The 1,153,433-nt window shown below is 35.1% G+C and overlaps 12 protein-coding genes and 5 long non-coding RNA genes across 32 annotated transcripts; 8 read left to right on the forward strand and 9 right to left on the reverse strand.

The window, feature by feature from the left end:
- Window positions 1–378: 378 nt before the first annotated feature.
- Window positions 379–139,728, forward strand: LOC123535667 (protein cycle-like). Its single transcript, XM_045318415.2, has 18 exons — window positions 379–445; window positions 14,191–14,254; window positions 53,787–54,015; window positions 57,497–57,565; window positions 66,036–66,193; window positions 66,798–66,877; window positions 68,574–68,666; window positions 102,792–102,909; window positions 105,409–105,579; window positions 111,494–111,770; window positions 115,422–115,528; window positions 119,790–119,940; window positions 126,614–126,720; window positions 127,670–127,778; window positions 133,202–133,259; window positions 134,524–134,578; window positions 135,003–135,098; window positions 135,725–139,728. The coding sequence occupies exons 3-18, from the start codon at window positions 53,888–53,890 to the stop codon at window positions 135,913–135,915; spliced, it is 1,968 nt and encodes a 655-aa protein (XP_045174350.1). The 5' UTR covers window positions 379–445; window positions 14,191–14,254; window positions 53,787–53,887; the 3' UTR covers window positions 135,916–139,728.
- Window positions 113,181–113,802, forward strand: LOC128550124 (uncharacterized). The gene is made up of 2 exons (XR_008368102.1): window positions 113,181–113,360; window positions 113,400–113,802. It is a non-coding gene; the product is annotated as an uncharacterized LOC128550124 (long non-coding RNA).
- A 44,628-nt stretch (window positions 139,729–184,356) lies between the features above and the next one.
- On the forward strand, window positions 184,357–188,158 carry LOC123537620 (uncharacterized). Its single transcript, XR_008368204.1, has 3 exons — window positions 184,357–184,590; window positions 185,231–185,310; window positions 187,363–188,158. It is a non-coding gene; the product is annotated as an uncharacterized LOC123537620 (long non-coding RNA).
- Window positions 188,159–194,243: 6,085 nt separating this feature from the next.
- On the forward strand, window positions 194,244–196,988 carry LOC123537124 (uncharacterized). Its single transcript, XM_045320692.2, has 2 exons — window positions 194,244–196,532; window positions 196,838–196,988. Exons 1-2 carry the CDS (start codon window positions 194,527–194,529, stop codon window positions 196,887–196,889), a joined length of 2,058 nt encoding a protein of 685 aa, XP_045176627.2. The 5' UTR covers window positions 194,244–194,526; the 3' UTR covers window positions 196,890–196,988.
- Window positions 196,989–198,601: 1,613 nt separating this feature from the next.
- Window positions 198,602–247,427, reverse strand: LOC123537123 (aldo-keto reductase family 1 member B7-like). Of its 5 annotated transcripts, none has more exons than XM_053528436.1 (21): window positions 247,257–247,427; window positions 238,857–238,960; window positions 237,107–237,121; window positions 235,928–236,080; window positions 228,961–229,077; window positions 226,546–226,635; window positions 221,854–221,970; window positions 217,408–217,514; window positions 214,298–214,379; window positions 213,077–213,160; window positions 212,438–212,520; window positions 206,203–206,302; window positions 204,612–204,779; window positions 202,589–202,705; window positions 202,038–202,127; window positions 201,574–201,690; window positions 200,950–201,056; window positions 200,515–200,596; window positions 200,020–200,103; window positions 199,563–199,645; window positions 198,602–198,768 (listed from the first exon to the last, which is right to left on the reverse strand). In XM_053528436.1, exons 2-21 carry the CDS (start codon window positions 238,935–238,937, stop codon window positions 198,726–198,728), a joined length of 1,920 nt encoding a protein of 639 aa, XP_053384411.1. In that variant the 5' UTR covers window positions 238,938–238,960; window positions 247,257–247,427; the 3' UTR covers window positions 198,602–198,725. The 5 variants fall into 5 exon arrangements, with proteins under 5 accessions (XP_053384411.1, XP_053384412.1, XP_053384413.1 ...); XM_053528437.1 differs by lacking the exon at window positions 247,257–247,427 and adding an exon at window positions 245,879–246,421; XM_053528438.1 differs by lacking the exon at window positions 247,257–247,427 and adding an exon at window positions 246,304–246,322.
- Window positions 247,428–253,766: 6,339 nt separating this feature from the next.
- On the reverse strand, window positions 253,767–691,717 carry LOC123537234 (uncharacterized). Of its 3 annotated transcripts, XM_045320884.2 has the most exons (9): window positions 691,591–691,702; window positions 620,124–620,831; window positions 611,075–611,220; window positions 312,645–312,738; window positions 302,424–302,531; window positions 287,360–287,456; window positions 279,698–279,799; window positions 270,792–271,004; window positions 257,122–257,261 (listed from the first exon to the last, which is right to left on the reverse strand). In XM_045320884.2, the coding sequence occupies exons 2-8, from the start codon at window positions 620,811–620,813 to the stop codon at window positions 270,835–270,837; spliced, it is 1,407 nt and encodes a 468-aa protein (XP_045176819.2). In that variant the 5' UTR covers window positions 620,814–620,831; window positions 691,591–691,702; the 3' UTR covers window positions 257,122–257,261; window positions 270,792–270,834. The 3 variants fall into 3 exon arrangements, with proteins under 3 accessions (XP_053384421.1, XP_045176819.2, XP_045176820.2); XM_053528446.1 differs by lacking the exon at window positions 270,792–271,004 and having other exon boundaries at window positions 253,767–257,261; window positions 691,591–691,697; XM_045320885.2 differs by lacking the exons at window positions 257,122–257,261; window positions 270,792–271,004; window positions 279,698–279,799 and adding an exon at window positions 279,806–280,829 and having other exon boundaries at window positions 691,591–691,717.
- Window positions 338,729–342,096, reverse strand: LOC123537235 (uncharacterized). Of its 2 annotated transcripts, none has more exons than XR_006683493.2 (3): window positions 341,750–342,096; window positions 340,069–340,153; window positions 338,729–338,961 (listed from the first exon to the last, which is right to left on the reverse strand). It is a non-coding gene; the product is annotated as an uncharacterized LOC123537235 (long non-coding RNA). The 2 variants fall into 2 exon arrangements; XR_006683492.2 differs by having other exon boundaries at window positions 340,069–340,148; window positions 341,750–342,095.
- On the forward strand, window positions 538,535–541,418 carry LOC128550127 (uncharacterized). The gene is made up of 3 exons (XR_008368104.1): window positions 538,535–538,895; window positions 539,485–539,672; window positions 539,937–541,418. It is a non-coding gene; the product is annotated as an uncharacterized LOC128550127 (long non-coding RNA).
- LOC128550126 (uncharacterized) lies at window positions 560,185–562,640 on the reverse strand. Its single transcript, XR_008368103.1, has 3 exons — window positions 562,340–562,640; window positions 561,956–562,066; window positions 560,185–560,287 (listed from the first exon to the last, which is right to left on the reverse strand). It is a non-coding gene; the product is annotated as an uncharacterized LOC128550126 (long non-coding RNA).
- On the reverse strand, window positions 625,314–625,958 carry LOC128550032 (uncharacterized). Its single transcript, XM_053527879.1, has one exon. It carries the CDS (start codon window positions 625,956–625,958, stop codon window positions 625,314–625,316), a length of 645 nt encoding a protein of 214 aa, XP_053383854.1.
- Window positions 657,738–696,596, forward strand: LOC123537120 (four-jointed box protein 1-like). Of its 4 annotated transcripts, none has more exons than XM_053528441.1 (6): window positions 657,738–657,943; window positions 681,054–682,486; window positions 690,173–690,349; window positions 691,594–691,777; window positions 692,145–692,318; window positions 692,800–696,596. In XM_053528441.1, exons 2-6 carry the CDS (start codon window positions 681,619–681,621, stop codon window positions 693,221–693,223), a joined length of 1,827 nt encoding a protein of 608 aa, XP_053384416.1. In that variant the 5' UTR covers window positions 657,738–657,943; window positions 681,054–681,618; the 3' UTR covers window positions 693,224–696,596. The 4 variants fall into 4 exon arrangements, with proteins under 4 accessions (XP_053384416.1, XP_053384419.1, XP_053384420.1 ...); XM_053528444.1 differs by lacking the exon at window positions 657,738–657,943 and adding an exon at window positions 664,891–665,051; XM_053528445.1 differs by lacking the exon at window positions 657,738–657,943 and adding an exon at window positions 679,720–679,822.
- Window positions 696,597–710,580: 13,984 nt separating this feature from the next.
- LOC123537119 (nuclear receptor ROR-beta-like) lies at window positions 710,581–759,938 on the forward strand. Its single transcript, XM_053527880.1, has 9 exons — window positions 710,581–710,697; window positions 712,217–712,292; window positions 720,459–720,616; window positions 744,562–744,700; window positions 748,111–748,616; window positions 752,366–752,442; window positions 753,562–753,686; window positions 754,262–754,480; window positions 759,694–759,938. The coding sequence occupies exons 1-9, from the start codon at window positions 710,581–710,583 to the stop codon at window positions 759,936–759,938; spliced, it is 1,662 nt and encodes a 553-aa protein (XP_053383855.1).
- A 12,243-nt stretch (window positions 759,939–772,181) lies between these two features.
- LOC123537451 (alpha-1,3-mannosyl-glycoprotein 4-beta-N-acetylglucosaminyltransferase A-like) lies at window positions 772,182–800,215 on the reverse strand. Its single transcript, XM_045321168.2, has 6 exons — window positions 800,062–800,215; window positions 796,377–796,503; window positions 790,592–790,626; window positions 789,473–789,620; window positions 777,089–777,341; window positions 772,182–775,691 (listed from the first exon to the last, which is right to left on the reverse strand). The coding sequence occupies exons 2-6, from the start codon at window positions 796,459–796,461 to the stop codon at window positions 775,214–775,216; spliced, it is 999 nt and encodes a 332-aa protein (XP_045177103.2). The 5' UTR covers window positions 796,462–796,503; window positions 800,062–800,215; the 3' UTR covers window positions 772,182–775,213.
- Window positions 800,216–832,306: 32,091 nt separating this feature from the next.
- Window positions 832,307–862,688, reverse strand: LOC123536079 (alpha-1,3-mannosyl-glycoprotein 4-beta-N-acetylglucosaminyltransferase C-like). Of its 5 annotated transcripts, none has more exons than XM_045318890.2 (7): window positions 862,178–862,668; window positions 861,640–861,712; window positions 860,455–860,615; window positions 854,224–854,258; window positions 853,088–853,265; window positions 835,411–835,663; window positions 832,307–834,014 (listed from the first exon to the last, which is right to left on the reverse strand). In XM_045318890.2, exons 3-7 carry the CDS (start codon window positions 860,540–860,542, stop codon window positions 833,096–833,098), a joined length of 1,473 nt encoding a protein of 490 aa, XP_045174825.2. In that variant the 5' UTR covers window positions 860,543–860,615; window positions 861,640–861,712; window positions 862,178–862,668; the 3' UTR covers window positions 832,307–833,095. The 5 variants fall into 5 exon arrangements, with proteins under 5 accessions (XP_045174825.2, XP_053384425.1, XP_045174827.2 ...); XM_053528450.1 differs by having other exon boundaries at window positions 861,640–861,763; XM_053528451.1 differs by lacking the exon at window positions 832,307–834,014 and adding an exon at window positions 834,064–834,449 and having other exon boundaries at window positions 862,178–862,688.
- Window positions 862,689–885,884: 23,196 nt separating this feature from the next.
- LOC123537118 (alpha-1,6-mannosyl-glycoprotein 4-beta-N-acetylglucosaminyltransferase-like) lies at window positions 885,885–919,643 on the reverse strand. The gene is made up of 5 exons (XM_053528448.1): window positions 919,488–919,643; window positions 892,892–892,941; window positions 891,610–891,787; window positions 889,959–890,211; window positions 885,885–889,337 (listed from the first exon to the last, which is right to left on the reverse strand). Exons 1-5 carry the CDS (start codon window positions 919,612–919,614, stop codon window positions 888,266–888,268), a joined length of 1,680 nt encoding a protein of 559 aa, XP_053384423.1. The 5' UTR covers window positions 919,615–919,643; the 3' UTR covers window positions 885,885–888,265.
- A 78,377-nt stretch (window positions 919,644–998,020) lies between these two features.
- On the forward strand, window positions 998,021–1,000,203 carry LOC123536943 (E3 ubiquitin-protein ligase TRIM33-like). Its single transcript, XM_045320458.2, has 2 exons — window positions 998,021–998,419; window positions 999,060–1,000,203. The coding sequence occupies exons 1-2, from the start codon at window positions 998,091–998,093 to the stop codon at window positions 999,637–999,639; spliced, it is 909 nt and encodes a 302-aa protein (XP_045176393.1). The 5' UTR covers window positions 998,021–998,090; the 3' UTR covers window positions 999,640–1,000,203.
- A 4,262-nt stretch (window positions 1,000,204–1,004,465) lies between these two features.
- On the reverse strand, window positions 1,004,466–1,028,330 carry LOC123536192 (small heat shock protein p36-like). 2 transcript variants are annotated; one of them, XM_045319153.2, is made up of 2 exons: window positions 1,028,049–1,028,330; window positions 1,004,466–1,006,918 (listed from the first exon to the last, which is right to left on the reverse strand). In XM_045319153.2, exon 2 carries the CDS (start codon window positions 1,006,887–1,006,889, stop codon window positions 1,005,918–1,005,920), a length of 972 nt encoding a protein of 323 aa, XP_045175088.1. In that variant the 5' UTR covers window positions 1,006,890–1,006,918; window positions 1,028,049–1,028,330; the 3' UTR covers window positions 1,004,466–1,005,917. The 2 variants fall into 2 exon arrangements, with proteins under 2 accessions (XP_045175088.1, XP_045175089.1); XM_045319154.2 differs by lacking the exon at window positions 1,028,049–1,028,330 and adding an exon at window positions 1,007,594–1,007,721.
- Between the last annotated feature and the right edge of the window lie 125,103 nt (window positions 1,028,331–1,153,433).

A 1,153,433-nucleotide genomic window follows, 5' to 3' on the forward strand; every position in this document is an offset into this window, starting at 1 on the left:
AGAATTAGTTGTTTTTACTATTTTTTACACTGAAAAATCGAAAAGCGTTTGTTACGCTAAAAATACTCGAGGTAAACTGCCTAATTACAAAGAGTTATAAAAATAAATACTTCTTTGCTAATTATAAATACCTATTTTTTCTTGAATCGGCATTTTTAAGATCAAAGAACTATATAATAATAATTTTATTTTATACTTCTTTGGATAGATCTAGTTTAGAAACAAAAACTCATATAATTTCTAATGTTCCTAACCAACATGATTGACCAAACTTCGATTTAAAAGAAAGATCATCTTTGTGACCATTGTATTTCGTCTAAGGGAAGAAACTCTTCCGTCGGGTTACTAACCAATCAGATTGTTTGTTTTATCTGGTCAAGGCCACCTGTTAAAATCTGGGAAGACACGGAAAGTAAAAATTTAACCGAGTGTAGGAATTCTACAGGTAATATTTGCAAACTAATTTAGATAAAAAATTACTTATTTATCTTTAAAATTCCAGTCCTGGTTCTTATTCATGCTGAAAATCGATTTAATTATATTATATTGCGGTTCACTTCATCTGTCAAAAAAGAGAAAACTGGGCCAAACACGTGAAGCAGTGAGGCAAAATATAAACATTGGAGTTGGTTGTTGTTACCAGCTCCATTCGCACTCTTCATACTGAGTTGTATTGACTAAAATTAAATAATGCCTTCATGGTATATTTTATTATTTACATGTAAATGTGTTGTTAAACGTATGTTGTTATGTAATACAAATAAGAAAGGGAGGTCATCTGTCAAATTGATCAATTGTCTAGCTCACAGCATGTTATTGGTGTAGGACTCGTCAATGGTCATAGCTTCCTGTTCAATGAAACAGCTGATCACATGTATAGGCATGCTGCTGTTTGACTTGAGCCTACTGTATCTTTACATCATTGACCCTTCAGAGTCCATCTAAAACACTTCTAAAGAGCTCATAGAATATGAAATGCCTCCCCCCCTTTATGCATTCAGTAACTGCACAAGGAACAGAAATTATTTGGTTACTGTGCACTGGATGTTTTTGTACTGAATTCATTGAGTCAAATCAATAATTATGGGTGATTTACCAGTCATAAGTGACCTCCGCATCAAATGTGATCCTAGACTGAAGCATTTTTATTTTAAATTTTAGCTCACCTGAGCTGTGTCCGTCGTCCGTCGTCGTCAACAATTTGACTGTTAACACTCTAGAGGTCACAATTTTGGCACAATCTTAATGAAACTTGGTCAGAATGTTGCTCTCAATAAAATCTTGGACGAGTTCGATATTGGGTCATCTGCATGGGGTCAAAAACTAGGTCACCAGGTCAAATCAAAGGAAAAGCTTGTTAACACTCTATAGGCCACATTAATGACTGCATCTTCATGAAACTTTGTCAGAATGTTAATCTTGATGATCTTTAGGTCAAGTTCGAATCTGGGTCAGGTTGGTTCAAAAACTAGGTCACCAGGTCAAATCAAAGGAAAAGCATGTTAACACTCTAGAGGCCACATTTATGACTGTATCTTCATGAACTTGGTCAGAATGTTAATCTTGATGATCTTTAAGTAAAGTTAAAATCTAGGTCAAGTGGAGTCAGAAACTAGGTCGCCAGGTCAAATCAAAGGTAAGGCTTGTTAACACTAGAGGCCACATTTATGACTATATCTTAATGAAACTTAGTCAGAATGTTAACCTTGATTATCTTTAGGTCAAGGTCAGATCTTGTTATGGTTGGGTCAAAAATTAGGCCACCAGGTCAAATCAAAGGAAAAGCTAGTTAACGCTCTAGAGGCCACATTCATGACTATTTCTTCATGAAACTTAATCAGAATTGTAACCTTGATGATCTTTAGGTCAAGTTAAAATCTGGATCATGCAGGGTCAAAAACTAGACCACCAGGTCAAATCAAAGGAAAAGCTTGTTAACACTCTAGAGGCCACATTTATGACCATACCTTAATGAAACTTATTCAGAATGTTAATCTTGATGATCTTTAGGTCAGGTTCAAATCTTGGTCAGGTGGGGTCAAAAACTAGCTCACCATGTCAAATCAAAGGAAAAGCTTGTTAACACTCTAGAGGCCACATTTATGACTGTATCTTCATGAAACTTGGTCAGAATTTTAACCTTGATGATATTGAGGTCATCTTCGAATCTGAGTCATGTAGAATATGACCTACTGATGTACTTTTTTGTTTTTTAAGATACAGCCTTGAAATATGGATGACATGTACAGTTTTGCACACCAATCTTAAAACTGACTTCAGTGACCATGAATTTGACCTACTGACTTACTTTCTTCAGGTGAGCGATACAGGGCCTTCAGGGCCCTCATGTCTAGCTTCAATTTGGAAAAAAAAGTTATACTGTTCTGGGTCATTGTGACCTTGACCTTTGACCTACTGATCTCAGTATCAATAGGGGTCATCTGCTGGTCACGATCAACCTCCCGATTAAGTTTCGTGATCCTAGGCCCAAGCGTTATCAAGTTATCATCCAGAAACAGTTTAACTGTTCCGGGTCACTGTGACCTTGACATTTGACCTACTGATCTCAAAATCAAAAGGGGTCATCTGCTGTTCATGATCAACCTCCCTAATTAGTTTTGTGATCCTAAAGCCCAAGCGTTTTCAAGTTATCGTCTGGGGTTACTGTGACCTTGACATTTGACCTACTGAACTGAAAATCAATAGGGATCATCTGCTGGTCATAATCAATCTCCCTATTAAGTTTTGTGATCCTAGGCCCAAGCATTCTCAAGTTATCGTCCGGAAACCGTTTAACTATTCCGGGTCACTGTGACCTTGACCTTTGACCTACTGATCTGGCAACTGTAACCTTCTAATCTATATCATGTTTTTAATCTTAGTACTTGTGGTTCTTTTTATCTTGCACCTAATGAGCTTGCTCATCTTTTAACAGTCTGTGTCCCAGACAAGAGCCTCCCAGTCATAATCAGAATTGATTTTTGGGCAGTGCACTGTATGTGTGTGTGTGTAGGTTTAACATCTTTTTCAACAATTTTTCAGTCATATAAACAACGGTGTCTACTTGTAGCAGTGAGCACAATGCCCAACTTTATAGTGCTGCCTCACTGAAATATCATGCCGTAGACGTGGCATGATACCCCACCCAGTCACATTATACTGACACCGGGCTGACCAGTCCTAGTACTATTCTCTTAATGCTGAGCTAAGCGAGGAAGCTACTAGTACCATTTTTTTACGTCTTTGGTATGACGCGGCCGGGGATCGAACCCACAACCTCCAGCACTCGAAGCGGATGCTCTACCACTAGCTATCGAGGTGTAGATGTAGAATTTATTGCATATACTTAGCACTTCATCATGTCACATTTTCAGGCTGCCAGTTCTATTGTTTTTCTTAGAAAAAAAAGCAAGTAAAATTTCGGTTTCAGGATACTAAAGTTTGAGACAAAAATGGCCTAAATAGGCTAAATTGCATACCTAGCCAGACAAAAAAAAATTGCCGTGTATTATCTGGAAATTACTGACCTAAAACATATAATTATATACTTTTCAAAGCATGTGACAAAAATTAAGGTGGTAATAAACTCTCCTAACTGTTTACTTTTTTCGCCAGTATGAGCTGAATCTAAATAGATAGATCATAGATGACTGTTTCCATTTCATCTGTGTTTCAGTTTTCTAAGATTTCAGAGAATCATACCTTAAACTTGTATAAGTTATCGAGATCAAAACCCTGCAGTGCATTTTGTGTATTACAAATGTCATATTGTTACACATGTGCAAATGTCATCCATTACTTCTATTTTGTTGAAATTTTGATGCATCTGTTGATTAATGATAAACGGCAGTTCCTTCAGTTGAATAAAGTATAAAGTCCCAATAAAATATATCATTGTAATATATCAGTATGCTTCATTTGAGTATATGGTTAATGAGAAGAGTACTCTGTCATGTATTGATTTATAACAAAATTATGTCACCCCTGCATAACTTTTTAACAGGAGTTCAAATACAAAATTGAAACAGTTTTTTTTTAACTACATCTTTAACCTAAGTGTTATTGAACTTCTTTTTAAAGAGTGATCTACTTTTTCCTCCCGCATGAACTTTGTGAAAATCATTCTGATGATACTGGTTCTACAAGATGACAGGTCTCCCTGAATTAATGTGTTTTCACAAATTAATCTGCAAACTTATTCAGTCAATCTCTTTTGAATATAGTTAGCACTGTAGAAACAAAGTGTGGTATAAACTCACCTTAATACTTCAAGTACTGTGCATACTACTACATTAATTTAATGAATTATTAGACATTAAACACATTGTCTTGGCCTAATATATGTCACTGTCAATTTGTAACTAGATACTTCACACTGGATAACCGGCTATCCTGATGAGTGATGATCATTATATTTATAGAAATTTCCTAACATTTTCTTCGGTCTGAAAAATGTTACAAAATTCCAAAGTTTTAAGCAAATGTCTTTCTTATTGAACAATCTGTAAAAAATTTCGATCATTTGGTTTAACAGAATCTGATGTATCTTTTCGGAGCATCTTACGTGAAATTTTCGGGTTCTACAATCTTTCTGAGAAAAGATACTAGCCTTTAAACATGTATGGTTGAAAAACTATGACTGTCAGAAACGGCTGGTTATACTGTCACTGAACTCAGCTGTTGGCATTTATGGACTATCCGTTAACTCCGATGGCAATATGCATATCTTTGTATGTTAAACTTATTATTGGTAGTGATTTTACCAAAACTAAATCAGTTATGAAAGTGAATCTGTCTCATTTCAAGCGGCTTTGTCAAATATTACTGTATTCCTTCGCACCCTGATTAAATTTTACCAAGCACTTGCATTATTGCCATTTCTTCACCATACAAAAGATATTATAAAAAGTTTTGTTTAGTTAGTTGGATTCACAGTCACACCGACATATTTTAGATTGTATAGTGACATTTCCAGCTTTTGACAGTGGAAGAAGATCCAAGGTGTCCTTTCAGGCTACTATAGAAGTACTTTTACTGTGGTTTTTGCAAGTGTTAATGATTGCTTCTGGTAGTCAATCTTTTGAATATCTTTGAATATTAATTATGTCTAATTTATAATGTCATACATTTAATATTAAAATTAAATGCATACATATGCTAAGATGAGAGGATAACATCTTTATACATTTCTACCTTACATATTGTTATTTCCTCTAACCATGGGTGGTAAACGCGCAATCCAGTTCCTGCTGGGAATACGCTTAAAATGGGTTGCACGACGTCCGGTGCTGGTGTTGCGCGTAAAAGAAGACGAAATTGAGGTATATGAAGTTATGATTTTGCTTATTATGAGACAAGAATAATTTTTCTCGAAAAAAAGAAAATGCTATTCGACAAAAATATGATGATACATCATATATGTAAAATATCTAGTTTGTAATTTATGATTCGGCTCTATTATCACAAAAACTCTGGCGACACGAAGCGTGAAAAGGGTATGAAATCAACAAAAATGGCAGTTTCTGACCTCATATGCCTAATATGAGGACATCTGATGCTTTTTATGATAACTCAACTGTTATGAAATAAGGGGTATCAAAATCATTTCCTTCAAATCCTGCTTAGGGGGACATAACTGACAAAAAATCATCGGGAATGGGGTTGCGCACCGGGAATGGAGTTGCTCGTATACATCATAATGTATATAATGTATACGCGCAACTCCATTCCCGGGGCGCAACCCCATTCCCGATTGTTTTTTGCCAATCTTTCCCCCAAAAGCAGCATTTCATTCAAGTGTATGTAATATTCATGACTATTTTACACGTGTTTGATCATTAGAAGCGTCATATTTCCAGAAAAAAGGCACAAGAGTTAGAAAATTTGCATTTTTCATGATTCCATACATTTTTGACAGATCGAACGAGTTTTCGTGATATCAGGGCTGATTCTTAAATAAATAATTTGGTATTTCATACATATGATCTTTATTCATTTTTGTGTTGAATAGCATTTTGCTTTTTTCGAAAACATTCGTAAATTGTCATTATTTACAAAAACAAAAACCCACCTACCTCGATTTTGCAAATATTGATGCGCAACACCAGCACCGGAAGTCGCGCAACCTATTTTAAGCGTATTCCCAGTGGGAATGGGATTGCGCGTTTACCACCCGTGCTAATGACTATTTCGTAAGAGAACCTGTTTTTCTGTACTTAAACTCTTCATTTGAGTAAATATGCAGCAAATGATACATATAATCTTGTCATGTGTTTTAAATCCACATATGCAGTAAAAACAATTACACAGTAATTAATTGAATGTGGTTAATTTACCAGAGACCGATCCTCGTTCACCCCTGTAGGTGTTAGACTTCTTTTTTGTTGTAACATGTCATCATTTGAAATAGATAGAATACTTGTAACACTTATATAACACTGTTGTGGAATAACAAACTCAAACATTTTTAGTTCTTTATCCAAATTTTCCCATTTCAAAGTTCAATTCTTTCTCCTTATATACCTTGTCTGTTGTCATTATGTTTTAACTAGATGATGCACAATCTCTTAAAATCCTTCAAACACTTCTGACTGTCTGTATACAATATCCTGGCTACTTAAGGAGGTAGGTTACCTTAATATTTGTATGTGTGCATGCCCAATCGGAAGCTAACATGACGATTTAGGATGACGTTTACAACAAACTAAATGTAAAGTATAAGGATGGGAGGGGAGAACAACGTATATCCATTCTTCAGAAAAAAAATCATGAACCTGTCTCCGATCTGATGCTTAATGGTTTATTGATACAGAAATAATGAATAAATTGCCGCAGAAGGGCTTCAAAACATTGTTGCTTTAAAATGACGTCATGGACGTCATGACGTTACGTGTCAGTTACCGCGCAAAATTAATAGCTTTTATTTTGAAAGTAGGTAATTCTGTGCATTTCCTTTATTTGAACTATTTCAAACAGCCATTATTTGCTGCAATATTTTTATAAGCTTTCACTTTGAATAGTAATCAATATTTTGCTTCTTTTATGTAGTTATATTGAAATGTTATGCGGAATGCAAGACAATAGATGATGGTAACCAATGTTATTTGGAATATAGTTGGGTGAAAGGTTATGGCTATTTTCAAATAAAAATTGGACAGTTTGATTTGTAATACCATTTTTCAGTTTCGTTGTAATGTGTTACTTATATACTAAAAACTAGCTCTAAAATTGTTGAAATTTCAGTAGAAAATTGTTGGCTTTCTTGAATTAAATTGATGTTACCAATGGGAAATCGAACGCTGGGTGACTATATATCAAATGTAAAATTCAAAAGCGTTGACATGGTCTATTTAAGGATCACCAACTTCGGTTCTTTATTTGCCAATTTTCAACCAAATATCCATGATTTCATAAAGATGCATGTAAGTATTTTTTCAGTGTTAAAAATAGATGCGTTACAGAAAGCAAGGGTACATGTTTAAGTATTCTTAAGTGTACAGAACATTTTGTTATCAGGTATCTAATGCAAATATCATGAAAATATTACATTATGCTGTAAATAAGTATTTTAAAGCACTGTACTTTCAATACAAATAATACTTACTCATTTTTCAAAGATAATTACGATAGAACAAGCAGAATCGAACTATTTTAAGACATCTCTTTTTGCATGGCATAGCTTTAACGGAATGCTATTCCATGGAACTGTTCTGAACCTTTGGTATTCCTCAAAATATTACAATATTTCGCATGTTTTTAAAAATGCACTGAGCGTGAAAAACATTTCGTAATATTTGTTTAAATACAGAAATGCCGTGTTACCATGGTAGCCGGACATATCATTTGTAAGTGATATTGAAAGTTACACGTGTCTAGTGGAATTAACTCAATTATGTCTTTACTTTTACATCGAAACAATTGTAAACCCTAAATACATTGCGAAAATGTTAAATATAGAATTTTAATTTCTTCAAATTACTACAATATACCTTGAAGGGTCATGTTCTTCAAATCTTGTTGATGATCAAGTAACTTGTATTGATGAGGGACAGAGATAAACGAAATTAAGGATTATAGCAGTTAAAACATTAATTACACGAAATACAAAAAAACATTGCGGTTCAACTAATTTGAATTTACCCTGGTAACAAGGTAACCTACCTCCTTAATAGCAATACAATACAGCATTGAACAGATTTTGAAACTTGAATTCATTTATTACGTGAACCAAATGACCAAAGCTTTAATATCAATGCAAAATAGCAATACTTGTAAATCAGCTACTTAATACTTAATATTTTTATTTAAAAAACAAGTACAAGAGTCCCACAGGAAAGTCCACATTAAAAGAAGTTAGTCATGTAATACTAAATCATGCTCCGGACAAGAAATATTGCTTTTTCAACCTATCGAATGATGTGAAGTGATCCGTGCATATAGAAATTACGAGTCCGGACATAGCTATACATAGATATATACATAGAGCTCTGAATTCGGCTACCCCTAATGGGCATCAGTCAAACGGCAGTATGTCAATACATGTGATCATCTGTTTAGAGAGGTTATAACTAAGCTATACACAAATAAAGACGAAGTAAATTGCAAAAAAACTCAAATATGTTAAAAAGATATGAAACATCATAAGAAGGGACACAGTAGGGCATAAAATGACAACAGAACTGGTTTAAATACGCCTGTATTCTCGATAGCCACATCCGAGTTCAACGACTACCTACTGCAAATCATGTAACCACCGGCCGTTTTCAACAGTCATGTTATTTCACTCATACATGTTTAACGGCTTATATCTTTTTTCAGAAAGAATGTAGAACCTGGAAATTTCACACAGATGCTCCGAAAGGATACATCTTTAAAACCAAATGATCAAAATTTTCTCAGAATGTTCATTAGTTATTAGAGAATTTCTATAAATATAACGATCGTTTTCATACCAAAAATTTGAAATGTAAGTCACGTCATTTCTTAACAAAACTGTCAAGTTGAATTGCAATGATTGGCTTCGAAAAAAAAAGAAATAAATGAAATTTCTGCCTACCCATTTACAGCAGAGTTATTTTTCCAATTATTTCTCAATTTTTTGTCGAGCCGCTTGCGGTGAGCTCGATTGTCGCCACTTTTGGCGGTTCGGTATATGTGCGTGACGTCGTCGTCCCATTTTGTCTGGAGCATAACTTTGACATGCAGGACACTTGATTTAAATATTTTCTTTACAGTACGGTCAATGAGAAGTCCTGACATTACAAACCCATTATTACTATCTCAAAGAATATTGCTCAACCTATGGAGGTATGGTCAAAGAAGTTTGTCCGGAGCTATTCATAGCTTATGCATGGTGGATTTGGGATTTAATTGGGCATGAATGTTCAGCATCTGTTTGAGATGGTATATGTAAAATGCAAGTAAGAAAAACCAAAGGTCCACATCTAAGGTCACAGGGTCAACTTGACACTGAAGGTTTAAACATTCTCGATAGCCCATTCGAGTTCAACGACTACCTACTGCAAATCATGTAACCACCGGCCGTTTTCACAGTCATGTTATTTCACTCATACATGTTTAACGGCTTATATCTTTTTTCAGAAAGAATGTAGAACCCGGAAATTTCACACAGATGCTCCGAAAGGATACATCTTTAAAACCAAATGATCAAAATTTTCTCAGAATGTTCATTAATTATTAGAGAATTTCTATAAATATAATGATCGTTTTCATACCAAAAATTTGAAATGTAAGTCACGTCCATTTCTTAACAAAACTGTCAAGTTGAATTGCAAGAATTGGCTTCGAAAAAAAAAATAGAAATAAATGAAAATTTCTGCCTACCCATTTACAGCCGGGTTATTTTTCCAATTATTTCTCAATTTTTTGTCGAGCCCGCTTGCGGTGAGCTCGACTTAGTCGCCACTTTTGGCGGTTCGGTATATGTGCGTGCGTCCGTCCGTCCCATTTTGTCTGGAGCATAACTTTGACATGCATGGACCAATCTTGTTTATATTTTGCTTGAATGTTTACCTCAATGAGAAGGCCTGTCATGCACAAACCCCATATTCCTATCTCAAAGGTCATGGTCACAGTTGGAGGTCAAAGGTCAAATTGAAGTTTGTCCGGAGCATTCCTTCTTCATGCATGGTGGGATTTTGATTTAACTTGGCATGAATGTTCACCATTTTGAGATGGAGTGTCGTGCACAAGAACCAGGTCCCTAGGTCTAAGGTCAAGGTCACACTTGACAGCTGGCAGGCTCAACATTCTGCCGATGGGCGTACTTTTTTCATGTAAACCATGTACAGTTACCATCGTGGGAATACAAAAGAATACAGCACGCTTGGTCTCACAATGGCCAACTTCTAATGATAATTGCCCTTTTGTTTTGGGGATCAGTAGATGAAAAGTCAAGGTCACAGTGACCTTGGCACTGAAAGTGGTTTTTGCTCAATATATTTAAACTTATGAAAACTGGCCTACAATCATCAAATGACATAAGATGATTGCCTATGTTGTGTTCAGTAGGTAACCTTGATTGCTTTGGGGTAAGTAGGTCAAAGTACAAACTCACAGTGACCCTGAGACTCAGTGTTTAGAAAAATCATCTATTTTCAGAGCAATTCAGTGATAGGAAAACCATATATTATATATATAGCCAGTTAGTAATATTACCAAATATTTACATTTGCCCTATTCATAGCAATCTCAGTACCCACTAATGGGAATAGATTGGAACTTCACACACCTGTTCACTGTCATGATCTGACATGCAGTGCACAGGTTCCATAACCCTGCTTTTTATTTTTACAAAAGTATGCCCCTTTTTTGTCTTAGCAGTTTTTTGGTTAAGTTTTTGTATGTAAGCTGGTATCTCAGTACCCACTTATGGGAATGGATTGAAACTTCACACAATTGTCCATTGTCATGAGCTGATGTGTGTTGTTTAGGTTCCATAACCCTGTTTTGCAATTTTACAAAATTATGTCCCTTTTTTGACTTTAATATTAATTCAATTGACAATTAAGGCTGTTGAATAGTCGAGCGTTGTTGTCCTCCGACAGTCCTTGTTATGTGTATGTTTTCACTATTTCAACTTTTTTTAGTGACAAAGTTTTTTAATAGTCAAGTGATTCTGCCCGCAGTTAGCTCTTGTTTTTGTTGTACACAATGTAAGAATATTTTTAAGCTGTATTAAATCTTGATGTACTCCTAGTACCCATTATTAGAGATAATTATGTTCACCCAGGAGATATTGTTTTGAACCTGTCAGTTCGTGTCTGAGACTTCATTTCTGAGAATATGGAGATCAATTTGACCAGATAGTCAAAATTTAAGGAATATAGCTAAACTGTTGCTAGTAAACCGAAAGTATGTTTTATGCGTACGACCCTGTCAAGTCTCGGTTTTTCAAGGAGTCCTCGAACATTGAAAATTTCGATAAATAGATGAAAATATATGTTGCCCAGATTGATTTTCAATGATGAATTTGGTTGAACGATTTTGTATGACCTATGATTTGTATATTAAAGGATAAAAGTCACAGGTTCTGGATGGAAACAGCCTTCCCAAATAAAGTGAAACTTCTTGACCAAATTTTTTAGTAATCTCTACGATGTTTTGGTCATGAAATGTAATGACCCCCAAATTGATTGAAATTGTCACTTCACTAATGGGCAAGTATGGGCTACACATTTAAAAATTTCGACATAAACAATGTCTCCTAACCACTGTAATTTGAAACTTCATTCATATTGTCGTGAAGAGTAATACCACTAATGATTTTTGGGTTTAGGTATCGTCAAAAAGTCAGGTCAAGGGCCGAATCATGGAAAAACCATTTCGATCAATGAACTAGGAACAATGACCCAGTCAGTGATGAAACGTTCATGGTTTTTGTTTTGTATGAAATTAGGATTGACGCTATCGATTTTAAAAGGGTCTTTCTTTAATTATGTCAATTGTCTATTTGCCTTAAATTCAAAACCATTTTTCCGCGTCAATAATGAGAAAGACAGAAATTGTTGATATAAAACTTATTAGGATTTGGAGCAATTAGATACCCCTTGCGATTTATGGGGTCTCTCATGTGAAAGAGTCTAGGGCACAGGGATGAACATTGAAACTCATTCCGGTCAGTAACTTGGAACCACTGCCCAGAATGAAGAAACTTCATAGGATGATTGTTGCAGAGTAGATGACCCTTACGTTTTGGGGTCACTCTGTTAAAGGTCAGGGCCCCAGGGGCCTGAACATGGAAAAACCATTTCCAATCAATAACTTGAGAACCTCTCGACCCCGAATGTTGAAATTCATAGGATGATTGTTCATGCAGAGTAAATGACCCCTATTGTTTTTGGGGTCACTCCATTAAAGGTCAAGGTCACAGGGGCCTGAACATTGATAACCAGTTCCGATCAATAACTTGAGAACCACTTGACCCAGAATGTTGAAACTTCATAGGTTGATTGAACATGCAGAGTAGATGACCCCTTTTGATTTTGGGGTCAGTCAATTAAAGGTCAAGGTCACAGTGGCCTGTTCATGTAAAATCATTTTTTGGAAATAACTTGAGAACCACTTGACCTACAACGTTGAAATTTAATAGGATGATTGGACATGCAGAGTAGATGACCCCTATTTATTTTGAGGTCACTTGATCAAAGGTCAAGGTCACAGGAGCATGAACAGTGACTTGAGAACCACTAGGCCAAGAGTGTTGAAATTTAGTGGGATGACTGGACATGCCAAGTAGATGATCCCTATTGCAGCCAACCATCAGTGTCTTTGACTTTCGCTCCTGACCCCTATTGACTTCTTGCCTACAGGACTTTGCATTGGGGGAGACATGCGCTTTTTTACAAAAGCATTTTCTAGTTCATTATAGTTAAAGGTCCATTACTAAAACCCGAACGAGTATTATATGAAAACCAGAGTTTGTAGCTGAGACTTCCTATTTACTGAAAATATGGCTCACTGCATCAGATCTGACCAGATAGTCATGAATATGTTCAAGAATAACTAACAAATAAACAAAAAATGTTGCCTATGTCAAACCGAAAGTATGTTTTCGACTGCTTACGAACCGTCGAGCATCTTAGGATTTTTTCGGAAGAATCCTCCGAAACGAGGCTATAATTTATAAATAGATGCAAAATATATTATATGCCTAAACGATAACGTGATTTTTACAAATTGAGCACATGGAATTCAACAGTTTTGTAACTCACAAAACCTTCATGAAAATCATTCTTATAATACAGGTGATAAACAGCTATACTACAAGTTTGTTGGAGGACAATTCAGGCCCTTCCCGAATAAAAGTGTTTTTACAACTTCGTCTGCAAACTTTTTCAGTTAATCTCTTATCAGTATAGTTTTAAGAATATAAATGAATAACTGTCTTACACTGCCGAAACAAAATGTGATTGAAATTTACCTTAATACACTGATTTATGTACATATGGCTACATTAATTTAATAAGATTTTAGACATTAAACACATTGTCTTGGCCTAATATATGTCACTGTCAATTTTATACATAAATTTTGTATATTTCATATTTTTCGTGCAAGTCATGTATAATTACCATCATGGAAATACAGTTATTTTGTCGCGTGTCTTTAAACGGATATTCGTTTGAAACAATTTTAAAATCACGTGATCCCAGAGAATTTCCGACCAATTATGGAAAAACGATAAACATGAAAGTAGGACAAAATGACCACCCATGTCAGTCTAAGAAAATACAGAAACAATCATTTGTTTCTTTGTTCTTGTGTTGATTTCAAGGGAATATTGCATGGCTATCATAATGTTTAGTACTATAACAAAATGTTTAGTCTTTTTTTAAGATTTATGTCTATTCATTTGTCTTTATTTTGCACCTTTAAATTTCATAATAATGTGGCTCTTATTTTTGTCCCGCTTCCTTATTTATAAGGGGATTTTAAAGACAGAAATTTGTTGATTATAAATGAACTTTTTTATTTTGGAGACTTTGACGCAATTAATACCAGACCTCTGCTTGTTACTGGCTGATGTCCTCGCCAAATGGTGACATAAAATTTTCTGTACAAAAATAAGATCACTATACTGTAAATGTAGAATGTATGGAAACACGCAGTACAGCAAAAACAGCTTACTGGATGGAGGATTGTATGTTTCACAGCTTGTTTGTGTTGTAGGTGATGTTTTGCTGGATTGCAGCCTCTACTGGGAAATGTACAACAAAGTAACATTCAGTCTGTGGTAAGTAGTGAAACTATGGAATTTTTAGCTCACCTGAACCAAAGGTTTGGGTTGAGCTACTACTTTTCATAGGCGAATGGTCCAGTGGTCTGGTGTTCATCGGCCTTATTCCATCATCCACTGTCAACTGTTTATACAAACATATTGTGTAACAGTAAACCCTTGGTCAGTAGCATCCTGTAGTCCTCTCCCAACTTTATTCAGATGAGGGAACTTGGTCCCTTGTAGTGACTGCTAGAGCTAAGGAGTCTTCTGAGAAATGACGTCGCTTTCATGCACATTCAAGGGGCCCAATAAGGGGTACATAAATCGTCACATTTTAAACACTGTCATCAGTAATGGCCGTCCACTTGTTTTTCTCATGTATATAAATCGAGACCTAGACGTATAGACAGAAAATACCAGTACTCATTACGTAATGATAATGTTGTTTGCGAGTCTGACTAATGCAAAATCCTGCTATTACAAATGCCTCTGGCCCTGGACAGGCATCTTTTATGCATGCTCAGTGATAATATAAAAACTAGGGATGGCAACGAATAGCAATTTTGGTATTCGAATATTCGGTCAACCTTCCGAACGAATATTCGAATATTCGGTCATCAAATGATCAACAAATCAACTCAAAATCTTATGAATTGCTAAACAGCGACCTGCATTAATTCTACTTTCGTTTACACCGGAAATAATTCAGCCATTGACGAATTAAGATTGACTAATCGTTCTCATCGCTTGTTCATCTGTTGAACATAAAATATTTGTTATTTGCCTTCATTTACATAATATAATTTATATAGGTTTTACTTATTTTTACATGGATGTAGCCCTCCCGTAAGTAAGGTTCTCTCCACACATATTACACGTAGTCGACTTCCTATCGGATGATCACGTGAAATACTTTAAAAAGACAGGCGACATTGCTTGCATTTTGACAGTAGATGAACGTAATAGCATGAACAATATTTTCAATTAAACGAGGTGTAAAATTAAGACTCTTGGGGTGGGGGAGTCTAATAAAAGATATATTTTGCTTAACTTTACCCTTTGTCTGAATATTGAGTAGATTTTACTCTTTTTCATACGAAATGCATTTATTATCAAGAGGATGATCATAAAGATAATATTCATCACATTTGACATGTTTTCAACACTTTTCGGCAATTTTCTTTACTCAAATACATCTTAAATCGACTTTGATTGAAATCCGAGTCATAAGTTCAAGTGCTTTCTGATGATTTTTAATTACATGCGGTTCGCACCTACCGAAAACAAGGCGATTTGCAGCGGGTTTACGGATTTACATCAATTGGGGACCAATAAAATTTCTAAAGGTAAGCAATTAGTACTTGCTACAGGGTACGATGTCATCACCATAGCGATGTACAATCTCGGCACGCTAATATACAAAGTGACACGTCTGACAGCGACAGAAACCATTTTTGTGCGTATATGAAAGCATTTTTGGTAAATTAGATAGACGAACATACTGGTTCTTTTATTTGTTTTTTTTATTTATTTCTTATGATCTTTTATTTTTTCCGAATATTCGAATAGTGAAACAGTATTCGAATATTCGTGTCATGAACGAATATTCGAATATTCGTTGCCATCCCTAATAAAAACCTACTTATGTTGTGAGTCTTAGAATTTTTTAAGTTATACATATACCTATACAAAGAACAAACTGAACAGTTGTCAAGAAAACATGCATCTGTTTGATGATAAACAATCACCAGTAAACAAAATGTGAAAATAAAACATTTAGGGAGAGTGGACGGTGATTACTACTGTCCGGGGACTGTTCTCTTGCCAGTATTCTCCCTTTCGTAAAGAAGCTTATTATGTCCTTGAAAAGTCCTTGCTTTTTGCTAGAGCTTGCCTGTATGTATGCTGATAGAGTTAGAACTGTATTAGAAATGTATGTTTTATCACTTTTTAGCTCAACTATTCGAAGAATAAGTAGAGCTATCCTACTCACCACGGCGTCGGCGTCACACCTTGGTTAAGTTTTTCGTACCAGTCCACATTTTGACAAAGTCTTTTGAGATAAAGCTTTGAAACTTGCAACACTTGTTTACCATCATCATGGCCAGTTAAAGGCAAGAGCACGTAACTCCATCAAGGATTTTGGCTGAATTATGGCCCCTTTTGACTTAGAAATCATGGTTAAGTTTTTCGTACCAGTTCATATTTTGACAAAGTCTTTTAAGATAAAGCTTTGAAACTTTCAACACTTGTTTACCATCACCATTTCCAGTTATAGGCAAGAGTACATAACTCCATCAGGGATTTTGGCTGAATTATGGCCCCTTTCGACTTAGAAATCTTGGTTAAGTTTTTCGTACCAGTTCATATTTAGACTAAGTCTTTTGAGATAAAGCTTTGAAACTTTCAACACTTGATTACCATCACCATGTCCAGTTATAGGCAAGAGCACATAACTCCATCAAAAATTTTGGCTGAATCATAGCCCCTTTTGACTTAGAAATCTTGGTTAAGTTTTTCGTACCAGTTCATATTTTTAGCTCACCTGTCACAAAGTGACAAGGTGAGCTTTTGTGATCGCGCGGCGTCCGTCGTCCGTCCGTCCGTGCGTGCGTCCGTCCGTCCGTAAACTTTTGCTTGTGACCACTCTAGAGGTCACATTTTTCATGGGATCTTTATGAAAATTGGTCAGAATGTTCACCTTGATGATATCTAGGTCAAGTTCGAAACTGGGTCATGTGCCGTCAAAAACTAGGTCAGTAGGTCTAAAAATAGAAAAACCTTGTGACCTCTCTAGAGGCCATATATTTCACAAGATCTTCATGAAAATTGGTCAGAATATTCACCTTGATGATATCTAGGTCAAGTTCGAAACTGGGTCACGTGCCGTCAAAAACTAGGTCAGTAGGTCTAAAAATAGAAAAACCTTGTGACCTCTCTAGAGGCCATATTTTTCATGAGATCTTCATGAATATTGGTCAGAATGTTCACCTTGATGATATCTAGGTCAAGTTTGAAACTGGGTCACATGGGGTCAAAAACTAGGTCAGTAGGTCTAAAAATAGAAAAACCTTGTGACCTCTCTAGAGGCCATATTTTTCATGAGATCTTCATGAATATTGGTCAGAATGTTCACCTTGATGATATCTAGGTCAAGTTTGAAACTGGGTCATGTGGGGTCAAAAACTAGGTCATTAGGTCTAAAAATAGAAAAACCTTGTGACCTCTCTAGAGGCCATATTTCTCAATGGATCTTCATGAAAATTGGTCAGAATGTTCAGCTTGATGATATCTAGGTCAGGTTCGAAACTGGGTCACGTGGGGATAAAAACTAGGTCAGTAGATCTAAAAATAGAAAAACCTTGTGACCTCTCTAGAGGCCATATTTTTCATGAGATCTTCATGAATATTGGTCAGAATGTTCACCTTGATGATATCTAGGTCAAGTTCGATACTGGGTCATGTGGGATCAAAAACTAGGTCAGTAGGTCTAAAAATAGAAAAACCTTGTGACCTCTCTAGAGGCCATATTTCTCAATGGATCTTCATGAAAATTGGTCAGAATGTTCACCTTGATGATATCTAGGTCAAGCTCGAAACTGGGTCACGTGCGGTCAAAAACTAGGTCAGTAGGTCTAAAAATAGAAAAACCTTGTGACCTCTCTAGAGGCCATATTTTTCAATGGATCTTCATGAAAATTGGTCAGAATGTTAACCTTGATGATACTAGATCAAGTTCGAAACTGGGTCACGTGGGGTTTAAAAACTAGGTCAGTAGATCTAAAAATAGAAAAACCTTGTGACCTCTCTAGAGGCCATATTTTTCATGAGATCTTCATGAATATTGGTCAGAGGGTTCATCTTGATGATATCTAGGTCAGGTTTGAAACTGGGTCACGTGGGATCAAAAACTAGGTCAGTAAGTCTAAAAATAGAAAAACCTTGTGACCTCTCTAGAGGCCATATTTCTCTATGGATCTTCATGAAAATTGGTGAGACTGTTCAGCTTGATGATATCTAGGTCAGGTTCGTAACTGGGTCATGTGCCGTCAAAAACTAGGTCAGTAGGTCGAAAAAATAGAAAAACCTTGTGACCTCTCTAGAGGCCATATTTTTCACGAGATCTTCATGAAAATTGGTGAGAATGTTCACCTTGATGATATCTAGGTCAAGTTTAAAAGTGGGTCACGTGCCTTCAAAAACTAGGTCATTAGGTCAAATAATAGAAAAACCTTGTGACCTCTCTAGAGGCCATATTTTTCAATGGATCTTCATGAAAATTGGTCAGAATTTTTTATCTTGATGATATCTAGGTCACATGTGCTGAAAAACTAGGTCACTTTGTCAAATAATAGAAATAACGACGTCATACTCAGTTCAACACTGGGTCATGTGGGGATAGGTGAGCGATTCAGGACCATCATGGTCCTCTTGTTTGTAAAGTGTTTGACATATGGCTTTGAAACTTTTATCACTTGTTTAGTATAATAGTCTCTATCTGTAGGAAAGAGAACATATTTAACTCTGTCATCTATTTTGGCCGAATTATGGCCCTTTTTGGACTTTGAAATTGGTTCTGTTTTCATACAAGTCCATGTTTTGTCAAAACTATTTGACATATGGCTTTTAAACTTTGAACACTTACTTATCATTATGATTTACATCTGTAGGCAAGAGTACATAACTATTTTGACTGAATTATGGCCCTTTTTGGACTTTGAAATTGGCTTATGTATTGCCATTTAGTGCAAGACTTATCGAAATCAAAGTAATACAGGATCATTGTTTGTCTAATCTATTTATTTCTTTTGTCTGAATATCCGTGGAAATATTTTGACCCCATTCTTCAATCAATTCTTCGAATAGTCGAGCGCGCTGTCATCAGACAGCTCTTGTTATGAAAGTTTGTAAATACCCCCATTTAGTATGAAAGTCTTTAAAATTTGGATTTCTTTTGATGTAGCAGTTCATAGATATTTCAATCCTTCAGCAATCTGAACCTAATATAAAAGACAACTTTTTAAACAGCCTGTAGCATTCAGAATCTATCTTGGTTGCAAAGGGAGGTAATAATAATAATTTTACAAACTTGCTTTTCTTATAAATTTTGACTAAATATGTAATTGTCAAAATGCAAATCTTTTATGAATATATTGCAATAGTTCTTGACTTCATAGAGTATGTTTATTAAATTTATACAGCTGACTGTAAATTATTTTTAGCTTAGATAAATGAATGACTATAGGCAACAGTATATGGACATTGGTGATGTTTTGACTTCAAAATCAAACAAAACTGCGGCGCTATATATTATACTACCCAAAACGTCTTGGTAATGACTTCATGCATTAGTGTATTTGCTTCTTCTTTTCATTTCCTGATATGTGTGGCTTCTTCGCAAAGGCGTCAGTTATACAGTGATTGATGGTTTATGACTGTCTAAGCTTATTGCAAGCTTATGAAATATTATGTACCGACTGGTTGGAAACATGGAGGTTGCTGTACGTGACTTTTTACACAAGTAATGTTTTCTAAACTATACTTGGTGATACACCTAGAACTTGATACCAAGCAGGATGCAACTAAGGCTGTATTTTGATCACATATCAGACTAAATACGTGAATATGAGGATTTTTAAGGTCTAAAACCGTTTAAATGAATAATGAAAAATAATTTTTGGTAGATGGCATTGGACATTAGACTTCTAGTATGGAAATGGATAGAGAAATGGTTCTGGTTCTCTAGATCACAGTCTGTTCCAGAAAAGAGGGTGATTCAGTATGACTGAATGTCTTTTTCTTTGCTTAAAACTTCAATTTTAGCATCATGTTACTTTTTACACACAATACCAATTATGTTTACCTGACCAAGTAATTATAATAATTGCCAGTTTGTGTGCATGTTTTTCTGTTTGACAAGTGTCATTTTATTCTGTTTGATAAGTTTTAGTTCTGCAACTTGACAATGTCAACTTATACATTTCAATACAGGATCTACATTTAGAAAGAAGGACAAGTTTAGAACCTGCAAGACAAAATTTGAGTACACTTACAACAGCTGTAATGGAAAACGAAAGAACTAATATAACCACAAACAGAAATGTGGTGTATATTCAGTTGTAATATATTAAAGAATTAAACTGTTGAACACTTAATACTTTATTTTCTAGATCTCTAATAATGAAAAAAAGCTACTTTTTTGGCCATATGCCACCAGAAACACAACTATTTTTTTGGCTTTGAGTGACCACAATTTGGGCTAAAGTTTTAAACAAATACATTACTTTACCAAAGTCTGAACAACCACCTTTAATTGGTAAATTGCTTCCTTTGGAAGGTCATTTAGAGTCCAACAGCTTACTATAACTGTAGAATATTTGTTTAATATCTAGTCATGAACTTGACCTATATATATATATGATAAGTAGTAAGTATGCATGCACTAAGATGTTATATAAATACATAACTAGTTTCCTTGTATTTATCAATTTTGCAAGTATGTTCTGTATTCTTGCTGTACCATTGTGTTAATACATTTTTGGGGATATAATTTTCACTTTTCAAATGAATATTTAAAATAAAAGTGACATTTAACATGAACGAACATGGCACCTATCAGAAAGGTAAATAAACCCATTGGTTTTAAACATGATGTAGAACCCAGTGCATATATTTCACTACAATAGTTTTATTTTTCGATACAAACATTAGATGTAGAATTCTCATCAAAGGAATTTAACTTGAATAAATATATAAACTAACAGTTTTGTGTAGCTGCATTCACAATTCAAAAGTTATTTGTTTAACATGTTTAAAATGTATAAATTTTTTAATGTAAGGGCACATTTATATACTTGCTGTAGTTTCAGATATTAAGCACTAGGGGTTGGACAATTTCAAATCTACCACTTCAACTGAGGGTTACTAAGCCCACCTTTTTATTGGGGAAAAAGTGTCCTTGGGGGTTTTGGAGCAAACGAACGGATAATGTGCCATAGTATTCCATACTACTTGAACTTAAAATATACCTGGTTACCAATATTCCATAAAGTTGTCCCCCCTTAAAAAGAATGCCATTTGTAAAAAAATGGTAATAAACAATTTTACGAACCTTGACAATGATGTTGAACCTAGTGTTATGAAATTTCAGACTTGGGAAGTTATTGCGAATGCATCAGAACAAAGATATTAAGTTAATAGCATAAATTATTTTGAAAATGGCAGGTTTTTAAAGGCATTAAATAGTTCAGATTTGTGGCCCCATAGGTAGTTACGTAGTATTGGTATTATCCCCATAGGACTTTACATAGTATCAGTAGTTATAATCCCCATAGGTCATTACGTAGTATCAGTGATATTACGTAAGGTCATGATGCAATATCAGTTGTTTTCAAATATAGTACTCAAGAATCACGTCAAATTAGATCATGTTGTGAAAAGCCTTGGCTTGTTGTTATACCCAGACTCTCACTGGTGTCTGAAATAATAACGAGAGTGTCAGCACCCTAAACTGTGTCAGTAGGACACTGAACAAAACCCTTGTCAGTTATCTTAAACACAAATAAAATTTATTCAAACCATTCCACTTGGTCACAAATAGGGGCAAAAAAAATCTTCAAACAACATCTTCTCCTAAACCACCAGTCCATTTGAGTTTGGAAATAATTTCATACAAATGGTCCTTGTGTGATCCTCTACCAAGATTTTTCAAATGATTTTAATTTTTCAGAAAACATGACTGCCATAAGGCTGTGTCATTTTCCCCTATATGTATATAGTTGAAACTTTAGAGATCTCCTCATCAGAAACTGACCTGGCCTAATTCTAAAATGTTTTCATACAAATGGTCCTTGTGTGACCCTTTACCAAGATTTTGAAAATTATTTTGATTTGTCAAAAATCATAGCTGCCGCAAGGTTTTGTTACATTTCCCTATTTGTATATATAGTGGAATCCTTAAAAATCTTCTTGTATGAAACTGCTGGCCCGATTTTAAAATAATTTTACTTAATTTATATGGTACTTGTATGACCCTTTACCAAGAACATTTAAATTATTTCAGTTTGTCAACAAAACATGTATATATTTCAAACTTAAAAAAATCTTGTCAGAAACAGCAAGCCCAGTCTTAAAATAATTTTACACAAATGAGCCATGCCATGAGAAAACCAACATAGTGGCTTTGCGACCAGCATGGATCCAGACCAGCCTGCGCATCCGCGCAGTCTGGTCAGGATCCATGCTGTTCGCTAACAGTTTCTCCAATTCCAATAGGCTTTAAAAGCGAACAGCATGGAGCCTGACCAGACTGCGCGGATGCGCAGGCTGGTCTGGATCCATGCTGGTCGCAAACCCACTATGTTGGTTTTCTCATGGCACGGCTCAAATGTAGTCAGTGGAACTAAAAAAACAAACTTCAAGTAGGCACTACCTATTTTAGATATATTTGTAGTTAACTGCATCAAAGTATATAGTCTGAAAAAATAATTAAAATATCATATTCTGAAAAAGAGTTATTTGATCTGAAAAAAGTGGTCCTGGGTAAAAACATTTTGAAAAAAATGGAGACAACTCCGCTATGACTTCATTGTATACTAAGGCTTAGGTTACTATTGACTTAACACCTCATGCAGATCTTGCACTTTTTACCTCTAGGCCACAAAAAAACATGCATAATTACTACAGTCTGAAAAGGAAACTATGTAAAAATCAAGTCAATTACTGCCCTGGGGAAATTGTGACATTTTTTGTGGTGAAATTTGTCAACAAACAGACGATTTTTGTCAAGCCTGCTTGCGAAAGTGAAGACATAGTTGTCCAAATGGCTGTTCGGTGTATGTGTGTGTGTGCGTCCGTCCGGATTTGTTTGTCTGGACCATAACTTTGACATGCATGGAGCAATCTCGTTTATATTTGGCATGAATGTTAACCTCAATGAGACGGAATGTCATGCGCAAACCGCAGGTTCCTTTCTCAAAGGTCAAGGTCACACTTTGAGGTCAAAGGTTAAATTCAATAATGACTGTCCGGAGCATTTCTTTTTCATGCATGGAGGGATTTTGATGTTACTTGGCACAGTTGTTCACCATCATGAGACGGAGTGTCATGTGCAAGAACCTAGAATTACTTCCCTTTGTTGTTACTATAAATAGCTTATATTGTAACTTTTTTATTACTGGTCGTAGGGAAAAATCAAGACCACTTTTCTGTAGTACAATATGCATGTTACATCCAATTTTGAGGTGTATTTTGACCTGTCTCTACTGGTAAGGATTTTTATGTGGACTTAGATTTTTTTAAAGATTTACTTCCCTTTGTTGTTACTATAAATAACTTATATTGTAACTTTTTGCAATCATTTTTTATTTGGCATAAATGTTTGCCTCAATGAGACAGGGTGTCATGTGCAACTGCTAGTCCTTTTGACAGCTCGCGGGCTCGACATGTTGCTCGTGGGCATCTAGTTTTGAAAAAGTCAAAACTCACAGAATTTCACAAGGTACAATATGTTGAAAAAGCTACTGCTGGAAAGAGAACAATCTCTGCTACCCATACCATCAGAGTATAGGAAAAATATATAGAAATATGAGAAAATCAAAGAAAACAATTTCAGGACTGTTAGTTGCATGACTGTGCTATCCTGCATAGCATTTAATATAGATAGCTTACTTTTCCATTGCATTGATTTAATATAGATAGAACGGTATTCACTCAACTATTTCACTTTAGTAACAGATTGTTTCCCTTGTATAAAGAGGGCTTAAGGTAAGTCTCTAACAATTGTTCCTTTGGTGACCTTTTTATGTATTCTTATTCGTCAGTATGAAACCAGGCCACTAGAGGGTCACTTATAGTGGTAACTTTAAAAGATCTCCTGGTCAGAAAGAGCTAGCCCGATTTTAAAATAATTTCACACAAATGGTCCTTTATGTGACCTTCTACCAAGATTATAAGTATTATTTTGATTTTTCAAAAAACAGTGCGAGGTCACTTTTCTTGTATGTTTGAAAGTGGAAACTTTAAAAAAATTCTTGTATGGAACTGCTGGCCTGATTTTAAAATAATTCACACAAATGGTCACAGTGTGACCCCCTACCATGACTGTTAAAATTATTTCAATTTTTCCAAAACATGCTAGCCAGAAGGGTTGTCAGTTTTCCCTATATGTAATATTATAATTGGAAACTTTAAAAATCTTCTTGTCAGAAACAGTTGGCCAAATTTTAAAATATTATTTCACACAAATGTTCCTATAGCGACCCTTTATGAAGACTGTTCAAATTATTCTTATTCGTCAATGGATATGGTGCTGAGGGCAAGGTCACTTTTCCCTATATGTATATAGTGGAAACATTGAAGGTCTCCTGGTCAGTTTTAACCCCATCCCCGATTTTTAAATCATTTCATACAAATGGTCTTTGACCTTCTACCAAGATAGTAAAAATTATTTCGATTTATCAAAAAAATGGCATACAGTGCCACAGGATGTCACTTTTCCCAATATGTATATAGTGGGAAACCATCTGCTTGTTAGAAATCCCTGGCCCAAAATAATTTCACAGATACTTACCATGCATGACCCATCACCTTAATTGTTAAAGGAATCTGTAAAACTCAGAAGACCGAACCGAGGCAGTCATGACTCTTGTGTTAAGTAAATAAATTTTTCAGTCAACTTGAAGGCTTTCATTGATGGGGACAGAAATTTGTAGATGATGAAACTAAATGAGATTTGATACATTTTATGGAATTCAGATCATGCCTAGATTTTAAAATTTGCCACACATATTGATTTTATAGTAAATCCATTTAGATTTTCTTTTGTCAGTTATTTCTAAGAAATTATATATGTATACCATATTCTTGAGGATGTGAACTAATACTGAAGTACAGCTGTAATATACTGAGTTAAAGTGATACCAAAAGGGCCAAAATGGCCCTTAATGTTGCTCACTTGACCTTGTCTATTTGACCTTGAATATACAATTAAATGACACAGTGAATCGTGACTGGTAATATTTTAAATAAAACTTTCAGAAACATAAAACAGGTCAGTGACCCACTTTAAACAAATTTGAGGGAGGACTTTAAAATGATTCTATGTACCAAGTTTGACAGAAATCCATCAATCAGTTCATTAGAAGAAGTTGTTGAAGATTTTTCTAATTTTAGCTCAAACTTAGGGGTCAAGTGCCCATAATTATATGAACAAACCTGAGAGAGGACCTTCCAATGATCTTACAGACCATGTTTGAGGAAGATCTATCGAATGGTTCATGAGAAGATTTTTAAAGTTGTTTTTTTCTATTATTCGCACTATTGGCCCCTAACAGGGGCCATGTGCTCCTCTTTTAATAAATTTTAGAGGAGACCTTGCAAGGATTCTACAGACCAAGTTTGGTGTAATTCTAACCACTGGAAAAATTGTTTTGATAAATTGTTGACAACAGACGCAGGACCATCAGCCTATACTTATACTGTAAAAGCAGAAATTTTCATGATGGTTTAATTTTCGCTATATTCACGAGGCCTTTCATTTGGCGAAAATTAATCCTCACATAAATATTTACCATTAATGTAATTCAAATTCATGTAGGATACTATTTTTACAATTTCGCGAAGATTAAACCTCGCGAACATTCGCAAAATTTCAAATTAACGAAATTTTGACCCAGCAGAAATATGTGCTTTAACAGTAGCTTATCCTGAATCCAAGATTTTAGGTAAGCTAAAAGTAACTGTTGCTTTGTAGGAAGAGCAAATGACAAAGTTTCCAGGCATGGCATAGGTTCTCCATGACCATTTGAGAGAAGAAAGTGAGTCTGAAATGTGTAGTCTTATAGGGGAGATGCCGCAGTTACTTCTATAGAGCAAATCAGTTCTGTTGCAGAATGTTTTAATGTTAAGTGATGAAGAACAGTTGAAAAATGAGAACCATCTTTTATCTAAAAATGGTGCTGTTAAAGTCAATATATAAAACAAACATTTTTTGTTTTCCTGTTAAAGTTTAGGGCCTTCTACAGAGCATTGACACTCATATCAAAGGACAGTGATAATGCTTGAATTTCAAGTAACATGCAGCGTTAATGAATCTCAAATGACAGGGTTAACTTTGCCTTACATTTTTATGCCCCCGAAGGTGGCCATATAGTTTTTGAACCGTCTGTCTGTCTGTCGGTCTGTCAGTCTGTCGGTCCGTCCGCAATTTTCGTGTCCGGTCCATATCTTTGTCATCGATGGATGGATTTTCAAATAACTTGGCATGAATGTGTACCACAGTAAGACTACGTGCAGTGCGCAAGACCCAGGTCTGTAGCTCAAAGGTCAAGGTCACACTTAGACGTTAAAGGGTAGTGCATTGATGGGCGTGTCCGGTCCATATCTTTGTCATCGATGGATGGATTTTCAAATAACTTGGCATGAATGTGTACCACAGTAAGACGACGTGCAGTGCACAAGACCCAGGTCCGTAGCTCAAAGGTCAAGGTCACACTTAGACGTTAAAGGATAGTGCATTGATGGGCGTGTCCGGTCCATATCTTTGTCATAGATGGATGGATTTTCAAATAACTTGGCATGAATTTGTACCACAGTAAGACGACGTGCAGTGCGCAAGACCCAGGTCCGTAGCTCAAAGGTCAAGGTCACACTTAGACGTTAAAGGATAGTGCATTGATGGGCGTGTCCGGTCCATATCTTTGTCATCGATGGATTTTCAAATAACTTGGCATGAATGTGTACCACAGTAAGACGACGTGCAGTGCGCAAGACCCAGGTCCGTAACTCAAAGGTCAAGGTCACACTTAGACGTTAAAGATCATTTTTCATGATAGTGCATTGATGGGCATGTCCGGTCCATATCTTTGTCATTCATGCATGGATTTTAAAATAACTATGCATGAATGTGTGACACAGTAAGACGATGTGTCGCGCGCAAGACCCAGCTCCATAGGTCAAAGGTCCTAAACTCTTAACATCAGCCATAACTATTCATTCAAAGTGCCATCGGGGGCATGTGTCATCCTACGGAGACAGCTCTTGTTTGAGAAAAAAATTCAAACATTTTGACATGAAAATTTAACAGCATGCAAAACAATTGTATATTTCTCTACAAAACAAAATTTAATGCAAGCCTAGGCCACACTTCTAGAAAGTTAAATGCATTTTAAAACACCTGTTTCAAAAATCTGTTGCATAACTGTTAGTTTTAATTCATTTGCAATATTAAATGCAACACATAACTATAAATATGCGTTGTGCATTTGGGCGTAAATGTACTGTTAATATTGAACTAATCCAAGTAAAGGGTTGCTATAGTTTACTGAATACATATTTTATACATAAAAGACACCAACCAATCGGACGTACTAAACTTGTCACGTTGGCACAGTAGGTTAGGGTGAACGTAGCATACAATGTATTAGGTGTAGGTGTGGGTTCGAATCCCGGAAAGATAAGACTTTTTTTTCTTTTTTGATAACTACTTTGTATAATGTCCAGCTTTTTTTCACAAAAGTCGTTATTAACGTTGATGATTCAAGGGACGATTCAGAAACTGACACTGCCAGCGAATCTGAGGATTAACCTTGTTTGTGAATTGAAATAATATTTATTTCTGATATGATATAAATTTTGAGAGAAAAAATGGGAAAAAATGAAGAAAAATAATTCAGAACAGTAAATATTAAAGTCCAGGCAATAAAATATGATACATACTTTTTAAATTATAATTCATAATACAATAAAAAGAAATTCTGTTGGGGTTCGAACCCACAGGTTGCGTGCATGCCATGTATCAGGGGCAATCACACTTACCAATACACTATGCAGTCTTTGATCGTAACTCGGTTAATTTCTTACATTATGTGCCTATTTCTTACGTAAATCATCAGCCGAGATAATCCGAATACCTGATCCACCTTAGTTAATGAACAGTATATCTATAGGTGGAATGTAGTTTTCAGCAATTGTTTATTTTTATTTCTTTACAATTGGCATTTATTTTTAAATGGGGACAATTTTCTCAGAATATTTTAAGTCTCCATCCTACGGGACAGTATGGCAGAACATGTAATGGTTAGGTAGATTATTGGTCAAGATGTTGTTCGTTTATCAAATATTTCTGTTTTGATGATAATACACCTAAACCTTAACAAATAAAGTGCAAGTTTGATGACCAGTTAGTATGGGCAGTTCTCATTATACATGCAGGACAAAGTGGCGTCAGATGTGACTATTTTGAATGTATTACCCTACATTTTATTGCATGTTACAGTTGTCTTACATCCCAAACCAAAATGGCAAGCTTAATTAAGCTTGCATTAAGGTCGCAGCAAGATTACAGTACCAATCTTAACAAGTGTGCAGCAAACTTGTTTTAGCGTGCAGCAAGATTGCGATTGGAACCATCGTAACCATTATTTAAGCTTGCGCAAACTAATTCGCATGCTTCCTGCAACCTACTTAGAATCTTGCATGCTTGTTAGGTTGCACATGCTTGCGATTGGAACCCTAGTAATCTTAATTGCGACCTTGAAAGTTTGCACAATCATAATAAGATTGCAAGCTTACACAGTCATAACAAGATTGCAAGCTTGCGTAATCTTACAAGCTTGCTCATAATTATTGACAAAAACATTAGCGAGTCTCTCGCAACACCATCTTCCTCAACCTTATTTAGGTTTGTGAGACAGTTTAAATAACAGTCTAAAAATTTAATTATAAAATGTACTTCCTTTAATTTGACAAACTGCACAGTTCATAAAACTTTTGCACTTTCATGATACAATATTTGTAGTGATCAGTAGATAAAGACTTAAAAATCAAGGACAATATATTTTAAAACAACATATTTTGACATAAGAAATTTAATATTTGGCTAAATATATTACCTCCCTTTTACACGTATCAGTGAACTAAAAGAGTTTTAAAAAGGTTACAGGATCGCAGCTAGTCGCAATCTTAAATAGTATTAAGATCGCAGGATGCATATTGCAGGCTTGCAAAGCAAGACTTCTCCGCAAACTTAATTTCTATGTGAGCAACTGCAAGCATTATATTTCATGACTGCAATCTTTAAAAGGTTGCAGTAAGCTTGCGCAAGCTTATGGCAAACTTCTCACAAGCTTGCTGCATGCTTGTATTTTGGTTTGGGATTTTATAGTTGTGACCCCACAATGAGTGGTGGGCGCATATAGATATGGCCTTGTCTGTGCGTCGGAGCCCACTTTTGCATACTATGGCTATAGGAACAATAGGTAACTGTGCTTTTTCTTTGATTGTAACCCTAGCTGTGCATGGTGCATGTTATGCTCTTTCAGAAAAAAATCTGCAGAGTTAGGGGATTTCATTTTTTGTTACTAAACTATATACATACTGAAAACTGTCTATCCCGGCTATATTGTTAAAAGAGCGTTCCATAAATGCAATAAGCCGATTGCATATCAGTAAACAAGAGGGCCATGAAGGCCCTGTATCGCTCACCTGACCTATTGACCTAAAGATCATCAAGATTAACATTCTGACCAAGTAAGATATGGTCATAAATGTGGCCTCTAAAGTGTTGACTAGCTTTTCCTTTGATTTGACCTGGTGACCTAGTTTTTGACCCCACATGACCCAGATTCGAACTTGACCTAAAGATCATCAAGATTAACATTCTGACTAAGTTTCATGACAATACAGTCATAAATGTGGCCTCTAGAGTGTTAACAAGCTTTTCATTTGAATTGACCTAGTGACCAAGTTTTTGACCCCACCGGACCCAGATTCAAACTTGACTTATACATCATCAAGATTAACATTCTGACCAAGTTTCATTAAGATATGGTCATAAATGTGGCCTCTAGAGTGTTAACTAGCTTTTCCTTTGATTTGACCTGGTGACCTAGTTTTTGAATATACTTGACCCAGATTCAAACTGGACCTTGAGATCATTAAGATTAACATTCTGACCAAGTTTCATGAAGATACAATCATAAATGTGTCCTCTACAGTGTTAACAAGCTTTTCCTTTGATTTGACCTGGTGACCTAGTTTTTGACCCCAGATGAACCAATATCTAAAACGTCTAAGATTTTATCAAGGGTAACATTCTGACCAAGTTTCATTAAGATTGGGTCAAAATTGTGACCTCTAGAGTATTAACAAGCTTTTCCTTTGATTTGACCTGGTGGCCTAGTTTTTGATCCCAGATGACCCAATATTGAACTCTTTCAAAATTTTATTGAGGGTAACATTCCTTTGATTTGACCTAGTGACCTAGTTTTTGATCCCAGATGACCCAATATCGAAGATGACGACGGACGGACAACTGACGATTGACGACAACAGACACAGAGCGATCACAAAAGCTCACCTTTGAGCACTTCGTGCTCAGGTGAGCTAAAAATCATGTGAAAACACCCATGTGCTACACTATTGTTGCTCTCCATGGAGGCCACAGGTAATAAAATCAGTATCTATAATAACCTTTGTCTAAATACCAAGACACATATGTAGAAGGTTATATAGCTCATAAATAGCATGGCATGTAAAATATGAGATCATATTAACAAATTGCTGTCAAATTGAGATCAGAAATCAATTGTATGGTGCATCTGGTTAAATTTCATTTCAATAATTTTTTCATGGACCAAAGTTCATAACAATTAAAAATACTGTGAATTTCTCATCCTTCTTGTTAACAGACCGCGTACTACATTCTAATCCTACCAAAGTTTCAAAACCTGTTTCACCCCTAAAGCCAGGTGTCGTTCTGAAGCTTATGAAAGAGAAAAAATGACCTTCTTTCTTGAAACAGTTTAAAGACTTTAAGGGACTAACCTACTCATTTTAGGTAGAAAATAATTTCTCTCAAAAATCCACAAAAAAAAGGGAGCACTCTGAAAGTGACTAGTGGTACAAACCTAATGAGGTTTAGGAGAAATATTTGATAAATGAACAACATCTTTACCATCTACCTGACCATACTGTCCTGTGGTGGGATGGGTTGTCAGAGATTTACTGACCTAACCTGGCGGAGCCGTCTGTGGATTTTTAAACTGAGCTAACCAGGCAGGTTGTCAGTTTATTTTAATGAGTTAATTAGGCAGGCCATCAGTGTATTTTACTGAGCTAATTGGGCAGGCCATCGTGTATTTTACCGAGTTAATTGGGCAGGCCATCAATGTATTTTACCAAGTTAATTGGGCAGGCCATCAGTGTATTGTACTGTGCTAATTGGGCAGGCCATCAGTGTATTTCAATGAGTTAATTGGGCAGGCCATCAGTGTATTTTACTGAGTTAATTGGGCAGGCCATCAGTGTATTTTACCAAGTTAATTGGGCAGGCCATCAGTGTATTTTACCAAGTTAATTGGGCAGGCCATCAGTGTATTTTACTGAGTTAATTGGGCAGGCCATCAGTGTATTTTACCAAGTTAATTGGGCAGGCCATCAGTGTATTTTACCAAGTTAATTGGGAAGGCCATCAGTGTATTTTACCAAGTTAATTGGGCAGGCCATCAATGTATTTTACTGTGTTAACCAAGCAGGTGGTAAGTGGATTTGCTGAGCTGACTGGAGTGGCCATCGGTGGATTTTATTGAGCTTACCTAGTGGGTAATATTTGCATTTTACTTAGGTTACCAGGCAGGCCATCTGTGGATTTTGCTGTGCTAATCTCGTGTGCCATCAGTGGACTTACTGAGCTAAAAGGAGAAATATCAGTGGTTTTTACTGAATTAACCAGGCAGGCTGTAAGGCAATTTTACTGAGTTAACCAGATGGGCCATCAGTGGATTTTACTGAGCTAACTTGGTTGGTTGTCAGTGGATTTTACTGAGTTAACTCATTCTGTCCGCGCGACGCATTAATGCGTCGGCCAATTTTTATCTGAATACCGCGTGCTGCTTCTAGGCTTCTACATCTGGAAACCGCACGCCGCGTACATGCGTCTTTACAGTAATAGCTCTGAATTCCACATGACGCATTCAGTCGTCACATTTCATTGGTCTTAAATAAAATCTTTTAGTTCTTTCTAACAAGTTGGAACAATCAATTTTTTTGTTGCGTAACATTTTTAAAACATAGATAAAACTGGATGTTGTGAAAAAATAAACGCTTTGGTTGAAGAAAGCTGTAAAAGCGAGCGTCGTTCGAGTTATAATTTGTGATTTCTCGAAGCCTGAAAATTACGTATGATTCTTTATATGATCAAAACATAAAAAATATGAATAAATAAATAAATAGATATCAGCAAATATTCATTGAGAAATGACAGTTGAAATAATGCAACCCAAAAGTATATAATTTTTCGCTCGTCGCTACGCAGCAAATAGCTATCTGCGGGATCAAACAATTTTACGGCTAAATGAGTTTATTCTCTTTATTATAATTATTACGTTTTATTACTATAACATTGTGCAAGAATTTCATTTAAATCTGTCAAAACTTAACAGAGATAAATATAAAAACATAGCTATGGAGCTAGAAAAGGCGTTTCGGTTCTAAACATTTGAGTGCAGAAAAAAGTTGAAATTATAAATGATCGGGTATTGTCATAAAAAATGCACTTCAGTAAAGACAAACGTACATAATTACCGCACAAAAATAACGTGTAAGTATCATACCGAAATGCAAAACAGAAAGCACACAACACTGCCTGAACAAAACTGGTAGAATTGTGGATTATATCATTGAAAAGAAAAGAACTAAAATATTTTCTTTTACATGTAAGATTAAACTATCTTCAACTCATTCACACCAGATCTTTAATTTTTACCTATGCGATATAACAATGCTCATGTGTGTATGAAAAATTAAAAACATCTGGGTTGGTATCTATCTACTAGTATCTATTTATTTACTTATTTATTCATCTATTTATTTTGTTGTTAAACTTCGAGACTGTCTCTTGATCTATAGAATAAAGTGTTAATATTAACTCAATTGTTTCGACAGCTTGTTTGTGATACTTTAGAAACTCCACAAAATTGTTTCAAAATTCAAATTTTCATAAAGTACATGTACATGTTTTCTGAAAATTAGCCCAAAATAATCTCATTTTCAGCACAATAGTGTCTGTCTAAATAGCTAAAATATTCATTTTATTACATCTTCATATTAAACACTTATGCTATTTTTTATGAGAAATAACTTTATTTTGATGCGTTTTGATTGCCTGGATGTGTATAAATGAGTAAAATCAGTGTTAGAAAATGACAATAATATGTATTTAAAATCATTTTTAAGAATTGTTCATATTTGTTGTTTAAATATGTGCATGATAAAATTTAGCATTTTATAAATGTTGTTTAGCCAAAACAAAAACTTTGTTGCATAGCTACTTCAATTTTCTTACAAAGAGTGCAAATTCCATACCTATTAGCACTATCAGCACATATTTGGTGTGACCCGCCCGCTTAGCTCAGTAGGTAGAGCGTCGGTCTATGGATCGCGGGGTCGTGAGTTCGATCCTCGGGCGGGGCGTATGTTCTCCGTGACTATTTGATAAACGACATTGTGTCTGAAATCATTAGTCCTCCACCTCTGATTCATGTGGGGAAGTTGGCAGTTACTTGCGGAGAACAGGTTTGTACTGGTACAGAATCCAGGAACACTGGTTAGGTTAACTGCCCGCCGTTACATGACTGAAATACTGTTGAAAAACGGCGTTAAACCCAAAACAAACAAACAAACAAACATATTTGATGTCATAATTATGTCACTAATTAACAACAATATCCCAAGCAAAAAACTACAAAATCAATGTTATCTCTCGGTATTCAGGGAAGATTGGCTTATCAGCCACCTAGGCGGCTGAAAGATAAATATCAGCAGTTTAGAAGTGGAGATAATGCTTTAGGGCAGAATGAGTTGACCAGATGGGCCATCAGTGGATTTTACGGAGCTAACTTGGTTGGTTGTCAGTGGATTTTGCTGAGTTAACTTGGTTGGTTGTCAGTTGATTTTACTGAGTTAACCGGATGGGCCATCAGTGGATTTTACTGAGCTAACTTGGTTGGTTGTCAGTGGATTTTACTGAGCTAACTTGGTTGGTTGTCAGTGGACTTTACTGAGTTAACCAGATAGGTTATCAGTGGATTTTACTGAGCAAACTTGGTTGGTTGTCAGTGGATTTTACTGAGCCAACTTGGTTGGTTGTCAGTGGATTTTACTGAACCACCTTGGTTGGTTGTCAGTGGATTTTAGTGAGCAAACTTGGTTGGTTGTCAGTGGATTTTACTGAGCCAACTTGGTTGGTTGTCAGTGGATTTTACTGAACCACCTTGGTTGGTTGTCAGTGGATTTTAGTGAGCTAACTTGGTCGGTTGTCAGTGGATTTTACTGAGCTAAGTAAATGGGGGGATGTCATTAGATTTTACTGATTTAACCAGACAGGCTGTCAGTGGATTTTACTGAGCTAAGTAAATGGGGGGATGTCATTAGATTTTACTGACTTAACCAGACAGTCTGTCAGTTGATTTTACTGACTTAACCAGACAGGCTGTCAGTTGATTTACTCACAGAGCTAGCCAGCTCAGGGCAAGTAGTCAGGATTTTGTGATTAGCTGGTATGAAAGCTAACCCACTTACGGGCAGAGACCCTGTGATCATTGCAGCCGTTTACAGGACTTTGTTTTTATTTGATGAAATCTGCAGTTATGAAAGCTAACCCATTAACGTCACTTAGTCCTGTTAGCAGGGCCCGCAGTCATTGAAGTCATTTGTAATGATTTTACTCTTACTCTAAGGTGATGATATTTGGTTTGTTGAAGCAGAGCATTTATTGGAAAATTTTCTTTATGTAACACTGCTTACAGTATGTTCCATACTAAGTAATGTTTCTACAATTATTACATATCCGCACTTGTTGGATATTGGAGAATTATGATTGGCTGGAAAGTCAGTGAATTCCTAGAACTACGTAACCTTGATTATTTTCTTGAAGTTGATTTTAACAAAAGTAAATCAGTGTTGGATAGGGAGTTCTTGATCTAGCTTTAACAAAAATTTCATGAAATAAAGTTACAAATTGGAGTGTTTCCTATATGCATCATAGTGTAATATTGTATGGGCTTGCTTAATGTAGAAACTGTTCTTATGTTTTTGATTTCTTGTAATAGTGCATTTGTAAGTTTGTAGTCAACTAATCATTTTTCAAAACTATAAGTATATAAATTTAAGAAATTGAGTCACTGCAAAAGACAGTTTTCATATGAATAAAGTATCCTAGTCAGAAATTTGTATCATTACCATTCAGTATTTATCTGGAAGTAATTTGAGAATTTTCTTCTGAATTGTTTTTCATTTTTTGGAACTGCCTTGATCTTGAGGTTTCATTGTCAAGGGAATAGGTCACCTTTCATTGGTGATGGTGTTTCTAGTATTGCAGTCAGTAACAATTTAAAATTCTTTACTTTTCAAATATCTGGTTTGACTGTAAAAATAGCTTTCAGTTTCTTTGACTTCTGTCATGGCATATAAAAGAAATGCATTGGATTAATTCAGGGGAGGATGGGGACAGTCAGGGGAGGATAGGTACAGGGGAATTTGTTTTTCATTATGAAAGGTTGAACTATGTTAATTAATCATATTTAGGTGTAAGATCAGTGACTGATTGATGTTAAAGAATGAGTGAAGTGTTAAGGGTGACATGTACTTACCATTACATTCTATATATACTGATATTTTTATTGCATGCAGTTCACATTTAGAGGGAGAGCTGTGCCTGTTAACACAATGTTTCATCTTTCTAATGAAGGTGAAAAACAGCATACAATATTTTTATATTTTTGTGAACATTTATTTTAAATTATTTATAGAAGTTAACTGTTTGAAGATGTGAAAGAAATTTTGCTAATATAAAAATCATAAAAATCTGCTTCCTTGATAAAAGTTTTGACAGTGTAAAAGCAAGTAATAGTTTGAGACCTGGAACAGTATTTTAATAATAATTAGCAATTTTACAGGAAATTAATAATGGCCTTTATTGGAAAACAGAAAAAATCATGTTTATATTATAGCTTTTTTCATTCAAACATTATTGATGATGGCTGCTTGCAGTTACATGCTTTTATAAAGTTAAAATATAGTGCTTCAATTGCATCATTTCTTTGCGGAGATATATTTCTGTAATACATTATAAACTGCATAACAATTATGATATTAATAACAGAAGAAAGTTCTAAATTCTTAAACATGTGAAACAAATATGGTTTGGAATATGTAAAGAAATAGTTCTTGATCATATAGAGTCAAAAGTTTTTATATTTTATATAAATATTCGATCATTCAGCAGAATCTGTTGGATATAAACTTTTTTTCTGGTTAAATTCATGATTAAATGGAAATGAAATTTCTTGACAAAATTGCAAAAAAGATGATTTTCATTGTTTATTTTTTTGTTTCCTGAAGTTTATGTAATTTTACTGTTTAAAGGAAAAGTGGCAAGAGGAAGAAAGTTCAAATAAACAGAATGTATGCCAGTGCAAAAATGATAATTACTTTGAAGTGGCAAATAAAGCACATTATACTTCATTGCATATAAGTTGATATGAATTAATGTAAGTTTTTATATATGGAAAATAACAACTGTTTGGAGGAATACAGAATGGCAGATGATTATTTTCAGCCAGGTAAATGTTTTATTTTAGTTTTATGTCTAACTTTAGAATGTTGTGGCAAAGATTTTGACCTCGGCTAAGTATTTATAAACATTCATATTTTGTTTCCATACAGATCTTGAGTATTTTTCACAGAAAATATATTGAATCATATACAGATTTTGTCACAGAGGTTATTGATACACATTTAAAAAACGGCTTCCCAAATCATTGATAGCGCAAGCCCCAAGGTTTATTCCAGTGGTGTGGGGCCATTTTTAGCTCACCTGAGCACGAAGTGCTACGGTGAGCTTTTGTTATCGCCCTGTGTCCGCCGTCGTCAGTCGTCCGTCCGGCATCAACAATTTGACTGTTAACACTATAGAGGTCACAGTTTTGACCCAATCTTAATGAAACTTAGTCAGAATGTTACCATTATTAAAATCCTGGACAAATTTAATATTTGGTCATCTGGGGTCAGAAACCAGGTCACCTGAGGTCAAATCAAAGGGAAATCTTGTTAACACTCTAGATGCCACATTTATGACTGTATCTTCATGAAACTTAGTCAGAATGTTAATTTTGATGATCTTTAGGTCCAGTTCAAATCTGGGTCATGTGGGGTCAAAAACTAGGTCACCGGATCAAATCAAAGAAAAAGTTAGTTAGTACTTAAGAGGCCACATTTATGACCATATCTTAATGAAACTTGGTCAGAATGTTAATCTTGATGATCTATAGGTCAAGTTAAAAGCTGGGTCAGGTGGAATCAAAAACTAGGTCACCAGGTCAAATCAAAGGAAAAGCTTGTTAACACTCTAGAGGCCACATTTATGACTGTATCTTCATGAAACTTAGTCAGAATGTTAATCTTGATGATCTTTAGGTCAAGTTCGAATCTGGGTCATGTGGGGTCAAAAACTAGGTCACTGGGTCAAATCAAAGAAAAAGTTAGTTAACACTTTACAGTCCACATTTATGACCATATCTTAATGAAACTATCTTGATGATCTTTAGGTCAATAGGTCAGGTGAGCGATACAGGGCCTTCATGGCCCTCTTGTTTAAATATGTTTTCATGTTAGGAGTGCTTGATACCTCAACATGAAAATTTTGCTAATGTTGTGCGAGCTGAAGTGTTTTACCATAAGAATTTACTAGTTGCTGTCAGAATAACTAAATGCATGCTGCTTGAACCTTTAAGAAATTAAAGGCTACATTATTATTGTAGATAATTATTATGTAAATATACAGAAAAGGAGAAATTGATACTTGTATATTTGCATTTCTCTACAAATAACTGGCTGCATGCTTGACAACTTTAATACAGATTTGAACAACATATTATGCATCTTTACAGGTGCAGTAAAGTTTATGTCTGTATACATAATTTTGAACCTCCATTCATTGCCCTATTATACCCCCAGATAAGTATCTGGGGGCTATACTGGATTACGTTGCAAACATCCGTTGGTCCATCCGTCTTTAGATGGAATTTGTCTGTGCTATTTCTTAGCAGTTATTTGCCAGATTTCCATCAAACCTTGTAATTATTATCAGTACCAAGCCTAGTTGTGCATGTGTGAAGTGGGTTCCATTTGGATGATTTTTCTTTTAGTTATGGCCCTTTATGAATTTTTTCTTTATATGTATATAAAAAAAAATTGTCTGCACTATTTCTCTGTCAATGTATGCCAGACATTTATCAAACTTCATTTTATATTATTATCATCGGTATCGGGTGTAGTTGTACATGTGCAAAGCATTTTCCATTTGAATGATTTTTCACGAAGTTATGGCCGTTTATTTGTTTCAAATATGAATACAGTTACTTTGGAAAAAACTTCAATAATTTTCTAACATATTTCATAATTATGCTGTTAAGTACAACTAGTTGATGACCCTTAGTGATTACATGGTCCCCTGATCATGACCTTGACCTACTTTCCTCTTTTTTAAGATATTGTCATAAAATTTGGACCAGTACAGTTTTTGTATTTGTACAGTTTTGAACACATCTCAAAACTGAACATTTTTTGTGCATCTAAATTGTATGTTTTCTCCTTGTTCAATATACAAATGCAATGTATCATATTTTCAGTACCCCTGTTCCTTTGACAAGTAAGCTGCTGTCTGGGGGTATTCATCACCATTAGTGATAGGTCTTGTTTAGATTGGCAGCTTTGCTGTAAATTAATTTTGAAAAATACTGCTTCAGTTTTATAAATCGAAGGGCATCTATGTATGAAAAAATGGCAGGATTATAAAATCATAATGAATAAGTTTTTTCAACGATACTGAAAATAATTGAAAAGAAGCTTAAGGTTTCGATGGAGGCCTTGAGAAACAAAAATCAAACAACACCAAATCATAGAAAGAAAGAGTTGTTTGACATGAAAATTGAACAGCATGTAAAATATGTATATTACTTTACGAAACAAGTGTCAGTATACTGATATAAACATTGAATTCCGGAAAAGGGCTGCCTAAAGGGGCTCCACTTCCGGACAGTTAAACGCCTTTAAAAACTCACCATTTTCAAAGAACAGTTACACATGTTCGTTTTGATGCATTTGCAATAGCATTGCGAGTGGTGAAATTTCGCATAACAAGATGGAACACAGTTTTCAGCAATTGTTTATCTTTATTTCTTTACAAATTGCATTCATTTTCAAAGGGAGAAAACTGTTCCAGATTATTTTAAGTACAAATGGCATTCATTTTTAAAGGGAAACAACTTTTTCCGATTATTTTAAGTAATCTTTGAGAAAAAGTTGTCTCCTTTTGAAAATGAATGCCATTTGTAAAGAAAAAAAGATAAACAATTGCTGAAAACTATGTTCCACCTTGTTACGTGAAATTTCACCACTCGCACGCTATTGCAAATGCATCAAAACAAACATGTGTAACAGTTCTTTGAAAATGCTGAGTTTTTAAAGGCGTTTAACTGTCCGGAAGTGGAGCCCCTTTAGGCAGCCCTTTTCCGGAATTCAATGTTTATATCAGTATACTGGCACTTGTTTCGTAAAGTAATATACATGTTTTACATGCTGTTCAATTTTCATGTCAAACAACTCTTTCTTTCTATGATTTAGTGTTGTTTGATGTTTGTTTCTCAAGGCCTCCATCGAAACCTTAATTAAAAAATTAATACAGTGAAAAAATAATTTTAGTTGTATTTCATGTAGCCACCTGTATTGATTGATTACTGTAATCTGAATCTGATTTTCTAAGACAAAGTCTCTGTAAAATGATAATTACATTGAAAGGTGTAGCTTTTAAAGATCGCACATGTGCCACAGTGGTAGGGAAAGATTTCGTATACCATTGTGATAGATGTAAAGTGAGAAATCAAGAACTTATAGCAAATATTACAGACAATTTACTGTGGATTTGAACTATAAAAGGTAATGTTTATGTTCAGTTTTTAAAGAACTTTGAAATTGGTTGTTTTTGTTTCTCTCAAATTGTTATTGGAATGATGGGCACTTAGATTTTACCCTTCTTCTTATGTCTGTCCATCCTTCTGTCCATCCATCCCAATATTTCAAAAATCATATTTGACCTAGGAAAGTTGTAAACCTGGGGTTTTGTTTGGGATTTCACTATGATAGACCAAGAGTTATAATCGCATTAAGCTTTTAGAAGCATTTGTCACATAATTATTTATCAAAAAGTTTTTGACCTAGAATCATGAAACCTTAATTAATTAATTAATTGCATACAGGAATATTATTCAGTATGTGAAGTTGTGCATCTGGGGTTTTGATTTGGACCTCTCTCCCCAAGACCAGTTGTAGCCCTCAGTAATGCATGACTAGTCAAAATGTACATAAAGGGCCTAAAAGTTTGTGTCACACCTGGTATCTCATCAAGTATTAATAATTGACCTGGAATCATGAAACTTTAAAAGAATGTTTCCCAACATGTGAAGTGATGCAGCAGGTGTTTTATCTAGGATGTACCCCTCCTTCCCTTCTGCCCAGAAATTAATAAATAGATATATAAATAAATAATTTATAATATTTTTTTTTTTTTACTCTCTCATTTCTTTTATCTTGTGTTTCTAATATGATGTTTTAAAGTGGTCCATTCAGCATTTCCAGCATGCAGTGAATTGTTAGCTCTAGAAAGTTTGCAGTCTTCGTTTTAAATACTGTGATTTTTCAAGTCTGTATGCACATAGTACTGTACTGTATAAATTTATTATAAACATGAGATCAGTAGACGTAATTAATAAATATGTGTCCGTTCATATTTTATTGAAACTCAAATTTGTTGAAATAGCTGTGTTGAAAAACTAGAAAATAACTAATGTGTGTTTATTTGACATTGCAAGTTCCCGGAATTTAAATGTCACTGTATTATTTGTTTTTAGTATGATATAAAGCCTGTTTTAGTTAAAAAATAAACAGAATATTCCCTTCACAATTTGAGACTTAATAATACACTGGAGTTTCTGAAATTTTCTTGGCATGAATCTAAAAAGGAACTATATGGGCCAAAGAACAGGTTGGAGCAGCAATGCCCTAAGTTGTACTGGATGAATTTGGCAGAGACTGAAGGCTGAAAAAGAAATTGAAATTTCGCAGTTCCAGCCATGATTTGAACCTACATAATTATTTGTCATGCATACCAATATAACATTAAAAAAAACAACAAACTGATGGATGTACCAACTGCGCCAAATTTCGGCTGAGAATAAGTTACCATATTACATTAATCAAATATTAAAGTAAATTGTGATGGTAACACACAGCAGCTATTTATTCAGTCATATCTAATGTCTTGCAGTGCATAGCAACCTTTCTGTGTTAAACTAGTACTCCCATCATGAATATTGACTTTTCTCCACAAATTTTGGCAGTTTTTGTGTGAAATAGAGAAGAATGTTAGAAAATTATGATGTCAAAAACACCTTTAATGTGTGAAAGTGTCTTTTGTGTCTTCCATAGATTTTTTTTCATACCTGACAGGTGTTATACATGCAGGATTGGCATCTATCATGCAGACTATATGTCATAATAGTGTATTTTTTTTACAGTTTTAAGATTATTTCACATGTATGTCAAAATGTTGTCAAAAAATGGTGACAGACTCAAAATAGACTAATATACTTTGGTAAATGTGGGATTGTCAATTGGTGGGTAGGTGGTTGATGGGCGTCAGTCTTTGTTTTCCGATCAGTAACTTGTTTGAAGATTGCAATGAAATTTGGTATAAATGTACCTTGCATAATGGTAGAATCTGGGATTGCATTTATTGTCACTAGGATCAAGGTTAAGGTCACAGTTATTTAAAAATAGGAAAAAAAAGGTTTGCGCTCAATAATTTTAGTTTGTATTGCTATTGAAATAATTGTTATGTCCATGTTTTTGAAGAAAAACTTTCAAACACCTTAATTATCATAGGAAGAGTTGTTTTACATGAAAATTGAAGAACACATAATACATGTATGTTACTCTATAAATGGATAGTATATGCATTGCATTCTGGACAAGGACTGGATAAAGGGGCCTTAAGACAGTTCAGCACCTTTAAAAAAAGACCTGTTTGATACATTTGCAATATCCCAGTGCTTAAATTTTCACATAATGAAGTGTATTTATTTATTTTATTTAATTGTTTACAAAATTAATGTCATTCTTCTTTAAAGGGGGCAACATTTTGAGAATAGTTTAAATATCCAGTTGCACTGGACAGTATTGTACAACATGTATTGGACAGGTAGATTGTTAGTAAAGATGTTGTTCATTTATCAAATATTCCTTTGGTTAGGCCAGAGTTTTTTAATAACTTGGGTTACGGGAGCGCCTGTCCTAATTCTCCAAAAATCCAAATAAAAATAAAATTCAAAATTGAGATTTTATTTTTATTTTCCCCGACGCTTGCATCTATGTTCCGTGGTGGAAAATAAAACAGTGTCTATATTAACCTACAATAAATATCACAGCGCGTACAAAGGACTTCCGATATTCCCAAAGGACCACAAAATCAATACACCGTGACGTAACTTTACTAGAATGACGTGACTAGCTCCACCCCATAACTAATCAAAGCGGTTGAACACTTGATGATTGACAGCCTCGTAAAAATTGCCGGCAGTGTTTGAAGTGTGTGAAAGTATCGTGTCTGATAGAGAACGTCTGTAAATATAACCGTTATCCAGATCAGCTGACATGTTTAGAAGGCGTTAATTGCAGACAACAAAAGGCTTGGATTAAATTGGTGAAACAAGCTCCTAAGTTGGAAGACAAAGTAACTTAATTGTGGAAAATATATCGATAATTTCAGCACAAAAACCTCAGCAAGTAACTATATTTTAGCAAATGACATTTCACATCCAGTTTAAATTAATACACTTTTTCCGACCGGTAATAAATTTGCTACTTACTTTGGATTTTCATCAATGATAAATCCTTTTACAGTATTTTTAGAAGGAAAAAAAAACATTCAATTTGTCTCCTGACCTCTTAAAAACTGATATCTTTGACACATTTCGACCAGCACATGGCGGCTGACATCAAAAGGAGTGTCGGCAAAATTTTCCTTTATTGATTTTCTTTGATGTGGGATAAAAGTTAACTGGTTGGGTATTGCAAGGTGAATGACGTAATTTGACATAATTCTACTCCAAGTAAAATGTACTTCAGATTTTTTAAAGTGGATTTTCGTTTTGTAGCTGAACAACAGTAAGTCTGGTGATTTTAATAAAATGCTGACTGTTGCTATAAATTTAAAAAACAATAAAATATTTTTTGTTAAATAAGATGTTTTCTAATCAATCTAGTGGTCCTTTTCTCTAAATTCTATTACTTTATGCACTGTTCTGAACCAATTAGTATGATGATGAAAGTAATGATTCACGCTGTCGATCGCCACTTGAGCCATTTCCGACAAAATATTAAATGTGGCTCTGAAATTTTCTAAATGGCGAAAATGGCCCGAAGCTATGTCTGTCTGCAAAACTATGAATATTGCCAGTTTTACGAACCAAAAAATCGATAATCTGTGTAGACACAACATCCGTTATTGAAAGGGAGGGAGCCAATTTGCATTTTTTTTATTTGATCAGGCAGTTAATTGGCGATAATTAGATTATTGAATAACAAACTGGATAATTATAATCAACATTTTGTGCACTTGATACGATTTTATGAGCAGTCGGCCGTTAGACAAATTTTCTATGATTGCCGAGGGTTAGTTTGGGCAAAAACAAATATAAATGCTTTACACAAGCAGAAATTGTAAGTATTGAATAGCTATGATGATAGAAAAGCAATAAAACATAGGTATTTTATCAAATATTTAATTCTAACTTACGTTTTCTGAATTTGTCACCCGTTTTCGCGACCATGATTTTCGGATATTTCTGTCATTTCTGACGAGATTTTTTAGTGCAATCTTAATAAAAAGCCAATAAAAAGTCTACATTTAAGAAAAATATGACAACTGTTGCAAAAGGAGCTCTTATTTTGAAGTATTTTTCGAGAATACAACATGCGAAGGCATCGAACCCCAACCACTTATAGGCAATGTGCAAAATAAAACACTGTTGTTTTTTTTTAATTTTCTATTTTGAAATCTTTATTTTCAATGTGATTTTCAGATTTTTTTTATTAAATGGCAGAATGATGTTTATAAAAATGATAATTTTAGAAATTAACACAAATTTATTTTCTAAATAGCTTTTTAAAGGGTTACTAAGAAATATGTAATAACTACATTAATTTCTTGAGTAGTATGAGTACTTTGGTACATATAATGTAGTCCTACAAGAACGTCAATGCTATGCTTTCACCGTTGTTGGCCTCATAATTTTATCTTCGGAAAAAGCAGTGGCTCAGAGAAAAAAATTCCCAGTGTGACATCATAATTTATGATGATGATGGTGATGATGATGGTATTGAAAGTAACTGTACAAAGTGAAAATATGTAGGACTCCAAGAAAATTTAAGAGGGACTCCAAAATCTGAATGTTAGGCAGTCCTGACTCCATGAAATTGAATCATAATGGAAGCCCTGCAAGGGTACTGAACTCCATGTATGGACCAATTTTTTTTAATATTTTAAAACATTTGAAACTGAGTAATATTACAAAATCTTGAACTATTAAAGAAAACTTATGTGTAAGTTTGAATGTAGTACCTTTGCTGATTGTTTTTAAAATTCGCAATTTAAATTTTAAAGTCTACCTCAAATTACTTTCAAAGTTGTAGCCAGATATGGAGTTCAGTAACTTTTAAGAGACCCCTCACACTTAACAGGCTTGGGACTGTCTGGCATGTAGTGTGTAAAACGGCCCATGTCGGAGCATAAATACATCCGTGCAGACTGATGATTGTCTGCACTGTTCGCTATTCAGTCAGTACATTTTGAGTGAACACCCCTTCGAATGATAAATGGTACTGCCCAAATTGAATGATGAACCTGTCCATTTTAGAAACTTAGAGTGCTAAGGGTTAAAAGGTCAGAAACACAATATGCATAGGATGTGACAACAATACTACACTACACTATATATAATCACACAAACACCAGAAACAGAATACAATGCCAGGCATGTTTAGTCTCTATTTATTAGCAAGCTATATATATGTTTAAAGCAGGCAAGCAACATGCAAAAAAATTCAAGTATTTAATAGTTTCTACAACATAATATTATAACATACAACATGGAGGCTTTAATAAAGAAAGTGGGAATAAAATGCTTGAAATTGGGAAAATAACTTGTCTGATTTATCTAGACTGTGTTGTGAATCTACATTTGCCTGAAACAACAGTTTTTTTTAACCCAGTGGCACTTTTTACAAAATAAAATTTTTTGTGTTTTTTTTCATTTTATTTTTATTTTTTTTTCCGATGCTAACATTTTCCTACTTTATTTTTATTTTTATTCCCTCCTCCTCATTTTTGGAAAATCTCCCGTAACCCAAGTTATTAAAAAACTCTGGCCTTACCGGTAATTGTTTATATAATATATTATATTGCTTAAGAAATAATAAATCTGTTCCTATATTTTATCAGTTAATAAAATATGGGCAGGAGTTTGGATGCATAATAATTAAATCACGAGTGCGTATGTTTTAAGGATTGATAAAATTATTGGAACATATTTATTATTTCGATTCTAACAACAAAAATAATTCGCATTTTACAGTACTACATTTTCAGCGTAATTCGTCATTCGGGTCATAATGCTGTTACAATTTTGAAATGCTGTTTTGAACCGCTTGGCCCTGAAATAATTTGTATGTAATGGAACTGAAGTAGAATCTCTTATGTTACAATCATAGGGGGGTGAAATGTAACAGCCAACCATATTTTATCGTAGATTCATGTATAGGCGATTTCCCTATATGTTTATATAGCAATTGCTGCGGATCGTGTTAGAATAAACCATAAATCAGATTTTTGTCAGCAAACGGATTTGTTTAAAACTTTAACAACTAATCATTTATATAATACACTTTTGTGTTCACTGAGTTTTAATACATGTTAGATTTTCACTGGTAGAATTTCTAAATTTTCATTTTCTTATCCAATGGAAAAATGCCCAACCAAGATAGCATTATTGTACCCCCCAACAACAAAGTTGTAAGGGGGGGTATACTGGTTTCAGGTTGTCTGTCTGTCTGTCCGTCCTTCTGTCCGTAGACACAATCTTGTGTGCTCCATCTCTCCTCATCCCCTTGACACAATTTAATGAAACTTCAAACAAGTGATCAGTAACAACAGTAATTGTGCATGGGGCATGTTAGGTTCTTTCAGAAAAAAAAATTGCAGAGTTACGGGACTTTGTTTTTTGTTACTATACTATATACATAGACACAATCTTGTACGCTCCATCTCTCCTCATCCCCTTGACACAATTTAATGAAACTTCACACAAGTGATCAGTAACAACAGTAGTTGTGCATGGGGCATGTTAAGTTCTTTCAGAAAAAAAATTTGCAGAGTTACGGGACTTTGTTTTTTGTTACTATACTATATACATAGACACAATCTTGCACGCTCCATCCCTCCTCATCCCCTTGACACAATTTAATGAAACTTCATACAAGTGATCAGTAACAACAGTAGTTGTGCATGGGGAATGTTAGGTTCTTTCAACAACAAAAATTGCAGAGTTATGGGACTTTGTTTCTTGTTAACATACTATGTACATACAGTCTGCATATACAATCTTGTGCACGCCTAATCTTCCGAACCCTTGCACATAATTTAATGAAATGTTAACTTCACACAAGTGATCAGTACCAATCCTAGTTGTGCATGGTGCATGTTACGTTCTTTTAGATAAATATTCTGCATAGTTATGGGACTTTGTTTTTTGTTACTATACTGTATACATACAATACAGTCCACATAATTATGCAGTCTTGTGTGTGTCAAATTGCAATGTACTGTGTCAGTGCATGAGGGGGGTACATTCATCACCTTTAGTGATAGCTCTAGTTTTATTATAAGTATAAATTTAACAAAGGAATGATATAAATATAAGCACTATTGTATTAAATTTGCATTGAAAAGCATATATTTTGACAAAATTCATTAAAACTGAAAGTTAATAAAATTATTAGGGACTAGGGACATCTTGGCTCTCTTGTTAGAACCTGATGGTGTTTTGTAAAGTATGAAAACCTGGTTTTTCGCAGAATATCTGCATTTCTTGTTTTGAAGACTGCCTCAGTGGAAATTGATGGTTTATTACCATGGTATTTCATGGACATGGGACAATTTTACCATGGTTGACCATGGCTGTGGTAATTGCCCTGTTGAAAATTTCATGAGCCTTTCATGAAATGTTCATTAATGAAGTCATGAACTTTTCATGAACTGAAAATGAAACTCTTTTCTGTTCATGAACAGATCATAAACACATTTTGCGATTTTGTTCATGAACTGTGGAATGGAAGGGTGTCGGTTCAAATCTCACTGAGGTCCAAAAAATTTTGTTTTTCTTTTTTAGCTCACCAGAGCACAAAGTGCTCAAGGTGAGCTATTGTGACCGATCATTGTTCGGCGTTTGTCGGCGTGTGCCGTCCGTCATGCGTCAACATTTGCCTTGTGAATACTCTAGAGGCCACATTTGTGGCCCAATCTTTATGAAACTTTGTCAGAATGTTAGTCTTGATGATCTCTAGGTCAAGTTCGAAACTGGGTCATGTGGGGTCAAAAATTAGGTCAGTAGGCCAGATCAAAGGAAAAGCTTGTGAACACTGTAGAGGCCACATTTGTGACCCAATCTTTATGAAACTTGGTCAGAATGTTTGTCTTGATGATCTCTAGGTCAAATTTGAAACTGGGTCATGTTGGGTCAAAAACTAAGTCAGTAGGCCAAATCAAAGGAAAATCTTGTCAACACTCCTAGAGACCAAAATTCAAGTTTTGAATCTCATTAGAATTATATTGTAACTTTTTTATTACTGGCCGTAGGGAAAAATCAAGACCACTTTTCTGTAGTACAACATGCATGTTACATCCAGTTTTTAGGTGTTTTTTGACCTATCGCTACCTGGTTAGGATTTTTGTGTGTACTTAGATTTTTTTTTTAAGATTAGCTTCCCTTTGTTGTAACTATAAATAACTTATATTGTAACTTTTTTATAATTGACCGTAGGAAAAAATCAAGACCACTTTTCAGTGGTACAACATAGATGTTACTTTCAAATTTTAGGTCTATTTTAAAGTATCTCTACCAGGTAAGGAGTTTTTTTGTGGTCTTAGAAAAACAAAACTTACTTCCCTTTTTTGCTACTATAAATAGCTTATTCTTGAAACTTTTTAACCTGGTAATAGAATTGGATATGTCATTGTTTTGGCTTATTGTCTACCAAACTTATACAGAATATGTTTTGCTGTAACATCTACATGACGGGCATACATTGTGACATTCTGGCACTCTTGTTATTTTTTGTTCATGCCAAGATGCTGTATTGGCATGCAGTATGTTTTGTGAAAAATGTCTATAGGCGGGGGACGTTGGTAACTCTGTTACAAATTCTTGTTTGTACTTGTGTCAAACTTAGTTTGGGATAAAAACTCGTTCCTAAACTTGCACTTTCTTCATTGTATGGAAAAAGCAACCAATAACTTACTGTCTTCCATTTCCATTGTCAGATTATATTATTTTGGTGAAAAGTGACTGCAGGTAGTTACCATGGTTGAGTGATGTTGACAATGAATTTTGATTTGAGTGTTTTATGGATACTGTACTCCTTACATAGGTATCATTGAAATTCAATCTGTTGAGGTTCCTGTTGGTGATAGAATAATAATCACTTATTACTCTACCTGCACTGATAATTTTGTCCTGAAAGGTGATAACTATTAAATGGAAGGGACATAGTGCTCGACATAATAAAATTTATAGAAATAATAGAAAAATAATCATAGAAAATAGGGAAAAGGTTCTGAAAAGCCCTTAAAATGTCCTTAAATTATTCTTTGGTTAGTCTGTATGAGCCATTCTGAATTATGGTTTATATTAACAATTCCTAAGATGCCGCTTTCTTTGTAATATTTTAAACATTGATTAGCAGCCACCATCAGCGCTTTGAGCGCTTTGATTCCAATTAAGTACTTGTGTATTGGATACTTATATATCGGCCTCTTTTAAGGTAGGAGTAAAAAATGTTTAATACTATTTCTTTAATTACATTTTGATAAAACATAACATTTAAAATAGTTTGCAGCATAAGCATAATGTTGATAAGACAAATTTAAGCTCATGATCTAGCAAGAGAATAAAGGCGAGCAGTAATTGGGATTTTAAAATATAAATGTTCCATTAGATGAACTATTTACACACTGAGGTAAATGTTTATTGTTTCTTTGTGTATTAATGGTCCTGTGATATATATTAGTTTATTGACTGCATCTTTAAACCATGTTTACTTCGTCGTTTCCTGTTACATACGGCCTTCTTTTTGTTCCACCAGGAACTTTGTTAATGTACATATGCCCAGACTCCGAATTCTTCAGCGACTTTATACTCTGGTTTTGCCCCAATCGAGCAATTCTAGTGCTTTAACGCGCTGTTCAAATGTCAAAACAGTTACTTTTTTACATTTTTCATCGGCCATTTTTTGTAAACAAATTAGTTCTCGCCTCAAACAGCTTCACGCGAGATAACGAACGGTAACTCTGTCATGTAAAATCTTGCGAGGGAGCGTCTCAAAGTCGCTGAAAACGGTCTAATAATCGATTCTGGAGCCTAATTTCACAGTCGCTTGTCTCGTAAGGCAGGGGGTTGCTTAATTCAGACTATTTTAATAGTAAATTGGGTCCGGAGCATAAAATAGGGTCCCATATGACAGGGAGTCGCTAAATTCAGGGGGTCGTTAAGGCAGTCTCAACTGTATTATAATAAGTCAGAGTTTAACTCAGCCCCACCAGGTCAAATACAATGCACAATATCTATCTATCTATCCATCTATCCACTGGTATTTCATTTTATTATTGGCTCATTAAAAGTGTTTTTTTTACCATAAGTAAGCTGACAAAATCATATGAAGCTGGTTTCAAAGCCGGTAAATCAAACACATATGAATACATCCTAAATGTTTTTGTTGTACAAAAAGGTATGATATTGTGTCTTAAACTGTCAGTTATGTAATTGCAAGGAAGTAAACTTATAGATACCACTGCTTATAAGTACTGGCCTTGAAGGCAAGAGTTGCTGTTCTTTGCAGATCACAACTAAAACTTCTGTTATTGATATTAACGATACTATCATAAATTTCACATTAATTTTGTAAAATCATTTTTATGCCTCCCTTTTATAGTTTTTGAACCGTCTGTCGGTCTGTCCGCAATTTTCGTGTCCGGTTCATATCTTTGTCATCCATGGATGGATTTTCAAATAACTTGGCGTGAATGTGTACCACAGTAAGACGACGTGTCGCGCGCAAGACCCAGGTCCGTAGCTCAAAGGTCAAGGTCACACTTAGACGTTAAAGGTCATTTTTCATGATAGTGCATTGATGGGCGTGTCTGGTCCATATCTTTGTCATCCATGGATTGATTTTCAAATAACTTGGCATGGATGTGTACCACAGTAAGATGAGATGTCGCGCGCAAGACCCAGATCCGTAGCTCAAAGGTCAAGGTCACACTTAGATGTTAAAGGTCATATACTTTGAATAAACTCTATGATTCCAAAGGGTCAGAAAATATTCCAGCACTGATTACAGATATGGGGAAACTATAAATCCTGGTCACAAGGCACTTAAGTATGCAGTTGTGATAGTTAATGAAATTTATTTAGTAGAGAAGGCAGCCAACCAAATCGTAGAAGACTGCATTTGATAGATTCTGTTCATGAGACAAAATGACCCCACTAACCATCCACAATTTTATTAAGATAAGGTAACAGTATATAGAGTTTACTTGAATAATTTATTGAGAAACAGAGTCTACTGTGCATCCTGATTGCAATTATTGCATTGCACTTTTGTGTTCATTACAACAGTTTGATTTCAAATGAACTTTTTGTTGTACAAAAAGGTATGATATTGTGTCTTAAACTGTCAGTTGTGTAATTGCAAGGGAAGTAAACTTATAGATACCACTGCTTATAAGTACTGGCCTTGAAGGCAAGAGTTGCTGTTCTTTGCAGATCACAACTAAAACTTCTGTTATTGATACAACGATACTATCATAAATTTCACATTAATTTTGTAAAACCATTTTAATGCCCCCAAAGGGAGGCATATAGTTTTTGAACCGTCTGTCGGTCTGTCCGCAATTTTCGTGTCCGGTTCATATCTTTGTCATCCATGGATGGATTTTCAAATAACTTGACGTGAATGTGTACCACAGTAAGACGACATGTCGCGCGCAAGACCCAGGTCCGTAGCTCAAAGGTCAAGGTCACACTTAGACGTTAAAGGTCATTTTTCATGATAGTGCATTGATGGGCGTGTCCGGTCCATATCTTTGTCATCCATGGATGGATTTTCAAATAACTTGGCATGGATGTGTACCACAGTAAGACGACATGTCGCGCGTAAGACCCAGGTCCGTAGCTCAAAGGTCAAGGTCACACTTAGACGTTAAAGGTCATATTTCTTGATAGTGCATTGATGGGCGTGTCCGGTCCATATCTTTGTCATTCATGCATGGATTTTAAAATTATTGGGCGTGAATGTGTACCACAGTAAGACGACGTGTCGCGCGCAAGACCCAGGTCTGTAGCTTAAAGATCAAGGTCACACTTAAACGTTAAAGGTCATATTTCATGATAGTGCATTGATGGGCGTGTCCGGTCCATATTTTTGTCATTCATGCATGGATTTTAAAATTATTGGGCATGAATGTGTACCACAGTAAGACGACATGTCGCGTGTAAGACCCAGGTCTGTAGTTCAAAGGTCAAGGTCACATTTAGACGTTAAAGGTCATATTTCATGATAGTGCATTGATGGGTGTGTCCGGTCCATATCTTTGTCATTCATGCATGGATTTTAAAATAACTATGCATGAATGTGTAGCACAGTAAGACGACGTGTCGCGCACAAGACCCAGGTCTGTAGGTCAAAGGTCCTAAACTCTAACATCGGCCATAACTATTCATTCAAAGTGCCATCGGGGGCATGTGTCATCCTATGGAGACAGCTCTTGTTGGTTATATCAAGGACTCAAAAATCAATTCTAGACTTTATTTAATATGTTTCTATCATTGAAAATTTTAAGGTCTATCAGATTCTCTAGATAATAGCTGCATGTGATGGTATGTAAATGTTGTTAATCCCCTGCCATGAGTGGTGGGGGGTTATAGGAATGGTCTCTGTCCGTCCTTCCGTCTTCCGTCCTTACGTCTGTACATAACAGTTTGTCTCCTAAACCCCTAGAAGGATTTTCATGAAACTTTGGTCAAATGATCACCTCATCAAGACGATGTGCAGTACTTATGAGTCAGCCATGTCTGCTCAAGGTCAAGGTCACAACTTAAGGTCAGTGGTTTGAGCCTTCCATTTTGTGTCTGCTCTGTATCTCCTAAACCCCTTGAAGGATTTTCATGATATTTGGTCAAATGATCGCCTCATCGAAACAATGTGCAGAACTCATGATTCAGCCTTGTCTGCTCAAGGTCATGCTAGATCACAACTTCAGGTCAAAGGTTTGAGCCTTCCATTTTGTGTCCGCTTTGTATCTCCTACACCTCTTGAAGGATTTTCATGATACTTGGGTCAAATGGTTTACCATGTTTGACCATGGCTGTGGTAATTGGCATCACAGTCATAAAACATGGTATCAGGCCATGGTCGACCATGGTTGTGGACCACAGTCAACCATGGCCGACCAAGGTCCATGACCATGGCGACAGTGGTGATTTCTAACTATCAAAAACTGTATAAATATGAATTTGAAAGTGTCTATATCTGTTTTTGCAAGTCAGTCATTTATTTGTCATAAAATTGCTAAGATGACAACAAATTATAGTCAGGCTATGAAAGTTTACCTTTGAATCTGTCTATAAATGCAGGAAAATTATTCTATATTAAACTAGGAAAACTTTTGGAGCCAAAATGCAGTCAGGCATCTTTGGTGCATTGTAAAACTTGATAAGTGTGAAAATTACTAACATGATCATGGTAGTCCATGGTCAAACTGTTGATAGTCTTTTCTAACCATGGTCGTCCATGGCCAATCTTATCTCACCATGGTCAACCGTGCTCCTGACCATGTTTTTACCATGGTATTTGATGGTTGACCACATTAAAACATGGTCAACCAACCATGGTCATCATTTCGCCTGGATTAACAAAATAACAACTTGGCACTCTCTGTCTTTGCGGACCTTTCAGCACTTGTAGTGAAAGTTGAAATGCTGTTGAAATCTCATGCATATTGGTAGAAGTTTAATGCTTCAGTGACCAAGGCTAAATCATTTATGCCTTGCAAAAAATTTAAAAAAACAACAGTATTTGAATTGTGTTTGCTGTTTCTTTTCAGACTTCTTCAGCCAGCAGAACGACTGGGGACTTACTGGTGTTATTGAGGCTCCGGACTTCAGCCGACTTGCATATGGCAACTTTTCGCCGTTCCAGGGTGCCATGGAGATGAAGTCAAACATGAACTCATATATGGGTCAAACATCAACACAGTCTTTAAGTCCGTCGAGCATGTTAGCAAGCTGCTCAGAAACGGGAACTATTCGCAAAAGGAAGTGCCCGTCAATTGAGTGAGTCCATGCACTTTGTAGATTTGTCAACCAAAATACATTGCAAAAGATCTCTGAATAAGTAAATATTAGCTTCTGTATGAAAGCTGATGTTTAAATTGAAGCTTGTTTAGAGAACAAGACTGTGAATATTATTCACAAGCACAGTCACTGGGCACAGCAAATGCTTCTTGTACTGATCTGACAAAAGCTCGTTGGCCTGGAACTAGTAACACACACTTGACTGTCAGTTCAGAGGTCCGAAGTTCAAATCTCAATCAAGGCTCTGGAAATTTCTGAGATGCTCTTAAATGTTTCCCACATAATTTAAAAGTAAACATTGTGAAGAAGGAAAATTAGGATGGTCAACTTAAACTTATTTCACAAACATTTTTTGTACAACTGTCTTTAAAATCTTGATTTTATTCAAGTATAATGGTACAGATCATGTGTATTCAATAATATTTCCAAATAACATTCTTTTTTGTACGTTCTGTAGGGCAAAAAGATCTTTTGGAAGCATAGAAAGCAATTATGCAAAATAACAGCAGGACTGAGTCTGTTCATGAGTAGTGAAACATGCAATGCCTCTCACACCCACTAGCAGTGGCGAAAGTGGAATTCTGTTATAAAGATACATATACTTTGAATAAACTCTATGATCCCAAAGGGTCAGAAAATATTCCAGCACTGTTTCCAGATATGGGGAAACTATAAATCCTGGTCACAAGACACTTAAGTATGCTGTTGTGATAGTTAATTAAATCTATTTAGAGATACTTTGGAACAGGGCTTCGGAAATTTGCCGGTTTGTCGGTTTTGGACCGATTTTTTACTTTTCAGACCGATTCATAAAGTGAAAAAACAAAAAAAATCGGTCCCGTAAAAATGGAGAAAAGTATAAATTTCTGTCTGATATCTCAATACACCATCTACAGCCAAGCAGGAAATTGTTGGTCGCACCCTCAGATAATAAACCTGTCAAACAGTCTGACTGTCACTTTGATAATCGGTCCGTAATTAGCACGTGACGCAATCAGTACTAGCGCGGCACATCCTTTAATGTTTGCAGACAGCCGACTGCAATGTATTAAACATTTTTGACTGGTTTCCAAATATGTCTGACTGGATCCAAATCATTTCGACTGGGATCCACTTCTTTTATTTAAAATCCGATGGATGGTTTATTTCAAAAGGCTATGTTTCATCATGGTAAAAAACAAATGGTCACTGCATTTAATCAAAGAGCTATAATTGTACATTATAGGTCTTTGATTTAATGAGACATCACACGGAAAACCAATCAAAATATTTTTTATAATTACTTGATTTGAAATAATTACAAGATTCATTTGTTGGGGCTCCAGTTGAAGTGCAGAAAATCGTCTTTGCAACCCGACGGTGCAAAAAAGAAAAAGAAAAAAAAATGGACTGGCAACACGAATGATAAAGAAAATCGGAGTGGTGCTGTTTATCAAATCGGTCTTTTAAAAAACGTTTCAAAATGAAATTTTGTTTACATCAGAAGATAACTTTTAAAATGTAGCTGCTTATTGAAGTACAACATAAGTGAAATGAAATATCCGTGGCCAACACGCGTGACCTTTTGGTACTATACATGCGGGAAATTAGATCTTAGCGTTCATATAACGTACACATTCGGTCCGCGGCAGAGTATTCTTAAAATACCGAGACTGTTTAGCAGAGAATATGTGTCATGTAATTGTATTTTATAGAATTCCGCCAAAGAATGAGGAAACATCACAAAGTATCTGCCGTGTATACGGTACCGGTCACGTGCGTTGGCTTTTAGACTAGTTACGCACACGGTGTCAATGCCTCGGTAATTTTATCCTTACAAGTATTTTCTCGGAAAAAAATTGAAATTTAAACAAAGTAACAATCACACATAACACTGAATAACTGTCTTCATTGTATGGAAACACGCGGTGACCGGTAACTCAGTTTTAATGCATGACATGATTATATCTTTACTCTATCACGTTTTACAAAATATGTAATATTGGGAATGCAGTGGGTGGGGTAGCGCCGATGTCAGGATTTTCGTTTCGGACCGATTGAGTTATCAAAATTTCCGGAGCCCTGCTTTGGAAGTATAGAAGGCAGCCCAGCAAATCATGCATTTGACTGATTCTGTTCATGAGACAAAATAACCACATGAAGCATTCGCAATTTTATTAAGATAAGATAACAGTACATTGAGTTTACATGAATAATTTATTGAGAAACAGAGTCTACTGTGCATCATGATTGAAATTATTGCATTGCACTTTTGTGTTCATTACAACAGTTTGATTTCAAATGAACTGCAATATTTATATCTTTTTGATTTAAAAAATTTGAAAGCAGATTTACACAAATAAAAAATTTGACAAAATTAACCATGCTTCTGAATTAAAACATGACAGCACACATAGATATAACAAGATGATTTTGTCATCTATTCATTAGACATTTATGAGCCTTTGTACATCTTTCAAGTATGTCTGTAGAAGCCCTGAAATAAGCCTGGTAGTGCTTTATTTTTCTACATAGCGGTCATGTGCTTTCTTATTCATCTTGAAGTAGCGTGTGTTGTAACCCCCCCCCCCACCCCCCTCCCCACCCCACTTCAGGCAATTATGCATGCATAATTATTTTGCTATTTTGGAGTCTTGAAAAAAAAAGAACAACAATATTGTCATGATTTTCAGTTTGTAATATATTTTTGTGATGTCATAGGAGCCTGTATAATTATGTGTACGTTAGAAAACCTTATGCTACACGTACATGTTTGCATTTGGACAGATTTTCTTTTCTTGCACACCGGACTGGCGTTTCCGGTGATTTTACCCATGCCGGCAAAACCCATCTGGCACCCCCCATGCCAAATGACTCTCGTGCTGTTAATGACAACTCGTGGTTCATGTACTGATAATATATTGTTTATGTAAAATACGAAAAAAGCAAGTACCTTCATAGTTTCTCTCCGTTCCTTATAGTATATTTCTCGATTCAAAATACGTTAGTTTATCGTAAAAACATAACGTTACGTTACAAACGATAAAACTAATGTGGAATTTTGTTATTGTGCGTAACTCAAAACATCATGACATCACTTCTGCTTACGGACGTTAATTTCCCACGCTTTGTATTCATTCTCTACTATAAGAAAGTGTGCTAAAAAGAAAGTATTTCTACCTTTTGTAAAATACGGTATGCAAGAAAAATAATCTGCCAGAATGAAATGCTAACACGTATATGCTATGCAAGAAAAAATATCAGTCATGTGTTTACGAATCGGATGGAAATATCCATCCCTCAGCCACCTGCGCATGGGTGGTAATTCGGCATTAGCCTCATTACCGCCCAATGCGCAGGTGCCCTAGGGACGGATATTTCTATCTGATTCGTAAACACATGACAGATATCATTATACCATATGATTTGCATTCTTCCGCTCAGACATTATATTGAAATGATTTCCATTTTGATATTGCAGTTTGTCGACAGAGGGTATTGATGATGATGATGATGGCAATGACCCAGATGATGTGAAAAAATTTGCTAGGTATGTTTGTAAAACATGGTATTGTGACTGAAAATATGAATATTAAATAAAAGACATTTTTATGCTCTCTGAAAATCTTTGAGGGAAAATATAGTGGCCACTTCGTGTGTTAAGTTGATCATTGAAAAAAAAATGCCAGGTGAATAATTTTTATTTAAAAAAACTAAGTATATCAGTGGAATTAAGTAAGGTTTACGTAGATAAAATGAAATCTTGTGTTGACAAAAACCCAGAAATGTGAATTTTACTTCCTTGAGTAAAATTTTAGTTGAAAGAAAAGAATACATGAGTTACATTGTATTACATTCTCTAAATGACTGCAAATGCTGTGTATCACAGAAATTCTCAACAGAAGTGTAAATACTGTAAATTTTGATAATTGGAAAACATTCACAGGAAAACAATAGTGATCTGACTGAACTGCCTTGTTGTTGGTAAACGGTTTCTACATCTTACTGTGTTTTTAGCTGACTTGAACTTTGTCCAGGATGAGCTATTAGTACATGTGGGTGTCCCAGGTACCCCACTTCATCAGTGGATTTTAAGAAATATTTACAAGACAATTTAAGATTGCTTAGTGGCAGAAATTCTTTACTTTTCTCTGCTATTAAACAGTAGCTTCCTTCCTTCATAGAAACAACCAGTTAGTTCTTTGGCAGTTCTAAACCACTGTTGACCAAACTAGGTCATAATGTTAACTGGCATAATATCCCAGTTGAGCTCAGAAACAACTGGATCCTCCAATTCTCAGGAGTTATGGCCCTTGAGTTGATCAAAATTGCAAAAGTTGGCAGTGTCCATTTTATGCTTAATAATTAGAGTATTTTGAAGAAAAGTGGGTATGTTATTTTGCTCATTATCAATCTGTCTGTCTGTTAGTTACTAAGGTCAGTCTGTCGTTAGACCATTTGCTTTTCAATCAGTAACTAGAGAATGGTTGGTCTCACATTGGTCAAACGTCATAGGATAATTGCCTGTGGTTAGTAGATGACTATGGTTTTGATGGTTTAGGTCAAAGGTCAAGGTCACTGTGACCTCAAGACTGAAAATGGTTTCTGCTTTATAACTAAAGAACCGCTTACAGTTGTACAACATTATAGGATGATTGTTGTTAGTAGATGACTCCTTTTGATTTTATGGTAGGAAGGTCAGAGATCAAGGTCACAGTAACCTCTAGACTGAAAACATTTGCCGCTCAATAATCAAAGAAAGCTTTGGCTGTCAATCTTCATATGATGGTTGCCTGTAGTCAGATGATGAAGCCTGTTATTAGTCTGTCTGTCCGTCCGTCTGTCTTTCATTCTGTCTGTCCGAGGGAACTAGAGAACATAATATTGGGTACTGAGGACAATAGGTTACGGTAAATTCTATTTATTCTGTACTGCTTATTGGGTACTTATTGTCTCTTGTTGGGTACTTTATAACAAAAGAAATACCAAATGAATGTCCGTTTCGTAATAAAGTCCATCTGCAAATCTGGATCCTGCAATTACTAAAAAAGTATTTAAGATAAGTTCATGAAACTTGGTTTGTGAATAGAGAGCAATATGTAGAATATTGGCATACATGACGTACGTATCCTTGTAGGTCAAAGATCAAGGTTTATATTGAAGGTCAAGTAAAACACTTCTTCTCGTGAACCACTTGATGGACCTTAACTAAAGATGTTCTGATGTATCCATATATTGACCCCTGTCAAGGTTGTTTAAAATGGTTCCTCTTGATCCCTTTAAGGGCTGCCCATCAGAGCTAAAAAAAGAAAGAAAAACCTTTAAATGACTTCTTATGAACCACTTGATAGATCTTAAAATGTAGCACCTTGAGTTAACTATTTGCAAGTGGTTCTGCTTGATGGCACTAAAGGGACAGCTGGAGCTTCAAAGGAAAACCTTTAATTAGCTTGTTCTCTCAAATTGCTTGATGGATGTGTGCTGAACTTTGTCAAAGGCATCCTAGCAAGTTTGTGCAAATGGTTCCACTCGACTTCCTCTTTCTTGCCAGGGTCTTGTCTATCATATTTCGGGACACCATTTAAAATTGCAGCATTAATGATACAGTATGTCATGACATTAATTAAGGTCAAAAGGTCAAGGTCAGGTAAGTATCTGGGTTACTATAGCCCAATTGTTTAAGTAGTGGTGACCTTGACCCCACTGGTTGGATATGCAATCCTTATATTGGTCTTGCTTTAAGTTAGTGATAACCCTTTTAATATATCAATCCAAACTAAAGTTATTGCCAAGATACTATTTACCATTCCATCATGATCTGCTGCAGCTGCTATATAAACATACAGCAAACGGCTATCAGGATGTGTATTTTACAAGTTCTACAGTGCATTTAATGAAGGCACCTTAAGTGTCAAATACTATTGAAGTAAAGAACTTGTAATCCATTTTCCAATCATCCAGAATCCACTGTTTATGTAGTTTATATGCCACAATGTCATGGTGTGTATTTCACTAGTTGTGTATTCATTTGTCATCATAAGTCACAAGTTCTATTTTTAGAAACTGCATAGACTTCATAAACTTTGAATAAAGTATTTACTTATGATTTCTTCCATACCAGACCTAAGATGTTATTCAAAATTTTCACTTTCAAAACAGCAAACAGCCTGCTGAATGACATACCGAAATAAAATGTAGTGCTGTAAAATGTAAAGTTTTTGCATGGTTTGACTCGAAATAATAAATATGTTCCAATAGTTGTATCAGTTAATAAAATATTATATGGGTAGTCGTTCGTAAACAATTTAATCACTTGTACGGCACACTCGATGTATCATAACCCCTGCCCATATTTTATTGACTGATAAAATATAGGTAAATATTTCTTAAATAAGTGGCATTCTACCATGACGGTCAAGGGGATAGGGTAGGGGAAGGATTGTGGATGGGTTGCACTTGCATGTTTTACATCTCTATTTACTTTACAAAGGAGTATGATGATATTTTCATAGTTTCTATGGAGATAAATTATATATGAAGGTAGTTAAAATCAATACATAATTAGGTTTTATTGCATGGCAGTAGAGCTTTTCTTGAGACTTCATTACTTTAACCTATCACCATATAGGATACTGGAATATAGTACTTAAATTTGCTGCCCTTTAAATCAAAATAAACTTTCTATTGTGATATTGCTGTATGTTATTTTGAAATTCATGGTTTATGCTACAAGATAACATCATCTCATTGATAACATTGGCATTTCATGATTAAATCTCTCTTTAAAAATGTTCATCTTTGTTCAGAAACATTCAAACTTTACAGCTACTGTTAATTTAGTTTCTCCACAATAAGTAAAGACCACTTTGACCTACAGTCATCAAACTTCATAGAATAATAATGTCTGTAGTTAGAGTATGACCCTTATCTGTAGGCCAAAGGTCAAGGTTCCAATGACCATGAGACTAGAAGTGGTTTCCACTCAATAAGTTAAGATTGATTGGCTTATACTTGTGAAACTTTATTGAATGATTACTTATGGTCAGTAGATGACCCCTGTTGTTTTTGAGAGTGATGTATTGGTCAAAGGTCAAGGTCACAATGACCTTGAGACTGAAAATGGTTTCAGCTTAATAAGTTAAAAACTGATTTGGCCTAGAGTTGTAAAACTTTACAGAATGATTACTTGTGGTCAGTAGATGACCACTATTGTTTTGAGAGGTGATGTGTAGGTCAAAGGTCAAGTTCATAATGATCTTGAGTTTCAACTTAAGTCAAGGCAGTTTTAACAAGACAAACTTTATAGAGTGATTACTTGTGGTCAATACATGACCCATGTTGTTTTTGGATCAGTAGGTCAGTGGTCAGGGTCACAGTAACCTAAAGACTGGAAATGGTATCTGCTCAATTGGTGAAGATTTTTTTTGGCTTATGGTGGTCATATTTCTTGGGTTGATTGTCTGTTATTACCCTAATTGATTTGGGAGACAGTAGGTCAGAGGTCACAGACACATTGACCTTGTTTATGCTCAGTAACTTTAGTATGTTTTAGCCTACCGCCTTCAAACCTCATAGGATGATTGCTTGTATGTAATGTTTTGAGGGACAGTAGGTCAAAGGTCAGGGTTGCAGTGACTTGAGGCTGAAAATATTCAGCTCAGTAACTAAAAAATACTTAGACCTATAGTCCACAAACTTCATAGACTTATTGCCTTTGTTCAAAGGGTGATTCCTATTTTTTTGGGGTTCAAAGTCGAGAGTCGTAGTAATCTTAGGACTGAAAATGGGACATGCCATCTTGGGGAGTATAATATTATGCGTTTTACAAACAGCTCTTGATAACTTGTACAGAAAAGTGGATAAATTTGGAGAAAAACATAGAAAAGATGTGAAATAAAAAGAAACCTTGTTTGTATAATTAAAAATGAAGAGGTTATGCTGTAACAAGCAAAAGATTTGTCCTGTGATGAGAAAGATACTTGGCCATATTCATGTTATACAAAGGAAGGTTGTTCATCTGTCTTTAGCTGAAAAGTCGGTCATAAGTCTCTTCACAAAAGAGAAAGGTGCAATATAGTTTGTAGCTCTGTAATGAGGCTTTATTTCTTGCATCCAACCCAGTAATTAATTCTTGATTTACTGGAAGTGACATGAAATTGATTTTGATCTCACTTTGATTCCTTTATGTAAGTCTGGTATGAGAAAACATGGTCATGACATTGTCAGTACTCTTGCACTCATTGTTAGTACTCATCCATTCTTTTTAGCTCATCTGATTTTTTGAAAAAAAAAATGATGAGTTATTGTCATCACTTGAGCGGTTGTCGGCGTCGGCGTCGGCGTTGCCTGGTTAAGTTTTATGTTTAGGTCAGCTTTTCTCCTAAACTATCAAAGCTATTGAAATACTTGTTCACCATCATAAGCTGACCCTGTATAGCAAGAAACGTAACTCCATCTTGCTTTTTGCAAGATTTATGGCCCCTTTTGTACTTAGAAAATATCAGATTTCTTGGTTAAGTTTTATGTTTAGGTCAACTTTTCTCCTAAACTATCAAAGCTATTGCTTTGAAACTTGGAATACTTGTTTACCATCATAAGCAGACCCTTTACATCAAGAAACATAACTCCATCTTGCTTTTTGCAATAATTATTGCCCCTTTTGGACTTAGAAAATCAGTTTTCTTGGTTAAGTTTTATGTTTAGGTCAGCTTTTATCCTAAACTATCAAAGCTATTGCTTTAAAACTTGCAACACTTGTTCACCATCATAAGCTGACCCTGTACAGCAAGAAACATAACTCCAACCTGCTTTTTGCAAGATTTATGGCCCCTTTTGGACTTAGAAAATATCAGATTTCTTGGTTAAGTTTTATGTTTAGGTCAACTTTTTCTCTTAAACTATCAAAGCTATTGCTTTGAAACTTGCATCACTTGTTCACCATCATAAGCTGACCCTGTACAGCAAGCAACATAACTCCATACTGCTTTTTGCAATAATTATTGCCCCTTTTGGACTTAGAAAATCATTTTCTTGGTTGAGTATTATGTTTAAGTATACTTTTCTCATAAACTATCAAAGCTATTGCTTTAAAACTTGCAACAGTTTTTCACCATCATAAGTGGACACTGCACATCAAGAAACATAACTCTATCCTGCTTTTTGCAAGAATGATGGCCCTTTTTAGACTTAGAAAATCATGGGTAGGACAATATTTCTATTATACAAAAAAAATCAGATGAGCGTCAGCACCCGCAAGGCGGTGCTCTTGTTGTACAGTGTGTTTCCCTGATATTTTGTCTACCATTTTTCAAGCACCTTGCCATGTGAGTGTTTTCAAAAATGTGGTGACATTTTTAGCCCACCATCATGATGATGGTGGGCTATTAAAATCACTCTGCGTCCGTGGTCCGTCCGTCCGTCATTCCGTCCGTCCGTCCGTCCGTCCGTTAACAATTTCTCGTTATCGCATCTCCTCAGAAACTACTGGGGGGATTTTGACCAAACTTTGTCAGAATGATGTATTGGTACCCTAGTTGTGTCCCCCTGAAAATCAGACTGGTTCAACAATTTATGAATGAGTTATGGCCCTTTGTTTATTTCTATAATTTATATAGATTTATATAGGGAAAAACTTTGAAAACCTTCTTGTCCAAAACCACAGAGCCTAGGGCTTTGATATTTGGTATGAAGCATCATCTAGTGGTCCTCTACCAAGATGATTCAAATTATTTCTCTGGGGTCAAATATGGCCCCGCCCTGGGGGTCACATGGTTTATATAGACTTATATAGGGAAAAACTTTGAATAATCTCTTGTCCAAAACCACAGGGCCTAGGGCTTTGATATTTTGTATGTGACATAATCTAGTGGTCTTCAACTAAGATTGTTCAAATTATACCCCTAGGGTCAAATATGGCCCCGCCCTGGGGGTCATATGGTTTACATAGACTTATATAGGGAAAAACTTTGAAAATCTTCTTGTCCAAACCACAAAGCCTAGGGCTTTGATACTTGTAATGTAGCATCATCTAGTGGTTCTCTACCAAGTTTGTTCAAATTATCCTCCTAGGGTTAAATATGGCCCCGCCCCGGGGGTCACATGGTTCATATAGACTTATATAGGGAAAAGCTTTTAAAATGTTCTTGTCAGTAACTACAACATTCAAACTTGGACCACATGTATATTTTTGAGTGGCAAGATGAACCTTGACATGAGTTGACCTTGATTTTGACCTTGTGACCTACTTTCACATTTCTGTAGCTACAGCCTTCAAATTTGGACCACATGCATAATTTTGTGCACTGGAAAAAACTTTGACCTTTATTTTGACCTAGTGACCTACTTTCACATTTTTGAAGGTACAGGCATCAAATTTGGACCATATGCATAGTTTCGTGTTTCAAAATGAAATTTGACATTGATTTTGACCTAGTGACCTACTTTCACATTTCTCAAGCTACAGCCTTCAAATTTGGACTACATGCATAGTTTTGTGTACCGAAAAAAACTTTGACCTTGACATTGACCTAGTGACCTACTTTCACATTTTTGAAGGTACAGGCTTCAAATTTGGACCACATGCATAGTTTTGTATTCTGAAATAAAATTTGACCTTGATTTTGACCTAGTGACCTACTTTTACATTTCTCAAGCTACAGCCTTCAAATTTGGACCACTTGCATAGTTTTGTGTACTGAAATGACCTTTGACCTTTACATTGACCTAGTGACCTACTTTCACATTTTTAGGTACAGGCTTCAAATTTGGACCACATGCATAGTTTTGTATTCCGAAATAAAATTTGACCTTGATTTTGACCTAGTGACCTACTTTTACATTTCTCAAGCTACAGCCTTCAGATTTGGACCACATGCATAGTTTTGTGTACCGAAACAAACTTTGACCTTTACATTGACCTAGTGACCTACTTTCACATTTTTGAAGGTACAGGCTTCATATTTGGACCACATGCATAGTTTTGTATTCCGAAGTAAAATTTGACCTGGATTTTGACCTAGTGACCTACTTTTACATTTCTCAAGCTACAGCCTTCAAATTTGGACCACTTGCATAGATTTGTGTTGTGTACGGAAATGAAATTTGACCTTGAGCTAGTCAGTAAGTCTTGAAATTTGGAACACTCAAAAATGGCACATTGGTGGGCGCCAAGATCACTCTGTGATCTCTTGTTCTCCTCTTATTTGTTTTCTGGGTGAGATATTGTGTATTCTGTGTCTGTGCTCAATTATCTGGTTGTCTTCCTAAACTTTTATTTGTGCACGATGTAGCCATTTCATTTTTAGACGGATTTCAATAAAACTTATATATAATAGTTATGTTTCCAAATGAAAATGGTTCCTTTCTTAAATCCTGATTTTAGTGTTCTTTTATTGTCAGAGTTAACTTTTTCTTTTGGACACCAAAGCACTTGTATCTTTCATTAAGGTTTTATCCAAAGTTTTGGCAGTGATTCTGTTATATAAGGTATATAGCAGCATAACTTTGGTTACCTCCCTTATGTTCTGGCAGGCACAAATTACCACTTTTACACCTGATTAGCTACGTATTTAATAATTAAAGGAGCATTTGTGCAGATCTTTGTCCATTTTTTTTTTTGAAATTTTGAAATAATTTCAATGGCTAGGTTTGAAGATAATGTAAAACAAGATGATTCAGTGCATTCTAGGTTGTACTTGTTACAAAACACAGGTGAAGTTTATAACATATGTATGTAAGCTCCCAGAAGTGTGAGTCTTATGAAGGAATTCAGCTGCACAGAAAACCAGTAAACGCTGAAAGTTATAAGGAGACGAGGGAAATGCTCTAGCAATTCATGGTTTCAAACCATTCTAATGTAGAATATAATTGGCCATGGACTACATGATTTGCTGGAGTGACAGCCCTTATGTGTCATACTAATAAAATATCAGCTTAAATGATGTAGATTTATGATTCAGAATACTTTCTTTAATATTTCTGTATAAAAGCAATTGATAATTAAAAATTTTATATATTTACAGGCAGAATCACAGTGAAATAGAGAAACGGCGCCGAGATAAAATGAACACATACATCATGCAGTTATCTACCATGTTGCCCATGTGTAATGCCATGAATAGAAAGTGTGACAAACTTACAGTTCTGAGAATGGCCGTTCAGCACATGAAGTCATTGAGAGGTAAGTGAACAAGATATTTATGGGTTATGAAATCACTGAGATGTTAGTGAACAAGATATTATTGGTTATGAAATCACTGAGATGTTAGTGAACAAGATATTTATGGGTTATGAAATCACTGAGAGGTTAGTACAGAATATTTATGGGTTATGAAATCACTGAGAGGTTAGTGAACAAGATATTTATGGTTTCCACTCTCTGACTTGAGTAATTTCTAATCCAGTGTTCACCAGTCCGAATACTTAGGGACATAATTTGTTGGCAAAGTTTGATAACTAGGTGTTTAGTTCGAGTCACTCTTGAGGGATAGTCTTTGAAATACTTAAAGTTGGGAAAACTGACAATGTCGGATTTATAATTTAGGAAATTCCTTTTTAATTTTCATCAAACTTAGAATGTTTTTGTGCATATTATCTTGGCCAGGTTTGATAACCAGCTGGAGAGTATTTGTTTCTCTGTAATATAGGCTGTTAGATTAGTCAAGATTGAGAAAATTGACAACTAGCCTGCTCAGTAAGTAAAGTAATTTAAAAGTAAAAAAATAACCTGTTGTGGAGGGCATTTATTTCGACAGCTTTGCATTCCTGTTTACATTCTATTTCAGGTTCATCAACTTCTTACACCGAAGCATTGCATAAACCATCATTCCTGTCAGAAGATGAACTCAAACATATCATACTGGAGGTAAACGTTTTAGCTTTACTATTAAAGGAATAAGGAGGGCTGTTGTACTTGACCTGGCATTACCATTCCCATTGCCTTTTTATTCAGGGTAAAGCTTTATGGCAAGATCCTCAATTTCACTATGTCTTCTTTATTTCTGCCTCAGTTGTCAAACTTGTCATCAAGACTTCATGTAAGGAAGCCCGCCTGCTTAGCTTAAAAGATCTACGGATCGCGGGGTCGCGAGTTCGAACTCTGGGCGAGAGGTATGTTCTCCATGACGATTTGATAAAAGACATTGTGTCTCAAATCATTCGTCCTCCACCACTGATTCATGTAGAGAAGTTGGCAGTTACTTGCGGAGAACAGGTTTGTACTGGTACAGAATCCTGGAACACTGGTTAGGTTAACTGCCCGCTGTTACATAACTGAAATACTGTTGAAAAACGGCGTTAAACCCAAACAAACAAACATCATGTAAGAGTTGGTCTTGGTAAGATGAAGACATCTTTCGGTTTAGGGTCGGGTACCTCAAAGTTCAAGGTCATTGGGGCGAAATATTGTACAAGATGATGGTTAAAGTTTTAAGGCAACCATCTCAATTTCACCATATATTCTTAACTACTGCCTTTATAATCAACAAACCTCGTATATGGATTGATCTTAGTAAGTGGTGGACTGTTTGGTTTAGGGCCAGCTACCTTAAAGGTCAAGGTCCCTTGGGTCAGAGTTTGTGATAGTTTTTGGTAAAAAAATAAATCACCTCCTACTTCCCTATCCCGCAAGAAGAAATAAAAAAAAAAATTTCTCACACAAACTAATAACTAACCCCTCCCACCAACACAATAATTTTTTTACAGCTCACCTGAGCATGAAGTTTTAGACTGGATGGAAGTCCATTGTCTATCCATTTGCCTGGAAGCAGGGCTTATTTTCTCTGTATGACAATAATTGAAAACTATGAAAATTTTCTCCTCTTAAACTGCTGGCTAGATTTGAAATGTTTTTACTGCAATGTTTTTTGGGTTTTCTTCTTCTAAAGTCCTTCAAATTATTTTGTTTCTTTAAAAAAAACATAGCCACCAGGGGGCGGGCTGGTGTTCCCTATATGGCAATTTGGAAAACTTTGACAATCTTCCTCTGAAACAACTGGCCAGATTCTAAAATAATTTCACAGCATTGTTCCCTTTTCCAGAATTAGTCAATCCAACAATGAATGTCAGGTGAGCGATCTAGGTCCATCATGGCCCTCTTCTTGACATTTCTCATGCTTGTATAGTATAATAATAATATCTAGGTATTTTTAAATAGTTGAGGATGCTGTCATTTGGACAGCTCTTGTTATTTACCATAGATTGTTGAGAAAAACATATACATTTACATATATATATACAAAACTTTGATAAGTTTATTACCACCTTTACTGTAACTTCTGGAATGGAATGTTTGCTATATATCCCTTAATCATGTAACAAATGCTTAATAGGTAACCATTTTGACTGATGATTTTATAATTAGTTGATCTGTTATCTCTAAATTGACATGTGACCTGTTCATACAGATAAATTGACATCTGACCTACTCACACAGACAAAATTAATTTATGCAAGTATTACAGTTTATGGTATTATACTTGTCAGTCAGAGCTCATAATAATGTTTTTGTATATTATGCTTACTAGAGACAAAATTTAATGTGGGAAAGAAATTTCTTTCAGGCAGCAGATGGGTTTTTGTTTGTTGTTGGTTGTGATCGTGCCAGAATATTGTTTGTGTCAGAATCTGTCGGCAATATACTGCAATATACAAGGGTAGGTAACTGGGCATGCCAGAATATTGTTCTTGTCAGAATCTATCACAAATGCACAGCAATATACAAGGGTAGGTAACTAGGCATTCCAGAATAGTGTGCCCCAGTCTGTCAGCAGTATACTTCAATAGACAAAGGTTGTTATCTGAGCATGCCAGAATATTATTTTTGTCAGAATCTATCAACAATATACTGCATTTATGAGGGTAGGTAACTTGGCATACAAGAATTTTGTTTTGTAAACTTCTGTCAGCAGTATACAACAGTAGGTAAGTGGGCATGCCAGAAGATTGTTGTGTCAAACTTTGTCAGCAATGAACTGCAGTATACAAGGGTAGGTAACTAGGCTTGCCTGTATATTGTTTGAGTCGGAATCCTTCATCAATATACTGCAATATTCTAGGATGGTGTTGTGGGCATGCCAGGTTATTGTTCTTGTATGAATCTGCCTGCATTGTACTGCAGTATTCAAAGGTAGGTGAATGGGCATGTCAGAATATTGTTCCTGTCAGAATCTGTTGGCAATTGGCTGCAATAACCATGAATTTCATGGTTCATGGTACAAAGGTGTTTATGTCAGAGTTTGCTATGTACTGCAATATACCAGATTATAGCAGAATATTGTTTTCTGTCTGAATTTACCCATTAACTGTAATTGAACAATAGTCCTTATAGGTAAAATAAGAGTATGCATGCATTAATTGCAACAACAATTGAAGAGTGCAATTTTAAGTTTAGATTAAGGTAGTTCTGTATGTTTGGATCAAAATGTTTTCTACTATGTAGAATTAGATGAAACCCTTGTTTTTCAAGACTTTAGAATATATTAAGAAATTTTGGCATATAAAAAAGATAGGGTAGTGTTCTTGATTTTCAGCTTGACAATACGAAATATATGGAGAGCTATCCTACTCGACCCGGCATTGGCGTCCTTCCACGTCCACACCTTGGTTAAAGTTTTGATGCACTTTCTCTTTATCTTTATCTCTGTACTTACTGGATGGATTTGCTTCAGGCTTAAAATAATAATTCCTTATCATCACCTGCATCACCTGGCACAAAGGCCATAACTCTTGCACCAGTATTTCATGAATTATCCCCCTTTTATACTTAGAATTTTAGGTTAAAGTTTTGGTGCACTTTCACTCTATCTCAGTTATTACTAAATAAATATGATTCCAGACTTAAAATGGTTGTTCCACATTATCACCCACATCCTGTGACAAAAGAGCCATAACTCTGGCATCAATTTTTTCATGAATAATAGCCCCTTTTTACTTAGAACTTTAAGTTAATGTTAATGCATTTCACTATATCTCTGTTATTATAGAAGGGATTTGATGCAATTTTAAATGTTTGTTCCATATCATCAACCACATCATTTGCCACAAGTTCATTAACTCTGGCACCAACATTTTTTGAATTATCTCTCTTTTTACTTAAAATTCCTGATTAAATTTTTGATGCACTTTCACTGTATCACTATTATTACTAAACAGATTTGTTTCAAACTTAAATTAGTTGTACCACAACATAACGCACATCATTTGACACAATGGGGCACTTGGACATTTTTAGGGACCACTATAGCTAAAAGTAGAAATACCTTTTCATGATGTCTTCACATGAAACACTGGATAGATCTTCATCAGTCTTGGTGTGTGGCATCTAGGGCTGTCATCGATAGAAATGATATCGATGTATCAACGATATTTTTTGGTCGATCGATTATCGATTCCCATTTTTAAAAATCGATATTTTACACAGAGAAAAAAAACTATCCAGATAAACACTCAGACCCTCTAAAACAACTTTTCTGTCTGCAAAAATGCGCCCTTAGTAACGGAAGTTGTCAATAAAGGTCATGTCTAAACTTGTACCGTAGCATTCTTTTCCAACTAGTCGGCACTACCTGTATGGGGAAATACATAAATACAAATAAAACTCATGAAAAGCAGGCAATTAAACTAAAAATAACATTAACAAGAAGGTATATAGCATGTACATGAACAAATAGGTTGTTACTATAACTTAATAATCGATATATCGATGTATCGTCGATATCTGTCTTCCGATATATCGGTATCGTCGATATGACAAAGACCCAATCAATGACAGCCCTAGTGGCATCTTCTCAAGGTCTCCTGCCTATTTTTTTTTTCAAATGAGAATGTTTTACCTCATGTTGGGACTCACTAGAGCTGAAAATAGAAATACCTTTTACTGACTTCTCATGAACTGCATGATGGATCTTCATCAAACTTGGTTTGTAGCATAACTGTAAAGTCTTCTCCCAAATTTGTTCAAATGGGAGCACTTGACCCCTTTTAGGGGCCACTAGAAGTAAAAATAGAAAAACCTCTTAAGAACCGCTTGATTGATCTTCATCCAACTTGGTTTGTAACTTTTTTGTAAGATCCTTTCCCAAGTTTGTTCAAATGGTTCTGCTTGGTTCCCTTTAGGGGACACAAGAGCTGAAAAAAGTAAATAGTTTCTTATCTTGAAGTTATTTCTAATGGTAAACATTTTTGAGCAAAATATAGAAAAACTTTTAGGTAATTTTAATTTTAATGAACTTCTTAAAGGATGCTCACCATACTTTGCTGGAAGCAAGGTCAGATGGCCAATGTCCTCTTCAGATGAGCCACTTTAACCCATTTGGAGCTCTTGTTATGAATTGTTTTCTGTCCTGAGCTAGTATTTATTATTATACTAAGAGCATAAATTAGGTCAAAGTTAGCTTGTGAAATGGATATTTATTAAACTTGGCACGTATGAATATATATCAGAGATATCTGTATTTAATGTCTTTTTATATCTAAATTTAGTTTGAACTCATTCTTTCAAAGTCATTAAATACAGTTGTATTCTTAAAATATCATCACCTGACATAGATTTAGGACAGATTTATAAATCAACTTCTTTTTTATGTAAGCTTATGTCAAGATTTTATTTCAAATGTCTGACTTTTTAAACCCATTTACATTAAAAATATGTTGTTGTGGATGCCTTGATCTATTGGAAATGCAAGTAATGTTTGACTTTAGTTTGTTTTGTCTCTCATTTTCGATGAGTAATTGACAGTTCAAAATATAATCTGCATATATTTAAACTGAGTGTGAAAAAGGTACTCTTACTTTTGTAATTTGTCATGTGCTTTTTTGACAAGAGACAATCATCTGAATACAAATTCCAGATTTTATTTTATGCTAACTAATGAAATACTGTATTCCATCAGTTAAATATTTTTATATTTCATCACTCACACTGTGAAAATATGAAATCTATATTTTCACACTGTGATACATTGTGTATGAATTTTAAATTATTTGCTTAAAACAGGAAGAAAATTGTAGTCGCACTTTGTTCTTTACAGTATATGTCTCGATTCAAATTATTTTACTTAATGAGAATTTCATGACGTTATGCAGCAAAAAATAAAATAGAATGGAACTTTATGTTGTGTGCGTCTTTCTAACGTCACAACACGTCTGACGTCATGACTGTTTATGCACGTCTTTTTCCCGCGCTGAGATTAAAATTTATTGAAAAATGCACATCTCAACATAATTAAGCATAAAATAAAAAGAAAATTTGTTTGTTTTTCGTGAACATGGAATATATCTCACCTCGAAGTGAGAAAATTTTCACATTTTCATGAGCGCGTAGCGCGAGTGAAAATATTTGAATTTTTCTCACTTCTCAGTGAGATATATTCCATATTCACTCAAAACAAACAAATATCCTCTATGAATTAACCGATCAAGTTATAAGTTCTATATTTTTTGTTATTGGCAATACTGCAAAACTGAATTGGAATACAAAATAAGAATTGAATCAATGAGAAATCAGTACAAAATCATTATTATTGAATGAAAACACTTGTGAACACTCTAGAGGCCACAGTTGTGACTCAGGCTTTATGAAACTTGGTCAGAATGTTTGTCTTGATGATCTCTAGATCAGGTTTGAAACTGGGTCATGTGGGGTCAAAAACTAGGTCACCAGGTCAAATCAAAGGAAAAGCTTGTGAACACTCTAGAGGCCACAGTTCTAATTCAAGCTTTATGAAACTGGGTCAGAATGTTTGGCTTGATGATCACTAGATCAAGTTTGAAACTAGGTCATGTGGGGTCAAAAACTAGGTCACCAGGTCAAATCAATGGAAAAGCTTGTAAAGAATCTAGAGGCCACAGTTGTGACCCAATCGTTATGAAACTTGATCAGAATGTTTATCTTCATGATTTCTAGTTCATGTTATAATCTGGGTCATGTAGGATCAAAAACTAGGTCACCGGGTTAAATCAAAGGAGAAGTTTGTGAACACTCTTAGAGGCCACAGTTGTGACTCAATCTTTATGAAACTTGGTCAGAATATTTGGGTCATATGGGGTCAAAAACTAGGTCAGTAGGCCAGATCAAAGGAAACTCTTGTTAACATTCTAGAGACCACAGTTTAAGTTTCAAACTCAGGAGAATTGGTCAGAATGTTTGTTTTGATGACCTCTAGGTCAAGTTCAAATCTGGGTCATGTAGGATCAAAAACTATAGGTCACCCGGTCAAATCAAAGGGAAAGCTTGTGAACATTCTAGAGGCCACATTTGTGACTCAATTTTTTTGAAACTAGGTCAGAATGTTTGTCTTAATGATCTCTAGGCCAGAGTGGAAATAGGGTCATGTGGGGTCAAAAACTAGGTCAGTAGGTGAGATCAAAGGAAAATCTTGTTAACACTAGAGTCCACAATTTAAGTTTGTAACTCATGAGAATTGGTCAGAATGTTTGTCTTGATAACCTCTAGGTCAGTTTCGAATCTGGGTCATGTGGGTTCAAAAACTAGGTCACCTGTTAAAATCAAAGAAAAACCTTGTGCATGCAATAGGGGCTGCATTTTTCATTCAGTGTGCATGAAACTTGGGCAGAATGTTTGTCTGCATGAAATCTCGGATGATTTTTAATCTGGATCATGTGGGGTCTAAAACTAGGTCACTAGGTCAAATCAAAGAATAAGCTTGTTTAAACCCAGGGGCACACATTTTTGATTCTATCTTCATAAAATTTGGTCAGAATGTTTATCATGAAGTCTTGGATGATTTCAAATTTGGGTTATGTGGGGTCAAAAACTAGGTCACTAGGTCAAATCAAGGGAAAAGCTTGTTTACACTCTAGAGGCCACTGTCTTGCTCCGATCTTCCTGAAACTTTGATAGAATGTTTGTTTTCATGAAATGGACAAGTCCAAATCTGGGTCATGTGAGGTAAAAAAACTAGGTTACTAGGTCAAATCAAAGAAAATGCTTGTTTACACTCAAGAGGCCACATTTTTTTGGTCCAATCTTAATGTAAATTGGTCAGAATATTTGTGAAGTCACTAGGTAAAACATGTTTACACTGTCATGTTATGTTACTCAGGTGAGCAAACTAGGGCCATCTTGGCCCTCTTGTTTGAAAACCTTGTCTGGGCATAACTCAAATACTATGTAAGGTATCGAATTCATACTTTACATATTGATAGAGGTCAGTGAGAGGGAGTGCAGTGACAAGGAACCAGTAACACTAGGTGGTCCTTATTATTGAATTATCTTGTTTCAGGGAATTTCGTCGCTATCCAAATTGCAGAAATTTGCTTATTTTCCTAATTCTGAGGCTTAAATTTTCCAAAAATCTGCCAAAAAATACAAATTTTTCGGTAGTCTCAATTTTCAGGTTTTCAATACTAGCTCAGTTTTCATTTTGATTCTTGTTCAGTGTGTGAAATAAATCTGAATTCCAACTTGCCCATAGGGCAACCTAGAACTGATTTCAACTTGCCCCCTTAGATTCCAACTTGCCCTGGATCTCTTCTTTAAAAACACGTTAAATTCCAGAACGGTTGGGCTAGTGCCTTTGAAAAAGTACTAGCCAAAATTCAAGTTAACTTTGCTAGTTTGAAAAATATTTCATATTTCAGTACTGTATAAAATGAAACAGCATTGCTTTCTAGAAATACATTCCTGTAAATGAACAGTCATTACATTTTCTTTATTATTTATTCTCTGAAAGTCAGAATAAACAAAAACAGCTGCCTGTGGTAACTCTGGCTCATCATTATCTTAAGCATCAAAGTTATATTTCTCATTTGCAAAAGGGCTTCCATAAGGATTCAATTTCATGGAGTCAGTACTGCCTAACATTCAGATTTTGCAGTCTCTTTTAAATTTTCTTGGAGTTCTAGTATTACTTTGTACAATGACTCTTATCATCATCATCATCATCATGAGTATCATCTATTCTTCGTATTTTGGTTAAAAACGTGGTGTAAAGTAATAAAAATTTAAAGAAAAGGACCACTAGAATGACCAGACCAAACAACTTACAAACTTAATCCGGGTCAGATGCATGTACTTTTTATTACCGGCAATCAGCGCCTTCTCAACATGTCAGCTGATTTGAATGACATTTTACATACATTCTCTTTATAAAACACGATTCACTGACGGACTCTTTAACAAACATGATGCTTTAGGAGGCAGTGAGACATCAAGAGTGAAACACCGCCTTGATTAGTTGCGGGGCGGAGCTAATCACATCATTAACTGACGTTACGTCACAGTGTATTGATTTTTCGAAAACAAAAATGTACACAACTAACATTTGTAGGATATTTAGGGTCGAGCAGGAAGGTTGGATTTTATACTCTACTGATCTGCAAATTACTTGACTCGGGCTTCGAGCTGGCGGTTAAGTCAAAGACTAATTTTGCAGCTTGCCCATCGAGCAATTCCACAGTCAGTTTTACTTGCCCGTCATGTTTTTTTACTTGCCAGGGCAATCGGGCAGGCGCTTATTTCGAACACTGTAGTTCCTTATATTTAATCAAGTTAACGCTTCAAGTAAACTTCATTGGACAATTGGACATGCAGGGTAGATGACCCCTATTGATTTTGGGGTCACTCCATCAAAGGTCAAGGTCACATTGGCCTGAACATGGAAAACTGATCAGTAACTTGAGAACCACTTGACCCAGAATGTTGAAACTGCACAGGATGACTGGACATGCAGAATAGATGAACCCTGTTCATTTTTTGGGCCACTCAATCAAAAGTCAAGGTCACAGGGGCCTGTTTCCGATCATTAACTTGAGAACCACTTGACCCAGAGTGTTGAAACTTCATAGGATGACTGGACATGCAGAATAGATGACCCCTGTTAATTTTTGGAGCCACTCAATCAAAGGTCAAGGTCATAGGGGCCTGAACATGGAAAGTGTTTCCGATCAATAACCCTAGGAGAACCTTATTGCATTCCGGTCACTAAGTCAACCATCAGTTTCTCTTTGATTTTCACTTATGTCCTCTACTGACTTCTTGTCTATTACTACATAAAGCATCTTCTTGTTGATGTTTGAGGTTCCACTGTAACTTTCAAAGAGTTCTAAAAAAAGTTTGTAAAAATAAAATAGGTCATTATTTCTGAATATTTCGGAGAAATTACCCACATTTTTATCATGACAACATTTGACAAAGGGTAACCATCTGTATAGTGCTAAATGCTAGAGGTATCACTAAACTGTTTAAACATTGTTTTATTACATTCAGAAATAATATAGTCTTTTAGAATCATCTCTTACATGTAACACATTTTCTTTAATGTAAGAGAAATGTTTATGTGCAAGAAAATCTTCAAAAAAAAAGTCAGATGCGAGGTCTGGCAACAAATCTTAAAAAAAAAAAAAAAAGCAACAATAACAAAACATTTGCCATTTAAAATAAACCTCAAGATCGCCTGACACTTGGTTTCGTTTTAGTGTTAAATAACAGTTTCACTGTTAACTTTGTAACTGTGTGAATTCCAGTTAGTTCTGTTGATGACGTCTAAGCTTCGCATGTATTTCTAAACTTGAGAACAAGAAAGAGTTGAAATGTTTTTTGCTACATTAGTGATGACGTCAAACCCCAAACAGACAATGTTAAAGGCTGATCTAGGTGTGTTCAAAACTTATGAATTGATGGCGACAAACCCTTGTCAGTGTTGGTCTAACATTTTTGATGAATCGTTGCTTTAATTTAATTGATATGATTACACTTGTTATGTAAGTGCAACATGATTTAGACATTGTTTCAATAGAGGTTGTTTCTATATTCTGTCCATATCATTGTTGATCTACCACTGTATTTGTACTATGATTGATCAGAATATGATTGTTATAGAGTAACTTCAGGTATATTCGACACCTTAAGCATGAAAACAGTGAAGCAATTTTGTTTCAGAATGACCGATATGAACATTTAATGAAAACAAAAGTAGACCTTTTCTGCATCTTCAGTATAAAACGCTGGCCAGTGTTTGCATCTACATTGTCAGTATGATGAATTTTATTATGTTTGTCGTAAAGTAAAACAAAAAATAATCTTTAACAGATTATACAGACACTGGCTAATTGTTTCGGGAAACAATTTACTATATATCCTAATAATGATGTTTATTTATTTATTCGCTGCTGCCTTCTTTTTGTACGCCCATCTCAGAAAGAGCATGGCGTATTATGTGAACACTCGTGGCGGGCGGTGTCCAAAAGCATGTCTGCTTTCTAAGTCGACAGTTTTCATCCGATCTTCACCAAACTTGCTGACAATGTATATGGGCATAATATCTTGGCAAGTTCGATGACCACCCGAATCGCCCCAGGCACTCTTGGATTATGGCCCTTGAATTACTTGAAAAACTGCCAATATAGCCTTGTCAACTCTCTAAGACGAACAGTTTTCATCAGATCTTCACCAAACTTGCTGACAATGTTTTTGGGCATAATACCTCGGCCCTGTTCGATAACCACCCAAATCGCCCCAGGCACTCTTGGAGTATGGCCCTTGAATTATTTGCAGAAAGTGCAAATTTAGTCTTGTCCGCCCTCTAAGTCGAACAGTTTTCATCCAATCTTCACCAAACTTGGTGACAATGTTTTTGGGCATAATATCTCGGCCAAGTTCGATAACAACCCAGATTGCCCTAGGTACTCTTGGATTATGGCCCTTGAATTTACATAACTGAATATTTAGACAGGTGTATTTTGTGACAGTGTGGCACTCTTGTTTGACTTGGTACCATTTTTTCCATCTGAACAGCGGATGCAAGTTTTTATGGACAGTAGCTACGCTACTTCACACCAATTTGTCTCGCCATTTTAACCTGAAGAAATGAAAGACGTTTTTGTTATGGAAATGTGGAGTACACGGCTGTGATTGCTTTAAATAATGATGATATGTTCTTATTGTATGCTATTAATATATTTTACTTGGCATGAATTTTTGTTGTGTAAAAAAATTAATCATCATAAATTCATATTGGTTTCAGGTGTATACATGTGCACGCTGATTAATTGCACAGGTGCTTTTCAATGCGCAAGTCAGTGACGTAATTAAGGCATCAGCTCAGGTTAACATACTTTAAGAATCTACCTTGACAAAATTTGGAAAGCATGATTTAAGCACTTCATATTGTAAAAAACCTGTAAGTGCGGTTTTTGTTCAAAATGATTTTGAAGGTAGTAGTTGCCCGATGAGCATATCGGAAAAGGGAAGAGTGCCTGGGTGATCAAGATGTCCTAATGATGTCGTATATATGACATCATAGAAATGACTTAACAAAAAAATTATTTAAGGACATTATGTGTTTCTCCACGTGGATATTAATTCAAGATGTCGAATATACACTACGGTCGAATTTACGCGAAGTTACTTTTACAGACTTCTGACTTTTGTTCTATGGCAGAGGAAACTGTTTTCTATGTAAGATACACAGATGTCACAATGTTGTATGGCAGAGGAAACTGTTTTCTATGTAAGAGACTCAGATGTCACAATGTTGTATGGCAGAGGAAACTGTTTTCTATGTAAGATACTCAGATGTCACAATGTTGTATGGCAGAGGAAACTGTTGTCTATGTAAGAGACTCAGATGTCACAATGTTGTATGGCAGAGAAAACTGTTTTCTATGTAAGAGACTCAGATGTCACAATGTTGTATGGGTGAGGAAACTGTTTTCTATGTAAGAGACTCAGATGTCACAATGTTGTATGGCAGAGGAAACTGTTTTCTATGTAAGATACACAGATGTCACAAAGTTGTATGGCAGAGGAAACTGTTTTCTATGTAGGAGACTCAGATGTCACAATGTAGTATGGCAGAGGAAACTGTTTTCTATGTAGGAGACTCAGATGTCACAATGTAGTATGGCAGAGGAAACTGTTTTCTATGTAGGAGACTCAGATGTCACAATGTTGTATGGCAGAGGAAACTGTTTTCTATGTAGGAGACTCAGATGTCACAATGTTGTATGGCAGAGGAAACTGTTTTCTATGTAAGATACTCAGATGTCACATGTTGATGTAAGAGACTCAGATGTCACATGTTGTATGGCAGAGGAAACTGTTTTCTATGTAAGAGACTCAGATGTCACATGTTGTATGGCAGAGGAAACTGTTTTCTATGTAAGATACACAGATGTCACAATGTTGTATGGCAAAGGAAACTGTTTTCTATGTAAGAGATGCGAATGTCAATAGTTTGTTCTATGGCAGAGGAAACTGTTTTTAGCTCACCTGTCACAAAGTGACAAGGTGAGCTTTTGTGATCGCGCGGTGTCCGTCGTCCGTCCGTGCGTGCGTCCGTAAACTTTTGCTTGTGACCACTCTAGAGGTCACATTTTTCATGGGATCTTTATGAAAGTTGGTCAGAATGTTCATCTTGATGATATCTAGGTCAAGTTCGTAACTGGGTCACGTGCCTTCAAAAACTAGGTCAGTAGTTCTAAAAATAGAAAAACCTTGTGACCTCTCTAGAGGCCATATATTTCACAAGATCTTCATGAAAATTGGTCAGAATGTTCACCTTGATGCAGGGTTTGCACAGGCTTGAAAAGTACTTGAAATTGAAGGGCAGTCTTGAAAAGTCCTTGAAAATGACAAAAACCCTAAAAAACTTGGAAAAGTACTTGAATTTTGAAAAAAACTCCTTGAATTTGACCTTTCACTCCTTGAAAATATTCTTTCCGTAACTTTGCTTAGCTAAAAGAATTTATAAGGCTTAAAATAAATCGGAGAAATGAAAATAAATTTGTGAAATTGCAGGATCGGGTCACTCGTATGCTATTATAGTGGTCTATGGCCACACTTTATCGATATTTACAGAGTGCTATTTCTACTATATCACTGTTTGCATGTTTCCGTTTCCGTTTAAAAAATACGGGAATAATAACTCGCAATTTTTTGCTATTTTCGAGTGTTTCCAGTGAATTAAAATGAGTAGGAAAAATAAACATGTTTACTCAAGTAAGTGGGAGACAAAGGACGAATATAAACAGTGGCTGAAGCCATATAGAGCAGACGAAACGAAGTGTATTTGAACGTCGTGTGACAAAATTTTGACATATCACTAGTGGGAGTGTGCTAAAAAATCACAAGAAAAGCGTTAAACTTCAGCAAAATAGTGAATCACATCAACCTAATAATCGAATAATGTCATTTTCAAAGGTGTGACAATTGATGGCTGTTTTATTTTTGCATTTACATATTTAAAGTTGTTTAGATTAGGTCATGGTTTTGAAAAAAATAGTGCTTGAAAAATTGTAAAAAGTCCTTGAAAAGGCCTTGAAAAGTACTTGAATTTTGTCTCTGATATTCTGTATGAACCATGTTGATGATATCTAGGTCAAGTTCGAAACTGGGTCACGTGCCGTCAAAAACTAGGTCAGTAGGTCTAAAAATAGAAAAACCTTGTGACCTCTCTAGAGGCCATATATTTCACAAGATCTTCATGAAAATTGGTCAGAACGTTCATCTTGATGATATCTAGGTCAAGTTCGAAACTGGGTCACGTGCCCTCAAAAACTAGGTCAGTTGGTCAAATAATAGAAAAACCTTGTGACCTCTCTAAAGGCCACACTTTTCATGGGATCTGTATGAAAGTTGGTCTGAATGTTCATCTTGATGATATCTAGGTCAAGTTCGAAACTGGGTCATGTGCGGTCAAAAACTAGGTCAGTAGGTCAAATAATAGAAAAACCTTGTGACCTCTCTAGAAGCCATATTTTTCATGGAATCTGTATGAAAATTGGTCTGAATGTTCATCTTGATGATATCTAGGTCAAGTTCTAAAGTGGGTCACGTGCCGTCAAAAACTAGGACAGTAGGTCAAATAATAGAAAAACCTTGTGACCTCTCTAGAGGCCATATTTTTCATGGGATCTGTATGAAAGTTGGTCTGAATGTTCATCTTGATGATATCTAGTTCAATTTCGAAAGTGGGTCACCTGCCATCAAAAACTAGGTCAGTAGGTCAAATAATAGAAAAACCTTGTGACTTCTCTAAAGGCCATATTTTTCATGGGATCTGTATGAAAGTTGGTCTGAATGTTCATCTTGATGATATCTAGGTCAAGTTCGAAACAGGGTCAAGTGCGGTCAAAAACTAGGTCAGTAGGTCTAAAAATGGAAAAACCTTGTGACCTCTCTAGAGCCCATACTTGTGAATGGATCTCCATAAAAATTGGTCAGAATGTTCACCTTGATAATATCTAGGTCAAGTTTGAAACTGGGTCACGTACCTTAAACAACTAGGTCAGTAGGTCAAATAATAAAAAAAACCTTTTGACCTCTCTAGAGGCCATACTTTTCATGGGGTCTGTATGAAAGTTGGTCTGAATGTTCATCTTGATGATATCTAGGTCAAGTTTGAAACTGGGACAACTGCGGTCAAAAACTATGTCAGTACGTCTAAAATTATTAAAATCTTTTGACCTCTCTAGAGGCCATATTTTTCAATGGATCTTCATGAAAATTGATCTGAATGTTCACCTTGATGATATCCAGGTCAGTTTCTAAACTGGGTCACATGCGGTCAAAAACTAGGCCAGTAGGTATAAAAATAGAAAAAACTTGTGACCTCTCTAGAGGCCATATTTTTCATGAGATCTTCATGAAAATTAGTGAGAATATTCACCTTGATGATGTCTAGGTAAAATTCAAAAGAGGGTCACGTACCTTCGAAAACTAGGTCAATAGGTCAAATAATAGAAAAACCTTGTGACCTCTCTAGAGACCATATTTTTCAATGGATATTCTTGAAAATGGGTCAGAGTTTTTATCTTGATAATATCTAGGTCAGGTTCAAAACTGGGTCACATGAGCTCAAAAACTAGGTCACTATGTCAAATAATAGAAAAAACGATGTCATACTCAAAACTTGGTCATGTGGGAAGAGGTGAGCGATTTAGGACCATCATGGTCCTCTTGTCTATGTAAGAGACTCAGATGTCACAATGTTGTATGGCAGAGGAAACTGTTTTCTGTGTAAGAGACTCGAATGTAATAAGGTTGTATGGCAGAGGAAACTGTTTTCTGTGTAAGAGACTCGAATGTAGTAAGGTTGTATTGCAGAGGAAACTGTTTTCTGTGTAAGAGACTCGAATGTAATAAGGTTGTATGGCAGAGGAAACTGTTTTCTGTGTAAGATACTCGAATGTCATAAGGTTGTATGGCAGAGGAAAGTGTTGTATGTGTATGTTATTGAGATGTCATAAGGTTGTTCTAATGTCTAATGGCAGAGGGATCTGTTGTCTGTGTAAATATACCATTAAAAGCATTATATATATGCATGGTATTTTATATTAAAATGATTTTTTTGTATATGACAATAAAAATGAATAAATATAATTAAAATTATGTTAATAAAAGAATGAAATCAATTTATTTACACCTCAAAACATTTCACTGAAAAAAAAATGAATCATCAGAGTATTGAACCCTAACGGCCTATGTCACAGACAATCTGCCTCATAACTACTACACCATTCTAATTAGTTGAATGACTAGAAGTGAGTCTATCTTATCAAGACAAAGAAAATCAGGCTGAAAATCAAACTATACAAAATATACATAGCCATTTCTATGGAGTGACAAAATTTACTGAATTACCCTAGTATATAGGGCACAAAGGTAAATGTCAGACAGATCGTATGTTCTGTAATAGAGGAGGTAATATCTTAGGTACTCATTAACAGGCATTTCAATGTCATATACATTCTGTTGTATAAGTGTACCAAAAGAAAGACTGTGCTAGTCACATGTACTTCATCGGTTTTTTCAACTGCAGTTGTGGTTTAGTATGGAAACATTTAACATGACACATATAAGTCTAGGAACATTTATGTTAATTGATGAAACTAGCAATTTTGCTTTTCTTGTGCCTGCCCACCCCCATTTTTCTCTTGGGAAGTGGGGGTACTTATATTTATCCTTGTCCATCCATCTGTCCATCCATCTGTCCATCCATCCGTCTGTCCAGCTTTGTGTCGTTCATATCTCAAAAAGTATTTGACCCAGAGCCTCTAACCTCAAGGATTGTTATTCAGCATGCACCAGGGATTTTAATTTGGATCTCACACCAGAGTTATGGCCCTCTACTTGGTCAAAAATATGCATAAAAAAGGCACAAAAATTTTGTGTCGCATGTATCTCAAAAAGTATTTAACCCAGTTTTATGAAACATTACAGGAATATTATTCAGCATGTGAAGTCAGGGCTTTTCATCCTTATATAACAGAGGCCGATATTCGGCCACTTCCCAACTGAAAATAAGGTCATTTTTTCACAACTGTGGCAGAGGAACTTCCCAAAATGTATAAAAAAAATAAATAGCATTTGTTTCTGAAACTGCATGTACAATTTCTAAATATTACAGAAATTGTCTCTTGTCAAACATTTTCTTCAAGTGACAACACTAGGATAGTTGTTCAAACAGTCTGGATCAGCAAAATATAGTTAGAGATAAAAATAGGAAAAGCTTTAAACATTATTCATGTCCCTAATGACTTGTCTGATTTTGAAATAATTTCCAAGAAATGATCTTTATGTGAACCTCTATATACCAAGATTGTTCAGGTTGAAAAGATTTCTATGAAAACATGGCCACTAAGGGAGATTAAACATTTTCTCTTTATGTATATAGTTGGATCTTCTTATGAGAAATTACTCAAAATTATATCATAGAAATGCATCTTGGATTGCCCTCCATTAAGAGGGTTCATGCCATCTTGATAAATAAAACACATGATTACCAGGGGGCAGAGCTTTTTTTGCTGTACTTGGCTTTTATGGAAAATGTGTCCCTCATATCTGGTGGTCTGCTTTCAAAGTAGGTAAGCAGAAATGCATACATGCCATAATTTTTCAGGACCTTTCCGGGATTCTGAGTTAAAATTTCCGGGATTTTTACCCTTTGTCCGGGACATACACCGTGACATTAGTATTCGTCTGTTTCATGCATAAATATCATCAAATTACATGCAGTTTCCGGAGATAAACATTGTTCCCTCGCTTAGGAATAATTTGCTGCAAATGTCGTCTAGCTTTCTAAGGGAGGTAATAGGGTAATTCACGACTATATAGACTATAGTTCGGCACGTGAATTGGTTGCGTTCCCGAGGTGAACTGAATTAGGAGACTTGCTACATACGAAGAATTAACCTGGTCATCGTGATTTAGAATCCATCTTATTTGGTATCATTTTAAAGCTTAAACGTTTATGTAATCATTAATAAAATGGAATCCTCAAAGGAATAAAATAAATCTTGTAGATAAAATCGATATAAAATATTTCGGGTTGGGTCAATTTTCATGGATTGGTCGGCAAAGGCATTCAATAGTCAAAAGTTTAATTTAGAATATTTGTGACAATCAATCTACATTTTGAAAGATTACAACCTTTTAAAATAATTATCGTTTAATTGACCGTTATCAGCCATTTCTTCCAATCAAGGCTACATGTAGCTTCACCGCCTACGTGCTAAAACAACGAGATTTTCGGCTATTGTTCCTAATATCAGATTATCATAAAACAGTAATTGATTGCTTATTTTGTCAATTCATAATCAGGGTCATCAAAATAGCTGACTGTAAATAAATCTGGGTCAACAAAAGATCGCAGGGCACGTTCAATATGAGTGTTGATCGGAGCTTGTGTCCCGCTCGAGGGCATGAAACTGATTATCGGATAATTAGGAATAAACAATGTGACACAAGGGACTGTTTATTGTGTTTTATTAATGTAAAATTCAACAATTTATAGACCAAAAAAAACTAGTTTTTTGGGGGGTTATTTTTGTTTTCAGTATTTTCAATTTTCCGGGACATTTCAACACTGTCCGGGACACCGGGACGAGTATGTGATTTCTGGGACAATCCCGGACAATCCGGGACGTATGACATGTATGAGAAATGTTTCTTAGATGACCCTCTACAAAATTGTTCAAACCATTTCTGTTAATGTCAAAAGCTCAGCTAGCACTCTTTCAGATTTCAGTCTATTTTGCAAGAATGTTCTTTGGATGAACCTTTACCAAAGTCGTTCAAGCTGTCCAGATTCTTAAAAAAAGACTAGGCTGCTATATGCAGTGCTACATAATTATTTGCATATAGAAGACACTTTGAAGAAATGTTTTGTCTGAAACTGCTTGTTCAACTTCTGTCGGTATAGTTTCAGTCGTATCAAGGATGAACCCGTACCAAAATTGATTACATGTTCTTTAGAATATGTGAGTAGGCCCACAGTGTGTGTGTATGTGTAAAGGAGTCTTGCCCCTGTGAAAAAGACTCGTGAACTTCATGAATTTATTCATGAAATAGTACATGAATAAATATTCATTAGAATCAAAATTTATGTTTCATGAATTTCTATATTCATGAAGAAGTTCATGAATATCTAAATTCATGAAACATAAATTTTGATTCTCATGTATATTGAAATTCATGAAACATAAATTTTGATTCTCATGAATATTTATTCATGAGCTATTTTTGTAAAAAAAAAAAATCATGAACAAGTTCATGAACTAGTCAAGGAAACCTGGTAGGAGTGTAACGCTATGAAACCTGAGAGATCTGCATGTAATGGAATTCTTTTAACAATTTCAGTAGAGCTTGATACAAGAAAAAATCCTGTAGGTCAAAGTATTGTTCAGTTAGCCTGGTCAGAGACTGTTTTTAGCTCATCTGATTTATTGAAAAAAAATGATGAGTTATTGTCATCACTTGAGCGGTTGTCGGCGTCGGCGTTACCTGGTTAAGTTTTATGTTTAGGTCAGCTTTTCTCCTAAACTATCAAAGCTATTGCTTTGAAACTTGGAATACTTGTTCACCATCATAAGCTGACCCTGTACATCAAGAAACATAACTCCATCTTGCTTTTTGCAGGATTTATGGTCCCTTTTGTACTTAGAAATATATCAGATTTCTTGGTTAAGTTTTATGTTTAGGTCAACTTTTCTCCTAAACTATCAAAGCTATTGCTTTGAAACTTGGAATACTTGTTCACCATCATAAGCAGACCCTGTACATCAAGAAACATAACTCCATCTTGCTTTTTGCAAGAATTATTGCCCCTTTTGGACTAAGAAAATCAGTTTTCTTGGTTAAATTTTATGTTTAGGTCAGCTTTTATCCTAAACTATCAAAGCTATTGCTTTAAAACTTGCAACACTTGTTCACCATCATAAGCTGACCCTGTACAGCAAGAAACATAACTCCATCCTGCTTTTTGCAAGATTTATGGCCCCTTTTGGACTTAGAAAATATCAGATTTCTTGGTTAAGTTTTATGTTTAGGTCAACTTTTTCTCTTAAACCATCAAAGCTGTTGCTTTAAAACTTGCAACTCTTGTTCACCATCATAAGCTGACCCGGTACAGCAAGCAACATAACTCCATCCTGCTTTTTGCAATAATTATTGCCCCTTTTGGACTTAGAAAAATCATTTTCTTGGTCGAATATTATGTTTAAGTCAACTTTTCTCATAAACTATCAAAGCTATTGCTTTAAAACTTGCAACAGTTTTTCACCATCATAAGTGGACACTGTACATCAAGAAACATAACTCTATCCTGCTTTTTGCAAGAATTATGGCCCTGTTTAGACTTAGAAAATCATGGGTAGGACAATATTTCTATTACACAAAAAAAATCAGATGAGCGTCAGCACCCGCAAGGCTATGCTCTTGTTTTTAGTCTCTGCCGAGTCACTGTGACAATGACATTTTCCACCCTCGACAAATGACATGTTGAGTAAAACAGTAAACTAGAGTGGGATTGGGAGCATAATAAGAAGTAAACAATTGCTGTATAAAATACAAAACATTAAGTTAAACAATGTATAATTTACTTTAATCTCAAGATTGAAACTCAGATACTAGCTTTGTTTCAGGGTCATGAAAACTTGTGACATTTTAAAAGGATTTTATTTTTTAAAATGATTGATTTATGACAACACACTAATTACTTACACTTGAAACCCATTATAGCGCTACTCAATATACCGCGGTATTCATTATAACGCGGTAGGCTCTTGGCTCAGGAATTTTCGGGGGTAAAAAAAAAAAAAAAAAAAAAAAAAAACCAGTCCGCGGATGTTATTTGATTTGATCATAACCAGCGTTAAAACTACATGTACCTGTATACTTTGTACTTTAACACCTTTGCCAAAAATCAATAATTGTCTGCTAGCTTACTTGTTTGCATATCGCCTTTGTTAAAGTTTGAATACATCTAGATATGTGACAATCAGGCAATCAGTACCGTGTCAAAATTAGGTTGTTTGCATAACAAGCGTGTAACATTGGTCGTCAACTATCAAACCGTTTAAGTTTGCACCAATTAAGCGGATGACATGAACACTTGAGTGAATAAAAAATCGAACAACAGGCCCAGTTTTGTAATGCAGCCGTTTTTCGTAATTATCACATTCAGTTCATCGGAATTAACGAAGATTCGATGAACTGAAAGCCATATTGAGATTGTTCTCCCTTTTTAATATCGTATGTTAATGACGGTGATTTAACAATATTCTATCTTATTTATCGATTTTCTTCATGTATTCAAAATTAAATTTTTTAAGACTGTCCGCGTTTTTTCTCTTTTAGTTACATAAACCCCCAGTGTAATTGCATTGCATATATGTAATTCTCACGACCGCACACTCCTCACACAGCGTTATATATGTTTACTTCCGGGATACACAATTCCAACTTTCTTTTAGAATCACGACAAAATGAGAAGATGACACAGCGTTATAATTCTTCTTTGTATTTTTCAGTAGCATTTAAGGTAAATAAATGTCCCGTTTATACGATTCCTATTTCTTATTAACATAAAACAGCGTCCAAAATACGTCTAATACATTACCGGTGGTTGGGGTATTGCATATACCGCTGAAACGATCAACCCGCGTTATAAATTTAACCCCGCTAGATCCGCGGGTCTCGATCCTTGGACAGCGTTATATCGGGGTCCCAGTGTATTTGTTAGCCCACCATCATCAGATGGTGGGCTATTCAAATCACTCTGCGTCCGTGGTCCGTCGTCCTTCCGTCCGTCCGTCAGTCCGTCCGTCCTTCCGTCCGTTAACAATTTCTCGTTATCGCATCTCTTCAGAAACTACCTGGGGGATTTTGACCAAACTTTGTCAGAATGATGTATTGGTACCCTAGTTGTGTCCCCCTGAAAATCAGACTGGTTCAACAATTTTTTAGTAAGTTATGGCCCTTTGTTTATTTCTATAATTTACATAGATTTATATAGGGAAAAACTTTGAAAATCTTCTTGTCCAAAACCACAGAGCCTAGGGCTTTGATATTTGGTATGAAGCATCATCTAGTGGTCCTCTACCAAGATGATTCAAAATATTTCCTTGGGGTCTAATATGGCCCAGCCCCGGGGGTCACATATAGGGAAAAACTTTGAAAAACCTCTTGTTCAAAACCACAGGGCCTAGGGCTTTGATATTTTGTATATGACATCATCTAGTGGTCTTCTACTAAGATTGTTCAAATTATCCCCCTAGGGTCAAATATGGCTCCGCCCCGGGGGTCACATGGTTTACATAGACTTATATAGGGAAAAACGTTGAGAATCTTCTTGTCCAAACCACAAAGCCTAGGGCTTTGGCATTTGTAATGTAGCTTCATCTAGTGGTTCTCTACCAAGTTTTTCAAATTATCCCCCTAGGGTCAAATATGGCCCCGCCCTGGGGGGTCACATGGTTCATATAGACTTATATAGGGAAAAGATTTTAAAATCTTCTTGTCAATAACCTACAACATTCAAATTTGGACCACATGTATGGTTTTGAGTGGCAAGATGAACCTTGACATGAGTTGACCTTGATTTTGACCTAGTGACCTACTTTCACATTTCTGTAGCTACAGCCTTCAAATTTGGACCACTTGCATAGTTTTGTGCACTGAAAAAAACTTTGACCTTGACTTTGACCTAGTGACCTACTTTCACATTTTTGAAGGTACAGGCTTCAAATTTGGACCACATGCATAGTTTTGTGTTCTGAATTGGAATTTGACCTTGATTTTGACCTACTGACCTACTTCCACATTTCTCAAGCTACAGCCTTCAAATTTGGACCACATGCATAGTTTTGTGTACCGAAACAAACTTTGACCTTTACATTGACCTAGTGACCTACTTTCACATTTTTGAAGGTACAGGCTTCAAATTTGGAACACATGCATAGTTCTGTGTTCCGAAATAAAATTTGACCTTGATTTTGACCTAGTGACCTACTTTCACATTTCTCGAGCTACAGCCTTTAAATTTGGACCACATGCATAGTTTTGTGTACCGAAATGAACTTTGACCTTAAGATTGACCTAGTGACCTACTTTCACATTTCTGTAGCTACAGGCTTCAAATTTAGACCACATGCATAGGATTGTGTACCGAAACAAACTTTGACCTTGACATTGACCTAGTGACCTACTTCCACATTTTTGAAGGTACAGGCTTTAAATTTGGACCACATGCATAAATTTGTGTTCTGAAGTGTAATTTGACCTTGATTTTGACCTAGTGACCTACTTTCACATTTCGTCCTTGAAATTGATCTAGTGACCTACTTTCACATTTCTCAAGCTACAGCTTTCGAATTTGGACCACATGCAAAGTGTTGTGTACGGAAATGAAATTTGACCTTGAGCTAGTCAGTAAGTCTTGAAATTTGGAACACTCAAAAATGGCACATTGGTGGGCGCCAAGATCACTCTGTGATCTCTTGTTTTTTAGTATACTCATGTTCCTTTTAAACCATTCCTAACTGTAGTATGATAATTATTACCTTCTTATTTGCTGCACAAACTTCTCAGAAATTTCTGAATCACATGTGCAAAAAATTTCCCAGCATGCAACAAAATAATGGAAACTGATCATGTGACATTGTGAATTTAATGTTCATGAACATTCATGAAAAGTTCATGAACTTATTCATTTATTGTAAAAGGTAATAAACCTAAGTTTTATGTTTAATGAATGAACAGTTCAGAAACTCACAATTGGGTTCAAGAACTGGTTACACTGAACTAGAAAAAGGTTTTGAATTTTAGTACTTTTAATGAACCTGTGTTCATGAACAATTCTGGTTCTTCGTCTTGGTTTAGACCAACAGTAACTGTTCGGGAACTGGTAAAGTTCTATAATTTCTTGAACTTTTGCAGTTTTTGAACCAATGTTCAAGAACTATCATTGTTCTAGAATCACAGTCTAAGAACTGTTGTGCTGGTTCAAGAACAGTTCTTAAAGTTCTTCAGAAGTTCTTGAATGTTCAAGAACTTAATACTAGTTCTAGAACATTTTTTACAGGGTCATAACCCTGTAGTTCCTGAATCACAATTTCAATCATTATCTGAATTTCATTTTCAAGTTCATGAATTTCTTAAGTTATTTAATGGATTTTCTGAAATGTTCATGAACTATATTTACAAGTTCATGAAATGAAAGTACTATTCTTGAACTTGAGACTTCATGAATTTAAGTAAGTGAACTTTTCCTTGTAGTTCATGAACTTTTTTGATAATTTATGAAATAATTCACAAATTCTTACAAATTCATGAATAAATTCATGAAGTTCATGAACCTTTTTCACAGGGGTGTGGACATGTTTTCTTGGGACTTTTTTGGTCTAGAGTGCTTGTAAAAGCATTTTATGCTATATGTAGGACAAAAAAATAAGTTCAAGAAAATTATTATTACAGTTATAAATTGAGCCGTGCCATGAGAAAACCAACATAGTGCGTTTGCGACCAGCATGGATCCAGACCAGCCTGCAAGGATCCTCGCAGTCTGGTTAGGATCCATGCTGTTCGCTAACAGTTTCTCTAATTGCAATAGGCTTTGAAAGCGACCAGCATGGATCCTGACCAGACTGCGCAAAGGCACTATGTTGGTTTTCTCATGGTGCGGCTTAATTATTAAAGGCTCAGGCCTGTATTGCCAATGTGGAGCTATACGCAAGAAGGGAGAACCTAACTTCCTCTTTAATGTCACATGTCTAGCAGACAGGCTTTTGAGATACAGCATCTAATATTTCATCTTTGTATAACAACTGTTCCATTTTAGAAATATGAAGGCAAAAGCCATATTATTTTATCAAGAAGATTGGTGTCAGGTGGTTAAATGACAAACTTTGTGACAGAGTAATGTGAATACAGTCTAACCTGTCTTAAGCAGCCAGCCAGGGGAAGCAGACAATTTGGCCGCTTAAGCCAGGTGACCGCTGATCGGAGGTGCAGCCAGTATAATATGTATTTTTCTGATTTCTGACCAGTTTAGCCTTTAGGCCCATTTCTTTTTCTGTTTTCTATTATTATTTTACCTGGATACAATGATGTGCATTTGCCTTTGCAATACGAATGGTCTTCTTAGCAATCTAAAACTCCGGCATGGTTTTATTACAACAAAAATTGTTACAGACATTACAACTTAAAAACAAGTTTGTTTACAATTTTCGCCATTTTGGTAAGGGAAGCTACTCTCCGCGCTTATTGTCAACGCTAAAACTATGATTGCCGTTATGTTCTGTAAAAAATAGAGTGGTTTATATTTTTTTCAAACACAATTTCGCATCAGTTAAATAGTATTTTGATGACAGAAGTATAAAAAAATCACAAATATTTTGCTACTAATTAGTTATTGAGTATTTTCTTTAACCGAGATCAAACTGTGAACAACAAAATTGACACGAGGTGACACGCTAATGGCCAATAACTACTGGCCGTTTGATCATAACAAAAAGGGGATTACACCTTTGGTTATCAGTTTTAATTGAGGAGCTCATGTCATTTTGTGGTTCTTGTGGTGAAGTCACGCGAAACTTAGCAAACACGTGCTTCTCAAAAATCGGGTATCTTCGGCGATTATCGCCTAAAAGTAATTGGTTTTGGAAGAAAAATGGCCGCTGAAAGGGGTCAGATACGGTGGTCGGGAAGCAATTTCTGTGGCCGCTGGCCGCGGACGGCAGGTGGCCACTGAATGAAGTGATAAAATAGAGGAAAATCTGTCGGGGGCGTCATAAAATGACAGCTGAATGGAGGTGACCGCTGATCAGAGGTGACCGTTAGTACAGGTTAGACTGTAATGAGGTGTCAACACTGATGTACTTGAAGCTATCAGGATTCCAGTACTGATGATATATGCTCAAATATACTTAACATATTGGTTTGTTGTAGGGTAATTAAAGAAGTTATAATATGTTTTTATTTAAGACATGATTAAAGTAAAAGTTTTTGGTCTTACAATCATACCACCTGAAGGTCAAGGTTGAATGTCAGACAAAACACTTGTTTGTGCTGTTTTTGGTATTATGCCTGAATTTGTTGCAAAATGATGAAAGTTTGCAGTACAGTCAAACTTTGTTCACACAAATTCGGATAATTTGAACACCACTCTTTGCTGAAACTCAACGTGGAGTCCCGCAAAATCCCGATATAATGTATTTTGCTCAGTGGCTTGAACTACAAATAACTCGAACAAATTTTTCTGGTCCCATCGAGTTCGAGCGAACCAAGTTTGACTGTATTTATATAGCCTCATTTAATTCATTCTATTCTAATGCTGATGTTATAAAATGGAAAATGCTGACATATTCCAATGCAAATGTAGAAAGATATTCCTCTCCTGACTTCATGAACACATGACATGTGATCTTGACTTTTGTAGCCAGTTTTCAATACCAGCAAGTGAAATCTTATTCTCACTGAAGCAGGTGCCAGTAATTGTATGAAAGCTAATTTTCACAGGAGTCAAAAAACCTCTACAAACCTGGTTATTTCCTGAACTAGCAGAGACAGAATTTAGCCAGATTTTCTACTTGATACTGGCATGTAGATTTCTTTTCTGTTCACTAAATAAAAAAAAGAGAATGCTGTTTTGATCTGATATGCATAACCCACAAAGGCTATGGAATCCTGATTTCAGTATTAAAAATGCCCACTCATACCGGCCAGATTATGAATACTTTGTCTCATATTAAAGATTTCCTAAAAAAAAACACACAAAAATGCTCAGCACAAATGCCGAAAACATCATCACAGTAGCTGAGTATACTTGTCACATGCACAGGAGGCATACAGTGAATTGACTGTGATTTGTGAAAGAAAGAACAGCAATAGAGATGGTAATAATGCTTATCATTTGGCCCAAGTTTTCGCAAAAAAAAATGCAACTTAATGAAATTTTGACTCACAATTTGAAATTTTCACTTACATTTCACGAGTTCTGAAAAAGCACATATTTTCTCTGGGTCAAAATTACGCGAATTTGAAATTTTGAGTATGTTCCCGAGGTTTGAATATTCGCGAAATTGTAAATATGGTGTCATGCTTGAATTTGAATTATACTTATGCTGAACATTTACACGAAAATTAATTTTCGTGAGATGTAGGGCCTTGTGAATATAGCAAGAATTAAACCCTTGCAAAAATTTCTGTTTTTACAGTAAGCAGAACTCAGTAACTATAAATTCAAACCAATTATTTGAAGGGACACTGGAACATTTTTGTCTTGCTAGAGTGTGAGATGCTGTATATGTCAAACAGTTTCTCCAATTAACATCTCCTCTTAAACTATTGCTAGAGGTCATTTGATCAAAGGCCAAGGTCACAGTGACATTGAGAGTGAAAAATGTTTTAGATCATTAACATAAGAACCCAATGGCTTAAAGCTTTTAAGTGTTCAAGGTCACATTGACATTTAGACTTCAAATAGTTTCCAATCAGTAATTTGAGAATTCTGCATATAAAATTATTATTATTATTCAGTAAATTGTAGCCAAGGTTTCATTTGTGATACCAGAAATGTGACCAATTTGTGACCTGTGCATGCAGTGAAGCGAGTGTTGTAATTCATGTCTTACCAAATCCACAGCATCAGCTTGCAAAAATAAAATGTTATAAAAAGCTGAAGTCAAATACAGACTCGTGAACAATGACTCCTTCAAAATCCCTGACTTTTCTAAAATTCAACTTAATGCATGTCTATTAAAAATCTGATGGATTTTTACACTTGTCAAAAGTGGGTGTTGTTTCAAAAATCTTAGGTTGAAGCATTATTATAGCAAGACCATCAGTCACTATTTTGGTTCTGGAGTCACTCAAAGTATACCAGATGGACTGCAATGTAGGAAAGCACTTGTGACATTAACTCTTCAACATTTTTAACCACTTCAGTGTCACCGACAAAAGTATTTCATGACGTTAAAATCAACTCAGTCCTTTCTAACTAGAAATCCTGGTAAATTTGCTGATCATTCAATGATGTCTAGTGACAATTCTAACTGTGATTTATCAGTCATGGGTCTTTTTTCAACTAGGAATATCTTACTGGTTCCCAACACTAAAAATCAGACCTCATTTGCATGTATTCTTCTTTATTCAATGATTGATACGGTCCAATGCCGTCATGTGTGGCAGGAAGCATGATTTATATAAACCAGTGTAACAGACTGAAAATACTTCAGCACTGACTGGGAATTGAACCCGGGACCTCTCACACCAAAGGCAGACACTCTACCACGTTGCTATAAAGCTAGCTCAATAGCAAGGAAATATAAGTGCACCCTTATACTCTACCCTACGACACCAGCACCATCATTTTCCTGATAATTCATTTTAGAATGTGACTGTAAGTAAATTTCAGTTATAAATTCAAATGCTTTTTTTCTTTTGTACTTGTCTCACTGCATCTTCAGTAAAGATACATTTTCTATATAGTTCCTGGAAAATCACATTTCCTCTCAATGCACAGAAAATGCTTTTCCAGCAATATTACAAGAGACAGAGTAGGTCAAGTTTACTTTGTGGCTGCTTACATAAAGTTGGAAATTTGAGCAGTGACCTTTACCTTCGAAGACATCAGCTGTCTGTAGTTTACTATGTTTTGCTATCTTCTATTTGTAATGGGAGATTTTGTGAGATATTAATTTCACAGTAGAGATAGATTTTTTTTCCTGTTACAGGTATAATTAACAGCATGTAATGGGGAAAATGTAAACCTTTTTTTTGCTCATCTGATCTCAAACTGCTCATAATGTGCTTTTAGGATTGCTGGATATCCAACAGCCATCCGTCCGTCTGGCCAACATCCACAATTTCTTTGAAGACACAACATCTTCTTCTAAACCACAATGAAAATTTCATACAAACTTCACAGGAATGTGTCTTGGATGGGTTCAAAACCAGTTCATCCATGCATCCATGGAAAACTTCGAAAATCTTCTTCTTTGAAACTCGGGGATCAATTTAAAACAGTTTCATCTATAACATTCCTTTAGAAATTCTTTTTTAAAAAACATGATCCTAAGGGGGCAGGGCTAGTTACAAGACTGTTTATGGAAAATGTTGAAATCCCTCTGGTCTGAAACAGCTGACTCAATTTCAAAACCATTTCAAAGCAATTGGTCCGAGAGCTCACGGACCTTTATTGCAACAACTGAGGCCAAAAGAAGTTTATACTTTTTTGAAAACAGTATTTCACATCCTCCATGAAAACCCGTTTCTTAAGTGTCAAAGCCGTGCCTATCTATATTTTGTTCACTTATGTTTGTGATAGGGGAGGTAAAACTCACTTGTAAAAATATTAGGGGGTAGGGTAAAGTTTACGTCTACAAGTTGCTTCACTGTTTAATTACAGTAACTATCTTATTGTCAGTAAATGTATAATTGTCAAACAATGACAGCAATAAGAAATTCATCAAAAAGGACTGAAGGGCAAACTGGATATTCAAGGTCAAAGGTCAGATTTATGTTAAAATCACAAAAATTGGCACATTTGAAATTTATTTTTATTCTTAAAAAATAGTTTGTTATCATAAGTCACTCATCTTTATTGATGTAATGCGTATATATCAGCCAAAATCAGAAATGCAAATTTTATTGCAAAAAGTCAAGGTCAACCCTGATAATTGAAGGTCAAAGTTCATTTTCATGCAAAAATGTGAAAATTATTGCCTTAACTTTTTTAATCTGTTTAATATGTTTTCACATTATTAGTCAATGAAGTTAATTCGTTTTAATGTTTGTATGTCAGGCAAAGTCACCAGTGCAGATGTAACCCCCAAAATGCCAAGAGTAAAGCTTATATCAAGGGTCAAAGGTCATGAATAGCTTCCTGTTTGAGATATAACAGATATGTTTTAATCATTATAAGTAACTGCTCGTGATTTATTTTAATGTATATATGTCTCACAATGCCAGTAATAAAGATATCATCTAAAATCAGACAAGTTCAAATGTAATATTAAGGGTCAAAGGTAAAGAAAACCGGAGTGACACTGTTTGTCAAATGGCAGTGGCTAGGATTATGGTACCGTAATCCTAGCCACTGCCACTGCGGTCTTTTAAAAAACGTTTCAAAATGAAATTTTGTTTACATCAGAAGAGAACATATAACTTTATAAAATGTAGTTGCTTATTGAAGTACAACGTAAGTGAAATGAAATATCCGTGGCCAACCCGCGTGACGTTTTGGTACTATACATGCGGGAAATTCGATCTCAGCGTTCAAATAACGTACACATTCGGTCCGCGGCAGAGTATTCTTTAAATACTGAGGCTGTTTAGCATGTGTCGTGTAACTCACTTTGACGCATTGTATTTTATAGAATTCCGTCAAAGAATGAGGAAACATCACAAGGTATCTGCCGTGTATACGGTATCGAAGTCACGTGCGTTGGCTTTTAGACTAGTTACGCACACGGTGTCAATGCCTCATATTATCTAGGAAAAACATCGAAATTTAAACAAAGTAACGATCACACATAACACTGAATAACTGTCTTCATTGTATGGTAACGCGCGGTGATTGGTAACTCAGTTTTAATGCATGGCATGCTTATTTCTTTACCCTATCACGTTTTACAAAATATGTAATATTGGGAATGCGGTGGGTGGGGTAGCGCCGATGTCAGGATTTTCGTTTCGGACCGATTGAGTAATCAAAATTTCCGGAGCCCTGCCCTTCAGTCCTTTTTGATGAATTTCTTATTGCTGTCATTGTTGGACATATATACATTTACTGACAATCAGATAATTACTGTAATTAATCAGTGAAGCAACTTGTAGACGTAAACTTTACCCTACCCCCTAATATTTTTACAAGTGAGTTTTACCTCCCCTATCACAAACATAAGTGAACAAAATATAGATAGGCACGGCTTTGACACTTAAGAAACAGGTTTTCATAGAGGAAATGAAATATTGTTTCCAAAAATGTATAAACTTCTTTTGGCCTCAATTGTTGCAATAAAAGTCCGTGAGCTCTCGGACTAAATGCTCCATGGTTAACCATCATCTAAAGTTCCTTCGAATCATTCTGTTTTGTTCAAAAACATGGTCACCAGGGGTCGGAGCTAGGTTTTCCTCAAGAACTTTGAAAATCTTCTTATCTCAAACATAAATTTGTAAATATATGTCAAACTTTGTCAAACTGTATGTCTCTATGAAATCTAGGTCAAGAACGAAATAGGGTAGCAATAAGATCAAAGGTCAGATCATGAAAAGAACTTGTTAATATTTAGAGACCACATTTTTCATTAGGTCATCATATATTTTTGTCAGAATGTCCATCTCTATGAAATCTAGGATATTTTCAGAACTAGGTAACCTGAAGTTAAAATTTTGGTCACAAGGTTAAACCATATAGCAACCTTATTTTCTTTCTGGAGGTCCCATTTTGTACTTAACCATTATAAGAGCTGCGCCATGAGAAAACCAACATAGTGGCTCTGCATCCGCGCAGTCTGGTCAGGATCCATTCTGTTCACTTTTAAAGCCTACTGCAATTAGAGAAACCGTTAGCGAACAGCATGGATCCTGATCCACGCAGGCTGGTCTGGATCCATGCTGGTTGCAAAACCACTATGTTGGTTTTCCCATTTTGTAATTAACCATTATAAATCTTTGTTAGAATGTTTGTCTGATGAAATCTTGGTCAAGTTAAAAGTGGGGTACCTCGCGAGATCAAAAATAGGTAAATATGTTAAATCATACAAAAACCTTAACTCTCCAGAGGCCACATTTTCTACTTGATCTTCATGAAACTTTGTCAGAATGTTTGTCTGATTGAAACTAGGTAATTAAAGTCAGAGCTTCTTGAGTTTTCCCCGGACCAAGTTTTCCCAATATAATGGCTATATGGAAAACTTTGAAAATTGTCTGCTCTGAAATTGCTTGTCTGACTTTGCAATAACTTCACAACTATGTTCCTTTGATGACCCTGTATCAAATTCTTTCAAGTTGTCTAAAAAGGTGACTGCCAAAGGCCAGACTAGTTTCCTCTGTATGTCTACATTTATGGAATATGTCAAAAATCTTCCTCTCAGAAACCACTGACTGGATTTCAAATTAATTTCACAGAAATGTTCCTTGGGTGACCCTCTACCAAAATTGTGCAGTAAAGCTTTGATACTCATGTGAGCAATAAAGGGCCATCATGATTACTTGTTTCAAATAATTTCATCAGTCTTCGAAATTAGCAGTGGTCCGATGGCCCATGACCAGTGAAATTTCTGTTGGACCAGTGAAAAATTTGACAGGATCTGCTTTGATAAAGTCCTAATCTTGTCTGTATCAAAGTGTGTCCCTCATTTAACGTACATTTATCGCTTACTTCTCGGTAACATGCATCACAGGGAATTCCATTATGACGTCAGTCCCATTAAATATAACCATCCAATCAAACGCATTGTGTTATTGCGGACAGGTCTAAATCGCGGTACCGAAACTTTTCACATACATGTGATAAGTTCAGAATCCCAAAACTGGAGATTTGCCATTTTCAGCTGGAGTTGGGGTCTCAAAACTGGAGGTTTTTCGACATAAGTTAAGTGCACGGACACATAACTTTGAGGAAAATCCAATATTTTCAGCCACAAAATAATATATATAAGTCTACACCAGAAGAAACAATCCTCATAACTCTTGATTTGAATTTTGACAGAGTTATGCCACTTTTTAACTTCATTTTTTTTTGGTTAAAGTTTTATATAATGTCTAGTATCTCTGTTACATTCAAAGCTATTGACTATTATGCCCCTTTTACAGGCAAAGCTTTAATTGCCCCTATTACTGGCAAAGCTTTAATTCAGAGTCAATCACTGAGAAAAGTCGAGCATGCTTTCTTACAGAAGCTCCCTCTTGTTATAACTTTAAACTTTCTTAACAGATTAAATTTGTAGAAACAAATTCTCAATTTAGGTCTGAAATTATTCTACTCGAGGACTTTAAAAAAAAAAAAACGAAGCTCTAAATTGGTGTGAACACAACTCATAAATTGTGTAAATTCCTTACCCCACCCACTTTTGTATAAAAATACTGATGATTTTGACATGAAAAATAGAAAACAAAAATGCATCAACATGTATTTACCCTTACCAAAATAATGTAGATTGATGTTATCAAATAAATGAGTGTGTGTTTTCATCCAATTTTCAATGAAATATGTACGATTTAGTAGCAAATTAATTTGGTAAACATTCAGGGGCGTCGGAAGTGGGGCCGCAGGGGCGGCGACCGCGGCCCCAATAATTTGCCCAAAAACGATTTTTTGTAAATTCATAAGTTGGAGTCGCAGGTCCGCGGACCCAATATTTTGTATAGTATATTAAATTTTGCTTCGCGTTAAACATTACACGCTGTCCAGATTAGTGTGTTACCATGGTGACGGTGACACGATCGGGGGTGTTAATTGGAGTCATACACACGTGTCCGTGATTGAACTTAATTAATTACGCATGAACAAATCAGCATGTTTTTAATTGGCATGTCTTTAGTCAATGAACGTTTAAGCTATACCCAGCCGCAAAGATCTAAGGTATTAACTTATAAAATTCAGAAAAATAATTATCATGTTTTTATTCAAAGAGCTATAAAAATAAACTTCTTTGTTTTATTTAATGAAAGAGGTAAGTGTTAAGATTTATCACACCGCTAAGATGTAAGGAATTTATTACATAAATTGTTTTTACTCAAAAAATGATATTTCAAACAAAAATAAGAAATGAATGTAATATGAATGATTATTGTTCAATACATTAAATACAAAAAAAAAAACATACATGCATTCTTTGTATTGCGTTTTACATTATTAATTCTGATAAAGAGTTTATTAAACTTTATTTTGCTTATAGCCATGTAAATAGTAAGAAAATACTGGAGACTTGAGATGCGATTCAGTACCCTTAAATGCACCAGAACTCACCATTTATGATCCTGTTTTAAAAAAATTTCAGGGGGAGGTCCCCCTTACCCACCTTGCGGGAGGGGAATGCCCCCTCCCGTCCCTACCCCCCGCGGCCCCAATATCAAACACCTTCCGACGCCCCTGACATTGGAAGAAAATGGCGTAACTCCAGAAGGGGAAATAACACTCCTGTTCTAAAAATAGTAATGGGTTGGTTTTTCCAACAATTATTTATGTGATTTTATTACCGAGCAAAATTTTTCTTTGAATAATCAAAATTCATTTCAGTTGGGAATTATTTCTTATGACTGGGAGATTTTTGCTTCAAACTGGTAAAAAATGGAGCTTAATTGGCATTGAGAATGGGCAGATATTCGGCCCTGTGAGACAGGTAGAAAATGCCTTGCTTGTCTAATCCCTTATCAAAACAAACAATTAATAATTCACCTGTGAAAAACAACTCTTTCCTCCAGCTACATGTGTGTCAAACATGTATAATACACAACAGTCGGTGACACTTTGATTTACTGTGCAAACATGTTTGGCACTCCTCGGAAATTATCAACCCAGTCATAATACTGATTTTTTTTTTGAAAAGCGGGAGAAATATGGTTTTGGTCGGGAGACAGGAGGCAAGGTGAAAAAATAGGGATTTTGACCTTCCTGGGCGGGAGATCACATGTATGAAACAACTAAACATGTTTGGCACTCTGTAATTATCAACCCAGTCATAATACTGATTTTTTTTGGGTTTTTTTTGAAAAGCGGGAGAATTATGGTTTTGGTCGGGAGACGGGAGGCAAGGTGAAAAAATCGGGATTTTGACCCTCCTGCACGGGAGATCACATGTATGCTTTTCAGTCGGCGTGAAAAAAGCCGATAAACTTCATGGATGTAGACTTAAACCTCCTTCAGCATGATCTTATGCATCAATCATGTTATTTCTTGATTTTATTATAAATTTACTTCGAAATTTATTTCAAATACGGCTGATTTCAATATAGGAATTGCCCTGAAACTGATTCCGCGGACAGTCTGCACTCTCATACAAAATATTGTTTTTAGCTCTGTATGAGAGTGATATTTAATAACTTTTTCTTTCAAACTTTATAGCAATGTATGCATGCATACAAAAATAGTGTTGTTTTTTTCGCAGATGTGTGAATTTTTATTTTGTTTTATCTAAACCTACTGATACTGAAGAAATTCACAAGAAAGATTACATAAATGAAAAGAGCAGGAAAAATTACATTAGAGCACCAAATTTGAAAAGAAAATATCAAAAACTAAAAGATGTACATAAAAATAGTGAAAATATTATCAAAATTTGTTCTGTCTTGTCGCAACAGCTTATATAGGATTTATAGGAGGAAAAAAGAAAAAAAGAAAAAAAATGTTGAATGCAAAGTAGATGTAATTAAATGTGCACAGTACCATTACAGTGACTACATAATCAAAGATTCGGGCCAGTAGAAAGTGATCCGGGCCAGTAGATTTTGCAAGCTTGCTGGCCTGAATGGCCTGTGGGTTTCAGATCTTAATTTCTTTGACTGTTTCATGGCTGCCAAACTAAACTTTTGATAATTTTACAGTTGTATTACAATTACACAATACAATAGATAAGACAGCTTATCTGACTCAGTTTCTGTTCTAATATTGAAGACAAAACAAGATTTGCAAGTTTATGGGCACCAAACATAATTATAATTATGCATTTCAGTGTATTTTAGAAAATTGATATAACTTGGTGTGTAAATGACAGTAATTTCAGTATTGTAATTGTATAATTTCCCATCATTAATTCTGTTATAAGGAGTACTTAAAACTCAACAAAAGTCTCAGCTTACAAGATTACTATAAAGTGAAATTTTAAAAATCTTCTTTTGTGAAACTGTAGGCCCAATTTTAAAATAATTTTACACAAATGGTCCTTATGTGACCTTCTACCAAGATTTTTTAAAAATATTCCAATTCATTTAAAAATATGGCTGCCATAGGACGTGGTCACTTTCCTTATTATGTATAAAAATCTTCTCACAAGTGTGAAGAGGTTAGTAAGTACATCATTAGGTCAAATTATAAGAAATAGATTTATTCACACTGAAGAGGTCACATTTTTTGTCTGCTCATAATGAAAGCATGTCCAAATGTTGTCTTATGAAAGTCTTTTTTTAAAACTGGGTCATCTGGTGTAAAAGCTGGGTCAGGTAAGCTATCTTGTTACAGGTCTGGTGGTTATTCTTAGATAAACCCAATTGTGCTAGAAATCTGAACCACTATTTACCAGGTAAATTAAGAGGCCAATATTTCTGTTACCAATGGAAACCAGGTTCTTTTAATTTGCTTTACATGTCTGCTATAGATCATTGTATTGAAATACAACTGAAATACAATACTCAGTGAATAGAGACATTGTCATTGTCATTGAAGTTCTTGAATTTATCAGAGCAGATAACAGGGACAAAAGGATGTTATTAAACAATACAGCCTTCTGTGTGCACCCTTCGCATCACATGACATTAGAAGCAGATTTGAAAATGTCATCATTTATGATGAATTGAAATTATGTGATATTTCTTTCAGAATGAATTGATAGGGCAGAGTTTGTTTGATTATATCCATCCACGTGACATCAGTAAAGTGAAAGAACAGTTCTCATCTTCAGATCTCGCACCAAGAGAAAGGCTTATCGATGCTAAAAGTAAGGCTTCTTACACATTTGAATAGCATTCACAATGGCCCTTGTGTGCCCTAAATATGTGCCCTAGTTATTGTATCTAGCCCTTTAGGTATTGGGCAGGGCTTCGGAAATTTGCCAGTTTGTCGGTTTTGGAACGATTTTTGACTTTTCAGACCGATTCATGAAGTGAAAAAACGAAAAAAAGCGGTCCCGTATAAATGGAGAAAAGTATAAATTTCGGTCTGATATCTCAATACACCATCTACTGCCAAGCAGGAAATTGTTGGTCGCACCCTCAGATAATCATTAAACGTGTCAAACGGTCTGATTGTCACTTTGATAATCAGTCCGTAATTAGCATGTGACGCAATCAGTGCTCGCGCGGCACATCCTTTAATGTTTGCAGGCAGCCAACTGCAATGTATTAAACATTTTTGACTGGTTTCCAAATATGTCTGACTGGATCCAGATCATTTTGACAGGGATCCACTTATTTTATTTAGAATCCGACGGATGGTTTATTTCAAAAGGCTATGTTTGATCACGGGTAAAAAACAAATGGTCACTGCATTTAATCAAAGAGCTATAATTGTACATTATAGGTCTTTGATTTAATGAGACATCACACGGAAAACCGATCAAAATATTTTTTATAATTACTTGATTTGAAAAAATTACAAAATTCATTTGTTGGGGCTCCAGTTGAAACAAGTGCAGAAAATCGTCTTTGCAACCTGACTGTGCAAAAAAGAAAAAGAAAAAAAAATGGATTGGCAAACACGAATGATAAAGAAAACCGGAGTGGCGCCGTTTATCAAATCGGTCTTTTAAAAAACGTTTCAAAATGAAATTTTGTTTACATCAGAAGAGAACATATAACTTATAAAATGTAGTTGCTTATTGAAGTACAACATAAGTGAAATGAAATATCCGTGGCCAACACGCGTGACCTTTTGGTACTATACATGCGGGAAATTCGATCTCAGCATTCATATAACGTACACATTCGGTCTGCGGCAGAGTATTCCTATAATACTGATGCTGTTTAGCAGAGAATATGTGTCGTGTTATTCACTTTGACGCATTGTATTTTATAGAATTCTGTCAAAGAATGAGGAAACATCACAAAGTATCTGCCGTGTATACGGTACCGGTCACGTGCGTTGGCTTTTAGACTAGTTACGCACACGGTGTCAATGCGCCTCGGTAATTTTATCCTTACAAGTATTTTCTCGGAAAAACGTCGAAATTTAAACAAAGTAACGATCACACATAACACTGAATAACTGTCTTCATTGTATGGAAACACGCGGTGATTGGTTACTCAGTTTTGATGCATGATATGCTTATTTCTTTACTCTATCACGTTTTACAAAATATGTAATATTGGGAATGCGGTGGGTGGGGTAGCGCCGATGTCAGGATTTTCGTTTCGGACCAATTGAGTTATCAAAATTTCCGGAGCCCTGGTATTGGGTATGGTCCGTTGCATATTATATTCAGCCCTTTGTCCTTTGGGTATGGTCCTTTGCATATTGTATTCAGTCCTTTGTCCTTTGGGTATGGTCCTTTGCATATTGTATTCAGTCCTTTGTCCTTTGGGTATGGTTCTTTGCATATTGTATTTTGTCCTTTGGGTATGGTCCTTTGCATATTGTATTCAGTCCTTTGTCCTTTGGGTATGGTCCTTTGCATATTGTATTCAGTCCTTTGTCCTTTGGGTATGGTCCTTTGCATATTGTATTCAGTCCTTTGTCCTTTGAGTATGGTCCTTTGCATATTGTATTCAGTCCTTTGTCCTTTGGGTATGGTCCTTTGCATATTATATTCAGTCCTTTGTCCTTTGGGTATGGTCCTTTGCATATTGTATTTTCACTCCTTTAGGTATTATATCTGTATTATATCTGTTCCTTAAGGATCATTATAAGGTGTCATTTTATGTTAATTTATAATAGAATTCTGCTGAAGACATCACTAGGTGGCATGAGAGGCACTTTTAATTACCTCTTATGAACAGACTCAAACTCATTGACTGCTATAACTGGAAAATATTGAGAGACTCACTGATTTTGCATTTACTTTTATTGGAATAACTTGTTTAATATTATACTGAACATTACTAGATTATTTGGAAATTAAGCAAAATTTTGTCCACACCAGAATGTGTGATATTTAAGTATTTACTGGGATTGTGGTCTACTTCCTATAGATTTAATTTTCCACAGAGTGAACAGAATGGCTTATTAATACCTAGTAATATTCACTGCATAATTTGTTCACTGAAAGGTACTGCAGTTCTTTAATGAAGAAAATTTCTTTCCAGAATAAGGGTAAACACTTACATTTGATGTTAAAGTGTGAAAATTTGAAGCTTTCACTGAACAAGCAAGTGCAAGTTAACCTTCAAGGTTTAAATGTTGAAACATTAAACTAGGAGCTATTCAGGTCCCTGGTAGCACAGCTTAGATTGTTCACTGATTTCAAATTGTCAGAAATTTGTTACAAAATAAATCATTTCAGCATTGATGCCAGTAAAAACCGAGCTGCCTCAGCGACCTACACATCTGTGTTCAGGTGCAAGACGATCTTTCTACTGTCGGATGAAGTACCGCAGTGAGAACTGTGATAGTACAAAGGGCATTAAGTTTGAGAAAGACGATATGGAGTTTGTACATCGAAAGAGAAAATCAGGTAAACAAAAATTAATAAAAGGTAACTACATTTGTAACGGAGAAATATGCTCCAGTTCTTCAGTTGAGATATTGCTCAAGTGCTTCAGAAGCATGATATAACTGAAGATTAAGAAGGAGCATATGTTTATAGGTTATCAGATTTGTATCCAGAAATGTGCTCGAGTTCTGCAGTGGAAATAGTGGTTGGCTTAAGGCGCGCAACATTAATCCACGATTGAACTAGTGTAATTTTCTGATACTCTTTTTTAGCTCACCTGAACCAAAGGTTCAGGGTTAGCTATTAGTATGGGTCAGGGCTTCGGAAATTTGCCGGTTTGTCGGTTTTGGACAGATTTTTGACTTTTCAGACTGATTCGTGAAGTGAAAAAACGAAAAAAAACGGTCCCATAAAAATGGAGAAAAGTATAAATTTCGGTCTGATATCTCAATACACGACCACCTGCCAAGCAGGAAATTGTTGGTCGCACCCTCAGATAATCAATAAACGTGTCAATCGGTCTGATTGTCACTTTGATAATCGGTCCGTAATTAGCACGTGACGCAATCAACGCCCACGCGGCACATCCTTTAATGTTTGCAGACAGCCGACTGCAATGTATTAAACATTTTTGACTGGTTTCCAAATGTTTCTGACTGGATCCAAATCATTTCGACGGGGATCCACTTCTTTTATTTAGAATCCGACGGATGGTTTATTTCAAAAGGTTATGTCTGATCACGGGTAAAAACCAAATGGTCACTGCATTTAATCATGTACATTATAGGTCTTTGATTTAATGAGACATCACACGGAAAATCGATAAAAATATTTTTTATAATTACTTTATTTGAAAAAATTACATGATTCATTTGTTGGGGCTCCAGTTGAAACAAGTGCAGAAAATCGTCTTTGAAACCCGACTGTATTAAAGAAAAAGAAAAAAAAATGGACTGGCAAACACGAATGATAAAGAAAACCGGAGTGGCGCTGTTTATCAAAAAAAACGTTTCAAAATGAAATTTTGTTTACATCAGAAGAGAACATATAACTTTATAAAATGTAGTTGCTTACTGAAGTACAACGTAAGTGAAATGAAATATCCGTGGCCAACCCGCGTGACCTTTTGGTACTATACATGCGGGAAATTCGATCTCAGTGTTCACATAACACACACATTCGGTCCAAGGCAGAGTATTCCTAAAATACTGATGCTGTTTAGCAGAGAATATGTGTCGTGTAATTCACTTTGACGCATTGTATTTTATAGAATTCCGTCAAAGAATGAGGAAACATCACAAAGTATCTGCCGTGTATACGGTACCGAAGTCACGAGTGTTGGCTTTTAGACTAGTTACGTACACGGTGTCAATGCGGGCAATTTTATCCTTGCAGGAAAAACATCGAAATTTAAACAAAGTAACGATCACACATAACACAGAATAACTGTCTTCATTGTATGGTAACTCGCGGTGACCGGTAACTCAGTTTTAATGCATGACATGCTTATTTATTTACTGTATCACGTTTTACAAAATATGTAATATTGGGAATGCAGTGGGTGGGGTAGTGCCGATGTCAGGATTTTCGTTTGAACTTTCGGACTGATTGAGTTATCAAAATTTCCGGAGCCCTGGTATGGGTGGATGGTCCGTCATCCATCGTCCGTCGTCCTTATTTTTACTTAAACATCTTCTCCTCTGAAACTACTGGTCGTCCTTATTTTTACTTAAACATCTCCTCTGAAACTACTGGTCAGAATAACACCAAATTTGGTCTGAAATATCCTGGTGAGGTCCTCTATCAAATTTGTTCAAATGGGGACACTTGGCCTGTTTTAGGGGCTGCTAGAGCTAAAAATAGAAAAACCTTTAAACAACTTCTTTTCATGAACTGCTTGATGGATCTTCATCAAACTTAGTCTTTAGCATCGTTATAAGGTCCTCTTTCAAATTTGTTCAAATGGGGGCACTTGGTCCCTTTTAGGGGCTGCTAGATCTAAAAATAGAAAAATCTTGAAACAACTTCTTCTCATGAACCACTTGATGGATCTTCATCAAACTTGGTCTGTAGCATAATTATATGGTCCTCTCCCAAATTTGTTCAAATGGGGCCACTTGGCCCCTTTTAGTGGCCGCTAGGGCTAAAATAGAAATACATTTAAACAACTTCTTAACATGAACTGCTGCATTGATCTTCATCAAATTTAGTCTTTAGTATCATCATATGGTCCTCTATCAAGTTTGTTCAAATGGGGACACATGGTCCCTTTAAGGGTCGCTAGAGCTAAAAATTGAAATACCTTTAAACGACTTCTTCTCATGAACCGCTTGATAGATCTTCATCAAACTTGGTCTGTGGCATTGTTATATGGTCGTCTCCCAAGTTTGTTCAAATGGGGGCAGTTGGCCCCTTTTAGGGGCAGCTAGAGCTAATAATAGAAAAACCTTTAAATGACTTCTAACCATGCACCGCTTGATGGATCTTCATTAAATTTGGTTTCTAGCATAACTATATTGTCCTCTCCCAAATTTGTTCAGATGGGGGCACTTGGCCCCTTTTAGGGGCTGCTAGAGCTAAAAATAGAAATACTTTTAAAAGTCTTTAATTTAAATTTAAAAAAAGAAATTTAAATTATTTTTTAAATTTAATCTTTGTCACAAGCAAGATCTAATTAGGTCAGAGTCAGTCTCAGGTGAGCGACCTAGGCCCATTTGGGCCTCTTGTATTTCTTAAGCATCAACACATAGTTGTTATATAAATGATGTTAATTCTTTAGCCTGCTTGAAATGAACATGTTAATGCGATGACTTCAAAATGATTTCACATATGATGCCATACACCGGATATGGAATGTGAATATCAGTTGGGAGAAATATTGGTAGCTCAGTAAGTAAACAGTTGGAAATAAAGATGTAACAATTCATAATACAAAGCTAATTATCTTCATATTACACAATCATTACACTTAGGAATAAACCTGGAGAAGAAATTGTTGTTAATGAACTTATAATATCACAGCACACTTGTAAATGACATTACAAACCCAGCATGAAATTTACACCTATTGACTCAAGTTTCTGTTGTACCTCAAATTTAAGAATTATTGTGTAATACCTTGTTTCCTGAGCTGGTATTTATAAATGGTCTGAAAATAAACTGTTAGAAATTACTATCAAATTTAATGAATTTTTGCAAGAGTCAAGTATTTACAGCTACAAATGATCTGAGTCTGCCGTCTTAGCTCAATAGGGAGAGCACAGATCTACTGATCGCGGGGTCATGATCCCTGGGCTAGGTGTATGTTCTCCGTGACGATTGATAAAAGACATTGGAACACTGGTTAGGTTAACTGTCTGCCGTTACATAACTGAAATACTGTTGAAAAACAGCGTTAAACCCAAAACAAACAAACAAATGATCTGTGTGAAAAATAGTTTAATGGATAAATAATATTTTGAAAGTAAATTCTTTGAATTGTCTAAAACTCTGAGTGGTGAATACAGGATCAGCAATCATAGTACAGTGAAACCTGTATTAAAGACTGCCTCTGAACAGAGACCACCTGGCTCTGAAGACCACAATGTTTTCTTTCCCATTTTAACATTTATTGTGTGTTTTAACCTGTGAATAAAGACCACCTCCCAATAAAGACCACATTTTGGCTCTCCTTAGTGTGGTCTTTATAGACAGGTTTGACTGTATTTGTTTGTGTGATTGTGATTTAATGCTATGCTTCGACAGTATTTATTAGGGTCCACCAGAGCTGAAAGTAGAAAAACCTGTAAAAAACTTCTTCTCATGAATGCATGAAAGATCTTAAGATCTTTACTAAACTTGGTTTGTAGTACCTTTCTCAATTTTATTTAATATTTCCTCTTGATTGAAGGAAGGGATGTCTAGAGCTGAAATAGAAGAAAAAACAACTTCTCATGAATTTGATGAATTAACCCTTAGATAGAGTCATATCTGCTGTAATGGGGTTACCTATTTTGCAGCCATCACAGTGAAAAAAAATGTAGAAAAAGCTTTACATAGCTTTTAATTGACTGCTTGATGGATGTTTACCAAACTTGGTCAGAAGCAAGGTAAAAAGCTCAAAGTTCTTATGTGTGTGATTTAGGTCCATTTGGGTGTCTTGTGTACCAACACTGAATTTGTTTGCTGTACCAATATTATAACAGGAATTTTTCGCTAAAGTCTTCTCGACAGTGATGAATAGACATTTTCACCTAGACATTTCATTTCAAGAGGTGTCACTTTGCAAGGTCACACGACTGTTAAAATCTAGACAACATTGAAGTATTGAAATAAAGAAGCTAATAAAGAAAGTTGGCTAGACAGTTTTACCTTGCCTGTTATACTGACAACTTAATGTGCAAGTTGACAATAGGCTATGAAAAAAAAAAAATTATGGGGAAAAGGCAGATGCAGTGTAACCTTGTATAGGTATTTCAACATCTTCATAATGTGCAGATGTTATTTTTATCTTGTCTGACTTTTGAAAAAAAATCTACGAGGTATTGTTGTCACTTGATTATGGGCATCGGAGTCGGCATTGGTTAAATTTTTTGTTTAGGTCACCTTTTCTCAAAAACTATGAAAGCTACAGCTTTTAAACTTTGCACACTTGTTTATTACATTAGGTGACTATGTAGGCCATGAACCATACATCTAACCTGCATTTTGTTGTGCTCTGGTTTATTGTAATAACTCAGCTAATGTCTCATTGTCAGACAGGAAAGTGATAAATGAATAGCTACATCTTAGAGACAAATAAGTAAAGATTTCCCAGAGTGATTGTATCTGTTTGTTATATCCAAATTTGCAAAAACGAGAATTGTGAAACCAGATTGCTAACAACGCTTTATGTAAAAGTAGGTTAATTGTTCCTTTTGTATTAGTTCTTTCACAATTGTTGCCTATCACATTGATAGCTGAGTGGTAGAGTGTCAGCATTGAGGGCTAGAGGTCATTGGTTTGATCTCCAGCCATGTCATACCTTAGACATGAAAATATTACATGTATCTTTCGTGCTTGGTGCAACATTAAAAAGAACAAATGCTTCTCTTCTCTCTGTGGGTGATGGATTACATCAGGAATGTGGTGTCGAAAAGGATTAATATAAGTTGTAGATATTGTTTCATAATTAACAATTCACCTAAAATAAAGTAGTATAAAAATGAAAATTGTTGCTGAATTCGCATAGGGAAATTGAGATTCTGTCTCCTTCTGTGTGTGTTACCAAAGAGATATTTCCACGTAAAGTCATTTAATGAAATTAATTTCATGAGATCTCTAAGTTTCCTTTATTAAACACAAAAACTTAGTTGAAATTAATATTGCAACAAACCTATTCTTTCAGTATGGATGTCTCCATTTGTGTTTTAACAAGATCTCTAAAATGGTTGGATTATGTTTGTTTTGCCAGTTATGTACTGGTAACAGTATGAGTAATGACATATTTTAGGAGGGCAATGTCTCTATAAAGGACATCTTTTCTTTTCTGTTTTTGGTTTTTGACCTGTAATGATTCTTCATTATCAATGTAGGCCTAATTACATATTTTCATAAGGCAGTTTTGTATTCATCCGACCTAAAGTAGCTCAGGGTGTACATATCTTTCCATAAAAACCTTGGAAAATGCCAAAATTGCATACAGAGAATATGAAATTTGATGCGTGTGATCACATGTGTACTGCCTTATATGTGACCTATGTAAAGCAGACATTAACAAAAAAGCTGAAATGTATTTGTCATAAATTGGTTGTTACTGTAATCTTAATAATTAACCTTTGCAGAGCAACAACCTATGTGTGACAAACATGTTTTAGCTTTTCTCTTCTTGTTTGCTCCACAAAAGTTGCATTGTATGTGCATGTCAGACAGAATGAATCCTAGATAAATTAACATGACTGTTTCTTTTCTTTTTCAGACCAAAAATCTTATACTGTGATACATTTTACTGGATATTTAAAATCCTGGCCAACTTCGAAAATAAACATTAGTAGTGAAGACGATATTGAAGATAATTGTAACTTTCTTAGTTGTCTAGTGGCCATTGGGCAAACTCGAACTCCTGTGAATCAAAACAATCAGACATGTGCAGGGGCAACTCCTGTATCTAATATAGCATGTGGACTAGATCTTAGACCTATGGAGTACATGTTCCGAATATCTTTGGATGGAAAATTAACATTCATTGATCAAGCGTAAGTATATTTAATTATACTATTGTATGTAATATTTAATATTAATAGATATAGATTTTTATGACCCCTTTTACCCTTTCAGATTTATTTAGATGTGGGACCCAGAGATATACTCTGGGTACAGGTACATGTGTCAGTTATTTATGAAATAATTGTGTTGAACTTGCTACATTTCAGGTAATGTAGGTTAAAACTTTTCACCAGATTACCTACCCTTTCATACAGATATGCATTTAGAAAGACATTTGTAAAAAGACTGTAGTTCCTGGAGATATTATCTTTTCTATTTTTTGTTTGTTGCCAAAAGCATTCATGTGGAGATATTTTTAGAGGTGAACCTGTGTGCAACAACTCATTTCACTCCAAAGAGCTGTATATGAAATAGAAACAGGTTTTCTTAAAACCGATGTGAAACATTTTATGAACATTGTGTATGGTACTCAACTCCTACAGTTTGCTGCATCCATTGGAATGAAACTTGGTACACATCATCAATATAGAGTGGACGTGTGCATATAATTGGTTACTTAAATTTAATCAAGCTGATCACCAGACTTTACCTAGATATTATATATATTGATTCATATTTTATATATGTTAGATTTAGATCCTAGAAAAAAGTCAAGACATTGAGTTAAGACGTAATTTTCTGCTGGCTATCAAAGAATTTAAACAAGTCAAAATACATCAGAAATTTAATTTGAAAACAAAATTTGAGCCGCGCCATGGGAAAACCAACATAGTGGCTTTGCGACCAGCATGGATCCGCGCAGTCTGGTCAGGATCCATGCTGTTCACTTTCAAATCCTTTTGAAATTAGAGAAACCGTTAGCGAACAGCATGGATCCTGACCAGACTGCACGGATGCGGTCACAAAGCCACTATGTTGGTTTTCTCATGGCGCGGCTCATTTGATTTGATAAAGTGTCTGTTTCTGTTGTTTTATAATAGTGTAAAATAAAGCGTGATTTGCTTTGTCTGAAACATGAATGTCAAGAACTATCGTAAAACATACACAACAGAGTTCATTGAAACGATTTGTTGGAGAATAAAAGTTTAATCATACACATCTTTGAAGTCAAGGTCAGAGTAGGTCTCAGTTGTTATTGATGGAATATCACCTTCAATATTTTAAGAAGGGCATTAAAAAAATTTTCAAGTATTTAAATGTGAAAAATGCATCCATTGCTTCTTGTATTACATCTTTTTATTCGCCATTTTCATGTTATAGTGCTTTTAAGAAGTTTCTGGTGGTTTTATTTTGGATTTAAATTTTCACGTCTGCAGACTTACACTTTAGTAACTTGAAGAATAATGTACTCTAACAGTAAAAATCCATTTTTGCTCTTTCCCTACATTACACTTAGATGTATTCCATAACTTTGGTGTTTCAAGGTCATTACATTTTTAGCTCACCTGTCACAAAGTGACAGGGTGAGCTTTTGTGATCGCGTGGCGTCCGTCGTCCGTCGTCCGTGCGTCAGTGCGTGCGTGCGTGCGTAAACTTTTGCTTGTGACCACTCTAGAGGTCACATTTTTCACGGGATCTTTATGAAAGTTGGTCAGAATGTTCATCTTGATGATATCTAGGTCAAGTTCGAAACTGGGTCACGTGCGATCAAAAACAAGGTCAGTAGATCTAAAAATAGAAAAACCTTGTGACCTCTCTAGAGGCCATATTTTTCATGAGATCTTCATGAAAATTTGTCAGAATGTTCTCCTTGATGATATCTAGGTCAAGTTCGAAACTGGATCACGTGGGGTCAAAAACTAGGTCAGTAGGTCTAAAAATAGAAAAACCTTGTGACCTCTCTAGAGGCCATATTTCTCAATGGATCTTCATGAAAATTGGTCAGAACGTTCACCTTGATGATATCTAGGTCAAGTTCGAAACTGGGTCACGTGGGGTCAAAAACTAGGTCAGTAGATCTAAAAATAGAAAAACCTTGTGACCTCTCTAGGGGCCATATTTTTTATAAGATCTTCATGAAAATTGGTCAGAATGTTCAATTTGATGATATCTAGGTCAAATTCGAAACTTAGTCACGTGGGGTCAAAAACTAGGTCAGTAGGTCTAAAAATAGAAAACCTTGTGACCTCTCTAGAGGCCATATTTCTCAATGGATCTTCATGAAAATTGGTCAGAATGTTCACCTTGATGATATCTAGGTCAAATTCGAAACTGGGTCACGTGGGGTCAAAAACTAGGTCAGTAGATCTAAAAATAGAAAAACCTTGTGACCTCTCTAGAGGCCATATTTTTCATGAGATCTTCATGAAAATTGGTCAGAGTGTTAACCTTGATGATATCTAGGTCAAGTTCGAAACTGCATCACGTGGGGTCAAAAACTAGGTCAGTAGGTCTAAAAATAGAAAAACCTTGTGACCTCTCTAGAGGCCATATTTCTCAATGGATCTTCATGAAAATTGGTCAGAATGTTCACCTTGATGATATCTAGGTCAAGTTTGAAACTGGGTCACGTGCGGTCAAAAACTAGGTCAGTAGGTCTGAAAATAGAAAAACTTTGTGACCTCTCTAGAGGCCATATTTTTCATAGGATCTTTATGAAGATTGGTCAGAATGTTCATCTTGATGATATCTAGATCAAATTCAAAACTGGGTCATGTGCGGTCAAAAACTAGGTCAGTAGGTCTAAAAATAGAAAATTCTTGTGATGTCTCTAGAGGCCATATTTCTCACTGGATCTTCATGAAAGTTGGTGCGAATGTTCAGCTTGATGATATCTAGGTCAAGTTCATAACTGGGACATGTGCGGTCAAAAACTAGGTCAGTAGGTCGAAAAATAGAAAAACTTTGTGACCTCTCTAGAGGCCATATTTTTCACGAGATCTTCATGAAAATTAGTGAGAATGTTCACCTTGATGATATCTAGGTCAAGTTTAAAAGTGGGTCACGTGCCTTCAAAAACTAGGTCATTAGGTCAAATAATAGAAAAACCTTGTGACCTCTCTAGAGGTCATATTTTTCAATGGATCTTCATGAAAATTGGTCAGAATTTTTTATCTTGATGATATCTAGGTCACATATGCTCAAAAACTAGGTCACTTTGTCAAATAATAGAAATAACGACGTCATACTCAGTTCAACACTGGGTCATGTGGGGATAGGTGAGCGATTCAGGACCATCATGGTCCTCTTGTTAAATTTTTTTGAGAATTAGACGTATACTCAAAATATGAAATATGCAACTCAATATTGAATGAAGTAGGCCTATTGTTAGATATTTGCTCAAAATATGAAATATGCAGCTCAATATTGAAAAAAGCAGGCCTGTTGTTAGATATTTGCTCAAAATATGAAATATGCAGCTCAATATTGAAAAAAGTAGGTCTATTGACTGGATGTGTTGATCTGTGACACTCGGCCATTCAGTTTTTTAGTCTGTTCAGTTTTTTTTTTGGCAAAATCTGGATTCTGCAGTCTCTAGGCTTTTTAATGAAACTTAAAGATAGCTCTATTGTTGTAAAGAAACACAAGAAAATTGTGCAAACCCTTTATTCTAGTAGGGGACTTTGTTTGTTTATTGATTTTGTTTTGTGATAGTAATAAAGATGGTGAGTGTCTTGCGTTTATACAGAGGAAGTGCGTAATTGCTGAGTATATATTCAAGATGTATTTATTAATTGCAGGACCACTGTAGTATTGGGTTATTTGCCTCAGGAATTACTTGGAACCTCTGTGTATGAATATTACCACCAAGATGACCTTACACGAATGGCTGAAATCCATAGAAAAGGTAGGTCGCTTTGTCATAATATTTTCAGTAACTGGATTCGTGAATGAAATTACCAAGAGATACTGAACTCTACATTTAAAATCTTAAAATCAGCTTAAATTTATGGCCAAAAATACTGGATTTAAATTCTCTCTGTGTTTTAGAAGAGTTAATGGATGTGAGTATGAAATTATATTATACTCGTATGTCTTACATTTGAGCCTTTTTAGCTTTTAGGATTGTTTGATGTCGGTCGTCTGTCTGTCTGTTGTTATTAACAATTTCTTTAAAGAACATCTCCTAAGTCACCATGCCAGTTTCAACCAAAGAAATGTTCGTTAGATGATCCCCTTGCAGATTCCTTCAAAAGTGGATCCACCATGCAGAATTGTGGTTGCCGTGGCAACCAAAATTAATAACTTTAAAGTCTTCTCCTCAGAAACTTCTAGCCAGATTTTGATATAGTTGACAGAAATGTTCCTTGGGTGACCCTCTACCATATTGCTTCAGATCATTTTGTTTCATTTAGAAATATGGCACCAGGAGATGGGGCTAGGTTTCCCTATATGGCTATATTGGAAACTTTGAAAGTTTTTTAGTCTGAAACTGCTAGCCCAATTTCAAAATAATTTCTTAGCAATATTCCTTGTGTAACCCTTTACTGAATTCCTTCAAACCATGTGGATTTGATAAAAACATAACTGGCTGGGATAGATTTCTCTATTTGATTTTATAGAAAACTTAAAAAATCTTCTCTGGCAATATTTGAAATAATTTCACAGCCATGTTCCTTTGGTGACCCTCTACTTGATTCCTTCAAGGTTTTCTGTTCCATTAAAACCATGGCCACTAGGGGATAGAGCTTGTTTTCCAAGTATTTCCTTGTTGTATGTAAAAGTTGGAATTTTGCTGAAACAGCTGGCCCAAAAAAAACTTCAAAACCATTCTCCTCAAAAACCAGTAGTCACAGAAATGATCATTGAATGACCCTTAAGTTAGGTACACGATTTGTCAAAAGAATACAGCTGTTTTTAGGACAGTGGAATTTCTTTTGTATGGCTTTATTGAGATCAGCTTTTCATCATCAGGTTTACTTCACTTTATTTTGACTATTTCAATCATTTTTAGCTCAACTTTGCAAAGAATAAGGAGGGTATTGTACTTGTCCTGGTATTGGTGTCACCGTTGCTTTCAGGTTAAGCTATGGTTAGCTTAAAGTTTCACTATGTATTCCTAACTACTGCCCCAATTATCACAAACCTAAGGGTTGGTATTGGAAAGGGGCAGTAAAGGGCAAATATCCTGCTGTCAAGGGTCAGGACCCAAAAGTGAAGGTAACTGAATCCTGTATTGTAATAGTGTTTAATCCGGTTAAAATGTTATGGAAAGCTTCTTAATTTCTTTATTTCTTTTTATCTACTGCCCCCTTTATTATCAAACTCCACAGTAGGGTTAGTGTTGGTAAAGGGTAGACATGATATGGTTAAGGGTCAGATACCACAGAGGTCAAGGTCACTGGAATCAAATATTTTCTTCACACTCCCTCCATCACATGCACCAAGGTAAAATACAACATTTCTAATGTATTCACAGTTTCTCTGTTGGCAGTTCTGGACAGTTATGCATGCTGTCCTGATAGATTTTGTTGTAAACTTAAATTTTTTGAAATATATTACAGTCTAATCTGTACTAACGGTCACCTCTGATCAGCGGTCACCTCTGTTCAGCGGTCATTTTCTGATGCCCCCAACGGATTTTCCTCTATTTCATCACTTTATTCAGTGGCCACCTCATTTCCGCGGTCAGCAGCCACCGGAATTGCCTCCCAACCACCGTATTTGACCCCTTTCAGCGGCCATGTTTCTTCCAAAATCAATTTTTAGGTGATAATCGCCGAAGATATCCAATTTTTGAGAAACACGTGATTGCTAAGTTTCGCGTGACTTAACCACAAAAACAACAAAATGAGCATGAGCTTCTCAATTAAAACTGATAACCAAAGGTGTGATCCTCTTTTTGTTACGATCAAATGGCCAGTAATTATTGGCAATTAGCGTGTCATCTCGTGTCAGTTTTGTTGTTCACAGTTTGACCTCGGTGAAAGATAATACTCAATATCTAATTAGTATCATAATATTTGTGATTTTTTAGCTCGACTATTCATAGAATGGTGAGCTATTGCACTCGCCCATGCGTCGGCGTCGGCGTCCACGTCCCGATTTTGGTTAAGGTTTTGTATGTAAGCTGGTATCTCAGTAACCACTTGTGGGAATGAATTGAAACTTCACACACTTATTCACTGTGACAAACTGACTTACATTGCACAGGTTCCATAACTCTATTTAGCTTTTTTACAAAATTATGCCCCTTTTTCGACTTAGAAATTTTTGGTTAATGTTTTATATGTAAGCTGGTAACTCAGTAACCACTTGTGGGAATGGATTGAAACTTCACACACTTATTCACTGTGATGAACTGATCTACATTGCACAGGTTTCATAACTCTATTTTGCTTTTTTACAAAATTATGCCCCTTTTTCGACTTAGAAATTTTTGGTTAAGGTTTTGTATGTAAGCTGGTATCTCAGTACTTACTAATGGGAATGGATTGAAACTTCACATACTTGTTCACTATCATGATCTGACATGCTTTAAGCAAGTCCCATAACTCTACTCTCTTTTTTTTCAAAATTATGCCCCTTTTTCGACTTAGCAGTTTTTGGTTAAATTTTTGTATGTAATCTGATATCTCAGTATCCACTAATTGGAATGGATTGAAACTTCACACACTTGTTCACTGTCATGATCTAACATGCACTGTGAAGGTCCCATAACTCTACTTGGCATTTTTACAAAATTATGCCCCTTTGACTTAGCAGTTTTTTGTTAAGTTTTTGTATGTAAGCTGGTATCTCAGTATCCACAAATTGGAAAGGATTGAAACTTCACACACTTGTTCACTGTCATGATATGACATGCAGTACAGAGGTTCAATACCTCTACTTTGCATTTTACAAAATTATGCCCCTTTTTCAACTTTTGTATTCATTCAATTGACAAGGCTGTTGAATAGTCGAGCGTTGCTGTCCTCCGACAGCTCTTGTTCTATATTCTTTCATCAAAATACTATTAAATTTATATGAAATTAATTGTGTTTGAAAGAAATATAAACCACTCGACCTTTTACGGAACGTAACGGTAATCTTAAATTTTAGCGTAGACAGTAAACGCGGAGAGTAGCTTCCCTTACCAAAATAGCAAAAAACGTAAACAAACTTTTTTTGAAGTTGGAAAATTGTGTGTGATAATTTTTGTTATAAAAAAAGACACGCCGGAGTTGTAGATTGCTGAGAAGACCATTCTTATTGCAAAGGCAAATGCACGTCAATGTATCCTGGTTAAATAATAATAGAAAAACGAAAAAGGAATGGGCCTAAAGGCTAAAGTCATGATTGAACACTGGTCAGAAGTCTGAAAAATACATATATTGGCTGCCCCTCCGATCAGCGGTCACCTGGCTTAAGCGGCAAAGTTGTCTGCTTCCCCTGGCTGGCTGCTTAAGACAGGTTAGACTGTATAAAAACATTTAGAGTCAACCATTTGGTTTAGATTCTACTGTTGCATAATTATACAGTCAGACTTGTAAGCAGTCAGTCAAGTCTGTGACACAGTCTGACTTCTTAATGGCAAGTAGCTGCTTCAGACAAGTTGAAAATGGAACAAAAATGGAAGTTAAATGACTTGCTGCTTGAAGCAAGCTGATGCTTAATACAGGTGGTTTCTAAGGCAGGTTCATCTCTATAGAAGTATGTTTTACATGTAACTGTTAGATATTTAGTTTTAGCTTAGTAGTTAGGTGTTAGCCTTTACCCTGCTAAATTTCTGTAATGAACTTGTCCATCTTTCAATTTGGACAGTACCATTAACAGTTAAAATGGATGCTTACCAAAATGATACTGCTGAATGGCAAACAGTGTAGATTTTGGTCAGACTGCATGGATGTGCAGGCTGATTATTATCTACACTGGTTGCAAAGGCATAATTAATGGTGTCCAGCATGATAAGGGTAAAGAATGATGGTAAATACATTATGGTATATGCTTTTTTTTTGCAGCACTGCCCTTTAACAAGTCAGAAATTTCAGCACTGCTCTATAGCAGTGACTTTCTTTACTTGTTTTCTTTAGCTTGAAAATTGCTAAGTCTGGTAGTTTTTTTTATGAAAATGTGTGGACCAGTTGTTAACAGTTCTACTTTCTACAGCTGTGCTTTTCCATTTTCAGTTCTCGAATCAAAAGAAAAGGTGCAGACTGGAGTGTATCGTTTTAAGTCCAAGAAAGGTTCCTTTCTTCCTATTCGTTCAACATGTTTTACGTTCAGAAATCCATGGACTAAAGAAGTTGAATACATTGTCTCAACAAACTCAGTTGTTCCGTAAGTTGTCTTTTCTCCAAACTTTGTATTGTTTTTTTCAGTTCAAGTTGTCTTGAAAGTATATTTGAGTTTTTAAAGAAACTGTTATTTTAATTTCTGTTTTATTTAAGAATGGATTGTTATATGGCCGAAGGGACGTATTATGTTATGTTGGTGTCCATCCGTCCATCCGTTAGCAATTTCATGTCCGCTCTGTAACTCTTGAACCCCTTGAAGGATTTAAAATAAAATAGAAACAAATGTTCACCACATTGAGACGACGTGCAGAGCGCATGTTTTGAATGTCTTGCTTCAAGGTCAAGGTCACACTTAGGAGTCAAAGGTCATATCAGTTAGTTTGGTGTCCGCTCTGTAACTCTTGAACTGCTTGAAGGATTTCAAAGAAACTTGACACAAATGATCACCACACTGAGACGACATGCAGAGCGTGTGTTCCGGATGACTCACTTCAAGGTCAAGATCACACTTAGGGGTCAAAGGTCATATGACTTTGCTTTGTGTTTATTGCTTTGCATTGCAGTGCTCTTGTTTTTATTTGGCAGATCCCTCTTTTGATCACTTACAATAAAAAAAATTTGAATTACTTCCCTTTTATGTTACTATAAATAGCTTATTTTGAAATTTTTTTATTATTTGCCGTAGCGAAAAACCACTTTTCTGTAGTACAAGATGGATGGTACCTCCAATTTTTAGATGTATTTTGACATACCTTTACCTGGTAAGGATTTTTTGGTGGTCTTATAATTTTTTTGGAATTTCTTCCCATTGTTGTTCCTGTCCTTTGGGCTTTAAATTTTGCTCCGATCCTCTGATGTAACCCTTCGGGCATATAATGCGCCGCTTGGCGGAGCTCTTGTTATAAAACTTTCAGGGTATCTTAGTTAGCATTAAAGCAATAATTATAAAAATTCTAAAAAAGATTTTCGGCCATAAAGATGGCATTTTGTAAGATACTTTAAGAATTAAAGAAGATACTACTCCCAGTCTCGGAAACCATTAGAATGATGCATAATTTATGCTGGGATCTTGTAGAATAAAGCTGCAATTCATCAAAAACCCTGTTTTTTAACCTTTACCCTGCTAAATTTCAAAAAATGGACTGGTCAGTCATTCAATTTGGGCAGTACCATTTATTATTCCAAGGTGTGTTCACTGAAAATTTACTGACTGAATAGCGAACAGTGCAGACCATGATCAGCCTGCACTTGGTCTGCACTGTTCATAAAGGCAGAATTACTTGCCGCCAGCAGGCTAAAGGTTTATGTGCAGATCAAACAATTTAGTCTAGTTTCACCTTGAAACACGAGAAATCACAAAAGTACTTCTGTTGATATTAACCAAAAACAAGGAGCCATGACCTTCAGTATATTCAAAAGTACTTTGTAACCTTCACAGTAGTCTGTTACTTTCTTCTTGGGAAAAAATGAAACATTGTGTTAAGAATAATATTTTCAACACCAATATATTATTTCTGCACTGTCTTTTCATGTTGTATTGTATTCTGATACATTGGCTTCATTTGAAAGCCAGATCCAGTATCATATTTTTCCTCACAATATATAGTTATCCTACCTGGCCCAGCATTCATGTCAGCACCTTGGTTAAAGTTTAGATGCAGTTTTACGTTATCTGTGTTATTACACGATACTTCTCCAAAAGCACTGAATGGATTTTGATGACACTTGGCCTGGATGTTCCTTTGGTGGTCCTTTACCAAAGTTGTTCAAATGGTTCCGCTTTATTGCACATAGGGGCCACCAGAACTTAAAATAGAAAAATCTTCGAACAACATCTCCTAAACCACTGGTTCGATTTTGAAATAATTTCACACAAATAGTCCTTATGTAACCTTCTACCAATATTGTTCAGATTATTCTGATTCGTCAAAAAACATGGCCGCCAGGGGCATCTTCACTTTTCCCGTTATGTATTTGGTGGAAACTTTAAAAATCTTGTGTGAAACTGATTTAAAATAATTTTTCACAAATGGTTCTTGTGTGACCCTCTACCAAGAGTATTAAAATGATTCAGATTCATTTAAAAACATGGCCGTCTGAAGGCGTGGCCACTTTCCGTATATGTATATAGTGGAAACTTTAAAAATCTTCTTATGTGAAACTGCTGGCCCAATTTTAAAATAATTTCACACAAATGGTCCTTGTGTGACCTTCTACCAAGATTGTTCAAATTATTGTGATTCGCCAAAAACATGGCCACCAGAGGGCGTGGTCACTTATCCCTATAATGTATATAGTACAAACTTAAAAAATCCTTGTGTATGAAACTGCTAGCCCGATTTTAAAATAATTTCACACAAATTGTCATTGTTTGACAATCTACCAATATTGTAAGAATTATTTTGAATTGTTATAAAACTTGGCTGCCAGGGGGATTTGTCACTTTTTCCCTATATGTATATTTTGGAAACTTGAAAAATGTTCTTGTCAGAAACAGCAGGCCATATTTTAAAACAATTTAACACAAAATGTTTCTTGGATGTTTGGCATGTGATATCAGGGTTTGACTGTCTGCTATAATTGTTTAAGTTATTGCCCTAGGTTCAAAAAATGTTCATGTATATAATATAGGGTAATATAAAAGAAATTTTCAATATCTTCTCTGAATCCATTATAGCTAGAGCCTTGATATTTATAAAAACATATCTCTGTACTTGTACCATTATGTTATACAAACACACTTGAAGCCTTTTACACATGTCAGCACTTCTTTTTTTATGACTTGAAAATTCAGAGAATTATGACAGAAAACTGGACTTAACTTGCTATACAGCTTATCTCTGATTAATCATGTAACTATTTTCTGACATTTTCAAGAAAATTGAAAAAAAAAAATTCTTAGATAATTTAAATGGGAATTCTAGCTCTAAAGGTGAAATGCTGTTGGTATTTATCAGTTAGAAATTTAATATACTTCACATTATAGTTTTTGTATCTCTGACATTGCTGTCTTTCGAATGAAATATGTGTCAGTGGTTCAAGCTTAAAGCTACAGCTATTGTTGTTTGAATAGCACATTGGGTAGAGTTTCAGGCCATATGTTCACAAAACATTTATGGTCACAGCTGAGTTTAAGTGATAAATAAAGTCTCTGAAAACTCATGAACAGACTTAATCAAACCGAGTCTGCTAATCATTCTGATTGGTTGTATTTTTATGCTTCCAAAGGATCATTGTACAGATTTTATTGCAAACATGAACTTTTAGCTTGACTATTAGAATCCTCACCATGGCGTCTGCATCGGCGTCACACCTTGGTTAAGTTTTTCATACCAGTCCACATTTTGACAAAAAACACTTGTATACCATCACCATGTCCAGTTTTTTAAGCAAGAGTACATAACTATTTTGGCTGAATTATGGCCATTTTTTGACTTGGAAATTAGTACAACTTTCGTACTAGTCCACATTTTGTCAAAACTATTTGACCTGTGGCTTTGAAACTTTGAACATTTGTTTATTATCATGATTTCCATCTTTCGGCAAGAGTACATAACTATATCAACCATTTTGGCTGAATTATGGCCCTTTTTGGACTTAGAAATCGGTTCAGTTTATGTACAAGTCCACGTTTTGTCAAAACTATTCGACATGTGGCTTTGAAACTTTGAACACTTGCTTATCATCATACTGTTACAAACTTTCAATGACTGATCCAGTTATGAAGATTCTGTACACATTTTTAACTTGACTATTCAAAGAATATGGAGAGCTATACAGACTACTCACCCCAGCATCAGCATTCTTTAAAGTTTTTTATAATGTCAGATACCTTGAACTCGATCAAAGATATTCAATTGACACTTGCATATAGTGACAGTGTGCACATGTATGACAAGGGACATTACTGTCAGCAACATTTTCAAACTTATGTCCCTTTTTAACTTAAAATTTTGGTTAAAGTTTTTGATAAAGTCAAGTATCTTGAACACTATCAGATACTCAACTGAGACTTGGAATACTTACATATAGTGACAGTGTTGCATGTATGACAAGGGACATTACTCTGTAATATGTAAATTACAGCAGGTTTTATAATTTTGACCCTTACTGTGACACAGTTGTAACAGTACTATTATAAAATCCATTTTTATTGACAAGCCTTTGAATAGTCGAGCAGGCTGTCATCAGACAGCTCTTGTTGATGCACCACTAAATCAAAATCAAATGTCTTGGCTCTCTTGGCCATTGGGGATCCATTTATAAAAAATACCACATTTTACACTCTAGCATATTCATTGATAATATGTTGACAAAATGTTAATAAGCAAAAGTATCTCCATCAAGTTTGGTTATTAGCCAAAGCAGACAAAACTGTCTTAGATTTATATGCCCTTGTTCTCTGTATGTATTTGTGGAAACTTTGAGAAAAACTAAAAGAATCAGTGGACCTCTTTTATTATTTGACCTAAAAAATACAAGATGGCTGAAATTGGATGGGGTTGCTTTTCCATATATTTCTGATGCATTTAATTGATCTGCGAAACTTGAGTTAGTAATTTAAGGCCATCATGTCCCTCTTGTTTTAGTTTATGTTTTCTCTTTTTAGCTCACCTGTCACATAGTGACATGGTGAGCTTTTGTGATCACGCAGCGTCCGTCGTACGTCCGTCCGTCCGTCCGTAAACTTTTACTTGTGACCACTCTAGAGGTCACATTTTTTGTGGGAACTTTATGAAAGTTGGTCAGAATGTTCATCTTGATGATATCTAGGTCAAGTTCGAAACTGGGTCACGTGCGCTCAAAAACTAGGTCAGTAGGTCTTAAAATATAAAAAACTTGTGACCTCTCTAGAGGCCATATATTTCACAAGATCTTCATGAAAATTGGTCAGAATGTTCACCTTTATGATATCTAGGTCAAGTTCGAAACTGGGTCATGTGCCATCAAAAACTAGGTCAGTAGGTCTAAAAATAGAAAAACCTTGTGACCTCTCTAGAGGCCATATATTTCATAAGATCTTCATGAAAATTGGTCAGAATGTTCACCTTGATGATATCTAGGTCAAGTTCGAAACTGGGTCACGTGCCTTCAAAAACTAGGTCAGTAGGTCAAATAATAGAAAAACCTTGTGACCTCTCTAGAGGCCGTATTTTTCATGGGATCTGTATGAAAGTTGGTCTGAATGTTCATCTTGATGATATCTAGGTCAAGTTCAAAAGTGGGTCACGTGCCATCAAAAACTAGGTCAGTAGGTCAAATAATAGAAAAACCTTTTGACCTCTCTAAAGGCCATATTTTTCATGGGATCTGTATGAAAGTTGGTCTGAATGTTCATCTTGATGATATCTAGGTCAAGTTTGAAACAGGGTCATGTGCGGTCAAAAACTAGGTCAGAAGGTCTAAAAATAGAAAAACCTTGTGACCTCTCTAGAGGCCATACTTGTGAATGGATCTCCATAAAAATTGGTCAGAGTGTTCATCTTGATGATATCTAGGTCAGGTTCGAAAGTAGGTCACGTGCCCTCAAAAAGTAGGTCAGTAGGTCAAATAATGAAAAAACGTTGTGACCTCTCTAGAGGCCATATTTTTCATGGGATCTGTATGAAAGTTGGTCTGAATGTTTATCTTGATGATATATAGGTCAAGTTTGAAACTGGGTCAACTGCGATCAAAAACTAGGTCAGTAGGTCTTGAAATAGAAAAACCTTGTGACCTCTCTAGAGGCCATACCCTTGAATGGATCTTCATGAAAATTGGTCAGAATGTTCACCTTGATGATATCTAGGTCAAGTTTGAAACTGGGTCACGTGCCTTAAAAAACTAGGTCAGTAGGTCAAATAATAAAAAAACCTTGTGACCTCTCTAGAGGCCTTACTTTTCATGGGATCTGTATGAAAGTTGGTCTGAATGTTCATCTTGATGATGTCTAGGTCAGGTTTGAAACTGGGCCAACTGCGGTCAAAAACTAGGTCAGTAGGTCTAAAATTATTAAAATCTTTTGACCTCTCTAGAGGCCATACTTTTCAATGGATCTTCATGAAAATTGATCTGAATGTTTACCTTGATGATATCTAGGTCAGTTTCAAAACTGGGTCACGTGCGCTCAAAAACTAGGCCAGTAGGTATAAAAATAGAAAAACCTTTTGACCTCTCTAGAGGCCATATTTTTCATGAGATCTTCATGAAAATTAGTGAGAATGTTCACCTTGATGATATCTAGGTAAAGTTCAAAACGGTCACGTACCTTCGAAAACTAGGTCAATAGGTCAAATAATACAAAAACCTTGTGACCTCTCTAGAGACCATATTTTTCAATGGATCTTCATGAAAATTGGTCAGAATTTTTATCTTGATAATATCTAGGTCAAGTTCAAAACTGGGTCACATGAGCTCGAAAACTAGGTCACTTTGTCAAATAATAGAAAAAACGACGTCATACTCAAAACTGGGTCATGTGGGAAGAGGTGAGCGATTCAGGACCATCATGGTCCTCTTGTTTATGTTTGACGTATGATCTTCAGCTTCCAGGTTCCAAATTCCTTGTTCCCCCACCAAAGGGTCCTAAAACTAAAGAAACTTGCTTTCCTTTTTCTCAACAAGTAGCTAAAATCTAAATGAATTTAACAGGTTTTTTTGGGAGATGCATGGATATCCATTACAAGAAAGAAAACCTGTGTATGAAAATTGAGGTAGTGATTTTTCTGACATTTCAGGACAGAGGAAGTGACAAGTTCTGGTCAGGGTTATGAGAGTGCTGGCGTTCTTTCACTTGACACAGATTGCTCCACTGCCGATTGCTCAACTACAGAAGAATTAAGTGGTAAATACTTCTACATGTAATACTCTAGTGTAGATCAGTGGTATGTTGGTTTTCTGCATGGTCTTATTCATCTTGATCAGAATTTTAGCATTGTAGCTAAAAATGTCATTTTTGTATACTTTGTAACTTTGGTTATAAACTGTTTTAAATTTACTGTTCACACTGCTGGTGAATTTGCTGTTTGTGAACTTGCTGTTCACACTATTTGCAAATTTGATGTTTTCACTCTATTAAATTTGCTGTTATATCAGTGTTAATTTTCTGTCCACACTGTGTGAATTTGGTTTTCATACTGCTTGTGAATTTTCTGTTCACACTGTTTGTAAATTTGCTGTTCAGACTTTGAATTTGCTGTTCACACTATTTGCTGTCAGTGTCAATGAATCTGTTGTTCAGAGTGCTTGTAAATTTGCTGTTCACACTATTTGCTGTCTATGTCAATGAATTTGTTGTTCAGAGTGTTTGTAAATTTGCTGTTACACATTTTTGAATATGAGCAAAAATGAAACCATCAGAAATGTTAACCAATCTAGGTTAGTTTGCTAAGCCTAAATATAAAATCCAAAATATTTTAAATGACATAATGTTCAATATAGTTTAACTGAATGAAATGTCTAAATGTTGTCAGGGTTCATATTCATCAAAGAAGAATTAAAGGCAAATTGTTTTGTATATTTGAACAAACGAAATTTTGCCAAAGTGTCTGAAGTTTGTCAATTATATGTTCTTGCACAGTTTCATTACTCTCTGCAAAAGTAGTACAGAGCAAAAACAGTTTAAATTTGAAATATAACGTGTTGCTCTCTCTCCGTATATCACAAAGAGTGCAGGTTAGGCCAACAGTAGGATATTCATGGTACAAATTAAATTAAATTTGAAAACCGGTACAAGTGATAATGAGATCCTATGAATTATGAATTAATGTAATCATGTACTTTTCTTATGACAGGGAGTGCACGTCATGAGAAGTTGATGGTTCCTGGCCTACCAGGAGGTACAAAGCCAGGTGCAGGACGCATTGGCCGACAAATAGCTGACGAGATGCTAGAAAGCTCAAGGTTTGTTGTTTTGTCATGCCATATAGGAGAAATATGCACAGCATTAACCAAAACATGATTGCAGGAGATTTTTCAAACATGTTAGAAACTCTAGTAAATGATTTTCCATTTTGGCTTTTAGAATAAAAAGCTAAGAAGATTATGCATATTTGGTGAAACAGAAGTCATGGCTTAATGTCGTTTATGTGGATAACCTAGAATAGAATCTGGATCCTGGAGTTTATGAGTATGTAAAACATGTTTCAGACATGCAGCCTACATGTTGACTGATAAAACCAGCAGTCATGTAATGTTTTCCTGTAGAGTGAATATATGTCTTTAAAAGTTTTTCATAGATTTCCATTATGACAATTTTCTCAAGGTCCGTTTTTCAATTCATCCCAGCAGAAAAATAAGTAGCATGAGTCAGCCTTATTTTGATTATTTCAATTTTTTTGATTGCTGAATTTTTGTAGCATATCCTGATATGTTGAATCAGCTTCTACATTGTAGGTCAGTGAATCCAGAGCTTTGGTATTAATTACACAGAAACGCATTTTTCACAGTATCCAGTGTAAACAAATTATTTTGCAGTAAGATTGAATGATAGTCATGTTAGTGTTTAGTACTAATTAAATTGTGTTTTTGACTGAAAAATAGAGTTTATCAAACAGACATGTGCAGTATGTCATAAAATAGTGTGATGTTAAAATATTACAAGAGGATGGCATACATGCCATATTTTCAGACGGACAATAAGGGAGATTTGCCTCAACAGGGCTTTTTTTAAGGGAGATTTGGGTGAAAATAAGGGAGACTTTTATTCGCTCATTTTTACGCGCTAAATAGCCGTTTTCATGAAAAAATCATGAAGTTTTCTATACTGAATTGATGAGTGGAGCCAACAGTTGTGTAAAGAATGCATGATTATTACTTACAGCACTTTAATTAATCCAAGGAAATTCAGAATTCCATGAAAGATTGAACCAGTAACTTTGTTTTTGCTTTATGTGTTGATGCTTCTGCATCTGGAGAGAGTGATCTTTTTGACATATTTAAGCATACAATACTCAAAAGATTGCGGACATATCATGTCCAAACAGTCTTTTAGGGGCAGTCATTTCTTTTCAGGAAAGAAGTTGTTGAAACAAAAATGAAAGTTGTTCTATTGCTGGATTGTCCATATTTAGATTAAAAGTACATGTATTTAAATTGGGAATTCTTTTCTCGTTAATTTTTGCAACATGACAATATCACAAAGGAATGGCAGTCAATTCTTTGGGCAGTATTAATTGCAATTTTATTTCATAAAATTCACTTATCCGAATTCATGTTTGTCCGAAATTCTGTGTAGTCTGACACTAACTTGCCAATTTTTGTTAAATCATGGTTGATTTTTTGCATGTTGTGCAAATTGAGAAGCATGAACTCGGTGTTAGCACTAACCTGTCTCATATTCTGATGGCTCGATAAATATTGAAGTCAGCGAAAACGAAAGTACACTCTGGCAGGTGGCGGTAAAATGACGTAATTTTAAGACTGGTTTACATATTGTTTTGAAAACTAGGGATCAGCGATTTTGATGTTATTGAATCAGTCTAAAATCTCGAATGCTTATGTTTACAATTGCCTACGGGTAAGATTAAATGGTTAATTGTTTGCAGATGATGACAGTAGGTGGAAAGATAATTAATGCCTCAGGCGTGTATCTCTCGATAAACAAGCTAGGGATTATAGACAACTATCAAAATTATGTTTGAAGAGTATTTCCGGACTACTCGATATTGAATTTCAAGTATTTTCTAAAGGTCTACATTGGGTCCGAGATACGATTTTTCGACAGAGAACATTTTTTCTGAATTTATTTTTTTACGGGAGGTTTTCATGTCCCCCGGCGGGAGACCGGGAGATATACTGAAAATACGGGAGAAAAAGGCTCCCGGCGGGAGATATGGCATGTATTGGATGGGTCTAAATTAATCTTACATAAGTTTTACAATTTACCTGGCTTCAGCTTCTCTCTTATATGAAAACAGGTTCCATTTGCCAGTCCAAATTTAATATATTTCCAGACTACAGGAAAAGTTTGTATAATGGTAGTTCAGATTTATCTCTTGTGTAAACTTTGAACGTTTACTCCCAGACATATTTAAAATTACAAGCTTGATCAAGATAAATGGAATCCTTCATATGTTTTGTGAAGTCTAAATACGCCTCCACTGTCTCCTTTAAAATGATTAGGATCACTGCAAAGTCTCTCCAAGTCCAGACAGTTTTTTTCTTTGAAAAGTATCAAAATCTGTAATCTCACAAATATAAATGCAAAAATACTGGTACTGATGATTCAGTCAGATTTAATTAAGGGTGTGTCTGGTGTCCAGTGTTAGTTTTTTACTTTAGGTGACTGCTTCTGATGGACCACTTGGATGGATCGATCATCCCTGCATAGATTCATCTGAAGGTTGATTTTGTGGTTCCGGCTGACTGGGGTTTTTTTTTTGACAACAGAGCTAAGATTAGATAGAAGCTTTATAACCTCCTCAAGAACCACTTGGATCTTCACAAATTTTCTTTTTCTGTAGAATCCTGTCATGGACCTCTATTAAGTCTGATCAAATGCTTGTTCCCAATCAAAGCTAGCAGAGCTAAAATGGAAACTTTTTGAATACTTTTTCATGAACAGCTTGATTTATCTCACCACACTTGTCCTAAAAAGTACTTGTATGGACATTGTTCAAATATATTCAAATTGTTCCAACTTACTGCTTTTAAAGCTAAAACTGCAAACACCTTTTAACAACTTTAAATTATCAACTGCAATGAATCTAAATGGTCAGCTGGAATGCAGTCAGTGATATAACCATGGACTAGACTGCCTTATCATTCAGAGAGCTTACATAATCTAAATGGTCAACTGGAATGCAGTCAGTGATGTAACCATGGGCTAGACTGCCTTATCATTGATAGGGCTTACATAATCTAAATGGTCAACTGGAATGCAGTAAGTGATGTAACCATGGACTAGACTGCCTTATCATTGATAGAGCTTACATAGTCTAAATGGTCAACTGGAATGCAGTCAGTGATGTAACCATGGACTAGACTGCCTTATCATTCATAGAGCTTACATAATCTAAATGGTCAACTGGAATGCAGTCAGTGATGTAACCATGGGCTAGACTGCCTTATCATTAATAGGGCTTACATAGTCTAAATGGTCAACTGGAATGCAGTCAGTGATGTAACCATGGACTAGACTGCCTTATCATTGATCGAGCTTACATAATCTAAATGGTCAACTGGAATGCAGTCAGTGATGTAACCATGGACTAGACTGCCTTATCATTGACAGAGTATTTAATCTAAATGGTCAACTTGAATAATAAGGACTGCTTTGTCATTGTCAAGTCATACATGTTTTTCATGAACGGAATTATTTTCTGTAGCATATAACACAATTTTTATGCATTTAGGAATGAAATAAGGATTCTAAGATTTTCAGAGGTAATTTAACAACTCCATTAGTGGGTTAACCCACTGCTATTGGATGATTGCAAGTAAAGACAAGGTTAACCCTTTTTTAGCTCACCTGAGCAAAAGGCTCAGGGTGAGCTATTGTGGTCACTCACCATCCAGCGTCTGTCGGTCCGTTGTCCATCTGTAAACTTTTACTTTAAACGACATCTCCTCATAAACTGCTAGGCCAATTTCATCCAAACTTTACAGGAATGTTCCTTGGGTGAAGCTCTACAAAATTTTTTCAAAGAATTGAATTCCATGCAGAACTCTGGTTGCCATGGCAACCGAAAGGAAAATCTTAAAAAATCTTCTTCTCAAAAACCAGAAGCCTAGAGCTTAGATATTTGACATGTAGCATTGCCTAGTGGACCTCTACTAAAATTGTTCAAATCATGACCCTGGGGTCAAAATTAACCCGCCCCAGGGGTCACTTGATTTTACATAGATTTCTATAGGAAAATCTTCAAAAAAATTTTAAAAAATAAACCAGAAGGCCTAGAGCTTAGATATTTGACATGTAGCATTGCCTAGTAGACCTCTACAAAATTTGTTCAAATCATGACCCCGCCTCAGGGGTCACTTGATTTTACAAAGGAAAATCTTCAAAAAATTTCTAAAAATAAACCAGAAGACCTAGAGCATAGATATTTAATATGTAGCATTGCCTAGTGGACCTCTACAAAATTTGTTCAAAATTGACCCTGCCCCAGGGGTCACTCGAATTTACATAGGAAAATCTTCAAAAAATTTCTAAAACTAAACCAGAAGGCCTAGATCTTAGATATTTGACATGTAGCATTACCTAGTAGACTTCTACAAATTTGTTCAAATCATGACCCCCCAGAGTCAAAATTGACCCCGCCCCAGGGGTCACTTGATGTTACATAGGAAAATCTTCAAAAAATTTCTAGAAATAAACCAGAAGGCCTAGAGCTTATTTATTTAAAATGTAGCATTGCCTAGTGGACCTCTACAAAATTTGTTCAAAATTGACCCTGCCCCAGGGGTCACTTGAATTTACATAGGAAAATCTTCAAAAAATTTCTAAAAATAAACCAGAAGGCCTAGATCTCAGATATTTGACATGTAGCATTACCTAGTAGACTTCTACAAAATTTGTTCAAATCATGACCCGCGGAATTGACCCCGCCCTATGGGTTTAATTGATTGTACATAGAAAAATCTTCAGAATTTTCTAAAAAATAAACCAGAAAGCCTAGAACTTAGATATTTGACATGTAGCATTGCCTAGAGGACCTCTACAAAATTTGTTCAAATCATGACCCCGGGGTCAAGCTTAAATGCAAATCTTCATAGCAACCATTTAACCAGGTGAGCGATATAGGGCCATCACGGCCTTCTTGTTCATAGTATGTTATCATAAAGACAATAATTGAATTCTTGTCCTTCACTGCTTTAAATTTTCAAACCTTGAAGTACTTAAGGGTTCTTCCATTTAGTGAAGCTATCTTTCTGGTATGTGAAAGATGGCACCAAGGTATCCATCCACTTCGTCTGAAATAAAGGCCATTATCACCAGAAGTTATGTCAGTATGACTGAAAACAAATAGTTCACACTTGCATTGGATGTGATTTACAATAACTGACTGGCTGGCTCAATAAATTACTATCAGAAATGATAATTGAGCCACACCATGAGAAAACCAACATAGTGCGTTTGCGACCAGCATGGATCCAGACCACTGCGCATCTGCGCAGTCTGGTCAGCATCCATGCTGTTTGCTTTCAAAGCCTATTGCAATTAGAGAAACTGTTAGCGAACAGCATGGATGCTGACCAGACTGCGCGGATGTGCAGGCAGGTCTGGATCCATGCTGGTCGCAAACGCACTCTGTTGGTTTTCTCATGGGGCAGCTCATATGGTAATAGCATCATTTCTCAGTTATCCTCATTTCTGTTTTCAGATGTTCAAGATCCCCTCAGGTGGTAGACAGTACAAATACAGATGTCTATGAATCCCAGGTGAGTCATCAGACATTATATTCATTCTATAATTTCATTTTGCTGGTATTAGTCTAGGAGATATTGAGCAGATCCTTGTAGTAAATACTTTTATTGCAGAATATTTTACATAAGGAAGAACTTGAGAGAAAATATTGTATAATTATATACTTTGGTTTTGCGACCTAGCTTGTACAACATTTACAGCATAGCAAATGGATTTCCCGTGATCATTCTTATTTTAATATATCCACTTCACATCTTTTCTCCTGAAAAACATAAATGTCCCTAAAGATATTATTAACAATTACTATTTATTAGCTCTGTTTTCATTTATCTAAACTTTTGGTTTCGTGTAAGTTCAGCTTTAAAAGACATGTATAAGTAATAACCTTCACAAGGTTACGTGCACTTGTCTTTAATTCCCAGCTATAATTAATTTTCTTTCTAGTAATAGAACTGGTATTTATAAGGTATTTATAGACATGTAATCAAAGGTATTATAGCTATATTTGGGCATGCATCTGTTGATAGATTGCAAAGATTTATTGGGTGTTGCCTAGAATCATGTTGAACTTGAAAATAAGTTGATAAGATAAATGTTCATGCAAGAGGGATTGCATGTAAACTAAGTACTTTTGTTTTAAAGCAATACATTTTCTTGCGAAACCTGTAATGAAAATGAAGTAAACAGTAGACCGCATAGCGTTGGCAATAATTTATTTTTGCTTATATTCATGAAAAACTTGTGAATTCAGGAAAATTAGTGTTGTTGGCTTCTAAAATAAAACCATCTTTACATTATATATATGGTAAATGCCCATCACGTCAGGAAATAAAATTGACGTGGGAGAAACACTCGGTGTACAGTTGTAAGTTTAGAGAAACTTGCAAAATACATAGTGAGCTTATAATAAATTTTTCTAGAATGTTTTTTTTTATATAAAAAGAGTACCGGTAAAGATTCATAATACTTTTTTCTTTCTTCTTTGGCTGCACTGTATTTTAAAATCATTTCACATATTATTTTTTTATAATGAGTTTTTGTATAAAAACGGGGGAGTTGATTCTGTACAAACAAAAAAAAAATCACATGAGTATAGTTTATTACAGTGTTTAACACTGCCATGTGACAATAATTATTGCCTTTGTGATGGTAAGCAGCATCGTCCTTGCAGTAACCTTTTCAGATTTTGCTACAAACTCTTTCCTGCGGTTTTATCTCTCTGATAAATTGTCTTTGTAGGTCATTAGTAGTAACAGAATATCTTTAAACAATTTTCAGATGTCGTCAAAACGTTTAGACTGTCTGCAAGGTAGAGTTTCACAGTCATCAGCAGGTGAGAAATTGCTTCATTTTAATGTTAACGATAAGTAACACGAAATGCCAGCAATGTCAAGTGATAAATATTTACATTCCTTCAAAAATAGTTATAGGTCATATATGTGACATTTGTCAAGTGAAAATGCGAAGAACTTAAATATATTTCGATTTTACAAAAAAGTATGTCTCAATTTCTATGGTGCAGTGTATTTGTTATTTTTGATCTAAACCTTTTTTGAACTGTTTATGCCGCATTTACACTAAAGCTGTAGACATCAGTGAATAATTAGAATACCTATGAACCTATAGAACAACTATTGCTGAACAACTTAAGAGTGTCAATGATACATATTTAAACAAAGTGTGTTAATGACTTTGAAGAGAAATAGTTTCTCTTATTATATGCAGTGATCCTTAATGAAAATTTTCATGTATTTTAGGACACAACTCTGGTTTGAATGCATCTTTACCTTCAACAAGCTTGTTAACTACAAAAGGTCCAAATGGTATTTCTGTGCCTTCATCTGGACTGGACGGTATGGAACATGTTGCAGTTCTGTAATGTTTAAACTGTTCAGAAATTCTTACTTAACCCATACCATGCTGGTCACGATTGGTTCTGCCTTTGTGACCAGTGCAGATCATGATCAGCCTGCTCATCCGTGCAGTCTGATCAAGATCTACACAGTTCGCTATTCAGCCAGTATCTTTTTGGTAAGCACTCCTTTTAACAGTCAGTGGTACTGTCCAAATAGGAAGATGGACAAGTTCATTATAGAAATTTAGTAAGGTAAGGGTTAAGATGATTTGATGTACTGAGTAACTATTTGTTCCCATACTACACCTAGATAGCCCTACTTGTGTTATTTTATGAGGAAGCCTTTTCATTGACGTGTGGAAGGTTGGTGATTCTACCAAAGTGCCTTTCTATGCCGGTATGAATGTCTAGAAGATATATGCTCCTTATAAATATTGGTAACAAGAATGTTTTTCAAAAGAATGGCTACAACTCTTTCTAAACGTGATTTCTATGTAGATTAACAGATAATTGGTAAATCCACTTTATATTGTTATTTCAATTCCTGTTACGATGATATCATATTGACATGCCAAAATGCCATTTTGTCTATATAGACAGGTAATTGTTAATTGATTTATATAGGTCACACACGAGAATCAACGACATCTTTGTTAGATACTGTGATAGAGGAACAGGCCATGGAGTCCATGACAAATACATCAGGGACGGATGAGGGAGACGAGGCCGCCATGTCAATCATTATGAGTCTGCTTGAAGCAGATGCAGGCCTTGGTGGACCGATTGACTTCAATGACCTTCCTTGGCCATTGTGATGTTGGCTTTTTTGTATAGTTACATTTCATCGTTACATTTCATCGAGTTAAGAAAATAATAAACTTGTGTTCATAGATAAGTGCCACTCTGTGAGTTTTACACAATTGTTAATCAATTGATGTTGACTGAAGATAAAAGTATGCTCGAAAAGATAATCAAAATGTTCCAGTGGTTTGTGTCTGGTTCGTTATTCTTAACTTTCGTGTATACAGTGAGTGGTTGTATTTTATACTTGTGACATACAAACTAGTGTTGTTGAAAGTTTTGAAACTCTTGTAGTATTCTGTTGGCAAAGATTATATTTTGATGTATAAAAATCTCTCCTTGGCGGAGAGTTTTGTTACTTTTACATCCAATTCACACCATAAAATAAGTTTAAAAAATCTTCTAAGATTCTTAAATTTCTAAGAAACAGTAACTCATAATTGTTAACAATTATGGCTAAAATGAAATTATTTCATAAAAACAGCAAGAGCAGGTTCATTTCTTTTTACTACATGGGATGAAAATATGAAATTAAGTAGAAAGAAACTGCATAAAAACAGAAAGTCTATGAAAATGAAAATAGTTGCTCATCAAATTTTGTTGCTAGATATGTAAATATTAATCAAGATGATACAGTAGTTGTTGATTTGTGTGGTCTACCTCATGTTTGGTTTGTTAGTTGTTTGATTGTTTTAAACTTAACCAAACTTTTAAGGAAAACGGCATGATAATAATGCCAGTCTTGGATTATCAGTATATTTTTGATAGTAAAGACTTTATCTGTGTGTAAGTTTATTTCGGAGCAGCTGCTTCAATTACAGAAAATTTCCCTGGTTTTCATGAAAGTCACACCTGTAATTTCAGCTTGAAGGGTTGGAGATAAAACTGCACACCCCAGTTATTACCCCGGCTTGTTAACAGTAGACCATTGTGTCCACTCCTAAAGACTTTATATATAAAATATTCTGCTTAACTAGTAAAGTCATTCTCGATCCGATAACCTTTTAGATTCATTGTATTATTGAAACCAGTTTACAACTACTGGTGTAGTGTTTCAGCTTCTTGAGGTAATCATTGTTGTAATATGTTATTTCAGTTATTCAGGTCTTAAATGGACAAGGTCAATTGAATGTTCATTTATAACTCTCTCTAATATTTTGGTTCTACAGTCCAACTTTGTTCTCTGGAACTCGGAGGGGCTGTTTAAATTTGTTCAAGCCATTGGTTGTTCAAAATCAACCGTGTTTACTTTATTGCCATATGTTGTTAGGTTGGACTTAGCAGAAAAACATGTTGACATATGACCTTTAACATGTTTTCAGTATATTTTGAGAAAAGAATATCAATTAAGATCATATAAAAATGTTGTGACAATTTCTGATTTAATCATATGCTAATTCAAAACAATCGCATAACAGAATGTTATATTTTCACAAGATGTGTAATAGTCATATATAGGCACCAGGGATTTTGCCATATCCTTACTTGAACTTGAGTAAAGGAAGGTAATTGAGCCCTCTGAGTTCAAGGAAAAGGAGTTGGACCTTACTTACATATATATAAAATGGTCAAACCTTTTAAGACCCACCTGCTTAGCTCAGTAGGGTAAGTGCAGATTAACAGATCAGGCTGTCGTGAGTTTGATCCTAGGGCAAGGCGTATGTTCTCCGTGACGATTTGATAAAACACATTGTGTCTGAAAATATTTGTCCACCACCTCTGATTCATGTGGAGAAGTTGGCAGTTACTTGTGGAGAACAGGTTTGTTCTGGCACAAACCATTACCATTTAAGGAACTTAATGATGAAAGCTTTGCCCCTCATCGATGTGGGTTCGAGCCTCACTCGGGGCGTTGAATTCTTCATGTGAGGAAGCTATCCAACTGGCTTACGGAAGGTCGGTGGTTCTACTCGGATACCTGCTCGTGATGAAATAATGCACAGAGGGGCACCTGGGGTCTTCCTCCACCATCAAAGCTGGAAAGTCGCCATATGACCTAAAATTGTGTCGGTGCGACGTTAAACCCAACCAAAAAAAAAAAAAAAAAAAATGATGAAAGCTAATTAAATGAAAAGTTTTAAGGTCAAGTTTTTTATGAAACTATTCAATGTCAAATTTAAAAGTACTTTAATGGAACTATTACAATAATTTTTGATGTAGGAATTTATCACATTTGTTTTAACAGTAACATTTGTAGCCTGAAAATCTATTTATTTTGTCTGTTACGTTGGAATTTTATAGTTTTGCCAAGGACTCAATAGCGATAGAACACCCAAGGTCAATTTCAAACTCTGACTGGATAAAACGTTTACCTTTTTTAATGAAATTTTATCTTTGTCTGCGTTAACTGCTTTACCTTGATATTGAACACTTAATGGTCTGAAAATATGCATCAACAAGAAAACAAAGAGCAATTTCCAGACAAAGTTATTACTTTAAATTTGTAGAAGAACATGCTTTATTGATCTGTCTTTTAAGTAGGACAAAACTATTTTTCTGTGTTTAAAACATAGTGCCTTTATGTAATTTTAAAAAAAAAGCCTATTTTAAAGACAAGTTTTAAAACATTTAATTGCAACCATTTTTGTCTGACTTTTGTACAGAATTTTGTTAATTGCTCCTAGTTTCCATTATTCACTTTGTACAAGAGTTTCCTTTAACTAGACAACCAGCTGTTTATAAATCTGTTTGTCAGTTATGTTTTGAAAATATCATACTATAATTTATATCTGTTATGTTTTTAGCTCACCTGTCACAAAGTGACAAGGTGAGCTTTTGTGATCGCGCAGTGTCCGTCGTCCGTCCGTGCGTGCGTCCGTAAACTTTTTGCTTGTGACCACTCTAGAGGTCACATTTTTCATGGGATCTTTATGAAAATTGGTCAGAATGTTCATCTTGATGATATCTAGGTCAAGTTCGAAACTGGGTCACGTGCGGTCAAAAACTAGGTCAGTAGGTCTAAAAATAGAAAAACCTTGTGACCACTCTAGAGGTCACATTTTTCATGTGATCTTCATGAAAGTTGGTCAGAATGTTCATCTTGATGATATCTAGGTCAAGTTCGAAACTGGGTCACATGCAGTCAAAAACTAGGTCAGTAGGTCTAAAAATAGAAAAACCTTGTGACCACTCTAGAGGTCACATTTTTCATGGGATGTTCATGAAAGTTGGTCAGAATGTTCATCTTGATCATATCTAGGTCAAGTTCAAAACTGGGTCACGTGCCATCAAAAACTAGGTCAGTAGGTCTAAAAATAGAAAAACCTTGTGACCACTCTAGAGGTCACATTTTTCATGGGATCTTCATGAAAGTTGGTCAGATTGTTCATCTTGATGATATCTAGGTCAAGTTCGAAACTGGGTCAAGTGCCTTCAAAAACTAGGTCAGTAGATCTAAAAATAGAAAAACCTTGTGACCACTCTAGAGGTCACATTTTTCATGGATCTTCATGAAAGTTGGTCAGAATGTTCATCTTGATGATATCTAGGTCAAGTTCGAAACTGGGTCACGTGCGGTCAAAAACTAGGTCAGTAGGTCTAAAAATAGAAAAACCTTGTGACCACTCTAGAGGTCACAATTTTTCATGGGATCTTCATGAAAGTTGGTCAGAATGTTCATCTTGATGATATCTAGGTCAAGTTCGAAACTGGGTCACGTGCGGTCAAAAACTAGGTCAGTAGGTCTAAAAATAGAAAAACCTTGTGACCACTCTAGAGGTCACATTTTTCATGGGATCTTTATGAAAGTTGGTCAGAATGTTCATCTTGATGATATCTAGGTCAGGTTCGAAACTTGGTCACGTGCCTTCAAAAACTAGGTCAGTAGGTCTAAAATAGAAAACCCTTGTGACCACTCTAGAGGTCACATTTTTCATGGGATCTTCATGAATGTTGGTCAAAATGTTCATCTTGATGTATCTAGGTCAAGTTCGAAACTTGGTCACGTGCGGTCAAAAACTAGGTCAGTAAATCTAAAAATAGAAAAAACCTTGTGACCACTCTAGAGGTCACATTTTTCATGGGATCTTTATGAAAGTTGGTCAGAATGTTCATCTTGATGATATCTAGGTCAAGTTCGAAACTGGGTCACGTGCCTTCAAAAACTAGGTCAGTAGGTCTAAAAATAGAAAAACATTGTGACCACTCTAGAGATCACATTTTTCATGGGATCTTCATGACAGTTGGTCAAAAACGATGTCATACTCAAAACTGGGTCATGTGGGAAGAGGTGAGCGATTCAGGACCATCATGGTCCTCTTGTTATATAGTCCTGTCTGGACTGAGGATCTCAAATTTTATCCAGTGGATAAGTTATACTTCACCTACAACTTCAGTTTGTTTCACGAAGTATAATTTTTCTTTGCATATATTTTGTTTCCAGTAGATTGCTTCACATACTATAACTTTTTTTTTATTATATTCTATTAGCTACAGTTTACATGATGTATTGTCCGGTATAAGCCTTTGGATTGCTAATCAGTAGGATAAAGTGTTAAGTTACCTGGCCGTAATGTCTGTTTGTATGAACTATTTTAGTAGAAAACTGGTATCACATAAGCAAGCAGGTCTGTAATGTTTTGGTAGCAGGTGTTCAAATTATGTATAATTAAAAAATGCTAGAAAGGGAGATAATTCAATATGTGTGCTCTTGGAAACAGAAAAAATAGGTTCATTCATTAATAAAGTTATTAAGTGTCTTACTATAGGTTCTTTTTAGACTGTCAAAATTAGCATTAAAAGTTGTTTAAAACATGTAAAACTACATTCAGTTGAAATGTTCTGACCTATCATTAGTCCCTTTGCTTTGTAAAACTTAAAAAAAAAGCAAACAAAAAAACTCACCATATCGGATCTGTGTGTCAGTATGTACAGATTATGTATGTCTACTTTCTGAGCAATACTTGTTGATTATTTGAGAATAACATTTAAATACAGTTTGATTTGATTTTCAGTATTTAACTAACATAAAATCTCATAACTTGTATCACTTACATTATGATAATTGATTCCTGGAAGTTTTTCAAGTGCAAAGAATTTTACTGGTCATATCCTTAATTCACAGTGTGTAGTTTACCTTATATGGAAATCACACTGGTAGTGAATTCAATGTTGGCAGAGAATGAAACTCCAGTTATTAAATAGAATTTACCTGCAGTGTTTATTCCATTTTAGGTAAGCCTCCCACTGTGTAACAAATTCATTTTGCTGACCGCATTTCATATTAATAAATAAGTTGCCATATGACCTTTAATTGTGTCGGTGTGACATTAAACGCAGCGACAACAACAACAACAAAAAGCAATAACAAAAATACTAAATAAATAGTTTTCAGTGTTTTAATGTCATTTCTTACAGTAGCACATCTAAACAAAGTGTGAGAAATTAATGTTAGTGAATAGAAAAGATGTGTTCTGCTGTATAATGTAATATAGTTTTTGACATTTGTCACATACTGTTACAAGGGAAGTTACTCTTGTGTAAAGGCCATATGCCATGTATAGAAAATATACGGTTTTCTCATGATGTCTGTTAACCAGTTGAATTTTTAGAAATAAGATGGAGGAAAGAAACGATCTCTTTCTATGAACAATGCTCATCAATGTTAATGGTTTATTTATTTTAAGGTGTAAATGGTGTTGTCATTTCAACAAATTGTCCCATTCTGACACCTTTAGTAGGGAAGCAGAAACTTACATGCAGGTTTATACATTTTAAGATTAAGAACCTTTTACTAATTAGTTTGGTAAATGACATTGTATGAATGTAAAGTTTTTCTTATTAAATGGTCAAAAACGGGTATTAAACTTTTTAATATGGTTGTTCCAAACTTGTTATTTTCTTATTTTGGAAAAGCTAACATAGAAAAACATATAATAATGATGTGTGTATGGTGTAGTCTATGTGAAACCATTAACATGTCATTAATTTAGCACACCTGAACCAAAGTTCAAGGTTAGTTATTAGTGTAGATGGATAGTCCGTCATTTACATAAACTGTGATGATCTTCACTGAAACTATTGGTCAGTCCCTCAAATTTCTTCGAATGGGCCTATTGGCCCCATTTAGGGACCACTACTGCTAAAAGTAGAAAAGCCTTATAAAAACTTCTTCCCATGAACCACTTAATGGATCTTCATCATACTTGGTCTGTAGCATCATTGTAAGGTCCTCTTTCAAATTTATTCAAATAAGGTTGCTTGGTTCCGTTTACAACTTCTGATGAACCACTCAGTGGATCTTATATATCATTTGGTCAGGATTATAAAATATTAATTTTTGTTGAAATTGGGGAGCTTCACCCCTTTTAGAGACCACTAGATCTAAAATTAGATAAACCATGAAAATATCCTTTCCCAAGCTTGTTCAAATGGAGGGGGTGGGGGAGAGGGCTAGGCCCCTTGTATGGTCAGCTTGTGCGAAAAATAGAAAAATATTTATACAACTTCTTTTCATGAACTGTATGATTAATCCTCATCAAACTTGGTCGGTCTGATAGTTATAAAGTCCTCTCTAAAATTTTGTTGAAATGAGGGCGCTTGTTTCCCTTTAGGGGCCACTAGAGCTAAAAAAAAGAAAAACTTCAAAACAACTCCATCTCATGAATGGCTTGATGGATCTCAACCAAACTTGGCCTGTCACATTTTTATAAGGTTCTCTCTCATTTTTTTTTCCAAATAGAGATCTTTAGCCTCTTTTTAATTGCTACTCAGCTAAAAATAGATAAAAAAACTAAATTACTTCTCATGAAGCGCATGATAGATCTTCATCAAACTTGATCTTTAGCATTGTTAAAAGGTCCTCTCCTTATTTTGTTCAAATGGGAGTACCTGGCCTCTCTTTAAGGCTACTAGTGCTAAAATAGAAGAAGGTTTTAATGACTTCTTCCTATGAATAGCTTGATGGATCTTCATTAAACTTGGTCCATGTCATCATTAAATGGTCTTCGCCTGAATTTGTTGAAGGGGTTGCTTGGTCCCTTTAAGAGGCCAATAGAGCTTAAAATATAAAACCTTAAAACAACTCTTGAACCACTTGATGGACCTCCATCAAACTTGTTCTTTTCGAAGTGTCTCATTTTTTGAGTCATTTACTTCAGATCATTATATATAGCTATTTTAGATACTCTTAAGACAAATCTGGGACACTAACGAAGTTTTCTGGATATATGGGACACTTGCGAGGCTTTCCAGGGATCTGAAACACAAGTTTGTCAGGATATCATAGACGCTGACAGTTTTTTGTGGTATCTTTGACACTTTTAAGGTTATCCTGATACTTTTGGCACTTCAAGACAAGCCTTTATAATTATTTTATCAATACATCGAAATAGTACTGTCTAGTTAATACTTCATATAAATGTGTCTGTCATTTTCATCTGTGATTTATTTGTGGTAATGAAATAATGAAAGATGTTGTTAATAATCATTTTTATATGTATCTGCTATAATTTATTTTTAAGTTTTGTAGTTATATTTTCTGAGTTTAGGTTGAATGTCAATTGTTAAACCATAGAGCTGGTGAAATCAGTATATATATATCATATATAATTTTCAGTCATATTTTGCGCCATATAACCTGTACCATGTTGTTACACGGGAAAACTGAAATCAAATGTATTAGTATAGTTTGCGGTATGACAAATCTTTATTCTGTGGTGTTACTGACAGAACATCTGCATTCACAAATTGTTGTGTATGACATTTATCCTGGACTTTTGAGTCAGTCAACAAAAAGTAATAATAAATGAGCCGCGCCATGAGAAAACCAACATAGTGGGTATGCGACCAGCATGGATCCAGACCAGCCTGCGCATCCGCGCAGTCTGGTCAGGATCCATGCTGTTCGCTAACAGTTTCTCCAATTCCAATAGGCTTTAAAAGCGAACAGCATGGAGCCTGACCAGACTGCGCGGATGCGCAGGCTGGTCTGGATCCATGCTGGTCGCACACCCACTATGTTGGTTTTCCCATGGCACGGCTCAAATGTTTGTTTTATAATTCTATTTAAGAATTCATCATGATAAGAAATGTTATTGTTATACACTGTATTTCAGGGAAGGTTGTTTTTAAAACAAATGTTACTATGTTCTTACTTTGATTCCGTTTTATTTCGATGTAAATGAGATGTGAAACCAAAATTTGCAGTCCTGTTTGGCGACATATAACCTATACTGTGTTGGTGCACCGTAAAACCCAAATAAATAAATTGATTCCGTGTATTTGGTATTTGTATGCCTGTTTTTTTCAGAAAGATGACCCCCATTGTTCAGGAGGGTTGTGGGTCAAAGTTCAAGGCCACAGTGGCCTTGAGATACTGAAAATGGTTTTTGCTTTATAACTAAAGATCACTTGGCATATATTTGTGAAATGTCATGGGATAATTGCTTTTGACCTCTATTTTTTCTAGAGATCTGTAAGTCAAACATCAAGGCCACAGTAACTGAATTGTAATGTTTTGCACTCAGTAATTAATGTATGCTTTGGCTGTTAATCTTCATAGGATTATAGCTTGTATTCTGTAAATGACCTTTTGTTTTTGAGGTCATTTGCTCAGACTGACAGAGGTCAAGGTCACAGCATAAATACCCAGTTGCCTGTGATAGGTCTTCATAGGGAGCATTTTTGTTTTACAAACAGCTCTTGTTTAGGAAAAGTTTTTTTTTTTTGTTTTTGTTTTTTTTAGCTCACCTGTCACGAAGTGACAAGGTGAGCTTTTGTGATCGCGTGGCGTCCGTCGTCCGTCCATGCGTCCGTCCGTAAACTTTTGCTTGTGACCACTCTAGAGGTCACATTTTTCATGGGATCTTTATGAAAGTTGGTCAGAATGTTCATCTTGATGATATCTAGGTCAAGTTCGAAACTGGGTCAGGTGCGGTCAAAAACTAGGTCAGTAGATCTAAAAATAGAAAAACCTTGTGACCTCTCTAGAGGCCATATATTTCATGAGATCTTCATGAAAATTGGTCAGAATGTTCACCTTGATGATATCTAGGTCAAGTTCGAAACTGGGTCACGTGGGGTCAAAAACTAGGTCAGTAGGTCTAAAAATAGAAAAACCTTGTGACCTCTCTAGAGGTCATATTTTTCATGAGATCTTCATGAATATTGGTCAGAATGTTCACCTTGATGATACCTAGGTCAAGTTCGAAACTGGCTCACGTGGGATCAAAAACTAGGTCAGTAGGTCTAAAAATAGAAAAACCTTGTGACCTCTCTGGAGGCCATATTTCTCAATGGATCTTCATGAAAAATGGTCAGAATGTTCACCTTGATGATATCTAGTTCAAATTTGAAACTGGGTCACGTACGGTCAAAAACTAGGTCAGTAGGTCTGAAAATAGAAAAACTTTGTGACCTCTCTAGAGGCCATATTTTTCATGGGATCTTTATGAAAATTGGTCAGAATGTTCATCTTGATGATATCTAGGTCAAGTTCTAAACTGGGTCACGTGCGGTCAATAACTAGGTCAGTAGATCTAAAAATAGAAAAACCTTGTGACCTCTTTAGAGGCCATATTTTTCAAGAGATCTTCATGAAAATTAGTCAGAATGTAGACCTTGATGATATCTAGGTCAAGTTCGAAACTGGGTTACGTGCGGTCAAAAACTAGGTCAGTAGGTCTAAAAATAGAAAAACCTTTTGATGTCTCTAGAGGCCATATTTCTCAATGGATCTTCATGAAAATTGGTGAGAATGTTCAGCTTGATGATATCTAGGTCAAATTCGTAACTGGGTCATGTGCCGTCAAAAACTAGGTCAGTAGGTCGAAAAATAGAAAAACCTTGTGACCTCTCTAGAGGCCATATTTTTCACGAGATCTTCATGAAAATTGGTGAGAATGTTCACCTTGATGATATCTAGGTCAAGTTTAAAGGTGGGTCACGTGCCTTCAAAAACTAGGTCATTAGGTCAAATAATAGAAAAACCTTGTGACCTCTCTAGAGGTCATATTTTTCAATGGATCTTCATGAAAATTGGTCAGAATTTTTTATCTTGATGATATCTAGGTCACATGTGCTCAAAAACTAGGTCACTATGTCAAATAGTAGAAATAACTAGGTCATACTCAGTTCAACACTGGATCATGTGGGGATAGGTGAGCAATTCAGGACCATCATGGTCCTCTTGTTTTTAATTTTAGGGAAATGGCAACAGATTTGAACACACCTGAATTTAGTTAAACCTTACCATTTATAAACACACCGTCACTGGCAGATCACAAGGAAAACAAAAGTTCGTCAAAATTTTCAGATATTTCACAAAGGTGTTTCTCAAGATTGGAGAGGAGATAAATGTATTTGGATATACTATGTTTGTTTTTCACAGATTTACACAATTTATTGCCAGGAGCCTGTTTTGCAAAAGTTAAATGTTTGGTTATTAGGTTCTATCCAAAATATGAGTATTTGCAAGTAATTTTTTCTCCAGATTTTAAAATAACATGTTCCGAAAATGTTTCCTACACCCAAATGTTGAAAATGTGATGGAAATTTGTGAAAAAACTAATGTTTATCACTTGTAAATCATCTATCACTAAAAACTGTAGAACAAAGTGATATGTTGATGGTTGTTGCAGCTATGGTATGAACTGTGAATACTCTCACAAAGGTCTGATTAACAATTCTAAAAAGTGTTATCCTTATAATTATGTCTGCAAACAATGTCAGTTAAGAACAAATCTAAGTGCCTAGACTTTCATGAAAAAATGCTGCAGTCTGATAAATGTGTGTCATATGGATAAAATTACTCTTTTTTTTCAGCTCAGAAAATTGAGATAACATGTGTGATTTTAGTTAACCCTTACCATGCTGGACACGATTGGTTTTGCCTCTGCCACCAGTGTAGATCATGATCAGCCTGCACATCCATGCAGTCTGATCATAATCTGCACTGTTTGCTATTCAGCCAGTATCTTTTTGGTAAGCACCCCTTTTAACAGTTAATGGTACCGTCCAAATTGGAAGAAGGACAAGTTCATTATAGAAATTTAGCATGGTAAAGGTTAAAATTGATAATCTGACAAAGTAATTCCAAACTTTTCTGGGAATTTAGGGCTTTCTTTTTGTAGATGAATAAACACAGTAAATAAGCATTGTTAATTCTTTATAGTTATGTAAATAAAGATGAATGTTTTGCTGAATGAATTCAATGCCACATTTTCAGTCCACCTAGTGTATTGATGTAGGCAATTATGAGTTCTAAGAGCTATTGTTGCATTAAATTTAAATATGCTTTGTGCATCTATTGTAATTGATGTGCACCTGTTGTAACTTATCAGAAATTGGTTGTTGATGCACTTGTTGTTGATATTAATTTTGTAAATCCATAGTTTATGTCAAAATAAAGCGATGAGGAGAACTTTTCATTGCTTCATTTTGTGTTTCTTTTCATTTTTAGCTCGACTATTCGAAGAATAAGTAGAGCTATCCTACTCACCACGGCGTCGGCGTCACACCCTGGTTAAGTTTTTCATACCAGTCCACATTTTGACAAAGTCTTTTGAGATAAAGCTTTGAAACTTTCAACACTTGTTTACCATCACCATGTCCAGTTATAGGCAAGAGTACATAACTCTGTCAAGCATTTTGACTGAATTATGGCCCCTTTTGAAGAAATCTTGGTTAAGTTTTTTGTACCAGTTCATATTTTGACAAAGTCTTTTGAGGTAAAGCGTTGAAACTTTCAACACTTGTTTACCATCACCATGTCCAGTTGTAGGCAAGAGTACATAACTCCATCAAGCATTTTGGTTGAATTATTGCCCCTTTTTGACTTAGAAATCTTGGTTAAGTTTTTCGTACCAGTCTACATTTTGACAAAGTCTTTTGAGATAAAGCTTTGAAACTTTCAACACGTGTTTACCATCACCATGTCCAGTTGTAGGCAAGAGTACATAACTCCATCAAGCATTTTGGCTGAATTATGGCCCCTTCTGACATAGAAATCTTGGTTAAGTTTTTCGTACCAGTTTATATTTTGTGTGAAGTGTTTGACATATGGCTTTGAAACTTTTATATCTTGTTTAGTATTATAATCTCTATCAATAGGCAAGAGTACATAACTCTGTCATCTTTTTTGGCTGAATTATGGCCCTTTTTGAACTTGGAAATTGGTTCTGTTTTCGTATATGTCCGTGTTTTGTCAAGACTATTTGACATATGGCTTTTAAACTTTAAACACTTGTTTATAATTATGATTTCCATCTGTAGGCAAGAGTACATAACCCTGACAACTATTTAGGCTGAATTATGGCCCTTTTTGAACTTTTAAATTTTTGTCAAAACTATTTGAACTGTGGCTTTGAAACTTTTAACACTAGTATATCAACATGATTTCCATCTGTAGGCAAGTGTACAGAACTCTTTCAACTATTTTGACTGAATTATGACCCTTTTTGGACTTGGAAATTAGTTAAAAAAATTTATACAAGTTCATTTTTTGCCTAACATATAACTTAACATATTTGTCATCATGGTTACACATTGCCATTTAGTGCAAGACTAATCGAAATCCACAAATACAGGAACATTTTTTGTTTAATCCATTTTTTTCTTTTGTCTGAAAATCTATGGAAATATTTTGACCCCATTCTTCAATCAATTCTTCGAATAGTCGAGCGCGCTGTCATCTGACAGCTCTTGTTAGCTTTTTAGTGAAGGTGATGTATTGTGATCACTCTCCGTCGGATGTCTGTATTGTGATCACTCTCCGTCGGATATCTGTGTTCCTATCTAAAGTTCATTCACATTTTCTTTGTCTGACTGCAACAAGGGCATGCCTGAGAGCTAAAAATTGTAAAGTCTTCAAAGCATGTCCAAAATTGAATCACTTTCACAAAAATGTTATTTGGGTGTCTCTCTACAAAGATTTTTATCCCCCGCCGATGAAATCGGGAGGGGGGGATTGAAATGGCGTTGTCCTTCTGTCGGTCCATCCGTGTGTCTGTCCGTCAGCAGCCATTTCTCAGTAACTAGCAGGTAGAATTTCATGAAACTTGAAATAAACATGAACCAACTTACTGTGATGATGCCCGTCAAGTTATTTTTTGGATAGGTCAATTTCCCTTAGAATTATTGCCCTTGATTTAATGAAAAATGTCCGTCCGCAGCCATTTCTCTTTAACTAGCGGGTAAAATTTCATAAAACTTGAAATAAACATGAACCAACATACTGCGATGATGCCCTTCAAGTTTTTTTTTTTGATTGGTCAATTTCTCTTAGAGTTATTGCCCTTGATTTAATGAAAAATCCACGTCTGCAGCCATTTCTCAGTAACAAGATGGTAGAATTTCATGAAACTTGAAATAGATATGAGCCAACATACTACGATGATGCCTGTCATTTTTTAGCTCATGGTGACCGCTCAATGTCCGTTGTGTGTCGTGCGTCGTCCATCCGTCAACATTTTCTAAAAAAAATCTTCTTGAAAACGACTAGACAGAATTACATCAAACTTCACAGGAATTATCCTTGGGTGGTCCCCATTCAAAATTTTTCAAAGAATTGAATTCCATGCAGAACTGGTTGCCATGGCAACCAAAAGGAAAAACTTTTAAAATCTTCTTGTCAAAAACTACAAGGCATAGAGCCTTGATATTTGGCATGTGACATCATCTAATGGTCCTCTATGAAGATTGTTCAAATTGTGCCCCTGGGATGAAAAAAGGCCCCGCCCCGGGGGTCCCAGTGTTTACATAGACTTACATAGGAAAAAACTTTAAAAATCTTCTTGTCTAAAACCACAAGACCTAGACCTTTGATATTTGGTATGGAACATTGCCTTGAGGTCTTCTACCAAAATTGTTCAGATTATAACCCTGGGATGAAAAGAGGCCCTGCCCTGGGGGTCTCAAGTTTTACATAGACTTATATAGGAAAAAAACTTTAAAAATCTTCTTACCTGAAACTGCAAGGCCTAGGCTTTTCATATTTGGTATGTAGCATTGCTTTATGGTCCTCTCCCAAAATTGTTCAAATTATGCCCCTGGGGTGAAAAGAGGCCCTGCCCTGGGGGTCCCAAATTTAACTTGGACTTATATAGGGAAAAAAAAATCTTCTTATCTGAAAGTTCCAGGCCTAGGCCTTTGATATTTGGTATGTAGCATTGCCTAGTGGATGTCTAACAAGATCGTTCAAATTATTCTCCTGGGGTGAAAAGAGGCCCTGCCCTGGGGAACACTTGCTATATGAGTTATATAGGAATAAATACTTCAGAAAAATTATAGATCATATTTCCTAGACTATTTAATTATAATTACCTGATGACCCCAAGTGATTAGGGGTCACCTGACTGTGACCTAGACCTACTGAGCTACTTTCTTGTTTTTAAGATACAACCTTGAAATTTGGATGACATGTACAGCTTTGCACACCTATCATAAAACTGACTTTCAGTGACCATAAATATGACCTACTGACCTACTTTGTAATATTTTAGCATCAGTTTGCCATTTTAAACATGTGGCTCATATTACTCAGGTGAGCGATTCAGGGTCATCATGACCCTCTTGTTTTTACAATTGGTCAATATTCCTTAGAGTTATTGCCCTTTAATTGTTTAAAAATCTACAGATTTGTACATAACAAACCAACCAATTGGTAGAATTTCATTAAACTTCTTTCATTCTTATCCATGAACATTTATTATAAATATGTGAAGTTTTGTACCCTCACCTGGTCACCACCTTGCCTTGATCCCCCCTACCCCCCACCACCCAAAAAAAAAAAATCATTCCTTTTATTTTTAGCTCACCTGTCACAAAGTGACAAGGTGAGCTTTTGTGATCGCGCGTCGTCCGTGCGTGTGTGCGTCCGTCCATAAACTTTTGCTTTTGACCACTCTAGAGGTCACATTTTTCATGGGATCTTTATGAAAGTTGGTCAGAATGTTCATCTGGATGATATCTAGGTCAAGTTTGAAACTGGTTCATGTGCCGTCAAAAACTAGGTCAGTAGATCTAAAAATAGAAAAACCTTGTGACCTCTCTAGAGGCCATATATTTCATGAGATCTTCATGAAAATTGGTCAGAATGTTCACCTTGATGATATCTAGGTCAGTTTCGAAACTGGGTCACGCACCTTCAAAAACTAGGTCAGTAGGTCAAATAATAGAAAAACTTTGTGACCTCTCTAAAGGCCATATTCTTCATGAGATCTGTATGAAAGTTGGTATGAATGTTCATCTTGATGATATCTAGGTCAAGTTCGAAACTGGGTCACGTGTGGTCAAAAACTAGGTCAGTAGGTCTAAAAATAGAAAAACCTTGTGACCTCTCTAGAGGCCATATATTTCACAAGATCTTCATGAAAATTGGTCAGAACGTTCACCTTGATGATATCTAGGTCAAGTTTGAAAGTGGGTCACGTGCCGTCAAAAACTAGGTCAGTAGGTCAAATAAGAGAAAAACCTTGTGACCTCTCTAAAGGCCATATTTTTCATGGGATCTGTATGAAAGTTGGTCTGAATGTTCATCTTGATGATATCTAGGTCAAGTTTGAAACTGGGCCACGTGCCATCAAAAACTAGGTCAGTAGGTCTAAAAATAGAAAAACCTTGTGACCTCTCTAGAGGCCATATATTTCATGAGATCTTCATGAAAATTGGTCAGAATGTTCACCTTGATGATATCTAGGTCAAGTTCGAAACTGGGTCACGTGCCATCAAAAACTAGGTCAGTAGGTCTAAAAATAGAAAAACCTTGTGCCCTTTCTAGAGGCCATATATTTCACAAGATCTTCATGATAATTGGTCAGAACGTTCGCCTTGATAATATCTAGGTCAAGTTTGAAAGTGGATCACGTGCCATCAAAAACTAGGTCAGTAGGTCAAATAATAGAAAAACCTTGTGACCTCTCTAGAGGCCATATTTTTCATGGGATCTGTATGAAAGTTGGTCTGAATGTTCATCTTGATGATATCTAGGTCAAATTCGAAACTGGGTCATGTGTGGTCAAAAACTAGGTCAGTAGGTCTAAAAATAGAAAAACCTTGTGACCTCTCTAGAGGCCATATATTTCATGAGATCTTCATGAAAATTGGTCAGAATGTTCACCTTGATGATATCTAGGTCAAGTTCGAAACTGGGTCACATGCGGTCAAAAACTAGGTCAGTAGGTCAAATAATAGAAAAACCTTATGACCTCTCTAGAGGCCATATATTTCATGAGATCTTCATGAAAATTGGTCAGAATGTTCATCTTGATGATAACTAGGTCAAGTTTGAAAGTGGATCACGTGCCATCAAAAACTAGGTCAGTAGGTCAAATAATAGAAAAACCTTGTGACCTCTCTAAAGGCCATATTTTTCATGGGATCTGTATGAAAATTGGTCTGAATGTTCATCTTGATGATATCTAGATCAAGTTCGAAAGTGGGTCACGTGCCATCAAAAACCAGGTCAGTAGGTCAAATAATAGAAAAACCTTATGACCTCTCTATAGGCCATATTTTTCATGGGATCTGTATGAAAATTGGTCTGAATGTTCATCTTGATGATACCTAGGTCAAGTTCGAAACAGGGTCATGTGCGGTCAAAAACTAGGTCAAGTAATAGAAAAACCTTGTGACCTCTCTAGAGGCCATACTTGTGAATGGATCTCCATAAATATTGGTCAGAGTGTGAACCTTGATGATATCTAGGTCAAGTTTGAAACTGTGTCACGTGCCTTAAAAAACTAGGTCAGTAGGTCAGATAATAAAAAAACCTTGTGACCTCTCTAGAGGCCATACTTTTCATGGGATCTGTATGAAGGTTGGTCTGAATGTTCATCTTGATGATATCTAGGTCAATTTTGAAACTGGGTCAACTGCGGTCAAAACCTAGGTCAGTAGGTTTAAAATTATTAAAATCTTTTGACCTCTCTAGAGGCCATATTTTTCAATGGATCTTCATGAAAATTGATCTGAATGTTCACCTTGATGATGTCTAGGTCAGTTTTGAAACTGGGTCACGTGCGGTCAAAAACTAGGCCAGTAGGTATAAAAATAGAAAAACCTTTTGACCTCTAGAGGCCATATTTTTCATGAGATCTTCATGAAAATTAATAAGAATGTTCACCTTGATGATATCTAGTTAAAATTCAAAACAGGGTCACGTACCTTCGAAAACTAGGTCAATAGGTCAAATAATAGAAAAACCTTGTCACTTCTCTAGAGACCATATTTTTCAATGGATCTTTATGAAAATTGGTCAGAATTTTTATCTTGATAATATCTAGGTCAAGTTCAAAACTTGGTCACATGAGCTCAAAAACTAGGTCACTTTGTCAAATAATAGAAAAAACAACGTCATACTCAAAACTGGGTCATGTGGGAAGAGGTGAGCGATTCAGGACCATCATGGTCCTCTTGTTTTCAAACCTTCCATGAATATTTATTTGCATGCAAAGTTGTACCGTTCCCCGACCTCACTCTCCACTCAGTCTTGCCCACCACCCTGATCATGCATCCCAATCCCCCACCCACTTTTTTTTTTTTTTTTTCATTTTTAATTTTCCATCAATATTTATAATCAACATGTGAAATTTTGTACCCTCACTCGAACACCCCTGCTGTCTGTAAAATGATTTGCTTCTTAGTAACATCCTTAACTTTTTGCCAGATATATTTTTTTGCGATTCCTCACCTCAAGCCGTTTCGGCGGGGGATACCAATTCATCGAATTTGCTTGTTTCAAATAACTTAGATTTGTAAAAAAAAAACATTGCATCTAGGGTATGTGGTTATTTTGCCTTTCACATATCTGTACATCCTATTATTTTATTGGATCAGTACATAAAAGGTTGAGGTCACAGCCTCAATGCTAAAAGCAGTTTCCAATCAATTACAGAAAATTACATACCCATTTTTTTTAGGCAAGCCTTTAAATGGGTTTGTGTGTTTTACTAACAGCTCTTAATATCAGATCCCAGTTGAAATATCGCTCCATGACCATCTGGCACCTCAAGCAGAAAACACAATGCCAGTAAAATAAAAATGGTCAAGGATTATTATGTCTCTCCCCACCCACTCCCCTCCTGTGGGGACATATTGTTTTTGTCCTGTCCGTCACGCTTCCTTTCTGATCAATAACTGGAGAACCATTTGACCTAGAACCTCATAGGATGGCAGGGCTTATGGAGTAGAAGATCCGTATTGTTTTTGGGGTCACTCCATCAAAGGTCAAGGTCAAAGGGGCCTGAACATGGAAAAACATTTCTGATCAATAACTTGAGAACCACTTGACCCAGAATGTTGAAACTTCATAGGATGATCGGACATGCAGAGTAGATGACCCCTATTGAATTTGGGGTCACTCTATTAAAGGTCAAGGTTGCAGTGGACAGAACATGGAAATCCATTTCCGGTAAATAACTTGAGAACCATTTGACCTAGAACCTTCAAACTTCATTGGGTGATAGGACTTACAGATTAGATGACCCCTATTGTTTTTGGGGTCACTCCGTCAATGGTCAAGGTCACAGGGGACTGAACATAGAAAATGCTTTCCAATCAGTAACTTGAGAACAACTTGACCCAGAATGTTGAAACTTACAGGATGATTGGACATGCAGAGTAGATGACCCCTATTAATTTTGGGGTCACTTGATCAAAGGTCAAGGTCACAGGGGCCTGAACAAGGAAAATTGTTCCAATTCATAACTTGAGAACCACTAGGCCCAGAATGTTGAAACTTAATGGGATGATTGGACATGCCAAGTAGATGACCCCTATTGCAGCCAACCTTCAGCGTCTCTGACTTTCGCTCCTGTCCCCTATTGACTTCTTGCCTATAAGACTATGCATTGAGGGAGACATGCACTTTTCTACAAAGGCATCTTCTAGTTATATATCTCCATGACAATTTCCATTAAATATTCGCCCATGTTCTGTTGGTTTCTTTTCCAGTGTGCCGCTATGCCGTTTAACGCTATGACATAATAATTACGACGTCAGAAAAATGAAATGTTTCATAATAACACACAGTTTTCAGCCTTCTTTGTTTAATAGGAAATCAAATTGGGTCGTGTTAGAATAATAAATACCCACCTGTGCCAGAAATACTGCTGGAAGTTCTTGTAGAAAGAGGCCATATGGCCTTAAATGTGTTGGTGTGATGTTAAACCTAAACAAAACAAACAAATTTGTACTTTCCCAGAACCATCTGTTAATTATTGTGATGCTTTTTAGTACCCCAGCCTGAATGTCTTCCCTGACCTGCTAGTGGCACTACCCCAGCCCAAATGTCTTACCTGACCTGCTAGTGGCACTACCCCAGCCTGAATGTCTTCCCTGACCTGCTAGTGGCACTACCCCAGCCTGAATGTCTTCCCTGACCTGCCAGTGGCACTTGTTTTTGAGGTTGGTCTCCACATATTATTTTTCTTTTGGCACACTAACTTTTTCATTTCTTCAAACTGTTAGTATTGTAACTTTATTATGTCTTTATGATTTTGGGGTCACTCTAGTAAAGGTCAAGATCACAGGGGTCTGAACATGGAAACCCATTTCTGATCAATAACTTGAGAACCACTAGACTCAGAATGTTTAAACTTCATAGGATGATTGAATTTATTTATTTATTTATTTGAGTTTTAGGGCACACCAACACATTATAGGTTATATGGCGCCAAACAGGACTACAGATTTTGGTTTCACATCTCATTTACATCGAAATAAAAACATGAGGTATGGAATCAAAATTTGCATACCTGCTGGAATCACAGTGCAACCAACATGCAGAGTAGATGAACCCTATTGATTTTGGGGGTCATTCTATTAAAGGTCAAGGTCGCAGCGGACAGAACATGGATTTCCAGTCAATAATTTGAGAACCTTAAAATTTTATAGGGTGATAGGACTTACAGTAGAGTAGATGACCCCTATTGTTTTTGGGGTCACTCCATCAAAGGTCAAGGTCACAGGGGGCTGAACATAGAAAACTCTTTTTTAATCCCCCGCCATGGCGGAGGGACTATAGGAATGGTCTGCGTCCGTCCTTCCGTCCGTCTGTCCGTCCTTCCGTCCGTCTTTCCGTCCGTCCTTCCTTCCGTAACAAAATCGTGTCCGGTCCATATCTCCTAAACCCCTCGAAGGATTTTCATGAAACTTGGGTCAAATGATCACCTCATCAAGACGATGTGAGAACTCGTGAGTTAGCCTTGTCGGTTCAAGGTCAAGGTCACAACTCGAGGTCAAAGGTTTGAGCCTGCCATTTTGTGTCCGCTCTATATCTCCTAAACCCCTTGAAGGAATTTTTGGGTCAAATGATAACCTCATCAAGACGATGTGCAGAACCCATGAGTCAGTCATGCCGGCTCAAGGTCAAGGTCACAACTTAGGGTCAAAGGTTTGAACCTTCCATTTTGTGTCCGCTCTATATCTCCTAAACCCCTTGAAGGATTTTCATCAAACTTGGGTCAAACTATCACCTCATCAAGGCGATGTGCAGACCTTATGAGTCAGCCATGTCGGCTCAAGGTCAAGGTCACAACTGAAGGTCAAAGGTTTGAGCCTTCCATTTCGTGTCCGCTCTATATCTCCTAAACCCCTTGAAGGAATTTTATAAAACTTGGGTCAAATGATTACCTCATCAGAACGATGTGCAGAAATTATGAGTCAGCCATGCCAGCTCAAGGTCAAGGTCACAACTAAGGGTTGAAGATTTGAGCCTTCCATTTGGTGTCCACTCTGTATGTCCTTAACCCCTTGAAGGATTTTCATCAAACTTGGGTCAAATGATCACCTCATCAACAACTCATGAGTCAGCCATGTCAACTCAAGGTCAAGGTCACAACTGAAGGTCAAAGGTTTCAGCGCTGTATCTCCTAAACCCCTTGAAGGATTTTCATGAAACTTTGGTCAAATGATCACCTTATCAAGACGTTGTGCAGAATTCATGAGTCAGCCATGTCAGTAACGTTTTTACAAAACAACATCACGACAATGGTGTTATAAATGACCCCGAGTGGGCAGTATACAATCTTTTCTTAACTGATCATATTATAAAACCATACGGAAAAAATCCAATTGATGGATTTGTTTATGTTAAAACCGACCCAGAAATATGTTTTAAAAGACTTCAAAAAAGAAACAGAACGGAAGAAAACAAAGTTGGTTTAGATTATTTAGAAAAACTACACAAATTACACGAAGAATGGTTAAACAGAATGTTTCAAGAAGGTATTAAAATTTTAACAGTTGATAACAATTTAGAAAAAATGACTTTAAAATCTTATTCAAAAGATATAGATAATATAAACAAATTTCTCAAATCAATATAATTTCATTAGGTGTGTTTTTAAAGATTTTTTTCTATAAGTATATTATATATAGATGGTTAATAGAAAGGTAGATAGAATGATTATACCAAAATTATCTAGCACTTTAGGAGAAATAATGAATCCAGACAAAAATTCATATAAGAAAGTTCTTAAAAGAAGAAATGTTATTAAATCAAAACTTGATCAAATAGTTAGCGATGAATATAAAAATCACGTTATTGATAAATTACAAAATGTTATAGATCCTTATCTTCGTAAAAGAACTTTATTTGAATGGGACTGTGGTTGTCTATTAACTGAAGAAGAAAATGCTGAAAGATTATGTGATTGTCCCAGACCAAATAATTATCGAAACAATCCTAAAAATGTTATTGTAACCGATTGTGATACTAATGAAGAAAAAATATATAGAAGCACTTACAAAGCATCCAAAGAATTTGGTATTAATGCTGGGTTAATAAAAATGTGTTGTGAAGGGACAAACCGAGTAAAATGTGGAATATCAAAAGTTAATGGAAAAAGATATAAATTTAAATATTTTATTTCTTCTTAAAGATAATTTTAAACTTTATTTATTTTATTATTTTTTTTAATTATTTTTTTTAATTATTTTTTTAATTCTTTTTTGCCTGAAGATTTTTTTTCTAAATATAATATATAGATGGAAATCGAGAGATCTACAAAACAATTTTATAAGAAATTTGAAATTAAAATTACATATAGACAAGATCCAAAGAATCAATTATATTTAACTATAAACGACTCTTATGAAATACTTAAATTGTAACTTAAAACTTTAAAAGGTATAAAAATAAACGTTGTTTTAAAAATAACTTTTGCAAAATGGATAAAACTGATACAATTATAAATCAGCTTATTTTCAATCAAAGGCTTTAGAAATAATTAATACAAACGAAATAAAAAAACTTTACATCAACTTTTGATGAAATAATAAATAGAATTGGTAATTGATTTTCTGAGGAAGCGGCTGGAGAATAGAGTCAGTTGATGCTCATTATATAAATAGATATAAGTATAGTCCATTGGCTGCTTCAAGTTATTTAGAATTACCAAAACCATTACAACATCCAATGAAAGGATTAATAAATATAAAGAATGATGATAATGAATGTTTTAGATGGTGTCATTTAGCTTACAAATTTCCTGTTGAAAAAGACCCTCAAAAAATTTTCAAAATATAAAAAACATATAAACGATCTTGATTATACTGGAATTAAATTTCCTTTACAAAATTAAATCCAAATACCTAAAATAGAGTTTTAAATGATATTTCATTAATATATTTGGATATGAAGAAAATAGTATTTATCCATTGTACATATCAAAATATCAATACGAAAACACTGTGACATGTTGCTAATTACTAATGATAAAATAAATGATAAAATAAATGATAAAATAAATAATAAAATAACTGATGATGACTGTAAGCCCTCAAGAACTGTAGTCCAACATTATGTTTGGATAAAAGACTTTAATAGATTAATGTTTCAAAAAACAAAATATCAACATAAAAAACATTTTTGTAAATCATGTCTACAGAATTTTTCACAAGAAAGAATATTAAATGAACATATTCCAAATTGTTTAGCTATTAATGGTATCCAAGGTGTAAAAATGCCAAAAGAGGGAAGTAAAGTACAATTTAAAATTATCATAAAGGTTTAGCAGTACCTTTTGTAATTTATGCTGATTTTGAATCAATAACTAAAAAAGTTTTAAACTGCTTTAACCATCAACTGAATCTTCATTTACTGAACCATATCAAAAATCATATAGATTGTGTTACGGCTATAAAGTTGTTTGTTGTTATGACGATAAATATACTAAACCAACCCAGATTTATAGAGGTCCTAATGCAGTTTAATAAGTTTATTGAAAAAATGCTTGAGGAAGAGGAATATTGTAAAGAAAATTTAAAGAACATTTTAACAAAGATTTGAGAATGTCTAAAAAAGATGAAAGTGAATTTAAAAAACAAAAGTTTTGTCATATCTGTGAAAAAGAATATAAGGAAAATGAAAATCCTGTCCGGGATCACTGTCATATAACAGGAAAATTCAGAGGAAGTGCTCACTCAGAATGTAATATTAAATTTTAAACTTACACATAAAATTCCTGTTATTTTTCATAAATTTAAGAGGTTATGACGGTCATTTTATTATGCAACAAATAGGGAAATTTAAAAAAGAAATTAATGTTATTCCTAACAATATGGAAAGATATATCGCATTTATGATTTCTGACTTGGTCTTTATTGATTCATTCCAATTTATGTCTCAATCATTAGATAACTTAGTAAAAAATATTCCAGAATTTAAATATTTATCTCAAGAATTTGATTGTGAAAATGTTGAATTATTAAAGACAAAAGGTGTTTATCCATATGATTACATGGATTCATTTAAAAAATTCAAAGAAACAGAATTACCTTCTAAAGAAGAGTTTTATTCAATTTTAAATGAAGCACATATATCTGACAACGAATATGAGCATGCTAAAAATATCTGGAAAAAAATTAAAATAAAAACAATGGGAGAATATCACGATCTATATTTAAAAACTGACGTATTACTTTTAGCTGATGTATTCGAAAATTTTAGAAAACTATGTTTGGAGTACTACAAATTAGATCCTTGTCATTATTTTAGTAGTCCTGGTTTAGCTTGGGATGCAATGTTAAAAATGACTGGAATTAAATTAGATTTAATAACTGATATTGATATGTATCTTTTTATTGAAAAGGGACTGAGAGGAGGAATAAGTTATATTTCAAACAGATACAGTAAAGCAAACAATAAATATAAAGGATTATATTCAAAAGAAGAAAGCAAATACATTATGTACCTCGACGCCAATAACCTTTACGGTTGGGCTATGTGTCAACCTTTACCCTCTGGAAACTTTAAATTTATATCCGAAAAACAATTTAAGAAATTAATTGCAAAAGGTAAAACTAACTTTATAGTTGAAGGTGATTTTGAATATCCAAAAGAATTACATAAAACCCACAATGATTATCCTTTAGCTCCTGAAAAAATTAAAATACCAGATCAATGGCTTTCTGATTATAGTAAAAATATTAAAACAGAATTTGAAATAGGAAAAAGTAATGTAAAAAAATTAGTTCCAACTTTAATGAAAAAACAAAATTATGTAGTTCATTTTAAAAATCTTGAACTATATACACAATTAGGATTAAAAGTAACAAAAATACATAAAATATTAACTTTTGACGAAAGTCCTTGGTTAAAAAAATATATTGATTTTAATACTCAAAAAAGATCTAAAGCAAAAAATTCATTGAAAAAGACTTTTTTAAGTTAATGAACAATCTGTATTCGGTAAGACGATGGAGAATTTACGCAAGAGGGTTAATATTAAATTAACTCATGATGAAAATATTTTATTAAAATACATAGCCAAACCTTCATTTGTTAGTTCAACGATGTTTAACTCTAACCTTTTTGGTATTCATAGAATAAAAGAAAGTTTGTTATTAAACAGACCTTGTTATGTTGGAATGTGCATTCTAGATTTATCAAAATATTTAATGTATGATTTTCATTATAATTACATTAAAGAAAAGTACGAGGGTAATTGTAAATTACTATTCACTGACACTGATTCATTATGTTATGAAATAAAAACCAAAGATGCATATGAGGATTTTTATAAGGACAAAGATTTATTTGATAATAGTGATTACGATAGTAATTCAAAATTTTATTTTGATAATAATAAAAAAGTAATTGGAAAATTTAAAGATGAAGCGGCCGGCATTCCCATGTTGAATTTGTTTGGATTAAGAAGTAAAATGTATTCATATTTATTAGAAAACGAAGTTAATGTTAAAAAATGTAAAGGAATTAAAAAACTTGTTGTTAAGAAAACAATAGTTCATAAAAATTACAAAGATACCTTGTTTAATTCAACCCAAAGTAATCACACCTTTAAAGTTATTCGTTCTGATAAACACAATCTTTCCAGTTATGTTATAAATAAAACATCTTTATCATGTTATGACGATAAAAGATATATTCTTGATAATGGTATTGATACATTAGCTTACTCTTAAATTATAGAACCATAAATTGTTAACTGAATATTCGTAACGTTTAAAGAATTAATATAAAAAACATCATCCATTTTAAATTCATAATTGCATAATTAATAGAAATAGATTCATTTTTTCTATTATTTTTTACATGATAACTTTGAAGAATTACACTTTCTTTATTTTTTATTTGTAATTTAGCTTCTCCTTTATCTAATTTAATTGCATCAACAAGAATAATTAAGATGCAATTTTGTTTAATTGCCACAATATTACCACCCTGAACCAAACCAGGACTAGCATTTACAGTTTGCCATTGAAATAATCCACCATCGGTATCTTGGGTATAACTTGTTAAAAACAATGGAGGTTTTCTTATTAATTGCCTTTCTATTTTTTTTTCTATTTTATTTACTTTTTCATTTATATTATTGAATATTCCTATTATATTAATTATTCCAGTTAAATAAATGTCCTTTTTTTATTAAAATAATTTATAATAGTTTGTTCATTTACTCTTTGATTATGAATTTTTTAGTATTTTACACAATAAATCATACAACGGTACTTTATCTTGTAACATTTAATGAAAATAAACAATAAATCCGCAAAGCATACTTGTTTTGTCTTGATATTGAACATTGTTGTATTTTACATTTGGTATATACTGAATTACTTCTTTTGGTGGAGGAAGTCCAAACGGATCGAAATACAAAGTATTAAAGTAACAAACCCAATGTGTTCCAGGACCAACAGAGTCGTCCAAATTTATAATTCCACATTCAACCTTTTCTTTTAATTTTAATAAATTATTTCTACTAAATACACCCCTAAAGTTTTTAATTTTTAATTGGTTTACCCATTGTTCAATTTCAAAGTTAGATATTGGTTTGTTTATAAATTTTATTTTTTTTTACTATAGGAATTCGTCTGTAAGGTCTCCGTTGTGAATCAATCTGTAATCCTTTCCCACTTAACAAAGATGTAATCAAAGGTATCCCTAGACTAGCAGCCAACATACCTAAAAACCCACCCGTCTTGTTTTTGTTTTTGTGTTAATTTAATCACTCCAGATCCTACTAGTTGCTTTTTTTGATTAGGTGTAAGATATAGTGATATCATATTTCTCTTATCATTAGCTACTGAAATCATACCATTCCCAAGTAACTTACTAACACCAGTACTGGCCAGCCCAGACAAAGCGCCAATGCCTAGAGGGGCTAATATTTTTGGAGCTATTTTTGCTACCATTGGAAGAATTGTTTTTTCCTAACAAACCAGCCAAAGCTCCTAAAAATCCACCATTTTGACCTTGACTGGACATTTGTTTTTTTGAAATTTTAATTTCTAATCCCTTCTTATTTGCAACAGCTTTTTTAATTTGATTAATTTGTGTTTTTGTTAAAAGTAAAGGGAAGTTTCCATGTAATTGTTCATGTTTTAATCTAAAAGTATGTGGAATTTTATTATTATAAGCTTGTGCTAAATTTTTCTTTTGTCCATCTGTAAGGTTAATTTTATATTCAATATAATTTGATGTGTGGTTGTTTACAACCCCAGTGTTTTTAATACTCATTATATATAATTTATATTTATTTTATTTAAACAATAACAAGTTCATTTCCAATAGTATTTATTTCAACTGTTTCTTCAACAATACAATTGCGTAAACACGAATATTGGTTGCTGGTGGAATATTTAATTTAGCTGTTAATGTTATATGTTTAGGATCTTCTGTAGTTACTTCCTTTTTTATATTCCAAGTTAAAATGAATAAATCCAAACAAACTTTTAAAATTTGATCGATTTAAGAGACTTCCAGTAGTCTTATTATTTTGTTTATAATAATAATTAATTACATCATCATATATTCTTGATATACTTGTGTATTCTGTTTCTGGATAAAAAACACCATTACCAACTTCAAGACGACAAGAGCTCAAAATGCAATTATCATTATCTGCATTAATTTGAAATGTATCTAATAAATGTGGGTTATGTTCTTGTGAATTACTTTTGTCAGGTCGTTGTAAATAAACAAATACATGTTGTGGTTTTGTTACACCAGCCGTTATTCTAAAAGTTATATTATTTTGTTGTGTATCACTTGATTGCATCATCATTTCCCGAAGGTATGACCATCTTGCTTTTTTAAATCTTTCAGTAGTAATTAGATCAAACCCAAATTCATTGAAAATTAAACGCGGAACCCATAGAATTAATTTTGTTACAATTACCCTACCTGGATCAGCAGTATTAGCTCTAAAAATTAATTCATCATCATCTGTCAGCTGTAGTGTTATTTGAATTTGACTTGGAGGTAAAATATTAGTTTCTAAACCCTGAAAAAATGAATAATTATTTAATGGAATTTTAGCATTTACCTCTTTATTACCCTGGATTAATAACTTCCTAGAAGCAAAACCCAAATTATTATCACGGCAGCAGTAGTAGTAGTATCTAAATAAATATATTCATTTGTTTCCAGTTGATTTGCATAATCTTCAGATAGTTCAACCAAACTCTTTACATTTACTACCTTATATAAATTATTACAATCATAAACAATTTTTCCATTCTGTTTAACCACTAACTGATCAATTAATGAAGCTGCATTATTAATTAAAGCAATTTGATCTCCACCACCATAATTATTACCATTAGCAAGCTTATTTACTTTAAAACTTACTTCAAAATAAGCATTAAACCAATCAAAAGATGAACTTCTATCATTAATTGTAAAGTGATAACCGTTTTTTTGTTGTTTAACATTATTTCCCAGGACAGATATTAAAGCTGTATCTAATTGAATAGGAGTTAATTCATATCTTTCACAATATTGTTTTGTTCTAAACATGTATATATTATATATTATTTTATTTTTTATAAATTAATCTGTTAATACGTTTTTGTTGGGCTGAAGTTCCAGATCCTGACAAATTCTATTTATTTCATATGAATATCCTCCCCTCCTTATATTTTTACTATTATTCTTTTTTGAAATTTCCTTGAAAATTAAAACTCCCAACTGCGGAGCGGTTTTTTTTTAAGTTTTTCAACAATTTTAGCTGCGTAAATTTCCAATTTCGTTCCAACCTTTTTTTTCGTTCCCACTTTCAAGTGTGCTTTTTCCTGCTGTTTCCAAAGCTTTTTTTTCCAGCTGTGCTAATTGAAGATGCAACCCCGCTTAAAAAATTTCGTTAAAGTGTCAAAGTCCTGTTCCGTGTATGATTTTTTTTCCCGGTGAGCATCAACAAAATGAATTTTCCTTTATTTTTGTCATAAACTTTCTTGTACATTATTAAAACAAAAATTTTAAAAAATTTTTAAAAAAAGTTTTAAAACTTTATTTTTTAATTAATTTTTTTTTAAATTAGTGTAAAATTGTTTAAAACCTCTTTAAAAATTTAAATTATTCTACCGAATACATCTGTAATATATTTCTAATTAAATTTAAAATTATTTTTTATTAATTTAGAAATCCAACTTTTTGGGGTTTCTTTTGTAAATGGATAAGCTCTTGTTTAAATCTGCAGTATAAAAGCATAGAAAATATCACGAAAATTTACCATCAAAAAGTGAATTTAAATAAATCACAATGAAGTAAATTGTATCCCGGGTTTAGTTATATTTGGTGTTTTAAATTCCCCATTAGTTTTTTAAATTTTTTTTTTTCTCAAACCCCAGAATGTATGAAATTTGATTTTTCCCAAATCCAACTTAAAATTACCTGTAATTGAAATAAAATTTTTAAAACCTTAAATCAAATTCCAAATTTATTGGGCAATTTTGATTTATCAAATTCATAATCGCCATTATTATTAATGTTTCCTATTAATTATTAATATTGTGTAACTGTAAAAACCTTTGTAAATAAATATCTTTCCAACCCTTACCTTATGTAACGAATTCTTTTTTGTCTATTCATACTAAAAATTTATGCCAAGAATGGTCATAGTTAATTATAAAAGGGAAAATTTCCCAAATTTGATACAAAAAATGATAAACCCAATAACTTTAAAAAAATTTTTTACCCTTTTATGCCAGATTATGTTTTAGAATGTTAATTGTGGATCGTCTGGTATGGAAAAAAAATACATTAATGCTATACTTCGAAAACCTCTTATATTTTATGAAAAATTATTTTATTGGAAAACCTAGAAAATCTAAATATCAGGTTTTAAATTAAACAATTTAAACCAAATTCAAAAAAAAAATTTTAAAAAAGACAAAGAAAAAAACTTGAATATTTAGCTGATCCAAAACCAAATTTAACCCGTGGAATCTTGAATCAGAAAAAAAAAAAAGTAGTAATTTGATGATTTTGTTTTGGAAGTAAAAAAATTTAAAAAAGAAATAAAAAAAATACTTTATTTAAGGACGACACAAAAACTGTGTGTTATTTTTTTAAGTCGTCTTACTTAAAACACCAAAAAATATTCGAATTAAAATGTTCACATTTATTTTTTTGAAAGTCCAGGTAAAATAGAAAATGATAGGATTTGTAATGAACAAAAAAAAGATCGTGATTTTTTTGCTAATGCAACAAAACGAAGTATGATTTTTTTTAAAATTGACAAACCAAGGAAGTTTTTAAGAAAAAAATTTTCTGGTTAAAAAATTTAAAAATTTATAATGGGAGTTTTTTTAATATAGAAACAAAAATGAACCTACGTATAAGTAAAATTAAATTTGATATTTATTTAAGTGATTTGCTACTAAAAAACAATACAAAACTTAGAAAGGCATGGGAAACATATCTTCACAGAAATAAGGAACTTGATAAAACCCAAAGAACAGAGCATTAGATATGGGAGGTAAAAAATAATCAACCCAGGGGAAAACCAGATAAAAACCACCGAGTGTTTTAAGACGATTAGTTTAAAAAAAATTCAAAGGTAATAGATGACTAAACTTGAAGATATCAAAAACTATAAACAGACATTAGAAAAGAAGTAAAAAAATTTTTGAAGAAATTAAAACAAAAGATTTAAAAAGAAATTTATTATTTAAAGTTGAATTACAAAAGGGAAAAATTTAAGAATTAACAAAAGATTTTAAAAAAAAATTCATTTTTAATGTTGAATTAAAATTTTAAAAATTTAAAAAAATAAAGCTAGGTTGATTCTATTAAAGAAATTGAAAAGAAATCTGATTTGACAGATGACAAAATAAAAAAAGTTTTTCGAGTTAAAATTAAACATTTTATTCACCCAAAATTTAAAATTTAAAAAATAGTTGATAAACATGAAGAACTAAAAGACAAGATTATTGAAAACTGAGAAAAAGTTACAAAATATGTATCAGTTAGAAACAGAACAGAAATAAATAAACTAAAAACTGAAACTGAAAATAAGCATAAAGATTTATTAGAATTATTTTCAAAAAAACTTAAGAATATAAATCTAATTGGAAAAGGCAGCTTCACAAAGAGGTGATATCTCCACAGCTTAGATAACCTTAAAAAAGAGCTCAATTCTAAAATAGTGACTTTAAAAAAACAAATCGAAATTGGATTGTATTGTGACAACCGTCAAATTTAAAAGTTGCAGTTTTTAAAGTAATATTACAAAAAAATTACAATGTATTAATGAATTTAATGTAAAGTTGAAAAACATAAAATGAACTGGATTTGTATTTAAAAAATCATTTTAAACAAGGAGAGTTAATTATGTAAACTGAAGCAATTAACAAATTTAATAATCAGCTAGAAAATTTGGGGGAAAACAATTGTAAACATGTTTAAAAATAAGTCGATGCCATCAAAATTTTAAAAGTACGAAGATTAAGTAAACAAAAAGGTTTATTAAAAAAAGTTTTAAATAAATTTAAAGATACATTTAATGAAAAATTTTAAATAAAAAAATTTAAAAAAATAATAAAGATTTGGACTCTGTATTTTTGAATTATCAGCTAAACAAGGAGAATCAATCATGCTAAATTAAGCAAAACCCCACAAATGTGGGAGAAATTACTACTAATCCCCAAAAAATTTACAAAAGAAAAAAAAATGTTTTCTTAAAAAAAGAAAAAAATTAGCTAGAACAAAAGGTGTTGTTGACAATCTATTGCTTCTGAATTGCCACAACAAAACGACTTTTATGTTTTGCTGAAAAAATTTTTCAACTTAAAAAGAAAGGGGGAAAAAAAAAAAAATTGGAAAAAGAAAAAGAAAAAGTAAAAAAATGAAGTGTTTCTTTTGAATACTTTAAAAAACCCTTTATGATTACGTAAAAATGAAAAAATATTTTAACCCCTGATGGTGCCTGATATATTCAACATATAAAAAATGACCGTCCCGAACTATTTAAATTCATTTAAATTAAAACCTGGAATTTTTGTAGATTATAAAGATTTTATAAACACAAACCAAGAATATAAATTATTTGCACAAGATGTGGTTTTGAGTGGTGTTTAAAGTTAAAAAATCCGGAATGTATATAATAGATATTAAGATTTTATTAACGGGGACCAGGCCCCTAGGTGAACCAAATAAACCGATTAAAAGCCCAATATCACATTTTATATTTAGGTGGTGGAATGCTGAATATCATACAATTCTTGGTATATATGATGTATTTGATAATGTAAATATAACAGCTGAGGACTTTGACACTGATCAGTTAATATCTATGTATAAGAAAAAAATTAAAATTTATCTAAAACAAGGGACGGTGATTGACATTCATCCTTATGACGATTCAAAATCTACAGAAGTAACATTTTCGCTTTTGGCGGATAGTTACATCAAATTCTACATATCGGATGAACCTGTATCTTATGATGGAAACAAACTTTTGAATTAAAAGCTTAATTAAAGTTTTAATTAAAGTTTTAATTACTATGTGTACCCTGATAATGTACTTACTAATTGAAGATAAGATCAAATACCTTACATTTTATTAATAAATATAATCTGCCAAAGTTTTGCCAAAGTTCTGCCAAGTGGCAGGAATGTGGCAGTGTCTGCCAACTTGGCAGAAAAATGGCAGGCTTTTGATTGGTTGAATTTGTGGTTTCCCGCATAATCATTTTTAAAAAATGTACTTAATTTACCTTTGACACTTATATTAAATCAGCTGTAAAACGTAAATCGATCACAAGGAAGTTTAAACGAATTGTACTACAAATGTAAACATATCGGTTTTATGAATGAAAGTAAATACCAATAGAACGACACCGGTGTCGCTTTACAAACGATATTGATTGATAAACTTGTTAAAGAAAACGACACCGGTGTCGTTAGATTTTGAGGGTACAAGTGTACCGAGTGCAACCAAAGACTGTAGGTCTGACTGGGTTAAAGACCCCGAAGGTTTCAGCTTCGCGAGTTAGTATTATAAGTTTAGGGTTGGGTTAAGTGTTGGGTTTAAAACCCATAGGTTTTAAATTGTCCGACATTGGATTTTTTAGAATAGGGGCAAGGGGTCGGGGGGGGGGGGTCATACGAGGTCAAAACGCCAAAAACGCTATATATATAACTACTCACATAAAAGTGGTCTCGATTTTTCCCTACCGCCAATGATAAAGAAAGTTACAAAGTAAAATATATTTAAAGTAACAAAGAGAAGTAATTCTACAAAAATAGTAAGCATATAAAAGGGATCTGCCAAATAAGAAAAAGATTGATCAATGCATGTCAAAGGTATGGCCTAAGATCTTATATGACATTTGACCCATAAGTGTTATCTATAGGGGTAGGATAGGGACCTGGGGTTTGCGCACGACACTCTGTTTCATTGAGGCAAACATTTATGCCGAACAAAAATAAGATGGTTCAATGCATGTCAAAGTTATGCCACGGACAAGCTCTAAAATGACTTTTGACCCACAAAAAGGGATCTGCCAAATAAAAAAGATTGATTAATGCATGTCAGAAATATGGTCTAAGACCTTATGTGACCTTTGACCCCTAAGTGCTCTTGAACCTTGAGATAGGGGCCTTGGGTTTGCGCGTGACGCTCCGTCTCATTGAGGCAAACATTTATGCCGAATAAAAATAAGATTGTTTAATGCATGTCAAAGTCATGGCACGGACAAACTCTAAAATGACTTTTGAACCCTAAATGTGACCTTGACCTTTGAGGTAGGGGTCTAAAATTTGCGCGCGACACTCCATCTCATTGGGGCAAACACTTATACAGTTTAAAAAAAAAGACTGCTCTGTGCATTGCAAAGTTACAGTCCGGACAAGCTCTAACATGACCTTTGACCCCTAAGTGTAACCTTGACACTTTAGATAGGGACCTGGGGTTGACACGCGACACCCCGTCTCAGAGAGGCGAACATTATGCCAAATGAAAAAAAGATTCCTCATACTTATCAAAGTTATGGTCTGGAAAAGCTCTAAAATCACCTTTAACCCCTAATTGTGATATTGACCTTTGAGATAGGAACTTGAGGTATGCGTGCGACACTCTTGTCATGGAGGTAAATATATATATAGGGGATATTACACGAGTGTCTTTTCATATTGAATTTATTAAACGAGTTGAATAAAACAAAGAAGTATAATATATATTTATTTTTATAGCTCTTTGAATAAAATGATAAAATGCGAGGCTCTGCTGAGCATTTTATCAATTTTATTCAACGAGTTTAATAAATTCAATGTGGAAAGTCACAAATGTAATATTCTTTTTATCATATGTTAGCCTTTCCTGTCGAAACATCATAAATTCTACTTCCTTTTACTATATAAAGATGGCCCTAGGTCGCTCATCTGAGAAACACACCATAACAGTGTAAACATGTTTGACCTAGGGATTTCATGGAAACAAATATTCTGGCCAATTTTCATTAGAATTGGACCAACAATGTGGTCTCCTGAGTTTAAACAAGTATTTTATTTGATATGACCTAGTGACCTAGTTTTTGATGCCAGATGACCCATATTCAAATTTGACTTAGGTTTCATCAAGGCAATCATTCTGACCAAATTTTATGAAGATCAATTGAAAAATGCAGCTTCTATCGCATACACAGGGTTTTTCTTCGAGTTGACCTAGTGACCTACCTTTTGAACACAGATGATCCATATTCAAACTTGACCTAGATTTAATCAAGGCAATCATACTGACCAAATTTCATGAAGATCAATTGAACAATACAGCCTATTTCGCATACAAAAGGTTTTTCTTTGTTTTGACCTAGTGACCTAGTTTTTGAACCCAGATGCCCAATATTCCAACTTGCCCTAGATTTTATCAAGGCAATCATTCTGACCAAAAAAATCATGAAGATCAATTGAAAAATACAGCCTCTTTCGCATACAAAATGTTTTTCTTTGATTTGACCTAGTGACCTAGGTTTTGATTCCAGATGACTCATTTTCGAGCTTGGTCTAGATTTTATCAAGGTAATCATTCTGACTTAATTTCATGAAGATCAGTTGAAAAATACAGCCTCTATCGCATACACAATGTGTTTCTTTGATTTGACCTAGTGACCTAGTTTTTGAACCCAGATAACCCATTTTCAAATTCGACCTAGATTTCATTAAGATAATCATTCTGACCAAAATTCATGAAGATCAATTGAAAAATACAGCCTCTATCGCATACACAAGGTTTTTCCTTGATTTGACCTAGTGACCTAGTTTTTGACCCAAGATGACCCATTTTCGAACTCGGCCTAGATTTAATCAAGGTAATCATTCTGACTAAATTTCATGAAGATCAGTTGAAAAATACAGCCTCTATCGCATACACAAGCTAAATGTTGACGGACGACGGACGCTGGACATCGAGCGATCAGAAAAACTCAGGTGAGCTAAAAATAGACACGAAATAACTAAAAAATAGACACGAAATAAAAAAAATAACATCAGGATACATTGAATATTTTTCAGAACATCTTTGATGAATACGGCATGTTTGCAAAGTCTACTCAAGCATAGTGCCGCATACATTTTTTTTTTCAGCTTATCAGAATTCAATTTTTTTTATTATTCACCGAAAGAAACATTGTTAAAATGTATACCTTTAAAACTATATAAGAAAGTAAAAATTATACATGTAACATAGGATTGACTATGTTTTAAGTTTCAGATTAAGTTTCAAAAGTCAGTTTTACCAGATTCAACATTTATACTTGCTTTAATGAAAATATAGATTCTATGAGCTAACACAATTTATTGCATAGGAACATTACTGTTCACTGGCACAGGGTACTACGGAAAAAAAAATGTTTCATCTGCGTTGACGAAAATATTGCGCGACTTTTATTGTTAAGGTCTTTCACTAGCATCCACCCATTATAAATCCATGATATTTTCAGACAATTCGTCTTCACCATCTGTCTGGCCTCCTCCATGATTTTGCTCGTCTCTTGGTTAAGTCTTCGTTAAGATTGATATTTTTACATAGGTAAGGCCAACATTTTTTTATTTTCTGGTTTACGGGAGAATTTTCAAAAAATTAGGGTCGGGGGGGGGGGGGGGGGGGGACAAATAAAAATAAAAATAAAAGTCCCAATTTTGAGCAGTCGACCAAATAAATAAAAATAAAACATCAAAAAGGATACATTTTTTTATTTTTTGTAAACCACAGAAAACGAAAGCTTGCAAGCTTAAATTGCATACACACTCACAAATGACCTATTCTGAACTGGTTTATATCTCATCATCTCAGTATACTGTTGTTTTCTTCATGTGTAGCTTGTATGAATAATTTCATTTTCAAAGTCACCAAGGATATGCACTATTTGTGTTTTTGTATGTATCATTTTGAAGTAAAAATAGACTTTAGGAAACATTTTTCATTATTAAATATACATATACCACAGTTGACATTATCATATCATAAGACCACTGCATAATGTTAATTATTTAAACATGAATAAAAACTGCTTTAAAATGGGTATATGATATGCAATGACTACATTAGGTCTGCATCCTGCATATATGCATATTGATTGACTGGAGATGGAGTCTTAAAAGACAGGCATTGTCATACTAGAAATGAAAAATTATGAATTGATAAATATTATGCACACTCAGTGACACTGGCTTTAAAATTAAATTGCTTTGGTTAAGTTTCAGTGGCTTGAATATTGTTTTATATTTTGCTGACTGTCGGTGCCACCTATATTGTACGACAGGTCAAAACAATCTGAATTTTGGTTCAGCTAAAATGTGTACAAAATAACAACCTTATCAGCCGATGTTCAGACAACATTATCGGAGATTTATAAGACTCTTCACTGAGATGGGACTTGGAATTAATAAGTTATGAGTCCGTAAAAAACATTTATTACTGGATATGTCATTATGTGTTCCTCAGTGTCAAAGGCACATGTGGCATATAGTGTCCCAATGACGGGAGAGGGATAACGACAACAGGCCGCGCATGGTTGCAAAATGCGCATGCGTCAATTAGTTACTTTTTATAGATGTCGGAAATTCCAACATTTACATATCATTTAAGTTCCATATTGTGACGTATCCTACCGTACAGTATGACTTAGCAGGGTTGTCAACGTTTTGTAACATACAACAGAATGATTATTAGCCTGATATGTCGCATTTATTTCCGTTTATGTGGCCTTGAAAACTATCAAGTGGATACGTCTGCGGATGAAATAACAATGTAGTAGTTTCATTTAACTGGGACTGGTTAGTGCAATTTGAATTCGTATATTTTTTCTTATATGCATAGGTAACACTTACCCCATGAAACTGCAACGTTTAATGCAATTTTGTTCAAAATAATTAATTACCTTGAAATAGAAAGTTTTGAGGTATGGTTCAAAATATTTAATTCATGTAAAGCAAGTAGACAGACATACAAATAAACAAAAATCGCCAGCAGAACATTTAAAATAATGTTTCAATATAAAACATATGCAACAAAACTCCCTGTAACTTAGTGTTTCCTTTTGTAGACATCATTGCTTTCAAGTTAAAATTGTTAGTTAGACATCCACTTCAGAGGAAGCAAAACAGCATGTATTTCCTGAACCTAATTGTGATGTTTATTTGATTAAAATTCTTATCTTACATATCCCTTTTAGAGTTATTGCAGCCTTTCACAGTCACTGCCCTTGTGATAACTAACGAGAAAAATGAATGCCGTTCTCTAAAATTCAAACTATGTTTGGAGCGGATAAAATGTGTAAGGGACCGGATAGCTCTGTCAAAAGAGTTCGTCCTGTAACCGAAAGGCCCCGGGTTCGAGTCCTGGTCACGCTGTACATTTTTTTCACCCAGTGACATATCCCTCACGGAGCAGCCTATAAGTCATATACGAGGCAAAAAACGCGGTATCATAAGTTTTCTTTTTGTGGCAACATACATAGAAATGGCTGCTTCAATATTTGACATATATATGAAGATAAGTGTAAGGTCTCACAATTCTTTCTACGGCACGCACCATTTGAAATATTAATGCTATATCGAATGGTATACACAAAAGTTAACTGTGCAAAATTTGATCATATTTGCATCATTTTTTTCTACAAACGTTATTTGTACTGTTTTGAAATAACTTTAGTCATGCACCCACGTTGTCATGGTCAGAGCAAGATCTGTATAATAAATACAGGTAAATAGGTTCCAACTGATATCATAGTCCGGTAACAACATCTAAAGTAGGTCTGTACAAGTACTATAGATAACCAGGCCCCAACTGTTGTCATGGTTGTGTAACAACACTAAGAGCATGGTGTGTATAAGTACTATAGATAACAAGACCACAACTGTTGGCATGGTTGTGTAACAAAGGCTAGAGCATGATCTGTTTTAGAACTATAGATACCAACGACCAAACTTTTCTTATGGCTGTGTTATAACAGCTAGAGCATGGTCTGTATCAGTACAATAGATAAACCTGCTTCGGCTGTTGTCATTGACCGGTAACAACAGCTAGAGCATGGTCTATATCAGTACTATAGATAACCAAACCCCAACTGTTTTCATGGTTGTGTTACAACAGCTGGAGTATGGTATAAATCAGTACAATAGATAAACATTCTCCGGCACTTGTCATGGTCCGGTAGCAACAGCTGGAACATGGTCTATATCATTACAATAGATAAACATGCTTCGGCTGTTGTCATTGACCGGTAACAACAGCTAGGGCATGGTCTGTATCAGTACAATAGAAAACCAAACCCCAACTGTTTTCATGGTCGTGTTACAACAGCTGGAGTATGGTATAAATCAGTACAATAGATAAACATGCTCCGGCTCTTGTCATGGTCCGGTAGCGACAGCTAGAACATGGTCTATATCATTACAATAGATAAACATGTATGCTGCGGCTGCTGTCATTGACCGGTAACAACAGCTAGAGCATGGTCTGTATCAGTACTATAGATAACCAAACCCCAACTGTTTTCATGGTTGTGTTACAACAGCTGGAGTATGGTATAAATCAGTACAATAGATAAACATGCTCCGGCTCTTGTCATGGTCCGGTAGCAACAGCTAGAACATGGTCTATATCATTACAATAGATAAACATGCTTGGGCTGTTGCCATTGACCGGTTACAACAGCTAGAGCATGGTCTGTATCAGTACTATAGATAACCAAACCTCAACTGTTTTCATGGTTGTGTTACAACAGCTGGAGTATGGTATAAATTAGTACAATAGATAAACATGCTCCGGCTCTTGTCATGGTCCGGTAGCAACAGCTAGAACATGGTCTATATCATTACAATAGATAAACATGCTGCGGCTGTTGTCATTGACCGGTTACAATAGCTAGAGCATAATCTATATCTGTACTAAATATAACCAGGTCCCAATTGCTTTAGTACTTTAGATAACCATGCCCAAAACTTGGTCATGGTTCTGTTACAGAAGCTACATCATGGTCTGTATCAGTACTTTAGATACACAGACCCCAGTTATTGTCATGGCTGTGTTACAACAGGAACAGCATGGTTTGCATCATTACTTTAGATAACCAGACCCCAACTGTTGTCATGGTTGTGTTACAAAAGCTACAGCATGGTCTGTATTAGTACTATAGTTAACCAGACCCCAACTGTTTTCATGGTTGTGTTACAACAGCTGGAGTATGGTATAAATCAGTACAATAGATAAACATGCTCCAGCTGTTGTCATGGTCCGGTAACAACAGCTAAAGCATAGTCTGTATCAGTATAATAGATAAACCTGCTCAGGCTGTTGTCATGTTCCGGTAGCAACAGCTACAGCATAGTCTATATCATTACAATAGATAAACATACTGCGGCTGTTGTCATTGACTGGTAACAACAGCTAGAGCATGGTCTGTACCAGTACTATAGATAACCAGACCCCAACTGTTTTCATGGTTGTGTTACAACAGTTGGAGTATGGTATAAATCAGTACAATAGATAAACATGCTCCGGCTGTTGTCATGGTTCGGTTACAACAGCTAGAGCATGATCTGTATCTGTACTAAATATAACCAGGTCCCAACTGCTTTCATGGTTGTGTTACAAAAGCTACAGCATGGTCTGTATCAGTACTATAGATAATCAGATCCCAACTGTTGTCATGATTGTGTAACAACAGTAAGGGCATAGTCTGTAGCAGTAATATATGTAAACAGGCTCTGACTGTGGTCATGGTACGGTAACAATAGCCGGAGAATAATCCGTATTAGTACTAACGATAACCTGGCTCCAGCTGTTGTCATGGTTGTGTTACAAAGGCTAGAGCATGGTCTGTATCATTGCAATAGATAAGCCAGCTCCAGCTGTTGCCATTGTCCGGTAGGAACAGCTAAAGCATAGTCTATATCATTACAACAGATAAACATGCTGCGGCTGTTGTCACTGACCGGTAACAACAGCTAGAGCATGGTCTGTATCAGTATAGAGATAACCAGATCCCAACTATTGTCATTGTTGTGTTACAACAGCTGGAGTATGGTATAAATCAGTACAATAGATAAACATGCTCCGGCTGTTGTCATGGACCGGTACCAACAGCTAGAACAAGGTCTATATCAGTGCAAAAGTTAAAATGCTCCGGCTGTTGTCATTGACTGGTAACAACAGATGGCGCATGGTCTGTATTAGTACTATAAATACATAGGCCCCAACCGTTGTCATGGTTGTGTAACAACTACTAGAGCATTGTCTGTATTAGTACTATAGTTGAACATGCTCCGGCAGTTGTCATGGTCCAGTTACAACAGCTACAGCATTGTCTGCATCAGTACTATAGATAACCAGCTGTTGTCATGGTTGGGTAACAACAACTATTCTCAATATACTAAATATAATCAGGCTACAGGATGGTCTGCATCATTACTTTAGATAACCAGACCCCAAATGTTGCCATGGTTGTGTTACAACAGCTGCAGCATTGTCTGCATCAGTACTATAGATAACCAGACCCCAACTGTTGTCATGGATGGGTAGCAATAGTTAGAGCATGGGCTGTATTAGTACTATAGATGAACATGCTCCGGCTGTTGTCATGGCCCGGTTACAACAGCTACAGCATGGTCTGTATTAGTAATGTCACAAGGCCCCAACTATTCTCATGGATGTGTTACAACAGCTAGAGCATGGTCTGTATTAGTCCTATAGATACCAACGACCCAACTTTTCTCATGGCTGTGTTATAACAGCTAGAGCATGGTCTGTATCAGTACCATAGATAAACCTGCTAAGGCTGTTGTCATTGCCCGGTAGCAATAGCTAGAGCATAGTCTATATCATTCCAATAGATAAACATGCTGCGGCCATTGACCGGTAACAGCAGCTAGAGCATGGTCTGTATCAGTACTAAATATAATCAGGCTACAGCATGGTCTGCATCATTACTTTAGATAACCAGACCCCAAATGTTGTCATGGTTGTGTTACCACAGCTGCAGCATTGTCTGCATCAGTACTATAGATAACCAGACCCCAACTGTTGTTATGGTTGGGTAACAACAGTTAGAGCATGTTCTGTATAAGTACTATAGGTAAACATGCTCTTACTGTGGCCATGGTCTGGTACCAACAGCTGGAGCATAATCTGTTTCAGTACTAATGATAACCTGACCCTAACTGATGTCATGGTTGTGTAACAACAGCTAGAGCGTGGTCTGTATGTGTACTTTAGATAAACAGGCCCTAACAATTGTCAAGGTTGCGTTACACTAGCTGGAGCATGGTATGTATCAGTACTATAGATAAACATGCTCCGGTTGTTTTAATGATCCGGAAACAACAGCTGGAGCATGGTCTGTATCAGTACTATATATAAATATTCTCCGGCTGTTGTCATGGTCCAGTAACAACAGCTACAGCATGATCTGTATCAGTATTGTAGATTACCAGGTACCAACTATTGTCGTGGTTGTGTAACAACAGCTAGAGCATGGTTTGTATCAATAAAATAAACCTACTTCGGCTGTTGTCATGATCCAGTAGCAAAAGCTAGAGTATGTTCTGTATCAGTACAATAGATAAACATGCTCCGCCTGTTGTCATTGACCAGTAACAGCAGAAAGAGCATGGTTTCCTTCTGTACTAAAAGTAACCAGACGTCAAGTGTTGTCGTGGTTGTGTAACAACAGCTAGAACATGGTTTGTACCAGGACTATAGACAACCAGGCCAAAAATGTTATCATGGTTGTGTTACAACATCTAGAGAATCGTCTATATTAGTACTATAGATAAACAGGCCGCAACTGTTGTCATGTTTGTGTTTTAACAGCTAGAGTACGGTCTGTATCAGTACCATAGATACTCAGGACCCAACTATTCTCATGGTTGTGTAACAACAATTAGATCATTGTTTGTATCAGTACTATAGATAAATATGCTCTTACTGTTGTCATGGTCCGGTACCAACAGCCGGAGCATCTGTTTCAGTACTAAAGATAATTAGGCACCAACTGTTGTCATGGTTGTGTTACAACAGCTGGAGCATTGTCTGTATCAGAATCATACCATGCTGTAGATGTTATTACCGAACCATTATAGAAGTCGGAGCATGGTTATCTATAGTACTCATATATACCATGCTCCAGCTGTTGTTACCGAACCACAACAACAGCCAGAACATGTTTATCTGTAATACTGATATCGAGGGGTTAAACCCAGAACAGTATAAGTCCATTTTTCATATAGTGGAGAGAAACGCAAAAGAAGGTTTTAGACACATAAAACTTTTTATTGAATGGGAATATTTAGGTATGATTTAGTTATTTTATAGTCAATAATGTTGTTATAATATAGGAAGATTATAAAAGGACTTCTCACAAATTAAATTGGTTTTATAGTTCTAATTGTACTTAACTCAATCTGGCATACAACAAAATGCAAAATAATTCGAAGGTTCAGATGTGTTAAGTGCACTTAGTACTCTACAAAATTGCAATAGTGTTGATTTTATTGGATGCCATACTGTCACAAGTGCACTTATAACAAACCTATCAAACCCTATGACATGATTTACAAAGACAAAGGAAATATGTGCACTTAGTACAAATAAAAATGTTGAGTAAAAGGTGTATAAAATTACAGATTATGTTTAAAATTGCATAACAATTACAACACACAAGTTTTAACAGTCCATTCTAGATATTAGTAAAAGAACGTTTTCCCATCTGTTTCTAGTATATAGTACCTCTTAAAAAAACCAACTCTTTTGTACTTATAACAACTATTCAATATCAGAGTTATCACTTACTTTCAACATGTCTGGTTCTGATAGGCAGTCTCCGGCTGCTTTTTCAGGATGAATATTCTTGAAATACTGATGGCATTCTGAAGATATTGTTCCATCAGAACAAAGCTAGAGAAGGTCCTTCCTTTTTATATAATGGGAAGTTTTGCATTGTAGATCGGCAGTATATCAGATTTTATAGAAGCTCCTTTCCTTGATGATTTCAGTTTTATACAGTGGAAATGTAGGTCATAGAAATATATTCATTTCCAGGTTTACCTTCTGTAAATTTTAACCTTTTAGTTTTTCCACAAATTGTTGATGACGGACGGACGACGGACGGACGACGGACACAGGACGATCACAAAAGCTCACCTTTGAACACTTCGTGCTCAGGTGAGCTGAAAACAGCGAATGACAAAAACGGACAAGCAAGTCAAAATCGTGTGAAAATTTAAAATCCAGTTACTCATAGAGTGGACTTTAAGATTCTAGTTCACACATACAAAGCATTGCATGACCAATCACCGATCTATGTTAAAGACTTGCTGGAACTCTATCAGCCAGCAAGAAATTTGAGATCCAAGAACAACTCAAAACAACTAGTTGTTCCAAAAAGCAAAACTGTGAGGTTCGGTGGTCGTAGTTTTTCATCAGCTGCACCGAAGTTATGGAATGCTCTTCCGGCTACCATCAAAGACGCTAAAAGCTTAGATGCTTTCAAATGATCATTGAAAACACACTTTTTCTTCAAGGTCTATTGAAACTCACTTTTCACTGAAAAACAATCTTTGCAGAGGAACTTATTTCCTATTGTTTATTGTTCTTTAAAATATCTAGTACAATTAAAATGCAGAGTAAAACCTGATTCAGGCTAAATACCTTTTATTGTTGATATATTTTTTGTGTTGTATTGTATGTCCATATCATGCAGTTTGTACAGCGCTTTTGAACGTTTATTCTAAAGATGAAAAGAGCGCTATAAAAATCTGGTAAATAATAATAATAATAATAATAATAATAAAATTCTGTCCCTTTTTATCTTAGCATTTTTAGAATTCATACGTTGCAATGCTCTTTATTGAAAGAAAAACTCTCACTGGTAAATGTGCTACAACAACAGTCAGAACAAGGTTATTTGTAATACCGATATATACGTGCTCTTCTTGTTCATTTAAACCATGACAACAGTTAGGGCATGGTTATTTATATTACTAATATTTACCTTGATCCAGCAGTTGTTACCGAACCACAACAACAGCCAGAACATAGCCATCTGTAATACTGATATAAACCATGCTCTTCCTGTTGTTACCAAACCATGACAACAGGTAGAGCATGGTTATCTATACAACTCATATATACCGTACTCAATCTTTTGCTACCGAACCACCACTACAGTTGGGTCATGTTTAACTATAGTACTGATAAATACTACTTTCTTCCTATAGTACTCATATATCATGTTACAGTTGCTGCTACCGAACCAAAACTACAGCACGGCTGTTGTTATCAAACTACGAAAAGAGTCGGTGCATGGTTATTTATATAACTCTTGTATACCATGTTCCAGCTGTTGATACTGGTTGTCATGGTAAACTATAGTACTGATATATACAATGCTCCAGCTGTTGTCATCAAACTATGATAATAGTTAGAGCATTGTTTTCAATAGAACTCATATATATCGAACCACAACAACAGCCAGAACATATTCATCGGTAATACCGATATAAACCATGCTCTTCCTATTGTTATCAAACCATGACAACAGTTAGGGCATGGTTATCTATAGTACACATATTTACTACGCTCCCACTGTTGCTACTGAACCACAACAACAGCCAGAACATGGCCATCTGTAATACTGATATATACCATGCTCGTCCTGTTGTTACCAAACCATAACAACAGTTAGGGCACGGTTATCTATGGTACTCATATTTACCGTGATCCAGCAGTTGTTATCGAACCACAACAGCAGCCAGAACATGGTCATCTGTAATACGGATATATACCATGCTCTTCCTGTTGTTACTGAACCATTATAACTGTTGGGGCATGGTTATCTAAAGTACTCATATTTACAATGCTCCCACTGTTGTTACTTAACCACAAAAACAGCCAGAACATGGTCATCTGTAATACTGATATATACCATGCTCTTCCTGTTGTTACTAAACCATGATAACTGTTGGGGCATTGTTATCTAAAGTACTCATATTTACCATGCTCCCACTGTTGTTACTGAACCAGAACAACAGCCAGAACATGGTCATCTGTAATACTGATATATGCCATCCTCTTCCTGTTGTTACCAAACCATGACAACAGTTAGGGCATAATTATCTAAAGTACTCATATTTACAATGCTCCCACTGTTGTTACTTAACCACAAAAAAAGTCAGAACATGGTCATCTGTAATACTGATATATACCATGCTCTTCCTGTTGTTACTTAACCATGACAACAGTTGGGGCATGGTTATCTATAGTATTCATATTTACCATGCTCCCACTGTTGTTACTGAACCAGAACAACAGCCAGAACATGGCCATCTGTAATACTAATATATACCGTGCTCTGCCTGTTGTTACCAAACCATGACAACAGTTGGGGCATGGTTATCTATAGTACTCATATTTACCATGCTCCCACTGTTGATACTGAACCACAACAACAGCCAGAACATGGTCATCTGTAATACTGATATTTACCATGCTCTTCCTGTTGTTACCAAACCATGACAACAGTTGGGGCATGGTTATCTATAGTATTCATATTTACCAAGCTTCCACTATTGTTCCTGAACCACAACAACAGCCAGAACATGGTCATCTGTAATACTGATATATACCATGCTCTTCCTGTTCTTACCAAACCATGGCAACAGTTGGGGCATGGTTATCTATATTATTCATATTTACCAAGCTTCCACTATTGCTCCTGAACCACAACAACAGCCAGAACATGGTTATCTGTAATACTGATATATACCATGCTCTTCTTGTTGTTACCAAACCATGATAACAGTTGGAGCATGGTTATCTACAGTACTCATATTTACCATGATCCCTCTATTAAGTACTCATATTTACCATGCTCCCACTGCTGTTACTGAACTACAAAATCAACTAGAACATGGTTATCTGTAATACTGATATATACCATGCTCTTCCTGTTGATACCAAACAATGACAACAGTTATGACATGGTTATCTATAGTATTCATATATACAGTGCTCAATCTGTTGCTTCCGAACCATCACTAGTTTGGTCATGGTTAACTATAATACTGATAAATACTATGCTCTGCCTGTTGTTATCGAACCATGATAACAGGTTGGGCATGGTTATCTATAGTATTTATATATATACCGTCCTCAAGCTGTTGTTACTGAACCATCAGTACAGTTGGAGTATGGATAACTATAGTAATGGTATTTACCATGCTCCGCTGAGGTAACAGAAACACAACAATGGTTGAAGCATGGTGAACATAGTAATGATATATACTATGCCCCAGCTGTTGTTATCTAACCAGGACAACAGTCGGAGCATAGCTATCTAAAATACTCATATATACCAGGTTCCAGCTACATGATGCTTTTGAAGTACAAAAATATGCGGAGCTTGTTATCCATAGTACTCACAGATACCATGGGTCAGCCGTAGCTATCGAAACATGACAACAGTTAGGGCAGGGTTACCTATAATACTGATACAAACAAGGAAGAATATCCAACAGGGAAAGCCATTTTCCAAAAAACGCAGCCTCAAACCATATATACTTGTCTGCACTTAAGTTACTGTTTCTTTCTAGTTTTGATAACAGTCGTGAATGTTTACATAGAGTAAGACTACTAATACAGAGCATGCTATATAGCTGTTTTATTTCAATGCACTATTGCCGTAAAAACGACTTATTAACATACTTCATGACTTGTGCGGCTTCTGGTCTGAAATTAGTGTTGAACTCTAACAATAATTTCTTTCCCTTCTATACAAAACTGTCCGAAGTGTCTTGTCGAATGAGGAAGAAGTTATATATTTAAAGTCGTCAATGGCATTTTTTGCTGCCTCAATAGACACAAATGAACCGTAATAAGAGTCATTCTTCATAGTGAATTCCTCATCCCATTCCATGATGTTAAATGAAAACAGAAAACAGGCTATAGTTATCTAAAAATAGACTTTTATTTGGGATGTCTATTTTTAGATGGCTATTTTTACATGATATTTGCACATGCGCATAATAATACCATGCGCGGCCTGTTGTCGTTATCCCTCTCAATGTTTGTCCCAAACATACTTTCAAAGGGTTTTCTTACAGATTTTGTTGGTATACTTTATTAAGTGAACATGACAATATATTGCCTGGAGTTTCATTTTCATAATTATGTTTTGAGTTATAGTACCTGGCTAGAACTTGATCCTAGGAAATATTGAGATAATCTTTTATTTTATATGGCCAATATCTCCACTGGATTAGATTGCCCGTCACAAATATCAAAGAAGTATAAAATATAATTTATTTTTATAGCTCTTTGCAAATATTAAACAACCATGAATCCATACCTAATACACTACGCGATTGGAATTCTCTACCACGCGAACTCATTCAGAGCTACAGAACCTCAGAAAAACCAGTGGATTTATTTATTAGTTGTATCAAAAAGTTGGACTAATTATAAGTTCCCAACACTTGACGCAGGCGCGGTGAGAAAATGTCGATGAGATGTATCACCGTAAAATATCAAGATCAAGACGGTCCAATTATTTTGACCAGTTTGAATCTTTTATCACATGTATCATTGTCAAGCATTTGCAAGGACATGTCATTTTACATTGAAATTGCACTTTGTTTTGAACAGAACTACTGAAAATTGTGGAATTAGTTAGTTTTTCTTCTCTAACCCTCAAGACTTCAAAGTAAAAAAAAAAAATATGTTTAGCAAGCTGATACTCACTTTTGCTCTTCCATTTTGCCATTTCTTTGGTTTCTTTCCTTTTTATCAATTGTGGTATTTTTCTGACAGTCCCACATGAATTCGATCGTTGTCCAATTATAATATACAGACAACAAATCTTGTACATGTGATACGCCAGATTTTTCAACATCTGGACAGCTTTGATACCGATAGTGAAGGCCATTTTTCGTAGGTGATTACTCCTAATGTTGAGCTTTAGGTGCCGTAATTTCTACTCAGATCCAGTTTCTTTACAACACTTATTATCTCTGCCAACTCATTCCAAAGATTATTGTCTGTAAACTTGTATATTTTTCCAATTTAATTTCACACAATTTACATTTATGCAGGCCGCCATTTTTCATGCGTCTACTGATCTAGATTAAAAACCTCTACCATACAGTTAAACTTTTATTTTTGGCAGCAGGAATTACGGACGGTCGGCGGGTAAAATGAAAATAAAAGTACTGAAAATGACTTTTATTTTTATTTTGTTTTGTCAAAAAATAGGGCCGGCGCTCCCGTAAACCAGAAAATTAAAAAATGCTGGCCTAACAATCTTTCAACTATTTCCCACTCTGAAGAAATTGTCAGCGAAAGAAGTAATAAATTTTGCCAAAACTTCAGTGTCCCTTTTTCCGTTCCCTTTATTACAGACGCGGTGCAAGCTGTCAATATCAACGATATCGTCGGTGTATGCGCCTAATACGACCGGAAATTCCGACATTGTTTGATCTGGTACACTATTCGGACTCGTCCTGTTACTACTAAGTAAGTAAGTTAAGTTATTTATTATAGTGACATGTGTAAACATTTTTACAAAACTAGGTGATACAAATACATACAAAATACAACCGGCCCAATGGGCCTATAAGTCACTTTTAAACATGCAAGTAATCATACAATGAATGTATAAGAAGTCAAAAACGAATACAACTATATATGATGTAGTAATAGCTCTGTCTTCAAAAATAAATATATAATAATAGTGATGTACTATGTTTGTTGAAACTTGGAATTGATCTATACGTAATAATATGATGCAAGTAATATTATCTCTACTGTTTTATCAACTTATATAGACTATGACGTCTGTACAAGTACACTTTGACAATGTACTTAGCAAGTGTGCGAGGTTTGTTCTTAATCAAATATATCTATTTTCCAGAATCAGTCTTTGAGTCGAAGTCAATTATTATAGCCTACTATTACTGGACTTCTAACTGTTCAACTCGTTACATTACCTCGTCGAATTCGGGTCCTTTCCTCATACGCTTTGGAAACGGGAGAAACAATAACCTTTGTAGCTTCCTTAATGGAGTCTTTTATAAAATTCTTTAGTTCATTTTTAGCGTATCTTTTACAATGTCGGTAATTGCCATCATTTCATGTTTTTTAATTTCAATTCCAGTTCACTTGGATAGATCTACAATAATTGACGTATTTGCACCTTCTCCGACTGATATTGAAAATAACGAAGCAGTGAATACAGTTAAGTAAAAGCATATGGATTTTTTTCTTAAAAGTATATAAATTGGTTACATTTGTGAATACCTAACATTTCAGTATACGTTTTGTTGTCACATGTTTTACAGGTAATGAAAATTACAAATCATTCAAATCTATGTAGATATTTTACGTAAAAAGATTCATTTTACGCAAAAAAAAGATAATCTGTTTTGAGCGAAATACTATGACTCGCTCCAGTCCCTATGGCCACCCACCCAATCGACCTTTTTTACACAACTATCGGTATAAAATGAATATACGACAATATCAATTAAAATTTACATAATATCGTTCTGTCGCGTTTCAGTAAGTTTGCGCACTGTTAATAAAAGGACTGAAAGAAAGACCTGTACATATGAATTTAATATAGAATCACATGCAGCACATAAGGAAACGTAGAAAAAAATCCATTAATTCTCACTATAAAATCAAAACACCCAAGCACATAATTTAAAGGTTAAATGTTATATCATAACGTCTGCGCTTTGTTGTTTAAAATATACCTGTAATTAAAGACGTTTTGGATGTAACCTGTGACTTATCTTTTTTTCTTAAGAGAAAATGCGATGAAATGTGGTGAAATTTTAAACTGATAGGAATTCGCTTTTAAGTACCATATAACCAAAGGCATAACATTAGCCAGTCTATTTAAAGTTTATTCCAAGAAAAGTCAGAAAGACTCTTACAACTTTTTATCAAAGAAATTACCCGAATGCCTCCATTTTTATACAAGATCCTAATAATAATAGAGTACCTGTCCTGCTTAGATAATGCGCAACATGCATAAGCTTATATAAGGAAGGAAAGTAAATGATATCCAATCAGATCATATGAGGGTAAACAGCCGGTCCCGTTTCACAAAACCGTTTACAACAGTCTTATTCTAAACGATTTAAAGCGTGATTTCTCTGCAATACTATCTTTGGAATTGTGTTATAAATACTTAAGGTAGCAGAAAAACAAACCGGCAACAGCCGTTGAAAGTTTGTTTTGAAAAGTAACAAAATATTAACTATTCTAAAATGCAAGAATAGTCCAAATTTTGTCCCGGTTAAATTCCAAATGATTAACACAGACTCCAAACTAAATTTAGCAGAGCCTCTTATTTTATTATTTTATTCAACTCGTTTAATAAATTCAATATGAAAAGGCACTCAACGAATATATACATACGCCACAGGCACAAGTCTGGGGGTTACATGAGACCCATCATGGAACATAGAAAGATTCGATCATGTAGTAAATACTAATTTTGTCTCAAATTTTCATATTGTATATTTATATGAAACTTGGACAAATAAAAATTCTAAAATTGATCTAAATGGATATAGATACACTCCTTTAGAAAGGTTCAGCATCGTCGCACAAAACAAGCGGCGACATAATTATCTATATAAAACAAGCGGTTAAACTAGTGAAAAAAGCCATTATGGTGTTGCATGCCGATGAAATTAACAAAAGACTTCTTTAAAATTGATAGTGACTGGTATATTGCAGTAACATACATACCACCAGATTGATCGCCAATGCATTTTTGTATTATATTGCAATAAAAAATAAGAAAGGCTTTCCAGCAATTCTTTTTCATGAATGGAGAAACAACATGAATACGAAAGAGGGGCAAAATGCCAAAAGAACATGGTTCTATCATTACCTTATCAGAAAAAAAAATATTTTTTTCTATATCAGTTAATTCAAGGAGATCCTGGCCCTGGGACTTTTACACTCCTAAGAATGATACTTGGTTGGTTCCTTTAACTTGTGAGCAAACTACTGGTATATAGATCTGTTAATTATTGATTTATTTTACAGTAACTATGACCTTATTGTTAAGCTATGTTTATTGTTATATGTATATATGTATGACGAGAAACTGTGTACAGTTTAAGTCAATAAAATATTCTTCTTCTTCTTCTTCTTCTTCTTTTCAAAGTTGTTCAAATTATTCCGGTCATCATCTGTCGCATAAGTAGGTCACAGGTAATTCTATCATACATAATTAATTACATGTTGTTTTACTATATATATTTGCAGAACAAGCATAGAAAACAACGCATCAGTGAAGTCATGGAGACCCAGAGAAATAGAAAACCCAAGACGAAAAAACAGCGAATTCATGGAGGTCGCGAAAATAGCGAAAATATTCATTTCGCGAAAACACCCGTTATACAGTATTTTGAAACATTCTGTATGAAGAACATGATAATGCATTGCACGATAGTACATGCTTATGTTGGAAGCACTATTTAATTCTCATACTTAGTTACTTGTTTATTGTTTATCTGAAGCTGCTACATGAGCTTAAAATAATCACAATTACCCTGAACAGGGAAAAATCCAGTCTGAATCGAATTTAACGATTTTGTTTGTAATTTAGAAGTTAATCTTATTATTGGCAAAAAGTCATCAGCGGATGTACCACTCATTACATAAAACTACTCAGAAAACTTTAATATTGGTGTCAAATAGTCCTGTAAAAAATAACATCTCAAATCTCATTGATAGGCAAAGTACTGAGATAATGATTATGATTTACTCGTTTTTTGTTATTGTTTTTTGTTTTACCCTGTAGAAGGACAACCATCCTATACATAAAGACATGCACATGATAAAGCTTTCTGACTGACTTTTCTGCTCTTTATAGAGAAAATCTATTTTGCTACCTCATTCATCATTTGTTAATTTTCCGTTGGCACTATCAGGACTGCGGGTGCTAACTCACATTTAAAAAACGCCAAAGATTGGGAATGAAAGTTTTAAAAAGTGTACCTTTTTGTTAGTGCTTATATAGCAAAAGAAAGTGCAAAGCTATAAAATATGTGGCATGGAAGTCCGTAGTTGTGTGGACCCTCTTAATTATATAGTTTTAGTTCCTGCAATATATCATAAAATCAAAGGAAGGACAACGACGTATCGAGAGAAATGCTCATTCTAGAGGTCTGTCAAGACCTCTCCATAGTGTTGGCTTTCAAACTAGGAGGAATTAGACTAATCTACTAATTTTACGGCGTTTGATTTCACTTTCTAGTGTTAATTACGGTGAGCCAGTCTAAAATGGCCCAATGCGCTTGCGCACAAGTAGGTTTTGAAATCCTCTAAGACGAAAATAATTGTTCGTTTAAAATAAAGAAATATAATGTAATACTATTGTTACAAATGTTGGAAACGGTTCAGTTATTAATTGCAATATATATATATATATATATATATATATATACACACACACACACACTATTTTTTGTCCGCAGTACTGATTCAAAGATATGCATATGCATTGAGTCACGTTAAGATATACGTCATTCAGTTAAATAAATTTATTGTGTAACTGGCGGTTCGTTAACTGCCCCGTTCGTTTTGGGCCAGGGAAGATCTGCCGGAATAAGAAGAGCTCTTCCGAGATGTTCGATTGTGCGTCTTCTGTTTTTAGAAGATCTTCTGTGTTTTCCATCCGATAGTAGGCAGAGGTAGTAGCAGAGATATTAATCACGTGATCAAAGCAAGGAAGAAATTCGACATATAAAACTTACAAACTGAGTAATCAACTAGAACAAATAAAATGTTTAGAATTTCTTTTTTAAATAGCACATTAACAATAAAAAGAAAAGAATGATATTTTTTTTTCACTTCCGGCAGACATCCGTTCGATTGGGATTTTCTTCCGAGCTTTTCTAAAGCTTATTCTCTTGGTCCCAAACGAACGGGGCAGTTGACAAACAAGCTTGTCAGGTGAGGTTCTTGCAAAAATGGTAAGATGCTAATTTGGCAGCTTTCATCAGGGCCAAGTTCGGACTTGGAGCCAAAGACTTCAGTGTACAATTATTGCAGTGGTAGCTTTTGAACATTTTTAAATGAAATACAGTAACTAGGAAATACTTGGGTCTACAGTCCTTGGATTGGCGGAGGTTGATCATATCCAGAAGATGACTTACTGATTTTGAGATCATTAGGTCGTGGTTACAGTGACCTGGACCAAGAAAACAGTTTCCAGACTATAACCCAAGAAAGCTTGGGCCGAGGATCTTTAAACTAGATACGAAGGTTGGCCATCACCAACAGAATGATGACCCCTAATAGGTCACAGTGATCTGAATCAGGGAAACTGTTTTTCGTACATAGCACACCCTATCATATAACCAGACATAGATTTTTTTTTATAGAAGCCTACTTGTAACTTGTATATTTCATGTTAGGAATGTACAGTACTGGAGAATGATGTTAATAACGTGGGATATTTCGATATTATTTATCGAATTTATTGAAAAAATTAACAAATATATTTGCTAGGGAAATATAATTTCAGTGCTCTTTGTAGACAATTTAAATCGCTTAAAAGAAAAATTACTCAAATGAACATCCAGAACGTAACAGAAAAGCGTCTGACATTAAAGGTAGACTGAGTCATTTTAAGTATAAGCTCTCAGTACAGATACTGGTTAGTATCTGTGCTTTATGATATATAATGAAGTATGCAGATATAATCGAACATCGTTTTACCTACATTTAAAAATCAAGTGATTCTTTACGAGAATACAGGAAGAATTAAGAATGAATTAAAAAGCTCTTGTGCGAGAAACTAGACGTGTTTTGCCTCGTTACATCCCTTTTTAAATGCACAGTGCAAAAAAGAGTGCTAACAGCCTTTGGTATGACATAGCAGAGGATCAAACCCACAACCTTCCGATGGTCTGGTGGTTTCGTGCTTGACTGTCAATCCAGAGGTCCGGGGTTCGAATCCCGAGATGCTCTCGTGTGTCTCTCACCTAAGAGGCCTGTGCGGGTTCTTCCAAGGAAAGACGGCTTCAAGTGTATCGGTGCTATACACCGGGCACGTTAAATAACCAGGCTGTCTATTCGCAAAGAGCTAGGCTAAGTTAACCGGACAAGCCTGTATCTAAAAGATCTCTCCCCCCTCCCCTCTCTCTCTCTCTCCCTCTAAGAGATGTTAAAATTTAGCTCGCTCGCTCGCTCGCTCGCTCTCTCTCTCTCTCTCTCTCTCTCTCTCTCTCTCTCTCTCTCTATCTGTTCTGTTGGCTTTGTCTCACTCTGTCCCTCTGGTCAGCTCGTTCTGTGTCTGTTTTTAGTAGAGGATGAATTTGGTGCCCTGAGTGGCTGCCTTTACGCTATGTTAAGAGCCTTTGAACGAGTTTATCATGAAAAAGGGCGCTATTTAAAGATGGTATAATAATAAAAATAATGATAATCAATTGAATAACTATACTCCTGTAGTTATATCTACTGATGTACGAGATTATGGACGTAACATAGATATAGGCTCTGATAACTCTAGCATGGATAATTATACCTCCCGACCCGACAGTCATGGAGGCTAAATGTATTACCTGTATAAAACCGAATTAAGTCAGCGTTTGAAGTTTTAATTAAACGTGTATACGTACATGTTTTGATTGAGTCTGCATTCTGTTATCCAAGACAAAATTATATACTCTTGACTTGTTGGACATTACAACCTTTACGAGTGCCTTTTGAAAGCGTGTGGCTGTGAGAACGTGCAGTATTCTTTGTGCTGATTCCGTGTACTAGTATTTGAGACTTTTAGTTAAAAAAGGCCATATTATAAATATAGGGCTAGTATATATATATACATATATATATAGTAGAGAGAATTAATTAATACGAACTAAATCACCACCACAATATACCAGACCAATTACGGCAAAGCGCCTAGCAGTACAAACGAACACGCACATGCCACAGCAAGTCCACTAACCCAATAAGATTAGTTTCGACACTGCTTTATATACGAGCCCGAATTGTACTACACATTCGTACTGGTTCAACATTTGCATATATATACTCAAATCTCTGTTTTCATGTCTCACAAATCAGTAGTGACTTTTTAGTCTTTATAACTGATTGGGACCAGAGAAGCTATATTTTCTCTCTCTGAAAGTTAACTGGATCTCGAGGATACATTGAATATATATAGATAATTTGTGTTAAGGGATATAATTATATTCAGAACAGTTGACTTTCCCATACGTGAGATCCGCTAGGATACAAGTTCGCATTATAAATTATTATATAGTAGAGAGAATTAATTAATACGAACTAAATCACTACCACAATATACCAGACCAATTACGGCAAAGCGCCTAGCAGTACAAACGAACATGCACATGCCACAGCAAGTCCACTAACCCAATAAGATTAGTTTCGATACTGCTTTATATACGAGCCCGAATTGTACTACACATTCGTACTGGTTCAACATTAGCATATATATACTCAAATCTCAAAAATATATATATATATATATATATATATATATATATATATATATATATATATATATATATATATATATATATATACTGTAGGGTGTTACATTGTTCACACAGTTTTAACGATATTTTTGGTCTACTACTGTGACTAATTTTTAACAGGGTTTTCATGAATTGCGGCTCTTTTCCGCAAGAAATCAGCTACATATATCACTCTAAAGGTCTCCGAGCATGATAGCAGATTTTTTAAAATTTTAAGGTATCTTTAATGATTCGAATCTTATGACCACAGTGCATTTTCGGACAAATTCACAAATTTAAAAGTGAAAAAGAATAAAGTTTACTACTTTTTTTACAGAGATAGAATATTCATACTACTTTAGATATCTTGAAAGTTTTATGAAAAATATTTCTTTTTTGGACGATAAAATGAAAACAAATCAAGATCGTTGATGATTTAAAAACTCCTGAATTCTGTAGAATGATCAACGAGATAGCGCTTATTTCGTCTTATCAAAAGTAGTGCTTATATAAAGAAAAGTTAAAAATAAAATATTATTAACACTGTGAAAAAAATGTTTAAGTATTGATCTTTACTTCACGGACTAAAAAATCAACAAAATTCTGCGAAATGATGTAAAATACTAAGATTTTTAAGGATTTTTCCAGGGTTAATATTACTTCAACACTCACTTTCCTTACAACACGTTTGTAAGGAGTAACATCGCCATCTTGACTAATCTGCATGTTTTGATCACTCCTTGCAAACATTTAAACGCAATCAAGACAACAAAACAAATTGCTAATCTTTTCAAAAAGGTAGGAGTCTCGAAAACAAACAAAATAACTGCTTAACATTCTAGCCAGTACAATGCACGTGTGGACCATAAACTTTTAAGTATCGTATTTAATTTGACCATTAACTGGTACAAAGTGACCATTCCCGTCAAAAATGACGGATAACGTCAGAATAACTGACCACTACGTTTGTGTACAAATTAACGTCACGTTCGCTCAATTAGTCAATTCACACAAACTACTATATAAGATGAAACTGTTGACACGCTGAGCAAAGGAAAAAGGGAAATATTACAATACATCAGTGAAAAAATAGCAATGGAACTTACATATTCGATAGGAAGTTGTTTTCTATATTTAACGATAATATCTGCTGGTAAGTACAATTATCTATTTAGTATTTGAAAAGTAGTGAATAAATCAAACCTTTTACACTTCTTCGGTAAATATAATGCTCAAAATATTTGTGAAATAGTGTTTGTGGTGAACTCTGTATTTGACACAAATTCATGTTAATATACATGTTAGCAATGTATCCTTGTAATTATTGTGTGAAAATAATGTGATTAAAAGAGCTCACATTATTTTAATACACTAATTTCTGAGACGTTTTGCAATGATGAACAAAATGTACATTCTACACGGATTTTAAGCAATTTTATATATAAAAAAACGTAGTGAACTAAGCAATAGGGTATTTCACACAGGTATGTCATCTTTATAAAATCACTCGAATAGAAAGTTAAAACATAGTTTCCCAATTAAATTTGTATTTATTATATTCTAAGAACCGAGAACGATAACGACGTATAGTTCTGCCACTCGGGACATTTTTGTTCAATGATACTGTTTTACTGTCATGTACTCTAGATTCCTACTATTTACAGAGCACATTTCTGTTACAGATCGTGAACAACTCGCTTTAGATTCCTATATATTTACATTCAGTACTAGCATTTTTATGAATAGCATTTTGTACAACATATATGATAACTATTTATTTACAATCACTAACTACCTTTGAGTGAATATGGAGGCCTCTCCATTTACTAGAACAATGTATATAGTAATCCAAAAGGGGCATTCATGGACGGGTGGTTAAGATAATGTCATCTTACCACCGTTGGTTCGAGATCTCGCTTGTGGTGTAGAAATCTAGAGAGTTAATTGGCTTACGGAAGGTCGGTGGTTCTATTCAGGTGCCCGCACGTGCATTAAAACAATGCCTGGAAAAGAACACGTGATCTTTTTCCACCGTCAAAAGCACGAAGGAGACCATATGGCCTTTAACTCTGTCAGTGTCACGTTTAACCCAGCAAAAAGTGTTCTAGAATACAAAGAAAGTCAAACTTGTAGGCAACATTTAGAGAGCCTAAAGGTGAACCTTCAATTTTACATTATTCACAGGTTAATAGAGACTGAAAACATTTCAGATGGAAAATGAAATTTAGTCATGGTTGCTTCTAGCACAACTTTTATTGGAACAGCTTCTCCTTTATGCACTGATGATAAAACAGTAGTCATGAATCGTACGTTCTCTCTCTATATGTACTTGGTAATTGTAATGGTAGATGAAATACGAAATAAATAATTAGTCGCTATGCCATCATTCAGATGCTGATGTGGCAAACACGTGCGGTACTCTGGCATAGATCTACATTCTTGTACCTAACATTTATTTTGCCATGCAGACCTTAATTCTTTCATTTATATTAAGAAAAAAATCCAGGACATTGCTCCCACTCCGTTTTATGCTTAAATTTGATTGTGTAATTCCATAATGAAGTGCAGGCCTATTCTATGGAAGACTATAAAGGTCATTTGAACTTCGAACTTTATCATTTAGAACCTGTGACTCAGAACTCCTGACTTAGGCCATAGAAGTAATGGATGTATCAAACACCAGTTGTACTAAAACTGTTCCGGTCAACAAACGCTACATAAATCACTTCAATGTAAAAAGAAAATGCAGATGTTTTCTTTGTTACAACTGTAATTATATTCATGTATTTCAGTTGTGTCACAGCCCCCACCTCCTGATATCCCAACAGCAGAGCAACCTGTACTTCTCGACTCTTCTATACCAAAGACAACACCTTCAAACGTTCCACTGGGAAGTTCCGGAAATGACGTCACAAAGTTACCACTGTGTTCAGATATGATATGCACACTTGAATTTATACCAGACCACTGCAGAGTTGCTCAAGTTCTTGAGCGAAATGGAAAGAAATGTACCAGTTGTTGGAAGTGGAAAGATTCTTGTAGAGATCAGTCAAACAAAATCAAGGATGTTTTACCTCCGGAGAGTAACTGCCCAAATCTAACATGTACTGGAAACATTCCACAGACATGTGCTCAAATAGAAACATACGAATATATGGGAAAGATTTGTGAAAAGTGTCCAGTACATAGGACCGGGTGTGTGCCTGATTTGATGCCTTCTCAAGGAGATACCCAATGTCCTGTAAAACCTTGTACTCTTCAGTTAATTCCCGATGAATGTCGGGAAATTCCAACATTCCAGCATGAAGGACTCACCTGTAAAGGTTGTCCCCGTTGGCGACAAGGCTGCAAAATAACTCCGTCTGATAAGGGTTCTCTAAAAGATTCTCTTGTACCTATAGTTTCTTGTCCATTGTTGGTCTGCGACTCTTACGTTCCAAAAGATTGCCAGGTAAAGAGGGAGTTTCAACATCGGGGTCGAACGTGCACACATTGTCCAAGCTGGAAAGAGGGCTGCCGGGAACAGGAAAGACTAAATGTCTTGAATTTTGCGGGAGGTAACCGTTTTGGAGGAACAGAGGTACCTTGTCCAAAATTTCCGTGCATAGATTACAATATTCCAGCTGAATGTAAAATTGATCAGCCATTTGAATTCAGAGGAAGAACTTGTTACAAATGTCCGGTGCGAAGTCCCGCATGTGCTACTAGTTTTCCGGGTAGAAATACTCCAAAACTGCCAACGTGTCCACTTATGAAATGTGAAAGGCGTGCTGATATTCCATCGAGTTGTTACCAGCGGGAATTTTTCAATTTTAGGGGAAATGTATGCGAGAAGTGTCCTTCTGTAATACCAGAATGTTTGTTGGTTCCACCGAGACCCAATATTCAGATTACTCCCGAAATCATAGGCAGAGTAGAAACCCCAGAAAAATCATGCCCTCTGTTAAAATGTGAAATGATGACCATTCCACAAGAATGCATAGAAACTCCAGTGTATCCACACGAGGGTAAAATGTGTCAAGGCTGCCCAAGACCACGAGAAGGATGTATGCCATCGCCTTCCGGTCAATTTGTGTCAAATTCTAATAGAGAGTTTCCCATAATTCCAGCAAGGAAGCCAGATACAAATTGTCCTATAAAAGCTTGTCCAATGATATACATTCCTCCAGAGTGCAAGGAAGACCAACCTTATCAGTACCAAGGAAAGACCTGTTATGATTGTCCAAAGCAAAAGAAGAGCTGTATAACTATCAATTCGCAGTCATCACAACAGCCAGGAAACCTGCAACAAATGTCATGTCCAATGTTTGGTTGTCCCTATATATTAATTCCTCCAGAATGTCGGGTAGAGCGACCTTTCCAGTACCAAGGTAAGACATGTTACATGTGCCCACAGTGGCGTGAAGGCTGTGTTCCCCTTCCACCAAAGCCAAATATAAACTATCCAACTGCTGGACCGCTTACAACAACAGAAAAGACTGTGCTAGAACCATCAGGACAGAACAAACCCGAAACATCATGCCCACTTGTGCCATGTACAAAAATATTAATACCTCCTGAATGTAGAGAAGAACAGCCATATGACTACAATGGCAAAGTTTGCTATAAATGTCCAAAATGGAAAGACGGGTGTCTCGGAAGAGGTAACCAGGCTGAATCTACAACAATTCCAAACACTTCAATAGACACTACAAAACTTTTGAAACCAAACAATTCGCCTTCAATTAGAGACTTAAAAGAGATCATTCCTGTGAGTGATATTATCAACACAGTGAATGCAGCTAACTGTCCTCCATTACGGTGTCCAGCCATGTTCATACCAATAACTTGCAGACAGGAGTCGATGTATCAGTATCAGGGTCGCACGTGCCAAGGGTGTCCAACATGGCGGCTGGGCTGCAATCCTATGTCTGGCACACCGATGAACATGAACGCAAATGGGTGAGTACTGCTCTTAACAGTTTTATTTCTTTGTTTCTTTATATATTTTAAAGGAAGAAATGTTAAGATTTACTTCTCCATAGATTAGTTTTAGAATGCTACTCACTGTTTGGTGCGTTTGTTGTTGTTTTTTAAATATATCAGTTGAAATATTTGAGAATTACAAGCTATGATTGTTTGCGATTGATAACCAGCGTGGATTGGATAACATACAGCTCGTGAACATTGCTAATGTTACCAAATCTTTAGATTATTTCGTTCTTAGGACCTCATTTTTAATTGAAAATTCATCCTCTGTCTTCCAGAATATTGTCGTTTAACCTGTTCAACGAGTTGTTCGCTTTCAACAGAAGATAGCCGTGGTCAGCATGCTGTGTTTTATAAAGTACTGGACAAGAAATCCACGTTTATGAGATTATTTTGATATTATAATAATTTGTACAAAATAAATATTTAATGAGAAATTAAAAGTGTGTCAATTTTTTCTTTTATTCTTTAGTATCTTATAAGCATTTTTCCCAGACGTTATATAAGCTTCATCTGTTAGTCGAATGAACCTTTTAAAATTTATTAATTGAGCCGTGCCATGAGAAAACCAACATAGTGGCTTTGCGACCAGCATGAATCCAGACCAGCCTGTGCATCCGCGCAGTCTGGTCAGGATCCATGCTGTTCGCTTTCAAAGCCTATTGCAATTAGAGAAACCGTTAGCGAACAGCATGGATCCTGACCAGACTGCGCGGATGCGCAGGCTGGTCTGGATCCATGCTGGTCGCAAAGCCACTATGTTGGTTTTCCCATGGCACGGCTCAATTATGCTTAATAAGTGTATTTACTTTCGCTCAACTTAAAAATTCGTACTTATCAATTAGACATATAATGTAAGATTATATTGTATCAATATAGTATCAACATATTTTCAACGATTGCAATTTGCCCTCTAGTAATAATTAAACTGTCCGATTACACGGAAATTAGTTAAATATTGACAAGATGACATGTATTCATAATAACGTTTATATTAAAACTGAAGCAGATGATTGGCTTAGGAAATCGAGTCGGGAATTTACTATGCCATAAGCTAACTGTAAATTTATTAGGTCGCAAATACAAAAAAAAAATGTTTTTCTTCATGCGTAATAATGTATGTTATGTTCAAAATGTCTAAGAATTCTATAGTAAAATCACTTCAAACATAAAAGCATTGTAAGTAACGTAAAATTTCTATCTTTTATATTTATTTACTCTAGCCTGTTAAAAGTTTCAGCGGGCTAAATTATCTCAAGTGGAAAATAGGAGGGTGTCTGTTGTCCGACAGTAGTATAACTTACATTATACAAAAGGTAGAATTTAATGTAATGAAGGGCAAAAACAATAACAACAACAACTGTGAACAACAACAATAATAATATTTCAGTTCTCTGAGGGTAGGCAAATGATATTGGATGAATATCAAATATAACTAGGAGGAGCATAATCTGGTAATGCTTTGGACATAGCTCGGTAGCAACATATATTCCCAGATATAGCCCGGTTACAACATAGCCCGGTAACAACATATATCCCTACACATAGCCCGGTAACAACATATATCCCTACACATAGCCCGGTAATAACATATATTTCCATATATAGCCCGGTTACAACATAATTATATTCCCACACATAGCCCGGTAACAACATATATTCCCAGACATAGACCGGTAACAACAAATATTCCCACACATAGCCCGGTAGCAACATATATTCCCAGAAATAGACCGATAACAACAAACATTCCCACACAAAGCCCGGTAGCAACATATATTGCCAGAAATAGCCCGATAACAACATATATTCCAACACATAGCCCGGTAACAACATATATTCCCAGATATAGCCCGATAACAACATATATTCCCACACATAGCCCGGTAACAACATATATCCCCAGACATAGCCCGGAAGCAACATATATTCCCAGACATAGCCCGATAACAACATATATTCCCACATACAGCCCGGTAATAATATATACTCCCAGACATAGCCCGATAACAACATATATTCCTAAAAAAAAAAAACAACCATGTGATAAAATATTTTATTCTGCTTTGTGAGTACATTCCAGCATGAAAGTCGATTCTCTATGTTATGTCGCACATCTATGGTGAAATTAAAATCCACAGATCCGCAGCCAGCATTTGCCACATATCAAAACGGTTCGTCAAATGGATATTCTGGATGCCCAATAGCTCTGAAAAGTATATTTGTATTTGTAAAACGTATATGAAGTGCTATCAGGATATCCATATAAGATGTTTTCTATCCAGTGTAAATGTGGGAGTATAGCTTTTTTATCATTAACATTTACATTGCTTTTGAGTACAAAAAGAAAAGATTCGAAATAGCACTAGTCAGTAGATGGGATATATCATACGTTATCATTATACGAGTTTTTTTTTACATACGATATATAAATCTTGATTATAACTGATATTTTCCCGTGAGATATACCCCGACTGTGGGTATTTATCCTGATTACGATTAATATTACCCGGGGCGATATTCCCATACTGTGAGTATATTCGTATTATTATTAAAAATATCTAGGGCGATTTACCCCATTATTTCTTGATTATGATTAATATTACCTAAGGCGATATACTCTATATTGCGTATATATTCCGGTTATGATTAATGTTGCCCAAGGCGATATACCACTACTGTGGGTATATATATACAGACTATGATCAACACATCATTTGATAGCAAGTTGCACACAAAACTTTAACCAAATTTTCTAAATCGAAAAAGGGCCACACTGAATGAAATAAGACACACAATTATGATGATAATATCTTCAAAGTTTGTACAATTTAACTTCTCGGTGATAAAGGGAATGTCCTTCCAAAATCAGCTGTATTCTTTCCCATTATTCTTCGTGAAAAATCTTCGATACATCGACTTCTAAGTGTGCTCTGTAGATGATGCAATGTACTTCTATTCGAATCAACAAGAAAAAACAAAAGAAGTAGAAAAGAGACTTACATAGGTTCTTTATAAACCCTGAGATTCCTGTCTAAGTCTTTTATTTTCTTCATATCTTCTTCAGACAGTTCGAAATCAAAAACCTGAAATAGTTTGAATTTTCTCGTTTTTCTACAAAACCTGGAAAACTGCAGTTATACATGTACTAGAGTACGAGTTGTAATAATGAAATGGGCCGACTGCTTTGTTGATAAACAAAGTTTACCAAAATATTTGAATCACCGGCGGAGTAGTTGTCGATTACCTGCCAAGAACAAATTATCAATGGGAAAACAAGGTTACGTTTAAGCACGTTTTTATAATCCAAATTTTCTTTAAAATAGCTTCTAACCAGAGGAGATAAAACCAATGGGGTCATTAAACACGACATAATCTGCATCCATTTATAGTATACTTGTGGGTTACAATTTTTAATGTACAGTGATTAAGTGGTTGATTTAGGAAAAAATATACCTACATCAATATTTTCTTTAATTCTAGATGGTGTTATACTCTTCGGAACCACGGAAATTCCATTCTGAAGATGGAATCTTATTATTACCTGCAATAAGAATTTTATCAGTAAGTCAACAAATATATTGTAACCACCGTAAAACTTGCCTGGCTCAGTTTTTATACAAATATAGGTTTGTCTCTAACCACCTTCTGCATACATATCTGTCTAAAATCTTTCAAGTCACATATTTTACTGTGAGACATTTTAAATTGTTTTCTTTGTGTTTGCTTTTTGTGGAAATAATGTTAACAAGTTGTTGGCAGAAGATTCTAGGCGTCCCCAAGACCGACGCCAGTCTCAAAATACAGCGCAGCCATTAATAAATTTCAAATGTGTACTCTGAACCAACCAGTCAGATGCTTGAATTTTTAGACTAGTATAACCTTAGTCCCATTGAAATTTCATCAAATCTCACGAAAATCCTAACTTTGTACAAGTGATCAAATGTAGCTATACCTGGGCGACGGATTTCCCCTTGCGTGTTGCAATTTCTGTGAGAACAGGATCTTCAAATGGACTTGGTTCTCCCGACTCTCTCCTATAATAGAATACCTCTGTTTCACTTTTCACATTTAACAGAAAAAAATTCACGACTATCAATTATTTAAAAAGACATGTTGATTCATTATATTGATTCATAATATTGATTTATGACGCATAACCCACGTATTTGATAGACAATGTCAAGTGTTTCAAAGCATCCTTGCTTGTATCTCTGATAGTTCAGTTGTCACAGCAAAATAGAAGAAAAAAGGCTTACAGTTCGATGGATGTGAACGCGTAAATTTGATTCCTGTTTGGTTCGAACCTGGTACAACCGCATTTGTATCTTTTAGAAGTAGTAAATGTGTCAACATTTATTTAAAATTCCAATCTAGGTGTGCCCCTTACCATGGTCGTGAGGGAGCTCCTAGAGGCGCGTACGCCGTGACAACCATCCCCTTCTCCTGGCAAAACTTTGTCAAACGTTCATTTGCAAAATACGGTGATATTTCAATCTGTAAAAGCAAGGATTGGTGCAAAATATGAGATGCTAAATCTTGAACGTTCAGATAAACATTTAAAAAAACCAACTGCATTACTCCATTACTAAACAGTTCAGTTCGTTCATGAGTAAGTCGAGGCAGTGGAAACCTACCAATGCTAACATATTTGAAGACCCAAACTCAGATCGTAAGTCGGAACTTGGTGTAAAAATAAACAACCAAACAGCTGTTTCAACAAAGCTTGTGTATAGTTCCTACAGGAAACATGAAAATATTAAGTTGTTGTATCATACAAAATGAAATCGATATGCTAGTTTAGGAAACGCCAATACACACTATGCAAATGCATGACCATAGTAATTTATACGCTTGAACTCGGTTACTATTTCCGGCACAGCTAGGATAGACTGACACAAAAACAATTGCACAGATGAAATTTACATTTCGTATAAAATGTTCCAGTTTTCCTATGATTACGAACTTTAAAGGCATTCGTTACACATATAAGTATACGAGCTATTTCCCTGACCTGCATGTTTGTTGGTTTGATGGTACAACATTTAAAGATTCTGTCCGTCTGTTTGCTGTTGAAGTTAGATATACCAATATTTCTTGCCATTCCAGCATGCTGACACTTCTCCATCTCCTACAATGAATTATTCAGACACTGATCTTTACAGTAAATATGAAACAAAACTACCTGACATAATTATACTTCCTACTCCTGGGCGGAAATGAGACAGTACAGTTTACAAAATTAAACATACATAGTAAAAACTATACCAGAAAATCTGTTCAATTACTAGTTTATTGTTTCAGTCAGGCTGAACTTCTGGGCCAAATAGTGCTTTCACTACAGTTGCCGGATATGATATACATCTTGGCACGAATCGCCACTCGAATTTTACAATTGAGATCGTTGTTTCGAGCAGGTGCGGGCGTTCAAGTAGAACCTTTTAGATGACTTAAAAAAAATAAGCAAAATAGCCATACTTTCCAAATATCTTCTAGCGGATAACACGCCCACAGTACTTTCCCATTCTCGTCTGCTGGTGCGATTTTATCTCCGCTAAAATCCTGATCCTGAAATCAGAGTCTTCGGCGTACGACAAACTGTTTTGTATCAGTAAAATATCGTATTTGCTTTATAAGGGAAATTTAATGAAGTCGGTGCAAGAAATAATTATGTTGGCATCGTTGCGAAAAAACGAAGCCATTCGGCGTTTCGGCATTTTACGTATGTGTATTTTCAAAGCGTAAAATAGTATATGCTTTCAACTGTTATTTGTGAGTAACTACAAAAATGGTGAGAAACCCAGTATGGATGTTACATTGATATAAATATCGTTGAACACAAACAAGCAGGCAGGCAGATACACGTATTTGCCGGCTTATTTAGAGTTGTAGAATAGAAATTAATGAGTAGATGCAAAATATGTGTTTATCAAAAGACTGTCATTTCAATTAAGATAATCCATTCCATTAGCAAACAATTTGGCTGATGAGAGGTATATCGTACTGTTATGAAAACATTTGTATTATACTTGCAGCGCTGTAGGCCAGTGAATAAGGAACATGTCGACATAATCTGTTCGCAGTTTCTTCAGGGAGTCTTTAAGTTCCTCCATGACAAGTTTCGGGTTATGGTGTGTGTCCCATAACTGAAATAGAAACGATTCACTAAGCGACGCAGTCGAAACTGAATGTAAAGGCCATACTAGAAAAAGCCAAAACAGTTTTTACTCACGGTTGAAATACAATGACAAGATGGCCAACTGGGCCAAATTCGCTTACTCTAGGAATACCTTGACCCTTTGACCGAGTTTGGTGAACACCCGTTAAGCAGAACAACAAAAGCTACATAAAGCTTTTTTTCTGTTTTGCTATGATAACCTCAAAACACGCAAGCATTATAGTAAACTTGAGGGCGTCTCATTCATAAAGTTTATGAAAAGTTGTTTCAATTTGTTTCAGCTCTGGCAACCCCTACCTACTGTCAAACGGATACTATTAGTATTACTAATAGTATATTTAAAATAAAATTCAGAGAGATCCATGACTCCACCCAGTATCAAATTTAGCACAGATCTTTCAAGCATTACATGACATCACGAGAATGGTTTGATATATAAAATTTATAAAGATTGTTCTGTGTTTTTTGTTTTTTTTTTGTTCTAATAAACAGAACCGTCCGAACAAAGCAAACATGCTATAGAACAAATCTGGTGAAGATCCATTAATTGGTACGTGAGAACACGTTGGTTTCAGTATTTTTCTTCTTCTATTTTTAGCTCTTATGACCCCTAAAAAGAGTAAACTAAACCACTTGAAAAAAATCAGACAATCGTACAAGGATGCTACAGACCAAGTTTGGAGAAGATCCGTCATCTGGTTCTTGAGAAGAAGTTGTTTGAAGTTTTTTTCTTCTATTTGTAGCTCTGGTGGCCTTTAAAGGGGACAAATAGAACCATCTGAAAGGTATCTGAGAGAGGATCTTGACCAAGATCCATAGGGTGGTCCATAAAAAGAAGTTTAAAGGGGTTAAGCGGAACCATTTTAACAAATGTAAGAATGAGCTATACGAGAATGCTACAGACAACTTTAGAGAAGATCTATCACTTTGGTCGTGTTAGAAGTAGTCGTTGAAAGATTTTTGCGATTGTAATCTCTATCGGTTTCCAAAGGAGGCAAAACATTACAGTTGGACTAAGGACTACACAAGAATGATACAGACAAAGTTTGGTGACGATCCGTCTTCTCCTTCAGGAGAAAAAGTCGTTTAAAAGCTTCCCGGTGGCTCCTAAAAGGGGCAAACTGGGACAACTTAAATAAATCTGACAGAAGATCGAAAAAGCTGCTACAGAAGATCCATCAAGTGGTTCATGAAAAGTCATATGAAGGGTTTTCTCTTTTTTTAACTCTGGCGACCCCTAAAAGAGATCAAGCTATATCATTTAAACAAATCTGAACGAGCCCTTTGCCAGGGTGCTACTGAACAAGTTTATTGTAATTCCGAGACGACAGACGACGGACATCTGATCATCCACATACTACCAGCTAACCATGATCATAGTTCAGGTTAATTAAAAATGTATGTTAAAATTAGAAATGGTCTTTAAAGGTAGATCTACTGATGATTGCTGTTCACAGGTTAATTAAAAATGTATGTTAAAATTAGAAATGGTCTTTAAAGGTAAATCTAGCTGATGATTATTGTTCACAGATGGTCATAGGTAAAAATTTGACTGTACATACATGTGGAATTTCAATCATAAAAGGCAGTACTGATTTATGATTAAAGTGCTCATTTAGAAAAGCATCCTATCTTGTCTTCACGAGGGGGTGGGGGGGGGGGGGGGGGCACAGCTTTGCAACGGTACAGCGTTGCACTTAGATCTGGATGTCGTATGTTCAAATTTTGGCCACAGGCTCTACTGTCCCTTACGAAGGCGCGAGCACTTGTCAAAACTCTATGACACAAGACACCGAGTATAGTTAACATTGGTTGTGAGACATCCACTACAGCCGACACAGAAAAAAACTTTAAAAAATGCACAATATACAAACCTTTGTAGTGATAAATATATCTTTTCGTTCAATGACACCATCCTTTATTTTCTTTTCCAGTGCTCTTCCAATACCTTCTTGTGTCCCATAATTCCATGCGCAATCGAAATGGCGGTATCCGGCGTCAACAGCTGCACTTGTTGCTGCCTCGACCTCCTCGGGTTTGCCCTTAAATAAACAAAGAACTAAGTCGGCACTTTCAATTAAATATTAGTTATCACAAAATAACAGAATTCAAATGAGTCTAAAAAAATTGCAAGACATTTTCCCCTTCCAGACAGTTTATACATTTATGCATAGATACATTTATACATGCAAACTTCAATTCGGAAGGCGATAGGCTAAATTCGGGCAATGCACATGTTATTATTCCGGGAAAGGTGCATGTTCTTCCTGATACCGATCAATTGTGTGTGTGTGTGTTATCAAATAACAATAAGCAGTGAGTACAATGCCCAACTTTATGGTGCAGCCTCACTGGAATATCACACCGTGAGAATATAACTACCCTCTTAATGTGAGAGCCGATCGAGAAAGCTATAAGTATCATGTTCACGTCTTTGGTATGACGCGACCGGGAAGTAAACCCACTACCTCCCGCATTCGAAGCGGACTCTAACATGAGACTACCGAGCAAAGAGCATGTTCACCGTGATTCCGGGTCAGACGCATGTTCTCCGTGAGTCCAAGCAAGGTGAATGTTCTTTATTCCGATCAACGTGCATGTTCTTTGTGATTCCGGGCAAGGTGCTCCAGGCAAGATGCCTTGTCTACGATTTCAGACAAGGCGCATGTTCTCCGAGATAGTACGTTTTGTGTTAGAATGTTGCCAGTTACTTTCAGAGAACCACTTGCACCACACAAGAAAAGACGACTCGGTCGCGTGCAAATGTAGGCGAAGAAAACACTGTGCAGTGTTATTTTACTTTAAAATCACATTGCACATTCAAGTTGTACATGTACCTTTTAGCATACATGTGTAGTTGGAACGACGCTTGACTGGACCGGAAGTTGACTAGGGGAGTTACTTCAAGTTGTTCCATAACGTTGGTGGAAGCCTAGAATACGCAGTTTCTCCGTGATAAGAAACATTAAAAAATACGACTGGTGGACGGTGGAAGATACCTTTATCATGTGTTTAATATGCATAGTACAGTCGTTTTATTGCGACTGAAATATCCCGTTTGTGATCATGGTTACCATATATAGAATTAAGCTACATGTACAAGTACATTTATTTTCTTTGTGGTCTGGCTCCAGTGCGGACAACAGGTTGACCCAAATTAGACAAAGAAACAAACAACCAGCTTCTTCAACTGGCGTTAGATGACCTTACTCTAGATAGCTTAAAAGGTGTTCAAAACGATGCAATTCAACAGTAATCCAGATTTTTCCAGTCGATAAAGATGGCCGCAAGTCATTATATTACATTGTTATAAAGAATAAACACAAAGTCGCGATAATAAACTTTATACAGTACTTCATCATAAAATTCAAGTTCAGGGCCTACTCGTATACATGTACATTCATTATAATATTTATTCCATTTGACACAGAGAAACAGACCATCTCAGAAAAGTTAGGTACGTACCCGTTGTCCAAAGACTGTAAATGTCCCGAGTCCTATGGTAGGAATAGACCCAGTTCCGTTAGTCAGCGGTAAAGTCTGAAGATCCATATTGAAATGGTCCCTATCCCACAATGAGAAGAAAATCTAATTCATTTGTTTGATACCATGAATTCAGCGCAAAACTAGTACATCTTTGTCTTCCCTTTTGCATAGTTAATGTAGTTTCGCGACATATGTTTAAAGATAACTCGTTGTTTTACAGGTCAAACCCGATAAAGGGAACGGAAACACCTTTATCTGTATGGCTTGATAATCCAGGATAAGCGTGGTATTTAACCCCACCATAGACACCGTACTGCAAACAAAATTAAATAAATCGGCCTTTAAGTAGCATGGACAAAATTCGCACTCATTTGTTTTTTATGTAGGTTATATGTTGCTTTATTTCTTTTGATACGTAGAAATACAAAACTTTTGGCCGCAAACTGATGATTCATCTTTCTGCCACAAATATTGTATTGGCCGCAAAAAGGATGTCGCAATATTAAGGCATGCCCATACTTCACATGTTGTGTTACTTTTCTATTCATTATATGGCTAATATGTATATAACAGCAGTCTACTGTCGTCAAAGAAACTACAAGAAGTGCAGGAAAACAGAAAATTCTTTTTAAAGAAATAGGAAACCAAAAAAGGAAATTTTAAACACGAGATAATCGGGAGTCTAGATGTCAGCAATTTTCGACTATGTAGCATTTCTGCGAAAGCCCAACTTTGACATACAGCCCAACGCAATATCCGTCCTGAAACGGCTCTTTTTAGTCTGTATGGGTTTGGGTGTAAGGGGGCTAGACTTTGGAACTATATTTCTGCTGGGGTATGATAAACCATCGAGTCATGGGACGTTGAGCTGACCTTCATGTTTTTGCGAAGGAAGCATACAGTCCGCTTGATTGACCAATTAGCGTAAACGTTCTGAAATATCTTCGCCAAGTTATTTTGTGAGCTAACAAATTTTATTATACATCACGAAGGAAGTATTGTTAGGAACGTGGACAGCGAGTCAACTCCAAATTTTCTAATATTTTAAAGCGACACTTTCACATATTTCAGGTGAAAAAAAACTCTCAAACTAGATATAACTTCTTGACAAACAGTTTTTGCTGGTATCCAAATAAATATTCAAATTTTTTTCTGTGAGATGTATCATGGATGTTCTCCTGCACCCAATTGTATACATGATACATCTCACAGAAAAAATACTGTTAATATTATTATGGCCAGCCAAGTATCTGCATTATTCTACCAGGTATTAATTAGTGAGATTAGTTCCAAGTGTTGTACGAAATAATGCGTCTTTAAACTTGGCTAGGTGTTGCAGTCTCTTGTGCCAGATGGGAGGGCATTCCATAACCTCGCAGCTGCTGTCTGAAAGCTCCTGTCACCAAATCGCACTGTCCGACATTTGGGCACCACTAGTGTTAATGAATTATTTTGGGATCTCAGATTTATGGATGGGTATATATTTCTAACAGGTGGTGATTGATCATCGAGTTCCTTATATGCATGTGTTATAATCTACCCTGCACTGCACAGGAAACAAGCCAATGGAGTACACGCAGCACTGGTGTTAAATGGTCGTACCTGGATGTTCTGGTTACGATTCTAGCTGCCGTATTTTGGACATATTGTAGTTTGTTCATTGACTGTTTTGGAATCCCATATAGAAGAGTTACAATAATCCAAACGTGATGAAACAAGAGTCAAGTAGATTTGGTTGCGTTTGTAGTTATATATTGTCTGATGTGACTAATTTGCCGCAACTGTGCATGGAAATACCAACACACACTATTCACATGTTGCTCCAGCTTCATGTTCGAGTCCAGGAAAGCACCGATGTTCCCGACACTACCCGATTGTTTTATTTCAGAGCCGTCCACTGTCACAGATATGTTTGAAACAGATTGTGCTTTGTGTTCAGATGAAAATATGATTAATTCTGTATTATGCAGAAGGCAGTAAACAATTGCAACACTTTTGAAATAATAGGGAAATTAACAATATATTTGTCATTTACCTGTACCTTACACTATATGAGCGTTCAGTGACATATATAGTATCATACATTCTATGCAAACTTGGCAGAAATGAACATACTAAAAAATCACACCAAACGTAGACATGTAGCTTTAATATCAAAAATGTGAGCTCTGAACTGATATCGTTTGGAATTACGGACTGAAATCGGCCGTCAAGGAAGCTCTGAATCCAGTGAATGGTTTGGATGTGGATGCTGTTGTTTTTGTGTTCTGCACAAAGTTGCTAAAGTCGAACACGGTCGGGTCAACCTGTTGTTTGTTGTACATTTATTTTGACCCGGTCATTTACAAGCAAAATAAGTTGTCACACAGGATCTATTTTCTAGGTAACCATGTTGGAGAAGATGGTACAGAATGCCATGTTTGTAAACTGTTTGGTAACTGGTTCAGACACTATGCTTCAGGAATTTTCTAAGTATAAATGTAATAGTTATGTACCTATAATGGCCGAGTCTGACCTGTAGCCCGGATTCTTAGACTGGAGTTACATTTACAGTCTCCCATCGGGAAGGTGTAGACTCCTTGTAAATGTACTTCTGAAATTAGTTTGATGAACTGGTGACAGTTCCTATGAGTTGTTTTTAATATGATTGGCTTCATATTCGGCCACACAGGCATAAGAACTACGTACGGAATCAAGTAAATTATTCACAAATATCATGTTTTGTTGAAAACTGCATCACAACTTATAAAATTATAAGAAAGTCATTTGGAAGCATTGTACACAACCAGGTAACATGATACCGTGTCAAATCCTGGGACTGGGCGGTAATAAAACACGGTAAAAGTTTACAACACGGTAAAAGTTTACAGTTGTTTAACTACGTTTGGTGCTACGGTTGTATCAAATACAAACAGTGTACCAAATAAACTTATAAAGTGGTGAATTATAAATGAGGGACAATTTTGAGCTTAGGTCAAACCGAGACGTAAAATAACGATGCAAAATTGTAACCTAGACGTTGTGCTATTGATAGCTTATTTTAAAAAAAATGCATTTCATAATTGTGCTGATTTCGTTTCGAAAATATAAAATCTATTAATAAGTCAAGTCATTTATTATATACCATGTCGATAATGGAACAGGATTATTTTAAACATATTTTATTGCCAATATATACATATATGAACTGATAACTACATAGTTTGTGCATATTTTAGGCAAAAGGATTGACCCACAAGTTCTCACAACATTAGAAATGGGTCTTCCCTATAGAAATAAATGGAACAAGATGTCCCTGAAGGCCCTGTATCGCTCACCTGAACTAGTTCTTACCCCATATGACCTAGCATCTAATTTTGGCCTAGATTTCATAGAGACAAGTTTTATGTCAATCAAGTAGATCACTAACCAAGTTTTTGACCTAGTGACACAGTTTTTGATCTCTGGTACCCCACATTGGATCTTGACATAGATTTTATACAGACAAACATTCCGACAAAGATCTGAAAAATATTAACCACGTTTTCCTATAACTTGACCTAATGAACTATATGACTCTATTCCCAAGTATTCAAATATATTTTTGATTTTAAACAGACAATTATTCTGATCAAGTCTCATGAAGTTCAGGTGTAAAATATGGCCTTCTTGAGAGTTACAATATCTTTCTATGATTTGACCTAACAACCTATATAGTTTTTGACCTAGATAATCCAGTTTCAGAGTTGACCTAGATTTCAAAGAGACAAACAATTTGACAAAGTTTTATGAAAGTTGAGTAAAAATGTGTTTTAATCCAGTTTTAAACTCGGCTTAGATTTCGAAGAGACAAACACTGTGACAGACTTTTACGAAGATCAAATATTAAATGTGGCCTCTAGAATGTGAACAAAGTTTTTCTATGTTTTGACCTTATGACCTATATCAAGATTTCGTGTAACCAAGTTTTGTACTATTTCTAGATTTTATAGAGACAAACATTCTGACAAAAAATTATGACGATCAAGCAGAAAATGTGGCCTTTAGAGTGTTAGCAACGCTTGTCTATGATCTGACCTAGTGCCTAGTTTTTTCCCTTTAGGTAATCCAGTTTTAAATTTGACCTTACCTATCTCTTAAAAAGACAAACACTCTAACAAAGTTTCAAGAAGATCACCTCTAGAATGTTAACAAGGTTCTCCTATAATTTGACTTGGTGTTCTAGTTTTTGACATCTGGTAAACAAGTTTTACACTTGACCACTAATATTCTGAGAAAGTTTCAGGAAGATCAAATAGAAAATGTGGCCTGTACAGTTAACAAGTATTTTCTATGATTTGACCTTGTGACCTAATTTTTGAATGCAGGTAATCCAGTTTTGAAACTGTCCTAGATTTCACAGAAAAACATTATGACAAAGATTCATAAAGGTGATCGAGGTAGCAAAAGAGAGCTAACAAGGTTTTCCTTTTAATTGACCGAGTGACCTAGTTTTTGACCCCAGATGACCTAGTAACTAACTAGTCCAAAATTTTATTAAGGGTAATATTCTGACAAAGTTTCATTAAGATTGGGCTAAAACTGTGTCCTCTAGAGTGTTAACAGTCAAATTGTTGATGGCGTATGACTGCTGACTGATGACGAAGGACACAGGGTGATCGCAATAGCTCAACTTGAACACTTTCTGCTCAGGTGAGCTAAAAATACCTTGGTATTACGAATTGGACATATATATCTAGATAACATGCAAATTAGTTTCGGTTTATATATCAAGCAAAGAAGACTTCAGCAAGTGTTTGTACCAGTTTATGACGGATTTCTACTTTTTAATGATTTATTTTAATTATAACAGGCTGCTTAATGGAATTAAAAAAAAACAAGAAAAACATTAAAAATCAGCCTGTTCTTTATATAGAATATGCATCTAACTACTGCCAATTTAGCAATTGCTCTTCATAACGTCAAAAAGGTTCGGCGAAAGGATATTCTGGATGCTCAATAGATCTGAAAAACAACAGGAAAGAAAACTGAAATGATACAAAATATTCATACAAACGCAACTTTCAATGTTCTAAATAGATTCATGGGCATGGGTAAAACTTTCATGCAACTTAATATCTTATATGTAAGATACCAATGTATTTCATGGTTATTTAGAAGTGTATACGAGGGGACTGCTCTCAATTATATCAATCTGTAATAATACATATAAATTGCTTCAATGACTTCTTGCATACATGCAAATAGTTGCAAGGTTTTGTTGATCCAAGCTAGAAGGTTCTGGGTCAAGTGGTTCTTCAATTACTTTTGCAGAAACTGTTTTCAAGGCTGAGGCCCTAGGAGATCTTGATCTTTGACTTACCTCAAAAACTACAGGGGTCATCTACTCCATAAGCCCAATCATGCTATCAAGTTCAAAGGTTCTCCAGTTATTTGGTGGAAATAGTTCACTCTTCCGACAGACAGATGGAATGACCGACGCGACCGACAGGTGCAAAGCAATATATCCCCACTTCTTAAATGTGGGGCATAACATTCTGACAGAGATTTTAATGATCAAGTAGAATTGTAGCCCATAGAATGTTAACAAGTTTTCCTATAATTTGACCTAATGACCTAGTTAATACCTTATGTAACCCAGATCTGAACCTGACCTATACACGGTACATGTATTTCATGCAGACAAAGATTCTTAGAAAGTAATATGAAGACAAATCTCTATTTGACCAAGTTACCTAGTTTTTGATCATAAATAATCCAGTTTCAATTTTGGTCTAGACTTTATAGAGACAAACATTACGTTTAATGAGGATGACCTAGAAAATGTGGCCTATAGTGTGTTAACAAAGTATCCCTATTATTTACCTAGTGACTTAGTTTTTTACCAAAGATGACCCAGTAACAAACTCATCAGTGATTTTATTCAGGATAATATTCTGACCATGCTTCTTTAAGATTGGGCTGTAACCTCTAGAGTGTTATAAGTAAAATAGTTTATGAATGACAATGACAGGCACAGGAAGATCACAATAGCTCACCTTGACCACTTTGTGCTCCAGTGAGCCAAACAGAGCTGTATATCAATAAACTTAAGCTGCAGCATGGAAAACATTGAACTTTTGAAAACTGAAATTAAAACAACTTTCCAGTGTACTCAGTGTAACATGCACATTATAACAGTGTTTATATCCAAATCAAATAAACATAAAATGTACGAAGTGGTAAAGAGACTTACGTCAGTTCCTTAAATACTCTGAGATTTCTATCTAAAGCTTTTATTTTCTCCATATCTTCTTCAGACAACTCGAAATCAAAGACCTGAAATTGTTGCAATATTCTTATTGTGCATAATCTCATCATAACTATACAAGTCTAAACTGCAACATGAAATGTCCACCACCTTAACTAAATAGGGAGAGCACAGATCTACAGATCGCAAGGCCGGGAGTTCAATCCTTCAGGGATATGTTGTCCGTGATGATTTCATAAAAGACACGGTGTCTGAAATCATTCCTCTTCCACAGCTGATTTATGTGGGTAAGTTGGCACTTACTTGCAGAGAACAGATCTCTTACTGGTACAGAATTCTGGAACACTGGTTAGTTTACCTGCCCGCCATTAAATAATACTTCTGAAAAAAGCGCTAAACCCGAAACAAACAAGAGCAACACAAACATTAGTGGCTGAATACCTTTTTATATAAAGGATATGTTTCAGCTGGGAAAAAAATAGCTTTAGACATGACCGATGCAGTGATACAAAATAGGCAAATGCCGAGTTCATTCACGAAAGTAAAATGTAAAAATGAATATCAATTTGCTTGAAGTAAATATTTCTTTAATCATGCATGAATGAATAAGAAAACAGTACTTGCATTGATATTTTCTTTAATTCTAGATGGTGTAACGCTTTTTGGAACCATGGAAATTCCATTCTGTAGATGAAATCTAATTATCACCTGTAATTACAAATTTCCTCATTTATAGATTAACACACCTGCTGAGGTGTAAAAATGTTTCACCTATTACTTTAACTACATCATAGTCACTATCCTGAGCCCTTGCTTTTGAAGATTATAAGAAGTATCCACTTCATATTGGATTTTCTTTCAAATTCTATTCATTGCCACAACAACAGTCAGTAAGTGCTGTGTGGCAGCCATATAAAGTCTTCCCTTGGTCCTTATCGAATTATGGAGCCCATTCAATTGTATAACATAGTTTAGCTTAACACAATGTAAAGGAGCATGAGGTATGTTGCATATTTCATTACCTAACATGGTCAGTCAGAGTCTGCTTTTGTTTGGTTGCCTTCAATGCTTCCAAAGCATCTAATTAAAGATGACATTTATACTAAGTTAAACTTCAAATGGGCTTCAGTATTATTTTAAATTTTAAATAATGGTGTATTCTGTACAATGTCACATCTGCCTAGAATTGACAAAAGGCGTTACAGTAATTTCGGCATATTTCTGTCACAAGTCTTTGTATTTAAACACAGAAAACCAAGTTTTCACAAGTAAACACCACCAAAAACAAAACCATAACTGATATTCTAATATGAAAAATCCATGGAAATTTTCCTTAAAACACAGCAATATTGACGTCATGTCTACATATTTTAAAATTGGTGCCATACTGACACAGAGAAAGAGTGCTACCATTTTTGATCTACTTTTCTTAGGAAAGATTCGAAATGATAGAACAGAATGTTGTTACACTTAATTCACACACTCTGTACCGTGGTAGACATTACTCATTCAAGTTATTCCATGGGACGTGTTACTTCCATTCTTATAAACACTGTTAAATCACGATGTTCATGTCAGCTAATTAAATATGGCGCCATACATGTGACATGGAATAGTGCTTCCCTATTTCATACACTTGTTTATAAAAAAGACAAACTAGGATAGAAATAACATATAGCAGAACCATGTTTTAATATATCTCAACAATACAAATCAGTTATATACAACATGTGTAATTTACTCTTGCTACGACCTTGTGAAATTATTCCACAGGCATATAACCTCTTCCTATACTGATGTAGTAAAACACGGCTCTGCTATGTATTATTTCTCAATTAATCATGCCTGAGCTACTGATTTCCCTTTGCGTTCTGCAATTTCTAGGAGAACAGGATCTTCAAATGGACATGGTTCTTCTGCCTCTTTCCTGAAAAACACACATTACAACTAATGCATGTTTGTAAGAAAATCATTAAAATTATATAGAGACTGTCATGCATATTGAATTTCATTTTGTTGTTCATTATATGTTATATGGTATATTCATAGCTGTCCGAAATGTGAAATAATGCCTGAACGAATAACTAAACATCTTCTGAACAGATCAGCTGTAGTGCATGGTTAACCTCAAAGCTGGTTTGAAACTAGAGCTATCACTAAAGGTGATGAATGTACCCGCCGCATGCACTGACACAGTACATTGCAATTTGACACACACAAGATTGCATAATTATGTGGACTGTATGTATATAGACTGTATGTATACAGTATAGTAACAAAAAACAAAGTCCCATAACTATGCAGGATATTTATCTAAAAGAATGTAACATGCACCATGCACAACTAGGGTTGGTACTGATCACTTGTGTGAAGTTTCATTAAATTGTGTGTAAGGGTTTGGTAGATTAGGCATGCACAAGATTGCATATGCAGACTGTATGTACATAGTATGTTAACAAGAAACAAAGTCCCATAACTCTGCAATTTTTGTCGCTGAAAGAACCTAACATGACCCATGCACAACTACTGTTGTTACTGATCACTTGTGTGAAGTTTCATTAAATTGTGTCAAGGGGATGAGGAGAGATGGTGTGCACAAGATTGTGTCTATGTATGTAGTATAGTTACAAAAAAAAAGTCCCATAACTCTGCAAATTTTTTTTCTGAAAGAACCTAACATGCCCCATGCACAACTACTGTTGTTACTGATCACTTGTGTGAAGTTTCATTAAACTGTGTCAAGGGGATGAGGAGAGATGGTGCGCACAAGATTGTGTCTATGTATATAGTATAGTAACAAAAAAAACAAAGTCCCATAACTCTGCAAAATTTTTTTCTAAAAGAACCTAACATGCCCCATGCACAACTACTGTTGGTACTGATCACTTGTGTGAAGTTTCATTAAACTGTGTCAAGGGGATGAGGAGAGATGGCGCACAAGATTGTGTCTATGTATATAGTATAGTAACAACAAGAAACGCGGCAATGCCACGAAACCAGGTTTTCAACACTTTTCATAAGAATAAACAAGAGTGCCAGAATGTCACAATATACGCCCGTCACAGCAAATTTCTTTACTCTAGCACCTGTATTTGCAATGTAATTTTAATTTTGTGGTTGTTTAGTAATCATTGTAATTCTTTTGTTTTTCTAAGTCCACAAAAAAACTCCTTACCAGGTAGAGATACCTTAAAATACACCTAAAATTAGAAAGTAACAACTATGTTGTACCACAGAAAAGTGGTCTTGGTTCATACCTACGGTCAATTATAAAAAAAGTTACAATATAAGTTATTTATAGTAACAACTAAGGGAAGTTAATCTTAAAAAAAAAATACAAAATAAAAAATAATACAAAAAAAAATTTTAAGTCCACACAGAAATCCTTACCAGGTAGAGATTGGTCAAAATACACCTCAAAATTGGATGTAACATGCATGTTGTACTACAGAAAAGTGGTCTCGATTTTTCCCTACGTCTAGTAATGAAAAAGTTACAATATAAGCCATTTATAGTTACAACAAAGGGAAGTAATTCTAAAGAAGGGAACTGCGCAAGACACTTCGTCTCATGATGGTGTATAATTGTGCCAAGTTACATCAAAATCCCTCTATGCATGAAGAAGATATGCTCCAGACAAAGTTTTCATTCTTGTATCCTTTGACCTCTAAGTGTGACCTTGACCTTAGACCTAGGGACCTGGTTCTTGTGCATGACACTCCGTCTCATGATGGTGAACAATTGTGCCAAATTTCATCAAAATCCTTCCATGCATGTAGAAGATATGCTAACCATAACCCTAACCCTATTTTTAGTAACAATGACCTTGACCTTGATCCCAGAAACCCCAAAATCAATCCCAAGCTACAACTTTATATAAGTTTTCTATACACCAAGTTTCATCATGATAGCTCATTCCTAAGTTAAGTTATTGACCGGAAACCCTTTTTCTATTTTAAGTAACAGTGACCTTGACCTTGACCCCAGAAACCCCAAAATCAATCCCAGCCTTTGTCTTGATATAAGCTACATACATACCAAGTTTTATTCAAATATCTTTACCGAAACAAAAGTTATTGACCGGAAACACCAGTTTGACGCCGCCGCCACCGCCCGCCCGCCCGACCGACATCTACCCCAATCTAATAACTCAGGTTTTCGTTAAAAAAACAAAGCCCCATAACTCTGCAATTTTTTTTTCTAAAAGAACCTAACATGCCCCATGCACAACTACTGTTGGTACTGATCACTTGTGTGAAGTTTCATTAAATTCTGTCAAGGGGATAAGGAGAGATGGTGCACAAGATTGCGTCTACGGACAGATGGACAGACAGACAGACGGACAGACAACCTGAAACCAGTATACCTCTCCTTACAACTTTGTTGTCGGGGGGGGTACAATAAGACAGCCTCCTTTCCAATCCTTACATACACTTTTCAAGCCATTAAAATGTAAAAGTATGTACATGAATGGTAGGCCCTGGCTATTAGGTGTATGTGACCGCTAGTGATCTAATGTCAGCTGTGGAGCCCTTATGAACATATCAAATAGTTTGTCTTTCTTATTTCATATGACATTAACAAACTTCCAAGTCTGCAGTTCACAGTATATAGTGCCCTTTTTAAATATCTTTAACCTCCATTTTTTCAAAGCACAGTGAAAAAGGTATTTAAAATCAACAGTAAAGTTGGGTCAAAAAGGAACATAGCATAATCAATTCAAGGGTAAAAGACGAATGGTCGGCTGTGCATTGATTGCAAATCTTCCTGCGTATCATATAGTTTTATTTACATATTCACTGTGTGTTTTCTTATTTTTTTATTATGATTGCATACAGTTTACAAACATGTTTTATTTCCTTTCTGAGCAATTCTGGCAGAAGTATTACATTAAAACATTACTTACGAAAACTCTTTAAAAGCTTGTTTGTGTACCAGACTTAATGTTATCTTACCAAGGTCGTGACGGACATCCAAATGGTGCATAGGCAGTTACAACCATCCCCTTGTCTTTGCAAAACTTTGTCAAACGTTTGTTTGAAAAATATGGCCATATTTCAATCTAAAAAAGACAATGCAATAATAGCATAACTTGCACAACAAAGTTATTAAACAGTAAATTTAACAAATATAACCTTTACACTACAACCATTTACATTATATTTATACCATATTTGTGGCTATGAACCCATCAAGCACCTGTCAACTAGACATTAAGCATCCCTTCCATGGGACTACAGTTTTGTTTTTTATTTTAGATAATTGTGTTTACAATGTCACATCTGCATGAACTGATAAAATCACTGTATTTTTCTTCCTAAGACGAATCAGCTGTAAAGTGTTAACAGGACAGAGTAAGAAGAACCAAACATATTTGAAGATTCTGTTCTCATGGAAATTGCAGAATGCAAAGGGAATTTACTGGGTCAAGCGGGATAATACTACATGTGAGCAAAGGTCATGAGCTAATAAATAATTATGTGAGGTTTTAAGATTCTAGCTAAATATACTTTTGGAATTATAAACATTTTCAAATTTAGATGGACGGACGAACGGGTGGATGGATGGACAACACCAAATCTATCATCCTCTATCTTTGGCAGGGGATAGAGTAGAAAGTTATCCTTAAACTTTAGAAAAATGAGAGGACAGGTCACTGGTACCATTTGATTTTAGAGTGTCCTAAATGCCTGAATAAACAGAAGACGTATGTTATTATTGAAATGAACCTTTTTGTTTTATGAATACAAATGTATAATTGTGGATATGTATAAATATGGATGAAAGTTAATGACAAGTTCTTCACAATCCCTGTGAAGCATAGACATAACAACAAAGAAATAGTAACAGTTGTCTTCAACTGGTGAAAACTGTCCTAGAGTTTTATATCTGAGGAGAAAGTAAACCTTAAAGAAAACATTTTGGGTGGGAGTTGGGTAGTTTTGTGTGGCTGCTGTGATAGAATACTAAGGAACAAGAAACTAAAAGTAAATTTTTTTTGGTTGTTGGGAGGGGATGGTAGGGAGAGAGGGGATTAATGTGTGTTGAGTGTGTGTGTAGTGGTGGTGGTGGTGGGGGGGGGGGGGGGGGAAGGTGGGGAGTTATGTGGATTGTTGCACTCCTCAAATTGTCTCATCACAACCCACCTATATTTCAAGTTTAAAGTCAATACCTTGAAAAGTTTTGAACTATTGTGCTTCAGTCATAAAATACAAAGGACAGATTTTACATCTGAACTTAATTTGGGACTGTGAACTTTGACCTACCAACTAAGTTCATGCACTTGAATACTAATGCACACAAATATAAGTGTTTTTTTGGGGGGAGGGGGGGGGAGGGGTAGAGAAGTGGGGTTGGGCAGTAATGTGGATTGTTGCACTCTTCAAATCACCTCACAACCACTAACCTACATTTAAAGTTTTAAATCAATACATTCAATCGTTTTGAAATTGTGCTCCAGACACAAAATACAAAGGGCAGATTTGAACTCAATTTGTGACCTTGACCTTTGATCTACCAACCAAGTTCATGTGCTCTGCACATCATCTTATTGCCATTTACCTATAAGCCAAGTTAGAAGTCAGTACTTAGAAAGGTTATCAATTTCTGCTCTGGACACGAAACATTGCTGTGACTTTGACCTTTGACCTATAGTCCTGGTTCATGCACCTTGCACATTGTGTCAACCACCTACCTATATGCCAAGACTGAAGTCAATACCTTGAAATGTAATCAAATCATGCTCAGAACACAAAATAAGACAACTTTGACCTTGGAGCTCCATTTGTGACTATGACCTTTGACCTACCGATCTGGTTCCTGCATCCTGCACATGGTCATGACAAGTTTAAAGTCAATGCCTCAAATAGTAATAGAGGTATGCTCAAGACACAAAATATGAGGGACAATTTTGACCTTTGAGCTTCACTTTGATCTACCAACTTGGTTCATGCATTCTGCACATCAGCTCATAGCTGCCTACCTACATGCCAAGTTTAGAGTCAATATCCTGAATGGTTTTTCAGAAATGCTCTGTAAACTAAATAGGACGACAGACAGACAGGCAGACAGAGGCACATGCCATTTCATTATATGTCTATTTTTCCAAAGCGGGTGTAAAATTATCCAACATGAAAGTCTCAAAAACATGAGAATGTCCACATGCTGATGATTAAATATATCTGATTTCATTTGAATTGGTGTGAAACTGTAAGAGGAGTTCAGAACACAAAATACAGAATGCTTGTAATATTTCCATGTCCAAAAATGTCATAAATTAAAGAAAGAAGTCAGCCATGAAAGTAGAGATCATATGCAAATATCCACTTCATGTTGATGATGTACTTAATGTCTCTGTGGCACCAGCTGAGTACATTAAAAGGTGTAACTGATTGATGGACAATTCAAACACTGTTACGCCATTAATGTCTCCTCTTCATAATTTGTATTTACATCAAAATCTTTTTTACATGCATGAACAGCCCTATCACTGAGTTGCTAAGGCCATACCAAATTGATATGTCGTTCGTCGGAACTACCGCATCAATAATTTCATTCCCGAAGAAAAAAAATAAAAATCACCCGCCCGCACGTACATAAAAATCTCCGAAAAAAATTTTTTTTTCCCGATTACGCGGTCCGGAATAATAACGGCAAAGCAGGTTTTATCGCTGTTTTAATGCGTCAAAGTGATATTGATCGGATTTCATGCATCCGTAATACATGTTACTGATGGCCAAAACTCAAAAAGTCAGGAATTATGGTGTTGTTCATCATTTGTTTTAAATCTGGAGTGTCTGTGCTAGTGCCACACATGGCCTTCGATGTGTCGGTAGGTTATGAAGTAGGCACGTTCTACTTTTGTTCAATACAGCGAAAGGAACGAAGCACGACTTGTAAGACGTGCACGGGGATGCAGTTAAAAATATTTGGAAATATTGTTCAGATATAGTTTTCAAACCATTTGTTATCAGTTGTTTAGTTCAGTATGTTATATCTAGAGCCCAAACCTGAGGCCGACTACTATCTTAAAAAAATGTTTGTTCACAGATCCTGACCGACCTATCACATTGTCTAGGCCAAATCTTTTTGAACATACTTTCTTTAGTACAGCTGTCAGATATTCTATCAAAACACATTTAGTCAATTTAAAAATTGTTTAGCTTTTCAAATAAGTAGTGTAGATATAAAATCTGTCCTTTGTAACCCCAATTTTGCCTGTTTGTCTATTACTTGGCTGTGAATTGATAGAACGAAAAAAAAAACTGGAAAAAAACAGACCTCCCCAACTCTAAATGTCTAGTTTAGTCAAAGCAAAACAAACAACACTTTAAGGGTGGCCATATAACACTTTAAGGGTGGCCATATTGGGATCATTCTTTGTCAGTCTTGTTATCATTTTTGCCTGAAATGAATCTCCACCACAAAAACATAAGCTAGAGTGATCTGTTAAGAAATTATTCCAAAGGGATTCAAGCAATGTCGAAGCATCTGTATGACCAACTCTGTTTGGTCTCACTGGTCAAGTGGTTTGTTCCCTTCACCTCTATGGGTTGGAGTTCCACTAGGGGCACAAAGTTGTTCATGTGCCGAAGCCATTTAACTGTGCTTCAGAAGAAATGTTATTCCACACATGTGCCTGTTTTGTCTTAAATATTCCTCATGCTGTGCCGTTAAATAGGCAGGCCTTGAGAATGATGTAGAAAAATCAAAATTAAAAATAAGACACTCATCCCTTAGAAATTATAACTAAAAAAAAACAAAGTGATTCAGTGAGGTTTGGCAAGAATTTATTTGCAAAATCATTCATGTAGTCTTTAAAACATAACAGAAAAGCTATATACTGTGTTACCCACACTGTAAATGTTTGATTTCTGTGTTATTTCTAAAGAAATGTTAACTTCATGTATAATCATAACCGCCTCCTCAAGGGTCAAAGCTGGGAAAAAAAATTTAAAAAAGCCCGCTCGCTCCATGTAAAATCTACCCGCCTCTGAAAAAATCAAAATTGAGAAAAAAAAAATAAAATAAAAATTTCGCTCGCCCGCTCCAATTTTTTTTTGAAAATTTTCCGAAGAACTATTTATCAATTTGGTATGGCCTAAATACAAAATCAGCCAAACACATCTCTCCAGCTGTGCATTATGGACACATTTTCTAATATTTTGGAAAAAGAAAAACAAAGTGATTTTCATATTCGCCAATATTCGTTCAAAGTTGTATTTGGCATACATTGTATATGCATAAATGTCAGAAAATCTACTATCCTTTTAGACAATGGACATACAGAAACAGTGAGGATTCAAGAAAAAATACAGTATTCATAATAAATAAAATCTCTTTAAATGCCATGGAATTTTACGTTCATGTGAATATCACTGGAAATGAAATAATTCACAGACCTGCATGTTTGTAGGTTTGATAGTACAACACTCAAACATTCTTTCAGTCTGTTTGCTATTGAAGTTAGATAAACCAATATTTCTGGTCATTCCAGCATGTTGGCACCTTTCCATCTCCTTGAATGAAATAATTAGAAATACATTGGAGTTCAAATTTCTCCTAAAATACAAACAAGAGGGTCATGATGACCCTATATAAGGCTCACCTGTCAAACTTGGCATTGAAATCATCAAGATAAACATTCTGACCAAGTTTCATGAAGATAGGGTCATAAATGTGGCCTCTACAATGTTAACAAGCTTTTCCTTTAATTTGAGCGGGTCACCTAGCTTTGACCCCAAATGACCCAGTTTTTGAACTTGGCATAGGAATCATCAAAATAAACATTCAGTCCAAGTTTCATGAAGATAGGGTCATAAATACTGCTTCTAGGTTGTTAACAAGCTTTTCCTTTGATTTGACCTTGTGACCTAGTTTTTGACCCCACATGACCCATTTTTGAACTTGACCTAAAGATCATCAAGATAAACATTCTGTGCAAGTTTGTATCAAATCAAAGCATAACTGAAACCTCTATTAAAGGCTGAAAGGACCAAACTAGAAAATTTTGCCCCTTTCAGGGGCAGTAACTCTAGAACCAATGAGGGAATCTAGCCTGTTTTCCAAACGAACCCAGATCTTATTGTAACTTATGTTGTGTGTAAGTGTGGTTAAAACTTAATGTAAAATGTCACTTCTATCTTGTTCACAAGGTAAAAATTAACAAATTTTGGCTCTTTCAGGGGTCAATCAGGGGCCGTAGCTAAGGAACCTATGATTGGATCTGATGGATTCATCATGGAATCCAAGATTAATTGTTGTTAAAGATATTTTGCAAGTCTGTATCAAATCAAACCATAAATGAAGTCTCTATATGGCTGCAAAGGGCCATAACTCTGGATCCCATGATGGGATCTGGCCAGTTTTCGAAAGGAACCGAGATATTACGCCAATTCAAGTTGTGTGCAAGTTTGATTAAAATCATTTGCAAAATGTGGTCTCTATTGTGTTCATAAGAAATTGTGAATGGATGGACGACAGACAAAAATATAAACAAGATGCCCCCCTTGATGCATTCAGTAAATTATTTGATCACTGTGCACTGGACGTTTGACATACTGACCTCAAATCAATAATTAGTGGTCATTTACCAGTCATAAGTAAACTCCGTATCAAATGTGATTTTAGACCAAAGCATTCTCAAGTTATTTGGCAAAAAAAGTTCTACAGTTCTGGGTCAATGTGACCTTGACCTTTGACCTACTGACCTCAAAATCAATAGGTCATGATCAGCCTCCCTATTAAGTTTCGTGATCTTAGGCCAAATCGTTCTCAAGTTATCATCCGGAAACGGTTTAACTGTTCGAGGTCACTGTGACCTTGACCTTTGACCTCAAAATCAATAGGGGTTATCTGTTGGCCATGATCAACATCCCTATAAAGTTTCGTGATCCTAGGCCCAAGTGTTCTCAAGTTAACGTCCGGAAACGGTTTAATTGTTCCTGGTCACTGTGACCTTGATCTTTGACCTACTGACCTCAAAGTCAATAGGGGTCATCTGCTGGTCATGACCAACCTCCCTATCAACCTTCATGATCCTTAGGCACAAGTATTCCCAAGTTATCGTCCAGAAACGGTTCAGCTGTTCCAGGTCACTGTAACCTTGACCTTTGACCTACTAACCTCAAAGTCAATAGGGGTCATCTGCTGGCCATGACCAACCTCCCTTTAAAGTTTCATGATCCTAGGCCTAAGCGTTGTCAAGTTATCATCCAGAAATGGTATAACTGTTCCGGGTCACTGTGACCTTGACCTTTGACCTACTGACCTCAAACTCAATAGAGGTCATTTGCTGGTCATGACCAACCTCCCTTTCAACTTTTATGATCCTTAGACCCAAGCATTCTTGAGTTATCATCCGGAAAATGTTTAACTATTCCGGGTCACTGTGACCTTGACCTTTGACATACTGACCTCAAAATCAATAGGGGTCATCTGCTTGTCATGACCAACCTCCTCATCACTTTTCATGATCCTAGGCCCAAGTGTCTTGAGTTATCATCCAGAAACGGATTGGTCTACGAACAGACAGACCGACCAATATACCCCACCTTCTTTGAAGGGGGCATAAAAAGTCTTTATTGAAATTATTATATTATCATACTTAAGCTGAACTAGTCTGATACTTATTGAAGTCAAACCAGAGCAAATCACCAACTGTAAACTGATAGAACTTGGTTCAAAACACCTGGGGTTTCATTTGCAATTTAAATATTAGCAAAGTATTAAAGTCCTTTCACAAAGATTGCAGCAAAGAAAAATGTTTCCTACTTGAATGGATCAGGCAGCATGGAGGAAATAAGTGTAAGAAACTAATCTATGAGCTCTGGAGCATGGTGGGTGTTAAGAGTGAGGTTTAGTGCACACCTTTAACTAATTTAATTTAAGGCAGTGCCCCCACTGTGTTCCTTTATTGCCTATTTGTCCCTGTTGGCTCATTTTTTATTTTGACTATTTCTGTGCAAATTTCACCCAGTTACACTTTTGTGCATACAGTGCAGCAGGGTTTCATTTCTGCGAGGCTAAGCTTTTGGAATGTCACTATTATAACTTATTGTCACATTGTCCTTGTTTGTATTTTGTTCTTTCTTCTTAGACTAATTATCTGATGCTAATAGATATACTCCGAGCCAATACTATATGAATTTATCTGATGCTAATAGATATACTCCGAGCCAATACTACATGAATTTATCTGATGCTAATAGATATACTCCGAGCCAATACTATATGAATTTATCTGATGCTAATAGATATACTCCGAGCCAATACTATATGAATTTATCTGATGCTAATAGATATACTCCGAGCCTGTACTACATGGTAAATGTATGATAATAGAAAAAGGGTGACAGTCTAATCATAGGAAAAAGTGAGAATATTTTCCCTTGAAAGATGAACATAACTAAACTTGTTTCTCATAACTGGTATTTCAAACAGTTCATTCAAACAAGAGGGCAATTATGGCACTAAGTTTCTCGCCTGACCTTGATCGTTTGATCAGGCAGACACAAACTTGGTAAAAGGATCACTAGCTAAGGCTTCATGAGAAATATTTTACCATCAAACTTTTGAGACAGACATTTTTTCAGTTTTCCTGTTATAGTTTTTGCAAACAACTGACTTTTCAGTAGTCCCAAATTTAATCCTAGAGACCCTTCTTTCAACAAATTGGTAATTGGCCACTTACAAATCAAGTAATTTTTCTTACCTCTATGCCTTGTACTTATGGAGGTGTTTAAATTTTTATTATATACTTCTTAATGTAAAAAAATGACCCTGCGGTGGCCTTAACTGAATCACAGCAAAATTATTGGAACATAGTTGAAGAAAGTACAGCCAATGACACTACAGTCAAAGTTTGGGAAAGATCCATCAAGTGGTTCATTAGAAGAACTTGTTTAAAACTTTTTCTGTTTCCATCTCTGGACAGGCAGTCCCTAAAACAGGTCAAGGGGAACCATTTGAATAAATCTTAGAGAAGTCCATACAAGGCAGCTACAGACCAAGTTTGGTGAAGATCTATCAAGCTGTTCATGATAAGAAGTTGTTTAAAGGCTTTCGTATTTTTGACTCTAGTTGCCCGCATAACTATTTGAACAAACTTGAAAGAAGTCCAGGCTAAGAATCTACAGACAATAAAAAGTAACAATAGATTTCTGGGCAGCACAGAGCACCACAAACACAGCCATACAGCCATGCATCACAAATACAGCCATACAGCCATGCATCATAAACACAGCCATACAGCCATGCACCACAAACACAGCCATACAGCCATGCACCACAAACACAGCTATACAGCCATGCACCACAAACACAGCCATACAGCCAAGCATCATAAACACAGCCATACAGCCATGCACCACAAACACAGCCATACAGCCATGCATCATAAACACAGCCATACAGCCATGCACCACAAACACAGCCATGCATCATAAACACAGCCATACAGCCATGCACCACAAACACAGCCATACAGCCATGCATCATAAACACAGCCATACAGCCATGCACCACAAACACAGCCATACAGCCATGCACCACAAACACAGCCATACAGCCATGCATCATAAACACAGCCATACAGCCATGCACCACAAACACAGCCATACAGCCATGCATCATAAACACAGCCATACAGCCATGCACCACAAACACAGCCATACAGCCATGCATCATAAACACAGCCATACAGCCATGCACCACAAACACAGCCATACAGCCATGCACCACAAACACAGCCATACAGCCATGCATCATAAACACAGCCATACAGCCATGCACCACAAACACAGCCATACAGCCATGCATCACAAAGTAGGCCCACAACATAAAAAAGCTGTAATGGAAAAACATTGTAGACCACATTTGTTGTAATTGTGACAAGTTGGTTCAGATGGAAAAATTTTTATGTAAGATATTGATGACGGACCATAGACAAGTTGGTTCAGATGGAAAGATTTTTATGTAAGATATTGATGACGGACTATAGACAATGAAAACAACGAAACATCCACCTATACTAATATCTCACAATGAACCTGCAGAATTAACTAAAAATCAACTTCAGTCATAACTTTCATTACCTTCCAAATGTCTTCCAGTGGATAGCATGCACACAGTTGCTTCCCATTCTTGTCTTTTGGTGAAATAACATTCCTGCTAAAATCCTGATCCTGAAACATGTGAATGACATTAACATTAACGTATAATGTATTTCATTTTCAACACTGACTGAAAAGTGACTCTTCTGAATCATGTTTACAAAAGACTAGAATGTTGAAGCCCAAAGGGCAACAATGTCAAGCCCATTGTTTGTTGACGCAATGCCTGAATGACTCAAACATTTAGGTAAAAAAATCTGATGTATCATCCATGTTGTATCACAGAAAATTGGTGTTGGTTTTTCAGTATGGCCAATAATAAAAAATTTACAAAATAAGCTATTTATAGGAAAAACAAAGGGAAAGAAAATTAAAAGTCCACCAAAAAAAATATTTCTCAGTCCAAAAAAGTCCTTACCAGGTACAGATTTTTAAAATACACCTAAAAATTTGAGGTACCATCCATGTTGTACAAAAAAAGAGGTGGTCTTGGCTTTTCCCTATGGCCAATAACAAAAAAGTTACAAAATAAGCTAGTAAAAAAAATGGAAGTAATTCTATTTAAAAAAATACAAGATTGATTGATACATGTCAAAGTTATGGCCTAAGATCTAATATGACCTTTGACTTTCTCCTTTGAAAATAGGAACCTGAGGTTTGCGCTTCACACTCCCGTCTCATTGAGGCAAATAATTATGCCTAATGAAAATAAGACTATTCAATGCATGTCAAAGTTATGACACGGACAAGCTCTAAAATGACTTTTGACCCCTAAGTGTTACCTTGACCTTTAAGGTAGGGGTCTGGGAGTTGCGTGCAACACTCTGTTTCATTTTGGCAAACATTTATACCGAAGAAAAAAAAGTCTGTTCTATGCATTGCAAAGTTACAGCCCTCTGGCTGATAAGCTCTAAAATGACTTTTAACCCCTAAGCATGATCTTGACCTTTGAGATAGAACCTAGGGTTTGTGTGCGACACTCCGTCTCATGGAAGTTAACATTCAAGCCAAATATAAACAAGATTGCTCATTGAATGTCAAAGTTATTGTCCGGATAAAAAAATCTGGACAGATGCACTAACACACATACACTGAACAGCTATTTGGATGACTATGTCTTCGCTCTCAGCAAGTGGGCTCGACAAAAGTAAAGTTCCACTAAATAAACGGTACTTATTTTGCTTTGGACCATCAGACTGGTGGGCTTCATACAACCAATCTGTAACAAGGAGTGACTGGGTGAGTTGGATCCCATCTGCAGCGTTAATTCAAACTAGCCTTGCGGCCATGTTTTTTTTATTTATCCATTTGAATAACTGGTAGAGGATTAAACAAGAAACGTGAAATTTTCTGTGAAATTATAAAGAAATCGGGCTAACAGTTTCTGACAAGAAGTTTCTTCAAACTTACCACACTAAACGTATAAGGAAAACTGACTGTGCCACCTGGCGGCCATGTTTTTTAATGAACAGGACTAATTTGAAAAATCTTGGTAGAGGGTAAAACAAACAATATTTCTGTGAAATTATTATGAAATCAGACTAGCAGTTTTTGACAAGAAGATTTTCAAATTTCCCACAATAAACATATAGGGAAAAGTGACCATGCCCTCTAACAGCCATGTTTTCTGACAAATCAGAATAATTTGAATGATTTTAGTAAAAGGTCACCAAAGAAACATTTCCATCAAATTATCTAGAAATCCAGCAAGTGGTTTCTGTGAAAAACATTTTCAAAGTATTTCTCCATTGCCTTGGAAACCAGAGTTCTGCATGAAATACAATTCTTCAAAACAATTTGTTGGAAGACCGTCAAAGAAACATCCTGGCCAAGTTTCATCAACTTGAAGCGAATGGTTTCAGAGGAGATATTGTTTGAATAAATGTGTATACAGACTGATGTTGGATAAATGGACAGAGGGTGAGTAATCCCAATAGCTCACTCCAAGCACTTCAAGCTCAGATGGGTAAAAACATTGGTCCATGCATGTCAAAGGACAAACACTGAAATGCCCTTTAACTCCTAAGTATGACCTTAGAGATAGGAGCTGTGGACAAGGCAAACATTTCTGCCAAATGATAGAGACTGCTCAATGCATATCAAATTTATGATGCTGACAAGATCTGACATGACCTTTAACCTAAAGTGTTACCTTAACCTTTGAGATAGCAACCTAGGTATTTGTGCTTTATGAGGTAAACATTCCAGCCAAATTGAAAAATTGCTCCTTACATGCATGAGTTATACTCCTTACAAAATCACACATTTACCTACATACACAGAACAGCTATTTTGATGACTATGTTAAGTCCATGGCAAGTAGGCTAAAAAAAAATCTGATCCAAGTAGACTGCTTTCATTTCATAGTTTAGCAACATAAAAATATCAATACAACACCTGTAGTCCCATTGGCCAGTGGATAAGAAACATGTCAACATAATCTGTTTGCAGCTTTTTCAAGGAATCTTTCAGTTCTTCCATCACAAGTTTTGGGTTATGATGTGTATTCCATAACTAAAATGAAGAACACAAGTCTGATGTTATGATTTGTATTCAATAACTAACACAGAGAACACAAATTTATGATTATGATGTGTATTCCATAAATAAAACAGAGCACACATGTTCGATATTATGATGTGTATTCCATGACTAAAACAGAGCACCCAAGTTTGATATTATGATGTGTATTCCATGACTAAAACAGAGCACCCAAGTTTGATATTATGATGTGTATTCCATAACTAAAACAGAGCACACAAGTTTGATATTAGGATTAAAACAGAGCACATAAGTTTATGATTATGATGTGTATTCCATAACTAGAACAGAGCACACAAGTTCGATATTATGATGTGTATTCCAAAACTAAAACAGAGCACACTAGTTTGATATTATGATGTGTATTCCATGACTAAAACATAGCACCCAAGTTTGATATTATGATGTGTATTCCATGACTAAAACAGAGCACACAAGTTCGATATTATGACTAAAACAGAGCACCCAAGTTTGATATTATGATGTGTATTCCATAACTAAAACAGGGCACACAAGTTTGATATTATGATGTGTATTCCATGACTAAAACAGAGCACACAAGTTTGATATTATGATTAAAACAGAGCACATAAGTTTATGATTATGATGTGTATTCCATAACTAGAACAGAGCAACAAGTTCGATATTATGATGTGTATTCCATAATTAAAACAGAGCACACAAGTTTGATATTATGATGTGTATTCCATGACTAAAACAGAGCACCCAAGTTCGATATTATACTGTGTATTCCATAACTAAAACAGAGCACCCAAGTTTAATATTATGATGTGTATTCCATGACTAAAACAGAGCACACACGTTTGATATTATGATGTGTTTTCCATGACTAAAACAGAGCACATAAGTTTATGATTTTGATGTGTATTCCATGACTAGAACAGAGCACACAAGTTCGATATTATGAGGTGTATTCCATGACTAAAACAGAGCACCCAAGTTCGATATTATGCTGTGTATTCTATGACTAAAACAGAGCACACAAGATTGATATTATGATGTGTATTCCATAACTAAAACAGAGCACCCGAGTTTAATATTATGATGTGTATTCAATGACTAAAAGAGAGTGCACAAGTTTGATATTATGATGTGTATTCCATAACTAAAACAGAGCACACAAGTTTGATATATTATGACGTGTATTCCATGACTAAAACAGAGCACACAAGTTTGATATTATGATGTGTATTCCATGACTAAAACAGAGCACACAAGTTTGATATTATGATGTGTATTCCATGACTAAAACAGAGCACACAAGTTTGATATTATGACTAAAACAGAGTACACAAGTTCGATATTATGATGTGTATTCCATGACTGAAACAGAGCACATAAGTTTATGATTATGCTGTGTATTCCATGACCAAAACAGAGCACACAAGTATGATATTATGCTGTGTATTCCATGACTAAAACAGAGCACATAAGTTTGATATATTATGATGTGTATTTCATGACTAAAACAGAGCACACAAGTTCGATATCATGCTGCGATTCCATGACTAAAACAGAGCACACAAGTTTAATATTATGACCAAAACAGAGCACACAAGTTTGATATTATGACCAAAACAGAGCACACAAGTTTGATATTATGACCAAAACAGAGCACACAAGTTTGATATTATGACTAAAACAGAGCACCCAAGTTTGATATTATGATGTGTATTCCATGACTAAAACAGAACACCCAAGTTTGATATTATGATGTGTATTCCATAACTAAAACAGAGCACACAAGTTTGATATTATGATGTGTATTCCATAACTAAAACAGAACACCCTAGTTTGATATTATGATGTGTATACCATAACAAGCTCATAGAACACAAGTTTTGGGTTATGTCGTGTATTCCATAACTAAACTAAATGTGTGTCCAAAAGACACAGGTGCGCCCCCTCCCCTCCTGTAACTGTTTTATGACTCAAGGTTAAACATTTTTTAAGATGTTGGCAATACAAACTTTTAAGTACTTTATGTGTATTTTTTACTTAGTGAAGGACCATAACTCTGGCCAAGCGGAGTAAAGTCCCAAAGAGAACACCTGGTGCAAAATTTCTTGGGCTATAAAACAATCCATCAATCTGCTAATGTTTTATGACTCTAGGTCAAGTACATATTGACATACATGCAGCACAATTTTTTATTTTTTGACTAAGTCAAGGGACACAACTCTGGTCTTGCAAAGTGAAAGAAAAACACTAAAAAAATCCTCAAATGCACAAATTCACATGCTGGATAATATTTCTACATGATTTCATGACCCTAGGTGATTTGTTTAAAGATATATGCAACACAAGCACTTTATGTATATTTTTCACTATGTCAAGGACCATAACTCCTTTCTGGCTGAGTGAAATCCCAAACAGAACACCAGGTGTGCAACTTCACATGCTATATAACAATCCCCTTATGATTTATGACTTAAAGTCAAATACTTTTTGAGTTACATGTGACACAAACTTGTATCCCGTTTATGCATTTTTTTGACAAGCAAAGGCCATAACTCTGGTCTGACTGATAAAAAATCCAGAACAAAATTCCATGTGCACAACTTCACATGCTGAATAATATTCCTATGGTGTTTCTTGACCCTATGTCATACACTTTTTGAGATATGTGGGACACAACTTTTATGCCTTTTCATACATATTTTTTTACTAAGTTAAGGGCCATAACTCTGGTCTGACTGAATGGATCTCTAAGACAACAGGATCGCTCACCTGAGTAATATGAGCTACATAGACAAATGTAACAGATCAGGTAAGAAATAAATAAGCATTGAAATCTTTTCCCAGTTGTGTGAACTAATTCAAATGTCAAACTGATTCTAAAATATTAAGAAAGTAGGTCAGTAGGTCACATTCATGGTCACTAAAAGTCAGTTTTAAGATCGGTGTGCAAAACTTTGTATGACATCCAAATTTCAACGCTGTATCTTGAAAAAACAAGAAAGTAGGTCAGTAGATCAAGGTCACAGTCAAGTGACCCCTAATTACTTGGGGTCATCAGGTAATTATAATTAAACAGTCTAGGAAATATCATCAGATAATTTTTTAAGTATTTTTTCCTATATAACTTATACAACAAGTGACCCCCGGAGCGGAGCCTCTTTTCACCCCAGGGGCCTAATTTGAAAAATCTTGTTGGGCAATGCTACGCACCAAATATCAAAGGCCTAGGCCTTGAACTTTCAGACGAGAAGATTTTTAAAGTTTTTTCCTATATAAGTCTATGTAAAACTTGGGACCCCAAGGGCAGGGCCTCTTTTCACCCCAGGGGCATAATTTGAACAATTTTGGTAGAGGACCACTAGTCAATGCAACATACCAAATATTAAAGGCCTAGGCCTTGCAGTTTCTGACAAGAAGATTTTTAAAGTTTTTTCCTATGTAAGTCTATGTAAAACTTGGGACCCCCGGGGCGGGGCCTCTTTTCATCCCAGGATAATAATTTGAACAATCTTGGTAGAGGACCACAAGGCAATGCTACATACCAAAGAGGACCACAAGGCAATGCTACATACCAAATATCAAAGGCCTAGGTCTTGTGGTTTCAGACAAGAAGATTTTAAAGTTTTTTCGGAATTTTTCCTATATAAGTCTATGTAAAACTTAGGACCCCTGGGGTGGGGTCTCTTTTCGCCCCAGGGGCATAATTTGAACAAATTTGGTAGAGGTCCATTAGATGATGTCATATGCAAAATATCAACGCTCTACGCCTTGCGGTTTTGGACAAGAAGATTTTTTAAGTTTTTCCTTTCAGTTGCCATCACAACCAGAGTTCTGTGTGGAATTCATTTCTTTGAACAATGTTGAAAGGGGGCCACCCAAGGATCATTCCTGCAAAGTTTGATGTAAATCTGCACAGTGGTTTTCAAATTTTTTTTAGAAATTGTTGACAGACGGACGATGGACATCAAGCGGTCACAAAAGCTCACCATGATCCTTTGGCTCAGGTGAGCTAAAAACCCCAGATGCACAACTTCACATGCTGAATAATATTCCTGTAATGTTTCATAATACTGGTTCAAATACTTTTTGAGATACATGTGACACAAACTTAGGCCCTTTTTATGCTTATCTATGACTAAGTCAAGGGCCATAACTCTGGTCTGACTGTGTGAGATCCAAATTAAAACCCCTGATGCACTGCTTCCCGTGCTGAATAACAATCCTGTGAGGTTTGATGACTCTGGGTCGAATACTTTTTGAGCTATGAACAACACAAATTGGGACGGACAGACAGACAGACGGACAAGGGCAACTCTAAGTGTATCCCCTCAAAAAAATGGGGGGGGGGGGGGCACTAAAAGGGAAAATTCAATATTATGTACATGTACAATATACATAATGTCCAGAGAATATAGACATGGTGAAAAATTATTGTACATGTACATAAAATTTACATAATATTAAATATGTCATACTCAACTACGTATGAACAAAATAATGTACAATTATTTTTCAGTACAATATTACCATATAAGTTTTGGATATATAGTTTTCTATATATTTAACGTGAAACCAACTGCTTGTAATTTAAAAGTGTTAGAATGAACTTTGTTTATTCCAATTTATAGAAAAATAAAAAAAAACTCTACATATTGTTGAACAGATTTACTCTGGAACTCGGTTTACATATGGTTTTTCCAAAATTCATGCACGCGCTGTGGGTACAAACAAACCATTCTATAAATAGATTGCGCTACGTAGCATTGAAATATGTCAAAATATTAAACCCACACACAAACACAAATTCAACCTTATTTTATAAATCCAATACATAATGACATTAACATATCTGTCTTTAGTAAATACAGTCGACATCGTACTTGCGACCACCTCTATTAAGCGATTTTTGCATTAAACGACCAGTCAAAATCCCTCCCGAACATTTTCAGTATATAAATTCATTCCATTAAACAACTTTTTTATTAAACGACTAGTGACCACAGAAATGTAGTCCTGGCAGGTGATATATTTGACAAAAGTATCTTTTAAGTGGCCGGGTACCAAAATCCACCGGGCATTTTCTTCATCTGTGTAATTAGCCAGTACGTTTTGCACGTGACTGAATGCAATTTACCTTTGTATCAGTCAAACTGACAAACAATCTAGCCATAATTTTCATGGTTTGTGGACTTGGAAAAGTGTTCATGACGTTAAAACAGATTTTGAAACCATATAATTAAGTATGTTCATAATAAGTACAATTACATTAACAGTTAAAAATAACTCCTTTTCATCTGACTGAAATTCATTAAGAGACCATTTCATAAAGAGACCACTTCTTAGCAGTCCCTTGGGTGGTCTCTTAATACAATGTCGACTGTAGTATCAGTTTGGCTTGTCAATTCAAAGAAATATTTGATTTATTAAAGGTTAAACTTTAATAGTTTATATAACAAATCGGCGATATCTGTACCTACACTGATTTGGGAAAACCCAATTCCGGATTACAACTATTAGTAGGGATATATTTTAAAAATCTACTCATTTCTTTATCACTCAAGAATATATATATTGCTGTGTCTTTGCTAAGTTCAGCATAGAACCATTACCAATCATTTATATATAACATTATCCATATAATATTAACCATTATTATTCAACTTACAATATTACACACTGTATTAGACCAATTGCGCACACGTACCATATAAAACAAGTAGAGCTAATACAAAGCATAACTGACCCAATATGAGAAAAGCAGGGCCAATACGAGAAATCAGGGCCAATACGGAATTCAAGCATTCTGATTGGTTCAAAAGAGAGGGCCAATACGGAGAAGTCACTTCCGTTAGATTTTTAAATTTTGTTTTATATAAAAATTATACATACAATAGTTTTCACATTTTTGACAAAAATATTATCTAACATGTTCGTGTAATAACTAAGACAGAGCAGACGTACGATGTTGATACAAGTATACGTTTTTGTAGATTATAACGATACTTTAGGCTTATTCGTTATTGTGTACAAACAAGTTCCTGTCAGAAGTTTGAGTGACAATTTTCAAGGAGATATATGTTGAGAAAATATGTGAAACTCAGATTAATTAACTGCAAACAATTTCGGATAAGAATAAAATGAGGCATGTGGGGTGTATAATATATGATTGGTTGGTTGTATTATCTTTATCAACACATATGTGTACAATTTTGTGTCTTGTTGCCTGCAGCCTACAAAGAAATGACATTTAAAGCAGTTTCTATCACAGCTCAAATGGTAATCTCAAGATACTCACTAGAGAAAATAAATACGGTAAGTTCCAGTTATTGTTGATTATGTCTAGGTATATATCTCTCAAAATTATTCACACATACCTACTTACAACCTGTTCTGTTTTACTGGCTAAAATGATAATGCTTAAAACACAATTTTTGATCTTCAACTGACATGTATAACTGCCGTAAGGTAACCTAAAATTTCTTCTGATGTTACCGCCAACGTTCAAAAGTTGAATAATAAAATCATCATTAATCAAGCGATTTCATATTGGCCGAGTTATTTGTCCTCGGGCAGTCATATTGGCCCTCAGCCTATGGCCTTGGGCCAATACAACAACCCTTGGACAAATAACAAGGCCAATATGAAATTGCTTGATTAATAGCATTATAGTATATTTTCTTAAGGATTTTATCAATCTGTCTTGCCATTACTCAGTTAAATATCCGTAACATGTAAAACACAGGCACCTATGTAGAACCACCAACATTTTGCAACTGTATTACATAAAACTGAAATAATTCAATTTAAGTGCTGGTGTGAAAATTTAATAGATCATACTAATCTTTGTTGTGATAAAGATATCTTTTCGTTCAATGATACCATCCTTTATTTTCTTTTCCAGTGCTCTTCCTACACATTCCTGTGTCCCATAATTCCATGCGCAGTCGAAATGGCGGTATCTGGCGTCCACAGCTGCGCTTGTAGCAGCCTCACCCTTACAGAAGCAAGCCTCTGTGGCGTACATGCTGCGTATTTGCTGTGTATATGCCGCGAATACAGTAGTACGCCAGAGGAGTACATTTTACATACACCGCATGCCGCGTACATGCCGCGTACTATTTCGACGAGTACACAGCATGTACGCAGGAGGTCACTAGTACACTTCAAGTACGCAGCACAGACTCTGAAAATTTAAGGAGTACACTGCATGTACGAGAGGACTTGTACAAGAAAATAGTACACTGCATGTACACCGCAGATACTTCGAAATTTATAACACTTATATTTAGTTGCATTAAAGTTGTTTCCCCTTGATGCAGTTACGCCATTTTCTTCAGATGTTTACCAAATTACATGCTACAAAAACTGATTTATTTCATTGAAAAGTGGATGAAGAAGAGCATACTATTTTATTTGATAACATCAATCTACATTATTTTGGTAAGGGTAAACACTTATTGATGCATGTCACTTATCTTTTTTCTGTTTTTTTCTGTCCAAATGATCAGCATTTGCATAAGAAAGTTGGTGGGGTAAGGGATTTACATTATCACAGCAGTTTCGCCACAAGAGTACACAGCATGTATGCAGCAGGAGTACACAGCATGTACGCTGCAGGACTCGGGCCAGGAGTACACAGAATGTACGCCGCAGGAGTACACAGCATGTACGCCGCAGGAGTACACAGCATGTACGCCGCAGGGTATACACCGCAGGCTCATTTTGCATGTGAAAAGTGTATGTGCCGCGTACATGCTGCGTACTATTTCTCGCATACTAAATTCCTCCAGCGTACATCCTGTGTACTATGTAGTCCACAGCATGTACGCAGCAAGTAGTACGCGGCAGAGCTCATTTGCATGTCAAAAGTGTACTACAAACGTACTATCGGTGTATGTGCGGTGTATATCCTGCGTACTGTTTAAAGCCCTTGATTTCAGTACACATCATGTACGCATCATATACGCTGTATGTACACAGCAAGAGTACGCAGCACGCCTTTTTCTTCTGTAAGGGCAACCTTCTCCGGTTTGCCCTTAAATAAACAAAGCAACTAATTCTGCACTTTCAATTGAATATTAAGTTATAAAACAATAACAGAATTTGAATGAGTCTAAAAATACTTGATAGACATTTCCCCCATTTCAAACACAGTCCGTCCGGTAAACTCAGTAGATATATTTATGCATCAAAAGGCAATAGGTTCAAATTTCGGGCAAAGCGCATGTTCTCCATGATTTCTGGAAAGTATGCACTATCAAAATGGCGGTAGCAAGCATCAACTGCTGCACTTACAGCAGCCTCAACTTCCTTGGAATTTTCCTGTAACAACCATAGACACTGACTGAAATAAACAATATATATCATATAAGGGTTTGAAGGCAGGATGAATTCTCCTCTTCCTGATCAGCTCCAATAAATAAAATATTATGATAACTTAACGCTCATAATACAATATAATGGTTCTTTTTAATTATGTTCTTTCCGTCTGCAATTTGGGATTTTCCATTTTTTTTATAAACGTTAGTGCTCGTTGAGCTACTTTATATCCAAAGAATGCTGCAATAGTTAACGAGATTCTGTAATTACAAGGACATTTCAGAGTATCATTACAGGTCCACTACCTTAAACTGAACAATTCAAATGGAAAATAACTGCGGGGAGATTGTAAGCCTTGGCCAAATTAAGAAGGTATTCCAAAGTCTTTTCATACTGGAAATATTGTCCTGTTGCAAGTCTGTTATATTTTCTTTTGTTGATCTTCATTAACTGATTGCACAATGGTTACATTTAAATTGATAATAGATTATAGTGCATCTTCTGTAATAGTTCGAAGTTCCTTATTGCATATTATGATAACAGAAACTTCATACCAAATTTGATTCACTATACTATTAAGTTTCAATGTTTATTTCAGTGTGATAAAAAAAGGCAAAACAAATACAGTGAAACACTGCTCGCTCGAGCATCGATGACTCGAGCACCCGGGCTCGCTCGAGCAATTCATGTGGTCCCGGCCGATTTCCTTCTATTTTCTATGTGATGTTACCATGGCTGGGTCGAGCATCGATAACTCGATCGCTCGAGCATGACACCTGGTCCCTGTGTTTTAATTTACTCTCTGTTGCTTCTGGCTAACTCGAGCAGAGGTGTCAAAATTTTTCACACCTTCGGCGGCCAGAATGTATCGTTAAATAAACATTTTCACACACCGTGAGAATTGCGTAGTCTATTCCCAGACTATTTAAAATTTTCTTTGTCGTATATTTGATCTTTGATGAATTAATTTATTGATAAAAGCTTAAAGAAAAGTTTTATTGATCAATATCGATCATTTACTGATTACTTAAAGCATCTTTTCTGCGGATCGAGAAGATAGTTAGAATCTTAGTATTTTAATCAGCAGTTGTTTGATGCAAATGAAGGAAATAATATAGCGTTTCATAAAATTGAGACGATAATTATGATATGCACTTGTTGATGAATAAAATATATAAAAATCTTAGTTGTTTCTTCACATGTGTCATTTACAAATTACATATTGAAACGTCTATCAATAGATAACGTTTGTAATACGTTTGTTTTTGAAAATGTCACAAGTATATTATCATTACGCATCACCGTTTACTCTACAAACGGTCCCGATGACAAACTTTAGTTTTCTTCGTATGTTGGTCAATGTTTGGGTCGCTCGAAACCATGGATAACTCGAGCATTTTGGTTATCCCCTTGCGACCTCGAGCGAGCGGTGTTTTACTGTACATCAGTACCTGTTCAAACACAAATGTTCCAAGCCCTATGGTAGGAATAGATCCTGTTCCATTAATAAGTGGTAATATCTGGAGATCCATGATGTTAAAATGGTCACTTTCATCTGAAAAGATCAATCTACACAATTTCATTTACAACGAAAAAGATTAATAAAAGTAAAGGAAAAGGGAACCTGCAAAAACCTTTAACATGGTTGCAGTCTACATTTATTTCCCTTTTCAAGCCAAGCAAGAGTAAAAAGACAAGATGTTACAAATCTGTAATTGCATTACATACTGGTTTTGATGCACAGATCAATTTCTCACTCTCTATACACAGTTGGTAAAAATGTCTGCCACTACATTATGTTTTGTTCTACTTGTTTTGAAAAGATCAATTTAGTTCAAGCAGTTGTCAAAATACAGAATATGCATAACAACACTGTTTTCAACATATATGGTCAGAGCCACAAAGGGAGGTAACTATAATACTTCCTACCAAGTTATTTAAATATTCAAACACATGTCAAATATCTGAGATAAAAATACAATGATGCTTCAGACTAAGTTTGATGAAGATCCATTCAGCAGTTCAGGACAGAGACATTTAGAGGTATTTCTTTTTTTAGCCCAGGCAGCCTATAAACAGGGCCAGGCTGTAATACTTAAATAAACTTGATAGAGGACCATGCCAGGATGCTACTGACCAAGTTTGGTGTAATTCTGACCAGTAGTTTCAGAGGAGATGTCATCTAAAGAAAAGTGAGGCCAAACAGACTGATGATGGATGGTGAGGGATCACAATAGTTCACCCTAAGCACTTTGTGCTCAGGTGAGCTAAAAAAGGTATATATGAAATGGATAATCCAGAATTACATGGATTTTTACAATAACTTAAAAATGAGTAAAAATATTTAAAGATATTCTGTAAAAAACTGTCACTAAAATATCTTATTGTTAAATATGAAGCTTTACATCAGTTGTATTTAATCTGACTTAACATAACTAAATGTGGGCAACTTTGTTCTTTATCATTTCAGAACTTTAACAGAATCATTATGGCAGCAATTAAGAACTAACTGGTTGACTCAGCAAGGCAAGATTGACTTCCTTACATTGTCTGACAGCAACATCAGACTCTAAGTAAATAAGGGTTCATACCCGGTTTGGGAGGTGCAACTCAATTGGGATATAAGGTGTAAGGTGTCAACGTGTGTCACCATTTCCGAGTACCAAAACTGGTTAGTAACCCAGGTAGATGTACTTTGAAACCCACAAGTTAGCAATATTACCCTAATGGTTAGAAACCCAGTAATAACACTTTGACATCCAGAAGTAAAATGTCTGTAGGCTCAGTGTGTGTGTAATTGATTAGTGAATACCAAACCAAGATCCACGTCAGAGGGCAATCCTTCATAGGAAGGAGAGGAGTGTAGTGGCTTTGGTTCACTGACCAGTGACTGATGTTTATTGACCTACAACACCCGAGAAAATAGCCGATGAACACGTGCATAGCTGAGAGAAGGACATTCTGGTATACTACACTCTGCAGTGAGGACGCCATCTCAACAAAGTGTATCTACAATCCAAAGTGAACTATGTAGTTCAACCTTAATATGGAACAATTCAAATCAGAAGGTCTTTTCACCTCAAGACACCACAAAACACCCCAAGACACCGAAAATATTAATTTAATTTCTATTATTTATTAAAAAATGTACTGAAGACATGTTATTACAGTTAAATATACCTTTAGAATAGATTCGTTCAAGGAAATACATCTAAGAACATCAGCTGAAATGAACTTGTTATTAATGTTAAAGGGAGGTAAAGCCAATGTTACTATATAAATTACGTATGGATTTGTTTCCCTTGAATATGGTCAATACCGCCTGACAATTAAAAACAAATAGTCAGGCGCGTAGCTGGAGCGATTTTGTTATTACACAGATTGCTGCACTACTGCATCGACCCTTGGCTTATGCCGAGTTGGGGGGTAGGTGTGGGAGGGGGCATCCCCCTGCCACAGGTGGGGGTCCAGGGGGCCTCCCCCCGAGAAAAATTTAGATTTTACTCGTTAAAATAGAGCCCACTGAACGCATTTCGAGACAAAAAATGATCCGTGATGACAACTTTAAACATGTTCATTTTTCTCAATCTTCTAATTTTAATGTGATTAGATGCGTGTACTAGATATGCATTAAATTTCTTACCACTAGGTTACTTTCAATAAAAGATATCAATAACAACTGACCATTGAGATGTGTACATCCGTTCAAACTCCACATACTACCAGTATAGTTCGACCACGTGTTTTGAGCTGTGACGGAATGATACACTTTTTCAATTGGGTTATATCGATATTCGGTCCATACCTGGCTGAAAAATCTCTATAGAGTAAGTTGATATGTATGTTTTGTTTACCATGAACTTGATTATATCGCTGGCGCAATTGTTAGAGTGTAACGATTACAAACCGTGAGGTGCGAGTTCAAGCCCAGATTACGGCCGTATTTTTTCTCTAGTATACATTATTTTTATTTCATTTTACACTTTTTAAAAACCATTTTATATATTTTAATAATAATATTTGACTTTATTTCATTGTTTCTATATTTTTAATATATTTTGCTACTTTTATTTCAATTTAGTTCATGTCACATAATGTCAACTTCTTCAGCTGTGTCAGTCTCTGAGTCAGAAGATGTATCGGAATCCGAGTTAAGGTCGATGATCATCAGTGGTGGAAGATCGTCTATAGCAATATCTAAACAAAAATTAAAAAAAAAATAAAATGTGAATTTACCAAGGCTCGAACTGTTAAGCCAACGCTATATCCTTTGGGCCATGTGTTCGTTTACATTCATCGATAACATAATACTGCTTTACTATGTAGTACATATATGTTCCTACCTTTTTTTGGTGAATCAACTGTCATGCATAAATTAGTCATGGCTCAAAAAACGTGGTCGACCTATAGTACTACTTGCTAATAAGAATTAGACAGTTCTTATGTTCTCTGACGATTTTTATGTAATATATTGGAACACAATTTTGTCAACATTTCTGTGGAGTTACACATTTTTTCAAAGTTTATTCCGGTTTATTTGTTTTATAGCAATCAGCGTATGTTATGAACTACACAGCATGTTGTCAAGCAATTAAACTCGAATAAACCTTGATAAAGGTAAGTAAACTCGATTGGAACATCGAAAACTGTGTTCCAAAGTGCGTATTACATATAATACAACTACGGTCAAAGTATACAATGAATTCCACAGACACTTGTTTACATAGACACACCCCTCCCAACTGTCAGTAGATCAACATGGCCTTAGTGTACTTCTTGCCCAAGATATCATCAAACCAGGCATTAATATATGTGACAAATGCCATTGGAGGTTGGGATACACAATTACAGAGTCAAGATTCAGCATTTTTAAAATACCCCATTTTCTATCAAACACATATACTGTAGAGGTTTGATAGAAAATTGGGTATTTTAAAATCTGAATGTTAAAATCTGAGTCTATCTGATATTAATAGTGAAAAGTTAAACAACAGCAAAATCATTTTCTAATAGACAGATGACTATGATTTGTGAATTCTGTATTACATGCATCGGCCTAAATAAAACTTAATTAAGCCTACGAGGCATATTGTTATTTTGTCAACAAAAATATATCGGATTATTTAAATGTAAACATTGCTATTTTACCTCATTAGAAAGGTGTAGAGGTGAGCTTGGTCCCATTCAGATGTGAGGAATGACATCTTTTCTGTATCAGTTAACGTGCGGTCTTCATTTCCTAACACATCAGGATATGGTTCTTTAAAGCTTGAACCAGAACCTTGTTCGAATTTTGCCGACATGTTTACTTTTCAATCAATATTAAAATATGTCACACAGTGCGGTACACTGTATACTTACCATGATAAAAAATGTTACACAAACATACAGTAAAGTAGCATTTGAATGGAGACAACTACGATTATTGGACAGTAAATCAGACAACAAAAGTCTGCGTTTCTGCTACTGTTTGCGAACAGCCGATTAACCCCTTCACCCCATACCCCCTCTGCTTTTTATTTCAAATTTGGGTGATTTGGGATGGACAAAAAATTAAACTGTCAAAATTCTATTACGCAACTGCGTATTTGCATACAGGCAGCTATGCGCCCGATAGCTGTCATCATTGAACATTGATTCTATGATTTTACAATATTATATTACTGTACCCTTTGATTCTATCAATTGAAAATCATTTTAACTTTAGAAACTTCAATGTTGAATATAAACTCATGCGCGGATCCAGCCAATTTTCTCAGAGGGGGTCCGACCGGCCCCCTCACTAAGACCAGGAAGGTCTAATATGTATCAATCATTCCAGCTATGACAAACATGTGTCCTTATACATTAAATAATTTGATGGTGTGCTTTGTTGTGTGTGTGGATGTTAGCCGTATAATAGAACAGGGTTGTCAATAAGTCTTCGTTGAACAAGCTGAAAAAGAAAATTCAAGGCCCAGCTAGATCTGGGTGGGGGTCTGGCGGCATGTCCTGGAAAATTTTGAAATTCAGCGCTTCATTTCATGCATTCTGGGGCATTTTAGGAGCATTTAAGGACACCTTTTCTGCTGCAATTTTATATACAATACTTATTTTCACAGTTTTAAGGACTAACCTGTTAAATATGTGAAAAATTATAAAATTAAGTTTTCTTAAAGGTAAAATTCTTAGTTTCTTTGAGATAATTAACATAAATATGAATTATGTTGGGGTCGTATGCAGCAGCCACATACACTTTGAATGCAGTCCTAATGTTGCCTTTTCGAAAAACCATTTTCTTTCCTTCTTCTGTTCTTCCCTATTTTAGGACTTTCCAGTGGGGGTCCGGACCCTCTGGATCCGCACATGTCACTTTGCTAAGACTGTATTTGTTAAATGAATTTTATATATTCTATATATAATATTAAATAATTAAAATGTCGTTCTTGTTTATACTTTGTTGTGGCTGAATGAGCCATGGGCAGAAAGCCTCGAGCTCTTCATGGTGTTAGTATCTAAAGAAAAGTGAGGCCAAACAGACTTGAAGATGGATGGTGAGGGATCACAATAGCTCACCCCAAGCACTTTGTGCTCAGGTTAGCTAAAAAGGTATATGGTTATCACATTCTAATTTCTGAATGCAAGGGAAATAACTGGAACTCCTTTATAACATTTAAGTGTTTCTGGATTGTTCCCCTTGAGTTATTATGTTTTATAGTTTAATTTTTCTAGGATTAAAAAAAGAAAGAAAATTGCCACCAATAACTTCAAAATATGTTATTTTGACATATTATTACTAAACAATAGGATAATTATTGTTTTTAGGTGTCTTGGTGTGAAAAGACCCTCCCTAGTCTAAATAATCAGACATCATGTAGACCGATTTTACATTATGATATTTCACGTTGTCTATGTAGAGGGGATGTCAAAAAATATAACAATATTCAACTCTTTGAGTACAATTATTTGGACTAGACCACAGGCACCAGTATCGGACCTGGGACAAAAATATGTTTGTTTTCATCCTAAATGAGTTAAAAATGAAAAATATGTAGTGAAATATGAGCCCCCATCAAAATATACATATGTCTACTGAAGGCCAGAATCTCGAGAATCGAGTCTGCGAGCAATGGGTTCACTTCCCGGGCCGTTGTGAAATAAATTCTCTAGACAATTAAACAAACTACCTATCAATATTTCACGTGTACATTTAGCTACAAAATGAGACCGACTCTGTTTGGCCTCACTTTTCTTTAGACACTAACACCACGAAAAGGCTTTCTGCCCATGGCTCATTCAGCCACAACAGTAGACATACGTATATTTTGAAGGGGGCTCATATTTCACTACATATTTTTCATTTTTAACTCATTTAGGATGAAAACAAACATATTTTTGTCCCAGGTCCGATACTGGTGCCTGTGGTCGAAAGAAGCCCCTAATAAAGGTCACAATAAGCTAAATAGTTTTCCCTATATATTCTATATAAAACTGACCTTTTTTAAAGAGCTACCAAACATAGCTAGACCCATTTCAGAGAACAAATCCTTACCTCATTTTAAAGAGTTATGATAAAACTGATATAAAATGAAGAGAAAAGTAGGGGTCATGTATCTTCTCATTCTCATCCATCAGAGGTTCGTCAAAATCCCGAGACGAACCTCTGATTTATTTCCATCGTTTACTTGGTGAGCATGCGCACTCGTAATTACTATCGCGAGTGGTTTCAGCCAATCATTGTTCGCCATTATTTGGAACTCCGAATTGAAACTTCAAAAAATATGTAAACAAGATACTTGCTTACGATGGATAAAGGCTGTATTCCATGATTGCGATAAATAAAGATTTATTCCAGTAATTCGACGTTAAGAGATTTACATCAAGAAATAATAATATTCGTCGTAAATGGACATCGTATTACCTCGATAATATGGAAAGGACGCGGTCACGCTTTTCACGGACGATTTTGATTGGTTCGCTACGATTTGTCGCGAAACGACGCTGATTGGCTGAAACGTTTTACCTGTAATGTAACCAAACCATAAATATCGGCGAAATGTGCCAGAGGTTCATCCGGGGAACCACGGTAGACCTCTGGTATGCGAGAATGGTATCTTCTAAGAGAGATTTCTCTGGTCACATTTGCTTACTGTAAACTGACATCAAAATCACACTGCTGTGACCTGGAAATACTACTCATACTAAAATTGAGCTTGACTTCACCAAATACAACCTGCTCTCCCATTTTTCCTACCAAAATGTCAAAAATACATCCACAATGAAATTTAAACAGAAACTAGCTTCAATTTAGACCTCTGTTGCCATGCCAAGTGAAAAATTAGTGTTCAAATATCTGGCAGCCATTACGCGACTAGACCAGATGGCTGCCATACTGGTTCCTTTAGTTTAGTTAGGCCTATAAGAAAAACTGTTTTTCTGTAATAGTCCCAATTTCATTTGTATAGTACAAGTAACATATCTGCATGAAACATACCAAGTTTCAGCTTGATTAAATCAGTTTTCCAGGTTTTATGGCAATTTCAGTAATGCGGGTCCCTGCGTCAATTTTCCTTCAAAATTGATGTCGCGACATAATTTTTAACCAGTTCTTCTAGCCAGAGCTGGTTTTTGCCCTATTTCATAAATTTTCACCATACTTTGCAAGCAAATTACACACTAACACTTCGAAATATACCAAATGTCCTCTCTGAAAAGTATAGATGGGCAAAATATAGAGTGTAAATGTGCATTTTTTTTTAAAAATACACCCAACACAGTGAAAATGTGATTTTTTTGGGTTTTTATCAATTTTTGCAGCAAAATTTCAATGAAATGCTCTTTTTTAACCAAAATCTGACCAAACTAGTTCATTTATATCAATATCTGGACAAATCTCAATTTTTGCCCACATTTTCTTACATAGATCTTAATTTTTCCATTTTTCGAGCATTTGAGAGTAAATCGGGGGCCAAATGGGCATTATTTCACTCGTGGAATGAATTTTACATAAAATAGGACACTTTTCATGCTAATACTCCCATGTTTTCAAGTTGTTTACTTGAAAACGAAAGTAGGGTGTTTATTCTGCGGTCTGCTTTCTGAAATGCGGGTACCTGACTTCAGTTGACTTGCATTTCACTGCATACTATTCAACACCCCTTTTTTTTTTCGTTTTCTTGAAGCAAATGTATGGATATCTTGTGGAAAATAAGTCTACGACGGAGTGAAAATCTAGAAACTGTAAAAAAATGGTTCTGAAGTAGCTGGATTTTATATGAAACAAAGAACAATTTCTTTTATTGGTATATAGCCTAGACATGGTAGATATTCTGTACAGTGACACTCAATATGTGCGAACATCCAATAGGGGCGATTTAATGCTGGCGTCTGTACAGTACGCAGCTAATGTTGAATAAATATATAACACTGACTTTAAATTGTGAAACCACTTGTTAACAAAGACCATTTTTTTTCATTTACAGGTCATATTTAACCCTTACCATGGCACGATTGATTCTGCCTTTGGGGCCATTGTAGATCATGATCAGCCTGCACATCCGTCGGTCTGATCATGATCTACACTGTTCGCCATTCAGTCAGTATCTTTTTGATAAGCACCCCTTTTAACAGTTAATGGTATTGTCCACATTGAATGATGGACCAGTTCATTATAGAAATTTAGCAGGGTAAGAGTCATCCATGCAGTCTGATCATGATCTACACTGTTCGCCATTCAGTCAGTACCTTTTTGATAAGCACCCCTTTTAACAGTTAATGGTATTGTTCACATTGAATGATGGACCAGTTCATTATAGAAATTTAGCAGGGTAAGGGTTAAAGACAGGTCTGATTGTATATCATGTTTTTCCTACCTGCAGGTATACAGGTCACAAGCGTGTTCGGATCTGGGCTGTATGATAAAGTTCTTTCAAGCCGACTTGTGAAAGGGAATATGTCTACTGTGACTCCGCACTTTTGGCATGTTACCAGTGATGTACCTCTCGTGATTGACTTGCACTCATCAGCATGTCTAAATAAGAAAGAAAACAATACCAAATAAAAGAGCTAAATAGTAAATATATTATATTGAAAGTAAACAAAAGGGGGCGTGGTAAACAAAAACATAACACACAGCATTAAGTCAAGAACCAATTGTAACCTGAAAATATGAACACTAGCTCCACAACTTCACACACTCAGGATCAACAATGAATGGACCTATGAGATTTGATGAGTCTCTAGGTCATATATTTTTTGAGATATGCACAACTCAAATTCAGACATGTGGACGGATGTACAGACAAGGGCAAATCTAAGTCCCCCCAACCCCAATTTTATTTTAGCGGGATGGGAAAGGGGCACAAAAATGTAAATAAATTAGGTGAAAAATAATATCTCGATACCAGAAAGCCCTTGAGACAACACTCCAGACTACATGTTTAAAAATCAGAACAAACTTGAGCTATTTATGGTATTTCACCATAATTCTATAATCCTTTAAACTTTTGTAAGAAATAATATCACATTTTCTCAGCAGTGTTTATGTCTCAAGACAAGTAAAATTAATTCAATAACATTGAGAAAGGTTTTGCATGGTTCTTGCACATGACTGCTGCAAAATATTGTGACTCTAGAGTAGATATGGGTCAGTGGCACCTTCACTTTAAAGGCACTTGACAACATTAAGTAGCTAGAAGTAAGATTTTTGCTATAGAATACATCTTAAACAAATAAGTGCAAGAGGGCGATGGTGGCCCTATGTTGCTCACTTGATTCAGATAACAGACAAGAAGAGTTTTAAAGGTTCTAAGTCTATTTAAAACTAGAACCGTCACAGGAGTGACTAAGAATACCGCCACAATACAACTTTGTCACAGAAGTATGACAACCGTAAGAAAGAAATGACCACAGGAAAGAGCAATTCAAGTTGTTTAACTTGAAGTCAATAAATATTTAAACCTGTCAACCTTTTCATGAGTCCAGAAACCACAAGTTTGGCAAATTTTAAGTTGGAAAGGGGCCATAACTAGGTCAAAAAAATTTAATGGTGATTTGTATGCAAAGTCGAACTTAATTTGTATTTTATGATATTACATCTGTTTACCAAAATTAATCTAATTCTGCTTCTGTCTCATTTCATGAATTATTGTCTGGAAACCATGAGTCTGGCAAATTTTAAGTTGGAAAGGGGCCATAACTACCTAAAAAAATTGGTGTTTTGTAGCCAATGTCGAACCTGACTTGTGTTTTATGATGTTACACCTGTGTACCAAAATTTATTTATATCTGTCATGCCTTTCATGAGTTATTGTCTGGAAACCATGAAAACCAACAGGCTGACAGACGAGCTCACACCTGTATAACAAGTGGCACCAACTGGTGGTAGGGTTTGACCCCAGGGGCATGTTTCGGACAAACTTGGTACAGCACTACCTTACAAAGCTACATGTGACCACTTATATTATGAGACATTTCTATTAAACAACCGCTTAAAATCCCGCCCAAACATTACTACTATGTATACTGTGAAATCATCTAAATTCGTTGGCATGAAATTTCGCGCAAATGGCAAAGAAGACAGTTTTGCGCTGGCTTTAATTCACACATTTTCAATTTAGGATAGAAATTATTTTAAGATACTTTTTTTTAGAAATCGCCAGCATTGCAATAATGTGTCACTATCATGTAAATCCTGTCAATAAAAGCGGCCCTTTTATGACCTTGTTAAAAACAATATGATGGTCCAACTGATAATTGTTGCCAATTGACACTATGGTTAGGTAAAGTGTGAAAGAGTATCCAATGATCGATTAAAATAAGAGGAGTTTGAATTCTTATTATGAATGGCTCTTGTATATTATTCTAAAACAATGTCAGGTGCCAATAATTACAAAGCTGCACTGTTACATTTAGTAACACAGTCTGAGAAACTTAAAATTTGTGGACGACAAACAAATTAAGACACACTTGAATTCAAATATTTACATAGTTTCCTGTCAAGGATGATAAATACCGGTAAGAGAAATATTTCGCAGCATTTGTAAGACAATGACAAGGAGCGTAAGTAATTGAAGCGTTCGTAAAGAATATCCAATTAACCCTTTAATATAAATAAATGAATCAGTATATCAAAATCCATTTTGGTAAAAACAAATAAGTACTTTAATTAAATGCCGATATACTGTGAAATACACGGATCTTATAAGATACTTTCAGACAGCAAATAAGTTCGGATAACTACATATTAAATGGTTAAATAATAGCGCGGTCTTAAATTCGCACATTGTCCTTAGCGCGAAATACGCGAAAATTCGTCCTGCGCGAACAAAAATATTTCACAGTAAGTACATTCCACTGAATGATTTTTTGCATTATGCAACCAGCAACCACTTGAAACTTGTCCCAGCAATCTTAGTAAAGGGAATTCTTGTTTTATTGTTTTCATTATTATGTGACGAGGTTTTGATTCTGGTAGTATTGTTTCTGTTGTTCTTGGAAATGGTCGGCATATTTTAAATATCCATAACCGTGGCGCACAAATTAACAACACTACCAGAAGCATATATTCAAGGTATTTAAACAATTATTTTAACTCTTGCAGTCCCTACGTACAATCAAGCAGAACAACTTTGGTAGAGGACCATCCACGCCAAGTTTCATCAAAATCCGTTCAGTGGTTTTGGAGATGTCGTTTAAACACAATTATTGGCACTTGTGTACAAGTGCGTTTGTGTAACGTAATGGTACAAGTACAAAGTACACCAGTGTTATTTACACAAAAATAAATGCTTTTTTCTTTCTATAAGAAATGCATAGTGAATTAAGTATGTAATATTACATGGAGATGGAAAGCAGTTGCTTTGTTGTAGCCTAAACTACATTCTTGCATACCAAGGCCAGGCTATCATTGTTTGTCTCTGGACGACATGAACCTTCGACCAATGAGAATGTAGTGACAGTCTAGTTAAAACATGCTGTTGAAAGATTCTGCATCAGGATTTTGTGTTAGTGTACTTCACTTCCACATCTTGTACCTACATGTTCTTGATCCACAAGTAAATAAGACCTCCAACAGGACACGGATAAGAAAGGTGATATTTGTGGTGAAACATCTTTCAAAGGGGGCCTCTATGGTCAAGTGGTTAAGGTCCCTGACTTAAAAACACTTGCCCCTCATCAATGTTGGTTTGAGCCTTATTTGGGGCGTTGAATTCTTCATGTGAGGAAGCTATCCAGCTGGTCAGTGGTTCTACTCAGGTGCCTGCCTGTGATGAAATAATGCACGTAGGGGCACCTGAGACCTTCTTCCACCATCAAAGCTGTAAACTCGCCATATGAGCTATAATTGTGTCAGTGTGACTTTTAACATAACAAAAAAACCATCTTTTAACATTTGGCTAACCCTCCAGAAAATTTAAGAGCAGCAGTGTTAACAAGTATCAACACATTTAAGAATTCACCGTTACCAAAATATGGCTGTGGAAGGACAGGTGAACAAACAGATTCTGACCATACTAGAAGTATATCCTCATTTATATGGCTTCAGGGTAACTTCGATTAAAATAAAGTCAAGTCATTTCATTTTACATAGGGAAACATTTATTAATGTTACAAATTTCATTCATATATGGAATTTCATAACAAATTGTCAAATACAATATACATAATTATACATTAAGTCATCAATGTTTGCAATGAGCAATACAGTGAAAAGATGCAGAATCAAAGTTTGGTTTTAGGCCAGTATAAATTCCTGGTTGTGTTCACCTATATATTCTTCAGACTGTGTACCTGTGTGTTCGGGCTCAGAGTCTTTTCCAGAACATTTTCAGGCATAAATGATGATATTTACATGTAGCAGTGAGCACAATGCCCAACATAGTGAGCTTGATATTTTGCTATGTTGCAACATTTTTACTACATCAGGTATAGATGTGTTGCAAAAACTCGAAATGTATGACGAATCAGAAACCAAAACTGAATAAGCATGACAAGACACAACAAGCAGTCTATCTAATAATGAAAAAAGCAAAACTTTGTATTCAATAATAACTTGTTAAATCAAATGATCAAGATTCTGCTTCAAGTCTGAAAAGAGATTTTTTCTGCAAAATCTAAATATAGCAGTTACAAAAAAACTTGCATTGATTCTGATTTCATACCACAGTTGTTGTCCCAGAACCACAGGGGACAAAGACTGAAATACACTACAACAAAACAGAAACAGCCAGTTGTACAACTGTTCAACAAGTTGGAGAGATTTTGTAAGTATTCACTATAATTTGTCAAGCTACTGGAATAATGATGGCTTTGTAACAATTTCCTACAAACGTTTTTTCTTTCTAAAATTCAAAACAAGTAGAACACTTTGTTCCTTTTTTAACAATGTATATATCTTGTGCATGCTATACCAACTGTGTGTGCACACCATTAAACATTGCACCTAAATATATTCTATAAACAAAGAAATTTATAAAAGAAATATTCTACACATATAATTTCCATTTAGAAAAGAAAGTTAACATGAACAAGAGATCACAGAGTGATCTTGGCGCCCACCAATGTGCCATTTTTGAGTGTTTCAAATTTCAAGACTTACTGACTAGCTCAAGGTCAAATTTCATTTCCGTACACAACACTTTGCATGTGGTCCAAATTCGAAAGCTGTAGCTTGAGAAATGTGAAAGTAGGTCACTAGATCAATTTCAAGGACGAAATGTGAAAGTAGGTCACTAGGTCAAAATCAAGGTCAAATTACACTTCAGAACACAAATTTATGCATGTCGTCCAAATTTAGAGCCTGTACCTTCAAAAATGTGAAAGTAGGTCACTAGGTCAATGTCAAGGTCAAAGTTTGTTTCGGTAAACAATCCTATGCATGTGGTCTAAATTTGAAGCCTGTAGCTACAGAAATGTGAAAGTAGGTCACTAGGTCAATCTTAAGGTCAAAGTTCATTTCGGTACACAAAACTATGCAAGTGGTCCAAATTTGAAGGCTGTAGCTCGAGAAATGTGAAAGTAGGTCACTAGGTCAAAATCAAGGTCAAATTTTATTTCGGAACACAGAACTATGCATGTGTTCCAAATTTGAAGCCTGTACCATCAAAAATGTGAAAGTAGGTCACTAGGTCAATGTAAAGGTCAAAGTTTGTTTCCGTACACAAAACTATGCATGTGGTCCAAATTTGAAGGCTGTAGCTTGAGAAATGTGAAAGTAGGTCAGTAGGTCAAAATCAAGGTCAAATTCCAATTCGGAACACAAACTATGCATGTGGTCCAAATTGAAGCCTGTAACCTTCAAAAATGTGAAAGTGGGCACTAGGTCAAAGTCAAGGTCAAGTTTTTTTCAGTGCACAAAATATGCACGTGGTCCAAATTTGAAGGCTGTAGCTACAGAAATGTGAAAGTAGGTCACTAGGTCAAAATAAAGGTCAACTCATGTCAAGGTTCATCTTGCCACTCAAAAACCATACTGTGGTCCAAATTTGAAAGTTGTAGGTTATTGACAAGAAGATTTTAAAATCTTTTCCTATATAAGTCTATATGAACCATGTGACCCCCCAGGGCGGGGCCATATTTGACCCTAGGTAGGATAATTTGAACAAACTTGGTAGAGAACCACTAGATGATGCTACATTACAAATGCCAAAGCCCTAGGCTTTGTGGTTTGGACAAGAAGATTTTCAACGTTTTTCCCTATGTAAGTCTATGTAAACCATGTGACCCCGGGGCGGGGCCATATTTGACCCTAGGGGGATAATTTGAACAATCTTGGTAGAAGACCTCTAGATGATGTCATATACAAAATATCAAAGCCCTAGGCCCTGTGTTTTGAACAAGAGGTTTTCAAAGTTTTTCCCTATATAGTGTATATAAACCATGTGACCCCGGGCGGGGCCATATTAGACCCCAAGGAATATTTTGAATCATCTGGAGAGGACCACTAGATGATGCTTCATACCAAATCAAGCCCTAGGCTCTGTGGTTTGGACAAGAAGATTTTCAAAGTTTTTTCCTATATAAATCTATGTAATTATAGAAATAAACAAAGGGCATAACTTACTAAAAAATTGTTGAACCAGTCTGATTTTCAGGGGGACACAACTAGGGTACCAATACATCATTCTGACAAAGTTTGGTCAAAATCCCCCAGGTAGTTTATGAGGAGATGCGATAACGAGAAATTGTTAACGGACGGAAGGACGGACGGACTGACGGACGGACGGACGGAAGGACGACGGACCACGGACGCAGAGTGATTTGAATAGCCCACCATCTGATGATGGTGGGCTAAAAATTGCACATTTAAATAACTGTAATAATAATGATAATAATTATTATATACATGCATGTGTATACAAACAATAAATAATACACAAAAAGTGTATACAAGTTGATACTGAAGTAAATAAAATGGATTTCTCATTAAAACACAATCACTTTGCAAAGTGACATAATTGATCCAGCACCTACATGTATATACAGATATATATATAAAATATAGCGATTTTCATTCATACTGCAAGGATAAAAGTATTAGTAATTAGGCTAAGTTTAGAAGATTGGTATAAATAGAGGATATTACAAGAGTGTCTTTTCATAATGAATCTATCCAACAAGTTTAATAAAAAATTAAATGTGGAAAGTCAAAAATGTAATATTCTTTTTATCACGTTAGCTTTTCCTGTCGAAACATCAAAATTCTACTTTCTTTTAACTATTATAAACAAGTCAATTTGAGCAACATCTCCTATATTATAAACGACGTTGACGTCAAAGCTTTATTACACTAGTGTATTATTTTTATGTAATGGCTTTATTACACTCCTGCGACGTCAAACATATGATAAAGGGTATTTATTATTAGATATTTGATGTGGGTGAACACTCCTTGTTACAATGATCTGTAAGTAAACAGAATTATTTTCTTGACAATTATTGGTTCCTTGTAAAAAAAAAAAAATGTTATATGCTCGGCTGTCACAATATCCTAAATGCATAGTACCTGCTTAAAGTTTATTATTGTGAGAATTGCCTTTGACAGAGTATAATATCTGAGAAGGAATACAATATTTGAGAAGATTTTATATCAACATTCTATTTTTAGTTTTTTTATCAATATTTAATTAATGCTGATTTTCATTATTTATTTTCAAAAGTTACACATTCATCTTTTATCTAATACTGTGTCAATCTGTTTACCATAACTGCAAGACAGTAGACTTATTTTTTTTCAATGTTTAATACACAATTAGGCCTGTTCAACAAACAACAAGTTAAAAATGAAAAATAATTACAAATCTAATATACATATTGTGCTTTTTATATTCTAAATGCAATAAATATGACTATAATAATTTTTAACATAGTTTCTATCTGTAACAAACATAATAAGAACAATAAAAGCATTAGTTTCACAATATGTTCCTAATTTGGTACATTTTTCAGTCACATAATCAATTCAGGTTATATGGGTACTTTGTAGCTTTTAATGGTGTCAAAATTTTGGGCACTATGGTAGGGATGGGCTGCTTCAAGGGAACAATGGTTCAAACCCACTGTGATGAGGGAGAGGCTCAAACAGTACTGAAGTAGCTTGATGCAAAAGTATGTTAGTAAAATATTTAAATTTACCAGCACTCAACACCATCTGGAAGTATGGACCACAACTACATAACCTGCAAACCTACAAACACTACATTTTGAAGGATTATGAGGGACTACTGACAAAGACAAATTTTCCTTTCCTAAGGGTGGTCTGTATAGACTGGTTTTACTGTGTCAACATGGATAAATAATATATAATATATCTAGAGGCTGCTAATCATTATAAACAAACCAGAAACATATTGCAGTGATAATGTCAATCAAAGATTTAGAGAGGCTATAGCATTGGAAACCAGTCTGAGAAAGTAACCGTGCCATTGGTCAGTTCCAGAACTGTGTTCACACACAACCAATCAGATGCCAGATTTCTGAGACTGGTACCGTGCATTGGTCAGTTCCAGAACTGTGTTCACACACAACCAATCAGATGCCAGATTTCTGAGACTGGTCTTCAAGCATCGATGAATAAATTTTGGCCCAGGTCTCTTATATTTTTTAGAAATATAAAAGCAGTAGTAAAGATGAAACATTTAACAAACACATTTAGACACACCTGAACAAAATATCAAATCAATATTACCAAGTATTGTATAATTATGACTACAATGAAACTGTGAATTGTCACTACAGAGATCATTAACTGGTTTTAAAGGGACCAGCCTTCAGAATTATGTCAAAATATCCCTATTTTAAAACATATGAAAAAGCCTGTGCAGAAACCTAAATCAAAATAAGTACAGCTACGCTCACATTTTCCATTGGGTGACTAATGCCTTTGTAAGCCTTTTTTGTTTTCTTCTTTCATTTAGAAGGCAAAAAAGAGGGGTCTTCAGGTTAGTCCCTTTTAAGGGAAAATTACCTATGACACATAACAGCAAGAAAGATATCTAACTATCTATGAAACTTGCTTTAAATATACTGTAAAACCTGTATGTAAAGTGGGATTTTTTTCTTCATTTACCAGTAGTCTTTATTCAAACGTCGACACAAACATCAATAGGTTAGGGCTTGCTCTATGTCAGCCATGTTTTTTCATTAATTAAAATGATTTGAACAGGGTAGAGGGTTCCCATGAGGGAAAATTTATGAAATCATTTTGAAAACAGGCAGGTAGTTCTTGGAAGGACGACTCTCAAAGTTAACCCTTTATATAAAGAAACCCTGCCCTATCCCCTGGCAGCAATGGCTTATTATGAAATAAAGTGATCTCAAGGAATTTTGTAGAAGGTCAGCTAAGTAACACTTGAGTAAAATTATTTTGAAATTAAGCCCTCAGTATCTGACAATAGCCATAGAAAAATATGCTCCACCTTCTGCTGGCTATCATTTCTAATATAGCGGAATGAACTGACAGAACTTGGTAGAAGGTCCATCAAGGAAACATGTTTGAAATTATTACACAATTAATCTAGCAAATTCAGAGAAAGTTTTTAAAGTTTTCAATATAGAAATATAAAGAAAGGAAGCCCTTTCCCCAAGAAGCCATATCTTAAACAAATTAAAATGATTTAACTGAAGGAATAGGATGAAGTCTCCCAATGAGTATTGCTTTAAAATGATTTCGAATTAAGCCTAGTGATTTCTGCGGCAACCAGAATTTTGCGTGAACATCCTGGATTTGAAGGAATCTAAAAAGGGATCAGGCAAGGAAAATTTCCATGAAGTTTGGATGAAATTGGCTTGGTGGTTTAGCAGATCTTTAAAGAAATTATGGATGGATGAAGGAATATCATACAAATGAACAATGGACATCCAATAATCCTTAAAGCTCAACACAAGCACTTAATGCTCAGGCGAGCTAAAAATTAGACAGAATGGCACCACACATATTGCCCTCTGTGATATCATCCTTGGTTAACATTCCTCTTACCCAGGAAACAAACTCATCACTTTTCAAACTCTACCTTGTAAGATACCTTGGCAAGTTTTCTATCTACATTTACTTATTTATAACAAGATACAAGTTGTTCACATAACACAAAAAGGTTAATGACAATAGGATAGATAATAAATATATAATTATTTGCACCGTTCAGTCTAAAGGCCAATCAGGAAAACATATAATTATTGATGATCTGTCCAATCAAATCATTGGTCCTTGTCACAAAGATCCTTATTGGATGTTGTCCTTTTTAGAGCACCTGTGCGGGATACCACCATACCACAGTGAAAGAAGTAGCCAATGAAAACACAGACACACTGCAGTGCCAGTAAGGTCATCGTCCACTGAGTAACGGACAAAACCAATGTCATCATTCCAAACACCATCGCTGTAATATAGATATACAAATACACAAGACATAGAAAATGATAGCATAGGTCACACTTTTACCCTCTAATCAATGGTACATGTTCTTAACACCATGCAAGATCTGCAGTAAATAGTACAGCTGCTGGTCTCAATGCTGGTTTAAAAAAGGAACATTAGATTCGTAAAATAATTGGTCTTGTGTAAAAGTGGCATAAAGGCTTTAGACACAACAATTTTAACATTAATATAAACAGATAAACATGCTAAATTTGTAAAGTTTTCTACTTTTTATGATAAATGGTTGTAAAAAGGGTTTCGGAGGGTGGGGAGGGGTTCATAATGGAATAAACTGATTAATATCCCTATATGTTGCTATGATACAGGGAAAGTAAAATATGATCATCATATTTGACCTTCAAGTCTCACCTTGACCTTGAAACTAGTGACCTGCGATGTGCATTGTGCATGTTGTCTTGAGAAGGTTAATAATTGATGTAGTTTTATGAGTATCTTTCTAGTGTTTAAGAAGATGCAGACATAAATTTCAGTTATTTGATCTCGACCTCTAAGTACTTGTACCTAATGACCTGGGTTGTGTGCTGTTCATGTAGTCTTGATGGGGTTAATAACTGATGCAAGTTTAATCATGCTTCCATGCAGTAAATTAAAGACATGGAGTGAACACAAATTATGGCCTGACAGACAGATGACAATATAACCCCCATATACTTTGTATTTGGGTTTATAATGAATAATTCTTATATTTAATCATAAAATAATGTTGATAATTAGGGATGCTATTCTGTTAAGTTCAACACAAATATCTACTGAAAACAGAAACTGCTGACTATAATGATCTGGGCTCTTTAGTGTTCAAATGGGCAAAGTTGAAGTGTATGTTGAGAGGATGTGACATTCTAAACTTTATTTTTTCTTAGAAGATTGCAATTACAAAGCTAATTAAACACTAATGCAATACTTAAACTTAGCTGTCATGCAATACTTACACTTAGCTGTCATGCAATACTTACACTTAGCTCTCATGCAATACTTACACTTAGCTCTCATGTAATATATTAACAACTAGCTAACATGCAATATATTAACACCTAGCTCTCATGCATATTAACACCTAGCTAACATGCAATATCTAAGTAAGTCTATTACAACACACCAGAGCAAGTATTTGGAGCGGATTTTTATTACTGTATTAACTCACCTATAGGATGAGGTGAAAATAATCTGTGGCCTCATTTAAAAAGTGACTTAATGTCATTGACCTAAGTATTCATAACAGAGTCTGCAAAATGCCAATTTTGAAGTAATTGAAGGAACCCTCTTATAGAAGGTTCATGTAATTGAGGGGTAAATACAGTATATTTTCAAACCTGTCTATGAAATTAAAACTGGGTACACTGAAATTTTTACACAAGTTAGCATGCACCTTTAAGATGTTTTTGTAGTCATAATATACTTACATGTCTGTAATAAGACACCTTAAATGTTTTTTTCAATATACACCACATAAACCAGATGTGGAGGACTCCATATAAACTAGTAATAAACCAGTAATGGAGGATTTCATATATAAGTAGTAATGGAAGACTCCACTTAAACTGTTGTTTGAGGACTCCACATAAACTAGTAATGGAAAACTCCACATAAACCAATAATGGAGGATTCAACATTAAACAGTTATGGATCACTCCATTTAAGCTAGTAATGGAGGACTCCCCATAAACCACTAATGGAGGAGTCCACATAAACCTGTTGTGGCGGATTCCATATAAACCAGTTGTGGAGGACTCCATATAAACCAGTAATAAGCTAGTAATGGAGGACTCCCCATAAACCACTAATGGAGGAGTCCACATAAACCTGTTGTGGAGGATTCCATATAAACCAGTAATGGAGGACTCCACACAAACTAGCAAAAGAGGACTTTACATAAACCAGAAATGGAGGACTCCAATTAAACTAGAAATGGAGGACTCCATATAAATCAGTAATGGAGGACACCACATAAACCAGTGGTAGAGGACTAACAACCTTAGACTGTCAATCATCAGAGAAAACATGTCCTGTCTCGTGTTCTGAACCACCTACCTCATGACCCTATTAAGTTAAGCAGCCATTTAATGCAATAAAATAACAAGCTCAATCCTTATATGATCATTTAAATGTCTGAAATTAGCTAGCAATATCATATTGTGTATCATATCTTGTAAGTTTATTTCAAAGCACTAAGCAACAAGACTATTTAATGGCAAGCTGATGAAAGGAGGCGTAAGAATCATAATATTCAAGTATACATTTAAGCTATTAATGTTACAGGAAGGGCTCCTTGATTAATATTGTTTATGTATCATGCAATAATGAAAGAACATTTTCATGGTTTAGTCTGCAGTCACGCAAAATAAGTTGTCATGGGTCATCATTGTGACACAGTGTAACCAACTTTTGAACACAAAAGGTTTCATATTTTTGCAGCAAGGCAGCAGAGGGAGCAAATCAAGCAAGAAAAACAAGAGAACCATAAAGGCCCTGTATTGCTCACCTTCACCTGACCTTGTTCTTATTCTAGATGACCCAATATCAAATTTGACTTTAATTTATTATAATGAACATTCTGTCTATGTTTCATGAATTCAGGTAGAAGATGCTGAGTGGTAAAAATATTTTTATGAGATTTAATCTAGTAACCTAGCTACAGACCTAAACTAGAAATTGCTTTTGTAAAAAAGCGCATGTCTCCCCCAATGCAAAGTCCTATAGGCAAGAAGTCAATAGGGGTCAGGAGCGAAAGTCAAAGAGACATGCCAAGTAGATGATCCCTATTGCAGCCAACCATCAGTCATCCCGCTAAGTTTTAACACTCTTGGCCTAGTGGTTCTCAAGTCACTGTTCAGGCTCCTGTGACCTTGACCTTTGATCAAGTGACCCCAAAATTAATAGAGGTCATCTACTCTGCATGTCCAATCATCCTATTAAGTTTCAACATTCTAGGTCAAGTGGTTCTCAAGTTATTTTCCGGAAATTATTTTACATGACCAGGCCCTGTGACCTTGACCTTAATAGACTGACCCAAAAATCAATAGGGGTCATCTACTCTGCATGTTCAATCATCCTATGAAGTTTCAACATTCTGGGTCAAGTGGTTCTAAAGTTTTTGATTGGAAACTGTTTTCCATGTTCAGGCTCCTGTGACCTTGACCTTTAACAGAGTGATCCCAAAATCGATAGGGGTCATCTACTCTGCATGTTCAATCATCCTATGAAGTTTCAACATTCAAGGTCAAGAGGTTCTCAAGTTATTGATCGGAAATGGTTATCATTGTTCAGGCCCCTGTGACCTTGACCTTTAAAGGAGTGACCCCAAAAACAAATAGGGGTCATGTACTCTGCAGGAACAATCATCGTATGAAGTTTCAACATTCTGGGTCAAGTGGTTCTCAAGTTACTGACCGGAAATGGTTTTCAATGTTCAGGCCCCTGCGACCTTGACCTTCAACAGAGTGATCCCAAAATCAATAGGGGTTATCTACTGTGCATGACCAATCATCCTATGAAGTTTCAACATTCCGGGTCAAGTCGTTCTCGAGTTATTGATCGGAAATGGTTTTCCACGTTCAGGCCCCTGTGACCTTGACCTTTGACGGAGTGACCCCAAAAACAATTGGGGTTGTCTCCTCCATAAGCCCTACCAACCTATGAAGTTTGAAGGTTCTAGGTCAAATGGTTCTCCAGTTATTGCTCGGAAATGAAGTGTGACGTACAGACGGACGGATGGATGGACAGGGCAAAAACAATATGTCTCCCCCAGAGGTGGGGGGGGGGGGGGTGGTGGTGACATAAATATCTCAATCTCAGTTAAAAATTTGACCTACACTTTATACAAACATTCTGACCAGGTGTGGTGATCAGGTAAAAAATATGCCCTTCAGAGCGTAAAACAAAGGTTTCCTATTACATTGACCTAGTTTTTAACCTCAGATCACTCTGTTTCAGTATTGACCTATGTTTCGTGAAGATAAACATTCTGACAAAGCTCCATCAAGATCAGATGGAAAATCATTTGACCTAGTGACCAGTCTTAGACTCTAGACGAACAAAAACCAAACTCATGTGTGAATTCATTTAGACACTCCTTTTATTAAGTTTGAGATAAAATTGTTTCTTCCAGTATGCTCACAGTATATTGTTAAAGATGGACAACAGACACAAACTAATCACAACAGCTTGCCTTGAGCAATTTGTGCAACTGTGAGCTAAAATCCTGCACATGAAAAGATGATAATCCCTTTTTGATTATAGACAGTGAAAAGATGAAATGATACCAAAGTGAAATAAATGCATGAGAATGAACATCACAGGCCTGAAAACATGGTTGCAAGACCAAATGCAATTTGCATGACTTGATAGATTTGTAATACAGAAGTATAAGCCTAATCACTGGAATGGCAAAGACTTCATTGGCCAGACAAACAATTAAAGGAGAGGTTTGTATACTGCAGTGATAGTTTAAGTAAGGAGAGGGCTGCATACTGCAATGATAGTTTAAGTTAGAAGCAATGAAAGGTTAAGTAAGGAGAGGGCTGCATTCTGCAATGATAGTTTCAGTATGAAGCAATGAAAGGTTAAGTAAGAAGAGGGCTGCATACTGCAGTGATAGGTTAAGTAAGGAGAGGGCTGCATACTGCAGTGATAGTTTAAGTAAGGAGAGGGCTGATATACTGCAGTGATAGGTTAAGTAAGGAGAGGGCTGCATACTGCAGTGATAGGTTAAGTAAGGAGAGGGCTGCATACTGCAGTGATAGGTTAAGTAAGAAGAGGGCTGCATACTGCAGTGATAGGTTAAGTAAGGAGAGGGCTGAATACTGCAGTGAAAGGTGAAGTAAGGAGAGGGTTGCATACTGCAGTGATAGCTTAAGTAAGGAGAGGGCTGCATACTGCAGTGATAGGTTAAGTAAGGAGAGGGCTGCATACTGCAGTGATAGGTTAAGTAAGGAGAGGGCTGCATACTGCAATGATAGTTTAAGTTAGAAGCAATGAAAGGTTAAGTAAGGAGAGGGCTGCATACTGCAATGATAGTTTCAGTATGAAGCAATGAAAGGTTAAGTAAGAAGAGGGCTGCATACTGCAGTGATAGGTTAAGTAAGGAGAGGGCTGCATACTGCAGTGATAGGTTAAGTAAGGAGAGGGCTGCATACTGCAGTGATAGGTTAAGTAAGGAGAGGGCTGCATACTGCAGTGATAGGTTAAGTAAGGAGAGGGCTGCATACTGCAGTGATAGGTTAAGTAAGGAGAGGGCTGCATACTGCAGTGATAGGTTAAGTAAGGAGAGGGCTGCATACTTTAGTGATTGGTTAAGTAAGAAGAGGGTTGCATACTGCAGTGATAGGTTAAGTAAGGAGAGGGCTGCATACTGCAGTGATAGGTTAAGTAAGGAGAGGGCTGCATACTGCAGTGATAGATTAAGTAAGGAGAGGGCTGCATACTGCAGTGATAGGTTAAGTAAGGAGAGGTCTGCATACTGCAATGATAGGTTAAGTAAGGAGAGGGCTGCATACTGCAGTGATAGGTTAAGTAAGAAGAGGGCTGCATACTGCAGTGATAGGTTAAGTAAGGAGAGGGCTGCATACTGCAATGATAGTTTCAGTATGAAGCAATGAAAGGTTAAGTAAAAGAGGGCTGCATACTGCAGTGATAGGTTAAGTTAGGAGAGGGCTGCATACTGCAGTGATAGGTTAAGTAAGGAGAGGGCTGCATACTGCAGTGATAGGTTAAGTAAGAAGAGGGCTGCATACTGCAGTGATAGTTTCAGTATGAAGCAATGAAAGGTTAAGTAAGAAGAGGGCTGCATACTGCAGTGATAGGTTAAGTAAGGAGAGGGCTGCATACTGCAGCGATATGTTAAGTAAGGAGAGGGCTGCATACTGCAGTGATAGGTTAAGTAAGAAGAGGGCTGCATACTGCAGTGATAGGTTAAGTAAGAAGAGGGCTGCATACTGCAGTGATAGGTTAAGTAAGGAGAGGGCTGCATACTGCAATGATAGTTTCAGTATGAAGCAATGAAAGGTTAAGTAAGAAGAGGGCTGCATACTGCAGTGATAGGTTAAGTAAGGAGAGGGCTGCATATTGCAGTGATAGGTTAAGTAAGGAGAGGGCTGCATACTGCAGTGATAGGTTAAGTAAGGAGAGGGCTGCATACTGCAGTGATAGGTTAAGTAAGGAGAGGGCTGCATACTGCAGTGATAGGTTAAGTAAGGAGAGGGCTGCATACTGCAGTGATAGGTTAAGTCAGGAGAGGGCTGCATACTGCAGTGATAGGTTAAGTAAGGAGAGGGCTGCATACTGCAGTGATAGGTTAAGTAAGGAGAGGGCTGCATACTGCAGTGATAGGTTAAGTAAGGAGAGGGCTGCATACTGCAGTGATATGTTAAGTAAGGAGCGGGCTGCATACTGCAGTAATAGGTTAAGTAAGGAGCGGGCTGCATACTGCAGTGATATGTTAAGTAAGGAGCGGGCTGTATACTGCAGTGATAGGTTAAGTAAGGAGAGGGCTGCATACTGCAATGATAGTTTCAGTATGAAGCAATGAAAGGTTAAGTAAAAGAGGGCTGCATACTGCAGTGATAGGTTAAGTAAGGAGAGGGCTGCATACTGCAGTGATAGGTTAAGTAAGGAGAGGGCTGCATACTGCAGTGATAGGTTAAGTAAGGAGAGGGCTGCATACTGCAGTGATAGGTTAAGTAAGGAGAGGGATGCATACTGCAGTGATATGTTAAGTAAGGAGAGGGCTGCATACTGCAGTGATAGGTTAAGTAAGGAGAGGGCTGCATACTGAAGTGATAGTTTAAGTAACCCAGGAAGCAAGCACTGCACCCTCAACAATTCAAAAAAATATGTTAACAGAGATGCAGAAATGACAGAAAACAGTAGATGCAATCAAAAGTTATTGACTACAGATACTTATATTTTTTCAGGAGTGGGAGGCATGGGGAGGGGGGAGGGGAAGGGGATTAATGGAAATACTAAGAACAAGAGGGCCATGAAGGCCCTGTATAGCTCACCTGACCTATTGAACTAAAGATCATCAAGATCAACATTCTGACCAAGTTTCATTAAGATATGGTCATAAATGTAGCCTCTAAAGTGTAAACTAGCTTTTCCTTTGATTTGACCCGGTGACCTAGTTTTTGACCCCGGATGACCCAGATTCAAACCTGACCTAAAGATTATCAAGATTAATATTCTGATTAAGTTTCATGAAGATAAAGTCTTAAATGTGGCCTCTAGAATGTTAACAAGCTTTTCCTTTGATTTTACCTAATGATCTAGTTTTTGACCCCGGATGATCCAGATTTAAACCTGACCTATAAATCATCAAGATTAACATTCTGACCAAGTTTCATTAAGATATGGTCATAAATGTGGCCTCTACAGTGTTAACTAGCTTTTCCTTTGATCTGACCTAGTGACCTAGTTTTTGACCCTACATGACCCAGATTCAAAATGGACGTTGAGATCATCAAGATTAACATTCTGACCAAGTTTCATTAAGATATAGTCTTAAATATGACCTCTACAGTGTTAACAAGCTTTCCGTTTGAATTGACCTGGTGACCTAGTTTTTGACCCCAGATAACCCAATATCGAACTCGTCAAAGATTTTATTGAGGGTAACATTCTGACCAAGTTTCATTAAGATTGGGCCAAAACTGTGACCTCTAGAGTGTTAACAAACTTTCCCTTTGATTTGACATGGTGACCTAGTTTTTGACCCCAGATGACCCAATATCGAACTCGTCCAAGATTTTATTGAGGGTAACATTCTAACCAAGTTTCATTAAGATTAGGTCAAAATTGTGACCTATAGAGTGTTAACAAGCTTTTCCTTTGATTTAACCGGGTAACCTAGTTTTTGACCCCAAATGACCCAATATCGAAATCGTCCAAGATTTTATTGAGGGTAACATTCTGACCAAGATTCATTAAGATTAGGTCAAAATTGTGACCTCTAGAGTGTTAACAAGCTTTTTCCTTGATTTGACCTGGTGACCTAGTTTTTGACCCCAGATGACCCAATATCGAACTCGTCCAAGATTTTATTTAGGGTAACATTCTGACCAAGTTTCATTAAGATTAGGTCAAAATTGTGACCTCTAGAGTGTTAACAGTCAAATTGTTGACGGCGGACGGACACAGGGGATCACAAAAGCTCACCTTGAGCACTTCTCAAGTGAGCTAAAAAAATAAGGAGAAACACATGGAAGACGGGGCATGAATGAGGTCATAAGGCCCTAAAATGCTCACCTAACACTGACCTTTGACCTGGCTCCTGCCATTTTATATTTTTGAATCCAGTGGCAGCTGTAAGTGTTCAAGCAGCAGAACAATTTGATGAAACTGAAGAAAGCTCCAATAAAAGGATGCTTCTGGCAAGATCTTGTTTAAAGAAAAGTCTTAGCATTTGAAAAAAAAGAAGAAAAAATTCATCCAAGGATGCTACAAACCAAGTTTGGTTCATGAAAGATTTTTTACTTTTTAAGCTCCAATGGCCATTAAAAGCAGAATTAGCTGCAAAACAAGAGGGCCAAGATGGCCCTAAGTCACTCACCTGAGGAACAAATAATAACTGTGTAAACATGTTTTACTTAATGATTTCATGGAGACAAATATTCTGACCAATTTTCATTAAGATTGGACCAAAAAACGTGGCTGTTTGAGTGTAAACAAGCTTATTCTTTGATTTGACCTGGTGACCTAGTTTTAGATCCCACATGACCCAGATAAAAATTCATACGATATTTCATGCACACAAACATTCTGACCAAGTTTCATGCACATCAAATGAACAAGAGTGTTAACACGCTTTTCCTTTGATTTGACTGGGTGACCTAGTTTTTGACCCCATATGACCCAGTTTCGAACTTAGCCTTGGAGTCATCAAAATAAACATTTTGATCAAGTTTCATGAAGATAGGGTCATAAATGTGGCCTCTAGGTTGTTAACAAGCTTTTCCTTTGATTTGACCTGATGACCTAGTTTCTGACCAAACATGACCCAGTTTCGATCAAGGCCTAGAAATCATCAAGATAATCATTCTATGCAAGTATGTATCAAATCAAAGCATAAATGAAACCTCTATATGGCTGAAAGGGCCAAACTAGAAAATTTTTCCCCTTTCAGGGGCAGTAACTCCAGAACCCATGATGGAATCTAGCTGGTTTTCGAAAGGAACTGAGATCATATTGTGACTTAAGTTGTGTGTAAGTGTGGTTAAAATCAAATACAAAATGACTCTTCTATAGTTTTCACAAGGTAAAAATGAACAAATTTTGGCTCTTTCAGGGGTCAATCAGGAGCCGTAACTCCGGAACCTATGATTGGATCTGACAGATTCATCAGAGAATCCAAGATTTATTGTTGTTGAAGATATTTTGCAAGTTTGTATCAAATCAAACCATAAATGAAGTCTCTATATGGCTGCAAAAGTCAAAATAGCAAATTTTGGCCCTTTAAAAGGCCATAACTCTGGAACCCATGATGGGATCTGGCCAGTTTTTGAAAGGAACTGAGATATTATGCCAGTACAAGTTGTGTGCAAGTTTGATTAAAGTTGATTGGAAAATGTGGTCTCTATCGTGTTCACAAGCCAAAAATAGCAAATTTTGGCCCTTTAAGGGGCCATAACTCTGGAACCCATGATGGGATCTGGCCAGTTTTCGAAAGAAACTGAGATATTATGCCAGTATAAGTTGTGTGTAAGTTTGATTAAAGCTGATTGCAAAATGTGGCCTCTATCGTGTTCACAAGCCAAAAAATAGCAAATTTTGGCACTTTAAGGAGCTACAACTCTGGAACCCATGATGGGATCTGGCCAGTTTTCGAAAGGAACCAAGATATTATGCCAATACAAGTTGTGTGCAAGTTTGATTAAAATTGATTGCAAAATGTGGTCTCTATCGTGTTCACAAGAAATGTGAATAGACAATGGACAGATGGACGACGGACAGAATGCGATCACAAAAGCTCACCCTGTCACTATGTGACAGGTGAGCTAAAAAATAGGAACAGTTAATCCAAGAATGCTTCTGACTAAGTTTGGTAAAGAAATTATCAAACAGTTCAAGAGAAGAAGTCATTTATAGGTTTTTATTTATAGCCCAGGTGGACCCTAGAACATTTAAATAAATTTCATAAAGGTGTTCAAGACTGCTACAAAGAAAGTCTGGTAAATATGTCTCAAATGTTTTTTAGTTTTAGCTCCAACAGCACCAAAATGAATTCAAATGAATCCATTTAAATACACTTGCAATAGGCATTTCCTATAAGAATCTTACAGACCAAGTTCGGTGAATATCACTAAGGCAGTACAAGAGAACAAGTTCTTTAAAGGTTTTTGCTATTTAAAATCTATGGTAGCCCAAAAATGCAGTCAAATAAAAATCATCTGAACAAACCTGACAAAGGTCCATCCAGGGATTTCATTGATCATGTCTGGTGACAATCCATCAAGTAATTAATGAGAAGATTCCAATTAAAGATTTTTACACTTTTAGTTCTGATGGCCTCTACATAGATTAAAGTCAACATGGCCAATCTGAACAAGCTTGAGAATGGTCCATGACAAGATGCTACAGAACAAGTTTTGTGTAGATCAATCAAGTGGTTCATGCCAAAAAGTTGTTTAAAAGGTTTTTCTTTTTTAGCTCTGGCTGCCCCATGGTGCAGTCAAGTTAAACCACTTGAATAAAACTGAAAGAGGTTCATGCAAGGATGCTGAAGGAAAATGTCATGTAATTCTGACCAGTGCAGAGGATTGTTTACATAAAGATGTTGACACATGATAGGGCACAACTGATGATGTATGCTGTACCATCCATCTTTACTGATTATTAAATCTAGTTCAGGTAAGCTTTCCACGTACAACAATATTTGACTATTCAAAAAGCGTTGTTTCTAATAAAAGCTAAATGACAATACAAAATTGAACAAGAGCTCTAAACTATTCAACAGCCTTGTCAATTGAATGGATATAAGTCGAAAAAGGGGCATAATTTTGTAAAAATGCAAAAAAGAGTTACGAACCCTGTGCTATACATGTCAAATCATCACAGTGAACAAGTGTGTGACATTTCAATCCTTTCCCATTAGTGGGCACTAAGATACCAAAAGGGTCATAATTTTGTTAAAAAGAAAACAGAGTTATAGAACCTGTGCAGTGTAAGTCAAATTATCACAGTGAATAAGTGTGTGACTTTTCAATCCATTCCCACAAGTTGTTACTGAGATAAATAAAGCAAGGCACCGATATAACCAAGCAGGAAGAAATTATAATCGTCACAAAAATGACCTAAATAAAGATGTATTAAATAGGGCTAGTAAACATTATAAGCGGGTTATGAATTCATTCATCTGTAAGCATAAAACTAGAAATGAGCATAAACTGAAGGATTTGCACACAAATTGACCGAAGGACTTCTGGCAATTATCAAACTCTTTAAACAAAACCTCAGATAATAAAATGCCCGATATTCAAAAATTTTATAGCATTTTCGAAAAGTTAATTATAACGAAAGTCACGATGTAGACGAAGTATTTGATACGGATCCAGATATTGAATATAATAGTGAATCTTTAAATTGTGCAATTACAACACAAGAAAAAGACAAAGTAATAAATAAATGTAGTAACTCAAAAGCTGCATCTCCTCATGATAACATTTGTAACGAATACTTTAAGCGTACTAAACATTTGATGCTCCCAATTTACTGTTCAATTTTTAATAAGATATTTGATTCAGGAATTTTACCCGACACTTGGTTGATTAGTATTGTGCAACATACAGCATTTTGTAAAGTTTCAAAGGGATATCCCTCCTGAACATGCCATAATACAGTAATGTCCTGACAATTTGGACAAGTTTACTTCACTGTTAATACATTTACATAAGTTCCATCCGAATCCAAGGAGTGAAAAAAGTATTGAACTGCATTAACATAATAATGTTGAGGTGAAAGTAACTAAAGAAGAGCAACAGAATTCAGAGTTACTGTACCGAGAGAGAGAGAGAGAAGAGAGAGTAACACAACCTCATGCAATTATTACTGTCTAGTGTTTGAATAAGAGAAAGCCAGAATTCTACAAGTGTATTACATGCTGTTTATAATCTAGAAAGGTGAAGGTCAACTCTAAATGGTGCTAGTCAATGTAGACAGGTGCTAGATTAGCAGAACATAGGAGGTTGTGCAACAGTGTTGTATCTCTATTTCTACATATCTTTTACAGCCACTTTGCAAAAGCTGAACATACATGTGCAATAGAGTGAAGAAACAAGAGGGCCATGGTGGCCCTATATCGTTCACCTGAGTTTAGTTGCTTGCTTAAACAAATTTCTTTGCTAAAGCTTCAAAAACAAAAACAAAACTAGATGAGTGGGTGATGGTAAAGATTATTATTACCTATTTGACATTTAGCATACTGCTAAAATATACAGGTGGTCCAAATCTTTTTACTGTAGCTTCAAACACAAGAAAGTAGGTCAGTAGGTCATTATTAAGACTATTCAAGATGAGTATTGAAATCTGTATCAAAAATTATACATGTGGTCCAAATTTCTACCTGTAACTTCAAAAATGAAAAAGTAGGTCAGTAGGTCATGATTAAGACTATTCAAGATGAGTATTGAAATCTGTATCAAACATTATACTTGTGGTCCAAATTTCTTTGCCATTGCTTCAGAAACAAATAAGTCTATGTAAAACAAGGGACCACCTAGGTGCCACATATTGACCCCAAGGTCATGATTCGAACAATCTTGGTAGAGAACCACTAGAGCATGCCACATACCAATTATCTAACCTCTGGGCCGCATTAAAGAATTTTCCTATATAAGTCAATGTAAAACAAGGGACTCCCCCACCCCGAGAGTGGCATATATTGATCCCAGGGTCATGATTTGAACAATCTTGGTAGAGGACTACTAGATGATGCTACATACAAAATATCAAAGCCCTACACCCTGTGGTTTTGTACAAGAAGATTTTCAAAGTTTTTCCCTATATAAGTCTATATGAACCATGTGACCCCAGGGCGGGGCCATATTTTACCGTAGGGGGATAATTTGAATAACCTTGCTAGAGAACCTCTAGATGATGCTACATACCAAATATCAAAGCCCTAGGACCTGTGGTTTTGGACAAGAAGATTTTAAAGAGTTTCCTTTCGGTTGCCATGGCAAACAGAGTTCTGTATGGAATTCAATTCTTTGAACAATTTTTAAAGAAGACCATCCAAGGAACATCCCTGTGAAGTTTCATCAAAATTGGCCAGGTGGTTTAGGAGTAGATGTTGTTTGAAGGAAAGTGTGGATGGACGGAGGGACAGCGGACGGTGAGGGATCACAATAGCTTACCCTGAGCACTTTGTGCTCAGCTGAGCTAAAAAGCATGACTCGAAATTGTGTTTTAGTGTGCAAGTGACATGAGAGAACTGTGCTAGTGCATTCTAGGGGGACATCTCAAAAAGCGTGCATATTCATACCATAAGCCCTGTGGAATTTAAGAAGCGCCCATATTACTAAGTACTATCGGTAGTACTTGACATCCTTTGATTTCCCATCTTTGTATGTAATCCAATAGAAGTATGATGATATTGCTATAACAAGAAGCCGTGCCACGAATGCCATGAAAACGGAACACAGGAATGAGGTCGGGGATGTGGAAGGTAACCATGGCAACCATGAACTCATCAACACTGCAGACACAAGAAAATAAACAACAATGGTACAATATACATGTGTAAAAGACATAAAGCACATTATAACAGTGAATAATTGCAGTATAATATAAAACATGTCAAGGGACAGTAGCATTTAATATTTTAGAAAAGAAAAAGTAAACATTAATTCATTAAAATAGATTGCAGAGTATTTCATTCATATCATATCACTTTAAAGGAAAATATGTCTTGTTTTTATGGAAATGTTTTCATTACCCAGATAGAATATTGTCTTCAAACATTTAAACAGGCATGCCTTGAGATGTTATGTCAAATTATTAAAATATTTCAAACAAACACAAAGTAATTCAGTGAGTTTATGTATAAACAAGAGCTGTCCGTAAGACAGCATACTCAACTTTTCTCAGTGCTTGACTCTGAATTAGAGCTTTGCCTGTAAAAACTTTATATAAAACTTTAACCAAAAAATTCTAAGTTAAAAAGGGGCATAACTCTGTCAAAATTCAAATCAGTTTCTCTTGGTGCAGACTTTGATAGTAAATAACTATTTTAAGCTTTGATAGTAACAGAGATATTTGATTTTATCAAAAACTTTAACCGACGGCAACGGCAACGCTGGGGCGAGTGCAATAGCTCTACTTTTTCTTCGAAAAGTCAAGCTAAAAATTCAAAAAGTGAGAAAAAAAGAGCTGAATATACCAGTGGATAAATGCATCCTTAACACAGTGATTGGCCTTTGAAACATAACTTTGTCCCTGTAAAAAAGTTTCAGTCCCATGTCCCCATAACTGTAGAACAAGAGCATCGCAATGCAGAGCAATATACACCCAAAGGTATGACCTTTGACCCCTAAGTGTGACCCTGAACTTGAAGCAAGCCATCCAGAACATGCGCTCTGCATGTTGTCTTGATGTGGTGAACATTTCTTTCAAATCCTTCAAGCAATTAAAAAGTTACAGAGCAGTCACGAACATAGTCATATGAATTTGACCCCTAAATGTGACCTTGACCTTAAAGTCAGCCATCCAGAACATGCGCTCTGCACATCGTCTTGATGTGGTGAACATTTGTGCCAAGTTTCTTTAAAATCCTTCAAGAGTTACAGAGCGGACACAAAACAAAGTCATATGACCTCTGACCCCTAAGTGTGACCCTGACCTTGAAGTGACCCATCCAGAACATGCGCTCTGCAGGTCCTCTCGATGTGGTGAACATTTGTGTCAAGTTTCTTCGAAATCCTTCAAGGGATTCAAGAGTTACAGAGCAGACATGAAATTGCTAGAGGACGGACGGTCACCGGCGTCATAACATAATACGTCCCTTCGGGCATATAAAAAGTTACTGCTTCAAATCAAGACAGGTACAACATTATATTTTCTAACCCTTATCATGCTGGACATGACTGATTCTGCCTTTGCGACCAGTGTAGATCATGATCAGACTGCACAGATCTGCACGGTTTGCCATTCAGACAAGATCCTTTTGGTAAACAACCTTTTTAACAGTTAATTGTACTATCGAAATTGAAAGCTGTAGAAATTTAGCAGGGAAAGGGTTAAAGTAATAAGTTATATTTTGTTTGAGAGATATGGATCATTAACTCATAAATTTAAAGAACTTTACAATTAGCATTTAGCATTTGGCAATAAGCATGCCATTACCTACTTGACATTCAATTTTAGCATATGACCTGTATCATTTGGTATATAGCAATTAGCATTAAGCATTTGTCAATTAGCATTAAGTAACTGGCAATTTGCATTCATTTAGTATGGTGCACTGGCCTTCCGTACCCATTATAACCACTTTAACAACAACTGCAGTCTTCCCGGCAGAGTGCACTCAAAATCTGACCAAGCCTTCATACTTCAATATAACATCTATTGGATTGCATGGGCTAGGCAATAATGAAGTCTCATATTTTTTTCTTTCATTTATTGTTATCAATGTCTGCTTTATCTAGTTATTACTCTTGAAACACTGCGTGTCGAGACATTTTCTCATGCAATACTGCAGAATACACAGACTTTCAAGATTAAATAACAATTTATAAATCTATATTCAATGCAGTTAATATCGAGTAGCCTACAATTATTTGGTAGCTTAGCATCTGTTTTTTCTGTCTGATATGTGTCTTTAGCGTTTTAGTTATGTGATCTGATCAATACTTTTGTTTTAACTGACTTGAAGGTAGAGGACACTATCTTCAAGAGGACAATATCTTCAAAATATCAACAAGTGGCCCCAAGTTGCTCACCTGACCTAACTGTTTGACCTTATATATATATGACACACTGAATCATGAATGCTAACAACTGTGTTAGTATAAACTAATGGCTCTTAAAAGGGGCCGAGTGCCACCATTTGAACAAATCTGGGAGAAGACCTTATAATGATGTTAATTAGTTTCATGATGATCTATCAACCAGGTCATGAGAAGAATTTTTTAAAAGGTATTTCTATTTTTAGCTTTAGCAGCCCCTTAAAGGGACCCCCCATATAAACAGATTCTGGTGAAGACCTTACAGTGATACTACAGTCCAAGTCTGATGAAGAGCCATCAAGATTTTCATGAGAAGAAGTGCTTTAAAGGCTTTTTTCGCTGCCCCTAGAATGGACCAAGCGTCCCCATTTGAACAAATTTGGGCAAAGACCTTACAGTAATGCTACAGACCTTACAGTGATGCTACAGACCAAGTTTAATGAAGATCCATTATGTGGTTCATAAGAAGAAGTTGTTTAAAGTGTTTTTTTTAAAAATATTTTTAGCTCTAGAAGCCCCTACAAGGGACTAAGCAGAACAATTTGAACATGCTTGAGAGAAGACCATGCCAGGATGTTACAGACAAAATATGGTGTGATTCTGACATGTTGTTTCGGAGAAGAAGATACATGTGAATGTAAAAATGTTGAAGCAGGACATGAGATGATAGACATGAGATGATAGAAACCAGACAATCCACCTATGCTAATAACTCACCCTGAACAAAGGTGAGCTAAAAAGTTGTATGAAACAATGTTAAAAGATGAGAAACAATAATCAAAAAGTACAGTTCTGTGCCAAGCAATGTACTTAATAAATCTGAGAATCATACATCAAAATTTTCTGAAGTAATTTAGTGGAAACTAAATTGCAAGATCAGCACCATCATTATAATATGTCCAAATTACCACATAGCATGACAGTGACCATGACCTTTAACTAAGAAAGGGGGTCTGTCATAAATATGCTTGCAGTGACCTTGACCTCTGAGCCACTGATCAATTGGTCAAAGTATTTTTAAGCATTTGACGGGAAATTAAATCTTTTAAATTTTTCTTCATGTATTTTCAAAAGAATTTCTGTACATAAAAAATTAAAATCATAAGTCTTCAAAATTTCTAACTAATAAGCTAAAACTAGCAATGTGTCAATAGGACTTGAATGCTCCTGCGGGTCTTACTAGAAACAAAACATTCAGAGTGAAATGACAGATGGACAGTTGGACAAGCCATCTCATAATACAACCTGTTTTTCCAAAATGGGCATATCAAAGTGACCTGAAATCTTGGAGATCCCACTGTGACTGTAAACTAGGTGTCTAGGTCTGCATGCCAGACATCATCTTGTTTTTTTTTTGCCAAGTTGTTTTCAAATTTTTCACAATGCATTCAAAACAAACTGACCAGACACAGAAAAGTTATAGACCATAAAAGAGAAATTACTTTTAATATTTGACCTCTAAGCTTGACTTTGACCTTTTTACCAGGGGTCTTTGTCCTACATATCACATATTTTTTGTTACAGTGGTCAATTTTGCCAAGTTGAATAAAGAATACAATTTCCAAACATTCAAATACACAGACAGATACAAACAGATGGACAGGGGTAAAACTTCATGCCCTTCCACACCTCCCCCACCCAATATACGGTAGTAACTGACAGAGACTTATAATGAATGGTATCATATGAACACATTGCAAGAAAGCATTTGAGAACAAGAAACTATTTTTGAACAAGAGGGTCATGATGACCCTGGATCGCTCACCTGAGTAATATGAGCTACATGTTTCAAATGTCAAACTGATGCTAAAATATTAAGAAAGTCAGTAGGTCACATTCGTGGTCAATGAAATTCAGTTTTACGATCGGTGTGCAAAACTGTACATGTCATCCATTTTTCAAGGCTGCATCTTAAAAAACAACAAAGTAGATCAGCAGGTCAAGGTCACAGTCAAGTGACATCATATTACTTAAGGCCATCAGGTAATTATTATTAAACAGTCTTGGAAATAGAATCAGATAATTTTTTAGTATTTTTTTCCTAATTAGTCATATAATAATTAAGTGACCCCGGGGCGGGGCCTCTTTTAACCCCAGGGGCATAATTTGAACAATTTTGGTAGAGGACTACTAGACAATGCATCACACCAAATTTCAAAAGCCTAGGTCGTGTGGTTTCAAACAAAAAGATTTTTAAAGTTTTTTCCTATATAAGTCTATATAAAACATGGGACACCCAGGGCAGGGCCTCTTTTCACCCCAGGGGTACAAATTTTGGTTGAGGACCATAAGAAAATGCTACAAACAAAATATAAAAGGCCTAAGTCTTGTGGCTTTTTAAACTTTTTTTCCTATATAAGTCAATGTAAAACTTGGGACACCCGGGGCAGCGGGATAATTTGAACAATCTTGGTAGAGGACCACTAGATGATGCTACACACCAGATATCAAAGCCCTAGGCCCTATGGTTTTGGACAAGAAGATTTTTAAAGTTTTTCCTTTCGGTTGCCATGGCAACCAGAGTTCTGCATGGAATTCAATTCTTTGAAAAATTTTGAAAGTGGGGCACCCTAGGATCATTCCTGTGAAGTTTGGTGTAATTCTGCCCAGTGGTTTTCAAGAAGAAGATATTTTTAGAAAATGTTGACGGACACGACACACGACGTACAACGCACGACGGACATTGACCGGTCACAAAAGCTCACCATGAGTCTTTGGCTCAGGTGAGCTAAAAAGTTCATTCCCCTCACCCCGTCTTGCTTCATTTGAATGGAAGTGGTAACTAATATGTAATGCATGGGTTAATGTTTAGTAAAAAATTATACTATATTGTATGTTATGGACTGGACAGGGAAATAACCCTACTGACCTTTGACCTCCAGGTGTGACCTTGAATTTTGATCTAATGGTCTGGTTTATGTGCATGACAAGTTGTCTCATTATGGGAAACATTTATGAAAAAATATACTGAACAGCAAAAGAAACTATCCAGATGTATAACTGGTATATTTTGAAATAAAAAAATATCTTTTCAAATTTGAATTGTTTCTTCATACCAAAATTAAACTTGAAGATCTTCACGTGATAAATTTTTAAAAATCAATCAATTGTGAAGTCAGTAGTCCCGCAATAGCTGTTTGAAAGGCTATATCTTCTGTGCGTTAGTTGCATTGCAATATCCCAATAGGGCGCTCGCGCTGAATTTGATAGTCGTGCAGAGCAAACAACAATATTTTTTTAAACTTTATGCTGTTTTTCCAGTTAGTCAATTATCAGTATTTCCAATGACAATAAAATTTCACAAAGAAAACTGTTAATTACAGGCGCACGTGAATTTCGTGCAGAACGGCTATTGTGGGACTACTGACTTCGCAGTTGATTTTTAAAAATTTTACACGTGAAGTTCTTCAAGCGCAAATGTGATATGAAAAACACAAGTTATTTATAAATTAAAGTTTTTAAATAAAAATTATCCCAGTTATAAAACTGGATAGTTTCTTTTGCTGTTCAGTATATAAAATCCCTTGATGGATGGCAGAATTTAATGGACCACAAGAAAAAAAAAACCTATTGAACTTTGACCTCTAAAATTGACCTTGAACTTTGCAATTAGTGATCTTTGTGTTGCACATGATACATCATCTCAATATGGTGAGCAATTTTGTCAAGTAATATTAAAATCCCTTGCTGGATGACAACACTACAGACTGGGCACTAAATGGGACGAATGAAAGAACAAATAAATGAACAGATGGATGGACACTGCAATTATATGCCCCCCCTAAGTGTGTGTGTGGCTGGGAGGGGTGGAGATAAAAACAAAGTCATGTCCTCCAAAACAGCAAACCTGACGCTGGAGTATTTACGACTTGGTTGTGAAATTAAATACTGTCTAAGTTTGATATATGGCTTTTGCAATAATTGTTTCTGCATGTTTAAAACAGAAGAATTAAAACAACTCTAACCATTACCTAACTGCCTTAGTCCGTAATCTTGGCCTTTGAGGTACAGATCTGACTTTGTGCACAATACACCTCTAGACTAATTCAAGATGTTAAAGCTTGGACACTAACTCTAAGCCTAATCTAAGTGTCTATGCCTGGGACCTTGACCTTGAAGATACAGACCTACCTCTTGTGCACAACACTCCCTCTAATCTTGCTTCACATTTTTGACAGGCTTACCTAGTGCAAGCAAGCTCTAGGGCTGTCATTGATTGGGTCTTAGGCATATCGACGATACCGATATATCAGAAATACATCGATATATTGATTATTAAGTTAGATTAACAACTTATTTGTTCATATGCATACTATATACCTTCCTGTAAATGCTATTTTTAGTTTTACTGCCTACTTTTCATATTCCTGTTTGATTGTGTTGTATTTGTATTTATGAAATAAAAGAAATAAATAAAAATTAATAAATCTTTCATTTTTATTTTGCCTTCACTTCTCTGTTGCATTTATCCAAATTTACAACTTTGTGAACTTAAGTTGTTTTTGAGGGTCTGAGTGTTTATCTGGATAGTTTTTCTCTCTGTAAAATATCGATTTTTGAAAATGGGAATCGATAATCGATGGAAAAAAAAATATCGTTGATACATCGATATCGTTTCTATCATTGACAGCCCTAGCAAGCTCTCTTGCCCGAGATCTTGACTTTGTATGCACCAACTTTTTGCACACAGCACATCTCTAGAGACCTTGACCTTGGATGTACACATACCTTTAGTACACAACACACCTCTAGAGACCTTGACCTGGGATGTACCTGACCTTTTGTGACCTTTTGTGCACAACACACTTCTAGAGACCTTGACCATGAATGTACCGACTTTTTGCATACAACACAACTGTAGAGTCCTTGGCCTTGGATTGACAATCTGCATAAAACACACCTCTAAAGACCTTGAATGTAGCCCCTGAGACCTTGACCTTAGATATACAGACCTTCTACCCTCAACACACTTTCTCATATATTTAACATTTGTGTAAAAATTCTTTGGAAGCAAAGAATGCTCCCTAGTTGGGGCATCAACTTCAAAATGTATCAAAAAATATCAAGCAGTTCTCATATTGATCCCATTGATGCATGCGAGTTCAATACTGGTACAGAAACAAGTGGTTGTATCTCGGTCATGAAGGCACAAAAAGAAGACACAGCAGCGACTGAGAAATCAATCAAACTTTCAACAATTATTAAATGCTAATTTGTATGGCTTTTGGAAGATGAAGAATAACCAATTTAGCAGATGAAAAATCATTAACCATGTGCGTTATCAGCATGGGTCTTGGACTGTGAATATGGTAAAATTTGTTATCTGTACTGTCTTGATTGAGACTGAGGACATTTTCAGAAACTAAATAAGAAGTAATGGCAGAAGTCAAGCTAATCAATCAAGCTTTCACTATGATTATTAAAGGAGAACTTGTGTGGCTTTCTGTATGACAACGCATTAAGCAAATTGAAATTCATTGACCTGTACTTGTAGCAGTTTTGGCCTGACAGCAAAGGTTGTCTTTGATCATTAATTATATCCAATTATTAAGTTTGATGTCATTGTAATCACTAGATGCCCACGGGCAACAAGTCGAGTCTGCCCTTTGACCCCTAACTGTGACCTTGACCTTTGAGATAGGAACCTGGGGTTTGCACATGACATTCTGACTCATTGAGTTAAACATTCATGCCAAATATAAACAAGATTCCTCAATGCATGTCAAAGTTAAGGGCCGGACAAGATCTGAAATGACCTTTGACCTCTGACTGTGACCTTGACCTTTTGAGATAGAAACCTGGGGTATGCTCAGGACACTCCACATTCATGCCAAATATAAACAAGATTAATTGCTCCATGCATGTCAAAATTATGGTCTGAACAAATAACTCTGGATTGCACATACACCGAATAGCCATTAGGATGACTATGTCTTTGCTTCCACAAGTGGGCTCGACAAAAAGCAATGCAAATTTAACAGTGCCAGCAATGATTCAACTTTAGTGCTTCTGATGAATTTCCAAGAAAGACAAGTTTTAAAAAATGGATATAACATTACAAAGGAATCAATTCAAATACAGAGAGGTTGTGAGACTGGCCACACATCCAAGGTAAAAATGATAAACTTGGAGACTCAATATTAAAGTGTCTAGTAAGTTGCTACTGAGCATACTTCTGAAACTGACTGATGACAAGGCTGTATTATATACCTATATATTTTTTACCAAAACCAAGAATGCAAGAAAAGTAGGACTAAAGTTCAGTTGTTCTTCTTATTCAAAGTAAAAAGTTTACACAATTTTGTTTGCTTGAAAGCAAAATATGAAAAAGCCGAAAAACTAGGGTATTTGTAGCAGTTATGTGTCAAAATGTAAATAAATTCTTAGCAACACATACAAGTAAAATAAAAAGAAGAATTCTCACATGTTTTCTGTTTATACTCACCACCTGACTGTAAAGTAAAGAAGACCACACTTGATAACAGAATCATTCTGATGACATCACGATCTGCAGCATGTACAGTGCTCCAATACATCACTGAGATACCTGGAAGAGTAAAGTTGTTCTTTTACATCACTGAGATACCTGGAGGAGTAAAGTTGTTCTTATACATCACTGAGATACCTGGAAGAGTAAAGTTGTTCTTATACATCACTGAGATACCTGGAAGAGTAAAGTTGTTGCACCACATCACTGAGATACATCACTATGATATCTGAAACAATTCAAAGTTTAAAATCACTGAGGCATGAAATCAATGCATCACAGTGATCCATGAAGCAGTAAAGTTATTTCAATATATCACTGAGGTAATTTGTTTTAATAAATCACTGTGATACCTGAAAACTTTCAAGTTACTCCAATTTCTAACATGGCTCAGTTTGACTGTCAGTCTAACAAAAAAGAACGTCAAGCTCTGTATATTCTGCAACAAACAACGGTTGATTCATGGACCAGTAAGAGAACATTTTGATGTCAAACTGTCGCTTCACCTTCAGTTCACCACAACTCATATAAATGAAATCCAGCATAATTTTTATAAAATATTTCAAAGCATTTGTAAGAATGAAAACAATCAGGGCCTTCTTGTGATTTTTTTTATTTATTTATGGCAGTTCATCGTTCAGATGCTTCGATATTTAACCACTCCAGGTAACACCCTGTGGTTCAATTACTGCACATCTGAACTCTGATAAATCAAGTGTAAACCACTTAAAAGCCTTGATTAATTGTTAAATATCACTGCGATACTTCAATGAGTAAAGTTACTCAAATACATTTCTACCACACCTAAAATAGTTAAACTGATTTTGTTAAGCTGCTCTAACACATTACTGAGATACCTGAAAAATTTAAATTGCTCCATTACATCTCTGAAATACATGAGCGAGTACAGCTGCTCCAGTACATCATCTCAAATACCTGAAAGAGTCCAATTGCTGTAACGTATGGATGAAATACCTGAAAGAGTTAAACTGCTCAAATACACCCGAGATACCTGAAAGTGTAAAGTTGTGCAGTTACATCACTGACATACCTGGAAGAGTAAAGTTGTGCAGTTACATCACTGAGATACCTGGAAGAGTAAAGCTGCTCCTTACATCATCTGAAACACTTGAAAGAGTTTAGTTGCTCCATAACATCACCTGAAATACCTGAAAGAGTTATGTTGCTCCACTATATCACTGAGATACTTCGAAAAGAGTAAATTTGCTCCAATGTGTCAGCGAGATACCAGAAAGAGTCAAGCTGCTCCATAACATCACCTGTGATACCTGAAAGAGTGAAGTTGCTCAATAACATCACCTGAAATACCCAAAAGAGTAAAGTTGCTCCTTACATCACCTGAAATACCTGGAAAGAACTAGAAAATGCTTTTGTAAAAAAGCGCATGTCTCCCCCAATGCAAAGTCCTATAGGCAAGAAGTCAATAGGGGTCAGGAGCGAAAGTCAAAGAGACACTGATGGTTGGCTGCAATAGGGATCATCTACTTGGCATGTCCAGTCATCCCGCTAAATTTCAACACTCTTGGCCTAGTGGTTCTCAAGTCACTGTTCAGGCTCCTGTGACCTTGAACTTTGATCAAGTGACCTCAAAATAAATAGGGGTCATCTACTCTGCATGTCCAATCATCCTATTAAGTTTCAACATTGTAGGTCAAGTGGTTCTCAAGTTATTTCTAAAAAATGATTTTACATGAACAGGCCACTGTGACCTTGACCTTTAACTGACTAACCCCAAAATCAATAGGGGTCATCTACTCTGCATGTTCAATCATCCTATGAAGTTTCAACATTCTGGGTCAAGTGGTTCTCAAGTTATTGATCAGAACTGGTTATCAATGTTCAGGCCCCTGTGACCTTGACCTTTAACGGAGTGACCCCAAAAACAATAGGGGTCATTCACTCTGCATGAAAAATCATCCTATGAAGTTTCAACATTCTGGGTCGAGAGGTTCTCAAGTTATTGACTGGAAATGGTTTTGCATGTTCAGGCCCCTGTGGCCTTGACCTTTAACAGAGTGACCCCAAAATCGTTAGGGGTCATCTACTCTGCATGATCAATCATCCTATGAAGTTTCATCATTCTGGGTCAAGTGGTTCTCAAGTTACTGACCGGAAATGGTTTTCAATGTTCAGGCCCCTGTGACCTTGACCTTTCACAGTGTGACCCCAAAATCGTTAGGGGTCATATACTCTGCATGACCAATCATCCTATTAAGTTTCAACATTCTGGGTCAAGTGGTTCTCAAGTTACTGACCGGAAATGATTTTCAATGTTCAGGCCCCTGTGACCTTGACCTTTAATGGAGTGACCCCAAAATCGATAGGGGTCATCTACTTTGCATTTATAATCATCCTGTGAAGTTTCAACATTCTGGGTCAAGTGGTTCTCTAATTATTGATCGGAAATGGTTATCCATGTTCAGGCCCCTGTGACCTTGACCTCTGACGGAGTGACCCCAAAATCAATAGGGGTCATCTACTCTTCTTGGCCAATCATCCTATGAAGTTTCAACATTCTGGGTCAAGTTGTTCTCTAGTTATTGATCGGAAATGGTTTTCAATGTTCAGGCCCCTGTGACCTTGACCTTTGACTGAGTGACCCCAAAATCAATAGGGGTCATCTACTCTTCATGACCAATCATCGTATGAAGTTTCAACATTCTGGGTCAAGTGGTTCTCTAGTTATTGATCGGAAATGGTTTTCAATGTTCAGGCCCCTGTGACCTTGACCTTTGAAAGAGTGACCCCAAAAACAATAGGGGTCGTCTACTCCAGCAGCCCTACAACCCTATAAAGTTTGAAGGTTCTAGGTCAAATGGTTCTCCAGTTATTGCTCGGAAATGAAGTGTGACGTACGTACGGACGGACGGACGGACAGGGCAAAAACAATATGTCTCCTGGGGGAGACATAATTAAGTTGCTCCACTATATCACTGAGATACTTTGAAACCAGTAAATTTGCTCAAATGTGTCAGCGAGATACCAGAAAGAATCAAGCTGCTCAATTACATCATGTTATTACAAAACATCAAGGAGGTTTTTTTGCAAATTGAGAACCTGAAATATTAAAGCACAATCATTATTCATCATTTATAGAATCAAACAAAGACTAAAACTATGTATCTGTGACCTTCCAGAAGATGGGGAAAATTATACTGTTTTACTGGACAAGTGATATGTCCACCTAGTATAAATGGCCTTTCGGCTCAGTGGAGCTAAAACATTAAAATGAACATCAAAATTTCTGACAATACTTATGCAGTGCTTCAGGAACGAAACTTCCAGCTGGAGACATGATTCTGTCTCAGACTGATAGATTCATGCAGGCATGAAGACAATTCAATTATTTACAGCCAGCTTCTTCCTGAAGGCTGCTGTTATAAAATACAACCATAAAACATCCTCAAGAGTTTTGATTTTCTAGATGCATTTCAGCTGTACAGTACTTGAACAAATGACATGCTGTACAAGTACTGTATAAGACTTGTACTGTACTGCATTAAATGGTGTATGACTGCAACAAATGGCACACTGTACAAGTACTGTGCAAGACTTTTACTGTACTGCAACAAATGGTGTATGACTGCAACAAATGGCACACTGTACAAGTACTGTGCAAGACTTGTACTGTACTGCATTAAATGTGTATGACTGCAACAAATGGCACACTGTACAAGTACTGTGCAAGACTTTTACTGTACTGCAACAAATGGTGTATGACTGCAACAAATGGCACGCTGTACAAGTACTGTGCAAGACTTGTACTGTACTGCATTAAATGGTGTATGACTGCAACAAATGGCACCCTGTACAAGTACTGTGCAAGACTTTTACTGTACTGCAACAAATGGTGTATGACTGCAACAAATGGCACGCTGTACAAGTACTGTGCAAGACTTGTACTGTACTGCAACAAATGGTGTATGACTGCAACAAATGGCACGCTGTACAAGTACTGTGCAAGACTTGTACTGTACTGCAACAAATGGTGTATGACTGCAACAAATGGCACGCTGTACAAGTACTGTGCAAGACTTGTACTGTACTGCAACAAATGGTGTATGACTGCAACAAATGGCACGCTGTACATTTGTTCTGTATAAGACTTGTACTATACTGCAACAAATGGCACGCTGTACATACTGTACAAGACTTGTACTGTAATGCAACAAAAGGCACGCTATACAATAGTCCCAAACCGTGACTCTAGTTACCTCCCCTGACAGTCCGTCCACAGAGTCGAAAGCAACGACTATTTAAAATCGGTGTAATCGAGGTACTTCAGTCTTTCAGACATAATGATGATTTTATGGCGAAAAGAAAAATCTTTCTGACTAGCAAATTTATTCTTGTGCTTGTCTTATGAAATACACGATATGTCATGACATTGTTATGAGCATTTCGCAGTACCTGAAGAAAGTCACCCACTGACCTACATTATCGATTTGTTTTTCGCCATTGGTAATGTCACAGCCTTATTACGTCACTACTGGCGCATTTCATTCATAGTAAGGTTCCGGTACCGGTTGAGCACAACGTCTCAAGCTAATTCTAAGTGTATTAGCGCAGTATTATTTGTATATTTACTACACACTAAAGTTAAATTATAAAATTTGAAAACAAAGCGGATATTGGGAGAGATCTATTCATATATATTCTCATGTGCTTGTTCCTCCACGAACACCTGGAATAAAGTTTGGTGAACAAATCAAGTACGACTTCACACTGTGCTAAATACTGTACTTTCAAACATATATTTGATAGCTGTTTTTTTATAATTTTTTTTATGCAGAACATGTCAAATAACATTTCTGTTCACAAGATAAATGTATTACCTACAGCAAATTAAAATGTTTCTTTTGTTTTTCATATTTTGAAACTTATAATTTATGTTCATATATTAATCATTAATGATTACGCCTGTTTTTAGACGTGGCTGAGTTGGACGTAAGATCAGACTGAAATAAAAGGAAAGTGATAATTACGTCACGAGTTGGACTAGCTGTACAAGTACTGCACAGGACTTGTACTGTATTGTAACAAATGGTGTATGACTGCAACAAATGGCACGCTGTACAAGTACTGTGCAAGACTTTTACTGTACTGCAACAAATGGTGTATGACTGCAACAAATGGCACGCTGTACAAGTACTGTGCAAGACTTGTACTGTACTGCAACAAATGGTGTATGACTGCAACAAATGGCACGCTGTACAAGTACTGTGCAAGACTTGTACTGTACTGCAACAAATGGTGTATGACTGCAACAAATGGCACGCTGTACAAGTACTGTGCAAGACTTGTACTGTACTGCAACAAATGGTGTATGACTGCAACAAATGGCACGCTGTACAAGTACTGTGCAAGACTTGTACTGTACTGCAACAAATGGTGTATGACTGCAACAAATGGCACGCTGTACAAGTACTGTGCAAGACTTGTACTGTACTGCAACAAATGGTGTATGACTGCAACAAATGGCACGCTGTACAAGTACTGTGCAAGACTTGTACTGTACTGCAACAAATGGTGTATGACTGCAACAAATGGCACGCTGTACAAGTACTGTGCAAGACTTGTACTGTACTGCAACAAATGGTGTATGACTGCAACAAATGGCACGCTGTACAAGTACTGTGCAAGACTTTTACTGTACTGCAACAAATGGTGTATGACTGCAACAAATGGCACCCTGTACAAGTACTGTACAAGACTTTTACTGTACTGCATTAAATGGTGTATGACTGCAACAAATGGCACGCTGTACAAGTACTGTACAAGACTTGTACTGTACTGCAACAAATGGTGTATGACTGCAACAAATGGCACGCTGTACAAGTACTGTATAAGACAGCATATCAGTAAAGTGAAACACTGCTCACTTGCACATTGCTGGATTCATCAGCCAGGCAGGCTATGCATATCATATGGATTCCAACTGTTATTCCATATATTTACTAGGTCTGAATTGTACAAAAACCCTGAACAACACAAGGTTGTTACTCAACATGAGCCCTAGGGCTAATGGAGTTCATATTCATCATCATTTATAATCTATAAAACTAACTAAGACTTTAAAGAACTAAATTTTCCATTCTCTCTCATTGTTAAACTAGTACAGAGTTTCTATTTTCCATTTGCTCTGATACATTACCACATGTAGTGCTGTAAATTTCCATTTGCTGTCTCATTGATACATTACCACATATAGTGCTGTAAATTTCCATTTGCTGTCTCATTGATACATTACCACATGCAGTACTGTAAATTTCCATTTGCTGTCTCATTGATACATTACCACATACAGTACTGTAAATTTCCATTTGCTGTCTCACTGATACATTACCACATACAGTACTGTAAATTTCCATTTGCTGTCTCACTGATACATTACCACATACAGTACTGTAAATTTCCATTTGCTGTCTCACTGATACATTACCACATACAGTGCTGCAATTTTCCATTTGCTGTCTCACTGATACATTACCACATACAGTACTGTAAATTTCCATTTGCTGTCTCACTGATACATTACCACATACAGTGCTGCAATTTTCCATTTGCTGTCTCACTGATACATTACGACATACAGTACTGTAAATTTCCATTTGCTGTCTCATTGATACATTTCCACATACAGTGCTGCAATTCTCCATTTGTTGTCTCACTGATACCTTACCACATGCAGTACTGTAAAGTTCCATTTGCTGTCTCATTGTTGCATAACCACTTATAGTACTGCAATTTTCCATTTGCTGTCTCACTGATACATTACAACATAAACTTCTGCAATGCCACATGTAGTGCTGCAATTTTCCATTTGCTGTCTGATCACTGATACATTACCACATGTAGTGCTGCAATTTTCCATTTGCTGTCTGATCACTGATACATTACCAAATGTAGTGCTGCAATTTTCCATTTGCTGTCTCACTGATACATTACCACATGTAGTGCTGCAATTTCCCATTTGCTGTTTCACTGATACGTTAGTAACATTACCACATAATTATAGTACTGCAATTTTCCATTTGCTGTCTAACTGATACATTACCATAATATATAGTACTGCAATTTTCCATTTGCTCTCTCATTGATACATTACCACATATAGTGTTGCAATTCTCCATTTGTTGTCTCACTGATACCTTACCACATGCAGTACTGTAAAGTTCCATTTGCTGTCTCATTGTTACATAACCACATATAGTACTGCAATTTTCCGTTTGCTGTCTCACTGATACATTACCATATATAGTACTGCAATTTTCCATTTGCTGTCTCATTGATACATTAACATAATTATATAGTACTGCAATCTTCCGTTTGCTGTCTCATTGATACATTGACACATAGTGCTGCAATTTTTCATTTGCTGTCTTACTCATATAGTAACACACTCTGAGTGAAAGGCATTATACATACATCAACAGCTCTGCTTCTGAATTTTAACAAACTTAAGAAAAATATGCCCCAAAGTCTTAAGTCTAAATTTAAAAGAACATTGGCTCAGGCAACTGAATGTATTTTCCAGATCTTGTGTTGTTTTGTAAAGAAAATCCCTGCATCCTGGTGTGTACAAGATGTTATACTTACAAATAAGTGCACAAGCATACAAGCGGATAGGAAAGGTGAAACTGGAACCATCCATATCATACATGGCATGGAAATAATGACCTGGGAACAACAGAGCCTGAAAGTATACAAACAAACTAACTCATGCAAATTGTTTAATTATAGACATTCATTTCATATTGATTTTATCAACTGATTAAATCGAATCTCAAGTTTGTCCAGATACTCTGTTTGAATCCTTATTCAAGTTCAAGCATAGTCAGACTTTTCAGAAGTGAAATATATTGGTATATTTATAACATATCAGTCAAAGTCTGCCAAAATTGAACTGGAAACAAGAGGGCCATGAAGGCCCTGTATCAGTCACCTGACCTACTGACCTAAAGATCATCAAGATTAACATTCTGACAAAGTTTCATTAAGATATGGTCATAAATGTGGCCTCTAGAGTGTTAACTAGCTTTTCCTTTGATTTGACCTGGTGACCTAGTTTTTGACCCCACGTGACCCAGATTCGAACTTGACCTTAAGATTATCAAGATTAACATTCTGACAAAGTTTCATTAAGATATGGTCATAAATGTGGCCTCTAGAGTGTTAACTAGCTTTTCCTTTGATTTGACCTGGTGACCTAGTTTTTGATCCCATGTGACCCAGATTCGAACTTGACCTTAAGATTATCAAGGTTAACATTCTGACAAAGTTTCATGAAGATACAGTCTTTAATGTAGCTTCTAGAGTTTTAACAAGCTTTTTCTTTGATTTGACATGTTGACCTAGTTTTTGACCCCACCTGACCCAGATTTAAACTTGAACTAAAGATCATCAACATTAAATATTCTGACCAAGTTTCATTAAGATAGGGCCATAAATGTCGCTTATATAGTGTTAACTAGCTTTTCCTATAATTTGACCTGGTGACCTAGTTTTTGGCCCCCATCTGACCCAGATTTTAAGATGACCTTAAGATCATCAAGATTAACATTCTGACTAAGTTTTATCAAAATAAAGTCATAAATGTGGCCTCTAGAGTGTTAACAAGCTTTTCCTTTGATTTGACCAAGTGACCTTGTTTTTGACCCCACCTGACCAAGATTTAAACTTGACTTAAAAATCATCAAGATTAACATTCTGACCAAGTTTCATTAAGATATGGTCATAAATGTGACCTCTAGAGTGTTAACTTGCTATTCCTTTGATTTGACCTAGTGACCTAGTTTTTGACCCTACATGACCCAGATTCAACCTGGACCTTCAGATCATCAAGATTAACATTTTGACCAAGTTTCATGAAGATAAAGTCATAAATATGGCCTCTACAGTGTTAACAAGCTTTTCGTTTGATTTGACCTGGTGACCTACTTTTTGACCCCAGATGACATAATATCAAACTTGTCCAAGATTTTATTGAGGGTAACATTCTGACCAAGTTTCATTAAGATTGGGCCAAAATTGTGACCTCTTGAGTGTTAACAAGCTTTTCCTTTGATTTGACCTGTGACCTAGTTTTTAACCCCAGATGATCCAATATCGAACTCGTCCAAGATTTTATTGAGGGTAACATTCTGACCAAGTTTCATAAAATTGGGCCAAAACTGTGACCTCTAGAGTGTTAACAAGCTTTTCCCATTGATTTGACCTGGTGACCTACTTTTTGACCCCAGATGACCCAATATCGAACTCGTCCAAGATTTTATTGAGGGTAACATTCTAACCAAGTTTCATTAAGATTGGACCAAAATTGTGACCTCTAGAGTGTTAACAGTCAAATTGTAGACGACGGATGGACGGACGACGACGGACACAGGGCGATCACAAAAGCTCACCTTGAGCACTTTGTGCTCAGGTGAGCTAAAAAATCACCTGAACATTACTGTTATCACATACAGATGGAAGGAAGCTAAACAAGAGCTGTCGAAGGACAGCAACGCTTGACTTCTCAACAGCCTTGTCAATTGAATTAATATTAAAGTCCAAATAGGGGCATAATTTTGTTAAATTGCAAAACAGGGTTATGAAACCTATACAATGCATATCAGTTTATGACAATGAACAATTGTGTGAAGTTTCAATCTATATCCATTTTTTAAGTGGGTACTGAGATACCAGCTTACATACAAAAACTTAACCAAAAACTGCTAAGTCGAAAAAGGGGCATAACTTTATAAAAATGCAAAGTAGAGTTATGGAACCTGTGCAGTGCATGTCAGATTATCACAGTGAACAAGTGTGTGAAGTTTCAATCCATTCCCATTAGTGGGTACTGAGATACCAGCTTACATATAAAACCTTAACCAAAAATTTCTAAGTCCAAAAAGGGCCTTAATTTTGTAAAAAAGCAAAATAGAGTTATGGAACCTGTGCAATGTAAGTCAGCTTATCACAGTGAATAAGTGTGTGAAGTTTCAATCCATTCCCACAAGTGGTTACTGAGATACCAGCTTACATTAAATAAGAGGGCCATGATGGCGCTATATCGCTCACCTGTTATCATTGCACTTGAGGACAAGAAGGTCCTCAGAAAAAATATCTAAGTCCAAAGATCAGGAACAACAAAGCGAAGAAATTAAACCAAAAAGAAAAAAAAAATCTTACAAGGTATAGATATGTCAAAAAACACCTAAAAATTGGAGGTACCATCCATGTTGTACCACAGAAAAGTGGTCTCGGTTTTTCCCTACAGCCAATAATAAACAAGAGGACCATGATGGTCCTGAATCGCTCACCTCTTCCCACACGATCCAGTTTTGAGAATGACGTCGTTTTTTCTATTATTTGACATAGTGACCTAGTTTTTGAGCTCATGTGACCCAGTTTTGAACTTGACCTAGATATTATCAAGATAAAAATTCTGACCAATTTTCATGAAGATCCATTGAAAAATATGGTCTCTAGAGAGGTCACAAGGTTTTTCTATTATTTGACCTATGGACCTAGTTTTCGAAGATACGTGACCCTGTTTTGAACTTTACCTAGATATCATCAAGGTGAACATTCTCACAAATTTTCATGAAGATCTCGTGAAAAATATGGCCTTTAGAGAGGTCACAAGGTTTTTCTATTTTTATATCTACTGGCCTAGTTTTTGATCGCACGTGACCCAGTTTTGAAACTGACCTAGATATCATCAAGGTGAACATTCAGATCAATTTTCATGAAGATCCATTGAAAAATATGGCCTCTAGAGAGGTCAAAAGATTTTAATAATTTTAGACCTACTGACCTAGTTTTTGACCGCAGTTGACCCAGTTTCAAACTTGACCAAGATATCATCAAGATGAACATTCAGATCAACTTTCATACAGATCCCATGAAAGGTATGGCCTCTAAAGAGGTCACAAGGTTTTTTTATTATCTGACCTACTGACCTAGTTTTTTAAGGCACGTGACCCAGTTTCAAACTTGACCTAGATATCATCAAGGTGAACACTCTGACCAATTTTCATGAAGATCCATTCAAGGGTATGGCCTCTAGAGAGGTCACAAGGTTTTTCTATTTCAAGACCTACTGACCTAGTTTTTGATCGCAGTTGACCCAGTTTCAAACTTGACCTATACATCATCAAGATTAACATTCAGACCAACTTTCATACAGATCCCATGAAAAATATGGCCTCTAGAGAGGTCACGTTTTTTCATTATTTGACCTACTGACCTACTTTTTGAAGGCACGTGACCCACTTTCGAACTTGACCTACATATCATCAAGATGAACATTCTGACCAATTTTTTATAGAGATCCATTCATAAGTATGGCCTCTAGAGAGGTCACAAGGTATTTCTATTTTTAGACCTACTGACCTAGTTTTTGACCGCACATGACCCTGTTTCAAACTTGACCTAGATATCATCAAGATGAACATTCAGACCAACTTTCATACAGATCCCATGAAAAATATGGCCTTTAGAGAGGTCACAAGGTTTTTCTATTATTTGACCTACTGACCTAGTTTTTGATGGCACGTGACCCACTTTCGAACTTGACCTAGATATCATCAAGATGAACATTCTGACCAATTTTCATACGATCCCATGAAAAATATGGCCTCTAGAGAGGTCACAAGGTTTTTCTATTATTTGACCTACTGACCTAGTTTTTGATGGCACGTGACCCAGTTTCGAACTTGACCTAGATATCATCAAGATGAACATTCTGACCAATTTTCATGAAGATTTTGTGAAATATATGGCCTCTAGAGAGGTCACAAGGTTTTTCTATTTTTAGACCTACTGACCTAGTTTTTGATGGCACGTGACCCACTTTCGAACTTGACCTAGATATCATCAAGATGAACATTCTGACCAACTTTCATAAAGATCCCACAAAAAATGTGACCTCTAGAGTGGTCACAAGCAAAAGTTTACGGACGGACGGACTAACGCACGGACGGACGGACGACGGACGACGGACGCTGCGTGATCACAAAAGCTCACCTTGTCACTATGTGACAGGTGAGCTAAAAAGTTACTAAAAATAAGCTATTTATGGTAACGTAAAAGGGAAATAATTAAAAAAAATAAATATTGTAAGTGAACAAAAGAAGGATCTGCCAAATAAATCTGTTGACATAAATGAAATTTCAGATCAGTATCCTCATTAATTACAGAGATATACCCATTTTAATTTGAAATAAAGGGAGGTAATTTGACATAAAATCAGTCCATAGTTCTCTACCCTGATTGGCTCAGTCCAACTAATGACAATAATGAAATTTCAAATAAGTCCTATAAGTACTAACTGATATAAATCCATTTTGATTACAATGAGGGGAGGTAATCAGATATAAAATAACTCTGGAACCTAAGATTCGATCTGATTTGTCATGGAAAAAACAAAAGAGACAATTTTGGACCTTTAAGGGGCCATAACTCTTGGAACCCATGATGGAATCTGGCCAGTTCAAGAAAGGAACCAAGATCTTGTGGTGATACAAGCTGTGTGCAAGTTTGGTAAAAATCAAATCATAAATGAAGCGGCTACTGTGCAGACAAGGTCAAAATAGCTAATTTTGGCCCTTTCTGGGGCCATAACTCTGGAACCCATTATGGGATCTGGCCGGTTCGACAAAAGAACCAAGACCTTCTGGTAACACAAGTTTTGTGCAAGTTTGATTAAATTCAAATCATAAATGAAGCTGCTATTGCGCAGACAAGGTCAAAATAGCTAATTCTGGCCCTTTCAGGGGCCATCACTCTGGAACCCATAATGGAATCTCGCCAGTTCAAGAAAGGAACCAAGATCTTATGGTGATACAAGTTGTTTGCAAGTTTGGTTAAAATAAAATCATAAATGAAGCTGCTATTGTGCAGACAAGGTCAAAATAGCTAATTTTGGCCATTTCAGGAGCCATAACTCTGGAACCCATAATGGAATCTGGCCAGTTCAAGAAAGGAACCAAGATCTTATGATGATACTAGTTGTGCGCCAGTTTGGTAAAAATCAAATCATAAATAAAGCTGCTATTGTGCAGACAAGGTCAAAATAGCTAATTTTGGCCCTTTCAGGGCCCATAAGTCTGGAACCTATAATGGCATCTGGCCAATTTAAGAAAGGAACCGAGATCTTATGCTGATACAAGTTGTGTGCAAGTTTGGTTAAAATAAAATCATAAATGAAACCACTATCGTGCAGACAAGAAATTGTTGACGCACGGACGGACGGACGCACAGACGGACTGACGACGGAGGAAGGGTGATCACAAAAGCTCACCTTGTCACTATGTGACAGGTGAGCTAATAAAATCATAAACGAAACCACTATCGTGCAGACACGAAATTGTTGACGCACGCACGACACGCACGGACAACAGACGAAGGGTGATCACAAAAGCTCACCCTGTCACTATGTGACAGGTGAGCTAAAAACTTAACCAAATCGGGACGCCGACGCGGACACCGACGCATGGGTGAGTCCAACAGCTCTACCTATTCTTTGAATAGTCGAGCTAAAAATCACCCAGAGCATGATCTACTGTTATCACATACAAACAACACATCAATCATTATTACAGGCGGTTATTTACTGTCTTCTATTCGAAAGTGTTACAGTCAGCCATTGAAGGTGGATAATCAGATTTTGGCCATGGTAATGGATTTGTTCGAAACTTTAGCATCTGATCATTTACACTCATTTATGTTCACTTAACACTTAATACAAATTAGATTTTCACTGGAGGTATTTTTAAAATTTCATTTTCCTATCCTGGTTGCCCAACCAAGATAGAGTTATTTTATCATAAGTATAAATTTGATAAACATACTTTGCCTAAGGAAAAGTATAAATATTAGACATATTGTAATATATTTGTAAAATATTTGCATTTAAAATTATGTATTTAGATGGAATTCATTAGAAACGCAAGTTTGAAAAATTAATATTACCTCCCTTTGCCTATCTTGGTTGCGCAACCAAGATAGATTGGAAATAAATGAATTCAGAAGCTACACACAGCTTTTAAACTTGCATTTTGGTTCAGATTGTTCAATAGTTGATATGTCTATCAAATGCAAATGTAAAACTAGACATTGTATCGAAATAAAAAGAAATACCCAGCTTTTTATATACTTTCATATTAAAGGGGAGTAATTACAAAATTTTATAAAAATAATAAAATATACATTTCAAATAGGAATCTAACTCTATGTAATCGATCAATTTGTTCCTTAAATAATTCTCTACCAGAATATACAAAAAGTAAAAAATGTCATTAAATGTTGTTTAAATGTGATTGACCACCTTTAAATTGAAATAAGGAAAACTGATGACTCACATTTCAACAATATATATATTGCTATTTAGGGAATAAACACTGTAATTACATATTGAGGAACCTGTCTCACTTTCAGACAAAAGTAGCTGGATAAGGGTGATTTATGTTTTCAAATCCAAATGAGGCCTAATGCTTTTTACTTCTTACAAAGGTTTTCATGATCTCCGCTAAGCCAGGACACAATGAGATTGTCTGTCACAATGGTTTACCAATGATTTATGACTGGAACTTACTTGTAACCACATGCTGTCAGTTACATAGTAGGCTGGTGCTGACAATGATCACTTGTTTTTGTCACCTAAAGTGGTTAAGTATTTTCTTGCTCATGTTACGGAGGACATTTTTTGACACAGACATAATCTGCAAAAACTTTATTAAATTTATAGTCTTTCAATTCAACATTCCACTAAAATTAAGGCCATTTTCAAGCTTTCTAAAAGTTTTATCTTTCAGTCCAACATTCCATCAACATCTCTGCCAATTATCAGGCTATTTAAAGATTTGTTTGGTAAAGTGCTCATGGTAACACCACAGGCACTCGGCACGTGGCCTGGACCCCACCCCTGCCCCACCCCCAAGGCCCCTTCTCTACTTCCCTTGTACAAAAACATTTTTCAGTACTCAGGTATATCACTGTGGGGAATCAAATGATCAAAATAATCTGTAAACCAAAATAAATTTATGAATGAAATGTGATAATACTGAAGCAACTTTTGCTGTAAACCTAAAATATAGTCTACCATATATGGCAAAATAGATGTATCCTAAAGCTATATAGATTTCAATCATAATCACCTTCTGATTATCAAGAACACTTCAAGAAACTGAGGATTCTTATTTTCCTTAGTATTTGTAAATACAGGATATCTATCAATATTGTCAACTACATAATAATTTAACAATTTCCATTACTCATATGTTAGGCTATGTTTAAATTTCTGATCTTATCATGGTTAAGGACATTAATTCATGTCCTTCAAAATATAACTTTGGTTTAGAGATTATTTTGATCATGTGATTCCCCACAGTGAATATAGAATATGACATTTTTCTTGCAGAACTTTGTTATTTTGTGTAAACAACAGATTTTACAAGATTGTGCAGTTTTTGTACCAGGATAGTAGAGGAGGGGCCTTGCGGGGAGGGGCAGTTGTGGGGTTCAGGCAACATGTCAAGTGTATGTGGATAAGACAGTTTAAAATTGTAGCAAATGTAATTTTGAAGCAGCAACAATGTTTTAAATGAAATTCCTTGATTTACCCACAAAAAGAAAAAGAACTTCTTTTTGACATTTTTTTTCACTGTAATCTGATAACCATCACTGGATATCTTAGCTTAATCATTAGTCTCTAGACATTTTACAGCACTTATATAGCATCACATTTAGCTTTATTAAACGAAGATTCCAGTTAAGTGTTCCATCATTTATAACAAAATGAACTTTATTTGATATAAAATGATTCTGACTAACGTTGTGTCTGTATTGTATTATAGTTTCCACTGTTCAATTTCTCTAACAAATGTATGACTAACTTTCAAACAATTAGTGTGCACTTTTGCTAAAAGATTTCCATCTTGAAAAACAAGATTTCCATCTTGAAAAATTGTTTTAATAGTTTTACTGGTGCAATGTTTCCATTAATATACACTGAATGTCAATAATAAGGCTCAAATGACAGTAGGTAAAAACGATTTGATAACAATTTGTATACCAAACTGGTATATAAACATATTCCTATCTGAAGTCACCTATGATTAATTTCATGGTCATTTAAATGGCTTCATTGCTTGGAAAAATAAAGTTTACATTAATTTTCCACTTCTATTTGCAGTCATTTCTGACTCTTTATGCTATCTGAATGGCGAAATTTCTTGGAAAAACAAAGTTTCCTACAAATTTAAACTTGCTTCTTCTACATTTATGGTAAGAATAATTTATACTATTGTCTTAGGTTAAACCAGCAGTTTCTTACATGCAGACTTTTCTCAAAAACAAACCTGACAATCATTGCCAAACATCATTGCCAAAATTTCCTACCCAGTGCATTTTATCAAGCCCTATAGCTACCCAACAAATTAAGCTTTAAAATTAAAAGCCTAGAAACTGGCAGTGATGTTGATGGAATGCTGAACTGCAATACTGCAAATTGCGTCTTTTACAGTAAGTCCTTCAAAATGTGATTTGAGCCCATAGGTCAGTTTAGATTGGTTTACTAATTTTTCATTAAGGCCACCAACCTATACACATACATATATAATTTATCATAATGTCATCACAGCCTGTTACAATCTTCAGTATATAATGCATTCAATGGCACATACTTGGTAAAAATAGAACATTTAAATTCTATCATAGTAAAATTATCATTTCAGAATGAAGCTTAAAGACATAATATACATATATATATAATAGAAAATATTAAAAGTTACTCCTGGACAAGCATATAATAAACAAGAGGACCATGATGGTCCTGAATCGCTCACCTCTTCCCACATGATCCAGTTTTGAGTATGACGTCGTTTTTTCTATTATTTGACATAGTGACCTAGTTTTTGAGCTCATGTGACCCAGTTTTGAACTTGACCTAGATATTATAAAGATAAAAATTCTGACCAATTTTCATGAAGATCCATTGAAAAATATGGTCTCTAAAGAGGTCACAAGGTTTTTCTATTATTTGACCTACTGACCTAGTTTTTTAAGGCACGTGACCCAGTTTCAAACTTGACCTAGATATCATCAAGGTGAACATTCTAACCAATTTCCATGAAGATCCATTCAAGGGTATGGCCTCTAGAGAGGTCACAAGGTTTTTCTATTTCAAGACCTACTGACCTAGTTTTTGATCGCAGTTGACCCAGTTTCAAACTTGACCTAGATATCATCAAGATAAACATTCAGACCAACTTTCATACAGATCCCATGAAAAATATGGCCTCTAGAGAGGTCACAACGTTTTTTCATTATTTGACCTACTGACCTACTTTTTGAAGGCACGTGACCCACTTTCGAACTTGACTTAGATATCATCAAGGTGAACATTCTGACCAATTTTTATGAATATCCATTCACAAGTATCGCCTCTAGAGAGGTCACAAGGTTTTTCTATTTTTAGACCTACTGACCTAGTTTTTGACCGCACATGACCCTGTTTCAAATTTGACCTAGATATCATCAAGATGAACATTCAGACCAACTTTCATGAAGATCCGTTGAAAAATATGGCCTTTAGAGAGGTCACAAGGTTTTTCTATTATTTGACCTACTGACCTAGTTTTTGACGGCATGTGACCCACTTTCAAATTTGACCTAGATATCATTAAGATGAACATTCAGACCAACTTTCATACAAATCCCATGGAAAATATGGCCTCTAATTAGGTCACAAGGTTTCTCTATTATTTGACCTACTGACCTAGTTTTTGATGGCACGTGACCCACTTTCGAACTTGACTTAGATATCATCAAGGTGAACATAATGACAAATTTTCATGAAGATTTCATGAAATATATGGCCTCTAGAGAGGTCACAAGGTTTTTCTATTTTTAGACCTACTGACCTAGTTTTTGACCGCACGTGACCCAGTTTCGAACTTGGCCTAGATATACCAACTTTCACACAGATCCCATGAAAAATATGGCCTTTAGAGAGGTCACAAGGTTTTTCTATTTTTAGACCTACTGACCTAGTTTTTGACCGCACGTGACCCAGTTTCGAACTTGACCTAGATATCATCAAGATGAACATTCTGACCAATTTTCATGAAGATCCATTGAAAATTATGGCCTCTAGAGAGGTCACAAGGTTTTTCTATTTTTAGACCTACTGACTAGTTTTTTGACGGCACGTGACCCAGTTTCGAACTTGACCTAGATATCATCAAGATGAACATTCTGACCAACTTTCATAAAGATCCCATGAAAAATGTGACCTCTAGAGTGGTCACAAGCAAAAGTTTACGGACGGACGGACGCACGCACGCACGGAGGGACGGACGGACGACGGACAACGGACACCGCGCGATCACAAAAGCTCACCTTGTCACTTTGTGACAGGTGAGCTAATAAAAAAGAAAAACATCCAATGGGTTTCCTCTATCTGTATTTCTGTCCACAGATAGAGGAAACCCATTGGATGTTTTTCTTTTTTATTTATATATATATATATATGGCTAAATTACATAGCATATTTAATATAATCTTAGGCAACTTCAAATCAACAGAACTATAAAACAATTCAGTCATTTTTCTTAGTTTTTTTTAATCTGGAAAGGCAAAAATATGGCCAATTTACTGATTAAAGTTTTAAATTTGACTGCAAAAATACAAGGAAATTATCTTTACAAAAACATGACAGCACCAGCATGTCGACTTCACTGAAAGAGTGCAGATACCAGCTAGGGTAGTAGTACTGTAATCCCAAAATTTTGATTAATTGAAAGGTTTTTTCCCATAGATCTGATTTTACATTGTTTGATCATACAACAAGAGTTGTTAGTGGACAGCCTGCTCAACTATTCTCAGTGCTTGATAGTATAATATAAGCTATGAGTAAAACTATAACATTACAATAAGCATATTCTAAGTCAAAAAGGGGCCATAATTCAGTCAAAATGCTTGATAGAGTTGCCTCCACCTTTTTACAGACTGGGGTCATGATGGTAAACAAGTATGCAAAATATCAAAGCAATATCTCACTGGACTTTGAAAATATTTGGGGTGGTACGCAAACTTTAACATTTATTCTAAGTCGAAAAGGGGCCATAATTCAATCAAAATGTTTAAAAGAGTTGCCTCCTCCTTTTTACAGACTGGGGTCATGATGGTTAACAAGTATGCAAAATATCAAAGCAATATCTCAATGGACTTTGAAAATATTTTGGGTGGTACGCAAACCTTAACATTTATTCTAAGTCAAAAAGGGGCCATAATTCAGTCAAAACGCTTGATAGAGTTGCCTCCTTCTTTTTACAGACTGGGGTCATGATGGTAAACAAGTATGCAAAATATCAAAGCAATATCTCAATGGACTTTGAAAATATTTTCAATGGACTTTGAAAATATTTTGGGTGGTACGCAAACTTTAACATTTGTGTGACGCTCACGCTAACGCCCACGCCGGGGCGAGTAGGATAGCTCTCCTATCCTTCGAATAGTCGAGCTAAAAAGTAAATTGAAAGAGTCTGTGACTTTTACATCTTCTTTAGCTTAACAAGAGGGCCATGAGGGCCCTATATCGCTCACCTGAGATTAATTGCTTGGTTAAACAGATTTCTTTGCTAATGCTTCAAAAACAAACAAGAAAATAGATGAGAAGGTAATGGTAAAGATTCTTCAAGATAAATACTGAAATCTGTTAAAAAATTATACAGGTGGTCCAAATCTCTTTGCTGTAGCTTCAAAAACAAGAAAGTAGGTCAGTAGGTCAGGGTTAATAATATTTAGGATCAGTATTGAAATCTGTATCAAAAGTTCTACATGTGGTCCAAATTTCCATGCTGTATCTTCAAAAACAAGAAAGTAGGTCAGAAGGTCACGATTAAGACTATTCAAGATGAGTATTGAAATCTGTATAAAAAAAATATAATTATCCAAATTTCTACACAGTAACTTCGAAAACGAAAAAGCAGGTCAGCAGGTCACAATTTCAGTAGGTCAAGGTCACAGTGAAGTGACCCCTAATTACTTGGGGTCATCAGGTAATTATAATTAAACAGTCTAGGAAATATGATCAGATAATTTTTAAAGTATTTTTTCCTATATAACACATACAAGTGACCCCCGGGGCGGGTCCTCTTTTCACCCCAGGGGCATAATTTGAACAATCTTGTTAGAGAACCACTAGGCAATGCTACATACCAAATATCAAAGGCTTAAGCCTTGAACTTTAAGACAAGAAGATTTTTAAAATTTTTTCCTATATAAGTCTTTGTAAAACTTAGGACCCCCTGGTGGGACCTCTTTTCACCCTAGGGTCTTAATTTGAACTAGAACTGTCACAGGAGTGACTCATACCCCCACCATACGGTCTTGTCACAGAAGAATGGCAACCATAAGGAATCTTAAAAATACTTTGGAGTACTTCATCCTGGGCTTCCACATATAAGTAATACTAGTATAATACTAGTATAGTAATACTAGTAAATATATTAAATCTCTAATATTAGAGATACACTAAAAGTGAATACAAAAAAGTGTCTTACCGACCCATGTTACCACGGAAAAATGTTTTTACTTTTTACATAGGACTTATAATAAAAAAGTTAGAAAAATACCTAAAATATTGAAAATCTAAAAATAGGATTTCTAAAAATAGACTAATTCCTCTGGAATTTAAGGGGAAGAAACTCAGTACAAAGGTTAAAAAAAGGTTACTTCCCTTTGGCTTACATCAAAATTAACCTTAAATTCTAGGTAAAAGGGGACACAATTCAAGAAAAATAGTGTCAGAGTTATGCACCTTGTGTCACATGATGTGGGTGATGAGGTGGAACATCTATTTTAAGTTTGAATCAAATCCATTTTGTAATAATTGAGATATAGTGAAAATACATCAAAATCAACCTTAAATTTAAAGTAAAAGCGGACATAATTCATAAAAACTTTATGTCAGAGTTAAGCACCTTATGTCACATCATCTGGGTGATGAGGTGGAACAACTATTTTAAGTTTGAATCAAATCCATTTAGTAATAACTGAGATATAGTGAAAATACAACAAAATTAACCTTAAATTCTAAGTAAAAGGGGACATAATTCATGAAAACTTGGTGTCAGAGTTATGCATCTTGTGTCACATGATGAGGGCACATGATGTGGGTGATGAGGTGGAACATCTATTTTAAGTTTGAATCAAATTCATTCAGTAGTAACTGAGATAAAGTGAAAATACATCAAAATCAACCTTAAATTCTAAGTAAAAAGGGGCATAATTCATAAAAAAAAATGGTGTCAGAGTTATGCACCTTATGTCACATGATGTGGGTGATGAGGTGGAACATCTATTTTAAGTTTGAATCAAATCCATTCAGTAATAACTGAAATATAGTGAAAATACAACAAAATTAACCTTAAATTCTAAGTAAAAGGGGACATAATTCATGAAAACTTGGTGTCAAGAGTTATGCACCTTGTGTCACATGATGTGGGTGATAAGGTGGAACATGTATTTTAAGTTTGAATCAAATCCATTTGGTAATAACTGAGATAATAAATTTCGGGACGCAACGCGACGGGACGCGACAAAACTGACTCCTATTTACCCCCCTCAAACATGTTTGGTGGGGGTATAATAATCTTGGTAGAGGATTACTAGGCAATGCAACATACCAAATATCAAAAGCCTAGGCCATGAAGATTTTTAAAGTTTTTCCTATTCAAGTCTATGTAAAACTTGGGACCCCCGGGGGGGCCTCTTTTCAAGCCAGGGTAATAATTTGAACAATCTTGGTAGAGGACTACAAGGCCATGCTACAGGCCAAATATCAAAGGTCTAGATCTTGTGGTTTCAGACGAGAAGATTTTTAAAGTTTTTTTCCTATATAACTCTATGTAAGATTTGGGACTCCTGGGGTGGGGCCTCTTTTCACTCCAGGGGCATAATTTGAACAAACATACTTTACAGAGGACCATCAGATGATGTTACATGCCAAAAATTGAGGCTCTATGCTTTGTGGTTTTGGACAAGAAGATTTTTAAAGTTTTTCCTATATAAGTCAATGTAAACCATGTGACCCCCAGGGCGGGGCCATATTTAACCCTAGGAGGATAATTTGAACAATCTTGGTAGAGGACCACTAGATAATGCTAGATGCCAAATATTAAAGCCCTATGATCTGTGGTTTTGGACAAGAAGATTTTTAAAGATTTTCCTTTCGGTTGCCATGGCAACCAGAGTTCTGCATGGAATTCTTTGAACAATTTTTAAAGAGGACCATCCAAGGAACATCCCTGTGAAGTTGGACGGCCGGACGCCGGACGGTGAGTGATCACAATAGCTCACCCCGAGCCTTTGGCTCGGGTGAGCTAAAAAGGTGTATTACTTAAAAGAAAGCACTTTGCAAAAAACTTAATTGGACTAAGTATTCATCATTCCTATGGAAAAGTCAAAACTAAACAGACCACATATTTCTGGACAATAAGTTAAAAGGCGATTACTATACCATCACAGATTTTATATGTTATATTCGCAAACATTTGATTCAAGTTTCTTGAAATATGGAAAAACTGAAAAATGCCATGAGTTTCATAAAAGTATAAGATCGGTTTTTTTTTTCAAAATTTAGATTTTATAATGTGATAAACACTTTACTTACCCATAATGATAAGACTGAAAAGACGACAGCTAGGACAATTTGCCAGAGCCGGAGACCACTAGGTAATCGGATATACAACTGGTCACTGTGACCCAATATCTGACTGAGCTGAAAATAAAAACAAACATGTGATAGACCCTTATAAGATTTTGATTACTTCCTGAAGGTGATGTTGTTAAATGGACTCTCTCAGAACCCATCTTCCTTGTACCATACAGATAGTTGTTTCAACTCAAAACAGCTGATATTGGACTGCATGTGATCAGTTGGAAGACTAGAAAAAACAATGCATATTTTCAAAATATTTTGGGCAATGGGCAAGCCTGATAAAAAGATACAATATGATACAATATTGTATTACTTTTCACATGCAGACATAATTCAAATTATCATGGTGGCTGATATCTGTCATGTTGTGTTGGCCTGTTGGCGAGGCGAAAACATGACAACATCGAAACAAGAAAACTCGACAAACACATTAATTTTATTGAGATTTTGTGTCTTTGCCCCGCCAACATGAAAACACAACGCATTCTATGAGAAAACTTGAACTTTATAGGGCACCGACACAAACATATTTATCTGTTGAGTTTTCATGTTGGCGGGTATGAATATGTATTATTGGCACCTTTTATTTGTCATGCTGTCGTGACTTCGCTATGCCGACACAAAAACACGGAAAAAACTTTATTTCGTAGTGTTTTCGTGATTTTACCCCAACGACACAAAACATGACAAATACTTACTATATGCTGAGTTTTCGTGTTTTTGTTTTGGTGTCTGTATAACTATCATAATTAAGTTTTATATCACGCTTGAAAGATGAAACAAAATTGTCTTTCAAATGCTAAAAATGTATTTCCTGAATTCAACGTTTAGTGAGAAATAAATCTATATATATATTTCATTCTTTAGAAATAATCAAACAACATTTGTAACAGGTCATAAACCATTTCAAAGGAAAGTGACACTGCGAATCGAGATTTATAGTCCACCTCAGTGCTAACAGAATGTAATAGCAAGCTTCAAAAATCAGACACTGCCTAACATTTTTAATTTAAGTACAACAAAGTAGTTCTATCTCCTTCATCAAACAATCTTTTTGCATTATCACATAGTCATACTAACCTAGCAGATGTATTTAAGGCTGTATTACTAAAGCATTAAGAAAAGAAGTTCCAACCATGTGGATAGATATGTAAAATGTTAAGAATTTGAAAATTATGATTTCAAATCTAAACGGCAGTCAATACATTCTGAACAGCCCACAGAGCTAGAGGATCCCAGCTTTTTTACTTGAAGAAGAAGAGCTCTACTGGGAGATATTTTTAGCATTATCACTGTATACTCAAGTCATTTGCCATTAACTACCCAAATAAGCAAACAGAGAGCACTAGGTGAGCCATTTTCTTACTGTGCACTTTATTGCCTATATATATATAATCAGTCCAGATCTCTTAATTGCACGTCTTTCATATGTGTAATTGTTGTGCGCATGTCTAATGGAAGATGCCAAAATGAAAACATGAAAACTCGATATAATATAAAATATTTGTCATGTTTTCAAGTTGGCGGGGTGAAAACACAAAAACTCGACCAATAAGGATTTGTTGTGTTTTCATATCGGCAGGCAATAGTCTCTACAACTGAACAGCACTGTAAATAAAGGGTGCCAATACAACATATTCATACCCGCCAACACGAAAACGAACAATTAATATGTTGCTGTCCTCTGAACATCGTATTCTCGTGTAAAATGTGTATAATGTACACTCAAAGTGGGGTTTCTAAGCCAGCTAGACCATCTTAACTCATTCACAAGAAAATAACAAGAGGGCCAAGATGGCCCTAGGTTGCTCACCTAAGTAACACTACATATCAGTGTGTACATGTTTTACCTAGTGATTTCACAAAGTCAAATATTCTGACCAATTTTCATTAAGATTGGACCAAACCAAAACATGTGGCCTGTGCGAGCTTAAACAAGCATTTTCTTTTGATTTGACCTAGTAACCTAGTTTTTTAACCCGCATGACCCAGAATCGAAATTGTTTAAAATTTCATGAAAACAAACATTCTGACAAAGTTTCAGGAAGATTGGAGCAAAATAGTGGCCTCTAGAGCTATTCCTTTGATTTGACTGGGTGACCTAGTTTTTGACCCCACTTGACCCAGATTTGAAATCATCCAAGACTTCATGATAACAAACGCTCTGACCAAGTTTTATGAAGATAGAATCAAACATGTGCCCCCTAGGGTGTAAACAAGCTTATTCTTTGATTTAACCTGGTTACCTAGTTTTTGACCCAACATGCCCCAGATAAAAGTTCATGTGATATTTCATGAAAACAAACATTCTGACCAAGTTTCATGCACATCAAATGAACAACAGTGTTAACAAGCTTTTCCTTTGATTTGTCCGGGTGACCTAGTTTTTGACCCCACATGACCCAAATTCGAACTTGCCTAGGAATCATCAAGATAAACATTCTGACCAAGTGTCATGAAGATAGGGTCATAAATGTGGCCTCTAGGTTGTTAACAAGCTTTTCCTCTGATTTGACCTGATGACCTAGTTTCTGACTCAACATGACCCAGTTTAAATCCAGGCCTACAGATCATCAAGATAAACATTCTGTGCAAGTTTGTATCAAATCAAAGCATAAATGAAACCTATATAGGGCTGAAAGGGCCAAAATAGTAAATTTTGCCCCTTTCAGGGTCAGTAACTCTAGAACCCATGATGGAATCTAGCAGTTTTTCGAAAGGTATCAAGATCTTATTGTGACTTAAATTTTGTGCAAGTGTGGTTAAAGTCAAATATAAAATGTCACTTCTATCGTGTTCACAAGGTAAAAGTTAACAAATTTTGGCTCTTTCAGGTGTCAATCTGGGGCTGTAACTCCGGAACCTATGACTGGATGTGACAGATTCATCATGGAATCCAAGATTTATTGTTACATAAATGAAGTCTCTATATGGCTGCAAAAGCCAAAATATCAAAATTTGGCCCTTTAAGGGGCCATAACTCTGGAGCCAATGATGGGATCTGGCTAGTTTTCGAAAGCGACCGAGATATTATGCCAGTACAAGTTTTATGCAAGTTTGATTAAAACTGATTGCAAAATCATCGTAACAGTGGTCTTTATCATGTTCACAAGAAATTATGGATGGACGGATGACGTATGACAGACGACGGACAAAGGGCGATATGATACAAAAGCTCACCCTGTCACTAACACACTTCTAAAAGGTTTTTTAAGTATGATGGATTATTTTAGCTTACCCACATAAAATAATATATATACGGAGGGAGTTTTTCTAAGCTAAATGGATTATCTGACATAATGTACACTGCAAGAGTGGTGTCAAACCCATAGCAGTGAGCGACAAGTGACCATCTGTCAATGGATACCCTGTATCAATACTGTATAATCCCCTATCTGCTGAAACAATATTTACTGTTCTATCTTATATACTAATACAAAGTTCTTATTAGGTACAATTGAGATGTTGTTTACAAAGTATGCACCTGTTCTACCTAAGATACTGTAATAAACTCCTGCAAAAATACACTCTCACCCTCCTTAAAGCAGTACTTATGCAGAAATTGTTTCCTTTTTTGCCTGAAAATATATGTGTTTAGACCTAATTGTCCATCCCTGGCAAGTAAGATGTCTTTTATGTTGTTTACAGACAGATTCTTTAATGTAAGGACTATATTTTAAATACAATATTAACAAGAGGACCATGATGGTCCTGAATCGCTCACCTATCCCCACATGACCCAGTGTTGAACTGAGTATGACCTAGTTATTTCTATTATTTGACATAGTGACCTAGTTTTTGAGCACATGTGACCCAGATATCATCAAGATAAAAAATTCTGACCAATTTTCATGAAGATCCATTGAAAAATATGACCTCTAGAGAGGTCACAAGGTTTTTCTATTATTTGACATAATGACCTAGTTTTTGAAGGCATGTGACCCACCTTTAAACTTGACCTAGATATCATCAAGGTGAACATTCTCACCAATTTTCATGAAGATCTCGTGAAAAATATGGCCTCTAGAGAGGTCACAAGGTTTTTCTATTTTTCGACCTACTGACCTAGTTTTTGACCGCACATGACCCAGTTACGAACTTGACCTAGATATCATCAAGCTGAACATTCTCACCAATTTTCATGAAGATCCATTGAGAAATATGGCCTCTAGAGACATCACAAGATTTTTCTATTTTTAGACCTACTGACCTAGTTTTTGACCGCACGTAACCCAGTTTCGAACTTGACCTACATATCATCAAGGTCAACATTCTGACCAATTTTCATGAAGATCTCTTGAAAAATATGGCCTCTAAAGAGGTCACAAGGTTTTTCTATTTTTAGATCTACTGACATAGTTATTGACCGCACGTGACCCAGTTTCGGACTTGACCTAGATATCATCAAGATGAACATTCTGACCAATTTTCATAAAGATCCCATGAAAAATATGGCCTCTAGAGAGGTCACAAAGTTTTTCTATTTTCAGACCTACTGACCTAGTTTTTTACCGTATGTGACCCAGTTTCAAACTTGACCTAGATATCATCAAGGTGAACATTCTGACCATTTTTTCATGAAGATCCATTGAGAAATATGGCCTCTAGAGAGGTCACAAGGTTTTTCTATTTTTAGACCTGCTGACCTAGTTTTTGACCCCACGTGAGCCAGTTTCGAACTTGACCTAGGTATCATCAAGGTGAACATTCTGACCAATATTCATCAAGATCTCATGAAAAATATGGTCTCTAGAGAGGTCACAAGGTTTATCTATTTTTAGACCTAGTGACCTAGTTTTTGACCCCACGTGACCCAGTTACGAACTTGACCTAGGTATCATCAAGGTGAACATTCTGACCAACATTCATGAAGATCTCATGAAAAATATGGCCTCTAGAGAGGTCACAATGTTTTTCTATTTTTAGACCTACTGACCTAGTTTTTGACCCCACGTGACCCAGTTTCGAACCTGACCTAGATATCATCAAGGTGAACATTCTGACTAATTTTCATGAAGATCTCATGAAAAATATGGCCTCTAGAGAGGTCACAAGGTTTTTCTATTTTTAGATCTACTGACCTAGTTTTTGACCGTACCTGACCCAGTTTCGAACTTGACCTAGATATCATCAAGATGAACATTCTGACCAACTTTCATAAAGATCCCATGAAAAATGTGACCTCTAGAGTGGTCACAAGCAAAAGTTTACGGACGGACGGACGACGGACGACGGACGCCACGCGATCACAAAAGCTCACCTTGTCACTTCGTGACAGGTGAGCTAATAAAAGCTGTGCCTTAGACCTGCTGCATTCAGAGGATGTAAATGGACAACAAGCAAATTCAGTGAACTGGTATCCCCAACCAAACAGGATTAAGTTTTCACCATTGAAGCAGCATTTTCTGCCTACAACTAGATGCCAAGGGCAACATGTCGAGCCAACCAGCTGTCAAAAGGACTGGGCATTGTACATGACACTCTCTCTCACTGAGGCAAACATTTATGCCAAATAAAAGAAAGATTGCAAAAAGTTACAATATAAGTTATTTATAGTAACAACAAAGGGAAGTAAAACTTAAAACAAGAGCACCGCCTTGCGGGTGCTGACGCTCATCTGATTTTTTTTGTATAATAGAAATATTGTCCTTCCCATGATTTTCTAAGTCTAAAAAGGGCCATCATTCTTGCAAAAAGCAGGATAGAGTTATGTTTCTTGATGTACAGTGTCCACTTATGATGGTGAAAAACTGTTGCAAGTTTTAAAGCAACAGCTTTGATAGATTATGAGAAAAGTTGACTTAAACATAATACTCAACCAAGAAAATGATTTTCTAAGTCCAAAAGGGGCAATAATTATTGCAAAAAGCAGGATGGAGTTATGTTACTTGCTGTACAGGGTCAGCTTATGATGGTGAACAAGTGTTGCAAGTTTCAAAGCAATAGCTTTGATAGTTTAAGAGAAAAAGTTGACCTAAACATAAAACTTGACCAAGAAATCTTATATTTTCTAAGTACAAAAGGGGCCATAAATCTGGAAGATCTGCAAGATGGAGTTATGTTTCTTGCTATATAGGGTCAGCTTATGATGGTAAATAAGTATTCCAAGTTTCAAAGCAATAGCTTTGATAGTTTAGGAGAAAAGCTGACCTAAACATAAAACTTAACCAGGCAACGCCGACGCAGACGCCGACAACCGACAACCGACAACCGACCAAGTGATGACAATAACTCATCATTTTTTTTCAAAAAAATCGGATGAGCTAAAAAACAACTTCTAAGTCCACATAAAAATCCTTACCAGTAGAGATCAAAATACACCTCAAAATTGGATGTAACTTGCATGTTGTACTACAGAAAAGTGGTCTTGATTTTTCCCTACGACCAGTTATAAACAAGAGCTGTCTGTAAGACTGTGCGCTCCACTATGGCCAGCATTTTTTTATTTTCTGGTTTATGGGAGATTTTTTAAAAAAACTGGGTCGGGGGGACAAATAAAAATAAAAATAAAAATCCCAATTTTGAGCAGTCGACCAAATAAATAAAAATAAAACGTCCAAAAGGATACAATTTTTTTATTTTTTGTACACACTCACAAATGAACTATTCTGAACTGGTTTATACCTCATCATCTCAGTATACTGTTGTTTTCTTAATGTGTAGCTTGTATGAATATTGCCATTTTCAAAGTCACCAAGGATATGTATTATTTGTGTTTTTGTATATATCTATTTTGTAATAAAAATAGACTTGTGGAAACATTTTTCATAATAAAATATACAGATACCACAGCTGACATATCATAAGAACATTGCAAAAAAGTTACAATATAAACTATTTATAGTAACAACAAAGGGAAGTAATTCTAGGTTCTTGCACATAATACTCTGTCTCATGATGGTGAACAACTGTGCCAAGTTACATCAAAATCCCACTATGCATGAAAAAGAAATGCTCCGGACAAAGTCATTCTTGTATCTGACCTTTGACCTCTAAGTGTGACCTTGACCTAGACCTAGGGACCTGGTTCTTGTGCAGGACACTCTGTCTCATGGTGGTGAACATTTGTGCCAAGTTATATCAAAATCCCTCCATGCACGAAGCAATGCTCCGGACAAAGTTGTCATTCTTGTATCCTTTGACCTCCAAGTGTGACTTTGACCTTAGACCTAAGGGACCTGGTTCTTGCGCATGACACTTTCATGATGGTTAACAATTGTGCCAAGTTACATCAAAATACCTCCATGCATGAAGAAGAAATGCTCCAGACAAAGTCATTATTAAATCTGACCGCAAGTGGGCTCGACAAAAATCACTTAAATGCAATTGTAAGGTTTGTATACATGGTTTATATAGAACATCTGATACAAAATTTAAGTTCCTTTCAAGGACTGCACTTTTCCAATAACTACATTTTTCAAAACCATATCTTGAAATCTTACTTCTAAATATGTTTTGTGGATTTTATTCATTGATTTCTTCAAAATGTAAAAATAATACAAAAAGTTACCAAGTATGGCTGCAAATTTATTTTTCTGTAAAGCAAGTGGTTAATGGAACATTTTTTCAAGGAGATATTCATGAAATTGAAGCAGTTATTTAAAAATTCAAGTACCATTTTAGGTTTTTTAAGGTTTTAGACATATTCAAGAAATTTACAAGGATTAGCAACAAATTCAAGGACTGTTAAATTGAGGTATGACTCTCTCGACCAATTTATTCCCGTCTCTAGTGCATCAATGTCACTTCTCTTTTCAAGACCTACCATAAATTTGTACTAAAATATCCTAAAACATGTAGAGATGTTTTGGTAGAATTTTCTCTGACAGTTATTAGAAGTTAGTTGCCTCCATTAACAGCAATTGCTCGTGTAGCTTATGAAGTTATACCCAAAAGGCTGAAGAAAACATTTTACACTGAATCATTTTAAAGCTCTGATGGGAAGCAGAAATGCCATATATGGGTATAAAGCATGTCTTGTACATAAACTGTCTAGTTAAGTGTAAAACAGGCAATCATTCCCTTAAATTAAGGCACCTTTCTTGTTCCCAAAGGAACAGCCAATAAAACAATCATTTCAGTTTTTTAAAGTTCCAGGAAAAAGTTTGAATCATTGCGAGAATTGACTCTTGAGGAACATTCAATTATATTGGTTCTGTGGTGCAATTCCTAAGAAACAGCAGTTGTTTCCTTAAAAACACCTTAATATTGGTCCTAATTAAGGTGCCATGTGACACAGTTGGTTCCTTAGAAACACCTTAATATTGGTCCTAAAGTGCCATGTGACATAGTTGATTCCTGAGACACACTAATTCGGGTTTTGTCATGCCATGTGAGAAGATATTTTTGTGTGGCCAAAGAAAAGATTGTCTTTCATGGCTTCTAATACTAGATGTTGCGATTTCATTCTTCACAGAAATTTTTATGTTAAGAGGTTTTGTGCTCAGGTGAGCTAAAAAGACTCCTTGCATCGCAACATTACAGCTGGTTTAAGCCTAAAATGCCTGTGACCCTTTACTTTAACAGGCAAATCTTTTTGCTGTACCAATATACAAAAAGCTATATAAAAGGTAACGACGACAAGAGAAGGAACAATAAAAGTGATTTTGTCTGTTCTCTGTTTTTGTCTTTTTGTGGTAGGGGGGAGGAGGTTGGGAAGGGTAAATGAAGGGATAGGGGGTACGTTGTGGAGTAATGTGGATTCTTGCACCCTTCAAATCACGTAATCCCCACCCACCTGTATTCCAATTTAGAGCCAATACCTTAAATAGTTTTGTAGTTGTGCTCTGGACACAAAATACAGAGGACAGATTTGAATCAATTTGTGATCTTGACATTTGACCTTAATTTACCAAGTTTATACACTGTGCACAAGATCTCATCTCAACTACCTAAATGCCAAGTTTGAAGTCAGTACCTTGAATAGTTAGTAAGTTATGTCCCAAAAGGGGCATAATGAAAGGATCAAGTTCTTGTCCAGACTAAACTGGATAGAAGCACTAATGCACATAAAACGAACAGCCATTTTGATGACTATGTTGAGCTCACTGCATACATGCTAGACAAAACTCTTTCATTCGCAGAATCCACCATTAACTTTGTGATGTCAAATGGACAGACAAAAATAGAAATAAAATTTGCATGCTCTCCACATTTTCAATCTATGTAACAGGTTTCATGAAAAAATCTTGTGTATACCTGATCCCACTTTGCCACTATATAGACTCTTTGTTGTCATAGCAAACACATTTGAGCCGTGCCATGAGAAAACCAACATAGTGGGTTTGCGACCAGCATGGATCCAGACCAGCCTGCGCATCCGCGCAGTCTGGTCAGGATCCATGCTGTTCGCTAACAGTTTCTCCAATTCCAATAGGCTTTAAAAGTGAACAGCATGGATCCTGACCAGACTGCGCGGATGCGCAGGCTGGTCTGGATCCATGCTGGTTGCAAACCCACAATGTTGGTTTTCCCATGGCACGGCTCATTTGTCATTTCAGCAACAAAATGAATGGAGGTGCATATTCTCCTCATTACCATCTATGCATGTACCTAGTTTCATAACAATGTATCTTAGTTTAAAAGTTATTGCAGGATTAGACTTCGTGCGTGTGACAGACAGACAGACTGACTTACAAGTGCTCTAAGCTGAAACATCAGGGGTATGATAAATATCTGTGAACACATTACTAAAACTGTTCTAACATGCATAAATCACAACCCCACTGCTAATACACAAATGAGTAAAATCAAAGTATCCATAGCTGTCAAGGCTCTACAAAGGCCATGAGTGTAATCGGGGTTTGAAGGGGCTGTTGCACCTCATGGAATGTCTGGAGGCGAAACTTCCAAGAAGCCGGAGACACCCACACATGGAAAATTTAGTTTTTTTTCAACACAAAATTGACCTGGTTTTGAATCCTCTCCCTCCAGGTTTACTTTTTGTGACATTTATACATGGGCAGAAATTACACATTGCACAGGTGAATGTAAAGCTGTATTATACCTATGATACTCATACTTGTCAAGACACACACACATGCGCAATGTGTGTGTCTTTACAGGTATGAGTATCATACCCTTTTTAGCATACACATTACTTTTTCAGGCATTTCAAACATATATTCACAATGTGCTTAGGTGTATGTGTACTGAAAAAAGTTTTTCCTTTACCTTTGATCTATGAACATCCCCATCATCTGTTTCACCAACACCTAGAAGTTTTCTTGTCTTCAGTCTACTGTGTAAATCTCCACTACTGTGCTTTCTGGAAATATACAAACAAACTACATTAAAAATTTTATATGTGCAAAATCTAGATCATGTTCAATCTCTTAGGCAGAATGACACAAGTCATGTTAGTGTCAGACTGGTAACCGTAGTTGGAATTCCTGCCAGGGTTGTTTGTGACTGTGGTATCTGAGGCAGCACAACTGGTCTGACCTGCAAGGAGCTATCTGAGTGTAGTAAAATATTTGTATATAAGTGTAGTAACATATTTTCTGTAAGAAGAGTCATTGTTATTTGAGATCCAGTCTAAAGCACACTGACACAACAGCAACATGAAGCATACTGGAGTTCAACATCTCTGACTTTCATGTAAGCAAAACAAGATAATTATGGGGAGGTCTAATTCAAAGAAAACATTGAATGGTATCAAATTTCTTGATTTTTTTTCTGGAATTTTAAAGATGCTATAGAAACTTGGCACATATCTTACTACATTCTAAGAGCTTTTTGCTTATAGGTAGAATTTGGTTTAATGGCAGAATAGAAACAATTCAAAGAAAAGAAGCTTTATGAACATTTTTTGATAAGCCAAACACCTGCAGTTAATGTGTTTAACCAGGTATACAGGTACAAAACAGGTACAAAACAGTTGTCTGCTAGCTTGATTGGAATATTTCTCTAAGAAATGTTACATTTCAAAAAGGTACTACCTTTTGTCTTAATTTATTTTAGTACTGATTAATATACTGGAATTCTTAAGAAGCATTCACACTGATACAAAACACCCAATATTGTGTGTGTGTGTGTGTGTGTGTGTGTGTGTGTGCGGGTTTAAGGTTTAACGTCTTTTTCAACAATTTTTCAGTCATATAAACAACGGTGTCTACTTGTAGCAGTGAGCACAATGCCCAACTTTATAGTGCTGTCTCACTGGAATATCACACCGTACACACGTGGCATGATACCCCACCCAGTCACATTATACTGACACCGGGCAGACCAGTCCTATCCTCTTAATGCTGAGTGCCAAGCGAGGGAGCTACCAGTACCATTTTTTACGTCTTTGGTATGACGCGGCCAGGGATCGAACCCACGACCTCCCGCACTCGAAGCGGAGGCTCTACCACTAGGCTACAGAGGCGGTTTAAATTCTGTGAATATAGACAGACTACTATTTTCCGTTTATCAAGGCTAAGGCACAGGGTTACACATGAAATAGAACAGAATCCAAATCATATTTAAAGAATGAAATTGAGCTGCAGATAAAACATGTTTGTTATGCTATTAAAGAATTGTCTTTTTATTGAAATAATGCCTTAGAAACTGGCAAAGAATTCCAGGAAAGAGTTACACTTCTCGATAGTTCTAGAACTGTAAAAAATGTATGTTTTGATGTTTATTTGCAATAATGTCCAACCCTTAAATAAATAAATAAATAAATAAGATTTTCATTGACTTAATGATTTCTTTTATTGGTATCCAGTATGCAGTTTGTATTAAATTGTCATTTGCAATGAATCTAAAAACAATTATTGTAAAGAAGTAGAAAATGTGGCCTGAAGATTTTTCTATGATTTGACCTAGTCACCTAGTTGCAGACCTTGCATAACTCAGTTTTGAACCTGACTTAGACTTCAAAGAGACAAATATTCTGACCAAGTTTTATGATGATCAAATACTTTTGACAATCAAACATGACAATCAAACAATCAATTGTGGCCTCTACAGTGTTAACAAGGTTTTCTATAATTTGACCTACTGAACTAGTTTTTGATTCAGGGTAATCAGTTTTAAACTCTAAATAGATTTTATGAAGACAATTAAACATTCTGACAAAGTTTAAAGAAGATCAAACAGAGAATGTGACCTGTAACGGAGTGTTATCTAGGTTTTTCTATAATTCGACCTAGTAGTGACAAAGTATTTGACCCCAGGAAATCCAGTTTCACAATTATCCTAGATTTCAATATTAGAGAAAAACATTCTGACAAGTTTCATAAAGATGAGGTTGAAAATGTGTTTCAACAACATTTTCCTCTTCACTGACCTATTGACCTAGTTTCTAACCCCAGATGATTTGTCACTATGTCTGAGATTTTATTGAGGGTAATTAACTCTGACCAAGTTTTCTTACAATTGGACTAAAATTGTGATGTCTTGGACTAAAATAGTGACCCTAGGGTGTAAACAGTTACATTGTTCATGAAGAAGACATTGTAATTACAATAGCTCAAGGTGCTCAGGCAAGCTAAAAAATCAATGAGTCTAACTAGCTGACTTTGACACAAAACTTTCCAGTAACTGTTTCTTTACCATTTTTCATTTGCTGTGGTTTTAAGCAAGCATAACAGATATTAACACCCATGCTACTAGCTATTACTGTCGAAACTTTGAAATTCTTTCTCAATCTAACACTGATTTCTAATGTTGTACTTGATGTCATTAAGTTAGACTTATTCCACAGACAAGTATTTTGTAATTAAGAACATAAACATTGTTGTACAGTATTAAATGATTTATGCATGTATAAAGTAGACTTTTGGATTAGCAGCATTCATTAACAAATTTACAATCATCACATCATGAGACATTTAATCATGATTTGTTGATGATGTCATTAATCTGTAACCACTATTATTATACTGGATATAATGTATAAATGCATAATTATAATAGAATTTTTATATATGATTGTATACATAATGTCTATGCACCATTTTTATAATTACATTTGTATATACTGTATTTTTTGTGATAATTTTTTTCAAAAACTTTCATGTCCTTTAACAGGTAAAACTATTGTCTTCTTTTTTCAAAAGTTTATGTTGTAGAAGTTTAGCCTGATGGCTTCCCTATGATTTTATATCAATACCATTATAGCACAAGGTGTTGTTTATCAATTAAGCAACTAATAACTTCACCTCAAGAAAGGTGTATGGTGAATTTCTCTATCCTCAGCCAGGGACTGAGTTTTTAATCTCTATATATGTTAGTGTTATACTGAGATAGTCAAACACGAAATGAAATAATTTCAACTACCTTCTTAAATGTAGGAAATCCTGTGTATCCATGACTTACAAATATTGAAACAATTTATTATCCTACAACAACTTTAGAAGTAATTTCCAACTGATATATTATATTTTATTATATCACAGTCATGTAATGTATTTTATATTTTCAGTATGAACCAAGCTTCCAAAATCTATGGCTATGATACTTTTATCTTCAATGTACTTTAATATATATAACAATATAATATGATATAATCAAAGGCCATATGAACAATGGGCAGATTTATTATTCCTTAGTAACTTTCAACCATTTTCTTCTTTCTTGAAAAACCAATTGTATTTTGCCATTAATTTTGTTTTTTATCTTTACTGATTCTGTTTCTTAGAAATAATGTCACAATGCTGGACTGAAACTTTTAACTAGATAAAACCAATTTTGCCTGCATTTAGATATCAAAAATAGATAAAAAAGCTTTCTCTTCCTGGTAGACACATCAAAGTGAAGAATAATGGCTAGACAATGTAAGTGTTGCATGCCATACAGCATTATTGTAGGCCTTATCCTCCTGTAAACAATAAATCAAAGTACTGAGAGGACTGATGGGGGCAATGCTTTGCAGTTTCAAGACTTGATGTAACCCATTCATGTCAGGGAAGTACATGCAGGCATTATGTAATGCACTTATGTGTGGCAAGAAATGGAGTGGTCACAACTTTAACAGTGCACAACAATAAAATTTATTAACTTTGTGTCCAATACACTTCTATATTTTGTTCAAAAGGTAAAGATAAAAAATCTAGTCTTGTTCAATAGCAGTTGTTCATCGACAAACAAAAACTTTTCATTGCCAGGTTTGATAAAATGAAAAAGATAAAGCTATACAATGTATTTCAATTTCTTCAATACTTCTGTTTGCACTCTATGTCCTGACATCATGTGTTCTTGACAGTCTAACAGAAACAGGCAAACTTTGTAACACTTTATGAAAGTTTGGAAAGAAAGTCAAAATATTCCAATATGTGAATATTTACAGGAACAGGATTTCCTTGAACTGACATTGAAAAAATCTAGGCTATGTTTTCTACTGTGTACAATACTTATCAATTAAAAAAGTCAGGAATGTTTTTTGTTACAAATCAGCATCATTTTAATAAGGAGTCATCATTAGTTAACACACAAACACCTGTAAAAAAAAGTTTTATAGATCTACCTTTTTTCCATTCCAACTATTGCTAAAATTCAGTAACTGTTTTCTTAAAAACATACATGATATATGATGATATTATTATTCATATTGTTTGTTATGTTTGTTGATCAAAATAACATTGTCTGTTTCAATTTTAGGTTATTTAATATACACCTGTATTTCAAACTATCAATATCATAATATAAGAAATACATAAAACACTATGAAAACCGTGATTCGTCATATGAATGAACCTACCGAACTGGCGTAAACACTTAGGTTCGAGTAAATTAGGATACGAAACGCCCATGGAAAAAGAACAAGATTTCTGGTGGTTCTGCCTTCGAATATCACCATCAGAAACCATTTGCACCCTCAGATAGATGAAATACATTAAACTGGTAACATAAATGTACATCTGCAGGGATAATTACCAAGAAAATGAGGCCAAAATATAACGGGCACCTGCGGCAAGTTATCATCGCGGAATGGTGGATTACCTCCCATAGCAAAAAATTACTCGGTCTGAAAAATGATGAAATACGTGTATGTACCCGCAATTATAACAGTATTTAGTGCACCTTTTACGTTAAACGATAATTTTCCTGCAGATAAATACCAGTTTGATCAGCGTATATGGCGTTTTTTCTTTAATATAAAAATCTGGGAATGAATTTTTTCTTCGGTCCTTTTTCAAGGATTTCCCGAACATTATATGTTAAACACGTCATATACATAATGTTCTGATCTTTAGACTAAAGAATCGGGCACATGTTCAGTTTGGGATATGCTGTACTTTTCCAGAATAAGCGCGTTTCTATTGGCCCTATAGTGAGGTCGGATTTCAGGAAAAAGTAAAAAAAATATCTCCCCTGATTTGCGGTGGCGTGATGGTTGCTATTGAAATTACTGCATGCCCACAAAATTCTGATGCCATAACTTTTGACAACATCTCCATGGATTCAAACCTTCCCTAGATGACATGTATATTCAGGATGCTCTCTCCAATTAACAGTACATATCCATATCGACGCACTCTTCTCTTTGCCAAATCTGCTATATCGGCGGTTTCTTTGCGTCGGCACCGGCTATTTTTTGCTATAAACAGTGTCCAGGTTGGTATGGGAGGCGAAAAATCGAGCTGCCATCCATGATCATAGGTATGCTGCTCAAAAATAAGTGGCGCACGTAACATAAGATTGTCTTTTCTATGTTTTATAGTGTTTACTTTTTAATTATCAGCAATTTTGCTCGCAACTCGATGAAATTTGTTGATGGTGTACTGACATGGAACACTAGCCCGACTTTTTCCACAGTCTTTAACCAGTTTTTGCTTTGATATCATACATATCAAGCGCACTATTTGTATTCATTTATCAATATTCTTCCAAATAATAAAGATAAATAGGCCGAAATGTAAATGGATTTTTTTCAAAACCACTTACTTTCGGTTTTGTTGTGGCACCGGCGGTCTCTCTGCATACCAGTTTTTTTTGTTGTTGTTTTTTTTTTATGCACAGGCAGGCTCTCTGCATTATGAACCTGTTTATAGCAAAGAATCGCCGGTGCCGACGCAAGAAACCGCCGATAAAGCATATTTCGCAAAGAGTCCGCCGATATGGATATGCACTGTGCAATTGTGTATTAAATTTTAGTAGCTATTTGAAATTCAATTCATTTTTTATGCAACTTCTGTGGACAAGACATTTTGATTAACGATTTACAGCTGATTTCGAGATCAAAATATATGATTATACATAATATACAGTCACGAATAACGAGTAAAACACTGTTTTTTTATTTATTTTTTATTATTATTATTATTTTATATAGTATTAATTTTTATAAATAACATATTTCTTGAAATTATTTTCTTAGACATGCGAAAAGTATTTCATTTAAGCACTGTATGTTCTGAAATAATATTTTAGAAATAACACCTGCACAGAAAAGATATTTTAACAGATGGCGAATCGGGATCTATAGTATGTTGCCGCATATTTATAGATTCGCCTACTGATAAACGGTACTGATCGCCGCAAACTGATAAAGTTTCTCCATAATACACATCCACAACAGTGTCGAGGCACGGCGATGAAAAAATCAATAATCTATCGGCTTATCAGTGGCGTTGCAATTCCTTTGTAGTTGCTATTTTCACGCAGAATCATGAACACATTTTTTGAGCGTATACGAAACTAGTTATTGGATTTCAGAATAGGTCACATGATCAAAACAAGTGTCGGTTTCAGAATCGATCACGTGATCAAATCAAGCGTCTTTATTATTCTTACGCTTAAAAAGATCTATTATAATTTATATTTATAATGCAGTTTAGTTTTCTTCACATACTGTTGTTAATATAAAATGTGTAGATCTATTTAACCATATCTGGATCAAAAATATAATTGCAAAATGCAATATGAAAGTTATGTTTGGTACTTGTTTTCTGTGTGTTGTCAGGTTGGTCATAAGCTCGACAAGAAAATTGAAAGACGGTTTGTTAAATCTGGGGGCAATGCCCCCAAAAACCTGATGTAAGCAAGAAAGAGCAATCTGACCAGAGATAATGAAATCTAGCTGTTCACTTTTAAAATGCATTTACTGTCATCATGTTGGTATACTTCAGATGACAAAGCAATGAGAAGCTGGTAGGAAAGTCACAGGTTTAAGCCCAGCTCAGGTCACTACCCTATACTCATCAGGCACCAGTACAGTTATTTGTACATCTCAGTCTAATAATGCAACATTTTTGCAAGCCACATATTTACCCCCAGTTACAGGTACTGCATAACCTTGCATAATAAAGCAATGAGTCAACAATTTTAAAATCCATTCTTAAAATGTTATATTTCATTGACCTTAAACCTTGCACTGCTTACTCAGATAAATCAAAATCTTAAATTATAGGTAGTTAAAATAATCACAATATATAATGTCTGCAACATTTTACTACATTATAGTCTGAGAACTTACTGTAACAAGAGGACCATGATGGTCCTGAATCGCTCACCTATCTCCACATGACCCAGTGTTCAACTGAGTATGACATCGTTATTTCTATTATTTGACATAATGACCTAGTTTTTGAGCACATGTGACCTAGATATCATCAAGATAAAAAATTCTGACCAATATTCATGAAGATCTCATGAAAAATATGGCCTCTAGAGAGGTCACAAGGTTTTTCTATTTTTAGATCTACTGACCTAGTTTTTAACCCCACGTGACCCAGTTTCGAACTTGACCTAGATATCATCAAGATGAACATTCTGACCAATTTTCATGAAGATCTCATGAAAAATATGGCCTCTAGAGAGGTCACAAGGTTTTTCTATTTTTAGATCTACTGACCTAGTTTTTAACCCCACGTGACCCAGTTTCGAACTTGACCTAGATATCATCAAGATGAACATTCTGACCAATTTTCATGAAGATGCATTGACAAATATGGCCTCTAGAGAGGTCACAAGGTTTTTCTATTTTTAGACCTAATGACCTAGTTTTTGATCCTACGTGACCCAGTTTCGAACTTGACCTAGATATCATCAAGATAAACATTCTGACCACTATTCATGAAGATCTCATGAAAAATATGGCCTCTAGAGAGGTCACAAGGTTTTTCTATTTTTAGACCTACTGACCTAGTTTTTGACCCCACATGACCCAGTTTCGAACTTGACCTAGATATCATCAAGGTGAACATTCTGACCAATTTTCATGAAGATCTTGTGAAATATATGGCCTCTAGAGAGGTCACAAGGTTTTTCTATTTTTAGACCTTCTGACCTAGTTTTTGATGGCACGTGACCCAGTTTTGACTTGACCTAGATATCATCAAGATGAACATTCTGACCAACTTTCATAAAGATCCCATGAAAAATGTGACCTCTAGAGTGGTCACAAGCAAAAGTTTACGGACGCACGGACGCACGACGGACGATGGACACCGCGCAATCACAAAAGCTCACCTTGTCACTTTGTGACAGGTGAGCTAAAAATACCTCAATTACACACCCCTTTTAAAAATATAATGCTTTATCAAGTTTTATAAAAGTTTTTAGTTATCCCTCCCTGTGTTCCCTTAATATGAAATTACTTAAAAAGTTAAGTATTTCTTTTTATTTCAATATATTTTCTAGTTTTACATTTGCATTTGATAGATATCATAATATATTAACAATAAAATGTACCAAAATGCAGGTTTCAAAACTCTGTGTAGCTTCCAATTCATTTGTTTCAAATCTATCTTTGCTGTACAAACAAGGCAGACAAAGGGAGGTTATAATAATGTTTCAAACTTGCATTTCTAATGAATTTTGCTAAATATACAATAATACATTAGTGTTAATGAAAAAACTTTAACAAATATAATACAACAGGTCTTATATTAAATAACATACTTTTGACAATGTACAGTCTAACCTGTCCCAAGCAGCCAGCCAGGGGAAGCAGACAATTTGGCCGCTTAAGCAAGGTGACCATTGATCGGAGGTGCAGCCAGTATATGTTTTTTTCAAGAAGCTCATGTCATTTTGTCGTTCTTGTGGTGAAGTCACGTGAAACTTAGCAATCACGTGTGTCTCAAAAATCGGGTATTCTCGGCGATTATTGCCTAAAAATAATTGGTTTTGGGAGAAACATGGCCGCTGAAAGGGGTCAAATACAGCTGTCGGGAGGCAATTTTGGTGGCCGCTGGCCGCGGACAGGAAGTGACCACTGAATAAAGTGATGAAATAGAGGAAAATCCGTCGGGGGCGTCATAAAATGACCGCTCAACGGAGGTGACACTTAGTACAGGTTAGACTGTATATATATATATTAATCAATTTTACACTTTTGCTAAAATGATTAAACTCATTGTGACTTTGACCTTTGACCTAATGAGCTTGAAGTCAAACTTGACCTGTATTTTATGATGTTACACATGTGTACCAACAATTATATAATTCTGTCAAGTCTTTCATGAGTTATTGTCCGGAAACCATGAAAACCAACGTACCGAACGACCGACAAGCTCACTCCTATTTACCCCCCAAACTTCATTTGTCCGGGTATAACAATTATTGTAGAAGCAAAATGTGAACCTGGTCTACAATCATTAAACCATGGAAACCCTATAAATATCAATCCATGGTATGACCATGGTCAACCACTGTTTAGTTATTCAATCTCAACCTAACCATGGTCAGACTTGTCACCTAACCCCCATGTCAACCATAATATCACTGACTACAGACACTGACCATGGTTTAGTTAATCATCTCCATATCATCATGGTTAGTCATTATGACTATAACTGATGATGGTTCAGATTGTAGACATTGGTTTGGCAATGATGTCAATTGTTGTAAATGATAAAACTCATAATGGTTGCTCTTTTTTGCAAAGGAGTTAAAAAGTTATACTGTAGGTCAGAGACCACCAATTCAACAAGAGCTGTCGGATGACAGCGCGCTCGACTATTCGAAGAATTGATTGAAGAATGGGGTCAAAATATTTCCATAGATTTTTAGACTAAACAAAAAAATGGATTAAACAAAAAATGTTCCTGTATTTGTGGATTTTGATTAGTCTTGCACTAAATGGCAATGTGTGACCATGATGGCAAATATGTTAAGTTATATGATAGGCAAAACATGGACTTATATGAAAAATTTAACTAATTACCAAGTCCAAAAAGGGCCATAATTCAGTCAAAATAGTTGACAGAGTTATGTACTCTTGCCTACAGATGGAAATCATGTTGATAAACTAGTGTTAAAAGTTTCAAAGCCACAGTTCAAATAGTTTTGACAAAACGCTGACTTGTAAGAAAAACTGAACAAATTTTAAAGTCCAAAAAGGGCCATAATTCAGTCAAAATAGTTGTCAGAGTTATGTACTCTTGCCTAAAGATGGAAATTATAATGATAAACAAGTGTTTAAAGTTTAAAAGCCCTATGTCAAATAGTCTTGACAAAACATGGACATATACAAAACAGAACCAATTTCCAAGTTCAGAAAGGGCCATAATTCAGCCAAAAAAGATGAGAGAGTTATGTACTCTTGCCTATTGATAGAGACTATTATACTGAACAAGATATAAAAGTTTCAAAGCCATATGTCAAACACTTTACATAAAATATAAACTGGTACGAAAAACTTAACCAAGATTTCTAAGTCAAAAGGGGCCATAATTCAGTCAAAATGCTTGATGGAGTTATGTACTCTTGCCTACAACTGGACATTGTGATGGTAAACAAGTGTTGAAAGTTTCAAAGCTTTATCTCAAAAGACTTTGTCAAAATGTGGACTGGTACGAAAAACTTAACCAAGATTTCTAAGTCAAAAAGGGGCCATAATTCAACCAAAATGCTTGATGGAGTTCTGTACTCTTGCCTACAACTGGACATGGTGATGGTAAACAAGTGTTGAAAGTTTCAAGGCTTTATCTCAAAAGACTTTGTCAAAATATGAACTGGTACGAAAAACTTAACCAAGATTTCTAAGTCAAAAGGGGCCATAATTCAGTCAAAATGCTTGACAGAGTTATGTACTCTTGCCTACAACTGGACATGGTGATGGTAAACAAGTGTTGAAAGTTTCAAAGCTTTATCTCAAAAGACATTGTCAAAATGTGGACTGGTACGAAAATCTTAACCAGGGTGTGACGCCGACGCCGACACCGACGCCGACGCCGTGGTGAGTAGGATAGCTCTACTTATTCTTCGAATAGTCGAGCTAAAAAGGTACAGGGAACTTACTGGGAATGAGGTAAGTGTATACCTGGGAATAAGGTAACGTCTGTGCGTTCTGATTGGTCAGTCATGTAAACAAACCCAGGAAGTGATTATTTTTTCAAAATTGATATTTTTTCACTGCATTTACAGTATTTTATTATACATTTTGACAAAATTTGCTACATTTTATGTGTATTGAAAAAAAGTTTTATCAAACGAATTTCTCCCGCCATGTCAATGATGTAAACAGGGGGTCATCTCATTCACACGAAAATTACTTAAATAAAGTATCACTATTCATATGTTTTTCGTCCGACATTTTGGTAGAACTAGGATAGTTCTTGAAAAACTTGTAATTAGATATACATGTTTCGATGTATGGAAGGCAGTACACGCCATAATGTTACAATGTAAGTCTATGGGAAAACAATTGGTGGTCTCTAACCTGTACACTACTTGCATAATTTTCTTCTTTTTTTTCAAATTGTCAAACAAAACCGAACCAAACTGAAGTTATCAGTCTTTATTATTGAAAGAAACCCTATCAATCTATACAAGAAACATAATAATTTCCACTACCTTCTTGCATATATGAATTCCTGTGTATCCATGAGAACAATATCATTCCACGAGAACTTGAAAAAGTAATTTCCAATGAGTCTATATATATCATGTAATGTACTGTTATATTTTCAGTTTGATTTTTTAACTATAACTTACAACATTCTCCACATTTCTACAATCTATGGCTAATAATTTTATCTTAAGTGTACATTAATAGCTAATTTGTGCTGTGTACGAGGTCATCAATAAGTGCTTTAATACATATAACTATTTGATTTATTCTACAATCAAAGGCCACATGAATAAATATCAATGGGCTGTGAGTCTTCGTTATTCCTATTTTTTCCTAAACGAAAAATCAAACTAGGTATTTTAAAACACCAGTATTTTCACATAGAACTTTTTCTTTAGAAAATTAACAATACATGTAAAGAAACCGTTTCTTTTTCTTTAAAAAAAAATCTTTTGCCAATGTTCTTCTATCTTTACCGATACTATATTGCCATACAGTGTCTGCCTGAGATACAGTTTATCTACAAAAAAACAAACTTTGCCTGCATAAACATATCAAAAATAGATCAAAAAGCTCACACTAAATCAGTTTCCTGGTACACACATCAAAGTTGCCAAGAGTGGCCAGACAATGTAGCCATTGCATGTCATACAGCATTATGGTAAGATTTATCGGCATGTAAACATTATTCTTGCTTGGCAAAAAGCCTTAGGTAAGCAGGGATGATCAATCTGACTGGCTAATAATGAAGTCCATACACTTAAGAGTACAATTTTCTTCTTCTGTTTTCATATTCTCTGTACTTTCTCCATTATGAAATATTACGGAATCAAATATGAAAACAACAATGAAGTGAGAGAGTAACGGATGAAGAGGGCAAAGGTTTGAGTCCAGCTTGGGTCACTACCCTGTACTTATTACACACAAAATTCAAGGTACTGTGAAAACCCAGTTTGGACTGACCAGTTTCGGAATACAGGCTATGCTAAGAAATAAGCAAACAGACTGAAGTTTAAAACGTGACTCAAACAGAATATCTTAACAAAACAATTACATGACAAAACACATTTGAACCATTATTTTAAATGGAAAGCACTAACGATGCAATTGAATAATTAAATATTTCTGGGGAAAATTGATACATGTTTCCTAAAATGCTGTATGTCACGGAACTTTAAAACTTTCAAATTGCAATCAGAAATTTCTTGCAACACTTGATCAATAGTTTTCATAGCATTTATATCACTACATGATAAAATCTTAACATCATTTTAAAAATTGATTTTCAATCTTTTTTGTTTTCCCAGCAACATTTAGCTGTCAGACTTTTTCTAACAACAACCATTGTATAGTATTACATGGAATTAATGGACTAAATAAAAATAGTTTCTATCATTTTTCTCCTCATTATTTTGTTTTCTTTACACAATTACTTTTTTTATATTGATAACATAAAATTGCAGAATTAAATATCTCTTAGACATTACAAAGGAATATAGAACTTATTCTTATATTAACATAAAAAAAGACACTAAGTTATATCCACAAATTAATAATTAACGAATCCTACACAAGGTAATAATAACACAGGAATACACAGTACTGCTGCTTATTAAATGATATAAAAAATGTTATTTCCAACTGTTAACTATTATACAACAAGTGAACACTTTGTGATAAATCTGCCAGAAAAAATGGCAAGAGATCAGAAAAAGACAAAGTACCTCCACTTATAATCTGTACAGAAACTGCGTTTTTTTTCCACTTGCGAATTTGGCAAAGGAGGCAGTTCTGGTATTACATGAATATGCAAGGGACAGATCTATAGTTTTATATTTCAATGCAGTGCAGTGCAGTGAAAAAAATTTCATGAAAATAAAACTGGTTAGACTATTTGTTGTCTGTTTATCTTTTTTGAAGAATACACTATTATGTGGAGCAACTCCGCATAAAATCAATGAAAAACAGAAAATTAAACATAACTCGTTTGATCAGAGAACCAATAAGTGGTATAGCAGTTGGTCTTTTTCCACAGTACTATGTAAATAAGGAGAGAAATGTATCTAGAGCCTGGTAATTTCATTCAACAAACAGATTTCACAGCATAGTTCAAATGTGACTTTTCAAACCAAGTTCACACTAAGTACCAATGGAATTATGCTTCATAAATAAATATATATATTTTTTAATTGTGAAATCAATGTCATTAAAATAAAAAAAAAGAAAATTTCAGGTAATATTTGCAAGTTTTAGTTCTGCTACTAAATGGCATTCCAAATTTAAAATATTTGTGAACCAGTATAATATGTAACAAAAAACTGAATTGCTCAGGAGAGCTAAAACCCGTACTTCATATGTTTCAAGTAAAAAAGTAGGAAATGTTGGAAAATGTAAACAAATTATCATTCATTTCTCTCAAACCTAGACAAGAACTAAAGGCATAAGAATAACAGCTTTCTTTCAGGCAGACTACTGGCAAAACCTGTAAGTAAATCAATGTGACTTCATGCAGTATCTCATGATTATAAATCTGTAGAAAAAGTTACATGGGGCACTTCAATTTGTGTCTGTCTCCAAGCATATTACATTTCATTATATTTCTTTACATCTTTGGTGAATGTGGCAATGTGTGTGTGTCTTTGAGTTTATAATTCTTTTTTCAACTATATCAGTCATATACGCAATGCTTTCTACTTGCAGCAGCAGGCACAATGCCTTGAACTTCATGTAATGTCACCACACTGGAATACCACATCACATTATACTGACACCAGGCTGACCAGTCAATGTACTATCCTCTTAATGCTGAAGCTACTAGTACCATTTTTCATGTCCTTGATATGAAATGGCCAGGGAGCTGGCCCATGACCTCCGGCTCCTGAGGAAGGCAACTCTACAATAGGCTTCCCAGGCAGTGTAAATGTGGCAATACATCTATTTTGAAATTTTACTTCCTGCAGTGTTGATTGTTCTGTTTATCTTTTTAAGATCACATAGCAATTTAGTGTTGGCAGATGACCCTTTCTAGCTTCCAGGTACAGTCTGAGGCCCAAAGGTAGAACCATCAGCTCACTTTACAGGTTTTCATCCCAAGTAAGATTTGAGCCAACAGCAGTTTGGAGCAAGAGACTCAACATCATGTGAATAACCTGAACCACTCTGTCACAGAGGGTTCTTACATGACTTTTAAACAAGAGGGCCAAGATGGCCCTAAGTCGCTCACCCGAGTAACATACAATAAAAGTGTAAACATGTTTTACCTAGTGATTTCATGGAGACAAATATTCTGACCAATTTTCATTAAGACTGGACCAAAAAAGTGGCCTCTTGAGTGTTAACAAGCTTATTCATTGATTTGACCTGGTGACCTAGTTTTTGACCCTACATGGCCCAGATAAAAATTCATCCAATATTTATTGCACACAAACATTCTGACTAAGTTTCATGCACATCAAATGAACAAGAGTTAACAAGCTTTTCCTTTGATTTGACCTGGTGACCTAGTTTTTGACCCCATATGACCCAGTTTCAAAATTAGCCTAGGAATCATCAAGATAAACATTCTCACCAAGTTTCATGAAGATAGGGTCATAAATGTGGCTTCAAGAGTGTAAACAAGCTTTTCCTTTGATTTGACCAGGTGACCTAGTTTTTGACCCAATATGGGCCAGTTTCGAATTTGGCCTGGAAATCATCAAGATAAACATTCTGACCAAGTTACATGAAAGTATAGTCATAAATGTGCCCTCTATGTTGTTAACAAGCTTTTCCTTTGATTTGACCTGATGACCTGTTTTTGACCCGACATGACCCAGTTTCGATGTAGGCCTAGAAATCATCAAGATAATCATTCTATGCAAGTTTGTATCAAATCAAAGCATAAATGAAACCTCTATATGGCTGAAAGGGCCAAACTAGAAAATTTTGCTTCTTTCAGGGGCAGCAACTCCAGAACCCATGACGGAATCTAGCCGGTTTTCGAAAGAAACTGAGATCTTATTGTGACTTGTTGAAGTTGTGTGTAGGTGTGGTTAAAATCAAATATAAAATGTATCTTCTATCGTGTTCACAAGGTAAAAATTAACAAATTCAATCAGGGTCCGTAGCTCCGGAACCTATGATTGGATCTGACAGTTTCATCATGGAATCCAAGATTTATTGTTGTTGAAGATATTTTGCAAGTTTGTATCAAATCAAACCATAAATGAAGTATCTACATGGCTGCAAAAGCCAAAATAGCAAATTTTGGCCTTTAAGGGGCCATAACTCTGGAACCAATGATGGGATCTGGCCAGTTTTCAAAAGAAACTTAGATATTATGCCAATACAAGTTGTGTGCAAGTTTGATTAAAGTTGATTGCAAAATGTGGTCTCTTTCGTGTTCACAAGCCAAAAATAGCAAATTTTGGCCCTTTAAGGGGCCATAACTCTGGAACCCATGATGGGATCTGGGCACCGAGATATAATGCCAATACAAGTTTTGTGTTAGTTTGATTAAAATTGATTGCAAAATGTGGTCTCTATCGTGTTCACAAGAAATTGTGAACGGACGATGGACGGACAACTGACAAAATGCCATCACAAAAGCTCATCCTGTCACTACTGACAGGTGAGCTTAAAATACATTTAAAATATCTAAACTAGTGTTACTGACTTATCTTTAAATAATAGGTTAAACTGCTCAGTCCAATTAATAGCTTTTAAAATCCATCATCTGTATTGATTGAATACAGATTAGATAAAATTAAGATGTAAAAGTTAATTGAATTATCTGTTTTAACTTGGCAAAAACAAATGAATTAATGATGCATATAAAATCCTCCCAGTGGAAATCTTGCAGCAACTTTCCAGCTTTTTAGTAACACTGATGTACCTACTATACCTGCATGTACAGAGCAAAGCACTGACACACCTATTATATGTTTATGTACAGAGCAAAATACTGATGCACCTATTCTACCTGCATGTACAGTGCAAAATACTGATGCACCTATTATACCTGCATGTACAGAGCAAAACACTGATGCACCTATTATACCTGCATGTAGAGAGCAAAACGCTGAAGTACCTACTATACCTGCATGTACAGAGCAAAACACTAAAGTACCTATTATACCTGCATGTACAGAGCAAAACACTGATGTACCTACTATACCTGCATGTACAGAGCAAAACACTGAAGAACAAAATACTGATGCACCTATTATACCTGCATGTACAGGGCAAAACACTGATGTACCTATTATACCTGCATGTAAAGAGCAAAACATTGATCACCTATTATACCTGCATGTACAGAGCAAAATACTGATGCACCTATTATACCTGAACTATTATACCTGCATGTAAAAAGCAAAATACCGTTGTACCACACTGACACCTATTATACCTGCATGCACTGAGCAAAACACTGTTGCACCTATTATACCTTCATGTACAGAGCAAACACTGATGCACTTGTTATACCTGCATGTGCAGTGCAAAACACTGATGTACGTATTATACCTGCATGTACAGAGCAAAACACTGATGCACCTATTATACCTGCATGTAAAGAGCAAAGCACTGATGTATCTATTATACCTAGTGAATGTATGGAGCAAAACACGGATGTATTCTACCTGCACGTACAGAGCAAAACACTGCTGTAACTATTAAACCTTTATGTACTGAGCAACACATTGCTGTAACTATTCAACGTTTATGTACAGAGCAAATCACTGCTGTAACTATTAAACCTTTATGTACAGAGCAAAATACTGCTGTAACTATTAAACCTTTATGTACAGAGCAAACACTGCTGTTACTATTAAACCTGTATGTACACAGCAAAATACTGCTGTAACTATTAAATCTGTATGTACAGAGCAAATACTGTTGTAACTATTAAACCTTTATGTACAGAGCAAAATACTGCTGTAACTATTAAACCTGTATGTACAGAGCAAAATACTGATGCAACTATTAAACCTGTATGTACAGAGCAAAATACTGATGTAACTATTAAACCTGTTTGTACACAGCAAAATACTGATGTAACTATTAAACCTGTATGTACACAGCAAAATACGGCTGTAACTATTAAACCTGTATGTACAGAGCAAAATACTGATGTAACTATTAAACCTTTATGTACAGAGCAAAATACTGATGTAACTATTAAACCTGTATGTACACAGCAAAATACTGATGTAACTATTAAACCTGTATGTACAGAGCAAAACACTGCTGTAACTATTAAACCTGTATGTACACAGCAAAATACTGCTGTAACTATTAAACCTGTATGTACACAGCAAAATACTGCTGTAACTATTAAACCTGTATGTACACAGCAAAATACTGTATATACACAGCAAAATACTGCTGTAACTATTAAACCTGTATGTACACAGCAAAATACTGCTTAACTATTAAACCTGTATGTACACAGCAAAATACGGCTGTAACTATTAAACCTGTATGTACACAACAAACTACGGCAGTAACAATTAAACCTTTATGTACACAGCAAAATACTGATGTAACTATTAAACCTGTATGTACACAGCAAAATACGGCTGTAACTATTAAACCTGTATGTACACAGCAAAATACTGCTGTAACTATTAAACCTGTGTGTACACAGCAAAATACGGCTGTAATTATTAAACCTGTGTGTACAGAGCAAAAAACGGCTGTAACTATTAAACCTGTACACAGCAAAATACGGCTGTAACAATTAAACCTTTATGTACACAGCAAAATACTGATGTAACTATTAAACCTGTATGTACACAGCAAAATACTGATGTAACTATTAAACCTTTATGTGCACAGCAAAACACGGCTGTAACTATTAAACCTGTATGTGCACAGCAAAACACGGCTGTAACTATTAAACCTGTATGTGCACAGCAAAACACTGATGTAACTTTTAAACCTGTATGTACACAGCAAAACACTGATGTAACTATTAAACCTGTATGTACACAGCAAAACACGGCTGTAACTATTAAACCTGTATGTACACAGCAAAACACTGCCGTAACTATTAAACCTGTATGTACACAGCAAAACACTGCCATAACTATTAAACCTGTATGTACACAGCAAAACACGGCCGTAACTATTAAACCTGTATGTACACAGCATAACACGGCCGTAACTATTAAACCTGTATGTACACAGCAAAACACTGCCGTAACTATTAAACCTGTATGTACACAGCAAAACACTGCCGTAACTATTAAACCTTTATGTACACAGCAAAACACTGCCGTAACTAATCAACCTTTATGTACAGAGCAAAACACTGCCGTAACTTTTAAACCTGTATGTACACAGCAAAATACTGATGTAACTATTAAATCTGTATGTACACAGCAAAATACTGATGTAACTATTAAATCTGTATGTACACAGCAAAATACTGATGTAACTATTAAACCTTTATGTACAGAGCAAAACACTGCTGTAACTTTTAAACCTGTATGTACACAGCAAAATACTGCTGTAACTATTAAATCTGTATATACACAGCAAAATACGGCTGTAACTATTAAACCTTTATGTACTGAGCAAATACTGTTGTAACTTTTAAACCTGTATGTACACAGCAAAATACTGCTGTAACTATTAAACCTTTATGTACTGAGCAAATACTGTTGTAACTTTTAAACCTTTATGTACACAGCAAAATACTGATGTAACTATTAAACCTTTATGTACAGAGCAAATACTGTTGTAACTTTTAAACCTGTATGTACACAGCAAAAAACTGATGTAACTATTAAACCTTTATGTAAACAGCAAAATACTGCTGTAACTATTAAACCTTTATGTACAGAGCAAAACACTGCTGTAACTTTTAAACCTGTATGTACACAGCAAAATACTGCTGTAACTATTAAACTTGTGTGTATAGAGCAAAACACTGCTGTAACTATTAAACCTTTATGTACAGAGCAAAGCACTGCTGTAACTATTAAACCTTTATGTACACAGCAAAACACTGCTGTAACTATTAAACCTTTATGTTTTATGTACACAGCAAAACACTGCTGTAACTATTAAACCTTTATGTACACAGCAAAACACTGCTGTAACTATTAAACCTTTATGTACAGAGCAAAATACTGCTGTAACTATTAAACCTGTGTGTACATAGCAAAATACTGCTGTAACTATTAAACCTGTGTGTACAGAGCAAAATACTGCTGTAACTATTAAACCTTTATGTACAGAGCAAAATACAAAATACTGCTGTAACTATTAAACCTGTGTGTACATAGCAAAATACTGCTGTAACTATTAAACCTTTATGTACAGAGCAAAATACTGCTGTAACTATTAAACCTTTATGTACAGAGCAAAATACTGCTGTAACTATTAAACCTGTATGTACACAGCAAAATACTGCTGTAACTATAAAACCTTTATGTACAGAGCAAAATACTGCTGTAACTATTAAACCTTTAAGTACAGAGCAAAACACTGCTGTAACTGTTACACCTTTATGTACTGAGCAAACACTGCTGTAACTATTACACCTTTATGTACAGATCTAGATAAAGTTAACTTAAATTTGCTTTTTAAAAAACAATATAATTGTTTCTACTAATGGCTACATGTGAGATGCCAGTTAAATAACTTTATTCCTCTAATCTCCCAAGTTAATTATTTTTTTTGTTGGGTTTAACTTCTCTCCGACACAATTATAGGTAATATGGCAACTTTCCAGCTTTTGTGCATGCATTATTTCATCACAAGCAGGCACCTGGGTACCGATTTTCCGTAAGCCAGCGGGATGGCTTCCTCACATGAAGAATTCAATGCCCTGAGTGAGGCTCGAACTCACATCAGTGAGGGGCAAGTGATCTGAAGTCAGCAACCTTAACCACTCGGCCACAGAGGCCACTCTCCTGAGTTAAATGCCAACTGCCTGATAAAATCAGGAGTAAATATTTTCAAGAGAAATTCCCATCTTTTCAACCTTGCATTTTTAAGCATTATTAAAGCAAAATTTCTTAACATGTGCATGTATTATAGTTTCACATGAAAAAGAGAATTATCAACTGACAAAATATTATGAATTCATTAATAGGAAGATCTGATCCTTAAAAACCCCTGAAAAAGCAGGATGTCACTAATAAACATCTTAAAATCTTTTAAGCCTTCTGAAGCTTTGTCACTGTTGATTGTGTGAGACAAGTCATTATACATATTAATGCCTACTGATGAGGCAAACTGGTTAAAGTCTGAATTCTGGCACTCTCTCTACAGGAGTTAAAATTACACCAAAATATTACAAGATCAATTACTTTTCTAATAATGTGGATTTTTAACCAATTAAAGGGCCATAACTCTAAAGTTACTCAAGACATCCAGACGAAACTGTGAGTGCACTACCACATAATAATAATAATTGAGGGCTGAGTGCAATACTGCCTTAACTCCCTGTATTCAATACGAGTTACAGCAGTATTGCACTCAACACTATTATGTTGGGAGCCTCCAATGATTTTGCAAAATTAATGCTGTTATATTGAAACTTGAAAATTTCCTGTATCTGGTGATGATATTCTAAACATTTATGACAAAATATTTCCTTCCAAAAAAGAACAGATTTATACTGATGTATGCACTATATTTCTATAGCTTCACTTCTGGTGAAATGATTTCCTCTGTAAATATGGCGATAAATTTCTTAGAAATTGCAGCATTATCTGGGGAATATTCCAATCATTTCACAAGCTGATTGCCATTTATCATAGGAAAAAATTATTCAAATTTTCTCGCACAGATTTTCTATAAACTCAAAAGTCAACTGAAAGACACTGGCCACTTTCTTAATTATCACCATGTTTTGTGTACAGGGATAATCTACTGTCAAATTCCTTTATACTCTTAAGGAACCTGTGCAATGCATATCAGATCATGAAGGTTAATAATGTGTAAAGTTTCCATCTATTCTTATTAGTGGGTACTGAGATACAAACTTACATACTCAGACTTTATCATGACGCCAATGCAGACACCAACACAGACATGGGCGAATGGGCGAACAGAATAGCAATACCAATTCTGTAAATAGTCAAGCTAAATTGAAATGTGCAATCTAATTGTCAGTAATGATCGACAGTTCCAATTTTTGTCGACAAATTTCATCTAAATCCTCCCTCTATTGTTGTTCTATTCATAACAAGGTCAAGTGCTCACAAGCCATATCACAAATAAAATGCCGTGGTCTATTGTGTAAACTAGGTCAATTGTATTTGACAGTCCCGATTGGACAGTCTGTTTCATGTAAACATTAATGACTGACAGTTTTGGATCCGTCCATTGAGATTCAACTTACACATTTCGTTGTTTGATGGGAAAAGGTGTTATCTATATAATAATAATCGTCGGGGACTCAGGTTCCAGTCATCTGTGTTCAAGAGACCCGAGGTAGAACAGTATGTATTATACAAGATTTTGCCGGAACCATATGAAGAAAGTGAGGTGTTTTAGGGGTCTGAGTTTGACCAAATGAAGCTGGATTGTAGTGGATCACATGATGAAAATAAGCAATTTTCTTGTCGTTCAATACTCTATAGTTGCCTTTTCATCACTGATTTGCTTGTGCTGGTTGCAATTTCCGTATCAGCAGAACAATATTAAAATCATATCTCAATAATACCGGTGCATAATTGTATGGAAACCTCTGATGGCAGTAAACTATCATTTCCTTCTCTTCCCTCTTATAATGTCTTATTCTAATATGAACATTTATTAAAAGTCAAATACAGCTGCAGTATATCATTTAAGTATAGGTAAGAGGTTCTGATAACCGGGCGAAGCCCGGTTATCAGAACGGCTTACCTACTTACTGGCAAATATGTGGGGGTGAAGAAATCTGACCTTCCTCATTAACCATGAAATTGCTGTTGTCAAACAAATTTGTGTCTTCAGAGGTAAGCTGAGTGTGAATTCCATCATTTATTTTGTCTGTAATTTGGAGCCAAAACAGATGTGAATGTCTAGCAAAATGACGGACTGTTTTCAGTTTGTTTCAAAGGATTATGTTGAGCAAAGAATTAAAAGAGTCATTTGTTCCCTAGCTAGCTCTTTTAGTGAAATGTTAAATTAATTATTGGCAAACTGCCTCTTAATGGTGCGTTCTTCATGATTCCCCAAAAATTCAGTAAGAACCCGGTTCTTATTTCATAACTTTTAACTGACAGGTTTAATTGGGAAGGTCATGATAAGACCACAATCAGGTGATAAAGGCAATTTATTTATCAGACTAATTTATTGGGGTGTACTTTACAGGAATGAAGTGACATACTGATATTATGAAGTGTGAAAATATTTAATTAAACATTTAATTCTTCGCTCAACATAATCCTTTGAAACAAACTGAAAACGGTCCATCATTTTGCTAGACATTCACATCTGTTTTGGCTCCAAAAATTGCAGACAAAATAAATGATGTAATTCGCACTGAGCATACCTCTGAAGACACAAATTTGTTTGACAACAGCAATTTCATGGTTAATTAGGAAGGTCAGATTTCTTCACCCCCACATATTTGCCAATAAGTAGGTAAGAAGTTCTGATAACCGGGCTTTGCCCGGTTATCAGAACCTCTTACCTATACATATTTTCACACTTCATAATATGTGGTATGTCACTGCATTCCTGTAAAGTACACCACAAATAAATGAGTCTGATAAATAAATTGCCTTTATCACTTGATTGTGGTCTTATCATGACCTTCCCAATTAAACCTGTCAGTTAAAAATTATGAAATAAGAACTGGGTTCTTACTGAATTTTTGGGGAAACATGAAGAACGCACCATTAAGTATAGGTAAGAGGTTCTGATAACCGGACGAAGCCCGGTTATCAGAACGTCTTACCTACTTATTGGCAAATATGCGGGGGTGAAGAAATCTGACCTTCCTAATTAACCATGAAATTGCTGTTGTCAAACAAATTTGTGTCTGCAGAGGTAAGCTGAGTGTGAATTCCATCATTTATTTTGTCTGTAATTTGGAGCCAAAACAGATGTGAATGTCTAGCAAAATTATGGGACTGTTTTCAGTTTGTTTCAAAGGATTATGTTGAGCAAAGAATTAAAAGAGTCATTTGTTCCCTAGCTAGCTTAAATATTTTCACACTTCATAATATGTGGTATGTCACTGCATTCCTGTAAAGTACACCACAAATAAATGAGTCTGATAAATAAATTGCCTTTATCACTTGATTGTGGTCTTATCATGACCTTCCCAATTAAACCTGTCAGTTAAAAATTATGAAATAAGAACCGGGTTCTTACTGAATTTTTGGGGAAACATGAAGAACGCACCATTAAGAAGCAGTCTGCCAATAACATACTAAACTTAAAACACAGACTGATTCAATTTTCCCTGTGAAAAAAATATCCAAGTTTAGCAAGTTAAAACCTTGTTTACAAATTTCATTTTGATTCAGATTAATCAAAAAGATTCAAAATCTGACACTGAAATCATTTTTCTCTTGTGATTACAGCAGAAGTAAAACCCTTTTAAATTACAAATAATTTGTCAGGTCTCTGCATAACTGTCTTTGATAATAAAGCATCCAAAAGCAAGAACACAAGGCAATATTTGAAGCAAATATGTTGAACAACAAGAGCTGTCTCCATAGGATGACACATGCCCCCAATGGCACTTTGAATGAATAGTTATGGCCGATGTTAGAGTTTAGGACCTTTGACCTATGGAGCTGGGTCTTGCGCACGACACGTCGTCTTACTGTGTCACACATTCATGGGTAGTTATTTTAAAATCCATGCATGAATGACAAAGATATGGACCGGACACGCCCATCAATGCACTATCATGAAAAATGACCTTTAATGGCTAAGTGTGACCTTGACCTTTGAGCTACGGACCTGGGTCTCGTGCGGGACACGTCGTCTTACTGTGGTACACATTCATGCCAAGTTATTTGAAAATCCATCCATGGATGACAAAGATATGGACCAGACACGCCCATCAATGCACTATCCTTTAACGTCTAAGTGTGACCTTGACCTTTGAGCTACGGACCTGGGTCTTGCTCGCGACACGTCGTCTTACTGTGGTACACATTCATGCCAAGTTATTTGAAAATATATCCATCGATGACAAAGATATGGACCGGACACGCCCATCAATGCACTATCCTTTAACGTCTAAGTGTGACCTTGACCTTTGAGCTACGGACCTGGGTCTTGCACGCGACACGTCGTCTTACTGTGGTACACATTCATGCCAAGCTATTTGAAAATCCATCCATCAATGACAAAGATATGGACCGGACACGAAAATTGCGGACAGACCGACAGACTGACGGACTGACAGACAGTTCAAAAACTATATGCCTCCCTTCGGGGGCATAAAAATTGAGAGTGAGCCTGTTTCCTCCTATTAAAGTAGATGAGTCTTCACCTTTTTGTCCTAATGTCTTCTTTTTTTTCTCACTTTTCTATCTTTTATATTTGATAAAGAAAGGGACAAAATTATATAAAATTTAAATATCTGCAAAAGTTGTCTATGAACAAAAAACAGACATTGTAGGAAAGAAATTCTTCCAGCATCACTAAGTCTTGTTATCCTAACGATTTAATCTTGATAGTCAGGAGCATTGAAATTTGCAACTCAAGTCTGTTATACTGAATTATTGATATCTAATACAAATTTGGGCAGAAATGTGCAATTTTCAAGTAAATCCTGTAAAATAAAACATTATTAATACTAAGTGCCTTAACACTTGTTTTCCTGAGGGAATATGACTGAAAGCCTGGTGTCTTCGAAACACTCTGGTCTAGCTAGACAAGCTAGCAAATATTACAATAAAATTGAAAACAGAACTCAAAAAAAGTGATAAAATGATAAAATAAAATCTTACGTTTTATAAGCGGAAGACTCCTCCTTGTCGAAATCGCTGTCACCAAAACTGACCTCGACTTTTCTCCCAGCTGTAGCCATTTCACACATATAAAACAACTATCAATCTAAAAAATCAGTTAATATTCCACGACTTTTTTTTTACACTCGCAGTAACCTCAAAGCTAATAATACATCAAATGTCTTCCTATAAGTGAATGAAATAAGAAAATATCATCTGTTTTAGCCCCTCTTTTAACATTCACAATTAGTCTTTCGATGACAGATAATCAATCGCAAGCAATCATACAGGCCAAACTAATATAATCTCTCAAAACATCGCACAATTCTTTATATTTTCAATGCATCAAGAGTTCACTCTCCTTATATGAATCACAACAAATCATCTCTCTCAATAACACAGCCAATGCTATGAATATGGTATCGCCAGTCTCAGACAGAAATCTAAAAATTTGTCACAAATATTCCTTCATGATATTTTCGAAATACGAAAAATAGTTCACAAGAATTGTGTGAAGACTGTACGAAGTATTGCAAGTTTCCAACCTGTTCCACTTTTTGTTATAAGGACATCATCTAAAATAATGTGTCAAGATTGATTGGCCATCAACTTCTGAAATTCTCCTTTACATCATTTAAAGCAGTTTTGAAGAAAATTGTAAAAGACAGTATGGTCAGAAATTTCTAAAATGTTCAATTTGTGCCATAAATATAAAAGAAGTTCAAGAAATGGTAAATTCAGAATGAAGTATTCTCAACCACAGCGATTTGTCTTTAAATGATAGATAATCAATTGGCATTTCCAGTCTTGTCTGGCTAATCATTTACTCGCTATTAATTTCTTCTTTTAGGCAAACGTACTTCTATCAAAATGAAAAATAAAATTGTATAAAGTTCAAAATTGCAATTTTGCTGTTGTATTATAAACATATTTAATGAAATATCGAGAAATATTGATTACCGGTAAATAAAATGCATATTTGTATTGGAGTGAAATGTATTTTCTATAATTTCACTATTTTCTATATTTTCACTGCTTTTCGAGAACTATTTCATTACCCTTGGGAGGTGACTTCAGGGATCATGAAGAAAACTGCAATAAACTTTTTCTCTGTCTAAAAATTGCCAAAGTCAAGATATAAAATTTAAAATGATAGCTATTCTCCTGTTGTACATTTCACCCTGAATGTATACGATCTCCATGGCATTTAAACCTCCTCAAAGGGACACTGCTTGGTAAATTGGTTCATCACTTTAAGAAAGTAAATACACCAAAATGTCAAAAAAAACCCACTAAAAAACGATTACCCGCAAGAAATGCAAATTGTGAGCAACTCAGGTACAGCTACACTTTCACGTTTTATATTGATGTGAGATTTGATGATTATAGCTAGGGGCAGTAGTTAAATAGATACTGTGAAGCTTGATAAAAAATACTTTAAGCAGCACTATTACAACATCTGGCCCAAGTGACCTTGACCTTCACAATAATCAGATGTCTGCCCTTTACCAAGACCAACCTAGTGTAGTTTGATGATAATATGGGCAGCAGTTAAGAAGAAATAATTTCCTATCTAATGACAAAAAGTTTAACAAGAGCTGTCTGTTGACGGCATACTCGAATATTCGAAGAACTGATGTACGTATGGGGTCAAAATATTACCCGAGATTTTCAGACAAAAAAAAAATGGAATGGTATGCGAAACTTAACTAATTTCTATGTCAAAAGGGGCCATAACTGAGCCAAAATACTTGTCATAGTTAAGTAGTCTTGCCTACATATGGAGACTATGATGGTAAACAAGTGGTCGAAGTTTCAAATTAAGCCATATGTCAAACAGTTTAGACAAAATATGGATTATTGATTATTAAATAGTTTTAAAATATGGACAGGTATGAAAAACTGAACTAATTTCCAAGTCCAAAAAGGGACAAAATTCTGCCAAATTATCTTTAACATAGTTACATACCTTCGACTGCAGATGGAGATCATAACGATGAACAAGAGTTCAAAGTTTGAAAGCCACACATCAAATAGTTTTGACAAAACCTGGACTTGTACAAAGTGTTCAAAGTTTCAAAGTCTCATGTCAACAAATTTTGAAAAAAAAAGTAGACTTGTACAAAAACTAAGCCGATTTCAAAGTCCAAAAAGGGCCATAATTCAGCCAATATATGTGAAAGAGTTATGTACTCTAGCCTACAGATAGAGACTGTTTTAATAAACAAGTGATAAATGTTTCAAACCATATGTCAAACAGTTTACACAAAATATAAAATGGTACAGATCTGTAAATTAATGTGTCATAATTCAGACAAAATCCTTGATGGAGTTATGTACTCTTGCCTAAAACTGGAATGGTTATGGTACACAAGTGTTGGAACTTTCAAAGCTATAATATGTCAACCAAAACAAAACTTTTTACCACAAAATTATGGTTTTCTAAGCCCAAGAAAGAAATTCTGACAAAATGCAAGCATGAATTATTATAGCTCCTGCTCTACTTATTCAGCTAATGATGATAATAACAAGTGTATGCAACCCTTATTTTTTTTAAGAAAAAGTGAACCATAAAAAAACATCTTAACCAGAAATACCGACATGATTTCCTTGCTATTAAAACACTCATTAGAAATTTTATACAACAGACCTGGTGTAAAATATATCTTGATATTCAAAATGTTTCCAAAACGTTTTGGCACAGTGTCAAAACTGTGCATCAGTGTATAAGCAAACTGTGCATCAGTGTATAAGCAAACAAGTGCGAACTCTAAGGCCATAACTCAAAGAGTGACTGGAACTATCTGGTTTGGCATCTAACTTTTCTGAGATATTATGCCCATAAACATTTTGACAAAGTTCAGTGAATATTGGATCAGAACTACTTAAATTAAATATTGGACACTGTCAAATTTCACAATTTTTAGTTATTCAAGGGTAATGCTAGAGCCACTGGGACAATCTGGATGGTTATCAAACTTGACCAAATTTAGGTAAATGATAGACAGGAACTGCTCAAACTAGAAACTGGAAACTGTTAATATTTGCAGTTTTGAGTAAGGGGCTTTAACTCAAGAGAGAATTCAAATTTCCAGCTGAAGAAAGTCTCAGTTACAGAAAGGACTTTTGTGTTGAAACATTCAACCATGGTTTTACAATCTGTTTGATAACACATAAGCTGATTTAAATCAGGCAGAAAGTTCTTTAATGTTCTAAAAAATGCACCAGTCTCACCATGCAGTCATCTATGATAACGACTTAAATATAGAAAATTCTTCAAATAACCTGGAACCCCCCAAAAATGGTGATTTAAAAACAATTGCAGCAAGTCTGACCTTAAAATTTGCAATGATGACTCATTGACAGAAAATTCTTTAATAAGCTTGGAATCTTTATTGAGGGAACCACAATCATAATTATTTAACAGACAACTAATACAAGACATAACTAAGACAGGTGATTAGCTAAAAGCCATCCTCTTAGCTGACATGCTCTCTCCTGACTTAATTATCTTGTCTGTTTCTTTCAGAAGACATTTAATTTAGCATTAAGAAAATGTTAACAGGATTTTAAGAAATATGTTTCTTTCAGAAGACATTTAATTTAGCATTAAGAAAATGTTAACAGGATTTTAAGAAATATTTTTGTACCTAATTAGGCCTATACAGATTTAATGCATTAAACTTTTGTAAATATGAACATTTTTAGGAATCTGTCAAAACATCCATGCTATTGAAATATCCAGGAAGTAAAATTATTATAACTTATTAGTCCTGATTCCTGACAATTTTGCCACAAGTAAATTATTTAACACAATGGCAGCATCCCTGCCGTATGTAATCCTTGTATATTGAACAATTCTTCCTGCAAAATCCATGTACATACAACACTAAGTATGGATACAAATCAAACTCATTGTTTCAAATCACAAAACAAACTACTAAATGATTCACTTCTAACTTTTGCACATATTCTTTTGACAGCAAAAGTATATTGTGAGCACTTGACTTGAGAAGATAGAGAATCAGTTTCCTTACATACAAGTATATCCTTCCTCTTAACAGTGAAGTGTTGTTACATTGTTACTAGATCATTAACAACAACACGTTTGTAGTAATATGGAAACAATTGAACCCTTACCCTGCCAAATTTCTATAATGAACTTGTCCATCTTTCAATTTGCACAGTACCATTAACTGTAAAAAGGGATGCTTACCAAAAAAGATACTGACTGAATGGCGAACAGTGCAGATCTTGATCAGACTGCACATATGTGTATAGGCTGATCATGTACTATATGCTCCTATCTGCAAAGAATAGTATAGTGGAAACTTCATAATTAGGTCAGTGACTTCCAATATCATAATAAAGGCATTTGAACTAACAGCCTTGCAGACTGCCTTTATTTCTGTGGAGGTTTAGTAGATTTTCATGTTTGGTAATATAGTACCAAAAGTAACTGATCCTTAATGAATGTCTCCCTATACCACCTAGACGAAATGATGACCATCACAATTCCATAGTGAAAACATGGTCAGGACCATGGTTGGTCATGGTCGACTATGGTGAGATGAGATTGGCCATGGTCAACCAGGGTCAGAAAAGCTGATCTACAGTTTGACCATGGTCTACCGTAGTCAACTTTTTTTTTCAATCACAGTTGACCATGGACTATCATGGTCATGTTAGTAATTTTCACACTTATAAAGTTTTACCATGCATCAAAGACACCTGACTGCATTTTGGATCCAAAGGTTTTCCTAGTTATAGAATAGTTTTCCTGCATTTATAGACAGATTCAAATGTAAACTATCATAGTCTGACTATATATAATTTGTTGTCATCTTTGCCACTTTATTACAAATAAATTACTGACTTGCAAAAATAGATATAGACTGCAATTGTCATGTCTTTTCACGACCATTTCAAATTCATTTATACAGTTAATAGATAGTCAATAATCACCACCGTCGTGGACCTTGGTCGACCATAGTAAACCATTGTCCCATGACCATGAATTACCATGGTAATAAACTTTGACTGGGCAATTAACCATACTGACCACACATATTTCCATATAGGGTCACTAACAAAACCAGTAATGGATGGTATGATCCCCCACAAGGAAGTATGAACTGTAAGTCAGATTGTTTACAAAGATTTTACTTGGAATCAATCCAGTATTGATCAACATCATTTAATTATGTCTTCAATAGAAAATGACATCTCTTTAAGTCCATTTTATAGACAAGATAAAGACAGATTTCCTGTTACATGCTCTCTATTGATCTCACTGTAGTCTGTTACTCTCATTGACAGTTTACAATCACATGTATCCAAGAAAAAAGAAAACTTGAAACAGGTAAAAAAAAAAAACTTATAAAACCTGCTACATTAAAAAACTGATAATCAACTAGCTTCAGAAAATAATGCTCTGGGAACCTTTTAACTATTCAAATTACCAAGCAACTGAGGCACATTACAAGGTAATTCAAATCTAAGAAAGAAATCATTCCCAGACAATAGAGGCATTCCAATTGCTGACATTCACTAAAGCCAACATGTATTTGATTGTCAATTAGTTAAATAGAATGCATCAAATGAAGCTGATGGGAAAGTCCATGGTATTGAAGAGACCAAATAAGTACTGGCAAACAAGAGGGCAAAACTGGCCTGAGAAAGTAAACCATGAAAAACAAAACTATAAGAATAAATGCAAGAATGCTTTGGAAAATCCAGTATGAAGATTATGACATTTTCTTACTTTCAATTACACAGACATCTGACAGAATACATTTCACCAAAATATTGAGCAGTCAATCTAAGAATTCTACAGGCCAGAGTCATGCTGATCAATAGTTCTGAGTTCACAAGAAAAAGTTTCTTGAATGTGTTCTCTTTTAAGATTTGCTGACCCCCATCCCCTCCATGTCACCATGGAGGTGTTGTTTAAAGAAAATGCAGAGAAAAGTAACATTGAAACAGGTATGACCTGTAAATGCTACAGACCAAAATCCATCAGTGAATTTTTATTTTGAGCTTTGGAAGACCCTTTGTGCATAATGGAGCAAAATAAATTGTACAATTTAGAGAGAGGTTCAAGAAAGTATGCTACAGACTAAGTCTGGTGTAGATCCAGCTATCAAAAAAGAGTAGAATGACATACAGACTCTGCATACAGACATAGTATCAGGAAAATGGAATTTTCAAAACTCTCCACTTTGATGAAGGTCACAAAAAGATGATACATTATTTACACCCGCAGGAATTTGCATCATCAAGTCAGAGATAAATGACAGTTAAGTTTTAAATCCTCAAATAACTAATTTAAGTCATTCATTTGCATTTAAATTACTTTAGTTCATCTTCAGCTTTTTGAACATTATCTGAAATGGCTAGAGAAAATCCCACAAAAATTTAGAACTAAATTAGTCAAAGGTTAAATTGATAGCTGAATAAAGAAGAAAAACTTTTAAAAAGTTTGTGTTGTAATGTTATTAAGTCAAGCTGACAAAATATTATAATGTTAGGTCAAATGGCGACTCTTCAGAATTTTTGTACCCTACGGAGAATAATTTTAGGCATCATGGCATGCACCCGGTTAGGACCACAAACCTTGCCCCTTTGAAATAGGTTCATGAACTTCATGAATTTGTAAGAATTCATGAATTATTTCATGAATTATCAAAAAAGTTCATGAACTACAAGGATAAGTTCACTTACTTAAATTCATGAACTCTCAAGTTCAAGAATATTACTTTCATTTCATGCACTTGTAAATGTAGTTCATGAACATTTCAGACAATCCATTAAATGATTTTAAGAAATTCATGAACTTGAAAATGAAATTCAGATAATGATTGAAATTGTGATTCAGGAACTACAGGATTATGGATTTCTCCTATAAAAGATTTTCTAGAACTAGTATTAAGTTCTTGAACATTCAAGAACTTCTGAAGAACTTAAAGAAGTGTTCCTGAACCAGCATTACAGTTCGCAGACTGTGGTTCTAGAACAATGATGGTTCTTGACCATTGATTAAACAAGAGATCACAGAGTGATCTTGGCGCCCACCAATGTGCCATTTTTGAGTGTTCCAAATTTCAAGACTTACTGACTAGCTCAAGGTCAAATTCATTTCCGTACACAACACTGTGCATGTGGTCCAAATTCGAAAGCTGTAGCTTGAGAAATGTGAAAGTAGGTCACTAGATCAATCTTAAGGTCAAAGTTTAATTCGGTACACAAAACTATGCAAGTGGTCCAAATTTGAAGGCTGTAGCTTGAGAAATGTGAAAGTAGGTCACTAAGTCAAAATCAAGGTCAAATTTCACTTCAGAAACAAATCTATGCATGTAGTCCAAAACTGAAGCCTGTACCTTCAAAAATGTGAAAGTAGGTCACTAGGTCAATGTAAAGGTCAAAGTTTGTTTTGGTACACAATCCTATTCATGTGGTCTAAATTTGAAGCCTGTAGCTACAGAAATGTGAAAGTAGGTCACTAGGTCAATCTTAAGGTCAAAGTTCATTTCGGTACACAAAACTACGCAAGTGGTCCAAATTTGAAGGCTGTAGCTTGAGAAATGTGAAAGTAGGTCACTAGGTCAATGTAAAGGTCAAAGTTTGTTTCGGTACACAAAACCATGCATGTGGTCTAAATTTGAAGCCTGTAGCTACAGAAATGTGAAAGTAGGTCACTAGGTCAATCTTAAGGTCAAAGTTCATTTCGGTACACAAAACTATGCAAGTGGTCCAAATTTGAAGGCTGTAGCTTGAGAAATGTGAAAGTAGGTCACTAGGTCAAAATCAAGGTCAAATTTTATTTTGGAATACAGAACTATGCATGTGGTCCAAATTTGAAGCCTGTACCTTCAAAAATGTGAAAGTAGGTCACTAGGTCAATGTAAAGGTTAAAGTTTCTTTCGGTACATAAAACCATGCATGTGGTCCAAATTTGAAGGCTGTAGCTTGAGAAATGTGAAAGTAGGTCACTGGGTCAAAATCAATGTCAAATTTCATTTCGGAACACGAAATTATGCATGTGGTCCAAATTTGAAGCCTGTACCTTCAAAAATGTGAAAGTAGGTCACTAGGTCAATCTTAAGGTCAAAGTTTATATCACTGCACAAAACTATGCATGTGGTTGTAGCTACAGAAGGTTGTAGCTACAGAAATGTGAAAGTAGGTCACAAGGTCAAAATCAAGGTCAACTCATGTCAAGGTTCATCTTGCCACTCAAAACCATACATGTGGTCCAAATCTGAATGTTGTAGGTTATTGACAAGAAGTTTTTAAAAGCTTTTCCCTATATAAGTCTATATGAACCATGTGACCCCAGGGCGGGGCCATATTTGACCCTAGGGGGATAATTTTAACAAACTTGGTAGAGAACCACCAGGCAATGCTACATTACAATATCAAAGCCCTAGGCTTTGTGGTTTGGACAAGAAGATTTTCAAAGTTTTTCCCTATATAAGTCTATGTAAACCATGTGACCCCCGGGGCGGGGCCATATTTGACCCTAGGGGGATAATTTGAACAATCTTAGTAGAAGACCACTAGATGATGTCAAATACAAAATATCAAAGCCCTAGGTCCTGTGGTTTTGGACAAGAGGTTTTTCAAAGTTTTTCCCTATATAAGTCTATATAAACCATGTGACCCCCGGGCGGGGCCATATTAGACCCCAGGGAAATAATTTCAATCATCTTGGTAGAGGACCACTAGATGATGCTTCATACCAAATATCAAAGCCCTAGGCTCTGTGGTTTTGGCCAAGAAGGTTTTCAAAGTTTTTCCCTATATAAATCTATGTAAATTATAGAAATAAACAAAGGGCCATAACTTACTAAAAATTTGTTGAACCATTCTGATTTTCAGGGGGACACAACTAGGGTACCAATACATCATTCTGACAAAGTTTGGTCAAAATCCCCCTGGTAGTTTCTGAGGAGATGCGATAACGAGAAATTGTTAACGGAAGGACGGACGGACGGACGGACGGAAGGACGCCGGACCACGGACGCAGAGTGATTTGAATAGCCCACCATCTGATGATGGTGGGCTAAAAACTGCAAAAGTTCAAGAACTTACAGAACTTTACCAGTTCCTGAACAGTTACTGTTGGTAGGACTACTGAGAACCAAAATTGTTCATGAACACAGGTTCATTAAAAATACTAAAATTCAAAACCTTTTTCTAGTTCAGTATCAGATCTTGAACCCCAATAATTGTGAGTTTCTGAACTGTTCATTCCTTAAACATAAAACTTAGGTTTATTACCTTTTACAATAATGAATAAGTTCATGAACTGTTCATAAATGATCATGAACATTAAATTTATAATTTCACATGATCAGTTTCCATTATTTTGTTGTGTGCCGGGAAATTTTTTGCACATGTGGTTCAGCAATTTTTGAGAAGTTTGTGCAGAAATAAGAAGGAAATATTTATCATACTACAGTTAGGAATGGTTTAAAAGGAACATGAGTATAATATAATATAATAGCCGGACAAGCCTGTATCTGATTTCTGATCTCTCTGTCATGGGGGCTTTGTCTCGCTCTGTCCCTCTGGTCAGATCGCTCTGTGTCTGTACTAGTAGAGGATGAATTATGCGCCCTGTGTGGCTGCATTTGAACTATGTAAAGCGCCTTTGAACGTGAAATTGATCATGAAAAGGGCGCTATATAAATCTGGTATAATAATGATAATAATATAATGAATATCAAGTAAGTAATTATGGTGTTGTCATAAATCATTCATTTTAACAACTATAAAATCCTTTTAAAATGTCACAAGTTTTCATGACCCTGAAGCAAAGCTAGTACCTGAATTTCAATCTAAATATAAAAGTAAATTATACATTGTTTAACTTAATGTTTTGTATTTTATACAGCAATTGTTTACTTCTAATTATGCTCCCATCCGACTCTAAACTTAGTTTACTGTTTTTACTCAACATGTCATTTGTGGAGGGTGGAATGACACCAATGAAGGGAAAATAAATCTTTGTTGTGAACCACAGCATTCTTCAGTTTTGCAAATTATACTCTTTAAGACTCTGGGCTTAGAATGTGGCAAATGGTCAGTCGCCAGCTCAGAAATTTACTTTAAGCTTACCTTGCACAAGGTGCCAGGTTGAGCTAGTAATGATCGCTGTCTATTCGTCCTACCATTTCTTTTAAACAACATCTCTGAAACTACTAGGCGAATGTTAATGAACCTTATATACAGGAATTTTTCTTGTATCAAGCTCTACCTAAATTGTTCAAAGAATTCCATCACATGCAGATCTCTCAGGTTTCATAGTGTTACACTTCTACCAGGTGACCTTGACTAGTTCATGAATTTGTTCATGAATAAGTTCATGAAAACTGTTTTTCTCTCTCTCATTTTTACAAAAATAGTTCATGAATTTCAATATTCATGAAAATCAAAATTTATGTTTCATGAATTTCAATATTCATGAACTTGTTCATGTATTATTTTTAATACATGAACAAGTTCATGAATATCGAAATTCATGAAACACAAATTTTGATTCTCATGAATATTTATTCATGAACTATTTCATGAATTTGTTCATGAATAAATTCATGAAGTTCATGAACGTTTTTCACAGAAAAAGAACATACTGCAGTATGAGTTGCGGAGCAAATAATTTGAAGTAAGTAATCTTAACTGCTCAGTACGAAAGACCCATGGTGACATTTCAACTTCATTACTTCACGATTTCTGCTTACTGATTTCACGATTTCCACTTCATGAATTCACGATTTCATGATTTCTGCTTCCTGAATTCACAATTTCCACTTCATAAATTCACGATTTCCGCTTCATGAATTCAAGATTTCACAAAAAAACTTCACAATTTCTTGATTTCATGATTTCAAGTTCATGAATTCATGATTTCACGATTTCTGCTTCCTGAATTCACGATTTCCACTTAATGAATTCACGATTTCAACTTCATGATTTCACGAAAAAACTTCACGATTTCTTGATTTCATGATTTCCACTTCATGAATTCACGATTCCACGATTTCTGCTTCCTGAATTCACGATTTCAACTTCATGAATTCACGAATTCCACTTCACGAATTCTCGATTTCCACATCATGAATTCACGATTTCCACTTCATGAATTCACGATTTCACGAAGTTTTTTCGTGAAATCGTGAATTCATGAAGTGGAAATTGTGAATTCAAGAAGTGGAAATCGTGAATTCAGGATGCAGAAATCGTGAAATTGTGAATTCATGAAGTGGAAATCATGAAATCATGAAGTTTTTTTTCTTCGTGAAATCGTGAATTCATGAAGTGGAAATCGTGAAATTGTGAATTCATGAAGTGGAAATCGTGAAAGCAGGAAGCAGAAATCGTGAATTCATGAAATGGAAATCGTGAAATCAGGAAGCAGAAATCGTGAAATAATGAAGTTGAAGTGTCACAATGGGTCTTTCGTAGCTCAGCCACTTAGAATTGAAACAACATAAAGACATTCAGTCTGTACAAGTACTGAGTGACTAGAGTAAAATAGTTAGTTTGTCTTAAAGGGAGACAGTCGGGTTCATAAATAGATCCATAATTTTAATCTAACCAGTGTTCTTGGATTCTGTATCAGTACAAACCTGTTTCCTGCAAGTAACACATGAATCAGAGGTGGAGGACGAATGATTTCAGACACAATGTTTTTTATTAAAACATACAGCCCATTCGAGGATCAAACTCATGACCCTGCGATCCACAGATCGGCGCTCTACCTACTGAGCTAAGTGGGTGGGTAGACCTATTTTAACCTACGTAAGTAACAGACCTCTGCATATAACAAGCATATGTTTGACATATGGCTGAACCTATAGAATCTGTAAATTACAGATGAACGTGTGCCTAGCTTTTTGCAATCAATGCCGCATACCGAAGCTTTATTTGATTTAAAAATGACCAGTGAAGATGTCTTTTACCTAATGAGGCAATCATCACCTATTAGTTACACAATTACATGTGACCTTTACAAAATGTCACAGAAAAATCCATTAGATAAGCTCCAGACACAACCTGTAGGTGTTTGTGGTTACAATTTCATTAAATTACCTAATAAATGTCTGTGATGCCATTTCCATATCTATTACCAGGAAGGCTATCAGCTCTCATACTTCAAGCTTTATACATAGATAGGATTTCTTAATAATATAGTTTTTATAAAACATTGGGAATTAATACTCTTTCATTGATTATTCAGCTATACAAAGGGAATGAACTCTGGAAGTACTGCATAACAACTTGCTGTTTTACTGCTCCTTCCTATACCAAGCCTTTGTACAACACATGGATTTCAGCCCTCCCAAGTGATGAGCATGTTGTGATCATAAATGTTTTTGTTCTCAAGAGATTCTCCTGACTTAAAGTTGGTTAATCAGATTTTGATTAATGTATTTTTTTCAAAAACTAAACAAATGGTCATTTACACTTATCTATGTTTACTGAATGCTTAATACATGGAGGACTTCTTAAAACTTGATTTGCCCAACCAAGATAGAGTTATGTTAGCATATGTATAAATTTAATAAACATACTTTGCCTAAGGGATGATATGAAAATAAGAACTATTGTATCATATTTGTCAAAGATTTACATTCACAAAAATATATTTAGGCAGAATTCCTTAGAAATTAATGCAAGTTTGTAAAATTAATACTATCTCCCTTTACCTATCTTGTTTTCGCAACCAAGATAGATTAGAAATAAATGAATTCAGTAGCTACACACAGTTCTAAAACTTGCCTTTTTGTTCAGATTGTTGAAATATCCCAATATATTTCAAATGCAAATGTAAAACTAGAAATTTTATTGAAATCAAAAGAAATAGGCCAACAGAATGTACTAACAAGAGCTGTCACAGGAGACAGCATGCTCGACTATTTCAATGCTGGATAGTTAAATTGGGCATATCTGAGGAAACTGGAGCTGTCACTGGAGTGTTTAATGACTCCAATGGTGAATGAAGATATTGCACAATAGCTCGAGTCGAGGTAAGACAAAGTGTATCAAAACACTATATAAGTATAATTCTAAGCAAAAAGGGGCATAATTCAAAAATTATTGGTGCAAGAGTTCTGCACCTTGTGTCATATGATGTGGGTGATGATGTGGAACAACTTGTTCAATTTTGAATCAATTCCATTTCGTACTAACTGAGATATAATGGAAATGCATCAAAATTAACCTTAAATTCTAAGTAAAAGGGGGCATAATTCATGAAAAATTGGTGCCAGAGTTATGCACCTTGCGTCATATGATGTGAGTGATAAGGTGGAACAACTATTTTAAGTTATGGTCCTTGTGTCATATGATGTGAGTGATGATGTTGAAAAATTATTTTAAGTCTGAATCAAATTTATTTAGTAATAACTAAGATATAGTGAAAGTGCATCAAAACTTTAACCTGAAATTCTAATTCATTAAATATTTGTACCTGAGTTACGGGCCTTGTGGGAGATGACGGGGAACAACTACTTTTAGTTTGAATCAAATCTATTTAGGAATTACTGAGACAGAGTGAAAGTGCATCAAAACTTTAACCTGAAATTCTAAGTAAAAAGGGGAGATAATTCATAGTATATTGGTGTGAGAGTTACGGTCCTTGTGCCATATGATGTGATGTGGGTGATGATGAGGAATAACTATTTTATGTTTAAAGCAAATCCATCAAGTAATCACAGAGATAAGGAAAACAAGAGCTCGTAGAACACAAAATGCCCCCCTTGATGCATTCAGTAATTGCACAAGGAACAGAAATTATTTGGTCACTGTGCACAAAGATTCTACTGTTCTTGGTCAAAGTGACCTTGACCTTTGACCTATTGACCTAAAAAGCAATAGGGGTCATCTGCTGGTCATGATAAACCTCCCTATTAAGTTTCGTGATCATAGGCCCAATCGTCTGGACACATTTTAACTGTTCCGGGTCATTGTGACCTTGACCTTTGACCTTCTGACATCTACTGGTCATAATCAACCTGCCTATTAAGTTGTGTGATCCTAGGCCCAAGCATTCTCAAGTTTCCGTCCTGAAATGACTTTATTGTTCCAGGTCCCTGTGTCCTTGACCTTTGGCCTACTGACCTCAAAATCTATAGGGGTCTTCTGCTGGTCATGACCAACCTCCCTATCAACTTTCATGATCCTAGGCCCAAGCGTTCTTGAGTTATCATCCGGAAACTGTTAAACTGTTCCTGGTCACTGTGACCTTGACCTTTAACCTACTGATCTCAAAATCAATAGGGGTCATCATTCTGCTGGTTATGACCAACCAACCTATCAACTTCCATGAACCTAAGCCCAAGCTTTCTTGAGTTATCATCCAGAAACGGATTGGTCTACATACCGACCAACCAACCACCAGACCGACCGACCGACATCTGCAAAACAATATACCCCTCCTTCTTTGAAGGGGGGCATAAAAAAGAGAAAGTGTAAAACAACTTTAACCAAGGTGGGGACACGGAAAGACACCGACGCCAAGAAGAGTAGGATAGCTCTTCATAAACTTCGTATAGTCGAGCTAAAAATGAAAAATGTCATAAAATGTTGATTAAATTTGACTGACTGCCTTTAATATTGAAACATAAAGATAAATAAAAACAACAGTTTAAGATAATGCAATAATGTCTTCCGGCAATAATTTTCCAAAACAACTGCTATTAATTTGTAAGGCAAATAAAAATAAAAATTCCATAACTTAATGAATGTTTATTGCCTCTAAACTTAAATTACAGATACTGGTTTTGTTTTTATTTGCAGTTTTCCCACAGAAATAAATTTCAACTTTGTTTTACAATATGAATTTTAAGGAAGAAATAAGGTAAAAACAACATATCAATTAAGAAAATAATATTTCATAAAATCATGTTGTAATCAGTCTAAATTTATCAAAGGTTATATTTTGTACCATATAACAATTTCAGGAGGAAATAGCCAGAGTGAATTATTCCAGCTAGGCAATGTTTAACAGATTTGTATTGTTTAAAATAATTAAAACATATTTCTGCTATATATCATTTTGATTCTAATCTATATTCTAATACGATCAAGAGGCCCAAGTGGGCCTAAGTCGCTCATCTGAGGCCGACTTTGACCTAATTAGATCTTGCTTGTGACAAAATATCATATTTAAAACAAATTTGTTTAAAACTTTTATATTAAAAAAGACTTTTAAAAGTATTTCTATTTTTAGCTCTAGCAGCCCCTAAAAGGGGCCAAGTGCCCCCATTTGAACAAACTTGGGAGAGGACCATATAATGATGCCACAGACCAAGTTTAATGAAGATCCATCAAGTGGTGCATGGTAAGAAGTTGTTGAAAGGTATTTCTTTTTCTAGCTCTAGCGGCCCCTTAAAGGAGCCAAGTGCCCTCATTTGAACAAAATTGGGAGAAGACCATATAATGAGGCTTCAGACCAAGTTTGATGAAGGTCCATCAAGCGGTTCATGAGAAGTCATTTCAAGGTATTTCTATTTTCAGCCATAACAGCCCCTAAAAAGGGCCAAGTGGCCCCATTTGAACAAATTCGAGAAAGGACCTTATAATGATGCTACAGACCAAGTTTGATGAAAATCCATCAAACGGTTCATGAGAAGATGTCTTTTATAGGTATTTCTATTTTTAGCTCTAGCGGCCCCTTAAAGGGGCCAACTGCCTCCATCTGAACAAAATTTGGAGAGGACCACATAATGATGCTACAGACAAAGTTTGCTGAAGATCAATCATGCGGTTCATGATCAGAAGTCATTTAAATGTATTTTTATTTTTAGCTCTAGCGGCCCCTAAAAGGGGCCAAGTGCCCCCATTTGAACAAATTTGTGGGAGGACCTTATAATGATGCTACAGACAAAGTTTGATGAAAATCCATTAAGCGGTTCATGAGGAGAAGTTGTTTAAAGGTATTTCTATTTTTAGCTCTAGCGGCCCCTATAAGGGGCAAAGTGCCCCCATTTGAACAAACTTGGGAGAGGACCATAACACAATGCTACAGAAGACCAAGTTTGATGAAAGATCCATCAAGCGGTTCATGAGAAGAAGTCATTTAAAGGTATTTCTATTTTTAGCTCTAGCGACCATAAAAAGGGGCCAAGTGAACCCATTTGAACCAATTTGATAGAGGACCATATAATGATGCTAAAGACTAAGTTTGATGAAGATCAATCCTGCAATTCATGTTAAGAGGTCAGTTTAAATGGTAATTCTTTTTTAGCTCTAGTGGCCCCTAAAAAGGGGCCAAGTGCCCCATTTGAACCAATTTGATAGAGACTTTATATAATGATTAAGACCAAGTTGTGAAGATCAATCCTGAATTCATGTAAAGTAGTTTAAATGTAATTTTTTTTTAGCTCTAGTGGCCCCTAAAAGGGGCCAAGTGCCCCCATCTGAACAAATTTGAGAGAAGACTTTATAATAATATTACAGACCAAGTGTGTGAAGATCCATCTAACGGTTCATGAGAAAAGTCGTTTAAAGGTTTTTCTATTTTCAGCTCTAGCGGCCCCTAAAAGGAGCCAACTGCCCCCATTTGAACAAGATTGGGAGAGGACCTTATAATGATGCTACAGACCAAGTTCGATGAAGATCCATCAGTTGGTTGATGAGAAGAAGTTGTTTAAAGGTTTTTCTATTTTTAGCTCTAGCGGCCTTTAAAAGGGGCCAAGTGCCCCCAATTTGAATAAAACTGAAAGATGACCTTATAATGATGCTACAAACTAAGTTTGATGAAGATCCATCAAGCAGTTGATGAGAAGAAGTTGTTTAAAGGTTTTTCTATTTTTAGCTCTACCAGCCCCTAAAAGGGGTCAAATGCTCCCATTTGAACAAAATTGATTGAGGACCATCCACCCTATACTAATAGCTCACCCTGAACCTTTGGTTCAGGTCAGCTAAAAAGCATAATGCTTATGAAATCACGGCAATAATGACATTATATCACATACTGTTTGGCGCCCTACAGGTGCTGAGAAAACGTGTTACCACATTAATCTTATATGACATATTATAATAAAACATTTCAGATTCAAAGTAATTATAACAGATATCTGGCATATTCTATATATCAATTACATGTAATCAGGGTGTAAAATTAATCATTAGACATCTACACATAATTCACAGTATCTCTACTGGATGTGTAACCTCTTGCAGAGCTTTAATATTAAAAATGACAAGTTGATGTCATGTTCACCTCCAATAAATGGTGCTTCTCCATTTTATTTTATTTTTTACATAAAAGACGTAAGAAAAATATATACAGAACCAGGTTTTAATATAAGTAATTCTGCAGGCATATACAAACTCTTTGTTATGTTTACATGGTTTCCCTATGTATTATTTCTAGCAGATCAAAATTAATATAATGCTAGCAATATTTCTTTGGAACTGTTTGTCACAAACATGATTTGTAAAATAAGAATAATGATTATTACAAACTATATGTAATTTTACAAGTTAAAGCATAGCAAAAGTTCCTTCTAGGGCACATCTATATAAATATATAATGATTATAATGATCATCGTCTGTTTTAAATATTGGTCATCAGTGTGTTGAACCCCAGGATTGGAAGCAATGTCAAGACCATTTTACCTTATTGACATATATTCACTTTTTTTTCTGTTTAACATCCTAATGTAGTGATTTGATTCCCTAACAGTCTATACGTCCTGGCACACAACAAACTTAGTGGTCACTGATCAAGTAATTTATTGCTATATAATTTAGTAGTATCTGTTCTAAATCTCGTGACATCCGGGAATTCGATGCATGAGTTTGTTGCGCATGGGGGAAGGAATGAATTTATGATTGGAAGTCTGAGAAATCAACAACTGTCGTTTGAAAATTGGACCCGATTCGGTTTATTACATGCCGTCCGTATTGCCAGTGTAATACTTTAATAAGTGTCTGTTGATTTGACCATGACTGATCAAGTCGGCAAATGCTTCAAAAAGATAACGCGCTGACACGAGCTTACATGAGATTATCTCCCGTTGTGATTCTGTGTACTTTATACTTCTATGCTTGGGTTTAGTAATATGTAATCCACAGAGCGCGTTCAGCCAGAGAGTCGCCTCAATTAGGAAAAAATAATTTTAACGTCAGAGATTATTTCTGAGGTCACGGAGTTTGATTGGCCAGCTTGTAATAACAACAGTTTTTCGAGGTCAGTTGCTCAGTCAAATGTGACTTACCAATTCTAAGTGTTCTTTCTCAGGAGGAAGAACAGTAAGTATGATCTTGATTGTGAAAACAAGTATGATAGGCTAATTTGAGTAGATGACCAATTTTGCACTTGCTGGACATCTCCAAATGTAGGAACATCCATCCATACAGCTGATGCAGTGATCTGGCCATTGAAATTCATAGATCACAGATATACAATATATACCGTTCATCTGTATTGTCGCGGCACAAATGACATTCGGCGTAATGACATTAAACAAGAAACAACACAACAATGTATTTCTTGTCTTTACCACAATATTTCATGTCATGTGCATCAATAACTGTGTGAAAATGAATAAGATATCATTCAAGAAACATCCATGACTGTCATTATGTGACATCACATCACTAATGTCGTGGTATAGGTCAACAATCAAACTATCATAGGTTAAACAAGAGGGCCATGAAGGCCCTGTATCGCTCACCTGACCTATTGACCTAAAGATCATCAAGATTAACATTCTGACCAAGTTTCGTTAAGATATGGTCATAAATGTGGCCTCTAAAGTGTTAACTAGCTTTTCCTTTGATTTGACCTGGTGACCTAGATTTTGACCCTACATAACCCAGATTCGAACTTGACCTAAAGATCATCAAGATCAACATTCTGACCAAGTTTCATGAAGATACAGTCATAAATGTGGCCTGTAGAGTGTTAACAAGCTTTTCCTTTGATTTGACCTAGTGACCTAGTTTTTGACTCCACCTGACCCAGATTTGGTTCTGACCTATAGATCATCAAGATTAACATTCTGACCAAGTTTCATTAAGATATGGTCATAAATGTGGCCACTACAGTGTAAACTAGCTTTTCCTTTGATTTGACCTGGTGACCTAGTTTTTGATCCTACATGACCTAGATTCAAAATGGATCTTGAGATCATCAAGATTAACATTCTGACCAAGTTTCATGAAGATACAGTCATAAATGTGGCCTCTACAGTGTTAACAAGCTTTTCCTTTGATTTGACCTGGTGACCTAATTTTTGACCCCAGATGACCCAATATCAAATTCGTCCAAGATTTTATTGAAGGTAACATTCTGACTGAGTTTCATTAAGATTGGGCCAAAACTGTGACCTCTCGAGTGTTAACAAGCTTTTCCTTTGATTTGACCTGGTGACCTAGTTTTTGATCCCAGATGACCCAATATCGAACTCCTCCAAGATTTTATTGAGGGTAACATTCTGACCAAGTTTCATTAAGATTGGGCCCAAATTGTGACCTCTAGAGTGTTAACGGTCAAACTGTTGACGACGGACGATGGACGGACGACGGACATAGGGCGGACACAAAAGCTCACCTTACAGTAAACATTATTCAAACATTGAAAAGCTATCTAAGTCAAACTAACAGGATTACTCAAAAGTCATTAAACGCCAATTTAAACGTTTTACATTATCTGTTTACATTGGCACTATAGAAAATATTCTCCTCTGGGCAGTGGACACACCAGATATTTTGCAAGTAAATCACAAGGTAGCAGGCGTGGTCATAATGTAGTGGAGCGTAAGAACTGTACTATTACTGAATATTTTTCTATCTGATAGTTATCTAACATGTTCAAATTCACTGCTCAGTATCATGGGCGTATTTTGAGGAGATGGTCGCGGGGCCCCCCCCCCCCCCCCCCCCATTAAAATCGATTGAGTTGAGACTGTTTGATGTTTCGCCTAATACTCAGATATTTCATTCATTTTTGTGTAGCTGGGGGATGTTACTTAAAATTTAGTTTCCTCTAACCTATAGGCGGGACTTAATTTGCATAATTAATGAGGACAAATGCCGATCAGCTGGTAGACGAACTTGTAAACCTTGCAAATATTTGCTTAATTCCTGGATTTTTTGGGATTTTTGCAATACATATGTGAAATATACGATTTTAATAAATATTGACAGGTATTTAGCAATGTAACTGCAGGTAAGAACATTTTTCGCTAGCATGTGTAAAATAGATCATGAACTTGACATGTAAACATCATGTAGGTGGCGCAACTCAAATACTGCGAAATTAGTGACGACATGAGATTAGTGATGTCGAGTATATATGAGCAAAAACTGAAAACCTTGCTGATCAATATACTGAAGTAAGATAACTACAATAAAACAAACCTCACTTTAGCGTTACCTTTGACAAGCAAACACAATAAACAGGCATATTTTACTTCTCACTGGACAAAATATAAAATTTACCTCCTCACCTCCTGTGATAGACAACCTCTGAACAACAAAGTGTTCACTGTGGACATGTTGTGCTCATGTATATTATTTTTGGAATGACTACAGACATGAACTTCTTACAAGTACTTTATTATTTTCATCATGTAGAGATAGTACCTAAGTTTTTCAAGTCATAGGTATGAAGTGAAAAGGCTTTGAGATGAAGACAAATGTACATATATTTCTCAAAAATAGATATATTAACAATATTTTAACCAGAAGCGTACAGTTATGAGCATTTAATATTTTCATGTAAAAGAAAATTTTGTGATCACGGAAATGTAACTCTTCTTGGACCTGGAGAGCAGAAACATCAAAGGGACATAATATAGGGAATATTTTCTACTTTGGTGCATTTGATTTAACATTCAACTGTGATCTGGATTTCTAAATAATGATCCATGATACTGTGTGCTAAAAATATAGAACAACTGGAATAGTCCTTTAACAGCAAAAGATACTGTAGCAGAATGAAAATTGTTAAGCTCTAACTGGGACTCGAACCCAGGACCTCTCACACCTAAGGCAGACACTCTACCACTTCTCTATAACAGCAGTAGCTTAATAGCTAGGCAGTTTAAGTGCACCGATTACATTACGTGAACTGGAACAGTTTTGTAACAATAACACATAATCGGCCGACTCCGGATTATCGGCGTATTCGTTTGGTTACCTAACGGCAATTTTCATGTAAAGAAAAATATAATCTAATGCTGCAAACGTTTTAATCGGTCAAAACTGCCGAAATTTCTCTGACCTGTTTTTTAGAGTATGAAGTTACTAACTGGCAGTACCAGTGAAATATAACTTACACTGAATCATAAATATATTTGCCTTTTTAGCAGATGGCGAACGGCAAAGACAGTGGGCTTTGTCCTAATATAAGCAATTATTTTACCAGTTTCGACAGCGTATCAATTGATAGGAAATTACAGTTACAAACTATATACCTTTCTGCAACACATGGAGTCATTAGCATTCACTGTCAATCAGTATTATGACTAAGATCGACGATCATTCATTCATTCAAATAATTTATAGAGTCAGTTGTTTACATTTTCAATCGTAACCAGTGCTCTTGTAAAAACCACTTTTTTTTAAAATTGAAGAATGCGAAGTTATAGTACGGTCTCTACATCATTAGCAACAACTGACACAACTCCCACTCAAGGAGATTGAGGCAGAGAACAAAAAATAATGATCTTACCACAAATCAAACATTTTAAAAGATGTAGCTACTACAGACACTCTATAAGCACATACTCTATAAGCACATAATTATGTAATCAAATACAGAGGGAAGACCTTCAAGAACATTAATCTTCAAAACAAATTCCACACTTGTCTTAAAACATTGTAAACTGTCTCACCTAAATAAATAATCTGTTTTTTAAACTATTATTTGAGAAAATTACTTCTAAAATGACTGCTATTAACCCTGAAGTATTTGCATTTTTCCCTAAAAACATGTAAATACCATGTTTTAATGAACATTTATTGCACTCTTAACTTAAATTATAGTTATTATTGCTTTTCCTTGCACTTTTCCAACATAAATAAATTTTAACAGTTTTACAAATATATATTTACTAGAAGAAGCAGAAATTTTAACACAGATTTCTGCAAGAGAGAATCAATAATCCCAGAAAGTCACGAAATAAAAAACAAGCGGGCCAAGATGGCCCTAGGTCGCTCACCTGAGAAACACACCACAACAGTGTAAACATGTTTGGCCTAGTGATTTCATGGAAACAAATATTCTGACCAATTTTCATTAAGATTGGACCAAAAATGTGTAGACAAGTATTTTCTTTCATTTGACCTAGTGACCTAGTTTTTGAGCCAAGATGACCTACATTCGAACTTGACCTAAACTTGAACAAGGCAATCATTCTGACCAAATTTAATGAACCTCAATTGAAAAATAATGCCTCTATCACATACAAAACATTTTTCTTTGATTTGTCCTAGCGACCTAGTTTTTGACCCCCGATGATCCAAATTCAAACTTGACCATAATTCCATCAAGGCTATCATTCTGACCAAATTTCATGAAAATCAATTGAAAAATACGGTCTCTATCGCATACACAAGGTTTTTCTTTGATTTGACCTAGTGCCCTAGTTTTTGATCACAGATGAGACATATTCTAACTTGACCTAGATTTCATCAAGGCAATTATTCTGACTAAATTTTATGAATATCCAGTGTAAAATGCAGCCCCTTTTGTGTACAAAAGGTTGTTCTTTAATCTGACCGGGTGACCTAGATTTTCACCCTAGATGACCCATATTCAAACTCGACCTAGACTCCATCAAGACAAATATTCTGATCAAATTTCATGAAGATCCGGTATAAAATGCAGCCCCTATTGCATACACAAGGTTTTTCTTTGATCTGACCTAGTGACCTAGTTTTTGACCCCAGATAACCCATATTCGAATGTGACCTAGATTTTATCAAAGCAATCATTCTGACCAAAATTCATAAAAATGAATTGAAAAAGTACAGCCTCTATCGCATACACAAGGTTTTTCTTTGATCTGACCTAGTGACCTAGTTTTTGATCCCAGATGACCCATTTTCAAACTTGGACTAGACTTCATCAAGGTAATCATTCTGACCAAATTTCATGAAGATCAGTTGAAAAGTACAGCCTCTATCGCATACACAAGGTTTTTCTTTGATTTGAAATAGTGACCTAATTTTTGACCCCAGATGACCCATTTTCGAATTTGGCCTAGATTTCATTAAGGGAAACATTCTGACCAAATTTCATGAAGATCAGTTGAAAAATACAGCCTCTATCGCATACACAAGGTTTTTCTTTGATTTAAAATAGTGACCTAATTTTTGATCCCAGATAACCCATTTTCAAATTTAGCCTAGATTTCATTAAGGTAATCATTCTGACCAAATTTCATGAAAATCAGTTGAAAAATACAGCCTCTATCACATACACAAGCTTTTTCTTTGATTTGAAATAGTGACCAAATTTCTGACTCCAGATGACCCATTTTCGAATCTGGCCTAGATTTCATTAAGGTAATCATTCTGACCAAAATTCATGAAGATCAATTGAAAAATACAGCCTCTATCGCATACACAAGGTTTTTCTTTGATTTGACCTAGTAACCTAGTTTTTCACTCCAGATGACCCATTTTCAAACCTGGCCTAGATTTCATCAAGGTAATCATTCCGACCAAATTTCACGAAAATCAGTTGAAAAATACAGCCTCTATCGCATACACAAGCTAAATGTTGACATAAAACAGACGACGGACATTGAGGGATCACAAAAACTCACCTGAGCCAAGAATATGGTAAACAGATTATATACCCACAGTATTTATAATTCTACTTTAAAGGAAAATTTTTATATCATGGTTTTTTAAACATCACTATTATAGTAAAATTATCTTAATCCACGAAAAGAAATACATCAAGCAATAAAACAAGGACAAAATAAGAATTCAATATCTATAAATTCAATTGTCCTGCTATTGCACAGTAATGAAAATTGATGTTTTATGGCTAATAATCATTAACTGAAGGGATAATGCAGTTTTTTCATGATGCTTGGCAACAGGAAAGATGTGATCAAATTTAAAATATAACTTAATATACTGAAAGGCCCTTCCCTGTAACACTGTTACTGTTCTATACCAGTTAGTGAATCACATTTGTACCACATGATAGTTCAACGAAATTTTTTCAGTACTTGATAGACCAACATGTTCCTTATTGGACTATGTTACAATTTTGACCAACAATAAAACACTTTCCCTGAATACCAGCATCAATAAAACACTTGACACAATGTTGTGTAATGTAACATTTAAAAGTTTTCCTTGTTTACTTCAAAACATAATTAAGGATAGAATAAAAAAAATATCTAATATTGTTTCAGCAATGGACTCACACTCACTCAGAATAGATACTGGACTCACAAGTATTGTCAAAACATTATTGCTGGATTGTGCAGAACAATGTTACTATAATATTACATTTTTATTTGTCTTGAGTTTGATGTTACACTGACACAATTCATGTCATATGGCGACTTTTCAGCTTTAGTGGTAGAAGAAGAACGTGGTGCCCCTCCTTGCATTATTTCATCATGGGCTGGCACCTTAAAATTTCGGTAAGCCAGCTGGAGGGCTTCCTCACATGAATTGTGCAGTGAACACCATTTGAAGCCAGAGACTTTAACCACTCGGCCACAGAGGCTCCTATGCTAGGTTTAATATGTTGACCAATATACATTAGAAGAAAATGATAATGTATTGCAGTAAAACATAATTATGAACTCAAGTTGCAACATTTTCAAAATATTTCAACATTTCCATATACAGATCTCCAGTTTTTGATAAAGATATCAAGAGAGATATTTTTTTCCTCTAAATTTTCTGTTACAAATTAATCCATAGTTTTATTATAACATAATGACTTCGAGGGAAAAATAAGTGTGCCTCAATATTCCAAGTAGCCAAATATGTTATCCACTAAAAATAAAGTCGTTATTATTATTATTATTATTATTCCACTTTAGATGCATTACAGATTTCTGCTAGGAAAACATGTAAAATCAGCTAGTACTCAATTGTTGCTATTGGTTCCACTCTGAAAAAAAAAGTCTGTGGAATAATCTATTTCACAGAGTTTGTACATATTGAAAAAGATTTCCTTACATCACCAATTATATGTTAAAATTAACAAAATAAACTGACAAATACCTTGTAATTCCATACTGTCTGTCCATTATAGAAAACTATTTCCTACTAAAACATTTTTTAAGAACAAATTCAAGTGTATGTTCAATCAAAATATGTCATTGTGTTCTGTAACTGGAATGAACTTGCAGGAGGAATGATAGACATTATAGGAATACAGAAATCTGTGTTTGTGTCAGTTTCAGTTATCACAAACAGATGAATATGACAGATACTGCTACACAAAAAGAAAATTCATGTCCACTGAATGTACAACCTACAAACATCAGTGTACATACAACTTTGATTACATCACTGGCACATGTGCTGCAATTCAACAAAAAGCTCAAAATAGCCTGATCCCTCCTGGCTAAATAATCATGCAGCTGTGCCATTTTTTCAATTAAACTCTCATTAATTTCTCCTTACAGCAAACACAGGCATTTTAGATATGTGTAACATACTGGTCATCATTAGCAAACTACAGTAAAATACTGGATATAGGTATTAAACTAGAGGTGCTTATGTCTCCCTCAATGCATAGTAGTAATAGGCAAGAAGTCAATAGGGGACAGGAGACACTGATGGTTGGCTGCAATAGGGTCATCTACTCGGCATGTCCAATTATCCCACTAAGTTTCAACATTCTGGGCCTAGTGGTTCTCAAGTTATGAATTGGAAACAGTTTTCCATGTTCTCACCAGGCCCCTGTGACCTTGACCTCTAATCAAGTGACACCAAAATCAATAAGGGTCATCTATTCTGCATGTCCAATCATCATAATGCAGTTTCGACATTCTGGGTCAAGAAGTTCTCAAGTTAATGATAGGAAAGAGTATTCCATGTTCAGGTCCCTGCGACCTTGACCTTTGCTCAAGTGACCCCAAAAACAATAACAGTCATCTACTTTGTAAGTCCTGTCATTCTATGAAGTTTGAAGGTTCTGGGTCAAATGGATATCAATTTATTTACTTGAAACCGTTTTCCATGTTCTGGTCCCTGTGACCTTGACTTTTGATCAAATGACCCAAATATCGCTAGTGGTCATCTGCTCTACATGTTCAATCATCCTATAAAGTTTCAACATTCTGGGTTGAATGGTTCTCAAGTTATTGATTAGAAATGGTTTTCCATGTTCAGGCCCTTATGACCTTGACCTTTGATCTAGTAACCTCAAAAATAAAAGGGGTCATCTACTCTGTAAGCCCTATCAACCTTTAAAGTTAGAAGGGTCTAGTTCAAATGGTTCTCCAGTTTAATATTGATCTAAAATGAAGTGTGACAGACAGAAGGCCCCTGTGACCTTGACCTTTGAAGCAGTGACCCCAAAAACATTACAGGTCATCTACTCTATAAGTCCTATCAGTCCTTATGAAGTTTGAAGGTTCTAGGTCAAATGGTTCTCAAGTTACTGACTGGAAATGGATTTCCATGTTCTGGCCCTCACAGTGACCTTGACCTTTAATGGATAACCCCAAAATCAATAGGGGTCATCTACTCTGGTTGTCCAATCATCCTATGAAGTTTCAACATTCTGGGTTAAGCGGTTCTCAAGTTATTGATTAGAAATGGTTTTCCTTGTTCAGGTCCTGTGACCTTGACCTTTAGAAGAGTGACCCCAAAATCAAAAGGGGTCATTCACTCTGCATATTCAATCATCCTATGAAGTTTCAACATTCTGGGTCAAGTGGTTCTCAAGTTACTGATCAGAAATGGTTTTCCACGTTCAGGCCTCTGTGACATTGAGCTTTGATGGAGTGAGCCTGAAAACAATTGGAGTCGTCTCCTCCATAAGCCCTGCCACCCTATGAAGTTTGAAGGTTCTAGGTCAAATGGTTCTCCAGATATTGATCGGAAATGAAGTGTGACAGATAAACTTGACGGACAGGGCAAAAACAATATGTCTCCCCCAGAGTGTGTGGAGGGGGAAGAGACATAACAAGAAGTGTGTTCGACTATTTGAAGCCCTTCCACCTGATACAAACATGTAATACTAGCTTACCTACAAAACAAGTTTTAGTAAAACTTTCTAAGTTGAAAATTAAGCCACATAAGTTTGCTAAAATGAAATGGAACTTGCAAACCCTGTGATGCAAAAAACATGTGAAAATCTGAAAACATTTAGTTGAGTAATTCGATGGAAACATACTTACATGCAGACCTCTCCCAAATTTTCTATTTAAAATGGGGCATAATTTTAGCAAAATAAAAGCCAGAGTTATGCAACTTGTCAAATGAGGTCAATATATGATGCTGAAGAAATGAGTAAAGTTTACATGGTGAAGTAGCTTTTGCAAAACCTGCTTATATGCAAAATTCCAACTAGAAATTCTAAGCTAAAAAGGGACATAATTTTGACAAAATAAAAGCTAAAGTTAATAAAATTGAAAAGTTTGAAAGCATTAGGCCTAATAGTTTTAGAGGAAAACATTTGTGATGCAGATGCTGAGGCTGACAAAATGGTGATTACATAGTAGTTCTACTAGCAGCAAAATTTGAAACAGTCCAGCTAAAAATATCTGAATCATGAAGTGATTACAAGCAGCAGGAGTCAAAACAATCATGTTGAAGCTCTAGTTTTAGTTTATACTGGAAGTTTTAAATAATCTCATGGCTATTTTCTGTCGTGATGTAGTTGCCACTCTAGCCGAATGTGTGTGTGTATAGGGGTGGGGAGTGGAGCCCTTTGACCTATGTCTTATACCGATGATACATTATAAACTTAATGACTAACACGATTAAGTATGATTTTTACTTGTTTTTACACAACCATGCATACATTTTTGTTAAATAACGGAACTACTTACACACAGTACTGTGGTATATTGCTGCAGTTTGATGACTCTGTATCCATCTTAATTAATGTCCACTTAAATCAGAAAAAAATCCAAAAAGTCACTTCACACATTGATCAATTTTCTATCAAAGTGAAGTACATCCAAATTATTTTCACCTGTGATGTACCTAATTTCTACAGTTAATTAAGGTCATAAGTGAAGGTAATCAATTTTCCATCCACTGTTTACTATTGCCTATCAATCAATCAGCAACATCTATGACTTCAACACAATAATATTCCACTCTTCTTCGATACTGTACTTTCTAAAGGAAGACTCCTGTGCTGTATAAAGCTTTAAAATCACCAAGCATATTCCTCTCTCTTTTACATGATATTCTACTTAAAAACGTTTTTTAAAACGTAAAATTCAACTGTCTTCTTTAACTGCCAATATCATCACAGAATACATATGCTATGTGTTAAGATATTATGTTTTTTCTTATCTATTCAAACGCTGATACATTACATTAAACTTCCTGTTCTCACTGAACTTAAAAAATCTCCAGGGGCCTTTCCAAATTTCAGTACCAGAAAGTGCCAGAACTCACTCAAACCTTTATACTAATGTTTTTAAACTTTAAGTCTAATAACTTAATGAAAAATATATACTCTTGTTTTACTTAACATGTTGAGAAATGTTTTATCACAGTGTGAAAACAAACTTCTAATAATTTTGTTATTGTATATCTACTGACATTATTTACAAAACATAACTTCCCATTTTTACTGACCCGAAACATTAACGAGAGCTTTAACAAATTTGTGAAATAGTTCTCATAAACATATCAGGTAGTGATTTTTATCTATATCAGTTACCTATACTTCCTTGGTCACCTGAACAATAATTTCCTCATGCCATATGATTTTAAATCTGTCAAACTGCCCTTAAATCAAACTCTCTCAATAGCCCAAATTTCTTTAAGCTATTTTAATTAGGGTTAAGCTGAATATTTCATTGATATAGATGAAACACAATCATCTGATTTTATCCTTTAACTGCATGTGTATGATAAATTGAGCCGTGCCATGGGAAAACCAACATAGTGGGTTTGCGACCAGCATGGATCCAGACCAGCCTGCGCATCTGCGCAGTCTGGTCAGGATCCTTGCTGTTCGCTAACAGTTTCTCTAACTGCAATAGGCTTTGAAAGCGAACAGCATGGATCCTGACCAGACTGCGCGGATGCGCAGGCTGGTCTGGATCCATGCTGGTCGCAAACCCACTATGTTGGTTTTCTCATGGCACGGCTCAATTCATTTTAACATTTTTCTTTAAGTATTTTAAATAAATATACAGGCCAACTGTCAAAAAAAAAGTTATTGAGAATTGTGTTTATAATGCATGATGAATCAGTATATAGACTGGTTCCCATCACTGTTTAAAGTTCTGTCAGATTGTCTTTTTAATTAACAGTGGAAGTAATTCCAGCAGGTTGTTTCTGTATTGACATTTTTTATTGCCTCTGCATGCAGGCTCTGAACATTCAGATGTGCTATTTTAGAGGTTTAAAATTTTCATATAAAATGTTTGCAGTACTGAAAAAAATAACCATGCAGCCAGGAAGCCAGGCTATAATGGATACATTTTTTAATAAGTTTTGTCAACATCCTCAGTGCAGCAAAAAAGTTTCAACTTGTACCATTAATTTTTCCTCATGTTACAGTACACTAATATTTACACATATATAATTACCTACAATATTTACCTATAATATCCTAGGTTTTACATGGTATTATTTTCACACTCTAGTGTCATTTGGTATAATGTGGTTTACTGAGTACAAATCAATACAATTAGTTCTTTAGCATCATACCACTACTTGTATTAATTATAAGTACAGCATCCATACATTATGATTAGCTCATAATTATAATACAATGTAAGATCATTCTATCATTCTAAGACCAGTTTCTGGCAGAAATCATGATTTCTTGGTTGGGAGCTCGAGAAGTCCTTGAAAGAAATCTACGGAAAGTCAGTGCACCCTAATAATTGCAAAATATCTTAATGTTAAAAAACAGAATGCCAAATACTTAATGTTAATACTAAAATTTTAATGTCAAAATCAGAATGCTAAACCTAACTAATGGTATGCCCAGTTAGGAATTAACAAATAAAATTGCTATATTTTCATAATTTACTTATTTTTATCACAGACCTTAGTAAGATAAATAAAAGTTTTGTCAGATGATTTGTCACATATATTTGCAACTTCACATACAGTCATTATTAGCCATGATTACAAAAAACAAAGAAGGAATTCCATGCTATTATGTCAAGTAGAATTGTCAGATCAATGAATGGAATAGAGCTGGAGATAGGACTTGAAATCGCGAATCCAACGGTATATCATACTCAATTTTCATAAAAATGGAGTTAGAGCATCGTAATAATGACATGACAATATATCTGTTTAAATTTCCTTTAAATGACTAATTCAAACTAAAATATCACTAATAAATCATTCATCAATTCAGTGGATAACTTGAATATCATCAATTTTAGAGGTATATCTTTCATTTAGGTTTTGTTGCTTTTTTCTCTTCCTTATTGTTATCAAGCATTAAAATTTACATACTAAAACTGAGTTCCACATGAATCAGACATATTTTTTTGTTTTGTTTTGGGTTAAGCAATATTTCAGTTATGTAATGGCTTGCTGTTTACCTAAACAGTCTTCCTGGATATAATTATTTACCAGTACAAACCTGTTCTCCGCAACTAAATGCAAACTTACACACATGAATCAGAGGTGGACGAAATATCATTTATCATGTCACAGAGAACATAATTATGCCTCGCCCTGGGATCAAACTTGCCACCCCGCAATCCGTAGATCTACACCCTCCCTACTGAACTAAGCAGGAGAGCTGAACCAGACATTTGTCTAACTGGTGATACTTGGGTATTTTTTTAAAATCTAACATTAGGTTTTTTTTTTTTTAAATCTAACAATTTCCCAAAAAAATTTTTATTAATTATTGCAGAAGATAATATTTAAGTTTAGAATATTTGGTATTTTTCATTATGAAATATCAGCACAGCTACAAAACAGTCACATTATAACTCTTAATGGTCATTGGCCTTCAATATATATATATTTATATATATATATATATATATATATATTAGTATGTATATAATTAATATGTTTGTTTGTATAACCAGAAGAACTGCTGTCACTTCATTTTTGATACATCTTCAAATATTGAAGTGAGCCAGACCATAAAATCTAATAGGTGAATTCATAATTGTTGAATTCTTTAATTTCAGTCAAGTGATAGGTGCTGAGAGCTAATTCAATAGGCATTAAGAATTTGACATAGTATTTGGACATGTTTTGATTCATGTTTTTAACCCATGCTCTGCTAAATTTCTGTAATGAACTTGTCCATCAGTCAATTTGGATAATACCATTAACTGTTATAAGGGGTGCTTACCGAAAGGTACTGACTGAATAGCGAACAGTGCAGATAATGATCAGACTGCACAAATGTGCAGGCTGATCATGATCTACTCATCCACAAAGGCATAATCAGTCCTGCATGATAAAGGTTAACATCTGGCAATTACAATTTATATATAGCTTATTTTCATGAATAAGTTTTTTAAAGCTTTTAATCTAAGTTTCAAAAGAACATAGCTATGAATTTCTAAAAAACTAAAAACAGATCTGTCTAAATTTCTCCTTGACTTGAAAGCTAAAAAACTATTTATTGTATAATTCATAAAGTAATATTATTTTCATATACTAATGAAATAACTATAAAATGATAAGTATTTCTTTGATGATTTTTATTTCATCTTGCCTTTAAAATAATATTAATAAATTTTTTTAAAGGTTAAATGCAACAAATTTCATCACTGAGAAAAGATACAAAAAAAAATTATGAACTAAACCTGCATTGGTTTTTAAGCTGAACTATTCAAGCTATCAGAATTTTAGCATCATCTTTCCCACCATAATACCTTGTCATGCATGCATTCCAGTTTCTATCAACCCCCAGCACCAACTTTTGTTCTTCATCTGCTTTACATAAGCATTACATTCCTTTTTTACTTTACTTTCTTTTCTTTTATTATTTTTCTCTTCCCCTCCACATAATGTCTCTCCCTTCCATGCTTTTTCAATTTTTTTAATCTCCTGTCTATGACAACATCTTTTTGTTCTAATCCATTCCCTGTCTTCTATCATTTTTTTCTCATTTCTCCTTTATAACTTCTTTCCAATCCCTGTCTTTGCTCATCATTCTTGCATAACCTTCTCTGTTCAATAATCTCTTTCTATTCCACACCTCTTTCCCTTACCTACTTCACCATCTATTCCCTTCCCTATCTCTAAAACCACTATCAGCTTCCTTTGCTACCTCCTGGAAGGCCTCCATGCTTTTAAAGCTCCCTCAATTCCCGGCTCCCCTCCCCTCCATGCCTATAAGCTCTCTCCCTTCCCTATCTTCTGGAAGCTCTTCCCACTCCTTGTTTTTTCAGCTCTCTCCCTTCCAAATATCTTCTGGCAGCTCTCCCCCTCCATTCTTTTAAGCTCTCTCCCTTCCCTATCTTCTGGAAGCTGTCCCCTCCATGTTTTATCATCTCTCCCCCTCCCGTATCTTCTGAAAGCTCTTCCCTCTTCATGTTTTATCATCTCTCCCCCTCCCGTATCTTCTGAAAGCTCTTCCCTCTTCATGTTTTATCATCTCTCCCCCTCCCGTATCTTCTGGAAGCTGTCCCCTCCATGTTTTATCATCTCTCCCCCTCCCGTACCTTCTGAAAGCTCTTCCCTCTTCATGTTTTATCATCTCTCCCCCTCCCGTATCTTCTGGAAGCTGTCCCCTCCGTGTTTTAGCATCTCTCCCCCTCCCGTATCTTCTGAAAGCTCTTCCCTCTTCATGTTTTATCATCTCTCCCCCTCCCGTATCTTCTGGAAGCTGTCCCCTCCATGTTTTATCATCTCTCCCCCTCCCATACCTTCTGAAAGCTCTTCCCTCTTCATGTTTTATCATCTCTCCCCCTCCCGTACCTTCTGGAAGCTGTCCCCTCCATGTTTTATCATCTCTCCCCCTCCCGTATCTTCTGAAAGCTCTTCCCTCTTCATGTTTTATCATCTCTCCCCCTCCCGTATCTTCTGAAAGCTGTCCCCTCCATGTTTTATCATCTCTCCCCCTCCCGTATCTTCTGGAAGCTGTCCCCTCCATGTTTTATCATCTCTCCCCCTCCCGTATGTTCTGAAAGCTCTTCCCTCTTCATGTTTTATCATCTCTCCCCCTCCCGTATCTTCTGGAAGCTGTCCCCTCCATGTTTTATCATCTCTCCCCCTCCCGTATCTTCTGAAAGCTCTTCCCTCTTCATGTTTTATCATCTCTCCCCCTCCCGTATCTTCTGAAAGCTCTTCCCTCTTCATGTTTTATCATCTCTCCCCCTCCCGTATCTTCTGAAAGCTCTTCCCTCTTCATGTTTTATTATCTCTCCCCCTCCCGTATCTTCTGAAAGCTCTTCCCTCTTCATGTTTTATTATCTCTCTCCCTTCCCTATCTTCTGGAAGCTCTTCGTACTCTATGCTTTATCAGCTCCCTCACTTCGCTATTTTTTGGAAACTCATTTCCTCAATGCTGTATGAGCTCTCTCCCTTCCCTTTGTTCTGGAAGCTGTCGCCCTCCATGCTTTTCAGCTCTCTACCTTCCCTACCTTCTGGAAGTTCTTCCCCTCCATGCTTCATCAAGTCTCTCCTTTCCCTATGTTATGGAAGCACTTCCACCTCTATGCTTTACTACTTCTCTCCTTTACCTTTCCTGTTTTATCACCTCCTCCTCTAACTTTCTTCCCACACCTAGTTGCCTCAATCTATTACTTTAAATATTTCATTTTCTTCCCTAACATATCGGCATATTTTGTCAATCATGAGACCTCTTCAAATCATTTAAACCTAAAAACAGAAAAAATCCCCCTCCCTCCTCTCTTCTATGCTATACCTAACACATAATCAATTTAATCACAAAATCAATCAAAGTTTCTTAATATTCCATCCACAGAATGATATTTTCACACAATAACTAGTTACTTTGATAATAGTATCAAGACTCCTCACACATGTACAACTTTCAACAGTGCTATATTTTTTGTCTATTCCAAATAAAATAATTTTAATCTAATTACTTTCATCTTCCACAGTATCATGATATATTAGAAACTTACACACAACAGTGCAAAAGCATATTGTAAATATTAATTAACAACCAGAGGATCTTACAAATATAAAAACTGACAATTTTCTGTTTTCTTCGGCTGTTAAATTCATTTAATGTTTTGCCAGTGGCATAAAGTACTGAAGGAACCACTTCACAAGGAACATCAATCTGTTAACAAATATTATCAGCAACATAATATTTACAGGTATGTTTTCAACTTTTGCCAAAATTCATAAGATTATGTTTACAAATAAAATAGACAATGATTTTGATAAATCAATAATTTTCAATAATTATACAGATGTTAGTAGGAAACTGGAAATATTTTGCTGTATTAACCATATTGAACAAGAGGGTCATGATGACCCTGAATCGCTCACCTCAGTAATTCCCACCACATGTTTAAAATGGCAAAATGATGCTAAAATATTAGAAAGTAGGTCAGTAGGTCATGTTCATGGTCACTGAAAGTCAGTTTTAAGATCGGTGTGCAAAACTGAACATGTCTTCCAAATTTCAAGGCTGTACCTTAAAAAACAAGAAAGTAGGTCAGTAGGTCAAGGTCACAGTCAAGTGACCCCCTAATCGCTTGGGGTCATCAGGTAATTATAATTAAACAGTCTAGGAAATATGATCTGATAATTTTTGAAGTATTTATTCCTATATAACTCATATGACAAGTGACCCCAGGGTGGGGCCTCTTTTCACCCCAGGGGCATAATTTGAAAAACCTTGTTAGAGATCTACTAAGCAATGCTACATACCAAATATCAAAAGCCTAGGCCTTGCAGTTTCAGACAAGAAGATTTTTAAAGTTTTTCCTTTCAGTTGAATAAGTTTGAAAGGGGGCCACCCAAGGATCATACCTGTGAAGTTGGTGCAATTCTTTCCTGTGGTTTTCTAGGAGAAGACTTTTTTAGAAAATGTTTCTGGACGCACAACGGACAACTGACATTGAGCAGTCACAAAAGCTCACCATGAGCCTTTGGCTCAGGTGAGCTAAAAACTGATCAAATGGGCAGTTGAATTTGTTTGTTTCTCATTGAAAATGATGCAGCAGTATAAATTACAAGTATTCAATTGATGATGCAGTATAAAACACCAGTATTTAATCACCAGTAATTAATCTAGATGCATCAGTATAAATCACCAGTATTTAATTGAGTGAGTGTGTGTGTGTGTGTTCGGGTTTAACGTCTTTTTCAACAATTTTTCCGTCATATAAATGACGGTGTCTACTTGTAGCAGTGAGCACCATGCCCAACTTTATAGTGCTGCCTCACTGGAATATCAAGTCGTAGACACGCCACAATGATACCCCACCCAGTCACATTATACTGACACCGGGCTGACCAGTCCTAACACTATCCCCTTAATGCTGAGCGCCAAGCGAGGAAGCTGCTAGTACCATTTTTTACGTCTTTGGTATGACGCCGCTGGGGATCGAACCCACGACCTCCCGCACTCAAAGCGGACGCTCTACCACTAGGCTACCGAGGCGGTTAGTATTTAATTGATGCATCAGTATAGATCACCAGTATTTTAACTGATGCAGTATGTAAATCAACAGTATTTAAATGATGCAGCAGTATAAATGAACAGTATTTAAATGATGCGACCAGCATTTAATTAATGCAGCGCAGTATAAATCTTAAGTATTGAATTGATACAATAATATATATCGGATTCTGTACAAACAGTAACAAACTTCTCTTTGGATCTAACTTAAAGTCTAAACTTCAGATGTGTGATTTATTAAACTGTTTATGTGAATACTATCTTAATGTTCCTTGTAAATTATCATTTGCATGCCACCTAAAGCTGAGATTTTGATAAAGTTCTCCATGTAATTTAGCAACAGTTACTGTTTATAGTGTATATTTGTAATCCAATTTAAAGGAAAGGTATAAACTGGTGTGAATCCCAGTTAAGGTTTAGGAGTATATCACCAAAACACAGAAATATTTTATAAACGAACAACATCGTTACCAATATTTTACCTGACCATTACATGTTTTGCCATACTGTCCCGTACTGGAAATATTCTTAAAAAGCTGTCCCCCTTTGAAAATGAATGCCATTTGTAAAGAAATAAAAATAAACAATCGTTGAAAACTGTGTTCCACCTAGTTATGTGAAATTTCAACACTCGCACGCTATTACAAATGCATCCAAACAAACATGTGTAACAGTTCCTTGAAAATGGTGAGTTTTTAAAAGCGCTTGACTGCCTGAAAGTGGGGCCTGTTTAAACAGTTCTTTTTTCGGAATTCAATGCTTATATCAGTATACTGACACTTGTTTTGTAGAGTAATATAAGTAATATACACGTTATCATTACAAAAACAACAAAACAAGTGTCAGTATACTAATATAAACATTGAATTCCAAAAAAAGGACTGCCTAAATGGGACCTACTCCTGGGCAGTCAAACGCCTTCAAAAACTCACCATTTTCAAAGAACTGTTACACATGATAGTTTTGATTCATTTGCAATCGCATGCGAGTGTTGAAATTTCACATAATTAAGTGGAACACAGTTTTCAGCAATTGTTTATTTTTATTTCTTTACAAATGGCATTCATTTTCAAAGGGGGACAACTTTTTCAGAATATTTTCAGTACGGGACAGTACGGGGGCAGAACATGTAATGGTTAAGTAAAATATTGGTAACGATGTTATTCGTTTATATTTCTGTGTTTTGGTGATATACTCCTAAACCTTAAGGTGTATATTCTTTGCAATGATTGGCTGAAGACAATACAGTCAACTTGCCAATAGAGAATCACTGCCAATAGCAGGTCACTTGAGAATAAAATGTGAATCTCTCTTAAACATATTAGAGTATACAATGTTTAAGTATCCAGTTATATAAACTTATCATTTAACAATTATTAGACAAAAGAAGATGGATCTAATCTAAAGAGTTTGAGTTCCATGAGTAGATAACTCTGGCAACCATGTTTCTTGACTTGGATTTTAGCACTCTTGAATTCTTCAAAGTAGAATATTTTTGAGCATACCTCACAATATCTTAGATAAAACCACACAAATTTGGTACCATTTTGAAGAGTGAAACACACACTTTCATAGGAATAATATGATTATGAATTTTAGATTGACTTCGATGAAAAAAAGTGCCATTAAACAGAGGCGGTCATTCAGCCAATAGAGAATCACTCATTTCAGGGATAATCAAAAGGTTGTTCATTTTGCTTAAAAATACAAATCAAAGGTTGATTTGATGTTGTACTGGTTTGAACTGGCAAATCTAGATAAATGAATAAGGTTCTGTGAATCAATATTTTGACTTTAGTTTTAGATATAGGTGGTGCTAATTATGCATAGAAATACAACTGTGAAAACTAGTGCTATATTCTTTGACTTAATATCTCCTGTTTGAAATGTAAACATACTGTCTCTCATTATATTCTGTCTTGAAATGTTTATTTCTAATACCACAGTCATGTTTTGTCAGAAAAAGACAAATTTTAAATGGATAAAAAAAATGATAAACTAGGTGACCCCCTATTGGCAAAAGTGACCCCCTATTGGTAAATCAGACAGGTATAAATATTTCATCATAACTTCAGACATAAAAGAATGATTAAAATAAATCAAATATTGATATGAATGCGAGCAACAGTTTTAAGTGTTAGTAAGTTTAGATATCATGAAAGTCTAAACATTCTTCACTATATGCTAAAAGTTTAGATAGTGACCCGCTGTTGGCGAGTTATCTGTATATGTAAGGTTATTCATCCTCCATCACATATGCTTGTGAGGAGGGTTCACTGACTGCATGAAATTATTTGCAAAGGGAAACTACCACAGCTACAATTATTATTTTAGTCTCACAAGAATTATCTCCATTATGATCATGGTATGACTGATAGACAGACTGACTGACTGGTATTTAATGATTCTGTTGGGCTCAATATGGCTTATTGGTTTATCACCACCACACTATTGGTCAACAGAATTAACTTCAGGAGAAATAATCTTTATTTGACAGTCTTTTGAAATTCATAATAAAAAAAAACAAGTTTTCTCTGTAACGATTTGATAAAAGACACTGTGCCTGAAATCATTCATCCTCCACCTCTGATTCAAGTGGGGAAGTTGGCAGTTACTTGCGGAGAACATGTTTGTAGTAGTACAGAATCCAGGACATACTGGTTAGGTTCCGCTGTTACATTAACTGAAATACTGTTGAAAACTTCATTAACCCCCTCCCCTCCCCCACCCCCCACAAAAAAATAGATATATTTATTAAAATCAGGTGAGCTGGTATTAACAGTATATAAATCACAGCTACCTATATGCAAAATACACAGATACATAATTATGGAATTGTCAAACAGAAAAGATTTAACAGGGAGGGGATGGGGGTGTTGGGTATCATCCTATGTCTTTACATTAGCTCTTTCTTCTGTTTTGGTACTGTCTAGGGGTGTCTGTCCATTACAACAGCATGTATTAGATATGGTCTTGAATTAGTCTACATAATAAATGAATCTCTTAGCATTCATCTCTTCAATTTTGTTTGTTCTCATCAAAAAAGTGTATCCTACAGTAAAAAACTCATTTACATTTTTGTTTAAACCTAGCATACATACAATAGAAGAGAAGACAAACTCTCTAAACAAAACTGACCTTACTAATACCCTGGTCACAAGAACCCTACAAGCTCCATAGGATTAGGTTTTCAGTCGAATTTTAGCAAACTTGTACGGCGTCCGTACGAACATAGTTGGCTAGTACGAGCGTCATATGGATTTTTTAACTTGAAGAGGACTCGGGAACTCTTCACCGAGCTCCCAAGTTCTTTAAGAGCTGGTAGAAATTTTTGAAGTCAGAAGCAGCTCACAAGAGTCCCGTACAGGAACCACACGGGCCCCGGAAGAGCTCATATGGGCTTCACACGGATTTTGAAAAGTACGAGGCTTGCTGATGCTCACACGACTTTCGCAGGGGACTTGCACGGTCAATGTATAATGTCCGTTTGATATTAAGGACACTGTGTGGAGAACGTGCGATGTCCGCACAGGGCTTGTGGGGCATTACGATCAGCTGAGTTGTTACAAATGGACATTTTTTCCAACATCGCCAAACTGGTTTATTCTTGTCGCAGGGACACCTTGCGGACACCGTACGAGTGCCGTTCCAGCCAATGGGCATCATACGAGGTACAACCGGGCTCCTTGTGAGCTCCGTACAACTTGTCTGCAATGTCCGTACAAATATCCTATGATTAAAATGGATTTTTTTTTAGATGTCGCTGAACTGATTTATTCTTGTCACAGGGACACCGTACGAGTGCCATACAAACCCAAGAGCACCGTACCAGGTACAGACATGCTCCTTGTGAGCTCCGCCTGACTTGTCTGCGATTTCTGTATGGATATCCTACGACTGCATCCTCTAAAGATCGTATGGGGCCGATAGGTACTGTGACCAGGGACTAAGATTGTACACACCGTAAGGATTCTAAAATTGGTGGACTCGTTCAATTTTTTTAAACTGTACGGTCATCATATGTAATGTCTGCTTCAGTAGCACTGCATCCTGTCCCTGCAGTCTACTTCTTCGAATAACTAATATGGTAAAAGTTTCAAAACAGTGACAGCTTGTACCAGACTGACTAACAGAACTAATCATCTTTATTATGTTAGTAGCAATAGGGTGAAAAACTATTCTGCTTTGTTTTGACAATAAAGCCAGTGGGTTATTTTTTTCTTATCTGTTTTGGTGGTACTAATAAGCTTTGATAATTAGCAGTTGAGTCCAATAAGTCCAGGGGTGTTCAAAGATAATCCGTCACAGATCTATTGTGAAGCAAATATTGGATTTACCTGTATTGGAAAATAAACAGTGTGGATTGTATTGAGGTCAACTGCCACATTATCAAAGTTTATTAGTAGGTGTTCATTGTGGGTGCAAAGGTGGAAAGCACCAGTGTATTGACAATTAATTCTTGAATGTTTCAATGTAATGAACAGCCAGTCACATTATACTGTACCAGGCTGACCAGTCCTAGAACTATCGTCTTGATGCTGAGCAGCTATTAGTCCAATTTTGCAAGTCTTTGGTTAGAGGCAGCTAGTCTCAGAGTGAACGCATGACCTCCCGCACTTGAAACTGGTGATCTACTTTAAAACTACTTTGGCAGTCTTGCCTCATCTTGAAAAAAACAAGAGCTGTCTCCATAGGATGACATATGCCCCCGATGGCACTTTGAATGAGTAGTTATGGCCGATGTTAGAGTTTAGGACCTTTGACCTACGGAGCTGGGTCTTGCGCGCAACACGTCGTCTTACTAAGTCACACATTCATGCATAGTCATTTTAAAATCCATGCATGAATGACAAAGATATGGACCGGACACGCCCATCAATGCACTATCATGAAAAATGACCTTTAACGTCTAAGTGTGACCTTGACCTTTGAGCTACGGACCTGGGTCTTGCGCGCGACACGTCGTCTTACTGTGGTACACATTCATGCCAAGTTATTTGAAAATCCATCCATCGATGACAAAGATATGGACCGGACACGCCCATCAATGCACTATCCTTTAATGTCTAAGTGTGACCTTGACCTTTGAGCTACGGACCTGGGTCTTGCGCACGACATGTTAAATTTCTAATATTAGAGATACACTAAAAGTGAATACAAAAAAGTGTCTTACCGACCCATGTTACCACGGAAAATGTTTTTACTTTTTACATAGGACTTATAATAAACAAGAGGGCCATGAAGGCCCTGTATCGCTCACCTGACCTATTGACCTATAGATCATCAAGATCAACATTCTGACCAAGTTTCATTAAGATATGGTCATAAATGTAGCCTCTAAAGTGTTAACTAGCTTTTCCTTTGATTTGACCCGGTGACCTAGTTTTTGCCCCCACATGACCCAGATTTGAACTTGACCTAAAGATCATCAAGATTAACATTCTGATTAAGTTTCATGAAGATACAGTCATACATCTGGCCTCTAGAGTCTTAACAAGCTTTTCCTTTGATTTGGCCTAGTGACCTAGTTTTTTAACACACCTGACCCAGATTTAAACTTGACCTATAGATCATCAAGATTAACATTCTGAACAAGTTTCATTAAGATATGGTCATAAATGTGGCCTCTAAAGTGTTAACTAACTATTCCTTTTATTTGACCCCCGTGACCTAGTTTTTGACCCGACATGACCAAGATTCGAACTTGACCTAAAGACCATCAAGTTTAACATTCTGACTAAGTTTCATGAAGATATAGTTATAAATGTGGCCTCTAGAGTGTTAACAAGCTTTTCCTTTGATATGACCTAGTGACCTAGTTTTTGACTCCATCTGACCCAGATTTAAACTTGACCTAAAGATCATCAAGATTAACATTCTGACCAAGTTTCATTAAGATATGGTCATAAACGTGGCCTCTACAGTGTTAATTAGCTTTTCCTTTGATTTGACCCGGTGACCTAGTTTTTGACCCGACATGACCCAGATTCAAAATTGCCCTAAAGATCATCAAGTTTAACATTCTGATTAAGTTTCATGAAGATATAGTCATAAATGTGGCCTCGAGAGTGTTAACAAGCTTTTCCTTTGACATGACCTAGTGACCTAGTTTTTGACCCCACCTAACCCAGATTTGAACTTGAGCTATAGATCATCAAGATTTGACCAAGTTTCATTAAGGTATGGTCATAAATGTGGCCTCTAGTGTAAACTAGCTTTTCATTTGATTTGGCTTGGTGACCTAGTTTTTTATCCTACATGACCCAGATTCAAACTGGACCTTAAGATCATCAATATTAACAATCTGACCAAGTTTCATGAAGATACAGTCATAAATGCGGCTTCTACAGTGTTAACAAGCTTTTCCTTTGATTTGACCTGGTGACCTAGTTTATGAACCCAGATAACCAAATATCGAACTCGTCCAAGATTTTATTGAGGGTAACATTCTGACCAAGTTTCATTAAGATTGGGCCAAAAATGTGACCTCTAGAGTGTTAACAAGCTTTTTCTTTGATTTGACCTGGTGACCTAGTTTTTGAACCAAGATGACCCAATATCGAACTCGTCCAAGATTTTATTTAGGGTAACATCCTGACCAAGTTTCATTAAGATTGGGCCAAAATTGTGACCTCTAGAGTGTTAACAAGCTTTTCCTTTGATTTGACCTGATGAGCTAGTTTTTGACCCCAGATGACCCAATATCGAACTCGTCCAAGATTTTATTGAGGGTAACATTCTGACCAAGTTTCATTAAGACTGGGCCAAAAATGTGACCTCTAGAGTGTTAACAAGCTTTTCCTTTGATTTGACCTGATGACCTAGTTTTTGATCCCAGATGACCCAATATCGAACTCGTCCAAGATTTTATTGAGGGTAACATTCTGACCAAGTTTCATTAAGATTGGGTCAAAAATGTGACCTCTAGAGTGTTAACAGTCAAATTGTTGACGACGGACGGACGGACGGACGACGGACGACGACGGACGCCGGACACAGGGTGATCACTAAAGCTCACCTTTGAGCACTTCGTGCTCAGGTGAGCTAAAAAGTTAGAAAAATACCTAAAATATTGAAAATCTAAAAATAGGATTTCTAAAAACAGACTAATTCCTGGAATTTAAGGGGAAGAAACTCAGTACAAAGGTTAAAAAAAGGTTACTTCCCTTTGGCTCTAAGCCAATCAGAATGAGATATAGTGAAAATACATAAAAATTAACCTAAATTCTAGGTAAAAGGGGACACAATTCAAGAAAAAATAGTGTCAGAGTTATGCACCTTGTGTCACATGATGTGGGTGATGAGGTGGAACATCTATTTTAAGTCTGAATCAAATCCATTCAGTAGTAATTGAGATATAGTGAAAATACATCAAAATTAACCTTAAATTCTAAGTAAAAAGGGGCATGATTCATGAAAAATTGGTGTCAGAGTTATGCACCTTGTGTCACATGATGTGGGTGATGAGGTGGAACATCTATTTTAAGTTTGAATCAAATCCATTTTGTAATAATTGAGATATAGTGAAAATACATCAAAATCAACCTTAAATTCTAAGTAAAAAGGGGCATAATTCATAAAAAAAGAATGGTGTCAGAGTTATGCACCTTATGTCACATGATGTGGGTGATGAGGTGGAACATCTATTTTAAGTTTGAATCAAAGCCATTTAGTAATAACTGAGATATAGTGAAAATACAACAAAATTAATCTTAAATTCTAAGTAAAAGGGGACATAATTCATGAAAAGTTGGTGTCAAGAGTTATGCACCTTGTGTTACATGATGTGGGTGATAAGGTGGAACATGTATTTTAAGTTTGAATCAAATCCATTTGGTAATAACTGAGATAATAGATATCGGGTCGCGACGGGACGGGACGCGACGGGACGCGACAAAACTGACTCCTATATACCCCCCTCAAACATGTTTAGTGGGGGTATAATTAACCTTGCATATCAGCTTTAACTAGTAAAAACTAATCAAACAATTGTTGCAATGGGTAATTTTGTTTCAGCTCAAATATTACACATTTTTCAAACTTAACTTAACTTAAGTAAAAAGGGGCATAATTCATGAAAAATTGGTGTCAGAGTTATGCACCTTGTGTCACATGATGTGGGTGATGAGGTGGAACATCTATTTTAAGTTTGAATCAAATCCATTTTGTAATAATTGAGATATAGTGAAAATACATCAAAATCAACCTTAAATTTAAAGTAAAAGGGGACATAATTCATAAAAAATTTATGTCAGAGTTAAGCACCTTATGTCACATCATCTGGGTGATGAGGTGGAACAACTATTTTAAGTTTGAATCAAATCCATTTAGAAATAACTGAGATATAGTGAAAATACAACAAAATTAACCTTAAATTCTAAGTAAAAGGGGACATAATTCATGAAACTTGGTGTCAGAGTTATGCACCTTGTGTCGCATGATGTGGGTGATGAGGTGGAACATCTATTTTAAGTTTGAATCAAATCCATTCAGTAGTAACTGAGATAAAGTGAAAATACATCAAAATCAACCTTAAATTCTAAGTAAAAAGGGGCATAATTCATAACAAAAATATGGTGTCAGAGTTATGCACCTCATGTCACATGATGTGGGTGATGAGGTGGAACATCTATTTTAAGTTTGAATCAAAGCCATTTAGTAATAACTGAGATATAGTGAAAATACAACAAAATTAACCTTAAATTCTAAGTAAAAGGGGACATAATTCATGAAAACTTGGTGTCAAGAGTTATGCACCTTGTGTCACATGATGTGGGTGATAAGGTGGAACATGTATTTTAAGTTTGAATCAAATCCATTTGGTAATAACTGAGATAATAGATATCGGGTCGCGACGGGACGGGATGCGACAAAACTGACTCCTATATACCCCCCTCAAACATGTTTGGTGGGGGTATAATTAACCTTGCATATCAGCTTTAACTAGTACAAACTAATCAAACAATTGTTGCAATGGGTAATTTTGTTTCAGCTCAAATATTACACATTTTTCAAACTTAATATCATATAATGTATGTTTATGGTATTAATAATGAACAAGAGCTGTCTCTATAGGATGACACATGCCCCCGATGGCACTTTGAATGAATAGTTATGGCCAATGTTAGAGTTTAGGACCTCTGACCTACGGAGCTGGGTCTTGCGCACGACACGTCGTCTTACTGTGTCACACATTCATGCATAGTTATTTTAAAATCCATGCATGAATGACAAAGATATGGACCGGACATGCCCATCAATGCACTATCTTGAAAAATGACCTTTAATGTCTAAGTGTGACCTTGACCTTTGAGCTTTGGCCCAGGGTCTTGCGTGTGACACGTCATCTTACTGTGGTACACATTCATGCCAAGTTATTTGAAAACCCATCCATCGATGACAAAGATATGGGCCGGACACGCCAATCAATTCACTATCCTTTAACGTCTAAGTGTGACCTTGACCTTTTAGCTATGGACCTGGGTCTTGCGCACGACATGTCGTCTTACTGTGGTACATATTTATGCCAAGTTATTTGAAAATCCATCCATCGATGACAAAGATATGGACTGGACACGCCCATCAATGCACTATCCTTTAACATCTATGTGTGACCTTGACCTTTGAGCTACGGACCTGGGTCTTGCGCGCGACACATCGTCTTACTGTGGTACACATTCATGCCAAGTTATTTGAAAATATATTCATTGATGACAAAGATATGGACCAGACACGCCCATAAAAAGCAATTTTCCCAATATGATAGTCTGCAAATGGAAATAGAGCCACTGACTGTTAACAACCCACCTGATTTGCCCAATATTTCTGCTATTTGAAATTATAAGCTTGTCTGATTTTTTAAAAAAATCTACAAGGTATTGTCATCACTTGTTAGACGGCATTGGTTAAAATTTTTGCTACAGCCTTGAAACTTTGCATACTTGTTTATCATCATTAGGGGACTATGTATGCCAAGAACCATAACTCTGATATGCATTTTGTCAGAATTTTCTTCTACTTTTTCTTGGAAATACTTGTTCTGCTAAGCAATACATATCATATTCATCGAGTAACTCGATAATGACAAGTTAGTAAGTAAATGCTTTGGCATAGTCAAAACCCAAGGGACATTATCTTTAACACAAATTCCCATATTTCTGAAAGCAGCAATAATATTGAAATGCATCTTGACATTTTCTTTGGTGACAATTTTTTCACATCTCACACTTTATTAAATACTGAAAACATCCTGAACAACAAAAGCATCTTTACAGCTGTAGCTGCTGTATGGAGTATATTGCAAATAGAGAACAATCAAACTAGAATGTGTCTGTAGGACACAGGGTGTGCCCCCACTGGTATAATGACAATTCAAATGTTTGCAATCATAAGTGGGTATAGCCTCAACAAACATTTTGTATAAAGGATTCATTATTCTAGGCCATATACTTTTTGAGCTATGAGCATCACAAACAAAAAAATCCACTATTTTGGCTATTTCAAGGGCCATAACTCTGTAATAAGCACTAAGATTATCAAGAAGAATGCCAATTAAGTGTGCAAGGTCACATCATGATAAAGACTCGTGCAAGGTTTCATGAATTTACATTAAATACTTTTTGAGCTAGGCACATCATTAGGTTAAAATGTGCATTTTTTATTATTTCAGGGGCCGTAACTTTTAAAATAGGTGGGTGGAGCCAGACGAAAAATAAGAGGTGTGCAAGTTTATATCATGATAAATACTCATGCAAGGTTCAATCAATTTATATGAAATACTTTTTGAGCTGGGGCCTCACAAGATGAAAATGTGCATTTTTGACTATTTCAAGGGCCATAACTCTAGAAATACGGGATGGAGCCAGACAAAAAATAGGAGGTGCGCAAGCTCATATAACGATAAAGACTCATGCAAGGTTTCATCAATTTATGTGAAATACTTTCTGAGTTACGTGAAAAGGTGCATTTTTGACTATTTCAGTGGCCATAACTCTGGAAATATGGGGCGGAGCCAGATGAAAAATAGTAGGTGTGCAAGTTCATATCATGATTAAGACTCAAGCAAGGTTTCATCAGTTTATATCAAGTACTTTTTGAGCTAGGCATGTCACAAACTTTGGACGGATGCACAGACAGATGCATAGACAAGACCAAATCTATATGCCCCAGGACGGGAGGAAGATGTATTCCAGGAGTGGGGGTGGGGGTGGGGGCACAAAAATAGAGAACAATAAATCAATCAATCAAGGAAAATTTAAACTCCACCTGCACAAACTGACACTAAGCTAGATATGTACTGGTCCTTCCTGCAAACTGCAATATTTTATGACATTATTTATTTTTTGTATATTCTTTTAGAGATCTTTTTTGTTTTTAAATCTGCTAGATAGAGTTGTATTTACAAAATATTGTAAGTATGAACCAAAACTGTATGTACCTTTGGAGTTAATTTTATTTTTCAATCTGTCTTGGTTGCACGACCAATACAGACAGAGCATTTATTTTAAAAAATGTTATTTGACCTAGTGGCCTAGTGACCTAGTTTCAGTGTGAAATCATTGCAAGAATATGCTACATTTTAGTTTTCTTAAATTTCTGATCACTCCAGTATTCCTAAGAATATGTTTTCTATCAATGTTCTAAAGCATTGCAGGTGTCACTGTTATTAAAATCCATCAGATATAAAATAAATATAAGCAATATTATAACCTGAATTGAGTTATTTTTCCCCATGTGTACCTGATACCAAAAAGTCAGATGGGTTGGCCACCCTGACTATGTATCTTCAAACTAAGATAAGAGTTTTGGATGGCACTTGTACCCCAGATAGAGACATCATATTCAACAACTGATCATACTGTCCTTTCATATAGCTTTGTACAGATGTTGTTTGGTAAAACATCAAGATTTTTTGACTCAGCTATTAATTTAGGAGCCCAAGTACTCGATCAACTTGGAACTTTAACAGACTGTGCATTTGTGTCAAAATTTAAATGCTCATCAAGAATACCCAAATAGATGTACTGGTTAACAGCTTTTTTATTTAGTATATTCACCACATCTGAAACTGTGATATGTAACTGCAAGAAAGATGTAAACTTATATTAATTGCTCTTGATTCCACTTTCTGTAAGAATTCATGAATTATTTTATGAATTATAAAAAAAAGTTCATGAACTACAAGGAAAAGTTCACTTACTTAAATTCATGAACTCTCAAGTTCAAGAATATTACTTTCACTTCATGAACTTGTAAATGTAGTTCATGAAAATTTCAGAAAATCCATTAAATAATTTAAGAAATTCATATAATGATTGAAACTGTGATTCAGGAACTACAGGGTTATGGTTTTCCCCTGTAAAAGATTTTCTAGAACTAGTATTAAGTTCTTGAACATTCAAGAACTTCTGATGAACTTAAAGAACTGTTCCTGAACCTGCATAACAGTTCTTAGACTGTGGTTCTAAAACAATGACGGTTCTTGACCATTGGTTCAGAAACTGCAAAAGTTCAAGAACTTACAGAACTTTACCAGTTCCTGAACAGTTACTGTTGGTAAGAGTAAGAACCAAAATTGTTCATGAACACGGGTTCATTAAAAGTACTAAAATTCAAAAACTTTTTCTAGTTCAATACCAGATCTTGAACCTAATTGTGAGTTTCTAAACTGTTCATTCATTAAACATAAAACTTAGGTTTATTACCTTTTACAATAATGAATAAGTTCATGAACTCTTCATGAATGTTCATAAACATTAAATTCATTATGTCACATGATCAGTTTCCTTTATTTTGTTGCATGCTAGAAATTGTTTGCACATGTGATTCAGCAATTTTTGAGAAGTTTGTGCAGCAAATAAGAAGGAAATACTTATTATACTACAGTAAGAAATGATTTAAAAGGAACATTAGTATACTGAATATCAAGTAAGTAATTAATATGGTGTTGTCATAAATCGTTCATTTTAAAAACTATAAAATCCTTTTAAAATGTCACAAGTTTTCACGACCCTGAAGCAAAGCTAGTGTCTGAATTTTGATCTTGATATTAAAGTAAATTATACATTGTTTAACTTAATGTTTTGTATTTTATACAGCAATTGTTTACTTCTTATTATGCTCCCAATCCCACTCTAAATTTAGTTTACTGTTTTTACTCAACATGTCATTTGTTGAGGGTGGAATGACACCAATGAAGGGAAAATAAATCTTTGTTGTGAACCATAGCATTCTTCAGTTTTGTAAATTGTACTCTTTAAGACTTAGTTAGAATGTTGCAAATGGTCAGTCGCCAGTTCAGAAATTTACTTTTAGCTTACCTTGCACAAGGTGCGAGGTTGATCTAGTAAGGATCGCTGTCTGTTCGTCCTTCCATTTTTTTTCAACAAAATCTCTGAAACTACTAGGCCAATGTTAATGAACCTTTTATACAGGAATTTTTCTTGTATCAAGCTCTACCGAAATTGTAATTCCATCACATGCAGATCTCTCGTTTCTTAGTGTTACCAGGTGACCTTGACTAGTTCATGAATAAGTTCATAAAACCTGTTTTTTCCCCTTCTTTTTTACAAAATAGTTCATGACTAAAAATTCATGAAAATCAAAATTTATGTTTCATGAATTTCAATATTCATGAACTTGTTCATGAAGCAAAATTCATGAAAAATCAAAATTTATGTTTCATGAATTTCAATATTCATGAACTTCTTCATGAATTAAAATTCATGAATAAATATTCATGAGAATCAAAATTTATGTTTCATGAATTTCAATATTCATGAACTTGTTCATGTATCATTTTTAATTCATGAACAAGTTCATGAATATCGAAATTAATGAAACATAAATTTTGATTCTCATGAATATTTATTCATGAACTATTTCATGAAGAAATTCATGAAGTTCATGAACCTTTTTCACAGGGGATTGTTAGCTCCAAGTTGCCAGACAACACTTAAACCAGTAGACCAATGTTCCCCTTCGTTTCCAGCATTGCTGAATTCGAAATGACCTACATTTTATTATGGTGAATAAATTAAATAAAAATTCTCTAACATCTGAAACTTGTATTCTTAAAAATTAATAACTGAAATCTACCTTACAGAGAAAAAGTCCCCAGAGGTTTTTACATGCAAAAAGAAAATATTCTTAGGACTGGACTGCCAAGACAGACAGAGAGATAAACTATCCTGGTTTTGCAAATGTTTTTGGAAGTCAAGAGACAGAAAAGCTGACATTCCCCAGATTGAACAGATGATGGTATAATCAGTAAATTATAGGTCTAGTGTCATTATTTAGACCTGAACTAAGGAAGGTCCCTCAAGATATAATTCCAGACTGTAGGAAACACAGACTCCATATTACTCCAAATTAATGTCAACAAAGCAGCTGCAACTGAGTAATTTTCAGTTATTACTTGTTACAAGACAGGAAAGGCAAGTTAAAAAATAAAGCAGAAATGACATTTACAGCTATATATGCATTTTCATTACTCAAACACTTATTATTTAGCTAAGTTCTGAACAATTCAATTAGTAATTAAAATGTAAAGTGTTTTCAGTCTTCTTTTAAAAGTGAGAAAAAAACAATTTAAGGTTAATTGACATGTTTGATAATATTACTATGAGCCACACACTTGGAAAACAGTAACTACTACAAGAACCTTCTAAAGCAGAGAGTCAAACAAGCAAGACCCTTGGAGACTGTTTCCTTCCCCCCACCCCTCCACACCCTATCCCCACAAAGATGAAGTTTGTAATTGCCGTAAGAACAACACTGCTTTAATTGTCAGACAAAATAAAGGCCATTGGCACCAACCCAGAAAAATGAACAAGAAGATTTTCATGCCACAAATACATTAGCAGCATTTCATACATCAGACATTTTCTCAATTACTGTCAGAAAAATGTGACAAAATTAGGATTTAAGACTTGAATTAAACAAGAGGACCATGATGGTCCTGAATCGCTCACCTCTTCCCACATGACCACGTTTTGAGTATGACGTCGTTTTTTCTATTATTTGACATAGTGACCTAGTTTTTGAGCTCATGTGACCCAGTTTTGAACTTGACCTAGATATTATCAAGATAAAAATTCTGACCAATTTTCAAGGTCTCTTAGAGAGGTCACAAGATTTTTCTATTATTTGACCTATTGACCTAGTTTTCAAAGGTACGTGACCCTGTTTTGAACTTTACCTAGATATCATCAAGTTGAACATTCTCACTAATTTTCATGAAGATCTCATGAAAAATATGGCTTCTAGAGAGGTCACAAGGTTTTTCTATTTTTATACCTTCTGGCCTATTTTTTGGCTGCACGTGACCCAGTTTCGAAACTGACCTAGATATCAGCAAGGTGAACATTCAGATCAATTTTCATGAAGATCCATTGAAAAATATGGCCTCTAGAGAGGTCAAAAGATTTGAATAATTTTAGACCTACTGACCTAGTTTTTGACCGCAGTTGACCAAGTTTCAAACCTGACCTAGATATCATCAAGATGAAAATTCAGACCAACTTTCATACAGATCCCATGAAAAGTATGGCCTCTAGAGTGGTCACAAGGTTTTTTTATTATTTGACCTACTGACCTAGTTTTTTAAGGCACGTAACCCAGTTTCAAACTTGACCTAGATATTATCAAGGTGAACATTCTGACCAATTTTTATGGAGATCCATTCACAAGTATGGCCTCTAGAGAGGTAACAAAGTTTTTCTATTTTTACACCTACTGACCTAGTTTTTTAAGGCACGTGACCCTGTTTCGAACTTGACCTAGATATAATCACGATGAACATTCAGACCAATTTTCATACAGATCCCATGAAAAACATGGCCTTTAGAGAGGTCACAAGGTTTTTCTATTATTTCACCTACTGACCTAGTTTTTGAATGCACGTGACCCACTTTCAAACTTGACCTAGATATCATCAAGATGAACATTCAGACCAACTTTCATAGAGATCCCATGAAAAATATGGCCGCTAAAGAGGTCACAAGGTTTTTCTATTATCTGACCTATTGACCTAATTTTTGAAGGCTTGTGACCCAGTTTCGAACTTGACCTAGATATCATCAAGGTGAACATTCTGACTAATTTTCATGAAGATCTCATGAAATATATGGCCTCTAGAGAGGTCACAAGGTTTTTCTATTTTTAGACCTACTGACCTAGTTTTTGACTGCACGTGACCCAGTTTCGAACTTGACCTAGATATCATCAAGATAAACATTCAGACCAACTTCCATACAGATCCCATGAAAAATATGGCCTTTAGAGAGGTCACAAGGTTTTTCTATTATTTGACCTACTGACCTAGTTTTTGATGGCATGTGACCCAGTTTCGAACTTGACCTAGATATCATTAAGGTGAACGTTCTGACCAATTTTCATGAAGATCTTTTGAAAAATAATGCCTCTAGAGAGGTCACAAGATTTTTCTATTTTTAGACCTACTGACCTAGTTTTTGACGGCACGTGACCCAGTTTTGAACTTGACCTAGACATCATCAAGATGAACATTCAGATCAATTTTCATGAAGATCTTGTGAAATATACGGCCTCTAGAGAGGTCACAAGGTTTTTCTATTTTTAGACCTACTGACCTAGTTTTTGATGGCACGTGACCCAGTTTCAAACTTGACCTAGATATCATCAAGATGAACATTCTGACCAACTTTCATAAAGATCCCATGAAAAATGTGACCTCTAGAGTGGTCACAAGCAAAAGTTTACAGACGCACGCACGCACGGACGGACGATGGACGCCACGCTATCACAAAAGCTCACCTTGTCACTTTGTGACAGGTGAGCTAAAAAAAATACAGAAATTGTTTACATAGATTTGACAAAAAATTTCTATGAAAAAGTAGGGGAATATGGTGAAAGAAAAGAAATCATTTTATCTAAAATTATCACCCATAAATCTAAATTATGAACATATAGCATTAAAAAAATAAGAAAGATGTAATACTATGTCCTTTTCTCGTTATTTTGATCCCTTTAAATGGTATTTCAGCTCTTGTCAAGATGCTTAGATTTAAAAGATTTTTATCTACATTCTGATGCTTCAACATTTTAACTAAAAAAAATCCTCATCAAAAAATATCTAAAAGTTGTTGTGAATGAACAATCCAAGCTTTCACAGGATGCCCTGAAACTACCAGATGCTTTCTTGTTGAATACTAGGTCTCAAAAACTGTGACTTTTTTTATAAAATTAAGAGCACATATTTAATTGCATTTGCAAACAGCAAATGGTTACTACTTACATAAAGAACTAGTGATTTTAAATAGGCAAATAATGTGCCTAAATTTATAGTCATGCATATTTCTATTATTTTTCGTAAAGCCTTTCGGCTTTTCGCATGTATATATAGCATTCCATTCTGGACGTTTAAACCTTATCGCAAATTAAAAGATTTCAAATTTACCGCCTGATGACGTCGTAACCTGCGCATGCGCTGCACATCACCCACAATACACCAAATCCCATGAGATTCACTTTCCATTTTGCGGCGTGTTTGAATAGACGTGTCGTATAGAGTTTAAAAAATTTCTATTTTTATGACCGTACCTTTCGGTCTTTAAGTAATTTTCTGGTAACATACGTATATGTAAGTATGTCTGATGATGACCGTACGAGTCTACACCCCTCCGAAGAAGAATTTGAGGGGTTTTCAGCCGATGACCTACCCCCACCCACTGACGTAAACAACAACGAGACTAAGAAAACCCAGGCTTCTACTAAATTGAAGTCGGTAGTAATTGATCCAAAGAAAAAAGGTAAGGCTCCTGTAAAGGGAAAGGCTGCTGTTAAAACAAGTGTTAAACCTTCGGGCTCTAAAAAATCAAAACCCTCGGGTTCAAATACAAGGTCGGGTACTTCGGACCCACCTGGTCAGTCTCGGAGTCAAAATAGTAATTTGTTTGACATTTCCAAGTTGTCTCCAGAAGATATAACGGGACTTCGGTCAGCGCTAGGAATTGTTGATCAAAATGACGATCTTTATTATGAGATGGATGATTATGATGACTCGTATTTTGATTCTTATGATCAGAATTTTCCAGGTAGTAACCTTAGGGTGACAGTAGATTCTAACGATATTTCTTCGGATGAAAATGAAAATTTATCTGATAAAAGGTTTAAGATTCCAAAGTTAGCATCCAGATTTGATACAACAAAATATTCGTTCGTCATATTATATAGACGATTCAATTAATCTAAATCAAGAAAAGGCTGTTTGTCAAAATAATTGCGTCACTATTGTAGAAACTTTAGAAAGCTTAGGATTCACTTTAAATCGCAAAAAATCTGTTTTGATACCATGTCAAAGATTAGTATTCTTTGGTTACATTCTTGATACTGTGCAATTTAAAGTATTCCTGCCAGATGATAAAGTTCAAAAGATTTTGTCTAAAGCTCATGTTTTGTTGAAGGCAGATTTAGTTGTAGTAAGAGACCTTGCTTCATTTATTGGGCTTATTATTAACGCTTTTAACGCTATATTGGAAGCTCCTTTGCATTATAGGGCTCTTGAAAGGGACAAACTTCTTGGCCTTGGTGACAGTATGGATTTTGATAATGAGATAAGATTGTCTTTATTTAGTAGACAGGAAATTACATGGTGGATAACAAAGATTAATGATACAAATGGGAAAAGAATAAGACCTGTCAATGTATCTAAACGATGTAGAACTGATGCATCATTTCTAGGTTTCGGAGGAATAGACTTGGAAACAGACATTCATACCAATGGTAGATGGAATAATGAAGAAGTTCTTAATGCTAGCATAAACTACCTTGAACTCCTTGCAATTTTCTATTGTTTACAGGCTCTTTATGAAGATTGTAGAGACATACATATAGAGGTGCAGTCTGATAACACTTCTGCCATATCTTATATCAATAAGTTTGGTGGTATGGAGTCTATAGAAATGGATAAGTTGGCTAAACAAATATGGGAATGGTGCTTGCTTAGGCAGATTTATATTTCAGCTGTGCATGTTCCTGGCAGGTTGAATACAGCAGATTTTTATTCCAGGAATTTCTCTGATTCAACCGAGTGGATGTTAAAGCAAGATATATTTAATAGGCTTTGTAGGCATACTTTTTTACCTGATGTAGATGTGTTTGCATCAAGGTTGAACAAACGTTTGCCAAAATTTGTTTCATGGTTCCCTGAACCTGGTGCTATGGCTGTAAATGCATTTTCCTTGTCTTGGAACCAGTTTGTTCCATATTTATTTCCTCCCTTTAATTTAATTGGGAAGGTAATAAATAAAGTAGTATCAGATAAGGTAGACAAAGCTCTCATGGTTGTTCCATACTGGTTTACACAGAGTTGGTTTCCTGTTCTCTTAGAAAATATGTCTGATTTTCCTATCAGATTACCAAGACATCAAGATTTGCTGGCATTACCCCACAACAAAAAGTTTCATCCCTTGGGAAAAAAGCTGAAGATGATTGGCGTGGTTCTATCCGGAAGAGCTTGCAGAGTAGAGGAATTCCAAAAGAAGTTGCTAACTTTATCACAGAGTCATGGTCTGGAGGAACAACCAAGCAGTACGGCAGTGCTTGGAAAAGTGGTGTATGTGGAATAGTATTAGGTTTTCCAGTCCATTTTATTCGTCTGAAACGGTAGTATTAAGTTATTTGTACTATCTGTTTAGAAGTGGTAAGTCATACTCTATTATAAATATACACAAAGCAATGCTGCTTCAGACTTTACAAATTTTTGGAAATTCTTGGTGTAAAGAAACTGCTTTGATTTCTCGTTTTATGAAGAGTGTGTTTATACATAAACCCTCAAAGCCTAGATATGTTATGACATGGAATGTGTCTACTGTGTTAAGGTATTTGCAAAGCTTGATGCCTTTATCCAAGTTGTCGTTAAAACTGTTGACATTGAAAACATTAGCTTTGGTTGCATTAGCAACAGCGCCTAGAGCTCAGACATTATGTGCATTAGATTTAAATAATATGATTGTTCAACAACAAGCAGTTGTTTTTACCTTTTCTGAAATTCTGAAAACGTCCAAAGCAGGACAGTGCTATTCTCTGAAGGTAGAACACTATACAGATGAGAGAATTTGTGCAATGCATACTTTGTTGTATTATGTTCAAAAGACGGCTTCTATGAGGAAAAGTGACAGAGTTTTTGTTTCTTTTGTAACACTTGATGCGGTAACAACTAGTACGTTATCAAGATGGCTCAAAATTGTGCTTGAACTTTCTGGTATAGATACTTCTATTTACAAGGGACATTCATATAGGGGGGCATCAGCCTCAGCAGCTTATAGTAAAGGCTGTAGTATTAGTAATATTATTTCGCAGGGTAACTGGAAGTCGGATAAGAATTTTAAAAAATTTTATTGTAGACATTCTGAGAGTGATGTGTCTTACAACGATGCTGTATTTGGTCATGAATGATTATTTGATGAATAATAAATTAAGGCATTGTAAACTGTATTTTGTTGCCTTTAAAGATGCTATATATACATGCGAAAAGCCGAAAGGCTTTACGAAAAATAATGTGCCCCCATCCCAGCTTTAGTGCAGGATGGAGGGCATTATTTGAGTAAAGCCGGAGGCTGAGCATGTATATACCCTGCCCTTTGTGTAGTGAGTTTGAGTCACATTGTGTTGGAAGCTTTTTAGAATTGGTGTTGTTATATGCCCTCCCTTATTGTATTATGTTTTTAAGCAACAAAAATTTTCTTTAAATTGTGAATCTCATGGGATTTGGTGTATTGTGGGTGATGTGCAGCGCATGCGCAGGTTACGACGTCATCAGGCGGTAAATTTGAAATCTTTTAATTTGCGATAAGGTTTAAACGTCCAGAATGGAATGCTATATATACATGCTCAGCCTCCGGCTTTACTCAAATAATGCCCTCCATCCTGCACTAAAGCTGGGATGGGGGCACATTTTAATGTGAATAAATGCTACTTTCTTTTTACTGCTTTTCAGTTGTCATATGGTTTGCCACAACATGCATAAAATTAAGAACTGCGAAATAGATATATACAAATGCAAATTTTCCAAAGGCTCCGATCAATAAGAAAGCATATATAAAGTAATTACACCACAAAAAGTTAAATTACCAGCTTGAGCAGCCTATCAGTAGTTTTGCATGACAGCTGTAATTCAGTTACAAGAAAATTGACAACAGCATTTAGCCAGGTTTTCAGCATTTTCTATTTAAGTAAAAGTAACCTTGACCGAAATACAGTCTTGTTAATTACTTTTATCTCAATAAGATATAAACAACAACAACAAAATTTATGACAAAGCTAAAATCCTATTTGTTACGAGTTTTTTATAGTGAACCATTTTTGTCAAAAGTTTACTTTGCATGTGTGCAAATTTTAAAACATACATATGCACTCAAAGATATGAGTGCATCAATGAATATATTATAATATTACGCATGAATACATTTTATACGCGAATAAAAAATTATGTACATGTTTATTACATTGCACATTTTCCCAAAGTAAAGCCAAGAAATAAATCAGAGGTTCATCTCCAGACTTTGTAGAAACTCTGATGGATGAGAATGAAATTCAACAGACAGTATTATCACGGGTATGAAACGTTGCCTGCGGCACAAAATGTGCCGCACTGAAATGAAGGCAGGCATTGTGCAGGATGTTTACAAGAATAACGAGCACGATGAGTAAAATTGAAAGTTTTTGGTTATTGTCTTTTTACAGTAAAACCTTTTTAGAAATCGGGGAATGCAGCGGGATGTAGTTGTGTCTTGTCGACAAATCCATGCCCAGTTTGGGAAGAAATATGTAATATTGTTATTTTGCGCGTGTTTTTCATCGGATACAGTAACGTGAAAATTACAAAAGCAGTGAATATTCCGAGTCATTTCACCTCCTGCTGAAAAAGAAATGATGTATTTCTGTTGTATATATATAAAGACATGATATCTGATCGATTGAGAAAAGAAACATGTCAAGGAAAAGGCATATCCACTCGTTTTGCTGACTTTTCAGTCCAGTGCCGCAGGCATCTTGATGGTGCCGCAGGCATCGTGTGGGGGCGCAGTCATCTTGAAAACTATTGAAAAAAAAAGGGACAAAAAACGTAATTTAAACATGAAACTTCCCTTAAAACTGTTCCCAAGTTTTGTGTGGAAAAGAAGAAATGAAGTTATCTATAGTTAAATATCTTGTTTATATTATATTTTTAGATGGATGTTCATGCATTCAGTGTATATTAAAAGGATAAAGAAAATCATTTCTCCTTATGGTTAGACGTAAACTTAATATGTACAGTCAGTGCACAGACCTAAATCATATTAGAACGACAAAGAGTGAGTAAAATACGTTAATATTTTTGTAGAATTTCGAAAATAATTAGAACAAGTTAAGCCCCATTGTGGACAATTTTTCGAAATATCTCCACTTTATTATTTCTTTTCCACACAAAACTTGGGAACAGTATCGTTTAAATATTCTTCGTTTGTATCTAAATATCTTGACTTAACAGTGAATTTGGTGCAGATAATACTGTTAAAGAAATCCATGGCGCGAGATGAGCAAGAGAAGAACTCTTGCTGAAACAAAAACATTAAAATTGGTTGAAATATGACAAAAGTTATGACAGTTTTTGTGCTCCAATGCTGGTTTTCATATCTTGCTTTGAACTAAGCATCAGTAATTGTTACAAATGGGAATATTTGGTAATTGAATATTGTTATTTTAGGGGAAAATAATCCCAATTCGATACAAAATACGTGATTTTCCCAACTGGAAGGGACCTGGCCCAATTCCCTAAAACAGCGAGAAAAAATACTGCAAACTTCTTAAAATAGCTATTAATATTACAAAGTTCGGGTCGAGAAGATTTGTCTTACACAATAACTGGAGGAACAACATTGTTATTGATATTTTTGTACTTTAATACATGTAAGATGGTTGAAATTACACGTACAACTGACTATAATAGTATTCAAGATGACTGCGCCCCTCACGATGCCTGTGGCACCATCGAGATGCCTGTGGCACTGGACTGAAAAGTCGGCAGAACGAGGAGATATGCCTTTTCCTGGACATGTTTCTTTTCTCAGTTGATCAGATATCATGTCTTTATATAATATACTACAGAAATACATCATTTCTTTCTCAGCAGGAGGTGAAATGACTCGGAATATTCACTGCTTTTGTAATTTTCACGTTACTGTATCCGATGAAAAACACGCGCAAAATAACAATATTACATATTTTTTTACAAACTGGGCATGGATTTGTCGGCAAGACACAACTACATCCCGCTGCATTCCCCGATTTCTAAAAAGTTTCACGGTAAAAAGATAATAACCAAAAAACGTTCAATTTTACTCACCGTGCTCGTTATTTTTGTAAACATCCTGCGCAATGCCTGCGCTGTCGGAAGCCCGATGCCTTCATTTCAGTGCGGCACATTTTGTGCCGCAGGCAACGTTTCATACCCGTGATTATGTTATTCCTTAGACTGTGTTTAGCACTACCTTAGACTGTGTTAATTCTGTAATCATTTTCTGGTTAGAAAATTCTAGGTATCAAGTTTGACTTTAACACAGTTATAAAGTGAAATAATCTTCAAAGAATGACAAATAATTTCCAAAAGAGAGTATTCTGCAAAGATTTCCAGACAAAGATTTCACCCAATGTCCCTGGAGTAATTTCCGTTTAATCATTGTTACCTAATACAGTAATTTAGACCTTAAGTAAGTTCACCCTTACCCAATTAGACTAGCCACTAGACTGATAATAACTATATTTCCATATTTTTCCTTTTTTGACAAATTCAATTTCATAGAGACAAAAGCCAGTCTATTTTAAAGATTTTCACACAGGACTGATGTTAAAATTATCATGATATTGGACATAGGATATAGACTGGCTCAGTTCACTACATTCAATCATAAAAATGTAAACAAGAGCTGTCTCCATAGGATGACATATGCCCCCGATGGCACTTTGAATGAGTAGTTATGGCCGATGTTAGAGTTTAGGACCTTTGACCTATGGAGCTGGGTCTTACGCGCGACATGTCGTCTTACTGTGTCACACATTCATGTGTAGTTATTTTAAAATCCATGCATGAATGACAAAGATATGGACCGGACACGCTCATCAATGCACTATCATGAAAAATGACCTTTAACGTCTAAGTGTGACCTTGACCTTTGAGCTACGGACCTGGGTCCTGCGCGCAACACGTCGTCTTACTGTGATACACATTCATGCCAAGTTATTTGAAAATCCATCCATGGTTCACAAAGATATGGACCGGACACGCCCATCAATGCACTATCCTTTAAAGTCTAAGTGTGACCTTGACCTTTGAGCTACGGACCTGGGTCTTGCGCGCGACACGTCATCTTACTGTGGTACACATTCATGCCAAGTTATTTGAAAATCTATCCATCGATGACAAAGATATGGACTGGACACGTCCATCAATGCACTATCCTTTAATGTCTAAGTGTGACCTTGACCTTTGAGCTACGGACCTGGGTCTTGCGCGCGACACGTCGTCTTACTGTGGTACACATTCATGCCAAGTTATTTGAAAATCCATCCATCGATGACAAAGATATGGACCGGACACGCCCATCAATGCACTATCCTTTAATGTCTAAGTGTGACCTTGACCTTTGAGCTACGGACCTGGGTCTTGCGCGCGACACATCGTCTTACTGTGGTACACATTCATGCCAAGTTATTTGAAAATCCATCCATCGATGACAAAGATATGGACCGGACACGAAAATTGCTGACAGACTGACAGACCGACAGACGGTTCAAAAACTATATGCTTCCCTTCGGGGTCATAAAAAGATATATCATAGTCTAGGAACTAGTCTATTACCCAATGAACTTGGATACAGTAGCAAATTTGGACAGTAGCTAGTATTTGAGAACTTATTAACCCATACCTTGCCCATCTTTTAATCTGGACAGTACCATTAACTGTTAAAAGGGGTGCTTACCAAAAAGATACTGACTGAATGGCAAACAGTGCAGACCATGATCAGACTGCAGAGATGTGCAGGCTGATCTTGATCTGCACTGGTCACAAAAGCCGAATCACTTGCTGCTAGCAGTTAGTGTAAGGATTAAATATACCAATATGCTTTTATCATTTTCCTTATTGAACAATTTCGATACCAACTGCATTTTGCACAATAATGCATGTTTCTCAATGAAATATTGATGTTTACCAAGTCTCTTGTGACAGCCTCTTTCTATATCAGGTGATTTCTTTTACAAGATATTATTTCTGAAAAGCGGAAAGCACTAAGAAAACTTCATTGACTGAAGTTGTCATCATGACATGGTACAGCAGAACTTGACGGGACCAGCAAAATTTGTTCAAGTGATTGGTTGTTCGAGGTATCGAACAAAATTCATTTATACCGGGATTTTTCCGGGACCTGATGACGACTTCGAGAAAAGGGTGGTGTACGAATTATCCGAGTTCAAGTTAACGAAGTCTATAATGCCTTTTTCTTTTGCTTAAGTGTAGAAACTAGGCGTCATTAATATTCAAATATCTCAACTGTAAATAATAAACACTGAGGGATATTACACCAGGGACAGTACTGTTATGGCCCAAAATTTGTGCAAATTCCTTATAATTATTTTTATTCGTAAAAGTAAGAATTTGCATCTTAAAAAAATATTTTTGTCTCATATGACTCTTTATTTGTTAAGATACTTAACATATTTTGTAAATATTTGTTTTCTTAGTAATTTTGCATTCTTTTGTAAAACAGTTTTTTCCCCCCCAAACTTTACCATGTTTACTTATTAAGATCACATACTTAGGAGAAAGTTATAGGTGCTAAAACATATTTGCCACTTTAAAAGAAAAACCTTTTTTTTTCATATTATGTCACAAATTACTTTATTATACCAACATGTCTGAAAACTTTGCTGTTGGCTTCGACAGTGTTTGTTAAAGTTATAATACCGGTAAAAATCACCGTTAAAATAAAGCAAATAACTTTGTAGATTTGTAGAAGACAGTCCAATGAACAAATTCGCCCGTTAGTTAGACTTGGATGGCCAAATATTGTTGAGATACGAATGGATATAAAACCATGAAATATTTAATGACCAGCTTTACACTAATTCACTCGCTAGGCTTCGCCGAATTCCGTAAACCAACGAAGACAGTGTCACGTGACAAAAATTTAAATACGTCGAAAACAACAATGGCTGGTCGGCCGTGATAGGATTTTGTGTAAAACGGCGGACGCAGAAATTTACAAATGTTTTGCTTTTCGATGCCATTTCTACAAAAAATGCATTAATGTTATAAAATATAGCCTGTTGTTAAATAAAAGGAAAGGCAGTTTACCAGAAAATGCGATACGAATGTGCTGGACATGTTGTTGTTTTGTTTCTTAAAATAGATTAGCGTGACTCTTTGTACGGTCCCGTACGAACAATCATTTAGCGTGGCTCGTATTAAGGTCCCGTACGTTTCACAATCAATTTGTCTACATCTGCACAGTAGTCCCTAGCTAAAAGTTCAGCTCAAAGATGTTTATATAATATGCTGTAACGGATCTCTGAGCTAAAATGAATCCCGTACTGACACCTAACACCTTCGTTCCAGAAGTCTGTCGTGCTATAATTTTATCAAATGCAATGGACTTACCTTTTACTCTACAATATTTCTAATCAATTTTCCTTTTGATCTGGCATAAATAATCCATGCAACATAATTTGAACACAAGTTTCAAATTGGTACCCCTGTCTGCAATATTTTGTCCGTCATTCAGTTGTCGCCTGTTCAGGGTAATCTTCATTTTGAAAAACCAATAGGCTGTAGGGAATCGTTATTTATTGACATTTTCTGAGAAATTGTATGTTGTTTTATAGATTTTATGTGATTATATAAATTCGTAAATAGGTAAAATTTTGATACTGATTTTCAAGAATAACCACATGCTCTGAACTGTTGCATGACATCATGAGTTTCTCACAAGAGACTGTGCGAGATGTTGCGGTTTGATACTGGTTAGTTAAAAAATGGGGTTTCGCCATAACTAAATGAATGCGACCATCAGAAAATAAAAACAGTGTCAGTTAAGTTATGTTAGCCAGAACTAGATAGTCCCCATTGTCAATGACTGACTGTGACTGGGAGGTGACTGTCTGGTCGACACCGATGATTAATATAATCTGAAAAGTAGATCCCTCGGAAGCACCGAGAACAATACAAACAGTGAAAAATTGCAGACTCGGTTTGATTGAGTCTGTTCATGAGCAGTAATGGAAAATGCAACACTGCCCACGCCTCCTAGCACCTAGATCCAGCCTTCATTGAAAACACAAATTAGTGTGCAATATTAAAATCAGCACTATTAATTATATTACAAGTTACAGGTTAAAAGATGATAAAACAGATATTTCAGGTTTGAACAATCTAGGCCACTCCTTGTTGTATTTGGTGTTTATTATGTTATAGATCTAATATAGCCACAGAAAAAGCAATGTTTTTTATTTCTTTTTATATACCCTAATCACTTCGCATTATCGGAATTCAACTCCTTTGACCGGGTCTTTTTCCACAGCTCTAATTTAAGGAGGTACTTCTAGAGAGTCTCACAATCATGCATGATATTTATAGTGCGATAAACTACTGTATCATCAACAACGAGTCTTATGGTGCTTTTAAGTGAGCCTTGCAGGTGACGGACATGTTAAGAAAAGGCAAGGCCTAAAGACATACCCTTGCGGTACCCTTGATACCAGATGTGGCATATCTGATTGAAGACCTTTTGTGTTCATATTGTATTTAAAGGTATCTGATTTCTGATCTCTCTGTCAGGGGGGCTTTGTCTCTCTCTGTCCCTCTGGTCAGATCGCTCTGTGTCTGTACTAATAGAGGATGAATTATGCGCCCTGTGTGGCTGCATTTGAACTATGTAAAGCGCCTTTGAACGTGAAATTGATCATGAAAAGGGCGCTATATAAATCTGGTATAATAATAATAATAATAGACCAGACGATTGTGATCGACTTTGACAAACGATTTGATAAAGTCCATTAATGTTAGGTCTGTCTATTTACTAGCTTGAAGGTAATAAAAAATTCTTGACTAAAATTTAATAAAAACTGAGATTCACAACTGTGTTCTGAGCGGAAGCTATGTTGGAAGGAATTTTATTATCTAGATGATTAATAATATTTGATACTAAAACATGCCCCATCAGTTGGAATTAAGCAATTGCAAGTAAGAGAATAGGTTTGTGATTGCTGGCTTTGCTTCGTGGGCCCTTTATGTATACAGGGACAACGATAGCTGTCCTCCAATCTTGTGGAACACTGCTGATACCAAGTGAAGAGATGTAAATGTTAGTCTCATTTTTATAGAGGAGCAGTGTTTAAGGTGTGGGCAGACATTGTGTTTTAAGCTGTTTTTTAATTTTGTTTTTCGTTTATTCCCTTCTGATGAATCTAAGTGAATTCTTTGCTTTTGATGTGATGTTATCAACATATTCTGACCAAATGAGATACATTGTGTACATTTATTTACTTAGTTTTACGCTCAGATATTTAGCAGCGTCTTTCAGTGAGTGTGAGAGAGAGAGAGAGAGAGAGAGAAGACTTATTATTGTCAATAATTAGTTCTAGTCTTATCAACCGAAATATGAAAGAAAAAGTAAGCATATTACATGATACTCAAACGATGATGTGAACTTCTATAGATGTCATTTTTATTTTTCACACTTACTGCATATATGTCTTACGATGACAACAACATTGCATGCAGACATAAAATTAGCCTTTTTCTATATTCGAAATCATTTCCTGTTTATGTGCGACTGAAAATTAAAGAAAAGTAAAGAAATCGGTTGAAAACATATCAGTTGAATGACTTCAGTACAATGTAATACAAAACTGCCGTACGAATAACCACCTGCTGTTTATTTCACTATTCATACGGGACCGTACGATTAGCCCACTTCCTTTAGCGTAGTCACAGACGTATCCGAATGATGGCGGTTGTGTCACTGAAACCGAAAGTATCATTTTTTATATCCGCCCCCATCAGTGGAATCCGTCAATTTACAGGTAAATTTATCCAGTCAATGTCTTCCTGAACGGATGTTTTATGCACTGCTGTAGAAAAATGACCTTCCAAAATAATTCGCTACGTAATCTTCGCTGGCCGGTATTATAACTTTAAACAATCACTTTTGATGTAAACCTAAGCTAAGCACTTAGCTTTAGGTGATAAATTATCAAATTTTAATTACTTTTAGCCAGTTTCGAAAGAAAAACGTGATTGTTTCATTTCCTGGAGTATGTTCTCTGTTTACTCAATTTTGTCACCTGGGAATCAAGTTGCTTATAAAAACCAAGAGCCAGTTGTAGAAGTCACAGATGACTTCTGCCTAATAAAGTGATTACGTCAATTTTTAAAACTGTGTTCTTGGATATTTTCCAGGTATGTGACATTTTCTTATTTTATATTAAACTTTCTCATGTTTTTTCTGTAACTGTAACAAGTATAGAATTGTTGTCTTCACTTCTATTACTTTAGTCATTTATTCATTGTTTCAGCTTTAATAAAGGTTTCCAAAATATTTCTGTATTATCATCAAACTTGGTACATTAATTTAAAACAATTATTGCTGAATGAATATGATATAAAATTTTGATGTATCCTTATTAATGTTAAAGTAAATCAACATTTGGTAAATTTCTAAGTAGCTGAAATCTTTATAGCTGGTTGTTGTTAAATTTGGCACCATGTTGCATTTTCATGCTCTAGCAAAGTTTCATTGATATAAGTAGAAAAAGTAATATTGTCAAGTTTTCATTATATATATATATTATTTATATATATATAAAGAGTATGGGAAAAAATATATGTTCAAACAGTGTCAAAAGTTTAATTATAAACCTGAGCGCTTTCGGCTTTTTGAAAAAGCCTTTTTCAAGGGTAGCATAAATCAAAACAACACAGCAACGGCGTAAATACCGTCTGTATAGTTCGATATATAAATGCTCAATGTATATATATATTGTGTAAATATGTTCCATTCATGAAAATATACAAAAAAAAAGAGAAAAAAAGGACTTTTGAAAAGAAATATCACTAACTGATATGTATAAATTAATATCTTAATAATATGTACCATGCATAAAATGTATTTTAATATTTTGGCGCTGACTCTCATAGAAGCGAATTGTTGAAATAATCATATCTCTACTTAATTCTTTGAGCATTTCCCCAAATGATTATGTATGTTAATTTCTGTTAAATTCCCTGAACAAATTTAATTGTATGAATTCTTTAATATCGATTTTATGTAATGTATGTTTTACACAGATGACTTCTACCTAATAAAGTAATTACGTCAATTTTTAAAAGTGTGTTCTTGGATATTTTCCAGCACCATCTCTCCTCTCAAAGACGACTTATTATTGGTCGTCTTAGCGAGGTGTTTACCAACACCAACGTTCACGCCCACGCCCACAAACCGCATATCAATACCATTGAACAATTGCCTGCTTAATTAATAGGTGCTTAATAGCTAGCTTAGGTAACAGAATATAATATCCCTTCGAAATGTGTGGGCCTACCAATACTTGCAATTAATATATTGAAGATTAGGGTTACTGTCCTGCACTGTTTAAGCATTTGGCAATCTGGAATATGTATGATGCTTAGCAAACGATACATTAAACTGCAACTGTCTGGTATATTATCTATATATCTAGTGTATATCTTGAAATATATCTGGTATATTCAGCATACAACTAAGCTGGGGAAATTTGGAGACTCAATATTTCCATGTTTCACTGTAGTTACATGAAATTTGACAAGCTTTTCTCATGCAAAGTACTCTTTCCATTTTTCTGAGGCATTCTTAAAGTAAATGTTTGATTCTCCTTGCATCCTGTAACAACAGTGGCTCTAAGGAACCACCATTATTAAGAGCAATATACTCAGAACTTGTTAAAACAAGAGTTGGCCATAAGATAGTAAGCTTGACTACTCAACAACTTCTGAGTCAAACAAGGGTTAAAACTTGGCAAGATTTAGATAAATAAGTTAGGTTATTACAATTTGTTACTATCTAAAATTTTATTACAGCAATGAAGACATTCTAAGCCAAGAGTTATTTATCTTCGTCATTACAGTTGGTCTGATGACCAAGACGGACTCTCTGTGAAGTTTCAATCCAATATTAAGACATATTTTCATGCAAAACTTTAAACAAGGTGAGATGCAAATGCTGATGCGAGAGTGAGCAGAATAGCCCTCACTATTCAAACAGGCAAGCTGGAAAACACCAATAAATTGGAATTAACAATAAGACTGCTTGTGAAACAAATCAACAATAGACTATTGAAATACATTATACACTGCATAGATTGTCCCTTACAAAGTCCTCTTTCAGAATGCCTGACCACAGAACTTAGCCAATGTCATTTATTTCCCCTGAGAATGTCAATCAAAAAAGGACAAATTCCACAATAATTCCCCTGACTGCTTTGATAGATTGGCAACAGATAGCCTATCATTTCTATTGGACATTGATTAACTAATCTAGTAGCCTGTTTTTATCACAAGATAATCTGCTGCTTTGTGATAGCACTCCCCAAAAAAAGTTTTCATATGGCACTAACAATAATGGTGCTATATATATCACAATGCCTTCAGCCGCTTCTGCGAACACTTCTTCGAAAGTGGTAAATATGTAATTACACAGACAGAATTTTGTAAAGCTTACAGAAATGTGTTAATTAAACATAGCAGCAGCAAATAAACTAAAATGAACATTAGTTTGGTAAAGATGAAAATCAAATGAGCCCAACATTTAAGCATTGCTTCTGAGCATTGTGAACATCCATTATAGCAGTTCATTAAAAGTTATTTAAGTTTTTTTTGTTCATTTCTTGCTGTGGAAGCTGCTTCTAAATGGGACCATGTGTCCCTATTTTAAAACAATTTCGGAGAGAACTTATAGTGATGCTACAGACCAAGTCTGATGAAGATCCATCAAAGGATTCATGTGATGAAATTGCTTAAAGATTTTTTCTATTTTTAGTTCTAGTGCCCCCTATAAAGGAACCAAGTACCCTCATTTGAACCAAGTTGGAAGAGAACATTAAAATGATGCAACAGACAAAATTTGCTATAGTCATCCATCAAGCAGTTGTTTAAAGATTTTTTTCTTCTATTTTTAACTCTGACAGCCCCTTAAAAGGGCCAAGCAACCCCATTTGCACAAGCTCTGGAGAAGACCTTATAATGATGAAACAGAAAGTTTGATGAAGATCTATCAGGCGGTTCATGAGAAGAAATTAATTGGAAGAAGGCCTTATAATGATGCTACAGACCAAGTTTGATGAAGACACATCTAGTAATTGTTGATGAGAAACAGTGGTTTAATGACTATTACTTCTGAGAATCATAGGCAGAAACTGAATGAAAACATTTCTATATTAACAGTCATTGTGAACTTAATCCTCAACCCTTTGACTGTAAAGGGGTTATGCACTGCCTATCTGCAATGTGCTTGCCAAGTTTAAAGGTCTTAGGTCAAAGGATTCTTAAGATATTGATGAAAACATTTTTTTTGTTTTTGTACTTATACAGTCGCTGAAACCTAAGTCTTTGACCAACTAACCTCAAAATAAATAGAGCTCTCTATGCAATATGCATATCAAGTTATACCATCATAGATGAAAGCACTTTTGATATTGAGTGGAAAAAAGTTTTGTTCTAACAGTTGATCACTGTAACCTTTGACCAACGGACCTCAAAATCAATTGGGATCATTCACTACTTATAGGTAGTGTGTGCCTATTAAGTTTCAATGACTGTAGGTTACAGCATTCTCAAGATTCTCATGAGTTGAGGATCATAGGCTGATACTAAGCAGAACATTTTTGTATTAATTGAGTCACTGTGACCTTGATCTTTGACCCTTTGCTTTTAAAGTCAACAGGGAGTCACACACTTCCAATGGGCTAGGTCCCTGCCAATTTCAAGGGTGTTAGGTTAAGGGATTTTCAAGACTGTGTGCAAAAAGAAGTTTTATTTTAACAGTCACTGTGGGCTTTGATCCTCTGTCATCAAAATCATTAAAGGTAATGCACTGCCTACCAGTAATATGTGCATTTAAAGTCCAACGATGACTAGTCAAATCATACTGGTTATTGAAGAGAATCAATACTGTTTATAGGCAGACAACCTGCAATATCACATTATACATCCCTTTGGACAACAACGGTGCTAAGCGATGACAATAATGATGTTGATAAACTCCAAAATTTCTTCCATTCCATGCAAGCTTCTTTATCTGCCTTGTTCTCAGAATTTAAAAGTTCAATCCCCCAAAAAATTATCCAAATGTGAAAAACTACCTTAAAAGGAATAATTTTACATGAATTGTTCACCCAGCAATCAGAAAGAAATCATCAGCAATCAGAATGAAATCCAATGAAAAGGTTTCTGAAAATTTCCATTGCTATCATACAAACTGATTAAGTCTTAGAATGTCTTTATATGGCAACACATCCAAAAAATGTACCTTTTTATTATGAAGATTTATTTAATGAAAGACATAAAATATCTCTCAGTTAAGCTACAAATCATAAAACTGTCATTTTTTTAAAGGGCAATATATTTTCAACCCACATATAAATCATGACTTAACTGTAACAAGTTTTTTCTCTGCTGCAACTTAAAAGAAGACTGTGAACCTATCACTGGTGTAGGCCAGCAATGGGAATCAAATAAAATTCAAGCCTGCATTACTGTCTGTTAAACATACCTTTGCACACCAGAAAATTACAAGGCAATTCATTGACGCAAGCATCAAAGACGCCGCCAAGTGTTGTGTCTGAAGTACATTTATTGCAATATGAGAAATCACCTAATCATTACTTTATTAGTCTGACTGGCTACAAGTTATCAACATTAGCACATAAAACAATATATGAGCCATGCCATGAGAAAACCAACATAGTGGGTTTGCGACCAGCATGGATCCAGACCAGCCTGCGCATCCGCGCAGTCTGGTCAGGATCCATACTGTTCGCTAATGGTTTCTGTAATTGCAGTAGGCTATAAAAGCGAACAGCATGGACCCTGACCAGACTGCGCTGATGCGCAGGCTGGTCTGGATCCATGCTGGTCGCAAACCCACTATGTTGGTTTTCTCATGGCACGGCTCATATGTTATACACTGTTTAAAACATGAAGAATAAACATGATAGAAAAGTTTTACCATGCAATACAAATCCTCTACCTGCAATGACATTAACATTGCGAGTAGGTGGTCCCTTTACATACAAAATTAAAGTAATTATTTCACTAACTAAGGTCATCTCCTGTGAAAAGTTCTTATATGCAGGAGCGTGTGTATGAAGTTTCACAGAAATGCAGTGTTTTGGGAAATGAGGAAATGTTGAAATTATTTCAAAGTTGTGGTTCACAGAAACCATTATTTTTATTATCATGTAATGTAATGAGTGTTTTCTATTTACTGATGAAGTTTTATGGACCTTAGTCACCTACATTATAGATTTCAGAATGCAGATTATACACAGCAATTTACTGTTTCCCTTGACAAAAACAATCAAAAATTTTGTCCAAGAAAAGAATGATATAACATAAATAATCTCTATATTGCCCCTATTCACAAAGCATGAATCTTTCTTATCTACTTTTGAATATCATAGAATTCATTTTTTTTTCAGACGAACGATAAACTTGAAGTCCTCGTTGAACTGTAAGGTTACTAGGAGTATGTCAGTGTCTAGTTCAAATCTAATATTACAAGAAATTTAGAAAGCATAATAACCCACTGCAGTGTAGAAAATATTTCAATGAAAATGTTGTTTTTTTTTTTTTTTATTTTATTTTTTTTTTGTCAGGAATGGACAAATACAAAAACTATCTATTAAATTAAAAACAAAAAAGAAAAAAAAGAAGCATGTAACAAGATATAATAAAACCAGAGCAACTGACTAGTCATATAAGATCAATGAACATATAAATTCAACAAGGAATTCTATTTTAAAGTCACTGATGCTTTGATAAGTTATGGTCCCATGGCTTTTGATATTTCGATCTAACCACATTTAAAGAAGTATTAACTTGTCACTGACAAATTCAGCCAAGTGCTCTTTAGCCTATTGCACACCTTAGTTGACAGTGTATATCTGTAAACAATGAGTAGATCTATATGACACATAAGCAAAAAAAAAATGAAAGAAAAAAAAAAAGAAACAAATAGAAATAGGAATTTGCAAAAGTGTGCGCATTCTGAAATTACATCACTGTACCTATCAACAAAGAAAATAAGACAAAAAGGTTAAAAATAAGTTAACAGCGGCACTTCCTTCGTTCATTTCAACATATCTATGCTTATTGATTCCTTTATTTACTTTGTAAATACGTTTTTTTTTTTCAAGGAATTTTTATGCAGGCATTTGTAATTTTCCATAATTTTTTTTTTTAATATTCTCTTCGAAGTTGTAAAATACACGAACGCTCCCTTGTCGAGGCGATTCACGCTTTACAGTATGGTATATCAGTGGTGTGTTCTATTTATAGAACATGAGATAGGTAAGTAGGTCATGCTAAGAATAGAAATAGAAAACTTGACTTACAGAGTAACCTCCCTTATCAATAAATCGGATCAACATTTTTGACGAAATTGTAAATAAATAAATATGTTCTGCTCTACAAATAAGGAGAGGAAAGACAGATAGCATTGTTTTAAATCACATAATAAGTTGCATTACATACATTTTTTATGTTTTCTTTTTGCCATTTTTTGTTTATTCACTAAAATGTATTGTGCAATATCGTTGATTCTTTTACAAACTATTCACTGTGTTCAGTTTATCACCCCGAAACTATTCATTACCATCTTTACAGGGTCCGAAATAAAAGTGTATCCCATATACTCGACACCGCCTTCAGGGCGGCGTCGAATTATAGTTATTCAATTATACTTTCTTCTCTCTGAAGGAATACTTAAATAAGAAATTTACATTTCATTTTGAGATTCTGGCAACCTACTGCTAAACTTTTGAAAATTCATCTATATAGAAACTGTTGGTAATGGCTATATACTTCTTTGACTAAAGTATAATAGTCTGTGTCCCTTGGCAACATTCTCAAACTGCAATATGAAGGGTGGTTTTTGAAAACCAATCCAATAACTGAATTTATCTTGGTAAGTCATGGTTTTTCTGAGAGTGATACAGTTTTGTTGATTATATAAATCATTAAATGTTCCAGTTATATTTAACATTACAAATTCTATCATGGTTTAAAGTGTTATCAAAATGAATGAGCACTGACAATGTTTTACAATAAAAAGTATTAAAGGGCTTTAACTTCATTAAATTATCGTACCAGAACATGACAATAATGTTACCACAATTAATATATCTATCATTGCTGTAAAGTTTGGACAAGGCAGAACTTGGTGTGAAGGAAGTATTGCAAATGTTTAAGAGAAAGCAGACTATCATATTAAAGAATTGTGTCGAAGTTTCAATTTATTTCCACAAGTGGTTACTAAGATGCCAGCTCACCTACGAAAATTTAACCACATTCAGATGCAGACACTGACAAATGGACCAGTGCAATAACTCTTCATATTCTATAAAGCTAGAAAGATAATGGTCTTGTTGAGCAATTAAAATCTCTAAATGAATGGCAAAGTATTGGACTGGACAAGAATGGGACAGACTGAGTGAATGACTGACAAACGAGATGCACACTTACAGTCCCTTAGTAAATCATTTTCAATCGAAAATGGAAGATCACAGTCATTCAACCATAAAACACACAATTGCTGCTAAACAAGATTATGATCATTCCAATGTAATTTCAATCAACAATTAAGAAGCAGACTGGACAAATTTATTCAAAATATAAAAAAAAAATCAAAGCAGAAAACACTCAAGATACGCAAAACATGACTTACTGCTGTGAAGTTCACTTGTTTTCTGATGGGGAATACCCTTAATATAAACCATTGAATTCAGCCACTTTCATATTATATAGTACTTTCTATTAGGCTGTCTATCAAGGATTTTCAAATTCATGATAATCTGCCTATGACATTTCTACGCGACTTCATCACAATATTATTATTTAAGAAATAATATATCCCAATCAGTGATTTAAAATAATTGTCATTGAATAAAATCATTGTTTGGAGTTTACATGAAAAGGAATTATATCGAGTGAAATAATTATATGCATCTAAACGATCGAAAAACAATGATTTCATTCAAGAGCAAATTAGGTACTATTTGAGATATATTATTTTGTTTCTAACATGTTATCAAGGATTTTTATGTATGTCCTTGATGATATCCATCAAATATTTACCTGTTTTCTGTTGATTTCTTTTCCAGCATGCCGCTATGCCATTTGACGCTATGACATAATAATTATGACGTCAGAAAAATGAATTGTTGGAACAATAACACCCAATCAAATCAAGTTATGTTGGAACATAATTTAACAGTCTTATAGGAACAACAGCTTTTTTTATAACTGCACTTCGTAATTTTAGATAATTATCCCTGTCAGCCATTTTCACTGATTACCGTCTAATAAGTTACTATATAAAGATATGGAAAAAAGTTCATAAAATTGTATTACATAATATCACACAAAATGCAAAGGGGTCTGACACTTGTGGGTCACCTTAGTATGGCATAATAAACAGTCCCAAGCCACTGGGGACAAAAACATGGGTCACTACATATATATATATATATATAACTGTGACCAGGGAAATTGCTCCATATGGGCCCTTTAACTACCACACTCTATAAAATGCCCAAAATTTTAAATACACTTCACTGCATCCATTGTTTCTTTCTATGAATTGCAGGGCTATGCATTGCCATCCATGAAAACACACAACTTTAATCCGTGCCTTAACCGACGTTCATTTTGTCAAGCTTTGTATGTCACAATAACGAATAAATTTCGATCCATTTACATGCGTTCGTACACACGGAATGCATCAGTAAAATGATGCTTTAACCCAAATTATCGGCAAGTAATTGCTACAGTTTGATAAACAAACATATTTACTAAGACTCACCACAAATGTTATATTTCTGTTTCACTTAACACAGACAAAAATCAGTTCCAAGTAAATTTCAAAAAACATTTTCGCCAACATCCCCCATCTTTCCTTGTGCTATTGACAGAACGGGTAATGTAACAAGTGATTTGATTAGCTAAGCACTTTAAAATCACCCGTTCTGTCAGATAGCACGACACAGTAAAGATGACAAAATGTTGGAGAATAAAAGTGTGATCAAAAGAAACAACATTATTATGACTGAAACATGAAACAACTAGAAGATTCTTTTGTAGAAAAGCGCATGTCTCCCCCATAGCATAGTAGTAATAGGCAAGAAGTCAATAGGGGACAGAGGCAAAAGTCCTGGAGACATCGATGGTTGGCTGCAATAGGGATCATCTACTCAGCATGTCTAATCATCCAAAGAAGTTTCAACATTCTGGGCCTAGTGCTTCTCAAGTATTGGATTGGAAATGGTCTTCCATGTTCTAGCCCCTGTGACTTTGACCTTTGATCGAGTGACCAAAATCAATAGGGGTCATCTACTCTGCATGTCCAATCATCCTATAAAGCTTCAACATTCTAGGCCAAGTGGTTCTCAAATTATTGATCAGAGAGTGTTACATGTTCAGGCCCTTGTGACCTTGACCTTTGCTCAAGTCAGCCCAGAATCAATAGGGGTCATCCACCACCCTATGAAGTCCAAAGGTTCTGGGTCAAATGGGTCTCAAGTTATTGAACAGAAAAAGTTTTCCAATTTCTGGCTTCTGTGACCTTGAACTTTGATCAAGTGACCCCCAAAATCAATAGGGGCCAACTACTCTATTTCCAATCCAACATTCTGGGTCATGTGGTTCTCAAGTTATTGATCAGAAAATATTTTCCATGTTCAGGCCCCTGTGACCTTGACTTCGATCAGGTAACCCCGACAATGATTGGGGTCCTCTAATTCCTAAGCCCTATCACCCAGTGAAGTTTTAAGGTTCTAGGACAAATGGTTCTCCAGTTATTGATCGAAAATGAAGTGTGACAGGCAGATGTCCCCAGTGACCTTGACCTTTGATGAAGTGACCAAAAAAAAAATACAGGTCATCTACTCTGTAAGTCCTATTATCCTATTAAATTTGAAGGTGCTGGGTCAAATGGTTCTCAAGTTATTGATCAGAAATGTTCTGGTCCCTGTGATATTGACTTTCCCCAAAATCAATAGGGGTCATGTAGTCTGCAAGTCCAATCATCCTATGAAGTTTCAACATTCTGGGTCAAGTGGTTTTCAATTTATTGATCAGAAATGGTTTTCCATGTTCTGGCCTCTGTGACCTTGACCTTTAACAGAGTAACCTGAAAATCAATATCCATTTACTCTGCATGTTCATTTACTCTGCATGTCAAGTTGTTCTCAAGTTATCGATCAGGAATGGTTTTCCATGTTCAGGCCCCTGTGACAATGACCTTTGATGGAGTGACCCCAAAAACAATAGGGGTCCTCTACTTTATAAGCCCTACCACCTTATGAAGTTTGAAGGTTCTAGGTAAAATGATTCTCCAGTAATTGATAGGAAATGAAGTGTGACGGACGGACAGGGCAAAAACAGTATGACATAACAAGATAGCAGCATGAAAGAATCAACTTCATGAAATACAAAACGTGCTTACATAAGATAAAACTGCAAATGGAAATTTATGCCAAATACAAACCAGGGAATGTTCTCAATAAATCATGGCTTCTTTTACAATGATATAATTAAATAAGTCTTATTAGGCAATAAACAACAAAACCTAACAAGTAATATTGCTTTTACTGAAGATTGTTTTTATTTTCTATTACCTTGTTTAAGCACCAAATGTTCAATTTGAACTTCATCAAATAGAGAATATTGTCCTCTACCTATCAGACAGAACATGTCGCTAAATATATTTAAAAACGACATTTTCTGCCTTGGTAATACTTATTCTGCATGGAAATAAGTACTCAATATTCTTCAAGTAACAAAAAGTTGGAAAGAAAATGCATAATTCAAAACCCGGGAGACAATCTTTAACTAAAATTCACATAATTCTGATTACTGCAATCATAATCAAAACACATCAGACATTTTCTTAGAAACTGAATGTTGAAATGTGCCAGAACGTAACAACAAATACTCAATGATTAACTTAATACCTAACTTTGTTCGCATAAACTCCAGGTACAGTTATTGGTAGTTTGAGCCATTGCATAACATACATTTCATAACAATTTTGCCAGGACCTGAAGACAGCAAAAAAAGTAGTTGTAGAAAACACAAGAAAAATGACCTTTTATCTTTGACCTCTAAGATTGACCTTGACCTTACAGTTAGGGCTCTGAATGTTGCATGTTTCATTCTTTTGCAGACTGTACAGTATAACATTATATGATTCCAGGCATAAAAACAACATTTCCTACACCAATGACATATTAAATCAGCAAATCCTCTGTTCATTTATTTATTTATTTGTTTGGGTTTTACGGCGCACCAACACAGTATAGGTTATATGGTGCCAAACTGGACTACAAGTTTTGGTTTCACATCTCATTTACATCGAAGTAAAAACATGAGGTATGGAATCAAAATTTGCATACCTGCTGGAATCACAGAGTTACAGCAAAACCAAGTGTTAAGACACTATTAGTCGCCTCTTACTATCATGCAAGGGTAAGGCAGTGGTTCCAATTCTTTTCATACACAGATGTCCCAGAACCACATGGGGCAAATCTTCTGTTCAAAGTTCTATCTAATTGACTGCAGCAAAATAAACCTGTACTTCAAGACTAAAATAGAAAATTGTTAACACCCACATGTGTCACTAGAGGCACAATAATTCTCACATTAATAGTGATTTATTACCAGTACTGTTTTTTATAAGCATGAACATTAAGCTCATTTCCAATTATAACAGAAGATTTAAGTAACTTAAATATATTCAATACAAAAATTTAAGAGTTATCAGGGGATTCATTAACAGTTTCTGTTACAAACTTCCTAAATTCTAGGTTGAAGATTTTTGTAAGCCTGAACCTCATCCATAGAACCCAAAGCATTATACTTTCAAGATATCAACAGACATTTACATCAGAAGATTTAAGACTTAGTAGTAAACACAGCTCTATTCAGTGAGAGTTTTCAATAAGAAGGAGGCGATAATTAGAATAAAAAGAAACAAGAGGACCATGATGGTCCTGAATCGCTCACCTGTTCCCACATGACCCAGTTATGAGTATGACGTCGTTTTTTCTATTATTTGACATAGTGACCTAGTTTTTGAGCTCATGTGACCCAGTTTTGAACTTGACCTAGATATCATCAAGATAAAAATTCTGACCAATTTTCATGAAGATCCATTGTAAAATATGGCCTCTAGAGAGGTCACAAGGTTTTTCTATTATTTGACCTATTGACCTAGTTTTTGAAGGTACGTGACCCTGTTTTGAACTTGACCTAGATATCATCAAGGAGAACATTCTCACTAATTTTCATGAAGATCTCATGAAAAATATGGTATCTAGAGAGGTCACAAGGTTTTTCTTTCTTTATACCTACTGGCCTAGTTTTTGACCGCACATGACCCAGTTTCGAAATTGACCTAGATATCATCAAGATGAACATTCAGACCAATTTTCATGAAGATCCATTGAAAAATATGGCCTCTAGAGAGGTCACAAGGTTTTTCTAATTTTAGACCTACTGATCTAGTTTTTGACCGCAGTTGACCCAGTTTCAAACTTGACCTAGATATCATCAAGATGAACATTCAGACCAACTTTCATACAGATCCCATGAAAAGTATGGCCTCTAGAGAGGTCACAAGGTTTTTCTATTTTAAGACCTACTGACCTAGTTTTTGATCGCAGTTGACCCAGTTTCAAACTTGACCTATATATCATCAAGATAAACATTCAGACCAACCATGAAAAATTAGGCCTCTAGAGAGGTCACAAGGTTTTTTCATTATTTGACCTATGACCTACGTGTTTAAGGCACGTGACCCACTTTCAAACTTGACCTAGATATCATCAAGATGAACATTTTGACCAATTTTTATGAAGATCCATTCACAAGTATGGCCTCTAGAGAGGTCACAAGGATTCTCTATTTTTAGACCTACTGACCTAGTTTTTGACCACACGTGACCCAGTTTTGAACTTGACCTAGATATCATCAAGATGAACATTCAGACCAATTTTCATACAGATCCCATGAAAAATATGGCCTTTAGAGAGGTCACAAGGTTTTTCTATTATTTGACCTACTGACCTAGTTTTTGACGGCACATGACCCACTTTCAAACTTGACCTAGATATCATCAAGATGAACATTCTGACCAATTTTCATGAAGATCTTATTAAATATATGGCCTCTAGAGAGGTCACAAGGTTTTTCTATTTTTAGACCTACTGACCTAGTTTTTGACCGCACGTGACCCATTTTCAAACTTGACCTAGATATCATCAAGCTGAACATTCTGACCAATTTTATAAAGACCCCATGAAAAATGTGACCTCTAGAGTGGTCACAAGCAAAAGTTTGCGCACGGACGCACGCACGGAAGACGGACGAGGGATGCTGCGCGATCACGAAAGCTCACCTTGTCACTTTGTGACAGGTGAGCTAAAAAATGTGCAAGTGTGTATCTAAGAGTGGAAGATTTATTTATTTGGGTTTTACGGTGCACCAACACAGTATAGGTTATATGGCGCCAAATAGGAGTACAAATTTCGAAATAAAAACATGTGGTATGGAATCAAAATTTGCATACCTGCTGAAATCACAGAGTTACTGCAAAACCAAGTGTTAAGACCCTATTAATCGCCTCTTACTATCATGCAAGGGTAAAGCAGTGGTTCCAATTCTTTTCATACACAGATCATTCCAGAACCACATGGGGCCGGGGTGGAAGAGGATTTGGGTAATGTGGTTGTGGGTGGGAGTAAGAGGGGTTTGTGCGGGGGAGGTGATACTAAGGCTCAAGAAACTAAAAGCAACATTATCCCTACATCCCAAGTTTAAATTCAATACCAAAGGCCAGATTTTACATTGAAATTCAACTTGAGACTATATTAGTCAGTGTAGCAAAAAAGTTTTCAAATCTTTTTTAAACAAGAGCTGTCTCCATAGGATGACACATGCCCCAGATGGCACTTTGAATGAATAGTTATGGCCGATGTTAGAGTTTAGGACCTTTGACCTACGTACCTGGGTCTTGCGCGCGACACGTCGTCTTACTGTGGTACACATTCATGCCCAATAATTTTAAAATCCATGCATGAATGACAAAGATATGGACCGGACACGCCCATCAATGCACTATCATGAAATATGACCTTTAACGTCTAAGTGTGACCTTGACCTTTGAGCTACGGACCTGGGTCTTGCGCGCGACATGTCGTCTTACTGTGGTACACATTCATGCCAAGTTATTTGAAAATCCATCCATGGATGACAAAGATATGGACCGGACACGAATGCACTATCATGAAAAATGACCTTTAACGTCTAAGTGTGACCTTGACCTTTGAGCTACGGACCTGGGTCTTGCGCGCGACATGTCATCTTACTGTGGTACACATTCATGCCAAGTTATTTGAAAATCCATCCGTCGATGACAAAGATATGGACTGGACACGCCCATCAATGCACTATCCAATAACGTCTAAGTGTGACCTTGACCTGCAAGCTATGGACCTTACTGTGGTACACATTCATGCCAAGTTATTTGAAAATATATCCATCGATGACAAAGATATGGACCGGACATGCCCATCAATGCACTATCCTTTAACGTCTAAGTGTGACCTTGACCTTTGAGCTACGGACCTGGGTCTTGCGCGCGACACGTCGTCTTACTGTGGTACACATTCATGCCAAGTTATTTGAAAATCCATCCATCGATGACAAAGATATGGACCGGACACGAAAATTGCGGACAGACCGACAGACTGACAGACTGACGGACTGACAGACGGTTCAAAAACTATATGCCTCCCTTCGGGGGCATAAAAATATACCAGAGTCTAGAGGGGATTTTAATTTATGAATGGCAGTCATATCGTGTTGATGATCAGCCCGATTTGCAACGTGATTTATTGAAGAGGACTGTTGAGAAGTTATAGAATTGTTTTCCACAAAACAAATTGCATGCTTTAGACCAGCTTCATTGGTTCTATGATTCATTTGTTAAGCAGTTCTCAGTTTTAAACTTCTCTTTTGTAACAGTTTTTGTCTAGATGGTTTGTACACTTCTACTTAAAAATGTTACAGTTTTGTCTAGATGAGTTTTACACTTCTCCTTTGTTACAGTTTGCCAAGATGAATTTTACTCTTCTCTTTCAGAACAATTTTGTCAAGATGAATTTTATCCTTCTCTTTTGTTATAGTTTTGTCAAGGTGAGTGTTACACTTCTCCTTTGTTACAGTTTGTCAAGATGAATTTTACCCTTCTCTTTCAAAACAATTTTGTCAAGATGAATTTTACCCTTCTCTTTCAAAACAATTTTGTCAAGATGACTTTTACCCTTCTCTTTCAGAACAAGTTTGTTTAGATGAATTTTGCCCTTCTCCTTTGTTACAGTTTTGTCCTCTTTTGGAACACTTTGGTCAAGATAAGTTTTACACTTCTCCTTGAATTTGTTACAGTTTGTCAAGATGAATTTTACCCTTCTCTTTCAGAACAATTTTGTCAAGATGAATTTTACCCTTCTCTTTCAGAACAAGTTTGTTTAGATGAATTTTGCCCTTCTCCTTTGTTACAGTTTTGTCCTTCTCTTTTGGAACAATTTGGTCAAGATGAGTTTTACACTTCTCTTTGGTAATAGTTTTGTCAAGATGAGTTTTACTCTTCTATTTATAACAGTTTAATCATCTTCTCTTTTGCAACAGTTTTGTTAATTAAGATGAGTTTTACATTTCTTTTTGGTAAGAGTTTTGACAAGATGGAAAACTATAATATCTGTTCCTTTGCCAGACAATACTCAACTTACCAATGCTCTTAAATTTCTTCCAAGAGCAAACTATTTGTACTGCCACAGTGACTGACAACTTCCCAACATGAAATCAGGTAAACAACGATGTTGAATTTAATAGCATATACTTGCAATATTATTACTCCCTATCAATGTAATATCAATTATGAAAATGCAGAAATACATTTATTTGTGTAAATATGCTTAAGGCCATTCAAAATAATACTGATGTTTAGGGATACTTGGCCCAACAATAGGGTACTTTTCTAATTGCTGTTTCAAGGAAAGTGTCATAAAAAGGTAAATATAACAATAAATCAAACTTTTTATTAACAAATTTCAGCAAATCTTACAAAATATCTCTGATTGTCACTTGTGACAGTCATAACAAAAATATTTTACAAATCCATGATACGAAAAAGAAAACACCTTAGGGGCTAAATTTTAGGGTTGGTAAATAGGCTTAAACACAGGCATTTTTTTCTAATCTTACACTAGAAATGTGTTTCTAACAGTAATAATTATTTTCAAAATAATTTGAATAATTAATGTCAACTAACAACTCCATAATTATGTTCATTATGGAAGTTTTACCATGTAAATTAAAAAAAAAACAAATGTCACATACAAGGAAAACTAAATCTTCTCATGGAAAAAGCAAAAAAATCAGTCTTAGGGTTTAACTATCCAGAAAGTGGATCGGAAAGATATTTAAATAAGGTGGGTTAATTCTATTAATAGAAAATGAATTACTTAAAATCTAAATTCAAGTGAAAATTAGCAAGACCCAATAATTTCTGAGTGTTGTGTAAGAGATGAGAATCTACTGAATAATTCACCAACGCAATATCCTATATATTTGTATGATATAATATGATTATTATGATATATAATTGCTAATATCTTGGTAATTACGCCATTGCTTCTGGAGGGTTTATCACATATCTCTTGTTAAATACTTGAGACAGTATGTATAGTTACATTGCAGAGACTCCAATCAAAGTGTCTTTAGGCCAGTATTTTTTTATCTTTAGTTTTACCGACCCGCCGACCCTAAAATTTGGGCAAGTGAAAAAAAAAAAAAAAAAGATTTCAGAAAAAAATCGAAGTGTCAAAAAATGATGCACACACGAGTGATCGGCCAACTGACCATAATTAAAACGGTACCTGAACGTTAAACGTGCAGCTTTTATACCAACAGTACGTCCAAAATGAGATGTCAATTTTTCGTGCAACAAAAAGCACATCGATACGAACACCGTGTCCGTTTATCCACGCCCTGTGATCGGTGGACACGTTGTGTCGTGGTGTGCAATCACGGTGATTCTCTGTGTATATAACGTCTAATTAAACTAACCCCGTTTTTCATTGTAGAAAGATAATTTTTGCTCCCATATTTTGTTTTCTGTTTTCAGGTAAATACCAAGCTTATAAGATGTGTAATTATAAACCTTTTAGTTTCCTTTGTTTATGTTTATAATTCTATGTAAAATTGTTAAAACGTCCACTAACAATTACTATTAACATTGCATGTTGGAATAAATGTTTTACTCACCTCCGTTGCAATTAAACTGCCTAATTCTTTCTTTCGTTTAGCATGTTTGCCCATTTTCACATGTTGCAAAACTATTTGGTAAGTTACTTATAATTAATAAGTTCATGTTGGTTAATAAGTGCTAATTAGATAATAATTTGTCGGTGCCCGTTCAATACGGCCCATACGTTTGTTATCAATAAAGAGTAATTAAATTTTTGACTGTTTTCGAGTAAAAACTTATTTGCAGTTTCAAAACAGTTAATATTAACTTCAACTCGTAAAAGTTTTTTGATATTTAAATCAATTTCATTTTTACCCGTTTATTTTTATTTTGCACTGATTTATTATCGTAAGGCAGTGGCTACGATTACGGTACCATATTATTATTACTGTAATGTTTACAATGAATTAAGGGATAAATGAAATGTAACGAAGCAATTATTGTTTTCTATTTTAGGTACAGTCACAAACTACTAGTACATAAAATTAGAAACAACAAGAAGTAAAGTTTCGGAGCATGACGCGTTAGTGGCTAGTAATACGGTCCCCCACGGTACTAAAGCTAGTCATACGTGAGGCACGTTCAGCTAGACCGTCGTGTTTGGACTATATGAGTAGTTTTGATAATGCTTTTGATTTCAAATAACTGTATAAAAAGAAGTTTATTTTCAAACAGTGATAATCACATACTACTAGATTTTTGGCCGTCGTGTGGGACCGTTCACTAAAGGATGTTTTAAAGCCACTTATAAATATGTATTATTACCACATGGTGTATAATAAATAATGAAAGCGTAAAATAGTTGTTATCTATGCTTACGGGAAGAAACTTTCAACAAGAGTGAAAATTACAGCACAACGCCAGAGGAGGGAAGGAGCAGAAAACAAAAATCGGCTTTCTATATCTTTTTATTTCCCTTTTATTCTATACAAAATTTAACAGAATATAACATTTATTAGGAAGCACAAACAATTTAAACAAAAAAAGCCAAGAATGCTTTGCAATAGACAGAAAAACATTTGTTATGTTGTCATAATATATCTATAGCATCATATAATACAAAGACCTGTGTATTGATAGTGCTAACAGATTATTTTGTGTTCATCAGATATTTCATATATGACAAAAATTGTTTATTCTCCATTCTGTATTATTTTCAGCAAAATTAAGATATTTGCATATTTGTAAAAAACATATTGTGATCTTTTTCATAAAGTTTGGTCTGTGTAATAGGCTAAGGGGAACAGCAGCAAAAAATAAATACAATACACGGTTTTGTTTTAACAACTGAAGGCATATTTGTCACATAATATCTATGTTATTAACAAAACAAACATTAAATTGTAAGTTCTTGCTTCCAAGGCGTGTGTACAGCTTTCTTCTTGCCCTGAAAAAAAGCAGATAAAATTTATATTTTTAATACAGATGTATGTTACACATTAATAGTTTCTTGAAATTCGACATGTCATGTGATAGAATTCGATTAATGTTATTTCAGACATGTAGACATGCATCAAAATGTTTAAATGGATGATGTTTTGTTTATATAAAAGTGAATACCACTGTTTCCTGAGCAAAAACTTTTAATTCTGATATTCTATATTGTACTAAAATTATATTTCAAAATTCTTTTTGATAGTTACATTAGCAAATAAATTCGTAACAAATTAAAAAGTTATTTAAAAATTATTGATTTTAACTGGTAACTTACCTCTTAAATAATTATCAAATTCCATGCAAAAAACTGTGAACGAAGATTAATTGTTAGGGTGTTAAATAACGTTATCGTATTAAAATTTTTGTTTTTATAACAACAGAAGTTTGCAACGAACATACAAAACTGAAAAGTGAACTCTAAATAAAACAACTGAATTCACAGGTTTTATTGTTTATTAAGCAGAGTCTCATCGTATACGCTTCTTGTCAAGTGCTCTACCTGCAAAATACGAAAAGTCTCCAAAATCAACTAGCAGACGAACATTGAAACTGAAAAATTACGATGTTATTTAATGTTATCATACATAAATTATATATATTTCCTTTCATTTTTGGATAAAATAAAATTGAAAATAGCATATTTTAAAACAATCTTGAAAACTGCAATTCACCGCGATTTCACGGCGAAACAGCATGGTTGGCGAGCACCGTGTCTGGACACGCTGTGTGTCCATTGGGACTTTTCATTTTGGACGTACTGTAAATCAAAGAAAATTAAAAGTGAGAAAAATAAAACTATAATGACTGTCTTCAACTTTTATCTGCCAACTTGTTTCACAAGTTTGATTCAATAATCATCAAATAATTTGGTAAGAGTGTTGTCTTATTAGTAGTTTCAGTTTAGGTCGAAATATTTTACAATCGAGGATTTTTAAAAAAAAAAAATTTCCCGCCGCCGACCCTATCTTTTTTCCAAAAAAATCGGTAAAACTAATAATAAAAAAATACTGGCCTTATCTGGTAAATGTTCTGTATATATACTGGTAATATGGATTTAACATATTGCAAATATAGTCAAGATACCTCGAGTTACTAACATAAAAGTTGACTTTGAAGCATTGCACTGTGGCTACCGTATGTTGTTGTAGCAGATGCAGTTGCAGGTTTGAATCAGTAGTGACTAGTTTTGTATTTCTTACAGCCAAGTATTGGTTGTTTCCAAGCTTCATTTTCCCATAAATTGGTAATATTTACCCCTTTGAATTTAAGTAAGATGTTCTGTAATATTCATTGCAAATAATCCTATAAAACTATGTCAAATATATGTACCGTTGGTTGTATAGTGCCTATGACTTGTTATAAGCGCTACTTCTTTTTCAAACTATGGCTGTTGATATTTTTAGATCTTTAATCTTTTATGTATGCCCAATTATCCTAAACCTGGCAACAAAACATGATCCTTAGGGGAAAATGCTTAAACTAAATAATGAAATATATTATGCCCAATCATTTCCTTTGTTACTGAAATTAATATGGGTTAATGTAAAACAGAAAAAAGCTCAATTAGGTCATTTTGGGTTGGTTGTATATCATGGATCTGAACAGACCACATAAAATATAGTGGAAATTCAAAGATAATTTCCAATCAGTTGCAAAAATGGCATCAGTTCTTGCAATTTTGAACTCTGCTTGTTATTACATAACTTCAATGTCCAGGTTTTAAAACTGAATTTCCCATTTTGGGGATTTATCACACAATCTCCTATTATTTTCCCCTGCAGAAAGCAATTTTGAAAAATAAAATAAAGTCACTGCACCTGGCATTATTACATCCCCATGAAATCATCACAAGTTATTTTGTCACAATATATTTCCACCATTAAGCTCTTTTAGGTCCATTTGTAGAAGAGCAACTTAGCACATTAATATTGTTTAATGTTTTTCATGATATATGAAGTGCCAGAAGTGAGAATGAAAATAGTTGAGAAATCTGTCATACTCTTGTGGATTTATCTGAGAAAAATAGACAATAATGATCAAATTGCCAGTTGTTACTCATATTGATTTTGAATAGTCTGAATTTTGCCACATCATTTTGGTGTGTTGATGTGTTTGAACAGAAACAATACCCAAGAATGATAAATAAGCATGCATTCTGGCAGGAGACACTGTAAATTTTGCAATTTGGTGCAAACACAACAGAACAACATACTAGTGTACTGGTATGACAAATAATGTATAGGTATAGGACTTGAATATCAAAACAGCGAGAAAATGTGTAGGAAGCTGAGTAACTCAGACAGAATTTTAGACCACCTGAATGGTATTCCGCTGCCTTGGGTTTGAGTCCCAGTTTGGCTGCATACCTTTCTCACCTTGTGACATTTTGGTAATATCATGTTCACCAGCATGTCATTGGCCATAATTTTTCATGTAAACTTTTATACTTAATAGTAAGGTGTGTCATGCATTATGTCATTTCCAGAGCAGGAAACTACAGTCAAATACCGTTACCTCGATATTCAAGGGACTACAAAATTTGTATCGACGTAACAGAAGTTCGACGTAATGATATCACCTATCTGGGACTACATTTTGTATCTGTGTAGAACAGCTGTATTGTCGTTACATCCAATGCTTCTTTTAGAGGGTTTGAAAGGGGAAAGAAATAATAAAAAATGTAAATACGTCATTTGAATGTGTTTTGATAACGAAAATTTGTCAGTTTCACCCAATCATAAATGGCAGATTTTTACTCTTTCATACAGAAAAATATTTCGTCCTTATCAAGTGTTATATTATAAAACTTGCATGCTGTTTTAGATTAATTATTGAGAATTAAATGCAAACTTGCTAAGATTTACATTGGATTAAAGACCTGCCCCAGTCCTACCTTTTAACCTTAAATTGTCACTGAAAAAGCATGAAAATCCTGACTATGAACAGTGATGCCTGTCAAAATAGAGTCTATTTTATATAAAAATTCTATACAAAATACCTGTACTATGCCCCAACCAACGATAACTTGATATTTACAAACATGACTATAAATAGATTAAAATGGAACATAGGGAATTCAAAATTTCCCTAACATGTTACAATCTAAATATTTCTGGGTTTTGTACCAGTTACGAATTAGCTCAGTGGTAAAACATACAGTCCATGATTTTTGCCAAGCGGGTTCGAAACTCAGCATCGACATTTTTTTAAAATTTTTATTTCACTTTTGCATAAAATTAAGATTCCTTCATGAACTCTGTGACAACACGACAGAGGTATCTACAGGCGAGATGGCAGATCAGAATAGTTTAATACATAACAAAGATGATATTGATTAAATGCATGCACTAAGCCATGCAAATAATGAACATACTAGTGTGTTATATAAAGACATATATACAAATACAAGTATGCCCACGGGCAGAATGTCGAGCCCACCAGCACCTTTGACCTCTAAGTGTGACCTTGACCTTGGACCTAGGGACCTGCTTCTTACGTATGACACTCCGTCTTATAATGGTGAACATTCATGCCAAGTTACATCAAAGTCCTACCATGCATGAAGGAGAAATGCTCCGGACAAACTTCAATTTGACCTTTGAGATAGGAACATGGGGTTTGCGCATGACACGCCTTCTCATTGAGTTAAACATTAATGCGAAATATAAACAAGATTGGTCCATGCATGTCAAAGTTATGGTCCGGACAAGATCGGACGGACGCACGCACGCACATACACCGAAAGTGGCGACTATATCGAGCTCACCGCAAGTGTGCTTGACAACAAACCATCAAAGAAAGAAACAAAAATACGGAAGCAAAAATGAAAACGAATAGGAAAAACAAAACAAAAATCTGAAGAAAACAAGAGCTGTCTCCGTAGGATGACACATGCCCCCGATGGCACTTTGAATGAATAGTTATGGCCGATGTTAGAGTTTAGGACCTTTGACCTACGGAGCTGGGTCTTGCGCGCGACACATCGTCTTACTGTGTCACACATTCATGCATAGTTATTTTAAAATCCATGCATGAATGACAAAGATATGGACCGGACATGCCCATCAATGCACTATCATGAAAAATGATCTTTAACGTCTAAGTGTGACCTTGACCTTTGAGCTACGGACCTGGGTCTTGCGCACTGCAGGTCGGTCTTATTGTGGTACACATTCATGCCAAGTTATTTGAAAATCCATTCGATGACAAAGATATGGACCGGACATCGCCCATCAATGCACTATCCTTTAAACATCTAAGTGTGCTTGACTTTGAGCTACGAACCTGGTCTTGCGCGGGACACGTCGTTTTACTGTGGTACACATTAATGCCAAGTTATTTGAAAATCCACCCATTGATGACAAAGATATGGACCGGACACGCCCATCAATGCACTATCCTTTAACGTCTAAGTGTGACCTTGACCTTTGAGCTACGGACCTGGGTCTTGTGCACTGCACGTCGTCTTACTGTGGTACACATTAATGCCAAGTTATTTGAAAATCCATCCATCGATGACAAAGATATGGACCGGACACGCCCATCAATGCACTATCCAATAACGTCTAAGTGTGACCTTGACCTTTGAGCTACGGACCTGGGTCTTGCGCACTGCACGTCGTCTTACTGTGGTACACATTCATGCCAAGTTATTTGAAAATCCATCCATCGATGACAAAGATATGGACCGGACATGCCCATCAATGCACTATCCTTTAACGTCTAAGTGTGACGTTATGCACCTTGTGTCACATGATGTGGGCACATGATGTGGGTGATGAGGTGGAACATCTATTTTAAGTTTGAATCAAATCCATTCAGTAGTAACTGAGATATAGTGACAAGAGGGCCATAATGGCCCTATATCGCTCAGCTGTTATCATTGCACTTAAGGACAAGTCTTCAAGGTCAAAAGATCATAATAAAAATCGATCAAAAGAATTATGAGAAAATATAGTTGAAATTTTCTTAAAGTAACTTTAAAAACAAGATTTGAAAACTTTTTGTAGAGGTTCACTTGGCAATGCTATATGTCAAATATCTAAGCTCTAGGCCTTCTGGTTTATTTTTAGAAAATTTTGAAGATTTTTCTATGTACAATCAAGTAACCCCATGGAGCGGGGTCAATTTGACCCCAGGGGTCATGATTTGAATAAATTTTGTAAAAGTCTACTAGGCAATAATACATGTCAAATATCTAAGATCTAGGCCTTCTGGTTTATTTTTAGATTTTTTTTTTAAGATTTTCATATGTAAAATCAAGTGACCCCTAGGGTGGAGTCAAATTTGACCCCGGGGGACATGATTTGAATAAATTTTGTAGAGGTCCAATAGGCAATGCTGCAAGTGAAATATCTAGGCTCTAGGCCTTCTGGTTTATTTTTAGAATATTTTTGAAGATTTTCCTATGTAAAATCAAGTGACCCCTGGGGCGGGGTCAATTTTGACCCAGGGGGTCATGATATGAACAAATTTTGTAGAGGTCCACTAGGTACCATAAAAACTTGAATATATCACGCTAGCATGTATATTATGCACCCCCAATCTTGTATCAAAATCTTGGGAAAAATGCTTACATTGGAATATATCACGCACCAAAAATTCAGTCAAAAACATTGTTTACAAAGTCGAAATCGGCCATCAGCGGCATGCGTAAAAACGATTTCTCTTGAAAATCACAATTGCTGCATAATCGGTTACAGACAACAGTGACAATAACTGACAGACAAATTCTTTCTAAAGTATTCAAGAACTTCTCAAGCTGTCAACACCTTAGTACACTTTAACAGACATGCGAACAAACGTCTCATAATTATGGGCACATCAAACGAGAAAATCACGGCTAATTAGTATGTTTGTTTAACAATGTACGAGCTGCTGTATTGATCAGTAGTAATTTGCTGGAAATAAAGAAATAACAAACGATCTGTTTTAATTGCAATTTATTTGAGCATCCTTTAAAGATAATGATTTTAATGATCAAACACCTACAACCCTGAACCGCGAAATTTTGTATTTTGCCTAATTATTAAACTGACACATTATCTGGTGCTCTGGATATGTACGATACTTATTAATTAAATTTACAAATACAAAAAATTTAAACTCACAAATAAAATCAACTATACCATATATCATCAGAGGTTCTGTTCCGTACGTGTTTTTAGACCCGCCCAATAAAACGCTCTTCAAGAGGATTAGTCCCCCACCTCTGATAATTCATGTGGGGAAGTTGGCAGTTACTTGCGGAGAACAGGTTTGTACTGGTACAGAATCCAGGAACACTGGTTAGGTTAACTGCCCGCCGTTACATGACTGAAATACTGTTAAAAAGCGGCGTTAAACCCAAAACAAACAAACAAACAAATCTTCAAGAGGAGGTTGAAAAAGCATGGCCCAAAATGTAAACATACGACAGTTGACAAAATTGTCCGATTTTTGCCGATATTTTTGGGTTTTCAAGCTGGAAAAAAATGTTTGAAGCTCTACCTTGGTATATATCACGCATCCCTTTGAGAAAATGAAAAAAATCGTAAAAAAACTGCGTCATATATTCGAGTTTTTACGGTAATGCTACATGTGAAATATCTAAGCTCTAGGCCTTCTGGTTTATTTTTAGAATTTTAATTTTTGAAGATTTTCCTATGTAAAATCAAGTGACCCCTAGGGCGGGGTCAATTTTGACCCCCTGGTCATAATTTGAACAACTTTAGTAGAGGTCCACTAGGCAATGCTACATGTCAAATATCTAAGCTCCAGGGCTTCTGGTTTTTGAGAAGAAGATTTTTTAATATTTTCCTATGTAAAATCAAGTGAACCCTACGGCGGGGTCAATTTTGACCCCGGGGGTCATGATTGAACAAATTTTGTAGAGGTCCACTAGGCAATGCTACATGTGAAATATCTAAGCTCTAGGCCTTCTGGTTTATTTTTAGACATTTTTTAAAGATTTTCCTATGTAAAATCAAGTGACCCCTGGGGCGGGGTCAATTTTGATGCCGGGATCATGATTTGAACAATTTTAGTAGAGGTCACTAGGCAATGCTACATGTCAAATATCTAAGCTCTAGGGCTTCTGGTTTTTGAGAAGAGATTTTTTAAGATTTTCTGATGTAAAATCAAGTGACCCCTGGGGCGGGGTCATTTTTGATCATGATTTGAACAAACTTGGTAGAGGTCCACTAGGCAATGCTTCACATTTTTCCTTTCGGTTGCCACGGCAACCAGAGTTCTGCATCGAATTCATTTCTTTGAATAATTTTGAAAGGGGGCCACCCAAGGATCATTCCTGTGAAGTTTGGTGTAATTCTGCCCAGTGGTTTTCAAGAAGAAGATTTTTTACAAATTCTTGACAGACAACGCACGACGGACAAGGAACGACGGACATCAAGCGGTCACAATAGCTCACCTTGTCACTTTGTGACAGGTGAGCTAAAAATACATCAAAATCAACCTTAAATTCTAAGTAAAAAGGGGCATAATTCATAAAAAATTGGTGTCAGAGTTATGCACTTTGTGTCACATGATGTGGGTGATGAGGTGGAACATCTATTTTAAGTTTGAATCAAATCCATTTAGTAACAAGAGCTCGTCGAACACGAAATGCCCCCCTTGATGCAATCAGTAATTGCACAAGGAACAGAAATTGTATGCTCACTGTAAACAAAAGTTCTACCATTCTGGTTTAATCTGACCTTGACCTTTAACCTATTAACCTAACAAGAGATTACAGATTGATCTTGGAGCCATCCACTGAGCCATTTTTGAATGTTCCAAATTTCAAGACTAGCTCAAGGTCAAAATCAAGGTCAAATTTCATTTAGGTACAAAACAATGTGTATGTGGTCCAAATTTGAAAGCTGTAGCTTGAGAAATGTGAAAGCAGGTCACTAGATCAATTTCAAGGTAAAGTTAATTTTGGTAGACAGAACTATGCATGTGCTTCAAATTTGGAGGCTGTAGCTTGAGAAATGTGAAAGTAGGTAATAGATAAAAATCAATGTAAAATTTCAATTCAGAACACAAAAATATGCATGCAGTCCAAATTTGAAGCCTGTACCTTCAAAAATGTGAAAGTAGGTCACTAGGTCAATCTCAAGATCAAAGTTCATTTCGGTACACAAAACTATGCATGTGGTTCAAATTTGAAGGCTGTAGCTTGAGAAATGTGAAAGTAGGTCACTAGGTCAAAATCAAGGTAAAATTTTATTTAGGAACACAAAACTATGCAAGTGGTCCAAATTTGAAGCCTATACCTTCAGAAATATGAAAGTAGGTCACTAGGTCAATCTCAAGATCAAAGTTCATTTCAGTACACAATACTACGCTTGTGGTTCAAATTTGAAGGCTGTAGCTTGAGAAATGTAAAAGTAGGTCACTAGGTCAAAATCAAGGTCAAATTTTATTTTGGAACAAAAACTATGCATGTGGTTCAAATTTGAAGCCTGTACCTTCAAAAATGTGAAAGTAGGTCATTAGGTCAATAACAAGGTCAAAGTTTTTTTCAGTACACAAACCTATGCATGTGGTCCAAATTTGAAGGCTGTAGGTACAGAAATGTGAAAGTTAGCAGGTCACTAGGATTTGAAGGCTGTAGGTACAGAAATGTGAAAGTAGGTCACTAGGTCAAGATCAAGTTCAACTCATGTCACAGTTCATCTTGCCACTCAAAACTATACATGTGGTCCAAATTTAAATGATGTAAGTTATGGACATGGAGATTCTAAGTTTTTCCCTATATAAGTCTATATGAACCATTTGACCTCTGAGGCAGGGCCATATTTGACCCAAGAGGGATAACTTGAACAAACTTGGTAGAGAACCACTAAATGATGCTACATTACAAAATGCCAAAGCCTTAGACTTTGTGGTTTGGACAAGAAGATTTTCAAAGTTTTTCCCTATATGAGTATATGTAAACCATGTGACCCCCAGGGCGGAGCCATATTTGACCCTAGGGGAATAATTTCAATAATCTTAGTAGAGGATCACTAGATGATGTCATAGACAAAATATCAAAGCCCTAGGCCCTGTGGTTTTGGAAAAGAGGTTTTTCAAAGTTTTTTCCTATATAAGTCTATATAAACCATGTGACCCTAGGCCTGGGGCCATATTTGACCCCAGGGAAATAATCTGAACAATCTTGGTAGAGAACCACTAGATTTTGCTACATACCAAATATCAAAGCCCTAGGCCTTATGGTTTTGGACAAGAAGATCAGAAACCATTTAATTGTTCCTGGCCAATGTGACCTTGACCTTTGACCTAATGACCTCAAAATCAATAGGGGTCATCTGCTGGTCATGGCCACCCTAACTATCAATTTTCCTGATACTAGGCCCAAGCGTTCTTGAGTTATTGCCTGGAAACCATTTTACTGTTCCTGGTCACTGTGACCTTGACCTTTGACATACTGACCTCAAAATCAATAGGGGTCACCTGCTGGTCATGACCAACCTCCCTATCAACTTTCGTGACCCTAGGCCTAAGCATTCTTGAGTTATCATCCGGAAACTGTTTTACTGTTCAGGGTCACTGTGACCTTGACCTTTAATATACTGACCTCAAATTCAATAGGGGTCATCTGCTGGTCATTAACAACCTCCCTATCAACTTTCATGATCCTAGGCCCAAGAGTTCTTGAGTTATCATCCGGAAACCGTTTTAATATTCAGGGTCACTGCGACCTTGACCTTTGACATACAGACCTCAAAATCAATAGGGGTCATCTGCTGGTGATGACCAACCTCCCTATCAACTTTCATGATCCTAGGCCCAAGCGTTCTTGAGTTATCATCCGGAAACGGATAGGTCTACATTCCGACCGACCGACCGACCGACCGACCGACATTTGCAAAACAATATACCCCTCCTTTTTCAAAGGGGGGCATAATTACTGAGATATAGTGAAAATACAACAAAATTAACCTTAAATTCTAAGTAAAAGGGGACATAATTCATGAAAACTTGGTGTCAGAGTTATGCACCTTGTGTCACATGATGTGGGTGATAAGGTCGAACATGTATTTTAAGATTGAATCAAATCCATTTGGTAATAACTGAGATAATAGATTTCGGGATGGGACGGGATGGGACGCGACAAAACTGACTCCTATATACCCCCCTCAAACATGTTTGGTGGGGGTATAAATATCGAGCTAATAATATCGAGGTAATGATAAATAGTATCATTAAAATATATAGAGAAAAGTCTGGACCGACTAAAACACATCGTGCTAACCGGAGTATCGAGCTAACCGATATCGAGGTAATGATATTCAACTGTAAAACTTAACCCTCGCACATGCACCAAATTTCTGTTAGCATCCACCTTTAACTGACTATTTCCATAATTACATTTAACAATATTGCAGAAACATGTAAACACTTAGTGATATTACTGCTTAAAGTAAAACTGACTGGTCCGAATAATTTCCTTGGAAATATTTTAACAATTGATTCTGCACAGATTAAGTCTTAAAAATATCCATTTCAATATTTATAAGGCATTGCATATGATCATCCATGTAGCATGTTAATCTATCATTTTGCATCAGTATTTTTGTCAGTTGTTCATCTGCAGTCATTTAATCTTATAGAGGCAGAACTGTGTACCTGAGCAATTATTGTAATTATCTTATAGAGGCAGAACTGTGTACTCGAGCAATTATTGTAATTATCTTATAGAGGCAGATGAGCAATTATTGTAATTATCTTATAGAGGCAGAACTGTGTACCCGAGCAATTATTGTAATTATCTTATAGAGGCAGAACTGTGTACTCGAGCAATTATCGTAATTATCTTTTTTCTCATTTAAATTTAATTATCTTACAGAGGCAGAACTGTGTACCCGAGCAATTATTGTAATTATCTTATAGAGGCAGAACTGTGTACCCGAGCAATTATCGTAATTATCTTATAGAGGCAGAACTGTGTACTCGAGCAATTATCGTAATTATCTTATAGAGGCAGAACTTTGTACACGAGCAATTATTGTAATTATTGAAATCATTGCAGAAGTCATTGCTATCCTTCTTTTGTTTACATATATTAATTTTAGACTGATTGCTTGAAATGAGATTATGAAAATGAGGAAAATCCAGTTTCCTTTTTAACAGTGAGAACCAAGAAAAGGAGAGTCTGCTGCCATTTTGAACCCTTTTTAACAGTGAGAACCAAGAAAAGGAGAGCCTGCTGCCATTTTGAACCCTTTTTAAGTGAGAACCAAGAAAAGGAGAGTCTGCTGCCATTTTGAACCCTTTTTAACAGTGAGAACCAAGAAAAGGAGAGTCTGCTGCCATTTTGAACCCTTAAGTATACTGCAAAGGAGCAACCTCTGTTTTCCCAGTTCCATTATTTATAATCTTTACAGACAACTCTGAATAATACATATTATCTCCTTTTTTCTCATAGTAAACACTATTACTATTGCAAATATTTGTCATATTTTTGAGCATGAAATGGTCAACATGCCCTTACTCACTGCCCCTTATGCACTCCACTCTTCTTCCGTTTTTTTAGACTGGACAAAATAATTCTTTCCATTATGCTTTCTGTCACTGACACAAGAGTACATTTTTGTATTTCATTAGAAGGTATATGTGTGGTCAATTTTATCAGAACATGATTCTCTGTCCTGCACTGATTAAATTATTGTTATAGGTCCTGTGAGAAAGGTTTATGATATTTCATTATGTCCAATATAGGCCATGTCAGTTCTGACTGAAGTATATGTGAAGACTGGAAAAGTATCAAGTAGGATGTGTGTTGAGTATGCTAGAATTCCATGAAGCACTCTTTCATTGAATGATGTGTCCGTACATTACAATAATCAGCAAATGTGTTTCTAAGTGATACATAAAAGGCATCAATCAAGGAAAGGAAGCAATAATTCATACTTTAAAACACCATTTGGAAACTTTTGAGAGATTGATAAAACAGAATCATGTCATTTTAATGTCTAAGTACTGTCAAATTATTCATTTTTGATGATAAAAACTTCTGCTGTTTCTGCTAAAACCTTTATAGTGGGGACTTCAATTTGTGGATTTGTTTTTTGTTTCTAAAAGAAAACAGATTTTTATTAATTCTTATCAGCATCAGCCCCACCTTCTCTGAACCTCTCAAAAAATGATTTTACTGTGCATTTTGTCTTACTACATTCACATCACTAGGGCAACTGCCTACTCTTCAAGCTTTTAATCCACTGTTATACAATGTGAGGCCCATTTTATTTGCATAATATGATACAATTAAAGAAACTTCTAATGCTTGTTTATCTTTGACATCTTATTACTGATGACACATTTTTTAAATTATTCAGTGATTAAGAACAATATGAGCTAGTTTTTGATATTCCAGTTGACAAAGAAACAAAGTCTGATTTTATTGAGGGTGATATTCTGACAAAGTTTGATTAAGATTGAACGAAAATTGTGACTTCTAGAGTGTTAACAATGAAACAGCTCACCATGAGCACTTTGTTCTCAGGTGAGCTAAAAACTTAATCTTCATCCAAGATTATTAAGACTTGGTGTATATTGGATACGAGTCTCAAAAATGCAGTCTCTGATTGGTTCAGACCTCAATCTAATATTGACCAATGGAAAGGCTGTTTTTTTTCTTAATTTTACTCTTTTTTTCAATTAACCAGTTTTATATAACAGCCAAATAATTATCTTCGGATAGCACAAGTTATAAAGAAATTAATCTAGTTTCTTTATATTGTGACTGACTGTCTACATGTTGAAGAATGGCAAAAACTTTTGCAACAGTTGCTAAGGTACACAATTATTGAAATGCACCTGTAGGTGATGGATTTGAAAGCTTTAAGACATGTCTGAATGCTCTGTTGAGACTCGTGAAACAACTGTTTAATGAAAAGTTATGTCTAAAATCCTCTAGAATTATTGGTAAACATTTCCTTGGAATTTATTCTCACCTGTCAAACACAATTTATGCATAAATGCACTTTCCGCATCTTAAAAGTGCATGAATTTAACCAAAGCAATAAAAGTTAAGTAAAGAGAAACTGATTACAGATACTTGAATCAAGTGCACAGAATTCTTATTTGAAGTTTTATGTCTTTGTCTACAAGGTAAGTGCTTCTTTCATTTGTTCCATTAATGTTATCATGAAAGTCACCTTTTCTAAAACACACATACAAGCAGTGATTCTTATAAAGCAAATATCATTTATATAAGGATGCAGAGGTGTATATATCAGACTTTCACTGGTCTATGGTTAAATATCAAACCAAATGTAAATTGTTTCTAAGATACCACAGGATAAATAACTTATGACATTTTGTCATGACTTTCCTCTGTGTGTGTGACTTTAATGTGTACATTTTGAGTATTTCATTATTGCACAAGCCATTTGGTCATTCTCTGCCATCCATTTTTACTGTAAGGGAAAATCTGTCTATATGGGGAAAATCTATCTATATAGATATGGTTTCAAGGAAGGGAAAATCTATCCATACAATGTCAACTGCTAATGTCTAATTTCAGATTTTGCTTTCCAATTGACATAAACTGTCTTTAGAATTAATGAATGTAAATGTATACTTTTTTTATCTACATACAAAGAGGCTTCTAAGTGAAATCCTATCCATTTGAATTAAAGCTTACTATAGGAAATTGAAATCTTGTTTTGATCCAGGTATCAGTTTCTTGTCATGTATTCTTAATCACCTTGTACAAACATGCAAACACTTCCTTAAAGGTGGTCAAAACAACATTTAATGACATTTTTTACTTTTTGTATATTCTGGTAGAGAATTATTTAAGGAACAAAAAGACCGATTACATAGAGTTAGATTCCTATTTGAAATGTATATTTTATTATTTTTATAAAATTTTGTAATTACTCCCCTTTAATATGAAAGTATATAAAAAGCTGGGTATTTCTTTTTATTTCGATACAATGTCTAGTTTTACATTTGCATTTGATAGACATATCAACTATTGAACAATCTCGACCAAAATGCAAGTTTAAAAGCTGTGTGTAGCTTCTGAATTCATTTATTTCCAATCTATCTTGGTTGCGCAACCAAGATAGGCAAAGGGAGGTAATAATAATTTTTCAAACTTGCGTTTCTAGTGAATTCCATCTAAATACATAATTTTTAATGCAAATATTTTACAAATATATTACAATATGTCTAATATTTATACATTTCCTTAGGCAAAGTATGTTTATCAAATTTATGCTTATGATAAAATAACTCTATCTTGGTTGGGCAACCAGGATAGGAAAATGAAATTTTAAAAATACCTCCAGTGAAAATCTAATTTGTATTAAGTGTTAAGTGAACATAAATGAGTGTAACTGATCAGATGCTAAAGTTTCGAACAAATCCGTTACATGGCCAAAATCTGATTATCCACCTTTAACATTCATACAGCTTTATTATTGTCTGAACTATAACTGACAAGTCTAAAGAATTTTCTAAGAAATGTTTCAAGCTGTCATTCTGTAGGGTTTTAAATTAGTCTTCACACAAAACTTTCTATTATACCGTATTTTCCCGAATTAAGGCCCCCCCTCTAATTAACGCCCCCCAGCCATTTTGAAGGGGAAAAAAGTGAACAAGAACGGGAAAAAATCACCTACCTCATTTTTATAAGTCCACATAATAAGTAATTTACAGTACTAAAGTCCAATATATTAAAAATTAAACACACTTTTAAACAGTCCATGTACCGTAAAGCCAAAACATTTGTACTAAGTACGGTAGGCCTACGTAACAGAAAATTAAACGGTAAATACATTTTTGATTTTGTTTTTACACCACTCGCGCACACGCTTCCTGCCGACTTTAAACAAACTTGCAGCAATGTGTTTGCCGTGTTTACGATATACCCTTTTCTTCGGGAGTTTTAAGAACTTTTAATTTTAAAGCAGGCACAGCAGCGTGTCAAACCATTGACATTGTGTATTGCGCTATTAGCTACCCGCATGTACTAAGGAAAATGTTATCGGAGTACACAGCTGTTTGGGTCATGACGTAATGTGTAGTGTCGCGAGCGTGTCAAAAAGCCAGACATGGAATACATGAGGTACCGTATTTAAATGCATAAAAGACACACTGCATTAAATTGGATGCCAAATAATTACGTTTTAGGGGGATCAAACAACACAGAAACACTTTATAGCTAGTTTGAACGATGTTTTTAAGTTTTGTAAAAATTTTCATTTTTTATTTTTTTTACCTCAAATAAACGCCCCCTCTTTGGAAAATGTAACGCCCCCGGGGGCCTTAATACGGGAAAATACGGTATTTCAGACTCCAGCATCCAAGTGTAATACTCACAACAAACTGCTGATAGTCTGCACCAGCACCATGGAGTCATTTCCATAAATACTTCACCAGCTGTTCATCAACCTTGAATGTACATTTTATTAATTTTGTACCTATGCTATCACTGCAAATATCTTTTCCAATCCTATTTCAAAACTGTCAGTGTAAAATAGAGTAAAGCTGTCATACTGAATACATGTTCAGTCAGAAAAGTAATGTTTCCATGGAAGTATGAATGACAACTAATACTTAGTCAATGTATGTTGTTAATTACCTTGACTTCTAAACATTCTTTACTGACTGAGCAGACCAGTTGTCAATTTCCTCTATCTTAACCAATTCAAGCACCATAACTCCACAGAAAAATGTGGCTGGTTATTGAACTTGGTCAAGATATAAAATGTCCATAAACATTCTAAGCCTGTGAACATTGACTAAAATCTAGTTAAGTCAGTTAGTGGACACTGTCATTTATGGTAATTTTAAGTAATTCAAGGGCCATTAAACTCAAGAGTGGCTGGAAGTACCTAGCTGGTTATCAAATATACCCATAAACATTGTGATCAAGTTTGCTGAACATTGAAAAACTACACAAGATAGAGAGAGGACATTGTCAATGTTTGCAATTCTTAGGCCAGAGTTTTTTTATTTTTTGTTACTCGGATTTTGGGCAGAAAAATGTTGACAGGAGGAGGGAAAAAAATAAAAATAAAAAGGCAGTAAAATTACTAAAACAACAGACGATAAGTGATCACTTCAAATGTGTTGCCTGAAAGGATTTTAACACTACTTTAATACGCATTTAACATGTAATACAAAGAAAATTACCATTCTGTGTTTAACTTTTTTATTATCTTGAACATAAAATTGATGATTTCAAAAACTTTAACAAAATCACTCTTTGGGCATGGGTACTATTTGCCCTTGGTCATAACATCTCCGGCGAGTATTAAATTGATGACTGAATAGCAATTTTCAATGGTCTGTTCAGCTGGTTTCATTTTAAGCATGTGCATACTTTTATTTTTAATTCATAAACTTTTCTGACCAAGATCTTTATTTAATACATTTTAATATTTATTTGTTGTGTTATAAGTCACACTGACACAATTTTATAGGTCATATGGTGACTTTCCAGACTTAAATGGTGCTGGAAGACCCCAGGTACTCCTCTGGGCATCATCACAGGCAAGAATTGGCATCTGGGTAGAATGGCCTACTCCTTATTTTATATTCGATGGCCAGAAAATGACTGAAAGCATAAGTAGCTAGATAGGTCCCTGAAAAGGATCTGTATGCAATGGAATATATAGATAAATACCTCTAATCAGGCAACTTGTAATATATATATATATGTCTTCATAAGCATATCACAGGGTTTTATCCCCTTCATAATAGGGTCCTTCCCTCAGAAAATATCTTTTAAATTATGCAGTTTTCCCCAAAAACTGACTTTACATAAGGTTTTTTTTATTCCCCTTTGCCCAAACACCGAGCTGTTTTTGCTCCAAATCACAGGCCTGGGCCCCTTTCCCTCCTGGTTAAAACCCCCCCCCAAAATCTGAAACGGATGACTCCTTTGGCAGCACTTTGTTGCTCCTATACATCATCCTCATGTAAATACATATAACTGCCAAAGGCATGTCAAATTCACATTCAATGTTGCCGTTGTTATTTACGTCGGGTAAATCTATGTTTTTTTAACATTTTGAGACACCGTTACTGACCGTAACCTTTACAGAACTTGTTTTTCGTTGTTTTATTGTCTATATACTAGATCACAAACCAAATATTCCGCTTTTCCATCGCGCATAAATCGTTCAAAGACAATCTTAAATTTCATTCAAGTTTTTGTTTGGTTTTTTGTTTACGTACGGGAGACGCTTCCATTTGAGCGGAAATTGCGCCTATATGACACTGACGGATAATGCGCTGACGAAAATCGACGTTGTCGTCATCGTCAGAATGCAGCAAAACATCGATCGTCGCCCGTAAATAATTCTGAAATTTTTGAAATTTCAATTTTTATTTTTTTCGAAAATGATGGAAAATAGGGTCGGCGGGTCTGAGTAATGAAAAATCAAAGAACTCTGGCCTTAGTGATTCAAAGGCCATATTAATTCCAGAACCATCATAACAACCTGGATGGTTATCAAACTTGGTTGAGAAATAATGCCCAGACATTGTGATGCCAGACTGGTGAACATTGGATTTAGTGTAGCATATGCCACTTAAGCCACAGTAGGTGTTAAGATAATAATATGACCCATTTTGTAGGCATTTAAAAAAGGAGCAAAACTGAAAAGAAAATCAGCAATGAAAGTCCTGATAATATGCACAGGCCCACTTAATGTTGAAAATGTATACAAAGTTTCATTTCAGTTTGACAAAAATGTAGGAGAAGTGCAGCCGACTACATATTATGTTCTGATGTAGTAACAATTTATCCCTGAGCTTAATGCATCAATAACAGTTTTACCGTTACTGGAAATTTATTCCAATATTACAAACAAGAGGACCATGATGGTCCTGAATCGCTCACCTGTCCCCACATGAACTGAGTATGACATCATTTTTTTCTATTATTTGACATAGTGACCTAGTTTTAGAGCTCATGTGACCTAGTTCTGAACTTGACCTAGATATCATCAAGATAAAAATTCTGACCAATTTTCATGAAGATCCATTGAAAAATATGGCCTGTAGAGAGGTCAGAAGGTTTTTTTATTATCTGACATAATGACCTAGTTTTTGAAGGCATGTGACCCAGTTTTGTACTTGACCTAGATATCATCAAGGTGAACATTCTCACCAATTTTCATGAAGATCCACTGAAAAATATGGCCTCTAGAGAGGTCACAAGGTTTTTCTATGTTTAGACCTAGTGACCTAGCTTTTAACTGCAGTTGACCCGGTTTCAAACTTGACCTAGATATCAGCAAGATGAACATTCAGACCAACTTTCATACAGATCCCATGAAAACTATGGCCTTTAGAGTGGTCACAAGGTTTTTCTATTATTTGACCTACTGACCTAGTTTTTGACCGCATGTGATGCAGTTTCAAACTTGACCTAGATATTATCAAGATGAACATTCTGACCAATTTTCATGCAGATCCCATGAAAAATATGGCCTCTACAGAGGTCACAAGGTTTTTCTATTATTTGACTTACTGACCTAGTTTTTGACCGCACGTGACCCAGTTTTGAACTTGACCTACATATCATCAAGATGAACATTCTGACCAATTTTCATACAGATCCCATGAAAAATTTGACCTCCAGAGAGGTCACAAGGTTTTTCTATTATTTGACCTAATGACCTAGTTTTGGAGTGCACATGACCCAGTTTCAAACTTGACCTAGATATCATCAAGGTTAACATTCTGACCAATTTTCATGAAGATCCCTTGAAAAATATGGCCTCTAGGGAGGTCACAAGAATTTTCTATTTTTACACCTACTGACCTAGTTTTAGACCGCAGTTGACCCAATTTCGAACTTGACCTAGATATCATCAAGATGAACATTTTGACCAATTTTCATGCAGATCTCATGAAAAATATGGCCTCTACAGAGGTCACAAGGTTTTTCTATTATTTGACCTACTGACTTAGTTTTGGATCAGACATGACCCAGTTTCAAACTTGACCTAAATATCATCAAGATGAACATTATGACCAATTTTCATGCAGATCCCATGAAAACTATGGCCTCTAGAGTGGTCACAAGGTTTTTCTATTATTTGACCTACTGACCTAGTTTTTGATGGCACGTGACCCAGTTTCGAATTTGACCTAGATATCATCGAGGTGAACATTCAAACCAACTTTCATGAAGATCTTTGAAAAATATGGCCTCAAGAGAGGTCACAAGGTTTTTCTATTTTTAGACCTACTGACCTAGTTTTTGATGGCACGTGACCTAGATATCATCATGGTGAACATTCTGACCAACTTTCATGAAGATCCCATTAAAAATGTGACCTCTAGAGTGGTCACAAGCAAAAGTTTACGGACACACGCACGCATGGATGACGGACGACGGACGCAGCGCGACCACAAAAGCTCACCTTGTCACTTTGTGACAAGTGAGCTAAAAACAAGAAAATAGATCAGTAGGTCAAGGTCACACTAAGGTGACCCGTAATCATTTGGGTACATCAGGTAAATATAATTAAAAAGTTTAGGAAATATGATCTGATAATTTTTGAAGTATTTTTTCCTATATAACTCAAATAACAAGTGACCCCCAGGGCAGGGCCTCTTTTCACCCCAGTGGGACAATCTGAACAATCTTCATAGAGTATTGTAAGGCAATGCTACACACAAAATATCAAAGGCCTAGGTCTTGCAGTTTTAGACAAGAAGATTTTTAAATTTTTTTCCTATATAAGTCTGTGTAAAACTCGAGACCCACCCCCATCCCCCGGGGCAGGGCCTCTTTTCACCCCAGGGCAATAATTTGAACAACTTTGGTAGAGGATCACAATGCAATGCTACAAACCAAATATCAAACACCTAGGTCTTGAGGTTTTAGACAAGAAGAATTTTAAAGTTTTTTTTCTATATATTAAGTCTATATAAAACTTGGGACCCCCGGGACGGGGCCTCCTTTCATCCCAGGGGCACAACTTGAACAATTTTGGTAGAAGACCATTTAGATGATGTCACATGCCATATATCAAGGCTCTATGCCTTGAGGTTTTGGGGAAGAAGATTTTTAAATGTTTTCTTTTTGGTTGCCATGACAACCAGAGTTCTATATGGAATTAAACTCTTTGAACAATTTTGAAAGGGGACCACCCAAGGATCATTCCTGTGATGTTTGGTGTAATTCTGCCCAGTGGTTTTTAAGAAGATTTTTTTTAGAAAATGTTGACGGACGGACGACACACGACAGACATTGAGCGTTCACAAAAGCACCATGAGCCTTTGGCTCAGGTGAGCTTAAAACTGAACTGGCATGACAAGTATGATAAGAACTAAGGAAACAATTTCTTCATATTGGCATTTATTCATAATGACATTGCACAAACAAGCACTTCCATTATGTTCTGACAGAGTTACTGCTACATAAACTATAACAGACAATTTCCATAATTACTATCAATGACTGCACAAACATGCAAACTCTTCACATGATAATATTACTGCCTAAACTGTAACTGACAAGTCTGAATAATTTTCTAAGAAATATTTTAATCAGTGATTCTGCACAAATTTAGTCGTAAAAATACCCTTTTCGTTATTTTAGAGGTGCAGTGCAATGACATCTTTTGGCATGTTTATATCTTGCACTAGTTGTCTATCTACTTTCATTCACTCTTACAGATGCATTATAATAGCGGTGAAATACCTGATGGGTCAGTCACACTACACTGTATAGCGTTAACGGACGTCCAACATATATCAAAATTTTCAATCTGTTCATGTCTGTTAGCATGCGTTTCTTTTCCGTTTCTCATGTGGTGCCTGTGCTCCTTACACTTGAAACAGGCATCATTTTGCTAATGAGACAGCCACCTTTCTACTGAACTAGGAATGAACCATTTCAAACATATATGTTCAAAATAGTGAAAACTGGTGTAAAACAATAAACCAGTGTTTCTGAATTATTGATCACACATGGTCTTTAAGGAGGTAGGTTACCTTAATATTTGTATGTGCGCATGTCCAACCGGAAGCTAGCTTGACGATTTACGACGACGTTTACGACAAAATAAATGTGTTTGTATATCCATTCTTCTGAAAACAAATCATGAACCTGTCTCCGATCTGATGCTTTATGGTTCAAAAATGCAGAAATAATGAATAAATTTCCGCAGAAACGCGTCAAAACAATGTTGCCTTAAAATGACGTCACTGACGTCATGACGTTACGTGTCAGTTACCGCGCAAAATCTGTAGCTTTTATTTTGAAAGTACGCAGTTCTGTGCATTTCTTTATATGAACTATTTTGAAACAGCCATGATTTGCTGACATATCTTTTATGAGTCTTTTGCTCTGAATAATAAACAATATTTTGCTTCTTTTATGTAGTTATATTGAAATGTTATGCGGAATGTAAGAAAATGGATGATGGTAACCAATGTTATTTGGAATATAGTTGGGTGAAAGGTTACTTGTTACGGCCATTTTCAAGTAAAAACACTGGCAGTTTGATTTGTTATATCTAATTTTCAGTTTCCGTTGATAATCTGTTACTTATATACTGAAACTAAGCTCTAAAATTGTTCAGATTTCAGTAGAAAATTGTTGTTTCTTGAATTGAATTGATGTTACCATGGAAACGAAGCCCGTGACCTACATATCTAAATGTAAATTTCAAAAGCGTTGACACTTGTCTATTTAAGGAACACAGCTTCGGCTTTTTATTTTCATTTCAACAATATCCATGAGAATAATAGCAGCATGCCGAACGAGTTTTCCATGAAAAATGCCAGACGAAGGGTACTGCTGTAAGTCTTTTAAGCTGTGAAATTTGTTTGAATAAATGCAAATAACACGAAAATATAACTTACGTTAGAAATAATATGTTTTAAAGCTATAATAACAAGAAAGATAATGTTATTCAATATTTTCTTATAAGAAATTACGACAAAAAGCAAGATATAAGCTATTTTAAACATCTTCGTTGCCATGGTTACTTTAAACTTTAAGAAATAAAGGGTACCATGTAAAGTGCTTGGTATTTCGCTAATAATATTACCCAAATATTCCATGTTGGTCATTAACAGAATGACACTAAAGCCGTCGAAAACCCCGTTTTTTATACATAGTTGTTCAAAAATGAGAGAAAATGAGTTACCATGGAAACACGAGCCCCGCGACATATACATTTTAAGTTTATATTAGAAAGCTAACGCGCATACTAGAAAAATATTAATTATGCAGACTTCTACGGATATCAATGAAACTAAAATACACTGAAAAGTGTTAAATATCCGTATTTTCCTTCTTTTTTCAATATGAAATACCTGTGGAGGGTCATGTTCTTCAAACCTGGATAAAAATTGAACTTAGAGGGACAGAGATAAACGAAATTGAGATTGTATCAGTTAAAACATCATATTACACGAAATACAAAAAATTGCTGCGGTTCAACTAATTTGAATTTTCCCTGGTAACAAGGTAACCTACCTCCTTAAGGGGACTGTAATAATAAACACTGTAATTGTTCCTTCTCTTAAGAAGGAACATTATGATTCGGTAAGTCACACTTGACTGAGCTACCGATATCAAAAGCTGTTAACTTGTCATTACAAGCTGGCCAATCAAACTCTGTGGCCTAAGAAATAAACTCTGACGTTAAAACTATTCTTTCCTTATTGAGGCGAGCTCTGACTGAACGCGTTCCGTGGATTACATATTACTAAACTCGAGTATGATTGATTGATTCTTTTATTTCCTCCATTCTTGAAGAACACAACGTATGTACAAACAGATACATACATCAGCAAATTTCCATGTAAACAACTAAATATTGTTTTTTTTTATAAAAAACAAGAGCTGTCTCCATAGGATGACACATTCCCCCGATGGCACTTTGAATGAATAGTTATGGCCGATGTTAGAGTTTAGGACCTTTGACCTACGGACCTGGGATTTGCGCGCGACAGGGCGTCTTACTGTGGTACACATTCATGCCCAATAATTTTAAAATCCATGCATGAATGACAAAGATATGGACCGGACACGACCATCAATGCACTATCATGAAATATGACCTTTAACGTCTAAGTGTGACCTTGACCTTTGAGCTACGGACCTGGGTCTTGCGCATGACACGTCGTCTTACTGTGGTACACATTCATGCCAAGTTATTTGAAAATCCATCCATGGATGACAAAGATATGGACCAGACACGAATGCACTATCATGAAAAATGACCTTTAACGTCTAAGTGTGACCTTGACCTTTAAGCTACGGACCTGGGTCTTGCGCGCGACACGTCGTCTTACTGTGGTACACATTCATGCCAAGTTATTTGAAAATGCATCCATCAATGACAAAGATATGGACCGGACACGAAAATTGCGGACAGACTGACAGACCGACAGACGGTTCAAAAACTATATGCCTCCCTTCGGGGGCATAAAAAATACCTTCAAATGCATGGTTACATGTGAAAACAAACCCTATTGCAACCCTCTAATTATGCCCAATAAATTCACGCATCGAATCGTAATGGATTGACCGGGTCAATGTGTTATTGCCATATTTACGCAACTGAAAGTGGTGACAGATTTTATTTGTTGTTGGACTGAACAATTTGTGTTAAATAACTAGCGTAAATACTTACTTGACATTTTTTGGTAGTATAAAACAGATATTGCAACCAAAATTTTACAAGATGATCATTATATATTTATATAGATGTGCCCTAGAAAGAACTTTTGGTATGCTTTAACTTGTAATAATTTGTGTTCATCATAACATTTTTTTTTTTTTTTTTTTTTTTTTTTTTTTTACATTAAATACCGTATTTTCCCGAATAAACGCCCCTGGGGGCGTTACATTTTCCAAAGAGGGGTGTTCATTTGAGGTAAAAAAATAAAAAATAAATTTTTTTACAAAACTTAAAAACATCGTTCAAACCAACTGTAAAGTGTTTCTGTGTTGTTTAATTCCCCCAAAACGTAATTATTTGGCATCCAATTTAATGCAGTGTGTCTTAAAATTTATACGGTACCTCATGTATTCCGTGACACGCTCACGACATTACACATTACGTCATCATACCCAAACAGCTGTGTACTCTGATAATATTTTCCTTAGTACATGCGGGTAGCAATACACAATGTCAGTGGTTTGACACACTGCTTATGTGCCGGCTTTTAAATTAAAAGTTATTAAAACTGCCGGAGAAAAGGTTAACACTTTGCCGCAAATTTGTTTAAAGTCGACAGGAAGCTTGTGCGCGGTTGGTGCAAAAACAAATCAAAAATGGATTAAATTTTCTATTTGATGATTGGATACGTACTGTACTTAGTATAAACGTTTTGGATTTATGGTACATGTACTGTTTAAAAGTGTGTTTAATTCTTAATACATTGGATACTTACTGTAAATTACTTATTATGTGGACTTATAAAAATGAGGTAGGTGATTTTTTTTCGTTCTTGTTGAATTTTTTTCCCCTCCAAACGGGTGGGGGCGTTAATTAGAGGGGGGGCCTCAATTTGGGAAAATATGGTAAATACATTACACTTTGCAAAGCTGACATAAGGAAAACCTCTACATATCTAATGATAACACCTTGCTAATTAATGCATAAATAAATGCAATCAGGCTTACAGCTATTATCTTACTTCAGTCATTTAATGGTTCCAAACAGGGATAAATTTCAATGATGATCAAATAAGACACAACATCTAGGCCCCTGTGGGAAAGTTTATATTCTCCCTGATTGGTTCTTACAAAGATTCGTTATTGCTCAAGCATACATTCTGACATTTAGCTGTAAGTCCTTTATCCCTAATTATTTATCTTCACTCTAATAACGGCTTATAGACTCTTTATAGACAGTTCTTAGGACTTATTTGTCACACAATTTGTTCATGAAACCATCAGTTGTATCTAAACATAATTCAGTGTTAGTGATTAACTCCATTCCATCAAACAGCTATTAAACAGCTATGAATAAGGAAATTAAAAACTAAGCTCTCCTTTTACTGCTTGGGTGATTCATTAGCCATATTGGTGCTACTGTTGGTTTGTGAAAACAGTTATCATCTTATAATAAAAGACAGCTTGAATTATCTGAGAAACAGCATTAGCTCCTCTTTTCCTCATTAGCTGATATCTGGCAAATAATTTGTCTTTGAAAGGAAACATGGCTCATTGTCCCTGTCCTTGTACTTCATTAACATGTCAGAATAATTCCTTTTCTGGGAATGCCCTGGATCATATCATTGACAAAAGTGTTCATTAGCTGATATTTTTCTTAAAGCATATGTAGTGTATTATTGTGTACAATATATCACAATACAGTTTGTACAGTATTTACAACAACAACCAAATGTGTTCGCATTTTACAGTACTATTTATTATTTCGATTCTAACAACGCAAATAATTCGCATTTTACAGTACTACATTTTCAGCATAATACGTCATTCGGGTCATATGCTGTTACAATTTACCCCCTACGGTTAGAAAGAGTTGCATAGCCAATGGAACGTATAGATATTTGTTTCTTTTTATCAGAATTTTGAGAAGTATTTATAATTTAGTAATCTAACAGCTCGCAAACTAATTATGAAGAGAATCATCAAATTAGGCGAGTTGACCCTTTGTTACAAGTTATGAGCTTAAACTTTATATGACATCACATCATTATGACGTCATACTTTATGTCATACATTTATGACGTCACCGCTGAATCTTAATTAAGCTAATTGAATACGCTCGTAGAGATCGAAACGTGTTTTACGGTCCTACACATAAGTCAGTATTACTTTTTATTATATTTATGTTTTTGAAATGCTGTTTTCAACCGTTTGGCCCTGAAATAGTTTGTATGTAATGGAACTGAAGTAGAATCTCTTATAGGGGGTGAAATGTAACAGCCAACCATATTTTATTGTAGATTCATGTATAGGCGATTTCGCTATATGTTTATATAGCAATTGCTGCAGATCGTGTTAGAACAGGCATTCATTTTGTCTTGATATAAAATCTACAAAGTTTATCTATCTTCTTTAAACCTAAAGTCACAAATTCTGCTTTTTCTGTGAGGAGTATTATTTCTCAGGAGACTTTGAACAATTTGTAGATTTTAAGATAAGATATTGGAAGTCTTTATTTGTTTCATATTAGTCCAAGGCTATTAAGCAAGGTTTGGAGACCAGTTTCAAAACTTCAGACCCAGATTTGAAAGATTGCATTCAGAAACTCAATCTATAACCTTGGAACCATAATGTTATTTACATTGATTTTGTTCTCAATATTTGAGAAACAAACAAGAGAATTCGTTACTTTTGTCTCCCAGTTTTTCTGTTCTTGGTATCAAGACAGGGAAATCCTACCCATACATAACGGTGCTAGATACAGGGAAGTTTGCTTTTATAATGACATTAAGTATCTGCAGAATTGATGAATGTACTTCTTCACGTTTTTGCAGATAAACCTTGTTAAAGGCCTCAAACACAGGAAGCCTATCTATCTGAATTATAGTTGATTAAAGGATAACTAAATCTTGTTTGGGTTCATCGAAATAATTCTGCACAGCTTGCAATCATTGCAAAAGTTTTTGCCACTTTTTTCAACATTATAATGACCAAAAACAGAAAAATACCAATACTAGGCAATCAATCAAGGCATAAAAACTTGCATGCAATGTAAAAATATGTAATTCTTCATCCAAAGCAGCTACCACTTATAGCATCAGCAAACATATTTTACTTTGTAAAACTCTGATACAATCATGAAATTTACTATGAACACTTGGATATCATTAATTTCAACATGAAAATTAATTCAGTTTAATAATTGCTTACATTCATCAAAATGCTTGTCAATAAACTGAACATATCACTTTGCACAGCTATGATAGAGAAAACACACAAATATTTTATATTTAATATCTTTCCCATTTTTAATATTCCTATGACTTCAAAACCTTAGATCCATTAATTTTATCATGGACAGATATTCCAGAGAAGTTGTCATTCATTGGAAGAAATTGAATTTGAACAAACAATACAAGCATTATTTTCAAAATTTTTATAGGCAAAAGAATGGAAAACTTCAAAGAAGAAATTCTGCACATTTTATTATTTTTTTTAATTAATGTTCAGTATTGTTCAAAACAAAAAAAAAATTGGTTCAAGCAATGTATTTGTAATCAGATTCGACAAATCCAGCTTCTATTGTTTTGCAGTCATGCACATTTTCAAATGTAAACAGTGCATTCTTGCATAAACTTCAACTGACAATTAAGTGAAAATTTTCCGAGGAACTAATTCTTTGGAATTTTAGACCAAACTTTTCACCAATCAGTATTTTCAATTATTCAAAAGCCTTAACAGACCATCCAGACATGTTTGGAACATCCAAACCTGTCAGAGGTACTCAGTATACACCACATATTACACAGTTACTAACTGATTAAGTCTGGGTTTCATAATTTACAGGCGCACTAACTGTGCAATTATTGTAGGAGTCTTTCCCAATATTCTGGATGATTAAAAAACCATCATTCCTGTTCAGTCTTTCTTCTACAGGAGTTCAGCTTTATTGATGTAAAACAGTGCTCCAGCTAGCTATTTTTAGCAGGGCGCATCGTCTGTTCCGATATTCATTCCGCCCTGTTGCCCCGCCAGGCACCCTGCCCGTTTTACAACCATTCATTTCCTTTTTAGTCAACCTTCCCTTTTTTGCCTCAATGGTTATAATAAACTGCTTTATTGCATCTTTTTATCTTTTTATCAGTGATACATGCGGGGCGGGGGGGGGGCATTGACATAATTGGCAAACAATTACCTGCTGTCATTGGCCCGATTTGGTCTGCTACACCAGCATTAAAATCACTGAAGCTTAGTGTTAAAACAATATCTAACCAGTCTGAAAATCATCTTCATTTTCGCGCCGCCTGTCAAACTGTACTTTCGTTTTCGGTGACGGCCGTAAATGTCTGTTTATACACAATAAAAACTTAAGTCTAAACAACAGACATTTAAATCTAATTGATAAAAATCGACCACAATCAAATTTAAAATTTTTTACCTTGATCATTTTAAAAAGTTTTTGAAATCGAAAGTAGATTGTCGTCTGCTGTATGAAATTGCCCATTTTTCGTGAACATTTCATTATTTTAAGTGAAAGTTTAAACTTTATCTTTTGTATGTTACACATATAAATTTATAAATATCAAGTACATGGAGAAGATGCGTTCTGGAATTATAACAAGTAAAATGGGCCTAAACAAAAGTTATTAAAATGTTATAGCTTCAGAAATGATTTCAAGCTTTAATTTCTTTAACACACAGATATTGTTATTAAATAAACAATTACAAAGAACAGGCCCGGATTCAGGGCCGGGCCAAGGGGGTCTGTGCCCTCCAGTTGGCTGAGAAGTGACCTATACTCATCAAAGATGCACCCTACTATTCTGACAAAAGAATATTTTTTCTCAAAATTTAGACCCAGAAATGCACCAGAGGCCACCATTTCATACCTGTATTTCAAAATTTTCCAGGGGAGAGCCCCCTGACCACCCAATTAAGAGTAGAGTAACATATCCCTGCAATACCTCAAAATTTAGACCTAAAATGCACCAGAGGCCATCATTTCATGCCTGTATTTCAAATATTTCTGGAACTGCTAAGTAAAATACCAGCAACAGCATTCTTAGTATAATAGAGATAACAAACCTAGCCTATCAAAGCACAAAGTATGCCTTATACCATGCCTAAAGTGTGCCTAACAGTATGTCAAAAGTATGCAAAATTCCCTGCCTGAAGTATGTTAAAATGCACCTAATGCATGCACCAGTTACAATTTTTTGAAGGGGTGGGTGTGGGTGCCAGCACCCTGCCCTTTTTTAATCCTAGCTGGAGCACTGTAAAATGTATTTGAATGACCTTCTAGACAGAAAAACACAGTTATTTGTAAAATGTATTTGAATGACCTTAATTTAAATGTCTGTTCTGTTCTGTTTCTTATATAAAGGGTGTAAAGAAAGGTTGTTCCAGTAAAGCAAATGACCATATTATTTTACTGAAATGTAAGAGAAAACTGGAATTTTAGGTTCATACCATTCCCTGTAAGACTACGAATGTTTACTATTGGATAAGTTGAGATGAATGTATGACATTCGGTGAATTTCCCCTTACTTATATTTCTTTTGTAGAAAATGGCATTTTTCACTAAAATTTACAGGGGTAACAGTGGCCACTTCCTTTTTTAATGCATATTTTGAAGTTTTCTGTTTTGTTTTACATTATAGTAGTTGACTTTGTATTGTACAAATAATAATTCACATTTGACATAAATGTTTGTGTTAGAATCAATGAAAGAAGAACTGCTTGTCTGATGAAAATTTCTTAAGTTCAGTTTAAGTAAACATAACAAAATGTCTTTTCTCCAATAAGAAAATCTGAAATTTACCAAATTTCTATAGCAGCATTACGCTAACTATCAGCATTTAATATGGTGGAAAACTATGTAATTATTATGTCTTACTTTCCATGTTTTTGACATGCTGATCAATTTACTATTCCATTTGGAACAAACTTTCCATACACCCTTTTCATGTTCAAAGGAGCTTTACATACATACAAAGAGAGCCACTCGGGGTGCCAAATTCGTCCTCTACCAGTACAAACACAGAGCAATCTGGTCAGAGGGACAGAGAGAAGAGAGAGAGAAATCTTTAAGATACAGACATGTCCTGCTAACTTAGCCTAGCTCTTTGCAAATAGACAGTTTGGTTCTTTAACAAGCTTGATGTGTAGGACAGATACATGCACAGACTGGGAAGAACCAGTTCTGGCCTCCTAGTTAGGTGGGAGACACTCTATAGTATCTCAGGAAACTCTAGTGTCTGGGCTAGGATTTGAACCCCGGACCTCTGAACTGACAATCAAGCAATATACCACTAGACCGTTGGGCCACCTATTGTTTTGGATGATGCTTTGACTTTTTTAAAACCAAATCAATAAATACAGTTACAATATTCAAACATCAAAATTATGTTTCTAAAAAGCTTTTTGCACTGTGTCTCCCACAGCAACACAACAGCAGTAAGCAGCTGTGTTATAATACTTGTACATAATATGTTCAATTTTACCTCACTGTCCATCAAAAATTCTAATCCATCATTTTAATGTGCCCCATGAGATAGATGTTATGATGTGTTATTATATTCAGTATACCCATCAGTCTGTGAATGTTGAGTAGTATTTAAGTATTGATAGAAATCCCTTGAAACAGTCTACATTGTGTCAGTAACAGGTATACCACAGTGTGTTACAATAATCAGTGAAATCAAAGGCAAAAGTACTTGCTGCAAGTAGAGGAAAGGAAGCAGTAATGGAGAATTACAAATACATTTTAGGAATGGATATCACAAAAGAGTGTAAAAACAATATTTTCAGTTTGATTTTTAAATGAAAACTGAAAATATGCTATAATGCTTTGAAAAACATAATCTGCATCCCATGTTATAAACCGATTTGTGATTCTGAACAAAACCTCTCAAGTGACCAATGAGAAGGCAGCTCTCAGCTGTACATTTTCAAATTGCTTACCCTTAGAAATGAGCCCTAAAACCCTGCAGCTCCACAGAAATCCAGTGGAAATAATCAAGTTTTCTGGGTATTTTTGAGATAAAAATAATCAGTAATGTCTGTTACTGAAAACAGTGTACTCTAGATCAAGCTTGGAACAATTTCTACCATACTCTGGAAATGTCTAACTATTTGTCATTTGTAAATGAATTGTTTCTCTTCTAAAGGTTTACTTTTTGATTGATTTGTTTAACATATTCAACCTCCCAGGGTTTCAGCAGCTACTCATTTACACTAATGGACATGGGGTTGAACATGCTCTGAAATTTTTAGGGGTTTCAGTCTGTGTTGGATTTCTCCATGTTATGCTGGAAACTATCCACAGATATGATAGAAACCCAGGGATATATCCTGCCTCTATATTTAATTTCAGGGTTTCCATGTTAAGTGCTGGAAACAAGTCTGATTTTTTCCCCCTCCGCAATCCATCTGCTTTCTGTGTTTAGTGTAGAAAGTCAGTTGGAATACATAAACTTCCCGTTTTCCACTGATTAATTAGTCTCAGAACACCCTCCCAGGTAACATTTTCCTCAAAATTTAAAACATAAACCAGTCAATTGATCATTTGTTTTCATCCATTAGGACTCTTGGTTTCAAGAAAGGGTAATGCTATCTGGACCTAATCATTTGACTAAATTCAGACTTTCCTTAAATTACGAAGGAACATCTTTAAGCCCATTCATAATACAAAATTTAAGTATATTTCGATAATATTAATATGGAAAATGCAAACATTATCTTTCTTCAGACACAAATGCATGTTAAAGTGTCTGTACAACAGAGAATAAGAGCAGTATTGACATGAATTTAAGGTCTATTTAAAATCTGATGCGTGACCCAAGTACAATTTTCGATAAATAAATCTTAAATTATTTGCGCATAAATATTGAAATTTAATTTCTTTCTGTGTGCATTCAATCAGATACATATATTCCATGCAAATGTTAAAAATTGAATTCTATAACAACAATGCTTAAGTAGGATATTCAAAGAACAGATATTTTGAAACGAATGCATAATATTGTCACCGATTTGTTTGCCGTACTGTCCTAATAAAAACTGAAAATGCCGTATCTAAAATATAACAATGAGACCAAACATTTTACTTCAGTAAATTTAAACTGTGCTTAAATGTATAACATGTAACAGCTAAATGTTTTTGAGGGTACTGGAATTGGTATTTAGGAAGTTTTTCATCAAAATCTCCCATGTTGAATACGTGTATATTATTAATTCACAATCTACTTATAACATTGTTCGAAAAATAGAATATTTAAAATGCCCCTCAGACAGTCAGCGCAAAAATCACCTTTAGAAAACTGTGTATAAAGCTAAAGCGTCGAGTGTTGAAATTTCAATATAGGAACAATTCAGCGATGTTATTTTTCTTCAAATGGCATTCATATTAAAGGGGGACTTTTCAGATTTCTACGGACATACGGCAACATTAATGTCAGGTAATATAGTAACGATGTTGTTCGTTTATATAATATCGTGTTTGGATACTCTAACATTTGCAAAAGCACATTTAATGCATTAATCAGTTATTCAAGCAGTTAATTAAATGTGTTATTACTCATACATATATACATGTTAAGAAACAGGGATTGTTATATAATTTGAGATATAAGCATTGAAACCATTTTCATAATCCTTTCTGCAGGAAAAATTTAGTTAATACAATATTTCATGACAGGTCTTTCTTAAAATTCACTTTGACACAACCAAATTGCAATATTGGACACACATAAAGAAGGAATTTCGACAAGATTTAAAAGTATTGTTTGAGAAATCTAGAATTTGTTCACCATTATTTCTGTTCAGTAATTCATTAATTTGTATTACAGCCCAGTTTATGTAGTTTTGTGCCTTTGCAATGATTGCAGAAGTCCTTGCCACCATTCTGGTGGATATCAAAATAATGTGCTCAATCATACTTTTAGTTATATTATTATTATACCAGATTTATATAGCGCCCTTTTCATGATAAACACGTTCAAAGGCGCTTTACATATACTGCAGCCACACAGGGCATGAAAGCATCCTCTAATAGTACAGACACAGAGCGATCTGAGGGACAGAGTGAGATAAAGCCCCCAGAACAGACAGAGAGTACTTTTCAGATACAGACGTGTCCGGCTAACTTAGCCTAGCTCTTTTCGAATAGGTAGTCTGGTTCTTTAACGTGCCCGGTATATAGCACTGATACACGCGAAGCCGTCTTTCCTGGGAAGAACCAGTACAGGCCTTTAGTTAGATGGGAGACACTCAAGAGCATCTCAGAAATTTCCAGTGCCTGGACCGGGATTCGAACACCGGACCTCTGGACTGACAGTCAAGCGTGTTACCACTAGACTACCGGCCCACCTATAGTTCAGTTCAGTCAAGTTTATCCTTTTCTTTATTTACCTTGTAATCTATTAAGAGAAATACAGTTGAATATCGTTACCTCGATATCGGTTAGCTCGATACTCCGGTTAGCACGATGTGTTTGAGTCGGTCCCGATTTTTTCCTATTTAACTTAATGAAATTATTTATCATTACCTCGATATGATTAGCACGATATTTCGTTTAGCTCGATGAGATTTTTCAATCCCGTCAACTTACCTGTACTTTTTTTACACCTGGTTTCGTCGATATCACAGTTTGTCAAAAAATATCCATGTTATTTGTAAGGTGTGAAAATCAACCTATTGTTGTCCGGCGATGTATTAATTATGTTCAAGTTAGTTTGTGTGTTTGTTTTGTTTGTTATTTAATCTTTAATCCAATTTAAATGTCAGGAAGTTTGCATTTAATTCCCAATAATTAATGTTATAAAACACCATGCAAGCAGGAAAGTTGTTTTCCAATATAACAATTAATTTGGATGAAATATTTTCTGTTTGAAGGACTAAAAATCTACCATTTAGGATTGAGTAACAATATGCGTATTTAACTGGCAAATTTTCGTCAAAATGACTACTCAACTAGGAACATTACCGCTGCATTCAGACTTGTTTAGGGAAGGAATCAAAATGCTAATGTTTAAATGTATATTCTAAAAAATTGAAAAAAGTTATATGTATGTACAATGTATTTAATTAACATGTTTTATTTAAATCATATTTACATTTAATATTATTTTTCCCCTTTCAAGCCCTCTGCAAAAAAGCATTAGATATAATGACACTATAGACGTCCAACACAAGTACAAAGTAGTCCCTAATAGTCGATATCGTTACGTCGAACTTTGGATACGTCGATGCAATTTTTACAGTCCCTTGAATATCGAGGTAACGGTATTCCACTGTATATCTAAAAAAGGCTAGAAAATAAATAAGACCTAAAATTGATTTTGACAAGGTGCACTCTGTCATGGTATTTACTTAGATCATTTCCCTGAACTATCATTAACTTCAACATTGCACACAGTGTGGAAATTAGTGTTATTCATCATCATACTTCAACATTGCACACAGTGTGGAAATTAGTGTTATTCATCATCATACTTCAACATTGCACACAGTGTGGAAATTAGTGTTATTCATCATCATAATTTTACATAAACTGAATATATTACAATTTGCATAAGTGTTATAAAAACATAACACATTCATCTGAGATGTTATTTGAACCCAAGTATAGTGGACTTAACTTGACCCCGATGGTTGACCTTTGTATTATAATACATAATGAGGCACAACCTGTTATTGAAAAGGTGTGTACGTAAAACGCAGTATACAAATTCATTCAATATAAATATACACGGCCACCCTAAGCACCCCTTATTTATACAATGAAATTAATCGATATGAATAATCAGCCTAAGGTCAACCATCGCGGTCAAGTTGCGACTACCATATCAGTTTAGTTCCATCTATCACGTTTTGTAAAAGTATGCAATTATTATGCAGACAGTGCATTACAGCATAAACTGTGACTGACAAGTGAGAACAATTTCCTGATCAATGATTCTTCAGGGATCTCAGAACAATTAGGCCCAGTAGTAGTTGCAATTACTTAGGAGTTTCAGCAGACAATGCACATAGGTCTTGTAGCTTGAGAATGTGTCAGCGGTGTTAAGTACATACTTCATTATATATGGTTTGCATCAATATTTCTCACCAGTCATTCATTTGCATGTGCTGCAGCCCTGTCAAATATGGGATCTGTATTAGGGCTTAACAAAGTACTGTTAATTAGTTACAAGCGACAACATGGTGTTGAGACACTTTGCAGAAACAAAATCGTATACAATACCATGAAAATGGCAAAATAAATACATACCACTATGCTACATAATATAGAATTCATGATAAACCTTAACTTGGAGTTGATGTTAAATGTTATTATGTCTTTCCCTTACATGAGCACTTTGTTTAAATGTGCAAATGTAAGAAAAGTGAAATTAATACAGATAACTTTTTATTACTGAATTATTAATATGTAATGTAGTTGGTAAGATCGAACCCACGACCTCCCGCACTCGAAGTGGACGTTCTTCCACTAGGCTACCAAGGCAGTCTACAAACCTAAGTAGAGTTTGAGGAATGTCATACATACAAAGTGAAGCACAGTTCTAGAACTGCTATACATACAAACCTAAGTAGAGTTTGAGGAATGTCATACATACAAAGTGTGCAAAGGTTCACGAATGTCACACATACAAAGTGAAGCACAGTTTCAGAAATGCTATACATACAAACCTAAGTAGAGTTTGAGAAATGTCATAGATACAAAGTGTGCAAAGTTCCAGGAATGTTATACATACAAAGTGAAGCAGAGTTCCAGGAATGTTATACATACAAAGTGAAGCAGAGTTCCAGGAATGTTCTACATACAAAGTGAAGCATAGTTCCAGGAATTACACACATACAAAGTGAAGCACAATTCCAGAAATGCTATACATACAAAGCAAAGCAGAGTTCCAAGAATAGAATGTCATACATACAAAGTGAAGCAGAGTTTCAACAATGTCATACATACAAAATAAAGCAGAGTTCCAGGAATGTTATGCATACAAAGTGAAGCAGAGTTCCAACAATGTCATACAAACAAAATAAAGCAGAGTTTCAGGAATGTTATACATACAAAGTGAAGCAGAGTTCCAACAATGTCATACATACAAAATAAAGCAGAGTTCCAGGAATGTTATACATACAAAGTGAAGCAGAGTTCCGGGAATGTCATACATACAAAGTGAAGCACAGTTCCAGAAATGCTATACATACAAAGTGAAACAGTTCCAGGCCCTTCACCTTGCAAAGTCTGAACCTTTGCCTCAATAAAAGCTACCTAAGACTAAAAATACTGAGCAGAAACCATTTTTCTATTTTAAGTAACAGTGACCTTGACCCCAGTGGCCAAAAAGGCACTGCCTATTGTCACATCCATTTAAGCTACCTGTAAGCCAAATTTCACCACTAAATCTCATTTCTACCTGAAAATATTGAGTGGAAGCTGATTTTCTGGCAGAGACCTTGATCATGACCAAAGTGACCCAATATTTGAAACAATATTTGTTTTTATAAAGGCTACCTACACAGATTTAGTGACAATAGGTCAATACAGATACTTAGGTAGTCTGATCTGAAGTGTTCAACTTAAAACTTTAAAGGAATTAATTAAAACTTGATCTTAAACCTAAAAATTGACAAAGACTTTTGAAATATTCAAATGTAAATTATAACTATTACTGAATTGCAAAACTTAAGGTGCCTTCATATAACATATCATTACATGACTTCTTATATAAATCCCCTGTCCACAGTTTGTACTGTTTGACAGGTCAACACATATTTACTTGTCAAATATGTGAAAAATTTACAAAAAAAATCAAACCTTGAAAATTAATTTCTGGTGTTATGTAACAAAATACTTACTGAATGGCTTGGCAGTCAATTGGCAAAACTATCAGTCTGCGCAATGAACTAAAACAAGACAAGTCTTCTTACAATCAACAGGTTTTACTGTCAATGAAAACCATTAATGTGTTGACATTCTCTCACAGAATTGCAGATTATTTTCTTAAAATAGGAAATAGACTGTCAGCCATATTTGACAAGCGTTCCATTATTGGATTAACCGACATCAGACATGCTTCATCCTTTCTACAAATAAAACATCTAAAATTAACTGTTGATCTGCTACATGCAATATCTACATAATCATTTATCTGTTCTTGGAGATTAAAGAAAGTGAACATTAAAAAAAATTTAGAAGAAGAATTTAATGTTAAAAGGTTGTTAAAAGGTGTAAGTAAACAACAAAAGGTATTTTCCTTCAGCAATGAAACTGACAAAGAAATTCAAAGTAAAGTTCAAAGTCGATATCTCAACTTCACTCATCTCAAATTTTCAAGACCCGGCCCGAAAACATTATGCACAAAATACCACTTTAAGTTAAATTTTGATTATCTTCCAGTAAATTGCTCATTCCTTCAATTGAGATCTGTATTTGAATGTCACCTTCATATTTCAACCTGCTTAGTAATGTAATTATGTAAAAACAGTTTAAAACTAAAGTAAAGCACCACAGTGGTTAATGGCTAGAGTACCTGGGTCAAATCAAGCAATTCATATTGTCCCTAAGGTGTTATATTTACTATATATTTGGATCATTTGAAGCCCTGGATAATTCCAGCATGTTTCTTACCCCCCTGTGAACTCTAACTGTTGGTTTTCAGTACTGTACAATATTATATCTTTCTGTTTCTTATCTGTCCTAATCACATATTAGCCTGTATCTGTGACTGAGCTTGTCAATGAGATGGTCAAATACTGGTCTATTTTACTGGAATATGGTTCATTGTCCCTCACTGATTCCAATCATGCCCCATGAGATAGATGTTATGATGTATTTATTATGTCCAATACATCACCAGTCAGGTCTAGTGAAGCTCTTGTTAGAATTGCAGGAAACAATCTCTCAGCTATGGTCTGATGTGATATTAATTGCTTCACAAATTATCTTTGTTTCACTTTGCTTCTTTTATATGCTTTTAGATAGATTAAATGGTTTGAGGACAGACTTCTCCTCAGATAACAGGAAACCTTTGTCATTAAATCACTCAAGCAAATTTTAATTTATTAAATATGAGCAGATTAAAATATAGATTGAAATACATAGAAGCCCACCTGCTTAGCTGGATAGGGGGACTGCAGAACTATGGATCATTGTGTTTTGAGGTCTATCCCCTTAGAAGGCATAATACAGTCTAACCTGTACTAACGGTCACCTCCATTCAGCGGTCATTTTATAATGCCCCAGACGGATTTTCCTCTATTTTATCACTTTATTCAGCGGCCAGCTGCTGTCTGCGGCCAGCCGGCACCGAAATTGCCTCCCGACCGCCGTATTTGGCCACTTTTAGCGGCCATTCTTCTTCCGAAACCAATTACTTTTGGGCGATAATTGCCTAAGATACCCGATTTTTGAGAAGCACGTGATTGCTAAGTTTCGTGTGACTTCACCACAAGAACAACAAAATGACATGAGCTTCTCAATTAAAACTGATAACCAAAGGTGTAATCCCTTTTTTGTTATGATCAAATGGCCAGTAATTATCAGCAATTAGCGTGTCACCTCGTGTCAATTTTGTTGTTCACAGTTTGATCTCAGTTAAAGATAATACTCGATAACTAATTAGTAGCATAATATTTGTGATTTTTTATACTTCTGTCATTAAAATACTATTAAATTTATACAAAATTAATTGTGTTTGAAAAAAATATAAACCACTCAATCTTTTACGCAATCTTTTACGGAAAGTATAACAGCAATATTACATTTTAGCGTAGACAATAAGCGTGGAGAGAAGCTTCCCTTACCAAAATGGCGAAAATTGTAAACAAACTTGTTTTGAAGTTGGAAAATTGTCTGTAACAATTTTTGTTGTAAAAAAAACACGCCAGAGTTTTAGATTGCTAAGAAGACCATTCGTATTGCGAAGGCAAATGCACGTCATTGTATCCAGGTAAAATTATACATATGTAATAGAAAACTGAAAAAGAAATGGGACTAAAGGCTAAACTGGTCAGAAGTCTGAAAAATACATATACTGGCTGTACCTCTGATCAGCGGTCACCTGGCTTAAGTGGCCAAATTGTCTGCTTCCACTGGCTGGCTGCTTAAGACAGGTTAGACTGTATATCACTACTGGATGCACATGCCATTAAACGGGTCATGAAATTGGCCTTAAATTTTTCAAAGGTTTTTAACAGAGTTTGAACAGGTGACCTTTAAAATTAACATAGTTTTAATGCCATACATTAAAAATGACTTTGATGGCCATAAAAAGCTGCTTAAAATAAACCATTAAAATAAGTTAACAGGCTCCTTAAAACTCCATGAAAATTTTAATTGGCATGAAATTAATGTGCCATTAAAAAATTACCCATTAATTCCCCATTAATTTTTTTAATACTCTGTTAATGGCCGTTAATTATTAAAAAATTGATTAATGGTCTCATTAAATATGTCAGATTCAATTTTAATGGGTTTATAATATTTTAATTGTATATCAAATTAAGAGCCATGAAAATTTGCTTTCAGAATTAGACATCTTAAGATAATCAACTTCATATTAATATTTGACGTATTGATTTAAACTACGTATTACTACACATGTAATAGTATCTATACATATGTACTGTTTTGTAAAATGCTAGAAGAATATTTGTTTCTTCTTTTTTCTCTTATTATTTTGTAATGTAAACACATGTAACAGCCTCGTACAAACATTTGTTATATTGTATCCTTATTCTGTCATATGTTCATATGAAATGAGAAAATAAATGGATATTGTATTGTATTGAGTTGTATTGAGAAGGGTTTACAGGTACGGGTTTAATAGATCAAGTGACCATGTGGGTAGTTTTAACTATTCAACATTATAATATTGACAAACATTCTGACCAAGTTTTTATTGGCACAGACATTAGGCATCAGGTGTATTCAAAAAGCAACTGTTGATGACAATGTCAGTGCACAATGGGCAATCACAATTTAGCTGTACTTCAGTACTTTGTGCTCATATGCATGCACTGTACAGCTAAGAGCAAATGTTTGAGGGATTGCATCACAAGTAGCTTCTCCCATTTCCAATTAAGCATACCACACTCTTTGATTCGTTGAAACAAAGAAGCGCTTGATCTGCCCATGCCCCAAATGAATTTAAATCAGACTGTAAATCTTCACAATTATGTGTACTATAAACCTTAGTTTCTACTCAAGAATTTGAAAATCTAAACTAGTCTGAACACATTTTATAATGTAAATTCCTTACCCCACCCATTTTCTTACACAAATGCTGATTATCTGGACAAGAAAAACAAAGAACAGAAAAAGTGGCATGCATCAATGCGTATTTACCCTTACCAAAATATTGTAGATTGATGTTATCAAATAAATTAATACGTTTCCATCCGACTTTCATTGAAATAAATCCGATTTTTGTAGGAACACAATTTGCCAAACATTTGAAAACAAGAGTGCTGCCAAGCAGGGCAATATACGCCCGAAGGGTTACATCAGAGGATGGGAGCAAAATTTAAAGAACTTGACTGTTGAAGCCCAAAGGACAGGAACAACAAACAAGAGGGCCAAGATGGCCCTAGGTTGCTCACCTGAGAAACACACCATAACACACTATAACAGTGTAAACATGTTTGACCTAGTGATTTCATGGAACAAGAGGACCATGATGGTCCTGAATCGCTCACCTCTTCCCACATGATCCAGTTTTGAGTATGACGTCGTTTTTTCTATTATTTGACATAGTGACCTAGTTTTTGAGCTCATGTGACCCAGTTTTGAACTTGACATAGATATTATCAAGATAAAAATTCTGACCAATTTTCATGAAGATCCATTGAAAAATATGGCCTCTAGAGAGGTCATAAGAATTTTCTATTATTTGACCTATTGACCTAGTTTTTTAAGGCACATGACCCAGTTTCAAACTTGACCTAGATATCATCAAGGTGAACATTCTGACCAATTTTCATGAAGATCCATTTAAGGGTATGGCCTCTAGAGAGGTCACAAGGTTTTTCTATTTCAAGACCTACTGACCTAGTTTTTGATTGCAGTTGACCCAGTTTCAAACTTGACATAGATATCATCAAGAAAAACATTCTGACCAACTTTCATACAGATCCCATGAAAAATATGGCCTCTAAGAGAGGTCACGTTTTTTCATTCTTTGACCTACTGACCTACTTTTTGTTGGCACGTGACCCACTTTCGAACTTGACCTAGATATCATCAAGATGAACATTCTGACCAATTTTTATGGAGATCCATTCACAAGTATGGCCTCTAGAGAGGTCACAAGGTTTTTCTATTTTTAGACCTACTGACCTAGTTTTTGACCGCACATGACCCTGTTTCGAACTTGACCTAGATATCATCAAGATGAACATTCTGACCAACTTTCATGAAGATCCATTGAAAAATATGGCCTTTAGAGAGGTCACAAGGTTTTTCTCTTATTTGACCTACTGACCTAGTTTTTGACGGCACGTGACCCACTTTCGAAATTGACCTAGATATCATCAAGATGAACATTATGACCAACTTTCATACAGATCCCATGGAAAATATGGCCTCTAGAGAAGTCACCAGGTTTTTCTATTATTTGACCTACTGACCTAGTTTTTCACGGCACGTGACCCACTTTCGAACTGGACTTAGATATCATCAAGGTGAACATTCTGACCAATTTTCATGAAGAAATTCATGACATATATGGCCTCTAGAGAGGTCTCAAGGTTTTTCTATTTTTAGACCTACTGACCTAGTTTTTGACCGCACGTGACCCAGTTTCAAACTTGAACTAGATATCATCTAGATCAATATTCAGACCAACTTTCATACAGATCCCATGAAAAATATGGCCTTTAGAGAGGTCACAAGGTTTTTCTATTATTTGACCTACTGACCTAGTTTTTGACGGCACATGACCCAGTTTTGAACTTGACCTAGATATCATCGAGGTAAACATTCTGACCAATTTTCATGAAGATCTTGTGAAATATATGGCCTCTAGAAAGGTCATAATGTTTTTTTTTTTTAAACCTACTGAACTAGTTTTTGACTGCACGTGACCCAGTTTCGAACTTGACCTAGATATCATCAAGATAAACATTCAGACCAACTTTCATACAGATCCCATGAAAAATATGGCCTTTAGAGAGGTCACAAGGTTTTTCTATTATTTGACCAACTGACCTAGTTTTTGACGGCACGTGACCCAGTTTCAAACTTGACCTAGATATCATCAAGGTGAACATTCTGACCAATTTTCATGAAGATCTTGTGAAATATATGGCCTCTAGAGAGGTCACAAGGTTTTTTATTTTTAGACATACTGACCTAGTTTTTGAAGGCACGTAACCCAGTTTCGAACTTGACCTAGATATCATCAAGGTGAACATTCTGACCAATTTTCATGAAGATCCATTGAAAATTATGGCCTCTAGAGAGGTCACAAGGTTTTTCTATTTTTAGACCTACTGACCTAGTTTTTGAAGGCACGTGACCCAGTTTCGAACTTGACCTAGATATCATCAAGGTGAACATTCTGACCAACTTTCATAAAGATCCCATGAAAAATGTGACCTCTAGAATGGTCACAAGCAAAAGTTTACGGACGCACGCACGCACGGACGACGGACACCGCGCGATCACAAAAGCTCACCTTGTCACTTTGTGACAGGTGAGCTAAAAATATATTCTGACCAATTATCATTAAAACTGGAGCAAAAATATTGAGTATCAATAAGTATTTTCTTTGATTTGATCTAGTGACCTAGTTTTTGATCCCAGAGGACCCATATTCGAACTTGACCTAGATTTCATCAAGGCTATCATTCTGACCAAATTTCATGAAGATCAGTTGAAAAATAAAGCCTCTATCGCATACACAAGGTTTTTCTTTGATTTGACCTAGTGACCTGCTTTTTGATCTTAGATGACCCATATTCAAATTTGACCTAGATTTCATCAAGATAATCATTCTGGCTTAATTTCAGGAAGATCAGTTGGAAAATATAGCCTCTACTGCATATACAAGCTTTTCCTTTGATCTGACCTAGTGACATACTCTTTGACCCCAGATGCCCCATATTTGAAACTGACCTAGATTTTATCAAGGCAATCATTCTGACTAAATTTCATGAAGACCAATTGAAAAATACAGCCTCTATCGCATACACAAGGTTTCCTTTGATTTGACCTAGTGACCTAGTTCTGACCCCAGACTACCCATATTGGAACGTGACCTAGATTTCATCAAGGCAACCATTCAGACAAAATTTTATGAAGATCAGTTGAAAATTTTTTACCTTTATCGCATACACAAGGATTTTCTTTGATTTGACCTAGTGACCTAGTTTTTGACCCAAGATGACCCATTTTCAAATTCGGCCTAGATTTCATCAAGGGTATCATTCTGACCAATACTCATGAAGAATAATTGAAAAATACAGCCTCTATTGCATAAACAAGGTTTTTTCTTTGATTTAACCTAGTGACCTAGTTTTTGATGCGAGATGACCCATTTTCGAACTCATCCTAGATTTTATCAAGGTTATCATTTTTACCAATACTCATCAAGATTAATTGAAAAATACCGCCTCTATCGCATACACAAGGTTTTTCTTTGATTTGACCTAGTGACCTAGTTTTTGACCCGAGTTGACCCATTTTCGAACTCGGCCTAGATTTCATCAAGGCAATCCTTCTGACTAATATTCATGAAGATCAATTGAAAAATACAGCCTCTATCACATACACAAGGTTTTTGTTTGATTTGACCTAGTGACCTAGTTTTTGACCCGAGATGACCCATTTTCGAACTCGGCCTAGATTTCATCAAGATTATCGGTATGACCAATATTCATGAAGGTTAATTGAAAAATACAGCCTTTATCACATACACAAGGTTTTTCTTTGATTTGATCTAGTGACCTGTTTTTGACCCGAGATGACCCATTTTCGAACTCGGCCTAGATTTCATCAAGATTATTATTCTGACCAATATTCATGAAGATCGATTGAAAAATACAGCCTCTATCGCATACACAAGCTAAATGTTGACAGACAGACGACAGACGCCGGACGCCGGACATCGAGCGATCAGAAAAACTCACCTGAGCATTGCTCAGGTGAGCTAAAAAGAAGAAATTCCAAAAAAAAAAATTCTAAGTCCACAAAAAATTTTTTACCAGTTAAAGTTATGTCAAAATACATCTAAAACTTGGATGTACCATCCATGTTGTACCACAGAAAAGTGGTCTCAGTTTTTCCCTACAGCCAATAATAAAATAGTTTCAAAATAAGCTATTTATAGTAACAAACAAGAGTGCCAGAATGTCACAATATACGCCCGTCACAGCAAATTTCTTTACTCCAGCACCTGTATTTGCAAATGGAATTTTAATTTTGCGGTTGTTTAGTAATCATTGTAAGTCATTTGTTTTTCTAAGTCCACAAAAAAACTCCTTACCAGGTAGAGATACCTTAAAATACACCTAAAATTTGAAAGTAACATCTATGTTGTACCACAGAAAAGTGGTCTTGTTTTTTCCCTACGGTCAGTTATAAAAAAAGTTACAATATAAGTTATTTATAGTAACAACTAAGGGAAGATAATCTTAAAAAAAAAAAAAAAAGAAAAATCCAAAATTTTTTTTTTAAGTCCACATAAAAATCTTTACCAGGTAGAGATTGGTCAAAATACACCTCATAATTGGATGTAGCATGCATGTTGTACTACAGAAAAGTAGTCTCGATTTTTCCCTACGACTAGTAATGAAAAAGTTACAATATAAGCTATTTATAGTAACAACAAAGGGAAGTAATTCTAAAGAAGGGAACTGCGCATGACACTTCGTCTCATGATGGTGTATAATTGTGCCAAGTTACATCAAAATGCCTCCATGCATGAAGAAGAAATGCTTCGGACAAAGTCATTCTTGTATCTGACCTTTGGCCTCTAAGTGTGACCTTGACCTTTGATCTAGGGACCTGGTTCTTGCGCATGACACTTCGCCTTGTGGTGGTGAACATTTGTGCAAAGTTATATCAAAATCCCTCTATGCATAAAAAAAAAGAAATGCTCTGGACAAGGTTTTCATTCTTGTATCCTTTGACCTCTAAGTGTGACCTTGACCTTAGACCTAGGGACCTGGTTCTTGCGCATGACACTCCGCCTCGTGGTGGTGAACATTTGTGCCAAGTTATATCAAAATCCCTCCATGCATGAAGAAGATATGCTCCGGACAAAGTCATTCTTGAATTTGACCTTTGACCTCTAAGTGTGACCTTGACCTTAGACCTAGGGACCTGGTTTTTGTGCATGACACTCCGTCTCATGATGGTGAACAACTGTGCCAAGTTTCATCAAAATCCCTTCATGCATGTAGAAGATATTCTCCGGACAAAGTCTGTGGATGCCGCCCACGCGCCCGCCCGAACCCTCCCGCCCACCCACCCTCCCGCCAGGGGCGTTCCCATAATACGTCCCGTTTTTCAAACGGGCATATAAAAAGGGAAGTAATTCAAAAAACAAAAATTATTGTAAGAGAACAAAAAAGGATCTGCAAAATAAAAGCAAGCACATGCAGAGCAATATACACAAAGCAAAGTCATATATGACCTTTGACCCCTAAGTGTGACCTTGACATTGAAGCGAGTCAACCAAAACATGCGCTCTGCATGTCGCCTCAGAGTGGTGAACATTTGTGCCAAGTTTCTTTGAAATCATTCAAGCAGTTCAAAAGTTACAGAGCGGACACGAAACACACTCATATGACCTTTCACTCCTAAGTGTGACCTTGACCTTGAAGCGAGTCATCCGAAACAAGCGCTCTGCACTTTGTCTCAGTGTGGTGAACATTTGTGCCAAGTTTCTTTGAAATCCTTCGAGCAGTTCAAGAGTTACAGAGCGGACACGAAATACACTCATATGACCTTTGACCCCTAAGTGTGACCTTGACCTTGAAATGATACATCCAAAACATGTGCTTTGCACGTCGTCTTGGTGTAGTGAACATTTGTGTCAAGTTTCTTTGAAATCCTTCAAGGGGTTCAAGAGTTAGAGCAGACATGAAATTGCTAACGGACGGACGGACACCGGGACCATAACATAATACGTCCCTTCGGGCGTATAAAAATGGCGTAACTGCATCAAGGGGAAATAACTTCAATGCAACTAAATATAACATCATGATATATTATAGACGATGTGTTCGTAGTATGTATTTATTGTGATTAAAGTCCATTTTAGAACAAAATGAGACTGGAATTATAAGCATTCAATAGGAGAGCAAACCGAAAACCAAAAAGAAAATATATACGAATCACATTTTACAGAATTTAGGATTTAATGGGCATTACATTGCTGTTAAGGGCCATTAAGTTTACTCTTAAATGAAATCCTACACAACCTGAACATTTAATGGGTATTAAATCAAATTTAAGGGCCATGAATAATCCTGTTAAATTCAAAAACTACAGAATTTCACTTTTTTTTCAAAGCCATTAACTATTTTAGCTACCAAACTAAATTTTTAATGGCATGATTCATGGTTAAAAATGGGTGTTTTAATGGTATTTTAACAGGTAACCCATTAATATTGTGAAACCTGTTAAATAAAGTGATGTAAGAATTAATGGGGTTAATTAACGGTTTTCCTATTTTAATGGATATTTTACAGGGTTTTAAACCATGTTTAATGGTATGTGCATCCAGTAGTGTATGTTTTACATGGTAACTTGACATGAGATGTTTTATTTGAAATTCCTCCTCACTGATTGATGTGTTACTTGTGGAGAAAAACAGCAAATTCAATTTCAGTTACTACCCTTCTTAAAACCCATGCTGTAATTAAACAAGAGGGCCAAGATGGCCCTAGGTCGCTCACCTAAGAAACACTCCATAATAGTGTAAAACATGTTTGACCTAGTGATTTCATGGAAACAAATATTCTGACCAATTTTCATTAAGATTGGACCAAAAAATTGGTCTCTTGCGATAAAACAAGCATTTTCATAGATATGACCTAGTTTTTGACCCTAGATGACCCATGTTCAAACTCGACCTAGATTTTATCAAGGCAATCATTCTGACCAAAATTCATGAAGATCAACTGAAAAATACAGCCTCTATCACATACAGAAGTTTTTTCTTTGATTTGACCAAGTGACCTAGTTTTTGACCTCAGATGACCCATATTCAAATTCCACCTAGATTTCATTAAGGCAATCAACCTGACCAAATTTCATAAATATCAACTGAAAAAAACAGTCTCTATCGCATACACAAGATTTTTCTTTAATTTGACCTAGTGACCTAGCTTTTGACCTCAGATAACCCATATTCAAAACCGACCTAGTTTTCATCAAGGCAATCACTCTGACCAAATTTCATGAAGATCAATTGAAAAATACATCCTCTATTGCATACACAATGTTTTTCTTCGATTTGACCTAGTGACCTAGTTTCTGACCCCAGATGACCCATTTTCGAACTTGGTCTAAATTTCATCAAGGCAATCATTCTGACCAAAATTCATGAAGATAATTGAAAAATACAGCCTCTATCCCATACACAAGGTTTTTACGTGATATGACCTAGTGACCTAGTTTTTGACCCCAAATGACCCATTTTCGAACTCGGCCTAGATTTCATCAAGGTTATCATTCTGACCAAAATTCATGAAGATCAAGTGAAAAATACCGCCTCTATCACATACACAAGGTTTTTCTTTGATTTGACCTAGTGACCTAGTTTTTGACCCGAGATGACCCATTTTCGAACTCAGCCTAGATTTCATCAAGGCAATCATTCTGACCAAAATTCATGAAGATCAATTGAAAAATACAGCCTCTATCACATACACAAGGTTTTTCTTTGATTTGACCTAGTGACCTAGTTTTTGACCCGAGATGACCCATTTTCGAACTCGGCCTAGATTTCATCAAGGTTATCATTCTGACCAATATTCATGAAGAAGAATTGAAAAATACAGCCTCTATCGCATACACAAGGTTTTTCTTTGATTTGACCTAGTGACCTAGTTTTTGACATAAGATGACCCATTTTCGAACTCGGCCTAGATTTCACCAAGGTTATCATTCTGAACAATATTCATGAAGATTAATTGAAAAATACCACCTCTATCGCATACACAAGGTTTTTCTTTGATTTGACCTAGTGACCTAGTTTTTGACCCGAGATGACCCATTTTCGAACTCGGCCTAGATTTCATCAAAGTTATCATTCTGACCAATATTCATGAAGATTAAATGAAAAATACAGTCTCTATCGCATACACAAGGTTTTTCTTTGATTTGACCTAGTGACCTAGTTTTTGACCCGAGATGACCCATTTTTGAACTCGGCCTAGATTTCATCAAGGTTATCATTCTGACCAATATTCATGAAGATTAATTGAAAAATACAGCCTCTATCGCATACACAAGCTAAATGTTAACAGACGACGGACGACAGACGCCAGACGACAGACGCCGGACGCCGGACATCGAGCGATCAGAAAAACTCACCTAAAAAAAAAATCTAACAGAAATTAATTGCTGGCAACTTGTTGACTCATAGCTTTAGCAAATTACATCTTGTAAATGAATTTCTACCTTTGAAATTTGGCATGCCAATATTCAGATAACTTTCAAATTTATGGCAATGCATACAAGATTTCACCACTGTCATCAATATTATACTGACATGCTATAAATACTATCAAACTGCACAGTTACTGTCACTTCTGCAAGTATCAGCATGATGCAATTTGAATTTCATCAACTTAAAATTCAACAAGAGATCAGTGTAAATTTGCATTAATTGTCAATATGGCATGAAAGCTTCAACATGATGCAAGTACCTTGAAGCTAAAATCAACATCATGCTATTAACCTGACTGTCATGAAAAAGCAATACAGTTACACCTTTCTGTGATGAAAAAAATCCTTGAAATTTTGAACCATTTATGAATGATATCTTTCAACATCAAGTTACATTTTCATATAAATTCAATGACTTAACAGCTGTAACATCAAGTAACATTTGCATTACTTCCATAACTGATATGCTGCAACATCAAGTTACATTTCCCTTACTGCTGTAACTGAAATGGTGCAATATCAAGTTACATTTCAACAACTGTAATGACTTACTGCTGCAACATCAAGTTAAATTTTCATTAAGGCAATGACTGAACTGTTGTGATATCAAGTTATATTTCCATAACTGCAAAGCCTGAACTGCTTCAATATCAAGTTACAGTTCCATAACTTCAATAACTGAACTGCATGCTGCAATATCAAGTTACATTTCAATAACTGCAATGACTGAACTGCTGCAAAATCAACTTACATTTTCATTAAGGCAATGACTGAACTGTTGTGATATCAAGTTACATTTCCATAACTGCAATGACTGAACTGCTGCAATATGTTGCAATATCAATGTACATTTTCATTAAGGCAATGACTGAACGGTTGCAACATCAATTTACATTTCCATAACTGCAATAAATGAACTGTTCAAACATCAAGTTAAGATGACTGAATGGCTGCAACATCAAGTTACATTTCCGTAACTGCAATGACTGAACTGTTGCAATATCAACTTACATTTTCATTAAGGCAATGACTGAACTGATGTGATATCAAGTTACATTTCCATAACTGCAATGACTGAACTGTTGCAATATCAATTTACATTTTCATTAAGGCAATGCTTGAACTGTTGTGATATCAAGTTTCATTTCCATAACTGCCATAACTGAACTGCTGCAACATCAAGTTACATTTTCATTAAGGCAATGTCACAACTGTTGTGATATCAAGTTATATTTCTGTAATGTTATAACTGAACTGCTAAGACATCAAGTCACATTTTACAAAAATATTTTTAAAAGTTCTAACCTCTGATTTTCTGTCTTTATTTCCATTCTAAATCCTGACAGGCACTGTTCTCTCAAGCTTTGTAACAACAATTATTTGCAGGTACAAAGTGTTACTTATGGAGGTTTAACTGCCAGGTGTTGGAATTCAACATTGACAAAATCTTGGCAAACACAAGTTAGAGAATATTCTGAAAATATTTAACTGTATATTGAATGTGTCTGCAATCAAAAGAAAAATTTTCTTCAGTTAGTTTTAACTTGATTTTTTAACAGAATAACTAAAAGGTAATCATACCAATTAAAAGACAAAAATCATCAATATAACCCTTTAAATATAACCACAATTAATTGATTTCATTTTTGTTTTTAAAAATCTGAATTTAAGTAAAAATTTCTGAAAAAAATCTGTTTCTAGAACAAACTGATTTCTGACAATATCAGGCTGAAGTTACAATTTAAATCTTAAAGGTCAAGGTCACAGGGGCCTGAAAATGTTCTAGAAAAAATATCATTATTATAAATGACATTAAATTGCAAATGTAGCTCTATCAACAATGTTCATTTTTATATTTACCATAACTGAGTTTTAAAGCTCTACTTTTTTTAATCTTAGTTGAAATAGTGAAAGATAACATATTGGATATTTTTAGAATTTTAAATGGACTGCCTTTAATGAAATGTTAATGATCTTAAAATTTCCAAGAAAACGGAGAAGTGGTAAAGTTAGTTTAAGTGCCACTATGGTTTGTATGTAACTATTTCCAGTTTAAAGACAGATATGGGTCTGGGTGATGTATATAACATATCACCTCACTATGGGGAACATTCGTGCCAAATGATACTAAAATTCTTTGACTAATGGCAAAGTTTACTCAGTAGGCACACACAAAAAAAAAAGTGAACATTTGACCTCCAAACATGACCTTGACTTTTGACCAAAGTTCCGAGAATTGCAAATGTCACATCATCTCATTTTGAGAAAGAATTATGCCCGCTTATATCAAGGGCCCTAAACAGATGGTAAAGTTATGAAGCAGACATCAAACAGAATCTGTTAACATTTTACCTAAAGAAAATGACCTTGGCCTTTGACCAAGGGATCTGGGTATTGTGCATGACCCATCATTTAATTATGGGAAACATTTCTGCTAAGTAAGATTAAAATCCCTTGATTAATGGTTGAATTATGGGGCAAACAGGAAAAGTTGACCTTTGACCTCCAAATGTCACCTTGACCTTTGAGCCAGTGGTGCTGGTATTGTGAATGATGCATTATGGGGAACTCTTAATAATATTGAAATGCCTTGCTGAAAATAACAACATGAATGTGTTGGCTTACAATATGATCAAATGACGAAAGGATGGACAAAAAAGTGCAATCCTCAAGTCTCCAAAACCAAACTTAAGGCCAGTAGGTGAAGAATAAATTGGTTTTCCTTAATTAAAAACTAGAATTAATGCAGTTTTATCACTTTGAAAAATTTTGTTTCCAAGGAATTAACAATAAATGTTTTCATTAATACTGGAGATATATTGATTGGGAGAGGGACTGCTCACTGTGATTGATACTTAAAGCAGAATGATATTCCCTACAGAAGAATTTGGAAATCATCAATCTGCCAACACAAACACACGAATCTGGTTGCAGGCAATAGAAACCTTAGAATTATGCTTTGCATCCAACAACTTTGGTTTATTCTGAAGGAAGTCAGCTTTAGACTGTTCATATCAGAAAACAAACTGTAATAAACTTAGTTGTATTTCTGTGACAGCTCTTGCTAACATTACATATCTTAACAATAGCAATGCAAATTTTGTTTATATCTATCAAGTCATGAAATGAAAATTATGAAAAAATACTAAAACTAAGTCTAGCATAGCAGAACAGTATTACACAGAGAGGCCACAGGGACACGGACTGTCGTTTATGTTAACAAGCTTTTCCTTTGATTTGACCTGGTGACCTAGTTTTTGATCCCACCAGACCCAGATTTGAACTTGACCTAGAGATCATCAAACTTAACATTCTGACTAAGCTTCATTCAGACATAGTCATAAATGTGACCTGTAGAGTGTTAACTAGCTTTTCCTTTGATTTGACCTGGTAACTTAGTTTTTGACCCCACATGACCCAGATTCAATTTTGACTTAAAAATCATCAAGATTAACATTCTGACCAAGTTTCATGAAGATATAGTCATAAATGTGGCCTCTAGAGTGTTAACAAGCTTTTCCTTTGATTTGACCTGGTGACCTAGTTTTTGACCCCACCTGACTCAGATTTAAACTTGGCCTAAAGATCATCAAGACTAACATTCTGACCAAGTTTCACAGAGATATTGACAACAAGAGCTGTCTCCGTAGGATGACACATGCCCCCGATGGCACTTTGAATGAATAGTTTTGGCCGATGTTAGAGTTTAGGACCTTTGACCTACGGAGCTGGGTCTTGCGCGCGACACATCGTCTTACTGTGTCACACATTCATGCATAGTTATTTTAAAATCCATGCATGAATGACAAAGATATGGACCGGACATGCCCATCAATGCACTATCATGAAAAATGATCTTTAACGTCTAAGTGTGACCTTGACCTTTGAGCTACGGACCTGGGTCTTGCGTGTGACACGTCGTCTTATTGTGGTACACATTCATGCCAAGTTATTTGAAAATCCATCCATCGATGACAAAGATATGGACCGGACACGCCCATCAATGCACTATCCTTTAATGTCTAAGTGTGACCTTGACCTTTGAGCTACGGACCTGGGTCTTGTGCACTGCATGTCGTCTTACTGTGGTACACATTCATGCCAAGTTATTTGAAAATCCATCCATCGATGACAAAGATATGGACCGGACACGCCCATCAATGCACTATCCTTTAACGTCTAAGTGTGACCTTGACCTTTGAGCTACGGACCTGGGTCTTGCGCACTGCACGTCGTCTTACTGTGGTACACATTCATGCCAAGTTATTTGAAAATCCATCCATCGATGACAAAGATATGGACCGGACACGCCCATCAATGCACTATCCTTTAACGTCTAAGTGTGACCTTGACCTTTGAGCTACGGACCTGGGTCTTGCGCACTGCACGTCGTCTTACTGTGGTACACATTCATGCCAAGTTATTTGAAAATCCATCCATCGATGACAAAGATATGGACCGGACACGAAAATTGCGGACAGACCGACAGACTGACAGACCGACAGACGGTTCAAAAACTATATGCCTCCCTTCGGGGGCATAAAAATGTGGCCTCTAGGTTGTAAACAAGCGTTTCCTTTGATTTGACCTGGTGACCTAGTTTTTGATCCCCACATGACCTAGATTTGAACTTGATTTAAAGATCATCAAGGTTAACATTCTGACCAAATTTTATGTAGATACAGTGATAAATGTGGCCTCTAGAGTGTTAACAAGATTTTCCTTTGATCTGACCTGGTGACCTAGTTTTCAACCCCAGATGACCCAATATCGAATCGTCCAAGATTTTATTAAGGGTAGCATTCTGACCAAGTTTAATGAAGATACAGTCATAAATGGGGCCTCTAGAGTGTTAACAAGCTTTTCCATTGTTTTGACCTGGTGACCTACTTTTTAACCCCACCTGACCCAGATTTGAACCTGACCTAAAGATCATCAAGATTAACATTCTGACTAAGTTTCATAGAAATATTTTAATAAATGTGGCCTCTTGAGTGTTAACAAGCTTTTCCTTTGAATTGGCCTGGTGACTTAGTTTTTGATCCCAGATGACCCAATATCAAACTCATCCAATATTTTATTAAGGGTAACATTCTGACCAAGTTTCATTAAGACTGGGCGAAAATTGTGACCTGTAGAGTGTTTACAGTCAAATTGGTGACAACGGACAACAGACGAAGAAGGACGATGGACACAGGGCGATCACGTGCTCAAGTGAGCTAAAAATATTTCAAATGCATAATTTTGTAAGATTTTCACCATTGGGACTTCCTGAAGAAATGCTGGACATACAATTTATATTGATGAACATAATGAAAACTAATTTTGGTATGTTATACAGGTAAAAATACATATTTCCAAAAACAGTAACTTCTGCAGAAAAAAAATGAATGTCTAATAAGTAAAGCCACGTTCTAAAATACAACCAAACAACCATAAATTCTTCACAATAGCTCTACCTATTCTTCAAAATGTAAAACATAACGACAACAAGAACAAAAAGAAATACAGAAGTCTTTCTTACTTATTTGGAACAATTTCTGAGCAATCATCTATAAAACCCACATATAATTTCATAATGAAAATTTACCTGAGGGGAAGTAGTCAAACACATATTACACAACTGCTCTTTTGTTCTCCGCGGGTTAGTAACCAAAATGAATACATACGTGAAAAACATATTAGATGAGTTTAAACTGTAATGTTTAGTTAATTCCATTTTAGACAGTATCTGTGTCAAATAGCATTCACAAATGTATACTTATAAATTCTTTTTATATATTGTATATTTTTACCTTTGAGTTACGATCGGTATGTTTTCCTCTACAATAAGCTTGAGGTAAATTCACGGCTCAGCACTCGGCGAAATCAGACAATACAGGAGCTTACATATACCTCACTTTAGGCTTACAAACATTGTCACCGTGTGCAATATATGACCTTTTTGTGTTGATTCGCCGTAAAACCTAACTCACACTCTCACTAACTCACTCACTCACTCCTTGTGTGCAAATCTTCACACATGTATCTATTATACTGTTACAAAATACAATGTGGCATCAAGTATTATTAGTAATAATAATAATGATAATTATGATAATAATTAGGAGGAGAAGAAGATAATCATTATAATCATTATATGCATTTTTAGCTTTTGTGATCGCATAGTGTACATGTCCGTTTCATTGTTCGTCAACATTTTACCTTTGTTTACACTCTAGTCCTTATTTTTCGAAAGCAATCCTAACTGAATTTTAACATAATGTGTTTGGCCATAAAACCTTGATCAGCTGCGATTGTGACTCTGATCAGATTAGTACTTCCATAATCATTATCAAATATTGTGAAAAAATGCAAGTCCATGCAGAATTCTGGTTGCCATGGTTACCAACTTGAACAATACTTTAATAATTCATTAAAAATTCTACCACTTACCAGATTTCAAAGAAATGTAGCACAAAGGATCAGCTAGAGACCTTCTGTGAAAAGTGCTAAAAGAATATATCCATACAAAATTCTGGTTGCCATGATAACAGATTGGAAATAAAATTATAAAATATCAAAAACCCATCATATTTCAAAATAATTTGGTACCTACAATCAGCAAGAGACCTATTGTGAGAATTATTGAAAGAATACATGTCAGTGCAGAATTAAAGTTGCCATGGTAAAATGTATTTTACAAGATTTACGTATAACAATTTAACGACTGAAGTTAAAGAAATTCCCACAATCATTTTTGTCTGACAGTGGGAAGGAAAGACTAACTAATAAATGAATTATAAAAACTAAGAAATTAATATGACGTTGTGTAAGTCAGTTACTTACCTCTTAGATCGGTGTTCATGAATTGAAAATACCCGCGATCGTGCAGTAACACCTCACGCTTCACGCTCTCGGTGTCACAATTCGCATGAGTGCGGCTATTTTCAATTCATGAACTCCTCCTAATCAGTTAATTACCTACACATATAACATGACCCTTCAGTCTGAAACTGTCCATCATTCCACAGAAATTGTTATAAAGCCTAGGAGACACTCTGGTGTTTAAAGTGAACTCTAATTGATGTTGAACAATAAAAGCAGCCTGAATTTTCAATTTTAACAGCATCATAGCAATTTCAAGCATGACTTGCAGCCAATTAAGTATGCAGTAGAAGAAATAACTTGAAACTGACTCAACAGTTGCATGCAGTTGTAAAGAGATGTCAACTAGATGTCTGTACACAGACTACTTACTGCCACTGAATTCTTGGCAATGCATGATTAGTAAACTTTTATTTTATATTCATTTTTATCACATCTAGACTAAAAAAGTTGTCTCTAGATTCTAGATGATATAACCAGTGAGAAAAGAGCAAGAAACACAAGTTAAAAACTTGTGTGTTTGGGGGCTGGGGGCAGGAGATTAAGTTACAATATTATCAAGAAAGACAAAATGCAAGAAACTCTTAATCTTTGAAAATTTTGTGGTGGTGTGGGGAGGAGCTGGAAGGTACATCCTATACAACCCCAGATGCACAACCTCACATACTGATTAACACTAGTATAGTTTCATGACTCTATGTCAAATAACTTTTTATATACATGTGACACAAACTGTTATGTCCTAAGTTAAGAGCAATAACTCTTACTGTGTGAAATACCAAACAAAACTGCAAGTGCAAAACTTTACATGCTGAATATAATGTTTGATGCTCAGCATTTTGACCGATAGATAGATGGAGGCAAGTCTTAAGTGACCCTCAACCATTTAGGATATGTTGTTCTAACCGTTTCTGTCAAATTCAATCTCACTCTTGAAATACTGAAATGTTACTTCTTGCAACTTTAACTGCATTATTAATAAGTTCATTTAATGGGAAAGAAAAATTCATTTAATGGGAAAAAAAAACATAAAATATTTAATGGGAAAGAAAAATTCATTTAATGGGAAAGAGAATGAATGCCTTCGTAAGGAAGTATTAATGTGCACATGAAAAGAGACTGCTGGACTTTGACTGTGCAAGGCAAGGTGACATGAATCGCACCGGTGCTAATAAGGTCTTGTTACACAATTATGACCAACATGTATGCTATTATACTTTCTATAGTCAAACTTCATTCGCTCGACCTCGACGGGACCGGAAAAAATTAAATCCAGTTATCAGTGGTTTGAGCCATTGAACAATATACACTATAAAGAGGTTTGCTGGGACTGATTAGTTTGAGCGATAGGCAGTGCCCAAATTATCAAGTGAATGCAGTCTGACTGTATTTCCATTGCTACAATCTCTATGTAGCTTCACCTATGATATGCATACTGGAAAGCAATTCCAGAACGTAATTTTCAAATCATTTAAGATTACTGATTATTTGAAAGCTTGTACATCACACTGGCCATAGCTTTATCAGATCAATTGGTTCCAACGTTGTTTGAGCGGTGAATTTTACGCCGATCAGATGGAGAAATATGGCCGATACTACAAATTTCTGGAATTGTAAGTATGATTTAAAGGAATTTCTACCCGTTAAATAACGAATCAAATGAAAACGATGTGTGCACCTGGAGCGCAAATGTGTCTATATTTTAGCACATGTGTCTATTTAGCTGAGATTTGTGCCGTTTATTCAAACACTTCTGTACAGTCCGGCAGGGGAAGGAGATTTTTGACAGTTTTTGACAATATCGCCTCAAATTTAGTGTTTTTCGGGAGCAAGTAACTGTTAAAACCCTTTTTATGTAAAGGGCTACCTCTTAAAACAAAGTGTGTGTACTTTAATAGAATTATTCAGGGTTGTTTCTGAACAATCAGTCGAAAACCTAATGCAACGCCGTTTCGAGTGGGTCGCTATGCAACGCAATCAAGTGGATACTGTTCTGTGTCTTACTTGGGAAGTCTTATCCGTCTTAAAAACAGTCATTATTTTCAAAGCCTAACAATGAATAAATTAATTTGGATAGTTTCATATCATCATATTGATCCCGCCATTTCTAATATATTGTACTTTTACATTTTTATGCTCGCTTAACATTTAACACATTTTTGCGAACATTGTCAAAAAACATTAACACATAAACATAAAGCAAGGATGAACATCGAACAATATCATTAAGTAAATAATAGTATTAGTTCGTTCAAATAAGAACCAGTTCATGGATATTATTCTCCTCCACGAATGGTACTAACAGCATGCCAAAATCGGGTTGACTCTTTAAATCAGTATAGTTACAGTTGGTTACTTTCAGTCCCTTAAAACCAATACATTGCGATTTCATTACTGATTTGTTGTGCATTTAAGCTGTTCCTACAAAACTTAAATAAAGTTTGGTCCATGATAAAAGTATTGATCAGTTGTTTGTATATATTTTCATTCATATTCCTGGTGAAACGTTCATTTATTTTCAGAGAGATAAATCAAAGAGACCGTTAAAATTGGCAAGGGAAAAGGCAAGATTTTATTGGTCCTCCATAAAACAGAAACGATGTAATAAAACTCTACAGTCGCCGTTTAAAAATTAAAATACAAATGAAATACAGACACCAATGAAAAAAAGTTTTGTTGGAGACAGTTAAATAATACAACTGTAACACGTCTCTCTTAGTATTGCTAGTCCGTCTATTTTCTTTCATTGGTGTCTGTATTTTATTTGTTCATTTAAACATTGATATCACACCCATTAAAATTCGTTCACTTTAGCTGTGTCTATCGCTCGCTAACATTGCCTACTCGTGTATACTAATACAAAAATGATTGGAAGAAGGTCAGCGTACACCGTACCGTCCTGTATTAAGAATCGTTGTGTTCTTGGCATAGGGTGTAAAGACATTTTTAATGATATATGTTCTGTTTATGGGCATAATGAAATATCTTTTTCGACAGTTATTCGTTGGTTTAAGAAATTCAAATGTTGGTTAGTTTCAACAGAAGATGAACCACATGGCCGTCGGCCGAAAACAGCAACGTCTGCCAAGATGGTTGCTAGAGTGAAAGAAATAGTTGCTACTGATGCAAGATACACCGCTAGACAAATAGCTAGTATGGTTGGCATCTCATAAGAGCAGCTCATACAATTCTGAAACGTAATTTGAAAATGAGAAAGATCTGTGCTAGATGGATTCCCCATCTGTTGACAGATGAGCAGAAAAGGGCACGCGTGCAATGCGCAAACTTGTTGCTTAAACAGTTTCCAAATTACAATGCACGATCTTTCGCAAATGTCGTCACTGGTGACGAGACATTGGTTCACTTTTTTTGAGCTCAAACAAAAGATTCAGAACAAAATATGGGCAACAAAGTCTGGCAAAAGACCATGCATTGCACTAAAGTTCTTCGAAAACTAAAGAAATATTTCAAAACTCGAAGACCCGCATCTGGTTTGGCCAATGTCAGACTACATGAAAACGCGTCATCGCACAAGGCGTCTATTGTACAAGACTTTCTGAAGCAGGAAAAGGTTGTTGTGCTCCCTTCGTCACCCTCCTTATTCATCTGACCTTGCCCTGTGTGACTTCTTTTTGTTCCTAAGGTGAAAAAATACCTTTCTGGTCGAAACTTTGTGCAGCGCAAACACCTCGGTTCTGCAATATTCCAGTGTCTTCGTAGTATACCTAGAAAATACTACGAAAAAGGCTTCAAGGATTGCATTAGAAGACTGAAATTTTGCAAATCTGTTGAAGGTGAATACTTCCAGGGGACCAAATAAAATTTTCATTGAAATCTATCAAGGATACATTTTTATGTGCTCAGATGCATTCATATTTGAACAATCCTCATAAAGTGTCAACCCGTTTTGGCATGTTGTTCAGTACCATTCGTGGATGAGATAAATGTCCGTGAACTGGTTCTTGTTTTTACGAACTATTACTATTACTTACTTAATGATATTGTTCGATGTTCACCTTTGCTTTATGTTTTTGTGTTAATGTTTTTGACAAGTCCGCAAAAATATGTTAAATGTGAAGCGAGCATAAAAATGTATTATATATATTTAGTACAAGATATTAGAAACGGTGGGATCATTATAATGACATAAAAGTCACTAAATTTATTCATTGTTAGGCTTTAATGACTGTTTTAAGACGGATAAGACTTCACAAGTAAGACACAGAACGGTATCCACTTGATTGCATTGCATAGGGACCCACTCTAAACGGCGTTGCATTAGGTTTTCGGCCGATTGTTCAGAAACAACCCTGAATAATTCTATGAAAATACACACGCTTTGTTTTAAGAGGTAGTCCTTTACATTAAAAGTGTTTTAACAGTTACTTGCTCCCGATAAACACTATATTCGAGGCGATATTGTCAAAAACTGTCAAAAATCTCCTTCCCCGCCGGACTGTACAGAAGTGTTTGAATAAACGGCACAGACCTCAGCTAAATAGACACGTGCTAAAATATAGACACATTTGCGCTCCAGGTGCACCCATCGGTTTCATTTGATTCGTTATTTAACGGGTAGAAATTCCTTTAAATCATACTTACAATACCGGAAATTTGTAGTATCGGCCATATTTCTCCATCTGATCGGCGTAAAATTCACCGCTCAAACAACGTTGGAACCACTTGATCTGATAAAGCTATGACCAGTGTGTACATGAGAGGGTTAATCTTTTTAGATAATATAATCAAGCATTCTGTCTGGTTCCTCAACAACTAGATCTGTACATCTACACTTTAGAATTAAGGTTTTACATGTCTGTTTTAAATATATAGACAGCTAAACAGATAATATCTATATTGTACCAACTTACTTCTCTAGTTTGTGCAGATGTGGCATATGTCTATTCACAGCGGAACCAGCAACTGGCATGCATGGGGACACTGATTTGCGTTTTTCTTCTTGAACCTTAGTGACAGAATTAGCATCCCCAGCTGACATATATGATGATGCTGGTTTCACATTATTTTCTTGACCTTCTGCAACAGAATCTAGTCCACCAACAGAATTTCTACTTTTATTAAAAATACCGTCTTTTTTCTTTAAAGCGAAGCCACCAGAACTACCTTTTGTAATTTCATCCAATTCTTCCACATTTTCTTCAACTTTTGTCTCATTTGTAGTGTCCTTTTCTTCTGATTTATTTCCTTTTTCCATTTTCAAACAAATATTTGTTATTTTGCAGTAAGAATAAAAAAAAATATTTTGCTTCTATTGTAATTCCATTTGATTACTTAGAAAATTGCCAATAAATTGTCAACAAATTTAGTCATCCATTTCAGGTTCCTTTGAAATTGTTTCACTTCAGTATCAATTCAACTACTCTGTAATTTTAATTAAATATTTAATCATAATAGTGATTCCATCTTCATCACATTCTAATTGTCCCAATCAAACAATGCAAGTAAGTCTAATGCATGTTTCTAATAATTCAATCGCAAATCATACTGGATATTTTGAAGAATTTCATACTCAGAATACTCTAAAAACAGAGTAAGTATGACTACTTCTATAAATGCTACACAGAGACTGCTATCAGAGTTGCAGTGTGACAAAAACTTCTGTAACATTCATAAGACCAAGCCATCAATTTCGGGGTGTTATTGGAGAGAAATGAATAAAGGCCATATCTGTCTGTGTGTTTTGTTTGCCATTTTGTCTCAGCCAGTTTAATGGATAACATACTTTTCTTTCTATCTATGGCATTGCAAATTCAATGGAGAATTCATAAATAGTATAAAATTTGAGGAAACATCAAAACAACATTGTTTAATTTCACTCTAAACTAATGGATGCAGAGAAAACTTATTAAGTTGCTGTTGAAACTGAACGAGTCATACCCATCATTAACTCTTAGCCTGCTGGTGGCAAGTGATTCTGCCTTTGCGACCAGTGCAGACCAAGATCAGCCTGCACATCTGTGCAGTCTGATCTCTGATCATGGTCTGCATTGTTCGCTATTCAGTCAGTAAATTTTTAGTAAACACCCCTTCAAATGATAAATGGTACTGCCTAAATTGGAAGATGGACCAGTCCATTAAAGAAATATAGCAGGGTAAGGGTTAATGCAAATTTTTGCTTCAAACCAAATGAAATAAAAGCATAAATTTGAAACTGATGCAACAAATCAAATTGCAAGTGTTTTTTTCTGTATTTTCTTTTAAGGAAAAGCACATCAATAAATATACACTATCAATCCATGGATAAAAACATTGAGATAGGAAACTGCTTGGTAAAAGCTCCATCTTAATTTAATGCAGTAGTTGAATTTAATGTCATTGCTGAGGAACTGTCTACAATTTAAAATTTGGAAACAAACAAAACAAGAGGCCCAAATGAACTTATGTTGCTCATCTGAGGAGGGCTAACTTCTGATCTTGCATCTGACCAAGTTTTGTGAAACTCCATAAAGCAGTTTATTTAAAACAATTTTAAGATTTTCTGATTTTTAACTGTAACCAGCCAAAAAGACACATAACCATCTGAACAAAACTTAAGAGGTCTATACAGATCAAGTTTGGTTGATCAAGTACATGAGAAAAAAGTTATTCAAAGATTTTCTCTTAATTAAATCAGTTCTGGCAGTGCCTACCTGCAATCAAGGTCAAGCAAAAACCATTTTAAATATAAAATTGAGAAAGGCCCATTCATTGGATGCTAAAGTGCAAGCTAAGCAAATATCTTTCAAACAGTTCATGAGACATTGTTTAATGTTTTGTTTTTTATTTTAGCTCTTAATTGTGTTCCCTAATGTGGGGAACCATTTGAACTAAGTTGAGAGAGGTCAATGCTAGGATGCCATGGAACAAGTTTGGTGAATATCCAGAGGTGCAGAAGTTGAGTTAAAGTTGCTTTCTGTTTTTAACTCTGATGTCCCCTAAAAGGGGCAAAGCTGAACCTTTTGAACAAACTTGAGAGATGATAATACACGGCTGCAACAGACCAAGTTTGATATATATCAAGACCTTGATATTTTCCTATTTTAGCGCTGTCTGGACCTAAAAGGGGCCAAGCGGAATATTTTGAACAAATCTGAGAGAGAATCAAACAAGGATGCTACAGTCTGGTTGAGACCTATTCAGTGAATAGTGAGGGAGTGTCTAAATGATTTTCTATTTTATCTTTAGTGGCCCCTAAAATTGATTCCACAAAACCATTTGAACAGATTTGAGTGAAGACCTTATAAGGATGTTATAGACCAAGTTTGGGGAAGATTCATCGCATGGTTAAGAGAAAAAGTTGTTTAAATGTTTTATATTTTTAGCTCTGGCAGCTCCTTAATGGGGAGAAGCTGACATGTCTGTGACAGGCTGCTACAGATTCTGACCAGTAGTTTTAGAGAAGATGTTTCAGTAAAAATGTTGATCAGTGCAAACACACAATGAAAAATATCTGCAATGGACAACAGATCATCAACTTATACTAATAAATCATCTTGAACAAAGTTCAGTTGAGCTTAAAATGTACATATCATTTCTTAAATCAATTAACTTACATTCACAAATGTTGCTTTAATACTACATAAATATACAGGTATAGCAAGATTTAAGCCTAATATATGATTATACAGCTGTCGAGTTTCACTTTAAGGTAAAGGAGACACAAAGACAGAAGCTAAGGGAGAGACTATAAATTTGCAATTTATTTCAAGTTTTGTATGACTATGAATCACTGCCATAATAAATGATAGACAAAAAACTTAGCAAATGTTACCTGCCTGAATGCAATTTAATCAACATTATCACCAGAATTTGTATATTTGATTCAAAAGAGCTGCATGCAGTTTGCTTCTGCTATCAGATGCAATGAAATTCATTTTAATATTCCTTAGAATCTGATGAGCAAAACATCTTTGAATACAACAATCATGCCACTGAAATGCTTATTATGATACTGAAGTATCACAAAGCAGTTATATAGGAAATTGGAAAATTGACAATTAATTATTATTATTATTATCATTATTATTATACCAGATTTGCTGAGCGCCCTATTCATATGAAATATACATTCAAGAGCGCTTTACAATTAAACATGTGTAGGAAAATCACAAAAACATGGCATATGCAATATTAAGACTAAAACGGAAACTGAATAACTTGATTAAATACCTAATTATATAAATGATTTATTCGAAGGCGTTGTACATATTACAAAAATAGTTATTATAAAAATATTAATGATGACAATGATAACAATTACAGCCCTTTTGTAACTTACAGTCATGACTGCACCCCTCCCCTTGAGGTCATTTTACCCCTATTGCCAATACCAGTGCTTAAAGACGAGCTGCACATAGAGGTTCAAACCCCCCGGTTAATGGTACCATCATATACTTTATTAGAAAGAAATACCACACACTTCAACATCAGAGTTCCATTTAACAAGTGTGAGACTTTGTCCAGTCATCTGAAAAAATTATCTCCCATATTCTTGAATGAAAAAGTGTGTTTTCAGGGATGTTTTAAATGAACACAATGATGTTGAATCCCTTATTCCTGGAGGGAGTGCCTTCCAAAGCTTTGCAGCGGCTGTTTCAAAACGTCTGTCACCATAAGTTGCTGTTTGAATGTTCGTAGGTAACTCCAGTCTTAGTGAACTATTCTGGGATCATAAGTCTTGTTTTGGTTGGTACACATTCAGCATTTTCTTTATATATACTGGACCTTTTTTATGTAGTGTTTTATAGTAAGTGTTAGGATTTTGAATTTGATTCTGTACTCTACAGGTAGCCAGTGGAGATCTTTAAGGATAGGAGTAACATTGTCATAGCGGGACGATTTTGTGATGAGGCGGGCTGCTGTGGTTTGAACATTCTGCAGTCTTTTAAGACTTGTTACATGTTACAATAGTCCATCCGTGATGCTACCAGGGAGTTTACTAGAGATTTAGTTGCGTCAGTTGTTAGATATTTTCTTATGTGACCAATTTGTCTGATTTGACAATAACACGATCTGGATACAGAGATTATGTGCTGTTCCATGTCTAATCTCACATCAAGCATTGCCCCAAGGTTCCTAACACAGGACGATGGTTTTATTTCAGAGTCGCCGACAGTAATTGTGACATTTTCAACTAGATGAGCAGTTTTGTTTCATGCGAAAACTATAACTTCCATCTTATCTGTATTTAGCTTGAGCATGTTGCTGTGCATCCATGACACAATATCCTGAAGACACACTTCAACACGATATATTGTGTCTGTTTGGGATTGCTTATTTGATGGTTTGAACGATAGGAATAATTGCGAATCGTCAGCATAAAAATGATGTTTAAGTCCATGTCTTTTGCAGATGGAACCAACAGGCTTCGTGTACATGTTGTAAAATTTGGGTCCTAGTACTGAACCCTGGGGAACACTGAAACGCATGTGGACTGGTTTTGATAGTTTCCCATTTATACACACCGTTTGATAATGATCAGTGAGATATGATTTCATCCGAGAGAGAGGTTTATCAGCAATTCCGAAATGATGTTAAGACAGTGTAACAATGTTGCGTGGTCTACTGTATCAAAAGCTGCTGACAAATCAAGTAGCACTAATACTGAGACCTCGCCTTGGTCAAGGGATTCGAGGATATCATTTTGTACTTTCACTAAGGCCGTCTTGGTTGAATGGAATTTCCTGTATGCTGACTTATGATCTTCGTGCAGATTATTTTGTGTTAAATGTTCTTCAATACGAGAGTTGACCACTTTTTCTACAATTCTGGAAACATATGGTAAATTTGACACTGGTCTGTAGTTCTTCAAGATATTTTCATCAAGATTTTGTTTCTTCAAGAGAGGTCGTATACGAGAGCTTTTGAAAGATTTTGGTACGGCTGAAGTTTCCAATGATAAGTTCACTATTTTTGTTAGAATTGGTAAAAGTTTGTCTGTGCATGATTTTAAAAGCCAAGTAGGAATTGGGTCGAGCTCACATGATTTATTCAGTGAACTGTTAATAAGCTTTTTGACTTCTTCTTCTGATGCCGGACTGAAACTCATTAAGCAGCTAATATCAGTGTTCGATTGCATTTCCATTTCTATATAGTCTGTGTTTGAATTTGATTGAATTTGTGATGTTATTTTGTTCCGAATTTCAATAAAGAAATCACTAAATTCCTGTGCAAGGGCATGCAATGTTTTACCCGTGGGCAGAGAAACCCCGCTAGGTCCATCCAATAAATGTTTAGTGATCTTAAACAAATTGTTTTTGTCCCGTCCACAGGATGAAATTTTGTCCGAGAAGTAATCAATTCTAGCTTTTTGTATCATTTTGTTCATAACAGCACATTGGTTTCTGTATGTTTCATGATCAATTTCAAGTCTGCTAGTACGCCATTTCCATTCAAGTTTTCGTCTGGTGTGTTTGGCGTCGTGAAGTTCTTCCGTGTACCACGGGCATGTAGGTCTTTGTGTTATTGTTTTTGTTCGTAATGGTGCATGCTTATCAATCAGCACTGAGAGTCCAGTTGTATATGCCTCTACTATCTCTTCAGTTTCGGTACATTGTACACTATTGCAAAGGGTTTCAGATGCCATTATATCAGATTTGAATGACTCAGTATCAATTAATAACCACTACCTACCAGTTCAATCATGCTATGGTCTTTATAATTATTAATTACCTTTGAAAGAAGATTCTAAGGTAGAAAGTTCAAGATTGATGAAGTGGTTACTAAGAATGCTTCATGTATGGAAATCAGCAGAAACCAGCCATGAGACTGGCTTATCAAAGGACTGTATATCCCGGTGTATGTCGATGCCTGAAACAATACCCAAAGAAGAACCTGGGTTCTTCCTCCACAATCTAAAGCTGTTGAAGTCACAGTGTAACCTCAATCGAGTGGTGCGACTCTTTAAACCCAATGAATCTACAAAAAACACCTAAACTTCTTTCCATTGATGTATTGCAATACATTCAAAGTGTCACAAACTGACATACGGGCCTTATTGTATCTGTAGTGTAAATGCAGGTATTGCATCATCTTTTTGTAAATTTTTGAGATATTGAGGTAAATGTCAGATTTCACGCATAAAATACCTCTCATGTTTTTTGGAATTAATGAGTTGGGTTTTACGGCGAATCGACACAAAAAGGTCATATATTGCCGAGACATGTTTTTTGGTATTTCATAACTTAAATTTCCATGTAAATTTCATTCAATTCAGTTCAGTAATAAGAAAGTTGATATTTTATAAACTTCAGTAATTCATGTTTTTATCCCCAGAACCACTATAACGGGCCTCAAATTGTCAATTTCAATCCGCGCCAAAGTAGTCAGATTTCCCGGCTATATCGTGAATCCCGTGAAAATAAAAATAGTCAGAATTCATGCATAAGCCGTGAGTCCCATGAAATTTAGTATTTGGTGGGACTTTACCCTACAAATAGACTGGACTAGATATGCCTAGCGCACACCACATTCCGACATTAGACGAATCTATGTCAGATTGAATTTTCTTGCTAGAAATTTATGCTCGATCGAGGTAAGAAATTTATTTGTTAGATTTTTGTATGATTTTTGCATTACGATTTTTATTTCGTAAATTTTTGTTCATTCTAAAGAATTCTGTAACATTTACTTTTCGGCATGTGATTTTGGCTAGTTTTGGTATGTCAGGATAATTTATTAAATTTTTCAGACTTTTGTAAATTGTTTCGAAAGAGGAGTCTAAAATGTTCTGTTTATATCAGATGTAAGATTTGTACTGAAATTTGTAACATGATAATTGTAACGTACTCTTTTTCAAAAACATATGTCAAACATTTCGTTGTTATGGAACGTCGATACTGCATTGCACTGTAAGGTATAAATCTATATGGCAAGTCTAGTACACTGGGACCCCGTTATAACGCTGTCGTCGGGGTCCAAGGTTCGAGACCCGTGGATCTAGTGGGGTTAAATTTATAATGCGGGTTGATCGTATCAGCGGTATACGCAATACCCCACCCACCGATAACGTATTTTGGACGCTGTTTTATGTTAATAAGAAATAAGAATCGTATAAACGGGACATTTATTTACCTTAAATGCTACTGAAAAATACATTAAAAGAATTATAACGCTGTGTCATCTTCTCATTTTGTCGTGATTATAAAAGAAAATTGGATTTGTGTATCCCGGAAGTAAACATATACAACGCTGTGTGAGGAGTGCCAGTCGTGAGAATTACATCATATGCACTGCAATTGCACTGGGGGTATGTAACTAAAAGAGAAAAAACGCGAACAGTCTTAAAAAAAATAATTTTGAATAGATTTACATGAAGGAAATCGATAAATAAGATAGAAAATTTTTAAATCACCGTCGTTGATATACGATATTAAAAAGGGAACACATTCTCAGTAAGGCTTTCAGTGCGCCGAATCTTCATTATTTCCGATGAATTGAGTGTGATGATTATGAAAAACGGCTGCAGTTTATTACAAAATTCAATTTTTTATTCACTCAAGTGATCATGTCATCTGCTTAATTGGTGCAAACTTAAACGGTTTGATAGTTGACTGACCAATGTTACACGCTTGTTATGCAAACAATCTAATTTTGACATGGTACTGATTGCCTAATTGTCACATGTCTACATGTATTGAAACTCTAACAAAGGCGATAGGCAAACAGGTAAGCTAGCAGACGATTATTGATTTTTGTGACAGTTGTCATGGAAAGGTGTTAAAGTACAGGTACTTGTAGTTTTAACGCTGGTTATGATCAAATTAAGTAACATCCGCTGATTTTTTTTTTTTTTTTACCCTCTAAAATTCAGGCGCCAAGGCCATACAGCGTTATACCCAGGACCGCGGTATATCGAGTAGCATTATAACGGGTTTCGAGTGTACCATGTATGTAATTTATATTATTGTAAATGGAAATTATTGTGTGCCACCCTGTTGAGCTGTAGTTCATGAACTGATGAGCATTCATGAACTGTTCACGAACTGTTCATGAACATTCCTGAACCATTCGTGAACATTGCGATGAATGTTCCTCAAAAAGTTTGTGAACTGTTCATGAACCAAAAGTTCATGAATTGTTCATGAAACTATTCCTTAAAAAGTTCACCAACTGTCTGTGAACCTAAAGTTCAAGAATTATTCATGAACTGGTTCTTCAAAAATTTCACCTTTGGTGCATGATTTTAAGTTCACGAATTATAAGTTCAGTAATCAAACAAGTGACTTCATTCAGAACTCCAGTGCAGTATTTGATTTTATTTCAATAATGCTGATGGTTCATGAACCTGAAGTTCATACACTGTTCATGAACTTCAAATTAATGAACTGATCAATCAAGTCTAAAATTCATAAAACAGGATCCGTTTACTTGTAAAAGCTTCTAGTATTTACAGCTGAAGGCTAATATCAGAGTTACTGATAACATACATATGACTAGGAATGTTACTACATGTATTTTGTATTTTACGTTGTCTGCAATTTGTACAAAATTTTGATTAAACATTGGGGATAGCTAACAGAAGTTTCATCATTACTTGGAAATTTAGAAAATGTCACTGGAAAAGAATAATGGTGTACACTGATACTTGGTTGGTGAATTTATTGATGTCTTTCATTTCATACAAGAAATCCTTGAAACATTCATGAACTTGTTTAAGAATGAATCAAGATTTTTTCATGAATGTCAATATACCTATAGAATTCATGAAAAATTCTTGAAAAAAAATGTACATTTTATGAGCAGTTTAAGAATATTAAATTCTTAAAACATTCTTGATGTGTTCTTAAGAAAAAGTCATCTAAGATTCAATAAAAGTACTAAAAATTCAAAACCTTTTTCTAGTTCAGTACCAGTTCTTGAACCCAATTAGGAGTTTCTGAACTGTTCACTCATTAAACATATAACTTAGGATTTCCTTTTACAATAAATGAATAAGTTCATGAACTGTTCATGAATGTTCATGAACATTAAATTTATGTCACATGATCAGTTTCCATTATTTTGTTGCATGCTGGGAAATTTTTTGCACATGTGATTCAGCAATTTTTTAGAAGTTTGTGCAGCAAATGAGAAGGAAATATTTATCATACTACAGTAAGGAATGGTTTAAAAGGAACATGAGTATACTGAATATCAAATAAGTAATTATGGTGTTGTCATAAATTGTTCATTTTGAAAATATAAAATCCTTTTAAAATGTCACATGTTTTCACGACCCTGAAACAAAGCTAGTATCTAATCTGAATGTCAATCTTGAGATTAAAGTAAATTAGACCATCTAGCAACTGAATTTTGGATAAAATTTCACTTGGGATTTTGTTGTTATTTCTGCTTTTTTATATTTTGGAATTTAAAGACCTTTTTCTGTGTCGTATGAGGGCGTAATAATTTTTAAATGCAAAATGGACACAATCGGATGTCCTTGGGATTTAATCACAGGTTTAAACAGTGCAAAGTGTTCTCAAGTCATTGACCTGAGAAAGCCTGCTTTTCTCAGACAGGCTTTGTCAGTCAGTTGCTATAAAAACGTAAAAGGTCGGTGGTTCTACCCAGGTGCCCACTCGTGATGAAATAGTAAACGGAGGGGCATCTGGGGTCTTCCTCCACCATTAAAGCTGGAAAGTCGCCATATGACCTAAAATTGTGTAGGTGCGACGTTAAACCCAACAAAATAAAAATAAATAAATAAATAAAAACGTCACTATTGTCAAAATCACTGTTTCTAATTCAGCTGGGTTCATCAACTTTCCATTTATCTTGTTACTTTCAGTTCATGAACCCCTGGTTCATGAACTATGGTTCATCAACTTGATGAATAGTTGATTCCGCAAAAAGTCCCATTTGTAGTTGATGAACTGTTCATGAATAGTTCACAAATAGTTCAAGAATTATTCATGAACTGTTCATCAAGTTCGCGAATTTCTGGTTCATCAAATTCATGAACCTATCAATTCATGAACTTTGATGAACACATCCAGTTCATGAATTTGATGAACCAGTCCAGTTCATGAACTTGATGAACCACGCCCAGTTCATGAATTTTTGATGCCGTAAAAAGTCCCATTTGTAGTTCACGAACTTTCATGAACTATTTGTGAACTGTTCATGAACAAAGCTCTGGAATAGTTCCCATGGTTGTGCCGTTAACCGCAAAGACGCTGATTTTTGTTATCCTCTGAAGTCAGCTCAGGGATGCAATCACCTACCATCACAGGGAGCCAAAACGGAGTCAACGTATTCATGGTTTAAAGGGACTTCTGAAGATATGTTTTTTTGTTTTTTTTGTGCTACTTAAAGTTCGAAATTATCTGAAACATCTGTGCCACGTCACATTACCACGAAACTGTCAGTGATAGAACTTTGTATCTAGAGATACTGGACTCTGATTTTTCTTTCTTTCTTATAATCAGTTTTTTTTTTCTCTACTTATCATTTATTCATTGTTAATAATCATTTTATGTAAATAAATTTGTAAATATTGTAAAGGGTGTTGATTTGTTCTGATAGTTATTGTCGCTGGTACATCCATCGTTGTCACAAAAAGTTTATAAAACCTTTGAAGTTTGCATTATAAATACTTCTTTTTCTTTGAAAATAATACCTTCAGAGGTCAACACCTATAATGGTTCTCTTCTCAAGGCAAATGTTCTAGACAATTTATATTTTTTCTAACAACACTGTTTACACGAAGTACTTCTAAAACTTTGTTTTCTGTATACCATGATGACATTAAGACAGAGTAAAGTAGAATAAGAAATCATTCTGAAGTAAATAAGAAATAGGCATCAAAATTGCCAGAGAGGTTTTATGGAATATTATTCACAAATATACCTTTTCTATTTTACTTATGAGGATGGGATCAAAAGTAATGCCACTGGCTATTGATAAGCGCTATTTTTAGCGCAAGTACAAAATTAACGCCTTTTCCCCGTTGTAATAGCTTTCAATGGACGTATAAACTATACATGTACACACAATATCTCGCTCACAATTCACATTTGCACAAACCCTACTTGTAGGCAGTTAGGCAAAATAGTTGGTAAAAGTGTAAAAAAAATGCGAACGAAATTAGGTCTTACATTAAGACTTGCGAAGAGGTTCAAAGGACATTTATGCTGACATAATGTGCTGTTTATGGTAGTAATGAAATGTCCTTTTTCACAGTTTGCGGATGGGTTAGGAAATTTTGTGCAGGCGTGGAATCTGTCAAAAATGCGCCTAAAACTAGTCGACCTTAGTCTGCGAGTAGTCCAAGCATTGTTGAAAAAATCAAACAAATAGTACTTTCTGATTGCGGACATGGTTTGCATTTCAAAAGCATCTGTGCTGCGCATTCTGCGAAATTTTTTGAAACTGAAGAAGGAAAGTGTTAGGTGGGTCCCATATTTGCTCACTGATGAGCAAAAATGCAGCGCCTAAGATGGCATGCAAGCTTTTGAAAAGGTTTCCAAGATATGATAAAAAAAACATTTATGAATGTAGTAACAGGTGATGAGTCTTGGTTACATTTCTTCGAACTGCATCGAAAAATTAGTAACCGAGTATGGCTCACCAAAAATGCCAGAAGGCCTTGCATTGCCAAAAGGATTGCAAGTGTGAAAAAGGTTATGTTTGCCATATTTTTCACTACTAAAGGTCTTGCCATCCAGGTTCCTGTACCTAAAGGCAAGTCAATGAATGCCAAGTTTTATAAGAAAAAAGTTCTTAAAAAGCTTCTCAAGTATTTCCAGAAACGTCGACCAAAGACGGGTTTCCAAGGCATCCATTTGTTACATGACAACGCCTCTAGTCACAAGGCTGGGATTGTGACGTCGTTTTTGAATGAACAGGGAGTATATGTTCTAGAACACCCACCCTATTCTCCGGATCTAGCCCCCTATGACTTTTTCCTTTTCCCTCGTCTCAAGAAAAAGCTTCTAGGCAGAAAATATACATCCCGCCAAAAGTTGGGGGCCGTCATATTTAACCTCCTTAGTGATATACCTGAAAAAGACTATCAGAAAGCTTTTAAGGATTGGATTAAAAGGTTGAGACGTTGTGTATCTGTCAAAGGAGATTACTTTGAAGGTTTGAAATAAAGATTTTCTTAATCCAACCTTTAGTTGTCATTTAACACCATTGGTTGCATTATTTTTGATCCCATCCTCGTAGCAAATTTTCATCTTTGGTATATTTTTGGGCATATATGAGTTAACTGTATTATGTATTGGGCCTAAATTAAAATTATGTTTGTGTATTTTTACAGTGGGTAGGTAGGTAGGTAAATAATTTTATTATACTTTAGTTTTTTTAATGTTTGTTGTCTCAGTAATAAAGTCTATTATTAATACCTATTGCTTGTAGATAGTCTCTGAAGATGCTCTGTTAAATGTATGCTTGTAATATATAAACCCTTAGCCTTTGCACACACAATATGGGCACAGACCTAACTAGCACATAAGGCAAACCACCAAAGTTTTGAGTATCTTTCATGTCTATACTGTTTCTTTATATATATATCAAAAGTCGTTTCATGATTGTTTTCACTACATCTGCGCTTAAAAGCACAAAAAAATATAGCGTGAAAATACGCGATATTTGGCATCTAAACACACTATTGAATTACAGCTTTAAATATTTTCAACAAGTGTTTGATGCTTAATTCAATAGATAATAACTTTTTATGAGTTTTAGAAGGTTTCTACAACGGAAATGGCAGTGTGCAAGCAAAAGTGATGATTTTTCAGTTTCAAGCTACTTACACGTATTGGTCATATGTTACTAAAACAAAAACAAGATCATAGGCACCCGATTTTTTGGGCTACGCTCCTGCACCGCAGAGCGCGCGCGCGCCAACATATATCATACCATGTCATGCACTGTAATTCAACCTAAAAAAACTAAAAACTAGTTTTTTGAAGTAACAAGAGAAAATATGCCATTTCTTAAATGGGAGATTTGTGGACTTTTCACCTCTTATATAGGTAGGTTGAATTACAGAGCATGACATGGTACGATATACTAGTATGTCGGCGCGCGAGCGCTCTGCGGTGCAGGAGCGTAGCCCAAAAAATCAGATGCCTATGATAAAAAGCGTATACGATTATCGGTAATTATTCTGTTGATAAACTTAGCCATTGTCCTTGTTTTCATCATCAATTAACACCCACCTCAAAGAGCTAAAAGAAGTGTGTCGGTATCATTGGCATCTGAAGTGGAGATCAAAGCGGTATAGTTGCCTGAGATTGTCATGGAATTACGTCATGTTTTCGCGCCATGTGACACATCACTGTTTGATCGTACCGCCTCGGTTTTTTAAATTAATCAATAAAAAAGTTTCTTCTCTAATTTGTTAAACCAAATTCAATTTTTTAAAGCGAATTCAATATCCTGTATAAACTGACAGGTAAATGTGTCAAACGATAATTGTGGATATCCTATCTCTGTGAGCTATTTTGCCGCACTATCATAAATCTGTTTGCCAAAAATCGTTTTATGCCATGTATTTAAATTGCTGATGCTTTTTCATCATTTAAGATTTTTTTATTCTGTTTTTTTTTTGTACTTTCTGGTCAAAAGTCTGAACTTTATGCCTATAGAATGTATCATTTATTTACTCTTAGAAAGAGATAAGTAATTAAGATCGCACTGTTTGAAATTTTACAAAGAACTAAATTTAAATTTGACCGTTTTTATAGAATTTTGCCTACATTCCTGTCGATATCTTATTAAAATCGTTATAGAATTCAAACTATAGTAACTTCTTAAGTGGTGCTAAATATATTGGAAGCGGTAATAACAAAAAATGAATGCACTACGCGCGTTTTTTGTGTATGTGTAAACAAAAGTAACGTCGAGTGAAGTAAATTAGATATTACGATAGGTCGCACGTGCTCGTGGAATGGAAAATTACCGGCATGACGTTTGGTATCTTCACATTTCGCGGGTAAATTAGATACTAGATTTGTAAGATTATGTCCTTTTGTCAGATTGCTTTCCGGTTACAAGAGGTTTGATTGTCGTCTGCATCCTATGGCCTTAGGCAACGTTATGGCATAGTTGACACGTGTTCGGAATACACAAGATAATAAACAATCCGCATTATCGATTTTCTGCTAGCTGACCGCGGGTTACTTTCTCACTTGCCATAATTATTTATGCACATGTTAAATAAAATAATCGCCAGTTTCAAGCAGTAAAATAAGTTTTTTCCCTCTGATAAGAAAATAAACAACAAACAAACTTAATTTTATTTTAAGCCTTGTCAATACAAACAGAAACATTTTTTTTGTAAACAGGAGGGTTTGCATTTATTTGGGGGGGTAGGGGGAGTAATTATACTGGGTATTACTGGGTTTTGGTAATACATGTATTCAAAATTCCAGACAATTTGTACCGTGGAATACAGTAGCACATGTATATATTGACAATACAAATTGTATGAAACTTTAAAAAAAATGATGGCAAATGGAAGGTTGGGAAAGTGTTCATACTGGGGTATATGGAAGATCATGTTTATCCTGACAATATGTGTAAGTCTAGAAGTTATCTCTTTAGCAAAATACAAAAATTCTAAAGAGCCATAACTCTTGACCTGAGCACGATTCACAAATGCCCTGATAAAATGCGCAGATTGACTTCATATTTATACATTTCTATAAGTTTCGGCCAAACACTAAAACTACAAGAAGCCTTTAGCAGTTACTATAATTTTTGCATTTTGTTAAATTTCAAAGGGCCATTATAACTCCTAAACAGGCAAGATCTTGTATGTTCTAACAACATGGGCATTAGTTCAATATTGATACTTTTCTGTAAGTTGAAGCCAAATCATTTGAAGACTGCAAAAGGAGTTATTTGAACAAGTCATATGTAGTAGTGGACAATACACCACAATCTGCAAAATTTCAATGGGCAATAACTTCAATCCTGAAAAACTACATTCATGCCCTGCCAACAAGTGCAAGATCATTTCAGTATGATATATATTTCTGTATATTTGGACTAGATCTCTTGAAAACTGTACAAGGATTCTCAATATAGAAGCATTCTTTAAACTTTCAAAGGGCCATAACTCCTAAATTATGCAAGGAATATTCATGTACTGGCAATATGTACAAGTTCACTTCATAGTGATAGTATTCTGTAAGTTTAGGCCGAATCCCTTAGCAACTGTAGCAGCAGTTATCAAAATAAGAATAGAAGATGTGAAGTGCTATTACAATATTGATGAATATAATGTTGATTCATACAATTTCTAACTTCTACAGCACTGTTGCAAAGCATAACAGAGACTCAAGTTGCATCAAAGTCTTAAATAAAGTAGCTTTTAATAATCATTGCTGTTTGGAACGCAACCTGTAGTGTAAGCTATAAAGCAGAAGATACCATTGCCAACTATAATAATGCATTCTAAAATGAAAACCAATTAAGCACAGTATGTATGGATATTACAGATGTAATTAAAGCCTCTAATACATATGAAAAAATAAATAAAAGATGTTATATAATTTTGATCTAATCAAGTTTGCTACCATCCATCACTAAATTCAAAATTTTGTTAATACCATGCATCATTCAGGTTATAGTCTTTTTCTTGTGTGACTGACTGCAGCACAAGACATTAATGGCATGAATACAATCTGCAGGAGTAGCTTTAAACATATAATGAAAAAAATATCTTAGTATGTTATAATCTTTTGTAAAGCATAAAGCACTATTATCACAAGAAGATTAACACTTCATATTTATCTTCTACAAATTAGTTCATATTTTTGCAATTGTTCTATATATTTTTTGCTAAAACACATAAATTTAAAGCAGTTCCTTATGAAAGGTATGATCAGCTTAAATAATTATTTTCAAGAACGTTGTATAGGTGGTTGTAAGGAAAATGATTTTTGGGATACAATTAAACCTTATTTGTCAAATAAATCAAGTACTTCGCAGTCGAAAATGATTTTAACTGAAAATGAAAAAATAGTGTCCGAAAATAGTGAAGTTGCAGAAATTTTTAATGACTTTTTGTAAATGTAGCAGATAGTATAGGGAAGGAATATATTTTTGATAAGAATAACCATCCAAGTTTAAACAAAATAAAACAACAAAACATTGATACTAATTTTAGTTTTAAGAGTACTGACTCTGCGACAGTTTCTAAAATTATTGACAAGTTTAATGTTAAACAAGAGGACCATGATGGTCCTGAATCGCTCACCTGCCCCCACATGAACTGAGTATAACGTCGTTTTTTCTATTATTTGACACAGTGACCTAGTTTTTGAGCTCATGTGACCTACTTCTGAACTTGACCTAGATATCATCAAGATAAAAATTCTGACCAATTTTCATGAAGATCCATTGAAAAATATGGCCTCTAGAGAGGTCACAAGGTTTTTTTATTATTTGATATAATAACCTAGATTTTGAAGGCATGTGACCCAGTTTTGTACTTGACCTAGATATAATCAAGGTGAACATTCTCACCAATTTTCATACAGACCTCATGAAAAATATGGCCTCCAGAGAGGTCACAAGGTTTTTCTATTTTTAGACGTACTGACCTAGTTTTGACCGCATGTAACCCAGTTTCAAACTTGACCTAGACATCATCAAGATGAACATTCAGACCAACTTTCATACAGATCCCATGAAAACTATGGCCTCTAGAGTGGTCACAAGGTTTTTTCTATTATTTGACCTACTGACCTTATTTTTGTCCGCATGTGACCCAGTTTCAAACCTGACCTAGATATCATCAAGATGAACATTCTGACCAATTTTCATGCAGATCCCATGAAAAATATGGCCTCTACAAAGGTCACAGGGTTTTTCTATTATTTGACTTACTGACCTAGTTTTTGACTGCACGTGACCCAGTTTCGAACTTGACCTAGATATCATCAAGATGAACATTCTGACCAATTTTCATGCAGATCCCATGAAAAATATGACCTCCAGAGAGATCACAAGGATTTTCTATTATTTGACCTACTGACCTAGTTTTTGACGGCACGTGACCCAGTTTCGAACTTGACCTAGATATCATCAAGATGAACATTCTGACCAATTTTTATGAAGATCCCATGAAAAATATGGCCTCTAGGGAGGTCACAAGAATTTTCTATTTTTAGACGTACTGAGCTAGTTTTGGACCGCAGTTGACCCAATTCGAACTTGAGCTAGAAATCATCAAGATGAACATTCTGACCAATTTTCATGCAGATCCAATGAAAAATTTGGCCTCTACAGAGGTCACAAGGTTTTTCTATTATTTGACCTACTGACCTAGTTTTGGATCGGACGTGACCCAGTTTCGAACCTGATCTAAATATCATCAAGATGAACATTCTGACCAATTTTCATGCAGATCCCATGAAAAATATGACCTCTAGAGAGGTCACAAGGATTTTCTATTATTTGACCCACTGACCTAGTTTTTGACCGCAGTTGACCCGGTTTCTAACTTGACCTAGATATCATCAAGATAAACATTCTGATCAATTTTCATACAGATCCCATGAAAAATATGGCCTCTACAGAGGTCACAAGGTTTTTCTATTATTTGACCTACTGACCTAGTTTTGGACCGGACGTGACCCAGTTTCGAACTTGACCTAGATTTCATCAAGATGAACATTCTGACCAATTTTCATGCAGATCCCATGAAAAATATGACCACCAGAGAGGTCACAAGGATTTTCTATTATTTGACCTACTGACCTAGTTTTTGAAGGTACGTAACCCAGTTTTGAACTTTACCTAGATATCATCAAGATAAACATTCTGACCAATTTTTATGAAGATCCATTGAAAAATATGGCCTCTAGGGAGGTCAAAAGGATTTTCTATTTTTAGACCTACTGACCTAGTTTTGGACTGCACATGACCCAGTTTCGAACTTGACCTAGATATTATCAAGATGAACATTCTGACCAATATTCATAAAGATCCCATGAAAAATGTGACCTCTAGAGTGGTCACAAGCAAAAGTTTACGCACGCACGGACGGACTGACGGACAGATGACGGACGACGGACGCTGCGTGATCACAAAAGCTCACCTTGTCACTTTGTGACAGGTGAGCTAAAAAGCCACAGGAGCAGACAAAATATCAGTCAAACTATTAAAATTAGGTAAGCAATCACTTGTTGAACCAATAACTAGCCTGGTCAATCTTTCAATCTCAACACAGAGATTTCCAGATAAACTTAAGCAAGCCCAGGTTACTCCCCTACATAAGAAAAATGATACAATGACAAAATCAAATTATAGACCAGTAAGCATCTTACCAATTCCATCTAAAATATCTGAGAAAGTTATGTCTGTACAGTTATCAAATTATTTTGACAAAATCTTTGATAATTTTTTATGTGCATTTAGGAAAGGCCATGGATGCCAAACTACTCTTTTAAAATTACTAGAAGATTGGAAACACACTTTAGACCAAAATTTGTATTCAGCTGCTATCCTAATGGACTTATCAAAAGCATTTGATTGCCTACCCCATAACTTTTTATTAAGTAAATTATCCGCTTATGGCTTATCCGAATCAGCAACAACTCTCCTCCAGTCATATCTTACTGGACATAAACAACAAATCAAAATTGGTAATGTGGTCAGTACATGGAAAAACATAAAACAAGAGGACCATGATGGTCCTGAATCGCTCACCTCTTTCCACATGACCCAGTTTTGAGTATGACATCGTTTTTTCTATTATTTGACATAGTGACCTAGTTTTTGAGCTCATGTGACCCAGTTTTGAACTTGACCTAGATATTATCAAGATAAACATTCTGACCAATTTTCATGAAGATCCATCGAAAAATATGGTCCCTAGAGAGGTCAAAAGGCTTTTCTATTATTTGACCTATTGACCTAGTTTTCGAAGGTACGTGACCCTGTTTTGAACTTGACCTAGATATCATCAAGTTGAACATTCTCACTAATTTTCATGAAGATCTCATGAAAAATATGGCCTCTAAAGAGGTCACAAGGTTTTTCTATTTTTATACCTACTGGCCTAGTTTTTGACTGCACGTGACCCAGTTTCGAAAATGAAGATATCATCAAGTTGAACATTTGGATCAATTTTCATGAAGATCCATTGAAAAACATGGCCTCTAGAGAGGTCAAAAGATTTTAATAATTTTAGACCTACTGACCTAGTTTTTGACCTCAGTTGACCCAGTTTCAAACTTGACCTAGATATCATCAAGATGAACATTCAGACCAACTTTCATACAGATCCCATGAAAAGTATGGCCTCTAGAGAGATCACAAGGTTTTTTTATTATTTGACCTACTGACCTAGTTTTTAAGGCACGTGACCCAGTTTCAAGCTTGACCTAGATATCATCAGGATGAACATTCAGACCAACTTTCATACAGATCCCATGAAAAGTATGGCCTGTAGAGAGGTCACAAGGTTTTTCTATTTTTAGACCTACTGGCCTAGTTTTTGACCGCACATGACCCTGTTTCGAACTTGACCTAGATATCATCAAGGTGAACATTCAGACCAATTTTCATACAGATCCCATGAAAAATATGGCCTTTAGAGAGGTCACAAGGTTTTTCTATTATTTCACCTACTGACCTAGTTTTTGAAGGCACGTGACCCACTCTCGAACTTGACCTAGATATCATCAAGATGAACATTCAGACCAACTTTCATACAGATCCCATGAAAAATATGGCCTCTAGAGAGGTCACAAGGTTTTTCTATTATTTGACCTACTGACCTAGTTTTTGATGGCACGTGACCCACTTTCAAACTTGACCTAGATATCATCAAGGTGAACATTCTGACCAATTTTCATGAAGATCTCATGAAATATATGGCCTCTAGAGAGGTCACAAGGTTTTTCTATATTTAGACCTACTGACCTAGTTTTTGACCGCAGTTGACCCAGTTTCAATCTTGACTTAGATATCATCAAGATGAACATTCAGACCAACTTTCATACAGATCCCATGAAAAATATGGCCTTTAGAGAGGTCAAAAGGTTTTTCTATTATTTGACCTACTGACCTAGTTTTTGACGGCACGTGATCCAGTTTCAAACTTGACCTAGATATCATCAAGATGAACATTCAGACCAACTTTCATGAAGATCTTGTGAAATATATGGCCTCTAGAGAGGTCACAAGGTTTTTCTATTTTTAGACCTACTGACCTAGTTTTTGATGGCACGTGACCCAGTTTCGAACTTGACCTAGATATCATCAAGTTGAACAATCTGACCAATTTTCATGAAGATCTTGTGAAATATATGGCCTCTAGAGAGGTCACAAGGTTTTTCTATTTTTAGACCTACTGACCTAGTTTTTGATGGCACGTGACCCAGTTTCGAACTTGACCTAGATATCATCAAGTTGAACAATCTGACCAATTTTCATGAAGATCTTGTGAAATATATGGCCTCTAGAGATGTCACAAGGTTTTTCTATTTTTAGACCTACTGACCTAGTTTTTGATGGCACGTGACCCAGTTTCGAACTTGACCTACATATCATCAAGTTGAGCAATCTGACCAATTTTCATGAAGATCTTGTAAAATATATGGCCTCTAGAGAGGTCACAAGCTTTTCTATTTTTAGACCTACTGACCTAGTTTTTGATGGCACGTGACCCAGTTTCAAACTTGACCTAGATATCATCAAGATGAACATTCTGACCAACTTTCATAAAGATCCCATGAAAAATGTGACCTCTAGAGTGGTCACAAGCAAAAGTTTGCGGACGGACGGACGACGGACACTGCGCGATCACAAAAGCTCACCTTGTCACTTTGTGACAGGTGAGCTAAAAAGGTGTCCCTTAAGGTTCTATTTTAGGCCCCCTACTTTTTAATGTTTTTATTAATGACATTTTCTATTTTATACAGAAAGGAACACTTTACAATTATGCAGATGATAATACATTATCTTTTAGTTCACCTGATTTTACTGAAGTTAAAAATGTATTAGAACAAGAAAGTCAAATTCTTATTGAATGGTTTAATTTTAATTGCATGCAAGCAAACCCGGATAAATTTCAGGCTATAGCCGTTGGAAAAAGAACTTTCGAAAAAAAAACAATTTTTAACATAGGTCCAGCTGATATTACCTGTGAGGAGGTTGTTAGACTGCTGGGTGTAGATATAGACTACCAGTTAAATTTTGATTTTCATATAAGCAACATCTGAAAAAGGCAGCAAGACAACTAAATGTTCTAAAAAGAATTGGCTGTAACTTAAGTAAATTAAATAAGCTTACTATCTTCCATACTTTTATACTTTCAAATTTTAACTTTTGTCCAATGTCCTGGCATTTTTGTTCAGAAAATAATACCAAAAAAATGGAAAAAATTCAAGAAAGAGCGCTAAGATTTGTCTATAACGACTACGCCTCCTCATATAATGACCTACTTGCTAAAGTTAATTTACCAAGCTTACACATCAGAAGAATGAAAACCATGGCAATTGAAATATCAGAATATTAAATAACTTGGCACCTCCTGTTTTATCAGAATTAGTACAAAAAAGAAAATCCAAATATAATTTCAGATACACCAACATTTTAGAAATCCCTAGAGAGAAAACAACTAAATTTGGTAAGAATTCATTTAGGTATGCTGCCCCTGTGCTGTGGAACTCACTACCGGAAAGCTACAGAACTTGTTCAAACTTTAATTAATTTAAATCTCTTATGTCTTGTTGGAATGGTCAAAACTGCAGATGTATTGCCTGTAACTCCTCATCAAACTAAATTCTTTTTTTTCCTTTTCTAATTTAATCACAGCACAGGTGCGTATACCTAAATAATATTAAGTGTTGCCCTGTGCCTTAGTATGCTTTATTTTTAGTTTGCTTCTCCTTTTGCTTGTTTCATTTGCATATGATTTGTGTTTATTACTCTGAGCTTAGTGTTTGCTTTTTGTAATAGTTTTGCATATCATTTTGTGCTTATTATTTTTGTATTGTGCTTGCTTTTGTGATAGTTAGTGCAACTTTGCGGTCAGCAATTACACCTATTTTATGCATGGTAACTTATTGCATGTCCTCTTAATATCCTTTCTGTTTTTATATGTGTCGCATTGTTTTATATGATTTCACTGATTGTTTAACCATGTTCCTTAATATTATATTCAATGTGTTTGCTCTCTGTGAGAAAGTTGCTGATCAGTTCCTTTCAAATCTGATTTGAAGGGATAACTGATTTTTTAAAACCATTTTTCTTTTCTGTCGCACTTTTGTGCTGGTTTTGCTAATTCAGTTTTTTATTTACACGAAGTTCTTATAGAAGTTTTTAGGCCTATGGTCAGGATCAGCAGCTTTTCCACAGCTTTAGATGTGCTTAATTTGTGTGCTTTTTAGATATATAACATTTTCTTTTACAGCTACTTATACTCTTGTTGACCTCATATATATATTTGTTAATGGTCGGTTAAAAAGCTCATCAGAGCTTATGTTTCATATGTTTGTGTCTTGCCGACTTGAAATAAAACTTATTGTATTGTATTGTATTGTAGCTACTGAGCTCAGTCAAAGTCTAAGTATATATAATGCAACTATCTAAGTATGTAACACATAATAAGAACTGTTTATCAAATTGTCAAATAAAGAGGCAAAATACAGTAACTGTTGCATGCAATTTTGTTGTTGTCTAGATTACAAAGACACCCAACCAGGACACAGACTGTCACTTATTTCTTGTCACTTTAATCATGTAAGATGTTATTTCTCTATTTATACTGATAGATTTCTGTTGCACAAGACTGAAGGACAACCAGCTACAGAAATATAAATGACACACAGACATATAAACAGAACAGGGATCAATGACAAAAAGTCAGAGGTTTCATGAGAGATTATAGAACTTAAGTTTCTCAACAATAATTAAATTTTCATCCTCTTGGCAGTACTGGAAATATTTTGGGTTCTACATGAAGTCTGAAAGCCGGGGGGTGGGTCCTGTTAAGGAAAATCTTGACACTACTAGGGTTATTTGCAAAATCTACTTAAAATGTACAGTAACAAAGATACCCCACCCACTTTTTTAAAATTGTAAACAATTGTCAGATTTTATTTGACAAGCTATTATTCCTACAATACAAAATAGGGGATTCAATTAAAAAAAGATGATAGAACTAACTCCAGACCAGCCAACATATTTACCATGTGAAATTAAGCAGTGCATCTTAAGCATGACTTGAATCACAGATCCTTGGCCTTGGAGAACAAATGATTTAGTTAGTTTTCCATTTGGTCCAACAGCTCCTCCTGGAGTGCCAGTCTGATTGCCCTGCTCACTACAGCGGCTGTTTCATAAAATTCTTCATCAAAGTAATAGAAGTAGTCATATAATGATATGAGTCTTGAGAAAGGTTTGCTGTTACTACCCATAATGCTACATTACAATAATTATAGTCTTCAGCCATCCATTCTCATCACCAGTAATAGCCCAGGTGAAATGGTTGACCATGGTCACCACGGTTTTTGATGACTGACCATGTTTTAACGTCAACCATCAAATACCATGGTGAAAACATGGTCAGGAGCACGGTCAGCCATGGTCAACCATGGTGAGATAAGATTGGCCGTGGTCAGAAAAGACGATCAACAGTTTGACCATGGAAGACCATGGTCAACTTTTTTCAACCATGGTTTACTATGGACTACCATGGTCATGTTAGTAATTTTCACACTTATCGAGTCTTACAATACACCAAAGATGCCTGACTGCATTTGGCTTCAAAAGTTTTCCTAGTTATAGAATAGTTTTCCTGCATTTATAGACAGATTCAAAGGTAAACTTTCATAGTCTGACTATAATTTGTTGTCATCTTAGCAATTGTATGACAAATAAATGACTGACTTGCAAAAATAGCTATAGACTGCAATTGTCATGTATTTTCATGACCCTTTCAAATTCATATTTATACAGTTTTTTTAAAGTCAATAATCGCCATGGTCATCCATGGTCGTGGACCTTGGTCGACTGTGGTCCACAACCATGGTCGACCATAGTTTTTGACCATTGTCTGATACCATGTTTTATGACTGTGGTGCCAATTACCACAGCCATAAACCATTGTCCCATGACCATGAACTACCATGGTACTCCATGAATTACCATGGTAATAAACTGTGAATTTCGACTGGGTACTGTTTCCAAGCAAACTGTTTAACAAACAAATAAATTAGTATAAGGCCTCCCAAAACAAATGTTTACAAGTTACTTTTGATTGAAATTATGCCCAGAAGATGCTATGAACTACTGCTCAATCTACAGAAATAACAAAGGGCATTTTGTAATGTTAATGTGCTGGATATGTAATATCTTAAAAGAAAAGAAGTAAGTATCAACTATAAATAATGTCCTTCCAGAGCGTTCGTAATAATCTGATAATGTTACTTTTCCAACAAAATCAGACATCTAAATCAAGACAAAACAGACCTTAATGGTTTCATTCTTGATTTAATGGCACCCATTAAAGTTATGAAGAAACAATAATTGGCATTATATATTAGTATTCCTTTCCTCCCACTATATAGAATATTGATCTTAAGAAAAAAAGTTCCTTCAACGGGGCCACTGTTTTTTGATGTTTCATTTCTCAGATCTGCCAACCCTAATAGCCCTAATTTCCACCAAAGTTGAAAAAAAAAAATGAAATGTTGATAATCAATTTCGTTTTTAGTTATTCCCTCCTCCTACTCTGTTGGTTTTTTTTTAAATCAAAGAAACAAATAAGAGCTGTCACTAATGGTGACAAATGCCCCCCCGCAGCGCCTTGACCTTTGAACTGGTGACCTTGACCTCTGACCTGGTGACCCCAAAGTCAGTAGGGATCGTGTACTCAATAAGTACTATCAGCATGTGAAGTTTGAAGGTCCTGGATGCAGTGGTTCGCGAGTAAAGTGCCTTCATGCAAAAAGTTAACGTGATGAACGAACGAACTAACGAACGGACGGACAGTTGAAAACTAATATGCCTCCCTTCGGGGGCATAAAAATAATGAAATAGTGGCCTTATGGCAAACAATTGTCAGCTAGATGTATTTTCTTGTTCTTTAGCTATGTTGGCTTTAACAGATATAAATAGGGATCATTTGACCTTATAACTGGTAATAAAGTGAGTTCTTTCACATTCAATCAGCAATATTTCCAGTAGACACTCTAAGACTCTAAGCAGTGATTAATTGGTCTTGAACAATAAAAGCACCATATTATTCATGTTTTGTCATTTTAGCACCATCTCTGCTGTTTCATTCAAGCACAGTTTGCAGCAATGTATCAAAGAACCTTCCAGCAAATGCTGACATCAACACTAATTGGTCTGAACAATAAAGGAAGCTTCAAATTCTCATTTTGATCTCCATTATGGCTATTTCAAGTTTTTCTTGCTGTTAAGGATGTAAGACTGCCATTGGGCATGTGAATGTGTTTTCTATATCATGACTTCAAACTGCTATGAACTCTAATTAGGCCACACCAAACTGTTTTGTCGTTCGTCGGAACTACCGCATCAATGATTTCATTCCCGAGAAAAAGAAAAAAAAATCACCCGCCCGCACGTACATAAAAATCGCTGAAAATTTTTTTTTTTCTGATTACGCGGTCCGGAATGATAACGGTAAACAGGTTTTATCGCTGTTTTAATGCGTCAAAGTGATATTGATCGGAATCCATGCGTTCGTAATACATCTAGCTGATGACACAAACTCAAAAAGTCAGGAATTATGGTGTTGTTCATCATTTGTTTTAAATCTGGAGTGTCTGTGCTAGTGCCACACATGGCCTTCGATGTGCCGGTAGGGGATGAAGTAGGCACGTTCTACGCTTGTTCAAGTCAAAACGTCCCCTAGTCAAAACGTCCCCTGGTCAAAACACCCCCCATTTTGGTCAAAACGTCCGCCATCCAGTTTAGAATTTGGTCAAAACGTCCCCCTAATTTTTTTTGTATTAGATCTATTAATTCTTTTTAATTAATTCATATCTTTTAAAGGGTTTGAAACTTATGGATTATGTTTTGATAATACACAAAATTTTATGATTTATTAGCACCTAAATTAATGCGATCAACACCTATCAACTATACATGGTTGTGCATTAACCCATTAATCACCAGTAATAAGGTGCGAACATTTATGAAGGGAAAATCTTTTCTTCTATACAATCTAAATTTGTGTAGAATGAACAAAAATCCTGATCAGAGTTATAACTTTATTTATAAAACACTAATAAAACATCAGAATAGTCACAACTGCATAGTTATTAAGTAAAAATCACATATCGCACTATTCATTCACTGTTCTACACCAAGAAGTCAAATTCACAATATAATAATTCAAAGTGTTCCAGCTACACAATATCAAGAAGTCAAATCCACTCCTATGCTAGTTAATGTTTTTATCAGAATTATTCCTCCTCGTGAAATGTTGTAGTGAGCCTGGGTTTGTAAATGGTGCTCATCTTTTTTAGCAAGGAACTTGCAGACATACCCCCTGCACGGTAGCTGTAAAGACATAAAGAAACATTTATAGGAGATAGAAATGACAAATTATGCATAAGTAACTGAAAAAATATAGTAAGAGAATGATATTACTGAAAAGAATGTTAATACATTTTTACACAAACTATAAATAATAATACCTTTTTACACAAACTATATATAATTTTCCGAAAAAAATCTCTTATCATGCTGTTGCTGGAAGAGAATAGTCTTATAAAATTCATAAAATTTTTTATCAAGGCAGTGAAATACTAATAGCATGAACATAATCACCTGTCCAAAGTTGCGAATACTCTGGCCAGTGCATGGACCTATACTTTAAGATAATTACTTCAAATTTTAAGATTTTAAAGATAAAAGAATGTTCTTAATGAATATTTTGTTATCTTAATTTTGATTTTTTTTTGGTAACTAATACTGGTTTCCTCATGGAACGACCCATTATTTCTTTTTAGTTCTGGTACTTTAAAATAAATATTTTTTATTTATTTCTCATTCCATTCAATATACAGAATCTCTTGATTGAATTAACACCTACTGATAACACATTATCTCCTCTGATTGGATTAACTTGACAATGCATTGATTACTTGTATAGTTGAATTTGTTTGCTTTCATAATGTGATTATGATCTGTATATTGTTTATTTCTTTCTGACCAGATTTTACAATATTTTATAAAATATTTTATAAAATAAAATAAAAATATTATTAAATGGTAAAAAGTAGTTAATCAGATTTTGGTCAGCTCATAAAATGTAAACATACAAACTGTATAACTCTATGTAATGGGCCTTTTTGTTCCTTAAATAATGTATATATCTATAATTTTATATGATGTATAGTTCAGCCAGAAAATTACATATTTGCCAAAAAAGTAGTTAGACAATTCGGAATATGATAAGTATTCCGCAAAAGATATTGTTTACTGAAGTCTAGTTATTCAAGAAATCAATAATAATAATAATAATAATAACATGAATATATAACTTACCTGTGTCACAGGTTCTGTGTTGCCAGCTGCCATACGACTCGCAGGCAATGGCATGTTGACGCGGTCTGACTTCGTTTCTACACTTAAAAGTTATTAATGCAAGGATACTCCATAAATACGTTATCTTATAAAAGCACCGATATTTAAACAAATAACAATCCAGCACACTATTCACAGAGACAGACAGTATACATACACTAGGCAAAGAGCTATAAAAATAAATAGATTGGCAACTTGAAAGGCATATAGAGCAAATCTCGTCAACCTCCCGTGACAAAAAAACGAGATCTGGTTTACCGGAAGTGGCGCTTTCTCCACGCGCCATTTTGTATGCAAAAGCAATTATTCATCTGTAAATTAATTATAACCGTATGACCACGCTTCTTTCAGTGGCAAAAAAAAACGTGTACTTCGTGTCTTAAGACCATTTCAAATTAAACTAATTTTGTTTTAGAAGCTAACATGTATTTTAAATGTAGTTTTAAAGGTACAAATGGTAACTCCATGCTCGCCGATGTTTGTTTTTAGTAAGATAACGCCGAATCATGCTCTGACACGAGCTCATGCGAGATTACAGCCAGTTGCCATTCTGTGTATTTTATACTTCTTTGCACTAGGATACTAAGAAAATAAGTGGTTGAATATAATTGTTATAACTTTTTCCACATTATTTAATTACTGTGCAATTAAACTTTAGATACTTAAAAAATAATTGTTTACAAACATCTTGTTTTATGATCCATTATCCCTTTGTCCTCATGCAGTTGTAACAATTTCATTTATAACATAACAACATTATAATTTAATTTAATTTTATTATTAAATAACAGAAACATCACTTTTTCACTATATAAACATCAGATATAATTTCACAACAATGCTATAACATTCTAAAACTAATGGTTTACAACATTCTAATTAAAAACTATGCATGTAAAACAGTATAATGAACATTTAATATTTACCAAATTAACTTAATTAATATGTATTTACATATGAAATTTTTAAGGGGGGGTGTGTTTTGACCTGGTAATTTTTGGAAGGGGGGTGTTTTGACCAGAAAAGGGGGACGTTTTGACCAAAATGGGGGGTGTTTTGACTTGGGGACATTTTGACTAGGGGACGTTTTGACTAACATCCGTTCAAATTATACGGTGAAAAGAACAAAGCCTGACTTGTAAGACGTGCACGGCCACGGGGATTCAAATTGAAAAACATAGAAATATTGTTCAGATAAAGTTTTCAAACCATTTGTTATCAGTGTGTTTAGTTAAATATTTAAGATCTAGAGCCAAAGCCAGTGCTTTCTTGAAAAAAAAGTTTGTTCACAGATCCTGACTGATGGATCCATCACATTAATTGTCTCGGGCCCAAATCGTTTTGAACGTAACTTCTTTAGTACGGCAGTCAGATATTCTATCAAAATGCATATATTCATTTTTAAAAAATGTTCAGCTTTTCAAATAAGTTGTGTAGATATAAAAAATAATTTCTGTCGTATTGTAACCCCAATTTTCCCTGTTTGTATATTAATTGGCTGTGAATTGATTGAAAGAAAGAATCTGAAAAAACAGACTTTCCCAACTCAAAATTTCTTGGTCAATCAAAGCACAACAAATAACACTTTTAAAGAGTAGCCATATTGGGATCATTTTTTGTCCGTCTGTTATCATTTTTGACTGAAATGAACCTCTACCACAAAAACTTAAGCTAAGCTTATCTGTTAAGAAATTATTCCAATGGATTCGAGCAGTGTCGAAGCATTTGTGTGCCCAACTCCGTTTGGTCTCATTGGTCAAGTGATTTATTACTTTTCCCTCACCTCTACCGTTTGGAGTTTCACTAGGGGCACAAAGTTGCTCATGTGTCAAAGCCATCTAACTGGGTTTCAGAAGATATATTATTCCACTTGGGTGCCTGTTTTGTCTTAAATATTCCTCATCCTCTGCCGTTAAATGGGCACGCCTTCAGATTAATGTAGAACAATCAAAATTAAAAATAAGACACTCATCCCTCAGTAATTATAAATACAAAATAAAAACAAAGTGATTCAGTGAGTTTTAGCAAGAATTTATTTGCAAAACCATTCATGTAGTCTTTAAAACATACAGAAAAGCTATCTACTGTCTTAGTCACACTATAAATGTTTAAGTTCTGTGTTATTCTTAAAGAAATATTAACTTTATGTATAATCATAACTGCAAAAAAAAAAAAAAATACCCGCTCGCTCCATGTAAAAGCTACCCGCCTCTGAAAAAATCAAAATTGAGAAAAAAAAAAAAAAAAAAAATTTCGCTTGCTCGCACCCATTTTTTTTGAAAATTTTCCGAAGAACTATGAATCAATTTGGTATGGCCTTAAGGATCGTTTACTCCCGTAAAATCAGTTCATATTGTACCTACACCAAATTATTGTAAACTCTGAGGAAAGGCTTTCTAGGCAGGCTGCTGTTCTTGGAAATTTTGCCTTCTGTGACATATATATTGACTGTCCTTGGTCTGTTTGGTAAAGCAATTTATGTTTCAAAAATATTTTTTAGAAGTTTTGTTAACCATGTGTCTAAAATTTTTATCAAGGAATGATAAAACATTATTGGAATATAGCAACATTCATTTCTACTGTCTCATTTCAAATTTATAAGAAATTATTCTCAGTGAGAACTACCTGGAGAAATATGTCAGGCACACAATTATTACCAATTGCATGAAAAAAAGTTCTACTGACAGTATAAATATATGTTATATATACATGGCACAATATACATTTCCAAAAGCATAATCTCTATAATTAATAACTCGTCTTGTTCTATGAAATATATAGTTCCAAAATATGTGAGAAGGTAATGTCAAAAATACAATCACAGTCTGTTACACAATTTCCAATTTAAGTCTAGTCTGAGACACTCTGGTATCAAACAGCTTGAAAGTGTCAACTTTAGCAACATCATGGCAGTCTGAAGACCTAATTGCAGCAAACTGAGTATGTAGATTACTGGTCTATCCAAGAGGCAAAACTATTAAATGCATGTACTAGTTACAAGTAGCAATAAAGTTGGTGCTTTGTGCTTCCAGGAAATCTATCTGACATTACCTTTTATTTTTTCATTCAACTGCACTACAAGTCAGTACATCTTTGATTTAGCTTAAATTGCAAATTTCTGAAGGTTGAAGAAAAGACACACACAATACAAGCAGCCTGAAATTACCACTTCCCTTGCTCCACTACGAACCCCTGTAGGATTTGTGTTTTGCCAAGTGCAAATATTTTTTCACAGATGAAAAGCTAACGTGTCGCGCTAAAGCCTAGGCATTTTCAAATCATTATTAGTGTTGTAAATTGACTCCTCATTAGCAAATAAAAACAAACAAAAAACATTTAGACAGGGGTGACCCCTGCACGTGAACCCTGGCTATTGACCAATGCAAATGCGACTTTCGTTTTCAAGTTTAGCCTATGTACTTTCATTTTCTTTACTTCCGGAAAAAGCTGAAGGTCATCTGGCATTATTTTCTGTGTTGTCAAAAACATACGTATGCCTGGCCAGATTGTATAAAAATGTGCTGGCCGTACGTCCTAAGGATATGAATATAAGCCTAATGATACTTCACCACAGCAGCAACTCAATAATATATTATTATAAATGTTTAGAATCTTATAAAATTACATAGATCTGGCTACACATTACCAGGAACTGATCAGTGTATAATAATAAAGATAATGATATTCACCATTGCAGTTGCAAAGTCTACTATCAGGCCTGTATATAATTTCAAATAGTAATTACTATAATAATCACATCAACCATCAAAGCAAATAATCATTGTTACATTAGGGTAAATGATAAATTCAGCACCTGGGAGATTAAAAAAAATTTACTACATTTTTATATACAGAATACAAAGTGGCGGTCTAGAAGCCTTTGAATTTCATAACAATTTTGAATTTTTGCATTCAACTATCTTATACAATTGGTTGACAACATTGTTAATATGTGCTCATAGCCAATATTTATTTTACCTACTTACTTCTCTAGTTTGTGCAGATGTGGCATACGTCTATTCACAGTGGAACCTGCAACTGGCATGCATGGGGACACTGATTTGCTTCTTTCTTCTTGAACTTTAGTGACAGAATTAGCATCCTCAGCTGGCATGCAGGACAACACTTGTTTCTCATCATTTTCATGAACCTCGGCAACTGAATTTAATCCACCTATAGAATTTCTACTTTTATTCAACACATTCTCTTCTTTCTTTGAAGTAATACTGCCCAAACTATTTTTTGACACTTCTTTAACATTTTCTTCACCTTTTGTCTCATTTGTACTGTTCTTTTCTTCTGATTTATTTTCTTTTTCCATTTTTAAATTAAATATTTGTTATTTTGCAGTAAGAGTACCTAAAAATATCTTATTTCTGTAACATTTCCATTTATTTACTCAGAAAATTGCAATCAAATTTTGCACTAATTTAGTCATCCATTTAATTAGTAAAATTCCATGAAATGTTTCACTTTAACATCATTTCGATGTAATCACTCTGTAAAGTCAGTAAAAAAATTTAATCTTTTTAATTAATCAATCTTTCTAAATGAGTTAATGAATGTTTCTTAATCATTCATTTGAAAAATCACACAAGATATTTTCAAGAATTTTCTACCAAGAATGCTCCAAAACCTGAGTAAGTATGAACAGCGGGAACTTTTCCAATAACTTGAACAATATATTGTCCCAGACTCCTATAAACGCGGACATTGCCATTAGATTTGCAGTGTGACAAAAATTTCTGTAACATTCATGAGATAAAGCCATCAATATCCGAATGTTATTGGAGAGAAACTAGAAAAGGCCATCTCCATATCTGTTTGATTTTGTTGTTGTCAGGACATGCCTGCCTTAACATTTAAGCAATTATCTTGTGACAGCAAATTTAATGTGGAATACTGATACAAAAGTTTTTTTCTTTTCATCATGTCCTAACACATCACTCTGGCCATGACTATTTAAAATTAAATGGAGGACTTGTTTAATGGTATCAAATTAGATTATAGATATGTTAAAACTGTATCAATAAACTGTTTTGTTCTGAAATTTATTTATTTATTTGGGTTTTACGGCGCACCAACACAGTATAGGTTATATGGTGCCAAACAGGACTACAAATTTTGGTTCCACATCTCATTAACATCGAAATAAAAACATGAGGTATGGAAGTTTTGTTCTGGAAAGAACATAAACCAATGACCAATGACTTTCTAGAAAATTAAATATGTTTTTCCTTAAACTGTATGCATATAAGTAGCAATTAGATTTCCACCTACTGCCAAAACTGCAGACATTTGTGTCATTATGTACAACACTTCATATTAACAGAAATGGGGAGAAAAACAATACTTCTGCAAATAAATGAAAGCATCTGGTTGGAAATATACTTTATGTAAATTGTGGCGGTCAGGCAGTAGATAGGGTGCTTGTTGCTACCTAGAAAGGTCAGGATTTGAATTCTCCCACAGTCACAATTAATAAAATAAACTGGTTTCTCCAACACATAATAAGTGATCCTAATTTCACTAAAGTCAGGCTAAAGAATGATCCAAGTGAGATCCAAGATTTCAGTGAAGTCAAGTCAAAGAATGATCCAAATGAGATCCAAGATTTCACTGAAGTCAGGCTAAAGAATGATCCAAGTGAATTCCAAAATTTCAGTGAAGTCAAATCAAAGAATGATCCAAGTGAGATCCAAGATTTCACTGAAATCAGGCTAAAGAATGGTCCAAGTGAATTCCAAATTTCAGTGAAGTCAAGTCAAAGAATGATTCAAGTGAGACCCAAGACTGCATTAAAGTAAAGTCAGGCTAAAGAATGATTTAAGTCAAACCCAAACTTTTAGTGAAGTCAAACTAAAGAATGATCCATGCGAGATGCAAGATTTCAGTGAAAGTAAGGCTAAAACAGCGTATTAAGGCAATAAATGCCAAAGCTCTCTATAATGAGATAGCTAAGCAGCTAGACCATTGCTTTCATAGACATAATTACTCAGATAAGAAGTTTGCTATAATTGCTGATTAGAAGAAATATCATAGCTGTCTGATTGTATGAAATAACAAGATGTCTATCATTTCCTTTGTTTTAAAGAAAAAAACATCAATGAATAAAAAACATGACAGCTGTATATCAATTTATGGAACTATAAGAGAAGTGTTTGACAGACATGTTTGCCAAAGATAGCATATCAATTAAAAGTGTTACTGTAGAGAAGAACTGCTAAGAAACTGGTCATTTCAACACCACAGTTTTCATTTTCCTGATATTACATCAGTTGTGTTTAAATTACTGATCGTTGCTTTTAGAACAAGGACAAGAGCCAAGTTCTTGAATGAGGTCTCCCAAAACAAAATCCCACACACATATATATATATTAATATGTAAATGGTTGATATACACATATAAAAACATAGAAACAGCAAAACAAACTGAGAATAAGGACAAAAAAAACAGAAAAACAGTGGGGGATTGTCTTGGAATGGTCTGAGTTAAATGCATACAAACCCCCACACTTTATGACCATCATGTCCCAAAGTTACAGAATAAATCTAGTTAAACTTTAGCCTGCTGGCGGTGAGTGATAGAATGATCATATTAATACATGTAGTCACTGCATCTGACTTGGTTTCTGGAGAAAATTTTTAATTCTTTTATATATCAATAAGCTGTTATATGCTTAAGACTAATAAATAAATGTTCTGTTCAAAAAAAAATAAATTTTTTATACTATTTCGTAACAATATATAAAACATCTGCTACTAGTTGTGCACAATTGGTTCCTATGGGAATACCAATTTCCTCAACAGTTAATAGTAGATGCATTACCAACTCTGACATAAACAAGAGGGCCATGAAGGCCCTGTATCGCTCACCTGACCTACTGACCTAAAGATCATCAAGGTTAACATTCTGACCAAGTTTCATTAAGATATGGTCATAAATGTGGCCTCTAGAGTGTTAACTAGTATTTCCTTTAATTTGACCTAGTGACTTAGTTTTTGACCCCACATGACCCAGACTCGAACTTGACCTAAAGATCATCAAGATTAACATTCTGACCAAGTTTAATGAAGATACAGTCATAAATATGGCTTCTAGATTGTTAACAATCTGTTTGATTTGACCTGGTGACCTAGTTTTTGATCCCATCTGACCCAGATTGGAACTTAAACTTAAGATCATTAAGATTAACATTCTGACCAAGTTTCATAAAGATAAGGTCATAAATGTGGTCTCTAGAGTGTTCACTTGCTTTTCCTTTGATCTGACCTGGTGACCTAGTTTTTGACCCCACATGACCCAGATGCCAACTTGGCCTAAAGATTAACATTCTGTCCACGTTTCATTAAGTTTCATGAAGATACAGTAAAAATTTTGACCTCTAAATTGTTAACAAGCTTTACCTTTGATTTGAACTGGTGACCTAGTTTTCCCCCCCAAATGACCCAGATTCAAACCTGACCTAGAGGTCATGAAGACAAACATTCTGATCGATTCCCATGAGTTTCAAACTTAAAATAAGGTCTCTAGTGTTAACAAGCTTTACCTTTGATTTGACCTGGTGACCTAGTTTTTGATCCCACCTGACCCAGATTAAAACTTGACCTAAAGATCTTCAAGATTAACATTCTGTCCACGTTTCATTAAGATATGGTCATAAATGTGGCCTCTAGAGTGTTAATTAGCTTTTCCTTTGATTTGACCTGGTGACCTAGTTTTTGACCCCACATGACCCAGATTCAAACTTGACCTAAAGATCATCAAGTTTAACATTCTGACAAAGTTCATTAAGAGATGATCACAAATGTGGCTTATAGAGTGTTGACAAGCTTTTCCTTTGATTTGACCTGGCGACCTAGTTTTTGACCCCACCTAACCAAGATTTGACCTTGGCCTAAAGATCATCAAGGTTAATATTCTGACCAAGTTTCATTAAGATATAGTCTTAAATGTGGCCTCTAGAGTGTTAACAAACTTTACCTTTGATTTGACCTGGTGACCTAGTTTCTGAATCCACTTGACCTAGATTTGAAATCACCTAAAGATCATCAAGATTAACATTCTGACCACGTTTTATTAAGCTATGGCCATGAATGTGGTCTCTAGAGTGTTAAGTAGCTTTTCCTTTGACTTGACCTGGTGACCTAGTGTTTGACCCCATCTGACCCAGATTTGAATTTGACCTAAAGACCATCAAGATTAACATTCTGACCAAGTTTCATTAAGATATGGCCATGAATGTGGCCTCTAGAATGTTAACTAGCTTTTCCTTTGATCTGACCTGGTGACCTAGTGTTTGACCCCACATAACCAAGGTTCAATATTGACCTAAAGATATCAAGATTAACATTCTGACCAAGCTTCATGAAGATACAGTCATATATGTGGCTTCTAGAGTGTTAACAAGCTTTTTCTTTAATTTGACCTGGTGACCTAGTTTTTGACCCCACATGACCCAGATTCGAACTTGACCTAAAGATCATCAAGTTTAACATTCTGAACAAGTTCCATTAAGATATAGACAAAAATGTGGCCTCTAGTGTGTTAACAAGCTTTTCCTTACATTTGACCTGGTGACCTAGTTTTCGACCCCAGATGACCTAATGTCAAATCGTCCAAGATTTTATTGAGGTAACATTCTGACCAAGTTTAAATAAGATTGGACCAAAATTGTGACCTCTAGAGTGTTAAAAAGCTTTTCCTTTTATTTGACCTGGTGACCTAGTTTTTGACCCCAGAGGACCAATTATCAAACTTGTCCAAGATTTTATTGAGGGTTACATTCTGACCAAGTTTCATTATGATTGGGCCAAAATTGTGACCTCTAGTGTGTTAACAGTCAAATTGTTGACGACAGACGGACGACGACGGACACAGGGCGATCACAAAAGCTCACCTTGAGCACTTTGTGCTCAGGTGAGCTAAAAGAACTGTGCTTTATAAATTTTGTCACAATGTGTTTCCCAGAGTTTTCGTAAAATTTGTCAACAGTATCACATGGGCTTCTATAGCAGTTAGACATGATGTTAACAATTTAGATATATTAGTAGTGGTACCTACTTAAACCTACAGAACTGCGAGTCATTTCTTAAATATATTTAAGTGCTGCTATGATATCTCAGTGCATTTTTCAGTTTTCTCTTTTTTTTTTTTTTAAAAAACATAATGAATCATTTAACTGCTAATGATAGACAAACCAAGTAGAAATTAAGAATATGGTAGTTGACAATATGGCAAGAAATAACAAGCTGCAATTTGGTTCTACAATATCATGTAATGCAAATGACTGATTTAATTTTCCTTAGAATCTGGTGAGGAAAACATCTCTGAATACTACAATCACACCACTGAAATATGTGTAAGGGATCACAGAGCTATAATGTAAAGAAATGGTATATTGGCATAATAACAACAAATCCAATTTACCTTCCAGTTCAATAATGTTGTCATCTATAGAATTACTGGCTTTATAAATACATGTATATTGATGGCTGTAATAATGATTTCTCCCTTCATAGCCATGGCAACAGTAACTTTTATCAACAAAATATCATGCTTTACTGCTTTAAATAAATTAATTGACTAAACAACTATCTTCTCTTTCAAACAGAATTATTTTTTTACTTATTTCTTTTTTCTATGAAAATGATTGTTTGGACCAGAAGATGGTACCAATAATATATACTACAAAACAAATATTCCAGAGAATATCAGTTACAGATTGTATTAGGTACTTCTGAAAGCAGTACTGAGACTGAAATAATACTGCACAAGAGATAAGAAATTCCCTTTGGAGTAAGGTAACCATTGTCTATGTTAGGACTGACATGTCAGTGTGTAAGGTAACCACTGTCTATGTTAGGACTGACATTTCAGTGTGCCCTTGACCTTAACATGAAAAGATCCGCTGTTGGCTTGTGCAAATCAGAATAAGTTTTGTCAAAATATACATTTAAAGCTGGTCTTATTGGCAACTAATTAATATTAAAAGAAAGCAGTCCATTCTTCTTAGAAAGAATTAATACCAGCTAAGAATGACTATTCCTTATCTACTGGCCATTTCCATCACAAAAACTGTTGAAGAAGCAATGGATAAAAATGTTTCTACATCAACTGTTCCTTGGAGACGTGGAGACATCTATATTTCTTTTTTTTTCTTTATAGAGCCAGAAAGGAAAGTTGACAATCAGAGAAAATTCATTTAATGAAAATAGAGAGCTGGTTGCTGTAGCTTTTCATGTCTTGTCATATCCTCTTGGGAAATACTGTATTTACAATGAAGGTCATAAAGAGTATGAGCTTTTCTTATTTTCTTTACCTAAAACGTAAAATTTTATTGATTCTCAGTTTCTTTTTACCTACTTTAAATAAGTATTTAAAGAAAATGTGTATGAGTATTAATATGTAAACAGGTTGAGAGCTCAGCAAGTCTTTTTCAATGTTCTCTTTAAAATCTTGATTTACATAGAGAAACCATATCAAACAAGGCAGTCTGAAAGACAGCTAAATCCCCCGCCACTGCTATGGATAGTGAAAGGGTAAACCTTTGATTTTAGCTGTGACCTTGACCTTGAACTGACATGGCTGACTCATGAATTCTGCACAACGTCTTGATGAGGTGATCATTTGACTCAAGTTTCATGAAAATCCTTCAAGGGGTTTAGGAGATACAGAGCTGAAACCTTTGACCTTCAGTTGTGACCTTGACCTTGAGTTGACATAGCTGACTCATGAGTTCTTGATGAGGTGATCATTTGACCAAAGTTTGATGAAAATCCTTCAAGGGGTTTAGGTGATACAGAGTGGACACAAAATGGAAGGCTCAAACCTTCGACCCTTAGTTGTGACCTTGACCTTGAGCTGGCATGGTTGACTCATAATTTCTGCATATCATTTTGATGAGGTAATCATTTTACCCAAGTTTTATAAAATTCCTTCAAGGGATTTAGGAGATATAGAGCGGACACAAAATGGAAGGCTCAAACCTTTGACCTTCAGTTGTGACCTTGACCTTGAGCCGACATGGCTGACTCATAAGTTCTGCACATCGCCTTGATGAGGTGATCGTTTGACCCAAATTTGATGAAAATCCTTCAAGGAGTTTAGGAGATATAGAGCGGACACAAAATGGAAGGCTCAAACCTTTGACCCTAAGTTGTGACCTTGACCTTGAGCCGGCATGACTGAATCATGGGTTCTGCACATAGTCTTGATGAGGTGATCATTTGACCCAAGTTTGATAAAATTCCTTCAAGGGGTTTAGGAGATATAGAGCGGACACAAAATGGAAGGCTCAAACCTTTGAGTTGTGACCTTGACCTTGAGCTGACAAGGCTGACCCATGGGTTCTGCACATCGGTTTGATGAGGTGATCATTTGACCCAAGTTTCATGAAAATCCTTCAAGGAGTTTAGAAGATATAGAGCGGACACAAAATGGAAGGTTCAAAACCTTTGACCCTAAGTTGTGACCTTGACTTTTAGCTGGCATGGCTGACTCATGGGTTCTGCACATCATCTTGATGAGGTGATCATTTGTCCCAAGTTTTACAAAATTCCTTCAAGGGGTTTATGAGATATAGAGCAACACAAAATGGCAGGCTCAAACCTTTGACCTTGAGTTGTGACCTTGACCTTGAACCAACAAGGCTGACTCATGGGTTCTGCACATCGTCTTGATGAGGTGATCATTTGACCCAAGTTTCATGAAAATCCTTCAAGGGGTTTAGGAGATATGGACCGGACACGATTTTGTTACGGACGAAAGGACGGACGGACGCAGACCATTCCTATAATCCCTCCACCACGGCGGGGGATTAACAAGCAAATTCGATGAATTGGTATACCCCGCCGAAAGGGTTTGTGGTCAGGAATGGCAAAAAAATATATCCGGCAAAAAGTTAAGGATGTTACTAAGAAGCAAATAATTTCATTAGTCAAAATCAATTTAACAGAAAATGAATGAACGCTATTTTTTGGTTGGGGGATGGGGGACAGCGGGGCTGACCGGGTGAGGGTACAAAACATCGATTAATGTCATTGATCATTGATGTTGATTATAAATATTGAAATACTGATGGAAAATTAAAAATGAAAAAAAAACAAGAGGACCATGATGGTCCTAAATCGCTCACCTGACGTTTTTTTTCTATTATTTGACATAGTGACCTAGTTTTTGAGCTCATGTGACCCAGTTTTGAACCTGACCTAGATATCATCAAGATGAAGATTCTGACCAATTTTCATGAAGATCCATTGAAAAGTATGGCCTCTAGAGAGGTCACAAGGTTTTTCTATTTTTAGACCTACTGACCTAGTTTAGACCGCAGTTGATCTAGTTTCAAGCTTGACCTAGATATCATCAAGATGAACATTCAGACCAACTTTCATACAGATCCCATGAAAAATATGGCCTCTAGAGAGGTCACAAGGCTTTTCTATTATTTGATCTACTGACCTAGTTATTAATGGCATGTGACCCAGTTTCGAACTTGACCTAGATATCATCAAGGTGAACATTCTGACCAATTTTCATGAAGATCCATTCCAAAGTATGGCCTCTAGAGAGGTCTCAAGGTTTTTCTATTATTAGACCTTCTGACCTAGTTTTGACTGCAGTTGACCTAGTTTCAAGCTTGACCTAGATATCATCAAGATGAACATTCAGACCAACTTTCATACAGATCCCATGAAAAATATGGCCTCTAGAGAGGTCACAAGGTTTTTCTATTATTTGATCTACCGACCTAGTTATTAATGGCACGTGACCCAGTTTCAAACTTGACCTAGATATCATCAAGGTGAACATTCTGACCAATTTTCATGAAGATCCATTCAAAAGTATGGCCTCTAGAGAGGTCACAAGGTTTTTCTATTTTTAGACCTACTGACCTAGTTTTTGATCACAGTTGACCCAGTTTCGAACTTGACCTAGATATCATCAAGATGAACATTCAGACCAACTTTCATACAGATTCCTTGAAAAATGTGGCCTCTAGAGAGGTCACAAGGTTTTTCTATTATTTGACCTACTTACCTAGTTATTGAAGGCACGTGACTCAGTTTTGAACATCACCTAGATATCATCAAGGTAAACATTCTGACCAATTTTCATGAAGATCCATTGAAAAGTATGTCCTCTAGAGTGGTCACAAGGTTTTTCTATTTTTAGACCTGTTGACCTAGTTTTTGACCGCAGTTGACCCGGTTTCAAACTTGACCTAGATATCATCAAGATGAACATTCGGACGAAGTTTCATACAGATCCCATGAAAAATATGGCCTCTAGAGAGGTCACAAGGTTTTTCTATTATTTAACCTACTGACCTAGTTATTGATGGCACGTGACCCACTTTCAAACTTGACCTAGATATTATCAAGGTGAACATTCAGACCAATTTTGATGAAGATCCATTCAAAAGAATGGCCTCTAGAGAGGTCACAAGGTTTTTCTATTTTTAGACCTACTGACCTAGTTTTTGATCGCAGTTGACCCAGTTTCAAACTTGACCTAGATATCATCAAGATAAACATTCAGACCAACTTTCATACAGATCCCATGAAAAATATGGCCTCTAGAGAGGTCACAAGGTTTTTCTATTATTTGACCTACTGACCTAGTTTTTGACGGCATATGACCCAGTTTCAAACTTGACCTTGATATCATCAAGGAGAATGTTCTGACCAATTTTCATGAAGATCTTATGAAAAATATGGCCTCTAGAGAGGTCACAAGGTTTCTCTATTTTCATACCTACTGACCTAGTTTTTGACCGCACATGACCCAATTTCGAACTTGACCTAGATTTCATCAAGGTGAACATTCTGACCAACTTTCATAAAGATCCCATGAAAAATGTGACCTCTAGAGTGGTCACAAGCAAAAGTTTACGGACGGACGGACGCCGCGCGATCACAAAAGCTCACCTTGTCACTATTTGGGGGGGGGGGGGGATGCATGATCGGGCTGATGGGCATGACTGGGTGGAGGAGTGAGGTTTGGGAACAGTACAACTTTGCATGTTGATAAATATTCATGGAAGGTTTGAAAAAAAAAATAAAAATAAAAAGGAAAGATTTTTTTTTTTTTCGGGGGGGGGGGGGGGGGGGGGGGGGGAAAGGGGGGGGGAGGGGAGGAGGGGGTGTGACCAAGGCAAGGTGGTGACCAGGTATGGGTTGTGTAACTTCACATGTTTATAATAAATGTTCATGGAACAGAATGAAAGAAGTTTTATGAAATTCTACCAATTGGTTGGTCTGTTATGTACAAATCTGTAGATTTTTAAACAATTAAAGGGCAATAACTTTAAGGAAAATTGACCAATTGAAAAAAAAATGACAGACATCATCGAAGTATGTTGGTTCATATTTATTTTTAGTTTCATGAAATTCTACCAGCTTGTTACTGAGAAACGGCTGCAGACGTGGATTTTTCATTAAATCAAGGGCAATAACTCTAAGGGAAATTGAACAATCCAAAAAAGAACTTGACGGGCATCATCGCAGTATGTTGGTTCATGTTTATTTCAAGTTTCATGAAATTCTACCTGCTAGTTACTGAGAAATGGCTGCGGACGGACGCACGGACGGACGGACGCCATTTCAATACCCTCCCTCCTGATTTCATCGACGGGGGATAATTACATGTAAATATGACAGCAATATGTTGATATTGCCTATAAAAAACCTTGTGATCAGTTGGCTTTGTAAATGAAATTGCTGCAAAGAGATAAATTTGAGCCATGCACTAAAATGAAAATAAAAACAGGATTTAGTATCCTCCTGGTAATCTGAATCAAAATCTGCATTAATAGCTTTGAAGCTATGAGCTACAAAGCAGTAAGGCACTAAAGCCTAACAGTAATTTATGTGTTAGCATCAACCTTGCAGAGTTAAGCAGGGAGAAGAAAAATATCACTGAAGTCTTCAAGGACAAAAAACTATTTTCAGGCATTATTTTAGTAGATATGCCAAATGAAATTACCCTAGATGTGATAAGTTTTGATGATGTTTGACGTTTTGAATCTGTTATGTAAAATTCCATCTTACAATTTACAAAGGATAAAATTACTTTGATGGGAACATGTCCATGAGCAATAAAAGCAGTTTGTAATTGTTGTTAAAGCACCATCTTCTTGTAAATATAGTTTCAGCACCATCTTCTTGTACTTGTTGTTTTACAACCATCTTGTTAATAAGTTTCAGCACCATCTTCTTGTACTCGTTGTTTTAGCACCATCTTGTAAATACAGTTTCAGCACCATCTTCTTGTACTTGTTGTTTTAGCACCATCTTGTAAATACAGTTTCAGCACCATCTTCTTGTACTTGTTGTTTTAGCACCATCTTCTTGTAAATATAGTTTCAGCACCATCTTCTTGTAAATATAGTTTCAGCACCATCTTCTTGTACTTGTTGTTTTAGCACCATCTTGTAAATACAGTTTCAGCACTATCTTCTTGTACTTGATGTTTTAGCACCATTCTTGTAAATACAAATGTATAGTTTCAGCACCATCTTCATGTACTTGTTGTTTTAGCACCAATTTGTAAATATAAGTAGTTACTACTAATATAGTTTTAGCACCATCTTCTTGCACTTGTTGTTTCAGCAGCATCTTCTTGTAAAAATAGTTTTAGCACCATCTTCTTGTACTTGTTGTTTTAGCACCATCTTGTAAATACAGTTTCAGCACTATCTTCTTGTACTTGTTGTTTTAGCACCATTCTTGTAAATACAAATGTATAGTTTCAGCACCATCTTCATGTACTTGTTGTTTTAGCACCAATTTGTAAATATAAGTAGTTACTACTAATATAGTTTTAGCACCATCTTCTTGTATTTGTTGTTTTAGCACCATCTTCTTGTAAATATAGTTTCAGCACCATCTTCTTGTATTTGTTGTTTTAGCACCATTCTTGTAAATACAGTTTCAGCACTATCTTCTTGTATTTGTTGTTTTAGCACCATCTTGTAAATACAGTTTCAGCACCATCTTCTTGTACTTGTTGTTTTAGCACCATCTTGTAAATACAGTTTCAGCACCATTTTCTTGTACTTGATGTTTTAGCACCATTCTTGTAAATACAAATGTATAGTTTCAACACCATCTTCATGTACTTGTTGTTTTAGCACCAATTTGTAAATATAAGTAGTTACTACTAATATAGTTTTAGCACCATCTTCTTGTATTTGTTGTTTTAGCACCATCTTGTAAATATAGTTTCAGCACCATCTTCGTTTCTTCCATTTTCTATTATATTGTTTTAGAACCATCATTTTATAAATGTAGGTTCAGCAGTCTCTTCTTGTACTTGTTGTTTCAGCACTATCATTTTATAAATGTAGTTTCAGCATTATCATTTTATAAATGTAGTTTCAACACTATCTTTTTATAAATGTAGTTTCAGCACTATCTTTTTATAAATGTAGTTTCAGCACTATCATTTAAAAATATAGTTTCAGCACCATCTTCCTGTGCTGTTGTAGCATCATCTTCTTGTACTACTTGTTTAAAAACCATCTTCTTGTACTAGTTTTTAGTAACCTCTTCTACTTATTGTAGTTTCAGCACCATCTTCATGTTCTTGCTGTTTAAGAACCACCTAATTGTATTTAAGAAAGAATTTGTAGCAAAACTGTGTTTTCACACTATTTATACATGATGGGTGGTTTGTTTGTTTGATTCTTTCACTACTGTTTGTTGAATATGGCATGCAAAAAAAGGATTTTATGACTGGTTGTAGGTGCAGATGGGAATATTCAGCATTTGGTAACTGTCTTAGGTGGCAACTCTGCAAAGCCTCGTTACTGCCTAAACAGTTCCTCCTCAAGCTTATAATATTTTTGTAATAGTTCTGTTTTGTGCTAATATTCACAAGCATTGAAACTTGTGAATTCAAATCATCAGCGTAATCAGCATTAGGTGTCAATCCCTAGCAACCACCTGTTGTTGAGAAAAAAAAACAGACTACATGTCTAACTGTTGCTAAGGATGACAGAACAGCATTACAAAGGAAGGCTACTGGGACACAGACTGTCACTTATTTCTTGTCACTTCAATTATATAAGGGATGTTCTTATTTATTGCTTTCTTTATTGATGGGATTCTGTCACACAAGCTTGAAAGGCAGCTAGCTATAGACAAGAGGGCCATGATGGGCCTCTATCGCTCACCTGTTATCATTGCACTTGAGGACAAGAAGGTCCAACTAATAACAATAATGAAATTTCAGATAAGTCCTGTAAGTACTTACTGATATAAGTCCATTTTGATTACAATCAGGGGAGGTAATCAGATATAAAATAACTCTGGAACCTATGATTGGATCTGATTTGTCATGGAATCCAAGATTTATTGTTGTTGAAGATATTTTGGAAGTGTGTATCAAATAAAACCATAAATGACGACTCTATATAGCTGCAAAAGCCAAAATAGCCAATTTTGGACCTTTAAGGGGCCATAACTCTGGAACCCATGATGGAATCTGGCCAGTTGAAGAAAGGAAGCAAGATCTTGTGGTGATACAAGTTGTTGTGTTTGGTTAAAATCAAATCATAAATGAAGCTGCTATTGTGCAGACAAGGTCAAAATAGCTGATTTTGGCCCTTTCAGGAGCCATAACTCTGGAACCCATAATCGGATCTGGCTGGTTCAAGAAAGAAATCGAGATCTTATGGTGACACAAGTTTTGTGCAAGTTTGATTAAATTCAAATCATAAATGAAGCTGCCATTGTGCAGACAAGGTCAAAATAGCTAATTTTGGCCCTTTCAGGGGCCATAACTCTGGAACCCATAATGGGATCTGGCCAGTTCATGAAAGGAACCGAGATCTTATGGTGATACAAGTTGTTTGCAAGTATGGTTAAAATAAAATCATAAATGAAGCTGTTATTGTGCAGACAAGGTCAAAATAGCTAATTCTGGCCCTTTCAGGGGCCATAACTCTGGAACCCATAAAGGAATCTGGCCAGTTCAAGAAAGGAACCAAGATCTTATGGTGATACAAGTTGTGTGCAAGTTTGGTAAAAATCAAATCATAAATAAAGCTGCTATTTTGCAGACAAGATCAAAAGAGCTAATTTTTGCCCTTTCAGGGGCCATAACTCTGGAACCCATAAGGGATCTGGCCAGTTCAAGAAATGAACCGTGATCTTATGGTGATACAAGTTGTGTGCAAGTTTGGTTAATATAAAATCATAAATGAAACCACTATCGTGCAGACAAGAAATTGTTGACGGACGGACGGACACACGCACGGACTGACGACGGACGAAGGGTGATCGCAAAAGCTCACCTTGTCACTATGTGACAGGTGAGGTAAAAATCAGAACGACAGACAGACTTATAAACAAAACAAAGATCACGACAAATAGGTCAAATTTCACAGAATGACACTCTTAGAGGTTTGATAAAGACAAATATATTCTCTAATAACTTCAATTTTCTTTAAAACAATATTTATATTCTGAAGATGTAACTCTTCAAACAAAATGAGACATCTAAATCAAGTAAAACAGATCTTAATGGTTTCTTAATTGGTTCAATGGCATCCATTAAAGTTATGAAGAAACAATAATTGCCTCTAATATTCTTCCCTTTATAGAATATGGATTTTATGAATAAAGTGCACTGCAGGGGATAATTACATGTAAATATGACAGCAATATGTTGATATTGCCTATAACAAACCTTGTGATCAGACAGCTTTGTAAATGAAACTGCTGCAAAGATATAAATTTGAGCCATGCACTAAAATGAAAATAAAAACAGGATTTAGTATCCTCCTGGTAATCTGAATCACAATCTGCATTAATACCTTTGAAGCTATGAGCTACAACGCAGTAAGGCACTAAAGCCTAACAGTAATTTATGTGTTAACATCAACCTTGCAGAGTTATGCAGGGAGAAGAAAAATTATTGTAGTTTCAGCACCATCTTCATGTTTTGCTGTTTAAGAACCACCTAATTGTATTTAAGAAAGAATAATTGCCTCTAATAGTCTTCCGTTTATAGAATATGGATTTTATGAATAAAGTGCACTGCTGTAATTAAAATGCTATTTCCTCATAGCAAAAAATGTCAAATTTCAATATGTTCAGCACAACTTGCAGGAAGGGTTAAAGTCATTTCCATTCAAATACTACATAATTTAAATTTAACATTTCAATCATAATTATGATTTCATTAAATACATGTTTCTTATAATTTAATGAATACTTTCAAGAATTCTTGGTGAAGCTAATATTTTCACCAAAGCTCAGTGCTGTGGACATTTCCATCAAAGCCCAGAGCTGCTAACACTGCCATCTAAGCCCAGTGCTGTGGACACTGCCATCAAAGGTCAGTGCTGCAGACACTGCCATCAAAGGTCAGTGCAGCAGACACTGCCATCTAAGCCCAGTGCTGTGGACACTGCCATCAAAGGTCAGTGCTGCAGACACTGCCATCAAAGCTCAGTACAGCAGACACTGCCATCAAAGGTCAGTGCTGCAGACATTGCCATCAAAGGTCAGTGCTGCAGACACTGCCATCAAAGGTCAGTACAGCAAACACTGTCATCAAAGTTCAGTACAGCAGACACTGCCATCAAAGGTCAGTGCAGCAGACACTGCCATCTAAGCCCAGTGCTGTGGACACTGCCATCAAAGGTCAGTGCTGTGGACATTGCCATCAAAGCTGTGCTGCAGACACTGCCATCAAAGGTCAGTGCTGTGGACATTGCCATCAAAGCTCAGTGCTGCAGACACTGCCATCTAAGTTCAGTGCAGCAGACACTGCCATCTAAGCCCAGTGCTGTGGACACTGCCATCAAAGGTCAGTGCTGCAGACACTGCCATCAAAGCTCAGTGCTGCAAACATTGCCATCAAAGCTCAGTGCTGCAGACATTGCCATCAAAGTTCAGTACAGCAGACACTGCCATCAAAGCTCAGTGCTGCAAACATTGCCATCAAAGCTCAGTGCTGCAGACATTGCCATCTAAGTTCAGTGCAGCAGACACAGCCATCAAAGATCAGTGCTGTGGACACTGTCATCAAAGCTCAGTACAGCAGACACTGCCATCAAAGTTCAGTACAGCAGACATTGCCATCAAAGGTCAGTGCTGCAGACACTGCCATCAAAGGTCAGTGCTGCAGACTAGGGGTGACTATTGAGGCTAATTTTGACTATTGTAATACTATTGCTGCGGACATTGCCATCAAAGCTCAGTGCTGCAGACATTGCCATCAAAGCTCAGTGCTGCAGACATTGCCATCAAAGTTCAGTACAGCAGACACTGCCATCAAAGCTCAGTGCTGCAAACATTGCCATCAAAGCTCAGTGCTGCAGACATTGCCATCTAAGTTCAGTGCAGCAGACACTGCCATCAAAGGTCAGTGCTGCGGACACTGTCATCAAAGCTCAGTACAGCAGACACTGCCATCAAAGTTCAGTACAGCAGACATTGCCATCAAAGGTCAGTGCTGCAGACACTGCCATCAAAGGTCAGTGCTGCAGACTAGGGGTGACTATTGAGGCCAATTTTGACTATTGCAATACTATTGATATTGCTGAAAAACTATTGCGATACTATTCTATTGCAGGTTACTATTGAGATACTATTGCAATAGTTATCGTCCACCATGTTTTATACAGTAAAACTACCAACTGACATAATTTGTTACAGTGTGTAAGACACGGCACTGTTTATAGTTGCTGTTAATACACATTGAGATGATTGTGTAACTGAAATGGATAGAAATAAAGGCTCTAACATTAAATATTTTTAACATTTTTTTCTATTTCTTGCCTTCCTTGGCTTTGAAACAGTAAGTAAAACAATAAACCTATGCAAAGTATACTCAAACGAATCGGCCATTTTGCTGCGAATGTCTAATGTTTAATAACCCAAAGCATCGAAAAAGACGAAAATTGACGGATCGGACTAAGGTGTACCAGCACTAAATGAAGGGCCCTACCCAACAGTTTGCTATATCATACAAGTAGCCTACTTTCTCCATGTCCATGGTACATTTTCTCATTTAAGATTAACAGGTTATTTAAATATATTTAATCAAAGTTTCTAAGAAACTAAAGTTGTTAATTATCTCCCAGACTTCCCAGCCCTTTGTGGTAGTTTAATTCCATGAGGGTAATTATTGTAATGGAGACGTAAACATTTTCCGAGGCGCAAATGAAAGCTGGCTCTGTTTCTTGGTTTATAAAATATAAATTATTTCTGTATTTACAAAAATTTCAATACTATCGAAACTATCGATTGTTGAAGGAACTATCGGCGATTGTTATTGGTTCGTGATTTTTCTATCGATGCATACGATCGGGACACTCAGTATCGCAATGCATCGATATTTCGATGTATCGTTACACCCCTACTGCAGACACTGTCATCAAAGTTCAGTACAGCAGACACTGCCATCACAGCTCAGTGCTGCATACACTGCCATCAAAGCTCAGTGCTGCAGACACTGCCATCAAAGCTGAGTACAGCAGACACTGCCATCAAAGCTCAGTGCTGCAGACATTGCCATCAAAGCTGAGTACAGCATACATTGCCATCAAAGCTGAGTACAGCAGACACTGTCATCAAAGCTCAGTGCAGCAGACATTGCCATTATTATTATTATTATACCTGATTTATATAGCGCCCTTTTTATGATAAACACGTTCAAAGGCACTTTACATATAGCAAACGCAGCCATACAGGGCGCGAAATTCATCCTCTACTAGTACAGAGACAGAGCAATCTGACTAGAGGGACAGAGTGAGATAAAGCCCCCAGAACAGACAGAGTGAACAGAGAGAGATACAGGCCTGTCCGGCTAACCTAGCCTAGGTCTTTGCGAATAGACAGTCTGGTTCTTAAACGTGCCCGGTGTATAGCACCGATACACGCGAAGCCGTCTTTCCTGGGAAGAACGAGTACAGGCCTCTTACTCAGGTGGCCATCAAAGCTCAGTGCTGCATACATTGCCATCAAAGCTGAGTACAGCAGACACTGCCATCAAACCTCAGTGCTGCAGACATTGCCATCAAAGCTCAGTGCTGCAGACATTGCCATCAAAGCTGAGTACAGCATATATTGCCTTCAAAGCTGAGTACAGCAGACACTGCCATCAAAGCTCAAAGCAGCAGACATTGCCATCAAAGCTCAGTGCAGCAGACACTGCCATCAAAGCTCAGTGCTGCAGACATTGCCATCAAAGCTCAGTGCTGCATACACTGCCACCAAAGCTGAGTACAGCAGACACTGCCATCAAAGCTCCGTGTTGCAGACATTGCCATCAAAGCTCAGTGCTGCAGACAGGGCCATCAAAACTTAGTGCAGCGGACACTGCCATCAAAGCTCAGTGCAGCGGACTGCCAACAAAGCTCAGTGCAGCAGACATTGCCATCAAAGCTCAATGCAGCGGGCATTGCCATCAAAACTTAGTGCAGCGGACACTGCCATCAAAACTCAATGCAGCGGGCATTGCCATCAAAGCTCAATGCAGCGGGCATTGCCATCAAAACTCAATGCAGCGGGCATTGCCATCAAAACTTAGTGCAGCGGACACTGCCATCAAAACTCAATGCAGCGGGCATTGCCATCAAAGCTCAATGCAGCGGGCATTGCCATCAAAACTCAATGCAGCAGACATTGCCATCAAAGCTCAATGCAGTGGGCATTGCCATCAAAACTTAGTGCAGTTCGACACTGCCATCAGAACTCAATGCAGCGGGCATTACCATCAAAGCTCAGTGCTGCAGACTTAACCATCAGTGTAACATGAAAATTTATAACACCATTAATTCCAACTGTTTGGTTGCTTGTGAGAACACGCCTGTTTTGTGTAAGTTTATTGGTGTGAACTATTATATGTTTTTTTTTTCTAACACCAGTTCAAGATTAATTCAATGATTTCAAATTTGATGACAGGAGAAAACAATAATCATTTAACTGTGCACTTTGAAAAGATACAAACTAATGGGTTGACTGAAAATTGCTTAAGTTGTTGTCCAAAATTACAGTAAGATTTTTGTGTATCCTCACTGATAGCCTTAAAATGATATCCTCCTATTGCAAAAAATTTGGAAAATGTGCCTGAAGTTGCACTGATTGGGAGCGGTCCAGCAGTAGATAAGGTACTGACTGGTAAACAGAGAGGTAGCAATTTGAAATCCATCAGGGCCTTCAACACACTCCTGGCTGGTTTCTCCCTGGTTAACAAGTTATGAAAGCTAGATGAAAGATGAGCAGTATTATGTTTTGAAGCTGTTTATGAATTGTGAAGAGTAACTGTTGTTTCTTTTTTTTAAAAACAAATTCTGGTTGTTAGACTTGCCAATCCACCAAACTTTTCAATGGTGATCTGCTGAATCTAAGTGGAAAAATCATTTATGGCTGTAGCAAAAAGTCATTTTTGACAGGAAATCTCACTGTCACAGAATTTATCTGATAAACTTAGATGTAACAGTGTTCCATGAAGAATTGATTTTGTTTGTTCTGCTTTAGTATGCCTTTAATTTGATAGCAGTATTCCCGACCATAGCTTTAGTATGGTGCATTTAATATTACATCTGCTTTAAGGTTAGCTAGAGAGGATCAAACCTTATGCTGAATCCTGAACAGACATACAAGCAAGATTATAAATAATCTAACTAAGCATAATGAATTTAGTTGCTTGCTTAAACATTTAAAAGTTTCTACAGAATAAGTAGAGGCAGGAAATGTGTGTGAAATGAGGTGTGGTGGGGGTGGGGGGGGGGGGGGGGGGGGGGGGGGGAGTAGAGATGGGGTATGACATTTGGGAAATGATGTGATATGACAATATATCAACCTGAAGATTTTTTTAAAGTTTCCACTATATTAATAAGGGGTAAAGTAACCACACCTTCTAGTGGGAATGCTTTTTGATATAACAGAATGATTTGTATAATCTTCGTAAAGGGTCACACCAAAGAAACAATTGTGTAAAATTATTTTAAAACTGGACCTGCTGTTTCTGACAATAATATTTTTTAAGTTTCTACTATATAAATATATAATAGGGGAAAAATGGCCACAGCCCCTGGCGGCCACGTTTTTTGATGGATCAAAATAATTTGAAAAATCCTGGTAGAGGGTCACACACGAACCATTTGTGTGAAATTATTTTAAAATTTCATACAAGAGATTTTTGTAGTTTCCACTATATACATATAGAGAAAAGTGACCATGTCCTCTGGTAGCCATGTTTTTTGACGAACACTCCTTTTCAAAATTTTCTACAACACACAGATATCAACTGTGACTGTTTCTACCCATAATAAATATGCCATTATTATTTTTGTAATACAGAACTAGGCAAGTCATTCGTCGCTGATGAAGATCTCTTAACTGTACAATTCATCATGTAATTAACTAAATTGACAATTCATCTTTTATTTCATCATGGTTATGACGTTCTATGTGTGTGTTTTTTTTTTGCAGGACTTGAGTTTCACTTGAAGTGTGTGGTATTTCTATCTAATACAGTATATGATGGTACCATTTACTGGGAGGTTGTACCACTATATGCAGCCCGTCTGGGCATACCAGATGTTTAAAGCACTGGTATTGGCAATAGGGGTAAAACGACCTCAAGGGGAGGGGTGCAGTCATGGCTGTTTGTTACAATAAGGCTGTAAATATTATCATTGTTCATTTATGATATTGTTGTAATAACTATTATTTTTTATTATTATGTACAACCCCATTGAATGTATCATTTATAAACAAGAGCACCGCCTTGCGGATGCTGACGCTCATCTGATTTTTTTTATTTAATAGAAATATTGTCCTACCCATGATTTTCTAAGTCTAAAAAGGGCCATCATTCTTACAAAAAAAAGCAGGATAGAGTTATGTTTCTTGATGTACAGTGTCCACTTATGATGGTGAAAAACTGTTGCAAGTTTTAAAGCAAAAGCTTTGATAGTTTATGAGAAGAGTTGACTTAAACATAATACTCAACCAAGAAAATGATTTTCTAAGTCCAAAAGGGGCAATAATTATTGCAAAAAGCAGGATGGAGTTATGTTTCTTGCTGTACAGGGTCAGCTTATGATGGTGAACAAGTGTTGCAAGTTTCAAAGCAATAGCTTTGATAGTTTAAGAGAAAAAGTTGACCTAAACATAAAACTTAACCAAGAAATCTGATATTTTCTAAGTCCAAAAGGGGCCATAAATCTTGCAAAAAGCAGGACGGAGTTATGTTTCTTGCTGTACAGGGTCAACTTATGATGGTGAACAAGTGTTGCAAGTTTTAAAGCAATAGCTTTGATAGTTTAGGATAAAAGCTGACCTAAACATAAAACTTAACCAAGAAAACTGATTTTCTAAGTCCAAAAGGGGCAATAAATCTTGCAAAAAGCAAGATGGAGTTATGTTTCTTGATGTACAGGGTCTGCTTATGATGGCGAACAAGTATTCCAAGTTTCAAAGCAATAGCTTTGATAGTTTAGGAGAAAAGTTGATCTAAACATAAAACTTAACCAAGAAATCTGATATTTTCTAAGTACAAAAGGGGCCATAAATCTTGCAAAAAGCAAGATGGAGTTATGTTTCTTGCTATACAGGGTCAGCTTATGATGGTGAACAAGTATTCCAAGTTTCAAAGCAATAGCTTTGATAGTTTAGGAGAAAAGCTGACCTAAACATAAAACTTAACCAGGCAACGCCGACGCAGACGCCGACGCCGACAACCGCTCAAGTGATGACAATAACTCTCATTTTTTTTCAAAAAATCAGATGAGTTAAAAATGGCGTTTAAATCAAATTGTTCAGTTTCAGTTTTGTGATTGCATATGTCATGTTTTGTTATTTTCCTACATATCTGCGATGTGTCACATGTTTAATTGTAAAGTGCCTTTGAACGTATATTCCATATGAAAAGGGCGCTCAACAAATCTGGTATAATAATAATAATAATAATAATTTGAACACATTACATAAGGACCATTTGCGTGAAATTATTTTGAAATTGGACTAGAGGTTTAAAGAAGAGATGTCGTTAGAAGATTTTTCTATTTTTAGCTCTGGCGGCCCCTATGTGGAACCAAGCAAAACCATTTGAACAACTTTGAAAGAGGATCACCCAAGGAACATTCAGGCCATTTGTTTCATCAACTACACCAAATTGTTTCTGAGAAGATGCTGGTTGAAGGAAAGTGTGGATGGACGCCGGACGGTGAGCAATCACAATAGCTCACCCCGAGCACAAGTGAGCTAAAAAGGTAGCTATTTTATAATGCTTGTAGCAGTAAGTATACAATGCACACCTTTACATTACTGCCTCATTGAAATATCTCATGGTACACATACATTATATGCACATTATACTGACACCCAGCTAACTATTCCTAGCACTATCCTGCTTACACTTTGCAATAAACAAGAAAGTTACAAGTATTACTTTTAAAAAAAGTCTTTGAAAGTATGAATCAGCTAGAGATAGGTAAGATAGGTAGAGATAAGTATGACCCAGCTAGAGATAGGTAAGATAGGTAGAGATAAGTATGACCCAGCTAGAAATAGGTAAGATAGGTAGAGATAAGTATGACCCAGCTAGAGATAGGTAAGATAGGTAGAGATAAGTATGACCCAGCTAGAGATCAAACCCTGACCTCCTCACTCTGCTTGTAAGATACTCTACTATTTTAGTTACCAGCAACAGTTGCTATCTCAGTAAGACTTTGATTTCCCTGGTTTCATAAGACTAAAAATCATTATGATGATAATGAAACCCTGCTGATGACAGACAAAATATGGCCATATAATCAATAACATCATCAGAAAATACATGTTAAAAATAAAAGAACAGGATGTGGTTTGTTATCAGTTGTAATGAAAATGATCAATTTAATTTTCTTCAGAACATCATAGTTATATTATCTCCAAATGTTGCAATGATGCCACTGAAATGTCTAGCAGAACATAGTGAAAAATCACAAAGCAATTATACAGGGAGATATTATATTGGTACTAGATCACACAGCAATAACACAGGAAAATGGTATATTGGCCTAATAACATCTATATAGGCCTAATAATGCATGTCTGTTAATAAAAATGTACAGACCAGACTTGTTTTTGCCCCCCCCCCCCATTCCTCTCTGATTCTCCTATGCTTATGTTATCATGTTGAAGAAGGTAAAAGCAATTATTCTGGAAACTATTGTATAAAACCCTCACAGATATTAATTAATTTGCCAACAGCTTTGTTTAGATTAAGTGTTAATTGCCAACAATTTGTTTTCTGTATGTCTTAAAATAGGTACAAATCAATGCTCATGTAACAAACATTGTGTGACAAATACTGTTACATTACTGTATATTACTACTTGTGTAAATCAGACTATAAGCTTTAAAGGTTAAAAGGTAAATTTTATTTACAGTTGCTTTGTGAAACAATGAAGTAAGCTCTGTGCAGCTTTTGAGCAACCCTATTTTAAGAACAGTTTAAACCAATCATAACTTACCCCAAGCCATTTGCTTGTACCCATTTACAGCTGGGTCAACTGAAGCAATCGTGATAAAGTGGTCTGTCCAAGAACATGCCGCAATGGGAATAGCTAGGAATCGAACACTAGGCCTTCATCACCTCCTTAGGAAAGCGTCTTAGCCCTCTCAACCAATGTGTCCATGGCATTTTCATTTGCAGGGCTATTTAACTTTCTGTGACCACTGACCACTGAGATTATTAAAGTATGACCATGAACTCCTAGTTTGTATGGCTAAAATGCATCATGCATTTCTGGAGTTTCTAGTTTAAACTGATTTCTATTGTAAACCTCTCAAGTTTATCTGAAATGACCTTGAACTTTCATTTGCATAGGAGGTGATAGGTAGCTAAAAGTCACTGATGGGATAAAAAGATCTATCAACTTAGAAAGACTTCATTAACCTGCTCCATCACAAAAGATTATCCAGAAGTAATAGAATTCCTTGAAACCAATTTCAAATAAAAAGATGAAGCAATTCCAGAAAATCCACTTTCCCCATACAATCAAGAGAAAAATTCATTGGAAGAAAGTAGAGAGCTGATTATTGAAATATGACTGCCTACACTTTTGATATTGTTATTAATATCTTCTCAATTTCTATCCAAGAGATACTCTAGGGAAATATTTTATTTTATTATTATTCCTTTAAATGTCATAAAACTACTGACCTTTTGTAATTTACTTTAATTTTAATATGATAAACTGGATTATCTCTCATTTCTATATTTTTTGTTGTTATACAGGAGCCTTTATTTATTTATTTATTTTGACTTAACTTGGCACCGACACATGATAGGTCATATGGCGACCAGAGGAGCCTTTAACAAATACTTTTTTCACAGAAAGCTATAGATAAACTTCCGCTTTAATTTACATAAATTCTACATAAAACATTGAGAATAGCAAAGAAGCTAAAGCCGTAAGATCAACATATTAATAAATATCATTGCACAATATTGATTTTGTTCAAAAGCAACTGCTGTGACTGAATCTCTAACCAAAATTCTAATTCTGCAAAAACTGCTATAAAACATTAAAGACTCAAATAGAAATGAACACTAATTTGTCATGAAAAATAAAAGCAGGTTGTAACTGTCATGTAATGCATTCATGGCTTTGCAGCAAATGGTGTGTGTGTCCCTGTCATCTATGGAGCATAAAGGCATTTAGTATAATAAAAATTGCCAAGCTATTCAGGTTTGCACTATAATAGGTATTTGAGTACAATATAATAAAGGAACTGCAGTAACAAATACAGAGCTAAAGATATTATGAACATCTTGCAAGTTGCAATGGTGTAAAAGACACTTTGGTTGTATTATACATAAAATGGTCATCTTGAACATTTAAAGATGGTCTTGTAATTTATGTTGTTGCTGTACTATGGAAAATAGAAAATACAGGCAAAGTTACAAATGTTACAGATGAAGATGTAAGTGGTAAAAACAAGTATATAACAACACAAAGTGATAGTGAATTTTTGTTAAGCATAAACAGGCCCTTCCCCAGCCGCATAAGGCGCCGCGCTACCGCGGCGCTTAAAACACGAAATACAGCTTCCCGCAGCGCTTAATTATCCCGCGAGGTGCCTCAATTATTAGCGCAGCGTCTTAAATCAGTAAGCGATTTCATCCCTGTGAGATACCTCAGGTAAATATCGATCGGGGAAGTTTATGAATACACAGTGTAGCTAGCTGTTTACCGTGTACTGATAAGGGTTTAAAGAGGACACGTGTTGGTGAAAGTCTGTGTTTTCACAAGTTTGCTTGCGGTTAATTGGAGCAGGAGTGATTGGATTATAATTAGTTAAAGATTATAATTAGTCTCTGCAACGAAATGGGATAACAGTTGGTGACGGAATGCAGGGGTAAGTTAATTGTTATCGAGTAATAATTAGCAGAGAAAGGCAACTGTATTAAAATGACCTGTGATTCTTTGACTGAAGTTTGAAATCATTGTTCCGGATGAACTGAAGCAAACTTTTTCGAGGATGTTTAATTACAATTGTTTAAGATGCTATTAATTTCTAAATATTAAACTTTATCTACTATGATATTTTGTGTTTCACTTTGCTTTTGTATCTCTCAAAGTAAACATGCAAAGACCAAATGATGCAAATTTCAGTGGAATAACAAAATTTAGGGCAGGTTACCTAACCATCGTTCCTGGGAAAGACCAGTTCCAAATAAGCAACTGCCTACTTTCTCACGTAAAGAACTGGGCTAGTCGGTAAAAGGGATGAATGAATTCTCTTCTGCTGTATTTCAAGGAAGTCAATATTTCTATGCTAAATAAACATTGATTTAATTATTTACTGACTATATTTACAGCATCATGTATGGTCCAAAGAATTTTAGAAGAAAAAAAAAAACAAGAAACTTATCAACTACAAAAAAGTTATGATTCATTTTGTCAAGTCATTGAAACATGTCATTGTAACTTATGTTTCATTTCAGGCTCTTTCATCACTCTTCTCCCTTGAAGAAGACCGGGCGGTTATTGAATGGGCACAGGCGAAAGCCACCCTTACCACAGATGAACACTTTGCGCACCATGGAGTGGATTGTTGGTAATCTGTTCAAGTCTCACCCAAACCTGAGCAAAGTCGCTACAGTGGGACTGCTTCTACTAACCTCCACAGCTGGTGTGTATACATGTTCTTTCTGAAACTTGCTGCTTGCAGTACAATACAGTAGTTAAACTTGAAATACAGAACCTGCTTCTGTGTGTAAAAAAGCTGCAATGGTGTTGTTAACACCCACAAATATTTAACAGAAATACTGTTGCAATTCATTGTGCAGAAGAACACAAGATAAAAGTCAAATCTTAGGAACTTTTACAATATAAATCCATCCTTGGTTATCCTTGCTCTGGGAAAATAACAAATACTTTTTTTTCGTACTTTCAGATTGTGAGAGAGGTTTCAGCAGTTGAATGTGAAGACCACCCACCATTCACCAGTGAGCATGAAAGTGCTTAATGCCTTACTCATGGTGTCCATGCAGGGACAAAAATTGAATGACTTTAATTTCAGTGGTGCAGTAAAGGAATGGCAGACACTTACCGGTATATGAAAACAAAAATGCCTATGTGCTGTTGGTGTTAGTACAAAAGAAGTGGAAGGACATATGTGTTGTTTGAAAATACATATAAAAGAAGTGGACATCTGTTTAGTGTATATGATATATTGATGGTTATATGATTATGTAAAAATGTAGAAGTAATGAAATACATGTTGTTGTGTTTTTTTGCATATGGTATACTTAAAAAAGCACCATTTGGGTTTGATTTTTTAAAAAAAAATCGAACACGGGAGGGGAAACCCCTCCCGCACCCACCCCTTATCCCACCACGCAAACTTTACCCCAGCGCCTTAAAAAATTTCTGGGGAAGGGCCTGATAAATACCACTATACTTGGAACATCACTTGCACTTATGTAATGTGTCAGATTAAATAAGGGGTGTCACTATCATTTTAGCCCCATCAGGGCTGTTCCATGCATATATACCACAAGGCATTTGGAAACTCCAGTGTGTATGCATATTATGTAGCACAAATCAAGTTATTATGTGCAAAGGAACTAACTTCTTATCCGAAATATATGGCAACCTGTCTTGAACACTAAAAGCATATTGTAATTGTTATTTACCACCTCATGGAAGTCTTGTACATGCCTTGCAGTGTTAAGCATGTAGCTGAGAATATGAATAGGTCTAGAAGAAATAACCTTTTGCGCTTATCTTTTTACCAAGTCAAGGGCCATAACTCTGGTCTGGCTCAATAAAATCTCTAACAAAACCCAAGGTGCAAAACTTCACAGTCATATTGAATAATATTCCTGAAATGTTTCATAATCCTAGGTTAATACTTTTTGAGATACATGCCAAACAATTTTTTTCTGCCTTTTTATGCATATTTTTGAATAAGTCAAGGACCATAACTCTGGCTCTGTGGGATCCCAATTAAAATGTCAAGTGCACAACTTCTCATGCTGATTAACAATCCTGTAAGGTTTGATGACACCTGGTCAAATACTTCGAGATATGCATGACATAAAATCCAACAGTGATGGTAGGATGGAAAAATGGACAAGGCCATCTCTAAGTGCCCCCCCCTAAAACTTTAGGGGTATAAAAATAGTCTAGTTATCTTATCAACAAACATTTGAATATACAGTTTTTGCAAACAACTACCTACTTTTCAAGTTTGTGTAGATGTTGTATACGTCTATTCACAGAGGAACCAACAGATGGAATGTATGGTGGTGCTGGTTTGTCATTATTTTGAACCTCCACTTCAGAATTAGAGACTGCACCTGGTAAAACTGGTTTTTCTTCATTTTCTTGGTACTCCACAACAGAATTTAATCCACCAGCAAGCTTTTGTCCTTTATTTATCATACTATCTTCTTTATTAAAAATGTTTTCTTCAAAATGGCTTTTGTTATCATTCTATTAGAATTATTTTTGTCTTAAGTTTTCAATTTTCTTAATTTCTGTTGTGTTTTCTACTTCCATTTTCAATTAATCAACAACAACTTCAGTCACGTTAAATATTTTTCATTAAGGCCTAAAAAGTTGAAAAAAAAATCTCAAAGGCCATAAAAACATTTAGGGTAGGTCAGGATACCGGACCTTTAGGCCTAAGTGTCGAATTGTTTCATTCAGTCATATAGTAACTTTGATGGCGTTATTGGTTTCAATAATATCTCAATTAAGTAATTCCTCAGTCAGTTTAGAAAAGATTGCTAGTTATTATAATGAAAAAAATCATACAAATTTCTAATCAGATGCATCTGCAAATCACAGAGCAGTGTAGATATGAGAGCATTTTCCAATAACTTGTCTTAGAATCTACCATCAATGGGACATTGCCACCAGAATTGCTGGGCAACATAAATTCTGTGACAGCTACAAACTGAAGCCATCAGTATTTGATTGTCAAGTCTTCCCTCTCCATATCTGCTTGATTGAGCCATATTTTGCATCATTTATTTGATAAGAACATCCGGGTTGGCTATCTAAACTCATGGTATTTATTTTTATAGGAACATCCCGGTTGCGGCTGATATCCTGACTAGTGTTCACTGCTGGGTGATTTACTTAAACTGGTTCTGTTTCCAGCAGTATTGGCCTAGACTGGATGCTGGGGAGGTAAATACGATATCTGCCGTGGGCTCGGCTGGAAATAAGTTGTTCCATCCATTCCTGGTGTGGACTTTCGTCGACTACCCATGTTAAACAAGAAACTTTACCTTTTTTTTAACATCAAGACAACTGTTTCATAATCACATGAACATGCAAGTCAGAAAAACTGTGTCTAGCATGTAGCTTTTAATGATGTATGTCACACCTAATTGCCCTTTCTGAAGGAATGAGACATCATTTCAAATGAATAACCTAGTTACTTGATTGCAATTCAATCAATATTAGATCTCAAGAAAATACATGTTACATACAAAAGAACAGGACATAGTATACTTCTATTAAGAGGAAATGCAGCTTCCTGTAATGAAGCTGATCCATTAAAATATATGTTTCATTAGAATCTGGTGAGGAAAAAAATCTTTAAGCACATGTTATGCCCCTTAAATGGGTAGCCACAATTAATCAACTTGTCAATGTCACATACTGGAAACTTGCTGAACTGCAGAAAAGTCATTTCCAGGAAAAATACATATAAATTCACCGGACATCCAATCTAGAAATAAGAATGGAAAAAAATCCTATTTCCTTTCAATTCAATACAGCTGTTATTACAAGCTTTATATACACATGTTTTTCAAAGGTCTTAAATAAAATATATCCTGTAACTTCACAGTAATTTTCCTGTCAAGGTGACCGCAATTTTCATCAACAGCAGAGTTAAAGAGCTGTAAAAGTTTTCATTCAGTGTGTTACCATAGGAGACAAATTCCTTCATAGGTTCTGGAGATACAGGTATGACAGTGTATATTAAACAGATGGTTATGTGCAAAAGTTTGACAGACTGATAAAACACATACACTTAATTCAATAGCAGAGGAAATTATGGAGGCATGTTGATCTTTATATATGTCTCTGTGGCCTCTTACCTCTGCAGTTCATGCCCCACTCCCAATAGTCATCTGAGGAAGTCATCTGGCTGGCTTGCAGAAGGTCAAAGATGCTACCCAGAGGTTAAAATATTTAGCCCACAGAGATGCACTAATGGGTCTTTCTCTGGAAAGTTGCTGCATGACAATTAAATTGTATTGGTGTTACATAATTATGTACATTTACATATACCCTATCAAACTGAGGGCACACTAGGGTCACAATTCATTACACCTTAATTAAACAAAGCCTGCTTTTTATTTTCTTGTTTGCATTGTATGCTTCTAAATGATCTCCTTAAAGATGAAAAACAAATCTGGAGAGACAGATTGATGCACAGATTTTTCCCCTAAATTCCTTTCCAATTTCACAGAAAATGAAGGAAAAGATGCTTATTGAACATGCGCTGCTGACACAATTCCCTGACTGAAGTCAAGAGTGATGATGTAATCGGAACAGTATTATTCCTTTTGGATCTTTTAAAAAATGGAACCATTTACAAAATCCAATCTAAAGACATTTAAAATTAATCTGTTGATTTCTCTCAGAGACCCTCTGGATAACAATTTAATTTCTTTTCAATTATTTTAATGAGCCAGCTTGTTTTTCATTTTCTAGCAATATTAAGACTAAGCTTTGTTAATCTGAAACAAGTCATTTCAACATCAACTACAAAGCTACAGTCTGATAAATCAAATGTATCTAACATATCCCCTGTGAAAAAGGTTAATGAACTTCATGAATTTATTCATGAACAAATTCATTAAATAGTTCATGAATATTTAAAATTTATGTTTCATGAATTTCGATATTTATGAACTTGTTCATGAATTAAAAATCATAAATGAATTTTAATTCATAAACTAGTTCATGAATATTGAAATTCATGAAACATAAATTTTGATTTTCATGAACATTTATTCATGAACTATTTTTGTAAAAAAAAGAAGAAGAAAAAGACACAAGTTTCATGAACTAGTCAAGGTAACCTGGTAGGAGTGTAACACTATGAAACCTGAGAGATCTGCATGTATTAAAGGTGGTCAATCACATTTAAACATTTAATGACATTTTTTACTTTTTGTATATTCTGGTAGAGAATTATTTAAGGAACAAAAAGACCGATTACATTGAGTTAGATTCCTATTTGAAATGTATATTTTATTATTTTTATAAAATTTTGTAACTACTCCCCTTTAATATGAAAGTATATAAAAAGCTGGGTATTTCTTTTTATTTCGATACAATGTCTAGTTGTTTTACATTTGCATTTGATAGACATATCAACTATTGAACAATCTGAACCAGAATGCAAGTTTTAAAGCTGTGTGTAGCTTCTGAATTCATTTATTTCCAATCTATCTTGGTTGCGCAACCAAGATAGGCAAAGGGAGGTAATAATAATTTTTCAAACTTGCGTTTCTAATGAATTCCATCTAAATACATAATTTTTAATGCAAATATTTTACAAATATATTACAATATGTCTAATATTTATACATTTCCTTAGGCAAAGTATGTTTATCAAATTTATACTTATGATAAAATAACTCTATCTTGGTTGGGCAACCAGGATAGGAAAATGAAATTTTAAAGATACCTCCAGTGAAAATCTAATTTGTATTAAGTGTTAAGTGAACATAAATGAGTGTAAATGATCAGATGCTAAAGTTTCGAACAAATCCGTTACATGGCCAAAATCTGATTATCCACCTTTAAATGGAATTCTCTGAAAAATTTCGGTAGAGCTTGATACAAAAAAAATTCCTATAGGTCAAAGTGTTGTTCCGTAAGTGGCTAGAGACTGTTTTTTTAGTCTCTGCTGAGTCACTGTGACAATGACATTTTCCACCCTCAACAAATGACATGTTGAGTAAAACAGTAAACTAGAGTGGGATTGGGAGCATAATACAAGAGGACCATGATGGTCCTGAATCGCTCACCTATCTCCACATGACCCAGTGTTCAACTGAGTATGACATCGTTATTTCTATTATTTGACATAGTGACCTAGTTTTTGAGCACATGTGACCTAGATATCATCAAGATAAAAAATTCTGACCAATTTTCATGAAGATCCATTGAAAAATATGGCCTCTAGAGAGGTCACAAGGTTTTTCTTTTATTTAACCTAATGACCTAGTTTTTGAAGGCACGTGACCCACTTTTAAACTTGACCTAGATATCATCAAGGTGCACATTCTGACCAATTTTCATGAAGATCTCATGAAAAATACCGCCTCTAGAGAGGTCACAAGGTTTTTCTATTTTTCGACCTACTGACCTAGTTTTTGACCGCACATGACCCAGTTACGAACCTGACCTAGATATTATCAAGCTGAACATTCTCACCAATCTTCATGAAGATCCATTGAGAAATATGGCCTCTAGAGAGGTCACAAGGTTTTTTCTATTTTTAGACCTACTGACCTAGTTTTTGACCCCACAGGACCCAGTTTCGAACTTGACCTAGATATCATCAAGATAAACATTCTGACCAATATTCATGAAGATCTCATGAAAAATATGGCCTCTAGAGAGGTCACAAGGTTTTTCTATTTTTAGATCTACTGACCTAGTTTTTAACCCCACGTGACCCAGTTTCAAACTTGACCTAGATATCTTCAAGGTAAACATTCTGACCAATTTTCATGAAGATCCATTGAAAAATATCGCCTCTAGAGAGGTCACAAGGTTTTTCTTTTTTTAGACCTACTGACCTAGTTTTTGACCGCACAAGACCCAGTTTCGAACTTGACCTAGATATCATCAAGGTGAACATTCTGACCAATTTTCATGAAAATCCATTGAGAAATATGGCCACTAGAGAGGTCACAAGGTTTTTCTATTTTTAGATCTACTGACCTAGTTTTTGACCCCACATGACCCAGTTTCAAACTTGACCTAGATATCATCAAGGTGAACATTCTGACCAATATTCATGAAGATCTCATGAAAAATATGGCCTCTAGAGAGGTCACAAGGTTTTTCTTTTTTTAGATCTACTGACCTAGTTTTTAACCCCACGTGACCCAGTTTCGAACTTGACCTAGATATCATCAAGATGAACATTCTGACCAATTTTCATGAAGATGCATTGAGAAATATGGCCTCTAGAGAGGTCACAAGGTTTTTCTATTTTTAGACCTAATGACCTAGTTTTTGACCCTACGTGACCCAGTTTCGAACTTGACCTAGATATCATCAAGGTAAACATTCTGACCAATATTCATGAAGATCTCATGAAAAATATGGCCTCTAGAGAGGTCACAAGGTTTTTCTATTTTTAGACCTACTGACCTAGTTTTTGACCCCACGTGACCCAGTTTCGAACTTGACCTAGATATCATCAAGGTGAACATTCTGACCAATTTTCATGAAGATCTTGTGAAATATATGGCCTCTAGAGAGGTCACAAGGTTTTTCTATTTTTAGACCTACTGACCTAGTTTTTGATGGCACGTGACCCAGTTTCGAACTTGACCTAGATATCATCAAGATGAACATTCTGACCAACTTTCATAAAGATCCCATGAAAAATGTGACCTCTAGAGTGGTCACAAGCAAAAGTTTACGGACGGACGCACGGACGGACGCACGGACAACGGACGACGGACACCGCGCGATCACAAAAGCTCACCTTGTCACTTTGTGACAGGTGAGCTAAAAAAGTAAACAATTGCTGTATAAAATACAAAACATTAAGTTAAACAATGTTTAATTTACTTAATAATCTCAAGATTGAAATTCAGATACTAGCTTTGCTTCAAGGTTGTGAAAACTTGTGACATTTTAAAAGGATATTATATTTTTTAAAATGAACGATTTATGACAACACCATAATTACTTAATTGATATTCAGTATACTCATGTTCCTTTTAAACCATTCCTAACTGAAGTATGATAAATATTTCTTTCTTATTTGCTGCACAAACTTCTCAAAAATTGATGAATCACATGTGCAAAAAATTTCCCAGCATGCAACAAAATAATGGAAACTGATCATGTGACACTATGAATTTAATGTTCATGAACATTCATGAACAGTTCATGAACTTATTCAATTATTGTAAAAGGTAATAAACCTAAGTTTTATGTTTAATGAATGAACAGTTCCAAAACTCACAATTGGGTTCAAGAACTGGTACTGAACTAGAAAAAGGTTTTGAATTTTAGTACTTTTAATGAATCTGTGTTCATGAACAATTTTGGTTCTTAGTCTAGACAACAGTAACTGTTCAGGAACTGGTAAAGTTCTATAAGTTCTTGAACTTTTGCAGTTTTTGAACCAATGTTCAAGAACCATCATTGTTCTAGAATCACAGTCTAAGAACTGTTATGCTGGTTCAAGAGCAGTTCTTCAGAAGTTCTTGAATGTTCAAGAACTTAATACTTAAGTTCTAGAACATTTTTTACAGGGCATAACCCTGTAGTTCCTGAATCACAATTTTAATCATTATCTGAATTTCATTTTCAAGTTCATGAACTTCTTAAATTATTTAATGGATTTTCTGAAATTTCATGAACTACATTTACAAGTTCATGAAATGAAAGTAATATTCTTGAACTAAAGAGTTCATGAATTTAAGTTAGTGAATTTTTCCTTGTAGCTCATGAACTTTTGTGATAATTCATGAAATAATTCATGAATTCTTACAAATTCATGAAGCTCATGAACCTATTTCACAGGGGATCAGAAGGCACTGTTGAATGCATGAAAGGCTGTCAACTTACAGCTAAATTCAGCTCTAACTTATCAATGTTTCAATTTCTTTTAGCTGTTGCAGTGTTTAGTATAATAACTGGTCTGCTAAAGATGCCAAAATGAATGAACACAGACTATATAAAGTTGTAATAAACAGTATGTTATCTAACCATGGAATCCAGCATTCAGACTCTCTGTCAAATAAACAAGCACAAATCGATCCTGGACAATACATCTGTTCTGAAACTGTCATTTAAGTACCATCACAGCTATTACAAGCACTCAGTGCAGTGTGGAGTATGAAGAAAAAGGTATAAGAGAAGTCTGCTGTATCATACACTCATTTCCAATCAAACTCTTTTCCACAATTAATGCTGATCATAACATTAAGAACATTTCTTGAACTGTGCTTTATGGCTGTTCATGAACATTTGTACTTGAAATGTTACCGAACAATTTAAAAAATAAAAACCCTTTCATGATGTTTTAACAATTTCTTAAAATTTATGCTTTAATATGCATGTTGCTTTCAAATTATTTTAATAACTGGTTCTACTTTTGTTCTTTGTACAACTAAGAACAGTTTAAAAATTCATTCAGTTCTTAAATAGCTCTTGTATTGTTCTTTAACATTTTGAAGCATTTTCATCAATGATGAAAGTTCATAGTTACAATAATCTACTTTTATTTTTCCAGAACAACAAAACAACAGTTTATGAATTTCTATATCCTCAAAATGTCCAGTTTCTATTTTTGACCATATATGATGAACCTAACATGAACTATAGAAGAAGTATTTTGTGTTCTATAATTATTCAGTGAAAGAATTAAAACATTATTTTCAATGACTGTAAAATTTTATTTTCCCAGCCACAAAAACAAGTACTAATGCATGTCACATAACAACCAATTGTCTTTGCTAATAAGACAGCCAAAGACAATCTCTCTTTTTTTCTGTAGGGGTGGGGTGTGGGGTAAAGCCTTTCTTATGGAGAAGGTGAAAAATTGGCCAACCACTATCACTTCTAACAGAAATGATCAGATGGTCAGTACAAACCACAAAGACCAACCAAAACCTGAGTTCAATTAATAAGTCTGACCATTTCACATCTCTGGTAAAATTTCATTCAGTATGTCAAAAAAAAAGATTTTTTTGACATTATACAAAGAAATAGTAAAATTTACTTTTTGATATCTGAGAAGAGAAACTGAAAAATATCATTAATATGTAAAGCGCCTTTGAACGTGTTTATCATGAAAAGGGCGCTATATAAATCTGGTATAATAATAATAAAAATTAACAAGAGGCCCGAGTGGGCCTAAGTCGCTCACCTGAGGCTGACTTTGACCTAATTAGATCTTGACTGTGACAAAGTATTAAATTTAAACAAGAGGACCATGATGGTCCTGAATCGCTCACCTGTCCCAACATGACCCAGTTTTGAACTGAGTATGATGTCGTTTTTTTTCTATTATTTGACCTAGTTTTTGAGCTCATGTGACCCAGATTTGAACCTGACCTAGATATCATCAAGATGAACATTCAGACCAACTTCCATACAGATCCCATGAAAAATATGGCCTCTAGAGAGGTCACAAGGTATTTTCATTATTTGACTTACTGACCTAGTTATTGATGGCACGTGACCCAGTTTCAAATTTGACCTAGATATCATCAAGATGAACATTCTGACCAATTTTCATGAAGATCCATTCAAAAGTATGGCCTCTAGAGAGGTCACAAGCTTTTTCTATTTTTAGACCTAATGACCTAGTTTTTGACCGCAGCTGACCCAGATTCGAAACTGATCTAGTATCATCAAGATGAACATTCAGACCAACTTTCATACAGATCCATGAAAAATATGGCCTCTAGAGAGGTCACAAGGTTTTTCTATTATTTGACCTACTGACCTAGTTTTTGAGGGCACATGACCCAGTTTCAAACTTGACCTAGATATCATCAAGGTGAACATTCTGACCAATTTTCATGAAGATCTTGTGAAAAATATGGCCTCTACAGAGGTCACAAGGTTTTTCTATTTTTAGACCTACTGACCTAGTTTTTAATAACAGTTGACCCAGTTTCGAACTTGGCCTAGATATCATCAAGATGAACATTCAGACCAACCTTCATACAGTTCCCATGAAAAATATGGCTTCTAGAGGTCACAAGGTTTTTTTATTATTTGACCTACTGACCTAGTTATTGATGGCATGTGACCCAGTTTCAAACTTGACCTAGATATCATCAAGGTGAACATTCTGACCAATTTTCATGAAGATCCATTCAAAAGTATGACCTCTAGAGAGGTCACAAGGTTTTTCTATTTTTAGACTTAATGACCTAGTTTTTGACCGCAGCTGACCCAGTTTTGAACTTGACCTAGATATCATCAAGATGAACATTCACACCAACTTTCATACAGATCCCATGAAAAATATGGCCTCTAGAGAGGTCACAAGGTTTTTCTATTATTTGACCTACTGAGCTAGTTTTTGAAGGCACGTGACCCAGTTTCAAACATGACCTAGATATCATCAAGATGAACATTCTGACCAATTTTCATGAAGATCTTGTGAAAAATGTGGCCTCTAGAGAGGTCACAAGGTTTTTCTATTTTTAGACCTACTGACCTAGTTTTTGACCGCACGTGACCCAGTTTCGCACTTGACCTAGATATCATCAAGATGAACATTCTGACCAACTTTCATAAAGATCCCATGAAAAATGTGACCTCTAGAGAGGTCACAAGCAAAAGTTTACGCACGGACGGATGCACGACGGACGCTGCACGATCACAAAAGCTCACACTGTCACTTTGTGACATGTGAGCTAAAAAGAAATAAAAAATTGTTTTTAAAAATTTAAATTAAAAAAATATTTCTAGTGGCTCCATAAAAGGGCCAAGTGCCCCCATTTGAACAAATTTGGGAGAGGACCATATAATGATGCTACAGACCAAGTTTGATGAAGGTCCATCAAGCGGTTCATGAGAAGAAGTTGTTTCAAGGTATTTCTATTTTTAGCCCTAACAGCCCCTAAAAGGGACCAAGTGCCCCCATCTGAACAAATCTGAGGAAGGACCTTAAAATAATGCTACAGACTAAGTTTGATGAAAATCTATCAAACGGTTCATGAGAAGAAGTTGTTTAAAGTATTCCTATTTTTATCTCTAGTGGTTCCTAAAAGGGGCCAAATGCCCCCATTTGAATAAATTTTGGAGCTGAACATATAATGATGCTACAAACCAAGTTTGATGAAGATCAGTCAAGCGGTTCATGAGAAGAAGTCGTTTAAAGGTTTTTCTATTTTTAGCTCTAGCGGCCCCTAAAAGGGGCCAAGTGTGCCAAATTGTAAGAGGACCTTATAATGATGCTACAGACCAAGTCTGATGAAGATCCATTAAGCGGTTCATGAGAAGAAGTCGTTTAAATGTTTCTCTATTTTTAGCTCTAGCGGCCCCTAAAAGGAGCCAAGTGCCCCCATTTGAACAAATTTGGGAGAGGACCATATAACAATGCTACAGACCAAGTTTGAAGAAGATCCATCAAGCGATTCATGAGAAGTCGTTTAAAGGTATTTCTATTTTTAGCTCTAGCGACCCCTTAAAGGGGCCAAGTGCTCCCATTTGAACAAATTTGGGAGAGGACCTTATAATGATGCTACAGACCAAGTTTGATGATGATCCATTAAGTGGTTCATGAGAAGAAGTTGTTTAAAGGTTTTTCTATTTTTAGCTCTAGCAGCCCCTAAATGGGGCCACATGCCCCCATTTGAACAAATTTGAAAGAGGCCCTTATAATAATGCTACAGACTAAGTTTGATGAAGATCCATAAAGCGGTTCATGAGAGGAAGTTGTTTAAATGTTTTTCTATTTTTAGCTCTAGCGGCCCCTAAAAGGGGCCAAATGCCCCATTTGTAAAAACTTGATAGGGGACCTCCCCAGGATGCTACACACCAAATTTGGTGTTATTCTGACCAGTAGTTTTAGAGGAGAAGATGTTTAAGACGGACAACAGACAACGGATGACGGACCATCCACCCTATACTAATAGTTCACCCTGAACTAGCTAAAAAAGGGGTACTTTAAAATTTACACAAGTTGGTCAGGAACAGATGCAATATTTGAAAATGATACAACATTCGCTTTGACTTTCAAAAGGACATTTCATGAAATGTTCTTGAATGGTAATATTCCAAAATGTATCTTTTCCTGCACAATTTTCACATGTTTGTAATATTGTTTACTAGATTTAAAAGCTAAATAAGTAAGATAAAACAAAAAATAACAGATGAATTATCTGGACTGAAAAATCTACAGGTAATAGAAAGAACTGACGCCTAGGATAAAGATAACAGTACTGCTGAATTTATTCTGACATCCTGAAATCTAATGGTCTACTAGAGATTTAAGAGCACTGTTTCAAAACCTGTACAATTGAGCTTTGTGTTTTGTAATTATGTAAAACAAACAGATTTATGAGCATTTGATTATAATATATAAGTTATCTAGAAAGACTGAAAACATCATTTGGAGTATTCTAAATCAGGATATTTCAGTCTTTCCTTTTATTATATTGTTTTTGTAAAAGTTTTATACCCCAGTCACACATACGGCCCGGATAACTATGTCTAGCTACGGATAGAAACATAGTTATCCGTATCGATCCGTACCTGAGCTGTACAGGTTGGTACGGACTGATACACATTACTACTTTAAGGTACGGCTCAGGTACGGATCGATACGGATTACTACATTTCTATCCATGGCTAGACGTAGCTATCCCTGCCGTATGTGTGACTGGGGTATTACACATAAATAAAGTATGTAACTAATTGCTGTGTTACTCTCTTGAAATTTAGAGACAAGAACAAATCTTTAACTGCATGTTCATAACTATCCATGAACATTTCTAGAATTGTTCCTTTTGTTAATTTTGCAGGGGTTAAATTTGTTGGACATTTTAACCCTTTACCACACAGAGCAGAAGCCAAAGTAACCTCCTTTACATAACACTGATAAGTGATAATCAATAATCAATAATCGGTATAAGGCTGATAAGCCTGACTGTCTTATATGAACAGAGGTGTTGGCATTACTTTGTGATTATACACACTTATGTTAATAATATCATCATTTTAATATTTTCTGTAAGTTTGACATTATTTTTGTCAATATAAAAATCATAGTAATTTAAATTCTCTTTCCGTTGATACAAAATTCATTGTAGTTTCTCTTTGTGCTTCGAAGATAAAAAGTGTTTAAGTAAGGGGAAATATATTTCTAGGCATAACTTGCTGTTTTGGATTGGTTTCAAATTGAAATTTATATAATTTAATTTTTTAGAGTTCAATTTATAGTCTCTAGACTCGTGCTGAATTGGAATCGGTATGTTTTTACATAAAAAACGACTTTCATACTGAATAACACTACATAAATAACGGATCGTTACATCATTGAAAGTATAAAATTTCTGTCAAAAAGATCGCTGATCTAGAGTCTCGTAACCGAAAAATACTTGGGCAAAAGATAGAAATATTTTTAGGTAATTTTTTGATGATCAATCGCCAGTAAACTACGAGTGACTTCCGCTGCAATTAACTCTTGGGGTGTCATAAAATATTTGGAAGTCGCGGTCTTTCTGTTTTGATTAACACTTCCTGTTATATAAGGCCATAAATTCCAAGCCATCGTAAACACAAATTGTTGTTTATGGGAACTCCACATATATCACACATGACCTTCATGACCTTACACATTTAAAAATACTTAGGTGTTAAATGGTTGTTATTTTTAGAAGGAGGAAAGTCCCGCGAACCGGCAAGTTGCAAGTAGTTTTCGTAGTAATTTTCCATGACGTGTACATGTAGGAAAAAACCCCGGTGTCTTTAGTTGCAAAGTACTTGATAAATTTAAATAGTAACCACATGATCTTTTACGTAAATAATGATGACAAAATCCCATACTTTGAAAATAGTAAAAATCCGGAATTCATTTATTCAGGAAAAGAATGAAAATAAAGTAGGGATGGGAACGAATATTCGAAAATCGGTCGAATATTCGAATATGAAAATCAAATTCAAATATTCATAAATTATTGTAATTTTCTTTTCAAAAAAAGTATCATTGATTTTGGGCAATATAAGCATGCTAATTCTACAGAATAAAACTGTTTGTTCTGTCGTGTTTGTAATCGCGTATCAAAACATGTCCAATTAACAAGAAAATAGCAATGCATAATTGGCAGGGGCCACCGTTACAGATTAACAGTTTGCAACAGGTGTAAATGTTTCAAGTTTATTCAACAAATGTGTCAGATGCATGTCAAAAGAGACAAATGCAATGCATTATTAGCTGGGGTCATCATTACGGATTAACAGTTTGCAATAGGTGTAAATGTGATACCTTTTTAGCTTTGGTTATTGGCGCCTTTTTATGTAACAAGTTAATATAGATTTTTTTCTTTCGAAAACAGTATCAAACTTTTCAAACAAATATTGTCAATCTTTTTACAATATTTTGAACGACATTTCAGACCGTCCACAGAATGGGTTTTCATCCGCAATCGGCCGTATTTGGAATAAATTTTGAAGTAGTTTATAATAAAATCAAAAAATAACATATGATAGATGTATAAGATCATGTTGAAGGAGGTTAAAGTCTGCCTTACTTGCTTTTTACACACCGATTGAAAATTTTCAAGATGGTGGCGGTAATACAACAGCGCGACATGTGCTTAAATGGGACGACTGCTATTTTTAGATAAAGTTGCAACGGTCGATATTATAATCGATTTGACTTTTTTGTATTATTTTGAAGCTAAAACACTGAATTAGTTAAATATGTTTATGATTATCATGATAGAATCGTGAAATAAAACTCTAGTGTCGGTGGGTTTAATTAGGTAGGGTCGGGTTACCCGAAACAAACATTTTTTAGGCCTTATTACATACGATGATTCACGCTTTAAACAAAGGAATACATTGTGCATTGCCAGTCACTTAATAAGAATTTAAAGCTTCCATTTAAACAAACCGAATATTCAAATATATTCGAATATGGCAAACCAAATATTCGAATATTGATTTCAGTATTTGTTCCCATCCCTAAAATAAAGCGATTGATTATGAGATACGGGGATAGACATTTTTGTTCAAATGGCCGATTCTCGATAATATACGTTTCTATCAGGTAATCGATAGACACGGATCAATACATATCTGTTTGGTAATCGATAGATGCGGGGATAAACATATTGGTGTGGTAAAGGGTTAACACCTTCAGTCCAAGAACAATTCTTGAAAGAAATGTTCAAGAAAAGTTCATGAACATCTTAGGAACATTATAATTCTTTAAGTGTACAAGAACTGAGGTAAAGAATATTTAACAAACTATACTTCATTATTTTTTCGTAAAACTAGTCTCATTTAACATTTAGCAGCTCAGGAACAGTCTGGAATAATTCCAGAAAATTTCTCAAAGTAATTTCTTGCAAATTTTACAGAGGATGTGGTCCCTAGCCCCTTTCATTATAATCATCTTTAGACTGCTCCAAAGCCCACATAACTCAAGCACCTTTGCCAGACAGACAGACAGACATTCTTTATTATCCATATCAGATTACACCTCTAGTGATCAGAAAGAATAGTGACTTGGTTGAAGAATAGTACTCTTAAATGTTCTACATTTCTTAGCATTAGCCAAAATTAATTCAAATATATAAAGCACAGGATACAGGTCAATTGTAAAGAAATATCAAAATTTCATATTGTAGAATTCCCTTATAAAATATATGTTCTAAATATTGACTGAAAACTTCTGAGACATGTTTAAATATAGTATATATTTCTGATTTAAATGATAACACTGGATGAATGTAGTTATAATTAACATAATTATGTCACTGTATAGGACTTGAATATTAAAACGGGGAGAAAATGTGTAGGTGGCTGGGTAGCTCAGTCGGTAGAGCATCGGAACGGTATTCTGAGGCCCCGGGTATGAGTCCCGGTCTGGCAGCACATTTTTCTCACCCTGTGACATTTGGCACCCAACATGGGACCGTGACTGAATATACTCCGAGATCATGTTTACCCTGTTCTCTATCCCATTAGAAATTCGATGACGAATTTCATAAAGCGGGGGAGTATTTCACGGTAGAGGACTTGAATACTGAAATGGGGAGAAAATGTGTAGGTGGCTGGGTAGTTCAGTCAGTAGAGCATCGGAACGGTATTCCGAGGCCCCGGGTTCGAGTCCCTGTCTGGCTGCACATTTTTCTCACCCTGTGACAATTAAAAAAATGTAATGTCATAGTTATCCTCTGTTTTCAGATATATTCAGAAATTACCGCTTTCTGAGTTATATCAAAGCAATAGATCTGAACAATAAGCCTTGTATCAGTAATAGTAACAAGAGCTCCATCAAGCGGGGCAATATACGCCCGAAGGGTTACATCAGAGGATGGGAGCAAAATTTAAAGAACTTGACTGCTGAAGCCCAAAGGACAGGAACAACAAAGGGAAGAAATTCCAAAAAAATCCTTAGCAGGTACAGATATGTCAAAATACACTTAAAATTTGGAGGTACCATCCATGTTGTACCACAGAAAAGTGGTCTCGGTTTTTCCCTACGGCCAATAATAAAAGTTTCAAAATAAGGTATTTATAGTAACATAAAAGGGAAGTAATTAAAACAAGGCAGTCTGAAAGACAGCTAAATCCCCCGCCACTGCTATGGATAGTGAAAGGGTAAAACCTTTGATTTTAGCTGTGACCTTGACCTTGAACTGACATGGCTGACTCATGAATTCTGCACAACGTCTTGATGAGGTGATCATTTGACCAAAGTTTCATGAAAATCCTTCAAGGGGTTTAGGAGATACAGAGCTGAAACCTTTGATCTTCAGTTGTGACCTTGACCTTGAGTTGACATGGCTGACTCATGAGTTGTTGATGAGGTGATCATTTGACCCAAGTTTGATGAAAATCCTTCAAGGGGTTAAGGAGATACAGAGTGGACACCAAATGGAAGGCTCAAACCTTCAACCCTTAGTTGTGACCTTGACCTTGAGCTGGCATGGCTGACTCATAATTTCTGCACATCGTTCTGATGAGGTAATCATTTGACTCAAGTTTTATAAAATTCCTTCAAGGGGTTTAGGAGATACAGAGAGGCTCAAACCTTTGACCTCGAGTTGTGACCTTGACCTTGAACCGACAAGGCTGTCTCATGGGTTCTGCACATCGTCTTGATGAGGTGATCATTTGACCAAAGTTTTATAAAATTCCTTCAAGGGGTTTAAGAGATATAGAGCGGACACAAAATGGCAGGCTCAAACCTTTGACCTCTAGTTGTGACCTTGACCTTGAACCGACAAGGCTGACTCATGGGTTCTGCACATCGTCCTGATGAGGTGAACATTTGACCCAAGTTTCATGAAAATCCTTCGAGGGGTTTAGGAGATATGGACCGGACACGATTTTGTTACGGACGGAAGGACGGAAAGACGGACAGAAGAACGGACAGACGGACGGAAGGACGGACGCAGACCATTCCTATAATCCCTCTGCCACGGCGTGGGATTAAAAAAATATTGTACGTGAACAAAAAAAAGGATCTGCCAAATAAAAACAAGAGCACTGCAATGCAGCGCAATATACACAAAGCAAAGCCATATATGACCTTTGACTCCTAAGTGTGACCTTGACGCGAGTCATACGAAACATGCACTCTGCACGCCGTCTCGGTGTGGTGAACATTTGTGCCAAGTTTCTTTGAAATCCTTCATGCAGTTCAAGAGTTATAGAGCAGATATGAAACAAAATGATATGACCTTTGACCCCTAAGTGTGACCTTGACCTTGAAACGAGACATCTAAAACATGCGCTCTGCATGTCGTCTCGGTGTGGTGAACATTTGTGTCAAGTTTCTCTTTGAAATCCTTCAAGAGGTTCAAGAGTTACAGAGCGGACACGAAATTGCTAACGGACGGACGGATGCCAGGGATATAACATAATACGTCCCTTTGGACGTATAAAAAAAAAAAAAAATTCTTCAGTTCATTTTAAACTATTATCTTACATGTTCAGCTATTATACAGAAATAATCAGGAAGTATTCAGATACTTTTCAGAACACTGAAATATTCAGATATTAATTAAAATAAACAGAAAATATTCAGACAATTCTCAGGACTACTTAAATATTCAGATATAAGTCAGAAATAATAAAAAAACATTCAGACTATGCATTCATGCTCAGTTATTATTTAGACAACAATCTACTGTTTCTGCAAATATTAAGATATGTTTTAGAAGCTCTAGGACAATATTCAGAAAATAAATTGCACAGCATGCTGGCTGACTTGTGCCATTTCATTACTTCGTTCTGTTGCTGCAAAAGTCCTCGTGGCGCCCCATAGAACGTCGTTATGGCGACATTTGGCAGGCCAACATAACAACATACGGCGGGGAGACATTCAGCACGGCGATGTTTGGAGGGGTGACAGAACGAAATAACAAAATGGCATAAATCAGTCACCATAGCATAGGGAATTATTTGACACCAATGTCACGAATATTATAGACAAAAATACTGTTTTGTTCTTACAAAAGCAAGTTAACTGACAAACCAGTGAAAGGTAAATTTATAGCTGATCTATACTTAGAAAAAGTTATCAACACATACAGAAAATTTCTATGGTCAAAAGTGTTTCAAAATTTAATTGCTTTTACTAGTTTAATGAAAGTTTGTCTCTTAATTAAAGGAAGTTCATACTCATGGTATAAAACTGTTAAATCAGGTTGAGTTTAGATTATCTTTGAACCTTTTTCTTTCACACTATATAAACATCATTTCAATAATGTGCTAAGTTCATTATGAACTCAAACTTAAATATCAACTTAAAAACCTCTACTACAACTGCTTTTCTCCATAAAGGGAGGTAATAAAAGACCTTAGGAGCATGTTTTCTTCTTACATGTAAATGAAGAAACTGAAATTATGTTCTTATCCAACAAGAGTAAAATAATAATAAAAAACAACATTTACATAATTATATTTATATCGTTTATTTTGAAACTCATTCAAACCAAAATTTTGAATTTTGTTAAGACACAATTACTTACTTCTCAAGTTTGTGTAGATGCGGCATACGTCTGTTCATAGTGGAACCAACAGATGACATGTATGGTGATGCTGACTTTTCTTTATTTTCTTGAACCTCTGCAAGTGACTTAAAGCCTGTATCAGGTTTACATTGTGCAGTTGGTTTCTCTTCATTTTCTTGAACCTCTGCAAGTGAACTTAATCCACCAGCAGAATTTTTTTCACTATTTACTATGCTATCTGCTTTATTAGATTTATTTTCATCAAAATTATTTGTTATACTTCCTTCGTTAACATTTTTCTTAATTTCCGCTTTGTTTTCCTCTTCCATTTTCAATCAGTTAAATATCAACTAAACATCTCTCAAAATATTTTTCATCAATTCTCCAATTATTTCCATTCAATTAAAACATTTTTTATCATTACAAATGTTTCCAGTTACAATGCTGAAAAATTATATTGGATATTATTCAGAATGCAAATGCATTTTATAGAGCAGTTAGGTGCAGATATGAAATTTTCCAATAACTTCTATCATAACACTGTCTTAGACGGACATTGCCTCCAGAACTGCAGGGAAACAATCATCTTTAACAAGTCATCATAGAGGAAAAGCTGCCTTCATACCTATCTGATTGCTTGTCAGGACACTGCCTCTTTTAACAATGTAATTATGTGTCATTGAATTTAATAGGTTGATCTACAATAAACAGTTTTTATTCATCCATATGGCACCAACATCCAGCTTAACAGAATACACAGTATTACATTAAGCAGGACTAAAAAAAGAAGTGCTGTGGAACATCATTACAATATACCCTGTTGAGCTGTAGTTCATGAACTGATGAGCATTCATGAACTGTCCACGAACTGTTCATGAACATTCCTGAACCATTCGTGAACAATGCGATGAATGTTCCTCAAAAAGTTTGTGAACTGTTCACGAACCAAAAGTTCATGAATTGTTCATGAAACTATTCCTGAAAAAGTTCACCAACTGTCTGTGAACCTAAAGTTCAAGAATTATTCATGAACTGGTTCTTCAAAAATTTCACCTTTGGTGCATGATTTTAAGTTCATGAATTATAAGTTCAGTAATCAAACAAGTGACTTCACTCAGAACTCCAGTGCAGTATTTGATTTTATTTCAATTATGCTGATGGTTCATGAACCTGAAGTTCATACACTGTTCATGAACTTCAAATTAATGAATTGATCAATCAAGTCTGAAATTCATAAAATTCATAAAACAGGATCCGTTTACTTGTAAAAGCTTTGGAGGCAGTAAACAGTTTTCTGAGCTTCTCGGCCTAGAGTCGCCAACCTAACTTTCAAAACCTCACACAAAAGTCTGTAACCACACACCTGAAATAAAGATATTGCAACATTAACATCACTGTATGTCTATCGTTACAAACCATCTGCAATACATCTCTAATATCTAGTTTTCTGTTTACAAGACCTGAATTTTGTGCTCTCCCGGTCGCGGAAACTGATGACGAAAAAAGCTAAATTTGCCAATTTTTCAATCGCTGCAGAAAATTCCCTGAAAATGATAGCCACAATTGCTACACTGTTCCGTACTCCAGTAACACTGTAAAATCTGAAAATAAGCTGAAATATATGGGCCCTCCGTACCGTTTTTTCACTATTCCACTTTTCCTGAGGCACCTGCTAAAATGACAACCCACTTTCAGCTAGCTCAGAGGAAGCATGTATACGCTCCTGCAAGTCATTACGTCATACTATCAAGATCAAGGCTACTCAACTGATTTTCTTTAAATAAGTGAAACTCAATTCTAGCCGCTGAAACTTCAATTCTAGCAATTATTATTATTTAGAAGTTCAAATATGCACTTCATTCCGTAAATTGCCTCTTATTTGTAAATTTCACCCCGGCCAATTCGACACTAACAGCTCAAAACTGTTTACTGCCTCCTTAAGGGAGACAAAAGTGATCCCAATAGTATGACATTTGTTGTTTATTTTGTAATTTAATCAATTCTGACCAAAAGAAACCCAATTTCATACATATCCAACATATGCTGTTGAAAATTTTGACAACTGGAGTACATCATGTATGCAAACATCTACCGGGAACGCGTACCGAAATTAACTAGTAACATTATAGTTTCATTTAAGGCCCACTGCATACAGAAATGAGGTCTCAGCCATGTGTTTAGTATCTAAATATGTTCAGCTGCCAAGCTGGCTGAATACTATAGCAATTTTAAGTCACTGGTACTGTGCTGGACCTGCTCCAGGAAGCTACAAGCACATGCATGAGCACCATATGTCACCGTCTTAACGTTTCACAAAATACCACTACATGCTAATTTGTCTATTCCAAGACAGTAAATGGTGTCTATTTGAAGATAATTATCTGCACTGTGATATTTAGCTATGATGTACATGACTTTCAACCCATAGAACTGACTGCATCAGACCACGAGTCCATGTTAAGACCTCAATTTGATAATGATCACTTTCCGCGAGTGATGAAATATGAGAAAAACGTTACTTTTGAGACAAGCCTTTCAAAATCCATCTATTTCAGGGGAAAAGACGTCTATTCTCTAAACTTTGTGTGCTGTGACTGGAATCTATGTTATATGCAATATGTACATAAATTCTAAACTGAAACGAACAACGAAATACTGATTCAGAGGACATACTGCCGAAAGTACCCCCGAGGTCTGTTCCACAGTCCGAGCCGCTATTTTGCCGTTAAAAAGCTTACTGAATTAATAGAAATCAATGAATTTGCATTTAAATGCCTTATTTGACGACTTTAATGTCACAGTAAGCATATGTCTAAGTAAGATGGTGTCATAACAGATATATCTTTCATTATATCGGCTCGGAAAACACTGTAAAACTGACTTTCATGTCTGAATCGCGGTTATCTCCCCTTAGTTATTGCTCTTAAAAACTCTCATTTTGCTTCAAAATTAACTTTAAAACTCATATTCCTTCACAAATCATACTGAAAAACCTCTAAGACATCAAATAAATGCACATGGAAGAACTTACAAATTTTCAAGATTTGCTCTTAAGGAGGCAGTAAACAGTTTTCTGAGCTTCTCGGCCTAGAGTCGCCAACCTAACTTTCAAAACCTCACACAAAAGTCTGTAACCACACACCTGAAATAAAGATATTGCAACATTAACATCACTGTATGTCTATCGTTACAAACCATCTGCAATACATCTCTAATATCTAGTTTTCTGTTTACAAGACCTGAATTTTGTGCTCTCCCGGTCGCGGAAACTGATGACGAAAAAAGCTAAATTTGCCAATTTTTCAATCGCTGCAGAAAATTCCCTGAAAATGATAGCCACAATTGCTACACTGTTCCGTACTCCAGTAACACTGTAAAATCTGAAAATAAGCTGAAATATATGGGCCCTCCGTACCGTTTTTTCACTATTCCACTTTTCCTGAGGCACCTGCTAAAATGACAACCCCACTTTCAGCTAGCTCAGAGGAAGCATGTATACGCTCCTGCAAGTCATTACGTCATACTATCAAGATCAAGGCTACTCAACTGATTTTCTTTAAATAAGTGAAACTCAATTCTAGCCGCTGAAACTTCAATTCTAGCAATTATTATTATTTAGAAGTTCAAATATGCACTTCATTCCGTAAATTGCCTCTTATTTGTAAATTTCACCCCGGCCAATTCGACACTAACAGCTCAAAACTGTTTACTGCCTCCTTTTAGTATTTACAGCTGAAGGCTAATACCAGAGTTACTGATAACATACATTATGACTAGGAATGTTACTACATGTATTTTGTATTTTGATTAAACATTGGGGATAGCTAACAGAAGTTTCATCATTATTTGGCAATTTAGAAAATGTCACTGGAAAAGAATAATGGTGTACACCGATACTTGGTTGGTGAATTTATTGATGTCTTTCATTTCATACCAGATATCCTTGAAATATTCATGAACTTGTTTAAGAATGAATCAAGATTTTTTCATGAATGTCAATATACCTATAGAATTCAAGAAAAATTCTTGAAAAAAAATGATGAACATTTTATGAGCAGTTTAAGAATATTAAATTCTTAAAACATTCTTGATATGTTCTTAAGAAAAAGTCATCTAAGATTCAATAAAAGTACTAAAACTTCAAAACCTCTTTCTAGTTCAGTACCAGTTCTTGAACCCAATAAGGAGTTTCTGAACTGTTCACTCATTAAACATAAAACTTAGGTTTTCCTTTTACAATAAATGAATAAGTTCATGAACTGTTCATGAATGTTCATGAACATTAAATTTATGTCACATGATCAGTTTCCATTATTTTGTTGCATGCTGGGAAATTTTTTGCACATGTGATTCAGCAATTTTTTAGAAGTTTGTGCAGCAAATGAGAAGGAAATATTTATCATACTACAGTAAGAAATGGTTTAAAAGGAACATGAGTATACTGAATATCAAATAAGTAATTATGGTGTTGTCATAAATTGTTCATTTTAAAAATATAAAATCATTTTAAAATGTCACATGATTTCACGACCCTGAAACAAAGCTAGTATCTAATCTGAATGTCAATCTTGAGATTAAAGTAAATTAGACCGTCTAGCAACTGAATTTTGGATAAAATTTCACATGGGATTTTGTTGTTTTTTCCGCTTTTTTATATTTTGGAATTCAAAGACCTTTTTCAGTGTTGTATGAGGGCGTAATAATTTTTAAATGCAAAATGGACACAATCGGATGTCCTTTGGATTTAATAACAGGTTTACACAGTGTAAAGTGTTCTCAAGTCACTGACCTGAGAAAGCCTGCTTTTCTCAGACAGGCTTTATCAGGCAGTTGCTATAGTAATGTCACTATTGTCAAAATCACTGTTTCTAATTCAGCTGGGTTCATCAACTTTCCATTTATCTTGTTACTTTCAGTTTATGAACCCTGGTTCATGAACTATGTTTCATCAACTTGATGAATAGTTGATGCTGCAAAAAGTCCCATTTGTAGCTGATGAACTGTTCATGAATAGTTCAAGAATTATTCATGAACTGTTCATCAAGTTCGCGAATTTCTGGTTCATCAAATTCCTGAACCTATCAATTCATGAACTTTGATGAACACATCCAGTTCATGAATTTGATGAACCAGTCCAGTTCATGAACTTGATGAACCATGCCCAGTTCATGAATTTTTGATGCCATAAAAAGTCCCATTTGTAGTTCGTGAACTTTCATGAACTATTTGTGAACTGTTCATGAACAAAGTTCTGGAATAGTTCAAGGATTATTCATGAACTGTTCATGAATTTCTCAACAGGGTATAATTAATAAATATTATAATGGTTTGTTCTTAATGGTTTAAGATGGTTAAAAAAATAAATCTATAAAAATATAGAAAACCATAATGCGTCTTGCTCATCTTTATTCATAAGGTATTCAGATAACTCAACTAGCAATTACTCTAGCTCCAAAAAGACAAATGAATTAAAGATAAGTTGCTATATGTATCAATTAGAGAAAATATTGATGCTTACAAACTAAATTATAGTTACCTCAGGAAAAAACATCATGTAATATATAGTGTGACACTATATCAATCAATGAAATGACATGAAATCAAAGAAATGACATGGAACCAAACAGGATTGTCTAAGACACAGAAATCTGTGCCTTAAATACAATGCCATCACATTGGATGTAAAGGATATACATGTCCACGGTTCCAAATGCATGCACAGTTGTATGTGAAGTATTCAATTCTTTACTTCAGTGTCTTGGGGGAGTGCCTATCAATGTACAGTAATTTCAAATCCTTCAATGTAAAGAACCCAAGACAGAGACAGGCAGACAATTTCCAGTAGAACATTAAAGGTGGTCAGTCACATTTTGAGCAATATATTATGACATTTCTCAGGTCAGAGATCTATTTAAGGAACAAAAAGACCCCTTACATAGAGTTGGATTCCTATTGGAAATGTGTATTACGTTTCATGAAATTTTGTAATTAACTCCCTTTATTATAAAAGTATTTAAAAATGAACTTAAAATGTTGTGTATTAAAAACTTGATGAATATAAACAAGTGCAAATAATCAATTGATTAAGTTTTGAACAACTCCATTAGTTGACCAAAATCTGATTAACCACCTTTAAAAACTTTACATCAAAGCCAGCAAGATTCCTATATTCCAATTTCTCTACATGACACACTTGGATACATTAAGGAAGCTTACTGCCAGTAATTCTATTGACACAATTTCACTACCAAAGAAGTCATTATTACCTAGGGAGATAATGTAATCAAAGATAATCCACTTATATATTTCTATAGAAATAGAACCATCAAGAAAATCCAATCACAGAAAAGTTGTTTGAAGAAAGAAGAAAACAGACAATTTTTTTCTTTGTGGAAATTGATTCTTAACACTTCAAATATTGCAGGCTGTCTAGCATACCCCGACAAAAAATTAGGGCTAATTTTAGGGCAATTTGTACAAAAAAATAGGGCTAAAATTAGGAATTTGGTACAATTTTAAGGAAATTTTAGGGCTAAATTTAGGAATTTTCAAATCAAAATATGGACTTTAAAGACCATGTAATGTGCTTACCTTTATGTGACTGACATAAAAGTAACTCAGAAATAGTGCTTTATTTACAGAAAAGACGTCTCCTAGCTTTCCACTGTTTTGAACTGTGCTAAATTGTTTTTTTCTGAATTAGAAGAACTTTTAAACAACATTTAAAACATTTTCTCTTTTTGATCATTGCAAAAAAGTTAAAAAAATTAGGAATCTTTGTGAAAAAATAGGGCCTTTTTAGGAATTTCCTTTGATTTTTTTAGAAAAATAGGAATTTTAGCCAAATTGAAAAAAAATAGGAAAAAGTAGGAATTTTAGGGACGCTAGACAGCCTGATATTGCCAATATATAATTATGCCCTATCAAAAGTGCAGAATTGATATACTTGCTTAAGATCAGCCAAAGCAACCACTGTTTTTAGGTCATAGCTTCAGAAATATTTTTAACATTTTGAAATAACAAGACTCTTGCCCAGCAATAAAATTCCTGTGCATTAAGGGATGTTTTATCACATTTGCTGGCAAAACTCTTTTTATACTATACCTAAATAAAAGGACCTGCATGTCTGTAAATAACCCAGTATTTCATGATACTTGAATGTTATTTCAGTAGGTTCAATCGAATACATATAGTTGTTACTGAGCGACAGATTGACAGTTGCTTGCGAATCTTTAACCAAATTTTCTTAGAAGAAAAAGGGCCATAATTTCTAATAATTCACCAAAAGTTATCTAACTTAGTTATTTCAGTAGATTGTGTTGCTAGGAAATCTTGTGTGAAGTTTCAAACCAATACATGCAATGGTCACAGAGATATGAACATGCATCTAAAACTTTAACCAAGGTGTGATGCCAACAGAGACAGCAATGTCAATACGCAGGTGAATAGAATAGAATTATCTCATTATTCTTTGAATAGTCTTTGTAAGAATTATCTGCATATTTTCCATACTGCCTTCTATCTGTATCCTAGATTTCATGAAAACAATATCTTGAAATGTTATGAAGGAATACACCATTTGTGACTGACAGATGGATTAGCAGACAGACAGATGAACATACAGAGAAAGCAAAATAATGAGCATGTTCTGCATGGTCACCATACTGTCTTAACAAGAGCTCTGCCAAGCGGGGCAATATATGCCCAAAGGGTTACATCAGAGGATGGCAGCAAAATTTAAAGAACTTGACTGTCGAAGCCCAAAGGACAGGAACAACAAAGGGAAGAAACTCAAAAAAAAATTCTAAGTCCACAAAAAAATATTCTAAGTCCACAAAACAAGAGGGCCATGAAGGCCCTGTATCGCTCACCTGACCTATTGAACTAAAGATCATCAAGATTAACATTCTGACCAATTTTCATTAAGATATGGCCATAAATGTGGCCTCTAAAGTGTTAACTAGCTTTTCCTTTGATTTGACCTGGTGACCTAGTTTTTGACCCCACATGACCCAGATTTTGAACTTGACCTAAAGATCATCAAGATTAACATTTTGACTAAGTTTCATGAAGATACAGTCATAAATGTGGCCGATAGAGTGTTAACAAGCTTTTCATTTGATTTGACCTAGTGAACTAGTTTTTGACCCCACTTGACCCAGATTTAAATGTAACCTATAGATCATCAAGATTAACATTCTGACTTAGATTCATTAAGATACGGTCATAAATGTGGCCTCTACAGTGTTAAGTAGCTTTTCCTTTGATTTGACCTGGTAACCTAGTTTTTGATCCTACATGACCCAGATTCAAACTGGACCTTGAGATCATCAAGATTAACATTCTGACTAAGTTTCATGAAGATACAGTCATAAATGTGGCCTCTACTGTGTAACAAGCTTTACCTTTCATTTGCCCTGTTGACCTAATTTTTGACCCAAGATGACCCAATTTCGAATTCATCCAAGATTTTATTGAGGCTAACATTCTGACTATGTTTCATTAAGATTGGGCCAAAATTGTGACCTCTAAAGTGTTAACAAGCCTTTCCTTTGATTTGACCTGGTGACCTAGTTTTTGACCCCAGATGACCCAATTTTGAACTTGTTTAAGATTTTAGTGACGGTAACATTCTGACTAAGTTTCATTAAGATTGGGCCAAAATTGAGAACCTCTAGAGTGTTAACAAGCTTTTCCTTTGATTTGACCTGGTGACCTAGTTTTTGACCCAAGATGACCCAATAAACTCGTCCAAGATTTTATTGAGGCTAACATTCTGACCAAGTTTCATTAAGATTGGGCCAAAATTGTGACCTCTAGAGTGTTAACAAGCTTTTCCTTTGATTTGACCTGATGACCTAGTTTTTGACCCCAGATGACCCAATTTTGAACTTGTTTAAGATTTTATTGACGGTAACATTCTGACTAAGTTTCATTAAGATTGGGCCAAAATTGAGAACCTCTAGAGTGTTAACAAGCTTTTCCTTTGATTTGACCTAGTGACCTAGTTTTTGACCTCAGATGACCCAATTTCAAACTCATCCAAAATTATATAGAGGCTAACATTCTGACTAAGCTTCATTAAGATTGGGCCAAAATTGTGACCTCTAGAGTGTTAAAAAGCTTTTCCTTTGATTTGACCTGGTGACCTAGTTTTTGATCCCAGATGACCCAATTTCGAACTCGTCCAAGCTTCTATAGAGGCTTACATTCTGACCAAGTTTCATTAAGATTGGGCCAAAATTGTGACCTCTAGAGTGTTAACAAGCTTTTCCTTTGATTTGATCTGGTGACCTAGTTTTTGACCCCACATGACCCAATATCAAATTCATCCAAGATTTTATTAAGGGTAACATTCTGACTAAGTTTCATTAATATTGGGCCAAAATTGTGACCTCTGGAGTGTTAACAAGCTTTTCCTCTGATTTGACCTGGTGACCTAGTTTTTGATTCCAGATGACCCAATAACAAACTCATCCAAGATTTTATTGAGAGTAACATTCTGACCAAGTTTTATTAAGACTGGGCTAAAATTGTGACCTCTAGACTGTTCAATTGTTGACGACGGATGACGGATGGATGACGGACGGACGATGACGGACACAGGGCGATCACAAAAGCTAAAAATCCTTACCAGGTACAGGTATGTCAAAGTACCATCCATGTTGAACCACAGAAAAGTGGTCTCAGTTTTTCCCTACGGCCAATAAAAAAGTTTCAAAATAAGCTATTTATAGTAACATAAAAGGGAAGTTATTAAAAAAATATTTATTGTAAGAGAACAAAACAGGGATCTGCCAAATAAAAACAACAGCAATGCAGAGCAATAAACACAATTGACCCCTAAGTGTGACCTTGACCTTGAAGCGAGTCATCCAAAACATGCATGTCGTCTCAGTGTGGTGAACATTTGTGCCAAGTTTCTTTGAAATCCTTCCAGCAGTTCAAGAGTTACAGAGTGGACACGAAACAAACTGATATGACCTTTAACCCCTAAGTGTGACCTTGACCTTGAAGTGAGACATCCAAACCATGCGCTCTGCATGTCGTCTTGGTATGGTGAACATTTGTGTCATGTTTCTTTGAAATCCTTCAAGGGGTTCAAGAGTTACAGAGCGGACACGAAATTGTTAACGGACTCACGGATTTCCGGACTGACGGACACCGGGGATATAACATAATACGTCCCTTTGGGCGTATAAAAATTATCTATGTACTAATTTTAATGAAAAAAAATCTCTTGTACTTTCAAGTTATTGCAGGATCCATTTTTGCTCTAGTTTTGGACTATTTGTTGTAATATCAAAAACAAAAGAAGTCTTGCACATTCTCCATATTGCCATCTATCAATGTACCAATTGTAAGATCCTAAGTTAAGGGACAGACAAACTTACCAGTGAACAGATGGGACATAGAGGCAAACTATAGGTCCCTTGCAGTGAAACTATACTGTCCTTCACTTTACCTGGATTGTAAAGATTAAAGAAAGTTCTCTAAATTTAGGTTTACTATCTCGAATTATTTTATTTTTCAGACCAGTACTCACACCTTGATTCTGTATTGAGAGCATGGTCAAATTACACACTTACCGAGAGTCCAACCAGCAACTGTTGGATTAGAAGTCTTACGTACAAGCCCTGCTTGTTGGCTTTGGCAGTAGGCAGTCTAACATGTGTTATATAAATCTAAACAGAGAATATTCTAACAAAAAATTGTACTTTCTCACAACCTACTGGAAATTGTCAGCAGGACACAAGGCTGCTGATTTCTCATTTGGGTTGAAAATAAACACTGCCCAGCCTCCATTAATTACTGTTTCAACTAGGCTTCTTGTAGTTTTCACATATAACAGACATACTCAGTTCTTGGGATAATCTGAAGAGAATTTGTGTTTTAAATTGTTCATAGGGATACAGAATCACACTATTTTACACTGACAAACTATCTAATATTGAAGATTTGTCTAAATTTACTTCTGAAGGCTCATTTATTAAATTGTGAAAGAAAATCAATTTCAAATGGTGACATGAGAATAGCCTGTAATTAGCCTTTATCACCTATTTTCCCTACAGAAAATCCATGAGATCTGCAACAAACAGGCTATGAGGAGTTGTGTACTTCTTTGCTGTCTTGTTGATTAAAAAACTCTTGTCTTATCTTATAGTTCAAACAAGACTTTTATCCAATGACAAGCAAATGATTTTCAAACAAGAGCTGTCTCCGTAGGATGACACATGCCCCCGATGGCACTTTGAATGAATAGTTATGGCCAATGTTAGAGTTTAGGACCTTTGACCTAAGGAGCTGGGTCTTGCGCGCGACACATCATCTTACTGTGTCACACATTCATGCATAGTTATTTTAAAATCCATGCATGAATGACAAAGAGAAGGACCGGACATGCACATCAATGCACTATCATGAAAAATGATCTTTAACGTCGAAGTGTGACCTTGACCTTTGAGCTACGGACCTGGGTCTTGCGCACTGCACGTCGTCTTACTGTGGTACACATTCATGCCAAGTTATTTGAAAATCCATCCATCGATGACAAAGATATGGACCGGACACGCCCATCAATGCACTATCCTTTAACGTCTAAGTGTGACCTTGACCTTTGAGCTACGGACCTGGGTCTTGCGCACTGCACGTCGTCTTACTGTGGTACACATTCATGCCAAGTTATTTGAAAATCCATCCATCGATGACAAAGATATGGACCGGACACGAAAATTGCGGACAGACTGACAGACCGACAGACGGTTCAAAAACTATATGCCTCCCTTCGGGGGCATAAAAAGTAACCAACTTTTTTTCATATTATTTCATAACTGAAAAAATTGGTCCACTTAATCATAAAGTGTTGATTAATGAATTGTAATAGGAGTGTAAAAATGTGCAGCCCGATACAGGACTCGAACCTGCGACCTTCTGCTTGCAAGTCAGATGCTCTACCAACTGAGCTAATCGGACTTGCAAGCAGAAGGTTGCAGGTTCGAGTCCTGTATCGGACTGCACATTTTTCCGCTCCTATTACATTGGTGCCGTGAGTGTGGTGGCTAGCCTTGGAATCCTAGAGCTAGGGTGAAGCAATGGCTGGGTTAGTCAAAAGAATCTGAGTTTGTCTTTGAAAAAAAGGAGAGAGGAATGTAGCAGTGTGTATATAAGGTATATAATTAATCTATGATATCGATTGTCCGATTAGCTCAGTTGGTAGAGCATCTGACTTGCAAGCAGAAGGTCGCAGGTTCGAGTCCTGTATCAGGCTGCACATTTTTCCGCTCCTATTACAGAATATTCATAGGTCCGCCTACTATGGATCTGGTGGAATAACTGCAAAACACAGCAAATAATGTGTCGATGTAATGTACATACCAAGTTAATAGCAAAGAAAGATATAAATAACAAATTGTGTTTTTTCTTCTTTTTAATGCAAGCTTACTTTCATAGTTCAAGTTTTACCTTTCTGCTCCTTTCACTCTTTGTATCATCTCCACGATTTTAATACAGCATTGACCGGTACAAGAAATTTGAGAAGTGCACTAAAAACATTTTGTTAATTGTTGCTATTTATATTTTCCTCACTTTCATATTCATTAAAGTTAACAGTTCTGATAAAGTTCATCAAAATACTGAAGAAGGGCATCAACCGCCATTTTGCTCTGTAATGACCTTGTAGCATTGATGATACATGTGCACATAAAAAACATGTCAGAAGGCAGATAATACTAGCCAATCAAATGGTTAACACTATCCAAGAAATTAAAGAAAGTGTGGTTTATAGTTCGGTTTTGAGGTCAGCGATGTTTTTGTACTTTTAGTAGTCTGAACGGTCCATTATTTAGGTAATGTTATTCAGTATGATAGTGGTTCTTACCCAAATAAGGCAAAGTAAATCATCCTGATTTACCTTATTGGCAGACGAATCTATAAATTGAACTCTCCAACATCAACATCAAACTATAGTTTTTAAGATGGAGATGTTGTTGATTGAACCTGTCAGTGTAATGAAATGGGGCATTTTAACTATAAGCTGGTTATAGATCACTTATTGATATGCTAATGAATTATATTTTGCCTTCACTATGCTGGCTCCATTTTTATTAGAATGTCAATAAATGAGCCATAACCTATACTTACTGGCCATTTAAAAATTATATTTTACAACTTATTTTATTATTTCTTTAATCCATTTAACTTTTTTTCAAGTACTATTTATAAGACTATACCCTGGTGTCAAAGGTGAAAAACACATTTTCCCTCACCATCTCTTGTTTTTCCAGTTTCACAATCTGGCAAAAGTTTAAGAGCTGCTTTCATTCAGAAGAGTTCACAGACCTAACTGTCACATCATTCCCTGTCAATTTCTATCATGCATCAATCATACTCTAGACACATCTAGAAAAAGTAATCATTTCTCTTTTTTTTCTTTCTGGGTTTGAGTCATTACACCAACACAATTATGAGCCATATCGTTGGTTGGGGATTAAAACTTTGTATCTCGGATATTTCAAAAAATTGTTATTATTATTATTATTATACCAGATTTATATAGCGCCCTTTTCATGATCAATTTCACGTTCAAAGGCGCTTTACATAGTTCAAATGCAGCCACACAGGGCGCATAATTCATCCTCTACTAGTACAGACACACAGCGATCTGACCAGAGGGACAGAGTGAGACAAAGCCCCCACAACAGAGAGATCAGAAATCAGATACAGGCTTGTCCGGCTAACTTAGCCTAGCTCGTTGCGAATAGACAGCCTGGTTCTTTAACGTGCCCAGTGTATAGCACTGATACACACAAGGATTGCCTGGGTTCCTGACCAGTACACCTCTAGTTGGGTGGGAATCACTGAAAAGTGTTTCTGAAAATTCCCGAGTAGCTGCCGGGGATCGAACCCCCGACCTCAGGATTGGAAGGCCAGTGTGCAAACTACTGAGCTATCCGTCCACCACATGAAAAAATGACTTTTTGATTGAAAGATAAAGCGTGCTTTATGTCCAAACATCTTACCTCTACCCTAATTGTTTTCGCCAATAATGTCATGATGTAACATGGTATTCTAATAGGAGAGATCGTGTTTGTAAACAAATCCATTGTATTTTCTATTTTTAGAACTGACAGACAAAGACCGGGTGGGCAGACGCCGAGCGTCCATGTTTTTGTAAACAGTGATGTTTTTCTAACAGCTTAAACTTTCTTAAAATACAAATAATATCAATAATTTTTTGATCAATGGAAAGTGTATAAAACAAGCAATTTATTGATTACTTTTGATTATAATTTCGAAATTAAATGGGTTAATTATGAACGCTTAACTTACAGTGTTTTTTCAAAAAGTTTGGAGGATCGCTACGCCGCTATTAAAATCTTATGTCATTTAAAACGGTTATTCATTTTAAAAAGATATTTAAATGGGAAAATTTGAAAATCGTAAGCATTTCAAAACTTTTTGAATTTTTAAAATCCATAAATGACTGAAAAAGTTATTAAAAATTAAAAATTCAGATCCCATACACAAACGATGTAAAAAAATTTGTTTTACCCACCACCAGATAAACAGGTATTTATGCGTGACATCATGGCGATCTCTCCTATTGGCTGAAAATTTGTAAAATTAAAACCTCATATCTCATAAACTATTAACAACATAAACACTGACTAAGAAAAACAGTAATTAATTAATTTTATTCATTATGTTGTAATATATTTTATTGTGGAAAACAAGGATTCATGTATTCATGCATATTATGCTGATATTCAGCTTTTAATAAATTAGGATGAATGAAGACCCCAGGTAACCCTCCAGGTATTATTTCAGACAGATTGGAAATTCTATCCTTATACAACAATTCCATTTCAAATGGCCAGAGGAGAGTATATAACTGGTAACTATTTTTGTAATCAGCTGCCCTGATACCAAAACATTCTTCCCATTTGAACACACAATTATCTATTAATCAAATAACAAGAGAACATAAACTGCATTAGTCTTTTAACTCTACAAAGGCCTCAGTGGTTAAGGTCACTGACTTCAAATCACTTGCCCCTCACCGATGTTAGTTCAAGCCTTACACTGGGCACTGAATTCTTCATGTGAGGAAGCCATCCAGCGCAACAACTCAGTAAAGCAGGGAGATACAATCAAGTGCAACAAGTCATTAAAGTAGGGAGATACAATCAAAAGCTACAAGTCAGTAAAGCAGAGAGATAAAATCAAGTGCAACAAGTCATTAAAGCAGGGAGATACAATCAGGTGCATCAAGTCAGTAAAACAGGGAGATACAATCAAGTGCAACAAGTCAGTAAAGCAGGGAGATACAATCAAGTGTAACAAGTCAGTAAAGCAGAGAGATACAATCAGGTGCATCAAGTCAGTAAAGCAGGGAGATACAATCAGGTGCATCAAGTCAGTAAAGCAGGGAGATACAATCAAGTGCATCAAGTCAGTAAAGCAGGGAGATACAATCAGGTGCATCAAGTCAGTAAAGCAGGGAGATACAATCAAGTGCATCAAGTCAGTAAAGCAGGAAGATACAATCAGGTGCATCAAGTCAGTAAAGCAGGGAGATACAATCAAGTGCATCAAGTCAGTAAAGCAGGAAGATACAATCAGGTGCATCAAGTCAGTAAAGCAGGGAGATACAATCAGGTGCATCAAGTCAGTAAAGCAGGGAGATACAATCAAGTGCATCAAGTCAGTAAAGCAGGGAGATACAATCAGGTGCATCAAGTCAGTAAAGCAGGGAGATACAATCAAGTGCATCAAGTCAGTAAAGCAGGAAGATACAATCAGGTGCAACAAGTCATTAAAGCAGGGAGATACAATCAAGTGCAACAAGTCAGTAAAGCAGAGAGATACAATCAAGTGCAACAAGTCATTAAAGCAGGGAGATACAATCAAGTGCAACAAGTCATTAAAGCAGGGAGATACAATCAGGTGCATCAAGTCAGTAAAGCAGGGAGATACAATCAAGTGCAACAAGTCAGTAAAGCAGGGAGATACAATCAGGTGCATCAAGTCAGTAAAGCAGGGAGATACAATCAAGTGCATCAAGTCAGTAAAGCAGGGAGATACAATCAAGTGCAACAAGTCAGTAAAGCAGGGAGATACAATCAGGTGCATCAAGTCAGTAAAGCAGGGACATACAATCAAATGCAACAAGTCAGTAAAGCAGGGACATACAATCAGGTGCATCAATTCAGTAAAGCAAAGACATACAATCAATTGCAACAAGTCAGTAAAGCAGGGAGATACAATCAGGTGCATCACGTCAGTAAAGCAGAGAGATACAATCAAGTGCATCAAGTCAGTAAAGCAGGGAGATACAATCAAGTGCAACAAGTCAGTAAAGCAGGGAGATACAATCAGGTGCATCACGTCAGTAAAGCAGAGAGATACAATCAAGTGCATCAAGTCAGTAAAGCAGGGAGATACAATCAGGTGCATCACGTCAGTAAAGCAGAGCGATACAATCAAGTGCATCAAGTCAGTAAAGCAGGGAGGTACAATCAAGTGCATCAAGTCAGTAAAGCAGAGAGATACAATCAGGTGCATCAAGTCAGTAAAGCAGAGAGATACAGTCAAGTGCAACAAGTCAGTAAAGCAGGGAGGTACAATCAAGTGCATCAAGTCAGTAAAGCAGGGAGATACAATCAAGTGCAACAAGTCAGTAAAGCAGAGAGATACAATCAAGTGCATCAAGTCAGTAAAGCAGGGAGATACAATCAAGTGCGTCAAGTCAGTAAAGCAGAGAGATACAATCAAGTGCATCAAGTCAGTAAAGCAGAGAGATACAATCAAGTGCAACAAGTCAGTAAAGCAGAGAGATATAATCAAGTGCATCAAGTTAGTAAAGCAGGGAGATACAATCAAGTGCATCAAGTCAGTAAAGCAGAGAGATACAATCAAGTACAACAAGTCAGTAAAGCAGGGAGATACAATCAAGTGCAACAAAGAGATACAATCAGGTGCAACAAGCCAGTAAAGCAGAGAGATACAATCAAGTGCAACGAGTCAGTAAAGCAGGGAGATACAATCAGGTGTAACGAGTCAGTAAAGCAGAGAGATACAATCAAGTGCAACTAGTCAGTAAAGCAGAGAGATACAATCAAGTGCATCAAGTCAGTAAAGCAGGGAGATACAATCAAGTGCATCAAGTCAGTAAAGCAGAGAGATACAATCAAGTGCATCAAATCAGTAAAGCAGGGAGGTACAATCAAGTGCATCAAGTCAGTAAAGCAGGGAGATACAATCAAGTGCAACAAAGAGATACAATCAGGTGCAACAAGTCAGTAAAGCGGAGAGATACAATCAAGTGCAACAAGTCAGTAAAGCAGAGAGATACAATCAAGTGCATCAAGTCAGTAAAGCAGAGAGATACAATCAAGTGCAACAAGTCAGTAAAGCAGGGAGATACAATCAAGTGCAACAAAGAGATACAATCAAGTGCAACAAGTCAGTAAAGCAGGGAGATACAATCAAGTGCAACAAGTCAGTAAAGCAGAGATACAATCAAGTGCATCAAGTCAGTAAAGCAGAGGAGATACAATCAAGTGCAACAAGTCAGTAAAGCAGAGAGATACAATCAAGTGCATCAAGTCAGTAAAGCAGGGAGATACAATCAAGTGCAACGAGTCAGTAAAGCAGAGAGATACAATCAAGTGCAACGAGTCAGTAAAGCAGAGAGATACAATCAAGTGCAACGAGTCAGTAAAGCAGAGAGATACAATCAAGTGCATCAAGTCAGTAAAGCAGAGAGATACAATCAAGTGCAACGAGTCAGTAAAGCAGAGAGATACAATCAAGTGCAACAAGTCAGTAAAGCAGAGAGATACAATCAAGGGCAACAAGTCAGTAAAGCAGGGAGATACAATCAAGTGCAACAAAGAGATACAATCAAGTGCAACAAGTCAGTAAAGCAGGGAGATACAATCAAGTGCAACTAGTTGGTAAAGCAGGGAGATACAATCAAGTGCAACAAGTTGGTAAAGCAGAGAGATACAATCAAGTGCAACAACTCAGTAAAGCAGGGAGATACAATCAAGTGCAACAAGTCGGTAAAGCAGGGAGATAACATCAAGTGCAACAACTCAGTAAAGCAGGGAGATAATATCAAGTGCAACAAGTCAGTAAAGCAGGAAGTTACAATCAAGTGCAACAAGTCAGTAAAGCAGAGAGATACAATCAAGTGCAACAAGTCAGTAAAGCAGAGAGATACAATCAAGTGCAACAACTCAGTAAAGCAGGGAGATACAATCAAGTGCAACAAGTGGGTAAAGCAGGGAGATAACATCAAGTGCAACAACTCAGTAAAGCAGGGAGATAATATCAAGTGCAACAAGTCAGTAAAGCAGGAAGTTACAATCAAGTGCAATTAAGTAGGGAGATACAATTAGATGCAACAAGTCTGTAAAGCATACAATCAAAAGCGACATGTTAGTAAAGTCAACAGGTAAGGTTTCGGGAAAGAGGAATGGGTGATCCATCAGAATCAAGTGAAACAAGTCAGTAAGGTTACATCAGATACAAACAACTGACCAAACTGAATGACTCAAATGCATCAAGTGATAACTTAAATTCAGGGGCACTTGGCCAAGTAGGATACCAATTCTGAAACTGGATACTACAAACTAACAGCAACTTGACTCCCACAATGCTATTCACAAACTTTCCTAATCAAGGAAGCCGTTATAACATAGGGAGATAATGTAATCAAAGGCAACAAATTCACTTACACAATTTTCATTTTTCTTTTAAATAGAACCATGTATTAAACAAATCAAATCACAGAATATTCATCTATAAGAAATGTACAATAGCTTTTAAAGGAAATTACTCCAGAGACTATTAATTATTACTATATATACCCTGGCAATTTCCATCATGATCCTCTTTAGACTAATGGTGGAAACAATATTTTTATGCAAAAAAGTCACATACTGTTATATTTATTTTACCCTTAAAGGGTATTTACTGGGGAGGTTTTCTTATTTTCTTTTATTTTTTTCTGACTTAATTTAAAGCTACTTTCCTTAGAATCGCAAGCAATCTTATCATTTGTCTATATTTTCTTTATGGTTTCAGACTATGCAAATGGCAATTATTTTATCTAAATTCCATTTTGTTACTTTGTAATTGCTTATTTTCCTCGGAGTACCGAAAACTATTTTTAAAATGTGAAATTGAAAGTAGACTATGATAATCAAAAGAGCGCACACTTAGCTGGCAAACAGTAACAAAATGGCTGCCCTAGCGCACAGTAAGGCTTCTGGGTAAAGAAATTCGGTACTTAACGGTGAATATTCTAATATACGGCCTTATATGCAATGTAAATGTTCATTGGGGGTATATTCAACAGCTTAAAGTCAAACTGTCTGGGAATGTGACACAATTTATTATACATGAATTTAAACGTGATGTTAATTTCTTTTAAATGCATGTAGGGCAACGCGCATACTTTGAGAATGTATAGGGTGTATTAATCAATTTTGTATGTAGCTGTCAAGGGAGAAACACTGTTAGTGAACATAATGAAGAGCAAGGAATTACTATGCCAGGGAATATGACACCATTTATTGTACACTTACTGTATTTTTTAAAGGTATTTATAATGTCTTTCAAATGCTTGAACATGCAAGGAAAGTACTTCTAACGGCATTCTCATAGAAGACATAAGGTAGAAGATTCAATGAACTACCTAAATCATACAAGAGACAAGAGGGCCATGAAGGCCCTGTATCGCTCACCTGACCCAGAGACCTAAAGATCATCAAGATTAACATTCTGACCAAGTTTCATTAAGATATGGTCATAAATGTGGCCTCTAAAGTGTTAACTAGCTTTTCCTTTGATTTGACCCGGTGACCTAGTTTTTTACCCCAAATGACCCAGATTCAAACTTGACCTAAAGATCATCAAGATTAACATTCAGACTAAGTTTCATGAAGATACAGTCATTAATATGGCCTCTAGACTGTTAACAAGCTTTTCCTTTGATTTGACCCGGTGACCTAGATTATGAACCCGCATGACCCAGATTCGAAACTGACCTAAAGATCATCAAGATTAACATTCTGACTAAGTTTAATGAAGATACAGTCATAAATATGGCCTCTAGAGTGTTAACAAGCTTTTTTTCTTTTGATTTGACCTAGTGACCTAGTATTTTAACCCACCTGACCTAGATTTGAACATGAACTATAGATCATCAAGATTAACATTCTGACTTAGTTTCATTAAGATATGGTCATAAATGTGGCCTCTACAGTGTTAACTAGCTTTTCCTTTGATTTGACCACGTGACCTAGTTTTTAATCCTACATGACCCATATTCAAAATGGACCTTGAGACCATCAAGATTAACATTCTGACCAAGTTTCATTAAGATTGGGCCAAAATTGTGGCCTCTACAGTGTTAACAAGCTTTTCCTTTGATTTGACCTGGTGACCTAGTTTTTGGCCCCAGATGACCCAATATCGAACTCGTCCAAGATTTTATTGAGGGTAACATTCTGACCAAGTTTACATGACCCAGATTCAAACTGGACCTTGAGATCATCAAGATTAACATTCTGACCAAGTTTCATTAAGATATGGTCATAAATGTGGCCTCTAAAGTGTTAACTAGCTTTTCCTTTGATTTGACCTGGTGACCTAGTTTTTATCCCACATGACCCAGATTCGACCTTGACCTACAGATCATCAAGATTAACATTCTGACTAAGTCTAGAGTGTTAATAAGCTTTTCCTTTGATTTGACCTAGTGACCTGGTTTTTTACCTCACCTGACCTAGATTTGAACATGAACTATAGATCATCAATATTAACATTCAGATTTAGTTTCATTAAGATAAGGTCATACATGTGGCCTCTACAGTGTTAACTAGCTTTTCCTTTGATTTGACCTGGTGACCTTGTTTTTGAACCTACATGACCCAGATTCAAACTGGACCTTGAGATCATCAAGTTTAACATTTTGACCAGGTTTCATGAAGATACAGTCATAAATGTGGCCTCTATGTGGCCTCGGTGTTAACAAGCTTTTCCTTTGATTTGACCTGGTGACCTAGTTTTTGACCCCAGATGACCCAATATCAAACTCCTCCAAGATTTTATTGAGGTTAACATTCTGACCAAGTTTCATTAAGATTGGGCCAAAATTGTGACCTCTAGAGTGTTAACAAGCTTTTCCTTTGGTTTGACCTGGTGACCTAGTTTTGACCTCAGATGGACCAATATCAAATTCATCCAAGATTTTATTGAGGGTAACATTCTGACCAAGTTTCATTAAGATTGGGCAAAATTGTGACCTCTAGAGTGTTAACAAGCTTTTCCTTTGATTTGATCTGGTGACCTAGTTTTTGATCCCAGATGACCCAATATCAAACTCATCCAAGATTAATTCAGAGTAACATTCTGACCAAGTTTCATTAAGATTGGGCTAAAATTGTGACCTCTAGAGTGTTAACAGTCAAATTGTTGACGACGACGGACGGACGACAGACGACAACGGACGACGGACACAGGGCGATCACAAAATCTCACCTTTGAGCACTTTGTGCTCAGGTGAGCTAATAAAAACTTGGACCATAATGAATTTGAAAGCCAGTAAATATCTTTAAATATCTGTAAAATGATGTATGAGGAATTGTATTATATATTCCCTGAAAAGGAACTTGTGCCGCACATTTTTAAGCTCCGTCGACCAATAAACTGCTAAGTGTCGTCGATGACAGTTAGTAGTTTACCATTGAAATCTTTGAAAGTATGCTGAATTTAACAATTATCAATGTTTCACTACTGAAACCAGAATTATTTGACCACGTACAAATAATTATTTTTTTTCTATAACGAAATTCAATTAGAGTGTAGAAAGCAGCTTTAAGAATCTCATTTGTGATCCTTTCCTATTGGCTTACATTTATAACTAGTCTTCATCTTTTTGTCATGCAATGGATCATTTACCAGTTCCCAGTAGATCTAGATATTAATTGTGGCCTTGACCTTGAGACTCAGGATCTGCAGCATATCATCCCTTCAAAAAATCAGCTCCTACAAACACTGGAAATACAAATGTGTATTTGATTCCATCAGATCTATGTTCTTGCTGTTTTGGTACTTTTTGTTCTTGGGTTTTTATGTTGCACTGACACAATTGTAGGTCATATGGTGACTTTCCAGCTTTGACAGGCGGGCACCTGGACGGAACCACCAACCTTCCTTCAGCCAGTTGGATAGTTTTCTCCCAAGAAGAATTCAGTGCCGCAAGTGAAGCTCAAACCTACATCATTTAGGACAAATTATGGCTTTTGGAACTTTAACTTATACTTTCTGATATTTTCCAATGGCTTGGATCCTCTGTCTTTCAGGTTTTTAGATCAAGTATTCAGGAACATGGCAGTTGATTTTAGCATTTGTTGAATATTGCTATTAAGCAGGTGTGTACAATAAGTTCTGGTAAATAGAAGATGTCCCTTAAAACTGGAAATAATAGTTTCAACTGAACCATAATGGATATTATCTAATTACCACCATTTCTCAATTATCTAGGAGATAAACATGTGATTATTTCAGTTTATTTTAAGATTCTTAAAGATATTCAATGCACATCTTTCACTCAATAGTTTATTTTTCAATACTAACTCTAAATGTAGAAAATCCTCAAAAAATGAATTTAACTCAACCACAGTAAATAATATACTAAACTAAATTTCTGTAGAGCTACATTTGAAATGAAATGTCATGTATATCAGTTATTTCTTAAAAACTTCCAGTTCTTTTAGTAATAGTATTTATATTTATTACATTTATACTGTATTGAGTTACATATGAATAATTTGTGTGCTGTTTTAACCCTAACACTCAGTACTGTTTGTACACTCAAACATGTTACTTTTCCTGTTTACTTCATCAGCCTTTCAAATCACTAAATAATCTTGTAATATTTTCAGACTTTTCAATAACTGTACAAAGAAAATTCTCAAATGGCTGCAAGAATATGGCTGGAAACTGTTGTAGTAACAACCATTTTTCTCCCTTGGTGTGTTAACGAAACACGAGGGCCATGAAGGCCCTGTATCGCTCACCTGACCTATTGACCTAAAGATCATCAAGAGTAATTTTGACCAAGTTTCATTAAGATATGGTCATAAATGTGGTCTTTAAAGTGTTAACTAGCTTTTCCTTTGAACTGACCCAGTGACCTAGTTTTTGACCCAACATGACCCAGTTTCAAACTTGACCTAGATATCATCAAGATGAACATTCAGACCAACTTTCATACAGATTCCATGGGAAGTATGGCTCTAGAGCGGTCACAAGGTTTTTTTATTATTTGACCTACTGACCTAGTTTTTTAAGGCACGAGAACCAGTTTCAAACTTGACCTAGATATCATCAAGATGAATATTCAGACCAATTTTTATGGAGATCCATTCATAAGTACGGCCTCTAGAGAGGTCACAAGGTTTTTCTTTTTTTAGACCTACTGACCTAGTTTTTGAAGGCACATGACCCTGTTTTGAACTTGACCTAGATATCATCAAGATGAACATTCAGACCAATTTTCATACAGATCCCATGAAAAATATGGCCTTTAGAGAGGTCACAAGGTTTTTCTATTATTTGATCTACTGACCTAGTTTTTGATGGCACCTGACCCACTTTCGAACTTGACCTAGATATCATCAAGGTGAACATTCTGACCAATTTTCATGAAGATATTGTGAAATATATGGCCTCTAGAGAGGTCAGAAGGTTTTTCTATTTTTAGACCTACTGACCTAGTTTTTGATGGCACGTGACCCAGTTTTGAACTAGACCTAGATATCAAGATGAACAGTCAGACCAATTTTCATACAGATCCCATGAAAAATATGGCCTTTAGAGAGGTCAAAAGGTTTTTCTATTATTTGACCTACTGACCTAGTTTTTAAAGGCACATGACCCAGTTTTAAACTAGGCCTAGATATCATCAAGATGAACATTCAGATCAATTTTCATACAGATCCCATGAAAAATATGGCCTTTAGAGAGGTCACAAGGTTTTTCTATTTTTAGACCTACTGACCTAGTTTTTGACGGCACTTGACCCAGTTTTAAACTAGACCTAGATATCATCAAGATGAACATTTACACCAATTTTCATACAGATCCCATGAAAAATATGGCCTTTAAAGAGGTCACAAGGTTTTTGCATTATTTGACCTACTGACCTAGTTTTTGAAGGCACATGACCAACTTTCGAACTTGACCTAGATATCATCAAGATGAACATTCAGACCAACTTTCATACAGATCCCATGAAAAATATGGCCTCTAGAGAGGTCACAAGGTTTTTCTATTATTTGACCTACTGACCTAGTTTTTGATGGCATGTGACTCACTTTCAAACTTGACCTAGATATCATCAAGGTGAACATTCTGACCAATTTTCATGAAGATCTCATGAAATATATGGCCTCTAGAGAGGTCACAAGGTTTTTCTATTTTTAGACCTACTGACCTAGTTTTTGACCTCACGTGACCCAGTTTCGAAACTGACCTAGATATCATCAAGATGAACATTCAGACCAACTTTCATACAGATCCCATGAAAAATATGGCCTTTAGAGAGGTCGTAAGGTTTTTCTATTATTTGACCTACTGACCTAGTTTTTGAAGGCACGTGACCCAGTTTCAAACTTGACTTAGATATTATCAAGGTGAACGTTCTGACCAATTTTCATGAAGATCTTGTGAAATATATGGCCTCTAGAGAGGTCACAAGGTTTTTCTATTTTTAGACCTACTGACCTAGTTTTTGACGGCATGTGACCCACTTTCAAACTTGACCTAGATATCATCAAGTTGAACATTCTGACCAATTTTCATGAAGATCTTGTGAAATATATTATGGCCTCTAGAGAGGTCACAAGGTTTTTCTATTTTTAGACCTACTGACCTATTTTTTGATGGCACGTGATTCAGTTTCGAACTTGACCTAGATATCATCAAGATGAACATTCTGATCAACTTTCATAAAGATCCCAAGAAAAATGTGACCTCTAGAGTGGTCACAAGCAAAAGTTTACGGACGCACGGACACTGCGCGATCATATAAGCTCACCTTGTCACTTTGTGACAGGTGAGCTAAAAATAAATTACGGAATTCCTACGAAAAACAAGGGAAATGACCAACAGTGGTAGGTACAAATTGAATGTATATGACAAAATCATCAGCCAAGACAGCATGCAGTTCTTGAAATGGCCAGTATTTATCACATTCTACTGCTCATGTAAACTTTCAGTTGAAAGACCTCTGTGATTAGTAGTTTGTTTGAGTGTTTTAAGGCTATAACCAGAGTTTCATACAGCTTTTTCTGCAACCTTTTTGTAGTTACAGTGTTTCTAAATCAAAACTTTATTTACTACAACTGGAGAGCTGTTTCTATTAAAGACCTTCAATAATGCTAATATGCCATGTAAATCGTGACTTGATATTCCCTTTGGAAGTATTATTTCTATAATAAAACATTTTATTCTAATCTAAGATTTTATGACATGTTTTAATCAAATGATTTTTCATGTTGCCCCAAACCTTATATTTTTTAGAACAGATATTTTTGCATATTTTTTGCAGATAACTATATTAATCTTTAAATTTCAATAAAGATTTCTGTTGTATTAAAAGTATTAAACTGATATATAATGGCCTTTAAGTAAAACATTACTTTTGTGTTACATATTGCTCTTGAAAGGCAGCATATTATTAATTATTGGGTTTGTTACTGACCCTCTACGGAAATATGTAGGGTCAGTATGCTTTATAGAGGGCGAGGCAATAATTGGTTTGTTTTATCGACCACTTAATTACTTCTCAGCAGTAATCGATATGAAATTTACAAAATTTCTTGTAATTACTTTTCCTTTTCGTCATTTTTACATTGAAAATGCAAATTTCCACCAATTTGAATTGCAATTCTCATGTTGGGGCCACCCACTGACCCTCTATAGAAATATAGAGAGCAACCATGTGACACTACTCAACCAATGAAAGGGCTAGAATCTGGTGGGAGGTAAAACAATAATTACTGTAATAACAGCTGTTGCTGAATTCACATTGTAAGATAGATGATATGCAATAATTTCTCTAAAGGTTTTATTTAGAAACACTATCGAAATGTGTTTATGCAAAATTAAAATTCCGATTCCTTTTAGAAATATGAGACAGGCAGCCCTGGAGGAGAAGAACACTGCAAGAAATACACAGAAATCACAATACAAATGTAGCTAGTATATTATTTCAATCAAGGCATATAAAGGTGCCTTATATAATGGCAAAATGCAGGTCTTGGATCAAGACGGCATGGTTTTTTACAGTCACCCACTTGTGCCTTCTAAAGGACTTGTCTTTCATACCTTTTCTAAGAAAAATGACTCGAAAAGAATGATACGTACTTGAAACGATTCAAAATGACAAAACACTGTCACACCATTTTCCAGGGATTGGAAATTGTATCCTTACACAACAATTCCAGTTCAAATGGCCAGAGGAGAATAACCGGTAATTGTTTTAGTAATAACCTTTCTTTTTCCCCTACAGCCGTTAACAGAAAATGGTTTGCATAAAAAATTCAATTACAAATTTGTGAGAACGGAAATTATCTGCTAAAACACTGTGGATATAACTTGAATGTATTGTGACAAAAAAAGCCAACCAGAACTGCAGGCTGATCTCAAAATAGGAAATCTTTATCACATTTCACTTAGTTGGTGGGAGGAAGTTGTAATTCCAATATCTATTAATTTATGTTATTTGACTGGTTTAACTGGATGAACTCCTTGTTTATCAATTTTGTATTCATATGATTATTTCACTGTTGTGTCAATACCAAAACTGATAACAGTAATTAGCTGGGAACCAGTAGCGGGGCAAAATTTTCATATTTCAGTTCCATAATTTTCTCAAAAAGTATTTGAAATAAATGAAGTTATTTTCCCTGTGAGGTAAACCAGTAGCCGGTGTAACAGCCCAGTTTTTCCCCCAGTCAGTTCTTTCCCCGGGGAAAAAACTGACTAGTCAATTCTTTTCCCCAGGGAAAAATTCCCCTTGGAATAAGTTTTCTGATAGGGAAAGAAACTGACTAGTTAGTCAGATTTTTCCCCATTTGAATAATTCTATGTTTTTTTTTGTCAAATCAAATTTTTTAACTTCTGTTTGATTGCCATTACTATTTAATATCTGTCAGGTGCGGGGAAGAAATTGACTGCTCAGTTCTTTCCCCCTTGCATATACTTGACCTATCAGGTGGGGGAAAAAATTGACTAGTCAGTTCTTTCCCCCCAAGCCAGTACTTGACCTGTCAGGTGGGGGTAGAAATTGGCCGGACGGTTCTTCCCCCCCTAGCCAGTACTTGACCTGTCGGGTGGGGAGAAGAAATTGACCAGTCAGTTCTTTCCCTCCTAGCATATACTTGACCTATCAAGTGGAGGAAGAAATTGACCAGTCAGTCTTTCCCCCCTAGCATATATTTCACCTATCAGGTGGGGGAAGAAATTGACCAGTCAATTCTTTCCCCCCTAGCATATAGGGGGGGTAAGAAATTGACTAGTCAGTTCTTTCCCCCCTAGCATCAGGTGGGGGAAGAAATTGACCAGTCAGTTCTTTCCCCACTAGCCAGTACCTGTCCTGTCAGGTGGGGAGAAGAAATTGACCGGTCAGTTCTTTCCCCCCTTGCCTATACTTGACCTATCAGGTGGGGGAAGAAATTGACCAGTCAGTTCTTTCCCCACTAGCATATACTTGACCTATTAGGTGGGGGAAGAAATTGACTAGTCAGTTCTTTCCCCCCTTGCATATATTTGACCTATCAGGTGGGGGAAAAAACTGACCGGTCAGTTCTTTCCCCCCTAGCATTATACTTGACCTATGCGGTTTGGTAAGAAATTGACCAGTCAGTTCTTTCCCTCCTAGCATATACTTGACCTATCAGGTGGGGGAAAAAATTGACCAGTCAGTTCTTTACCCCCTAGCATTATACTTGAACTGTCAGGTGGGGGAAGAAATTGACTAGTCAGTTCTTTCCCCCCTAGCCAGTACTTGACCTGTCAGGTGGGGGAAGAAATTGACTAGTCAGTTTCCCCCCCTATATATAGATTAGTACTTGACCTGTGGTGTGGGGAGAAGAAATTGACTGGTTAGTTCTTTCCCCCCTAGCCAGAACTTGACCTGTTGGGTGGGGAGAAGAAATTGACCGGTCAGTTCTTTCCCCCCTTGCATTATACTTGCACTGTCAGGTGGGGGAAGAAATTGATTAGTCAGTTCTTCCCCCCCCCCCCCCCCCCCCACCCCAGTACTTGACCTGTCAGGTGGGGGAACAAATTGGCCGGTCAGTTCTTTCCCCCCTAGCCAGTACTTGACCTGTCGGATGGGGAGAAGAAATTGACCCGAGTCAGTTCATTCCCCCCTAGCATATATTAGACCTATCAGGTGGGGGAAGAAATTGATCGGTCGGTTCTTTCCCCTCTAGCATATACTTAAAAATATTTTGACGATGGTTTGCTATTATTTTGATATAGAAATAAGTAATTGAACTATTTGTACACATTTCTTTATCATTAATCTCTCCAACAATACCGTATAGCGGGTTATTTCTACGGAGGAAATATTTCTGCGTTTCTACGGTCTCTCGGTGGAATCGCAAAAATATTTCCAGCAGAATATTCATCCAGCAAAAATTTAAAACGCAAAAAATCTGCCAACGTTGTTTCACGCTGTGTTTCCCTAGTAATCTTAAGTTCACAATGGCATGGTCTAATTATTTGAACTAACAATTACCGATAATGGTATAATTAGGTGTGATGGTCAATTAAAGTCCTAATTGTTAATCCCTCAGAAAACGTTTTTCTTCTGTCAGTGAATGAAATAAACTGAGTGAATTTCATTTGTGTTGTTCTTATTAATCGCTTGTGAAGATCTTCCGAACTAAACTTTAGTAACCTTTATATAATTGTAACCGTTATGCAGATATACCGTAGTTTGCAGTTGTTGTTTGTGCAATTGTTGTTAGACTTATATTTTTTTCAATTCACATGTTATTATATCCTATAATGTATTCATTAAATGCAAAGTTATTTTACAGCAGTTACCGGTAATCTAGTGTATTGTTTTCATACGCTATCATTCTCAAAACGCCCGATCATGTGAGGAATTATCTCCTCCTTGGCATCGAAAACGCAGAAATTCCTCTTCCTATTATGTGAAAACGCAGAAATTATACACGCAGAAATTTGTTTCACAATATTTGGGGCCAAAACACAGAATATTTTGACCGCAGAAATAACCCACTATACGGTACCCATGAAAGATAACCTAGTTCCAATTTATGTCAGAGATTTTCAAAGAAAACATGATTTTTGTCAACTTTTCTGAATTAAAAAGAGGAATGATTTTGTCAAAATAACAGTTATAGAACTTAAGTGTGTAAACTTACATTATGATCTCAAATGTTTACAATCAAATGCATGCGAAGTCTTCAGAAATATTGATAGAAATGTCAATTTTGGAAAATTTTCCAAGTGAAAAGAGCAGGTAATTTCATCAAAACAAAGGTAAGAGTAATGGGACCTGGTATGCATAAACACAATATATTTGTAGGATCCTACAAATATAATGTATGTACTTGTTTTATGATCCTACAAATATATTGTCTGTTTTAACTTGATAAATATACTGGTTTCCTAGATGTACCTTTTAAACTATCCATTGCTGTAATGATAATGTTTTCTTCTTGTGACATAGCTAATTTAATGTTCATAACACTGCCAAAATATTGCCATTCGGCCAAACTTATAATACCCATGAATTTGATGAGTAACAATGAATTGGTATTGTTCTGACTTTCATATTTCCAATGGTTATAAAAAAAAAATGTTTTTTTTTCTTTTTTTATTAGGGAGTTTAAGGTCACACTGACACAATTATTGATCATATGGCAACTTTTGACCTTTGATGGTGGATGAAGACCCCAGGTCCCTCTGCATGCAGTATTTCACAGGCACCCGGGTAGAACCACCGACCTTCCGTAATGTCCCATCACACTTCTAAACGAAGACCATGAAGACCGAACTGTGTCCTGAAAATTTTGATGAGCGCTGCAGGGACGGGGTCAAACTCGAGTGCAGTTCTCAAGTTCATACTATGCCCTTATAATATCCCTGCCAGGTTCTCACTGCGTCTAAGACATTCCCACTAATTTCTTCCATGTGCACCACAGCCAGTCCTTTCTTACTACGCTCTTACTACAACCAATCAGATTGCACCATGCACTTGCCACGCGCTTATCACGTTCTCACTGTGTTTGTCGGCTCCTTATAAATACTGTGCCATGCACCACGCTTTTTCTTTCGTTATACAAGTTTTATTGTGTCCACATCTACACTCAACAACAATCAAATACAATATACAACTATAATGCTGCCAAAGAAATCAGAGCAGTAAGGCCATGGTGGAAAAAGCAAAGGCAGGGTGAAGGCAGAGCAAGCTGCTGAAGAAGTTCCTGATTTTGTGGGTTCATATCCATTGCTGGTTGAAAATGAAGTGATCGGGGAATTGAATCCAGTATTTATACTCGATTCTCAGAACCTGACATAGATGCAGTGAGAACCTGCTGCAAACGTGCCATAGACGTGTTAAGCACTGAAAGAACGTATTGAAACCCTAATGCAGTCTTCTACAACGTGGCACGGACGTACCATTGACATAGCGCAAGCGTGGAAGGATCATAGTGAGAACTCCATTGAAGTAGCAAGAATGCAGTGACAACCCAGTGACAACGCAATGAGAATGCCATACATCTTTCTCATCCGCACCATGCTTGTACTACATCAGTTAAGTTCCTACTAGATTTTAATTACATAGTTACTACGTCAATGCCGTCATAACTAAGTCCTTATTAAGTATTTACTGCATCCTGATTCGACCACGTCCTTACTACATTTGTTTTGACCATGTCCAAAGTTCGACCCTGTCCTCCACGTCCATGGAGACCATATCCTTATCGGTGTCTATGACATTCCTTCTACATTGTACAAGTACTTACTGCGTCCTGCCAGTTTTTTGAGGACATAGTTGGAACGTGGCTGAACGTGATGGGGGTATAAGCCAGCTGAATGGCAAAAAAATATATACAACAAGTCTGATGCTATATAAAGGCTTGAAGTGGAAAAGATCTGACCCTGAATTTTAAAAATTGCTTAAATACTGCCATTAGCTCTACCTATATGATTGTGACTTATCACTGATATAGACAAGACCAAAAGGTAGTCACAGCAACTGTGACCATTTCATTGTCATCCTATTCTGTGATATCATTGTCACATCACTGCTGGCTATAGTCAAACCATAGTGGACACAGCATTGCTGGCTATAGTCAAACTATAGTGGACACAGCATTGCTGGCTATAGTCAAATTATAGTGGACACAGCACTGCCCGCTATAGTCAAACCATAGTGGACACAGCACTGCCAGCTACAGTCAAACCATAGTGGACACAGCACTGCCGGCTATAGTCAAACCATAGTGGACAGAGCACTGCCGGCTACAGTCAAACCATAGTGGACAGAGCACTGCCGGCTACAGTCAAACCATAGTGGACACAGCACTGCCGGCAATAGTCAAACCATAGTGGACACAGCACTGCTGGCAATAGTCAAACCATAGTGGACACAGCACTGCCGGCTACAGTCCAACCATAGTGGACACAGCACTGCCGGCTACAGTCATACCATAGTGGACACAGCACTGCCGGCTATAGTCAAACCATAGTGGACACAGCACTGCCGGCTATAGTCAAACCATAGTGGACACTGTCATGACATGACAGAAATGCAACATCATCACCTTGGAGACATTTCAATTTCTTAAAAGTAAGAAATGCCCAATTCAATTTTATATAACATGTATAAAATCAAGGTATTATATTGGCTATGGAAAAAATTCAATAACAGCCTCCAGAAATTTCAATAAGGCCTTTAATAAGTTAGTTTGTTTATCCAATTAAAGATGAGAAAACTCATGTGTTCATGTGTTTAAACACTACAACACAATGTTTCCTTTGAAGATTCTCAGTTTCTTGCTGATAATAATTTAAAGTGAAAATAAACAGTACGAAAACCCTGGAAATTATAACTGTAACTTTTTATGTATGCGTTAATGATGTTTCTCAAGGCAATGGAAGGCATCATACATAACAAATATTTCTTCATCTTTGAAGCAACATTTTGTATGACATAAAAGAGGATTTTCTCCAGGCAATTTTTTAACTTTTGTTCTGTAAACCATAACAGGATGGAACCCATATGAATTCTGCCGAGGTGTCACTTTTTCAATTGATTGTTATTTTATGTTTGCTTCATCTCCAGTATTGGCGTACTGGTCAAGATAAGAATTTGGCGAAAGTCTGTGTAGTTACTTCAAACTTCCTACAGAACAGACACACTTTGAGAAGATCATCAATGCTTAAAGTAACCTTGACCTTGGAATCTATGATACAATGTGACCTTGAGTTTGCAAACCAAGATCTCATTTGACACTGACATTGCAAACAAGAATCTGTGTTTTCTTGATCTTTAAGCTGGAGTACATTGTGACCTTTATCTTGCAAGCCAGGAGTTGATGTACTTTAACCATTACAGAACGTTCCAAAAGCCTACTGATGTACTTTAACCATTACAGAACGTTCCAAAAGTCTACTGATGTACTTTAACCATTACAGAATGTTCCAAAAGTCTACTGATGTACTTTAACCATTACAGAACCTTCCAAAAGTCTACTGAATATAAGAGGTCTATGACTTTAAGGTACTAATTTAGCCTCAGTTCAAAAACTGTATTTCATTTCTTTCTATCTTTGACTTCTTTAATTTCTGAACCCGTCAAGAGCATTTTGTTTTCACGTAAGCAAATATTCAGGTATCAAGCAGTTTGTTGGCATAGATATGTTTATAGAAACTAAAAAATAAAGTTTGGTAAGTAGAAGATATCCCCCGAAAAAAATACAGGAAGAAAAGACTAAACCACTAGAAATTGTTTAGATCATCAACATTTGACAAGTCATGATTGCAATTTATTGCAACTAAACAAAGTTAGGTAAATGAACACTGTTAACAAAATGTATAAGATGATCAGTTGCAACTAAGCGCAACAATTAAGCAGACTCAGTTTGATCTAGTCTCTTTATAAAAGATGATGTAGAGATGATGAAAAGTGGAACACCTCTCACACCCACTAGCACCAGCTTACGAAGAATTCTTTTTACACAGATGCTGAAAAGACTCCATGATCCCAAAGGATCAGAAAGTATAACAACTCTGAGTCTATACTGGGTTTATAAGTGTGAGGGTATGTGCCAAATAATCTGATACAAACTTTACAGTGTTGTTTTTGCCACTGACTGTTCTAAGGTGGTGCCTAACTGTATTCCCTCTATTCCTGTACTTGTCACATTTGACTGTATTATCTACATATTTTACTTAGTCTATATATCTTTTTACTGTTGTAAGGTATGGCTTACTGGAATGTGGCTTTTCCTGTTTGATATATATCCTTGGTTTTGAGATTGGTCAACAAATAATGTACCTCTTGTAAACAAAACAATTCTAAACGATTCAATAAAGACTGTTTAATATGGCCCAACAATGTTGTTTTCTGTTTAATATGGCCCAACAATGTTGTTTTCTATTTAATATGGCCCAACAATGTTGTTTTCTGTTGCCGGTTTTTGTTTGGTTTACCATCGCACCAACACATTGATAGGTCATACAGCAACTTTCCAGGTTTTAATGGTGGATCGAGGAAGACCCCAAGTATCCATCTAGCATTGTTCCAGGTAGGGGCAAGTACCTTGGTAGAACCACCAATATTTTATAACCCCTGTGAAATAGGTTCATGGAGAGGAGGAAACCATAAATATATTTAGAAAATTGGTGCACTTAGCTATCATTTCACTCTGAAAAAAATATGTAAAGATGTATTTGAATTTTTTAGGTACCATCTCTATTAAATCACAACAAGCAAGTACGAGGGGTGTTCAATAAATACCCGGAAAAGTGCTCTCATTTCTTTATTTCTAGTCTCATTTTGCTAAAATTTGAAAATATGACGGATATGAACATACTGAATGCAAATACCTAAATTACAGATTTCAGAACATGCACAATATTTATTTGTCGTCTCCTAGGCAACGCCATCACCTCAAAAGCGGCCCAACGTCATTATGATGCTGTCATATCACACTCATTTAATCAATACTACTCGTGATTACCATTGATTCAATGGTTATCACCATTAAATGCTTTTTACACCTTCCTAAGAATAAATAAATACTGTTCATATGATGTTCCTGTCATATTGAAGAAATTGGACACCGAACTGATGCCCTATCAAGGAGCTCTTTAATTTATTAAATGTGACTGAACGTTATTTTTCATGTCTGTAACACAAGTCGTCAGCAATATTCTCCTGACCACTTTTAAACGTCACGTCCCACTAATAAAATTTTGTTTTCTTCAGGGCATTGTCCCTTAAACCTTTTTCAGCATAACATTTGTCTCTTTCCTTGATTTTCGATTCAAAACACAAAATGTTATCTCACATCTCCGTTCAACACTGATTTTCAAGCGACGAGCAACTCAATATGCCTGCCAAATATTTTAATGATGTCATATTTATAATTTGACGTTATTGGCGTAACGCTTACTTTTTATATCAATATTCACCCAATTTAAGAAAAGGTAGCTTGAAAAATAGGTAAGTGGCAAGTAATGTTTTAGCGCATGTAAAATAGAAAAAGAGACAAAATTGGGCCGGATGACATCACATGACGTTGCCATGGGGACTCGCATTTACTTATTATTTATCCAAAGATAATCTAATTTTGACATATCAACTCAGTATTCCCTAGTCTACATTTTGTAGCATTTTCATTTATTTTTGATGATACATGAAGAATTGAGAGCACTTTTCCGGGTATTTATTGAACGCCCCTCGTAAAATTCCACTTCAAGTTAAATCAAAATCTGAAATCTGCACATTTATATTCCCATGAAATATTTGGCCAAAATATCATGTTCACAAAGTTGAATTTTACAGTGATACTTTCTTCTATCAATCAAATATTCAAATCTAAGACAAATACTAGAAAATGCTTTTGTAAAAAAGCGCATGTCTCCCCCAATGCAAAGTTCTATAGGCAGGAAGTCAATAGGGGCCAGGAGCGAAAGTCAAAGAGACACTGATGGTTGGCTGCAATAGGGATCATCTACTTGGCATGTCCAGTCATCCCGCTAAATTTCAACACTAGTGGCCTAGTGGTTCTGAAGTCACTGTTCAGGCTCCTGTGACCTTGACGTTTGATCAAGTGACCTCAAAATAAATAGGGGTCATCTACTCTGCATCTCCAATCATCCTATTAAGTTTCAACATTGTAGGTCAAGTGGTTCTCAAGTTATTTCCAAAAAATGATTTTACATGAACAGGCCACTGTGACCTTGACCTTTATTAGACTGACCCCAAAATCAATAGGGGTCATCTATTCTGCATGTTCAATCAACATATGAAGTTTCAACATTCTGGGTCAAGTGGTTCTCAAGTTATTGATGGAACTGGTTATCAATGTTCAGGCCCCTGTGACCTTGACCTTTAACGGAGTGACCCCAAAAACAATAAGGGTCATTTACTCTGCATGAACAATCATCCTATGAAGTTTCAACATTCTGGGTCGAGAGGTTCTCAAGTTATTGATTGGAAATGGTTTTCCATGTTCAGGCCCCTGTGACCTTGACCTTTAACAGAGTGACCCTAAAATCGTTAGGTTCATCTACTCTGCATGACCAATCATCCTACGAAGTTTCATCATTCTGGGTCAAGTGGTTCTCAAGTTACTGACCGGAAATGGTTTTCAATGTTCGGCCCCTGTGACCTTGACCTTTCAAAAAGTGACCCCAAAATCATTAGGGGTCATCTACTCTTTATGACCAATCATCCTATTAAGTTTCAACATTCTGGGTCAAGTGGTTCTCAAGTTACTGACCAGAAATGGTTTTCAATGTTCAGGCCCCTGTGACCTTGACCTTTAATGGAGTGACCCGAAAATCGATAGGGGTCATCTACTTTGCATGTACAATCATCCTATGAAGTTTCAACATTCTGGGTCAAGTGGTTCTCTAGTTATTGATCAGAAATGGTTTTCAATGTTCAGGCCCCTGTGACCTTGACCTTTGACGGAGTGACCCCAAAAACAATAGGGGTCGTCTACTCTTTATGACCAATCATCCTATCAAGTTTCAACATTCTGGGTCAAGTGGTTCTCTAGTTATTGATCGGAAATGGTTTTCAATGTTCAGGCCCCTGTGACCTTGACCTTTGACAGAGTGACCCCAAAACCAATAGGGGTCATCTAAACTTCATGACCAATCATCCTATCAAGTTTCAACATTCTGGGTCAGGTGGTTCTCTAGTTATTGATCGGAAATGGTTTTCAATGTTCAGGCCCCTGTGACCTTGACCTTTGATGGAGTGACCCCAAAAACAATAGGGGTCGTCTACTTCAGCAGCCCTACAACCCTATGAAGTTTGAAGGTTCTAGGTCAAATGGTTCTCCAGTTATTGCTTGGAAATGAAGTGTGACGTACGGAGGGACAGGGCAAAAACAATGTCTCCTGGGGGAGACATAATTAAAAATACAAAATAGCAAGAAACTAATATATTTTATGTTCAAAACAAAACATGTAGCAGCCACATTACAACCAAAGACATACAGACTCTAAAATATGACAAAATAATGCTGCTGCAACATGATGATCATCTTCACTGAACATTTAATTCCCACACAATCACTGAATATCAAATTGCTGCAAGAAAATGACTGGTAATTGTTCTACTTAGACCTTTTTTCTCCTGAGGTTATGTTACAGAAAATGATTTCCAGGAAAACTTCTCAAATAAGAACAAAACATATGCACCAAAACATGGTGGGCACAAATTGTAACATTAAAAGTTATGTATACTGCAAGTTATGTGTAGGTGTGATCTGTGAGACCGATCTTGAAAAAACAATCATTTGTAAATCACAGTTTATCCCTTTCTAACATAAGATCAAGGACATTTTCACAATTTATTTGGTATTTTTTCTTTTAAAGACAGCCAGTTTCCTTTCATCTGGAAACTCAAAATTAAGTTGCTCCTATAAAAATTTCTTAAGGTATCATTAAACTATTTTTTGTTATGAAATTTGATTATTTTACAAACATTTTCTGAACACAATATACATTTTAAAGCAACTTCTGGGTACTTATTTCTGAAATTAGGATAGAATATTTATGAAATATGAAAAAGTTCTTGTTCATGTTAAAACTTTTCATGAACACTGCATGAAGTTTATTCCTAAATAGTTCATGATATGTTTTTATTTGTGTTCAGTATGTCATGAACTAAGAATAAAAGCCATTCATAAATAACATTCATGAACAAAGCATGAATTATTCAAAAATTGTTCCTGAACAGTAACACCACAGATCATTTTGGCACAGAATTAGAACAGAAAGATGTAACAGCCCTGCAAATATTCATTAATGCAAATTAGAGTTCCCTAAAACCCTGACCAGCACTTGAACTACTCAAACCTTGATTAATCTATTGGCTAATGATCTCTAGATAACATTTCCTTTCTAAAGAAGTAAATGAGTAATCATTCTTTCAGGATTTGTGCATAAGTAGCACAGATCATTCTGTAATGCTGAAAAATGGAAGTATTTATATCATCTGTCTGACTACAGCTTTTAGTTGTGCCATCTTCATCATTTCATTAGGCACTTCTTTCTTTTCGTTTATTCTGATTCTCCATGAAATATTAAAATTTCCACAATTTATTCTATCTTTAAAATATGAACTTTGCTTTTGTTTTCTTTGGGTTTTATGTCTTTCTTCAACAGTATTTCAGTTATGTAATGGAGCAGTTAATTTAACTTAATTAAGTTTCCTGGATTCTGTACCAGTACTACCCTGTTCTCCGCAAGTAGCATGCCAACTTCCCAGCATGAATCAGAGGTGGAGCACATGAATCAGAGGTGGAGGACGAATGATTTCAGATAATGTCTTTTATCAGTTGTCAGGGAGAACATACACCTCACCTTGTGATAGAACTCATGTTAACTTTGAAGTCATTAGATCTGCAGGCTTGCTATTGAATTAAACTAGAGCTATCACTGAAGGTGATGAATGTACCCCCCACATGCACTGACACAGTACATTGCAATTTGATGCACACAAGACTGCATAATTATGTGGAATGTAAGTATAAAGACTCTATGTATATAGTATAGTAACAAAAAACAAAGTCCCACAACTCTGCAGAATATTTATCTAAAAGAACGTAACATGCACCATGCACAAGTAGGGTTGGTACTGATCACTTGTGTGAAGTTTCATTAAATTGTGTGCAAGGGTTCGGGAGATAAGGTGTGCACAAGATTGCATATGCAGACTGTATGTATATAGTATATTAACAACTAGAATGTGTCTGTAGGACACAGGGTGTGCCACCCACTGGTACATTAGTCACAAATAAGGGGCAATAATTCAAATGTTTGCAGTCTTAATGGCCTCAACAAACATTTTATGAAAAGGGTTCATTATTCTAGGCCCTATACTTTTTGAGCTATGAGCATCACAAACAAAAAATCCATTATTCTGGCTATTTCAAGGGCCATAACTCTGTAATAAGAGTAAGATTCTCAAGAAGAATGCCAAGAATGCAAGGCCACATCATGATAAAGACTCCTGCAAGGTTTCCTGAATTTACATCTAATACTTTTTGAGCTAGGCACATAATTAGGTCAAAAAGTGCATTTTTTTACTATTTCAGGGGCCATAACTTTAAAAATAGGGGTGGAACCAGCCAAAACATTAGAGGTGTGCAAGTTTATATCACGATAAAGACTTATGCAAGTTTTCAACCATTTATATTAAATACTTTTTGAGCTAGGCGCGTCACAAGGTGAAAATGTGCTTTTTTGACTATTTAAGGGGCCATAACTCTAAAAATAGGGGGCATAGCCAGACGAAAAATAGGAGGTACGCAAGTTCATATCTTGATATAGACTCATGCAAGGTTTCATCAATTTATATGAAATACTTTTTAGCTAGGGGTGTCACAAGGTGAAAATGTGCATTTTTGACTATTTCAGGGGCCATAACTCTGAAAATAGGGGGCAGAAGCAAAGAAAAATAGGAGGTGCGCAAGTTCTTATCATGATTAATACACATGCAAGGTTTCATGAATCTATATCAAATACTTTTTGAGCTAGGCGCGTCACAAGGTGAAAATGTGCATTTTTGACTATTTCAGAGGCCATAACTCAAAAAATAGAGGTCAGAACCAGATGAATAATAAGAGGTGTGCAAGTTCATATCATGATAAAGAATCATGCAAGGTTTCATCAATTTATATGAAATACTTTTTGAGCTAGGCGTGTCACAAGGTGAAAATGTGCATTTTTGACTATTTCAGGGGCCATAACTCTGAAAATAGGGGGTGGACCTAAATGAAAAACAGGAGGTGCGCAAGTTCATATCATGATTAATACACATGCAAGGTTTCATGAATCTATATCAAATAGTTTTTGAGCTAGGCGTGTCACAAGGTGAAAATGTGCATTTTTGACTATTTCAGGGGCCATAACTCTGAAAATAGTGGGCGGAGCCAGATGAAAAATAGGAGGTGCGCAAGTTCATATCATGATAAAGACTCATGCAAGGTTTCATGAATTTATATGAAATACTTTTTGATCTAGGCGTGTCTCAAGGTGAAAATGTGTATTTTTGACTATTTCAGGGGCCATAACTCTGAAAATAGGGGGCGGACCTAAATGAAAAACAGGAGGTGCACAAGTTCATATCATGATTAATATACATGCAAGGTTTCATGAATCTATATCAAATAGTTTTTGAGCTAGGCGCGTCACAAGGTGATAATGTGCATTTTTGACTTTTTCAGGGGCCATAACTCTAAAAATAGGGGGCGGAGCCAGACGAAAAATAGGAGGTGCGCAAGTTCATATCATGATAAAGACTCATGCAAGGTTTCATGAATTTATATCAAATACTTTTTGAGCTTGGCGTGTCACGAACTTCGAACGGACGGACGCACGGACAGACGGATGGACGCACGGATGCACGGACAAGACCAAATCTATATGCCCCCACCACTCATGGGGGGGGGGGGGGGGGGGGGGGGCACAAAAAACAAAGTCCCATAACTGTGCAGAATTTTTTTCTGAAAGAATCTAACATGCACCATGCACAACTAGGGTTACTACTGATCACTTGTGTTAAGTTTAATTAAATTGTGTGCATGGGTTCAGGAGATTATGCGCGCACAAGATTGCATATGCAGACTGTATGTATATAGTATAGTAACAAAATCAAAGTCCCGTAATTCTGCAAAAAAAATTTCTGAAAGAACCTAATGTGCACCATGCACAACTACTGTTGTTACTGATCACTTGTGTGAAGTTTCATTAAATTGTGTCAAGGGGATGAGGAGAGTTGGTGCGCACAAGATTGTGTCTATGTATATAGTATAGTAACAAAAAACAAAGTCCCATAACTCTGCAAATTTTTTTTCTGAAAGAACCTAATGTGCATCATGCACAACTACTGTTGTTACTGATCATTTTTGTGAAGTTTCATTAAATTGTGTCATAGGGATGAGGAGAGTTGGTGCGCTCAAGACTGTGTCTATGTATATAGTATAGTAACAAAAAACAAAGTCCCATAACTCTGCAAAAAAAATTCTGAAAGAACCTAACATGCATCATGCACAACTACTGTTGTTACTGATCACTTTTGTGAAGTTTCATTAAATTGTGTCATGGGGATGAGAGTTGGTGCGCACAAGATTGTGTCTACAGACAGACAGACAACCTGAAACCAGTATACCCCCCCCCCTTACAACTTTGTTGTCAGGGGGTACAATAAGTGGGCAGGCAAAATATGAACTCCACTACTTCAAGCTATTTTAGCCATTAAATTAGATTTTCAGCAGAAATCAAAATGTAAACAAACAGCCTCAGTAACAGGTGCCAAACACAAACTTGGTTGAAAGTTGACGGGAAAATCTATTACCCTTTAAACCAGTCAATTTTTCATGTGTCATCAAATATAAATTGATCACACAAATGAAAATTTAATGAATTTGGGAAAAAAATCATAACCTGGGAGTCTGAAGGCCCTAAATCCACAATAAAAACAACCTTAAAACATTCACCAGTTTGAGAATAAAAAAGAGCTTGTCAAACACGAATTGCCCCCCTTGATGCATTCAGTAATTGCACAAGGAACAGAAATTATATGCTCACTGTAAACAAAAGTTCTACTGTTCTGGTTCAATGTGACCTTGACCTTATACCTACTTACCTCAAAATCAACAGAGGTCATCTGCTGGTCATGATCAACCTCCCTGTTAAGTTTCGTGATCCTAGGCCCAAGAGTTCTCAAGGTATCGTCCGGAAAGAGTTTAACTGTTCCGGGTCAATGTGACCTTGACCTTTGGCCTACTGACCTCAAAATCTATAGGGGTCATCTACTGGTCATGACCAACCTCCCTATCAAGTTTCATGATCCTAGCCCCAAGCGTTCTCAAGTAATTGTCTGGAAACAGTTTAAATGTTCCGGGTCACTGTAACCTTGACCTCTGACCTACTGACCTCAAAATCAAAAGGGGTCATCTGCTGATCATGATGAACCTCTCTATCATCTTTCATGACCCTTGACCCAAGCATTCTGAAGTTATCGTCCAGAAACTATTTAACTGTTTCTGGCCAATGTGACCTTGAACTTTGACCTAATAACCTCAAAATCAATAGGGGTCATCTGCTTGTCATGATCAATCTCCTATCAATTTTCCTGATCCTAGGCCCAAGCCCTCTTATCGCCCAGAAACCATTTTACTGTTCCTGGTTACTGTGACCTTGACCTTTGACCTACTGATCTCAAAATTAATAGGAGTCATCTGCTGGTGATGACCAACCTCCTACGATCTTTTATGATCCTAGGCCCAAGCAATCTTGAGTTATCATCCGGAAACTGTTTAACTGTTCCGGGTCACTGTGACCTTGATCTTTGACATACAGATCTCAAAATTAACAGGGGTCATCTGCTGGTGATGAACAACCTTCCTATCAACTTTCATGATCCTAGGCCCAAGTGTTCTTGAGTTATCATCCAGAAACGGACTGGTCTACATTCCGACCGACAGACCGACATCTGCAAAACAATATACCCCTCCTTCTTCGAAGGGGGGCATAATAAATTTTCACCACCTTACTAAATAGATGAAGTTTATTTCCCATGTGACAAAATTTTGAGCTATTAGAATGCATTTTTGGTTTGACACAGAATCAGTTGGGAGTGAGAAAAGTTCATTATTTCTCCAAATGTTAAATGAGATGAGGCAGATTGTCTGTATCAGTGACAGTTTTGTCATTCAGAGAAAATCTGAGATTAACTTTAAGTTGTATTCTGTGAGTTTAAGGCTACAGTAAGAAACAAAAGACAATCTGTGACAGTGTTACCTTTAGACATGTTCAGGAATTGCCAGGGGCATCTCCATGAACCAGCTGTTTTTGATAAAACTGAAATTCCACGCCCACAAAATTAAACGATGTCGCAGTATATTGATGAGATGAACAAAATCCACTCATAAAACTGTAGCAAACAAAATAAAATGCAGGAATTAAACAAGGCAATATCCAAGACAAAAGAAGGGAAATCTTATACGGTATCAGTATATACATTGTAATTCGCAAATTATCTTGCTGAACTGTTACACACTTATTTGTACCATCATGGAGTCCCATTGGATTCTATTTCTAATATAAAATATTTTTCCTTCCAAAGTTAAAACTTTGCTATGGGTAAGTTGTATCAATGTCAATGTTCTGTTTGTAAAACATGTATACCGCCCATGAAAGCCTATTCCATTTTCAATCCCTATATCACTATGACCTTGACCTTTGACCTACTTGCCCTGAAAACAAATGGGGTTATCTACTGGCTACAGGCAATTATCCTATGACGTTTGTGGACTGTAGGTCAAAGCGTTCTTTAGTCCTTGAGCTGGAACTATTTCCAGTCTTAAGGTCACTCTAATCTTGACGTTTGATGTACTGTCCCCCAAAATCAGTAGAGAATGAGGTTTGAAGGCAGCAGGCTAAATGACCACAGACAATCACCTTATAAAGTTTGACTATTGTAAGTAGAGTAATTACTGATCAGAAACCAAAATAATGGTCTAGATCTACCAACCAACCAACAGACAGGCTGATACTGAGCAAAATAATGGTCTAGATCTACCAACCAACCAACAGACAGGCTGATACTGAGCAAAATAATGGTCTAGATCTACCAACCAACCAACAGACAGGCTGATACTGAGCAAAACAATGGTCTAGATCAACCAACCAACCAACCCACAGGCTGATACTGAGCAAAACAATGGTCTAGATCTACCAACCAACAGACAGGCTGGTACTGAGCAAAATAATGGTCTAGATCTACCAAACAACCAACAGACAGGCTGATACTGAGCAAAATAATTGTCTAGATCTACCAAACAACCAACAGACAGGCTGGTACTGAGCAAAATAATGGTCTAGATCTACCAAACAACCAACAGACAGGCTGGTACTGAGCAAAATAATGGTCTAGATCTACGAACCAACCAACAGACAGGCTGATACTGAGCAAAATAATGGTCTAGATCTACCAACCAACCAACAGACAGGCTGATACTGAGCAAAAAAATATTCCTTGGCTCATTTGAAGGAGGTTCAAAATAAACTCATGAACTGCCTAGCTATAAACAACAGACATTTCTTCGATGGAGGCAAGACAAATCTCTCCAGCAATTTCTGATATCAAAGACATGGTTACTTTTCTTGCTAGAGAGTATACTTTTCTTGCTAGAGAGTATATCTATATTTCAAAGTTCTTTGTCATCAGATAATTAAAAAGCTACTGATACCAAATAAACAAAAAAGGACATTTTATAAAACAGTCTGATCTTTGACACTGCAAAGTGAGAGACCGTAAGAAATATGTTATAGAAACATACCTAAAATGAATAACTAAAGACAAGGTTAAACTTGCACAATGATGTACATGCTGACAAATAATACAAATACACCATTTTATCCTACAGAATGAAGAGTCATAAGAACTTTGTGATGCAAGTCAAGTATACCAATGATGCAAGCCAAATACATCAATGATCCAGCAAAGTACATCAATGTTGTATGCCAAGTATAGTAATGATGCCAGCAAAGTACATCAATGTTGCCAGCAAAGAACATCAATAATGCAAGCAAAGCACATCAATGTTTTAAGCCAAGTACAGTAATGATGCCAGCAAAGTACATCAATGTTGTAGCCAAGTACAGTAATAATGCCAGCAAAGTACATCAATGTTGTAAGCCAAGTACATCAATGATGCCAGCAAAGTACATCAATGTTGTAAGCCAAGTACATCAATGATGTAAGCTAAGTATATCAATGATGCAAGCCAAGTACATCAATGATTTAAACTGATTTACTTTGCTGGCATCATTGGTATACTTTGCTGGCATAAGTGATCTACATTGCTGGCATCATTGAAGTACTTTGCTTACATCATTGATGTACTTTGCAAGCTAAGTACATCAATGATGCTGACAAAGTATATCGATGATGCAAGCCAGGTACATCAATGTTGCAAGCAACATATATCAATGATGTAAGCAAAATACATCAATGATGTTAGAAAAGTACATCAATGATGCAAGTCAAGTACATCAATGATGCAAGCAAAGTACAACAATAATATAAGAAAGTAGTGTGACCTTTAAACAAGAGGACCATGATGGTCCTGAATCGCTCACCTCTTCCCACATGACCCAGTTTTGAGTATGACTTCGTTTTTTCTATTATTTGACATAGTGACCTAGTTTTTGAGCTCATGTGACCCAGTTTTGAACTTGACCTAGATATTATCAAGATAAAAATTCTGACCAATTTTCATGAAGATCCATTGAAAAATATGGTCTCTAGAGAGATCACAAGGTTCCTCTATTATTTGACCTATTGACCTAGTTTTCGAAGGTATGTGACCCTGTTTTGAATTTTACATATCAATATCATCAAGGTGAACATTCTCACTAATTTTCATGAAGATCTCATGAAAAATATGGCCTCTAGAGAGGTCACAAGGTTTTTCTATTTTTATATCTACTGGCCTAGTTTTTGACCACACGTGACCCAGTTTCGAAAATGACCTAGATATCATCAAGGTGAACATTCAGATCAATTTTCATGAAGATCCATTGAAAAATATGGCCTTTAGAGAGGTCACAAGTTTCTTCTATAATTTTAGACCTACTGACCTAGTTTTTGACCGCAGTTGACCCAGTTTCAAACTTGACCTAGATATCATCAAGATGAACATTCAGACCAACTTTCATACAGATCCCATGAAAAGTATGGCCTCTAGAGATGTCACAAGGTTTTTCATTATTTGACCTACTGACCTAGTTTTTAAAGGCACATGACCCAGTTTCAACCTTGACCTAGCTATTATCAAGGTGAACATTCTGACCAATTTTTATAGAGATCCATTCAAAAGTATGGCCTCTAGAGAGGTCACAAGGTTTTTCTATTTTTAGACCTACTGACCTAGTTTTTGACCGCATATGACCCTGTTTCGAACTTGACCTAGATATCATCAAGATGAACATTCAGACCAATTTTCATACAGATCCCATGAAAAATATGGCCTTTAGAGAGGTCACAAGGTTTTTCTATTATTTGACCTACTGACCTAGTTATCGTCAGCACGTGACCCACTTTCGAACTTGACCTAGATATCATCAAGGTGAACATTCAGATTAACTTTCATACAGATCCCATGAAAAATATGGCCTCTAGAAAGGTCTAAAGGTTTTTCTATTATTTGACCTACTGACCTAGTTTTTGAAAGCACGTGACCCACTTTCGAACTTGATCTAGATATCATCAAGGTGAACATTCTGACCAATTTTCATGAAGATCTCATGAAATATATGGCCTCTAGAGTGGTCACAAGGTTTTTCTAATTTTAGACCTACTGACCTAGTTTTTAATGGCACGTGACCCAGTTTCGAACCTGACCTAGATATCATAAAGATGAAAATTTAGACCAACTTTCATACAGATCCCATGAAAAAAATGGCCTTTAGAGAGGTCACAAGGTTTTTCTATTATTTGACCTACTGACCTAGTTTTTGATGGCACATGACCCAGTTTCAAACTTGACCTAGATATCATCAAGGTGAACGTTCTTACCAATTTCCATGAAGATCTCATGAAATATATGGCCTCTAGAGAGGTGACAAGGTTTTTCTATTTTTAGACCTACTGACCTAGTTTTGAAAGGCACGTGACCCAGTTTCGAACTTGACCTAGATATCATCAAGGTGAACATTCTGACCAATTTTCATGAAGATCTTTTGAAATATATGGCCTCTAGAGAGGTCACAAGGTTTTTCTATTTTTAGACCTACTGACCTAGTTTTTGAAGGCACGTGACCCAGTTTCGAACTTGACCTAGATATCATCAAGGTGAACATTCTGACCAATTTTCATGAAGATCTTTTGAAATATATGGCCTCTAGAGAGGTCACAAGGTTTTTCTATTTTTAGAACTACTGACCTAGTTTTTGACCGCACGTGACCCAGTTTCGAACTTGACTAGATATCATCAAGGTGAACATTCTGACCAATTTTCATGAAGATCTTGTGAAATATATGGCCTTTAGATGGGTCACAAGGTTTTTCTATTTTTAGACATACTGACCTAGTTTTTGAAGGCACGTGACCCAGTTTCAAACTTGACCTAGATATCATCAAGATGAACATTCTGACCAACTTTCATAAAGATCCCATGAAAAATGTGACCTCTAGAGTGGTCACAAGCAAAAGTTTACAGACGGACGCACGCACGGACGGACGCACGACGGACGACGGACACCGCGCCATCACAAAAGCTCACCTTGTCACTTTGTGACAGGTGAGCTAAAAACAAGAAAGTAGGTCAAGGTCACAGTCAAGTGACCCCTAATTACTTGGGGTCATCAGGTAATTATAATTAAACAGTCTAGGAAATATGATCAGATAATTTTTAAAGTATTTTTTCCTATATAACTCATATAAAAACTAAGTGACCCTCGGGGCAGGGCCTTTTTTCATCCCTTGGGCATAGTTTGAACAATCTTGTTTGAGAACCACTAGGCAATGCTACATACCAAATATCAAAAGCCTATGCCTTGAACTTACAGTCAAGAAGATTTTAAAAAGTTTTTTCCAATATAATTAAGTCTATGCAAAAGTCAAAGGCTTTGGTCTTGTGGTTTCAGACAAGAAGATTTTTAAAGTTTTTTATTATATAAATCTATGTAAAACTTGGGACCCCTGGGGCAGGGCCTCTTTTCATCCCAGGGGCATAATTTGAAAATCTTTATAAAGGACCATTAGATGATGTCACATGCCAAATATTGAGGCTCTACTCTTTGTGGTTATGGACAAGAAGAGTTTCAAAGTTTTCCCTATATAAGTCAATGTAAACCATGTGACCCCCAGGGCAGGGGCCATATTTGACCCTAGGGGGTAATTTGAACAATCTTGGTAGAGGACCACTACATGATGCTACATGCCAAATATTAAAGCCATATGACCTGTGGGTTTGGACAAGAAGATTTTTAAAGGTTTTCCTTTCGGTTGCCATGGCAACCAGAGTTCTGTATGGAATTCAATTGTTTGAACAATTTTTAAAGAAGACCATCCAAGGAACATCCCTGTGAAGTTTCATCAAAATTGGCCTGGTGGTTTAGGAGGAGATGTTGTTTGAAGGACAGTGTGGACTGCCGGACGCCAGACGGTGAGCAATCACAATAGCTCAAGGCGAGCTAATAAAATCTGTCCAAGCGGTTAAAAAGATATGGAGCAGATACAAGCTTAAGCTATTGGATTTTTCACCTATAAGTGTGACCTTTGGCAAGTGCTCTGTATATTCTTCCTTATGGATAGAAGAGATGGGTGGCTCCAAATCAGCCCCCATATACATTGCATCTGGGAGTATAATAAGCACATTATTTTTTTTACAACATTCTCATTTGTTTAATGTTTAAGACAGATGACAATTACCATTTCTGTACTAAGATATCTAACTAATTTCTACTTTGTGGTAAATTTATTACTTCAATTTATGAAAGTAATGGAAAGATCAGGGCATTACTTTTCAAGAGATTTTCTTCCTTGAAATTACTATTAAGCAAATTCGAAGAGATTGTTCTCTAGGTCTTTTGTGCCCCATTTCGTCCGATTCTGTGTACGGTGCACATTATGTAATAAATATTTTGATAATTTCCTTACATATGAAAAACACTTCTGTTGCTGGTCTTCCTTTCTGTAAAATTGTGTGTCCTGGACAGGGGGAAAAATGTGTGAAAAATGTGAAAACAGGATTTGTGTTTAATAGTACGAAGTATCAAGCAGAGATTTCATTCAGGTTTGACCTTTAGCTAAGCCCTTGTCCTTATGCCCATATAATTGTAATATGGGCTTTGCATGTCATTTTAATGAATGAAACATTCAAACGAATTTCATAAATAAACTTTGAAGGGTTTAGAAATATGGATTGAAAGGCTAAAAATCTGACCTTCAGTTATAACCTTGACCTTGGGTCAAAGAAACTGGAAAACATGTTCTATTTGTCCTCTTGATGGATAGAATATTCTCCTATAACTCAAGGAGACTGGACAGGAACGCAAGACTCAAATGTTTGACCTTCAGTTGTGGCCTTGACCTATGGCAAAAACAAAGGGAACATGAATTCTGCATGATTGTCTTCTTTAAAAATTGCAAGAATTCAAAGAGGTGTAGAAGACATATATGGAGCAAAAATTCAGACAGACTGTTTGACAGAAGGACAACATGGAAACTGATGGGGGATAATTGCTTAACTCACCAGGGAAAAGCCTTAATGGTCTATACATTACTTTGTCTTTTAGTTAACAAGTTAACAGTTCATTTTCATGTGTTCATATAATGGGGTATTAATAGCACCATCAATGTTAAATGGCAAAAAACAAAATCCTGAAGGAGCATCATAAAATCTCTATTAGTACAACTCTAGCATATTATCTTCTGTATAAATATAGGGAAAAAAACACTTAAGAGAATATTCTACACACAAAAATAACCTATTACTGCCTTAAGAGATCCTTTGTTTCATACTGTTTTGTTCCACATAATTCACAATGAACATCTGAGTTTTACTTTATTAAATTTAAAAGATACAAAAAAAATCAACTGACTAGATGAAATTTAAGTAGCATAGTGCTGCTATGGATTCAGAATGTTACACAGCCCCACAAAAACAACTGCACTATTTCACCTTGTAAGTTCAAGTTGTGATCAGGCAAGCAAAATTCTGCCTATGGGGTTGAACACATCTGTTGCTTAGAAAATGGTTCTACATCTCACAGTAACATGTATTTCATTACATTACATAGCTGTATTTGTTTGAACAATATAACAAACAAGTGAAAGGATATATTTGCCCCTACCAGTCAGGGTACTGTAGTTTTTATTGTTTTATACAATTAATGTAATGGTATGTCTGACCATACAACAACCATAACTGGCACATTGGATATAAACAACTTTCTGTTATATGTGAATTCAGTAAAATCCCTAGATTGATGGTAGTAATGCACCAGACAATAATAGGAGTGGCCGACAGAAAGATAGAGTGATGGAATGGCAGCTGGACAAGGTTCAAACCTATAGTCCTCGAATCTGGTTTTCAAACAGTAGGGGACCAATAACTGCTGTCTACCTTCTACAAATATTATATCATCCTGTGCAATAAGAAAAATTATTTGGACTAGTAATATACATTATATTTCATACAAAGGATTTCACAGAACTTGCATGTACTTAGGCAAAATGTTTGCAAACACATAAAGCATTCTACCCAAACCAAAATACAAGCATGCAGCAAGCTTGTGAGAAGTTTGCCATAAGCTTGCGCAAGCTAACTGTAATCTTAAAAAGATTGCAGCAATGTAATATAATGCTTGCAGAGGCTCGCATAGAAATTAAGTTTGCGGATAAGTCTTGCTTCGCGAGCTTGCAGCGGGCATCCTGCTATCTTAAATACTATTTAAGACTGCCACTAGCTTGCGATCCTGTAACCTTTTTAAAACTTTTAGTTCACTGATATGTGTAAAAGGGAGGTAATGTATTTAACCAAATATTAAATTTCTTATGTCAAAACAGGTTGTTTTAAAAAATATTGTCCCTGATTTTTAACTCTTTATCTACTGATGACTACAAATATTGTTTCATGAAAGTGCGGAAGTTTTATAAACTGTGCAGTTTGTCAAATTAAAGAAGTACATATATAATTGAATTTTTAGACTCTCATGTTATTTAAACTGTCTCACAAACCTAAATAAGGTTGAGTGTGTGTTTGGGTTTAACGTCTTTTTCAACAATTTTTCAGACATATAAACGACGGTGTCTACTTGTAGCAGTGAGCACAATGCACAACTTTATAGTGCTGCCTCACTGGAATGTCACGCCGTAGACATGTGGCATGACAACCCAACCAGTCACATCATACTGACACCGGGCTGACCAGTCCTAGCACTATCCTCTAATGCTGAGCGCCAAGCGAGGAAGCTTTTAGTACCATTTTTTACGTCTTTGGTATGACACGGCCGGGGATCGAACCCACGACCTCCCGCACTCGAAGCGGACGCTCTACCACTAGGCTACGAGGAAGATAGTGTTGCAAGCTTGCGCAATCATAACAAGGTTGCGAGAGACTCGCAAGTGTTTTTGTCCACACCCATATAAGTGTGCGTAAGCTTGCAAGCAATCTTGTTATGATTGTGTAAGCTTGCAAGATTGCGCAAGCTTGCAATCTTGTTATAATCAGTTAAACTTGCAAGGTCGCAATTAAGATCCCTAGGGTTCCATTTGCAAGCATGCACAACCTTACAAGCTTGCAAGATTTTAAATAGGTTACAGTAAGCTCAGAATTAGTTTGCGCAAGCTTAAATAATGGTTGCGATGGTTCCAATCGCAACCTTGCTGCACGCTGAAACAAGTTTGTTGCACACTTGTTAAGATTGCAACTGCAATCTTGCTGAGACCTTAATGCAAGCTTAATTAAGTTTGTCATTTTGGTTTGGGTATTGAACAGGAAAACTGTGTATTACTTATTTGGCTAAACAAATATAATGTTAGATGGATATGATGTATATAATATAGATATTTACTGACTAACAGAATTTTGCAAAGAAGGTTACTAAGAAGGCACAACAAACATATATAAAGGTTGGAACTACTGAAGTCCTTTTTGCCCATTGTCGACAATGTTCAAACAAGCTTCTTGCAGGGGCCAAACTTCCAGGAAAAATCTGAAACCTGGAACAACTGGATGTCTGCCATTCTCTTTTTAATGAGAAGAGATATACACTTATGCAAGGACATATTATTCACAATTTTGAAATCATCCAAACAATAACCTAGCATACAAAATTTTTACGGAATTTGTGAAGATTCTATTTATGAAGATTTATAGAATCTTCATGTTAGCATAGTAGCAATAGGAGATGTTCAGTGTATTAACTCTTACCATGCTAAATTTCTATAATGAACTTGTCCATCTTCCAATTTTGATAGGTAACCATTAACTGTAAAGGGGTGCTTACCAAAATGATACTGGCTGAATAGCAAACAGTGCAGATCATGATCTGCACTGTTCGCAAAGGCAAATCAATTTGTCCAGCATGGTAAGGGTTGAAGATCAAAATATCTTTCACCATGTCACAAAAAAAAAAAGTGATATCCAGTGTTTACTATTGAAAGCCATTGAATGTTACAACAAAGACATTTCTTTTCTGTATTTTTCAATGGTTTTATCCAACTTTGTATATTTAATACTTTTGTGAAATTATTAGATATTTTGCTCTAATATTTTGCTACTACACTGAAAAAACATGTAACATATACTACAACTCTTACCTGTAGTTATCTGGAGGTTTGTCACATGAGCCGCTGATCCCGCTCTCTGATCTTCTTCTCAACTCCATCATGTGGCCGTAATGCTCCTTTATACTGATCACCCGGCCGTTGTACTTAAATCCCTCTTCCAAATTCAGGCCACTTCCCTACAAAGTGCATTCAGTTATTTTTCTAAAATCACAAATTTCCTAGAATATATAATTTTTTTTATTTGTTTAAAGACAAGAGAAAAGTATTTTCTAGAAATTCTTTTGCTACCCTTAAAAAAACCCAGAAAATTATTTCTTTTCAGGGTGAATTTTGTGTCCGGATCCCCCTTCAAACAAAAAGAGACTGCTTTAAATAAATTCTGTTTTTGATATATTTCTAAAAATTACAGCTACAAACTGCACATGTAAATATCATAAGTAACATAAAGACTTATCATCTATTATCTTAGATGCACAGTAAATCAAAAATACCACATGAAAATACAGAACAGATAAAAGGAATGTCTGCAGTTTCTGCCGTTCCTCGATAAATATTCAGCTTCTCATTTTTTCCAAGAGTAATTTAACACTTCTTATTAAACAGTGTCAGCATTAAAGTAAACAATCTTTGTTTCTTGAAAGCTTTCCATTATTCGAGTTCTTTGGACTTTCTATTTTCCAGTTTTCATCAATATTTCCTCTCTAGGAAAGGAGGAAAATGTAAATGAATACTAGTTCATAATACAGTTAAACCATAATAAATAGAGGATATTAGGTGAGTATTCGATTAATTAAATGAGTTGAATAAAATGATAAAATGCGAGGCTGTGCAAATTCAATGTGGAAGGATGCAAATGTAATATTCTTTTTATCACATTTTAAGCTTTTCCTGCTGAAACTTCAAAATTTCTTCTTTCTTTACTTATTAATGACAAAGTCAATTCGACCAAAGTCTCCTACACATAAAACGATGTCAATGTCAAAGCTTTATTACACTAGTGTATCATAAAAATTATATAATGGCTTTATTTCACTCCGGTGACACCAAACATGTGATATCAAGGAATTACCATGTTTACTTTAGTCTCTCCAGCTCCCTGTGAAACAACCTCTCACTCCCTGTGAGACCACCACCTAAGCTCCCTGTGAGACTGTCACATGAGCTCCCTGTGAGACAGTCACACAAGCTCCCTGTGAGACCGCCACTCTAGCTCCCTGTGAGACCACTATTTTAGCTCCCTGTGAGACAGTCACTCAAGCTCCCTGTGAGACCGCCACTCTAGCTCCCTGTGAGACTGCCACTTTAGCTCCCTGTGAGACAGTCACTCACGCTCCCTGTGAGACCGCCGCTCTAGCTCCCTGTGAGACCGCCACTTTAGCTCCCTGTCAGACAGTCACACAAGCTCCCTGTGAGACCACCACCTTAGCTCCCTGTGAGACAGTCACTCAAGCTCCCTGTGAGACCGCCACTTTAGCTCCCTGTGAGACAATCACCCAAGCTCCCTGTGAGACTGCCACTCTAGCTCCCTGTGAGACCACCACTTTAGCTCCCTGTGAGACAGTCACCCAAGCTCCCTGTGAGACTGCCACTCTAGCTCCCTGTGAGACCACCACTTTAGCTCCCTGTGAGACAGTCACTCAAGCTCCCTGTGAGACCGCCACTCTAGCTCCCTGTGAGACAGTCACTCAAGCTCCCTGTGAGACCGCTACTTTAGCTCCCTGTGAGACCACCACTCTAGCTCCCTGTGTGACCGCCACTCTAGCTCTGTGTGACCGCCATTTAAGCTCCCTGTGAGACAGTCACATAAGCTCCCTGTGAGACCACCACTTTAGCCTCCTGTGAGACAGTCACTGTAGTTCCCTGTGAGACCACCACTCTAGTTCCCTGTGAGACAGTGACTCAGGCTCCCTGGGAGACCACCACTCTAGCTGACTGTGAGACAGTCAATAACTCCCAGTTAGATAGTCACTCAAGCTCGCTGTGACATGGCCACTCTAGCTCCCTGTGAGACGGCCACTCTAGCTCCCAGTGAGACAGTCACTCTAGCTCCCTGTGAGATGGCCACTCTAGCTCCCTGTAAGACAGTCACTCAAGCTCCCTGTGACATCACCACTCTAGCTCCCTGTGTGACAGTCACTCGAGCTCCCTGTGACATGGCCACTCTAGCTCCCTGTGAGACGGCCACTCTAGCTCCCAGTGAGACGGCCACTCTAGCTCCCTGTGAGATGGCCACTCTAGCTCCCTGTAAGACAGTCACTCAAGCTCCCTGCGACATCACCACTCTAGCTCCCTGTGAGACAGTCACTCTAGCTCCCTGTGTGACAGTCACTCTAGCTCCCTGTAGGACAGTCACTCAAGCTCCCTGTGACACTGTCAGTCTAGCTCCCTATGTGACAGTCACTCTAGCTCCCAGTTTGACAGTCACTCAAGCTCCCTATTAGACAGTCATTCAAGCTTCCTGTTTGACAGTCACTCTAGCTCCCTGTAGGACAGTCACTCAAGCTCCCTGTGACACAGTCAGTCTAGCTCCCTATGTGACAGTCACTCTAGCTCCCTGTTTGACAGTCACTCAAGCTCCCTATTAGACAGTCACTCAAGCTTAATTCCTGTTTGACAGTCACTCTGGCTCCTTGCATACCACCATTGAACTTCATGTGTAACAGTCACTCAAGCTCCCTATTAGACAGTCACTCAAGCTTCCTGTGTGGCAGTCACTCAAGCTTCCTGTGTGGCAGTCACTCTAGCTCCCTGCATGACCACCATTGAGCTCCCTGTGTGACAGTCACTTTAGCTCCCTGTTTGACAGTCACAAGCTCCCTATTAGACAGTCACTCAAGCTTCCTGTGTGACAGTAACTCTAGCTCCCTGCATGACCACATTGAGCTCCCTGTGTGACAGTCTTTCTAGCACACTGTGTGACAGTCATTCAGACTCATTGTGTTACAGTCACACAAGCTAACTATGTGATAGTCATTCGAACTTCCTGTTTAACAGTTGCTTGGCCTCCCTGTGAGACAGTCACTCAAGCTCCCTTTGAGACAGTCACTCTAGCTCCCTGTGAGACAGTCACTCAAGCCAACATTTCTTTTAAAACCTTTTTTAAATCGTTATAAAATTCAAACTATATTACTTCTCAATCGGTGTTGAAAATCTGAAGCGATAAAATAAAAAAATGAATGCGTGATGCGCCTTTTTTGTATACGTGTCGATGAACAAAAGTAACGGCGTTGTAAGTTAGGCATTACGATAGGTCGCACGTGCTCGTGGAATGGAAAATTACCGGCATGGCGTTTTGATATCTGTACGATTCGCGGGTAAATTCCAGTCAGTGGTAAATAAAAAATATTGTCGTTTACAGCTTTATTTGTTTAAAACATATACAGGTATGATTAATCACTCCATTAGTGACACATTTTCTAATTAATGTTGCCGTATTGATTCAAAGTAATAACCATTGCTCCTAGAACAGCCGAAGCATACTGAAACAGATGCCATATACGTATATTTGGATAAACGAATAGCCCGGTTATTCGCATATTTTGCTTTGACAAACTGGGTATGCAAATAAGCGGACTCCACTGTACTAGTATTCTCAATATGACAATCACACACAGTTTCAACTTTTAACACTTCAAGCATCTGCCATGTTGCATGAACAGGTTTAATGTAAGACAATTTCAAATTTATGTCAACTTCATCAACTGACACACCTTTGGCTAGTTGTTTCTAGACACAGTCAGCATACCAATGCGTAAACTGATTTTTTACCTCCTTTTTAAGCGGGGCATTACCGGATAAATCTAAAGGTTACAATTCTTGCAGCCTCCAGGTATGAAAACAACCTTGTAATTGCAATGCGCAAGTTTAGATAAGAATGTGTCGATACGGTGAGATGCCTTAGGGGTAAATCAAAATTATCAGGCATATCATTTTTATATGACGTTTAAATATTGTTGACAAAGCGTGCCATCGTTTCCTCGTTCGACCAGTGATTCTCGCTATGGATTCGGGAATTTTGTAGTTGGATGACATTGGTTTGTTTTGCCCTGATAAAGGATTTGCAGTGGCAATAGATTGCTGATCACTGTACATGACAACAATGCTGTGATTTGCCGTTTATCTGCTAAGCCGGTAATAGAAACCTGCTTGGCTCCTGAAAAGTTAAACATGGTTGTTTTATTAATTGAGATTTTTTAATAATGTAGAAATTTCTTATTACTGTATATACTTATATCACGGATCAAGTAATTTAAGCAAAAATGTGATACAAACAAATACATTGTCTATGGGACAATATGCAAACATTTTATTTAAGCGAAAATAGATAATTATGTGAAACACTGACAATAGTAACATATTTGTTTGATCCTGTTATTTTAATCACCTTGGCTATGTTACCATATCAAAAAATAAATTTTATTGTTAAAACACTGTTACCTTGCTCAGCAACAGTCCAGTTACCACATGGAATAATGCTTATATTTGTTTGATCAAAACTGATCACAAGCTCATCTAGGATGGAAAACTTCTGTTTTACATCATGGACCCGGTGGATATGAACTCTAGTTTCTGCTTCTCAGTCAAACGGTAGCTTTCGGACAGCTTTTGTGCCTTTCCTACGAACATATCCTATGTGCCATAAAAACGACTCAGCCCATGTTCTGGACAGGTTTACATGTCCACCAACCTCCTGCAGAATGTATTTGTTTTTAGCAACTATGATGCCACATGCACCGCCAATTAATATATGCCTGTTAACAAATGATCCAGACTCTCGTAGAGTTTTTTATGTAATTAGTCACGTCATCGTCACATTTCCCTAGAAGTTTAGGGCGACCACAGCTTCCACTTCTCGGAAGAGTTTCTATTTTCTTTTCCAGTGTTTTAGATTGTTCTCTTTTGTAAGCTGCTTTCAAGGATCGAACCATACCCTCATTCATAGGTTTTTCTAGAGACAGTTTCTTTGTAAAATGCCGAGCAGCACTAGTATTTCCATGCAGGCATGCATATTTTGCAACATTGGCTCTGGTCTCGTCATCATAATGTACAGAATCCCTTTTCCGTTTAACTCCTGATTTAATTATCTCTTTCACTGCTTCATTTGCAGAATGTATCAAAGAGTCATTGTCACTTGTCGACAGTAATATATTATCTACAGGATCCTCCTTTCTTATACTACTATACAGTGGTTTGTGATTACAAACGGTATATTGTGAAACGTGAATTTCACTCACAATCACAAAGTAGGGTAGATTGAAAATGTGTTATGGATAAGTGACCAATTACTAGTATTTGCCCAATATATGTGCAGCCTAAGTACCTGTAATTTTACCTGCGACTGTTTATGTGCTTAATCTATTAAGTTTTATTGTGTTTTGCAACTGGCGTATTCGGTATTTCCACGAATCTTTGTAGCCACTAAATCATTTGTCATCATAAAAACACGAAATATAGTGTTCGCGAATGTTTCTAGGTTTACAGCAGTCATTCCAGCTAAACATGTGACAGTCACTTTAGCGCACTGTGTGACAGTTACTCTAGCTCAACAAGTGACATTCACTCTGGCTCACTATGTGACAGTAACTCTTACTCCAAATAGCGGTCAACAATCTCACTGTGTGACAGTCACTCTAGCCAACCTTGTGGCTTTTACTCTTGCTCACTGTGTGACAGTCAGTCTAGCTCACTACATGTGAGTCACTCTAGTTCAGCATGTGACTGTCTGTCTAACTCACTGTGTGACAGTTATTCTGACAAACTGTGTGACAGTAACTCTAGCTCACTGTGTGACAGTAAATCTAGCTGTGTAAAAGTCACTCTGGCTCACTATTTAGAAAACAAGCTCACTGTATAAAAGTTACTCTAACTCACAATATGACAGTCATTTAGCAAACAATGCAACAGTCACTCTAGCTCACTGTGTGGCAGTAACTCTGAGTCACTGTAGGACAGCTATTCTAGCTCACTGTGTAACAGTCACAGTAATTCACCATGTGATAGTCATACAACCTCACCAGGTGACAGTTACTCTAGCTCACTTTTTGACAGTCACTCTAGTTCACTATACGACAGCCAACCCAGCTCACTATGTGACAGTTACTGACAGTCGGTCTAGCTCATACTAGCTCACCATGTAACAGTCTTTCCAGTTCACCATTCAATAGTCAAACTAGCTCACTCTGTGAAAGACACCCTAGCTCACCATATGACAATTACTCTAGTTCACCATTTGACAGTCAAACTAGCTCATCATGTGACAGTCACGCTTGCTTGCAATGAGACCAGTCACTTTAGTTAAGCATGTGAGAGTCAAACTAGCTACACTCGAAACCTGTTATAACGCTACTCGATATACCATGGTATTCGTTATAACGCGGCAGGCTCTTGGCTACAGAATTTTCCGGAATTTTCTGGGGTAAAAAAAACAACAACAAAAAACGAGTCCGCGGATGTTATTTAATTTGATCATAACCAGCGTTAAAACCTACATGCACCTGTATACTTTGTACTTTAACACCTTTGCCATGACATCTGTGACAAAAATCAATAATTGTCTGCTAGGTTACTTGTTTGCCTATCGTCTTTGTTAAAGTTTGAATACATGTAGACATGTGACAATTAGGCAATCAGTACCGTGTCAAAATTAGATTGTTTGCATAACAAGCCTGTAACATTGGTCAGTCAAGTATCAAACCGTTTAAGTTTGCACCAATTAACTCTTAGCTTGCTGGCGGTAAGTGATTCTGCCTTTGCGACCAGTGCAGACCAAGATCAGCCTGCACATTCGTGCAGTCTGATCATGGTCTGCACTGTTCGCTATTCAGTCAGTAAATTTTTAGTAAACACCCCTTCAAATGATAAATGGTACTGCCCAAATTGGAAGATGGACCAGTCCATTATAGAAATTTAGCATGGTAAGGGTTAAGCGGATGACATGATCACTTGAGTGAATAAAAAATCGAACAACAGGCCCAGTTTGGTAATAAAATGCAGCCGTTTTTCGTAATCATCACACTAAGTTCATCGGAATTAACGAAGATTCAACGCACTGAAAGCCATACTGAGAATGTTCTTCCTTTTTAATATCGTATATTAACGACGGTGATTTAACAATTTATTACCTTATTTAGCGATTTTCTTAATGTAATCATAATAAAAAAAATTTAAGACTGTCAGCGTTTTTTCTCTTTTAGTTACATAAACCCCCAGTGCAGTTGCATTGCATATGTAATTCTCATGACCGCGCACTCCGCACACAACGTTATATTTGTTTACTTCCGGAATACACAATTCCAACTTTCTTTTAGAATCACGACAAAATGAGAAGATGAGACAGCATTATAATTCTTTTAATGCATTTTTCAGTAGCATTAAAGGTAAATAAATGTCCCGTTTATACGATTCTTATTTTCTTAATAATATTAACAGCTTCCAAAATACGTCTAATACATTACCGGTGGGTGGGGTATTGCATATACCGCTGATATAATCAACCCAAGTTATAAATTTAACCCCGCTAGATCCGCGGGTCTTGAACCTTGGACCCCGATGACTGCGTTATAACGGGGTCCCAGTGTACCATGTGACAGTCACCCTAGCTCACAATAGGACAGTCACCCTAGCTCACCATGGGACAGTCATGCTAGCTCACAACGGGACAGTCAAGCTAGCTCACAATGGGGTAGTCACGTTAGCACACAATGGGACAGTCATGCTAGCTCACAATGGGACAGTCACCCTAGCTCACAATGGGACAGTCAAACTAGCTGATCATGGGACAACCGCCTCGGTAGCCTAGTGGTAGAGCGTCCACTTCGAGTGCGGGAGGTCATGGGTTCGATCCCCGGCCACGTCATACCAAAGACGTAAAAAATGGTACTAGCAGCTTCCTCACTTGGCGCTCAGCATTAAGAGGGTAGTGCTAGGACTGGTCAGCTCTGGTGTCAGTATAATGTGACTGGGTGGGGTATCATGTCACGTGTCTACGGCGTGATATTCCAGTGAGGCAGCACTATAAAGTTGGGCATTGTGCTGACTGCTACAAGTAGACACCGTCGTTTATATGACTGAAAAATTGTTGAAAAAGAGGTTGAACCTGAACACAAACACACACACACAATGGGACAGTCACGCTAGCTCACAATGGGACAGTCACGCTAGCTCACAATGGGACAGTCACGCTAGCACACAATGGGACAGTAAAACTAGCTCACAATGGGACAGTCATGCTAGCTCACAATGGGACAGTCACACTAGCTCACCATGGGACAGTCACTCTAGCTCACACTGATACAATATGTCATGAATATCTGAAGATCCTCCAGACAGTTTTAGATATAAATGGCCGCCTGGTTAGGATAAAAATATTCTGAAAAGATCCCTCACATGAAAGAATTCTGCAGTTAGGGGCAAGTGATTCACTGAAATATAGAGGAGTGATGCCAAAAGCTGTCAGGAGATAACACACGCAACAAATTGAAATAGGGCATATCTAAGGAAACTAAAGCTATCACCCTGCTGTAGATGATAATATGGAACAACCGTGAGACAAATCCTTTAGTAATAACAGAGATAGAGTGAAAGCCTTAAAAGGACATAATTGCCAGAGTAGAGCACAAGGTGTCTACTTGGATGATTATGTGGAAGTTTGAATCAAATTCATTTTATCATTATTATATATATATATGGTACCAAAAATTCTGAAAGTCATTGCCATATGTTTTTTTCTTTTTATGACTCTGTTTTATTTAACTAACATTTCGCCCTCATGGCCTGTATGATTTTGATAAAGGTCACGAGGCTGAAATGTTAATGAAATAAAACAGAGAGAAATTTGATATACCTTTGGATAAAAGCATTAAAAGCATATTTTTTTTAAGTCAAAGAAAGGCTATCTAACTTTGTATTTCAGTAGGTTTGACAATTAGGTGGCCTTGTGTGAAGTTTCAGTCCAATGCAACAAGCATTTACTGAGATTATTTTATATATAATGATCTTGCATCAAAGAGGGATGCAGATGCCAAAACCTGGGTGAGAAGAGCCCTCATTATTCTTTAAACAGACAAGCAAAAAATGTTACCTTTGATATACTGGTTTCTTCCAAACTTTTATTCTTCTCTATCCCTTTTATATTTCTTGTTCTTTCATTTTTCTCTGAATCATATTCACTGCCAAACCTTTTGTTTACCACTGGCTCTTCAAAATAAATGTCTTTTAAACCCTCATCTTCTGCCAAATCCGGGCCGTATTCAAATGTTTCTTCATTTGTATCTGCGACATGTCCATTTTCTGTTACAATGCATTCACCATTCATACCATCAATAACATCTTCCTCTGCTATTACCTCACAAACATTTTCAAACTTGAGACTATCAAAGCTACTGCCTCTTTTCTTATATATATCTCCTACAGCTTTTAAATCTTTAGTCTTTTCACTTTCAGTACCACCAGCATTTATATTCTCTCTATTTAGCTCTTCAAGGGCATCTTTAGGAGTTTTCTTCATAGCACAAACTGGAATGTTTTCAACAGCAGAAATGGAAATATTTTCAAATTCTTCTGACTCCAGCCTCCTTCCGTCTGAACCAACACTTGTATGACTGCCACCAGCAAAGTTTCTCATTTCAAATACCAGTTTACTGTCCACAACTTTTGCAACATCACTTTTTCTACCCTTGTCTTCAACATCAGGACTTTCAAACACACTATTATTATTGCTATAGTTCCTGTTCTCTCTATATAATAGGTCTGTCTCTTCCAACTTGTCCATTTTACTTTTATTCTGGATCTACAATAGAAAGAAGAAATGTGATCAAAGAAGCTTAAGTTAAGAGACCAGTTTCAGTATGCAGCCTTGCAATTGGTCAGTTTGAAGATTTAACATAGAATGAACCAGTCAGTTGCTAGCTAGAGTTTGAGACCATCCCCATGGAAACCTCAGGGAACCAGTCACCACTTAGAAAGTGTGTTTTTTTTGTGTATAACATTCTTTACTTAGGATAAAGAGCTGGAAGCCAGTATTCATATAATTATATTTTTTACACTATTCGGGCATTCATTTATTTCAGCTACTTGCAGGATTAATAATTATGATACTCTGGTCTAAAACAAATTTAGGGGTAAAAATTGTGTCAGCTTAATCAAAAGGTTCAGTTATTACCTCAGCCTGACAAGAAACTATTTTGCAAAAGATTCTTTTTTCCTGATATTAAGGCAGGGATTTAATTCATGGAAACTTTACTCATTAAATAGTGCCAAAAAGAAGTTCTTATGTTTTTGTCTATTTTGCTGAAAACAAAGAGCATACATTTTAGAAGCACAAAGCCGTCCTGGTGTGGCCCAAAGAAGTTTGTCCAGTTTATATAACATAAAAAAAAACAATTTTTCTCAACTTTTTCTATGATCAAATTAAGATTTTTTGCTAATTTGCTATAACTTGTTTGTGAACAGTTTTAATTTCACAGAACAATAAATTATTTTTTGTTATATAGCCTTTTAATGATCTGCCTAAAATTGCTCTGTGTTGATATTAGAGGCAATTTGTTCTGTTTTAACAAGTTGGCTCATCCATCAAAACTAATGGCAATGGTTTCTCACATTTAAAATGCCCTATCAATAACAATTAAAAAAAATTACAAACCAATGGAGAACAACTATAATCCAGTTAATTAACAAGTTTCAAGTTTATTGGCAAAATCGACAAATAATTGCCTTTGGCCATTTACAATATAGCAAACAATATGGCAAAGACGTGGCATAAACAAATGACATATAAACAAATATTATACAAACAAATATAAGTCACATACACAATGCATAATCAGCCTGACTATGGCATAAGTTTCTACGAAACAGTTAAGTTATCGAGGGTATTTTTTCTAATAAACAATGCTTCTTTGATAAATTTTGCAACATTAATCACCAATTTTCTGTTTTCAGTTGACAAGAACCTATTAAATTTTTGCAGTGAAGGCCATGACATATGACCTAAATATTTAGTACGAATTTCTGTGTACCTACTACAACACATCAAGAAGTGGTATTCGCTTTCAACAACCTGTTGATTACAAAGTTTACATAATCGATTTTCTCTAGGAATATCACGATATCTACCAAATTCTATTTCTAATGGGTGAGAAGAAACTCTTAATGTTGTAAAATGTTTACGTAATACATCGTTAGTAATTATATCAATATATTTCTCATAACAAAATGAACGCTTGAAATTTCTATAATATTCTAGTTTAGACATATTATTCAAAGACTCATTCCATTGTTGGATAAACTGATCTCGGATTCTTCTTTGTAACATTGGCCAATAGTTAACATTACAATTGAAGTTATCATATATATCACTAAAACCAAGATGGTCAAGAATACTTTTCAACTTATTTGACCAACAGCTATTATGAACATTGTTATATTGATCTAAATACATAGTATACATAAGTGAGTCAGGGCGTTTCATGATCTTCAACCAAAACTTTAGTGATCTCTCTTTGGCAATAACTGCTAATGGGTATCTACCCAGTTCGCCATATACGGCATTATTTGGAGTTTGAGCCCTGACTCCTAACACATATTTACAAAATCTGATATCAAGTTTTTCAATTTCCTTGAAATTGTATACACCCCAGACTTCAGAGCCATATAATAATATTGGTACAACCATAGTATCAAATAGTTTTAACTTTGTTTTAACATCCGTTTTTACTCTGTCAAACAAATATAATAAATTGTGATATGCCCTTAAGGCTTGGTCAGATAACGCTTTCACAGCTTCTAACAATTTACCAGTGTGTGTGAATTTAACACCCAAATAAATAAAATAGTCCACTATTTCGATTTTTTCATTATTGATATAAAAATCCAGTTCATGTGTTTGTTTGCGTTTTTCAAATACACAAATTTTTGTCTTTTTTACGTTAATATTAAGACCCCACTTCCTAGAATATAGATAAATATTATCAATTTGTGCTTGTAAACTATTTGGGTTTGTAGTGAACATAACAATGTCATCTGCAAACAGAATTAAATACATAGATAGCAGATCTAGGTCATTGTTAGTCAGTGTATTAAAGTCAATAGATTCGTTGATATCATTTATAAATAAAATGAACAATAAGGGAGATAATGGTTCGCCCTGTTTCAATCCAAGCGTAACATCGAAAAAATCAGACAAGGGCATTGACGCTGATAATCTTACACAAGATTTAACAGTGTTATAAATAGATTTTATCATGGTAATCATTTTACAGCTGATACCAGTATTAATAAGTTTTACCCATAGGGCATCTCTGTTTACCGTATCGAAAGCCTTCTCGTAATCAATAAAAATACACCATAGTTTTGAATTTTTTGACAAGACCTTTTGAATAATAGTGTGCAACAGGAAAATTGCATCAGCTGTTGAACGATTATCACGAAACCCAAATTGTGAATCATTGAATAAATTACCATCTTCACACCATTTGTTAATTCTATTTCTCAAAAGCAGAGAAAATATTTTACCTATAATATTTACTAAGGTGATACCTCTATAATTCGACGGATCACAAGGATCGCCCTTCTTAAAAATTGGCACAATAACACCTATTGACCATGCCTCCGGATAAACTCCTGTGTCAAAAATATAATTAAAAATGGTACAAAGATAAGGAGAAATAAATTGCTTAGCATCTATGAAAAAATCAGCTACATTATTTTCGTAGTCACTACTTTTATGGCGATTCAAGGAAGATATGGTTTTTTCCAATTCTAATACAGAAAATGGCTTATCTAATTGATCAATATTCACCTCACTATCACGTGATTGTGTATTGAAAAGACCGCTGTTCATTCGATCCTCAGGCACAGTGGATAAATTTGCAAAATGTTGCGTAAAATCATTTAAACTGACATCATTATTTGAAAAATTCCCTTTACGCTTAAATTTGTTTAAATATTTCCAGAATTTCCTGGGAGACTTTTGACTTAATTCTGACAGTTTTATTCTTTCATTACAAAAATACTTGCTTTTAGCTAATCTCTTAACTTTAACAAAAATGGACCTGCTCGTCAAAAAATTAAGCTTATTTTGCTCAGTTTTATTGTTCATAAATATTCGTTTTGCCTTTAAAAAATCTGCTTTTGCTTTCCGGCATCTGTCGTCAAACCATTCTGTTTTCTTTCTTTTTGTACCCTTGCTATGGTGATTACAAGATCGACCGAAACATTTAAAAGAGATATCATGCACCATATCAGAGAATGTGTTAATACATTGATTTATATCAGTTTCACCAGATACCAGCTTATTTGTTATGTCATCAAACAAATGCTTGCTGCTGTCAAGTGTATTTAAAAAGACTTCTGTGTTTGAAGAATCCCATACAATTTTTTCATATGAATTGACTCCTTCAGGCACCGAGGCCTGTACCTTACAATTTAAAGAAAAAGTAATAGGGCAATGATCGGAAAATTCCGACATATCAAGCACACCCATACCAAATACAGATGACAAATTGGTGTTTGATGTAATTAAATAGTCTACTGTGCTAGCGGTAGTTTTATTTCTATGCACTGAGTGATACGTATAATTTCCGTCCTCGAGGCGACCGTTAACAATAATAAGACTGTTTTCTTTACAAAGTGTCAACAATTTTGTTCCAAAATGATTCACGAACTTATCGTGATTTTTGCGCTTTACCGTGATAGGCAAACGATCTCTATCTTCGGGCAAATCAACAAATCTATTAAGGTTAATGTCCGTTATATAATCGGTGTGTTCACCAGTGCGAGAATTCAGGTCGCCCGCTAAATACACGCTTCCGAGGTCACTGTAACGTCTTATTTCAGTGCTTAAATGTTCAAAAAAGTCAAACTGGTATAATGTGGAATATTCATTACGGTACACCTGAGAGTCTTCTGGAGGGATATAGCACGCACAAAAATAAATATCTTCATTAGCAAAGCTAAACTGTTTTTTAATCTTGAACCAAATCACACCATTTTGGTTTACACTTATCAGCTCCAGCTGATTGCGTAAATAATGTTTATAATAGACAATAACACCGCCGCTGTCCCGTTTCGCTCGTCTATTAAATTTTGGTCGTGGACACGCGAAATAGTCATACCCTTCTATCTGAACATTAGAATTTTTTGAGTTCCAAGTTTCAACAAATAACAGTACATCAAAATCTGAAATAAAATTCAAAAAGTCGCAGTCATTTAATTTATTCACAATACCCCTTACATTCCATAACAGAAATGTTAACTGTTTCTCGTCCGCCCCCTATGCATCAGAAAAACCAGATTGTGACACGGTTTCAACAGTGTATCTGCGGTTATCAATGAAAAGCTTGTCATAGGATAAATAAGCCGGTTTTCCAGCCTCTTTGGCTTTTGCTAGGGCTGGAATCAGTTGTTTCCTCCTGGCCTGAATTTCCTTTGGAAACTGGTCGCTAACACGTACAAGTGATTCATCGTTGCTGCCACGCGATTTCTCCATGGCGCGTTGCTTAACAGAAACTTTATCAGAATAAGAGTGGAATTTCGCGACAATAGGACGCTTTCTGTCACTTCTATATTGCCCAACCCTGTGGGCGCGTTCAATTTTAATCTGACTGCGCGCATCCATAATATTCAGTGTATCAACACAAAAAGTCATGATTTTTTCGGCACAGTCCTCAGATTTTCTGTCTGCAGAATTTGCGCACTCGTCAAAGCCATAGAATAACAGATTTTCGCGCATTGAACGAGATTGCAGGTCAAGCAGCTGCTCTGCCATTGAATCGTTTGCCCTCTTGAGGGCCTCCTTCGCTGTTTTAAGTTCACCGTAATCCTTCGAACACTGGGTCACTCGGTCTCGCTCGGTTTTAATCTCTTTATTGATCTGGTTTTGACGTGCCTGGAGCTCATCGCAAATATGTGAATCCATTGTTCGACTCGTTTCTAACTCTCGTTATAATTCGTGAATTTTCGTTCATTTTGATTCAAGGGACAATACACGACTGTCAATAGCGGTCATTTTCTGTGACATACTAGAAATTTGCTTCTCAATAGAATCTAGCTTTTGTAAACGAGCATCCACTTTTTCGACCTTTTTATTCATTTGCTCCAACTTTTCCAGTACTGTTTGTTGGAAAGTTAAATTTGTATTCTGGGGAGATTGAGGTGTCATAGCCGGATTGATATATGGTTGAGGTGTCGCATAAACTGACCAATGTTTCCTGGATATGTTGGAGGCTGAGGAAACATGCCGGCCGCTGATGCCTGAGGCGATGACATAACCGAGGACATTTGAGACATTTGAGACATCTGTGACATTTCAGTCGTTTTATCCGTGCGTACCGGGCGTTTGTCAGGAATACTACTCACTGACTCTGGGGAGGCCTGTGATTTTGTCCGCTTCTTATTACTTTTTCCCATTCGATATTCGGTATTATAAAGTCATGACGATTTATACAAAATAAAGTTAGTCAATTCAATACCTTGCTAAATTTTGAAATTTGAATTAGTCCAGATACAAAATCCACCAATCCACAAAATATCCACAAATAAACACAAATAGTCACATATAATCACTGGTAACAAGCACGTTCATGTGAATAAATACTGATCACTGATCGTAACCTCAGTGCAAACAAAGCACCAAAGTCACGTCCAAAGTCAAAGCCATTCATGGAAACATCCGAGTAAAAGTCAGATAAAACAATCCTGTATACTAGTTAGAATATATAAAGACCACAACAGTTATATTTTCAAGGTTTATGTGATAGTTTATCCATTTTTTCTGATATTTTCATCGATTTGAAAAAAGCGCGTCCGCCATATTGTCACGTGGTATATGATCTATATGATTAACTAGAAACCAGTCTAAGTTTAGAAATCCAATCTACAAAATACTTGAAACATTTCTGCCCACTGACACTTAATGTTTGTCTCTGCAAAACTGCTATCTGAAATAAATGCTAAAATAAATAATCGTGTGGAAATCGTAATAATTCTCATCAATTATTAAGCAGATAGCATCCCGATGGCAAATTATATATTACAATCAAAACTCCTACCTAGAATTCAATTGGAATGTTGATTATGAACAAATACAAAGTTCATATCAATTCATTTGATGATTTCCTAGATAAGACATTACTGACAGTAAATGTGGGAGAATCGATTAGTCCATAAACCCAATGGATAATTTCTTTTTTTCATTTATTTATTTATAATTTAACTATCTCAGCAAATTCAGACTAAGCTCTGATAATCTATATGTTTCTCAATATTCAAACAAAGAGATTGGTGTAGCAAAATTAAAGGTTTATAAGTGTAAACAAGAAGGCCAAAGTGACCTTAAGTTGCTCACCTGACCTTGTCTATTTGACCTTGAAGATATGTATGACACACTTAATCATGAATGGTTATATCTATGTTTAACATATATTATGTACATGTCATTCCCCATCACGCTTATCAAGTAAAAAATGTGCTCTCTATAGTGCCCTTATCAAATTTTTCAATGATTTGACCTAGTGACCTAATTTAAGACCTCAGGTAATCCAGTTTTTATCTTGACCTAGATTTCATAGACACAACTAGAAATTGTTTTTTTCTGCCAAAAACGTATGTCCGCCATCACTTACCCATATGCCACAAAATAAAGGCCATAACTCAAGGTAAAATCACTGAGCCATAACATTCCATGCAATGATGTACACAACTAAGTTTGGCAGTGGTAACTCCTCTGAAGTTTGATGGAATTCAAACAAGTGGTATAGGAGAATTTGACAAATCGAGAGTCATGACTACGCTGAAAATCATTTGATCAGAACATGACCATAATGTGCACAACTATGCTTCACACTAATCACTCTTGAGGTTTGGTGAAATTCATTCTAACTGTATGCAGCAAGTAGTGTAAACACTGTAAAATATACTAAATCAAGGGGCATAACTTTGCTGAACACTAAACCAGAATATTCCCTAGGCTTAGCACTGATCACTTTTATAATGTTTGGTTTAATTCCTCCAGGTTATATTGGAGCAGTTGCCCGGGCAAGTTAAAATATGACAAATGAAGGGCAATCCCCTGTGAAAATGGGTTCTTAAGGCTTTGAACTGTTCATGAACTGTTCTACACTTATATAAGAGAAGTGACTAAAATGTATAAAATTTCATGAATCAAGGGCCATAATTCTGCTTTAAAACACTGAACCAGAATATTCCCTAGGCTTAGCACTGATCACTTTTATAATGTTTGGTTTAATTCCTCCAGGTTATATTGGAGCAGTTGCCCGGGCAAGTTAAAATATGACAAATGAAGGGCAATCCCCTGTGAAAATGGGTTCTTAAGGCTTTGAACTGTTCATGAACTGTTCTACAACATCAAGAACTGTTCTTGATCTGTTCAAGATGCCTGTTCATGAACACATGTACTTGAACTGTGCAAGAACACTGTTTAAGAGGAGTTCAAGAAACTTTTAAGAATTTATCGAATTCTTAAATTGTTCTTTAAACTAGGGCTGGGACGATTTCACAATTTTCAAACCGGTTAATCTTATGTATGAAATCGAACCGAACCCGTTAATCGTCCGCCATATTGAAAATGCTGTTTTTGTTCCTGACGACGGTATCAAGGTACTTCCAGCAGCTGATTACATTAGGAACTTACAAACTTTATCCTTTGCAAACAATGTGATAATTAATAAGTCATATTTTGGTGTATTTTTTTTTTCATTTTTATTTTATCACAACAGGCAAATCTGAGACTATTGGCTATGTTCGATGTGTTTTAGCAGAAATATACTGCGGGTCTAGGACCGATTACACCAAACTGGAAGTGACTACCCAGAGTTACATGTGAAGTAGTCCAAAATGTAGTTCCATGCTATGGACGAAATCTGGTATAATGAGTGACATGAGGAGGTGACAGTTACATTTTTGGCTTAGTTTTGTTGCTTATTGTATTGAGAAAAGATCTAGACCATTTTCATTGTGAATTTCCCGGAATAAGTTTTCTTCTTTGTGAAAAACTGTCTACCTACATGTGATTGCTAAATGGCTGTTTTCAAGGGGGCATTTTTAGAGGGTGATGTTTCTCAGAACAGATTATTTTTCTTATATACAACATAACATGTCAATATTTTTCAATTTTTGATAAGAAGACATGTCATATATTAATATTTTATTGTTAATATGAAATAAATAAGGGACTGAATTGGTAGAATGTAACCTCTATGTGCTAGTCAAAGAAATGTATAAAGATTAAGTACAATTTGTTATGTTTATTGTTTGAGAGCGATTAGCGGTTTTGCAAAATTGAAACCGGTTTCACCTAGTAATCGAGTAGGATCCGAGAAATCGTCCCAGTCCTACTTTAAACTGTTCTTGAATGTTTTAAGGACTATTCTTGTATACTGTGTGTTCTTAAAATGTTCAAATGTCATTCTGGACATTTTTTATTAATGATAACTAAGTTTTCTGACATGTTGTCACAACCAGTTCGAGAGTAGTTATAGAACTGTACTGTTCTCAAAATGTTCGTCTTGTTTTCTTGATGAAAAACAAGAAGAAATTAAGAATAGTTTTAGAACAATAGCTTAGTAATTACAAGAACAATTTGAGTAAAGATTTAGAATTGCAATGTTCTTCTGCTTCTTTTCTCAAAATGATACTAAGAACAATATTACTAAAATCTGACATTTTGTAAAAAAGACTCTGCGTTCTTTAAATGTTCTAATGCTATGCTATGAAAATGATTTTTCTGACAATTATTTGTGTCAAATTAGAAAATACATCCAGTTAAAGTGATGGTACATGTACTGGTAACTGTCAACCAGTTATGAGTTGAATGACATTCAGACTGTTTATTTAAAATATAAAGTAGCAGTTGGATTTTGAAACTTCAAATAAAAAAAGCCTTATCCATTTTGTGTTTCTAATGTTACTTTGAACAATACCGTTCAAAACAGTTATCTTGACTTATTTACTTGGTTATTCCAAAATTTTGATATCTCGTGTGGATTTTCCTGGTCCCGATTTTTTTCCTCCTTATTTTGTAAAAATCAACTATGGATATCTCGATACTTTTTTTTTTTTTTTTTTTTTTTTTTTTTTTTTCGATATTTTGACTAAAATCAATCCCCAACTTTGAAATTTACTCTATTTTGAGGTCGTTAATGAACAAAACATCTTTAACAACTTAATTCATGAACAATTCATGAACTTTCATGAACACTAAAATATTCATTTATTATACATAAAACTTAGGTTTATTACCTTTATTAAAGAATGTCAAATTCATAGTGTCACATGATCAGTTTCCACCATTTTGTTGCATGCTGGGAATTTTTTTGCACATGTTATTCATCAATTTTTGAGAAGTCTGTGTAGCAAATAAGAAGGAAACATTTATCATACTACAGCAAGGAATGGATTAAAAGGAACATGAGGTACACTGAATATTAAATAACTAATTATGGTGTTGTCATTATCATTCATTTTAAACAAGAAGGCCATGAAGGCCATGTATCGCTCACCTGACCTAGGAATCATCAAGATTAACATTCTGAACAAATTTCATTAAGATATGGTCATAAATGTGGCCTCTACATGTTAAATAGCTTTTTCTTTGATTTGACCTGGTGACCTAGTTTTTGACCCTACATGACACAGATTCAAACTGGACCTTGAGATTATCAAGATTAAAATTCTGACCAAGTTTCATGAAGATATAGTCTTAAATGTGGCCTCTACAGTGTTAACAAGCTTTTCCTTTGATTTGACCTGGTGACCTAGTTTTTGATCCCAGATGACCCAATATCGAATTCGTCCAAGATTTTATTGAGGTTAACATTCTGACCAAGTTTCATTAAGATTGGGCTAAAATTGTGACTTCTACAGTATTAACTAGCTTTTCCTTTGATTTGACCCGGTGACCTAGTTTATGATCCCATCAGTCTCAGATTCGAACTTTACCAAAAGATCATCAAGATTAACATTCTGACAAAGTTTCATGAAGATAGAGTCATAAATGTGGCCTCTACAGTGTTAACAAGCTTTTTTTTTGATTTGACCTAGTGACCTAGTTTTTGACCCAATCTGACCCAGATCTGAAAATGACCTATATATCATCAAGATTAACCTTCTGACCTAGTTTCATTAAGATATGGTCATAAATGTGGCCTCTACATGTTAAATAGCTTTTTCTTTGACTTGACCTGGTGACCTAGTTTTTGACCCTACATGACACAGATTCAAACTGGACCTTGAGATCAACAAGATTAAAATTCTGACCAAGTTTCATGAAGATATAGTCTTAAATGTGGCCTCTACAGTGTTAACAAGCTTTTCCTTTGATTTGACCTGGTGACCTAGTTTTTGACCCCAGATGACCCAATATCAACTTCGTCCAAGATTTTATTGAGGTTAACATTCTGACCAAGTTTCATTAAGATTGGGCTAAAATTGTGACTTCTACAGTATTAACTAGCTTTTCTTTTGATTTGACCTAGTGACCTAGTTTTTGACCCAATCTGACCCAGATTTGAAACTGATCTATATATCATCAAGATTAACCTTCTGACCTAGTTTCATTAAGATATGGTCATAAATGTGGCCTCTACAGTGTTAACTAGCTTTTCCTTTGATTTGACCTGGTGACCTAGTTTTTGACCCTAGATGACCCAGATTCAAACTGGACCTTGAGATCATCAAGATTAACATTCTGAACAAATTTCATGAAGATACAGTCACAAATGTGGCTTCTAGAATGTTAACAAGCTTTAACTCTGATTTGACCTGGTGACCTAGTTTTTTGACCCTAGATGACCCAATATCGAACTCGTCCAAGATTTTATTAAGGGTAACATCCTGACAAAGTTTCATTAAGATTGGGCCAAAATTGTGACCTCTAGAGTGTTAACAGTCAAATTGTTGACGATGACGGACGGATGGACGACGACGGACGACGGACACAGGGCAATCACAAATGCTCACCTTGAGCACAAAGTGCTCAGGTGAGCTAAAAATACAGAATCCTTTTCAAATGTCACAAGTTTTCACGACCCTGAAGAAAGGTTAGTATCTGAATTTAAATCATGAGATAAAAGTAATTTATATATTAACTTAATGTTTTGTATTTTATGCAGCAATTGTTTACTTCTTATTATGCCCTCACCCCACTCCGTGTTAACTGTTTTACTTAATATGTCATTTGTTAGGGGGAGTGCATTTTAAGAAATGTTAAACGAAACAGAACCTGTCTTGAACTGTTTAAGAACTACTGTTCTGGAACAGTTCCTAACTAGTTCTTGAACTTCTGTTCAAGACATATGTGATGCACCATGACATTTTGGGTCCAAATTCGTCGTTACGTCATTTGAGAAAACATCGATTAAAGTCACGTCATAAAAAAAATGGTGGAGGTTACCACGTGTTCGCGGCAATTAATGCATTTCTTGTTTTCAATAATACTCTACCTTGCCACAAGAAAAAAATGAAGTGACATTTATAAACATTTCAGTGTTTTGCAATTCTGTTTCTTTAAAAAATTTAAATGATTGATAATTTATCGCCCTTTGAATCGATACGCCATTTGTAAACATCGAAGGTCGCGGGGAAAATGAAACTACCAAAAACAATTATTTGATGATTTATTTCGATTGTATAAAGAATGACAGTTAGCGAATCTCAAGGTAAGTAAGTATTTAAGCGATATGTAGTGTTAAAAATATTATTTGAGTTCATATCGACAGTTTTGTACGATATCTTTTCCAAAAACAGCCCGGATTTGACACTAATGGCAAATTCCAGGTAGATTTAGCGCAGTTCACATTTTATTTACAAGTGTCAATATATTGTAGACTATATTTTATTTACTGAATCTGCCATGAATTCAACTTTTTTTAAATCGGTTTTGACTCTTACTCAGTAGAATCTGTATGACAATTACAAGAAGACCTTGTGACTCTGGTGCCAGACAAAATTACAACAGTCAGTCATAATGTTTAGTTACATATTAAAGTTAAAGCCCTGATCATTTTATAAATATAGCCATTCCATGAAAGTGACTGATTAAGAATAGTTGAAACACATCTATTATCAGCTTCAATCACTAATTTCTTACATGTAATGTCAAATCAGTCCATACATAAAACTTCTACAAGGCATAAATATTGTTTTTACTTGGAAAGAGACAGTTTTTTCCAAAGCTTTTCATGTTAAATGCATACTGTTCACTTGGCCATTATTTCTGGATTCCTCACCATTTTGTACTGTTCTTGGCAAGTGACTAAAAACCACTTAGTAAAATAAATTAACTTAGATACATTCTGTTTTGAAAGCCTTGCCAGGAATTCAAACCTATTACTCTTTTTATAGAAGTCTTTGTGCTAAGTAAGTACTGAGCTAACTGCCCAGGGCATTTTTATCTCACATTTCAGCCTTTTTCAGTATTTTTTTTCATTTTACAGATCAACCACTGAGGATTGTTTGGCTTGATGCAATGACCTTAAACAGTGAAATGATTTTCCAGGAAGGTCTATACACAACAAGCTGGATTTTATGGGGTTTTGTAAATTTCTTCATACATTTTTACACTTACTTTACTGCTATTCTAAGAAAGATAAAGACATTAAAGTAGCATAAACATAAATGATCTATTTCATTCATAACATTTTAAGAGAAATGATTTTGATTATAGACCCATTCAACAAATATGTGTAAATTATATTAAGAAGTGAATAAGTAATGACATACAGTAATTGAATATATCATGTATGTATTTTTTCATATTTTCAAAATTATTTTTACAGTATTTGTGTTTACATTAAGTTTGATTGCATGAATTGTATGTCTAGTCTGTAGGAATCTTAGCTAGTTTATGTATTCTTGAAAAGCTACTTTTTCTGCATGAATACTGTAAGATTCTTGGATGAGTTTATGCTTATCAAATCTGCTTTCAGTCAGCTTTAAACAAAAAGGCTCTCTTAAGCTTAAAAAGATGCTTTACAGTCTTATATTCTGTAACCTTATACTAATCTTATTAAAATGAAGTTCTAATGTTGATGAATTTTTGTTTTGCAGAGATGAAAGAACTATGAATATGTTAATGGGAATGAAACAGAAGGAATTAATATGTTCTACTGATCATCCAGCTGAAATCATGCCTGTGGAATAGAGAGCATGTCACAAATACTGATATGAGCAAATAACTCCATACTGCACAAATAATGTCATGTTTCCTGCCCTCATGATCTGAAAAAGTTAAATTTTCTAGTTCAAATTACAACTGTGTTTCAAGAAAAAGTAAAACTTAGTCAACTGTGAGAAATATTGGGTAAAAGTAGTGTTTTGATGTCATGACAGCTGTGAAGTTGTTTGAGAAGCACTATCTTAATTGTTCTAACAATACAGAATTTGACATAAATTTTCCAAAACTGCATGCATGAAATACTAAGACATGTCTGTTGAATGAATCCTAGTTGTTTCAAAACTACAACATGTGTGACATTAAAGCACAACCTTTGGAGGAAACATTTTTACAATAAAAACTGCCTTGCCAGTGTGAGTGTAGGAAGGATTTTTCCAGAAATGGCAGAAAACTACCAATATAGCAGAAAATATTTGTTACTGGCTGAATATAATATATTTTATTTCAAGAATTAATCATGTTAATCCATGGTTATAATTGTGTTAAAAGATATTTTTACATGACATGACCTTTGCAGAAATAGTTATGTTTTTGCAAAACATTGTGAGTTGCCATGGTAACACAAATTTGACTTAAATTTAGATTTGTTTGATTATGTAGACAGCATGTGTCTTCTTTATATTCTACTAATCAGACTATGTTCTGCAAGAAAATATATTTTATGTGTAACCATCAACAAAACATGTCATAACACAAATCTGTCATAAAATGGCAGAGCTGTAATGCAGGTAGGCATATCAGGAAAATATGTAGTTCTGAAAGACAAGTTATATTACATAAAATGATGTTTGTTTTTTATAAATGATCATAATTGACCATTTGTGGTGTGAAAAAAATGTATACTGAACAGATGCTAAATGAATGTTCTGATTCTTTCTGGAAAATTTACAAAAAAACTACTATTTTAAGAAAATAGTGTATTGTTGCCATGGTAACATTAATTTAACTTTTAAATTATTTTGGATATCATCATATGTAAACAACATCTTCCTTGTTTATATGTTATATATGTTAAGCTGTATTATGTTAGTGAATATATTTTCATATGTAATAATTGCATCAACAAAGCACTATGTTATTACACAAGCCTGCCTTAAAATGGCAATAGTTGTGACTGAGAGAGGTGTATCTGAAAATTATGTATTTCTCAAACCATATTACATTAATTTTCATGGAATGATGTCTACTCTCTTACTTTTAAATAAGAAAACAGACAGCTTTTGGTGTAAATATATGGAAAAACACTTCCAATATTCAATTTATTACAAACAAATTGCCAAAAATGTTAGTATTTTTGTAAGAAAATACCACATTGTTGCCATGGTAATGTTAGTATTTTTGTAAGAAAATACCACATCGTTGCCATGGTAATGATTCACTGATCAGTAATCTAAGTCTTTTGAAATTTTAGCAAACTCACAGTTGATAATAACAGTCTAATAATTATATTTTCTTGCCTGATATTCTTTCTTACTGCTTAATTAAAGATAAAGTGTCTATAATAATAAGATTAATGTCCTAGTTTTTGGGATGTTGTCTAATTTGATATCAAATAATTTCTGTATCTTGTTCAAAAGAATGTCATACAGTTGTCTGTAAACTGTTAGCACACTAGAAAAAGTTAATTGTGTATTTATTTCACATTCTATGTAATTTATTGCCAGATTCATCAAAAAACTGTTAAAAAAGAGGTTAAACAACAGTGCTGCTATAGAAACGATTTTTAGAACAAAAATTTTTTTATACTACATGAAAGAAAGAGACAAAAAGAAATACATTCCATTAATTGCATGTTGCTTTTGCTATTTTATAATGTATTTTATCTTGATATTATTTAAATATGGTGTCATTATTTAAGATATACTGCCTCAATTTTGATACAGTTAGACAAAAACATGGTGTCCGAAAAGTGGTAATATCTCCATGACAACGACTGATTTTTGTTGTCAAATTGAAGATTTTTACTTAGAACGGGTCAGTCTGTCAGATTAGCCCAAAACCCCATTTTTGACAAAAACTGCATTTGGACCCAAAATCTCATGCCCTGTCACATATTCTTAAATTGTTCAAGAACATGTCAAGAACATTTTAAGAGCTGTTAAATGAAAATTTTAAGAATAATTGTTCTAGAACTGTTCTTGAAATAAAGATCAAGAACGTTTCCAGAACTTTCATCAAGAAGAGTTGAATAACATTATGTTCTTAAAGATTTGTTTCATTTAACATTTGTTAAATTGTACCTGAACTGTTCTGGTAGTGTTCAGGAACATTTCATGTAACTTTCTACTTGAACAATCCAAGAATATTTCTTGAACTGTTCATGAAAATTTTGCAGGGGCCAATCACTACTCAGGAATGTTTCATGCATTGTTTTAAGAACTTCACCAGAACTGGGTTAGAACAACTGTTCCTCACTCTTCATCTTATGTTCAAGAACCTATCAGTAACAGTTTAAGAAATGTTAAATGGAACACTTTCAGGAACAGGTTAAGAACTTTATGAACAGTTCATGAATTGTACTTGTACTGAGTGCCATGAACTGTTCAAAAATTCTGACCACTTCCTAAATTGTTCTTTAGCTGGCTATGAACTATTCAAGAACTGTTCGGGGCGTATTAATCACTATTCAGGAATGTTTCAAGAATTGTTTTAAGAACTTCACCAGAACTGGGTTTTAACAACAGTTACTGTTCTTCTTCTGTTCATCATGTGTTCAAGAACCTGTCAATAATAGTTTCAAGAACAGAAGTTCTTGGACAGTTCAAGAACTTCTGTAAGGAACATTTTAAAAACAAAAAAATCTAGAAATTTGTCTCATTTAACATTTCTTAAAAAATAGTGTTTGAAGTGTACAAGAACACTTTAGACACAGTTCTAGAACTTTGTTCATGAAAACTGCAAGAATTGTTCAAGAACTGCTCTTTATAATTTCGCAGGGGATAACACAGCTGAAAGTCACTGAACCAGAACATTTTGATGATATGTATAACTAGGCTTGGTGCAGATAACTCATGTAAAGTTTGTTGGAAATCAACCTAGTTATATAAGGGAAGTGGCCAAAACATAAAATTTGATGAATCAAGGGCAATAACTCCAATGAAAATCATCAAACCAGAAAATGCCAATAATATGCACAACTATATAGGCTTGGCAATAATCCTGTGAAGTTTGGTGTAAATCCCTTCAGTGGTGTCGGAGGAACTGCGTGGACAAACATTGTGACAGGACAGACGAACGCATGGACAGACAGACACGGACAGCACTATATCAATATGTCTCCCCCACTACATGTTTGAAACATAACTATTCTGACAATTTGTTATGAATCTGGCCTCTAGAGTGTAAACAGCCATACTGAGCTTTTTCAAGTGTAGGTAAAGGACCGGGTATCAGGTTGGAGGCTATTCCAGTGCCAAAACAGTCCATGGAAATAAAGAGAATTTGTAGTAATCTGTTGAGGCTGACTTTCACCTGTAACTTAGCAGATGGGCATGTCGGGAGGCTCTCTCTAATGGGGTGAGGTAACCTTCTATGGGTATGAAGACTACTTCATGGGTTATTTTATAAATCACCCGGAGTGCCTTCAGTCAATACGAAGAAGATCCAGTTTGTGTCAATTGAGTGACTGTAAAATCTGTGTGGCACTGGATGTGTATCTGAAGTCAGACTTGACTCAGTGCGCAGATCTTCTTCGGACAGATGCTAATTGTTAAATTTGAGTTTGGGTGTGGGGAGACCAGACTTCAGATGTACACTTAACAAAATTCATAATTGGTCAGTTTATATTGTATTACTATTTTGTTAATAATGCATGTATTTACCAGAAATTTCACATACCGACATTTGAACAGGTACTGCAGCTAATTATTGATTTATTTTTGGCCGACTCAGCCAACGTATTAGGCATTTTGACCAGTATAGCATATTTTGCACGTCCAGGGAATGTGCACCAATACACACGTGTTCATGAACACTTTCGGCATTACTGACGAATGCCTTGCTAGAAAAACCTGTATTATGGTGAAATTGACACAAGAGCAACGTCCCCGAGCTGTCGGAATTTTACAACAAAATTCCGAATCGGGCACTTCAATGAATTGTACTTAAATGATAAATTTCTCCAAAAGAGCTTGGATTGTAGATACCCACCAACTGAAGCTTCTTGTAAACAGAAATAAGGTTAAAACTGGAAATAACCATCAAAGTAACAGATGCAAACAAATTATATCAAAATTCTTTTGAAATTGCAAAAATAAATTACCCACATGTTGTAAATGTGTCCCGGCTAGCAACGTTCCGACAGCTCGATCGTGTCGCTCTTGTGTCAATTTCACCATGATATGAGATATTAGCTACAATACCTATTCAAATGTTGGTATGTGAAATTTCCAGTGAATACAAGTAATATTAATAAAAAAGTAATACAATATAAACTGACCGATAAGGAATTTTGTTAAGTGTATATTCCAGTTGTGGTCGAACTAGGGTCTGATCAGCCATGGACTTCAGGGGTTCAGACTATTGTATTTATGACAGTTTTGAAGTCATGATTAGTTTAGATCATGAATATAATATAATGTTTAGCATTCAGATGCTTGTTACAGGTATGTAGCATAATAACATGATTTTTCACTAAGCTAACTCTTACAAACACAATTCAGGTCATATGGTGACTTTCCAGGAAAACTTTTGGTTCACACTTACAGGCATCTTTCTAGATCTACTGACAATTTATAAGCTGGATTGCTTTCATACAAGCTAACCCAAGAAATGCTCAAACCCTGAGGAGAGCAGCAAGTAATTTCAGGTGAACAATGTCAGCCACTCATCTTGGCTGACAGTTAGATTTTTTTTATTTGAACTAGAAATGCATCCATGGGACACAGATGCCCCCACTACATGACAAAGGACACATGCTGACCAACATTCCTGTAAACTTTGCTGACTCTAGGTCAAATACTTCTGGAGCTCCGCACGATACAACATTAAAATGACCAATTTTTAACTAGGTTAGGGGCCATAACTCCTATATGACTGAATGAATCCGGATGCGAAACCCCAGGTACAAAACTGCACATGGTGACTGAACTCATGTATACATGTTATAAACTTAACAAATCAGTAACATTTATAATTAAACTTGTACACAATCATGAATAAATCAATGTTAAATCATCAGATAAAAGTAATTTATCCCGACTGCAGTTCTTCCATACAAAGCAATCATGAAAAATTGTTCACTGCCACTGCTATCCTTCATATTAACTGATCTGACTGCTAATTTGTTAGCAAGGGGAGTAATGCATACACAAATTTCCAACAACAATTTACAGTAGTAGCTTCCCTTAGCAGTAAGTGCAAGGTTATGTCCTATCTATTCTTACAATATCAACTTGAATACAGGAGTAATTAACAAATAACTGCAGAAATATAATATGTATAGGTTATTTAACAGTGTAATGAGTACAATAACTGAGTTCTTCTGGACAAGTACACAGCAGTTATAACCCATAGTTTGGTTATAACTGCGCTGTGTACAAGTCATGTAGCCCATTTCACGTATGTTTTTTAACAAGGATCCACGGAAATCTGCGATTATGATCCGAACATCTAATCGTCTGACCAAACAAATGCTGGAGGATACATGTACAAAATACAGTCGTAATACGCTTTAAATAGTAACATAAATCAAAACAAAGGGAAGGAAAATGGCGGATTCTTTGCAGAAGTATTGACACCGCCGTAAAAATGCTGCTGTATGGAATAGTAAAGGGATGCAAAAACATGTCAGGTAGAGGAAACAATGTAAAATTCCATCAGTTACCAGTCAACAATGTGAAGAACTGTAGGGAATGGTTGATAAGATTTCTACTTTTTCTTTGTCTCGGAACTTGACCTACATACGCTACAATACCAATATACATGTATATACTTACTCGGACATGTCAATTCGTGTACAGCTCGAAAGAAACTTCCCTGATAAGAGTGAAAATCTGAATGCGTGTGAAGGAAATACGTAATGGTAGTAGAAATATTGAATTTTCTGAGTCTGTGGCAGTTTTTCAGTAGAATAAACGTCTTTTAATTCAATAAAAGGACGCTCGTCTGCTGCTGAAGCACTCGCCATTACAAGACAGTCATGTACAATTAAGAACCAATATTTCATTGGTCAAGCCGATCAGCTGATAAGCCTCCACGTGATATGATTTTATGAAAATTTCCGATAGATTCCGAAGTTCCTGTGAAATGGGCTATTGAATTCAACATGTTAAATTACCTCTTTATTTCAAGAGAAAAAACAAACAAACAGCATATCACATATCAAAATCTACCAGTGCTAATAAAATCGAAAACAACTTTCAACAAATTTTGACGAAACCATAGTCATCAGATAGGAAATATTTTATTTAAAAAATTGAGTGCTCATACTTATATATTTCATTCAAAAATAAGAAAGTTATTGCAGTTTTTGCCACAAATTTACTGGATGCTATATACAAGGGAAGTAATTTTATTGAGTGCTATATGGCAGGGAAGTTATTCCAAGTAAGTCCAATTTGAAAAAAATAAGGAATTTTTGAACCATAGGTCTCAGTTGTTGCTATATATACCTAAGAAACTGTGCATTTCTAATCAAACAGTACAATATTGTTTTCTATTGTATCATCACATGACAGAAAGAAAAGCTTTCAAATGGTTAAAAATATAGGTATGAAATAAATGTATACTATTTACTTCTGAGTCATAGTGTGAGAAACAACATCTCAAAAGCTGTTTTATTCAGGTAAAGTGCAGATACCTACCAGCAAGTTAATTAAAACAAGAGCACCGCAATGCGGAGCAACATATGCCCGAAGGTATGACCTTTGACCCCTAAGTGTGACCTTGACCTTGAAGCAAGCCATCCTAAACATGCGTTGTCTCGTGGTGAACATTTGTGCCAAGTTTCTTTAAAATCCTTCAAGCAATTCAAGAGTTACAGAGCGAATACAAAACAAAGTCATATGGCCTTTGACCCCTAAAAGTGACCTTGACCTTGAAGCCAGCCATTTAGAACATGCGCTCTGCATGTCGTCTCAATGTGGTGAACATTTGTGTCAAGTTTCATTGAAATCCTTCAAGCGGTTCAGGTATGACATTTGACCCCTAAGTGTGACCTTGACCTTGACGCAAGCCATCTGAATAATGCACTCTACACGTCCTCTTGATGTGGTGAACATCTGTGCTAAGTTTCTTTAAAATCCTTCAAGCAGTTCAAGAGTTACAGAGCAGACATGAAACAAAGTCATATGACCTTTGACCCCTAATTGTGACCTTGACCTTGAAGCGAGCCATCCAGAACATGCACTCTGCACATCGCCTTGATGTGGTGAACATTTATGCCAAGTTTCTTAGAAATCCTTAAAGGGGTTCAGTAATGACCTTTGATCCCTAAGTGTGACCTTGACCTTGAAGTGAGCCATCCGAAACATATGCTCAGCATTTCGTCTTGATGTGGTGAACATTTGTGCCAAATTTCATTAAAATCCTTCACGCAGTTCAAGAGTAACAGAGCTGACACAAAACAAGTCATATGACCTTTGACCCCTAAGTGTGACCTTGACCTTGAAGTGAGCCATCCAGTACATGCTCTCTGCAAGTTGTCTCGATGTTGTGAACATTTGTGTCAAGTTTCTTCGAAATCCTTCAAGGGGTTCAAGAGTTACAGAGTGGACATGAAATTGCTAATGGACGGATGGACAGACAGATACCTGCATCATAACATAATATGTCCCTTCGGGCATATAAAAACACAATTCTAGAAATCATGAAATAATAATGGTGGTCTGTTTGATGAAATGTCAACTCTCTAATTAATTACCCACTTTCAGTAAGAATGACTTATATATTAATTAGAATATCTTACTATTCAAGTGCTACCTCTGTTACAGTATTCCATTTCACTGCCTGTGAAGAAAACTGGTGTAACACATTGAACATGAAGAACAGGTTATGACAATTCAATCTGCAGAATGCATGAGGAGAAACTGGAGTCGGCAAGTCTACATGGAGGTGTGAAACAATTATTGTAATAATGAATGTGTAAGTGTACCAATGTAAAACACTGTGAAACAGTTAAAGAAACAGCTATTCTAGTGAATATTTCATTATTCCACACAAGTAGACAATTATTATAAATTATCTATAGACCTTCAGAGGGTGAGCATAGAATGTTCTTTAATTAGTTACTGCAGTTATCAAGAAAATGAACAATTGTCATGAATGGTTCTGCACTAGTATCATTTTCACTGCAGTTCCTAGACTAGCTCCTAGACTATGATATATGATTTTTTTAATGTTTAATTAATATCAATTGTAAATACAATCAGTCTAGATCCTATGTCCAATATCATATGATAATATTACAATCAGATCTCTAAATAGACTGGCATTTGTCACTATTTCATAAAATAAAAGGAAAAATACAAAAGCTGAAATTTTGTGACAAAGACTTTATTATCAGTCTAGTGGCTAGTCTATGCAGTTCCTTACCTGTTCTTCACTTTGAATGAATCCCTTTAAAAAATTTCAAGTAAATTATGTACTATATATATGAAGTTAATTTAAACATTAAGAAAAGTAGAGTTTTGGTTCTTCTTCACTGCAACTCCTCTCTGTGTTCTCTATTTAGAAAAATCATTTCAATAGTTTTGAGTTAATGCTCTGGGTGGAGTATGATGTAAGTTAATGGGCAAAGTGTTACAGTTGAAATTAAATAAAGGGAAATAATTCAAAATGTAGATAAAGAAAAGTTATCACTGTTTTATATACACTGCATTTCCAGTTAATGTCCTTCATCTTTGTACACAGTTTGAATGAATTCCCTTCAGCACTGGAAGGGTTATGCCCTTGATAATTTAAACAAAACCATGGAATGCCTACAACAATACTGTCTTTTTTCTGCAATGAAAATATAGCAAGAACTGTAATATAACATTACCAGACTGCAGCAGTGACCTCCAAGGTATCACCTGTCTTCAATTTCAAGACTGAGCTCAGAAATGACCAATAAAATGATGGAGTTCCAAACTCAAGTTTATATCATTAGAGCAAGGATTGGTAGACATCCAAGTAAAAACCATGACCATAATTTAAGCCGAATGAATGATTTTCTGGCATCTATCAAGATTCAACCTACCAGTGATCCAGGTTGAGTGACCAATGTCAGTGATCTTTAACCACACAACCTTATGCAAATGAACAGTAAAATATGCTTCTCCATCATTGCAAAATTAAGTAAACATTTTTTTTGACTGGTAAGAATAATAATGATTATGTACCTGTAAAAAGGCTGGAAAAAAATCTGAACTGCAATGCCAAGGAATATCAAAACACATGAATTTCTTCTATATATTCTTGCAAAATATCAGAGGAACCTGTATATAAAGCATTCATTTTGGTTTTTATGTAGCAAAACTATCTATGATAGCAATAAGTTAAAGTATTAATGGATGCCTAAATGACTTTTGTCCAATAAATCTGTCAGAGTTTACCCAGACTGACAGAAATACATCTATTTTATCTGCTCTCCAAGAAAAAAACAGGAATGGTAATTCCAGGTTAATTAATGTATACTGGAGTTGTTTCTGAAAATCCTACACAACTACACAGATATACTTTTTATTTTGACTAGAAACAACTGGTGCCAGGATATGAAAACAAGAAAAACCATTTTAATCAGAGTTAAGGAAAAGAACTTTCACAACTGTACAAAAATAGAAATATATTTCTACTGACCTTACTGTAACATTAGCTAAGGCTCATGGTTTGTCTGTAAATATCAAAACTTCCATAAGAAACAACAAAAAAAAACACATTCTTTTAGGATGAAAATGTAAAGTATTAATGGACACCTTAATGAATTTTCTCCAATAAACCTGTCTGATATAGGTAACTGACAGAAATACAAAACAAAATTATCATTTCACCCAGGATTCTTGTAAGAAAAGCAGAAATGTCAAGTCCAGATTAAATAATGCTTATCTGAAAATGCACTGACACTGTACATTGCAATTTGACATACACAAGATTGCATGATTATGTGGACTGTATGTATACAGTATAGTAACAAAAAACAAAGTCCCATATCTATGCAGAATATTTATCTAAAAGAGCATAACATGCACCATGCACAACTAGGGTTGGTACTGATCACTTGTGTGAAGTTTCATTAAATTGTGTGCAAGGGTTTGAAATATTAGGCGTGCACAAGATTACATATGCAGACTGTATGTACATAGTATGTTAACAGGAAACAAAGTCCCATAACTCTGCAATTTTTGTTGTTGAAAGAACCTAACATGCCCCATGCACAACTACTGTTGTTACTGATCACTTGTGTGAAGTTTCACTGAACTGTGTCAAGGGGATGAGGAGAGATGGTGTGCACAAGATTGTGTCTATGTATATAGTAAAGTAACAAAAAACAAAGTCCCATAACTCTGCAAAAAAAATTCTGAAAGAACCTAACATGACCCATGCACAATTACTGTTGTTACTGATCACTTGTGTGAAGTTTCATTAAATTGTGTCAAGGGGATCAGGAGAGATGGTGCGCACAAGATTGTGTCTATGTATATAGTATAGTAACAAAAAACAAAGTCCCGTGACTCTGCATTTTTTTTGAAAGAACCCAACATGCCCCATGCACAACTACTGTTGTTACTTATCACTTTTGTGAAGTTTCATTAAATTGTGTCAAGGGGATAAGGAGAGATGGTGTGCACAAGATTGTGTCTACGGACAGATGGACAGACAGACAGACGGACTGACAGACAGACAACCTGAAACCAGTATATCCCCACCCCCTTACAACTTTGTTGTTGTGGGGTACAAATACATTCTTATAATGAAGAGTCAGCACAAATCTGTGCCATATACTAACCAAATATATTCTATGAAATGACAGCACAAATATGTGCCATCTACTGAACTAAATACATTCTATGAAGAGTCAGCAGAAATATGTGCCATCTACTGAACCAAATACATTCTATGAAGAGTCAGCAGAAATCTGTGCCATTTACTGAACCAAATACATTCTATGAAGAGTCAGCACAAATATGTGCCACCAACTGACCAAATACAAATACATGCTATGAAGAGTCAGCAGAAATATGTGCCATCTACTGAACCAAATACATTCTATGAAGAGTCAGCAGAAATCTGTGCCATCTACTGAACCAAATACATTCTATGAAGAGTCAGCACAAATATGTGCCATCAACTGACCAAATACAAATACATTCTATGAAGAGTCAGCAGAAATATGTGCCATCTACTGAACCAAATACATTCTATGAAGAGTCAGCAGAAATCTGTGCCATCTACTGACCAAATACAAATACATGCTATGAAGAGTCAGCACAAATATGTGCCATCTACTAAACCAAATACATTCTATGAAGAGTCAGCAGAAATCTGTGCCATCCAATGACCAAATACAAAAAAATGCTATGAAGAGTCAGCAGAAATCTGTGCCATCTACTGACCAAATACAAATACATGCTATGAAGAGTCAGCACAAATATGTGCCATCTAATGACCAAATACAAATACATTCTATGAAGAGTCAGCAGAAATCTCTGCCATCTACTGAACCAAATACATTCTATGAAGAGTCAGCACAAATATGTGCCACCAACTGACCAAATACAAATACATGCTATGAAGAGTCAGCACAAATATGTGCCATCTACTGAACCAAATACATTCTATGAAGAGTCAGCAGAAATCTGTGTCATCTACGGATCCAAATACATGCTATGAAGAGTCAGCAGAAATTGGTGCCACCTACTGACCAAATACAAATACATTCTATGAAGAGTCAGCAGAAATCTGTGCCATCTACTGACCAAATACAAATACATGCTATGAAGAGTCAGCACAAATCTGTGCCATCTAATGACCAAATACAAATACATTCTATGAAGAGTCAGCAGAAATCTGTGCCATCTACTGACCAAATACAAATACATGCTATGAAGAGTCAGCACAAATATGTGCCATCTAATGACCAAATACAAATACATGCTATGAAGAGTCAGCACAAATATGTGCCATCTACTGAACCAAATACAAATACATGCTATGAAGAGTCAGCACAATTCTGTGCCATCTACTGACCAAATACAAATAAATGCTATGAAGAGTCAGCACAATTCTGTGCCATCTACTGATCAAATACAAATAAATGCTATGAAGAGTCAGCACAAATATGTGCCATCTAATGACCAAATACAAATACATTCTATGAAGAGTCAGCAGAAATCTGTGCCATCTACTGACCAAATACAAATACATGCTATGAAGAGTCAGCAAAAATATGTGCCATCTAATGACCAAATACAAATACATTCTATGAAGAGTCAGCAGAAATCTGTGCCATTTACTGAACCAAATACATGCTATGAAGAGTCAGTAGAAATCTGTGCCATTTACTGAACCAAATACAAATACATGATATGAAGAGTCAGCAGAAATCTGTGCCATTTACTGAACCAAATACATGCTATGAAGAGTCAGCACAAATATGTGCCATCTAATAACCAAATACATTCTATGAAGAGTCAGCACAATTCTGTGCCATTTACTGACCAAATACAAATACATGCTATGAAGAGTCAGCACAATTCTGTGCCATCTAATGACCAAATACAAAAACATGCTATGAAGAGTCAGCACAATTCTGTGCCATCTACTGACCAAATACAAATACATGCTATGAAGGGTCAGCACAATTCTGTGCCATCTAATGACCAAATACAAATACATGCTATGAAGAGTCAGCACAAATATGTGCCATCTAATGACCAAATACAAATACATTCTATGAAGAGTCAGCAGAAATCTGTGCCATTTACTGACCAAATACAAATACATGCTATGAAGAGTCAGCACAAATATGTGCCATCTAATGACCAAATACATTCTATGAAGAGTCAGCACAATTCTGTGCCATCTACTGACCAAATACAAATACATGCTATGAAGAGTCAGCACAATTCTGTGCCATCTAATGACCAAATACAAATACATGCTATGAAGAGTCAGCAGAAATCTGTGCCATCTAATGACCAAATACAAATACATGCTATGAAGAGTCAGCACAAATATGTGCCATCTAATGACCAAATACATTCTATGAAGAGTCAGCACAATTCTGTGCCATCTACTGACCAAATACAAATACATGCTATGAAGAGTCAGCAGAAATCTGTGCCATCTACTGACCAAATACAAATACATGCTATGAAGAGTCAGCACAAATATGTGCCATCTAATGACCAAATACAAATACATTCTATGAAGAGTCAGCAGAAATATGTGCCATCTACTGAACCAAATACATTCTATGAAGAGTCAGCAGAAGTCTGTGCCATCTAATGACCAAATACAAATACATGCTATGAAGAGTCAGCACAAATATGTGCCATCTAATGACCAAATACAAATACATTCTATGAAGAGTCAGCAGAAATCTGTGCCATCTACTGACCAAATACAAATACATGCTATGAAGAGTCAGCACAAATATGTGCCATCTAATGACCAAATACAAATACATTCTATGAAGAGTCAGCAGAAATATGTGCCATCTACTGAACCAAATACATTCTATGAAGAGTCAGCAGAAATCTGTGCCATCTACTGACCAAATACAAATACATTCTATGAAGAGTCAGCACAAATATGTGCCATCTACTGAACCAAATACATTCTATGAAGAGTCATCAGAAATCTGTGCCATCTACTGACCAAATACAAATACATACTATGAAGAGTCAGCACAAATATGTGCCATCTAATGACCAAATACAAATACATTCTATGAAGAGTCAGCAGAAATATGTGCCATCTACTGAACCAAATACATTCTATGAAGAGTCAGCAGAAATCTGTGCCATCTACTGACCAAATACAAATACATGCTATGAAGAGTCAGCACAAATATGTGCCATCTACTGAACCAAATACAAATACATGCTATGAAGAGTCAGCACAATTCTGTGCCATCTACTGACCAAATACAAATACATGCTATGAATAGTCAGCAGAAATCTGTGCCATCTAATGACCAAATACATTCTATGAATAGTCAGCAGAAATCTGTGCCATCTACTGACCAAATACATTCTATGAAGAGTCAGCACAATTCTGTGCCATCTACTGACCAAATACAAATACATGCTATGAAGAGTCAGCAAAAATCTGTGCCATCTACTGACCAAATACATGCTATGAAGAGTCAGCACAAATATGTGCCATCTAATGACCAAATACAAATACATTCTATGAAGAGTCAGCAGAAATATGTGCCATCTACGGAACCAAACACATGCTATGAATAGTCAGCAGAAATCTGTGCCATTTACTGACCAAAAACAAATATATTCTATGAAGAGTCAGCACAAATATGTGCCATCTAATCTACTGACCAAATACAAATACATTCTATGAAGAGTCAGCAGAAATCTGTGCCATCTCCTGAGCCAAATAAATGCTATGAAGAGTCAGCAGAAATCTGTGCCATTTACTGAACCAAATACATTCTATCAAGAGTCAGAATAAATCTGTGCCATTTACTGAACCAAATACATTCTATGAAGTGTCAGCACAAATATGTGCCACCTACTGACCAAATACATGCTATGAAGAGTCAGTAAAAATATGTGCCATCTACTGACCCAAATACATTCTATGAAGAGTCAGCAGAAATCTGTGCCATCTACGGAACCAAATATATGCTATGAAGAGTCAGTAGAAATATGTGCCATCTACTGAACCAAATACATTCTATGAAGAGTCAGCACAAATCTGTGCCATCTACTGACCAAATACAAATACATTCTATGAAGAGTCAGCACAAATATGTGCCATTTACTGAACCAAAATACATTCTATGAAGAGTCAGCACAAATCTGTGCCATTTACTGACCAAATGCATTCTATGAAGAGTCAGCACAAATCTGTGCCACCTACTGACCAAATACATTCTATGAAGATTCAGCACAAATCTGTGCCATTTACTGACCAAATACATTCTATGAAATGACAGCACAAATATATGCCATCTACTGACCAAATACATTCTATGAAGAGTCAGCAGAAATCTGTGCCATCTACTGGCCAAATACAAATATATTCTATGAAGACTCAGCAGAAATCTTGCCATCTACTGACCAAACACATGCTATAAAGAGTCAGCAGAAATGTGTGCCATCTAATGAACCAAATACATGCTATGAAGACTCAGCAGAAATCTTGCCATCTACTGACCAAATACATGCTATGAAGAGTCAGCAGAAATCTGTGCCATCTACAGATCCAAATACGTGCTATGAAGAGTCAGCAGAAATTGGTGCCACCTACTGACCAAATACAAATACATTCTATGAAGAGTCAGTAGAAATATGTGCGATCTACTGAACCAAATACATACTATAACAGTCAGCAGAAATCTGTGCCATCTATAAGACCAAATACAAATACATTCTATGAAGAGTCATCAGAAATATATGCCATCTACTGAACCAAATACATGCTATGAAGAGTCAGCACAAATATGTGCCATCTACTGACCAAATACAAATACATTCTATGATGAGTCAGCACAAATATGTGCAATCTACTAACCAAATACAACTACATTCTATGAAGAGTTGTGCCATCTACTGAACCAAATACATGCTATGAAGAGTCATCATAAATATGTGCCATTTACTGACCAAATACATTCTATGGAGAGTCAGCACAAATATGTGCCATTTACTGAACCAAATACATTCTATCAAGAGTCAGCACAAATCTGTGCCATTTACTGAACCAAATACATTCTATGAAGAGTCAGCACGAATATGTACCATTTACTGAACCAAATAATTCTATGAAGAGTCAGCACAAATATGTGCCACCTAATGACCAAATACATTCTATGAAGAGTCAACACAAATCTGTGCCATTTACTAACCAAATAAGTTCTATGAAATGACAGCACAAATATGTGTCATCTACTGACCAAATACAATACATGAAGAGTCAGCAGAAATCTGTGCCAGCTCCTGACCAAATACATTCAATGAAGAGTCAGCAGAAATCTGTGCCATCTACTGACCAAATACAAATACATGCTATGAAGAGTCAGCACAAATATGTGCCATCTACTGAACCAAATACAAATACATTCTATGAAGAGTCAGCACAAATATGTGCCATCTACTGAACCAAATACAAATACATTCTATGAAGAGTCAGCACAAATATGTGCCATCTACTGAACCAAATACAAATACATTCTATGAAGAGTCAGCACAAATCTGTGCCATCTACTGACCAAATACAAATACATTCTATGAAGAGTCAGCAAAAAGCTGTGCCATCTACTGAACCAAATACAAATACATTCTATGAAGAGTCAGTAGAAATCTGTACCATCTACTGAACTAAATACATTCTATGAAGAGTCAGCAGAAATCTGTGCCATCTAATGACCAAATACAAATACATTCTATGAAGAGTCAGTAGAAATCTGTACCATCTACTAACTAAATACATGCTATGAAGAGTCAGCAGAAATTTGTGCCATCTAATGAACCAAATACAAATACATTCTATGAAGAGTCAGTAGAAATCTGTACCATCTACTGAACTAAATATATGCTATGAAGAGTCAGCAGAAATCTGTGCCATCTACTGACCAAATACAAATACATTCTATGAAGAGTCAGCACAAATATGTGCCATCTAATGACCAAATACAAATACATGCTATGAAGAGTCAGCAAAAATCTGTGCCATCTAATGAACCAAATACAAATACATTCTATGAAGAGTCAGCAAAAATATGTGCCATCTAATGACCAAATACAAATACATTCTATGAAGAGTCAGCAGAAATCTGTGCCATCTAATGACCAAATACAAATACATTCTATGAAGAGTCAGCAAAAATCTGTGCCATCTACTGAACCAAATACAAATACATTCTATGAAGAGTCAGCAGAAATCTGTGCCATTTACTGAACCAAATATAAATACATTCTATGAAGAGTCAGTAGAAATCTGTGCCATCTACTGAACTAAATACATGCTTTGAAGAGTCAGCAGAACTCTGTGCCATTTACTGAACCAAATACAAAGACATTCTATGAAGAGTCAGTAGAAATATGTGCCATCTACTGAACTAAATACATTGTATGAAGAGTCAGCAGAAATATGTGCCATTTACTGACCAAATACATGCTATGAGGAGTCAGTACAAATATGTGCCATCTACTGACCAAATACATCCTATGAAGAGTCAGCAGAAAGCTGTGCCATCTACTGACCAAATACAAATACATGCTATGAGGAGTCAGCAGAAATCTGTGCCGTCTACTGAACCAAATACAAATACGTTCTATGAAGAGTCAGTAGAAATATGTGCCATCTACTGAACTAAATACATGCTATGAAGAGTAAGCAGAAATCTGTGCCATCTATGGAACCAAATACAAAAACATTCTATGAAGAGTCAGCAGAAATAATTGTGCCATCTACTGGGGAGTCAAGATTTGAACAAATTTTGTAGAGGTCCACTAGGCAATGCTTCATATCAAATATCTAAGCTCTAGGCCTTCTGGTTTATTTTTTGAAAATTTTGAAGATTTTTCTATGTACAATCAAGTAACCCCATTAGGCAGGTGTCAATTTAACCCCGGGGGTCATGATTTGAATAAATTTTGTAGAAGTCTACTAGGCAATGCTACATGTCAAATATCTAAGATCTAGGCCTTCTGGTTTATTTTTGAATTTTTTTGGAAGATTTTCCTATGTAAAATCAAGTGACCCCTGGCGCGGGTCATGATTTGAAAACTTTAGTAGAGGTCCAATAGGCAATGCTATATGTCAAATATCTAAACTCTAGGGCTTCTGGTTTTTGAGAAGAATATTTTTTAAGATTTTCCTATGTAAAATCAAGTGACCCCTGGGGCGGGGTCAATATTGACCCCGGGGGTCATGATTTGAACAAATTTTGTAGAGGTCCACTAGGCATTGCTACATGTGAAATATCTAAGCTCTAGGCCTTCTGGTTTATTTTAAGAAAATTTTTGAAGATTTTCTTATGTAAACTCAAGTGACCCCTGGGGCGGGGTCAATTTTGATCCCGGGGTCATGATTTGAACCACTTTAGTAGAGGTCCACTAGGCAATGCTACAAGTCAAATATCTAGGCTCTAGGGCGTCTGGTTTTTGTTTGTTTGTTTGTTTTGGGTTAAACGCCGTTTTTCAACAGTATTTCAGTCATGTAACGGCGGGCAGTTAACCTTACCAGTGTTCCTGGATTCTGTACAGTACAAACCTGTTCTCCGCAAGTAACTGCCAACTTTCCCACATAAATTATCAGAGGTGGAGGACAAATGATTTCAGACACAATATCTTTTATCAAATCGTCATGGAGAACATACGCCCCGCCCAAGGATTGAACTCATGACCCCGCGATCCGTAGACCAATGTCTCCCTACTGAGCTAAGCGGGCAGGCTGCGTCTGGTTTTTGAGAAGAATATTTTTTAAGATTTTCCTATGTAAAATCAAGTGACCCCTGGGGCGGGGTCAATATTGACCCCGGGGGTCATGATTTGAACAAATTTTGTAGAGGTCCACTAGGCATTGCTACATGTGAAATATCTAAGCTCTAGGCCTTCTGGTTTATTTTAAGAACATTTTTGAAGATTTTCTTATGTAAAATCAAGTGACCCCTGAGGCGGGGTCAATTTTGATCCCGGGGTCATGATTTGAACCACTTTAGTAGAGGTCCACTAGGCAATGCTACGTGTCAAAATCTAGGCTCTAAGGCATCTGTTTTTGTTTGTTTGTTTTGGGTTTAACACTGTTTTTCAACAGTATTTCAGTCATGTAACGGCGGCAGTTAACCTAACCAGTGTTCCTGGATTCTGTACCAGTACAAACCTGTTCTCCGCAAGTAACTGCCAACTTTCCCACATAAATTATCAGAGGTGGAGGACGAATGATTTCAGACACAATGTCTTTTATCAAATCGTCATGGAGAACATACGCCCCGCCCAAGGATCGAACTCGTGACCCTGCGATCCGTAGACCAACGCTCTCCCTACTGAGCTAAGCGGGCGGGCTGCGTCTGGTTTTTGAGAAGAATATTTTTTAAGATTTTCCTATGTAAAATCAAGTGACCCCTGGGGCGGGGTCAATATTGACCCCGGGGGTCATGATTTGAACAAATTTTGTAGAGGTCCACTAGGCATTGCTACATGTGAAATATCTAAGCTCTAGGCCTTCTGGTTTATTTTAAGAAAATTTTTGAAGATTTTCTTATGTAAAATCAAGTGACCCCTGGGGCGGGGTCAATTTTGATCCCGGGGTCATGATTTGAACCACTTTAGTAGAGGTCCACTAGGCAATGCTACATGTCAAATATCTAGGCTCTAGGGCGTCTGGTTTTTGTTTGTTTGTTTGTTTGTTTTGGGTTTAACGCCGTTTTTCAACAGTATTTCAGTCATGTAACAGCGGGCAGTTAACCTAACCAGTGTTCCTGGATTCTGTACCAGTACAAACCTGTTCTCCACAAGTAACTGCCAACTTTCCCACATAAATTATCAGAGGTGGAGGACGAATGATTTCAGACACAATGTCTTTTATCAAATCGTCATGGAGAACATACGCCCCGCCCAAGGATCGAACTCGTGACCCCGCGATCCGTAGACCAACGCTCTCCCTACTGAGCTAAGCGGGCGGGCTGCGTCTGGTTTTTGAGAAGAAGATTTTTTAAGATTTTCCTATTGAAAATCAAGTGACCCCTGGGGCGGAGTCAATTTTGACCCCAGGGTCATGATCTGAACATATCTGGTAGAGGTCTACTAGGCAAGGCTTCACACCAAATATCTAAGCTCTAGGACTTCTGGTTTTTGAGAAGAAGATTTTTAAAGTTTTTCCTTTCGGTTGCCATGGCAACCAGAGTTCAGTATGGAATTCAATTCTTTGAACAATTTTTAAAGAGGACCATCCATGGAACATCCCTGTGAAGTTTCATCAAAATTGGCCTGGTGGTTTAGGAGATGTTGGTTAAAGGAAAGTGCACTTTGTGCTCAGGTGAGCTAAAAATCCCCCAAAAAATTCTAAGTCCACACAAAAATCCTTACCAGGTAGAGATAGGTCAAAATATACCTCAATATTGGTTGTAACATGCATGTTGTACTACAGAAAAGTGGTCTCGACTTTTCCCTACGACTAGTAATGAAAAAGTTAAAATATAAGCTATTTATAGTAACAACAAAGCGAAGTAATTCTAAAGAAGGGACCTGCCTATGACACTCCGTCTCATAATGGTGTATAATTGTGCCAAGTTACATCAAAATCCCTCCATGCATGAAGAAGAAATGCTCCAGACAAAGTCATTCTTGCATCTGACCTTTGGCCTCTAAGTGTGACCTTGACCTTAGACCTAGGGACCTGGTTCTTGTGCATGACACTCCGTCTCATGGTGGTGAACATTTGTGCCAAGTTATATCAAAATCCCTCCATGCATGAAGAAATGCTCCGGACAAAGATTTCATTCTTGTATCCTTTGACCTCTAAGTGTGACCTTGACCTTAGACCTAGGGACCTGGTTCTTACGCATGACACTTCGTCTCATGATTGTGAACAATTGTGCCAAGTTACATCAAAACCCCTCCATGCATGAAGAAGATATGCTCCGGACAAAGTCTGTGGATGCCGCCCGCCCGCCCATCTGACCGCCAGGGCATTCCCATAATATGTCCCGTTTTTCAAACAGGCGTATGAAAATGATATCAAGATAAAAGGATGGACAGCTTAAGTTAGAAATTGCTTTTACAAACATTTAAGGTCCCTGTGCTACTAGATAGCAAAACCAGGCACTTGGTAACTACAAAGTTGGCGGCCTCAAACCTATCTATTTTGCATCTCAAGTTGAATAGCAAAAATAAAGTTTAGACACATAATAAAGTTATTTCTAATAAACATTTGAAATAAAGTGAATGGTTCAAATAAATCGTATTCAGAGCCTCCAATCCCTCCAAATACACCTCAGAGCTCACCATTTTAGTTCTGTTTTCCATTTTTTCCCCTCCCTTACCCTCCCCCATCTGTGCGTAACATTCATTCAATAAATTATTTCAAGTTCATGATCAATCCCATTCATAATAACTATAGAGCCATAAACTACCACCAACATGAACTTTAAGATATTATTAGAATTTATCAAGAAAATAGGTGTTATCAAATAATCAAACATTAGCATCATTACGTGATAAGTTTTAGAACAATTCAGGGCTAAGGACCAAACAAAATTGCTATCAACTTTCATTCATTATGGCCTAAACACATCTATATATCATCCTCCACCATACATTATACTAATGATACTGTTCCTTTGTAATTTATTAGGATTTGTTTAAAAATCGTTTAATCAAATCAATATATCATCTCGTATCTCATCTGATATCTAAATTCTGACATTACTTTAACTCTGATAAACTTTTTTCATGCACGAGTACCCAGATCAGTTACCATTTAAACATTCTGTAAGCTCAATTTAACAATTCACATACAAGTTTTGTTTGAAAACATATAAAACTTGCGAGATGCATCCACCCAAAACATGATACTGGGATGTTCGATAAGATCGCAAATGTGATAAAAAGTACACACAGAGAAAATACTTTTCATGACATGCAACTAGGTGATTTTGTAAAATTCTTTCATTTCCATTTATTGTCCATTATTTCTATTGTTACAAATATCTTCTCTAAAGCACAACTTTAACTTAACTTAATACAGACACAAGAATAGAACCCAAACATGTATATACATTGGCCTTAATATTGACTGTGTATTTGTAATTATAGAATTTAATTAAATATCGTTTTTTTTCTGTTACCAAGACAACAATCTGACTCATTTGTCAACAGACAATATTAACTGACTAGAATAAGCGATACATGCTTTTGAAGATACGAAATACATGTTTTCGAAGACATGAAAATACAGTCCAAAAACATGACTATATGTAAATACATTTTTATGATATGGCACATCTGCTGGCAATTCTCTATTATCAATATAAATAGGAGTTGGAGGAACTGCTTCAGGTCAAATCAGAATTGAAATTCTTTTCTCATGCTAGACAAGGCACATCTCTGAGGTAAAAAAATAATTTCATACAAAAAAGAAGGCCCCTCAAGTTTGGACTTCAAATTTTCATGCACTAACATATCCATAAAACTCATATGCAAACTTATAGCAGGAAGACATAAATCCATCCAAGTTAATTTCAAGATAAGATAACATGTTTGCCAATGAAATCTTAGAAGATTCAATACAAAAAGCAAGCATACTGAAATATACTAATGATAAAAGTCTAAACAGTAAACCACCAACTGTTCAAAGTCACACAGGGAGGAGCAAAACACTGCAGTGTAACCCAGGGTTTCAAGTGAAAGTAGACATAAAAGTAGAATGGCCGAGTGAAACAAACTTCTTGAGTCAGCCCTGGCAAGGAAAGCAGTATTGTTTCACTGTAGATAAATCTTTGAAGTAATATTCATTTCCTTTTTGAAACCTAAAAGTATTAAGTTTTTGTCTAAGCTAGTTTTCATCACTGTTTTTTTTTTTTTCATTTTTGATTGATCAATATTTTAAATATCATTGATCTGATAATATATGCAGCCCCACTAAAATTCTGTGAAGAAGCTATAGTCTGGCAGGTATATATCATTTTCAACATCCACAGATTGTAATGCACACCTCAGGCCAACAGCTTGCTTTGTACCCCTGTCACTGGTAATGTATTACCATATTATAAGTTAGTGTGAAACCAAACACCCAAATACATATGATGCCCAAAATCTACAGCTGAGTTCTGTAATGTGAACTGAAACAACAACAACAAAGCTTTGGACTAACTTATAACCATAAGAAACCTAACACTCAAATAAATATGATGCCCAAAATCTACAGCTGAGTTTTCTAAACCAATCCAAAAGAAGAATGACAAGGACTCTTCTAAAGTATCTATTAAATCAGTTATAATCATGTATCCTTGCCATCATATCAAGTACTGACTTAAACCTTGCTTTAAGTTTGATGAGAAATGAAAACAAAGTAAAACTGATGAAGCCAAATCAATTACATACAGCTCTAGATCTTAAAAGTTGTGGGCTCAAACCCTATCAGGCACACACTTTCAGTTCCAGCTCAACAAAAACATAATAAATATTGATTCATAATAATTACACACAGTTAAAGCTCAGAGAATGTTAAAACTAGAAAATCTTCATCAAATGAAAATATGTTTAAAATGATGGCAAAGAAAAAATGAAAACAGTTAGCATGGTCCTTCGAAATATTTTGTTAGCGAACATAGTCACTAAAAACATTTGTTTGGAACACTCGAAAAATCACACCTGTATTATCCTACAATAAAGAAAACGGACCAAATGTTTATGTACACAAGTACCCCAATTGTATTCATTTATTAGTTTAGCACACCTGAGCCTGATTCAATAATGAAACCATAGATGCAGTACTTCAAAAGAAACCAGATTAAATGTGTATTTCAGATATCTGTACAGTTAATACAAGAATTACAAGGTGTGGATCCGAAGGAATAATTTTCGCTGGATAAAACTCACTAGCTGGTATGTATAATTCATATTTTACCATTGTGTAACCTTCGATCTAATAAAATCTAGCAAAAATGTCTAATACATTTATGTAAAAACATTATACAAAAAAATGTAATTATTTGATAAACTTATGTACGAAAAATATATATATTAATCAAATTAATTATTTTTTCCCCCAAATCATTTAAAATTTTGCCCTATTTTAAAAATGTATGGTGTCGGGCAGATCTGCATCTGATTCTTTTTTAATTATTTGAGCAAGGTATAAAGATTTGTTGTTAAACAATTAAAACCGTAATTATCTTGTATCTTTTCCACTTGAAAATATTTGGTACAATTTTACTGTGCTTTTACCTTGCAATTCAAGAGACCTAGGGTATGAAATTAGATTTGTTCAACTCCTTTGTTTCTTGTAATGACTATAAATTAAGCCAGCTGAGAGCAATTTGTTCCCAATTCTATTGGAATTAAGGTTTTATTGTAGGTTAAGCATGTTTTGTACAGACTTTTATCATTAAAGAAAAGAACACTGAAATCTAAAGGATATAAAAAGTAAATATAAATCACAGACGGATGAAAATTCCATTAAGGGCTTATGTTGCATAAATTAAATATGTCTTAATTACACCATAAGAAAACTGTTATCTTTAAAAGACATTTGTGTGATGCTTTGATCACATTACAGTGTTTCTCAGTAATTACAACTATTTTATATGAGAACTGTATGATTTTATAAAACACTATGATATTTAAGAAGTTTGACTTTTGAAACTTTTCAGTACCAAAGACAGAATAATCATTATATACTTCACTTAGTTTATACATGTGCTAATTTGTTTTAGCTTGATTGTGATGAAAGCTTCAAGCTTACTGGAACCACTCTCGAGTCTGCTTCCTGGAAAAACTAGTACAAGTGTTATATGAAAGGTCATGACCGTACCCCAGTGGGGCTTGAACCCACGATCCCTGATTTGAGCGGCCAACACCTTATCCACTGAACCACTGCTCCTCTTTACTTCACCTCAACACCTAAAAAATAAATGAAAAATCTTGTTTGATCATAGACAAGTTAACTCTGACTGTATTATACACTGCTTATTTTAAAATTTCCCCTGATGCTGTTATCATAGGTGTGACAGAAAAAGTCATTTTTTTCACCATACTGCAATTTTTAATGGGTGAAGTGGTCTAGTGGTTAACGTGTTTGCCACTCATTCATGGGTCTAAGCCCAACTGGGGTCACAACCATATTTTCTCATTTGACATAAAAAGAATGAACAAGAACTGTCTCCATAGGATGACACATGCCCCCGATGGCACTTTGAATGAATAGTTATGGCCGATGTTAGAGTGATTGTGAATGAATGACAAACATATGGACAGGTCACCCCCATCAATGCACTTTAATGAAATATGACCTTTAAAGTCCAAGTGCCTCCTTGACCTTTGAACTACGGACCTGGGTCTTGCGTGCGACACGTCGTCTTACTGTGCCACATATTCATGCTTAGTTATTTTAAAATCCATGCATGAATGACAAAGATATGGACCGGACATGCCCATCAATGCACTATCATGAAATATGACCTTTAATGTCTAAGTGTGACCTTGACCTCTGAGCTACGGACCTGGGTCTTGCACGCGACACGTCGTCTTACTGTGGTACACATTCATGCCAAGTTATTTGAAAATCCATCCATGGATGACAAAGATATGGACCGGGCAAGCCCATCAATGCACTATCATGAAAAACGACCTTTAACGTCTGTGACCTTGACCTTTGAGCTACGGACCTGGGTCTTGCGCGCAACATGTCATCTTACTGTGGTACACATTCATGCCAAGTTATTTGAAAATCCATCCATGGATGACAAAGATATGGACCAGACACGAAAATTGCGGACAGACTGGCAGACTGTTCAAAAACTATATGCCTCCCTTCGGGGGCATAAAAAGTGATTCAAATAAGCCTGAGCAGCTAAAATGAATTGCAAACTTTTTATGTAGTCACACCAACACAATGTAGGACATAGGCAACTTTTTCAACTTTTCATGGTGGTCCAGCAAGATCCCATGTGCCCAAGGCATTATTTCATCACTGGCAGGCACCTAGGTAGAATCACTGACCTTCTATAAGCCAGCTTGAAGGTTTCTTTACATGACAATCTTAACCTCAAGCAAGACTTAGAAGCCACATCAGTTTGGGGCAGGTGACTGAAATCAGTGACCCAAACCGCTCAGTCTTATAGGTCTCAAGTACAAACTAAACTAATCTTTGAAACTGTAAACAGCTGTTCATAAAAATCATTTACAGTACAGTAGATATTTCTAGGAAGTAGCAGAGGTTCTGCTTTCAAGCTTAATTAGAAAATTGCAGTTACCTTTCAAAATAAATGATACAAATCATTAAATAGGGTGTCTGGCAAACATAAATATCTGATATTTCTGACAGTTATCTGAGAGGATGTTTGGCAAGCTGCTACTGTGCCTGTCTAAGAATGATACTGTCCATGTGTAAAATTGTTAAATAATTCTCATATTGTGCATACTATTCTTGAAATGAGTGAAATAAAAGGTTTTTGACATATCTTGACTTTACTTGATATAATACTCACAGTCAGTCTTTTAAGGAATCCCTGATGATGTTTTTTTAGTTGCTGTCTGTAGCATATTCATAGGAACCTACTGAGCATGTGACTATCCCAGGATGTCTTCTGTGTTGAACAGGAACCTATAGTGTGTGGCTATCACAGAAAGGCTTCTATAACTCATTCTGCAATTGTATAGGAGCCTACAGTTATGTGGCTATCTTGAGCAACCTGTGGAGTTTCCACTTTTTCTATTTAAATATTAACTCATTCTGCAGGTGTATAGAAACATAGAGTCATGCATCTATCCCGTAATGATTTCTTTAACTCATTCTGCAATTCTATAGAGACCTACAGTATGCAGCTATTCCGGAATGGCTTCTATGCTATCTTGGGTTATTTCTATAACTCATTCTGCAGAAATTAACTGTTGTATAGGAACCTACAGTCATGTGGCTATCTCGCGTGATTTCTATAACTCCTACAATCATTTGGCTATCTTGGGTGATTTCTATAACTCGTTGTGCAGTTGTATAGAAACCTACAGTCATTTGGCTACCTCGGGTAATTTCTATAACTCATTCTATAGTTGTGTATACATTTACATTCTGCATCTATCCCAAGATGATTTCTATAACTCATTCTATAGTTGTGTATACATTTACATTCTGCATCTATCCAAAGATGATTTCTATAACTCATTTTATAGTTGTGTATGCAGTTACATTCTGCATTTATCCCAAGATGATTTATAACTAGAGATGCTTTTGAGAAAAGCGCATGTCTCCCACAACTGCCCCTATGAAAAATGTCTAGTGTCTCTGGATGGCTTAGATGAGTGGATCCAATTAGATGGTCTGGACGAGTGGATCCAATCAGTAATTCAAGGGCCATAAATCAAAAAAGCCTGGGCAGATTTGGCTAGTTATCGAACTTGGCTAAGGTCTTATGGCCAAACACATTTTGTTCAAGTTTGGTGAAGTTCGGATGAGAAATGTTCGACTTAGAGTGCAGACAAGAGTAAAAAGGCAGATTTTTCAATAATTCAAGGGCTGTAACTCCAAAATGCCTGGACCGATTTGGCTAGTTATCGAACTTGGCTGAGGTCTCATGGTCAAACACATTTTGTTCAAGTTTGGTGAGGATTGGATGAGAAATGTTTGAATTATAGTGCAGACAAGAGTAAAAAGGCCGATTTTTGGTAGTTCAAGGCCCATAACTTCAAGAAGCCTGGACCGATTTGGCTAGTTATCGAACTTGGCCGAGGTCTCATGGTCAAACACATTTTGTTCAAGTTTGGTGAAAATCGGATGAGAAATGTTCGACTTAGAGTGCGGACAAGCTTTGTGACAGACACACAGACAGACACACACACACACACAGACTGGAGTAAATCAATATGTCTCCCACACCACTGTGTGGTGGGAGACATAATAACTCATTGTATAGTTGTGTATGCAGTTACATTTTGCATCTATCCCAAGATGATTTCTATAACTTATTCTATAGTTGTGTATGCAGTTACATTCTTCATCTATCCCAAGATGATTTCTATAACTCATTCTATAGTTTTGTATGCAGTTACATTCTGCATCTATCCTAAGATGATTTGTAATAACTCATTCTATAGTTGTGTATGCAGTTACATTCTGCATCTATCCCAAGATGATTTCTATAACTCATTCTATAGTTGTGTGTGCAGTTACATTCTGCATCTATCCCAAGATAATTTCTATAACTCATTCTATAGCTGTGTATGCAGTTACATTCTGCATCTATCCTAAGATGCTTTATAATAACTAATTCTATAGTTGTGTATGCAGTTACATTCTGCATCTATCCTAAGATGATTTATAATAACTAATTCTATAGTTGTGAGTGCAGTAACATTCTGCATCTAACCCAAGATGATTTCTATAACTCATTCTATAGTTGTGTGTGCAGTTACATTCTGCATCTATCCCAAGATGATTTCTATAACTCATTCTATAGTTGTGTGTGCAGTTACATTCTGCATCTATCCCAAGATAATTTCTATAACTCATTCTATAGCTGTGTGTGCAGTTACATTCTGCATCTATCCCAAGATGATTTCTATAACTCATTCTATACTTGTGTGTGCAGTTACATTTTGCATCTATCCCAAGATGATTTCTGTAACTCATTCTATAGTTGTGTGTGCAGTTACATTCTGCATCTATCCCAAGATGATTTCTGTAACTCATTCTATAGTTGTGTATGCAGTTACATTCTGCATCTAACCCAAGATAATTTCTATAACTCATTAGTTGTGTATGCAGTTACATTCTGCATCTATCCCCAGATGATTTCTATAACTCATTCTGCAGTTGTGTATGCAGTTACATCCTGGTTCTGTCAAATCTATTGATTCCCCAGCAGTTGTACATGTAGATATACAGGGTTGTTTCTTACAGCCTGTGCAAGTGCAGTATAAATCTCAAAATCATCCTACATTATATAAGGAAATCATTCAGCAGCTGTGTGTGCATTTTAGGGAAATCATTCTACAGCTGTGTGTGTATTTTAAGGAAATCATTGTACAGCTGTGTATGCATTTTAGGGAAATCATTTTGCAGCTGTGTATGTATTTTAGGGAAATCGTTCTACAGCTGTGTATGCATTGTAGGGACATCATTCAGCAGCTGTGTATGTATTTTAATGAAATCATTCTACAGCTGTGTATGCATTTTAAGGAAATCATTCAGCAGCTATGTATGCATTTTAATGAAATCATTCAGCAGCTGTGTATGTATTTTAATGAAATCATTCTACAGCTATGTATGCATTTTAGGAAAATCATTCAGCAGCTTTGTATGCATTTTAATGAAATCATTCTACAGCTTTGTATGTATTTTAATGAAATCATTCTGCAGCTGTGTATGCATTTTAGGGAAATCATTCAGCAGCTGCGTATGCATTTAATGGAAAACATTCTACAGCTGTGTATGCATTTTAATTAAAATCATTCTACAGCTGTATATGCATTTTAGGGAAATCATTCAGCAGCTGTGTATGCATTTTAGGGAAATCATTCAGCAGCTTTGTATGCATTTTAATGAAATCATTCTACAGCTGTGTATGTATTTTAATGAAATCATTCTGCAGCTGTGTATTCATTTTAGGGAAATCATTCAGCAGCTGTGTATGCATTTTAGGGAAATCATTCAGCAGCTGTGTATGCATTTAAGAGAAATCATTCAGCAGCTGTGTATGTATTTTAATGAAATCATTCTACAGCTATGTATGCATTTTAGGGAAATCATTCAGCAGCTTTGTATGCATTTTAATGAAATCATTCTACAGCTTTGTATGTATTTTAATGAAATCATTCTGCAGCTGTGTATGCATTTTAGGGAAATCATTCAGCAGCTGTGTATGCATTTAAGGGAAAACATTCTACAGCTGTGTATGCATTTAATGGAAAACATTCTACAGCTGTGTATGCATTTTAATTAAAATCATTCTACAGCTGTATATGCATTTTAGGGAAATCATTCAGCAGCTGTGTATGCATTTTAGGGAAATCATTCAGCAGCTTTGTATGCATTTTAATGAAATCATTCTACAGCTGTGTATGTATTTTAATGAAATCATTCTGCAGCTGTGTATTTATTTTAGGGAAATCATTCAGCAGCTGTGTATGCATTTTAGGGAAATCATTCAGCAGCTGTGTATGCATTTAAGAGAAATCATTCAGCAGCTGTGTATGTATTTTAATGAAATCATTCTACAGCTATGTATGCATTTTAGGGAAATCATTCAGCAGCTTTGTATGCATTTTAATGAAATCATTCTACAGCTTTGTATGTATTTTAATGAAATCATTCTGCAGCTGTGTATGCATTTTAGGGAAATCATTCAGCAGCTGTGTATGCATTTAAGGGAAAACATTCTACAGCTGTGTATGCATTTTAATTAAAATCATTCTACAGCTGTGTATGCATTTTAGGAAAATCATTCAGCAGCTGTGTATGCATTTAAGGGAAATCATCCACATGAACCAAATCTGTGACAGGTATTATATAATGTATGGCCTATGTACAATTACAGATAATCATATGCATAGGACTGTAATTGCATTCTTCATTTGTTGTCTAACATAAATAACTGTTAGACATCCCTGGGGTGTGTTTAGAGAGAGGTCACTTTCACCATTTAATCATGTTGATCAGGTGTTAGTATCACACCTTTAATGAAGATATCCCTGCTGTTCTCCCTGAGGCAGTCACAAGATTAATAGAAAATACTTGTACTTCACAAAAACAGTTACTTACTCTAGTATCTAACAAAATAAACCTGGATTATAGATATCAGCATACATACAAATATGTATAAATAAATTCAGATATTAATTAAGATATAAAAGAACTAATGCATTTCAGTTATTTGTCTGCAATAATTTATAAGACATTTCTTGTATCTGTGTAATTATTCAAAGGAAGTCAGATGCAAAGGAAAATCAAGATTTACTTTTGATTTCGACATTACCTTAAACCCTGTTCGCTGATAAGGTAAGTTTTAAACTTGATTTCAAAGATGAGAAATTTACTGGTAAATGATTTAATAAAAGTAGTTTTGATAAAGTAACCATTCTGAAGATGTCATACAGTACAGCGGGCATGTTTGATACGGGGATTCATTAAAGCGGAGATATCGGGGTATCTCAGGGTATCTAGGCAAACATTAGGATATCGAAAGAATCTTAATGAGATTTTCTAACCCTTGTGTTATATCATTGTCACTTGATAGGGATAAAACCTGCCACTGTATTTGTCTTCTATCAAACAAATATTGTAAAACTTAAGTCGTACTGTAAAATACATTCCAATCTGTACACACCGAATTTCTGCTTCTATCAAACAAATATTGTAAAACTTAAGTCGTACTGTAAAATACATTCCAGTCAACAAATGTTATAAAACTTAAAGGTACTGTAAAATGATGACAATGAACAGGTCTATGATTTCAACGTTATTACACAGTTGTTCTGTAAATATACAAAACAAGAGCTGTCTCCATAGGATGACACATGCCCCCGATGGCACTTTAAATGAATAGTTATGGCCGATGTTCGAGTTTAGGACCTTTGACCTACGGAGCTGGGTCTTGCGCGCGACACGTCGTCTTACTGTGTCACACATTTATGCGTAGTTATTTTAAAATCCATGCATGAATGACAAAGATATGGACCGGACACGCCCATCAATGCACTATCATGAAAAAAGACCTTTAACATCTAAGTGTGACCTTGACCTTTGAGCTACGGACCTGGGTCTTGCGCATGACACGTCGTCTTACTGTGGTACACATTCATGCCAAGTTATTTGAAAATCCATCCATCGATGACAAAGATATGGACCGGACACGCCCATCAATGCACTATCCCTTAATTTCTAAGTGTGGACTTGACCTTTGAGATACGGACCTGGGTCTTGCGCGCGACACGTCGTCTTACTGTGGTACACCTTCATGCCAAGTTATTTGAAAATCCATCCATCGATGACAAAGATATGGACCGGACACGCCCATCAATGCACTATCCCTTAATGTCTAAGTGTGACCTTGACCTTTGAGCTACGGACCTGGGTCTTGCGCGCGACAGGTCGTCTTACTGTGGTACACATTCATGCCAAGTTATTTGAAAATCCATCCATCGATGACAAAGATATGGACCGGACACGAAAAATGCGGACAGACCGACAGACTGACAGACTGACAGACCGACAGACCGACGGTTCAAAAACTATATGCCTCCCTTCGGGGGCATAAAAATCCATAAATTTAAAGGTTTTTCAGTCTGTAAATTTACAGAATGTGTATATGAAATATGTTAAAATTACTATATATATATATCTAAAATACAGTTTAAAATTATATGGGTCGGTGGTTCTACCCAGGTGCCCGCTCGTGATGAAATGATGCACGGAGGGGCACCTGGGGTCTTCCTCCACCATTAAAGCTGGAAAGTCGCCATATGACCTATCATGTGTCGGTGCGACGTTAAATCCAACAACAAACAAAATTATATGATATATATACTGCATGAATAAATGAAGGTGATTTTTAATTTTCAGTCAATATGTATCATCAGATGACTCTGAATTTTTCAACAATGTGAAAAAATTAAAATTATCGTAACTGTCTGAAATTCTTGTATTAGTTTTATCAATGCATTCAGTAAGTGATCCAAACATTTTATTTTTACCTGCAGTTTTTAGTTGAATTGTGATTTCATCAGATTTAATACCCCCAGTCTTTAAATTTATGAATTATCTGTCTATATTATAAATGAATTAATTCATGTTCAGTTTGTGAACTTCAAAATGAACTGATTCATCAGCAGTTAATGAACTTACAAATGAATGAATCCATGAGCAGTTCATGAAGGTATAAATGAATTAATTTATGAGCAGTTAATGAATAGCTCATGAAATTTTTAAACAAAGTATAGTTGTTTAATGATCATACTTCAAAGTTTATGTTATTTAATAAAGATTCTCTATATTTAAACCTACATACCAAGTTTTATGATCATCTCTGAGAGATATATCAGTTAAAAGATGAACATTAAAGGATGCAGTAGTTTAGGTTCTACCCACAAAGACACCACAATGTGTTTTATGATCTATCATCAAACTGCACAGCAGTTATAATGTTCAACAACTTGGGTATCATAATTACATCATAATTAAATATTCTAAAATATTTCAACAGGAGTTTTTTTTTTTGCAGTATCTCTCATTCAATGATATGCAAATACATGCAAAATATTAACTCATTTCTTTAGAATTTTCTTTGATATGTAATTAAATGAAGATGATAAAAATATTCTATCACAAATTTGTGAAAGCTCCCCAGTAATGTGTATTTAGATTATTTTAGATTGCATTCTACTTGTAGTTGTTATGATAATAAAGTTGTGTTTTTATTGCTTTACACTTTGATAAGCAGAGGAAAAATTAATTTAAAGCAGGAACAACTCATTTGAGCAGACAAAATTTGAATCTTGCAGTCAATTCAGCATGAAGTAATTTTAATAATTTGCCTGCAGATGTATGAATAAGGCAACTGTTACTGGGTCTGTTTTGGCTACATTTGCTATCTAAATTAATAGAATTTGATGTCTTTGGTTGGGTTTTAACGTCACACTGACACAATTGTAGAATCTGATGTAACTTTGCAAAACTTCAATTATTTAGTATGAATGTTAATTTGTTTGGGTGGCATATCAAAAATTTAAATGAACTGCACAAGAACATGTCATTTCAGGGCCTCCTCTGTTAAGCAAATTCAGTCAATTTATATCCACCGCTGAACAAGTTTTGCAAATGAGGGAATATATTTTGAAATTTATTTTATTTCCAGATATACACAAGTTATGTACATGTTGTGGGGAATAAAATTTTTGTTTAAAGCTGTCTTCTTTTAACAGCCTGTTCATATCTATATGTTCATTTAATAGTTTGCTTGGAAGCAGTGATCTATACTAGCGGTTTGCTAGTAGTAAATCATTACGTCAGAATTACTGACACGTCAGGATGACACCACCCTTTACTTAGAAAGGGAAAATAAAAACACAAATACTGAATGAATTTGAAAACCAACCAAATTTTTACTTATCTTTCTAAACTAACATTTTACAAAACGCTCTAAATATACAAGTTAGAAAAATGCCAAAAATACTGATAAAGATGACAAATCAGCTTATTGAATAAAAAGAATAAAGTTTTTAAAGTTCTGTCAGAAAGTAAATAATTATCTCAATAAATGGTATTATTAAAGTATCTAAATGTATTTTGTGACACTGTACTTATGTGACTCTGTGCCTAAAAATAACAGCAATGTAAATTAATTACCGATAATTACTTAAGTATTAAAAGATGAAAATCTAAAACAATTGCTGTTAAAACAAAAGAATTTAAGTTACTCAGTTAAAGGAAATTACTTACTAATTTAGAGAAAAGTTACAATGAATTTAGTAAAACTCTTAGGTTAAATAAATAGCCAAAAATAAATACAAAATTAATTAATTATTAATTACTAAACCCTAAGAGAGTTTTTTAGATGTTGTCTGTCCAAAAGTTCCTTACAGAGTGAAGAATTGGCCCTGAAATTCTACTGAGGTAAACTCTTCCAGAATGCAGTCAACCATGAAGGATGTAAAGTACATTCTGATTGGTCAGCATCTTTCTGATAAGCCATTCAACATTTATCTTACATATCAGCTATGACCTTGACAGTGTTTATGTAAGCTCTTTGTCTTTAATCTAAAAATAGCTCAAAGTTCTTTCATAACTGGTCTTACTAAAAATAGCTGATGTAAATACAAAATGAAAATACATGTATGTAATGATATCAAATGCAGTTTGTCGCAGTAAAGATAATGAAGTGATAAAGACTATGAAGTAAATAAGCAATAATAAAGTATCAATGAATATACTGAACTCAGTGTGAATGTGCATGAAGAATGATCTACATAGATAAATCAGCAGTCTTTAATAGACTAGCTGAATGCCCTTGATAGACTAGCTAAATGTCTATGCTTTCAAATCTTAAAATACCATACTATTTGTAAATACAAACATTTATGATAAAATATTAGATTGTTAGATAATATTATGCAATACTGAAACTATGTATTATGTAACATTATGTTGTAAAAATCCAACTTTACAACAACACACTGGTTTTGGGAAAAGAAAAAATTTATTACTTTAAGAAAAGTAATAAATTTTTTCAAGATGAAACTTGAAAATTCGAAAAACGAAAGCTTTTGTGGAAATTCAAAGGATGCTACAACTAAATGTCGCACCATACTAAAATATGACATTTTTGCTGAATGAAACAATCTATCTTGAGAGACATATGTATTCACAAGTTATTAATGTAATGGTCATGTCCTGGAATATGAAAAGAAGTACCTGTTTGATATAATGTGAGAATACAAATAACAATTATTGTCTTCTTGTTGTCTCTTCACATCATCTTCTTTTACGTCATGTTCGGGGTTTATCGTACTAGTGTGCTGTCACAATCACCTTAAATGTTCATTGCACCCAATGTCTTTACACTAGATTTTGACACATTAGTTTTGTGTAATTTATGTCGCGTTCGGGATTTATCGTACTAGTGTGCTGACACAATCACCTTAAATGTTCATTGCGCCCAATGTCTTTGCACTAGATTTTGACACATTAGTTTTGTGTAAATTTATGTCGCGTTCGGGATTTATCGTACTAGTGTGCTGACACAATCACCTTAAATGTTCATTGCGCCCAATGTCTTTGCACTAGATTTTGACACATTAGTTTTGTGTAAATTTATGTCGCGTTCAGGATTTATCGTACTAGTGTGCTGACACAATCACCTTAAATGTTCATTGCGCCCAATGTCTTTGCACTAGATTTTATCGCATTAGTTTTGGGTAATTTTATGTCACGTTCGGGATTTATCATACTAGTGTGCTGACACAATCACTTTAAATGTTCATTGTGCCCAATGTCTTTGCACTAGATTTTGTCACATTAGTTTCAGGATTACTGATGTCCTAGGATGCGCGTCTATTTGAGAATATATTTGTGTGTGTGGACACAATCACCTTAAATGTTGATATCGTGCCCACTGTTGTTAACTTACATTCAGTACGCGTGTTTGTGTGTGCAGGTACAATCACCTTAAATGTTCATTGTACCTAATGTCTCTGCACAAACTGATTTCTCTAAATAGCAAATGTAAACTTAACTTAAATAGTCTTGTAGATGTTGCGCGGTGCTATTCTGATCGAAACACTTTTTCACTTATATATACACTTTTTCTCTTTAACATTTATTCGTCAGAATAGCACTTGAAGAAAGGAAAGGAAACATCACTATATACTATGCAAATGCATTACTTTTAAATAAGTTTTTGTTCTATCGAATAACGAAAACATTTTACTCTGTTACATCTCCATTAAAAATACAATACAATAATAACAATAAAACTATGAAAACTCAAGCATTAAGTAGTGCACATACTTAAAACTTACAAGTTCGGACTAAGATATTTATATCTTTCACCTATGCATCATGTTTAAATGAAATTATTAAAGCAAAACTCATTGTCAGTCTGTAAAATTATATGCAAGAGAATGTTCCTATGTTTTCATTGTCTGATTAACAGTTCTATAAAGAAATATACTCTGTATGTAAATATATATATCAACTAATCAACAAAATTAAAGTTCACACCATTGTGAAAACTCACAAAAATGCTGTGCGTTAGACTTAGCCGCGAGTGGGGCTATACGCACCAATATGACACGATCGCTTATATCCCAGGGTTACAATAGCAACAAAAATATGTCTGTGATAAACATCCAACAGACGCCTATAGAAATTAGATCCTATAGAAAACACAAAAATTTGATACCTATTATACCTATATAATGATATCAAGCCCATAGAAACTTAGATTCTATGTAAATGAACTAAAAATCACTAAGAACCCTAAGGAAGCCTTACAGAGACTCATTCTGAAGAACTTCTCTTAATATGACAGCTAATAAACATTTTCACATATACAAGACATTCTTAAGTAAAACTTTTTACTTATCGTATGTAAAAATTGTTAAAATTACTGAAATATATCAGCCTGAATTCTTAGCATGAAAAATGTATGGTGAACATCAATTAATAGGTAAAAACAAAAATCTTAACATGAACAAACAGAAAATCAAATGATATACAATGATTTACACAAAATTATTTTACACTTTAAAATGGCATGGCATGGAGTTGTAACATTTTAAATGTATGATACTTAAAATCTTAGATCACCGAAATCATAAATTGAGCGGAAAGAGCGTGATGTTTCTTACGCGAATACTTAGTAACACTAATACTTAACACTGGTCTTTACCGCGATCAAGTGGAATATCTTTCATCATCTGGACCGGGTCATATACGAATGCTGGTTGCAAATCTGTAGATGTCATCTTCTCTGGGTTATCTGGACATCTTGGAATGACATCATTAATGGTATACCAGTATAACATCTGGTTATTCTTCAAGGACTCCTTGTTGATACTTTGATAGTTGGTTACAACTGCTTCATGGTTTTCTTTGGTAGTGTGCTTCGGTAGAAAACCTGGAGTAAACCATGTAGGAAGATGGTTATGGTCTGTACAGGGGTGGTCTTCTGGATAATTGCCTCTAGGTGATTTGGTGTTTCTTGTTTCTTCTTTGAAGTATGGCTTTGGTATTACAGTCCTCTGGTGTTTCTGGATTGCCAAAGAAGGTACAATGTTGTAGTTTTGCAGTGGAGGACAGACGAGGCACTGCAGTCTGGTCTTGTTGTGGAGCCTGGTTGGTAGGTTGTGTCCCACTACAGGAACAGGATACAATTGTGGTAGTGGTGGTAGACCGTCTTGAAGATAGTTGAATTTGATGTTGGCGAGAGCAGTGGTTTGAGGCGTTCTATGCTGGCTTGCTTGAAGCTTTCCTCTGTGACTGTATAAAGCTTCAAAGGTTGGCTGATGGTTTATGTTTTCATCTGGCTGACTGCTTGTAGAAGATGGATGAGCAGGTAATGGATCATGCAGAGGTTGGATTTGTTTCGTTACTCCGGTGGCGGTGTTTCCTCTACCTGCTTCCAGTACAGGTCTATTCCAGTTTGTAGTTGTTGAAGCATCTTGCAGTAGTGGTGTTTTGTTTGTTCTCATAGATGCCTGGTCGTCATCAGAAATTAAGGTTTGACTTCTGATTTGGTTGCCGGAAGATAAGAAGTCATCACATATAGACATGATGTGATGGTTCAGTTTGTAGTTGGTGTAGAGTGGCAGGACTGGTAGAGTGCTTGTTTCTGGTGCCATCCTCTGTAGTTATGATTGGTGAAACGTATGGCTGTGTTGTGCTTCTTGACAGCTGACAATATCTTGCTGTGACAATTACTGAGAGAAATATTCTTTCTCTATTTGGTGGAAGCCAATATACGGACAGAATTTTGAGGTTAATTTTGTAAAATGCCTGTGGAGTGCTCTGAAGTTGAAAATTTTGAGAGGGTAGCCTTTTTGGACAAAATAGTGAAATCATCCACACAATAAAGCCAAAAGTAAATTATGGATACTTAAGAGCACTTATGGACGCTGAAATGAATGAGTTATTAGTTGGCTAAGACTTCACTTCATAGATCTGAAACTGGGTCTGCTGCAGATCTCAGTGTAATATTGGAGTACTTGCAATTGGCTTGTACTGCTTGAGGGTCAAGGTCTCTAAAGGAATTGGCCTTTATAATTTAAAAGAGAACAATAGGCCAGGGCAGAAGAAAGAAAAGAGGTGTACAACCATAAAAGTCATATATAACACTTGCGTGCTCCAGCTTCCTCAACGTATAGCCAGAGATATGCTTTTACCGCTGTACTGATATGATAACAAAACGATAAAGTCATGTAACGCCCAGTTTTACCCGACTTCCACACCGTATAGTCGGAAGGTTGTCAATGCATTTACCGTTCTATCTTATATGCTAATAAACTGAAACTAAGCTTTCTGATCAAACTCGCTCTGAGCTTCAACCTTACGGCAATCCTTGTCAGTTGAAATAGAACAAATTGCTTAGCACAGTTGAAGAAAGAATAGATAGGACAAGATAATACTGTTGTGTGGCAGTTCACTTAGATACTTAGTTGCTGAATTTGCCTTCAAAAATAATTCTGAAAAATCTACTGTTTCAAAAATACAAAAATTTACTGTTTCCTAAAATAAGCTGCTTCCAAGTTGAGAAAATTAACAATTTTCAAAACTATCCCGATTCTGACGCCATTGTTGTGGGGAATAAAATTTTTGTTTAAAGCTGTCTTCTTTTAACAGCCTGTTCATATCTATATGTTCATTTAATAGTTTGCTTGGAAGCAGTGATCTATACTAGCGGTTTGCTAGTAGTAAATCATTACGTCAGAATTACTGACACGTCAGGATGACACCACCCTTTACTTAGAAAGGGAAAATAAAAACACAAATACTGAATGAATTTGAAAACCAACCAAATTTTTACTTATCTTTCTAAACTAACATTTTACAAAACGCTCTAAATATACAAGTTAGAAAAATGCCAAAAATACTGATAAAGATGACAAATCAGCTTATTGAATAAAAAGAATAAAGTTTTTAAAGTTCTGTCAGAAAGTAAATAATTATCTCAATAAATGGTATTATTAAAGTATCTAAATGTATTTTGTGACACTGTACTTATGTGACTCTGTGCCTAAAAATAACAGCAATGTAAATTAATTACCGATAATTACTTAAGTATTAAAAGATGAAAATCTAAAACAATTGCTGTTAAAACAAAAGAATTTAAGTTACTCAGTTAAAGGAAATTACTTACTAATTTAGAGAAAAGTTACAATGAATTTAGTAAAACTCTTAGGTTAAATAAATAGCCAAAAATAAATACAAAATTAATTAATTATTAATTACTAAACCCTAAGAGAGTTTTTTAGATGTTGTCTGTCCAAAAGTTCCTTACAGAGTGAAGAATTGGCCCTGAAATTCTACTGAGGTAAACTCTTCCAGAATGCAGTCAACCATGAAGGATGTAAAGTACATTCTGATTGGTCAGCATCTTTCTGATAAGCCATTCAACATTTATCTTACATATCAGCTATGACCTTGACAGTGTTTATGTAAGCTCTTTGTCTTTAATCTAAAAATAGCTCAAAGTTCTTTCATAACTGGTCTTACTAAAAATAGCTGATGTAAATACAAAATGAAAATACATGTATGTAATGATATCAAATGCAGTTTGTCGCAGTAAAGATAATGAAGTGATAAAGACTATGAAGTAAATAAGCAATAATAAAGTATCAATGAATATACTGAACTCAGTGTGAATGTGCATGAAGAATGATCTACATAGATAAATCAGCAGTCTTTAATAGACTAGCTGAATGCCCTTGATAGACTAGCTAAATGTCTATGCTTTCAAATCTTAAAATACCATACTATTTGTAAATACAAACATTTATGATAAAATATTAGATTGTTAGATAATATTATGCAATACTGAAACTATGTATTATGTAACATTATGTTGTAAAAATCCAACTTTACAACATACAAATGGACTGTGCAATAGATTGCTGGTTCCTATGTTTTACAAATAAAGGGGAAAAACTCTGCTCGATAGTGATCTATAAGTTTCATGACGATCAATCAATGGATTACTTTCTTTTGCAGGAATTTAGTATTTTAAAACAAAGGGCAATAACTCTGCAGTTACTGAAGAGGTTCTTATAAAAGATATGCATGCATCATCACTCTATAGTAATCTATTTTTGTGTTAAATTTCATGAAGATACATCAATGGATTACTTTGTTATGTGGGAATTTATGGATTGTAAAATAATTACAGAGCAATATCTCTAGTGATCAATATTTGTGTAAAGTTTCATGAAGCTCCATCAAAAGGTTACTTAATAGATACAGTCAAAAATCCCTATTTTCACCAGGCCAAGGGGAAAACTCTGCTTGTTCTGGGTAAAGGGGAATAACAGTATGTGACCAAAGGTCATTATATTAAATGATACAAAATAAAACGGCTTTAAAGGTTTTTTCAGTCTGCTGTGGTTATAATATAGGCCACACCAACACAATTCAAGGTCATATAGCGACTTTAAAGGTTTAAAGATGGAGGAAGACTCTAGATGCCTCTTCATTATTACAGCACATGCACCCTGGGTAGTACCACCAATCTTAGACAAGTCAGCTGGCCTTTAAGGCTTCAAAAAAAAAATCAGAATGCTGCTATTATTTTGTGCAAAAAAATGTATATGAATGAAATGACCGTTTTTTTAATGCACTGCATTATACACTATTCATTCAACTGGGCTAAATTGTACACCTTGTATTAATGTAGTCAACCCTAACCCTAACCCTAACCCTTAGAGTAAATGTCTTCAATCATGTCAAGACCTGTAGAAACTATCTGAGGTGTTAATTTCCATCTGCTATTCCAATTAGGCATCTTTTATCACTTGTATCTGTCATTACCAAACCATCAAACATTCAAGACAGATGAAAGAGAGTTTACATGGAACACATGGGAGAAAATCCTACAATCTCTGCACATGCTGTAATCTATATCTAATGATGTTTTTGCACCAAAATGATCTTGCTGTATTCTGTAGGTGACCTTTGATTTGTATTCAGGAAGATTCTTTTTTTCTCTTCCCAGGTAAAAAAAAAAATTGCTCACAAGTTCCACATTCATCCTAGGTTCAGAGGGAGATTTACTCTACATCAGACTTTAATGTAGTCAAGTCTACTAAATGTGCTATTTATTACTCTATCAGCACAATTCAATTCAATGTTTTGAGAAGAAAAGGGACATAATTCTATAAAACTTCATTGGCTTCAAGAGTTATCTGCTGTGAACAATTAAAGTAAAGACTTGATATCTTAGGTCTCTTTTTAATAGTGGTATGGTACTGTAAACAAATAATTATTAATCACTGTATTTGTTTTGTTTTTTGGGGTTTTAAACATCACACTGACACAGTTATAAGTCATATGGCAGCTTTCCAGCTTTTCATGGTTGAGGAAAACCCTAGATGCCCCTCAATGCGTCATTTCATCACGGGAAAGCACATGGGTAGAACAACCAACCTTCCGTAAGCAAGTTGGATGGCTTCCTCACATGAAGAATTCAACATCCTGAGTAAGGCTTGAACCCACATCAGTAAGGGGCAAGTGCTACCACTCGGCTACAGAAGCCCCTTCACTGAAATATATATGTTGACAGTTAAAAAGAAATTATATATAAACTTTTTAAAGATCACACTTTGATGTAAAAAATAAATCATTAGCTCGACTGATTTTTTAAAAAAATCTACGAGGTATTGTCATCACTTGATCGTAGGCATCGGCGTTGGTTAAAATGTTTGTTTAAGTCCACGTTTTCAAAAACCACTACTATTTCTTGCATTTTGTCAGAATTATGGGCCTTTTTAATTTAGAAAAATCAGTATTTCTTGCTTGTTTTTTGTTCTTTTTCACTATTCTTGAATACTTACTTTAGCTTTGAAATATCATCAATTAAGATAAGTAAGAAGGCCAAGAACCATAACTCTTTTTTTGCATATTGTGCAGCACGCAATAACACCCGTGTTCTTGTTTTTTGATGCCCAATTTTATGAACATAAATTTATCATGGAAATCAAGAATGCATTAAATACAGGCACGTGTCCAGGTGGGGGGCCAGGGGGCCCGGGGCCCCCCCCCCAGCTGGCTTGCTAGTTACGATTTTTATTACTATGGGCCCCTCAATTAACAAATTTATACACCAGCGCAACTGGCTTGATTTGACAGCAATACACAGGCTAAAGAGCCATAAAACCGTGTCCCAAATTTATACACCAGCGCAACTGGCTTGATTTGACAGCAATACACAGGCTAAAGAGCCATAAAACCGTGTCCGGTAGTGGAAATTAGCCCCAGGCATGTCACAGGTAAAAGTTTATCTGTGCATGCTTCATTGACCGCTTGATTGGGTAGTGGAGAAACTATTATGTTTTTTACTCTTTGGAAGTGTTATAAAATGATCAGAACATCGTTGGTTTTGTTAAGTAAATCTTAAAATGAATATGTAAAATGAAACATTATGATGGTTGTATTTTGTTTTCACATTAAGGCACATTCCCCAAATTTATTAAATTGATAGATATTTATCCTATCTTTTTATTTTACAACAATTATGAATTTGAAACTACTGTATCAATTTTACTCTTTTGGGTCCAATAACATTACTTAAAAACTCTCGTAGTTTTAAAAGTCGTTTCTCAGTAAATCTTACAAAACGCATCTAAAACTCGTTACTTATGAGGGGTTTTATACATAAAAATATCATTTAATATGTGCTGTGATGTTACAGTTTGTACAGTCAAAGAAGTATAAAATACACATCTATTTATTTTTATAGATCTTTGGTACAGCTAAGAGTTCATTGTCATTTGAAATCTGTGATGTAAAAAGTAATTGTCATAATACTTCGTTTGTTTTGTTGGAAATCTAAAAACATTTGGCCGTTTTGCAAATAGGATACCCTTAATAATTAGACTAGCTACTAGACTGATAATTACGATATTTCTATGATTTTTTTTTTCTTTTTTATGTTCATAGAGACAAAAGCCAGTCTATTCTAGAGATTTTCTAAGAGGACTGATGTTAAAATTGTAATATTGGACATAGTATATAGACTGGCTCAGTTCACTACATGAAATCATAAAAATGTGAAAAAAATTATCATAGTCTAGGAGCTAGTCTACTTAATAATCATCTTAAAACTTCAACATTTTTTTCAACTGGGTATCATACAGAAAAATACATGTATGTCCATACACTGTGACTGTACAATCATACATACATTGAAAAAGCTTGATGAAATGATTAAAAAGTAGACTTTTCCCTAAATATATAATACATTCATGCATCCTTAAAGGTGTTTCAGGTAGCAGGAAAATGCATCTATTCATGTGCCATATTAAAAAAAATTCGCAGTCGCGAGGGGATACCCCTCCCGAACCCACCCCAGGTTGGGCCCCCCCCAGCAAACAAATCCTGCACACGGGCCTGAAATACAGTCAGTTGTGAATCTTCTGCATTAACATGATCATATTGTGAGAAATACTTTGGAGAAGTTTCTAAATCTCAGCATTACCACAAAAGTAGTGTATCCACTTCTTTACTTATATACAGTTACATTAATTATGTACTGGAATGATGAATTACACCAATAACCTCTCAGAGGCTTTAAGCATTGTAAATAAATATCTAAGTGGTACCATTAAACATGTGGGATGCCAAAACGAAATAAATCTAAATGCTTATCTTAAGTGTTAAATAAACCCTTGAAACTGTTGAAAACTTACATGTAATTAAGGTAAAACAATCCAAAAGCTCAATTTATAGCACGAGTATTAACACCTGGTTTGAAGTGTGTCATATTAAGGGTCGGTAATATAATATATGACAAGTACTAAATTTTTGTGGTGTTTCAAGTCATGTCAAATACTACTGCAGTTATCAATCAGAGAATCAGGTTTTATTTTGTATGTTTTTAGCATCTACACTTTGAAAAGAAAAGTATTTGCACCCATCCCCAGGCCCTCCCTCACCCCAGTTCAAAATTATCATTAAAAAATCTTAACTGAATGTTGTCTCAATGTTCATTTTTATGTTTTTATTTCAGAAATTCTTTGCCCTAATACAAAGTTTATGTATATGCACACCCCATGAAACTAATATGCCATCCAGCCGTTACCTGGGACTATTTGCACATAGACAATCCCCTTGTTTGCCATTATAGCCAGGGTTTATGATAAGACTGTGTCCCAGGTTAGACAATCTTACATAACAAGCTGTAAAATATGTAACTGCCAAGTGTGATTGTTATGCAAGGTACTATCTTAATCACACTTTAAGGCTATAATGAATAAAAATTTGTGTCTCTGACATCACCACATATCAAAGTTAGCTCTCCCTCTGTACTTTAAATCAGACATTTCTTTTGTACTTAAAAATATCAAATAGAATATCACTAATTACTTCACTTTTTATGTCTTATTTGTGTTTAAGAAATAATAATATATCCAAAACAGATTTTATTGTCTAATAAATTCATTGTTTGGGAGTTCAGATGTAAATAAAGTATAATCATCATGGCACAATGAAAATGGTAAAATAATACTCATCTGAACATAATCAAATAATCAATCAATGAGTGTTAATTATAAAAAAAAAATGCTTTCTTCTGCTTTTATATGATGTTCACCAACATTCTGCCTGTTCCTTATTGTATTTCATTTTCAGCTTGTCGCTATGACATTAATATTTTGACATAGTTAATGTATAATGACAAACAGTGACATTATCACATGTTTACCCTTCCTTGTTTAACAGGAAAAGTGATGGGACCTTTTCCAGTATCAGAATTCTTTGTTTGGTTATAGTTATAAGCTTGGTCTCTATAGTCAAGCAAAACTTTTATAAAAAGTACAATATAAAAATGCCTAAGAAACAGATCTTTTTTTTTTCTTTTCCTTCTTACTTAGGATTATATGGTTGTAGAAATTTGATCAGCAACATTTTATCGAACAACATTACAGTGAACCTATACTATCCTATAAATCCTTGCAATAGATAAATAAATTTTGTGCAGCAAAATAGCTCTGTCTGGACAATTCAAGATTCAGAGATCAGAGACAATTCACTTTTCTATAAACTTGGAAATTTTTTAGGATAATCAGGTGAATGAACTGGAACTTGAAGTGGATATCTCACATATTCTATTGATAAGTTATTATTAATCTAATGATACTTTCGATGATGAATTTTGTTCTGGAATCAGCTTTTTTTATATTAACATATTATTCTTCTTTGAGTTTATTTCTAGAAATACACTTATGATTTTATTAATACAAATTGTTACAACTTTATTACTTAAATCTGTGACAGATGTAACATTATGTATAAAATCATAAAATAATGTGTTGTTTAACTGACCTAAAAGTTCTTGACCAATTAAAATTCAATATTTCATGTAAAAAAAAATCTATGTAAAATGTATTGATTTACATACAATAATGTAGATTTTTTTTTGATATCTAAAACCACATTGAAATACAAAACTGATGAAAAGCACAGCATTATCAAGTGAAAAAAAAAACATATTTGGATTAAACATGAAAGAAAAATTCAATATCAAAAACACTATGCAACTATTGGGGGAATTGCATGTTTGAAAGCAACTGAACCCTTGCTAGCCTCTGGTCAATAAAACCAACAGGGAACCCTGATCTTTTGTGACTAACAATTCAATAATTAGAATAATTTAACTGGATACTTTAGATTCCTTTTATAAGAGAGAGATTATTGATTTTGGAGAGGAAAATGTAGAGAATAGCAGGAAATTTTCCTTCCCTGTCTTTGTTGCTTGAAGCTAATTTACTGAAATTGCTGCAAACGCAGTTCTAAATGTCTCAAATACATGGAAGGCTTTTGGGAGAATGTTTCATTTAATGACTGATGATGATGGATTATTCAAAAGATTGTTGGAAGTAGTGAGATGCTAGTGAAATACATGAAGTATGGTTTCATTTTGTTTTATTATCATTCTAGACTTCTTTTACTGCATTTATTTTAATTAAAAGTATATCAAATACAGGAAAGAATTTCAGACTTCAGTGAAGGTTTATTTCACAAGTATCAGAGTTTCAAACCGTATTCTCTGAAATTCCAGAAACACTGGTTAAAGTGGCTAAAAAGTCAGATGTTACGCTGTTAATTCAAACTCCTGTTTATGAAAAGTGCAATTTTTACTGGAGTTTAGATCATCAAATAGAAAAATTTCATAACTAACAGTTTCTATCTCTAAATTCCAGACATATCATATCTGGACAGAATTAGAAAATTCTTAACAAAATTAAAAGATCAGAAAGCTGTTACAGACATCACAAGTTTTTAATATTTTATTTTCAGGTAAAGAGATAATTGGCGAAGATTGGTGAGAAAACTGGAGCTGAAATTGCTTTCACTACAGGATAAACAGGTGGTTCCAAGATCTAATTTACATTTAATTAGATATTCCAGCAGATTACAGGGTGTTGGAAAGCACCAAATCAAGGCTTCCATCTCCCAATCTGATTGGTTGAGAGGTTTTCCCAGTATAAACAGTACTGAGTTACAAGAGTATACAAGGTTTCTCTGCGCTTGTTCTAATCTCTGCAAGATGTGAACCTAACACACACAGCAATGGATTTTAGCACATTTAGTGTGAAGAGAGATGCAATTGGGATAAAACAAGGCACAGGGTATTTTAGTACTTCATTTAGAAATGGATTAAATGTTCTCAGAATGAAACTGTGTTTACCTGTGTGAAAAATGAGAATTAACCAAATTAAAAGCTACATCTACTTCATTACAACCTTTGTAAGTCTTGAAAGGAAATTATATCCACAGTGAGAAGATGTAATACACACACTTCTGAAGGATTAAAATGTTGCAATTTGTCTATGGTTGAAAGGTAGGCAGTCAAACAAGAAGAATGGGTTTCCGAATATTACGACGGACAAAGACCCTGCTCCTTACATTTGGGTTGTTCTCACTAGGCTTGTACCTGGTACTCAACACATTAGCCATAGAATTTTCAGCAGAAAATGCTGGTTCCCTGCCGAAACACCCAAGAGACTTATCAATGCCAAGAGCAAAATCCAAATTTCCAAATGAGTTCCAGGCTAATTTTGTAGCTCAAGGTCAAAGAAAGCCAAAGACAATGAACTTGGGAGGTGATGACCACACTGAAGACAGCATTGTGTATGATAGAAATAACAAAATTACTGATGAAAATTATAATAATGAAATGCACAACCAACCTAAACGTCATTCTATAAAGTCTGATCGAGACACAGTTAAATTTCTTCAGAAGCATTACAGACAAGGAAACATAATTGAAAGCAACAAATTTGAAAATGTGCTAAACAACGATAATAATGGTGGTGAAAACACTGATGATGAAAAGTATGAACAAGGTGATGATTATGAAAATGAGGATGATTATGATAAAAGTGAGGATGACTATGAAGAAGATGCTGATGATGAGTATGATGATGATGATAATAATGATGAAGATGATGAATATCAGTATGATGACGCTACTAATGCCCCATTCAAACCTGGTGACTTTGGAGATATAAGGGGACTGGAATATTACAGAAAACCAAAACTGAAGTATGCAGAAGTAGACACCATTAATGTAAAGAAAAATAAACCTGATAATTTTCCTGTAGTGAAAGATGGTTCTAAACATTTGGATAGCCACACTGTCACATATGTAAAAGACAAAGAACCAGAAAAAGAACTAATTGAAAATGGAATGTTTTGGTCGGAATATGTGGAATCTCTCATACCAAAAGGTAAGTAATATCAGTAGACTTATTTATAAACAAATATGCTAATGGTATATTGATATGACAACTTGCAGTCAGTCAGTAAGGGTTGAAAGAAAACACTAACTTAACTGGAAAAAAAAACTTAGAAATTAGTGCCGTCCAACTGATGTCCAGGCATGTAATTTAAACCCACAATTTGAGATTCCCCTTAGAACAGAACTGTTCTGTTTCATTTTACCATTTATACACAAGTTAACAAAAGATTTGTACATTGATATATTACTCTATGTGAATTTTTGCTTTGTTTTTAAGCAAATTTTGAAGAAGGCACTAATGAGTATTTTGGCACCTGTCAAAGATAATATAGCCTCTTGAAATCTGAAAGCTATACAGTTCCTCCAAGAAGATATCCACACATCCATATAAAACAGTTTTCCCAGTTTTGTTGCAAAGAAAGTTTTATTAGGTAAAATGCAAATATAACAACATAGATTGCAACCTTAAAACTACAAGAAAACTGGAATTATACCACATATACCACTGGCAGCCTAAACATGTAACAAACACTACATGATCTAGTATAAGTACTATGAAGCTATTAATTGCCAGAGCAATAGACTATCAATTAAGAACCTAATTAACAAATATGATACAGATCAAACAAAATATTTGTAACAATTATTGCACTAATTAATACCAAGTTACAGCTGAAGTATATATTCTACAATATTACTTCTCTAAACAACCCCTCTAAAGCACACACACTTCTTGACAGTAAAATTGCAGATTATTGTATTCTCTCCAGTGCAACAACTTCTGTATTTATTTAAAGACATATTTTTTCCAAATGGTGTTGTCCTGCAAGAGGAAAATTGCTGACAGTGATTTGTTTACAATAAATACACGGTCTTGTTGTCCTGCAAGAGGAACATTGCTGACAGTGATTTGTTTACAATAAAAACACTGTCTTGTTGTCCTGCAAGAGGAAAATTGCTGACAGTGATTTGTTAACAATAAATACACTGTCTTCTTGTCATGCCTTGCTGACAGTGATTTGTTTACAATAAATACTCTTGTCTTGTTGTCCTGCAAGAGGAACATTGCTGACAGTGATTTGTTTACAATAAATACACTGTCTTGTTGTCCTGCCAGAGGAACATTGCTGACAGTGATTTGTTAACAATAAATACACTGTCTTCTTGTCCTGCAAGAGAAACACTGCTGACAGTGATTTGTTTACAATAAATACAGTCTTGTCCTGCAAGAGGAACACTGCTGACAGTGATTTGTTAACAATAAATACACTGTCTTGTTGTCCTGCCATAGGAATATTGCTGACAGTGATTTGTTAACAATAAATGCACTGTCTTGTTGTCATGCCAAAGGAACATTAATAAATGCTGACAGTGATTTGTTAACAATAAATACACTTGTTGCACTTGATTTTTGTTAAAAGGTGTATATTAAATATATCAAAATGGAAATATTACTACATTTTTGTACCGATATCTTTGTAGCGCAAGAAATATGTTCTTTTATGGAAATACATTTTATAGAAAAAAAACTGATTCATGGTAGGGCAATTTGGAGAATATTTGAATAACACTATAGTATTAAATTCAGGAACATTGACAAAATAGGTTACTGAATCAGTCTCGCATTCATTCAGGAGGTTGAAATGATTTATTATTCAGAAGAAGGCTCTAAATTTCTTTACTTCACTATTCTTTAAAAGTTAACCACACATGTAAAAAAAATGCACTTTCTGTTTCTTTCTGTAGCAAAAGGACCATATCTCGATCCACAATCACAAACACAGCTTGGAAAATTCATTTATCATGGCTCAGTTAGATTAAGTATGATAACCCTACTGACAGAAGAACATAAATCCATGAAGACTGCTCACTAAAAAACACATATTCCCATTTGTCTCAATCTAAGCATTAAATCTGACAACAGATTTTTATTTATGGACAATAATGATATCCCTAATGTTTATAGAAAATTGTTTTGGAAATTCTGGGCTTCAGCATACAAAGGAACCAGATTAAATACAGAAATAGTTTGAATGATATCAAACTGTTTTATTGCAAACGGCTATTCAGCCAATGCAGTTAAAATGGAGTTTTATTGCTGAACAGTATCCAACCTGTGCAAAATGGAGGACCATATATCATTAAACCTTTTGGCTCCCCTAAACTGAAGGTTCTGAGTAAGCTATTAGTATAATATTATATGGCATCAATCCTCAGTCCTCCACAATTTACATTAACATCTCCTTCTCTGAAACTACTGGTGTAAATTATCCAAAACGTAGCTTATAGCACCCTGGCAAGGTCATCTCTCAACTTGGTTCAAATTGTTCTAGTTGACCCCTTTTAAGGCCTTCTAGAGCTAAAAATAGAAAAACTCCTCATGAATCCCTTGAATGATCTTCATCAAACTTGGTCTGTAGCATCATTATAAGATCCTCTTCCAAAGACAGTCAAATTGGGGTACTCGGCTTCTTTTAATAGGGTTGCTTGAAGCTAAAAACAGACATACATTTATATGACTTTTTCTCATTAACTGCTTGATAGAACTATATCAAACTTATCTGTTACTAAGAATCATTATTAGGTTCTCTCTTAAATCGTCTAAGTGGAAGCACTTGACCCCCTTCTGCTCAAGAAAATGCTAGATGGATCTTCATCAAACTTGGTCCGAAGCATTCAAACAAAGTCATCACTTAAGTTTCTTCAAACAAACACCTTAAGGGAACACTTAGGGTTTAAAGTAGTTACACCTTTCAATTACTTTTTCCCCTTGAAAAGCTTGGTTGCACTCCATTTAATGAGATCTGAAGCATCCTTTTTGGGTCCTCTCTCATATTTGTTTAAATAGGGGACTTGATCTGTTCTAAGAGTTTCTATACATACACAGTTGTTACCATTCACGACTCAGTATTGTCATATTATTTAAGGTCAACAAAAGACTTATGGCCCTGTTGCATATTCTACATAGAATGTGCACAATTTGTGATCAGTGGTGGAGACATAGGCTGCGCACAACTCACACATCTTTAAAAATACAGATTTTAGTTAAACTTAAAACTGCCTCATGTTTCTGCTGCTGATAAATCTTATAGCAGGGTCACATCATCACTAATGTTGTCTTTTTGCCATCTCAAAAGTGTGGTGCGTCTTCCAACTTTTGTCTGTGACTAAGACATCGATCAACAATATTTTTTAATCAGATTAAAGAAAAAACAGTAAAACGTTTTAATTTACCTTATGATGTCCACCACTTAGGACTACTATTCTACTTAATCCTTTTAAAAGTGTTAGTGGAAAAATTGAAGCTTTATCAAAGCCTAAGTGTTTTTCTTCTAGTCAACAATCAATGAATCAATGAACATTTGTCTGAGAAAACCATATAAGTAATTGGAAAGCAAAGTTTTTTTGTGATTTTGTCTGTTTTTGATGTTTTGTGGATAATGTTGATTACTTCATGTTAATTTTTAGAAATGTTTTGACAAAGTAACTTACTATTATTTTACAGAGGAAAACTTTCAAAACAAACAGTGTCCTAAGATTTTGACCATGATGCAAATAAATGATTTTGATTTACTGATTTAATGAGAGCTGACATCAAAATTGAGAACAAAGTGCTTGTAAATCATTTGCTGAAAATATCATAGAAATCTAAGTTCTGGTTGGGTTCACCAGTGTAGGAAATGCATTAAGAGGAATGTGAAATCCCCCTTTACCATTTACAAGGGCACTGAGAAAGGTAAAGTTAGGCCCATTGACCTCCCTTTGAACAACAAGTTAATTACTTTTACCACAAGTTATTCTCACAACTGAAATATGGATTTCTGCTCATTTTTGTTGATGTGACTGTTTTTTTCTTGTGTGCTTTTTTGCAGTCTTACACAACTTGCTTGAAAATTCACTTACCAAGAAAAACTTAAAATAGTGAATTTGTTATTATTCTCCAAAGAAAACTGAACAGCTGTGTAAGAAGCCATTACCAGGCAAAACATAATAAATTCTTGCTTAATGAAGACCACACATTTTGTAAAAATTCTTGCATTCTCTTCAGATTTTGGCTACTGTTAAATGAGAAAGGAATTCCTATCAATGTCTAGCCAAACAACATCAAACACCCAAAACAACATTCCAAGATGCCATGGTGAAGCATTAAACTCCACAATTATTGTTACTTCCAAAACCTGAACGCCAGTCTTGAATTTTCTTAGTTTGCTATAGCTCTTTATGCTACAACTCTGTTTTTGGTACTTTCTTGGGGACACTGTCAGCTTTTTGTTGCTGTTTTTTAAATCTTTGTTAAATGTAATCTTCCTCTAATTAAATGTTCATTCAATTTCAGTTAACATTTTTGACATTCAAGTCAGTCATGTGACCAGAGTGAAATTTCAGTTGTACTTTATTGCAGTTTAATATACTGAAAGAAGCAAAAAAAATTGTCTTGTTTCCATGGTAACAAACCTTTATAATTCTGGTCTGATGTATTGCAAACTTAACAATTTTACAAGGATAAAACAAGGAATTATGCAAAAACCTGTTACCAATCCGATAAAGCCTTAATAATGTCATTTTCATAGAAACCATTATTGAGTTTTATGTAAAAGCATTGAAACAAGATGCTTTGGTAATCGAGCTAGTGTAATCCGATGTCATTAGAAACAATCATAATAAGACTTGTATGCAGCATTATGTTCCATTTATGCAAATGCAGTATTTTAATATTCAGATTATTCTATCTCTGTAAGGATATTATCACCATTTTGTGTACCCAAGTTTTTTATAGCCTCCACCATTTGCCTATACATTGCTACAGAAGCACATCATTCTGTCATGGGTCTGATAGCTTTGATAGTGATAACCTGTGTTCAGTAAGGGGGTAGCGGATTCTGGGGCTGGTGGAGTTAGAGGCGAGGCGGGGGCATGAATTTGTATGGTGTACGAGTTTGTTTGGTGTTAATAAATTTACAGTTATTCAGCTACAACACAGGGTGTAAGGATATATTTTTACGAAGAAATGTGAGCCACTTAAGCATACACAGACATTGGGTAACAATTTCCATCAATCATTGGTCTCTGATGTAACTAACGTTGGGCAAGACACAACTAATTTTCAAACCAATAATAAAAATAACCACAGCCATGATATTTATTTTTGTGCATTTTGTCTTAGAAATCACATAGCAAGAGACCATGATTTCATTGTAAAATGAATGTGACTTGCATCAAAAGCCTGAAACTTGTCAAGCATACAGAAGAATGGCAGTGGGAAAAAATATGTACCAATTCTCCAGGCAAGGCACACTGAAGCTGAACCTACAAGGGACCTTGATTTAAAGCTACTTAGAAAAACTTTTAGCAATTCTTGCAACATTTTTCAGCTAAGTAATGGAAGTCAGTCGGGCTCAAATTGTTCCATGATCCTCCATATTCTATGTTTTACTGACAACATCCTCACATGATTCTGATGTCCTGGACATTTTGTCTTCTGTATGGCAGAAAATAATTGCTGGTATTGACAGATAGTCTGATGCACTATCTATACATTTCCTATCTCACTTTAATAGTAGAATAAAGCTACTTCTTTTCTGTTTGGGGGGTTCTTTAACTTCTCATACACCCACTAAAATTGTCAGCTCTGGTTCAAACAACGCAATTAAAAACTCCCTTGAAAAATATATAAAAGTCCTTTCAAACAAAATTTTGACATAAAATAATGCTCCCCATGAAATCACATTAAAGTGTCTGGCTCACATATTCCTGGTAAAAATGAAATTATGTCAAAACCTTCCAAACATTGTATGTATTGTGAAAGTGACTCTGTGGAATGATTTTCAATGAAAATTAGTCTACCTGTCATACTAATAATTTCACAGTATGCCAAAAAAGTCACAAAGATTTATTTTCCAAACCCACCCACTGTTAGTTTAGAGAAACATTGAACAAGATCAGCAGTTGATTATTTTTTCTGTTACTTCACTATGCATGATATTATACACTCATTGTTTGATCAGTAAAACATGGTTTTTCATAAATTGCAGCTTTATTTGGCATGATCCAGAAATAATTGTTCATCATTTTAAAAGCCTCTTGGAGTAGTTGTCTGTACCTTTAAAAATGTTGACTTAAAAATGTATAATTGACTGTGTTAGGTATTTGCCCATGAAACTTGAAAAATGATATTTTTTTTACTTAGAGATATTGTGCTTTTTTGCTAACTATGATATTCTGAATGTTTTAAAACAATTAGTCCACAAACATGACAAATGAAGTATAATTTGAATTTCAGAAAATTTTGGTGTCACAAAAATATCTGAAATTTACAACATATATGACCGTATCAAAATCGTGTTTTTACTCAAGATATTTTAAAAATTTAAAAAGTTCCATTCACCACCCTCACGATTGTTCAGAATGATTTTTATCAGGAATTGTAGCTTAAATAAAGAAAAAGAAGCGAAATTTGTTTAAAAATTAATATATTCTTAAAATTGATCACTGACATGATTATGAAAAATATCCTATAAGTATAAAAACAGGGTGTTTTATTCAGTATAATATACTTTTTTCTCATTGTTTTTCACTTCTTTTCATTATGTCTAGATGTCCCATATTCAAGTACCCTCTCTTCTGTCCCATATAGTATATACATATATCAAACTCTTTGTGAATGGAAATATTCAAAATTTTTAACCAAACTGTGAACTTGTAGCTTTAAAATCTTAATAGGGTAGACAAAATAATCTTGCTACTTGGTAGATAAAATATTTCATCGCAGGAAAGACCGTTGTATGTGTCTTGATTAGGAATGAATACCGCATGGAGGTGACAAAAGCACAAATACTTCAAAAACCGATCCATTTATCAAACATAAACCTAGAAGAAATGCAAACAAGTGCATCGTAAAGGGGTGAAACCTGCAGAAACATATTTTTATCAAGTGCATTTTAATTGAAAACACTTAACACTTTGTAAGGCAATGCATTTAGAAAATGAGCCAGAAATAAACAAGTGGAAAAACACAAACAAACATCTATCAATCAAGCAAGTCTGTGCATGTAGAAATAATGCTCATTTTTCAAGCTTGTGTTCCTTATAAACATGTATTTTGCATTACAGTTTTAACTTAAAATGTTTGCTGAATACGTTAAAATTAAGTTAAGTATTTTAAAATACTCCCTGAATTAATTACTTCCCTTGATTTCATATTAACAAGCATTGCTTTAGTTTTCTCCCTTTTACTTCTTAACAATTTATTAGGGCAGTGTTATGTGTTTTTTCTATGTTTAACATCATCCTTAAAACACTGATACATATATCTGAAAATCTACTTTATTAAATCTTATAATGTTCTTTTCTATTGTGATTTAAGATGAATCCAGATGTCTAACAATGCTCTGCAGAATCTAGTGTTACAAAATACAACCAGTCTGTCAATGCATCCGAGTGTCTTTGAAACAAAAAATGAAGTAATTTCAAAGTCCGGATTTCAAAATATACCTGCATTGACCAAATAGCTACTTTTATACACATCAAAGGACATGACATTTTGACAGTGTCCTCGGTATAAACATGTTTTAATGCTTATTTTGTAAAACATATCATACCTGTAAAAGGTCCTTTATCAGTTTTCACCATTCTAGCTGAATTCACCAGTCCTGTATTCTGAATGTCTCTGTTTCAGGTTTATCCTACACAAATGTTACCAGACTGCTACAGAGGTTAAGAAGTCAAGTTGTACAGACTCTGGACAGACCAAGCTGGGACAAGTGTGGTCGTCCACTGAACGGGTATGCTGTACTCAGCGGTGGTATAAGGATGTGTGCAAGATATAGACAATCACATTCCTCCTTTGTGTATGGTAAGACATGATAAATATGGCGGAGAGGTACAGCTTTTGGTACTCTACTCTAGAGTATATCAGTAACACAGTTTGATAGCAGACTCCACAATCCATTCATATAAACCGGCTACTGTTTCTGATTTTTCGGGGTATTTTATGTATTGTCTGAAAAAAAAGTTTGTGTACAACTTCTGAAACTTTATTTCTTCAATTCGCTGAACTAAAGAAATACAGTTTCACCATCCACCAAATAACAGCCTGAATTTATCTGTCAGTTCTTAATTCTATTATAATAAAGAAGATGGAAGTTAGTTGCTGTTAATTCTCAAATAAGCAAGGGTTTGATGTGAAATAGCTGTATTACTACTGAAATGTATACAGTTAAGCATAACTTTTATCATCATGTTTTAATGAATGTGTTAAAATGAAAATAAACAATGCCCTCTTGTGTATAATTGTTCCATATACCATGTTTTATTGCTCAGATACTACGTGATATTTAACCACTCAGATTAACAACCTTCTGGTTCAACTCTAGTGCATATGATGATAAACAACATAAAGGCACTGATTATTTAATAATTCTAACACTACCTGATTTACTTATAATTATCAAACAAGGAAGACTGAAACTGTGTGTTATTTGTACATCACAATTATTAAGTCATAGTGTCAAACATAGCAGTGCATCAGAAAAGAAAACCATACAAAACGGCAAATATTTTGTGACTATTTTCAAAGATGTAGGTAATATACCTTGATAACAAGTTAAAATAGAAATAATATATCTCATTTAGCAATCTGCTCTCGAATAAAATCATTGTTAATCGTTCAAATGCGTGCTATTATTATCACTTAGGGTGCATCCTCATGATATAATTCCTTCGCACATGAACTCCAAACATTGATTTTATTCAATGACAAATCACTGTTTGGAATATATTATTTCTAAAATTTACAAATGATTTTAGCCTGATATTTCTACACTATGTATTTTCAAAATATTGATGGAGGATCTGTGGTAGAATAGTTAAAGTTGTTTCAACCTGACCCTCACTGTTGTGGGCTTTAGCATAATACCAGAGGTCTGCTTCTTTCATTTGTTAATCAGCTTGCTTACAGTCAATGTTCTGGCCTGTGTCTAAATGGAGGATAACTTACTGTCTTCCTTCACCATTCAACTTTAAAAGTTGCCACATGAATGTTTGCATAAACTGAAAAAAGACTGAACACTAATAAATATTATTATAAATTCTTACCAGGTGAAGCCCTGTCTTTCTACCTGTCACGTCTTCTGCGGATGGACAATGTTCCAGCTGTAATACTCTCCAGGACTAATGCTACCTCCTCTATGTGGAGAGATGTCAATATCAGCTCTCTATCCTGGAAGGAAGATAAGGTGGCTGCACTAATACAATGGATTGACAACATTAATTCAGGATCAAGGTAATAATATATCAAAACTATCATTAAATGAGATCTTATATAACTGATATAAGGTATTATAGACATAAACATACATTGTGGACTAATTTTTTTGCAGTAATTTATGACCAAAGAGCTTAGTTTCTAAGTTTTAGATCAAAGGAAAAAAGAAACTCATTTGGTTCTGCTTCAGTATTTCAAATGCTTTAGTATCATGATCTAGTGTCTGACACTTTACCATTTCCTCTTCTGATCTTTAGATATTGATAATTTAAAATTACACAAATCATACCAGCCAGAGATGTATGGCTTTACACTTTAAACTGTGCCTTCTTTAGGTTCATTTGCTTCTTAAATGTATAATTAAAACCATATATATTTATTTCAGTTCCAGAGCATACATTCCGCCAATCATCTTAGAAGCCTACAGAAAGGGCACACCTGTCACTAGTCATGTGATCCATACATCCAGCCTCCTCAGCAGAAGTCCTGCCCAAATTGCCGAGGTTGTCCAATGGGGGACAATGATTGTATTTGATTTTCTAACAGGAAATTATGACCGGTATTCTCTATCTCTACTTCTTACACATTTTAAAACTTAATTTTCAAAATGTTTATAATTTTGCCACTTAAGTGTAACCAAGGATACAGTTGCTCACTTTAAATCATTCTATTTTGCCACTCTTGATGCAAAATAGATTAAATTCCATCCAGCTTATTTGTAGGAGCTTAGTGGTTTTTCTTGGTTGACCTTAAAATATGCTAGCAGTGGCATCTTGGACCTTTCACCATCTTTTAAGCTGAAAATGTAGCATCCTATTTACTACTATATTATTTCTATTAATGCAAAAAAAAACAAACAAATCTCTTCCTTGCAATTCTACATTATAGAGGTGTTTTATGTAACAACTAGAAACTATTCAAATTATTAGCTTACATCGTATTTCATACCTATACTGAGATTTACCTCAATACTGATGGGAAACTAGAAGTAAAATCTTTTAGTATTTAAGTCATACAATGCTTCTCTCCCTTTATTACAGGGTTGCCAGTATGCAAGATGCAGAAGAACGAGAAAATGATCCCAAAATTATTGAAGAACCTATACGTAATCTTCGGAAAGCATCTCAAAATGGCAAACTTTGGCTTATAGACAATGAAAGTGGCCTTTTTGATGCATATGAACTTCTTAAGCCATACCATAAAAGTTCCCGTTTTACAACATTCCATAACAAAATGCTGAAAACAATGTGTGTCTTTCAGTCATCTCTAGTCAAAGCATTGCAGAAACTTTCTGAACAGCCCTCACCACATAAAAGACTTTTAAATTTTTCCCGCTCTTTTGAGCCATTGATAGATGAGCTACCAAAAGATAATCTTTACAAGCTGTTTGCAGAAACATTTGATAAAAGACTGGCTCAAGTGATGGAGTGGGTACAGCATTGTAAAATAATTGATGTTGGTTAGTAAATGTGGAGAAAATGTGTGTGTACACAACTCCTGTGCTGTCAAACAGAAGGTGACAATCTGATTCTCATTAACATGACATTTTTTTGTGTCTTCCAGGAAAAAATCCATGATTTAAGTGCCATGGAAAGCAAAAAAAAAACAAAAAACAAATAAATTTGTGCAATAAATATTAGAAATAAAATATTTCAAATTGAATGATAAAAGTACGAAAGCATAACAATTAGTAAGTTATTGAAAAGGGATGTGGAAATTCATCTGAAACCTGGTTTTTCAAACATTTACTATTTTTTAGTAACAGTTACCTTGACCTAACAGTGCCTTTGACAAAACAATCTTCCAACCTCTCTATCCTATAAAGCTACCAAATTCCATCAAAATATCATCTCACTCCTAGCTGAAATCATATTTCTCTTAAGTAATTAATATTGTACAGCAGCCCCAAATACTGTCCAAAGCTAGTTCTTCATATAAGCTTGCTATACACCAAGTTTGGTGACAGCATGTCATTATCTTAACTGAGTAAACCAGAAACCACCTTTATGAAGATTCCAGCATACAAAATATATTCTACTTCAAGTTACTGTGACCTTGAGCAAAACTTGCATCTAAATGATGCATTCTTTTTACCAAAAAATAGCAACAACAAAAGACTGAATGCCATGCAGTACCAAGATTAGAATCACTACCTGTCCGCTGCCTTCTAAAACTCTTACATTGCAAAAGGTACAATAGACTAATGTAATTAGGTTGAACTTTACCCCACTGACCCTATGTACAATCCCAGCATTGATATTTCTGCAAGCTACCTACAGGCGAAGTTTAACTTAATACAGTCTAACCTGTACTAACGGTCACCTCCGATCAGCGGTCACCTCCGTTTAGCGGTCATTTTATGACGCCCACGACGGATTTTCCTCTATTTTATCACTTTATTCAGCGGTTACCTCTCGTCCGCGGCCAGCGGCCACCAAAATTGCCTCCCAACCGCCGTATTTGACCCCTTTCAGCGGCCATGTTTCTTCCAAAACAAATTATTTTTAGGCGATGATCGCCGACGATACCCGATTTTTGAGAAACACGTCATTGCTTAGTCTCGGGTGACTTCACCACAAAGAAGCCAAAATGACATGAGCTTATCAATTAAAACTGATAATCAAAGGTGTGATCCACTTTTTGTTCCGATCAAATGGCCAGTAATTTTCAGCAATTAGCGCGTCACCTCGTGTCAATTGTGTTGTTCACAGTTTGATCTCGGTTAAAGATAATACTGGATATCTAATTAGTAGCATACTATTTGTGATTCTTTATATTTCTTTCATCAAAACGCTATTAAATTTATACGAAATTTATTGTGTTTGAAAGAAATATAAACCACTCGATCTTTTACGGAACAAAACGGCAATCTTAGATTTTAGCGTAGACAGTAAGCGCGGAGAGTAGCTTCCCTTACCAAAATGGCGAAAATTGTAAACAAACTTGTTTTGAAGTTGGAAAATTGTCTGTAACAATTCTTGTTGTTAAAAAATCACGCTGGAGTTTTAGATTGCTTAGAAGAAATTGCAAAGGCAAATGCACGTCAAGGTATCTTGGTAAAATAATAATAGAAACTGAAAAAGAAATGGGCCTAAAGGCTAAACTGGTCGAAAGTCTAAAAAAATACATATACTGGCTGCATCTCCAATCAGCGGTCACCTGGCTTCAGCGGCCAAATTGTCTGCTTCCCCTGGCTGGCTGCTTAACACAGGTTAGACTGTACATCAATCTAAACAAAAGTTATTGAGCAGAACCTACAGTGTTTCCATTTGTGTCCTTGACCTTGGCTCCATTTGCCTGTAATGCAATCTACCTATAAGCTATCTATAGGCCAATTTTCATTTCAATATCTGATCTCCATCTAAACTTAAGTTACTGAGCAGAAATGAAAAACTGGCTACATCCAGCTTCCATCCCACTCAACAGCTTTGAAAGACTTGGTTAAGAGTGAAACAGAAAATTTACTGCAATAATTATCAAAAGCTGTTTAATAATTTGTTTCCATATTGTGAAGTAATTTGCATATCATATAAAACATTTGTTTCAATCTTTTGGCATAAAAAGTACACTAACATTTACATACATTTAGTACAAAGCTTGAACACAAGTAGGGAGTAAACAAAGAATTAATGATGAAGATTGTCATCTTCTCCAACATGTGTCAATTATCAGTATTTAACAATATTTCATACCAAATTGTAAAGATGCCAAAAGTCTTTCCTTTGTATAGGGTATATCAAAAGAAACTGACTAATTCTAAACTTTTCTCTCCATTAAAATGACAAGTCTCATATCCTCCAGGCACCCCTAATTCATCCCACAAGAGAAAACATGTTTCCCCACTAAATGTATTAAAATTCACTTCTCAAGGATCACAAAATAAAAATCCTGTGTGGATACAGAAATGAATTAAATTTTGCTGTCAGAAGATGTTATTTGATTATAAACAGATTACTGAATAAGTACTTATAGTCAACATTTCAGAATCTCAGATTTGCTTTGATCATTATAAAATGTTCTTAGACATGACAACTTCCCTGCTTGAAAATCTGCCCTTCAAAGCATCCTTAGTGAAGGGATTGCCGTGATTTCTTTAATAACAAAAATGGTAATATTTCCATTTATGAGTGTATTTTCTATTCTCAGTATGGTCATATTTTAACATCTGGCTGAAAATCTACTTGATATCTAAATCATTTTTTAGAATAACAGCTTTAATATTTTTTTTATTTTCATTTACGCTGTTTTAAGAATTTTGACACTAAGTAAAATATTTTAAGTTTAAAACTGTTTATAAAGCCAAACAGTTTTTTTGTTGGGAAATAGTGAGTGGGTGCTTATTTGTACTGACACTTTCAGCACTGCATTATAATTCTGAAATGAGTGGAATTAATCAGTTTCTTTTGGACATCTCAGTATTTATGTCATTTAAATTTTGTTTGCTTTAACTGATGTATTTGTTCAAATAGTTACAGGCCACGGTAACTTAATTGTTTTATTACTTAAGGCCACAAGAATACTACCCATAAACAAACCATTTTTGAAGTTCTACGGACATTGAACTCCCTGGTATTTAATTAAGGCAGTTTTATCTTTTAACTTATTATCATTACAATTCAAGGGAAATGAATAACCAAGAATTTAATTATACCTGCCTTAGCAATTTTAAATACAGTGCAATATTTTTTACTTTGTATGTCAGTGTTTTGTCATGACTTATTGTAATGACTGTTTGTTAGTAGTGAGGCACATACACTTTGTTAAAAATGTTGTTTCTTTCTTATTACTGAGTCATCTCAAATGCTTCTGAATAGAATAAAATTATTGTCTACTTTGATTTCACTATAATACCGATTTTTAAAGTACTTTATTGTATCTTGCATTCAGCTATAAAGGATCTTAAAGGAGTCCATTTTCATTTTGGATTTATGAAGTTGAATAAAATAATAAAATGGGAGGCTCTGTCAAGAATTTTATCATTTTTATTCAAGGACTTGGATTCACTACCGGAAAACACACATGTAATATTCTTTTATCACATGTTAGCTTTTTTCCACCGAAACATTGAACTTTTTGTCTTTCTGTACCTTTTATAGACAAATTCAATTCGACAGTGTCTTTTATACTTGAGGGACTGTCAATGTCAAATCATTAAGCTAGTTTAATATTAAAAGTACCATACAACTTAATAAAAATACAACTAAAAATACAACAGGAACTTTGAAGAAATTGAAATTTCACACATACTTTCAAACTGATGTCATGAGAGATTGTTATTTTGTAAACTTCCTCATGTTAACAGGTAATGTCATTCATTTCCTCAACTTACACTTTATCTTACATTTGAAATAAAATTACTTGACTAAATTTTAGTAATTCTTGAACAAGAGAAATAAGTATTTGTACAGAATACAAAAAAAAAATGTAAGAGTAGTCTCCCTGGAATGAGCCGGGGCCAACATATCAAGGAATGATTTTTGCACTTTAACATGTTGCGTGCATGGGACTTCATTCAACATGTTAGTGCCAAGTTACTTGAATATTCTTCCATGCACATAAAAAGGTATTAACCAATTGAGAAAAATGAAGTAAAATCTTTTATTCAAAAGCCTAAGTCAGTAGGTGGTCTATATTTCATTATATAGATAGTCAAAAAGGCAGAATTAGACAAATATCTGACCTTTTTGTTTGACTTTGACCTTTGAGCTAAGGTTCTGAATTTTTACATAACACATTATCTAGTAATTTATAATTGCAAATATTCATGATAAGTTACTTGATCATTGCAAATATATTGGTCAGACAAGAAAAATGACCTAATACTTTATCTTTGAAACAGACATTGACCTTTGAGTTAGGGCTCAACTTTCAGATTTTATTTCCAGGGGTGGTAGTAGGGGTAGGGCGTGAGTGGCAAGCTTGAAAGTTTAACCTGAAAGCACTGAAAGAAACAGCAACACTGACATCAATGCCCAGGCAATTTCGTTATTTTCATCATCCATTCCATTCTACAGTCAAAGCCATAAATTTATCTTTAAAACAACCAGTCCTACTGTAGCAACAATCACCACTTCTGTTAATTTTGATTACAAGATGAAAATTATGTTTTTGAACTCTTGTAAATGTATGAATGTCAAACCAATTGTATTTTTGAACATAAAATTTACTGATGAAGTTTTATGGGGTGTTAAAGTCAAATTGTCCTTGATTTTGACTATGTAACAACATTTTCAGGTTTGTTTTTTTTTTTGCTGAACTGTCAGCAGCTGTATCCATTTTTTCTGCTACATGTATTTGATTTATTTATTATGCCCCCCTTCGAAGAAGGAGGGGTATATTGTTTTACCAATGTCGGTATGTCGGTAGACCAATCCGTTTCCAGATGATAACTCAAGAACACTCAGGCCTAGGATCATGAAAGTTGATAGAGAGGTTGGTCATGACCAGCAGATGATCCCTATAGATTTTGAGATCAGTTGGTCAAAGGTCAAGGTCACAGTGACCAGGAACAGTAAAATGGTTTCTGGGCGATAACTCAAGAACCCTTGGGCCTAGGATAAGGAAAATTGATAGGGAGATTGATCATTACCAGCAGATGACCCCTATCAATTCTGACGTCATTAGGTCAAAGTTCAAGGTCACATTGGCCAGGAACAGTTAAAACGGTTTCTGGATGATAACTTGAGAACGCTTGAGCTAAGGGTCATGAAAGATAATAGAGAGGTTCATCATGACCAGCAGATGACCTCTATTGATTTTGAGGTCAGTAGGTTAAAGGGCAAGGTTACAGTGGCCCGGAACATTTAAACCGTTTCCAGACAATAACTTGAGAACGCTTGGGCCTACGATTATGAAACTTGATAGGGAGGTTGGTCATGACCTGTAGATGACCCCTATATTTTGAGGTCAGTAGGCTAAAGGTCAAGGTCACATTGACCCGAAACAGTTAAACCCTTTCCGGAGGATACCTTGAGAATGCTTGGGCCTAGGATCATGAAACTTAATAGGGAGGTTGATCATGACCAGCAGATGACACCTGTTGATTTTGAGGTCAATAGGTCAAAGGTCAATGTCACACTGAACCAGAACAGTAGAACTTTTGTTTACAGTGAGCAAATAATTTCTGTTCCTTGTGCAATTAATGAATGCATCAAGGGGGGCATTTCGTGTTCGACGAGCTCTTGTTTTAATATGACTTATTCATCCAATACAAAGGAACATTTCACTCATTTCTTTAAAGAGATTACAACGCCATTCAATAAAAACAAGATGCCCATGGGCAACATGTCGAGCCCGTCAGCTGCAAAAAGGACTGCATGGAGTGCAAAAAAAATAATCTAAGTCCACACAAAAATCCTTACCAGTAGAGATAGGTCATAATACACCTCACCTTGGATGTAACATGCATGTTGTAACTTGTACCACAGAAAAGTGGTCTTAATTCTTGCCCATGACGCTCCCTCACATGATGGTGAACAATTGTGCCAAGTTACATCAAAATCCCTCTATGCATGAAAAAGAAATGCTCCGGACAAAGTCATTCTTGTATCTGACCTTTGACCTCTAAGTGTGACCTTGATCTTAGACCTAGGGACCTGGTTCTTGCGCATGACACTCCGTCTCAATGGTGAACATTCATGCCAAGTTACATCAAAATCCCACCACGCATTTAGAAGAAATGCTCCGGACAAACTCATTCTTCAATTTGTCCTTTGACCTCCAACTGTGACCTTGACCTTTGAGATAGGAACATGGTGTTTACGCATGACACTCCTTCTCACTGAGGTTAACATTCATGCCAGTTATAAACAAGATTGCTCCATGCATGTCAAAGTTATGGTCCGGAAAAAATCGGCCGAACAGACGGACATACACAGAACCGCCAAAAGTGGCGACTAAGTCCAGCTCACCGCAAGCGGGCTCCACAAAAATGATAACAAAATTTTAGCCCCATTCAAATACATGGTAATTTCACTTTGGAAAACTGCAGTGTATAATTTCCAATCTCACACTTTTATATCTTAAAAATCATAATAGTATTTAAAATACACTCTACTAACACAGTTAGTTTGGTTTGAAAAGCGAATGCAAGCATTTTTTTCAATTTTTTGTGGAGGTTTGCAAGAGTTATCTTTCCTGTCGTTACTGATACCTAAATGCACTTGTATAGCGCAAGAGATACAGTCAACCATCTTACATCAAATTTTTGGATCAAGCAATGAAACCAACTCTTTTTATTAGCTCATCTGATTTTTTGAAAAAAAATGATGAGTTATTGTCATCACTTGAGCGGTTGTCGGCGTCGGCGTCGGCGTCTGCGTCGGCGTTGCCTGGTTAAGTTTTATGTTTAGGTCAGCTTTTCTCCTAAACTATCAAAGCTATTGCTTTGAAACTTGGAATACTTGTTCACCATCATAAGCTGACCCTGTATAGCAAGAAACATAACTCCATCTTGCTTTTTGCAAGATTTATGGCCCCTTTTGTACTTAGAAAATATCAGATTTCTTGGTTAAGTTTTATGTTTAGGTCAACTTTTCTCCTAAACTATCAAAGCTATTGCTTTGAAACTTGGAATACTTGTTCACCATCATAAGCTGACCCTGTACATCAAGAAACATAACTCCATCTTGCTTTTTGCAGGATTTATTGCCCCTTTTGGACTTAGAAAATCAGTTTTCTTGGTTAAGTTTTATGTTTAGGTCAGCTTTTATCCTAAACTATCAAAGCTACTGCTTTAAAACTTGCAGCACTTGTTCACCATCATAAGTTGACCCTGAACAGCAAGAAACATAACTCCGTCCTGCTTTTTGCAAGATTTATGGCCCCTTTTGGACTTAGAAAATATCAGATTTCTTGGTTAAGTTTTATGTTTAGGTCAACTTTTTCTCTTAAACTATCAAAGCTATTGCTTTGAAACTTGCAACACTTGTTCACCATCATAAGCTGACCCTGTACAGCAAGCAACATAACTCCATCCTGCTTTTTGCAATAATTATTGCCCCTTTTGGACTTAGAAAATCATTTTCTTGGTTGAGTATTATGTTTAAGTCAACTTTTCTCATAAACTATCAAAGCTATTGCTTTAAAACTTGCAACAGTTTTTCACCATCATAAGTGGACACTGTACATCAAGAAACATAACTCTATCCTGCTTTTTGCAAGAATGATGGCCCTTTTTAGACTTAGAAAATCATGGGTAGGACAATATTTCTATTACACAAAAAAAAATCAGATGAGCGTCAGCACCCGCAAGGCGGTGCTCTTGTTAAACTTTGTCATTTAAAAAGCATCAGATACCAATACTTTATACTGAGCAGCAACTTGGTCACCATCTATTATACTGATAGTGTTATAGCTCTACCAATTGGGTTCATCTCAGGCCTAGGTCCAGGCCCTACCCTATAACTAGATGCCCACGGGCAACATGTCAAGCCCGCCAGCTGTCAAAAGTACTAATATTTATGATACTATTAAAAGAGATTGCGGAAAACATTTCTGCCAAGTTATTTAAGAACATCTCCATTCATGGTTAAGTTAGTAAGCCCAGACAAGAGAAACTGCATCACCTTTTGACCTTTGACCTTTCATGTACTTACGCCTGACAGACTCCATACTTATCAAAGTTATGGCCTGGATAAGCTCTAAAATGACCTTTGACCCCTGTGACCTTGACCTTTGAGATAGGAACCTGGGGTTTGCACACGACACTCCATCTCATTGAGTTAAACATTCATGCCAAATATATACAAGCTTCCTCAATGCATGTCAAAGTTACCAGGGCCAGACAAGATCTGACATGACCTTTGACCTCCAACTGTGACCTTAACCTTCGAGATAGGAACCTGGGGTTTGCGCAAGAGCCACTCTGTCTCACTGAGGATAACATTCATGCCGAATATAAACAAGACTGCTCCATGCATGTCAAAGTTATGGTTCGGGCAAACAAATCTGGGTGGACGCATGGACGGACGTACATACACCAAACAGCCATTTGGACGACTATGTCTTCCCTTCTCAAAGCGGGCTCCACAAAAAATGATTTTTTATAGGGTAGCCTGGCACTAGGCATAAGCCAAACACCTGTGAGCTCTACAGGTCTAGGAAAGTGGTATATTTACAGATTATCTGTAAATTTACAGATAATCTATAAATTTACAGATTGTGTGTATGAAAATTGATAAAATTACATTTATTCCCAGAACCGCAGTTTAAAATTAATTGGTTTATTTACAGTATGCACAAATTAACATCATTTGTGAGTTTCAGCCATTTTTATTGACTTTGAATTTTTGGCATTTTCAAAAAAATCAAAGTCAACAGAAATGACTGAAAGTTACAATTGACCTTTATTTATGCGTACCATAAATAAATCGATTAATTTCAAGCTGCAATTTTGAGTCCAAGTAAGATTTTAGCAGTTTTCAAACATTTGATGTGTAAATTTACAGATCGAAAAATCTGTAAAATTATAGATTATCTGTAAATTTACAGATAATCTGTAAATATACCACTTTCCTAGACCTGCTCTACACGACATCATTTTGCAAAACAGTTAATGTTAATTGTGCCTACTTTTGCTGTTCTGGCTTGCTTCGCAATTTGAATGTTTACAACCTGCGACAGTTAACAGCTTATTCCTGTTATAAATTACAATTTATTTCAAAAGTGTCCACCTGTAAACAGTAATGACTGTTTTCCAATCTTTCTTCATTCCGGACATTTTTACTTTTAGTAGAATACTCACAACAGTGCCAATGCCCTAATTTTAGCAGGCTGGTAACATTGCCCGATCGGGCTTATGACACAAAAAGTAGTATTTCTTGAAAAATAATGAAGCTATTTCTTTCAAACTAGGTCCATTTATTAAGCATACCATGTAATGCTTAACAAGATAGAAATAGCTTTGTTGCCTTCAGTTTTGTTAGAATTACTTCCCTTTTTCAGTATTTTATGATGCATAATTTTTGAAGTCCAAACAATATATGTTTTAATGCAATGTTTAAAACAGAAAAGGTTCAGTGGTTTTCTATTGCTCCAAACTTGTGCGCCAATACCTTTATTCTATGTATTTAGAGTAAATACTTTGTTTCTAGTGCAGATGTATGAGCAATGTTTTTAGAACTAACATTTCTCAATAATGTTGTAAGTGAAAGCAGAGTAGAATGTATACATTCATTTACTAGCGCAATAATTTAGAACATTAGAAAGCCATTGAACCCTTTTTTGTTTTAAACTTAGGATTAGAACATTTTTTTTTGGACTTCAAAGATTATGCGTCATAAAAATCTGAAAAGGGGAAATAATTCTACCAAACCTGAAAGCAACCAAGTTATTTTTATTCTAAGTTGTATTATTTGTTATGCTTAATAAATGGACCAAGTTTGAAAGAAATATCTTCATTATTTTTCAAGAAATACTACTTTTTGTGTCGTAAGCCCGATCGGGCAATGTTACCAGCCTGTTTAGATGTTTCGTATGAAAATTCAAACTGTGACGACACTTAAGTTTTAAAAGAAATCATGACATACAATTTAGCTTCCGAAGTGCATCTGCAATAATGTTCTTTTCATTGTTCTAACTGACAAAATCTATCACCTGTTTACTTCCTGTAAGTTTCACGTGCTTCCCGTGATCTGTCAATTAATGATCCCAAAGTGGAAGAACTGAAAGTAACAAAAATATTACTTTTTATATTCCTGCTTCTTGCTCCACCAGACCTTAGTCACCTGTATCACAATAAAATCTATGAGAGATCCTTTTAAAGCATAGAATGCTTGGTTTTGGAAGTGTTAGGGAATCGAATCCGGACCGCTGGCGTTGTAGTCCAACCTGCTAACCACTGTGCCACTGACTCCCTAAAAGTGGTATAGCATCACCAAAACAAAAGGAGAACCTCATAACAGATGCGAAATTTAAAGCAAATATAATGGTGGAACAATTTCAGCCGGTTTTTACCAAAACCCACAAAATCATCATATCAAATGTGAGCATAGATCTACCAAAATAAAGAAGAAGAAAAAAACTCCAGGAAATTCCACATTTGAATATTACATCCAACGCAGCATCCATAGCCTACTTCTCGAATGCTATTGGTCCAGATGGTATCCCAAGAGTAATTCTCAAAACATGCGCACATGAACTCTCACAAGGACTCTGCGATATATTATTTCAGTCATCACTGGACACTTGCAACTTACCATCGGATTAGAGGAATGCCTTCGTCACTCCTGTTTTTAGCTCACCTAAGCACGAAGTGCTCAAAGGTGAGCTTTTGTGATCGCCCTTTGTCCGTCGTCCGTCCGTCCGTCGTCGTCAACAATTTGACTGTTAACGGTGTAGAGGTCACAATTTTGGCCCAAACTTAATGAAACTTGGTAAGAATGTTACTCTCAATTAAATCTTGGATGAGTTCGATATTGGGTCATCTGGGGTCAAAAACTAGGTCATCAGGTCAAATCAAAGGAAAAGCTTGTTAACAATCTAGAGGTCACAATTTTGGCCCAATCTTAATGAACCTTGGTCAGAATATTACCCGCAATAAAATCTTAGATGAATTTGATATTGGATTATCTGAGGTCAAAAACTAGGTCACCAGGTCAAATAAAAGGAAAAACTTGTTAACACTCTAGAGGTCACAAATTTCGCCCAATTTTTATGAAACTTGGTCAGAATGTTACCCTCAATAAAATCTTGGATGAGTTTGATATTGGGTCATCTGGGGTCAAAACCTAGGTCACCAGGTCAAATCAAAGGAAAAGCTTGTTAACACTGTAGAGGCCACATTTATGACTTATCTTCATGAAACCTGGTCAGAATGTTTATCTTGATGGTCTCAAGGTCCAGTTTGAATCTGGGTCATGTAGGGTCAAAAACTAGGTCACCAGTCAAATCAAAGGAAAGCTAGTTAACACTGTAGAGGCCACATTTATGACCTTATCTTAATGAAACTAAGTCAGAATGTTAATCTTGATGATCTATAGTTCAAGTTCAAATCTAGGTTAGGTGGGGTAAAAAACTAGATCACTAGGTCAAATCAAAGGAAAAGCTTGTTAACATCCTAGAGGCCACATTTATGACTGTATCTTCATGAAACTTGGTCAGAATGTTAATCTTGATGATCTTTAGGTCAAGTTCGAATCTGGGTCATGCGGGGTCAAAAATCTAGGTCACCGGGTCAAATCAAAGGGAAAGCTTGTTTACTGTCTAGAGGCCATATTTATGACTGTATCTTCATGAAACTTAGTCAGAATGTTAATCTTGACGATATTTAGGTCAAGTTTGAATCTGTGTTATGTGGGGTAAAAAACTAGGTCACCAGGTCAAATCAAAGGAAAAGCTAATTAACACTTTAGAGCCATATTTATGACCATATCTTAATGAAACTTGGTCAGAATGTTAATCCTGATGATCTCAAGGTCCAGTTTGAATCTGGGTCATGTAGGGTGAAAAACTAGGTCACCAGGTCAAATCAAAAGAAAAGCTAGTTGACTCTGTAGTGGCCACATGTATGACTTTATCTTAATGAAACTACGTCAGAATGTTAATCTTGATGATCTATAGTTCATGTTCAAATCTAGGTCAGGTGGAGTAAAAAACTAGGTCACTAGGTCAAATCAAAGGAAAAGCTTGTTAACAGTCTAGATGCCATATTTATGACTGTATCTTCATGAAACTTGGTTAGAATGTTAATCTTGATAATCTTTAGGTCAAGTTCGAATCTGGGTCATGTTAGGTTAAAACCTAGGTCACCGGGTTAAATCAAAGGAAAAGCTAGTTAACACTTTAGAGGCCACATTTATGACCATGTCTTAATGAAACTTGGTCAGAATGTTAATCTTGATGATCTTTAGGTCAATATGTCAGGTGAGCGATACAGGGCCTTCAGGGCCCTTTTGTTTAGAAAGGAGACAGATACAGACCAGTCTTTGTACCATGTAAAATACCAGAAAATATCAAATGTAATCACATGATGAACATTCCAACCAATATACAATTCTGGTCAAGCTAAATCGCGGTTTTCGATCAGCTTTTTCAACTGAATCACAACTATTGGTCGCTCTACACGATCTTTAACAATCATTTCACAAGAAGCAACAAGTTAATTAATATTGCCATTTTGGACGGCATTTGACACCGTGCCCCATGAAAGAGTATTACACAAGCCAGATTGTTACTGAATAAAGGGACTGCTAAACAAGTGGTTGTCTACATTTCTTACGGATGGAGTGATGGACGTAGTCTGTGAAGGAGAACACTCAAAAAGCGCACTGGTTTTTGCCGGAGTCCCACAGGGTACAGTATTTGGATCTTTTATGTTCTTGTGCCATATAAATGATATGTCAGAATGTGTTTCATCTCAGATTCTACTATTTGCAGACGATTGCCTTCTTTATCGTACAATAAACGCAGCGACAGACCATGTCCAACTACAGAAAGCCATTAATTCATTGGTAGAGTGAGCTTCAACATTGTGCTTGCGATTTAATGCTAAAATATTAAAAATATTACCATCTCAGTGTTTGGCATGCTTCGTCAAATTTCTACCAACTAGACAACACAATCTTGAAACAAGTCTCCACTAGCCCATGCTTAGGAGTAACTATCTCAGAAGATATCCAATGGTCAACACACATAACTAACATCTGTAAAATTGCAAATTCAACACTTGGCTTTTTACGTAGATATTGTAAGAATTGCCCATTAGAAAATAGAAAGCTAGCATATATTTCACTCGAGTATGGATCCTGTACTAGTATTTGGGACCCATTCCTTACAAAAGACTTTTCCCTGAAAAAGGTACAACGCCAGCTAGGCAACACGATTCATTAGGAAGGACTACAGGACCCGTGATCAAGGGTGTGTCAACAAAATGCTAGAGAAGCGGGAACTATACCAAGCCTCCAACAATATCGCGAAATAAACAGACATCAACTATTTCGTCAGACTTAGACCAAAGAGACAAATGAAAGCTAAAACAAGCTAAACAAATATAGACTTCGAATAAAAAACCAGGTCACAAACGATACAAAGTGTTTCGTTATTTCAACAAAAACTCTTATTTTGTGAAAACAATCATTAAGTTGAACAGTTTTGACAAAGAAACAGTGGAATCATTCGACACGTCCGTCCGTTGGTTAATTACCTCGTAACACTACAGATACAAATACAGAGAATCAACCTAGCTAAAAAAAATCAGCTTCAGAGACTGTTAATTGACGCGACCATCAGAAAATAAAACTAGCGTAGCAGCCAGAACATAATGCTGTCAAGCAAAAAAAAAAAAAAAAAAAAATAGGAGGGTTTCGTTGCACGAGAGGTAACACAACATTACGTTGGGAGTAGCTAAAAAAAGTCAGCTTCAGGCATGTTTATATGCTGTTACGGATTTAATGGACGCGACCATCATAAAATAAAAGTAGCATCAGTCAAAACTAGGTTGGGAGTATATTTACGGTAATCACGTGATCCGCACGGATTGAATGTGAGGCTTTAAAGAGTGAAATAATAATCCTGCGTGCACACGGTGGTGAAAAGATAATACTACCGCGTTGACGAGTGTTCCTATCTCGGGTTAAGTGTATAACTGGTGTTTTTTTTAACAGAAAATAAATCACAACACATTAGGGGTAGGGACGAGTTATCTTAGACTACAAAAATATAAACAACAACAAAAACATTATTGGTAGGATAATTTCAGGATTTATATCTTTTTGATAAGTTATGGACAAAAATGAGCCCAGAGTTTGTTTCGCTGTAATATTTGATATTCCGTGAAGGAAGCGCATCTGGCCATACACGTAAACGGACATTGGACTGTTTTAAGCTCTAACTCCATACTAGTTTTTTTGCTGCTGTTATCTCTGTCAAATGCTGACAAAAATGTATTTCAGTGAAAACAGGACACAGTATTTAATTACCATTTCTTTAAAATACAATTCACACCACTAGCACCAGAGCAGAAAGGAAACGATAGTGTATACTCTGTCCTTGTGTTTACTTTGATCACATGGTCATGAACGGGAATTTCATTTCAAATGGGTACTGTACATACTGAACGAATGTTAACTTATCCTTCCCTCGTGCACCTATGTGACACAGTGTATAACATAAGCCATGCACTAATACTTTGCTATGCAACTGTATTGGTGCCAGGTGCATTTTCTCGTTTTCACCACCATGGTGTCGACTTTTGACTTTCATCATCATGGTTTCGACTTTTATCGTTGCGATTTCGATTTTCACCATTTTGGTTTCGCTCTTTCACCATCATGGTTTTGACTCTAAGAGAGTAAAATTGAACCGTGGATACATCTATCTACACATCCATAATAGTAGTTATATTGTAAACAGTATGTAGGGACTTGAAGATATACTACCATACATCGATGTATGACCTATCCTAGTCGCTGGAACTACTCCAGATTTAATAGCATATACAGGATATATACCTACATGTACATGTATAGTATGTTCCTGTGGTATGGGCTCGTACTTGGTCGAAAACCTTCCTGAAACAGTGACAGTTTATGAGCGAACGCTTTCTCCTCATCATATATGGCATTCTAGGGCTACCTGGTGGTTACACAAGGTATCTAATCTTGGTCAGCATCTATACACAAATGTAGGTCTACGTATAATAGTAGCTCGTAACTAAGTCGAAGTTTCAAGATACATAACTCGAAATTTTGACATAATGACGCGAAATTTCGTTTATTTCGAGATACGTAACGGAACTTCCGTCTTAATAACTCGACATTTCAACAAAGTATCTCGAAATTTCTGTCTAATGCTAGCGATCCGAAATTTTAACTAAGTTGCTAGTGACTAGAAGTTTAGAGTAAGTCACTTGAACTTCCTGGTTACGTATCTCGAAATTCTGACTCAGAAATATACCGTTGCTTTCAGGAAAAAGTTGAATTTCATCAATATTCTTCCGCAGAAGGGCTTCGGGGGATGTGATAAAGGCCTCCGTCTGTGCGTGTATGCGCCCGTCTACCGGTCCGTCAAAAACACTCGTCAGAAGCATAAACTCCAAAAGTATTACCGGACTTTGTAAAAGCTATACACAGTGACAGAGAACACTAATGAGAGCTATAACTCTGTCTTGCATACTTTTTAAAATTATCTCCCTTTATTTGAATTACTTATGACCCAATTTTATTGTTGAAACTTCACGCGTTGGATGTGTACATATCTAACGCATTTTGGTACTACATTTTTGTAAACTACCAAATTGCGTTGAGTGTAACGCATTTTGGTAGTGACTAACAAAACTCGGTCGAATTTTGGTAGTGACTACCAAATGCGTTGCTACCATTTTGAGGTGCAACCGCTCTATCTTGTTATAGAAAAGAAATGTACATTGACGGTTTATTTACTACCTCTCCATACACCACTTTAAGATCTTTCCGCTTTATTTTTCCAAATAACTGTCTGCAGTTCCTTCAATATTTCGTCACAGATCTTTCTGCCAGTGGTCAATAACTAACATATTAAACGCTTGTAGTTTCAAGATTTTTTCAACAACTTGTTTTCACGTCGTCACAAAAGTCTCAGAGCTGAAAACGCATTCAATATGCTTATGATTTTGAACTGCAAAAAGCTCTGAGTTAGGTAATGGACCCGTAGTGGCGGGCAATATTTTATGTGGCGGTTTCGGCTTTCTTCTGACTTAATGTAGCTCGCAAGAGCACCTGGCTTTCCGTTCATAACGAATAATGCCGAAATTACATACGGATTATACGTTTCAACAAACGTAACTTTCCAATTGTTTTTATGGGTTCACTACCTGAAGGTCGGGTCTGAGTTATATTTAGACCCAGTCTAGATACACAATATTTATTTATGCTTCTGGAGGGTATCCATGCAAATAGAAAACTTTTTTGCAAAACGGAAACAATGGACTATTTCTGAAGTTCAACACGTATTACTCTGCCCAGACAGCTACACCACTGGTGAAAATTGGGTCCAAAATTCGGTTATCATCTCAAGAATTGAATTGCACCGCCAATATGATTTTATTTATTTGTTGTTCGGGCAAAGAGAGAGGACAATGTAAAACGCCCATGGCAGTCAAGAATCCACAAAAATCTTTACTTTCATAATGATCTGGCTGGTTTTCTTCGGTTTGTTTGTGATGGCTTCTGGTAAGTCAGAGCTAAATATTTTCATTGAATTTTCAACAGCATACATTATTTCCTTATTTGATAACATACTAGTTTACTATTCGCCCTGTTCGTTTTCATTGAAAATCGTGACGTTCATTTTGTATAAATAGCAAAAGGAAAGACGCCAAAGTTTTCGACAACGCTGCTTGGTGATAACGGGCCACTGTTTGGACGACATCCACGTATAGTCAAGGAGAACGGCGCATTTGTTCCGTGTGGCGGAAGCTGATTTAAATGTTAAATACAACAAACGATATGTGCAATTTATAATATAACCTTGTTTACAAATTGAAAGAAAATATACTGTAAATAAACGACAGAATAGGAACGGGAAATTAAACATAAATCGCTAGCCGATAGATTTGCCGATCCTATTCTGTCGTTTATTTCGCATAAACTCCGAAAAAAATAGTTCATTTCTTAAATTACACGCACAATTTTAGGTGGCCAGATACTTTAAAAAAGATTCTCGTATGTCGTGTTATAAATTAGTGCTTTTATGGTTGATAAGGTTTTTAATGAAGATTGATGACAAAAATACTATCTTCCGTACATTTAAAAAAAATCAACATACCTTTTCTATTATTTATCTTGTCTGATGTGACTTTTCTGACAGTTACAAATAGCACTTCGGACATTTTGAAACAGTCGGACATGACTGTGGTGACAGGGAGACAGTGTGAGAGGATCTGGGGCCGTCAGAGGAACCACACCTATCACATCTGTTTCAATGACGACAACAGTCATTTCAATGACAGCTCCGTTTGCATGGTTTGTAGCTGTTGCGAAGGCTGTGAGTTTATACGAGAATTTCGTGCATATCTTATAAGATTCTTTTACTGGTGGTAGGTGCAGGTGGAAATATCCGGCTCGAGGGTAACTGTTTATGGCGAGGGTCTTGTCGAGTTATCGCTTAAACAGTTACCAGAGAGCTGGATATTTCCATCTGCACCTACCACCAGTGATTGAATCTTTTTCTTGCATGCCATATTCAACAAATAATAGTTCTTATAGCACTTTTTTCTTAAAGTAGCGTATATTAACAAAGCGCCGTAAACAGGAAGTATGTCATGACGTTACAAAGCCGGAAACAAGGAAATAGTTCCGGTTTTGTTTTATCATTTGCAGTGAAACGTTATGTTTTTCCGTAAAATGACGTTTTTGGAATCTAGAAAAAGAACAAAGAGAAACTATCAAGGTATATGATTTTTATTCTGTTTTATGTAAATCGTTATTATTACTACACAAATCTACTGTACAGATGTAGTTCGTTATACGTCATTTACAGCACGAGAGACATCTTACACTCTGGGGTATAAGATGGAGTTTTCCAGCACCGGTGAAATCACCAGAAATCCCAGTCTGGTATGCAAGAATTCTCCTTCTTAGTTAACCTACTTTTGAAGTACATTTAAATATGTATGTTTAAACACATTGCGGTGACAGAGAATCTTCCAATAAATTATGTGTTTGGTCTTTATAGCCTCCAAAGAGAGAAGTTGATCAGAGATATCATTTTTTTTTTCACCTTAAGACTCGTGAAGAAAATACACTTAGAATTTCCCGTTTGTTTAGTTAGTGCGAGTTTAATTTTTTTTTTCTAAAAATCATAAAGTTACCTCGACAACATAAAAGTTTTACACGCGGATCCTATGTTTAATCGATTGCTCATAATTATTCGTTTTACATGCAAGCATTATAATATAATTATAACATTTAAATGTAACCTTATCGCTGGATTAGTCTGATGTATTCCAACAGTATCCAAGACAACATTTCTAGATAATTATGTGTTTGTAGGTTTTAATTCGCACGATTCGGAATACCACGCGTATCTGATTCTTTTTTGTTTGGAAAATAGATTTTAGTTTTGCGTGCTATGTTGGCAAATAAAACACAGTTTTGAGTTCAGATGCGTAGTAATCTTATCGCGAAGGCCGAAATTGAGTGATTAATTACGACGCGTCTGAACGAAAAATTGTGTTTTTATTTGCCAACAAAGCATGCAAACCTAAAATATATTTCCATTCTAACACGCTCGAATTACACCAGGGAGGGATACTAATCTGGAATCCTATTTTAGTCGGAATAGCCAAAAGTAGGTTATTTTGGGAAACGTGTTTTAATCGACAAGACAATACACGGTAAAATCCTTCTTTGTTTATATCTTGAAAAGAAAGTGTTAGAATAGTCCATTTTTAAGTGTATAACAATGCAATAAGAAGTCTGTTTTACAAATATTAACTTTGTTTACTTTTTCAAATGTTTTATATGAATAAAATATTCACAGGGTGATTCTGGTGGACCTTTTGTGTGTGCAAATGATGGAGGTCACACTCTAGCGGGTCTGACGTCATGGGGAAGCAGTGTGTGCCACGTGACTTTGCCAAACGTCTACACGAGAATATCGAGCTTCAGGGACTGGATCGACTCGAAAATACAAAATTAAGATTTTTGTTGTCTTCTGACCTTAGAAGTAGTTTTAACACTACATGACATTTGAATTAAAACCATTTCAGCTCTAAAGAAACGTAACTCACTACAGTATATTTTATTTCAACTGAATGTACTTTCATGCAGATCGAAAAAAAAACAACAACAAAAAACAAAAACATTTTGTTTCCATTTTATGTATTTTCGATGTTTTTAATCAAATTTTGCTCAGTTTACAGTTTAGTGCAAGTAAAAATGTTTAATGTCAAATTACCAGATGTATTTTACAGTTCACTAAACATGCTATAGATATGCTTATTCGTTCATACGAAGTTCATGAAATAAACTTAGACGTGTATCTTGTATCTCCAGCTTAAAATCAAGTAGTTTCTAGGTCTTGCCAGAATTTATCAAATTTCAAAAGATTCTTCTTCTTCTATTTATATAGCTTGCCCGCTTAGCTTTGTAGAGAGAGCATAATCTACGGATCGCAGGGTCGTGAATTTGATTACCGGGCCGGGCGTATGTTCTCCATTACGATTTGATGAAAGACATTGTGTCTGAAATCGTTTGTCCTCCACATCTGATTCACATGGGGAAGTTGGCATTACTTGCGGAGAACAGGTTTGTACTGGTACAGAATCCAGAAGCACTGGTAAGGCTGCATGCCGTTACAAAACTGAAATATTGTTGAAAACGGCCTTAAGCCCAAACCAAACAAACAAATCTTCTATTTATAATGGTTTGCTCAACTAAGAGACCATCACCCATGCCATTATTTTTGCTATCCCTTGTGTAGCTGAAATTGCAAATTTAGAAAGTGGATGTGCCCATCCTGACATTCAGGGCTTAAGTTGGTACAAGGTGACCCTAGGTGCTCATCCCGACATTCAGGGCTTTAGATGGAGGAACGTGACCCTGGGTGCTTCTCCCGACATTCAGGGTTTAAGTTGGTGGAAGGTGACCCTATGTGCTCATCCCGACATTCAGGGCTTAAGATGGTGGAAGGTGACCCTATGTGCTCATCCCGACATTCAGGACTTAAGATGGTGGAAGGTAACCCTGGGTGCTTCTCCCGACATTCAGGGCTTAAGTTGGTGGAAAAGTGGCCCTATGTGCTCATCCCGACATTCAGGGCTTAAGATGGTGGAAGGTGACCCTATGTGTTCATCCCGACATTCAGGACTTAAGATGGTGGAAGGTGACCCTGGGTGCTTCTCCCGACATTCAGGGCTTAAGATGGTGGAAGGTGACCCTGGGTGCTCATCCCGACATTCAGGGCTTAAGTTGGTGGAAGGTGACCCTATGTGCTCATCCCGACATTCAGGGCTTAAGATGGTGGAAGGTGACCCTATATGCTCATCCTGACATTCAGGACTTAAGATGGTGGAAGGTGACCCTGGGTGCTTCTCCCGACATTCAGGGCTTAAGATGGTGGAAGGTGACCCTAAGTGCTCATCCCGACATTCAGGGCTTAAGTTGGTGGAAAGTGACCCTGGGTGCTTCTCCCGACATTCAGGGCTTTAGATGGTGGAAGGTGACCCTAGGTACTCATCCAGACATTCAGGGCTTAAGTTGGTGGAAGGTGACCCTGGGTGCTTCTCCCGACATTCAGGGTTTAAGATGGGGGAAGGTGACCCTGGGTGCTCATCCCAACATTCAGGGCTTAAGATAGTGGAAGGTAACCCTAGGTGCCCATCCCGACATTCAGGGCTTAAGATGGTGGAAGGTGACCCTGGGTGCTTCTCCCGACATTCAGGATTTGAGATGGTGGATGGTGACCCTAGGTGCTCATCCCGACATTCAGGGCTTAAGTTGGTGGAAGGTGACCCTGGGTGCTTCTCCCGACATTCAGGACTTAAGATGGTGGAAGGTGACCCTGTGTGCTTCTCCCGACATTCAGGACTTAAGATGGTGGAAGGTGACCCTAGGTGCTCATCCCGACATTCAGGGCTTAAGTTGGTGGAAGGTGACCCTGGGTGCTCATCCCGACATTCAGGGCTTTAGATGGTGGAAGGTTACCCTAGGTGCTCGTCCCGACATTCAGGGCTTAAGTTGGTGGAAGGTGACCCTAGGTGCTCATCCCGACATTCAGGACTTAAAATGGTGGAAGGTGACGCTAGGTGCTCATCCCGACATTCAGGGCGTTAGATGAAGGAACGTGACCCTTGGTGCTCATCCCGACATTCAGGGCTTTAGATGGTGGAAGGTGACCCTAGGTGCTCATCCCGACATTCAGGGCTTAAGTTAGTGGAAGGTGACCCTGGGTGCTTCTCCCGACACTCAGGTGCTTAAGATGGTGGAACGTGACCCTAGGCGCTCATCCAGACATTCAGGGCTTAATTTGGTGGAAGGTGATCCTGGGTGCTTCTTCCGACATTCAGGGCTTAAGATGGTGGAAGGTGACCCTAGGTGCTCATCCCGACATTCAGAGCTTAAGTTTGTGGAAGGTGACCCTGGGTGCTTCTCCCGACATTCAGGTCTTAAGATGGTGGATGGTGACGCTGGGTGCTCATCCCGACATTCAGGGCTTTAGATAATGGAAGGTAATCCAAGGTGCTCATCCCGACATTCAGGGCTTTAGATGGTGGAACGTGACCCTACGTGCTCATCCCGACATTCCGGGTTTAAGATGGTGGAAGGTGACGCTGGGTGCTCATCCCGACATTCAGGGCATTAGATGGTGGAACGTGACCCTGGGTGCTTCTCCCGACACTCAGGGCTTTAGATAGTGGAAGGTAATCCTAGGTGCTCATTCCGACATTCAGGGCTTTAGATGGTGGAAGGTGACGCTGGGTGCTCATCCCGACATTCAGGGCTTTAGATGGTGGAACATGACCCTAGGTGCTCATCCCGACATTCAGGGCTTTTGATAGCGGAAGGTAATCCTAGGTGCTCATCCCGACATTCAGGCTTTAGATGGTGGAAGGTGACGCTGGGTGCTTCTCCCGACATTCAATACTTTAGATGGTGGAATATGACCTTAGGTGCCTCTCCTGATATTCAGCGCTTTAGATCGTGGAAGATTATCCTGGTTGCTTTTCTTCACATTCAGCGCTTTAGAGCGTGAGTTATGATCAAGTGCTCCTCCTGACATTCAGCTTTATCGGTACTTCATCTGACATTCAGCATTTATAGTGAAGATGACCATAGGTGTATCTTCTGAGATTATTGTGTGCTCCTTGATAGCACAGCCGACCTTCTATAAGTCACGTGAATGACTTCCTCACCGTTATAAGGGCATGTGTAAGAATCTACATTTAAAAATAATTCTCTGAACATATTAATTTTTCTTCAAGAAATCCACTGTATCTATTCATTTATTTGAATGATCATGTCAGTGAAGCCTGCGCATTCAGTAGTAACACTATCAGAATCAGTTCGCACATTAGAATTCAGAGTACTCCATTTCCGTTTTTGTGTCTGTTTAGAAAAAACACACATCATGGAAAAACTCTTCGGCGTAAAGTCTTGGTTGAATTTAGATTTGAACCGCATGTCCGCCTATAATGGTCCCGTTCTTGTTAGGACAAACACTTGTTTTCAAGTAAAGGTCAATGTTTGATCTCATTTGGTGTTTTAAGTTGTAAGGAACCTTAAAAATGAAATGTCGAAAAGGTAGAAAAGGCAAGCTAGTACTGGAACATTGCCGATGTTACAGTAGGTACTGTGTAATGATAAGGAGAATTTTGTGTCCACCATCAATATTTAAATCTATCAGGTATTCTAAAAATCGAAGATGTTTCTACTCAAAATATACTGGTATTTTTACGCTATAAAATGTCAAGGTCAGTAGTGGCTGTTTGTCAAGTTACCTTAAAGACGCACCACAAAATAAAATATCTGTAATCTTTTGTATTTCCATGATGGTAATTATACATTTTTTTTCGTGGAGAAAATGAGAAATAACAAGTATTTAGTTACAAATTGACAGTGACATATATAAGGCCAAGACAAGGTGGACGGATAGCTCAGTGGTTTGCACACTGGCCTTCCAATCCTGAGGTGGTCTTGGGTGCTTCTTCCTACATTCAGGGCTTAAGATGGTGGAAGGTGACCCTAGATGCTCATCCCGACATTCAGAGCTTAAGTTTGTGGAAGGTGACCCTGGGTGCTTCTCCCGACATTCAGGGCTTAAGATGGTGGATGGTGACGCTGGGTGCTCATCCCGACATTCAGGGCTTTAGATAATGGAAGGTAATCCAAGGTGCTCATCCCGACATTCAGGGCTTTAGATGGTGGAACGTGACCCTACGTGCTCATCCCGACATTCCGGGTTTAAGATGGTGGAAGGTTACGCTGGGTGCTCATCCCGACATTCAGGGCATTAGATGGTGGAACGTGACCCTGAGTGCTTCTCCCGACACTCAGGGCTTTAGATAGTGGAAGGTAATCCTAGGTGCTCATCCCGACATTCAGGGCTTTAGATGGTGGAAGGTGACGCTGGGTGCTCATCCCGACATTCAGGGCTTTAGATGGTGGAACATGACCCTAGGTGCTCATCCCGACATCCAGGGCTTTTGATAGCGGAAGGTAATCCTAGGTGCTCATCCCGACATTCAGGCTTTAGATGGTGGAAGGTGACGCTGGGTGCTTCTCCCGACATTCAATACTTTAGATGGTGGAATATGACCTTAGGTGCCTCTCCTGATATTCAGCGCTTTAGATCGTGGAAGATTATCCTGGCTGCTTTTCTTCAAATTCAGCGCTTTAGAGCGTGAATTATGATCAAGTGCTCCTCCTGACATTCAGCTTTATCGGTACTTCATCTGACATTCAGCTTTTATAGTGAAGATGACCATAGGTGTATCTTCTGAGATTATTGTGTGCTCCTTGATAGCACAGCCGACCTTCTATAAGTCACGTGAATGACTTCCTCACCGTTATAAGGGCATGTGTAAGAATCTACATTTAAAAATAATTCTCTGAACATATTAATTTTTCTTCAAGAAATCCACTGTATTTATTCATTTATTTGAATGATCATGTCAGTAAAGCCTGCGCATTCAGTAGTAACTCTATCAGAATCAGTTCGCACATTAGAATTCAGAGTACTCCATTTCCGTTTTTGTGTCTGTTTAGAAAAAACACACATCATGGAAAAACTCTTCGGCGTAAAGTCTTGGTGGAATTTAGATTTGAACCGCATGTCCGCCTATAATGGTCCCGTTCTTGTTAGGACAAACACTTGTTTTCAAGTAAAGGTCAATGTTTGATCTCATTTGGTGTTTTAAGTTGTAAGGAACCTTAAAAATGAAATGTCGAAAAGGTAGAAAAGGCAAGCTAGTACTGGAACATTGCCGATGTTACAGTAGGTACTGTGTAATGATAAGGAGAATTTTGTGTCCACTATCAATATTTCAATCTATCAGGTATTTTAAAAATCGAAGTTGTTTCTACTCAAAATATACTGGTATTTTTACGCTATAAAATGTCAAGGTCAGTAGTGGCTGTTTGTCAAGTTACCTTAAAGACGCACCACAAAATAAAATATCTGTAATCTTTTGTATTTCCATGATGGTAATTATACATTTTTTTCGTGGAGAAAATGAGAAATAACAAGTATTTAGTTACAAATTGACAGTGACATATATAAGGCCAAGACAAGGTGGACGGATAGCTCAGTGGTTTGCACACTGGCCTTCCAATCCTGAGGTGGTCGTGGGGTTCGATCCCCGGCAGCTACTTGGGAATTTTCAGAAACGCTTTTCAGTGTTTCCCACCCAACTAGAGGTGTACTGGTCAGGAACCCAGGCAATCCTTGTGTGTATCAGTGCTATACACTGGGCACGTTAAAGAACCAGGCTGTCTATTCGCAACGAGCTAGGCTAAGTTAGCCGGACAAGCCTGTATCTGATTTCTGATCTCTCTGTCGTGGGGGCTTTGTGTCACTCTGTCCCTCTGGTCAGATCGCTCTGTGTCTGTACTAGTAGAGGATGAATTATGCGCCCTGTATGGCTGCATTTGAACTATGTAAAGCGCCTTTGAACGTGAAATTGATCATGAAAAGGGCGCTATATAAATCTGGTATAATAATAATAATAATAATAATAATAATAATAATAATGTGTTTAATGTCTAAATATATAAATTAATGTAGTAGTATGCACGGTACTTCATGTATTAAGAACAGAACAGAACAGAACAGAACAGAACAGAACTGTTCTGTTCTGTTCTGTATTAAGGTGAGTTTAGACCACACTTTGTTTCTACAGTGTAAGATAGTTATTATTCTATGTTTATAAAACTATACTGAGAATAGAATGACTGAATAAGTTTTGCAGATGAAGTTGTGAAAACAGGATCTAAATTGTCCACCTGTCATCTTGTAGAATAGCTGTATTATACCAGTATTACCAGAATTATTTGCATCAAGTTCATGTGGGAGGAAAAAGTAGACCACTAGGTCGTGGTGGGTCTTTAACACTTCTAGTATTTTCTTGAATACCGGTTGTTAAAAATAAATACTATCAAGGCCTTCTCGTGGTTTATCGTTTAATTCACCACGGTTCTTCTTTCAGATGCTTAAGTATTTAACCACACGCGCATCATTCTGAACTCTGAACTCTGAACCATGATCAATCAGACGTCAGACCACTCGAAGACCTTCATTATTTAATCAAACAGTCAACTATTTATATTTTAAAGGAATTTTAAAAAGGGAAATAAATCAAAAGATGTATTTTTTTAATGAATTGTTCTGGAACTTTGAAACAAAAAATATATTATATGTAAAATGGTATTCATTAGAACTTTCATATAAAAGTTAGATATTTGGTAGAAAATGGACTATGGAATCAGTTCAATGCATCGTTTGTTTTACACATTACTAACATTACAAATAAATCGATGAACACTATGGCTACAACAGCACCATATTAACACTGTACTATACGCAAGTCAGTGTAACTGTAGACGTGACTGGAGTAAGCTGCATGTGACAGGTAAGTACACTTGTTCAGCACTGTTAATTAAAGAGGACGAACTTCGTTTATATTTCATGTATAAGAAGATTGTTTTTCATGCGCTTCTAAAATTGGGTTCTATTCATTACTTCTTTATAAAACTCTCTTGTTTATAATAAGTATAAATGCTCGTCAAGAAATACAGGGAAGTGCAGCTGCATATATCATTAAATAACGTTGGCTATTATTGTAGATATCGATCAGAAGTTACTTTCTCTTCAAGATTTTAGATGAGATTTTATGTTCACCTGCAGACATACAACAGAATGATTCAAGCAAAGGATTTTATATACTCAAATACACGGCGTACTTTAATATTTACAGTTTTGTCAGAAGACATTTCTGAAATATATTGTAAAACAAGCTCTAACAAGTTATTTTTTTTACATTTTAAATGTTCACGAAAACTTCCATAGTTTTCAGTTTAAAATGGTCATTTCATTCTTGTAAACCTTTTTATTTTTCAGATACCAAGCAACTGCATGAATAAATAGAATATTTCAGGATTAAGAGATTGACTGCCAGGGTAAAAATACTTTTAACAACTACCATAAAAGCTGTTAATATTTACCGTAATTGTGCTTCGCGGGGTCCGGACAAAATCCCCTGCGGACAAAACCCCCTTCACTCATTTTTGCATAGGCGGACAAAACCCCCTTCATCCTTTTCACAAGGAGGACAAAACCCCCTTCGCTGAATTTTACAAGGAGGAAAAAAACCCCTTCGCTGAATTTTACAAGGAGGACAAAACCCCCTTCCCTTTTTTATGTCCCCCTTGTGAAAAAAACGAAGGGCGTTTTGTCATTGTAAAAAAAAAAAATGAAAGGTTTTTTGTCTTCCTTTTGAAAACGACGAAGGGGGTTTTGTCCACCTATGCAAAAAATGAGCCAAATGGTTTTTTGTCCGCAGGGGAATTTGTCCTACACTCCTGTTTCGCACCGTTTTAGTCATATAGACATGTAAATATCGAAGGTATTGTCTTGGTTTCTTAGAGATTGACTGCCAGGGTAAAAATACTTTTAACAATTACCATAAAAGCTGTTAATATTCACCGTAATTGTATTTCGCACCGTTTTAGTCATATAGACATGTAAATCCAATAAACAGATATCGAAGGTATTGTCTTGATTTCAGAACTGTGTTTAATGGAGCGTACCAACCTAACTCGTGCAAATGAAAGCGAGCAGCCCGGGAATAAAGGGTCAAGACCGCCCCTTCTTCCCCCTTGTCGTGTTTGCGGAGGAAAAGCTTCAGGGTTCCATTACGGTGTTAATACATGTGAAGCGTGCAAGGTGAGATGTATAAGATTTAGTTTGGTTTAAATAATTTCAGTGAGATTTTGTATCATGCAAATCCCTACCTTACCAAACGAATTCCCTTTATTCAGTGGACAAATGTTGATAGAGCTACATTTGTAATAGTCCCAATCCGTGACTCTAGTTACCTCCCCTGACTGTCCGTCAACTGAAACTATTGTGCTCTTGCTGTTATTCTTGTATTTCCCCGATCCGGGCAAGGTGATATACCCTGATCTGGCGCGCCAAGACGACACAACGAAATGTGCTAAAAGATCTGCGCACACCATCGAGAAGATATGAAAACCTTCTATCTTCTTGACAATGAAAGCAACGAGTACTACTAATTAAGATGTTTGTAGATCGAGGCTTTTGTTCTCTGTGACATGGCAAGGATTTGATTAAATATTATTTCTTGTAAAGTCGCTCTCGTCCTCCACATCTGGCGTGTTCGAAACTTAAAGCGATTAAGCTAACAGTTGGATAAATATTTAGAATTATGTTCGACATTTTAGAAGACTCAGAAAAGAATGTATAGTGAGGATAAGCGAACACTAAAAGCTTTGCGTAATAGCAAAATCACGCAAGTTTTCAAGAAATAAATTTTAATCAAATTAACAGCAGTTAGTTACACGGTTTAAAAGTTTTCGAACAAACGGCCCTGTTCATATAAAGAAGTTGTTAGTTACTTGTGTGTGTAAAGTCATTACAAGTATAGAATCCAGGTAACTGACTGTTTTACATAAATGAAAGACTGTCAAGGAAATGGCATAAGACCGACAAAACTTTGCGAAGTGCAAAATATATAATGATATTTAAAGGAATAAAAATTTGAAATGGATTAACGATATTCGGTAATATTAAAAGATTTTTCAGAAGACGAGAAGTGTGCTACTACTCAAAAACTGCCTTAAAACTACGTTTGAACTGTTAATCTTATTTCAGACACGTCCGAAATTTACCTGGGTTATTTTCTAAAATACAACTTTGTCATTTATGTTCCATGCTAATTGTATGGAAATTGTCACTAGCAGATTATTAATTAACTTGGAGGAGATATGTGGTGTTTGTTTTCTTTTGCAGTTATCATTATTTATTTTTTGAATAAAATAGCCTGTTTCATGAAGCATTCTTAACTTAAACAGAGGGGTATGCCCGTTTTAAATTTCAGCTGTGTAAAATTGAATGTTGAAATTTTACAGCAAAGTCAGGTTTATATCAGCTTTGAGGATGTGTAAAACTGGTCGAAACATTTTACTAAAAACGCATTTTTTAAACAAATGATAATATGATAAATATTATTTCGGAGTATATCACGCGTGCACCATAAATGACATGCACGGACTTCTCATGCTTCTGCTGCATTGTTACGGTCGCTAACGCACAACCTGTAAGTTTAAATTTAATCTCTGACAACTGCGTAAGTGTGTGGCCTCTTTGGCTCAGTGGTTAGAGCATTTGACTAGCACCCAAGCGACCCGGGTTCGAATCACACTACAGGCCCATGGGATTTTTCATCGTAAAATTTTTCGTATAAACAGTAGAAGTAGAACAGGTCTGGTAATTGTTTTAGACCTCTAAAGTGGTCTATAAGGTGTTTGGCAAATGACTTTCTACGATACTTTGCTGATAAAATAATCAAGTTGAGAAATGATCTTGACAATATATTTGACAGGATGGACGAACCGGGGACAGCAACTATCGGAACAACTTAACACTCATTACAATATTTACAAGTTTATTTGCGGAAAATGATTATTTACAATGAATGAAAACAAAAATCTTAGAAGAAAAGAATGAAAAGGAAACAAAAAAAAAAAAAAAAAAAAAACAACAACAAAAAACTCCGAGCTCAGTATCTGTACAGTTCATTTCCATTGTGACGTTTTACAGGTGTTTCCTTTTACTTCAAATTTTATGTAGCACTAATAACATATCTTAAAATAAAGTCAGGTTAAACCGTGAAAACGTTGACTCCTTTTTGGCTCCCCATATGTTGGTAGGTGTTTGTATCCCTGAGCTGTCTCAGTTGACTACAAAAATCAGCGTCTTTGCGGTTAAGGCACAACCATGGGACTAAACTTTTTCCGCTGGGAAATCACATCCAGGCGAGTACACTAAAGCGAACCTCGGATATTGAACTTCCGGGTCGTGACATCATCACCAGGTAAGCACCATAGCAAATACAAGTAAGGGCATAAAACTGCTCCTTTGGGTACACCATACCTCCGTAGGCTCCCATAAATAATACGTGCTACTTATACAAAATATGAGTGCTACTAAGTTCATACGTCACGTGATTACAATACGTCACTTATTACTTCCATTATTTCTCAAATTAATTACTTACAAGTCTAAAATTAAAGTATGGAAAAGATATGAAAAGATTATGATGAAAAATTAAAGATAAGGATACATATAGATACAACCACAAAATAACACAATGCAATGCAAATTAAACGTTATACAATAGCTGGTATGAATGTAATATCAACTACCATACAACAAAACGGACATTGTATAAATATGCTATAGACTGGCACACAATAATTTCAAATTACAATCACGTATTAAATACATGGTAGTATACTTGCAAACATATACATTTATACATTACAATTCAATGCAGTAGCGGCGTTCCATAATTTACAACGAAATGTTTGACATACACGATTTATGACAAAGATAATTTTCTAATAATTATGTTACCCAATTTCAAATATAAATTTTACAGCTGATACAAACGAAACACTTTAGATTCCTCTTTCGAAATAATTTACAAAAGTCTGAAAAAATTAATAAATTAGCCTGACATACCGAAACTGGCTAATCTCTTGCCGAAAAGTAAACGTATTTACAAAATTCTGTAGAATGAACAAAAATTTACTAAATAAAAATCGTAATTCAAAAATTATACAAAAATCTAACGAATGAATTTCTTACCTCGATCGAGCAAAATTTCTACCAAGAAAAATCAAAGTGACATAATTTCGTCTCAAGACTGTCAGAAATGGTGTGCACTAAAGATATCTAGTCTAGTTTATTTGTAGGGTTATGTCCCACATCTTTAAAAATACTGAGTTACATGCGGTAAAAGTTCTCTATTTTGCCTTTACTCTTTAGATTACATATTTTGGAAGAAATGTAGGTAGGTTTTACTTCTGCTCAAAGGCTATTTTTGAATGAAGTTAGCAAAATTTAAAACAGTCCCACATGACTCAACCATAAGTTTTCAATGTTGGAATTAGAATTCTGTCTCATTAAATCTTTTACTTGAGGCACCCTTGAAAAAAAAAGATATTCACAGTTTTATTTTGTGTTTTATAATTGTTTACCAATAGTTTGATTTCCTTTTATCAAAATCAATGGTAAAATGGATTCTCTGCAAACGTTTTGGACAGCGGCCATCACTTTGAAATTTGTCTCCACTTGAGCTTGAGGAAATATCCTTAATTGTACAAAATTTATAAAAAAAACAGCACGGTAAAAGTTGTTTAAATTTTGCATACAAGTCTCTCACTGGATACAGTATATTGCTGTAACATTGTTTTGAAGATTTGAAATATTCACCATTACGTGGGTCATACCTTAAAATTGAACCTCAAACAAGAGCTGTCACTATTAGCGACAAACGTCCCCGAAGTGTGTCCTAGAATCCTATAGTTGTTTGCGCAAAATATGCCAGAATAGTTTAGGTATGAATCATTTTGTAACCAGATAAAAAAAGTTCTCCAATGGTAACCTTGACCTTGGAGCTAGGAGTCTGGGTCTTGAGCATGACGCACCAATTCATTATAGGGAACAATTGTGACAAGTAATTTTAATTTAGCATCCCTTGATGAATGGAGTTATTGACCGGACAAGAAACATACAATGTTACCATTTGACTTCTAAGTGTGACATTGACCTTGAAGCTAGGGTCTTGGTCTTGCGTCTGACACGTCATCTCAATACAGGAAACGTTTATGCCAAGTAATTTTAAAATCTCTTCATCGATGGAAGAGGTACGGAACGGGCAAGAAACAGGCCATGTTAACCTTTGACATGACTTCTAAGTGTAACCTTGATCTTGGAGCTGGGGGTCTGGGTCTTGCGCGTGACGCATTGTCTCATTATGTTAAACGTTTATGCCAAGTTGTTTTAACCTTTAACCTCTAAATGTGACCTTGACCTTAGAGTTAGGGATCTGGTTGTTGTGCATGACACGTTTTCTCTTTATGGGGAATATTTATGCCAAGTAATTTCGAAATCCCTTGATGAATGACTGAGTTACGCACCGGACATGAAACAGACCCTATTAACCTTTGACTTGACTTCTAAGTGTAACCTTGATCTTGGAGCTGGGGGTCTGGGTCTTGCGCGTGACGCATTGTCTCATTATGTTAAACGTTTATGCCAAGTTGTTTTAAATCCCTTCATGGATGGCAGAGTTATATACCGGTCACGGAAAAGATCCTATTAACTTTTGACTTCTAACTATGACCTTGACATTTGAGCTAGGGATCTGGGTCTTGTGCATGACACATTGTCTGATTATGGTTATAACATTTATGCCAAGATATTTCAAAATCCTTTCATGAATGTCAGAATTATGGGCCGGACACAAAAACAGACCCTGTTAACATTTGACCTCTAAGTGTGACCTTGGAGCTAGGGGTCAGGGTCTGGCGCATGACACGTCGTCTCATTATGATAAACATTTAGGCTAAGTTCTTTCAAAATCCCTTGATGAATGGCAAAGTTACGAACCGGACACGAAACAGACCATATTAACTTTTGACTTCTAAGTGTGGCCTTGACCTTGGAGCTAGGGGTCTGGGTCTTACGCATGAAACGTCGTCTCATTAAGGTTTATATTTATGCCAAGCTATTTCAAAATCCCTTCATGGATGGCAGAGTAACAACCCGGACAAGAATTTACAAAGTTATGGTCGGACGGACGGACAGTGCGATTTCAATATGCCCACCTTCGGGAGCATAAAAATCAAAGAACTTACTGTAGTGTAAATAAAAAGTTATTTGCTGAAACATCGTTTAAAGATGTAAGGGAGTTATTAATAAATAAATAAAAACCTAAAATTATCAAATGTTTTTGTTAAAGTTCACGAAATAGATATATGCTTAATAACTTAATGATAACATAATATATTAAGCCACATTAGCTCTAGTGGGTTTTTGCGCACTAGTCAGTAGTGCACATGTATTTACAACTATGCTTTGCACGGAATGTCACTGGTCAGAGGGGTAGGTATACTCACCGAGTTTCAACGTAAGCGTTGACCGGTGGTATAATTACGTGCGAGCAGGTCGCTTTTTGCGATTGTTTTCACCAGTCAAGGTAATATTTTCCTTCGTAGTTTTTTTCATTTTTAATCTTTTGTTATTAAGAATTGGCCGAGGATGACCTACAATGGACGCGCTTTGAAGGTGATGTATTGAATTTTTCATGTCATTTGTATTTTTTTCTAACATTCAGGAAATATTCACTAAAAAACACGTATTTGGATACCATATCGTAGTTTTCTCGCTTTGAATGGATACATTACTGTTAAAATGTCCTTTGATTTAGTTATACATGTACGATATACCCACTTTAACAGATCGGTCACCGTTATATGCAATTTCAAAAATCACATAGCCCGGCAAAACCCGGCCGTCGGCGAAGGTGCTGTCTTACGTCCGAGTCGGTGGTACACCAAAATAAAAATGCATACGTACGAGCTGGTGGAATTTATGAAAAACGATATTTTCAAGACTTTTTAGGATCTGACAGTGGACAAAATGCATTTTTATCGATATATAGACTACTATTTCATGTTTCTTCGTTATGCACAGTCATTTAACGCATCATTGTACACAGTCATTTAGCGCATTTAGCAGGATTTTGTGACCGAATAGTAATGTGTCCTTCGCGATCGCCAGACTAGTATTTGCCCATGTGTCTACGCTTACAGTACAGTTAAACCACAGTTGGCCCTATTAAAAGCTAAGTACATCTAGATACGCAACGTTTTTATCCCTCGTTTTTCTTTCACACTTTCCTTTTACATGTATATATATGTTGAAAAATGTTGCGTTTCTAGATGTGCTTTGTATATTAATATGTGTAACTATTGCTAGTAACGTTTGGGAGAAAAGTAATAGAAGTATAGTGGAAGCAACTTGACCCCGGTGGTTGACCTTTGTATTATAATACATAATAAGACACAACCTATTATTGAAAAGGAGTGTACGTAAAACACGAGCTGGACGAGAAATGGAAATATAAATTAATGTATTGGAAAGTTTTAACGATCAAATGTAAGTATATACTTTGACACAGCACTGTATACAAGCTAATTCCATATAAATACACACGGCTACCCAAAGCACCCCTTAATAATCGATATGAATAATCAGCCTAAGTTCAACCATTGCGGTCAAGTTGCGACTACTATACTATATACAACCCAAAATTAAATGAATACACTGAATTCCTAAATGGAGAAATGTGTGCAGTTTAATAATGCACATATGCAGTCTAGTTTACAGACTCTGTGAACCATCCTGACTAATATTTGATTGTGCAATTTAAATTTCAGTTACTGTTTCATGCGGTGCTCATAGAATTATGGTACTTTACCGATTTAAAGAAATCACTTAATTTAAATGACTTTGTTTCGACCAAAACCTTTCAGTGAAGATAGTTAATAGTTAACTATTAAGCACTGACATTAGTCGAGTGGCAGCTTTTGTTCCCAGTTGTACTCACTTGTTTTATATAATATATATAAAAGTATACTTTTAGATGTTTTGCGATTCAATGGCACGAAAAATCTCAAATGTTTTATTAACCAAACGCTTGATTTTGGTGATATTGGATACAGGTTCATAATTAGGTCATACCAACACTGAAAGTAAATCAATTTTCTTTTTCTATAATTAAGAAAATTTATTTCTTTGATCTAGATACATTTTACCCAATAGCTATCGAATAAAAACTATTGAGTAACATCAAACATTCCATTGATCATTTACTATTAATATATAAGGCAATACCTACCTTTATTGCACGGGAAATTGCCACCAACATTCTGAACATTAGAAGTACATCCTTAGAATAAAAAATACTAACATATAAACCACTCGGGCCTACTTTATATCTGGAAAATTCTATACTCAGATCAATTTTCTAGAAGGACTCTGGTCTGCCAGATTCAAGTGGGAGGTATCCGTGCTGGTACGAACGTTCAATGGGACAATTTAAAAAAAAATCAAAAAAATCCTATACTCTATACATCCTAGCGATCACACCCTTCATGTCATCCAATATTGATGACACAGCCGCGTTCACTTTCATGTTTAGGCTTACATTTTCATCCATGGTAGATGACTGAAATACAAATATCAAATGTATCTATCAATTTTATTCAGAATTTAAAATATCTCTATCTGGTTTTAAATTGATCGCGTCATTGACAATGTCATAATTTATACCTAAAAGCATACGATTTATTTATTGTGCACACAGTTACTGTCCCCCGCCATATGCCCCATCTAACGGTATCCTTATGGTATAGCATTATATAATTACTATATAAATACTATACCATAAGGATCGTTAGATGGGGCCTGTGTCCCCCGCCACCCTTTAATTCATTATAAATTTAGTAGAGGCTTCGAGTATGAAACCGACATATGTTAAAATGACTGTGCACAACGAAGAAACATGAAATGGTAGTCTATATATCGATAAAAATACATTTTGTCCACTGTCGGATCCTGAAAAGTCTTGAAAATATCGTTTTTCATAAATTCCACCAGCTCGTACGTATGCATTTTTATTTTTGTGTACCGCCGACTCGGACGTAAGACAGCACCTTCGCCGACGGCCGGGTTTTGCCGGGCTATGTGATTTTTGAAATTGCATATAACGGTGACCGATCTGTTAAAGTGGGTATATCGTACATGTATAACTAAATCAAAGGACATTTTAACAGTAATTTATCCATTTAAAGCGAGAAAACTACGATATGGTATCCAAATACGTGTTTTTTAGTGAATATTTCCTGAATGTTAGAAAAAAATACAAATGACATGAAAAATTCAATACATCACCTTCAAAGCGCGTCCATTGTAGGTCATCCTCGGCCAATTCTTAATAACAAAGCTTTAAAAATGAAAAAAACTACGAAGGAAAATATTACCTTGACTGGTGAAAACAACCGCAAAAAGCGACCTGCTCGCACGTAATTATACCACCGGTCAACGCTTACGTTGAGACTCGGTGATACTGGCTGTACTCATCACTATAATCCGGCGCTGAGTTAACAAACTGTAGGGAGTCTAAAGTGGTAGTATATTCATGGCATGTGATGTAGGAAGCTATGCACGTCCTTGCACATTAATGCCACAAAATGATATAATAACTACGCCTCTCCTACTTTAACAGGACAATTATAAACGTATCTTGTTACTATTGCATTTGTCTTTCTGTCGCAGGAAAAAACCCCCAAAGAAAACACAAATTAGTGGCAATTATCTTTTGTCTTGTCGTCGTGCACATACCATTTTATTCTGGGTTTGTCCAAGGAGTGCTGCTTCTCGTTTTATCAAGAGTTTCAGGACTAAAAGCGACAATGAACTTTCAAACTTTCAACTTGGGTTTACATCAAGTAAGCAACATAAGCATCAGTTTTGTAGTTATAGCGGCATATCATATTAACAAACTGCAAGTCAATGGAGAACGACAAACATAATATATACGTATATCAGTCTGCTTCATGTATTTAATACTACAAAGCAAATCAAATGGTGATAATGTAGATTTTTTGTAAAGTATATTCTACCAATTTTCCAAAAAATATATATTAAAGAGATTGGCCTCCAGATCATTCGACAACACACAAAAAATATTTTTTAGATATCTTGAAATAAATGCTATATTTGTTAAAAAGGCTTTAAAACTTAATTACTGACAAACTGTATGTTACGGAAACACATGAGAATTTGCTGCTTTTACTACTTTTTACGATGAAAGTTGAAAAGCGTGCTTTTACTTCAGATAAACTGTCTCGATTATAAATATCTATATTCACTAATTCCGCTATAGCTCTATTGGTTACGACGACGGTTTTTAGGCTGGCGATATTCGCCAGACTATTATAACCATGTATCGAGTTTCTGTAAAGTTCAACAGGTGCTGAGACTGACAACACAAAATATAATTTCATGCGCAATTCAAATAGTCCGCCACGTTTATCAGTTTTGCCATAGAGTTGTATAAAGATTGTTAAACTTACCTGTTTCAATAGATCTATTTGCTCAAACATGTTATAATAATGTTTTATTTTTCTAACGGTAAATACTTGAAAGATAACATTAGAAAATATTACATAATGATGGTAAATTAATTCGCCTCTATGAATGAAATGTCCGTATGAATGGAACTTTTTCGTAACTCAGTGTTGACCGCTTCGTTATAGATTAATTATGACCACGGTCTGTAAGCAGCTAAGGAAACAAACGCTGGTTCCGTGATGAATTATACTGCGCATTATTCAACGACCTGACATAACGTAGAAAATAAGAAATATCAAATATCAATTAAAATGAACTTACAGTGATATGAGTTATATCAGGTCTTATATTTAGGGCTTAAGCTTTAAGAATCAATTCTTTCAGATCATTTGTGATAGCGACTAAGGGACGTAATCGCTGCGTGGAAGTGCCACAGTAACGTGAGAAGAAACAAATTACCACATTATACCTGTTTTTTTTACTTTTAGGCTATTTTTATACTAGTAAATTTGTTTTAAACCTTTTGACGAATACTGAAAGATATAATGTAAAAAGCGCTTTGTCACCAATTTGCTTTAAGGGTGGGATGTAGATGTCAGCGAGTTTTGTTTAAACACACGTTTTCAATTTTTTTTTCAGGTTATATTAAGACAGTGGACCCGTATTGGTAATGTTTAACAATTGCACTAACTTGATACAGTCCTGAAGTAACATATTTTCGCACTGTGATTCATCTTTAAACGACTTTTACCGTGTCGTTGTTGTTTGTTTGTTCGTTTTCTTTATTTGTTAATTTTGTATAAATTATGTCGTCTTTTTTTTCTCCAGCTGAAACAGAGACAAATTTCAAAGTGATAGCCATTGCGCAAAACGATCGCAGAGAATTCATTTTACCAAATATTTTTCTAAATGAAACCTCAAAATATTGCGTAACAATTATAAAACACAAAATAAAATTGTCGATAACAATTTTTCTGGGGAACCTCGAGTAAAAGGATTTAATCGGAGGGTGGGGGGGGGGGGGGGGGGGGTTGCATATCGAAATATAGATGTTGTGCTTGTTACCTTTATATTTTATCTGATATTATGTCCCTCAATGTTTATTATCGCTTCTTAAGAAACATATAAACGGTTATGGCACGCCAATTGTCCAATAATAACGTGAACCCAGGTTTACGGTAAAAAAAAACTAAAATTAGCAATTACAGATAAACAAACGAACGTAAAACCAGGTTTTTCTAATACTTATCCATATTTTCGAGCGAAAACACCCCCGTAAACCAAGGTTTCAACTAGGTTTTTCAATTGAACTTTGAATTTCGGCCGTTATTTAAGAAATAATCAAGGTCTTCAAGCGGTTTATCATCTGATTTACCACGGTTCAGAGTTCAGATGTGTAGGAATTGAACCACAAGGGCGTTAGCCCGAGTGGTTAAATACTGAAGCATTTGAACGATTAACCGTGGTAAATTAGACGGTAAACCACAAGAAGGCCTTGATTGTTTTCATTCTGACATGCTCATTTACATATTTTAAGAAATATTATGCTGGACTTTATTTACCCGAGGAGTAATGTATCGGACGTCATGTGGCAATTTGACGTCATCATTGACGTCATTATGCTCTCTTACCGGTCTGTGCGTCAACTGTTGTTTATCGCAGAACATACAAAGGTTGATTTCCTTCTTTGTTCAACTGGAAATCAAACCCAGTCATGTTAGAATCTAAGTTCACGAGCGTGAACCTATGTTTACGGGAGTAAACCAGGGTTCACGAGTGTAAACCATATCTTACGAACGTGAACATATGTTAACGATCGAGAACTTAGGTTTACGACCGTAAACATAGGTTCACGCTGGTGAACATAAGATAATGACCGAAAATCATAGTTTTGTTCGAGAAACAAGTTCATGGTCGTAAACATAGGTTCACGTCCGTAAACAATGGTTCTCGGCAATCAAATTTCCAATATTAAATTTTTGTCAAAAAAACTAGGATTATCGAATACTAACATAAATTTGCGAGCGAACACACGGTATAACGGGCTTAAACTATAGTTTACTCTCTTAGACCCATGTTTACGTCCGATAAACTAGGTTTCTCGATTGTTTGTTTGTTTGTTTTGGGTTTAACGCCGTTTTTCAACAGTATTTCAGTCATGTAACGGCGGGCAGTTAACCTAACCAGTGTTCCTGGATTCTGTACCAGTACAAACCTGTTCTCCGCAAGTAACTGCCAACTTCCCCACATGAATTATCAGAGGTGAGGACTAATGATTCAGACCAATGTCGTTTATCAATAGTCACGGAGAACATGCGCCGCCGAGGATGAACTCGCGACCCGCGATCCGTAGACCAACGCTCTTACCTACTGAGCTAAGCGGGCGGGCTAGGTTTCTCGATTGAACTTTAACTTGGATGCACATGTTAATCAAGATGGTTCATCACAACAATGCCCTATGCTCGCTTTAGTTTAATACAGAAACCCTATAGTTTCTAAGATTTTGCAAGCATCTTTCCCGCACAGTTTTCATTCAGTGTTTTGTGGTAGCCAGCCTTTCTGTACTTTCAGTACTTTGATTTTTGGATGGATTGCCTAAATTGTCCACCTGTCATCTTGTAGAATAGCTGTGGAACCACAATAATACATATACGAATTTCGGCTTAATCGATTTTTGATAACCACCATAGATTTCACACTCCGCCGAAAGAAAATAGTTCTCAAATGGCAGCACATAGAACAACTGAAATTACCATGTTTCACTGCGCGCTTTAATTGAATGCTGATGATTAGTGCAGTATAACTCGAGCAGACGATGTGCCCACTGACCAATAAACTAAGCACGCTTTATATACGAGACAGTGTTCTTATCGCTGGATGACGGATTTTTCATTGAAGATTTTACATCGAAGATTTTACATCAATGAAATTCACAAATAAATTATCTCTACTAAAAAGTTCAGAATTTAGGGGAAGTAAAAGCTCGGATAATTGTTATCTTTAATCACCACAAAGAAGTGAAATAGAATAATAGAACTTTGATAGATGCTTTTGATAATCAAAAGAAGTAAAAGACTTTTCCAATGATTTATGATACTTGGAAATTTATTGAGAAAGGAATCTGTTATATTGCCGAATACAATATTACTTAGCTCTCGGTAAATCTGTAAAAGTTATTACTATTCTAGAGCAAAATCAAAATATTTCATGCTCAAATAATTTGGCTATTATAGTCTATTTTAATTTGCAACACGGTAATCAGTTATACGTGTATTCCTTAAAAATCTGATCGTCCCTGCTATAATTAGTGACCTTAAAAATGTGTTCCAGTTCTGTTCCCTATGTTATTATAGTTTGTTGTATATTTGCCCAATAGTTATTACAAAATGTATGATTGTTTTGTAATTGTGTGTATGTGTCTATGGTTACACTTACATTTAAAAAGACATTTACTAGTTTAACAGTCCAAACAGAAAAGGGACATTGCTGATCTCGGACCTGACAGAATAAATACATTTCAAGACAATCCGTCCTACAGTATTTACAATGCTTTGATTTTTGTTTATTGTCGCGGTGGTCCGGGGTTCGATTCCTGACGAGGTCATCTTTTTTTCTTGATTTGGAATTTTTATAATATTTTAGAAACTAAAACTCTTATTCTAATGTTCATAATTCTATTACCAAACTTCAATTTGAGAGAAAGATTATTTTATCCAAATCTGAAGGTCAGTGCCTTTAACTTAAAACTTCTTAATAATTATAAAAGTATATTCTACCAATTTTCCAATAAATATATATTAACTTAAAAAGTTCTTAATAATTACGTCGACAAATATATTAAGTTTGTTCAGTACAGTTATATTTGTGCTAGAAAACAATTCTCCAATTTGAAAAATAGTAATAGCGTTTCAAATACTTTTTTTCTTTCATTAACAAATTTGTGGCATATAAAAAGAAAGTGAAATTCATCACCTACATCCTTATTACAAAAAGTGCATTTTTTTCAGAAGATGTATTCCCTGCCATCTTCGTATTTCCACAGGTGGTTTCTAGTAAAAAATGCATACTCAGTAGACTACGTCTACATGACAAAATATTAATATGAGCCGTGCCATGGGAAAACCAACATAGTGGGTATGCGACCAGCATGGATCCAGACCAGCCTGCGCATCCGCGCAGTCTGGTCAGGATCCATGCTGTTCGCTAACAGTTTCTCCAATTCCAATAGGCTTTAAAAGCGAACAGCATGGAGCCTGACCAGACTGCGCGGATGCGCAGGCTGGTCTGGATCCATGCTGGTCGCAAACCCACTATGTTAGTTTTCTCATGGCACGGCTTATATGAGCACTTCTATGATAAATAGTATGCTTGTCTGTGGGATAAATAACAACAACAAAAAACAGCGGTTCAAATTTCGATTTTTCGTATTGACGCCAATACCAACGCGCCAAAACGCAAATAACCTGTCTTTTCGCTTCGGCGCCAGGATGCCAAAATATGGTGCGGTCGCCAGAGTTCTCGTTTTTTGCGCTTAGCGTTTTGGGGAGCGCCAGATGTGAAACGTGCCACTACGAAACGCCAATATATTTAAAGTGCCGTTAACGGACTTCTAGCTGATCGGCCCTCTTGCTGGTAAACTGGTAAAAGTCGTAAATAATGCCCAAAATTTATCTTCAGATATAGGTTATAATTTGTTGCCAGGTCCGATCCTGTTGTAATAAAATTATTTAACTGGTTTGGTAAACTTGTACTGTAATTAATTTAAATTATACGTTTATTACATGCAAGTTTCATGTTTATTACTATTGATGAAGTCAATTCCCATTAAGGGCATCTGACAACAAAATAAACAGCAACAAAATAATAAGAATAACAAAATGACATAAATAAATACGAGTAATGGAATGAAATGATATTTAAATATAATGGTACAAAAATAACATTTATTATAAATGAGCCGCACCATGAGAAAACCAACATAGTGCGTTTGCGACCAGCATGGATCCAGACCAGGCTGCGCATCCGTGCAGTCTGGCCATGATTCATGCTGTTCGTTTTAAAACCTATTGCAATTGACTTAGAGAAACCGTTAGCGATCAGCATGGATCCTGACCAGACTGCGCGGATGCGCAGCCTGGTCTGGATCCATGCTGGTCGCAAACGCACTGTGTTGGTTTTCCCATGGTGCGGCTCAAATTGAGAATGAGAATATTCCCGTTATTTGCATACTGACATGACATGTTTATAGAAAATTAACAATTTTATCAAAACAGCTTTGTCGTTACTATTCGTTAACAGCATTTGTATTTATTACAGTACTCCGATTTATATTTTCTTCTTTCAACTGCAAGGTAATCACACTTAAATAGATGATATAATTCGCAATCTAAAGTCATTTGATTGCATAGATTACAAGTTCTAAGATGCGAATAACTTATAAGTTCAAAGAATCTTTATCATACAAATTCAGAAGAAAATAGATTTATTTCAAGCCAGAAATATCTTTAAAAAAGATATTCGGCGTTAATGGGGATTTAATGTATTGAAAATATTGGATTGCAGAATAAACAAAGCGTTTTTTACATAAGGAATGCATTACGTATTGGCAAAATTATGACACTTTAAAGAGTTTGAATATTTTTGTTCAATTTTAAATTAATAATACACGTCTGACACTTTTCATAAACAGCATTTTGTGATTCAAAGCCGTATTAAACACTTGAATTTATTACTATTTGTTTAATCAAGCCATATGGAAGAATAAGACCCATCGATTTTTCGCACTAGTGAACATATTTTATATAGCGCAAAGAATGAATCCTTTACTTTACTTAAATTTATGGAAAAAAATATTATAGGTATTCTAGCTTTGCAAACGACGTGATAATATTCAATATATTGTCTTTCTTATGGATATTTAATTTTTGAAATGAATTTAAAAGAAAATGGTCTTTTTGCGTATACTTTATGTGTGTCCAGCTACAATTAGATACATAGTAAAATACTGATAATTTGCTGACATTACTTCTGTTTGTCAAAAGAATAAATAGTTTTTGATTTGCCCTATAAGAACATTGCAAACGGCTTAGTAATCTTTATTCGTTCAGCTATTGTTTCATATTAACTTCAGTTTTCTAGGTGAAAAAGAAAATGGTCTTTTTAAGCGTTTTGTATATAAGTATATGCTTTTTTTTATCGTTATCGGAAAGAATCGAACATTCTCGTATATTTCCGCATTTCTTACGGAATAAGTTCCCTAACAGTAAAGACTGATTTCTTCTCACCCGCTAAACTGCACACATGTACGGATTTAGAAATAAGTGTTCGCTGCATAATCTGATTTTGTTTACAGTTAATAGTCAATTGTAAACAGCTTAGGATCGAAATTCAAAATTTCAGAAAAAAGAAATTTCGAGTTCGCATCGAATTTGGATCTAGCTCGAAGATCAAATGTTAAATTCGAGCCAGCATTGAACTTCGAGTCTATCGAAAATGGAAATCTAAGAAACAGCTTGAATTAAATTTCGAGTGTGTTATAGAAGAAAAAAATTAAAAATTTCATAACGTCGAAATTTGAGGCGGCGTATTTTGGGCAAGTTAGAAGATCGAATTCCTAATTTTCGAAAGGATGACGTTGCATTTTGCTGACATTGAAATTTCGAACAAACTCGGAGATTGAAATTGAAACAATAGAAAGCACCGAATTTCGAGGTAGAATTGAAATTAGAGCCATCTGGAAGATCGAAATTCAAATATTTCGAACTAGCATGAATTTCTAGACAGTCGGCATTATGAAAATTTTAGCAGATCCCAGAGTCAGAATTCCATTAAAATTCAGCTTTTCAAAATTGAAGAACGATTTTTGAGCTGGCTCGACACTCAATGCTAGCTCGATATTCGAAATTCAGTATCAATCTCTAAACAGGCTGTTAATTTAACACAAGGTCGAAATTCGGATTTTGGAATATTAATAATCATTGAGCTGGCTCGAAAATAAATGCTATTTTGAAAGTAGACTTTTTGAAAATTTAAATTTCGATCTTCAGGGGTATCGAAATTCAACATTAAACACCTATGATTTCGTGCTAGCTTTGAATATCGAGCCAGCTCGAAGATCGAAAAAAAAGTTGAATTTCGAGCTGGAGATTGAAAGATTGAATTTCGATCCGTTCGAGCTGGCTCGAAACTAAATCCCAGCTCGAAATTCAACTTTTTGAAAATTTGAATTTTGATCTTCGAGCTGTCTCGAAATTCAATCTTAGCTCGAAATTCAACTATTTGCAAATTGGAATTTCGATCTTTAAGCTGGCTCGAAATTCACAATACATGTTTGATGATGAATTGTGAAGCTTGCTTAAAATCGATTTTCGATCTCCGATATCAGTGCCAACTTATCGACGCTAATTACGAAGTAGAATTAGATTCTAAGCTACACCGTGTCCAACGTATAAGTTGCATTTACGGCGAGTACGCTACATACATGCTATATTGTACGTTCCATTACCGGCATTTCCTGTTGATTTTGTCAACATCCTATGTGGTGCGGTAAGAAAAACTACTCATTTTCATCGAAGTTCAACGTGTTCAAAGAAGCGATATATTCAGTACGAGCTGCAGATCATTCAAGCTCCCCATGGTAATGTGATTTTGGTCAGTAATTCTCTAGTTTCTTCAAACATTCGAGTAAACTGACGCGTGAAGTCGGTTTTGAACTCGGACGTTCACTTTCAGGTTCATTTTCTGTCTCTTAAAATCATTCTGTTGATTTTTCATCTGTTTAACGCGAGAATAGTATAACAAGTTACAAATAAAAATATATATCATGGCGTTAATTCATGTTTTAGGGGAGCTTTATGCCAAAATTAGCGATGTACGCCCCATAAAACGGCGCGTCTACAGAAGTACGCCACATAAAAAGGCCGTTATATTTATAGCAACTGATTACGTATGTCTTCACTCGCATCTATTCTTTCATTTTATTTACACTTTTTAACAATTATAAACGGTTTTGGAATTACATAATGTAATAACAATAATATTAATTATTCGAAAGATAAAATAAACATGCTTGTTTTGTATAATCAGTCCGGTACAGAATTGCCCGTTCAAGTTTTTACTTTTGAATCATGAATAAAAGCCTCCTTTACCGTCTAAACTATTTGATGTAAACTCATATAATTAAAAACAATCACCTGTGGTATACCGCAAGGGAGTGTCCTAGGTCCTCGTCTGTTTCTGTGTTTTATAAATGATATGAGCATCAGTAGTAAAAATGCAAACTCATTTTGTATGCAGAGGATAGTGCCATCCTGTTCTCTCTGAATAACCCAGATATTATAAGTGATGTTTTAGGTAAGGGACTTTAAAGTTGTAGTGAACGGTTAGCTGATAATAAGTGTCTTTACATCCCGGTAAAACCAAATGTATTTTCCTTGGATTAAAAAGTTAAAAGTTTTTCAATTAATTGTAATGGTCATGCAATGCACTCCCAATATTCTGCTACATATCTAGGAGTTACGATTTATCTGGTACATCCATAGTAAGTACCATCGTCAAAAAGGTAACCTCTAGAATTAAAGTTTTGTATAGACAGAAACAACATTTGGATATGAGTCTTAAAACTGTGTGTAAATGCTTTCATACAGTGTCATTTTGACTAAGTTAGTCTCTCTTGGAACAGTGTCCTTGCAAGACAGTTAAAAACAGATTGCAAGTAGCTCTGAATAAAGTTGTGAGATTAATTCATGGTTATAATTGTAGAATATTTTTAAAAATATGACTTCTTTGACATTGGTAAATTGAATATTGAAAATAGTTTTAGACAGTCAAAGCTTGATCATGTGTACAAAATGTTTGACAATAAAGGTCCCCCATTTTTAAGAGAGAGCAAAGAATTGGAAACGTTAGCAAAATGTATGTTTTAAAAAGGGAACACAATCTTATTTGATAAATACTAAACAGAAGGAAAAAGCAGATTTCATATTTTATCAAAGTTTTAAACACTACATTATGCATGGTTCTATGGCTGTTTTAGGGTGCTCTGTGCTTCCAGGAAATTAACCATGACCTGCTCACTAATGTTCCCCTTGAAATTTAAGCAAAATAGTTTTTGTTTCTTAGCTCTTATGCCTTGAAGCATTTTTAGTCCCTTACCGATTGAACACCGGAGGGGATTATAGGAATGCCCTCCGTCTTTTCATTCGTCCACCTATCTGGATCCTGCATTACTCAAACAGTTTCTGTTGCCAAAAACTACAAGGGACGATCACTAACAAAGTTTTCCACCGGTAGGGACTTCTGTATTTCCACTTAAATATTTGTTCTGTTTGTTTGTTCTGTGATACTCTATGATCTTAGTTTTGTGATACTGAAGTATGACATGTATTATCACGAATAAATCAAATTAAGGAGGTAGGTTACCTTGTTACCAGGGTAAATTCAAATTAGTTGAACCGCAGTGATTTTTTGTATTTCGTGTAATTTAATGTTTTAACTGCTACAATCTCAGTTCCATTTATCTCTGTCCCTTCAAGTACAATTTTTATCCAGGTTTGAAGTACATGACCCTCTTAAGGTATTTTATATAGAAAGAAGAAGGAAAATACGGATATTTAACACTTTTCAGTGTATTTTGGTTTCTTTGTTATCCGTAGAAGTCTGCATAATTAATAGTTTTACTAGTATGCGCATTAGCTTTCTAATAAAAGCTTAAAATGTATATGTCGCGGGGCTCGTGTTTCCATGGTAACGCATTTTCTCTCATTTTTCAACAATTATGTATGAAAACGGGTTTTTCGACGGCTTCAGTGCCATTCTGTTATTGACCAACATGGAATATTTGGGTAATATGATTAGCAAAATACCAAGAACTTTACATAGTACTATGTCTTTCTTAAAGTTTAGAGTAACCATGGCAACAGAGATGTTTAAAATAGCTTGTATGTTGCTTTTTGTCGTAATTTCTTATAAAAAAATATTATATAAAATTATCTTTCTTCTTAATGTAGCTTTAAAACATCTTATTTCTAACGTTAGTAATATTTTCGTATGAATTGCAGTTAATTTAACAAATTTCACAGCTTAAAATACTTACAGCAGTGCCCGTCGTTTGACATTTTTATTGAAAAACCGTTCTGCATGCTGCTATTATTCTCATGGATATTGTTGAAATGAAAATAAAAAGCCGAAGCTGTGTTCCTTAAATAAACCAGTGTCAACGCTTTTGAATTTTACAATTAGACATATAGGTCACGGGCCTCGTTTCCATGGTAACATCAATTTAATTCAAGACACCACAATTTTTTACTGAAATTTGAACAATTTTAGAGCTTAGTTTTAGTATTTAAGTAACAAATTATCAACGGAAACTGGGAAACAGGTATAACAAATCAAACTGCCCAATTTTTATTTGTAAATGACCGTAATAAGTTAACTTTCAGCCAACTATATTCCCAATCACATCAGTTACCATCATCCATTTTCTTACATTCCGCATAACATTTCAATATAATTACATAAAAGAAGCAAAATATTGATCATTTTTCAGAGCAAAAGATTAATAAAAAGTATTTCAGCAAATAATGGCTGTTTAAAAATAGTTCAAATAAAGAAAAAGCACAGAATAACGTACTTTCAAAATGAAAGTTATTAATTTTGCGCGGTAACTGACACGTAACGTCATGACGTCAATGACGTCATTTTAAGGCAACAATGTTTTGAAGCGTTTCTGCGGCAATTCATTCATTATATCTGCATTATTAAACCATTAAACATGAGATCGGAGGCAGGTTGAAGTTTTATTTCCAGATGAATGGATATACAAACACATTTAGTTTGTCGTAAACGTCGCCGTAAATCGTCACGTTAGCTTCCGGTTGGACATGCGCACTTACAAATATCAAGGTAACCTACCTCCTTAAATAAAAATATTTTCTTGACTCTCTTTAGATTTTTTTTTCTAAAATTATTTCTACTAAATAGATAATATTCTTTACAAGCTTAAATGTGTACTTTCTTTGTATTTACATAAGTATTTCTTTTTTATACATTTGTCCGTGCACGCGCTATGAATAGATATTCCTGTCTTTCCCTAGGGAAAAACCTTGGTGACGTCACATAGTACTGGCACTATTATGACGTCATAAACATATAAATAATGTCAGGAAATACTCAAATTTATTTGTATCCATGATCTGTTTTGAACGTGATAAGCAAGAAAAATGATCTAACATGTCTGCCTATGTAAGACGGCTGTTTTCCCAACCCTCGGCCAAGCTTGGATAAAAAACTTCGCTAACGCTCGGTTTTCCATTCCGCACTGTCCCTCAGGTAGGGAAAAACCCGTCTTACACAGGCAGGCATGTAAGATCCTTATAATCCAACTTATGCGGTACAATTTATGGAAACTTTCCTGTTATATACATGCAGGTATTGTTACATATGTATTTTTAATGTAAAACCTGGTGGCATCAAATTCCTGTATGCGGGGATTTTGACAATCAAATTCTAGACTTCTTTTAAAACATGGTTACTGATATAGATCTACTTATAGTTTTTGTATATTTATGCTTTTTAAGACTTCTATAATTTGAGACGTGTTTGTCGAAGAAACATTTAAGTAACTCTGATATGTGTATTTTTGTATAAATGTTTGATTATAAATTGAATGTATGATTGTGTAAATTTATGAATGTATATGAACTCAAACTGAATGCCATTCTGGAAATAAATTGTATGATATTTGTATTTGTACACTTAGTATGTAACCGTCAGAAAATAAAATTGTTATCTTATCTTATCTTATCTTAACAGAGCTAATCACAATGTTGGTAATTAAAATATGTTTAAACGATATCACGCAGACATAAATACAATGAGAATAATAGATGATGAGAAAGTTGGTTACTTATTCCTTATTCCTTATTCCTTATTCCTTTTTCGAATAAGGAATAAGTAACTAGGCACTTTTTGTTACTTATTCCTTATTCAAATGCGAATAAGTAACAGACACATTAACACCAGATAAAGTCTAATCTCCTACAAAAACGTGTTCTGAACACATCTCATATCTATTTCGCCAAGCAATGATAAAAGTCGAATAAGGAATAAGTAACTGGATTCATTTAGTTACTTATTCCTTATTCAAACGCGAATAAGTAACAGACAAATTTACAACAAAATAAAGTGTCATCGCTTTCACTATTTCTCCAGCATGATTTAATTTTTCACTTTAAGACCTACTAAACGTGTTCTGAATACATGTCATATTGTTTTCTCCGAGAAATGAAAAAACTCGAATAAGGAATAAGTAACTGGCGTTATTTTGTTACTTATTCCTAATTCAAATGCGAATAAGTAACAGGCAAATTAATACCATATAAAGTCTCACCTCGTTCACCATTTCTTCAATATGATTTAATTACTCACTATTAGACGTACAAAACGTGTTGTGAACACATGTCATATTGTTTTCGCCGAGAAATGATAAAACTCGAATAAGGAATAAGTAACTGGATTCATTTTGTTACTTATTCCTTATTCAAACGCGAATAAGTAACAGACAAATTAACAACAAAATAAAGTCTCATCGTGTTCACTATTTCTTCAACATGAATTAATTACTCACTGTAAGACATACAAAACGTGTTTTGAACACATGCCATGTCTTTCTTCACCCAGAAATATTATAAGTCGAATAAGGAATAAGTAACTGAATTCATTTTGTTACTTATTCCTTATTCCTTATTCAAACGCGAATAAGTAACAGAGAAATAAACACCAGATTAAGTCTCATCACGTTCACCATTTTTTTCAACATGATTTAGTAACACATTTTCCAACCTACAAAACGTGTTCCGAACACTTGACATTTTTCTTTCATCAGAAAATTGCAGAAGTCGAATAATTAGAACTGGAAAAAGTAAAAGATGAATGAACTTAAGATAACACCTCATCTCGTTCATCATTTCTTCAATTTGATTTTATTACTCACTATAACACCTACGAAACGTGTTCTGAACACATGTCATATCGTTTTTGCCGATAACTGATATACGTCGAATAAGGAATAAGTAACTGGATTCATTTTGTTACTTATTCCTTATTCAAAAGCGAATAAGTAACAGACTAATGAATACCATATAAAGTCTCACCTCGTTCACCATTTCTTCAACATGATTTAAATACTCACTGTTAAACCTACAAAACGTGTTCTGAACACATGTCATATCGTTTTCTCCGAGAAATGATAAAAGTCGAATAAGGAATAAGTAACTGAATTCATTTTGTTACTTGTTCCTTATTCCTTATTCAAACGCGAATAAGTAACAGAGAAATAAATACCAGATTAAGTCTCATCTCGTTCACCATTTTTTCAATATGTTTTAGTAACACACTTTTCAACCTACAAAACGTGTTCCGAACACATGACATTTTTCTTTCATCAGAAAATTGCAGAAGTCAAATAATTAGAACAGACTAATGAATACCATATAAAATCTCAGCTCGTTCATCATTTCTTCAACTTAATTCTATTACTCACTATAACACCTACAAAACGTGTTCTGAACACATGTCATATCGTTTCCGCCGAGGACTGATATATTTCAAATAAGGAATAAGTAACTGGATTCATTTTGTTACTTATTCCTTATTCAAACGCGAATAAGTAACAGACAAATTTACAACAAAATAAAGTGTCATCGCTTTCACTATTTCTTCAGCATGATTTAATTATTCACTTTAAGACCTACTAAACGTGTTCTGAAGTCATGTCATATTGTTTTCTCCGAGAAATGAAAAAACTCGAATAAGGAATAAGTATCTGGTTTCATTTTGTTACTTATTCCTTATTCAAAAGCGAATAAGTAACAAAGAAATTAACAATAACTAATATCACTCCTACTTAAATGTCTGAATATTTCAATTTCTCTCACAATTTCTGTTCAGAGGGTTAATGATTGGCGTTAAATTATAAATAACATGGAATGCCAGAGAGTTACAGATAGCGACTTTAGATTGGCTTTTAATAGCCCTATCAAATTATCGTCATGAATATTAAATCAAGAACAAACACTAAATTGCATGTATTAGGTCTGTTATACATGTAAAACAATCAAAAATGCACATTATATCGTATTCTAACACGATCCGAATCATTTTTCTATTAAACAAAGAAGGCTGAAATAGTGAATTATTATACAACAATTCACTGTTCTGACGTCACAATTATTACGTCATAGTGACAAACGGAATAGCGGCGCGCTGGAAAAGAAACCGATTGAAAACGGGCAAATATTTAATGAATGTCGTCAAGGATGTACTTTAAAGTCCTTGGTAACGTGTTAGAATCGAAATAATATATCTCATTTAGTGATTTGCTCTTGAATAAAATCATTGTTTGTCGTTCAGATGCGTATTAGGCTATTATATCACTCGGGCTGCGCCCTCGTGATATAATTCCTTCGCATCTGAAATCCAAACAATGATTTATTCAGCGACAAATTATATTAGTTCTTAAACATGCACACATGTCCTAATAAAAATGTATACCATCATAAAAATAATAAGTGCGCAGATAAAACAAATTAAGAATCTAGCAACATGGCGATATAAATTTTGGCGCGAATAAGCATGGTCTGTCATAAGGCATATTTATATTCCAGGGATTCTTTCGGCGTTCATTCTCTCGGCCCGAGTATGTTTGTGCGGGAAACAGCGATTGTCTTATACAGTTTTGGAGGAGAAACAACTGTCCCGCTTGCCGATTACGAAAATGTCAGGAAGTTGGGATGTCAAAGCAAGGTATTCTTTTTTCAACTTATATTTTTTTTTTGCAACGTGAACCACTAAGAACACCATGATTTCAAACCGAATGTTGAATGTAATTCGTTTGTAGTAATTTCGAGCTTGCCATTTAAACTTTTAAAGGTAGACCAGATCCATGTTTCATATTTGAAAACATGAACAGATACTACATGCAGTTTATGTAAATATGAAGTTTACAAATGTTTATTAACAATACTTAGCATTTGACGCTGTATACATGTACAGCTGAACTCAATATAAATGTGTTCTTCCTCTAAAAGATATCGGAAGTTTTTTTAATCAATCGACTGTTTCTGTATGTAATTTATTATAAATGTAGCTCTACTTACACAAGTTCTTAATTAACATATAAACCGCGGCAAGTGATACGACCGTGCAGTCTGATCAAGGTCTGCACTGTTCGCTATTCATTCAGTAAACACCCCTTCGAATATTAAATGATATTGCCAAAATTGAATCATGGACCAGTCCATTATAGAAATTTAGCAGGGTAAGGGTTAAGTAAAGTTAAACATTTTTGATGAGGGTCTTCTGCATTTGAAATAAATATCTAAATATAAAAAAAAATAATGAAAGACAGACATTAGATTTCTTTAATAACCGAACCTCTTTTGTCAAAGTCATTTTAGAATTTCGGGAACACACTGGATTGATCCTTTTCAATGAAAGAGGTAGCAGTATATATAGAAATGCAGTCCGTCTGTCCGTCCTATGTCCATGCTGTGCTATGAAACTTGTTATAGTGGTATATGTTCAGAGAGCACAATAACCTTACCTCTACTCCTTTTTGTACTTGTTTACCCACGTTATCGGTGGTGAAGACAGCTTTTAAATCACTGACAGGAATTAATGAAACTTACTTTAAGTTAGGAAGAGTAGAGCCTACAAACACTTATTCTTTTCAATATTTTCCCACCGTGTTCTTATAATTTTCACATGTTTTGTCAATAGCGCAAAACGGAATGTGATAAAACCTTATATAATAATGATATGTAATACTGAGAGGAAATACAAAGTGTAAGAAGCATTTCTCTATCTTGAATTTAGTTAATTAATTATTATTTTCCCCCTAAATTGTCCAGACAAATACTGTGCAACTACTGAGAAACTTGACCTGCTGATAAATAGTGCAGAGCATATCTAGCTATAAAACTCGTTCGTTCCAACTACTTAACGAAATTTAAAGACACTTTTAAATCTATCTATCTAGCTAGCCAGCTAGCTATATCTGTCTATCTATCTATCAGCTTAACTCCACTTTCGGGTATTATTAGTACAAAAGTATTAACAGTGAGATGTCAAAGTAAGAAAATGAAACTGAAATCAGTTAAAAGTGTTAAATATAGCTTTGAACTTTTATTTCCGTAATAAGCCATTTCTGGCCCTTGAACATTTACAAAACATGTTAACATGTATAATATGTGTAATATGACATGCAGGTCAGATGGCGAACAGAAACACATACAAAATACTACTAAGCATCAGAACATTATATACAACATTTACAGGGAGAGACGATAGTGAGCTATTTAATATTATATAAAATTATTAAATAATTGTCTTCTTCTTTCAAATGCTTTGTATACATAAGCAGCTAACGATCTTAGATATGCTGTGTTTTCACTTGTTATTAGTTCTATGAATTTAACAAAATTTGGATGAATTCTAAAATAAGGTTTAATGTATTGTTTTCTAAGATCATTGTAAAGTACACACTCACATACGAAATGATATTCATCTTAAAGAGCATTACATATATTGCATTTACGTTCATTGAAAATTGTACTAGGTCTTTCCAACGTCCAACGTTGGTTAAAGCAACTCTGTATTTATAAATATTGACAATATTTAGGTAAGATTTGAACTCAAAACTAGCAATATTGCGATAAAACAATGCCATTGAGGACTCCTCTGATTTTGTCTTCCAATTCTGCATGTATATGTCCTATATTCTTTGCTCGAAATTATATAAGAACAGCTTTTGATTACAATCACCTTGACTTAGCCATATATCATAAAACCCAGAAGTAGACAATGGTGTCTTTACATTGGAAACCCAGTTTGCTTTTTCTAAATCTGACTCTCTTTTCAGTAATTTATAAATAACCTTAACATATTTGTTATGAGAAGTATTGCATATCTTTATCCAATATTTTACTATATCTATTTGTCTTTTAACAGGTAAGGGTAATCTACCTAAGCCACCATTCACAAAACTGTTTTGTGTGCTAATTTTATGCAAAAATTTAAATGAATTCTCTCAACAGCAGTACCCTTATTAAAACTCCATACCTCAGACGAATAATTAAGTATTGGCATAATAAGTTTATCAAATAAGTCAAAAATATGAATTAACGGTATTTTAGTAAACTTATATATATACTTATTCAACATAAAAATAGCTTTCAGTGCTTGACCAGATAACATTTTATCTGTTTCATAATATGCTCCACCAGGAGTAAAAATAACCCGTAAGTATTTAAACTTGCTGACTATTTCCAAACGCAAACCGTTATAATAAAAATTTATATTCTCTGGAGGTCTACCACCTCTTCTAAAAACAACGACTTTTGTTTTTTTTTGTATATTTACCGTTAGTTTCCATTTGCTGCAATAATTATGTAAAATATCTAAAGACTTTTGGAGTCCCTCTACAAACAAATAAAATCAGGTTAAAACGCACTTTTCATACGTAAAGTTTCTCGGGGAAACACAGTTGCATCTATCAATGGAATCGGAAGAAACATTAAAATTAGTAAGAGTAGGCTACTAAACAGCTAATGAATCATAATTTTGTCAGTTACAGTTTTTAGTGCATGCCCTTTCGTATATTTAATTCCTTACATTTTTCTCTGTCAAATAACCTTACGATTAATGAGTGGACTTATACAGTTATTATAATTGCCGTCGGCAGTGGACTGATCGTCAGTAATCCCCGCCTAAAACCGTAACCCTGTTGCAATTTAAAAAGGACTAAAAGACAATTTTCGAACAACACTGTTTAACACAGAATCAACAAATTCAGAAATATCCAATGCGGTTCAATGCATTTTTGGAACTGGCACTTGGAGGTTGGACATTATGATTTTCACTCTGGATGTAGATGACCTGGCATGCCCGACTGATGTATTAATTATTGTTAATTAGGCATGTCTTCAAGTATAATTTCCTTTCATGTCACAACATTTTAGAGCTCAAACCCATGAAACCTTTCACATTTTTGTAAATTCAAGTTATACATACATGTATTTATATTGCAAAATCAATATAATATAAAATCGTTACAGTCAATTTGTGTTAGCAAAATTCATGGACAATTCCTAAATTATCAGATTTATATGCCAACGTGTCTTTATAGTGCCTTTTGCATAAATGTATACTTCCAGCGATCAAAACTGGGCGTTATTCTTATGAGAAAAAGACACAGTACATAGAAGAAGTGAAGACTTCAGAAAATATTAGATGTCGATGCTCAGATACAATGACACAACAAGCAGACTCGACAACCTCGATGCATGAAAGTCCTAAGACTTTTGAGCCCGCTTGCAGCCGCCAAAATAAACACAGTGTATCAGGCTGGAGACAGCTGTCTTGTGGGACCATGCATTTAGATACAGACACAACGAATGCTGCTGAAAGAAAGTCCGTGCGCTCCTCATCTATGTGTAATCTTCAGGGTACTATGCTCAAGAAAGAAGAAATTCAATTTAGTCAGTATTCAAGCAAAGACCATCCTATACTGCCACACCAGAGTTTATTCGAGCGGCATCCATCCGACGAAGAAAATGAGAAAATAATAAACGACTTGCTTACGTCTCAAGATCAGTTGCTTGAGGATCTCGACGCTTTTCTGGACGAAATCCATATGAAGAAACGTCAGAAGGAATTCCATGTAAGCGCATATCCGACTTTGATCTTGAACCGTTATGCCTGTGGGAGCGTTAATTGTCGTTTTTATAGCTGTTTCGTTTCCCTTAATTGTATCTTTGCTATAAATACCTCAGTTTTAGTTAAATGTAGCTCATCTGGTCTTAAAATAGTCGGGTGAGCTATTGTGGACACTCAGCGTACATGTCTTCCAGCTTTAACCAACTATTACAGGTATGTTCATAGGATAATCCTCTTGCATAGCTGTTAAACGAAATCCATTCCATGAAGTTTTGTTGTCACGGAAATGGTAACTAAAATCTCTAAAATCTTTTTTGTCTGAAACCATTGGCTAGATTTTTAAATAATTTTACAAATATGTTCATTGGATGATCCCTCTACCAAGATTGTTCAGATTAGTTTGATTTGTGAAAATAAAGGGTCGTCGGTAAGTGTGGTCATATTTTCCTCCATATTTGCATAACGGGAACTTCTTGTCAGATACTGCTAGCTCCTTTCAGAAAATTATGTATATTATAAGAATCTTCTTGTTAGGAACTGTTTGCTTCTCACACAAAATTATGAAATTGTTTAAAAATTCTTTTCAGATCGTTGTCACAATTTTAAAATAATTCTATATAAAATTTACTTTGGTAATCTCTACCAAGATTTTTTGAATCATTAAAGTTTGTTAAAAAATATGATCGACAATGAAGAAAATACAAAAAATCTAAAAACAACATCTGTTCCTAATCGACTCACTAGATTCCAAACCAATATTGCAGAAGTGTTGCTTTGGTGAGGGTTGTAATCACTTCGCCACAAAGTGGGAGTTTTAAAAATCTCTTCTTGTCAGAAACTGCTGATTTTCATGTAACTGTTTTTAGTTGTCCTTTTACTAAGACTGTTCAGGTAAAATCAGTTCGTATAATAATGGCTACCAGAGAGTGTAGTCACTTTTCTCTAAAAGCTGACGCTATTTTCAAATTACAACATTCCTTGTATAGCCATCTATCAAGATTTTATAAATAATTCCGATTTGTCTAAAAACATGGCCACCAAAGGCAAAAATAGAAAACAAACCTCAAAGAACATCTGCTCCTAAATCACTGTTCAGATTTTATATTAATTTTGACTGATCCATGTAACTCAGTGATGGCTCTTCATGATTAACCTAGTGATGGAACTTCAGGACATTTTACAAAATGTAGATCACTATTGGCCAGTGGTGCACAGTTTCGTCAGGATCTCTCCTTTAATTGTAGAGTTATTGCCGTTTAATATTTAACAATCCATAAATTCCTACATAATAAAATGACCCATTGATTGATCTTCAGAAAACTGAACACAAATATAAATCACTGTCAGGCAGTGATGCACGCACATCTTTCATCAGGGTCTCTTCAGTAAAAATCAGAGTTATTGTCCTTTAATTGTTCTAAAATTCACAAATTCCCCAAAATCTAAGTAATCCATTCATGACACTAAACACAAATATAGGTAATATAGGGCAGAGTTTTTCTACTTGATTTTGTAAAACATAGAAACCAGCAAAGCGGTTCACGGTCCTTTTGTACATAACTTGTGGATATCTGGAAATTAAATATCTTTTGATATATAATCCCCTCATTCACAAAACAACCTTTACGGCTTTGAATATAATTTTACCAAATTTGCTCTATTGCTTTTGCAGTGTCTGTATGTTCGTGAAGAAATAGCCCAGTCAAAGCTTACTTGACTCTAAACGTAGGTGTGTCGTAACATAGAAAGATTTGATAACCCAAAACACGACAGCTCTGGAATTCAAAAACAGTCATAATTACATGAGTTAAAAAGAAATTTAGATTTTAAGACATTTTTAAAGACTGAAGTTTGTAGGCAGTGGTAAAAACTTAAAATACGTAGACTGACAAAGATCAAATGCAAGTTAATGCAGGTAATAATGCAAAAAAAACAAACAAAAAACACACACACCCGAAAATTAAAATTGTCAAAAGAAGAAACATGTTTTCATAGGAACTTGATAAAAAATATGGAATTATACAACATTTTAGAAGTTTTAAACCGAACTTTTTTGATCTTTTCTGAATTTAATATATACCCGAACATATATGTCAAAATGTCCCTTTTTAGCTGAAGTAATGTAACTGTAACTGGGTAGTTGCTAACAAGAAGATGAGAAATTTTTTATAGTTTGCAAAATTCAGGTAACTTTCATTTTTCGAATACCTCGTATATGTACGAAGGGTCTGCCTTAATTCCGAATAAGTTCACTGGAATGTTCTAAGAGTGATCCTCTAAATTATCCCAATTCGTTCAACACAAAACCATCAGTTTCCATGTGTATGTATAGTGAGACCTGTAAGAATCTTCTGATTCCGATTTTAAAATAATGTCAAGCGAATGTTCCTTTTGTAACATTTGAATTATGTTCAAACAAAAAGCATGTGTGCCATATTACGTGGTAACTTTTCCGTATCGTATAGTTAGAAACTCCCTGCCTTTTACTGCGAGTGCCTATGCGTTAGATATATCATAATAAACCCCCAAAAATGAAAAATGAAAAATGAAAAATAAATACAATAAATTAAAAAAGAAACATCAACACTGGGTAATAGATCTATTTGAATAGCTCCAACGTTCAAGAACAATCATCGGTTGAACCAGAACTATTTTCTCATTTTATGCTTATCACTGAAAAGCAGGATTTTAGTATTCAAAGATGCCAATTAAAGGTGATTTCTAATTCAAGCTGATAATTTATATTTGATAAGATGCTCTAATTACGAGTAAACAATATACTTAATTACCAGCTGGCTTTACCACCTGTAAATTCTTCTATCTAACAAGTTAACGCCTGATCTGCTGTTAGCTTTTTTATGGTTTTGGAACTAGTCTATGGTTTTGAATCAAAGTTTCTGCCATGGTGTTTCGCCAATATGTCTACTTCACACAAAAATTTATTGTCCGGTTGTTTTACTTTTGAGTAGTTTACGGAATTCCATGTTTTAACTGCTCATCACTGACATCAGCAACTGACTTGAAAGAGTTAATGAACGTCAAATCTTAGTATATCCCTATTTGGAAAAAACATGCTTCATGCAAACTATGATGCATATTTCCATACGGGCTACTGGCTACATGCTGTGCTCGGCTATTTATCGAATAGACACGTTGTCTATCCTATACATATTGTTTGCAACAATAGCGGGATCTTACAGGTTTTTTTTTAACTTACTAGTATTAAAATTACATTTAATGACAGGGGCACTTTGTGTTGCCCTATTTGCAGCAAGATGATAGCCCAAACTTAAATGTTTGCAATAACGATTCTCGTAAGTCGTAAAATTTCTTCAATGAAACTAATGCATTTTTAATTTTGATGCAACGAAACTTTGTGACAAGGCCTCAGCTGTGACAACCTTGTGAGCAATAGAGGGGCATCATGACCATCTGGTTCAATTTGATTTGACTCTTATTTTCAGATTGATGGCTTAGAAAGTAAATGATCCTCAGAAAAATTCATTTAATTATCAAACATACTTAATGATTCTCAAAAACTCTCTTAGTCCAATGCTTATGCATACAAATATGTAATTTCAAACTTTGGTTTAACATATAAGCTAACTTTATATCTATTGCATGATTAAAGTGTATTCTGAAACATGTCGTATAAGCATTGACGGCTTTCGTTACTAAGGACATACTTCTGTTCCAGCAGTTTCATGTTTCTTTTACGGGAGTCACCTCATTTGTAAAAATGTTATTCTTCAGTGCCGTGTCCAGGACCAAATGGTAAAATCTGTTGTCAAGTGTTCAGACACCCCGAAGAGTGATTTAGAAATCAAAAGGTATTTAGTTATTAGTACTTGGCGAGAGTACAATATAAATGTTTAAAATCTTTAAAGTGCGACACCTTAATAAAATAAATTGTAATACATCAACCTGTAGTCCGTTGAAAAACGTTGCGTCTGCGTGGGCTACCTACATTCAACAGATGGTGAGATTAGAAACCCCGCACAACTAGAGGTCATGTCCGATATAGAGATTTTATTTCTCTAGGGGTTGCAAGTTGAACTATTCATCTAATGTATTAACTATTAATCAATTCGAACTTCCTTGAAAGGGTGCTTTACACGAACTATATTCTGGACATTTTGCGTCTCTATACACATGCTGGTATATTAGTCCTCTTCCGGTAATTCTCTTGAGGAGACTTCCGCCGGTATATCCGCCGTCTGTCCATCAGTCAGACACACAAAGTGGGATATTTTTTGTGGTAACTAGAAGCGTAAAATATTCTTTCATTAAACTTGTTACATCTATAGATGACAATATGCAGAATACGCACATTCTTTTATTTTGTTTCTGTCATAAATAGGATACTACGGCAACAAATAAACAAAAACTATGACGAAACTGATTTTGAAATAGAAAGTATAGGAGATTTTTTTTCCATGAAATTTGGTAAAATGATAGATAATCTAGAAGACAATGTGGAGAACATGCACATGATTTTATTTTCTGTTTGCTCGTCTGTTAGTCCATCTTTCTGTCTTTCCGTCAGGCACAAATTGTGTATTCTGACATAACTAAGACGTTCAAGAAGTTTTCATGAAACCTGGGACACAGACAGATAGCAGGACTTCAATGGCTAGACAAAAGTCTTGTTATCAGACAATTATTTCCATAAAGGAATCCTTTAATAGGATGTGACTACGCGTTAAATTGTGAAGTAGTTCAAAACGTGTAGAGGTTTCCTTCAAAACAAAATATTTCCTTACATATAACATAATATTTTGGTACAAGTACATGTTACAACAACTGGCTGTAAATGGTCTCATGTCATTGTCTTATGTTTTGAAAATGATGTTTAAAAAATGATTGTTTACATGAAATAATAGTACAGTCCGACCTTTTACAACAAAATAAAGTACATGCACGAAATATTCTCTACCTTTTCTCACCAGGGATGAACAGATGGACAAGGTAGCCGAACTTATGGACAGTGAGTTTAGAAACACCATTTCTTTCATCAAGGCTATACCTGGATGGAAAACGTTAGATATGGAAGATCAAATAAATCTCATTAAAGGTAAATCTTTGAACAATTCTACTTTGGTTATAGACGATACTATTTATTAGAGAGGTGTTTGAAATTCAGGTCCAAAAACTTGTAAAAAGGTTAAGTTGGGGGTGTTTTAGAAAAGAGCGAAACGTTATACCAAACAAATTGAAGGGTAGAAAGACTGTACATTGTGTAGTTTTTATTTTCTTACTATCCAAGTTGTAACTGCAATATTTATTATTATTTATCAATGATAGTTAAAGCTTTGACTTTTGACTAGAAGTCGGTGTCATTTTCAACAAAATAAAACAAAGTAAATATTTAGATCGTCCAGGTCAACAGAGCATCAACACAAGACACTGGGAGAAGCATTGTATAACAGGTCAGTTTCAAAACTGAACCCAGACTTAACCAGACAGATATTGTAGTGCTCCTGAGATGGATCTTTAAATTCAGTTATATAGCTTTTTGTGCTGTTCTGTTGTTTTTTCAAAGAAGCGGACTCCAAGTTGACTCAAATACTTTTTTCATCTTTTTCTCAGTCTGTCTAAAATGAAATAGTATGAAAGTTAGCTTATTGTAAAGCTTTTCTCAACTTTCAGAAGGAGCAGCAGAGTTGTGGATCTTGGGTCATTGTCATTGTTTAGATTCTGAACTAGGGGTGTTTACAGGCGAGTACGACATGACATTTCAGGACGCCGCTAGCATGTGGACTGACATATACGTGGAGAGCGTCTATAAGACGAGTCAGAAGTTTAATAAGCTGAAACTGTCGAAGGAAGAACTGGTTGTTCTTAAGACGATTGTCCTTACTTTTCCAGGTAAATACATAACAAATGCTAAGATGTTACTTTTCATGCAGGACTTACATTTCCAGGTAGAGGTTTTCATAATACTGAAATGTAACTTCTCACTTAGGACAGATTCCTCATTGAGGACTTAATTTTTCCAGGTAGATTTTTTTTACATATAAATTACAAAAAATAACCTTACATTTCGAGGTACATGTCTACATAACTTACATAACAGTTGCTTAGGCCTATATATAACTGCTCATGCAGGACTTACATTTCCAGGTAAATATTTACATAACTAATGCTGAAATGTAACTTCTCAGGCAGAATTGTCGTTCAGTCGCTGCGGCTTCTTGATTCCGTTCATATAATATACCTTTCCAAATTTCTGGAAGTGAAAAGTAATTAAATCTTGATTTAAGCAAGTCTTGTTGCGAACAGATTGAAGTAAGTATTAAGATATTGCAATAGTAATAACCAAGATTTATTTTATGCTCTTCTGTGAAATACTGAAATTTATCAGTGAAATAAAATTGATATTTTCACTTTTCAAACAGCGAAAATATCATTTTTAATTTTCACTGATCTACACTTGAATGTGAAAGAATATGCATTATGAATAATTGAAAATTCCTTGGACTTCAATAAAGATGTAGATGTATAGAAATACTAACAGGATCATAAACATATACATTCTATCATAATAAAATGTGAAAGAAATCAGGAAACGTAGAGTCAGTATACCCGGTTTCGCACACATTTCCTAGGTTACCTTCCTATTTAGCTAAAAATGACTAAAATTTCAATTTACCTCTACATGTTTAAATAAACACGCTTATTTTGTTTTAAAACCGCTACTTTCACTTCCCACTACAATGATGTCATACCTCTTGGTCTGATTAAGTGTACCCGGTTTCGCACACCTTGCTATTTATGGAATTCAATGATAATAATGCAGTTACCCAACAGAAAAAATAATTTACTTTTTAACCATTTATCTAATTCAATTTAAACATGTTTTTCCAATAAAACATCTGAAAGCGAAATTTAAAAGCAGTTATGAAAGTGAAAGCCAGGTACCAAAACCATGTTTTACTTCTAAAATCAGAAAAGGCTAAAGCAACTGAATACCTGAAACAAAAATAAAACCATAGTAGCTGTTGAATCACCAGTGACCCCCACAAGTCTAATTATTCGATTATGTTCTCTATTTTAATAAAAACTTAAAGCAAACAATCAAGTTGAAGTCATTTTGCAGGTTGGGAAAACTTCAATAACTGTTGAAATATTTTTATTTGGGTAAAGTGATAGGTAAATACTTACATGTATGATGGAATAGTGATTTTTCAATTTATTTTGCACATTGTTGTTATTTGCATAGTCATTATTTTCATGAAGTTTAATATTTTTCAGCTGACCTTTTCGTCTGCACTTACCAGAACGAGGCTCCAGTGGGGAACGACTCCTTGAGTCAAATTATGTAGGGAATAACTCAGTTTCGTGAAACAATATAAAAAAATGTTAAATTTTCTACTTTATTCTCACAAAGTACATGCATTTGCTGGGTGTGCGAAACCGCGTACAGTGCAAAACCGGGTACACTGACTCTAATAGAACTATTTTAATTTACAGTTTTTCTGCAAAGATATCCTGACGTCACTACATTATGACGTCAAGATGTGATGCACGTGACGTTGCGTGGACAAACTGGATATAATTTGGTCAAAACCATTAAAAATGCATAAAATAAATGGAAATTTTTTTCATTGTTAGATCGAAATATATTTCACTCGTGAACACCATTATTTACATTTTCACTCATGGCTGCGCCACTCGTAAAAATACTGCATTATGTTCACTCGGTGAAATATATAGAGGATATTTGTTTGTTTTGAATGAATATGGAATAACGTTATATCTCACTTGGAAGTGAGAAAATTTCAAATATTTTCATGAGCGCGTAGCGCGAGTGAAAATGTGAAAATTTTTTCACTTTGAGGTGTGATATTCTATATTCAAGAAAAACAAACACATTTTCTTTTTATTTTTTGCTTAATTACGTTGAGATATGCATTTTGCAACCACTTTTAATCTCAGCGCGGGAAACAGACGCGCGTAAATGAACATGACGTCAGACGTGTTGTGAGGTTAGAAAGACGCACACGACATAAAGTCTAAATGTGATATTTTTAAATGCCTGATAATGATTTTTGTAATATTGCACATTTCTTAACAGAACAAACTAATTTTCAAAAGGAGCAATACTAATCAATCGGATACCGCTTATAAAATGAACGCCTAAAGTGAAATGTACTGGAGGTGTAGCTTCCAAGTAGGCATTGTTAAGCAATTCACTATGCTTGTAATAATTCCGCACACAAATTGTATATCTCATGCATGAGAAACTCACCACCATAGTGTGAATAGTCTGGATAGTGGGTCCTGTGAAAATTTCGAAATTATACCAGCAACTTATTCCGCTGTATATATACAGGGAAAAATTACCATGCCAACTAGTGGCAAGTTTTCAAGGACGCGGTATTATTTGAACATACTAAAGAAAGTGTCAGTCGTGGAACATTTCTTTCAAATTACCTGAAAATTAGACCAACGGTTTAAGAAGAAATGCTGTTTGAACAGCTTTCTGTTTTTAGCTGTTGCGGTCATGTTCTCGACGAATGAGAATGTTTTGCATTATCTTTCTAAAAAGTCATCCAAGGGCCATTTTTGTGAATTTATTTCAGTTTCTGACAAGAACATATTTATATTTTTCGCTATTTTCCTACAGGAAAAAATGACCACGCCCCTCCCCCTCCCGGTGGTATTGTTTTTTTTTTGACAAAACGGAATAATTTGGGAAAAGATAATACGGTTACCTTAAGAACATTTTTAAAATCTGAGCAAATAAGCTGTTTAGAAGGAGGTGTCATTTGCGGCAACTCTGAACGGTTTGGAGAAGTTTTGAAGATGACTTACATGGGGACATCAATATCAAGTTTCATGAACTTCCTCTAAATGAAATATTTTCAATGCAGATGTTGTTAGAAGAAAATGTAGACGGACGGACCGACGGATCTACGACGGGGCTTACATTGAGCACGTTGTGCTGTGGTGAGCTAAAAATTAGCCGCATTTAAATAGACATTTAGTCACTAACTGCAAAATATATTAAATTGACGTGCGAGTTAACGGTTACATCAATGCATGTGAAGGCGTATTATCTTTTCACGTTGATTAATCGGTAAAACAAAAACAAAAGCAAAAGAAAAAAATGCCAGACTGTCGGTTAAACATGACGAGAATCAGATGTATAGATTCTGCCCAAAATAAGATAAAAAATCTACATTTACCGATTTTTGGGCAAAGACGTATTTCAAGAAATTGTAGTTATTTTGAACTCATATATACCTATACATATAGTTGAAACATAATATTAATAATTAGGATTGGCAATTTTACTATGTGGACAATATGAAGACGTCAAAATTCTTCAACGATGAAAACATTCCGTGGATCATTTATTCATGATTCGTCGACGACGTGATTAATCGGAACATCACCAATATTATCGCTTAACAGAATTAGAAGTATGTAGAATTCTCGATGTCATTTTTATAAACGTCATTTAGGGACCCCTTTCCGCGAGACTGTACAATTCAACAAAATGGCGTCTTTGGAAATAATCCTAACAAATCTGCGAGCAAAATTTCATAAAAAGAACATTCAGTAACAGCTAAAACCGTTTTTTTAATTTAATCGACATGGTCGTGTCAGGCTCTTTTTTGGCTGTTCTGTCTCAGTATTGTAAAGACATTATATCTATTATGATACTTTCCGATACTCATAAGAAGAAAATATCTACTTGCGTAGTACACGAATGTTACAAACGATACGATTTTTACGTCAGACTGAACTGGCACTGTACCTTTTTAAAAACAAAGATAAACGTGTCAGACTAAACAAAATCCGAGTACATATAATTTATATGGCTACAAACTGGGCTCTTTCGTTTAAAAATTCGTAGACAATAAAGAAGCTTATCACTGAAAATGTGTCCTCTGGTATATCAAAAAGTCAACAAATATCGCCATTTTTAACTGCAACTAACATTTCTCGCGCCAAAAAAAACAAAACAACAGCAAATGACAAAATACGTCATCCTCCAGTGCAAAGATGACTTTTCATTGCATAATTCTATAGCCTTAGTAAAATAATTGGAATGATGTATTGGTCAATATAAGCGATCTAAATATAGGAGGCAGGGCCAGGAGTTTTGTTGCAGGAATTGATATAATAATTGAGATATCTCCCTTAGTCAGTAAATGAATTTTCTACGTGAAATGGATGATGGATATTCGGCCCGACGACACTGTCATGAATAAACTTTATAAAACCAAACCTACTTTTACGTGTTAAATCCTGAAATAAAGTAATTGAGAATTCCAGTACTTGAAAGCTGTTCTTGCTACTACTTTTTAAAAGCTATATCGAGAATTCTAGAAATATGTAGCCCAGTTTGAAAAGCCACCTTTAATAATATGAATACATACTTTTTATTAGCTCTTTTCGTTATGGTGTTTACTTTGGGGGTAAAAAAGTTTAGATATTATGGTATTTGGAAATAAAATATGTAATTAAAATCATGTGTTGTAGAGCGCGAGATTCGAATGCGGGAGGTCGTGGGTTGGTTCCTTAGCCGCGTTATACAAAAAGTACGAGGAAATGATACTAGTAGCTCCCTCGCTTGGCTGGTACTAGTAACTTCCTCGCTTGGCGCTCAGCATTAAGAGGGTAGTGCTAGGACTGGTCAGCCTGGTGTCAGTATAATGTGACTGGGTTGGGTACCATGTCACGTGTCTACGGCGTGATATTCCAGTGAGGCAGCACTATAAAGTTGGACATTGTGCTCACTGCTACAAGTAGACACCGTCGTTTATATGACTGAAAAATTGTGGAGAAAGACGTTAAACCCGAACACACACACACACCCTCGCTTGGCGCTCAACAATAAGAGGATAGTTCTAGGACTGGGCTCAGTATAACGTGACTGAGCTGGATATCATGTCACGTGTCTACGGCGTGATTTTCCATTGAGGCATCACTATGCAATAAAGTTAGGCATTACGTTCACTGTCACAAAGTCTGTTGAGAAGGACACTGAACCCAAGCACACTGTAACAAAACAAAGCAATGTATATTTGAAATCATATTTATTCATGTCTTTTTATATTTAATTACAGACCGCTGCCCTATGGTGAGACGGGATTCAGTAGAGAAAGTTCAGTGGCGGATGATGGAGTGCTTTCAATATCTTTGTAGAAAGAATGGTATTTCATTCAACAAAAGGTTTGCAAAAATCACAGACGGGTTATCGGGTGCACGAGAAATGACAGACAAATTCAAGGAGATTGTAAAAACTATCGTTTGCCAGTGGGTGATTTTTGAAAAATTTCCGCTACTTAAAGAATTTTTCAACAGTTTTTAGTCAAATGCTGTTTAGAAATATGCTCATGTAGAGGTTGGTATTTTGAAATTATGTGGACCAAACTCTGTGCAAATATTCTTAATCCAGGAAAACTAAGACTTTCAATCGACTGTTATTCCCGTAAGCGATATATACCTGCAGATAAAATATAGATATATCCGAAACTTTATATTCCGCTTCTTGAGAACGTCCATTTTTTTTGTAACAGAAGGATAAAATACTGAGGTAAATAATACAGAAGTATTAGGTTACTGTGCTATCAATTTAGATTTTTAGGCAAGCCGAAGACTTTAATTGCTTGAGAATATAAAACGAAGACCGTAACGTGAATGATCTGGTGTTAAATAAATTCTTATAAAAATTAAATTTGCCCTAAAATGCTTACTTGCATACTTATATTCATGAATAATCATTTGCATAAAATGGCATTCTGTTGTGTATAGGTAAAATAAGCATATTCTTTGCATTATGGGAGTTTTTGGTTAGTTTACCCCTAGATACTAATATATGAGAGTTATATCAAGTATCATCGGAGTCACGCAATGTTTAGAGATAGTACCTAAAAGTTTATATTAAGAAAAACTGTTAAAATTGCTTATATATAACATTTGAGAATGTGCATAATACTCATGTCTTGATTTGATCATTTTGAGGCATGTTATTTCAGATTGTCTGAAACTTCCTTTTTAATTTTCATGTAGCCGCTCTTGTAGGTAGTCCTACCCATCAAGGCATTTATGAATATTTAATCCCCAGTATTGCGGGAAGAACATACTTCAATGCAAAAATGTTATCAAGTACATATGTATTGTTTGAAATTAGAAAATGACTCAAGTTTAATGAAATAAATTCAGATGCACTATTCAAGCTGAAGCTGAAACTTAGATATAATGTTATTTGTACCGTATCACACATCATATATAAAAAACAAGAAAAAGCTCTTGAATATTTACCATGAAAATTGACATAACAATGAAATGACTTACCGCAATGTTTATATTATTTATAACCATACAGTTACTTCGTTTTGTTCCTTTTAACTTGTGTAATAAAGGTGTATAGGTACCTTCAAGGTAGGATTAATATTTGTGCCATTGATTGATATCCAGTTTCGGTACGATATTACGATAGGAATTTTATATGAAAGTCTATGAGAAAGTCCAATAATCTCGCTTGTGGAGAAAAGAAACTTGATTAAAAGATTCCCGCCAAGGAATAAATTCTTTGCATCGGACCAGCAGATGTGCTTAATTGTAAGAAGACACTCTCTCTCAAGAATAAAGTCTTTGCGTCGGACCAGCTGCCATGCTTTATCGTCATCTGAAGATCTATTTTCAGGTATAAAGTCTCTTCGCTGAAGTAGCTGCTCTGCCTATCTTTGATCTCTCTGTCTCTGTCCCTTTGTCTCTCTCTCCGGTGGAGCTCAAACTCCGGAGCTCTCGATCCGGAGGCGAACGCTCTGGCACACTTCCAGTGAATTAATTTTGTCTAATGGTAGAGCGTCCGCCTCCGGAGCGGAAGGTCGCGGAATCGATCTCCGGTCGCGTACAAAGGATGTGAAAAATGGTACCTGTTGCTCCCTTGATATGCTCGGCATTATGCGGATAGAACATGCACTTCTCTCAAACTCGTAATATCGCATAAATGGGATGTGGAGACTGATGTCTAAATTGGTAGAATTTGTTTCAGGATTCAGCTTAAATTAATTAGTGTAAAAGAATAGTAATTTTATATCAGATATAGGATCCGATATACTATTTTCGTGCTGATTATACATGTAAAGGGGAGCAACCGTCTGATATGTTGTAATAGATGAACGTTGATAAATATTTCAGGTAAAATCAAGCAAATCCCCTCATATCATAAAGTTTAAAACATGTTGAAGTAACTATTTTTCACGAAATTAAATCGACAACGGGCCGCATACTAGCTTCTTTTACAAAGCTAAGCTTGTTCTATATCTTCGTTCAATGTTTGTCAGCCGGTCGGATGGTCCATCATGTCCATCATTCGTTTCCGCTCAGTATCTTCGTAACCACTGAGTAGTTTTTCGAAACAACTGCATCCATTGTATACCCCATCATGACATGCATTGTGCACAACCCATTTAAGGTGATCTTTGTCATACTTGGACGTTAAAGGTCAGATAGTTAAACGTCGAGTCCATTCCACTTGTCTGAACCGCGTGCAAGATTTTCATTAATAAGCTTCAATTATATGCTTCATCAAAACAAGTGCAGGCCAGTAAACTTGATTTTTGTCGTCTCCATAAGTTCTCAACCACTGGAAGGATTGTCATAAAGTCAGCATCAAATGGTAAACTCATCACGACGGTGGACATAGCACAAACCCCAGGTCCCTAGTTCCAAGGTCAAGGTAACACTTCATATCGTTCAAACCGCTTTTAAGATTTTCATAAAACTAGCATCAGTTGTCTGTTCTATGGAGACGACGTGCAGAGCACATGATCCGAGTCAATAAAGTCACACATAGAGATCGAAGATCAAATAGATAAAAATTCTTGTCCACTCTATACTTGCTATTGCACTAAAGTGGAAGTTAGTTTACGCAGTATGAAGATTGAAGCCAGATCACAATGTCTAGGGTTACGGTCGAACTTAGAGGTAAAAAGCATATCTTGTATCCAAATGCCCAGCGTTATATTGATGACATTCTCCGTTCAGTGACATCAACATCCTAGTGAACTGATACGACTGCTCGGTTGACGCAAAATTACCTCCTCAGGCATATAATAAATATGATTCATTTGAATGTCATTCCAAATTCTGTCATTCGACGTTACGTAAAGTCGATGCGGTTAAAAACCGTTGCTTTGATTCATGCGAGAGGTTGACTCAATCTGTATAAACCAAATTGCAGAAGTACAAACACATTAACAGTAAACAAATCAAGACAATAAGGCAAACCATTGGCAATTCTAAAATTTCGAATTTCACATTTGATCGCTAAACCATTTTACGTAAGTACTAACGTCTTTTATCTTTGATTATGACAAAACTTTCTACATCATGCAGGCAGATAAAAATCCTTATTCTTGTTTCCAAATTAGTATATCTTTTTACAAGAGTTGCCTTAAGAAAATAGTAAAACCCAAGTGCACAGTTTCTTTTTTGGTCGGTATGTAATCAGCAGACTTTAACAGTATAGTTATTGACTATTACGTCTAATACCTAATTACAGGTAATGTAAAATACTTTGGCATTGCTAAAGGCAGCATCAGTTGGGATTTAAACACATCTGGACATTTTTAAAGAGTAAAACGTGAATATACGAGGGGCGTTCAATAAATACCCGGAAAAGTGCTCTGAATTCTTCATGTATCATCAAAAATAAATGAAAATGTTATAAAATGTAGACTAGGGAATACTGAGTTGATTTGTTAAAATTAGATTGTCTTTGGATAAATAATAAGTAAATGCGAATCCCCATGGCAACGTCATGTGACGTCATCCAGCCCAATTTTGTATCTTTTTCTATTTTACATGCACTAAAACATTACTTGCCACTTACCTATTTTTCAAGCTACCTTTTCTTAAATTGTGTGAATATTGATATGAAAAGTAAGCGTTACGTCAATAACGTCAAATTATAAATGTGACATCATTAAAATATTTGGCAGGCATATTGAGTTGGTCGTCGCTTTAAAATCAGTGTTGAACGGAGATGTGAGATAACAAAATCAAAGAAAGAGACAAATGCTATGCTGAAAAAGGTGGACAATGCCCTGGAGAAAACAAAATTTTATTAGTGGGATGTAACGTTTAAAAGTGGTCAGGAGAATATTGCTGACGACTTGTGTTACAGGCATGAAAAATAACACTCAGTCACATTTAATAAATTAAAGAGTTCCTTGATAGGGCATCAGTTCAGTGTCCAGTTTCTTCAATACGACAGCAACATCATATGAACAGTATTTATTATTTCTTAGGAAGATGTAAAATGGATTTAATGGTGATAAACATTGAATCAATGGTAATCACGAGTTGCATTGATTAATTAAGTGTGATATGACAGCATCATAATGACGTTGGGCCGCTTTTGAGGTGATGGCGTTGTCTAGGAGACGACAAATAAATATTGTGCATGTTCTGAAATCTGTAATTTAGGTATTTGCATTCAGTATGTTCATATCCGTCATATTTTCAAATTTTAGCAAAATGAGACCAGAAATAAAGACATGAGAGCACTTTTCCGGATATTTATTGAACACCCCTCGTACTGTTATCGAAGGAACTAAGGTTGTGTTTTGAAGTCTGCAAAGGAAATTAAAGTCAATATAATTATATTCAGATCTAGTAATTCTTACTTTAAAACATCAACACTTTGACTAGAATTTAGCAAACTCTCACGCCTTTTTATTTGTAGTGAAACATTGCACGTGGTTTGTTTAGGTTGTTGTTTTATGGTATTTAAAATGAAATAAAAATGTTTCGTGTTTTGTTTCGGTAATTGGTGAAAGTACTTCATGTTTTGTTCAGAAACACTATCTTATTTACTATATGGTGAATCATAGTTAATGTTTTGTTTCGATAGTTATTATGAAATTGTTCTAGGGTAAATTTCAGATATATCTAGTGAAACATGGTTCATGTTTTGTTTCTGCAGTTACTATGATATTTGTAATGAAAGTATTTTCAGATATATTTATTGAAACATGGTTCATGTTTTGTTTCTACAGTTACTATGATATTTGTAATGAAAATAATTTCACATATATTTAGTGAAACATGGTTCATGTTTTGTTTCTACAGTTATTATGATATTTGTAATGATGTAATTTTAGACATTTAGTGAAACATGGTTCATGTTTTGTTTCTACAGTTACTATGATATTTGTAATGAAAGTAATGTCAAATATATTCAGTGAAACATGGTTCATGTTTTGTTTCTACAGTTACTATGATATTTGTAATGAAAGTAATTTCAAATATATTTAGTGAAACATGGTTTATGTTTTGTTTCTACAGTTAATATGATATTTGTAATGAAATTAATTTCAGATATACCGGTTTTTAGTAAAACAGGGTTCATGTTTTGTTTCTATAGTTACTATGATATTTGTAATGAGAGAAATTTCAGATAAATTTAAGGTTACGAAGTAGGCCTTGAGAAACAAAAATCAAACAACACCAAGTCATAGAAAGAAAGATTTGTTTGACATGAAAATTGAACAGCATGTAAAACATGTATATTATTTTACGAAACAAGTGTCGGTATACTGATATAAACATTGAATTCCAGAAAATGACTGCCTATAGGGGCCCCACTTTCGGACAGTCAAACGCCTTTAAAAACTCACCATTTTCAAAGAACTGTTACACATGTTTGTTTTGATGCATTTGCAATAGCGTGCGAGTGGTGAAATTTCACATAACAAGGTGGAACACAGTTTTAAGCAATTGTTTATCTTTATTTCTTTACAAATGGCATTCATTTTCAAAGGGAAACAACTTTTTCTCGACGATTACTTAAAATAATCGGAAAAGGTTGTCTCCTTTTGAAAATGTATGCCATTTGTACTTAAAATAATCGGAAAAAGTTGTCTCCCTTTGAAAATGAATACCATTTGTAAAGAAATAAAGATAAACATTTGCCGAAAACTGTGTTCCATCTTGTTATGCGAAATTTCACCACTCGCACGCTATTGCAAATGCATCAAAACGAACATGTGTAATTGTTCTTTGAAAATGGTGAGTTTTTAAAGGCGTTTAACTGTCCGGAAGTGGAGCCCCTTTCGGCAGTCCTTTTCCGGAATTCAATGTTTATATCAGTATACTGACACTTGTTTCGTAAAGTAATATACATGTTTTACAAGCTGTTCAATGTTCAGGTCAAACAACTCTTTCTTTCTATGATTTCGTGTTGTTTGAGTTTTGTTTCTCAAGGCTTAATTCTCAACCTTAATGAAACATGGTCCATAGATATTGTGATAATTATAATGAGAGTTATTTCCGACATTTTAGTGAAACATGGATCATGTTTTCTTATGATAGTTAATATGACATTTGAAGTGAAACATAACATAACATGCTTACGTTTTATTCCGAAAATTGTTGTTGCATTTTAAAGATACTGCTTTTACGTAGCTACATGCTACCACTTTAACTTGCAAAGTACATCGCAGAGTGTGTGTATTTATATATTTGTCACAAATACATGTTATCTGATTTATTGATATTGTCATCGTCTTTAAAAATTTGGATATTGATGCCGGAGTATCAAAGCAAGGTCTCTTTCATGTCAGATACCGTTTGTTCCCATTAAAGAAACAGGTGATATTAACTCTAATAAGTACCACAAATATTGCGGTTAAATTTTAATATACTGGTTCGAGTCGTAAATTCGGCCACTTTTAGCGGTTTTTCATAAATATTTCTTTTCTTTATACAACGGATTTTTACAAAAGTTCTACCATATGTGCTTTAATACAAGCAACATTGATTGTTATCATTAACGGCCGTTTACAGTGTGGTAAATAACAAAACCGCGCTCAAAATAACGGCCAGGTTTAGCCTCCACATTTTACCTTCTAGAGGTTGTAAATATTCGGCCACTTTTTAAACATAAAGTTGGTTATATTTTCAACGTTGTCTTGGGAATAAATCGATGCTACAGCCAAAATCGTTCCTTTTCCAACAAACTGCAATCAATTTTCAATAGCATATCTCGTGGGAAATATTTGCCAACGGAGAATTAAAATGCGCCTGTCATTCTTCTCATATCGGAATGACGTAGTTTAATTTTTACGTCACTGTTTATTACACATTCTAGCATGAAACTGTTGTTCTTGTCACTTTTCGGGGGAGTTTTAACAGAAGAGTAAACATATGTTAACAGAGAAATTCTCGCTTTCACGTGCTGTTATAACACCTTTTTATATATGCGCATTCCATGGCAAAGCGTAAATGTATTACGGCTCCAAAACGAATAATTCAAATGGAAATGACGTTAACGTGAAAAAAAACAACGTAGACTTTACCGCGCATTTCAAATTCAATGACGTTGAAGGACAATATATTCATTTACTTGGTTTTTACGTGTTTTATGCTAGTTAGCGCATGTTCTTTTTGTGTTTATAAATTTGAATTAACCCTTACCGGGCCTCAGCATAATCGAGCGCATGCGTTGACGTCATGCGACCCGCGAGACAAAATATTTGCTATTTAGAGTACGCAACTTGAGGTAAGGACAACTTTTTTTCTACTCACCTCAACTTGTTGTTTTTTTGCCGACTTTGTTGCTAACGCAAGCGCTTGTGATGACACAGATGTATTCTCAAGCATCTGGCTCCAAAAAACCTTTAAAAAGTGGGTGGCCGAACATTTACGACCTGGCCGAATTTACGACGTGAACCAGTAAAGAGAAATTGCAGATATATTTTGTATAAATGATGTAATGATTAAGAATATCTGCTCTATTAAACATTATTTTTCCATTTACTGTTTCAGCCACTCTTTCCATAACAAGGGATTTCATTCATTTCTCTTTAAATGTAAGACAAAACCGTTGATATCATTTATCATTCTAAAGAACTAAAGTAAAGTTTTCAAAATATCTTGATTAACTTTGAACTTATCGTCCATTGTAGATTTCAGCAATTTTCGACACCAAACATTTAAAAAATAATTTTGAATTTAATTTTAAATAGACTGTTATAAAACTTTTAAAATATCTTTGCAACTATAGAAAAGAGGATAAATATCCAACAGAGAAAGCCACCTTCCAAAAACACCGCCTTCCCAAACGTTAACCTAGTACGCAGACGCGCGTACGACCAACACACACCCTCTCACACGAAGCAAACACACAAGGACAAAACGAACAAATAAAAGAACACAGTAGGGCATCACCTTGGAACGATCAGTTGGGAAGCTTAAACCGGTTTATGGTGCACCTAACCTCACTCTTACCCCACCATGTTCCAAAGTCACAGGACAGTGTAAATAAAAGTTAAACACACTTTCATGTAGAAAGTGTGATTTTGCCAGATGTTTCCACAGAAAAATACATTTTTGGCTATAAAATTGACTTCAATGAAGATATCTTGAAAATTTAAAAACATCCCAATACCATTCTCGGAGACGTTTAAAATGATGTATAATTTTATGTATTTTATTTTCGAGTCTTGAATTTCATGAAAAAACCCGTTACTAATCTGATTAAGTGGTTCAGACAGAAAATGTTTTGTTTAATTGCACATTTATTCATAATATTGAAGCAGTACTAGCATTGTCGTTTTAATGACATGCATTAAAATCTATTTCCATGTTGCTGAATTGTATATGTTGCTACAAGGTGCTGATGATGTCCTCCACATTTTAATTTTAAATGGGCAAGTCTGCAGGTTTCGATTTTTAGAGAGTTATTTTATCGTTATGGACAATATCCATAAAGAACCGTTGCAGATGTACGGAGGTTTTATGCAGAGAAAAAATGCTAAAAAAGGAATATTATAACGTTGTTGTAAATGTCTGTTTAATGTAGAAGAAAACATTATGTATACATGTCTATCAAAATTAAGTACATTCATAATAACTTAAAACGTCGTTGTAAATGTCTGTTTAACATTATGTATAGATGTCTATCGAAATTAAGTACATAATAACTTAAAACGTTGTTGTAAAGGTCTGCTTAAAGTAGAAGAAAAAATTATGTATACATGTCTATCGAAATAAAATACATAATAACTTAAGGTATTTCTGCAAATTGAAATTAGAAATTCATGTGAAAAATCAGAACCCTCGAAACAGATTTCGAAATGCAAGGACACAAAAATGTATGATAAAAGTTGAAAAGCTATATCTGTAGGTAAACTTGCGAGCATAAAAGCTACGCTGAACCCTATCTCCACGGTGCTTTGGAAGAAAATGAGTGAACATTTTTGGTGCAAAATTTTGGTATCGTATGCAACCTAAAATGCTATAAAATATTTATTTTCAAATCAAAGAAATGCCGAAATAGTGCACACGAGCGTTACTTTTTCAATAAAATGTCGTTAAACATTCTAATGCGCAAAACACGTTCACAGTTTTTCTAAAATATTTCGCCGCCATGTTTATTTCAAGGAATAAAATATATGATTGTTCTCCTACCTGAGATTTCCTTTCTGAAATATGTATGTCTACTTATTCATGGCTAGAGATATCCATTAAGTATAGTTTTCACTGTCCCATCTCCTTAATCTGTTACCGATCCTTCACATTTAACGAATAAACGCAATGTGTAATGATAGTTTTTCGCTTTACACACCTCCCTTGGACAAGAAAGCCGTTTCACTTAAAATTTGTAAGCATCCGCTGACAAAATATTACTGAAAGATCGAAACTTTTTTTAAATAAAGTTGAATTTCAATCATTTTCAAAAACTGGAAATATTGCACATTGTGTTGAATTTATAAATCCCCAAAATAAACCATTTTAGATCTTTTCCGGGAACTATACGTTTCAGCCGAACACCGCATTTCAAGATGACACAAAACTGATTTCTCTTCGTAAACAATGTCAAAGTTCACCTGAGGAACATTGCTGAAAAAGTAAAAGTGCTTACTTGTTTCAGTTTTACGTCCTGTAGAAAACAATCAACTTTCAGCTTTAAATGCATAGATGTTCTATAATTATTCCAATATAAAAAACCGTCCGATCTTTTCCGTGAGAAATAAAACAAAGCAAATTTAACTATTTGTTTACACTTCAACCATGTGAAATTAAAGGCATATATTATCACGAGAATCCCGTGCATTTTGAACCTCGTGGTGAATAAACTGAATTTACTTTAAAGTATGGTGTCTCAGTTGAGCCAGTTATTTGTTCATTTCAGAGAACATACATTAAAGAAGTGTTTATGAGATTATGCATGTGTATGAATATTTACTAGTCTACTTTAAATTAACGACGATAGAAAACAAGTGTGCACTCGACAAATAGCAAGTCTATCATTTTCAGGTGTATACTGAACACTGATCACAATGTTCGTAATTTTCAGATAAAGAACTCGTTATCTTTGGTTTCGTAGACAGTCTTAGTACTGGACCGCTGTTTCCGCTGTCAACACCGCAGTAATGTAAAGTCAATGTCCATTTCTATGCCGGAATTTCAATGCACATTTATTATCAGTTTAAATCTATGAAAGTGTGAAAAATATCATTGTTTAACGAAGAACCAAGATGCAGAAAAGTTACTTTTGAGATATTGCTGATTTTATCCATCAGGTTTTCGCGTGAGAAGTTCAACTGATTGCATTTTGTAAAATGTTTCGTACTTATCTACAACTGTATACAAATTGTATTACCTCTTAACATATTTGGCTGTACATTTTTTCTGCGATTTATTCTCACTGTGTTTTCAAAAACATGCTGCATTATTCTCATTTTGTTCAAAAAGTCGACAGATCAATATTGATTAGTTTACGACGCATGAAACATCTAATAAGGAATCACTATACACATCGAACTTGTCCCGGACCAGTATGCGGAAATATGTGGCCTAATGTTTCAAGATTGTCTAAAAATATTTGCCTATATCGTGATAAAGCAAATATTTCGATTGTTTTTATAATTTATAAATATACAATCACGTATGAGTGAGAAAGTTACGCTAAGTAATTTCGTAGTTACCGTAGGAAGTGCCGAACATTCCATTTCCACCAAATTTTCCGTGAGATAAGCAGCGCGTAAGTACATAAATTCCACTATAATAAATTAAACTTTTCTTATACTTGCACAATCCTTGAAAAGAATTTTGGATCGTTGCCAAATCTTGTTCACATTAAGTCTGAGACTTGTCTTACAATTTTAGGCAGTTTGGTACACCATACGTACAAAATCATTGTCCGCGCATTGCACTACTTTTATGTATGCTGAAAATAGCAATATGTACAGATTTATTTTCGTTTTAATACATGAGGTGGTCAGATTTTAAAACAGATTTTGTAATAAGTTTAGTTCTATTCAGTAAGACAATTCTCTTATGCACTAATTGAAACTTTGAACTAACTTTTGCCATTCATGAATTTTTAATAAAGTATTTTGAAAGGATTTATAAATCTAACCAAAAATTTGGAGAAATACAAGTAAAATATCTTCTTTGTTTATTTCCAAATTTTTGTTTTACTTTTTATACAGCTACTTTTAGTTCAGGTCTTGCAAACTGATCTGTTTTTGTATTCTGGAACAGCTGCATTTGAAAGCTTTTGTTCACTATATTTTCACACTTCAAATGAAGGTCACTCTAAATTCAAGATGGCGGAAGTACCTTAAAACGTTGTTGTAAATGTCTGTCTAATGTAGAAGAAATAAATAATATATATAGTTTATTTCAGGAAAAAACCTATTACTGATTAGGCGGATCAAATAGTATATTTTTTGTTTATTTGCACATCTATTTATAATATTGATGCAGTACTAGCATTACAGTTGTTATGACATGCATAGAAAATCTATTTCCATGTACGTGTTTGCGAATTGCTGAATTGTATATGTTGACGATTTCCTCCACATTTGATAATGGGCATACCTACAGGTTTCGATATTTAGAGAGTTATTTTATCGTTAGTAGCAATATCTATAAAGTACTGTTGCAAATATACGGCGGATTTAAGATATACAAGCCAGGCAGAAAAAAGATGCTACAAGAGGCTTTGATCATACCGTAAAATTCCACTTAAATGATATTCATTTTATAATCTATATCATATGATTTATAATATTAAAATGGTGTTGTTAATGTCTTTTGAATGTAGAAAAAACATTATGTATACATGTCTATCGAAATTAAATAAATAGTTACTTTTGGGCACGATCTCAGTCCTCAATGTAATTGTTTGCCATGCAATAAATTGTTCTATTTTGTTTGTCAAACATTATATTTTCTGTCATCTTAGCACATTGCTGACACACGGTACCCAGACTTAATGTGGAACAATTGCAGTCATTTCTGATACATGTATCATTAAGTGGAAGTGTATTACTTTGCTTTACGAGATGTAATTAGAGCCATCGCGAAATGCGGTTACGTTTTGAGACTGGGAAAGTAAAATGAACATGATTTTCGACGTTTATGTGTGACCTTAACCCAGGACTTGATGACCTAGACTACGCACTTTGTATGTCGCTTTGACGAGTTTAATAGATGCTGACAGTTTTATGACAATCCTTCCAGAGGTTAACGTCTTGAATGATGGTTGACGTTTTGAAATTAGAACATCACAAAATTATAGAAAGAAACAGAAGTTTACAATCTTTTTATTAATGAGACAGATGTTTTATATGCTGTTCAATTTTCATGTGAAACAACTTTTTCTTTCGAAAATTTTTGATGCTGTTCAGTATTTCAAACATCAATCAACTCTTTAAGAAGGTATGGAGTGGGAAATCTTACCTTTGAGCTGTGAGTGTTACCTTGACCTTGGACCTAATGCCCTGGGTTATGCAGTCTGCATATCGTCTGGATGAGGATAACGAGTGTTGCTAATGTTATGAAATGCATTCTAGTAGTTTAGAAGCTATGGTACAACAAGAATTTAAGCTATTCGATTTTGACCTTTAAGTATGACCTTCATCTTGACTTAGTGAGCCGGACCGAGTGCTCTACACGTTGTTTTATGAGGTTAACAAATGATGTTAGTTTTATAACAAGATCGCTAGTCTGTCACAAAATACGTCCGTCTAAATATTTAGTTACGTACCATAAAGGAAATAATGTTGATGTGTTATCCATTGTTAACCCAAAAAAGGAGTAAGAAGGAACCAATGTATTTGTGAGGTTCCATGTTGGGTGAAATCGACAATCGGATCAAAACTGTTTGAACGGACAAGGCTTATTTCGCAGAGTTCGAGTAATTCAAGGGTCATAATCCAAGAGTGTATGAGGCGATTTGGATGGTTGTCGATCTTTGCCGAGATATTGTGCTCCAAAACATTGTCACTAAGTTCGGTGAAGATCGGATGAAAACTGTTCGACTCAAAGGGCAGACAAGGCTAAATTTGCAGTTTTTGAGTAATTCAAGGGCCATAATCCAAGAGTATCTGAAAAGATTTGGGTGGTTATCAAATTTTGCCGAGATATTATACCCACAAAAATTGTCAGCAAGTTTAGTGCAGATCGGATGAAAACTTTTCGACTTAGAGAGCGGACAAGGCTAAATTCGCAGTTTTTGGAGTAACTCAAGGGCAAAATTCAAAGAGTGCTTAGTGCGATTTGAGTGGTTATCGAACTTGGCCGAGATATTATGCCCACAAACATCGTTAGAAAACTTGGTGATAATCGGATGAAAATTGTTCGACTTAGGGAGCGGATATGCCTTTGGATGCCTACCGCCCGCCCGCTACGGGTGTCCACATAATACGCCCCGCTCTTTCAGAGACATGCGTATAAAAATCTTTCGAGCAGTTTAGACAATAATGAGTGGACATGAATTAATCTGACCGACATGTGAACTTCATGTTTAACCATTGCCTTCGACCTAGTGTCCCGAGCTGTGCGTCGTGCACTTATCATTGCTAATTTTATGAAAAGTTTCCCAGCCGGTTGAAAACTACTGTACTCGCACGAATATAAGATATTCAAGTGTGAGCTTGACCACGTGTTGTGCTTTCTGCACATCGCCTTTGTGGGGTAAACAACTGATAGCTAATTTTAAAAATTATTAAAATGCAGCAAACACACTATTCAGATATTTGAATTCAGACCTCCAAGTTTGACTTTTTCTTTGGACCAAGTGACCCGAGTTGTACACTCTTCTTGGTGATCTAAATAATTGATGTTAGTTGAAGATCGTCCAACGGTTTAGACAATATGGAGAGGTGCTAAGCTAAACTATTTGATTTTTGATCTTAAGGTGTGACACGGTGAGGGTAACAATTTGTGCTTATTTTATGAAAACCTCAGCAAATGAGAAGCGGACACAACTGACGGACAGACGGACGTGCAATACTAAATATAATCCCCACATTCTTTGTATCTAAGGGAGTAAATGCAACATTATCAAACTGAATACATATAGTAAAGCGATTCTTATTAATGGTGTGAAAATTCAACTTCTCTCCCTGGTCGGTATCTGGTCAATTTGAGGTCCGTAGAAATTAAATATATGTGTTTTTTACGGACCTGTAAAATGATACTGACCGAGGTCCGGAAAAACATATACTGACCTCAAACACAAGTCAATAACTGTATAATATTCACTGCATAAAGTGATCCTCTTATCTTATAAACAAACTTGTTTTCCATCCATATAACACTGTATCATTACTTTAGATTTCAACTTACTTATCTACATACAATACTTAAGTTTCATACTCTAAACATTATATCGTTTTAGATAGTCTAATGTAGATGAATAGTTGGCATACTATTTTTTAGATACATACACATTGCCTTTTTGTGTAGCCATAGAAAACATACTGTATGATAATAGTTAATATAAGTAGGTCGTCTGTCAGAATAAAAATTCTGGCATAATATGTTTTTAGATACATACACATTGCTTTTTAATGTAGCCATAAAAACATACTGTATGATGATATCAGTAAGTATCCAAATTTATGGACCTGTCCACTGTGATATTCGCCTTCTCATCGCACAACTGTTTTTTTCTAGTTACAATGCAACAACTTTTGCTAAGGCACAGGCACTGTAAAGATTTACGATGAGGCACATTCATATTACGGCGTTTGCATAAAATATTTATAAAAGTTTTCATTTGCAATTTATTTTGGATTGATCGTTCACTACTTTAAAAGTCCAAAGTCCCGCGCTTTTGTTATATTAATGCATCAATTTTTCAGGCATTGACTTCTTAAGTGCGAACTTCATATCATTCCGTCTGCTCGTCCGGCGGTATCTTAAATATTTGATACCACCAAATCAAGTTTCTATTTCTATTTGAGGTGGTTTTGTCTCTGTGTCACGAGGATTTCCAAACATTTTTTTCTGGTACCAAGAACTTGTGTTCAAATAACACCATATGATAGCTTCCCAAGAGGCATTTGTTTTCTACACATTCCGCCACGAGTAAAATTTCTATTAATGAAAATTTGAGCGAATTCTAACCGATAATTTCCTGTAACCGGTGCCCCTGACTGAATTGTTACTCATTAGGTCAACACTGGTGATTTCAATATTACTCTGTAATAGTCACTAACATGTGGCAATGTTGCCCAAGACAGCATTATTGATTTAATTAGCATTTTAAAGTTTAAGATAAGTTTAATGTTTTCATTGATGTCTCAATTATTGCATCTGGATTTGATGTTAAACTCAAAATCTCCCGGTAATGACTTTTATCGCAGTTTTATTCTCTATCTTAACAATCTTACCTTCTAAAGATGAATACCTTCCTAAATGTTTGAACAGTCTCTTTCCATGTTTGACTTTCTTAGAATCATGTAATTTAATATTTTTTAAATCTGCAAGTAGCCAATCACCTGGTTTTTCGACTTGAAAGAGTAACAGATATGTTTTCATCATACATAAGTCACTTGATCTGAATAGTTTTCCAAAGAAACCACCAGCGAATTCTAAAACAAACCACTGATTGTGTAATCTTTTTTGGTTGGAGAGTGACGTCTCAATATCTGAAATGTAACCAGTGGCGGCAACAACGTCATCTTCGACGTGCAGGTAATAATCGGAAATCCCCTCACAATATCCAAACAAGTAGGCGAAGTCAATGTTTTGTTTTGTTCTCCAATGGACACGTTGAAGCGTATCATTGAATGTTCTTCTTGTTATTTTGCTGAAATAATTAACAATAAAGTAAGACTTTGAAATGATAATGATGTAGATGAAGATGGTGATTATCATCAACATCATCATGGTGGCTATGATAAGGACTACTATGACGTTAATGATGATGATGACGATAAAACGTGAAATAATGTTATAGTTTTCAAATGATATCTCTTGAATTTACTAAATTAAGTGTAATTCGTAATTCATTTAGGAAAAGCCTTGGTCAGCAAGGTAAGAGCAGAGGCACAAATAGGCTTAAGTCGTTTACCTCTCGACATGGCAACATGGTTTTTCTACATATAAGTTTTGTATCATTTGAAAGAGCTGTGTCTGCTGAACAACAACTAGAAAATAAGATGACCATAAATAATATGCACGAATCACTACAGTAATGTTTTTTGACTGCGAAAGTATTACACTGTAATAACTGGATTTCTGTTGAAGTATCATTGAAAACTGAAAAGTAAAAAGATAAACATTCTATTACATATTTTTGTTATGTAATTTACATTTTCTTTTTCAGTAGACAATACACTTTCAAATGATACCAAAATATATGAGCTTACCAGACATCAATATTTGATATATTTTAATAGCACAGTTATAAGTCGTTTACCTCTAGACATGGCAACATGTTTTTTCTACATCTAAGTTTTGTTTCAAGAAATCAACTTGAGCAAAGATGCAGCTGACCAAGTTGAAGACTTTGATTATAAACCTATGATAAGTTCGATAGCTCCTCAAATACAGCTTATTATGAGCAAGAATATTTGTACATTAATAACCTAAGTCGCTGGTATCGGTCTAGAAAGAAAATGGCGTTGTACATGTAATATTTTCCCTAGTTATACTAACCAATGGAAAATATACTACCCCATTTCAATTCACATTTTCCTCACCTTAAACGGAAAATAGGTACTATACATATTGAACAATTGGTAATTTATCTTCCATCAAAAACAATCACATTTTCTCAATATTTCATATCTCAGAGATAGTTTGCGTACTTTATGTATAACCGTCCCAGTTGGATACATAGTTCACCTTGGGTTGGGCATAACAGATAAAACTGCATTTTCTTTCTGGTCTGGTGTCAGTGTCTTAAGCTGATTTGTTTGGATCGTCATTAAAATCATGACAGGAGACAGGTTGAGATTTCAAGACGGTAATGTGTAAACGATTGTGTCGAAAACCAAAACACCTGTACATAGTAATAAGCGTCTGCCGATAATTGTGTTTTAAGCTTCAAATGTATGCTTTACATTTTGGAATCGTTTTATTTTATGAGCAAGATGCTCATTGAACAAAGAATGAAATCTTCACCTACCCATGCACGTATGAAATCTCAACTCCCTATCGCTAAATATGTTGCATATATGTCTATTATAAGTCAAATCATACCTTAAGTTCGGATAGATGCTTATATCCGGTTGCACAACTTGTAACCCTCCCGTTTCCAAGGTGTGATTGAAGTTGCTTTTAATCATTCGTAGAGTTTCTTCAGTTATTGATTCATTATGATAACCCATAAACACAACGATTACTACCCTTTTCTTGTCGGCCTCTGACATTCTTGTTACTAATGAATGAAGTGTATCTTTAAGGTATGAAGCTTTAGATCTTGGTACTGTACATAGGCCTATGGTGAGAAAACCTGAAAAACATGTACAGCTTATTTACAAATGAAAACACTAATCTGTTAACGAGACACATATTTCAAAGCGATAAGACAAGTGCATGCCCAAAAGTATATGGTGTAAACTACATATTGCATGCAACTTAAATGTTTTATGAACCAGTACGTTGGTTACACATATCACGGCTTGAAAGAATAGATGAAAGACAAATAATCTGTTTCGATAACCATTTAAAAAGTTAAAACGACGGAAATGATCGTCTGATCCCTCAATAATTATATACAACGGTTTTTATTTTGTTTCTGTCATGCCACAGACATGTGATTTAAAATGCTTTCACAGTTTTATAATTTATCCGCACAGCTGCATAGTTTATAACATATGAGAAATGACATTTTGTTTGTGGACATGCTGTGTAAGTAGTAGCAACTAAAAACCAAATTTACAAACTCCTGTTTAAATACAGGTTTGGAACGTACCATTAAACGGTCCAAAATCGACAGTGTTGTATTTGGCGGCGATGCCTCACTGTGTTCCTTAATTTGTTTGTATTGTCCTTATAATTACTGATTATATTTGTTAAAGGCACTTGCCTCCAGATCGTTCGAATACAAAACAAACTGGAGCTGTCACAGGAGTGACAAATTATACCCCCACAATACGGCCTTGTCACAGAAGTAAGCCGATGTCAAAGTTGAACCTCAATATCAATAAGAGTCATCTGCTAGACATTATGAACCTCCCTATTTAGTTTCGTGACCCTAGGTCCAAGCGTTCTCAAGTTATTGTCCAGAAACCATGTAACTGTTCCAGGTCACTGTGACCTTGACTTTTGACCTACTGACCTCAAACTGATTAGGGGTCATCTGCATATCGAGACCAATCTCCCTATTAACTTTCATGATCCCAGGCCCAAGCGTTCTCAAGTTATCATCCGGAAACCGTTTAACTGGTCCGGGTCATTGTGCCCTTGATCTTTGACCTACTGACCTCAAAGTCGAACTTGCCTGCATTTTAAAATTTTACACCTTTGTACCAAAATTTAAGAGCCTAGGCCTAATAATTCACAAGTTATCATCCGGAAACCGTTTACTGTTCCAGGTCATTGTGCCCTTGACCTTTGACCTACTGACCTCAAAGTCGAACTTGACCTGTATTTTATAATGTTTCACATGTGTACCAAAAATTATTTAAATCCGTCAAGCCTTTCATGAGTTATTGTCCGGAAACCATGAAAACCAACGGACCGACCGACAGACCGATCGACCGACCGACCGACAAGCTCACTACTAGATACCCTCTTTCATGGAAAAAAAATATTCTGACCAATTATAATTAAAATTGGAGCAAAAAATCTTGAGTATAAATATTTTCTTTGATTTGACCTAGTGACCCAGTTTTTGATCCCAGATGACCCATATTCGAACTTGACCTATATTCAACATCAAGGCTACCATTCTGACCAAATTTCATGAAGATCAATTGACAAATACAGTCTCCATCGCATACACAAGGTTTTTCTTTGATTTGACCTAGTGACCTACTTTTTGACCCCAGACTACCAATATTCGAACTTGACCTGGATTTCATCAAGGCAACCATTCTGATTAAATTTTATGAAAATCCAGTGTAAAATTCAGCCCCTATTGCATACGTAAGGTTTTTCCTTGATGTGACCTAGTGACCTAGTTTTTGATACCAGATGACTCATAATTGAAGTTGACCTAGATTTCATCAAGGCAATCATTCTCACCAAATTTTATGAAGATTAATTGAAAAATACAGCCTCTATCGCATACAGAAGGGCTGTCTTTGATTTGACCTAGTGACCTAGTTTTTGACCCCAGATAACCCATAATCAAATTCTGCGTAGATTTTATCAAAGCAATCATTCTGACCAAATTTCATGAAGATCAATTGAAAAAAACAGCCTCAATCGCATACACAAGGTTTTTCTTTGATTTGACCTAGTGATCTACTTTTTGACCCAAGATGACCCATATTCAAACTTGACCTAGATTTCATCAAGGCAATCATTCTGACTTAATTTTAGGAAATCAATTGAAAATATAGCCTCTATCGTATACACAAAATTTTTCTTTGATTTGACCTAGTGACCTAATTTTTGATCTTAGATGACCCATATTCAAACTTGACCTAGATTTCATCAATGCAATTATTCTGACCAAATTTCATGAAGATCAATTGAAAAATACAGCCTCTATTGCATACACAAGGTTTTTCTTTGATTTGACCTAGTGACCTACTTTTTGACCCCAGATGACCCATTTTCAATTTCTACCTAGACTTTATTAAGGTTATCATTTTGACTTAATTTCAAGAAGATTAATTGAAAAAAAAAACTGTCTCTTTCGCATATACAAGCTTTCCTTTTGATTTGACCTAATGACCTAGTTTTTGACCCAAGATGACCCATATTCATACTTGAATTAGATTTCATCAAAGCAATCATTCTTACCAAAATTAATGAAGATTAATTGAAAAATACAGCCTCTATCGCATACACTATGTTTTTATTTGATTTGACCTAGTGACCTAGTTTTTGATTCCAGATAACCCATTTTCAAACTTGGCCTAGATTTCATCAAGGTAATCACTCTGACCAAAATTCATGAACCTCAATTGAAAAAAAAAACAGCCTCTATAGCATACACAAGGTTTTTCTTTGATTTAACCTAGTGACCTAGTTTCTGATCCCAGATAACCCATTTTCAAACTCGGCCTAGATTTCATCAATGTAATCATTCTGACCAAAATTCATGAAGATCAATTGAAAAATACAGCCTCTATCGCATACACAAGGTTTTTCTTTGATTTGACCTAGTGACCTACTTTTTGACCCCAGATGACCCGTATTCATATTTGACCTAGATTTTATCAAGGCAATCATTCTGACCAAAATTCACGAAGATTAATTGAAAAATATAGCCTCTATCGCATACACAAGGTTTTTCTTTGATTTGACCTAGTGACTTACTTTTTGACCCCAGATGACCCATTTTTGAACTCGGTCTAGACTTCATCAAGGCAATCATTCTGACTAAAATTCATGAACCTCGATTGAAAAATACAGCCTCTATCGCATACACAAGGTTTTTCTTTGATTTGACCTAGTGTCCTAGTTTCTGACCGCAGATGACCCATTTTCAATCTCAGTCTAGATTTCATCAAGGTTATCATTTTGACCAAAATTCATGAAGATCAATTGAAAAATACAGCCTCTATCGCATACACAAGGTTTTTCTTTCATTTGACCTAGTGACCTAGTTTTTGACCTCAGATAACCTATTTTCGAACTCGACCTAGATTTTATCAAGGTTATCATTCTGACTAAATTTCATGAAGATCAGTTGAAAAATACAGCCTCTATCGCATACAGAAGCTAAATGTTGACAGACGACAGACAGACGACAGATAGACAGACGACAGACGACGTACGCCGGACATCAAGTGATCAGAACGCCATGAGAAAACCAACATAGTGTGTTTGCGACCAGCATGGATCCAGACCAGCCTGCACATCCGCGCAGCTGTTCGCTTTCAAAGCTTATTGCAATTAGAGAAACCATTAGCGAACAGCACAGATCCTGACCAGACTGCGCAGAAGCGCAGGCTGGTCTTGATCGATGGTGGTCGCAAACGCAATATGTTGGTTTTATCATGGCGCGGCTCAGATTGTTTTTGATATCTGAAAATTAATGTTGTATTTCTTAAGAATACTTTGAAACTTAATTACTGACAGACTATATGTTACGGAAACACATGAGAATTAGTTGTTTTTACTATTATTTTTACGATGAAAATTGAAAAGCGTTTGTAACGCTTTACGCGAGGTAAATTGCCTCGATTATAAATATCTATATTTAACGCGCATTGAACACTAAATCCTCCATAGCGTTATTGATAACGACAGCGGAAAACTTCTTTATTGTCGACGCGGTCATCTTTTTTCTTGATTTGGTATTTTTAAAATTGTTTAGAAACAAAATATCATATTCTAATGTTCATAATATAACCAAACTGGAAGTCAGTGCCTTTAAAATATTGTTTGTGTTGCACACCCATGCCGACCCTGCTGTACCTCAGTGTATAGACTCTCTGTACGCCCAAACGGAAGTCGCCAAAAACTAGGCGTTCAAAAATCAAAACACAATTTTTGCGGTCGCGAATGGCTTGGATTTTCTTTGTTTATTTCGTTAATATCACATAAAATAAGTGTATTTTAATATACATATTATCTAAGAGCTACTGTTTACGTAGATACCAAACACGCCTGATAAAACTCATTATATACTTAATTTCAAGTCAAATCACGTGTTGATATTTGTGAAACTATCAATTCTTTAAAATATATGTATCTTGAGCTTTTGCAAAGAATTGAAACCTTTGCTACTTCGTAGATAAATATCTTAAGCATCGATAAGTACTAGCATGGCTCTATGGTAACGAATACATTTTCTGGAAAATGCGCTTTTCTGGGACATGTATGCCTATTACACTGTCCCACTATTCGATACATTACTGGCCCACTAATCGCAATTTTTAAAATCAGGACTGTACGCTTAGTCGAAAAACTGTACGCCTATTCAAAACTTCTTTTCATTCCTATATTTCAATGTTTTGACTTTGTTTTATGATAACCAACAGTTGAAAAGTAATAGTTATAATTTCTTTCGTTTTCAGAACGGTTATGGACCAGTTTAGGTGTTATTTCTGCAGTTTCGATTCCACTTTTCGTATGGTTAGTGTTTATTAGTAAGCAAATATCAAATTAAATTGGTCTAGCCCGCGCAACCAATCTAATTTGATAAATGCTTACTAATAAACTCTAACCTGCATAGTGTTTGAAATTATTTTTTTTGATAATGACTAGATTCTTTACACAGTTAGGAACATTAATCACTAACGAATCTTTCATATAATCGTTACGAAGCACAACTCAGTGTTTGATCATTTCCGGCATCTTAGGGACTTGTTCGGACTTTACGACGGGGACTTTATCATCATTTACAGTAGAAACAATTGCCGTCGGCGCGGTAACTGGTAATTTCAGTTTATTTCAATATCCGGCTCTAGAGCACCGCTAATATCATTCAAAATCAAGCAGAACGAAGCTTACATCCAGGTCTTTCATTATTATTGCAGTATTTGCTACAGAACAAACTGAAATTAACCAGGCTCCTTAGTGATTGCATCAGCTGTTTTACATGTATACATTTTTGTAACTAATTTGAATAAAGCTACCATCGCCTTGGAACATAGGGGAGCGGGACTCGTTTTAATTAGACACTTTGACTCTACCAGGTAATCAAGAAGACAGCGCGTGTGTCTGTACGCGGGGCCTATCTTTGTAAACAACACTAAGTATAACACCTTGGGTGACCTTGCCCCTGGGTATAACGGACACAGCCCCTGTATAAAAAGGCTTTGTTTGTATGCTGCACACTATTTATGTGAAATTACAGTAAGATAAAAGATGCGGCAGAAAAACAAAGGTTGCCGAAAAACTTTAACCAAAAAAGCCAACGCCGAAGCCGGGGCGAATAGAATAGTGGAGCTAAAAGTATGAAGAAAAAAAAAAGAAAAACAAAGTGTCCTATCAAAATGAGCGGAATACATGTAAATATTTTTCTCGTATGTTCGCGGAAACACGCATCCAGATTCTATTTCTTGTCCAAATGGTGAAATAGACCAATAAATACTGTTTCACTGTCGCAAGTAAAATACAATACAAAACTTATATTTATTAATTCAATGAGTATAGTGTACGGAGCTTATAAGCCCAAACACTTCATCATTTCTTTACTGAATAGGCGTGCAGTGTTTTGGCGAATAGTGGAACAGTTTTATATCAAATTTTGCGACTAGTCGGCCAGTGCATAATTCAGATGCATGTTGGATTAAACAATATTTCAACTATTCAGGATTGTAAATACATATTTGTAGGTACAAACTCATGTGCATGAATTGATAATGAAACATTCAGAAGTGGTTTTGAAACGAATGTCCTTCGCAATTCCAAAATAATGGGCATTTTTAGCCTGAATGCTTCGTCTTTTGCTTTGAGCATCTGTGTTTTCGGTAAAAATACGTTGTAATTTCAAGCGTTAATGTCTATTTAACGACTGTGTATTGCAGAGACATTTATCATTCACTGAAAAATATATACAACAATAACATTTAGTTCAAATAGCCAGAGAAAAACATTAAAATACTTACTACCGACAGCTTCCAAAACTTTGAAAAACGAAAGTGAACGCCTAGTTTTTGGCGACTTCCGTTTGGGCGTACAGAGAGTCTATGCACTGTGTGTACAGTTTCGTTTTTTTTCTTTTTCTTTCCTTTTTTTGAGGATGGGGGGCTACTGGATCTTAGTTCTTGATTAAAATTTAACCTTATTCGTGAATAGCTAATTGTATGTTTGAAAATAAATATTTAGTTTATTACAAAAATCTTTTGTCTCGAAAAGCATGCTTAATGTCATAATGAATTTTCTATTTAGTAACAGGAGAAAAACATTGTAATACGTCAAATATAATGAATTTCAGAGAACGAAGAGTAAACAGTAGTAAATTTGATTTTAAATTTGGTAACACTAGATTAAACCTTGTTCATATTTACAAATATCTCGGACATGTATTAAACTGATTTTGAGACTATAGTGAAATGACAAAATCGGTTTCATTATCTACTGGACGAGCGCTTGGTCTTCCTATAGCAAAGAGCAAAGCATTATATGCTGGACGAGCGCTGGGTCTTCCTACAGCAAAGAGCAAAGCATTATCTGCTGGACGAGCGCTGGGTCTTCCTACAGCAAAGAGCAAAGCATTTTCTGCTGGACGAGCGCTCGGTCTTCCTACAGCAAAGAGCAAAGCATTTTCTGCTGGACGAGCGCTGGGTCTTCCTACAGCAAAGAGCAAAGCATTTTTTGCTGGACGAGCGCTGGGTCTTCCTACAGCAAAGAGCAAAGCATTTTCTGCTGGACGAGCGCTGGGTCTTCCTACAGCAAAGAGCAAAGCATTTTCTGCTGGACGAGCGCTAGGTCTTCCTACAGCAAAGAGCAAATCATTTTCTGCTGGACGAGCGCTTTTATAAAGACAATGCATCTGGCTTTCATGTTATCTTTTATAAAGACAATGCATCTGGCTTACCGTTTATCTTTTATAAAGACAATACATCTGGCTTACATTTTATCTTTTATAAAGACAATGCATCTGGCTTACCGTTTATCTTTTATAAAGACAATACATCTGGCTTACCGTTTATCTTTTATAAAGACAATGCATCTGGCTTACCTTTTACCTTTTATAAAGACATAAACATAATATTTATCTTTCACCTCAACAAATTTAGGTTAAAGAAAAATGAGAAATTTATATTTTCCATCAATTTAAAAAGCTTATGTTTGTATGGACATTTCTTTACATAATCTGAAAGAACTTACAACCTGTCGCAATTAGCTTACATGATAATATCATTAAAAGTCGAACTTAAAAATTAAAGTTTTATTAAGAATAGTTGAAGTATGAATTTTAAAAATTCAAAAAGTAAAGATTTTCGACGGGGTTACAGAATTATTCAAACTGATGTACCCCTCACCCCCACACCCTGACACCACATCTATGAAGTCCCCTACAGTCCCTCGTGTTCAATTTAATAAAGACGGACACAACCCCTTCTTTTATTTTGTATCAAATTATACCCATATGGGGATCAATTCATTCGCACTCTAATAGATAATTATAACCTTAAAGTTGTTATTAGCTCACCTGTCACAAAGTGACAAGGTGAGCTTTTGTGATCGCGCAGCGTCCGTCGTCCGTGCGTGCGTCCGTGCGTGCGTAAACTTTTGCTTGTGACCACACTAGAGGTCACATTTTTCAAGGGGTCTTTATGAAAATTGGTCAGAATGTTTACCTTGATGATATCTAGGTCCAGTTCGAAACTGGGTTACGTGCGGTCAAAAACTAGGTCAGTAGGCCTAAAAATAGAAAAACCTTATGACCTCTCTAGAGGCCATATTTTTCAAATGATCTTCATGAAAATTGGTCAGAATATTTACCTTGATGATATCTAGGTGAAGTTTGAAACTGGGTCACGTCCCGTCAAAAAACTAGGTCAGTAGGTCAAATAATAGAAAAACTTTGTGACCTCTCTAGAGGCCATATTTTTAAAGGCATCTGTATGAATTTTGGTCTGAATGTTTATCTTAATAATTTTTAGGTCAGGTTCAAAACTGGGTCATGTGCGGCCAAAATCTAGGTCAGTAGGTCTAAAAATAGAAAAATCTTGTGACCTCTTGAGAGGCCATATTTGTGAATGGATCTTCATAAAAGTTGGTCAGAATATTTACTTTAATGATATCTAGACCGAGTTTAAAACTGGGTCATGTGCCATCAATAACTAGGTCAGTAGGTCAAATAATATAAAAACGTTTTAACCTCTCTAGAGGCCACATTTTTCATGGAATCTGTATGAAAGTTGGTCTGAATGTTTACCTTGATGATATCTAGGTCAAGTTTGAAATTGGATCAACTGCGGTTAAAAACTAGGTCAGTAGATCTAAAAATAGAAAAACCTTGTGACCTCTCTAGAGGCCATACTTTTGAATGGATCTTCATGAAAATTGGTCAGAATGTTCATCTTGATGACATCTAGGTTAGGTTTGAAACTGGGTCACGTGCCATTAATAACTAGGTCAACAGGTCAAATAATATAAAAAACCTTGTGACCTCTCTAGCGGCCACATTTTTCAGGAGATCTGTATGAAAGTTGGTCGTAATGTTCATCTTGATGATATCTAGGTCAAGTTTGAAACTGGGTCAACTGCGATCAAAAACTAGGTCAGTAGGTCTAAAAATAGAAAAACCTTGTGACCTCTCTAGAGGCCATACTTTTGAATGGATCTTCATGAAAATTGGTCAGAATGGTCACCTTGATGATATCTAGGTCAAGTTCGAAACTGGGTCACGTGCCTCAATAACTAGGTCAGTAGGTCAAATAATAAAAAAACCTTGTGACCTCTCTAGAGGCTATATTTTTCAATGGATCTTCATGACAATTGGTCAGAATTTTTATCTTGATGATATCTAGGTCAGGTTCAAAACTGGGTCACATGAGCTCAAAAACTAGGTCACTATGTCAAATAATAGAAAAAAACGACGTCATACTCAGTTCAAAACTGGGTCATGTTTGGACAGGTGAGCGATTCAGGACCATCATGGTCCTCTTGTTTTTTTTATTTCCATTGATTCTTTAAATTTTAAAGATCTTATTTAATAATATCAAAGTGATGGGGGGGGGGGGGGGGGGGGGGGGAGGGGTGACAGCAGCGGTCAAATTTAACAGAGAAGGGACGGATAGCGGGGAAGGGTGTTATACACTCGCATTCTTTATCTGTTGTTAGATCTAGGTCAATTTATTTGCGGAATTCAAGTTTATTATAATTATTCTATTAACTGAAGGTTAATGATTTCTGCGCACGGTACATTTTCGATTATGTTAAGAAAATGAAAATGATCCAGAATATAAACATTAGAAATCTATTAGGTATTTTCCGTGAGTAAATAAATTCCAGTTGTAATTTAAGTCCTTGATTTGATCTTACGAAATTAGATTTTTACATTTCTATATAAACATCGTTTTAAAAGGAAATGTCCATCAAAGTTTGATTTACAAAACAACTCCGCCACGTGATATATTAATCCGAGTGCGTACTAATTATGGCATGGATGACCGAAGGGCATTAGTAAGTAAGTCACATCAAAAACATCTTATACGTTTCAGTAACTTTTATAATCTATTCTAATTAGGTGACATCCTCAAAATTACAAATACAATGTATGTCCAATGTTATGGTCTTGATCACTAAGGAGACCTTTGTTTTATAGTCAGTTGCATAATAGTTACGTAATAATTTCCCGTATATTTATTTCTTAAAACAGCAACTTCAGTGACAAAGAGCTGTGTCCACTAAGAATTTATAATAGATGTCATTCAAGTCGAAGAAAATATATACGACAGCTATTTGAAGAAAAATACTCCTGTAAGGAACAACTTTCATGTATGTTTTGTGAGTGGATCTAGATTTGGGAATGCTTGTTATTTTCTGATGAAAATAAGAATAAATTTAAGCCGGCTTATCAGTAATATATGATTAATTACGTATCAAAGCATTCTGTACAATAAAATGTGTGATTTAAATCTTCTTTATTGTGGCAAAACAATTCGTAATATAATGATGCTTTTATGTAGGTTTACTTATTGTAGAGCGGTCGTTTGGCCATACGTAAAGGGCGCATGCGCACTAAAATATCAGGGCAACCAAAAGCGTTGTAAATCCGTCTATAGCTCATATGGCGACTTTCCAGCTTTGATGATGGAGGAAGACACCAGTTGCCCCTCCGAGCTTTATTTCACAAGCGGGCACCAGGATAGAACCACCGACCTGCGTAAGCCAGCTGAATGTCTTCCTAACATGACAAATTCAACGCCTAAAGTGAGGATTAAACCAACATCGGTGAGGGGCAAGTAATCTAAAATCAGTGACCTTATCTACTCGGCTGCAGAGGCCCCACCGACAAATCGTACTGCATGCTTAATAGAAAAAAGGTTTCTCTATTGATGTTGATTTCAGTTTATTTGGATCATTTGGTGAGAGGATGTGACAGCTGTACGGTTCCTTTTTGAATGCCCTTCATATTTCATTCCATATAGGAAGGGAATTATTACAGGACGGTTTTTGATATTCCCAAGGCAAACGGATGTGATTTTAGTGCTACGTATGTCTCAACGAGAGTATTTGTTTTGTTGGGTTATCGAGTGCACGAGAAATGACAGACAAATTCAAAGAGATTGTAAAAACTATCGTTTGCCAGTGGGTGATTTTTGAAAAATTCCCGCTACTTAAAGAATTTTTCAACAGTTTTTAGTCAAATGCTGTTTAGAAATATGCTTATATAAAGGTTGGTATTTTGAAATTATCTGGACCAAACTCTGCGTCAATATTCTAATTCCAGGAAAACGAGGACCGTAATTCCCGTAAGCTATACATACAGAATGTTGTATCCAAAATTTTGGTTTATAGACAAGTCTCAATACGCCAATATCTGAATGGCTGATTCGCAGCTCGGAGTTCTAGACTGTATTTCTTTATGAAAAGCACTCAGGAGTGCTCTGTAAATTGATGAAATGACTTATCAAAAAGTTTATAACCATACAATTGTTCCTTATAAATTGTGTCATAAATGTTTTATTTTGTGGGGTTTAACGTCGCACCGACACAATTCTAGGTCATATGGCGACTTTCCAGCTTTGATGGGGGAGGAAGATCCCAGGTGTCCCTCCGTGCATTATTTCATCACGGGCGGGTACCTGGGTAGAACCAGCTTCCTTCTGTAAACCAGCTGGATGGCTTCCTCACATGAAGAATTCAACGCGCCGATTGAGGCTCGAACCCACATTGGTGAGGGGCAAGTGATTTGAAGTCAGCGACATTAACCACTCGGCCACGGAGGCCCCTGAACTGGAGTAAAGACAAAAATAAATACTGCAGTATATGATGTAATCAATGACCATCTCTTTCAACTTGATTAAGAATTCTAATATGCTTTTCTCTGTTAAAACACTCTATCGCTAGAATGACGTCACGTTAACGTGCGGTGACGTCAATGTTTTTGGTGCGACCAAGAAAGAGCACTGCTATATTTTATCTACTGTTTTAGATTAAGGGCATATTAGAATCGAAATAATTTACACCAAAACCGTATTTTAACACTATTTATACACTCGGGTGGTAATACGTCGTACAAATAATTTCACGAGGGCCCTCGTGAAATAATTACGCCCGACGTATAACCGCCCATCGTGCATAAATAAGTGTTAAAACACTCTTTTGCTATAAATTATTTCTTAAATATACAGTGAAATTCCGTACATTTACGCTGAACTGTGATTAATTTTCTCTTATCAAATTATAAAGAAACTAATTCTTAAACAGACAGAGACAAACATACACACACAATCTCAATTTTTATTACGGATATCTTCTTTTATAAAATTAAAATACAGAGATTTGTATGAAAGCAATTTTCAATGAAAATACAGGTAGAGTACAAACATTACATACCTCGATTTTGTCTTTGGTGTCCTAGAAGTAATGTGACATTGCTTCCACATTGGCTTCTCTGTACTGGCACACTCATGGTGGTAGAGTCCAAATGCTGTTCTTTGGTATCCTTGTTAACGCTTGATGCCGCGGTCAGTAGTTCATGGTTCTAAAACATAAAGTCACAAAGGAGCTATAAATTATGGCATTTTTGCACTCATTATATGCTTTTGTCAACGGGAGACAGGTACTAGTAAACCTACGTATATTTTTACTGCATTTTAAGCGTGTAAAATCAACGATGTTTGCACTTCGACACGGCGGTCGTTTATTAAAAGAAAGAATGAAACCTGCCGGAAAATACAATAAACTTGTAAAAAATTAAGTCAATCAGTGTGTGGATTTGATGTAATCGATTCCTAAGAACAACTGAAAAGCTGAGGAAAACTGATTTTGGATCAAATTCAAAATATGTTACAAAACTTTTGCAAGAAAGGTAAAACTCAAATATATCACACATCATACAGGGAAGTATAAAGTATCAGCTAATAATTACAGTTTTTACTCATATACCAAAACATGTAACCGTTTGTCTTTAACAGCCGACATGTACAATAAATTTAAACCTTTGTGACTAGGAAGAGATCTGTTTGTTTTAACCTCAAGTGCCTTTAAAGCCCAAATGAGCCGTGCCATGGGAAAACCAACATAGTGGGTTTGCGACCAGCATGGATCCAGACCAGCCTGCGCATCCGCGCAGTCTGGTCAGGCTCCATGCTGTTCGCTTTTAAAGCCTATTGGAATTGGAGAAACTGTTAGCGAACCGCATGGAGCCTGACCAGACTGCGCGGATGCGCAGGCTGGTCTGGATCCATGCTGGTCGCAAACCCACTATGGTGGTTTTCTCATGGCACGGCTCATATCCAACAAACATTCAGTTTTTCCAATAATCGCATTTTATACATTAAATAAAGAAGGTTAAATTCAATTTTATTGGAACGGTTCAAGATATCGAATTTGCTCCGGCGCAAAAGATGTTTTAATCTTCACACTAAATGATGATATAACTTTAGAAATTGTAAGTTGTTTACCACAGAAGCAATAACTTAATACATAAGTTTCTAGACTGTTAAAACTTACACGTAAGTGTTGTATAGAAGACGCCGACATCTTGTCTGTAACACAAAGAACAAAACTTCTGTTGATTATGTTTTATGATAATTATGTTTTATGAATTAGCAATGAGTTTACCACCGAAAGACGGAATAAATGATCGTGTGGGGCGCTGGACTGGTAATTGTGCGAGTAAGTGGCGTAAATAACTGAATTGGTGGCTGAGTTAACCAGTAGACATTTGCGAATTAGAACAAAGTGGACTGTGGACATCTAGGACGATCAATATTTTAAGGGGACCATCTCAACATGATTTAATTGTATTATGTGTGGTAGGAAAATATGTCCATAATGGTGATAATGTCTGACTTATTATGCAATCACTTTGTTGTAAGGATATAGATTTGGCTTTGTCTTTCCGTCCGTTGGTCTTTCCGTCAGAGAAAAATTGTTACACATATCGCCAAAAGTATCTGACTTACAGTCATTACACTTTACTGAAATGTTTTTCAAATATTAGAAGTTTTGCATGAGAAACAAAGTAGTCAGGGTGAGCTAGTGTGATCGCACTGTGTCCGTTGTCCGCCATCGTCGTCCAACGTAAATTGTTTTGCTTTGAACACTCTAGCAATCACAACTCTGGCCTAATTATATTGCGACTCTGTCAGAATGTTGGTGTGATTTTCTATAACTTTACCTGGTGACATTAGTTTTCGACCCTAGATAATCAAGATTCAAACTTGATGTAAATTTAATAAAAACAAACTTGTAACTAGAATGTGTCTGTAGGACACAGGGTGTGCCCCCCACTGGTACATTTGTCACAAATAAGTGGCAATAATTCAAATGTTTGCAGTCTTAAGGGGGTATAGCCTCAACAAACATTTTATATAAAGGATTCATTATTCTAGGCCATATACTTTTTAAGCTATGAGCATCACAAACAAAAAATACACTATTTTGGCTATTCCAACGGCCATAACTCTGTAGTAAGCGCTAAGATTCCCAAGAAGAATGCTAAGTGTGCAAGGTCCCATCAAGATAAAGACTTATGCAAGGTTTCATGAATTTACATCAAATACTTTTTGAGCTATGCACGTCATTAGGTGAAAATGTGCATTTTTGACTATTTCAGGGGCCATAACTTTAAAAATATGGGATGGAGCCAGATAAACAAGAGCTGTCTGTTGACAGCGCGCTCGACTATTCAAAGCATTGACAGAAGTATAGGGTCAAAATATTACCTGAGATTTTCAGACAAAAGAAAAGGAACAGGTAAGACAAACAATTTACCTGCATTTGTGGAATTGGGTAAGTCTTGCACTATATGGCAATGTATGACCATGTTGGTAAGCAAGTGTTCAAAGTTTCAAAGCCATATATCAAACAGTTAATAGACAAAATATCGAAACCTAACTAATTTCTATGTCCAAAAAAGGGCCATAACTGAGCTAAAGTCCTTGTCCTAGGTAAGTAGACTATGAAGGTAAACAAATGGTCAAAGTTTCAAAGCCATATGACAAACAGGTAAGGCAAAATACAGACTGGTACAAAATCTTAACTGATTTCCAAGTCCAAAAATGGCCATAATTTAGCCAAAATAGTTGTCAGAGTTATGTACTCGTGCCTACAGATTGGAATCATGATGATAAACAAGTGTTAAAAGTTTCAAAGCCATATGTCAAATAGTTTTGACAAAACATGGATTTGTACGAAAACTGAACCCATTTCCAAGTCAAAAAAGGGCCATACTTCAGCCAAAATAGTTGTCAGAGTTATGTACTCTTGCCTACAGATGGAAATCATGATGATAAAGAAGTGTTCAAAGTTTCAAAGCCATATGTCCAATAGTTTTGACAAAACATGGACTTGTACGGAAACTGAAACAATTTCCTAGTCAAAAAAGGGCCATAATTCAGCCAAAATAGTTGTCAGAGTTATGTACTCTTGCCTACAAATATAAATCATAATGATAAACAATTGTTCAAACTTTCAAAGCCACATGTCAAATAGTTTTGACAAAACATGGACTTGTACAAAAATTGTATCAATTTCCAAGTCCAAAAAGTACCATAATTCAGCCAAAATAGTTGACAGAGTTATGTACTCTTATCTGCAGACGCCGTGGTGAGTAGGATAGCTCTACTTATTCTTCGAACAGTCGAGCTAAAAATAAGAGGTGCAAAAATTTATATCATGATAAAGATTTATTCAAGTTTTCATCAATTTATATCAAATACCTTTTGAGCTAGGCGCGCCACAAGGTAAAAATGTGCATTTTTACTATTTCAGGAGCCATAACTCTGGCAATAGGGGGCGGAGCCAGATGAAAAAAAAGAAGGCGCATAATGTTCATATGCCGATAAAGACTCACGCAAGGTTTCATCAATTTATATGAAATACTTTTTGAGCTAGGCGCGTCACAAGGTGAAAATGTGCATTTTTGACTATTTCAGGGGCCATAACTCTGGCAATAGGGGTGGAGCCAGTCGAAAAATAGGAGGTGCGCAAGTTCATATCATGTTAAAGACACATGCAAGGTTTCATCAATTTATATCAAATACGTTTTGAGCTAGGCGCGTCACAATCTTCGGACGGACGGACGGACAAGATCAAACCTATATGCCCCACCATTCATGGGTGGCACAAAAATGAATTTAGGGTGTTAAAATGGTCTTCTACGAGTTGACCAGGTCACATTGTGTTTGATCCAAGATGACACAGCTTCAAACTTTGTCGAGAATTTTTTAATGCAAACATTCTGATTAAATTTGATTACGATTAGGCTAAAATTGTAATCTCTAGGGTGATAACAGTAAAATTGTGAAGGACGGACGAAGACGGATACAGTGCTATCACAATTAGTCACGTTGAGTACTTCGTGCTCAGATGTACTTAAAACTCTGGTGCGGAACTTCTAAGTAATAGTTATTGTTCGAGTTGATTATAATCTTTTTCTTAAATCAGTAATTTGTTTCTTTTCAATTGTTAAAACAAATTATTTTATAGTATCAATTCGTCAGGATTAAATTTGACGGCGTAATAGTTTTTATATATTTTAAGAAACAGTACGTTTATTTATGTTCTTAGTTTCTTATAAACATTTTTGTAAAGCAAACTGATTTATATAATTAGTTGATTTAACAAGCACTGAACGTCACCAGTTGTCTTTTTAGTTTTATAAAAACTTATTTCATTAACCTACTATCTAATTGCTTATTTTGTAATAATTCTGAACATGTGAACATAAAAATCCTACGCCGTCTAAAGACAAATTTCTATAATACAATTATAATACAATGTCAACATTGATAAAATATTGGTTAAGAAAATCAGCAAAGTTGCATCTTCAAGCCAAGAAGCTCTTGAACAGGACATTTTCCCGAGATTTATAATACTGCAGAAATATTGTTTTACACATAATGATCATAACGTTATTTTCAGTTTTCATAGAAATATCTTACAATTGCCAGAAGGTATTATTTTTTTTGGTTTACTTACGTCTCATCTTTGTACAACAAATATATAACATATTTATAACTAGAAGATACTTTTATAGAATAGCACATGTCTCCCCCAAAGCATAGTAGTAATAGGCAAGAAGTCAATAGGGGATAGGGGCGAAAATCAAAGAGACACTGGTTGGCTTAGTGACTGTAGAAGACAGGGGCGAAAATCAAAGAGACACTGGTTGGCTTAATGACTGAAATGCTATTCAGATCATCTACTCGGTTTCAATGAAGTTTCAATTTTCTGGGTCAAATGGTTTTCAAGTTATGGATTGGATACCTTTTTCCATGTTCTGGCTCCTGTGACCTTGATCTTTGATGGAATGACCCCAAAAACTATAGTGGTCATCTACTCTGTAAGCCCTATCACCTATGAAGTGTGAAGGTTTTAAGTCAAATGATTGTGCAATTATTGACTGGACTGAAGGGTGACGGATTCCGGCCCCTGTGACCTTGACCTTTGATAGAATGACACTAAAAACAGAATTAATCTATTCTGCATGTCAAATCATCCTATGAAGTTTTAACTTTCTGTGTCAAGTGGTTCTCAAGTTATTGATCAGAAACGGTTTTCCAGTTTTAGGCCCTTGTGACCTTGACTTTTGATGGAATGACCCCAAAAACTATAGGGGTCATCTACGCTGTAAGCCCTATCCACCTATGAAGTTTGAAGGATCTAGGATAAATGATATGGCTTAACGTTATTCGGCAAATTTATGGAGATTTTTGTTTAGAAAACGAGGGATGTAATATGTCAAAAAAACAAAACGCCTCCAACCCCCTCTACTTAGAACTTTTTGTCTTAAACACGTGTTGAAACAGTATCTGACAAGGCTAGAAACATTATGGAAATTTATTCTGAAAAGTTACATGAACTTTTTCTAAAATACACGTTTAACATTTATGTTTCATGTAAATTGTACGTCAAAACATCAAGATTTTCATCACTGATTAATAATGAACTCGGGGGAAATTTTTGATATTTGTAAATTTTGCAGTTTTATAATTTGTCATTTTTATTTCTGTTAGTGTTCATATTTCACGAATTAAGTCTTTTGAGACAAAGCCAATACTTAGATGGAAGTTGTCTCAAGCACACGTAATTGAGTAGGAAATAAACATTGACATTGGCATTGAACATTTGACATTGAAATAAATCCCAGGACCTATTTATCAGAAAATGTTTATATTTTATCGCAAAAGCAGTTTTTAAACAAATTTCGAGATTCTGGACGAATGTCTTTATCTATAGCAGACTTTTGTGAAACAGCCAATAGTCTTATTTACCTGGTCACTGGTTAATTACGAATCTCTGATGCCTCTATAGTATTGTAACCAATGAAAGTAGAACATGTCTTGTAATTATCATAGAAATCTTAAGCGATCTATAACTCTAAGTATATTAATAGACCCCTTCCAGACAAACTAGCCGATAGGTAATGTTGAATAACATTTTTATAATTTAAATAACGGTCGTTCAATACTTTTGGCGATCTGGGTAACACAAATGTTCTCTGACGGACAGACAGACGGACGAACAGATGAAGCAAATTCTACATACCTATACTTCACAGTGGTGGCATGATAAACGAGATCTAATCACGTTATACGCATGATTTTCCTACCACACATAATATATCCATATCATATTGAGATGCCTCTCACCCCATCCCCCCCCCCCCCCCCCCCACCCCACCTCTGAAAAATCGGCCAAGTGTTCACACTCCTCTTAATTCGCAAATGTCTATTATGATGTAGGGTTTAGTGTCTTGTTAAGTGTGAAATTGTGTTTTGCACTATGAAATTTCATTGATAATAGCCAAACATAAATAACAAAAATGTGCATGTCTGAAATGCAATCATCATGTTCAATGATATTTCTACTATTGGAAAATGACACACATCAAAGTTTATACACGTTACATAAAATGTGGTGTATAATTTACAAGAACAAATAGTAATTTCTTCATTCATTTAACTGTATTTGTACTATGCTTTATAATATAAAATGTTCCCGTAAAAAGAAAAGATGTTATGAATTATATTGTAATGCAAACAAGTAAACTCAGTATACGCAACTACAGATGTCTACGCTGAGAGTTCTTTCTCCTTGCAAGTTGTGTTTCCGTGACTCTCTTACTGCAAAACCTTAGTTAAAAGAGAGAAAATCACCAGACAATAAACAGTTACTTCTTGCATCATTACTTAGTGCTAAGAAATCTAGGAATACCAGGTATGTAAATTGACTGAAGATATAACATAAAGTGTTGAAATTATACGAACAAAGCAGTAAAAAGACTAACCTTTACTTTGCATCAACTGAAGTTGTAACAATGAGTAAGTAACGAGAACGACGACGGTAACTTTCAGGTTACGTTGAGATGCCATTCCCTTTTCCTCCTTAAGGTTTAGAAGAATATCTTCAAAACACTGAAATATTTGATAAATAATCTACCTGACCATTATATCACATTATAGTCTTTTGTGATATATCAAAAGCATTTGATAGAGTTTGGCATAAGGGTCTTATTTTTAAACTTAGACAACATGGCTTTTCAGGCAAACTAATTGACTGGATTACTCACTATCTTTCAAATCGCAGCCAAAAAGTTTTCGTTAATTCCTCTTTCTCAGACTCTAAAGAGCATAAAGCTGGTGTTCCTCAAGGCTCAGTGTTAGGTCCTCTTCTCTTTCTAATATACGTTAACGACATCGCAGATTCACTTATTAGTACGACACGATTATTTGCAGATGATAGTTCTCTAGCCGCTTCGTCTTCCGATATACACGAAATTGAACTTTCTCTAAATTCTGACCTTATAAAAATATCAGAATGGTCAAAACAATGGCTGGTTACATTTAATCCTACAAAAACAGAAGCTATGTTCTTTTCCCTCGCGCGTAGACAATGTCCTAATCTATTTATTTGAAAATACTCAGTTAAATTTTGTCGATTATCACAAACATCTTGGCATAACACTCTCTAAAGATGGATCTTGGCACGAACATATATCTAATATTGTAAAGTCGGCAGCAAAAATTCTAGGATCTATGAGAGCGCTGAAATTTAAACTTAGAAGGCACACCTTAAACAAAATCTATATAGCTTACTTGAGACCAGTTCTAGAATATGCCTCTGTTGTTTGGGATAACTGTGCGAATTATGAAAAAGATCAATTAGAAAAGATTCAACTTGAAGCAGCGCGTATTGTAACTGGGCTAACGCGTTCAGTATCAATAGAAAGACTTCTTAACGAAATTGGATGGGTTTCTCTTTCTGACCGCAGAAAAATACAAAAATTAATTTTAATATACAAAGGAAAAAATGATGATTTTCCAACATATTTACTAGATTTATTTCCATCGATCGTGAATGACTCAAACCAGTACAATTTAAGAAACAATGCCGATTTTGAAACTTTAGCTAGGCGTATTGAAATTTACTCCCAATCTACTATTCCCTCTGCAATAAAATTATGGAATGATCTGAACATTGAAACTCGTCAACTACCAACTCTTTCGGCTTTCAAAAGTAAACTTAAAGAAATTTTCAAGCCTCCACAATTCCCTACTTTTTACTTAATTGGTGACAGACGATACTCTGTGTTTCATGCTAGGATACGAAACAAGTGCAGTAATCTAAACGCCGACTTGTTTAATAATCACATCAGAGAAAATCCAAACTGCGACTGCGGATCCGAAACGGAAGACGCAGAACACTATTTCTTTAAATGCACTCGTTTTTCACATCAGAGAAGAGAACTTTTTACTAAAACAAGATTATTTCACCCACTAAGTGTCAATAAGCTTTTATATGGCAATGATAATATTTCTATAGAAGATAACACTACTCTTTTCACAGAAGTTCAAAACTATATCAAACATACAAGACGTTTCGACAGTACATAATGTATTTCTTATGTCCTCTTGTCATTATTACATTACTTTGGGACAGGATGTTTGTCATTACTGGGTAGACACTCGGGGATATAGAGCAGCATATATTTCTTTTTCTTTTCTTCTCTAGCTCAACTATAATGATTACAACCATAACTTGACTAATACTAAAATTTATTAATTATCATTGTGTAATTATTATCATAAGTACTATTATTGTTATCATTTTGTTACTACATCACCGTGTAATTATTATCATAAATACTATTATTGTTATCTTTTTGTTACTACATCATCGTGTAATTATTATCATAAATACTATTAGGGTTATCATTTTGTTACTACATTGATATCATCATTATAATATTTCCCTTCTTCTTCTTCTTCCTTTTCTTCTCCTTCATCTTTTTATCTTTGTAGTTATTATCACTATCATATATCTTTGTATAAGGAATGCTTAATTAAACTAATACACTCGTTCATTTTTCATTTGCTATTAATGTTACGCACTTGGGAAGGGCTGACTTCTAATGTTGCAATAACTTGTAGCCCAACCCATTTGCTTTTGTTACTTATTATGTATATGTGCTATGTATTATGTGTTCAGAAGCAATAAAATATGATTAAATCAAAACCATTATATGTTCTGTCGTACTGTCCCGTACGAAGGATACTTAAATATTCTCAAAAAGTTGTCCCCCTTTAAAAATGAATACCATTTGTAAAAAAATAAAAATAAACAATTGCTGAAGACTATGTTCAACCTAGTTATGTGATATTTCAGCACTGTGGCATTATTGCAAATGCATCAAAACGAAGATATGTAACAGTTCTTTGAAAATGGTGAGCTTTTAAAGGCGCTACACTATCTGAAAGTGTGGCCCCTTCATGCATCCCTTTTCCGGAATTTTATGTATATATCAGTGAACTGACAGTTGTTTTGTAGAGTTATATACATGTTTTACATGCTGTTAAATAAAACTTAACTTGTAACACACCTGAAACGGAAATACTCTTTCTTTCTTTACAAACATATTACATTATTTTCGTGATTTCCTGCAGCGGGTTATGTTCTATTTCATATTTAGATGAAATGATTTTAACAAATATTTATTTTGTCTCCATGTCCTCAACTGTCAATAACATTCTAAAATAGGTGGTTACTGTATTACTGCTCTTTATGTCAACTTTCAAATGGATCGTTTTGACCTAAGTAGTTCCTAGTGACAATTTTCCCACCTGAATGAAAAGAAAAAATTGTTCAGAAGCACAGTAGCATTTGACCCGTCCGGGATTCAAGTCTTCAGGTTTCAGAGAAGAAGAGTTTTGAAATTCACAATATAGTCATATAGGGAAAATAAGCCCCGCCCCCTGGCGGCCATATTTTATTTAACAAATAGAATGGCTTAAGCAATTTTGGTAGAAAGTCACCTAGAGATCATTTCTACAAAATATTTTTGAAATACGGCGAACAGTTTCTGAGAAGATTTTTGAAGATTTTCCTTTCGGTTGTCATGGCAACCACAGTTCTGGATTTTAATTCTTTGGGCAATTTTGAAAGGGGGCTACCCTGAGATCATTTCTGAGAAGTTTGGTGTAAATCTGCCCCGTTGGTTTGAAGAGGATTTTTGAAATTTACAATATAGTTATAGAGGGAAAATAAGCCCCGCCCCCTGGCGGCCATGTTTTTTTGCCGAAATAGAACGGCTTAAGCAATTTGGTCACTGTTGGTAGAGGGCCACATAGAGATCAGTTTTGAAAAGGGACCATCCAAAAAAAAATTCCTGTGAAGTTTGGTGTAAATCTGCCCAGTAGATTTGAAGAAGATGTTTTTAGAAAAAGTTGACGGATGCACGACGCACGACGGACGACGGACATCAAGCGGTCACAAAAGCTCACCTTCAGCCTTTGGCTCAGGTGGGCTAAAAAGAGTTCCAAAAGCAGAATTGAAAAGAAATTGAATTAAATTTTATTTTCATAACTGAATACTTAATGAGAAAATAAAAAACGATTTTATGGTAAAAATGGAATTTTCTTTACATGTCTATTTGATTAAAAATGCTGAGTAATATTTGAAAAATATATACATACATTTTAGAATATCTTCACCCGGACCCGTCTTTGAATCAAAATACTCGATGTAAAATAAAACTGCAAATTCAGCAGGAAAAAGACGTGGACAACTATTCATGCACATATCATAAGGCCAAGTTAAATTTTAGTTTTGTAAATCTATTTCAAAACATACACATATAACAAAACGAGACCTATTTCAAACTTTTCCATGGATCAGCACACTGACTATCATTAATGTTTAAAACTCTTTTAATTGCAATAAATCTTTAAATGCAATTTAATTTTAAATTCCGTTTGACTTGTTTTTAGTTTAGTAGAGAGACACAAATCAATGAATTGTATTTGCATTGACGAGGACAATATTAGAAAAATTATACAATATCACGACATCTTGACTTTTTCGTGAGGACCATGTTTTAAGTCAGAGAAAAGCCTCAAACTATCCATTATGTGAAAGAATGGACATTACACAAAACTTCCTTTGTTCTCCGCGAGTTAGTAACCAAAATGAATACCTACATACCATACCTGTCCACGTGCACAGGTATCATACCATACCTGAGGACGTGAAAATATCTGTAATGTTTATTTAATGCCATGTTAGACAATATCTGTGTCAAGTAGCCTTTACAAATCTATACTTTATTTCTTTATATATATATAATATATTTTCATCTACAATAAGCTTGAGGTACATTCACGGCTCATTACTTGAAATCAGACTAAAACTTGGAGAAGTACACATAGCATATTTGTCACCGTGTGCAAAGCTTTACGTATAGGATATTGACCGAGTACGAGGTCTTTCTCTGTAGGAAAAACGTTCTCGGTGTTTCTACAGAGAAAGACCGATGTACGATGTCGGTATCACACATACATACCGTCATTCCTTCTCAAACGATTCGGATGAAATTTTATCACAGGAATTAGAGATCTATATATACTTTCCTGACACAGAAAACATACAAGTAAGGAATTAATGTTATTTTTTTAATTACGTAAAATATAAGCAATGGGGCTCAGGAAAGACATCATCACCATCATCACCATCACAATTATTTCTTTAATCATCCTTCGTCATCATTTATCGCCACAATTATTTTCATCATCATCATCATCATCATCATCATCTTTATCATCACAGTGTATCGTTTATTCGTAGAAGTTATGGCGTGATAGTTGTTCTCGTACTGTAGTTAATATAGGTGTAGGAAGTGGTATTATTATACCTCGCATAAATGGCCAATGCAAATTTCCCATTAGTTTAACTCGAATAATATATCATATTCCCAAGTGATTTTATATCACATGCGCAAAATCGTTATTTTCAATTTCTGCGCAGGTGATATGATCCATAATTTCATATCACATGTGCAACAGCGTTATTTTGTTTTTATGCGCATGTGATATTATTATTTCATATCACCCGTTGAGAGATTGATACTTTCGCATTGATTAAAAGAGTGAGTCGATAAATTTTCAGACGAGGCGCTTATATAATTACACTAGGATTATATTACCCTTTTCTGCTGCTCTTGCATGTGCAAACACGGCCGAATTTTCTTTTTTATGCTTCTGCAAAATATTTCGAAAACAATTTTTCATCAAATATTGAATCGAAACTGCCACAATAAATTTGGACATGGTCTAACTAAGAAAATGAGTGCTCACACTTAAATGTTTCGTTTAGAAAAAAGAAAGTTTATCGCCGTTTTTCGAATGCAACTGACTGACGCAATGTTGAAATATTAGAATAAATATAGGGGCCAGCTATATGTAAACGTCTCGATATAATCTATCAAAAAGGTCTTATTACACGGCAAAGTCGCCACAATTTATAAGTGCTAACAAGTAAACACTCTTTAAATCTGTCTTCATTATTTGGTTAGTAATTTCTTTTTACTGTTAAATGAATTATTATGTTGATTTTCCAATAAATGCTTTGATCCTTATAATCTTTAGGTATAATAAAATAAATATTACATTCCTGAGAGGGTGATATGAAAAATGTTCACCTCTCGAAATATGAATAATTATAGACCTCGGCTGGCGCCTCGGTCAGTATTCATATATCTCGCGGTGAACATTTTTCATATCACCCTCTCAGGAATGCAATATTTATATAATAGTATACATGTAAGGCCGGGAATGTATGTTACACCATCAAATATTACCTGAAAGGTTTATGCAGTATAATAATCGCCTGCCTACCAAAACAGAACTTTGATATCTGTAGACAATTTGAAACCCCAGGAAAGTGAGAATTAGTTTCATTTTCGTAGTTCTTTCCTGTCTCTGCCAGAAATTTGTCACTTATGGCTGAATTGATCTGACGTGCCGAGCGTACGAACCAGGCCCGTAGTTCAAAGATCAATATCAGACGTATAGGTCAATAGTTATGAGGTCCTGAAAATGTATGCACATAGTGTGTTGATGGTCTAATTGAAAGAAAAGCGTTTTTATTCTCTTTTCGTAAAGTGCTTGTCTACATGTCCGGGCAAGAAGGTTGTAGAAAACTTGTCCGGTACCGATTCGAAAATTGTCCCCCTATTTTGAAAGAAGTGATGTTTTAAAGAACCTGACTCTCAGCTTTGAAATGTATCCTCTTTGTATAAAAGATCGTCCTGAGTATAACTAGAAAACTATATAAATGGTTGACTTGTTTTTCACACATATAAAGAAGTAAATGAGAGGATGTGCAGTGACAAAGTATCATAAATGCAGCAGACATTTTTTTAAAGAATAGGTATATCCCTAGATATTTAAAAATTGTATGGCGCATTACTTGTGCAGTATAAGAAATGCTCATGATTATAAAACACATTGAGGACAAAGGCACAAACTGCAAACATCCCATTAAAATCTGTGTTGCTTAGTATTCAATTTTTCAACTTTATTCAACTGAAAATATTGTTATGAGTGCAGCATGCTGGGAAATGGTGAATTGTAAAACTTTTTTGTCTGCCTCAGTGATAGAGTGGTTATTATTTATTTTCACTTATTATTTTGATTGCACATACATATTTATTCCTCTCATCTTTTACGGCTTTATGTGGAAATAATGATTTTTTTCCTAATTTCAATCATGCATACATGTAAGAAGAAATGTTAAAACATGCACGTTTTTCTTGAAAATCTGATTTTTTTACCACTGACTATTTTATTAGGTATTCTAACACGATCCGCAGCAATTGCTATATAAACATATAGCGAAATCGCCTATACATGAATCTACGATAAAATATGGTTGGCTGTTACATTTCAACCCCTATGATTGTAACATAAGAGATTCTACTTCAGTTCCATTACATACGAATTATTTCAGGGCCAAATGGTTGAAAACAACATTTCAAAAACATAAATATCATAAAAAGTCATACTGACCTATGTGTAGGTCCGTAAAACACGCTCTGATCTCTACGAGCGAATTCAATTAGCTTAATTATAATTCAGCGGTGACGTCATAAATGTATGACATAAAGTATGACGTCATAATGATGTGACGTCATATAAAAGTTAATCTCGTCACTCGTAATACAGTAGCCTGGTACCCGACTGTATATCGAGTATCATTCTCTTCAAACAGCCCGGTATGCGCTAATACAGGAAGTTACGAAACGGAAGTTGCTGTATCCCAATTTTTTAAAGCGCCTTCGTAGAAACCAGGATACAGACAGCGTTCCTGAGCCTTCCGCTGAAAATGTAAACAATGAAATGTCAAAAGTGTTTTAAACGATTATAACATGATATGACTACTTGTTTCTTTATAAACAGACCTTTAAGAAAATTTATGTATTACTGTAAACTGTTATCACTGATTTTCAATAAATAGGGTCATCATCAGACCAAATTTGTCAAAAGACAAAGTATTTGTAATGAGAATTTTGGGTACATAGAAAGAGAGCAACACATTCTGGGATAATGTATGCAAAATTTTACATGCATAACTGTCGTACATTTCGAGATATTGTATGCCATGTGGGAACAAGTAAACATCAATTATTTATCGTTAATAAATCTCTGTTACTTGTCACTGTATGAGTTTGCATGCGATTACTTTCGCAAAAATGATTATTCAGTGCTTCAACAACAACTGTAGAATCTAGTATGGGTCTTTATTTGTTGATTTTTGTGTAATGTGTCTCTTACCATTTATTTTTTGGACATTAGTCAAATAAAATAGAAAAAGGGAGTTTCATGGTTATTGTCATTTTTCTATACATTTTGAGACCTCTCGCATTGACATTTTATTATCATCTTAGCACGTATCATATTTGCAGTATATGAATGTTATTCCAGACATGGATGTTTTGTGGACATATGCCACCTTTTATTCAGGGTGTTAATGACGGATATCACAATGTAATAATCTGTACAAACAACAGTGTGTGCGGTAACGGAACTTTAATTTTGTAGTATTTGAAACTCTTTTGAAAAATGTAAAACTATTACGAAGTTTAACAAAACTGAACAAGTATTACCCCTCGACTGTTTGTAGTAAATTTTCTATAAAATGTTCATAACCCGTCCGAGTCTTCATATCGAAATAATATTAAATAACTGCGTAAACCGAACAAAAAGTGTTAAAATATTGATTATCTACAGCACAATATGTCCTAATAAGTATTAATTTCGTATTATAATTTTGACAAACACTTTTAATGATGTAAGAATCCATTGGACATAGCAAGAATCTAGAAAATATTACCGATATCCAGAGAAATTATTTGAGTAACGGAAAATTCCCAAGTAACGGAAAATTCATTGTCATTGTTTCGACACTTTCTGATCATGTTAGATGCTGAATTTCGCTCAGTTGTCTCTCACTAGAACTATAATTGTATTGCTAGGAAAAGAATCGAATACTTTTAAAGCACAAAATAGTATCAACTAACACACGAACAAGTAACTGGTTTCGACAAAGGATTCATTTTTTCATGAATTGTTCAAATAACTTCGTGATAGTAAATGAAGTTTCTTCATTCGATGCATACATTCTGCTGGATTTTCCTGTAGGGACCGGTGATGGTATAGTGCAGAGTACCTCGGATTTCTCTATCCAAATTTGATCACTATGGGCAGGCCACTTATATAGTTTCTTCTTCTTTTCCATGAAATTTATTTCGACCTCCGACGTATCACTATTAACAATTGTGCCGATATACCAATTGCCTTGGTAGACAGCAGCTACGAAATCATTTTCATTAAATTCTACTGATGCCTGATCGGTGTCATCTGATTCAATACTGTTAGAATTTCCTTGCTCTTTGGTAACTTCCACAGAGATATTTTCTGGACCTGCTTCCGCAGAGTTATTTTCTGGAACTGGTCGATTTTCTCTTTCATATGTTTTCGCCACATTCCATGTGTTACACATTGACCCAACCAGACATTCTTCACAATAACAGCTAGTGTTTCTTGTCAATATTTTTGAATCTCCTTTTCCAACAATGGCATGGAATCTCATTGTACCGCTAACAGTCTTTACTTGCCGTTCTGATACAACCTCTGCCTTTGCTGAGCATGCATCCTGAGAAACGAACCTAAATGTGATATTCTTCATGTTTGAGGATCTTGCCCATTGATAGAATTCTCTCGCATCGCTTATGACATGTCTTCCACTCCTGGTCGCCTCATCAGCCATCCTCTTGCTTGTTCCTCCAAGCCCATCGCATGGGCCTTTGCCATGCCCGCTTTCAAAGTAATTCCAGCGAGCATGGCAACTGTACGTACTGTAGTGATTTGCGACGGCATCAAACATATATTTATTCCTATACTGGGAGGACGGAGAGTCGCTCCAGTAATGAATAGTGTCCAGTTGAGGGTCAATTTCTTTCAGTTGTGGTATGAGATCGTCTAAAAAAGCAAGCACTGTTGACGATTTGTGTGACATTTCGTCAGAAACTGTTATAAAACTTTTATGCATTAAATTGCCATCTTCTGCTTTCCAGTACGCCACCATTGGGTGCAGTGTTACTGACGACTGGTTGAAATATGCGCTTTGAACCTCTTCGTGTGAACGGCATGAATAATTTTCTGCGAAATCTAACTGGACGATCATGTGATGTGCCGGCAGCTTCAGTTTAAGATTCTTCAGCTGTTCGTATTGTATATGTACGCGGTCAACATGCTCCTTGAAATCGTTCATCTGTTTATCGAAATGTTTTATAAATTCATCTTTGGCCATTGTACTCTCAACAATTCTGGTGACTGACTTCTTTTTCCCTTTCTCTTCTATTTCGACCCTTGTCCACTGACTAACTGCTATTTCGTTAGGTATCTTGTCATTGAGAGTTTCTGTGCTTGGTTTGTCTATCGAAACAGTCTCAGGATTTGCTGGTACATCCACATATCTACGCAGAGCTTTTACGGTCAGAGCTGCATTCTGGTGTTTGAAGCACAGGCAGGAGATTCGTGATGTCATTGACGTTTTGTAGATATAACTTGGTCTCGTTCTGCAAAATGTAGAGCAGGAAATATCAATCTCTGGGTTTTCTGATTTGAACTTCAGATACAGATTTTTTAAATAATCGGTAAGTATCTGAACTTGCACCTTCTCGCCCTTTTTCAATCTTTTAGCATCATTCTTCCCAGGTTGCATGCGACTATTATCTTCACGTTTTAAAAAGCTGATGATTTCTTCTCTGTATTTTACTTGTTTGCTACAACGTTTGTTGGGATGCAATTGATGAACTTTTGAATCTGCTTTGCCAAGCTGACGTGTTCCGAGTCCTGTTTTCGCGGACAAGTACCGTATACATTTATACTTCTTTGCTATTCTACCAGCTACAATGTGGTGAAGAGCTTTCATCTTATGGCGTGGCGTATTGTTCTTAGTTGCCTTAATTTCACTGGCAATTACATTACTAAGTAGCAGAGATCTTCTTAATTTTCTTTTTTGCTCACTGTTCAGATTAGCTTCGTTCATGTCATGCTCTGTTTGTTTGCTTGGTGTCAGCTCTACTGTCTGATTTGTTACTCTTCCTTCTTTCAGTCTCTGTAGTGATCTTTGAGTTGTTTTTAATTTTGTTTTCAACTTGTCTCTTTCTTGTTCAAGGAGTCGTATTCTGGAATTTGCAGCTGAGCGGTCTCTCTTCCATCGTTTTATTGCCGCCTTTCGCTTGCCTTCACTTTGGTTATTAAAATCCAGTCTCACGAGTAATCTACCTCTTGACCTTTCACCTCCACTACTTGATGTCCTTTCCTCTTCATTTCTATTACTATTGTCATCACCATTTGAACCATTGCTTTCATATCCGCTTGTTCCACTTCTAGCTTCCACATGCCGTGTACGCACTGCCTTCTTTCTCGCATAAAACTCTCTCAAATTTGCTCTGTTTCTCTTATTTCGTTCTTCCCTGTCTTTCTCGGATAACTGGTCAGAAGGGACGTAGCTCCGCCGTTTTCTTTCCCTTTCTTTTCTTAGATATTCGTCTTTACTTTTCTCCTTCTGCCGCTCTCTGTACGCCCGTTGAATTTCGGCGCGGCTCTTGCCCATTGTGAATCTGAAAATATTAAATATCCGTTACATAATTTTAAATCTCCGTTACTATGTATTATAGACTCCATACTGTTACGAACTTAACTGTAAAGTTTTAAATTGTTTTCTTTTTCATTGATTCAAGTGTAATAGATATGAAAAAAATAAAACAGAATTTTGGTATTGTCGTTCTGTTAATGAAACATCAATAATAATATTTGTGTCTGATTTACAAAATCGAATACAAGGATTCCTTATTAATAATTTGTTCATAGGATTATTTAACCATAGCGTACTAGAGTTATTTGCACTTTATATACTTATATGAGCTAATCAACATAATCTAGGAAAGATACAGGGTTCCATAACCTTGGAGTTACCAGATAATAATACCAGTATTTGAAATAAAATCTCCGTTACCAACTAGTAACGGAGCTTTTGCTGGATTGAAGACATTACAGAATGCACTTAGAGCATGATACAAACAAAGTTATACTTTGAATTTACAGATTAAATAAAGTATCAACTCTATGCCTAAAAACAATATTTTTTTTTACGTTACGAAGTTTGAAACATGGGGTAAATAATCACTACTCACCAAAAACTGCTTTTATTCAAGTCCAACCTTCTGTGCGTGCAATCCAACCTTATCAATTCAATGGCGGACAAAACAATTTACAGTGACGTTATAGTTAGTGACGTATTTTATGACATAATACTAAATTACTACCCCGATGTATTGTTATCGACATTTCATATCGGAAATTTTATCACGGAGATTTATGGCCCTTCAAGAATTTCTTGGTTTTACATAATTTTTTGATTAGGCCATAAAAAACATCAAGCGTCAGTGGTTCATATAGGTCTTATTTTAAAGTGTAGTTAGCCAAAATAAATTAAAGTACTATACAAAATGAACTATGGGAGGTAACGCCAATTTTTAGTTGTACTTTAAAGAAAAAGTCGGAACGTTTTAGGACTCGACTGGCGTCTAAAAACGCTCATTATAAGGAGTTTAGAAATAAGGTTCAATTGTACTATCATGGTTTTGTCTTCCAGTGACGTCTATAGGTTTCTAAAACATATTCGTAATGTTTACCATGCACTTGCAATATATAGTAACGCCGATTTTTCAAAAATTCAGATATTTGGCGACATATTTCAATCAGACTCTACGCACCTTGGACGCTTGTGTATAAATGAAAAGTTTATTAAACATTTAATTCAATGACTGTGTAAGTTTCAGACGATCAGATCGATGCGAAAATGTACATGCCTTAAACATACTACGAGTTTAAATGCATGACGTAAAAACGGCGACAGTAACGGATATTTAAAAAACAAAAGTTCATTCAACATTTTAGACGCTAAATGTATCGGGACAAAAGAAAATATGTTATGATTTTTTAAATATCAACTGTCTCTCCTTAATACCCACTACCCATGTTACATTTCAAATATTTTTTGGAGCTGTACCATGGCGACATGCAATGTTCCTTTTTATTGAAAATCAGTGTATATATGTGCAGTGCCAGCTCAGCTGTCCAGAAGGCAGCACAATATCCATCTTTATAATTTCAGTTCGCGTTTCGATATCATCTGTTTTGACGCCCATTAGTTTTAATAGAATTAAGATAAAGATTAAGATATATATTTTTAGCTTGACTATTCGAAGAATAAGTAGAGCTATCCTACTCTCGTCGGCGTCACACCTTGTTTAAGGTGACGCATACTTTGAAATTAGAAAAAAGTGGGTGGGGTATTATAAAATTTACCTGCAAAAAAGTACAAGGTTTTGGTAAATGAAATGAATACTGTTTCAACTGTTATAAGTACACAAAGGATTGTTCACTAAAATAAAAATGAGAAAAACTGAAACAAGAAAGTTATTGTTGAATTACATAAGACTTCTTGTGTACATTCAAAGTCAACAATTAAGACATTTTGGTGCGAAAATAACAGTGCTTCACCTTGTACAAACATTTATCAGTGTCCTACAGATTCTTATTTTAAGAAAGAAAGTGAAATAAGTTCACTGTCTTGCTTTTCACTTAGCATATGTGAGCTAAAACACATTATTTAGTTTGTTTACAAAGTAGTGCATAAGAAAAGATACGGTGGTCAAGGAATGCCACATTCCAAAACTAAAAGAGTATATTCCCCTTAATACATTAAACATTTATCGTTACAGAAGTCTAGTGGCTTACAATAAAGGCCTAGAAATGATGCCATTATTAATTTTTAACTTGGTATTCATGAACTACAATGCACTTAAATATCAAAACACATTCAACAAACTTTTGAAAATGTATTGTCTTAAAAATCCCTAAAATAAGGTATGAAATTTGGTTGAGGGGTCCAGTCAATGTGTATATGTGCAAAAGTAACATTCTAATCTTGTTCACAAAAGTTACTAATACACAGCAGGAATGTCAATGATCAAAACTGGACGAATATACAGTTATCCTCACTTTAATGTCATTTATAATGTGTCCTTGAATTCTCCACCATACTTTTCATAACTCTGTTTGCACGAGTTGCACGAGTTGCACGAGAATGCTGTCATTCACGTTAAAAAACGGTGTCAAATAAGTTGTAAATGCAATATCATCTAAACGTAATTAATGGATTATGCAGTTCAAGATAAACTTTATCTCATAACGTAACGAACATGTATAATGTTGTAACAACAACTTTACTTACACTGATTTAAGTAGCAGTCGGTTTATAAGTGACTTTATTGACTCATTTTGTGTTTTGTTATTGTTGTCAAAAAGTATAACGGAAGTGCCGCACAACTGAATCGGAAACCAGTTTAATGCGCAAAGTAGTCCACTGTAAGTAATATTTTTTGACAAATGTCCACAGAAATTAATAATTTTATAATATTAAAGACGAATATCTAAATAGGATTCATTATTTGATGAGAATTTATAATCATCGACATGTTTTTTTTAAAAATCGTACACGTGCTGACACCTAAGTTGTCTCCCGTTGTTTATTAGAGTTACCTTTCGTCCGGCGCAGTAATACATTTGCAGTGAATCGCCGAGAGGTCGTGGGAAAATTAAAAACCATGTAAATAAACTAAAATTAACCACCTTTTCAAGATGAATTTCAAGTGATCGACATTATGCATTTCACCCGCTTGACCTGTGTAGCATCTGTTCTAAGGTATTCATTGTGTAGAATGTCATGTTATGCACTTGCAATGCTAATCCCACTCTGATTTGTTTGTTTACATTTTTTATCAATGAGAAATATGGCGTCCATCCCGAAATGAACTGACGTGGCGTTAAATTTTTACATGTTTAAGCAAACCTGGTGTGTTAGAAAGAAAATCTCATCCCTTCAACATTATTTGGAACACTGTTATTGTAAAAAACCTGTTTTTTCCTTACACAAAAGCTTAATATTTTGTGTTGAATGTACTTTCACAAAGACCTCTGTTTTCCTATTACATTCATAGTACCACATCCTTATCCACAGAATACTGAATATTACAGGTGTCCATCAGTATTATATCAGTTTATGGAACGTAGAGAGTAAACACGGGCACCAGTCTAGTAATATAGGGTCAACTCGCCTATTTTGATGATTCTGTTCAAAATTAGTTTGCGAGCTGTTAGATTACTAATTTATAAATACTTCTCAAAATTCTGATAAAAAAGAAACAAATATATATACGTTCCATTGGCTATGCAACACTTTCTAACCATAGGGGGTAAATTGTAACAGCATATGACCCGAATGACGTATTACGCTGAACATGTAGTACTGTAAAATGCGAATTATTTGCGTTGTTAGAATCGAAATAATAAATATGTTCCAATAATTTTATCAATTAATTAAACATGGGCAGTCGTTTGGATGCAAATAATTAAATCACTCGTGCTGCGCACTCGTGATTTAATTATTACGCATCCAAACTCCTGCCCATATTTTATTAACTGATAAAATATAGGAACAGATTTATTATTTCTTAAATCATGATCAGTCATGATAAAATCACCATAAAAAACATGTTATTGAAACATATTTATGCGTTTAATAAATGCTTTATCATCACTTGTTTACTTTTCACGTGCTCAGGTCTGGGTCAAAACAGCTAGACCTCTGCACGAGAATTCTTTTGTTGAAACAGGTCTTTCAGAAAAATATAGACCTCTGTCTAACAAAAGAAGAGGTATGTAAACATGTATCTGTTATACTGGTACACAATGTAGCATCAAATAATAACAATAATAATCAGGAGGAGGAGAAGAAGGAGATAATCATAAGTATTATTGTTAGATATGACGATGATGATGACGACGACGACGACGACGAAACCGTAAATGCAGAAACCGAAACAAAGTTTATCATGAAACATGTGTGGCACCGTTAAATATCGCAACACCGCTTAATGTCGCAACCATCGTTAAATGTCGCAAGGTTGACGTTAAATGTCGCAACCACCGCTAAATGTCGCAAAATCATCTGCCGCTAAATGTCGCACCTTTAACGTTAAATGTCGCAAAAATTTGCCCACCGTTATATGTCGCAACACCAACGCTAAATGTCGCACAGCAAAATAAGGTAAGTTCAACAGTCTTTAAACTTAAAGATAAGATTGTGTGAGTGCATGCATGAGTATGCCACAGTACTAAATTTATTTCAGGACTACGTAATTCTATGTTTAGCTCATGAGGCAATAACATCGAGCGTCGTACCGCGGACCGTATTGTCGCGCGTTGTATCGCATGTCTTGCGTCGGCCTGGAAGAATTTCATTACACAACAGGCCGGGATCCAGAAATAGCTGATGGTGGGTGTGTGTGTGTGTGGGGGGGGGGGGGGGGGGGGGGGGGGGGGGGTGCACCAGTTTAGAACAAAGGCCTGTTACATAACATGATTCTCAACAGTGCGACGCTCGACACACGATACGACGGGCGACAATACGACGCGGCATCGTGACATCAATGTCGCGCGTCGTGTCGCATTGTCGTGTGACATGTCATACTGTCTTGCTTCATGTCGTATTGGCTCGTTCCGAGAGATGACATCTAATCACGAGTTCACGACATCAAATCTCAATTTCACGACAACTCTTTTCGAGAGCACGACTTCTTATCTCGTGTTCACGACTTCTTATCTCGATCGCTCGACATCTTACTCGATCTCGCGACTCCTTATTTCGATCGCATGACATCTTATTTCGATTGCTAGTGATAAGTGAAAAAACAACATAAGTGTGCGTCTTATGCATACAACCGTACTTTACTAAAATATAACATTTGTTTTAGACAAATATGTATCTCGGAATGGAATTTCTCAGCCCGATTTCTGAGGATTTTTATGGGGAGGGGTTGAGCTATTAACATAGAAATGGTAAAGAGCGTTATAGGAGCTCCTGCAAACTTTGTCGGATTTTTACTGTGCGAGCGTAGCGAGGGAGAAAAAAGGTATATTTTATTTTTTTTTCACCCAGAACAAAGGAGAAATTACCTATGCGAGTGTAGCGAGCGAGAAAAACTGCATATTTTATATCTTTCACCCAGAACAAAAGAGAAATTATCTATGCGAGCGTAGAGAGCTGAAAAAAAATGCATACTTTATATTTTTTCACCCAGAAAAAAAGACAAATTACCTATGTTGCAGCGATTTATTTTTGAGGGTGGGGGGGGGGGTGCGGGTGCGCACCCCCCCCCCCCGGATCCGCCCTTGAACATTTATGGTAAATTGTCCTTATTCAAGTATTTATGTAAGATTTAAAAAAAACAACATTGTATCCAACGGAATGATAACACTATCTCTCTGAGTGGGAGCTCAGTTCTGCGGGAATTGCCACGACGAAATCGCTATCAAGACGTAAGCAAAGCCCAAAGTTCGTCTACCAAAATAGTCTTTGATTTTTCCCTTGTATGACTGACACTTATTTTTATAGTTATTCATTTTTGTTTTAATATTTGCTTCGGACTGTTAAAAAGTAAAATCCCGCTTTTTATATTATATATTATACATATTATGATTTGTATTTTTTCTGACGGGTTTGACACCGGAGCGGTATATTAGATGTTTTAATATGTAAAGTTCGCTATAGCTGATTAATTCTATATCAAAACTGACTTGTTCTGTTTAAAGAACAGAAGCTATTGACAAACTTGCCCGTTTTAATATTTAAATTGTATTTTGATATTTTTGATGTTGTTATTTGAAATTTATGTTCGATAAGATCATCACTTGACCAAAGAAGACAAAAGGAACATGTAATTTTTTATTGAAAATCACCTTCTCCATGTAACCGCGCAGAATTTAATCAGGAATAGACTGTCTCACAGCTATGTCGTATCTATCCGCTGTGCAATGTAGTTCAATGCGGAATAATTTACCACCTCTGACATCATTATCGTTACAGACTGGAAAATTTGGCCTACTCTTTCACCACCTTTGAGACAGCCGTGGACTTGATCACAAACTTACAAGTACTCATGCCTAGTAAAAATAGTTCAACATACTTTGAATATATACCAATGGCGCAGTAGTTTACTAGGAATAACTATCGGCTGCGTGCCTTTACTTAACATCGTTTTTCCTTTACAGAGGGTTTGAATGCATAACTGTATATATCACCAAATCACAAAAGGGCAGTATCAAATTGATGAATAGTTAACTATCAAAGCGCTGTTAGCGCTTGTGCCATTTTTGGAATGGATTCTGTTCATGCACGTACTAACGTAAATCACATTCCATCAGTACTGTACTCAGTACTTTGATATGGCACTTAGAGTCGTCCAACATTTATTATTGTCTTACGGTTCCATCTGGTTCAGTAAGTTATTAAACTTTAGTCAAAGGACTTTTTGATGATACTTAGGTGATAATTGAACTTCGAACTTTATGAAATATTTTCAGATACAAAACTGCATTTTAAAAAACGTTCCCGGATAAAAAGCACAAAAACTAGCTAGAGGTGTTTTATAATTCTTTTAAGTCCATACAATCGGTCCTAGATTTTATTAATTTAGGCAATTTGGAAAATAATGCCAATCTTTCCCACGGAGTATATGTAAAGTAAAATGATTTATTTTAATAAAATCATATTCATGTGTACTTTTGTCATCTGTTAATAATTATACTTTCTAAAATCTGACATATCTGAAAATTCAATCAGAAGATTTTTTATAACTGGATTTTGACAATTTACAGTGTAAAAGAAGAGAAAAAATTTATGTCGATTAAAAAGGGGAAAAAAGATAATTACTTACATTATGTTAACCCTCCTTTTGGCGGACACGCATGCTTAAAAAATAAAGTATCCGACTGATGACAAAAACATTTTACTCCTCAAAAATTGTCTAGCGAATAAACTAATATATTTTATCTTTATGGTGTTTTGATCTTTTCCATTAATAAATTGACGAACTATCAAAAACAGCTGGTTATCTGGTCATCATATCATCTTGATATTTTTTTTCATCAATTTAATTTCGATTTATAATCAACAATATCTTTTCATATTTCTCTTCAGAAGACTTTTTCTACTGAAACTTAATCTTAATCTGTAAATTTTGACAGAGCAAGGGTCTATTTCGCACAGTACTTACGTTTGCATTTTGAAATATTTTAATTGATATAATTTCTATTTTGCTGTTGTTATTTTTTTGCATGTAGCTGGTCATTATATTTTTTCTAAAGGTTGAGACTACCTTTCTTAAAATGGTTTTCGTAATACAATTTTCAAACTCATATCGTCTAAGTACTGCATTAAGATTTTTTGTTTCGTTGGGTTTAACGTCGCACAGACACAATTATAGGTCATATGGCGACTTTCCAGCTTTGAATGTGGAGAAAGTCCCTAGATGTCCCTCAGTGCATTATTTCATCACGGACGGACACCTGATCCGTCAAGAAAAAATATGCACTAAGTACAGATCGATGACACTTTGTAATAAGGTTGGGTGTAACGTCAAACAGATACAACTGTAGGTCATATGGCGACTTTCCAGCTTTGATGGTGGGAGGACCCGCAGGCGCCCCTCCGGACATTATTCCATCACAAGCGGGTACCCGGGTAGAACAAACGACCTTCCGTTAGCCAGCTGGATAGGCTACACACTACTAATTTAGTTCCTTCTTTATTTCATATAAACAATGAACTATTGAGACCTCATTTTCAATACTTTAAACCATTTCAATGATATAATCAAAGTACTGAGAGGACTGATGGGGGCAATGCTTTGCAGTTTCAAGACTTGATGTAACCCATTCAAGTCAGGGAAGTACAAGCAGGCATTATGTAGGCCTAATGTACTTGTGTGTGGCAAGAAATGGAGTGGTCACATCTTTAACAGTGCACAACAATAAAATTTATTAACTTTTTGTTCAATACACTTCTATATTTTGATAAAAAAAATCTAGTCTTGTTCAATAGCAGTTGTTCATCGACAAACAAAAAACTTTCATTGCCAGATTTGATAAAATGAAAAAGATAAAGCTATACAATGTATTTCAATTTCTTCAATACTTCTGTTTGCACTCTATGTCCTGACATCATGTGTTCTTGACAGTCTAACAGAAACAGGAAAACTTTGTAACACTATCAAGATCATAATATAAGAAAAGCATTAAACACTATGAAAACCGTAATTCATCATTTCAATCAACCTACCGAACTGGCGTATACAGTTAGGTTCGAGAAAATGAGGATACGAAACGCCCGTGGAAAAAGAACAAAATTTCTGGTGGCTCTGCCTTTGAATATCACCATCAGAAACCATTTGCACCCTCAGATAGATGAAATACATTATATTGGTAACATAAATGTACATCTGCAGGGATAACTACCAAGAAAGTGAGGCCAAAATATGACGGGCACCTGCGGCAAGTTATCATCGCGGAATGGTGGATAGCAAAAATTACTCGGTCTGAAAAATGATGAAACACGTATATGTGTATACGTGCAGTTATAACAGTATTTAGCGCACTTTTTACGTTAAACGATAATTTTCCTGCAGATAAATACCAGTTTGATCAGCGTATATGGCGTTTTTATTTTTTAATATAAAAATCTGGGAATGAATTTTTTCTTCGGTCCTTTTTCAAGGATTTCTCGAACATTATATTTTAAACACGTCATATACACAATTTTCTGATCTTTAGACTAAAGAATCGGGTACATGTTCAATTTGGGAAATGCTGTACTTTCCCAGAATAAGCGCGTTTCTATTGGCCCATCAGTGAGGTCGGATTTCAGGAAAAAGTAAAAAAAAAATCCCCTGATTTGCCGTGTCGTGCTGGTTGCTATTGAAATTACTGCATGCCCGGAAGATTCTGATGTCATAACTTTTGACAACATTTCCATGGATTCAACTCGTCTTCCCTAGATGACATGTTTATTCAGGATGCTCTCTCCAATTCACAGTACATATCCACTCTTTGCGAAATCTGCTATATCGGCACCGACTATTCTTTGCTATAAACAGTGCCCAGGTTGGTATGGGAGGCGGAAAGTCGAGCTGCCATCCACGATCAAAGGTATACTGCTCAAAAATAAGTAGAACACGGAACATAAGATTGTCTTTTCTATGTTTTATAGTGTTTACTTTTTAACTATCAGCGGTTTTGCTCGCAACTCGATGAAATTTGTTGATGGTGTACTGAAATGGAACATTAGCCCGACTTTTTCCACTTTTTCCTGTCTTTAACCAGTTTTGCTTTGATGTCATACATATCAAGCGCACTATACGTATTCATTTATCAATATTCTTCCAAATAATAAAAATAAATAGGCCGAAATGTAAATGGATTTTTTCAAAACCACTTACTTTCGGTTTTGTCGTGGCACCGGCGGTCTCTCTGCATACCAGTTTTTTTGTGTTTTTTTTTTCTTTTTTTTTTTTGCACAGGCAGGCCTTCTGTATTACGCACAGAGAGGCTCTAGGCTAATAACTATCTGGAAACATTATAGCTTAATTAATTTGGTGTGTTTATCTTACTTTTTTATAACTGCCAACCTGTTTATAGCAAAGAATCGCCGGTGCCCACGCAAGAAACCGCCGATAAAGCATATTTCGCAGAGTCCGCCGATATGGATCTGCATCGTGCTATTGCGTATTAAATTTTAGTAGCTATTTGAAATTCAGTTCATTTTTATGCAACTTCTGTGGACAAGACATTTTGATTAACGATTTACAGCTGATTTCGAGATCAAAATATATAATTATACATAATACACAGTCACGAATAAGGACGGTCCGACCAAGTTAAATATGCCTTTAAGCTTTAAAATGTTCTTAATAGTTTGTGTAAATTCAAACAGAAAATAATAAGAGAAAACATCTACTGACGATTATTAGATTAGATAATAATTACAAACAAGAGGGGCCAAGATGGCCCTAGGTCGCTCACCTGAGAAACACACCATAACACACCATAACAGTGTAAACATGTTTGACCTAATGATTTCATGGAAAAAATATTCTGACCAATTATCATTAAAACTGGAGCAAAAAATCTTGAGTATAAACAAGTATTTTCTTTGATCTGACCTAGTGACCTAATTTTTGACCCCAGATGACCCATATTCAAACTTAACCTAGAGTTCATCAAGGCTATCATTCTGACCAAATTTCAAGAAGATCAATTGAAAAATGCAGCCTCTATCGCATACAGAAGGTTTTTATTTGATTTGAACTAGTGACCTAGTTTTTGACCCCAGACTACCCATATTCGAACTTGACCTAGATTTCATCAAGGCAACCATTCTGAACAAACATTATGAAATCCAGTGTAAAATGCAGCCCCTATTGCATACACAAGGTTTTTCCATTATTTAACCTAGTGACCTAGTTTTTAAACCCAGCTTATCCATATTCAAACTTGACCCAAATTTCATCAATGCTATCATTCTGACAAAATTCCATGAAGATCAGTTGAAAAATACAGCCTCTATCACATACACAAGGTGTTTCTTTGATTTGACCTAGTGACCTACTTTCTAATCCCAGATAATCCATAATCAAACTCAACGTAGATTTTATCAAGGCAATCATTTTGACCAAATTTCATGAAGATCAGTTGAAAAATACAGCCTCTATAGCGTACACAAGTTTTTTCTTTGATTTGACCTAGTGACCTACTTTTTGATCCAAGATGACCCGTATTCAAACTTGACCTAGATTTCACCAAGGCTATTATTCAGACATAATTTCATGAAGATGTATTGAAAAATACAGCTTCTATTGAATACACAAAGTTTTTCTTTGATTTGACCTAGTGACCTAATTTTTGACCCCAGATGACCCATATTCAAACTTGACTAATATTTTATCAATGCAATCATTCTGACCAAATTTCATGAAGATCAATTGAAAAATACAGCATCTATCGCATACACAAGGATTTTCTTTGATTTGACCTAGTGACCTACTTTTTGATCCAAAATGATCCATTTTCAATCTCGGCCTAGATTTCATTAAGGTTATTATTTTGACTTAATTTTGGGAAGATCAAGCGAAAAATACAGCCTCTATCGCATATACATGATTTTTCTTTGATTTGACCTAGTGACCTAGTTTTTAACCCCAGATGACCCATTTTCGAACATAACCTGGATTTTATCACGGTTAACATTCTGACCAAAATTCATGAAGATTAATTGAAAAATACAGCCTCTATTGCATACACAAGGTTTCTCTTTGATTTGACCTAGTGACCTAGTTTTTGATCCCAGATGACCCATTTTCGAACTCGGCCTAGATTTCATCAAGGTAATCATTCTGACCAAATATCATGAAGATCAGTTGAAAATTACAGCCTCTGTCGCATACACAAGCCAAATGTTGACAGACGACAGACAGACAGACGACAGACGCCGGGCATCGAGCGATCAGAAAAACTCACCTGAGCATTGCTCAGGTGAGCTAAAAATCAAACTGTCAAATTAATTCCTCCCCTCCCCACCCCCGAACCAAATAAGTCATAAATTCAAACTGACGAATAAGTAATGAATTTTTTCTACCTATTCTATTTCAAGTAAAACACTGTTTTTATTTAATTTATTATTATTCTTTTGTATAGTATTAATTCTTATAAATAACATATCCCTTGAAAATATTTTCTTAGACATGCGAAAAGTATTTCATTTCAGCACTTTATTTCCTGAAATAATATTTTAGAAATAACACCTGCAAAGAAAAGATATTTTAACAGATTGCGAATCGGGATCTATAGAATGTTGCCGCATATTTGTTGATTCGCCTACTGATAAACGGTACTGATCGCCGCAAATTGATATAAAGTTTCTACATAAGGCAATACACATCCACAACAGTGTCGAGGCACAGCATGAAAAAATCAGTAATCTATCGGCTTATCAGTGGCGTTGCAATTTCTTAGTAGTTGCTATTTTCACGCAGAATTATGAACACATTTTTTAGCGTATTGAAACTAGTTATTGGATTTCAGAATAGGTCACATGATCAAAACATGTGTCGGTTTCAGAATCGATCACGTGATCAAATCAAGCGTCTTTATTATTCTTACGCTTAAGAAGATCTATTATAATTTATATTTATAATGCAGTTTAGTTTTCTTCACATACTGTTGTTAATATAAAAGGTGTAGATCTATTTAATCATATCTGGATCAAAAATATAATTGCAAAATGCAATATGAAAGTTATGACTGGTAAATACTTTGGAACTTGTTTTCTGTGTTGTCAGGTTGGTCATAGGCTCGACAAGAAAATTGAAAGACGGTTTGTTAAATCTGGGGACATTGCCCCCCAAAACCATATATGGTCATTTAGTATGACATGTCTTCTTATCAAAAATAGAAATATATTGACATATTTATGTTACATATAAGAAAAATAATCTGTTCTAAAAAAACATCACCCTCTGAAAATGCTCCAATGAAAATAGCCGTTTAGCGTATGTAGACATTTTCTCAAAGAATAAAACTAATCCCTGGAAATTCACAACCAAAATGGTCTAGATCTTTTCACAATACAATAAGCAATAAAATTAAGCCAAAAATATAATGGTCACATCCTTATATGACTCATTATACCAGATTTCATTAACAGCATAGAACTACATTTTGGACTACTTCACGTAACACTGAGTAGTCACGTCCTGTTTGATGTAATCAGTCCTGAATGGCTTCCACACATTAAGAATTCTACGCCCCCGAGTAAGGCTCGAACCCACATCGGTGATGGGCAAGATTTTGTAATAAGTATATATCGATAGAACTTACGCATTGATAATATCGAAAGAGGTTTTAAGGTATTAGGTCACTAATAGTAATGTTTACAAAATGGCCTTTGCTTGGTATATTCTGAAAGGTAACCGTGTTTTGCACTATTTTGCAAATTTTAAACAACTTTTACCGTGCCGTTTTTTATAAATTTTGAATAACTTACGGTATCTCCTCAAGCTCAAGTAGAGACAAATTTCAAAGTGATAGCCACTATTTAAAACGTTTGCAGAGAACTCATTTTACCATTAATATCAATAGAAGAAACATTAAACTATTGGTAACCAATTATAAAACACAAAATAAAAATGTTAATATCATTTTTCTATGGTGTCTCAAGTAAACAGATTTAATGAGACAGAATTCATACTTCAACATTGAAAAAATAAGGTCAAATGATGTGTTTCTGTTTTGAATTTTGCTTACTCCATTTAAAAATAACCTTAGAGAAGACGTAAAACCTACCTAAATTTCTTCCACAATATATAATCTAAGAGTGAAAGCAAAATAGAGAACTTTCACCGTGCGTAACTCAATATTTTTAAAGATGTGTAACTCTACCCCTTCTGTTTAAGTAGTAAATTCTCTTTGAACACCAAAAAATCGCTTATAAGATTCATCTTTTTCCATTTTTGTACAAAACATCAATAATAAGTCTTGAAAGAAGTAAACACTTACTAGTAAAAAAGGAAAATAAAGAAAAAAAAATTGGGTCCCAGTAGGGCTTGAACCTACGCACCCCTAAGAATTGCAGTAAAAGTAGGTTTATGGTAGGAATTAAATACTCTTCAAAAAGGAGGTTCTCTATTAGTGATCTAATACCTTAAGTGTTATATTAATATGCAAGGATCTTTTATATTTTTACAATATCCATAACAAATGGCAAAAGGTATTGTAAAAGCTGGACAAAATCACAATTTCTACATGTTAAAATTTTAGAATTTGCATGTTGCTTTTATCCTAAAAAGATATAGTTCTATAACAATACACCAAGAATATAAATGAAGCCAATATTAAAATAAAATTCAATGACAGAAATTATTATAATTCACGGAACAATCATTAAGAAATAATTTATAGCAAAAGAGTGTTTTAACACTTATTTATGCACGATGGGTGGTTATACGTCGGGCGTAACAATTCCACGAGGGCGCAGTCCGAGTGAAATTATTTGTACGACGTATTACCGCCCGAGGGTATAAATAGGGTTAAAATACGGTTTTGGTAGAAATTATTTCGATTCTAATATGCCCTTAAACTAAATCAATAGATAAAATATAGAAGTGCTCTTTCTTTGTCGAAACAAAAACTTTGACGTCACCGCACGTTAACGTGACGTCATTCTAGCGTAAGAGTGTTTTAACAGAGAAAAGCATATTAGAATGATATATAATGGTTCGAGTCGTAAATTCGGCCACTTTTTGCGGTTTTTCATAAATATTCATTTCTTTATACAATTGATTTGTTCAAAATTTCTACCGCATGTGCTTTAATACAAGCAACATTGATTGTTATCATTAACGGCCTTTTAAAGTATGGTAAACGATAAAATAGCGCTTAAAATAACGGACTAGCTTAGCCTCCACCTTTTACCTTCTAGAGGTTGTAAATATTCGGCCACTTTTTAAACATAAAGTTAGTTATATTTTCAACATTGTCTTGGAAATAAATCGATGCTACTGCCAAAATCGTTCTTTTTTCAACAAACTGCAATCAATTTTCAAAAGCATACCTCGTGGGAAATATTTGCCATCAGAGATTTAAAAAGCGCCTGTCATCCTTCTCACAGCATGTAGTGTAACACAACACAACACGAAACGAGTCTATACATTTTTGATGTTTATTTACACAATGGAATATTTCGTACATACTTTCATAATTTATTTCGTAACTTCTTAAGTCTTAACAAGTGTCATATTTAAAACCTAACTTAATATCTATGAGACCCATTCCTAGGTCTAAGTCCAGCCGGACTTCTAAGCCCTTCTGACCACTTCTCCAAGACCCTTCATTATATATTCGTTCTGTAACATCATACATATGTACTGTCTGACAATTTGACGTATAAAACGTGTGGGTTTGATATAATAAACAATTACAAACATGCATCATATATCAATTTGACAGGTGTGTAGCTGGTGTACTGTCTAACCCAACTGATTATTTTACACTCGTTACCCACCGAAAGAAAAAATTTGAATTGCAAATTTAAATTTTTCAGACTTGAAGTACTACCTCTCGCCTTACAATATGACATGTAGAATAATATTTTATGTAATCAAAAACATTAGAATACTATCTGAAGGAATGATATTAAAGAACAGTGTTAAAGAAAAAATCTTAAGTCATTTATGCAATTAATGTAAACAAGAACAAAGGAGAATAGTATTTAGAACTAAACAATTTTCACATTTCATAGAAAGTCTTTTTTTCATTTTATATCGGCCTTTGTAGTGGCACTTCTCCTTTCTTCCTCCAAGACTTTAACCCGTGTTACATCCATATTTCACAAAACCAATTACTGTAAAATAAAGCAAAACACAGGTGAGCATCTTTTTAGAATATATGCTATATAAGAGTTAGGAAAAAGATAACAATTTCGTTTAATAACATTGCTAAATTGCCTGTAATTATTGTCGCGTGTAAAAATATTTATCATGATATTTAAATTTCACTTATTTATACAAAGATTTTATTCAGCATATTAATCTTACTTTCGAAATATTTTGATATTTGACAACAGATCTTAAATAAATAGTAAAATCGATATGTAATGACCAAAGTGTATGAATTATGTATTGATAAGTAGAAAGAGAGAGAAGATAATTAGTTTTTTTAGTGCTCTGTAATTTCCCAACTGGACCATTTTCTTCGCCAAACTCCACAGGCTTCCCAGCATTTTCAATCCACTTCACCATTGTCGCTTGGTTTCGCCATCGATCCTTCTACACATTTGTCTTTTGGTTTCGGCATCCTTCTACAGCGTAACGCATCACCAACAATCTCTGTAGCTAAGAATCTCACGTCATAGGCCATAACGTTGGACCGCACTCTCCAAGTTTATGATGTTCATCAATCTAACTTCATTTGCTAACTTCTGAAATGTTCTAGAGTTCTCCAAGTTATAATATTATTGTTTCATTAACGCAATGTCCAATATTTCAGATGACCACCAAAAATACACTTCATGTAATAATGTCGTAAAGCAGATAAATATGTTGTTTCCCATTTGTCATAAATGACAGATAAAATCAAAACTGCATGTTTACAAATTGTCATAATACACAATGCAAATGTCATCATTTTGCTTTGACAGGTACTTCCCAATATGTAACCGTTACATGTAATGAGTCTCCCTTTGGCTATTATATAATGACAGTCCACAATATGACAAGACTTATAATGTTGACTTGGAATACACTTTTTCTTCGGTTTGATTTGACAGTTTAATGGTATTTTCCCAGTCAGTTCGTAGTCTCCTTTGTTAAGTGATCTGTACTTCACATAAACCGTTATGTTACCGAAAACCTTACTTCTTTATACTTTTTAGCAAGCTATGTCCTACGTTTTACATTATTCGAAGAATAAAGATATCAGCCAAAATATGTTTCTAACAAAAAGCAAAACATGTTCTCAACATAAAAATATACTTTTTTAAAAATGTATAAGAAAGCTATAAAAATTCTACAAAATAAAGCATTTAGTCATTTCCAAATACAAACAGACATACATACAAAACCAACACCAATATATAAACAGAATAACTGATAATGATTTCTTCCATGCTTATATTTACACAATGTAACCTTTCTAGATGATTCAACAGAAATATTATGTCGTCCGCGAGAAAAATATAAATTTTCCGGCAAAATACCCTGCTTAAAAACCATGAAAGGTAACCTAAAAGTAACAGCACATTCAACTGTTTTTGCAACTCTTGACAAAAATACTACATCAGGTCTCATAAACAAAAGCTGTTGAACTTGAAATACCCGGTAAACACACGTACCTCATAATGCAATATATGCATCGATTTCACGCTATGACAGTAAGACTCCGATTAAATATTTCGGAAGACAGTATCTGTGTCTGTATAATAGTATACATCTTACAAAACAACTGGGATAACAACTTCCAGTCTCACAAAGACAATATTAAGTAACTCTTAGTATCTCACAATATATATAAATTCGACCTTACTGGAATCCACATGTTCCAGCGACAATATCAAGTCATTTTTGCATAATAAACATATTCTTGTGCCATATCAGGCTTCGAAATATTTCCAGCACAACAGACAAGACCAACCTTTTTATTCACTGATACCTGAAGTAACCATATGGTTAGAAAGATAACCATGTACACATTTATTCAGCAATGACAATTTAACCCAACAATGCATTATCATGCATAAAACATCTTAAACACGAATTCCACGTATTTAACTAGTTTTCAGCCGTTCCTTGTATTTTCACATATATTCGTGATGAAATATTACCCATAACCTCAACAGAAACTATTTACAACTCATTTTGCGCATATTTATGACTATACACAAGTTTCATAGGACAATCTATTTTCCTTCATTTAAACAATTTGTCAATGCGAGAATGCTCAAAACTGTTTAAATGTGGCCATAAGGGAAACAAATATCATATGGAACAAGTAAAATAAACATAATATGACAAGTAAAATTTTCGAAAACAAATATTTTCACATTTGTATTTCTTAATTCAGTCTCTTGAGTATTTTCCTCAATGCATTGTTCCTTATTTTTTTACGTTTTTTTTTTCTAACTATATTTTACTCTTTTTTTTAGAATTTTGTTTATAATGAGTTAGGTTTTATCCTTTATAATTTTGTATTTTCTTTTCATGTCTAACAACTAATCAAAAATAAATTTAACTTGAAATTTTGTTCAAAAATAGAAACAAAAATTTAATAAAAGAAAAGACTAGCTTGCAAAATTGCACTGGAAGATAGGTAAAATGGCAACTCACAGTTTCTATTCTTTCGGCTTGGCAGCGTGTCGTCGTCGCAGGAGTACTTCGCTTGGTAATGTCGCAACAACCCATCTTGAAATTCGACATCCTGTCTGCGGCTCCAAAAATTGAATAACGTTGTGTAGTGTAACACAACACAACACGAAACGAGTCTATACATTTTTGATGTTTATTTACACAATGGAATATTTCGTACATACTTTCATAATTTATTTCGTAACTTCTTAAGTCTTAACAAGTGTCATATTTAAAACCTAACTTAATATCTACGAGACCCATTCCTAGGTCTAAGTCCAGCCGGACTTCTAAGCCCTTCTGACCACTTCTCCAAGACCCTTCATTATATATTCGTTCTGTAACATCATACATATGTACTGTCTGATAATTTGACGTATAAAACGTGTGGGTTTGATATAATAAACAATTACAAACATGCATCATATATCAATTTGACAGGTGTGTAGCTGGTGTACTGTCTAACCCAACTGATTATTTTACAAGCAGCATGACGTAGTTCAATTTTTACGTCACTGCTTATCACAAATTCTAGCATAAAACTGCTGTTCTTGTAACTTTTCGGGGGTGTTTTATTAGGAGAGTAAAGAGATTCTCGCGCTCATGTGCTGTTATAACACCTTTTTATATATGCGCGTTCCGTGGCAAAGCATAAACGTATTACAGCCCCGAAATGGATTATTCAAAAGGAAATGATGTCAACGTGAAAAAAACAATGTAGACATGGAAATTCAACGTCGTTGAGGGACTATATATTCATTTACTTTGTTTTAAACGCGTTTTATGCTAGTTTGTGCATGTTCTTGTCGTGTTATAAAGTTTAGATTTGAATTAACCCTTGCCGGGCCTCAGCATAAACGAGCGCGTGCTATGACGTCACGCGACCCGCGAGACAAAATATTTGCCATTTAGAGTACGCAACTTTAGGGAAGGACAACTTTTTTTCGGCTCACCTCAACTTGTTGTTTTTTGCCGACTTTGTTGCTAACGCAAATGCTTGTGATGACACAGATGCGTTCTCGAGCATCTGGCTCGAAAAAAAAGCTTTAAAGTGGGTGGCCGAATATTTACGACCTGGCCGAATTTACGACTCGAACCAGTATGTACTGATCAATCTCTCAAATGTAACAATATCAGCAAGTGTAGCGACGAAAGCAAAATGAAGTAATTTTGCTATGAATTTTAATTGAGACATAAGACGTAAATTAAAGAAATGTAAACAAAGCAGCTAAATAAGATCAGATTTGTGCTTGGTAACAATCATGCGTTAAAACACTATGTTACAAGGGTCCTCGTTGCCGGACACAATATATTACAAACGTACGTTAATAAAAAAAAAAAACGATTGCTAAAAACCATTCGATTTATAAATGAAATTTACATTCATTATGCTATAGAAGAAAAAAAAACCCGCTGAAATTTACATTCATTATGATATAGAAGAAAAAAAAACCCGCGCATCTTGTATAAAAGATTGGTGCAATAATATCCAGAACGACCCGTTCCGCGAGATTGAACGTGCTACCTGGCGTCGTTTAAAAAGGGTGTCGTTCAAAAAAATCTTCATAGAATATTCAGTGACAGCTAAAACTAATTTTTCTCAAGGTAAGGATCAAAATAAAATCGACGCGGTTGTATGATTTTCCTTGGATTTAAGGATACATTTTTAGCTCACCAGAGCACAAAGTGCTCAGGGTGAGCTATTGTGATCGCTCACCGTCCGGCGTCCGTCCGTCCGTCCGTCCGTCCGTCCGTCCGTCCGTCCACACTTTTCTTTAAACAACATCTCCTCCTAAACCAACAGGCCAATTTTGATGAAACTTCACAGGGATGTTCCTTGGATGGTCTTCTCTAAAAATTGTTCAAAGAATTGAATTCCATGCAGAACTCTTGTTGCCATGGCAACCGAAAGGAAAAACTTTAAAAATCTTCTTCTCAAAAACCAGAAGCCCTAGAGCTTAGATATTTGGTGTGAAGCATTGTCTAGTGGACCTCTACCAAATTTATTCCGGGGTCAAAATTGATCCCGCCCCAGGGTTCACTTGATTTTACATAGAAAAATCTTAAAAAATCTTCTTCTCGAAAACCAGAAGCCCTAGACCTTAGATATTTGACATGTAGCATTGCCTAATGGACCTCTACTAAAGGTATTCAAATCATGACCCCGGGGTCAAACTGACCCCGCCCCAGGGGTCACTTGATTTTACATAGGAAAATCTTCAAAAAAATTCTAAAAATAAAGCAGAAAGCCTAGGTCTTAGATATTTCACGTGTAGCATTGCCTAGTGGACCTCTACTAAAGTTGTTCATATCATGACCCCCGGGGTCAAAATTGACCCCGCCCTAGGGGTCGCTTGATTTTACATATGAAAATCTTCAAAAAATTTCTTAAAATAAACCAGAAGGCCTAGAGCTTAGATATTTCACCTGTAGCATTGCCTATAGGACCTCTACAACATTTATTCAAATCGTGACCCCAGGGTCAAAATTGACCCCGCCCCAGGGGTCACTTGATTTTACATAGGAAAATCTTCAAGAAATTTCTTAAAATAAACCAGAAGGCCTAGGTCTTAGATATTTGACATGTAGCATTGCCAAGTGGACCTCTACAAAATTTCTTCATATCATGACCCCCGGGGTCAAATTGGCCCCGACCCATGGGGTTACTTGATTGTACATAGAAAAATCTTCAATATTTTCTAAAAATAAACCAGAAGGCCTAGAGCTTAGATATTCGACATGTAGCATTGCCTAGTGGACCTCTACAAAATTTGTTCAAATCTTGACCCCCCCCCCCCCAGGGTCAAATTGACCCAGCCCCAGGGGTTACTTTATTGTACATAGGGAAATCTTCATAAATTTGCTTAAAATAAACCAGAAGGCCTAGATCTTAGATATTCGATATGTAACATTGCCTAGTCGACTTCTACAAACTTTGTTCAAATCATGACCCCTGGGGTAAAATTGGCCCCGCCCCAGGGGTTACTTGATTGTACATCGGAAAATTTTCCAAAAAAATTATTAAAATCATCAGTTTGACATTTGAAACATATTACTCTGGTGAGCGATCCAGGGTCATCATGACCCTCTTGTTATTAAAAAGAGCGGAATAAAATTTAATATGTGCGTATCATTTGCAGTTCTATGTCTTTACTGTAAAGATCTATAGTCGAAGATGTATTATCTGGTGTTCCTTTATTTCTATTTCTATAGCAAGCGACATTAAAATGTTATTATAATGAGTGAATGTTAGTTTTTGTGCGTTTATACGGATGTAAATCTCTGTAACCGGATCATCTAATAATCGCTAGCGCGATTCCCCGATTTGACAAAAGGTCCAATGTGGTGTAACACAATGATAGCTCGCAGGTCAGTTTTCAGTTAATTAATCATTGTGTTTATTTTATCTGTTATTGATTTTGGTAGATAATCCTGATAATTCATACAAATGATACGCATTCTGTTTACATGCGTAGGTCATTGTTGTTATTTACTACTCAAGCAAATTTCGTAACATCGGAGTGTTTTATCCATTACGTTTTGGCCTAAATGACTTTGTTTACTATTATTACCGATCAGATATTGCGAAATTCTCAAAAGAAATTGATTTGGTCAGCCTTAATTACTTTATTTTTGTTTTCGATGGAATTTTCATTAATTGGCCAGAACTATTAATTACTTTGTTTACCTGTTCAGCATATTGTTGTTGCTTACAATTTATACCAAATGAATCACCGTTGAATGTTTTATCTATTAGATTTGACCCTAATTATTTTGTTTGTTTCGGTAACAGTTATTTATTTACGAAAATACACAATGGTGATTAATTCTACATCTGTTGTTTACTATTATATGAGTTCATAATGGAAGTTTTGATTGACATGTTTTTGAAATTGCTTCGAATATTTTGAAATACTTGTAAACATGTTATTGCGTTGTAGTTCGTGAAAAAGGTATAAATACTCAGAGAATTAAGAGAAGATAGGAGAATGGGGAGAGGAGGACTTAGTCAAGAAAAGAGAGGCTGAGTTAAGAAGAGAGAGACAGAATCAGGAAGTTAGAAATGTTTTACAAAAATGGGATCGGATAATAGCAGTTCGTATCGGTTCAGATCAGCTCGGTTAAGTTCAGTTTTGGGCTCGGGTTTAAGAGCGGGTTAAAAATAATGTGGAAGTTTTCGAACTGATTATTATGACATAGAACTTTTTGACTTAAGAATACGAATTAATTAAAAGTTTGACGCGGGAAAATACTATTTATAAAGCTGATGTATTTATACCTGGATCGACTATTAGTATAGTTTTTTTTTCTGTATAACCTTGTAAATAAAACCGAGTGTGAAAAACTGCTGACTTTCTCAATCTATGCAACCAGTGTGGTGTTACAGTGGTTTATACCCATATAAACGCAAAATCCATTGGCATTATGAATTAACAAATGCTATTATTTTTTTATCTTCCGCACATATAAATGTACTGTAAGCTGTTGACTTCTAGTATCGGAACTTGAATCTGAAAAAATACCACTTACATGCTCAGATTTTTTATAAAGGTAGAGTATACCTACTTTTGAAAATATTTTATTGCATTTCGAGTATTTTCATTGTTTGTTTTGACATGAACCACTATTTGTGACGAAGTACAGTAGTTTACAGTAATTTAATGCAAATATGTAATAGTATTTTATTCAAATAAAAATATTTATAGATCCACTTCGTAAAGTTTTTCTCTGACACTGAGCTATACATTATTTGTAACGTTTAAGCACAATCATTTGTTATAAAAGGATAGGTAAAATTGGGATGATTATAAATATCAATAATTTACAATAGAAATCGGCCTGGGTCTTGGAAGACCATACATAATCAGTTTACTAGCATTTCTTGTTCAGTTTAAACTGACTGAATTATATAAAAAAAAAGCTTGAAAGCTCAAAGAGGTGCAAGAATATTCTCCTTTTCTAATTCACTTTGAATACTGGTCTTCAAAAGGAGATCAATTTTTCCCCACAGAACCTTAGAGAGAAAACAAGATCCATCCCAAGAAACCATGTTCTGTTTGGAGAATTCAAGATGGTTTTTAAAAACTTTAGTAGAGAGTCACCCAGTGAACATTTTTATGAAACTATTTCAAAATTTGACCACTTGATTAGGAGGCAGTATCTGAAGATTTTTCTTTTTTTCTTTCTGCTTCGGCGGTCATGTATTTTGACAATTCAGAATAATATAGGTAGATTTTAATTGGCTATCCAAGAAACATTTCTGTGGAATCATTTTACAATCGGATCAACGGTTTAGATGAAGATGTTGTTAGGAGATGGTTTTTAACATACCTGATCCATCTGAACAAACTTTGTAAAGGATTTGTGTAAAAGTCAGTTTAAAGTAGGGCCAGCAATTTCAGTGTCAAGAAGATGTTTTAAATTTCCCGCTATATACATATAAGGACACTTTTGATGAATTGGAATAATGCGAACAGTATGGATAGTGAGTACTGTGAAAAGTTTTGAAATTACACTTCTATCAAAATTAAGTAGATAATAACTTAAAACGTTGTTGTAAATGCCTGTTTAATGTAGAAGAAAACATTATGTATACATGTCTATCAAAATTAAGTACACAATAACTTAAAACTTTGTTGTAAATGTCTGTTTATAGTAGAAAAAATCATTATGTATACATGTCTATCGAAATTAAGTACAGTGCTGTTCAAATTTCAAACATCATTCGAATCATTCAGGGGCACGAATCTAAACTATCTTATATTTGACCTGTAAGTATTACCATGACATTGGACCTAACGTCCTGGGTTTTGCACTCTGCTTCTCGTTTTGATGAGGATAACGAGTGGTATTTATGTAATGAAATCCATTCTAGCAGTTTAGAAGCTATGGAACATTGAAATTTGAGCTATTTTATCTTGACCTTTAAATGTGATCTTCACCTTAAGTTAGTGACTCGAGCCGAGTGCTCTACATGTCGTTTCATGAGGTTAACAACTTATGTTAGCTTTATAACAATATTTCGAGCGGTTAAGGTTGAGACAATAAGCAGTGGACATGAAATTCATGTGATTGATATTTGAACAAGTGTGACCATGACCTTCGACCTAGTGACACGAGCTGTGCGACCTGCACTTTGTCTTGATGAGAAAAATAAGCATTGCTAATTTTATGAAAGACTTCCCACCCAGCAAGCACGAATATAAGCTATTCAATTGCTTGACCACGGGTTTTGCTCTCTGTCCATCGCCTTGGTGGGGTAAAAACTAAATAGTTGATAGCAAATTTAATGAAAATCTCCTAACGGTTTAGACAATATTGATCCGTACTAAGTCAAATTATTTGACCTTTGATATTCAGGTATGACACTGACCTTGGAGATAGTGAACTGGGTTGTGGACTCTGTACGTTGCCTCGATGAGGGTAACAATTTGTACTAGTTTTATGAAAACCTAGTAAATTAGAGAATATGAAGCGGACACAACTGGCGGACAGATGGACATGCAATACTAAATATAACCCCCACATTCTTTGTATTTAATGGAATAAATGCAATAGAATTAAACGCAATACATACAGTACAGTGATTCTTATTCAATTGCGTGAAAATTCGACTTGTCACATTGGTCGGTATCGATTTGAGGTCCATTGACATTGACATTCACCGCATAAAGTGGTTTTCAATCCATATAACACTGTATCATTACTTTAAATTTCATTTTATTTATCTAAATACAATACTAAAGTTTTATATTCTGTACATTATCGTTTTAGTTCGTCTAAAGAGTTACTAGATGAGTAATTAATATAGATAAGTTGTCTGTGTGAATAAAAATTCTAGCAAAAGTTTTTATTAGATACATACTACATTGCTTTTTAGTGTAGACATGCAAGGCATCTTGCATGATATGTAAATTTATGGATCTGACCAATGTGATATTCGCCTCTTCGTCGCACAATTAACTGTTTATTAGACAATGCATGACTTAGTTAAAGTACAACCCCCTTTGCCGAGTCTCCAGAAAGTCTGACGATGGGACATATTTACATTACAGCATTTGCCTAGAAATATTTATTTACAAACGTTTTAACTGGCAATTTTTCTTGGATTTATCGTTATAGTCTTTGTACCCCATCGTTGAAAACTTCTTTTTTCAATGTGAGAGTTTTATGACCCAAGTCCCGAGCTTTTGTTATCTGAATGCTTCAGTTTATGTCTTCACAAAACGGAAAGGTATTGACGACTTGTAAAGTGTAAACTTCCTTTCGTCTGCTGGTCTGGCGTTATCTGAAGTATTTGTGCCGTCAAATCACGTTTCAATTTCTATTTGAGATATTATAACCCAGCTTTTTTGTCCATGTGTCACGAGGATTTCCAAACATTTTATTTTCTCTGGTACCAAAAACTTGTGTTCAAATTTACCATAAGATAGTTTCCCAAGAGGCATTTGGTTTCTACACATTCCGCCACGAGTAAAATTTCTGTTTATGAAAATTTCAGCGAAATCCAGCCGATCTTTTCCTGTAACCGGTGCTCCTGTCCGAATTGTCACTCGTGAGGACAGCACTGGTGTTTTCAATATTACTCTGTAATAGTCACTAGCATGTGGCGCTGCTGCCCAAAAATAGACAGTATTATTTATTTCATAGGCAGATTCTGGTGTAAAGTTTAAGAATGTTTTCATTGATGTCTCAATTTTTGCATCTGGGTTTGAAGTTAACCTCGAAATATAGATCTTTTCAGTTGTCGTCGGTAATGGATTTTCCCTCGGTAACTTTTTCTTTGCAGTTTTATCTTTAACAATCTTACCTTCTAAAGAAGAATACGTTCCTGAATGTTTGAACAGTTTCTTTCCATTTTTAACTTTCTTAGAATCATGTAACTTTATGAGTTTTAAATCTGAAAGTAGCAAATCACCAGGTTTTTCGACTTGAAAGAGTAACAGATATGTTTTCATCATACATAAGTCACGTGATCTGAAAAGTTTTCCAAAGAAGCCACCACCGAATTCTAAAACAAACCACTGATTTTGTAATCTTTCTTGGGTGGAGAGAGACGTCTCAATATCTGAAATGTAACCAGTGGCGGCAACAACGTCATCTTCGACGTGCAGGTAATAATCGGAAATCCCCTCACAATATCCAAACAAGTAGGCGAAGTCAATGTTTTGTTTTGTTCTCCGATGGACACGTTGAAGCGTATCATTGAATGTTTTTCTTGTTATCTTGCTGAAATAATTATGATAAACTATATAACTGTTAAACTTTGAAATGATAATGATGTAGATGATGATGTTGGTGACGACTATAACGTTAATGATGATGATGACGATAAAATGTGAAATAATGTTATAGTTTTCAAATGATATCTCTTGGAATTCTGAATTAAGTGTAATTCATAATTCATTTATGAAAAGCCTCGGTCAGTAAGGTAGGAGCAGGGACACAAATAGGTTTAAGGTATTCGGTCAACAAATAGGTAGAAAATCGATACCTGGTGATCCAATGTATTTTTTGTATCATTTGAAAGAGCTGTGTCTGCTGAACAACAACTAGAAAATAAGATGACCATAAATAATATGCACGAATCACTACAGTAATGTTTTTTGACTGCGAAAGTATTACACTGTAATAACTGGATTTCTGTTGAAGTATCATTGAAAACTGAAAAGTAAAAAGATAAACATTCTATTACATATTTTTGTTATGTAATTTATATTTTCTTTTTCAGTAGACAATACACTTTCAAATGATACCAAAATATATGAGCTTACCAGACATCAATATTTGATATATTTTAATAGCACAGTTATAAGTCGTTTACCTCTAGACATGGCAACATGTTTTTTTCTACATCTAAGTTTTGTTTCAAGAAATAAACTTGAGGAAAGATGCAGCTGACCAAGTTGAAGACTTTGATTATAAACCTGTATTAAGTTTGATAGCTCATCAAATACAGCTTAAGTATGGGCAAGAATATTTGTAAATTGTAACAGTCCAGTAATAATCTTAGCCGTTGGTGTAAGTCTAGAAAGAAAATGGCGTTGTACATAGTTACACTAACCAATTGAAAATATACTATCCAATTTCATTTCACACATTCCTCACCTAAAACGGAAAATAATAAATCTACACATTGAACGACTTGTAATTCATCTTCAGTCAACAACAATCACATTTTCTCAATATTTCTTATGCGTATTTAATGTTTACGTTTATAAAAAAGGCTTGGATAACCTTCCCTGTTTGGTACAATGCCTCTCATAGTTTACCTTGGGTTGGGCATACATATACAACTGCATTTTCTTTCTGGTCTGGTGCCAGTGTCTTAAGCTGACTTGCTTGGATCGTCATCAAAATCATGACAGGAGACAGGTTGAGATTTCAAGACGGTAATATGTAAACCAATGTGTCGAAAACCAAAACACCTGTACATAGAAATAAGCGCCTGCCGAAAATTGTCCGACAAACGTGTTTTAAGCTTCAAATGTATACTTGTATCGTTTTATGAGCAAGATCGTCATAAAACAAAGAATGAAATCTTCACCTACCCGTACACGTATGAAATCTCAACTCCCTATCGCTAGATATGTTGCATATATGTCTATTTTAAATCAAATCATACCTGAAGTTCGGATAGATGCCTATATCCGGTTGCACAACTTGTAACCCTCCCGTTACCAAGCTGTGATTGAAGTTGCTTTTAATCATTCGTAGAGTTTCTTCAGCTATTGATTCATTATGATAACCCATAAACACAACGATTACTACTCTTTTCTTGTCGGCCTCTGACATTCTTGTTACTAATGAATGAAGTGTATCTTTAAGGTATGAAGCTTTAGATCTTGGTACTGTACATAGGCCTATGGTGAGAAAACCTGAAAGACATGTACAGCTTATTTACAAATGAAAACACTAATCTGTTAACGAGACACATATTTCAAAGCGATAAGACAAGTGCATGCCCAAAAGTATATGGTGTAAACTACATATTGCACGCAACTTAAATGTTTTATGAACCAGTAAGGTAGTAACACAGATCATAGCTTTGAAAAAAAACCAAGAAAGACAAATAATTCTTTTCTATAATCATAATAAGAGTTTTAAACGACGAAAATGATCATTTCGTCCTTTCAGTAATTAGATACACCTTTTTATGTTTTGTTTCGGTTATGCGACAGATACATATGATTTAAAGTGCTTTCACAATTTCATTATAGCGAACAGTATAAATTTATCCTGACAGCGCATAGTTTATAAGATATGAGAAATTACAAACTTTTGTGAACATGCAGCGCAAATAGTAGTAACTAAACTCGATTTTACAAACTCCTGTTTAAATAGAAGTTTGGAATGCACAATTAAACGGTCCAAAATCGCCAGTGTAGTTTTTGCCCCTGACCGCTCTAAGGCGACGCCTCCCCCAGTAGTGTTTTGCCCCTGACCGCTCTAAGGTGACGCCTCCCCCAGTTGTGTTTTGCCCCTGACCGCTTTAAGGTGACGCCTCCCCCAGTGGTGTTTTGCCCCTGACCGCTCTAAGGCGACGCCTCCCCCAGTGGTATTTTTGCCCCTGACCGCTCTAAGGCGACGCCCTCCCCCAGTGGTGTTTTGCCCCTGACCGCTCTAGGGCGACGCCTCCCCCAGTGGTGTTTTGCCCCTGACCGCTCTAAGGCGACGCCTCCCCCAGTGGTGTTTTGCCCCTGACCGCTCTAAGGCGACGCCTCCCCCAGTGGTGTTTTGCCTCTGACCGCTCTAAGGCGACGCCTTACTGTGTTCCTTTATGTGTTTGTGTTGTCCTTGTAGTCTAAATTAATTATACTTGTTAAAGTATTGTTTGTTGGTCATTTGCACAGCCATGCAGAGCCTGCTGTATATATTTCTGTTGGATCTTAGTGCTTGACTTTAAGGTGGTAGGTTATCTTGTTACCAGGGTAAACTCAAATTTGTTAAACCGTAGCAAATTATTGTATTTCGTGTAAGTTAATGTTTTAGCTGCTACAATCTCAAGTTCGTTTATTTTTGTCCCTTTGAGTCCAAGTTTTATCAAGGTTTGAAGTACATGACCCTCCAAATGTATTTTATATTGAAAAAAAAGAAGGAAAAAACGAATTTTTAAAGGGAAAGGAAATGTTGTTCTCATGTTAAATCCATTTGCTAGGATTTTTAAATCATTTAAAGAAGAGAAAGAATTTTCAAAATCGGTTTAAGAATGAGAAAGTTATGAGCATCTGAATATTTTATAAAATGGCGGCCATTTTGTTTCCATGGCAACAGAATACAAAATGGCCGATTCATTAAATTTCTAAACACATATTAGAACTGTATTACTTATTTCTGTAAAATAATTCCTCTAGTTTTCCAGCTATAACGAAAGAAATTACCATGTTTTACATCTTACATTCTAGAATCATATGAAATTTATCTATTCAAAAGGTTATTTGCTAAATAAAGAATTCTTCAGTGTGTAAATGACGTCATAAACACACTTAAATGGAAGCTTCCATGATCAGTCTTTTTAGCTCATCTGATTTTTTAAAAAGAAGATGTTATTGTCATCACTTGATAGGCGTTGGCGTTGGCGTTGACGTCGGCGTTGCCTGGTAAAGTTTTATCTTCAGGTCAGCTTTCTCCTAAACTATCAAAGCTATTGCTTTAAAACTTGCAACATGTGTTCATCATCAAAAGCTAACTCTGTATAGCAAGAAACATAACTCCATCATGGGTAGGACAATATTTCTATTATAGAGAGACAAAAAATATCAGATGCGCGTCTGCACCCACAAGGCAGTGCTCTTGTTTAAAATTTCAAACTGCCATATCTTTTTCAATAGTGGTCCGATTTTAAAAATTTCTATAAGAATTATGAAAGGTTTGAGGATGGCTTTCATATAAAGTTAACTTATTGTCAGGCTTTCCTTGCCCTTTAACACTTTTCAGTGTATTTCGATTTCACTGTTATCCGTAGAAGTCTGCGTAGTTGATAATTTTATAAGAGTGCGCGCTAGCTTTCTGAAATAAGCTTTTTAAAATGTATACGCCGCGGGGCTCGTGTTTCCATGGTAACGCATATGATAACATTATTTTTACAGATTCAGTGCCATTCAGTTAATAATCAACATGAACTATTAGGGTAATATTATAAGCAGAATACTCAACACTTTACATGGTACCCTTTTTATCTGAACTTTTAAAGTAACCATAGCAACCGAGATGTTTAAAATATCTTATATCTTGCTTTTTATCGTAATTTCTTTGAAAGAGATTAAATAAAATTACCTTTCTCTTTTAATGTACAAAATGTAGCTTCAAATATGTTATTTCTAAAATAAGAAATATGTTTATGTTATTTACATTTATTTAAGGAGGTAGGATACCTTGTTACAAGGGTAAATTCAAATTAGTTGAAAAGCAGCATGTTTTTGTATTTCGTGTAATATGAAGTTTTAACTGCTACAATCTCAATTTCGTTTGTCTCTGTCCCTTCAAGTTCAATTTTTATCCAGGTTTGAAGAACATGACCCTCCAAAGGTATTTCATATTGAAAGAAGAAGGAAAATACGGATATTTAACACTTTTCAGGGTATTTTAGTTTCATTGATATCCGTAGAAGTCTGCATAATTGATCATTTTACTGGTATGCACGTTATCTTTCTAATATAAGCTTAAAATGTATATGTCGCGGGGCTCGTGTTTCCATGGTAACGCATTTTCTCTGATTTTTAAACAACTATGTATAAAAATAGGGATTTTCGACGGCTTCAGTGCCATTCTGTTAATGACCAACATGAAATATTTGGGTAATATAATTAGCAAAATACCAAGCACTTTACATGGTACCCTATTTTTCTTAAATTTTAAAGTAACCATGGCAACAGAGATGTTTAAAATAGCTTATATCTTGCTGTTTGTCGTAATTTCTTTAAAAAAAATATTGAATAAGATTATCTTTCTAGCTGATGTAGCTTTAAAACATATTTCTAACGTAGGTTACATTTTCGTGTTATTTGCATTTATTCAAACAAATTTCACAGCTTAGAATACGTGCAGCAGTACCCGTCGTCTGCCATTTTTCATGGAAAAATCGTTCAGCGTGCTGCTATTATTCTCATGGATATTGTTGAAATGAAAATAAAAAGCCGAAGCTGTGTTTCTTAAATAGACCAGTGTCAACGCTTTTGAATTTTACATTTAGATACATAGGTCACGGGCTTCGTTTCCACGGTAACATCAATTCAATTCAAGAAACCACAATTTTCTACTGAAATTTGAACAATTTTAGATCTTAGTTTTAGTATGTAAGTAACAAATTATCAATGGAACCTGAAAAATAGGTATTACAAATCAAACTGCTAGACTTTTTATTTGAAAATGGCCGTAACAAGTAACCTTTCACCCAACTATATTCCAAATAACATTGGTTGCCATCATCCATTTTCTTACATTCCGCATAACATTTCAATATAACTACATAAAAGAAGCAAAATATTGATTATTATTCAGTGCAAAAGACTCATAAAAAATATTTCAGCAAATAATGGTTATTTGAAAATAGTTAAAATAAAGAAAATGTACAGAATTACGTACTTTCAAGATAAAAGCTATTAATTTTGCGCGGTAACTGACACGTAACGTCATGACGTCAATGACGTCATTTTAAGGCAACATTGTTTTGAAGCGTTTCTGCTGCAATTTATTCATTATTTCTGCATTATTAAACCATAAAGCATCAGATCGTAGACAAATTCATGATTTGTTTTCAGAAGAATGAATATACAAACACATTTAGTTTGTCGAAAACGTCGTCGTAAATCGTCACATTAGCTTCCGGTTGGACATGCGCACATACAAATATGAAGGTAACCTACCTCCTTAAACAAATTCAAAGCTTAAAATGCTTATTGTAGTACTCCTCATCTGACATTTTTATGGAAAAATCAGTGCGCTTGCAATTAATATTCTCATGGCTAGTGTTGAAATACAGTTAAAAAGCTGAAGCTGTGTTCCTTATATAAACCAGTGCCAACGCCTTTGAATTTTACATTTAAATATATTGGTAACAGGATTCGTTTCCATGGTAACTTTAATTTAATTCAAGAAATCATTGGTCATTACGGGTCCACTGCCTTAAATGTATGATTACAATTTTACATTTTCCTAATTGTATGTTTGAAAAATAAATAAATATATAGCTTATGAGAAGTCTTCATAATTTTCAAATAGCAGGGTTCACAAAATCTTTTGTCTCGAATTTAATGTTTATTGTCATGTCATAACAGGAGAAAAACATTGTAATACGTCAAACAAAATGCACCTATAAAGTCCCCCAAAGTCCCCCATGCTAAATTTAACAAAGAAAGACACAATTCCTTCTCTGATTTTGGATCCAATTATACACAAATGGGGATAAATTCATTCCTAATTCTAATAAATAATTATCATCTTAATTTTTTTATTTTTTTATTTCTACTGATTCTTTGTATTTTAAAGCTTTTATTTCACAATATTAAAGTAATGGCGGTGGTGACCGCAATGGTCAAATTGTACAGAGAAGGGGCGGATAGCGGGGAGAGGGTGTTCTACATTCACATTCTTTATCTGTTGTTAGACCATGACCTATTTTTTGCGGAATTCAAGTTTATTGCCATTATTCTATTAACTGGACGTTAATGATTTCTAGACAGTTGGCGAAAGCCCAGAGTAAAAAATCCGTAGGCATTTTTTAGTACAATATGGTATCATACATCAAAATGTTCGTACAAGTGAATAGAAATCAGTCAGGGTGGATACCAGACTGAAATATTCTGATTAAAGTTGGTATGAGGCCCCAAAAGGGGGCATCTATGAAACAATTATAATTGAAATAAAATGTCTCTCAAAATATAGTCAAGGTATCAAATCTGGGTATAATATATATACAATTGGAAAAAATAACTATATAGTGTTTTTTATCATTAGTTATAATTTCCCCCTTTAGAAATAAAGAACTAGAGGCCCTTAATGGGGTTTTTATTTCATGGACATATATATGCTTATATAGTTAAATTGTTTTCACTTTTTACACCTGTTTTAAATCTACAAATCTGTGCATATCCTAATAGATGATATGCAGTGCATATACATATATATTTATTGTCATAGAGTAGTATCTTAACATATAATTTCCGAGGCCACAAAGGGGTGAACTCTCAAAATGAATATTCTTAAATGGACATGCTATGTTACTTAAGTGTACACTCACTCTCTCTTATGATCAAACATTTATTGTACTTATACCTATAGTGTAAAGCGATTTTCATGTTATGATTATTGTAACAGTATCACATTCTATTTATTTACAAAGCGTCCAGAAGACATAGATGAAACAAAAAATGTGGGAAATATTCAAACCATTTTTCACATCATATATTATGAAATGAAAATACTGACATCCATTCTCGTAAGTATTTTAAGTTTAATATATTTGCAAGAACTATATAGAAAATATTTGGACAAAAATAGATATTAGGAGACGAGTCCGGCTTAAAAATCAATTTAGGTCAGCTACCACTAAATTTCATATTTTGCGAAGGTCAGTTCATGTACTATATTAGGCTTACATTAGATGTGTGAGTTATAGGATATGATTCCAAAGAAGCATCTGATAGATTTTATTCCCTGCGCAAGGACACCAGAATAAAATAATTCAACCTTTAAAATTCCAAACAAGGCCACTTCAGTCATGATTATTTTAGCTTTAAATGCACACAAATTTAGGATACAACTAATTTGCATCATAATTTGAATGGAAATTATGACCGTTGGGTCTGAAATTTTCTAACTAAGAAAATGAGTGATCACATTCACACATTTTGTTCAGAAACTTATCATTTGCAACTTATATAAGTATCAAAATGGAGTTTCTTTTTCAGGGTTATGGAGCAACTTTTTTCTGAAACTATGGAAGCAACATCAAGCTTAAAAAGAAAGCCTACGGTTGTAACAACTGTAGTTGAAAGATGTCTTTTCTGTCAGAGAGATAACAAAAATGAAGTGACTAGAGAAGGGCGAGTAGATAGCATAGAAAGAGTACGAATTGCATATAAACACAGACGCCAATATGGTGATGATAAGAATGATGAATTACTAGACAGACTAGACAATCTTAGATCTTGGGATGAACATTTTATATGGCATAAAAACTGTTACAGCATGTTCACAAGTGAGGAAAAACTGTCAAGGTTACAGAAGAAACATCGTAAAGATAGTGAATATGCAGAGATTCCGTGTGACAGGAAAGTTCTAAGGCGATCATTAAGTTGTTCAAGTGTAAACTGGTCACTTTGCCTTTTTTGTCAAACTTTATGTAAAGATGTTGAATTAAGAAATGTTACTACATTTAATATGTCAAATAACATATTGAATATGGCTAAAGATGACATTGACTTGTCCCTGCAACTAGCTGGTGTAAGTGACTTAATAGCCGCGGAGGGTAAATACCACCTGAAATGCTATAGCAGCTTCACGCGTAAAATGAATCAGTTGAATAAAGAAACGCCTACAGGAGATAGATCATTTAAAAAACTTGTTCACGAATTGAGATACGCTTTAGCAAGAGGAGACGTGTTTAAGATGAACATCGTCTGGGAAAGATATGTTGATATAACCAAACAGTTTGGTGACCAGCCTCAACAAAAATATACATCAAGGAGAGGAAGCTTTAAGGAAGATTTAGCAGATGTTTTAGGTAAGGATGCAGACTTTGTGCGGCCTCTAGAGCAAAATAAACCTTTGATTATATTTCCTACAGCATATTCAAAAAATGCAATACTGAAACTTAGCAATGAACAGGACGTTGAAGAAAATAGATGCATGTTGAATAAATCTTCAGTGCCAGAAGATGAAGCAACCGATTTTTTTAGGTCTATGTTTCATGTGATAATGAAAGTTAGGAACGATCTTAAAGATGCACCAGAACATCGGTCTTGGGTAGGAATTGATGAGAAACACGTAAAGGACATAATACCAGAGAGTCTTTTTTTGCTATTGAGACTTCCTTTGAGGGTGAGACAATTTTAGACTCTGATGAAACTAGGACAGGAAGCAAACATATACAGACTAGGAAATGGGTATACAGCATAGCTCAAGATATAATATACGGAGTTTCAGGAGGTAGAAAGTTGACTCCTAAACATATTGGAATAGGGATGACAGTTCATCAAGCGACACGCTCAAAACTGCTTGTGGACCTTTTACACGAATCATGTCACTCTGTGAGTTACGAAATGGTCAGGAGGATAGACACTAGTATTTCAGAATGCATAGCAGAGAAATTCCTAGAAGATGGAAATGTGTTTATTCCAAGAGGAATTAAACCAAATGTATTTGCTCATTTTTCTGTTGATAACATAGACATCCTCGAAGATACTTTAGATGGCAAGAACACATTTCATGCCACACAGATGGCTGTTTGGCAGAGAGGCCCTCCTCGAGTGACTGAAGGTGACTTGCATCAAATAGGCATGGAGAAGGTTTTGAAGCATCCTGCTCTAAACGAAATGAATAAAATACAATCAGTAATTATGCCAAAAACGAAACCAGAACCATCCTTAAATATCATTGCACCACAATATGAAAGTATCATTGATTTCAAAAATAATCGTGAGAGCCCTTCTTCAAAAGACTTAGCTTGGTTGATGGCTAGAACTGAAAATGATGGAGCTCAGCATGTTCCGGGTTGGTCAGGATTCAATAAAATGATATCTTCTGTGTGTCCCGAAATCACAACAGCTGGGCTATTGCCAATAATTCAGCAACCTGCGCATGAGTACGACACACTTAATACTGTAATTATCCGTTGCATGGACATTTCGAAAGCTTTAGGACAAAAACACACAGTCATTACAGCAGATCAGGCACTTTACTGCAAGCTGAAGGAACTTGTTTGGTTTAAGGCAAACGAGTATCAAAATGTTATAATCAGATTGGGGGGTCTCCATATGATGATGAATTTTATTCAATGCATTGGAAAGCATATGGAATGCTCAGGATTAGAAGATATTTGGACAGAAGCGGATCTGTTTGGTGAAAACACTATACACACAATAATGAGTGGAAAGGCTTATAACAGAGCTGTAAGAGCTCACAAACTTACATATGAAGCACTATGGCGTGTGCTTTGGTTACAGCTCAAAGAGTGGTTACATGACAGAGGAGAACAGATTAGTGTGTCAGTAACCAAATCAGCAAAGGATGTGATATTGGCGTTTGATGATGGAGATAAAAATACAATATTAGAAAAAGTAGAGATTTTATTAAAAGAAATTAACGGATTCCCCCAGATCAGACAGTTTGAAGAAGAAAATGCCAGCAATCATACATTTGTATTTTGGAGAGCCTACATGAGGATGGTAAACATACTTCTAGATTTCTTGAGAGCAGAAAGGGATGGAAATTGGAATCTCCACGTATCTTCATTTACAAGAATGCTACATTTCTGTTTGTATATGACCATACAAACTATGCCAGATGGGGACCGGTGTATTTGTTAGATATGGCCACCTTGAATGAATCTGCTCCAGAAGTTTTTTCGGAGTTTGTTGCGGGACATTTTCCAGTAAAACGAAGCGCTGATGTATTTAACCAGGTTTCAGCTGATCAAGCTCTAGAGTGGTTGAATCGTTCTTGCAAAGTAGCTGGGGGCTTAATAGGAATAACACGAAATGAGACTGCAAGGGAAAAATGGTGTCTGACCTACAATGAAAAAACTTATGTATCTGAATGTACAAAATCATTGGTGGGTATAGAACATCATGAGTTAGTTCCAACTCGATCAGACTCCCTTCCTTCAGGAATATCAAGAGATGAAGATGATGTACGAAAACTTGTCCACCAGTTTCAGAGATTCAAAGTATTTGAGCAATCAACAGATCTACGGTGTATTACAACTAATGATGTTGTACCAGAGGAAATCAAAGATAATTTATTGCAGACTGAAGAACGTGGACAAAGACTACTGAAACAGTTTGTGGACGAGCGATTTAACAAAAAGAGCTTACCATTATCAGCCCCGATCCCACGGAACAAAACTCGTACATTTAGATCTCTAACAGAAGTAACTGTAGAACGAAATAATGAAAAGAAAGTTGTAAAAGCTGACCGACACTTGTTCCAAAGGCTGCTTGTTGCTACTGATGCAGGTCGTGATATAAATTTAACGGAAATATTGAAACATGGATTGTCTAGTGTACCACTTGCTCTAGCAGATATAAGTGGAAACCTAACACCTACCACCAAGTCACATCTTAGTGATATTCTGCAAGAAAATATAGATATCAAAGTATCTTTACCCAAAGATGATAAAACATCTTGTTTACTGATTGATGGACCCGCATTGATTCAAGCTATAGGAAAACCAACAGGATCCAAAACGTTTGGAGATCTGGCAGATATATTCTGTGATTGTATTTTTAACAAATATGAGTTGGGCTACAAACGTGTTGATGTTCTGTTTGATAGGTATGATGACTATTCAATAAAAAATGCAACAAGGTCTAAAAGGGGTGGAAAAAATCGCAGACCGATCCGTAAAGTAGTAGACAGTCCTGACGTTCCATTACCACAAGTATGGAAAAACTTCATTGCTCTACCGCAAAACAAAGCAGATTTAGCAAACTTTCTAACGTCTGAACTTATGAAAAGAATTACGACTGTCCCAGATAATTGTGAACTGGTGACAGCAGGTGGGTTTCTGGATCAAACAGATGTTATGTCATCAAGTGAGCGTGACTTATCACTTTTGGCAGCTAACCACGAAGAAGCTGATACCAGGCTCGTGTTACATGCTTCTGATGCCAGTAAGCAAGGATTTCAAAGGACTACAATAAAATGTGCTGATACCGATGTTTTGGTTCTTTTGCTGCATTTCATTGATGTGCTTTCTGGTGAGGTTTGGTTTAAGAAGGGAAAGAAACTCATTCCGATCCATGAGATAGAGCTAGATCCTGAAGTCAGAAGAAACATCATAAGCTTCCATGCATTAACATACAACGTCTTGCTAATGGGTGTTGGTAATAAGTCTGCTTGGAAGATGTTTACTAGATATCCCAAACTTCTGAATTGTTTATCAGCAGATAACATAAATGATGAGGCCAAAGCAGATATAGAAACATTTGTCTGTAAAATGTATGGATGTGATGCATATAGCGTGAATCTAGCAAGAAAAATAATGTTTGTTCGTGCCAAGAAAGCTCCAGGGGCTCTGCCACCTACGGAGGACGCACTACATTTTCATATTAAACGTGCGCAGTACCAGGTTAAGATATGGACACAAGCAACGGAAACAAAACAAAATATTCCCAACCCAGTAGAGTCCATGGGCTGGTATAAGGACTTGTCAAACAGATGTCTTGTACCAAAATTGATGAGCCTGGAGCCAATCCCAGCAGCTTGTCTCGAACTTGTGACATGTGCATGTAAAACAAAATGCAGCAGTGGAAAGTGCAAATGCTACCAAAGAAAACTGATATGTACTGAAGCATGTGGTTGTGCAGCTGTGGAATGTCATAACCCTACTGATTGATTAACTTGAAATACAGAAAAGAACTTGAAATATTTTCTTCTATAAACACAGTGCAAACTTAATACAATTTAGAAACATTTTAATATGTTCCAATATACATCATGCGATATATTTGTATGGCTTTAGAGGAGATTTGATTTTTCTGGTATAAAATGATAAATGTATTTGTGCAAATTTTCTATTAATTAATGGCTGGTGGACAATTTAAATGACAATGAAATAAGAAGAATAATAACCCCGTTGGGGCCTCATAATAGTTTCTCTTTGGTAGAAATAACTTTATAAGCAGAAATGTTTAAAAACTTAAGACATTTTGATGGAATATTGTATGGGTTAGTACAAAAAAAAAATAAAAATGACAATTTAAGTTAATTTTCAACGATTTTTTCTTTTTACTTATCGGTCATTATACAGTAAATGGACCCACATTGATGCCTCTTTTAGACAGTAATTATTTGAATATGTATTAGAATACCTGTTTCTCATTTTAACATTAAGATAAGTAGCATATTACTGTCATTAAGCTTTCATTAACAGTGTAAAAACAACGTATGTATAACATAAGCATTGTTTATTTAAAGGTGTAATTTATTTAACAAAAAACCCTTATTGGGGCCTCAATTTCTTAAATTATTAGTATATTGTGTCAGATATTTCATATCACAATAAGTTTAACTAAACTAGCTATAACTTTTCATTAAAAATAATAAGAATAAAAAAATATTATATTTATTCTCTAAAATAAAGTAAAATGAAATGACCCTTTTGGGGCCTCATATTTTTTTCAAAATGAATTTTTCAGCCTGGTATCCACCCTGGCTGAATTGTAGCATCAATAACGAACATTTTGAGGTATGATACCATATTGTACTAAAAAATGCCTACGGATTTCTTACGCAGGCCTCTTATCTGAGTTCGCCAACTGTCTATTCTACGTACGCTACATTTTCGATTACATTAAGGTAGTTCTGCACGTTTGGATCTAATTTTTTTCTACAATGTAGAATTTGATTAAACCCCAATTTTTCAAAACTTCAGAATATAACTAGAAAATTCAGCAAATAAAAAACACAAGGTCGTGTGCTTGATTTTTTGCTAGGCTGATTTGAAAAATTTGGACCTCACGCAATATTTCATAATGGGAGTCTATGGGAAAATCATAACTTTCATAACATTTTCGCGAATAGAATTTTTTCTACAATGTAGATTTTGATGAAACTTCTCAAAGTTGTAAATAAGCACATGGCCTAAAGTTTGGTGAAATAAATTGTATAGGTCCGTGTGCTTATTTTTGAGATATTTGGCCATGATTAAACAGAACCGGATATTTCACGTTAATTTTAAGACATTATTTTGATTTTTTTAACGTGACACATGTTTTAATATCATATTTTGACTTTAGAAATATAGCAACAGTGCCATTGTAACAAATTTACTCACAGGTTTCGATTAATTCATAAATTGATTTTCATTTCCGTACGCCAAACCCAGGCTTTATTCTACGTTTTCCGGAAAAATGACGTTACGCCATCACTTCCGGTTTTTCAAACGTGCAGAACTACCTTAAGCATATAAAAATCATCCAGAATATAAATCGCCATCAAAGTAACAAAGGATGATCTTATAGATTTTAAAGATGGTACCTACCCAAGAAAATCTATGGGGAACAACTCTGAATTGACAAAAGAAACTGAAGCCAACATAAAACATTGGTCAAAAGTGAAAGAAAAATCAAATAGTTTCTTTTCGCAACAACTGATCTGACAGGCAAAATATGACCTATATTTGTTTAAATCTCTTTGTATTCAATATACAACATGCACACTTTTTCATGGCTACACTGACAATGTAGTGAGGCCCTGATAGAAAGTTTAGTAGAATCTAGTGCATGAAAATAAATAGAGGATATTTGTTTGTTTCAGTGAAATATCAATTTTATTTCACAAGTGAGCATCAAAAACTGAAAATAACTTTTTTGGTGATCATGAGTGAAATAAAATTGATATTTCACTGACACAAACAAATTTTCTTTTTATTTCATGTGTAAAACATTACTTTTGTTGCGTAATTTATAAAATGTCGAAAATCGCGGGAAATGTCAGCAGAAAGCATAACACAAATGACGTCATTTTAACGACGTCATCGTCATTATGGTCCCCGGTATTCATAACGCTCGGTATACAATTTGACTTCAATTGCGACGGAGGACCGGAACAAGTTCGGCAGAAACAGTGAAAAATAAAAATGATAATCTACTGTTTCAAAACTGTGGATTATCACTTTTATTTCACTGAGAAAATTGTATAATTCACTGGAAAACATAAAATAAAGTAAAATAATGAATAAACTCCATTAGGCCCCTAAAGAAATTTTACGACATTAAGAAACGTTATTTAGTTTTGATATTTTAGCCAAAGTTATTTATTGTTCTCGATGATCAGGGGCGTAGCGTGATCCATATAGATGTTACTCAAGGGGAGAGTGTGGGAGGAGGAATCCCCTCCTCCGGTGGGGTCCGGAAATTTTAGAGCAAATATTTGGTGCTTTTCTAACCAAAACTATGCTCCTTTAGTTTAGACCAAAGTATTCACAAACGGCTCGGAATGTAAAGAAAGGTCTATATAAGTTGATAAACGTTATAAATCGGGGTTGGGGAGGGGAGTGGGGCTGACATTTTGGGAGGACTTGGACTAGGCAGGACGAAATTTGTTATTCACAAATTAACAACACGAGTTCTTTTTCCAAACTTTTTTGTTGTATACAAAATTTGCATTCACTATACATTTTATATGGCCGAAAAGACAAATGCGTTAATTTTAATAAAAACAACATTAGAGTAATAATATCAATGACGACCCTTTCCGCGAGATTGCACGCGTAATCTGACGTCCTTCACCAAAAAATGAACAGAATGGTCACGTTCCAAAAATTATTTCAAAATTGGACGCCAAAACTTTGAAAAAGAACATTTAATTATAGCTTTAACTAATTTTTCTGGTGTCAAAGATCACAGAACACGACTGTATGAATTTTCACTGGAGTTAAAATATTTCAAACAAAAACCAGGAACTGTATTTTTATCGGAAGGCGAATTATAGTTGGACGTTGGCGGGCCTTTTTGACTGTTGTGTTATAGGATGACGGAAAGATCAATATCTTGACATTTATTTCGATTTTCTGATACTCCTAGAAAGCAAATCAGTTATTTTTGTAGCAAGCTATCGTAAAATGTAAATATAAGAATTGAATGCTGTTTTTTGTGCGTTCATATGGGTATGAACCACACTGGAAGACCAAGAATCGCTTGCGCGATTCATGAATTTGCAGGAAGTCCCAATGTGCTCTATACCCGTATAAACGCATAGAAAATAGCATTCAATTCTTAAATAAAGTACGCATGTGTCCATACGTGTTACAACAGAATATATGCAAATTACCTTGCAGTAAATACTCTAAAATGCCTATGAACTGATCAGACTGCTGAGGACAAACTTTGGCTTATGCACAATTTCAAAACAGACAAAATGATGAAGCTATTTCAACAGATTCTTATTTCATTCTTCAACTAAATTTACGCTAAATTCTCTTTTAAATATTGCAGTTATAGGAAAATGTTGTAAGCATTATATTGATTTCTAGACCAAGTTTACAATTTACAATTTCCGTGAAATGTATCACTGCATTATTGGAAACCATCAAGTAAATAATGATACAGACAAAAGTCTTCTGACAGGTGTTTAGGCTGAAATATAAAATCTATATACGAAACAATAATAAAGGAATTGTCCTGACGATATTAGTAATTAAATATTTGCTGGTTCTGAGTATTTATTACACAGATAGATAGATAGATGGATAGATAGTTTATTCAAACAAAAAGGCAATATGCACATATGTATATCCTAGGTTTCTAAATTACTTTCTGGTACTTATAACATGTGTAAATGTTTAGTTCTGCTCAACTTGGGGCTAGAGGGCTTGCACTTCCACTACCGTCAATCAAACCGAACATGCAACATTTTCGTTTATGTCGTGTTGGGCGACCTGTGGTTTTCCACTTTTTCATTTTAAAGAAATCGAGGTATTACCGTATTTCAAACGTATTAAGGTGTAGCATGTATACTTATTTCGTGCGTTAAATAATTTTGATTGATGTATTTTTCTGCAATAAATTTTGGGAGATGAGTGTAAAGGCATAAGAAGAATGCGGCTGGAATTGAAATTTGGTTTCTTTATACTAACCCCTCCCTCGACGGAGTGATGTAGGGTTGAGTAGGTGCTTTGCAGTATAATGACCCGGAAATATATAGTCATAACGGTATGTTTTTCAAGTAGAAATTAATGAATTGATAGTTTATATGACTGAAATTGAGTGTTATACTATGGCAATGAGGATAACAAAGTCTAAATGTTAATTTATGAATCTGTTCTTTTTGCTCTCGTTGATTCTCTTTGATTATGGGATAGATAACTTACTTTAGTTTAGGAAATAATGCTTGGGAATTGATAATTGTTACAAACACGGTTGCTTATCCTTCCAAATTTTACTAGTGATGGACAATTGCCATTAGGAAGATCGTTCTTATGGCCAATACCAGCTATAGTATATATGCATCTGAAATCATATATATATTTAGAATTTTCAATGTATTTAGATTTAAATATGTATTTACAATAACAAGTACAAGTGGAGAAAAAACAACAAAATTTATAAATTTTGATAAAAGAACAACAGCAATCTGCCGTCACAAAAATTATTAGTCAAGGACCAAGACAACAACATACTCATATGCTATGACATTGTCCCTACCCCCATACCCACTCCTGATCAGTTTTATATTGCTTCTACGGAGTTTTTAGCCTTTTTTAAATGTTACTCAGTCGAGTAACTGAGTATGCCACGCTACGCGCATGATAATGATACTTTGGTTTACACAAAATTTATATATTAAAATGTAAAATGTATATATCCAAAAGTGAGAAATTACAAAAAAAGTTAAATTGGTATCACATCTGTGTAGACTGGTTATATTCATCATTTCAATGAATCATTTTGAGAGTGTTTCTTATGCTTTAGTCATTCTGAAGCATTTTTCTTACTGTTCAAAGAGTACTTTGCTGCAAATAATGTAACACTAAAAGTCATTGTCATCAAATGAAATTACAACATTTTAAGGTAGCTGATAAGTAATGACTCTCTGCAATGCATTTTAAGCAATTCAACATTCTGTGGATGGAACTATCACGATCATTGCTTTCCATGGGAAAAAACGAATAAATGCTGGAAAAGGATACCTTAAACAAATGATAAGGTGTTTTATTTATTGTTGTAAACAAAGTAAGCGGGTTACTTCAGATATCAACATTAATTTTCAACTCTAAACTGTTTACACAATTTGAAAAAAAAATTGATAGGGCCTCTCATTTACAATTATATCAACAATTATCACCTGAATTGAGTGCATTCGTTAGTGGAAAATATTGATGGTAAAATGGTGTAGGGGTTTGTTTACATTATTAAATCTTTAATAACTTCTTTCAGGTAAACTTTTGGCATGGTTTTTTGGTAAACTTATAATAAAGAGCATGTCATTATCTTTCATAGCAACGGATGTGATTTTAGGGGTACGTATGTTTGAATTGGAGTAAAATAAAAAATATACTGTAGTATAACATTTTTGAATAAGTATGTTAGTTACAGATCATCTTTTTTAACATGATTAAGAAAATGAAAATTCCGTAAATTAACGTTTAACTTTGATTAATTTTCTCTTACAAAATTATGAAGAAACTTATTCTACTGAATTCTGTTCGTGCTACATTAATTCTCGCTGTCAAAACAATGTTTCAAAACAATGCGAGATTTAACAATTCCCGCGAGGTTTATAGGGCGATAACTATCATTCTAATTATGATATCGCATGTCTTTTCTTAATTCTCGAATCGGGAATTTAAAACTCCGCTTAAAGAATGATCCATACCTGCAAGAATTAGTAACACTTCGCACCCTGGTGTTACGAATTATTTCTCATTCTAACACGATCCGATTCATTTTCCTGTTAAACAAAGAAGGCAGAAAACGGTGAATTATTATACAACAAATCACTGTTATGACTTCATAATTATTACGTCATAGCGTCAAACGGCATAGCGGCGCGCTGAAAAAGAAACCGTTTGAAAACGGGCAAATATTTAATGAATGTCATCAAGGATGTACTTAAAAATCCTTGGTAAGGTGTTAGAATCGAAATAATATATCTCATTTAGTGATTTGCTTAATTAAAGAACGGTTATAAACGGGAAATGACATTATGGGGACAAGGGAGAGTAAATTTGAAAATTCCACAAATCTGCGTTGATACGAATGCACGAGACCAGACAAAAATATTGGCGGGAGGAAAAGTTTTACTAAATCTTGCATTGTGAATTTGGTTTTCGGGGACTTTTGAAAATTCCCAGTGCGATAATTAAGAAATACATGCGAAAATTAAGACAATTATTATCGACTCAAAAACCTCGCGAGAATTTTTGAATCTCGCATGTATATATGTTTAGCGGAATATCGCAGGTGAGGCGAGAATTAAAGTAGCACGAACAGGATTCTGTATAATTCTCAAAAATAGAAACACATATAAAAACGCTACAGTTTTACAAAGGATATCTTCTCAGATCAAAAATAATATAGAGATATTTGTATAAAAACACTCTTCAATGAAAAACCAGGAAGAGTACAAACATTACATACCTCGATTTTGTCTTTGGTGTCCCAGAAGTAATGTGACATTGCCTCCACAATGGGTTCGCTGTATTGGCACATTCATGGCGGTGGTGGAGTCCATTTGCTGGGTACTATGGTCTAACAAACGTGTCTGTTCTTTTGTACCCTCGGTAACGCTTGGTGCCGCGGTCAGTATTGCATGGTTCTATAACAAAAAGGAGCTATAAAGTATGGCATTTTCGCGCTCATTACATGCTTTTAACAACGAGAGACGTGTACGCTCTTACTACATTTTAAACTATATAAGTACATTGACTCTTCGAACGTTTATTAAACTCTTTACTGCCAAGAAAATACAATAAACTTGTTTAAACATTCCCTTCTTTGCTCAGCTATAAAATTAAGTCAGTCAGTGTGTTGGTTTGATGTAATCGATTTCCAAGAACAACAAACCAGCAGAGGAAAAGTGTTTTTGAATCAAAATCAAAATATGTCACAAAACTGTTAAGAATTAAACACATCACACAAGTAAGTGTAAATATACAAAAATGCTCTTAATCCAAATCATTTGAGCCGTGCCATGAGAAAACCAACATAGTGGGTATGCGACCAGCAATGATCCAGACCAGCCTGCGCATCCGCGCAGTCTGGTCAGGATCCATGTTGTTCGCTTTCAAAGCCTATTACAATTAGAGAAACCGTTAGCGAACAGCATGGATCCTGACCAGACTGCGCAGTCTGGATCCTTGCTGGTCGCATACCCACTATGTTGGTTTTCTCATGGCACGGCTCATATAACGGTTTGTCTTTAACGTCCGACTTGAACACTAGATATAACCCAGTGTCACTGTGAAGACATAGACTTTTTGTTTTGATGGGTCAGTGCAACTGCACAAAACCTCACAGCCTGTATTTCATTTATAGACGGTCACTTAGTTATAACTACTGACCGGGACAACTTAAATGGTTGTAATTTTATATGTGTTCGTAAACGAATTTTGGTAAACCATTAATAAAGAATAAAATGATATTACCTTTTGACTTTGAAGCGGAGAGTTTAAGGTGATATGTTTGAAATAACACAAAAGGACAGTGTTGTTTACCAGAATCATTCACAGAAGCATTAACTTTATACATAAGTTTCTACGCTGTAAAAAACTTACATGTAAGTGTTGTACAGAAGACGCCGACATCCTGTCTGTAACACAAATAACACAATTTCTGTTAATTATGTTTTATAAATTAGCAAATGAGTGTACCACTGAATGAAGGAATATATAAGTGAGTGAGGCATTGGGCTGACAACTGTGCAAGTGAATGGCGTAAATAACTGAATTGGTGGCTGAGTTAGTCAGTGTCAGATTCTGAGCACTTGAGCATGCTTTTTCGTGTTATAACATCTGCAAAGAAGAAGAAGAAGATTTTATTTCAGATTCAATAGGCCATAGGCCCATGTGAACATATACATGAATTACAATTACATAACAATAGCAAGTCACGTGACAAAAATTGCGTTGATATAAACCAGCTTTAAAAAGTGCATGTATAAACACAACGTTCTGCTCAAAATAAATAGCAACGGGACATTCTTAACTAGCAAAAGTAAGAAAGATTAAGGGTTCAACTGACCGTCAAGTAATTTGTTGTATGCGGAGAAGGTGTCATTTCTTATTTTGTTTTGACTAGCTGAGTATGAGATTATATCAACACAAATTTACATATTTGTACAACATATGAATATACAATACTACATCGCTATCTTACATATATATCGTACTCAACATATGTAGAGACAAGGTATAATAACAAAATATATTATGTGCCATTTATAGTGTTTCTAATTTCAAACGATTTAAATATGTATATACTTAAACGCTTAATTACATTTTCATTTTTACACTGAAAACAACTGTTTCAATTTAAACATACTTGGTCTAATCCAAAAGTACCTGTTGATGTATTGTTTACGTAAATCGTAAAAGGATGAACATTCTAAAATGAAGTGAAACTCATCTTCAAGTTTATCACAAATTGTGCATTTTCTATCTGCTAATGGAATACGTTTTGGTCTATGCCACCTGTCAGACTCAATCTTAAGGTTGTGAGAGGAAACAACTAACCTGTTGAACGCTATCCTAAATTTCTGTACGTTTAAACATTTTAGAAAAAATTGAAAATCAAAATCAATAATCTCCCTGAAGAAAACATCTGCAAAAGAACATGCGCTAAATGAATATATTGTCCCTCAACGTCATTCAATTTCCATGAAATATGCGGGAATGTCTACGTTGTTTTTTCACGTTGACGTCATTTCGTTTTGAATTATCCGTTTTGGGGCCGTAATACGTTTAAGCTTTGCCACGGAACGCGCATATATGAAAAAGTGTTTTAAGGTTAAAGGTCAGTAATTCAAATCCTTCTTTGTTTCATATATAAGAGATGGTTTTCTTCGTATTTGTCAGATGGTTTTCTTCGTATTTGTCTGATAGACGCCAATTGGTTGAAATATCATGTACTTTGTCTTCTTCTGCCAATATAACATGTGGTGTGCCCCAGGGATCTATATTAGGGCCTCTGCTTTTTCTTATTTATGTGAATGACATGTCAGCTGTTGTAAAAAACAAGCTGCTTCTCTATGCTGATGACTCAGCAATTCTTGTGTCTGCCAAAAACAAGTGTGATATTGAAAATCTCTTAAGTCAGGATCTGAATATTGTCAGTCAATGGCTTGTATGTAATAAACTATCTCTTCACCTTGGTAAGACAAAATCTATTTTATTTGGGTCAGTACAAAGGTTAAAAAAACATGGTAATCTTGATATAAATTGCAATGGTCAAACTATTGAATCCAAATCTTCAGTTAAATATCTTGGTGCAACCATTGATCAAAGTTTGTCATTTGAGTCAGTGGCTAGGTCTGTTATTAAGAAATCCAACGCTCGGTTAAAATTCCTCTACCGTAAAAGTGAATTCCTCACTTTGCACACAAAAAAGCTCTTAGTTACATCACTTGTACAATGTCATTTCGACTATGCCTCTTCTACTTGGTTTAATAGTTTAACACAGGAATTAAAACACAAGTTACAGGTCACACAAAATAAACTTATACGTTTTGTGTTGAATTTAAATCCCATGTCACACATTGGAATTGAGCATTTTTCACGTCTTAACTGGTTACCAGTTTCAAGTAGAGTTAATCAAATAACTCTCTGTCATGTTTATAAAATAAATTCTAATATTGCTCCTTCATATTTAAGTGAACACTTTACCCCTATCAATACTGTTCATGATTATCCCACAAGGTTCAGAGCAAAGGCAAATGCCTCCCTTGATGGTACAGGTTTTTCAATGTCAGATAGTAAGAGATATGCTCTCCCAGTGGTCAAAGGTTTTGGGAAAAAAACATTTGCTTATAATGGTTGTTGTTTATGGAACAGTCTGCCACAAAATGTTAGGGATGCCACAACCATGTATTCATTTAAACGTAAGGTTAAGGAACATTTTTTAAGCTTAATATGACTTTTAGTTAGATTGCATTATAGATAGATTTTTGCATTGTGTTTTTTTACTAGTCAATCATTTTTTATACTAGTCAATCATTTTTAAGTATAGGATTTTTATACAAACTTATCTTCGGGTATTTTTCTGTGATTATTTTTTTACTGTGATAAATTATTCTTCCTATGTCATACAATACTATATCTTAAGGACCACAATGGAAATAAGAGTTTATTTTAACTCTTTTTTGTGTAATCCTTAACATATAATGTTGATTGGCATGGCTATATTAATTCATACATGTTTGTTTATTGTTTGATTGTATGTTTTAATTATAAGTCGCCATGTAAATTGTACATTTTATGTTGAAATAAATCTATCTATCTATCTATCTATCTATAAAAACGACAACTTCATATCGTCTTTACGTATCTTTAGAGAACATCACTTTTTCCTACACCTATTTTTCATGAAAGTTCTATCACAAATTAACGAAAAAATGAAAAGAAAATAGAGGGTTATGTAGTTCCTAGTGAAATGCCAGTCAGTTGTGGTCTGCTACCCTAAAAATGGCGCATATTTACTCTCGTCCACGCAATAAACACCTACTTCCGGTTTCGATCTGCAAAACTTGCCATGTGGGGTGTATGAACATGAAAACCGTCTCATTTCATGCAGAATGTCTTCTAGTAGTGAGAAACGGTGATTAAAGCACTCGTTCTACACGAATTTGCGCAAAAAATGGGAAAATTAGGATCTATTTATTATGGACTTCTTTCGACCTTATTCCTATAAGAAATGTTTCTTTTCAAATATCACATAATTTTCATTTCTATTTTCAAGAAAGATGTAATACCAAACATACTGCCAAGTTTCATTGTGAAATTTCGAGATTTTAGAGAAATATAGACATTTAATAGAAGCCACCCCCTACCAATTTACTGGGCTAAATTTTGGCCCTATGGCCCTTTTATTGTATATTTTGGTAAAAGTTTCACTCGTTTGCATTATTTTTCACTTGGATTCTGAAATATCATTCATTCCGTCATGAATAAGACCCAAAAGGATGCATTTTGTGCATTTTCTGACATTCTGGAGACAAAATACTGGCTTTTTAATCCCAGAAATCGCTGCTGAATAGGCGCATCTTCTCAAAATATGGTCAAAATTCAAAAATTTTCAAATTTCACTATTATTTTGCATAACACCCTTTTATATCATAAACAACCGATCTATGACTATTAAGACTAATTGCGATGTGTTTCGAGAAAGTCTTATTTCAGCTCTTATACAGTACGTGAGCGCGAGAATCTCTCTGTTAACACACGTTTTCTCTCCTGTTAAAACACCCCCGAAAAGTGACAAGAATAGCAGTTTTATGCTAGAATGTATAATATGACGTAGCGTTTTAGTGTCTTGTTCAGCGTTAAATTGTGTTTTGCACTATGCAATTTCATTGATAATAGCCAAACATAAATGAAATGCAATCATCATGTGCAATGATATTTCTACTATTGGAAAATGTCAGACATCAAAGTTTATACATGTTACATAAAATGTGGTGTATAATTTACATAAACAAGAGGGCCATGAAGGCCCTGTATCGCTCACCTGACCTATTGACCTAAAGATCATCAAGATCAACATTCTGACCAAGTTTCATTAAGATATGGTCATAAATATAGCCTCTAAAGTGTTAACTAGCTTTTCCTTTGATTTGACCCGGTGACCTAGTTTTTGCCCCCACATGACCCAGATTTAAACTTGACCTAAAGATCATCAAGATTAACATTCTGATTACGTTTCATGAAGATACAGTCATAAATCTGGCCTCTAGAGTCTTAACAAGTTTTTCCTTTGATTTGACCTAGTGACCTAGTTTTTTAACACACCTTACCCAGATTTAAACTTGACCTAAAGATCATCAAGATCAACATTCTGACCAAGTTTCATTAAGATATGGTCATAAATGTAGCCTCTAAAGTGTTAACTAGCTTTTCCTTTGATTTGACCCGGTGACCTAGTTTTTGCCCCCACATGACCCAGATTTAAACTTGACCTAAAGATCATCAAGATTAACATTCTGATTAAGTTTCATGAAGATACAGTCATAAATCTGGCCTCTAGAGTCTTAACAAGCTTTTCCTTTGATTTGACCTAGTGACCTAGTTTTTTAACACACCTGACCCAGATTTAAACTTGACCTATAGATCATCAAGATCAACATTCTGACCAAGTTTCATTAAGATATGATCATAAATGTGGCCTCTAAAGTGTTTACTAGCTATTCCTTTTATTTGACCCCTGTGACCTAGTTTTTGACCCGACCTAATCCAGATTCGAACTTGACCTAAAGACCATCAAGTTTAACATTCTGACTAAGTTTCATGGAGATATAGTCATAAATGTGGCCTCTAGAGTGTTAACAAGCTTTTCCTTTGATATGACCTAGTGACCTAGTTTTTGACTCCATCTGACCCAAATTTAAACTTGACCTATAAATCATCAAGATTAACATTCTGACCAAGTTTCATTAAGATATGGTCATAAATGTGGCCTCTACAGTGTTAATTAGCTTTTCCTTTGATTTGACCTGGTGACCTAGTTTTTGACCCGACATGACCCAGATTCAAAATTGCTCTAAAAATCATCAAGTTTAACATTCTGACTAAGTTTCATAAAGATATAGTCATAAATGTGGCCTCTAGAATGTTAACAAGCTTTTCCTTTGATATGACCTAGTGACCTAGTTTTTGTCCCTACCTAACCCAGATTTTAACTTGAGCTGTAGATCATCAAGATAAACATTTTGACCAAGTTTCATTAAGGTATGGTCATAAATGTTGCCTCTACAGTGTATTCTAGCTTTTCATTTGATTTGGCTTGTTGACCTAGTTTTTTATCCTACATGACCCAGATTCAAACTGGACCTTAAGATCATCAATATTAACAATCTGACCAAGTTTCATGAAGATACAGTCATAAATGCGGCTTCTACAGTGTTAACAAGCTTTTCCTTTGATTTGACCTGGTTACCTAGTTTATAAACCCAGATAACCAAAAATCAAACTCGTCCAAGATTTTTTAAAGGGTAACATTCTGACCAAGTTTCATTAAGATTGGTCCAAAAATGTGACCTATAGAGTGTTAACAAGCTTTTTCTTTGATTTAACCTGGTGACCTAGTTATTGACCCCAGATGACCCAATATCAAACTCGCCCAAGATTTTATTGAGGGTAACATCCTGACCAAGTTTCATTAAGATTGGGCCAAAATTGTGACCTCTAGAGTGTTAACAAGCTTTTCCTTTGATTTGACCTGATGACCTAGTTTTTGATCCCAGATGACCCAATATCGAACTCGTCCAAGATTTTATTGAGGGTAACATTCTGACGAAGCTTCATTAAGATTGGGTCAAAAATGTGACATCTAGAGTGTTAACAGTCAAATTGTTGACGACGGACGGACGGACGGACGACGACGGACGCCGGACACAGGGTGATCACTAAAGCTCACCTTTGAGCACTTCGTGCTCAGGTGAGCTAAAAATAGCTAATTTCTTCATTCACTTGATTGTATTTGTATTATGCTTTATATTATAAAAAGTTCACGGAAAAAGATGTTATGAAATATATTGTAATGCTAAAAAGTAAACTCAGTATACACAACTACAGATGTCTACGCTGAGAGTTCTTTCTCCTTGCAAGTTGTGTTTCCGTGACTCTCTTACTGTAAAACCTTAGTTAAAAGAGAGAAAATCACCAGACAATAAACAGTTACTTCTTGCATCATTACTTAGTGCTAAGAAATCTAGGCCGAATACCAGGTATGTAAATTGACTGAAGATATAACATAAAGTGTTGAAATTATACGAACAAAGCAGTAAAAAGACTAACCTTTACTTTGCATCAACTGAAGTTGTAACAATGTGTAAGTAACGAGAAAAACGACGACGGTAATTTTCAGGTTACGTTGAGATGCCATTCCTTTTCCTCTTTAAAATAATTCTTCTTTCTTCACATGCATATCACTAAATAAAACTTATGTTTTAACACACCTGAAATGGAAATATTTTTTCTTTCTGTACAAACATATTACATTGTTTTCTTGATATCCTGCAGCGGATTATAGTGTATTGAACGTATTTAGATAAAGTGCTTTTAAACAAATATTTATTCTATCTCCGTGTCCTCAACTGTCAATTACATTCTAAAACAGGTTTTACATAATTAGTAGCAATTGCTAGAAACTGTCAACGCACTACAAGGCATGAAACTTGGAACTAAATAATACCTGGATTTTCAGCTTTGTTGTTATTTTATTCTATTATGATAAACAACAATGTCAGAGGAGAATTTTTTGAAAGAAAAGAACTGACATTTTGAAGCTCTGACCTATTGTAACGGACGCTACTTTTATTTTCTGATGATCACGTCCAGACAAAACAGTTTATGTAACCTATGAAGCTGACTTTCAGCTAGAACAGCCGATCCTACTTGTTTTTTCCTATCTAAAAAGAAAAATAATAGTTGAACCTACTTGTTTTTTCATCTAAAAAGAAATATAATAGTTGAACCTACTTGTTTTTCTATCTAAAAAGAAAAAAATAATAGCTGATCCTACTTGTTTTTCCTATCTAAAAAGAAAAATAATACAGTTGAACCTACCTGTTTTTCCATCTAAAAAGAAAAATAATAGCTGATCCTACTTGTTTTTCCTATCTAAAAAGAAAAATAATACAGTTGAACCTACCTGTTTTTCCTATCTAAAAAGAAAAATAATAGCTGATCCTACTTGTTTTTCCTATCTAAAAAGAAAAATAATAGCTGATCCTACTTGTTTTTCCTATCTAAAAAGAAAAATAATAGTTGAACTTTCTATCTGAAAAGAAAAATAATAGCTGATCTTACTTGTTTTTCCTATCTAAAAAGAAAAATTAATATAGTTGAACCTACCTGTTTTTCCATCTAAAAAGAAAAATAATAGCTGATCCTACTTGTTTTTCGTATCTATAAAGAAAAATAATAGTTGAACCTACTTGTTTTTTCCTATCTAAAAAGAAAAATAATAGTTGAACCTACTTCTTTTTCCTATCTGTACCAGGTGAGCACTTCCATTTGACTTGTATTCACCAAACTATCCCGTTGAATTTATCTTGAAAAAGATGGTACGTATCCTTATCTTATATAATTCATGTAGGGTTGACTGTAGTCGTAAAAAATAACCAAATTGTTTATTAATAAGCCCTTAATTTATGATTTATTAGTGTACCTCTTCTGGTTCAATATACCTATAGAGAATAAGTATTTTAGACGCACTGATACATCATTAGGTTGAATATAGAGTTCATTGTTTCATATATCACAAAGCGTGTAAGATCAACATTATAGATAGCCATGCAATTAAATGTTTAATTGGTAACTGATACACTACAAAAGACACTTCAGTCACAAAGTGATCCAACGGGAGCGTCATGTTAAATAACGATCTACCGAACGTTAACTCGTGACTGCAAACTGCAAATAGTGCGTACCCACTGCAGCCCTCTGTCATCTGATTTATTTGAAAATAATATATTTGACTCTCCCTTGTGCGAATGCATAATAAGAAAATTCTTACTTCCTTGTTTGTCCTGCATGCTGATCTCCCAGAGCTGTATCCCTTCTATCAGTGTCATCATTAAGGGTAATAGTTCATTATCTCTCGACTTAAATAAATTGTATCAATCTTTAACACTGTTCAAAAATACATTAGAGAAACGAAACTATTTTAGAGATAAAAAGAATGTACCGCTTCATAAATAACAAAAGTCCATACACGTTATATTTTCCAGATCTTATCTATACATGTTACAATCTAATAAAGCAAACACGATTCGGCTATTCTGTTTTTTATTCACATTGTACCATTTCCATCACCCCTATCGTGCTTTTTTAAATTATCGTTTAAACTCAATACTTCATTTTGTGTAATTTTGTTCAAGGACATTCAAAACCATGCTATTCAGTTCATCGCTGTAATATCTTTATGAATGTTATTTATCTTAAAAATACACGATCAGTATTAGTTTTGTTGAAATGTGACCTTGCTCTTTGTTCTTAATATAATACTTTATGTAATAGATACAGTACGAGTTTTTCTTCAAAAGTGTCCTCTTACAGACTTAAGATGTCGTTTCGCTAGGATGAACACCAATATTGTCCGAGGCGAAGCCGATGATAAAACTGGTGTTCGTCCTAGCGAAACGGCTTCTTACGTCTGTAAGGGGACACTTTTGAAGAAAAACGATTACTCACTTTAACTCATGAGTAAACCAATTATTCACTTATCCATTGCTCTAACTACAACAACAACAACAACAACAACAACAAAAAAAAGAAAGAAAGAAAGAAAAAAAACGAATAGGATTTGACACGATTTCAATTTACAAAACAACTGAATATTTTATTTCAATGTATTCTGTATCTTTTCCAGGAGCCAGGGAATCTTTGATTTACCTGGGAAATACTAAAATACTGTAAAGCAACAGCAAGAAAAAGACACCAAAAGGTGCCTATGTTAACAGAGAAGGGAATAAATTTTGTATTCATAATGTTCATTAAGAGCATATTTCGTTTAAACCCAAGTGAAAATGGCAGATAACTGAAAATTCAGCTCTCTGATTGGTCAGTTAGAACTCCTGATGTCATGATAAAGTTGTGAATACCATTTACAATAACAGACGGGTGGGTGGGATAAATTGTTGTAAGTAAGAAATAACCTTCTGGTGTCAAATTCTTGCCCCGAGTAACTAGAACACTTGTAATGCAAGTTTTAAATACTACATGTATACACTGACGCTTAAACACGAAAATATCGTGCAAAGCATGATTGAAAATGCATAAACAAAATTATGGTAAAGACTTTGAAGTATGAAATAAAGCATGAACTGGAATATAGTAACGATGGGAATCATGAATAATTTTATGTTACTGTATCTAACTTATACGACGATAAGTGTACTGAATATATTAATGAATGAATAAATAGATTTTTATTTCGAAAGATAAACATAAAATTATTATCGTGTGCCTTTCTAAATATATTGTATCAGCTAGTGGTATTACCCGAAATGTTCGTGCGTTCAAATTTCAAACGGGTGGCAGTACATGTGTTTGTACACTGGTATACATCACTACATGATATACAAGTCGTTAAAAATGACAGACGTTTTCTTTTTGACGAGGAAACGAACGAACGACCTCTTACCACCCCTTACTGTTGACATTGAGGCATCGGAGCTCCGTTGCTGGATGTGCCATTTTGTAATGAAGGTAAGATATATTTTATCTGCTTATATATCTTATGTTTTAAAAGTTTAATAGAGGTTTGTTGTAAATTTAATCTTGGTCTTCGTAAAAGGTTTCTATAATATCTGTTAGCAATACACTCGCCTTAAATGTTTTAAAAACAGCCTGTTAAACGGAAAAAGATCACAAGAGCTATGTAGGCTAACACAAAGAATGGTTACTAAGCTCACCGGAGCACATAATGCTCTTTAAGGATCGATGAATGCCAGGTTCACATTAACATTGATTACACTCTAATGTCACCCTTGCTAAATCATTGTGTATCTAACTAGAACACAATCTTCAAACGAATATCACCAGACAGAGTGTTATAAAGAAATAACAAATTGTTTACTCTGCTCGTGAGAAATTAAAACTATTTATTATCAGCTCAAAATAATTAAACAATGCATGTTGCTTATATCAAAGCTTTTGTGTAATTTTGTGCAAAAATGTTGATTAGGTCTAGAAAACAGTTGGTTGTTTTCGCTTCTTTTTTTTGGTAATCTGTGTTCCTTCAATAAAGTTCTGTTTAGTTCTGTTCTGTTCAATAAAATTGGATTTTTCTTGTACACAAGATTATTAGTAAGTAAAGCACGTTCCTCCGTGTTCTGCGCATGGTTGACAAGAAGGCAACAGTACGATGGTGTAGAACGAAGATGCGATGGCGAAGCGCGACCATACGATGGACTGTCATCATCATACTGTCGGACTTCGCCATCGAACTGTCGTGTTATTGCCATCGTACTGTCGCGCTTCGTCATCGTACTTTGTTTTTGTTTTGTTTTATTCATTTTAATTTGTTTACGCTGCGCTGCGTAGTTATGACTGTTTCCAGTCTAACTAATCAATCGTAGGCCCAGCGAGATTTGAATTTTGAGACCCGTTGCCAGACACAGGTCGGCGCCTGGATCGATTCCAAAGAATTAGATTCATATGAGATGATTAAAAAGGGACCTTAATTCTAGGCCCGGGTGTTAATTTTGGAACATGTCTGGATCTTGGCTGGAGTATTTATTGTTATTGTAATGTTTTTAAATGTTATACCCCCCCCCCTCAATTGTATCTAAATTTCCAAAATAATAAATAGATTATGAAATATATTTAAATTTATTAAATTTTGTCATCCGGGGTAAGAGCCGCGATTACCTTACTTACACTCCTGAAACGCCTGAGAAAGACTGCCACTGACCATGAACTACATCTATACTCTTAAGATTTATTTTATTAATATTAAAACTTTAAAAACTTTAAAACTTTAGAAACACCTCTAAAACATAACCTTTATATACGTCCGATTGTTGACAGTACACAGGTTATTTATAGATTACACGCCACGCCTACTGCATTAATGTGTCATATCGATAAATATGCTTATTTTATATTCTCGTAAACATTCAATGTACTTCACCGATACCGTTTTACTATATTTTAAAATTGCTGTCATTTTGTCATTTTTTAATGTTTTTCAGTTCTGTTTTTTTTTTGCACTTTATAGTCCAAAGTCTGAATTTAATGATTGTATCGTACGGTGCCCCTAAAGTGACATGTTACACACTTTTTTTCAAGTTAGGTAATGTGAGACTTTTTTTATTTCGTTTAAACGAAATGATTTCGTTTAAACGAAATAATGATTTCGTTTAAACGAAATAACTTATTTCGTTTAAACGAAATGATTTCGTTTAAACGAAATAAGTCATTTCGTTTAAATGAAATAAGTTATTTCGTTTAAACGAAATCATTTCGTTTAAACGAATAGTTATTTCGTTTAAACGAAATCATTTCGTTTAAACGAAATCATTTCGTTTAAACGAAATAAGTTATTTCGTTTAAACGAAATGATTTCGTTTAAACGATATAACTTATTTCGTTTAAACGAAATGATTTCGTTTAAACGAAATAAAAAAAAGTCTCACATTACCTAATTGGAAAAATGTGTGTAACATGTCTCTTTAGGGGCACCGTAGTATCGGTATTACTTACTTTACTTATTGCATGTAAAAGATATTCACGATCGCGCTGTATGAAATTTTGCGGTTGTTTTTATCAAAATTCGACTGTTTCTAAGTGATTTTGGTTATTTTAATGATATTATCTTCCTAAAAGTGCTCTAGCAATATAGCTATATGTGTTCTTTAGCGATTCTGCAAATTTGAAGATAAACTATGTATTAATAAATGTTTTACACGCGAATCCTGTGTACCCGTCACCTAAATTACGCGTAAGAATTTTTACTTAAAATTTACCTGTTTACCTGTTGTTTGTTTACCGTTGTGTGTCGACGTCTGTATGTTTCCGGATCATCATCACTACTTGATTTTCCTATCACATATATACATTGCTGACCATTACTTTAAACTACGAAAACACAAAGACTCTTATTTCTTTTTTTATTTTGCCTAAAGTTTTTAATAAGATTAAGTTATAAAAATATAATTAAAATTAATTTAGTAAAAACAGGTGACCATCCTTGCCGAAATGTTAAGTGTTTGCAAGGATGTGTCTCCTGGTTTTAAAATCATTGTTTAAAATTAGCCTAGTTATGGCTTAAAATTACGTATATGTTTAAAATCAGAACAATTTAAAGAGTATTTGGCCTTTTGATTATTATATAAAACAATAAAAATAACATATGTATATATACATTTTAACAAACTAAAAGTAAAGTACTATAATATAAATTATAATGTTAAAACCTCTTTCGGGCTTATTTTGGTATACTTCATATACAGTCGGCTCCTGTTACTATGTTATTCTTGAATTTATTTCTAGCTGTTCATAGTTGAGGCCCGACCCTAGCAACTTTAATAGATAGCGCCTTTCACCCTTAGGACATATCGCCTGTATTGACCGCACCAGTGCCGTTAAGCCTTACATGGTACCCCAAACGGGGTGCATATACAAGCTCAGCCCCCTGGTTATTGACGCCATCTCTTTTGAACGAAGTTTAGGATTTTAACATGTTTATACACGTTTCCCCTGAGATTATATTATCTCTATTGACCGCACCAGTGCCGTTAAGCCTTACATGGTACCCCCAGACGGGGTGCATATAGAGATTCAAACCCCCTGGTACTTTGTGGTATTAAATTAAGGCCAAAGTTATAAAATTCATTGTCTGGTCGGGCCACTCCTATGTAATGTTTATGTTTTGTTTATATTCTGTTCAAGTAACCTGTTTTGGTGATGAAATGTATTAGGAGGCTGTAGACCTGCTGCTCGACTTCCTTTGGAGGGAAGAGGAGTGTTTTTCTGTCTATACAGACCAACCCGAGTTTCAGGAGTCCACATTCAAGTTCCAATCTGTGTTCTGCATTTCGTGTACACTCTTTGTGTATGTCAAAGAATACGTGGTTGAATGTTTCGTATTCTGTACAGTGTGGGCATAGATGTTTATCTGAGTAGTTCTTCCAGCCCAGACCGTTCCGCCCCAGCCTTAATCTGGTAATGATCTTATCATGGCCGGTGTTTGTGCTATAAATTTGCATTTTACTGGGAATATGTTCTGAGAGGGCGCATTGTGTCTTGTTGTAGCCATCTCTGTTTAAAAAACTCCCTTGATTTGGCCTTTATTATGCTATTAACCTCAGATACTGCTAATTTGACCTGTTTTGGGGCTCCATTTTCGGACCCTTGCTTTGCTAGTTGATCGACCCTTTCGTTTCCCATAATGCCTACATGACTTGGGACCCATATTAGGGAAACATGTATACCTATTTTACTGAGATGGCTGATTTTATGAATAATGTCAACTATTATATCAGATCTTGATTGTGACCTGCCTGTATTTATTGATTGTAATACAGACAAACTATCTGTAAATATAGCTATGTTTCTGGGCATGTTTTCGGGTATCCATTTCAGTGCATGTTGGATGGCTGTTGCCTCACACGTGAATATGGAGACCCTAGGGTCTAATTTGAGGGCCGACGAGCACATTTCTTTGCTATAGGGATCAAAGACAACAAAGGCCGCGCCCGCTTTATTTTCGCTGGGATTTTTGCTACCGTCTGTATATATATGGTAATGTGACTTATAATGCTTCATTATATGCATTTCTGTTATATGTTTAGCCTGGGTGGTATCTTCTGTTTTATTAATGAAGCATTTAAGGCTTAAGCCGGGGGTTGTGACCATGATCCCAGCATTATATGAAAACACCGGCTCTTGTACATTTACTTCATTTAATTGATATTTATCTAGTAACCTATTAACCTCTCGAGTGTACGGCTGTGTTCTAAGCTCTTTCCTACCAGTGTGACCGTTTCTAACCCTTTCGATGGTACTAGGGCATTCTTTCAGTGCTTTGATTGTATTATTTATGGGCAGATTTTCACCTAGGCGGCTTGATCTGGCCCAATATTTGAGCATATTGACCTCTCTTGTTATATCTAATGGTAGCTGGGCCGTTTCTACTAGTACTGCCATTTTATTAGTTGTTTTATATGCTCCAGTGACTACTCTTAGGGCCTTACTTTGTATTACATCTAGCCTCTTTAATTGTGATTTGCAGGCTGACGCATATGCTGTGCTACCTTAATTAATTTTGCTCATAATTAAGGAGTTATATAACAGGAGTTTAGTTTTCTTATTAGCTCCCCAGTTTGTTCCTGATATTAGTCTCAAGAGGTTAATATCTTTTTCACACTTATCAACTAGATTATTTATATGATGGGGCCACGTTAAATATTGATCAAAATACATTCCTAAGAATTTGGCGGTCGGTGCTATTTCAAGGGTTTTACCACATTATTTAAGTTCCGGTGTAATGAAGTATTTTGACCACCATAGAATAACGACCCCCCGGTCATTATTCTATAGAAAATGTAACTCCTTTCCTGTAAAATATTGACTCCCCTTATAAAAAAACTGACTCCCTTTGAAAACTCTATAGAATAACGACCCCCCGGTCATTATTCTATAGAAAAACTGACCCCTCCAAGTAAAATACTGACTCCCTAAAGATGACTGCCTTCGAATCTCATAGAATAACGACCCCGGTTATTATTCTATAGAAAAAGTGACTCCTTCCATGTAAAATACTCACTGCCGAAATTACTACTTTCGAACTCTCATACAATATCGATTCCCGGACATTGTTCTATTTAAAAAAGTTACTCTTTCCGTGTAAAACACCGGCTCCTAAAAAGACTTTCGACGATAATATCTATTAAAAAGTGATCCCCACCAAACCTAACGGACAATTTTACTAGATCTTCAACTCAAAAACCCTCCATTGCCAATAGTTAACATTTTGATTGTACTACTACTACTGGTGCCGCTACTTCTATTGCTATTACTACATGTACTTCTTCTTCTTCTACTACTACTACTACTACTACTTCAACTACTACTACTACAACTGTTGCTACTGATACTACTATACCTGCTTCCACTAATACGTCTTGAACATCTACCTCTTCTTCTCCTGCTGCTGTTGTTGCTGTCACTTATTCCTCTGCTGCTGCTGCTGCTGCTGCTGCTGCTACTGCAACTGCCACTACCACTGTCACTACTACTACTACTACTACTTTCTATTGTTGCCGCTACCGTACTTTACTGCCACTGCTAAGTATTGCAACTTCTATTAATACTAAGTTCTATGCTAGCAGTTTCTTGTGCAGTTTTCTTCTGAAGAATTACTTCATACCGAAGTTTGCAGAGAATTAATGACACTGGTGTGTTTTGTGAACGTATTGTGAATTGTTATTTTCCTGAAAAAAATGTATACACCAAGATACAGCGTCTTAAAAAATAAAATCCCTTTTCCCGTTGCTGAATGCTCTGATTTCTGTGTCAAGTGATGGTATCTGGGGCTAATGGTCAAACGGACGGACGGAAGGACGGACGGACGGACGGACAAGGGCAAATCTATATGCCCCCTCCCCCGAGTTGGGGCATAAAATGCAGCAATTAGGCCTTAGATACATGAGTTATCACTAAATTTGACCAAATGACCGGGGGTCGTTTTATTTATGGGAGTCAATATTCTTCGTGAGGTTCAGTTTACTTCACGTGGGGGAGTCATAGTACTGTGATCTGGAGGTCATAATACTATGACCGGGGGGTCACCTTTTCTATAGAATAATGACCGGGGGGTCATTATTCTATGGGGGTCGAAATACTTCATTACACCGGCGTTACTTTATTCGATTTTGCTAGGACTTTAAGATATGGTTGCCGGCACACCATTAGCACTTGTGTTTTATTAGGGTTGATGGTGAATCCCCATTCATTACTCCATTTTTCTATTACCTCAAGGACCTTTTGACCTTTTAATAATATGAGGGTTTGGTGATGTTATCCATGTGGCTCCATCATCTACAAATTGGGCAAGTTCGGTCTGGTCACCGGGAGGGGACTACTTGTTGTGTGCATCTATAGCCGTGTTTAGAGTGTTCATGATGAGATTAAAGATCAGTGGACTAATCACACTTCCCTGGGGTGTGCCATTGTCAGGTTCCACTGTATCTGACAATTGGCCATTGACCTTTACCTTAATTTTTCTGCCTTCCAGGAAATTAGCGATCCATGTAAGCATTCTCCCCTTAATGCCTAGAGATATTAAATTCAAGAGATACCCTTTATTCCAATGCCTATCAAAAGCATTACTTAGATCTAAAAATATGCCTAGTAGGTAATAACCTTTTCGATGGGCCTCTTTACAGTCTGATTCGAAGCGAAGGAGGTGATCTTCGCACGAATGGGCTTTCCTACATCCTGACTGATATGGGGAGAACAGATTATTATTTTCAATATAAGTTTCTAGTCTTGGTTTTATCATTCTTTGCATGACCTTGGTGAGGGTTGACGTTAGGGAGATGGGGCGGTATGAAGCAGGGTTTGTTTTTTCCTTATTGGGCTTAAGTATTGGTACTATAATGGCCTCGCCCCAGCTTTCTGGGGTAGAGCCTTCTTTCCAAGACTGATTGTATAGCTTTAAGAGTTTTTCTTTGGCATGTATTGGTAAATTTTTGATCATATCATAATGGATCGCATCTTCGCCTGGGGCAGAACTATTACATTGATCAAGGGCCATGTTTAATTCAAGTAGGGAGAATGGTTTATTATACTCAATATCGTCATGTGGGGCTGTGTTATTTTCATTGTAGAGATCGTATTCTTGCTCTTTATATTGTTTATTTGCCAAAAATTCAGCACTGTAATTGTCATTACTGCTGATTTTCTTATAGTGTTGCACCAGAAAATTTGCCTTATCTTTTTCCATAACCACCAGATCGTTGTCGTTCAGAAGTGTACCAATAGAGCTTGATGATTTGCCTCTAAATTTATTGACAACGTCCCATACTTCTTTTGATGTTGTTTTGTGGTTTATTTGCGTTATGTACTTTTCAAGACTGGTGCGTTTTGCTTTTTTAATGATCTCTACAGCCTTATTGCGGAGTGACCTGTATTTTTGAAGATTTTCATCATTCTTATTTCTGCTATAATTTTTCCTAGCATTCTCCCTTTGTTTAACTGCATTTGCGCATTCCTCAGTCCACCAGGGTATAACCTTTTTCCTGTTGTTGTTGCCTTTGACTATTGGTATACTCTTTTTACTAATACTATAGATATCATTTATTAATTGTGTGTGATTTTCATCCACTGTCTTGCCCTCAGTGTTATAATGGAAATGCCTGATTGCGAAGTCATGATATTGGTCCCAGTCTGCTTTACCTATCTTATATTTGCGGGTGGTATGAATCGCCTCTGTTTTTATTGAAAATTCTAATCCCAGCAATATTGGAAAATGGTCACTGCCAAAAGTATTATTGATAACTCCAAAGAATGCATATTGTGCCAAAGTATGAGAAACTATTGCCAAATCTATTGCTGAGTCTTTTTGATTTGGTAAATCACTTAGCCTTGTTATATTTCCATCATTTAATACAACTAGATTTTTCTGTGATAATAGATTTAACATAGTCTCAGAGGCCGAGTCACACCTTGGATCGCCCGGGGGATTCCAGAGTGGGTTTTTAATGTTAAAATCTCCCAGAATTACTGAGTGGTTTCGTATGTTAGAGAACATTTTTTGATAGAGTTCTTCCGTGTTATGTTTTTCATAAGCTACATAACAATTATAGATTGGTATGTTTTTGCTGTGACCATATATAGTTATGCCGTTAATTTCATATTCATTGTGAATTATTGATCTTTCGACTGTGAATTTGATGCCCTGTTTGACATATATTATTGTACCAACTCCTTCTTGATCTGTGCGTTTTTGATATGTGGCAATTTCATAGTCATAAAGCTTTGGCGGTGTTATTTTTTTGCCATATCTAAACGCTTCCTGAATACACACGGCATGTATTGTATCTGTGGATGACTTAAGGAAGCTGTTTAATTCGGTGACCTTTGTATTTTTGTCCCCTGCAAACCCCCGGGCGTTCCAAGACATAATATTAAAATTACAATTACCAGCCGTCTTGGAATCACCTTCCTTCCATTAATTATTTCGAATCCCCGGTGATAAACGTTGATGTTATTTTCGCTGGCAAACTGCTTTATGTTGTCATTGTAGTTTATGTCTTTAACTTGTATGACTCCTTTTGATATTTTATTTGTGTTTTGACTGGAACGTTTTTCAGATATCAACGGTTCCAGAGTGAAATCATATTTATCAAACGTAAACTGCTTAGCCAGGTCCAACTTGTCATTGCGTATCCTAAAAGTAGGACACCCTCCCTCGGTGGATGGATCCTTAATGAAAGCCCCCCCCCCCCCCCCCCCCACTACATAGGCTATGAATGCAGAAGAGATTTCCTGCAGCTTTTGCTTTGGGAAAGCACATGCAACTGTACGCAGCGTCATCGCTACGTAACACATGTTCAGGGCCTCCCCCACCGTTGTTTTCCCAGATGACCTTTTTGGCCCCTTGGTATGCCATGGATTACTAGATGGCATATCAGAGTGCCCCTGTGCCGACATGTCTGCCGTGTGTACCTCACTGTGGGTGGTTGTACAGGGTGGGTCTCCGCCATTATCGATGACCGTTTGTACCTGGTGGAGTCTTGGTAATGATGGTTCGGGAGGGGTATCAATGATGTCAGGCCCCTGGGTTGATGGTGAAACAGGGTGGTTGTTACCGGACCCTTCCGGTTGACTGTTACCGGTTGTACAGGGTGGTGATGCCCCGGTGTCAGTCTCTGGGCCTTGCTTAATGTTTTGTTCACCACCTTCCCGGTCAGTTGCTTTGGGCGCTGCCGGTGATTTTGGCATACCATCCCTGTCTGCGGCCGGTTGGCCAGGGTGATGGCTATCCTCTGACAGGGAGGGGGGTTACTGTCTATTGTTAGCCTCCCCGGGCTTCCGGTTGAGTTGGACCGGTCCACTCCCACCGGGCTTGGGACCGGATATGTAACGTTGCACAAGGGATTTAACCTTGTACTGGATAGATCCAGAGATCCATCCGTGGAGTCAGAGAGGGCTTGTACCTTGTTAACGGGGCTCCCTGTAGATGAATTGAGAGATGTTTCTCTCGACCTCTTTTTCCCTGTTATTTTGCCCAGTGACTGCATTGAGTCTTTAGGCGTAGACCCATCCACTGGTGCAAAATCAGCACTTAACAGCTTTCTAGCTGTCCCCGTTGCTTTAACCTTAGGGGTTGTACCGGGTGATGATGTCTCTGGTGACTTATTGTTTTTTCCTGACTTTTTTCCCATTGTTTTTTAAGTTTTTCTTGAAAATGATATACGTAAATATGCCTTTTTTATTTATTTAATAAACCTATACTTATGAACTGTTTTCTTAATTATTTATCTTATTTATAAATGCACAATATATGTCAAATCGTCAATTTTCTATATTGTACACTATGTCCTAGATACTGACTCTCTATAAGTCAGTATAAACCTTATAAATTACCTACACTAACAGTAAAGTGCAGTGGTGTTAGTTAATCCTATTGTACCTACACGATCAGTTAACCTTATATCGCCTGCGGCCTAACAATGTAAAGCGACGCGCACGATTTTTATGTGAAAGTTATGAATTTAACCTATTTTTAAGTGTTAGTTAAAGTGCTTTACGATCAGGTATTTTGATCAAGATCAAAATACCTTCACGTAGATAAATAGACCCTAAATACCTTAAAAGTAGCAGTTGTCCGGTGTCCAACGCAGATTTCCAACGACGGCCAATTAATCGAGTGGTTCTATGAGCATACCGTTGTGAGAAATAAGTCACAGGACGAGCCTATTTGCCCTACTCGAGAACCTACCGAAGCTAAGTATGACACTTGTCGATACTTTGCTATACCATACGTACGGTCAACGCACCGATAAAAATAACGTCTTATCGCTACGTAGCCAATATGGAAGATGTGAAGATCATCGTACACTCGTACCTTCGCCTTCATAGGGAGCAGGCGTTGGCCCTAACGGAACACCGTAGTTTTCACATGGCGCGGCCCTTTTAATTACCCGCCGCCAGGAGGCGGTGGGTTTATTGGTATGCTAAAAAATGTTCGCGTGTGGGACATGGAGCAATTCACATGACAGGTTTTCGATACTGTACAGATTTTTTTTTATTCGTACATTATATATTATATTTATGTATATATATCTTATCATTTTTTTCAAAATAAGAAAAAAAACTTGGGTCACGTGACACGTTTCGACCATCTTCGTAACACACCGTAAGTTACGACCATCTTCAACTTTCGCTTTCGGATGGTTGTGACCTGGTTCACACGATCCTTTTGTTTACTTTTTTATTTTTACAATTTTCGCCTTTCATGTGGTACATTTGGCTTAGATACAAGAATTTACAAGTCAAATGGTTTATCGCGGTCAGAAATTTGTACAAACCGGACAGAAGTTGCGAAATTGTCATTTGTGCAGGAATGAAGCGTTTACCATAATGTCCAGTACTGGACAGGTATAGTGACCATGCTCGGACACAGCCAATTTTCTCAGAGGGGGTCCGATCCCCTGCGCCCACCCCCCACCCGCCCTGGAAATTTTGCAATTTGGCACTTCATTTTTTGCATCCTGGGACAGTTTTATGGACTAACCTGTTAAATTTGCGAAAATGATAAAATCAAGCTTTCTTGAAGGTAAAATTCTTAGTTTCTTTTAGATAAATAATATGAATTATGTCGGGGTCGTATGTAGCAGCAGCCGCAGTCCTAACGAGCACAATTGTCTGAACAGTGTACAAACTCATTACTGTTTTTTTCAGGCAAGGGTGGAAAAAAAGTGGTAGACAATGAAAGCAGTAACAGACAAACATTTCCAACATCTTTGGACGGTTCAAAAATCCCATGTTAAACATACGACAAAGCCCGAAACGCGTGAAAATGTTCCGAATGTAAATCGGGTGAAGTAAGCGCTCTATGTAGATTATGCGTCTAGATTGATTAAACTGGGCGAGTCTACTTACTTATTACTTGAGGATGAAAAAAAAACGTGTTTTTTAAATGTTGCTCTTAAACAAGGGTGGCGGTTGAACTACTAAAAGTACAACAGTTGATTCACAACAAATCGTACAGTATGTTTTATAATCAGTAGAAGCTAGTCGTATTTACGCTTATGAGACCCGTTTCACCCATAAGTAAAGAATTGACAGGTCCATCATGAAATATTTTCTCCATCGTGCAAATACTTGTCCTATTCAATATCGGCCGCGATCGATAACTGGTTGTGATGTAGGATTATCACGAGTATCGGAGACTTGTAGAATAATGCGTTTTGTTTATATAAAATTGTAACAACGGATTGATGCGTATGACGTCATCAATATCTAGGTGCATAACATGTAAACAAATAATTAGCTGTTCAGTAACCTTTGATAGAGATATGTAAAGTTCGTTGAGTAAATGGAAATGTGTTTTACATTACATTTGTTAGGATTCTGGTTAGGAAAGTGTGGTTAGTTTTCATAAACTATTGATATTAGATTTTTTTAGGATATAATTTAATATATTTAGATTGCCATGACCTGTAATGACCCCAATTGTTTTTGAGATCATTAGCCCACAAAACATTGCTCACAATAAAAATTGACATTCCTTATGACTGATCTGAATATACATTTCTGGCGGCGGAAAAACTTTTGACTTGTTTTTAATTTGTCAGGTAATGCAGATGTTCTATGCTGACTGCGGTATAAAGCTATCATTGCCGTTCTGCTTTTGTGTGGAAATTAATAATTCATTCTTGTGTTGTTTAAAAAGCTTTATTTATTTTGCAATTCTAAAATATTGATACCTTCAACAGAATATAGCCAAAAATTAAATCACCTTGAAAATGGACATTCTTTACATCAGGCACAGTTTATGACTTCGTTCACGAACTTCACGTGCAGGTAGTAAAAGAGTCCCACCACGGCCTAGTGACCTCCTTTCCCCCCCCCCCCCCCCCCCCAGAAAAACTTCATGAAAATCATTCTTAAAATACAGGTAAAATACAGCTATACTACAAGTTTTCAGGTGGACAATTTAGGCCTTTTCTGAATTAATGTGTTTTGACAACTTCATCTGCAAAGTTATTCAGTCAATCTCTTTTCAGCATAGTTTCAAAAATATAGTTGAATAACTATCTTACACTGCATAAACAAAATGTGATTGAAATTTAACGAAATATACTGATTTCTGTTCATATTGCTACAGTAATTCAATAAAATGTTAAGACATTAAACGCATTGTCTTGGCCTAATATATGCCACTGTCAATTTGTAACTAGATACATGTACTTGTTATTTCTCATTTTCTTCATGCAAAGCATATATAATTACCATCATGGAAATACAAAAGAATACAGTTATTTTGCGGTGCCTCTTTAACTGATAGAGACAGTTCTATTTGTAAAGTGTCCGCTTACAACCGTAACAAGACACTTTTACAATAGCTCTGCTGGGGTATAGTCGTATACATGTAATTATATATGTATAATCAGTCATGCCTTGATAAAATTATATAATTGTACGCATTGCCATGTCTCATCGATATGAATTTAAAGAAATAGACAAACTTCTCTGCAAATATTTACTAGGTGTTCGTCAGCAGACGCCGAATGTGGCCGCCATATTTGGCGAATTAGGCAGATACCTTTTATCTATTAGTGTCAAACTATTGTTAGAGAGACTTGGATTAAGTTACATATGGACTGATTTAAACGTTCGTGTTAACTATTTTCCTGTAATTAAACAACGCATGCGTGAGCAGTTAATGAAAATCAAAACCTATCTATGTAGTGGAGTCTGGAGTCAACATTATCATCTAAATAAACACCAACACCATCTTCATCATCACCGACAACAACAACAACACCACATCATCATCGTTATCACTACCATCTTAACTAGCATGAATATAATCACCAAAATCACCGCTGACATCATCATCTGCCATTTCATCATTGTTATCATCAAGAGTTTTACTGATGGTTTAGCTGATGACCAAGTGGTTGGAAGAAGTTTGTTGTTGTTATTGTTGTTGATGATGACTTTAGTGACGGAGGTGTTTGTATTGTTGTTTATGATAATGATGATGATTGAAATTTAGCCATTGTTTTTCCTTACGGGTGTTCAATGATCTTTTTGTCAATTGTGATAAATCGATTTTCAGGATAACAATGACAATGACAATGACAACGATGACTATAACACATTTACTAATATACATTTCCGTCATAAAGACACGAACAACAATCTGTTGTTTTTGTTGTAAACATAATTATGTCACAGGGTGAGAAAAATGTGCAGCCAGACCGGGAATCGAACCCGGGAACTCGGAATATCGTTCCAATGCTCTACCGACTGGGCTACCCGGCCGCCTACACATTTTTTCTCCGTTTTAATATTCAAGTCCTATACCGTGACATATTTCCCCACCATTTTTGAAATTTGTCCTCGGGTTTCAGCGGTTACTTTAAATATAAGCAATTACAGGCGTCGGAGACTGACCTCGGTCCCACGTTGGACGCCAAATGTCACAGAGTGAGAAAAATGTGCAGCCAGACCCGGGGACTTGGTATAGCGTTCCGATGCTCTACCGACTAAGCTACCCGACCGTCTACACATTTTCTCCCCGTTTTGATATTAAAAGTCCTATACCGTAACAATTATATAAAACAATTCTTTATCATTGATAAGTAACAGTCTCAAGTTACATTAAATTTGATTTTTCATTTCAACAATTACCAGTTTAATTCTTGCTTGCAGTATCAACAGCAAGATACACTAATCATTACTCCGTTTCGTCTTATGAAATTTCACCAATAATACCACTGCTTTTTATCTGCTTATTTCTTTTTTTTATCATAAAAACAGATAAACAAGCTTTCCAAATAGGTATTATGCGTAATTACACGGTTAGAAAAACACTACTTTTAATATTGCACATGAACTGTTATTGTTAGAGCCATAAAGTGGGTAATAAAACAGTAGATTCAATAAAACATTCTAGTATATTCAAAAATATTTAAACTTTGACAAATATGAAAGAAAGCAATTTTATACAAAGGCACTTTTCAAACTTTATGGCTGTTTTGGTTTTAAAGATATAACAATTGTGTATAACGTGTAATTGTTGAATAGTCTCATATAATTCTGTATAGAATGGGCATATACTTGTTACAATTGGTTATTTTAATAACATAGTGTTGTTTTGTATGTGTATGTGGAAGAGATTTAAATAAAGATAAATACATACAAAATACAACTTTGAAGCAATAACCATATTTTTTCGACTCCAAAATCCGACTCCAAACTTAGACTCTCAAGATGCCACTACAGACTCCATTCCAAGACGCCACTCCATATTTTGTCGTATACCGACCAGCTAGAATAAAAAATCAAACTTTTATTATGAAAATTATAATCACGTTAAAGATTTCAATGAACGTAATCAATATATTACAAATAAGCTTCTTCAACATGCATGGCTATCGTCATATATACCAGAAGACTTCGGTAGGAAATTTCCCACTACAAGGGTGATTTTTTACCTTGTTGCCAAACTGTTGGACTTTCTTTGTCGAAATGTTTCGGTTACAAGAAATCTTTTGCATTTATTGTTTGAAAACGTGAGAAATGTATGGCGTCCTTGATTCCCGTTTAATTTCGTTCTTATTCGTGAGGATGCTGGTGCGTGGGTAAGCGTGTGTTTTGTAAACAAAGAAAAAATATCTAGATGGTAGGAGGGTTTCTGGGTAACTTTGGGATGCGATGTTTTTCAGTCTTTCATCGGAGTATTATTACCTGGGGCATATTGGAAAGTAATAAGTAGTGCAGCACATGGGGAATGAGTGATATCACGTGATTTTTTACCGATATGCGGTTAGTTTATCGCATTCATGGAACGCCGTTTTTTGCAATATAGCTAGCAATCTATGATACATACAGAAATGCTTGTGACCTGAATTCCTCATTCATTATTTCAAATAATCCTTATTCAAATTTTAACCAATGGTTAATATTGATTATTGATACTTAGGCCACACCAAATTGATGTCTTGTTCTTCGGATTTTTTTCAAAAATATTTGGGGCGAGCGAGCGAAAAAAAAAAAATTTTTTTTTTCAAATCATCATTTATTGATGCGAGCGAAGAGCGATGAAATAAAAAAGTAAATAATTGCTTGTGTCATGTTTAACACCAAGTAAAGTGTATTTCCACCTACTTTGTATGACAAGCCGAAGCAATCTTATTTTGGTTCAGAAAAATGTGTACAAAATAACCTTTTTGGCTGATGTTCAAACACCAGTTTCGGAGAAAAGACTCTTCACTGAGACGGGACTTGGAAGTAGAAAGTTAGGAGTCCGAAAATACATTTATTACTGGATATGTCATTGTGTTCCTCAGTGTAAAAGGCACATGTGGCAATTAGTGTCTGAATGTTTGTCTCATACATACTTTCAATGGGTCTTCTTTATTAGTATACTTAAGGTATTGGACCCGTAATAGAGTATCTTTTTTTTGAAGAGTATTCAATTCCTACCATAAACCTACTTTGACTGCAATTTTCAGGGGGGCGTAGGTTCAAACCCTACTGGGACCAAAATTGTTTTTTCCATGTTTTCCTTTTTTTCTAGATCTAGTAAGTTTTTACTTCTTTCAAGACTAATTATGGATGTATTGTACAAAAGTGGAAAATTTTCATTCTATAAGCGATTTTTTGCTGTTCAATGTGAATTTACCTCTGAATCAGGAGGGGTAGAGTTAGACATCTTTAAAAATACTGAGTTACATGCGGTAAAAGTCCTCTATTTTGCCTTCATTCTTTAGATTACATATTGTGGAAGAAATGCAGGTAGGTTTTACTACTGCCCCAAGGTTAATTTTTTAATGAAGTGAGCAAAATTCAAAACAGAACCACAGGATTCGACCTTAATTTTTCAATGTTGGAGTTTGAATTCTGTCTCATTAAATCTGTTTACTTGAGGCACCCTAGAAAAAAATGATTTTTACAGTTTTATTTTGTGTTTTATAATTGTTTAAGGAGGTAGGTTACCTTCATATTTGTATGTGCGCATGTCCAACCGGAAGCTAACGTGACGATTTACGACGACGTTTACGACAAATTAAATGTGTTTGTATATTCATTCTTCTGAAAACAAATCATGAACCTGTCTCCGATCTGATACTTTATGGTTTAATAATGCAGAAATAATGAATCAATTGCCGCAGAAACGCTTCAAAACAATGTTGCCTTAAAATGACGTCATTGACGTCATGACGTTACGTGTCAGTTACCGCGCAAAATTAATAGACTTATCTTGAAAGTACGTAATTCTGTGCATTTTCTTTATTTTAACTATCTTCAAATAACAAAAATTTGCTGAAATATTTGTTATGAATCTTTTGCTCTGAATAATCATCAATATTTTGCTTCTTTTATGTAGTTATATTGAAACGTTATGCGGATTGTAAGAAAATGGATGATGGTAACCAATGTTATTTGGAATATAGTTGGATGAAAGGTTACTTGTAACGGCCATTTTCAAATAAAAAATCTAGCAGTTTGATTTGTAATTCTTATTTTTCAGGTTCCGTTGATAATTTGTTACTTATATACTGAAACTAAGATCTAAAATTGTTCAAATTTCAGTAGAAAAATGTGGTTCCTTGAATTTAATTGATGTTACCATGGAAACGAAGCCCGTGACCTATGTATCTAAATGTAAAATTCAAAAGCGTTGACACTGGTCTATTTAAGAAACACAGTTTCGGCTTTTTATTTTCATTTCAACAATATCCGTGAGAATAATAGCAGCATGCTGAACGATTTTTCCATGAAAAATGCCAGACGAGGGGTACTGCCGTATGTATTCTAAGCTGTGAAATTTGTTTGAATCAATGCAAATAACAAGAAAATATAACTTACGTTAGAAATAATATGTTTTAAAGCTACATTAACTAGAATGATAATCTTATTCAATAATTATTTATAAGAAATTACGACAAAAAGCAAGATATAAGCTATTTTAAACATCTCTGTTGCCATGGTTACTGTAAACGTTAAGAAAAATAGGGTACCATGTAAAGTGCTTGGTATTTTGCTTATAATATTTCCCAAATATTCTATGTTGGTCATTAACAGAATGACACTTAAGCCGTCGAAAACCCCTATTTTTATACATAGTTGTTTAAAAATGAGAGAAAATGCGTTACCATGGAAACACGAGCCCCGCGACATATACATTTAAAGCTTATATTAGAAAGCGTACGTGCATATTAGTAAAATTATCAATTATGCAGACTTCTACGGATATCAATGAAACTAAAATACACTGAAAAGTGTTAAATATCCGTATTTTCCTTCTTCTTTCAATATGAAATACCTTTAGAGGGTCATGTTCTTCAAACCTGGATAAAAATTGAATTTGAAGGGACAGAGACAAACAAAATTGATATTGTAGCAGGTAAAACTTCATATTACACGAAATACAAACAAACGCTGCGGTTCAACTAATTTGAATTTACCCTTGTAACAAGGTAACCTACCTCCTTAACAATAGTTTGATGTTTCTTTTATCAAAATTAATGCTGTAATGAACTCTCTGCAAACGTTTTAGATAGTGGCCATCACACTGAATTTTGTCTCCTCTTGAGCGTGAGGAAATACCATAAATTATACAAAATTTACAAAAAACGGCACGGTAAAAGTTGTTTAAAATTTGCAACACAGTGTGAAACATGGTCAACTTTAAGAATTTACCAAGCAAATGCCATTTTTTAAACATTACTATTAGGGGTTCAATACCTTAAGTGGACATGAGAATATTGCCAGGAGTTTCATGTTTGGTAATTATCTTTTGAGTTAGGGTACCTGGTTAGAACTTTAGTCAAACTAATTTGACTTGATCCTCGGAATATTGAGATAAGCTTTTCATATGCGCAATATCTCCAATCCATTAGGTTGCCCGACAGAAATATAAAACAACCATTAATGTGAGCGTCAAATTATTTGGACTAGTTTGAATGTTTTTTCGCGTGTTTGCATTTGCAGGGGACATCAATCATTATACATTGAAAATGCAGTTTGTTTTGAACATAATCACTAACAATTGTGATATTACTTTTTTTTTTCTTCTCTGCCCTTCAATACTTCAAAGGAAAAGACCCTCAATACTTCAAAGAAAAATGTTTTTCAAGCTGATACTCACTTTTGCTCTTCCATTTCGCTATTTCTTTGGTTTCTTTCCTTTTTATCAATTGTGGTATTTTTCTGGCAGTCCCACATGAATTTGATCGTTGTCCAATTATAATATACAGACAACAAATCTCGTACATGCGATACGCCAGATTTTTCAACATCTGGACAGCGTTGTTAGTGAACGTCATTTTTCGTAGTTTTACGTGATTATTCCCAATGTTGAGCTTTAGCTGCTGTAATTTCTACTCAGCTCCAATTCATTTACAATACTTGTTATCACTACCAACTTATTCCAAAGATTATTGCCTGTTAACTAGTATATTTTTCCTAATTTAATTTTACACAATTTCATTCATGCAGGCCGCCATTTTCATGCGTCTGCTCACTTTGATGAAACAAAACCACTACCATACAGTTAAACTTGTATTGACAGTAGCAAATATGGACGGTCGGCGGGTAAAACGAAAATAAAAGTACTGAAAATGACTTTTATTTTTATTTCGTTTTGTCAAAAAACAGGGTCGGCGCTCCCGTTAACTAGAAAATTAAAATATGCTGGCCTAAATTACAAGCTAGGTGCGTTTAAACTTCGGAATTTCCACCTTTTTCCTACTGATTTCGACCCAGCGCAAAAAAATACGCCAGGTGCGGGCGGTCAAAAAAAATTAAAATATTTTTTTTTTCATTTCCCGTCAAATTGGTGCGGGAAATCCGACGAACAGGTAATCAATTTGGTGTGGCCGTAGTTGTGCATAGAGATTTTTTTAAAATGCTCTTTAATTTCCTAAATTATGGTCCAGTGTTGTTTTGCTTTATATGTCAACGAAGTCTAGGTGAAAGCATGAATCACATTTGTGATAGCTCTAGTAAAGTATTTCACTAGTCAAGGAATGTGACCTGTTGAGCTAAAATTTATGTTATACATGAAAGGGAAATATAGTTATTTTTGCTCAAAACAATAACAAATACATATCTCATAGATCTACTTGTAAAACATGTCAAATGGAGTAATGTTTACTACATAAAAGCGTAAAGGTATTTTAAAAACAAGCACGCTATTCACCCATAAGTGACATTTTAGACTAAGTGGCCACACATACATCCATAACCATTGTCTGGTCGGTATAAGTTCTGGCCGCAGAATGTTTCCTGTTCCTATGTTTTGGCAGGCTTGGTCTCACACATTGTGTGGTGCTTTATTCGTTCTTTGTGGGTTATGTGTCTGTGAGCTTTGATGTAATGGCACCCTGATGGTAATGACGCGAATTTTTGTTTCAGTCAGTTTTTGTAGCGTTCAAGAATAATTGCTCGTTTTTTTTTTTGCACAACTACATTGGACCTCACGTTGTCTTGCTGCTTGCTGTTTAAGGGCAGTTGTTTGTTCAAGAGCAGTTTTTATTATTTATGTAAAATGTTATACTTCTTAAGCAAATACTTTGCATCCAAACAGCGAACGATCTGGCAATAACAGAATCAAGCAATTATGCGTGAAAAATTGCCCAATGAATTTTATTTATTCGGTAACAGGTAAAAAAAATGAAATTTGATATTCTACATCAATTTCCGTACATTAAATGGGTGTTACAGGTAAGCAAAATCATGAAAATTGCACAAGTAAGAAATTATCGGCAATAATTTCTAACTTCTTTAACTGTCAATTGGCATAACAAGAAAATGCGTTTCGGTAATATTTGGTACCATTCGTCTTAATGAAACGGAAACGGGCAATGTCACTTATTTTACATTCTTAAAGTAGTGTGGTTCATCTGCAAAAGTAATTAAGGACGGACAATTATTCTTCATTGTTCAGTTTTACAAATTTGGTTACATGCAGCAAGGTATATTGATAATTGCATAATTGACAGATTCATGGTACAGCGCCCTTTTTTTTTGATAAAACAACTACTCTTCAGAGTTTATCAAATCATATTTTTTTTTGTAGCCAGGATTCGGCGTGCGGAAATGAAAATCATTTTATGAATTAATTGCAAACGGTGAGAAAATTTATAGCAAAGCCGGCAACGTTACTATCTTTCTGAAATTAAAACAGGATAATTTAAATATCTGACATGTGAAATAATCCAAAAATGTCTTAGAATTAATTTGAAATGCGTGGATCTCTATAATCATGGGCAAATATCTCAAAAAATAAGCGCACGGGTCAATACATATTTCAATTCACCATATTATATGCCATGTGTTTATTTACGACTGTGTGAAGCTTTATTGAAATCTACATTTTAGAAAGGATTCTGTTCGCGAAAATATTATCAAAATTGTGTTTTTTCCGATAGATTCTCGTTATGAGACTTGTGTGAGATCAAAAGTTTTCAAATCAGTCTAGCCAAATCATAGAGCACACGACCCTAATTGCCGAATTTTCTCAGTATATTCTGAAGTTTTGAAAAATCAAAGTTTTTAATCAAATTCTACATTGTAGAAAAAATTTAATCCAAACGTGAAAACTAATTTAACTAATATCTAGGCTTGTTAAATGCCAATTTCAAACAACGACGTGTATTTATGGGAGTGTCTGATGGGCACCGTTGGGCTAGATTTCGGAGATAAATACATCAAGTTGTCTGTATCAGATATCAAAGAGTCTACATCAGTTTATAGTTCTATGTGGTATTTACGTCGTACTCAACACAATTTATTGAAAAAGTATACATTAAAAAAAAAATAACTTGCACAAATATATACTTATACTTTCAATAGAGCTACATACATATCAATGTTATCGCACCTTCGAATGAAATTATCATTTAAACTTGCATTATGATACTTGAGAAACACTCATCCCTGGGACCTCCCTCAGCATTCACTCACTCTCGGGTGTTGATTCAACTGTCACTTTCCTTTATGAATACAGATCGCAGCTTTCATTGGTAAATACTTGACCGTTAGGCATTCACGATGAGTGCAGCTAGAAAAATGTCTGTGAATATAGCCCTTTGATTTTCATTAAATACTTATCAGATTTCATAGCAGTGGTGTCCGTGGATGAGCGGTTAAGGTCGTTTGACCCCCACCATTGTAGGCTAGAAACCCCGATTGTCTTGTGCATAGAAGTCTTTCATTCTTACAAAGGAAAGTCGGTGGTTCAACCCAGGTACTCGCCAGTACCTTACAATTGCCAATCGGGGCACCTGGATCTTCACTGGAAAATTGCTATGTGACCTGCAACTGTATCAATGTCGCGTTAGACAGTACGTGCTATTTCAACCAAAGCCGACCAAGCATTTTACATAGAAACTATTTCAAAACTCACATATTACAATAATGAAATGCAAAAATAAACGTGCGTTCACTAAAGATATAAAAATAAAATACAGAATGCACAAACTCAATTTTCAGCAATAATTTTATAATCAACAAGCACAAAGATGCAGAAAGTTATTATGATTTATTCTTGAAAATACACTGAATCTTAAAACGTACAAAAAGCTGTAGTGGAGATTCAAACTAGTTTTGGTAACACTTTATGCCTGCTTTCTAGGGAATCAAGAATTTGCGTAACATAGTCCTTCTCATGAAAAGATATTCCACGCAATTTCAATGTGAGGGCGTTTTTCACTTGAATCGTGTGCTTAATGGCTCTTCTCAATTTGAATAAATATTTGACTCACAATTTTTCCTACACTAGCAGTTTTGTATGTTAAAATGACCATAGCCATCATTCTACGATTTCATATGTATATGAAACACTAAATTTCGCGCTATCGCTTGGACATGCATTTTTTGTATGTTAAAATGACCATAGCCATCATTCTACGATTTCATATGTATATGAAACACTAAATTTCGCGCTATCGCTTGGACACGCATTTTTTTTCGAGATACCTGTTTACATGAAGATTTCACATTTTGCGCAAACCAATTTTAGACTGATTTGGCATACTTTAAGAACTGAACTTATATGGCGTTTACAAATATTAGAAACTTATTGCTCTACTGCTATGTTTTGCTAATATTGTTTTGAATAAGTATAAATATGATAAAATCAGAAATACTATTAAAGCGTTTATGGATATTCCTTGATTAATGCATATAAAAAGATTGAGAATACATCTTATAGCTAAAATATCTACGTTTATCTTGCAGTAAAATGTAAAGGAAGATCCTTGGATTCATAGAACGCAACTAAGCAAAAGTAACTGCAGACACGGTTTGGCTGAGGGTGTTCACGAGAGGTAATAAAATATGCAACACCTCTCACGCCCCAATCAACCGCTTAATAGGAATCCTATTATCCATAAGCAATGGAAAGACAACATGATCCAAAGGGACCAGAAAATGTAACATCACCGAGTCCGATTACGGGGTTACTTTTTACAGCCGGTTCATAGCCCATAAATCCTGTGATAGTCGATAGTATTAAAGGAAGATCAATAAACTCGGTTAGCTGGAACTACGCATGGCTCGAACAAATTTTGCAGAGTTCGACCGAACGAATCTGGACTGTATATCAGCAGCAGACTGGAACCATTTTGCTTATTGTATATGAAAGTAGTAAAATTTGGAGCTTTGTTTGGGTCATATTTCTTATCTGTACATCTGATAAAAGAAGAATAAGACAAAACTCTCGCACTTAGCCATTAACTTCTCAATACAGAATGTATATTTTAATCGTGTTAATTAGTTTTTGAATAAAAAATAACAAAGTTATCTTGAAGAAAAAAAAGAGAATGTTCTTGGTTTACCCTGAAAACAAAATCTGACATTCAAGTTCCGAAATAAATGCAGTGGCAATGATTCAGCTCTGAATACAACGTCAAACCTGCAGGTGCACAACTTTAATACTGTGAAGTGCCAACAACCCATTTCGCTAAAGCCAATGCGTATTATTTTGCTCTTACTGATGGAATCTTATGTTTGATATTTAGGTACACTTATTCCTTCCTAACAAAAGTTTCATCAACTGTTTTGTTACTTTAGGATATATTTTTCCGGAAACGCCTAAACAGAGTTCCAGCTATGCCTGCGGCCTGGCAAAATTAGTAAGATGTTTTTCCATCAACAGGTGATGGGCAAGTGATACAAAGTCAACTACTCTAACTAATGTGCAATAAAAGGTCTCCAGGTAGTCACTTTTCGAACTTGTGAGCATTTTATACTTCTTAGCGGAGTATTTTTCATAAAAGTGATTATTTTTTGTACCATGATGACACCTAACTACTTGTTTTACTGAACAGTGTGTTCTAAAAGAATGTGAAAGGAGTATAAAGTAGGGTATCTTTAAAGTAGTAAAACTTTGAGGGAATATCCTCACCAGTAGGGGCCATATTTTTAACAGTTCAAACCATTTTTAGCTAAACAGACTCAATGAAACCGAGTACGCTATCATTTTTGCTTGGTTGTTTCCTATACTTCCAAACGATCTTCTTACAGGTTTTATCTAACGAATTCATCTAATTTTATAATGGAAAGTACGCTATGCTTTTGTAATGAGGAGGCATACGTACGCCCCTGAAATGCTGTTATAACACGCATGTATCGCAATATGCTTATTTCAGTGTTACAGATGCTCATTTTCTGTATTTCAGAATGTTGTTAAAGAAACCGACATAAAATATAATAAAGAACTAAAACAACGTTGATCGAGTGCAATGTTAGCATACATATAGTTACAGAAATACAAGATCTGTCAATTCCTCACTCCTGTAAACAACCTTCTGACTTTGTAGGAATGAACCTTTCACCAGATCAAATAGTAATAACGTAGTAGAACCAAGTACTGATAGGTCAGCATAACTCTGACTGGTTCAAGAATTCACGTGTTTGCAGGTTTGATTTGTCGTCCTTTTATCTTGACCTTAGCATCAGCGTCTTTTTGTACGTTCACCGGACGTTGTCGGTTTATTTCCTTCTGCATATCTGGTGTCTGAACGGTGATTTCATATATTATCATCCAAGACTTCTGTGATTTGGTGACTATTATATCTAAACACTTGACAAATAGCAACGGCTGATTGAATTTTGTTAAAAATATCCCGTTTTTAAAATTTCCTAAAATTATGTCGTCTTCACATGTGTTGCCCTCTGAATGGTGGCCAGCTTTAACTTTTGCACTTTCTAGCCGGTCTGACTTTTTACTCGGGTGACCCGTTTTTATTTCTAAAAGAGTAATGTTTATTGGTAAATCGAACAATATCCGATAATAATCACTAGCATTTGGCGATTTGGCCCAATAGTAACCGCCCAGCCGAACAGCATACGGCCTGAGAGCAGTAAATGAGGCATATGTTTCCATTGATGTCAACACACGTGCACGTGGATTTACAAATTTATTTCTTTTGAAATTAATCGATAAATCTCCTGGTTCTTTTTTCTTTGTCAGATTTGGAAATATATAATTTTGACCTCGTGCGATCGGTCGCTTAGGGGCATCTTTAAAATTTTTGTCTGTCAATTTTTGTATTTTACCTTTTAGAGACGAAGCTACTCCAAAATGTTGAAACAAAGATTTTGGACTTTTGAAGTCTTTAATTTGTGTTTTTATACGTTTTAAGTCATTAATCAACAAATCACATGGCTTCTCGTCCTTAAAAAGTAAAAAATAATCCTTCATAGTGCACATATCACTGGAACGAAAAAGCTTTCCAATAAATCCCAAAGTACTGAATTCAAGAAGAAACCATGTTTGTTTTGATTTGTTAGTATTTGCTATAAACGGTCTAATTTCATTAATGTATCCTTTAGCTGCAGTAATGTCATCTTCAATATGCATGTAATATTCGGATAGCTTTTCACAATACGCAAACAAGTACGCGTAATCTATGTTTTGTTTGGTTCTCCAATGAACGCGCACAGGTGTATCGTTGTAATTTCTTTTTGTAATAGTTCTGAAAAAAGAAAGAACGTTCAGACATGATTAGATACAGTGCATCCGGAGTGGAAAGGCTTATCATACAGTAATCAAGTCAAACTGGGAAGTTTCGTGATTGCATATGCATCTACCTTCTAGAATTTGCAAAAATGACAGTCATACCCTAAATTTCTCAATAGCTTAGTTTAACTAACAAATAATGAAATGACACAGGGAAAAGATATGCAGCTTGTTTTGAACTAAAACTTCAGACAATTATGAGGATCATTACTTTGTATATATCCTTCTATATTTGTGTAAACTTGTGTTACACACTTTATAACAACTACTACATGCTGAAATGTTATTTATGCATCCTTTGCAATAGTTCTGATCTTAGCATTGTAAGTACTGAATCGCAGTGGAACGAGTAGTCAAAACTTGTAAAGAAAATAGTGAGATTGATTTATGCAATCACAGTGATGATGAAGATGACGATGGTGATGATGATCATGGTCATGATTCATATACTTCGTTTAATTACTCTAATCAAAAACAAATGCTTGACTGTCGTTAAATCATTATAACGATTCACACACAAAAAACAACATCAAAACAGTATGAGGAAGTTTATAAGCCTTTCAACAGATATACTAACTTAAAGTCTGGATAAATGCTTGGATCTGGCTGTATAATTTGAATAAGCCCTGTAGAAACGCTCTCCGCAAACTGTGTATCAATCATTGACAACGTCATGTTCACCCACGTGCTGTTATGCGATCCAAGAAATATAACAATGACGCACTCGTTTCTGTTTTCATCTGTCATCTGTGATATAAACGACTCGAGAGCTTTTGGAAGGTAAAAGACGCCCTCTCGTGGTACCGTACTTAGTCCTAAGGTTAGGAATCCTGTAATGCACAAAGTTATTCTTTTCAAAAGTAAGACACGATATTGATATGATATTCTTTACTTGTAATAAGCCATTTATGGCCCATGAACAAAGCATCAATATACAAACTACAGAAAACACTGGTAATACAGCGAGTCACATTATGCAATATATAAAATACAACACAAATCTAGCCGCGATGCATTAGTGGGAGAGACCATATAAAAATTATATATTAACGTATTTGTGATCAGACATCGCATATTATTTCGTTAATTTTGGAACAATAAATCTTGGCATTTCATACAATTAATTTTTTCCGGTATTATTGGAATTAAATGTTAGAGAACACATTTCTTCTTTCAAAAGCCTTATCAACATATGTTGATAATTTTCTTACTTCATATTCATTTGTAGCATTCATCAACTCAGTAAATTTCACATAATTTGGCAAATGCCAGAAATATATTTTTAATGTATTGTTTCCTTAAATCTAAATAAAGTGAGGATTCTGAGATAAAATGATAGTCGTCTTCTAAGGAATCACATATTGTACATAATGGTGTTCTTTGAAGTCTGGACGACTCATCTAAACTTGCTTGCCAATCTTGTACAAAGTTGTCTTATAATTGAAAGAAAAATGTTTTCATCTCCAACACCTTGATTAATCCACACTTTATAGAACCCCAGTTTTGATAATAAGAATTTTATTTCGGTAACCCAGTTTGGTCTGTTTGGATAAACATCTGAATCTGTAATTAACATATTATATGCTATACAATTTTTATATATTTTTTGTGTCAGGACTAGAGCAAATTTTCAACCAATATCTAAATATAGATAAAAAAGACGTCTAAACATAAATAAAATTCTTCCAGTTTCTCCATATACAAATGTATTCTGAGTGCATAGTTTCACAACTAGAGTGCGTTTACAAATATTCACGTTCTATTTTCAAGCCTTTATTAAAGCCCCACACTTTTGAGGAATAGTTCAAGATTGGTGCTATTAATTAATCAGATAGTTCTAACAAGAGTTTTAGTGCGAAAGGGGTATATCTATATATGTATTTATTAAGCTGAAATATTGCCTTAAGAGCTTGTCCCGATAGCATGGCTGTATTTATAATTCGATTCATTCGATTATAATACAACTGTTTTCTATATCCTTTTATAATACAATTGTTTTCTATATCCTTTTATATACAATCCAGTCATCATGATTGATGTTTATTTCGATCTTTTTCTCCAGTTCACGTTTCTAGTTTACCGACATGGATGGATGGCCATGTCAATACTGACACAAAAGTATTTTCTGACAAACCCGCTCACTGTACTGATGTGCACAATATTTGAAAATTTTGATACTGAAATCCTAAGTACATATATCAAATAGCTGAAACTTTGAATATCATTACCTCTTTTGTTTCGTTGATATCCCCGTAGTAGGCGTACATGGCTAGAACAGGTACTTTGGAAAGTATTACTTTTCTTAGTCACAGCGGCCCTGGTAAGCTTCAAGAAAAGGTCTTCCGGATTGCTGCCATTGAAAGCTTTTGTGACGAAAGTTGCGGCCGTTGTATACTCTTGAAAATACTGAATATATACAATGTAGACATAAGTAACATACAGTTATGTATACATGAACAGATATAACATGTATACACACGAGACAACTATTGATTTATACAATATTATAGAAATGAGAACGAATGCATTTATGAGATATGTATAAATAAGTAAGAACGAATGCAAATATACAGCGTTCAGGATAAGTAAAATCAAATGCATATACACGGAATGTATAGATAAGTAAGAACGAGTGTAAACATACGATATGTAGAACTTATTTATATCTACGATATGTATGGACTGACAGATTATATGAAATGGCTGAAAACTGAAACCTTAGGTTCCACAGCAGATCACACGTGCAAATTGATACTGACATATCTGGCCTTTATCAATATATACAAATACATTAACGATAATGAAATATGCGGCAAAAATATTGAGTTTTGTCAACAGAGATTACTTTGTAACACAGTTCGATAACATTCTCTATGGACAGTCCTTCAAACAAAAATTATTCAAACACTTTACAAAAAACAAATTTGCTTTATTCTATAAACTTTTTTATATATCTAACGGGTTCTTCTTTAATATTTGTCTAATCAATACAAAATATCTATTGTATTTATAAAGCATATTGTATAGTCCGCATGGCACTGAATGGGAAGTCAACGGAAGTCGAATAAAGTTAACGAGAGAACCACTATTAAAGAAACTGAAATAAAATGATATTTCTAACTGATCAGTATTTGTAGCTACTATATATAGGCAGAAAATCAATCAATTAAATTGTTCACTAACTTACCAGAACAGTGTTCTTAAGAACCACGCAAATTAAATCATGATATATTTTATTCATATAACATTCTATAGATATGTATAGATGTATTTGACACCTGTTTATTTCTCTAGACGTAAGGTCCATCGCTATTTTTACAAGCATTGAACATTTTCGGGAAGGGAAACAAATATGCAAATAAAATTGCTATTTTACAAATTCACAATTTATCTTTCTTTTTAAAGAAACGGCAAAACCCCATGTTTAAAATTAATAACATGAACAAACACTTTATAACTGATTTCATTATTGTCCCATTTGTAACAATATAAACATGTTTTGTTGAATACCTGTCTTCCAATTGATTTACTTCTGTATCTGCGTTTTTGAAAGCTAACACCTGTAAAATACAAACATATAATTAATAAAGCGATACTCAAGTATTTTTATAGACTTAGACCCAGCGTTTACCTAAATAAATTACCCAGCCAGCGACAGGGAACACAAAGAGGGTATTTTATTGAACTAACTGGGCTACCAAGGTTCAAATGAACAAATGTTTTTCTAATGTCTATGTATTCTATTTCATAAAATACACTTCGTATGTGTATTATTAGTTACACTGCTTGTTGGTGACAGGATACGGGATATACGCTGTCGAGGAAATCCATATCAGACTCGATATCAGCTTCGCTCTCGCCTGATATGGATTTCCTCGACAGCGTATATCCCGTATCCTGTCACCAACAAGCTGTGTAACGATTTTATCTTGCCGACTATCCTTTACTTACATGCTATAATCTAATATTTTGTAAATTAACAAAGTGACAGCTATTTTTTATAATCAAAATTCATATCTGAAATGTACTAGCAGGCCGATATGGAATATATCCTGTCTCCACGTGATGTCCATTGACCAACAGAAATGCAAGAAACTTGGAGGAGGCAAGATAATACCAAATAAACAACACAAAAAAAACCCTGACATTTATAGAACTATACAATTAAAGTGACACCTAATGCATGTTTAAAGTAAAATATATCGTGTGATATTTTCATATTTGATTGATCCTGCATTTTACGTTTGCTTTTGAAATGTTTTTATAAAGTAATCCCCGTTTTATGTACATTGATCTTGAATAAAAACAAGAGCTGTCTCCATAGGATGACACATGCCCCCGATGGCACTTTGAATGAATAGTTATGGCCGATGTTAGAGTTTAGGACCTTTGACCTACGGTCTGGGTCTTGCGCGCGACACGTCGTCTTACTGTGCCACACATTCGTGCGTAGTTATTATAAAATCCATGCATGAATGACAAAGATATGGACCGGACATGCCCATCAATGCACTATCTTAAAAAATGACCTTTAACGTCTAAGTGTGACCTTGACCTTTGAGCTACGGACCTGGGTCTTGCGTGCGACACGTCGTCCTACTGTGGTTCACATTCATGCCAAGTTATTTGGAAATCCATCCATGGATGACAAAGATATGGACCGGACACGCCCATCAATGCACTATCCTTTAACATCTAAGTCTGACCTTGACCTTTGAGCTACGGACCTGGGTCTTGCGCACGACACGTCGTCTTACTGTGGTACACATTCATGCCAAGTTATTTGAAAATCCATCCATGGATGACAAAGATATGGACCGGGCTTGCCCATCAATGCACTATCCTTTAACATCTAAGTGTGACCTTGACCTTTGAGCTATGGACCTGGGTCTTGCACGCGACACGTCGTCTTACTGTGGTACACATTCACGCCAAGTTATTTGAAAATCCATCCATCGATGACAAAGATATGGACCGGACACGCCCATCAATGCACTATCCTTTAACGTCTAAGTGTGACCTTGACCTTTGAGCTACGGACCTGGGTCTTGCGCATGACACGTCGTCTTACTGTGGTACACATTCATGCCAAGTTATTTGAAAATCCATCCATCGATGACAAAGATATGGACCGGACACGAAAATTGCGGACAGACTGACAGACGGTTCAAAAACTATATGCCTCCCTTCGGGGGCATAAAAATACAAAATTCAGTCTATGGAAAAAAAGATACAAATCAATTGTATCTACACACTGCCACTTCTTGACCGAAAACGAAAAAAGCTAAAACAAATTATGTAACATGGATTTAGACAGTTCATCTCTATTTTGATAATTATGACACATAAGAAAACACTGATAAACATAATAATTTTATATAAGTGTAAGTATTTTGGTATGCATAATATGTCTGATAATTTCGTTTGAACATTAATTTAGCTCTTTAACTGTATTATGTTATTAAAATTGGTTAGGATTTAAATTAATTTACGTCCGTCAATTTAGCATGTCAGAGAAATTTAGTTTATACATGTAATGTACATATTACATACACACCTCTTATTTAGAGAGATTTCTCTATAAAGTTCATTCTTATGATTGTATGGTAAGTCTGCCGAGTTACCGTGTAAACAGTTAAGCAAGAGCCATGATCAACAATTAGGTTAAGTTCGCCGTCTTGTCGTTGAAAACGCCTGACTGGGCAATATCGATTTTTTATCTGGTTGAAATTTTCCAATAGAAACGAAGAAGGAAAAAAGTTTTGATTTCATTACAATGAACGCACAATATCTATTATCCTATAGAAGTGTTCGTCATTCTTTTCTCTTTACAAAGATATAAAAAATATTTATCTAAAATGAAAAATTAATGCTTCCATTGGCGATTAAAAAACACCACTATCAGTCTCCTTTTACGGCATACAGTTACTGAATAAAATAAGTAAAAACCTGTGATACATATCTTATTCTTTCCTCTGTAGTCACTTTATTCATCTTTTGAGAATATTTATTATCCTATTGAAGTATTTTACAGACGATAAATTTTTCATATATCTTTTTGTTTTGAAATTATTTTAATGTCTTCTGGCTTCCCTGGACGTTTAAAAGTTGATGATTTTTGTAAAAATTCTTCATCTGCTCATGTTCGTGGTATTTCCTAACGCGCGCGGAAACATACGAACTCTACCGAAGGTAAGGTGCCGGTGACACAGAAAGAGCTGTTTGTTACCACAGAATATTAGTGATGCAATATAAAGAAAGAAAGAAAGAAAGAAAGAAGAAATTGAATTAAAAAATGTACTGTTTGTTTTACACATTAGAAAAGAAGTCAGAGTATGTAAATTATCTTTAATTTTTAATGATAATTTAAATTAATCTCATTTAACGACACAGGTTTTGTGTGATTGGAGCGGTTAAGTAATCCATTAACCAGGTGTGCATTTTGGAAAATACGTTTTAATATTGTGGATAATTATAGAAGTGACAATGACAATACAATACAATATTTTATTTAAGTCTCACTTTTAATGACATTACATATACATCCATTGTCATAAAATATTCATGAAAACCATTTCTAAAAGAAATATGAGAGACTATTTATTTTAAAACATACATGGATAAAAATTAAAACATAAAATATTTATGTATTACATAGTTCTGTAAGATTAGTATTCAAGGTTATACTTTCCTAGAACCTGATTGATGACCATATCATATAAAATGCTTAAATGGTTTTATATGACCTACACAAAAAAATAATCAACTATCAGTATCTGAATACTTTCTACTCTACTTGCAACACCTATCAAACCTTAACATGACCAAAATTTATTTGATAAATAGCCAGTTAACCCTTGTATAGTACACCAAATTTGTTCTATCTATACAGTAATTATGCATGCTTCCTAATTTATAGCTAAATAAGGTCGCTTTGCCCTAAACCCAGCAGAATGTAAATGAAAAACCAATACATGTATAAACAGTATATACGAGGAATCTTTCAAAATATATGCCATACTTAATTTACCCATCATACAAAACTTTTTTACTATGATAAAACAATTAAGTAAAGTAAGAACTGACTTTTAAGATCGGTCGTAGAAATCTAGCGGTGTGCCGTATCCATGGAAACGGCTACAGAAGCTGGTAATCGCGGAAACTCAGAAAACTTTCTTTTGTCATATTTCAAAAGATAGTTGTATTAGAAACTTGATTTTTTCCATATTTTCATTAAGTTATGAATACCTATTGTTTGCAGTGATTATATTCTAAATATCTTATTTAATTTCTTAATTGTCGTCAGCACGTGCAGTTTTAGTAATAAGCACGTGCATTCAATTGTAAACTAACAATGTGTCTTTTTTAATCAGAAAATGTTTTCTGGACTTAATTACAACTATTGCTGATTTTTGGCTTGAAAATGTTGTATAATACGCATGCAATTAAAATTCTAAAACATTTGATACGTCAGTTTAACAGCATTTTGTATAATAATGCAGCGGATTGCATTCCATATAGGCTATTAATTCGCTTCCTTTTTCAATAAATATGGGCAAGGAAGTTAATTAATAATGCGTTAAGTATCGGCTTGGAATATTTAATAGATATTATATGAAAAACAACAAAGTTTATTTAATTAATTGTTGGAAAACATGTGGATAAATTGTTTTTGTGACATTGCCTTTTGTTAGCTGTCAGTATGTATAGATACGCTTAACATATTATAACGCAAGCATAAAATTGTTCCCCTTTTCGTTGATATTTTTACTATAACTGTTACGAAATCAAGTATTTCAGATTTGATACTTCTATTTCTTTAATAACTAATAATATTACTGGACTTTTCTCCATAATTCAGCGGAACCATTATGGGAGTAAACTAGGCCTAGAGTAAAGGCTTCCAGTGTGTGTAGAGCGGTTCTACCAAAGTGATGCTAATGTACATATAGAAAGAATGTACGATGAAATTTGCGAAAAATAATAATGTTTTGCGTATTTCTTATTTTCGGGGTGGGGCAGTTATTGTTACTCTGTTGAAATCTGAGATTTCAACACCATCGATATGTTATCAAGTACTATATATTTTATATATAGACCGGATGGAAAAATATAAGGAAAGTACGATGTTTTTGAAAGAGTGTCTGTATTTCTTTCATGCATATTTGTAGTACCAATATACATCCTCTGCATGCGGTTACAAAGAAAAATTACATATGTTAAAGTGACAGTTTGCAATGTTATCTTTATACATTTTCATTCCGGCTCCGTTGCTTCAATTAGTCATATTTCTAGTTATTTTATATACAAAACACTTTACAGTTCATTGACAAATTGAGAAACAAAATGAAATCCAAATGATCGTTTTACTATGATGACTTACATTCTAAACATTGAAAAACATACACATACCATAATCTCGTTTTAAAAAGCAAACAGAACGTAAGTATAGGACTATGTTTAAGGACGAATTTCAAATGTTTATGAATAATGCGGATGGCCAAACCCCTGATCCCCCCACCCCCACGCACTACCACTTACTCAAATTGAGCAACTTGAATAAATCCTAGACGTCTCTGTGCTAGGATTTATTCTTTATTGCAATTTTGTACGACTGTTCCGGTACTTATCAATATGCACACTATATTAGAATCAATTTGCTTATAGGGAAAATACCGAAATGGTACAAGGTTACATTCTTCATTTGTTTCATATAAACAATTAAATCTTGAGACCTCATTTTCAGTGCTTTACAGCGTTTCAATGATATAAAAAACACATATATAGCCATTAAATATGACATGTCTTCTCACCAAAAATGAAAAAATATATATTGAGATGTTAGGTTACATATATTAAAGAAACATTATCTGTCTGAAAAACATCACCATCTGAAAATACTCCCATGAAATTTGTCATTTAGCGATAACCCGTAGACATGGAAATTCACAGTGAAAGTGATCTAGATCTTTTCTCAATACAATAAGCAATACAGCTAAGCCAAAGCTATAACTGTCACATCCTTATCTGACTCGTATACAAGATCTCATCAACAACATGGAACTACATTTTGAATTGCAAAAACAGATCATCTAACATCATCTTACATGCTTGGCGAACTTCTCTTTTCGTAACACTTGGGTTCATTGTCCCTGCCAAATGCTAAATAAGAAGTTGTTAATGCTAAATGTCAATAGCTTAATGTTAATGTCACATACTTAATGCTAAATGTTACATACAAAATACTAAATGCCGTATACAAAACGCTGAATGTCATAAAAACTCTACATGCAGTCACAGGTAAACAGTGCAGCAATTACAAGGCAATGGTTGAAGACTCGGCAGAACCAAGCTCCTCAGTCGTCTTTCTCACATATTCACTGTCTGTTATGGAAATTCTGATCAACAATAAAGCTCCGCACTAGCCAGGAGAATGCAGAGCCTGAGTATAACCTGCAAAGTAGCACTTCAGTGGATTACATCCATTGTGGACTTGCAGGCAATGAAGGGGCAGACCAACTGGCTAAGCTAGAAGCTCAGTCAGAACAACCAACAAAACCTGTGAGTTACAAGAAGAAAGTCACCATCATCAAGACACTAACGAGACCAAGGATAGAAAAAGATGCTTTTCATCTCCTTGAACAAGTGATGTTGGTCAGGCTTCGCTCGGGGCACATCAAGCTCAGTGCTCACATGTACAAGAAATACAGACTGGCACCATCACCAACTTGTTCATGTGGTGAGGAAGATCAGACTGCGGAGCATATACTTCGGAGATGTAAAAAGGCATGACTATGAGCGAGCTGCGACTTGGCCGATAGATACCTCAATGTACCAGAAACTGTATGGGGGCATTGAGGATCTGCGGCAAACCAGAAGTTTCGTCAAGGCTACTGGTCTGACAATGTAGTTGCGAACGAGAAAAAGAAGATAAAAACAAATTCTTTTTGTCAAATGATAAATGGTTATTCTCAAATTATCAATCTTCTTGATCTTTATCTCTTCAACTAATGAATGTAACTTTTACTCATTTGGAAAAAAATGTGCTGCCTGTCTAATTTAAAGCAATAACGTTGTAGATGTTACAGAGACATGGAATCGAAACATTTTGCTGTAAAATGTTTATCATATAATAGACTAAGATATGTAACAGAGAAAAAAGTTATGTAACGAAGGGCAATGATTATATAACTGATATATTCAGCACTTTATTTTAATGGAAACTTAGCAGTGAGCATTTTGAAATTTGTTGTTTTATCAAAATAGCATTTATCATTGACAATTACCGTTCGAAAGCCAATATTTGATGTTAAGCAGTTCGTAAATAGCATTTTTCATTTTGCATTAACATTTTTGCTGTTACCATTGCGCATTGACCTTCCATAGGCATATCGCATTTGGTATGTTGCATTTTATATAAAGTATTTGGCATTTTCCATTAAGTGATTGGCATTTAGCATTAAGTAATTTGGGTTTAGCATAAAGTTATTGGCATTTTGAATTAAATAATTGTCATTTAACATTTGGCTATATTCATGGCGCACTGGCCTTCAATACATATCAAATGCCATATGCCATATCCTTTGTGCTAAGTGCCTATAATTATTGCCAAATGACAAATACTACTCGTCAAATGCTTTAACTTTGTGAGTTAATAATCTGTACCCCTTACACTAATGAATGTTACTTTTAATCACGTGAAAAAGATATGTTCTATCAGCCTGATTTGAAGCAATAACATGTTCTTAGTGTTATGAGATGACATGATCGACACTTTTCACTCTAAAATATTAAGAAATATTTTAATAGAGACAAAGTTATGTTACAAAGGCCAATGACTATTTACAGGATGCATTTATACACTGATATATTCAGCTTATTATCTGAATAAGTACCTAGCAATACGCATTTGGCATTTACTGTTTCGTATTTGCAATTAACAATTATCATTTATTGTTTGACAATTACAAATGTACCATTTCATAGGCAATATTTGACATTAGGCATATAGCAAATAGCATTTTGCAATAACTGTTTGTCATTTAGCATTTGGCAATTAACATGGCACACCGGCTTTCCATAGCCTTCCATAGTACTTAATAAATGTCATTTCGTTTTCAAATCATTTTGCATAAGGTGTTTGGCATTTAGCATTGTTATCTGATATTTAGAACTGACAAATAACATGGCGCACCAGGTTTACATATAAGCATGTACGTTAGCATCACATTGGTAAACCCATTTTACACACACTGGAAGTCTTTACTCTTCATTGTCTTGGCCCAGTTAACTCCCATTATTGTACTAAATTATGGAGAGAAGTCCGGTTATATGATTAATTATTAAAGTGATAGAAGTATGAAATCTAAAATACTTGAATTCGTAACAGTAATAATAAAAATATCAACAAAAATAAGAACAATTTTATGCATGCATTATATGTTAAGCGTATCTGTTACAATACTGACAGGTAACAATGTCACAAAAAACAACATAATTTATTCACATGTTTTCCAACAATTAATTTGATAATCATTTTTTTTCATATTATATATTTTAAATATTCCAAGCCGAGATTCAACGAGTTTTTCCCTAACTTCATTGTCTATGTGTATTGAAAAAGGAAGCGAATGAATTAACAAATAATCAAGGCCTTCGCGTTGTTTATCGTCTAATTTACCACGGTTCAGAGTTCAGATGCGTAGGAATTGAACCACGAGGGCGTTAGCCCGAGTGGTTAAATACTGAAGCATCTAAACGATGAACCGTGGTAAATTAGACGATAAATCACAAGAAGGCCTTGATTGTTTTCATTCTGACATGGACGTTGATATATTTCAATAAATATTATGCTGGAATTCATTTACGCGAGGAGTAATGTATCGGACGTCAGGCGGCTACATGACGTCAAAATTAACGTCATAATGCACTCTTACTGGTGCGCGTCAACCGTTGTTTATCGCAGGATATATTGCGTTTGATTTTCTTCTTTGTTTAACTGGAAATCAATTCGAGCCATGTTAGAATAACGTATATGGTATGCAATTGCAATCCGCTGCATTGATATATGAAATGGTGTTAAACTGACGTATCAAAATTTTTAGAATTTTAATTGCATGCATATTGTACAATATTTTTAAGCCAAAAATCAGCCATAGTTGTAATTAAGTCCAGAAAACATTTTCTGATTAAAAAAGGTACCCAGTTGGTTCACAACTGAATGCACGTGCCAATAACTAAAATTGCACGTGCTGGCGACAATTAAGAAACTTAATTAGATATTTAGAATATAATCAAGCAAACAATAGGTATTCATAACTGAATAAAAATATGAAAAAATCAAGTTTCTAATACCATTGCTTTTTGAAATATAAGAAAAGAAAGTTTTTTAGTTTCCGCGATTATCAGCTTCTGTAGCCGTTTCCATGGTTACAGCACACCGCTAGATTTCTACGACCGATCTTAAAACCTCCATTTGTTGCCGAACTGTTTTCTTATATAGGTGAAAAAGTTTTGTATGTTGGGTAAATTAAAATCCTTACGGAGGGCCCGTACACACGAAAGCTTCTTCAGATAGTAGTCTTTTAACTACAATGACCTAGACCTAAGACAGCAACAACAAAGAGTGAATTATTTCCTCTAATATAATTTAATAATAAAATTCAGATTTTTCAAAAAGCAACATTGAGCCAATCTTCATTCTATAAAGTGTTTAACTCACTAAGGAAATTTAAAATTTCCATTATAAAAAGATAAAAGGTAGTAACTATTATCTACAAAGACTTGCTACTGTTAAAAATTTACATTTTAAAAACCATCTCCAGTAAAAAATGACAATTTATAATTACATTTGATGTTTTGTGTCGGAGGAACTAATGGAATAATATTTATAATTTTCCCACTTTTCGTAAGAAAATGCCACAGGGAAGGATGCTGACGTATAATGTGAATGAATAAAATGATTATATTTTATAAGACATAATACACTTTGATTGTATGGTTAGTCTGCCGAGTTACCGTGTATACAGTTAACCAAGAGTCGCGGCGGATATTCCCATTTCCAGTTACAACAAGTAAGCGAATCTTTTTCTTGCATGCCATACTCAGCAAATGATAGTAAAATCTAAATCAAACAAATGTCTTTCTTACAACACTTTTTTTTCTTACATTAGTATATTATTAAAAGAGCGGGAACTTAACGTCCTTAAACAGAAAGTGTGCCTTAAAAGACAAAAACAATGCAATAGTTCCAGTTTTGTTTTACAATCTACAATGAATGTATTTTTCTTTAAATCACGTCTTTCGAATCAAGAAATATAAGGAACAAAGAGGGGCAATGTATTTGATTTTTATCCAGTTTTACGTAAAAAATAATAATTACTACACGTCACTTGCTGCACGAGAGTCATCTTAAACCCCGGGATGTAAGATGAAATTTTCCAGCACCAGTGAAAGAACCGGAAATCCTTCTCCGATATGCAAGAAAAATTCTTCGAACCGTCCTGTATAAGGTTCCAAAACGTAAACTTAAAAGCTTTATCTAATGAATTTTCAAGAAAAACAGTAAACATTTTACTTGCGTTTATCATAATATAAGTTTTATAAATTTAGCTACTTTACTTTCTCCGACCATCAGCTCCGCAATGATAATGTATTTTTTTTCCCTCTCTCCGCTTTTTGTATTATTCTACTATAGAAAATTTCCGGGATAGTACCTAATAAATATATACGTATATGCATTTTGATATTGTGATTAGCGTTTCCGGTCATTTGAAGTTGCCAGGTAAACGTCACGTCCGTTGTTCATATTTGCATGTGATATGAATTATCCCCATGAAGGTATTAGTCGAAATGTTGATGTGACAAAATACTATTAACAAAACTTATATACATGTTATTGTTGAAATACCTACATTGGTTGAGACACCTAATTATTTTATGAAAAAGTGTGAATAATGTATGAACTGTCTAACATTTAATATATGGAATTGTAGCCTGGAGTAGTCTAGTTAGGTGGCAGAAAAATAAAGGAAGTTCTTCTTAAATGAAAGTAGGGTCTAAGAGTTTTGTTCATATTATACTTTTTCTTCTTTATCTCAAAACAGAAATTCACAACATGGCGAAGTGCTTGAACTTGTAGAGATAGAACCTAAATTTTTTAAAGCTATAGAGACACTAAATAAAGTCTAAAAATTTTGAGTATGTACTAATACATACTTGCAATAACTTCTATATAGATAAGTAATGTTTCCTAAAAGACAATCTTCTAGATGATATTGATGCTTTTCTATTGTTAATAAACTTGTTACATTGTTTCAGGTGAGTTAAAATATGCAGCTGCATTGCAGAACACCTTAAATACTGAAACACAAGTTCAGATTGAAGGAAGTAACTTACTATATTATATTGTACTTTAGGTTGAAGCAATTTGCTTGGTTATGTTTGGTAAAAATGGTATTCTCCTTAAAACTTAAGTGGCTCGTTTTAATGCGATTTATGGCGAGAAGCATTATGGTGGGACGTTTTGGCACTGCCGAAAGCGTTAAATAATTGATAGTTCTTATCTCGTGTTCAGCCTTGTTCGGGTATCGTTTACATTCAGGTCAAAAGTCATCGTGTTAATGAAAACATTTGCCCTGGCTATTTCACCTGAACACCATAGCCTGGAAGTCATTTTATTGATTATTGTAGAAATATAAAGTGGATACATCTACCTACACATCCATATTTGGTACCTAGGAAGTAGGTATTTGAACAAGGGTCAAAACATAACATACATACATACATGTATGATCTACAAGAACATATAACTAACTACACGTGCCTGTACGCATGTAGATCTCGAACTGGGTCGAAAAACTTCCCAAAACTTAAACACAGTTATTCTTTTTTATGTTTTTTTTTTTAAACGCAAACACTATCTTGCCATCTTTTATGTCCGTCTAGGGCTACTCATTGTACGCCTATAAATGGTAAGCTAAAATTTTGACTAACGCAACCCCAAATTTCCAGTTAGTAACTCGCAATTTCGAGATAATAAATCGATATTTCGAGAAACTAAATCGAGATTTCAAGTTACGCATCGAAACTACACTACAAGTGAATATGTTCATAAGTAATAATACGCACCTGGCACAAATGCTCTACCATATGCAGAAAATATTTCCATTTGTTTTATTTTTTTGTTGGATTTAACGTCGCACCGACAGCATTATAGGTCATATAGCGACTTTCCAGCTTTTATGGTGGAGGAAGACCCCAGTTGCTCCTCCGTGCATTATTTCATCACGAGCGGGCACCTGGGTAGAACCACGGACCTTCCGTAAGCCAGCTGGATGGCTTCCTTACATGAAGAATTCAACGCCCCGAGTGAGGATCGAACCCACATGTGGCAACGTTAAATGTCGCAACGCCGCTAAATGTCGCAACCACCGTTAAATGTCACAAGGTTGACGTTAAATGTCGCAACCACCGCTAAATGTCGCACCTTTAGCGTTAAATGTCGCAAAAATTTGCCCACCGTTATATGTCGCAACAGCAACGCTAAATGTCGCACTTCCTATTTGACACTATGACTATCAGTTCCTTGTATATATTTACTTTCTTGAGGGAAGAAAAAATTCAGGTTTATTTAATACAAATAATTATCTTAATGATAAGTGCTGTTACGTATAGCAACAAAAGGGCCTTGGCGTTAGATCGCTCACCTGAGTTCTACTCTTTGCTTGAACAGTCACGCAAGAAAAATATTTGTGAATTATTTTGTAATAGGGCCAATGTTTTAGGACAGAAATATTCTGAGGTTACTTCTAACTAAATACGATTTGGTAATAGTGTTGTATGTTTGTGGGGGTTGGGTATGGGTGGGGAACGGGGTGAATAACGACACAGAAATTTTTGAAGGGGGGTTGGGGGGGGGGGTAGTGGGAGGTATGTGTGGGTAGGCGGAAAAGTAGGATAATGAGGGGAATGGGACTAAACCAAACAATTTTAAGAGACTAAAAGTACAATGATATCAAAATTCCCGCTTTACCTGAAAGAATGTACAGAGGGCCACATAGGATCTGTCGCCGCCACTGAAGCTTGATAGTTGCCTTATGACTTTAAATGTAAACCTCGCGTAGTTGAACGTCCTGTTGTGTAACAGGCCTGGATTGTTGCCCGAGCCGATCCCCACACCCCAAACCCAGCCTTGTTGGCTTTCTAGTGACTTATACTCGTCAAAGTTGCACCCAACTATTTTGGAAATAATATTTTCTCAAAATGTAGACCCAAAAACGCCCAAGAGGCGGACATTTTATACTTATATTTCAAAATTCCCCAGGGGGAAGAACTCTTGACCCCTTAAAAGGGGGGGGGGGGGGCGGGGGAGTACCCCTCCAGTACCTTAAAATTAAGAAATAAAATGCACCAGAGGTAACCATTTTATACCTGTTTTTCAAACTTTCCCGGGGAGAGACCCTGAGCCCTCGAAAATGACAGGGATAGCCCCTCCCATACACCGAAATTTTGAATAAAAATGCAATAAAAGTAAAGCATTCCATACTAGTATTTCAAAATTGTCAATGGGAAAAGACCCTAACCACTTAAAATAAGGGGAGTGCCCCTGTAGTGCGTGCCTAAAAAATAGACAAAAATGCACCACAGGTCAACATTTCATACCTGTATATAAAAAACTTTCCCATAAATACGGACAGAGGAATCCCGTACCTACCGCACGTTGCCGCTGACGCTTTTGTTTTATAAACTGGCGCCCACCGCCCCCCCCCCCCCACCTCCCCATCCTCTATCAACAATTTCTGGCCCCCGGCCTGTTGTGTAACGAAATTCAGGTCGACTAAAGACATGCGATACAACGCGCGACAATACGGAGCGCGAGCTTAATGTCTCATCAGCTAGACAGGACTCAATAGAATTACATAGTTCAGACCTGAAATAAATCTAGTACTGTGGCGAGTACCACGTTAGTGCTGAAATCTTTAGATGTGAAATATATAACGTATGTATGGTACGGAACCACTGAAAAGCAAACGTGCAGATTAGAGTGAAAAGTCAATTCAGCCCTTCCCAAATCAAGCATGCATTACCCAGTCTTATCTTTAAGTTGTAAAGACTGTTTAACTTACCTTATTTTACTGTGCGACATTTACCGTTGGTGTTGCGACATATAACGGTTGGCAAATTTTTGCGACATTTAACGTTAAAGGTGCGACATTTAGCGGCAGACGATTTTGCGACATTTAGCGGTGGTTGCGACATTTAACGTCAACCTTGCGACATTTAACGGAGGTTGCGACATTTAGCGGCGTTGCGACATTTAACGTTGCCACACCCATAACGATGAGGAAAATATTTCCAACGCTAAATATATATGATAACAGTTTCTAAAACACGGCTCCACAAATTGCTAAAAATGTGATATTTTTCTATAGTAGATGAGAATTTCATTAAATATTAATATAGTGGAAAAAGATGAAATGATATAGATACCTTTGATACCAACTTATTAGAAAATGTTTTCAATATGAATATACACGGACAAAATAAGTTGTGCCGTAAATTATAATCACCCTGACAAAAGAACAAAGGACAAAAATCCACCTCAGTTTCTAATTTATACAGGTTTCAACTCCTTCACTCACAGATTACAAAGAGGTATATCTGTCACAGGCAGAAAGGACAAAAATGGAAAAAAATAATATGTGTAAAATTCTGATACCTAAGTAGATAATGACTTTCGATAAAAGGATGAAAGGAAGGGAAGGACAGCAAGCTCATACATTTTTAAAACAGCATTTTTACTATTACTTTGCTAAAAGCGCTCTTTCCTCAACCGAAATTAAAACATTATATTCCTATTAAACAGACAAACATTTCAAAAGAAATCAGCCGTAGTTTTACCTTTCTGTCATATTATGCAGTACATATAACAAAGTATAAATCAGCTTATTGTTAAGTTTTCAAGAAATTATTTCATCTATATATCGAACACACATAATTAACTCTATATATTTATTGTAGTCATTTTATGAAAATAAATTTATGAAGAAAATTATTTGACAGAGAAACAATCAAAAACTCTATGACAATATTCATTGTATGTTTACTACAACGGTAGATATCTTTAAAGGGAATATCTTTAGATCTGCCAAAAATACGTTAAGCGATAGGTTAAATATTCAGTGGTTGCTATACAGGGTTAACAGACTATCACCTTTCCATATGTACTACAAGTCTTACTCTCCTAATGACAATTCCAAGGCGATGCTCAACTGCTTATTTGTTTCTTTTACTTTATCTATACGTTAAGGTTTATCTATACATTTTTGTGTGAACACATCTATGCATACACTGTTGTAAGGTTTTCGGTTTGAAGGGACTGTGTTCTTAGAACGTCGTTTTTCTACTGGATATTTTACCATTTTATGATTTTCATTTCTCAACCGTAGCAGTGACATTTTCCCATCTTGTATCATAGCTCGGTGTTTTTTCTTAACAAATTTGGTGCAGGTAATTCGTATACACTGAGTACAGGGTGCGGTAACTAAAAGTGTGCAGGTATTTAATACCGTCATGCTAGTTACCGCACTGTTGGATAGGAAAGTATGCCAGCGTGTCTGAAACAGTAGACAGCGAAGTGTATTTTATTGATTTTCTCCTCTAGCATTGTTTTTTTTTTACCTGGGCTTTACACATTTGTAAAGCAAGGATTTTAAGTACTCACTGAATGCTGTATATGGCAATGTGGAACGCCTACAATTACCATATATGGATGGCTATGATACAAAACAGAAAGAACATTAAAACTCTCGGGTAAACGGTTTATACTCGGGGGCTACGCCCCTTCGTACAAATCGTTTACCCTCGAGTTTCAATGCTCTTTCTATTACTAAACACAAGCACCATTCATCATAGAAATAAAAATTCAAACGCCCGAGCCTAGTACTTTACTGTATGATGGAATGCAATCATTTCACGACTGTTTACAGCTGACTCGTTTAAAAGGGGCAACAATTTAATTAAAGGAGGATTAGGTGAAGTGTCCTGCCACTAAAGAAAGCTAAATGAATTAATCACTGACATAAACAATTTTGCTTAAAATCAAATGTTTCCCTCTTTGATGCTAAATGAGATACCTGCTAACAAACAAAAACGTAACCAAGAACTGCTAAGTCAAAATATGGGCATACTTTTATTTTGGAAAAAAACAGCAACAACAAAAAACAAGCATACAGAATCATGGAACCTATGCACAGCATGTCGGACCATCACAGTGAACAAGTGTGTGGATTTGTGAAGTTTCATTTCGTTCTTAAAAGTGGTCAGTGAAACAAACATACATACATGCATGAAAAAAAAAAGAAGAAAATTGTTGAGTTGAAGAGGTAGCATAACCTTGTGAGAAAACAAGATTCTGATGAACTTACAATGAAGCTAGATCATCACAATAAACAGATGTGTGGAGTTTTTTTTATCCAATCCAACTAGTAGTTACTGAGATACCTATGTACATACAAAAGCCTACTAGAGTTATGGAACATGTGTGTTACGTGCCAGATCATTATAGTGATCAAGTGTGTTCCGTTTCAATATAAAATATATCAAATCGGGATCCTTAAGCCGACGAAATGATGCCGACCTGTGTGTTCTTCAAACTATTGGAATTGCGGAAACTAATTTGTACAGGGCGTTTGCTTTTGAGGGGCCTAGTTTCTATTTACTGATCGTTGTATCTAAACACAACTGACAAACGAGGTAGACAAATGAACTTTCAATGATTTTGTTTTAGTTCAGATCATCCTAGATCATCCTAGAGACGTAAGGCTGGCTTGTGATCGAACCCATGGTTTCGAAAACGAATGACTTGGATAATCTAAACCAGTTAGGCATGGTTTAAAAGTCATTTTAATCTATCTTTCCATATATATAATGCTTCATTTGATAAATATTCCTGGAAATAAATCCTTTATTTTACGTAACACATTCTCACGCATCAGTTACAAAAATACTTTGTTACAATGTTAATTCTTGAATCGTTTATACACAGTTTTTCCTTTTAGCATAGAAATTTAGTCATGACCTGTAGTTTGCTTCATTCCCTATAGGTTATTCATGATGATATATGACCTTTTTGTGTCGATTCGCCGTAAAATTCAACTCACTAGATTTTATGCGATCCATATACAAGGCAACTTTGATATCCTAGAAATTAGTAAAGGAGATAACTGTAGTTGCATCAGGTTATATCAACCTTGATACCGATCGCTATCCAAACCGTTACATAAACCAAATTCAAACCGTTTTCTGTTTTTCAATTACTTGAATCCAAACCGTTACATATTTAATATATGTGATTGGCTTCAGGTTGTATTTTGTTGCAAAATACTAGATTTTCAGTTGAGAAACCAATGTCTACATATGCAAAGTTGCTTCTTCTTTCTATTTAACATTTTTTACTGATGATACAATTTCAAGAACTTTTATAACATCATTTAAAAGTTTCATTTTCGCTCATTGATCACTGTTGATTGCTATATTCTGTACGCTTGATTTCGATTGAATGCTTTGGTCATTTTATAACCCACAATTTGGAGCTCAGAATGATGCGTTAAAACGGGTTAAATATTTATGTAAAAATGTTATGTAAAATTTTAGAAATCAGCAATACTTAACGCGATGTTTTTTTTTGTCTTTTTTTTGCTGGGGGTAGGCCATATTGGAAAGATCCAAACACACGGCTCCCGTTGTAGTTACTGTACAGTGATATTTAGAGTAATATACACGCTATCATTACAAAAACTACAAAACAAGTGTCAGTATACTGATATAAACATTGAATTCCGGAAAAGGACTGCCTAAAGGGGCCCCACTTCCGGACAGTCAAACGCCTTTAAAAACTCACCATTTTCGAAGAACTGTTACACATGTTCGTTTTGATGCATTTGCAATAGCGTGCGAGTGTTGAAATTTCCCATAACTAGGTGGAACACAGTTTTCAGCAATTGTTTATTTTTATTTCTTTACAAACGACATTCATTTTCGAAGGGGGACAACTTTTTCAGAATATTTTAAGTACGGGACAGTACGGCAGAATATGTAATGGTCAGGTAAAATATTGGTAACGATGTTGTTCGTTTATCAAAAATTCTGTGTTTTGGTGATATACTCCTAAACCTTAAAGCAATTCCCTTCAACTTGGATTGTCTCCCTTACATTAGCTGAAGTCGTGTCAGTCATAACCCAAGTTATGTTGCCAATTTTTGATATAAATACTATTTTAATCAAATCCATAACAGTTGGGTGCAAAATCAAAACTCTGTTCTGTTCTGTTCTGTTCATTTTTTTCTATTTTTGTCTAATGAGACAAATATGAACGTTATTATTTCCAAAATCTATATTGAATCGTAGGTCATTTGCTGGTATATGACTTCCGTAAATTATCACCGAAATTATCACCGTTAAGTAACATCAGAACTTAAAAAATCCAACAGTTTTTAATTTCTTGAGACATTTTGACGTTAAATGGAAGCAAGAAGCTTTTACCCTGTTACAATTATAAATATACCATTGTATTGTTTATAAAGTCATGAACATCTACATATGTATTAATAAGTTGTCATGTTTTGGAAAATAAAGATTATTTGCCTCTAAAGTAAAAGAAATTGAAAAGTTTAGTGATTTTCACTATATGTTTAATATAAGCGATGGTGATACTTTTAAAACAAAATTGGAAGATGAAGATGTTCAGTTAGAATAAATATTTCCACATAAAATTGGAGAGGAGAAATTGATGTATACTGTCATATGTGTTAAAATATTCACAAACTTAAATTTATATTTGAAATTAATTAAATTTCCTATATAATCTATTGCTTAAAGTGACATCACCAGTTAACCAATATTGATTAATCGGATAATTTTCAAGGGGGACAACCTACTAGGATATGCCAGTCAAATATAACAAAAGCTGGGGATGACTATCTACTCAGAGTGACGATGGATTTTCGAGACAAGCAGTGTAACGATTTTATCTTGCCGACTACCCTTTACTTCCATGCTACAATCGAAACATTCTGTAAATTAATAAACTCTACTTACAGAGCACAATGGAATCCTGCAATCATTTGTTTGGTCATCATGTTTTGTTTATAGTTGATTAACACCAGCCATAAAATGCACAATGGCCTGTATTTTGACTGAATCACAAAACACAAAGCTCATTTATACAGGTTATTAACTGGTTCAGATCAGAAATACAAAAAAACTCTTTCAGTTCCATCCTTTCGAAAAGCAGCGGCTTAAACGGAGCTCTACATTTCAGAAATGCAAGAAACTTGTAGGAGGCGAGATAATCGTATATATCTTACATTCTAACATGGCTCGATTTGATTTCCAGTTAAACAAAGAAGAAAATAAAGCTCCCGTATATTCTGCGATAAACAACGGTTGACGCGCGGACCGGTAAGAGAGCATTATGACGTCAATTATGACGTCATATTGCCGCATGACGTCCGGTACATTACTCCTCGCGTAAATGAAGTCCAGTATAATATTTATTAAAATATATCAATGAGCATGTCAGAATGAAAACAATCAAGGCCTTCTTGTTATTTATCGTCTAATTTACCACGGTTCATCGTTCAGATGCTTCAGTATTTAACCACTCGGGCTAACGCCCTCGTGGTTCAATTCCTACGCATCTGAACTCTGAACCGTGGTAAATCAGACGATAAACAACTCGAAGGCCTTGATTATTTGTTAAATAACGTTTGACGTAACATTAAATTAGCACGTAAGTGGATCTTTTTTGTACAGATAGTCAGGTTAAAAATCGATCTGTAGAAGGGATAACTTTCATGATTTCATAGCAATTTTTTAAGTTTTATAAGATTGATAGTGTTAGTGATTACTTTTTTAGCAATTTGTATAAAAGGCCATTTTTTTTAATGTAAACCGTACCAAGCGCTTTATAAAAAACGGCACGGTAAAAGTTGTTTAAAACTTGCAAAACAGTGCGAAAGAAGGTGAACTTCAACTAGGGACAGGATGAGAAGGGGTTGCACACTAACTTCAAGCGGGCGAAATGGTTGAAAACTTACAAAATGGCGGATAGTTGCTAAAATTATCGCACGTTTGCTTGCGTTTTCATCAGGTAAGTGGGTTTCTATGGTATTTAGAAATTTACGGATATGTGCATGCACTTCACACTCGTTTTACGTTTCAGTGTCGAAGATTTCAAATTGTCGAAGTTATTGAAGGTATAAAATGGTCATGTGCATGTTTTGATATTTGAACGGGCTCGTGTCTTGCCGATTATATTTAATTATTATGATCAAACTAGCCTGTTCTGGGGCCCTTAAACGTGACAAAACAACTGATTGAGAAAAATTTCAAAGTTCCAAGTTAAAAGTTTGGTTCTGCATGTTTCATAAATGATTTTATACTCAACTGTATCTTGTTCAAGCTCTTTTTTGTTGCAGACTTGCAATTTCGGACGCAAACATTTACATGCAAAATAATGTCCAACTCTCATAACATGTTGTTTGTGTTACTTGTACAAAATATGGCCTGATCAGTGCTGTACATTCTGTGCAGCATCACGCGGCCCTTTGGTGTTTTAAAATAACAATGTGTTTGATAAAACCATGTCATATTTTCATGAAACCTGGTAGGGAGTATTGCGCGACTTACAATTGAATGCACTGCCTTTATTAAACTGTAAGATATCTCGTTAAATAATCTTTTGAAAACAATTTTAATGTATTTCCATATTTTAGGTTGAAGATGCGTTTCTATCATGCCTAGCTGTAAAAAGGTCCTTGAATTTAGCAAACGAAATGCAAGAAAGTGCAATAAACGGCGCGTGAAGAGGTACATATTTTCGTGTAAGAGGCACATGACTTTTTCGCTATTAAAAACTGCTAAACAATTTTTTTTACAAATTATGTACAATTAACTGTCAAAACATTAAGTGGTGTTTATAAAGAGGAAACAGTTGAAACTAAAAGATGGGATTGGAAATATTCTACATTAAATATTTTGTGGAAGTTGTTCAAAGATGCCTTACAATTGTACGATTGCAAAACGATTTCTGAAGTGAGGTATTCCGAAGGAACTAAAGAGTTCTTTTGGACAGGCCAGAGATTATGGGGCTTGTTCAAGTAGGAAAAGCGATAGTTGGTTTACTACAGTTTATCGTTATCTGACACCAGTCTTCCTATTCCGTCAGTAAAAACAAATAAAGTAATAAAGTCAGTGCATTCAATTGTTAGTCGCACATTACACTCTATCAATGTTCATGACAATGTGACAAGGTTTTTATCAAAACAAATTTTAATTCCAGAATATCAAAGGACCGCGTGATGCTGCACAAACTGTACAACCCCAATCAAGACAAATTTTATACATGTAGCACAATCGAAATGTTCCGAGAGTTGGACAGTATTTTGCAAGTAAAAGTTTGCGTCCGAAATTGCTTGAAGTATAAGTTTGCAATATAAAAGCGCTTGAACAAATTTATTTGGGTATAGAATCATCTATGAAACATGCAGAACCAAACTCTTATGAAAATCTGCACAATTAGTCGTTTTGCCGAGAACAGGTTAGTTTGATCATAATAATTAAAAAATCGACAAGACACGAGCCCGTTCAAATATCAAAACATGCACATGACCATTTTATACCTTCAATAACTTCCACCATCCGAAATCTACGACGATGAAACGCAAAACCGAGTGTGACGTAGACATAGAACTGATGCATGCACATATCCGTAGAGTTCAAAATACCATAGAAACCCACTGACTTGATGAAAAATAAACGAACATGCTATAATTTTAGCAAATATCCGCTATTTTGTAAGTTTTCTCGCTTGAAGAAAGTATGCAACCACTTCACGTCCTGTCCCTTGTTCAAGAATATACCAAGCGAATGCCATTTTTTAAACACAACTTTAAGGGGTCTAATACCTTAAGGCTTTTCTAAAATGTGTTCCAGAGCCAAGGAGAATTTCAATTTCATTTAATCAGAACTCCCTGTCAATCAATTCTATCACTTTTTCTCTATAAATATTGTTTTGAAATGTTATTATAACATTCAATACCACTATATATATAAAAAAATCTAAAACACTTTTAGTTTAGTATGTAACTAGTATCATATGTATGACAGAATCCCTGTAAAATCTGAAAATGTGACAAGTTAAAATCTAGCTGTTGAATAATTTACATTGGTTATACATTTCATGAATTTCAGAGTGACTTTTGAGAACTTCCAGATCCTAAATATGCTTGAAACTGAACAAAAATATGGAGCCCGATAACTATACTTGTTTAGCTGTATAATTGAGATGCATCTAATTACAGCTGGCCTTAATTTAAATGCCTATTAAAGGCAATTTATAATATCAACTGCCGGAAAAAGTTGTCTGGGAGACGTCAAAATACAATTCACATTTTCACGGTGCCTATCCATATCGGCGGACTCTTAGCGAAATCTGCTATATCGGCGGTTTCTTTGCGACGGTATCGGCTTTCCTTTGCTATAAACAATGTCCAGGTCAATAAATGAGTCGAAAAATCGAGCTGTCATCAATGATAATAGGTATGCCGCTCAAAAATCTCGCAAACTCAATGAAATTAGTTGGTGGTGTACTGACATAGAACACTAACCCGACCTTTTCCACAGTCTTTAACGAGTTTTTGCTTTGATATCATACGTATCAAGAGCATCATTGTACTCATTTTTAAATAATCTTCCTAAAAATACTGACAATTAGGCCGAAATGTAAACAGAATTCTTCAAAACCCCTTACTTTCGATTTTGTCGTGGCACCGGCGGTCTCTCTGCACACCAGTTTTTGAAGCACAGGAGGCTCTCTGCATTACGCACAGGCAGGCTCTATGCTAATGTCTTTTTGGACGCGTTATAGCTTAATACATTTTGTGTGTAGATCTGACTTTTTATAACTGTCAACATTACGCTTTATTTCAAAACGTCAAAAACCAAGCTGAAAATGAGTTTACTATCGACCAAAAAAGCTACTGAGTTGATTTCCTCTAAAATTTCTTTCACCAGTGTCGGTTTAAAATGTTCTACGGGTGTAAAATTAAAGCTGCTTTTTTATCTTTCCTGTGTTTTTTTTTTCAGATAACACAGATTGTGCAGGATTTTAAAAATGGTAAGTTGTTTTACTGTTAGTAGGGTCGATATCAATATTTTCTTACTTGTACGAAATACACGAGGAGAACTCTCGTTTATTTTAAAATCAAGCCACCTGAACCCCGTCGGTACCCACCTTGGCACAATAAATGGGCAGTTTTTATCATGACTGAAAAGACTGGTGCTCGCCCGACCTCATATGCCGCGCGGGGTCCGACAGACCCGTTTAAGCATTTACATCTTTGAACTGCATATCATCTTACTTGTGTTCTGAATCCTTTATTTGAATCATTCCCTTGCTTTTAAACAATATAAGGTATAGTATGAATTTGCTTTTTGACATTCCCATGCGACGTTGCCGTACGGAAAGAGTTCGAATCCTGGGTCTGCCATACAAAATATGTTTTTATATTTACATTTGCTATTTTTATTACACACAACAGCCTGTTTTATTGAAAGAAATATAGATATGGTGAACCGTTTAGACTATCAGTATAAATTTGTGAAGTTCGTACAAGTAAGAAAATATTGATATCGACCCTATTAACAATAAAAACAACTTACCATATCTAAATATCTGCAGTCTGTGATATCTGAAAAAGATAAACACACAATAAAGATAAAAAATAATTAAACAAAAAAGCAGCTTTAATTTTACACTCGTAGAACAATGGAAACCGACAACATGGACACTGGTAAAAGTAATTTAAATTGAGAAACAACTTTACAAAGTAGTTTTTCTTGGTGTAGATCGGCTATTCGTAGCAATACACAAACAGATATTTAGTATATTTTGTGAAACGACGCATGCGTGTAAGGGTTTGAACATCCGAAATTTTAATCTGCCCTGTCAGCTTGGTTTTTGACGTTTTGAAAAAAGGTGTGATGGTTGACAGATATAAAATGTCAGATCTACACACCAAATGAATTAAGCTAACGTGTCCAAATAGACATTAGCATAGAGCCTGTCTGTGCGTAATGCAGAGAGCCTTCCTGTGCATCAAAAACTGGTGTGCAGAAAGACTGCCGGTGCCCCGACAAAACCGAAAGTAAGGGGTTTTGAAGAATTCTATTTACCTTTCGGCCTATTTGTCAGTATTTTTTGGAAGAATATTGAAAAATGAATACAAGTAGTGCGCTTGATACGTATGATATCAAAGCAAAAACTCGTTAAGACTGTGGAAAAGGTCGGGTTAGTGTTCCATGTCAGTACACCATCAATTAATTTCATCGAGTATGCGAGCAAAATGGCTGATAATTAAAAAGGAAACGCTACAATACATAGTAAAGACACTCTAATGTTCCGTGCTCTACTTATTTTTGAGCAGCATACATATTATCATTGATGACAGCTCGATTATTCGCCTCCTAATCCGATCTGGACATTGTTTATAGCAAAGAAAAGCCGGTACCGACGCGAAGAAACCGCCGATATAGCAGATTTCGCTAAGAGTCCGCCGATATGGATAGGCACCGTGATTTTACGGTTGTAATATAAGTTTTAACCTTCGAACAAGATATTTCGAACTTCAGTCTGTGTCCTTTCAATCAAATTACCATTAGAGAAAGTTAGACTGGCTTGAAGCTTTCTTAGAAATAGCTGTCCGCAGATATATAACAGAAAATTTTCAAAAAGGTGTATTAATCCATAATTTGAAATCTGGTTCCTTGAAAATCTAGTTTGTGCTCACAAATCGGAAAACTATTTTAATTCGCTTGAATACTTAATTTACACGGTGTTTAATATATATATTTCTTCTCCATGATACCAAGATAATATCAACGAACATATGTTAACATGCAACATGTTTTATCTGTATTGCTTTTAATGTTTTATTCTGTATAATTTATACCAATAATGCTAATCTCAAATATTTCTTTATTCTGCACCGCTTGAAAGCGAAAATACAAATTAGAATTTCACATGACTGCTTTTAGAGTAAATAAATGCAAAGCAAAAACAAAAAATAACAAAAAAAAAAAACCATGTTTTATGACATGGGTTTCAGTGAATTATCGAAATATAAGAGTGAAACATATCTGTTAATTTCACAGTTAATAATATCCAATATCTTTTCTGGTAATAGGCTATAAACTGAGTAAACTTAGTTAAAGCATAAAATAAAAAGAAAATTTGTTTATTTTACATTTCAGATCAAAATATCTTACACTCATCAACACCATATCTTACACTTTCACTCGCAGATACGCCACCCGTGAAACCACTATATCTGGTGTTCACTTGTGAAAGATATTTCATTCTTACACTGAAACAAACATATGTCCTCTATATATTTTAGATTAATGGTAAAACCCCAGACGTTGCGTACGTTGTTGGCGAACATCGGGAATTTGTAAGTTTCTTACACTTCAATGTTTCGTGAAATTCGTTTTAGAAATACGATTGTTTATATGCTTATATCACAAGAAAGGCAAAACAATCGCCCTGTTAGTAAATGTGATCGCATCTGCGTTAAATAATTAGTAAAAATTTAATTCGACATAGTATAATAGAAAAGAACACAAAAACGTCATGTAAGATGTAACAAAATTTACCAATGCGCATTATTTAACGGCTTAGTTAATTCATAAAATTATTTTTTTCCGTCAAATAAGAAGACTCGATGACGTGACGTCAACTATATTTGACGTCATTTCAATTATTTGCTTTTCAATACTTTCTGTAACAAATCGGAAGCGATAGACAGTTCCAACTGAAAACGTAAGATTTTATGTCTTTCCTCGACCGGATTTATTAAAACTTCTGTAGTTTCTTTAACTATCGTATGCTTTCTATAATATTTATTTTGACAAAAAGTACATAAATTCTACTTTTGAATTAGTAAGTTGTTGTCCTGTTTTAACTTGGATAATGGCTTTTAATATATGTATACTTTAATCTAGCCGCGATGTCACACGTGTCAAAAAATGCAAAAAATAAAATTACGAAGTTGTTACGTGCCGAAATATGTACAGAAATATGTATTTGCTTACAAATCTGCCACTACAGTTTGAAAGTACATACAATTGCCTGCAAATTGATATGCATAAGTCTAACGTTGAATATAAATTAAATTTATCACATGAAAATTGCAAAATCTAGCCGAAATGTCACAACCGTGAAATTAATGTAACGTCGACGTTATGTTTGAAAACTAAATAACGTATACGCATTAAAATTGTATCCGAACATTGCAATATAATTCACTGTCTGATAAATAATTTGATTGAATAAGCATCATTCGACATCTATATCAAATATTTCTTTTAAATATCGGAACGATATGATTTATGAAAACTGTAGCCCAAACACCCCAAGTAATCCCTGTAACGTCAAAGCGGTTAAAAACGACGATAACGTTAGTTACGCAAATGTACGCCAACAATGAGCGTAACGTCCCCAATAAAATATGTGTTCAGTTAAACTACCTCTCGCGAAGGTGTACATGGATACCTAGCCATCATTTTATAAAAATTGAACAACTACCAGGTGTTGTTAAAAATGAAATTATATCTGGATTTTTTAGCCATCTGTTTCTTTTTCTCTTACTTTTGGAAAGGTACACAGACGCCCAATATCCATTATTTTCTGTATATTATATTCATAATTTCTCTCACGACTGATTAGAATATTGAATAGCTTAAAACATCCATATCTGCGTGAAAATATTTTCGCACTGCAATTATTGGTCCTTCACCGAAGTGGGCTCGGAATCCCGCTTAGAATGTAGAATTCTTTCATTTGTTCCAGATATCCAACTGGCGTACGGAAGGTCGATGGTTCTATGCACGTGCCCACAGGTGCCTGTAATAACACATTCGGGCACAACGTGTCTTCATCCGGAATAAAAACCAGTAAAGCCGCCTAATAAAACTAAACTTAGGTCGATGTACTCTAAAATCCAACAACAACATTTAACTATATTAAAATGAAAATGATACATACCAGCTGTTTGCGTAGTGATTATCATTTGAAGAAACAGGTAGACAATAACAACAGGTATAAGCGTAAGTTTAATTAAGTGTAAAACATTTTTAGAACCACACTGTTCCTTATGTTTCAAAGTTTGCATTTTCTCCTCGTCAGTTCACGTGAAAACATTAGCCACAAACGCTAGATATCCACACTGTGTCTTGCAACTTTATCTGAAATGAAAGGTGTCTGCCTGTATGTATTATTGATTGTATTGCTTTTAAATGTTACTCTAGTTATTAAAAACCTGTCAGAGCTAAAAAGACGACGACACCGATCGAACGCCATTTATCTGGGAATTAGTTATTAATCTCGTGGAATTCACACAGAGTTAGAGAACGCCGCACAATTCAAAATCTGGCTACCGGCGACAAAATAGTGGGGCTTGGGGAAGGGGTAAAATAAATTGTTGGTCTTCTCAAATAATCTTATAACCACCGACCTGTATTTCAAGTTAAAGGTCAATACATGTTTTGAAGTTGTGCTTCGGACACAGAATGCAAAAGACAAGTTTGACATCTGACTTACCAATCAATCGGTTAGGTAATGGGAGAGGGGGAGGGGGTTTATGTGGATTGTTGCACTCCTCAAATCACCTGATCACTCATTTTCCAAGTTTAAAATGGCAGGGGCCGTTTTTATTTTAATAAGAAAGGTAGATGTATTTTAAAGGTTTTTATATTTAACTGATTATTTATGATGTTTATTGTTCCTTCTCAAGAGAAGGAACACTTATGGTGAACATGTCACACTTGACTGAGCATGTAATGGATACAAGGGTATCGTCAAAGGAATCCGATTTCCCGTAGGGCGTCGCCATCTTGGACTCATGCATATTCATTACAGATAGCCTCTAGCCCAATATGTGTTTACGCATAATCAATCTTTATTCCAGTCTTTAAATAGTGCAATACAACTACGTAAAATAACAGAACAAGAAGACAAAATAATAAAGTTTAAATCATGTAACTCCTCGATTTAATATATAATAGTAAAGAATCGAGATTAATGAAATGAATATGCATCATCTAAAAATAGACTCCCATCAAAAAAATTACGTAATAAAATTGTCCCGGGTCACGTGATTCATTTAGCGTCTAACGTTTCAAATTTGCAAGTCATTTCTTTTGCGTACTTTTTTCGGCGACGCCGTCTAAATTCGTTTTCGTTACTTATGCCACGTGACTTCAGTTTGCAAATCAAACTACTTGATAACGCATTATAGATAATTTATCAAAATGGAAGATTTATGCAACACTCTGTCTGATTGGACGAGAGTGTCAATTTCTTTCACTCTGTTGACTGTGCTACGCTGAGTGAAATGTAGACAAAGCGTTTATCCTAAACGACGCTGTTCACAGTTTTAAAGCTAACTTTGGCTCAGTATATTTAGCAAGAATATTGATATATCTCAAAATGATAAGTAAGTTTAATAAATAAGATAAAAACCTGTTCAAATACCAACATATATCAAATTAAAGAAAGAGCTTAATACGGTCTGCGTATCACATGAATAAGGTTGTGATAAGAGTCTTTTATATAGAGAAGTGCTTTTTAAAAGATTTTCCTTGTTACAATTGTCGTCTGTATATGAAAAGGTTTCTTGCTTTTGTGACTTATTCAGATTGCATATTAAAATGAGTACTTGTTTGCTTTGATATACTTGTTATAAATTGTTTAACTGATTTATTATAATTTCATATGAATATTTTTCTTTAGTATTGTATGCAAATATTGAACTCAGTTGAAATCTGTTTCATTATATATATGCTATATAATGACTGAATCTCATTACATTGAAATGAAGGTACGCTGCATACAGTTTATCTATGTGATATGACTACGGTCAAACTTTGCTTATGAAACATAAATATTGAAATAATTACAATTGTATGTTTTGCTTGACCTTCACTTTTTTATAGGTGTGACGTCATTGTCCAAAGATTCATGAATAGCGAATATGTATCTGTTAAAGCGGGATCAGTTGGCCTATTTTAGAAATAAATAAAAATAATAAATAAAAAAATCCTTTAATTGATTTTTTTCTCATGTATTCTAATCAAACTTGATTTGTAGCATCTTTATTAGGCCCGCAGCCAACTTTGTTCAGCTGGGACATTTGACCCCATTTAGGGGCTGCTAGAGCTAAAACTAGCCTTTATACAGCGTCTCATGAACAGCTTGGTGGATCTTTGTCATACTTGGTCTGGAGCATCATTATAAGGTCCTCTTCCAAATTTATTTATATAGGAACTTGGGCCCTATTAGGGACCACTATAGCTAAAAGTAGATATGCCTTTCTTCGCATTAACCACTAAAATGTAATGGATTTTTATCAAACTCGATGTGTAACAATATCGTAAGGTCTCCTGCTATTTTGTTACAAATGGGGATCGGGACCAATTTAGCTAAGAATATAAACACGTTTAATGACATCTTCTCATGAACCGCTTCATGAATCTTCATCAAACTACCGCTGTAATTATTCGTCTAAGGATAAACGAAACAAAACTGCAACCTTAGAAACCTTTGCGAAAAATTAAAAGTGAACCATTTAAATTGTTAACGTGCGGTGTTTAGTTTTGCAATTTGAAAAATGTTAGATGAAAGATGAATGTTAGATGAAAAATTCATAAACTTCTTTCCTTATTACAATTCGCCGACCATCATTTTTAAAGATATTTCTTGTTACTTCCTGATTTGTTTTTCGAATCGTAAACGCATGTACGAAATTTCTTTGTGTTAAGTGTGCGGGTACTCGCTGGTGTAGTCGCGTGATGAAAATATCCGGAAGTGAAATACAGACTGCAAGACAAATGCTTCCAATAGCATAATATGTACTGCACTTGCTTATATTAAAAAAAAAAGCTTTGGGTTATGATAAAACTTTTAATACTTAGATTAGTTCTTAAATAGACCTAATTAAGTTTGCACAAAAATGACAAAACATATTTTTCTCATTGCATTATTAAACAATTGTAACAATATGCTACAATAATATCCCTTAAAAAGAATATTTTATATGTGCTAGAAGGAACCTTTTGGTAAGCTAAATCTTGTAGAACTAAGGATTCATGCAGACGAGTAATTGTTGTGTAATATAAATGAATGACTGAATCGATCTTCCTAGCTCCGTGTAGAAGGTCGAGTATAAAATCTTATCCGTGAGGTTACAGAAGTCGGACGAAACGGAAACGGTCATCCATCCATCAAGATTCAATTCAAATTTGCGAAAAAAGTAAATTATTATGAGACACTATTTTTATCAGCATTATTTCAAATCTATACAATGAATAGTTTTGAAGTTATGCTCCGGACCATAGTAGAATATTTCTTTCACCTTTTCTGTATAATACTTGTATTTTGTAACCTGCGTCTTATCTGTGATGAATTGTATGTTTTATTCTGTTCTGTTTAGTAAACTAATTAAAGTAAAATAGAAAGAAATTTTAGCTATGAAGATATGACGTCCTTAGGCTATGTTGTCTCGATTAACGATATCAAACTGCAATATGTTACCTCCTATAATTAAATTTTGCGTGAATAGACATGCCATTTAATAATCATTTATTACAAAAAATGACAATATCACCTTGTTTACATAATCAAAACTGATATTCTATCGTTTTCAAGGACGGAGGGGAACGGGGTTAAGCAGGTGTTTCTCTAGGTTCACGCGTTCTTAACACATTTTTTGTGCCCCCAACACTAAGTGGTGGGGGGCATATCGATTTGATCTTGACCGTGCGTCCGTCTGTGCGTGCTTGTATGCGTCCGTCCGTCCGAAAAAAAAGTTTGTGACGCGCCTAGCTCAAAGATTGATGAACCATTGCATGAGTTTTAATCATGATATGAATTTGCGCACCTATTTTTCGTCTGGCTCCGCCCCCTATTTGATTTAATTTTGTTTGCGATGCTCATAGCTCAAAAAGTATATGAACTAGAATAATGAATCCTTTATATAAAATGTTTGTTGAGGCTATACCCCCTTCAGACTGCAAACATTTGAATTATTGTCCCTTATTTGTGACGAATGTACCAGTGGGGGCACACCCTGTGTCCTACAGACACATTCTAGTGTTCATATTCATGAGCGTTCTGTTCCAAGCGCACACGTATTACGGCCCTAAAACGGATAATTCAAACGGAAATAAAACAATGCTCGCATTCCCAACTAGAACTGCCTTTTATGGTATACAATCAGCAAAATCTCTCGGTCGGGATACGATGGTACCCTCCACCTTACCGAACTCAGGTACCGACCAATCCCTCGGCATGCTGCAGCTATTATAACTCGGAGAAACATGCGTTATTCATATATTATTGACGGTTGGACAGTTTCAAACGACCCATTTTGCTTTTTCTGAGACTGGTTCCTGTCAGGAATACATACATAACCCGAAACAGAAGGGCACATGCCCTTCGTTCCATATCAAAGGACTAGTTTAATTAAAAATGAATCAAACATGAAATATGTTTACAAGCTAAAACTTTTCCCGCTTACTAAAATAAAACAATTCTGTGCTTTAAATTCGTTTTTGAGAAAGAAATATTTTGATATGTTTCAGATCTCTTTTCATTTGAAAACACAAACAAGTATATAATTTCGCGACCCTGAAACGCCGAATGAAGCGTTTTATTCGTTATTTTGTTGTTGAATTCCAGACTTTCTTACATTTGAACTATTGGTAAGTTTCATATTGTTCATCTTTGACGCTCATTACAGAAAGTAGTACTATAACCTACAAACCTTTTTGTGAATCTATTTGTTTGGCGGATACTCTCCCCAAAATTCTACTATCCATCTTCTTTTATTCAACTAAAACATATATCAGCTATATGAAATCATATATATAATCATTCCACGTCTCATATCGCACGAGATACAATTAGTAAGCATTGATTGCTTGAACAATTGGCTGTGGAAAATCCGGAAAAAAATCACACCATGAAAAAATAATTGTACGCAGATATTCACAGTAAATGTTGTTTATTTCCAAGTGCAAAAAGAGTACTTTATATTTTACATGATTTATAAGATATCTATTCAAGGCAAATAAAGCTATTTGAGTTCGCCCTAAGCACAGAAAAAGTTAACTACAATAAGTAACGTACAGCGCTTCGGGGTTTTTATTATCGAAACAAGAAGAGATTTTTATCATGCTTTGATTAATAATTTGAAGGAAAATGTCAGTAAAAGCTAGATATATTTTTTTATGTTTCTATTTTCTCATAAGAAAAGTGCGTGCTGGAAAATGATGATCAAACGATCAGAAGATGCACGGTTTATTTGTTTTCCATCAATGTTCACTCTTCTAACTTACTGGAACCATTTTATAGCAAACAGCCAGCGTTACGTTCGTTTCGTTTTTCTAGAGAGATTGACATATGATTTTTACACGAGAATGATGTGCTGAAATGTCAATTTGGTCTGAACAATAGACAGTGTAATGAAAGAAATCTGATCGAACTAAATTCATTGTCGAGAAAAAACTCCCAAAGTGTTGAACCGTGTAACGTCTTTTCCCGGACCTAAATGTCATACACGTTTCATTGCTGTTTTACAGCACACAGTGCCGCGCGTACTTTGTCACATTTGATGTGTCAGACGAAATAAAACAAAATAATCAAAAGATGCAAAAACAATACACTGAATAATTATCATTAAAATCAATATTATTATTAAAGGATACTTTCCACTATTATATCAACGTCATATGCAGACAATGATGCTGAAGTATTACTTTTAAATACATTATATAAACTATTTTAAATAATTCGAGTTGTTGAACATCCAATCATTAGAATTAGTATTTTCATTCTAACATGCTGATAAAAAAAAATATGCTGAAATTCATTCCTCGAGTCGTAATGAACCGAACGTTGAGCGACTATACGTCATAATGTTCTGTCACCAGTCCGTCGGTCGACCGTTCTTTAGTTTAAACAATGTTCATCTCAAAATATATACAGACATGCATTTAAATCACAACAATATATACATCAACAGGATTAAGAAGGAAGTCTAAAGACTTTTGTAAATGAACAAAACATAGCATAATATCAAATCGACCAAATTTTTATCTTTTATACCTTCATTAAATTATGTTTATTTAAAGAGAACATGATTGAAACAAACAAAAACCAAATCACATTGAACCTAGTAAGAAAAACCTTTAGTTTAATTAAATAAATTGGATTGTTGTTAAAGGGTAGAAATTGTGTTCAATGGGTTCAGTTGGTGTTTAATGAATAATAAGTACGTCAAAATAACTTGAAACAGGTAGTAGCATACAAATAGCTTATTTCAAGACCGTAATAGTATTTTTCTTATAGAATATACACTTTGATCAGTAACATAATAAGAGGTTAGAGACCACCAATTGTTCTCCCATAGACTTACATTATAACATTATGGCGTGTTCGGCCTTCAATAAATCGAAACATGTATATCTAATTACTTGTTTTTCAAGAACTATCTTAGTTCTACCAAAATATCGGGCGAAAAACATATAAATTTAAGTAATTTTCGTGTGAATGAGATGACCCCCTGTTTACATCGTTGACATGGCGGAAGAAATTCTGTTGATAAAACTTTTTTTCTGAATACACATACAATGTAGCAAATTTTGTCAAAATGTAATAAAGTAAAAACATCTCAATTTTGATAAAATAATCACTTCTTGGGTTTGTTTACATGACTGACCAATCAGAACGCACAGAGGCTACCTTATTCCCAGGTATACACTTACCTCATTGCCAGTAAGTTCCCTGTAACTTTTTTGAATTGGTGGTCTCTGACCAAGAATCTTAGTGGTAAAGAAAGAGAAATAAGTGTGGAAGTAGACGTTTATTGTTATGACCGTTGTCTTGTTACAGATGCAGCTTGAGGTATGTTCGTTGACAATACAGTTGTGAGGTTTGCCGAGCAGCAGGTCATTTGTTTAGACCGTTTAGTGTTATATATGTATTCAGGCACAAATTTGAATATCTTGGCATTTTTGTCATCACTAAGACCGGGGTTCCCGAAGAGCAATGTTAACAGAGCAGCTATTGTGATTTGCTAAAGCTGGCACATGAGAATAATCCCGATGACAGTTGAAGAAGAAGTAACATTAATCCTCGATTTCACCGCACTGACGGAAAGGATCCTCAGTAATGTTTCTTGTTTTGGCAAAGGATGTTCCTGGAGTATACTTTTATTGGCTTTGAATCACGTGTGAGAGATTTGAGACTTGCTATGATAATACTATAATGGTACCATAGTAAAGTTAGAAGTTAGTTTACTCTTAAATATTCCGAGGCTGCCAGCGTTTCTGCTTTCTATAGGCAGCTGATGACGTTGATAATAGAGTAACGAACCGAGTTTGAAAAGACATAAGTGTTACAATATATGTTTCTAGTGTTTTGACCATTTCTTAAACTATAGACAGTGACATCTTCAACACGACGAGAAATATGGAGGACCATGGACCAGTGCATGTTGATCAGTGTCACCGTGTTTTAAAGTGTCCCATTCAAGAGATAAAATGTTTTGCCTCAGATAAGAGTAGTCTAGTTAAAATTATCAGGCTGTAATATTGTGCGCTTAAACGACGCAGCTTGTTTGTATAAATGTACATGTAATTTAAACAGAAGAATATAGGACAGTGACAACGTATATGTTGGTCAAAGAACAAAGAATGATTCTCCAACACCATACACAGCGACAGATTCTTGTACAGAAACAAGAACAAGATCTAGAACAGACATGACAACTCAGCGAAATGTGTTGATTCGGTTAATTACTGAGTAAGGCCTGCTATCAATCATATGACCGTAGTGGAACTTCTAAGAACCAAGATTTAAATCTCCCTTACTATAAAGGCTTCAGTGTATGTTTCTTTAGCTAGGCCAATAGAATTTTTAATGTTTTTGAGAATGAGAAGTGTAAAGTTTGGCGGGCGAAAACATGTTCCAAAAAGACAACTTTTGTCTAGGATTCATTTTAACCCAAATGCATTCTGAATTTCCAAATTTTGGGTTCTAGTTGCCTGTATGTTTTCTTTTACAAAAGCAAGATTACCGCCGTGATCATCGGGGAGTCTGTGTTTAAAGTCAGCATTTTTTATGTGTATCTCTGAAAGCAAGAATGTCGAAACCAGCAAACTCTGAAGTAGATCCCTACAGTAACTACATCCATTCAGAATAAGAGAGAGATAATAGATAAAGAGAGTGAGTATCTTGGCACATGTGAGTGAAAAGAACAATAGATTCAGGCAAATCAGGGAGATTGTAGAACTAGATACACGCATAAATAGTGACTTAAAGCAGTGTATATTTATATACATCTTCAGGTATTACAATTTAATTTAAAATATATATTCTAACCTAACTTGTATGGCAAGTACGTTTATGTGAAGTTGCTATAGGTATCGTACGGTGTTATGGCGTTTTGAAATATTCACAAAGGAATAACATAAGAATAAGTCCATAGCCTTAGGACACCGGGCACATTTGCATGCAATCTCGACAGGCATATGTATGTTTTTGACAACACAGAAAATGACGTCACTCGACCTTCAGCTATTTCCGGAAGTAAAGAAAATGAAAGTAGACAGGCTAAACTTGAAAACGAAAGTCGCATTTGCATTGGTCGATAGTCCGGGGTCACGCGCAGGGGTCAGCCCGTCTAAATGTATGCACGTGGACTTCTTCTGCTAATGGGGAGTCAATTTGCAGCATTTTCTAACGATTTGAAAATACCCGGGCTTTAGCACGACATGTCAGCTTTTCTTCTACGAAAAAATATTTGAACTTGGAATAAACACAAATCCCACAGGAATGAAGATTTTTTTTGGAAATTCGTCAAATCGTTCAAAAGGTCCTTTTTGATGTTGTCTGAAAGTGTCAGTATATGCCTCGGATGTCAGATATTTCTTTATTTGAGAGCTGCAGACCTAGACATTTCAGAAATATTTTCAAAATGAATTTCGTGTAATAGATGTTGAGTCTACGGAAACGTGAAAGTGCCATCAGACGCTAATACGTTTTATTACGTTACAAGCGAGGAAAGGATATGCAACGTTCCCATTGCAAAGTCCTCGTTGGCCGAACGGTTACTCACAATATTTCGATTTCAGAATATTATTTTGTTTTTAAGTCTGTATTTAATTTCTTACTTTTCGGTAAGGTTCAACGAAAACAACTGAAGTTAATTAAATAAGATTTAACTTTTTCACTAATTGAAACAGAAAATACATAATTATGTTTAAATACACTTCGTCGTAAATACTGAAGCTCATGTGTGATATTTTTAAGCACAACGGGTTGATTTCATGCATTTTATGGCAACCTTACACTTTAAATAGTATTACCCGGTAATAATTTCAGGACTGATTAATTTATAGATACTGCCGATTTTATAAGAAAATAAGAACAAAACAATGAATTAGAAACCAGAGGAAAAAATACAAAAAAGTAATGCAAAATATTTGAAAAACAACTTTTAACGGATTAAAAAAAATGTATCACTGCAAAATAGTCAAATTTCCTTCCACTCATCCTCTGCGCCAACAAGCCAGCTGTGGCACCGTTAAATGTCGCAGTACCGCTAAATGTCGCAAGGTTGACGTTAAATGTCGCAAGGTTGACGTTAAATGTCGCAACCACTGCTAAATGTCGCAAAATCACCTGCCGCTAAATGTCGCACCTTTACCGTTAAATGTCGAAAAAAAAGTGCCCACCGTTAAATGTCGCAACACCATCGCTAAATGTCGCACAGCAAAATCAGGTAAGTTTAACAGGCATTACAACTTAAGAGATAAGATTGGGTGAGTGCATGCTTGCATGCATGGGTATGCAATGAGGGCTGAAATGACATACCGTTCTGAACTGCACGTTTGCTTTTCAATGGTACCGCGTCATACGTACGCTACATATTTAATATTTAATGGTTTGAGCACTAACGCGGTACTCGCCACAGTACTAAAATTATTTCAGGACTACGTAATTCTATGTTTAGCTCATAAGAAATTAAATTCGCGCGTCGTATTGTCGCGCGTTGTATCGCATGTCTTGCGTCGACCTGGAGGAATTTCATTACACAACAATCCAGAATAAGTTGATTGGGGATGGGGGGGGGGGGGGCACAAGTTTAGAACGAAGGCGTCAACGGCGAGTTGTGGTAGGTACGGGAGGGGGCCTCTGTCCGTATTGGGTGGTTGGATGTGGGTGGGGGGGGGGGGGGGGGTAGTTTTCTATGTACAGATATGAAATGTTGGCCTGTGGTGCATTTTTTGGTCTAATATTTAAGGTATTGGAGGTGTACTCCCCCTCATTTTATGGGGGTTAGGGGGTCTGTCCCCATGGAACATTTGAAATACAGGTATGAAATGCTTGGCTCTAGTGCATTTTTTTGTTATAAACTTGATGTATGGGAGGGGGTAAACCTGTCATTTTAGAGAGGGTGGGGTCAGGGGGGCTCTCCCCTGAGAAAGTTTGAGAAAATAATATTTCAATATAGTTGGGTGCAACTTTGATTAGTAGAGGTTACTTTTCAGCCAACTGAGGGGTGGGAGGGGAGGGGGGGGGGGGGAAGGGGGCTCACCCGGGCCATGATTCGGGCCTATTACCCAAAATGATGCTCAACAGTGCGACGCTCGACACATGATACGATGGGTGACAATATGGCGCGACATCGTGACATCAATGTCGAGCGTCGTGTCGCATTGTCGTGTGTCGTGTCATACTGTCACGCTTCGTGTTGCATTAGCGTGTTTCGAGAACACGACATCTAATCACGAGTTCACGACATCAGTCTCGATTGCACGAATATTCTTTTCGAGAGCACGACTTCTTATCTCGAGTTCACGACTTCTTATCTCGATCACACGTAATCTTATCTCGAGCGCCCGACATCTTATTTTGAGCTCGCGACTCCTTATTTCGATCCGCTCGACATCTTATTTCGATGAAAAGCAACATAAGTGTGCGTCCTATACATACCACCGAACTTTACTGTAATATAAAAATAGATAACAAGAGGACCGCAATGCGGAGCAATATACGCCCGAAGCTATGACCTTTTACCCCTAAGTGTGATCTTGACCTTGAAGCGAGCCATCCAAAACGCTCTGCATGTCGTCTCGATGTGGTGAACATTTGTGCCAAGTTTCTTTAAAATCCGTCAAGCAGCTCAAGAGTTACAGAGCCGACACGAAAAAAAGTCATATGACCTTTGACCCCTAAGTGTGACCTTAACTTGAAGCGAGCCATCCAAAACACGCACTCTGCACGTCGTCTCGATGTGTTGAACTTTTATGTCAAGATTCTTCAAAATCCTTCAAGGGGTTCAAGAGTTAGAGAGGACACGAAATTGCATACGGACAGACGGACGGACGGACGGACGGACGGACACCGGTGTCATAGCATAATAAGTCCCTTCGGGCGTATAAAAAGCGAGTGGCTTCTATTAAATATATAGGCTAAACTATCCCAGCCCAGCCGAAGCTGTTTCATTTCAGTAAAAGCTGCTACAAAATATATTTTTTTTAGTGTGAAAATGTAAGAGAGTCTCGATTGGATTGTGTAGGGTTATTCTAGTTTTTGTTGTTATCGTTTTTGAAATCATCGCAATATTTAATTTTCATGCATGACTTCTACATCCGCATTTTGACAGGGTTTTTTTTTTATAAATGCGTCTACCCATAAATTGCGAATGATCCGGTTTTATCAAATAGCCATTGATAATATCTTTCTCACATCAAAGTAAAATGGTTAAGGTCGCTAACTTTGAATCACTTGCACCTCACAGATGTGGGTTCGAGCCTCACTAGGGGCGTTGAATTCTTCATACGAATAAACCATCCAGCTGGCTTACGGAAGGTCTTTGGTTCTACCAGGGTAAAATAATGCAAGAAAGAGCACCTGGCCGGTGGGGAGCACCTGGGGAGAATTCACCTGGGAAAAAAAACTAGGACCAGCTTTCATCAATAAATTTGTTTCTTTATATAGTTTAGAATGAAGAAAAATATCGAAGTTGTTACCACTGCCCGTTCCTGGGCGATGCAAACAGTGTTCTGTTTGTGTGCGTGAGTGCATGTGTGCGTCTGTCTTTCTATTTTTTTACTTTTAGTTTCTTAAAATTGTCTGACTAAGTCTCATTCTCCTTACCCACATTATCCTCCTTTCTTCGCCACTCCACCCCATACATAAACCCCCTCCCACTCACTCTTCAAAAAATGTAAATATATTTTCTATTAATTAACTTGGTATTTGTGTCTTAGATTTCTGTGTCACCATTCAACCCGTTCCCCATCCATACCCAACCCCGACAAACACACAACGCCATTATTAAATCGTATTTAGTTAGTAGAAACTTCAATATGTTTTTGTTCTAAAACACTGGCCCTATTACAAAATAATTTCACAGATATTTTTCTTGCGCGATTGTTCAAGCAAGGTGTGGAACTCAGGTGAGCGAGCTAGGGCCACCAAGGCCCTCTTGTTTCTATACGTAACAGCACTTGTTATTAAGATAATTACTGGTATAACAGAAAACTGTTAATTCTTCTTCCCTCGAAAAAGTATACAAGAATGTATGAGCATGACTTCCGTCGGGCTTAAAGCTAACACCACGTTATTATCCCCCGACGAAAGTCGGAGGGATATAGTTTTGGCGTTGTCCATCCGTCCGTCCGTCCGTCTTTCCGTCCGTCCTTCCGTCTTTCCGTCCGTCCGTACGGAGCCATATCTAGGAAATGGTTGGGAATATTTATTTAAAACTTCATATACATGTTCACCACTATGAGTTCTTGCGGCCCGTCAAGTTTCAGTCAGAATGCCCAAGTAACACTAGAGTTATGGCCCTTAGACGTTTCTAGTGTTAACTATATAGGGTACTATAAATATGGCAATTTCTGCATCATAATTTTTGATATATTTGACCTAGAACTATGAAACTTAAACAGAATTTAGATCACCATAATATGGTTGTGTACACACAATTTCATTCGGATTTATTTGTAAATTAAGAGTTATTGCCCTTTAATTGTATAAAAATCCACATATTTGTACATAATAAACTTACCATTTGGTAGAATTTCATTAAATTTCTTTCATTCTTTTCCATGAACATTTATTGTAAACATGTGAAGTTGTGTACCTACACCTGGTCACCCCCTTACCTTGATCACACACCTTCCCCCCATCCCCCTCCCCCCCCCCCCCCAAAAAAAAAAACATAAAAAAAAATCCTTATTTTAGATTTTTTTTCAAACAAACTTCATATACATGTTCACCACTATGAGGTTATGGAGCCCATTAGTTTTCAGACAGATTGCCCAAGTAACACCAGAGTTATGGCCCTTAGAAGTTTCTAGTGTTAACTATATAGGTACTATAGATCTAAAGATATGGCAATTTCTGCATCATAACTTTTGATACATTTGACCTAGAACTATGAAACTTTAACAGAATTTAGAGCACTATAATGTGGTTGTGCACAGACAATTTTGTACGGATTTCTTTTGTAACTTCAGAGTTATTGCCCTTTAATTGTCTAAAAATCCACATATTTGTACATAACAAACTTACCATTTGGCAGAATTTCATTAAATTTCTTTCATTCTTTTCTGTGAACATTTATTATAAACATGTGGAGTTGCGCACCCACACCTGGTCACCCACTTGCCTGCCTTGGTCACACCCCATCCCCGCCCCCCCCCCCCCCCACCCCCCGCAAAAAAAAGATATATTTTTTTAATTTCTTTAGATTTTTTTCAAACCTTCCAAGTTGTACCATTCCCCCACCTCACTTCTCCACCCAGTCATGCCCACCACTGATCATGCATCCTCTGCCCGCCCCCCCCCCCCCCCCCCAACTTTTACCATTTTTTTTTTTAATTTTCAATCAATATTTATAATCAACATGTGAAATTTTGTTTCCTCTCCCGTACCCTGCACCCCCACCCACTAAAAAAATAAATATATACATATATATATATATATATATATATATATATATATATATATATATATATATATATATATATATATATATATATATATATATATATATATATATATATATTTCCATTCCTTCTATTTCTTTTTTTTTAAATGTTCAAACCTTCAACATGTTTTAAAAGTTGTGACTGCACAAACCTTGCCCTCAGCCATGTTCAAGATATCTTACCTGTGTTCTCTTAAGGACATCTGTTCTTTTAAGTTCAAATGTACATGTTAAACAGCAACACCTGGTGCCAAACCACTCAAAGACAATATTTCGTTCCAGTTAAACTTCAAGTTCACATTTCAATTAACTGCATTTAATTTTAAAAGCTGAGCTTATTACAGTAAGCATATCCCATTCAAAATAAATTCTTTAGTCAGGATCAAAGTATCATACATTTATTATGTACTCTTTAATTAAACATTTATTTTCTGTTAAATTGATTTTGACTAATGAAATTATTTGCTTCTTATTAACATCCTTAACTTTTTGCCGGATATATCTTTTTGCCATTCCTCATCACAGACCCTTTCGAAGGGGGATACCAATTCATCGAATTTGCTTGTTTTATAATTGAAGATTCACGTTGGTGTTGCGACATATAATGGTGGGCAAATTTTTGCGACATTTAATTTAACGTCAAATTTTGCGACATTTAACGGTGGTTGCGACATTTAGCGGTGTTGCGACATTTAACGGTGCCACACCAGCTATTGATTCAACTTCGTTTTCACTCATCATTCTAAGGTCCGAATTATTAGATACTAGAAATACATTCTGCATGCCCACGGGCAGAATGTCGAGCCCGCCATCACCTTTGGCCTCTTAAGTGTGACCTTGACCTTAGACCTTGTTCTTGCGCATTATACTCCGTCTCATAATGGTGAACGTTCATGCCAAGTTACATCAAAATCCCACCATGCATGATGAAGAAATGCTCCGGACAAACTTCAATTTGACATTTGACCTCCAACTGTGACCTTGACCTTTGAAATAGGAACATGGAGTTTGCACATGACACTCCTTCTCACTGAGGTAAACATTCATGCAAAATACAAACAAGATTGGTCCATGCATGTCAAAGTTATGTTCCGGACAAAATCGGACGGACGCACGCACGGACGCACGCATGACATGTTGATAAAACCAGATACAGCTACAGTTATCCCCTTCAGTAATTTATGGGAGATCATACTGGTCATGTATATTGGTGGCATAAAATCTACTGAATCGGATTTTACGGCGAATCGACACAAAGAGGTCATATGTCACCGGGATAGACGTAAACTAAAAGACTTAGAACTAAATATTTAAGCTAAATGGGGAAAACCTGTTTTAATAAACAATTCGAAAATTAACATTGTAAGTAATTATTTTTGTTAGTACATTTTCCAGTTTTTGACCATGGTTTTTGTAGTATACGTAGGGGTAGGGTAAAACATGTACAGTGTTTTTTTTTAATATACATAAATGACCTTCCCTTATCGGTTTCATCGGCAGTCACAGATATTTTTGCAGACGATACAACCATATCAACATCGAACTCAAATCTTGAAAATGTGACTGAAACAATATCCAAAACATGTATTAGTAAAAATGTTGATGCATGGTGTAAGACTAATGCAATGGAGATAAATTCTGCAAAAAACCAAAGTAATGTATGTTGCAACAAAACATAAAGTCAAGCAAGTATATGACGATCCCCGAGTTATTCATTTCAGAGATGAAACTCTAGACTACAGTACGAAAGAGAAGTTACTCGGCGTTACTATTGGACATGATTTGTTTTAGATTACACATGTTGATAATATTTTGAAAAAATGCAATTCACTTTTATACCTGTTGTCTCGTATCAAAGTATATCTTTCTGTACCTATTTGGAAAAGGTTTTATAACTCTTACATAGTGCCTCACTTCGAATACAGTTGTATAATATTGGGAAACTGTTCGAATTCATTAGAAGACAGAATTGTTAAATTTTTAAAAAAAAGAGCAGCTCGCCTAATTCTTGATAAAAACTTCGATACCCCTTCTGCTGAATTATTTCGAGAATTAAACTGGATGACTTTTCCGGAGCGGGTAATATTTCAAAAAGCAGTTTTAATGTACAAAAGTCTAAACGATCAAGCACCTATTTACCTCATTTCGTTTACATTCAGCTGTGATATGTATACATGACATACATGCTCGAACTTCGAGGTCATATTCTAATTTGCAGCTTTACCTTCCTCGACCGAAAACTGAACTATTTAAAAGACGTTTTACATATTCTGGTGCTACTATCTGGAATTCCTTACCAAGTCATATAAAAAGAGTATCATCAGTAAGGCAATTCAAATCACTATACATAGCTTGGCACAACACACAATCATAATACTTAATATTTATAATATTGCACTTCGTATAGTTATAGTATAAACACAATACTGGTATTAAATGCACTTGTCTGTCTTCTATATGTTACAATGTACCATGTAAATGTTTTAGATGTATATGTTATGTAGTGTTGAGGGTCTCATGGAAGATTGATGTTGTTCGTCAAATGAGTTTTCCTCGTTAAATAAAGGCCTTATTATTATTATTATTATTATTATTATTATTATTATATTTCTTACTGGCCTGGTGTCATTGATCTAACATTGGGAAAAATGGAATCAGTGTATTACAGGTCAGATCATCACAGTGAACAATTGTGTTTGGATCCAATACAAGCCTACTTGTGTTTTTTTTATATATATATTTATGTATATACTATAAACACTATAACTTCGAGTTTATATATACGTACGTTAATTCACCATTACATCCCACTCTTAATCATTCTTCGTAATATCATCATTATCATCATATTAATCATTTGAAATAAGATTATTGAATAATAAGCGATGTATCTAACATGTTATTGGTCATTCAATAAATGAATTATAAGAGACACAAAAACAGATTACATTCATAGACTAATTACATTGCATAAAAGTCAGATTACCTCCGCTAATTAAAAAACTGCCATAAATTAAGTACTATTAAGAAACTGAAATTTGAAAACCGTGGCAGTATATGCGCATTATAAAAAATGCCTTAAAAAAGCAGATATCAACCATATTTAACGATACAAAGTTATTTAATTTTGATTCAGATTCCAAGTTTTAGAATTACCTGTAGTCTAAATTCCGCTTTCTTGAAAATAGCACTGGTATCGTATGAGATTGACTTTTGTATGGTTCGAATCAACGACCTACGTATTGAGCTGGCAACACCTTTACCACTAGATACCCCTCCATAGAGCTTATAATTATACACGTTTCTAAAGTGCAGTGATTTACTGCAGACACCTCAAGAACTATAGTTACATATAAAATAGCTATAGGTGAATATAATTATAATACAGACATAAAAGGAAGCCATGTCAAATAGATTTAGATGTATATCTTTGAAAGTAAAGATTAATCGCTTAGTTTATAAACAATGTCTCCTTAAAATAACTGATGTCTCATTAAGATAACTGAGCTACAATTATCCTATATAAGCCTTTTGGACAAATAAGAAAACCAAATCGGCCTATATACTAATACCATGTCTCTAATAAGAAATGATCATGCAAAGCATAGTACTTGTGAGTCAGAGTTGAGTATAATATTCTGCATCGCTGTATAGCCTATGGAGCTCATTCAACTGCGGGCCGTCCTAGTTATAATCATAGCTGATATATGCTCTTTGTCCAGTACAGTTTTAGGAATACCACTCAGTAGCGCAATTTTAAGGCCTAGAATAATTGCTTGTTCAGAGTAACGCCCAAATAATTAGTTGAAAGATAGGTGGGATTTCTTCTTTTTTTTATAGAACATCAGAAAAATCATTTTTACATTATATGTCCGACAGGGGCGTATCTGGATGATTTTGAACAAGTACCCAAGATATGAGCAGGATAGCTATGAACTAAGCAGAGATACTGCGAGTGTGGGGTGATGAGGGAGGGGTCTCCATCTCCCGGCGCATTGGGTTTTGGGGCTTCCCATTTGAAAATGTTGAAAAACAAATTGGCAAGAGATGAGTTCTCTTGCTATATTCCAGCGTTAATATATTTTGTTTGTCACATTTGTACTACATATTACAAAAATAATCATGTAAATTCATAGTTTATCACACCGCTCATGCTTACTGGCAGGGATCGTGACAGTGTCTAAAATTGCAACTGGAGCAGCCCCGGATATTTTAAGGAGTATAACCGTTTTTTTTGTATAGAGTCCTATGTAACTTTACCCTGGAAAGTGTGTACTTCAATAGCTTACGCTCTGGCACGATACTTGGCCCGTACTAGTATTCGTTAATAATTTTAAAATGTTTAATATCTATTTCGCAGATTTTTCCTTTAATTACTTTGATACAACGATAAATGATAAAACTCTTACCTAATCCAAATATCTTTTCGTTGCAGAGGCAAAACTCACATATTAAGGATATAAGTTAGTTTTTAGTTGTTATCGTCTTTTAGATCTTCGTCAATATTTAATTTAATGCATGACTTCTGCGTCCGCATTTTGACAGGTTTTGATAAATGTATCTACACACACATTGCAAATATTTCAAGTTTTCCCGCGCGAAACGTTACATTGTCTGTAGCTTGTATCCGCTCGTATCTCTGTATGTTCGAAACCCCGCACGAGGTGTCTATTTTTTGATAAGAGTAAGCCATCAAGCTTTTTGAACAATTCATGGCTTTATCCAGGTACCAGTTCATGGCTAATGTTATGTCTGAAGGAGGCACCGGGGGTCTTCCTCCCAACATTAAACACTGTTAAAAGCTGTATAGTTCTTTTGAGACAAATATTGCAAGCTTACTTTAATTGATCATCTTATACTAAACTTTCTAAACGTTTCATGGTTTACCTGCAAGTTTTCCAGGGCATTAGCACACTTGCTTTACTTTCATTGTTCGACGTATTGACTGCCTACTGCAAATTGCATGTATATGTCGTTCGATAGATGCATATTGTTTTTGTTTTTATCCCCTGTTTGTCTTACGGATCGATATTGAAAATGCTGTTGCTTCATAAATATGTAAATTGTAAATCAATTGAAATAATGTGGATTTGTGCACTCATGTTATACAATTACGGTACTAGAATATGAGTTATTAATATCCAGGTATGTGTAAGCACAGAACCCTTTTATAGCGATCTATATAAGCTGAAACTAGAATATTTCGCGTTTTTGTTAGAACAGAGTTTTTCGCGGCTATTTAATTTCACGGAAATATACTACCCACGAAAGGCGCTAATTTAAAAAGCGACTTGGTACGGGGTGAATGGGGGGGGGGGGGGGGGGGGGGGGGGGGGGGAAGAGAGAGAGAGGGGGTTATGTGTGGGTAGGCGGAAAAGTAGGATAATAAGGGGAATGAGACTAAACCAAACAATTTTAAGAGACTAAAAGTGAAATAATATCAAAATTCCCGCTTTACCTGAAAGAATGTACAGAGGGCCACATAGGATCTTTCTCCGCCATTGAAGCTTGATAGTTAATTATGACTTTAAATGTAAACCTCCAAACAAAGAAATAAAACCCATGGCAGATTAATAGAAAATCTTCGTTTTCTACAGCTGGTACAAAACAGAGTCTGCGTGTAGCGTAGTTGAACATCCTTTTGTGTAACAGGCCTGGATTGTTGTCCGAGCCGATTCCCCCACCCCAAACCCCACCCTTGTTGGCTTACTAGTGACTTATACTCATCAACGTTGCATCCAACTATTTTGGAAATAATATTTTCTCAAAATGTAGACCCAAAACGCCCCAGAGGCGAACATTTTATACTTATATTTCAAAATTCCCAAGGGGGAAGAACCCTTGACTCCTTAAGATGGGGGAGTACCCCTCCAATACCTTAAAATTTAGAATAAAAGTGCACCAGAGGCAACCATTTTATACCTGTTTTTCAAACTTTCCCGGGGAGAGACCCTGAGCTCTCGAAAATGACAGGGATAACCCCTCCTATAAATCGAAAAATTTTGAACAAAAAATGCAATAAAAGTCCAGTATTCCATACTTGTATTTCAAAATTGTCACTTGGAAAAGACTCTAACCAACTAAAATAAGGGGAGTGCCCCCCTAGTACGTACCTAAAAATAGACAAAAATGCACCATAGGCCAACATTTCATACCTGTATATAACAACTTTCCCACAAATACGGACAGAGGAACCCCGTAACTACCGCACGTCGCCGGTGACGCTTTAGTTTTAAATTGGTCCCCCCCCCCCTCCCCCCTCCCATCCTCCATCAACAATTTCTGGCCCCCGGCCTGTTGTGTAACGAAATTCAGGTCGACATGCGATACAACGCGCGACAATACGGAGCGCGAGCTTAATGTCTCATGAGCTAAACAGGACTCCATAGAATTACATAGTTCAGACCTGAAATAAATCTAGTACCGTGGCGAGTACTACGTTAGTGCTCAAACCTTAAGATATTAAATATATAACGTATGTATGGTGCGGAACCACTGAAAAGCAAACGTGCAGATTAGAGTGAAAGGTCAATTCAGCCCTTCCCAAATCAAGCATGCATTACCCAGTCTTATCTCTAAGTTGTAAAAACTGTTTAACTTACCTTATTTTGCTGTGCGACATTTAGCGTTGGTGTTGCGACATATAACGGTGGGCAAATTTTTGCGACATTTACCGTTAAAGGTGCGACATTTAGCGGCAGACGATTTTGCGACATTTTGCGGTGGTTGCGTCATTTAACGTCAACCTTGCGACATTTAACGGTGGTTGCGACATTTAGCGACGTTGCGACATTTAACGTTGCCACAAGTACGTCCCTTTTTAGTATTATCTTGAGAAAAAGGTGGTATTTTGGGGTAAACTTTGTATATTTGTCAATACCAAATGGTTGTCGGTCCATGTCAGTAATATGTTATCCATGTTTAGATAATATGAAACATTACTATCTGGATAATTTTCACTTTAAAGGAAAAACTTTTCTTTTTCAAGACATTTTTACTTTCCTTTTTTAAATTGATTTAAAAGGAGGTTCCACAGTAGATAGAGCGTGTCTCCTCCTCTTGTAGGATTTGGGATCCCTTAAAGTAATTTCATGCAAACTTTGGTGCTTTCTTCCAAAACGGGAACATCTTTGCCATTTTTTGTTCCATATCTTATTCGCTAGTACAATCTGATCTGTGCTTTCGCCTACTTCGAATCCATTTTAGCCAATTTGGGCACATTGCACTTCATAGCTTCAGTCTGTCTACATACATTTTACGTTTTAAAAGTTATTTGCTCTATATCCCGGACTCACTTACCTCAAAATTCATGTTATCTCGTACAAATACCCAAGTCCATTCCCGAAAACATGAAAAAATGTCGTTTTAAGTCGAAATTTGGATATTTCGAACGGTAAAGTTTGGACATTAATTTTTTTTCAGTATAACATATCATTTAATAGTCTAATAGATTCTAACTGAATATAAGTAACAGAGTATTATATTTCATTTTGAGAGTAACCTAAGCCTATCTCTAGCTATTCTCTGCTCACTGCTTTTCATTTAAAAGTATACGTTTACATAAAGAAGAAATACCAGACAGGCTCGTGCAATATTACTGTATAATTTCGCCAGCTTAAAACACCTGGACTCTTTATGAAAATAAAATTGAATTATAAACATTATAAAAAACCTGTGACATAAACTTATTGACATCTTAGACAGGTGAATAAAATAAATACGTTTCTAGAGAGAAATTTATTAAAATAATTAACCTACTTAATTTTGAAATATTCAATAATTAAACCCAAACTCATATTTTCTTTAAAAAATATAAACGGAAAAATATCCTTTTACGCCGCCGGATCCCGTGAAATTTGAGATACCGAGATTCAATTGTATTTCTTCCTACATTGACTTAGTTTGCTTTTCTTCTTTTTATCTACCATTTAAGCTATTTCATTGTGTAAAACTGATTTAAGGAGAACAGTTTTGCGATTCCGTTAACATTATTTTCTGTCAGGTCTGACTGTTTTGTTAGTTTACGTGATGGCATTCCGGGAACTACTCCGAATACAAGTTGCGGTAACATCATGGACTGAGCCGGTTAGTCACAGTGAAATTTAAATAAATCATATTTGTTTGTTTTGACGAGTTTATTTCACCCTGACTGTCGGTCTTATTTAGATCAGTAGATGCTTGCTGTTTACGGTTGACAAAAGTGTTTCGGTTACTGCTTTGAACGTTGAATAAAAATGTAAATGAGCGTCTGATAATAAGAATTTAGTGTTAAATACATTTTCTACGAAGAAAAAACGATAAAATACAATATTTTCAATGCGAAACGATTTTCGTCACGCTGCCATAACTGAAATTAATTATATACACTTATATTTGTGTTGATGACGTCATACTTCCGCGTTGGTCCAGTGGTTAGCGAGTTCGCATTGAAGACCAAAGGTTGAGAGTTCGATCCTCACCAGAAGCAATTTTTTTTAATTTCTTTTTTTTTTTTCAGTTTTTTTTTTTTTAGTTTTGGAAGTATTGTGAAAACAAAAGGCATTCATGTGAAATTTAACAAGTGTTTTGTTAGTGATGTCAGGTTCCAATGTACTGTCTGTACAGTAGTAAGTAGAAAAACCTTTTTTTTTTAAATAAAAGGTTTTGGGATCAAAATATACAGGCATTGAACTGTGAAAAGCAAATAATGCTCTTCTCCCCGTTCACATATATATCATCCACAAGCTTAAAAATCACTGACCAGAGTTTATCACTAGGAAAAAACTACTGATTATGAATTATCAGTAAACATAAAATAGGTTCCTACTACCATCCCTATTCTTTAGTGCTAAACGATTAACCATAAAAATGTCATAGAATGCTAACTTAGCAGTTCAGTAAATAAAACAGGGGGTTTCGAGAATTTCGGCAAACAGAGTTTTTCTCTGGGTAAAATTCTCATCATTAACTTTTAAAGATGGCTAGTCTTTTGGGTTTAAAACAAGCTTTGTACATGTAAATGATTGTCATTCTCCCATACCAGACGTCTATTATAGCATTATTTTTGCTTTAACTCCCTGAGGCCGATATCGTAACATACCTACGTCGAAGAACATTATCTAACCTTTAATCACACTCGCATACAGTCAGTTGAAATCATGCAGGGAAACATTATTAACTTGGGTGTAAATTAAAATATACTTATAAAATATTTTTTATATCCAATTTCGTCCGTAGCTTATATCCCAATAGAACAAAATTGTCACTTCGAAATATTCACAATTTTAACACACCTACTGCGTTTAATAGATATTTGAACATTAAATTCCAATAAATAGAAATGCATCATTAACAATGAATATTTACATCAGCATTACTCGAAATTTACACCCGTTTGTGTGTGAATATCAATGGTTTATTTTGATGTATAATCTATTTCTAAACATGTACACAAATGTTGTGTGTCATGCGCTGAGACAGTTAAGTTGTAATATTTACATCCATCTTTGAATAATAATTAAATTTACAAACATGCGTTTATTTACATATATTTTTATTTTTCTATTTTATGAAACATTCTTTGTTGTGTTATTTTTTATCCATTTGTATCGTATGTGATGTAAGTGTATCATTATTTCAGCTTTCTAAAACTTAACATTTTCCGACCATTCATTTGTCTGATAATGGAATCGCATCGTCGGAATCATCATCCGACGGAACTGATATTTCAGAATCAGCATGATAACAAATAAATATTTTCTTCATTTTAAGAAAGATCTCTGGCCGACGACATCATTTTACTCTTTTGAAATACAGTATGAACGAAACACAGCGGAAATCGTGTTTTTATTTCATTTACATTACCGCATAGTTACAGACATTTATTTAAACAAGGGAACTAATTATTAGCACAACTAGTAATTATTACATCAAAGAAATAATAGCCCGAGGATCGAACTCTCGACCCCGTGATCAGTAGGGAGAGCGTTGGTCTACGGATCACGGGGTCGCGAGTTCGATCCTCGGGCGGGGCATATGTTCTCCGTGACGATTTGATAAAAGACATTGTGTCTGAAATCATTCGTCCTCCACCTCTGATAATTCATGTGGGGAAGTTGGCAGTTACTTGCGGAGAACAGGTTTGTACTGGTACAGAATCCAGGAACACTGGTTAGGTTAACTGCCCGCCGTTACATGACTGAAATACTGTTGAAAAACGGCGTTAAACCCAAAACAAACAAACAAAGAAATAATAGCCAGTATGCAAAATAATTTTGCTTTGTCAAGATTATCAAAAATTAACAAGTACTTATCGCAATCATCATGATCTCGGTGCCGCGACTATACTCGTCAATCGCCGTCCTGGGGAGTCCTGATAACGCGCGTATAGTCGCATATCGACGCTACAGGGGTAGAAAATATAACGCCTATAGTCGCATTTCGGCCCCAGGGAGTTAAAGTTGGACACATTTTTCCTTTTAAAAGGAACCGTAACTTTCTTTAGTTCGTATATAGCATATTTGTAGAGTTTTCGCATGTCAAGATTAAATCTTAATGCATTCTAAGACATTCAGTCAGAAATCATGAATTATCATTAATTCTTAAAGGTGTTTTTCACAATTATTTCTAGCGGACAGATTTTTTTGTAACTTTGCATATTTATAGACTGATGTATGGCAAGTTAAAATAAAAAATAAAAATGATAGGTACCCGTGCTTCTTTTTTCAATATTTAAAGTTTATTAAGAACACCAAATCGGTATTTTTGTCTGAAGAAACAATACATACATGTCATAATAAAACTACTGCAAACAATTATTTATTCAAAGTTTCACTTTGATGTTACTGTTTATGCATCACAATTAATGAAACCACTATAGCTATACATAAAATGTCAACATATAGATATATTAACTCAGAAAAATTACTCCTGATAGATGTCGAAAGTATCTGGAACTGAGAAAATCACGAAGTATTTTTTAATGATATGAAAAATCTAGCGGACAGAATTTTACCAAATTTTATATAATGTAAGCTAGAACTAAGACAAAAAAATCTAAACCAAAAAAATAATATCAACCCGTGCTTGTTTTCAAGAAAAATTGAAAAATATTCACTCCACCCACAAAAGTATTTTGTCATTACCCCACCCACCTAAAAATTATGAACATTCTTTTCTTAGAAAACAAATTGTACAATGTTATTATCAGTTTCTTAACCAATTTTCTTACTCACATGCGCAATAATGCTCCTTAAGGTTGCATGCCTCTAGGTCAAATACTTTTTGGGATACGTGCTACACAAGCTTTCACATGCCATTTACGTATATATTTGACCACGTCAAGGGACATAAATCTGTTTTTACTGAGTGAAACTTCAAATAAAAGCACTGGTGCACAACTTCGCATGCTGAATTTAATTCTTGTTTGGTTTCATGACTCTTGGCGCATATACTTTTGAAGTACATGCGGCACAAATGTTTAGACCCTTTATGTACAATTTGACTGTCAAGGGCCATAACTCTGGTCTTACTATGCGAAATGCGGGATGGGGCACAAAAGTATAACAACATTTTTAGGAAGTCACATTTGAACTTGAAGGAGACAGATCTACGTTAAGATTTTCTGGAATTTTATTTGACTTGGAGTCGGCTGCATCATTACTGGACGAAATAGTTTTACTTTCAAATTGGCTGTCCACAATGTATTCGGTTCGAGCACTTCCTACGACTACTCCTCCAATAAAACACCATCACTTTTAAAGGTAAAATATGGATGCACGACCTTTATTGTCAGTACATTCGATATTTTTTGCACGAGTGCGCTGCATATCCGACAATTATGCACTTTCGGCAGCGAATCCTAAACTTTACAGTGGTTATCGCTTGCTGCGCGATTGAGCTGCGCACAAAATATTGTGATGAACTCCTTTAAAATTGTAATAGATTTAAAAGAACATAAACTTCCTTAAAACAGATCCATAATTCCAGATAATTCCAGCAGCACTCCTTTAATTTTCAAGGGGCACTGGGGATTTTTTTAAGGGAGCTCTGCCTTCTAGGTAGCACCTAAGTTCATATTAACTTTGTATGTGAATATATGCATTGTTCTGCAGCGGTACTTTAGGAAGGAAATATTATCCGCGAAAGAACAAGTGCATATACTTACATACAAAGCTGATAACCTTTTTATTATATACCCACTTCCAAATGATTACTTTATGTCTAAATTATCGTTTTGTTACGAAAAACAGGGAAAATACCCGAATTTCTTCGAAAATGTAACATATAATTCAAACTGACGTGCATTAATATTTTCCGCGAAATTGACGTCAACTTGTTGTCGCAACGTGCGCGTGGACACCATGGACGTCACGCGATTCTTTCTATTACAACGTTTAGAAAACATTCACGTCCGATATGAAAGCGTTCCATGTCAATATGTATCGGTTAATCAATGTAATTACCTGTTTATTACATGTGTACCTATAATATTGTAATAAAAGTTCAAAGTGCAATTTTTATGGGTACTAGCATTTACTGCAGCTTTTCAGTTACTATATTATTTGTATAAGAGGCTATACATTGTATAAAATCAAATGCCTTGATAGTTTTCCTTTCTTACATAAAGCATAGTTTAGGGTTCGGAAAAAAACATTTCACGAAGAATTACTAAGAGGTTAATGTATGACTGGGTTGTGCTTTCTTGCCATAATGGCACGCCTATATGGCTTTAGCCCGAGGGCTATTATGAAACTATGTGTGCCAGTATGGCTATAAGGCACAATCAACCGTTTATTGACCTTTTTATTATATACCTTCGCTTCATATATATCTTGGTATTTTCATTTCACATACCTTCAAAAGCTTAAAAGCATTATTTGTATTGCTTTAATGACCGTTTTTGTTAATATTTATAGTAACGTATATAATAAGGAAAAATACTGCACAATCCTGGTCCATTGAAACTAAATGGAAAATAATTTTTGGTATGTAATAAGGAAAAATAAAAACCTTGCACACTGAACTGGCGTTTCCGTTGATTTTACCCATGCATGTAAAACCCATCTGGCAACCCCATGCCAGATGGCTCTCGTGCTGGTAATGACAACTAGCGCTTCATGCATTGATTATATATGGTATTGTATATGCAAACTAAGACAATATCAGGTACCTTGAGACTTTCTCTCCGTCCTTTTTACATATAATATATTTTTCGATCCAAAATACGTTATTTTACGGAAAGAACATAACGTCACGTTATAAACAATCAAACTAAAGTTGCACTATCTAATACATTCATTGGTCTTACCTAACTTTGTGCCACAACACAATTAGCTTGACACATATATTTGACAATATATTTTTGCCAATGTTGTTTATAAAAAAAAAAGTATGTCTTCTTGATATACCATGTTGGGTTTAGCTATCTGTAAATCAATTTTACTTGGTTAAATTCATTTATAATTTTTTGCCCAATTACTACTTGTTTGAAACATGTACATATATTTGGTTTTACATGTTGTTCTTGAAAAGTATGTTTTCTTGACATAATATGCTTGGCACAACATACATAACTGAAAAACTTTTATTCAGCTTTAATAATTCAAATCAAATTTTCTTCTTACATTACACAATTTGCTTGATATATGAACCAACCTGACCATGTTGTAATTATTATACAATATCCATGATACATACACTCACCTGACTATGTTGTTATTATTATACAATATCCATGATATATGCACTCACCTGACTATGTTGTTATTATTATACAATATCCATGATACATGCACTCACCTGACTATGTTGTTATTATTATACAATATCCATGATACATGCACTCACCTGACTATGTTGTTATTATTATACAATATCCATGATACATGCACTCACCTGACTATGTTATTATTATTATACAATATCCATGATACATGCACTCAACTGACTATATTGTTATTTCAATACAATATCCATGATACATGCACTCACCTGACTATGTTATTATTATTATACAATATCCATGATACATGCACTCAACTGACTATATTGTTATTTTTATACAATATCCATGATACATGCACTCACTTGACTATGTTATTATTATTATACAATATCCATGATACATGCACTCACCTGACTATGCTGTTATTTTTATACAATATCCATGATACATGCACTTACTTGACTATGTTATTATTATTATACAATATCCATGATACATGCACTCACCTGACTATGTTGTTATTCTTATATAATATCAATGATACATGCACTCACCTGATTATGTTGTTATCATTATACAATATCCATGATACATGCACTTACCTGACTATATTGTTATTTTTATACAACTTGCTTGATACATGCACTCACCTTACAATGCTGTTATTGTTAAAAATCTACTTGTTGCAAAAAACTATCTGACTATGTTGTTATTATTATTCAGTCTGCTTGATAATGTACTCATCTGACTATGTTGTTATTATAACACAATTTGCTTGATACATGCACTCACCTGACTATGCTGTTATTATTGTACAATTTGCTTGATACAAGAAACCATCTGACTATGTTGTTAGTATTATACAATTTGCTTGTTACATATAATTATCTGACAATGTTGTTATTATTACACAATTTGCTTGATACATATACTCATCTGACAATGTTGTTATTAAATTACACAATTTGCTTGATACATATACTCATCTGACTATGTTGTTATCATTATACAATTTGCTTGATAAAGGACCTATTTGACTATGTTGTTATTATTATACAAGCTGCTTGATACATGTACTCACCTGACTATGCTTTATTATTATACTATATGCATGATACAAGAACCCATCTGACTTTGTTGTTATTAATACACAGTCTGCTTGATACATGTACTCACCTGACTATGATGTTATTATTATACAATTTGCTTGACAAAGGAACCCATCTGACTATGTTGTTTTTATTATACAATCTGCTTGATACATGTACTCATCTGACTATGCTTTATTATTGTACAATATGCATGATTCAAGAACTCATCTGACTATGATGTTATTATAATACAGTTTGCTTGATACACAAACCTATCTGACTATGTTATTATTATTTGACAACCTGCTTGATACATGTACTAATCTGACTTTGCTGTTATTATTATACTATATGCATGATACAAGAACCCATCTGACTATGTTGTTATTATTATACAATCTGCTTGATCCATGTACTCATCTGACTATGTTATTATTATTATACATTTTGCTTGACACATGCACTCACCTGACTATGATGTTATTATTTTACAATTTGATTGATACAAGAACCCATCTGACTATGCTGGTACTATTATACAATTTGCTTGATTCATATACTCACCTGACTACGTTATTATCACTATACTATTTGCTTGATACACATACTCACCTGACTATGTTGTCATCATTATAGAATTTGCTTGATATATGTACTCACCTGACTATGTTGTCATCATTATAGAATTTGCTCGATACATGTACTCATCTGACTATGTTGTTATCATTATACTTTGCTTGATATATGTACTCATTTGACTACGAATATATTTAAAGTCATTTATCTTTATTCACTATACTATTTGTTTTATACATGAATCAGTCGGGCAAATTGTTAATGAATCAGTCTGATTTATTGATTTACTATTTGAGGCACTACATACATTAACTATCAATTTATTTATCAAATTTATTTACCTTTCTGCCACCATAAAATTTGTTTGATACCTAAATTTATTTGAATTTGTTGTTAATGAAACGATCTATTTAATTGGCTTCACATATTGTGAACTTCATACATGAAAAATCAAATTGTATATATTTCATTACCGAATTCATTTATTTTAAATACATGAGCTAATTTGACCTTTGTACAATTTTTGATCATACACAAACTCATTTGGACCTATTGTTGATGAAAATGTCTGTTGATCTGTCTGTTCTATTTATCGTTTATTTAACGTGTCAGGTACTACAAACATATAATTTATCAATGTGTATTTTATTATTATTATTACTATTTATTTATTTTACTCAGCTAATTGTCATTATACTTTTTGACAAATTCTTCTTTTTTACCATCAATTAAAATCCAATGTAACTCATCCTGAATGATTACCAGTAGCCTAGACCAAAATGTACATAAATTAGCAAACATACAATAAACAACATCAAAGTTCACTCTAAACTCCATTTTTTCCGCTATCTAAAATCCAATATAACGAACACTATATAATACACAATGTAAAACAAAAATATTTCACTGAAAACAAAAATTCCATTTAAAAGGCAACAACCCAACTGCAAACAACTGAAATACACAAAATATAGTCTCGATCACACGTTGAAAACCTATTTTTCTATACAAACTCTGTAAATTTACCTAAAATATATCACGGAAAACATGTGGACGACGTCTGTATTAAACTAATTGTCAACCTTTATGTCATTACTACACCAATACTGACTTCCTACAAAACCATGCATGATTATCATGCGCAAAAACTTTTCAACATTTATCTTCTAATACACATGTAGTATGTATACATTAAATAGCCGTAATGCTAGCGAGCTAATAAGTCAAGTTTCTTAAAAAAAAAGTCACCTTTATGTTTAAACATCTCTTGCCTATTTCAAGCAAGGGTCTCTTAAAATTAGCCCGAAATTAAAGTAGCGCGATTCACTACATACTTTGAACTGAAAATGTTATGTCTAATCTATACAAACATCTACTCGAAGTACGTTAATATTTCCAACGGCAGTCTTGCAATTTCTTTTCGTGCAAGAACTGCAGTGTTTGGAACATTGATTTCGTTGGAATAACTTGCATTATGCCTTTACATGTATCACTACGATCTCAAATTAAAAAGTTATCAATATTTAACGGTTACGTAGCTTTAATCAAACGAAAATTTCTCGTTGTAAGCAAGTGTTCAATATAAGGGAGAATATTCGTAACACCGTCTCATTATGCTTGCTGGAGTAATCTCCCATTTTATACTCGTATATAAATTATTGTTGTCTTTTTTTCCTTCTTTTTTTTTTAAACATCTCTAGGGTCTATAAAGTATTTACAGTCTGTAACTAGCCAATGAACCATAGGTACCCACACCTCATGTGAGACAACGTATCACATATTCGCAACTGTAAAGATCAGAATCTTATTTCATACATTAAGCAGTTAAGTTTCAATGGCGATGACCAAAATGTTTCGGAAATTAACATGAACTCTCTATTGTACATATTCATTTTTACACGTCTTTCACTTATTATTTTAAAACTTGTAATTTATGCACGTTCCATTCTCTCGTCGTCGGAGGGGCTGATCCGCACTATTGCAGCAAAATACCTCTATCGAAGACTGGTGGCTAAACTACAGATACTAATCACATATCAGCCTCCTTGATCATGGAAATTCATGACTCAAACAAAAAGCGCCATCCAGTCACACTTTTCTTATGCAATCACTTAAACATACATGTACATTCTGTTACGGTCAGTACTTTCATTCGAACATACATATCTTCTCAACTGTTGCCTCTACTTCTCATAATCTCTGGAAATGTACACCCACATCCAGGACCCAATAGTACAATTTCATCAGAAAACTCATCTTTATCCGCATACAGTGAAATATTGCAAAGTGGTCTTTCTGTTATGCATTTAAATATTCAAAGTCTCAAGCCTAAAATTGACATTTTAGAAATAGAAGCTCAGCCTTACGATATTCTTATCTTCACAGAATCCTGGCTATCTCCTGCAACATCAATGACGATCTTCTTATACCTAACTTTCAAACACCGTTTCGCTGTGATCGTAATGATCGCATAGGTGGAGGAGTCACTATCTACATTCGAGATGGCCTTCTCGCCAAACATCGTGACGACCTTTCTGTTGCTGGAATAGAGGCTCTCTGGCTTGAAATAAATTTCAGACATCGTGTCATCATTGTAGGAGGCATCTATCGTCCTCCGGATTCAAATAATCAGCAATGGCTTCTTCTTGAACAGTCCATAGACCAAGCTTTTAACCAACCTTGTGATAATATCCTAGTTGCTGGTGACTTTAACATCAACATCCTAAACACTCAGACAAACAAGATATCAAATCTAATTTCCTCTTATCAGGCAGAACAATTAATTTCATCACCAACACATTTCACAGAAAACTCATCCTCTCTTATTGATCTCATTTTTGTTAAAAATAATAATCACGTACTAACAAGCTTTGTTGCCGATCCATTCATTCCTGACATGATTCGATTTCACTGCCCTATTGTTGCTGTTCTTAAACTAGACAAACCTATAAATACTACATTCAAAAGAAAAGTATGGTTGTACGACAAAGGTAACTATGATCAATACAAAACAATACTGCATAATACTACCTGGGACACCATAATAGAAAACACTGACCTTAACAAAGCCACTGAAGACATCACACACGCAATATTAACTGCAGCACTACAATCAATTCCAAATAAAACAGTCACAATAAGACCAAACGACATTCCTTGGCTAAATAACACGATAAGAAAGGCTATTAGGAAGCGCAAGAAGTTACACAAAACAGCAAAACGACTTAACACTGAACAAGCTTGGACAATGTTTAAAACAATACGTAACGAGGTTACAAAACTAATACGAATATCAAAACAAAACTACCAAAATAAACTCATTGAACAAGTAAATTCCAACACAATAACAGCAAAACTCTGGTTCAAAACTGCTAAAAAACTAACAAATAAAACAACAGCTCAGACAATTCCAACGCTACAAGACCAAAATACACAAGCATCTACAGACCAAGAAAAGACAGAACTCCTTAACCATTTCTTTTGCTCACAATCCACCATAGATGACACTAATGAAATTTTGCCACCATGCCCATCCTCTACTACAGCTACCCTAACGAATATTCTTATTACACCAACAGACGTCTCTGATGCTATATCCCTCATTGATCCATCTAAAGCATGTGGTCCTGATCTCATCAGCCCTAAACTTCTTCGAGAAGGTAAGGCAGAACTTTCTGAACCTCTTTCCAAGTTTTTCAATAAGTTATTGTCGTATGCCTTCTTCCCCTCGTCCTGGAAACTAGCAAACGTTACTCCAGTTTTTAAAAAATCAGATCCCTCAAAACCTTCGAACTATCGACCAATCTCCCTTCTAAGTTGCATAGGCAAACTTATGGAACGGTGTATTCACAAATATCTCTACAACTATCTCACTCAAAACAATCTTCTTACTTCTCTTCAATCAGGCTTTATCAAAGGTGACTCTACAGTGAACCAACTGGTATATCTTCATAACGACATCTGCAATGCTCTCGATAACGGCAAAGAAGTTCGAGCCGTGTTCTGTGACGTTTCAAAGGCCTTCGACAGGGTGTGGCATCGCGGACTTCTTCATAAGCTATCCTCTCTAGGTGTTAAGGGCTTACTTCTGGACTGGATAACCTCATACCTTTCCACGCGTAAGCAGCGAGTTGTGTACGCAAATACATTTTCCTCTTGGTCGACAATCAACGCTGGTGTCCCGCAAGGATCTATTCTAGGACCTTTGTTATTCCTAACATACATTAACGACATTGTTTCAAACATCGGTTCTAAAATTCGTCTTTTTGCAGATGATACTAGTCTTTATATCATCGTAGATGATCCAGCTTTAGCCAGTACCACTCTGAACACTGATCTTGAAACTATACACTCTTGGTCCAAAGCATGGCTTGTGACATTCAACCCATCAAAAACAGAATCCATGATCTTTTCAAGGAAACTCTACAAACCCAATCATCCTCAATTAAATATGAACAATATACCAATCACTGAAGTGACTGAACACAAACATCTCGGTCTCACCTTTTCCTCGGATCTAAAATGGTCCTCACATATATCTATTACTTTGAAAAAAGCTTGGCAACGAATTGGAATAATGAGATCCCTTAAATTTCTATTAAATCGACAAAGTCTCGAACGAATGTACTTTTCATTTATTCGTCCAATCCTGGAATATTCTGATGTTGTTTGGGACAACTGTACAGAAGCTCTTAAGAATGAAATCGAGGCCGTCCAGAACGAGGCTGCACGTATAGTCACCGGTGCCACTAAACTCTGTAACATCCAGAAACTCTTATTCGATCTCGGTTGGGAACCTCTGACAGAACGACGAAAAAACATCGCCTTGTTTGTTCTATAAAATGGTCAATGGTCTATCACCCGCCTACCTGTCTTCACTAATTCCTGAAAACCAACATAATATCAATACTAGATTTCATCAAAGAAACATCAGAAATATCCTTTGCCAGTCACATTCATACAAATCTTCCTTTCTTCCTAAGACAATAAACGACTGGAACTTACTTCCTCAACATATCAAATTATCTCCTTCAGTCAATGCCTTCAAATCAAATCTGAATAAAAACCTACCGAAATCAAATCCTTTATTTAATGCTGGATCCAGAAAAGGCCAAATTCTTCATGCTCGATTACGTCTAGGCTGTAGCTCCCTTAACTATGACCTCAACCGCCGAGGAATCACAAACACCGCTAGATGTGATTGTGGTGAGATAGAAACTGTCGACCATTATCTGCTCCATTGTCGAAAATACCAAAATCTTCGAACTGACATATTTTCCAATCTCCAATGCGCTCTAACTCTTAACAATCTACTGTATGGTGATGAACATCTATCTTATCAACATAATATTTCCCTATTCACTGACGTTCAACGATTTATCATCTCAACAAATAGATTCAGTACATAAGCTGCGACAATCAACATCTCCCCTCTCCCACCCCCAAACGACGACGAGAGACAATAGCATAAACATGCTCGTTAATTCTTCAGTCATCATTAAAACACATACACACACACTCACACACACACAAACAAAAAAAAAACACAAAAAAACCCACCCCTAAAAAAACACACACACACAAAAACTTTGCATTATGCATTTATTTTTCACATTCATATTCCGATTAACACAACATGATACACATACTTACACAGCCTAGTTACTATTCTTCATCTAACCTCTGTTTTTCTTATGGAGCGGAATTCATATAAGTTTTAAGTAGCTTGTTTTCCAATCCATTCGATGGAAAATTTCTTTGTTTGTTTGTTTGTACTATTTTGATTGATGTATGTCTTTTAATCAAACTTTGTTAATTTAAATATAGTACTCATGTTTGTATATACAATTTGTGGAAATAAATACAGTTTAAACTAAAGTTTCACTGAAACGTCATGACGTCACTTCAGCTTTCGGACGTTAATTTCATGTGCTGTGCGTTAATACTCTACCATAATAAGGAGTGCTACAAAAAAGTATTTCTATTTGCTTTAAATTTCTATTATTTTTTGTAAAATACGGTATGCAACAAAAATTATCTGTTGTATACAATATGCAAGAAAAACTTCAGTCATGTGTTCACGAATTGGATAGAAATATCTGTCCTGACGGCACTTGCGCCGTGGGCGAGTTATGACGTCTCAGCTTCCTAATACATTCGCACGTAATAGTAAACAGTATTTGCGGACAAAATGAGCAATACGCCTGCGCAAAGTGACAAAAACATTTGTTGCGAAATAGCTAATTTATGTGCAAAGTTCTGGAAGTAATGCTTCACGATCCTGATTATCTATACAGTTTTGATTACCGGTGTAAGCATGTACGTACTATTTAATAAGTTTGAAAGTATAAGCTATTCTAAGCCCATTTAATAACATTAATGAAGCGTCCTACGTCTCTCCGAGACAATTAAATATATTAAGGTTCATGGTGATGGAAAGCCCTAGGTGCCCTTCTGAACATTATTTCATATACGGACGGGCATCTTTGTAGAGCAAACGACCTACTGCAAGCGTACTGGGTGGATATCTTACATGAAAATCCCACACTTAAAAGCTTAAGTTCAAGCACATAGTTGCGATGGCAAGTGATTCGAAGTCAGCGACAACTGGCCGCGGTGGCCTTTCACGATTCACTAAAACGACAAAGTAAAAGATATTCGAGTTACCGAACGACTTTTATGAATTGAGTTTGAAATAAGAAAAGTTAAAAGGTAATGCAATAAGCTGCATAAGTTTGGCATATCTTAGAAAATGCACAAGTTTCGTGAATCTAAAAAGGAAATTGGGAGATGAAAACAAATCGAAATAATGAAATTTTCAGGAAATGTGCTTGTTTAAAAAGGACGAGGAAGAAAAGTAAAGTATAAATAATTAAATTGTAATGTTTTTCCAAGTATTAAAACCTGACAGGTTCTCTATCCGCTTTTAACGTAGAATGTAAACATTGAAATGCATGACATGTATGCACTTTTTTCAAAAGTGAATGTATGACTAATGGTTCAGCAGAACACCACTATTGTGAAGGATCAACCGACAATGCTTACAACATTCCATGGACTTTGATATAAATGAAAGTATTTCTATAGCAAACACCTGAACATAATTGTTTCTATTGTACAGCAATAACTTTACGTTTTAACTTTCATGCTGAAACTTTATATGAATTTATGCATCCATTTCAAAGAAATACTCCAGCCTGCGTATGACTATAATTAATGTGTAAAATGATAACGACAAATACATTTGTCATACTGATTAAATTGTTGTACCTTGCTCAGACGTCATCCAATCATTTATGAAAGTGTCAAGAAATGTTCTCGACGTAAAGATAAGATGTACATAAGAATTTTCTAAAAGTTAAAACGGTAAGTATATTGTTTAGACTTCGCAACACTGTATGTGAGACGTTGTCACATATTGTTTGTTATCGTTGCGGCCTTGCAACATTTATGTAACTTACATAAGTTTATTTGTAACTAGCTCGTTGTATCTTCCAAAATGCTCCAAAAAGCTAATATATTGTATAGCTTCCACACATTAAATTCATCTTTTCAGTTATGAAAATGTAGAATCAATGCTTTATTGCACATAATATTAAATGAACCAACAAGGTCATACGGAGCGACACCGCAACTAAGTCGTTGAGATATGTCACATGATATCGTTGAGACATGACTTGCGTTTGAACGTAGTTCTCCCGGAGTGCCATCGTCTGCTAACTATTTTTGTCTCCAGTTCCCGGGTAGTTATTTTACCGCGTTTTCTTCTTGCAATTCACTGTTTTCTCATGTTTTCAGTGCACTATTTAAGTGATTGTTAACTGGAATTTCTTCACTCGAGGTTAAATATTTTACAGTATTTGATAATTTTTGTTCATTCCCTCCCATCCACCCCATACAGTCATGCCGAGTTTCTTGATAGTTATTGCTGATGGCTAGTAGCAGTATTCGTATATTAAAGGCAGAGATTTAAACAAGAGTATTCATCTAGTTCTAGAGAGATTTTTCAGGCCAGACATTATGTCTCCTTTAAGTTCTTATAGAAAAATAAGGTTCACAATTACGTATCTTAAATGTATATCCATATATTTTATGGGTTGTATGCATGAACAGTTACTAATGAGTAATTAGAACATTAAAGGCAGATATACATTTAACATTTGGTATTGTTGAATTTAATATAAGACTATTTGGATTCTTCATGCCGGACTCTATCTACATTTAGAAAAGTACCGTTCACAAGTACGCATTTAATTTTTGTATCCATATATTTTATGCTGTTTTTAGGTTGAGACCTATAATAACCGTATTTCGGAGCTTTCAAGAATATCAACCGGACAGTTTTCACTGAAGGCAGATTAATTCGCCGTCCGAGAAACAAAAAGGCTTTTACCCGTTTTTCAGGCTAATCGACAGATATTTGTTATTGATATAAACTGTTCTCTGAACTTATTCTACGGTCTGTTGGTATTTCATACATAAGTAAATACAATAAGGCTAAAGAATATGTCATTTTATCTTGCCTCCTACAAGTTTCTTGCATTTCTATTGGTCAATAGACGTCACGTGGAGGCAGGATATATTCCATATCCTGCTATAGTATATTTCAGATATGAATTTTGATTAAAACAAAATGGCTGCCACACTGCTGGCTTAATTGAATCAAACCAGATTATTTATTAGCTCCAGTGATAGTATCGTTTCCGAGAGTAAATTTAGTGTTTTCATGCCGATTTCATTCTTCTTAAATTGAGGCTCATGAAGTTTGACAAAAGTTAGCAGTAAAAGCGGAATAACTCTGTATGGAATACACGGACGTTGAAATCTTGTTTTGGAAGTTAAATAGTTAAATCATCGTGAAATAAAGGAATTGACATATTTGTTACTCAGCAGTTTGTTGTAGGATCATTTAATCTACGTGCAAGATAAATGATTTAACAGGAAACGGGATGAAAGCCGAAGTATCAAGACATTTATGACATCGTGATATCCGGTAACTTTCGAAGGGATGGAACAAGAAGTTTTTTAGTGTTTCTAATCTAAACCAGTTCATAACCTGTGTAAATGAGCTTTTGTGTTTTGTGATTTAACCCAAACACATGTCATTGTGCATTTTATGGCTGGTGTAAATCAACTAGTGATGACCAAACAAATGATTTGTAGGATTCCAGTCTGCACTGTAAGTAGCTTTGTTAATTTACAAAATGTGTTGATTATAGTATGTAAGTAAAGGGTAGTCGGCAAGATAAAATCGTTACACTGTTTGTTGGTGACAGGATACGCTCTCGCCTGATATGGATTTCCTCGACAGCGTATATCCCGTATCCTGTCACCAACAAACAGTGTAACTAATATTATTATGAGAAAATATGTTTTCATGTCTGTTGACCCATCATGGCTAATTTGAAAAGTGAAGGTGTATTTCTTTAAAGCATTTCAGAAAACCCCGGATGAGACCGAAAAGCATGAAAAAATGCCGATGAAAATAATTCGAAACGTATTATAAAGATTTCTCCTATTACATATTGCACTCGTCAGTAATAAGACAGCATAAGATTTGAATTATTCGACGCCGCAAGGAGGCGGCGTCGAGTATATGGGATACACTTTTGGACCATGTAAAGACAGTTATGAATAGTTTCGAAACGATAAATAGAACACAGTGAATAGTGTTTTAAAGGACCCGCGATATTGCACAATAGATTTTAGTGAATAAACAAAAAATGGCAAAAAGAAAAGACCAAAAATGTATGTTAAGCAAATTATCATGCGATATAAAACGATGTTATTTGTCATTCCTCTCCTTATTTGAAGAGCAGAAAATACTTTTTTATTTAAAAATTCGTCAAAATATTGATCCGATTTATTGATAAGGGAGGTTACTGTAAGTCAAGTTTTCTATTTCTGACCTTAGTATAACCTACTTACCTGATACAATGGCATTTATACCACAGTTAGCAGTGGGTTATTATGCTTGCTGAATTTCCTGTAACCAGACACTAACATATTCCTAGTAACATTTCGGTTCAACCAAAGAGGACATCAGGTTCACCTTTCGTCCGAAAAAAAAAACTGAATTCTATGATATTTCAAAGGTATATAAGAAAGGTTCATGACATTTGCATTGTGTGTAGGGGCAATATAGAGATTATGCATGTAATATCATTCTTTTCATGGACAAAAAGTTTGGTTGCTTTGGCAACGGAAACAGCAAAATACTGTGTATAATCTGAATCCTGAAATCTATAATGTAGGTGACTAAGGTCCATGAAACTTTATCAGTGAATAGAAAATGATAATAAAAAAATGTTTGGTTTCTGTGAACCACAACTTTGAAATAATTAATTTTCAGCATTTCCTCATTTCCCAACAAACTGCATTTATGTGAAACTTCATACACATGCATCGGCATATAAGAACTTTCCACAGGTGCTGACCTTAGTTGATGAAATAATAACTTTAATTTTGTATGTAAAGGGACCGCTAACTCGCAATGTCAAGGCCATTGCAGGTAGAGGGTAATACTTCTTTATCATGTTTATTCTACGCAGTAGCGGCAAAGGAGACTTTGCCTGTTCGTCTAAAAATAGATTAGCTCTTATGGTGAAAATGTGTTTTTGAATTATTTCCGTTATTTTTTAACTTTTCTTATTTTTATGGTGATAGATCTCATATTATTTATTTCCTATATTTAATATTATTTTAAATAACTCTTTAACGATTGAATTAAAATTGAGTCAAAGTTTTTGTTCAAGTTTATCTTTGTTCTTTTGGAAATATAATTGTAGTAAATATTGCTACATTACCCTCGTGTAGCAGTATACTGACGTATATCTTACCCAACTACTGCATAAAATATGGGATGATTTAGAATCTACATGCAATTGTCGTGCATCTGTATGCACTTACGTTACATATTTGTTTCCAATAATTACCGTTTAATATGTAAAATTAAATAGAGCTATTTAAATATTTACAGGATAAATATTGACATTCTCTGTGAATCGTAAATGTGTTTCGATTTTTAGCGGGACTTGGCGGTGACCTTTAACAATGTTACGCCAGTTCCGGATTTGTATCACAATAGTTGTTGAATTAAAGAATGCCATGATGTAGAAATTTATTCGAAGTTTGTCATTTTGATAAAGGCTTATAAGGCCGAAACGTTAATAAAACAGAGTGAAAACGATGGAGTCTTTAAAAATAGATTGTTAAGCAAAATAGAATCAAAGCAGTAACGAGTGATTAGTTATGTAGAATATCACATGGGGGTTGTGGGGAGGGGGGGGGGCGTATTTGCGTGATGTGCAGTTTCTCGACGTAACCTTACATTAATGTGCCCCGTCAGCGCTTTGCTTTAGTGACTTGCAGCTATATAAGTACAATATATCTTCTGAAAAAAAAACAACCCCCCCCCCCCCCAAAAAAAAAAAACAACAAGAAGAGTTCAGTGTTCCTTAATTGTCAAAACATCATTTATTTAGTTCTACAGTAACACGATTTCTTTGTTTATCTGAAAACTGTGCAGAAGTTTGGGGTAGATAGATCTAGTTTCTAGCTTGATTGACCTCACTGACTTCTACTGTTGTTTTAAAGGGTCGGTCGTTTGTAGGAACTGTTTTGACAAGGCAGCGGCGTTTGTAGAACTGTTTTAACAAGGCAGCGGAGTTTTAAGGCAACGACCCATGAATTAAAGAAGTGGGGTTGCAGCACCAATGTAAGTTGTGACATCAATACATTGCATTTTCAGGGTCGGATAAACTAGAAGTTGATTTCGCAGAAATGTGTAGACTCATACAACTCGTGCTCCAAGAATTATGAAAGTTGGCGTATCGTGTTGAATTTTGAAAAAAAAAATAGATTTTTCTATTCTACTCGATACTTTCAACCTAGCTAGATAGAAATACTTTTAATGACATCTTCTAGTTAAGAATAAGAGAAGGGACCAATGATCCTTAGATCAAAACATTATTCTTTTTATATGAAAACTGTGTTTTTGTTTTGTGGAAGTCGACACACGGGCTATTCTTAATAAGTAGCCTTATTTACTTAATACATAACGATTTGTCAACAAAACATCCGCTCAGATATGTACAATAGACTGGTGGCCGTGTAAAATTTAAACATTTGGTAGTATTGATTACGTCACGCCCGCTCCAATTGTAGATTTGTTCGTAAGTTTGTGAAACGTTATAGCATACTGTAATCCAGACACACAGAGGTACATCCTAGATGGTATATAGCTTTTGAATACTGAGCCCTTCTAGATCAGTCCTGGGAAATACGAATATTTCCACTCATATGCCAACCTTGCTAGAACAGTTGATAATCCTCGTTTAATTTACCAACTAAGCCTCAGTGACAATTTAGCAATTGTACAAAAAACTTGAAAAAATCGATAATATTGGAGTTGAGCAAATTTATAATCTTGGAGTTGAACTGTCTGAGATCTGTTTAATTGGAGAATGAACTTGGAGTTGAACTTTTGAGGTGTTGAATTCTTGGAGTTGAACTTTTCTGGGTGCAGTATGTGCATTCTGGTATTGTACGGAGTGCATTGCCTGTAGTCATCTGATTCTTCAATATTAAGTCCTTCTAGATTATGCTTGATAGTCCTTTTGATTTACTGATTTATCACCACAACTTAGCAATTCTTGGAAATATGCTTCAATTTACAATTGTAGAAAAAATCCTGACACATAGCAAACATAAATGATACTGGAGTTGAACTGTTAGCGATCTGGTCACTTGGAGAATAGCGTCTGATACCCTGGTGAGCAGTAGGGCCATAACGGCCCTTCTGTTTGATATATCTTTCTTAAATGATGAGCGCAGTTTGGGAGCGCCGGGAGCGTATTTATGTTCTCATTGTTCAGGGCGCACAGACTTGACCTGCCCTCTATTGTTTTCATTGAAATGTAATCTTCATGTCGTCTGCTCAGAATCCAGATTGATACCGGGTAGATATTTTATAACATGTTAAAACTAGTTCTTTGTATAAAAAAGATCTGAAGGGATGCACATGACTACTTATGGGGTTGACCGTAATGCAGTGAAACCATGGTCACGCGACTGAAACACATTCTTTGAAAGTCACCAGAATTCACGCTGTCAGATATATCCATATCCTATTTCTTTTATATCCTTTATCTTGCATATAGAGTAAATGAACTTAAAGCAAACTGCTAAGTTTCGTTTGCTTTTTCTACGATGATACAGCTTATAAGCACAATTTCAACATAATCTCCGCGTGACCTCTCATACAGAGCTATTGCTTTCTAATTTCGCATTTCCGTCGATGATTTTTTTGAAACTAGATCTATGCATCTCTTACTTCCTTAATTAATATGATCCTAATACACAATATCTGAAATATACTTCCGCGTTTCTGTAGTTGATATAACGTTTAATTACGTATAAATAATCCCATTTAAGAATATAAGCTCCGCGAGTTGTTCACTTTTTTATGGAAGCCCAGTTTCGTATTCTATGTGTCAAAGTATTATTATTGAAAAATCATCTTAAGGCTTTGAATTATGCTGAATTAATGATTATGCTTTGCTCATTATTCGTATGATTATAGTTATAACACAATATTTCCAACCAGTCAGATCGTTTTTCTTTTTGATACACACTGCACTAAATGCACCTGAAATTGTATGTTCTTATGCTTATGCTTATATGCTTTTAAAGTGATACCCTTTTACCATGATGTATTGTATACAATTGTTGTGCATAAAAATCTGTAATAACCTTAAACAATAGAACAATTATTTAAGAAGTAATGTAATAGTGAATATAATATATGCACGGTAATTGAAACTTATAAAGCAAACAATAAGCGGTACACAGTCCAGGGAAAATGCCCTGGGAAAGCAAAAAATACTACTAATTTTCTATCTATTGAGAGCAGTATTTCAAGTTTGAACTCGGAACTGTCAAACCTAAAATGTGAGAATAATCTAATAAAAGAAAAATTGACAGATGTTGAAGTGTCTTGCCAATCAATGAGTGATTTTTGTGATGACCTACAAAGGCATAAACAGAACTGTTCTAAATCAATATCTGATCTGAAAGTAGAAAATGATTACTTACATAAATGTGTAGATCACTTGAAGAACCAAAATAGAGAAAGTAAAGAATTCATCACAGAAATGAGATGCAGAGCCTTGCAGAATGATCTATTATTCCAAGGTATTCCTGAGCACATTCCCACAGAAGAAAATCCGGTTGAATCATGTGCAGAAACAATCACTGAGTTTATAAATACACACATAGTAAATGATTCAAACATAAATACACAGGGAAATATACAGTTAGACAATATAACATTTGTGAAAACACACAGGATAGGCCAAGTCAGGGGTCCTAGGCCTAGGCCAATCTTAGTCACTTTTGAAAATTCCAGTCAGAGGGAGCAAATAAGGCAAGCTGGTATTAAAATTAATAGCAGAAAAGGTCGTTACTATATAAATGAAAATTTTCCAAGAGATGTTGAACAAAGAAGAAGGAAATTGTTCCCTATTTTGAGAAAGTACAAAAGTAGATCAGGCTTCAAAACATTCTTAAAATATGACAAGTTAACAGTAAATGACCATGTTTATGATATTGACAAGGATAAATGGTTTCGTCCAAGGACTAGGGAGGACGATAGTGCAGACTCTTGGAAACACAGCCCAGGACGAGAAAGGTCTGAAGACACAACAACAATATAATAGTGCTAGAACAACACATCAAAACATGCTTGTTTTTGAAACACCCGTAAGTAACAGATTCGAACCACTAAGAAAACATGAGCAACAAAGCAAGCATAAAGCAAACTCCCCACTAGAAGACACATTTGTGAAACGTGTTCGTGATGGGGACGATGAAGGTGATGATGACGAAACACAATTAAAAATGCCTGTCGGGCCTCAGCAAAATATTTGTGATTCACAGTCGACAATGGAGCAGACGATAGACAGTCACGTGATGTCTACCAATCAATAGGATAGACATGGAGAAAAACAATTTTCTCCTGATCCCCGTGCAAGTGTCTCTGTGACCGATGATTTTACAATGGAAAATACACGCACTGCAAACAGATATAAGGCTGATATACGTATTTGTTCGATTAATGTTTGCGGGCTAAAGTCAAAACAAAGATGTCCGGAATTTTGCTCTTTTATAGAAAACTATGACATTATCGGTCTACAAGAAACCAAAATAGATAGTTTGGACACTGTAGAGTTTGACAATTTTGATTTGTTTTTCAAATATAGAAAAAATGTCGCAAAACGTAAATCAGGGGGTATTACTCTCTGTGTAAAGAAAGAGTTAAGTCCTTATATTACAATTTATGACAACGATAGTAATTTGGTGCTGTGGTTCAAAATTTCAAATCAAATAATCAAAAATCAGAATATACTGTATGGTGTTGTATACATACCACCAGAAAATTCTGATTTTTCAGTTGCCGATCCTTTTTCAGAAATACTGTTTGAAATTAATAAATATTCTGAAACATGCTCCAATATCTGTTTGTTTGGCGACTGGAATTCGCGGACAAAGCTAATTAGTGATACTGTTGAAGTTGAATATGACATTTTTCACGCAAATGATCTCGATGATTTATATTTTGAAATTAATGAAACCCTAGCTAAGTTTGATAAAAATGAAAATATTAGGTACCATAGAAACAATACTGACAAAAATAGTAATAATTATGGGTATCGATTTATAGACTTTTTGCAGTCAAACGATCTGTTTATATTAAATGGAAGAACGAGAGGGGATTTTGATGGTATACTTACATGTAAAAACGCCAGCGCGGTTGATTATTTTGTTTGTACCAGTAGCATGTTTGAGTCTGTTGAATGTTTGGTGGTGCACGATTTTTGTGAGTTATACTCAGATGTTCACTGTCCAGTATCTTTAACTTTAAAGTTTGACATAAATTTTGTTGACAAAGGGTCTAAGAAGAACTTTGTTAAATATACTGTTTGGGACCATGAGAAAGCGAATATATATCTCGAAAATTTAGAAGAAAATAGAATTTTGGATATACATAGAAAATTGTTGACTTTAGAAAATACAGAGAATGAAACAGAAAATTTACTTAATGAAATAGCGGATGATATCTCAAATTTACTTACTGAAAGTGCAGAAATGACATTTGGTGTTAGGTATATGAATACTTTAAAAACTACTAACACAAATAAAAGCAAAGATAAAGAGTGGTTTAACAAGGACTGTCATATTGCTAGAAGAAGATTCCACTCTGCCAAGTATTTATACAAACTAAGAAACATTGATGAAAATAAACTCAATCTGAAAGTTCAAAGTAAAAGTTACAAGTCTGTTCTAAATAAAACTTTTAAGAATTTTATGGCTTCAAACGCTGAAAAACTTAAAAATCTCAAAGCAGATTCACCTAGAAAATTTTGGAAGATACTTAAGGGAAAGAAGGGTAGAAATGTAAGTGCTGAATAAATGAATTGCACAATTACTTTAAAAATTTAAATTATGATCATCAAGCAGGAAATACAAATGATACTGAATTTCTACATCCCGAAACTAATGAGATGCTAAACCTTCCTATCAACATGGATGAAATTGAAATTGCTATTAAACATTTAAAAAACAACAAGGCTTGTGGAGATGATACTATCCTAAATGAACACATAAAGTATGCACTCCCAAAAATTAAAGAAATACTGCTTAAATTTTTAATATTATTTTTAATAGGGGAATGGTACCAAAGTCTTGGACTGTTGGTCTGATTAATCCAATATTCAAAAACAAAGGAGACCCTACAGATCCAGCAAATTACCGCCCAATCACTCTTCTGAGCTGCCTAGGGAAACTTTTTACATTAATACTAAATAACAGACTCCAGAAATACTGCTCTGAAAATAACATCATTGATAGATCTCAAGCTGGTTTCCGTAGGGGATATTCTACGTCAGATAATCTATTTGTTTTAAATTCGTTGATTCAGATCTTAAAAAACAGCAAAAGGATGTTATTTTGCGCTTTTGTAGATCTAAAAGCTGCTTTTGATACCGTGTGGAGAGACGGACTTTGGTCTAAACTGATTTTGAACAGTATAAATGGTAAATTTTTACAAGTGGTTAAAAATATCTGTGAAAACGCGAAGTCATGTATTTTTGTAAATGGGTTGCGGTCAGATTATTTCCCTTGTAATGTTGGAGTACGTCAAGGGGAAAATTTATCTCCCTTGCTTTTTTCCCTATATGTGAATGACCTAAGTGCTTTTATTCAAAACTGTAATCGAGTAATGTTATTGTTTATGGCGAGACCGGTGTTAAACCTATCGCAGTTGATATCAAAGTAAAAATGCTTTCTTTTTGGGCTAAATTAATTGTCTCAGACCAAGGTAAATTATCAAGTGAAATGTACGCTATTATGTTGAGTAAATATAATCATATTGATACGAACCTAAATATTAACTTCCAGTGGTTGCACTGTATCAAAACAATACTTATAGAATGTGGAATGTACAATATTTGGCTATCTCATGATTTCCCAAATGTTAATTGGTTAGCAGAGGCTGTAAGACAGAAACTTTCAGATATATTCGTAAATGAATGGTACTCCGGCTTGTATAATTCTCCGAGCTGTAAAATATACAGACTTTTCAAAATAAATTTGGATTTGAACAGTATCTTACTAAATCACCTCACAAATATTTGAGTTTTATGATCAAGTTTAGAACAAGAAATCACCGATTACCAGTAGAAATCGGAAATTGGCAAAGAATACCGTTGGAACTAAGAAAATGCACGTTATGTAATGGAAATATCGGAGACGAACTTCATTATTTGCTAGAATGCCCAATGTTTAATAACAGTAGAAAAAGACACATTAACAAATATTTTTATAAAAACACCAATATCATTAAGTTTGAAAAATTAATGAATACTAATCCTGGAAATTTTGTTACATATAAAAAGTTATGTATGCTTGTGAAAGAAATTGTAGTCAGATTTCAGTAATACGTATCAAATATGTTATTTTGTATGCGTGTATATTTTTGTTCTTTAGCTTAAGTATTTATTATGTTGACATCCAATACTGTATCTTTGTTGCATGCAGTTCTAATTAAATGATCAGCGTGTACTTCTGTAATATATGTATCCAAAGTATATATTCATCCACAGTTGACCTTGTGTTTTCGTTTCGTGCAAGGTTAACACAGCTGGATACGTTCTTTTACGCAGTATACGCAAGTATCAATTATTGTTGGTCTTATAGTTTCGTTTCGGTAAGATTAACAAAGGCACACAGTTGCGAATGCTTGCATTACGTTTACCATCCATTTATCCATACATTCGTCCACACATCCATCCATTCATCTACCCACCCATCCATCCATTCATCCAGCCAGTAGTACAGCCACCCAATGTAACAATTTTATATACTATTTTTGGAGTTATTATTATTTACGAATCATTTCGATATTGTTTAATTGTTCATCGTAAACAGTAACAGCTGGGACTAATTCTCCCTTTTTCTTTTAAAAGAAAGTTCCTTCTCCTGTCTACTACACTTATACGAACCTAGAATAGTGACTGCCGGTTTAAAGAATTACAAAACTTCGTTTTATTTATTGTATCTTATGTTTGTATGTGCCTCGCAATGTATGTATATTTGTTTGTACCTCATGTGTTACATGTAAAATGTACTGAGTGTATATGAATAAATCTTGAAATCTTGAAATCTATCCTTCTCATGGAAAGGTGTTAATAAGGTTCTTACTGAGGGCATATGATTCCAATTATTTTTGCCCTCATTGAGACAGTTATTTAAGAAATGAAATATCTCATTTAGTGATTTGTCGCTGAATAAATCATTGTTTGGAGTTCAGATGCGAAGGAATTGTATCACGAGGGCGCATCGCGAGTGATATAATAATACGCATCTGAGCGACAAACAATGATTTTATTCAAGAGCAAGTCACTAAATGAGATATATTATTTCGATTCTAACACGTTACCAAGGATTTTAGAGTACATCCTTGTCGACGTCCGTCAAATATTTGCCTGTTTTGTTGGTTTCTTTTTCAACGCGCCGCTAAGCCGTTTGACGCTATGGCGTTATAATTGTGACTTCAGAACAGTGAGTTGTTGTAAAATAACACACAACTTTCAGCCTTCTTTGTTTAATAGGAAAATGAATTAAGTCGTGTTAGAATTAATAGGAAAATGAATCGGATCTTGTTAGAATTATTTATTTTATTGGGTTTTACGTCACACCGACACAGTTATAGGTCATATGGCGACTTTCCATCTTTGATGGTGGAGGAAGACCCCAGGTGCATTATTTCATCACGAGCGGGCACCTGAGTACAACCACCGACCTTCCGTAAGCCAGCTGAATGGCCTCCTCACATGAAGAATTCAACGCCCCGAGTGAGGCTCGAACCCACACCGATGAGGGTCAGCGACCTTAACCACTCGGCCACGGAGTTGCACACAAACCCCAGGTTCCTATGTCAAAGGTCAAGGTCACAATTAGGGGTCAAGGGTCATTTTAGAGCTTGTCCTGGCTATAACTTTGATAAGTATGGAACAATCTTTTTTTTATTTGACATAAATGTTCAACTTATAAATAAGAATAATGCACAAATTGTGACATTTCATGCCTGTGAAGAGAATATGGTTCCCTACTTTCGGATTTATTGATTACCCCTAGAGCAAGCATTTGACAGACATTTAACAGAAAGCTAATAACTATTTGATAATTTATAGGTTTGCTTAAATGTACATAAACTGCCGTCCAAAATTAATAATTAATGATTTGAATGTAATTAAACATGACGAAAAGGTTATATGCCCGCGGAATACTTTCACGCGGGCATAGCCCAAGTAAATTATTCTATCCGGCGTTTAATGGTTTTAGTGTGTAGATAAATATAGACTGGACCAGTCCTCGCCCAGAAAAGGCATTAAAATTGCAATATTTTTTATTGTAATACTATATATAAACTTCTTTGCCTCGTTAGTTCTACCCAGGCATTGCCCCATTAAGATGACCCAATTTATAGTAAACACTTACATCCGGGACTTTGAAAATCGGGCATAACACCACTATACTGTTTTCATCGTTTTTCCAGGTGGACAGGACCCATGCTCGCCCAGTGGTATATTTTTAAAAGAAAACCATTTATGTATTAAATGACATGATAAACATTTAGTCTAATCTATCAGTATTCTCAAAAACATATTCACTTCCACAAAAAGCATGATAGTTATACAATAGAAGTTATCAAAACGTATTTACTGTAAAAACTAATGATGCAGCATTCTTGCCTAGAATTTATAGGTAGGATGCAGACGAATCACAAAATTGCATCAACAACATATTTTTAATTACATTTAAATAAACTAGATGTGAAAGATGACGGTAAAATTGTCTGTAATTGTTTTTGCCCTGGAAGCAGCATTTCGAAAACAATTTTGACAGCCCGGAGTCGACGAATATTTGCTGATATAAAATCATTATTTGGTCTGATAGTTTGAAAATAAACAGCATAAAAAGTTCGTACTATGTGTAACCTTTAGTTTTGCAACAGCTTTTAGCCAGTGGTTTTGAAAATATTTATTTAAGTCATGTTTCTTTTTGGCCACTTTCACTTTTGGTTTCACTTTCACTTTCATTTTCGTCTGCTATCGACCTTGACCGGAACCGGAAACTCTTCAAAAGTGAGGACAGAAAGTGGGACACAATGGGTACAAAAAATAAACAACACATGTAATAAAAGTTTGCATCTTTATTACACAATCTGGCATCAAAATAAAAAGTGGGCGAGCATGTGCCTGGGCGAGCATAGGTCCAGTGACTCTATTAAAGACAAAAAGTAAGGGTAGATTTCCCGGAAGCACAGAACACCCCAAACACAGCCATAGAGCCATGCATCGCAAAATAGGCCCATAACAAAAAGACGCTGTAAAGGAAAAATATTGTAGACGGGTTGCTCCAAAAATCCAACAAGTACATTTTAATTATATGCAAAACACAGAAAAAGGTAGGGGTGGGGTGTAAGGGTAAATCAAAGGGTCGGGTGTTGGGGGAAAGTGGAGCAAGGATGAATATTCAAAAGGGAAAACCACTATCCTTAAACGCAGTAACCCTACAACGTTAACCACAGCAGCGCAAACATCCACGTACAAAACACACACGCACGCACGCACACAAACACACACAAAATTAAGAAAATACAACACCGTGGTGCACCGCCCAAGACACACACGCGCACGCACATACAAACAAGCAGAAAAAAAAAACAGTCGGGCATCGCCGGCCAAAATTATGAAACACAGTCTGCTTTGTATTGTTTCGATTCTAATATGTCAATGAAATAGGGAATTACTATAATTACTAGAATTTGCCGTATGTATGGCCCCAAATAATAGGCCGATAATTTAGATATGCATAGACGTCTTATGAATACTTAGGCGTTTTTTCCTTCTTCTTCACAAAACAGCGTAGAACAGTATTTTATCCCAGGGTCACTTAAATACTTTCATATATGTTTGTATGTTTGTCTTGTTTTATCTATATGTTTTACATTCATTATTTTTGTTAATGTGGATTGCATTATTTTTGTATGCGTATTTGTTTGTATTTTTCTCAATTTATTCTGTAAAGCACTTTTGAACGTGTACATGTGCATGAAAAGAGTGCTATATAATTGTAGTATAATATAATAAATAAATGGTTACTGGGCCAAATTATAAACTCCTTGCATGTCTTTTCACATTTTAAAAATTCTATTTATGAATAATACAGGTTGCAAAAATATTAACAGTTATGAATTTTTTTTCTGATTTAATGCTGGAAAAGTGATATTTTCCGGAACACTGTACATGTAAGTTGCGTATAGGACTGAAAACCTACGATCCCGACAGAAAACATAAGTTTTGGCCATTTCCAATTAATGTTCTGAGAACCTAGGTTCTCTGGAAAACTTATGGTCTGAAGTGAGATTCTCACCCGAGAACCTAGGTTTTCACTTGAAAGCCAAGGTTCTGGGATTTGTTGTGCAATTCGCGTGCCATAGTTTACTGGCTTTGAAACAGGAAGATACATCGAAGAGGCTCTCAATAACAGACTTTGTCGTAACTGTGAGAACAATGGTACAGGAAACGAATTACATTTTCTAGTCGAGTGTCCAAAGTATCATGATTATAGATTGCAATATTTTTCCAGTAGTTTAGGAGACAATACATTTGTTCAATATATATGTGCAGAAATGAACGACATGCTTAATAAACACACTTAGTCTTGAAGAACTGCTAAATACTTGGTCAGTCCATATTTGTATAGATGCAACTTACTTTGCATCTCTTCCTCTTAGTTACCTTACGAATAACGGGCTGAATTATGCAATTAAAATCACATATGTTTTGTGTTTTTGTCAAGTAACTTGTACTGTTTTCTTAGAAGAGACATATAGGCCCGTGGGGATGGATGATTATTGATAAATGTCTTATAAATCAGCATTTGTGTTATAAATAATCTGATGTGGCAGTTTTCATTACTGTGTCCGAAACATTTACAACAACGGAACATATGGTAAAATGCTGCAATGGAACGCATGTGTCATACGCCAGTGCATATGCCTAGTTGTTGGTTTGCAGTAAATTTTCATCTACATGAGTTACAAGAGTCATACACCTTTATAAATGTTTTAAGCTAAATAAACTTCAGCCGGTTTAGCCAGTACTTGGGGACGTTATTGGTATGGCACTCTTTATTATATTTCGTGAATTATTTCAGTTAAACCGAGTCTGTTATTATTTTGCTTGGTTGCGTTATGCAAATGATCGTCTTATAGATAAATATTCCACTCAGGGCCTCAGGTCAATACTTCGAGTAATAACGCTTATATTTTCAAATAATATTGAGCTATAAAATGTAGTGGACGCGTAAGGACAATCAGCAATGTTCGTGCGATTTCGTATTCTCGTCTGTTAGTTCGGTATTCTTCGATCGTAAATGTAACTCATACGAGTAATGGATTTAGTAAGAACCGGAGATTACCGAAACCTCATACGGAGCTAACGTAATCGAACGGAATGCACCGATGATCAATAGGGGTCAACAAACTAAATGGCTTTTATTTATTATCCATTTTGTTAGTCGCTAATGAAGCATAAGCTCATTATTTTTGGAAAAGATCAAGGCCTTTATTGTTAATTGTTGCACATGTAAGTACGAGGGGTGTTCAATAAATACGCATGGCTCTACAGCTTTGTTCCCTTTATGTGAAATTTTACATGTCTTTGTTGGGTAGTGTTAAAGTTAAGGCATCAATCTGCGTACTTTGTGAATGTTCCTTGTACAAAGGAAAAGCTTTTGCAGATATTCATTACATCAAAAAAAAAAAAAAAAAAAAAAAAAAGAGAAAAAAAAAGAGAAAGAAACATCGCCAATATTTGCGGCACCATGTGATGATTATAAAATGCAACACACAGTTAGTTTATTAAATTAAGTCCTATACTGGATCAGTAAATGTCCAGCATGCTCGTTTGAAGGTTACACAGCATATAACAAAAAACTTCATCGCTACGAAAAACGAAAATTGAAAAAAAAATGTGTGTGAAAAGATTTGGTTGAATGATAACAATGGTGATGATGATGAGGAGGAGGATAACGATGATGATGATGATGATGATGATGATCAAATGAAATAAAAGATTGAGGTGCAATTTTTTTAAGCCTGCTTGCTTGTATGACATAGGAAAACAGATTTCTGAAACCTTGATTACTTTTTTAACTATTGTGTTCGCACTAATACGTTCTCGCGTATTATTTAGTATGTGCGCACCTATTAATCGGTTTATTGCTTATTGCGTACGTGCGCATGAAATAACGTAAATGTATTAAAAACATCTATATCAAGTATGTGCAGCCGTATTCAACGATGAGTGAAATGTTGCTGATTGTTGAATTTTCGGCAATTTGTAATCATATGCCAGTGCTAAATTCTGACGTTAATGAAAAAGACATATTGCCGTTTATACCAAAGGAAACCTGGAAAATGAATACTTCCTGGATCTCCACAAGTGTACTGAAAATGAACCCGGATCACAAAACATCTGCGGGGTATAAACACTTACGTGAAGGAAAAACACACATCTCAAATATTTGTTTTATCATGTTTTATCATCAATGTCATTTGAAATTATTTAGTTCATTCAACCTTAACTTACTTACCAACAGTATTAACAAATTAATAACTTCGATATATAAACAGATGCAGTTGAACTACAAGCTTATAACTTGATGTTAAAATTTGATGAAGACGTAGCAGGAGGCAAGAAAATCGAACAAAACCCCATAAAACAACAATTATAACAACAATAACATAAAGAAATCACTAAGCAAGTAATTATTATTTTACCTTAGCCATACTCTGTTGTTTGCAAGCGGATTTTGTCACTTTCTTGCTGGTAAATCAAATTTCATTGCATTGTAATTAGCACAATATAATTGACTAAGTTACGGGGGCTGTCAATGTGGTCTTTGTTTGTTTGTTTGTTTTGAGTTTAACACCGTTTTTCAAATTTTATTTTCCAACTTAGGTTTACATCAAGTAAACAACATAAGCATCATATTCTAAGTTATATAGTGAGTAATGGCGGCATATCATATTAACAAATGGAGAACGACAAGCATATTATATATAGCAGTATGATAAATGTATGTATTACTACCGAACATAGTAATAATATATAGTGATAATATATGTGTTCTACCAATGTTGCAATAAATACATTAACGTAAAAAGTTCTTTATAATTACATCGACAAATATACTTAATTTGTTCAGTAAATTTATATTTGTGCTAGAGAACAATTCTTCCAATTTGAAGAAGTTAGGATTAACATAATAAAAGCGTTTCTAATACTTTTTTCTTTCATTAACAAATTTTTGGCAAATAGAAAGATAGTGAAATTCATCTCCTACATCATTATTACAAAAAGTACATTTTCTTCCAGAAGATGGTTCCCTGCCATCTTCCTATTTCGACAGGTAATCTATGGTTTCTAGTGAAAAAACGAATAATCGATAGACTACGTTTAGATGACAAAATATTGATATAAGCTTCTATGAAAATTCATTTTTATAGCCTTGTAAATATTAGTGTTTGATGTAATTTGTAATTCAGAATTCCATTTCTGTATAAAGTTGTCTCTAAACTTTTGACAAATTGACTCAATCAACCATTTGTCATTTAAAAAATTCTGACTATACTATACACCCGAAAATCCGGATGAACATAATAAGTACTTAACACTGTCGAGCCACTGGGACCTTACAGTACCTAAAATATTCATTTCATATATCATTCTGTAAACTTTACAAGACAATTTTTCAGTATTTTCATTAGGACATTTAACAAGTTTTGTCCAAAACGATATAAATCTTCTATAGATATCAATACATACTGGAAAGATACCAAGTTCACCATATATCATATATGACGGTGTTGAATTCTTAAGTTTAAAAATATATTTGTAAAATTTCAACAGAACTTTTTCAATACAATCCACATTTCCAAAACCCCAAATTTCACAACCATACAGTAATACTGGTTTCACCATTTTATTGAAGAGATCTATTTGTAGTTCATTTGGCAAATTAAGAGGTTTATTTTTTTTCAATAAAGAAAACAATGCTTTATTTCCCTGGTCCGCTATATATTTCTTTGTTGTAAGAAAGGATCCACCCTTAGTAAAAAAAGTTAACAGTATTTCAGTTATGTAACGGCGGGCAGTTAACTTAACCAGTGTTCCTGGATTCTGTACCCGTACAAACCTGTTTTCTCCGCAAATAACTACCAACTTTTCCACATGAATCAATGGTGGAGAACGAATGATTTCAGACACAATGTCTTTTATCAAATTGTCACGGGGAACATACGCCTCACCCGGGTATTGAGCTCACGACCCTGCGATCCGTAGATCTAAGCCCTCCTTAATGTGGTCTAGCCGAGAGGCATAGTATCCATTCTGTGCAGCGTTGATACTGTTTGTATTCAATAAATTCAAACTAAATACATTTCATACTTTTCATAACCTTCCTTTTAAAGTTACTGTTTACATGGTTTAATCTTTTCGTTCATTAAAATGTAAGAATATTAAGTATTTCAAATTTGATGACTGTTAGTTAGTTTTAGACATTTAAAAATAGGGTTTTTTTTCAGCACGTGTTTTTGTACATAATGGCCGCCAATTTTAATTTGCCACGGACAATAATTGGCAAAAACGTCAAGTACTTCTACAAAGGCTTTGGACTTAAAAATCGTACTGAATGATAGCCCATATCTACCATATAGCAGCCAACAACTTTCATCATTCTAATCTTATTATTTTAATAAATATTGCTATTATAATATTCTGTTTCCCATGGGAAATGGCCGATTTCCTATGGGAAACGGTCATTTCCCATGGGAAAATTGCTTTCCCATGGGACGGTGTTTTCCCATGGGAAAGATTTGGGAAATCTTTCCCATCGGAATTTCCCATGGGAAAACCTTATTTTTTATTTTCATATAAACTATTAGAAAAACATCATAGCTGTTTTATAAAAATACTTTTATGGCACTGGCTAGTTTATTTGTTTAAATAAAAGATAATTTAGTTTTCCCATGGGAAAGAATTCCTTTGGGAATCCCATAGGAAATTGTTCCCTTGGGAAAAGTTTCCCATGGGAATACTTTCCTATAGGAAACTGTTCCCAAGGGAAGCGTTTCCCATGGGAATGCATTCCAATAGGAAATGTTTTCTGTATGAATTTTTCCCTAGGGAAGAGTTATGCAAAAGAATGTAGCCAGCCTGCTTAGTTCGAAAGGGAGGCGCCATCCGCACTATCTTCTCCACGACGAATTGATTAAAGACATTGTGTCTGAAAGCGGAAGTGTTATAAATTTAATCCTTTTTTAGGCTCGCTAAATAAAACAAATCGTTGACGCTTAAAGATTTTCTACTGCAGTAAAATACACTTTCACCTTCAAAAATGACCTTTTGGGCGAGTTCATATACTGTGATTGGTCTGGTAGTCGGATCTTCTCGGCTGATGGTTCACTTTAGAAAATCTGTTAAAACTGCACAGTGCATATCGTGTAGGTTCGAACCCATGATGATTTTTAGAGTATAAGCAATTATAACTCAGTTAGTACGTATACATTCGAACCTATACCTACAATAAAGACATGGTGTTCGGCGTTTAGTCTAAATCACTGCGACAAGTATTGGTTAATGTCATTTTAAGTGTAAAACATGTATTCAGGTAACTATAGCACCCTTAATTACACAATTTGAATAAAATAATAAAATGAAAGGCTCTATAGAAAGAATTTTATCACATGCAAGATTTGTTATGCTGAAACATAAAATTTCTTGTTTCTTTGTAGGGATAACGCATGTTTTTCGTGTTACAACATATGCAGAATCCCGAGGAGTTCTAAATACATGTATGTTATAACACGAAATGGACATGAGTTAAAACTATTTAAGCATAAAGCACATAAACGAATGCAGAATTAATATATAAACTCTACCTCAACGTCATTTAATTTCAATGAAATGCGCAGGGATATCTGTTGTTTCTTCACGCTGACGTTATTTCCATTGAATTATAAATCCGTTATGGGCCGTAATACCTTAGCGCTTTACCACGGAACGTGCATATATTAGACTATTTTATAACAGCACGTGAATCTATCTGTTAACACATGTTTTCCTCTCTTCTTAAGACGTCTCCGAAAAGTGACTAGAACAGCAGTTTTATGCTATAATATCTACGAGCGACCAAGTAAATCCGAAGTAAAACGACGGTAACCTCAGAACTGCATTACACTGGTTTATTTTTTGGCTTTATTTCATTCACACAACGTCAAAACATCAATAAAAATGTATGTGTAGTTCATATATACATGCATATTTGTAAGTATACAAGCACTCAGAATAAAGCGTGCATGCATAAAATTAAACGCCTATTATGGAACATGTATATGCACACGTGTATATATATACAAGCACATAGAATTTCGCATGCGCGCGTTAAATACTACGCGTGTGTAGATATAAATTTACGCCTACACTTATTAATGTATATATAGTGCAGCTAGAATGTGCGTGCACGTTTAAAATATAATACGTCCACCTGTCCACCCGTGCGTTAATATGTTGGTGCACGTGAACATGGATATGTCTATATAATTTCTGGCAGCAGGAAATCTTTCGCCTTGCTGTTTATTTCATTTCGGACAAGGAATCGACACTGTGGGAGCGCTAAATGATACAACTTCGCTAAACGAAACAACTGAAAACGACACAAAACTGACACTAAATGATACAATCGGCGCTAAATGATACAAAATCGAAGCTCGCTAAAAGATACAAAACTAACGCTAAATGATACAACATTTTTAGTCTCGCTAAAAGATACAAATCGTTTACGCTAAAAGATACAAATTTTCTATAGGAGTATATGGAGAATTTTTACATTTGTTGACGATTTCATGAAATTATTATCTCATTTCCCGCTATATAAACATATAGATGATCCCAGCTGTATTTTTCTGGAGTTTTTTTTTTGTTGGATTTAACGTCGCACCGACACATGATAGGTCATATGGCGACTTTCCAGCTTTAATGGTAGAGGAATAGTCCAGGTGCCCCTCCGTGCATTATTTCATCAAGAGCGGGCACCTGGGTAGAACCACCGACCTTCCGTAAGCCAGCTAGATGGCTTCTTCACATGGAGAATTCAACACCCCGAGTGAGGCTCGAACCCACATCGATGAGGGGCAAGTAATTTGAAGTCAGCGACCTTAACCACTCGGCCATGGAGGCCCCGTATTTTTCTGTATGTAGCATCCGTGCACTCATTGTATTCATAAAACTACTTACAAAAACTAGCGAAAATTGAAAGGAAGTTAAAGACATAGACATATGAGCCAGAAATACAGGCCATATATATCATATTTCGTCAGTCTGTCTTGCGACAAGAGAGGATGACTGAGTTAACAGACTGCTCATACATAACTTTAGTGTACAATCTAGGTCGAAATCTGCTTTGCGTGTGAGCACATTTCAAAATACACGTGCAATTATATACAATGTAGAGGACATTACATGAGTGTCCTGTCACATGACTTTATTGCACGAGTTGAATAAAATGATAAGATGAGGTCTGCCAAGCATTTTATGAGTTTAATAAAATCTATGCGGGAAGATTATTCTTATCACATGTTTTTTCTGCTTCCGAGGGATTCTGGAGATGTTATAAAACAAAATGAACATGCGCTAACGATATTCTGGCATAAGGCGCAAAAATCTAGTAAATGAATACACTCTACCTCGACGTCATTCAATTTTAATAAATATGCAGGAATATCTGCGTTGTTTTTTCACGTTGACGATGCTTAAATTTATCAACAAAATAAATACATATCTTAAATATACCACGGTAAGTACGCACGCATAGAATTGTGTTCTTGCCTACCTAGAAGAGAAAGTATACATTTGTCAGGGTACGCGCCGGGGAAAGATATTCCTGTCTTTCCATAGGGAAAAATCTTGTCTGAAATAGCGTGCACTAGGGTGACGTCACATAGTACTGACACTATTGTGACGTCACAAAACTACATAAATGAAAGCTATCAGAAAATATCCAAATCCACTTGTCTCCACGATCTATTTTGAACATGATAGGCAAGAAAAATGATCTAACATGTTGCCTGTATAAGACAGCTGTTTCCCCAACCCTCTGGACAGCTTGGATAAAAAAAAAAACCTCGCTAACGTTTGGTTTTCCATTCCACACTGTCCCTCGGGTAGTGAAAACCCCGTCTTACACAGATGGGCATGTAAAATTCTTATATTCTTGCCTTCCTAGCAGGGAAAGTATACATTTGTTCGAGAACGTGCCAGGGATAGATAGATTCTATTCCTGTCTTTTCCTAGGGAAAAATCTTGTCTAAAATAGCGTGCACTTTGGTGACGTCACATAGCACTGGCACTATTATGACGTCATAAGCTATATAAATAATATCAGTTAACATGAAAGGCAAGAAAAATGATCTAACATTTTACCCTGTTTTCGTAAGATATCTGCTGTTTTCGTAAGATAGCTATTTTCCCAACCTTCGATACAGTGTGGAATGAAAAACCGAGCATTACCCGTCTAACAAAGGCACAAATGTAACATCCTGATATACAGTCTACTGTGAATAAGGTTAGGGTTCTGTAACTTTGTAGTGTGCATTTTATGTATGTATATATTCAATGAGTGAGTATTAATCTCTTCTAACAACACTCGGATAACACTTTCATAAGGTTAATGAACGTGAAGGTTGCGAGAGGCAAGTGATATTATTATAATATGAATTAAGACACCGCCTAGCATGGGGATTTATCTTTTATATATCCACTTACAAACAAATATTCAACGCTCAAGAACGTGAAACTTAGCTATAAACACGAGTTTACATTTAGTGTCATCATACCTCTTACAGCAAATATTATACTTTGCATAATTCACGGGAAGCCGTGACGGTGACGTCACTCAGCGTTCTCGCACTGGCTTTAACTTTAGTGATTTTTGTTTGTTTGTTTGTTTGCACTCCACGCAGAAACTTGACGGCCTTTAAACTTCCTTACTCTTTTAAAAGTGTTTTTCATTTGCATGTACAGTTTTCATTACGAAAAAGAAGTAAAAGTATCATGTTGGCGCGGTTTACGAATTTCTGTGACTGATTCTGGGTGCTTGGATGTTCATGCAGACAACCAGTATGCGCAGTGTACATAAACCGGAACCGGAAAACATCGAAAAAATTGCCTCAGTATATGCAGACAACACTACTAATTTGTTCTGTGCAGCAAATGAAGAGATAATCAAATATGATTTGGTTTTTATAGTTATAAAATGAATAAAATCAGCTGTGGTTGCTACAACACAGATGAATAATTATATACGGACGTTACCGTCTCGGCGATTTTCATCCCCTATTATACCTCACTTTTGTCTGCAATGGTAAAATCCCATTACCCGAAAAATAGATATTTTGACTATCAAAAACATTTTTGACACGTGACCAAGCCGAAGTGATTGTCAGGTCATGTGACCACAGGTAAATTTTAGGTAAAAATATTTCACGCGTAATTTAGGCGTCAGGTACACAGGATCCGCGTGTAAAACATTTATTAATCGATAGTTTTTCTTCAAATTTCCAGTATCGCTAACGAGCATATATAGCTAAAACACTAGAGCATTTTTAGTAAGATAATATAATTAAAATAAGCAAAATTACATAGAAACGGTTGAATTTTGATAAAAACTACAGTAAAATTTCATACAGCGCGATCGAAAATATCTTTTCTATACAATAAGTAAAATAATGAATATCGTTAAATTTAGACTTTAGGCTAGAAAGAGCAAAAAAAAAAAACAGATTTGAAAAGCATTAAAAATGACAAAATGACAGTAATTTAAAAACATAGAGTAAAATGGTATCGGTAAAGTACAGTATAGAGTAAGCATATTTATCGATATGACACAATTATGCAGTAGGCGCGGCGTGTAATCTATAAATAACCTGTGTACTGACAACAATCGGACGTATATAAATGGTTTTTAGATTTGTTTTAAAGTTTTTAAAGTTTGGTGGTTATTAAAATAAAGCAGTAGAGTATAGATGTAGTTCATGGTCAGTGGCAGTTTTTCTCAGGCGTTTCAGGAGTGTAAGAAAGGTAATCGCGGCTCTTACCCTGGATGACAAAATTTAATAAATTTAATTATATATTTTATAATCTATTTATTATTTTGGCAATTTAGACACAATTCAGGGGGATATAACAGTTAAAACATTAAAAAAAAAACAATAAATACTCGAGCCAAGACCCAGACATGCTCCAAAACTAACATCCGGGCCTTGAAGTAAGGTCCCCTTTAATTACGTCATATGAATGCAAGTCTTTGGAATCAATCCAGGAACCGACCTGTATCTGGCAACGGCTCTCAAAATTCAAATCTCGCTGGGCCTACGATTGATTAGTTTGACTGGAAACAGTCATAACTACGCAGCGCAGCGTAAACAAATAAAAATGAATAAAACAAAACAAACTATTAGGGGTCTAATACCTTAATTTCAAATAAATTCAGGTGGGAGTTGGCCGTTGGGGTACCCTTTCATATCCCGCCATTGATATGCTGGTGCCCTTATTTTTTGTGGAACCGGACCTGGAAAGCATCCAATTAAATGAGTCTTTCCTTAACGTTTTAGTGTCAGTATCTGATTATTTGTGGTAGTACATCTTGTTCATTTTGAGTGATACTTCTGTAACTGCAGATCGATAATCAATAAATATATTCTTAATTTTCAAGCTATAAAATGTAAATTAACGTTTACAGCTACCCTTTACATCAATACCATAGCAGTCTATTTCATTATCTGAAATGCCAAACTATCGTCACATCAGTTGTATATAAACCTGTCATTTTACATGTTTTTTCTTTCTTAATAGTTCAGCGAATAGACACAGACATTTTTATTTTCCTATATGACTCTCTACATACCAAAATGATACGTATAAAAAATGTTCAGTATTGATATGTTTTTAAAACATTGACTTTACTGATAGTGTATTAGTCCGTAGAAATCCCAGTCGGTTCGCTCCTTTGAACTTGCATTTGAATCACATTTTAAAATGAAAAAAATCGTTGTCGTCCAGAATCTTGAGAGTCTGGTAACAGTAGGCAGTACCATGCGGACATTTCGATGTGCAACTTTAAAATCACTCCTGAAAACCATGTAAAACAAAAATACGCATTCTGAATTAGATATCAAATATAATTCACTCCAACATTAGAAAATAGATATGAAAAGTATATTTTACATTGGCCGTCTAAAGAATCACTATGTTAATATCAGCTGAATTATACTTAGGCCATTATAATATAATTATGCATGACTTATTGATTGCATAAATGCAAATTGCATCAATGGATACTTAAAGTCAATATCTAGTTTAAGCGGTATTTATCTAAGAATGAATGTGATTTTAATTAGGTTATGTGATATATAAATTGTATTGGGTTGTTGTCATTATTCAGACGTCCATATTTAAAAATAAGATGTATGATTTGTACTTTGTACTTATTTATATCTTCATGTGCTACCATCTATAAATAAAGATATTATGATGATGATAATTATTATTATTATTATTTTATTATCATTATTACTACTACTTCTACTACTACTAGTAATATTAGTTACTATTATTATTAGAAATGTTAAAAGAGAACATAGAAGTTAACTTAATACATAAATTATGAATTTTCGTTCCTACATCATTTATAACGTATATAACGGATATAAAAGCCATAAAATATTTCTAAACAGAAATATATCCTTAAGATTGATCTAATTTAAAACGATAGCGATTTAAACTATGACAACTGAAACTATATCGGTACCTCTAATATCTGATAAATTATGCGCAAATCGATAAATATTGGTAGCTCTTAAGCCCGCCCACGATAGAAAATCAATATTCTTATAAGATACTGGGGGTTAGTACCCGCCCCTTTAAACATTTAGACCAATGACAAGTTAGAGACGGTTTTGGCCCACTGATCATGGCAGGGGCTGACTTCACATTGTATGCAAATTGTGCAATGTATATTGAATATTTCATTTATGTTAATTTACTAAACAAAAAGGGAAAATATGATTTATTAAATAGTTATCTATGTGTAAAATACATGCCATATTTACTGCAAAATATTTATCACATCATTGTTTGGAACTGAACGCCGTTTTCCAATATTATATTAACTATATGGCTAGATTCGATCACACTATATGTTCATGACTATGTTAAAAGGTTAATAAAGGAATTAGTTTGGTTTTTAGAACGACACCTTTTTATTACTTTGTGGGATATAACAAAATCGCAAAGACATAAATTGGCGTATTTATTAACGTCCTTGATTGCAGTCATACATTCTCGAACCATAGCTTTCAAAACTTATTTATTCAAAAAAAAAAAAAAAACGAAAAGAAAATGAAAACGCATTTTTTAGGCCCGGTACAAGGCTCGAACATTTTAATCATTACAATGCGCTATTTACACCGTTTCTAATAAACTCTTTCAAAAAGAAGATAACTGGACCTAAAATTTGTTACGGAGGAAAAAAGAATGCATCCAATATGACAACTCATTCATGGTGATAAAGTTGCTTAGCTGAAAAAATTAGCCTGCTGCACTTCGTCCTTATTAATAATTAGATAATTAAAGTCAAATAGTTTATTTATGTTTTTTTTTTCATACGCGCATCATGACAAAATAGTACATTATTCAAATATCTTAAAATGCGTACGCTTTTCTATACAGAAATACAAGTGACAATTTGATATATATATACTAGTTTAATACATATATAATACTGATACGGTATTTCGAATTACAGATGACCTTCTCAAGCATTTTAAATTTATACCTGGAACAACTGATACGGGGACTGGAAACCGGCATTTATCTTATCTTATGCTGTCGTCCAATCGAAGCGTATGCCGTAGTTTATTCTGCTATTACTCAAACACTTACGCCTTACAGTTTAACTCGTCCTTTCAGTGAAAATCTGGGAAAGCATTTGATGATTTTTTTGTTGAAAACAAAAGTTCTGCCATGAAATTATTGCCTGCATCTGTTTTTAAATGGAAAATATCTACATTAATGTTACTTTTCGCCCTGTGAAAATGGCTAAATCTAGACTTGTCTTACCCAGAGAGAAAGATGTCGTTTTTTACATGATATTTGCCTTGTTGATTCAGAGTATTTAGAACCAAAAAAAATAGGACGTATTTTAATGAAAATAGCAAGTCAAAACTGTAAACTGTTGCCTGAAAATATTTGTTTATGATATTGCTCTGTTCTTCACCATTTAAATGCGTGTTAAGCCTAGATGATTTTCTGCAGTTTTATCTAAAAGTTCTGAATACTAAATGTAACTTCGTTTGTCGGTCTTTTTAAAAAAAAAATGTTGTTATTTTTATTTAATTTCATTGTATTTTTCACACATCAGTTTTTAGATGTAAAGTTATTAAAACTAATTGTTGGGAGTTTAAACAACATATTTCGTTTGAAAACATTCCCTACGTTCAACGAGTTTGTTTGTTTCTGTATTATAGAAAGCTGACATTATAAAAACAAGAAATTATAATTATGCTCTACAAGTTTAGGAACTAGTGTCTGCTTTTGTTTATTTTTCATTATTTTTTAATTCAAATCCAACAAAAATCAGCCCTTTGATAAAGTTTGAAGTTACGTGGTAAAAATATTTCTTCAGGGAAGTTGAGCTCGAGTTAATTCATAATATATATTAAGCATATCACCACTGCGGAGCATGCGGCTTTTAGCTTCAGAATACATTTAGATCAATCTTGATCATCTAATTTTCGCCACTTAAAATGTGTCTGTGTAAACCCTTTGAACAATAAGTGTTATATTTATAGTCCATGATTTACATGTGGTAATATGCTAATTACACGCTTAATCGATAGTGCGAAAACAAATTTCGATCGCTAACGGACTGGTCGATATTTTCAGGTATGGACGACAGCATAATAATGTATTGTTTTTTACCGAGTTTCTACTACCCGTAGTAGACTTCCCGTTTATTATTTTTTTTTTTTTTTACTAAAAGAGTAGATATACAAGACAAGGATTTTTTCATGATCTTAGTTCGAAAAAGCACCGCCAGCGAGATCAATAACGTCAGAGCGTGATTTCTAGTGTAGTACATACAGACGAATTTGTATAATACTTTCGTTACTCATTATGTGGTCACTTATCTTATTATAATACGTGAAAGACACGCTTAGATCTACGGAGAGAATGTACTGTAACTCCAGTTTCTTCAATAAAGATTAATTTTTTAGCAATAATGAACATCTCAGGTTGTGTATATAAAGATGAGAACGACATACTCTATTCGAATTTATTTAAGATAATTTTAGGGTTTTTATCAGAATTGTTACAAAATTCGACAATTACATTTTTTAATACAATAAGAGGAAATGTTATAGGATATTAAAGAACTTCACTGAAAATCCTTCAAAAAATATGATCGTTTATTGATTTGCTAGTGTAGTTACTTCACGTTTTTTGATGTCATATTAAATGGAATTTTTATTAAATGTTATAACGATATAATTTCTTAAGTCGCAATTTACTCTACATTTTTGCCGAAGACTGTACATTGCATTATTACAGTTTTCAATATGGCCTTCATATTTGACAAAAAATACCGGCAGACAATTAGAGCATGGAAACAAATCAAAAAGAAAGTAAAACGTGTGTACATTTGCGATGGGTCTTGTCTACCTTCGGTGATCTAACTAGGTCGGCATCTCCGAGAGGGTTACATTTTTTTAAAAGGTTATATGCCCGAGGCACTGAAAAAATGTCGGTGATTCTGTGATATATTAGTCGCATTGTGGAAGGCGCATATAAACAGCAATGCTAGGTTACTCTTGTATCCGAATTTTAATTGAAGTAAAATAAATGATATTCGATTAATTTTGTTATAAAGCAGCCATTTTTATAAAATATATTATTCACAAAAAACATCCAAAATCAGAGGGCGGCGCCTAAGTTTGTTTGTGTATTCTGTCAGGATTCATGTCATTTCTTTCTTTACGTACCAAAGTATTGGCAATATTCTTTCTAAGAATTTGTGGCTTCTCTAGTTTTAACTGAAAGTATGTGCAGCGTAAACTGTATTTACGTTAGAAGAATGGCCGCATTGCTTTGTTGTGCATGAGTTATGTTTTCAAATGTGTAATATCAGGACTCAGTCAAAAATAATATACAGTATAATTATTGTTCCGAAAATCTTCATTCCCACTAACTTCGCGCTAATTTAAGAATATATTGCGTTTGAGGTTTTGAGTTTAACCAATTTCAAGAAGAAAACAATGTTAGACATGTCATAACTTTATTAGAGGCTCAGCGTTAGCACGAATTGAACACGACCATTGTCGATTTTTTAAATACAGACCACGGTAACCAATAAATTTCAACTTTTGTAAAGTATCTATGTTTTTAATATAGTGGACATAATGTTTGTCTAATTTAGAGTTTTTCAAAAGAACTGAGTGTATTATTATGATAATGAACATACGGATATTGACTGGCTACATCCACATTTTAAGAATAATAATAAGATGAAATACCATGGTCTAGGAGCTAGACAAGACCAGCTAATTTAGATATTGTATAATACATATTTTAACAACCAGGTGTTTGTATGGAACTTAATTAAAGTTTCCTAAGATTAAATAAAGTACATGTATGTACACATATAGAAACACTTGTACATATTAGTTGACAGTGATCCTTGCTAACCGTCTGTATAAGTTTTGTTAACAGGACTGATACGGGTATTAAATATAACAAAATCTGCATGTGGTCAGTAGATTAAGAATGATTTTCAAATGTGTGATCCGTTTCCGGATTACCACTATTAAATATCCAATTTATACCTTTCATATTAAAATAGAAAATATGTAGCATAACTCAATCAAACAATAAATATTACACTATGGATGACAGAATTGATATAGGCTGGTATTTAAAACATTACTTGTTTTCGTTTACTCCGTCGAAGTTCGGCCGGCGGCAGTAATAAATTCCTTATGCTTACTTTCACAATTATAGATTTATGTAATTTTCGTGTTTTCTGTATTGAAGCATTTGAATGAAGAAAAATCATAATTATCAATACGCATCAAATTAAATTATCTATATTTTACAATTCATATATTGCATTTGTAGCTGTTCATTAGCAGACATCACGTTGTATTTTGGAATTAGGGCGACAATGGTAGAATTAGAGGTATTCAAGTGGAGGTATATATTCAAATACCGACCGAAATACCATCTTAAATTTATCTATTCGAAATAGGTGTTTGATTGAATTGATACAAGGATTGTTGATGAAATAATACCACCAATTTAATAGATTATGTCGATGTAACTTGCCACTGCTATGTGCATCGTTCAAATTGGTTCAAAACAGAAGGAAAATGGAGCCGTTTCTTTAGTGACTTGTTTATATGTGTAGAAAAAACAGCTATGCAACCATTTTGTTAGTATTTGCATTTCTAAAAAAAAATTCTTATTAACTTCCCCAGACAAACAGAATCTGGAACATGTGTTTGAACCGGAGAAAAAAAATTAAAACGTAAAACAAAAAAAAAAAATACATTATGAAATCAGAAAAAAAAGTAAGAAATACAAAATCATATATTTTGGTTAAAATGTTCCACTTTATTCCCTAAAAAAATGTGTCCAGTATAAGAACACGGGAAGGATATTTCATTCTCAATCATTTTCCAGCAGCAAAGACGTATATAGTGAGGGAAAACGGAAAATGCTTTCGACCGCAACCGTTACTCGCACACACAAAAACATCTTCCCACCTTACCCCCTGTTTTAATGACACATACACCTCATAAACTCCGCATTTATTATGAATTTATCATTGTTTCTAATAACTTTGATTTCAATTCTGTTGCAAATATGATAATCACCTACTCCATGAATATTATTATTTACAACTCTGTTAATAAACTTAATACTTTCTAATATCTAGTGTTTTTCTAATTAACTAAAATTTACGGGGTGTGGGCAGAAGGATTTTGTCCGCTTTTAGTCACATCAAATATTCAGTGAGTCGTTACTACGTTGTGATTTCATTCCGTTGAGAATAAATGGAATACTTAAGCACGCAGGAAAAAAAATATATAAGAAACGAATGAAGAGGTATAGAAGTAAAAACAAAACAAAAAAAAAAAAAACCATCATCAAACGAACCCTTGTTTCGCATTTTGCAAACTGTTTTAATTTCGAAATAGGCGGCCCCTGTGGATGACACGCGGCCAACATCGGTCCACAAAAGTTCAAGTGCTATAACGCATGCGCGTGCTTGTGATCATGTTGTATATTGAAAATTTAGGGTCTCTAATTAGCGAGGGCTTGATCTTATCTTCCATACCGGCTTCGGTGTAAGTATTTATACTGCTTTATGGTTTTGAATTTTAAATGAGATTCCAGTTTAATTTTTTTAGTGTAATTCTTTAAATATAACTTTAAAATAAAATTAAGATAAAATCTCCTCTCCAGATTTGACAAAGGTGACAAAATATCTTTTTCATTTTTATAAGCATAAAAATAAATTACTCTTATATCAAAATTTTGTTCATTAAAAATGGTGTTAAAGGCAAGGATGAGACGGGGTATAGAACCCGGCCTCAGCGGGGGGGCAATTGAAATCTTCCAATAAACTCGGAACGACCGTTTATGATCATAAATATAACTGTTACGCAACCAAAACTTTCAATTTTTAATGAAAAATATTGGAAATATAACCAAATTACGTGTTTCCATACAATGTGTACAGTTTTAAGTTTCGATGGGCCTAAGGAAAAATATAACAGTAACTTCACTCGCTTTAATGAGATGTGTAATTCTGCAAATAATTATTTATCTCTTTACATTTTGTTTATTTTTTATTCACTATCATATTAAACATAGTATCAGGAGTGATTTATTAATAGAGCGGTAACTGGAAAAGTCGAATGAGGGTTTTTTTTATTATTTATTTTATAATTTATATTTATTTAGTTTTCGTAATAAATTGAGCCGTGCTTGAGAAAACCCACATTGGCGGCGGTTTTGCGACCAGCATGGTTTAAGACCCAGCCAGGCATCCGCGCAGTCTGCCCATGCGATCCATGCTGTTCGCTTTTTAAAGCCTATTGAAATTGGAGAAACTGTTAGCGAACAGCATGGATTCTGACCAAGACTTGCGCTGATGCGCAGGCTGGTCTTGTTCCATGCTAGGTCGCAAAAGCCTCTATGTTGATTTTTCATGGCGCGGCTCATATTACACGTTATTTTGTTTTTAATAAAAGCTTAAAGACCTTTACATGTAAATATCACGTTAAAATCTTTTTAAAACTAAAAAAAAATATCAAAAAAAAAAAAAATATAAAAAAATTGAAAGCCAAAAAAGAAAGAAAAAGTTAAATAGTAATTTTAAGCATTTTTGGACTAATTTTAGACTACACAATTTTAAAACTAAGAGACAGTATCCATGCTCCTCTTTACTTTTCGGCCAATGATGATCACTGTTTTTACTACATTAGTTTTAAATATAATTTCATATCAAAATTTAAACTTTAGGCACGTAAAATTCAGAAATAAAGAATCTTGTGTTTTCGTTTTTTTTCGGCAAGGACGACTCTGATTTGATCAAAAATTTAGCTTGTTATAACGATTTTCACCATTTTTTACACAATTTTAACATGTAATATAGTAATAAAAAAAAAAAATAAAAAGAAACAAGATAGTAAATATTTTTTTTTTACTAAAGTTAGGCGAGCATTTGTATATTTAATCCGCTAGGGATAATATGGTGTACATAAACGAACATGCAGACCGAAGTATTGTGACGTTTTAAATGTGACTATCAAAACATGTTCCCGGCTTTCATGTTATTTTATATTAAGCTCCGTACAGAATTATATTAATTGCCGGGTCAATTTTTTGACTGGTCAAATATATTGACATTAAAAGGTATTTATATACTTTGATAATGTGGCCAGTTGATCTAAATCCAATTGACACGGTTTATTTTCAATCAGGTAATTCAAAATATTTGCTTTACAAATAGATCTATGTCGGATTTTCTTTAAACAAACTGGAGTCTTTGTGGACCCTCAACTGCAATTATCAAAGTTTATTAGTACAAGTAAAAGGGCCTACATAGGATATAACTTGTAGTGTAAATACAGAAGGGATGGGTCGGGTAGTCAAACATGGCCCCCCCCCAGACGAGACAGGTATAGATATACTTTGACTCAAAATGACCTTTGGCGAGTGCTTTAACTAAGGTGGATCTGGTTTTAGGTTTAATCTCGGCTGATGATTTACGTAAGTATTGTATCTTAATAGGTATGTATTGTAAGGAAATTAAACGAGTTGCGATCAGAGACTGCACATCGTATTGGTATGTGCGATTGCCCTGATACATGGCATGCACGCTACTGTGGGTTCGAACCTCGGCAAAATTTCTTATTATTGTAGTATGAATCATAATGAAAAAATAAGGTTATATATTTTATGCATGGACTTCAATAATTTACTGTTTTGTAATTAGTTTTCTTCATTTTTCCAGTCGTGCCCACCCGCTAAGCTCAGTTGGTAGGGAGTGCGTTGGTCCCTAGGGTCGCGAGCTCATCCTCGGCGGGGCGTATGTTCTCAGTGACGATTAAATATAAGACACTGTGTATGAATCATTCGTCTCTCACACTGTATTTCAATGTGGGAAGTTGGCAGTTACTTGCGGAGAAAAAAGGTTTTTGACTGGTACAGAATCCAGGAACACTGGCTTGGTTAACTGCCAGCAGTTACTGACTGCATAATACTCGTTAAAAACGGCGTTTAAACCCAAAACAAACAAAAGCAGTTTTCCCATTCGTTTTCTGTAACTTTTTCTCTTTAAAATTTTATTTCATATCAGAAAAATAAATCACAAATAAACTAGGTTAATCTTCATATCGCTGGAAGTGTCTGTTTCTGAATCGTTCATTGAATCATAACGTTAAAAACGTTCGTTCGTTGAAAAAAAGTTGAGACACAGTTAGCAAGTAAAAGTCTTTTTTTCCGGATTCGAACCACACCTACACGAATAATTTGGCACGCGACGTTCACTATTCTACTGCGCAGAAATAAGTATGTCCGATTGGTTGTGTGTTTCTTTTTATGTGTTATAATATTTTTTCGTAAACTATGCACCCTTTACTTGGATTAGTTTATTATTAAAAAAGTACTTTTAGCCCGACATGCACTATACGTATATCTATAACTGTAAGCATGACACAACAAGTAAACAGGGAATTTTTAGCTAAAGATTATATTCGCGAATTTTATGGTGTCCCGTACACAGGAACGCGTTGTACAGTTTTATTATTCAATAGATTTGCTCAATCTGTTCGCATCGATAAGGTTATTTGTATTAAAGTTAAATAAAATTACATAAAAACGGACGATTGCAGTAATTTACGGGAAAATTTCATACAGAGCGAATCGTCAATAGCTATTCTGTTTTAAAAGTAATTATCTTGGAAACACTGCGATCATTTATTTAGCTTTTGCCGGAAAAGGCATGAAAACAGATTAGAAGATCTTTGATAATGTAAAAAAATGCCAGCAAATTTAAAAAACAATAGGTTTAAAGCGCAAAATTGTTAATATATTACATTCTGTAAAAGTGCCAATGTAACATATTTATCGATATAACATAGGAGTGGCGTGTAATTCTTAAAATGAACATGTGTATGGGAAAAGTATCGGTCTTAAATAAATTGATTTTATAAAGACTGGTGTTCCGTTTGGACATTCGTGGACTTTTTATTAAACGAAATCGCGATTGCACGATAGTACGGTGACGAAACTCGATGGTGCGATGAACATGTTGATGAATACAGTGAAAAGGCGATGGCGATGGCATTATGATGAAATCGCGGTGGTGCTGTGGTACAATGGTGAATGTGTATGTAATATCGCGTTTTCATCATGTACAATCGCGTTTTCATCATCTTTCCATCACGTTTTCACAATAGTACAATCCTGTATATGGGTAGTAATTGCATATAGCTCAGAACTAAGGGCATTTTAGTGAGATATTACTTTTAAGAAAGCAAAAAAAAGGTTCGATTTTCTATTAATTTATTTGTATAATGTCATACAGCGCGATAGTCAATAGCTGTCTTCTTTTATGAGAAATCAATTTAAACCGTTACGATCATAGAAAAAAGACTTTTTGCTGGGGGAAAATGCAAAAAGAAAATAGAAAAAACATTAAAATATGAACCAGCAGATTGGCAATAATTTAAAATCATGATATTAGGAATAGGTTGTTAATAAAATTGTTATCGTAAATGTTTTTTTGTTAGTTTTATTTTTTTTCTGTAATTTTTGATATATGTAGATATAAGGGTTTTACCACGTTCATAAAAATAGATCAAGCTCTGAGCGCATAGGACGTAGTTCATGGACAGTGGAAGTCTTTATCTTGTTTCTTTTGTGTAAGTCAGGAAGGGACACGCAGTGAGCTTACAGCGGAATAGAGCTTACATGTGAGCTCTATGCGTCAAGTCGTGACGTATTAGAGCTTACATGCGAGAATATGCTCTATGCGTCGAAAAGGCATGCATCGTCAGTATAGAGCTTACTTATGGATGATGTGCGCTATTGTGAAATTTGGCATTAGGTAATACGGTATGAATGATTCTTTGAAAAGAATCAGGAAGCATCTCCATGTTCCAGCCCGTCTGTATGTTCAGAGCTCTTTTCAGGCAGTTTCCTGTGGGAACTCTACATGAAACTTCGCTTTCACAAGTATATGCAAATATTAAAGAAACGTGGGGACTAGGCAAGCGATTACCCAGCACACTGCCACCCAACGTTTGCTACTAAAGATGACTAAAGATATTACGGTTACTTCGGACTGATTAAATATTGTCTAAAGTGGTCTGTCTTTAACACAATGGGCTTTTTTTCAACGGGTCTTGGACTTCGATCCACAGCGATGATTAACTGTCAGTTCGGTCAGTAATAAGATATTAGATATAGTTGTGCCAGTGTATGATAATATGTGTCATAGGATGATCTTCATAAAACTAAGGGTCTTAGTGAGTTTCTGTCCTTATAAAGGACTGGAGGTTTTTTGAGTTCAAACCATGAGATTCATTTGCATACATGCTGTGCACAACCTAACGGTTACAGTACCTCACAGATCATGAATAAAGAATTATGATGTTAGCGATGGTGGTAATATAAGGCGTGAAGCTGAAGACAATTTAACATTACGTTGAAATCGGTACCTTTATTTGCATCCACATTCGGGAGAAGGTACATTGAATGGAATGAGTTACTATAGTTCTTAAGATCTTTTTGGGACACTCAGATTGCTCTTTTTGGTCCGTAAGTCGCCCCCGTTACGTCCACACGGAAATCAGTATGTTCCAGAAGAATGTTGGATTATATTCCTCATAAAGTCATGCAATCATTACAGGAATATAAACATGCATGTAATATTTGGGCACCCGGCTTATTTCGTCGGCTCTGCCTAGGAAACAGCAGAGTTATGGCCCTAGTTTTTCTATTCAACTTAGGTATGAAAACAATTGCAAAAATATTTTGTTTCAGAATGTTTACGATTGTGCAACTGGGGTTTTTACGTCCCAAGACCACTCAAGGAATAAGAGTTGCGTCTTCTAATAATTTATTGAAAAATGAGCTGTATTTTTAGCTCAGCAAAAAACTATTCCATTTTCGGTCATGAAAAATTACTGATATTTTTTCCAGCATGTGAAGTTGCCGCACTTGGGGTATACGTCCCAGGACCTATCAATGACGCGGAGTTAATCCTTTGATTTATTGTAAATAGCTATGTTCAATTGGAGCGGACAAAATTGCGCAATTCTTTGCATGGTCCGCTCTTATTTTCAGAATATAAAACGCACAATATACTGACTAAGGGTTACTTACTAACTCATGGTTACAAAATATTATATCTAAGATACATTTTTGTTTTTACTGGCTTGAATCACGTTTTAGATTCTCCTACCGGAGTCTGTAATATATCACAGGCGTTCAGATTTGTTTTTAGTCGCAAGCCAATTAAGAAGCTTGTTTGCACGTTTTACGGAATTTATGTAAGTGATTCAGGGGGCCCTGTGTCTCATGCAGACATCCAGTCGGTCGGACTGTAATAAAAACGGAACCGGAAAAAAATTGCATCGGTTTATGCTGGACAACAAAGACGCTTAACTATATAAGGACGTTTACCGTCTTTGAGATTTTCAGCCCTTTATATGAATCAAGAACGGCCTAGATTGGGAATTTATCTTTTATATAGTCAACACTAGTAAGAAAGTGAAACTTCAGTTACATTTAGTTTCCTAATAACTGCTTACTCGCAAAAACATATTTTGCAAAAATTTTACCGTCAGCCGGTGTGACGGTGATGTCATCGTGCGTTCCCAGCTCTGGCATTAGGATTTTTTTTTTGCAATACTATGTATATTATATATACAGTTTTTAATTACGAAAAAAGATATAAAAGAATCATGTTGACACGATTTAGGATTATTGTGACTGATTCAGGGTACTGTCGTGTTGGTCTTGCAGACAACAAGTCTCCGGATTGTACATAAACTTAATCCGAAAAACAGAATAAACAACGAAAAAAAATGCCTTGGTATATGCAGTCATAAAGAAGAATATCTATATATGATCGTTACGGTTCCTGGGGAATTTTATCTCATAGCATCTAACCCGATAATCTCTAGACTTGCTACAGTGCTTTGTTACCCCTTAAAATGGTTGCAGTTTGGTAGATCACTACCGAACTTCGGCCCCGGTTTTGATAGTTCACTAACAAAAAATGCGTTTCACGCACGCAGTTTTGTTTAGATTACAAAATTTAGTACCAAAATACGTAGGATGTATACACAACAAACGCAAACGCAAAAACGGATAATAATAATAATCTCACGATGTACAAATAGTATATTTTGTGACGAATAGACAATATTATTTCAAAGAGAGTGAAATATCCGTCCGACGGCAACAGGCTGTATACTTTATTTGTAGCACTCTTTTCTTATATAGTAGTTGAACGCCGGGAAAATTTAAAGTCCGTAAGCAGAAGTGGACGTCATGATGTTTTGCGTTTCGAACAATAACAAAAATTCCAACTAAGTTTTAGCGTTTGTGCGTAACTTTATGTTCTTATGGTATCTAAGTATTTTGAATCGTAAATATCCTATCAGGTAAGGAGAGATGTACTGCTTTTTTTTTTCGTGTTTTTAACATAAAAAATATATTTTCAGTGCATGAACTTTGGTATGTCCCACAATACAGCTCGGAGTATCTGGAATGCGGGGGCAGTTGGGTTTTGCCGGCATGGGTTAAAAATCCCGGAAAGGGGCAGTCCGGGTGTGCAAGAAAAAATATATCTAAGAACCATAAAACACACACAGATTCACCTTTTTTGTTTATGCAGGATGTTCAAAAAGATAACAAACCTAGATGGAGGACACACTGCCCATGCTCACAGTTATACTTTCGTTTTATAAGAATTCAACTTTCGTGCTTTAAAACTCTCGGTGGGTTATCCCTCGACAACAATATATCGCATAGGAAGCGTCGTATGAGGCCCTCTCCAAACGGCCCAGGGATCTACATTTTGGTTGTTTTTATACGAAAAACTATATCTCGGGCAGTGGAGTTCCAATCCCTCTCCCCCACCATTTTATAGAAGACCATGTCCTCATTTTTATCTCTCTCTCATGTGCATTATGTAAAATGAGCACAGACACCTGACTTAAATTTTTAAAAAAAATACGTTTCAACCTTGATCCTTAAAATAATATATGTACCTGCATCGCATTTTGTTCGCTAACAAACTCGGCCAATTTGTTGTAGCTTCTGTTCTCCCTATAGTTTTAAGTTGAATCAAGACAGATTGTGAAGCCTCGATTTTTATGAATACATTGGTTCCTTTATTGGGCGTTCGTAAATAATAGGTAATCTCCAAAAAAAGGTAATCCGTGTTATTTAGAGATAAAATACAAAACAATACAAACAAAACTGGACCACACAATACAAAACGTAGTTTCATTTTGTGAACGAAATAGTTTTGTCAGATTAAATAACATACATATATTATAATAGAATATTTTAGATTAGCAATATCTTTTTTAGATTTAATTCAGTACACCATCTGGTATATAATATAAATATTATATTTTATAATGTGATAATGACAGCAAACCAGATTAATGGGATTGTTTTCAATCGCGACTGTGCTGTTTGCAGACTTGTCACGTGCAGACTAGCACTACTACGATCAATAAATAATTTTGAAAAAGGAGTTTGGTGATGGAATGATACTCATTACAGCCTTGGTCAGTTTTTTTTTTTGTAGTTTCACAGTGTTTTAATTGTATGCATAAACAGAAAAAGAGGTTATACGGAAATATTGCTAACGTTTATGATTAGAAAACCATCCTAGTTCCAGCGCAGGAGCTATTACAGGGAGCCTATTTGATCAAGTAGGCGTCATTTGAGACAGAACGATTAATGAACACTTTTTTCACTTTAGGATTTAGATTAAAGCTAGTGTTTGTTCTATTCAACTTTTTTTCAGATTTTTGACATTTGAAACGTAGAGAGAGTGGGAATATGTTAAACTATATTTAGCCTTTACCCTGCTGAATTTCTATAATGAAAATGTATCTTTCAGTTTGGACAGTACAATGAACTTTTTTAAACGGGGTGCTTACAATAGGATTACCGATGAATGGCGAACAGTGCAGATCATGATCAGACTGCACGGGATGTGCTTCGTTGATCACGATTTTACATGGCCGCAAAGATAGACTCATTTCGTGTCCAGCCTTAATAGAGTTAGTATGACTAGTTAATTCCAGATCAAGCTGTGTGGTTTAGATGTAATTTTGCAGTATTGAAATTAAGTGTGAAAAGATTTTTTTGTTTTGATTTATCGTCGCACCGAACATGATAGGTTCATATGGGATTTCAGATTTAATGGTGGAGGAAGACCCCAGTTGCCACTCCGTGCATTTTTTCATCACGAGCGGGCACCTGGGTAGGTAGAAAACCACCGACCTTCACGTATGCCAGCGGGATGGCTTCCTACATGTAAAGAATTCAACGCCCCGAGTGAGGCTCGAACCAAAATCGATTAGAAGGGAAATGATTTGAAGTCAGCGACCTTAACCACTCGGCCACCGAGGCCCCGTGAAAAGAAATATCGCCTGTAGAAGACTCATGACCATTCTCTATTTCCCATTTGACATACCCTATTTAAGAAATAATATATCTCATTCAGTGATTTGTCGCTGAATAAATCATTGTTTGGAATTCAGATGCGAAAGAATTATATCATGAGGGCGCAGCAAATCACATAATGAGATATATTATTTCGATTCTAACACGTTACCAAGGATTTTTAAGTACATCCTTGACGACATTCATTAAATATTTGCACGTCAATCGGTTTCTTTTCCAGCGCGCTTCTATGCCGTTTGACGCCATGACGTAATAATTGTGACGTCAGAACAGTTGTATAATAATTTTCTGTTTTCTGCCTTCTTTGTTTAATAGGAAAATAGATCGGATCGTATTAGAATTCCAATTTGATCCCAATTTAAACGACAGTATCGACGACTTCCATCTATAAAGGTATTATTCAGTTTAGAATTTTCAGTTTCTTATCAAGTATTTTGGAAAATTATACACATGTCTCATTTTATATCAAATATTCCCACCAGAATTCATTCCCGTTGGAAATATTTCCCATGGGAAATATATCCTGTAGGAAATATTTCCCATAGGAAATTATTCCCATAGGAAATTATTCCCATAGGAATGTCCTCCCATGGCCAAAATATGGGAACGGTTTCCCATGGGAAAATCTGTAAAATGATAAAATGACAAATAACTTTTTCCAAAGTCATTGTATGATGTGCCTAGTGTAGAATAAGTTTAAAAGATAATGATTTATCATTTTAAGAAACAAATATATTTCCCATGGGAAATTCACATGGGAAATCCACTTTCCCATGGGAAATTTATCATATGTTCTGCCCATGGGAAAGTTATTTTCCCATGGGAAAGTGGATTTCCCATGGGAAAAGACCGCATTCCTATGGGAAAATAGCATTTCCCATGGGAAAGTTAAGTTTTTAATGTTGACTGCAGCTTTGTTGGTGGTATAAAATCAAATTGAAAAGTATGGCGTGCATGAGAATTTAAAGTACTTTACTTTTGCGAAAGAATTTTTAAGATAGCATGTACAGAAGTACTTGCTGTTTTTGCCACATTTTGGCGTGGCAAATTAAAATTGGCGGCCATTACATGTAGAAATGCATAAATTTAACTGATTACATAGAGTTCATTTTATGTGCCTATTCAATATCAAATTTTGATAAAATGAAATGCACATGATGAAATGTTTATCAGTTCGTTTTATGTGCTTATTCAGTATCAGATTGTTGATAAACACGCTGTCACTGATTAACTGTATGGATGATTGTTGCAAATATGGCCGATGGTAATGCTACTGGAAAACATTTTGTTTCATGTTTGCCCTGCTCAAAACAAGGCAGAACTAGTAAAGCGGAAAAATACTGCATACAATGTTGGGAATATTTGTGCTCTAACTGCGTGACATTACATAACAGTTTCTCGGCTCTTTGTGGACATACCCTTGTTGGGAATTCCGGTGGTAATGAGAAGGCCAGTTTGCCTTCGGTGCCGACGGAAACCTGTAAGAGCCATGCAGCGAAATTGATTGATTACTACTGTGAGAGACATGATGTGGTCGGATGTTCTGTTTGCATCAACAAAAATCACGGGTATTTAATAAATTTTCCTTCTTACATGCCTCATTAACCTTGTGAAATTGTCTGTTTTAATATCAATAATCCTCCGCGGCTGGGTGAGAGCGGACCCAGTGTTCCAGTGGATATACTGTCTGACAATAAAACCAGCGGTCTTCCGCGGTCTCCCTCACCGCTGTTGGTTCGAAACTCCAGGAAGCCATCCAGCTCGCATACGGAAGGTCCGTATTTCTACCCAGGTGCAAGCCCGTGCCAGAAATAATGCCCGGAAGGGCACTTCGCGTTTTCTTCCACCGTAAAATGTCTATCTTAATATTTATTTTATCATAAATGATTTATCTAATTAAACGTAAAAATTCGTATAGACAAAGTCATTATTATCAAAGTATTGTACATACATATGCTTGACTGTCGAGTTCAGTACAGTATGGGGGTTTCCTTAGAGGTATTGAGTCTGATTCTATAACTTGATAAGTGTTTCTTATGAAGCTGTAGTAAATCATTCTTAATGTTCTGTTATTTAAGAACACATAACAGGTCTTTATATGTACAAGGAAACAGCGTTATGTTAATTGACAGAAGTTTCATATCTGATGTAATAGAGAAACGACTGGATGTTTACTTTCTTATGTGTAATTCTGGTTTCGTTATTCAGATCATGTTATCCTCATTACATACCAGACCATGTAAGGAACAACCCATCAGCGACAGAAGCGTCATCTATAAATAACAGCTTATCGAAGGCTTTGCAGAATTTGAAAGTGTTGAAGGAACGTCAACAGCACACTAGAGATGAATTAAAAGAAGCTAAGGAGAAATGTACAAGAGGTATACGGCACAACAAAGAAGAACTTCTACAAATTATCGATCGACTGGAAAACGCTTGCATTAAGGAGCTAAATGAGAAATTTGTAGACATTGACGCAAAGGTTCAAAAACAGATGAATGAAATCGAAGATTCGCTTGCAGAGCTGACACAAAGAAAGACAGAGATAGAATCTTTGCAGAGGAATTCGTCACAGATATTTGTGAGTGTAAAGCTTTGTGCAAAGAGCATAGGTGAAACGGAAAAACGTATTGCCGAATATATGAAAGCCCCAAAAGAGGTTTTGTCATTTGATCAAAGTTCGGAGATATTCGATTTCCTGGCGAATAAGTCAGGTTTAGGAAGTGTTCAAACCTTACAGAGAGAGAGGATGCATATTTTTGGCTCCTTTTTTAAAACAAAGCTTTAATTATCTTGGCACCATTTAAATTACAACGTGCTATCAATTGATATGCAAAATCACCAGTTATATTAAGCAATTTAGCCAACATACTTCTTTTGCCTAAGATAAGTCTATTTTGTGTATTTACCTGTAGAAAGTCAACGTTAACGACTGTGTCGCCATTATAACGTTTGAGTTATTGCTTGCGCAATAGGTGGCAGTTTTTCCGCACCAACATTTGATTTCATTAAAATTTTGCATAGTTCAGCAATTTTAAAATGCTTGTCTTATTGTGTAAATAGCACTATGTTAAGCAGTCACATAAAAATTCTGTCATTTATTATTTATCATTAAATGACCTTAATCACATATGTGTTATTACTTTCTTAGAAATCAAACGTAGAAAAACTTCCAATGAGCCAAGTGTCAGACTCAAAACTTTATGACGGCACGACAAAATTGTAAGAGTTATCCGGAATTGGGACGGCTAACATAGCTGTTGTAACGCAGTGTTTTTATCATGATTCACTAATTTATGTTAATAAACTGATCCGCCATTGTTATTAAAATAAAAATTTCAAGAAAAACATACTCATGGTATTGTACATTTCGTTACCTCTCATAATCAGACTCTGTCATGCCGAGTCTGCTATTATTTTGCTTGTTTGCGTTCTTTGCTTCCAAAAGATCTTTTACATATTTTATTTACTATCGCAAAAAGGTTTAAGAGTGCTGTTTGGCGGTCGTAAATATCTCTCCATGCTTAGACACGTTGTTACATTTTCTTGTACTTTGGTGACTAGAAGTGTTTTCATACAATTCCATGTTAGCCGGCACTATGGGGCGTAAAGGGGGTCACACATTCTATTACCCATAATGAACACTCGGTCAAACCGATTCTGCTTTTATTTTGCTAGAATGTTTCATATGGGTGTAAAGAATGTTCTGTAGAGCGTTGTAGGACCACATTCGTAACAGATCGCATTTGTAACAGATTTCGTACGTATGCGATCGCATTCGTAACAGGTAAAATGTGTTACGAATGTGTCTGTCCAACATGGGGGGTTGACATGAGAAGCACATACGTATCATGTTGAGTTTTATACTGCAAATGTTCAATCAGTTGGTTGTCATCGCAACATCATTAAATGACTGCCATAAGCACCATCACAAGTTAGCGTCCTCGTTGTCGACGTCAATAACGTCATAAATTTATTTGATCCGCATCATGAGAAAATGGACCTTCGGGAATCTTCGAGGCTTTGCAACCAGTGTGGGTCCAGATCAGCCTGTGCATCCGTGCAGTCTGATCATAGCTCACACCGTTCGCTGTTATTTCAAAGAAGGCTTATTCTACCTGAATAGGAAGTTTTCTGACCCTAATTCAGATGCATAAATGCACAGGTCAGCCTTAATAAAGAGTTTCCGGAAATTCACGAAAATGTCCGAATGCCAATTTTCCAGTGACTTGGCTCAATTTTTATTATCATTTCTGCATCCACTGCCACTACCACTATAATATGATTACAACTTCAGCTATTTCTACTGTTACCTCGACTAGCTGAAATGTAGACCCACATGCTTAGGTCACTGGTTCGAACCCGGTGGTGACATACATTGGTAGCTATCTTTCGTTATCCAGAAGTGTCTCAAGTTGGGAGACAAACAGGAAGTTGCTATGGGACAAATTATATACAACTTGTCATGGACGGAGTCGTTAGCCTTAAGTCTAGGAAGGCCTAACCTTGTGCATGCTGCGAACTAATGTCTATGAGATTTTAAGAAAATACACTTCAGATTTTAATTACTCTCACCCCACTTAGCTCGCTAATAAAGAAATAGGCCTTCGTTTATTATAATCCCGCCGTGAAATAGCGGAGTTTGTGCGTTCGTGCAGTTAAATATAGCTTCTTGTCCTTGGTATAATTTGCCCATGCATTGCCAGATTTTCAAATTATTTGGTACAAATGATCAGCTTTGAACTTAGATTTGATTTGTTATTTTGTTGTAATATATACCTTTGTGTCCGGATCAAAACTCGCTTTAGTCAGATTTCCAAATACTTTGGTACAAATAACCACCATTTATTGACAATCTGTAGTGATCATATTACACCTATTACTGCAAACGACTCAAATTTTGGCACCCTGTAGAATGGTTTTGATGAATATTATGTTTGCTTGTTGGATTCAGAGCGCCTGTTTTCAACAGTATTTAGGTAATACAGTTTAGGGCAGTTAATCTTACCATTGATCCTACAACGGACCAGTCCAAGATGATGATGATTATGACGATGATGAGATAATGATGACTAAAATGTCAAAAATATTAAAATCAGTACAACAGTATCTTTATGTTAGTAACAGTCAACTTCCCAGCTTGAAACAGCACCGATAGGCGAAAATCGCAACAAATACGAGTAATTATCACCCGGTCTCGAACGTGTATCCCTCGACACTTCAGTCGATGGTTAGTTCCTCCCATTAATATTAATTGAAATTATACCCTGGCTCATATACGAGTTTACGCTCATACAATCGTTTACGGGTCCGGTAAAACGCACCGATACACGTAGTCTTAACTGGGTGGATGAGAGACACAATATCTCTGAAAATTACGGCTCTGACTGGGAATTCAACAGGCTCCGCCGGTTTCTTAATCTGCAAAACTATCCACTGCACTATCCTCACCGATGGAGTTACTTGTGCCGCTCCAAAATAAGAGTGTTTCCATACGAATGCAGACACCAGGCCTGGCAAGAAAACTCTCTTAGTAAATATAATCCAATAAAGTTAACGTCAGAGTTTTGAATAGGACATATTTCATTTGATGTATCCATTGTTGTCAGTATAAGATTTTTTTTTTGATGTTCAAAGCAATGCGAATTGACAATGATAAACAAAACGAAAACGTAAGACCTATCTTGCAGCGAGCCCGCGCACGCCGACGACACCAGGATCAGAACAATAGCCATGAGCAGTCTTCGAATTGTCAAGCTAGTCACTATTTAAAAGTATACATAAATGTATATATGCCCGGTGTTCTACGAAAACAAGCTTTTATAAGACTTTCTATGTTAGTTGAGACTGCATTGATCTTGTTTTCAGTGCATTTTATTTGTCGTTGAAGCGATACAACCAGCGATTTGCCGATTATAAAAGTTGAATAGGGATTGCATGTGGTGCGCATCTTCCCCTTTAATCACACACATATTCATGCATTCAATAAAAATGAAATCTTACATGGGAAATTTATGTGACACGTACATGTAGTACCATGCTGCTATGAACAGACCAGTCATGATAACGGTATTCTTTCCACGTTTAATTGCCAGATAACAAATCAGTAACAAGATATTAACCTGACAGGAAATATCCCTCTAATCAACAAGAGGGTCGTCATTGCCCACTATCGCTAACATGAGTAATACTACACTATACATGTTATTAAATCTGCGAATTTTGCCATTTCAGGGGCAATAACTCTAAGACAAATAGCGTAATGAGGCTACAGTTCGAGGGAAAAAAGCGAGATCTTAATGATGTATAATTTCAATGCAAGCTAGTTTGGTCAAAATCAAATAATAAATGTGATCTATGTCATGTTTACAATGCTAAAGTCAGCAAATTTTGTCATTTTAGGGGCCACAACTCTGGGACAAATGGTGCTATATAGTTGGTTTTCGCACAGAATCGAGATGTTATAGATATATAACTTCTATGCAAGTTTGGTCAAAATGAAATAATAAATATGGTCTCTATTGTGTTTACAAGACTAAAATAAACAAATTTTGCCATTTCAGTCAATACCCCGAGACAAATGGCGCGATATGGCTGTTTTTAAAGGAAGTGAGACCCTTTATAAGTTTAATAAAAATCAAATAATAAATGCAGTCCCCATTGTGTTGACAAGGATAAAATCAGCATGTTTATTGTTTTACCAATTCAGGGGCCGTAACTCAAAGTAAAATGGTGCAATACGGTTGTTTTTGAAAGGAACCGAGATCTTATAGATATATAAGTTGTGTGCAAGTTTAATAAAAATAAACAAAAAATGTGGTCTCTTTCGCGTTCACAAGGCTAAAATGGTCAGTAATTATTGCCATCTCTGGGACCATAACTCCAAGGCTGGTTTTTGAAAGGAACCGAGATATCATAGATATATACACGTTCTGTGCAAGTTTTATCAAAATAATAAATGTTGTCTCTATCGTATTCACAAGAAAAATGTACATGGTCGGACGACGGACGAAGTACAAAAGATGATCACAATAGCTTACTTTGTCACTTCGTACAAGTGAGCTAAAACATGTTACAAATGTATTTCAGATGTAAAAATACATTTTTTTGTTCATTTTTCAGATTGAAAATGACATGTGACAAATGTGATCAGTCACATCAAAAATCGGCATCGATCACATTTGTCTCAAAAATTGTTGCAAATATATGCTTGATTTCTGTTACATATGCGATCGCATTTGTAACACCTGTTACAAATGCAATCTGTTACGAATGTGGTCCTACAGAGCGTATTCACCTGATATTTTCATGAGCGTTTTTGGCCAAAACAGCCAGACGACATAAACCGTTTGAAACGGCGTGTATTGATTTTGTTGCGTATATACTCAGTTTTGTTACCGATATAATGAGTTATTTCCTTGAAAACTGTTTGGATATAAAAATATTGAAGAGACATTTGAAACGACAAAGAGGAATTCGTTGTTAACTGAACACGTTTTTCATGGGTCGGTAAGCGATGTTATTTGAGAGATAACATTAATGCGCCAAGTGGATAGTATAAACTGCATTTCTGCAAAGTTAAAATGGAAACAAACATAAAAAGAACAGGGTAAATAATAGATAACTTGCAGCAATTTATTTGTATGCAGACAATAAAATTCTAGATTTACTTCTGTAGACAATAGCATATCGGTTGTAACAATAACAATTTGGCACGTGTGAAACATTTGGCACGAACAACAGCAATGAGATGATAAACGTGAATTTTTTTTTCAAAATGATTGTTAACTACCTTGTGACTTTATATGTATGAAAATGAAACATGAAGAAGGTAATTTCTACAATTCTTACATGACCCCGCCTACATTTCAGGTATATATTTATTGCAATTCGGTGTGGAAATATCATGCACATTCTTGCACTTTTGATTGTTGAGAAGCAAGCACTGTGTGGCAAAAACATGTTTTACAAAACACGAGCAACTGAAAACTTTTGTTTCATATGAAATACTAAAAAATATGTGTTTAATTACGTACGAAATGTTGTTAAGAACAACGCAACCAGTCAAGTACCTTCATTTAAAGAATCATGATAAACAACTCCAGTAGATATTATGTATCCATTCTGGTATAGTTAGCTCCCTTTGACATTGTTACTATCCTAGATAACTACATCGAGAACTAGTATATTCCATAATATATGTACAGACAAAACTTCTTAACAAGTTAAATTGAAATATCACTCAGTAACAACCTCTGTGAAGCATCATTTAGACAACAGCATCATGTCCGCTGCCTTGGAAACGGTTGTGACACGTTGAACACAGTAATCCATGTGATATCAAACATATTTTATAATCATTAAATTCTTTTGATAAGAATACTGCTGTCAAATTAAACGGATCAATTTCACTTAGTCAAACACAAGTGTATATTTTCAAATAAACTTTAATTGTCCAGCTTCCAGTGCCATTTCGTTCAGACCCTCATTCCGTTCGTCTGTAGACAATTGAGTATTAATTTTTGTAACTGTTTTATTTGAACATTTCTTTCATCTTTAAAAACAATTAACTGCCTAACTTCTATTCATTTTCCACTTAAGTTATCCTTTCAAAATTATTGATATACCAACACATATCTAACAGAATATAAGCGCGCACATATTTACATTATTCCATTTAAAGCACACATGTTTTTTTCTTGGAACACAGACGTGTAGATATGACATACATGTATACGCCATTTTACTTGATAAATAATTAAGAAATATTCTACTTTATACAAAGTCTAATACCTATACTCCTTATCCTAAATTTGTCTCAATCTACAAAGCATTTAAATGAACCACAGCTCTCTCGTTTCTGTCTAGGATCCGTCAGTATTTCTCTCCCTTTAACGTTTAACTCCTTACACTTATGATAATTCAATCATTATCTTTTTTCCTCCTTTCATTAGCTTTTTTTAAATAATATTTTAAGTGATGTCCAATGTTTTTCTTGATTATACAAATTATTAAGTATGTCTTTATTCCCGTATTAATGCTGTAAATTTACTTAGAATGAGATATCTATCTTGGATGCACGTTTATGGTGACCACTGGGCGATTTTGTGAATCATTTATAGTAACAGTTGACTCTTTCGTTACAACGACTTTTCTTACATCTTGGCTCTGAGTAACGGAATACTTCCTAACTTGATTTTTAATTGGCGCCTCGATGATTAACTTGCCCTCGTCTCCAATATAAGCAGTAATGGCACTTTGATCCACGCTGTCGGGTAGCTCGTATTCTTTATTAAACTCTTTGTGAAGTGTTTTGCCGGCAGTTTTCTCCACGTGTTCTGCGTGCACAACCAGTTTCTTTTCCATTGTTTTTACTACAACTTCTTCTGGGCGGAACTCGCCGGCGTCGACTGTTAGTCGTAGTTTCCTCGTGCCGTCAGGCTCTGTAATGATAGGATTTTTGACTGGTGTTGCAAGCTGTAACGTCCTGTCTGGCTGAACGGCCTGCTGGATTGGCAAAACCTGGTGCTGGGCAACAAGCTGATTACTGAACACAGGACCGTCAACCGTAAGGATGCCATCTCTACTCAAAACACATTGCAGCTTTTCTTGGTCAACATTTGGTGGTATATCAACTTGCCGGCTATATTCTCTACTTACAGTCTGTGCGTTATTTCTTTCTTCATGTTTGGCGTAAACAATAACTTTATTATCTTGGACTTTCACCTGAATTTCTTCAGGCTTAAATTCGCTGACATCAAACCTAACTTTAAACCGTTGCTGCCCATCAGCCTCTGTTTCATATACCGTTCGAAGCGCTCCAATTTTATCAAGTCCAATAGTACTAGCGCGTCTATCGGCAAGTCCTGGTTTAAGTGTGAAAAATTCATCCCTCATGCGATCAAAGTCATCACTCCATTCTCTTTTCCTTTTCTCCATCTTCGTTTCCATATCTTCCCATACTTTCATCTGTCTATCTTGGAAGTCCATCTCGTCTCGTTTAATAGGAACACTTAGTTCTGAGCGAAACCTTGCCATGGTATGTTATCTCTGTTGGAATATGGGGCCTGAAAGTAGAAACAGCACACTGGGTAATCTTAGAAAATGACAGGCAAAGATTAAATCGCCACATGCATTTCCTCCACTTCTCCTTTTCTGTTTACCTTTTCACCTGTATTTTGCAGAAGTAGAACTTTTCGTAAAATGAAATTTTACTTACAGGCATGTTCAAGCAAGACTTTTTTTTTAAAAAATGACTGCATAATATTAACAGTCATTGATCTGTAATTTGATTTAATTAATATGAAAGTCATGCAAACGTACCTTTTCAAATACAGTTGTAACATAAAATTCATGCAAACGTACATGTTTAAAATGTAATGAAACCGTATCAATTGTAATATGCAATTGCAACATGAAATTCATGCACACGTACATATATTAGATGAAGATGCAACATGAAAATCGTGCAAACGTATGTGTATTTAAATGCAGATGAAACATGAAATTCAAACATATATATTTCAGATTCAAATGCAACATTTCATTTGCAGCCCTTACAACATTTATGTAATTTATATTTTCAGATAGTAACGATTTTGATATTTTATGTTTTCTTCTTGCCGAATATCACAGTTTTGAAAAAAGATATATCCTTATTTCAATTATAATTTTATTGATCATTTTTCATTTCTTACTTATCGCATTGTCTAAAATGTTTGTTGCCTCTTTTTGATTTCTACCTGTTCCATTCTTTATTATAATCCCAACAGTTACAAACTTAATCACATAGAGTATATCCATTAGGAATGAAAGTACTGAAACATTCCAGAATATATAAACTTGAGTATCAGAATAGCCCGCCATGATAAAAATCTCACTTTCTGAAAATCACAGGTGAATTGGCATAATATCTTTAATGTCAGGTTTCCCCGAACTTTTGATAAGCTTTTGGCAAAGGAAGCATAGCTCCGTGTCTGTGGAATCTATGAGTAATATGGCTATAGCTGTAGAAAGATGAGTTGTAATTGCTCTGAATTTCGAAAGGAATTCATTAATGCAAAATCGACAAGCAGCAGAATCTCACTTATCATACATAAACAAAGATAAAATTGAGATTGAAAGCAGGTATCCAGTACATTTAGATAATTTTATGAGGTTATTTAACAGTGTTGAGTACAATACTGAATTCTATTGGCCGAGTAACAAGCAGTTATAATCCATATAGATGGGTTATTACTGCTGTGTTTGAAAACTCGGAAAAACGCCTACTTCGAAGGGTTTTGATTTGCGGTTTCATGATTTTGAGTTCTTTACACGGGCATTTTTGTGTTTTCGATGTGTTTCTTTGGTAACTACTTGTAAGAGATTCACCTGGCTTAGAGTAATCCAGATACCACTAAATCGTAATAGAAACACAGTATGGGGCCCAGGGGTTAAAGATTGAGGTCAGGCTAAGACTCCGCAGTGACGGTTTTGCCCCTCAGTGTTCTAATTAAGGTTGTTTCCCTTCTTAATGTATGTTTGCGTCTGTTTCTAACCTCTTTCATATTTCGCTCATATATGTGTGCAATCAGTGTGCACGTGTAGACATCTACAATAACCCTGTTTTAATACGGGGAGCTGTATAGGTTCTTTCATCGTGGCTGTTCCTGTTGGAGTTTTCTCCTAATGTAAGACAGTAGTAGAAAAACATAGTAACTTGAAATACTTATATAAAATCATGCCTTTTTTTCAATTATTCAGTCAAAACAATATCACAAATTGTAAAATTTGATATGAAATTTAATGTTTTCTGAGCGACATCAATAAAATGTCACACTTCAGGTACCTTTTAAATAATGTGCACGTAAATGTAAACGGAAAAATGAACGTATTCTTTTCTAGCTAGATTAACGAGTCATTGACATAATCTAACGTTGTTTTGCCATAAGCTTTTTACGACGAAATAAACTGACTTGTAAGACGCTTTCAAAAGAAGTGAAACATGCGTTTTCGCTATGAAACATTTGTATGAGACAAACGTTTCTTAAAATACTTCGACCCATACACTTCTGTTGAAATGGTATTGTCATCTATTTGTCACAGGGTGAGGAAAATATGCAACTTGACCGGGACTCAACCCGGGGCCTCGGAATACCGTTCCGATGCTGTAAAGACTGAGCTACCCTGCCACATTTTCTCCCCGTTTTTAATATTCAAGTCCTATACCGTGACATATTTCTGCCAAACGAATAGAATATAATTGATCAAATGCCTTACGATTACGGAAAATAACATCTTCATGAATAATGAACAACTTCATCTCAAAATACAAAACAAATATCAACGTATTGCTTGTGTGCTATTCAAATATGTACGTGACTTTATTCTTTAATGCCTTCATCACACATTGCTTAAGGTTGGCTCTGTACAAAAACATACAGGTAATTAAATTGTACCAGCAAATTACATGTCTTGTCCAATTCTGAGAAACAAAAAACGCTTTACCTGGTTCTATTTCATCTGAAACATGCACACTAATTTTTGATTAAGGAAGATAAACTATCTGCTTCCAGATCATGCTTAACCAAATGAATGTACCATAATCTATTTATCGAAACTAGAACTGAGAATAGAACATAAGAGACCTGTTCTTCTCTTAACAATCCGGACGAATTTTTAGAATGAAAGATTTCATTCTTGCATCTTTCAACAATAATACTTGCATACTTTACTTTGATGGCAGCTGTGAACTTAATCATAATACCGTAGAATCTTGTTGAAGGCTAGAGTATTAAAAAAATAAAATAGTGTGCTAGTAATATTCTGCTCACTATAAAATGTGATCATCTGGGTGCTTGTGTGTCTTGTAACTCATGAGGTTTCCGACAATTTAACGGAATCATTTACATGCAATCTTCAAGTATTTAAGTTCAGTTCGTTAAATGTTAAGCAGTTTGCTGAAAAACTGCAAAGAATATGCTGTAAATAATTAATTAATTAATGTAAAATACCAGAACACAAATCATCACAATATTTTCACTTTTGATTTTTATTTTCAAACAGCAAAAACACATTTTAAATTTTGCTGCTACATGTATTATGGTCCAATTCCTAATTTTCTTTGACCTTCTCTTAAATGAATATTTTCGTTTATCAGCTGACATAGACACATACTATGAATCACGGCATATTGGTATCAAATAGCATTTACTGAACACCTTTAAAGTTGGAGTACCAAACAATACAGTTTGATATTCTGTTCTTTATAAAATATAAATATGTACATTTTCTTTCAGTGATATAAGTGTCCTGTACTCAAAGATATATTTTTATTTCGAAGAGGAAAGCAGGAACATCACTGCGTTCAGGCGTTTCTGTTATTCACGTTAGTTGATGTTACTGTTGCAAAACCACCTGAAACAGCAATTACTGAAGGTAAATTCTGCCTTACAAAAACATGTAGGTATTCACCGCTGGCAAATTATACGTCTCATTTCCTTCCAAGCCAGCAGCTGTTCACTGTTTATATTGCAAGAAAATTTGTCTGAAACATGTATACCAATTTTCGATGAAGAAAGATAAGCTGGCGTTTACTAGGAACATCATTTAATGCGGCCAAATCGTGTATACCGAGATAGACCGGTGATAAATCTATTGTGAAAAGTAACATTAGGGATAATCTAAGTGTTACAGTCGTTCCGTATTATCGTGTTGATCCGCTACTTGATTACAGTTGAATACGAACGTTAGGAAACTGCTGTTTTGTCTTTAAACTTGAGTAACAGGAGTTTCTTTAAAGAGTTAGTACACAAATTATTACCGACAGAGATATGGTTCCTGTGCTGTGCATTCCCTCTTCGTGTCCTCTATTTAAATGACAACATTTCAATACTCTGGACGCGGTAATTAGATGTAATTACAAAAACAGAAATTTACAGTTATGGCTCATATACTCTTCGTATTTCCATTTATCAATAATTAAATTCTCCTTTACTGCACGAAACAAATGTGTGACGGACGGACAGACGGTCATTCTTTCCAGACCCCCCTCTTGCATTTCCAGCCCCCCTCCCCCCAACCACACTTCAAACGTTTTTAAGAGTGAGTGATTGGAATTGGTTTTATGTTAAATATGCTGATTGTCATTTTAAATACAGCATATGCATTTGCAGAGATATGAATAATGTAGATAAATTCATTGTAAGATGTAACGTTGTGAGATGCCCGTGAACGCATTTATTTATATCCAGTTTAAATATTCTTGCAAAGAATTGTCGGAATGCTAATTACTGAAAAATGTATTGTATAATCAGTTATAAGTGTTTCCAGTATAACTGTGACGTAGTTGTGACTATCAAGCCAAAACGTAATTAGCTCTCCTCATGTTATTTATATTTATTTTTGTGATTCCTGTCTTAGATTATAAGCATTTTAAGAAAATCATCGTTCAACACGATTGTTTCCGTTGACAAATTATGACGAGAAAGGCTTAAGTTATCAAAATGAGTTATACTAATGTGGTTAACCTCTCGTCTGTTCAATCTAAAATATTGTTGAAGTAGAATCGCTGGACGACCTGAGCACACTAAACGTAACCAGAGCCATACATCGCAAAAACGTACCACAGCCACACATCGCAAAAGCGTATCAGAGCCACACATCGCAAAATGTAACAGAGCCATACATCGCAAAAACGTACCAGGGCCACACATCGCAAAAACGTACCAGAGCCACACTTCGCAGAAACGTACCAGAGCCGTACATCGCAAAAACGTACAAGGGCCAAACATCGCAACAACGTACCAGAGCCTTACATCGCAAAAACATACCAGGGCCACACATCGCAAAAACGTACCAGAGCCATACATCGCAACAACGTACCAGAGCCACACATCGAAACAACGTACCAGAGCCGATCATCGCAAAAACGTACCAGGGCCACATATCGCAAAAACGTACCAGGGCCACACATCGCAAAAACGTAACAGGGCCGTACATCGCAAAAACGTACCAGGGCCGTACATCGCAAAAACGTACTAGAGCCACACATCGCAAAAACGTACCAGGGCCACACATCGCAAAAACGTACCAGGGCCGTACATCGCAAAAACGTATTAGAGCCACACATCGCAAAAACGTACCAGGGCCGTACATCGCAAAAACGTACCAGAGCCACACATCGCAAAAACGTACCAGGGCCGTACATCGCAAAAACGTACCAGAGCCATACATGGCAAAAACGTACCAGGGCCGTACATCGCAAAAATGTACCAGAGCCACACATCGCGAAAACGTACTAGGGCCGTACATCGCAAAAACGTACCAGAGCCATACATCGCAACAACGTAACCAGATACATTACCGCAAAACCTAATCAGAGCCATTTACCGCAAAATCTAATCAGAACCACTCAGCACAAAACGTAACCAGACCGACACATAGAATAAACGTAACCAGAACCACACATCGAAAAACAAGAGCCAAACATATATCGCAGAACGTAACAAATGCCATACATAGCAAAACGTAACATGAACCATACATACAAAGCAAAACGTAACTGGAGCCATACATAGCAAAAGATAATAGGTAAGGGTAGGTTTCTCGGAAGCACAGAACACTAAAAACACAGCCTCAGAGCCACGCATTCGCAAAGTAGGCCAACAACAAAAAGAAGCTGTAACGGAAAAATATTACAGACGGGTTGCTTCAAAAATCCAACAAGTACATTTAAATTAATGCAGACTGTAGATAGAGGGGGAGGAAGTGGTAAGGGGTAGAAAGTGGGGTGGGCGAGGAGGTTGAAGGGGAAAGTCGAACAAGGATGAATATACAAAGGAAATGCTACGTTCCTTAATCACAGTTACACTACAACGTAAACCACAATAGCGCAGACATTCATGTACCAAAGATAAACACACAACCAACTAACATAACCAGAGTCTCATCGCGAAACATAGCCAGAGCCATACATCGTATAACATCACTGGAGCTATATATAGTAAAACGTTACCAGAGTCATATATCACAAACCCTAACCTGAGCCTAAATTGAGCCTTACATAGCAAAACGTAACCTGACCCATACATAGCAAAACGTAATCGGACCCATACATAGCAAAACATTATTGAAGCCATATCACGCAAAACGTAACTGGTGCCACACCTCGCAAACGTAACTAGAGCTATACATAGCAAACGTCACAGGAGCCATCCATCCCAAAACGTAACAGGAGCCATACTTTGCAAATGTAACAGTAGCAATACATCGCCAAACGTAATCACAGCCATACATAACAAAACGTAACTAGAACCATACATACCAAAACCTAACCTGAGCCATACATAGCAAAACGTAACTGGAGCCATACTTCACCAAACGTAACTGGAGCCATACATCACAAAACGTAACCAGACCCAACAACGTAAATCGTACCCAGAAATATAAACAATGTCACATCATATGAAAAGAAGTGAGATACAGGATTTGCGTTTTTAATTTTTAACTTATTCTCTTTGCCGCTGAGACTGTCACTGTTTCTCACAAATTACACGTCTCATTTCTTTCAAACTAAACAGCACTGAAAATTATGTAGATTTTCTTTTTCATTTTCTTCTTTGGAAAACTACTTGCTGAAAAATAAATAAGATAAACTCACAGACACATGACCCAAAACACTTCATAACAAGTTGTTTGTATTATTTGAGAAAATAAGAGAATTTATTTTTCAGAAACCTTTATATAGTAAAATAATACATAAAATATATTCAAACCCTTTTTTGTAGACAATCGTATTCATTTGGAGTTATATATTTCCATATACTATATAAAGCTGTCAATTTAGCAAGTCACAGAAGTTTTCGGATTTATGAATATCTGGGCAAATTTCATTTTTTTTGCATTTATATGAAATATCTCTACGTACATAATCAGATATCCTTGGAAATATACAGGGCTTCGAAGTCACACAAATGCAAGACAATATACAGAAGTGTTATTTTTGATGGTGGACATGTACCTATCTAGCGTCATTAATACTTACTGCAGTTATGGTGGGTGGGGTATCAAGAGAAAGTGCCTTGTCAAATTTGGTAGTATCAGGATGGATATTGAAAGAAAAAGTAAAAATACCAAAATATTTTATTACAATAGAAATGCTAAAAGTACACAATCAAGTACTTTAATTACCAAGGCTATGCGGTTTGCGTGTGGATATGATAATTGCCGATATATTATTTAAGAACATACAAAAATGTATATATGTATCACGAAATTTTAGCGGAATCATAGAAATAGAAATATATAAGAACATTTACAAGGCTTACAATGATCCGTAATCAGCGGTAGGTTCAACCAATTGGCTAAACAGATAAAACCGTAATACGCGAGCAGATACGCCAACACAAAAATTACGTAGTACGGAGCCCAAAAAGCAATGTCATGTGACGTAAAAATACGTCAACTGGTAACCCGTAACCGAAATGATAATCTTGAAATCCATCATTTTTACTCATAAGTTTCTAAAAGAAAACCAGCTCATCTTTATTCTAACATAAATGTGAGAAAACTATTTGAATAAGAAAAAAGGACACTAGATTTATCTTCACTAAAGGAAAATATATGCAAGTAAGGTGATATACATACATACATTTCTTTGTTCTATTGCAAAGGTCAGACAGAAAGTGTTTTGTTTTGCAAGAAAATTTATTAGCATTCATTTTGGCATTTCTTTGTTTACTGCCAAATCGTGATTGCCTATTGAATGAAAAAGGAATATTTTTGCAGAGAATACTTAGGCGGATAATAAAAGCAGTACAGTTTTCTAGCCATACCGGTATCTCATCACTTCTATATGCTGAACATTTTCTGATATACCTAGTCATATAATAGTTTTCATTTAAAACAAACATGTTACGTACAGTAAAATGATTTACTGTGTAAAAATGTGGGATTAAGCACAGTATGATTAACCACAATTACAGCAAAATATGCAGTGCATTGAGGCTATGTATATGTAACATAGAATAGTAGTAAAAGCCTGTATGAACATAATTATGCCAACGTTAACACAATGGACAGTTTGCATGTACTTTGCATGTGTTTCGCGTGGCGTATAAATGGAAATTGCATGATTTGCTCTATTTCCATGAAAGCGTTTATCTTGAATATTCGCTAAACTGCATATCAGAACAAAATGGTGGTTTGGTTATTTTCACTGGGAAAGCAAGGGAGGCATGCTTAGAACGAAGTTAACTGTAATATTTAGTGCATTTCTTTACATTGCTTACATTCATTTTGACACATTGACATATACAACTCTCTGGACACATCGGGATTTTGATACGGATTATGTAAGAAATGCCCAACATGTTGAAAATTTGTCTGATACTTCAAATATATTACTCAGCTTGCTGTTTTCTGAAGCACATAAGGGAACGACTGTAAGAAGTTGTCTGGTACATAAAGGCAATTCTGTTTTGATGAAACTGGTCAGATTCTATTATTTAGAATTTTTATATAACAACTTACGTACTGATGACGCACTTCAGGATGGTCTGCAAGTGCGGCTCAGGCTTTCTACTTCAAATGATTAATAAAGTTTTTGCAGATTTGTTAATTAATGACGCAACTGACCTAAGTTAACCTTTATAATATTGATGAATAAATTAGAGATCTCTATAAGTGCGAGATCGTGAAAAATACTGTAGTAAATATATCCTTTTTTTATGTTGAATCCAGTTCATTCGGTACAATTGACTGTTTTCATGGCATTATGGCACACGTTTTTACATGCAGGTAAAAAATACAACAAAGTTCCGGTAAGAATGGCCACTTTCCAAGAACACAGCCTTCGTAAAACGAAGTAGTGTATGTATAAATAATTGACATCTAATAATAATTCACAATCGTTATTACAGAGAAGCTGAGATTTCAAATACGGGTTCACTATGAAGGAATATCTTTCATGTTATAGTCTGTCCTTCATATGATACAATTTCACAGCTAAACAGGAATCTTGCCTTAAGAGAAGTAGCGAAATTAAGAGAAGTAGCGAAATTATGTTCAGTTAAATAACAGAACAAATGCAGTGTAGATCTGTTTCTTAACATTAGAGAGAGATCATACGTAGGCTAAAAAGGTATCCCATACTGCAATGATATAATGTAAGGTTTAACCATATACCGAAGAGATACCGCCATGAAACGAGTAGAGGCTTAAGCCCCTTACCGCAACGATATGAGTGAAAATGTTTAAAGCAACGACATGTGTCAAAGTTTAAGGCTGAATACCTCGATGCTCGAATTTGAAACTATGCATTCTTTAATGATCGCATTCTAGCACGTTCAGTTGGTTAACAATGATATGACCTAGATTCCTTATTTGTGTTGTTTGTGGATCAACGGACAGTTTGCGATAATTGTTTGAACTGGTGTGGAAGCTTAATCAATAGTATCTAACTGTTTCTTCTAAGTTTATTGGTGTCAGTTACTGGCGAAGAACAGATAGAAAATGCAACATTTTAAATATAAATTAGCACAAAACGGAAGATAGTATCAACGTATCAAATTATACATTCAGTCATGATCACACACTTTGTTAAAAAAGTTCTAGAAGAAGTCAAAACATAAATGGTAAAAATATTCATCTCAATTGTTGAATTTTCATTGCGTCTATGACTTGCGCATTTGTCAATGCATTTGTCTTACAAGTCTGAGTTCGTGAATTCGAACACAATGAGTTGACAAGGAAGGAAATGCACAAAATATAACAAGGCATAAATTAAAGATATATTATACCTTTCACAGAAATACTTCGTCACAGATATTAATTGAAATCGTACATATTTTCAACTTGGATTACTGTAATTGTAGAGTTGTATTATCTAGTAACAGCCGTTTGTTATTTAAACTATTTTTATTGGCACTATATATTCTAACTTTGTTTACTAATACATTTGTATAATTTCAAACGTATTATACAGTACTGTTTACGTTCACAAATATCTTTATTCTATGTTTTATTAGATACTATTTAGTGATAGTTGTCAAACTTTCAGATATGAAACTTAGGCATTGTATAGCAATAATTTAGCAAAAAAGCCCATTTATCACAAAAAGTATTTCAGTTTCTACATTTAATTTTTCAATGGAACAGACAGCACATCTCCTGATAGATATTAAGTCAGTGATTCATAGGAACGAAGTCTAGACAACAGTACAGAGAAAAAAACTTCATTTAATCAGCCTCTTCTTCTTTTTTAAACTATTAATATAGAGCTCTAACATAAAACACCTGGTCGATTTTAGTAAAGGATCTTTTATATTTCCCATGGCGTTTGAATTTGTAATATGAATGTTCTGAGCAGTGTGAGTTTTTTTGTGTTTGGAGCTAGGGGCAATAAAAATGTAGAAAATAACTGCTGGAGTTACTTCCCGCTTAATGAATAAAAACATATGGCCGGGAGCCAGTATAGTTTCATATGTGTTTTTACAAAACCAGTCTCCCGCGGTATTCCAAAATAACATGACAGTTGCATGTGGGTTCAAATATCATTTTTTTTTTGTGTTAAATTTATTTATGTGTGTTTTGGTGTGTGTGTGTGCGTGTGTGTATGTGTATGTGTGTGTGTTCGGGTTTAACGTCTTTTATCAACAATTTTTCAGTCACTAAGATAATCGTTTCGTCAATACACTGCTAAACATATGTGAAAGCAGTTTAAGATCGCTTTATAGAAGATTGCTTACCTTCATTAAACGTTTTTTTTTCTTACCATAGAGCAGCTGGTGGTAATTTACATGTGATGTGGTTTCACATATTTAAGATCGTTATTATCAGTTTCTAAGGTTAAAAAACCCGATTCTAGATATTTGTAAGTGATCCTAAAGTACGACTCCGATCAAACGGCATATAAAAAGTTCTCCATGTAAACGTTTATTCACTCCTAAAAATAGATGTCTTTCAAAGATTCAATTCCTGATAACTCAAAAGTTATAATCTGTTAGTCTTCTCCCTATCATTCCTTTCAATATATGGCCAAGTATAAAAAAGAAAATTATGTCATGGACCAGCCATCTTAGATGACAGAGAATCAACATTAGCATGCCTAGATTTAACGTCTTATGGTTTGTTTTTAAGGGGCCTACTTTCTATTTTGATCATTTGAAAGCTCCGAAGGTAGACTGATTATTAGTTTTCAGACAGTAAGCTAGACTGGCATCAGTCGTTAGAGTCATTAAACGTAAAGGTTTTGACCATAAAATCAATCTCTGTACTAGCACTCTCTGAAATAATTACAATATCTCTTACCTCTGTCTTTATGAGCCTAGAGAGAAAATGGTTTTCTGAGAAAATAGAAGTGTCAGTATGAAGAAAGTAATTAACATTATTACAGATTATTTGATCTCAACAGACTTTGTAAGTCTAACAGTAAAGCCACCTTTCGCGCTGTGATGAACTACCGCTACGGAACACTGATTTGAATTGTAATTAATGTAATGAAGGTAATAAGATCTGCAAGAAACTTCATTGGTAGCATTAAATGCAACCATGCAAACTAATAGCAATCTTGGTATGACTGGGTCAGCGCATGAGAGGAAGTTGAAAGTGCAACACCTCTCTTCTATTTCATCGATTCTGAATGGACTCCGTGATCCTAAAGGATCAGAAAATAGAACTCTACTGGACAGAGTAGTACAACCGCCAGACGGCACACAGAGGCTGGTCTTGTGATAGTTAATATACCTGTAAGAAGGCGTTTGGTTCCATAGAAGAATGCAACCAAGCAAAACAATTGCAGTAGAATTTAATTATCACGTTTCATGCGGAATGTCGATTTAAAGAAATGTTTCGTATACAGTTACAATAGCAGACCGCCATGACATATATACACAATTCATCAATTGCCTGCCTTGTGTATGTAACATACAGTATAACAATCTAGGAATACTGTGATTAGTTTTTATTTGTTTATCAAACATTTGGCATATAACTTGATACGCACACAGAAGATTCATCGAAAAGTATTTTCCAGACTTAAAACTGAAGAACCCCGACTTCAGAAATGGCTTTTTTAATGATCTTTTACCTGAAAGTTTTTAACATGAAATAAAATCCTGGCGTGTTTAGTTGAAGGATCAATTAAACCCGCAGAGATTGGAATAAGCTATTTGAATATGCCAGATATTCGGAATAAAGACAAGAGGATATAAGGGTATTTAGTAATTTACTCGTATCTACACTCACATGTACTAAATGGCCTTACAAAATATTTTAATGGTATAATTTTGTAATATTAATGTTGTTCTGATTTCGAAAATTGTCTGTTTGATTATTGCAAATTTGTGGTATAGCGGATTTCGCCCAGACTTTTAGTGTTGTTGTGTTTTCTGGTCCATTTAGATCATCAAGTTTGTTTGTTTGTTTTGGGTTTAACGCCGTTTTTCAACAGTATTTCAGTCATATAACGGCGGGCAGTTAACATAACCAGTGTTCCTGGATTCTTTACCAGTACAAACCTGTTCTCCGCAAGTAACTGCCAACTTCCCCACATGAATCAGAGGTGGAGGACTAATGATAGTCCATTCAATAACTGTATAATATATATATAAAGTATAAGCCGGTGCTAGAGGTGTGAATGGTATTGCATTTTCCATTACTTCCCATAAGCAGACTCAGTCAAACCGAGTCTGCTATTATTTTGTTTGGTTGCATTCTATGCTTCCAAAGGATCTTCCTTACAGATTTCATTATTTAAAAATCTAACTTAAATGAGACCCACAGTAGCACAGTCGATTTCATGCAAAAATGCAAGGACCAATCCAGTACCTTACTTGCTTTGATACATAGGAAATAATATATATTTTGTGAATTTCTCCTGCAAGACAATGTTTTTGAAATGTATGCATGTAGAATGTGTTTTATCAAGAAAGTACCCAAAATGATTTTTGCTCGTCCGAAACCGAATATTATTATTGTATTACGTCGATTGTTAAGATTTTTCTAAGAATTTGAGTATGCATTTACTTCGCAACGTAAACAAAAAATTACACCTGTTGTGCAAGATGTTTATTCACGAAGTACAAGATGCAAATGCAGAATTCATCATTCAATCGCCTTGTGTATAAGAACAGTCAAGTCTCAGGCATCATTATTACGTAATATAAAAATAGTTTCTATATTCTGTTTGTTTATCATATCTTGGGCGTATTTTCGATATGCGCGCAGCAGATTAAACAAAACGCATTCAAGACTCTACACCGATGATTCCCATCAAAAATATCACATAAACATATTCCCTGTCGTATTTTTTTCTCAGTATAATAAGAATCATTTGTTTTCCTGTGCTGTATGGGAATCATTATACACGAATTTATTATAAAGTCAAGAGGATTTTAGTATCTGGTTGCTTTTCTGATACGTGAAATCACCACATAATTTCTTTTTACATTAAGAATGATTTAAAAATATACTGTCATAAAATAATATTAGCTTTGCTGTGATTATAGTAGTTTGCCTTTTGATGATTGCAAATACGAGACAACAAGGATGACGTCAAGATACGCGAACTTCCTTGTCTAAAGAATGTTGCAGCTTTGCCAAACAGGATCAAACAATCACTTGTCTTTCAAAAGATTTATAAAATTAAGTACAGTTTATCGTATTCTAAATACATAAACGTTACAATTATAACGTAATTCACACTATTTTTCCTTAAACATCGCACACGTGACTAACGTTCAAACCAAAAATTTCTACTTTTAAACCTATAGTTTCAAATCTGGCGGCTCTTACGTGTTGTTTATGACGTTTTGTAAGTTATGTAGTTCGTCATCGGGTCTTAATTTTGTTGTATGTGATTTCTGACTTTTTCAACATTTTAATACAGAAAAAAGGGAACTCAACAGGCCGCCCAACATATAAGAAAAAGTAAAATGTTGGGCTTGTTTATGTTTCAGTTATAATGACGTCATAATGTCACGTCAAATATTTCTAAACGTTGAATAAATCTACTAGGAACAAGGATGGTTAAAATATTGAAAACCTTTATGCTGTGAGAAATTTCCATTTAAAGTCAGACTTCTGGAATTACCGACACTACAACATTTGTAGAGCAGTCAAACTGGTAAGACAATGATTAGAATGTAAATTACTAAGAAAATGGTCAAATTTGAAAGAAAAAAAATCGTTTTGAAGGACGATATTAACTTGTTTTCAAATGCATAATTGTATTACAAGAAGTGTTTACGCTAAACATTGCAGTAAACAGCGTCAAATTAGTGAGCAGTAATAAGGAACTTATCATACAAACAGTTTTATTTAAATATTGACGACATCTTTGCGGTCAAATATTTCGAGATTTAATGCAAGTCTGAAAATACCGGATAGCAGCAGCTGATTATCACAAAGAAATTAATGGGAATTGTCTCACAAATTTGTGAGACACTGTAAGCCAACTTTCAGCAGTCCCTATGTTCGGAGCCAGGGGCAATAAAAAATGTCAATGTAGAAACATCCTGCTGGAGTTACTTCCCTCTTAATGAATAAACATATATATGTAAATAATACCAAACATAAGGACGGGAGCCAGTCTAACGGTAGGGGGCTTGAGGGGCATTTCACATTGAATTACTTCTCTAATGAACAGACTCAACCTGAGTCTACTATTATCTTTCTTCTGAAGAAGCTTCTAACAGATTTTATCCTAGAAGTAACCCGATTGTCGTTAAGGATTAATGACGTCACGAATTTTCAAACAGACGTCGTTAATATTACACGTTGTCTCTCTATCATCAGTTAGTTAAGGTCAAGGTTACTGTTCAAAGTCCATTTTTTAAGAACGTTATAAAAAGATTGGAAGTAATACCTTTGCCACAACATGTGCAAAATAGAGGTAATAGACGGAAACGGAATGAATGCTGATTACATCTTATTATACAAGATGAACTTGCACTGATTGTTCACTATGATGTGATAACGCTGCTTCAGCAATCAGTTAGTTACATAATTATGGTCGGGTGCAGAAATCCTTCAAGAAAGACTGAAGTAACGGAGCGGATCAAACAAAAAAAACCTATTTCCTAACTTATGAAGCGCATAAAAAGCATATTAAATTAGGGAGATTGGGATCATGTTTTGACAGGTGTTCTGCTTTAAGCTTTAAAAGAAGATAAAAGTATTGATTTCTTTCCTAAAAAACTTCATGTACTTATATTCATATTTTTGTATTCAGAGCGATATTATAGTGTGTTGATAATGTTGATTTGAGTATGATAGTTCTCTATTTCGTTGTGTTAAAATCAAGTAAGATGCTTAAATGCCATTAGGCAGTTGCATATTTTGCCTCAAGGCACGGAAAAACATGCATAATTTACTTCAGATGGATTTGTGCAGAGACTTCATTAATAAATGATCGGTAATACAAGGTAAATAATGCTCTGAGGAAAGTGTGACATTTCTTATACTGAGACAATTGTTTTACCAAAAGAATTTCACAAGGTGAATTATGTTGATAAAGCTACTGATGGAAAAAGGAATATCTTTGCTATCAATCAAAGTATGCGACAAATATATGATGTCAAATGTCTGAAAACATAATGTCAAATGTCTGAAAATATAATGTCAAATGTAAATGTCTGAAAATATAATGTGAAATGTCTGAAAATATAATGTCAAAAGAAATGATTTGAGAACTGTTAGATGCATGACTGTGCTATCCTGTATTGCAATTAAATATCACTACATGTATATGATCAAACACAAGTTGGGAGTAAGTTTAAACATTTTCATTTCTACTTATCATTGGTTATGCTTACTTTTAGGTTCTTATGTGTTTATTTGACAATGTATTCAAATTAGAGCCTGTATCTAGCATCTGTTTCTAAAAATCATTTATCATCTGTTACAATTATTTGATAATGATAATATGATATTAGTAAATCCTCAGATGAAACGCCTTTTAGAAATACCCGTCTGATGCTAGTGAGAAACAATTATGTCATGAATGACGTAATCATCTTCAAAGGGAAGCAATAAATATCAAGGTTTGTCATCCTATTATCAATGAAAAGATTTAATGATCAAGAAACTGCTTTTCCTTTAAAAAGATGAATATTTGAAGTTTCGTTTGCACAAGGAACGGTATATGAGCCGCGCCATGAGAAAACCAACATGGTGGCTTTGCGACCAGCATGGATCCAGCAGATTGCTATAGGCATTGAAAGCGAACAGCATGGATCCTGACCAGACTGCGCGGATGCCCAGGCTGGTCTGGATCCATGCTGGTCGCAAAGCCACTATGTTGGTTTTCTCATGGCGCGGCTCATATATTAAAATCATCAGTGCATTCAAAACATGCGTCATGCAAAGGTAATAGACGGAAACGGCACGGACGCTGATATGATCTTATTTTCCTTGATGAGTGCACTGATTGTCTGCTATAATCTGATAACACATCCTCATCTATCATTTTGGTAATATTATACTTATCGAGTGCAGCAATCTTTCTTAAAAGATGCAAATTGCTTTCAGAGTTTATTTTTGCATGGAGATTTCTATTAACGAGAAAATGTTTTTATGTATCATTTTGACACCTGTAATAAAACGATTTTGGCACTTCCGCGCTTCCGTAGAAACGACAGGCCGCGAGCGTGTGACTAGGGCTTGAACAAGTTTATGTCACATCCTGCTACTTGCCTTTCTGTGAACAAAAAAGAACGGTGGGGCACAAAATTTTCAAGTTTTAATCTGATGCTTCCCGCTCTAACTGAAAACACAGATCATGTTTCGAGCCGACGTCGAAGAATATTTTAGTTTTATAGAGGAAACGTATTTTTGTTACTGAGGGAATTCTTGTTATAATTCCTTCAAGACCATTTCATTTAAAATAACATTAGGGACATGGGGTAGTTTCTTTGAGAATTCTACAAAAAAGCGTTGATTAATATCAATAAAAATAAATTTTTGTGAAATGTTCATGGAGAGCAGAGACACTAAGCATATTTTCACCCTGTCAATGCAGCCGGTTATATAATTAATCAGTTTCACGACACCAAATTATGAGACAAAGGCTTAAATTAAATGCCTAACCTAGTGGAGCCTGAGCAATTTTTGTCTGCAAATGACTGACCGAAGTCGAATGTATTTTAATAGCATGAAGCTACTTCCAGTATGTAACTCAAACTACGGCGGTCCTACATACATTGTAGGCCTGTCCCTATGTAGGCCCTATGTATGTGAGTGCCGTTGAAAAGACGTGAAAAATTGCCTAGAACTACCGTCGCATGGTATGGAGAATTCAATAAAACTCGCAGTCGAATGAAAGCATCTGTAGCTAAACCTACAATAACTATTAGAAATGAAAATGTTTTGCTAACCGATCCATATGTCATCTTTTCACACCTCTTTCTATGTTTCTGTACAAGTTCCTCATTTTGTTTACATATAACATACAAAATACACACGACACTATGAGAAGACACATTAGTTGTTTTTGCAATGCTAAGTATACGGTACCGGATCATTCAATTTACCATGCTCGAGATTCGGTATCGAATCATTTTAAATAAGACGCATAGTTCAGATTAAAGACAAATGAAGTCTTCCAAACGTTATCCAAAACTAACGGATAGGAGAGAAGATCTAATGTCTGCAGTGAACTTCTCTGAGATTCCGATTACTCCTTTAAGAATTGCTAAAGCTCGGATAAATATTTAGATCCGAAAGTACATGTACAGGAAAACTTTTGAATAAAAGTATACTAAAGTACATGATGGTTTCTAATGTTACCTTTGAACTTTTTCCTTCATACGTCAATATATTATACAACATCTATGAGTAATTACGTGTATAATGTATATATGTTAGGTGATACGTAAGCACTGTACTTTATAAACTTTACTACCTGCAAAAGACCTATCTACGGTGTCCCGTTAGGGCCATCGCCGCGTAAAATAAAACCCATAAGCCCGTCAACATGTTGAAAAGTCGAAACAACGAAACCACGATGATGAAAGGCCGAAACTATATATGATAGTGAAAACTCGAAACTACGAAACAACGATGGTGAAAACGCGATATTATTTCGCGTTTTCATCATCGTGGTTTCGACTTTTCATCATCGTCGTTTCTTTGTTTCATTGTTTTGACTTTTCATTATCGTAGTTTCGACTTTTCACCATCGTTGTTTCGATTTTCATCATCGTGGTTTCGTTGTTTCGACTTGAAATTCATCTTCGTGTTTTCGATTTTTCACCATCGTGGTTTCGACTTTTCATCATCGAAGTTTCGACTTTTCACCATCGTTGTTTCGTGCTTTCATCATCGTTGTTTCGTTGTTTCGTCTTTTCATCATCGTGGTTTCGAATTTTCATCATCGTGGTTTCGACTTTTCAACATCGTTATTTCGACTTTTCACCATCGTTGTTTCGTGTTTTCATCATTGTGGTTTCGACTTTTGACCATCGTGGTTTCGACTTTTCATCATCGTAGTTTCAAGTTTTCACCATCGTGGTTTCGCCTTCCTGTTGATCATGCGCACTAACTTTCCATAATCATTTTAATCATAGGCATTCGACACATTTGTTTGGTCAAAAATGATGCTATATATATATGTGATAAAAACATCAATAGACAGCTGGATTGTCTTTAAATGTTTTATCATATATAGCATCATTATTGACCAAACAGATGTGCCGAATGCCTATACGTACACATTGTTAGAATGAATAGTCATGTAGATCTACGTAATAGTTTAATATGTATAAATTTCTCTCAAATGATATATTTGAACAAAGAATGTAAGGCTGCATTTACATTTTAAGGAATACCGTGTGTTCTCTATAACTTTATCCCTGTCAATTTACTCTACTGGTCTAAAAATAAACCAGAGTGTGCTGCAGTTGATAGATTATACATGCATTTGAGTAAAAGCAGCCGACAGTGGAAATTACTTTGTCTTGTTTTATTTTTAATAAGTTTCTTGAATGTTACTGTTGCTGAAATATAATATAATGCTCAAAACCACGATGGTGAAAAGTCGAAACAACGAAACCACGATGTTGAAAAGTCGAAACTACGATGGTGAAAAGCCGAAACAACGATGATGAAAAGTCGAAAGTACGATGGTGAAAAGTCGAAACTACGATGGTGAAAAGTCGAAACAACGATGATGAAAAGTCGAAAGTACGATGGTGAAAAGTCGAAATAACGATGACGAAAAGTCGAAAGTACGATGGTGAAAAGTCGAAACTACGATGATGAAAAGTCGAAACAACGATGATGGAAAGTCGAAACTACGATGTTGAAAAGTCGAAACAACGATGGTGAAAAGTCGATGCAACGATGATGAAAAGTCGAAAGTACGATGGTGAAAAGTCGAAACACGATGTTGAAAAGTCGAAACAACGAAACCACGATGGTGAAAAGTCGAAACAACGATGATGAAAATACGAAATAATATCATGTTTTCATCATCGTAGTTTCGTTGTTTCGAGTTTTCAACATCGCAGTTTCGAGATTTCATCATCGTTGTTTCGACTTTTCAACATCGTGGTTTCGTTGTTTCGATATTTCGTCATCGTAGTTTCGTGCTTTGGGTGTAATTTTACGCGGCCATTTAACGGGACATAGTACCTATCACACTTGTCAAGTCATTATATACATATAAAAAATAAAGAATCATATAATTTGGAGTTAAAGCACTGAAACAAAATTTTACTAATTACCTAACTTCACTTATTTAACTAGATCAAAAAAAGGGGTAGCAGTGGGCAGCCGGTGCCATATACGACAACGCAAGCATTTCGCACGTTGACGGAGCGGTTCAAAAACCTATGAACAATATACATTTAAATTATAATGAAAACAATGTAAATGGGGTAAAATTAACATTTTTTCACTTCATATACAACACAACAAGCATAGCATAACAAGTACAAATAAAAATAGGGACATCGCCTTGGAAAAGGTCAGTAACCTACGTAAATGGAACTGGGAATTTAAAAGGCACAAGTAACTAGTCAATAACACGCATACCCTAATATCAACTTTTTAGAGGAGACAAACTCACATATTGAGCAAAATAAGAGACCAATAATCCAACTGTATGAAATAAATGGATACTAGGTAGAAGTCACAGCACCAGTACCATAACACATTAGACAAAATGTAACTTCGTCGGGGAAACATGCAGTCATTCTTTTAAAGTATTCATTGTACCATCAACTACAAAACGACCCAAAATGTATTGTGTTTAAAGACGTTTGAATTGTAAATATCTGATCAAAACAAAAACTGTGTTTTCCATTACTATTTATGTATCAAATCTCAATAGTTTAAAGCATAAACACGAAGATATCTAGTCTTAATCGATATGCACAAATATAGAATCTTGATACATTGTATTTAGACATTAACTGGCTGAAAGTGTTTAATAACGAGTACATTTTCTAGGTTTGTTAATCAGCAAATAATGAATAGAATTATTATTTTAGAGATATCGTATTCTTGTTTTTTCAAATTTTGAAATTCAATATTCTGCTGCTAAATTCAAACAAAATAAAATGCAATATCACTAGGAATAATGAGGAGTGGAAATGGTAGGCACAGGTACGCATATATAAACACAGCGTACATAACAAAGTCTTTTAAAACTTGAATCTTTTCGGGTTGTAACCTTTGGACATTTATTTCACTTTCCAGACACTTTACAAACTTTAAAGTATAACACCAAGTCTTTTAAAACTTGAATCGTTTCGTGCGGCAGCCTTTGGTCATTTATTTCACTTTTCAAACACATTACAGGCTTTAAAGTAATTTTTATTTTTTCAACTTCTTCTTTATTAATAAACAGATGAAACCAGATGAAAATAAATGATATATGTTGTAAAGCACTTGTCTTTGAAATACGGTGTAAGCTTGTCAACTAGCTAAATATTTCTTTGCTATATATATGAAGTATTTCATATTTTCTTGAAATTAACAATGTTATCCGTGTCGTAGTTCAAACAAATAGAATCTTTTTATTTGCAAAAGAAAACTTCCCTTGAAATTAACTACGAACCTGCGCTCTAGTTATCTAACATGCGTAAATACGTTACATGCGTTGACAATAATGTACGTCATTGAGCCGTAACATATTACAGGTTTTCAAACTTTCTCAAGATACAGATGCACACAGAGCTAAAACACCTAAAATAAAGCTGTCATTGTACCTACCTGTTCTGTTTATTCCTGATTAGAATATTTTTAACTTTGTATGGAGTTTTCAGATTCAGTCATACAATCACGTGTCCATTTTCTATTTAAGCTCTTTGTAAATAAGGTACAGTACTCCAGATTATTTTGAAAATATTTTCTCATAAATATTTCATCATAAATTTCAGAAAATGTCAAAATATTTTACGGATATTCCGCAGAATAGTTGTAGTCTGTTTAGTGTTACCTTCAAGACTACCTGACACGTCTATACACACTGGTTGTATCTTGTTTGGTTTCTTATCGTTCTGGAATTCGAGGTATGCTACCTCATTGACTGTATCCCGTTCTGGGAGAATTTACAACATATGTTCCTACAGTCTCACCTGTGAAGTATTTGGGATCCAGCAACTAGTTGTTATATTCTGCAGAATGGAATGTTCCGAGTCAGTAAAAACCAGTTGAATTTAATTGCCATTGAAGTTATGACGTCGTTGCGTTTACAAAAACCGAACTATGAAAGTGATTTTCGTGTACTAAAACGTATTTCTTAAAAATAAAGATCTATTTATATTCCTACGCAGCCTACGGCTTACAAGTAAATATCTTTTTTAAATCCTAAACTAAAAGAATATAAATGTGTAGTGTTCCAATTATCTCTCATTCATTAAACAAATTCTTTTCATTGTTTTTGCAGTGGAGCCAGTTTTCCTAAAATATGCTCAACAACCTATTCAGTCAAATAAAAGCTCACTTGATACATAAAATAACACTTGGGATAATTGCTAGCTCAATTTCAAAGCTAATAAAAGAACATGCCAATTTCATGTCAGTGTCAGTTAATATCTTTTTTTTGAGAGCACCTATACGTAGATGATCACATATTTCTGCATTATTCAAGGTAGGACTCCCAAGAAATATCAATGGAATAAATAGGGCTTATTAACGTATTAAAATATACTATAGTAAATTGACAACTGGAAAAATAATAAAATTGAGTAAATGTAGTATGCCAAATACCACAATATTCATCATATTCTACAGGATAAATAAAACTTTAAGTAATGTGAGACGAACGAATTTGTGGATAATTAAGATCAAATAAGTTAATGTCTTAAAGATGTTATTTTGTAGATCAAACGAACACATACCGAGGGTAACCATAGATGTCAAAGTACAAAGAATTACGCATTAATATACAAATTTAATCACACATCTGCGGGTGTCTCTAAAACATATTCTGGTACTTATAACATTGTGGAAATGTTGAGTTCAATTTGTTTATAGAGGGCTAGTAGTTTGCATTTCACTACCGTCCATGAACAGGCTCAATCAAACTGATCCTGCAACATTTTCGTCTACACCCGTGTACACTGGCTGAGCGCATGTATACATAAACACTAATGAATATAATAGTGAAAACTACAAGAAACAAACCTGTATGAAGAGGAGAAAGAGCAGGACATTGCCTTAGAACGGTCAACTGGAATTATGTAACTGCTGTCGCATAATTAGGTCATAGTTAGATGAATATGACTTAGGGCATTAAGTTGGGTTAGCAAAATAGTAACAGACTTCGGGCATCCAGTTGCTGCTTAAAAGAGCAATCATTAGACTAATAGAATCTGAAGTAGCATTTTACACAACTATCCTCAAAAATCGACTTTATAACATGGTACTTTGATGCGTGTAAACAGTTAGCAACTTTTCAATATTCTTTGTTTATTATCAGACAAGTCGAAATGTTCCGCCATGGTTTACATAATTTTATTTCCTAACCGGAAAGTCATTTCTATGTTTACAATTGTTCGCAAGTTCAAAGAATACTGGCTAAACTCGTACACCAGAAATCATTAATTACCACTAGGCAAGATTACAGTTGTGTGATAACTTCAAATATCAGTACAGTATTCTTAGAACGCCGACACAAGGACAAGGATATAAGAATCATTAACTGCTGATTAAGAAAACATGCTGCTTTTTCTTTAAGGATAAGTGCAAGTTATCTTTGATGACAAACATGTGTTACTGGTTCTGCGGTGTGGTCCTCTAGTCAGCCAAGTTTTCAAGGAAATCAAAGGGATCTGATATTAGACTTGTAATCAGCTGTAAGAAATGATTTTAGTTCGTACAGTCATACGGGGATATATAAATACATACGTAAACAAAGTTCAATATCATTAATCGAAAATGCAAACTATATAGAACGGGAACTGTAACAGGTTTGTCAAAATGCCTGTTTCTAAGATTATGAATTATTATCATTTCATCTACACTATCTGCAATGCTCATCAGAACTATTTTGTAAACAATTTGATCATATTTTGTTCATGTGATTTTTGTGCTGGAGGATGGAAGTTTTCAAGGCGTCATAAACACTTTTTTATACACATCTCTTACCTAGAAAAACGAAGGATTGTACTTAGTATTCCGTGTAACGGTTGTGAGAACGATAGGCTGCTGAGATGGTTGAACAGGCTTGTTCTTTTAGTTTTATTTTCTTTAAGTGTTCTTGCGTTACACCTCAATACAGACACTGTTGTATGGTTTCGTTTCGTGGAAGCGTCTCGTTCTTGAAACGTGGCGATTCCTATTAGATCTCCATCCTTGTTCTGTAAACTTGTGTAAACTTGAATACATTTTCAATATCCGTTTAACGTAAGACAAATCGAATTTTTTTTTTATTCTTGGAAAATCCATGTTTCAAGATCGCAGCCTACTCAAACTCAAACCGCAACCCTATAACAGTGTATGTTTGGATAACATATAAACAAAAAACGTAGTAGAAAACGATAATGTATAGCACGAGGAGGAAACGAAGGAATAAAGGAACACAGTGGGTAACATATTTGGATACAACCTTGGAACGGCCAGTAACAAAAACAGTACCGTAAAACGTTATTCCGGCAGTGAATCCCTAAGTTGGTACAAGGGAGTGTAGCAGTCATTAATAATGCTGATCAAGATACAAATGTAACATATTTCTTTTGTAGGGACAAGAACATGTTATCTTTGATAATAAAACATATGATAATAAACATATGATAATAAACAAATGTTACTGCTGATGAGGTGTACTCTTTGCCAGTTTTACATATAATAGCTAGAAAAACAAAGAAACCATGAGACCTGTACTAAGCCGAAGGAAAGGTTTAAATGTATCTTAAATCTTAATTGAGGTTTTGGTCTTTGAATGTGGCTCATCCTGTTGAGCAGGTGACTGCTTTCATTTGAGTTCGGTTTTTTTTTTTTGGTGGACTTTTTCCTGTTTAGTTCAGACATATGGGTAGACATAAATAGCTAATACTCTTATGTCAGTTTTATTATACATATGTTTTACCTGGAAAAATGAAAAGTAGCGAGGACGACACCAATGTACTTTCATATGGACTTACCTGACATATTTACAGTTCTGAGTTTTGTAGTCTTTTGCCGCTCATATCAAACGACAACCATATAAAGGTTTATGTCTTGGGATTATAAATTCTTCTCCATTACGGCACTTTATTTTTTCTAGATATATGAAAGAAGCAGAGAGACATTTTCATGACATGATAACTAACCTTCTACCCAAGAAACGTCAAGAGTAGTAATATTAAAAATCTTGAGTAGCTACGTTCATCATTAGACATTCCTGACAAATAACACTGATCTCAAAGGCGGATAATTTTCAAGATACATCGATGGTGAGAATTGCCGAGGTACATCGAAGGCAGACAAAGGGAATCAACATCTTGACTAAGAAAGAGCTAATAAAATCTGTACTGAAATCCTTTGGAGGTATAGAACGCCATCAGTCAAAATAATAGCTACCTGGTTTGACTGATTCTGCTGAGCTTATGAAAAAGTGCAACACCCTCACGCCCTCTACCACCAGCTTATAATAATAAGCGGAATTCTGTTATACAGAAATATTGACTGGAATCTAAATTATCTGAAACAATTTATAAAGGAAAAACGATTTGGCAATCGAAGTAAAGCGTCTCATGTTTTTCAGTAATAAAACAAACAGGTGGTTGTTTGTGACCCAGTTGATACATGCGGTTTTTGGTGTCTGCTTAGTGTCAGAATATTCTCAGTGAGCACCACAGAAGGAAGGGTAGAGTGTTAAATGATTTCATAAAGCTTTTATTTAGGTCTCAGGACATATGGTTATGGTTCCAAGAATATTTTCAACAAAAGTGTAGGAAAACCATGCATTTTCAGTGCCAGAGGAGTAATAGAGGTATGACACAAAATACATACTAAAACATTTGTTCATATCAGTTTATTACATATGTTTTTATCAAAGATAACTGTTCTTGTCCACAAAGAAATATGTTACATTTGATCTTGATCGCATTATTAATGCTGCTACACTCCTTGTACCAACTTAGGGATTCATTGCCGATAAGTTTTACGTACTGTTTTTGTTACTGGCCGTTCCAAGGTTGTATCCAAATATATTAAGACAGGAATAACCTAACATTTGCTCTTATAACCTTCTACGTTGTATATGAACTTTTTCCCTTGTTCTTGAAGCGATGAGAGTCTGCGGGGTGCCATTTTTGTCTATTTTATTTCTCCTTTTATATGACTACAGATAATGTTCAATTTATTTCAGATGTTATGTACTGATTCAGTTGCTCAAAAGATCAACTTCATCGAAATTCAAAATTTTAAGTTTTCGATGCAACGTTATCCAATTGAAATATTTCAAAACACACTCGGATACATGTAAACTTGACATTACACCAGTTATTCTAATATATATTGACAGGAACACATAAATTGGATATGTTTTGACGCAACATATGCTTTCAATATGGTGAATTTAAATGTATTGACATAACAACACATGCCTTAGATGACCAACAGTAATTGCTGTGCTAGCAATATTTATTAAGTGAACAATGGCTCCAGTTGGTAGATAACGCAAGACACCTTCTTCTTCTGTGGTTTAGTCTGGCAATTCCCTGGACCTTCGTCGCAATTGAGTGTATGGAAAAAGGGCGTTGTGTAGTGACCAAAACCAGATAAAAGCCATATATCCTCTACATAAGTAATTGACAAGTCGGAGACATCAAACGGTGATTTTTCTTTGTTTCATTTGAAACTAGGTCGACTGACATAATTATACCGTAAAATACTCATCTTTGTTGCTTGTAGCTGTAAACTGTTGCGAACTAGATAGTTAAACAAATACTAGAATATTGCAAAACTTGTCATAACATGTATCATTTGGTTGAACATAAGTGTCAGTCATGAAACATGTAGAGACTGACATTTGCACACTGGTTCAGAATCAGAAATTGTTTTCTATTTGTCTTTTGACTATAGTTAAATCTTTCTTAGTATAGATATATTTGATAGGACTACGATAAAGGAAGTATGCGTATCTGTGTTGCATTGATACATAGGGTGGTTCACTGAAATAATGGACAGGCAAAAATATTATTCTCTGAGTATTCGTCAAATCATCCAGGAAAATAACTCATGACAGGAAGCATGTGCACTGACAGTTTTTATGTGTTTGTTTGTCTGTTTACGAGGACATGTTTTGTATCTCGGCAATGTTCATAAGATTATTTGCTATTTTTGTTATTCGCGTTGCGCGGGCGAAAAGATGGCAGGTTTATGTTTCAAAATTAAAACATTGTCCATACTTCCTCTCAATGCACTTTTGAAATACTAGTACCTCTATTTTATTTTATTTCTTCTAATAGTGCCCTTAAAAGTGTTGATATTTCATCTAATAGTGCCAACAGAAAAGATGCATTTTATTGGATGTTTGAAGTTTTCCTCATTTCTAGAAGTACAATTGAAACATGGTATCTTTAATGTCATGGGGTCGAGCGTTTCACTTCGAAATAATCGAACTTTGAGATAGACGGAGTTTCGAGATAGACGGAGATTTGAGATATGCGAGTTCGAGATACTTTTAATATCTTATAATCTAAATGTACTGAAATTAATACTACAACAAAAACAATACAAGGACTAAAGTCCCAAAGGAAATGCCAAATTCTTAGAATGCCGTACTGCAATCTACATTGAAATGTATGCACGTGCACACAGATCCTGTGCGCATACACACAAATAAAGTATCAATAGGAAAATAAAAACACAAAAATAGCAACTCAATGATCTCTAGAATTGATTGGTAATGTGACCATGGATGAAGTCAAAAATGCCTTTAATTAATTAAATAATCTTTAAATGCAGTACATACTAATTCTTTTAAATTTAAGACGACCTGCATTCATTTGTAAATTTCGGTGGTTGTTTAAAATCATTGGAAGGTCATGAGACAAATTCGAAAGTAAGATTTTCAATAAAAAGAACTTCAGTCACGAAATTTGTTGAAATAGACGAATCGGCGCAATTGATAGAACAAGTTTTAAAATTGATATACAAAAATCTAGGAAAGTCCACCCGCTCAGCTATCATAAGGGATAGCACAGATCTATGGATTATGTGATCATGAGTTTGATCCGATCACAAGGCAAGGCATGATGACGTGATAGGAGTCATTGTGTTTGTAATCATTCGTTCTTCACCTGGGACTGATGGGGTGAAGTTACTTCAGGAGAAATGATTTGTACTGGTAAAGGATTCAAGAACACTGGTTAGGGTTAACTTGCCGACGTTCTTTAACTCTAGCGAAAAATGGCGCTAAATACAAAACAAACAAACAAACAAACAATCTAAATGTGATCTGAATATTTTCAATGTGTCAAGAAATATCGGACAGAATGCCTAAAAAATTACGAATATGTGACGTTTTTCGTTTGTTGCTCGTAAACAAAATATATTTTTCGTTTTTACAGATCTAATCAGGGAAATGATCACACCTGTTGATAGTGACATTTCGTGAATTAACTCGTCTCAGGTATGAATGCAGCATTACAATACCCTGATTCACGGGAAAATATCTGTAGCATTTCTTGGAACAGAATCAGACAATTTAGTGTTTTCCAGACTTTAGACATGCATATCAATCAAAACAATCGTTTCCTGCTTTATACACCTTGAAAATATCTCTGATTCCGTAGATAATGCAATAAATGATGAAATATACAAGATCTGAAATGCACCGTTCTTCAGTTGGACGGAGAGAAATCGTTTATGTTTCCTCATATTTATTTGAGAGGCAAGTATGAATACTATTTTTAGAAAGCAAAATGGCGATGCACTCATCTTTAATAGATAGATGTTGTTCTAGAGCTCGTAAAGAATCATGCAAAGTATTTGGGAAGCAACCCTCAGGTGAATTTAAGGTTTGGAAAGGTATACCTCATAGACCCTTACTGTTTATAAAATGTACACTGAAACACTTCCTAGAATGGTAAGCTTGAAATATTTTGTCTCACAACCTTAGGACACTTGACACATTTTTATACAGTATGTATCTTTTTGGCAACACATAAAATGACGCCGGACGACCTTCAGCTTTTTCCGGAAGTAGATAGAATGAAAGTACATGTAATAAAGGTACAGTTACCCGTTCCTCGTTACCCTAGTAAAGGAAGCAGTATTGTGTCATTTTGTCAGTTCTACTTTCATTTTCCATTTGCAAAAGTTTCGCATTTTTTAAAAGTTTACATTCTTTTCGATATTTCCAACACTCAAAGTATCTTGAGTAATATGTCAGGCACAATGTAATTATAGGTATAATGACAAAATTAATTTTGAAAAGGAAGTTTGATAATTTCTGTAAAATAGAACGTAGCCAGTCAAAGTGTATGTGATATATGACATAATATATTGTTCCAAACAGAACAACTTGTTGTTTTGAACTTTTATGAAATACAAATTTGGCCTATGAGGCGTAAAAACCGTAGACAGAAATTCAACCGAATTGTCAAAATACAAAAACCATTAAACATGACGAAATATCTTCTTCGATTATATGAATAAAAATCTATTCCGAAGCAATGTAAATCTTTATATTGTTTCACTGCTTATAAAGTGTAAACCTATCATAGATGTACGTTTATACAAATTATTTTCATGAGCCTGTTCATGGTTCTTAGATTAAATATGTGTAGTAACAGTTTTTGTTGTTGATAAGTGGACACTAATGAATATCAATATACCAGATGTTGCCTGGACAGGTTACAATAGTGAGGTTAATTTTTCTAATAACAAGTGATAACTTAACTATTGGAAATAGTTAACATTGTTGATTGTTCTAGCTGACATTTATTGATACTGTACATTTTCTCTTATAAATAGATAATAGAATTTATCAAACTGTTAGGAACAATGATACTATTACACAAAATTGTACTAATGGTGACATAACTTCCACTGTCCAACTAGATTTCTATTGCCACCTAGAAATACATTATTAAAACAACAACATCTGCCCATCGGCATCTTGCCTATATAAGCAGAATCCCAGAACTGAAGGACAAGTCCCATTTATGCAGTTACATGACAGACTTGTTCCTTGGATTCTGCAGGTAAGATATTTTGTTATATTTTTTGAGAAAATTATTATCATTTTATTTACTTTAGTATCTTGTATATTGCGGTTAAGTTTTATTAGGTGTTTGAATGATTTGTTGTAATGTAATGATAATTGCAATGTTCAGTTGCTATATAGAAATGTATTACGTGTATTTTGTGACTATAATTTCTTATTCACATACATTCAGTCATTTCTTTCCAGACACTGTATTTTGAATATTCATTTATTTATAATTGAAGTTATATTAGGGTAATCTGCGCGGAAAAAAAAGATAGTTCGAGTATAATGAATTTCTTACTAATCATTCTGAAAGAATATTGTAATGATAGATTAATTGTTTATTAGACAGTATATCTATATTTTATAAGTATCATACTTCTTGTTTGCTCATAATATATTCAGCATTTTACATGTGTGCCACATGTTTATTGGTAATTTATGACAAATAAATACCTTTCATTTAGCATTCATATTTTTCATATACTAGTTCACTGAATACTGTTATACTTTGTATTCTTGTTGTTTTGTATAAAATAAAGTCACATTTATGCAGTTACATGACAGACTTGTTCCTTGGATTCTGCAGGTTTTATCCCAGTGGCTTCCGTAACCCCAGAAATATAACGGTTACATTTGGTGAAGAATCCAACGATCCAATCCTCTCTCTGTATGAACAGACTCTGTCTACGATCAAGGTCACTTGATAGAGATACTGCCGCCAAGGGAGAGTCATCACGATCTTCAAGGACGTCACAGAACCAGTTCAGACAAGACATGGCAGGTTACACCTCATTATTACCTAAGTTTTATATTGGCATGGAGCCATTTTCATGGTTGGAAAGGTGGGAGAATTATGCCCGTCTTCATAAAATAAGTGGGGAAGATAAACCTCACTGGTTTGGCCTCTTTCTAGGGGAAGGACTGCCCATTAGGTGGTTTTCTGGGTTAAGTATTACACAGAAAGCAAATTATGACCAGTTGAAAACAGCCTTTCTGGACCATTTTGTAGAAAGCGATACACATAGGTATAGGATGCTTGCGAATTTTCAAAACAGAAAACAGTTACACTCTGAAACAGTACAGCAGTTCGTTGCTGAAATGCAGTTGCAATCACAAATTTATAAAGTAGATGAAAAATTTCTCATTAATTGTCTGATTCAAAATTTTTTGCCTCACATACAACAGGATGTAATTCGGCAAAATCCAGAAAAATTAGAAGACATCATTAAAATTGCACGAAATTCTGAAGCCGCACACTCATTTTTGAAATCTCAAAATCCCACTGTTTCACTCACTCACACAGAACCAAGTGGTTCTGATATATGTTCAATTTTAGGGGCAATTCGCCAGGAACTACACACATATTCTGACACATTAGAAAAGAAATTAGACGCAAAAGTTGCCGCCATTACTAAGCATCAAAACACAACCTCTACACAAAAGTTTCACAATATAAGACATTCAGACTCGCATTCAAATTACAGACAAAATCGCACACAAAACGCATACAAATGTTACTCATGTGGGTCAAATTCACACAAACGCTCTGAATGCCGTTTCAGGAAGGCAGTCTGCCACAATTGCCAAACTGAAGGTCACATTCAAAAAGTCTGCATGAAACAGAATAAGCAAAAATAGGATTTTTCGCCATTCAGGGAAATAGGGACATCCTTGAAAAGGCATAAAGGTAGAAATTACACACCCAAACATATATCTTCTGTTAACTTTTCAGAACAATTTACATCAAACAAAATTTCAGTGTATATAGATTCACACAATGTACTATCATTAATCGATTCGGGTGCTCATATTTCTTGTCTATCTTTGTCCCTGTACAATAAAATTAAATCCTCTTCCAATTGTTGTAGCAAAATCAGAAAATATGAATATTCACAGGTGTATGGCGTAGGTGGTGAAATCCTACAGGTGCTTGGTTGTGCGAATGTAACTTTTCATATAGGTGGTTCACAGTTCTCGCAAGTATTTCATATTTTTAAAAGACTGCACAACGACTGTATTTTGGGTCTAGACTTTCTTCAGAAATATAAATGTACTCTTGACTTTAGTGACAATCGGTTCAGAATTAATAACACTCTGATAGCGCTTGTCTCTCCTGAAAGTTCTTACTGCTTGGGTTTAGCACGTGCTTGTGCTGATGTTACTTTGAAACCAAATGGTCAAACGGTCATTCCTGTGCGTTTGTCCAAAATTCCGAACAATTCTGTGGCTTTAATTGAGCCAATTCCGTCACTGCATGGAATGGGATCAAAATGTCTTGTGAAATCAATGGGAGGTAAGGCGAATTTTTTATTGTTTAACCCATTTGATTGTGAAATTCAAATACAGAAGTCACAGGTACTTGGCAAGGTGTTTCAAGTCGATGGCATCGCAAGTACAGAGCCAAGCAACCAAACGAAAGCTGCAGGTAAGCAACCACATATTTCAAATATCTCTGCTGAAGATGAGAATGTATTTTTGAACAAAGCTAAAGATTTGGGACTGAACGTGGATCATGCAAATCTAACACATGAGCAAAAGCGTCAGCTGCTGATATTTTTAGGTAAGAATTCTGATATATTCGCTAAAGATAATTCATCATTGGGGTGCACAGACTTGCATTTTCATAAAATACAAAACTGGCGATCACCCCCCTGTTAGGCAGAGACCATATAGACAGTCACCGCAAGCTAGAATTGAGACCGAAAAGCACATTGAACAGATGTTAAAAGATGACATTATAGAGGAAAGTAACTCCTTGTGGGGATCGCCTGTAATCTTAGTTCGTAAATCAAACAACACATACCGTTTCGCGATTGACTACAGAGCCGTGAATAGAATTTGTACGCCCATGTTCTTTCCGATTCCGACATTGACAGAGGTAACAGATTGTGTTGCAAATAGCAAGGCAAGTATTTTCTCAGCCTTAGACTTAAGATCTTCATTCTGGCAGATACCCCTCGATTCGGAAACAGCGCATAAAACAGCATTCTCAATGGGAGGTAACTGCTATCAATTTAAGCGCGTCCCGTATGGTCTTATGAATGCACCAATGGCTTTTCAATGCGTCATGACAAAAGCAATGGCAGGTTTGAATTACAAAATAGTTTTGATCTATATTGACGATTTACTCTGTTTTTCACCCGACTTTGATACACATTTGAAACATTTAGATGCAATTTTCCAACGTTTACGTCTTGCAAATTTGAAACTGAATAATGAAAAAAGTCAATTTTGCAAAGAAAAAGTTGAGTATTTGGGGCACTTCCTGAGTCGAGATGGAATTCAGATATGTCCGAAAACTATTAATGCTATAAAGACGTTTCCAAGGCCTACATCGGTTAAACAGGTACGTTCATCCCTTGGATTGGCTACGTTTGTGAGGAAGTTCATTTTTCAATTTAGTAAAATAGCTCATCCATTACATGCTTTACTAAAACACGACGCAAAGTTTGTATGGTCAGAATCTTGCGAGAAAGCATTTTCAACACTTAAAGATAAACTTACATCGGCTCCTGTACTGGCACTGCCTGACATGACAAAGCCTTTCCGAATTACTACAGATGCTTCCAAAACTGGAATCGGGTTTTACTTATCTCAGTTGGATGACCAAGGTAAGGAAAAAGTTATTTCTTATGGGGGTAGAAGCTTACGTAAACACGAGAAACATTGGGCAGTGACAGAGCTCGAGGCCCTAGCAATAATTGAAAGTGTTAAAGAATACCACCCTTACGTTGCGGGAAGTGAGTTCAAGGTATTTTCAGATCACAGAGGGCTTCAGTGGCTGAAAAATGTTAAGGATCCCCATGGTAGATTACACAGGTGGAGTATGAAACTATCACCATATAATTTTCAAATAGTTTACAAAAGTGGATCTACAAATCACGTAGCGGATGTTTTGAGTAGACGTAAATATGACGACCAAGATAAACAGGAAGATGCCACAGGTAAGTCTGATCATACTTTACATTCTATTTCCTCTACAGATGTTAAAGAAAGTCATGACAAAGACCAGAGTTATGATAAACCTACAAACACGTAGTAACAGTTTTTGTTGTTGATAAGTGGACACTAATGAATATCAATATACCAGATGTTGCCTGGACAGGTTACAATAGTGAGGTTAATTTTTCTAATAACAAGTGATAACTTAACTATTGGAAATAGTTAACATTGTTGATTGTTCTAGCTGACATTTATTGATACTGTACATTTTCTCTTATAAATAGATAATAGAATTTATCAAACTGTTAGGAACAATGATACTATTACACAAAATTGTACTAATGGTGACATAACTTCCACTGTCCAACTAGATTTCTATTGCCACCTAGAAATACATTATTAAAACAACAACATCTGCCCATCGGCATCTTGCCTATATAAGCAGAATCCCAGAACTGAAGGACAAGTCACATTTATGCAGTTACATGACAGACTTGTTCCTTGGATTCTGCAGGTAAGATATTTTGTTATATTTTTTGAGAAAATTATTATCATTTTATTTACTTTAGTATCTTGTATATTGCGGTTAAGTTTTATTAGGTGTTTGAATGATTTGTTGTAATGTAATGATAATTGCAAGGTTCAATTGCTATATAGAAATGTATTACGTGTATTTTGTGACTATAATTTCTTATTCACATACATTCAGTCATTTCTTTCCAGACAGTGTATTTTGAATATTCATTTATTTATAATTGAAGTTATATTAGGGTAATCTGCGCGGAAAAAAAAGATAGTTCGAGTATAATGAATTTCTTACTAATCATTCTGAAAGAATATTGTAATGATAGATTAATTGTTTATTAGACAGTATATCTATATTTTATAAGTATCATACTTCTTGTTTGCTCATAATATATTCAGCATTTTACATGTGTGCCACATGTTTATTGGTAATTTATGACAAATAAATACCTTTCATTTAGCATTCATATTTTTCATATACTAGTTCACTGACTACTGTTATACTTTGTATTCTTGTTGTTTTGTATAAAATAAAGTCACATTTATGCAGTTACATGACAGACTTGTTCCTTGGATTCTGCAGGTTTTATCCCAGTGGCTTCCGTAACCCCAGAAATATAACGGTTACATATGTGAGTAGCATACAATCAAGGAACCATCTTTGTTTATTAGGTTATGTTTAACTGTTCAAGGAATTAAAATACAAGCAAATGGCTTCGCAGACTTCTCCTCAAACACTTGCTGCATTTTGACCTCTGTCCATACCATAGGTTCCCTCTCTGTGTTAGTCTTTCGCCTAAAATGTGTGGGTCAGTCCCTTTATACCCCAGTCGCACATACGGCGCGGATAGCTACGTCTAGTCACGGAAAGAAACGTAGTAATCCGTATCGATCCGTATCGATCTGTACCTGAGCCATACCTTAAAGTAGTAACCCGTATCAATCCGTACCAGTCAGTACGGCTCAGGTACGGATCGATACGGGTTACTACGCTTCTATCCATAGCTAAACGTAGCTATCCGCGCCGTATGTGTGACTGTGGTATTAATGGAGCATGCCGCAACAATAAACACCGATATCAACGCGTATTGAACATCAGAAATCACAATACAATATCTTCTAGATCTTCTAGATTAATTTCTAAGAATATGATAAAAACTAAACTAAATACCTTACGTTTACATATTTCATTTGCGCCACTTACACTTTTGATATAGTTTTTGTGTATTTTCTAGACTGATAAATTGAAATTACATAGCACTGTCAGAATTAAATATTACTATTGATTTATAATTACTAATTAATAAAGACATTTTCTAAATATTTAGAATTCTTAGATTAGTTCCGGGCCATTGTTAACTAAGACAACAGACATCTACTGATGATATATCCTTCTTATCTGCGTACAGGATGTCCACTCATCTTCTTTTGATAACATATGACTTTTTTTGTACTTTTGTCGTAAACAGCTAGAATGTTTACAGGCCGAAATGTATATATTTTTACAGACATGCCAGTCATGTTGTATACAGACAAAATAATTGTGATAATCCCACCTGTTGCTTTTGGACATGTCTAGCAAATATCTCACATCAGGTGTGAATGTAGAATAACAGCAAGATGAATCACATGGTGCCTATCTTGGAACAGATTCAGAAATCTTCTTCATTCTGTATTGCAATAATGCAGATCAATCAAACTTCAGCTGTATTTTCTCTAAAAGTATACCGCTGATTCTCAACATGATGCAACACATAAAGATTTTGACTGCACGATTTATATTTAGATTTCCACCAGAGACGATTAAAAAGGAAACATCTTTTGATAGGCAAGATTCTAGACTTTACCAGAATTGTCAAACTTCCATTTCAAATGTATGCAGGTAATATTGTCGTCTTCGATGTCTTGCCATCATCCCTTAACTACACTGACTTTAAAATAATGTAAAGATAAAGAAATAAAGAAATATTGAGATGATATTCTTTATCATTTTAGTTTTAAACACCCAAACATTATTCAAGAGAAAAATCTTTTGTGGGACAAAAATGTATGTACTCATTCTTTGCTTTTTTGCTAATGCAAAACAACTTTGTGTCCTAACCCGTCTAATGGACTTTTCCTTTTGCAAATGCATAACCTACAAGAATCGAAATAGTAAAGTATAAACATTTTCGGAAAAAAAACTCTTCAAAAAATTCTTCAGTATCTCTCACATATCTCTTTAAAAATATGATCATAACCCAAAATCGACGCTGGATTGCGTGCACCATCGGACAATTGAGGAAGTATATTTTGACAAGGACTTTTATATTCTGATCAGAATTTATACTTTCAGCATCCGGATTCATAATCTAAACATCACGATAAAATTAGCAAAATTGTAGCCAATCACATAAATGGGTAACAGAATAAAAATATGATTATAAAAGCCTAATGTTTATTTCTTGGGCATAATAGACTAGCAAATGACAATCAAAATTAATTGACAACCAAGTGTTTCCATTTCATCTGACCGTCATAGGAGGAAAGCATCAAATGATATTGTCTATCGCCATAAAGACTCGCAGTTTTGCTTCTTTGTCCGAAACGTCATCAATTGCGCATTTTTAGACATTAACAATCAGTTGTACGCCAACAGTATCTTCCTTCAATTAGATATGCAAGTATGTAGTCACGTTCATCTAGTTCCAGAAAGGTAGATGCCCTGAAACGTAGGTGCTTATAAGTAAGCTTTTTTACCATAACATATAAAACTGGTGCAGTCTTGAAAATCGGCAAATGTAGCGCGGTATCTATGCTGTAGCAAAGCAGAATAGAAAGCATTTATATTCGCTAGCTATAAATACACCCTGTTGTCGTATTGAGTTGACATCTGTTCGCGTTTATGTGTCTGAGAAAACGAAAAAGCACTATACGTATCGCAAACTTGACATTTTTGATACCCATCACGACTGCTAGATATTAACAATGAAAGATTAGCATCCTAAGGATTATTTTCATTAAATAAGCAAGTTGACAAACTGCTGCTCTGAGAATAAGAATCATCATGTCAATAAGAGGCGCACTTTGCAACACACAGCAAGAAAGCATAAGACAAACCGCAATATTCGTAAAGCGCAAGAAAATAAAATCTGTAAGAAAGTCTGTAAAAACTTGGCTGATTATTGGAATTTATATCAAATGCAGGTACCTCAATAGAACTACTTGTCATCTAATGGCTTCCTCATATAAGTAGGGCTCTAATCTTCCTAGCTCAGGGGCTAGTCATTCAAAGTTTGCAAACATGGAGGCTCCTAAATTCCGATCGAGATGAAAATGCGTTGTTACTGTGAGAAGGAAAGGAAGCAATATGGACAAGCTAAGCAAGCAGAGAGAACGAGAAGAAGGATTGATTAAAATGCATGAAAAACAGAAGGAATTGGAAGGTAAAAACAGGAGTTTATGAACAAACACTTCCCAATAAATCTCTGATTATAACTCGAAATTACACTGCGGAACACTTTAAATGAATAGTATATTCTAGAAGGGCAGTTATATCTATGCATTAAATGGGCCTGTGTGTTAAAAGTAAGAGAATGTGTGCAGTTCAATGAAAGGTGATAAAGAAAAGGAAATTTCAATGCCGAGGGTCTAGTATACAGATACTCATACTATATCTGATAACCTTCCCTGGAGCAGCCTATTGGCTAGCTCTACAGAAAATGCTAAAACTAGATAAGAAAGTAAAAATTGACTTTAACATAAAACTCATATTGATGATACGTAGCCCTAGATATTTCAACAGCCGAGATTTTATCAACAATTCAAAAGCATAGAAAGCATTTTCAAGATAAAGTACGTAATACAGTTTATCATCCAAACTATCTGGCAGACAAATACAAGAGATTAAATGGTTAGCAGTCTAACCTTGCGGCAACTAAATGTAAAAGAAGAAAAGCAAGAAAACACCAAATGCCCTGTGGTTGAAAGCCGTGAAGTACAAAATTCAATTTATATATACTTGCTAACATGTTAAAAATAATTAAGAATAATGCAGTTAGCATATATGAATGATATGCACTACTGGACTACTTTGTAACATCAAATCTATAATGGCTATGTGATCCTGGACCTTAACTAATGTATGGTATTAGTAATCTATAGTCGTCACACATTTAAGCAAAATAAGCAGTACCCATTCCTAAAGCTTCATATTAGTATCTGGCAATATCTATCAGGCATTCGCGCAGACTAAACACTCATGTTCCTTTCTGATTTTGGCGCATTTGTTTCCTACTAATGGTCTCTGTTTGTACATGAAGTTGTCCATCACGTTTTCTGCTTACATTCTATAACTTGCCATGTTTCTCTGCAACCTTCCAAAGCTACTGATATGCTATCCATTTTAGTAGCTTGCTTCGTCTAGACGTGCTTGCGCTATGTCCGATTGTACAAAGTCATCTTGATAGCCTCAGCGAGTCTCTTGTTTATTTCTGTTAAACATGTTCAGCTCTGAATGTATCTTCTTGTTTGCTCCTACAAACACATGTTTAGCCTCAGCAATCTCTTGTTTGCTTTTGTAAACACATATTCAACCTTAGCAAAACCAGCATGTTTTTCTCTTCTTTTGTTTTCACTAGTTTATCTTTCCAATAATTATCATTTTCTACATTGGTTAAGTGACTTTTCGTTCTTTTCCCACCTGCTCCGTTACTTCAAAGGAGTCTACATTCAGCCTTTTCTACAGGTGGGCTGGAATGGGGCGGGTAAATTGAATTTGTGCACCCTGCACAGCGTCTCATCATCACCAACTTGTATTTCAAGTTTCAAGTCAATACCTTGGAGTGCTTTTATTTTGTGCTCCGGAGACGAAAGATGAAGTACAAATTTGACATTTGAAGTTTGAAGTCAATACCTTGATTGATTATTAAGTTATGCACCGTACACTAATTATGAAGACAGGTTTGACGTGTATGTGAATCTTGACCTACCTACATGGTTCATGCACATGGAACATTGTCTCATTGCCACTTAATCTTGCCAAGTTTGAAGTCAATACCTTGCATGATTATTAAATCATGCGCCAGACACGGCGTATGACTTGCAGATTTGACCTTCGTGCTTTATTTATGACCTTGATATTTGACTTACTGACCCGTTACATGCGCACTGCACACTTCCATGTGGCCTCCTACCTATATGCCAAGTTTAAAGTCAAAATTGAATGATAAAATTATAGACCTGGTTAATACACTCAGCGTATCTTCAAATCACTAACTACCCATATGCCAAGATTGAATTCAATACCTTGAATAGTGTTTAAGTTAGTCTCCTGTTACGAAATATGAGCTCTTAATTTTGTGACCTTGATCATTGGCTTTTGACCCAGTTCTAGCACTTCTTGCACCACATCGTCTTGCCACTTATCCATATTCAATATTTAAAATCAAAATCTTGAATAGGTATTAGGTTATACTCTCGACTAACATATGAAGAACAGATTTGACCCTGCTGTGACCTTGAACTTTGACCTATATGCACGTTCATGCACTCTGCACATCGTCCCATTGTAAATTATTTCATGTGCTCTGCGTATCATCACCACTTACACATGTGCCAAGTTTGAGTCAACAATATCTTAAATATAGATAAATATGACGGACGGAGCGAACGGATGGACAGATGAACAAACGCATGCGCCATCGCATAATACATGTGTACTTTCCTTTTCTAAAACAGGCATATAAAAATGAAAACGACAAATTACCAAATAAACTTTCTTTCATTTTTGCAAAGATATATAAGCTATTAGCAGAATTTATAACCAAGAAGCTGTTTATAATCATTGTCCTTCGGTATACGAAGACATAATGTGTAATAATGGATGTGTTCACAAATAGCAAATGGCATAAAATGTCAGTTAGATACATATATGTTCAGTTAAGGGAAATAAAGCAATGGCAGCGAAATGAAATGCAGCCTACAGTTGGCATATACAATATATAAAAATGTGTTTATCTGCCTAACATCAAAATCGCGCAGTTCTGTTTTACAAAGATTTTTTTATTATGCTTATTTTTCCCAGTCAAAACCCAACATTACAAACTAACAAGCCAGAGATAAGAGATAAGGTTTATTAATTAAAGATAAAACTTTCTTCGTTTCAAGTCTTTAAGTATTTCATAGCTAATGACGTTATAATGAAAGGCACACATCTGAAAATAAAAGAGAAAAATGTTCCGTGCACGTTGTTTATGAGCACGTTCTAGAGAACATAGGAATTTCTAGAATGAGTTTAACAACCCACAAAATCAGCTTCTTATTTCAGAACTGTCAGTGCGATATCGTACAAAACTGATTGCGGATGTACATAATTGGATTCTAAAGTGAAAGAAGTGGAATGAATATTAGCTTATAATCAGTTAAATCAGTCTAGAAATAGAATAAGTTATTTCTTTCTTGTACCCTCGGATCTGATATTCTTATCTAAATCTTTCAGTAAAACTTTCATTATATCAAGAAGTTCGACTGCGTTACGTAAAAAAAAGGATAAATATCCAACAGTGAAAGCCGCGTTCCAAATAAACCTGACTCATCTTTTAAGAAATTTAATGACCTTAGTTTTGCTAATGCTTGTATGCAATATTGTTTCGAGTTAACGAGAATCAGAGATTTTACTTCCTGTATAGAAACACAATTTCTTATTTTCTGAGCTTCACCTACGCTCCCATAGACAAAGGTATAAAAACAATGGAGCGGATAAACCTTTTTTTTCAGGGACAATCTAGCTGCATTGTTCAGAGAATCATACAGTCAAAAGCTTCTGGATACATTCACTAGCTAACTGATGGATAGGTTCACTATATTATTTAATGCCCTGATCTTGATCTTACAACAGGTGTTACCACATTTGTGTGAAACCTTACACGCTGCCCATCGCTTCTAATGGGATGCCACTTCTGATTGCAAGGCCGATCACGGCCGGACATACTGATATGAGTTTAAATGTGCTACTGACGGATATCCTTTCAATTTGCTGACCATTGTGAATATTTCTAATACACAACAGCAAATATTTCCAAGTCTAATGGTAATCAAAAAGTAAAATCCCAACTCAAAATAATGACGCTACGTCACTTTGAAATACCATGTTTCGAATCCGATATTCCTTTTGGACAACACTAGATATGGGTCCATAGGATACTGGTGCCTCGACTTCCTGCCACTGTACATAGTTTTATGACTAGGTGAAACATTCTTAAGGTATATGCAACACAAACTTTCAAGCTTCTTATGTATATGTTCACTACGGCAAGGACCAGAACACTAAATGCATAACTTTACATGCTATATAACAATCCTCTATTTTTCTGACTCTAGGTTAAATCATTTTTGAGATAAATGGGACACAAACTTTTAGGCCTTAAAATAAGCCAAGGGCAATACTACTGGTCTGACCGATAGGAATCTTCAACAAAACCCCAGGTGTACAATTTTACATTCTGAATTATACCCATTCTATGTTTCATAACCCAAGGTCAAATACGTTTTAAGATAACGTGCCACACAAATTTTTATTCCATTCTATGCATAATTTTGAGCCAATGGCCATAACTCAAATCTAGTCGAGTGAAATCTAAATGACCAACAAGTAAACAACTTCACATGCTTAATAATATTCCTTAAATGTTTCATAATCCTAGGTCAATTCATGTGGCACAAATATTTAGACCCTTTTTATGTATTTTTACTAACTTACTAAAAGGGCTAAAACTCTGGTTTGACTATTGAAATATTGAACAAAACCCAAGGTGCACAACTTCACATACTGAATAATACTCTTGCTATTTTTCATGGCTCTATGTCAAATACGTTTTAAGATACGTGCGACACAATTTTTAAATTCAAAAACATTAATTTGTTAAGATATTTCTTTTACTATGACATACAGTGTTTACAGCTTGCAAACTCGAGCTTTGCTGTTGTGCACATAATTCTCTACCACTCTTACATGGCTTTCGTGTTGAAATGCTATTTTCTCGCTAATATTACACAGGAAACAACCAATGTTTTATTTGCATTCGTCCGAACCTATTTTAATATTCGATAATATTCAGTCCCGAACATTTTACGAAGAAGGTCATATCAACATTGATGGAGAAATTGCACTTTTTATATTTTGAAGAACCAACGATTATTTTTGATGTCTTGTTAATATCCGTAAAATGTTGTAATCCTGCAATATGTTGTAATTCCGTAAAATGTTGTAATGAATAAAAGAAATATCTGAATAAAATTGTTTTTGGAAACCAAGCACAATCTGGAAATCACCATGGAAACTTTTTTCAGCGATACATTCTTTTGCTTAAATTTTATGTACCTTTTATCGTACATGTAAGATCATTAACTTTCAAAGGATTTCACATCAAAGTTAACCGAACGTTTGAACCAGGTAATATTTTTTATCTTATAGTTATCTTATTACCTGGTTGTGGGTCCCAGGGCCGTACTACTGTGTCAAGGCTTATAATATTACATTTTGAGGAGCATTAATTCTTTTTTTATTTTCGTCCTTGGCTCAAGATGGTCAAAATGATCGAAATAAAAACCATCCGTTGTTAACACGTAGATAGTATTTTACAACATAAAATCTAAGCAGCACTTGATTCTTTTTTTTTAAGTTTTGTACTCTTAACGCATGCAATATATATGTTCATGTCCGCTTGCTTATCAAGTTTTAATTGCCAGGGTGATATATCATTTACCCAGTTTTATTCGTTTTGCATACTTTCTGAGACTGTGACGGCATAGATTAGTTTTATCCAAATCAAATGTCTTTATTTCCCGGTATATCTTGCAAACTGTTTCTTTTGCTGGAAGGACATGCCTACATTTGCATGGTACAGTACAGTGTTATAGGGAGAAAATACCCGTCTCTGCCGGCTACCAGCAGTACGTAGTGTAATGTTGAGGAAATGACATTATTTTCCACCTGTTGTGTTATGTGAAAGAGATACCTCTATTTTCCTGTCGCTGACAGTACGTACAATGGTGTTTGGAAAAGAGGCCTCCATTTTCATGGTTATGATGGTTCGTGCAATGTTGTATCGAGCAGATCCTGTACGGAAATAAGACCTGTTTTACAGCTGTAAAACGTCTGTAAAAGACCTGTATTTTGAAATTACAGCTGTAAAAGACCAGTTGTTCGAAACTTTAACTGGCTGTTAAACTAACCGCCTATTAAATTTTTATTCAAACTATTAGACTTGGTGGGAAACACTAGTATGGTGTTTTAATTTTACTATAAAGTGTCCAAAATCCTTGACTTGTCCATTTGTTTTTCTAAGTTTTCTAAAATGTAAAAATATTTCTTTAAAGGTTAATCGACCGTTAGCTAAACCGCTTCGAACAAATGGGTCCTATAAATGGATATTATGACCAGAAATTCAGTTGAAACCTACAGGTGTAAAACATGCAGGTCTCAAAAATACAGCTGTAAAAATACAGTTGAAAGTTACAGCTGTAAAATGGTCATGTCTTAAAATTACAACTGTAACTATTTAAAGGGAAACATGAGTATTGTCGGCCATCTTTAATGCATTTTTGGCGGGATATAACTGAAATTCGCAGAGACACCACATCATCTAAAATATTGTAATTTTAACTGTTATTCAGAAAGTGCAATTGTTTAATTATCTAATTTAGTTGTAAAAGGACATGTATAAGTACATATATTAACTATTTACACTATATTTGAAGTTGATAAGGTGTCATATTTTTTCATGACAAAGAAAGTTTTATTAACAAGATCTGATACATAGTTTCTTCTTTGCATCATACTCTTGAATTTTGCAATTGCTCTACTGTAAACTTATTTCATATTGTTCTTTACTTACTAGATCAGCTATTTTGCCACTTTTGTAGTAATTTCTATACTTTCTAGAGAAACGTCTTGTACCTCTGCATGTCCCTTTAAATAATTCACTCTTTTGTAACACCTGTCACTTCTAGGCATATTTACGGCTGTAATTTTTTTTTCATTTTTACAGCTGTAAGTTTTCTCATTTGCATAATTCGACCTGTTTTACAGTCGTTTTACAGCTGTAAATTGAAATCTACAGCTGTGAAATCAACGTTATTATATAAAATCTACAGTTGTAAATTTGAAATAGCGTGGGCTCTAACTCATGATCCTCAGTTTCGTAATCAGGCCGTGTTAGAACTGGACCAATGCCTCCACTGTTGACATAGCAGTAATGTACAACCACTGTATTCATATCCATTTCTTTGCTGAATTGCAATACACATTTACAGTTAGTTTTAAATCTGTGAAATTGTGAAAAAATATCATTCTTCAATGAAATACTGTAGCTCTTTCATTTGTCAAAATACAGAAAGTTACAGAATTACTTTTGAGATATTTCTGATTTTAATCATGATTAATCAACAATCAGGCTTCAACTTCTCGCAAATATTTTTTCATAAAAACTTATGTTTCATAGTTATCAAAGTTCCTATACACTTCCAGCTTGAAAGTTTAGAAAACCTGACTATCCTGGTTTTACAGTGAAGTCTAAGTTGTCCGCTGGCCAGTTGAAAAGTGTTTTCATTCACAATAAAAAAAGTAGTAGGTATGTTAAGACTGTGCTATATGTAGCAGCACAATCGCATAATGTAGACCTATATTGCGGAAAAGTTCATTAATTCGAGTATATTAAATCAACAATTTATTAAATTTGGAAGATCTCTAAAACAAATTCTGGATCATTTCTAAATCTTGTTCACTCTGCGTCTGAGACTTGTCTTACAATCTTAGACAGTTTTGTACACCATAAATAGAAAATATCTTGTCCACACCTTGCACTACTTTATGTTTGCTGAAAATGACAACATGTATTTTCTTTCAATAAATGCAGTGGTCAGATTTAAAAACAGATTTTGAGAGAAGTTTAGTTCTATTCACTACGTAATTCTCCTATTCATTAATTTGAACTTTGAACTAACTTTTGCAATTCATGAATTTCTAAAATAGTAATCGAAAACCAAAAATTAAGAAAATTACAGATGTTTATTTTCGAATTTCAGTTTTACTTTTTATACAGCTAATTTTTGTTGGGGTATTGCAAACTTGGCTGTGTTGGTGTTATGGGACACCTCATTTGAAAGTTTTGGTTCACTACTTTTAACACCCAAAATGAATTTCATTCTAAATTCAAGATGGCGACCTTAAGGTGTTATGGGGAGGCGATCTTTCCTGCTCTTAGATGTTCATAAAGTGTTATAGGAAGGTGATGCTATATTTTCCTGTTGCTTACACTTCTTAAACTGATATTGGGAAGTAATGCCTCTATTAGTTTATATTAATTTATTTTAGGTCGATTGTGAATCAAGTTCTATAACTTATATTAATCACTCTCGACACCTCATTCCTGATGGAATGATGGAATCCATCGCCACGAGGGTATGAGAGAAGAGGCCATTTTCCATTTTAATGCTGAGCGCCAAGCAAGGGGGCTACTGGTACGATTTTTCACGTCTTTGGTATGACGCGGCCGGAGATCGAACCCACGACCTCCCGCACTCGAAGCGGACACTCTACCACTAGGCTATCGAAGCGGTTATGCCTCAATTATCCTGCTGCTTCTAACATGTCTTAAAGTGTTCCGGGAGGTAACGCCTGCACATGGTTCGAGTGTCCTGCTGCTACCAGTTCATAAGTATTATGGGGGAATTCTTGTTGTTGAATATTTGTGACGTCTCCTTTCATTGTATCCTATAATTAGGTATCTTCAACTATAGAAATTTCATGATTTGTTTGTGTTGCTTCTGCTTTTATCTATTATACAGCAAATTTATTTGATTTGGGAACAAACCAACTGTTATTAAAGGAAAGCAGTTGATGATGTGAAGAACATGCACGGAACATTTGACATGTTTGTACTTATCTGTTTTCAAGGATGTTTCAAAGATGTTTGTTTGTCTGCTATATTCGTTAGACTGTTTGCTCGTAAATACTATTTTCTTGTTCGCGTTAAAATTAAGTGGGCGAAATGAGTGTAGCGTGTATATCTAAAAATAAAAATACATTTCTCAAGCATTCTCAATACGTACTTTTAAAATACAGATAAACTTTAAATTGGATCAAGTTCTTAATATGTCCATAACCCTACGATAAAGTATACAATTAACCCTTATTATGCTGGAAAAGATTAAATCTGCCTTTGCGACCAGTGCAGATAATGATCAGCCTGCACATCTGTGCAGTCTGATCCAGAACTGCACTATTCATCGCTCAGTCAGTATCTTTTTGGTAAACATCCTTTTCAACAGTTAATGGTACTGTCGAAATTGAAAGATGGACAAGTTCATTATAGAAAGTTAGCAGGGCAAGGGTTAAATATTGATTTAAAACCGAAACGACTTGAAACTGACTTTAAACAACAAGTTAAATAGCAGCATGTTATTACATCAGTCCAAAAGTTAAATAGGAGTTTTCAAAAAGAGCTTCGGCTACTCTCGAAATATATTGATAAATTAAATGACGAATTGGCACAACTTATAATACATGTTTGCAATTAAGTGCAATCTATGTGGGCTAATGTTATCAGTTCCCTGCGAATGCAGAACAGAAAGTCACACAAATATTTATATGTTTTCACACCTGTTGATATAGAGACATTTCGTGAATTAACTCGTCTCAGGTATGAATGCCTCCTTACAATACCCTGATTCATTGGAAAATATCTGCAGCATTTCTTGGAACAGAATCAGACAATTTAGTATTTAACAGACTTCAGAAATGCGTATCAATCGTTCTCAGCATTACACACATTGAAAATATACGAGGGTCTTCAATAATAAGTGCAACTGTTTGAACACATTTCAAAGATAAATGAATAAATCTAAATGTAATGCTAAGGTTGCAAGACGTTACTTAGGAAATAAACAAGGATGAATATCCAACAGGTAAAGCCATGGTCCTAAACCGCACCTTCCCCAAAGCGAAACCCACAACACGCAGACGGGCACAAGACCAGCACACAAACACAAACACAGGCAAAGCAAATACACGAGGACAAAACGAACAAAGGAACACAGTTGTGCATTGCCTTAAAGCCAAAACTAGCCATGGAAACATCACGAAAGTCTATCCGTTCCTCCTTTGCTAGGTGATAATTCAGAGATTTAGCTTTACAAAAGTATACTTTCATGAAAAACTTATAAAGAAATAGTTTTTGGGAATGTACCGCAGGCAACATCTCTGTTTGCAAGAGCTTGTACTCATGGTGAGGATTCGATGAACGTAATAAATATATTACAAATAAACTTATTCAGCGAATAAACTTATTCAGCTACTGTTATTATAAATTACGTAAATACTTTGCTAAATTTTACTACCGTTATACAGATTCGGTTTTAAAATCTAATAGTAATTTAAACACACATCTGCGAGAAGGTATATCAAACCCGTTTTCATGGAGATGTTGTTTACAAACTTGGTAAGATTTTGACGCAATCTTTAAGTTGTATGTGATAAAGTTATAAAGAGGTTAAGACCCAACTTTATGCTATGTTTAGGGTCGGCATTAAATCTCCCGCATTGAGTTTACGCACGCAATGGATGTACATTATTAAAACCAATGTTAAACCTAACCCTAACCTTGAGTCAGTATACTATATTGTACACTCAATACGCGTGCATATCCTAAAGGGGCGCTATATTTAGTGCTAAACCCTTTCACAGTTAGACGCTATGCTTCCCTCTTTGATTGTGTCTGAACAGGCGGAGGACTCTATGATAGGTAGTTTTTAAATCCCTAATCAGGTCTGAGCTGTTTTGATATCTATCTTCTAGCCCGTTTCATTGGTCCCTTAAGGGTGCTGTTTAAAATACTCTCTTAATATTAACGTTAAAATGTTTTAAGTTTAAAGAAATGTACGAAAGTCTCATTTTATTCGCTAAAATATTTTCTTTACAATACACGTATTGCATAACAGACTTTGGACTGAGCTAATAAAGTAAATAAGGCAGCATAAAATATAAGTCCGGAAGAAAACTGTTATCCAAATGTTTGTCTACATGTTTTTTCTTTCTTTTTTTATAAGTTAATTATTGCCAGACAAGTAAATAAAAAACAAGCAGAATTGATTGATAACATAGCGTGTTCATTGCGTTTGGCCGTCGTATATCCTGGCTAACAAAGCACCGAAACACTGAAAACATATAACCCTTTATCTTTATCAAGATTCCGTGTAGTGAGCTTTGCTTGTATGTCCGACAGGTCATTAGGTATCATTGTTTTTGGTAAGTGCATCTCTCTTTATCTCGTTAGAGCTTTCTTTAATAACAATTAATGAAGGCTATGAGGGTAGAGACCGTACATGTTTGATAACAGATGACAACTACTACATGCATGACGTACATTGATATTTTATTAATTGAATAGGGGTCTTTCCTTCAGTCCTGTGTCATTGTTTGAATTAATATTATCTGGGATATTTAAATCCAACTTCCGCATGTCTTCAAGTATGACTAAAGGTGCACGACAGCAACATCAAACGGCATTGTGTTGAAACTTGGCCATCTTCTAGTAAAGATGTGCACATAATTTCATGATCATACGTCCATAGTATAAATATTTCATTACCACAACCCCATGAATAGCAAAATACTTATTTATAAGCATCATATAAATAATTGCTTCCAAAGCTAGATGAAACATAAAATTGAGTAAGGCAAGTCAAATGGTAAATAAAAATCTTTAACAAGATCCTTTGGAAACATAGATTACAACCAAGCAAAAATTATAGCGAAGTCAATTTGATGAGAGTAAATGAAATATGCAACAACACTCATGGCCCTCTGGGAACCGGCTTAAGTGGAGCTGTACAGAAATTAAAGGACCCCGTGGTCCCAAAGGTACAACTTTCAAACGCTTGAGGTCTAGGGTTCGCTCCATGGTCGCGTCATACCAAACAACTGACGTGAACAATGGTTCAAATAACTCTAACTAAAGGGTCCTTATATTATATATATATATATAATAAAAACCCTATCACTGTGAAAAGACACACTATGTGCCGTTGAAACAGACGTGAAATTTCACCAAAATATAATATATGTTTATATTATATTAGCCCTCCCCCTATGACGAGTCACACTCGGTGCCGTTGAAAAAACATGAAATTTTGAAATAAATACGTTCGCATCGTATGAAAAAAGATAATCAGAAAAGCACGCAGTCAAATTAATTTTAGCTAAATTTTAGCTATAAAAATATTTCGCTAACTCATGAAACTCTACGAGAAGACACATTTACGTCACGAGTCGAGAAAATTGCAATGCTAGAGATACTATTATGTAGGGATAACGCATGTTTTTCGTGTTATAACATCTGCAGAATCCCGAGGGATTGGTTGGTGCCCGAGCCCGTTAGGGCGAGGATACCAACGTTTCCCGAGGGATTCTGAAGATGTTACAACACGAAAAGAACATGCGTTAACACTATTCTAGCATAAAAACGCGTAAAAACTAACAAACAAATAAATTATCTTTCGACGTCATTAAATTTCCATGAAACGCGCGGGAATGTCTGATTTGTTTTTTCACGTTGACGTCATTTTATTTTGAATTATCCGTTTTGGAGCCGTAATGCGTTTACGCTTCGCCACGGAACGTGCATATAAAAAAAGGTGTTTTAACAGCACATGAGTGCGAGAATCTTTCTGTTAACACACGTTTTCTCTTCTGTTAAAACACCCCCGAAAAGTGACAAGAACAGCAGTTTTATGCTAGAATGTAGCGTCTTTGTGGTATTTTTTGTATTACTGTAAATTTGTGTGCATAATGTTTTCTTAGAATTTCAATTCTCAGTTTTATTTTGAAATATAGTTAGGTTTTGAAGCTAGAAAATTATTTCAAATTGTGATTGTAGGGGTTAAGGAATCAAAGATATAGCTAGATGTTGCATCTTAACCGTGCATGTTAGCTAACAGCCAACAAATGGATATGGTTAAAGTCTATCAACACTTTCGATTTTGAGGTTTGGGTTGATTTTTTATCGTGGTAATGATTCTTACGCTGAAAGAAATTGCGGAAACAAATGAATTTTTCAAGAATTTTAGACTTTATCAAAAAGAATGTAAGTTATTTTACCTGCACATAGTTTGCTCAAGTGAGACTTGGGTTGATTTTATCTAGAATATGGTATGCCAGTATCCTTACTGCTACAGAAATCATGCTTAGATATCATGGCATTTCCTCAACATTCTGATGTTCTGATAAATGTTTTGATTTTACAAATATTGTAAAGGTAAGGCAATCAATTTATTGCATTTTATACATATTCATTACAAATCTGAAATTATTAATACAGATTTATTGCAATAATGGGGATAAAGGACGACATATTTCCATTTCAGAAAAAAATATTTCCCGTGAAAACGGTGCACAACAGTTGGTCCCGGATCGTAGGCTTAATTTCCCACGCTAGAAAATATTATCCAATATAATTTAAATTGATGTTTCAAGAGAATGATAAAATCACAGCTGTCGTAACTAGCTACCAAAGTTAAACTTAGCAGTTTCGGGCCATGTATATCGATAAATATAATTCATATATTGCAATTTTTAATGGCGATTCACAGCTGAAACTGGTATTACAAGAAACGTTTCTGCCAAGTTACTTTGGAAACTGGCCTGTGTCGCCGAGGCGCCATACGTCCCTCTTATTTTCTTTTAGGGAAGCTGATTCGTCCTAACGGTAGAGTGATTTACTATCTGGGGACTGGGGATGTTCAGTGACTTTACTGTAACAAAATATATCCCTTTATTAATATATAAATAAAAACTGATACGTTGATACATTAGCAAATGTAAACAAACATGGCCGACGACGATTACTTAGAATGTACTTTGAACATAATTATCTATTCAGAAATGCAAAATACATAAAACATGATTAAATGAATTGTATGCAATTGAATATTCAAACTGCCTTACCTGTAACAAAATATATAGAGGATATTTGTTTGTTTTGAGTGAATATGGAATATATCTCACTGAGAAGTGAGAAAATTTCAAATATTTTCACGAGCGCGTAGCGCGAGCGCGAGTGAAAATGTGAAAATTTTCTCACTTCGAGGTGAGATATATTCCATATTCACTCAAAACAAACAAATTTTCTTTTTTATTTTATGCTCAATTACGTTGAGATGTGCATTTTACAGCTATCTTAATCTTAGCGCGGGAAACAGACGTGCGTAAACAGACATGACGTCAGACGTACTGTGACGTTATAAAGACGCATACAACATAAAGTTCCATTTTTTTTTATTTGTTGCTACATAACGTTATGAAATTCTCTTTAAGTAAAATAATTTGAATCGAGAAATATACTATAAAGAACAAAGTGCGACAGTCACTACAATTTTCATCCTGTTTTAAGCAAATAATTTAAAATTCATACACAATGTTTGAGAGGGCGGAGATATATCTCTATATATAGAATAGAGATTTCATATTTTCACAGTGTGAGTGATGAGATATGAAAATATTTAACTGATAGACTACCGTATTTCATTAGTTAGTATAAAATAAATCCCTTCGTTTATTCGTTTATTGTATTAAAAGATAGGGTTCTATAACACCTGCGACATATTTCCCCCCTCCCGAATAAATGTTGTCCCCAACAGTTATCTGTCGTACTATCTCACCTTTCCCGTGAATTTCAAAACGCACCAATTACATTTATTTCAAAATAAGAATCTAACACAAGAACTGTTGCTGTCATTGTTGTGCAAAATGTTTAGTAATCCACAACTTCTCCACTTGAAAAACAAGTAAAAGACGATTATAAGGCATTCCTTGCGTCTGTAACGAAGAATGCATTCTGTACCACTCATTTCAAATATGAAAAAAATATTTACAATAATTCGCGACATACATGTCCACTGTCTATTAAAACTCATGCTACTAGTTCACATACACATGTCCGTATATTTTACAGTCTGTTTCTCATTATAGTCATTAAATGATCAAAGACTCTATTCACTATTTCCCATCCAATTGGGTCTCTTTCTTTGTCGTTGAGGTCTTTTTATTTGTTCTGTACCCTCACTGTCAGATTCTTCCATTTAACTATCTAACGTTGATGCCTCATCTGGAACATTTTGCCTTGGTCTCCGTGCAGGAATAATGTATCTCGGAATTTCATAATCAGGCACTTGGGAATCATGGTAAGTATCGTTAGGAGATACAGAAGGGTTTTGGTAAGTATCTTTGTTTTTCACTGTTTTATTTATTTCTTTTTCAGTTGCCTCGTTGATATCCTTAGTTTCAGATTCCTCTGCTGTTCCGTGGATGTTTGAATCAATGCTCATAAAGGGAAGGAGAAGGTTCCTGTAAAGGGTTCGTATCTTTTTATACCGACGTCCTTCTCGCTTCACTTCAAACACTGGTATGTCCGGATTCGGTTAACTGATAATAATGTATGGGTTTGATTCCCATTTATCAGCCAACTTGTTTTTGCCTCGGATGGATACATTTCTGACCAGAACTCTATCCACTGGCACTAAAACTAGGTTTCTGGCTGTAAGGTCGTACCGCTGTTTGTTGATCTTCCCTGCATGTTCGGAACTTTTTCGAGCTGTGTTGCAAGCTATTGAAAGGCGTTCTTTAAGTTTCTTTATATATTCGAGTGTGATGTTGACTCATTACTGTTTGTCGGGAGTGCTAAAACAGCATATATTGCTAGTCATGGATGGCAACCGAACATTAAGAAATAGGGTGAATAGCCAGTACTGTCGTATTTGGTTGCATTGTAGGCATGTACAAGGGTAGGAATATGTGACTTCCAGTCAGCTTTCTGGTTGTCCGCTAAAGTCCCTAACATTTGCAAAAGAGTTGAATTGAATCTCTCTACTGGGTTTCCTTGAGGATGATATGGCGTTGTCCTGGATTTGTCAATCCCCAAACGTTGACCCGTTCTGATCCGGCCTTGTAAAAGTTTAGGTTCATCGGGCTAGGCCAGACCAGGCCAGGTTAGGTTTGAGTTTAGAACATGCCGAAATCTAAACCCAGTACCTATATCATGCTTTTTATTTGATAAATCAAAATGGCTTAAAAATTCATGAGATGAGAAGATTTTCCAAAGGGCACTTGTACAATAAATTAAAAATCAGACTAGTGGTTAAGGGGATGGCGAAGTAAAATGAAAATTCTTACACGTTCTGGCATTATGTTTCACCGCCAATGGTACTCGTTTTTGGAACGTGGCTTTCTCTGTTGGATATCTATCCCTATTCTTTTGACAAACAGATGAGTTTAATTGGAAACGTTGACACACTTAAAATCGAGATTTAGTGTGCTACGTTTGCTTGTTTTCCAAAAGGCCAATAAATTGTCAAAATGACTTACATCATTTATATTCGTCAATGAGAGTGTCATCGCATTATTACTGACTGAACGTGGTAGTTGTCAGGAATACATGTCCAAAAAGATTCTTGCCATTCCTCAACTAAAACATTTTCAAACTTCCTTACTGTTCATATGTCCCGTATGTCTTTTAAATAATGTATATGAAGTTTTGGCAGTGTATAAAATGTAATCCATCTCTTCAATATAAGAAAATCATTTCAACACCATGGAAGTAACAAAAATAGCTTGAACTATTTTTTATAATTAAATGATAATGATAGACTAGTTGTTCCAGTAATTAGACAGGCTGTGAGATTAGATTCGAAAAATTATCTTCTGTATTTAAAAGTAACCTCTGTCATATAATAGTCACACACTTTTACCATATTATTATATTATCATATTTATTAATGTTGGCTTTTTGTAAAAACTATAATTTGAACTCTAGTCCACTATTACCAATATCTGCATTACAACCAATCATTTTCACTATTTCTAAGAAACGTGTCACTATACATATATAGTTTAATGATTACACAATGTTTATTGCATATACTTCAGTTGACAAACATTTGAATTGTTAAATGTTTTACAAATAATCTAAACTCGTAGAAATATCTCATTCTTATCTCATTCAGAATGTTTCACGATTGTGTTGTGTACTGACCAAATATGTGTGATAATCACACCTGTTGTATGATTGTGTTGTGTACTGACCAAATATGTGTGATAATCACACCCGTTGTATGAGCGTGTCTTGCAATTATCGCACCTCAGGTGTAGCTAGGTGACTAACACGGTGCCTGTCTTGGAACATATTCAGATTTTTTAATACAGCAATAATACACATTAATGATAACTTACTGTTGAATCTTACAATAATGCAACACATGATGAAACATCAAGACTTCAGCCAAGAGTGATTAGTAAGGAAGCATTTTCAATTACTTGTCTACCTAGCGGGAAATACCAAGGCTACACAGGTAGTATATATTTATTTATTATATACATATATAAATTCTGTAAAAAATCGGCTTGTATTTCACAATTAAATATGAACAGGCAGAAAAAAAAGTCCGTATTGTACCTTTTAAATTCCATACTGTACCTTCCGTATTTATGCTGCTGGACTACTTTCATTTATATGCATGACCTGACTCAGTTCTATAAATAGCGCACATAAAAACTTCACTTAGTTCCATTTTAATATCGATAAACATTCAAAATTTCGTTCAATAACAAAACAACAAACAAAAAGGTAGAGGTATATAATAAAAGGGTCATTATAACAGTAGCTAGATCTGGGATTTTGTATTCGGCTCTCGTGGATTTTGCAAGGTCGGTTGCGCGCCTCGTGAGATCCGATCTGGCAAAAATCCACTCGAGTCGAATACAGCATCCCAGATCGAGCTACTGTTATAATAACCCTAATTATCCATAGATTTTTGACTCTCTTATCTTACTACGCAGTACATATTTTGTCCATTAAGTAGATCATTTATTTTGAAATATTGGAGTCGCTAGTGGTTGTATGTGATATCTCCTGTTGTTGCGGCAAGGTCGCATGACACTGTAAGTCAGAGCAACAAACCATTTAAAAAATGTAGTCTACAGAGAATCTATTGTTTGAAAATGTATTCTATGAACACTTGAAGTAGCTAAGTATTAAATTACGATATGGTTTTGTTTGACATTAACTAGGTACATTGTTTTACTGTACACAGTTCTCATAGTGTATTGGAATAAAAAAAGCATTCCTCCATCATTTAAATATCACGAATGTAAACTTTAAATAAATGGCTAACCTAGCTTCTCAGGGTATTATACATATTGTAATCATAGCTGTGTATTATTCAATTACTATTCAATATGTGAAAGTAGATTCTACAATTTAAAAGAAGCTTAAGAATGAAGAATTCCCAGAATAAGCTAACCATCCCCCACTTTATATTTGAGAAACATCAGTGCTATATATCGTTCGAAACTGATTGCGGTGTAGGTGCGTGCGCGCGTGCGTGTGTCTGTGTTCGGGGTAAATTGTTTTTCAGTCATATCAACGAAGGTGTCTACTTGTATCAGTGAGCACAGTGTCCACCTTTAAAGTGCGGCGTCACTGGAATATCACGCCATAGACACGTGACATGATACCCCAACCAGACACATCATACTGATACCTGAAACTATCCTTCTAATGCTGAGCGCCAAGCGAGGAAACTACTTTTACCATTTTTACGTCTTTGGTATGGCGCGACCAAGAAACAAATCAACGACCTCCCGCACTGCTGTACCACTAAGCTACCATGGTAGTGTATCTAACTGGATTATGAAGTGAGAGAAGAGGAAGGATAATAGTCAATAATCGTCTAAATCAATCTAGCGAGAGAAGTTATTTCTTTCGTATCGCCTGTTTTCTTGGATCTGACGTTCTTATCTAGATCTTTCAGTAAGCGACGAAATTCAATCGCGTTACATATACCTGACTTATCATTGAAAAAATCAACTGACGATTTTTTAAATTTTTGCTTATGAGTACAAACAAATTTGTTTTGGGTAGTTCGAAAATCAGCGATAATTTGTATCTTTAGTGCTTTGCTAGAATAAAAACTGAATCAATTAAAACCACAACAGAAACGGAATTCTCTATATTGCCCGAGCTTTACCGTGCTATCTCGTAGACAGACCTACCAAAAACATTGAAAGGTGATACTTATTTTAAACTTATTCTTTGTAATTGTTTCTATTCTATTTCCTTTACTTTTCTTACTTAGTTTCATTAATAGGGGCCTCCTTGGCCGAGTGGTTAAGGTCGCTGACTTCAAATCACTTGCCTCTCATCGATGTGGGTTCGAGCCTCACTCGGGGCGTTGAATTCTTCATGTGAGGAAGCCAACCAGCTGGCTTACGGAAGGCCGGTAGTTCTACCCAGGTGCCCGCTCGTGATGAAATAATGCACTGAGGGGCACGTGGGGTCTTCCTCCACCATCAAAGCTGGAAAGTCGCCATATGACCTATGATTATGTCGGTGCGACGTTAAAACCAACAAAATAACCCGATGAAGCAAAGCGGTACCAAATATCTGTCCCTGGCCGCATAAAACTAGAGAAACTGGAACTTGGTGCAATACTACATGTTTATGAACAGGTTAGATCTACTTTTGATGAATACGTCTTAAGAATGAAGTGAAAACGTTTTCTTCTCAGAATAAAAGTGTTGTTAAGACCCTACCTTATAACTGAATAAAACGATACTATATGTGGTTTTTATTTTGATGCTTATGGTAACTTTGAGCCTAGAAGGAAAAATAACTGCAATATCATAAGCCAGACCAATGCAGCACGTCCCCAATAATAAGATTTCTATAAGATGAAAATATTCTCCTGTTCAGAAGTTTACTTAACTTTGATGTGAAATTCTATAAGTTGAAAATTAATGACATTACATATAAAATATTAAAAAGGTTACATGAAATTTACGCAAGTAAATAATTCGCACAGAACTTATTCAGTATTGATTACTAAGCTGCTTTTACTTTCCAAGTCAACTTGTAATCTGTTATTACAACATTTCAGGTAAGAAACTGCCGGTGCTTTTACGATTTATACATACTAGTGATGAAAGGAACTGATTTAAACGGAACCGATAAAAACCGGTAATCAAGAAACAACATTCTACAACAATCTTTTGAAATTATATGTCTATTTTTAGGAAACATCCTGCGGATATTCTTATCAAACAATTTCAGTAAAAGTTTTTCTTTTCATTTTATAAATAAATTTAATTACATTTCAGAGATCTGACTCACCGTTGTATAACTTCTCAAACGCTTTTAGTTTATGTTTATGCAAACTCAGCATTGATCATTGAAGAATTTGAATCGCATCTTCAATATTAATGCTGTTAAAAGCCCCCTGTAGAGACATGGAATTCCCTGTAAAGTACGCATTTCCCCTAGTCACACAACAGACATATATTTTATTCAAAACGAGATGGTGACCTTGCATTATAAAATTCCTCTTACCATTGATTATTGTATCAAGTTCCCTTCTAAAACTGAAAAATCTTAGTGTGGACAAAAATGTGATAAGTTAATCGTAGGAAAATGTGAAAAAAATGAGTGTAGAAAGGATGATGACTTTATAATATATTAATGTGCTCTTCACTTCCTCCTGTTACAATCTAAAATTTAATTTAAAATATACTCCATTCATTTCTTTCAGTGGAGTCAAAAATATAGCCTTAAATGGTTAAAAGTGTGAACAAAATGCATAACTACCCAAGAAAGAGTTATGGTTCCTCCACCTAATCTTCTGGATACAATGTATCGTTGTACATCACCATTAGTTGTACCAAAGTAACTGTATCTTTGAAAAATGAAAATATGAAAGGCAAAGATATTAACTTCATGATTATACAGTAAACTTTTCTTCTTTTAAACTGCATTGATAGCCTAGTGGTACAGCGTCCGCTTCGAGTGCAGGAGGTCTTGGGTTCGATCCCCGGCCGCGTCATACCAAAGACGTTAAAAATGGTACCAGTAGCTCCCTTGCTCGGCGCTCAGCATTAAAGGGAAACTGGCCTCTTCTCTCATACGCTCGTGGCGATAGATTCCATCAGGAATGAGGTGTGGAGAGTGATTAATATAAGTTGTAGAACTTGCTTCACAGTCGACTTAAAATAAATTAGTATAAACTAACCTTTTCTTCTTTACATTGTTATCTGTAACAAGGTTAGATAGGCAGTGGACTGAACGTTATGTTTTAATTAAATCAAGGCACTGAAAGTGCTGACAGCAAGGGGCTCATGGCAGATCATGGCTGTCAGTTGGACAAATGTATACACTCAGTAATAGTATTAAGTACCACATTTAAAGTCAGATACATTAAAACCCCTCTTTGTATTGTTGGTTTCTTGCAAGATTTCAACAGAATTTCAGTAAGAACCAGTAGACTGTGAGTCACGACTTGTGGTAACTTTCTCACATATCAGGTCAATGGCCAAGTGTACGTCATTGGAGTGAGTAACAGAGATGGGCTCCGCAGAGCTGAACGCAGTTGAAGGAAATATCAATATCTCACTTTAGTCCATGATCGTGATGTCGAGCTGTTGAATGTTGACAATTATTACCGCTGATGAGGTGGCAAGATCATGACTAAGACATGATCACTCGTAATTACAATCTTACAGAAAAAAAATCAGATTAACATAAAAGCTATCCGACAAAATCAACCCTTATACTTACTGTACAATAATAACAACGAGGAGATGACTACTCAGTAATTCAAATCTCAACAACTTGCTTCCAGTGGCTTGGCAAAATGGCGGAGACACTTCTGTAGAGGATTCCCGGAAAATTGTTTTTGAAAGGATATTTTTTACAAATTCGAAACTTGCACCGAAAAACAAATGGCCCATATTGGCGTATTTGTTATATATATTGTATTAATATTGGCTAATTGTATAATCATTTCAAAACAATAACTCTATTTTTGCATTATTCTATCACTACGGGCAAGATTATAAATATTTTTTTTAAGTCGGAATTGAAACTGATTCCATTTGTAGTCTGTTCCACTGATCTGTCTTAGCAATACAGAGTCAGTTATGGGGGCAAGGGACAGTAAATTTGGAAATTTGAAATTTGAAAAACGAATCTGCGTTGATAAAAGTGCGAAGAAAATCATTAAAAATCCAGTTTTGAGAAATTCCCGGGAAGTGTTGACCGGATGTATTGCATATAATTAACACTTCATCATATGACATTTTCAGCCTGCCAATTCCGTTGTTTCTATGATAAAAACGAGTAAAACTCTGGTTTCAGAACACTAAATTTTGAGGCAAATGACTGACCTAAAACTTATGTATATTTTTAAAGCATGTGACCAGACGAAAATAATAGTGGGAAGAAAAGATTCTCATAACCGTTTACTTTTACCGCAAATTTGAGCTGAATCTGGATGGATGGATGGATGACCGTTTTTATTTTTTCTGACTTCCGTTACCTCAGGTAAGATTGTAGACCCGTCCGCCTACACGGAGCTAGGAAAATTGATTCAAGCATTTATTTATTTATTTTACACAATAAATACTCGTACGCAGGAATCCTTAGTTCTATAAACACCATAAATAAACAATTGAATATAAAGGTCTTTAAAGTACATCTACCTATTTTATTTAAAAAACGTACCCGGGCCAAATGCGAAACTGTCCCCTGACACTTAACAAACCAATTACAATCGTACAGATTTCTGTATCAATACCATGATCCACCGCGCGAATGCCAATCTAAAAGTAGCCAGGCTTTCCCTAAGAGAAATGTAGCACAATATAAACCTTGCTCATAGAAAATTGTCTTAATCCTCAAAAGCAAAGAATTTAACATGCGTATCGTCAATTAACAAACATAACATGTTAAACCTACAACTATGAAGGTTTAAACAATACACAACTGATAAGCACTGATATTTCCAGTCATCTGTTGTTCATATCGGATTCTCCTCGGTGTAAAACAAGTATAGATCTACTGGTAACTTACTATAAATCATTCTCTATTTACGATAATAGCATTGTAATTAAGTATAACTAGCCACCCCGGCTATACATACAGTCCACTAAGGGTACCTTGTCTATACATACAGGTCACTATGGGTATCATGGGTATACAGAAAGGCCTATCTGAGTATTCTGTGCATGCAGACAGGTCATATTGGCTACACATGTATACATACTGGCAAATACTGGTATACTGAATATACAGACAGGCAATTCTGGGTATTCTGGACATACAGAAGCGCCAACCGAGTTTCCTTTCATATCATCCTGGCTATACTACGGTGTTCCGTTTGGACAATCGTGACGTTTTATTTAATACTAAACCGCGATGCACGATGGTACGATGACACTGGCCTTCCAATCCTGAGGTCGGGGGTTCAATCTCCGGCAGGTACTCGGGAATTTTCAGAAACGCTTTTCAGTGTTTCCCACCCAACTAGAGGTGTACTGGTCAGGAACCCAGGCAATCCTTGCGTGTATCAGTGCTATACACTGGGCACGTTAAAGAACCAGGCTGTCTATTCGCAACGAGCTAGGCTAAGTTAGCCGGACAAGCCTGTATCTTATTTCTGATCTCTCTGTCGTTGGGGCTTTGTCTCTCTCTGTCCCTCTGGTCAGATCGCTCTGTGTCTGTACTAGTAGAGGATGAATTATGCGCCCTGTGTGGCTGCATTTGAACTATGTAAAGCGCCTTTGAACGTGAAATTGATCATGAAAAGGGCGCTATATAAATCTGGTATAATAATAATAATAATAATAATGACGAAAACGCGATGGCGCGATGGCACGATGATGAAACAACGATGGTACGATGGTGAAAACGCGATGGCACAAAGATGAAATCGCGATGGTGCGATGGTACGATGGTAAAATGTCGATGTAATATCGCGTTTTCATCATCGTACTATCGCGTTTTCACCATCGTATCATCGTACCATCGCGTTTTCATCATCGTACCATCGCGTTTTCACCATCGTGTCATCGCGTTTTCATCATCGTACCATCGCGTTATCACCATCGTACCATCGCGTTATCACCATCGTACCATCGCATTTTCACCATCGTACCATCGCCTTCCGGTGGTCATACGCGGTGGTACAGTATGTGTCAGTAAAATACAGGTTTGATAAATCTCATTTTCACATTGCACTATGTACCTTCTACATCATAACAAGAATAAGCTGAGTTTGAATAATACCATGTGACTATTACACCAAGCTTTGTATTTACTTTCATGCATACATAAAATACAAAGGACGTGACCTTGAAGATTTTAGTTTTAATGAACTGAGCACTGAACATTTTGTAAAACATTTTGCAAAACAGCAAAATCTAAATGGTAAATTTCGTCTCACAAAATACATTGAGATACAATAATCTATTGTTGACAAAAATACATGTGTACGGGACTACGCATTTCTAATCGGAAGGCGATGGTACGATGGTGAAAACGCGATGGTACGATGGTGAAAACGCGATGGCACGATGGTAAAACCACGATGGTACGATGATGATAACGCGATGGCACGATGGTGAAAACGCGATGGTACGATGGTGAAAACGCGATGGTACGATGAAGAAACAACGATGGTACGATGATGATAACGCGATGGCACGATGAAAGAAAACGCGATGGTACGATGGTGAAAACGCGAGTGCACGATGGTACGATGATGAAAACGCGATGGCGCGATGGTGCGATGGTGAAAACGCGATGGTACGATGATGAAAACGCTATATTACATCGACATTTCACCATCGTACCATCGCACCATCGCGATTTCATCATCGTGCCATCGCGTTTTCACCATCGTACCATCGTTGTTTCATCATCGTGCCATCGCGGCATTGCGTTTTCGTCATCGTACCATCGTGCATCGCAGTTTAGTACTAAATAAAAAGTCACGATTGTCCAAACGGAACACCGTACTATACAGTTGTATATATAGGCTACTAAGGGTATCTTCGATTTACATACACAACATTCTGGGTATCTTGGGTATATAGACATGCCATCATGGCTATACATTCAGGTCACTTTGGATGACATTGGTATACAGGCTGGTTACCTATGTATCCAAGGTATAGAGCCATGCCACTCTGTGTAGCCTGGATATACAAACATGTCATCGTGGCCATATATACTGGCCATTATGGATATCCCAGTTTTACATATAAGCCTTTCTGGGTGAAAAAAAAACCCTGGGTATACAGGCATACCATCGTTGCTATACACTAGGCCAGTATATGTGTTGAGTATGCTTGGTATATAAACAGGTCACCTGAGTGTATCCTAGGTAGGCCACCTTGAGTATCCTGGGTATACAAACAGGCCATCCTGACCGTTTACTTAATGTCGCCACTATGAATATCCTGGGCATAAATACATGCTTCAGGTGTATCCTAGGTATAGAGGCAAGTCTATCTGGGTATCCTTGGTATACTGTCAGGTCTTCTTGGCTATAAATACAGGCCACTATTGGATCCTGGGTACCTCTATTTGTAAGCTTGCTATACATAAAGACCACTCTGGGTATACTGGGTATATGGGTCTTCCTTGTTATATATACAGAAAGCTATGGGTATCCTAGGTGTACAAACAGGCCTCTCGTGGTATCCATTGTATACATACATGCTATCAGGGCTATATATGTATGCCAATACGGATATCCTTGGTATACAGAAAGACCGCCAATGTACCCATGGTATACAGGTCACTCTGGGTATCATGGATCTACATGCAGGTCAGGTTAGCGATACATACAGATACACTACAAGTCAAAAGTTTTTCCGCCGCCAGAAATGTATATTCAGACCAGTCATAATGAATGTCCTTTTAATGATCTCAGAAATAAATGGGGTCATCTGCAGGTCATGGCAAACTAGATATATTAAATTATATTCTAAAAAATCTAAAATCTATAGTTTATGCAAACTAACCACACTTTTCTAACCAGAATCCTAACAGAAGTAATGTAAACACATTTCCATTTACTCATCTCTATCAAAGGTTATCAGCTCACTGAACAGCTGATTATTTGTTTACATGTTATGTACGCGGATATTGATGACGTCATACATAACCTGTTTTTAAAATTCAATATTAAGAAAAAGCATAATTCCACAAATCTCCGATAATCGTGGTAATCCTACATCACCACCAAATTATAAAATTCTTGTATCTAAGTCAAATATACCACATGAAAGGCGAAAATTGTAGAAATAAAAATGTAAACAAAAGGATCGATAGCGTAAAATAATGGATCTAAGTTCGCATGCATACAAAGGATACCACGGGTGACATGTATTACTGTATTCCCATTATACCCAAAGTAATATATCATATCCTAATGTGGATTGCAAGACGAAATGTGGCAGTTCAATGTGCAAATGCTACCGATCCAACCAGGTTTGCATGTTTGAATGTGCATGCGAGGCTATTTATATACCAACTGTAGAAATGTACATGGTAACGAGGACAATAAAGTTGTGACATCTTTAAAACACTGTCCTCTGGTATTGTGTATAGAGAAAGACTATGAGCAAGATTGAACTGTGTGAACTACGTTGTGCAGTATTTGAATAAATGTTAAATACTAATTATATTCTTATTGCATGAAGTTTTACTTTACTTGGACATTTATAAAACTGATAAGATTCTCATCAATGGTTAATAACAGATATATGTGTACTAAATGAACGTTTTAAATGCATATTTGATACATTTTAATTAATATTCATGAATATGCAAATGAGCTGAAAAACTTTTAATTAATATTTATGAAGAACATTATTCCAAATTCAAAACATCCTACTATCTCAAAATATGGTTTATATATGAGATATGTAAATATTGCGAGTTTTTTTAATATTTGTTTCTATTTTTAATGATTAATATACCCCACCCACTTTTGACAGTATTTACTCTTGCAAACAATAAATAATGCTACAAACAGATATATATTTATATAAAGTAATGTTTCAAATGTAATATTGCTTATTGTTGTCCATTTATAAACACAAATAGTGAAGATTTGATCTTTGTATTATTTGAAAGTATCATTTTTAACGAATATATGCCCATTTTTAAAGTTTTCATGAATATTCAGTTTGTAAATAAGAAATGTTTTTATTAAGTGATTGTAAATAAATGTACAAAGCCCTGGCTTCATTTTGATACCATTGTTATTCTACATCGATAAATGACCAAGATACAAGGTATTTTATGTGACACACATGAAAATATGCACCGAATGACCTTTGACCCTCGTTTATTTCACTATAAAGGGCCTCTCAAGGGTGACTACCGGGCAAGTCTTTCTTGTGGCACCTAGTAGATAACTTTTAACATGGTAGTCGTCCATCTTCAGAGAACGCCTACGCAAGTCACAATTTTGAAAACTCTAGGCATACTATAATTGGGGTTTTAAAGATAGTCAAGTTGTTTGTGTACCCATCAATTATTTTTCTAACACATTCAACTTGTTTGGGTTTATGGAAACTGTACTGTGTGTTTCTTTCTTTATTAATGCAAAAACATTGCGTACTTGGTTTTTGTCTAATGTTTTTTTGGTAAATTCCATCGCATAATCGAATAAGTCTTAATGTATATAGATCTACTGTAGCAGCCGACAAAATAGATCTAAAAATAAAAGGAAGCTCCGCGTGACGTTTACATCGATATAATCACTCAGTCAATCAACGATTGCTATCTTTCACTAATTTTATACCTGGCTTGGGTTCTAACAGTCGTTAATATGTAGTATAAACGCGTGGAAGAGTCTAATTCCATTTGATTAATCGATAAGCATTGTCCCATACAGTTCACGCGTGATAGGCATGATTCCATTTGTTGAAGGTCGCTTTCGCGTAAGAATACATTTTATTTAACTTCTGTAATTACAATATTTTAACAGCGAATTTATCTTGGGTGAGTTTTATTGTATAAGTAATATCACTTCAAATCCATTTTCCGGCATATATCGCAAATGCTTACCGCTGCTTTCTTTTTGTTAACCAAGGACTACTTTCTTCATGCTCATTTGGCAGTTCAAATCTAAAGGCTTTCATCGAGTGTCTTCGGATTTAGCCTAAATAAAGCAAGTGGCTCTGACGAGCCCCTTGCTAAAAATCAGCAACAAAATATCAAATACTATTAAAAAGGGAGACAACCGTGTAAAATAGCAGTGAGTCCTATGAGACTTGTGAAGTCAACTTGAATGGGCGGCTACATTCTTTAAATGGCTGTGAAACAGGAAGTGAGTCGGAAAAGATTATAAACTTAAACGGTATTGTAAATGCTAAGTCAATAGTTTCAGCATTGGTTGAAAATATTTTTGCGTTATTAATTTTGATCACGGTAGTTCATACATATTCATATATATTTAAGAAAATAACATATCTATAGGTAAAAAGGAGAATGATCTTGTATAGTTACTGAACTTAACATATGAAATTACAGTATGATCTGAAAGGACTGTGAATGAAATACTCCCGCTTCATAGTTTCGGTTATTGTTGAACCACCCTTTGGATACGGCGTCTCCTTTTTAAATATATCACTTGACACGTTCTGTTACATGCAGACCCAATAACCTCGGATCTCCGTTCTAAATTGCAGTGCGTTTAGTTCTGTCATACATTAGTTTAATGGGGGGACCATACACCGCTTTTCATTGAATTGCACTCTAGTGTATCATTGAAGGTTCTATGTACACTACCGTATCAACAATATTCCGATGTCTCTTACATGTAACATGTGCAAATGTCGAGTTCTGCTCAACCCATGCTTATAGGGCTCGGACGATATGGCATGCATGTCTACTACTGTTCATTAACAGGCTCAATCAAAGCGAGCCTTGTTGAGCAAACTGTGGAGTTTCCACTTTTTCTTTTTTATTATAACGGCAGCGTTTTTTTATGCCGTGTGGCGGCCCGTACATTAAATCAAAGGTGTTCTATTTCGATTTCGATCATTTCAGATTGTTCGGCACGACTTTAATGTTGCGTTAATGGTACTGTGTAGTTTTCAGCTTGATTATTTCGGCTAAGGTGGTTCGAAAACCTCAGATCCCCTTCCAAATTCCAGTTTGTTTTGTTATGCACATTGTTTTCATGTGTAGAGCAAGCCAATGTTTTCAACTAGGGTCATACGCCGCTTGTCACGGAATTACACACTAGTATATCATTGAAGGTTCCACGTGCGGATGTCTGTAAATTCTTTTTGGTACTTATAACTTGTGTAAATGTTGAGTTATGCTCAAACCGGGGCTAGAGGGCGTGGACGGTAGCATGCATTTCCACAACCGTTCATGAACAGGCTCAATCAAACCGAGCCTGCAACATTTTCATTTCTGTCGTGTTGAGCGGCCTGTTGAATTTCCACTTTTTCTATTTTATGGTGATATGTGAACTTGCCTATGGATGCAAAGCCTGCTATTAGTTTCAAGATAATACCTACGTCAGTTTTAAAGATATTCAAAGAAAACTAGCTTTTTTCGTAAGGGGTCGACCATTTGAACCTTCTATGAAAGTCAGTTTTTTTTTCCAGAACTTGAAAGACAGAATTTTTTTTCAGAGTAAACGGAAGATAGTTATTTTTTCTCAGTTTTTTTTCTGTTATCCTCATATTATTCAAAACTAGTATGTGCGAAAAAGACATACATTCTGTATTGAGTAATTTGCTTAAGTACAAATGAAAAAGCTAAATGCAAGTCTCTGGTTAAATTTTCTAATAAGAAGCAATTTCACCCAAATTACAGTTCCTTAATATGAGTACAGTAATAAACCTCTCTGAAACAAAAATGGTTAAAAATGGCTTTTAATGTTCATATACATTAATTATATAATTGACACCTAAAAGATAAATGAGCCCTAAGGGGTAAAGCCAGCCAAACTTGATGTGGATAGGGCCAAATTAGTGGGGTTCAGGGTGCATATGCTTCAACGGAAAAAAAAATTGAATTGCAGAATAGCTCTGGTGCACTTCGATGTATATTTGGAGATATACTCTCCCCACTTTTGGACTTTTTTATATATATTAATTATACCTGTCACTATCATAAGCATGCCCTGACCCTTAAACTTGTGTGGCTTATCTGATGAAAATGCAAACAAAAATGTCGTATAAAGTTCACAAATATATTTGAATAATAATTGATTTTGGGTAACACAAAGGTGATAACTGTCTAGACCTGATACAAGGTACAAGTAGTCTGATGGGTAGAGAAAGGGAGAAGAAGCAAAATATCTTGTATATCTAGAAGACAGTGGGTCTTTTTGGTATTTTAAACACTAAATTCTGCTGAGTTTTAAGAGAAAACCATTTCTGTCATTAACTGAAGTTTTACAGTGTTTTACTGAAGAAAAGTTTGTATTTTAAATGAAAGTTTTATGATAGAGAATACAAAATTATAAATATTGTTATTCACATACTTTGGTCTATGTGTTTGAGAGCTGTTGTCAAAAAATGGTTATCTTATTTTGAGAAAGGGTTGTATTATTACTGTATGCGGGGAGGGGAGTAAATTTTAAAATTAGTGAATGCCAAATCCTGAGTTTTAAGGGGATTTCAACACTGAAACTGAAAAGTATGGTTGTCGATTGTTTTCGGTTTAAGTTATATAATGTCAATAAAACTTGGAAAAATGGTACTTTAAGTAGAAATCTTTAATAGGGTGCAAGATCCTTGTAGGAATAACCATATTATTAAAGAAACCCAGCCCCCCCCCCCCCCCCCCCCCCGGAATATCAAATGGTCGGCCTCTTAGCGGGTAATAAGCATGCTAGCAAATGTTTTTATGTTGCAGTGCACTAAAGGATAATGCAAAATCATAAAACACTAGCCTTTCAAGTTATTTGGTTTTCAAATTCATAACAATCATCTTGAATGCAGCACCCGAAGCATGGGTGAGATGTGTCTACGACAAATGCACATAAACAAAGCTCGATTCGAGTTTATGAGACAACAAAGCAGGTACATGTCAAGTTACATACAATGTTACACGACACCATGCATACAAATTAATACATATCACACATGTATAGACCGTTTTTTCAGCTGATACAAACGAAACAAAAAAGCTGAAACTAATCTATAGTATACTTGATAAATCTTTGGAAATCCGAATACGGCCCTCTTTGTATTTTGAGCGTTTCATAGGAGGTGTGAGGGTGTTGCACATTCCATTACCCCTCATGAACAGACCCAATCAAACCGAGTCAGCTATTTTGTTGCTTGGTGGTTTTCTATGCTTCCAAAGATGTAATTGAATTATAGTAGGTACATCATAGCGACTTTGATTACTTGAAAAGCCATCAAAAATAAAGAACGGCATAACACTTTTACTTATTAAAATAAATGATAAACAAACTTTTAATGGTTTGCAGTTGCCAGAATACGAAATACACGTTTGCAAAGAGATATATATCGGATAAGAGCGAATAAATTAGTTACACTCAAAAAAGCAACCTTCTAAATGCTAGTCCTACAAAAGTGTACATAATATGATTGTTCATATAATGAATATGTACACGACAAAGTAAATCAAATAGACAACGACGACAAAGGTAGCAAACAAAGAGACACAATGGAATGGTCATTGCCAAAACTCCACTGAGGAGTTTAAACATCAGGGGAATCTATTAAAAGATATGCAAGATAAAATATTCCTCGACAGTGTCTAACAAAGCCGTTGCACAATTCAAACGAAGTTTACGCTCCCAGATCCCGCAAAAACTTTCATACTGTGCTAATGATAGTACAACGTACATTTCCAACTTACAAAATAACACACACTATCTGATGAAGTTACCGCTCCAGGACTTTGCTAAAAACTTCTTATAAAACTGTGCCATTTGTCGCTTTCTGTGTGTACGGTGCATGTCGAACATATCTTTATATTCAATTTTTTAGAGGAAGATAGGCGATGTTTTTGTTTTATGGCGCTGCGTTGTTTGAATGTGGATGTTTCTACTGGATGTTTGTCTTTGTGTGTTGACATTAGGAGTGATTTCGTAATGCATATGGTTTGAAGGCTTTTAAATAAATAGCATATGATTTTGCAAATTATTAAAAACGTATTTAATGACAAAAAGATCTGCATTACTGTATGATAAAGCATGCTTTATCTTTGTTTTGTTTTGTTGTTTTTGATGTTATTGACTCAAAACAACCGGACTGGTTAACTCAGTATGATAACATTTATAACTTGTGTAGAATCCAGGACGATCGGCTAGGTTATCAGTAACTGTTCGCCGTTACATAACTGAAAAAATACGTATTACGCAATAAATCTGGTATTGTCTGTTAATATCTGTGAGTGATTGACGTAGTAGCTGCAATGACCAGAAAAATACGGTTCTTATAGTCCATTTCTGTATTAATTTCACGGAATGTTCCGTCAATAACTCCAAAGCGCATGGAATTGTGACTCATTTACCGTGTTTCTGTGAGAATCCCTCCCACATTCCTTTGTCACCATGAAGGGGCCTCCATGGCCGAGTGGTTAAGGTCGTTGACTTCAAATCACTTGCCCCTCACCGATGTAGGTTCAAGCACACTCGGGGTGTTGAATTCTTCATGTGAGGAAGCCATCTAGGTCGGTGGTTCTTTGAAGGTGCCCGCTCGTGATGAAATAATGCACACGGAGGGGCACCTGTGGTCTTCCTCCACCATGAAAGCTGGAACGTTGCCAGTTACCATCCTCACAAGATTGTTAGATAAATTACCTCCAGTTTTATTGTCTGGAAGAGGAGCGCGGGGAACAAACATACTTAAAATATCCTAGAGCGGCTCGTCAAAAAAAGAAGAAGATAAAAGTCCAACCGATAAAGCCACATCCAACGATCGCATCCGCCCGTACAACACTCTTACGGAAATAGAGTTACGTGTAAGTATACATATGAACTGTGTGTACACAAACATGAAGGAATACTATTCTAAAAACACAGAAGTAACAAACAGACACAAGCTTACATGAAGAAGGAAGATTGCTATCAGATAAAAATGTTCTTTGGTTCAAACGTTGTCAAATTTTATGGAATTTGATGACCTAATGTAAGCAGTTACAGATTTTATGAAATGTAATCAAGGGAGATGTTTCGCACGAAATTTATTCCGTATGGATCTACTATTTGTGCTTAGTTTCGAAAGACCAAGTCAATGATAACGTTTAGTTGAATTATTTCATAAATGCTTTGCAAAATTTCACATATATAATACGAAAGTTATTTAAACGAAAGAGCATGTACAGTGGCTCTACCTTTTGAAAAAGAAACGAAGAAAAGAGCTAGATATCAGCCGGTAATCTAGAAACATCGTTTGAAAATTGTATGTCTTCGGGTTATCTTATCGATAGCTTTCAGTAAAAGTTTTTTTCTTCCCATTTAATTGCATTTCAAGTGACTGACTCATAGTTATATAATTCATAGACATTTTAGTTTTACTACTGCTTGCCAAAATTATCGCCAAGATTATGAATGTAAATTTAACTCAGTCCTGATATTAACATGACTGAATTAAAATGTCGGAGATTCATTCGCATTACGACTTAAAGTGTTATTCGTTATGCGTTGTTTGTGAGGTAAAACTATAGAGTTTGCAAGAGGATATATCTACATAATTGTTTATCCTTGACGAAATACGACATCCTAATAATATCTACAATGTATACGCTTAATCACCAATCGGTTGCAACGTGCCTCTAAAATTATTGTTAGTCAGACAGATTTGTGTCAGTTATTTCAATCTGTGAAATCCATAGAATTAATTGTTCGGACCAATATCTGCCTATGCAAAGTATCTGAATTTAATGATTTGGATTTTTGTCATTAACTGACTCGAAATGTTGACATGCACAAAATACCACTAAACGCCAAAAACTGGTTTTGCATTTTAAACAAGATATGTATTTTAATACCGTTTATGCTCTTTCTTGAACGAGCCCGCCCGCATAGCTATAAAGCTACAGTGTTCTAGAGGCAAAAGCAAATACGTTCTCTAAATAAATCTATCTGAAAGAAACAAGTCCCTATTAAGCGACCTTTACTCCTCATATATGTCAAAATGAACAGTGTATTGCATTTAATCAGAGTCATATAATAGGTCAGACAAGAAAAAAAAAACAAGACTGTTAAGATAACATTCATTAGACATTTCCATTCTTATTGAAATTTTGGTTGTAAATGCAATTATTTAAATATTTAAAAACAATATATATCTAACATATCAATCGACTTTGAAACAAGCGATCAAATGTATAAATGATCAAAATTGATTTCCCCTCTACACTTGCTGAACAGAGGGTACCTAACTGCTTAAAGACGGTACAGTTGGTTATTTCTTTGACATTTTCTTGTTTTCAGAAACAGCTTAATAAAAGTAATCTCAAAACTGGTTTGGAATTCAGAACACACTGAACGTCAGAAGCCCTAGTCTATAGTGCAAGTGTCTGTTCAAACGATTTCCCAGAGCTCGACGCGGTTTAAAGATGCATGCAGAAGGTGGCGTGACGGACGTATCTACTCTTGATATAGGTAGCGGTCAACAAAGTAAGGAAAGCGGTCAACAAAGTAAGGTAGAGGAAGTATTGCATACGTATGTTTAAAATGAAACTACCAAAAAATAGATATTTGATGATTTTTTTCAATGGTATAAAGAATGACAGTTAGCGAATTTTCTTGTAAGTAAGTATTTAAGCGAAATATACAAGGTTTAAAAATATTATTTGGGTTTATATCGACTGTTTTGCCCGATATCTTGGCAGGTTACAGTACTGGCAACCAATTTGTAAAATGAATAAACTTTAGATACATTTTGTTTTAAAAGTCTTGCCAGGGATTCAAACTTATTACTCTTTTGATAGAAGTATTTGTGTTCTATGTACTGAGCTAACTGCCCAGCCATATTTATCTTACATTTCAGCCTTATTCAGTATTTTTTTCATTTTACAGATCAACCACTGAGGAATTTTTGGCTTGATGCAATGACATTAAACAGTTAAGGGATTTTTCAGGAAGGTCTGTACACCACAAGCTGGATTTTTGGGGGTTTGTAATTTTCTTCATACATTTTTACAGTTACTGTACTGCTATTCTAAGAAAGATAAAGACATATTAAAATACTATAAACATAAATGATCTTTTTTTCATACTATTTTAAGAGAAATGATTTTAATTTTAGACCCATTCAAAAAATATGTATATAGTATATTAAGAAGTGAATAAGTAGGCCTAATGATATATAATTATCAAATATATCATGTATGTATTTTCATAAGGAAATTATATTTACAGTATTTGTGTTTACATTAAGTTTGATTGCATGCATTGTGTGTCTAGTATGTCAGAATCTTGGCTAGCTTATGTATTCTTGTACTGCTACTTTTTCTACTTGAAAACTGTAAGATTCTTGGATGCTTTTATACTTATCAACCCTACTCCCATTCAGCTTTTAACAAAAAGACTCTCTTACTTAAAAAGTACAGTCTTATATTTTGTAACCTTATCTTAAAATGAAGTTCTAATGCTGTTAAATTTTTGTTTTGCAGTGATGAAAGAAATTCAAGAAAAGTACTCTATGAATATGTGAATGGGGTTGAAACAGAAGGAATTAATAATTATGTTCTACTGATCATCCAGCTGAAATCATGCCAATGGAATAGAGTGCACGTCACAAATACTGATATGAGCAAATAACTGCATATTGCACAAATAAGGTTATGTTTCCTGCCCTTATGACCTAAAATAGTTAAACAGATCTGATTCAAACTACAAATGTGTTTCAAAAAAAGTAAAACTTAGTCAACTGTGAGATTATTGTAAGAGTATAAGGTTAGTCGAAAAATTGTTTTTCTCTACAGATTATGCTTCAAGCGACCAGCTTGACTTTTTATATTTGGGTTACCTTATTGCAACTGTCACGACTCGATGAATGGTTTGCTAATTATTATTGTTGTTACGTTTTAATTAATTTAGCTGATCATTTAATAGTGTGTCCAGTTGTCACTGAAATAATCCGGAAGGGTTCATTAGTAGATTATCAGATTTATTTTATATAAATATTGCATTCTTGAGAGGGTGATATGAAAATTGTTCACCGCGAGATATATGAATATTGAACGAGGCACCGAAAATATATAAATGTCAAAACATTTACTGGAAAATCAACATAATGATTTAAATGATTTATTTAACATTAAAAAGTAATTATTAACCAAATAATGAAGACAGAATTAAGGAGTCTCTACTTGTTAGCACTCAGAAATTGTGGCGACTTTGCTGTATAATAAGACTTTTTTGATAGATTTAGTCGAGACGTTTACATATCGCTGACCCCTATTTCAACATTGCGTCAATGCTGAAATCGACAGCAGTAACATTCGAAAAACGGCGATAACTTGCTTATTTCTAAACGAGATATATAAGTGTGAGCACTCATTTTCTTAGTTAGATCATTTTAAATCTGATGTCACTATTTAATAAAACTTGTTTTCGAAATTTTTGGCATGTAGAAAAATCATTTAAAAAAAAGCAGAAAAATCCGTCCGGGTTCACACGTTATTAATCAGTGAAAAAAAAATCGACTTTATTTCTCGATGCAAAGTTATTCATCTCTTGGTTTCAATTTACTTATGAAAAGACATATTTTCTTCGTTTGACAGCGTAAATTGAAAATTATCGACGTTTTTGTACTTTTTGACACCACGTCGTCCATTTATTAAGTGTCATTAGCGATGTCACATACCAGATATGAATTTTACATGTTGATGCCGAAAATATCGTTTGATTTAAGTGTTATAAATGCAACCGTTACGATTGGTTACATTTTCTTACATTAAAATAATAATTAAAGATTATTTCCAAATTTCAATCAAACTGACCAAAATTTGGCCAAAACAAAACAAAACAAATAAAACCAAACAAACAAACAGAAAAACAGGAAAAACATGTATGGATTTAGAAAAGTTATTAAGTATAATTCACGGCATGTTTTCCATGCAAGCAGAAAGTTGTGTAGTGATCATATTATCAGGCTGGAGTTTCTATTATTAAGCTGTTATTCCGCCTTTAGAGTCTGAACTGTTTCGAAAAAAGATACGCTACATAAAAAAGCAAGAGTAAATATATCCAACAGGGTAGCCACTTCCAGCGGACGCACGGACGCCCACATGTCCAAAACACACACGTACAAACACACACACGCAGAGGAACTATATTTGTACCTCCTTGGAAAGGTCTGTGGTGAAATTACCACTTGGAAGCTAAAACTCATTTCATATTATTACCATGCAATTACAAGAATGTGCCGTGAAAAAAATATCGAGGCGCTTGAGTTTAAAGCAGCTGGTGGCAAGACTTAAAAGGATCACTTAGTTTACATAGTGTACTGCGTGACATATTTGAAAAGTGCTTTAAATGTTAAAGATGAATAACCTATTGAATCATAAGCACTTTGTATCTGTAAGTACTTAAGTACTTAAAAGCCTTGCGTAATGCAAATACAAATTTTTGTTAGTCTTGCGCTATATAATATCTCGTGAAAATATAATTAACGAGATATAAAAAAAATATCTGTTTATGGTTGGTAGTTGATATTTTACGTCATAAGCCAAAAAACATGACAATTGTACATGCATATTTAGAACTGATCTAAATAGTATTTGTCTTAACTATTCCTTTAGATTAAATCTGAAAATTATTTTAATTCATTATTCGACCTGAATGGCTCACTGTCCTATGTCACGTCACCTCGTAGGCTTCCTCATATGTAATATTTATCTGTGTAAGTAAGCAAAAAGAAATACATAACACATAGTATCAAAGGCGTTGGTAAACAACTGTCTTTTCCAAGTAAGTATTAAATTGGCATTTAATGATTCAGTTTAGCACAATATTTGTAGATGCAAAATATACTTTATTGTGTCCTTCGTTTCTACATTTTGTATATATTTAATAAAAACATTATTTTCATTCGTACAGTTATTTACGGATAAAACTATTTTAAAATAAGATTAATTTTGTTAAATTGGCGGTCCAAACCTTTTTAAATCAAGGTGAAATAAAATGCGAAGATATATAGTCAATTCAATAAAATGAACAACTTGTACATTATAAATGATAAAAAATTTAGGAAACCATAATAGTGGCTACAACTCAATTGAATTAATTGCAAATGATATCAAAAGTATTGTCATGACTTTGATGGTACCATAGATTATAATTGAGCCGTGCCATGGGAAAACCAACATAGTGGGTATGCGACCAGCATGGATCCAGACCAGCCTGCGCATCCGCGCAGTCTGGTCAGGATCCATGCTGTTCGCTAACAGTTTCTTCTATTCCAATAGGCTTTAAAAGCGAACAGCATGGAGCCTGACCAGACTGCGCGGATGCGCAGGCTGGTCTGGATCCATGCTGGTCGCAAACCCACTATGTTGATTTTCTCATGGCACGGCTCAATTATTATGAAAAGTTACTACGGTTTAAGAATTTCAGAGAAAAGGGAAGCTAAGCTGATCTAAGAAAATTAAAACCGAAACAATGTTAACTACACGCAAATAAATCAATCAATGCATAACAAGTAAAAGTGACTGTAGACATTCAAAACTCTAAAATGTTATCAATAATATAATAAATTATTCTATAGACCATATTTGGAAAAGATTAATAAAGTGGTACATAACAAGAAATCTTTTAAATGTTTGCCTTTTTTAAGCATTAGCGGTGCCTAATAAGAGGCCAAGCGGTATCATCTGACATTTGAGCTACTACTCTCGAATGCTCCTCACCCATTTAAGTGAAGATTCATCGAGTGGTTCATAAACAGAAGTCAATAAATAGTCTATTTTTAGCTCATGTGGTCCCTAAAAGTGGTTAAATGGAATCATTTGCCTTAGGCTAAGAGGGGATATTGCAAGGATGCTACAAAACAAATTTGGTTTAATTATGGCCTGTAGTTTTAGAGAAGATGCCGTAGTTGACAAATGCCAGTCCATCCGCCTATACTATACTGTATCATGCCATACCACCATAAGATTCCGGTGAGAAGATGTTTAAGTTAAAATGTTAATGTCGGGTGCCGGTGTTACAGTAAATATCCCCCTGAAAATCCCACACCCTCTATGGGGAAACATTTCCTAGGAAATCTCCCCTACCTTGGAAATATATCTCCTAGTATTTCGGTAACAGCTAGCGGGAAATAAAAGATAAACACGTTCAAAGGCGCTTTACATATAGCAAACGCAGCCACACAGGGCGCGAAATTCATCCTCTACTACAGACCGATCTGACCAGAGGGACAGAGTGAGATAAAGCACCCAGAACAGATAGAGAGAAATCATTTTGTAAGCTGGTATGTTTGTATCCGCTTATGGGAATGGATTTAAATTTCACACTCTTGTTCACTACCTGCATTAATTCCATCAGCGGTGTCAAATTTATTGTCTTAAATGTTGCTAAGTGCTTCCAATATAGAAACCCCAACATAGCTACATAAGTACAAAAGTATTTGACCTAAAACATGAAACTTTGTAATTGATTTCAGAGAGATAAGAGGTTTATAAAACATCAAGAGGACGGATTTTATACACACACCACACTATAGATTCAAGTCTGCCTAATTGGACACATGCAAAACTTAAGTGACACCACCGTGGGCACTGACAGAAGGTTGAAAACAATAGCTATGCACAGCCTGCCTAAAGTTGTTTACAACACTATTGTGAGACTAGTAATGAAGCAATATTTTTCAGAGTGCGGGGAAATTTTTCCTTAGAAATCTTCACCCCGGGGAGAGGGATAGGGTGAATATTTCAAAGGATATTTGCCCAAGGGGGATATTTCCTCTCCTGGGGGATAAGAGTTTCATTTCGACGTGGGGTGGGGGGGGGGGGGGGGGGGGGGTGCGGATTCCTGTTACACCGGTCCATCTGCATACACTATACTGTGCTGTGCTGTGCTGTGCTGTGCTGTGCTGTGCTGTGCTCTGATCTGATCTGATCTGCTCTGATCTGCTCTGCTACATTATTACTACACCATACTATAGTACTATACTATACTATACTGTACTGTACTGTACCGTACCGCACCGTACCGTACCGTACCGTACCGTCCCGTCCCGTCCCATTCCGTCCCGTCCCGTCCTGCCCTATCCTGTCCTGTCCTATCATACCCGATCCGATCCAATGCCATGCCATGCCATGCCATGCCATACCGTGTCATGCCATTCCATGTTCTGCCACACCATACCATACCATATCATACTAAATTAAACTATACTGTAATATATAACCATACAACCATCACCAGGTTTGATACCTGGTGACCCTGGTGATGGTTGTTTGACATCATTTGAAAGAGTTGTTTCCTCTGAACAAGAATTAGTAAATAAGATGACCATAATGATATGCATAAATCACTACAGTCATGTTTTTGACTGCGAAATGATAAATCTTACATTGTAATAACTGGATTTCTGTTGAAGCATCATTGAAAACTATAAAGTACAAAAATAAACATTCTGTAACATATTTTTGTCATACAATTTATATTTTCTTTTTTCAGTAGTCAATACACATTCAATGATACCAGATTTATATGAGCTTACCAGGCATTAATATTTGATATATGTTAATAGCACTATCACATAGAACTTGCCTATTTGTGGACCGGATACCTTAATTTAAGATTTCTTCAAATGCTTGAATCAATGTTTTCAATTACCTGTTTAATTAGTAAGATTATTCAAGATGTATTTCTGTCAGCATCCTCTATTAGAAGCAGAAGGACACATTTTATGTATAAGCATAGTTAGCAGTTTAGCTAAAGCAAATTCATAACTCAGTTCAGGAAAGAGAGTATCGATTAAAAAACTCGCAAGGTTAGCAGCCTGTAAAATGGATTCTGTTGAAAGAATTTTTTGAATTTGATGTCCTAATGATTCTTTTAACATATTTCGTGAACATTATAAACATATAACATTTTGAGTAGTTGCTATTTAACTCCTATGTACGTCAAATATAAAAACTTCAAAATTCTTACTCAGGCCAACCAAAGATCCGTCTCTGCGTTGGTCCATCCACTCTATATTGATATGTGCTAATGTACAGAAGACCACAATAGCGACCTAATTATCAATCTGGACCAACGCTTGGAAAGGTAGATACTTTTTTGATTGTATCATACAAAAGAATACCTCAAGCTGCACAAGATACAAAAGCGAATACGATGTTCAATAGTAGAGGACAGTTTTGTAGAAAAAACGGCTTTAATAAAGATCTAGATAATGAAATTAATGGCGACCACATTTAAAGTATCTAATAATTTTGTTGTTATGTTTTATGATTATTTCAATGTTTATTTGCAAAGAGTTTTCTGGCATTTCTGGCATAATTATTTCGTTTCGGTAAGTGAAAAAAATAGGACAGGTATGCAAAAATTTCTGTCAGACAAATATGGTTCTTCGGTATACTTTATTCGAATATAATATATATTAAAGTATAAAGACTTTGTATTAATGTACAACTAATTTGAAATTTCTTTTCTTTTCATTTTTCTCACAATTGATATACAATCGTGCACAGGAAAAAAGCTAACACTATAAATCAACAAGAAAACCCATTTTCAAAGAAGTGGCCGCCAATTATTGCACGTTTTACCTACCATCTATAACGTTTTGTGTTACTACAGTTTATTTGCATGTTGAATGTTGATTATGTATATGATCTATGTACACACTTCTTATAGATTTTGATTATAGAGCTACGTTCTTTATACATTTCTTTTCCTATTGGATTAGTCCTTGACTTTCAGTAACAAAAACATCAGAACTTTGTGAGCAATCGATATTGTACTATTGGAGTTCACAGAAAGGCTCACATTGACGGGAAAAGTGCATGGAAGAATAAAAACCGTCTTTACAAAGTTTGACAACGTCAGGGAACAAAGTAATGAAGCAAACATAATGAAAATATGTAGAGGACTAAATGCAGGAGATATATTTGATTACATACCACTGTAATTGAGATAATGTTTACCTATTATGTAACTTATGACTTACTCAAGGATTTTAAAGACATAGATCCATAATTTAGCTATATTTAGAAAGCCCGTAGAAGTCGTAAACGACTTCAATTAATTGGGTGTCATGTTTAATTATACTGGATCATTTGTTCTTCATAACGAGTACGTTGTTGGAAAAGCGCTGAAAGCGAGGGGAATGCATTACGAAGCAATATTAACAAGTTTGAGCTAATTCCGTTCATATCTATGCCACTATCTGATGCACTTTTTGGGTCTATTTCAAATTATGCTTGTCCAATTTGGGGGTTTTCAAAGGTGAAGGATTACGAAGCAATATTAACAAGTTTGAGCTAATTCCGTTCATATCTATGCCACTATCTGATGCACTTTTTGGGTCTATTTCAAATTATGCTTGTCCAATTTGGGGGTTTTCAAAGGTGAAGGATCTAGAAAGCGTACATGTATGCTTCTGTAAAACAGTTTTGGGAGGCAGACAAAACACTTGTAGCGCTGCCGTATGCAGGGAGTTAGCCCGATATCCATTAAATATTACAAGATACATACATTATCAAGTATTGGTTTCAAATTTTATCGACGGATAACATCATACTTAAGTACCCTGTAAACATGAAGTCATCGGGTCAACGACGGAAAACCGTCAGAGGATAATTGCTGTTGATTAAGAAGTATTGTAAATAGCTGCTGGGCCAACGTTCAGCTAACTTTAGATTTCAGTCGTAGATATCCAGTCAAGTATAGTATCTCCAGCCTATAGGAAGTTGAGCTGATTATCATTAGTTATCATTGCCTGATCCCTGAAATTATCTAGCTCATTATTGAAATAATTTACGAATCATTGGTACACGAATCAATTAGGCGGGGTAGCCAGAGAAAAAATTATATATGAGATATATGGTCTCACCAGCTCTACGTTTTAACAAAGTACATTCTACATAGAATGTCAGCTAGTCTGAGACATAGTCACCTTAGCGATTGGACCCATTTCATTGCTCCAGATATTAAAAGCGTAGGCACTTCCCTGGGTCATAAAACTCGTATCTTGACAATTAGTTAATTTGTTTGTTTGTTTTTGGTTGTCCGTGTTATTCAGAAGTATTTCAGTTATGTAACTGCGTGCATTCGATCTACCTAGTGCTCCTGGATTTTATACCAGTACTAATCCGTTCTCCGCAAGAAACTTTCAACTTCTCTACACGAATCAGAGGCGGAGGACGAATGATTCCAGACACAATGTCTTTTATCAAATCGTCCCTCGCACAGAGATCGAACTCAAACCGCGATCCGTAGATCTGCGCACTCCCTATTGAGCTAAGTGGGTGGGCTTAAAGGTTTTCAGTACCACAGAGGTTTAATCACATGCGAGCTTTTGACAAGTATAAAATAGTTCTCATTAATGTACTATGTGATATGTCATTTGAATAAAGGTGCTGATAGAGTCAATTTTAATCGAGCTATCAACTTCGATACGATATCACAGTTTTGTTATATGTTTGCGTCAATGTGTTGCTATCACCATCTAACATGTACCTATTCGAAAATTAAACAATCAAAATAAGATACAAGGTGGCTATAACAATTTAAATTCAGAGTCATAACCAAAATATTTACAAGTGGAGAGAATTTGATTAGACAGTTTTATTAAATTAAGTGTGTTCATTTACCTCATGTTTTTCTCACAGCAGCACCTTTTTAGAGCATGGGATTACATTTTCACGTACCCATTCTATAATCTTAAAAAAAAAACAAAGATATATATCAAACAGGGAATGCAATGTTTCAAAAACGTAGCCTCCCCAAAACGAAACTCGCAAATTTGCACACTTCTAACACACACACACGCACTAACAAAGCAAATAAACGATGACAAAACAAAAAAATAAAGGAACACAGGCATGTTATGTAAAACAAAAATGCTCGGGTATATTTATATAAAAAGTCAAGTAAATGTCGCAGAAAATAATGCATATGGTGCAAGTGGTTTTGAATAATGTCAAGAATCGATGGTAAAGGACCTATACAATTGATTCAGTATCATCATATCTATTGAAAGAAAAATGTATTCGATATCCTAATGCCTCATTTCGGAATGCCGTTAACATATTTCATGAACCTCAAGAGTAAAACGACATCCATAGTAGCTGGTTACCATCTCTTTCTTCTATTTAGGTCATTTATTAGAACTTCAAAATTCTCCCTCATGCAATACATGTGATCTTAACAGCTAACCCGCCGTTTGCTATTTTGTCCATATCCTTAAATTAATAAAAAGTACCTTTTAGAAATTGTGGGTAAGCGCAGAAAGGTACGTTGCTTATTTCAACGAAATCAAACAATTCAACCGTATAAGTCTTCTTATTTTACGACTTGAGCCCATTTTGAAAAATCACAAAAACACTCAAGTGTATAGATTTACAGTCTAGCGAAAACTGTTATGAGACAAATAAAATGAAAAAACAACAACGATCATATAACGTCATTGTTAAACCCTGTCAAAAACATTTAATGTGTCAATGGTTCTTAACTAAATACTGTCTTATCAAATAGGAACAGGGTAGGGCTTAAAGAGTATGGTTTGGCGCCAATATCCCAGTGGTGTTTAGTCATTGACCGTTCCAAGGCGATGCCCTACTCTGTTCCTTCTTCATGTATGTTTTAAGTGTATGTTCGTCAATTCTTTGTTATAATTGCTTTGTACATGTGCTCAGTAACTGTGTGCGTGCACACAGTAACACATACACATATTTACATGTGGAGTGCTGTATGGCTGCGTTTTTTGAATGTGGCTGTTCCTGTTGGACTTTTGTCTTTGTTTTATAAAGCGTAATTTTATACCTTTTATTGATTTTATCTTATTTTATTATTATATATTTTTGGTGAGGTTAAAATCGCACCTACAAAATTATAGGTCATATGGCGACTCTATAGCTTTGATAGTGGAGGAAGAGGCCAGGTGCCCTTCCTTGCATAATTTCATCACGGGTGGGAACCTGGGTAGAACCAACACCTTCCGTAAACCAGACAGATCGCTTCCTCACTTGAAGAATTCAACACCATGAGTGAGGCTCAACCCACATCAGTGAAGGTCAGGTAATTCAAGTCTGCGATCTTAACTAGTCGACTATGGATGCCCCTGATCATATGTATGCTACATTTGAAATAAACTACCAGTCAGTAAATTTTAGACCAAGTAAATTCGACCAACGTCTCCTATAGATTAACGACGTCGACGTCAAAACTTTATTACCCTATTGTATTATCAAATTTATGTAGTGGTTTTATTTCATTCTCACGACGTTAAACATGTGACAAGTATGAATAAAAAATTCGCAACAGCAGCTCTATTATCACTTTTCATCTACGCAATTTGTCCTCAACCTATAAAAGGAAGAAACTTGTGTGACTCTATCATATCTTGATACGGAAGAAGACCGCAAGCTCTTTGCATTAGATATTTAAAAATATCAGAAATGAAGTGCATCAATGACAAAGAGCGGATTGTACGATGCTCAATAGTAGGAGACAGTTTTGTTGGGAAAACTGCGTTGATAAAGACCTTTCTCCGAGATGATGAAAACACTGACGAATGCACTTCTACAGTGTTTGATAACTTCGCTGGTAAGATTTATAATATATAATGAAGTTTCGGCAACTGAAAAAATACAATATGCATGAAACTCTTCCGTAGAAATATATATTTATGCAGTATACTGAATTCTTGAAATAAAGTGACATGTTTTAACTTTCAAACACTGCTCTAATTTTATACAAATAATTCGAACTTTTCTCCTCTTTTAATTTCCTCACCATTACCATAAATTCACAGGAATAGTTTTACCAACAGCAACGTTTTGATTTCTCTATGTATTTCTGTTAATATATCGATTATGCATACGATTTATTCATTGCTAACAGATTTTAATTCGAGGATCGGGTCAACGTTGCTTTTTCCTACTGGATCTTTGCTTTAGTAATAAAGACATCAGAAATATTTGAGCAGCAAAACTGCATTATATTTATCATAAAAATACATGTATTTATAATTTTATTTATTATTTTTCACAGGGGTAGTTCCTTTGGCAGAAGGTGACTACACAGTCAGTATATTTGACACAACCGGACAACATGACTTTGATGGATTACGCCACTTCCCATACTCGCAAAGCAATGTTGTTATCGTCTGCTACTCCGTCACCGATCGGATTTCTTTTAATAATGTCTCACAGTTCTGGGTCCCAGAAATTAAGAAATACGGCAAGAAAAGCACAACTATCATTCTCGCTGCAACACACTGTGATATAAATAATGCCAACTTTGCAGATATTAGACGGAACGAGGGAATAACATTAGCAAATAATATTGGTGCCTTTAGTCTGGTAGAAACTTCTATGTATGATTTCGCAAACGTATCTAAACTGTTTGAAATCGTTGCGATGAGGGCCATCAAAAAAAGAAAAAACATAATTTCAAAACTTTTTAGACTTTTTACTATTGGAGAACGCATTAAATGTCGATTTACTTTAATGGGAAAAGTACGTGAACAAAATGGAGTGTCCGAGGTATGACAACGCCAGGCAGAAAGGATAGAATGCAATAATTCGACAAACGTAAAGGAAATGTTTTGATTACATATCACTGTAATTAAAATATTATGTAATTTAATACATATAATAAATATTTCTGTTTTAGTTTTTATTTTAGAGTTGAAATCTTCGACACGAAATCTAGACTTCCAAACTGGATACGTGTCCGTCCAACTCTGCAAACAATTAACACCATTACTATACGTCGTAACATTTTATTTCTTAAAATCACAAATATTGGCTTGAGTGATTATGATCTATAATATCTATTTATGTCAAGTTTAAAACATTTCTAATTCCAACGTTTTTTGTTTTTATTTACTTAAACGCTTTAAGACTATATTTCTTCTTTTCTTTTCTTCTTTTCTATTTATTTATTTCATTTTGTTACAATAAGCATGTTTTTTCTACGTTGATTGCTCCCAATTAAGTCTAAGATCATCATTTAAAAACAGAGAATTTCTTCAAAATTCTTTAAACCAGGCACCTGGCTGTACTTACCATTTTTAGATTAAAAGATGAAATAATTAAGTGACCATTAGTCAATGTTACATGAATGATACCCGACCACTAAGCATTTCGTGTTTGGGGAAGGCATGTGAAACCTTATGTGAAAACCGACCCCTGTGGTAGCCCAAAATGTAAAGCATGGGTATTGACTTGAACAGATTTGGTGAAAGACCACTTACTAACATGTAAAATATCTTTACTGTAAGCTGTGCACTTTTGACGAGACGATTTGTTGAAGCGTTCCTTTATATCAATGTCCAGTGAGGCCTCCCTTACTTCAATATAATGGACATGGCATAATTCATTCAAATCCCGCTATTGTGACATCACCCGTTGGATATGCTGCCTGCCTGGCAGTTCTGGGATATGCAGGCTACAAACCGTGAGTTCCCCTCTTTAAATTTACTTTGCTTAGTTCTACCCATTGTTTTCTGGTTTAGGCCAAGCCCTTTACATAAAGAGGATCATACGACGCTTTTCATGAATTGTACTCTGTGTATCATTGAAAAGTCCATGTACAAGGCCGTATGAGCACATTTGAGGGTTTTTCTAAAGCTCTTTTAGTGCCTGTAACATCGTACATTTTGAGATCTGCTCAAATCGGGGCTGAGAGCATGATCGCTTGCTTGCACTACCGTCCATGAACAGACTCAATCAAACCGTGCCCGCAACATTGTCAATTTGTCGTGTTTGACGACCCGTTGACGTTCCATTTTTCATTACTGAAAAAAAAAAACGTTTTAGAGGACTGAAGGTTAACACTTTAATTAAAATCGTTTACCTCTGAGATCGAACAGGAAAAACTCTTTCCAAGAACCATTACCCTACAGTAGTTATCCCCCGCCGATGAAATCGGGAGGGGGGTATTGAAATGGCGTTGTCCGTGTGTCCGTCCGCAGCCATTTCTCAGTAACTAGCAGGTAGAATTTCATAAAACTTGAAATAAACATGGACCGACATACTGCGATGATGCCCGTCAATTTTTTTTCTGATAGGTCAATTTCCCTTAGAGTTATTTCCCTTGATTTAATGAAAAATGCCCCAAAATGTCCGTCCGCAGCCATTTCTCAGTAACTATCAGGTAGAATTTCATAAAACTTGAAATAAACATGCACCAACATACTGCGATGATGCCCGTCAAGTTTTTTTTTTGGTCAATTTTCCTTAGAGTTATTGCCCTTTAATTGTTTAAAAATCTACAGATTTGTAAATAACAAACCAACCAATTGGTAGAATTTCATAATTTCATTAAACTTCTTTCATTCTTTTCCATGAACATTTATCATAAACATGTGAAGTTGTGTACCAATTTCTGCTCTCTCCCCCCCCCCCCACACACACACCAAAAAAAAAATTTTCATTCCTTTTTATTATTTTTTTATAACCTTCCATGAATATTTATCAACATGCAAAGTTGTACTGTCCCCCACCTTACTCCTCCACCCAGTCATGCCCACCAACCCGATCATGCATCACCCCGCACCCACCCCCACCCCCACCCCCCATATTTTTTTATGTTTAATTTTCCATCAATATTTATAATCAACATGTGATGTTTTGTACCCTCGACCGGTCACCCCCGCTGCCCCCCCCACCCCCCCACACTTTTGACTAATGAAATTATTTGCTTCTTACTCACCACAAACCCTTTCGGCGGGGGATACCAATTCGTCTAATTTGCTTGTTTATATATGGATGTGTATTAATCTATGTAAATTGGCTAATCCGCCTAGCAGTTCATGAGAGGACATCGTCTGGAGAAAACATGTGTACGATGGACGGCGAATGCTGAAGCATCGACCTATGCGTATAGCTCACCGTGAACTAAGATGGTTTTCAAACATGATGGCGAGACATTTGCGAATTAAACAGATCGTAATCTACTATTATAGGGGGCATTTCAAAACTGTTTTTGTCACTAAGGCCAAGCTGTGGAGTGATATGTTTTAAGGACAACCAAGATAAAGTACATGTCCTGTGATCTGGAAGGTCTTATTCTGTGCGAAGTTATTTTCACAATAACACTTGACTGACGAGAATAAGTCTAATATAATTCTTCCTTCACAACTTGTTCACGTTAAGAGGTTTTCATTTATTTTCAGGGAACGGGTAAATCAGTGAACGCCGATTAGGTAAAATGACTGCCGTATATGAGTGATATTATATTTTAGAAAGGCATGAAACTCATTACAGCAATAAAACATTTTTCTATATTTATTACCTAAGTTGTGTAAGTCATAAGTGAAATAGTTTTTTCTTAGAAAAGAGTCACTGTGAATTATTAGACGATATGCCAAATTCACGCATCAGTGTTGGTCATTTCTTCGGCTTAGCTGTCTAAGCTATTTTTTTTACCCACATTATATTTTTCAACACATTAAATCCCCACCAACGCAAAATATCTTTTTTGAAGATATTTCTTGTTTTTCATGAAGTTATTATGCATTTCATGGTTTTCTATAAGAAGCTCGTCAAGGCGACGTCGTCGTCTTGAGGGCTTTGGTTCATTGTCTGCCGACTCATTGTGGGAGAGAACTTAGGAATCTGCATCTCGACGTTCTGCTCTCCTGTACACATCTGACTGATCGCGATCTCCGTCTTGTTACTGTCCATTCTGTCGCCTTGAGGGGTATTATGTACTAGACTTCTGTAAAAAAGAATTTGAAATAAAATTTAAACTTATGATTATCCATTTGGGTCAGAAAATGAGTATAAAATATATACTGCTATTGATGGAAAAATGCATTTGTTTTAGCTCCATACAAAATGTTATTAAGACAGCTCATATTATTCCTCCAATACTATCTAAAGCTGACCATTTTTGCCTATGTTGTTCTATTTTGTTATGCATTGTGGCTATTTCCTGTTCTATTCTAATTCGTAGTTTCAAATATAAAATAAAATTGTCAAAGACAGACAAGTGTTTTCTAGTTTTCGCCTGAAAAATATAAGATTTCATTAAAAAGATCAGAAAGTTTATTACCTTTCTGTTTTGTCCGCTTACTAAAAGACCGAAATTGATTATTTCTAGATTAAAGTATACTGAAATATTTAAGACACTTAGGAACTCAGTTAATCTATTCCACATATGTTTAGCATATTGGCATTCCGAAAATAAATGCTCTTGACTTTCTACATACATGTAACAAAACTCTCATAAACTTGCATTGCTTAATTTTACCTTTAATAGATACTGATTAGTGAAAATAAAACGGTGAATATATTTGTATTGAAAACTTCTCAGTTTTGACTCTATGGTTGATTTAAATACTTGTCGGTATACATTTTTCCATTTTATTTCTTCTTTATCTAAAACATCTTCCCATTTGGCTTCATTTTTTTTCCATTTGCAATTCATACAAATACTTATTTGGTGCTTTCGTTTTAGGTAGAGTTGTAAGTAATGATTCATTTCTAGCATATACTATGTTACTGTCTTTCATCTTTACCTTTATGTTTTGTGGGATACATTTAACTAGCTGATGATACTTTAAATAATCTATATTTTCCAAATCATAAATATACTTGAAATTTTCGAAGGAATAGAAACTATTTTACCTACAGTCAAAGAAGTGTTGTATATACTTAATGCCTTTTTCATACTACTCATTATAGAAAAATGTTTTTTTTTTTTATTTCATTTTTATATCATAGTTGTTCCATATGATTTGATAACATACTTCTGTTTCATTTTCATTATCTTTTATGGATTTCCATGCTAATAATATGTCTTTTTAGAAGGTATTGTCTTTGCATATCATTCCAATATCATTTTTGTTAAGATTGCTTTCAAATATTAAAGATCCTCCCATTGTACATATTACGTTTTCATAAAACAATTTCCATGCTCCTTTGTTGTTTTCATCAAGTATTCGTTTAATCCAACATGCTTTTAATGCATTCAGAAAATACTTGAAGTCCGTCACTTTTAAACCTCCTTCATCATAACTGAGTGTTAATGTATCTCTTTTGATTTTTTTCTGGTTTAACGTTCCATATACATGTAAATTTAAACATTGCTTTTATTATTTCATTAATTTTGCTATCTGAGGTGTTGGTAGCACTGTAAGCGGGTATATTAATTTCGGTAGAGCAAAGGTCTTTATAGCTGTTACTTTGCCGATGAGTGTTGATTTGCTATGTTGCCATTGTTTAAGACAGTTTTAAAAACTATTTATCTTATGTTCCAGATTATTATCAAGGTTTTTTTTCATATTCATTCGAAAAGATCATTCCTAGCGTTTTTGCTGATTCCGATGTCCAAATGAATCTATTTCTATGTTTAATTTTAACATTTATGTTTTTTAATGTTCCAACTTTTAAAACAGTAGATTTATCAGTATTTAATTTTAAGCCTGACACATTTCCAATATCTGTTATAACGTTAATTAATCGTTCAAAGGAAATTTCTGTTCCACTATTAGCGAAGGTTGAATCGTCTGCAAAGAGTGACTGTTTAATCTCTTGCCAATTTATTTCTATGCCTTTTATTAATTTGTCTTTCGCAATATAATTGTTTCATATTTCCATACAATTTATAAATAGCAGAGATGACAGTGGACATCCTTGTCTTACGCCTCTTTCGATATGAAAAGACTTGGACATGTAGCCGTTATTAATCACTACACTTGAAACATCATTATAAAACAATTTAACCCATTTTATAAAACTTTCACCAAAGTTCAAGTGTTTCAGATTTTTAAACATAAAGTTATGATCTAGACTGCCCACGGCTTTTTCAAAGTCAGCAAATAGGAGAAGTCCTGGTAAATTCTTTTTGTTCAAATATTCAGTCAATTCAAATATTAATCTGACATTTTCCCCTATATACCTTCCTTTGATAAAACCTGTTTGCGTACTTTCTATTATTGTTTGAGTAACTATTAGAGTAGGATTATGTCAAGCCAAGTTCGATCCCTATCCTTATCGTCAGCTTCAGTGGTCATAATTATAAGTCCGGTAGTATTCAAAACATGTGTTTTTTTCTGTGCAGTGAGTCAACGGGGTTGAAGGACGTTGTCAAACTATTCGGGCAGTCAAGACTGATCACTGGAACCTTAGTCCGGAATAGCGCATAAAGATATAATATAGATTTAGCACCTTACCTGAGCTTAGAAGACGTTATATTGACTCCTACACAGAACACAATATTTAGCTGGTACATCTTTTGACTTATCTGAATTTGGTACATGGAGATATCAAACGTGTATGGACTCAAACATTCATCAATGCATCACCAAATTCCTTTGTTATACTGATATTCACTTAAATTATCCCTACCAGTACCTCCATGTATCGTATCGTTGCGCATCCAGTAGTACCCTCTTATCATTGAACGACAAAGTGACGTTAATATCTCTGTAGAAACACAAGAATTTAACATAAAGGAATGTTTTTGAAATATAATACTTTAGATCTTCATTTTCAAGATTTGTTGTTGTCGTCAGTTGCGCAAGTCTTACCTATAACCGATCTTTAAGCTGTTTCATAGTTGTGGAATTATACAAATCTCACACTTGTTGTGGAAGGTGGTCAAGGGTTTGCTTGATGTCACCAATGCCGTCATTTAATCTGGTTAGATGCGCACGATATGCAAGAAGCGTGAGCAGAGTCTCTTCTTTCAGGATTCTTATCGACATTCTTCGTCGTCGAAGCAGTGAAGCTGAATTAAGAATGTAATTTGTTAAATAAAACATGTTTGAATTGATTTTTTTTATATTTGCAATAAAATGTTGTTGAAAATGAATGTCATTTTATATTGGTATGACCTTTGTATAAATCACTTAGAGTAAAATACATATCGAAAAATGTCTATGAAAATCCAAATGTTCATAAATTTAATATTTTGTTGGCTTCCAAAAATGAAAATATTATTAAAAGTATTGCAGTTTATATATATAAAGCTTTAAAGTTACGTTTGTCTGAGATAGTGACAGTTTAAATTGTGTGTTGTATGTTTTACATATGCCATAACTGTTGTATTTATATTTTGTATAAGTTTTATTTCATAAAAAACCCCATTATTTTCATTAAAGCCAAGATATTGGTCCTGCCTTGACAAGGCTGATAGTTGGGCATAATAACAAAAGTACAGATATTAATTTATTCTGTCCATGTCTTTTCTTTATTTCGTTTCGGCAAGATACATGGACAGGCATGTATTGATTTTTTTAAAAATTAGATATAATATACAAACCTATTTCTCAAAACTAATGCTTTTTTCTGACATGAATGATACAAATAGTTAATATTTATGGGCCGGAGGCCTAAATCACAATAAAGATTTGATTTGATTTTGATTTAAAATGCAAATGCAAAGTTATTTTGTCGGCCAAACATATTATTTGGGATTATATGTAAATATCAGTTATTAGTTTTTAATATCGCTAAATGATTTGAGATCCTAGAAAAAACCTGAAGTAGGTTTCGGATTCGGTATTGGATTAAATAGAAATGTCTATTGGAAGTTTCTTGAAGTTGACTGTAGTAATTTTAATTTAAAGGTAAACCCTCATTTATGCGAATCAAAACTGAGAAGTGATGGTAAATTTATATCCCCATTTGTCACTGGCGGCGCAAAAATGAAAATGATGCATATGTTGCGAAATCGATCAAAATATACGTACGTGTATTTTGCACTAAAACAATATATACTGAACAAAAAAAGAAACTTCCGATTTCTATACATATTTTTGAATGTTATAAAAAGAAATCAACATGTCAAATGGCCTACATATGTTCGGGCCAACGATTATATTTCAAATAAACCAACTATAACTCGATTGTACGCATTACACAACATGCACGGACCAGTATAATCCGTGTTTTTAAATTCAAACCTTTCAGTCTGATTTTATAGACTTTGTTGTCAATAAGAAAACGACGTGTGATATGCCTAGGATTCCACCAAATTTACCTGAACGTGCCATAGGCATGCTTATTGCTGGTATAGCGACAAATAAGGTTGCTAGGGTTGTTGGCAGTTCTAGCCGTGCTGTTCGAAACCTTAGGCAACGTTTTACAGGCCATACGGAAGAATTACCACGTAGTGGATGTCCGCGCGTCATGGACCTGGGCAAGACCGCTATATCATGAACACCCACCTATGTAATTGTTTCCAAACTGCTATTGCCACTGCTGCTAACACCCCTGGTACACTTAACAACAGAATATCTGACCCAACTGTACACAATCGTCTGCGCGAGGGTGGTCTACGTGGACGTCATCCTTACGTTGACGGCGTTATGACGCGACGTCAACTCGTAAATCATGTTAATTGGGCATGTACACACCATCGCTAGTTAAGGCAACAATGGAATAGCGTTCTCTTCTCCGACGAGACGAGATTTTCCATTCATCGAAGTAATGACAGGCTTCGAGTATACCGTAGAAGAGGTGAACGTTATGTCGACTGCTGTGTACTTGAACGAGATCGTTTTGGGGATGCAGGTTCCTTCTTGGTCTGGGCAGGCATTGCGCATGGTTATCGCACACCTCTCGTCGTGGTCGATGGGAATTTGAATGCCCAACACTACCGAAATGAGATTCATGCGAGGCACGTTATCCGACTGTTTCAAAATAATGTCAGTATCAGGATAATGCCACCAGCCATACAGCTAGAGATACTGTGAATTTCCTAAGGACGAATAACATTGCATTTATTATTGACTGGCCCGCCAAAAGCCCAGATCTGAATTCCATCGATCACCTGTGGGATAATTTGGACCAGCGTGTTATACGTCGCCCTATTCCGCCCTCGAACGTCAATGAACTAACACAAGTGGAACAACATTCCACAGGCCGAAATCAACACATGTGTCGGTTCTATGTGCCAACGGTGCTAGGCAGTCTTCGATGCTCAAGGTTGCCATACCCGATGTTAATGTGTGGTTTTGGTGTACGACCCCTACCACATTTAATCAACCATTTCATCAGTTTTCCATAAACTTAGAGCGATAAAATTGTCCACACAAATTCACATTGAAATATTCTTGCAACACATGTAAAAACAAGTGAATGAAGTATTGCCATGCAATACAAAGTCCCCTACTGTAAGGCACCGAATTTTCTCTACTGCAGTATAACATAATGATCTGATATCTGTCAATGATATATAAACAATATTGTACTATATATACAATATGTTATAACACAACACTTGGATTAAATTTGCATATACAAAAATCTACAGTTGTTGATTGTTTCATAACATCTATAAATATAAAGAAGTATTTAATTTCAGGTTTGAAAACATTTCATTTTGAAATTGGTGGGAAAATATGAGAAAAAATGTAAGAAATCATCATGTTAAAGGGAAGAAATTCTGAAGAAAATACAGCAACATTTTTTTTAATTGCGTTCAAAAGACACATGAGCTTATATTAAAATATTTGACAGACTGGACAGGAAAAGATCAATGTTGACTTTTGACCTTCAGGTGTGATCTTCACCTTTGCACCAGGGGTCTGTGTATTGCATATGACACATTGTCTCATTATGGTGAACATTTTTGTCAAGTCAAGTAATATTAAAATCCCTTAATTAATGACAGAATCCTGTTGACCTTTGACATCTGACAGTGACCTTCACCTTTGAGTTAGAGATAAGGGGTTGCGTAAGACAAGTTGTCTCATTATGGAAACATTTGTGCTAAGTAATATTAAAATCCTTTCATGGATGACAGAGTTATTGATCATACAGGAAAAACCCTATAGATCTTTGACCTCCAAGTGTGACCTTGACCTTTGAGTTAGGGGTCTGGGTGTTGCGCATGACACATCGCCTTATCATGTGGTACATTGTGCCAAGTAATATTAAAATCCCTTTAAGGATTGTTGAGTTACAGACCGGACAGAAAAAAAGTCCTTTTTGGCCTTTGCCTTCATGTAAATAAAACCTGAAAAGTAGATCCATCGGAAACACCGAGAACAAGGCAAACAGTGAACATTGCAGACTTGATTTGACTGAGTCTGTTCATGAGCAGTAATGGAAAATGCAACACTGAGACCTTGATCTTTCAGCTAAGGGTCCGGGATTTGCGCATGACACGTTGTCTCATCCAGAGGAATATTTGTGCCAATGATATTTAAATCCTATTTTGCATGACAAAGTTATAGACCGGACAGGAAAAAAAAACCCTATTGACCTTTGATCTCCAAGTGTGACCTTGACCTTTAAGCTAAGGTTCTGTGTGTTGAGCATGACACGTCGTCTTATCGTGGGGAACATTTTTTCAAAGTAATATTGTAATCTCTTGATGGATGACAGAGTTCTGGACCGGACACGAAACAGACCCTGTTCATGCCATGTTAGCATTTGACTGCCAAGTGTGACCTTGACCTTTGAGCTAGGGGTCTGAAAATTGTGAATGACACATCGACTGATTATGGGGCACGTTTGTGCCAAGAAATATTAAAATCGCTTCATGAATGGCAGAGTTATGGACCGGACAGTAAAAAGGCCATGTTGACATTTGACCTCCAATTGTGACCTTTACCTTTGAGCTATGGGTCCGGTTTTTGTGCCTGACACGTTGTCTTATCATGGGGAATATTTGTGCCAAGTAATATTAAAATCCCTTGATGAATGACAGAGTTATGGACCGGACACAAAATTGCAGACGGACGGACGGACGGACGGAAATGCGCAATCCTATAGTCCCCGAAACTGGTTGTCAACCAGTAGGGGACTAATAATTTAACCCTTGTTTTCATATTTACATATATCTGCACTTAAACACAGCAGAAATTACTTATTTTGTTCAGTATGTGTTCAGCTGCGCAAGGAACATGGTAGTGATGGTGATGTTTGGTCCAGTCGTGTTTTTGCCATATACCCTTCTAAGGCGGTACCCTGCTGTGTTACTTCTTCAAATATGTTTGCGTCTGCTTGCTACTTCTATTTACCATTCCGTATCTATGACTGATCATGGCATTTCCATTTAGCTCAATATACAGCATTTCAGATTTTATCTAACAAGAAAAGTCACATTGAGAGAAGGTAGCCGGTTATACAGTTACGTAATCGTTCAGAAGAATGAATATACTATGACAGTAAGTATATTGTAAATGTTTTCATTATTTCTCACACTTGCTTCCGGTTAGCTATGTGCGTCTTCGAATTTTCTAAAGAAAGTTAGGAAGTATGTAGAGAAAAAAGGGTATCAATAAAAAACATGAAAAAGATATCAGTGGTATTGTGGCTTGAAAGGAAACAACTAACCCTATCCTTGCAGAAGAAATAATTGAAATGCCGAAATACAAACCAAGCAGGCAAATGCATGCCGAGATAGAGTGAATTTAGTTCAGCACAAAAAGAGGCGAGCGTTTAGTGAAGAACCCTGTGAAAGAAAGAAAGAAAAAAGATGTTGCAGACTCGCCTTGTCCATCTTGATGTCAGATTATCTGTGAATAGTAAACCTGACCTTCCAGTTAAAGAAGAGATGTCTGCTGATGAGTCATGCTGAGTGTGCAAGCAATTCCAGCTAGACGAAATAAATACCTTTGTATCATCAGTATTTGTTATGTAGGCTAAATGTGATTTTGCACACTGTTCATTTTGGACACTTTTGCAAATCTGCTGTAACAATTCAGCAATAACCAGCCTAACATTGAAGAATGAAATAAAGTTTGTTTCGAGTTGGAAATAAAAACAATCTTCATTGACGACACTGAACACGTATATTGAAAGTAAATGTAATTCATAGGGTACGATTTATTTCGCGGTTCGAAAACAGGTTTTTGTTTATGTCGCCATATTGATTTTACATGCTTGGAAAATGATATTTATTCTTAAGTTTGTAATGCAGTCTTCAGTTTCAGCCTTTTAACTGTATTTCAAAATTGTCCATGGGAATAATACTTGCGAACACACATGTTGTTTTTTTCTATTAAAAAGTCAGACGAGGAATATTGATGTAAATGATTTATACTTTGATATTTGTTTAGATAAATGACAATCAATCAATATATAAATTACAGTAAAAATAAAATGTTTTGATGTTACACGAAACGTATATGATAACGGGTATTTCGACGGCTTATGTGCCATTTTCTTCATGATCCAAATGTCAAGATGACATCTAAATGTAAGGGTTTCATCCTCTTCATATTCTTTTTAAAAATGGATATAACTTTGGCCACCGAATCTCATCTTCAACTAAAGTTAATTATCAAACAGGAATGATAACAACATTATATGATACATGTCCCCTGAAAAAACTTGATTTAATGATATTTTAAAGTCCGCAAAAGGAACATAAGTTTGCTGTCTAGTCTAAGACGTGTTTGACCAGTTTCATTGTTCAAGATCTGAAAAAAAGGTAGGCGCTTTATTTGATAAATAATGTATGCATGCGACATTAGCATATATTTGAAGAAAAATCAAATATAGGGAGAAAATCTAGTATAGGGAGATAAACATACAAAAAGCTATTCTCAGGAATATTCCATGTGGTTGTAAAAATAAATTATAGATAATTTATAATTTCTCAAATATGCAAAGTTCCTCACTCTAATGTTTTAAACAATTTCATATAAATAGTGTATGAATATCAATATCGGCATAATATTATATTCTATGAGGAAGAAATACGTGTAGATTGGACACACCAACAGAGACAGGAATTTTTACAAAAGCAATAAATTAAAGCTACTCGCTCATATTTGGGATGAATTTTTTCAAAATGTTCATTTCCATCAAGTTTGGTATAAAATGTATAGATGCCACTGTTAATGATAAAGTGGGTGAAACTTAAAATTAGATATTGGTAAAAATGCAAGAGGAATGTAAATTGTCTGCATTTTATCAAAAGCGTTGCAACGGGTTATTACCTTTCGCAAAACAGTTTTGGTTATTTGTATGAATATCTTACACAAATCTTATGTCAGTAAGTTTGCAGTCTCTTACAGAGTAATCAGATTTTACATATTTTTGAGTTAAATTATTTTTCGTCAAAAAGTGATACATCTTCTAAATTGTTTCAACGTGTAATAGTCTTTATCATACTTTAACAAAAATTCTCATATAATTAATGTTTGAAAGTCGAAATCAGCACATAACTGAAAAAAACATAAACAACCTAAAATTTATTTGAAGAGACATAACAAAAGAGAAATTTAAATAGAAAATAAAATGTATGAAATACTACATCAGCATATTATTCATCAATTGAAATACATGTAGGCTAAACACACCAACAAATAGTTGACAGAATTTTTTACAAAAGCAATAAAAATGAAAAGATGAATCGCAACTGTTACAATGTGAAATAGTCTTTATCAAATTTTAACAAAAATGCTCATGTGACAGGTGCAGATTTTATACATAAATTGAAAACAGTATGGTAATGGCTTAGTATTAGTTAGAGGCTCCAGAGGGGATCGAACCATGTGGATTGTTTATTATCTAATTCACCATGGTTCACCGTTCAGATGCTTGATATTTATCTAACTGGACTAATATCCACGTATTCAGCTCCTGTGCATCTGAACAGTGGTAAATTAGAAACCACAGGTCACTAATACTAAGCCATTACCATACTGTTTTCAATTTATGTATAAAATTTGCACATGTCACACTCATATAAAAAATGTATGTGGGTCAATATCAGCATATAATTGTAGCAAATCAAGCAAATATGGCTAACACCCACAACAACAATCCAGAATTTTAAAAATATATGATTAATTTAAAGTCATTCTAATGTGTGAATATCGTCATCCTGATTTTAGAAGAATTACTCATATAAATATTGTATGGAAATCGACATTAGCATATAATCTATGAGAAAGAAATACATATAGATAGGCCCACAAGAGGGGCATAAATGTTCAAAAAGCAATAAAAATTAAACGACCATTCTGAATAGATACACTGTGCAACAGCCTATCAAATTGTGACAGAACTACTCGTATGAATAATGAAGGAAAGTCAACATTATGTTTAAAGAAAATCAATCAAATTATATATTATTTAGACCCACTCGATATTTTCTAGTGGCAATAAGATATGTTTATCCGAATTTCAGAAGAAATTTTCATATAGAAATTATTAAAGTCGAAATAAGTATATAATATATGAGAATGAAATGTAGGTTAGACACACAAACAGGGACAGGAATGAAAACATTATTCTAAACTGTAATAGTGTGCAACAGTCTTTATCAAATTCTGACAGAAATTATATGCAAGTCGAAATCAGTGTATTAATTAAAACAAAAACAACAAAAACAACCCCGAGACTTTGCTTTAATGGCAATAAATATATATGGATATTTTTTAATTGTTCTAATATACAAAGTTCATTACCCTAATTTAATAAGTAACTTTCATATCAGTAATGTTTCAAAGTCGATATCAGCATTTATTATATACCTATATAAATTCTGTAAAAAATCGGATTGTATTAAATATTAACAGGCAGAAAAAAGTTCCGTATTGTACCTTTTAAATTCCGTATTGTACCTTCCGTATTGTATGCTGCCGAACTACTTTCATTAATATGCATGACCTGACACAGTTCTATGAATAGCGCACATAATAACTTCACTTAGTTCCATTTAAATATCGATAAACATTGAAGATTTCATTCAATAACAAAACAATAAACAAAAAGCTAGAGGTATGTAATAAAAGGGTCATTATAACAGTAGTTCGATCTGGGATTTTGTATTCGGTTCTCGTGGAATTTGCAAAGTCTGATCGCACTCGGCGCTTGCGCGCCTCGTGAGATCCGATCTGGCAAAATTCACTCGAGCCGAATACAGCATCCTAGATCGAGCTACTGTTATAATAACCCATTTATAATTTATGAATATGAAAAACATGATGTTTAGACATACCAAGAGAGATAGAAATATAAACAAAAGCAATAAAATGAAATGATAACTCTGAATTGTTGCACTGTGCAACGGTTGTTGTCATACTTGATCAGAAATATTCATTAAACAAAATGTATGAATGTCGCCATTAGCAAATGATTGAAAACCTGACTTTTTTCATCAATACTTCACCTGAATGGACATATAAAAGATAAAATTCTGAATGAATGTAACCTGATTGATTCTCAAATTGTGCCTATCCTTATAGCTTTTCATCCATTCCTAACCAAAAAAAAAAGTAGAAAACCACAGGTCGCCCAACACGATATAAACGAAACTGTTGCAGGCAGGCTCGGTTTGTTTGAAACGCACGTGCAAATCAACCGAATGAATTAAACCTGAAAATTGAGCCTTTCCTTATAGCTTTTCATCCATAACTCAGACGGTATAGAGTTATTTTTCTGTCTCTCGTAGACCAGAGTCCTTCAAACTGATTTATTTCACTCTTCGAGGCCTAGATGGTATTGTTTTACCGTCAAATTCCAAATAGCGTTATGTCGTAGGGTAAAATAACGGTACATGTAAATATCTTTAAAGTTTTGGTTGTTTTATTTCATCTTCCCCGTTTTTGTCCACTTATATATTGGTCGAAATGAAATAAACTATAGCTTCCTTTACTAAGTTTACTTATATTTTGGGATGTGATGTATTTTAACCAATCACGATCTGGTCACGTCAAATGTCAACGTTTTGAAAAGTTTACATTTTCATACTCTGCAAAATAATCCAAATATCATTGGATATATTAATCCAAACATCATTGGATATATTACATAAATATTCAGGTAAATTACTTTGCTCTTATATGTCTTGTTGTACCTGAATTATTACGAGTTTAAATTTACTGTGACAAGAGCGGTCAGTTACGCGCCACCACACCTATATAGTAATGCTCGTTTGATCACCTTGTTCTCAATGACGAATGTCATATAGCAGGGGACTATGTCACGGTAAAGGACTTGAATATTAAAACGGGGAGAAAATTTGTATGCTGCCGGGTAACTCGGTCGGTAGAGTATCGAAACGGTATTCCGAGGCGAGGCCCAGGGTTCGAGTCCCGGTCTTGCTGCACATTTTTATCACCCTGTGACATTTGGCGCCCAACGGGCAAAGGGGTGACATCTATCCTTAACATTTTCACATAAGGAAACAAACTTCACAGTCTGACTAAAGTACTTGATCTTCTAAACGAAGATCTGAGGATGACCTATTCACATTCATCTTTCTGTATATTTGGATTTCCAGTATTGCTATTTTTATTATCTATATTCATTTGAACCAATCAGACGACTTGTTTCAACAAGCATTTGACTGAACCATCAAAATAGCGTCGAATGTCACAGAGTGAGAAAAGTGTGCAGTAAGTCCGGGGCTCGAACCCGGGACTCCTCGCTTACAAGGCGAGGGCTCGACCGACTGAGCTAACCGACTGCCAGACACATATTCTCCCCTTACGTAAGTCCGTACCGTGACATATGATACCTCTCAAAACACGAGGGCGCAGTCATGATGTGGTCGTCATAATAAACATGAAAAACCCAGGCTAAATATAGATTTATTAAACTTCTACTTTCACTTTCAAAATGTTGAAAGCAAGGTTGGCTAGCGGAAGGGTCGTCAGAACGAGTCTATCAATAGCGCGTCTTCAGATCCAAAGCGTAGCGTTAATTGGAGATGTACTTTAGTCAGATTGACGAACGTCTGAAACATTATCACTTCAGCAAACTGTAAAGGATATAGCATTTGAAAGTAATAACTCGCCCCCTGGAGTGCAAACAAAGTAAAACCTTGTCGCTTCAGGTAGAAATAATTTTTTGCCATTGGCCAATCCTTGAAGTGTACATGGGATCTCTCTTAAAGTATAAATGCACATATAAATGTACCTGTTTGACTTAAAGTCACTTGCCTCCAGATCGTACGACAACAAAAAGAAGAAAACAATAGGTATCAGGAAATGAATACTATATTTTTTAAGAACGCTTTGAAACTATAAGTTATGGAAACACGTGAGAATTTCACAAATCTTTAGAGTGAAAATAGAAATGCGTTTGTAAAGCTGTACTCGAGGACAACTGCCTCTATTGTAAATATCTATATTAAACGCATTAACCCTTATCATGCTGGACACGATTGATTCTGCCTTTGCGATCAGTGTAGATCCTGATCAGCACGCACTGTTCGCCATTCAGTCAGTATCGTTTTTGTAAGCACCTCTTTTAACAGTTAATAGCTATAGTACTGTCCAAATTGAAAGATAAGGGTTAAACATGCAATCCGTTGTGGCGGTATTGGTAAATTCTTTTGCTTGATGTGGCATTTTAAGATAGTTTAGAAACCAAAACTCTTATTCTAACGTGCATATTGTGACCAAACTTCAATTTTAAAGAAAAATTATTTTTAGGCAAATCTGGAGTCAGTTCCTTTAACAAAACAAACCCTACAAATAGATAAACGATATAATTAGCATTTTAATAAGAAGTCTTCCAAAAATTGCTTGGAGTGTTCGAGGTAAGATATTACTGTTATTTCATGTCAACAATTGAGACATCATTTTCAGTACTTTAGTGCATGTCAGTGTTATACAAACCATATATTATAGCCAGTTAGTAGAATAGTAAATAATGTGTTGAAAAAACTCAGAGCATTGCTGCTGAGTGATTACCGTAGTATAGATCTTTACTCAATGTATAACACTTATAACCTGGACATCCTAATAAAAGTGATCTAAATTGTTTTTTTAACACAATCAGCGATAAAACGTAACCACAAACTGTTACTGTCACATCCTTGTATGACGCATCATACCATATTTTATCAACATCATGGAACAATTTTTGGACAATTTTACTGTTACTCTGAGAAATCACTTTCTACTTGTACTGTTCATGAGAGTGCCGTGCTCTTTGTAAGATTCATACAATGTTTTTATAAAATCATAGGTCTGTTTATTTTGTTTCTGTTAGCATAACCGGGACGGAAATATCGGTGGCTATGACCTAATTTTGAACCATGTTCGACAACTAAAATGGCAAATATAGACATTCTTGAAGAAAATAAACTGCTGGGTCAAGTAAATAGAAATAATAACAACTTTAACCAGGAATAACAGTGTCTGGTTTTGATTTAGATATTTTTCTTCAATAAGCGTTTTCCAGACTTTTTCACATATCTAGATTGATACTGAATTTTAACCTTCCATGACATGTAATTGTGAATCATGTCAATACATAGTGTACAGTACATAATCTGAGATATACATTCCAGAGCCAAGAACTTTCATTTAGGCCGAGTTGCTTTGAGCTTATTGCAATAGTAAGCTGATTATGATCTCATTGCACAGAAAACAATGTAAAACAGCCTCCATGGTTCTCGAAAATGTCTGTTTCGTTGTTTCGAATGAAAACCCTGTCGAGAAAGTCTGGAATAATGAAAATTTTCTTCTAAAAGCAATTAATAAGCAAATTGTAAACAGCAAGAACAGTTTGGATGTTAGCAACGTGTTAAACATTTTACTGTAGTTCTGACGCAGTGCGACCGTTATTAGCAAATTTGATGTTGATTAAGTTCTGTTGCCTACGAGAAAATGAAATTTTATATAATAAAACAATAGCAAACCATAAGCTAAAGCTCACTTAGAACTTGCTTTTTATTGGCATTAAGCATATTTATAACCTTATCGGAGGAAACTTGACTTGAACTTAATGTTAGTCACGTCAATACATGTTATAACATCTTTAATATTGTCCTTCCTGAATTGGATTGGTTTTAGATATCAATAATTACAATTTATAAGTTTCAGATAGGATACAACGCCTCTCTGATATCAAAAGACATCAAGTTATATTAACTTAGATGATATTTAATTCATATGAACTAAATTGGAGCTAGTTTCTACGAAAGACCCGTGATGACATTTCAACTTCATTATTTCACGATTTCTGCTTCCTGATTTCACGATTTCCACTTCATGAATTCACGATTTCACGGTTTCCACTTCATGAATTCATGATTTCATGAATTCACGATTTCACGAATTCACGATTTCACGAAAAAACTTCACGATTTCTTGATTTCACGATTTCATGATTTCACGATTTCTTGATTTCACGATTTCCACTTCATGAATTCACGATTTCACGATTTCTACTTCCTGAATTCACGATTTCCACTTCTTGAATTCACGATTTCACGATTTCCACTTCATGAAATCACGATTTCACGAATTCACGATTTCACGAAAAAACTTCACGATTTCTTGATTTCCACTTCATGAATTCACGATTTCAAGACTTCTGCTTCCTGAATTCACGATTCTCACTTCACGAATTCACAATTTCACGATTTCCACTTCATGAATTCACGATTTCCACTTCACAAATTCTCGATTTCACAATTTCCACTTCATGAATTCACGATTTCACGATTTCCACCTCACGAATTCACGATTTCACAATTTCCACTTCATGTATTCACGATTTCCACTTCACGAATTCACGATTTCACAATTTCCACTTCACAAATTCTCGATTTCACAATTTCCTCTTCATGAATTCACGATTTCACGATTTCCACCTCACGAATTCACGATTTCACAATTTCCACTTCATGTATTCACGATTTCCACTTCACGAATTCACGATTTCACAATTTCCACTTCATGAATTCACGATTTCCACTTCACGAATTCACGATTTCACAATTTCCACTTCATGTATTCCCGATTTCCACTTCACGAATTCACGATTTCACAATTTCCACTTCATGAATTCACGATTTCACGATTTCCACTTCATGAATTCACGATTTCCACTTCACAAATTCTCGATTTCACAATTTCCACTTCATGGATTCACGATTTCACGATTTCCACTTCACGAATTTACTATTTCACAATTTCCACTTCATGAATTCACGATTTCACGATTTCCACTTCACAAATTCTCGATTTCACAATTTCCACTTCATGAATTCACGATTTCACGATTTCCACTTCACGAATTCACGATTTCACAATTTCCACTTCATGAATTCACGATTTCACGATTTCCACTTCATGAATTCACGATTTCCATTTCACAAATTCTCGATTTCACAATTTCCACTTCATGGATTCATGATTTCACGATTTCCACTTCACGAATTTATGATTTCACAATTTCCACTTCATGAATTCACGATTTCACGATTTCCACTTCACAAATTCTCGATTTCACAATTTCCACTTCATGAATTCACGATTTCACGATTTCCACTTCACGAATTCACGATTTCACAATTTCCACTTCATAAATTCACGATTTCCACTTCACGAATTCACGATTTCATAATTTCCACTTCATGAATTCACGATTTCACGATTTCCACTTCACAAATTCTCGATTTCACAATTTCCACTTCATGAATTCACGATTTCCGCTTCACGAATTCACGATTTCACAATTTCCACTTCATGTATTCCCGATTTCCACTTCACGAATTCACGATTTCACAATTTCCACTTCATGAATTCACGATTTCACGATTTCCACTTTATGAATTCACCAATTCTACTTCACAAATTCTCGATTTCACAATTTCCACTTCATGAATTCACGATTTCACGATTTCCACTTCACGAATTCACGATTTCACAATTTCCACTTCATAAATTCACGATTTCCACTTCACGAATTCACGATTTCACAATTTCCACTTCATGAATTCACGATTTCACGATTTCCAGTTCATGAATTCACGATTTCACAATTTCCACTTCATGAATTCACGATTTCCACTTCACGAATTCACGATTTCACAATTTCCACTTCATGTATTCCCGATTTCCACTTCACGAATTCACGATTTCACAATTTCCACTTCATGAATTCACGATTTCACGATTTCCACTTTATGAATTCACCAATTCTACTTCACAAATTCTCGATTTCACAATTTCCACTTCATGAATTCACGATTTCACGATTTCCACTTCACGAATTCACGATTTCACAATTTCCACTTCATAAATTCACGATTTCCACTTCACGAATTCACGATTTCACAATTTCCACTTCATGAATTCACGATTTCACGATTTCCAGTTCATGAATTCACGATTTCACAATTTCCACTTCATAAATTCCCGATTTCCACTTCACGAATTCACGATTTCACAATTTCCACTTCATGAATTCACGATTTCACAATTTCCACTTCATAAATTCCCGATTTCCACTTCACGAATTCACGATTTCACAATTTCCACTTCATGAATTCACGATTTCACAATTTCCACTTCATGAATTCACGATTTCCACTTCACGAATTCACGATTTCACAATTTCCACTTCATGAATTCACGATTTCACGATTTCCACTTCATGAATTCACCATTTCCACTTCACAAATTCTTGATTTCACAATTTCCACTTCATGAATTCACGATTTCACGATTTCCACTTCACGAATTCACGATTTCACAATTTCCACTTCATGAATTCACGATTTCTACTTCACGAATTCACGATTTCACAATTTCCACTTCATGAATTCACGATTTCACGATTTCCACTGCACGAATTCACGATTTCCACTTCACGAATTCACGATTTCACTATTTCAACTTCATGAATTCACGCTTTCACCATTGTGAAATCGTGAAATGGAAATCGTGAAATCGTGAATTCATGAAGTGGAAATTGTGAAATCGAGAATTCGTGAAGTTGAAATCATGAATTCATGAAGTGGAAATCGTGAAATCGTGAATTCATGAAGTGGAAATCGTGAATTCAGGAAGCAGAAATCGTGAAATCGTGAATTCATGAAGTGGAAATCGTGAATTCAAGAAATCATGAAATCATGAAATTCTTTCGTGAAATCGAGAATTCGTGAAATCGTGAATTCATGAAGTGGAAATCGTGAATTCATGAAATGGAAATCGTGAAATCAGGAAGCAGAAATCGTGAATTCGTGAATTCATGAAGTGGAAATCGTGAAATCAGGAAGCAAAAATCGTGAAATAATGAAGTTGAAATGTCACCACGGGTCTTTCGTAAGTTTCCCCTTTTCAGTATCAAAGTTTTATTGCGTGACACTACCGCAATACAGAAAATTCCTATATAAGCTACAGAGATCACGAGTTTCACTGAAGTTTGAGTTTGTGATCTTTGTACATCCACTTTTATGTGTGTGTGTGTTGGTGGGGGGTGGGGGAGGGGGGGGGGGAAAGGAGGGGGCGATGCGCAACACATAGAGTTTGTCATTCAGCATGTGAACTTGCACACCTGGTGTTTTGTTGGATTTCACTCAGCCACACAAGAGTTATGGCCCTTGTCTTAGTAAAAAAGCAAATACATAAAAAAGGCCTAAAAGTATATAACCTATGGTAGGGTGACAATTAGGCCATTCAAAAAGTTGAACCCGGACCCAATTTTTAACAAAGCAAGATATATACTAAAATGTTCGTAAAGGTCTGAAGTTTATCAGGCTACCGGCATAAATTGGCATAAATGGTGGCGATCTGTGAAATCCAAGATGGCGTCCAAGATTGCAGCCACAAAAGTAATGATGACTACAATGTTTAAACACACCATCATGTCTTTTTCATACAAATTTTAATTATTTTTCTGTTTAATATTTGCTACGATATGTCAGATTTTATGAGTATTCTTTTAACATAGAGTGCCTAAAATTACTATGCAGATTAAAGGTCAAAAGGTCAAATAATCATAAAACTCATATATCGGATAGATAAAAGTATATTTTTAGCATATGATTTCAAGACAATGTCCAGATTTCAAAAGTATTTGTGCAAAAACAGTCAGTTCAGAAATTTTGCACACTGGCAAACTCATCTTGAAAATATATCGGATAAAGCGTATGAAAACTCAATAACTACTAAATGCTGCGAATTATCTTACCTTTTATAAATGAGTTAATCATTCTGAACTACATTTTAAGTGTAATTGGTAAACAAGCAATAAATGACCTCCACTAAGTCTCTACTTTATTCAACATGAATATGTTGTTCCAACAACATAGAACATTAGAAAATTATATATTTATAAAAGCTTTTGACAATATTGGGTCAATTGATTTTTCTTGCCTGATAAATATGATATTCAACGATGTTGGTGTAAAATATTTCCAAGGTTATATATCCAATCATTTAAATGTTCATTCTGATAACATAGCTGTTTTAGTAGAAATACATCTGAATCACACTGCTACGCTTATTGGAAGATATAAGAGGCATGAACATTGTTAAATGGCAAGAAAACACCAGAGAGAAAAAGGTATATTTCAGCAATAAGAACATCGACGAAGAGTATAAAAAGTGAAAGTTATCCAGACACCTCACTGTGTATCAGGTAGATGATTCAAACTTTGTTCTGCCTTTGCTAGACAATACAGAAGAGTGGTTTTCAATTGAAATGATAAATAAAAATCTTGGACAAATTTTCTTAAGAGTGAAATCGAGAAGAAAATTGAAATTGAGCTGGAAAATATTAAGACAGCAAATAGCCGTTATGAATATGAGGCTTCTATTAACATACCTTAGTCTATTGTTTTTGATGCGTAAGAAGCTGTTCTTTGAACGCAAAAAAAACCAAGAAAAAAACAGGGTCCTGATGAAAGTTGTTAATTAAAGAGCCAGGCAAAGTTTGGTTGTTCTTCTTTAATTTGTTGGGGAAAGTTGTATACTCCTAAAAGCCTGCAAAAGAAACACTGAGAAAGATTCAACTATAAACTAAGCTCCTACAGACCAGTCAGGCTTGCTAGCGGTCTTGAAAATCTGTGAAAAAATGTATATTCTAAGCTTTACAATTAACAAGGATTCATGAAAAATAAAAATACTACCCATGCTCTGCTGAGTCTGATCGTAAATATATTTGATAGATTTAACCATAAAAAGGTCATAGTAACAGTTTTCAATGACATGAAATAAGCCTTTGACATTGTTTGGAAAGATGGCCTCATAGTCAAATCAGACAGACTTGGAATTGAAGGTAGGACATGGCAATAGATAGCGACCTTCTTGACAAAGCGAAAAGCCAGATGTTAATAAGGAAATGTTGTTGGGTTTAACATCGCACCAGCACAATTATAGGTCATATAGCGACTTTCCAGCTTTGATGGCGAAAGAAGACCCAAGTTGCCCCTCCGTGTATTATTTTATCACGGAGGGGCACCTGGGTAGAACCACCGACCTTCCGTAAGCCAGCTGGATGGATTTTTCACATGAAGAATTCAACGCCCCGAGTGAGGCTTGAACCCACATCGGTGAGAGGCAAGTGATTCGAAGTCAAACATCTTAACTTCTCGGCCATTGAGGCCCCTAACTAGGAAATGAAAAACTGAGAACTTCAGCACTGATAAAGGCTTACCCAAAGGCTCAGTACTCTCCGCTTTGCTCGTTAGTTTGTATCTAACATACATTTAAAGAGTATCAAATGTGTAGATGATGTTTTAATGTGAAAAAATGGAGACTATTTCAGACAATTAGCAGTAATTATCAACAAAGATCTAGAATTAATACATGGTTGAACACAAAAATGGAAAATGAAACTGAATACGAAAGAGACCGAATACTGCATATTAACACGCTGGAAAAGTCAACACACCAAACAAACCTGCTTTTCAATGAACAAGAAAGAGATAAGGAGAAAACAAACTATTTGAACACATGGCCAGAGATAACTTAGCATACACTGTCTTTCTTTCAACAAAAGAAGAAAAGCTTCAGATGACGTTCAGAGATAAACAAAGCAAACACTTTCTTTTTTTCCAACAAAAGAGAAAACAGTTCTGCTGAAATAACCAATCTCCAAATTCTCATCTTTTCTTGTCAGTGAAACGGTCACAATCAAAGTCATTCTTCTGGCTACACTTGAAGAGTATGTGAAGACCAACATCAAACACCTATGGCTAATCTGTCCTAGATATTGTAAAGCTTACCTATAAAAATATATACCAGAAATGCGTATGAACAGAAATTTGACAATTTTGGCAACAACTGGAACAATAACGTATTCATATTGATTTTGACTGGACACTGGGCCATGCAATAATCACAGGCAATGAAATACTAAGAGGCAAATACTATATCAGATGATGAACCGTTACGGATATCAAGCTAGATCGATCACAACACAGTTCTTACAGAATCTGTATTCGTAAAGAGACAACGGAGATGGAACATTGGCAGGTAGTGGACATTTTCACAAGTTCAAACAGCAGTTGAAGCACATGAGCTTAAGCTTTAGGGGAATGAAAACCCAGACGTCGTCTATGTTTCCGTTTCAAAGTGATTACTGTTTGAATGATGATCAGTACGATGTAAGAATCGATATATCACCAGCCAGCAAGTATATTTGAAGAATCCCAAGACAGCAACACAATTCATTGTAGTGTGCAAACTGCATGATGCTGTCGGAGATACAAGCAACAGTTCTAGAACTTGGAGCCTGGGACACTAACAAACAAATGTTGAGCCCTGGGCAGAACACCACAAAGAACTGTCAGCAATATTAGATAACTTGACAAACTCCAGTATACTTCATTGAAGCGTGTGAATGATTTCCTTAACTTTCAATTTTTGCTTATATATTACTAAACACAGCCGTTCTCAAACAAAAAATTTATGTGCGAGTTACTAACTGCTTTTATCATAGAGCAGCCTTTACCAGAGTGTTGAAAGGTACGATACAATCGCAACAACAAAAATTTATATAAAGAATTGATTTTGTTCAAATTATTAACTCTCGTCAATTTAATTATGATATAAATGCCAAGAAAAAAAATACATAATTTATTTAAATAACAAGATATTGTTTTTCCAATTAAGTTCACGAAACGGTGAATATACCAAAAATATAGTGCTGAAAAAATTAAATTAAGATTTATTTGTCTTTGAAGTGTTGTAAGCGGACAAAATCAGTTTGATTTCTATCACCAATATTTCCTTCTGTATACTGGTACATCAGAAAGTTCAACATTTATTTTTTCTTTAAAGACATAAAAATTAATATCATTTTGGTTTAAAAATATTCTTATTGAAATATTTAGGTAATATAATGCAATATAATCATATTTCTAAATACTAAATTCATATAAATATGTAGATACAAAAGTTGCAACAGTGTTTTAAAAATATTAGATATATATGTAAGTCCATAGTAAAAAAAATGTTTTTTTTTTTTGTTTTTTTTTTGTTTTCGCACATAAAGCATATAAACTACTGATGCATACATTTGACATGTTACTATCTTCTTTCATGGTTTTGTACATGTTAACCTTTAGCGATACGAAGCAGACATTTTCAAAATAGCGCATAAATATTCTAATGGAATATAAGTTAATATATAATGCATAAATGTTATAACTAAGTCCGCCTTTAATTCATTATTTATATGACGGATAATGTAGACAGTATAGAGAAAAAGGAAATGTAATATTTCATGAAAACAACAAAAAAGATTGTTGCATATTCAAACTAACAAACTTACTTTGGAATTTTGTTTTCTTTTTTCAGACAACATAATATGCTATTTCAATTACCGTAAATGAACCATTTAGCTATTCTGATGTTCTGACCCCATAATAGATAGAAACTCCTATCCTTGGGGGAATACAAAACATAAATTAGAACTAGATACTGACCACAAACGTTTTTTTTTATCATACCTGCATAACTTGAGGAAGAAAATTATACACATGTATCAACTTCTTCAAGTACTTTTCTGTTTACCTGCTTGTGATACACATATAAAGTCACATTAGTATGAGTACTTTTAACAACAGTTTTACTGTAAACCTTCAATAATTGTCATTCTTTGTATAAGATAATCTTTTTGTGCCATTCTTTGAATTCTTTCAAAGGATTTATAAGTTCTAATTTTCAAAACTACAAAGGACCTCGGACATTTACATATTCAGATTGCCTATCCAATTAAGGAAAAAGTGACATAGGGCTAGACTTCTGAAATTGCATAGTAACGATAGATGAAAACCATTTCTTTATAAATGCGCCTTCATTTTACAAGTTTATGAACAAAAAAGAAGACTTCGTAGACATTTATCATTCTCTTCTTCTCTTAAAATATGAACATAAATCATTTGTACGTTTTAAACATCTTTCCCTCCAGTGACGCAACAAAATATTTCACATCCCTTTGTAAATAATTATCATATACATGTGCTGCAAAAATGGTACTTGGTCACAGGGGGGAAAGTGTTTAAAATTGAAAAAAAAACTACGTACAGGGTGTCAGCTAATGAATTTTACATGAATATTTGCCACTTATTGCATGTGTTTCCTAAACCTTACATATCTACAGCTTTATTCATTTTTGTAAATATTGCAAGCATAAAAACACTAAACTAAATTAATAGCGGACATAGAAAGTCAAGCTAGAAAGCAGACTGATCCTTATAAGTTTATCTTATGAATTTTTCAATCAGATCTGTTACCTCTTCAAAATCTAAGTCCGTCGATTGAGAGTCATCAGGATTGAGACAACTGCGTCTGTCGTAAGTCAAGAACCAAGCAAGTGGCTTAGACATATTACATATATATATGTGTCTTCAACATAAACATGACAAAGAGATATAGACGATCTTCTGTGGGAATACTGCCACTTTAGTGCACATTTTTTACCTTTTGTAGGACACAAATGAAGCGAAACTAGAATGCATTTTAAGAACAACATTTGCTTTTATTCGACCCAGCATCCTATACTCTAACAGAACTACACCAGACACCAACTCCTTAACTGGCCTAGTTGCTTCCAGAACTAACACTGACGCCCATAGAACTAGTACTGACCCGCCCAGAACTAACACTGACACCCCAAGAATTAACAGCAATTCGCTCACACGTCTGAAACTTATTTCGAAGCCAACCGAAATACTAGTAAGGACCTCAAAGAACTAACACAAACACCCAAAGAATATCTACATAAATGTTGATACTAGCTTAAGTGAAGGTCTGTTCCACTGATATAAAATGATAAAAGTAAGGCACCCCTGAACCCACAGTGGAATAGGCAGTCTCCTGCACCCCTCCGCTTCAACTGAAAAAGGCCAACTACGCCAATGTATGGCCAGCTACACCACTGCATGTATTCAATATAATCCTCCACATAATGCCCGGTCAGTTTTGTACATGTGTAAATACAGTATAGCAATAGATGTATAGAAAACAAACAAAAGGCTGTGATCAATGCATCAGTTATCATGGGCACTCGGGTGGAAATAACTAAAGTACAGTTATCGGACTAAAAGTTTTGTTCAACTTTTATTTTTTCCTTTTCATTTATTTTTAAAAATGTCAATAAAACTGATAATCTGCATGATATAAGTTTATTTATTGTGTTAAAATATTTCATAGTAGACATACCATAAATGCCAATGCTTATTTTAACTAAAAATACACATTTTAAATTTTTCAAAAATATGACCCTTAGTTACAAACTGTTAAAATTTCAAGAAAACGAATATGAAATGAAATTATTTTTTGTGTCAGTTTGATAGGAATATAACTTATATATCAGTATTTGAAGCCGTTATATAAAACTATCAGCTATTGAAGTCAAGAAATAGCATTGAACTTAGTGCAAAATCACTAGCATAATGTCCGATGTCCTTAATGATAATGAATTAATAACATTTGTATTATTAGCAGGAATTTGACCTTTTGATATACCTTTTTTTACCTTTAAATGTAACAATTTAAATGTTTTACAATTCATGAAAGGTGTGTTGCAATAATTCTACAAAACAATGCATTCCAGCAGTTTATTTCATCAAAAGTGAATGAAGAAAACCTTATATTTTTTAAAAAGCACCTTTTTCATTTTATGACGGTCATCTTGGACGCCATCTTGGATTTCTCAGCTTGCCTCCATTTATGCCAATTTATGCCGGCACTTTCGGAATCTACATTTTTTTACGAACATTTCGGTATATAACTTGCCTTGTTAAAAATTGGGTCCGGGTTACCACTTTCTTGGCCATAGTCACCCTACCACTATAACAATGCAATAGTGACTTCTATATATACTTGATTAGCTAATTTATTTCTGTTTATTTCAAGACTTTAGTGCGTGACTTACGTTATCAGCCTTTCCGTACATTTTATACACTTTTAGGCGAGGAATGCCTGACAATAAGTTATTTTATATGAAAGCCTTTTGAAATCGGACCACTAAGCAGCAATTTAAGAATGTCTTTGACGTCATTTACACACTGCTGAATTCTTTATTTAGCAAATAATCTTTTAAACAGATTCATTTTTTATCTTTTATGAGTGTAAGATGCAAAACATGGTAATTTCTTTCATCATAGCTGGAAAAAGTTGAGAAATTATTTTACGGAAATGAGTAAATACAGTTCAAATATATATCTAGAAATCAGTCTTTTTTTTTGTTGCCATGGAAACAAAATGGCAGCCATTTTGATCTAATATTTAAATGATCATAACTTTCTCATGTTTAAACCGATTTTGAAAATTCTTTCACTTCTCTGAATGAATTAAGAAATACTAGCAGATAGAATTAACATAAGAACAACATTGCCTTTCCCTTTAATGATTCTCTTCTGTATTCAATTTTGCTTGAATCTTTTTTCGTAATGTTAACATTTACTAGCATATGAAAGTTCAACTATAAATTGAATCTTGGAGAATGCTTCTTTAATGGGCCTGTATCTCGGTATTGTTTTCCTTCTACACGTATTTTATCAACTCTATGATCTTTGACAATACCTTTATAAGTCGTTTTTTAGATATAATATCAGATGTTGTTGTTTTTATTGTCACAAAATAATTGCATTTTTTTAGATGAAATAGAATAGTGAGCTCAACAGAGATAGCGCAGGACTAGTACTTAAAGATTTGTAGTTCGAGGTCTTAGTTCTCTATGATATTGTACCGATTTGACTTTAAAGACGTTCGTCCACCTCTGCTTCACGTAGAGAAGTTGTTATTTACTTGTGGAAGTAAATTTAATACTAGTTAGTAAAGAATCCAGGAAACTATTTTACACAGATGAAAGACTGTTATTTAAATAACATTAGACCGACAAAACTTTGTACAGTGCACTATATGTAATAATGTCTAAAATACCAACATTAATTTCATATGAAATAACGATGTTCAGCAACATTTTGAGCATGTTCTAAAGAACGACTTTTCAGATACCACACATGTCCGCGCTACTTAAAAGCTTGCTATCTTTAAAGCATTTTAAACTGTATTAATTTTTTTTTCAGGCAAGCCTGGTAAAAAGTAAAATGGGTTATTTTCTAAAATACAAGTTTGACAATCATGTTGAATGTTTATTGTACGGAAAATCATCATGATTTTCATCACTGGATTTTGATAATGAACTTTGAAGAAACTTGTGGTGTTTTAGATTAGCTATTTTGTCATTTGTTACCATTATTTCTTTTAAATAAATGGTACAGTTTCAAGAATGGACGGAAGATATCTCACGAAAATTGTACAGAGCATTCAGATAAATCCCAGGACATGTGTAACATTAAATGTTAAGATTTTACTGCAACATCAGTTTTAGAACAAATTTCAAGATATGGAAAACTGATAGAAAATTTACATTTTAACCATACGTTTTTGAAACAGGCGACAATCTTATTTACCAAGATATTCAAGCATGCACATTAATAACATGTACGGACTTCTCAGGCTTCTACTGTATTTTAAACGATAGAAGTAGGACATGTCTTTTAAAACTATAAATTCAACATGTTTTAAAAATTACCATTTACTACCAATGCAATAAAAAGTATTGCATTGACAGTAAATTCTAATTTTTAAAAGGTGTTGACTTTGTAACAAAACATATTTATTTCAGTTAAGCTGGTCTGCAGTTCGCAGTTCGCAGTTCACGATTCGAATTGCGAACTGCAAACTGGTCTGCAGTTCGCGATTCGAATCGCAAACTGCAAACTGGTCTGCAGGTTACGATTCAAACGTCAAAGTGCAGTCTGATCAGCACTGCCCTGCGGACTGCGGACTAGAATGCGTTTAACAATTCGATAGTCATGACTTTGTAATCGAATGGCAAACTGCAGACTGGTTTGCAGTTCACAATTCGAACTGCGAACTGCAAGCTGGTCTGCAGTTCACGATTCAAAATGAAAGTACAAGGAATGTAACTATTATAATTTCAGTACTAAGTATGTAGTTTAATAGAGGTTATGAGTCAGCATTCTGCACTCCATCCCTCTCCATTAGAGTTGCAACCTGCCAGCGAGTCTGCGGTTCGCAATTCACGATTCGAATTGCGAACAGCTAACTAGTAGATGCAGTTCACGATTCAGAATGAAAGCACATTGGAACGTTACTCTTACCTTTTTAATACCTAGTAAGAGTTTTAAGTGTCTGCACTGCCTGTCCCTCCATTAGACTTACAAACTGACGGAAGTATGCAGTTCTATGTTTCCGATTCGAATTGCGAACTGCAAATTGGTCTGCAGTTCGCCGTTCACGATTCGAAATGCGAACTGCAAACTTGTCTGCAGTTAACGATTCGAATTTCAAAGTGCAGTCTAATCAGCACTGCCCTGCGAACTGCAGACAAGAAGGCATTTCACAATTCGAAACCCATTGAAATCGAATGACAAACTGCAGACTGGTTTGCAGTTCATGATTAAAATGGATGTACAAGGAATGCTACTATTCTAGTTTTAGTACTAAGTTGGTAGTTGTTAAATAGAGTATATGGGTGAGCACTCCTTCCCCTCTGTTAGAATTGCAAACTGACGGCAAGTCTGCGGTTCGCGATGCAAACCGGTCTGGAGTTCACCTCTTTTAGCATTGCGAACTGCCGGCAGGTCTGCAATTCTAAATTTCCGGTTCAAATTGCGAACTGGTCTGCAGTTCACGATTCAAAAGTACATGTACTTCGTAAGTCGTTGCTAAGTAGAGGTTAAGTGTCTGTACTCCCTTCAACCTTACCCCCCCCCCCCCCCCCCCACACACACACATCCACACACTACACCTCCATAAGAATTGCATATTGCCGGCTAGTCTGTGGTTCTCAGTTTCCGATTCGAATTGCGAACTGCAAACTGGTCTGCAGTTCACGATTCAGAATGAAAGTATATTATAATTTAAATACTTAATATAAGTGGTTGCTAAAAAGAGGTTTGGGTCTGCACTCCCTGCCCTTAATTAGAACTACAAATTGCCGTCTAGTCTGCGATTTCCAGTTTCCGATTTGAATTGCGGACTGCATACTGGTATGCCCTTCGCAATTCGAATTGCAGACTGCAAATCTGTCTACAGTTTATTATTCAAATTTCGAAGTGTAGTCTGACAAGTACAGTCCTGCAAACTGCGGACTAGAATGCATTTCACAATTCGAAGGTCATGGCTTTGGAATCGAATAGCAAACTGCAGACTTGTCAACAGTTCGAGGTTCGAACTACGAACTGCAAACTGATCTGCATTTAACGGTTCAGATTGAAAGTACAAAAAATTGTAGTATTATAATTTTAATACTTAGTAAGTGATTGCAAAATAGAGGTTATGGGTCTGCACTCCCTTCCCGTCCATTAGAGTTGGAATATGCCGGCTAGTCTGCGATTCTCAATTTACGATTCGAATTGCGAACTGCAAACTGGTCTGCAGTTCATAATTCGCAGTTCACGATTCGAATTACGAACTGCAAACTGGTCTGCAGTTCACAATGCAAATGAAAGTATTGGAACGTTTCATAAATGGTTGCTAAATAGAGGTTATGAACATGCAATTCCCCGTAATAATTGCACACTGTCGGCCAATCTGCAGTTCACAGTTTACAACTCAAATTGCGACCTGCAAACTGGTCTGCAGTTTACGATTCAAAATGTAAGTATTAGAAGCGTTACTCTTATTAGTGGTTGCTAAATAAAGGTTATGGGTTCGCACTCCCTCCCCCTCCATCTGAATTAGAAACTGCCAGCTAGTTTGAAATCGCATTTTCCGTTTCGAATTGCAAACTACAAACTGCTCTGCAGTCCGCAATTCGCATTTCACGATTTGAATTGCGAACTGCTGGTTTGCAGTTCACAGTGCAAAATAAAAGTAAAATAATGTATCAGGACAATTCCTACAAGACCCGTTTCGTAATTTTCCTATTAAACAAAAAAGACTGAAAACTGTACGATATCTAACGTAAAATAAAATTTTAACAGTAACTTGTACTGTGAACAAGTTCATTAGAAATTTAACAGGATAAAGGGTAAAGTATACTGCATCATTTACTCAGAGAATACAGTTTGTAAAGCGACAAAGTTCCAATAATAATTTAATGTCTTCATATTTAACCAATATCTGCCTCACAAAGTCATATTAAATGATTGCTGAGTTTTATAAAGCTTATATAAAATCTTTAGTGTCAGTTCCAGATCACAGTCTTTACATCCCATAAAAATCTTTGTTCGTTTGTATCTCAAGCAACAGTAAATATACTTTCTCTATTTCTGTTGGAAAAGTATAACATTTCTTTATTATTTGCAATTTTAAAGGCTTGGTTCCGTGTCTGTTTGAATCTCGTAGAAACAACAAGATAACATACATGTGTATGGCTATTTTCTATAAAATTCTTTTGAGATCTTTGTGTAGAAGGGTCAAAATACCACCTTGCTGGTATTTACCCCTTTTTGTTGTTTTTTTTCCACTTTGATATCATTATTGTTTTAATGCGGGAGTCTCATTGTGTTAGAGATAAATCGAGAGTTGGCACAAATATTTCAAGAGGAAAAGCGGGTTTTAAAATCAGTGCATTATTTTATCATCTTCCACTGTTCCGTAAACCAACAGTTTAAGGCTAAACAATTATATACATATTAAAGCATCAGTGAGTGTGACAGTTGTTTAGTCAGAGTGGTGGCATTGTGCCTCTCCATCTATGGTTTACAGATTCTAAAAGTCTGAACCAGATATGATCGAGTACAGTTTGATAGAAATAGGAAGTATTTTGTTGTAACAGAAATAGAAAAATAAAGAAAAGAACAGACCACATATTCCTCCTTCTTATGATTGGTAATGTGTACCAAATAAGATCGTGTACAACAATGGAGTCCTCAGTAAGGATCGAACTCACGGCCCCTGGTTTACATCTGTTTAGATATTTTTATAATACAAAATAGTTCTGATGTCATGTGATAACAAGAAATATCTTTAAAAATGATGGTCGGCGAATTGTAATAAGGAAAGAAGTTTATGAATTTTTCATCTAACATTCATCTTTCATCTAACATTTTGCAAAACTAAACACCGCACTTTAACAATTTAAATGGTTCTCTTTTAATTTTTCGCAAAGGTTTCGTAGGGTTGCAATTTTGTTTCGTTTATCCTTAGACGAATAATTACAGCAGTAGTTTGATGAAGATTCATGAAGCGGTTCATGAGAAGAGGTTATTAAACGTGTTTATATTTTTAGCTAAATTGGTCCCTATCCCCATTTGTAACAAAATAGCAAGAGACCTTACGATATTGTTACAAATCGAGTTTGATAAAAAAATCATTACATTTTAGTGGTTAATGCGAAGAAAGGCATATCTACTTTTAGCTATAGTGGTCCCTAATAGGGCCCAAGTTCCTATATAAATACATTTGGGAGAGGACCTTATAATGATGCTCCAGACCAATTATGACAAAGATCCACCAAGCTGTTCATGAGACGCTGTATAAAGGCATTTCTAGTTTTAGCTCTAGCAGCCCCTAAAAGGGGTTAAATGTCCCAGCTGAACAAAGTTGGCTGCGGGCCTAATAAAGATGCTACAAATCAAGTTTGATTAGAATACATGAGAAAAAATCAATGAAAGGATTTTTTTTATTTATTTTTATTTATTTCTAAAATAGGCCAACTGATCCCACTTTAACAAATGCATATTCGCTATTCATGAATCTTTGGACAATGACGTCACACCTATAAAAAAGTGAAGGTCAAGCAAAACATACAATTGCAATCATTTCAATATTTCTGTTTCATAAGCAAAGTTTGACCGTAGATAAACATGTAATGCAGCGTTACCTCGATTTCAGTGTAATGAGATTCAGTCATTATATAGCATATATATGATAAAACAGATTTCAAATGAGTTCAATATTTGCATACCATACAAAGAAAGATATTCAAATATAACAAATCAGTTAAATAATTTATAACAAATATATCAAAGCAAACAAGTACTCATTTTAATATGCAATCTGAATAAATCAAAAAAGCAAGAAACCTTTTCATATACAGACGACAATTGTAACAAGGAAAATCTTTTAAAAAGCACTTCTCTACATAAAAGACTCTTATCACACCCTTATTCATGTGATACGCAGACCGTATTCAGCTCTTTCTTTAATTTGATATATGTTGGTATTTGAACAGGTTTTTATCATATTTATTAAACTTAACATTTTGAGATATATCAATATTCTTGCTAAATATACTGAGCCAAATTAGCTTTAAAACTGTGAACAGCGTCGTTTAGGATAAACGCTTTGTCTACATTTCACTCAGCGTAGCACAATCAACAGAGTGAAAGAAATTGACACTCTCATCCAATCAGGCAGAGTGTTGCATAAATCTTCCATTTTGATAAATTATCTATAATGCGTTATCAAATAGTTTGATTTGCTAACTGAAGTCACGTGGCATAGGTAACGAAAACGAATTTAGACGGCGTCGCCGAAAAAAAACTTATTGTATGGTTTGCTCGTCAATAGACAAAACTATATTCAGACCTCGGACAATAATTTTAATCTACTGACCAGCATGTCATTCAGTAAGTGTATATTTATTTATAATTATTACATATCCATTATAGATCTATTTTTATATCTGTGGTGGAAGTCATTGTGACTTGAAACATAAACACTTTGCAGGCTTTTGCGCTTACAAAACAAACGTACAATGTTAAGCATACAAGTGCTTTTAACTCCTTAAGAGACCACATTACAGTATATATATATATATATTTTTTGTAATGTCCCTTTACAGAAATTTTCGTTGTTGGTTTCTACAATATGTGTTACAGGTAACGGTATCGAAGTTAATCTTCACTCTTAATTTATCAATTGGACTTCAAAAAATGTCTTTACAGTTGAGTCACTGCAGAAAACTGCATGTTAAGCAAATATACAGATAGCAGAAACGGCGTACTTTGAAATATATTTTTTAACATTATGCATCAGTGCATTATGTATAATTCAAAACGTGCAAAAGCGTAAAATACGTTAGAGGATAGGTGCTTTTCAATTTATTGAGTGTTGTTTAGTACTTGACAGAAATTCAAATGACAAAGGATTTCATCTAACCATACCCATGAGAGATTACTGATATTTGATAGAAACCACATTCTGATTAATTGTAACTTAATTATTTATTATTGATATGAAAATTGGAATCAAACAGATCCGTTTAAAAGCTTCCAAGATGAACAATTGTTGAAGTAATAAATGATTTATAATTAATGCATTTCATTGTAGGAAAAGCAGCAGTCGGCAAGATTGAACATTTTGGTTCAGTATTTTGTGTAGAATTTCCAGACGATCGCAGTTGTAAATATCTTTTTACATAATAAATTGGGCGATACAAGTATTCAATGCATTCAATTTATTGTCATTTTCCAAATGGATTTCAAATGATTGTAAGGTTTGAAACTGAGTTCTCCATACATAGTTAAATAGTCTCTTTGTTAATCGGTTTTACGTCTGTAAATGAAAGCTCGTATAAAAAGTTCTGACACACAGAATCTACAGCGTCATTTGTCCATATTTAACTCTCCAGTATACTTAACTCCGTCTCTAATATCAGCTAAAGGACATATATTTTACCAAATCTTTATTCTGCTGTTCAGCTTTTATACTCTTATGCTGTATAAAAGCTCGGAAGTTACAAATTTGAATACCTAACGTTATACAGTTCAATTTGGAGAGCAGTCCAATATCTCCATCGCTTAATTTTGTTTGCAATTTTGCAAACAGTCTATTATATATGTATTCTGAGACTGTATATAGCCTGTTGAAAGGAGAATATAGCCTGATGAAAAGAGAGAACGATATCTACAAAACAGTTTTACTTGTGCTATCTTAAGACATGTTTGAACTTTTACTACATTTTAACAACATTTGCTTATATAATTGCAACTACTTGAAAACAGGGCAAATTTAGATAATATTTGCATAGCAAAGAATATTAACTACAGTTCATGCTCTTTATGATCACTGTCCTTTTTGAGGATAATCTTATTTTTGCGTATACATTAGGGTCGATTTCAACCAAGTCATATGAATTCATCAAGTTGTATTAATCAGATCGCCTCCTTGCCCATTCATTCAAATATCTGTCCATTTTACGTCAATCGAAACACGGTCTTTTTGACGTGTTTTCTAGGTACGTAAATATAAACCTTAAAAAATGAATCACAGTTGAAAGTCGTTTCAACTTGGGTTGTGTTTTAGATCCCTGATGCTTAAAGATTAAAGACCCCAGAAAAAAACTACCCGTAGTATGCAAAGATGTCAATGTGCTGCCATTTTCATTGCAGAAAGTAAGAAGAAAAGTTAAAAACTATAGGTCCATAAGTATAAAACCGATATGTTGTAGAACAGCTAAAATATAGTGTCAATATATCAACTTGGATTCCTGCAAGAATACTATAAATACTGTACAATATGAAGGACTTGACTTTGGCAACTAAGTGTCCTTGGTCCTGTCATTTTTAATCTACATTAACAATATTCTAGATAATTTGACCTGCATCCTTATGTTCGCAGACGGTACAAAATTAAGAAAAACATTAAAAGTCACACATTATATTTTGAAACTTTTAAAAGATTGTTCACATCATTCCATTGCAAAAATGAACATTAAAGTAACGTACACCATTAATAAAACGTTCTTCCAGTCGTTTAAACATTACAACCTTTGACCAACTTTGTCCTAAATCATGAGACAAACGATGGCCATTACGTTGTAAAATTACAAGGGACAACACTGCGAAATTTGAGCTGTTTACATTTTCATTAAAACTTACTCTTTATTGTTAGGGGTCAAGATGTTGCAAGTTAATAAACTTTCAACAAGTGTTCCCGTACTTGGATTCAGTGTTGTTATATCTTCTGGTCCTTAAGGATCATGGATAGAGTTCCGTTTAAGCCGGTGCTACGGGGCGTGAGAGATGTTGCACATTCCATTACCTATCATGAACAGACTAAATCAAACCGAGTCTGCTATTTCTCTGCTTGGTTGTATCCTATGCTTCCAAAGGATCTATTTACAGATTTTATTTTATACGACAAATCCTACTTTTCTAGTTTCCCATAAAGAACGACAATATATTTAAGAAATGTCTTGAAACTATGTCGCCTCCCCGCTTTGATTTTTTTTTCACCGGGCCAAATACCGGTATATTTCACAAAAGACAATTGCACGGAAAAGGGATATAAATAAATCAATCATGAAAGAACGGGGACAAAGGTTAGTAAAAGCACCCTGTTTTAAACGCAAATATCCGCTATCAAATCAACTACGAGCGTAAACTCAAATAACATATTTAATAAACGAGACATATGTTCAGTGTGCTTTAAAAGCTGATATTTGGCAGGGGCGGAGAAGGGAGGGGGCCTTGACCTTCAAGTGTCTGTGTGTATATGTGTACTTATGAAAGTAAATGTAATAGCATGTATTTACAGTGCAAAATCATCCATGCTAAATAATTCGTAGTATTAATTAAGTGATTTAGATTTTTTATTTCTGTGAAAATTACTTCAGAAGTCAGTGTATATATTATGTAAAATTGCTTTATTTAACCAAATTAGAAAATGGTAGGTACTTGAAAATTTCACATTTTCTCAATGGTAATTCTCGGTTACATTTTTCAGGCATACGCCTATACATAAATCATATTATTGTCACATCATATAATGTACCCCACCCACCCTAGCCTTTTAAACGTTTCCTTCTTTCCTCTACGTATGCACTGCAAGGTAACTACAAAGGTAGCCGTGTGTTTGGATCTGTCCAATATTGCCGCTCAAAACAAAGTGTTAGAAGATATTTCATACCTCTTTTTAAAAGTCGGTTACCAAGCTCTGTTCAGTAGCTCTGGTAATGTCAAAAGAAGTAATCACCACCTCGGCATTGCGATCTGAATGGTATTGAACTTAAATGTGTCTTCTAAACTCATAGAAATTGTTCAATTTCGTGTCAGGTGTTCTAAAATTTCGTTTTTATTGTCAGTAAAATCAAATAATTTTGACTTAATGGTTGTGGATATACTTGTAGAAGAGTGCCAATTTCGAAAAATCTAGACATGCTGGACAAAAGTACCAAATTTTATACAACGGTAGCTTGGGACAATATAAGACTTTCGGCTGTAAAGGCCAAGGTCACAGCTATTTTGAATTCTATTTTTAGAACATTCAAAATGGCTGCCATTAAAACAAATAGCTATTTTAGTAAAACTTAGTTTTTATTTCATTCTTGAGACATGTTTATGTGTAAGCTCTATACTGATTCATGCTTACTCCTAGGGTCAAGTGATGCATTTGCATAAAGTTAGGTCATGTTACACATCGATCTGTCTGTACATCCGACAGTAGGTATATAAAATGTGTTACCTTTTTAAAACTATACACTTTTGCGTACATACATCATAAGCCCTATAATGTGCTGCTTGATCTTCATTATTTACAGAGGTGATAAATATGTCTGACTAAATTTCTGTGGGAGCAATGTTGTTTTTTGTTCCGGGCGTCCGTCCGTACGTCTGTCTGTCGCAAAATCATATCCATTCTGTATAGTTTTATCCCCTAGAAGGATTATAAAATAACTTTCCACAGATGATGAGACCACATGTGTAACGCAATTTTCAGTCATGTCAGTTCACATTCACGGTTGTACAGATCAAATGATATAACGGTAGCATTTCATGTCCACTCATAACTTGGTACAAAAGTTTGCCCAAAGATGACATGCAGATGGCAACTCCATTCATCGTTCATTTGAAATAAAGCTGTATTGGGAGACATGGATCATTTGTTTTATATTTAAAATCATATACATGTATAAAAATGTAAGCTTTGTTCTTTTGTTGTTGTTTTTTTTTTTTTGTAGTTTTAGCATCGCATTAAAACAATTCAGGTCATATGGCGACTTGATAAGCATTGTAATAAGCTTTGTAATTTTAATAACAGAACACATATTTACATATATGTGTGTGAAAAAAACATTGCATCCAAATAATTTTATTTTTTGATATAGTTAAGTACCAGTATATTCATATCAATATTTCTTTGTTGTATTGAAAAGTTAAAATGTTATATCTAATAATTATGTTTTATTTACTTGTTTCTTGTTATGATTTATTATTTAGAGATGTTACATGATCACAGTTATGTGCACGCTCACTTCATCTTTTGCATGAACAACTAGTTACTAAATACACATGGAAGATAAAGGGAAGATTGTTTTTCCCGTTTCTTGTGTTGTTGGAATAGCGGATATGACTGTTATAAGAAATGCATAATTGCTTACAAGGGAGAAAATTGTTAGTACAATTAGTTAATGTATTTCAGATATACTTAATGATTTATGTATGTATAATTCATTTAAAATCATAGTATTCCTGCTCAACATATAAAATACATAAGACATTATAATATTATCATTATTACGTTGAAAAATACAACATTTTGCAATAATTAATGCTAAAATATTACCTTACCCTTTCTCTACCTCTCTAACCTTGAAATAACCCCTTAAAAGCAATCACATCGCTGAATACTTTGCCATCATGTGACGCGTTTTTTAGATAATAAAGGTAAGCAGTAAATGCAAATGACACTTTCTATACAAAACATTAGAAATTGGTATCACACATGATTTTGAATAGAGGTTAAGGAACTATCCTTAACAGCCTAAAGTATATACCAACATATATTTTTCAAGTCTGTTTGTGTCAACTTCACTATGTTAAAACTCCAAAAGACTTAATTTTATGTCATAACCCTCCACAAAGAGAATATGCATAATTACATGGTTGGAAAAGCACTTCTTGCACCACTGCACATGAATTTATACGATCAGAACCGTAAAGGAAGGTAATCAAAATGAATGGATTCAGTAATACTTTCTACTATGCAAATCAAATATTCAAATCTTTGAAGAATATGTTATTAATAAATTATCTAAAATAAGATTTAGCAAATAATTGATATACTTTATGTTCATAACAACAAAAGCGGCAGCCGCATTATAAACAAAGTCATTATGGGCTTTTAAGCAGTTAAAACAAATTGTGTTATACAAATAATTTTGCATTAATAACAGGGTATGTCTGGAACAGTCACTTAATATCACAGCTTCACATGAATATTACAAGTAGCAATGGGCATTTAACAATTTATAGAATAAAACAAGTATCAAAAATCAATAACAAAACGCAGATTTAGCCAAACCAGCTGGTCTGAGACATGATTTTTTGCAACAGACGGACAGACAGACGGCCGGAACAAAAATATGCATCCCCCAAAAGTTGGTCGACATATTCATTTCCGCAATACCAATACAGAATTAATGTCAGGCTGCACATTACGTTCATCTAAATTATATGCATAAATGTATAGTATAAAAAAAGGTATTTTTGACGTACGGACGGACGGATGTACGGACGGACTGAAGTGAAAATTGACATCACTTCATGCCAATGCATCACTTGACCCTAGGAATAGGTATAAATCAGTTTATTCATAAATATGTATCAAGAATAAGATAAAAACTAACTTTTACTAAAATAGATTTTTTAAATGGCGGCCATTTTAAATGTTCTAAAAATAGAATTCCAAAGAGATGTGACCTTGGTCTTTACAGCCAAAAGTCTTGTATTGGTCCAATCTGCCTCTGTGCCTCTTTGATACTTTTGTCAGGTATGTCTAGATTTTTCAAACTTTATTTCAACATATATTGATGATAATCTGTGGTATAAGTATGCAACAACTGTGATATGTAAAATTACCCAAAAATTCAAAAGGATTGAATTTAGTAGAAACATAAATGTAACGGTTTGGACAACAAGTGTACATCTGTTTGGACAAATATTAGTCTCTTTGGAGGTTTGCGGTTTGGACTTTCCTTTGGGCTTACCTTTCTTACTGCTAATGTTTGTCTGTAACTAATGTTTTCATTGTTTTTTGTTGAAAACATAAATCGGTTAGTGGTACGAGTTCAAATATAATTTCCTGCAAACGAAGCACATGGCCATCAATCACTTGTTGTTATTTTTTTATAAATGAATATGCTTATAAAATGGAGATGTATACCTACAAAGAAATACTAATTTGTTTATCAACATGAATTGTTAATTTGACTAGTAGATCTATATTTTATCAACGGGTGTTACTACTGCCAGTTTTGAAGACAGTCAAGACTGCTTGAAATGGACATCAGATGGCCTGAAAAAGTGTGTTAAAATTTGAAAGGTTTTGGTGCACAATGTTCACATTGAGGCTGCCAAGAGTATTCATACACCACTGACGCAGATCTACCAGTAAAAGTTTGACAAGATTATATATTTAGAGGTTGTTATACAGTGCTAACCAACGACTTGTTTACCTTATCACATTTCCATGTGTACTGTAAGGCTTATACTCCCTTGTGGTAGTTTTGCTAATGACAGTTCCAAGGCGATGATGCCCAACTGCTTATTTGTTCTTTTAAATTATCTAGACGTAAAGGCTTATCTATGCATTTTTGTATGCACACACATGCAAAGACTGTTGCAAGGTTTTCGGTTTGAAGAGACTGCATTCTTAGAGCATGGACCTTCCTACTGGATATCCATTTTAAAATTTTCATTTCTAAGTTCTAAAGCATAGCAGTGACATCTGCCCATCTTAAACACAAACAGGAGAGGAAATACTAAGAAAAGCAACGGTAAACACCATTCATCATAACAGGAAATTCAAACGCACCAGCCTAGCACTTTACATTATGATAGGGTGCAAGATTACTAGTAACTAATATTGTAGATATGCGTGGCGGCTAGTTTACCTAAAAAGGCCCAATTAAAATGCTTTGCCGTCTGTCCTACATTTAAAGGGAATGTAACATGGCAACACGCAATTCTGTAGACTTGTCATACGTATAAAATAAAAAGTACTGGTGCAATTTTGAATATGCATTAAATTTTAACATCTATGAGCTACATAATGTGTCTACATTTTAACGCGAGTATGTTTCCGAGATTGTGTAATAGGAGGATATCAACAAAGGGGATGAAAGCTCAACTGGTATTTCATTAAGCACATTGTGCGCGAGTTTACTTCTTCGCATTTTTAATTTCTTACAGCCTGTGTAATCAGCTTAAAGGTTGGGCTTTCTTTTTGAACCAGTACAACATCATATAATGTATACTATGCTACACAAAACTAATTCCAAATGTTGCAAAAGATTTTGTTAAAATTAGTAACCAAAGTTCTGAGAGTTATTCTATTTTCTTGTTTCTGAGTTACTAAAGGAGCTAAAGCTTGAGCGATTTACTATGTTTCTTTTGAATATCAATTTATTTTGATAACTTGAGCTTAGAAAAGTGAATCAAAACCCCAGTATCTGGTTTTAACATTCCGAAGTGTATTTTCTAACAACAAAGCCTTCCATACTGAATAATTAATGTACAGTTGGATATTCGGGAAAAAATTATACCGTTAGTTTATACATAATTTATTTTAGATCGATTGTGTAGGAAGTTCTACAATTTAATTACAAATTAATCACTCTCGATATCTCATTCCTGATGGAATCTATCGCCACGAGGGTATGAGAAGAGGCCAGTTTCCCTTTTTTAATGCTGAGCGCCAAGCAAGGGAGCTACTGGTACCATTTTTCACGTCTTTGGTATGACGCGGTCGGTGATCGAACCCACGACCTCCTGCACTCGAAGCGGACGCTCTACCAATAGGCTAACGAGGCGGTGAATTTTTATATCGTTGATATATCGTTGAAGAGGAATAAATCCCGTATAACGAACATATATAGAACTGATGATAACAAAAGTACCATTTAAAAAATGAACACTGAATAAACGTGATATATCACAGTATATTGGATATAATTGTAGATAAACAATGATCGGGAATAAGCTAAGGACATGTCGAGTAAGGTGAGTACTATTTTGCAAAAATTCAGGACCATTTTTATAAAATTGTAAGTATTTAAAGCTAAATGATCATTATCACTCCTTACGTGAAACGACTTAGGTGACCTCTTAATTCAAGTTGAACTGTATACAACATGTTGCACAAAGTTGTAGATAGGGTAAGGGAAGGAATTTGGAAATAATGATCATGATTATAATTCTGTACTAAAATAGTTATGTCTTCTCACTACAAACAATAATTTCTAGAAATCCGGACATTCTTCGGAAAGAATGTTAAATCATAAAAAATCTATGCGGAAATTTCTATTTACTTTGATGCGATACACTGAAAGTACATACTGTAATGACCGCCACCTGTCCAAGTCTTTTTGTCCCAGACCTCACTCCAAACAAGATGTTGGATAAAGAAGCTTAGCTGTTAATACGGAAACGTTATCTGAACCCCGAGAAGTCTGGTCTGTAGTTTTTGTTGAATGCTGATATTTTGCATTCTTATTTATTCAGGATTTAATTTGAATGTATTTTGTCTTGGTGTTGCTTTGTGGGGAATAGACTTTCTGCGTTTGAAGTAAGAATTTGTGATAGCTTAATCTGCGTAGATGGGTAAATTTATATTGAATAAATCAGTTAGGAATACATTTTGCCTATTTTGTTGTATATGACATTAAATGTAAATAACATTCATGCTGATAAAAACATATATACCGATCTATTCATTGAAGCAAAAATGGAACTTTTAAAACAAGGAAGGTGGTAGTGGTGGGAGGAGGTTGGTGGGGTGAGAGCAGAAACTGTGATACCTAATTGAGAAATGCTTCAAGGCTATGTTAAAAGTATATCGTACATTTGCATTTTAAACCTAAAATCCCGGTCACATTGAAATCATACGAATTTGATTTCTACTTCAGTATTTTTTTATATTTTTGTCCTCGGTAACCAGTCATTGTTAAGAAGAGTTACGCAATCACAAGGGGCTTTGTGTTTAACATTTAAAGACCCACCACAGCCTTGTGATCTATTTGTCGTGAAAGTCTTTCTGATAATACTGGTATAATACAGCTATAATACAAGATGAAAGGGAAAAGTTTAGGCTCTCCCTGAATTCCTGTGTTTTCAAATAACTTTGTCTGCAAACCAATTTATAAATCGTATTTCAACATTGTTTTAAAAACATAGATAAAAAGCTATTTTACAGTGGTCTATACTCAATACATCAAATACTGTGCATACTGCTACATTCATTTGATAATTAAACACATTGTCTTGGACGAATATATGTCACTGTCAATTTATTTTTGATACTTGTATCTCTTACTTTTCTTCATGCAAATCATGTATAATTTTATATTATGGAAGTGTAATAGAATACCTCATTCTGTGGATCTTTGAACTCATTAAAGACCCACCAAACTAGATATACGTCATTTTCTTCTTTTTTTTCAAGCAAAGCGTGTATAATTTCCATCAAACAGTTTATTCGAATAAATTCCAATGGAAAAAAGCTCATAGTGGCACACATATACGAGGAGAGTTCGATATGAATTGCTTATTGTCCTCTAGCTCGATATCCACGTGGGGCACGATAAAAACCAATACCTACCTGTATAGGGTTATTCAATACCTACACAACGGTGTATAAATGTACATGTTAGACTAAGTGTAAGACATAAAATTTGCCATTTGAATACACGCAATCATTGACCACTGTAGTAAAAATGGTTGGTAGAAGCGTCGACAAGAAAGATGAAATACGGGCTTACATCAAAGCTCGCTCAAAACTTGGTTGTTCTTTGAAGCAGCTGATGACTGAACTTTCTACTGTTTATGGACCTTTTTGTGTGTCTTATGACACAGTTCGGCGGTGGAAAAGAAATTTGAGTCTGGTGTAGAGTCCATCAAAAATGCACCGAAATCAGGTAGGCCAAAATCTGCATCTCGTAAAGAAATCGTTTCCAAAATAAAGGAAATCATTGAAGGAGATGCCAGATTTACAGTTCGTGATATTGCACGAAAGGTAGGCATAACACTATCAACGGTTCACATTATTTTGAAGAAGCATTTGAAAGTCAGAAAGATTTCTGCTAGATGGGTGCCACATCTGTTGACTGATGAGCAAAAAAGGCAACGGGTTAAAGTGGCCAAAAAGCTGCTTCAAATGTTTCCAAAATATGACAAAAAGCAGTTTGCCAATGTCGTCATAGGTGATGAAACCTGGGTCCATTATTCTGAGCCCGTCAGAAAGGTTAGCAATAAGATCTGGGCCACTAAACAGAGCAAACGCCCAATAATTGCCAAACGTTCTTTGAGTGCAAAGAAGGTTTTGTATGCAATCTTCTTCTCTGGTGAAGGAGTCGCAATAAAAGTGCCGGTGAAAAAGGGCAAAAGCATCACCGGAAAGTACTACAAAGACGTAGTACTGAAGAAACTGAAAAAGTATTATCAGAAACGACGCCCTGCCACTGGTTTTAAACATGTCCGTCTTCTACATGACAATGCCCCCGCTCATACCTCCGCAATAGTTACGGCGTTTTTGAAGAAAGAAAAAGTAACTGTTTTGCCTCACCACCCGTATTCCCCAGACCTTGCCCCATGTGATTTCTTTTTGTTTCCGAAATTGAAATCATTCCTTGCTGGGCGGAAATACCAGTCCCGACAGGCACTTGGATCTGCCATTCATCAGTACCTTATTACTGTGCCCAAATCAGCGTACCGTGACGCCTTCAAGAAATGGATACATTGACTGAAACTTTGCATTTCTAGCCACGGGGAGTACTTCGAGGGCATGAAATGAGCCCTTTTGGGCTTACTTGAAATTTGAAGTCTCCAGATAGAAATAAGCAATCCATTTCGAACATCCCTCGTACATATAACGTACAATGGTGGTATATGGTAAATATAGTACATTGACAAAACGGACATGTGTATATGGAAAAGTATTACCGCATACTGATAAAATTAAATGCTGAATTACTTAAAATAAGTTTTCAAGATTTTATTTATAAACACCAGTAGGTCATCGACCCATGTGGCAAACACAAACATATACATATATGGCGACAGTAATGGGTACTTGATATATTATATATATATATATTGACATATAATGATTGCTTAACAATGAAAACAGACAAAGATTAACATCGTTATGTAACACCTTATAACCATATGAAATGTTATTGTTATTTTAAAACCTCTAGCATTTCACAAATCAAACAGTATTTTATTTCTGTTAAGTTACTACAGTAACAGCATGATAATGCAACAATGATGATATAGCAATATTAGATATATAATGTAAGTAAACAAACACAAAAGGGACAGAAATACAACTTTATAACATATGTATATCGGTATCAACCCTTTGGAAACGTTCAATATTGAATTTAATACAAAAGACCAAATTATATATAACAGTAATTATTGATAACAGAGAAAATATAACTTAATGTTATTGAAATTAATTCCAGCTGTGTATTGCCCTTTAGTGTACAGAAAGGGAAAAGGCTGGAGTACAGTTAGTGCCTTTAATTATAATTGAACCCGGAATAAGTTATCTAAATACATATTAATCAGATACAAATTAAATATTAAGGATAACATGGTGTAATAGCCATATTTCATATCTTGTAATTGGATGGTAATATTTTAATGAAATTTGGTCACTTTAAAGACATTCAAAATTAAATATGTTTCACCGAGAGATTTTTCAAATTTTATCATTTTTGGGGGAGATAATCGGTATTGAAGTTAACATTGATGGCTATGGGAAATATATAATTTCTTGGATTATAAAAGGAGAATTTTTTTTCTAGTTTTCAGAGGAGATAACTCATGAAAAACCAAAATTATCAGGGGAGGCAATCTAAAGGAAATTTTTGAGAACTTCTGTCACTGTATAACTTGTCAATATGCACCTTATTTCTATCGTTTGACATTTTCAAAGCTTACATTATTAAGTTGTATGTACGCTTTTGGTGAAATTGAGGCCTATTACGGGTAGTCTACCTTAAATATACATTAAATATACATTATGTTGATACCTTCCGAAACGAAACAAAGACACCAACATAGTTACAGAATGATGGCTTATAACTCACATAAAAATCAGATCTTTCATGTGTTACTAGTGCGTGGCGGTAAACTCACGCCAGGAAATAGATAATTAAACACTATTAAACATTTAACGGAGCATATAAACCTAATATTGTTCTCTGTATAATAAATCGTTTCGAATGGAAAATGATTTATTAACATAAGTTGCTAGAGTTTTTAATAAACGTTTGTTTTCAGATTTCATGAGCTCTAGAAATTTAAACATGTTTGGGCGTTTCCAAAAGTATGATGGTATAAATTGTTTTCTCAGTTCAGCATATAGTACACACTGTGACTCTAAAACAAAATGATATTCGTCCCAAGTTTGTCACAAAATATACATTTTCCCTCAATTAACTGTGTACTAACTGGTTTGTTCCATCTACCATTTTCTATACATAATCTGTAAAGTATTAGGTTACTGGATTTGCTGATCATTACATAACAAAAATTTACATTCGCAGTATTCTTTTCAATTGCAAATGATGACGTTCATTTCGTAAAAGGAAAAGGAAAAGCGCGAAAGTTACGTCAACGCTGCTTAGTGATAACTGGCCGCTGTTTTGACGACGTCATCGTATAGTCGGGAAGAACGTTCCGTCTGGTGAACACTTATTTTAATGTTAATTCTAGCACAAAACTGCTGTTATTGTCACTTTTCGGGGGTGTTTTAACAGGAGAGAAAACGTGTGTTAACAGAGAGATTCTCGCGCTCGCGTGCTGTTATAACACCTTTTTATACATGCACGTTCCGTGGCAGAGCGTAAACGCATTACGGCCCCAAAACGGATAATTCAAAATGAAATGACGTCAACGTGACAAAACAACGTAGACATTACCGCGCATTTCATGGAAATTTAACGACGTTGAAGAGTATATATTTATTTGCCTGATTTTTACGCGTTTATGCTAGAATAGCGTTAGCACATGTTCTTTTCGTGTTGTAACATCTTCAGAATCCCTCGGGAAATGTTGGTACCCTCGCCCCAACGGGCTCGGGTACCAACAATTCCCTCGGGATTCTGCAGATGTTATAACATGAAAAAACATGCGTTATCCCTACAATGCAACAAAATGTGTGCAATTTAATCTTGTTTTAACATGGAAAGGAAATATAATGTAAATACAAGAGATGAAACTTCTTTTTCGGTGTTCATGCGAAATGACGCTTACGCGTTTCATGGATTTGCCGATCCTGTTCTGTCGTTCATTTCACTATTTCATTTCTTAATTAAAAGATACAGATTGATCAAAAGTTTTCAGTTACCAAATCATAAATGTCAAATACGTATTTACTAGTCTATATTTACAACTCAATTTTGATATTTGACCTATGCATATATTTTATTACTATTCTAACGCAGTTTTTTTTCGAGTCACATTTCATGAAGCTGTAATAAATTTCTGTTCATTCAAGATAGAATGAAATAGAAATTAGATCTTACCGAAACAATAAGTAATATTGATTGAGAAAAATGGAAACTGAGACAATTCAGTAAAAACAAAATAAACCAGGTGATCATTTAAACGATTTTGAACCGTGGGTATTTATTATCACCCGCCCTTAGTAGTTTCTAGTATTAACTATATAGGGTACTATAAATAAGGCATTTTCTGCTTCATAAGTGTGACATATTTGACCTAGAACTATGAAACTTCTACTGAATTTAGATCACTATAATGTGGTAGGCACACACAATTTCGCCAGGATCTTTTTAGTAACTTCAGAGTTATTGCCCTTTAATTGTTTAAAAATCCACATATTTGTACATAACAAACTAACCAATTAAATTCTAGTAGAATTTTGTTAAACTTCTTTCAATTTTTCCCATGGACCTTTATTATCAACATGTGAAGTTGTGTACCCACACACCCCCGGCCACCCCAACCGCTTTGGTCACACCCCACCCCATTTTTTCATTTTTTTAAACCCTTAACCTTTCATGAACGTTTATCAACATGCACAGTTGTACCATCCACCACCTCGCTCCAGTAACCCCCACCATCCCCATCATGCACCCGCCCCCCCCCCCAACAATATTGTTTTTATATTTTTTTTATTTTCAATCAATATTTATAATGAACATGTGAAGTTTCGTACCCTCACCGGTCCCCCACCTCCTCCTCCGACCTGCACCCACCCCTCAGTTGTTTTTAGTTATTTTTTTCATTTTTTCAAACCTTCCATGAATGTTTATCAACATGTGAAGTTGTAACCATCCCCCCCTCCCCCCCCCCACACACACACACACCATTATAATCAGACTTAACAAGTATTTCAACTTCATAGCAACAACATATATAGTGTGAAATCATAAATTTGTGTGGGGGTATAATTTTCGTGGATTTAGTGGTTGCGTCAATTCACGAAATAAAGTCCCAACGAAAAAATAAAATGTCCGTTCATTTTATGTCCAAAAGTTGCAATCCACGAATACATATCCCCTCGAAATAGCAGTTTTAATCAAAATCACGAAAATTCATGCCTACGGAATTATTTGAGTTAAGTTGGTCTGCAGTTCGCAGTTCGCGTTTCCAATTGCGAACTGCAAACTGCAGTTCGCGATTCGAATCGCAAACTGCAAACGAATCGCAAACTGCAAACTGGTCTGCAGTTTACGATTCAAAGTGCAGTCTGATCAGCACTGCCCTGCGAACAGCGGACAAGAATGCATTTCACAATTCGAAGCCCAAAGTTTTGGAATCCAATTTCAAACTGCAGACTGGTCTGCAGTTCGCGATTCGAATTGCAAACTGCAAACTGGTCTGCAGTTCATGATTCAAATTTCAAAGTGCAGTCTGATCAGCACTGCCCGGCGAATTGCGGACTAGAATGCGTTTTACAATTCGATGGTCATGACTTTGGAATCGAATGGCAGACTGCAGACTGGTTTGCAGTTCACAATTCGAAATGCGAATTGCAAGCCGGTCTGCAGTTCACGATTCAAAGTGAAAGTAAAAGAAATGTTACTATTATAATTTCAGTACTAAGTATGTAGTTATAGTAAAGGTCAGTGAATGTCAGACGCACTTGAAGAACATTCCTACTAAGTTTGAGAGTTCTAGACCCAAGATATGTAGAGTTATAAGGTTTTTAGTTCTTAATGTCACGGTGACCTTGACCTTTGCCCGCAGGGTCATCTACTGGTCAGGACCAGTTTGGTATTAGTTGGAGAGTCATAGGCCCAATATTGTAGAGTTGTAAGGGCTTTTTGCTCCGTGTAAAACAAGTGACCCCCGGGCGGGCCTATTTTCACCCAAATGGCATAATTTGAACAATCTTGGTAGAGGACCACTAGGCAATGTGACATTCCAAACATCAAAGGCCTAGGCTTTGTACTTTCAGACAAGAAGATTTTTAAAGTTTTTCCTATATAAGTCTGTGTTAAACTTGGGACCCCCAGGCAGGGCCTCTTTTCAACCCAGGGGGCATTATTTGAACATACCTGGTAGAGGGCATCTAGGCAATGCTACATACCAAATATCAAAGGCCTAGGCCTTGTGGCATAGACAAGAAGATTTTAAAAGCTTTTCAGTTAAAAACTCTATTTTAAGCTCCTGTGACGTAGTTGAGCAATGGACCGGCACTTAACTATCTGTTTGAAATGTTAAAATTTCGCACTCAAAACGGATACTCTACCACTGAGTTATACAGGCGGTTGTCTATGTAACCGGTTACAGGAACCCATGTCACTAGCTTATTGACGTATATTCGCTTTACTTGTTTCTGTTTAAAAATTAACATCCTAATTTAGTGTTGTGATGAATAGTATACAAATTGTTTGGTCGAGGCCAATTTTAAAATTTAATTAAAAAAAAAAAAAATTATAAAAATCAACAATTTTTATAAATTATTTAATTAAAACGTATAATTTTTTTAAAACAACTTTTTAATTTAAAATCAACAATTTTTATAAATTATATTTTTTAAAAAACAACTTTTTAATTTAAAATCAACAATTTTTGTTAAGTATATTTTTTTAAACAACAACTTTTTAATTAAAACGTATATTTTTTTAAACAACAATTTAAAACCTATTAAACTAATTTATAATTGTTTCTTCATTTTGTTTTACATTATTAACTTTTAGTATTTTATACAATAAATCATACAACGGTACTTTGTCTTGTAACATTTTAATGAAAAATAAACAAAAGTAACCACAGAGCGTACTTGTTTTGTCTTGATATTGTATGGTTTAAATTAAAATACATATAATATAGATGAGTACAAAATAAAATATATTGTTTGAAAGAAAGAAGATTTACTGATAATATAAATCCTCATTATGTTACAACAAAAAACGGGAGAAAAATGATAATGGCTACTTGTGCGTCTTGTGGAAGAATGAAATCAAAGTTTGTTAAAACTACTATGACAGCAGGTAATTTAGACATCCATAGAGCAGTGTTACCTTTATTACCTAAAAAGGGTTAACACTTCCAGGATATAACTATTGTGGACCAGGAAATTCTTTAGATAATGAACCTCCTGTCAACGAACTGGATGCAGTATGTAAGACCCACGACTTTTGTTATGACAGCGGTGTAAAAAAGGGTATATGTGACAAACAAATGCTTTCCAACCTAAATAACACTAAATCAAAAACTTTTGGAGAAAAGATTGCAAAACATTTAGTTGTGAAACCTATAATTAAAACGAAATACAAACTTGGTCTCGGACAGGAACAACAGTTCCCTATGGGCTTAACGCCCAGACAGAAACGAAAGTAAAAAAAACGGGAAAAGGGGGTATACTCTGCCCCCGGAATAAATTGGAGTGATGAATTAGCAGAAGAATTACACAAACCAATTAAAAGAAAATTTAGGAAACGAAGAGTGATAGTTAATGATATTGATGATACATGGTCAGCTGATTTAGTTGATATGCAAGCTTTTTCAAAATACAATAAAGGAGTAAAGTACTTGTTAACCGTTATTGATATATCCAGTGAATATGCTTGGGTTATTCCATTAAAGAATAAAACTGGAGAATCTGTTACTGAAGCATTTGGAAAAATAATTTTAGAAGGACGATTACCAGTAAATTTATGGGTGGATGAAGGAAAAGAATTTTATAATAAAAAGTTTGAATCATTTTTGAATAAATATAAAATTAACATGTACCATACATTTAATGAAGGAAAGGCTGTAGTAATAGAAAGATTTAATAGAAGTTTAAAAAGAATAATGTGGAAATATTTTACAGCAAATAATACTTATACTTATTTAGATAATTTACAGGAAATGGTTGATAAATATAACAAAACAAAACACTCTAGTATAAAAATGACACCAACCAAAGCCAGTAAAAACTTAAATAAAGGTATTGTTTACTTTAACTTATATGGTAATTTATAGATACCAAAGAGTAAACCAAAATTTAAAATTGGTGATCGAGTTCGTTTAAGCAAACTTAAAAGACATTTTGAAAAAGGATATACACCAAACTGGACAGAGGAAATATTTATAATTTATAAAATTAATAATACAAATCCAAGAACATACTCTATTAAAGATTTAAATAATGAAATAGTTCAAGGTTCATTTTACGAACAAGAACTTTTACCTACTACACAAGAAGTTTTTAGAATAGAAAAAGTTATCAGACGAGACTATAAGAAAAAACAAGCTTTAGTAAAATGGAAAGGTTACAATGAAAAATTTAATAGCTGGGATCATTTAGTGAATTGGAAAAAATTTAAATTGAAAAATATATTATATAAATGAGTAATAAAAATTTAATTTCTAATAATGGAATAGAAACAATAGATCAATTAATTATTCACCTAACTAAACTAGCTGCTGCTTACAGAAAAAGTTATAAATTTTGTGGGAGAGTAGGTACTGGGTTATATATTACAACAAATATCTTTAGTTGTTCAGCTGCATTAGCGCTTGTTCCAGCTATTCCTGTATTTGTAGCAGCTGTTGGTGTTGTTCCATCAATAATTACCATATTTATTAATAGACTAAAACTTAACGACAAGAAAGCTATTTTAAAATTGCATCACCACAAAATAAAACAACTAATAACAAAAGCACGGATTGCGGCTTTAGCTGTTCATAACCCTAATGATCCTAGAAAAGAAGAAGAGAAAAAGTTATTCAAGATATTTTTTCAATACTGTTAGAAATGCAGAAAGAAAAAAATTATTTAATACCCTTTGAAAGATATATGAAAGAATTTAAACTTAACGGATATAAAGGCAAAGAGGAATAATATGTTTTCAATGTGCGTTTTTTGTGTAAAGATTTTGTTTATATAAGTATTATATAAATGGTTAATAGAAAGATAGATAGAATTATTATGCCAAAAGTATCTAGCACTTTAGGAGAAATAATGAATCCAGATAAAAATTCATATAAAAAAGTTCTTAAAAGAAGAAATGTTATTAAATCAAAACTTAATCAAATAGTTAACGATGAATATAAAAATCATGTCATTGATAAATTACAAAATGTTATTGATCCTTATCTATCAGAAAAAAATAAATTATTTGACTGGAAATGTGGTTGTCTATTAACCGAAGAAGAAAATACTGAAAGGTTATGTGATTGTCCCAGACCAAATAATTATCGAAACAATCCTAAAAAAGTTATTGCAATAAATTGTAGTACAAACGAGGAAACAATATATAAAACTATTTATCAAACATCTAAAAATCTTAATATTAATTCTAGAACAATATCAAATTGTTGTGAAGGCAGAGGTAGGGCAAAATTTGGAAGATCAAAAAACGATGGAGAAAAATATAAATTGAAATATATATAAGTTTTTACCGTGTGTGCGTTTTGTCCAAAGATTTATTTTCTAAATATAATATATAGATGGAAATCGAGAGATCCACAAAAGAATATTATAAGAAATTTGAAATTAAAATTGAATATAAACAAGATCCAAAGAATCAATTATATTTAAATATAAACGACTCTTATGGTATTCTTAAAAATGAGCTTAAAAAATTAAAAGGTATAAAAATAAACGTTGTTTTAAAAATAACCTTTTCAAAAATGGATAAGGCTGATACAATATATAAATCAGCCTATTTCAAATCAAAAGCTTTAGAAGTTATTAACAAAAACGAAATAAAAAAAACTTTACGTCAAGCTTTTGATGAAATAATAAATAGAATTGGTAATTGGATTTCGGAGGGAAGTGGCTGGAGAATAGAGTCAGTTGATACTCATTATTTAAATAGATATAAATATGAGCCTTTAGCCGCTTCTAGTTATCTAGAGTTACCAAAACGATTACAAAACTCAAAGAAAGGATTAATAAATATAAAGAATAATGACAATGAATGTTTTAGATGGTGTCATTTAGCATATAAATTTCCTGTTAAAAAACATTCTGAAAGAGTTTTAAATTTAAAAAAACACATATAAACGATCTTAATTATAAAGGAATAAAGTTTCCTGTTACATTAAACCAAATACCGAAAATAGAAGTTTTAAATAAAATTTCATTTAATGTATTTGGTTATGAAGAACCTACGGGAATTTATCCATTGTACATATCAAAATACCAATACGAAGAACACTGTGATATGTTATTAATTAATAATAAAGAAATAACACAACGACAACATTATGTTTGGATAAAAGACTTTAATAGATTAATGAATAACAAAACAAAAAAATACAAACAAGAAACATTTTTGCAGATCTTGCCTGCAACACTTTACCCAAGAAAGAATATTAAAAGAACATATCGAAAACTGTTTAGCTATTAATGGTGTTCAAGGCATAGGAAATAGGAAAAAGCAATGTAAAGAAGTTGGTTCAAACTTTAATGAAAAAGGAAAAATATGTAGTTCATTATAGAAATCTTGAACTGTATACAAAACTCGGTTTAAAAGTAACCAAAATACATAGAGTATTAACTTTTGATGAAAGTCCCTGGTTAAAAGAATACATAGACTTCAATACCCAGAAAAGATCTGAGTCAAGAAATTCCTTTGAAAAGGATTTCTTTAAATTAATGAATAATTCCGTCTTTGGTAAAACGATGGAGAATTTAAGAAAAAGAGTTAATATTAAATTGACTCATGACGAAAATATTTTAATAAAACATGTTGCCAAACCATCATTTGTTAGTGCAACAAAATTTAACGAGAATCTTTTTGGGATTCATAGAATAAAAGAAAGTTTATTATTAAATAGACCTTCTTATGTTGGAATGACTATATTAGATTTGTCAAAGTATTTAATGTACGATTTCAACTACAATTATATAAAAGAAAAATATGGAGATTCGGCGAAGTTATTATTTACTGACACTGATTCATTATGCTATGAAATCAAAACAAAAGACGCCTATAAAGACTTCTATAAAGATAAAGAGCTATTTGATAATAGCGATTACAACATTCATTCAAAATTTTATTTCAATGAAATAAAAAGTAATTGGAAAATTTAAAGATGAAACTGCCGGTAATCTGATAATGAATTTGTTGGATTACGGAGCAAAATGTATTCTTATTTGCTAGAAAATGAAGCAAATATTAATACTAAAAAATGTAAAGGAATTAAAAAAAGCGTTGTCAAAAAGACAATAACGCATAAAAATTATAAAGACACTTTGTTTAACTCATCACAAAGTATGCATAAATTTAAAGTTATAAGATCGAAAAAACATAATGTTTCTAGTTATGTTATAAATAAAACGTCGTTATCATGTTATGACGATAAAAGATTTATTCTTAAGGATGGGATTACTACCCAAGCCTACAAATAAAAAAAAGATTTATACATCATTACGATGTAATTTTTTAAGCATCTTTATGATGTGATTTTAGATGGAACATAGTTTCTTATTTTTAAGCATCTTTTTGATTTTTTAAACATCTTTATGATGTTATTTTTGATTTTTTTAAACAACTTTATGATGTGATTTTAGAAAGAACATAGTTTCTTATTTTTTAAGCATCTTTATGATGTGATTTTAGAAAGAACATAGTTTCTTATTTTTTAAGCATCTTTATGATGTGATAAGCATCTTTATGATGTGATTTTTTATTTTTAAACATCTTTATAATTTAATTTTAATTTTAGAAAGAACATAGTTTCTTATTTTTAAAACATCTTTATGATGTGATTTTTTATAATTGTTTTATTTTAAGAACATCTTTATGATGTGATTTTTTATAATTGTTTTAGGAGAAACATAAGTTTCTACTTAAATAATAGAACCATAAATTGTTAATTGAATATTTTTAACGTTCAAAGAATTAATATAAATAACATCATTCATGTTAAATTTATTAGCATAATTAATAGAAATAGATTCATTTTTTCTCTTTGTGTTTGCATCGTAACTTTGAAGAATTACATTTTCTTTGTTTTTTAGTTGTAATTTAGCTTCTCCTTTATCTAATTTAATTGCATCAACAAGAATAATTAAAATAGAATCATGCTTGATTCTTACATTATTACCAATTTGAACTAAACCAGGACTAGCATTTACAGTTTTCCATTGAAATAATCCACTATCAGTATCTTCGGTATAACATGTTAAGAACAATGGAGATTTTCTTATTATTTGTCTTTCTATTTTACTTACTTTTTCATTTATATTATTAAATATTCCCATTATATTAATTATTCCAGTTAAATAAAAAATACAGTAATTAAAGTTTTTAAAAAGAAAGTTTACTTTCTTTATAATTTACATATTCCTCCAATATGTAGAATTTGACATGTCTCTCCTTCATAAGAACAAATGATACTTCTGTAGATGATGAATCGTCATAAGGATGAATGTCAAACCTTGTATTTTCTGATAAATAAATTATAATTTTTTTTTTTGATATCTACATAAAATGCCTAGGGGGGTGGATTTCTTCTAACTGTCTCGTGTGTTATATTTACACTCCCGCCGGGAAATTTACCTGTAAAACCATCTTGCCACCACCTAAAAAGAAAATGTGATATTTGACATTCTTCCACCTGACCAAACGACATTAAATAAAACCTAATATCTATTATATAAATTCCAGCCTTTTTGACTGAAAACACATTTTTAATAACACATCCGGTACAGCTAGTTTATATTCTTGGTTTGTGTTTATAAAATCTTTATAATCTACGTCATTGCCAGGATTCAAATTAAATGCACCAAAATAGCCCGCATCATTATTAATTACATTTTCATATAATGAATATATCCAGACACTGTGGCGATCAAAATACTTTTTCATTTTTATATATGAATGTACAGGTTCTCAAAAATTAAGACCACTGTTATATTCAAAAAGAAACACTTCACGTTTTTTACTTTTTCCAGTTCAGATTTATATTCTGTAAATTTATTTTCATGTTCAAGAATTACTTTAGGTAAATCATCAACTCGTTTTGTTGTAGCTTCACTAGAACTTTTATTTTCATGATATATATTGTCTATTCTTTTTTCAAAAACAACGCCTTGTTTATCATATGCATCCAGCTGATCATTAATTATATTAATTGCTTCAGTATTGGTAGAAATTGTTTGAGCATTAGTAGAAATTGCTTGGGTATTAGCAGTAATTGATTCTCCTTGTTTAGTTGATTTTTCAACTACAGAGTCCAGATCATTTATTATTTTTTTAATTTTATCATTAAACTCGTTGATATCTTTTTGTAATATTTCTGTAAGTGTACTTAATTCCGCGTACTTTAAATTATGACGTGTGTCAACAGTACTAATCAAGATCCGGAGTTGTTTCTTTAAAATTTCTAGCTGATCATTAACTATATTAATTGCTTCTCCTTGTTTAGTTGATTTTTCAACTACAAGGTCCAGTTCATTTTTATGTTCTTCAACTTTAACATTAAACTGCGTTATATCTTCTTGTATTTTTTTGTAATATTACTTAAGTCTGCATACTTTAAATTGTGACGGTTGTCAACAGTACTTATCCAAATTCGAATTTGTTTTTTAAACTCATCTATTTTAGAATTAAGCTCTTCTTTAAGGTTATCTAATGCTGTGTCATGGTCATCACCTCTTTGTGAAGCTGCCTTTTCCAGTTCAGATTTATATTCTGCAAGTTTATTTGAGATAAATTCTAATAAATCTTTATGCTTATTTTCAGTTTCAGTATTTAGTTTATTTATTTCTGTTCTGATTTCTAACTGATACATATTTTGTAACTTTTTCTCGGCTTCAATAATCTTGTCTTTCAGTTCTTCATGTTTAATCATACTATCTTTTAATTCTTGAACTTGATTGTATAACTTTTCAAAATTGGTTCTAAATACATTTTTTATGTTGTCATCTGTCAAATCAGATTTCTCTTCAAGTTCATTAATAGAATCAACCATAGCTTTCATTTCTTTTTCAATTTTATCTTGTAATTTAACTATTAATAACGAATTCTTTTTAAAATCTTTTTTTAATTCTTCAATATTCTTTACTTCTGTTTCTAGTGGTGTTTGTTTTATACTTTTAACATCTCCAAGATCATAGTTCATCTATACACTTTGAACTTTTTTAAACACAAAATCGTCTTGAAACTGCATCGTTGGGTTTATCTGGATCTCCTAGATTGATTATTTCATTACCTCCATATCTAATGCTCTATTCATTGTGTTATCAAGTTCCTTATTTCTGTGAAGATATGATTCCGATTCCTTTTTAAGTTTTTTGAATTGTTTTTTAGTAGCATAATCACTTAAATCAATATCAAATTTAACTTTACTTTACTGTCAGGTTTACTTCTTTCTTTTCATCATTAAAAATTCCCATCTATATATTACCAGTAAAGTTTTTTCTTAAAAACTTCCTTGGTTTGTCAATTATAAGAAATCATATTTTGGATTTGTTGCATTAGCAAAAGAGTTAGGGTTAATATTTTGTTCATTACAAATATATCATTTTCTCGTTTACTTGGACTTTCAAATAAAATATAATGTGAACAGTTAATCCGAATATCTTTTGGTACTTTATAGTAAGACTGACTTAAATAAATAACACAACAGTTTTTGTGACGTCTTGAATGATGTATTTTGTTATTTCATTCTGAACCTTTTTATCTTCACATACAAAATCATCAAATATTACTACTTTTTGTTTTTCTGATTCAAGATTCTCACAGGGTTCAATTTGGTTGGAATCAGCTGAATATTCAGTATTTCGTTTGGATCTATTTTATTTTTTCTGCAATTCATTTAAAAGTTTAATTAAATCCTGACATTTAGATTGTTCTAGGTTTTTAGCATATAAGTATAATTTTATCATAATATATAAGAGGTTTTCGAAGTATATGCATTAATGTATTTGTTTTTCCAGATCCAGAAGATCCACATATTAACATTCTAAAACATGAATCCGGCATAAAAAGATAATGTTGTTTAAAGTTATTATGCTTGGTATTACTTTTTGTATCATAATTTGGAATTTCCATTATATAATAATATTACACTATTTTACATTATCTTACATTATTATATAAATGCAATCAAAACTTAATGAAATAAGAAAAAGAAAAAACTTAGTCGGGCAAAAGATGAGGGCTCTTAGAGAAGAAATAATGAAAGAAAAAATTAGAAAAGCTACAAATCGGGATATGTACACTGAAATTTATAAACCAATTACTGAAGGAATAGAAAGTCAAAAAGAACAATTATCAAGTCAGTTAAAAGCATTACCTGGAATTAAAGAGCAATTAGCGTTACTAGGTGATGAAATGAAAGACATACAAACATATCAGGGTTTACCAAAGCTATTTCAAGAACCACAAATTACATGGACTCCTGAAGAACTGGCGAGGGAATATAAAAAATACAGGGAAATAAACAAAGAACCTACTGAAGAAGAAGTTGAAAAAACGCTGGAAGATTATGAAAAAGAACAAGCTTTAAAACCAACTTCCTATACATCAATAGATTGGGGAGATGAACCTGCTGGATGGGTTCCTCGAGATGAATTTAAGAGATTAGAAGATTATGGAAGAAAAAAGATGGGAATAACTGAAACAACTGATGATACAACTAAACATACAACTGAAAAATCAGACGAGTTGGGGGCAAGACCAAAAGAAAAGAAAATACTTAAAGTATATTTAGATGCTTCTCTGGATGATAATGTTTTAGAAGAATATAAATATTACAAACCGTCTGAATGTTTGACTTTTTTACTGCAGATGAATCAATCCAGATAAAATAGATAAAGACGTACTTAAAAGTACAGTAGATGATGTTACTACGAATATCAAAAATTAATGGTCCAATAGCAGGCAAATCAAGTTCAAAAGATCTAAATAAAAAAAAGAAGCAAAAAAATTAAAACATGCCCAAGGCGAATTATTAAAGTACAAAGACCGGTTAAATCATATTCTTGGTATGTCTTCTACATATGGACAAGGAATAAAACATCATAATCCATATAAAGTTTCACCAAATGGACAATATGGTAATTTAATTATTAACTTAAATAAACTTTATAGTCAAAACAAATTAACTGCTAAGGATAGAATAATGGAAAGGAAGTAATTAACACTAAAGTAGATAATGATTTAATTGATCTGATTAATAAAGATATAACAATATAAAAAACATTCAATTCATTCAAGAAAAATATTTAAAGAATTAACAGAAAAATCAGGATTGCCTATCAATAAAGATCTATGAATTTAAAAAGTAATTAGAGGACAGGGTTATGACGTTTGTCCATGTAATCCAGAAGAATTGGTTAATGACTTGGAGTTAATTTGTGGTTCGATTGATGCTGGAAATAATAATGAAGAACTAAAAAAAGAAGGTATAGAATAATTGATGAATTTTTAAAAATAAATTCACTCTTACCAGAACAACAATGAAATGTTATATAAAAAATATTTTTCTTGAATTTACACTTTTATTAAAAGATATGTTTAATAATTATATAAATGGAACAAAAAATTGTGTTAAGTCTGAAACAGTTAAAAAATTACGAAAATAATACCCCTAGTGATTTTACATCAGATTTGGTCGTTCTTTAATTTTAGATAAAAATAAAACTTATGTTGTCGGTTTGGGTAGTATTAACACTATGACCTATTCTTGGCATAATATTAGTGATGAATATGACAATAAAACAATTCATTATAATAAGGTAAAGAATGGAAAGATATCATATTTACAAATGGTTCTTACAGTTCACTGATATTAATAATTACATAAGGGAAACATTAATAAGTAATGATGATCATGAATTTGATAAATCAGACATTGCTCAATAAGTTTGGAATTTGATTTAAGTAGTTTTAAGATTTTGTTTTCAATTAAAGATAATTTTATGTTAGATTTTAAGAATGTCAAATTTTCATACATTGCTTGGATTGAGAAAAAAGCATTGAGAAATACTGAATGGGGAACTACAACACAAATATAACTAACTCTGTGGATACAATTTATATTCATTGTAATCTTATTGATAATTCACTTGTTGATGGTAATTTCAGTGATATTATCTATGCTTTAAGTACTGCAGATTTAACAAGAGCTTATCCATTACAAAAGAACTCGGATAATTGGATATTCTGAAGTTAATAAAATATGATAAATTCAATAAGAATATATATTACAGACATATTTGGTAGAATAATTAATTTAAATAAAATTGAAACAAGTTTTACATTAATTTTAAAAGAAATTTAATTAAATTTTATTTTTATATAATGAGTAAAAAAGTTTATGATAAAAATAAAGGAATATTTGTTTATGTTAATGCTCTTACAGGAGAAGAAATTATACGCGGCACAGGTATCTTTGACACTTAAATTTTAACGGAAACCTGCTCCGGCAGTTGGCAATTTAATTGCTAAAGAATTACAAGAAAAGAATAACATTAAAAATAATAAGGAGGATATTAATATAAGATTGAATAGATTATTGTCAGGATCGGGAGCGAACTTTAGTTCCCTGTCGCCTGCGGCAGCTTCAGCTCGACAAAAACGTATTAACAGATTAATTTATAAAAATTAAAATAATATATAATATATACATGTTTAGAACAAAACAATATTGTGAAAGATACGAACTAACTCCTATTCAATTAGATACAGCTTTAAAGGTCCATTACTAAGGGAAAGTGAGTTGGCAATTTTTTTCATAGCCAGTGCATAGACTTCTGCAAGACACTAAATAATGAAGATTGGCAGGTCAAAATTTACAGAAGATCTTTGGAACTCAAAGAAATGTATGTGTATTATGTTGAAATTTAAATGAATCGACAGAATGACCCCCAGGTCTTTTTAACTTTCTTCATACTTCATAGAAAAATAATTGTACATATACTGCGATTTATTTCGAATTTCTACATACCAACTTTC

This window comes from Mercenaria mercenaria, chromosome 17, assembly GCF_021730395.1.
Source record: "Mercenaria mercenaria strain notata chromosome 17, MADL_Memer_1, whole genome shotgun sequence".
NCBI lineage: Eukaryota > Metazoa > Mollusca > Bivalvia > Venerida > Veneridae > Mercenaria > Mercenaria mercenaria.

Coding starts and splice junctions, on each gene's coding strand:
- LOC123537451 (XM_045321168.2), bottom strand. CDS start 796,461: ATGGCATCTCAACGTAACCTGAAAGTTACCGTCGTCGTTCTCGTTACT. Junction 790,627..796,376: donor TCAGTTGATGCAAAGTAAAG/GTTAGTCTTTTT, acceptor TTTGTGTTACAG/ACAAGATGTCGGCGTCTTCT. Junction 775,692..777,088: donor AGCATCTATCCGAACTTAAG/GTATGATTTGAC, acceptor TAATTATTTCAG/CAAAATAACAAGAAGAACAT.
- LOC123536079 (XM_045318892.2), bottom strand. CDS start 860,542: ATGGCATCTCAACGTAACCTGAAAATTACCGTCGTCGTTTTTCTCGTT. Junction 854,259..860,454: donor TCAGTTGATGCAAAGTAAAG/GTTAGTCTTTTT, acceptor TTTGTGTTACAG/ACAGGATGTCGGCGTCTTCT. Junction 853,266..854,223: donor CTTCTGTACAACACTTACAT/GTAAGTTTTTTA, acceptor TTTTTGTTATAG/AACCATGCAATACTGACCGC.
- LOC123536943 (XM_045320458.2), top strand. CDS start 998,091: ATGATTGTTGCAAATATGGCCGATGGTAATGCTACTGGAAAACATTTT. Junction 998,420..999,059: donor TGCATCAACAAAAATCACGG/GTATTTAATAAA, acceptor TTCGTTATTCAG/ATCATGTTATCCTCATTACA.
- LOC123537118 (XM_053528448.1), bottom strand. CDS start 919,614: ATGCAAACTTTGAAACATAAGGAACAGTGTGGTTCTAAAAATGTTTTA. Junction 892,942..919,487: donor AATCACTACGCAAACAGCTG/GTATGTATCATT, acceptor TGTATTTTACAG/GTGTTAGCTTTCAAAAACGC. Junction 891,788..892,891: donor GTAAATCAATTGGAAGACAG/GTATTCAACAAA, acceptor GTATATATTCAG/TATTTTCAAGAGTATACAAC.
- LOC123537119 (XM_053527880.1), top strand. CDS start 710,581: ATGACTGTGGTGACAGGGAGACAGTGTGAGAGGATCTGGGGCCGTCAG. Junction 744,701..748,110: donor AGTTGGGATGTCAAAGCAAG/GTATTCTTTTTT, acceptor GTATACTTCCAG/CGATCAAAACTGGGCGTTAT. Junction 753,687..754,261: donor TCAAATAAATCTCATTAAAG/GTAAATCTTTGA, acceptor CTCAACTTTCAG/AAGGAGCAGCAGAGTTGTGG.
- LOC128550032 (XM_053527879.1), bottom strand. CDS start 625,958: ATGGATTCACATATTTGCGATGAGCTCCAGGCACGTCAAAACCAGATC.
- LOC123537123 (XM_053528436.1), bottom strand. CDS start 238,937: ATGGATCTCCAGATATTACCACTTATTAATGGAACAGGATCTATTCCT. Junction 202,706..204,611: donor ATATATTTATCACTACAAAG/GTTTGTATATTG, acceptor TTTCTATTTCAG/TTATGGGACACACACCATAA. Junction 201,691..202,037: donor CGCTAGAAGATATTTGGAAA/GTATGGCTATTT, acceptor AATTCATTGTAG/GAGATGGAGAAGTGTCAGCA.
- LOC123537234 (XM_053528446.1), bottom strand. CDS start 620,813: ATGGACAAGTTGGAAGAGACAGACCTATTATATAGAGAGAACAGGAAC. Junction 287,457..302,423: donor TTTCAGTCTTATCATTATGG/GTAAGTAAAGTG, acceptor GTATACTTTCAG/GCTCTGTTGTTCCCAGGTCA. Junction 257,262..279,697: donor CTTTACTTTACAGTCAGGTG/GTGAGTATAAAC, acceptor TCTATATTACAG/CGATGGTGTTTGGAATGATG.
- LOC123535667 (XM_045318415.2), top strand. CDS start 53,888: ATGGAGATGAAGTCAAACATGAACTCATATATGGGTCAAACATCAACA. Junction 54,016..57,496: donor AGGAAGTGCCCGTCAATTGA/GTGAGTCCATGC, acceptor TTGATATTGCAG/TTTGTCGACAGAGGGTATTG. Junction 111,771..115,421: donor TTAACATTCATTGATCAAGC/GTAAGTATATTT, acceptor TATTAATTGCAG/GACCACTGTAGTATTGGGTT.
- LOC123537124 (XM_045320692.2), top strand. CDS start 194,527: ATGATATGCACACTTGAATTTATACCAGACCACTGCAGAGTTGCTCAA. Junction 196,533..196,837: donor ATGAACATGAACGCAAATGG/GTGAGTACTGCT, acceptor TCTGTCTTCCAG/AATATTGTCGTTTAACCTGT.
- LOC123536192 (XM_045319153.2), bottom strand. CDS start 1,006,889: ATGGCAAGGTTTCGCTCAGAACTAAGTGTTCCTATTAAACGAGACGAG.
- LOC123537120 (XM_053528441.1), top strand. CDS start 681,619: ATGGGTTTCCGAATATTACGACGGACAAAGACCCTGCTCCTTACATTT. Junction 691,778..692,144: donor AACATTAATTCAGGATCAAG/GTAATAATATAT, acceptor TATTTATTTCAG/TTCCAGAGCATACATTCCGC. Junction 692,319..692,799: donor CTAACAGGAAATTATGACCG/GTATTCTCTATC, acceptor CCTTTATTACAG/GGTTGCCAGTATGCAAGATG.